The following is a 1,153,433-nucleotide window of genomic DNA, read 5'->3' as shown; positions in this document are numbered from 1 at the left end:
GAAACAGAGAAGGGTGGGCTCAGGTGAAAAAGCAAGGCATAGTGGATAGAGAACGGGTCTGGGAATCAGAAGGTCATGGGTTCTAATCCCAGCTCTGCCACTCATCTGCTCTGTGACCTTGGGCAAGTCACTTCACTTCTCTGAGCCTCAGTTTACTTGTATCCATTATTATAATGATGGTATTCAGTTAAGCCTGAATACCTGAATACCATCTCATCTGTAAAAATGGGGACTAAGACTGTGAGCCCCATGTGGGACAACTTGATCACATTGTATCCCCCTCAGTGCTTAGAACAGTGCTTTGCACGTAGTAAGTGCTTAACAAATACCATTATTATTATTATTATTATTATTATTATTATTATTAAGCCAGGCACTGTTCTAAGCACTGGGATAGATACAAGGTAATCAGGTTGGATATAGTCCCTGTACCACTTGGGGCTCACAGCCTTAATCCCCATTTTACAGATGAGGCAACTGAGGCACAGAGAAGTGAAGTGACTTGCCCAAGGTCACACAGCAGACAAGTGGTAGAGTGGGATTAGAACCCACGGCCTTCTGACTCAGGCCCGTGCTCTATCCATTACACCACGAAAGCAGCTGGAGAAAATAGTATTTTCTATTTTCCCACCCAATTGTTTTTAGTTGATTATCAGACTTCAACAGATATTGAAACTCTACCAGACTTTTAAGGGGAGTGAAACAGTGGATTCTTAATTCCCACTGAATGCATGATCCAAGGTTCAGTCCCAATAAGCAGATTTCCCTACCAATCAGATTCATTCTTGTATATCCTGCATACATGTATATATGTCCTGTATATATGTATATATGTTTGTACATATTTATTACTCTATTTATTTAATTTACTGGTACATATTTATTCTATTTATTTTATTTTGTTAATATGTTTCGTTTTGTTGTCTGTCTCCCCCTTCTAGCCTGTGAGCCCGCTGTTGGGTAGGGACCATCTCTATATGTTGCCAACTTGTACTTCCCAAGCGCTTAGTACAGTGCTCTGCACACAGTAAGTGCTCAATAAATACGAATGAATGAATGAATGAATGAATTCAATCATTTATTCATTCATTCATTCAATCATATTTACTGACCACTTACTGTGTGCAGAGCACTGTACTAAGCGCTTGAGAGAGTACAATACAACAATTAACAGACACGTTTCCTGCCCACAACGAGCTTACAGTCTAGATGGGGGGAGACAGACATCAATGCAAGGGACTGTCTCTATATGTTGCCAATTTGTACTTCCCAAGCGCTTAGTACAGTGCTCTGCATATAGTAAGCACTCAATAAATATGATTGATGATGATGATGATGATAAATTACAGATATGTACATAAGTGTTGTGGGGCTGGAAGGAGGGAAGAACCAAGGGAGCAAGTCAGGGCAAAGCAGAAGGGAGGGGGAGAAGAGGAAAGGAGGGGCTTTGTTTGGGAAGCCCTCTTAGAGGACATGTGCCTTTAGTAAGACTTCAAAGAGGGGGAAAGTAATTGTCTGTCAGATTTGAGGAGGGAGAGCATTCCAGGCCAGAATCAGGATGTGGGAGTGGGGTTGGTAGTGAGATAGGTGAAACTGAGGCACGGTGAGAAGGTTAACATTAGAGGAGCGAAGTATGTGGGGTGGGTTGTAGAAGATAAATGAGGTAAGGTAGGAGGGGGCAAGGTGGTGGAGTGGTTTAAAGTCAATGGTGAGGAGTTTTTGTTTGATGAGGAGATGGATGGGCAACCACTGGAGTTTTTTGAGGAGCGGTGTGACATGTCCTGAGCATTTTTGTAGAAAAGTGATCTGGGCAGTAGAGTGAAGTATGGACTGGAGTGGGGAAAGACAGGAGGCTGGAAGGTCAGCAAGGAGACTGATGCAGTAATCCAGGTGGGTTGGGATGAGTGATTGTATTAATACGGCAGTAGTTTGGATAGAGAGGAAAGGGTGGGTTTTAGTCGTGTTGTGAAGGTGGGAATGACAGGATTTTGTAATGGATGGAATATGTGGGTTGAATGAGAGAGAGGAGTAAAGGATAACACCAAAGTTACAGACTTATGAGACAGGAAGGATGGTTGTGCCATCCACAGTGATGGGAAAGTCAGGGGGAAGGCAAGGTTTGGGTGAGAAGACAAGAACAAACACAGAACAGGTAGATTTTTCCATGAATCAGATCTTGCCTAGGGAAATTAATCAGAGGCGGGAGCAGGAGGGGAAGATCATATACGAACCAATATTTCAATTCTAAGAATCCAATCAACAACGGTTTCCCAGAAGGCATCTATTGTTATGTGTGTTGTAGATTAGCAAACTGCAGACGTAGCATGTAGTCATCATACGCTTTTCTCTTCCTCCTGCTTGTCCTTCTCTTTCTACTCCTTCTTCCTCCCTTCTACATTCTTATTCCTGGAAGGTGGGGTCCACCGTCTTGAGCAGGGGTGGGAGGGTAGCAGTGGCGATTTCCTCAGTGGGACTAGAAATGGTTGAGCTGTAGAAAAAACGAGAGGTGGGCTGTGGCAGAACTGGGGATTCAGAGGGTAGATTTGGAGCTTGGGGAGTGGAGGGAGACAGGAGTAGCAAAAATCACAAAGACCCCAGGAAGGGGTGAGGGTATCAGGCTGGCTTTATGTAGTTCAGAGGCTTCATTAATTGGGAAGGGGTCTCATGGGAGTAGGGTCATTTCTTATTCGCTCTGTTGCCATTTCTTACTGGTTCTCTTTGGACTTCTGATTGGTCCCAGAATTTACTATGAAGATAGGCATAAATTTAAACTCTCTTCTACATGTTTGACGACAACATATTGATGAACAAGCTGGATACTTACCTCTAGGTCTTTCCAGTGTCTAAATAGGTCATCTCATGAGGTCATCTAAGATCAATCAATCAATCAATCAATCATATTTATTGAGTGCTTATTGTGTGCAGAGCACTGTACTAAGCACTTGGGAAGTACAAGTTGGCAACTAAGAGGGAAAAACAACTGAATAAAAAGTGAGAGCTGTGTGACTGCATACTAATAATCAGCTGTAACTAACCTATGTGAATTCTGGATGGTAAACGCAGCTCCATGTTAAGAAAATTATTTCATGCAGTCCATCAGCTTGGCTGGTATGCCTCTTAATGGAGAGTAGTGGAAAGAGCACAAGCCTGGAAGTCAGAGGTCATGGGTTCTAATCCTGCTCCACTACTCATCAGCTGTGTGACCTTGGGCAAGTCACTTAACTTCTCTGTGCCTCCGTTACCTCATCTGTAAAATGGGGTTGAAGACTGTGAGCCAACCTGGAACAACCTGATTACCCTGTATCTACCCCAGCACTTAGAACAGTGCTTGGTACACAGTAAGTGCTTAACAAATACCATTATTATTATTATTTTGTTGATGACAGTATTTACGGGCAAAATAAATTTTTACCCCTTATGAAATAATCACAACTATTATCTTGGCCTGTGCTACATACTTCACATAGCAGTGAAGTGAAATTGAAAAACAGAAGAATATCTGAACAAAGCACCTCTCCCTTAAATTCATTCTATACTCGAACCTTACAGGTCTACTGTTAATCATGTGATTACATTACTTTCCATGCATGGATATACCAGGAATTTTGCACATTAGTTGGAGGTCTTTAATGATTATACACACACAGTATGCACTATGGAAAACTCCAAGTGTAAATCAAATTTAGATATGAAACGTTCTCTCTTATGAGCTCATGTAATTGGAGCATAATATTTACTATTTTGAACTCAGATGGCATTTTGCAAATTAAAATGTAAATAAAGAGGTTCCCCTGAGAACTAGACAACTTTATGGTGTCAGAGGATAGAATCAGACTTGGAATATAGGGCCTATGTGTACTAGCCAAACACATAATTTTTTTATCTTTCCCTCCCCATTACTCTTTTCCTTCTACCCAACCCCCCACCTCCACACACCTGGAAGAGTTCAGTTCATTTCCTTAAGCCACCATGGGAATTCCTTGATAATCCTTATCTTTTAAAAATATGATTTACTGTCTGAAAACCACAGGTGGGTCGCCCTCAGAATGGCTATATAGTTCAGTCCTCTCTTGAGTATCTATGACAGAAGGAGAATGGAGACATCAGAGCAAATCTGTATTTTCCTGAAAAATGCTTAAAAAGAGTAGAAAATCCATTTTATTTAATTTCATACTGTGTCTCTGAGGTGTCACTGGATTTATTTCTAATGCAACTCTGTGGAGGGGGATTTGTAGGGGCACTACGGGGAGCGTGACATCGGGCCCACACATTATTAAAAAAAGGTCAAGTGCCTGGGTTTTTGTCTTCCACTCTGTTCAGTGTGAACAGTTGCTAGATCTGAATAGCATAGTAAATATTCCATGAGAGAAAGCTGACCTATCCAAAGAAGCTTGATTCAGTTGACCTGGAAATATTGTGGTCGTGTTCTTGAAATGGTGAGCTGATTGATGGGGGCAGAGATAATTGTGGCCAAGGCTAAAGGACAAGGGGAACTTGAAAAGCTGAAATCAGGAATACAAATGTCAATGACGATGCCACGGGAGTGCCTGGGAATCCATAGCTACAGAATAGCTTCACTGAATGGCCCTGTATTCAAGTGGAGGTAAGCAGTCACTTTAGAAATGATGGTATAAAGTATCATTTTTCACTTTCTTACATTTTTCAGAGTCAGTGTCTTTCTCCTAGGTTTACTTTGACCCAATAGTCTGTTTCTCTCCACACAATAACTCCTCAAGTGTAAAAGTGAGCAAATCCCTCTGACAAGAACTTCAGATTGCTGTAATTGTGCGACAAGAAACTGATGTGTATGGGATCTGGGGACTAGATGGGTACAAGGTTGTGATTCTGGTCCATTGCCAGGAAATCGGAGAAGCAAAATTCCCTCTTCACATTACATTGTCAAACTAGAGGAGTTTCTGGGCTCTAAAAAGCTAAGAACCTGAACTATGACTGCTAGTGGTGGTACTAGCATATTTACACATGTTTGTTTATTAATATATTATTAATACATTTATTAGTAACAATCATCAAATGAAAAATTCTAGGTTTAGTTTCTAGATAATCCATATCTATATAACATCAATATATAATATAATAATAATATTTGTAAAGCTCTTACTATGTGCAAAGCACTTTTCTAAGCGCTGGGGAGGTTACAAGGTGATCAGGTTGTCCCACGGGAGGTTCACAGTTTTAATCCCCCATTTTACAGATGAGGTAACTGAGGCACAGAGAAGTGAAGTGACTTGCCCAAAGTCACACAGCTGACAGTTGGCGGAGCCTGGATTTGAACGCATGACCTCTGACTCCAAAGCCCTTGCTCTTTCCACAGAGCCACGCTGCTTCTAAATATAATATATATAAAATATATCAATACTGTATATTACAATATATATCAGTAGCCAGTTCTATTCAGAGGCTCTATCTCACTTAGTACATGCCCCCGTCATAGAATTTCCAAGGCATTTGCTAGAAGCTTAGTGGACAATGTGGCTGAAGTACTGGGGTTATTATTAATAATAATAATAATAACAGTATTTGTTAGGCACTTACTATGTGTGAGGCACTGTACTGAGTGCTGAGGTGGATACAAGCAAGCTGGGTTGGACCCAGTCTCTGTCCTTTGTGGGGCTGACGGTCTCAATCCCCATTTTACAGATGAAGTAACTGAGGCCCATAGAAGTGAAATGATTTGCTCAAGGTCACACAGCAGACAAGCGTCAGAGCGGGGATTTTAGAATCCATGATCTTCTGATTCCCAGGCACATGCTCTATCCAGTGCACCATGCTGATTCTCCGGGACTTGGGATAGGGCAGAGGAGAGGCAAGGAGAGAATGGACTGTGTGGGCCATAACACCGTTAGAGCTTCTGTCATTAGCTAGAAGTGGCCCGGCCCTTCCTTATTCCTGGTTGAATGGGGAAAAGGGTCATACTGACTCCCTTCCAAACCCCACAGCAAGAGTGGCAGCAATAACTGTACCTGGGGTCCCTCTCCTCAGAACAGCAATGGGCAGATGGGAGAGGATGCAACAGAGACCCAACATGTGGGGAGAATTTGAGCCCAGAAGTGACCCGAGGAGGATAACCAGCCAATTACCCATTCTCCTCCTCCTTCTCTTACTTACCAGTCCCAGAGAACTTCTCTGAACAAAACTCGAAATATTGCCCGCTCTGCTTCTACCATCTCTGCTGAAACTGCTGCAGTTGGCAGGGATTTGAATAGCAAAGGCCTCACTCTGCCAGGAGAAAGGAAAGGAGGAATTGGGGAAGGGACTGAGATGGCCTTCATTTCTCCACATAAGAAGCATTAGAACCAGCATCACCTAGTGGAAAGACCACTGGCCTGGGAGTCAGAGGGCCTGGGTTCTAATCCTGACTCTGCCACCGTCAGCTGTGCGTGACCTTGGGTAAGTCGCTTAACTTCTCAGTGCCTCAGTTTCCTCATCTGTAAAATGAGGATTAAATCCTTATTCCTCTTACCTAGGCTCTAAGCCCCATAAGAGGCAGGGACTGCATCTAACCTGATTATTTTGTATCTACCCTAGTGCTTAGAAGAACGCTTGGCACATAGTAAGCATTTGAGAAATATTATTTTTATTATTATTATTCTCAGCTGAGTTTGACTGTGGCTGCTTGCTCATGCAGTACGTGTCCAGGGGTATTGGGTGGAGGTTGGGGAGGAGGGAATGAAAACAGCTTCTACTGCCAGCTTCTCTGCTTCCTTCATCCAAGTGCCTGGAAATGGCCAGGCTGCTCAGGTCTTCAACTTCACTCCTTCTCTAGCCCCAATTAAAAACCCCTTGGCCGCCGTGGGATTGTTATGTTGTTATATTGTACTCTCCCAAGTGCTTAATACAGTGCTCTGCACACGGTAAGCGCTCAGTAAACCCAATTGACTGACTGACTGCTTGACTGGTGTCTCAGTGTCTGGGCGGCCAGCTCTGCCCGTCTTCTCTTTCTCACTTCCACCTTTCTCACCTGCCCAGAAAGTTGCCCGTACTAGTACTCCTAACTATAAGTTCATCCTCTAGACAGTGAGCTCATTATGGGCAGGGAATGTGTCTGCTAATTCTGTTGTATTGCACCCTCCCAAGTACAGTGCTCTGGACATAACACTCAATGAATACCATTGATTGATTGCCTGATTGGCTGTTGCCTATCTTCCTTCTTCTTGGTCACTGACTGGAAAGAGGTTGGTGATTCTGGTTCCACACTGCCGAAGGTCTGGGCAAAGAATAACTTTCTCTCTGAATATTTCTGCCTGAGGGTTCAAAAATGACACTCCTGAAGTGTGATTTTCTAAATGTGTACATAAAACATTAATACACTAAACAACACCCTCCCCTTTCCTGCAAATTTAGGATCAGGTCCATCATTATTGGATTTGCTAATTGCCAGGTTCCAGATTTGATCCCGGACCCTAGAATATCTTTTTAAAGTGATATTTTCCAGGGGGATGAAGAGGTGCAGTAGTTAATAATTGTGGTATTTGTTATACACTTACTATTTGAAAGACTGTGTATCAAGGATTGGGGTAGATACAGTAAAAACAGATCAAACACTGTCCTTTCCCCCATGGAGCTCCCAGTCTACGATGGAGTGAGAAGAGAGAACTTATCCCCATTTTTATAGGTGAGGAAACTGAAGCACAGATAATTTCAGTGACTTGCCTAAATTACACAGCAGGCAGGTGGCAGATTGGAATTGGAACCCACGTCTCCTAACATCCACATCTATGCTCTTTCCACTGGGCCATGCAGGTGGATGTGGATATTTTTATATTCTTGGCTTAATGTTTCTGCTGATTTCCTCAAGGAAAGTCTATGCTGGAAAAAACTGAGGAATTAATTTATTTCATCTGTCCAAACCCTTAATTTATCCATCTATTTAGTTTCATAGTTGAAACACTCTTTAAATCTGTCAAGGTTTCCCCAAAGAAAACCATACAATTGATTACTTGTCTTTGAGTTAGATAGTGAGTTCATTAAGAATATGTGAAGGAGAAGCTGTGAGGGTAAATATTTCAATTTGAAATGTTGTGGGTGGACAGTGGGAATTAATAGAAGATCTGGGAAGAACTCTGTATATTTATTCTTGAATGCTTTTACTTAATTCTCTTTGATTCCTTACATGAAAAGTGATTGTATGGCATATTATTTCTATGTGAGGAATAAAGAAGCAACTAATTCTCCTCAGAGAAAATGAGGAGACATTTTCTGTGGGTCTGGGACTGACCCGCCCTCAGAAAGGCAGGCCCAATTCCAGACGGGAAACATAGTGACTTTCGGGAAACATAGTGACTTTGATGTTGCTCTGCAGCTGTTCATTGTGGCGAATGTATTTGCACAGTCCCTGTTGACCAGCTGAGATGACAAATTCCAGGAGAGCCTAACACATTAAGCATGCATGTCAAATTGTGCTATTGTGTCCTCTTTTTTCATCATCTTCTTTACCCCATCAGAAGTAATCCTAAGACCCCAGGAAGTTGAATTGAGTGTGGGCTCCACACTTCTAGTTCCATATTGGACTAGGCAGGCCTGATATTGGGATTGGCTGCAGGGTTGGCTTCAGAAATTTGGCCACCATGAGCTGAAGAAAATAATCAACCAAACTTCCCTGTCTTCCAAATGGCATCATTGTGTTCCTGAAGAAAATAATCAGTTAGCTTCCCTGTCTTCCAAATATCATTACTGTGTTGCTGAAAAAAAATAATCAACCAAACTTTCCTGTCTTCCAAATGACATCATTGTGTTGCGCTGTGTACATATACAGCAAACCATAATGATGTCAGTTGCAACATTTGTGAGATCACTTCTTTTCCTTCTTTCTTTCTTTCTTTCTTTCTTTCTTTCTTTCTTTTTCTTTCTTTCTCTCTTTCTTTCCTTCTTTCTTTTTCTTTTCTTCTTTCCTTCTTTCTTTTCTTCTTTCTTTCTTTCTTTCCTTCTTTCTTTTTCTTTTTTTCTCTCTCTCCCTTTTTTCTCTTTTTCTCTCTCTCTTTCTTTCTCTATCTCTCTTCCTTCCTTCCTTCCTTCCTTCCTTCCTTCCTTCCTTCCTTCCTTCCTATCTTTTTTTTCTCTCTCTCCCTTTCTCTTCTCTTTCTCGATCTATTTCTCTTTCTTTCTCTCTTTCCTTCTTTCTTTCTCTTTTTTTCTCTCCCATTCTCTTTTTCTCTCTCTTTCTCTCTTTCTCTCTCTCTTTCTCTCTTTCTCTCTCTCTTTCTCTTTCTTTCTTTCTTTCTTTTTCTTTCTTTCTTTCTCTCTCTCTTTCTTTCCTTCTTTTTCTTTTCTTCTTTCCTTCTTTCTTTTCTTCTTTCTTTCCTTCTTTCTTTCTTTCTTTCTTTCTTTCTTTCTTTCTTTCTTTCTTTCTTTTGCTTTTTTCTCTCTCTCCCTTTTTTCTCTTTTTCTCTCTCTCTTTCTTTCTCTATCTCTCTTCCTTCCTTCCTTCCTTCCTTCCTTCCTTCCTTCCTTCCTTCCTTCCTATCTTTTTTTCTCTCTCTCCCTTTCTCTTCTCTTTCTCGATCTATTTCTCTTTCTCTCTTTCCTTCTTTCTTTCTCTTTCTTTTTTCTCTCCCATTCTCTTTTTCTCTCTCTTTCTCTCTTTCTCTTTCTCTCTCTCTCTTTCTTTCTTTCTTTCTTTCTTTCTTTCTTTCTTTCTTTCTTTTTTCCTTCCTTTCTTCCTCCCTCCTTTCCTTCCTTCCTTCCTTCCTTCCTTTCTTATTAATGGTATCTGTTAAACACTTACTATGTGCCAGGCACTGTACAAAGCTATTGGACTAGATAAAAGGTAATCTTGTTGTACACAGTTCCTGTTCCATATAGGGCTCACAGTCTTAATCTGTATTTTACAGATGAGGTAACTGAATCCCAGAGAAGTTAGGCAACTTGTCCAAGGTCACACAGCGGACAAGTGGCAGAATCAGGTTAGAACCCAATTCTTCAACTCCCCTGCCTATTCTCCTTCCATTAGATTGTGAGCTCATTGTTGGGTAGGGACCGTCTTTATATGTTGCTGATTTGTACTTCCCAAGCACTTAGTACAGTGCTCTGAACACAGGAAGTGCTCAATAAATATGACTGAATGAATGAATGAATTAGACCACACTGCTTATTGTCTCCCCAGCCCCATCCGCACAGCTGATCTTTGGCTGAGCACCTCAGACACCTCAGCTTTGAGGATCTGACTTGTGCCCTACTAATGGATCACTTCCTTTCAATTGTCATCTCTGCGTAAAGCTGCAGCACCATCAATTTTGAGAGAAGCAACACAGCCAGCTGCAAATTTGTTGTGACCCCATTCGGCCAACACCTTTTCCAGGTCAGAGGTGGCTGCCATCATTGGTAGCGTGGCTGCAGCATAGAGAAGCAGCGTGGCTCAGTGGAAAGAGCATGGGCTTGGGAGTCAGAGGTCATGGGTTCAAATACTGGCTCTGCCAACTGTCAGCTGTGTGACTTTGGGCAAGTCACTTCACTTCTCTGTGCCTCAGTTACCTCATCTGTAAAATGGGGATTAAGACTGTGAGCCCCCTGTGGGACAACCTGATCACCTTGTTACCTCCCCAGTGCTTAGAACAGTGCTATGCACATAGTAAGCACTTAATAAATTATCATTTGACCATATTTAGTATTTATTTTGTTAATGATGTGCATTTAGTTTTAATTCTATTTGTTCTGACGATTTTGACAGCTGTCTACATGTTTTGTTTTGTTGTCTGTCTCCTCCTTCTAGACTTTGAGCCCATTGTTGGGTAGGGACCTTGTCTATATGTTACCAACTTGTACTTCCCAAGCACTTAGTACAGTGCTCTGCACACAGTAAGTGCTCAATAAATATGATTGAATGAATGAATGAATGAATAAATGCCATCATTATTATTATTATTATTATTATTTGGGAGCCATGTGGTGCCCTGAGCCATTTGCTTACCCTGCTTATGACACGAAGAAAGCCCTAGTTGACTGGAGCCCAGATTTCTGGCATGGTAGAGAGCTAGCTGCCTTCTGCTGTGCTGTCATGGTTGGAATGTTTGCCTTTAAGCAATCGATCCCTCGGAAAGTCAGAAACCTTTATGATCTTATCTATTACTATCACTATGAAGCTAGAAGCAGATTTGGACAGAAACTTCAGTAGCCACAAAAATGACTGAATGGCTATGGTGGGGTAGTAGTTTACTTTTAAAATGCCCTCCCTCTGCCCCCTAACAGGACATCTAGTGCCGCAGGTTCCGGAGTGGATTTGGGGCTTCTTCAAGCGACTTTTATGAACAACTTTTAATGGGTGGATCCTCAGAAGATGCAAAGCCCACAATTGTCCAGTGTGCCTTACCCTAGGGATGGCTCCAATTCTGAACAAAGACCCAAAGACCATCCCTATATATAAGGGGCAATACTCCCTTACAGATAACCCCTTTTAGCCCCTCCTGCACTTGAACTTTCTTACAGCAGAATGAATCTGACCTGTGGAGTAAAGGACATGAGTGAACTGATCCCTTAACTCACAAGGTGATCACCTAATTATTTTTACTGAAATGATGCAATGAAAAGCCTAAACATTATCAGTCAATCAATCAATCAATCAACCATATTTATTGAGCGCTTACTGTTTGCAGAGCACTGTACTAAGTGCTTGGAAAGTACAAGTTGGCAACATATAGAGACAGTCCCTACCCAACAGTGGGCTCACAGTCTAAAAGGGGGATCTGAGAACAAAACCAAACATACTAACAAAATAAAATAAATAGAATAGATATGTACAAGTAAAATAAATAAATAAATAAATAGAGTAATAAATATGTACAGACATATATACATATATACAGGTGCTGTGGGGAAGGGAAGGAGGTAAGGTGGGGGGGATGGAGAGGGGGACTTATAATAAAGGACCAATTCAGGAGGGATGATTTAGTGTCAATCCATGTTTTGGATTGGGAGTGGGAGGTGAGGGAGGGACAGAGGAGATGGGGATTTTAGCCCAGAAAATGAACCTGAAAAGTACTTGAGCAGAAAGAGAGGGAAAGAGGAGGTTAGTGAAGCAGTGTGGCTTAGTGGATAGAGCACGGCCTGAGAGTCAGAAGGACCTGGCTTCTATGCCCGGTTCTGCCACATGTTGGCTGTGTGATTGAGCAAGTTGCTTAACTTCTCTGGGCCTCAGTTACCTCATCTACAATATGGGGATTAAAAGTATGGTTCCAATGTGGGATGGGACTGTGTCCAAACTGATTAACTTGCATCTACTCCAGTGCTTGGCACATAGTAAGTATTTAACAAGCACCATTATTATCATTATTATTCTTTCTAGATAAATGGGAGAAACATTTCATGGGCATGTAATACACATGCCCTGGGCTACCCATTAGTTTCATCTTTAATCCCTGACACCTGGCTGCGATGCTCTTTCCATCTTTCCATTGCCTCTTGTGTTCCCACCCTTCTTTCTAGTCCCACTCCCATATCTAAATTCCCTCCTGTGTTTGCAAACTGGGATTTAGGCGATTTACCTTCAACCCCTCTTATCGGCTCATTCCATTGTATTCCAGGGGATGAAGCCAAACAATAGGAAGTGCGGACAAGGTATCATGGGCAAACAACATGGTTTGCTTCTTTACACATGCTTTGTGTAGAATCAGTCAGTCAAAAGTGCTAGAAAATGTACCACAAGCAGAGATGCAATTGTCAGAGAAATAAGAGCTCTTTGTGATCCCTCAATCATATCCTTTGAGTATTGTTGCTAACATCTTAACTCTGACAAATACAGTGTCCGTTTTGAAAATTTGTAGAATTTTTCAAAAATAGAAATAAAGGAAAATTGATTCCATGAAAAAAAAGCTATATATTCAGCTCCAAGGAAATGAACCATAAAGCACACATGTCTAGGCAACACTGACCTCATGATTGCTTTCTGAGCCACTTGCTACACATAAAAACATCACGGTGACACAGGTGAAGAAAATATAAAAATCAGAGTTGGCTAGGAGGGGTTGCAAGAAAACAATTAATATGCACTTAAAAATATATACCCTAAAAAGATACAGCCCTAATTTTAATACACAGATGTGTACCTGCCTGGATATAGGTAAACATGTTCAGTCTTTTTTCTTTTTCTGGAGCTGAAATTTCCCAGGTCAAACCAAGGGATGGTAGTGGTTAAGAGAGAAGAGAAAAAGGGCCTAGGGCACACTGTCGTTGTGGCCGGGATTTGAAGGCTGATAGACTGTAATGTGTTTGTATATACGTGATGCAGAAATGAAACTGTGTGTAAACAGTTTCAATAAATTCCTAAGGAATTAATGTATATATACTGTGCATATACTATGTACATGTAAATAAAGAGAGACCAGGAGGGAGGGAACAATATTCAGACTTACAAACACATATTGGAGCAGCATGGCTTAGTGGACAGAGCAGGGGCCTGGATTCTAACCCCAGCTCTGCCACTGCACCCTACCTCAGTTACCTCATCTGTAAAATGGGGATGAAGATTGTGAGCCCTGTGTGGGACAGGGACAATGTCCAACTCAATTTGCTTGTATCATCATCATCATCATCATCATCATCATCATCAATCGTATTTATTGAGCGCTTACTGTGTGCAGAGCACTGTACTAAGCGCTTGGGAAGTACAAATTGGCAACATATAGGGACAGTCCCTGCCCAACAGTGGGCTCACAGTCTAAAAGGGGGAGACAGAGAACAAAACAAAACATACTAACAAAATAAAATAAATAGAATAGATATGTACAAGTAAAATAAATAAAGAGAGTAATAAATGCGTACAAACATATATACGTATATGCAGGTGCTGTGGGGAAGGGAAGGAGGTAAGATGGGGGGATGGAGAGGGGGACGAGGGGGAGAGGAGGGAAGGGGCTCAGTCTGGGAAGGCCTCCTGGAGGAGGTGAGCTCTCAGTAGGGCCTTGAAGGGAGGAAGAGAGCTAGCTTGGCAGATCAGCAGAGGGAGGGCATTCCCGGCCCGGGGGATGACATGGGCCGGGGGTCGATGGCGGGACAGGCGAGAACGAGGTATGGTGAGGAGATTAGCATCAGAGGAGCAGAGGGTGCGGGCTGGGCTGTAGAAGGCGAGAAGGGTGGTGAGGTAGGAGGGGGCAAGGTGATGGACAGCCTTGAAGCCCAGGGTGAGGAGTTTCTGCCTGATGCGCAGATTGATTAGTAGCCACTGGAGATTTTTGAGGAGGGGAGTAATATGCCCAGAGCGTTTCTGGACAAAGATAATCCGGGCAGCAGCATGAAGTATGGATTGAAGTGGAGAGAGACACGAGGATGGGAGATCAGAGAGAAGGCTGATGCAGTAGTCCAGACGGGATAGGATGAGAGCTTGAATGAGCAGGGTAGCGGTATGGATGGAGAGGAAAGGGCGGATCTTGTATCTACTCCAGCACTTAGTACAGTGCCTGGTGCTCAACAGGTACCATAATTACTATATTGAAAATTCATTAGTACATTCACTCATTCTATCCCGACTGGATTATTGCATCAGCCTCCTTTTTGACTTCCCAAACTCCTGTCTCTCCCCACTTCAGTCCATACTTCACTCTGCTGCATGGATTATCTTTCTACAGAAACGTTCAGGGCATGTCACCTCCCTCCTCAAAAATCTCCAGTGGTTGCCTGTCAACCTCTGTATCAAACAAAAACTCCATCACTATTGACTTCAAAGCTCTTCAAAGCTCACCTTTCCTCTTCTTACCTCACCTCCCTTCTCATCTTCTACAGCTCAGCCCACACACTCCGCTCCTCTGCTGCTAACCTCCGCACTGTGTCTTGTTCTTGCCTGCCCTGCTGTCGACCCCTGGCCCACATCCTACCTCTGGCCTGGAACACCCTCCCATCATACATCCGCCTAACAATCACACTTTCCCCCTTCAAAGTCCTACTGAAGGCTCACCTCCTCCAAGAAGCCTTCCCAGACTAAGTCCCCCTTTCCTCAGCTCCCCCTCCCTTCCACGTTACCTCTACTCTCTCCCTTTGCTCCACCTCCCTCCCCCTGCCCCACAGCACTTGTGTAAATATGTACTTATCTATAATCCAATCTATTTATATTAATGCCTGTTTATTTGTTTTGATGTGTATATAGCTATAATTCCGTTTATTTATATTGATGATTTTTTACTTGTTTCAATGCCTGCCGCCTCCCCTACTAGACTGTAAGCATGGGATTTGGAGTCAGAGGTCATGGGTTCAAATCCTGACTCCACCAATTATCAGCTCTGTGACTTTGGGCAAGTCACTTAACTTCTCTGTGCCTCAGTTCCCTCATCTGTAAAATGGGGATTAAGACTGTGAGCCCCCCTGGGACAACCTGATCACCTTATAACCTCCCCAGTGGTTAGAACAGTGCTTTCCCCTTCTAGACTGTGAGCCCGTTGTTGGGTAGGGACTATATGTGTTACCAACTTCTACTTCCCAAGCACTTAGTACAGTGCTCTGCATGCAGTAAGCACTCAATAAATACAATCGAATGAATGAATGAAAGGTATTTTAGAAGAACTGTGGTAAATAATATTCTTCCTTAAATTTCCAGGAAGATTTTTATTTTTACCAAGTATTTTCACATCAGTTAACTTATTTTACCTTCACTTAAGTCCTGTGAGATAAGGAGAAGGGGCTATTATTGTACATTTCACAGGTGAAGAAACTGAGCATAGAAAGATTATCTGATTTGCCAGAGGTCAACCAATAGGCCAAGGGCAGGTCTAGAACTTGAATCCAGGTTTCCTGACCTGCAGATCTGTTATATCTCTGCAAGACTGCAGTGTCTAACACTTTAGTCTAGGGTAGCAGAACTAACCTGCACAACCCCAGAGCAACGGCAACTGAGCTTGTAAGTACCCCACTTCCTTTTCAAATCTCTCCTCCTCCTATCCGCTCCCTCTCTCTCTCTCTCTCTCCCTCTCCCTCCTTTATTCTTTCCCTTCTCTTCCATTTTTTAAAATGGTATTTGTTAAGCACTTACTATATGCCAGGCACCGTACTAAACCCTGGGGTAGATGCAAGCTAGTCAGGCTTGACACAGTCCATATCCCTCATGTGGCTCACAATCTTAATCCCCATTTTACAGTTGAGGGAGCTGAGGCACAGAAAAGTTAAATGACTCACGCAAGGTCACACAGCAGACAAATGGCAGATCACGATTAGATCCCAGGTCCTCTGACTCCCAAGACCGTGCTCTTTCCACTAGCCCACATTGCTTCTCTATTTCTTCTATTTCTTTCTCTCTCCCTTCTCTCCTTCTGCCTTCTCCCCCTCTCAAGAATATCAGGTTTTTGGTTTTTTTTTTCTGGGAAAAAATACCTCTACTCTGCAACACCAATCCACCTTAAACTAAGCAACTTTTATTCTGCTAGAAAGTAACTTCCACTAAGGCACAGCCAATCGTCATTTTGTCACCATATCCTGGTACTTCATCTATCACGTCGCCCTGGGTACTCAATACATATTTTTATAAACCATTACTCCATCTGATCTATAATTTATTTTACATCATTTATTTTGCATTGCAGTCTCCACCACAAGATTGTAAACTCCTTGAGGACAGGGATCATGCCTACTAGCACAATTATACTCTCCCAACCACTTATTATAGTGTTCTGCACAGAGTAAGAGCTTAATAAATGATCATGATTAATTGATTGATTGATTAATTTCATGAAAGCCATTTGGTCTCCTCTACTGGGCCTCTGGTGAATTTCATTAATATTGATTTGTTAGAGTATACACTCTGTAAACATCAGCACTTATTTCTGTGTATAAATAACTATATCATACATGTGCACATGTGGACAAAGGCACACTACTGACTTACAACAATGGACCAATAAATAAGAGAAAGCTGAAGTGTGTCAAGCCTTTTTTCAGTGAGTATACAAATAGGAATGACTAAGAATGTTTATGCTGTTTACCAATAACTAATACAGATTAATTGAGAAGCTGTTACTGGTCAAAGCATATCAATAAAAAGGTGTTTCATCTCTGGATTATGCTTCAAAAGCAAGATAGCCTAGGTCTCCTCCATTTAATCCCAGTAAGAGGCTGCCATCTCCAAAAATATTTACATGGTGATATACCAGCACATGACATTCCCTCAGACTTTTATTAATAGAAATTCAAACTCAAGTCTGACATGATGGATCTAGAATTTCTTGGTCACAGATCATGTGAAACCATTTGCATCTGGGCCCTAATTAATCTTATTTGTTGTCATTATTGCGGCTGTGGCTTATGGCATTAGGGACTGGGTGAGAAGGGAATTAACTGGAACCAATGTAAACCTGAGAATTTTGTGAACCTGCCAGATATTTCTTGCTCCAACCCAAAATTTCCAAGAGAAGCGTATTGTTAAAATAACTCCAAATCTGAAAATCCTGGCCTCAGTTATCCATGAGATTATTTCTAGACCAGCTGGATAATAATAATGATAATAATAATAATAATAATGATGGCATTTATTAAGCGCTTACTGTGTGCAAAACACTGTTCTAAGCACTGGGGAGGTTACAGATTGTCCCACATGGGGCTCACAGTCTTAATCCCCATTTTACAGATGAGGTAACTGAGGCACAGAGAAGTTAAGTGACTTGCCCGAAGTCACACAGCTGACAAGTGACGGAGCTGGGATTTGAACCCATGACATCTGACTCGCATACCATGAACAATCTCGACTACCTGCAAAAGAAAAAAATATTCTGACACCTTGTCATCCTGTAGCCAGATAAATGAAAGATGTCTGAAGAATGTCTCCTTCATTCATTCATTCATTCAATCATATTTATTGAGCACTTAACTGTGTGCAGAGCACTGTACTAAGTCCTTGGAAAGTACAATTCGGCTTCAGAGATAATTTCTACCCAACAATGGGCTCACAGTCTTGGAGGGGGAAGACAGAAAACAAAGTGAAACAAGTAGACAGGCATCAATAGCATCAATATAAATAAATAGAATTATAGATGTATACACATCATTAATGGAATAGAGTAATAAATATGTACATATATAAACAAGTGCAGTGGGGCATGGAGGGGGGTAGAGCAAAGGGAGGGAGTAGGAGTGATGGGAATGGGAGGAGGAGTATAGGAAAAAGGGGGCTCAGTCTGGGAAAGCCTCCTGGAGGAGGTGAGCTTTCAGGAGGGCTTTGAAGGGGGGAAATGTGCTAGTTTGGTGGATGTGAGGAGGAAGGGTAGGCTAGAAGAAGGACGTGGGCCAGGGGTTGATAGCGGGACAGGCGAGAATGAGACACAGTGAGGAGGTTAGCCGCAGAGGAGCAGAGTGCATGGGTTGGGCTGTAGAAGGATGTTCTAGCCAAACTACATACTGAAAATCTGCTTTACGGAAGAATTGGTTGAATTTTAGCCTTAATTTATGGATAATGTACACAAATGGACTCATTAGGTCAGTAGGTTATTTTTTATTTTATAATAAGCATTTACATTACCTTTTTCTTCCTTCTTCTGAAATGAAAATTAAACATAAAATGCCTTTCAGAGAGGCCAAAAGGGTTATGGGCAGGATATTTATTCTCTTGAAACTTTGTGTGTCTAAACTGATGGTAAAATGTTTCCCCAATTGCGCTAAATTAATTTGCTGACAGAATAATAACAGATCCATATTTATGCTTTTTTCATCAATACCAGTCAATATGACAGAATATTGGCCCATCTATTTCAGATTTGAATGAAAATCTACTTACAGTGAATTTGAGACCAACAGAATTCTAGAAATGAAGACATCTCTATTCTTAATTCCTATGGTGTTGAAATTCAGCCCTAAAATTCACTCCTTCCTAAAACTAGGGTGGGAGCCCTTGAATAACAATAATGATAATTGTAATAATGGTATTTGTTAAGCACTTACTATGTGCCATGCACTGTTCTAAATGCTGGGGTAGATACAAGGTAATCAGGTTGGACACAGTCCCTGTCCCACATGGGGCTCACACTCTGAATCCACATTTTACAGACGAGGTAATTGAGGCCCAGAGTAGTTAACTGACTTGCTCAAGGTCACACGGCAAACACACGGAAGAGCTGGGATTAGAACTCAGGTCCTTTTGACTCTCAGGCCCGTGCTCTATCCACTAAGCCACACTGCTCAGTCAGTCAATTAATGATATTTATTGGGCACATAATCTGTGCCAAGAACTGTACTAAGCACCTGGGAGAGTAAAATAGAGTTAATACTCACAATCCCTGGCCCTAAGAGTTTACAGACTAGCAGAAACTATTAAATGAGAATGGTAAATTGGCCAGTTGAATTGGCTGATTTTGAAATCTAAAGAATGAAGCAAAAAATTACTCTACCCTTAATCTGATCATCAGTCAATCAGTTGATGGTATTTATTGAATGCTTACCATATGCAGAACACTGTACTAAGCGCTTGGAGAGTACAATGCCACTAAGAGCTTTCAGTTTAAAGGGGAATCATATAATCCAGAGGATAATGATTCATTCATTCAATCAATCGTATTTACTGAGAGCGTACTGTGTGCAGAACACTGTACTAAGCTCTTGGGAAGTACAAGTTTGCAACATACAGAGATGGTCCCTACCCAACAGCGGGCTCACAGTCTAGAAGGGGGGAGACAGACAACAAAACAAACATATAAACCAAATAAAATAAATAGAATAAATATGTACAAGTAAAATAAATAGCGTAATAAATATGTACAAACATATATACAGATGCTGTGGGGAGGGGAAGGAGGTAGGGCGGGGGGATGGGGAGGGGGGAGGGGGGAGAGGAAGGAGGGGGCTCAGTCTGGGAAGGCCTCCTAGAGGAGGTGAGCTCTCAGTAGGGCCTTCAAGGGAGGAAGAGAGCTAGCTTGGCGGGTGTGCAGATGGAGGGCATTCCAGGCCAGGGGGAGGACGTGGGCCGGGGGTTGACGGCGGGACAGGCAAGAACGAGGCACGGTGAGGAGATTAGTGGCAGAGGAGCGGAGGGTGCGGGTTGGGCTATAGAAGGAGAGAAGGGAGGTGAGGTAGGAGGGGGCGAGGTGATGGACAGTCTTGAAGCCCAGGGTGAGGAGTTTTTGCCTGATGCGTAGATTGATTGGTAGCCACTGGAGATTTTTGAGGAGGGGAGTAACATGCCCAGAGTGTTTCTGCACAAAGACGATCCGGGCAGCGGCGTGAAGTGTGGATTGAAGTGGGGAGAGACAGGAGGATGGGAGATCAGAGAGGAGGCTGATGCAGTAATCCAGTCGGGATAGGATGAGAGATTGAACAAGTAAGGTAGCAGTTTGGATGGAGAGGAAAGGGCGGATCTTTGCGATGTTGCGGAGGTGAGACCGGCAGGTTTTGGTGACGGCTTGGATGTGAGGGGTGAACGAGAGAGTGGAGTAGAGGATGACACCAAGGTTGCGGACTTGTGAGACAGGAAGGATGGTAGTGCCATCAACAGTGATGGGAAAGTCAGGGAGAGGGCAGGGTTTGGGAGGGAAGATTAGGAGTTCAGTCTTGGACATGTTGAGTTTTAGATGGCAGGCAGACATCCAGATGGAGATGTCCTGATATCAATATTGGCTTTAGAGCCACAGAATGCTGAAGAATGCCTAGTCTGAACAAGCACAGATCCCTTTTAGGAAACTTCTGGAGATACTGAATTAGTTCAGGAACCCCAAGTGACCTAAGTGTACTAAGCGCTTAGTACAGTGCTCTGCACATAGTAAGTGCTCAATAAATACGATTGATTGATAAGTGACCTCCCTCAACTATAAATGGTCAATGTCAGGACCAAACGTTTAGTACTATGACTAGTAATAGTGGTATTTGTTAAGCACTTACTTTGTGTCAGGCACACTACAGAGCGCTGGGGTGGATACAAGCAAATTGGGTTGGACACAGTCTCTGTCCCATGTGGGACTCACAGTCTAAATCCCCATTTTATAGATGAGGTAACTGAGGCACAGAGCAGTGAAGTGACTTGCCAGAGGTCATGCAGCAGGTAAGCAGTGGAGCCAGGATTAGAAGCCCGGTCCTTCTAAATCCCAGACCCATGGTCTATCCTCTACGCTATGCTGCTTCTCTGACTTTCTTTGGGCTTAATTCATACTAGGATCCCTTGATCAGGTGCTCTCTCTAAATAGAAACTTTTCCCAGAAAGAAAGAGCAAGGCCAGACCACTCAAAGATGAATGAAAATAGCGTCATCTTCTGCCTTTTTTTTGGTATTTGTTAGGCGCTTACTATGTGCCAGGCACTGTACTAAGCTCGGGGAGGTAGATACAAGTAAATCAGGTTGGACTCACAGCCTTAATCCTTGTTTTACATATGAGGCAACTGAGGCCCAGAAAAGTGAAGTGACTCACCCAAGGTCACACAGAAGACAAGCGGCAGACTCAGGATTAGAACCCAGTGCTCAATCCTGTGCTCTATCCATTAGGCCACACTGCTTCATACTGCTTGGTTATGATGATTACAGAAAAAAAATCAGTGAAATAATAATAATGGCATTTATTAAGCACTTACTATGTGCAAAACACTGTTCTAAGCACTGGGGAGGTTACAAGGTGATAAGGTTGTCCCATGGGCGGCTCACAGTCTTAATCCCCATTTTACAAATGAGGTAACTGAGGCACAGAGAAGTTAAGTGACTTGCCCAAAGTCCCACAGCTGACAATTGGTGGAGCCAGGATTTGAACCCATGACCTCTGACTCAAAGCCCGAGCTCTTTCCACTGAGCCACGCTGCTTACCTAAGCTGGAATTCTTCTAAGGGTACCTCTTACCAGAAACAAAATCACTTACTTCACTTATCCTATGTGCTTCTCTGTGGAATTGAAAGACTTTTTTGTCCTTAAAAAAGAAAAACAGCAATTATCCAATAAATTTCTTGTATGTTGACAAATACCCTGGATATAGGGGTTAATTGGCCCCTTTAAGACAAAGAGGACCTCCCAATCTCTATCACTTTGGTCTGCCTAAAAGCAACTCTTCTTTGTCTTGTGTATGTTTTCTTGGTTTACTGCTTCAGGAGAAGAGATATGCTAAGTGCACCCTGATTCACTTATGGATTTTCAGAAGGCCTTCTCACCTCTCTTTTCTTCCACCATTTGGAATCTATTGGATAAGGACCCAAAGGTAATTTAGTGAAGGCAGACTTCACTAGTAATTACAGAATTTTAAAAAGGTATAACATATATGGACAGTTAGTCAAAATGGCAGCAGTGTTTAACAAACGTATTTTAATGGGATTTTCTCTGTTGTTGCATGATACTTTCCAAGCGCTTATTACAGTGCTCTGCACACAGTAAGTGCTCAATAAATATGAGTGAATGAATGAATTTGCCTGTTTATGTTTAAAATGGAATTGCATTTACATATTGAACGATAGTTGCACAATTAAGTGTTTTATTTTGCTTTTTTGGTTTTTTGTTAGGCTGCTAACAAAATTCATTCATTCATTCATTCATTCAATCGTATTTATTGAGTGCTTACTGTGTGCAGAGCACTGTACTAAGCGCTTGGGAAGTACAAGTTGGCAACATATAGAGACGGTCCCTACCCAACAGTGGGCTCACAGTCTAGGGGAAGCAGCGTGGCTCACTGGAAAGAGCCCTGGCTTTGGAGTTAGAGGTCGTGGGTTCAAATCCCGGCTCTGCCAACTGTCAGCTGTGTGACCTTGGGCAAGTCACTCAGCCTGTAAAATTGAGTACAGGACATAAATTCAGGAAGCAGTGTTTCACAGTGCTATCTCCCTCATCTTTTCTTCATACAATTTAGCTAATTTAACTCTCTCCCCATGCTTTTTTTAGTAGACAGTGGGGCAAGATACAGCCTGAATTAAAGATTTCTGGAATCTTCATATTTTTCAGGCCACTATGATACCTTGGATTGTCCTAAAATCAGTAATTTCCCAGGGCAAGAAAGAGTTAATGCAATTTCTCATAGTGTCTAACTTTACAAAAGGTAGTAGTTTACAGACTGGAAGAATCTGGTTGAAGAGGAAATTGTGAAATTAAATTAAGCTAATTGCTCCCAACTACAAGCTTCAAAAATATCTGAGGTAATAGGCTGAAGACATTATACAACTTGTATGTCCTCCCCAGAGGTTTTGAATGAACATATTTACCGAAAAATGTTATTTAAATAGCTTATCACTCGATATTTCTTACACCACCCCACATTTCATAGTAAAATAACCGTAGATAATTAGCATTGTCCTGGAAAGTTTCTATTGGCTTTCACATCCTTGCTATATCTCTATTATGGAGAAATAAAAGACACTTAGTTTCCATATATCCCGCAACCAAGCAACAAAAATTGATTAAAGAATCAGTTAGTTTGATTACCACTCGCCCAGACCTCTGCTGACCTGGTGAATGTGCTCTCATTGCTATTGATTGCCGACATTTAATGAGGAGCTGGGATTCCCATCAAACTCTGAAAGGCAAATTTGGGTCTGGTGAATGAAATTTTAATAGGCTAAGCTTGTTTGGTTTGGACATAAATAGACTTTTTTTACCCTTTCATTTTCCTTTCCATACCTTATCTTCTTTTTCGATGTCACTGAAATTATGGCAAAATTACAATATTCACGCAATAGTTGCAGTTACCTTTCTTCTGTCACTTTTCATGATATATTCTCCCTCCCCTAGTCATTTGAGATGTGACCTGTATTGTCACTTCATTCATCACTGTCCCACTATTTAGGGTTGGCAGGAAAATCAACTCAAACATTTGCTTTTTGATGATTTCACAGGCATCATTTTTAAAATGAGGGTCCAAAGTCATAGCACAACAGCAAGATTAAGTTTAGCCTGGGTAGCCTGCACAGGAGTCCTTAACACATTTCTAAAATAAAAAAAAAAAAAAGAAAAAGAAATGTTGTCTGAATTAAACTGCTATGGAAAAATCTTTTCTATTGATTTTTTTTTTTGTAGTCCTGACACCCTTTTGTTTAAAAATCCAAAGTGATTCAAATGACCTAAATTGATTTAGAATCTGTTGTGTCCACATTTCCTGTACAGGCGGTTGGCTTCCATCTAATATTATGACAGAAAGGTTTTTCGAAGGGGACTGAGAAAGCTAATCAGCAAAAACTAAAGCCCCTTATAAAATTTAGATCTGATACATCATATTCTTCTCTGATAAATTTCATTAAAGTTAATATTTTAACCCCTTCAGGGAATGCTTTTAAGATTTAGAATTTGTCTCAATATAACTGTTGATGTAGAATAAAATTCACTGTTATTCAAAAATGAGGGATGTCATGCCCAAGGCCAGAGAAATTTGAAGGTGCCGTTGCTGGTTTGGGTTTCTGGAAAAATGTTATAGACATTTTGGGCCTTTCAACTTCCTGAGTTTTCAGTTTCTGGAATGCTCTATGAATGCGCTATTCTTTTTTATCATCAAAAATGTTCTTTGCTTTTTAACTAGCCCCACAGCCATCTATTTTATCTCAAGTCCAGGAACATTTGTCTAAAATAGTGGTACATATGATCCACTATCATAGCTTAGCACAGTGCTTTGCCCACCGTGAACACTCAGTAAGTACCATTGACTGATTGATTGAGTGTGACTAATGTGTGGTTGCTCTCATAAAGATGCCACAATCCTCAGCTCATCACTTGTGGTACAAGAGAGAGCACAGACCTTTTAGGTTAAAAGTAGCAGCAGCTGTTGAACTGTAAGAAGTACTTAATAGCCTTGCTCTGTTGGCTCGAAGAGGTGGAAAACCCTGGTCATGATGGGTTAGGACTTGCTGAGGTTTTTTTTATTTTGGAGTTTAGCCTGTATATTTTAACTGTAAATGATCCCTTAGGGAAATAGTTCCACAGGGAAAATCTCCAAGAAGCTCTTTAATTTTACAGCAAAATTCTTTCTAAATTCACCCCGTGAGGATGGTGGATTATGTTGGCACCGCTCTTCAGTCAACAAACTTTCAGAAATGTAGAAGGTAAACTTTGTCATATTGCCTCAGCTCTAAGAGAGACTCTGAAAGCCCTAGTCCAGAAATCCATGGGAAGCGGCATGGCCTAGTAGATAAAGCACGGGTTTGAGAGCCAGAGGACCTGCCATTTGAATGCTGTGTAACCTTAGGCAAGTCAGTTAACCTCTCTGTGGCTCAGTTTCTTCAACTGCAAAAAGGAGATTCAATACCTGGTCTCTCTCCTGTTTAGACTGTGAGACCCATGTGGGGTAGGGATTGTATCAATCCTGATTAACTTGTTGCTATCCCAGTGCTTGACACATAGTAAATGCTTAACAAATCCAATGAAAAACAAAACATAAAATCCCTTCTTGCCAGCATTCTCAAATTTAAAACATTTGACCTGCAAGCCACCCTTCTCCTAGAAAAGAAGGTTCTGGTATCAAGTGGTTTGGGGAAAGAAGGTTTTCAGTGATGCCAAGGAGCTAAGAATGCTTGACTCTGAGCTAACAGCAATAACTCAAAGCCACCAATACAAATGATCCACTTATTCTTTTGCTTCATTTTGCTAAATTCCATGAAGATTCATTCATTCATTCAATCATATTTATTGAGCGCTTACTGTGTGCAGAATACTGTACTAAGCGCTTGGGAAGTACAAGTCGGCAACATATAGAGACAATCCCTACACAACAATGGGCTCACAGTCTAGAAGGGGAAGACAGACAACAAAACAAAACATGTAGGCAGGTGTCAAAATCGTCAGAACAAATAGAATAATAGCTATATACACACCATTAACAAAATAAATAGAATAGTAAATATGTACAAGTAAAATAAATAGAGTAATAAATCTGTACAAATATATACAAGTGCTGTGGAGAGGGGAAGGAGGTAGGGCAGGGAGGATGGGGAGGAGGAGAGGAAAAAAAGGGGCTTAGTCTGGGAAGGCCTCCTGGAGGAGGTGAGAAAGATGACAAAACAGAGTAGGAAAAAAGTTCTCAGAGCCAAATAATTCAGTACAGTTGGACATGCTTAGATTGTTTAGACATAGTCTACGTGTCCTAAAGATGAGAGTTAAATATCAAATTCCATACAATAAGGTACGCAGCCACTCCCCAATTTTGAATATGTAAAATGAAGTGTAAGTAAGTTGTAGCTTTAGAGACATCATCTGTATGTGTCCTTCATTTTTCTCATATAAGGGAGATGAGGGTTCAGACGACAGGGTCCCATTTCTCTAAGATCCAGGGAGATTGAATGTGATAAGTTGATAATAATAATAATGATGATGATGTTTGTTAAGCACTTACTATGTGCCAACCACTATGTTAAGAACTGGGGTAGATACAAGGCAATCAGCTTGTCCCCCATGGGGCTCATGGTCTTAATCCCCATTTTACAGATGAGGTAACTGAGGCACAGAGAAGTTAAGTGACTTGCCCAAAGTCTCACAGCAGACATGTGGCAGAGCTGGGATTAGAACCCATGACCTCTGACTCCCAAGCCCATGCTCTTTTCACTAAACCACGCTGCTCCTCATGAGGCACAGTCCTCAGTCACGGCACTTCGGGTACGTTCTTTTCTGCATTACCCACAGAGTTGAAGTTGGCATCCACTTCAGAGGGGAGCTTCTCACATGCACTGCTTGCCAGAGGGAAGGTATCTGAGAGGCAGTCATTTTGGAAAGTAAGGGACCAGTGTAAACAAAAACAACATGCCTCAAGGGAACCTTCTTTCAAAATAATCACTCCCCATGTGTCTTTTAACGTTTTGTTTTTCATCAAAATGAACTGAAGTATGGCGTTACAGAGAGGAATGTCTCTGTGGGTATGCTCTCAAGTTGTTAGTCTTGCTCCAGCCAATGGGACATATACTACAACCCTTCGGTCAAGTCTTTGGCATCCTAGACAAGAGCATTTGTAGGTGTCAGCAGAGGAAAGAATAACTCCCGCTATTACTATTTAAACAATCTATCAATCTATCATGTTGTAATAGAAGAATAAACCTAAACAATCGGCAGAACACCTTCCAGAGCTATGAAGCTGGTTTTTATTTCCTAGGCAGAACTTCTTGGTTTGGAATAAAAGGAGGGAGAGAGTTCTACCAACTTTACTATATTGCTGCCCATATCCTAAAAAAAAAAACCACAACTCTTCCTTGACTCCTCAGCTCCCTCCAGTTATCACCCCATCTCCTTCCTACCTTCCTCTCCAAACTCCTTAAGCAAGTTGTCTACATCTGCTGTCTCAAATTCTTCTCCAATTCTTTCCTTGGCCCCGTCCAATCTGGTTTCCATCCACTTTCCACAGAAGCTGCCCTCTCAAAAGTCACCAATGATCTCCTTCTTGCCAAATCCAATGGTCTCTACTCCATCCCTCCTTGACCTCTCAACTGCCTTTGACACGGTGGACCATCCCCTTCTCCTGGAAACATTTATCTAACCTTGGCTTCACTGATACCTTCTCTCCTGGTTCTCCTCTTATCTCTCTGGCTGTTCATTCTCAATCTCTTTTGCTGGCTCCTTCTTTACCTCCCACCCTCTAACCCTGGGTGTCCCTAAAGGTTCAATTCTATTTATATTAATGTCTGTCTCCCCCACTTTAGACTCATTGTGGGCAGGGGATGTGTCTGGTTATTGTTGAATTGTACTCTCACAATAGCTTAGTACAGTGCTCTGCACACAGTAAGTGCTCAATAAATACGATTGAATGAATGAATGAATATTGTTCTCACCCAAGCATTTAGTACAGTGCTTGGGCACACAGTGAGTGCTCAAACAGTACCAATGAGGAGACCAACAGGTATAGATTTCCAAACAGGGGGTAGGAGACATTTAAATAGAAGATGAAAAAAAAAGACCTAACTATAAAACAAGAATGAATATCTATTTAAGATTGGACAAAGGTACCTGTGGAAATTAAAGGTGAGGCACACTAGTGAAGAGAAATGCCAGCAGAGAAGTGGTAAAGTTTATCAGGAGAGTTAAAATCTGCTTCCAGGGCAATCCTATTTCTACCAACTAAATACACTCTAAATATGACATAGAGAATAATCGTCAAAGGAACGTCTGTGGTTCATTGGCAAGCACTTCTGATTATATAAGTATATAATATATTGTGTTTAGGTGAAAGACTGTTAATTTGAGTCCTCAAATAAACAATGTATATTTTTATGCTTTTTCACTTGTAAGCTAATTATGGGCAAGGAAAGTGTCTGCTAATTCTCTTGTACTGTACTCTCCCAAGCACTTAGAACAGTGCTCTGTACACAGTAAGGTTTCCCAAAAATACCACAGATTGATTGTCAGTCAGCATTTGATACAATCCTCGGGTTATTGGCTTTCCATTGTGCTCACAGCTAAATTACATTCTCCTGGGTCGCAAATTTTCTAATTAGAAAATGAAGCACTTTCAGACTCGAAAAAACCGAACCATTTTGGCACCACTTTCTGAGAAGTTTAATTATATCTTTCTTATTTAGTAGAGTGCTGCATTTTCTTATTGGACAGATTGCAAAAGACAATGTTGGTAATTCAAGAGTGAAAGAGAATGAAATACGAAAGATCTCTCTGGGTATTATCTAGTGTTGCTGAAATAAAAGCAGTCAGTAGAGGGTAGCAGACATCAATTTCAGCAGGGAAGCAGCACTGTATTTTTCTCTAATTTCCAATGCACTGGCAAGCAGTTTTTCCTATAATAGGCTAAAGAAATGCAAACACTAAATTCCTTATAAATACCATTCTAGAAATTAATCCTCCTTTAGAACAAGTCTCCTTGTGGTGTCAATCCCTTAGGCTGAATCCCAAGTGGGAAGCCTGGGCCTGGGAGTTGTAATAATAATAATAATAATAATAATAATAATAATAATAATAATAATAATAATAATAATGGCAAGGGCAAGGACTATTATGTGTCAAGGACTGTTCTATGCGCTGTGGGGGGGGGGATACAAGGTGATCAGGTTGTCCCACGGAGGGGGGGGGTCCTCATTTCATCCCCATTTTACAGATGAGGGAACTGAGGCCCAGAGAAGTGAAGTGACTTGCCCAAAGTCACACAGCTGACAATTGGCAGAGCTGAGATTTGAACCCATGACCTCTGACTCCAAAGCCTGGGCTCTTTCCACTGAACCACGCTGCTTCTCTAAGGACTGGGGTTCTAGTTCTGGCTCCACCACTCGTCTGCTGTGTGATCTTGGGCAAGTCATTTCTTTTCTGTGTGCCTTAGTTACCTCATCTGTAAAATGGGGATTAAGACTGAGAACCCCATGCGGGACATGGGCCGCATCCAAATTGATTAGTTTGTATCTATTGCAGCCCTTAGAACAGTGCCTGCTATATAGTACATGCTTAACAATTACCATTAAGAAGTAGAAGAAGTAGAAGACAGGGACTTTGCCCATCCTGATTATCCTGGATCTAACCCAGCACTCAGTACACTGCTTTGCTCATGGTAAATGCTGACGTTTACTAGACTGTGCTCATCGCGAATAGGAATGTATCTGTTTGTACATTGTACTCTCCCAAGCACTTAGTATAGTGCTTTGCACACAGTATCAATAAATGCGATAGAATGAATGAACAAATACTATTGTTATTATTATCACATTTCTTTATGCAGTTAATTTCACAAAAGCAGTTTCATTGATATTTAATTCCACAGGCCAAGTTATGACCCTTGTTGAAAACAATTTTCCTCCGGCCATTTCTCTCATTTCTCTTCTGTACAGAGATCCTCCCTCTGCTTCCTTCCCAGATTCTAGACTGGGAGCCCACTGTTGGGTAGGGACCGTCTCTATATGTTGCCAACTTGTACTTCCCAAGTGCTTAGCGCAGTGCTCTGCACACAGTAAGCGCTCAATAAATACGATTGAATGAATGAATTCTCTGGGATGGCTCCCTTGACTACTGGCCCCCTAGGAAAATTACCTGACAGCTATCACATTCTCAGCTGCCCAGGGCTGAGGTAAGTCATATCTATCAGGGATAGTCTGTCTGCTGTAATGTGATATTTGCAGGGAACTGGAGGAACTGTGTCTCGGCATGTTTTCCAAATCAGCCTGCAACAGGCCCCTCCAGAAATGTGTGGCCCTGGGAAGGACCCAGAACAGGCAGCTATATACTTAACTGTTCCACCCTAGGATCAAGGGTGAGTCTCCCATGTCCAGGGAAGTGAATAATATAAAGGAATGTCAGTCATGTTTACTGTTTGCATAAATTGGTTCTCCATTGCAAGAATCAGAACCACTCCATAAGTATAATAATAATAATGGCATTTATTAAGTGCTTACTATGTGCAGAGCACTGTCGGAAATAATCTGTCCTAGCAAAGCTCTAAGCTTTATGATGAATTGTGATGAATATAATAGGGACCATCGCGATATGTTGCCAACTTGTACTTCCCAAGTCCTTAGTACAGTGCTCTGCACACAGTAAGCGCTCAATAAATAAGATTGAATGAATGAATGAATATATCTCATATAGTTTAAAGTACAGTTGTGCACATATGAATATACAAAAAATTACATACTTACAGACTTTCTTATGTGTGTTGGCGCAATATACAAAAAATTACATACTTACAGACTTGCCTATGTGTGTTTGTGCTCAATACATCTCTGCCCCTGCTCTCTCTCCCTCCCTCCAGGCTCGTATCTCCTCCTGCCTTCAGGACATCTCCATCTGGATGTCTGCCTGCCACCTAAAACTCAGTATGTCCAAGACTTAACTCCTTATCTTCCCTCTCAAACCCTGCCCTCTCCCTGACTTTCCCATCACTGTAGACGGCACTACCATCCTTCCCGTCTCACAAGCCCGCAACCTTGGTGTCATCCTGGACTCTGCTCTCTCGTTCACCCCACACATCCAATCCATCACCAAAACCTGCTGGTCTCACCTCCACAACATCGCCAAGATCTGCCCTTTTCTCTCCATCCAAACTGCTACCTTGCTGGTTCAGTCTCTCATCCTATCCCGACTGGATTACTGCATCAGCCTCCTCTCTGATCTCCCATCCTCCTGTCTCTCCCCACTTCAGTCTATACTTCCCTCTGCAGCCCGGATCATCTTTGTGCCAAAACGCTTTGGGCACGTTACTCCTCTCCTCAAAAATCTCCAGTGGCTGCCTGTCAACCTACGAATCAAGCAAAAACTCCTCACTCTCGGCTTCAAGGCTCTCCGTCACCTTGCCCCCTCCTACCTCACTTCCCTTCTCTCCTCTACTGCGCAGCCCACACCCTCTGCCCCTCTGCCGCTAACCTCCTCACTGGGCCTCGTTCTTGCCTGTCCCGCCGTCGACCGCCAACCCACATCCTTCCCCTGGCCTGGAATGCCCTCCCTCCACATATCTGCCAAGCTAGCTCTCTTCCTCCCTTCAAAACCCGAGAGCTCACCTCCTCCAGGAGGCCTTCCCAATCTGAGCCCCCTTTTTCCTCTCCTCCTCCCCATCCCTTTAAAGACTCGCTAACTGCAGCTCAGAATTTGAGGACCACTCCCCCCTCCAAGTTAGGTGTGGCTAAGTTGCTCCCTACTAGAGTAACCTGTGTAGGCAACTGGGTCTAGGGAGATCAATTGCTGCGACCTAAGCCTCCCTTCCCTCCACCATTCATTTATCCTTAATCCCCTCCTCTGTTCCCCCTCCCTCAGTCCCCCCGCACAAGGCACTCCTTCTGATCCCCATCACCACAGGCCGGCCTTCCTCAGTTCACTCCCATCCAACCTTTCTCCACCCCTTGCATTCTTCCCTGCCCCAACCCTGACATCCTGACATCCTGTCCTAGAGCCACCCTCACACTTCTCCCCCTACCACCGGCCCCCTCCAGCTCACTCCCATTCAACCCCTTTTTATGCTTCGCACCCTCCCCACCTAACACACCTTCCCCATGGCCTCAGCCAAGTGTAACCAGTGGAACTCCCTGCTCCATCCTGGGAAAGCTTCCCTTCATCACAGAACTGTTCCTGACCCAATCACTGCTTCTCTCTGCCATCACTTGCAACTTGGCTCTCCTCAGATGACAGTCTCCCCAGCCACTCTCTCGAGGGGATCCCCAACTTCCCCCACTCCCCCAGACTCTCTTGGAAAGGGGGAAGAGTCTGGTTCCTTTTCACTCCCCAGTGCCACTCTGTCACCATCCTACTTCCCCCATTCCTCTCTTTCCATTGCTTTGAAGCTCATATCATCCACCTCTACCATACACTCCAATTGCTAGTCACGGTCATCCATTAATAATAATAATGATGGTATTTGTTAAGCGCTTACTATGTGCCAAGCACTGTTCTAAGCACTGGGAGGGATACAAGGTAATCAAGATTGTCCCACCAAGGGCTCACAGTCTTAATCCCCATTTTACAGATGAGGGAACTGAGGCACAGAGAAGTTAATTGACTTGCCCAAAGTCACACAGCTGACAAGTGGTGGAGCCATCATTAGAACCCATTTATGTCTCATTCCCAAGCCTGAGCTCTTTCCACTGAGCCATGCTGCTTCTCTAATTACCCACCAGGCCCCTCCTCCTACTTTCTTAACCATTTTGATCCCTTTCTCACATCCCTACTCTCATTCCCCATCCCTACATTGATCCTTGGAGGCTTCAATACACATTCATTAATTCATTCAATCGTATTTTCATTCAATCATATTTATTGAGCACTTACTGTGTGCAGAGCACTGTACTAAGCGCTTGGGAAGTACACGTTGGCAACATATAGAGACGGTCCCTACCCAACAGTGGGCTCACAGTCTAAAAGGGGGAGACAGACAATAAAACATATTAACAAAATAAAATAAATAGAATAGTACATATGTACAAGTAGAATAGAGTAATAAAGCTGTACAAACATATATATAGGTGCTATGGAAAGGGGAAGGAGGTAGGGCCGGGGGGATGGGGAAGGGGAGGAGGGGGAGAGGAAGGAGGGGGCTCAGTCAGGGAAGGCCTCCTGGAGGAGGTGAGCTCTCAGTAGGGCTTTGAAGGGAGGAAGAGAGCTAGCTTAGCGGATGTGCAGAAGGAGGGCATTCCAGGCCAGGGGGAGGACGTGGGCCGGGGGTTGACGGCGGGACAGGCGAGAACGAGGCACAGTGAGGAGGTTAGCAGCAGAGGAGAGGAGGGTATGAGCTGGGCTGTAGAAGGAAAGAAGGGAGGTGAGGTAGGAGGGGGCGAGGTGATGGACAGCCTTGAAGCCGAGAGTGAGGAGTTTTTGCCTGATGCATAGGTTGATTGTTAGCCACTGGAGATTTTTGAGGAGGGGATTAACATGCCCAGAGCATTTCTGTGCATGTCCCCAGAGATCCTTCCACTGCCCTCCTCCTCCCACTCCTCTAACTCCAATGACCTCCTGCTCCAACCCACCTCAAACATTCAACAACTTGGATGCACACTTGACTTTATCTCTAGTAACTGTAAAATCTAATAATTGTACAACTGCACCATCTACACTCACCAATTTTGAAACACCTCTATCAAACCACAACCTTCTCACCTAGTCTCTTTTCCATACACCCAACCCCCTCAAACCTGTCTTTTTCCCCAGAGTCCTCTGTTCTTTTGACATCCTACAGTAATCTACAACCATTCTATCCCAGTTGGTCTCCTTCCCCAATGTCCTTCTCTTGATTGATTGATTGATTCATTCATTTAGTGGTATTTATTGAGCACTTACTGTGTGCAGAGCACTGTACTATGTGCTTGGGAAAGACAATACAACAAAAAGCAGGCATATTCCCTGCCCACAATGAGCTTACAGTCTGGCAGGGGCGGGTGGGAGACAGACATCAGTACAAATAAATAAAATTATAGATATGTACATAAGTACTATGGGCCTGGGAGGGGGGAAGACCAAAGGGAGAAAGTCAGGGTGATGCAGAAAGGAGTCAGAGATGAGGAAAAGTGACGCTTAGTCTGGAAAGGTCTCTTGGAGGAGACTTGCCTTCAATAAGGCTTTGAAGGTGGGGAGTGTAATTTTCTGGCAGATTTGAGGAGGAAGGGCTTTCCAGGACAGAGGCAGGATGTGGGCCAGGGGTCTGCAGTGAGACAGGTGAAATTGAGGCACAGTGAGAAGGTTAGTACTAGAGAAGTGTGTGGGCTGGGTTGTAGAAAGAGCAAAGCCAGGTGAGGTAGGAGAGGGCAAGGCTGTGGAGTGCTTTAAAGCCAGCTGTGAGGAGGGAAGTGGATGGGGAACCACTGGAGTTTTTTTGAGGAGCAGGGTTACGCGTCCTGAATGTTTTTGTGGAAAAATGATCTTCTATTCTCCATCTACACCTACACCCTTGGAGAATGTATATCAATCAATCAATCAATCGTATTTATTTATATGCTCCCATGGCTTCAAATACCATCCCTTTGCAGATGATTCCCAATTCTATATCTCCAGCCTGGATCTTTCTCCTTCCCTGCAATCTTGCATTTCCTCCTGCCTTCAGAACATCTCTACCTGGTTGTTCCACCAACACCTCAAACTTAACATGTCCAAAATTGAACTCCTTATCTTCCCACCCAAACCCTGTCCTTCCCTTGTCTTTTCCATCACTGTAGACAGTACCACTATCTTCCCTATTTCACAAGCCCATAACCTTGGCATTGTCCTTAACTCAGTTCTCTCATTCCTCAAAAATCTCCAGTGGCTACCAATCAACCTACGCATCAGGCAGAAACTCCTCACCCTGGGCTTCAAGGCTGTCCATCACCTCGCCCCCTCCTACCTCACCTCCCTTCTCTCCTTCTCCAGCCCACCCCGCCCCCTCCGCTCCTCTGCTGCTAATCTCCTCAACGTACCTCGTTCTCGCCTGTCCTGCCATCGATCCCCGGCCCACGTCATCACCCGGGCCTGGAATGCCCTCCCTCTGCACATCCGCCAAGCTAGCTCTCTTCCTCCCTTCAAGGCCCTACTGAGAGCTCACCTCCTACAGGAAGCCTTCCCAGACGGAGCCCCTCCTTCCTCTCCCTCTCCTCCCCGCTCTATCCTCCCGCCTTGCCTCCTTCCCTTCCCCACAGCACCTGTATACGTGTATATATGTTTGTACGCATTTATTACTCCATTTATTTATTTATTTTACTTGTACATATCTATTCTATTTATTTTATTTCGTTAATATGTTTTGTTTTGTTCTCTGTCTCCCCCTTCTAGACTGTGAGCCCACTGTTGGATAAGGACCATCTCTATGTGTTGCCAACTTGTGCTTCCCAAGCACTTAGTACAGTGCTCTGCACACAGTAAGCACTCAATAAATATGATTGATTGATTTATTGATTGATTCCACCTACATATTCAGTCTGCTTCAAAAGCCTGCCCATTCTTCCTTCACAATATTGCTAAAATCCTCCGTTTCTTCTCCATCCAGATTCCTGCAACACGGATCCGAGTGCTTATCCTATCCTAACTACTGAACTTGCCTCCTCCTGTCCTCCTGGCTCCTGTCACTCCTCACTCTAGTCCAAGGATCATTTTTCTACAAAAATATTCAGTCCATGACCCCCAACTTCTCAGGAACTTCCAGTGACTGCCCATCCACCTCTGCATTGAACAGAAGTTCCTTACCATTGCTCGAAAGCACTCAATCAGCTTGTCCCATCCTAGAGAAGCAGCCTGGCTCAGTGGAACGAGCCTGGGCTTGGGAGTCAGAGGTCATGGGTTCTAATCTCAGCTCCGCCACACGTCTGCTGTGTGACCTTGGGCAAGTCACTTAACTTCTCTGAGCCTCAGTTCCCTCATCTGTAAAATGGGGATTAAGACTGTGAGCCCCATATGGGACAACCTGATCACCTTGTATCCCCCCAGAGCTTAGAAAAGTGCTTCACACATAGTAAGTACTTAACAAATACCATTATTATTATTATTATTACCTCACCTTCCTGATCTCCTACTCCAACCCAGTTTACACACTGTTCTTCTAGTGCTAGCTTACCCACCGGGACCCGATCTTCTCTATCTCACCACCGATCCCTTTCCCACTTCTTCCCCCAGCATGAAACTCCCTCCCCCTCCACATATGCCAGACCACCACACTCTCTCCTAGCCCCACAGCACTTATGCACTTACCTTCAAATCACGTATTATAAATTACTTATTTATTCATATTACTGTCTCTAGAGAAGCAGCGTGGCTCAGTGGAAAGAGCATGGGCTTTGGAGTCAGAGGTCATGGGTTCAAATCCTGGCTCCACCATACATCTGCTGTGTGACCTTGGGCAAGTCACTTCACTTCTCTGGGCCTCAGTTCCCTCATCTGTAAAATGAGGATTAAGACTGTGAGCCCCCGTGGGGCTACCTGATCATCCTGTAACCTCCCCAGCACTTAGAACAGTGCTTTGCACATAGTAAGTGTTTAATAAATGCCTTTATTCGTTCATTCATTCAATTGTATTTATTGAGCAGTTACTGTGTGCAGAGCACTGTACTAAGTGCTTGGGAAGTACAAGTTGGCAACATAGAGACGGTCCCTATTCTTATTATTATTATTATTATTAGACTGTAAACTCATTATGGGCAGGGAAGTTAGCTAATTCTTTTGTATTGCACTCTTCCAAGTACTTAGCACAGTGTTCTGCACAAAGTAAGAGCTCAACAAATACTTTTAGTTGATTGATGTCATCCTTATTTATTACCCCACTTTCGTAGAATGAGGCACTCAACAGGAATCGATGTAGTTCCCTTTAAACCTTGACTCTGATGTAAAAGGGATCCATCCTATTTCTCCAATTTCTGGAGAGCACACAAGATATACAGCTACTAGTTTGGAATTAAACATCGCTATACATTAGCTATGCATCAAACCCTTGGAAACTGATGAAAAATTCCATCTCCACAACCTATGAAAAGGCACGGAGCTCTCAAAGAAGAAATTAAGTGCTACGTGATTTGCAGTTTCTGTACGATGCTTAAAATTTACAGAGCTGAGGTTAGCCTGCTCTATCTTAGACAGTGTAAAGCATGTGAACCCAGGAAGAACGATACAAACCTCATACTGCAGTTGAGGTAAAAAAAAATTCCAGAAAGCAAACCCCTGTGCCGATCAACCTATCTTGCATGCTTACCCTCTTATATATTTTTAAAGATGTGAAAATGCATTATTTGTATTAGAATCATCCAAAAGCAGGAGTAGCAAGATACTGGCAGCACTGACCCAAAGGCAAACCGGAGCTGTAGTTATGTCCCCAACACAGCTGTTGGATCAGCACTGGCCCCCCTGCCATCAGTCTAAATTTTCATCTCTCTCCCAATGGGGGGCATTCCCATGTCAATGCCACATCAATTCTCATTTAAATGAACTCATTAGGCTTTGGATGGTCTAGCAGCTTATTAAATTCCAGAGATTCGTGGCACCAAGATGGAATCTGCAACATCCATCACTCAGGAAGAAAACCAGCCCGATGATTAACTTAGCATGATGAAGAGTCAGTTTATTATCAAGTAATAAAAATACACTGAAAGCAGTGATACAAAATGATAAGTACAAGTACATGATCAAATAGCAACGTAAGTATGACCCAATGAAAATTTTTTATTACTTGATAACGGCATCTTGAAAGAGAAAATTAAAAAAAAAAAATAACCCTCAAGGTCTGTGCTTCCAAACATGTTGCCTTTAATGCAATGTATAGAACAAATAGGCATGCCGAATGTGAAGATGTGGGTATTGACAGAGTACCTTAAGGGCCCTGGATCCTGCGGTTTGACTGTGATAAATCTATTTGGAATCAAAGATTGTTGAGGACTTAAAGAATAGAGGCTATAGGTCTGCCAAGGCAATAGTGGGTCATGTCACCTCCATTTTTCTTCCAGCGTGTGAGACAGGAAATTGCAGTTACGGTACTGAAGGAGAAGAAGAGTTCAAGTCTGCCCCAAATAGGAATTCTTTAGCTCCTTTCAATTTTCTTGAGGAAAGGAAAATCAATTAAGTAATAATAAAACACATATTTTAACTAGACTATCTAGTGGGTCGTTCTTCCAGGTGTTTAAAGTTTTTGTTTGGAATACTCTCCTTCACTGATGGGATTTTTTTTGAAAAGCTTTTGAACTGTGAATCAGTCAATATTGCCATCATCAGCTGAAATAAATACCTTGGACAAAGATAACGCTGAGTTTGGAGCACGGGCTTGGGAGGCAGAGGTCATGGGTTCGAATCCCCACTCCTCCAAGTGTCAGCTGTGTGACTTTGGGCAAGTCACTTAACTTCTCTGGGCCTCAGTTCCCTCATCTGTAAAATGGGGACTAAGACTGTGAACCCCATGTGGGACAACCTGATCACCTTATAGCCTCCCCAGTGCTTAGAACGGTGCTTTGTACATAGTAAGCGCTTAACAAATGCCATTATTATTATGAGCTTTCGCTTAAAATTTCAGCTGCTAGTATAGAAGGACAAAAAAATAATCGAGACATAATAATAAGCACTTACTGTGTTACAGAGCACTGTACTAAGCATATGAGAGAGTGCAATAGAATACTACTAATAATAATGATGATGGCATTTGTTAAGCATTTACTATTTGCAAAGCACTATTCTAAGCTCTGGGGGGGATAATAATAATAATGATGGCATTTGTTAAGCACTTACAATGTGCAGAGCACTGTTCTAAGCTCTGGGATACAAGGTGACCAGGTTGTCCCACGTGGGGCTCACAATCTTAATCTGCATTTTACAGATGAGGTAGCTGAGGCTCAGTGAAGTTAAATGACTTGCCCAAGGTCACACAGCAGACATGTGGCGGAGCCGGGATTAGAACCCATGACCTCTGACACCCAAGCCCGTGCTCTTTCCACTGAGCCACGCTACTTCCCATCAATATAACCGAATTGGTAGACACAAAGTACTGTCCACAAAGAGTTTACAGTCTCAACTGATGTTATTATTACAGTCACTCACCCCCATTACAACATTCTTCTTTTAGCACCTTTTCACGATGCACTATTGGATTTTAATGTTGGTATTTCCCACGGCTTTCTCCCTTCAAGAGGCTGTAAACCCATTCTAGACTGTGAGCCCACTGTTGGGAAGGGACCGTCTCTATATGTTGTCAACTTGTACTTCCCAAGCGCTTAGTATAGTGCTCTGCACACAGTAAGCGCTCAATAAATATGATTGATTGAATGAATGAATGAATAAATACGAGTGAATGAATGAATGAATTCTCTACTCTGTAAATTCATTGTGGGCAGGGAGCATATCTACTAACTGTAATATTCCACTCTTCCAAGTGCTTAGAGAAGCAGCATGGCTCAGTGGAAAGAGCCCGGGCTTTGGAGTCAGAGGTTGTGGGTTCTAATCACAGCTCCACCAATTGTCAGTTGTGTGACTTTGGGCAAGTCACTTAATTTCTCTGGGCCTCAGTTACCTCATCTGTAAAATGGGAATTAAGATGGTGAGCCCCCTATGGGATAACCTGATCACCTTGTAACCTCCCCTGTGCATAGAACAGTGCTTTGCACATAGTAAGCACTTAATAAATGCCATCATTATTATTATTAGTACAGTGCTCCACGTGCAGCAAGTACTTAGTAAATACGATTGATGCTTCAATGTTTTCCTCCCTTCCTCAATGTTTCCGCAATGTTCAATGTTTTCCTCAATGTGTTCAGCTCCCTCTACTCCTCAACATTTGAAGTATTTTGACTGAATTGAGTACAGTGATTAGAGTCCATTTAGAGCATTAGATAATGGCAGATCCCTATACGTTAGCACAGGTTAGGTTTTATCAGCATTGGATGTGAAAGAAAACACTTTAAAATCGAGGATATATACATATATATACATATAAAAATATAATTTTCGTTGGTTCATACTTACATTGCTATTTGATCTTGTACTTGTACTTATTTTGTATCACTGCTTTCAGTGTATTTCTATTACTTGATCTATTTCTGTATTTTGGGAATGCATTACTGCATTTCACATTATTTCTTAGAGAAAACTGTACTTCATTTAGCATTCTTTGCCTAGCATTCTATTTTCAAAGACACAAGAGTGCTAAATTATAAACTCTATTGTTTTGTACTCTCCCAAGCACAAAGTACAGTACTTGGTATACAGTATTCAATGAATACCATTGATCGATTAGTTAACTGGAGTATAGCACTATAAGTGCTTAGTACAGTGCTGCGCACACAGTAAGTGCTCAATAAATACCATTGAATGAATGAATAACCCAGCTCTGCCACTTGCCTGTTGTATGACCTTGAGCAAATCACTTAACTTCTCAGTGTCTCAGTTTCCTCATCTTTAAAATGGGAATTAAATATCTGTTCTACAGCCCCCTTAGACTGTGAGCCCCAAAAGGGAGAAGGACTTTATCTGACCTGATTACCATCTATCTATCCCATTCATTCAGTCATATTTACTGAGCACTTACTGTGTGCAGAGCACTGTGCTAAGCGCTTGGAAGGTATAATTCAGAAATAGAATTGCCCACACCGGGTTTACAGTCTAGTACAGTGCTCAACCCCTAGTACCACAGTTATTGTTATAGCAGGTGAAAAACTCAGAGCATTTGGGAGACAAAGGAATTGTCTCAGTTCAACGATGGAGAGAGTAGGGCATAGAGCCTGGCAGTACCATTCACATTCATTCATTCATTCATTCATTCATTCATTCATTCATTCATTCATATTTATTGAATGCTTTCTGTATGCAGAGCACTGTACTAAGTGCTTGGTAGAGTACGGTATTACAATCAACAAACACATTCCCTGCCCACAACAAGCTTACAGTCTGGAGCTTACAGTCTATAATTTATAGCCGAGAAGCTGCATGACCTAGTGAATGGAGCACGAGCTTGGAAATCAGAAGGACCTGAGTTCTAATCCTGGCTCTGCCATCTATCTGCTGTGGGGCAAGTCGCTTGGCTCAGTGGAAAGAGCCCGGGCTTTGCAGTCAGAGGTCATGGGTTCTAATCCCGGCTCCGCCACTTGTAAACTGTGTGACTTTGGGCAAATCACTTAACTTCTCTGTGCCTCAGTTACCTTATCTGTAAAATGGGGATTAAGACTGTGAGCCCCCCGTGGGACAACCTGAACACCTTGCAACCTCCCCAGTGTTTAGAACAGTGCTTTGCACATAGTAAGCGTGTAAGAAGTGCCATTATTATTATTCTCTGTGCCTCAGTTACCTCACCTGTCAAATAGGGATTAAGACTGTGAGTCCCCTTGTGGGACAGAGACTGTGTCCAACCTGATTACCCTAGATATACCCAGTGCTTAGTTCAGTGCCTGGCACATAGTAGGTGATGGAAAAATATCATATAAAAAGAAAAAAAAAAAGAGAGCCCCATTCTCTCCCTGCTTGGAATAAATGGAGAAGCCCCAGTGAGCCCGGTGAAGCAGCATCCCCTATTCCACCTGAGTGATGGCTGACAGTGTGAGAGAAGGGGAGCGCTTAATACAGTGCTCTGCACACAGTAAGCACTCAATAAATACGATTGAATGAGAGAAGCAGCATGGCTCAGTGGAAAGAGCCCGGGCTTGGGAGCCAGAGGTCATGGGTTCTAACCCCAGCTCTGCCACTTGTCAGCTGTGTGACTTTGGGCAAGCCACTTCACTTCTCTGTGCCTCAGTTCCCTCATCTGTAAAATGGGAATTAAGACTGTGAGCCCCACGTGGGACAACCTGATCACCTTGTATCCCCCCCCACGCACTTAGAACAGTGCTTTGCACATACCAAGTGTTTAACAAATGCCATCATTATCCAGCGCTTAGAACAGTGCTCCAGCACTTAGAACAGTGCTTTGCACATAGTAAGTGCTTAATAAATGCCATTAAAATAATGAATGAGAGAAACAGGCAATAAAATAGGTGTCAAACACCATCCCTGAGCCAGCCTTGTATATTTACAGAAGATTCCAGGAGGTACCCAGAGACTGGATTGTTTTGCAATTCCCATCTCCTGAGAGGAGATTTGACTGGCGGCTCACAACAAGGCTGTTCTAAATATGTTGCTCTGGGTTTGAGTTTCATGGATAATTTTAGAAAGCATGTGTCTGGTTCTTTGATTTCCTCCCTGCTGTTGTAACATGATGTGTCCGAGTATCTGAATCTTTCCAGGCAACACCTTCTCATCAGCATTGCCGCCACCCGATACTTTGTCTTGAATGTAGCTACTTTTAGTGATGGTAAAGCTAGAGTTCCAACAGTTAGATCAGTGATTCAGGGATGTACTTTAATAAGGAAAATGATGTGTGGGGAAGAACAAATTGTTGCCAGGTTCACTGTTTCCTTCACTATTATAGATCAATATTAGGAGTTTTTCAGTTTTGCTTCCATTTCATCTTTTTGTCTGGACACTTGGGAAATCAGGTACCACCATTATGGTTTGAATCATAGAGGGAGATGGATGAATACAGAATTAAGCTGATGGAGAAGGTAACCTGTTTGTAGAAACCACTTGTGCTTGCCTAAATATTTTTGTGGAAAAAAAGAATGCCAAGGGGAAGTGCCTTGAAAAGAGAAGTCGAATAAAACAATATATGCCTTTCTTTTCCTCTGGGAAGAGCATAAACTAGGCTCTTTGTGGGACAGGAACAAGCCTACATGCCTACCAACCCTGTTACATTGTTTTCTTTCAAGTGTTTAGTACAGTGCTCTGCATACAGTAAACACTCAATAAGTATCACTGATTGATTGATTGAGTAGGATTCAGGAGAGCACTGTCCTCGTGAAGCAGCGTGGCTTAGTGGAAAGAGCACAGGCTTGGGAGTCAGAGGTCATGGGTTCTAATCCTGCCTCCCCCACTTGTCTGCTGTGTGACCTGTGTGGCAAGTCACTTAACTTTTCTGTGCCTCATCTACCTCATCCATAAAATGGGGATATAGATTGTGAACCCCATGTGGGACAACCTGATTACCTTTCATTCATTCATTCCTTCATTCAATCGTATTTTTTGAGTGCTTACTGTGTGCAGAGCACTGTACTGAGCACTTGGAAAGTTACAATTCAGCAACAAAGAGAGACAATCCCTGCACAAACCGGGATTACAGTATAAAAGACGGGGAGATAGACATCAAAGCAAGTTAACAGGCATCAAATAAATAAATAGAATTATAGATATGTACATATATGCACAAATACTGTGGGGTTGGGGGAAGGGGGTAGAGCAAAGGGAGTGAGTCATGGTGATGCAGAGGGGAAGAGGAGCTGAGGAAAAGGGGGGCTGAATCTAGGAAGGCCTCTTGGAGGAGGTGAACCTTCAGGAGGGCTTTGAAGGTGGGGGTGAAGGGGAACCAGAGGAACAGAGTGTGTGGGCTGGGTTGTAGAAGGAGAGAGGGGAGATGAGGTAAGAAGGGTCAAGGTGATGGAGAGTTTTGAAGCCAATAGTGAGGAGGTTTTGCTTGATACAGAGGTGATAGGCAACACTGGAGATTTTTGTGGAGGGGGATGATATGCCCTGAACGTTTCTGTAGAAAGATAATCCAGGCAGCAGAGTGAAGCATGGACTGAAGTGGGGAGAGACAGGAGGTCAGGAGGTCAGAAAGGAGGCTGAGGCAGTAATCCAGTGGGGATAGGATGAGTGATTGCACTAATGTGTTAGCCATTTGGATGGAGAGGAAAGGGAAAATTTTGGTGATGTTGTGAAGGTGAGAGTGGCAGGCTTTGGTGATGGATTGGATGTGTGGGGTGAATGAGAGAGCAGAGTCAAGGATGACACCAACGTTGTGGACTTGTGAGATGGGAAGGATGGTAGTGCTTCCACAGTGACGGGAAAGTCAAGGAAAGGACAGGGTTTGGGAGGGAAGATAAGGAGCTCAGTCTTAGACATGTTGAGTTTTAGGTGGCGGGAGAACATCCAGGTAGAGATATCCTGAAGGCAGGAGGAGATGCGAGCCTGATGGGAGGGAGAGAGAACAGGGACAGAGATACAGATTTAGGTGTCATCCACATAGAGATGATAGTTGAAGCCATGGGAGCGAATGAGTTCTCCAAGGGAGTGAGTGTAGGTGGAGAATAGAAGGGCAGTGTAGCTTAGTGGAAAGAGCACAGACTTGGGAGTCAGAGGATGTGGGTTCTAATCCCACCTCCGCCAATTGTCTGCTATGTGACCTTGGGCAAGTCACTTAACTTCTCTGTGCCTCAGTTACTTCTTCTGTAAAATGGAGATTAAAAGTGGGAGCCCCACGAGTGACAACCTGATTATCCTGTATCTACCCCAGCACTTAGGACAGTGCTTGGCACATAGTAAGTGCTTAACAAATACCATAATAATTAATTATTATTATTATTATTAAGGGGACCAAGAACTGACCCTTGAGGGGCCCCTACAATTAGGGGATGGGAGGCAGAGGAGGAGCCTGCAAAGGAGACTGAGAATGAACGGCCAGAGAGATAAGAGGAGAACCAGGAGAGGATGGAGTCAGGGAAGCCAAGGATGGATAACATGTTGAGGAGAAGGGGAAGATCCACAGTGTCAAAGGCTGCTGAGAGGTCGAGGAGGATTAGGATGGATTAAGAGCCATTGCATTTGGCAAGAAGAAGGTCATTGGTGACCTTTGAGAGGGTGGTTTCAGTGGAGTGGACGGGGTGGAAGCCAGATTGGAGGGGGTCCGGGAGAGAGTTGGAGGAGAGGAATTTGAGGCAGCGAATGTAGACGACTCGCTCCAGGAGTTTGGAAAGGAAGGGTAGGAGTGAAATGGGGTGATAACTGGAGGGGGCAGTGGGGTCAAGGGAGGGTTATTTTTAGGATGGTCCTGGATAAGACGTGGGCCTGTTTGAAGGCAGAGGGGAAGATAGTTGGAGAGGGAGCAGTTGAAGATAGAAGTTAAGGAGGGAAGGCGGGAGAGTTTTTATAAGGTGCGAGGGAATGGGGTCTGATGCTAATGTGGATGGGGTGGCACTTGACAGGAGGCATACCTTGTATCTACCCCAGCACTTAGAACAGTGCTTGGCACATAGTAAGTGCTTAACAAATATTATTATTATTATTATTATTATTATTATTATTATTATTGCCAGATCCACCACTTGCCTGCTCTGTGACCTTGGAAAGCCAATAACTTTGCGGTGCCTCAATTTCCTCATTGGTAAAATGAAATTAAATTCTTTACTCTTCCTTCGTCTTAAACTGTGAACTTTTTGTGGTGCAAGGTCTATGTCCACTCTGATGATCTTTTTGTCTACTCAGAGTTTAGCATTGTACTTAGCATAGAGTAAGTTTCTTTGTAAATGGTATTTGTTAATACCATCAACTGGTATTAACTGGCATCAATTGGTTGTTACATGCCTGTCACTGTACTAAGTGCTGGGTAGATACAAGATAATCAGGTTGGAAATATTCCCTATTCCACATGGGGCTCAGAGTCTTAATACCCATTTTACAGATGAGTTACCTAAGACAAAAGAAAAGTGAAGACACTTGTCTAAAATCACACAGCAGACAATTGGTGAAGTGGTGGAGCTGGGATTAGAACCCAGGTCCTTCTGACTCCCAGGCTTGCTTCTCATAATATTCTTAATAAATATTATTATTTTTATTATTATTCTTGTTATTATTATTTTTAGTCTCTGCCTGTCATTGGTATTTAATAGTTGCATTTATCTCACAATTAATTTGTGCAAAAATCACAAGTCCTAGTAAAAACAAAAACAAGAACAAAAACAACAAATAGCCGCTAATTAAAAGAGCCTCCCATTTGCTTTTCTTTAATTCATTATGGTATTACGCATTTATTATTCTAAGTGCTGGGTTACAGCCAACATAATCAGATAAAATCCACAGAACTTGGAATAAGGAGACCCTAATTCTTGTCCCAGATTTGTCACGAGCCTGTTACGTGACCCTGGGCAAGTCATTTAACCTCTCTGGTCTCTGAGTTCCTTTATCTGGAACAAGGATACCTAATCCCCCTCTCTCTTTGATTGTGAGCCCCATATGTCCAAACTGAGTCTCTCGCATCTATCCCAGTGCTTAATGCATAGGAAGCACTTATCTCACTTATGAAGCACTTATGGATGACACACAAATTCGTGAAGCTTTCCATTTTTTAAGCCTTACTGAAAGCACATCTCCTCCAAGGGGCCTTCCCTGACTAAGCCCTCATTTCCTTTTCTTCCACTCCATTTCATTCAGTCAAATGACCATAAACTGTTACTGCAACAGAGTGCTCTGTTTTTTGGGGGGGTTTTTTCACCCCCTAAAACAAGACTTCCTTATGACTGTCTACACCGCTATTAGGCCAGTGATAATACACAGGACAATTGGTGGAACCAGAAGTAGTAGCAGTGATATTTAGAAAGCACTTACCGTGTGTAAGAGCATTCCTCTGGGAAAAAAACATACATGGGTGAAAACTAGCCAGGATCCCCAACTCTCAACCTGGGTTTTAATCCCGGTTCCGCAACTTGTCTGCTGTGCTTCAGTTATTTCATCTGTAAAATGGGGATTAAGATTGTGAGCCCCATGTGGGACAGGGATTACAACCTGATTACCTTGTATCTACCCAGCACTTAGTACAGTTCCTGGTACATAGTAAGCTCTTAGCAAATACCATCACTATTATTATTGCCATTATTATTATTATTATTATTAATAACACTTTAAGTATGTGGTAGAAGGGAGGGGGTCAGCAATAGACAAATAAAGATGCATGAAATGATAAAAACAAAAAAAACAATGGAAAAGTAAACAAAGAGTGATATTTATTGAATGCTTACCATATGCAGAGAACTGTACTAAGTGCTTGGATGTATACAATAGAGTTGGTAGACATGCCTCCTGTCCACAAGCAGCATATAATCTAGTTGGGAAGACCAACATTAAAATAAAACATGGATATTCATTCATTCATTCATTCATTCACTCAATAGTATTTATTGAGCACTTACTGTGTGCAGAGCACTGTACTAAGCACATGGAAAGGACAGTTTGGCAACAGAAAGAAACAGTCCCTACCCAACAGTGGACTCACAGTCTAGAAGGGGAAGACAGACAACAAAAGAAAACATATAAAACAAAAGATACGTACATACAGTAGGGAAAATGAGGGCTCAGTGAGGGAAGGCCTAGGACAATGCTATAAGTGACCAAAGGGACAGGGCACTATGGTTAGAGGAGCAAAGTTTTAGGCTCCTCACAGTCCAGAATCCAACAGTCACATCTGCAACAGGTTTAACCTTTCCAACATTCTCAGAGTTGAGGATGTTCCACACTGCTGCTGTTTCCTCACCCTGTTGGCTGGAGAAGTAGCATGTGTGTATGTGCACTTGCCCACATTCATTCATTCATTCAATCGTATTTATTGAGCACTCACTGTGTGCAGAACACTGTACTAAGCACTTGGGAAGTACAAGTTGGCAACATATAGAGACGGTCCCCACCCAACAGCGGGCTCACAGTCAGCACACGCATGCAAGTATGTGTGTAGTGGGGGAGGCAGGGAATGTGTCTGTCATATTGTTATGTTGTGGTCTCCCAAGCGCTTAGTGCAGAGCTCTGCATACAGAAAGCGCTTAATAAATGTTATTGACTGACAGACAGACGGACTGTCAGTTAGTGGGCATCATGTCCTGTGTGGAAGGTGCTCTGGTGTAAAAAGACTGGCTGAGGGGCCCAAACCCCTGAGGTAAATAAATGAATATGAATATTTGTTTGCAGTAGGGGTAGATGGAGATAATCCATTTTGCTTATTTGCTCATAAGAGATAACTGCTGTTTCTCTTTAGTGTTAAAGCATTCATGTCTTCTCAAATGTAATTTTAATTTTAGTTTGCTGTCCCTTCTCCCAGGAGACAGATTATGATGATATAGGCTATAGGAGAAAAGCCAAGCAGGCAGAAGAGAGAAGCTCAATACAAAATTTTGAAAACAATTGGTATCGTCCCTCAGGAGACCCAAGCTCACTAGCATCACATCCATCAATGCAAGACTTGGATAGCTGTGGGTGAAAACTTAGCCGGTTGGTTAGCTATTTATTGGGCTGAGTGATTCCCCTCGAGGGGTCACATCTAAAGAATTTCCAGTACTTTACCAGTCTCGACTACGGGAGGGAGAGTCAAGCAGAGGCATATCCATTCCATTCCTAACTCAGGCCATGGCCAGTGAGTGGAAGGTAATCTGTTACCAGTAAAAACTCACCTGTGCTTGGCAGTAGCTGCCTGGGAAAGAGTTGAGAGTGGAGACTCAAGTTTGCTGCATGGAAGATGGCAATGGTAAGCCATTTCCATATTTTTAGCAAGAAAATTCTATGGATACACTACCAGAATGATTGCAGATGGAGGCAGGGCGTTCTGGGAGAGATGTGTCCATGGCGTTGCTATGGGTTGGAGATGACTCAACAGCATAAGGCAAGACAAGGCAGAAGAGAGTCGCTCAACAGAAAATGTTGGTATTGTCCCTCAGGAGACCCAAGCTCACTAGCATCACATCCATCAGTGCTACGACTTTGGATAGCTGTGGGTGAGGCTGATGAAAACTTAGCCAGTTGGTTAACTATTTGGTAGACTGAGTGATTTCAAATCTCTCTGCCAAGTTATATGAGCAGAGTGTCTCTGCACCTTCATAAGGCGGGGCAGGCCATGGGCCAGAGAAGCCCTCCATTCCTGAACCACCCACAGCAGATCAGTCCCACCCAATACAGGCCAAATTCTCCAATGCAAAAAGAAGGTTGTAACCAATCAATCAATCAATCAATCAATCGTATTTATTGAGAGCTTACTGTGTGCAGAGCACTGTACTAAGCGCTTGGGAAGTACAAGTTGGCAACGTATAGAGACAGTCCCTACCCAACAGTGGGCTCAGTCTAAAAGGGGGAGACAGAGAACAAAACCTAACATACTAACAAAATAAAATAAATAGAATAGATATGTACAAGTAAAATAAATAAATAAATAAGTAAAGAAAGGACCTAAAACCCAGTGGAACCAAGAACTCTGGCCTGGAGCTTTGTGGTCCCTGAGGTCTCCCTGTCTCCAAGAACTGTTTTCCCGTGACGTGCATTTCTTTTTGGATTCATCTGTTTCTTCATATCTTCCACTGCCAACAACCTTTCTTTTTCTATGGGCCAGTACTTTCTGTCTTGTGAGGTGCCAGTGGGACAGAGAAGCTGTATGGTTTAGTGGAAAGAGGATGGGCGTAGGAGTCAAAGGACCTGGGTTCTAATTCCTGCTCTGCCAATTGCTTGCTGTTTGACTTTTATAATTATTTATCAATGTATTTTTTGAGCACTCACTGAGTGCAGAGCCACTTGTCTGTTCTGTGACTTCAGGCAAGTCACTTAACTTCTCTCTCCCTCAGCTCCTTCTTCTGGAAAATAGGGATTAAGACTGTGAGCTCTATGTGGGACAGGGACTATGTCTAACCCAATTATCTTGTATCTACTCCAGCACTTAATATAGTGCCTGGCACACAGTAAGCAATTAACAGATATCATTATTAACTTTACTATAATTATTATTATTAGCACTTTACTGAGCACTTGGGAGAGTACAATACAACAGAGTTGGTAGACATGATACCTGCCCACAGGGACCTTAAAGTTTAGAGGGGGAGACAGGCATTGAAATAAATTACAAATAGGGTTAATGACGGATTATGAAGATATGTACTTAAGTGCTATGGAGCTGAATTGGGAGGTGAATATCTAGTGCTTTAGGGGCACAGATAAAAGCTTTACAGATGATATAGAAAGAAGAAGCAAATAAGGAGAATTAGGGCTTAGTCAGGGAAGGTCTCTTGAATGAGATGTGATTTTAGGGTGGCTTTTAAATAGTAATAATAATAGCATTTATTAAGCGCTTACTATGTGCAAAGCACTGTTCTAAGTGCTGGGGAGGTTACAAGGTGATCAGGTTGTCCCATGGGGGGCTCACAGTCTTAATCCCCATTTTACAGATGAGGTAACTGAGGCACAGAGAAGTGAAGTGACTTGCCCAAAGTCACACAGCTGACAATTGGTGGAGCTGGGATTTGAACCCATGACCTCTGACTCCAAAGCCCATGCTCTTCCCACTGAGCCACACTGCTTTTAAAGAGGACTGAGTGGTAATTTATAATATGTGAAGGGGAGAAAGGTCAGAAAGAGCACTTGGACAAGGAACTGGAGGTGAAATTGATGAACTTGAGGGGCAGTAAGTAGGCTGCACTTAAAGGAGCATTGTCACAGTGAGGTAAGATAGGAGGGGAAGAGCTGATTGATTGCCTTAAAACAGATGGTAAGGATTTCTGTTTGATGGAGAGGTGGATGGACAATCTACTGGGGGTTCTAGAGGAGTGGGAAACAAAGACTGAATTTTTTTAGGAAAATCATCTAAGCAGCAGAGTAAAGTAAGGATTGGAGTGGGGAGAGACAGGTGTCAGGGGGGTCAACAAGGAGGCTGATTCAGCAGTCAAAAAGGGATATGATAAGAGCTTGGATCAGCACGGTAGCAGTCTGGATAAAGGGGAAAGGCAGATTCTAGAGATGTTAAGAGCCCGTTGTTGGGTAGGGGCCATCTCTATAGATTGCCAACTTGTACTTCCCAAGCGCTTAGTACAGTGTTCTGCACACAGTAAGCACTCAATAAATGTGATTGAATGAATGAAAGTAGAACTACCAGGGTTTGGTGACAGATTTAATATGTAGGTTATTTATTGACCAACCTCTGTTTCCCAGGCATCTTAGCATGCCTAGGTAAGTTGAAGACAATACTGCCTCCCTTTCTTTTTCTTGCCTGTCATTCTTGAGTCCTCCACACCATTCTAGTCCAGTACTCCAATCACAATTGCTACTCTATCACATCTTGATTATTCCAATTACATCAGAGCTGGAGCTTAGACCTCTTATTCAACCTCTTAGTTCCTGTGCATTCGGGCCATTTTAAGCATTGCCCCAGTTCTGTCACCTAAAATATCACCTCTTTTAGGAAGCCTTTCCTGAAAAATTCACAATACCACGCTCATCTTTAACCCTTATGAGTTTTATTTTATCTCTTCTGCATGTTTGTATTTGGAATTTCATTTCAATAGATCAGTCAGTCAATCCTTTATATTTATTGAGTGCTTACTGTGGGCAGAGAGGACTGTACTAAGCATTTGGGAGAGCACAATATAACAGAGTTGGTAGGCACTATCTCTACCCATAATGGGCTTACAGTCTAGAGTCCCTCCGCCCTACCTCCTTCCCCTCCCCACAGCACTTGTTTATATATTTGTACAAATTTATTACTTTATTTACTTTACTTGTACATATTTACTATTCTATTTATTTTGTTAATGATGTGCATATAGCTTTAATTCTATTTGTTCTGATGATTTTAACACCTGTCTACATGTTTTGTTTTGTTGTCTGTCTCCCGCTTCTAGACTGTGAGCCTGTTGCTGGGTAGGGACCATCTCTATATGTTGCCGACTTGTACTTTCCAAGTGCTTAGTACAGTGCTCTGCACACAGTAAGCCCTCAATACATACGATTGAATGAATGAATGGAGAGGGAGACAAATATTAATACAAATAAATTATGTATATGCACATAAATACTGTGAGGAGGAGGAAGGGTGAATAGACGGTGAAAAAACACCAGTAAGGGTGACACAGAAGGGAGTGGGAGAAGAGAAAATGAAGAACTAGTTAGGGAAGGCCTCTTGGAGACATGACTTCAATAAGGCTTTGAAGGTGGCGAAGAATTATTGTGTCGGACCCGAAGGGGGAGGGCGTTCCAGGCCAGAGGCAAGATGTGGGCAAGAGGTCAGGGGTGAAATAGACAAGATTGAGGTACAGTGAGTAGGTTGGCATTACAGCAGCAAAGTGTGTGTGGGTTGGGTTTTGATAGGAAATCAGGGAGTTAAGGTAGGGAGGGTCAAGGTCACTGAATGCTTTAAAGCTGATGTTAAGGAGTTTCTGTTCGATGTGAGGAAGTGGATGGGCAACCACTAGAGGTTGATGAGAAGTGGGGAAACACGGACTGACTGTTTTTTGAGAAAAATGATCCAGGCAGCAGAATGAAGTATGGACTGCAGTGGGGAGTGGGGAGAGATGAGAGCCAGGTGGGAGTCAGCAAAGGGGACTGATGTAGTAATCAAGGCAGGATAGCGTAAGTGTTTGGACTAACATGGTAGCAGTTTGGATGGCGAGAACAGATTTTAGTAATGTTGTGAAAGTTTGAACCAGAGGATTTAGTGACAGATTGACTTGACACCTGTCCACATGTTTTGTTTTGTTGCCTGTCTCCCCCTTCTAGACTGTGAGCCCGTTGTTAGGTAGGGACCATCTCTATATGTTGCCGACTTGTACTTCCCAAGCGGTTAGTACAGTGCTTTGCACACAGTAAGCGCTCAATAAATACGATTGAATGAATGAATGAATGAACATGTGGATTGAGTGAGAGAGTTGATTGCGCTCAATAAATACGATTGATTGATTGATAATGCCAATGTTTTGAGGAAGGATGGTGGTACTGTCTACAGTGACAGAAAAGTCAGGGGAAGGACAAGGTTTGGGTGGGAAGATAAGGAGTTATGTTTTGGACATGTTAAGTTTGAGGTGTCGGTGGGATATCCAAGTAGAGATGTACTGGAGGCAGTTAGGAGAAGTGAAACTGCAGAGAAGGAGAGAAATCAGGGCTGGAGATGTAGAGTTGGGAATCATCCACATAGAGATGGTAGTTAAAGACATGGAAGTGAAGGCGTTCTCCAAGTGAGTGGGTGTAGATGGAGAATGAAAGGGGACCCAGAACTGAACTTTGAGGGACTCCCACAACTAGGGGTGGGAGGCAGAAGAGGAGTCCATGAATGAGGCTGAGAATGAGCAGTCAGAGAGATAAGGAGGAGAACAAGCAGAGGACAGTTGTCAGTGAAGTCCCGATTGGATAATGTTTCCAGGAGAAGGGGGCAGTCATCAGTGTTGAAAACAGCTGAGCCATCAAGGAGGATTAGGATGGAATAGAGGCTGTTGGATTTGGCAAGAAGGAAATCATTTGACATCTTTGAGAGGGCAGTTTATGTGTAGTGAAGGGGGAAGGAGCTGTATTGGAGTGGGTCAAGGAGAGAATTGGAAGAGAGGAGCTAGAGACAACGGGTGTAGACAACTCCCTCAAGGAGTTTGGAGAAGAATGGTAAGAGGGAGATGGGGCATTAACTGGAGGGAGCCATGGGGACAAGGGATTTTTTTTTTAGGATAGGGTAGACACGAGCATGTTGGAAAGCAGTGGAGAAAAAGCCACTGGACAGAAATCAGTCGAAGATGGCAGTCAGGGAATGAAGAAGGGAGGGGTCAAGTGCTTTGATAAGCTGCAAAGGGATGGGGTCAGAGGAGCAGGTGGAGAGGGGGGATTTTGAGAGAAAGCAGGAGATCTCTTTTTGAGATACTGCCGGGAAAGATGGGGAGTTGAAGAAGGGGAAGAAGGAGGGAGGTACTGGAGAGAAGCAGGGGAGATTTTTAGGAAGATTATGCCTGATGGTTTCATTTGACTATTCAATCCCTTATTCTGCTTTTACATCACGATTTTCTTAAATCACTTCTTGTTACATCCTCCTATGCACACTATTTGTATATAGTTCTCTCTGTCTCTGCTTTACACTGTGAGCTCCTTGAGGACAGGGAATGGGTGTCTTGCTTTTATCGTATTCCCTCAAGTGCTTAGTACAGTGCCTCAAACTTTACAGGTGCTCAACAATTACTACTAATTGAGTGGTCTTCATATGATCATCAGGGGGAATTCAACTTTGGTTGGTGAGACTCTTGAGCTTCCCACTTTCTTGGACCGATTAGAGTTTTTGTCTGGCCTTGCCATGCTCCTGGTATTTATTTACAAGCATTTCTTCCTTGTTACATTATGAAGTATAGAATGTCACATCTACTTTCCCCCAAGTCAACAAAAAAATTTCACCTGCCCTTGGCTTTATCCATCCATCCCTGCCAAACCTACTTTAAGGATAATCTCCCTTAATCAGATCACCTCCTCCCAAAGAATATTTCCTTTTCCCCTGCCAGATAATCCCATCTTGACTCCACCCTTCCCTGAAGACATACCCAACACTGTTGATTAATCTTATGTGCTCTTTCAACGCAATTCGTACAATCAGATGTTCATCTCCAGGTGGTTTCTGGGACTCTGTGAAGCCTTTACGTCAACTGCGAGAATCGTAAGGGTATGATCTGTTTCTCACCACCACCACGTCGCTCCAGAGCCCTGCCATGTTGACATTTTGTAGGTGATGTTGTGCAGCATCCTGTCCGCATGGGTGAGAACCATTCTTGGGGTTCACAATCTAAGTGGGGGAAGAGAAAAGTTATTTCAACCCCATTTTTACAGAGGTGAAAACTGAGGCAGAGAGAATTTAAGGGACTTGCCCAAGGTCACATAGTGAGAAGCAGTTGGATCTAGTAGAAAGAGCACAAGCCTGGTAGTAAGAGGACTCGGGTTCTAATCCCAGCCCCACCTCTTGTCTGCAAGCCATTAAACTTTTCTGTGTCTCAGTTACCTCATCTATAAAATGGGGGTTAAGACTGTGAGCCTCATTTGATACATGGACTATGTCCAACCTGACTAGCTTGAATCTACCCCAATGCTTAATACAATGCCTGGCACATAGTAAGTGGTTATAAAAAAAAAGTGATAGAGCTGGGATTAGTAGTAACTGGGCCATGAGTCTCTTCAATTATGTAAGTGCAGGATCTCCTCAAGAAACTCTTTTCTCTAGACTCAGGATCCAACTGACAGATCAGTGCCAATGTGCCATGCAGAGGAAAAGTACCGACAACCATAGTCCCCCTCTTCTTCCTGAGATCTTCCATCTTCAGTCCCGGGACGGAGGACTTCTACTTCCTGTGACGCCTGGAATCAATCAGTTGTATTTATTGAGGGCTTACTGTGTGCAGCGTACTGTACTGAGTACTTTGGAGAATATGATATAACAGAGTCGGTAGACATGTTCCCTGCCCACCACGAGCTTACAGTCTAGAGGGGAATTCTTTCCTACTCGTGCTTTTGATGGCACTCATTTTTCAACATACCCAGTTCATGAATTCCTGTACCCACCCTGGATGTTTTGGAGTACGTTTATCCCTGTTTGATGTGCTCAGCTGAGCCAAGAGAGTGCTAACCAGACACCTTCGCATGTGGCTGTCACCATCCTTGGCATCTCTGTACTTGTCCCAGAGCCACGGGTGAATGCAAGTCATGCAGTGCACAATCAACCCAAAATCTAATCATGTGGCAATAATACTATGCAGTAAAATATATCTCTTTTTGCCATTTTGTTTTCTAATGTGAATCAGCAGTCACCCTACATGGCCCTTATGTGCACTGAAGTCATTTATTAGTCATTTCAGTGTCATTGTGCAAAAAATGACCTTTGATAAGAAAAAGTGATAACGAGTCACATGGATGCAATAGAACAGTGAGACGTAGCTCAATAATGATGCCCTGACTACTCTTTTAAGAATAAATCTGCAGCTGCTACCCAAATAGGTGGTAATTACAGTATCATTTTCCTAACCTCAAAAACTGGTATGTTAGAACAGTGCACACATAAAGAAAGAAAATGTGGAACTTCACCGCTTATCTCAACAGAGTTCTTTCAGACATTTATTCCCTATAAACCTAACCCATATGGAAGCATTCCCAGAGAGATGAAAAGGATAAGAATGTGGCTCTGTAGTCTTTATTTATCCCATATGTTCTCTCCCAAGGGCCAGTTCACTGGATATGCTGGGCCTTTCTTAACTCCCATTTGAAGCAGTTCTAAAGAAGAGAAATGCCAAATGTCTGTACAACACAGTACATTTCTCTATTCAGTACAATATGTGGCCTGTTGTCTCTTACCTGGAGACTTGAATGCATATTTGCCAGGTCTGAATGGGGCAAATTTAATAGCCAGCTGAAAACATTGTACAGAATCCTCATGTTTCTAAATGGCCCTAATAATATCTCAAACTGATAAGGGTATTGGATGCTTTGGGCACAATTTATCTAGACAAAAACAAATGTGGTAGAATGAATTGATGGCAACAGGAAATTAAGGACCTAATAATACTGGTGGCATTTAAGGACTTACTATGTACCAAGTTCTTCTAAGCCTTGGGGAAAATGTAATATGAACAGATCTGATGGTTTCTGTTCCAAATGGGGTTCATCATAATAGTGGTATCGTTAAGCACTTTCTTTGTGGCAGGCACTGTACTAAGCACTACCGCGGATCAAAGTAAATGGAGGTGGACACCGTCACTGTCCCATGTGGTGCTCTCCATTTTACAGATGAGGTAACTGAGGCATAGAGCAGTGAAGTGACTTGCCCAAGGTCACAGAGCAGACAAGGGGCAGAGCTGGGATTAGAAGCCATCACCTTCTGATTCACCTTCCCAGTCCCCTTCTCTATCCACTGTGCCATGCTGATAGTCTAAATTGAACAGAGAGCAGGTCATTTAATCCCATTTTTACACCTGAGGAAACTGCATCACAGAGAAATTGAGTGACTCACCCACAAATGGAAGTGGTGGAGCTGGCATTAGTATCATTAACATCAGGTGAGGTAGGATGGGGCAAGCTGACTGAGTGCTTTCAAGCCAATGGTAAAGAGGTGATTGGTAGCTATTGTACTTTCTTGAGAAGGGGGTAAGATATGGGCTGAATGGGTTTGTTGAAAAATGATCTTGGCTGTAGAATGAAATGCTAACTGGAGTGAGAAGAGACAGAAGGCCACCGAGGAGGCAAATGCAGCAGTCAAGGTGGGATAGGATAAATACTTGGATCACCTACTGAACAGGTAGGTGGAAATGTCTGAAATGATAGCATATATCTGACCGGGCTAACATCATTCTTCCTGGGATGTACTTGTGGTCTAGGGTTTGTTTCCTAATTTAAGCTCATCATACTGTAGTTGCTTGAGTAACCTCCTGTGTAGTTCACATTCCCCTCACATATCTCACCTTGTGTAGCCCTGTTGAGATGGGAGTAGTTTTAGTTCTAAGAGAACCCTCTTGAGCACTTACTCATGTATGCATCCCCTTCTTCTTTTTCTGCCTGACTGACTCTAATTTGCATTCTCCCTTGCTAGATTGTAAACTCACCTCTACTCATTCTCCTCTACTCCCCCTGGTACTTAATGTGGTGTTCTGCATAGTGTAGGTACTCAAAATATTATGATTGATTTTAAAAAATCCATGTACATTGCAGTACATTTTTTGATGAGTATCAATTGATCAGTGGTATTTATTGTTTACTGTGTGCAGAGTACTGTACTAAGCACTTGAGGGAGAACAGTACAAGAGAGTTGGTAGGCACATTTTCTGCCCACAACCAACTTCATGTTCTTTAGTTCCCTTAAATAGGTTGCAAGTGTTTCATTTTCAGCCTGATGGCTTACATGGAATTGGACCCATTCACTCATCTCATTTTCCTTTGGTAAATAAGCGCTACTGTAATCCCCAGAATCCCAGGATGCAAGTTTTCTTTTGGAGATTGTTCTCTTGCTATTATTTCCCATTTAAGAATTTTAGATTCAGCCACCTAGTTTTTCCCAGAGTTGAAGAGTCTGCAGTCTCAGTTTCAAACTGTCTGGGGCTTTTGGCACCATTCACTGTGTAAATAGAATCTTACTACACAACCATTTTCAGTCTGTTTTCAATTCATGTTACTGGTACCACGTATGTCTTTGCTGAGAGGCAATCTAGTCATTGTGGGTTTTTAAAACAAATAGCCTGGCTATTTATAAGTTTTAATTATTTACAAGTGAATCTTTTCTTCTCATAATCGTGTTCTTCTGCTGCTTCTCCTTGCTCTGCTAGACTTCCAGTCTCCCTCTGGTATTCTCCCTATCTTAAAGACATACTAACCATACATCTTTAAGCCACATTTTTCCTTTTCATAACTTCCTTGGGCTATTCTAGATCTTCCCATCACTATGACATTCTGACAAAACTGCTGCCCTGATTTATAATGCACTGCAGCACAACCTAACTACGTCCTCCCCGCCCTCCCTTAAAAAAGCTCATTGAAAAATCTATTTCTCTTCACCACTTCTGTTTTCCTTTATTTTGCCCAGTCTTTTGAGAAATGTTTTCTAAATATATGGTGGGGAACACAGTTTCAGGCAGAGGAATTAGCACACTTAAGGTTGTATGGTGTGGGGGTTATTGCATCTGCTGGACAGAATAGGGCTCATTTGTCTGAAAAGAATCTGACATAAGTAAAGGATTTTGGCCAGCTGTAATTAGTAGTCATTTGAATTATGACCACCTGCTGTTCACCCTAACAGGAGGCAATAAAGGGTTTCAGTCTGACCTCAGATCCCTACTTCTCAGGGTGTATATACCATGGGCAGTTTGAAATGCATTCCCAATAAATTTTTACTATTTATGGATAATATCTATTCCCCAACATTTGACACTCACAGTGTCCTGTATACTACACATTCATATACAGATGCAAAGACTTTTCCCACATGGGATTTAAATTGTCTAATTAGTTGGATAGTTCATCCAGATAATGTGAAAAAAATTACTTTACCTCTTTCATTGCGATCATATCTCTCATAACAATAACTATGGTATTTAAGTGCTTACTTTGTGCCTGGAACTGTTCTAAGCACTGGGGCAGGTACAAGCAGATCAGTGGGGATACAAGGGGCTCACAGTCTTAATCCCCATTTTACAGATGAGGAAACAGGCACAGAGAACTTAAGTGACTTGCCCAAGGGCATATAGAGAATCAACATGGCTCAGTGTGAGTCCACTGTTGGGTAGGGACCATCTTTATATGTTGCCAACTTGTACTTCCCAAGCACTTAGTACAGTGCTCTGCACACAGTAAGCGCCCAATAAATACGATTGATTGATTGGAAAGAGCACAGGCTTTGGAGTCAGAGGTCAGGGATTCAAATCCTGGCTCTGCCACTTGTCAGTTGTGTGACTTTGGGCAAGTCACTTAACTTCTCTGTGCCTTAGTTACCTCATCTGTAAAATGGGGATTAAGACTGTGAGCCCCATGTGGGACAACCTGAACACCTTGTATCCCCCCAGAGCTTAGAACAGTGCTTTGCACATAGTAAGTGCTTAACAAATACCATTATTATTATTATAATATAGCTGAACAGTAGACAAGTGATGGAGCCAGGATTAGAACCCAGGCCCATGCTCTATTCATTAGGCCATGCTGCTTCATGATGAACAACACAAGTCTACCTTTGTCAGTCAAATCCGTAATGTTTATTAGAGTTTATGTGCAGGTTCCTGTACTAAGTTCTTGGGAAAGTACAATAGAATTAGTTGATATAACTTCTAAGCTTAGAGTTCTCAATTTAGGTGGTAGACAGACACTAAAATAGATTATGTGGGCAGGAAGCAACAGCACTTATATACATATCTGTAATTTACTTTCATGTCTGTGTCCCCCTCCAAACTGTAAGCCCCATGGGCAGGGAATGTGTCTACCCACTCTTGTCTAGTACTCTCGCAAGAGCTTAGTACAGTGTTCTGCTCACAGTAAGTGCTTAATAAATGCATTGATTTATGTACAAACGTGCTGTGGTGATTGTGAGTACCCAAGGGCTTAAGTGATGTGGAAGGGCTGTATCTAGGAGGGATTCCTTTGGAAATTGGTGGGAAAGGAACTCATATTAATATTTATTGTACTTTCATTGCGCGGGTGGGGGGAGTAGATACAGTCCCTGGCACCCAAGGGACTTGTAAATTAAGAATGAGTGGGAAATGGTTGGGCAAAGATCCATAAGGAAAGATGGAGTAATAAAATTACATAGATAAGGGGTTGTAGGAGATTTTGTGCATCCTTCCACAGTCTCTCCTTGACCTTTCAGAAGATGAAAGAATGTGTGGTGTTCCTCAGGAATTCTGATTGCAAGTGCCACTGCAGCCAGCAATCAACCTGTTTCTACCAAGTGCAGGTTAAGACAACAGTAAGCCCAAGGCAGAAAAAGCCCTCTTCCCCTCTAGATTGTGAGCTGCTTGTGGGCAGGGAATTCTGTTTACTGTCATATTACTCTCTCTCCCAAGGGCTTAGTGCAGGGCTTTGCACACAAGTGCTCAATAAATATGAATGAATGAAAACCCCGAGGTCTGCCTCTCTTGTCCTTTTACTCTCCCCAGTGCATGCCTGAGCCCTCATCTCTCAATGTCTGCTCTCTTTCCTGAAAGAGCCAACAGCGGAGATGATGAGCCATAGGAGCGAGATACCGCCGTGTCAGCCATTTCCCTCATCCCAGCAGTTTCAGTGAGATTCCTGAGAACAGCAAGCTTGGGTCAGTTACCCCATTTGGTCTTTTATGAGCATAGAGGAAGTCCGGTTGTGAGTGATAGCGCTCACAAGGCTCAACTTTAAGAAAAATGGGCCTCTTCATCACTTCTTCTGCCTCACCCCATTCACCCCCCCTGGCCTGGTTGGTTTGGGGGCTATCTGGCCTTCCTCCTTATGAGTCACATAATTGGACTGATGGTGAACCATCAAAACATGGTTTCAGGAGTTCTGGGAGTGAAGGAAAAAATAATAGTCAGTGCCATGTCTGTGTTCCAGATTTTCATTCCTATCACTTCCCAGGGGCAGAGTTTTTTTTTGTCACCCAGCAGAGAAAACTCAATGCTTCAATCTTCTGGCTATATATTTGGAGTACATCCAACATGAATAGAGCTGTTAGATGTTTCATGTAGTGGGATTGTCCCATATTTTATTTCCTTGCCAGTTGCCCCAGAAAGTTCTAGAGAGAGAGAGAATACAAAAGAGTCCTACATTTAAGTGAACCGGGTCCACAGCTCTTCCTATTTTCTAAGACTTCTAAAATTACATCTTCTCCCCTTTCCAGTACCTCTGTAATGCTGCAGTAATGTGCCCATAACAATTCTTTACACACTGACTTATATGCCTACAATGGAGGTACTTGTCCTTGTGTCCATTTATTTTCCTATTCATATGTACATGAGTATTCATACCTGAACAGTTATTTCCACATCCTCCTAAACTGTAAGTACCCGAAGGACAGGGATTGTACCTCCTAACTCTATTGCATTCTCCATTGTGTTAAGTACAGTGCTCTTTACACAGGCACTTGATAAATAATATTGATTCACCATCATAATATTGGTTGAACATCTACTATGGGCAGAGCATTGTGGACAGGGAATGTGCTTGTTATTGTACTCTTCCAAGCATTTAGTACAGTGCCCTGCAGACAGTAAGAGTTCAGTAAACGTGATTGGTTGTACTCGGGCTTTGGAGTCAGAGGTCATGGGTTCAAATCCCGGCTCTGCCACTTGTCAGCTGTGTGACTTTGGGCAAGTCACTTCACTTCTCTGGGCCTCATTTCCCTCATCTGGAAAATGGGGATTAAGTCTGTGAGCCCCACGTGGGACAACTTGATTACCTTGTATCTACCCCAGCGCTTAGAACAGTGCTTTGCACATAGTAAGTGCTTAATAAATGCCATCATTATTATTATTATTATTATTATTAGGTGCTTGGGAACATAGAATACTCATTTCACTCTTCCCTTGCTGCTTACAGTCTAAAGGTGGAGACAGGCAGCCACTGACTGGATACGTTCAATGGGAGTGAGAGGGGAAAATATAAAAACAATAGGTTACCACAGGCTAATCAAAAAATGAATGATTAAGCAAGCAGACTGAATGAACTAGTGAACTCGAAGTGCTTCAGGTGACTGATGGAAAGATTTGGGAGGGATGGAAATCAGGAAGGTAGGGATTCATCCCCAAATGACTCCTGGAGAATGCATGTAAAGGTGGGGAGAAATATGGTTCGATGGATTTGAGGGCAAAGGGCTTCCATGTACTTGAGAGAGGCCAAGCAATGGATGGAAGTATCGAGCGAGCCACAGCGAGGAGCCAATATCCCATATTGTCAGAATTAAATCTGGCATCTTTGAATACGTAAGGAACCAGATACCCATCCTTTGTGATTCATACACACATGGTTTGCACATGGCTTATGGTTTACAATGTGAAATTTGGCAGCAACTGAGGTGATGCTAAAAGCCAACAGTACAGGACCAGGAACATCAGGAAATTGGAGTTTTTAATCCAAGTTCAGTCAAGATTTGCCAGGATATAAACTGTTGACAAATGCTTACCGATGAATAATCAGCTTATGCCCATAAGCAGAATCCTGATTGTACTTCATGTGAAGAGATAATTATAACAAAAAGTTGAAAAAGTTAGTTGGCTTTTTTGTGTTTTTTTATTTTTTTTTTGTTTTTAAAGTTACTTCTTGGGGACAAGTTACTTTCATGATAAATATTACTGGGTAGAATTCTGAAAACTTTTTCAGCAATAGTAGCAATCAGATTTTCAAGTTGCAAACAATAATCCTGACTGCTTTTTCTTACCGTGCCCCATTTTCACTTCACGATTACTCCATTCTTTGAAGCACACCCAGTAAATTATATTAAGACCAAACTGAATGTAATCCCCAGTGCAGGTTTCAAGTCATTATGCTGGAGTAACTCCAGTGGTCCCTAAGGGAGCGTGAGACTCAGGATGGGTAAACTGGTGTAGGGCCCTTGGTTCGGATGGAGTGAGGAAGGAGGGCCAGTGTTTAAAGAACAAAAATTCTGTCCCTGAATCTCTTTCCCTGTTGACTGTGTGGCAGCACTGGGGTTCACAAGAAGCCCTTCCTATTGCCTTCCTAGAGAGTGTGACCAGACATTTACCGAGAGAGGAAGGGTGGTTAACGGAGACCCACAGGAAGAAGGGGTTCTGAGGCCTTGGGTGTATTAATGGGAAGGTCCAGGTGCAGCCAAAGCCCTGGTGTTGTCTCAGTTCACCTTACCCTAGGGAGCAGCCTTGACAACAGCAACCACTTTTTCAAAACACACGAACCATGCAAAGGGGAAAGAAAAAGTGATAATTTTACATCATCACTTCCAAAAAGGTTACTCTTCTTGGACTCAGATGTCTTAGGAGGCAAAGAGGATAAGTTGCTAGGAATAAATGACTCAACCCTATGAGGGGAATTCACTCAATATATTTATTCCTCGCCACCCCAACCCCACCCCTTCCACTGTCCAAGGCCTTAGATGGAACCACAGGTCACGTCCTGCAAATGGGCCAAATGAGCGGCACCCAGCTGTGAGCAGACCCTCATGTATCCCCATGCGGGGAACCTTCCTGTCCCCAAAGCTGATTTCCAGAGGGGTTGGAGATGGACATAGCACTCAGACCAAGGCTACGGATAAATACTCTGTGGAGAAGAGGTGCTTGCTTGTTTCTCTCTCTCTCTCTCTCTCTCTCTCTCTCTCTCTCTCTCCTCTAGACTGTAAGCTCATTGTGGGCAGGTAATGTGTCTGTTATATTGTACTCTTCCAAGCGCTTAGTACAGTACCCTGTACACAACTCAATAAATATGACTGAAGAGGGATTATGTCTGACCTGATTATCTTACATCTATCCAGCACTTAGTTCTTGGTACATACTCAACAAATACATTATTATTATTAGGTGAACTACCGACTTACTTTTGTGGAATTTATTCTGTTATTCTAACCATATGAGTCCTGCCTAACCCCCTTTACCTTGTAGGTCTCTTGAGAGGCAGAGAGTTAGTCTGAATCAGTACCTCTACAGTTCACCTCAGCAATTAGCATAGGGCTTCACATGTTTTGCTATTTTCATAAATGACATTAATCAGTGATATTCATTGAGCACCTGCTCTGTGTGGAGTGCTGTACGAATTGCTTGGAAGAATACAACAGAGTTAATAGACATGTTCCCAGCCCACAAGGAGTTTACAGCCTATGTGGGGGGATAGGCATTAAAATAAATTATGAATATGTGCATACAAGCAGCGGGGCTGTAGCTGGGGTGAATATTAGGTGCTTAAAGGGTACAGATCTAAGTTCAGGGGCAATTCAGAAGGGGGAGGGAGTAGGGGAAAAGAGGGCTTAGTCAAGGAAGACCTCTTGGAGGAGATGTGACTTGAAGAAAGCTTTGGGGAGGAGGTAGGGGGAGAGTGGTTGGATATGAAGGGAGTTTCAGGCCAAAGAGAGGATGTGGACAAAGGGTTATTGATGAGATAGGTGAGATCAAGGTACAGTGAGTAGGTTGGCATTAAAGGAGTGAAGGAGGTTAGCAGGAAATCACTGAGGTAAAGTAGGAGTGGGAGAGGTGATTCATTCATTCAGTCATGTTTATTGAGTGCTTACTGTGTGCAGAGCACTGTACTAAGCGCTTGATTGTGTGCTTTAAAGCCTAAACTAAGGAGTATGTGTGTGATATGGAGGTGAATGAGCAAATATTAAAGGTTCTTGAGGAGTGGAGAAACATGGACTGAATGCTTTTCTAGAAAAAACGATCCAAGCAGTAGAGTGAACTCTGGTTTGGAGTGGAGAGAGACAGGAGGCAGGGAGGTCAGTGAGGAGAATGATGCAGTAGTCAAGATTAGTGTAGTAGCAATTTGGATGGAAGGATAGGCTGATTTTAGTGATGTTGTGAAGGCACAACTGACAGGATTTGGTGACATTGAATTATATGTGGGTTGAAGAAGCTTGCTGTTTAGAGAGAGAGTCAGACATTAAAGTGAAGGTCATGGGGTCTAATTTCAGCTCCACCACTTTGCTGTGTGGCCTTGGGCAAGTCACTTACCTTCCTCTCTGCCTCAATTACCTCACCTGTAAAATGGGGATCAAGACTGTGATTCCCCGGTGGGACAGGGACTGTGTCTAAATTGACTTGCTTGTACCCACTACAGTGCCTGGCACATAGTAAGAGCTTAACAAATAATAGTAATAATGATGATAATGATGGCATTTATTAAGCGCTTACTATGTGCAAAGCACTGTTCTAAGTGCTGGGGAGGTTACAAGGTGATCAGGTTGTCCCACGGGGGGCTCACAGTCTTAATCCCCAATTTACAGATGAGGGAACTGAGTCCCAGAGAAGTAAAGTGATTTCCCCAAAGTCACACAGGTGGCAAGTGGCGGAGCCGGGATTTGAACCCATGACCTCTGACTTCAAAGCCCGGGCTCTTTCCACTGAGCCATGCTGCTTACCAAAATTATCATTATTATTAGAGAGATGAGTCATTACTACAATTACCAATGCTATTGCTACACTGGAAACCTCAAGAGCTCATATAAAAACAACACTAATAATAATGGTATTTGTAAATTTCTTAAACAGGGCCAAGTAGATACAATAAAATCAGAGCAGATACGGTCTCTTCCCCACAAGGGCCTCACCATCTAAGGGGAAGAAACAACACATACTCGATCCCAATTTTACATATGAGGATATTGAGGCACAAAGAGGATTTAGAGAAGCATTGTGACAATGGAAAGAGCATGGGCTTGGGAATCAGAGGCTGCGGGTTCTAATTCTGCCTCTGCTTCACTTGTCTGCTGTGTGACCTTGGACAAACCACTTAACTTCTCTGGGCCTCAGTTACCTTATCTGTAAAATGGGGATTAAGACTGTGAGCCCCACAAGGGACAAAGTCACACAGCAGGCAAGTGACAGATCCAGGATTAATACCCAAGTCATCCGACTCCCACCCACCCTTTGATCTTTCCACCTGTTTGCAACCACCTTAGTGTATGTTTCTTAACTCCAAATGCATACTGTTCTTGTTTTTGTTATTTTTATTTCTAATTCACCGAAACCGAACCACGTGAGGGAACTGTACAGATTTTTGAGAAGGCACCTGCTCAAGAAATCCCAGTATGAATTAAGCCTAAACAAGGTCAAAGGAGCAGGACTAGTGGTTAGAGCACAGGCCTGGGCGTCAGAAGGTCCTGGGTTCTACACCTAGCCCTGCCACTTGTCTCCTGTGTGACTTTGAGGAAGTCACTTCACTTCTCTGGCCTTCAGTTCTCTCATCTAGAAAATGGGGATTGAGAATTTGGGACAGGGAATGGGTCCAACCTGATTATCTTGTAACTACCCCAGTGCTTAGAGCAGTGATTGGCACATAGTAAGCACTTAACAAATACCGTTATTATTATGTGGGCCAGGGATTGTGTCCAATCTGATTTGCTTGTAACCATCCCAACACTTAATACAGTGACTGGTACATAGTAAGCGCTTAACAAGTACCACAATTATTATTATTATTATTATCATCTTTGTATGGTTGCAGTGTGGTCTGGACTCTGGGTTTTTCACTCATACTCATGCGCGAATTTCACCATCAGTGACATATTATTTGTGTACGAATGACAACTCACTCTCTAAGTCTTTGTTTCTCTGCTTCTCTATCTCGCTCTCTTTTCTTATATGGTATATGTAAAACACTTACTACATGTCAAACATTGTTCTAAGCATTGGGGTTACAGGTGAATTAGGTTGGACACAGTCTCGTCCTACATGGGGCTCACACTCTAGGAGAGTAATGGGAGAACCGAGACATAGAGAAGTAAAGTGACTTACAGCAGTTGGCATAGCCAGGATTAGAACCCAGGACCTCTGACTCCCAGGTTTGTGTTCTTTCCATTAAGCCATGTCTCGTGTTCCCTTGGCTGTAGCAGAGTAGGGTAGCTCTGGCTGCTTCATACAGCTGACTGTGCTGTTGTCCACAGAGCCAGACTTTCTACACTCTGTACTGTCCCACATACTTAGTACAGTGCTCTGCACACAGTAAGAATTCAATAAATCATCATCATCAATCATATTTATTGAGTGCTTACTGTGTGCAGAGCACTGTACTAAGCGCTTGGGAAGTACAAGTTGGCAACATATAGAGACAGTCCCTACCCAACAGTGGGCTCACAGTCTAAAAGGGGGAGACAGAGAACAAAACCAAACATACTAACAAAATAAAATAAATAGAATAGATATGTACAAGAAAAATGAATAAATAGATAAATAGAGTAATAAATATGTACAAACATATATACATATATACAGGTGCTGTGGGGAAGGGAAGGAGGTAAGATGAGGTTTGATTGATGAACGAGTCCTGCGTATGACTAGTTTTTAAGTGGGTATAGGGCTGCACCTCTTATGGCAACTGCAGAAGTGCCAGTGGCACCTGAGTAATTCTCAGTACAGGTTGGTACTAAGTTGGCATTTGCAGGGGACAGAAGGAGTGTGCCTATCTAGAGGGTGTTAAGTACAATTCATTTTATCGTTTTCCAGTATTTCTCACATCCACAAATAATTTAGTATCCTTCAGGTTTCATAAGCTCATCGTGGGCAGGGAATATCTCTGTGTAATGTATCATACTCTCCCAAGCACTAAATACAGTGCTCTGCACACAGTAAGTGCTCAATAAATATGATTGACTCCTAGGCTGATTTTTTTTTTCAAAAGTGAATTCTCCTTGAGGAGTATGTAATAATAATAATAATGGCATTTATTAAGCACTTACTATGTGCAAAGCACTGTTCTAAGCGCTGGGGAGGTTATAAAGTGATCAGGTTGTCTCACGGGAGGCTAACAATCTTCAACCCCATTTTACGGATGAGGTCGCTGAGGCCCAGAGAAGTGAAGTGACTTGCCCAAAGTCACACAGCTGACAATTGGTGGAGCCAGGCTTTGAACCTATGACCCTGACTCCAAAGCCCGTGTGCTTTCCACTGAGCCATGCTGCTTCCCAGCATGATTAGTTGATTGGGTATCTAGGGAATAGAGAACTTTACATTTTTTTTCACCCGTAATCACTTTTACAATTTTGCTTTTAAGTTCCATTTACCTTTGGCATAGACTTAATGCCATGCATTTTGCTAGTGTTGTGCCAACACAGTCTGAGCAACTGGCACTTCAACTAAACATCACTTGTTATTCCTGAAGGGTAATCACTGTAGCAGAGGTGGAGAAAACTCAAACAATTTCAGACTTCAGAAATCTCATGTTTGAAAAGAACAAACCTGTTAATCCTGAATTTCAAATCTTTAAGGTACCCTATGCTTAAGTGATATGCCCTCTCCACTTATGTCAAGTAGCTTCAAAAAGATTCATGCTATTACAAGAGAAACTTAAATAATTCACTTTTAGTTCCTAGGGTCTATCTTATTGAGAATAAATGCAATCTTCTTCTATAGTTCTCCTTGTGAACTCTCCAGCATGATCTCCCTAAAATCTGCCCTGCCCCTCCCCAGTCCCTCCCTCCTCCTGCCCCTTCTTCAGCTCTCTCAGTATCTAAAGAGACCTCCTGCCCTCTCAAAATTCACCCCTTCCACCTGTGCTTCTGACCCCATCCCTTCACACCTTATCAAAACAATTGCCCCATTTCTCCTTCCTTCCCTAACTGCCATCTAGAACTGTTTGCTCTCCAATGGCTACTTCCCCACTGCTTTCAAACATACCTACGTCTCCCCAACCTATAAAAAAAATCCTCCCTTGACCTCATGGCTCCCTCCAGTTATTGCTCCATCTCCTTCCTACCATTCCTCTCCAAACTCCTTGAGCAAACTCCGCTGTCTCAAGTTCCTCTCCAATTTTCTCCTTGACCACCTCCATTCTGGCTTCCATCCCCTTTTCTCCACAAAAAACCACCCTCTCAAAGGTCACCAATGATCTCCTCCTTGCCAAATCAAATGGCCTCTACTCCATCCTATTCCTTCTTTACCACTCATCACCCTTTGGCACTGTCAAACACCCCCTCCTGAAAATATTATCCAACTTCAGCTTCATTGACATTGTCCTCTTCTGGTTCTCCTCTTATTTCTCTGACTGCTCATTCTCAGTCTCTATTGGGGGCTCTTCTCCTTTCCCCTTCTATTCTCCATCTGCACCCACTCCCTTGGAGAACTCATTCACACCCAGGGCTTCAACTATCACCTAATGCAGTTGGAACCCAATCTACATCTCCAGCCCTGATACCACTCCTTCTGCAGTCTTGCATTTCCTCCTGCCTTCAAGACATCTCTAGTTGGATGTTGTGCCATTACCTCAAACCTAACATGTCAAAAACATAAATCCTTATCTTCCTACCCAAATATCCTGTCCTTCCCCAGATGGCACCACCATCCTTACTGTCTCACAAGCCCAAAACCTTGACCTTGGCATTATCCTTGACATCTCTCTCTCTCTCTCTCTCTCTCTCTCTCTCTCTCTCTCTCTCTCTCTCTCTCTCTCCTTCTCCCTCTCTCTCTCTCTCTCTCCCTCTTCCCCCTCCCCACCAGCCACCCATATCCAATCTATGGATACTAGATCCTGTTGGTTCAATCGTCACAGCATTGCTAAAATCTGCCCCTTTCCCTCCATCCAAACTGCTAACACACTTATTGAACCAGTCATCCTATTCCACCTTTATTACTGTATCAGTCTCCTTGCTGACCTCCCTGCCTCCTGTCTCTCCCCACTCCAGTCTATTCTTCACTCTGCTGCCTGAATCACCTTTCTACAAAACCATTCTGTACATGTCTTCCCCTCTCCTCAAGAACCTCTGGTGGTTGCCCAACCACAGCCACATAAAACAGAAACTCCTTACCATCGGCTTTAACTCACTCCATCACTTTGCCCCCTCCTACCTCACCTTGCTACCCTTCTACTACAACCCAGTCCACATGCTTCACTCCTCTAATGCTAACTCTCTCACTGTACCTCAGTCTCATCTATCTCACCACCGTCCTCTTGCCCATATCCTGCCTCTGCAATGCCTTCTCTCTTCATACCTGACAGAAAATTACTCTCCCCTGCTTCAAAGTCTCATTGAAGGTTTATCTCCTCTGAGAGGCCTTCCATGACTAGTTCTCTATTCCTTTTCTTCCACTCCCTTCTGTGTTGCCTTAATGCCACATGAGAAGCAGTGTGGCTCAGTGGAAAGAGCCTGGGCTTTGGAGTCAGAGGTCATGGGTTCAAATTTCGGCTCTGCCAATTGTCAGCTGTGTGACTTTGGGCAAGTCACTTAACTTCTCTGGGCCTCAGTTACCTCATCTGAAAAATGGGGATTAAGACTGTGAACCCCATGAGGGGTTGTACATGGTCATGCAGCAGGGACGTGGCACAGCCAGGATTAGAACCCAGGTCCTCCATCTCCCAAGCTGGGTCTCTTATCACTAGATCATGCTGCTTAGTACAGAGCTCTGTACACACTAAGGACTCAATCAATGCTATGATTGTTTCAGATTGGCATCAGAACCAGAATGAGATTATCCTCAGGTGATAAACTACAATGGATATTATCACTTGAATTTGAAAACTGCTGGAGAACATGATCCATATTATTATCTGTGTGGATAATTCAGACCTTTTTTCTTCCCTCTTGGCAACAAGCATGTGTAATTGAAGGTTGCGAGACTGTGCCAATCAATGGTTCCCATGGTAAAATGGACCAAAAAGCTTGGAAATAATGCATAATCTTTAACATTTGTTGTAAGGCAGACACTGAAAATACACAAATCAAAAGGAAAGAAACCCTTCTATGTGATCACAACATAACAGATAACACTGTTTGTCACCTGCCAAGCAGAGACGGGTTCAAGGATCGGCGTAGTGAGAGACCGGAGTCAGAAAGGCTGAGTCTTGAAAGATTTATTCCATGTGGCAAACAGAACTTCCCTTTCGGGAGGAATACACTTATTTAGTTACATATGGCATTGCACCTAGCTCCCAGGACAACTTCCCACTTGGGAGGAATACACATAAGAGGCCAGCACGGTCCCCAACTTCTAGCAGCTGGTGGAACCTGGAAGGAGATATTATTTGTATCCTGGAGCTAGCTTTCAAATCACCCAGGCATCATATCTCTAGGGCTACCTTTCAAATCACTCAGCAATTGAGCTCTCTCCCCAAGGGGGTATTTACTTCTCCTTGTTACAGAGAGGAGGTCCTAACAGTCCCTTGGCAATATGCAGGGTCTGACAGAATGGGCATCCCTGACTCTGGGTAGAGATGACTCTCCATGATGGTGTGACCGAGTTCCAACCTACTTCCAAGAGTTTGTGGAGACCCCTTCCCAGACGTACCCTGCTACTTCCCGATCCTTTTCCCTTCCTTTGACCATGTTTGGCAGGGAAAGGGACAGGACCCATTGGAATTTACTCATTCTGGTCTGTTTGGCTTTTTTGCTCATCCAGCCCTCTGGGGTCGGTAGAGTGGGGAGGTATGGGATATGTCAGTTTAGCCGATTGCTTCCTATCACTCACTACCTGACCCTCTGGTGTTATTGAGCTAAGCTTCTTAGCCTGGCCAAGGTCACACTGCTACGTGACTCTACTAAGCTTCATCTTTGCGCAGTTCTATGTTTTGTGGTATCTGGCCTGAAAAATGACCACGCCAAACTAATTGGGTTTGGAAGATTCTCCAGCAATTGTGATTCATCATTTTGTTTCTTCTTCTTCTTCACTGTAGACATTAAGAAAAGCAAATATGCCACAAAAGCTGTTTGCTTTAGGCTCTTATTGGGGACTTTGAAGGATGAGAGGTATCTAGGCAGAAGAATTTGGCTCCTATTTTTCATGCTTGCAGTTCTTTATATTCATAACAGTCTGTACAAATAATAATAATGACATTTGTTAAGTGCTTACTTTGCACTTAGAACTGTTCTTCTAAGCTTCTAAGCACAGTTCTAAGCACTGGGGTAGATGCAAGGTAAGCAGGTTGTCCCACATGCGGCTCACAGTCTTAATCCCCATTTTACAGATAAGGGAACTGAGGTACAGGTAAGTGACTTGCCCAAGTCACACAGCTGATAAGTTGCAGAGCCAGGAACAGAACTCATGACCTCTGAGTCCCAAGCCTGTGCTCTTTCTAATAAGCCACACCACTTGTCTGACAGAATAGGCCAGCAACAGCTATTCCAGTTTCTGTTTTCTTCTTATAAGCAAAAGAGCATAGACTATTTTTTTTCCTGGTAGCTACAGGTTAAGAAAGATCTACAAATGTTCAGATCTTCAAGCTTTTTCTGGCCTAGAAAGTTTTAATTGACACTCTCCATGATAGTATAAGAAAAGAGCTCTTTCAAATGCGGTGAGCATTAAGGCCCTGAAGAATGACACTAGTAGTAGTGTGGATTAGACAGGGTGGTAGAGTGGCTTAGCTAAAAGAGCAAAGATCTGGGAGTGAGGAGTCCTGGGTTCTAATCATAGCTCTGCCACTCATGTGCGGGGTGACTTTGGACAATTCACTCAGACTCTCTAAGCCTTAGTTTTCTCAACTGTAAAATATGGGCAAGAAACCTGTTTTTTCCTTCCTCTTAGATTGTGAGTTCTGGGGCATGTAAGCTCATAGTGGGCAGGAAAGGTTTCTGCTTATTCTGTTGTACTCTCACAAGCTCTTAGAACAGTGCTTTGCACATAGTAAGTGCTCAATAAGTGCCATCACCTGGACTGTGTCTAATCTATTATGATTGTATCTATCTTAGCACAGTGCTTCAGCCCTTCAGAAGTGCTTAAAATACTGGTTATATTCCGAATGGTTATTCAAAATTTAACAACTCCCCAATATGAATGCTATTAGTTATGCCCTTGTTTCTTATATCACCTGGGTCATTGAATCAGTTGGAATTTGCCTGACTGTTTCAGATCCCAGAGTTTTGAACTTTGGATGAACAGTTGACTTTTGATTATTACTGTTGTCTTATACTCAGTTTGGACAGCACTTTAAAGTTTGACCTTTGGTAACAAACTATATGAATATAAATAGCTATGAAAAATTCCATTTCCTCAAAATGTAACATTCTTATAAAGGCAGGTTATCTAGTGTAAAACCTTCATATTGTCGAGACTCATTCAGATTTAATTCACTGTGTGTTTTAATCTTACTGTAATGTCAGTGTGCACGGGGTAAATGCCTGCTAACATTTACAGTTTTGGTCCATTACAAATAATTTCTGCCAAAGTCAACTTTGCTACTATTTTCATCAAATACATAACCTATGATATTTACACATGCCTGACTTTCAGGTGCTAAGGTAGGGATGGAGAGTTATAAAAAAGACACCTCCATACCTACCTCCAGCACTGGTTTAGAAATTCCATTTTTCTACTACCCTGTTCCTTTGAATAGTGACACAAAAAACCCTACTATAATGACATTGTCTCTTGTTGGATACAATCCTATTATTATTAAAACAATGGGCTAGGAATTTTTTTCTCTTTCTTTAGCTACTATACAATTTCTGTATTTTCATGACCATAAAAAAGAAACATTTTTTCAACCAGTTCAACTTTGCTTGCGGTTACTCTATTTTTTGGCCTCCATGGAGCAGCTGTTGGACTGTCGGGTTGTCCTCATGGTGGTGGGGAATCTTCCCTCTTCCCCTACTCTAGAACAGGGCTGCTACTGATTCTGAGCCAGCGTAGCCAGAGAGTCTCCTGAGAAACAGCTCCATTTTAAGGCCAAGGAAGCAGCATAGTCTAGTGGAAAGAGCACAGGCTTGAGAGTCAAGGACCTGTTCTAACCCCAGCTCTGCCACTTGTCTGCTGTGTAACCTTGGGCAAGTCACTTAACTTCTCTTTGCCTCAGTTCCCTCATCTGTAAAATGCGGATTAAGGCTGTGAGCCCCACGTTGGACAACCTGATTACCTTAAGTCTACCCCAGCGCTTAGAACAGTGCTTGCCACATAGTAAGCACTTAATAAATACCATTATTAATATTATTCTCTGCACCTCAGTTACCTCATCTGTACAGTGGGATTGAGAGTGTGAATCCCATATGGGACAGGGACTGTGTCCAACCTGATTAACTTCTATTTACCCCTGTGCTTAAAACAGTGCTTGGCACATAATAGGTGCTTAACAAGTACCATTATTATTATTACTATTATTATTACAATACCCGGCACATAGTAAGTGCTTAATAACAAGTACTATTATTATTATTATTACTATTATTGTTAGAGTGGCCTGAGGAGTGGGGGTGGCATGAGCCAATCTCTAGCTTTGGCATAGTGCCAGTGATTATTATTATTATCATCATCTTCATCATAATCAATTTTATTTCAATGCTCTCTGTGTGCAGTGCACTGTACGAAGTGCTTGGGAAGAGTAGAATATAATAGTTGGAAGACACATTTCCTGCCCACAGGCTTGCAGTTATTAGCCTCATCAGTACTTTTGGATTGCCTTTTTTGTGCAGAGCAGTGAACTAAAAGTTCAGGACCTGACAATGAAACTAGAAGAATCAAAGAGCTTATTAACTTTTGAGGGAGTTGGTAAGACTCAACCTTTACAATACTTCTAAAATGCACCCTTTCCTCCCCATCCTGTTACCCTGTAAAACTAAGCGCTGACTCTGTCCCACCTTGATTACTGTCTCTCCCCACTCCAGTCCACAGTTCACTCTGCTGCCCGGAACACTTTTCTCTAAAACTGTTCATGTTTCCTCGAGAACCTCCACTGATTGCCCAACCACTTCTGCTTCAAACAGAAGCTCCTTACCATCAGTTTTAAAGCACTCAATCACCTTGCGCCCTCCTACCTTACCTTTCTGCTTTCCTACTATAACCCAGCAAACATGCTTTGCTCCTCTACTGCTAATTTACTCACTGTACCTCGATCACTTTTATCTTGCTGCCAAACTCTTGCCAATGATCTACCTCTGGTCTGGATTGCCTTCCCTCTTCAAATCTGACAGATGATCCACTCTCTCCACCTTCAAAGCTTTATTAAAACCACAGCTCCTTCAAGAGGCCTTCCCCAACTAAGTCCTCATTTACTCTCCCCCCCCCCCCCCCACTCTTCTGCATCTGCCTTGAACTTGGATTTGTACCCTTTATTGAACCTTCCCTCAGCCCCACAATATCTGTGCTTATCCATCATTTATTTATTTGTATTAATGCCCGTCTCCCCCTCAAGACTGTTAGCTCTTTGCAGTTTCCAGGAACGTGTTTACCAATTCTGTTATATTGTACTCTCCCAAGTGCTTAGCACCATAGCCTAGTGGCAAGAGCATGAGCTTGGGAGTCACGTGACATGGGTTCTAATTCTGCTCTGCCATTTTTCTGCTGTGTGACCTTGGGCAAGTCTCATAATTTCTCTGTGCCTGTTACCTCATCTGTAAAATGAGGATTAAGACAGTGAGCCCCACGTGGGACAACCTGATTACCTTGTATCTTCCCCAATGCTTAGAACAGTGCTTGGCACATAGTAAGCGTTTAACATATATCATACTATTATTACAGTGCTCTGCACACAGTAAACACTCAAAGACGATTGACTGACATGGACTGTGTCCCACCTGATTAGCTTGTATCTACCATAGAGTTTAGTGAGTGACAATGATGGTGATGGTATTTAAGGTCTTACAATGCATCAAACACTGTTCTAAACACTGGGGTATATATGAGGTTGAACAAAGTCCCTGTCCCACATGGAGTTAACACTCATGTTCACCATTTGACAGATGAGGGAGCTGAGGCCCAGAGAAAAAAGGAAACTTTTTTCAACCAGTTCAACTTTGCTTGTGGTTACTCTACTTTTTGGCCTCCATGGAGCAGCTGTTGGACTATCGGGTTGTCCTCATGGTGGTGGGGAATCTTCCCTCTTCCCCTCCTCTAGAACAGGGCTGCTACTGATTCTGAGACAGCACAGCCAGGTAGGCAAATGTAGCCAGAGAGTCTTCTGAGAAACAGCTCCATTTTAAGGCCAAGGAAGCAGCATAGTCTAGTGGACAGAGAACAGGCTTGGGAGTCAAGGACTGGAAGAGAAGTGAAGCGATTTGCCGAAGCTCACGCAGCAGACAGGTGGTGTACCCAAGACCAGAAACCAGGTCCTTTTGACTCTCAGGCTCGTGCTTTATCTACAAGGCCAAACTGCCTAGGGTTCTGGGCAGGTGGAAGGGCAAAGAGGAGCTGTGAGCTGCACCCTATCCCCCGGCTCCACATGGGGTGTGGAAAGAGGATCCTCATGGGGATGGATGGATAGTACGGGGGGGCACTCTCTGGTCTGGCCCTGGCACATAAATGCTTAACAGATACTAAAAAGAAAAAGGTTTAGGGGAGGGAGTTTGTAGTTTGCTTTGAGGTGGCAACTGAAGCCTTGAGAGTGGACAAGTTCTTCTACAGAGTGAGTTCTGAATGAGAAGAATAGAAGACTGAGAATTGAGCCTTATGGGCATTCAACAGTTAAAGAGTAAGAGGGGAGAGAAATGTCAGCAAAGGAGACTGGGGGAAAAAAAGCAGTCAGTGAAGTAAGAAGAGAACCAGGAGTTCCCTACCCCTTCAAAGCATTCCTAAGGTCAAATGTCCTTCAAGAGGGCCTTCACTGATTAAGCCCTCTTTTCCATAGCTCACTCTCCCTTCTGTGCTGTCTGTGCCCTATATAATCTGTGACCTTTTCATATCTGATATTCTCCACAGCACTTGTGTATCTATCTTTAAATTATATATTATAAATTGCTTAGTTTTATTAATGTCTATCTCCTCCCCCATAATGTAAGCTTGTTATATTAGTAAATAATAATTATTATTATGGCATTTGTTAAGCACTTAATATATGCCAGGCACTGTACTCAGCGCTGGGGTGAATACAAGCAAATCGAGTTGGACACAGTCCCTGTTCCACTTGGGGCTCTCAGTCTTGATCCTCATTTCGCAGCTGAGGTAACTGAGGCCCAGAAGAGTGAAGTGACTTGCCCAGGGTCCCATAGTTGATAAGTGGCAGAGCCGGGGATAAGAATCCACGATCGTCTGACTCCCAAGCTGTAGCCACTACGCTATGCTGCTTCTCAAATTATGATATCTGTTCTACCAGGCACTGTACTAGGCTCAGTGGAAAGAGCCTGGGCTTTGGAGTCAGAGGTCATGGGTTCGAATCCCATCTCTGACAATTGTCAGCTGTGTGACTTAGGGCAAGTCACTTAACTTCTCTGTGCCTGTTACCTCATCTGTCAAATGGGGATTAAGACTGTGAGCCCCACGTGGGACAACCTGATCACCCTGTAACCTCCCCAGTGCTTAGAACAGTGCTCTGCACATAGTAAGTGCTTAATAAAATGCCATTACGTAAGTGCTGGGGTGGACACAGGCAAATCATTTTGGATACAGTTATGGGCAGGGAACATGTCAGCTAATTCTGTTCTACTCTCCCAAGTGCTTTGTACAATGCTCTGCACATAGTAAGTGCTCAAAAAATACAATTGATTGGTAGACAAATCCAACTCTGCTAAACCAAGAGAGAATGTCTGGGAGGAAATAGTCAACAATGATAAAGGCAGCCAAGAAGTCAAGGATGCCTGAACTGTGTAAAGCCCTTTAGACATGGTCAAAGGTAAGTCACCAAACACCTAAAGAAACATGGTCTCAGGAGAGTAAAGCAGGGGAAGCCCTGGTTAGAGAAAACCTCAGGCTACTGTTTCATACTCTTCCAGCCAGATCAGGGCTTCTGTCCCCTGGCCCGTATCTTGCCTCTGGCCTGGAATGCCCTCCCTCCTCAAATCTGACAATTACTCACCCCACCTTCAAAGCCTTATTGAAGGCACACCTCTTCCAAGAGGCCTTCTCAGACTAAACCCCATTTAATAGAAAGAGCATGGGCTTGAGCCAGAGGTCATGGGTTCTAATCCTGTCTCCACCACTTATCAGCTGTGTGACTTTGGGCAAGTCACTTAACTTCTCTGTGCCTCAGTTACCACATCTTAAAAATGGGGATTTAAACTGTGAGCTCCATGTGGGAAAACCCGATTACCTTGTATCATCATCATCATCATCAATTGTATTTATTGAGCGCTTACTATGTGCAGAGCACTGTACTAAGCGCTTGGGAAGTACAAATTGGCAACATATAGAGACAGTCCCTACCCAACCGTGGGCTCACAGTCTAAAAGGGGGAGACAGAGAACAAAACCAAACATACTAACAAAATAAAATAAATAGAATAGATATGTACAGATTAGAAATCAAGCCTTATGTTTGAAATAAACTTCATTTAAAAACTTTGGGAAAATAACAGGCTAAAACAACTGTCTTGTGCAAATTTATTTTCCATTTCTTCTGATTAAGTAATAAATGCCATTATTATTATTATTATTATTATTATTATTATTATTATTACTAAACACTTGGGAAAGTTCATTAGTAGAGAGTTGGTGGCACATTCTCTGCCGCCAGGAACAGCCAGAGACAGACATTAGGGACGCGTATGTAAGTGCAAGGGGACTGAGAAGCAGTGGCGTGTCCCCTGGAAACAATGGCGTAACAAGTCAATATTTGATTCTTCCTACTTGGAATGAAACCTTTCAATTTTCCAGCATAAAATTTGGACCATCTAAGGCTTATAAAAAAATCTATCTTTGGCACTTGGTTAGCACTTACTATGTGCCAAGCACTGCACTAGCCCTGGGTTAAATTCAATACAATCGGGCCAGTTATAACCCTTTTTCTATATAGGGCTCGTTGCCTAATTAGGAGGAAGAAAAGGCATTGAGTCCACATTTTACAGCTGAGGGAACTGAGGCACAGAGAAGTTAACTCGTTTGAGGTCATACGGCGGGCAAGTGGCAAAGTTAGGGTTAAAACCAAGTCTTTCTGCAACTTCTCCAGCGTTTGCTTTAGACGTTGGAGTCGTCATCCATTTACTTTGCTGCATAAATGAGAGAAGATAACAAATACTATTTTGGGGTCACACCAGTGGTCTATGGAGCCCACTAATGATGACTGTACATTATGCAGCGAGAAGCAATGTGGCCTAATGGTTAGAGTATGGGCTTGGGAGTCAGAAGAACCTAGGTACCAATCCCAGCTCTGCCACTTGTCTGTAGCAAATCACTTAACACCTCTGTGCCTCAGTTGTCTTATTTGTAAAGTGGGGATTAAGACCGTGAACCTCCTGTGGGCCATGGACTGTGTCCAATCTGTTTACTTCGTACCAGTACTAGAGAAGCAGCATGGTGTAGTGGATAGAACAAGGGCCCGGGCGTCGGAAAGTCATGGGTTCTGATCCCGGCTCTTCCATTTGTCTGCTATGTGACCTTGGGCAAGTCACTTCACTTCTCTATGCCTCAGTTACCTCTTTTGTAAAATGGAGTTTGAGACTGCGAGCCTCCTTCCCCTCCCCATCCCCCCGGCCTTACCTCCTTCCCCTCCCCACAGCACCTGTATATATGTTTGTACGTATTTATTACTCTATTTTACTTGTATGTATTTACTATTCTATTTATTTTATTTTGTTAACATGTTTTGTTCTGTTGTCTGTTTCCCCCTTCTAGACTGTGAGCCCGCTGTTGGGTAGGGACCATCTCTATATGCTGCCAACTTGTACTTCCCAAGCACTTAGTAATAATAATAATAATAATAATAATAATAATAGCATTTATTAAGCACTTACTATGTGCAAAGCACTGTTCTAAGTGCTGGAGAGGATACAAGATGATTAGATTGTCCCACGGAGGGCTCACAGTCTTAATCCCCATTTTACAGCTGAGGTAACTGAGGCATAGAGAAGTTAAGTGACTTGCCCAAGGTCACACAACTGACAATTGGTGGAGCTGGGGTTTGAACCCATGACCTCTGACTCTAAAGCCCGTTCTCTTTCCACTGAGCCATGCTGCTGTGCTCAATAAATACAATTGAATGAATGAATGAATGCAGGATGGTGACTATGTCCAACTTGATTTGCTTGTATTCACCCCAGCGCTTATTACAGTGCCTGACACATAGTAAGTGCTTAACAAATGCCATAATTACTATTATTTGTATCTACCCCAGTGCTTAGAACAGTGACTGGCACATAGTAGGCACCTAACAAATATTGTAAAAAATGCATTTAAACTTGGACTGTGAGCCTCAGGCAGTGCAGGGACTGTGTCTGACCTCATTAACTTGTATCTGCTCCAGTACTTAGAACAGTGCTAGACAAGTAGTAAATTCTTAACAGATACCTTAGAGGAATAATAATAATAAAAAGGAACCAAGCACTATGCTAAAGCTCTGGGGTAGATTCCAGGTATTCGGATCTGTCATGGTCCTGCCCAACATGGGTCTCACAGACCCAATACTCTGTCTCCTACATTATTAAAAGAATATATCAGGAAATAATTTGATGGTTGCCTTTCTGATATCCCTAAAGTTTCTTCTTGATACCGGCATCCTATTTGTAAGATTTTTTAAACAACACTTCTGTGTTCATCCTGTTCCACCCTCTTCTTCATTTCTGTCAACTTTCACAAGCTGTCCAGAATGAAGAATCCTAGTCTTTGCAGTCCTTCTGCATGTGGAAACTGCCCCATTTTCTGATTTTCTGAAAAATACTGTGTTTAGTAGTCAAGCGCTTAGTATGGTGCCAAGTGATTAGTACAGTGCTCTGCATACAGTAAGTGCTCAGTAAATCCCTTGATGATCTCTGTTCCTTTTATGATCTCTGTTCCTTTTTCAGCTTGTTCATGGCTTTCCTAAATTGTCAGTGTAGAAACACTTTGAGTATTCCATAATTTTATTGAGTTTTACCAGATATGAAAGAACAAGTAATAATGACTTCAAGATCTCTTTCTTGAGTCATGCTCATGCTTAATTTTTGCCAGTGCTGTACTGGGCTCAGATCCAGCATCTCTGCACATGCCAGTTCCTTTATCAAAGTAAAAATAAAGTCTATCTTCTATTCACAAACATCCGAAATGTTGTAACCATCTAACACTTGTTCAGCTCTATATTAATAGACAGCTCATTGAAATGCTTGTCGTGACTGGATGTGTGCAGTATAATGTTATTACTGGTAATAATAATTAAGATAAAAGCACAGCTGCCCAAAATCATTACAGATTTAAAATATGAAATATGATTGCTTGAGTCCTGGCACCTATTTCATTACAAACGAAGGACTGCACAGGACCAGTAGCTCTGAATCCATCATTATATATTTGTAGTGTTGATGATTTTTCTGTACGTGTTTTATTTTGAATTTGCTCTCACTGGAGTTCATTTGCCATGTTTCTGACCATTCACTCACATCTAGATGAAACTGTGAGCCCACTGTTGGGTAGAGACTGTCTCTATATGTTGCCAACTTGTACTTCCCAAGCGCTTAGTACAGTGCTCTGCACACAGTAAGCGCTCAATAAATACTATTGATCTAGATTCTGAATTCACTGTGGGTAGGGAATGCATCAGTTCATTGTTATAGCATAACCTCCCAAACTCTTAGTACAGTGTTCTGCACGGAGTAAGCGCTCAATAAGTCTATTGAATGAACTCTCCTGAAAATTCTTTCAGAATTTTCTAATCTGAACAGTTTGATTCGAATATATAACAGGGTTCTCTCTGTGGTCACACTGTGCTTCAGACTTACTTAGGCCCGTAATATTTCCTGAGACATTTCCAAAATGGCTTTCCTCCGGGGATACACGTGAAGATCTCCAAATAATTCATTCAAAAGAATGAGAAATATATTAAATATTGTATTGCAAGAATGCAGAACACCCACTCATCTAAGGGTACTCTTATTAATATAATTATTACATTAAGACATTCAATATAATTACAGATATGTACATAAATGCTGTGGGTCTGAGTGGGGTGATGAATAAAGGAAGCAGATCAGGGCAATGCAGAAGGGAGTGGGAGAAGAGGAAAGGAGGGTTTAGTCAGTGTGGCTTAGTGGAAACAGCCTGGGTTTGGGAGTCAGAGGATGTGGATTCTAATCTTGACTCCACCACTTGTCTGCTTTGTAACCTTGGGCAAGCCATTTAACTTCTCTGTGCCTCAGTTACCTCATCTGTAAAATGGGGATTAAGATTGTGGGACAACCTGATTAGCTTGTATCTATCCCAGCGTTTAGAACAGTGATTGGCACACAGTGAGTGCTTAACAAATATCATTATTATTATTATTATTAATGGGAAAAATGAATCTGCTGAAGAGGCAAAAAACAAGCACTTGGAGAAAGTTCAGTACCCTCATTCCTTGAAACTCTTCATTCCTTTTCCTCCTAACCAAGACTGCCTCCCTCTCATTCACCTGTCCCAACTCCCAATTCAGACATTGTTTTCTCTCATAAGCAAGGGGAGATTAGGGGTTTCATTAGCTAAAGAGTAAACCAGCATTTTCCCCACCCTTCACTCCTAAGGTTTATTTCAGATAGTTATTTAAAAGAACCGTTCAGGTTGACCTCTAGAAATAATATTCCATGCTGCTGAAGTTGAATCATTAACCAGACTCCACGGCTGAGTTATGTGGATTGAGGTCCCTCTTCTATTCCTGTAGAGACTATTAAAGCTGAACATTAAAAAAAAGTCAATCTCAGACATACAGAAAACAGCAAAAACACCGAATCATGAATCTTGTACATATTTACTATTCTATTTATTTTGTTAATGATGTGCTTCTAGCTTTACCTCTATTTATTTTGATGACTTGACACCTGTCCACATGTTTTGTTTTTTTGTCTGTCTCCCCCTTCTAGACTGTGAGCCTGTTGTTGGGTAGGGACCGTCTCTACATGTTGCCAACTTGTTCTTCCCGAGAGCTTATACTGCTCTGCACACAGTAAGCGCTCAATAAATATGATTGAATGAATGAATGAATGAAATGGTAGAACACATCACAGTATCAGTAAATAGAGATAGATTTGTAAAGCTGTTTTTTACTAAGTGAAATTAAAACTTTGTTTGTGACATAAAGGAGAGAATGCTCACACCTTACAGAGTATTTTAGAAATAATGCCTGCTTATTTATTTTTTTGCATTCTTAAATGTTATGTATTGCAGGACATCTGTGGCATCTTCACTGAACAAAAAGTAGTGGCTGAGGGAGATTGCTAAAGTGATTTGCCCCAGGCTGTAGTTGAAGTTGGATGTGAGAGTTGAGAATTTGGATTTTTATTCATGTTTTTACCTTTTTTTGCCCTATAATTTTGTAGAACATTGTAGAAAAAGCCTTAACTCTGGTCAAAGGAAAAAAATATAGGTGGACTCCTGTCCAATACCTGTCTTTTATTACAGTGCTTTTTATGTATCTGGGGGCAGTCATTTAAACTTTTCTCCTTTTGCCATTTCAGTGTTGTAATTTGCAGGTTGCGGATCCCATTTGTAAATTTTTTTCTATGTCCACATATGAACTTCTAAAAATTTAGTATATGACTGGAACATAAAGTTCATGTCCAATAGACAATTACTCTCCCCGACTTCAAAGTCTTAGAAGGCAGTACTCTTCCAACAGGCCTTCCTTGACTTTTCCTTTTGTTCCACTCTCTTCTGCATCACGCTGACTTGCTCCCTTTATTCGTCCCCCATCCCAGCCTCATGACACATATAACATATCTGTTATTTATATTAATGTGTGTCTCCCCTTCAAGACTGTGTACTCTCCCAAAGGTTTCCTTGTGTTTTTTTCTAATCTTTTGAGTCAATCCTTTTACTTTTTTGTCATTATATGTTTGATGATTTGTGTCCACTAGTCTTCTCTAAGAGCAAGCAAGTTCCTTAAGGGCAAAAAATGTATCAATTACTTCCAACCTCTGTTCCTCAAGCATCTACTACAGCGTCTGACACTCAAAACAGGTGCTCAGTGATTTCTGGTAATGATGATGGTGATGATGACGGTGGGTAGCCTGGTTGGAATAAATATGATTGACTGAGCATAACGCCGAGGTTATGGGCTTGTGAGACAGGGGGATAGTGCTGCCTTCTGCAGTGATGGGAAGGTAGAGGGTTTAGGTGGACAGATGAGGCGTTCTGTTTTGGACATTATAGCAGAGAGACTCTATAGTCAGTCAAATTTATTGAGCATCTATGGTGTGCATATGAAGCACTTTACTAAATGCTTGGGAGAGTACAATGTGACAGGGTTGGTAGACTTGTTCCTTGTTCATAAGGATCGTATAGGCATTCTTAAGACTTCTCAGTGTTTATAAAATAAGGCCTTTTCAGAATTTCAGAAAAGGTAGAAGGTATATTTTAACAGATTTTGAAAATCCAAATTGATATTAAAGATTAATGAATTAATATCTACATTGTGACTTTTTAAGGTGGTTATATCATAGTGATATCAAGATGTCATGTTTCTTGTTTGATAGGTGTTGAAATTGAAGGCTTGAATGTTGGACAGGTTTTCTTGGTTCAGTTCCCGAGTCCTTGGAGATCGGTGTCATAACTCGGATTACCTGACAATCAGGACACTCATTTTCATGATAAATAGCAGTGTTGCCTACTGGTTAGGCAGAGCTCAGTTCAGGGTTCTAGTCCCAGCTCTGCTACTTGTCTGCTGTGTGACCTTGTGCAAGTCACTTTACATCTCTGTGCCAGTTACCTCATCTGTAAAATGAGGATTAAAACTATTAGCCTTATGTGAGACAGGGACTGTATCCAAACTGATTAGCTTGTATCTACCTCACCACTTAACAACAGTGCCTGGCAAATAGTAAGGGCTTAACAAATACCATTTAAAAAATCATATGATCTAGTTGGACATTTTCTAAGTTTCACAGTGACTTTGCTAGTGCCATTGACTTTGAAAATAATGCTTCCGCAAGATGTTTATTAACAATTTTAAGACAGATCACTTAACCATCACTCAAGAAAAAACAAAGAATGAAAATAGTTCATGACTAATTTGGGGCTGCACAGTAATAATGTATATAAAACAGCTTAGAAAGAAGAAAATGATTTTAAAGTAGGGAGATGTAAACCAACCCGGATACTGAAATAGATATGCCTTTTCTTAGAATTCCTGCATTATCAATTTTAATGACTAACTTCAAACTCAAATCTAGTATTACTTTAGAAAATGACTATTTTATTCTGCTACAAAATCATATAATGGTTCTTTCTGGTGATTTAATGTGTGTTTGTAATCAGGGCCTTATCCTAACTGTAACCTGAGGTTAGTAATTTGGCTTATAACCCAGGATAACTAAGAAATCGCTTTGAAGATTCAAAATTAATATGGGCAGCCTTTTTCACGATCTCTAAATATCCCTCTTTGTTGGTATTTTTGTTCTTTCAGCAGTACTTGTTGAGCACCACCTGAGTATAACACTGTTCTAAGAGCTACAGATTAAAAAAGAAAGCAAGCTATGAAGAGCTGTTTTAATCCTACCTCAAACTCACCACTTTTCTAGTATTTTGTTCTCTCCCTTGGCAAAAAGGGAAAGATAGGAAGTAATAGAGATAGAAGAGGTCTTGTCTTGTCCTATGCTTTCGAGTTGTCTCCGACCATAGCGACGCCATGGACACATCGCTCCCATAATGTCCCACCTCCATCTGCAATCGTTCTGGTAGTGTATCCATAGGGTTTTTTTGGTAAAAATATGGAAGTGGTTTATCATTGCCTCCTTCTGCACAGTCAACTTGAGTCTCCACCCTCGATTCTCTCCCATGCCGCTGCCACCCAGCACAGGTGAGCTTTGACTTGTAGCAGATTGTCTTCCTCTCATACAAGCTAGGAATGGAAGGGATATTCATTCATTCATTAGTATTTATTGAGCGCTTACTGTGTGCAAAGCACTGTACTAAGCACTTGGGAGAGTACAATATAACAATCAACAGACACATCCCCTTCCCACAAGGAGCTCACACTCTAATGAGGGAGACAGACATTAGTATACACATATGTATATATTGAGAAGCAGCGTGGCTCAGTGGAGAGAGCATGGGCTTTGGGGTCAGAGGTCATGGGTTCAAATCCCGGCTCCACGACTGTCAGCTGTGTGACTTTGGGCAAGTCACTTCACTTCTCTGTGCCTTAGTTACTTCATTGGTAAAATGGGGATTAAAACCGCGAGCCCCCCGTGGGACAACCTGATCACCTTCAGTGCTTAGAACAGTGCTTTGCACATAGTAAGCACTTAACAAATGCCAACATTACTCTTATTATTCTTTTAGACTGTGAGCCCACTGTTGGGTAGGGACTGTCTCTATATCATCATCATCATCATCATCAATTGTATTTATTGAGCGCTTACTAAGTGCAGAGCACTGTACTAAGGGCTTGGGAAGTACAAATTGGCAACATATAGAGACAGTCCCTACCCAACAGTGGGCTCACAGTCTAAAATGTTGCCAACTTGTACTTCCCAAGCGCTTAGTACAGTGTTCTGCACACAGTAAGTGCTCAATAAATATGATTGATTGATTTGATTATATATCTGTAATTTATTAACTTATGTATAAGTGCCATAGGGCTCGGAGAGGGGAAGAATGAAGGGAGCAAGTCAGGATGACACAGAATGGAATGGGAGAAGAAGAGAGGAGGGTTTAGTCAGGGAAGCCTTCTTGGAGGAGATGTGCTTTCAATAAAGCTTTGAAAGAGGGAGAGCAATTATCTGTCTGATATGAGGAGAAAGGGTATTACAGGCCAGAGGCAGGATGTGGGAGAGAAGTCGGCGGCAAGGCATATGAGATCGAAGTACAATGAGAAGGTTAGCAGTAGAGGAATGAAGTGGGCAGGCTGGGTTGTAGTAGAAGAGCAGTGAAGTGGCAGTGCTTTAAAACCACTGCACAGAAGTTTTTGTTTGATACGGAGGTGGATGGGCAACCATTGGAGTTTCTAGAGGAATGGGGAAATGTGGGCTGAACACTTGTGTATGAAAATGATCCAGACGGCAGATCCCTCATCATTACAATTTTGATTAATCCCCTATCAATACTAACATGGGGACGAGAATACATGAAGTCCCAACTCTCCTTGACTCTCCTCCCATAATTGAGGCTGGTAGAGTACTGGAAACTCTCCAGGTGTGACCCTGAGAGGGGTATAGAAAATGTAGGGAAGTAATAACTTAAAAGGTAACAAAATGTTTTCTTAGGGCCACTTAGACTGTGAGTCCCATGTAGTACAGGAACTGTGTCCTACTTGATTAACTTCTGTCTACCCCAGTGTTTAGAACAGTATCTGGCATGTATTAAAACACATACCATTTATAAAATAAAACTAGTAAAACTTATTTTTCAGGGTTTATGCTGGTCAAGTGGAAGACCATTAGAAAACTGAAGCTAGAGTCCTCTGGAATATAAATAGCCCCTGCTAGAACCAGTAAGACATCTGAAAGTTAAATGAGAAGTACTGCAGGCATTGAGAGGGGACAAAAACAGAGAGAAGCTAGATCTTGGAGTGGGCCACACGTTTGGTGATGAGTGAACAGGATTGCTTGGAGGAACTGATTTCTGGAAATAGAAAGCACATGAGGTAATGGGATGGAGCCAGCCAAAAGCCTGTCAGAAGGTTTTAGGAAGTGCTACCACTCCCAGGGAGTTGGAGACTTGCGAAGCCAGGGACAACAGCTTGCTCCAAACTAGGAAACTTTATTCCCACTCCTTCCCAGGAGGCCTCAGCATCTGGCCTCCGGTCCCGATACTGAACATGGGCCACTTACATGTGTAGGGATTTAATACAGTAGAAGCAGCATGCCCTAATAGAGCACGGGACTGGAAATCAGAGGACATGTGTTCTAATCCCAGCTCCACCACATGTCTGTTGTGTGACCTTGGGTAAGTCATTTAACTTCTTTGTGCCTCAGTTACCTCATCTGTAAAATGCGGATTAACTATGAGCCCCAAGTGGGACCAACCCTGCACCCTTGGTGTCATCCTCGACTCCGCTCTCTCATTCACCCCTCACATCCAAGCCGTCACCAAAACCTGCCGGTCTCACCGCCACAACATTGTCAAGATCCGCCCTTTCCTCTCCATCCAAACCGCTACCCTGCTCGCTGAAGCTCTCATCCTATTCCGTCTGGATTACTGTATCAGCCTCCTCTCCGATCTCCCATCCTCCTGTCTCTCCCCACTTCAATCCATTCTTCACGCCACTGCTCGGGTTGTCTTTGTCCAGAAACACTCTGGGCATGTTACTCCCCTCCTCAAAAATCTCCAGTGGCCACCAATCGATCTGCGCATCAGGCAGAAACTCCTCACCCTGGGCTTCAAGGCTCTCCATCACCTCGTCCCCTCCCACCTCACCTCTCTTCTCTTCTTCTACAGCCCACCCCGCACCCTCCGCTCCTCTGCTGCTAATCTCCTCACCGTACCTCGTTCTCGCCTGTCCCGCCATCGACCCCTGGCCCATGTCACCTCCCGGGCCTGGAATGCCCTCCCTCTGCCCATCCGCCAAGCTAGCTCTCTTCCTCCCTTCAAGGCTCTACTGAGAGCTCACCTCCTCCAGGAGACCTTCCCAGACTGAGCCCCCTCCTTTCTCTCCCCCTCCTCCCCCTCTCCAACCCCCCCGCCTTACCTCCTTCCCTACCCCACAGCACCTGTATAGATGTATATATGTTTGTTCATATTTATTACTCTATTTTTTATTTTACTTGTATATATTTATTCTATTTATTTTATTTTGCTAATATGTTTTGTTTTGTTCTCTGTCTCCCCCTTCTAGACTGTGAGCCCACTGCTGGTTAGGGACCGTCGCTATATGTTGCCAACTTGTACTTCCCAAGTGCTTAGTACAGTGCCCTGCACACAGTAAGCGCTCAATAAATATGATTGAATGAATGAATGGACCCAGTTACCTTGTATCTATTCCAGTGCTTAGATTAGTGCTTGTCACAAAGAAAATGCTTAACAAATACAATTACTCTTATTTTACATCCATTAATTTACATAAATCATCCCCTAGCTGAGCCAATCAGTGCCCCTTGACCCTCCTGTTGATGATCCCAACCCGATTTGCTTGTATCCATCCCAGCCCTTAGTACAGTACCTGGAACATAGTGAGGGCTTAGCAAATACCACGATTATTATACCACTGGTGCAAATCATCATTAGTTATCAATTAGATTCTGCGGCTTCTTATTAATTGTTGAGTAGGATGTCGGCACCCCTCAGTCTTCAACTCATTCATTCATTCAATTGTATCTATTGAGTGCTTACCTTGTGCAGAGCTCTGTACTAAGCACTTGGAAAGTACAGTTCAGCAACGAAGGGAGACAATCCCTGCCCACAGCGGGCTCTTCAATGGTACTTGTTCAACACTCTCGGTCTCTCCTCCTATGTTCTTGGTCATCTCAATCTTGTGGCCAGATCTACCACCTTGGTACCGTGTGGGCCAGAGGTGAGGGTGGGGGGGTGTACCCCCAAAATACCAAGGTGTTGGGGAAGCATGGAACAGTAGGATCGATCCCAAGCTATGGTGGGGACGGGACAGGAGGTGTTGAGCAGTGGTTCCAGGAAATGCCACAGACTGCTTCCAGAGACAGGGGCTAAGAGTCACTCCATGGCACCTCAGCATCAGGCTGGATGTGGGATGGAGGCAGTGGCCCTGTGCCACTGGAGCCAGTTCTACAGTGGTGTCAGATCCTGGGACTTGTGGAGAGATACGGGGGGCGGCTGCACAGAGGGAATGACTGTGACAGCTTCTAGACTGTGAGCCTGCTGTTCAGTAGAGACCATCTCTATATGTTGCCAACTTGTACTTCCCAAGTCCTTAGTACAGTGGTCTTCACACAGTAAGTGTGCAATAAATATGAAGGAATGAATGAATGACCTACCATGGAGATGCTTGGTAGCAGCAGCAAAGGTTCAGGCCCTAAGGTTTGCCACAGATGAGAGGGAGTGGGGAGTTGGCAGGGTGGAGGGGATTGGCTTCATGGTGGAAGAGGCTTGACACCACTTCTGTATACCACAAAGCAGCTCAAGGCTCCTCTGCACCACAGAATACAACCCATACCATTGGGGTGATGATGTGGCTTCAAGCGCCTCTGCTCGTCTCTACCCTGGGTCGTGGAGATGAAGTGTGTCTGTCTATTGTTATATTTTCCTCTCCTAAGTGCTTAGTACAGTGCTCTGTACACTGTAAGTGCTCAATAAATATGACTAAATGAGCAAATGCAGTGAGGAGAAGAGAGGGAGCAAGGACAATCACCATGGCAGTGCAGGGATGCCCTGAGGCAGAAGAGGCTCTATGGCACATGGTGGGATCGATCGGGCGACAATGAACAGGAAAGCAGGGGGCAGAGACAGGGGTCAGCTCCATGGTGGAAGTCACCTGCAGTCACCGCTCTGTCACAGAAACTCAACCTAACGAAGGCAGGGGAACAGGAAGGATAATAATAATAATGATGGCATTTGTTAAGCACTTCCTATGTGCAAAGCACTGTTCTAAGCACTGGGGAGGTTACAAGGTGATCAGGTTGTCCCACAGGGGGCTCACAGTTTTAATCCCCATTTTACAGATGTGGGAACTGAGGCACAGAGAAGTTAAGTGACTTGCCCAAAGTCACACAGCTGACAGTTGGTGGAGCCAGGACTTGAACCCATGACCTCCAAAGCCCATACTCTTTCTACTGAGCCATGGTGCTTCTCATAGGATGAATATGAGATCTATTGTTGATTGATTGATTCATTCATTCAGTTACATTTACTGAGCACTTACTGTGTGCAGAGCACTGTATTAAGCATTTGGCAAGTACAATTCAGCAACAAAGGGAAACAATCCTTGCCCACAGTGGGTTCATAGTCCAGGAGGGGGGAGACAGACAACAAAACAAGTAAACAGGCATCAACAACATAAATATAAATGAGGAGGGATATGTTAGCCCCTCCTACAGAAATTTTAAAACGTATTTCTCCAGGCAGAAGGGAAGAAGGAGGCTAGATTCATTCATTCATTCATTCAGTCATATTTATTGAGCGCTTACTGTGTGCAGAGCACTGTACTAAGCGCTTGGGAAGTACAAGTCAGCAACATATAGAGACGGTCCCTACCCAACAGCGGGCTCACAGTCTAGAAGGGGGAGATAGACAACAAAACATATTAACAAAATAAAATAAAAAGAATAAATATGTACAAATAAAATAGAGTAATAAATACGTACAAATATATATACATATATACAGACAGACAGATAATTGCTCTCCCCCATTTCAAAACTTTATTGAAGGCACACCTCCTCCTAGAAGCCTTCCCTGACTAAGCCCTCCTCTCCTTTTCTTCCACTCCTTCTGCGCCACTCATACTTGCTCCTTCATTTAATCTCCCTCCCATCCTCACAGCACATACGTATATATATGTATATATCTGTAATTTATTTATTTATGTTTATTTACTTATCTATATTAATGTCTGTCTCCCCCTTTAGACTGTGAGTTCATTGTGGGCAGGAATGTGTCTGGTTGTTGTTATATTGTACTCTTTCAAGTGTTTAGTACCATGTTTTGCACACAGTAAGCGCTCAAGGAATATGACTGACTTAAAATTGAATTGAATTAACTTCTCTATGCCTCTGGTAGCAGGAGCTGATGGAAAGGTGGCCAGGAAGGAGTTGGGAGGGAAAGTAAAGGACAGAAGAAATTTAAGACGGTAGTAGAGAAGTAAGGCCGAAGGGCCCCATTTTGAACTGCTGCTGCCTGCCAAGATGGAGTGGGGAATAAGACACAAAGCCTTTTAGGCTTCTAGGTATCTTTGATGATTTTTTAAAAAAACATCATCAATGATTTTAAAAATCTAACGAGTCTAATCTAACCTGAGTCTTAAATCGGCTCAAACAGAAGTTGTATGGCCAGGGAATCAGAAGGACCGGGGTTCTAATCCCAGCTCTGCCGCTTGTCTGCTGTGTGACCCTGGGCAAGCCATTAATCTCTATCTCCTATCTCTCTGGCCACTCATTTTCAGTTTCTTTTGCGGGTTCCTCCTCTACCTCCCACCCCCACTCAACACCCTTGAAGATTCAAATATATAGTTGCACTCGTATGCTTTCTGAATTTGACCCCCGACTGGCCAACGTATCTGTTCATTGAAGAAGCAGCATGGCTCAGTGGAAAGAGCACGGGCTTTGGAGTCAGAGGTCATGGGTTCAAGTCTCAGCTCTGCTGCTTGTCAGCTGTGTGACTTTGGGCAAGTCACTTAACTTCTCTGTGCCTCAGTTCCCTCATCTGTAAAATGGGGATTAAAACTGTGAGCCCCCCGTGGGACAACCTGATTACCTTGTAACCTCCCCAGCACTTAGAACAGTGCTTTGCCCATAGTAAGTGCTTAATAAATGCCATTATTATTATTATCTCAGGCAGAATTTGGCTAACTTATTTGTTCTATATTGTTATGGCTGAAAGACAGAAAATGATTCCTTCAGATATAAAGCTTTAACAAAGGGTAAGTTTGTTCATTTCCCAAGAGAATAACAGGGCAAGGAAATACAGCCAGCCCTCTCTAAATTAGGGGCATTTATTCCAAGAAGACAAAAGACTCACTACCCTGAGCACAGAAACTGTCAGCTGGGCAAGAAAGGCTTCATTTAACTTCAGCAACAGAGCATAGATGCTTGTAATAAGATTATATTAAGGCTTGGACAGTGGAATTACTAAAATGATGGCAAAGGATAAACTTTTATAACTGGATCACACCTTTAGTCAATCAATTGTTGGTGCTTCATTGAGCACTTACTGAGTGCACAGATCTGTAGTAAATGCTTGGGAGAGTACAAAACAAGAGTTGGTAGACAAATTCCCTGCCCCCAAGCAGACCTTTAGAACATAAATTCTAATAATATATTTAGACATTAATTGAGCACTTACTGAGTGCACAAATCTGTAGTGGGAAGCAGCGTGGCTTAGTGGAAAAAGCCCGGGCTTGGGAGTCAGAGGTCATGGGTTCTAATTCCAGATCTGCCACATGTCTGCTGTGTGACCTGGGGCAAGTCACTTAACTTCTCTGACCCTCAGTTCCCTCATCTGTAAAATGGGGATTAAGACTGTGAGTCCCACATGGGACAACCTGATCACCTTGTCTTCCCCTCAGTGCTTAGAACAGTGCTTTGCACATAGTAAGTGCTTTTAACAAATGCCATTATTATTATTATTATTACTAAATGCTTGGGAGAGTACAATAAAGAATTGGTAGATAGATTCCCTGCCCACAAGTAGAACTTTAGAACATAAATTCTAATAATATATTTAGACAACTCCAAGTTGTGGTGTAATAAGTACTCCTGTAAGTACCACAGTGAAACAATATTTGGCAAATAATGAAGATATATTGTGAGCAATGCAGAACTTAATGACAGCAAAGAGAAACGCTTACACTGATACGGTTACAAAGAGGTGGGAAAGTGTCAGGGGAAAACGTGTCTAGTAAATATAAACTTGGGTTATGTTGAAGATCTGAAGGGGAAATTTCTTGTTTTGGAAAGGATTCTATAGGACAGATTATTTTCCTCCTTCCATTAAGATTTATCATGCTGAGTGCTTACTATGAGTGGAGCACTGTACTAAATGCTGGGGAGAATACAATGCAAAACCATTAGCAGAAATGTTTCCTGCCCATACGAGCTTACAGTCTAGAGGGTTAAGATCAACGAACAATTTATGTAATAACAAAGGAATACAAAATCCAGGGAAAATCAAATCACAAGTTTTCTTTCAACACAGACCCCAGGAAACCTCAATCTATTAAACCGGATCACTTTTACAAGTGAATAGAAAATTCCCTAATAGCTAAAGAACAGAAGTAACGGTTGTAAGACAATAACCATTTTCTTAATGGGGGAAATTCCTCCGGATACATACTCTAGTCACGGAAGGCAGAAAGACTTGGAGAAATATCAATTCAACTAAAAACATCCCTAATGAGAACTGAAGGATCCGAAGAGATGTGAGGTATGAGTGGTAGCAGTAACTTCACCACAAACAACATATTCTGGATATAGGATATAGTATAAGATAAAACTTTGTGAATAGAGAATGCAGAAAAAAATGACTTCAAATTATGTGAGATACAGAGGGTGTGAGAGTGTGGGAGATGCTCTTACTGTCCAAAATATGTTAATTCCCCCAACACTGCAGTATTGTCAAGAAACTCTGATTATGATAAAAAAAAAAAACCTTACTAATGACCCAGAGGTTAATGGTTTACTTTTAGAGTGCAGGTTGGAGGGGCTTTGAATAATCAATACCAGCAACCATTAAAATTATTTATTATTTTTGGGTATTGATGGTTTCCAAGCTCCTTAATCACTCAGTGTTTCCATTTCCATAATGGAAACATAAAATCCATAGGTCTGTCAATCTCCATGCAGTGGGGTGTTCTGAGGATTAAAGAGACATTGGACTGGATTCCTCCTGCCTAAATGAAGTGGATGGAGGGTGGGCCTGCTAGAAATAAAAACATAGCTGATCACATATTTTCAAGACTGGAAGATTAAATCCCCTTCCATAGGATTTATAGTAATAGTAGTAGGAGTAATAGTATTTGTTAAGCATTTGGTGTGTGCAGAACACTGTACTGACTGGGTAGGATTATACAAGTGGGAATTAGAGAAGCAGCGTGGCTCAATAGAAAGAGCACGGGCTTGGAAATCAGAGGTCATGGGTTCAAATCCCAGCTTTGCCAATTGTCAGCTGTGTGACCTTGGGCAAGTCACTTAGCTTTTCTGTGCCTCAGTGACCTCATCTGTAAAATGGGGATTAAGACTGTGAGCCCCAAAGGGACAACCTGATCACTTCGTATCCTCCCCAGCTCTTAGAACAGTGCTTTGCACATAGTAAGTGCTTAAGAAATACCTTTATTATTATTATCATTATTATTATTAATTAAACAAGGACCCTGTCCCTCAAAGGACTCAAAATCCCCTTGATTGTGGGGTGTTGGGGGAGGATTGGAGACAGGAAGATCAGATGCAATGAAACACTAAAATGTTAAAACAGCATAAGGGACAAGGACAAATAAGCAATACACAAAATATAAATAAGTCAACAGGGAACTGTGGCTAGAGGGGCAGAATTATTCCTTGTGATTCAGTCCACGGCCAGTAGGTTTTACTAAATCAACTTTTCCTGAGGCTCTATGAGGCCTCACGCTGCAGATGCTGTTCTTATTCCCTCTGGGGAGGTGGAAAGAGGGACAGAAGGGGATACCGGGGAGGGAAGGCCATTTGCCTGGTCATGGTGAGGGGAGCTGAGAACGTGCAGGGAGGCAAGCCTGCAAATGCCAGATGTTTCATTCCACTCTTGAGGGGAAGAGGGGCTGAGGAGGCACAGCAGTGGCTTTTACACCCGGCCTGAAGGGCACAGAGTAAGCCAGGGGCAGACAGAAAGTGTGCTTCAGCCGCTGTGGGCCTGGAGGAGGCTGAAGGCCCACAATGAAGTCAGATACAATTACCAGATGTTTCACTGGGCTAGAGGTGAGGGGGGTGCTGAGAAGACAGAGTGGTGGCATTTATATCAGTCTGGCATGCATAGACCATGCAGGAACAGGCAGAGACCCTCTCGTCCACTGTGGGGCTGGGGGCAAATGGGGAGGGAGTGAGGTCCTGCAGAGAATGCATTTCACTCAGCTGTGATGGAATAGATGTTTAGTGTGCTCTGCAGATTGTAAGCCCTTATAACAAGCCATATGGTCTAGTGGATGAAGTACTGGCCTCGGAGTCATAAGGATGTGGGTCTATTCCCAGTTCCACCACTTGTCTGCTGTGTGACCTTGGGCAAGTCGTTTTACCTCTCTGGGCCTCAATGACTTCATCTGTAAAATGGGGATTGAGACTGTGAGCCCTACATGGGATTCATTCATTCATTCAATCATATTGAGTGCTTACAGTGTGCAGAACACCGTACTAATCGCTTGGGAAGTGCAAGTTGGCAACATATAGAGACGGTCCCTACCCAACAGTGGGCTCACAGTCTAGAAGGATAGGGAAGCAGCATGGCTCAGTGGAAAGAGCACGGGCTTTGGAGTCAGAGGTCCTGGGTTCAAATCCCTGCTCCTCCAACTGTCAGCTGTGTGACTTTGGGCAAGTCACTTAACTTCTCTGCACCTCAGTTACCTCATCTGTAAAATGGGGATTAAGACTGTGAGCCCCCCGTGGGACAACCTGATCACCTTGTAACCGCCCTAGCACTTAGAACAGTGCTTTGCACATAGTAAGTGCTTAACAAATACCATTATTATTATTACCATCATTATTATAGGGACTGTGTCCAACCCAGTTTTCTGGTATCCAACCCAGTGCTTAGTACAGTGCCTGGCATATAGCGCTTAACAAATACCACAGTTATTATTATTACCCTAGCACTTGGAACAGTGCTTGGCACATAGTAAGTGCTTAGCGAATACCATAATAATAATTACTATTACTACTGCTTGTAGCACTGCTGCTGCTGCTACTACTACTTCTATTAGCAGCCCTACACCATCTCAAAACTGGAGAGCCAGTCTATGCCTTAAACAAGGAACGAAAAGTTCTACCCCTTGTACCAAAGAATTAACCTTTCTTTTCCTCCCAGGAGACCATGAGGAGTATAGACGCCCTATATGCAAGGGTTCCTGATCATCCTTAAGAATGTACTAACCTGAGGAAAAAATGCTACCAGTCAAACCACTGGTCAATGCAGTCCAGTATTCCTTCTGACAGCGACAATGAGAATGCTCAGAGGAATGATGTTCTGGTTCCTACCGACAGCATTACGATTTATCTTCATAGTTGTCGCTATCCTAGACTGTAATCTCCTTGAAGGCAAAGATCATGCTTATCAATTTTACTGTACTATATTCTCCCAAGTGTTTAATACACTGCTCTGCACATAGTAAGTAGTTAATGAATGCTAGTGACTCTATTATCCACAAATTAACTTTACTCAAGCACTTAATCAGTGGTATTTATTGAGCATTAACTTTGTGCAAAGTGCTGTACTAAGTGCTTGGGAGAGTATAATACAACAGAGTGGGTAGACGTGATCCCTGCTCTCAAGGTAGTTATAATCTAATGGGGAAGCGGTAGACATTAAGATAAATTACCACTAGACGAAGCAACTGTATAGTGAGATGAATATAAGTGCTGTGAGGATTAAAACAGGGGGGAAAAAACCTAAAGGCTGAGGGGATGGGAATAAGTGCAGCACGGATTAAAAGCTAGAGCAAGGGCTTGGGAGTCAAAAGGACCCAGGTTCTAATCCCGGTTCCGCCACTTGTCCGCTCTGTGACCTTGGACAAATCACTTAACTCTGTCCCTCAGTTGTGTTTTCTCCTGCCGTTGAGTCATCTTCGATCCATAGCGACACCGTGGACATGTCTCTCCTAGAATGCCCCACCTCCATCTGCAATTGTTCTGGTAGTGTATCCATAGAGTTTGCTTGCTAAAAATATGGAAGTGACTTACCATTGCCTCCTTCCACACAGTAAATTGAGTCTTCACCCTTGATTCTAGACTGTGAGCCCACTGTTGGGTAGGGACCGTCTCTATATGTTGCCAACTTGTACTTCCCAAGCGCTTAGTACAGTGCTCTGCACACAGTAAGCACTCAATAAATACAATTGATTGATTGATTCTCTCCCATGCTGCTTCTGCCCAGCACAGGTGAGTTTTGTCTTGTAGCAGATTGCTTTCCACTTGCTAGCCACTGCCCAAGCTAGGAATGGAATGGTTAGGTCTCTGCCTGACTCTTCCTCCTGTAGTCGAGACTGGGAACTTTCCAGGTGCAACCCTGAGAGGGGGTGGTCCCTCAGTTACCTCATCTGTAAATTGGGGATTAAGACTGTGAGGCCCATGTAGGGCATGGATGGTGCCCAACTTAATGAGCTTGTATATACCCCAGCGTTTAGTATGGTGCCTGGCATATAGTAATTTATTAATAAATATCCTTAAAGAAAATAAAATGTATGGATATGGAGGGAAAATAGTTGGGGGATAATCTAAATCTGGGAAGGAGATCTGATTTCAGTACTGCTTAGAAGATGGGGAGAGTGAGGGAGGGAGTTCCAGACAGACGGGAGGATGCATTAATAATAAATGCTCTTGCTATTATTATTAATTCTATCTACACAGCTTTCTGAGGAAATAATTTAAGGTGCTTCTTGCCTCTTGTTTTGAACCTACACTTTCTAGTTTCAATCAATTGATCATATCTATTGAGCACTTACTGTGTGCAGAACACTGTACTAAGCACTTGGGAGAGTACAATATAACAATATGAGATACAGTCCCTGCCCACAAAGAGTTTACAGTCTAGAGGATGATGAGGGCTCCCTAGTTCTGTCAGTGTGAAATGTAATGAACAACATTTCCATCTTCACTCTTCCCATGCCCTTGATGATTTTGTAGGCTTTTATTATTTCTCAGCCTGGATCTTTCCAGAAGGATGTACTTCCCAAGCGCTTAGTACAGTGCTCTGCACACAGTAAATGCTCAATAAATACAATTGAATGAATGAATGAGAGTCCTAATGTTTTCACTTTTCCTTGTATATAGTCCTTTATGTAAATCACCATGACTTCTCTTCCCTGTACTTTTTTAGCTCTGTTATGTCCCTCCTAAAACTTGACAACCAGAACTTCTTGTAATGATGCTGAATGCACCATTGTTTTATGCAGTGGTCAAATTACTGCTTTTGTTTTGTTTTCAATTCCCTTCCTGATAGTGCCCAGAATTTTTGTTGATCTCTTTGGCTGCCACCACACATTAAGCCAATTATTTGAGATAACAGTTGATAATGGCTCCCAATTTTTTTCCCAGAACCACTCTATCATCATATTGTTATAGTTTGGATTATTTTCCTCTAATGCACTCATGATCTTATATGCACTCACACTGAAGCTCTTCTGCCGCTTTTTCGTTCTGTGCTATTTCTCAGCTTTCTCTTTCAGTGTATTCCCATTACCATGCCATTTTATCCCTTGAAAGAGCTGAGTAAACTGTACGTGGGGCAGTTGTTGTTTTTTTTATCAGAGATAGTTCCTGTCTGAGGACTGGAAACAAAACCGTTGTTGGTTGAAAATCTTCACATAATGAAGGAAACTGGGAATTCCAAGCCAATTCAGGACCTGGAGGATTTCACCCAGGAAGGAGCACAAAGGAGGTTTCATTTTCATCTGAAAAGAAGAATTGAAGTCTGCCGGGAATCCTAGCCAGGTTTTATGCAGTGGGAGGGCGAATGATGGCGGCCAGAATACAAGTTCGTCAGAGGGAGTCGGGTCTTGTCTGCACACTCCTTGGCTGCTGTGCACATGCAAATTTGCTCTCCCAAACACTGATGAACCTCCAAGTGCTGCTGGTTTGCTTCACAAGCTGCCATTTGAGGGCTTCTGTCCTGAGAAACACCAGATAATACTATATTGGCAGCTCTTCAAAGAGATACTTGTGGCAGAGGAAGGGGAAGTATACACGAGTAATACCAGGTGAATTTATCTTCCCAATTAAATCTTTGGAAAAAAAATGAATAAGGAGGAAATCAACCACCTAAAAGAAAGGATTTCAAAAGGAATAGACTTTTATTTTTTATGGCTAAGAACAAAAAGTAGTTTAGAACTATATCGCTACTTTTTAGTTTATAGGGAAACAAATTAAGATTTTGAGGTTCAAAGATTACGGATGCTCAAATTGTAAACAATGGCATTGATCAAACACCTTTTGAATGCAACACACTGTACTAAGTGCTTGAAAAGATATATCAGAAGCGAAAGATACTTTTCCTGCTTTCCATGAACATAGAATCTAATAATAATAATAATGGTATTTATAAAATGCTTACTATGTGCAAAGAACTGTTCTAAGTACTGGGGAGGTTACAAGGTGATCAGGCTGTCCACGGGGGGCTCACAGTCTTAATCCTCATTTTACAGATGAGGTAACTGAGGCACAGAGAAATTGTGACTTGCCCAAAGTCACACAGCTGACAATTGGCAGAGCCAAGATTTAAACCCATGACCTCTGACTCCAAAGCCCATCCTTTTTCCACTGAGCCATGACCCGAACGGATTCAAACTAGGCTGAGCAGAGCTCCAAGAACCCAAGATTCCCAAGTTTAGTAACAGTTTCATTTGATCCATTTAGTGGTGACTTGCATTCTTTTATTTACCGCATCACACAACACCTCTCCTAACCTACCCACACTAGCAGCATGGCTCAGTGGAAAGAGTCTGGGATGGGGAGTCAGAGGTCATGGGTTCTAATCCCGACTCCACCACTTGTCAGCTGTGTGACTTTGGGTAAGTCACTTAACTTCTCTGGGCCTCAGTTACCTCATCTGTAAAATGGGGATTAGGACTGTGAGCCCCACGTGGGACAACCTGATCACCTTGTACATGCCATTATTATTATTATTATTACTATTATTATTATTATTATTACAAAGTCCCTGAATTGAGTTCTGAGCTATTTCCTAATTTGGCCTGACTCATTTCTTGTTCATCAACACCTCAGCATTGAAAGGCTTAAAGAAAAAAAGAACACACTGGCAAAAATTTGGTCCTTCTGGTATTGGAAATGATAATTTATGGACACTATTAACAAGTGTTTTTGAGCTTCCTTAATGCAATAGCACTATTCAAAAACATTGACAAAGATTATCGTATCTCTGATGGAAAACTTGAAAACTGCAAATGTGTTATAATGGAGACATACAAAACTTGACTGCTATAGATTGAACCAGCCATAGGCGAATTTATGTGTCTTGGAGGTATTATTTTGTTCAGCATGTGAGGCACTCTGGATAATAGCCAGACTTAGGGCGTGGCTCAGTGGAAAGAGTACAGTCTTTGGAGTCAGAGGTCATGGGTTCAAATCTCAGCTCCACCAATTGTCAGCTGTGTGACTTTGGGCAAGTCACTTCACTTCTCTGGGCCTCAGTTACCTCATCTGTAAAATGGGGATTAAGATTGTGAGCCCCACGTGGGACACCCTGATCACCTTGTGTCCCTTCAGTGCTTAGAACAGTGCTTTGCACATAGTATGTGCTTAACAAATACCAATATTATTATTATTATTATCATTATCATTATTAGGGCTCCTGTGCCTCACTCCACTTCAGAGAAACAGCATGGCATAATAGAGCATGGGTCTGGCAGTAAGAAGGACCTGGGTTCTCATACTGACTCTGTCACATGTCTGCTTTGTGACTTTGGGCAAGTCACTTCCTTCTCTGGGCTTCAATTACCTCATCTGTAAAATGAAGGTTAAGACTGTGTGTTTGAAACTGTGAACCCCACGTGGGACAAGGACTGTGTCTAACCTGATTTGTTTGTATTTACCCCAGTGCTTAATACAGTGCCTGGCACATAGTAAGTGCTTAACAAATATCATGGTAATAATTATTATTCATTATTCAATTGTATTGAATGTTTACTGTATGCAGAGCAGTGTATTAAGCACTTGAGAGAGTACAATATAGCAGTAAACAGACATATTCCCTGCCCTTAATGAGCTTAGAGTCTGGAAGGGGAGGCAGACATTAATATAAATCAGTAAATTACAGCTATATACATAAGTGCTGTGGGACTGGAAGGGGAGATGAATCAAGGGAGCAAGTCACAGCGATGCAGAAGGGAATGGAAGGTGAGGAAAAGCGGGTCTTAGTCTGGGAAGGCCTCTTGGAGGAGAGGTGCCTTCAGTAAGAGTTTGAAGTGGGGAAAATAATTGTCTGTCGCATATGAGCAATAGGGCATTCCAGGCCAAAGGCAGGACATGGGCTAGAGGTTGGTGGGGAGATAGGTGAGATTGAGGTACCAATGCTTGGGCTAGTCTTTGTGTTTTTGTTTTGTTTTTTAAGGTAATCAATCAATTAGTGTGTGCAGAGCATTGTACTAAGCACTTGGGAGAGTACAGTCTAACATAACAGACACATTCTCTGCCCACAGCAATCTCACAGTTTCGAGGGAGGTATTTGATAAACTCTTATTATGTGCCAGGCACTGTACTAAGGCCTGGGGTAGATAAGAGATAATCAGGTTGGACACAGTGTGTCTTACATGAGGCTCACAGCTTTAATCCCCATTTTACAGATGAGGTAATAGAGGCACAGAGAAGTTAAGTAACTTGCACAAGGTCTCACAGGCGAGTGGAAGAGATTGGATTAGAACCCAGGTCGTCCCACTCTAAGGCCCGTGCTTGTTCCACTAGGCCATCCTTCTTCCTCTAGAGGATCCAAAATGTTATTTTAGTATACAAAACAGAATTTATACTTGGCCCCACCACAGTTAAGCAAGAGAAGAACCATGGCCTGGCGGATAGAGCATGGGCTTGGAAGTCAGAAGGACCTGGGTTCTAATCCCAGCTCCGCCACTCCTCTGCCTTGTGCTCTTCGGCAAGTCAGTTAACTCTTCTTTCCCTCAGTTACCTCATCTGTAAAATGGGGATTAATAATGGTTTTTGTTAAGTGCTTACTATATGTCAAGCACTGTACTAAGCACTAGAGTAGATATAAATTAATCAGTTGGACACAGTCCATGTCCCACATGAGGCTCTCAGTCTTAACCTCCGTTTTACAGATGAGGTAATTGAAGCCCTGAGAAGTGAAGCGACTTGCCCAAGGTCACACAGCAGACAAATGGCAGAGCTGGGATTATAATCCAGGTCATTTGGATTTCCAGGCCAATGTTTTCTCCACTAGGTCACACTACTTTTCTTTAAGAGATTAAGACCGTGAGCTCCATGTGGGACATGTGCTATGTCAATCTTGACTAACTTGCATCTACTTCAGGGCCTGGCACATTTTAAATGCTTGACAAATACCAATTAAAAAAAGTGAATTTATAATCTAAACAGGCACACATGACCAACCTGTCAGGGAAATTAAAGAAACAGACAATGCTGAAGGAAAGTGGGAGAAAGAAGAAGTATCGTAGTTCAAGCAAAGAGGAAAATTATGGTAATTATCTGACTTATTCGTACTAAATAATGGCTTATCACCAGATAATTCAAATGCAAGACTTTTTTTGGCCTGAATGATCCAAATAATTGTCTCCACCTATTTCTTCTGTTTGGCTGAAGAGACCTGACCAGAAAGTGCTTGAATAATCATAGTGTGCTACGGTCATCAGAGAAGGCTTCAGTATAGGCTTAGATGTCCTGGTTTACTGTACCAAGTACTTGGGCAAGAACAATACAGCAGGTAATAATGATAATAATAATGATGATAATAATAATAATTTTGGTATTTGTTAAGTGCTTACTATGTGCCAAGCACTGTTCTAAGCACTGGGGGAGATACAAGGTGATCAGGTTGTCCCACATGGGGCTCACAGTTTTAATCCCCATTTTCCAGATGAGGTAACTGAGGCCCAGAGAAGTTAAGTAACTTGCCCAAAGTCACACAGATAATAAGTGGCAGAGCTGGGATTGGAACCCATGACCTCTGGCTCCCAAGCCCATGGACTTTCCACTAAGCCATGCTGCTTCTCTAAGAGCAGAGTTGGCAGACACTTTTCTTTTTTAATGACATTTGCTAAGCGCTTACTATGTGCCAGGCACTGAACCAAGCTCCGGGGTAGATACAAACTAATCAGGTTGGAGACAGACCCTGTCCCACATGGAGCTCACAGTCTTAATCCCTATTTTACAGATGAGGTAACTGAGGCCCAGAGAAGTGAATTTACTTGCCCAAGGTCACACATCAGACAAGTGTCAGAGCTGGGATTAGAACCCAGATCCTTCTGACTCCCAAGCCTGTGACTTTTCCATTAGGCCACAGTGCTTCTCGACCTGATTATTTTGTATCTACCCCAGTACATGGCACCAACACAGTGCTTGGCCCATAGTGAGCACTTAACCAGTACCATTATCAACATTATCATCATCATCATGTTCATAAGTAGAGAAGCAGCATGGTTCAGTGGAAAGAGCCCGGATTTGGGAGTCGGAAGTCGTAGGTTCTAATCCCGGCTCTGCCACTTGTCAGCTGCGCGACTAAGTCCCTTAACTTCTCTGTGCCTCTATTACCTCTTCTGTAAAATGGGGATTAAGACTGTGAGCCCCATGTGGGACAACCTGAATGCCTTATGAGAAGCAACGTGGCTCAGTGGAAAGAGCCCGGGCTTGGGAGTCAGAGGTCATGAGTTCAAATCCCCGCTCTGCCGCTTGTCAGCTGTGTGACATTGGGCAAGTCACCTCACTTCTATATGCCTCAGTTACCTCATTTGTAAAATGGGGATTAAGACTGTGAGCCCCACATGGGACAACTTGATCACCGTGTATCCCCCCCCAGCGCTTAGAACAGTACTTTGCACATAGTAAGTGCTTAACAAATGCCATCATTATTGTTATTATTTATTATTATAAGTGCTGTGGGTGGTTGTGAGTATAGAAGGGCTTAGGTGGCACAGAATTGCTTAGGGGGCAGTTGGAGGGATATAACCTGGAAAGAAGCAGTGTGGCTTAGTGAAAACAGCTCCAGACTCAAAGTCAGAGGACCTGGGTTTTAACCCCAGCTCTGCCACTCGTCGATTGTGTGACCTTTGGCAAGTAAATTAACTTCTCTGGGTCTCATTTACCTCATCTGTAAATGGGGATAAAGAGTGGGATCCCCACATAGCATAGGGACTGTGTCCATCCTGACTATCTCATATCTACCCCAGCATTTAGTAGAGTGCCTGGCTCACAGTAACTGCTTAATAAAACCTTAGAAAAAGATCACAAAATAATCATAGAAGGCTTTTAGAGGAAATGGAATCTCCAAATTGCTTTGAAAATGATCCGGGCAGCAGGTGAAATATGGACTGGAGAGTGGAGAGACATGAGGCAGGGAAACCATAGAGGGCCTCTTGCAGTAGTCAAGTCAGAATATGATAAGGTCAGCGTGACGGATGCTTGGATGAAAAGGGAGACCGTGATTCCGGGCACTGTCAGCCCTTGCAGATACAAGAGAAGCAGCATGGCCTAGTGGAAAAACCATGGGTCTGGGTGTCAGAGGACCTGGGTTCTAATCCTGGCTCTGCCAAATATCTGCTGTGACCTTGGGCAAGTCACTTCATTTCTCTGGGCCTCAGTTACCCTATATATAAAATGGAGATCAAATCCTACTCTCTCCTACTTAATCTGTGAGCCCCATATGGGAAAGGGACTGTGTCCAACCTGATTAATTTTTATCTACCCCACTGCTTAAAACAGTGATTGATGCATAATAAGTGCTTAATAAGTGCCATACTATATAAATAAGGTATATGTGACATCATCTATCTTACACTGTATAGGTAGCATCACAGTGTTGTCATCTGACCATTTTATGGAAGTTTGCTTGCGGCCACCTGGACCTAGACCATTGCTATGGTGGACCACTGTGATCTTACTGATATCCAGCTCTAAATCCCCTTAGACAGAGCTCCCATATCAGGTCCCATGTTAGGACCATCCAAACCCCTGTCAGCTTCCAGTGGGTACTAACACCCTCAACTTCTCCCCTTCTTATATCATAGCTAATCAGAAAGCTAATCAGGTCGGACACAGTCCATGTCCCACCTGGAGCTCACAGTAATAATCTCCATTTTACAGATGAGGTGATTGAGGTGCAGAGAAGCTAAGTGATATGTCCAAAGCAGCAGCAGACAAACGGAAGAGATGGGTTTAGAACCCAGCTTCTTTGGCTCCCAGGACCATGCTCTTTCCAGTAGCCCCCACTGCTTCTCAAGCAGCGGAACTCAGGAGAAAGAGCTGAGATGTTCAGCTGGACACTTGAAATAAAATTACCAGACATAAAGATGCCCAGGCCCATAGTCATATGAAACAGGAGACAGACAACCTGAAAATTGGATTGTCTGGTATAAAACAGGACAAATGGCCACCATATCTGATCCCTCTTCCCTTCCCTCTATAGAGCCTACTTGTCCAAGTACAACTTTTCTTTCCTGGTTGAGGTGTTAAAATATCGAATAATGGTGCTGACCCTGACTTTCACGTTGGTTCTGGAGCATGTAGCATTTTGGTTCTGGTAGATTGAAAACTCTACAATTCTGAGACTATAAGTTTAGAGAAGGGTGAGGTTTAGAGAAGCAACATAACCAAGTGTGAAGAGCAGGAGCTTTTTGAGAGAGGAGATCCTGAGTTCTAGCCTTGACCATGACTTGCCTCTTGTGACCTATCCTAGGTAAGAGGTCACTTTCACTTCTCTGTGACTCAGTTTCCTGACCCGTAAAATGGGGAAAAATGTCAGTTCACCCTTCCTCTTAGACTGTGAACCTCATGTGCAACAAGACCTTTGTCTAATCTGCTTGAATTGAATCTACCCCAAGCACTTAGTGCAGTGCACTTTAGCACAGAGCAAGCAATTAATGAATATCAAAATGAATTAATTTTAAGTCTTGCACTGCTGTATAGGCTTACAATAGGGGCCACAAAAGAAGAGCCTCCCTCCTGCCCCCAGCTCCCTTTAGGATAAGCATGGGGGGTGAAGAAGATATTGTAACTCCAGGGTGTGTGTGTGTGTGTATATACAAACACACTCACCCTCCATCCCCCTACACCGAAACTGGTGAGAGCCTCTTTCACCAGCTGTCTGGCCTCCATTTCCTGTGCTTTATTTCTGCTAAACCCCTGCTGGTGTACGAATCCTAAAACTAAAATATAGCTGCTTCCTTAAAGGTAAATATTTCTCATTATTATTTTTATGATGTGTTTTCCTTAAAATAATTATGAGGAAAAGAATTACGCTAGCATCTTTGAAGCAGAGCTTTGTCTGGTTGCATAATCCATGCCCTAAATGGTGTCCTGTTAAAATTTGGATATTTTCCAGCTTCTAAATTCTGCATTTAAGGGACCATTTATATAGCGCTTCCATTTTCCACAATTGATTTTATTTCAAAAATGCTGGACCCTCTTCTATTTCCCTCCCTCCAAACTACTTTCCACGTTTTCAACTGATTTATCTGAAGTAAAAAGCATCATTTTTTCTATTATTTCTAATGCAGTAGGAGACAGAGAGGAAAGGCATAGATGGCAAACTGTTAGGTAGACAATAGGTGTACCCCCAATTCCCTTGGAGCTGGAAGCCTGGGTCCTGAGCCAGCATGCGTTGGCTCAAACTCAGCCAATTGCTATGAGGAACAGGATATGGTGGGTACTGAGTACGATAGAGAGCAGGCTGGAAGTAAGATTCTGGTATGTGTGTTTGAGGGGTGAGCTTGGCTGGCAGTTTAGAGGGAACACTCTGTGAGAGAGGACCCAAGAAGAGAGCAGGAAAGGGCACAAAATAAACTGGAAATAAGTGTCCTCATTCATCCCCCTCTGACACATCTCCACTTCTCAATGAGAGCAGTGTGGTCTGGTGGAAAGAGCATGGAGTCAGAAGGCCCTGGGTTCTAATCCCAGCTCCACCACTTGCCTGCTTTGTGACCGAGGGCAAGTCACTTAATTTATCTGGACCTCCGTTACCTCATCTGTAAAATGGGGATCAAGACATTGAGCCCCAGGTAATCAGCTTGTACCTAACCCCAGTGCTTAGTACAGTGCCCGGTACATAAGCACTTAGCAAATACCATTAAGAAACAAACAACAACAAGGACCCAGGGGATTGCTTCACCAGCACCAGAAACTCAGTAGGCAGATTTGCCACCATTCAGATCCTGCCTGGGGGAATCTGAGAAGAGGTAGGAGGGGCAGATCATAAACCATTGTTTTAATTTGAAGAATCTGAACAACAAATCTTTTCTCGGAGCCTTTCATTTGTAATGCACATTGTAGATGAGCAAGCCACAAATCTCTTGTGTACTTCTGGAGAGCATTGCTTGAAAGAACATGAAGGCAAAGAAAGTATGTGGAATATATGGAGGCAGGGCCTGTGATCAAGTGTGATGCTGTAGAATTGGGAACTGAGGGGAATGGTTAAGAGTGGATAATGAGTTTACCTGGAGAGTCCATATCTGTGACCAGAAGCCAGTAGTAGATGACTTTGTGCATAAATTATCCAATAAAAAAAAGTCTCCCTGCAAAGAATGTCTCTTTCGTCTGGGTTAAAGGTACCTTTTTATTTCCAACTTCCTGATCCAAAGGTCAAGCCCTTCAAACCTGAGTAGTGCATATGTCAGAAGATTCATCAGTCCATTCCAGTTTAGATAAGCATGGGGCCCTAGAGTTGAGAGAAAGAAAGAGAACTGACAGCAAATGGGAATAACGTGTTATTGAAGACTGGCTTGGGCCGACAGCATCATCCCCTAAATGACAAGGTCTTCATTTAGAATTTCATTTCTCCTGGTTCTCAAGTTAAGGGTTTAGTTAAGGCGACTTGCTGAGATCCATGCCTCAGGTTGTATCATCCTTCCAGCTACAGAAAGAAATGTGCTGACAGGTTCTGTGCAAGAATAATGATGCTTGTAACAAGTCCTCTCTGCAGTGAGGGAGTGGGAACATTAAAGAAAATTAGGGGCTCCTCCTGGCTACTTAGAAACCAAGGAAAAGGAAACCAGGAGAAAGCTGGCTACTATTATATTTATATAATTCTACCTGAGGCTACCAACCATTCTATCTAATTGATGTGCTATGTACACGGATACTGAAAAAGGAGTTTCATATATGTATATACTTATGTGTGTGGTAGAATCAAAGACTGTGTATATATATATACAGTCTTTGATTCTAGCAGCGTGAGTTTTAGTCCTTCACTACCAGCTTCTCTCTAAGAGTGGAAGCTCAGTGGGGTATAAAATCCTAATTATCCCCCAATCAGTGCTAAAAACAAGTTTGATATTCTACACACTTCCAAGGAAGTAGATAAAATTAATTGTCTCTCCCCAGGTGTTTATCATTTTGCTTCCTCCCTTAGATTGCTGCTTCCTGTCATTCAGTTCCTCACCCTGAGCTTCAAGGCTGTCCATCACCTCGTCCCCTCCTACCTCACCTCCCTTCTCTCCTTCTACAGCCCAGCCCGCACCCTCCGCTCCTCTGCCGCTAATCTCCTCACCGTGCCTCGTTCTCGCCTGTCCCGCCGTCGACCCCCGGCCCACGTCATCCCCCGGGCCTGGAATGCCCTCCTTCTGCCCATCTGCCAAGCTAGCTCTCTTCCTCCCTTCAAGGCCCTACTGAGAGCTCACCTCCTCCAGGAGGCCTTCCCAGACTGAGCCCCTTCCTTCCTCTCCCCCTCGTCCCCCTCTCCATCCCCCCATCTTACCTCCTTCCCTTCCCCACAGCACCTGTATATATGTATATATGCTTGTACATATTTATTACTCTATTTATTTATTTTATTTTACTTGTACATATCTATTCTATTTATTTTATTTTGTTAGTATGTTTGGTTTCGTTCTCTGTCTCCCCCTTTTAGACTGTGAGCCCACTGTTGGGTAGGGACTGTCTCTATATGTTGCCAACTTGTACTTCCCAAGCGCTTAGTACAGTGCTCTGCACACAGTAAGCGCTCAATAAATACGATTGATGATGATGATGATTCAGTTCAAAGTCTTGCTATAATCCCATCTTAAGTACTTTCGTATTCATTAATTGATAGTAACAGGATCACAGATTGTGTGTAGCCAGCAACTGCATTCCACATGCTTGCCCTCCTCTTCCCCTTCCATTTTGACATTTTTGGGACTGCTATACTGAACTAAAGGAGCACCCATAATGTAGCTATAATCCATTAAATCATTAAAACACTTACAAATTTAATTTCCTTTGGTTATTTAGACATAACCAAGTGCTTATTAGAACAGTGCTTGGCACCTAGTAAGCACTTAACAAATACCATTATTATTATTGTTATTATTATTGCTAGTCCATTAGAGTTGTTTCTTCAACTCTCTTCTCATAGAAGCCAATTTTGAACCTACAAATGCAGGATTTTTTCGTGGTTTGTGGACGAGGGAAGAAGGGGATTTAGAATGGGGCCATCGGGGCCTTTTTGTGTTTTAGAAGTTGAGGGGAAGAGGATCTGAAGTGACATAGCAATGACTACAGCACCATCCAAGTCCGAATGTGTCCCCAGTGCTAACTGTGAGATAAACTTGACATAGTTCTTAAAGCACCAAATATAGACACAGCTTACGGGTGCAAACTCTCAGCAGGATCACTGTAGCTGTAGAGACAAGGTGGTAAGATTTCAGATCTGTTCCCTATTTTACTGTTCTGGAGATACATACAGGAGCGATTATTACTCAGGTTTCAAATTTCTCATCTGTTATTGTGGCCACCCCTTGACACTGGAACATAGACATCATTGTGGGCAGAAAATGTGTCTTTTTATTATTGTATTGTATTCTCCCAAGCTCTTAATACAGTGATCTGCACACAGTAAGAGCTAAATAAATATGACTGAATGAATAGATGAATATTCCCTGCTTACAAAGAGCTTATAGTCTAGACAGGGAGACAGACATTAAAACAAATTAATGGATCTGTACATAAGAGCTGAATATCACATGCTTAAAGGGTACAGATCCACGTGCTTTGATGATATAGGAGGGAGAGCAAGTAGGAAAATGAAGACCCCTCTTGAAGGAGATGTGATTTTAGAAGCCTTGAAGGTGGGGAGAGATGTGGACTGACCTATATGAAGGTGGAAGGATTTCCATGCCAGGGGGTGCATGTGGGCAGGAAGTCAGTGGCAAGATAGATGAGCTTGAAGTACAGTGAATAGGTTGGCATTAGGGGAGCAGTGTGTGTATAGAAACCCTTATATCTGAGAAACAGCGTGGCTTAGTGGCAAGAGCACAGGTTTGGGAGTCAGAGGATGTGGGTTCTAATCCTGCTCCACCACTTACCTGCTGTGTAACCTTGGGTCAGTCACTTAACTTCTCTGTGCCTCAGTTCCCTCATCTGTAAAATGGGGATTAAGACTGTGAGCCCCTTGTGGGACAACCTGATTACCTTGTATCTACTCCGCTGCCTAGAACAGTGCCAGGCACATACTAAGCACTTAACAAATACCATAATCATTATTATCTGACATCTGCCAAAGAGATGTCAAACTCAAACCTTTTGAGCTTGTCACATTACATCCAAATCTACTGCAATTGGCAACTGCCATATGTCAAGGAGACGGAAGACTGGACGGGAAATTCTAATTTCTCCGACCCAGTAAAGTCATTGCATATGTTCTTATTGCATTGCCATCTTATATTCTGGCACTTCCCTGCATACACTGCATATTTGCCTGGAAGGATTTACACAGATTGTTTCAAGGCAATTTACTTCCTGAACCTCAACTATCTCCCAAGAATGTACCTTCCCAAGTATTGCACATTAACATACCACATTCTTAATAAAAAGTATGGCATCAACTTAACGCTTACCATTAGCTTCCTATTAAATATCTATTATAAAGACTTCCTTTATAATAAGGATGTAGAACTTTCAAAATTTCTACATCTATTAATGGGTTTTTCATCTGGATTCCATAAAAAACAGAACCTCTAGAAAATATTCAAAGAACCAGAGGATGAAGCAAACTTTTACATCTGTCTCTCATCTGTTGAGCTCCCTTGATTGTGTTTTGCCAGCCCATTTATGCTCTATGTAATGAATAGCTTTTCTTTGATTTCAAAGATGGTGCTCTTGACACTGAATTTAATCCATACGTGGCAGAAAGGTCAGTGTATGGAAGAGAGTGTGTAGGGCTACTGCTTATCTATTGTATCTAGTGTGGTTTTTGATGTCTTTTAGTACTTTGATCTTCCTGAAGCCTCTATTCAAAATGTGCCACTTGATTCTTGACTACTGTAGGCCAAGCTGTTTTGTCATCTGCCACTGCTGTTTGCCATTCTCAGTTATAACATTTCAAGCCGTACTTCACCATCTTTTTAACACATTTCTTCTTGCGTGTAGTTGGTTGCGGAACCCCATCGCATGAGGTTGTGTGCCTTAAAGTCGCTGAGGCAACTGATCAAGAAACTAGATGCGTTGTCTGTGAGAAATTCAGATCTCTCAAAAAGAAGACTGGATCACACAGGTGCTCTGAAATTTACAACTTAATCTGAAATTCAATGTCATGTTATCAAATAATCTCTTTGTTAGTCTCCCAAAATCTCAATAATCTTAATCTTTTGTAACCTTGTTCATCCAAGTATTGTTGCACAGAATGCTGTTAAAGTAGCAGAATTCAGTGACCTAACTGATGGAAAGTCTTTATTGTCAGTGCAAAGTGCTTTGCTACTTCTACAAAACAGTTCATAAACTGTTTCATGCATGTGTACCTTTTCAGAACACAGTCTTCATTCTTCAGTTTTAAATACCATTGACTGATTGATTGATCATAGCACTTTTGGATTGCATCAACAATGAAAGCATTTAACTGATGCTCAAAGTTTAAGTTGCAAGGATTACCCAGGAGACTGGAAATGTATTTTCTAATGAGCTTCCAGGATTCTTGTTGCATCCTTAAGCATGACTTCATGGAATAGGTTGAATAGCCAGCTTATTATATAACTCATCGAGGATAGGGAAAGGATGACAGGCAGATAACATCATGAAGTAGCCTTGTACCTGCTGTGTCTTCTCAACAAACCCAAATTTCCTCCGGAGCTTCCGTGACCTAGGGATATTGATAGGGTCAAAAGGTAAGGCCCTTGAATATAGTAAAAGTTGTATTATTGTTACTTGTATTGCTTCCGAGTAGATATACAGCAAAGATCAAGTCACCATAAGGCCTAGTAGATAGAATATGGACCTGGGATTTAGGATCTGGGTTCTAATCCTGACTCTACCACTTGTCTGCTTCATGACCTTGGGCAAGTCACTTCTACATCCCTCAGTTCCCTCATCTGTAAAATGAGAATGAAGACTGTGAGCCCCATGTGGAACAGGGACTGTGTCCAACCGATTAGCTTGTATCTACCCCAATGCTTAGAATAGTGCTTGACACATAGTAAGTGCTTAACGAATACCATTATTACTGTTCTTATTATTACCAAATCTAGATTGTCACTTTGTGGTCTAAGGCCTTGTTGTAGTACAGAATCCAGGTTGGTTATTTTCTACAGAGGTGGTCCAAAGAATTCTAGCTAAGATCTTGTCAACAGTGAACATTATATATTACCCTGATATTTTCCAACATTAGTTGTCATCTTTCTTTTTTTATGGTATTCGTTAAACGCTTACTATGTTCCAGGCACTGCACTAAGCACTGGGGTAGATACAAAAAAATCAGGTGGGACACAGATTGTGTCCCAAATGGTGCTGACAGATTTAATCCTCACTTTACAGATGAAATAATTGAGGCACAGAGAAGTTAGGTGATTTGCCCAAGGTTACATTAGAAGACAAGTGCCGAAGCCGGGAATTTTTTTAAAAAATCTTCTTGACAATGGTAGTGATTGCATTTCTGGGAAATCCTGTGGCATTTTCTCAGTGGTCCTTTTGCCAAGGAACTTTCTTTTCAAGATTCCATCACTTTTTGAAGATAACAGCAGTGACTGCTATTAGAATTCCTTGAAGGTAGGGATTATGTCTACCTACTCTGTTTCACTCTCCCAAACACACAGTACACAGTACGTGCTTAATAAATACCACTGATCGATCACTGGCAGCGCTTCTATTCTTCATTATTTTCACCGTGATTGGCAACTTTTTCAGTATTTCAAATGAACTGCACACATAATGTGTGCATACTTGCAGAATGGTGACATATTGGGTCAAAAGGAAATTCGTGGATCTTATTTGTGTTGCCTGAGATCAGATGGCCTAATGAGAAAAAATAATCTCACATAAAATGCTGAATCATATAGCGAGAAAGATGGAGAAGACGCTCCATGGGACAAATTCACATCTTGTGTCAGCTTGTGGATAATTTAAAAGTTACCTGTCACCTTATAGACTAAAATAGAACACACATCAAAAAGATCAGAAACAGACATGGGGCACCAGATTCACTGTTAATGCCTTTATAGTTCAAGTCTATCAAAAAATATTGTGAAGAGGTTAGCTTAACAGAAAAAATGTCTATTATATTCAACTCCTATCCAACCGTTATTTTCTCTTGCAATATTAAGCTTCCCAACTGATTTTCCTTTCTGTGTTTCTAGCTATTTTATATGAATTATGAATGCTGTATGTATAGCTCATTGTTCAGGAATCTTTGAAAAAATATTTCACGTTTTTGATTTTTGACCACTCCCTATTATTATTGAATGCTAACAATTCTCTAGCAACAGTTATAACTGAATACACAAATGGTTGGTGATTTCTATTAGTATTTTCAAACAATCATTTGGAGAGCATCTGTATGTGGTGGCTGAGATCCCGTCTAGACTGCAAGCTTGTTATGGGCAGGGAATGTGTCTGCAAATTCTGCTGTATTTCACTCTACCAAGTGCTTAGTACAGTGCTCTGCTCTTAATTAGTGTTCAATAATACCATTGGTTGATTGATTGACTAATGGCTCTATCAAAAGTCAGAGGGATCTAAGATGGTGTCCAGTTCTGGTAAGGATGTCCATAGCCATAGTTGTGATAACACTTGTAAAGAGCCACTCTGGGAAAGTTTGAGAAAGGAGAAGGAGGAGGTCCGGTAAGAGTATGGCTGATTGGGTGTTCACCACCCCCAGACTGTAAGCTCATTGAGAGCAGGGAATGTATCTGTTTATTGTTCTAACTGTACTCTCCCAAGTGCCGAGTACAGTTCTCTGCACCCAGTAAACCCTCATTAAATATGATTGATTGACTGACTCTTCCCATAAACCCTTTCAGAGTCAAGGAGACAACCATTCTCTATGCATGGGAGTTCCTGAAAGTTCACCATTCAGTAATATTGGTTGAACATCCATTGTATGTAGAACACTCTACTAAACACTCATTATTAAACATATTGGTAGAATAAGATCGTTATCTTCAAAAGATTTTATCAGGTAGCAGGGAAGACAGACATTTAAACAATATACAGAAAGGAGGATCCTATAGAGTATAAAGATATGTACATAAAATACTGTGGAGCAGGTGGAGGGCAGGACTAGGGGAGAGAATCCAAGTGGTTAGGTGGCCTGGAAGTGTTGAACGGGCAGTAGGGGGGATATAAAGTGGGGAGATTAGAAATTCAAAGGGGATGGCCTCCTAAAAGACAGGGACAAATCTTTACATTCCTCAAATTCCATTAATTCAAATAATTATTTTCTAGTCGTATCACACACATTGCTTCTATTGGATAATTTTGAAGGGTCAAGGTTGGGTCCCTTTTAAATTGACTGTGAAAGAGAAACCTAAGGTATGTGAACTAAATGCTTAGATGAAATGATTGAAAAGGACAAAGTGGAAAAAAAAAGTTCCAACAATGACTGCATGGGTAAATGTGCCCAAAGAAGACAAAAGGAAGCCTATCTAGGGTGCTCATGTACTGAGACTACAGAAAGGCAGGAGTTCAGGAAGTTTAAAGCCCACTCATCTGGATTTGTTACTTGAGTTCCTTTGGCTTGTCTGAAAATACTTGACCCACATGTGACTATTTTTTTCAATGGCATTTATTAAGTGCTTACTATGTGCAAAGCATTGTTCAAAGCTCTGGGGAGGTTACAAGGTGATCAAGTTGTCCCATGAGGGACAACTTAATTTCCATTTTACAGATGGGGTAACTGAGGCACAGAGAAGGTAAGTGACTTGCCCAAAGTCACACAGCTGACAATCAGCAGAGTGGGGATTTGAACCCATGACCTCTGACTCCAAAGCCCGTGCTCTTTCCACTGAGCCACGCTGCTTCTGAAATGTTTCTTCCAGACATATAGAAGAGTTGCTAACTAGGCCAGAGAACACCAGATTATGCAGCATATTCTAGTCCTAACCCGACAGTGGGAGAGAGAGATAAAAAAGAGAGCATTCATGATCTGAGCCAAATAGAAGAGCACATCTTAAGCAATTTTCTTTCTCTGTTGTATCCTCCTTAGAGAGGGACATCCCTTACTGTTTCATAAATCATTCGTTCATTCATTCATTCAATCACATTTATTGAGAGCTTACTGTGTGCAGAGCACTGTACTAAGCACTTGGGAAGTACAAGTCGGCAACACATAAAGATGGTCCCTACCCAACAACGGGCTCACAGTCTAGAAGGGGGAGACAGACAACAAAACAAAACATGTAAACAGGTGTCAAAATCATTCATCACTGGCTAGAATTTTGCTCAAATATCTTCACATTAGGAAGCAGTGAAACCTCTTGGTTAGAACCCAGTCTTGGGAGTCAGAAAGATATGGATTCTAATCCTTACCACCACTTGTCCGCTGTCTGACCTCAGGCAAGTCACTTAACTTCTCTGTGCCTCAGTTATCTGTAAAATGGGGATTAAGACTCTGAGTCCTTTGTGGAACAGGGACTGTGTCCAACCTGATTAACTTGTTCCTACCCCAGTGCTTAGTAGAGTGTGTGGTATATTGTAAGCACTTAACAAATACCATTAAAAATATTTATTCTGCATCTTACCTGATTGGGATGGAAATATGGGCATCAAGTGCTTCACTTATAATTGAAGTTGCAATCTTTTAGTCAAATGGGTCAGTTATTTGCTTTAACAATTGTCTTATTAAAATTCCCTACCACATGGAAACATTGTAAGGCATAAACTCATTAAATTCAACCACAACAGACTAAATGACACAAGTAGCTTAAGACTTCAATTAAAACATTACCGTCAGCATTGCTTAATTCTTGACTTTATACCTTTTTTATTTACTCTCAAAATGATCATATACTTTAATTACTTTCAACTAGTTTATGCCACAAAACTTTTCCTCAGGAAAAAGCAGGATAAGCAGGAACTTAGAAGTGTGTGTGGGGGCAGGAGGGCAGGTGGGGGGCAGGCATAAGGAAAGGGAGGGGTGTCATCAACAAGAATATCCCTCTGGGCATAAACAAAGAAAAAATCCACATATTTTTATTATGAATTGTCTGAGCTTAATTCATAAATGTCATTTGTAAGTTTACAGCACCCTCTGGAGATTAATTAACATTCAAATTGGACATGTAAAGGAATAGTTGGCTAGACCCAAGTATTTAGTAGTAGATGTCTTTTAATGAGGAATCTAGCAGTGGTTAGAGTCACCCTTGGAAATTTCTATGTATAGAGGGACTAGATTGATTAAGGTTTTAACTCTGAGAGGTCATTAGCAGTTCCCCTAAAGCAGCTAGATTTTGTCTGAAAAGAAGACCAGAGAAACAAAATATATCCAAAGGTTAGATAAAGATTGCCTTCAACATGTATTAACAGTGTTAGGCAGTTGCATCTGTTCAATAGAACATACTGTCTTTACAAAGGGGCATGGGTTGGGTTAGTATGGAGAGGCTGTGTGTGCGATTTCTGTTGTAAAGTCTCACATATGTATTTCAATTTCTTTCAATTTTCTAGAACCTACAGACCTGGGTAACACTGTTTACTTGCTACGATTTGAGAATCATGCTTGCCTCTTTATTGAGTTTATTAATATGTCTAAAAGTCAAAGCTTCCAAGTAAAATGTAGGAATTCAGGCCATTCCTAAAAGAGATCCCTGTACTAATGGCAAAGGCAAACTTAGTCTGCTTGGTCCTGAAGCACAGTATGGGGTCAATATACTGCCTTTGTTGGAATCACAAAATTGACCTTGAGAGGAAAGCATTGTGTGAGCAAAAGAATCAGTGGCACTTTCAGTCAAAAGTCAACAGAATCAGAGTGAGCCTAAACCAAGCAACCATTCTTCATCATCATCATCGTTCTTCTTCTCTCCCTCCTCCTCCTCATTGTCATCTTTGGCACAAGTACTTAATAAAGCCTATCCTGTGCAAAGCACAGTACTAGATCAATCAATCACATTTATTGAGTGCTTACTATATAAACAACACTGTACTAAGCCCTTGGGAGAGTACAACATAAAAGAGTTGGTATGCATGTTCCCTGCCCACAAGGAGCTTACAGTCTAGAGAGGGGAGACAGACAATGTAGTAAATAAATTACCGCCATCTTCAACTGTTCACTCTCCAATGGCTTTCTTCCCCACCGTTTTCAAACATGTTCTTGTCTTCCCTCCCTTGACTCCATGGCTACCTCTAGTTATTGTCCCATCTCCCTCCTACCATTCTTCTCCAAAATCCTTGAGTGAGTTGTCCACACCCACTGTTTCATGTTCCTCTCCTCCAATTCTCTATTTGACTCCCTCCCATGTGGTATCTAGTAGTCAAGAAATACAATGAATATTAATGTTAGCCTTGCTATCAAGAGCCTGGAAAAAGTCATGAAATGTGCGATGTAACAATTGCCAGAAAAATACAAATCATCATTTCTATGGTATTTCCAGTGACAATGTATGTATCTGAAAGCTGGACAGTGATAAAACAGGATAGAAAGAACATTGATTATTTTGAAATGTGTTGGAGAAGGCTTTTGGGAATATCATGGACTGCCCAAAAAACAAATGGATTTTAGAGCAAATTAAGTCAAAGTAGTCTTTGGAAGGCCAAAAAACTCGACTTAGATTAGCATATTTTGGACACACAATCAGGAGGACTAATTCTCTGGAGAAGACATTAATACTAGGAAAAGTCCGGGGAAAATGAAGAAGAGGCAGACGAGCAGCTAGATGGATAGAGACCATAACAATGGTAAGAGAAGAACCATCAGAATAGTTGTGGATTATGGCAGAGGACAGGATGTTCTGGAGAAAGTATATCCGTGGAGTAGCTATGAATCAGAAATGACTCCATGGCCCTAAATAATAATAATAATAATAATGTGGCTTCCATCCCCTTCACTCCACAAAAACCACCCTCTCAAAGGTCACAAATGACCTTATTGAAGGCACATCTCCTCCAATAGGCCTTCTCTGACTAAGCCCTTATTTCTTTTCCCACTCCCTTCTGCATTGCCCTGAGATGCTCCCTTTATTTACCAGCTCCTTCCATCATCATCAATCGTATTTATTGAGCGCTTACTATGTGCAGAGCACTGTACTAAGCGCTTGGGAAGTACAAATTGGCAATAAATAGAGACAGTCCCTACCCAACAGTGGGCTCACAGTCTAAAAGGGGGAGACAGAGAACAAAACCAAACATACTAACAAAAAATGAATAGAATAGATATGTACAAGTAAAATAAATAAATAAATAAATAAATGGAGTAATAAATATGTACAAACATATATACAGCTATACAGGTGCTGTGGGGAAGGGAAGGAGGTAAGATGGGGGGATGGAGAGGGGGACGAGGGGGAGAGGAAGGAAGGGGCTCAGTCTGGGAAGGCCTCCTGGAGGAGGTGAGCTCTCAGTAGGGCCTTGAAGGGAGGAAGCGAGCTAGCTTGGCGGATGGGCAGAGGGAGGGCATTCCAGGCCCGGGGGATGACGTGGGCCGGGGGTCGATGACAGGACAGGTGAGAACGAGGTACGGTGAGGAGATTAGCAGCGGAGGAGCGGAGGGTGTGGGCTGGGCTGGAGAAGGAGAGAAGGGAGGTGAGGTAGGAGGGGGCGAGGTGATGGACTGCCTTGAAGCCCAGGGTGAGGAGTTTCTGCCTGATGCGCAGATTGATTGGTAGCCACTGGAGATTTTTGAGGAGGGGAGTAATATGCCGAGAGCATTTCTGGACAAAGAGAATCCAGTCCCACAACCCCATGTACATAACTCTATATTATTTATATTAATGTCTGTCTCCCCTTCTAAGCTGTAAATTCACTGTTGGCAGGGAATAATAATGATAATAATAATGATGGTTTTTGTTAAATGCTTACCATGTGCCAAGCACTGTTCTAAGCGCTGGGGGGGTTACAAGGTAATCAGGTTGTCCCACATGGGGCTCACAGTCTTAATCCCCATTTTACAGATGAGGTAACTGAGGCACAGAGAAGTTAAGTGACTTGCCCAAAGTCACACAGCCGACAAGCGGTGGAGCCAGGATTAGAACTGACTTCCAAGCCCGGGCTCTTTCCACTGAGCCACGCTGCTTCTCTGTTACATTGCTAGGTTGTACTCTCCCAAGCACTAAGTACAGTGCTCTGCACATAGTAAGTGCTCAGTAAAGTTGATTGATATGGATATGTACATACATGCTGTGGGGCTGAGGATGGGGGGAATAAAGGGTAAAAATCCAAGTGCAAGTTCTTACTGAATCAAATAACTCAGGGTCCACATGCACAATTTACATCTCTGATATCTTTCCTGAGCAATCATTAGCAACTCACTTGGTTGAGCCTGTATTTCAAGATGCCTGTGTTCCAGAATTTTCTTTCAATCAATCAATTAATGGTATTCACTGAGCACTTATTGTGTGCAGATTACTGTGTGGTATATATGGTACTTGGGAAAGTACCATATACCTGAGCTGTAGATGTGATTCCTACCCTTAAGAAGCTTATCAAGTGTAGATAATGTGTTCATTTTTAAGTCGGAGATATCAAATTTTGCTTCTTCTGCACTAATTTTAATGCTTCAACAGCTTTAAATAGCTTTAAACAGTAGCTGGAAAACAAACATTTTTGTAAAATAGCTATCATTTCATTTTTAATTTTAAAATGCCAAAACCCTTTAAAAGAAAATCATCTCCATCATCTTCTTTTTAGCTCTCCCTGTCTAAATGTGTCTACCAACTCTGATATAGTGTACTCTCCCAATTGTTTAGTACAGTGCTCTCCACACAGTAAGCACTCAATGCAATTGATTAATTAATTAACCAAGACTGAAGAAATTTGAAAATCAGATAGGAGAAGTAGGGAGTAAAATTTCTAAAGTGGAGAGAAAAAAAATAATAGATTTTTGCATAAAACACATTTTTCACAGTCTCTTAGGATTTACTGCAAGCTGGTTTCAACATTTAATCCAATCTCTATTCGGTGGAAACTGAGCCATCTAAATTTCCCATTCTAAATGCTTGGCAGGGGTAGTGCAGTAACAGTTATAACATGATTTAGTGCATAGAATATTTTTTTAAACTTTTTTCTTAACTGTGAGTGAATTTAATGCTCATGAAAGGTGTTAAATTGACAGCTGGGGAGCCTGTCACTCTTTATTTATCCATAGGTTTAGCAAAAGAGTCATTAACATCTGGAAAGACCATTATTATTTTTCCATTCAGCTTTTTCACGTGTTTATTCATTTCATTTCTACAACTAGAGCAATTCCAGGAACACCACTGGCTGACCAGTTTGGGTACTTAGTGTCTTTGTCGCTCTAGTCCCTTCAGTCTAGCATTGTTGCTCATTGCTTTTTAGCATAAGAACATGCAGGGTTATCTTTCTATAGCTTCTTTTCACCATCAGTAGCTAATTAGGTTTATCTCTGTGAGGCAGGCAAGTACATGTGCGGATGAAACTTTCCCTTTGGCCCTTTCTGTTGCTTATAACCCTTAAAATGAAATTAAAAAGAAAAAGAAAGCACCAATGATCTATGGAAGAATTTGTTATTTAAAGCTGTTCTGAAGGGAGAGGGAGAACTTTCTCTTAAAAAGGCTTAAGCTCAGTAGTCAAAGGAGACAAAAGCACATGAAAATAAATCCCCTTCTAAATATTCTTTAAACATCAATAACTTAGAATATACTGGTTTTAAAGGGGCCTGGGATTGTTTGAGATTTAAAGCTTTTGCAGTTACCTCATCCGTCACCCAAGGCTGTGAACTGAGCAATCCCCCAAAGATTTGGGCCTTGTTTTATTGTTATTTTGTCAGTGAATCCCTGATTGTGGTTCCATGAGGGCTGTACATAATGGAAGCATACATAAACGTACGGGAGTTGAGGGAAAGGGGCCGGTCTCTACAGTTACATATATAAAGGGACACCATTCATGACCTCATAGCGGTTGCCTAAATAGCAACTAGGTTTCCCTGCACCTGTAGGTAAAATGAAATGTATGGCAGAAGGCTAAAATGTTTTATTTCTCCTTTCCTTGTTTCTTTTTTTCCCAGTAATAAGGGGAAAAAAATGAACCACCCATGAAAATCCCCAAGGACAGCAAAAATCTGAGTGGTATTATCCGAAGGAGCAAGAGCTTTCAACACAACATAGAAGGAAAAATCTTTCTAGCATACTGAGGGTCCCACAGACATCCAGAGTTCAGCAAACCAAAATATGACTCTCACATACTGAAATGATCTGAACCAAAGGGGATTTCACTTTAATTCCCGCTCCGCATGGATGCTTAAAAGGTAGAATGAGCAGCTGAAAGATATTTCATGTACTTGTCACATAAAACCAAATTTCCCAATAGTTAATATTTGCCATGTTTTTACAAGGAAGTCCAAATTAGGAGATTTGGTCTTTCTTTTCTAGAATGTACAGCAATAATGCCCTTAAACCATCTCACAAAAAAACCTAAAATAATTTTGATAATAATTACTAATAATTCATTTCTAATTTCACAGCTGGATGACAAGCTATGGCCTAGTTTTTAAATTCTTGATATCACTGAGTAGGCCATCGACCTTCCCATATCTCCCCGCCACCTTTCTCTTACCCCTTATCTCTCTCTTATCTAATCCCCAAAAGTCAAATTATTTTTAACCCCTTGTTTCAAAATATGATAAATTAGGGTGCTGTCACATGGCTAGGGATTATTTTATACCACTGAAGTTTTAACTAGTCCACTCTATTCTTGAAATGCTGAAAATAACTATCTTCCTATGTATGAAGGGTATTACAAGGAAAATAGTAACACATTGCTTTCCATTCACAAAAAGGAATGATAAGAAGAAAGAGGTTTTACAAGTTTGCTAGTATCAAAGCCTAATATATAGCCTCAATGCAGGATATAATGAAACTCTAATACCATGAAGAGGCAAATTGCAGAAGCATATCCATTCCATTGCCAGCTTGGGCAGTGGCTAGCAAGTGGAAGACAATGTGCTACTAGTCAAAGCTTACCTGTGCTGCCCAGCAGCCTCAAGGGAGAGAGTCAAAGCTGGAGACTCAAGTTGACTGCACGGAAGGAAGCAATGGTAAACCACTTCCATATTTTTACCAAAAAAACTCTATGGATACACTACCAGAATGATTGCAGATGGAGGTGGGACATTCTGGGAGAGATATGTCCATAGCATTAAGCATTAAGCGCTTAGTACAGTGCTCTGCACATAGTAAGCGCTCAATAAATACGATTGATGATAGCATCACTATGGGTCGGAGATTACTCAACAGCATGAGGCAAGTACAATGAAAACAATATTTTCACTCCAGTAACGAATGTTAAGAAACAGGGCCGGCTCACAGTCTTATTCCTTTCCCTGTCTTTCTTCGCCACACATGCAGTACCTTCCTGTTGCAATCTATCAATCATATGTATTATGCACTTACTATGTGAAGAGCACTGTGCTAAGTGCTTGGGAGAGTATAGTACAATAGAGTAGGTAGACCTGTTCTCTGCCCTCATGGAGCCTCTCTGCCCAAGAGAAGCAGCATAGCCTAATGGAAAGAGCCCAGGCCTTGGAGTCTGAGAACCTAGATTCTACTCCTGGCTCTGTCACTTACCTCCTGTGTGCCTCAGTTATTTCATCTGTAATACGGGAATTAAGACTGAGAGCCCCAGTGGGGCCGTGGACAGTGCCCAACCTGATTATGTCATATCTACCCCAGTGCTTCTTACAGTGCCCGGTACAGAGAAACGCGTAACAACCAACTTGGTGGGCTAGAATGGGGGGAGCAGGAAAGGTTGATGGGATCAAAGGCCAACATGGTGACTGTTTTGCCCCACAGCTATAGCTCAAAAAGTGCCAATCTGAAGGTGGTTTTTTTGGTTGTCATTGTTAAACACTATTTACTAGGCACAGTACTAAGCACTGGAGAAGATACATGCTAATCAGGTTGGAGACAGTCCATGTCCCACATGGAGTGCACAACATTTTACAAGATGAGGTAACCGAGGGACAGAGAATGAAGTGACTTGCTCAAGTCCCACAGCAGACAAATGGCAGAGTTGGGCTTGGAGCCCAGATCCTTCTGACTCCCAAGCCTGTGAGCTTTCCTCTGGGCCATACTGCATGGCCTAGTGTGAAGAACTCAAGCTTGGGAGACAGAGGACCTCAGTTCTCATCCCAGCTCTACCAATTCTCTGCTGCGAGACCTTGGGGAAGTCACTTAAGTTCTCTGTACATCAGTTCTGTTCTCCCTCCTACTTAAATAGTGAGCCCCATGCGGAATAGGGATGGTGTCTGACCTAATTAACTTGTATCTATAGCTGTGCTTAGAATAGTAAGTAATTAACAAATACCATAAAAATAAGATTTGCTCATTTCCAGCTCATCCTTGGATTTGTTACAATGAAACACTCTTAGATTGAGATCCTCATGTCGGAAGGAGGCTGTGTCTGCTTTGATTTACTTGCATCTACCTCAGCCCATAGTAAAGTACTTGGTACATAGTAAGCGCTGGACAAATGCCACAGTTATTATTTATCAAGTAGGCAGGACTAAGGAACTTCTGTGCTAAAGGAACGATCCTTCACTATGGTTTCCCAGTAGGCCTCATTGTGTTCTCCATGAAATGCAAAAGTAAAACAAAATTTGTAAGACACATGGGTGATTTCTCACCTCTCATTTCTGAGACCCTCCTTCCAAGCTTTTGACTCTTTATTCTTGTGGCAAAGCCAAGTCTCATAGATGCTAACACTTTGGTTGGCATGGCTCCTCAAATATCCATGGTTCACTTAATCAGTATTAAATAACAAACAGATGTTCATTCATTCCTTCAATCATATTTATTGAGTGCCTACTGTGTGCAGAGCACTGTACTAAGTGCTTGATGTTACGTTTATTGGTTTCTACATGAAAATAGTTTTCTTATACCATGATTCCCCTGGTTGATGAGTATTGTTTTTATTCTGCATTTTCTTCTTTAAATATCTCCTCCAGCCAAAAATGTTGACTGTAGCCACAAAAATTCCAGGGGGTAATCTTCGCTCAAGAGTGCAATCACTGGGAAAAGAGTGAACTTCACATCAATGCCCAGTCCACTGAAAATTAAAATTGCAGCAAATGAGTTCAGGTTTTTCCAAATGCTGACAATTCCAGCATAGGCTAGAAGTTGCAAAGGATCATATTTAGTGATGCCACTATTCTACTTGGGCAATAATCTATTATCTATGAAACTAAACAGCTTTGGTGCAGAGGAATAGTTTGTCAGAGATTTATCGCTTGGACACTCAGTAGTGCTTCACCACTACCTTTCCAATTTTTCTACCCCTGTCTTCACTCAGATGGGAAGCAACATTGCTTAGGGAAGCAGCATGGCATAGGGGATAGAGCATGGGCTTGGAAATCAGCAGGTCACGGGTCCTAATTCTGGCTCTGCCATTTGTCCACTGGGTGACCTTGGGCAAGTAGCTTCACTTCTCTGGGCCTCAATTCCCTCATCTGTAGAATAGGGATTGAAACTGTGAGCCCCACGTGGGACAGGGACTGTGATCAATCTGATTTGCTTGTACAAATCGCTTAGTACAATGCTTGGCACATAGAAGGCATTTAATACATACCACAATTATTATTATTAGTGGACAGAGCCACTCACCTGAGAGTCAGAAGGACCTGGATTCTAATCCCAGCTCTGCCTCTTGTCTGCTGTGTAATCCTGGGGATTAAGACTATGAGTCACATGTGGGAAATGGACTGTTTCCGACCTGATTAGCTTGTATCTACCCCATGACTTAATACAGTGCCCAGAACATGGGAAGTAGAAGTACTTGATAAATACCATTTAAAAAAATAATCACAATCCAAGTTTGTTTAAGATATCCAATTAATAACTTACTGTACAATTAAGAGAAAGGAGGATTACCTTTGGACAAAGTCCTTTATATAAATGATTGCCTCTAAACACCTGCTTCATGAAAAATAGGGCAGAACTGCTTCCTAAATGTAATAACAATAATTATCATTATCATTAAATGCTTAGTATGTACCAGGCCCAATACTAAGTACTCAAAAGTCCTCAAACATCTTCAGTGGCTACCAATCAACCTATGAATCAGGCAAAAACTCCTCACCCTCGGGTTCAAGGCTGTCCATCACCTCGCCCCCTCCCACCCCATCTCCCCTCTCTCCTTCTACAGCCCAGCCTGCACCATCCGCTCCTCTGCCGCTAATCTCCTCACCATGCCTCGTTCTCGCCTGTCCCACCGTCGACCCCACGCCATCCCCCGGGCCTGGAATGCCCTCCCTCTGCCCATCCACCAAGCTAGCTCTCTTCCTCCCTTCAAAGCCCTACTGAGAGCTCACCACCTCCAGGAGGCCTTCCCAGACTAAGCCCCCTCCTTCCTCTCCCCCTCCTCCCCCTCCCCACCCCACTGCCTTACCTCCTTCCCCTCCCCACTGCACCTGTATATATGTTTGTACATATTTATTACTCTATTTTATTTGTACATATTTATTCTATTTTTTTATTTTGTTAATATGTTTTGTTTTGTTGTCTGTCTCCCCCTTCTAGACTGTGAGCCTGCTATTGGGTATGGACTTTCTCTATATGTTGCCAATTTATACTTCCCATGTGCTTAGTACAGTGCTCTGCACACAGTGAGTGCTCAATAAATACGAATGAATGAATGAATGAAGTACTGGGTTAGAGACAAAATAGACTGGACACCCTTCTTGTCCCACTCAGGGCTCCCAGTCAAACCGGGAGGGATAACAGGTATCAAATTCCCACTTAACAGATGAGGAAATTGAAGTATAGAGAAGTTAAGGAGGCCAGGGGAAGATCTGGAAATAGTACCCAGATCTCCTGATTCCCAGTTCCATGCATTTTCCACTAGGTCATGATGCTTTCTTCACCATTATACAAGAGAGTGAAAAATGCAATCCTTAGCTCAGATTCGGTTTCTGTTGTATTTGAAAGGGGAAAAGAGAAGAATGGGCTGAATTTCCTGACTTTTCTGGATGCTGTTCCAACAATCCTCTGTTATGGTATCCCTATCCTGATTTCAGTCTTTACCTATGCACAGGGGCCAGGTTAAAAATGGATCATGTCTTAAGTGAGGAACTCCTGAAGAATGACCCAGAGAAACCCCAGAAATGTCTCTTCTCTCACTCCTACCATGATGACTGAGCAAATTTACACTGTAGTAGTAATTGTATTCATTAGTAGTAGTAATTGTGTTCATTATACACCCATCATATTCAAATTACCGTATTGAACAGCTGGGATAAAAATCCCCAGGTGAGAATTAGAACCGTTTCCAGGGCTCCTGGGGCTGACAATCCAAAAATATTAGGGAGGGGAGACTGGCAACAGCCACAAAATCAATCAATCAATGGTATTTATTGAGCACTTACTTGTGCAGAGCAGTATACTAAGTACTTGGGAGAGTACAATACAAGATAATTAGCATACACATTCTTTGCTTACAAGAAGCTTACAGTCTAGAGGGGGAGACGAAAATTAATATAAATGAATAAGTAATATATAATTTAAAGATATGTACAGAAGAAAAGATGAGAAGCAGTGTGACTCAGTGGAGAAGAGCACGGGCTTTGGAGTCAGAGGTCATGGGTTCAAACCCGGGCTCCACCAATTGTCAGCTGTGTGACTTTGGGCAAGTCACTTAACTTCTCTGGGCCTCAGTTACCTCATCTGTAAAAATGGGGATTGAGACTGTGAGCCCCACGTGGGACAACCTGATCACCTTGTAACCTCCCCAGCTCTTAGAACAGTGCTTTGCACATAGTAAGAGCTTAAGAAATGCCATTATTATTATTATTATTATTAAAAGATGAAACAGTAAAACACAAAAACAACCTAAAAGACATGGACAATGATAAAAATAATAAACGTAGACAGAAAGAATAGTAGGGGACTGTGTCTTGAGGAGCAGGATTTGAAGCCCCTCACAGTTCACAGTCCCGCAATCGCAGCCGCAAGACACAGTGACTGCTACAGGTGCAGCATCCGCCTGGATTTTCCACAATTCTAAGTCTTATGGAGGCTACTTGCTGTGATTGCTGCTGTCCTTTCCACCTGGCTAGCTCCGGTTAGATTGAGAACCAGTCCCCAAGATGGTAAGATGTGGGTCACCGGCAATAGAGCCTCCAGTATCTCCAACTTATGGGCTGTTTAATGATGCTGTTAATGGCATTTGTTATGAGAAGCAGTGTGACTTAGTGGATAGATCACAGGCCTGGGAGTCAGAAGGAACTGGGATCTAATCCCAGCTCTGCTGCATGACCTTGGGTAAGTCACTTAACTTCTCGGTGCCTCAGTTACCTCATCTGAAAAATGGGGATGAGTGTGGGCCCCATGTGGGACAGGGACTGTGTCCAGCCTGATTAACTTGTATCTCCTCACTCCTCCTCACTCTCGGCTTCAAGGCTGTCCATCACCTCGCCCCCTCCTTACCTCACCTCCCTTCTCTCCTCCTATAGCCCAGCCCGCACCCTCGGCTCCTCTACCACTAACCTCCTCACCTTACCTCATTCTCGCCTGTCCCACTGTCAACCCCCGGCCCACGTCATCCCCCTGGCCTTGAATGCCCTCCCTCCACACATCCACCAAACTAGCTCTCTTCCTCCCTTCAAAGCCCCATTGAGAGCTCACCTCCTCCAAGAGGCCTTCCCAGACTGAGCCCCCTTTTTCCTCTTCTCCTCTCCATCCCCCCACCCTACCTTCTTCCCCTCCCCACAGCACTTGTATATATATATTTGTACAAATTTATTACTCTATTTTACTTGTACATATTTACTATTCTTTTTGTTAATGATGTGCATATAGCTTTAATTCTATCTGTTCTGACAACCTCAAGACCTGTCTACATGTTTTGTTTTGTTGTCTGTCACCCCCTTCTAGACTTGAGCCCATTGTTGGGTAGGGACTGTCTCTGTATGTTGCCAACTTGTACTTCCCAAGCGCTTAGTACAGTGCTCTGCACACAGTAAGGGCTCAATAAATATGATTTAAAGAATGAATCTACCCCAGCACTTAGAACAGTGCTTAGCACATAGTAAGCACTTAGCAAGTACCAGAATTATTATCATCATTATTATTATTAGGTGCTTACTATGTGTCAAGCACTGTTCTAAACTCTGGGGTAGATAAAAGTTTATCACACTGGACACAGGTTCCTGTACCACATAGGACTTGCAGTCTAAGTAAGAGGGAGGACAAGACTTGAGAAACCTAAGGTGCAGAGAAGTTAAGCGACTTGCTCAAGTTCACACAGCAGGCAAGAAATGGTTCTGGGATTATAACCCAGATCTTCTGGCACCCAGGCCCCTGCTCTATCCACAAGGTCAAGCTGTCTCTCAGAGACAGCTCCTCTCCTCTAAGCTGTAGGCTTCATGAGTCTACCAACTCTGGCATAGTATGCTCTCCCAAGTGCTTAGTACAGTGCTCTGTAAACAGTAAATAATAAATCGGCTTGATTGCTCACATTGCTGATGTATGGCTGAGTGCCAAGGGTATTCCTACAACGTTTCTGCCTGACAAAGAGCCAGCCCTAAATTCCCCAGCTCCATATTTACTGTGGGAAGGAGATAATGATCTCTGGTGAATGGAGAGCAGTTTCAAATGAAAGTCTCAGTACAGTGAAGTTCTGTGCTGACCTGTTACATTCCTTAAGGGGTTACCTCGCCACTGTTTCTTCTACTAAAGTGAAAACAGAAATGAGGAATAGGGAAGGGAGAGGAAAGAAAAATGATGGTTTTTAAATGAATTGAGTTTCTCATCACAGAAATTGTTCCCTCAATTACATGAACAGTAAACTAAACAAAATGGGGATATTTGATTTTAACTTTTTGAAAGAAAAGGCAGCCCAGCATCTCTGAGGCTTTTTTTTAAACTCTGAACTAAAAGCTAAGATAACACAGCTTTCCATCTAAATTTACACCTTCCAACTCCATCCTCAGTGGGAAGGTTAGAATGTGTCAGTGTCTGTTTATCCTGAAGGGGAAACTTTATCACCCCAACCCACATATTCCATGCCAGTTTGTCTGCTAGGTCCCTAATGTAGCTACTGCGCAAGGCTGCAATTATGAGTTAACCCCAGTACATTACCAAGGGTAGTGCTGCTTGAGGGGATGGCTGAGAGCCATAGCCCTGTGAAACCAACGATTTTGCTGATGTCTCAGCATCTCTTCCAGGAGGCAGTCCCTGACTGATCTCCCATCTTCCCATAATCTTTCTTCCCTTACTGCATCACCTAAGCAATGGGGTCCCATCCCTTAAGCACTTAGAAACACACCCTGCCCTCTGTCCACCACAGCACTTAGATATGCACATATATATATACTTCTTCCTCTGCCTGTGAGTTAGTGCCATCTTCCCTGATTGATTGTAAACTCCTTGAAGGCAGAGATCACGTCCAGTAACTCTATTGTACTCTCCCAAGCACATTGCTTGCACTGCACAATAAGCACTCAGGGACTGCTATTGGTTGATGAGAACATATTCTCATATTCAGTCAACTGTTAAGGAAAACCTGTGGTCACAGAATGAATTTCCAAACCTGCCTAAATGAATGTGGTGTCAGGAATCAGCTTTTAAACAAACCCATATCATTAGGAATTTGACTTTGAATCAAGTTGAGTTCTTTTCTTCTGTCTCCTAAACTAGCCCTAGCTACTCAAACTTCTCATGGTCTCCATGACTCTTCCAAACTGAGCACGTTTCCATTGTTTCTTCAAACAATCTATCAGCAGGGTTTTATTTTGAGTATCCACTCTATTCAGCGCACTGTACTAAGTGCTTGAGAGAGTATGAAAGAGGAAGAAGACTCAATCGCTGTTCACAAGGATCATACAATCTACCTGGGGAGACAGACATAAATAAGTTTTCAAATAAGAGGAAGAAATGCTCAAAGAAGTTGACTCCTTCCCCCATAATGTATTGATTGCTTTTTGGTTGCTAATTTCTTTTCCTCTCTGACATCTTTCTGGAAGACATTTCAAAATCTGCTGGGAAAGAACTCTTGATTCTTCAAGGGTTCTTTGTTTAAATTCTCACTCTAATTATAAAATCATAGCCTTCATAATGCTACAATCAGTCACTCAATCAACAGCATTTATTGAGCACCTGTTCTGTCAGAGAACTGTAGCAAACCTTTGGGAAGGTATAACAGATGTGGGAGACCTACTCTCTTCCCACAAGGAGTTTTCAGTCTAAATGGGAAGACTGAAAGATAAAAAATCACAGAGAGGTGGAAGAAGTGTTTAAAAGGCAGAAAGCAAAACTATACATATAGTCAGTCAGTTGTATTTATTGAGTGCTTACTGTGTGCCGAACACTGCACTATAATAATAATAATGTTGGTATTTGTTAAGCACTTATTATGCAAAACACTGTTCTAAGCACTGGGGGGATACAAGGTGATCAGGTTGTCACACACGGGGCTCGCAGTCAATCCCCATTTTACAGATGAGTTAACTGAGGCACAGAGAAGTTAAGTGATTTGCCCAAAGTCATACAGCTGACAAGTTGCGGAGCCGGGATTAGAACCCATGACCTCTGACTCCCAAGCCTGTGCTTTTTCCACTGAGCCATGCTGCTTCTCTAAGCACTAAGTACTAAGCACTTGGGGGGGTGCAAAACAACAATAAGCAGTCACATTTCCTGCCCACAGTGAGCTTACAGTCTAGAGGTCCTGAGTAAAAAACTGCAGTAGAAGGTTGTGAATGTGACAATGCCGATATGGTGCAGAGGTTTTTGAGTCGAAAATTGGGAGGATGTAACCTGGGAAGAAATTAATCAGGAAACGCTTCCTGGAGTTTCAGAGAGGCTTTGAAGCTGGGGAGAACTGAAGTCTGTTAGATATGAAGGGGGAGGAAGTTTGAGGTAAGGAGATTGCCCTTTATCCCACATAGCTACCTCTCCTCTGCCAATATTACTTGAATGCTAGGGTTCCCATTGAGAAGCAGCATGGCCCAGTGGAAAGCCACGGACCAGAAGTCAGAGAATCTACATTCTAATTGCAGTGCTGTCAATCGCTTGCTATTTGGGACCTTGAGCAACTCACTTAACTTCTCTAACCTCAGTTTCCTCATGTGTAAAATGGGAATTCAGTCCCTCACTCTCAGACTGTGAGCCCCGTATAGGAGAGGGACTGAGTCCAATCCTGTGTCTACCCCGGTGCTTATTTCAGTTCTAGGACCATAGTAAGCACTCATCCAATACCACTATCATTACTATCATCTCTCCATGCATTTGGTTGCAAATTCAATTGTGGATTGGCACACTTCATTAGATGGCATTGGTCCTAATACAAACCCATGGAAATAAATTGAACTCAGAAGGATGTTTACTGGCTCCCTTACATAAGGATAAGGGAATTTAACTCGGTTAGAAGTTGAACTACTCCCTTCCTTTTTACTTTTTTTGTTTCCACATCCAAAAGTGGATTCATTCTGGGCCAGTGAAAATGTGCAGCTCATAGAACCAACTTGTTCCCCAAATCACATAGGATTTGTCTTCCATATAATCTGCTGCCCTTGGCTGTGGCACTTTTTTTGTCTTGATAGAAAATCCACCAACATTTATACCACACCCACTCCCCCTTTTAGAACAACAAGCCAAATGTTTTTCCATCAAAATATAAAAATAGTAGGCAATAATGAAAATGAAGAAACTCTGCTGATCTTTCACTACCAGTAAAAACATTTTGCGAGTTTTCTTCTGAGATTCTTGTATGACCACTTTTCCCAAACGTTTCTGGTGGGATTTGGAATTCACATGGCCAGAAGAATAAAATTTAGCCCATGAAGAACACATTGCAGCTAGCTGAATTCACTCTTTGACATTCAGATGTTACCCTGTCCCCCGGCACCCATTGTGTCCTAAATATAAAGAGTCAGGCTCACTTCTGGTGAAAACTAATGACACTCAAACAGCCAAAATCCAGAACTCATTGCTTTTTTCCTTTTTGTGGAAAAACAATTCTCACAGAGGTGATCCAGGGCCCAAGTAACCGGAAGATAGAATCAAGAAATCAATCAAGTATTTATTGGACACTTTCTGTGTTCAGTCAGGCAATCATATTTACTGAGTGCTTACTCTGTTCAGAGCACTGTACGAAGTGCTTGGGAGAGTACAATACAACACTATAATGGACAACAAGTTTACACACTAGAGGGGGAGACAGACACTACTATCAATAAATAAAATTATAGAAATGTAGATGAGAACTGTGGGTCTGGGAGGGGGATGAATAAAGAGAACAATCAGGGTGACTCAGAAGGGAGTGGAAGAGTGGAAGTGGGAATGGAAGAGAGAGTGGAAGTTCAGTGCAGAGCACTGTACTGAACACGTGGGGGAATACAGTGTAGCCCGTCCCATGTTCCCTACCCAAAGGAAGCTTACAGTACAGAGGGGAAGAGAGACAATAATAAATTACTCACTCCCTTGGTGAACTCCTTCATCCAACGAGTTCAACTATCATCTCTACACTGATGACACCCAAATCTACATCTCTGCCCCTGTTCTCTTTCCCTCCCTCCAGGCTCGTATCTCCTCCTGCCTTCAGGACATCTCCATCTGGATGTCTGCCCACCATCTAAAACTCAGTATATCCAAGACTGAACTCCTTGTCTTCCCTCCGAAACCCTGTCCTCTCCCTGACTTTCCCATCACTGTAGACGGCACTACCATCCCTCCCATCTCACAAGCCCACAACCTTGCTGTCATCCTTGACTCTGATCTCTCGTTCACCCCACACATCCAATCTGTCACCAAAACCGGCCGGTTTAACCTCCAAAACAGCACTAAGATCCGCCCTTCCCTCTTCATCCAAACCACCACCTTGCTGGTTCAATCTCTCATCTTATCCCAACTGGATTACTGCATCAGCCTCCTCTCTGATCTCCCATCCTCTTGTCTCTCCCCGCTTCAGTCTAATCTTCACTCTGCTGCCTGGATAATTATTGTACAGAAATTCTCTGGGCATGTTACTCCCCTCCTCAAAAATCTGCAGTGGCTGCCTGTCAACCTACGCATCAAGCAAAGACTCCTCACTCTCTGCTTCAAGGCTGTCCATCACCTCGTCCCCTCCTACCTCACCTCCCTTCTCTCCTTCTCTAGCCCAGCTGGCACCCTCCACTCCTCTGCCGCTAACCTCCTCACTGTACCTCATTCTCACCTGCCCTGCTGTCAACCCCCATCCCACATCCTTCTTCTGGCCAGGAATGCCCTCCCTTCACACATCCACCAAGCTAGCTCTCTTCCTCCCTTTAAAGACCTTCTGAGAGCTCACCTCCTCCAAGAGACCTTCCCAGATGGAGCCCCCTTTTCCCTCTCCTCCTCCCTATCCCCCCTACCCTACCTCCTTCCCCTCCCCACAGCACTTGTATGTCTTTGTACAGATTTATTACTCTATTTTACTTGTACATATTTACATTCTATTTATTTTGTTAATGATGTGCCTAAAGCTATAATTATATTTGTTCTGACAATTTTGACACCTGTCTATATGTTTTGTTTTGTTGTCTGTCTTCCCCTTCTAGACTGTGAGCCCATTGTTGGGTAGGGACTGCCTCTATATGGTGCCGATTTGTACTTCCCAAGCGCTTAGTACCGTGCTCTGCACACAGTAAGCGGTCACTAAATATGATTGAATGAATGATTGAATGAATGAATGAATGAATGAATGGTCTCAATTGTAGTAGGAAATCAGTGAGGTAATAAGAGGGGCAGAGCTGATAGAGCGCCTTCTTACTGATGGTAAGAAGTTTTTATTCGATGCAGAAGTGGAAGGGCAACCACAGGAGGTTCTTGAAGAGAGGGGAAACATGAATTGAATTTTTTTTAGAAGAATGACCCATTCATTCATTCAATCACATTTATTGAGCACTCACTGCGTGCAGAGCACTGTACTAAGCACTTGGGAAGTACAAGTCAGCAACATATAGAGATGGTCCCTACCCAACAATGGGCTCACAGTCTAGAAGGGGGAGACAGACAACAAAACAAAGCATGTATGAGCTTATGGTGTGTGTATATTCATGATAATGTATTATGAGAAAAAGCTGAAACTGAGTACATTTAAGTGAGCCTTAGAAAGTCTGAAGAAAAACTCACAGATTATTAAATTTGAAGACAAGCGTTTCTCAACTCTGTTGCAGTTAGCACAAACCATGTGGTTTGTTTGGAGAACTGAAGTAACAGTGAATACACATAAGTCAGGTGTGTGTTTGTGTATGGGTGTGTGTATGGGTGTGTGTGTGGAACAGGCAATTAATTTCAAGATGCAGTGAAGCCCAGTCTCACAGAAAGTGATAAAGTGATGGGCTGCTGGGAAAACACTGCTGTAGAGAGACCAGCCTGCCCATAGGCATCAATCTAAGGTTTTACAATCAAAAGGATACTAAGGGACAGACTCAAAAATGGAGACATACCCTCTAAGGGGCAAATGCATTAGCCCAGCAAGGATCTTTTCTTTTGTTCAACCAACGTGAAGGAGCATGTCAATCACACATCAGTCTTTCCAGAGGTACAAGGGGAGGTAATCTGACTTTCTAGGAAGAGACCATCTATTGGCTTAATTGGCAGGCATTTGATTCTTTCATTCATTCAATCATATTTATCGAGTGCTTACAGTGTACAGAGCACTGTACTAAGCAATTGGGAGGCACAAGTCAGCAACATATAGAGACGGTGCCTACCCAACAACAGGCTCACAGTCTAGAAGTGGGAGACAGACAACAAAACAAAGCATGATCATTTTAAAGGTGGCTTTACAAAGGGATTATTCAGCATTGCCCATCCAGCATTTCCTGGAAGATTCACTTACTGCTGGAAATCAAGGAAAAGCCATCCGAGTATATCTAGCTCTGTCATTCATTAATTCACTCAATCATATTTATTGAGTGCTTACTGTGTGCAGAGCACTGCACTAAGCACTTGGGAGAGTACAATATAACAATCAAGAGACACATTCCCTGTCCTCAGCAAGTTTACAGTCTCCCTCTGGAGAATTATCTTTACAGGCCCCTACATAGAAGGAAGCCCCTCTGTGTCCCGCACTGTCTCCTCACCCTGTCTTTACCTTTTTGGAGAGGAGAAAACCTTTTCTGGGGAGGGTATGATGGTGCTTGGCAATAGGGCAGATAAGTGCAGAGGAGCCTTGTGTTGTCCCCAAATTCCCCTACACTGTCCTAAATCTGTCCTGGATTTTTTCTCCACAGCACAGTGAAAATAAGTGACAAAGTGAGACTGTCCCGCTCACTCTGACTCGATAGCCAGCATTCACCACAACACGGATCCCATGCTCTTCTCTCCAAGCGACCTGGGAGGGCCAGGAGACAGCTGCTCCTGAACAAAGTTTCACAACTTTGGGGTTGGGTTGTCGTGGCAACAGGTGTTGTGACTATCGGACTCCAAGCAGCCTGCCTGGGTAACAAGAGCATAAAATTGTGACTCTTGTCATAGCTATTCTTGCCCTCTTTTATAATGTAGTTTTTATTTTTATTTTTTCAATTCATTATGTTTGAGGTTTTTTTGCCTCTCTCTCTGGCCCTCTGACTCTGTCTTTCCCTGCAAATTGTGCAGGGGGCGGGGGGGGGGGGGGGAGGGCAGTTCCATGTGACCACCTCCTCTGGGGTTCAGGGGAAAGAAATCAGGGATATAGAGCTATAGAGCTGGGGATGGGGTGTCTGTCCTATCCCCAGGCTAGCTGGGTACATCCAGTGGGCAGGAAATAAGGAGTCTCTGGACAAAAAACAGACCTGGAATTTATGGCAAAACAGCAGCAGTCTATCCCAGGAGTCTGTTGAGGACAAAGTAGGGAAGAGAGTCGGACTGGAAATGAAAGAAACAGTGAGAAGCCTTGTGGCTTAGTGGAAAGAGCACGGGTTTGGGAGTCAGAGGTCATGAGTTCTAATCCCAACTTTATGACTTCTTAGTTTTGTGACTTTGGGCAAGTAACAACTTCTCTATGCCTCAGTTGCCTCATCTGTAGAAAGGGGATTAAGACTGTGAGCCCCAAGTGGACAACCTGATTACCTTGTATCTATCCCAGTACTTAGAACAGTGCTTGGCACATAGTAAGCACTTAGCAAATGCCATCATCATCATCAAAGAAACCCATCTCACCCTCTTAAACTCTCTTACTTCCCCTTACATATAGTTGATTTTAAGCTCAGTCTTCCCTTCTAGTCTGTAAACTATCTGTGGGATTTTGTCTACCTACTCTATTGTATTGAACTCACCCAGGGCACAATATAGTATTTACTAAATAATAATAATAATACTAATTGTGGTAGTTGTTAAGTGCTTACTATGTGCCAAGCACTCTTCTAAGCACCATGGTAGATACAAGGTAATCAGGTTGGACACAGTCCCTGTCCCACATGGGGTTTACAATATTAATCCCCATTTTACAAATGTTACAAATTTTACAGTGCGCTAGGTCACACTGAGCATAGATACATACACACAATATATACTCTACACATAGTAAGTGCTCAAAAAATACCACTGATTGCTCACTGTACTCTCCCAAGTGTTTAGTACAGCACTATGCACAAAGTATTCTGCACCAAGTGTTCTGCAGATACAATTGATTGTGATCGACCGATTGATTGATTAGCTGTAGGAGAGGACTCACAGGAGCTGGAGGAAGGTGTTTCAGAGACCCTTTGTCTTGATGTATACATCCAGTCAGCCTTGCTGCATGCAAGCACTTCAGGAAAGTGTGATGTTAATGCACACCCAAAAGTTTTTCCTTTTGAATGTGGCTCCCCACAAAGAACAGTATAGGGTGGGGAGGCAGTGAGGGCAGCACCCCTGCTTTTTCGTCTGACACTGGATCTCCAGCCTAGGCTCAGTGGGAGAGTGGGAAGAGCCAACTAAAAGGCTTGGCTTGGAACATGCAGTGCAAGCTGACAGCACTTTTGGGGGCCAGAAACCTTTGGTTCTTTTATGTAAGGGGATCCACATGCTGTGTCTGACATCTGAGAAACTTAAAGGAGAATCTTTGGTCTGTTGATTAAAAAACAAACAACCAAACTATTTGACATTTATCAGCAATTTTCATAATTCTTTTACAGCTCAGACCTTCTGTGACCTTTTGGCATAAAATTGCCATAGAACCTATGTACGTATCTATAAATTATATAGTGTAATTTATTTTCATATTAATGTCCATTTCCCCCTCCCGACTGTAAGAGAACATTTCTACCAACTCCATTGCATTGTACTCTCCCAGAGAAGCAGCATGGTGTCATGGGTACAGCACGACCCTGGGACTCAGAAGGTCATGGGTTCTAAACCCAGGTCCACCACTTGCCTGCTGTGTGACCTTGGGTAAATCACTTCACTTCTCTGGGCCTAAGTCACTTCATTTGTAAAGTAACTGTGAGTCCCATGTGGGACAGGGACTGTGTCCAACCTGATTACCTTGCATCTACCCCAATGCCTAGAATAATCCTTGGCACATAGTAAGTGCTTAACAAATACCATAATAATAATGATTATTATTATTAATCCCAGCTCTGCCACTTGTCTGCTGTGTGACCTTGGGCAAGTCAATTCACTTCTCTGGGCCTCAGTTACCCCATTTGTAAAATGGGGATTGAGATTGTGAGCCCCACGTGGGACAGGGACTGTGTCCAGCCTGATTCACTCGTATTCTCCCCAGAGCTTAGTACAGTGAATGGCACACAGTAAGCACTAAATAGATACGACCATCATCATCACGTGCTTGGTTCAGTGTTCTGCACACAGTAAGTACTTGATAAATACCATTGATTGATTAATCAAGAAGTTGCATCCTCATTTTGAAGAAGCAAAAATGAGCGTATACAAATTTCGAGCTGCACTGAAGCCCAATCTTAAACAAAGTGATAAAGTGGCGGACTGCAGGGAGGCCACTGCTATAGACACACCCACCTGCCTGTAAGCATCAGTTGGAAGATGGGTTGCTCTCTTCTACACTTCTTTGAGGATAAAACTGGTGCAAGTCAGAGTCTTTTCCCTTCTAAACAATGGGACAGAGGCTCATGTATTAATCCATGACATTGCTAAAGGGAAGTTCTCACTGATTTCACTGTGGGGCAAGGAGATAGGTGGAGGGCAATGGTGAAAAGATTGGTGGTGTAGCAGTTCATAAACATGAGGGCTAGAGCATTTGACAATAAAATGCTCAACTTCAATCAGTGACAATTTTTTATTGTTTACTGTGGCAAAGCACTCTAATGGCTTGAGGAAGTATAATAATAATAATAATCATAATCATCATAATAATAATAGTATTATTTAAGTGCTTCCTATGTTCCAGGCACTGTACTAAGCACTAGGGTGGATACCAGCAAATCGGGTTGGGCACAATCCCCATTTTCCAGATGAGGTAATGGAGGCACAGAGAAGTGAAGTGACTTGCCCAAGGTCACACAGTGGACAAGTAGCCGAGATGGGATTAGAACCCATGGCCATGTGTGAACACTGTCCTCAAGAAGTTTATACTCTAGACTGGGAGGCAGACATTAAAGTGAATTTCTGGCAGGGAAAGCAATTAAATATAAAATATGTACACAAATTATGTGGGCGTAAGGAGTGGATTGAATCATAAATTCTTAGGATGTACGGACTCAAATATATTGGTGACACAGGAGGGAGGGAAAGTAGGATGGGAATATAAGAGATTAATGAGGGAAAGCTGAGAAATGGCATTGCCTAGTGGTAAGAGCGTGTGCTTAGGTGTCAGAGACCATAGGTTCTAATCCCGGCTCTGCTACTTGTCTGTTGTGTGACCCTGGGCAAGTCATTTCACTTCCCTGTCCCTCAGTTACCTCATCTGGAAAATGGGGATTAAGACTTTGAGCCCTACGTGGGACGACTTGATTACTGTGTCTCTACCCCAGCACTCAGAACAGTGCCTGGCACATAGTAAGCATATAACAAATACCATTATCATCATTATTATTATTATTCAGGGTGGAGATGCAATTTTACTCGGTCTTTGCAAAATGGGAGAGTAGAGCTCTAACAATGTGAAGGGGAAGAAGGAGGGAGGGCATCAGCAAGAAAGATCAGATCAAGGCACACTAAGTTGGCTATTTGAGAATAGGCAAGGTCTGTGAACTGGGATGTAGTGAGAGATGAGCAAGGATAAGTAGTAGGGAGAAAGTTGATTGAGCGATTTAAAGCCAGTGGTCAGTACATTCTGCATGATGCACAGCTGGATGGACAACCACTGGAGGTTTCTGAGGAGTGGAGAGATGTGCAAAAGCAAATGTTGAAGAAAAATACTCCAGCAGCAGATGAAGCATGGCCAGGAGAGGGGAGAAACTGAGACAGAAAGGTCAGCGAGGAGTGTGACACATTAGTCACAATAGGGGAATATCAAGTCCTTGAACTTTGGGTGTAGAACAAGAGAGAGACGTCAAGGTCGTGTCAAGGTTACAATCTTGACAGGCAGAAAGGTTGGTAGTGGTGTCAATGGTGATGGGAAAGTTAAGAGGAGGGCTGGAACTGAGCCTTGAAGGACACCCACAGTGAAGCAGCATGGCCTTGTGGAAAGAGTACGGGCTTGGGAGTCAGAGGACTTGGGTTCTAATCCCAGCTCCATCACCTGCCTGCTTTGTGACCTTGGGCAAGTCATTTAACTTCTCAGTGCCTCAGTTGCCTCATATGTAAAATAGGGATTAAGACTGTGAGCCCTAGGTAGGACAGGGACTGTGTCCAACCTGATTATCTTGTATCCACCCCAGTGCTTAGTACAGTGCCCAGTAAATGGGGATCAAATGCCTGCTCTTTCTCCCTCCTTCATTACTAAATTTGTGAGCCTCAGGTGAGAGGGTTTTTTGTCAATATGATAATCCACTAGCTACCTCAGCATTTAGCTTATAATAAATGTTTAGTAAATGGCATAAATTATCACCCAGATGAACTGTCCCCTTCATGATCAGATATTTAATTTTCTGTTGTTTTTTTCAAGAAGTATCCATCGCCACTCCACCAACATCCCACTGGAAGTCTAAAACTAGCCCATTTCCCCAGGAGATGACTGAAGCCAGAGAGGTTTCTGAGCCAGAATGGATCAAAAGATACTGTTAAATAAGAAACAGCATTGCCAATGGCTTCTTTCCCCCTGCCTTCAAACATGCCCAAGTCTCCCCATCCTAAAAAAACCAACCCTTGACCCCATAGCCCCCTCCAGTAATCGCCTCATCTCCCTCCTATCCTTTCTTTCCAAACTCCTCGAGTGAGTCGTCTACGCTCGCTCCCGTAAACTCCTCTCCAACTCTCTCCTGGGCCCCCTCCAATTTGGCTTCCACCCCCTCCACTCCACTGAAACCACCCTCTCAAAGGTCACTGATGACCTCCTTCTTGCCAAATCCAATGGCTCCTACTCCATCCTAATCCTCCTCGACCTCTCAGCTGCCTTTGACGCTGTGGACCATCCCCTTCTCCTCAGTACATTATCGAACCTTGGCTTCATTGACTCTGTCCTCTCCTGGTTCTCCTCTTATCTTTCTGGTCGTTCATTTTCAGTCTCGTTTGTGGGCTCCTCCTTCCATCCCCTAACTGTAGGGGTCTCTCAAAGGTAAATTCTTGGTCCCCTTCTATTCTCCATCTACACTGAGTCCCTTGAAGAAGTCATTCGCTCCCATGGCTTCAACTATCATCTGTATACGGATGACATCCAACTCTATATTGCCTCCCCTGTTCTCACTCCCTCCCTCCAGGCTCGCATCTTCTCCTGCCTTCAGGACATCTTTATTTTGTTGTCCTTCCTCCATCTAAAACTCAACCTGTTCAAGACTGAGCTCCTTATCTTTCCTCCCAAATCCTGTCCTCTCCCTGACTTTACTGTCACTGTGGACAGCACTACCACCTTTCCCGTCTGAAAAGCCCGCAACCTTGGAGTCATCCTTGACTCTGCTTTCTCATTCACCCCACATATCCAAATCATCACCAAAGCCTGATGGTCTCACCTTCACAACATCACCAAGATCCACCCTTTCCTCTCCTTCCAAAGTGCTACCACGTTAGTACAATCACATCGTATGAGAAGCAGCATAGCTCAGTGGAAAGAGCCCGGGCTTAGGAGTCAGAGGTCATGGGTTCTAATCCTGGCTCCTCCACTTGTCTGCTGTGTGACTTTGGGCAAGTCACTTCACTTCTCTGTGCCTCAGTTACCTCATCTATAAAATAGGGATAAAGACTTTTGGTCCCATGTGGGACAATCTGATTATCTTGAATCCCCACAGCACTTAGAACAGTGCTTGATGCATAGTAAGTGCTTAACAAATGCTAGTATTATTATTATTTTCATATCCTGACTGGATTACTGTATCAGCCTCCTTTCTGACCTCCCAACCTCCTGCCTTTCCCTGCTTCAGTCCATATTTCACTCTGTTGCCCAGATTACCTTTCTATAGAAACATTCAAGCCATGTCAACCCCCTCCTCAAAAATCTCCGGTAGTTGCCTATCCTCCTCCACATCAAATAAAAATTCCTCACTATTGGCTTCAAAGCTCTCCTTCACCTTGCCCCTTCTTACCTCACCTCCCTTCTCTCCTTCTACATCCCAGCCTGCGCACTCCAGTCCTCTGGTGATAACCTTCTCACTGTGCCTCCTTCTCACCTGTCCCACAGTCGATCCCTGGACCATGTCTTAACTCTGGCCTGGAACGTTCCCCTTCCTCAAATCTGCCAAACAATCTCTCTCTCTCCACTTCAATCCATACTTCATGCTGCTGCCCGGATTATCTTTGTCCAGAAACGCTCTGGACATATTACTCCCCTCCTCAAAAATCTCCAGTGGCTACCAATCAATCTGCGCATCAGGCAGAAACTCCTCACCCTGGGCTTCAAGGCTCTCCATCACCTCGCCCCCTCCTACCTCACCTCCCTTCTCTCCTTCTACTGCCCAGCCCGCAACCTCCGCTCCTCCACCGCTAATCTCCTCACTGTACCTCGTTCTCGCCTCTCCCGCCGTCGACCCCTGGCCCACGTCATCCCCCGGGCCTGGAATGCCCTCCCTCTGCCCATCCGCCAAGCTAGCTCTCTTTCTCCCTTCAAGGCCCTGTTGAGAGCTCACCTCCTCCAGGAGGCCTTCCCAGACTGAGCCCCTTCCTTCCTCTCCCCCTCGTCCCCCTCTCCATCCCCCCATCTTACCTCCTTCCCTTCCCCACAGCACCTGTATATATGTATATATGGTTGTACATATTTATTACTCTATTTATTTATTTATTTATTTATTTATCTTACTTGTACATTTCTATCCTATTTATTTTATTTTGTTGGTATGTTTGGTTCTGTTCTCTGTCTCCCCCTTTTAGACTGTGAGCCCACTGTTGGGTAGGGACTGTCTCTATGTGTTGCAAATTTGTACTTCCCAAGCGCTTAGTACAGTGCTCTGCACATAGTAAGCGCTCAATAAATATGATTGATTGATTGATTGATTGATTGATTCCCCCCTTGAAAACCCACCTGAAGGCTCACCTCCTCTTAGAGGTCTTCCCTTCCTCAGCTCCCCCTCCCTTCCTTGTCACCCTGACTCACTCCCTTTGTTTTATCCCCCATCCCAGAGTATTTGCATATATATGTACATATCTATAATTCTATTTATTTATATCGATGCCTGTTTACTTGTTGTGATGTCTGTCTCCCCCTCCTCCAGACTGTAAGCCCATTGTGGGCAGGGATTGTGTCTCTTTGTTGTTGTATTGTACTTTACAAGCACTTAGTACAGTGCTCTGCACACAGTAAGCACTCAAAAAATATGATTGATTGAATGAATGAATGAAAGAGCACAAATCTGGGAGTCAGGAGACCAAAGTTCGAATTCCAGCTCCACCATTTGCCGCAGTGTGACCTTGGCCAAGTCACTTTATTGTACGGAGTGAACATTTAATACCATTGACTGGCTGATTGATTAAACTTCTCTATGTCTCATCTCATATCTGAATGGGAATTAAATGCCTGTTCTCTGTTGCCCTTAGTCTGTGGGTAGGGACTGTCTCTATATGTTGCCAACTTGTACTTCCCAAGTGCTTAGTACAATGCTCTGCACACAGTAAGTGCTCAATAAATACAATTGATGATGATGATGATGATGATAGGGACCGTGTCCAATGTAATTGCATTGTATCTACCCCAGTGCTTAGCATGCTGCTTGGCATATAGTGAGTGCTTAGATGATGATTTTCTATTTGAGACCTTGGGTGCCCTGGAAAAAGCAATGAAGAGTATGTAAGATTTTATATTAAATCTTGGCGTGCCCATGGCAGCCCATTACTTTAGATTTTCAAGTTTTGTGTTCGCCAAATGTTGCTAATCCCTTACTCGTACAAATGTTCAATTCTGCTCAAAGTGTGTATGGGACATCAGAGAAGTAATAGATTTTCTCTGGAGTCTTCATGGGGGAAAAGAAAGAGAGTGTTATAACAAATAAAATCCTCTGGCCTAGAGATAAAACATTGTAGCTGCATGGAATTCCTTTCCACCAGGTGCAAGATGTTTTCTGTCAGAATGTGAAAAGGTTTTACCAAGACCAGTGCACCCAGCCCAGGGTGCCCGGAGCCATGAGAAGCAGGATCCAGTGGGTGTGAGGACCAGAAGGAAGCTTGAAAGCCTGATGGCTCACCCTGGACGTGTCGGCTAGCAGAGAACCTGCTTAGGAGCTGAGGAGCAGCATGGCTTAGTAGATAGAGCACGGAGCTGGGAGTCAGAAGGACCTGGGTTCTAATCCCAACTCTGGCACATAATAGTAATAATTATGGTATTTGTTAAACGCTTACTATGTGCTAGGAACTGTACTAAGTGCTGGGGTGGATACAAGCAAATAGATTTGGACACAGTCCCTGCCCCACTTGGGGCTCACAGTCTCAATCCTCATTTTACAGATGAGGGAATTGAGGCAAAGAGAAGTCAAGTGACTTGTCCAAGACAATAATAATAATGATAATAATGATGGCATTTGTTAAGCGCTTACTATGTGCAAAGCACTGTTCTAAGCGCTGGGGGGGATACAGTGTGATCAAGTTGTCCCACGTGGGGCTCACAGTCCTAATCCCCGTTTTTACAGATGAGGGAACTGAGGCTCAGAGAAGTTAAGTGACTTGCCCAAGGTCACACAGCAGACTTGTGGTGGAGGTGGAATTCGAACCCATGACTCTGACTCCAAAGCCCGTGCTCTTCCCACTGAGCCACAATGCTTCTCACACAGATCACACAGAAGAAGATCACACACAGAAGATCACACAGTATACAAGTGGCGGAGCCGGGATGAGAACCCATGACCTTCTGACACCCAGGCTCATGCTCTACTATGCCATGACATCTGCTCTGTGACCTCAGGCAAGTCACTTCATTTCTCTGGGCCTCAGTTGCCTCATCTGTCAAATGGGGATTAAGAGTGTGAGTCCCTTGGGGGACAGGGACTGTACCCAACCTGATTAACTAGTATCTACCCAGTGCTTAGAACAGTGTTTGACATATAGTAAGCACTTTTCAAGTCTTGTCTTGTCTTATGCCGTCGAGTCATTTCCGGCCCATAGCGACACCATGGACGCATCTCTCCCAGAACACCCAGCTCTCCATCTGCAATCGTTCTGGTAGGGGATCCTTAGAGTTTTCTTGTTAAAAATATGGAAATGGTTTACCATTGCTGCCTTCTGCTCAGTAAACATGAATCTCCACCCTCGACTCTCTCCCATGCCCCTGTTGCCCAGCACTGGTGAGTTTTGACTTGTAACAGATTGCCTTCCACTTGCTAGCCACTCCCCAACTAGGAATGGAATGGGCATGCCTCTCCTCGGCTCTCCCTCCGATAGCTGAGACTGGTAGAGTACTGGAAACTCTCCTGAGAGGGGGCTTAACAAGTACCACTATTACTATTAGGATGCTGAGTGCAGTCAAGGGCAGATTGGGAATAAGGTCCTGGCGCGTGTGTGTTTAAGGACCACTAGATTGTAAGATCCTCAAAGGCAGGATTGTGCCTACTAATTCTATTGCACTCTCAAGTTATTGGTCCAGTGATCTGCACACAATTAGTGCTCAATAAATACCACTGATTAATTGATAGATTGAAAGGGAGCTAGGATTACAGTTTGGAGAGGCACACCATCCCAGCCCCTCAGCCCCTTAGTTTCATTTTATTCCCTTACCCTTCTGCCTGTCTCTATCAAGATCTGAGCTGAGATTTGAGATTTGTCCCTCATTCCCACAAGAAGCAGCGTAGCTCGGTGGAAAGAGCCCGGGCTTTGGAGTCAGAGGTCATGGGTTCGAAACCCAACTCCACCACATGTCTGCTGTGTGATCTTGGGCAAGTCACTTAACTTCTCTGAGCCTCAGTTACCTCATCTGTAAAATGGGGATTAAGACTGTGAGCCCCACGGGGGACAACTTGATCACCTTGTATCCCCCCCCAGCACTTAGAACAGTGCTCTGCACATAGTAAGCACTTAACAAATGCCATCTTTATTATCCCCTCTGCTCAGTCTCTCTTAACCTTGGTGTCATCCTTGACTCTGCTCTCTCATTCACCCCACACATCCAATCCGTCACCAAAACCTGCCAGTCTCACCTCCACAACATCGCCAAGATACACCCTTTCCTCTCCATCCAAACCGCTACCTTGCTTGTTCAATCTCTCATCCAATCCTGACTGGATTACTGCATCAGCCTCCTCTCTGATCTCCCATCCTCCTGTCTCTCCCCCCTTCAGTCTATACTTCACTCTGCTGCCCAGATCATCTTTGTACAGAAAAGCTCTGGGCATGTCACTCCCCTCCTCAAAAATCTCCAGTGGCTGCTTGTCAACCTATGAATCAAGCAGAAACTCCTCACCCTGGGCTTCAAGGCTGTCCATCACCTCGCCCCCTCCTACCTCACCTCCCTTCTCTCCTTCTACAGCCCAGCCCACACCCTCCACTCCTCTGCCCCTAACCTCCTCACTGTGCCTCATTCTTGCCTGTCCTGCCATCGACCCCTGGCCCACGTCCTCCCCCTGGCCTGGAATGCCCTCCCTCCTCACATGGGCCAAACTAACTCTCTTCCTCCCTTCAAAGCCCTATTGAGAGCTCACCCCTCCAAGAGGCCTTACCAGACTGAGCCCCCCTTTTCCTCTCCTCCTCCTCCCCTCCCCATCGTCCCCCTCTCTGCCCTACCTCCTTCCCCTCCCCACAGCACTTGTGTATATTTGTAATTATCACTCTATTTTATTAATGATGTGTATATAGCTATAATTTTATTTCTTCTGATGGTATTGACACCTGTCTACTTGTTTGTTTTGTTGTCTGTCTCCTCCTTCTAGACTGTGAGCCTGTTATTGGGTGGGGATCAATATGTTGCTGATTTGTACTTCCCAAGTGTTTAGTACAGTGCTGTGCACACAGTAAGCACTCAATAAATATGTTTGAATTGAATGAATGAATAAATGAATATTTAGGAATAGGTAAAGGAGAGACTGGAAATGCAGGTGCTCTAGCAATCAATTAATGGTATTTATTGAGTGCTTACTATTTATTGAGCCCATTATTGAGTGTAGAGGACAGACACTTGGGAAAGTACAATACAACAGATTTGTGAGGCATGTTCCCTGCCTGCAAAGAGTTTACAGTCTATGAAGGGGAGACAGACATTCTATGGGAAACAATCAGAGGAGGGGGTGGGAAGGCAGGTTGAAAAGTAATGTTTTGTTTTGGAGGAATCTCAAAAACAAATCTGACCGGAAGCCATCTATTTTTGAGGTGGGTCCCCACTTCTCAAGGTAACAAGTTTTCATGTACCCCCTTTTTTTCTGAGGTCCTCCCTTCATTATGGCAGTCAAGTGCAAATATTCTGAAAGCACAAGTAATTTCTACATGAATTTATATTAACATCCATATGAACCGGTTAAATTCCTTCCCACAATGTTCATTAGGTGTTCTGTAGACATAGACTAATTGTTTCAACTTATTCCTCTCAAACCTTGTGTCTTGCCTGCATAAAAAAAATTGATTTTTTGCAATCGTTAGATTGTTAGACGTTTCTAATGCTGCAGCTGGTTTTCCATGAGAGCACAAGCTGCATTCCCATCTCCCTCCTCCTCACTCAAGATGCTAGTCTCACTCCTTTATTTTGCTTCATTTTTCTAAACTCAGATGGAGAGTAACTCGCACCAAGCATGCTAATGATTTTCTGGCTAGTTTTTGAAGCCCTTAGAAGGGCTCAGGTTAAAGGATATGTGTGCAATAAGAATTGTTATGATGCTATACAGAAACAAATACCAAATGCAAAGCAATTTAGCCTATGACGATGGCTCATCTGATTTTTAGTTAAAGGAATGTAAAAACTCTTGAAAAAATGTGTGCTTCCCCATAGCCCCTCTTTTAAAAAGTAGCTCAACCCATTTAGAACAACTTTGGTTTAAAAAAAAAGTGTAATTTGGCCTGTATGTCAGCTTTTTGCCTGAGGCCAATTTTTATAACCAGGTAATAAATGATAAAATCTAAGGTTCAGAATAGAAACATGACTATGCCCTTAAGGAGAGCAGCACTTGCAGTGACATTTGGGTTGTCACTTTTGAAAAAACAAAACAAAACTAAACTCAAGTATGAAATAGCTAGTGTCAATGCCTTGGAATCCTTTCCTCTGATAAACCGGGTGAGCCATTTCAATTCTCCACATTCCCTCACAGAGAAAAGGTACTTCATTTACATTTTCTTTACAGATTAAGCAAAGAGAAGATGAGACAGTCTAATGATTTCATGAATCTTAAGCCTTCTCTACTAGAAACCACCTAATTAAGTCCCTGACATCATCAGCTTTGTTGGTAAATAGTAACCATGGAAGTAGCAACTTTTTGCATCTCATTAACATGAATGCAAGGGGTTTCTCTGCAAAGGACATTAGCCCCGGTGTGGGAAGGATAAAATGAAAGGGAAGGTGGGGAAGCAGATTTTCCTCATAGACACAGCACAGTTCTCTAATACTATCTGTCATTAATTAGCAGGATGGAATTGTAAAGCAGAATGCCAAGTGCTCTTTCCTGGTCTCGGTAACTATCCATGTGGTCTGGACACTGGAGAAATGCAAGCAAAAGTTTATAAAAAGGACAGTGTGGCCTGAAGTATAACACGATAAAGACAATATAATATTGTACCCCAAACCACTTGTATGTTGCAGAGGCAGAAGCCCTCTAGTGAACCCAAGGTTATAAAATAATCCTAAAAATGACATAATCCAACTCGGAAAAATCATCCTTCTTATCTGCTTAAAAGTCTTAAAGGAATTCTTGATGCATCCAGATGGGTATCAACAGATGCAAACTTTTTTAGGCAAAGAGGGATTAATAGGCAGACACGGCAATAGCATGTTAGTTTGATCACATGATTGCTAATTTTAATTGAGAAAAATCTTGGTGTACAGTTTAAGTGTCTCCAATCTAAGGGAAATAACATAGGCACAAGGGAGAGAAGGAAACAATAACAATGTTTATTCCATTATGTGTAGCGCTCTATAAAAGGCATAATATAATCCTTAATGAGTGGTGACATTGCCCTGCCTGTTCAGAAACCCCAGTGAACTTTAGACAGAGCCAATAAAAATGCCATAATCCTTCCTTGAGGGGTTAAGAGAAGTTAAGAGAAAGTCTAAGAATGGGCAGCCACCTCAAAATGCTAGAGTTGCTTTAGTTCACCACTGTCTGTTCAGTAGCATGGTTCAGAAGAAATTTCCAGACAGTCTAATTAAATCATTCCCTCATTATTTAGGGAGGACACACCTTGCCTTTAAAAAGAATGGGAAGGCAATTTATCCTCCATTCAAGTACAGAGGAAACAAAGGAACCTCTTAATATATCGATAGTGAAACACCTCAGGGAATAAAGTGGGCTGGATTGGAACCTGCTATCAATCAGAGAGTACTGTGTAGCAGCTAATACCTCTCCAGAGACCTGTTAAATGTACAACCCTGATGGGCAGTAAATCTATTCTATAAATATGCTCTTTCCTTTGTTGCACATATGGTGAAAGAGAAATTCCACATCCCAGACTGTTGATATACAATGGTGCTTAAAAATCATACAGTTAGCATATTTAATAATCATTATATTAAGACACATGCAGAGCAGGTTTACTCATTGTTTGAAATGGATTTATTGTTTATTAGCTATTCACCTCAATATAAAATCAGGATTTATGGAAACCTATGTATAGTAAATGTCTTCCCTTGACTGATTTGTTTATAAATCATGGATTTTGGGGGACAGGTATTTCAGGCTCAGTAATGAAAATATTTTGCTAGTTTTCAGCAGCAGTTGGTCTGGGGATGCTATGAATAAATTGCATTTGCCAGTGGCTGGACCCCAGGATGAAGCTGCATGGAATGACTCTGCATGGAATGAACTGCATGGAATTTAAGCGCTTAGTACAGTGCTCTGCACACAGTAAGCGCTCAATAAATACGATTGATGATGATGATGACTCCATCCTAAAATGGTGAGGGTTGGGCAGAGATAGAGAAGACAGGGTGGGAGCGACACCTTCAGCAGCTGCCTGGAACAGATTCCCCAGGAGCTGGGGGGCTCCCCTTTACTTCAGGCTCTGATGTCTCAAAAAGAGGCCCCTAATTCTCCCCCAAATTATGAATCCAAGCTGTGACAAATTCTTCCTATGGACAATAGCCTTTTTTTCACTGACTGAAAGAGATATCTGTTTTTAAAGAAAGCTGGAATCAGGATGCATTAAGGCATTTAGTATGCACCAAGCACTAAGCTAAATCCAGGGATGGATATAAAATAATCAGATTATATATGACCCCTGTCTCTCTGGAGCTTGCAAGAAGGAAGAATGGGTATCTTATCCCCGATCACTGTGGGCAGGAAACGTGCTACCAACACTAATGATGGTATTTTTGTTAGGTGCTTATTATGTGCCAAGCACTGTTCTAAGTGCTGGGGCATATACAAGATAATCATCCTCATCATCAATCGTATTTATTGAGCGCTTACTGTGTGCAGAGCACTGTACTAAGGGGTTCACAGTTTTTAATCCCCATTTTACAGTTGAGGCAACTGAGGCACAGAGAAGTGAAATGACTTGCCCAATATCATACAGCAGACAAGTGGCCAAACTGGGAGTAGAACCCACATCCTCTGACTCCCAAGCCTGTGCTCTCGCCACTAGGACACACTGCTTCTCTGTCATAACTCTGTTATATTGTACTCTTTCAAGCACATAGTACAGTGCTTTGTGCACAGTAAGCACTCAGTGTGAATGATTGACTGATTAATTCTTTCATTCAATCATATTTATTGAGCACTTACTGTGTGCAGAGCACTGTACTAAGTTCTTGGGAAAGTACAATACAACAATTAACTGATACATTCCCTGCCCACAATGAGCTTACAGTCTGGGTTGGGGGGAGACAGACATTAATATAAATAAATGAATTACAGGCATGTACATCAGTGCTGTGGGGCTGGGAGTGGGGAAGAACAAAGGGAGCAAGCCAGGGCAATGCAGAAGGGAGTGGGAGAAGAGGAAAGTGGGGGCTTAGTCATGGAAGGCCTCTTGGAGGAGATGTGCCTTCAATAAGGCTTTGAAGAAAGGGAGAGTCCTTGTCTATTGGATTTGAGGAGGGAGGGTGTTCCCCGCCAGAGGTGTAGGAAGTGGGCGAGTGGTCAGGGGTGAGATAATCAATCAATCAATCGCATTTATTGAGCGCTTACTGTGTGCAGAGCACTGTACTAAGTGCTTGGGAAGTACAAGTTGGCAACATATAGAGACAGTCCCTACCCAACAGTGGGCTCACAGTCTAAAAGGGGGGAGACAGAGAACAAAACCAAGCATACTAACAAAATAAAATAAATAGAATAGCTATGTACAAGTAAAATAAATAAATAAATAAATAGAGTAATAAATATGTACAAACATATATACATATATACAGGTGCTGTGGGGAAGGGAAGTAGGTAAAATGGGGGGGATGGAGATGGGTGAGATTGAGGCACAGCTTTTAGACTATGAGTCCACTGTCTTTTAGACTGTGAGCCCACTGTTGGGTAGGGACTGTCTCTATATGTTGCCAACTTGTACTTCCCAAGTGCTTAGTACAGTGCTCTGCACACAGTAAGCGCTCAATAAATACAATTGATTGATTGATTGATTAGCGTTAGAGGAGTGAAGTGTGTGGGCTGGGTTGCAGTAGGAGAGTAGGGAGATGAGGTAGGAGGGGGCATGGTGATTGAGTGCTAATTGAGTGACTAATGAGAAGCAGCATGGTCTAGTGAATAGAGAATGGGCTTGGGAGTCAGAGGGACCTGGGTTCTAATTCTAGCTCTGCAACTTGTCTGTTGTGTAGCCTTGGGCAAGTCACTTCTCTTCTGCTTCAATTACCTCATCTGTAAAATGGGCCTAAGATTGTGAGCCCCATGTAGGACAGGGACTGTGTCCAAGCCAATTTTCCTGTATTCACTCCAGCGCTTTCTACAGTCGCTTGCACATAGTAAGTGCATAATGATAATAATAATAATAATGATAATGTTGGTATTTGTTAAGCGCTTACAATGTGCCAAACACTGTTCTAAGCGCTGGGGCAGATATGACGTAATCAGGCTGTCCCACGTGGGGCTCACAGTCTTCATCCACAATTTACAGATGAGGTAACTGAGGCACAGAGAAGTTAAGTGACTTGCCCAAAGTCATACAGCTGACAAGTAGTGGAGGTGGGATTAGAACTCACAGCTTCTGACTCCCAAGCCCTTGCTCTTTCCACTAAGCCAAAGCAGGATTCAAAAAGCAATCCCTTTATGAGCCCTGGTTGGCTCATGCTGATTCTCATCTCAACAGATACCATTATTATTATTATTATTGGTATCATTATTGGTATTGGTGTATTGTACCCTTTCAAGTACTTAATATAGTACTCTGCACCGAGCAGGTATTCAATAAATAACATTACTTGTTTGAATGATATTACAGTTGAGGAAACTGAGGTGCTGAAAGATTAAATGATTTGCCCAAGGTCACCAAGCTTACTAGTGGCAGTACTGGAATTAGAATCCAAGTCTTATGACTCCCAGTTCCATGGTTATTTCCATTAGGCTATAAGTGGAAGCGGTATTGATTCCACCCCCTGCATACATGGCCAAAATGGCCAAACACTGGACTGAAATTTACAGTTTAGTGGATCATATGCCCAGTCCTGTAATGTACTGCCACCACACACCTACCACTCCCATGTCTTCCCATTCGGGGCTGGACCTGAAACTTTAGTGCTCATGGTAGTAAGAGTCATGGGAGGGAGCAAGTCCACTGTTTCTGTTATATTGCACTCTCCCAAGTGCTTAGTATAGTATCTGTACATAGTAAACACTTAATAAATACCACTGATTGCTTGCTTGGGAGATGCAAGATGCCCTGCACAGAGAGGACATTAAGGGATCATGAGGATTAGGAGGACAGATTTGGGCCACACACCCTTGAGCTATGGGCAGATGGGCAAGAAAAACTTTAAGGAATCATAGGGAAGCAGGAGGGAAAGACAGTTTTAAAGGATTTGGGGGAGGGTGGGCCTGACCTGATCACCACCTGAGGATGTCAGGGTGGGGTGGATGACACACCAAATTTACTTCCTCCAGAAATGAGTTATAATAATAACAATAATAATGGCATTTATTAAGTGCTTACTATGTGCAAAGCACTGTTCTAAGTGCTGTGCAGGTTACAAGGTGACCAGGTTGTCCTATGGGGGGCTGACAGTCTTAATCCCAATTTTCCAGATGAGGTAACTGAGGCACAGAGAAGTGAAGTGACTTGCCCAAAGTCACACAGCAGCCAAATGGTGGAGCAGGATTTGAACCCATGACCTCTGACTCCAAAGCCCATGCTCTTTCCACTGAGCCATGCTGCTGGCAGAGTTGCCACACTGTCTTGGAACTAGTAAAATCTCATCAAGCCTTAGACTCAGTTGGTGAAACAATCTATTCCTTCCCAAGACATTCGTTTATTAGCATATAGAAATAGTCCAATTCTAATTCTCAGGGAGTAGTAACTCTCTACAGACCATTTTCTGGATTAAAACATTGATGACTGTAAACCCATTGTGGGCAGGGAATGTGTCTGTTCCATTCTTATACTGTACTCTCCCAAGTGCTTAGAACAGTGCTCTGCACTCAGCTAGTGTTCACTAAATATGATTACTGACTGATTGTTAGATTCTACATGCCTTGAGGGTAAGGATGATGTCTTAAGTGCTTAGCACAGTGCTCTGCACACAGTAAGCATGCAATAAATACGATTGAATGAATGTCTTCCAGTTCTATTGTACTAGCCCAAGAATTTAGTACAGTGCTCTGCACACAGTAGATACTCAATATACACTATTGATTGATTTCTTCACTACTATTACCATCTGAAGACCAATGGCACACTGATATATTTGGTTCTCCAGAAAACAGAAGGTATCCAAGGTATCAGGTATCTCTGAATAAGGGAGTGGCAATGAGCATCAGTAGAGAGAAAGACAGCTAAGCCTGGCAGAAGTCTGGCCGATTGGATGAGATTAAGGAAGCAGCATGGCTCACTGGAAAGAGCGTGGGCTTGGGAGTTGGAAGTTATGGGTTCTAATCCCAGCTCTGCCACTTGTCAGCTGTGTGACTTTGGGCAAGTCACTTAACTTCTCTGTTCATTCAATCGTATTTATTGAGTGCTCACTGTGTGCAGAGCACTGTACTAAGCACTTGGGAAGTACAAGTTGGCAACATATAGAGACGGTCCCTACCCAACAGTGGGCTCACAGTCTAGAAGTCTCTGTGCCTCGGTTACCTCATCTGTAAAATGGGGATTGAGACTGTGAGCCCCATGTGGAACAACCTGATCACCTTGTATCCCCATAGTGCTTAGAACAGTGCTTTGCACATAGCAAGTACCTTTATCATCATTAAGGAAGAACTGAAGAAATCATAACAAATGAAACTACCGATTCAAATATTGCTCTGCTTTCAGTTTATGAGGTGAATTCCGCATTTTATTAGACAATTCGATTAATGGGAGATTTCTTTGCTACAAAATCTAAAGTAGTTTAACCAGACTGTTATGCTTGGAAAGAAAGAAACAGCAGTCTCCTTTACTCCAGAGAACCTGAATTTCGCAGGAGGCACAATGCATGCAGTCTTCAATTAATCATTATTCTTTCCCTTGCCAGGCTGTGTAGTAACCATATTTCTTTCCTCTTTCTGCAGCAAAGATATATTCATAGACCAAACATGAGAAATAACACACTGTCTTGAAAATACTATTGAGTCAGAATCCTCCTGGACCTAAACTCTACCTTGGGTATAAATCAGATACCTTGGCAAGCTGCATGACATCTCTTGGAATTTTTGGAATCTGTTTAGAAATTTGAAAAATCTCTTTACAAACAATGCCTAATTAGTGTGCCTAGAATAGTTTTCAAAACTTCCTTCCTTACTCTTGGAAGAGAGATTAGCAAGGAAAGGAGGTAGCACATATTGATTCCCACTCTCCCGGTTGAGGACAGGTTGAGGGTGGGGGGTGGCATGCAGTAAGCCTTTGGAGTAAAGGATTTGGATTTAAGTAGGAGTAGGGAGAAGGACTGTTATGTCCTCTGAGCTGTATAATTGGATACTGTGAGGCATCTATGTGACATACAGATTGTGTATATATCTAGAATTCTATTTATCTATTTTGATGGTATTGACACCTGTCTAATTCTTTTGTTTTGTTGTCTGTTTCTCCCTTCTAGAATGTGAGCCTATTGTTGGGTAGGGACCGTCCCTAAATGTTGCCGACTTGTACTTCCTAAGTGCTTAGTACGGTGCTCTGCACACAGTAAGTGCTCAATAAAGACGATTGAATGAATGAATGAATCTGTGAAAACACTTTGCTTCCGACTCATTCCAACTCTCTAGGCTTCTGAATCTTGTGGCCTGGGCAGAAGAAGAGTCGCTGTAGTAGTAATGGCATTTCCAGAATGAAATTTGCTGTACTAACCACTAGACTGTAAGCATCCTTAGTTGTGAGATTTCCTTGTCCCTCTACGGGGTCTCCTGTCTGAGCTCTCCCTGGATTCCATTGTGTGGGATGGTGCGGAGCAGGCCTGAGAGCCCCTTGCTGTCTCCGACCTGGCTCAGCAGGGTTTGGGAGAGGAAGCCACTGTGGTGTCCAACTGCGCCCACTCAGAGCCACCCCCCAGCCCCTGCTCTGACCGTGGCTCAATGGAAAGAGCACGGGCTTGGGAATCAGAGGTCATGGGTTCTAATCCTGGCTCTGCCACTTGTCAGCTGTGTGACTTTGGACAAGCCACTTAACTTCTCTTTGTCTCAGTTCCCTAGTCTGTAAAATGGGGATTAAGACTGTGAGCCACGTGGGACAACCTGATTACCTTGTATCCCCCCCACAGCACTTAGAAGAGTGCTTGGCACATAGTAAGCACTTAACAAATACCATCATCATTATTATTATTACCTTAAAGAAAAGGATCATGTCTACCAATAATATTGTGTTGATTGCTTCCAAGCGCTTAGTACAATGTTATGCCCTCATTAAGTGCTCAGTAAATACCACTGATGAATTGATTGTGAGGTACAGTAGGAGCACAATATATATTCCCTGCCCACAAGGATGTTACACTCTGACACTCTCTACGGAATTAACCGCCTTGCCCTTATGCTTCTGATAGTCTTGCACCACCAACTCTCACCCTGAATCATCCTCAGCCCACTTTCTCTTCACTTGAACTACAAGGAAACTCAGCAGGCCAAAAATAGAAATCTGGTTGACTTTTGCAATTGGAAATGTACTCTGTCCTGCTATGATCCAGCTCTCTCTCCCCTCCTCAACGGCTCTCCTATTCTTCCCTCATCATGTCCCACAAACTACAATCTCCACAAAGCCCATCACCTATTCCAAATCTCAAATACCCTTTTGAAATTTCAATTGCACTGCTCTGTCTTTCCCAGTCCCTCTGATGACCTTCCCATCAATTCTGTTGGTCTAAAAGAAACCATCAGGTATGTATTTCCTAGTCTCTTAACCACTCTAAACTGTAAGCTCATTGTGGGCAAGGAATGTGTCTGTTATATTGTTATGCTGTACTCTCCCAAGTGCTTAGTACAGTATTCTGCCCATAGTAAGTGATCAATAAATGTGATTGATTGATTGAACGACTTTCTCATCAATCTACTCCTCCAGTCTCCCTTTTTTCCCATCTTCTCAGCTGATTCTCAAGAGGTTGTCATCTGTCTGTTCTTTAAATGACACCATCCTCCCCACCTATTAAAGCACTTGCTCCCACTTTTTAGCCCTCCCTCACTCTCTGTACCCTCTCTCCAAGATGCTTCCTCCTCCTCTGCCTTCAAACGAGCTTGCCTCCACTCTGTTCAAAAATCTCTTAGGAGGCCACAGCTCCCTCCAGTTTTTGCCCCATCTCTTTTCCTTTCCAAACTCCAGGAACACATTATATGCACCCAATGCCTTCACTGCCTCACCACCAACTCTCTTCTCGATGCACTGTAATAAAGCGTTTGGCTTTTTACTCCACTGAAACAGCCTAATCTAAAATCTCCAATGGCCTAAGCAGCCAAACCCAATGTCTCCTATTTTGTCCTAATTCCCTCCAATCTCTCTGCTACCTTTGATAATGATAATAATAATAATGGCATTTGTTAAGTGCTTGCTATGTGCCAAGCACTGTTCAAAGCGCTAGAAAGGATTCAAGGAAATCAGATTGTCCCACATGGGGCTCACAGTCTCAGCCCCCATTTTACAGATGGGGTAACTGAGGCACAGAGAAGTGAAGTGACTTGCCCCAAGTCACACAGCTGACAAGTGGCGGAGCCAGGATTAGCACCCATGACCTCTGACTCCCAAGCCCGTGCTCTTTCCACTGAGCCACGCTGCTTCTCTGATACCATGGGACCACTTGCTCCTCCCTGAAGGAATTCCAATGCTTGGTTTTGCCAACACGGTACTTTCTTGGATCCTCCAGGCTCTCTAACCACTTCTCCTCAGCTTTGATTACTGGCTCCACTTCCAACTCTCATCCCCTAGCTATGGGTGTGCCTCAGGGTTCTGTGCTTATCCATCACAGCACTTAGTACAGTGTCTGGCACATAGTAAGTGCTTAACAAACACCATAATAATAATAATAATAATAATAATAATTATTATTATTATTATTATTATCCTCTCTTCTTGCTCTACACTCAGGGAACTCGTCTGGCTTTAGCTATCAACTCTACCTGGATAATCTCAAATGTAAATCTCCAGTCCTGACCTTTCACCTGATATGTGATCCCTCATTGCCTGTTGCTTCCAGAACATTGCAAACTTGGATATCCTGCAGGCACCTCCGATTGAATGTCTACAACTGGAATTTTCATCATTCTTTCTTCCAACTTTTCTTCCTGTTAACTTTCAAACATCTGTCAGTAACACCATCATCCTTCTTGACCCAGAAGCCCACAGTCTTGCGGACCCCCTTGATCCCCTCATTGCTTTTCCGCTCTAAATTTCTCACATTCACTCAGCTCCTAAGACGATTCTCCCCTTGGGTTTCTAAACAACACGACTCCAGAGCTGCGGTGGCAGATTGTCAGTTGAGCATTACCTGCAGTTTCTCCATCAGCAGTTCTTTTCTCAAAGCAAGCTCAAGAGAATAGGATATGAGGGAAACTGTGTCCAACCTGATTAGCTTGTATCAGCTAATCAGTGCTTAGAACAGTGCTTGATACATAGTAAGCACTTAACCAACACCATCATCATCATCATCATCATCAATCGTATTTATTGAGCGCTTACTATGTGCAGAGCACTGTACTAAGCGCTTGGGAAGTACCAATTGGCAACATATAGAGACAGTCCCTACCCAACAGTGGGCTCACAGTCTAAAAGGGGGGGAGACAGAGAACAAAACCAAACATACTAACAAAATAAAATAAATAGAATAGATATGTACAAGTAAAATAAATAAATAAATAGAGTAATAAATATGTACAAACATATATACATATATACAGGTGCTGTGGGGAAGGGAAGGAGGTAAGATGGGGATGGAGAGGGGGACGAGGGGGAGAGGAAGGAAGGGGCTCAGTCTGGGAAGGCCTCCTGGAGGAGGTGATCTCTCAGCAGGGCCTTGAAGGGAGGAAGAGAGCTAGCTTGGCGGATGGGCAGAGGGAGGGCATTCCAGGCCCCGGGGGATGACATGGGCTGGGGGTTGATGGTGGGACAGGCGAGAACGAGGTACAGTGAGGAGATTAGCAGTGGAGGAGCGGAGGGTGCGGGCTGGGCAGTAGAAGGAGAGAAGGGAGGTGAGGTAGGAGGGGGCGAGGTGATGGACAGCCTTGAAGCCCAGGGTGAGGAGTTTCTGCCTGATGCGCAGATTGATTGGTAGCCACTGGAGATTTTTGAGGAGGGGAGTAATATGCCCAGAGCGTTTCTGGACAAAGATAATCCAGGCAGCAGCATGAAGTATGGATTGAAGTGAAGAGAGACACGAGGATGGGAGATCAGAGAGAAGGCTGATGCAGTAGTCCAGACGGGATAGGATGAGAGCTTGAATGAGCAGGGTAGCAGTATGGATGAAGAGGAAAGGGCGGATCTTGGCAATGTTGCGGAGCTGAGACCAGCAGGTTTTGGTCACGGCTTGGATGTGAGGGGTGAGTGAGAGAGTGGAGTCGAGGATGACACCAAGGTTGCAGGCTTGTGAGACGGGAAAGATGGTAACGCCGTCAACAGAGATGGGAAAGTCAGGGAGAGGGCAAGGTATGGGAGGGAAGACAAGGAGTTCAGTCTTCGACATGTTGAGCTTTAGGTGGCGGGCAGACATCCAGATGGAGATGTCCTGAAGGCAGGAGGAGATGCGAGCCTGGAGAGAGGGGGAAAGAGCAGGGGCAGAGATGTAGATCTGGGTGTCATCAGCGTAGAGATGATAGTTGAAGCCGTGGGAGCGAATGAGGTCACCAAGGGAGTGCGTGTAGATTGAGAACAGAAGGGGACCAAGCACTGAACCTTGGGGAACCCCCACAGTAAGAGGATGGGAGGGGGAGAAGGAGCCTGCAAAAGAGACTGAGAAAGAACGACCTGAGAGATAAGAGGAGAACCAGGAGAGGACGGAGTCTGTGAAGCCAAGGTCAGACAGCGTGTTGAGGAGAAGGGGGTGGTCCACAGTGTCAAAGGTAGCTGAGAGGTCTAGGAGGATTAGGACGGAGGAAAATCATCATCATTAGATGGGGGAGCTTGTCCTCTCTCAATGGCTCTGCACTCTGTTTTTCTGTGTCCTTCAGAACTGCAAAGTGGAGAGGTAAGTGCGATATTCTCCATCTTTCAGGGACTATGGGGAGGAGGGTGCACTCAGACAAAATGGAGTCTGGGACACCAACTTCCCACTAGACCACAGTGCTTCTCAAAAAAGAATCTCCATCATGTAATCATTTTCCTGTTAGATTTGCTTTCAAACCTGTCAAACTGTTTGATCTGATTATTTTGAATCCACTTCAGCACTTACCACAGAGGAAGTCACTGTGGTGTCTGACCATGGCTCAATAGAAAGAGCACAGGCTTGGGAGTCAGAGGATCTGACTGGGCACAGGGAAAATAATTAATAGATTCCATAATGATTATTATTGTTATCATTATTGAGAAGCATCATGGCCTAGTGGAAAGAACATAGGCGTGATTTGTACGTGGTACAAATACGATTGATAGGCGTGGGAGCAAGAGGATCTGAGTTCTAATCTCCTCCACCACTTACCTGCAATGATGTGGGACTGCGGGCGAGTCACTTAAAACTTCTCTGGGTCTTAATTCCTTCTTCTGCTAAACAGGGATTCGATACCCGTTCTGCCTCCTGCAGTGACTGTGAGGCTCCTGTGGGACTTGCTTATCTTGTATCTACCCCAGTGCTTAGTACACTGCTTGGCATGTAGTAAACACTTAACAAAATGCTACAACAATTACCAAAGTTATTATCATTCAACTACTAGTACGTGGCTGTCTATCTCAAATGAAGGAAGGCAAGGATTCTCTTTTGTGTTTTTCAGGGAACTAAAGCAGGCACCCTGCCTGCTACCATCCAGAACAGAAAAGAGAGAATCTTCCTCTAATCCCCTACTCTCCTTACACACCTCTGGCTTCCCAGTGTAGCTGGACAGTGAGATCATTATATGGAGATATAACAGCTCTTTTAGAACAAGGCTTTGGAATGATAGTGACACAAACACAGGACTAGGACCTGTGGCCAGCAAATGCAAGAGTCCTCAAAGGGACAATCTTCCCATGTACATGATGGGAAAGAATTGTCAGTGTCTTGTCAGTAAGGCTTGTATAGAATTCCAGGGCTCCAAGGTACCCAGGAGACTACCTGAGGACTAAACCCGTCCCTTCCCTCCTTGTCTAGCCTAACAGAGATGTCCTAGCCCCTTGTAGGGGAGGAAGATCCACAAAAGGTGGCTGCATGGACCCTAGAGTTCTCTGAACACCATGGCTTCATTGCCTTTGATGGACTCGTTCTCAGGTGCCTTCCCACCCACCATCGTGGTGGAGAAGCTTTGGCTCTGCAGGCGTAGAAGGAGGCAGAAGCATTTGGGATACCAGGGAGGTTGTGACAGCTTCTGACTCAAGATATTTTGGGCCTGAAGTGGTAAGGTACCCTGAGAAGCTCTTACAACTATAAACTGATCATTAATATATGCTACTAATAATAATTACTGTGGCATTTATTAAGTCCTATGGCCAAGCACTCTGCCAAGTGCCAGGGTAGATACCAGATAATCAGATGAGATGTAGGCTTTGTTCCACACGGGGCTCAGCATCTAAAGGGAAGGGAGAACAAGCATTTAGCCTCCATTTACACATAAGGAAACCGAGAAGTAAAGTGACTCATCGAAAGTCACACAGCAGCAAAGTGGCAGAACCCAGGTCTCCTGTCTCCCAGTCCCATGCTCTTTCCATTAGGCCATAATTTGGTTATGGGATTTATTAATTGCTCACTACATGTCAAGCACTGTGTTAGATATTTCAGTGGATACAAGATGATTAGATAAGACACAGTCCCTGTCCCACACAGGGCTCACGATCTCAAAGATCAGGTGAGCAGGTTCATTAACCCCATTTTACAGGTGAGGTAATTGTTGCACAGAGAACTTTTGACTTACCCAAGGTCACTCAGCAGGGCAATGGCAGAGTTGGGACCAGACCCGGGCTTTCTGACACCCGGACTCATGTTCCTGCCACTAGGCCAAGTTCCTTCCCGTATTTTTGATTCTTGAATTTTAACAAGTACACTTGCTTTTCTAACTACAACCTCACCGTTCTCTGCAGCTGAACTCCCTGCATTCAGATTGCAAGGCTTTTGTTGGTCAGGGATAGGGTGTTAATTGAATGACATGTACTTTCTCCAGTGCTTAGTACAGTGGGGGTTTTTTGTTGTTGTTGTTGTTTACTTTCATTTTTGTTTTGTAATGGTATTTATAATGCAGTAAGTGCCAGGCACTCTACTAAGCACTGGGGTGGATGCAAACTATTCTGGGTGGACATAGTCCATGTCCCACAGGGGGTTTGTAGTCTTAATCCCCATTTTACAGATGAGGTAACTGAGGCCAAGAGAAGTTAAGTGACTCATCCAAGGTCACACGGCAACAGGAGGCAGAGCCAACATTTCGCAGAGCACCATGCAAGCATCTGAGGCATGTTAGGAATAAAAATGATAACAATAAGAACACACACATCTACTTGCACAAATAAGGGATGCATTTATTGTTATATTGTACTCTCCCAAGTGCTTAGTACAGTGCTTGCACAGAGTAAGCCCTCAATAAATATGATTGAATGAAATATGATTGAATAAATATAATGAACTATATAGTAAATAATCCCTTAATGTTCTAAACAGATAATTATCCTTCTGAAGTCCCTAATTTATAGGTAGTAACTTTAGGCCCTGGGAGACCTGTACTGTGAATGTAGCAAAAGGCCTATTAAGGGTGCATGGAACTGCCATCTCTCAACCTGCTCCCTATGAAACCCAGCTCTGGTCTGTTTAGGAGCAACTCAGACAAGGTTAAGCTCATATTGGGGTGTGCCAGAGAAGCAGCCTTGTTCCCAAATGAATTAGGGGAGGCATTCTCTGGAATTCCTTCACAGCTATCTGACAACTCATTGTCCCATGCGGGGAAAGTTGGGGTAAATATTGCTGAGAGTGTAGCCTTAGTGTAATGACATTAACCCAGAGGGGGGAGCCCAATCTGGAATAATGTTTTCATATTTGGCAACTCTTCTTCTGCTATATGGGAAATGATCACCCTGTGGGCTGAAAACCTCAAAATTTAGAGTTTTTTCTGGAAAATTGAACTTGAGGTTTAGTAAATTATTCCTATAGGAGAAGGTTTTGACTGAATAAATCTGAAAAAAATGATGAATTACAAGACACATAATGAGGAAAACATGCCACTATTTTTAAAAGGGTTTTTTTTTTGGTTTTCAATTACTTTATTATGTCCTTGAATATTTGAATACCATCCTGAAAACCGCAGAGGAAATTTTATCATCTTGCTGTAATTTTTTTAACATGTTATTGACAAGGCCTATGCACTTTTACTAGCTTTCAGCCTTGTGAAAAATAGAAGCTTTGAGGAAAAGAGAAGGAAGGTGTTATAAGGTGCCATTTTCATTTAATAGAAATGGGCGGATGCCATCTGTTCATTTACATAATCCCCAGAAATCCTATATCATGAATCCAACCAAACTCCACGTAATTATTTTTGGGAGAATGTGTGGGCACATTCTTATACTGGAATCCTTAACTGAAGGTAATCTGATGCACTGAAATGATATCAACCTTTGTGGCTTTCTACACTTAGTCTCTTTAGGATGCTTGGGTCCAGACTGGCTTGGGCTGGTCCAATCCCCCAGGGCTTGAAGCATGTAATGTCCAAAGGAATCTTTTCACCCTGACCCCAGGTTTCCCATGCTCGAATGATCTCACAGCCCAAACAGAATCACGGGACACAAAACCTCAGGAGGGAAAATGACCATCTGGTAGTTTTCAATCAATCAATCAATCAATCATATTTATTAAGCGCTTACTGTGTGCAGAGCACTGTACTAAGTGCTTGGGAAGTACAAGTTGGCAACATATAGGACAGTCCCTACCCAACAGTGGGCTCACAGTCTAAAAGGGGGAGACAGAGAATAAAACCAAGCATACTAAAAAAATGAAATAGAATAGATATGTACAAGTAAAATAAATAAATAGAGTAATAAATATGTACAACCATATATACATATATACAGGTGCTGTGGGGAAGGGAAGGAGGTAAGATGAGGGGGATGGAGAGGGGATGACGGGGAGAGGAAGGAAGGGGCTCAGTCTGGGAAGGCCTCCTGGAGGAGGTGTGCTCTCAGTAGGGCCTTGAAGGGAGGAAGAGAGCTAGCTTGGCGGATGGGCAGAGGGAGTTTTCCAGTTTATCATTTCTGTCTTGCTTTGCAGAGTGCTTAGAACAGTGCTCTTCACACAGTAGACTCATTGTGGGCAGGGAATGTATCCATTAGATTGTACTCTCCCAAGCACTTGGTTCAGTGCTCTGCACAAAGTAATCACTCAACAAATGTGATTGATTAATAGTAAGTATTCAATAAATACCACTGATGGATTGTAATGCACCACCCTCAACCAGCCCTGTTTAATTTATGTAGATCAAGACTTCTAAAAGAACAGTGACAGGAGGAGGAGGGAGTCATAATTGCTTTAAATGTGACCCTGTTGCAGATTTTCTGGGTAGAGTGGGGCAAATCGCTAAGCTTCTTTGTGTTTCAACTTCAAAATATGGGCTACTTACTGAGAATACAGCATGGAATAGTGGATACAGCAGGGGTCTGGTTGTCAGAAGGACATGCGTTCTAATCCCGGCTCCACCACTGGTCTGCTGTGTGACCTTGGGAAAGTCACTTCACCTTTCTGTGCCTTAGGTACCTCATCTGTAAAATGGGGATTGAGACCGGGAGCCTCATGTGGGACAGGGACCGTGTCCAACCCGCTTTGCTTGTATCCATTCCAATACTTAGTACAGTGCCTGACACATAATAAGCGCTTAACAAATACCGCAATCATTATTATTATTATTATTATTATTATTATTATTATTATTATTGTTACTATATCCCATTTAACTATCCATAAAGGAAGGGGTGAGGTGCAAATAACAGCCAATAGATAATGTGAAGCCAATCACTTATCCCCAGATGGACATTTTTGGAGAAGGGCTCCCAAGGCCTATGTGTGCATTGCCTGGGACCATTGGAACTTGGAGAAAATCACTGTGTATGTAAACTTTGTTTGCTCAAGCATAGGAGAAGCTTGAAAGGAGTAAGGACAACTCTACAATATAGGCAGCTTAGCCAATTGCCTAGGGAGTTATTCCTGACTTCTGCTTCTCATTTCAAGGTCCAAATGTCTTCTTCATCCCCTAATTTTATCTAGCGGGTCAGCCCTAACAGAAAAATGGGTTTACTGCTAGGGAGAGTTTAATGAATAATCCATCTATCCATCAGTCATTCAGTTAATTGTGTTTACTCAATGCTTGTTCTGGCAGAGCAACTTGAGAGGATACAGTAAAGTAGACATGATCCTTGACCTCAGGAACTGGCATTTTAGTGGGGGAGAAAGACACGGTAATTTAATATAATTTCATTTATATAATATAATTTAATATAATATACAGACACTATAATGAGAAGCAACGTGGCTCAGTGGAAAGAGCAAGGGCTTGGGAGTCAGAGGTCATGGGCTCAAATCCCGGCTCTGCCACCTGTCAGCTGTGTGACTTTGGGCAAATCACTTCACTTCTCTGTGCCTCAGTTACCTCACCTGTAAAATGGGGATTAAGACTGTGAGCCCCACGAGGGACAACCTCATCCCCTTATATCCTCCCCAGTGCTTAGAACTGTGCTTTGCACATAGTAAACACTTAACAAATGCCATTATTCTTATTATTATTTAATTTAATTAATTCAATATAATTTATAACTATGCATTTGTAATTTGCAATTAATATAATGCAAGTTAAAATAGGGGGAAGCAGCAGAGTTGAAATAGATGTGTTTAAGTCCTACCGAGTGTGGAGGCTGGGTGAGGACCTAAGTCATTAGGTGAAGTGGAAGTGATGAAGTCTTCGGTAAGAGGCAAAATAGGGTGGGGAGCGGAGAGGTAAATCAGAGAAGGCTTCCTGAGGAGAGCTGATTTTAAAATGGCTTTGGAGACGGGGACAGCAGTGGTCTTTTAGATGTGGAGCAGGAGGGAGTCCAGGCAAGAGGGAGGGTGTGTGTGTATGCAAGGGGTCATCAGCCTTCTAGACTGTGAGACCGTTGTTGGGTAGGGACCGTCTCTATGTGTTGCCGACTTGTACTTCCTAAGCACTAAGTACAGTGCTCTGCATACAGTAAGCGCTCAGTAAATACGACTGAATATGTGCAAAGCACTGTTCCAAGCGCTGGGGAGGTTACAAGCGCTTAGACCAGTGATTTGCACATATTCAGTCACATTTATTGAGCGCTTACTGTGTGCAGAGCACTGTACTAAGCACTTGAATCAGCCACATATAAAGGAACAAGGCACAGTGAGAATGTTGTCTTGAGATGAGGGAAGCAGGTGAACTAAACAGTATGGCCTAGTCGTTATAGCACAGCCCTGGAAGTCAGAAGGATTTGGGTTCTAATCCCAGCTCTGCCACTTGTCTGCTGTGGGACCACAGACTAGATACTTCACTTCTCTGTGCCCCGGTTACCTCATCAGGAAAATGGGGATTAAGACTGTGAGCTCAATGCGGGGCAGGGTCTGTGTCCAACCTGATTTGCTTGTATCTACCCCAGCCCTTCGTACAGTTTCTGGCACATAGTAAGCACTTAACAAATTCTGCAATTATTATCAATCAATCAGTCAATCGTATTTATTGAGCGCTTACTGTGTGCAGAGCACTGTACTAAGTGCTTGGGAAGTACAAGTTGGCAACATATAGAGACAGTCCCTACCCAACAGTGGGCTCACAGTCTAAAAGTGGGCTTACAGTCTAAATTATTAATTTATTAATCACCACCATTAATTATTAATTAATTATTTAATAATATTATCAATAATTAATTATTATGCAAATTAATTATTTATTAATTATCACTAATTATTAGAGGAGTGAGAATACATAGCTTGGGAGACAGCTGATTGAATGTGCTAAAGCCAACTGTCAAGAGATTCTACTGAATGCAGAGAGGATTGGGCAACCTTTGGAGAATTTTGAGTAGTGGGGAGACATGCACAAATGACGTTTTAGAAAAATGACCCTAGCACCAGAATGAAATGTGGCCTGGAGCGGGAAGAGACTGGAGGCAGGAGTCAATGAAGAGGTTGGTACAGTAGTCGAGTGGGGGCATGAAAATGCTTGGACCAGCATAGTGGCAGTTTGGATGAAGAGGAAACTGTGGATTCTGCAGACATTATGATGGAAGAACTGATGTGATTTGGTGATTAACTGAATATGTGGTTAAAAGAAGCAGAGAAGCAGTATGGCTCAGTGAAAAGAGTCCGGGCTTTGGAGTCAGAGGTCATGGGTTCAAATTCTGGCTCCACCAATTGTCAGCTGTGTGACTTTGGGCAAGTCACTTCACTTCTCTGTGCCCCAGTTACCTCATCTGTAAAATGGGGATTAAGATTGTGAGCCCCCCGGGGGACAACCTGATTACCTTGTAACCTCCCCAGTACTTAGGATAGTGCTTTGCACATAGTAAGTGCTTAATAAATGCCATTATTATTAATATTATTAAAAGAGACTAGGGAATCAAAGATAATGGTGAGGTGACAGGCCTAAAAGGCAGAGAGGAGGATAGTAGCATTGTCAACAATGGTGGGAAAGTGGATAGGAGAGGATTTGGGAGGGAAGTTGAGGAGCATAGTTTGTGACAGGTTGAACCTGAGGTAATAATAATAATAATAATAAAGACATTTATTAAATTCTTACTATGTGAAAAGCACTGTTCTAAGCACTGGGGAGGTTACAAGGTGATCAGGTTGTTCCACGTGGGGGAGGGGGGTGTCACAGTCTTAATCTTCATTTTTCAGATGAGGTAACTGAGGCACAGAGAAGTGACTTACCCAATGTCACACAGCTGACAAGTGGCAGAGCCAGGATTTGAACCCATGACCTCTGACTCCACAGCCCATGCACTTTCCACTGAGCCACGTTGCTTCTCTTGCATCTCCATATAGAGATGTCCTGGAGGCAGGAAGGGATAAAAGATGATGGGAGGAGGACATAGTAAGGTAGATTACTTACCTCATTTTTGTAGAAGGGGTAGAGGATGAGCTGCCCATAGAAATGGGTATGAGATCCCCAAGAAGGGGATCTAGAATTGAAACTTGAGACTGATCTCCCACTTCATATTCAACAGATCATCACACTCGCCACTTTTTCCCCTCATGGATAGAGAGCACAGATCTCCCCTTATTTAAAGCACATTTTCTCTAAGAAGTCTTCCCAGACTACTCCCAGACTACTTGCACTTGGATTTGTAATCTTAATTCATCCCACCCTCAGTCCCACAACACTTCTGTACATATCCATGATTTATTTTAATGACTGTCTCCCCATCGAAACTTTAAGCTCCTTTAGGGCAGGAAATGTGCCTATTACCTTTGTTGTACTCTTCCAACTGTTTAGTACAGTGTTCTGCACACATTAACTGCTTAATAAATACAATTAATTGATTGATTGATCGATTGAAAGGAGATCAATTAGAGAAGCAGCGTGGCTCAGTGGAAAGCGCACGGGCTTTGGAGTCAGAGTTCATGGGTTCAAATCCTGGCTCTGCCAATTGTCAGCTGTGTGACTTTGGGCAAATCACTTAACTTCTCTGTGCCTCAGTTACCTCATCTGTAAAATGGGGGTTAAGACTATGAGCCCCACGTGGGACAACTTGATCACCTTGTAACCTCCCCTGTGCTTAGAACAGTGCTTTGCACATAGTAAGTGCTTAATTAATGCCATTATTATTATTCTCTGTGCCTTAGTTACCTCATCTGTAAAATGGGGATTAAGTCTGTGAGCCCCACGTGGGACAACCTGATCACCTTGTAACCTCCCCAGCACTTAGAACAGTGCTTTGCACATAGCGCTTAATAAATGCCATTATTATTATTATTATTATTATTATTATCACTGAGGTAAGATAGGAGGGGGTGAGCTGGTTGAGTGCTTTAAAGCCTGTGGAAAAGAGTTTTGTTTGATGTTGAGGTGGAAGGGCAACCATTGTAGCTCTTTGAGGACTGGGTATGAGTAGAGAAATTAAACATATTTCTAATAAAACTGGGCTGCTTATTAGAAAATTAGAGGGGAGAGACTGGAGACAGGGAGGTTTGTGAGGCTGATGATGCAGTAGTCAAGATGGGATATAAATGCTTGGATTATCATCGTGGCAGTTTGTATGGAGAGGAAAGGATGGATTGTAAAGAAGGTAGAACAAACAGGATTTTGTGACAGACTGAATGTGCGGTTTGAATGAACATTCACTGGGTACCATTGATTGATTGACTGATTAACTGATTAAAGTCAGCAAGTGTATCCAACTCATTCAAGAAATTTGGACCTGAACAGTAGGAGGGGGATGAAGTGAAAGGGGGAAAGTGCAGTGGGATTGAGAGAGAATTTTATTTAGGATAGGACAGGTTGGTTTTGTTTTGGCCTGGAGCTTCCCTGTTCAACTCTGAAACTAGGGGTCTGTAGGGCCTGGGTTGATCCCGAACTAAACTGAGGAATCAGATCCACTTCAGAGCTAACCCAGAGTGTTATTCCTGGTACTGTCTCCCCCTTCTAGACTGTGAGCCCACTGTTGGGTAGGGACCATTTCTATATGTTGCCAACTTGTACTTCCCAAGCACTTAGTACAGTGCTCTGCACACAGTAAATCAGTATGTGCTCAATAAATATGATTGATTGATTGATTGATTACTGTCTGATTCTGATTCCTAGGTGAACAGTAACCCAAGCCCAATTCTCCAGGGAAATCATAAAGTAAAGCCAGGTTGCAGGTCATCTTTCTCAACAGGGATGATACAGGGCCAGGTGGACCTCCTCAAGTCAGTACATCTGATCAGATTCCCCTTGTCCTACCACAAAGCCAGTCCTTTTGATTTAATAATAAAATAATGGTGGTGTTTGATTCATTCAATCGTATTTATTGAGTGCTTACTGGGTGCAGAGCACTGAACTAAGCGCTTGGGAAGTACAAGTTGGCAACATAGAGAGATGGTCCCTACCCAACAACAGTTTGATAAGAGTTTATTATGTGTCAAGCACTGTTCTAAGCTCTGAGGAAAATACAAGCTAAGCAGGTTGGGCACAGTCCCTGTCCCACATGGGACTAACAGTTTTTAACCCCATGTCACAGATGAGGTAACTGAGTCACAGAGAAGTTAAGTGACTTGCCCAAGATCACACAGCAGGCAGGTGGCAGGGCTGGGATTAGAATCCAAATCCTTAGGACTCTCAGGCCTGTGCTCAATCCATTAGGCCACGTATTGCCCTGGGGAACGGCCCCAGATACCAGGGTTGGTGATAAGAGACCAAGAGTGCCTAGTTTTTTTGGTTTTCTTTTTTCCTTTCTTCTCTAATACTCTCAGCACTTTGTTGCACTTGTTTGGCTTCACTGTCATCCCCAAGGAGGCTGTGATTTTTAATTAGAAGTGAAATAATCCCAGATTACTTTGAGCCCTGTGGAGACAGATTCTTTACCATACATGTCTGTATCAAGGAAAAATAACCTTCAAACCACCCCCAGAATTTACGGAAAGCTATTTTGAGGCATTTAGACATGTAGATACAGATACAAAGCACATTTAAGCATGATTAATAAAGGTGTTTGAAGTTCAGTGGTTGGACCATAGTAATCACTTAACATATGCCATAATTATTAAATTATGTTTAGATTTGAATAATTATTTTTCTAAAATATTGGACAACTTTCCACTCCCATTTTCTGCACCTCAGATCCATTAACATATATAAAATGTTTAGTTGGCTGAACTATTAACCCATTTTTTTTAAAAAAGTTAAGGGCTAGGTGCCAGAGATGACATTCCTGAAATCAAAATCTATCTTACTCTAAAAGGTAAAAAAGACATAGACAGAACACACACAAAATCCCCCATATCATTAATGAATTGATGTATTCTATAATCAGTGCCTTTGGCTAGGTTCTTGGACTTGATTATAAGCTCCTTGAAATCAGGGATCATGAATACCAATTCTACTGTCCTCTCAGAATTGCTTAGTACAATACTCTGACCACAATAGGTGCTCGATAAATACTATTAATTGATTGACTGAAGTCTCAGGACTGAGGCTTTTCCGTCATTTTGATGGGGAGCATCATCAACGCCATCACTGTCATTTTTATCATTTTGTTTTCCTTCCTAGACTTTTTTTCATATTCTCTATGACAGGTGACCTAACAGGGAATTTTAACAACTATGCAATCAGAATATACTTATCTTTTCCCATATAAAAAAAGTAGTATGCCATTCACCTTGTGGAAATGCATTTCATTTTCAGACTATTAAAACAAAAGTTAAAATGATCTTTCCCCAATGCATTTAATTGAATCCTTGTACCTACAAAACAATAGCAATTCTACTCTTTCACCTCCTGGTGGAGTGAGATTCAATATTCAATAATTTAATATTGTTAATGCAACCAATAAATGCTATCAATGCTACTGAAGTCATATATCAAAAACTAGCCCTCAACTGTAAATGTCAATGGATTAACACTGCAAGTGGGAACACATGAACGTGATTTTTAAAAAAATGCTTGTTGGTTGTATTTAAGGTAGAGCCATAACAGGCAAATAAATCTTTCCCAATAAACTGCACATTCTACAGTCAATAAATTAAAACATACAAAAATTAAAAAAAAGTTTTACTGCTGTTCCTTTAAGCAGAAATATTTCAATAACAAATGCAAAAGGGCGGTAAGTCTTTGGGCCTCATAGAGAAGCTAATTATTATTTTGACAACACACATATCCTTAGAACCTAGTTAAATTATCGAGGAACTGGGAATATATTACATGTGGCTTCGATGTAGAAACTGGTATATGAGGACCATAAACTCACTGTGGGCAGGGAATATGTCTGTTATATTGTTGCGTTGTACTCTCCCAATTGCTTAGTACAGTATCCTGCACACAGTAAGTGCCCAATAAATGTAACTGATTGACATAATCAGGGTATTTGCATCTCAACTACAGCCGTTTTGTACTTAGTTAATGCCAAAATTGTTGAACAGGTCAAAAACTGGATTAATAAGAAATAAAAGTCAATGTTGATGGGGTCAGCGATACCATTTGAATTACATGGGTTCTATTCCTGGCTCCACCACTTGTCTGCTGTTTGACCTCAGGCAAGTCACTTCACTTCTCTGTGCCTCAATTACCTCATTTGTAAAACAGAGATTAAGAACTATGAGCCCCATGTGGGACAGGCTCTGTGCCCAACCCAATTTGCTTGCATCCACCAGCACTTAGTACAGTGCCTGGCACACAGTAAGCACTTAAAAATACCAGAATTATTATTATTATTATTATTATTATTATTATTATTAGTTAAAGTTTTGGGAGAATCCAACTCAGGTGATCATGAAGAAAGACTTGGAGAAGAAGAGGGAGATAGGTACACATACCTTTTGTGTTTCATATCCAAATGACAAATGGTGGAATATATTTTCCTTTCAGATGTGTAAAGTATATTTAGAGTGTTTCATATTTGGAAAATTCTTTCTTTACTTTTAAACAATTTCTTTCATCAATCTTTTATTCCCATTGTTCACTATTACCTCTTTTCTACTTCCAAATCCTTGGTAAGAAAAAAAAGGATATCAAAGAGCAGTGGCCTACTCTGTTTTAAAGAAACATGAAGTGTATGTTTTACAGTCCCCTTTACAGTCCCCCAAATAAGTTCAGAGTTGAGCCAAAGTTACAGATTTACAATCAATCCATAACACACACATTGTACCTATTGCTTATTCACACCATTACTACTCTTCTGATGTAAAATCCAATACAGAAACATTTTGAAGGTGGGAGGTAACTGCAAAGTCATTTATTTTACTTTAGAACACTGTAACATTCAGGATTGTAAGGAAATTGAAATGTGGTTAAAATTCCACAGTGTCTTTAATCTACTCCTGTCCCCAAATCCTTGTCTCCAACATTTTACAAGGAACAAGAAATCTAGAGAGCTTTCCTTAAAATCCCCTGAAGGCAGCAACTCAAAATACAGTGTGCATTCCCCAAAATGAAGCTACCAGATAAGTTCACAAAAGTCCTCCCTGCTTCTTTGCTGAACAAGCCCTCTCTAGTTTACTGCAATAGCTTTTTTAGAGGGAAATATGTTGCTGCCTGCAAAAGAATAAAGAAAACTCTTTGCCAAGTTTAAAATCCCTTCTATGTCTATGTCACTTCAGAGATTCGAAGCCAGGTATTGGAAAGACAGGCAGATCGGGGTAAAAGCTGACATGTAAATTTGCTTCTAAAAAGAGCTTTTCTCAATTCTCAGACCATAGACACAAAATCCTCATATGACCCTTTCAAGGTGTCTTTCTGATGAGTGAGAGTGCTACTACTCAGCAACCTAAGGGTCATCTCAGCCTTGACTCCCACAAATTTGAAAATATAGAGGAAATACGTTCTTTGGGATACACGTGGTGGTTTGTTAATGCTTCTGAAAAGTAGCCCAACTCTCCTGAACTCCTGGTCACTCTCATCATTTTGGCAGAGACATTCAGAAGGTTATGGATCTTCGCAAAGGAGTAAGATGGGTGACAACTAGTAGCATATTCTGAGCATCATATATTTTGGAATTTTCAGATTTCCTATGAGTGTCTATTCATTTGGCAAGGCAATAAATTATATAAATGACATCCACCAATAAAGCAATCAGTAGTATGTATCGAGTGCTTATCGTTTGTGGAGCACAGTACTAAACTCTGGGAAAAGAACAATAGTCACTGCCCTCAGATGACTTACAGAAGGAAACAGACCCCAAATAATTTACAGATAGCAGATAGGAATGAAGTGTTTCAATAGTAAAGTGTATTAATTGTTCTATCCAAAAGCACTACACAGTAGGTTATGTGCTGTGGGGTTGAAAAAGTGTCAAGATCAAAGTTTGAATAATTTGATCTGGGGAGATGAAAAATTAATCTGAGAATGCCTCTGGGTATTCAGAAGGGCTGCAAATTGAAGTCTAGTAGATTTGAAGGGGAAAGAATTTCCCAGCAGGGGCAAATCATGAGCAAGGGTTCAATGGCAGGAAAATCAAGAATTAAGCACAGTGAGGAGGTGAACTTGTGAGAACAGAGATCAGGGGTGTAGTAGAAAAAGAAAGTGAACAAGTGAATGGGAATTATTAGATGGAGAGTCTTAAATTTAACAGCCCAGAGTTTCAGTGAATGTTGAGAGGAAGAGGTAGCTGCTAACGAAGTCTTTTAAGGAGTGGAGAGGCATGTGCAGAGTGACATTATTGAGATACTAATGAATGAAGCCAGAGAGATGCAAGGATACATTCTCCCCAAGGAGGAAGAAGTCTGCAGCAGCAGGTGACTCCTGACTTTATGTCAACAGTGAACTTGGAAAAGGAGAATTGTAAGGGGAGGAGGATAGGGGTTCTGGTGGAAGAACAAGAGAGGGAAGATGGGAAGACAGGAAGCAAATGGAAGGAGGAGAATAAGAAATGAAATGTCTTTTGTCAGTCATATTTTTTGAGCACTTACTTTGTGCAGAGCACCTTATTAACCACTTGGGAGAGTACAATATAAGAATCGAACAGAGTTGGTAGACACATTCCCTGCCCACAATGAGCTTATAGTCTAAGCAATGTGCCTCAGTGGAAAGAGCAAGGGCTTGGGAGTCAGAGGTCATGGATTTGAATCCCGGCTCCACCAACTGTCAGCTGTGTGACTTTGGGCAAGTCACTTAACTTCTCTGTGCCTCAGTGACCTCATCTGTAAAGTGGGGATTAAGACTGTGAGCCCCATGTGGGACAACCTGATCACCTTGTAACCTCCCTAGCACTTAGAAGAGTGCTTTGCACATAGTAAGCACTTAACAAATGCCATCATTATTATTATTTAACACTACGTGTCTACAGCATTTGAGGGGCATCAACTACGTTTTATTGTACTCTCCCAAGCACTTAGCACAGTGTTCTGAACAGAAGCACTCTAAATATAATTGACTGATTGATCAATTGATTGTAGCACCCTCAGGCTCTAGTGTATCATAATTGAGCAACAGTTTGGGAAAACCCAAATCTAGTTCACCGGGATGAAAGAAAATTGGAAAGATTTTAATTTTTCCAACTGTAGGCTTATAGTGCAGGTTTGGAAAGCAGAAGTTTGAGAAGCAGCATGGCTCAGTGGAAAGAGCATGGGCTTGGGAGTCAAAAGTCAAGGGTTTGAATCCCGGATCCACCACTTGTCCACTGTGTGACCTTGGGCAAGCCACTTAATTTATTTGTGCCTCAGTTACCTCATCTGTAAAATAGGGATGAAGACTTTGAGCCCCACGTGGGACAACCTGATCACCTTGTATCCCCCAAGTGCTTAGAACAGTGCTTCACATATAGTAAGTGCTTAACAAATGCCATTATTATTATTGTTATTATTATATCCCAAACTCACAACAAGGATGATTTATTTAAGAATTGTAAGGTGGTTTTCTTTGAACATTATTTCCAGTGACACACTCTGGACTTCAAAGCAAATGAAGTTTATTTCAGAAAAAAAGTATCCATTTCAGTCTTCTTTCTACCCAAGTTCCAAAAAGTTTGTAGAAGCACTTGTTGCTCTCTTGTGCAAGATAACTATATATCAAATGATGAGAATGATTGATGACCAGCTAGTAAAAGGAATAGACAGAAGATTTTACCCCTTGTGATCTCCCAACAGAGAGCCTCCTCAAAACACTTCACTACCATCATTAGAAACTTTGTTGAACTTGCCCTTGCTGTTGAAATATCACAAAGTATTTGTTAACCATAACTTTAGTTTTTGTTTATTTAATGATACATGTTTGCCTGTTTTTCTCAGGCTTCCCAGACTATAAACTAAGTTAAAATAATCAGCACTCACAAAGTGCAAATTAGCTTTTTTTTTGGGGGGGGGGGGATGTGTGTTTAAGGCTGATTTAACAAATTGATTGTGGGCACCTGATTATCTTTTAAACAGGGGTTTCACTTATTTGGAGTGAATTTCATTGTTCATTTAAATTTTCTAGGACAGATTTAGAGAAGCAATATAAACCCTTAAGTAAAAGTCAAGATTTGTTAGGATTTTTTTTTTTTGATGGTTTTCAAGTGTTTAGATGAGACATATTTTCACTCACTCAACAATGGACAATGTAGCAGCTTAAATCAAAGGTGGCCCTAATAGGCTATCTTTAGAAATGTAGTGAATTATTTGATATCCAGAAAAAAAACATATATAATATTCTAAAATCTGGATTTTTTCAAATTTTCCCTTCATCTACCTGACTGCAGGCAAACATTTTTGCATAACTTGGATTGTTTTGTTTCTTTTTTTAGAAAACAAAAACAAACTTTTCCATCATTTGCAGCTTTCATTCCTCCTATTTTTAGGATATGCATTTTCTAGGTACAATTTTTTTATGGTGTATGTTAAGCACTTACTATGTGCTGGGCACTATACTAACTGCTCGGGTAGGTATATGCTAATCAGGTTGGACACAGTCCATGTCCCACGTTGGGCTCCCAGTCTTAATCCCCATTTTACAGATGAGGGGGGCCCCTGACTTGATCCTGTTGCCCATGAAGGTATCACTGATTGGGAGAATTCTGGTGAGATTCCAGGAATTATTGCTTTTGCAGGAGGATATGGGCCCCCTGGCACTATATCCTATTCTGCCAAATTTCCAACAGCACTCTCAATGGAGTATATTATACCAATTAGGTTAAAATTCTGATATTAAACCATTCCACTAAGTGGATTTCCTTTCCGAATTGTACTTTCTAAGTGCTTAGTACAGTGCTCTGCACACAGTAAGCGCTCAATAAATACAGTTGAATGAATGAATGAGGTAATTGATGCACAGAGAAGTTAAGTGAGCCACCCAAGGTCACACAGCACACAAATGGCATAGCCGGGATTAGAACCCAGGTTCTTCTGACTCCCATCCCATGTGCTAGCCAATAGGCCAGACTGTTTATTTTTAAAACTACTGTTGATGACACAGATTACTTTTGCGTATAATTTTAACATATAATCATACAAGTATTTAGTACATGCTTAATCACAGTAAGCTCTTATTCAGTTGTGTTAATTCATTCAAGTGTGTGTTTATTAAGTACTTACTGTGTACAGAACACTTTACTAAGCACTTGGGTGAGTACAATATAGCAATGAACAGACACATTCCCTGCCCACAACGAGCTTGCAATCTAGAGGGGGAGACAGATACTAATAGAAATAAATAAATTACAGATATGTACATAAGTACGTGGGGCTGGGATGTGGGGAAGAACAAAGGGAGCAAGTCAGGGTTACACAGAAGGGAGTGGAGAAATGGAAGTAGGGGAAGCTTACTCAGGGAAGCCTTCTGGAGGAGATATACCTTCAGTGAAGCTTTGCAGGTGGGGAGCGTAATTGTCTGTCAGATTTGAGGAGAGAGGGTGTTCCCAACCAGAAGTAGGATGTGGGCGAAGCGTTGGCAGTGAGATAGAGGAGACTGAGGTCCAATGAGAAGATTAGCAGTAGAGGAGTAAAGTGTGCAGGCTGGGTTGCAGTAGGAGAGTAGCCAGGTGAGGTAGGAGGGGGCAAGGTGATTGAGTGCTTTGAAGCCAATGGTGAGGAGTTTTTGTTTGATGAGGAGGTGGATGGGCAACCATGGGAGCTTCTTGAGGAGTGGGGAAGCATGTCCTGAATGTTTTTATAGAAAAATGATCCGGGCAGCAGAGTGAAGTATTGACTGGAGTACGGAGAGAAAGAAGACTGGGAGGTCAGCAAGGAGGCTAATACGGTAATCAAGGTGGGATAGGATAAGTAACTGGATTAACTTTCTACAGAAAGAAGTTTTGTTTCTTTCTACAGAAACGCTTTGGACATATCACTCCCCTTCTCAAAAATCTCCACTGGTTGCCTATCAACCTTCGAATGAATCAAAAACTCCTCACTCTCGGCTTCACAGCTCCCCATCACCTTACCCCTTCCTATCTCACCTCCCTTCTCTCCTTCTACAGCCCAGCCTGCACCCTCCGCTCCTCTCCCGCTAACATCCTCACTGTGCCTCGTCCTTGCCTGTCCCACCGGCAACCCTTGGCCCACATCCTACCTCTGGCCTGGAATGCCCTCCCTCCTCGAATCTGCCAAACAATCACACTTCCCCCCTTCAAAGCCCTACTGAAAGCTCACCTCCTTCAGGAGGCCTTCCCAGAATAAGCCCCCCTTGTCCTCTGCTCTCCCTCCCCTCCCCATTGCCCGACTCACTCCCTTTGCTCTATCCCCTCCCCCCCACAGCACTTGTGTATATAAGTACATGTTTATAATTATATTGATTTATATTAATGATGTGTATTCTTTAATTCTCTTTAATTAATTAGAATTAATTAACATCTTTATTTCTATTTATTTCTGTTGATGCTATTGATGCCTGTTTACTTGATTTGATGCCTGTCTCCCCAATTCTAGACTGTGAGCCTGTTCTGGGCAGGGATTACCTCTGTTGCTGAATTGTACTTTCCAAGTGCTTAGTACAGTACTCTGCACACAGTAAGTGCTCAATACATAGGATTAAATGAATGAATGGTGCCATCTACAGTGATGGAAAAGTGATGCCATTGATTGATTGATGACTAAATCTGCAAAAGTTAAAGCAAGGCCATTAAACTGCTTCCATTTGAAATTGTCAAGTCAATATCGTAAACTTTCCATAAAGTTCAGTCCTGTATTAGTGGTTCTGCAATGTCTTTGTTTTCTTACTTAGATTTAGTCTCAGAAGATTTGTTTTATGTTTCATGAATTTGTAACATCAGTTTGAGGTTGAAGACTTCACTTCAAAGTCTAAAGTTACAATTGTTTTAGGGACTTTCATTATTGTTGCAGCAACTATTCTAATGTACAATTTTAAAAGAATGTGAGAGGTATCAATGAATATAATCGCATTAACAATCTCTCTGTTAGTTGGTAAGAGAAGCGGTGTGGCCTAGTGTAGAACACAGAAACACCCGGGTTCTAATACCAGTTTTGCCACTTGTGTGCTGTGTCACCTTGGGCAAATCATGTCACTTCTCTGGGTCTCAGTGATCTGGTCTATAAAATGGGGATTAAGACTGTGAGTCCCATGGAGGACGGGGACTGTGTCCGTATGTGAGCCCATTGTTGGGTAGGGACTGTCTCTGTTGCCAATTTGTACTTTCCAAGAGCTTAGTACACTGCTCTGCACACAGTAAGCGCTCAATAAATACGGTTGAATGAATGAATGAACCCGATTTGCTTGCCTCTACCCAGTGCTTAGAACAGTGCCTGGCACATAGCAAGCTTTTAAAAAGTACCAGAATGATTATGTTATGCTCCTATTAGATAGGGTTCTCATCTTCTGCTTCCATTGTACTGTTTCAATAGCTAAGTACAATATTCTGCACAGAGTAGGTATTTTTTTAAATAGTATTTGTTAAACACTTACTATGTGTCAGGCACTGAACTAAGCGCTGGATTTTCAATGATTACTATTGAATGCATTAATGTGTCATTTCACTAATCTCTGTACAGTTAAAACATTGGCCCTCTTTAAATAGCATCATTTTTTTATGGTATTTTTAATTGTTTCTTATGTTCCAGGCACTGTACTCAGTGCTGGGGGTAAATACAAGCCAATCAGGTGGGACACAGTCCATATCCCAGCATGGCTTAGAGAAGCAGCATGGAGTAATGAATAGTGCATGGACTTTGAAGTCAGAAGGTCATGGGTTCATTCATTCAATAGTATTTATTGAGTGTTTACTGTGTGTACAAGTGCCTGGGAGAGCCCAGTACAGCAATAACAGATGTACTCTGTTATTTAGAGACTTTCATAACTACTGCTGCAACTATTCTAATGTACAATTAAAAAAAAAGTGAGAGGAATCAATGAATATAATCGCATTAACAATCTCTCTGTTAGTTCGTAGGAGAAGCAGTGTGGCCACAGTGAGCTTACAGTCTAGAGGACACAGATGTTAATATAAATAAATTACAGATATGTGCATGAGTGCAGAGGGCTGGGAGGGAGGATGAGCACAGAGGAGCAAGTCAGGGTGCTGGAGTGGGAGAAGAGGAAAGGGGGGTTCAGTCAGGGAAAGCCTCTTGGAGGAGATGTGCCCCCAGTAAGGCTTTGAATAGTTGGGGAAGTAATTGTATGCCAGATTTGAGGAAGGAGTGTATTCCAGTCCCAAGGCTGGACGTGGGTGAGGAGTCAGAGGCAGAGAGACAGGAAGGATGGTGGTGCCATCTACCGTGATGGGAAAGTCAGAGGGAGGACAGGGTTTGTACTTTCCCAAGAGCTCATTACAGTGATTGGTACACAGTAGGTGCTCAATAAATGCAACTGAATGAATGAAGATAAGAAGTTCTGTTTTAGACATGTCTAACTTTGAGGTGATGGGAGGACATCCAAGTAGAGACGTCTCTAAGGCAGGAGGAAATGTGAGACTTCAGAGAAGGAGAATGATCAGGTCTGGAGATGTAGATTTGGGTATCAGCCTCCTAGAGGTGGTTGTTGAAGCCATGGGAGTGAATGAGTTCTCTAAGGCAGTGGGTGTAGATGGAGAATAGAAAGGGACCCAGAACTGAACCTTGAGAGACACTCACAGTTCATTCCCCTTTCTCCTCTTGTCCCATTCACCATGTTTAGGCTACTTGATGCATCACACAAGCGCCTATGCGAGACCAAAGAGAGAGTATACTTTTCAGTAACGCTTTAGACTAAAACCTCATTGTGGGCAGGGAATGTATCTGTTCTATTGTTATGGTATACTCTCCCAAGCACTTAGTACAGTACTCTGCACATGATAAGCACTCCAGAAATATGATTGACTGATTGACCAGCCCCCTTAGAGTCCCCAGCAGCGCCTGTAACAATAATAATAATGATGGTATTTGTTAAGCGCTTACTATGTGCACAGCACTGTTCAAAGCGCTGGGGGGGATGCAAGGTGATCAGGGTGTCCCACATGGGGCTCACAATCTTAATCCCCACTTTACAGATGAGGTAACTGAGGCACAGAGAAGTTAAGTGACTTGCCCAAAGTCACACAGCCGATAAGTGGCAGAGCTGGGATTAGAACCCATGACCACTAACTCCCAAGCCAATGCTCTTTCCACTGCTTCTCTAAGTACCTTTCAGTCCTCTGACCCTCTGCTATTCTTTTGACATGCATGCTCACTTGATAGAAATAAGGAACGTAACGCCCTACTCTGGAATTTTGCTTTGAGATATATAGGACAATCTAAATCAAGAAATTGTCTCCCAGATAAAACCCAACTATTCATTTTGTAGATCAGAAGCTTGCTCAACTTTCCTGACACCTGACTTTCTTACATGCTAGTCACTGCTCATTCTATTCCCCCTGGCAGGAAATCCCTGCTCTTTGCCAATTCACACCCCTTTATAACCCCACAAAGAGACTCTTCTACATATGTCTTCCCAAACTAGCTGCACTTGAACCACTTGTCCCACATAGACTCCATCTATTCCAGCACTTAAGTGTAACTCAAAATTTTCTGTACACTTGACTTTCATACACCTGGCACTTGATTTTTTCTTTTTAATGCAGTGTGTACGCATGAGTCCTTTTTTCCTTTAATTCTGTTCCCATTAGTTTCTACACTCCTCAATGATGGGAATTTATTCTTATTTTGTTATTCTCCACAGAAGCTAAAATCTGGTAGTCAATAAATATGGATGTTATATTGTGTTTGAAGGCAAATTTGGTGAAATGAAAAAAAGGAGTAAAAAAAAAAATCCAAAGAAATGAAGTATACAAAGGTGCGTGTCAGTGACTGTCGGAGATGGAAATATACCGTACTTGATGGGAATTCTTTGAAATAGTGGCACCTAGTAAGTGCTTAGCAAATACCATCATTATTATTTTTAATATTTACTACTACTGATGATGATTTGAAGTTTCATGTTTTCCAATCAAATCTCTCTGCATAGCTGATGATTTTTAAATCAGCAATTATTTTCCCACTCTGTTTTGAATTATTTCAGAATCCACGGCTATCTTGAAAAGAAAGGGGGGAAGGAAACTGCCTTTTCACAATTTTCTCTTAACGATCATGTATTTTAAGGAAATTCCTGTGGGCTCTCTAAGCCCTTGACCCCTCCTGTAAATCTATCCTTTCCCAGCCGACCTGACATCTGGAATGATGCAAAAATCTCTTTGGGGTGCTGGAAAGCACGCGCAGAAGGTTGCTATTTCATTCCATTCATCACTTTGCGAAAGTTCCTTGGAAACTTCCTCTGAATTGTGTGTTCGAAATGCAATCCTAAAAATCGTATCGAACGTGATTCCTGCGGGAATCGCTCAGCTGAAAGGCCTCTTTTTCTTTCAGGTGACATTGGGGTGAAGTGGATGGGGGGAGAGGATGGAGGAAAGGGACCCTGGAGAGCGGGAAAGCCAATGTCGGTGAGGTCCTTCGGTAGCCACCTATGGATTCCTGGATCCTGCCGGATCCCGGGAGAAAGAGCGGCCGCCTGCTGACCGTTGGCCTGGTGGGTGGACAGAGGGAGGGACGGTACTTGTCTGCAGGTTCTTTTCAGTGCCTTGTTAAAAAAATAATTTTGGTATTTAAGCGGTTACTACGTGCCATGCATTGTTCTAAGCACTGGGTAGATGCAAGGTAAATAGGTTGTCCCACCTGGGGCTCACAGTCTTCATCCCCATTTTCCAGATGAGATAACTGAGGCCCAGAAAAATATAGTGACTCGCCCAAAGTCGCACAGCTGACATGTGGTGGAGCCGGGATTAGAACCCACGACCTCTGACTCCCAAGCCCGGGCTCTTGACTCTGAGCCACGCTGCTAATTAAAGGGGGAAGGGAGATCAAATCGGATGAGCGGGGTATGGGAGGGGAGCTCCAGCCTCTCCGGGCACCTCTACCTCTACCTCTCTCCCCTCCCCGCCCCGGGGGTCCCCCTTCCCAGCCCGCAGTCCCTGCCGGGGGGCCGGGGATGGGGAGGACGAGGAGCACGCACTCAGCTGGACCAGTCCTTGGGCGCGGCCGCCTCGAACACGTTGGAAGGGCCCTCCGTTCCTCCTCGCCCTTCTCCCCTCTGCCCTCCGGCTCCCGCACGCTCCCTTCCCCCCGACCCTCCTTCTCTCCCTCCCTCCTTCCCTCCTGGCGGCGAAGGCAACTTTGTCCGGGCGTTGATAGCGCAGCGCAGCGCAACACAGCGCTGCGCTCCTGCCTCTTCCCTTTTTCTCCTTCTCTTCGTAGTCCTCCTTTTCCTCCTCCTCCTGTTCTTTCATCTTCCTTCTCCTCCTGGTCCTCCTTTTCCTCCTCCTAGTCTTCCCTCCTCTTCCTTCTCCTCCTGGTCCTCCTTTCCCTCCTCCTTCTCCTCCTGCTCCTCTCCCTTTTCTCCTCCTCCTTCTCCATCTCCTTTTCCTGATCCTCCTCCTCCTCTTCATCCTCCTGCTCTCCTCGCCTCCTGGTCCTCCTTCTCCTCCTCCCCCTTCAATTCCTGGTTCTCCTCCTCCTGTTCTTCCCTCCTCCTCCTCCTTCTCTTCCCTCTTTTTCATCCCTCTTCCTCCTCCTCCTGGTCCTCCTTTTCCTCCTCCTCCTCCCACTCTTCCTTCCTCCTCCTGGCCGTCCTCCTCCTCCATCCTTCTCCTGCTCCTCCCCCGGGTCCTCCTTTTCCTCCTCCTCCTCCTGCTCTTCCCTCCTCTTCCTTCTCCTCCTGGTCCTCCTTTTCCTCTTCCTGTCCTTCTCTTGCCCTTCTCCTCCTTCTCCTCTCTCTTTTCTCCTTCTCCTCCCCCTGCTTTTTCTTCCTCCTCCTCCTGACCCTCCTCCTCCTCTTCCTCTTTCTGCTCTTCTTTCCTACTGCTTCTCCTCCTCCCTCCTCCTCTTTCTCCTCCTGGTCCTCTTTCTCCTCCTCCTTCTCTTCCAGTTTGTCCCTCTTCCTCCTCCTCCTGATCCTCCTCCTCCTCTTCTTGCTCTTCTCTCCTCCTGGTTCTTCTCCTCCTCCCCCTTCTCCTCCTGGTTGTCCTCCACCTCCTGCTCTTCCTTCCTCCTCCTCCTCCTCCCCCTTCTCCTCCTGGTTCTCCTCCTCCTCCTGCACTTCCTTCCTCCTCCTCCTCCTTCTCTTTCTCCTCCTGGTCCTCCTCTTCCTCCTCCTTCTCTTCCAGTTCACCCCTCTTCCTCTTCTGGTCCTCCTCCTCCTCCACCTCCTGCTTTTCCTTTCTCCTCCTGGTCCTCCTCTTCCTCCACCTACTGCTTTTCCTTCCTCCTCCTGGTCCTTCTTCTCCTCCTCTTTCTCTTCCAGTTCATCCCTCTTCCTCCTCCTGCTGATCCTCCTCCTCCTCCTCCTCTTTCTCCTCCTGGTCCTCCTCTTCCTCCTCCTTCTCTTCCAGTTCACCTCTCTTCCTCTTCTGGTCCTCCTCCTCCTCCACCTCCTGCTTTTCCTTTCTCCTCCTGGTCCTCCTCTTCCTCCACCTACTGCTTTTCCTTCCTCCTCCTGGTCCTTCTTCTCCTCCTCTTTCTCTTCCAGTTCATCCCTCTTCCTCCTCCTGCTGATCCTCCTCCTCCTCTTCCTCCTCCTCCTGCTCTTCTCTCCTCCTGGTCCTCCTCCTCCTCCCCCTTCTCCTCCTGTTTCCTCCTCCTGGTTCTCCTCCTCCTCCCCCTTCTCCTCCTGTTTCCTCCTCCTGGTTCTCCTCCTCCTCCTGCTCTTCCCTCCTCCTCCTCTCTTAATCCTCTTCCTCCTCCTCCTTCTCTTCCAGTTCATCCCTCCTCCTCCTCCTTCTCCTCTCTTAGTCCTCCTTCTCTTCCAGTTCATCCCTTTTCCTCCTCCTCCTCTCTTAGTCCTCCTTCTCCTCCTCCTTCTCTTCTAGTTCATCCCTCTTCCTCCTGATCCTCCTCCTGCTCTTCTCTCCTCCTGGTGCTCCTCCTCTTCCCCCTTCTCCTCCTGGTTTCCTCCTGCTGCTCTTCCCTCCTCCTCCTCTCTTAGTCCTCCTTCTCCTCCTCTTCCAGTTCATCCTTCTTCCTCCGCCTCCTGATCCTCCTCCTGCTCTTCTCTCCTCCTGGGCCTCCTCCTCCTCCTCCTCCTGGTTTCCTCCTCCTGGTTCTCCTCCTCCTCCTCCTCCTGGTTTCCTCCTCCTGGTTCTCCTCCTCCTCCTGGTTTCCTCCTCCTGGTTCTCCTCCTCCTCCTGCTCTTCCCTCCTCCTCCCCCTCTCTTAGTCCTCCTTCTCCTCCTCCTTCTCTTCTAGTTCATCCCTCTTCCTCCTCCTCCTGGTCCTCCTCCTCTTCCCCCTTCTCCTCCTGGTTTCCTCCTCCTGGTTCTCCTCCTCCTCCTCCTCCTCTCTTAGTCCTCCTTCTCCTCCTCCTCGTTCTCTTCCAGTTCATCCCTCCTCCTCCTCCTCCTGATCCTCCTCCACCTCTTCCTCCTCCTCCTTCTCTTCCAGTTCATCCCTCCTCCTCCTCCTTCTCCTCTCTTAATCCTCCTTCTCTTCCAGTTCATCCCTTTTCCTCCTCCTCCTCTCTTAGTCCTCCTTCTCCTCCTTCTCTTCTAGTTCATCCCTCTTCCTCCTGATCCTCCTCCTGCTCTTCTCTCCTCCTGGTGCTCCTCCTCTTCCCCCTTCTCCTCCTGGTTTCCTCCTGCTGCTCTTCCCTCCTCCTCCTCTCTTAGTCCTCCTTCTCCTCCTCTTCCAGTTCATCCTTCTTCCTCCGCCTCCTGATCCTCCTCCTGCTCTTCTCTCCTCCTGGGCCTCCTCCTCCTCCTCCTCCTGGTTTCCTCCTCCTGGTTCTCCTCCTCCTCCTCCTCCTGGTTTCCTCCTCCTGGTTCTCCTCCTCCTCCTCCTCCTGGTTTCCTCCTCCTGGTTCTCCTCCTCCTCCTCCTCCTCTCTTAGTCCTCCTTCTCCTCCTCCTTCTCTTCTAGTTCATCCCTCTTCCTCCTCCTCCTGGTCCTCCTCCTCTTCCCCCTTCTCCTCCTGGTTTCCTCCTCCTGGTTCTCCTCCTCCTCCTCCTCCTCTCTTAGTCCTCCTTCTCCTCCTCCTCCTTCTCTTCCAGTTCATCCCTCCTCCTCCTCCTCCTGATCCTCCTCCACCTCTTCTTGCCCTTCTCTCCTCCTGATTCTCCTCCTCCTCCCCCTTCTCCTCCTGGTCCTCCTTCTCCTCCTCTTTCTCTTCCAGTTCGTCCCTCATCCTCCTCCTCCTGATCCTCCTCCTCCTCCACCCCCTTCTCCTCCTGGTTCTCCTCCTGCTCCTGCTCTTCCCTCCTCCTCCTCCTCCTCTCTCAGTCCTCCTCCTCCTCCTCCTCTTCCAGTTGGTCCCTCCTCCTCCTCCTGCTCCCGGTTTTGGTTCCTCGCCCCCCTCCTCCTGCTCCCGGTCCTCCCCCTGGTCCTTCTGGCGCTGCCCCCGGGTTTTCCCCCGCGGTGTCCCCGGTCGGAGCCCCCGGCTGCCCCGTCCCCGGGCTTTGGGGCTGAGCGTCCGGGGCTGCCCGGGGGGGGAATGCGCTGCCATGGCCGGTGAGCGGCGGAGGAAGGCCGGCGCCCGGGCGCGGGGCTGGGGGCCGGTGGCCCTGGTGGTGGCCCTGGTGGTGGCCCTGGTGGCCCTGGTGGCCCCGGCCCCGGCCCCGGCCCTGGCGGAGGCGGGCTCCGGGCCCGGGGCCGGCGGCCGGGCCCCCAGCTGCCACGAGGTGCGCACCGCCTTTCAGATCCGCCACATCGGAGCCCCGCAGCTCGTCCCCGACCTGCCCACCGCCGGTCAGTACCTCCTTAACCCCGCCACCCGTCACCGCCCCCCCGGCCTCCTGCCGGGGCTGTCGAGGGAGAGTCGTCCGGACCCCGGAGGGCTTCGTGGAGGAGTCGTCCGGCCGGCCCAACCGAGGGGCCGCGAGGCTGGGGCTGACCCTCCTCGGGGCAGTCGTCGGGCCGGGGGAGCTCCTCCCGGACGGACTGGCCACTTTCGGGGGGAAGACCCCCGGGGAGCTTATCTGGAGCAGCCCAGGGGAGACGTCAGCCTGGGGAACCCCCTTCACCGGGGAATCCGTCTGGGGGAGTGGGCAGTTTGGGGGGAAGCCCCCTGGGGAAGTGGTCAGTTTGGGGGGAAGCCCCCCGGGGAGTTAGTCTGGGGCAGCCCCCTCCTTCCTCCCCGGGGGGGAGTGGTCAGCCTGGGGAAGCCCTCCGGGGGAGCCCCCTGGGAGAGTGGGCAGTTTTTGGGGGGAAGCCCCCTGGGGAACCTGGGGGGAGGGGTCAGTTTGGGGGGTAACCCCTTGGGGGAGTGGTCAGTTTTGTGGAGAAGCCCCCCTGGGGGAGTGGTCAGTTTGGGGGGGGAATCACCCCGGGGGAGCCCCCTGGGGAAGTGATCAGTTTGGGGGGGAAGCCCCCCGGGGAGTTAGTCTGGGGCAGCCCCCTCCCTCCTCCCCGGGGGGAGTGGTCAGCCTGGGGAAGCCCCCTCGGGGAGTGGGCAGTTTGAGGGGGGAAGCCCCCTGGGGAGCCTGAGGGGAGGGGTCAGTTTGGGGGGAGCCCCTTGGGGGAGTGGTCAGTTTTGTGGAGAAGCCCCCCTGGGGGAGTGGTCAGTTTTGGGGGCAATCACCCCGGCGGAGCCCCCTGGGGAAGTGGTCAGTTGGGGGGGGAAGTCCCCCGGTGAAGCCTGGGGGATGTGGTCAGTTTTGGGGGGGAAGCCCCCCCGGGGGAGCCTCCTGGGGGAGTGGTCAGTTTGGGGGAGAAGCCCCCCGGAGCAGCCTGGGGGAAGCGGTCAGTTTTGGGGGGAGCTCCCTGGGGGAGTGGTCAGTTTGGGCCCCCCTGGGAGCTCCCTCGGGGAGTGGTCAGCCTGGGGCGGGGGGAAGCCTGATGGGAGAGTCCCCGGGAGGGGAGTGGTCAGTGTGAGGCAGCCCCCCTCCGGGCAGCCCCCTGGCCCGGGGGAGAACCTCCCGGAGGAGTCGTCCTCCGGGACAATCCTACCAGCCGAGCCTTCCGGACAGCTGCCTGGGGGGCGGGGACAGGGAGAGGGAGAGGAGGGGGCGTCTGGACCAGTGCTCCTCCAGGAAGCCCCCTGGGAGGATGCCCGGCTGACCTTGTACATATCTATTCTATTTATTGTATTTTGTTAGTATGTTTGGTTTTGTTCTCCGTCTCCCCCTTTTAGACTGTGAGCGAGCCCACTGTTGGGCAGGGACCGTCTCTATATAATAATCATGGCATTTGTTAAGCGCTTACTATGTGCAAAGCACTGTTCTAAGCGATGGGGAGGTTACAAGCTGATCAGGTTGTCCCACGGGGGGCGCACAGTCTTAACCCCCATTTTACAGATGAGTTAACTGAGGCACAGAGGAGTTAAGTGACTTGCCCAAAGTCACACAGCTGACAATTGGCGGAGCGGGATTTGAACCCATGACCTCTGACTCCAAAGCCCGGGCTCTTTCCACTGAGCCACGCTGCTTCTCGCTTCTATATGTTCCCAACTTGTACTTCCCAAGCGCTTAGTACAGTGCTCTGCACACAGTAAGCGCTCAATAAATACGATTGATTGATTGATTGATTGATCTAGAGGGGCCGGGATGGCCGGAGCAAAGGAGGACCGCCCACCGTGTCCTCCCCACTCCCGCGGCCTCACTCTCTTCCCTGGGCAATGGAGGAGCTGGGGATATTTAGGGGGAGGGTCTCGGGCTGGGGGCTGCTCAGCTGAATCAATTAATTAATTAGTTAATTGAATCGTATTTATTGAGCTCTTACTGCGTGGAGAGCACTGTACTAAGCGCTTGGGAAGTACAAATCGGCAGCGTATAGAGGCGGCCCCTACCCAACAACAGGCTCACAGTCTAGAAGGGGAAGACAGACAACAAAACAAAACAAGTAGGCAGGTGTCAATACCATCAGAATAAATAGATTTATAGCTATATACACATCATTAATAAAATAGAGTAATAAGTATGTACAAATATACACAGGTGGGACGAAAGCACGTGTAGCCGTTTCTTGAACAAGTTGATGGCCATGGCAAGTACTTGGGACCCAACGTGAAAAGGGCAGAGCTCTTTAGGGCAAGAAATTCCCTGACTTGAGGGTTTCGTGCCCTTGTTCGGTCGGGCTCGTTTAGGAGTTAGGGGGTGTGAATAGTTTTAGCTCTCCCCTCTCCTAGTCCTCTTTACTAAATAAATAAAACAAACTGCGGGAGTGAGTTCCCCCCGTGGAAGGATTCAGAAAAAAAGCACTTTGGCAGACTCTATTTGAACGTTTTCCCACGGAACTCTTGGCGGGACTCTCCCAGAGGTGCAGGTATTCTTCAAGTCCTTGGAAGAAATATTTAGGTTAAATTATTTCCTGGCATTTTAGAGTTCCTTTGCAGTGTTGGTTGCCATCGTGACGAATCTTATGAATTAGAGCTTCTTAGACGGTCTCCCGAGACCCTGATTTTGATCCCGTTATCTACCAAGCCCAGTCTGAGCAGAGGATGCATTTTCCAATTGTTGCAGAGAGCAGTTTAGGTTTTTGGATGTTTCTGCTACACCTAGGCAAAGGTGAACACTTTCTTAGGTCCTTTATAAGTTGTCAGAAGGCAGGATATTTTTCAGACGTCAATTTTTTTGAAAACTTTATGTCCATTAGGCACACGCTAATAATGTTTACTGTAACTGTACCTGTCATGTTTTGTTTTTGAGCTTATGAACAAAAAGCACTTCATCATGATCCTTAAATTGGGATATGTAAACAAATTCAAAATGGAACGAGGACCCAAATTTATGAAATATCCCAAGTCTCTTTTGGAATATATTTGAGAATTTGGGAATAGTGAATACTATTAATTTTCAGTCTAATATGTCAAAGGTGGATTCCCAATTGATTCATCAGGAAACTCTTCTAGGATAAAGCACTTCCATTTCTGTGCCTTCTGCAAACAATGTTGGGATCTCTCCCCAAAACTGAAAGACACATTGATACTTTGTGATTCAGTTGCAAGACACTTCACTGTATTTCTTCAGGCAATAACTATGCCTTCTATTCCCAGCCACGACTCATAACTGTGGTGTTTGGAAGGCCGATAGAGTAGGGGAATTTTGTTTTTTTTTTAAAAGGAAGATAGGCTGGGAAATAAGAATTGCAGAAAGCTGAACAAGTTTCTGAGGGACAAATTCAGTTCCAGTTTGAAAGCCAGCAAAAGAACACTAAAACTCAAGAGAAATGCACGGTAATCTTGAATCCTGAAACATTCTTGTCAGATTGGTTGATTTTTTTTTTAATCTTGTGCCATCTAAGACATTCCCTCTCCCTCCCCAATTATTAAAGATATTTGAGCATTTGAGCTCAATGAATTCTTCAAATGTGAGGTTATTGGACAGGTCAGAGGGAGAGTATGAAGATTAAACATTATTGTGTGCAAAAATGACCTGGCAGAAATTTTGGCAGGGTGAATTTCTGGTGCATTTTGCATTGCACACATATTCATGCGCTGGGATAGAAACTCAAAGAATGTGAGAAATCTGACAAATTAAAAGTGTTGTTAGCAAATTTTGGGTCTCACAAGCAGGCATATTTTAAATGCATATCTTCTTTTGCACATGTCTATGCTTGGTTTTATTAGGTGGTGCAAAATAGGGATATTGCCCTCTTCTGGCACAAAACCTTTGTTATGTTGAAAAAGTGGAGTTGTGACCAAACAATATTTGCCTATAATCTGTCCCAGACCCTGCTTATTATTTTGTTATGGCAACATCCCAGTTTAAACTTCCTCCTTAAAGAAAAAAATACTCTTCATTCTTCCCCAGCTCCTTTCCCCCTATGATAAAGGCTGTTAGTGGGCTTGAAGAGACTGGAATTACTTTTGGGAAAAGTAGCAGGGATTATCCTCCCTGTTTGTGGAGACTTGCTGTGGCCCTAGTGTGGAGGAATCTGTGGAGCCCAGAGAGCTAGTTCAGGTGGCAGTGTTGGCTTTCTCACCTGACTGACATTCAGTCCTGGAGACTTGGGACCTTTACACCATTTTGGTGACTGCCCTAACCACCACCCTGTGCCTTTCTATTCCATTCTGTCCTTTTTCCATCTGCCCTTCTGCAGTACCTTCTTGGTGAGCTACATCGGTCTCTGGGGGAAAATTTTAGGGTACGCTTGTCCGGAAAAGTCATACTTGGGCCCAACAGGGCTTTCCTCTATGATACCAGAAAAAAAAAAAGTTAAATTTGAGAAATACACTAACATCAGTAACTGATCCTCCTTTCAATAATTGGCAGTCTCTGACCTGTACGGTGGGGCAGGGCTTTATCCCCTTCTCATCATTTGAATTTCTTTTTATGATAGATGAAACACTGATAAGCTCTGGCATAGAATGGCTAAAATTCAAGGAACATTTTCTTCCGATATTACCTAAGCAGTCACTGTGTATTGTGGCCTCCTCGAACAGGAATTATTTTCCTCTTCTTTAATAACCTCATGGAGGTTATACTAACTGATTAGAACGTTTTTCAAAATGAAAGGGCACCAGGTGGAAAAATGTGGAAGATATGAAAAGCAAACAAATTTAAAAGTTGCTTTAATGCTTCGACAGATGTAAAAGCTTCTCTTTAATTAAGGGGAAGGAAAGAGAAATGCACCAAAGACATTACTGATCTTCCCAATGCATTGTGTTCTGAGCTTCACCAGATGTCTCATCCTTTTTAAAGACCTGTCATCAGGCAATAATGACTTATACCTTTATGTCACCTTAATTATTCAACAGAACTTCACTTCTTTATCAGGTGACCTATGTCTGATGACTTTTCATATTATTCAGTAGGAAAGAGGTCAGAGAAAACTTACGCTTGGTTTTCTTTTCCTATCACTTCATTGAATTCACAACAATATGAGACTCATTCATATGATTTAGCAAACAACTTCAGCTCCTGAATTCTTCCCTTATGCATTTCACCAACTCCTACACACAGAAGCTAATGATATTTTACACCCTTTCTATAATGGGAGAGGTCACAATATTATCACTTACTCTTACTAATAAGCAGCTTGGCAAAGAGAAGCAGTGTGGCTTAGTGAGAAGTGCCCAGGCTTGGGAGTCAGAGGTCATGGGTTCTAATCCTTGCTCCACCACTTATCAGCTGTGTGACTTTGGGAAAGTCACTTAACTTCTCTGTGCCTCAGTTCCGTCATCTGTAAAAGGGGGATTAAGACTGTGAGCTCCATGAGGGACAACCTGATTACATTTTATCTACCACAGGGCTTAGAACAGTGCTTAGCACATAGTAAACACTTAACAAATACCACCATCATATTATCATGGATTATTGTTATTATTATTACTGTCTCTGGATCTTTCGGTTATCTGGCAGAGGGAAGGCTGAGGAAGGGCTTGGGTGGCCCAAGAGATCTGCACTTCCTCTCCATGAGGTTCCTGATCCAGCTGTCAGGCGCCCAAACATGCAATTGCTAGTGTGGCGTAGTGCAAAATATGTTCCCGAGTGTGGCTTCTGTTTCTTTTTTAAATTGTTCTCTGCTACCTTTCTGTTTGTTTCCCAGATTTTCTAACATTCATTCAAGCGTTCAATAAATATGATTAAATAAATGAATATATATTTAAGGATATTTAAGGATCTATATTTAAGGATAGAGATTCAGGCAACTACTTTTTAAGGCTCCAACCAGGACCGATTTTTTTTAACTAATAAATAATAAACAGGTCCTATATTTTACTTAATTATTTGTTTTGACCCTATTAATAATCATAATGATTGCCACATGTGTTAGGCCCTTACTACGTGCCATGCACTGAACCCAAGTGCTGGGGTAGATACAATATCATCAGGTCCCACATGGGGATTATAGTCTGAGTAGCAGGGGAGATGAGTTTTGAATCCCCATTTGACAGATGAGGGAACTGAGGCACAGAGAAGTTAAGTGACTTGGCCAAGGTCACACAGCAGACAATGAACTAGAGAATGAACCAGTGGCCTCTGGAAGCTATAGCCAGGCTGGGCGCAGTGGTGGGCAGAACAGCTCTGGTGCACACTTTCTGTAGAGAAAGTCATAAAACACATATAAACTATTCTGGAGAATACCAAAAGGGCATGCTGTCCAGATCCTCCCCCCATCCAACCACTCTCCATGCCTCCACTTTGTACTCCACTATTGGGCTTGTGCTGGGACACTGAGCTTCTCTATACACCCTCCCCACCTTCCCTACATAAAGCTATGAAAATGATAAAAGGGCAATCACTCCTTTTCTGCCTAGAACTTTTGTTTAGGCTTAAAGAAATGGGCTGTCTTATTCATTCATTCATTCAATCGTATTTATTGAGCATTTGGGAATGGAGCACTGTACTAAGCGCTTGGGAAATACAAGTTGGCAACATATAGAGACGGTTCCTACCCAACAGTGAGCTCACAGTCTAGAAGGGGGATACAGACAATACTGTATCCTATTGTCAATAGGACAAACATTGGAGTTGGGTTTTTTTTCAATAGCTGGCTTCCCCTCCTTTCCATCCAAACTGCCACGACAGTGGCCCAATCATTTGTCACATCCTGCCTCAGTTACCTCATTACCTCATATGTTGCCAACTTGTACTTCCCAAGCGCTTAGTACAGCCTCTGCACACAGTAAGCGCACAATAAATGCGATTGATGATGATGATGATGAACTCCTTTATTGATTTCCCTGCCTCCAGCTTTTCCCAGCTCCAGTTTGTCCTTCACTCTGCTGCCTGTTGCTCCACTCCTGTCTCCCCACTCCTCATAAACCTCCAATAGTTGCCCATCCACCTCCACCTCCAGTAGAATCTTTTCACAATCGGCTTTAGGGCTAATCAGCTCTGCTTTAGGGCTAATCAGCTCTCACGATAATGATAACAACAGTCCTTAAGCTCTTACTATGTGGTAGTCATTCCAGTACATTCATTCCTGTTCACTACTTCTTTTAGGTAATGTATGAATATTTTAAACAAACCAATCAATCAATCAATCAATCAATCGTATTTATTGAGCGCTTACTATGTGCAGAGCACTGTACTAAGCGCTTGGGAAGTACAAATTGGCAACACATAGAGACAGTCCCTACCCAACAGTGGGCTCACAGTCTAAAAGGGGGAGACAGAGAACAGAACCAAACATACCAACAAAATGCAATAAATAAGATAGAAATGTACAAGTAAAATAAATAAATAAATAAATAAATAAATAAATAAATAAATAAATAAATAAATAGAGTAATAAATATGTACAAACATATATACATATATACAGGTGCTGTGGGGAAGGGAAGGAGGTAAGATGGGGGGATGGAGAGGGGGACGAGGGGGCGAGGAAAGAAGGGGCTCAGTCTGGGAAGGCCTCCTGGAGGAGGTGAGCTCTCAGCAGGGCCTTGAAGGGAGGAAGAGAGCTAGCTTGGCGGATGGGCAGAGGGAGGGCATTCCAGGCCCGGGGGATGACGTGGGCCGGGGGTCGATGGCGGGACAGGCGAGAACGAGGTACAGTGAGGAGATTAGCGGCAGAGGAGCGGAGGGTGCGGGCTGGGCTGGAGAAGGAGAGAAGGGAGGTGAGGTAGGAGGGGGCGAGGTGGTGGACAGCCTTGAAGCCCAGGGTGAGGAGTTTCTGCCTGATACGCAGATTGATCGGTAGCCATTGGAGGTTTTTGAGGAGGGGAGTAATATGCCCAGAGCGTTTCTGGACAAAGATAATCCGGGCAGCAGCATGAAGTATGGATTGAAGTGGAGAGAGACACGAGGATGGGAGATCAGAGAGAAGGCTGGTGCAGTAGTCTAGACGGGATAGGATGAGAGCTTGAATGAGCAGGGTAGCGGTTTGGATGGAGAGGAAAGGGCGGATCTTGGCAATGTTGCGGAGCTGAGACCGGCAGGTTTTGGTGACGGCTTGGATGTGAGGGGTGAATGAAAGAGCGGAGTCGAGGATGACACCAAGGTTGCGGGCTTGTGAGACGGGAAGGATGGTAGTGCCGTCAACAGAGATGGGAAAGTCAGGGAGAGGACAAGGTTTGGGAGGGAAGACAAGGAGCTCAGTCTTCGACATGTTGAGCTTTAGGTGCCGGGCAGACATCCAGATGGAGATGTCCTGAAGGCAGGAGGAAATGCGAGCCTGGAGGGAGGGGGAGAGAGCAGGGGCAGAGATGTAGATCTGGGTGTCATCAGCGTAGAGATGATAGTTGAAGCTGTGGGAGCGAATGAGGTCAACAAAGGGAGTGAGTGTAGATTGAGAACAGAAGGGGACCAAGCACTGAACCTTGGGGAACCCCCACAGTAAGAGGATGGGAGGGGGAGGAGGAGCCTGCAAAAGAGACTGAGAAAGAACGACCAGAGAGATAAGAGGAGAACCAGGAGAGGACTGAGTCTGTGAAGCCAAGGTCAGATAGCGTGTTGAGGAGAAGGGGGTGGTCCACAGTGTCAAAGGCAGCTGAGAGGTCGAGGAGGATTAGGACAGAGTATGAGCCGCTAATCATTCATAGGAATGATTCCTCAAGAATCCCAGAATTTCTTATCCATATAGAAAAGTGGTATTTATTCCCACCCCTTTTTGTCCCTTTCTTTTAGGCAATTTAGTATCCATGACAGGAAATTTACTCCATTCCCATTTGATTCAGTCGTATTTATTGAGCGCTTACTGTGGGCAGACCACAGTACTAGGCGCTTGGGAGAGTACAATATAACAATAAACAGACACAATCCCTGTTGCAATGAGCTTACAAGTTTTGAGGGTGGGATACAAATAAATAAATTACAGATATTTACATAAGTGCTGTAGACAGACTTCAATACAAATAAATAAATTACAGATATTAACATAAGTGCGGTGGGGCTGAGAGGGGGGAAAGTGATAAGGGAACAAATCAGGGTGATACAGAAGGGAGCAGGAGAAGATAAAAGGAGGGGCTTAGTCTGGGAAGGCCTTTTGGAGGAAATGTGCCTTCAATAAGGCTTTGAAGTGGGTAGGGGAGAGTAATTTTCTATCAAATTTGAGGAGGAAGGGCCTTTCAGTTCAGAGGCAGGACATGGAATGGGGTCCTGATGAGATAAGCGAGATTGAGGTAAGATGATAAGGTTAGCAGTAGAGGAGCAAGGTGTTCAGGCTGGGTGGTAGAAAAATGTCATAAATGCATTTGCTGTGGAATCTTGTGAAAGGTATCTTAAAAATCTAAATATTCATTCTTTCAATTGTATTTATTGAGCGCTTACTGTGTGCAGAGCACTGTACTAGGTGCTTGGGAAGTACAAGTTGGCAACATATACAGACGGTCCCTACCCAACAGTGGACTCACAGTCTAGAAGGGGGAGACAGACAACAAAACAAAACATATTAACAAAATAAAATAAATAGAATAAATATGTACAAGTAAAATAAATAAATAGAGTAGTAAATACGTATAAATATATATACATATATGCAAGTGCTGTGGGGAGGGGAAGGAGGTAAGGCGGGGGGATGGGGAGGGGGAGGAGGGGGAGAGGAAGGAGGGAGCTCAGTCTGGGAAGGCCTCCTGGAGGAGGTGAGCTCTCAGTAGGGCTATGTACTAATATGTTCCTCACCCTCAGTCCTCGTGCTTATTGATTTATTCAGAAATGCTCCAGGAGATAAATAAGGCATGATTTTCCCTTAGAAAAGTCATGTTGTCTTTCTCCTAATCAATCAATCAATCAATCGTATTTATTGAGTGCTTACTGTTTGCAGAGCACTGTACTAAGTGCTTGGGAAGTACAAGTTGGCAACATATAGAGACAGTCCCTACCCAACAGTGGGCTCACAGTCTAAAAGGGAGAGAGAGAGAACAAAACCAAACATACTAACAAAATAAAATGAATAGAATAGATATGTACAAGTAAAATAAATAAATAAATAAACAGAGTAATAAATATGTACAAACATATATACATATGTACAGGTGCTGTGGGGAAGGGAAGGAGGTAAGATGAGGGGGATGGAGAGGGGGACGAGGGGGAGAGGAAGGAAGGGGCTCAGTCTGGGAAGGCCTTCTGGAGGAGGTGAGCTCTCAGTAGGGCCTTGAAGGGAGGAAGAGAGCAAGCTTGGCGGATGTGCGGAGGGAGGGCATTCCAGGCCAGGGGGATGATGTGCACTGGGGGTCGACGGCGGGACAGGCGAGAACGAGGCACGGTGAGGAGATTAGTGGCAGAGGAGTGGAGGATGCTGGCTGGGCTGTAGAAGGAGAGAAGGGAGGTGAGGTAGGAGGGGGTGAGGTGATGGACAGCCTTGAAGCCAAGAGTGAGGAGTTTTTGCCTGATGCATAGGTTGATTGGTAGCCACTGGAGATTTTTGAGGAGGGGAGTAACATGCCCAGAGCGTTTCTGGACAAAGACAATCCGGGCAGCAGCATGAAGTATGGATTGAAGTGGGGAGAGACACGAGGATGGGAGATAAGAGAGAAAGCTGGTACAGTAGTCCAGACGGGATAGGATGAGAGCTTGAATGAGCAGGGTAGCGGTTTGGATGGATGTGTTTGCTGATACTAACCTTAATAACCAATTCTATTATTGTTAAATATAGAAGTGAAATGGTTCCATCCATAATTCCCAGGCTCACCCCAGATGTTGTTTTGGTTATCTTCCATTTCTTTAGTTCAGTGAGCACTTAGTTCTGCTAGGAAGCTCTCAGATCTTTTGAAGACTTGTCATAAACAAAGCTGGGAGTTGAACCCAAATAGTTGTGAGGCAATGATCCCTGTATCACCCCTGAACTGGGTACCTGTACTTGAGTGGATGCCATCTAATCCCTAAAATTTGTTCACAATTTGATCCAGTTTCCTTGATCTGATGATCTGACAGAAAAGTATTTTCCAACAAATATCTTACTGCCGATATAATGTCCCTTATTTTTCTAAACCATTGCTCTGCACATTTCCACTCTCCTCAAAAACATCTAATAGTTTCGATTACTCTCTGCACCAGGCTGACACACCTGACCATTGGTTTCAAGGCACTTAATTGGCTTTCTCCATCCTATATATATCGATGCCCTTCTTCTACTAAACCCCAGCTCGCAAACTTCATTATCCTTAACATAACATACGGTGTTTTGCCTTAGATAGTAAGTTTCTTGAGGGCAGGGACCATGCATATAAATTATATTATATAATGATAATAATAAAACATATAATTATGGTGGTATTTGTTAAGTTCTTACTGTGTGCCAGGCCCTATACTAAGTGTTGGGATAGATAAAAGCAAATTGGGATGGACACAGTCTCTGTCCCACAAGGGGCTCACAGTCTTAACCCTCATTTTACAGCTGAGATAACTAAGGCACAGAGAAGTTAAGTGACTTTCCCACTTCTCACAGCAGACAAATGGAGGAGCCGAAATTAGAACCCAGGTCCTTCTGAATCCCAGGCCCATGCTCTATCTACTAGGCCATGCTGCTTCTCCTTAGCACAGTGCTCTGCATATGGCACTTACTCTCCTCAGTGCTTAGTACAGTACTCTGAACACAATAATCACTCAATAAATAGTATTGATTGATTGATTATTATTTGATTAATCAATATAACTATCCATGCAAAAGTTGAATTGTTGAATTTTCTGTCTTGGCTTAAGTGACAGTAGGGTTTAAATATTTTTTTTAGTTCTTTTAAGCAGCTTGTCTATGTATTCATTATCTCTGTGGCTTAGTGGAAAGAGCACAGGCTTGGAAGTCAGAGGTTGTGGGTTCTACTCCCAGCTCTGCCACTTATCAGCTGTGTGGTTTTGGGCAAATCACTTAACTTCTCTGTGCCTCAGTTCCCTCATCTGTAAAAGAGGGATTAAGACTGTGGGCTCCATGAGGGACAACGTGATTACCTTTTATCTACCTCAGAGCTTAGAAAAGTGCTTGTCACATAGCGCTTAACAAATACCATTATTATTATTATTGTTATTAGTATACACATATACATACATAGCCGTACTAATGTATTGGGATTTGTGTAGAAACAGCCTAATTAACCATCAAAAAATCTTTGTTTTCTTGGCCTAAAAAACAGACAAATCGTATAATGGGTATAAGTCCATGGATGAACATAGTTTCCCACAGAAGACTGAAAACTGATTTTTCAGTGCTTTCAGTTTCTCTTCATACTACACTAATGTTCTTTCAGCAACAAGTTCCAAATAATTTAATGTCCACTTAAGACAACTTCTACTTTATTTGGCAAATTAGTTCTTTCTTAACCAATCGGATAACATTCCATCTTATTTTATTTAAAAGCCAGTCAAGTCACTTATTGTGCTATTTAGCCTTCTTGATTTGTTGCAGATTGCTACTTTACTTTTTAATTCTTACTAGGCAGGAGGGTGTGATGATTCCCATTGGAAAGGTTCTTGTGTCACAACACATTTATTTGCAGTATTCTGCCAAAGTCACTTACAACTGGCGTGAAGAAGATGAAAAAAACGGAGAAAATCTTTTGTTGACCTTGGGAAGCTGTTACTTGATTAGAATGAGTTGCTAAAAATTATGTGGTGCACTGTAGTTTAAATTCAAAATGACTACTAGCCCTGATATTTGAATTCATGAGCTTTGAAGAAGGGGATGAATAAAGTAATTCCTAAAAATGCAAAAGTGTTTTTTAGAAATCTTTTCTCTTTCATCTATCACTTGAATATTCCTGTAGTTTTCTTCAGGGAAAAAAAAAGATCACATGGAGAAATTACAACATGTATGAGATGCTTTGATCTTGGGTGTGCTTTACTGTTGCAGTTCTGAAGATTGCATTCAATCAATCAATCATATTTATTGAGCACTTACTGTGTGCAGAGCACTGTACTAAGCGCTTGGGAAGTACAAGTTGGCAACATATAGAGACAGTCCTTACCCAACAGTGGGCTCACAGTCTAGAAGGGGGAGAAAGAGAACAAAACCAAACATATTAACAAAATAAAATAAATAGAATAGATATGTACAAGTAAAATAAATAAATACATAAATAGAGTAATAAATGTGTACAAACATATATACATATATACAGGTGCTGTGGGGAAAGGAAGGAGGTAAGACAGGGAGGATGGAGAAGGGGATGAGGGCCCTTTGGAAGTTCAACCCGTAAACCAAGTTCTCCAAACTTTCTGTCCATCTTTATGTTTCATGATCAGAATCACATTCATATTCCACCTTTCTCCAAAAATCTTCATTTATCCACAGAGTCCTCAGAATCCACAGGCATCTTTTCTTTTTTAACGGTATTTGTTAGGCACTTACTATGTGCCAGACCTGACAGGAGAGGTGAGAAGGCCAGTTGAGCCTTCCTGTTTCTGCCCTGGCAGTGGTAACCATCCTCTCCTCACAGTTGTGGCTTCCCCAACTGCCCCAGGCTGGGTTTGGTATACGGAGCATGTACGGGCCATCCCTGTGACTCTACACACCTGAGAAGCAGTGAGGCTCAATGGAAAGAGCACGGGCAGAGGTCATGGGTTCTAATCCCAGCTCCACCGCTTGTCTGCTCTGAGACTTCGGGCAAGTCACTCAACTTCTCTGTGCCTCAATTACCTCATCTGTAAAATGGGGATTAAGACTGTGAGCCCCACATGGGACAATCTGATTGCCTTTTATTCCCCCTAGCTCTTAGAACAGTGCTTTGCACATAGTACGTGCTTAACAAATGCCATCATTATTATTTTATTATTATTATCTGCACCCCCAAGTCTCCCCAGAAGAACATGGGTTCACTGGTCAAGGATTATTTAGCCTAGCTGAAGATAAATCCTGACAAATACCAGATGCCTGAGTTACCACCTCTTTGCCCAGTTCTCTCCTGAGGAGCTGGCCTTTCCTCTCCCAGTCCCTCCCACACACACCTTATGTCTAGGCTCTCTTTGTGCTGGGATCCTGTGTGTGTCAACCCCTCTCCCCCACTTTAGGGAGGCCTACTCCTCCAGAGTGGGGGCCATGACTCTTCTTCGCATTGTCTGGCTCCAGGCACCCAGTGGATGTTAGCCAAGACCTCACTGATGAGGTAGCATAGAGAGTCAGCGTGGCCTAGTGGATAGAGCCTGGGGCTGGAAGTCAAGAGGACCTGAGTTCTAATCCCCATTCCTGCTTAGTGACTTTGGGAAAAGCACTTTACTTCTCTGTGCCTCAGTGACATCATCTGTAAAATGGGGATTAAGACTGTGAGCTCTATGTGGGACAGGGGCTATGTCCAACCTGATTAGCTTGTAACTACCCCTACCTACCTTTTAGACTATGTACCTACCTTTTAGACTGTGAGTCCACTGTTGGGTAGGGACTGTCTCTATATGTTGCCAATTTGTACTTCCCAAGCGCTTAGTACAGTGCTCTGCACACAGTAAGCACTCAATAAATACAATTGATTGATTGATTGATCTACCCCAGCACTTAGAACAGTGCCTGGCACATTGAAAACACTTAAAAAATACCTTAATTATTATTGTTGTAATGACTGTACTAAGCCCTGGGGTAGATGCAACCCAATCCTATTGGACACAGTCCCTGTCCCACATGGGGGTCACATTCTTAATCGCCATTTTACAGATAAGGTCACTGAGGCACAGAGAAGTGAAGTGATTTGTTCAAGGTCACACAGCAGACAGGTGACCTGTGCTCTTTTCCCTTGACCACACTGCTTCCCAGGTGCTGCCCAGCTGCTTCTTAAACACACTCTGGAGAGATGATGCAGTTTACAAGATGTCATGATATTTGAAGGAAAATATAGAATAAAGATGGTTCTCCGACCTTGTCCCACTTTCCTGTCCGATTTCAATGTTTAAACTTAACCTTCAGTGGATTGAGTTCCATGAAAATTGCTAAGGATTCTTTTAAGGATCACAGTTGAAGCGTCATCTGAAATTAAAAGGTAGTCTGAGTACTTTTCATTGTGTATCAAAATCACTTTAAGAACAGTTTAGCTAAGTTCTCCAAATGAAAACCTTATAATAACGTAGTAGATATAGGTCATAATTTACAGTGAAATTAAGGTTTAAGAGGAAGTAATTATTTATTCTAAGACATTTGTCAGAAATATTCATCTTTTTAAGATTCTTTGCAACATTAACAGTTACTTTGGTTTTGTTTCCATTGTAACATTGCTTGGTCACACACTAATATCATTCAGCTCTCTCTGAATTGGGCTATTGTATTGAAGCTGCTCCTAGATCTCCCATCCCAACTTTGGGTAACTTCTCCAGTCTGAATAATCAGAATCTTTATTCTAATGAATTAATCATTGGTATTATTGTAATCACTGGTATTTATTGAGTGCACTGTACTAAGCGTTTGGGAAAGTACAATATAATAGAAATGGTAAATGCTGATCTGTGCCTACCAAGAGCAGGGATGGCCTAGTGGCAAGATTAAAGGCCTGAGAGTCAGAAGACCTGGGTTCTAATCCCTGCTCTGACATTTGCCTGTTGTGTGACCTTGGGCATGTCACATAACTTCTCTGTGCCTCAGTTTTCTCAACTGTAAAATGGGGACTGAATACCTGTTCTCTTTCCTACTTGGACTTTGAGCCCCATTTGGGGTAGGAACTGTGTCTCACCTGATTAACTTGTATCTAGAAAGAGTCCGGGCTTTGGAGTCAGAGGTCACAGGTTCTAATCCTGGCTCTGCCACTTGTCAGCTAAATGACTTTGGGCAAGTCATTTAACTTCTCTGTGCCTCAGTTACCTCATCTGTAAAATGGGGATGAAGACTGTGAGCCCCACGTGAGACAACCTGATTACCTTGTATCTACCCCAGTGCTTAGGACAGTGCTTGGCACATAGTAAGCGCTTAACAAATACCATCATCATCATCATCACTTAGAATGGTGCCTGGTACACTTGGTAAGCACTTAACAAATACCATAAAAAAGGAGTGTAAAGTCTACAGGGGCAAACAGATATTAAATTAAATAGATTGAGGAAGTAGTAGAGCATAAGGATATTTATATAAGTGTTGTGGGGCTGGGATAGGTCTCGATGTATTAAGGGGGACAGAGCTAAATGCATTGTTGACAGTGAGGTGAGGGCTGCTAAGTGGAGATGAGAGCTTAGTCAGGGAATCCTTCTTGAGAAGGCCTCTTGGAGAAGATGTTATTTCAGGAAGGTTTTGAAATGGGAATACCATTGGATATGAAGGAGGAGAGCATTTCAAGGCCCAGGGGAGGATATGAGCAAGGGATTGGTGGAGGGATAGATGAGATTGAGGTTACATCATCATCATCAATCATATTTATTGAGAGCTTACTATGTGCAGAGCACTGTACTAAGCGCTTGGGAAGTACAAATTGGCAACATATAGAGACAGTCCCTACCCAACAGTGGGCTCACAGTCTAAAAGGGGGAGACAGAGAACAAAACCAAACATACTAACAAAATAAAATAAATAGAATAGATATGTACAAGTTAAATAAATAAATAAATAAATAGACTAATAAATATGTACAAACATATATACATATATACAGGTGCTGTGGGGAAGGGAAGGAGGTAAGATGGGAGGATGGAGATGGGGACGAGGGGGAGAGGAAGGAAGGGGCTCAGTCTGGGAAGGCCTCCTGGAGGAGGTGATCTCTCAGCAGGGCCTTGAATGGAGGAAGAAAGCTAGCTTGGCGGATGGGCAGAGGGAGGGCATTCCAGGCCCGGGGGATGACGTGGGCCGGGGGTCGATGGCGGGACAGGTGAGAACGAGGTACGGTGAGGAGATTAGCGGTGGAGGAGCGGAGGGTGCGGGCTGGGCTGGAGAAGGAGAGAAGGGAGGTGAGGTAGGAGGGGGCGAGGTGATGGACAGCCTTGAAGCCCAGGGTGAGGAGAGTTACAGAGAGTTGGTTGGTGTTAGAGTCATGGAGTGTGTTGACTGGGCTTTAGTAGGAGATCAGTGAGGTTAGGTAGGAGGGAAACAGATGATTGAGTGCCTTAAAGCCAAAGATAAAAAATTTATGTTTGAACAAACTGCCAGGGCATCCTTTCTCATTTTAGAGTCTTCATTATTAGATAGTTTTGTCAGTGTTCTACTTCTCTTACTTACACTTAAACATATGACTTTTAAATATTGATTACTAAGAAAATCAATATTTTTTAACTCCTGTTTTCTCCTCCTCTTCTTTCTTTTTTTCTACATCTGTCCTTTGCTTTTACCTGTTTCCCCATTAGAGATAGTTTCTTAATCAATTTAGTTATTTTTTCTATGATATTTCTAACATCATTGTTAGCTAACATCTTGGTGTTGCTCTTGGTTCTAAAATGCAGGAGTTGTGTTCTTAAAGAACCTTGCATTATGGAGAAATTGCATTGAGTTGCTTACCTCTCCTCCAATGCTGCACATATGTGCAGAACCATTTCTTCCAGCATTATAACAGGATCTCTCCGCATGGACATGCACTGTGGGAAGAATATTCCCTATTTTTTCAAAGATACTATCCCAAATATACTCTCAATACACATCATGGGCAAGTCCCTTAACCTCTCTGTGCTTCAATTTCCTCATCTAGAAAATACAGGGATAAAATGCCTTTTAGACTGTGAACCCAGTTTGGGGCAATGACTGTTCCAATCTGATTCTCCTATATCTACTACCCGAGCACTTAACGTGATGCTTGACACATAGTAAGCACTTAATCAGTACCATCATCATTGGGGATTATGTGGGTGATCCATTATTACTATTGTTATTATTATTAATAATAATAATTCCTCCCCCTTCTAGACTGTGAGCCCACTGTTGGGTAGGGACCATCTCTATATGTGCCAACTTGTACTTCCCAAGCGCTTGGTACAGTGCTCTGCATACAGTGAGCGCTCAGTAAATACGATTGAATGAATGAATGAATCATGGCAGAACTGAATGGACCTTCATGCTGTACAATTCCTGTGCATGTTTTACAGCCACTCAGCAGTCTAACGAAATCTCAGTTTCTCTATTTGAAAACTGAATAGTTCCATTTCAGATGAAATATCTGTGAATCTCTGTTCCGACTTTCTCTTATTTCCTATTTGGAGGAGTTTGATTAGGGATATTTATCCTCAGTCAATCATTAGACTTTATTGAGTATTTACTCTGTGCAGAGTGCTGTGCAAAGTCCTCAGGGGGAGTAAAATAGAGTTAGGTGACATGATCCTTTCTCTCATGGAGTTTATAATCTAGTGGGAGAGACACACCCCAAAATAAGCTATACGCAGGGGAAGCAACAGAGTTTAAAGACTTCTAAGAAGTGCTACCGAGAGGTGGAGGGGGGGAAGGATAGCACCCAAGTGCTTAGGTGATTTGGGACAGGGACCGTGTCCAACCTAATTTGCTTGTATCCACCCTAATGCTTAGTACAGTGCCTGGCACACAGTAAGCATTTAACAGATACCACAATTATTATTATTATTATTGGCTTAAGTGGCTATAGTTGGGGGAATAAGGCGGCCAGGGAAGAGAATGACTAAGGCCTTATGGAGAAGATGTGATTTCAGAAGGGATTTGAAGGTGGGAAGAAAAGTGGGCTGTTAGAAGTGAAGGGGTAGAGGCTTGCCTATGGAAGGAAAGGGATGAAAAAGAGGTCTGCGGTGTGAGAGACCAGAAGGAAGCACGTGAGTTGGTCGGCTTGAGAGGAGTGATGCATGTGAGCTGGGATCTAGTGTAGAGGAGTGAGGATAACTAGATGGGAGAGGGCTGATTCAGTGTCTTTAGCTGATGGTCTGATATTTGGGCTTGGTACAGTGAGGGATGAGTAATCACTCGATGTTTTTGAGGAGTAGGAAGTAGTGTACAAAATGACTGTGGGCAGGGAATGTGTGTGTTTATTTTTGTTTTGTATTCTCCCAAGCACTTAGTACAGTGCTCTGCAAACAATAAGTGCTCAATACATACGAATGAATGAATGAATGTGTTAGAAAAATGATCCTGGCAGTAGTGTGAAGCATGACCTGAGGAGAGGAGAGATGGGAGCAGAAGCTGCCGGGAGAAGCAGTGTGGCCTAGTGGATAGAACACGGGCCTGGGAGTCAAAAGGTCCTGGGTTCTAATCTCAGCTCGGTCACCTGTCGGCTGTGTGACCCTGGGCAAGTCACTAAAGTTATCCGTGCTTCAGTTACCACATCGGTAAAATGGGCATTAAGACTGTGGAACCTCATGTGGGACATGGACTATGTCCAATCAATCAATCAAACAATCGTATTTATTGAGCGCTTACTGTGTGCAGAGCACTGTACTAAGCGCTCGGGAAGTACAAGTTGGCAACATATAGGGACAGTCCCTACCCAACAGTGGGCTCACAGTCTAAAAGGGGGAGACAGAGAAGAAAACCAAACATACTAACAAAATAAAATAAATAGAATAGATATGCACAAATAAAATAAATAAATAAACAAATAAAGAAGTGAAGTTACTTGCCCAGGGTCGCACAGCAGGTGGGGGGCAGAGTCAGGCATGGAACCCAGATATCTGCCTCCCAGGCACGGGCCCTTTCCAATAGGCCACACTGCTTCACTTCTCCTTGCTTCTGTCCCATTCGGCTTCCAAGGAAGGACTGTTGGTGTAAGAAGTAGATAGAGGAGGGCAAGTTTCGGGGTGGGGGGGCTCTTAACCCAGGAGCTGAGCGCTTACTGTGTGCCGAGCTCTGCACTAAGCGCTTGGGAAGTACGTGCCAAACCCCATCTCAGGTTCATCACCTGTCCACTCTGATTATGTTGCATCTACCCCTGTGCTTAGTACCATTCCTAGGTCTTAATAAGTGCTTAAAAAATATCATAAAAAAGGAGGCAGGGATTGTAGTGAAATGGCTGATACATGAATTAAGTAGGGATACGATAACTGCTGGTCTGGATTAGGGGACAGCTTGGATGGAGAGAAAAGGGCAAATTCTGAAAGTGTTTTGTAAGAACTAGAAGAATTTGTTTTTTGGCTGATGATGGGGTTGAAAGGGAGATCAGTCAAGGATAATATTAAGATTGTGGGCTTGAGAGGCAGGGAGAAGTCTACTTCTCTTCTAGTCTAATACATTACAAAAATAAAGTCATTGAAATTTCCATTACCTTCTGCTCCATTTCTCCAAAAATAGTTCTCCAGTGCTGATCGAGATGCCAAGAAGTAAATTTCTGCTTTTGGTACAGCTATAATATCTTGCTATAAAATAAAGTAACAATGAAATAAATAGTCATTATACTTTACCTACTCATTGATTTAGAATCTTTGAGGAAGTATGCATTTTAGTGAATCAGAATTAATATGCTGTCAACAGAAAAATTCATACACAATGAACATTTATGTTGAGGCTCATATTATCCATTAGTTTTAACTTGGTGCATTTCATAAATGAATGTACACTACCGACATAAGGAATGTTTTTCTTCTTTTATGAGGATTTGCATATCATCTATGTATGCACCTACCAAATAAATTAAATAAGTGGTCCTCCATTAAATACTGTACAGAATACCTGATATTTGACAGAGTATATATTAAATAGGTTTAAAAATGAATGAAGTTGTATTATCTACTTTTTCTTAGAATGTGGTGCTCTGCATATCATTTAAGAAACAAAACAGAACCTAAGCTAAAAAAACACTGCAAGTTTTTTTTTTAGAGGATAAATGCAGGGTAATGGTTTCTGGATAGTAAATTGAATCTTTTCATTAATACTGGCTTAATTTGAGACTATCTAACAACTGTATTTAAGTATGCATTGAACCTTCAGTTTGCCATTTCGGTCCTTGATTTAATGATGATGGCATTTGTTAAGTGCTTACTATGTGCAAAGCACTGTTCTAAACACTGGGGAAGATACAAGGTGATCAGGTTGTCCTATATGGGGCTAACAGTCTTAATCCCCATTATACAGATGAGGTAACTGAGGCACAGAGAAGTTAACTGACTTGCCCAAAGTCACACAACTGACAAGTGGCATAGCTGGGATTTGAACCCGTGACCTCTGACTCCCAAGCCTGGGCTCTTTCCACTGAGCCATGCTGCTTCTCGGTTTCCAAATACCATTCTTGATTTCCTAATACCATTTCACTGTGCAAACACAGAAAGTGCTGCAGTTTTACACATTAAACAGTAGTAACTATAGCATATTGTGGAATTGTCGTGGAATTATATTTGGATGTGTTAAGGTTCATAAACTGGAATGTCATGATTATGGTAAAATTGCGTTTTCATAGTCTAATCAGAATATTCACGTTTTTATCATTTTCCAATAGCATGCACCATGACCTTCAATTAATAATAGTAATAATAATGATAATCATATTTTTTGTTAAGCACTTACTGTATGTCTAGCATTGTTCTAAGCACTGGAGTAGATACAAATTAATCAGATCAGACACAGTCCTTGTCCTACATGGGTCTCACAGTCTTAAGTAGGAGAGAGGACAGGTATTGAATCCCAGTTGTACAACTGAGGCTATTGAGGCCCAGAGAAGTTAAGTGGCTTGCCCAAGATCACACAGCAGGAGAGTGGTGGAGTCGGGATTAGGACCCTGGTCCTCATTTTACTACCTTCATTCTACCACTCTATTTTAGGATTTCAAAATGCATCATGATTCAGTGATTTCCCCACTTTGTATTCTCATTCACTCACTGTACTGCAGTAAGTTTTTTGATGCTTGAAACCACTTTACACTGTTTTGCTCATCCCAGGAATATTAAAATTTTAAAAGAGTGCCAAATTAAATTTTATATATACATAACGTCACTGAAGTGCGGAGCACTCTTGTCATGAAATTTCAAGGAAGTTATAAAAATGGGTGGGGTATGGGATTTTCCTTTTTAGTAAGTGGAAGAGCACTGGAAGAAGATTTGAAAGAAGATCATAACAATTATTGTAAATGGAAAACATTAATTTTCATGTCTTCAATTTGTTCATGACTTTAATGATTTATAGACACACAGGAAGTGTCACAAATCCACACAGAGATCCCAAGAGTTACATTTTACACCTGAACCTCTGAAGTCAGATGTTAAAAGGCTACATTCAGCCAGAAAATTCCCCAGTGGTTATGCAGCTGTTGAGGAAAACAAGTTCCGTAGCAGCGAGGGTTAGCAATAACCAACTTAGAATTTTCTCATGGGTCACCTTCTTGGACAATATAAAGCATGTGGAAGCAAATTCTGCAGCCACATGCATATGGAGTTATGACCTATGTAATTGAAAGCCATTTAAAGTTTGGAGTTTCCTCTTCTTTTTTCCGGATGTCTTAAGTTTTTAACTGGATCAGATTCAAGACATGAAAACCATGACATCATTCTTGATGTCCAATGGGCTAAGATAACTGCCCAACAAAAAGAGAAGAAATACATTGAGATGAGTTCAAGCAGATGTTCCTTCAATAAGGCTTAGAAGGTGGGGAACGTAATTGTCTGTGGATTTGAGGAGGGAGGGTATTCCAGGCGAGAGGTAGGACATTGGTTGGGGTCGGCCGCGACAAGAAAAATTGAAGCACAGTGAGAAGGTTAGAACTAGAGTAGCGAAGTGTGTGGACTGGGCTGTAGAAGGAGAGAAGCAAGGTGAATTAGGAGGGGACAAGGTGGTGGAGTGCTTTAAAGCCAATGGTGAGAAGTTTTTGTTTGATAGAGAGGTGGATGGGCAACCACTGGAGTGCTTTGAGGAGTGGAATGACATATCCTGAACATTTTGGTAGAAAATTAATCTGGGTAGCAGAGCGAAGTATGGACTAGAGTGGGGAGTGGAGGAGCTGGGAGGTCAACAAAGAGGCTGATGAAGTAATCCAGGCAGGATACGATGAGTGGCTGCATTAACCTGGTAGTGGTTTGGATGGAGAGGAAAGGTGGGATTTTAGTGATGTTGTGAAGGTGGGACCGATAGGATTTAGTGATGGATTGAATATGTGGGTTAAATGAGAGAGAGGGGGGAAAACACCAAGATTACGGGCTTGTGAGACAGGAAGAATGGTGGAGCCATCTACAGTGATGGGAAAGCCAAAGGGAGGACAAGGTTTGGGTGGGAAAATAAGGAGCTCTGTTTTGGACATGTTAAGTTTGAGGGGACAGGAGGTCATACAAGTAGAGATGTCTTGAAGGCAGGAGGAGATGCAAGACTGGAGAGAGGGAGAGAGATCAGGGCTGGAGATGTAGATTTGGGTATCATCTGCATAGAGGTAGTAGTTGAAACCATGGGAGCAAATGAGTTCTCCAAGGGAGTGGGTGTGAATGGAGACTAGAAGGAAACCCAGAACTGAACCCTGAAGGACTCTCATGTTTAGGGGGTAGGAGGCAGAGGAGGAGCCCACAAAGGAGGCTGAGAATGAATGGTCAGAGAGATAAGAGTAAAATCCGGAGAGGACAGAATCAGTAAAACAAAGGTTGGATAATGTTTTCAGAAGGGGGTGGTCCACAGTGCCGAAGGACTGAGGAGGATTAGGATGGAGTAGAGGCAGTTGGATTTGGTAAGGAAGAGATCATTGGTGACCTTTGAGAGTGCAGTTTCTGTGGAGGGAATGGGATGGAAGCCAGATTGAAGGGAGTCAAGGAGAGAATTGGAGGAGGGGAATTTGATACAGAAGTTTTAGACAACTCACTCCAGGTGTTTGGAGAGGAATGGTAGGAGGAAGATGGGGTGATAACTGAAGGGAGCTGTGGTGTCAATGGAGGGGTTTTTTTTAGGATAAGCAAGTCATGTGCATGTTTTAAAGGAATGTTTTAGAGATACTGCTGGGAAGCATGGGAGAGTTGAGGAAGGGGCCAAAATGGGGAGGGACTAAGGAGAGGCAGGCGTGATTTTGGGAAACTCATACTTGATGGTGTCAATTTTCCTAATAAAGTAGGTGGCCAGGGTCACCGGGGGCAAGGGATGAGGGAGGTGGGGAGACAGGGTGGTGGAGCCAACCCCTTACTGTACGGGTTCCTCAAGGGTCAGTTCTTGGTCCCCTTCTGTTCTCTATCTACGCTCACTCCCTTGGTGAACTTATTCACTCCCACAGCTTCAACTATCATCTCTATGCTGATGACACCCATATCTACATCTCTGCCCCTGCTCTCTCTCCCTCCCTTCAGGCTCATGTCTCCTCCTGCTTTCAGAACATCTACATCTGGATGTCTGCCCAACATCTAAAACTCAATATGTCCAAGACTGAACTCCTTATCTTCCCTCCCAAACCCTGTCCTCTCCCTGACTTTCCCATCACTGTAGACGGCACTACCATCCTTCCTGTCTCACAAGCCCACAACCTTGGTGTCATCCTCAAATCCTCTCTCTCGTTCACCCCACACATCCAATCTGTCACCAAAACCTGCCGGTCTCATCTCCACAACATCATCAAGATCCACCCTTTCATCTCCATCCAAACCGCTACCTTGCTGGTTCAGTCTCTCATCCTATCCCGACTGGATTACTGCATCAGCCTCTTCTCTGATTTCCCAACCTCCTGTCTCTCCCTGCTTCAGTCTATACTTCACTCTGCTGCCCAGATAATCTTTGCACAGAAACACTCTGGGCATGTTACTCCCCTCCTCAAAAATCTCCAGTGGCTGCCTGTCAACCAATGAATCAAGCAAAAACTCCTCACTCTCAGCTTCAAGGTTCTCCATCACCTTGCTCCCTCCTAACTCACCTCCCTTCTTTCCTTCTACAGCCCAACCGGCACCCTCCACTTCTCTGCAGCTAACCTCCTCATTGTGCCTCGTTCTCGCCTGTCCCATCGTCGACCCCTGGCCCACTTCCTTCCTCTGGCCTGGAATGCCTTCCCTCCACACATCTGCCAAGCTAGTGTTCTTCCTCCCTTCAAAGCCCTACTGAGAGCTCACCTCCTCCAGGAGGCCTTCCCAGACTGAGCCCCCTTTTTCCTCTACTCCTCCCCATCCCCCCTGCCCTACCTCCTTCCCCTCCCCACAGCACTTGTATATATTTGTACAGATTTATTACTCTATTTATTTTACTTGTATATATTTACTATTCTATTTATTTTGTTAATGATGTGCATATAGCTTTGATTCTATTTGTTCTGACGATTTTGACACCTGTCTACATGTTTTGTTTTGTTGTCTGTCTCCCCCTTCTAGACTGTTGGCCCGTTGTCGGGTAGTGACCATCTCTATATGTTGCCGACTTGTACTTCCCAAGAGCTTAGTACAGTGCTCTGCACACAGTAAGCTCTCAATAAATACGATTGAATGAATGAATGAATGACAGGGGGCCTAAGGCAGAAAGCAAGGCAAGGGCAATCGACATGGGTTCATTCATTAAATCATATTTACTGAGCACTTACTGTGTGCAGAGCACTGTACTAAGCACTTGGAAAGTACAATTCAGCAATAAAGAGACAATCCCTGCCTACAATGGGCGTAGTCTAGAAGGAGGGAGACAGACAGGGTGTCAGTAAGGGTGGAGAAATCGTTTTGCTGGGAAGAGAAGAGGGCAGAGTTAAAGCATGCAAGGATTAACTTTAAGTGAACAAAGTTGGCCTGATATTTAGATTTCCACCAGCAGCTCGAGTACAAAAGCGAAGGAGGAGGACTGTAGGTGATCCAGGGCTGTGGGTTAGTGGTACTAGATTGATGAAGGGATGGGGAGTGAGTGAGTTGAGTGTAGTAGAGATGATGGTCTATTTGGTCATCAAGGGAGGGTAGTTTGGGAATGGAGGCTAAGTGGGGCACGATAAATTGAGAAAATTGGATGGGGTCCAGAGATCAGAGGTCTCTGTAGGGGAACAGTAGCAATTATGGGGAGGAGGTGTGTGGGAGAGGAGGCAAGTGAGGAGCTTGTAGTCAGAGAGAGGGATTTACCATTGCTATTATTATGAGTTGGTAGAGAAGCTGTTGCCTAGAGCCTGAAGTCTTGAAGTCAATCAATCAATCGACACTATATATTGAACACCTATATACTGTTTGGTAAGCCCTGCCCTAAGTACTTTGGAGAGAGTACTAAGCAGCGTGGCTTAGTAGAAAGAGCATGGGCTTGGGAATCAGAAGTTGTGAGTTCTATGTTGCCAACTTGTACTTCCCAAGCACTTAGTACAGTGCTCTGCACACAGTAAGCACTCAATAAATATGATTGATGATGATGATGATGAGTTCTAATCCTGCCTCTGCCACTTGTCAGCTGTGTGACTTTGGGCAACACACTTCACTTCTCTGTGCTTCAGTTACCTCATCTGTAAAATGGGGATTAAAACTGTGAGCCCCATGTGGGACAAGCTGATTACCTTGTATCTCCCCAGTGCCTAGAACAGTGCTTGGCACATAGTAAGTGCTTAACAAATACCATTACTACTGTTATTATTGTTATCATTATTATTATTAATAGTGTTGATTCCTGGCCTTAGAATAGTGAGCAAAAGAGAGATTAAAAGCAGTGTTTCCTAGTGGACAGAGCACAGGCCTGGGAGTCAGAGGACTTGAGTTCTAATCCTGCCTCCTCCACTTGCCTAGAAGAAGAGAAGCAGCGTGGCTCAGCGGCAAGAACATGGCCTTGGGAGTCAGAGGTCATGAATTCTAATCCTGGCTCAGCCACATGTCTGCTGTGTGACCTTGGACAAGTCACTTAACTTCTCTGAGCCTCAGTTACCTCATTTTTAAAATGGGGATTAAGACTGTAAACCCCATGTGGGACAACCTGATCACCTTGTATCCCCCAGTGCTTAAAACAGTGCTTTGCACATAGTAAGCGCTTAACAAATGCCATCGTTATTATTATTATTATTGCCTACTACTAATAATACTAATAACTAATAATAGTAATAACTAATAGTAATTATTATTATTATTATTGCCTACTGTGTAACTCTCAGCAAGTTACTTAATTTTTCTGTGCCTCAGTTCCCTCATTGGCAAAGTGGGGATTAAATACCTCTTCTCTCCCCTACTTAGACTAAGAGCCCCATGTGAAAGTTAATTATCTTGTATTTACCCCAGAACTTAGTGCAGTCCTTGGCACATACTAAGCACTTAACAAATAGTGTTATTATTATTATTCACTATACCCTACCCTCTCATCAGTTCAGAATCTATGGGGAAGTCCAAAGGAGGCATCAGGGGTGTCACCCACCCACGACAGGTGGGTTCTGGGATCTAGACTGAGCTGTGTACCCTGTCATCTTTATGTGAGGAGCCGGTGAATTCACTGTAAGCCCCCCGTGGGACAACCTGATCACCTTGTAACCTCCCCAGTGCTTAGAACGGTGCTTTGCACATAGTAAGTGCTTAATACATGCCATTATTATTATTATTATTATTATTATTATTATTATTATTATCATTATTCTCACAGGTTTGCCTCTCATGTAAAAGGTGGGAAACAGACCAGAGAACAGTTTGACAATTCAAACAGTGCTCCATGCTGCATGCAAGATCCACTGTAGTCTGGTGTCCTGGTGTCAATTTCAATGGACAGGGAGTGGTGAATTTGTTGTCAGCTGGGAGCTAGCCTAAAATTATTACTATTATTATTGCTAAGTGTTTACTGTGTAAAGCACTGTTCTAAGAGCTGGGATAGATACAAGTTAATCAGGTTGTCACAATCTAAGTAGGAAGGGAAATTGGTATTGAATACTCATTTCCAGTTGAGGAACCTGAGGCTCAGAGAAGCCTTGCCCAAGATCACACAGCAAACAACTGGCAGAGCTGAGGTTAAAATCCAGTTCATTTGACTTCCAAGCTTGTGCTCCTTCCACTAAGTCAAGCTGCTTCAATACCTAACATGAAGAAATATGTCCTTCAGATTTCCTGGTAAGTGTTGTACAGACCCATCCATGCTGTAAAGAAACTATTTACATTTGAGTTTAAGAGGCAACATGGCTTAGTGGAAAGAACATGGGATTGGAAGTCATGAGACCCTGGGTTGTCTAGTCTGAGATTTGCCACTGCTCCATTGTGGGATCTTGGGTAAATCATTAAAGCTGTTTACTCATCTATAAAATGGGAATAATATACTTGCTGTCCCTCATAGATTGTAACCCTATATGGGTCAGGGACTGCATCCAACCTTTTATCTTGTATCACCTTGTATCAACTTCAGTGCTCGTGCTTGGGCACTTAGTAATAATAATTAATATTAATGACAGTAATGACAGTTGTGGCATCTGTTAAGTGCTTACTGCCTTTTTACCTTAGGAGCATCCAGTTGACACTACCATATCTCGTAGTTGGAGAATTTATAAGTTTGGTTTCAAGTGGAAGCATTTTTATTCGTGGAAAATATAGTCATGCTTATAGTACTTTGTAATAGGACTGTAGTCTTAGGAATAATTGACCATTTTTTGGAGAATTATGTTTTCTCAGTCCAAGAACAGAGCTGTAGTTGATTCACTTTGACCATAATATGTACTTTTGAAAGAAGGGAATACTCATAGAAGGAAGTGGCTTATGGAATCCAAATGGAAAACAATGTGGGAAGGAATTACACCCCAAGTAAAATACGAGAAGGAGGTCGAGGAGGTGGAATTGAACAGGAAGAAACTTGGCACTACACATTAGAGGAGGGAACTTGCTGCTGATTTTCTGCCCCCTTTGGCAGATTTTATCCAGCCTTTCAGGTCCTTCTGATTTATAACTCAAGCAGGGTCCAACTTGACAAGTCTCCTAAGCGTTAATGTGCCAATTACAACAGCTTCTGTAGGAAATAATGTGATGTTTCAATAGACCTCTTTTTTTGTAAGACACTTGAACCTCATGATTCAGGATCTACCTTTCCAGGACAAACTAAACCCCATACTGAAAAAATGTCAGATTTCACTTTATATATTTATATATAAATTATTTATATATAAATTATAAAATTTATAAAATTTTATAAAATTATAAAATTTATATATTTATTTATATATATATTTATTCACTTAAATATTTTATGATGGTATACCTAAATAACATGAAGGAGATTTGATACTAATGCTGTTTTAATCGAAGTTAAGCAAAGAAGAGCCAAAAGAAGCAAAGATGACAATGACAGGTATTTTTTAGTGTAAGATTGCTGTCATGACTGCCTCCTCCAACAAAAATGTTCATTGAGCAATTGCTGTAGTAATAATAGCATTTATTAAGTGTTTACTGTATTCAGTGCACTGTACCGTGTGCGGAGTGCTGTACTATGTCTTTGGGAGAATATAATAAAATTAGCAGATGTGATCCCTGTCCTCAAGGAGCTTTTGGTCTAAACAGAAGAGATAGACTCACAAATAAATCACAGATAGGAACAGTAATAGAGTATAAAGATAAGCACGTAATGCTCCAGGAGGGATAGGGGGATGAACATTAAGTACCTATGTACTTACAGGCACAGAAATGTTGAAGTGGCAGTTGGAGGAAGCAGGAAACTAATAAGGGAAGGCCTTCTGGAGGAGATGTGAGTGTAGGAGGGCTTTGAAGATAGAGCTGGGAAGCGGGGCTGGGGGGGCGGGAGTTCCAAGCAGAAGGGAGGATGTGAGCAAAGGGGGGATGGCAAGAGGTGAAAATGAAGCATAGTGAGTAGCTTGACCTGAGAGGAACAAAGAGTTTGAGCAGGATGTGATGGTGGATAAGAGTGGATAAGTAGGGAAGAGAGAGAGAGAGAGAGAGAGAGAGAGAGAGAGCGCTCAGCTCCTCCAGGAGGCCTTCCCAGACTGAGCCCCATCCATCCTCTCCCCCTCCTCACCCTCCCCATCCCCCCGGCCTTACCTCCTTCCCCTCCCCACAACACCTGTATATATGCATATATGTTTGTACATATTTATTACTCTATTTATTTTACTGGTGCATATTTATTCTATTTATTTCACATATATGTATATATGTTTGTACATATTTATTACTCTATTTATTTATTTTATTTGTACATATTTATTCTATTTATTTTACTTTGTTAATATGTTTTGTTTTGTTGTCTGTCTCCCCCTTCTAAACTGTGAGCCCGCTGTTGGGTAGGGACCGTCTCTATATGTTGCCAACTTGTACTTCCCAAGCTGCACACAATATGATACATATGATTGGATGAATGAATGAATGAGAGAGACAGAGAGAGAGACAGAGAGAGAGAGAGTGAGAGCTGATTGCCTTTAATTTGAGGGTCTGGAGTTTCTACTTGCTGTAGATTGTAGATTAGAATATAAGCTCCACTTTAGACTTTAAGCTTGTGGTGGGCAGGAAACTTGTCTACCAACACTGTTATGCTGTACTCTCTCAAGGGCTTAGGACAGTGCTCTGCACAGAGTAAGCACTCAATAAATATGATTGAATGAAATGAATGAATTGCTTGCTTGATTGATTAAAGAGGAACAGGCAACCACTGGAGGAGTTTGATGAGTGAGAAGACATTCAATGAATCACCCTTTTACAAAATGATCTGGACAGTAGAGTGAAGTATGGCCTGGAGAGAGGATTGGAAGCAGGGAGACCAAAAAGGAGGATTTTGCAGACCAAATTGGTCTGAAAATTTGCTTACTCGACGGCTGTGGTCCTAGAATGTAAGGGACACCTCACTCCACACTTGGATTGCTCAACCTTGGTTTCCTCAGGCCACCTTCTATGACACCAGGACCTTGTGACCAAGCCAGGTTGTGGGAAAGCCTGAAATGCTCTCCATCTGTCAGGCAGGTGTGCAAGAATCATGGCTTTTGGAGAGATTTGGAGGTGACACCAGTGGAGTACATAAACCCAATGTACATGGAATATAGTCGATGACTCCACAAATGTTGATTTTGCTGTCTACATGAACTGGTAATACTTGGTTCACAATTTCCAGCAGGTGAGAGTTGGTGAGAGTTGGATCCAAAATAGAAATTTAGATAGGATTTTTTTTTCTTGGCCCGGACAACGATTTCATGGTGCTGAAGATTATTTAGAGAAACAGCGTGGCTCAGTGGAAAGAGCACGAACTTTGGAGTCAAGGTCATGGGTTCGAATCCTGGCTCTGCCACTTGTCAGCTGTGTGACTTTGGGCAAGTCACTTTACTTCTCTGGGCCTGTTACGTTATCTGTAAAATGGGGATGAAGACTGTGAGCCCCCTGTGGGACAACCTGATCACCTTGTATATCCCCAGTGCTTAGAACAGTGCCTTGCAAATAGTAAGCACTTAATAAATGCCATTATTATTATTATTATTATGCTATACAGCTAATAATAATAATGGTATTTGTTAAGCACTTACTATGTGCCAAGAACTGTTCTAAGTGCTGGAGTGGATACAAGACAATCATTTTGGATACAGTCCCACAAGGGACTCACAGTCTTAATCACCATTTACCATTTACCAGTTACCAGATGAGGTAACCGAGGCACAGAGAAGTGAAGTGACTTTCCCAAAGTCACACAGCAGACATGTTGCAGAGCTGGAATTAGAACCCACACCTTCTGACATCCAGGCCTGTCCTCTTTCCACTAGACCACACTGCTTCCCGTTGGGTCAACCTTCACTTAGTGACTCTTCCATTCATTCAATCAACCAATCAATCGATCAATGGTATTTATTAAGCAATAACTGTGTGCTTAGCACTATTTGAAGTACTTAGGGGAGTACGATACATCAGAATTAGCAGCTCTTCCTCTCCTCTCCCGCCCCAAAGCACTTATGTTTATATGTATATATCTTTAATTCTGTTTATGTGTTTTCGACTTGTACTTCCCAAGCACTCAGTACAGTGCTCTGCACAGAGTAAGTGCTCAATAAATATGATTGAATGAATGCATGAAAGGATATCAATACCTGTTTCCTTGTTTTGATGTCTGTCTCCCTGCCTCTAGACTGTAAGCTGGCTGTGGGCAGGGATTGTCTCTTTATTGCTGTATTGTACTTTCCAAGTGCTTTGTACAGTGCTCCGCATACAATAAGTGCTCAATAAATTCAATTGAATGATTGGAGTGGGGAGAGAGAGGAGGCTGGGCAGTCAGTGAGGAGGCAGATGCATTAGTCGACGGCTTAGTACAGTGCTCTGCACACAGTAAGTGCTCAATAAATACAATTGATGATGATTAGTCAAGGTGGGATAGGAAAAGTACTTCAATCAGCCGTAGCAGTTTGGATGGAGAGGAAATGACAGATTTTAGCAGTGCTGTTTGTAGAACCAACAGGATTGGTGACAGACTGAATATGTGGATGGAATGAGAGAGATGAGTTGAGGACAACCCCAAGGTTAAGGGCTTGTGAGATAGTTGTGTTGTCTACATTTATGGGAAAGACAGCGTTTGGGTGAAAAGATAAAGAATATAGTTTTAGATGTGTTTAGTTTGAAGTGTCCACAGGACACCCAACTGGATTTGTCTTGAAGACAGGAGGAAATGTGAGATCGCAGGGAAAGATTAAGGTCAAGATTGAAGATGTAGGTTTGGGAATTATCTGTACAGAGATAATAATTGAAGCCGTGAGATTGAATATCTTCTCCAAAGGAACGATCTAGGGGGAGATAGAAAGGGAGCTAGAACTGAGTCTTGAGGGACCCCTACCACCAGAGGATGGGAGGCAGAGGAGCAGCTAGCAAAAGAGACTGAGAAGGAGCTTTCAGAGAGATAGGAGGAAAACCAAGATAATAATAATAATAATAATAATAATAATAATAATAATAATAGTAAGTTGTAATAATTGTGGTATTTGTTAAGCACTTACTATGTGTCAGGCACTGTACTAATTGCTGGGGTGGATACAAGGCAATCATGTTGGCCACTGTCCCTGTTTCACATGGGCCTCAAATTCTCTAGCCCCATTTTAGAGATGAGGTAACTGAGGCCCAGAGGAATGAAGTGACTTACTCAGGGTCACACAGCTGACAAGCGGCAGCACTGGGATTAGAACCCATAACCTTCTGAATCCCAGGCCCGTGATCTATCCACTGCATCATGCTACTTCTCCAACTATACCAATGCTTCCTCATGAGAGGACAGTGTCAGTGAATTCAAGGTTGGCTAAAGTTTCAAAGGAGTAGGTCTACAGTGTCAAAGGCAGCTGAGAGGTCTAGATTTGGCGAGAATCCCTAGTGTTTCATAATCCAAAATTAATAGCCAAATGAGGTTAAACGCTAATTTTTGTGCAGACCGCACCTCTGCAGATTTCCGTTCTTTGCTCTATCGAACCAAAATTTTCAAGATTGCTGAGCATTTATACTCTCAGTTACACACACATACACAAGTAAATGCACAACCAGAGTGAGCCCCGTTCTCTGCACCCGGTTCTCTGGACTGTCTTCTTGGAATGCATAGATGCCATAGGAACCCTATAGGCCCTATTTTTGGAGCAGTTGCAGAAGGAAAATTCTATGCATCTTGGCAAGGCTCCAGGTGGAGATGGGGGGTCAGGAGGTTATACAACTCTGAAAGTGGGCCTGGTGAAGGGGAGAGAAAGGAGAGGCTATTGGGCATACAATAGCATTTTCTAACCCAACTATTGTCCAGCTCTGTATTTCCCTGCTTCACAGGCCTGCCCTCTAGTCGATCTGACAATTATTCTCCCCACTTTCAAAGCCTTATTGAAGACACATCTCCTCCAAGAGGCCTTCCCAGACTAAGCCCCACTTTTCCTCATCTCTCACTCCCTTCAACATCTCTCTTCCCAGCCCCCAGCCCCACAACATTTACTTATATCGGTGTCTGTCTCCCCTACTCTAAGCTGCAAACTCATTGTGGGCAGGGAATGTGACTGTTTATAGCTGTACTGTATTCTCCCAAGTGCTTAGCAGAGTACTCTGCAGGCAGTAAGCACCCAATAAATATGATTTAATAAATGAATGAATCATCTCAGAGGCAGAAGGGAAGTTGTTCCCTCTGCCACTTCTGGGTGTTCTGAAAGATGTAAGTAAAGATGTGCAACAGACCCTTCTTGTAGGAGACAAGGAGAAGTAGGGTAAAAGATTATCACTTTACTAATAATAGCAGCTTTCTTTATGATGAGCTCTTTAAGGACATTCAGGATCAATAATCCCCCTTGAAATCCTTGTGAAGCAGATGGGGGGTATGTATTGCTATTCTACCCTGTGATGGCATAACTGAAGCACAGAATGCCTATGGGACCAGCTAAAGGTTGTGAAGTGAGTCATTGGTTCTGATGACAATAGAGCTGACTTCGGTTCATTAGCTTTTGGTTCACGACAATAAAGACTTGGAAATTAGGCCTATGTTCGAGCAATTTTCATCACGATCCAGTTTGTCCGGGATGGAAGTCATCATCATCTTCATTATTATCATTATGTTATCATCATCACTATACTAAGATCTTGGGAGCGTATAGTATAACACATTTGGTAGAAACATTCCCTGCACACAAGGAAAGAATCTGGACTTGGGAGTCAGAGGAGATGGGTTCTGATCCTGGCTCTACCACCTGTCTTCTGAGTGACCTTGGGCAAGCCAGTAACTTCTCTGGGCCTCAGTTTCCTCATCTGTAAAATGAGGATTAAATCCTACACCCTCCTACTTAGACTGTGAGCTCCCCATAGCAAACTGATTATCTTGTATCTACCCAGTGCATACTACAGTGTTTGACACATAATAAGTGTTAAACAAATTCCATTAAAATAAAGAGTTTAGAGGGAGAATACAGTGAGATGATTTAAGTGTGGGATTGTCAGGATGAAGGCCATCAGGCTAGATAACCTCCAAATCCTTTCCCAATTCCAGAATCTTATTCAGTATACAATGTGACCCTACACTTGTCAGTGACCCTATATTTGATAATAATAATAATAATCATAATAATAATGATAATAATAATAATGATGATGGTATTTGTTAAGAGCTTACCATGTGGCAAGAACTGTACTAAGTGCTGGGGTGGATCCAAGCAAATTGAGTTGGACACAGTCCCTGTCCCATGTGGAGCTACAATCTCAATCCCCATTTTACAGATGAAATAACTGAGGCACAGAGAGGTGAAGTGATTTGCCTAAGGTCACACAGCAGGTAAGTGGCAGAGCTGGGATTAGAACCCATGTCCCATGACCATGACCCAGACCATGGGTCCGACTCTCAGGCATATGCTTTATCCACAAAACCATGCTGTTTCTCAGCATACTATTAATATGACTGCACAACTTTCCTATCTTGATTTCCTACTAAGAGATAAACAAATTCTAGTTCCAAAATTGTTTGGTCCTTAGACATTTCAGTATGAACACAATAAAGTAATAGCTTCCTATTCAGCCAAAGATTATTTATCCTGGGATAAATTTATTACCTCATAAATTGGATGCATTTTAAAGTCATCTGAGTCAGCCAGCACAAAATCTATGCTGCTCCAAAATACTTTGCTCTCAAGTATTTTAATGGAAGGGATTCATAAATATTAAACAAAAAAAGATAGCCAAAATATAAGCATATAACCAATTGCATGACAGTAATAATTATGCCCAAAATTTGAAATAGAAAAAAACAACTGTAGTTAGGGAAAGCATCATTCTCAAAAATATAAACCAGATAGGAATAAATGCCAGTAGGCATTTACTACATATTTATCATCCCTTTAAACTAGATTGTATAACACACACAGTTTTTGGAATTACCTTTTATTTTTTAAATGGACTCTTTACTGAGGGACGATTGAAGAGAAAGAAACTCAAGTTTATATCTTGAATAATTTCTTTTCAAAACTTTACAATTTCCTGAGACACTCCCTAGGAAAAGAGAGAAGATAAATGGGATGCAGAAGTAGTTAAGATTAACCCTTTTTTAATGGCATTTATTAAGCATTTATAATAATGATAATTACGGTATTTTTTAGCACTTATGATAGGTTCTGTCCTAAACGCTGGGATAGATAAAAGATACTCAGGTTGGGCACAGTTCATGTCCCATGAGGGTCTCACCGTCCTAATCCCCACTTTACAGGTGAGGTGACTGAGGCACCGAGAAGTTAAGTGACTTACTCAAGGTCACACAGCAGACAAGTGACAGAGCTGGGCTTAGAATCCAGGTCCTCTAACTTTCTACTAGGCCACACTGCTACCGAGAGGGAGAATGGAGAGTGTTGAGAAGGAGTCACGTGACTCTCACTATTTTTGGTAAAGATGGTGTTTCTGTCCTGGTTCAGGAGCCAGATCCCCATTTATAACATTGTTCCTGTGGGAAAAGTGGTTCTGACTTAGAGCATCTTGTCCTCAGACACAGTTTTCAGGAATTTGAATAACCAAGGTAGCCAGTGAAGGAGGAACAGTAGTGTTGTGCAAGTGAAGAGCAACACTGTAGCATGTGGGAGGCAGCATGGCCTTGTGTTAAGTGCTTAGTACAGTGCTCTGCACACAGTAAGCGCTCAATAAATACGATTGATTGATTGATTGTGTCAAGAGCGTGGGTTTAAGAGTCAGAGGACATGGGTTCTAATCCCAGCTTTGCGACTTGTCCTCTATGTGACCTTGGGCAAGTCACTTAAATTTCTCTGTGCTTCAGTTACCTCATCTTTAAAATGGGGATTAGAACTGTGAGCCCCACATGGGGCAACCTGATTACTTTTAATAATAATAATAATAATGATGGCATTTATTAAGCTCTTACTCTGTGCAAAGCACTGTTCTAAGTGCTGGGGAGGTTACAAGGTGATCAGGTTGTCCCAAGGAGGGCTCACAGTCTTCATCCCCATATTACAGATGAGATAACTGAGGCACAGAGAAGTTAAGTGACTTGCCCAAAGTCACACAGCTGACAATTGGTGGAGCCAGGATTTGAACCCATGACCTCTAACCCCAAAGCCTGTGCTCTATTCCACTGAGCCATGCTGCTTCTCTTGTATCTACCCCAGTGCTTCCAACAGTGCTCAGCACAAAGTAAGGTTATTATTATGAGAGTGGTAGTAATAGTAGTATTTATTAAGTGCTCACTCTGTACATAGCAATGACCTGTGGCCTAGGAGAGAATACACAGATGGCGATAGTATTTATTAAGCATTTACTGTGTTCAGAGCACTGTGCTAAGTAAGGGGTGAGAATACACAGGTGGGAATTGCACTTAGTACAGTTCTCTGCACACAGTAAGTGCTCAATAAATATAAATGAATGAATGAATGAATTAGATTTCATCCCTTGTGGGGCTCACCATCTAGGAGTATTAATGGGGAGAAGGGACTAGAAACAGAGACAGCAGGAATGATGAAAAACACCAAGGCATAGTGGAAGGCCAGGCACCAAGGCACAGGCCTGGGAATCAGAAGGTCATGGGTTCTTATCCCAACTCCACCACTTGCCTGCTGTGTGACCTTGGACAAATCATTTCCCTTCCTCTGTGCCTCATTTATCTCACCTGTAAAACAGGTATTAAGACTAAGACTACGGGACAGGGACTGTGATTAGCTTGTATCTACCCCAGCACTTAGTACAGTGCCTGGAACCTAGGAAGCACTTAAATACCATAATTATAATTATTATTATTGTTATGAAACCATAAAATACAACACAGACAAATACACAAAATGAGAAAAAATAAATAGGGTGTTGCGGCTAAAGTAGGAGAATTTCAGGCTCCTTGCGGTTGAGGGTATGAAACTCTTTTATATTGGACTTTCCCAGGCATTTAGTTCAATGCCCTGCACACAACAAGCACTTAATAAATGAAATTGACTGACTTCTGCATCATCTATACAATTTGATCTATACCCATGAAGCACTTGATATTCTTCCCATTCTCAGCCCTATGGTACTTATGCACATATCTTTAATTCTTTTTAATGTCTGCCTCCCCATTTAGACTACAACTTAATTATGGGCAGGGAACATGCCTACCAACTCTGTTGTATTTATTCTCTCAAGTGTTAGTACAGTACTTTGCACACAGTAAGCACCCAATAAATACCATAGACTGTATTTCTGACAAAATTACTCAACTTCATGACTCTCCTATTGCTGCATATTTTGTCTGGATCAAATCTAGCAAAATGAGAGACCCCCCCCCCCCTCCCCAATTAGTGCAAATTAATTAGACATTGTTAAAGAAAGCTAACTAGATTCCCAGATTAGTTTAATAAATTTTGGAGGTTTTTAATAGTATTTCTTATGCTCTTATTATGTGTCAAGCACTGTTCTAAGCACTAGGGTAGATACAAGTTATTCAGGTCAGACAAAGTTCTGCCCCATACAAGACTTGAAATTTAAGTAGGATGGAGGAGGTGGAATTTGAATACTTAGCATAACTACTAGCGATGAGCCATATAGGGTATATAATAGGAAGTACTGTGCAATTGAGAAATAACTATTTTATCATGGGGATGTAATAAAAAAATCTTTCATCATTATTTGTTCATCTTATGTGGAGTTTTAAAGCGAGGTCTCTGATCACAAAATATAGACAAAGCATTATTGGGTAACACGGCAGGAAATTCCCGAAGGACACTAAGGGTGACCGAGACATAGTAATAGTGTAAAGTGCCAGTGAAAGCATCTTGTATTTAAAGAGACTGAGCAGTAGCTTGAGACATGTTTTGTCCTTCTTGGGACTCAACAGAGTAGGACAGCTGTTGCCGTTGACAGAGAAAAGGTCAGCAGCATCAGACTCAGGGTTAGCAAAGCCTGAACATGAAGACAATGTTTTCCAGAGTCTGCTTCTCAGTTACATACAATTTTTCAGCTATGAATATTTGACCCACGAGCGTATTTACAGTCCTCAAATGTTTGCTGTAAGTTCCATATTTTATTTTCCTTTGAAAGAGTATTTAGCAGCATCAGTAAAAATAAAGTAGAATCATTCTACTGGGTACACTGACTCAAGCTCTTCTGAAAAACAAAACAAAACAAAAAAAGCGTGATAATATCAGTTATCATCGTCATTGGTTAGGAAGTAACATTTCCTCCAAAGAGGCTCCAGGTTTTTGTCTTTACAACTCTCTTGGGAATAATGGAATTAGAAGAAATTATGAAATCTAAACATCCTCTTTCAGTCACCAGTGATCTCCTATTTGCCAAATCCAATGGCCTGCTTTTCATTCTAATCCTTCTGGGCTTCTCAGCTACCTTCAACAGTGTTGACCACCTCCTTCTCCTTGAAATGTTATATGACCTTGGCTTCAACATTACTATCCTCTTCTGGTTCTCCTCCTTTCGCTCTGGCCACTCCCTCTCAATCTCTTTTGCAGGCTCCTCCTTTGCCTCCCATCTCCTAATAGAGGTAGTCTCCTCAAGGGTACGTTCTAGGGCCCCTTCTATTCTCCATCTACACCCACTCCCTTGGAGAACTTATTCACTCCCACAGCTTCAACTACCACTCTTTGAGGATGATTCACAAATCTACAACTCCAGCCCTGATCTTTTCCCTTCTCTGCTTTCAGGACATCTCTATTGGAATGTCTCATTAATATCTCAAACTCAACAGGTCCAAAACAGAAGTCCTCATTTTCCTACCCAAATTCTGTCCTTCCTTTGACTTTTCTATCACTGTAGACAGCACCACCATACCCCCATCTCACAAGTCCATAACCTTGGTGTTAGCATGGCTCAGTGGAAAGAGCATGGGCTTGGTAGTCAGAAGTCATGGGTTTGAATCCCTGCTCCGCCATATGTCTGCTGTGTGACCTTGGGCAAGTCAGTTAACTTCTCTGAGCCTCAGTTACCTCATCTGTAAAATAGGGATTAAGACTGTGAGCCCCACATGGAAGAACCTGATCACCTTGTATTCCCCCCAGTGCTTAGAAGAGTGCTTTGCACATAGTAAGCGCTTAACAAATGTCATTATTATTATCCTCGACTCATCTCTTTCATTTAACCCACATATTCAATATGTTACCAAATCTTGTCAGTTCAAACTTCCCAGTATCGCTAAAATCCACCCTTTCCTCTCCACCCAAACTGTTAATTATGTTGAACTAAGCACTCATATTCTCCCTCCTTGACTACTGCAGCATCCTCTTTGGTGGCCTCCTTGTCTCCTGTTTCTCCTCACTTCAGTCTATACTTCACTCTGCTGCCCAGATCATTTTTCTACAAAACTGTACAGTCCATGTTTCCCCACTACTCCAGAATATCCAGTGGTTTCCCATCCACTGTCAAAAGGAAACTCCTTACCATAGGCTTTAGAGCACTCAATCACCTTGCCCCCTCCTACCTTACTGCTCTGATTTCCTATTACAACCCAGCCTGGACACTTCACTCCTCAATTGCCAACCTACTCACTGTACCTAAATCTCATCTATCTTGTCGCTGACCCCTCACTCACATTCTTCCTCTGGTTTTGAACTCCCTCTCTCTTTGTATCCTATTGACAATCACTCTTGACAACTTCAAATCCTTAATTCTTTCATTCATTCATTCAATCGTATTTACTGAGCACTTACTGTGTGCAGAGATCTGTACTAAACACTTGGGAAGTACAAGTTGGCAACATATAGAGATGGTCCCTACCCAACAAGGGTCTCACAGTCTAGAAGGGGGAATAAAATCATATCTCCTCCAACAGGCCTTTCCCAGCTAAGCCTTCATTTCCTCTTCTTCCACTTCCTTCTGTGTCACCCTTGGGCTTGAATTTGCATCCTTAGGTACCACTTCCCCAGCTACACAGCACTTATACACATATTCATAATTGCTTTATATTAATGTCTGTATCCCCCTCTTGACTGTAAGCTCCTTGTGGGCAGGGATAGTGGCTACTGACTCTGTTTAAACATACTCTCTCAAGTGCTTAGTGCAGTGCTTTGCACACATTAAGTGTCCAGTGAATATAACTGATTGACTGGTTCTTAAAAATCCTATTCAATTCCAAAGAGCATAATGGAAAGATGGTTTTAAATTTCAGCATATAATTAAGTCAGTAAGGTTTAGAAGCCTAGAACACAGATTATTTTAGGACTCTGACCTGCACATATTTTGTGTGACAGTAATTCCCCTTGAAAGAGATATTATTCCTAGAGAGGCAAAAAGAATTCAGGATGAACTTTTTCATACTTTCCGTGTTCAGGCTCATTTTCCCCATCAAGAGATCCAAATAACAAGTTTGGAGTTATTTACAGAAAATTCCAGTCTAGACAAAATCCACTCACCCCACACCATTAAAGTGGTGTAGGCGGAAGAACAATTCAAAAAATATGTATATTATACCTCTTTTGTCCTGCTTGTGTTGCCTAATTTTAGCACAATATACAATAGCCACTTGGGTATCATGCTATCTTCATTTCACCTTATATGTTCCTCCCAGCAGAGGTTTCAATGCTAATGAGCTGACATCATACGATGGTCTCATTGTGGCGATCCTGTGATATTTAGTGGCTATAGTAGTAGTAGTACTACTACTAATGGTATTTTTTGAGCACTGAATGGGTGCAATGTCCTATACTAAGCACATGAGAGGTACAAAGCAAAGAAGTGACACATTTCCTACCCAGAAGGAGCTTACACTCATGTGGTTAATATGGGACACTGTAAGCATTCAGTGCTCAAAAAATACCAGTACAGTTAATCATGCATACACAACTACAGAGAATGAGTGAAAGTAAATATATGTACTAGAAATGACTAATGGGTCTATGGGAAACTAATTAGGGAAGATATATGGAAGAAGGTGGGTTCCTTGAGAAGCGGCATAGCTCAGTGGAAAGAGCACAGGCTTTGGAGTCAGAGGTCATGGGTTCAAATCCCAGCTCCGCCAATTGTCAGCTGTGTGACCTTGGACAAGTCACTTAACTTCTCTGGGCCTCAGTTACCTCATCTGTAAAATGAGGATTAAGACTGTGAGCCCCTCGTGGGACAACCTGATCACCTTGTAACCTCCCCAGCGCTTAGAAGAGTGCTTTGCACATAGTAATTGCTTAATAAATTTCATTATTATCATAATTATTATTATTCCAGGAGAGCTCTGAATATGGGGGAGGGCTGAGGTCAGCCAGGTTTGGGAAGAGAGGAAATTGCAAGCTGGAGGAACAGCAGGGGCAAGGGGATGGCGGTGGGAGGAATGAGAGTGAGGTATAGTTTGGAAATCAGTTAAGAAGTAGTTGGTGAAGAAAGCAGATAATAAAAATCATATCTGATTGACACTCTCCACAACTTCAAATCCTTAATAAAATCATATCTCCTTCAAGAGGCCTTCTCGGACTAAGGCTTCATTTCATCTTTTTCCACTTCCTTCTGTGTTATGCATTTACTATGTGCCAAGCACTGTACTAATCGCTAGGTGAATACAAGCTAATCAAGTTGGACACAGTCCCTATCCCACATGGGGCTCACAGTCTCAATCCCCATTTTACAGATGAGGTAACTGAGACTCAGAGAAGTGAATTGACTTGTCCAAGGTCACTGAGCAGAAAAGTGACAGAAGTGGGATTAGAACACATGACCTTGTGGTTCCCAGGCCCGTGCTCTAACCACTACACCGTGCTACAAGGTCTTGTCTTATGCCGTCGAGTCATTTCCAACCCATAGCAACACCAAGAACACATCCCTCCCAGAACAGCCCGCTCTCCATCTGCAATTGTTCTGGTAGTGTATCCATAGAGTTTTCTTGGTAAAAATCTGGAAATGGTTTACCAATGCTTCCTTCCACACAGTAAACCTGAGTCTCCACCCTTGACTGCCTCCCATGCTGCTGCTGCCCAGCATGGATGAGTTTTCATTTGTAGTTGATTGCCTTCCACTCGCTAGCCATGGCCAAGCTAGGAATAGTTTTGCCCGTTTTGCAGATGAGGTAACTGAGGCACAGAGAAGTGAAGGCCCTACTGAGAGCTCACCTCCTCCAGGAGGCCTTCTGAGACTGAGCCCCCTCCTTCCTCTTCCCCTCGTCCCCCTCTCCATCCCCCCGTCTTATCTCCTTCCCTTCCCCACAACACTTGTATATATGTATATATGTTTGTACAGATTTATTAGTATATCTATTTTACTTGTACATATCTATTCTATTTATTTTATTTTGTTAATATGTTTGATTTTGTTCTCTGTCTCCCCCTTCTAGACTGTGACCCCACTGTTGGGTAGGGACTATCTCTATATGTTGCCAACTTGTACTTCCCAAGCGCTTAGTACAGTGCTCTGCACACAGTAAATGCTCAATAAATATGATTGATTGATTGATTGATTGAATAGAATGGATAGGCCTCCGCTTGACTCTCTCTCCCATAGCCGAGACTGGTAGAGTACTGAAAACTCTCCAAGTGCAGCCCTGAGAGGTAGGGTGAGGTAATGGAGAGTAATTAAGTAGAGGGTGAGAAAAGCAGATGTATAAGGTGGGAGTGAGGTAATAGAGCATAGTAATAGTTGTAACAGTATTTATTAAGTGCTTACAGCATGCAGTAAGAAGAAAGTACGTAGGGAGCAGTTAAACATGGCCCTTGTCCCTCATGGGACTCAGAATCTGAAAGTTTTAGAGAGGTGAAGGAATGGGAGACAGGCCCAAAAGGAGTTATGAAATATCAAAACACAATATAATTGGAAAGAATAGGCTCCAAGACTTGGCAGTGATGGGGAAGTACAAGACCATGAGGGAACAAGCCAGGAGCAGAGATTTTCGGTGGTGGGAGGGAAGATGGCAGTTACACAGTACTTTTCTCAGAGGTGATGGAACAGTCCAAGTGCGTGGCAGAGAAGCTTTTACCCCCAGCCTGGCATGCACGGAGCATGCCAAGAGCTCTCACCTCTATGAGGACGATATCCAAATCTACATCTTCATCCCTGATCTGCAGCCTCGCATTTCCTCCTACTTTCAAAACATCTCTACTTGGAAGTCCTTGGATCACCTCAAGCTTAATATGCCCCAAACAGAACTTCTTATGTTCCCACCCAAACCCTGTCCTCTCGCAGAACAGGCACTGTAGATGGCACTGTAGTGGGCACTACCATCCTTCCTTTCTCAGAAGTCTGTAATCTTTGTGTTTTCCTTGACTCCTCTCTCTAATTCAACCGACATATTCAATCCATCACTAAATTCTGTCCATTCCACCTTTACAGCATCGCTAAAATCTACCCTGTCCTCACCATCCACATTGCTACTACAAGAATCTAATCACTTATCCTATCCCATCTTGAATACTGTATCAGGCTCCTGGCTGACCTCCCTGCCTCCTATCTCTCTCCACTCCAGTTCATTCTTCACTCTGCTGCCAAGATCATTTTCCTACAAAAATGTTCAGACCATGTTTCCCCACTCCTCAAGAAACTCCAGTGGTTGCCCATCCACCTCCTCATTAAACAAAAACTCCTCACCATTAGCTTTAAATCATTCACTAATCTTGCCCCCTCTTACCTCACCTCACTAGTCTCCTACTACAACCCAGCCCATATACTTCGCTCCTTTAATGCTAACCTTCTCACTGTACCTCGATCTCATTTATGTCACCACCTACCTCTCACCTAAGTCCTGCCTCTGGCCTGGAAATGCCCTTCCTCCTCATATCTGAGAGACAGTTACTCTGCCCGCCTTCAAAGCTTTTTTGAAGGTACACCTCCTCCAAGAGGCCTACCCTGGCTAGGCCCTCCTTTCCTCTTCCCCCACTCCCTTCGGTGTCACCCTGACTTGCTCCCTTTATTGATCCCCAATCCCAGCCTCACAGCCCTTAAGAATATATTTGTTATTTATTTATTTATTCATTTATTCACATAATGTCTACTTCCCCCTCTAGACTGTGAACTCATTCTAGGCAAGGATTTTGTCTGTTTATTGTTATTTTGTACTCACCCAAGTGCTTAGTACAGTGCTTTGCACACAGTAAGCACTCAAGAAATATGATTGAATAAATGAATTAATGAGCTAGACTTCAGGAGGATGTTTCATGCAACAGCAGTTAGTAGAGATCGGAGAGGGGAGAGGCTGGAGGTGGGGGAGATGAACGAGGAGGCTGCTACAATAGTTTTTCCGCTATATGACTAGAACTTTTCCCAAAGTGGTATCTGTTTGAGTAGAGAGGAAGGGACAGATCCCTAACCTTTTTATAGGAAGGACCTTCAGGATTTGGCAGTCATTGAATGTGAGTGTTGAAGAAGAGTGAAGCAGCATGGCCTAATGGATAAAGCAGAAGTCTGGGAATTAGAACGTCATGGGTTCTGTGGAAGGAAAACTTCACAGACTCTGCATTGTGTTTAAAAGAATGTGTCAAAGACAAGTTTATTACTACTAGCACTTCTTCCAGCACTAGTAGGGAGAGGTGGTTGAACGGCAGAGATTCCCCTGCCAGTCAAGGCCAGCTCAACTTCAAGCAATACAGAGTTTCTTTACATACTGTTGGTATAGCATTCATAATGATCAGAAGAATACAATAAGATAAATACTTTAGGATAGAAAGCATTAAGTCTTTTGGGCGATTTCTGTTCAGCCCCAGACCTGCTTTGTTCTAGGTGATCTGATACTACTGTTGAGCAGGGCCAGGGGTCTTGATTAGTTGAGAGGCGTAGTTTCATCATGTTTATTATATGTCATAATGTTCTTGGAGCAGATCGACCTTGGTTAATCAATTTAAGCCAACGAAATAACCAAGCTATTTGAGTCAAACACTAGGCTTGACTTGAGTAAACCAAGTCATCAGGAACACCAGAGACCCATCCTAATGCCAACAAATTGCCCTTGAAGGATTCTTTCACTTATGAGGACTACAGATGGGCAGTGTCTTCTGTTATGACGCGACAAAACCAAATTCCAACAGAAGATGGTTCCCGAGTGACTCTGGCTTTGATTCCTTTATGGGATATGTGTGATCACACCAATGGGCTGGTAAAGATTTGATTTACATTGTTTATAAGCATTTCATTAGCATTGACACTTGTTCTAGTCAGGGTTCCTTAATTAATATCCTTTGACAAAAGCTTTTTTTTAAATCAGAATTTCACCTACCCTTAACCCCTTCTCTTTTCAGTTTGCCTATTCAGCCATTCCCCCTGCCCAAGATAGCCCTTGATTTCACTTTATTTTGCTTTCCCATCACTATCGCTCACACCATTAATATTTAGAGAGTTGGCAGATAGAACTGTCAACCCACCTTATCCTAGATTTTAATTATTTTTTATTTTTTAAATACACAATTCCTGGGCTTTGAGGAACAGTGTTTCCTGTTCTGGTTTTGATGGGGTATTTGTAAATAGTAATAATAATAATTAAGCCCTTTCTGGGTGGCCAGCATGCCTCACTATTGGCTTCAAAGCTCTCCATCACCTTGCCCCCTCCTACCTCACCTCCCTTCTCTCCTACATCCCAGCCCACACACTCCACTCCTCTGGTGCCAACCTCCTCTCTGTGCCTCGATCTTGCCTGTCCTGACGTCAACCCCTGGCCCACGTCCTACCTCTGGCCTGGAATGCCCTCCCTCCTCAAATCCTCCAAACAATCACACTTCCCCCCTTCAAAGCCCTACTGAAGGCTCACCTCCTCCAGGAGGCCTTCCCAGACTAAGCCCCCCTTTTCCTCAGCTCCCCCTCCCCATCGTCCTGACTCGCTCCCATTGCTCTACCCTCCCTCCCTGCCCCACAGCACTTGTGTATATATGTACATATCTACAATTTATTTATATTAATGCCTGTTTACTGGTTTTGATGTTTATATACCTATAATTCTATTTATATTGATGCTGTTGATGCCTGTTCACTTGTTTCGATGTCTGTCTTCCCCTTTCTAGACTGTGAGCCCATTGTGGGCAGGGATTGTCTCTCTTTGTTGCTGAATTGTACTTTCCAAGTGCTTAGTACAGTGCTCTGCACACAATAAGCACCCAATAAATATCATTGATTGAATGAATTAATTAATACTAAGTGCTGGAATAGATACCTCCTTCCCTTCCCCACAGCACCTGTATATATGTATATATGCTTGTACATATTTATTACTCTATTTATTTATTTATTTATTTTACTTGTACATATCTATTCTATTTATTTTATTTTGTTAGTATGTTTGGTTTTGTCCTCTGTCTCCCCCTTTTAGACTGTGAGCCCACTGATGGGTAGGGACTGTCTCTATATGTTGCGAACTTGTACTTCCCAAGCGCTTAGTACAGTGCTCTGCACACAGTAAGCGCTCAATAAATACAATTGATGATGATGATGATGATGGTCAAACAGACCTCAGGCTGAAACAACTCAGAGGGGAAAAGTCAGAGAAAAAGGGGGGACAAATGTAAAGCCTTGACCATTGTGCTTCCCCAGTTCTAATCCTGGCTCCACCGATCGGCTCTGTGACCTTGGGCAAATCACTTCACTTCTCTGTAACTCAGTTCCCTCATCTGTAAAATGGGGATTAAGATTGTGAGCCCCATGTGGAACAAAGACTGTGCAAAATCAAATTTGCTTATATTAATCCCCCAATGCTTAATAAAGTGCTTGTCACACATTATGCACTTAACAAATACACAGTTATTATCATTATTATTGTTATGGTTATGTGTAAAGGTTATCAATGAAGTGGGCTTTTGGGATGGGAAGGATGAGTGATGATAATAATAGTGATGGTATTTGTTAATTACTATTACTCTATTTACTCTATTTATTTATTTTACTTGTACATATCTATTCTATTTATTTTATTTTGTTAATATGTTTTGTTTTGTTCTCTGTCTCCCCCTTCTAGACTGTGAGCCCACTGTTGGGTAGGGACCATCTCAATATGTTGCCAGGTTGTACTTCCCAAGCGCTTAGTACAGTGCTCTGCACACGGTAAGCACTCAATAAATATGATTGATTAAGTGCTTACTATGTGCCAAGCACTGTTCTAAGCACTGGGGTAGATACAAGATAATCAGACTGTCCCACGTGGAGCTCACAGTCTTAATCCCCATTTTACAGATGAGGTAACTGAGGCTCAGAGAAGTGAAATGACTTGCCCAAAGTCACACAGCTGATAAATGGTGGATCAGGGATTAGAACCCACCACCTCTGACTTCCCAGAGGAGTAGATTTAGGAGGAAAGATGAGAAGTTGGTTAAAACTACATTGAATTTAAGGACTGGAATTTCCGAATGGAGAAGATTTAGGTGCAAGACAAGAGATGCAGGATTTCAGGTTAGATGAGAGGTCGCGTTCTCTGGCCCTCTCCAACTCAGGCAAGCAAACAGGGAGCTGTGTCGTTTTCCCTCCCCACCACCCAGGGCTCTGTTCTTTAAATGCTCTGTGCTTGCCAGACCATAGGGATTTAAACTGCAACTGAGAGCCCTCAGGGTTCCCACCACTGGGCAGTCATGCCACTTCCCCAAGGTCTGATTCTGGCTCTCCTCTGTACCACTGAGGAGCCTCCATTGCTGTCCTGCCTGTGTAGTGGGAGAAGAAAGTGGATTAAGGGCCTTAAACCCAACCTTCAGGTGTTACTGCTGGTGGGAGAGAGGAATGGGCAACCATTGGTGGATCTTGGGGAGTAGGGATATGGGCACAGAATGAAGGTGTAGAAATTTTTTAATAATAATAATATTAATAATGATGGTATTTGTTAAGCACTTACTATGTGCAAAGTACTGTTCTAAGCGTTGGGGGATTACAAAGTGATCAGGTTGTCCGAGGTGGGGCTCACAGTCTTAATCCCCATTTTACAGATGAGGTAACTGAGGCACAGAGAAGTTAAGTGGCTTGGCCAAGGTCACACAGCTGACAAGTGGCTGAGCTGGGATTCGAACCAACGACCTCCCAAGCCCGCGCTCTTTCCACTGAGCCAAGCTGCTTTTCAACTTGACATGCACTTTGCTTTTTTAATTCATTTATCAGGATAATTAAAATTTATTAAGAAATATGAATCACTCAGTTGTATTTATTGAGCACTTACTGTGTGCAAAGCATTGTACTAAGCACTTAAGCATATAACACTTTCTTCAATTGGAGGTGTTGGCCTTGACAATGCTTCTGTGTTCCAATGTAAACACAGGAGAAGATGAGGAAAGCAAGAATCTAAAAACATATACTGCACAGATATATTGATAGTGGTATCAAATATTGAACTATCCCTATTCATTTCATTTCATAATATTTTTCACAAAAATCGCTCCTTGCCGAATCAAAAAGTAGTTACCTAAAAGCTGTTGCTCTGCTTCTCTTTGTAGTGTTTTTGGCATTGTTACCTTATGTAGCATCTGAAATTGAATTTCAGAAAATCATTTTTGTTTGATTATCCTATGCTTATTTTAGGGATATTACTTTATCAAGCAGATGTTATTGTAATAAGAGCCCCTTTATCTTCTCATTCAAAACACATTTTGACTTTGTAAACAAGAAACCTGACACACATTCCTGAGCCTCATTCTCACCAGAACTAAAGTTGTCAACCACTCCATCACTGTGGCGTCAGTACTTTATTTTACTTTATGATGGCATTTTAATTTGAATTAGGGCTTCGTAAAAATATATCCCCCCAATAACCACCCCAAAGCTTGTCACCATGTACTCACAAAATTCATTCATTCATTCAATCATTTATTGAGCCCTTACTGTGTGCAGAGCACTGTATTAAGTGCTTGGGAAGTACAAGTCAGCGACATGTAGAGATGGTCCCTATTCCACAACGGGCTCACAGTCTAGAAGGGGGAGACAGACAACAAAACAACATATTTAGACAGGTGTCAAAATCGTCACAACAAATAGAATTATAGCTATATGCACATCATTAACAAAATAAATAGAATAGTAAATATGTACAAGTAAAATAAATAGAGTAATGAGTCTGTACAAATATATGCAAGTGCTGTGGGGAGGGGAAGGAGGGTGGGGGTATGGGGAGGAGGAGAGGAAAAAGGGGGCTCAGTCTGGGAAGGCCTCCTGGAGGAGGTGAGCTCTCAATATGGATTTGAAGGGAGGAAGAGAGCTAGCTTGGCGGAAGTGCGGAGGGAGGGCATTCCAGGCCAGGGGGAGGATGTGGGCCGGAGGTTGATGGCAGGACAAGCGAGAACGAGGCACAGTGGGGAGGTTAGTGGCAGAGGAGCGGAGGGTGCGGGCTGGGCTGGAGAAGGAGAGAAGGGAGGTGAGGTAGGAGGGGGCGAGGTGATGGACAGCCTTGAAGCCAAGAGTGAGGAGTCTTTGCTTGATGCATAGGTTGACAGGTAGCCACTGGAGATTTTTGAGGAGGGGAGTAGCATGCCCAGAGCGTTTCTGTACAAAGATAATCTGGGCAGCAGAGTGAAGTATAGGCTGAAGTGGGGAGAGACAGGAGGATGGGAGTTCATAGAGGAGGTTGATGCAGTAATCCAGTCAGGATAGGATGAGAGATTGAACCAGCAAGGTAGCGGTTTGGATGGAGAGGAAAGGGCAGATCTTGGTGATGTTGTGGATGTTGTGAATGTTGTGGAGGTGATACCGACAGGTTTTGGTGATGGATTGGATGTGTGGGGTGAATGAGAAAGCAGAGTCGAGGTTGACACCAAGGTTGTGGGCTTGTGAGACGGGAAGGATGGTAGTGCTGTCCACAGTGACAGGAAAGTCAGGGAGACAACAGGGTTTGGGAGGGAAGATAAGGAGTTCAGTCTTGGACATATTGGTGGGTAGACATACAGATGGAGATGTCCTGAAGGCAGGAGGAGATTGGAACCTGTCTTTTATCTTTTTTTACATAGCCTTTTTATTATGCACCCACTCACCTACATATCCACTTTCTTTCTTCCTCTGTCCCGTAAATGATGTTAGGGTCATTCTCCTCAGATAAATTGTAATATCCTCAGGGGAGAGGATATTGTACTCTCCTCTGCATTCCTTAACTACCAAATAAATACTATCGATTGACACATTTTACGTTATGAAATATTGCGGGTACTGATAATAATTGTGGTATTTGGTAGTAGTAGTATTAAATACTACTCATTAAATACAACTCATCATTAAATACTATGTTCATTCTCAGTCTCTTTTGCAGGGTCCTCCTTCCCCTCCCATCCCCTTATTGTAGGGGTTCCTCAGGGTTCATTTCTTGGTCCCCTTCTGTTCTCGATCTACACTCACTCCCTTGGTGACCTCATTCACTCCCACAGCTTCAACTATCATCTCTACGCTGATGACACCCAGATCTACATCTCTGCCCCTGCTCTCTCTCCCTCCCTCCAGGCTCGCATCTCCTCCTGCCTTCAGGACATCTCCATCTGGGTGTCTGCCCGCCACCTAAAACTGAACATGTCCAAGACTGTACTCCTTGTCTTCCCTCCCAAACCCTGCCCTCTCCCTGATTTTCCCATCTCTGTTGATGGCACTACCATCCTTACCATCTCACAAGCCCACAGCCTTGGTGTCATCCTTGACTCTGCTCTCTCATTCACCCCACACATCCAATCTCATCAAAACCTGCCGGTCTCACCTCCACAACATCACCAAGATCTGCCCTTTCCTCTCCATCCAAACTGCTACCTACTAGGGCCTCAGTAAGGCCCTACTGAGAGCTCACCTCCTCCAGGTGGCCTTCCCAGACTAAGCCCCCTCCTTCATCCCCCCCTCCTCCCGCTCCCCATCCCTCCGCCTTACCTCCTTCCCCTCCCCACAGCACCTGTATATATGTATATATGTTTGTATGTATTTATTACCCTATTTATTTATTTATTTTATTTGTACATATTTATTCTATTTATTTTATTTTGTTAATATGTTTTGTTTTGTTCTCTGTCTCCCCCTTCTAGACTGTGAGCCCACTGTTGGGTAGGGACCATCTCTATATGTTGCCAACTTGTACTTCCCAAGTGCTTAGTACAGTGCTCTGCACACAGTAAGTGCTCAATAAGTACGATTGAATGAATGAATGAATGAAAATAGGAATTAAATAAGTAAAATTTATTCAGCACTCCTTAGGTGGAGCGCACTGTGCGAAGCCATGGGAAAGAATTCACAAGTGGGGATTGGACACATCTTTGTCCCTTGGGTTCACAATCTGAAATGAAAAGCAGACGAGGGGACTGGAAATGAAACAAAACATTAAGACAACATAAAGGCAAAAATAAAGATGAGTAGATTAGAATGAGGGGAGCAGCATTTTGTATCCATTGCGACTCCAGGATCACAGTTACAATCCGAAGCAGTGTGGCTTAGTGAAAAGAGCCTGGGCTTGGGAGTCAGACGATGTGGGTTCCAGTCCCGACACTACCACTTGTCTGCTGTTTGACCTTGAGTAAGTCACCTAACTTCTCTGTGCCTCAATCTGTAAAATGGGGATTAAAAGTGTGAGCCCCACATGGGGCAACCTGATTACCATGTATCTAGGGGTTAGAACAGTGCTGGGCACATAGTAGGCACTTAACAAATACCATTATTATTATTATCATCATTATCATTAATTACAGCCAGTGACTTCTACCTCAGTAGAGACTTCCTGCAGTTTTGAGGATGTGGCTCCAGGCTGTGGCTGTTTTTCGCTGTCCTGCTGGAGTGGTCCAGGGCAGGGCAAGTCAGGGTGGAGGTTCCTCATGATGATTGATTGATTAATTGATTGATTAGATATTTGTTAAGCACTTAATATGTGTTAAACAATTCTGGGGAAGGGACAAGTTAATTAGGTCAAACAGAGTCCCTGTCCTGCATGGGGTTTCCAGTCTAAGTAGGAGGGAGAACAGGTATCCCCATTTTACAGTTGAAGAAGCTGAGGCATGGAGAAGTTAAATGACTTAGCCAAGGTCACACAGCAAGCAGTTGACAGAGGAAGGATTAGAACCCAGGTCCTTCTGACTCCCAAGCTCCCTCCACTCCACCACGCTGCTTGTTGTGACCTGAGCTGGTGCGGTTTCCTGGGGAGATAGCATGGCCATCGGCTGGAGTAGTCCTTTTAGACTGCTAGTCTTTTAGACTTTTAGTCCTTTTAGTCACAGTCCTTTTAGACTGTGAGCCCACTGTTGGGTAGGGACTGTCTCTATATGTTGCCAACTTGTACTTCCCAAGCGCTTAGTACAGTGCTCTGCACACATTAAGCGCTCAATAAATGCGATTGATTGATTGATTGAGTACACTGAGGGCCCTATTTGTCACAGTGGGAAGGCAGGAACAGTGGTGGATTTGTGCGGCTGTCTGATGGTGACACAAGCTGGCCGTCTGTGCTTCAGCAGCTCAAGTTCACATAGCTGACAGTACACAGGTCGTTTGGGAATGGGATCCTGAGAGCCGCAGTAGGGGAGGGACCACTTGTCCGCTGTGTGACCATGACCAGAAGGTCAACGGTTCTAATCCTGGTTCCACCACTTGTTTGCTGTGTGACCCTGAGCAAGTCACTTCACTTCTCTGTGACTCAGTTACCCCATCTGAAAAATGGGGACTGAGACTGTGAGCCCCACGTGGGACAACCTGACTACCTTGTATTCCCCCCAGCACTTAGAACAGTGCTTGGCAAATAGTAAGCACTTAACAAATGCAATAATTGTTATAATTATTATTATCTGGTGGAGCATTTACTATGTGCCGATTACTGCACTAAGCATGAGGTAGATATAAGATAATCAGGTCAGATACAGTTCTTGTCCCACCCCAGGTTCACCTTTTAATATGGAGGGAAGCTAAGTATTGTATCCCCATTTTACAGATGAGGAAACAGAACAGTAGAGAAAGTAAATGACTTGCCTAACACCTTTCAGCAGGGAACTGGTGGAGACAGGATTAGAACCCAGGTCCCCTTACCCCTAGGCCTGTGCTCTTTCCATTAGGGAAGCAGCGTAGCTCAGTGGAAAGAGCCCGGGCTTTGGAGTCAGAGTTCATGGGTTCGAATCCCGGCTCTACCAATTGTCAGCTGTGTGACTTTGGGCAAGTCACTTCACTTCTCTGTGCCTCAGTTCCCTCATCTGTAAAATGGGGAATAGGATTGTGAGCCCCCCGTGGGTCAAGCTGATCATCTTGTAATCTCCCCAGCGCTTAGAACAGTGCTCTGCACATAGTAAGCGCTTAATAAATGCCATTATTATTATTATTAGGCCATATTGCTTCACATGTTGAATAAACTATATAAAGTGTCTCTAAAAAATCTATGCAGAAAGGCTCAAATTTAATTTGGGAGGAAGAAAATAATTAATTTAAACTTCAGGATAATAAAAATCACACCATGTTATATTTAAAGACTATAATTGTACGCTGGAGGTTTGCTTTTGGTTGATCTTTTAATACGCAACGTTTACACCGAGACCTTACACATTCATTGGTTTTAATCTCATTTCATTTAGGAATGCCTTCCGTATCCTTTAAGCTCCGGCACAGCAAACATGATTGTTGACATCTCCATCCAGGGAATTTGCAAGTCAAGGAATTGAATGAGAGCAGATGTAACTGAATTGGCTTTTCCACCAATTTAAATGAAAAACCGGACATTTAATAGTAGGGTTTGGGAAATGTTGTCTAGCTCCTTTAGGTGTGTAATATGTATTGTGGACAATTAATGTCTTTGTGTACCTTGTCTTTGAATGGGAGTTCAATAGAAGAGTCTGTCCTTTCACATTATTCCAATACTTTTCTGTTCACTTGGAATTTGTTTTCTATCATATATCTACTTTAGTATTCATTCATTCATTAATTCATTTAATCATATTTATTGAGCACTTACTGTATGCAGAGCACTGTATTAAGCTCTTGGAAAATATAATTCAGCAACAAAGAGAGAAAATATCTACCCACAATGGGCTCACAGTCTAGAAGGGGGGAGACAGACATCAAAACAAGTAAGCAGGCATCAGTAGCATCAGTATAAATGATCAGTCAATCAATTGTATTTATTGAGTGCTTACTGTGTTCAAAACCCTTGGAAGAGCTGACCTTCCTGCCTCCCGTCTCTCCCCACTCCAGTCCATACTTCACTATGATACTTGGATCATTTTTCTACAAAAATGTTCAGTCCATGTTTTCCCACTCCTCCAGTAACTCCAGTGGTTGACCATCCACTTCCACATCAAACAAAAACTCTTCACAGTTGGTTTTGAAGCATTCAGTCACCTTGCCTCCTCCTACCTCACCTTGCTATTCCCCTGCTACAACCCAGCCTGCACACTTGCTACCCTAATGCTAACCTTCTCACTGTAATAATGAAATAATGATGGTATTTGTTAAGCGCTTACTATGTGACAAGCGCTGTTCTAAGCACTGGGGTAGATACAAGGTAATCAGGTTGTCCCATATGGGGCTCACAGTCTTAATCCCCATTTTAAAGATGAGGTAACCGAGGCACAGAGAAGCTAAGTGACTTGCTCAAGGTCACACAAACAAGTGGTGGAATCAGTATTAGAACTCATGACCTTCTGACCCCCAGGCCTGTGCTAATAACAACAACAACAACAACAATAATAATAATAATAATATTTGTCAAGTGCTTACTAAGCACTGGGGTGGATAGAAATAAGTCAGTTTGGACATAGTTCCTGTCCAAAGGGGGCACCATATTCTCAATTTACAGATGAGCAAACTGAGGCCCGGAGAAGCTAAGTGAATTGCCCAAGGTCACACAGCAAACAAGTGGTGGAACCAGGATTAGAACCCATGACCTTCTGACCCTGAGGCCTGTGCTCTATCCACTATGCCATGCTGTTTCAATGCCAAGCCCTGGGGTAGATACAAGCTAATCAGGTTGGATACAGTCCTTATTCCACATGGAACTCACAATCTCAATCCCCATTCTACGGATGAGGTAACTGAGGCATAGAGATGTGAAGTGATTGGCCTAAGGTCACACAGCAGACAAGTCATGGAGCTAGGATTAGAACCCAGGTCCTTCTGACTGTGAGCCCCACGTGGGACAGGTACTGTGTCCAAGCTGATTAGATTTTATCTACCCCAGTGCAGTAAGCCCTTAGCAAATACTATATATATATATATATATATATATATATATATATATATATATATATATATATATAAATAAAAGTACTGCCTCTGATAAATAGGTTGTAGCATAATAATAATAATAATGTTAATAATAATAGTGGTACTTGTTAAGCACTTACTATGTGCCAAACACTGTTCTAAGCACTGGGGTAGATACAAGTTAATCAGATTGGACACAGTACCTGTCCCACATGGGACTCACAGTCTTAATCCCCATTTTACAGATGAGGTAACTGAGGACCAGAGAAGTGCGGTGACTGGCCCAATGTCACACAGCAGAGAGGTGGCAGAGCCGGGATTAGAACCCATGACTTTCTGACTCCCAGGAATGAATGAATGAACATTCCCTGCCCACAACAAGCTTACAGTCTAGTGGGGAAACAGGCATGAATATAAATAAATAACTTTCGATGCCTTTTTATTTGTTTTGATGTTTGTCTCCCCCCTTCCAGACTGTGAGTCTGTTGTTGGGTAGGGATTGTCTCTATTTGTTGCTGAATGGTACTTTCCAAGAACTTAGTACAGTGTTCTGCATGCACTAAGTGCTCAATAAATACGATTGAATGAACTTTCAGAGATGTATAAAAGTGTTATGGGGCTGGGAAGCAAGATGAATAAAGGAAGCAAGTCAGGGTGACTCAGAAGGGAGTTGAAGAAAAAGAAAAAAAGGGCTTAGTCAGGACAGGCCTCTTGGAGGAGGTGTGCCTTCAATAAGACTTTGGAGGTGGGGAGAGTAATTAATTGTTCGTCAGATATGGGGGGGAGGGTGTTCTAGGCCAGAGGGAGGACAGTGGCAAGAGGTTGGTGGCAAAATAATTAAGATCAAGGTACAGTGAGGAGGTTAGCATTAGAGTGAATTGTGTGGGCTGCTTTTTAGTAGGAGAATAGTGAGATGACATAGGAAGGGTCAGGTGATTGATCTCTGGGAGGAGCCAGAAATAGAGATTAGGAAAGAGAGATCAGAGAGACTGGAGGATAGCCAGGTGGGAATGGTGTCAGCGAAGCCAAGGTGAGATAATGTTTCCAGGAGAAGAGGGCGGTCCACAAGATTGAAGACAGCTGAGAGGGCGAGAGGATTAGGATAGAATAGTGGTTATTGGGTATACATAGTAAATCCAGTAAATCCTTATATCTGACAAACAAGGATGTTACTGGTGGCTCTAGAGAGGGCAATACCAAATGACAAGGGGTCAAGGACACAATTGGATGAGAGGAGGTGGAATCAGAGGGTGTAAACAGCATTCTCAAGATGTTGGGAAAGGAATGGTAGCGGGGAGACTGTCTTAAAAAGCAACAACCCAGGAATGTCATACCCAACATTGCTGCTTAGGTGCAGCATCCCAACTTTCAACTCCCCAACTCCTAATAATGCTAATATACTCATTTGTCTTAATTTATTTTTTATCTCTGTTAGATTCTGACTTGCAGATTTGCCAGCAGAGAGCACCCACTTGCTGCACTAAGAAGATGGAGGAGAGCTATCAAGCAGCTGTACGGAGAGAGAGAATCCAGAGCATCCAGTCATTGAACTTTGAACTGAAATATATGATTGCTGTCCACATCACTGCATTTCAAGGTAGGAACTCTAAGAAATATTTAAAGGAATGGCAATTTTTCACTGCACTCTTCCTTTCTCCAAGAATAACCACTCATCGTTTGATTTCTTAATTTGTCCCAACTATTTTTAAATAGAAAACTCCAGATATAAATTCATAATGAAATGCAGTACTTTATGTCACTTATTTGGAAGAGCAGAATTTGCAGCAGATGTATTATAGAAAACAAGTAATCAACTGATTAGTGATTTTGCAGATTTCATAGAATACAATGTATATGTCTCCATAAGCATGGAAAGGTAAATTATTGGCCAATAATTTCCCAGATTATGATCCCTCCTCGTGGTCGGAATCAGATTTTCATGAAATACTAGAGATTTATCAGGGAAGACTGATAACAAGAAAATTTGTCACTGGAGAATATATCTAGGTAGAAAATATTTAGGCATGTTTTTCATTGCTATTAAGAGACACCAGAATAATTTTCTGAAAAGGATTGTGGAAATTATGTGCATCATCTAGAGTGGTCTTCTATTACAAAACATGTAAAACCAAAAAAATGTTTAGTTTATTAAAAATTCTATTAGGTACTTGTGATCTTTTGCCAAGCTCACTATCTTCCCCCAACCTGCCAATCATGATTTCTCAGCCATCCCCGGCCTGTGTGGAAAGCAGAAGTGGCAGGTTTCTCTTTTAGCAAACTCAAACTACACTCTCTGATGCAGCGGAACCAACGAGATCAGTTTGATGAAAGAGTCATTAAAGAAACAGCCTGAAAGTTGGTTATCTTTGCTTTTGGTACTTACTGCCATTTATCTCTGATAACAGTGAGGCTATTTGTCCATTGTCAGGTGAAAGCTATTGGACACATTAGGGCCTAATCTTTTGAGCCAGGGTAAGTATCCTTCCAGAGGAAAATGACTTTGGCATCAAGAGTACTACTCTGTACATTACCTCTGGAGGTCCATGACTGTTGATAGTCTAAAAACTATTTTGGCAGAAAATAAAGCAAGGTTTACTGCTATGGTTGACCCTTCAGACTGTATGTAAGCTTGTTGTGGGAAGGGAATGTGAGCTAATTGTACTCTCCCAACTGCTTGGTACAGTGCTGTACACATGGTAAGCGCTCAATAAATACTATTGACTGACTGATAGATTGATAGGACCATCCAAATGCTTCCTTCTGGTAAAAGATTTCCGGAAAATATTGTGGAAAACACTAGTGTATTCAGTCAAAATGAAGAGAAATGTGTTGCCTAAATGTTTCTCTGCCAAAGTGACGAAAGACGGTCCATGTCATGAGATGGTCCCGATCAACATTTCAGTTGGGTACTTATGGGCTTAAATGGTTGCTAGGGGAAAATAATTTTATATATTTTTTTCTGAATCGCCCAGGGCAGACTGGAACTAATGTTGCTTTCCTAGGCATGTGGATCAGTGTAAAAATCTGGAGGGGGTGGGTGGTGGGGGAGTGTGTTTCTAGGGTTTGCGAGTCCAAAGGGGAGACTTCTGCTCATTAATCATATTTTCTTTTCAATGCTTGAAACCTTTTTAGTAAAGCATAACCATTGCTATAAAATAGGGTAAAAAAACAACAGTTTACCTAATAGAATGGTTATACAACCTCCAAACAAAGCCTTATTAAGAAGCACATCTCCTCCAAAAGGCCATCCTCTACTAAACCCTCAATTCCTCTTCTCCCACTCTCCTCTGCATTGCCCTTGCATGTGTATTTGCAAGCTCTATTCACCCCACACTCAGCCCTACAGCACTTATGTACATATCCATAATTTATTTATTTATATTAATACATGGTCCCCCTCTAGACTGTAAACTCATTGTGTTCAGGGAATGTGTCTATCAAATCTAATATGTTATACTCTCGTGCTCGGCACCCCGGATGTACTCAATAAATATGATCGATCAATTGATGGATTGATTGCATGGTAAATGACTCTCATTTTTTGTGGTATTTGTTAGGCACTTACTATGTGCCAGGCATTATGCTAAGTGCTGGGGTAAGATACATGTTAATCAGTTTGGAAACGGTTCATGTGCCGGCGTGGCTCAGTGGAAAGAGCACGGGCTTTGGAGTCAGAGGTCATGGGTTCAAATCCTGACTCTACCAATTGTCAGCTGTGTGACTTTGGGAAAGTCACTTCACTTCTCTGGGCCTCAATTACCTCATCTGTAAAGTGGGGATTAAGACTGTGAGCTCCCCATGGGGCAACCTTGTAACCTCTCCAGCGCTTAGACCAGTGCTTTGCACATAGTAAGCACTTAATAAATGTCATCAGTATTAAGGGGCTCACAGTCTTAATCCCCATTTTACAGATGAGGTAACTGAGGCATAGAGAAGTTAAGTGACTTGTCCAAGGTCACCCAGCAGACAAATGGCAGAGCTACAATTAGAACTCATGTCCTATGTCTCCCAGACACATGCACTTTCCAATTGTCCATGCTACTTTTCATCTCTCCATCCTATTTTTTCTATCACATCATCCATGCACTTGAATCCAAAACCCCTAAACACTTAGATACTATTCCCACATCAGCTGTGAGCATATGTTAATATTTGGTTACTTCCCCTTCCAGAAATTTAATATCAATCTCCCCTGCTAGACTATCAACTGTTTAATGGCAGGAAATGTGTCTACTTACTGTACTCTAATCTACCAAGAACTTAGTATATTTCTCTGCACACAATCAGTGCTCAATAAATTCCAATAATAATAACTGGGGTACTTGTTAAGCACTTACTATATGATGATGATAGTGATGATGGTGATGATAATGACGATGATGATGATGGTTTTTGTTAAGCACTTACTATGTGCCAAGCACTCTTCTAAGCACTGGGGTAGATACAAGGTAACCTGGTTGTCCCACGTGGAGCTCACAGTGTTAATCCCCATTTTACTGGTGAGGTGACTAAGGAACAGATAAATTAAGTGACTTGCCCAAGGTCACACAGCAGACAAGTGGCAGAGCCGGGATAAAAAACCACATTTTCCAGATCCCAAGCCTGTGCCCTATCCACTAGGTCATACTGCCAATGACTGTACTAAGCACGGGAGTAGAAATAAAATAACTCTATTACGTTTAAGGGCCACTGAGAATAGATATTTAATCCCTATTTTGCAGATAAGGAAACTGAGGTACAGATAAGTTAAATGACTTGACCAAAGTCACACATCAGGCATGTGGCAGAGTCAGGACTCAAATTTAGAGACCCTGACTCTCAGGTCCAGCATCTTTCCACTAGGCCACACTGTTGCTCCCATTAATTGATTGGTGGATTACTTGTAAAACTAGTATTTTGGTAAATAAGATCTGTGAAATAAAGTGCAGATTTTCCTTAATATAGTCTTTGAGTTTATTAAGGAAAATTCTCAAGTATATTAAGTATGGAGTAAAGCACAGGTCTCAAACTCAGAAGGTCATAGGTTCTAATCCTAGTTCCACCACATGTCTGCTCTGTGACCTTGGGAAAATCAACTTCACTTCTCTGTGCTTCTGTTACCTCATGTGTAAAATGGGGATTGAGACTGTGAGCCCCACATGGGACAGGGATTGTGTCCAACCCGATTTGCTTTTATCCAACCCGGTGTTTAGTACAGTGACTGGCACATAGTAAGTGCCTAACAAATTCTATAACTATTATTATTATTATATTCTAATTGCTTTCAAATGTCATAATGAAAGAGGCAACATTTGGGTTTTTTTTAGCATAGTGGATAGAGCATGGGCCTGGGAGTTAGAAGGTCATGCGTTCTAATCCCACCTCTGCCACTTGTCTGCTGTGTGACCTTAGGCAAGTGATTTCAGTTCTCTGGGCATTAGTTAGCTCATCTGTAAAATGGAGATTGAGAGCGTGAGCCCAGTGTGGAGCAGAAACTTTGTCCAACCTGAAGTGCTAGTATTTCTCACCCCCAGCTCCAGGACTTGGTACAGTGCCTGGTACATAGTAAGCACTTAAGAAATATCATAATTATTATCTTCATTATTATTATTGTGGATAATTGCCATGTGAAAATGCATACAATTCTTATTCTGTTCTAAAATCAGCAATGGCCATTTTACAAATGAACTGATTAATTAAACTTAGGAAAGTAGTGTTGGATAATTGTAATTTGTTGAATTTTTCAGAATCAAATGAAAAGATCAAGTCTGAATGGAAGCATTTTTCCACCCTTTATGTCAAATTGGTAGTTCATTAATGTAAAATGACCAAAGTCTGTAGGGGAAATGGAATCTTTTTTTTTTTGTAATTTATAAAGGTGTGTTTCAAATTAGCATAATGACACAAAAAATATTTTCATAACTAGTTTACCTTTTGATTGCACTCAGTTTTACCATCACCCAGCATAGCCTAGTAGATAGAGCAGAGGCCTGGGTGTCAGAAGGACATGGGTTCTAATCCCAGCTCTACCAGTTGTTGACTCAGTGAACTTCGGCACTTAAATTCTCTGTGTCTCGGTTACCTCATCTGTAAAATGGGGTTTAATGCTGTGAACCCCATGTGAGACATGGATTGTGTCCAGCCTGATTACCTTGCATCTCCCCCAGCACTTAGAAAAGTGCTTGACACGTAGTAAGTGGCTAACACCATCATTATTATTACTCTAATTTTTATAAGTTTAGGCTAGTGTGCTATTAGGAAATTAGGGAACATATGACTGACAACACAAGCCCATTTGGATTTGCTGGACACAGTGTCAATAGAAACAGTTTTGGGGCTTGAAATGTGGGTTATTCTTAATGTGGGTTTTGCGAAATTGTGACCCTTACATTACAGGAGAAGGAGGTACATTTTTATAGGTAGGATTAATTTATGAGGAAGCCGTGCCGTAAATCAAGTTCTCTGCATTTAAGGTAGTATGAGTTACAATCTTGTTACAGATTAATGCTTGTAACATTTCCTTGATTGTGTCTTTTAGTTTCTTCGTGCTTCAGTTTCTCCATTTGTGAAAAATGAGATAATAAAGATTTTCAGGCAATCAAGCAATCAATTACATTTATTTAAGTGACAATTGATATAGTATTTCTTAATATTACAATAAATCAGTTAAATTGTTTAAGTTAATAGATTAAATACATTTATCTATTTATTTAATGAATTATTCAAAAGACTATTTTCCCCCTTACATCCTAGACTGTTTTCTTCTCTCCCTTACTTGTTATCTGACCCAGGGAGTGTTGGCACCATCAAGAACTGCCAAGGAGAGAGGATATTTTCTCCCCCATGTCTCCACTGAAATGAGTTAATTTACATATGGCATGGAGCCCTCACAAATGGGGCATGAGGGTCCTCAAGTGTTTAAGGAAGATGATGGAAAGGGAGTGGGACAATGGTAGCAGTGCCCACCATAGAATTGATCACTCAATCAATGGTATTTATTGAGTGTGTACTGTTCAGAGCACTGTACTGAGCACTTGGGGGACAGCAGTACAACAAGGTTGCTACACATGATCCCGGCCCTTAAGGAGCTTACAGTCTAGAGGGGATAATAATTGTGGCATTTCACACTTACTAGGTGCTAAGCACTATGGTCATGTCTTGTGTTATGCTATTGAGTCATTTCTGACCCATAGTGACTCCATGGACATAGAAACAGTTTTGGGGCTTGAAATGTTGGTTATTCTTAATGTGGGTTTTGCAAAATTGTGACCCTTACATTACATGAGAAGGAGGTACATTTTTATAGGTAGGATTAACTTATGAGGAAGCCATGCCATAAATCAAGTTCCATGCATTCTTCCAGAATGCCCCACTTTCCATCTGCATTTGTTCTGGTAGTGGTTCCACAGAATTTTCATGGTAAAAATACAGAAGTGGTTTAGCATTGCCTTCGTCCAAGCAGTAAACTTGAGTCTCTGCATTCGACTCTCTCCCATGCTGCTGCTGCCCAGAAGAGGTGAGTTTCGACTTGTAGCAGATGGCCTTCCAATCACTAGTGACTGGCCAAGCTAGGAATGGAACGGGTAAGTCTCCACTTGACTCTCCTTCCTGTAACTGAGACTGGTAGAGTACTGGAAACTCCAGATGTGATCCCAAGAGGGGAAGTACTCTGGTAGATATAATACAATTGGGTTGGACAAGGTACCTGTCCCACCTGAGGCTCAAACTCTTCAGTAAAAGAGAGAACAAGTATTGAATCTCCATTTTACGGGTAAGGAACTGAAGTCCAGATAATTTAAGCAACTTGCCCAAGTTCACACATCAGGGAAGTAGTGGTGCTGGGATTAGAACACAGGTTCTCTGACTCCAAAGTTTTTCCATTAGTCCTTGATCACTAATAATATTTAAGGTACTTGTTAGGCACTTGCTATGTGCCAAGCACTGCTCTAAACGTTGGGTTAGATATAAATTAGATTGGACAAAGTCCCTGTCCTTCATGGGGCACACACTCTTAATCCCCATTTTAAATATGAGGTAACTGAGGCCCAGAGAAGTGAAGTGACCTGATCAAGGTCATATAGCAGACATGTGGCAGAGCCAGGTTCTAATCCAGTTCCTTCTGTCTCCCAGGCCTGTTCTTTAGACACTAAGCCATGCTGCTTCTACAAATGTCCTTTTGTCTCTGCTCTCCTCAATCCCTTTCCATCCACCCATCAATAGGAAAGCATCTCTGATCGGCGACATTGTGTACAGGAAACTGATTTTCAGTTGCAGCCACTTAAATTCAGGACGCCCACCATGACACTCTTCTGAAGGTTTATGCCAGCCTGCTGAGCCCTTCAGATTATTTGTAAAGCTCTTGACTATTCTCCAGTGAAAAGGGCTACAAAGAGCAATTTTTACTTTTCCCCCCATTCACATTTAGAAGGAAAATAAGAGTTTCCTGAGAGAATCAAAACTGCTATATCTCTAGCTTGACCTTCAAGAAACTGGCCCACTTATTCCTATAAATGGGATGGCAGTTTGTAAACTCTTTGTAAGTTTCTATTAAAATGTAAATTTTTTGACAAATGCAAACCAAGACATCTGAAATACAAAATTTTTATGTTAACACACTCTTAAGTATATGCAAACATCTTAATTATATGTAAACATAATAAGGTTGTAAATATTTTGTATGGTTGGAGAGCTTTTTCTCATTAAAAATAAATGCATTGAAACCGTTTTGCAATTGGGTCTGAATTGGAGCAAGTTTAATGGCTGTCAGAGCCAAGTTTATGTTTAGTACATTAAATCCAATTAAACTTAGCACTTCTGCGGATAGATTCATTACATTTGGATCTTAGCCCATTTCATACGTATGGACAGCTTTAGCAGTATTTTCACATTATAACATTTGTGCTATTAATGAACTAAAGCTAGTGAAACGCTTTATCATAATTTTATAGTTTAAATATACCCCAGATCAATTTTCCCACCTTTCTTTTTTAGTTTTAATTTTCAGAATTTTTCAGAAATTTTTTTTTGGCTTCTGCACCCACCATTATAAATATTCTTTTCTTTTAGTGTTCGTGAGTGCAGGAGGTCTTCAGAATAGTCAGTCTTTAGATACTCTACCTCTGCCCCCAACAATGAATAGACACTTTTGCCTCTAAATTTTCAAGATCATCTTTCAGTCTTTAATTATCAACAATTTAAGTTCTCTTTTCTTTCACTGACTGTCCCTTTTAGAAAGTGTTGTACCATTAGGATGGCTCTTTAATGGTGAAGAGAAGGTGCTCTCTGGATTTGGTTTCTCTTTAGATTCAAACAGCATTAGTTACCCTGTGTAATTCAGGCACTTCCTTAGGCAGATAGGAGCTTCTGGACCATTCTGCTTAGTAGAGTGATCTGTCCACAGTAAGCTCTCAATAAATACCACGGATAGGTTGAGATTCCGCTCACTTCCCCCACTGACACATTCATTTGGCTAGAACATTCCAGCCAAATGAAACATATCTTTTCATCTTCAAATAATGTAATTCCCCAGCATCCTTCACCATTAGCCACTTATTTTAACAACTTTCAAAACATTTTAATCCTATTTAACACAAACGCTTCATGCTGTAGTTTGAATCCGTAAATACTTGTTCTTTACTCAGAAGAGATGAACAATAGCGGGTGACCATCCTCAGTATAAGAATATTTTATGTGTTGAAGATGTCCTTTTCCACTCCAGCCTGAGTACTCCAAGTTTCTTTAACAAATTTTTAAAGATTCATATATGTCTTATTTTTCACCTCATAGAAACTAGGTTACTCAGGTAGGTTCAGTGGAGATATCTGGAATGATTTTAGCATGTCCAATAATTGAGAAGCAGCATGACCCAGTGGAAATAGTATGGGTTTTGTACTCAGTGGCCCTATTCTAATCCCAGCTCTACCCCTTATCTGCTGTGTGACTTTGTGTAAATCACTTCACTTCTCTGTTTCTTAGTATCCTCATCAGTCAAATAGGGAGTAAATCTTACTCCCTTTTTTAATGGTATTTGTTAGGCTCTTATAATATGTCAAACATTGTTCTCAGTGCTAGGGTAGATACAAGTGAATTAGGTTGGACACAGTCCTTGGCCTGCATGGGGCTCACAGTCTAAGTAGGATGGAGAACAGGAGGACTGAGGTATGGAGAAGTTAAGTGACTTGCCCAAGGTCACTCAGCAAGCATTTGGCAGAGCTGGCATTAGTGCCTAGATCATCTAACTCCCAGGCCCATGATCTTTCCACTAAGCCCTGAAGCAGAGAAGCAGCGTGGCTCAGTGGAAAGAGCCTGGGCTTTGGAGTCAGAGGTCATGGGTTCAAATCCCAGCTCCGCCAACTGTCAGCTGTGTGACTTTGGGCAAGTCACTTAACTTCTCTGGGCCTCAGTTACCTCATCTGGAAAATGGGGATGAAGACTGTGAGCCCCCCCGTGGGATAACCTGATCACCTTGTATCCTCCCCAGCGCTGTGAACAGTGCTTTGCACATAGTAAATGCTTAATAAATGCCATTATAAAAAAAAGCCCTGTCATTTCTCCCTCCCTCCTACTTATACTGTGATCCCCAAATGGGACGTGGACTGTATCCAGCCAGGTTAGATTGTATCTTACCCAGTGGTTAGTTCAGTGCTTGGCATACAGTAAACACTTAACAAATACCATAATTATAATTGTTATCTCCCTCCAGACTGTAGACTGTACATATGGACAGCTTTAGCATTATTTTCACATTCTAACATTTGTGTTGTTAACAAACTGTAGCTAGAGGAACACTTTATCATAATTTCATAGTTTAAAAATACCCAGGATCAAATTTTACTAACTCTGCTAACAGAGTTATATTGCACTCTCCCAGTGCTTAGTACAGTACTCTGCACACAGTAAGTACTCAATAAATATGATTAATTGATTGATTGATAAAAATAGACAAGCTGAAGAGGTCTCAAAGATTTTTGAGATGTTAAAAAAAGGAAATCCATTAGACAGATGTTTTCAGCACAACCCAGAGAATAAGCATTTAATCTGAAACCACCCCTTTTCTCTGAAAAATATCCAGATATTGTTTTGCCTTTACACAGAGAATTCTTACCATCAAGGGCTTATTTATGAGAGAGTGAGCCTGTGTTTGCTAGTCCTTGAAGATAACACCCCCAAGACTGTAAGCTTCTTATGGGCAGCGAACATGACTGCTAACTCTGTTGAACTGTACACTCCCAAGCACTTAATACAGTCCTGGGCCCACAGTGAGCACTCAGTATCAGTGATAGATTGATTGAATTTTGTAAGCGGGTACTGTGTTGAGCAGATGTGAAAATAAGCATTGACAAACATGCCAGTGGGCTAAAAGAATCCAGGAAGTCAATGAGAAGCAGTATGGCCTGGTAGATAGAGCACCATACTGGAAGTCAGAAGGACCTGAGTTCTAATCCCGGCATCGCCATTTGTCTGTTGTGTGACCTTGGACAAGTCACTTCACTTCTCTGTGCCTCAGTTACCACATCTGTAAAATGAGGATTAGGACTGTGAGACTCCTGTGGCACAGGTACTCTGTCCAACCTGATTAACTTGCATCTACCCCAGCACTTGGTAAGGGCACATAGTAAGCCCTTAGCAAATACCATTAAAAAAAAAATGAGCCAATGTGAGTCAGGCAAAAGGCCTAATGAGAAATTGAATATACACATTCTTTCCTTTGTGCCTTTTTTTTTGTTTTTATGGAAATTAGTGGAGGAGCTCATAAAACAATGCAGGAAGATGATTATGTTCTCTTGATACAATGCCTTATGGAGCATTGGAGAGTTGAGAGGCAAAAGGGTAGCGTTGATGATGGCCAATTCACAAAGTATGGACCAAATGGAATTTCTGGAGCTTAAGGAATTGTTGAAAACTCTTCAGAATGTCATGAAATGTACACTACATATAAGAGGTGACATTGGGAAACTGAAAGCAAAAAATGCAAACAAAGTGCTAGTTCTAAAGATAAGGCTATGTCCAGGTGAATATGGGAGTCAATTTCTTTTGACAGACCAGCATGGAGCCATCAAAAAAGTGACTGACACTGTTTCACTTAAAACTTTGCATGGAAATCTCCCCTGCTCCTCTCCAGTCCCTCCCGCTTCCTTCCCCATTATCAACTCTCCCATCTTTCCCAGCAGAATCTCAAGAGGATATCTCCTGCCTCCTCTCAATAACAACTCCTTTCACCTGAGCCTCTGACCGTATCCTTTTGAACATTATAAAAGCACTTGCCCCTCTTTTTTTCTGCCATTTTCAACTGTACATTCTCCAATGGCTTTCCCCCCACTGCTTTCACACATAGTCATATCTTTCCTATCCTAAAAAGACCCTTCCATGACCTGAACACTACCTCCAGTTATCACTCCATCTCCCTCCTATAACCCTAACCCTCTCCACACTCCTTGAATGAGTTGTTTACACTTGCTATCTCCACTTCCTCTTCTCCAATTCTCCCCCTGACTCCTTCCAATCTATCTTCAATCCCCTTCACTCCACAGAAACTGCCGTCTCAAAGGTCACCAATGATCTCCTTCTTGACAAATCCGGTGGCCTCTATTCCATTCTAGTCCTCCTGAACCTCTCAGCGGCCTTGACACTGACAATCACCCCATTTTCCTGGAAACATTAATTAAATTTGGCTTCACTGACACTGCTTTTTCCTGGTTCTCTTGCCATTCATTCTCAGTCTCTTTTGCCTGCCTCTCCTCTGCCTCCCACCCCCCTAACTGGAGGAGTTCCTGAAGGCTTAGTTCTGGGATCCCTTCTACTCTCCACCTAAACCCAGTCCCTTGGAGAAGTCAATCGCTTCTATGGCTTCAGTACCAATTCTATGAGTTTGATTCCCAAATCTACATCTTCAGCCCTGATCTCTCTCATTCTCTGCAGTCTTGCATTTCCTCTAGCCTTCAGAACATCCCTACTTGAATGTCCTGCTGACGCCTCAAACTTCAGTTGGTCAAAACAAGACTTCTTACCTTCCCACCTAGACCATGTCTTTCCCCTGACATTCCCATCACTCTAGAAAGCACCACCATCCTCTCCATAACACAGCCCCTAACTATGGCGTTATCCTCAACTCCTCTCTCTCATTTAAACCAAATTTTCAATCTGTCACTAAATTCTGTTGGTTCAGTCTTCATGACATTGCTAAAATCCACGTTTTCCTCTGCATGTAAGCAGCTACCATGTTAGTCCAAGCACTTATCCTATTCCACCTTGATTACTGCCTCAGCCTCACTGCTGACTTCCCTGTTTCCTGTCTCTCCTTGCTCCAGTCTATACTTTCACTCACTCATGTATTTATTGAGCACTTACTGTGTGCAGAGCACTGTACTAAGCGCTTGGGAAGTACAAGTTGGCAACATATAGGGACGGTCCCTACTCAGCAACAGGCTCGCAGTCTAGAAGAGGGAGACAGACAACAAAACAAAACATGTGGTCAGGTGTCAAGTCATCAGAATAAATAGAAGTAAAGCTAGATGGACATCATTGACAAAATAAATAGAGTAGTAAATATGGACAAGTAAAATAAATAGAGTAATACATCTCTACAAACATATATACAGGTGCTGTGCGGGGAAGGAGGTAGGGCGGAGGGGATGGAGAGGGGGAGAGAAAAAAGAGGGCTCAGTCTGGGAAGGCCTCCTGGAGGAATTGAGCTCTCAGTAGAGCTTTGAAGGGAGGAAGAGAGCTAGCTTGGCGGATGTGCGGAGGGAGGGCATTCCACGCCAGGGGGAGGATGTGGGCTGGGGGTCAACGGTGGGACAGGTGAGAATTAGGCACAGTGAGGAGGTTAGCAGCAGAGGAGCGGAGGGTGCAGGCTGGGCTGGAGAAGGAGAGAAGGGAGGTGAGGTAGGAGGGGGCAAGGTGATGGACAGCCTTGAAGCCAAGAGTGAGGAGTTTTTGCTTGATGCGTAGGTTGACTGGTAGCCACTGGAGATTTTTGAGGAGGGGAGTAACATGTCCAGAGCTTTTCTGCACAAAGATGATCCAGGCAGCAGCATGAAGTATAGACTGAAGTGGGGAGAGACAGGAGGATGGGAGATCAGAGAGGAGGCTGATGCAATAATCCAGTCGGGATAGGATGAAAGATTGAACCAGTAAGGTAGTGGTTTGGATGGAGAGGCTAGGGAGGATCTTGGTGATGTTGTGGAGCTGAGATCAGCAGGTTTTGGTGACAGATTGGATGTGAGGGGTGAATGAGAGAGCAGAGTCGAGGATGACACCAAGATTGCGGGCTTGTGAGATGGGGAGGATGGTAGTGCCATCTGCAGTGACGGGAAAGTCAGAGAGAGGGCAGGGTTTGGGAGAGAAGATAGTCTTGGACATATTGAGTTTTAGATGGCAGGCAGACATCCAGATGGAGATGTTCTGAAGGCAGGAGGAGACCCGAGCCTGAAGGGAGGGATAGAGAGCAGGGGCAGAGATGTATATTTGGGTGTCATCAGCATACGGATGATAGTTGAAGCCATGGGAGTGAATGAGTTCACCAAAGGAGTGAGTGTAGATAGAGAACAGAAGGGGACCAAGAACAGACCCTTGAGGAACCCATACAGTAAGGGGATGGGAGGAGGAGGAGGAGCCCACAAAGGAGATGAGAATGAATGGCCGGAGAGATAAGAGGAGAACCAGGAGAGGACAGAGTCTGTGAAGCCAAGGTTGGATAGCATGTTGAGGAGAAGGGGGTGGTCCACAGTGTCGAAGGCAGCAGAGAGGTCGAGGAGGATTAGCATAGAGAAGGAGCCTTTGGATTTGGCAAGCAGGAGGTCATTGGTGACCTTTGAGAGAGCAGTTTCTTCTTCACTCTGTATGTTTCAGCATACTTCACTTTGCTGCCTGGATCATTTTTCTACAAAACCATTCAGTCCATGTTTTTCCACTCCTCAGAACCTCCAGTGGTTGCCTATCCACCTCCACATCAAACAGAAACTCCTTACCATTGGCTATAAAGCACTCAATCATCTTCCTCCCTCCTATCTTACCTCCCTGATTTCCTGCTACACCCCAGCTCACACACTTCACTTCTCTATTCCCAAACTAATCACTGAACCTCAATCTTTTCTGTCTTGCCACCAACCTCTCACCTATATCCTGCTTCAAGTCTGGAGCACCTTCTCTTTTCATATCTGACAGAATCACTCTCCCCACCCCAAATCCTTATTAAAAGCACATAACCTTCAAGAGGTCTTCCCCAAGTCCTCATTTCCTTTTCTCCCACCCCCTTCTGTGTCATCCTTGTACTTTGATTTGCACCCTTTATTCACATCATCCTCAGCCTCATAGTAATTATGTACATATCCACACTTTATCATTTATATTAATCTCTGAATCCCCCTCTAAGTGTAAGTGTAAGCTCACTGTGGGCAGGAAATATGTCTAACTGACTCTGTAATATTGTTTTCCCCAAATGCTTATAGTACAGTTCTCTGCAAACAAAGTACTCAGTAAATATATCTGATTGATGGAAAGAGAGACAAGGAGAGAAAGGAATAAACATCATCATGGGCTGCAGACAGTTACAGCAACAACACAACAAGGGATAATAATAATTATGATGGGATTTGTTAAAGCACTTACTATGTGCCAAGCACAGTTCTAATCACTGGGGTAGATACAGAGTAATCAGTTTGTCCCACGTGGGGCTCACACTTTTAATCCCCATTGTACAGACGAGGTAACTGAGGCATAGAGAAGTTAAGGGACATACTTTCTGGATACCCAGTGTGGCCAGGACTTTAGATTCTACATTGACCTTTGCATTTATAGATGAACTTCACCATCAGTCGTGTTTTCTTTTAGTATAAAAAGACTACCGTTTATATGAGGTGTAAAACAAATAAAAATGTGATGTGGCTGCCTCCACATCACCCTTTTCCCCAAAGTTCACATTTAAAAAAATGCAGATTTTGGCTCACAGGAAATTTCTTTCCTCAACCCTTAGATGCACATGTAGGTATTTATTTGTATTTCCATGTGTATATTTATCCAAAGTCCTCTATTGGCAATAGGAAACTGAAAGCTGGAATTATCTTTAATGATGCATATAAACAAAGTAACAAATCTTAATTAAAAAAGCCAGCTGGACTTTTAGAAAAGCACCAGAGATTGGTGACAATGTGACATCAACCTTCAAACCAAACTGAAGAGCTGTCTGCCTAGTACTTGTTAATAATAATAATAATAATGATAGTATTTTTAAGCACTTATTGTGTGCAAGGCACTGTTCTAAACACTGGGGTAGATACAAGATAATCAGGATGGACACAGTCCCTGTCCCATGTGGAGCTCGCAGTCTTAATCCCCATTTTACAGATGAGGGAACTGAGGCACAGAGAAATGAAGTGACTTGCCCAAGGCCAAGAGCAGACAGGTTGTGAGCAGGGATTGTCTCTATTCCTGAATTGTACTTTCCAAGTGCCTAGTACAGTCTCTGTACAAAGTTATCGCTCAATAAATACTATTGAATGAATGAATGAATGTGGCGGAGACAGGACTGTGTCCCAGTGGATTTGCTTGAATCCACCCCAGCGCTTAGTACAGTGCCTAGCACATAGTAAGCACTTAACAGATACCATCATAAATATTATTATTAGGGTGGGGAGATGAGAGGTTAGTCAGGGAAGGTATACTGGAGAAGGTCATTCAAACAGTGACATTGATTGAGGACTTACTGTGTATAAAATACTGGTGTGCATTTGGGAGAGTACAACACAATAAATTTGGTAGACATATTCCCTGTTCACAGGGAGGTTGCAGTCTATAAGGAGAGGCAGAAATTGAAATGAGTTATCGGCATGTTCATAAGTGCTGTAGGGTTGAAGGTGGGGTGAATATCAAGGGATTAAAGTGTACAGTTCCAAGGAAGACCCAGAAGGGAGAGGAAGTAGGGGAAATGAGGGCTTAATCAGGGAATATTTGTCAAGTGCTTACTGTGTGCCAGGCACTGTAGTAAGCACTGGGGTGATGCAAGGAAATCGGGTTGGACTCAGTCTCTGTCCCACCTGAGGCTCAAAGTCACAAACCCCATTTTCCAGATGAGGTAACTGAGGCAAAGGGAAGTAAAATGGCTTGCCCAAGGCCACACAGCAGACGAGTGGCAGATCCAGGATTAGAACCCCTGACCTTGTGACTCCCATGCCCATCCATTACATCAGTTGTTTGTTTGTTTTATGGTACTTGGATAATAATAATAATAATAATAATAATGGCATTTATTAAGCACTTACTATGTGCAAAGGACTGTTCTAAGTGCTGGGGAGGTTACAAGGTGATCAGGTTGTCCCACAGGGGGCTCACAGTCTTCATCCCCATTTTACAGATGAGGGAACTGAGGTACAGATGGTGGAGCTGGGATTTGAACCCATGACCTCTGATACCAAAGCCCGTGTTCTTTCCTACTGAGCCACACTGCTTCTTGGATTATATTGACACCTGTCCACTTGCTTTGTTTTGATGTCTGTCTCTCCCTTCTAGACTGTGAGCCCGTTGTTGGGCAGGGACCGTCTCTATATGTTGCCGACTTGTACTTCCCAAGCAATTAGAACAGTGCTCTGCACACAGTGAGCACTCAATAAATATAATTGAATGAATGAGTGAATGAATGTTCTAAGCACTAGGGTAGGTATAAGTGAATTAGGTTGGACAGAGTCTCTGTCCCTCATGGGGCCTCACAGTGTTAAGAGGAAGAAGAGGTATTGAATACACATTTTACAGTTGAGAAACTTGCATAGAGAAGTTAAGTGACCTGTACAAAGTCACACAGTAAGCAATTGGAAGAGCAATTGGCAGAGCCGGGATTAGAACCCAGGTCTTCTGAGGCCCAGGCCTGTGCTCTTTCCACTAGGCCATGCTGCTTCTCAAACATTCTAGGTCCCTAGGAGGGAGATTGGGTTAAATATGAGCATATGTTCTATAATTGAAAAACTAAAAAAGATACATGAAGAATGTGTGCAAATTAATACCTTATCTCAGACATTACTTTTACAAACAGATGGTTTAAATCACTAGAAAACTAATTTAACATCTTTGCCAAAGTTAAAAATGATCAAAATCTCAATTCATTGTTCCTCTGATAATCATATTTCTCCACATAAAGAATTGCAAGGATTCTATATACTCCTCACTCTCGACTTCAAGACTCTCCATCACCTCGCCCCCTCCTACCTCACCTCCCTTCTCTCCTTCTACAGCCCAGTCTGCACCCTCCACTTCTCCACCGCTGATCTCCTCACCGTACCTCGCTCTCGCCTGTCCTGCCATCGACCCCCGGCCCACGTCATCCCCCGGGCCTGGAATGCCCTCCCTCTGCCCATCCGCCAAGCTAGCTCTCTTCCTCCCTTCGAAGCCCTGCTGAGAGCTCACCTCCTCCAGGAGACCTTCCCAGATTGAGCCCCCTTTTTCCTCTCCTCCTCCTCACTATACCCTCTGCCCTACCTCCTTCCCCTCCCCACAGCACTTGTATATATTTGTACAGATTTATTACTCTATTTATTTTACTTGTACATATTTACTATTCTATTTATTTCATTAATGATGTGCATATAGCTTTAATTCTATTGGTTCTGATGATTTTGACACCTGTCTACATGTTTTGTTTTGTTGTCTGTCTCCCCCTTCTAGACTGTGAGCCCGTTGTTGGGTAGGGACCGTCTCTATATGTTGCTGACTTGTACTTCCCAAATGCTTAGTACAGTGCTCTGCACACAGTAAGTGCTCAATAAATATGATTGAATGAATGAATGAATTTATATTTTCCTCTTCACTTAGTTTGAACAATGAAACCATGTTCATCAGTTACACATTCCATTTAATGAGCTTCAGGTTCTGATTTTTAGGCCTGAGGAACACTGACTTTCCTGAACAGCAATTGAACGTTAAAATGAAATCAAAATTTTTCTCTGATATACAATTTCCATGGGAACAGTTCTGTTCATGTGATTAATCTGTGGAAAAATGTTTCTTTTCCAGTCTTAAAATATTCATAAATGCAATTCCATCACAGTCTGCCATTTTGGGATCTGCTCCATTTTACCATTGTCAGAAATGCTGGTGATTCACCTTTTTACAGTTTGCCAAATTGTTCCTTTATTAGACTAGGGAGAATGTTTTTCCTCTCCAGGTACCTTAAGCTTTTTCATGTCCTTAGCATCCTATTGATCTAAGCATTTTTGTAGTGATGGTCATTTGGATTAATACTTGCTCATGACTAACAACATGTACTTTTCTTAGAGTAAGACAGATAAGTATTGGTACTGTGACAGAATTCAAAATAATAGGCCTGATTCAATTGTGCATATCTGGCAGGTGGTAGACATGTCCCTTGATAGGCACTGGGGGATGAAAATCTCCCCCTTTTTCCCTTTCTTTCCTGCATCCTCATTTTTGACTAGCAGATAGCCCACGTGAAGGGGCATTAGGGAGTGCATCAAAGCCATTCATCAACTCCACTGCCCTTCTGTGTGGAAGGTAAGGGAATGAGTCTTTATTCCCATCTTAAAACAGTCTAAGGGAGATGCTTTTGGCATGTCTCCTTCCATTTTTTTGGTAGTCTTCCTCGCCCCTTGACAGTCAGGGGGATGGGAGAGAACTGGGTTGAATAAGAACAGGTTTGATTAATCCCTACAAGCATCCTTTTTCATGTTATCTGTAGAGAAGCAACACGGCCAAGTGGATAGAGTTTGGGCCTGGGAATCAGAAGGATCTGTGTTCTAATCCCTGTTCCACCACATGTCTGCTGCCTAATCTTGGGCAAGTCATTTCACTTTTCTGGACCTCAGTTAACTCCTCTATAAAATGGTAAGTAAGAGTGTGAGTCCCATGTGGGACAGGGACTGTGTCCAACCTGATTGATTTGTATTTACTCCAGTTATTAGAACAGGGCTTGGCACATACTAAACACTTAAAAAGTACCATAATTATTATTATTATTACCAGGTACTGTGCTAATGACAATAATAATTCTAGTATTTGTTAAGCACTTACTTTGTGCCAGACACTGTGCTAAGCACTGGGGTCGATACGGTTGGATATGGTCCCCGTTCCACATGGAGTTCACATTCTCAATCCCCATTTTACAGATGAGGAAACTGAGGCCCAGAGAAGTGAAGTGACTTGCCAAAGGTCACACAGCAGACAGGCGGTGGAGCAGTGATTAGAACCCAGGTTCTTCTGATTCCCAGACCTGTGATCTATCTACTAGCCCACATTAGCTCACCAGTTGCTCCTTCAACACCAGAAGGAGGAGGGACCTTGAAATTTTCACTGGGGAATCTGGGATGATAACCCCATGGTGTGCAGTTTAGAAGACTCTTTCCAGTTTGTCTGCCAACCCTTAAACCCTAGCAGATTTGGCCATGGTTGCCTGGGATCTTTGGAGCTACTTTGGATGTGGAAAAGCTTCTGGATCTTCCGGGATTTGATTTGGATTTGACTTTCCCGTCACTGTTGACAGCACTACCATCCTTCCCGTCTCACAAGCCCGCAAGCTTGGTGTCATCCTCGACTCCGCTCTCTCGTTCACCCCTCACATCCAATCTGCCACTAAAACCTGCCGGTCTCACCTCTGCAACATCGCCAAGATCCGCCCTTTCCTTTCCATCCAAACCGCTACCCTGCTGGTTCAATCTCTCATCCTATCCCGACTGGATTACTGTATCAGCCTCCTCTCTCATCTCCCATCCTCCTGTCTCTCCCCACTTCAGTCTGCCCTTCACACTGCTCCACGGCTCATCTTTGTGCAGAAATGCTCTGGGCATGTTACTCCCCTCCTCAAAAATCTCCGGTGGCTACCAGTCAACTTACGCATCAAGCAAAAACTCCTCAGTCTCGGCTTCAAAGCTCTCCATCCCCTTGCCCCCTCCTGCCTCACTTCCCTTCTCTCCTTCTCCAGCCCAGCCTGCACCCTCCGCTCCTCTGCTGCTAACCTCCTCACTGGGCCTCATTCTTGCCTGTCCTGGCCCATGTCCTCCACCTGGCCTGGAATGCCCTCCCTCCACACATCCGCCAAGCTAGCTCTCTTCCTCCCTTCAAAGCCCTAGTGTGAGCTCACCTCCTCCAGGAGGCCTTCCCAGACTGAGCCCCCTTTTTCCTTTCCTCCCCATTCCCTCCGCCCTACCTCCTTCCCCTCCCCACAGCACCTGTATATGTTTGTACAGATTTATTGCTCTAATTTACTTGCACATATTTACTATTCTATTCATTTTAATGATGTGTATCTAGCTTTACTTCTATTTATTCTGATGACTTGACACCTGACCACATATTTTGTTTTGGTCTGTCTCCCCCTTCTAGACTGTGAGCCCATTGTTGGGTAGGGACCATCTCTATATGTTGCCAACTTGTACTTCCCAAGTGCTTAGTACAGTGCTCTGTGCACAGTAAGTGCTCAATAAATATGATTGAATGAATGAATGAATTAATTTGGGACTTGGAGTAAGATCGTTGGGAGCCAGGGTAGTAATATTTGAATAATAATAATAATAATAATAATAATAATGGCATTTATTAAGCACTTACTATGTGCAAAGCACTGTTCTAAGCACTGGGGAGGTTACAAGGTGATCAGGTTGTCTCACGGGGGGCTCACAGTCTTAATCCCCATTTTACAGATGAGGTAACTGAGGCCCAGATAAATTAAGTGACTTGCCCACAGTCACACAGCTGACAATTGGAGGAGCCGGGATTTGAACCCATGACCTCTGACTCCAAAGCCCAGGCTCTTTCCACTGAGCCATGCTGCTTCTCTATGAACAAAATCATATTTAAGCACTTATAACCTGCAAAGTACTGTAATACGATTCAGAGTGAATAATGATAATTAATTCAATTAATTATAATCTATAATCTATAGATTGCTCAGTAATAGCTCAGTACTGTGGGGAATGATCTGCTTCTGAATCTGAAACAAACCACAAATGAGTGACCTTTGAGCTTTCAAGGAAAACAAATTATGATTTGTGGATGGATATGTTGACAACAATGAAGAAAAAATAAAACCACAGTTTAACCTGCTAGAATCTGTGGAACAATGTAAACATACAAGTTACAATTGGTCATCGCTTTTATGTGGAGATTTATTGCATTCATGTAGACAGTGCTGGGAGGGCCATTAGCATTGCCACAAATGCACTGAAGAGTTCCTAAACTTGAGTGAATATAAAGACCAACAGACAATTGGCACTCAATGTGTGAGAATTCTGAGAGCAGGCAATTGAAAACAAATGAGGTGGAAAACTCTTTTATTAATCTGAACCTATGCTGATTAACGGACAAGAATAACCCACTTAACAAAAAAATAGTGGAACAAACGGTGTAGTTTTTTGGTAAGGGCCGTATGTTTTAAGCAACACATTTTAATTACTTTTATTCACTAGCTACTAGTTTCCCAATACTGTATCTTTAGGAGTTTGCAAACTCTGTCAACTGTGGGAAGTTTCAGAAAAAACAAATCATGGATAGGAACATGAACACCTGCAGTGGTCTGATAAGCACAAGGAGAGGCAAGTAGCCTTCCCATGAAGTTAAATTAAAGCAAGTAAAATACACTATGAGTGGATCATTCTTGGCTGCTAAGTGGATGTCACTTGAAAGGTTTCAATTCACTCTTTTCTGATAGAAGTTAAAAACAATCTCTTTGTGCCTTGTACAATTGGTGTTCTGCAGCCTAAGTGAATTAGCCTGCTAATTATATGACTTGATCTCTGTCTTGTCCTCCCTCTTCACCTCAGCACATACACCCCTCACCACCTCCCCCATCTCTTGCACCTAATGACCTGCCCAAAGTTCTTTTGTGAGAAAATTGAAATCATCAGGTGTGTTCTCCCCTGCTCCTCTCCAGTCTCTTCCTCCTCCTCACCGTTTCAACTCTCCCATCTTTCCCAGCAGTACCTCAAGAGATTTTCTGCCTCCTCTCAAAATCCACCCCCTCCATCGACACATTTGACCCCATTCTTGTGCACTTAGAGCAAATTACTTGCCCCTTCCCTTCTTCCCTCTCTGATGGCCATCTTCAAATGTACACTCTCCATTAATTCTCACTGCTTTCAGACATGTTCTTGTCTCCCCTCTCCTAAAATGCCCCCCACCTTGATCCCATGGTTCCCTACAGTTACTACCCCATCTCCCTTTTATTGTTCCCCTCCAAAATCCTTAAGCCAGTTGTCTATTCATGCTGCCTCCACTTCCTCTCCTCCAATTCATTCCTTGACCCCCTCCAATCTGGCTTTTGCCCCTTTCACTCCACTTAAACTACCCTCTCATCAGTTACCTATGATCTCCTCCTTGCCAAATCCAAAGGCCTCTACTCCATCCTAATCCTCCTCGACCTCTCAGGTTCCTTCGACACTACTGATCAGCCCCCAAGGAATCCAACCTTCGCTTCACTGACAGTGTCCTCTCCTAGTTCTCCTCTTATTTTTCTGGCCACTCTCTCTGTCTCCTTTACGGATTCCTCCTCTTTCTCCGACCCCCTAACTCTGGGAGTCCCTCAACTCTCAATTTGAGGTCCCCATCTAGTCTCCATCTACACTGATTACCTTGGAGAACGCCTTTGCTGTCATGGCTTATCAGCTGTGTGACTTTGGGCAAGTCACTTAACTTCTCCATGCCTCAGTAACCTCATCTGTAAAATGGGGATTAAGACTGTGAGCCCCATGTGGGACAACCTGATTACCTTGTATCTACCCTAGTGCTTAGAACAGTGCTTGGCACATAGTAAGGGCTCAACAATTATTATTATTATTATTATTATTATTATTATTATTATTACCACCTATCAGAGGATGATTCCCAAATTTACATCTCTAGCCCTGATCCCTCTCCTTCTCTGTAGTCTTGCATTTCCTCCTGCCTTTAGGATATTTCTACTTGGTTGTCCTGACTCAAACAGAACACATCCAAAACAGAGATTAATCAATCAATCAATCAATCAATCATATTTATTGAGCACTTACTGTGTGCAGAGCACTGTACTAAGCACTTGGGAAGTACAAGTTGGCAACATATACGGACAGTCCCTACCCAACAGTGGGCTCACAGTCTAGAAGGGGGAGACAGAGAACAAAACAAAACATATTAACAAAATAAATAGAATAGATATGTACAAGTAAAATAAATAGAGTAATAAATATGTACAAACATATATACATATATACAGGTGCTGTGGGGAAGGGAAGGAGGTAAGATGTGGGGGATGGAGAGGGGGATGAGGAGGAGATCCTCATTTTCCCACCCAATCCCTGTCTTTCCCCTGCCTTTTCCATCACTGTAGACTATACCACCATCCTCCTTGTCTCGCAAGTCCGTAACCTTGGTGTTAAACCTGATTCATCTCTCTCATTCAACCCACATGTTCAATTTGTCACCAAATCCTTTCCGTTCAACCTTCAAACCATTGCTAAAATCTGCCCTGTCCCCTCCATTCAAATGGTTACTACACTGATTAAGACAGTTATTCTCTATCTTTGATTACTGCATCAACCTCCTTGCTGACCTCCCTTTCTCTTCTCGCTCCACTCCAGTCCACACTTTACTCTGTTTCCCAAGTCATTTTTCTCTAAAACCATTCAGTCCATGTTCCCCCACTCCTGAAGAACCTCTAGTGATTGGCCATCCCTGTCCGTATCAAACAGAAACTCCTTGCCAGCAGCTTTAAAACATTCAATCAGCTTGCCCAATCTTACCTCAGCTCACTGATCTCTTACTACAGCCCAGCCTGAACACTCTGCTTTTCTAGTGCCAGCTTATTCACTGTGCCCTAATCTCATCTATCTTGCTGCCAACCCCTTTCCCACATCCTCCCCCTAGCTTGAAACTCTCTCCCCCCTCCATCCATGCTAGACCGTCACTCTTCTCTCCTTTTAAGCATTATTAAGGTCATATCTCATCTAAGAGGCCTTCCCCAATTACGCTTGCCTTAGTCTCCTTTCTGCATTGTCTATGCACTTGGATCTGTGACCTTAGGGCATTTGATATTCATTCCATCCTCAACCCCAAAGCACTTGTGGTACATATCTTTAAATTATGTATTATAAATTACTTATTTATTTACATTAGTGTCTGTCTCCCCCTCTAGGCTGCAATCTCATTATGGGCAGGGAATGTGCCTGCTAATTTTGTTATATTGTAGCCTTCCAAGCACTTTGTACAGGACTCAGCACTCAGTAAATCCTCAAAAAGTATGATCTATTGATTGATTGATTTTCATTATTCAATCAATTATTTGGTGATATTTTTGAGCATTTACCTTGTGCAGAACACTGTACTAAGCACTTGGGAGAGTATTCCTCTTTGTTTATATCTCTGAAGAAGTTGTCAGTCTGTTGCAATATAATTTGCACGTATATATGAGTGTATGCAATGTATCTAATGTATCTAATCCCCTCTACTCTCAAAGCTCATTGTGGGCAGGGAACATGTCTACCAACTCTTTTTCATCGTACTCTCCCAAGCACTTAGTACATTGCTCTGCACACAATAAGCACTTGATAATTGCAATTGATTGATCGATTGATTGACATAAAAATTGATGTTTCAATGGAGAAGGAAGATGGAGAGCAATAATCTGTAAATCCAGTTTCCATGTTGCTCAGTTGTTTCTTAAAATCCAGAAAGATAGTTGACCCATTTCACTTGCAGGTGACTCCTAAGGATACAAAAGGTAACTGGGGTTTTGGGGATAGGGAGGGAGGTACTCTTGAGGTTCATTCATTCATTCATTTAATCGTATTTATTGAGCGCTTACTGTGTGCAGAGCACTGTACTAAGTGCTTGGGAAGTACAAGTTGGCAACATTTAGAGACAGTCCCTACCCAACAACAGCCTCACAGTCTAGAAGGGGGAGTAGACAACGAAACAAAACATGTGGACAGGTGTCAACTCATCAGAACAAATAGAATTAAAGCTAAATGCACATCATTAACAAAATAAATAGAATAGTAAATATGTACAAATAAAATAAATGGAGTAATAAATCTGTAAAAACATATATACACGTGCTGTGGGGAGGGCAAGGAGGCAGGGCGGGGGGGATGGGGAGGAGGAGAGGAAAAAGGGGGCTCAGTCTGGAAAGGCCTCTTGGAGGAGGTGAGCTCTCAGTAGGTCTTTGAAGGGAGGAAGAGAGCTAGCTTGGCGGATGTGTGGAGGGAGGGCATTCCAGGCCAGTTGGAGGATGTGGGCCGGGGATCGACGGCGGGACAGGAGAGAACGAGGTACAGTGAGGAGGTTAGTGGCAGAGGAGTGGAGGGTGTGGGTTGGGCTGTAGAAGGAGAGAAGAGAGGTGAGGTAGGAGCAGGCGAGGTGATGTAGAGCCTCGAAGCCAAGAGTGAGGAGTTTTTGCTTGATGCATAGGTTGACAGGCAGCAACTGGAGAGTTTTGAGGAGGGGAGTAACATGCCCAGAGTGTTGCTGCACAAAGATGATCTGGTCAGCAGCATGAAGTATAGACTGAAGTGAGGAGAGACAGGAGGATGGGAGATCAGAGAGGAGGCTGATCATCATCATCATCAATCATCAATCGTATTTACTGAGTGCTTACTATGTGCAGAGCACTGTACTAAGCGCTTGGGAAGTACAAATTGGCAACACATAGAGACAGTCCCTACCCAACAGTGGGCTCACAGTCTAAAAGGGGGAGACAGAGAACAAAACCAAACATACTAACAAAATAAAATAAATAGAATAGATATGTACAAATAAAATAAATAAATAAATAAATAGAGTAATAAATATGTACAAACATATATACATATATACAGGTGCTGTGGGGAAGGGAAGGAGGTAAGATGGAGGGGATGGAGAGGGGTCGAGGGGGAGTGGAAGTAAGGGGCTCAATCTGGGAAGGCCTCCTGGAGGAGGTGAGCTCTCAGCAGGACCTTGAAGGGAGGAAGAGAGCTAGCTTGGCAGATGGGCAGAGGGAGGGCATTCCAGGTCTGGGGGATGACGTGGGCCGGGGGTCGATGGCGGGACAGGCGAGAGTGAGGTACGGTGAGGAGATTAGCGGCGGAGGACCGGAGGGTGTGGGCTGGGCTGTAGAAGTGAGGTAGGAGGGGGCGAGGTGATGGAGAGCCTTGAAGCCCAGGGTGAGGAGTTTCTGCCTGATGTGCAGATTGATTGGTAGCCACTGGAGATTTTTGAGGAGGAGAGTAATATGCCCAGAACGTTTCTGGACAAAGATAATCCGAGCAGCAGCATGGAGTATGGATTGAAGTGGAGAGAGACACGAGGATGGGAGATCAGAGAGAAGGCTGATGCAGTAGTCCAGACGGGATAGGATGAGAGCTTGAATGAGCAGGCTAGCGGTATGGATGGAGAGGAAAGGGCGGATCTTGGAAATGTTGTGGAGCTGAGACCGGCAGGTTTTGGTGACGGCTTGGATGTGAGGGGTGAATGAGAGAGCGGAGTCGAGGATGACACCAAGGTTGCGGGCTTGTGAGACGGGAAGGATGGTAGTGCCGTCAACAGAGATGGGAAAGTCAGGGAGAGGGCAAGGTTTGGGAGGGAAGACAAGGAGTTCAGTCTTCGACATGCTGAGCTTTAGGTGGCGGGCAGACATCCAAATGGAGATGTCCTGAAGGCAGCAGGAGATGCGAGCCTGGAGAGAGGGGGAGAGAGCAGGGGCAGAGATGTAGATCTGGGTGTCATCAGCGTAGAGATGATAGTTGAAGCCGTGGGAACGAATGAGGTCACCAAGGGAGTGCGTGTAGATCGAATTTCAGGATCTTTCAGCTGTTTCTCAGCCTCACTGAGGGTCTCTGGTGCTCTAAAATGTGAGCCCAGAACCATTTGAAGGATTCTCTCGGCGGGGACAGTGGCCACGTCGGCTCCGGGCTGGGGGCTCCTCCGGGCTGGAGGCTCCTCTGGCCGGTGGCGGTGGCAGCGGCGGCGGCGGCGGCGGTAGTGGCGGCTGATGCAGTAATCCAGTCAGGATAAGATGAGAGATTGAACCAGCAAGGTACTGGTTTGGATGGAGAGAAAAGGGTGGATCTTGGTGATGTTGCGGAGGTGAGACCGGCAGGTTTTGGTGACAGATTGGATGTGTGGGGTGAACGAGAGAGCAGAGTCGAGGGTGACACCAGGGTTGCGGGCTTGTGAAACAGGAAGGATGGTAGTGTCAACTACAGTGACAGGAAAGTCAGGGAGAGGGGAGGGTTTGGGAGGGAAGATGAGGAGTTCAGTCTTGGACATACTGAGTTTTAGATGGTGGGCAGACATCTAGATGGAGATGTCCTGAAGGCAGGAGGAGACCCGAGCCTGAAAGGAGGGATAGAGAGCAGGGGCAGAGATTAGATTTGGGTGTCATCAGCATAAAGATGATAGTTGAAGCCATGGGTGCATATAAGTTCACCAAGGGAGTGAGTGTAGATAGAGAACAGAAGGGGATCAAGAACTGACCCTTGAGGAACCCCTACTGTAAGGGGATGGGAGGGGGAGGAGGAGCCCGGTTCTTAACATCTTTGCACTCCCTCTCAAATTCTGTAAGGAAAACAAGAAACAAGGGAAGCATTGTGGCCTGGTGGGAAAATTATGGGCCTGTAAGTCAAAGACTTCAGTTCTATTCCTGGTTCCACCACTTGCCTGCTGTGTGACCTTGGGCAAGTCACTTAACTTCTCTGTGCCTCAGTTAGCTCATCTGTAAAATGGGGATCGAGACTGTGATCCCCATGTGGGACAGGTACCATGTCCAAACCTATTTGCTTGTATCTACCACAGTGTTTAGTACAGTGCCTGGCACATAGTAACTATTTAACAAATACCATAATTATTATTAAAATGGGGATTAAGGTTGTGAGCCCCATGTTGGACCAATGCTTAGAACGGTGCTTTGCACATAGTAAGTGCTTAACAAATGCCATTGTTATTATTATTATTATTAGGAATTTGTCCAACCTGATTTTCTTGTATCAATCAATCAATCAATCAATCAATCAATCGTATTTATTGAGCGCTTACTATGTGCAGAGCACTGTACTAAGCGCTTGGGAAGTACAAATTGGTATCACATAGAGACAGTCCCTACCCAACAGTGGGCTCACAGTCTAAAAGGGGGAGACAGAGAACAGAACCAAACATACCAACAAAATAAAATAAGTAGGATAGAAATGTACAAGTAAAATAAATAAATAAATAGATAAATAGAGTAATAAATATGTACAACCATATATACATATATACAGGTGCTGTGGGGAAGGGAAGGAGGTAAGACGGGAGGATGGAGAGGGGGACGAGGGGGAGAGGAAAGAAGGGGCTCAGTCTGGGAAGGCCTCCTGGAGGAGGTGAGCTCTCAGCAGGGCCTTGAAGGGAGGAAGAGAGCTAGCTTGGCGGATGGGCAGAGGGAGGGCATTCCAGGCCCGGGGGATGACGTGGGCCGGGGGTCGATGGCGGGACAGGCGAGAGCGAGGTACAGTGAGGAGATTAGTGTTGGAGGAGCGGAGGGTGCGGGCTGGGCAGTAGAAGGAGAGAAGGGAGGTGAGGTAGGAGGGGTCGAGGTGATGGAGAGCCTTGAAGCCCAGGGTGAGGAGTTTCTGCTTGATGCGCAGATTGATCGGTAGCCATTGGAGGTTTTTGAGGAGGGGAGTGATATGTCCAGAGCGTTTCTGGACAAAGATAATCCGGGCAGCAGCATGAAGTACGGATTGAAGTGGAGAGAGACACGAGGATGGGAGATCAGAGAGAAGGCTAGTGCAGTAGTCCAGACGGGATAGGATGAGAGCTTGAATTAGCAGGGTAGCGGTTTGGATGGAGAGGAAAGGGCGGATCTTGGCAATGTTGCGGAGCTGAGACCGGCAGGTTTTGGTGACGGCTTGGATGTGAGGGGTGAATGAGAGAGCGGAGTCGAGGATGACACCAAGGTTGCGGGCTTGTGAGACGGGAAGGATGGTAGTGCCGTCAACAGAGATGGGAAAGTCAGGGAGAGGACAAGGTTTGGGAGGGAAGACAAGGAGCTCAGTCTTCGACATGTTGAGCTTTAGGTGGCGGGCGGACATCCAGATGGAGATGTCCTGAAGGCAGGAGGAGATGCGAGCCTGGAGGGAGGGGGAGAGAGCAGGGGCAGAGATGTAGATCTGGGTGTCATCAGCGTAGAGATGATAGTTGAAGCCGTGGGGGCGAATGAGGTCACCAAGGGAGTGAGTGTATATTGAGAACAGAAGGGGACCAAGCACTGAACCTTGGGGAACCCCCACAGTAAGAGGATGGGAGGGGGAGGAGGAGCCTGCAAAAGAGACTGAGAAAGAACGACCGGAGAGATAAGAGGAGAACCAGGAGAGGACGGAGTCTGTGAAGCCAAGGTCAGATAACGTGTTGAGGAGAAGGGGGTGGTCCACAGTGTCAAAGGCAGCTGAGAGGTTGAGGAGGATTAGGACAGAGTATGAGCCGTTGGATTTGGCAAGCAGGAGGTCATTGGTGACCTTTGAGAGCGCAGTTTCCGTGGAATGAAGGGGACGGAAGCCAGACTGGAGGGGGTCGAGGAGAGAGTTGTTGTTGAGGAATTCTAGGCAGCGCGTGTAGACAACTGAGGTATCTACCTCAGTGCTCAGTACAGTGCCTAGTACATAGTCAGTGCTTAACAATTACCATTAATAAAAGACTACCTGGGAACAGAGCGCTCTGGGGTGGAACACAGAGGTTGGGGTTCCCCAGTTCACTGTCAGTTTAGGGATATTCTGTGGAATCAGAAAGGATCTTGGACAGCTGTACTTCCTTCTCACTCCCAGGTCTCAGCTATGGGGTGTAGGGGAGGCTGTCAAATAGAGACATCTCCCTTCACCCTTCAAATCTCATCCAAGGAGTGAGGAGCCCTGAGATGGAGGCAAGGTCCGTAAGACTTTCTGGGGAGTTCTAAGACGATCAATCGATCAGTGGTATTTGATTATGTTATCAATCAATCAAGCTATCTGGAGCTCGATGACTACGGCTTGTGTGGGAACCCTCTGGGAGGGGCGAGGCCTCAGTGGCTGTTGGGTTGAGGCAGGATCACTGCCAACATGTGTCAAATGTGCAGACCCATTCCCAAATGGTATTAAGCCCCATTTAACTAATAATAATAATGATAATTGTGGTATTTGTTAAGCACTTCCTATGTGTCAGGCCCTATACTAAGCTCTGAGGTAGACATAAGGTAATCAGGTTGGACACAATCCCTCTCCCACATGGGACTCGGAATCTTAATTCCCATTTTAAATTCCCCCTCCTCCCCCTACCCACCCCCCCACCTTACCTCCTTCTCCTCCCCATAGCATCTGCATATATGTATATATGTTTGTACATATTTATTACTCTATTTATTTTACTTGTACATATTTATTCTATTTATTTTATTTTGTTAATTTGTTTTGTTTTGTTGTCTGTCTCCCCCTTCTAGACTACGAGCCCTCTGTTGGGTAGGGACTGTCTCTATATGTTGCCAACTTGTACTTCCCAAGCACTTAGTACAGTGCTCTGCACACAGTAAGCGCTCAATAAATATGATTGAATGAATGAATGAATGAATTTTAAAAGAGGAGGTAACAGAGGCACAGAGAAGTGAAGTGACTTGCCCAAGGTCACACAGCAGCAGAGAAGTGGCAGAACTGGCATTAGAACCCAGGGCCTGATTAGATGCTCTAGAGAAATATTCATTCCAGAATCACAACTCCTTTATTAATGGTGGCACTGTGTTTCTGACTCATATTCACCTTGTGGTCCATAATAATAACAATGATTAGCATATTAGTTAAGACTTACTATGTACCAAACATTCGGTAGATGTAAGATAATTGGGTCGAACACAAAGGCCCTGTCCCACATTGGACTAACAATCTAAATATAAGGGAAAACAGATTAGAAAACTGAGGCACAGGGAAGTTAAATGAAGTTAAGTGACTTGCCCAAGGTCATGAATGGCAGAGGTGGGATTAGAACCCAGGTGCACTGATTCCTAAGATCATTGCCATGCTGCTCCTCTGGTCCATACACACCTGAAAAAATATTTTAGGATGAACAAACTACTAATAGATCAGATAAATGAATATTTCTGCTTTAAGAAACTCAATGGATTCCTTATTAAATTTTGAATTTAATGGGATGTATTTGTTTTAATGGTTTTTCATAATTTTAAGAATACCAAATATCTTTGCTAGTAAAATGGACCCTCTTTCATGTCTCACTGGAAATAGATGACTGCTGGAATGTGGAAAACATACACAAAGCTTAGGGATATATAGAGTCCCTTTAAAAATATAAAATGTCTTCAGAAAACTCCAAAAATATTGATATGGGTAACTGCTATCTTAAATCATGAAACATCATTTCTATAAAAACTAGAGGTACTTAGTGTAACACACTCATACTAGACATTTATATTTTATCCACGTCTGCAAGTGAAATAATGATGAATACTAATCAAAATCAATTGGTATCTAGAGCAATTTTTTGTGCATATGTGTGTGTATAAAGAGTTCATACCCTCTACTTTCTGATAATTCTTGTTGATTAATTGTTCCTACTAAGATCATTCATTTGTTTGAAATAGGAAAGGGGTTTAAGTAAAAAATAAAACTGATTTTTTTTTTATAATTTATGAGCCTCTTATATTTTGTGTTAGGTCACTAGAAAGCCACATTAATGAAATATATCTCCTTCAGGAATAAGATTGTACATGAACAATTGAATTAGAAGGGAATACAGCCTGTAAATCAATGAAGGAGGAACATTTGTGGATTTAGATTCTTTCGGTTGTTCTCTCTAGTACCATAAAATCCTATAATTGTAAAATTCAATTGGCGAGGGTAGAAGAGCACAAGGTACTATGTGGTAATCAAAATGGTTTATATATAGAGAGAGAAGTATATATATATACTTCTCTCTATATATAAACCATTTTGATATATATATATATATATCTACTGTTAAAGTCCCCTTTCAAGATCACAACTGGAGAGTTTCCAGTACTCTACCAGCCTTGGCTATGGGAGGGAGAGTCAAGCAGATGCATACCCATTCCACTCCTAGTTTGGGCAGAGGGTAGGCAGTGGAAGGCAATCTGCTACAAGTCAAAACTCACCTGTGCTGGGCAGCAGCGGCATGGGAGAGAGTCGAGTATGGAGACTTAAGTTGACTGTGCGGAAGGAGGCAATGGTAAATCATTTCCCTATTTTTACCAAGATAACCCTATTGGCTATACTACCAGAATAATTGCAAATGGAGGTGGGGTGTTCTGGGAGAGATGGCGTCACTATGGGTCGGAGATGACTCGACAGCATAAAGCAAGACAAAATCATTAAAGCCACACTTCTACAAAGATCAAGCCGACTTGGTGCTGCTGTTTGGTTGCTGGCTCTTAGCTACTTCCTGGATGGCACTTCTTCGGAGGTTGACTGGCTGGTGGGCAAGTTTGGGGGACCTAGTGTGTATCTGCTCTGCCTTGCAGGAGTTGATCCTGGCCCTGTGAACATGGCTAGTTTCTTCTAACTACCACCACCCCACCAGTCAGTCAATCCTCATATTTATTGAGCGCTTACTGTGTGTAAAGCACTGTAATAAACACTTGGTAGAGTACAGTACAACAATATAACAAACATATTCCCTGCCTACAGTGATGTTACAGTCTAAAGGGGGAGACACACATTAATATAAATCAATAAATTACAGATGTATACCTAAGTGCTTTCGGGCTGGGAGGGGGATGAGTAATGAGGGAAAGCAAGAGCGATGCAGAAGGGAGTGGGAAAAAAGGAAAGGAGGGATTTATCTTGGAGGAGGATAAGCCTTCAATAAGGCTTTAAACTCAGGAGAGAGTAATTGCCTGTCGGATATGAGGAGGGAGAGTGTTCTAGGCCAGAGGCAGGACATGGGTAAGAGATTAGTGGTGAGATAAATGAGATCAAGGTACAGTGAGTTGTTTAACATTAGAGGAGCAAAGTGTGTGGGCTGGGTTGTAGTAGGAGGGTAGTGAGCTGAAGTAGGACTGGGCATGGTGATTGAGTGTTTTAAAGCTACCACACTGTCCACATATCTCTCCCCTTTCGATTCTGCCAGACTACCGTTCTCCCTATAGTCCTTATGAAATCCCACTTCTTCTAGGAGGCTTTCTTTAATTTTTATTGAGAGAAGCAGCGTGGCTCAGTGGAAAGACCACGGGCTTTGGAGTCAGAGGTCATGGGTTTAAATCCGGGCTCCAGCAACTGTCAGCTGTGTGACTTTGGGCAAGTCACTTAACTTCTCTGTGCCTCAGTTACCTCATCTGTAAAATGGGGATGAAGACTGTGAGCCCCTCGTGGGACAACATGATCACCTTGTCACCTCCCCAGCGCTTAGAACAGTGCTTTGCACACAGTAAGCGCTTAACAAATACCATTATTATTATTATTAATGGTATTTGTTAAGTGCTTACTAACTGTTGAGCACTGTTCTAAGTGTTGGCATAGATACACATTAATCAGGTGGGACACAGTCCTTGTCCACTTGGGGTTCAGAGTTAAGTAGGAGGGAGAACAGGTACTGAATACCCATTTTACTGTTGAGGAAACTGAGGCACAGAGAAGTTAAGGGACTTGTCCAAGGTCACACAGCAGGCAAGTGAAGAAACTGGGATAAGAACCCAGGTCTGACTGCTGGGCCTGCACTTTATCCGTCCTCTGACTCTGAGGCCCATGTTTTATCCACTGTGCCACAAGGAGAAGCACCATGACATAGTGGATAGAGTGCGAGCATGGGAGCCAGGAGGTCATGTGTTCTAATCCTGGCTCAGCCATTTGCCTGCTGTGTGACCTTGGGCAAGTCACTTCACTTCTCTGTGCCTCAGGTACCTCATCTGGAAAATGGGGATTGAGACTGTGAGCCCCATGTGGAACAGGGATTGTGTCCAGCCCAATTTCCAGGTATCCACCCCAGCACTTACTACAGTGCCCAGCACATAGCTAGAGCTTAACAAATACCACAATTATCATTATGATTACTGCTTCCCATTTTTCTCCTCCTCAGGTCATATGCCTCTACTTATCACCTTAGTACTTTTACACCAAATCACTCCTTCCTGAAGCCCTTCTATACACATTGACTTGCCCACTCTGATTTTTAAGCACTTACTCATCTTCATATCTACCTTTTCATTCTCCTCTTTCTCCTATCTGAAATGCATTTGTATCTGTCTCCCCTGCTAGACTGTAAGCTGCCAGAGGGGAAGGATCATGCATTCTAACTATACCATATGTTAATAAGTGTTCAGTTCAATATTCTCCACACAATTTGGGGTCCATAAATATTATTGATTAATTAATTAAGTGAGGAAAAGGGAGGGAATATTAAAAGTAGGGGCTGTGAGTTGCAAGGGACGTAAGGTGATCTCTTCTAGGCTAATACCCCCAAGAACAAGCCTACTTTCCTCTGTTCGATACAATACTATTGGAACTCATCAAAGTTTTCAAAGTGTAACAGTGGGAACCAGATTCCTGCGAGTGAGGTCCTGATCTGTCGGGTTGATAAAAATAATAATGATGGTAATAATAATTATGGTATTTGTTAAGTGCTTACCATGTGCCAGGCAATGTACTAAGCACTGGGGTGGATACAAGCAACTCAGGTTGGACACAATTCCTGTCCCCCATGGAGCTCACAGTCTCAATCCCCATTTTACAGATGAGGTGACTGAGGCACAGAGAAGTGAAGTGACTTGCCCAAGGTCACACAGCAGACACGTGGTGGAGACAGGATTGTCAGTTGCATAAGGGGAATGCCACAAAAGGACACTGTAGGGTGGAGTTTATTATAATTATTAATAAGAATAATAATTACATTGTCAATGGTATTTGTTAAAGCACTTACTATTAGTCAAGCAGTGTTTTAAGCATTGGGCTAGATACAAAGTAATCATGTTAGACACTGTCCTTGTTCTGAATTTTCACAAGTCTAAATAGGAGGGAGAACAGGGATTGAATCCTCTTTTTCCAGATGATGCACAGAGAAGTTTAGTGACTTGCCCAAGGTCACACAGCAGACAAATGGCAGTGTGAAATTAGAACCCAGGTCCTCTAACTCCAAGGACCCTGCTCTTGCTAGACCAAGCTGTTCCTGTTAAAGAAACAGAAAAGGCTGCTGGGTCAGCAATGGGGTAGGCATTGAGCAGGACACTGAAGTCTTTGTCTGGGGATGGGAGCAGTATCTAGACAGCCGTTAACAGACTGACCAATCTGAATGTCCATTAAAGAAGAAGCAGGGTAACTGTTTGTGTCATAGCAGCAGTTTGAGGTGAGATGAAAATCCCAAAGGCTATCCAATAGGAGAGGGAGAAAACCTTGGTGGCACCAGGCAATAAGAGCAGGACTGTTTTCCTTTGATAGCTTGCCCGAGTACTCATGTAAATGAGCAAGTTGTTCATGCAATGACTTCTTCTTTGGTGCCATCAAAGTCTTTCTCTGAAGTTTGAAAAACAGCTCCAGAAATGCAGGATGAAAACTTAATACTCCGGAAAATGCTTCCTCAGTAATAATATTAAAATATCACATATGAGACAGGCTATTTGTAGAAAATGCTATCAATTCTAAAATGCAAATCTCATGGACTTGTTTTTAGACCCACTATCTTGACTATAGATTAGTTATTTAAAATGCAATGCTGTCTTAAGTGTATCCCATGAATTCTTTTACTTTATATGGTTATCTGTCAAAGGGCCACTTCTTTATGGCCTGTCAGAACTGTTCTCATATTTCCAGTGAATTTTTCTTTGCAAGAATCAAAACCCCAATCCTCCCCACTCCACTGCTTGACATCTTCAATTAACTGTTAGCTACATTTTGAGGTATCAGCTGTGGTAGAGCAGGAAATCTTGGCAGCATCGGATTGGGGGAGTATTCCTTTCTGAGCTCAACCACAGCTCATATGATATTTACAAATGCTTTAGCAGCCAAGGGAAATCATCCAGTTGCAGTGGTCATGGAGCAGAATTTTGGCTTTGCTTTTCTTGAGTTTTAGAGTATTGCTGGCTTCTGTTTGAAATTCATTTTTAGTACAAGGAAGCTAAACTTTGGATGCATTTGAAATTTTGAAGTTGAGTGGTTCATAGATTGAACAGACTGCTTTCCGGTAGTATATTTTAAAATAAATGATCTCTTTATTCAACAAAAAGTGATGTTTTGGGAACCACTGAACCATTTGTTAACATGACAGGTTAAGAAGCCATTGTTGTCTGAACATGTGTCTTTGAAAAACAAAGTTGAAAAGGTAGCTTGACATTACTAGTGCTTTTTCATAAAACAAAATCTCCACTATTCACTTTAAAAATTAGAAGATAATATCTGAAATGGAGACCAGTAAAATATGTAAGGTAAGGTATGTCACTGTATCCTATCACATAACAGTAACTGTCTGTGCCATTTTTAACGATGTTTTCTGTTTGTTGAATATGTGAGTCAACCCCATATTTGTGGCTAAAGCTGCTGCCTAAGTCTAAATAGGCTCCTGTTGCCTGCTTTCTTTAACTTATGCTAGCTCTTCTTTTGATGGCTACCCAAGAGTTTCTTGTACTTGTAATTCAGCAGCTAATGTGGTCTGTGGTTTCAAATTTCTCCAATCTTTAGATTCCACATAGGTTAGGCTCTTTTTCTCCTCAATCTTCTTTCCCCTGGGAAGATAAGTTGTTATTAAAATTATTGTGGGGATGGTAGGGGCAACAGCCACATAAACATCACTGAGGGAATCAGCAATGTCAGCCACTATTAGCAAGAGGAAGAAGGAGATGGTCTCTCTCTTGCATGAGTTTGGCTCTAAGATTCTTCCCCACTCCACATTTCCAAAGCTTCAGGGAAGGATCTGGGGATATTGGGACTGGGTGAGTCTAGAAAAAAAAAGGAGTAGGGCCTTTTACTTTCCCAAGTGCTTAGTACAGTGCTCTGCACATAGTACATGGTAAATATGATTAATTGATTGATTGATTGGTAACATTGGGAAAGGAGAGAATTGGGGAAAATGAAGAGAGAGGAACTTTGGAATGAGAAGAATGGGAGCTGGAGAGATTAGACTAGGGTGAAGAGGAACTGAGAGTTCTTGACTTGGCATTCTTTGGCTCTTTAGACCATCATCATCATCATCAATCGTATTTATTGAGCGCTTACTGTGTGCAGAGCACTATACTAAGCGCTTGGGAAGTACAAGTTGGCAACATATAGAGACAGTCCCTACCCAACAGTGGGCTCACAGTCTAAAAGAGGGAGACAGAGAACAAAACCAAACATACTAAAAAAATAAAATAAATAGAATAGATATGTACAAGTAAGATAAATAGAGTAATAAATATGTACAAACATATATACATATATACATGTGCTGTGGGGAAGGGAAGGAGGTAAGATGGGGGGGATGGAGAGGGGGACGAGGGGGAGAGGAAGGAAGGGGCTCAGTCTGGGAAGGCCTCCTGGAGGAGGTGAGCTTTCAGTAGGGCCTGGAAGGGAGAGACCACACCTCTCTCCTAGGAGCATGTTTTAACCTTTGGTTTCTCCAGCACATTCCTCACCTGGAACTATTACCACTCTAGTTGCTCCTTCCCATTTTGTTTCCCTGACGCCTCTTCTGATGCCTCCCATCCCCTAACTGTTGGGGTCCCTCAAGCCTAGTGTTCACCAGTTTAAGACTCTGTTCTGGGTCCCCTTCTATTCTATTCTTTCCTCATTCCCTCGGAGAACTCATCTGCTGTCATAGCTTCAAGTACCACCTTCTTTAATGGAATTTATCAAGTGTTACTGTGTGCCAGGCACTGCACTAAGGACTGGAATTGATTCAAGCTAATTAGACTAGACACAGTCCACCTCCCACATAGGGCTCACAGTCTTAATCTTCTCTGCAGTCTCATATTTCCACCTACCTTCAAGACATCTCTATTTGGATGTCCTGCTTTCACTTCAGACTTAACAGGTCAAAAACAAACACCTTATTTTCTCACCCAAACCTTGTCCTTCCCCCAAATTTCCTATCACTGTAGACAGCATTACCATCCTTCCTGTCTCACAAGCACATTACCTTAGCATTATCTTATCTCACCTTAATTACTGGATCAGCCTCCTTGCTGACCTCCTTACCTCTTCTCTCTCCCCACTCCAGTCCATAATTCATTCTTCTGCCCGAATCATTTTTCTACAGAAACATTCAGTCCATGTTTCCCCACTCCTCAGGAACCTCCAGTTGTTGCACATCCACCTCCACATCAATCAGAAACTCCTAACCATAGGCTTTAAAACACACAATCATCTTGCTTCCTCCTACCTCACCTGCTACTCTCCTACTACAATCCAGCCTACACACTTTGCTCATCTAATGCCAACCTACTCACTGTATCTTGATCCCATCTGTCTCGATGCCTACCTCTCACCTACATTCTGCCTCTGTCCTGGATCACCCTCCCTCTTCATATCCGATAGAAAATTTATCTCCCCCTCCTCAAAGACTTACTGAAGGCACATCTCCTCCAAGAGGCTTTCCCCGATTAAGCCCTCTTTTTCTTTTCTTTCACTCCTTTTTGCATCCTCCTGACTTGCTCCCTTTATTCCTCCCCCCTCCCAGCCCCACAGAACTTATGTACATATCTGTAGTTTATTTATATTAATGACCGTCTTCCCCTTTAAACTGTAAGCTGGTTGTGGGCAAGGAATGTGCCTGTTCGCTTGTTATATTGTGCTCTCCCAAGTGCTTACTACATTGCTAGGCACCCAGTAAGCACTCAATAAATATGACTGATTGATTGATAATTACCAAGTCAAGAGTATTTCCTCTAGAGACTGTACAGTTGATTTGGTAGACATGAACCGTGGCCACAATTTAGTGGGATAATTTTGCAAATTGTGGGAAGACTAGTAAAAGTTTTATTTGGTTGGCTTTCTAAAATTCTTATTATTTAAAATGGATCTTGAGACACAGCAATGGTTTTCAAAGCGGGAAATGCAAAAGAATTCAATTCTCCATTGGCTCCCTACTCCCAGAGTGGTTACAGGACTATTACAATAGCCATTAGACAAGCAGCATGGCTCAGTGGAAAGAGCACGGGATTGGGAGTCGGAGGTCATGGGTTCTAATCCCAGTTGCACCACTTGTCAGCTGTGTGACTTTGGGCAGGTCACTTAACTTCTCTGTGCCTCAGTTACCTCATCTGTAAAATGGGGACTAGGACTGTGAGCCCCACGTGGAACAACCTGATCACCTTGTATCCCTCCCAGCTCTTAGAACAGTGCTTTGCACATAGTCAACACTTAACAAATACAATCATCATCAAGCAGTGTGGCTTAGTAGAAAGAGCACGGAGTCAGAGGACTTGGTTCTAATACCAGCTCCACCACTAATCAGCTGTGTGACTTTGGGCAAGTCACTTCACTTCCCTGTGCCTCAGTTACCTCATCTGTAAAATGGGGATTGAGATTGTGAGCCCCACGTGGGACAAGCTGATTACCTTGTATCTACCCCAGTGCTTAGAAAAGTGTTTGGCACATATTAAGTGCTTAACAAATACCATCATCCCCATTAGTCTCCTTAGTATTCCTCTAATTTCTCCTCTCCTCACTCCAACACTCTGCTTCTGGGATTCATATTCCTAAAGGCCAATTCAGAATGTATCACTGCCCTCTTTATAAAGCTCCAGTGACTTCCCCTTTCAGCATGTTCAGAAATTCCTGACCACTGGATTCAAGATTTTTCACCATCTGTTTCCTTCTAACCTTTCCACCTTTTTTCTCCCATAACATCCCAGTTCACTTTCTTTGTTCTTCCCAAGCTGGCTTCTTAACCATCTCCTACTATCTCCTCAAAGAGGCCTTTTTCAAATGATCTTCTTCTTTCTGGTCATTTCACCTCATCAACCACTGTGAGTACTTATGTGTCAGTTGTCTTTCCATAATTCATAGATTTATATGAATTTCTCTTTCCCCCTCTAGACTGTAGCTCACTATGGGCAAGGAACATGTCTACCAGGTATTTTGTACTTTCCCGAAAGTTTGGTAATAATAATAATAATAATAATAATAATAATAATAATAATAATGATAACATTAATTAAGTGCTTACTATGTGCAAAGCACTGTTCTAAGTGCTGGTACAGTGCTTTGCACAAAGTAAACTCTCAGTAAACATAATTGATTGATCTTTTCATTTATTCCATGTATTTATTCATGTAGTCATTGTGTTTTGCTTGCTTCATTATCCCTTTTACATCATTTTTGCTTTCCTTTTTTTTCCATGGCTGCTTAAATTGCTTATTATATTATAAATTCCTCAAACAAATGGATCTTCTCTTCTACTTTTATTGTACATTTCCAAGTGCTTAGTACAGAGCCTTACAGACAATAGGCTCTCAATTGATATGGATGATACAAAGTCTTATGAACCTTTCTAAAGTTTATGGGATTCTGTGATCATTACAGGTTTGCAGGACAGAAAGCTCAATAAAAATTTGTGTCTGCAAATATATTCATTTACTTTAGTAGTACCTGTCTAAGATTTATAAAATATGTGCCCTATGGAAAAAAGTCATTCACACTAGGTAGCTTTGAAATAAATGGGTCATTTTGGTACTGTAATAGCATGAGACAGATTCATAATGTTGTTGTCTCTCTCTTTATCTCCCAAATCTCTCTGAAAGGAAAATATAAAAAGCATAACCTCTGAAAAAGCAGCACATATATTTTAATGCCTAAAATCAAAACTAGAGGGCATTTAAACTTGGGATTAGTTTTTTTAATCTTTCAAAATAGATATTAGAAAGAATAAGAATTGATGTTCTCATACATTTATTATTTTCAGCTCATTCCTTTACTTATGTTCTGGAACAGGGCTGAGTCACACTTTGGGGAGAAATTCACTTCACACATTGGTCTCCTTGCTGAACTCCCTGTTTTCAACCTCTGCCCTCTCAATACATACTTCACTTTGTTGTTTGTGTTATTTTTCTGGAACATGGTTTGGTGCATGCCTCCACACTTCTCAAAACCTTCAATGGCTGCCCACCTGTCCTGATTACCCGTGCTTAGGACCTAGTAAGCGATTAACAATTATTATTATTATTATTATTATTATCATTATTTTACACCAAGCAAAGACTCCTCACCATTGGCCTTAAGCACTCAAACAACTCTCTTGCTCATACCTATCCTCGCTCCTCTGCCACTATAACCTACCCTGCACACTTTACTCTGAAAATAATCTACCTTGATTAAATTTCATCTTTCACACTTCCCACTCCTTGCTCCCACCTGCCTAGAATTTGCTCCCTCTTCCTATCCAACAGACCTCCACTCTCCCAATCTTCCAATCCCTGCTAAAATCATATATCCTTCAGGAAGCCTTCCCTGACTAATCTCTTTTCCCTCCACCCTATTCATCCTTCCTTGTGTGTCACCTATATACACTAAGTTCCCGGATTAAACCCTCTTTTCCCTGGCTCTGCATCACCTATGCATTTAGATCCATGACCTTGGATATTTGATAGTCACCCTACCCCTAACACCACAGAACTTATGTACATATCTTTAAATTATATATTATAAATTACAAATTCATATTAACATATATCTCCCTCTCTGGACTGTAAGCTCATTTTTGTCATAGAGTATGTCTGCTAATTCTCTTGTATTGTACTCTCCCAAGTGCTTAGTACAGTGCTCTGCATATAGTAATAGTAAATGCTGAATAAATACCAATGAATGATTGATTAAGGTCTTACCTCCCAAACACTTTCATTCCACCCCAAGCCCCAGAGCAGTATGTACTTATGCTTATATTCCCTTGTTTCCCCTATTTGTAATTCATTCATTCATTCATTCAATCGTATTTATTAAGCGCTTGCTGTGTGCAGAGCACTGTACTAAGCGCTTGGGAAATGCAAGTTGGCAACATATAGAGATGGTCCCTACCCAACAGTGGGCTCACAGTCTAGAAGGGGGAGACAGAGAACAAAACAAAACATATTAATAAAATAAGTAGAATAAAAATGTACAAGTAAAATAAATAAATAGAGTAATAAATACATACAAACATATATACATATATACAGGTGCTGTGGGGAAGGGAAGGAGGTAAAGTGGGGGGGGATGGAGAGAGGGAGAAGGGGGAGAGGAAGGAGGGGGCTAAGTCTGGGAAGGCCTCCTGGAGGGGGTGAGCTCTCAGTAGGGCCTTGAAGGGAGGAGGAGAGCTAGCTTGGCGGATGTGTGGAGGGAGGGCATTCCAGGCCAGGGGGATGACGTGGGCTAGGAGTCGATGGCGGGACAGGTGAGAATGAGGCACGGTGAAGAGGTTAGCGGCTGAGGAGTGGAGGGTGTGGAGGCTGTAGAAGGAGAGAAGGGAGGTGAGGTGGGGGGGGGGGGGGCGAGGTGATGGACAGCCTTGAAGGGTGATATATTTTACTGTCTCTTTCCCCCCCTAGATCATTAACTCCTGGAGTGCAGGTGTTGTGTCAATCTACACTATTATCCCAAGTACTCAATAAAGTGCTCATCACACAGTAAGCACTCAATATATGCCACTGACTGAATGGTTTATGGTAGACTTCCTACCAATAAGGAATTCTTCATGTGTTTGCTCTTTTGTCACAAGAGAGCTCTTTCCCCTTAGCATTATTTTGCCATCATCAGGATCCACTGAGCCATCCTGCTAGAGGACCCCTGCAAAGGATATTTGACATAAGGAATGCCCTGTGGAATCATGGGATGGGAAGAACCATGATCTGTCTCATTTTGGGTAGGTGGAAGTTCCAGTCTGGGAGAAAGCAGTGAGGTCTAGTCAATAGAAAATGGACCTGGAGGTCAGAAGTACCTGGCTTCTAATCCCAGGTCTCCCACCTGTCCGCTGTATGACCTTGGGCAAGTCACTTCTCTGTGCCTCAGTTACCTCATCTGCAAAATGGGGATTAAGACTGAGAGCCTCATGTGGAATGGGGACTATGTCCAATCTGTTTAGTTTGTATCTACCCCAGTGCTTAGTACAGTGCCGGGCTCAAAGTAACCACTTTACAAATACTATTAAAATGTAAAGAAAAAACATCAAGAGAGGCACAGTGAGAAAATGAGTTTGGGAGGAGCAAACAGTACAGCTGAGGAAGCCTGGTGAAGAGAGATGATTTATAAGGGAGAGTGCTTTGAAAAGATAAGGAGTTTATGCTTGATGCAGAGGGAGATGGATAGCCATTGGGGGTTTTAGATGAATGGAGAGAGATGTGTTGAACAATGTTTCAGGAAGATGATCTCTAGTTTATTTATTTGTATTAATGTATGTCTGCCTTTATAGACTAAAAGCACCTCATGGACAGGATTTGTTCTACCAACTCTGTTGCACTGTACTTTCCCAAGCACTTAATACAAAGCTCTGCACACAGTAAGCACTCAATAAATACAGTTGATTGACTGACTGATGATCTGGGCAGCAGTGTTTAGTATAGTACAATGGTTGGAGAGACCGGAGACAGAGGTATTAGCGAGGAGGCTGATCCCATATTACTATGTTTAACCATGACATGTTAATCTCTGTCCACATGTTTTGTTTTGTTGTCTGTCTCCCCCTTCTAGACTGTGAGCCCATTGCTGGGTAGGGACTGTCTCTATATGTTGCCAACTTGTACTTCCCAAGCACTTAGTACAGTGCTCTGCACACAAAAAACGTTCAATAAGTATGATTGAATGAATGAATGAAAACCTTTAACTAAGGGAAGGATTTTTGGGTGGTGAGGATGAGGCATATTTGGGAAGTATTTTGGAGGAAGAAATGGCCGGAAGTAGCAATCAATTGAACGTGAGAGCTGAAAGACAAGATCTGAAGAAATCACCTGTTACTACTAATAATAATAACTATGGTATTTGTTAAGCACTTAATAATAATGGCATTTATTAAGCACTTACTATGTGCAAAGCACTTAGTTTGTGCCAGGCACTGAACTAAGGGCTGGGGTGGATACAACAAATCAGGTTGGACACAGTCTCCTGTCACATATAGGGCTCACATTCTTCATGCCCATTTCACACATGAGGTAACCAAGGCACAGAGAAGTAAAGTGACTTGCCCAAGGCCACACAGCAGACAAGTGGTGGAAACTGGTTTAAATCCCATGACTTTAAGACTTACAGGCCCGTTCTCTATCCACTAAGCCTTGCTGATCCTCTATTATAATGGTATTTGTTAAGCACTTACTATTTGCCAAGCAATATGCTAAGCGCTGGGGTGGATAAAAGCAAATTGGGTTGGACACAGTCTCTGTTCTACATGGGGCTCGCAATCTCAATCCCATTTTCCAGATGAGGTAACTGAGGCCCAGAGATGTGTAGTGACCCACCCAAGGTCATACAGCAGACAAATGGCTGAGCTGGGATTAGAACCCGTGACCTTCTGACCCCCAGGCCTGTGATCTATCCAGTACTCTCTTGCCTCCATTTAGGATTGCAGCAAATCAATCCAGAGAGTGGTGCCCAATTCCATATAAAGCAAAACAAAAGAAAACAATATTTTAAGATGTTTTTGTTCAAAATAAAGCAGACATTTCCTCGCTATAAAGCTTCTAAATGAATCTAAATGTCCCTTAATGACTTTTTCTGAGGATTTCTTCTTAACAGTAATAATACTAATAGACTAAACTCATTATGGGCAGGGGACTGTGTCTGTTTGTTACATTGTACTCTCCCAAGAGCTTGAGTGCTTTGCTCAAAGTCGATGCTCAATAAATATGATTGATTGAATGAATGAATGAGTAATAACTGTGGTATTTGTTAAGCTCTCACTTTGTGTCAAGCTCTGTATTAAGCACAAGATAATTGGGTTGGACACAGTCCCTGTCTCACATGGGGCTCTGGGGTGGAAATTCCATTTAGTTTATGAATTTTATTCAAATTGTTTAATTTGCTAGTATGAGAACCCTCCCAGCTAAGTCCCTTTCCATACTTGTGGGGTCTTTCAATGACTATGTTTTGATAAGTTTGGTTTGCCATGTGGACTGGATATAAGCTTTCAGGTTTCAGTCTCACTACATTCCATGTGGAAGTCATAATCAGCCAGGAGGTGGAAGAATTACTGTGGCTAAACTCCATGCCTTACATATGACTGCACGTTTCTGCCTTTCAACCACAATAGAGCTGCTCTTCTAAACTGTTTGAAAAGCACAAGGGAGGAATCTTTTACATAAAAACTCCAGTCCTTTCTTTGTACTGAAATTAAAATGATGTTTCACCAAAGTAACAGTTGAAGATAAAGGGTCCTTGATAAGAAGAAGTTTATCTCATTTTTCACTCCCTCCTTATAGGAATCAAATTAATTTTGAAAAATTCAGATTCAATACTTTATCTGAAGTTTTGACCTGATCCAAAAAATAAAAGGGTTACTCAGTTCTTTCTTGAGAGGCAACTTTTGCTTGCAATCCCATTACCTTACTCAGTGTGTGGGAAATTCATTAATGCCCTTGCACAAAGGAACTGACCTATCTTTTTATCTCTAGCAATAGAGTTGAGAATGAGTAGGAGGGAATGAACAATGAGGGCTTTGTTTTGCCATTCTTGATCAATCTGAATCCATAGAGATCCTGGTATTCCTCATTTACACACTAATCTCACCATTGTCCCATTTTTTAATGGTATGTGTTAAGTGCTCACTATGTGCCAAACACTTTACTAAACGCTGGGGTAGGCACGAGATTATCAGGCTGGACTCAGCCCCTTTCCTCCATGGAGCTCACAGTATTAATCCCCATTTTACAAATGAGATAACTGAGGCAGAGAGAAGTTAAGTGACTTGCCCAAGGTCACACAGCTATTGAGCGGTGGAGCCAGGATTAGGACACAGTTTCTCATTCCCCAGCCTGTGCTCTTTCCACTATGCCACACGGTTTCTCATGGCAATAGGAGGGATCTCCAAGGCTTTGTCATCATCACCAACCTCAACATTAACATCTGATATATTTTTACTGTTTATTTTGTGTGAAATATTAACCACATGGGAGAATGTGTGGAAATTAATTATGCAAGGAGTTCATAGACACAGGAGAAGAGATAATGGGTAAGGTAATTCAAAATTCCTAATCTAAGATTTCAAGATAAAATTCACCAACCTATAAGCCTCAACAGAAGAACGCTTAATGGCTTATTGTTGCTGGTGTGCTTATTGTGTTGACATGAAAGAGGATACCTCAATCCTCCCACTTTCTTATCATTCGTTGTTGATATTTCTTTTGTTTCAACTGCCAGTTTCTTTTCAGCCAACAGCATATAGAGTTGGCAGGACTTCTTGCCTGCCTTCCTGCCCTATAGGCCAGGCCAGGAATACAGGAATTACATAGGTACAATGCTCTGCACTCAGTAAGTGCTCAATAAATACCACTGACTGTTTGATAGCTGGGATTTTGACTAATGTCAAAATCCAGAAGACACACCAAGCTTCTAGAATAGTTTCACTAGTTCTTCCTGGGAACCATACTCAATATTAAGTAGCAGGACAAGATCACCAACAATGACGTCCTGGAATACATTCAGTTTATCAGCACTGAAGGGATGTTTACAAAAGTGTACAGCTAAATTAGGATAACCATGCAAGGAGAATAGACAACAGTTGGATTCCTAAGCAGCTGCTGTTTGATGTACTGAAAATGGTCACATGCAAGCCAGTTGGGCAAAATAAATGGTTTAAAGACATAGTGAATCATCATCTTAAACGATGCTTAGTAACAGTGAATTGTTAGGAGATCACTCATACAGACAGATCTGCTTAGTAGACCCTATTGGGAGACGGATTTCTTTCTTCAAGCAGTATCTTTGACTACAGGCTGTTTCAACACTAGTCCATACTTCACTCTGCTGCCTGGATCATTTTTCTACAGAAACGTTCTGGGCACATCACCCAACTCCTCAAAAGACTCCAGTGGTTGTAATCCATCTCCATATCAAACAAAAACTCTTCTCCATTGACTTTAAAGCACTCCATCACCTTTCTCCTCCTATCTCACCTCACTTTTCCCCTTCTAAAACCCAGCCCACACACTTCATTCCTCTGCCTCGATCTCACCTGTCTCGCTGCTGATCCCTAGCCTGCCTCTGTCCTGGAATACCCTCCTTCTTCAAATATGACAGAAAGACACTCTCCCTGCTTCAAAGCCTTATTGAAGGCACAGCTCCATCAAGGAGCCTTCCAGACTAAGCCCCACTTTAACTCATCTCCCACTCCCTTCTGTGTCACCCTTACTTGCTCCCTCTGCTCTTCTTCCCTCCCAGCCCCGAAGCACTTATGCACATATTTGTGATTTATTTACTTGTATTGATGTCTGTCTCCCCCACTCCAGACTGTGATCTCATTGTGGACAGGGAATGTCACTGTTCATTGTTGTATTGTACTTTCCCAAACACTTAGTACAGTGCTCTGTACATAGTAAGCACTCAATAAATAGGATTGAATTAATTATACTGGGATGATGATAATTAGATAAGGATTCAGAATAAATATTGTATATATAAAATGTATTTATAGTATTCTCCATCTACACCCACTCCCTTGGAGAACTCATTCTCTCCCACAGCTTCAACTACCATCTCTATGCAGATGGTTCCTAAATCATCCAGCAATGATCTTTCTCATTCTTTGTAGTCTTACATTTCCTCCTGCCTTCAGGACATATCTAATTGTTTGTCGCACCAACACCTCAAGCTTAACAAGATCAAAACCTGTCCTCCCCTTGACTTCCTTATCACTGTAGATAGTACCCCGATTCTCCTTGTCTCACAAACCCATAACTTTGGCTTTATCCTCCACTCATCTCTTTCATTCAACTCACATATTCAGTCTCACCAAATCCCATCTGTTGAGCATTCACAACAGAGCTAAAATTTGCCATTTCCTTTCTATACAAGCTGCCACCATGTTAATCCAAGCACTTATCCTCTCGATTATTGGATCAGCCTTCTGGCTGACCTCCCTGCCTCCTGTCTCTCTTGAATCCGGTCTGTACTTCACTCTGCTGTCCAGGTTATTTTACTACGAAAACTTCAGTCCATGTTTCCCCACTCCTCAGGAACCTTCAGTGGTTGCTCAGCCATGTCCAGATCAAACAGAAACTCCTTATCTTAGGTTTTTAAACACTAAATCATCTTACCCCCTCCTATCTTACCTCCCCACTACAATCCAGCCTGAAAACTTCACTCCAACAATGCCCAAATACTCCCTGTACCTCAGTCTCATCTATCCTGTTGCCAATTTCTCATTCTCATCCTGTCTCTGTCCTGGAACACCTTCCCTCTTCATATTTAACAGACCATCACTCTCCCCACCTTCAAAGTCTTATTAAAAGCATATCTTTTCCAAGAGTCCTTTCCCGATTATGCCCTCATTTCCTCTTTTCCCACTCCCTTCTGCATTACCCTTGCATTTGGACTTGCACCCTTTTCTCACCCCTCACTCAGTCCCACATCATTTACAAAGAGTGTAAACAGCTTAGACTGTAAGCTCTTTATGGGCAGGAAATGTGTCTCCCAACTGTGTTAGGTTGTACTCGCCCAAGTGTATAGTTTAGTACTCTGCACCAGTAAGAGCTCAATAAATATGACTGATTGTATAGATAAATACACATATATATTTATATAGATTCAGAATAAGGACTATATATTTACATTCAAACAATAAGTCCTTATTCTGAATTCTTATCATTCTGTATGATCCTAATCCTTCCTTCCCAAGCCAATCAAGTAATTAAAATAACTCAACCTGCTTATTTGACTACATAGTGAAATCCATTCAAGAATGGGTACAGTCAGTGGTTGAAATAGGGGAAGATGTTCGTAAGGAATAAGGGAACATATGGAAGTCAAGTTCTGTATCCTCCAGCCTCATTCTATATGAATCATTCACAGAAAAAAGTGATTTGAGAGTAACTGATTCACTGAAAATAATCAGTACCGCATGGGTATAGAACTTATAGCCAGCAAATCCTAGACTTAGCCCAAATCTGTTCTGACTCACGGTATGACTCAGGGGAAAGTCAGAGAATTTCTCTGTGCCTCAGTTTCATAAACTCTAGAAGGTAGCTCAAAATATTTTCCTTCTTCCTGCCATGGAGAAATGTAATGCTTATACATGAGGAGCAGAATTGCCTAGTGGAAAGAGCACTGGCCTAGGAGTCAGAGGACCTGGGTTCTAATCCTGGCTCTGTGACTATCTCTGTGTGACCTTGGGCAAGTCACAACATCTCTGTGCCCCATGCCCTCATTTGCCAAATAGGGATCCCTCCTACTAATACGGTGAACCTCGTGTGGGTTCTGATTATCTTGTATCTACTCCAGTGCTTAGTACAGTGTTTGGTATAAGATGAGTGCTTAACAAGTACCATAATTGTTATTATTGTATTGAAGGGCTTTACACTATTTAAAGGCAGGGATCATAGCTTTATATTTTTTAAAGCATGTTTACCAACCTAAGTCTTAGTGATTTTTCTTATTTTCTAACAAAGCTGTATTTTGCTCAGTGACTATTTCCATTCATCTTTAAACAAATTCATATTTTTACTTTAGCATTTCCTCAGTATTAAATGCTTTTTCTACTATTAAGATAGTCCTAGTTAAGATTTAACAAGGTACATTGTATGGATTATGTGAAAAAATGTATTGCATGCAACTCTTTCATTTTAATATCCATTTTATTTTAATATTGATACATTCAATCCATATTAATTTAATACTTTATTTTAATATTGAAGAACATGACAAAAATGAACACATACATTTTTTTCATAAAAAAGGAAAGATGGTCATCTATACAATTTCTTGTCCCTTTGCAAGCACACCAGTTAGCTGACATTAATATTTACAAAAGAATAAGTAGTACTAAGGCAGTAATTCATAGTGTGAATATTGACTCCTGCTTTGATGATGGTTTGTTTAATAACTCAGGGCAAGTTATTAAACCTCTTTTGGCCTCATCCCCTTGGTGAGAAGTAATTCTTTTGTGTATAGTTGCCCTACTGAATTAGCAAAGTGCTCCACTTTTAGAAAATAGAGGAACATTTTACTTTGGGAAAATGGTTTCCTCTTCCTGGATTCATCCTGCATACGGAAATATACATGATTTTTAAAAACGATTGGAAAAAATGCCAATGTTTGAACTATAGCCACAGTAACAGCTGTTGAAACATCTGCGGGAGAGATGTGGGGGAAAATATAGAGTGCTGCAATACCTTTTCCAAGCTTAAAATGGATGTAATGACAAACGTTGCATTAGTGTCACCTGTCTGACAGGGTTGTTCTCTGGCTTGATCAGTGTTATAGAAGAGAAAATTACTATAATTTTCCTAATACAATCAAATGGGAAGCCCATAAATCTGGTTAAAGGGATAGAGCTGACGGGGAGATTTATCATTTTACTTTAATTCCATTATGACACTGGGCTGTTTTATCAAACACATGCCATTTTCTGTGATGATAGCTCACTAGGTACAGAAGTGGAAGAATAATGATGCATTTGGAGGATTCATTTAATGGCTCTCATACATAGTAATTTCCTGTTTTAGTTCATTCATTACTTTACAGTTTAATCACACTAGAAAAACCATCATGAAATAATGACTAATGAAAAGTTATAAATATACAAGCAAATTACTGAGGTTTTTCTAAGGATTGTCCCCTATTTCATACATAAACACGTAACCTCATCTCTTAGTTTTAAAGGGTAGAAAGCCAGTTAGAGAAAGATTTGCAAAGCTTGCTTGAAGTCTCACATTGCCTGTGATGAGAGTAGGCTTGTCTCCCCAGTTCGATGTTGTCTTCACTCCATCACATTGTTTTTTAAGATAAGACCATGTTTGATATGGTGAAATATTGATGTAGAGAATGTGGGGGATACAGATAGGCAAGAAGTTTTATAAATAGTGGGAGTAAGAACAGAGACCCCTCTCAGGGTGGCATCTGGAGAGTTTCCGATAGTCTACCAGTTTCGACAACAGGAGAGAGAGTCAAGCAGAGGAATATCCATTCCATTCCTAGTTTGGGCAGTGGCTAGAGAGGGGAAGCAATCTGCTACAAGGCAACCTCACCTGGGCAGCAGTGGCATGGGAAAGAGACAAGCTTGGAGAATCGAGTTTACTGCGCAGAAGGAGGCAATGGTAAATACTTCTGTATTTTTCCCAAGAAAACTATGGCTGCGCTACCAGAATGATTGCAGGTGGAGGTGGGGTGTACTGGGAAAGATGTGTCCATGGAGTCACTATGGATCAGAGATGACTCGACCGCATGACAAGAAGAATAGAGAAAATTGAACTAATATATCAGAACAACAGAGCTGAGTTCATTCATAAATTGATATAAGCTGATGATTGTGCTCTTGAAGAACATACACAAGATGATCATGAATTGCTTTCCATAACTGACAGAACTATAGACTGATGAGGTGGTGGAAGAAAGCCAGATATAGGAAACCACCTGCTTTTGAGAAACCACTCAAGCAACATAGTTTTTATCTCCGGTCCAGGGCTCAAATATTTTGCCAACCTGTGCTACCTAGGCAATACTCTACCTAGCATTGTGTAAATTGTCGAGGAGATAGAATCAAAACAAAATGGCCGGGATGGCTTCCGGCAGACTCCAAGGCAGGTTGGGGTGACAATCGGGCATCAAGCTTCCCAATTAGGCTGTTGTGGTGTCCAAACAGCTGTGTGGTTGAGACCTGGACCTACTTCAGAAATCACATTCAGTTTCTTGACTTGTTTTGCCAGCCCCATGTAATAATAATAATAATAATATTGATGGAATTTGTTAAGTGCTTACTATGTGCAAAACGCTGTTCTAAGCACTGGAGAGGATACAAGGTGATCAGATTGTTCCATGTGGGAATCACAGTCTTCATCCCCATTTTACAGATGAGGTAACTGAGGCACAGAGAAGTTAAGTGACTTGCCCAAAGTCACACAGCTGACAAGTGGAAGAGCAGGGATTAGAACCCATGACCTCTGACTCCCAAGTCTGTGCTCTTTCCACTTAGCCACGCTGCTTCTCTTACACACTTGTGCTCTGAATCAAATGTTCAGCTGAGTTTTCCAGCAGAAGTCAGTTCATCAGCATTAAAACAATACTCACTGCAGCACCATTCTGATGGGTTCGTTGTGACAGTGGGCCATCTAAACAGTTTGTACATCGGTACTTCACAGGGCACATACACAAGTCAGGAAGACAGAATAAACCATGTAAAGACATAGTGAAATATGATCTCAAACCCTGTGACATTGACCTGAGAGTGGTGGACAACAACTGGGGAAGAGATTGGACGCCAAGAAGCAGACTCGAAAGCATACAGTCCCCATACTGGAAAGACACTAGCACAGCAACGATCTATCTGTATACACAAAATGTGGAAGGAAGAGTCAGGCAGGCATTGGTCTATTTAGCCACACTAGCAGGCACGAATCAGATTCATCTTCAAAAATGAGGGATAACTATCTAAAGCCAACTGGTTATCCCTCATATATATTGAAGGTACCATTAATATCTCTTTCACACATGCATACACATTAACTCCCACGTGTCTGCATGTGTGTGCACTCACACACACACACACACACACACACACACACACATTCACATGAAAGAAAGGCATAGTAAGCCAACAAGGTACGCTTCAGGTGGATGTACTTTATTTTCCTTGTGAGTTGGTTCATTCATTCATTCACTCAGTCATATTTATTGAGTGCTTGCTGTGTGCAGAGCACCGTACTAAGCATTTGGTAAGTACAATTTGGCAGCAGATAGAGACAATCCATATGCAACAACGGGCTCACAGTCTAGAAGGGGGAGACAGACAATAAAACAAAACAAGTAGATAGGCATCAGTAGCATCAAAATAGATAAATAGAATTATAGATAAATACACATAATTGATAAAATAAATAGAATAATAAATACGTACATATGTACACAAGTGCTGTGGGGAATGGAAGGGGGTAGAGCAGAGGGAGGGAGTAGGTGCGATGGGGAAGGGAGGAGGAGCAGAGGAAAATGGGGGCTCAGTCTGGGAAGGCCTCCTAGAGGAGGTGAGCACTCAGAAGGGCTTTGAAGAGGGAAAGAGAGCTAGTTTGGCGGATATGAGGAGGGAGGGCATTCCAGGCCAGAGATAGGATGTGAGCCAGGGGTCGATGTTGGGACAGGAGAGAATGAGGCACAGTGAGGAGGTTAGCGATAGAGGAGTGGAGTGTGCGGGCTGGGCTATAGGAGAGAAGGGGGGTGAGGTAGGAGGGGGCAAGGTAATGGAGAGGTTTGAAGCCCATAGTGAGGAGTTTTTGCTTCATGTGAAGGTTGATAGGCAACCACTGGAGCTTCTTGAGGAGGGGGGTGACATGCCCAGAGCATTTCCGTAGAAAGATACTCTGTGCAGCAGAGTGAAGTATAGACTGAAGTGGGGAGAGACAGGAGGTTGGGAGATCAGAAAGGATGCTGATGCAGTAATCCAGTCAGGATATGATGAGAGATTGTACCAACAAGGTAGTGGTTTGGATGGAGAGGAAAGGGCGGATCTTGACGATTCATTCATTCATTGTCAGTCAGTCATATTTATTAAGCGCTTACTGTGTGCAGAGCACTGTACTAAGCACTTGGGAAGTACAAGTTGGCAACATATAGAGACGGTCCCTACCCAACAGCGGGCTCACAGTCTAGAAGGGGGAGACAGACAACAAAACAGAACATATTAACCAAATAAAATAAATAGAATAAATATGTACAAGTAACATAAATAAATAGAGTAATAAATATGTGCAAACATATATACATATATACAGGTAAATACGATGTTATGAAGGTGAGACCTGCAGGTTTTGGTGACTGATTGGTTGTGTGGGATGAATGAGAGAGCAGAGTCAAGGATGACACCTGTCCTCCAAATATATGAGTAGAAATTTGGGAACCCTGTAGGGCCTTGGCTCATGGCACTCTGAGAAAGACAGTGTCATGACAGAGAAAGACAAGAGGAAGAGACAGAAAGAGAGAAATAATAATTATGGTAACATATGAAAGAAAACCTGGAAAAAAATGAGAAATTGTATCCTGAATTAGTCCTTTTATGGTTATTCAATAATATATTCAGATAAAGAAAATATACGAAACTTTATGTTTCATATATCCTCAAATATATAGTTTGATTTTGAATTGTCCCAAACCCATTCATATTAACCATTTTATTTTATCACCACAAGAGAGAATGAGGTATAATGAGGCAGGTGTCATTATTTCTATTTGACATCTGAGGAAACTGAAGTGTAGTGAAGTGAAGTGAAGTAATTCTATATGCCAAGCATTGTAGTAAGTGCTAGGGAAGGTACAAGATAATTAGATTGGACAACAATCCCTGTCCTACATCAAGGTCATGGTCTAAGTAGGAAGGAGGTATTGAATCCCCATTTTATAGTAAGGAAATTGAGGCCCAAATAAGTTAAGTGATGCAGCTCAAGGCCACATAGCAGACAAGTGCAGAGCTAAGATTAGTACATGCCAAAATCCTTTGAATCCCAGGCCTGTAATCTTTTACTAGGGCACAAGAGAACACTCAAATATTGACAAATCTGTGTTTGTTTACATACTGATTCAAAGGGCAACATAAAGTTTCATATATTTTCTTTATCTGAATACATTATTGAATAACCATTAAAGGACTAATTCATGATACAATTTCTCATTATTTTCCAGGTTTTCTTTCATATGTTACCATCGCTACTAGAGAAGGACACATTAGATGATTCTTCAGCGTTATTAACCAAAGTCACTACCAGAAAATGATTCATCAGTATAGATCTTAATCTTTCTATAGTCATCAAATGATATCAGATTAATAGTTCAAGCAGTTCAAAGTGCTTTGTGCTATTGAGTCAGTACCTAAGGCACCTAATCTAGTGCTAAGCCCCTATAGGAATCCAGTCAATACTTTAGGATTGACTTGCCATGGAATTGATGCATATTTTTTCCATCCATCCTTCTCTCCATTTGAGATGTGGAGGCACTATTTTCTTCATTTCTTGAGGTTCAGATAAATTAATGGACTCTTTAATGGACTGTAATTCAGACCTGGAGTTTCAACTCAAAGTGCATTTTCTACTGGACAAAAGTGTCTTGCAATTTCCTAAACAGAGCATACACAGAAAGATCTCAGATTCCATCAGAAAAAAAAGAGGAATTATAAACATTAAGGTCCTGGTCTCAATTTCCCAATATATTAGAAAATTGCCACCCCAAAAATCCATCTGGAAGAGTATGTCTAGTCACTCTTTTGCAGTCTCCCAAATGCTTAGGACTGTCCTGTGCACAGAGTAAGCCCTCAAGGAATACCATTGATTAATTGAGTGAATATTGTTGATTGTTTAATTGAAAAGCAAACAGGATATGTTTATTGAGACTGTTATGGATCAATGTTTCTAAAAATTAGGCTCCTCCACTTCAGGAAACCCTTCTGCCGTGTTCTGGCGCATCTCGCAATCTGGGCCCGTGTGCCCTTTCTACCCACTTCAGTCTCTCTAAGACCTTACTTGGCTTCTCAACATGGTAGCACCCGAAGGTGCACAGCTTGGGAAAGATAGAAAATAATAATAATAATAATAATAATAATGGCATTTATTAAGCACTTACTATATGCAAAGCACTGTTTTAAGCAACGGAGCACTGTTCTAAGCACTCATTTCTCCTCCTGTCATCTCGCTCTCTCCTTCTACTACTACCTACTTACCAACTCTCCCCACCTTCCAGCCCCTCACTTGCCCCCATTACACTCATTACCAAGCCCCACTCTGTTCTTATTCTTCTCCCTTGGATGCTTCTCTTCTCCACTAACCGTCTCATCCCTGATCAGCAGCCTCTCAGTTTGCCAAGGAAACTGCAGCTGATGTACTAAATTAAGGGGCCTTTGGTGCTTTCCAGTCTGAAGTTCTGATTTCAGTCATTTGCTGTAAAAGGAAATCAGCCTTCTCATTAAGGAGCTATGGGCAGAGTAGCTGTAACTGGAGTCACCATTGAGGTCACGTGGAGATCCTGTACCTCCCAAGCGCTTAGTACAGTGCTCTGCACACAGTAAGCGCTCAATAAATATGATTGAATGAATGAATCTGGAAGCTGAAGAGTTTGCAATTCTACTGTTACATCTAGTTGACTGCTGGAAGAGGTCCTTCCTGAGGTTATCAGTTAGGTTCATGCCCAAGGGAATCATCATTTCAATTAATATATCCTCAAATATATAGATCGATTTTGAATTGTCCAAAACTCATGCATATTAACCGTTTTATTTTATCACCACAAGAGAGTGAGGTAGAATGAGGCAGGTATCCTTATTTCCATTTGATATCTTAGGAAACTGAAGCATAGAGAAGTGAAGTGACTTGCTGACTCACCCAGCAGCCAGTTGGCAAAAGTGGGGCTAGAATTCGGGTTTCAGGATGCAGAAAACACTTTTTCCATGAGTCCACTCTTGCCCTATTTTGAGTAGAAGTACCACTAGTCAACTGATGGACAATAAAAAATACTGTGGTTCTGATGAAAGACCACTCATTTGGTATCGCTGGATAAGGCACTTCCTCTGTAGCTCCTTCCTATTATGGTTCAAATGAAGTAACTCTTCTTTTAGAGTCAACCTGCTCTGAGAAAAAGAAAACTATTCCTAACCAGATATTTCTTTTTTGTGATTTACACCTTAGTCATATAGGGGAAAACCACAAAGTGCATTACTGAAAATAACTTGCTTCCATGTGACAATGACGAGAATGGCATCTTCATACTACATAGGTGAAATTTTGTCTATTTCTAGTGTGGAAGCTGAACATACCAGATGTATTAAGTTTGTCAAACTCATTCACATTTAGCCAGATTTTTCTTTCATCAAGACACATTATCATTTGGATCTCAAATATTATTAGGGTACTGTGAATGGGTTCATCATTCTGTACATCCAGAAAATATAATAATAATAATAATAATGTCATTTGTTAAGTGCTTACTATGTGCAAAGCACTGTTCTAAGTACTGGGGGGGATACAAGGTGATCAGGTTGTCCCACGTGGGGCTCACCGGATTGTGCTGGCAGCCCGCAGTGACTATTTCTGCGCCATGTTTACCAGCGAGCCCAGCCTACACCCTCCGCTCCTCTGCTGCTAATCTCCTCACTGTGCCTCGTTCTCGCCTGTCCCGCCGTCGACCCCCAGTGCACATCATCCCCCTGGCCTGGAATGCCCTCCCTCCGCACATCCGCCAAGCTTGCTCTCTTCCTCCCTTCAAAGCCCTACTGAGAGCTCACCTCCTCCAGGAGGCCTTCCCAGACTGAGCCCCCTCCTTCTTCTCTCCCTCCCCCTCCTTCCCCTTCCCTCCATCCCCCCCCACCTTACTTCCTTCCCCTCCCCACAGCACCTATATATAGGTATATGTTTGTACGTATTTATTACTCTATTTTACTTGTACATATTTATTCTATTTATTTTATTTTGTTAATATGTTTTGTTTTGTTGTCTGTCTCCCCCTTCTAGACTGTGAGCCCACTGTTGGGTAGGGACTGTCTCTATATGTTGCCAACTTGTACATCCCAACCGCTTAGTACAGTGCTCTGCACACAGTAAGTGCTCAATAAGTATGATTGATTGATTGATTGATTAATCCCCATTTTGCAGATGAGGTAACTGAAGGTCAGAGAAGTTAAGTGACTTGCCCAAGGTCACACAGCTGACATGTGGTGAAGCTGGGATTGGGACTTCAAAGCCTGTGCTCTTTCCACTGAGCCACGCTAAAGATTTGGCCTGAGACAATTCCATTATCCTCCCCATCTCACAAGCCCATAACCTTGGCATTGTCCTCAACTCATTTCTCTCATTCAACCCATTTATTCATTCATTCAATCATATTTATGTAATGTTTCTTGTGTGGGGCATTGTACTAAACACACAGAGAAGAAGCATGGGATTCAAAAGGTCATGGGCTCTAATCCCGTCTCCACCACATGTCTCCTGTGTGACCTTGGGCCAGTCATTTCACTCCTCTAAGCCTCAGTTCCCTCAACTGTAAAATGGGGATTGAGACTTTGAGCCCCATGTGAGACAAGGACTGTGTCCAGCCTGATTTGCTGGTATCCACCCCAGCACTCAGTACAGTGCCTGGGCATATAGTAAGCACTTAACAAATACGACAGTTATAGTCTTATCTATCACCAAATCCTGTCATTGGTATCGTCACAACATTGCTAAAACCTCCCTTTCCCCTCTATCAAAACTGCTACCATGCTGATCCAAGCATTTATCGTACCCCACCTTGACTACTGCATCAGCCTCCTTGCTACCTCCCTTGCCTCCTATCTCTCCCCATTCCAGTTCACACTTCACTCTGCTGCATGGATGATGATTCTAAAAGAAATCATTACTCCATGTCTCCCCACTCCTCAAGAACCTCCAAAGGCTGTCCGTCCACCTTTGCATCAAACAGAAACTCTTTACCATTGGCTTTAAAACACTTAATCTCCTATCTTACCTTGGCCCATCCTACCTCACCTTACTGATCTCCGATTACGGCCCAGCTCACATACTTCTCTTTTTTAGCCCCAGCTTACGTGCTGTGCCCCTGCCTCATCTATCTCGTTGCTGACCCCTTTCCCACATCCCTTCCCCCTTTCCCCAACACCAGTCTGGAACTCTCTCCCTCTAGACTGTAAACTCCTGTAGACTTTGAACTCTTCTAGACCTAAACTCATCCTCTTGACTGTAAGCTCACTGTGAGCAGGGAATATGTCTATTTACTACTGCATCATACTCTCCCAAGTACTTACTACAGTGCTCTGCACACAGTAAACACTCAATAAATAGGATTGAATTGAACCAGACCACCACTCTCCCCACCTTCAAAACACTACTAAGTTCACATCTCCTCCAAGAGGTCTTCCCTGATTAAACCTCTTTTCCCTGGCTCCCTCTCCCTTTGTCATCTATATGCTTGAATCTGTGACTTTGGGAGCATTTAATATTCTCTCCACCCCCCAACCCAACAGCACTTACGTACACACTTTTAAAATATGTGTTTTGTTTATATATCTATATATCTATATCTATAACTATATCTATATCTATATCTATATCTATCTATCTATAGTCTATCTTCCCCTTTATACTGTAGGCATGTTGTGGGCAAAGAACACATCTGCTAACTCTGTTATATCATACTCTCCCAAGTGCTAGTACAGTGTTCTGCATGCAGTAAACATTCAATAAATATTGTTGATTGTTTAATCTGTTTGCAGTCTCAAAATGACAGTCAAAATAGTTTTTAAAAGTGAAATAGCATTTGTGGATAGACCTAGACATCTCTGTCCCCTCAAACAATTTGATTTTGCTTTGCTGATTACCATGGTATATTTTTTAATGGAAATTTAACAAATTAAAAATCAGTAATTCATGTAATTATTCCTTTACATAAACAGAATTGCAACGTTTGAGCATTCAGGGAACAGAGCCAGGGATGTGATTTTCTACTTCCCCAAGACTTGTGCGGAGTGGATAATTTCTGGCAGCCAAGGGAAAATAGCAGTTCTCCCTCATTTTCTTCTCTTATAATATGGAGAATGATATCTCCTTTCCCAACCTCTTAGACTGTGATCGCTATTTTGGAGAGGGATCATATTTGATCTGATTATCTTGTTTTAGCTCACAGCTAAGCACAATGCTATGGTGATGGCGATGGCATTTGAATGGCATTTTTATTAAGTGCTTACTATGTGCAAAGCACTGTTCTAAGCTCTGGGGATGTTACAATAATAATAATAATAATAATGGTGTTTATTAAGCACTTACAATGTGCAGAGCACTGTTCTGAGCACTGGGGAGGTTATAAGGTGATGAGGTTTTTCCACAGGGGGCTCACAGTCTTCATCCCCATTTTACATATGAGGGAACAGAGGCACAGATAAGTTAAGTGACTTGCCCAAAGTCACACAGCTGACAATTGGCAGGGTCAGAATTTGAACCCATGACCTTTGACTCACAAGCCCGTGCTCTTTCCACTGAGCCACACTGCTTCTGTGGAACAGGGAACTGAAGTGGAAAGAACATGGAATTGGTATTAAGTGATTGAGTCTCAGGTCTATCACGGGCCTGCAGGGTAATTTTGGGAAAGTCTCTCATCTGTTTCCTTATCTGGAAAATAGGGTGCCTGCTTTCTCTACCTATTAGGTTGTGAGTCCCATGGGGACAAAGACAGTGTTACAACTGTGTCTACTGTAACACTGATCCTGTGTTTGGAACCAAGTAAGAACTTGATGAAACTTGATGAACTTGGCCCTACTGAGAGCTCACCTCCTCCAGGAGGCCTTCCCAGACTGAGCCCCTTCCTTCCTCTCCCCCTCATCCCCCTCTCCATCCCCCCATCTTACCTCCTTCCCCTGTATATATGTATATATGTTTGTACATATTTATTACTCTATTTATTTATTTATTTATTTTACTTGTACATATCTATTCTATTTTATTTTGTTAGTATGTCTGGTTTTGTTCTCTGTCTCCCCCTTTTAGACTGTGAGCCCACTGTTGGGTAGGGACTGTCTCTATATGTTGCCAATTTGTACTTCTCAAGCGCTTAGTACAGTGCTCTGCACATAGTAAGCGCTCAATAAATACGATTGATGATGATGATGATGATGATGATGATGATGATGATGATGATGATGATGAAATAGACCCAAATTAGTACGGGCAGTGGGGCTGGTAGGATAGAGAAAGATGTCTTTTGGGGGTGCCGCAGCAGAACTGGAAATATCATGACTCCCACTGTGTATGGTGGTTCAGCCATACCATTTTGGGTGTGTGACTCCCCATGGCCCCAAGTCTGTGGCAGGAGGTTTAGTGGCTCTACATGCTGATAGTTTTGGTTGAAGGAGAGAGGAAGGCAGCAACCCTCCCCTCTTATACATCCCTGAAATAACACGTCCCTCAACATGTCTTGTCTAATGCTGTCGAGTCGACTAGTGACTCCATGGACATATCTCCCCCAGAATGCCCCACCTCCCTCTGCAAACGTTCCGGTAGTGTATCCATGGCGTTTTCTTGGTAAAAACATAGAAGTGGTTTACCATTGCCTTCTTCCATGCAGTCAACTTGAGTCTCCTCCCTACACCTCTCCCATGCAGCTGCTGCCCAGCGCAGGTGAGTTTTGACTTGTAGCAGATTGCCTTCCATTTGCTAACCACTGCCAAGCTAGGAATGGAATGGACAGGCTTCCATTTGACTCACCCTCCCATAGTTGAGACAGGTAGAGTACTGGAAACTCTCCAGCTGAGATCTTGAGTGGGGCTTCCTCAACATAAGGAGGGAAAAATTAGGCTCATCTTGCTTCAGAGTACAAGTTTATCCAGACCTCTTGTAAGAAAGGTCTGTATAATAAAAGCCATCAAGAAGCAGCATGGCTCAGTGGAAAGAGCACGGGCTTTGGAGTCAGAGGTCATGGGTTCAAATCCCGGCTCTGCCAATTGCCAGTTGTGTGACTTTCGGCAAGTCACGTAACTTCTCTGGACCTCAGTTACCTCATCTGGAAAATGAGGATTAAGACTGTGAGGCCCCTGTGGGATACCCTGATCACCTTGTAACTTCCCCAGCGCTTAGAACAGTGCTTTGCACATAGTAAGCACTTAATACATTCTATCATTATTATTATTATCAAAATAGTTCTTAATCAGCATAATCAATAAATAATAAATATTGAGGGGTCATTTTTCTTGTGTCTAATTGATATGTCTACTAAAGTTAACACTCTTATTTGAGTATATGTAATTTCTAAACATTTGAATAGAGAACTAGGTGATTATTTTTAAAATATGTGACACCTCATTTTGCCCTCAGTCTAATAATCTTCAGATCTTTTATTAGCAGCATAGGTTTAGAAGGCCGTGCCAGGGTTTAAAGATAATCTTACAGACACTGTATTAAAGATGCTATTCCAAAATTGAAAATCCCTTTATCAAGTAGAGTCTGGCACATGGTTTAATATAGACTGGCATCAGCTGGAAGTGACAGAGAAAAAAAATCACAACATATAAAGTGCTAATGACTTGCATCATTTCTCATGCAATTTGAAATAATTTAGATTCAAGATATTGAAAAAGAAAAGGATGGGTCCCATTCTCTAATAGCTTACTCTTTCAAAATTACACATACATGTCCAACAATAGCCTATTTGCATTTCAGTTTTCATCTCCCTTGTCATGTTATTAGAATAATCTATTTTTCATGCTTAATGAACCTTGACTCTTTGATTCATAGTTTGGGATTTGGGTTGTGGTAAATAAAGAGAAACCCTTCTTGGATTCCTGAAAATGACAGGATGTTTCTGTTTCTCCTCTTCCCCAACTTCAAAGCTGATTACAGAGGTAGGCAGAGCCAGGATCATTGGTAACATTGATATAACTTTTGTCTAATTATTATTATTATTATTATTATTATTATTATGGTATTTGTTAAGCGCTTACTATGTGCCAAACATTCATTGATTCATGAATTCATTCGTATTTATTGAGCACTTACTGTGTGCAGAGCACTGTTCAAAGCGCTGGGATAGATACTAAATAAGCAAGTTGTCCCAAGTAGGGCTCACAATCTTAATCGTCATTTTACAGCTGAGGTAACTGAGGCCCAGAGAATAATAATAATAATAATGCTGGCATTTGTTAAGCGCTTACTATGTGCGAAGCACTGTTCTAAACGCTGGTGGGCATGCAAGGTGATCAGGTTGTCCCACGAGGGGCTCACAGTCTTAATCCCCATTTTACAGATGAGGTAACTGAGACTCAGAGAAGTTAAGTGGCTTGCCCAAAGTCACACAGCAGACATATGGCAGAGCAGGGATTAGAACCCATCACCTGAACTCTCAAGTTCAATCATATTATTTGCATATTTTATCTTTTTTGTTAACTGCAGTCATTTATTTTGTGGCCAATAGTGTTAATAGCTCTGCTGGTTAACATCAGTATTTTTATTAGAAGCAACCACACAATCTCTGACTTTTTTTATGCCTTAGTGAAGACAAGTAAAACATTTCCTTCTCTTAAGAAGTATTTCTTCCAAGTACCCTGTATTTAATCAGGTCTATTTTAAAATGAAGAGCTATTCTTTCCGGAGATCAACTTCCCGACAAGGGTCATGATTTGGACATGACAAAATTCTATCCAGTAGATGAGGTAGAACTTCTTCCAAGTAGCATTGTCCCAAATACTGTTTTGGGTGAAATGTATCAAGATGTTTATATATTTTCCAAGAGACATGCCGATTTGTGGTGGTTTTCCATAGGGAAACCGACATACTTTGATTCTGGTATATAAACAAAGCCCACTTTAGAAAATAAAAATTCCACTAATGTTTCCAAGTGAAACCTGGATTAAAAAAAAAGAACAGGCTCAAATAAGGGCTTTTTGTCCGTTAAAAAATTTGAGAAAGAAATATAGATTTTCCTACAGAGATGAACATATTCATCTGCAAAAAATATAGAATTCAGAGTTTCTGGCTAATGCAGGGTGTTTGGTTATTTAACTTGTCCTTCTCTTCATCTGTCTTGATTCTGTATAGGTGCTTGGTTGACAATGTATGAGGATGTCTCAACATTGTTCAGTTGAGTGTCAAATTTAAACTATCCTCATCATCATCAATCGTATTTATTGAGCGCTTACTGTGTGCAGAGCACTGTACTAAGCGCTTGGGAAGTACAAGTTGGTAACATATAGAGACAGTCCCTACCCAGCAGTGGGCTCACAGTCTAAAAGGGGGAGACAGAGAACAAAACAAAACATACTAACGAAATAAAATAAATAGAATAGATATGTACAAGTAAAATAAATAAATAAATAAATAGAGTAATATATATGTACAAACATATATACAGGTGCTGTGGGGAATTGAAGGAGGTAAGATGGGTGATGGAGAGGGAGACAAGGGGGAGAGGAAGGAGGGGGCTGAGTCTGGGAAGGCCTCCTGGAGGAGGTGAGCTCACAGCAACATATAGAGACAGTCCCTACCCGACAGTGGGCTCACAGTCTAGAAGGGGGAGACAGAACAAAACAAAACATATTAACAAAATAAAATAAATAGAATAAATATGTACAAATAAAATAGAGTAATAGTAATAATGATGGTATTTGTTAAGCGCTTGCTATGTGCCAAGCACTGTCCTGAGCTCTGGGGTAGATAGAAGGTTATCAGGTTGTACCACATGGGGCTCACTGGGTATCCATCCCATCTCTGAGGTCTAAAACTGAGATATCATTCTTGAGACTGTGAACTTGTCTCTAGACTGCGAGCTAATCTCTAGACTATGAGCTCATTGTGGGCAGGGAATGTTTCTGTTTGTTGTTTTATTGCACTCTCCCAAGTGCTTAGTACAGTGCTTTGAACACAGTAAGTGCTCAATAAATATGATTGAATGAATGAATGAATGAATGACTCCCCCCTCTTTCAACACCCATATTCAATCTATCACTGTATCTTCTTGCTCTTTTGCCACAGTTTTTCCAGAATCCATCAATTCTTAGCCATTCAAATGAGCACTGTGTTGTTGTATCCCAGCTTCATTAGTCTCCACCCTTTTCTTCTGCTTCCACTCTTTCCAGCCCATATTTCACACTGTTGCCTGGATATTTTTTTGAAAAATTTCATTCTGTTCGTGTTGCCACACTCCTCAAAAACCATTCCCTTTAGCATCAGAATGAGACTCCAGGCCATTGACTTTCAGGGTCCCAATCAGATCTCTCCCCCTAACTTATCCTGACTCTTCTCCTACTATACTCCAGCTTGCAAACTCTAGACTGTAAGCTCACTGTGGGTAGGGAATGTGTCTCCCATCCCTGTTATATTTAGAAGCACAGGCTTGGGAGTCAAAAGGCATGGGCTCTAATCCCGACTCATTCATTCATTTCCTTCATTCAATCATATTTATTGAGCGCTTACTGTGTGCAGAGCACTGTACGAAGTGCTTGGGAAGTACAAATCAGCAAAATATGGAGATGGCCCCTACCCAACGATGGGCTCACAGTCTAGAAGGGACTTCACCGCTTGTTGGCAGTGTGACCGTGGGCAAGCCACTTAACTTCTCTGGGCCTCAGTTCCCTCATCTGTAAAATGGGGATTAAGACTGTGAGTCTCCCATGGGACAACCTGATTACCTTGTATCTACCCCAGTGCTTAGAACAGTGACTGGCACATAGTAAGCCCTTAACGAATACCATAATTACCATATTGTACCCTCACAAGCACTTATTATGGTTTTGTACTTGCTGTACACTCTTATATACTCATTATACACTCTTGTTCTTGTTTTCTTGCCTTCCTTGAAACTCTCCCCCACTTCAAATTCATTAGACCACAACTCTCCCTAATTTCAAAACCCTTCTAAAATTATATCTCCTTTAAGAGAGTTTCTTCATGAATCACTCCATCAATCAGCGATATTTATCGTGGGCTTACTTATACAGACCACTATACTATATGCTTGGGAGAGTAACAATAATGATTAATAATAATAATAATGGCATTTATTAAGCACTTACTATATGCAAAGCACTGTTCTAAGCACTGGGGAGGTTACAAGGTGATCAGGTTGTCCTACCTGGGGCTCACAGTGTTAATCCCCATTTTCCAGATGAGGAAACTGAGGCACAGAGAAGTTAAGTGACTTGCCCAAAGTCACACAGCTGACAAGTGGTGGAGTCGGGATTTGAACCGATGACCTCTGACTCTAAAGCTTAAGCTCTTTCCACTGAGCCACACTAATAATGGTATTTGTTAAGCATTTCCTATGTGCCGGGCACTGTACTCTAAGCGCTGGAGTGGATATAAGCATATCAAGTTGGACACGGTCCCTGGCCCACATGGGGCTCAAAATCTCTAGCCCCATTTTACAGATGAGGTAACTGAGGCCAAGAGAAGTGAAGTGAAGTGACTTGCCCAAGGTCTCACAGCAGACAGTGGTTTGCCTGATCTAGTGGTGGACACAGTTGTTAAAATAAATTACAGATTAGGAAAGTAACTGGGGAGGTGGGGGGTGTTGTCTGTCTCCCCCTTCTCGACTGTGAGCCCATTGTTGGGTAGGGACCATCTCTATCTGTTGCTGACTTGTACTTCCCAAGTACTTGGTACAGTGTTCTGCACACAGTAAGCGCTCAATAAATACAATTGAATGAATGAATGAACAAATACAATTGAATGAATGAGGTGAGTACCAAAGCGCTTAGAGGGAACATAGATGACACTGAAGGGAAAGAGAATAAAGGGAGATGGGAGAAGAGTCAGGGAAGCCCTCTAGATGGTAAGCTCACTGTGGGCAGGGAATGTGTCTGTTTATTGTGTATTGTACTCTCCCAAGTGCATAGTGCAGTGCAGGGAATGTGCCTGTTTATTGTGTATTGTACTCTCCCAAGTGCATAGTGCAGTGTTCTGCACACAATAAGTGGTCAAGAAATACGATTGCATGAATGAATGAATGGAGGAGATACGATTTTAATAGGGCTTTGAAGAAAGGGAGAGTGATGTTAATAATAATAATAATAATAATAGTGATATTTGTTAAGTGCTTACTATGTGCCAGGCACTGTAATAATAATAATAATAATACTACTAATGATAATGACGTTTGTTAAGTGCTTACTAGGTGCGAAGGACTGTTCTAAGTGCTGGGGGGGCGGGGATACAAGGTGATCATGTTGTCCCATGTGGGGCTCACAGTCTTAATCCCCATTTTACAGATGAGGTAACTGAGGCACAGAGAAATTAAGTGACTTGCCCACAGTCACATAGCTGACAAGTGGTGGAACCAGGATTAGAACCCATGACCCATGTTTTTGTTTTTGTGTTAAGTGCTGTTTTGTCTTCCCTCCCAAACCCTGCCCTCTCCCTGACTTTCCCATCACTGTTGATGGCACTACCATCCTTCCCATCTCACAAGCCCGCAACCTTGGTGTCATCCTCGACTCTGCTCCCTCGTTCACCCCTCACATCCAAGCCATCACCAAAACCAGCCGGTCTCAGCTCCGCAACATTGCCAAGATGCGCCCTTTCCTCTCCATCCATACCGCTACCCTGCTCATTCAAGCTCTCATCCTATCCCGTCTGGACTACTGCATCAGCCTTCTCTCTGATCTCCCATCCTCGTGTCTCTCCCCACTTCAATCCATACTTCACGCCACTGCCCGGATTATCTTTGTCCAGAAACACTCTGGGCATATTACTCCCCTCCTCAAAAATCTCCAGTGGCTACTAATCAATCTGCGCATCAGGCAGAAACTCCTCACTCTGGGCTTCAAGGCTGTCCATCACCTTGCCCCCTCCTACCTCACTTCCCTTCTCTCCTTCTACAGCCCAGCCCGCACCCTCCGCTCCTCTGCCGCTAATCTCCTCAACATGCCTCGTTCTCGCCTGTCCCGCCGTCGACCCCCGGCCCACATCATTCCCCTGGCCTGGAATGCCCTCCTTCCACACATCCGCCAAGCTAGCTCTCTTCCTCCCTTCAAGGCCCTACTGAGAGCTCACCTCCTCCAGGAGGCCTTCCTAGACTGAGCCCCCTCCTTCCTCTCCCCCTCGTCCCCCTCTCCATACCCCCTATCTTACCTCCTTCCCTTCCTCACAGCACCTGTATATATGTATATATGTTAGTACATATTTATTACTCTATTTATTTATTTAATTATTTTACTTGTACATATCTATTCTATTCATTTTATTTTGTTAATATGTTTGGTTTTGTTCTCTGTCTCCCCCTTCTAGACTATGAGCCCACTGTTGGGTAGGGACTGTCTCTATATGTTGCCAACTTGTACTTCCCAAGTGCTTAGTACAGTGCTCTGCACACAGTAACTGCTCAATAAATATGATTGATTGATTGATTGACCTCTGACTCTCAAGCCCATGTTCTTTCCACTGAGCCACGCCAAGTGCTGGGGTGGATACAAGCAAAATGGTTTGTCCCATGTGGGGCTCACAGTCTCAATCCCCATTTTACAGATGAGGAAACTGAGGCACAGAGAAGTTAAGTGATTTTCCCAAAGGCACACAGCAGACAAGAGGTGGAGCTGGGATTAGAACTCATGACCTTCCAACTCCCAGGCCTTTGCTCTGTCCAGTATTCCATGCTGCTTCTACTATGCTGTGCTGCTTCGGTACTGTCCAATGTGAAGTGGGAGGGAGTTCCAGCCAGCAGAAAGGTCATGAGCAAGGGCCCGATGGCAAGAGAGATGAAATTAAAGCATGGTAAGTAGGTCAATATTAGAGGAGTAAAGCTTGCTATCTGGATTGTAGTGGGAGAGCAGTAAGATTAGGAAGGAGGGAGAGAGCTGACTGAGTGATTTAAAGCCAATTAATTTCCATCTCTCTTGTGCCACCTAAGCACTAAAATACAACCTCCCATAGCCCTTTCGCACATATTTTACATACCTTATTATCTGAGCACTAACTTATGCACATAACTCTTCTTCCCTTTTTATCTTACAATTTTTTTAGTGTCTGTCTCCCCTACTCGATTGCAAGATCCTTGAGGGCAGACATCATGTCTACCTATTCTAGTGTATTTTCCCAAGTGTTCAGAACAGAGCTCTGCACATAGTAGGCCTTCCATAAATGTTTTTGATTCATTGGCAAGATGAGGGCAGTGCTACACTCAATTGTTTAAACCCCTGCAGATAACTTACTTTGAACATCACCTACAAGAAAAACTATGAAAACATCCGATATTTAACATTTTCATGATCATTTTATAGACTGTGAGCCCACTGTTGGGTAGGGACTGTCTCTATATGTTGCCAATTTGTACTTCCCAAGCGCTTAGTACAGTGCTCTGCACATAGTAAGCGCTCAATAAATACGATTGATGATGATGATGATGATTTTAGCATTGCTTATTATGACAATCTCTTTCATTTACATCTGGCTTATTGCTGAATTAGTGCCAAGAGTTTTAAAGACAATAGGTTTCTCCAACGGTGAATAATCAATCTCCTTTTTTGAAGTGAGTATTAACTCTTCAGATCATTAGGGAATTGGTAACTAATGATTTCCTTCAGGGCACTGAGAATATTGATGCTGAAGTGCTAAAGGAGTGATAGTACTCATTCTAGTCACTACTGTGCCATTTAGGATAGCCTTGGAAAAAAATGATTATCTGTCAAATGAGTAACCAAAAATGCTGATTTCATTCATTTTTACCACATTGGTGCCTTCTCTGTGGAGGGGAGACCAGCAAAAAAAAAAAAAAAAAAGGTAAAGAAGTTATGGCTTATCAATAATTTAGAACTCTGGAAAGTCATTCTTAATTATATTCTTTTATATTCTTCAAGCTCAAGTTGTTTTAAAGGATGAGCTATTTACTCCTTACAGCATACTACAGTGAGCTGCACATAGGGGTGCTCAGTAAACACTGGGACTGGATAACTTGTTGTAATGTACTTTCCCAAGCGTGTAGTACAGTGCTCTGCACACAGTAAGTACTTAATAAATAACATTGAATGAATGAAGGAAGGAAGGAAAGTTAATTACCCACTGACAGGATCACATCTTGAAAATTGTCAAAAAATATCTGGAGGAAGTTGTGAAGGGGATTGACTTCATTTTACGATGTTTGTAAATGTAGAATCAATCAATCAATCAATCGTATTTATTGAGCGCTTACTATGTGCAGAGCACTGTATTAAGCGCTTGGGAAGTACAAATTGGCAACACATAGAGACAGTCCCTACCCAACAGTGGGCTCACAGTCTAAAAGAAAACAAATAGAAGCTGTGACAAAACAACTTCTCACAGCAAGGTCACGGCAGAGCTTGAAATGAAATCCAGAATGCTTAATGCTCAGTTGATTTGGGGTTTAAAAAAAATGCATGCATGGAACAAAAACTCCCGAAATAAAGTTCTCAGGGATACTCTTCTTCTCATCACATAATTCATTTGTCCAGGTGTTAATTCTGCCTTGGTCCTTACTTGGATCTATTTTTTTTAGCCCTTGATTTGATACTGGAGAGTGACTTCTCATTTAAAACCACACATAAAAAGGCAGGCGCTAGCCTGATTTCCAACATTGAAGCAGTACAGAGAACTGCAGCAATTACTTGGTTAATTCCAGACTGTGAGCCCGTTGTTGGGTAGGGACCGTCTCTATATGTGGCCGACTTGTACTTCCCAAGCGCTTAGTACAGTGCTCTGCACACAGTAAGCGCTCAATAAATACGATTGAATGAATGAATAATTCAGATCAAATCACTCTTTGATCAGGAGTACAAGGGATAAAAGCGGTTTGTTGTTTATTGAGGTATGAGATAATTGACCTGAATGTTTTTGGCTTTTCTTTGCTACAGAAACCTGGTGACCTCATGTTCTCATGTTAAATGTTCCATGACCTCATGTTAAATACGACTGATTGATGTTCTAATACAAACTCTGACCTGAGCCTCAAACATGGTCTTAACAGACTCTTGCTGAAAGGTGAGAACAGGGAACAGGATGAGCTCCTTACGAGCAGGGAACTCATCTGCTAATTCCCTAATAATGTAAGAGAAGCACCGTGGATCAGTGGAAAGAGCACGGGTTTGGGAGCTAGAGGTCGTGGGTTCTAATCCCAGTTCCACCACTTGTCAGCTGTGTGACCTTGGGCAAGTCACTTAACTTCTCTGGGCCTCAGTTACCTCATCTGTAAAATGGGGATTAAGACTGTGAGCCCCATGTGGGAAAACCTGATCACCTTGTATCCCCCCCCCCAGCACTTAGAACAGTGGTTTGCACATAGTAAGCACTTAAATGCCTCGTTATTATTATTATTATTCACCCAAACACTTTGTACAGTGCTCTGCACATAGTAAGCACTCAATAAATACCATTTATCAATTGATCAGCAAAGCAGGGAATCTGGAAAGAGCATGGCCTAGTAGAAAGAGCACGGGCATGGGGAGTGTTTTGTTGTCTTTCTTCCCCTTCTAGACTCTGAGCCCGTTGTTGGGTAGGGACTGTCTCTATATGTTGCCAACCTGTACTTCCCAAGCGCTTAGTTCAGTGCTCTGCACACAGTAAGCACTCAATAAATACGATTGAATGAATGAATGAATTGATGAGAGGACCTGGTTCTGATTCTGGATCTGCCACTTACCTGTTGTGGGGCCTCGGGCAAGTCATTTAACTTCTCCATGCCTCAGTTTCCTCATCTGTAAAGTGGGGATTGAATCCTCAGATTTATATTGTAAGTTCTGTGTGGGATAGGGATAGTATCTAACCTGATTATCTTGTTTCTAACTCAGGGCTTAGAATGGTGCTTGGCACATGATGAGTGCTTTACAAATATGACCATTATTATTATTATTATTACTATATTATTACTATAATAGTAATAATTATTATTATTACTAGTAGTAGTAGTAGTCATAGTAGTAGCAGCAGCAGCAGCATTAGTAGTAAAACTAATGAAAATGAGTTCACAGAAATCAGACACAATCTAAAATGTATTATATGATGTGCTCCCAAATTCATGTTGGGTGTCAGTATTTGAATCCAGAATTCTATTTTTTGCCTGGAAAAAACTGAAGAAAAGCCTAATGCCAAAGAACTCTAAAGGATGTGGCAGTCTGAATTGCTTGGGGAATTATCCATGGTGTCAGCTCTTGCTAGAAAGACAAAAACAATCCCTTAGGGAAACTGAATACAAGTTCCAAAAGAAAGAACCTTTCAGTTTACCTGGTTATCTCGGTCCCAAGCTTCAAAGGAAAGGTTGATTCGGGTCTTATTGAAATAATTTCTCTTACTGAGATTATTATAATTCCCTTATTCGATTTGGTTCATCTTTAAAAACGGATTGCATTCACTAGGTATGAAAAAATTGAGAGATTCTCAGTAAAGTCAGGTCAGAGAATCATGGGATTCAAAATCAATCAGTGGCATTTACTGAGCCTGTATGGAATGCAAGGCACTGTACTAAGCACTTGGGAGAGTTGAACAAAACCGAGACACAGATTTCCGACCCTCGAGGATTTTACAATCTAGTGGGTAAATTTTAAGAGTTTTTTCAGTCTCCAACGTTTAGATGGGTCCTAAATTCACAGTTTGTCTGTTTGCTTTTATTGCATGGATAGAACTGAAAAACAGTCACCCTTTGTTGAATAAGGGCCCTTTGTATACCTGGGAAGCATGATTAGAATCAACCCAAGCTTTTTGTTATTTGCAATAAATAATCCCAGATCCTTTAAATTTTAGATCCAAACTTTTGATTTTCCAACCCTATACATTTGCCCTTCTTAAACTTCATAGTTCCTGAAATTTATACTTTTTCTCATTTATCAAAGTATTGTTTCTGACTAGCTCCTCCTCTAGATTGTAAGCTCCTTTAAGGCACGGAAAGTATTGTTTTTGTTAAGTGCTTACTATGGGCCAAATGCTATGCTAAGAGCTAGATTAGATATAAAATGAGGGACTTGAGGCACAGAGGGGTGAAATGACTTGTCCAAGGTCACACAATACACAACTGGCAGAGCTGGGATTAGAACCCAGGTCTTCTGACGCCCAGGCCTGTGCTCTTTTCACTAAGCCATGCTGCTTCTATTGTCTATCAAGCCTGTTATATTGTACTTTCTCAAGTGCTTAGTACAGTGCTCCCTCTAATTCAAATACTGACTCTGCCATTTGTCTGCTTTGTGACCTTAGGCAAGTCACTTCTCTGTGCCTCAGTTCCCTCATCTGTAGAATGCAGATCAGTACTGCGAGCCCCTTGTGGGATAGGGACTGTGTCCAACCTGATTAACTTGTGTCTACCCCAGGGTTTAGTACAGTGTCGGACACACATTGAATGCTTACTAGTTTTCCCAAAGTAGGAGAAGCAGGGTGGAAAGAGCATGGACATGGGAGTCAGATGATCTTGTTCTAATCCCAGCTCCATCGTTTGCCTCCTGTGTGACCTTGAGCAAGTCACTTAACTTCTCTGTGTCTTAGTTTCCTCCTCTGTAAAATGGGGATTCAATTCTTATTCTCTCCCCTATTTAGACTGTGATCCCCATAAAGGAGGGAGACTGTCTGACTTGATAATCTTGTCCCTTCAAAAATAACATTATTATTATTATCATTATCATTAATTCCTTTGTTCTGATCACAATCCTGCAGTGAGTTCTTCACTCATTTAATAGTTGAGGAGTCTATATTAGTTCCCATTATACTGCTAGTACATTTTAGACAATAAAATGAAATGAAAAAGTCTGTTACTGCTTTCATAACATATTTTCACTACAACGCCAATGAGTTTTCAAATTCATTCATTCATATTAATTGAGCGTTTACTGTGTGCAGAGCACTGTACTAAGTGCTTATGAAATATGAGTGCTCAAATATGAGCGCTTTTACACTAGAATGATATCACCCACATAGTATGCAAGTTGGCAAGTCCTGTAGATTTTAATTAATCCAAACTATTTAAATAGATTTTCACCTTTAGCCAGCTTGTCTTCCCAACTTCCTAATCTATGAATCTTCTATTTCGGTTTCAAATTATCTATATGTAGAAGGTTGTAAAAGCAAAATCCTCTTCATTTTAGCATCTCCCATTTTCAACTTTCCCTTTCCATTTAATAAAGTAACCATTTCCTTTATCATTCTCTTTTACAAATAAAAGTAAGATATGTAATAATGTATAGATATTTGGCTAGTTGCATTTGATTGCCTTAATCCAGCAAATCCACTTTTTTAGCATTCCTTCTGACTAAGGAATCATCATCATCAACTTTATTGAAGAGCTTCTATGTGCAGATTACTGTAAAAGACACATGAAGCAAAAATAAAATGGAGAACCTGCAATTGAAGAGCTAGCAACTCAATAATCACAATAAGGATGGTATTAACCATTTACTATGTTTCAAACACTGTTTAAGTTGCTTACTATGTTTAAGGACTGGACTGGATATAAAATATTAAGATTAGATTAGGGAAGCAGCATGGCATAATGGTCAGAACACGGGCCTGTGAATCAATAAATCATGGATGCTAATCCCAGCTCTACCACTTGTCTGGTGTGTGACCTTGGGCAGACACTAAACTTCTCTGTGCCTCAATTCCCTCATCTATAAAATGGGGTTTAAGACTGTGAGCCCTATTTGGGACAGGGACTGTGTTCAACTCAATGATCTTGCATCTACCCCAGCATTTAGAACATTGCCTGGCATACGGTAAGCACTTATCAGATACCATAATCATTATTACTAACAGGTTGGATTCCATTCATGCCCACTCCCAGCCCCACAGCACTTATGTATATATCTGTAATTCATTTATTTATATTAAGGTCTGTCTCCCCCTCTTTACTGTAGATGTATTGTGGGCAGAGAATATGTCTGTTTACTGTTGTATCCTATTCTCCCAAGCACTTAGTACAGTGCTCTGCACACAAAATGCAGACTCTGTTCCGCAGGGAGATCACAGTCAAGGTAGGAGAGAGAAGAGGCATTTAATTTCCATTTTACAGATAAGGAAACTGAGACAGAGAAGGTGTGACTTGCTCGAGGTCACATAACAATCAAGTGACAGAGCCAGAATTAGAACCAAAGTTGTCTGATTTCTCAGCCCATGCTTTTTCCACTAGGCCATGGAATTGCAAACACATACATTGTAAAAAGGTTAGCTGAAGAAGCAGGAGCATGATCTAGTGCAAAGAGAACACAACTGGGAATTGGGAGACCTGAGTTCTAATTCTGACTCTGTAACTTGTCTGCTGTGTCACAGTTTATCTGTGCGTCAGTTTTCTCATAATAATAATGATGGTATTTGTTAAACACTATCATCATCATCATCGATAGTATTTATTGAGCGCTTACTATGTGCAGAGCACTGTACTAAGCGCTTGGGAAGTACAAATTGGCAACATATAGAGACAGTCCCTACCCAACAGTGGGCTCACAGTCTAAAAAGGGGGAGACAGAGAACAAAACCAAACATACTAACAAAATAAAATAAATAGAATAGATATGTGCAAGTAAAATAAATAAATAAATAAATAGAGTAATAAATATGTACAAACATATATACATATATACAGGTGCTGTGGGGAAGGGAAGGAGGTAAGATGGGGGGGATGGAGAGGGGGACGAGGGGGAGAGGAAGGAAGGGGCTCAGTCTGGGAAGGCCTCCTGGAGGAGGTGAGCTCTCAGTAGGGCCTTGAAGGGAGGAAGAGAGCTAGCTTGGCGGATGGGCAGAGGGAGGGCATTCCAGGCCCTGGGGAGGACGTGGGCCGGGGGTCGATGGCGGGACAGGCGAGAACGAGGTACGGTGAGGAGTTTAGCAGCGTAGGAGCGGAGGATGCGGGCTGGGCTGGAGAAGGAGAGAAGGGAGGTGAGGTAGGACGGGGCGAGGTGATGGACAGCCTTGAAGCCCAGGGTGAGGAGTTTCTGCCTGATGCGCAGATTGATTGGTAGCCACTGGAGATTTTTGAGAAGGGGAGTAATATGCCCAGAGCGTTTCTGGACAAAGATAATCCGGGCAGCAGCATGAAGTATGGATTGAAGTGGAGAGAGACACGAGGATGGGAGATCAGAGAGAAGGCTGATGCAGTAGTCCAGACGGGATAGGATGAGAGCTTGAATGAGCAGGGTAGCGGTTGGGATAGAGAGGAAAGGGTGGATCTTGGCAATGTTGCGGAACCGAGACCGGCAGGTTTTGGTGACGGCTTGGATGTGAGGGGTGAATGAGAGAGCGGAGTCGAGGATGACACCAAGATTGCAGGCTTGTGAGACGGGAAGGATGGTAGTGCCATCAACAGAGATGGGAAAGTCAGGGAGAGGGCAAGGTTTGGGAGGGAAGACAAGGAGTTCAGTCTTCAGTTCTGTTTTGTACTATGTACAAAACACTGTTCTAAGTGCTGGAGGGAATACAGGGTGATCAGGTTGTCCCACGTGGGGCTCACAGTCTTCATCCCCATTTCACAGATGGGCTAACTGAGGCAGAAAGACATTAAGCGACTTGCCCAAAGTCAATCAATCAATCAATCAGTCGTATTTATTGAGCACTTACTGTGTGCAGAGCACTGTACTAAGCTCTTGGGAAATACAAGTTGGCAACATAAAGAGACAGTCCATACCCAACAGTGGGCTCACAGTCTAGAAGGGGGAGACAGAGAACAAAACCACACATATTAACAAAATAAAATAAATAGAATAGATATTTACAAGCAAAATATATGCTGACAAGTGGCAGAGCCGGAATTAGCACCTCTGACTCCCAAGCCTGGGCTCTTTTCACTGAGCCACACTACTTCTCATCTGTAAAGTACAGATTAAATACTTTGAGCTCCCTCTGACCGAAACTGTGGGCCTCATGTGGGACATAGACTGTGTTCGTTATGCTTATCTTGCCTCAACCCTAGCGTTTAGAGCAGTGCTTGGCAGAATATAACTGCATAATCAATATCACTGTTATGGTTAAGATTGAGCCCAAATACAAATGATGAAAAAAGTGAGCAGTGTAGCCATGATAGTTTTAACAATAATGATAATAATAATAACGACATTTAATGATATTTGTGAGATGCTGGGTTATGTACAAGTTAGATCCCACACGAGTCTTCCATGTAAGTGCCAAAACCCCTCATCTCTTGCCCCTAGTGACTTTGCCATGTGCTTTATTGATAGACTTGAAACCATTAGGCATGATCACCCTACAACTTTCCTTGCACCTTTCCAGTCCCATCCTTCTTCTGTCCGTCTTGGACTCTTAAAAACTTCCCAGCAGTTTCTCAAGAGATCACCCATCTTCTCTCAACCCCATCACTTCATACCTTATCAGAATACCTGTCCCCTCCCTTCTTCCTTCTCTGATTGCAGTCTTCAACTGCTCACTTTCCAAAGGCTCCTTCTCCACTGTTTTTAAAGAGGCTTGGGAATCCCTTATCCCCTTGACCCCATTGAAAATAATAATAATTATTATTATGATAATAATTGTAATAACATTATTATTAATCATATTTTAAGTAGTTATTATGTGTTAATTACTGTACTAAGTGCTGGGGTAAGTTCATGATAATCAGATCAGACTCAGTCCCTTTCTCTCATATGGGGCTCGCAGTCTAGAAGAGAGGGAGAACAGTTATTTAATCTCCATTTTGCAGATGAGGAACTTGAGGCACAGAGAAGTGAAGTGACTTTCCCAAGGTCATTCAGCAGACAAGTGGCAGAACTGGGATTAGAACACAGGTCCTCTGACTCCCAGGCAATGCACTTTCTACTATGCTGCCAGTTAATGTCCCATCTCCCAATTCCTCTCCCAACTCCTTGAGTGAACTGTCCACATCTGTGGAAAGTCTCCTCAACTTTATCTCCAATTATTTCATCAATCCCCTCCAAATCTGGTTTTCACTCACTTGACGCACTCAGTCTATCAATTATATTTATTGAGCATTGCAGTAAGTGCTTGTGAGAATACAACATAATAGAGTAGGTAGCGTTCTCTGCCCACAACAAGCCTAAGGCCTAAAGGGGGAGACAGAGATTATTATTATTATTAATAACAATAATAATAATAATTGTATTTGTTAAGCACTTACTATGTGCCATGCACTGTTCCAAGTGCCAGGATCGGCACAAGGTTATCAGGTTGTCCCACATGGGGCTCAGAGTCTTAATCCCCATTATACAGATGAGGTAAGTGAGGCATAGTGAAGTTAAGTGACTTACCCAAAGTCACATGGCTGACAAGTGATGGAGCTGGGATTAGAACGCACAACTTCTGATTTACAAGCCCTTGTTCTTTCCACTAAGTCCCACTTTTTCTCTATCAGTATAAGTAAATTAATTGTGGATATGTACATAGGTACTGTGGGGCTGAGTAAGGGGTGAAGAAAGGGTGAAAATCCAGGTGCAAGAGTGACTGAAAAGGGACTGGGAGAAGAGGAAATGAGGGTTTAGTCAGGGAAGGCCTCTTGGAGGAGATGTGCTTTTAATGAGGTTTTTGAAGGTGGGGAGTGTTGTTGTCTGTCAGACATGAAGAGGGAGTGTGTTCCAGGCTAGAGGCAGGAGATGGGCAAGAAGTCGTGGTGAGCTAAGCGAGATAGAAGTACAGTGAGTAGGTTGGCATTAGAGGAGCCAAGTATATGAGCTGGGTTGTAGTAGGAAATCAGGGAGGAAAGGTAGCGGGGACAACGTGATTGAGTACTTTAAAGCCAATGGTAAGGAGTTTGATGCCGAGTGGATGGTCAACCACTGGAAGATTTTGAGGAGTGGGGAAACATGGACTGAATGTTTTTGTAGAAAAATGATCAGGGCAGTAGAGTGAAATATGGATTGGAATGGGGCAAGACAGGTGGCAAGAAGGTCAGCAAGGAGGCTGATGCAGTAATCAAGGTGGGTTAGGAGAAGTTCTGGGATTCATATCAGCAGTTTGAGTGGAGAGGAAAGAGCAAATTTTAGTGATGTTGAGAAGGTTCAACTGACAGGATTTGGTGACAGATTAAATGTGTAGATGGAACGAGAGAGATGAGTCAAGGATAACGCCAAGGTTACTGACTTGTGAGACTGGAATAATTGTGGTGCTTTCTATAGTGATGGGAAAGTCAGGGAGAGGGCAGGTTTGGTTAGGAAGATAAGGAGCTCAGTTATGGACATGTTAAGTTTGAGTGTAGTACAGTGCTTTGCACACAGTAAGTGCTCAATAAATAAGATTGGATGAATGAATCCAGGAAGAACTGTCATGAAGGCAGAAGGAATTGTGAGAATGCAGAGAAGGAGAGAGATCAGGGCTGGAAATGTAGATTTGAGAATCACTCGCATAGAGATGGTAGTTGAAGCCATGGAAATGAATGAACTCTTCAAGGGCGTGGATAAGATGGAGAATAGAAGGGAACCCAGAACTGAGCCTTGAAGGGACTCCCACAGGTAGAGGATGGGATGCAGAGGAGGAGCCAGTGAAAGAGACTGAAAATGAGAAGCCAGAGAGATAGGAGGACAGTGTCAGTGAAGCTGAGGTGGGGTAAAGTTTCCAGGTGAAGGGGATGATCGACAGTGACAAAGGCAGCTGAAATTCTGAAGAGGGCTAGGATGGAGTAGAGGCCATTGAATTTGCTAAGATGGGACCTTCAAGAGGACAGTTTTGGTGGAATGTAGGGGGCAGAGGCCAGAATGGATGGGGGTCAAAGAGAGACCTGGAGAAAAGGAAATGGAGATAGTAGGTGTAAAGCACTCATTCAAGGAGTTTGGAGAGGAATGGTAGGAGGGAGTTGGGCTGATAACTGGAGAAAGCTGTGGGGTCAAGGGAGGGTTTTTTAAAAATAGGGGAGACATGAGCATGTTTGAAAGCAGTGGGGGAAAAGCCATTAGAGAGTGAAGATAGAACAGTTGAAGATGAAACTGGGTGGCCATTTTTAAAGTCACCATGACTTCCGTCTTGCCCCATCCAATGGCTTTTACTCCACTCTAATCTTTCTTGATCTCTCAGCTGCCTTCCACACTGTCAACCACCTATTTCTTCTGGAAAAATTATTTAATCTTGACTTTATGGTCAGTGTCATTTAATGACTCTCCTTCTGTTCCTTCTCAGTCTCTTTTGCTGGTTCCTCTGCTGTCTCCCACTGCCCTTACTGTGAGAGTCCCTCAAGGCTCCGTTCTGAGTCACCTTTCATTTTTCATCTACGCCTACACCACTGGAGAACTCATTCACTCTCACAGCTTCAACTACCATCTCTATGGGGATGATTCCCAAATCTACCTCTCTAGTCCTGGTCTCTTTTCTTCTCTGCAGTCTCACATTTCCTCCTGTTTTCAGAGCATCTCTACTTGGATGTCCTGCTGTTGCCTCAAATTTAATATGTCCTGTAAACGGCCTCTGATCGTCTCACCCAAATCTTGTCTTCCCATTCACAAATCTACCTCTCCAGTTTTGATCTCTTTTCTTCTCTGCAGTCTCACATGTCCTTCTGCCTTGAGAAGATCTCTGCTTGGATGTCCTGCTGATGCCTCAAATTTAATATGTTCTAAAATGGACCGTTCATCCTCTCACTAACTTTCTTATCATTATAGACAACACCACCACCCTCCTGACTTACTATCCTATGATCTTTGCATTACCTCAACTCCTTTCGCTCATTCAACCTGCATATTTGGTTTGTTACCAAATCCTGATGGTTCCACCTTTGCATTATATCCGGGATCTGCCCTTTTCTCTCCATTCAAAGTACTACCATGTTGTTCCATGTTGACTAATGCATCAGCCTCCTCACTGACCTCCCTGCTTCCTGTCTCTTGCCTTTTAAAGCCACACTTCACTCTGTTGACCAGATCATTTTTCTTAAAATTGTTCAGTCTATATCTTTCTACTCCTCAAAAACCTTCTACTCACCACATCAGATACAAACTCCAAAACAGTGATTGTAAAGAACTCAATCGTCTCTCCCTCCTTCCTTTCCTTCCTTTCCTTGCACTTTGCTCCACCAACAGCCTACTCTCTATACCTTGATATCCTCTACACCACTACTGACCCTTTGCCCATATCTTGTCTCTTTTCTTGAATTCCCTCCAACTCCAAATCCAACATACTTTGCTACCCACCTTTAAAGCCTTATTAAATTCACATCTCCTCCAGAAAGCCTTTCCCAACTATAAACCATCATTTTCTCGTACTCCTCTCTCTTGTGATTCTTCCTGGCAGTTGGATTTTTATCCTTTAAGCACTTGATACTCATTCCACCATCAGGTCCTCAGCACTTCCATATATATCAGTAATGTTTGTCTCCCCCTCTGGACTGTAAGCTCGTTTGTGGGCAGGGATCGTGTCTACCAAATCTGTTTTGTTGTATTCTCTGAACTGCTTAGTACAGTGTTTTACATACAGTAAGTGCCTAATAAATACCATTAATTAATTGATTATCTCCAAGAAAAGGTGTTGTTCGAGGAGAATTTTGAAGTTAGGATGGTACATGTTTTGTTGGATTTGCAACTTCTGTGGTCTCAACTTCCGTGGTCTTCTCATTTATGCTTTAGCTCCTTGTGCAGTATTTTATTTGGCAAAATAGATCTCCTCCTGACTTTCTCCCCTTTTAACCGATTCATTCTACCATACTTACTGAGTGCCAGTGTGGGCAGACCACTTCTCTGGACTCTTGGAAAAATGCAGTGAAAGCCAAAATCACAGTCCTTGCATTGAAGTAGCTTCAATATAATGGGGAAAAGTAGAAATCATCATTCCTCATTTCCTTTCTTCATCCAACTCTTCATCCATAGTAAGTTAAAATCACAGATATTTAACAAAAATCAATCCAATGAAAACAAGCTAAGCAGCATCTGTAAAACATTTTTCCAGGTCTGTAAATAATTCAATTTTTACACTTCATGACTGTGTTGAGTTTTCAGCCAAAGATATGCAAGAGATAACATATCTGCCCCATCCCTTTCCAATCAAGTGGATTGCCTGAGGCTCAGATAATGAATGTAGCATGCTAGTCCAGCTAGTAATTCAAAGCAGAAATCAGGAGTCACACCTGTACACTTTCAGATTTAGTTATGAAAACGAAACCCCTCCACCAGTGTGGATTATAAAAAGATGATCACCTTTAGCCAAAATCTCTTTAGAAAGAAACCATTTGATACTAGAAGTGTGTGGGGCCGCCTTTGTTTCTCTGCTCTTCTACCAACTATCAGGTAGCCTTTAGCATCCTCCCCATGAGGCTCATTACTGTTCTCTTAAGATACTGAAACTGAAACTCCTTACAGTCAACATTAAAGCACTCCAATAATTTGCCCCTTCCTTCTTTATTTCAATCATCTCCTACTACAGCTCACCCCCTGTACTTTACTCCTCTAGCGCCAACTTTCTCACTGTGCCCCAGTCTCATGCATCTCAAACCTACCCATTTCCTGTGCCCTGCTTCTGGCCTGGAAGTCTCTCCTGCTTTATAATAATAATAATAATAATAATAATGACGATGGCATTTATTAATTATCTTTATTTATTATCTTTTAGACTGTGAGCCCACTGTTGGGTAGGGACTGTCTCTATGTGATGCCAATTTGTACTTCCCAAGCGCTTAGTACAGTGCTCTGCACATAGTAAGCGCTCAATAAATACGATTGATTGATTGATTTATTAAGTGCTTATTATGTGCAAAGTACTGTTCTAAGCGCTGGGGAGGTTACAAGGTGATCAGGTTGTCCCACCAGGGACTCACAGTCTTAATCTCCCATCTCTGTTGACAGCACTACCATCCTTCCCGTCTCACAAGCCCGCAAACTTGGTGTCATCCTCGACTCCACTCTCTCATTCACCCCTCACATCCAAGCCGTCACCAAAACCTGCCGGTCTCAGCTCCGCAACATTGCCAAGATCCGCCCTTTCCTCTCCATCCCAACCGCTACCCTGCTCATTCAAGCTCTCATCCTATCCCGTCTGGACTACTGCACCAGCCTTCTCTCTGATCTCCCATCCTCGTGTCTCTCTCCACTTCAATCCATACTTCATGCTGCTGCCCGGATTATCTTTGTCCAGAAACGCTCTGGGCATATTACTCCCCTCCTGAAAAATCTCCAGTGGCTACCAATCAATCTGCGCATCAGGCAGAAACTCCTCACCCTGGGCTTCAAGGCTGTCCATCACCTCGCCCCCTCCTACCTCACCTCCCTTCTCTCCTTCTACTGCCCAGCCCGCACCCTCCGCTCCTCTGCCGCTAATCTCCTCACTGTACCTCGCTCTCGCCTGTCCCGCCATCGACCCCCGGCCCACGTCATCCCCCGGGCCTGGAATGCCCTCCCTCTGCCCCTCCGCCAAGCTAGCTCTCTTCCTCCCTTCAAGGCCATGCTGAGAGCCCACCTCCTCCAGGAGGCCTTCTCAGACTGAGCCCCTTCCCTCCTCTCCCCTTCGTCCCCCTCTCCATCCTCCCGTCTTACCTCCTTCCCTTCCCCACAGCACCTGTATATATGTCTATATGGTTGTACATATTTATTACTCTATTTATTTATTTATTTATTTTACTTGTACATTTCTATCCTATTTATTTTATATTGTTGGTATGTTTGGTTCTGTTCTCTGTCTCCCCCTTTTAGACTGTGAGCCCACTGTTGGGTAGGGACTGTCTCTATGTGTTGCCAATTTGTACTTCCCAAGCGCTTAGTACAGTGCTCTGCACATAGTAAGCGCTCAATAAATACGATTGATTGATTGATTGATTGATTAATCTCCATTTTACAGATGAGGTAACTGAGGCACAGAGAAGTTAAGTAACTTGCCCAAATTCACACAGCTGACAATTGGCGGAGCCAGAATTTGAACCCATGACCTCTTTATATACGACAGACTACCACTCTCCTGATCTTCTAAACCTTATTAAGATCACATCTTCTCCAAGAGGCCTTCCCCAATTAAGCTGTGTTTTCTCCAGCTCCCTTTCCCTTCTGCAGCATCTTCCCTTATGTCCTCCCTATGTGTCCTCAACTGTCTCTTTAGCACTTCTTCATCACTTAAACATTTACTTATTACAGCTTCCACAGCACAGTGGTGGATATTTAACATTCTCTTTGACTTCGACCTATCCAACCATGAAGCAGCATGTCCTAGTGAATAGAGCATGGACCTAGGTCATGGGTTCAAATTCTAGCTCCGCCACTTGTCTGCTGTGTGATCTTGGGTAAACCACTTCACTTCTCTGGGCCTCAGTTCCCTCATCTGTAAAACTCACTAATTCATTCAATCGTATTTATTGAGCATTTACTGTGTGCAGAACACTGGACTAAGCACTTGGAAAGTACAAATCGGCAACATATAGAGATGGTCCCTACCCAACAACCGGCTCACAGTCTAGAATAGAAGAGAAGAGTCTAGAAGAGAAAATCTCAAAAATCTCCAGTGGCTACCAATCAATCTGCGCATCAGGCAGAAACTCCTCACCCTGGGCTTCAAGGCTGTCCATCACCTCGCCCCCTCCTACCTCACCTCCCTTCTCTCCTTCTCCAGCCCAGCCCGCACCCTCCGCTCCTCCTCCGGTAATCTCCTCACCATACCTCGCTCTCGCCTGTCCCGCCATCGACCCCCGGCCCACCTCATCCCCCGGGCCTGGAATGCCCTCCCTCTGCCCATCCGCCAAGCTCTCTTCCTCCCTTCAAGGCCCTACTGAGAGCTCACCTCCTCCAGGAGGCCTTCCCAGACTGAGCCCCTTCCTTCCTCTCCCCCTCGTCCCCCTCTCCATCCCCCCATCTTACCTCCTTCCCTTCCCCACAGCACCTGTATATATGTATATATGTTTGTACATATTTTTTACTCTATTTATTTATTTATTTTATTTGTACATATCTATTCTATTTATTTTATTTTGTTAGTATGTTTGGTTTTGTTCTCTGTCTCCCCCTTTTAGACTGTGAGCCCACTGTTGGGTAGGGACTGTCTCTATATGTTGCCAATTTGTACTTCCCAAGCACTTAGTACAGTGCTCTGCCCATAGTAAGCTCTCAATAAATACGATTGATGATGAAAGAGAAGCGGCGTTGCTCAGTGGAAAGAGCCTGGGCTTTGGAGTCACAGGTCATGGGTTCAAATCCCAGCTCTACCACTTGTCAGCTGTGTGACTTTGGGCAAGTCACTTCACTTCTCTGGGCCTCAGTTCCTTCATCTGTAAAATGGGGATGAAGACTGTGAGCCCCCCGTGGGACAACCTCATGACCTTGTAACCTCCAGCTCTTAGAGCAGTGGTTTGCACAGAGTAAGCGCTTAATAAATGCCATCATTATTATTACTATTATTATTATAAGGGGGAGATGGACAACAAAACAAAACAACCATCAGAATTGTAAAATGGGGATTAAGACTGTGAGCTCCACGTGGGAAAGGGACGGTGTCCAAACTGATTTGCTTGTACCCAAGCCAGCACTTAGAACAGTGCCTAGCACATGGTAAGTATTAAACAAATGCAATAACAATAATAATTATTATTATTATTTAGGGTACACCATTTGCATACAACAATTTTTGTATGTCTGTCTCAAGGACATTAGGTAATAGTCAAAAACTGTTGAGTAGGAAGAATTTTTCTAGGAGTGCAGTATCTTATTCTAACCCCTTCATCCAGGTCTTTTGTTGCATATACCAGCATGAATGCCTAAAATATGTTGAACATGATTGAGCCTACACAGCTACACAACTACACAGCTTTCCTTTTTACCCCACTGCCAAAGGAGAATGGATCTGACACGCCACCTCTGGCTCTTCCCCACCATGCCATAGCATCGCAAAGTCATACCTGAATCCTGTAGTACCCCCATCACTTGTCTGTTGTGTGACCTTGGGCAAGTCACCTAACTTTTCTGTGCCTCAGTTATCTCACCTGCAAAATAAGGACTAAGACTGTGAGCCCCAAGTGGGACATGGACTGTGTCCAATCTGTTTAGCTCCTGTCTACCCCAAAGCTTAGTACAGTGCCTAGCATATTTTAAGCACTTACCAGATACCATTTCAGGGAAGTCATATATGCTAAGTAATATTCAGAGTCAATATCTACTTATGATAGCAAAATCTGTCAATTAGGGGCCCCAATTTGGAAGAGAGTGATTGGGGTGGGTATTTCAAGAGCTGATGGAGGGTGAGGGGGCTGAAAGTGGTAGGGACAGTCTTTTAGGGACATAATAATAATAATAATAATAATAATAATAGTACATTCATTCATTCATTCATATTTATTGAGCACTTACTGTGTGCAGAGCACTGTGCTAAGCGCTTGGGAAGTACAAGTTGGCAACATATAGAGATGGTCCCTACCCAATAATGGGCTCACATCACCCTAGCACCCTCCTATAAAGAGGGAAGGACAAGGAAATCAATCAATTGTATTTATTGAGCGCTTACTGTGTGCAGAGCACTGTACTAAGTGCTTGGGAAGTACAAGTTGGCAACATATAGAGACGGTCCCTACCCAAAAGTGGGCTCACAGTCCAGAAGGAAAGGGCCATCACAGTCATCCAGTTTGTCCACCTGTAAATCTGGCTCTGCTTGGAAGCTGGAGAGCAATCAAATATTCGGAGTGCACTAAAATGCCAAATCACCAAGCCATGCAGTCAGTCATTCAATCATATTTATCGAGCACTTACTATGAGCAGAGCACTATACTAAGCGCTTGGAAGAATACATCACGGCAACATAACAGACACATTCCCTGCCCACAATAAGCTTACAGTCTAGAGGGGGGAGACAATACGAACAAATAAAATTACAGGTATGTACAGAAGTGCTGTGAGGCTGTAAGTGGGGATAAATAAAGGGAGCAAGGCAAGTTTTCATGCAGTTCTCTTGTGATCCAGGATAGGCCAGGCTAATGCCACACCATAGCGTATTGGTCCATTCCACTTATGCTAGCAGGGAAGGGTTACAGAATGTGCCATCACCCAGTACATATTGTGAGCCCATTGTTGGGTAGGGACTATCTCTATATGTTGCCGATTTATACTTCCCAAGCGCTTAGTACCATGGTCTGCAAACATTAAGCGCTCAATAAACACGATTGAATGAATGAATGAATATTGTATTACAAAAGAGAAGACATACAGTTGAGAGCTACAGGTATGGAAGAATAGAATCATTGTCAGATTATGTCTGTAAATTCATTTTATGGAGCTGAATTATGTGGCTATATAAAGGGAGAGAAAACCTGTATTGAGAAGCCCACTTGCCTCGGAAGCTGCATTTTATAGAAGTGAATAGGTTGAAAGAGAGCACTACTGAATTATGATCCCAAATTACAATCTTCTCTAGTATTTATATTGTTGGTATTGGAGTTTTTGTTTATATTAGCTCTGTGTGCTTATATTTTCAGTAATATGCAAATGAAAATGTGAGGTTTCCTTTATCAGTATTCCCATCAAAACCATCTTTCCAGTGAATCTTTCCAGTGAATTAAGTCAAAATTAATTGTAATTCTATTTTTGAATTGCTTTTGTAATTCATTTAACAGGTAATGTCCCCTTTCCAATCTCTAGATTGGGTCTACTTGGCAGAATCTAGCTGAAGAATTTCTAAATGATCTAGTTCATCACCCTCAATTGCAGTGACACTTTTGGATTTACCCTTCATCACTACAGCAGAACACTGTGTCGGTGGCAGACAAGATGGCACATGGAGTTACTTTGTGATCTGCTTAGAAAATCTCTTTAGGAAATGGTAAATGCCACAGGCAAGGGATCATGATACTTCTCACTATCCCTCCTTGAATTTCATTTTTAAAAACTTTCCCTTAAGGAATAACCCAGCGAGGGACTAGCCACTGAATGGAGAGACTGATAGTAGAAAGAATTCCACCATAGTGGACAGTGATAACCTAAATGCCTTCCTCAGTTGCTGTCTCCATCTGTTATGCAAACGCAGCCTTGGAAATTTCCTTCTAGAATGATTTATCTCAAACCTAGGTTCCTTGCATTCATTTTTTTTTTTGCACCAACCTCAACAGAAAGAGAGATTAAATGTAAAATATGAAAAATGTATTGGCAATCTGTGACCTGTTGCTGCATGTGGAAAATAAGAGACATCATGTCATTTTGCAGAAGGAATTTCTTTCAATTTCCCATAGAGTATGACATAAATTCCTTAATGGTTTTCTGATTTCAAGTCAATTCAAATAGGATAATACTTTCTAAATTTTTAGAATTATAATAATTCAATCAATCAAATTTATTGAGTGCTTATTGTGTGTGAAAAGCACTGTACTAAGAACTAGGGAAAGTACAGTATAACAATATAACAGAGTTTGTTTATTCAGTCCCTTCCCATAAGGAGCAAAGAGTGCAGAGGGGGAGAGAGACATTAATATATATAAAGTACAGATAAGTAAACATAAGCACTGTGGGGCTGAGGGAGAGGTGAATAAAGGGAGCAAATCAGGGAGACACAGAAGGGAATGGGAGAAGAGGAAATGAGGGCTTAGTCACAGAAGACTTCTTGGGGGAGATGTTCCTTCAATCAGCCTTAAAGTTGGGGACAGTAATTGTCTGCTGTATATAAATCAATCAATCTATCATATTTATTGAGCACTTACTGTGTGCAGAGCACTGTACTAAGCGCTTGGGAAGTACAAGTTTTCAACATATAGAGACAGTCCCTACCTAACAGTGGGCTCACAGTCTAAAAGGGGGAGACAGAGAACAAAACCAAACATACTAACAAAATAAAATAAATAGAATAGATATGTACAAGTAAAATAAATAAATAGAGTAATAATAAATAAATAGAGTAATATAAAGAGAGTGAGCATTCCAGGACAGAGGTTATATTGGTGCCTGTTTACTTGTTTTGATGTCTGTCTCCCCGTCCTAGACTGTAAATACTGTGTGGGCAAGGATCATCTCTCTTTATTGCTGAATTGCACTTGGTACAATGCTTTCCACTCAGTAAATGCTCAATAAATATTTTTGAGTGAGTGAATGAATTAACATGAGTGAGAATTTGGCAGCAAGATTGACGGGATTGAAGTATAATGAGTAGGTTGGCATTAGAGGAGTGAAGTGTGAGGGTAAGGTTGTAGTTGAAGAGCAGTGAGGTGTGAGGTAGGAGGGGGCAAGGTGAATGAGCTCTTTAAAGCCGATGGTAAGGGGATTCTGTTTGACACAGAGATTGATGGACAACCACTGGAGATTCTTCAGAAGTGGGGAAACCTGGACTGAACATTTTATAAAAAACTATAAAAAGTGATATCTGCACCAAGAAGGACAAAACATATACCTTCCTTCCAATGGGTACTTATTTTTATCAAAAGTTGAATGGAATATTCATCTATTTTTCTTACACAAATTCTTACCTGTTTTCCATATTGTGTAGTGAGGCTGCTTCTACAAACAAAATATAAACTAGTTTTTCAAAGGGAATATCACTGAACCAGTCTTAGAAAGTATTATGATTTTGGTAGGAGAAATAACGTTATTTATATTTGGATAAATGAGTGAGAAGGGGGGATGAACACAGGTGTTTGAAGAGGTCATATCTCTTAAATTTGGGAGATAACTGAGTTCAGTGTTCACATTTCACTGAATTATTCTTTCTCACCATTTCTTTTCATATAAAAATAGCATTTGGTCATTTTCCTTTCTGTCTTTGATATTAGAACATTGCTTTAACCTTGTCGCTTGTCTCAATGATGTCCTTTTGTCAGCTTATTGGTAGCTAGTGCAATGTGCTGGAAACTTACTTACTACATCTTCCTAAGGGATCCCAAACGTGTAGATGGAAATATGAACTCTGCCTTTTCCACTCACTGAATATTAAAAAATTGAAATATCTGCCCATGGTGGTGAGAACTGATCTATAACTGAGTCCTTGGCTCATAGATATCTTGTGTAAAGCTGGTTTCATTTAAGTTTTCTTTCAGGTCTAGCTGCTATCTGGAAATTTTGTATGTAGCTGGAAGGAATTATGTTTTTTTAATATATGTTTTGGGACTGTTCCTTTTGTGGGGGAAGCAGTGTGGTTTTGGAAAGAGTGTGGGCACCTCCCCCACATGTCTGCTGTGTGACCTTCCTCAAGTCACTTCACTTCGCTGAGCCTCAGTTACCTCATCTGTAAAATGGGGATTAAGACTGTGAGCCCCACATGGGACAACCTCATCTCCTTGTATTCCCCCCAGTGCTTAGAACAGTGCTTTGCACATAGTGCGTGCTTAACAAATACCAACATTATTATTATTATTATTATATAGTGTACTACCTTGAGAAGATCATTTAATTTCTTTGTGCCTCAGTTTCTTCAACTGTAAAATAAGGATGTAATACTTACTCTCCCTCCTTCTTAGCCTGTAAACTCCATGTAGGAAAGGGAAAATTCCCAACCTGATTACCTTGTATCTACTCCAGTGTTTAGAACAGTGTTTAACAGATAGTAAGCACTTAACAAATACCATTAAGAAATTAAAATATTCTTGAAAAACGACTACAAAACAACAAAATATAGCTTTTCCTTTTTAATTTATTCATAGTAGCCTTCCCGAGGGCAATCATTTTGTTATTTAAATTAAGAAAAAATCATTTTTGTTGAGAAAAAGATGAACTTTATTTTTTATTTGGATTTTGAATTTTTCAAAAAACACTTATAGGGATTGAATTTGGCCTTTGGAAAATATGATTTGAAATGAATGCTCCATTTATTTGCTCTTCATTAATGTAATTTGGGTAGGTGGAGAGATATAGGGACATGGGGTGTATGAGAGAGAGAGAGAGACAGAGAGAGAGAGAGAGAGGTTGTGGAGAAGGCAAATGCCACAACACTAGAATGAGGAGGCATTCATTGAGCTTGAAAGTGCTATGTTTAAAACTAAAGGCAGAAATTCCTCAAAACACTGGTGTAAGCATATGAACTTTATTACCATAAGAAGTTGTACAGGAAGAAAATATCAATAGGTTTGTATAAATCCAAGCTTGGGCAGTCCAAAGAAGGTAGCCATTAAAGGTACCCAAAAGAGACTTATCCCCTATGGCTGAGCAGAATTTATAACCAAAAGCAATTAATTAATGAACCAGTGGTAGTTATTGAACACTTACTGTGTGCAGAGCACTGTCCTAAGCATTTCAAGGAATACAATAGTTAGTGGATACATCCTTGCTCTCAGGTGTTTACAATCTAACAGGAGGGGCAGTCATTAAAAATAAATTGCAGGCAAAACAGAGTGAGTTCTCATAAATCCTTATGTACTCTCCCACTAATAATAATAATAATAATGATGGCATTTGTTAAGCGCTTACTATGTGCAAAGCACTGTTCTAAGCGCTGGGGGGATACAAGGTGATCAGGTTGTCCCACATGGGGCTCACAAGCTTAATCCCCATTTTACAGATGAGGGAACTGAGGCTCAGAGAAGTGAAGTGACTCACCCAAGGTCACACAGCAGACATGTGGCAGAGCCGGAATTCGAACCCCTGACCTCTGACTCCAAAGCCCGTGCTCTTTCCACTGAGCTACGCTGCTTCCCTAATATTAACTAATAATTAATAATAATTATAATTATAATATATTATATATTATAATATAATAATAATAACTAATATTACCAGCATTACAGTTAATACCTCTTGTAGGTATGTCATCAGAATAAGCTCAACATGTCTAAAAGTGAACTCCTCATCTTCCCTGCCAAATTCATTCATTCAATCATATTTACTGAGCACTTACTATGTGGAGAGCACTGTACTAAGCACTTGAGAAGTATAAGTCGGCAACATATAGAGATGGTCCTTACCCAACAATGGAAATTCTCTCCTTTCCATTCACAGTTGACAACACTTTCCATATTTTCTGTCTCCATAGTCTGCAGTCTTGATATTATCTTCGACATATCTCTCACTTTAAACTTTTTCAGTCTGTTGCTAAATCCTGATGGCTTCTCCTCCACAACAGTCTTTCTCAGTCTCTTTTGCAGGTCCTCCATGCCTCTCATCCCCTAACTGTGGGTGTCTCTCAAGGTTCAGTTCTGGGTCCCCTTCTTTTCTCATCTACAACTACTCCCTTGAAAACTCATTTGCTCACACGGCTTCAACTATCACTCTATGTTGATGACAGCCACATTTACATCTCCAGCCCTGATGTCTCTCCCTCCCTACAGTCGAGCATTTCTTCCTGCCTTCAAGACATCTCTACTTAAATGTCCTCCCATCACCTCAAACATAACTTGTGCAAAACAGAGCTCCTTATCTTCCCACTCATACCCTTTTCTCTCCTGCACTTTTCCATTATTGTAGACAGCACCACCATCCTTCCTGGCCCACAAGCCCATAACCTTGGCATTATCCTTGACTCCACTCTCTCATTCAACCCACATACCCAATCCATCACCAGATCCTGTCGGTCTCAACTTCACAACATTGCTAAAATCTGCCCTTTCCTCTCCATCCAAACTCTACCTTGTTAATACAATCACTCATCCTATCCCACCTAGATTAATGCATCAGCCTCCTTTATGACCTCCCAACCTCCTGCCTCTCCGCACTATGGTCCATACTTCACTCTGCTGTCCGGATCATCGTTCTACAGAAACGTTCAGGACATGTCACCCACCTCCTCAAAAATCTCCAGTGGTTGCCTATCCACCTTGGTATCAAATAAAAATTCCTCACCATTGGCTTTAAAGCACTCCATCCCCTTGCCCCCTTCTACCTCATCTCACTTCTCTCACTCATTCATTCATTCATTAATCATATTTATTGAGCGTTTACTGTGTGCAGAGCACTGTACTAAGCACTTAGGAAGTACAATTCAGCAACAAATAGAGACAATCCATCCCTGCCCAACAATGGACTCACAGTCTAGAATGGGAGAGATGGACATCAAAACAAGTAAACAGGCATCAATAGCATCAATATAAATAAATAGAATTATAGATATGCACATCTAAACAAGTGAATTAACATTAATATAAATAAATAGAATTATATACATGTACATGTATACAAAAGTGTTGAGGGGCAGGGGGGCAGGTAGAGCAAAGAGAGCAAGTCAGGGTGATAAGGAAGAGGGGGGAGTTGAGAAAAAGGGGGGCTTAGTCTGGGAAGGCCTCCTGGAGGAGGTGAGTCTTCAGTAGGGTTCCGAAGGAGGGAGGTGTGATTGTTTGGTGGGTTTGAGGAGGGAGGGCATTCCAGACCAGAGGTAGGATGTGGGCTAGGGGTTGATGCTGGGACAGGTGAAAATGAGGCACAGTGAGAATGTTAACACCAGAGGAGTGGAGAGTGCGGTCTGGGATATAGAAGGAGAATAATAATGGGATTTATTAAGTGCTTACTATGTGCAAAGCACTGTTCTAAGAAGGTGCAGTAGGAGGGGACAAGATGATGGAGAGTTTTGAAGCCAATAGTGAGGAGTTTTTACTTGATACGGACATTGATAGGCAACCACTGGAGATCTTTGAGGAGGGGGGTGACATGGCCTTTAACAACTCAGCCCACACACTTCGCTCCTCTGGTGATAACCTTATTATTGGGCCTCAATCTTACCTGTCTAGCAGCCAATCCCTGTCCCACATCCTACCTGTGGCCTGGAACACCCTTCATCTTCAAATCTGGCTGACAATTAACTCTCCCCAACTTCAAGGCCATAGTGAAGACACATCTCCTCCTAGAGGCCTTCCCAAACTAAGCCCACTCTTTCTCATCTCCCACTCCCTTCTGCATCACCCTTACTAGCTCCCTTTTGCTCTTCCTCCCTCTCCCCACCCCACAACAGTTATGTGTATATCTATAATTTTATTTATTTGTATTGATGACCGACTCCCCCTCTGTAGACTGTGAACTCACTGTGGGCAGGGATTGTCTCTATTGCTGTATTGTACTTTCAGATTGGACAGATTGAATGAATGAAAGTCCTCATTTCCTCTATTCACCCTCCCTTTCTGTGTTGCTTATACCTTTAGATTTATACCCTTTAAGTACTTGATACTCACCCCAAACTCAGCCCCATATGTGTAATTCAGTTTTATATCTGTCTCCCCCTTTATACTCTAAGCTCCTTGTGGGCAGGGAACACGTTTACCTACTCTGTTGTATTGAACTCATCCAAGCACTTAGTAGAAGCTTTTCTTGCAGTAAGCACTCAGTAAATACTACTGACTGATTGATTGATTGATCCCCCTAAATCTCCACCACATTAAATGCCCCATAAGATTAAACAGTCAGGTGAGTCAGGTTTCTCGTATTAGCTCTCTTTGTAGTTATACTTTCTGCATAGGTGTCATTTACTTTGAAAAAAAGTTGCTGTAGGTGGAAAATGAAAAAAGATCAGAAGAATTCAGGTAAAAATATATACTGGCAAATGGACTTGTATTTCTGGAGAAGAGCAAAAATAATGGAAAGGGTTTCACTGTGGTGAAAATCCATTGTAAAATGAGCTATAAATTATTTGGACAATGAATGTAAAACCCAAATACTGATTAACATATGGTTAAAGACAGGCACAGCAATAGTTTTAGTTAGAAAAATGCAAATACAAATTAATCCTGTCTGATCCAGGAGTGATTAGGGAAAATTAATCCTTCTGAGAGTCCAATCCAGCTCATCAGTGTACCAGGCTGTCAAGGAAAGCCTAATTTTGGTAACTAGTCAATAGAACTGTCTTAATGATGAATACAACTGTAATTTTTAGAATTTTAAAGGAGGTTGGATTCTGTTACGAGCATCACTTAGATAAATGTGAATTTAATATAATGAAATTGAGTTGTTCCACCACTATTTTGTTGAGAATCATTAATCCATTGCTCTCAAACGTTTTATTCAGGCAATTTATTGTATTTTTTATGAGTTCCTGGATGTTATGTGATGTTAATTTTTCTTATCAAAAGTCCCAATTCACAAAGTGCACTATACAGTAGAATTTCAATGGTAACTTAAATGTATAACGATCATAGGACTATAGAAATAGGCAAGAATAGTAGTGAAATTCTTTCATTGCCCCATAGAGCTGTTTACAACATACTTCTCTTCCTTAATCAATCAATCATATTTATTGAGTGCTTATTGTGTGGAGAGCACAGGACTAAGACTTTGGGAGAATAAAATACAGCAGAAGGAAGAGGAAGTAGGGGAAATGATGGCTTAGTTGGAGAGAACTTCTTGGAGGAGATGTGATTTTAATAAGGTTTTGGATTTGTTGGATATGAAGGGAGAGGATGTTGGCAAGGGGTAGTTTTGTTCACTTAAATGAATCTGTGCATTCATGCATTTAGCTGTACATTTATGTATGTGTGTGTTCCTGCCTTCATCTCATACTGTAAGCCCATGTGAGGCTAGATCTAGATCTGCTATATTCCCTGTTAAGCTCCAATTGCCTTAGTTCAGCACCTTGTGCAAAACAGGTGTTGAGTAAATATTTCTCCATAGCAACTAGAACTAATTGGCAGCAGACTAGCTGCCCCTAACCCAAAAGGACCCAGAACTGATTGACTCACATTTAAAGATCTACTCTTTTCTTCTTCATATATGCTTCTTAGTGTCAATGAGAAGTATATACATTGTGACTATTATGATTCCCCTGGTAGGTGATAGGACAACAAGCAATATTTCCCCTCCATTAACTGCTCACAAAAGCTCATTAGATTTAACAGATGATGGATGTAGAGTGTAAATACAGTGAAATGAGTGGGGCAGTCATCTACAGTGCAACCTACCAAACTACGGTATAAAAGGGAGTATCAGACTCCTCACTGACTTCCCAGCCTCCTGTCTCTCCCCACTCCAGTCCATGCTTCACTTTGCTGCCTGAATCATTTTTCTACAAAAACGTTCAGGCCAAGATTCCCCACTCCTCAAGAAACTCCAATGGTTGCTCATCCACCTCCACATCAAAAAAACCCTCCTCACCACTGGCTTTAAAGCGCTCAATTATCTTGCACCCTCCCACCTCACCTCACTGCTCTGATTCTATGAGCCAGCCTGCACACTTTGCTCCTCTATTGCTAATCTTCTCATTGTACCTCTATCTCACCACCGACCTCTCATCAACGTTCTGATTCTGGCCTGAAACCTCATACCCTACAGAGAATTACTCTCCCTCCTTTCAAAGCCTTATTGAAGGCACATCTCCTCCAAGAGGCTTTCCCTGACTAAGCCCTCCTTACTTCTTCTCCAACTCCCTTCTGTGTGGCCCTGACTTACTCCCTTTATTCATCCCCCCTCCCAGTCCCACAGCACTTATTAGAACTGTGCCTGGTCCCTAGTAAATGCTTAACAAATGCTACAATTATTATATTTGTAATTTATTTATTTATACTAATCTCTGTCTCCCTCTATAGACTGTAAGCGCACTGTGAGCAGGGAATGCATCTGTTTATTGTTATATCTTATTCTTTCTAGTACTTAGTACAGTGCTTTGCACACAGTAAGCACTTTATAAATATTAATGACTGACTGGCATGATTGCTGCCCATGAGGAACTTATGCTGTAAAGTGGGAGACAAACATACAAATATTTAAATCTAAAGTGGTGAAAATAAGTTATTTAATCAAAATAATTGTCAATTGAGTACATATATACTTGATTGTTGAAGATGGATATAAATAAGTATATAAGTGCTTGAGTTGACTGTTGAAAATTTATGACAAGGTACTGGGAGTTTCATTAGGGAAGGCTTATCTGAAGATGAGGGAGAAGTATCTGGTGATCTGAGTGGTCTGTTGGGAGAGAGGGAAGGAGAAAGGGATTTCAAGCAGACTACATTCATTTACATTATACATTCATTATTCATTCAGTCAGTCGTATTTATTGAGTGCTTACTATGTGCAGCACACTGTACTAAGTGCTTGGGAGAGCACAGTAAACAGACACATTCCCTGCCCAAAAGAGCTTACAGTCTAGAAGGGGAGACCAACATTAAAATAAATAAAGCAGATTTTAAGCAAGGAGAATAGCATGCATAAGGGGATTGGAGATGGGAGAGTCAAGAGTTGCCTTGAAAGGGACAATATAGATAGTTGGGGACTAGCAGGTGAAGAGAACAGATAGGGACATTGAAGCCAGGTGGTCCAGAGCTTTGAATCTGATGTGAGGAATTTTTATTTGATACAGAGAGACACATGAAGTCAGTTGAGGGTTTTGAAGAGAGGAGAAATGTGGGGCAAATGATGCTGCAGTAAGATGATCTATGCAGCCACATATAGCAACCCACTATAGACTGGAATGGGGAGAGGCTGGAGGCAGGTAGACCAGTATCAAAGCCGATGCACTGATCCAGCTACAGTAAATTCAGAGCTTGTACCAGGATGTTAGCGGTTTGGCTGAAGAAAAAAAAGGGGAATTGGAAGATTCTGGACAGGAGGAACTGACATAATTTGGTAGTGGCCTGCATAAGAGAGTAGTCCATTGAGAAGAGTTGAGAATGAGACCAAAGTTGTGAGCTTCTGGGGCACTGACAATGGTTTCTATATCTACCCTACTCTTTTTCAGTTAGATGACCTGAATTGGGAGGAAAGTCCAGTTTCATTTTAGGGATTAGAAGTTGCATTTGGTCAGTAATCATAGCACCATATATATTCTTCTGATCCAAATTAGTTTTTCTAACAAATAACCAAAATGGCAATTAGGAGTCACATAAAAAGGCTTTACAACCCATCACTGAGGTCTAGCTGATTGCCAATAAATCAAAAACAGAAGATAAAATCTTTAACATGACAATTTTTATGATTGGCCTTGGAGGCACACCACAGCGGAATGCATTGGGGCAGAATGGGGACAGTAATTGGATGAATGTGATTTGTGACCAAGAGAATGTGAGCATGTTCTGAATTTTCTTAGGTGCAATTTACTGATCCATTTAGATGACAAACAGATTTCTCTGTGCATTTAGGCATTTGAAAAATTGCATTACTTAATTCTCTTTCACTACACAAAGTAATAGTAACTTTTCCTGTACATCACATAAATTATTTACGAAGACATATAGCCAGTCTTGGTACTTGAAGATGATACTATTGGCAGAGAAACCTTACCCTTGTGGGTGGATGTAAAAAAACAGAATAGTGCAAAACCAAGATTCCCTTTCACCATGTACATACTTATGACTGTACCTACACAGTTTTGGACTCAATGTGCTATAGTATTTCTCTTGAATTTGGAATTACCACTACTGCTTTTCTTTCACAAATTTGGAGTTTTAGGGTATTCTTTTACATTGTGTTTAAGGAAGTTTGTTCCTTAAGCTAATTTTCTTCTGTTTATTTTTTTGTTTTTCCAGTAATATTATAGAACATCAGCAGGTCCAAACTCTCACCTCCTAAGAAAAGGGTGAATCATTTGGAGCCCCACCATTGAGGTGTAGAAATGACAAGAAGAAAGGTCTCATGTAACCCAGAAGGGAAGAGAGGATGCATGATCCTACAGGGACATATATGTAAAAGGAGGCAGCTATAGTTCAGCTCTGGAAAAAAAAGTGGTGGTACACATACCCTCTTTATCACTTCATTAAAATTTCCTGTTCCTGGGGGTGGGTCCATTGTGGTGTGAGTGTGTGTGTATGAGGATGAGAGAGTGGTGTTTGTGAATGACTGCCCTCAATCTCATACCACCAAACCTTCATCACCTCCACAGTACACTTCCTCCACTCTTGTGCTCAAGCTGTGGAGCCCTGCTGGTGGAAATCCAGATATCAAGCTGAACTTGTCTATCGCAAACTCATCCTCACTGGCTTTAAGTCTCCTTTCCCCTCCTCAGCAACAATATTTCTCCATATTTATGGATTCCCATACCCATTGCCTGCTGCAGTTGTTTCAGACTTTTAACTCCCTCTTTAAACCCCCTGCCCCCCGAGACAACTCCACCTTTTACCCCAGTGACCTGGCCAGTTCTTCATCAGTTAAACTGAAACCATCAGGCATGATCCCCTTAAAATCTCCCCTGCTCCTCTCCAGGCCCACTCTCCTGCTACCCCTCTTTGACACTACCATCCTTCATATCCAACAGAATTTCAAGAGTAGATCTCTGCCTCCTCTCAAAATCTAGTCCATCCACTTGCCCCCCGGTATTATTCCCTTACTCCTTATCAGAGCACTTACCTTCTTCTTTTTGTGACTAAAATTTTCATCACTAACTTTCCAATGGCTCCTACCTCACTGGTTTCAAACATTCTCATATATCCCCAATCCTAAAAACAAAAAAAAAAACAAAAGGAAACGAATCTCTCTTGGCCCACGGCACCCTCCAATTCTTGCCCCATCTTATCCTCTTACCATTACTTTCTAAACTCCTCAAGCACGTTGTCTACATCTGCTACTTCTACTTTCTCTCTTCCAAGTCTCTCCTCGACCCCTACAATCTGGCTTCTGGCCCTTTCGCTCAATCAATCAGTCCTATTTATGGACACATACTGTGTGCAGAACATTGTACTAACTGCTTGGGAGAGTACAATATTACAGAGTTGCTAGACACTTTCCCTGCCCACAATGAGTTTACAGCCTAGAGGGGAAGACAGGCATTAATATCAATAAATAAATTATGGATATGTACATTAGTGCTGTGGGGGTGAGGGATGGGTTAACAAAGTGTACAAATCCAAGCAAGTGCAAAGTGATGCAGAAAGAAGTGGATAAAGCGGCATGGTCTATTGGATAGGACTCAGGAGTCCTAAGGACCTGGGGTCTAATGCCAGCTCCACCACTTCTCTGCTGTGTGACCTTGAAAAAGTCACTTATCTGTGCCTGTTACTTTATCTGTAAAATGGGGATTAAAACAATGAGCCCCATGTGGGACATGGAATGTGTCCAATATACTTGTCTTATTGCTTAGTACAATGCCTGGCAAAGAGTACGCACTCGTCTTGTCTTATGCTGTCGAGTCATTTCTGGCCGATAGCGATTCCATGTACACTTCTCCCAGAACGCCCCACCTCTAGCTGCAATTGTTCTGGTAGTATATCCATAGAATTTTCTTGGTAAAAATATGGAAGTGGTTTACCATTGCCTTCTTCTGTAAAGTCAACTCAAGTCTCCATCCTCGACGTTCTCCCATGACGCTGCTGTTCAGCACAGATGAGGTTTGTCTTGTAGCAGATTGCCTTCCACTTGTTAACTACTGCCAAAGCTAGGAATTAAATTTATATGCCTCTGCTTGACTCTCCCTCCCATAGCCAAAACTGGTAGAGTACTGGAAACTCTCCAGGTACAACTCTGAGAGGGAGTAAGAACTTAACAAATATTAAAAAAAAATGAGGAAATAAGAGCTTAGTCAGGGAAGGCCTCTTGGAGGAGAAGATGTACTTTTAATAAGGTTTGAAGGTGGGAAGAATGATCTTCTGTCAGATATGAAGGTAGGGCATTCCAGGTCTTAGGTGGGACATGGGAGAGAGGTCGGTAGTGAGATTGACAAGATCTATGTACAGTGAGCAGATTGGCATTGGAGGAGCAAAGTGTGTGGCCTACATTGTAGTGAGCTAACGGACAAGGTTCTTTGAAACTTATGCTAAGGAATTTCTTTTTGATATAGAGGTTGATGGACAACTACTGGAGGTTCTTGAGTAAAGGGGAATCATGGACTGATCGGCTTTGTAGAAAAATGATCTAGGCAGTGGAGTGAAATATGTGTTGTAGTGGGGAGAGAAAGGACAAAGAAAGATCAGCAAGAGGACTGATGCAGTAATCAAGGTGGGGTATGATGAGAGCTTGGGATAACATGGTAGCAGTTTGGATGGACAGGAAAGGGTGAATTTTACTGATGTTGTGACGGTTGAACCTAGAGGATTTGGGTGACATTAAATATTTGGGTTGAATGAGAGAGATGAGTAGACGATAATGCCAAGGTTACAGGCTTTTGAGATGGGGAGTATGGTGGTGTTGTCTATGGTGATGTTCCCGTCACTATAGGTTTTCTGTTAAAGACAAGTTAAATTTGAGGTGTCGGTGGGATAATCCCATAGAGATGTCATCCTCTTTAAGGTCACCTTGACAAATCCAATGGCTTCTTCTTTATCCTATCTCTACCATGTCCTCTCATTTGCTTCTGACACTGTGGCCCTTCCCCTTCTCCTGGAAATATTATCTAACCTTGGCTTCAGTGATGCTGTCCTTTCCTGGTTTTCATCCTATCTCTCTGATCACAATTTCTCAGTCTCTTTCATGGTCTCCTTCTCTGACTTCTACTTTCTAATGGTGTGTTTGTGTGTGTGTGTGTGTGTGTGTGTGTGTGTGTGTGTGTGTGTGTGTGTGTGCGTGTGTGTCGGGGTGGGGTGGGGGATCCCTCAAGTGTCAGTTCTATATCCCTTTCTATTCTCCATCTACATCCACTCCATCTACCATCTCTATGCAAGTGATTCCCAAATCTACTCCTCCAGCCCTGTCCTCTGTCTTTCTCAACCATCTTGCATTTTCTCCTGCCTTCAGGACATATGTACTTGGATGGCCCACTAAAACCTCATGCTTTACATATCCAAAACCCTTCCAGACCCTACTTAATTAGGCTGGTCAGATCATTTTTCTAAAAGCAAAAATTCAGTCCATGTCTCAAACTCCTTAAAAACCTCCAATGATCACCCATTCCCCTTGGCATCAAGGAGTAACTTCTTAACATGAACTTTAAGGCATTTAATAAGATCTCCAACTCCTCTCAAAATCTAAGCCTTCCACCTGCGCCTCTAATCCTGTCACTTCACCATTAAAACACTTAGTACCAATTTACTCACTTTACCTCAACCTTATCTATTTCACTGTGTACCCTATGCCCATGTCCTCCCTCTGGCCCAGAACTCCCTCCCCCTTCATATTTGATAGAACACCAGATACCAGATTCCCCCCCCAACCCAGATTCAAAGCCCTCCTAAAATCAAATATCCTCCCTGATTAAGCCCTTGTTTCTTCTACTCAGTCTCTCTTCTGCATTGTCTATTCATTTAGCATTCTATGCCTCAAACAATTGATATTCACCCCATCCCCAGCCCCACTGCAATTATGCACTCATCCTTTTACTATCCCATTTCCCCTGCCTGCAATTTATTTTAAATTATGAACACAGAAAACACTCATTAATGGCTCCTCCTCTAGGGATTGTGCCTACTAACTCTATTGTATTGTACTCTCCTGAACACTTTGTACATTGCTCCACACAAAGGAACTGTTCAATAAATCCCACTGATTGATCAATTGTTTGATTGGGACCGGTAGGTGAAAAGAAAGTGTGTTGGAATTGCTTGCTTCACTAAAAGTTGGGATTTAGTTTAAAAATGAAATTGTATGATTAGACATGCTTTAGTTCAAATACATTTTGACTAGATTGTGAGGTCCTCAAGGGCAGGAACTATGCTTTTTACTTCAGTTTTATGCTCATAATTATAATAACAATGATAATAATTGGGGTATTTATTAAGCACTCTCTATATGCCAAACACTTCTGTAAGCTCCGGAGTAGACACAAGGTAATCAGGTTGGAGACAGTCCCTATTCCACCTAGGTCCCACAGTCTTAATACTTATTTTGCAGATGAGGGAACTGAGGTACAGAAAAGTGAACTGACTTGCCCAAGGTCATAGAGCAGACATTTGGCAGAGCCAGAATTAGAACCCAGGTCCTCTGACTCCCAGGCTTGTGTACTATCCACTAGACCATGCTGCTTCCCTGTTCATGAATGCCTAGTTTAGTGCTGTATATCCAGTTGACACTCAATAAATTTTGCTAAAGGTATTGATGAGTTTAGAAACTGATGTCAATATTTCAATTAGTTATAGTTACTTATGGTATGTTTCCAGGGTACCATGATATAACAATGCTAGGGTTTGTCAGGATCTTTTAAGGTTCTTAATTCTCTTTTAATAAATTAAGTTCTAGTTATGTTTGATTCATTTGAAGTTTCTTCACGCTCAGATCACTCTTGCTGTTACCTTCCTGGGTCTAATGACTGAAGGAACAGTTATGAAAGCATCATTTCATTTATCTCCACCTGCCTTCATGTACTTCTTGAAGCAGTGTGGCTCAGTGGAAAGAGCACGGGCTTTGGCGTCAGAGGTCATGGGTTCAAATCCCGGCTCTGCCAATTGTCAGCCATGTGACTTTGGGCAAGTCACTTAACTTCTCTGTGCCTCAGTTACCTCACCTGTAAAATGGGGATTAAGACTGTGAGCCCTACGTGGGACAACCTGATCACCTTGTAACCTCCCCAGCACTTAGAACAGTGCTTTGCACATAGTAAGCACTTAATAAAAGCCATCATTATTATTATTATTATTCTTGATCTCACAGGTAGCATGATGCTGTCCTACTCTTGTAGGAATTAACACCCTCTAGACTGTAAGCTTGTTGTGGGCAGGGAATGTATTTCTTCTATTGCTAAATTGTACTCTCCCAAGCTCTTAGTACAGTGCTCTGCATCATCATCATCATCAATCGTATTTATTGAATGCTTACCGTGTGCAGAGCACTGTACTAAGCGCTTGGGAATTACAACATATAGAGACAGTCCCTATCCAACAGTGGGCTCACAGTCTAAAAGGGGGAGACAAACCAAACATACTACAAAATAAAATAGAATAGATATGTACAAGTAAAATAAATAAATAAATAAATAAATAGAGTAATAAATATGTACAAACATATATACATATATACAGGTGCTGTGGGGAAGGGAAGGAGGTAAGATGGGGGGATGGAGAGGGGGACGAGGGGGAGAGGAAGGAAGGGGCTCAGTCTGGGAAGGCCTTCTGGAGGAGGTGTGCTCTCAGCAGGGCCTTGAAGGGAGGAAGAGAGCTAGCTTGGCGGATGGGCAGAGGGAGGGCATTCCAGGCCCGGGGGATGACGTGGGCCGGGGGTCGATGGCGGGACAGGCGAGAACGAGGTATGGTGAGGAGATCAGCGGTGGAGGAGCGGAGGGTGCGGGCTGGGCTGGAGAAGGAGAGAAGGGAGGTGAGGTAGGAGGGGGTGAGGTGATGGAGAGCCTTGAAGCCCAGGGTGAGGAGTTTCTGCCTGATGCGCAGATTGATTGGTAGCCACTGGAGATTTTTGAGGAGGGGAGTAATATGCCCAGAGCGTTTCTGGACAAAGATAATCCGGGCAGCAGCATGAAGTATGGATTGAAGTGGGTAGAGACATGAGGATGGGAGATCAGAGAGAAGGCTGATGCAGTAGTCCAGACGGGATAGGATGAGAGCTTGAATGAGCAGGGTAGCGGTTGGGATGGAGAGGAAAGGGCGGTTCTTGGCAATGTTGCGGAGCTGACACCGGCAGGTTTTGGTGACGGCTTGGATGTGAGGGGTGAATGAGAGAGTGGAGTCGAGGATGACACCAAGGTTGCGGGCTTGTGAGACAGCCCTGCACGCAGCTCTGCACACAGTAAGCGCTCAATAAATGCGATTGGCTGATTGACTGCCTAAGGATATTTTTCAATAGCTTAGAAACTGCCGCTGTATGTTTCTCCAATCACTAGAAGCAGTAAATATAGAAATATAATAGTCAAAAAGAATGTTCATTTAACATATAGAAATATATGGTTTCAAAATCATCGTATTATAAAATGCACATTCAAATAAAGTACAGAAGGAAAAGGAAAGGGCAGTATGATAAGGAGGTGTGTGTGACTCTGATTATTCCTTACACAATTTACTGGGTCTCTTTTCAATCTACTGTGCAAGTAGTTAAAGTCTTTATTGTTCTTTTTCTATTAAGTTGTGATTTATTGTGTTATTTTATTAAGTAAACATAACTGAATCAGTTGATGATTGGATTTTCAGAGTTGATGGAAATGGTTGTTTATGTTGATAAATGAAGTTACAGAAAGTTAAATAGGTTGTTAAATTTAACATGTTCTCATTAAGCTAGTTTTGGTTAAAAGATTAAAGAGCTGCGGACAGTCGATTTACTGTTAGGCCGAATTGCTTTTTTTAATAGTTCTTTTATCAAGTAATATTGAATCTATTCATTGTGTGTGTAATATTGGTGATTCTGATTTAAGAATCTGATCGCTTCAATCTGATGACCTCCAAATAATGATTATGATTCAAACTGTGAAGCGTAATTCACCTCTGATAAGGGTGAAATGACACATAAGGGCACACTGTGAAAGCCAATAAGCAGCCTGTCATGATAGCTGGGAGGTTTTGTTGAAAGTCAGGAACAGGTGTATTAGCAAGAATGTTTTTCCTTCTCTGTAATAGATGAAGGAAGCTTAGGAGACTGAATTGTTGAAAACTGATGAGTGGCTTATAAAATAGGGATAATGATACCTGCCCTTCCCTATCTTACAGGAATTCTGTGAAGACCAATCAATCAGTCAATCAATCGTATTTATTGAGCGCTTACTGTGTGCAGAGCACTGTACTAAGCGCTTGGGAAGTACAAGCTGGCACCATATAGAGACGGTCCCTTCCCAATAGTGGGCTCACAGTCTAGAAGGGGGAGACAGAGAACAAAACAAAACATATTAACAAAATAAAATAAATAGAATAGATATGTACAAGTAAAATAAATAAATAAATAGAATAATAAATACGTACAAACATATATACATATATACAGGTGCTGTGGTGAAGGGAAGGAGGTAAGGCGGGGGAGTGGAGAGGGGGAGGAAGGGGAGAGGAAGGAGAGGGCTTAGTCTGGGAAGGCCTCCTGGAGGAGGTGAGCTCTCAGTAGGGCCTTGAAGGGAGGAAGCGAGCTAGCTTGGCGGAGTACTATACTATACTATAGACCAGTACTATACTGCATGTGAGAAAGCTCTTGACGCAGGGGAAAAGATGCTAAATAAGTCTAAGATATTTTCTTTACCATTACTTCCTTGACAGTGAGATCATTCAACAAGTAATCATTCTGACAGTGTAATCATCATCAAGTGCCATTGAGTCATTTCCGATTCATAATGACTCTATAGATATACATTCTCCAGAATGTCCTGTCTTCTGCCATAATCCTTAACCTTTTTAACGTTATCCATTATCCGTTAAAGTTATTCTGTTATCGTTGTTATTGTCTCTATCCATTTAGCTGCTGGTCTGCCTCTTCCATGTTTTCCCTGGACTTTTCCTAGCATTAATGTCTTCTCCAGAGAATTAGTTTTCCTGACTGTGTGTCCAAAATATACTAATCCAAGTTGAGTCGTTTGGTCTTCCAATGACCACTTTGGCTTAATTTGCTCCAAAATCCATTTGTTTGTTTTTCTGGCAGTCCATGGTATTTACAAAAGTCTTCTCCAACACCACATTTCAAATGAATCGATGCGGTTCTATTCTGTTTTTTCACAGTCCAGCTTTTGGATCCATACATTGTCACTGGAAACACCATAGAATTCACAATTTATATTTTTGTGGAAATCCTTACATCAGCATATTTCATGACTTTTTCTAGGCTCCTCATAGCAAGTCTTCCTAACTTTAATCTTCGGCAAAGTTCTTGACTACTAGTTCCTTTATTATTGATTATCAACCTCAGGAGAAAAAAATTGTCAACTATTTCAATCTTTACTCCATCCACTACAAATGTGTTAAAACTTCCAGTTGTCATGATCTTTGTTTTCTTAACATTCAACTGAAGACCTATCTTCTTGCTCTGTTCCTTAACTTTTAATAATAAGCCCTTTAAATCTTCTTCAATTTCTGATAGTAGGCTTGTATCATCATCATAATGAAGGTTGTTTATGTTCCTTCCTTACTCACCATTTGTCTTCATCCAATCCAGCTTCTCTCATTAGGTAGTCTATGTAAAGGGTGACCAGATAAGTCTATAAGATACATCCTTGTCTTACACACTTACTGAAGGGAAACCAATCTGTTTCTGTTCTTATTGTAGCCTCCTGAATACATGTAACCTCATTCATTCATTCATTCATTCAATCGTATTTATTGAGCGCTTACTGTGTGCAGAGCACTGTACTAAGAGCTTGGGAGAGTACAATTTAGCAACATATAGAGATAGTCCCTACCCACAGTGTAGAAGGGGGAGACAGACAACAAAACAAAACATATTAACAAAATAAAATAAATAGAATAAATATGTACAAGTAGAATAAATAAAGAGTAATAAATACGTACAAACATATATACATATATACAAGTGCTGGGGGGAGGAGAAGGAGGTAAGGCGAGGGAATGGGGAGGCATACATGCTCCGAATTGATGCAATTAAATGGTCCGGCATGCCCATTTTCCTTAATGTGCTCCAGAGTTTCTCATGATCCACACAAAGACCTTACTATAATATAATAATGGCATTTATTAAGCGCTTACTATGTGCAAAGTTCTGTTCTAAGCGCTGGGGGGGATACAAGGTGATCAGGTTGTCCCACGTGGGGCTCACAGTCATCATTCCCATTTTACAGATGAGGGAACTGAGGCTCAGAGAAGTTAAGTGACTTGCCCAAGGTCACACAGCAGACATGTGGCGGAGCCGGGATTCGAACCCATGACCTCTGACTCCCAAGCCCGGGCTCTTTCCACTGAGCCACGCTGCTTCTCAAGCACATGCTGACTTCCTTTCGATATTCTCTTGTCCTTTCAAGCCATACGATATTTAGGTACTTAGGGGCTAAGCTTGTCTTATATCAAGTATTTTAACAATTCAGCTGAAAAAACCCAAAGCCTAAGTTGGCTACCAAGAACCACTTATTCTATCAATGGAAGAGCTGTTACTAGCCCTTAAATTTCTTCTTGGTTGCTTAGTTCCCCACCCAGGGCTGGCTTCAGACATTTGATCACCCTGAGGTGGGGAAAAAAATTTCATCCTCTCCCATTTCTCTTGATATCATTGTGCTGCACTGCACGAACACAGTGCAGTGCTCCAAATCACGTCCTGCAGAAATCCGTTTGAATCTTTGGACATAGAATGTGTCTCTGTGGGAAGCCGTCCTCCACCTCTTTGCTCCAGAGCAACTGACACCCCTTCTTCCCTCCCTTTCCCCACCATGGTCCTTGTGAACACAGATGCCACTTTTGACTCAGGATGGGCACTCACAAATTTTTCACTGCTGCCTTTTGGTGGCCACTCATCTGTCAGTAAATCCTGAGGTAATTTCCTCACTCGTTCGTTGTCCAAAGATGACCCAAGGACCCAGCCATACTGTAGAACTAGCCCCCTAAAGAACTATTAACCAGCCCTAATTTCCAGGACCATAACCCGTGTGGGCTGATAAAGAACTCACTGAGGACCTGTTAACCCAATTGTAGATGAAGATTTCTACCTTGTCAATCAATTAATTGTATTTATTGAGCACTTACTGTGTGTAGAACACTGAACTAAGGGCTTGGGATAGTACAGTATAACAATAAACAGACACATTCCCTGCCCACAGTGATCTTACAGTCTAGAGACAAGCTTACAGAAATTTTCAGATGTAACTCGAATTAATTAATAAATCAAGACTTCCTATCAGGAGGATATATTCATGCCCTCTGCCCTTTCTCCTGTCTGTAATTTATTTTAATTGCTATCTTCCCCACTAGGTTCTAAGCTAGTTGTGAGTTGGGACTGTGTCTACCAACACTTTTGGATTGTAATAATAATAATGAGAAGAATGATGGTATTTGTTAAGGCCTTACTATGTTTCAAGCAGTGCTCTAAGAGCTGGGGTAGATGCAGGTAATCATGCTGGACACAGACAGTGTCCAACATGGGGCTCACAATTTTAATCTCGATTTTACAGATGACATAAATGAGGCACAGAAAAGTTAAGTGACTTTCCCGAGGCCACACAGCAGACAATGCTATTTATGCCTGTCTACTTGTTTTGTTTTGGTGTCTGTCTCCCCCTTCAAGACCATGAGCCCGTTTTGGGTAGGTATTGTCTATCTGTTGCCGAATTGTACTTTCCAAGCACTTAATACAATGCTCTGCACACAGTAAGTGCTCAATAAGTACGATTGAATGGATGAAGTGACAGAGTCGGGACTAGAATCCATGACCTTCTGAGCCCCAGACCTGTGTTTTATCCACTATGCCAAGATTCTTCTCTCTCCCAAGTACTTAGTACAGTACTCTGCACACAGAAATCATTCAATAAATACCATTTATTGACTGAATCTCTAAACTGTAAGCCCTTCTAGATTGTGAGCCCCCTGTTGGATAGGGACCATCTCTATATGTAGTCAACTTTTACTTCCCAAGCGCTTATTACAGTGCTCTGAACACAGTAAGCGCTCAATAAATACGATTGAATGAATGAATGAATCGCTAGACTGAGCTTGTTGTGGGTAAGGAATGTGTCTGCTAATTCTATTGTATTGCACTCTCCTAAGTGCTTAGTACAGTGCTCTACACATAATAAGCACTAAATAAATACTATGGAGTGGTTGAATCTGGACAAAATCCAGCTACCTTGGAGACCACATGTTTTTGAGTGGATTTTTTAAAATAGGCTCTTCGTGATGAGTTCCTGAGCTCACTTCCACTATTCTTGCTCTGTTAGATATCTCACACACACACACACACACACACACACACACACACACACACACATTATCAATGATATTTTCTAGTTCCATAAAAATGAGGGGGAGGAGAAGCAGCGTGGTTTAGTGGAACGAGCATGGGTTTGGGAGTCAGAGGTCATGGGTTCTAATCCCGGCTCTGCCACTTATCAGCTGTGTGACTTTGGGCAAGTCACTTTACTTCTCTGTGCCTCAGTTACCTTATCCGTAAAACGGTGATTAAGACTGTAAGCCCCACGTGGGATAACCTGATTATCTTGTATCTACCCCAGTTCTTAGAACAGTGCTTCTCACAAGGTAAGTGCTTAACAAATACTGTAATTATTATTATTAGTAGTAGACAGAAATGGATTCTGAGGCCAGGAAATGTAGGCCAAGGTAGGTAAGATTCTGGGAATCTTACATGGTAAGGAATATGTTTCTCTATGCTTTTACCCACAACCCTCACTGAAGAAGTGAACCTCATTACACATGTGGTCAGCTGTCAAGTTATATCCTGTTTTTGTGACTCGTTCCTCATAACCCTTGACGTTCTACAATTGCCAAATCTCCCATTTTGACCCTTGAATAAAATCAATTTGGCATGTGGATTCCAGGGCTCACTCCCTCTTTCAATTCAGAAACCATTTCACTTGGTATCTCACTCCAGCTTTTATGCTTCTGCATTCAAGCTTATCCTGTTAATTTTTGCTAAATTACTGTTTGGAGGCTTCAGACTTGCCCTGCCTTTCTCAATTAGACAAGTAGAGTTTCTGCATCAGTGAATTCCCATCAAGGACACCAACTTGGCCATCAAGGGAAACTTCACGTTTAACATTCCATCTGCCCCTCCTTGATTTTCTCCTATTAATAGACTTTGAATATTTAAGACAAAGCCAAAGCTCTGTCAAACAAAAAGTCCCAAAGCCGCAAGTTTCTTAATGGCCTAAAGTTCTCAGCCTCCTTTTCAGGTAAGTAAAACAGGGATTGCAACTAATTGCTTTTGTCATCATTTCTACTGCTGGCTCCCCCTTTTAGACTGTAAGCCCAATGTTGGGTAGGGACTGTCTCTGTATGTTGCCAATTTGTACTTCCCAAGCGCTTAGTACAGTGCTCTGCACATAGTAAGCGCTCAATAAATATGATTGATTGATTGATTGCTGGCAAAAATGTAATCCTTTTCCACCTCCCACTCCCTTTTCTCACCAGCTTTCTCCCTCTCCTCCACCTCTCAACTGAAGTTCTAGCATTCTTAGTCCAACCCGGGCCATTTTTTCATTCTTGTGAAAAGGAAAAGAAAAGAAATATTAAAATGAGTAAGTCAGAAAGGTTCTTACTTTTCCTTCCTGCTCAGTAAAGAAAATGCCATGTCCCTTCATTTGTGCTTTTCTCCATGTTTTTCTGTATGCCCATGTTTTCATTTTTGTGAAAAAAAAAGCTCTAGAGAGCTTGGCTTGGGTTTTGATGGATTGTGCTGGTGCATGAGAAGTAATGAATAGTGTGGGGGAGTGGAGAGAGAGGGAGAAAGAGAAAAAGAGAAGGAGAGAAGGAGAAATCAACTGCTGACAGAAATGAGACAGCCATACTCTTGGACACGCAGGTATCCACAGAGAATCACACACTTTATACAGATGTCCTTAGTGCTAAAGGAAATAACAGTAATTGGGTATAAAGATACATACTTAAGTGTTAAGTAAGAACATGAGCTCCAAAGGCTTATGTGATATTGAAATGCTGAAGTAAAAGTACAGGGAGAATAGAGTGGGGGAATGAGAGCTAAATCGGGGAAATCCTCTTGGATAAGATGTTGATTTCAGATGGACTTTCAATAGGGAAAGGGTCTGTTGAAGGAGAGGGAGATGGGAGGATGTGAAGGGGGACAGAGTTCCAGAGAAGAGGGTGTGCATAGTAATAATAATGATAATAATAATTTTGGTATTTTTTAAGCGCTTACTATGTGCCAATCACTGTTCTAAGCGCTGGGGGAGATACAAGGTAATCAGGTTGTCCCACATGGGGCTCACAGTCTTAATCCCCACTTTTCAGATGAGGTAACTGAGGCACAGAGAAGTGAAGTGATTGCCCAAAGTCACATAGCTGATAAGTGGTGGAATCGGGATTAGAACCCATGACCTCTGACTCCCATTGCCGCACTCTTTCCACTAAGCCACGCTGCTTCTCTTCCTGGGAGATGCAAGACCAAAGCATATTGACTAGTTTGGCATTAGAGCAATGTAGGGACAGAAGAAAGGGAAAAGTAGTTGGGAGAGAGCTAATTGAGAACCTGAAAGGAAATGATCAGAAGTTGCTGCTTAATATGGAAAGGAATGGGCAATGAATGGAACTTTTTTAGGAACAGGGAGACGTGCACAAGATGATATTTTAGAAAAAATGATTTGGGTAGCAGAATGAAGTATGGACTGAAGAAGGGAGAGGCTGGAGGCTGAATGACCAGCCTCCAGAGAAGTTGCTCCAGAGAAGCAGCGTGGCTCAGTGGACAGAGCACGGGCTTTGGAGTCAGAGGCCATGGGTTCAAATCCTGGCTCCGCCACTTGTCAGCTGTGTGACTTTGGGTAAGTCACTTCACTTCTCTGGGCCTCAGTTATCTCATCTGTAAAAAGGGGATTAAGACTGTGAAGAACCCATGGGACAACCTGATCACCTTGTAAAGTCCCCAGCACTTAGAACAGTGCTTTACACATAGTAAGTGCCTAATAAATGCTATTATTATTATTATTATTATTATTATTGTTATTATTAATGACCGGCAAAAAGTGTGATGTAGCTGTCAGGTTATGACAAAGGCCTGGACAAGCATGGTGAATTCATCCAATCCTCCTTGACCTTTAAGCATCCTTAGACACTGTTGAACACCTCCTTCTCATGCAAACATTATCTAACCTCGGCTTCACTGAAGTTGAACTCTCCTAGTTCCCCTACTATCCCTTTGGCCCTCATTTTTAGTCACTTTTTCAAGCTCCTCCTCTGCCTCCTAACCTGCCTCCTTTACCACTATCAGTAAAATCCACCCTTTCCTCTCTATTCAAACTGCTACCATGTTAATCTAGAGAAGCAGCATGCCTAGTGGTTAGAGTAAGGTTCTGGGAGTCAGAAGGTCATGGGTTCTAATCCCAGTTCTTCCACTTGTGTGCTGTGCGACCTTGGGCACGTCACTTAACTTCTCTGGGGCTCGGTTCCCTCATTTGTAAAATGAGGATTAAGACTGTAAGCCCTATGTGGAGCAGGGACTGTGTACAACCCAATTAACTTGTATCTACCCCAGTGCTTAGAATGGTGTCTGGCACATAGTAAACACTTAACAAATACCGTCATTATAATTAATACAAGCATTTATCCTATCCCACGTGGATTATTTCTTCAGCCTCCCTGCTGACCTTCCTTGCCTCCTGTCTCTCCTGCCTCCAATCTGTACTTCACTCTGCTACCAGGATCATTTTTCTGAAAGCCATTCAATTCATGTTTTGCCACTCCTTAAAAAACCTCCAGTGGTTGCCCATCTGCCTCCTCATCGTACAGGAACTCATTTGGTTTTAAAGCACTCGATCATGTCCTCCTCATTGATTTTCTACAACAACTCAACGCTCTCACTGTGCTCCCTTAATGCCAACCTACTCACTATACCTTGATCTCATCTATCTCACCACCAACCTCTCACCCACATCCTGCCTCTGGCCTGGAGCTCTTGTCCATTGTACCTGTCAGACCATCACCCTACCAAGCTTCAAAGCCTTATTAAAGTCGCATCTCCTCCAAGAGGCATTCCCCAACAAATACTTCATTTCCCCTACTTCCTCGCCCTTCTGCCTCACCCTTGTGCTTCTATTTGAACCCTTTAAACACTTGATATTCACTCTACCCTCTACCCCACAGCACTTATGTTCAAATCTGTAACTTATTTTAATGTCTGTATCTCGCTCTAGATTGTAAGCTCCTCTCAGGCAGGGACCATGTCTATGAGCTCTGTCATACCATACAATCCCAGTAGTTTAGTGTTCTGCACACAGTAAGTGCTCAGTAACACAGTTGATTCATTCAATTATACTTATTGAGCACTTACTGTGTGCAGAGCACTGTACTAAGTGCTTGGGAAGTACAAATCAGCAACATATAGAGACGGTCCCTACCCAACAATGGGCTCACAGTCTAGAAGTTGATGGATTGATTATTTTGGGATTTTTAATTATAAGAGTTCTAAGAATTGCTTGACTATTTCAGAATGTAAGATTTGCTCTGAATTATAAGTGTCGATAGTGACATGGTGTTATTCTAAATGAAACAGCTGTAGACAGTGATTGTTTGACTTTTCATTTTAATACCACTGAAGAGAAAAGCATAATAATGCTGTAGCACATGATAAATTAAAAGGTTTTTAAGGTGGGAGAAAAGTCCCCCTTCTCTGTGGCAGTAAATACATATTTTTCTGATAATTGAAAGTGAGTGATTTTTTTAAATGAATCTACTGTGCAGCTATCCAAAATAAGATATGAAGTTCAGAGTTCACAATTTATTTTTTAGTACTCTCTCTGGTATTTTAGAAATATTTATCATTTGTCTTTATTTTTCCCTCTCAAAGCTTGAGGGAGTTATAGTTTTAAACCAATAAATGTGTTTTCCTGAATCTTGCTAAACTGTTTCAACTCACCTACTTGCTTATGGCAGTTTATTGCCTTTATTTATTTTTCAACTACTAGAGTAATCTAATTCCAATATGAGTGAATGATTCAAAATGAAGAGTCGGGAGACCAGAGCAGCTGTTGCCGAATTTGTGGAGAGAGGAATTCAACCTGAGAAGGGCTTGTTGAAGTGTATGAAATGCAGACAAATAAAAAAAAATGTGAAGTGGGTTGAAAAAGAGGTTCCAAGATGTGTCTGAGATTGTTGTCAGAAAAATCCGCAAAGGGTATTTGGATTAATTTTTTTGGTGATCAAATGATCAGAGGGATTTGACCACCTACCATATGCAGGACATTGCCAAGAATGTAGGAGAGTGAAAGAAAATTAGTAAACATGATACTTGCCTTCAAGGAGTGTGCAATCTTGTGATGGATAGCAAGACTATAATGATTTGCAGATAGTAGTAAATACCATAGTTTTAAGTATGTAAGTATTTTAGGAAGGAGAAGGAGAGGAGGTAGGAATATTCAAGTGTTTAAGTGGCATGGAAGTGTTGAAGTGGCAATAGTAGGGGTATAATGGGGGGAGATTGGAAATAAATTGGGAAGTTCTCTTGGAGATATGATTAGGGAATTGGAGATGGAGAAGAGAGTGTACAGCTAGAGGCACAAGAGTAGACTGAGTGCCTTAAAACTAATGAAGAATAGTTTCTGCTTGGTTCAGGTATGGATAAGGAGGTATCAAGGGTATTTGAGTAGTGGAGATATGTGACGAGAACAATGTCTTAAAAGACAATCCGGGAAGCAGAGTAAAATATGGACTATGCTTTCTAGACTCTAAGCCCCTTGTTGGCAGGGAACGTGTCTACTGAATGTTATACTGCACTCTCCCAAGTGCTTAGTATAGTGCTATGTACAGAGTATGTACTCAGTAAATATGACTGATTGACTGGAGAGGGAAGATCAGAAGGAGGACAATGCAGTTGTCAAGGCAGGTTGTCATTTATGTCTGGAACTGTGAAGTGGCTGTTTGGATGGAAAGGAAAGAGGAGTTTGAAGGATGAATCAACAGGATTTGTTGATAACCTGAATATAGGGGGGAAGGGGGGAGAGAAAGAGAGAGAGACAAAGACAGAGAGAGGGAGAGGGAGAGAGAGAGAGAGAGAGAGAGAGAGAGAGAGAGAGAGGAAAGGAAGGGAAAGGAAAGGAAAGGAAAGGAAAGGAAAGGAAAGGAAAGGAGGAAGAGAGGGAGGAAGGAAGGAAGGACGGAAAGAAGGAGGGACAGAAGGATGGAAGAATCAAGGATGATGCTAAGGTTATGGGCTTGAAGATGGGGAGGATATTGATGATGTAATAAATAATGGAAGAGTTAGGTGGAGAAGATTTGGAAGGGAATATAAAGAGTTTGATCTTGGATGTATTGACCTCGAGGTGCTGGCGGAACCACCTTGTAGAGTTGTCCTGAAAGCAGGAGAAATTGTGAGATGGCAGAGAAGGACGAAGGTCAAGTCTAGCAATCTGCTTTGGGAATCATCTGCCTAGAGTGTGTGGTAGAAACTCTGGCAACAGATTAGTTCCCCAAGTGATCCAGTGTAGATTGAGAAGAGGAAACACAAAACAGAGTCATGAGAGAACCCCACTGACCTATTTGAGTGCTTTTCTAGCCTCATGATTAAGTAGCTGTTTGACAGGGCATGTAAAAACCCTGGAAGAGTAAATAATTTTAAACACGTTTAATTGCAGGTCTCAAGGTGACAAGCCAATTTACTGATGTATTTTAATGTAAAATGAAGGAAAACATAGCATATATTGAATCATTTGGTCAGCATATTTGACTTGTTGAGAATATAGTTAGAGGTGCCTGATAATGAAAATCACTATTGAATTTGTTTTGATAGGCTAACATTTTGTTTTTTGGATCACTTAATACATAAAATAAAGATAATAATGGTACTTGTTACACAGTTGCTCTATCTCTCATTTCTCCCACCGTGGACACTAACGTACAGATCCTTAAATTTTTTTGCTTTTTCCTACCTGTAATTTATTATAGTATCTGCATCTTAAGCTAGATTAGATTGTCCTTGGATACAAGGATCGTGACTACTATTCATTTAGTCACATTTATTGAGCACTTACTGTTTGTAGAGCACTGTACTAAGTGTTTCAAAAGTACAATTCAGCAACAGAGACAATCCCTGCCCACAGTGGGCTCACAGTCTAGAAGGGGGGGACAGACATGAAAACAAGTATACAGGCATCAATATAAATGAATAGAATTATAGATATGTACCCATCATTAATATAAATAAATAGAATCATAAATATGTATTTATATACACATGTGCTGTTTTGGGGGGAGGGAGGGAGAGCAAAGGGAGCGAGTCCACGTCATCCCCCTGGCCTGGAATGCCCTCCCTCCCCACATCCGTCAAGCTACCTCTCTTCCTCCCTTTAAGGCCCTACTGAGAGCTCACCTCCTCCAGGAGGCCTTCCCAGACTCAGCCCCCGCCTTCCTCTCCCCCTCCTCCCCGTCTCTATCCCCCCCGCCTTACATCCTTACATCCCCTTCCCCTCTCCCACCCAGCTGTTTCCCTCCCTCTCACCCACCAAGACCGCTCCCCCTCAACCCCTACCAAGGATTCCTCTGTACCAGCGCAGGTCCTCTGCTTCTCCCTCCCGACCCCCCTCCTCCCCTTCTCCCCGCCCCCACCCCATCCCAGTTCTCCTTTCCCATCGCCACCCCCCTTCCCACTCTCCCCGCCCAGGCCCCCGCCAACTCATCCCAATCCAAACCCTCCCCACCCCTCGCACCCTTCCCCCTCCCTCCCCACCCTCGACAGCTGATGCCAAGTGTGGCCTCTGGAACCCCCGCTCCGTTTTAAGTAAGATTCCTTTCATCCTGGACCTTTTCCTTTCCAGTTCTCTACTCCTCCTCGCCCTAACTGAAACATGGCTGTCGTCGGACGACACGGTCTCTTCTGCTGCTCTCTGCAGTGCAGGCCTCTTCTTCTCCCACTCCCCCAGACTCACTGGAAAAGGAGGAGGTGTCGGTTTCCTTCTCGCCCCCCAATGTCGCTTTCGCACTATCCCTCCTCCCCCTTCCCTTTCCCTCCCCTCCTTTGAAGCCCACATTATTCGCCTCTACCACCCCCTCCAGATTCTTGTAGCCGTCATCTACCGCCCTCCGGGCCCCACTTCCAACTTCTTTAACGACTTTGACCCCTTCCTCACATTCCTTCTCTCCTTCTCCATGCCCACTCTGATCCTTGGAGACTTCAATATCCACATGGATATCCCTAACGACTCCTCTGCCGCCCGCCTTCTATCTCTCCTTGACGCTGCCAACCTCTTCCTCCACCCCACCTCACCCACTCACCAACTTGGTCATACCCTCGACCTCATCATCTCCTACCGCTGCACTGTGTCCACCCTCACCAACTCTGTGATCCCTCTCTCTGATCATAATCTTCTCACCTGCCTCCTCACTCACACGCCTTTCCCCTGTAAATCCGTATTACTCCCTCACAGAGATCTCCGCTCTCTGGACCCCACCCATCTTTCGGAACGCCTCACACCCCACCTCGCCGCCCTCTCCTCTCTACCCAGTCTTGATGATCAGATTACTGCTCTCAACTCTACCCTTTCTACTCAGCTAGACTCGCTCGCTCCCCTTTCCCTTCGCCGCTCTCGCACCACTAACCCACAGCCCTGGATCACTGCCACTGTCCGCCTCCTTCGCTCTTATGCTCGAGCTGCCGAACGCTGCTGGCGAAAGTCTAAACACCATGCCAACCTCGTTCACTTCAAGTTTATCCTTTCCTGCCTTAACTCAGCCCTCTCTTCTGCCAGACAAAACTATTTCTCCTCCCTTATTGACACCCATGCCCATCACCCCCACCAGCTCTTCCGTACATTCAACTCCCTTCTCAGGCCCCCGGTTCCTCCCCCTCCTCCTTCCCTCACCCCCAGCGATCTGGCCTCCTACTTCATTAACAAAATTAAATCCATCAGGTCCGACCTCCCCAAAGTCTCTTCCCCCCTTTCTCCAACCCCCCGGCTCTCAACATTCTCTGCTACTCTCCCATCCTTCCCAGTGGTATCCTCAGAGGAACTCTCCTCCCTCCTCTCAAGTGCTACTCCGGCCACCTGTGCTTCTGACCCCATTCCCTCTCATCTTATGAAATCTCTCGCTCCATCCCTTCTCCCCTCCTTAACTTCCATCTTCAACCGCTCACTCTCCACTGGTTCCTTCCCCTCTGCCTTCAAACATGCCCATGTCTCTCCCATCCCAAAAAAACCCTCTCTTGACCCCACCTCACCTTCTAGTTATCGTCCCATATCCCTCCTACCATTCCTTTCCAAACTCCTTGAACGAGTTGTCTACACGCGCTGCCTAGAATTCCTCAACAACAACTCTCTCCTCGACCCCCTCCAGTCTGGCTTCCGTCCCCTTCATTCCACGGAAACTGCGCTCTCAAAGGTCACCAATGACCTCCTGCTTGCCAAATCCAACGGCTCATACTCTGTCCTAATCCTCCTCGACCTCTCAGCTGCCTTTGACACTGTGGACCACCCCCTTCTCCTCAACACGTTATCTGACCTTGGCTTCACAGACTCCGTCCTCTCCTGGTTCTCCTCTTATCTCTCCGGTTGTTCTTTCTCAGTCTCTTTTGCAGGCTCCTCCTCCCCCTCCCATCCTCTTACTGTGGGAGTTCCCCAAGGTTCAGTGCTTGGTCCCCTTCTGTTCTCAATCTACACTCACTCCCTTGGTGACCTCATTCGCTCCCACGGCTTCAACTATCACCTCTACGCTGATGACACCCAGATCTACATCTCTGCCCCTGCTCTCTCCCCCTCCCTCCAGGCTCGCATCTCCTCCTGCCTTCAGGACATCTCCATCTGGATGTCCGCCCGCCACCTAAAGCTCAACATGTCGAAGACTGAGCTCCTTGTCTTCCCTCCCAAACCTTGTCCTCTCCCTGACTTTCCCATCTCTGTTGACGGCACTACCATCCTTCCCGTCTCACAAGCCCGCAACCTTGGTGTCATCCTCGACTCCGCTCTCTCATTCACCCCTCACATCCAAGCCGTCACCAAAACCTGCCGGTCTCAGCTCCGCAACATTGCCAAGATCCGCCCTTTCCTCTCCATCCAAACCGCTACCCTGCTCATTCAAGCTCTCATCCTATCCCGTCTGGACTACTGCACTAGCCTTCTCTCTGATCTCCCATCCTCGTGTCTCTCTCCACTTCAATCCATACTTCATGCTGCTGCCCGGATTATCTTTGTCCAGAAACGCTCTGGACATATCACTCCCCTCCTCAAAAACCTCCAATGGCTACCGATCAATCTGCGCATCAGGCAGAAACTCCTCACCCTGGGCTTCAAGGCTCTCCATCACCTCGCCCCCTCCTACCTCACCTCCCTTCTCTCCTTCTACTGCCCAGCCCGCACCCTCCGCTCCTCCACCACTAATCTCCTCACTGTACCTCGCTCTCGCCTGTCCCGCCATCGACCCCCGGCCCACGTCCTCCCCCGGGCCTGGAATGCCCTCCCTCTGCCCATCCGCCAAGCTAGCTCTCTTCCTCCCTTCAAGGCCCTCCTGAGAGCTCACCTCCTCCAGGAGGCCTTCCCAGATTGAGCCCCTTCTTTCCTCTCCCCCTCGTCCCCCTCTCCATCCCCCCGCCTTACCGCCTTCCCCTCCCCACAGCACCTGTATATATGTATATATGGTTGTACATATTTATTACTCTGTTTATTTATTTATTTATTTATTTTACTTGTACATTTCTATCCTACTTATTTTATTTTGTTGGTATGTTTGGTTCTGTTCTCTGTCTCCCCTTTTAGACTGTGAGCCCACTATCGGGTAGGGACTGTCTCTATGTGATGCCAATTTGTACTTCCCAAGCGCTTAGTACAGTGCTCTGCACATAGTAAGCGCTCAATAAATACGATTGATTGATTGATTGATTGATTGATCCTTCCCTTCCCCACAGCACCTGTGTATGTGTATATATGTTTGTACATATTTATTACTCTATTTTACTTGTACATATCTATTCTAATTATTTTATTTTGTTAATATGTGTTGTTTTGTTCTCTGTCTCCCCCTTCTAGACTGTGAGCCCACTGTTGGGTAGGGACTGTGTCTATATGTTGCCAACTTGTACTTCCCAAGCACTTAGTACAGTGCTCTGCACACAGTAAGCGCTCAATAAATATGATTGATTGATTGATTGATTGATTGAGTCAGAGCAATGGGAAGGTGGGGAGCAGAGGAAAAGAGGGACTTAATCTGGGAAGTCCTCCTGGAGGAGGTGAGCCTTCAGTAGGGCTTTGAAGGGGGGAAATGTGATTGGCGGATTTGAGAAGGAAGGGAGGGCATTCCAGGCCAGAGGTAGGACCTGGGCCAGGGGTTGACAGAGGGATAGGCGAGAGTGAGGCACAGTGAAAAACGTTAGCATCAGAGGAGTGGAGTGTGCAGCTGGGATGTAGAAGGAGTCAAGAGAGGTGAGGTAAGAAGGATCAAGGTGATGGAGAGCTTTGAATCAATCAATCAATCAATCAATCAATCGTATTTATTGAGCGTTTACTGTGTGCAGAGCACTGTACTAAGCGCTTGGGAAGTAGAAGTTGGCAACATATAGAGACAGTCCCTACCCAACAGTGGGCTCACAGTCTAGAAGGGGGAGACAGAGAACAAAACCAAACATACTAACAAAATAAAATAAATAGAATAGATATGTACAAGTAAAATAAATAAATAAATAAATAGAGTAATAAATATGTACAACCATATATACATATATACAGGTGCTGTGGGGAAGGGAAGGAGGTAAGATGAGGGGGATGGAGAGGGGGACGAGGGGGAGAGGAAGGAAGGGGCTCAGTCTGGGAAGGCCTCCTGGAGGAGGTGAGCTCTCAGCAGGGCCTTGAAGGGAGGAAGAGAGCTAGCTTGGCGGAGGGGCAGAGGGAGGGCATTCCAGGCCAGGGGGATGACGTGGGCCAGGGGTCGACGGCGAAACAGGCGAGAACGAGGCACGGTGAGGAGGTTAGCGGCAGAGGAGCGGAGGGTGCAGACTGGGCTGGAGAAGGAGAGAAGGGAGGTGACGTAGGAGGGGGCGAGGTGATGGACAGCCTTGAAGCCGAGGGTGAGGAGTTTCTGCCTTGGCATCTTTGAAGCCAATAGTGAGGAGTTTTTGACTGTCCCAAGTATTAGTTCACTACTCTGGACAGAATAGGCACTCAATAAATATTATTGATTGACTGCTGCTGTGACCAATCTGATTTTCAAGATAAATGGTGAGACCAACTAGGTACAAAAATGTCATCTTTCTGTAAGAATGCATTAAATTAGTATTAGTTAGTTACAAGGTATTCAGGTATTTGAACATTCTTGAGTTCTTCTAAATGTTTCCAGATCAGTGAGAAGGGAGTGCCTATAACACTTCCATGGTGTAGTGGAAAGAGCCCGGGTTTGGGAGTCTGAAGTCATAGGTTCTAATCCTGCCTCCGTCGCTTGTCAGTTGTGTGACTTTGGGTAAGTCACTTCAATTCTCTGGGCCTCAGTTACCTCACCTGTAAAACGGGGATGAAGACTGTGAGCCCCATGTGGGACAACCTGATCACCTTGTATCCCCCTAGCACTTAGAACAGTGCTTGGTACGTAGTAAGCGCTTAGCAAATACCGTCATTAATATTATTATTCTAAAATCTGTATCACATGGTATTCATTCATTCAGTCGTATTTATTGAGTGCTTACTGCGTGCAGAGCACTGTACTAAGCACTTGGACCCAAGACCCTAGTCCCTTGGATGCCATTATTTCCACCTGCCTCTCTGGCATGGACATTGGTTATAGTTCTTTGCTAAATAACCAGATTATTTTAAATTGAGATTTTTGGCACAGGAGCGTGGCTCAGTGGGAAAGAGCACGGGCTTTGGAGTCAGAGGTCATGGGTTCAAATCCCAGCTCCGCCACTTTTCAGCTGTGTGACTTTGGGCAAGTCACTTAACTTCTCTGTGCCTCAGTTCCCTCATCTGTAAAATGGGGATGAAGACTGTGAGCCCCACGTGGGACAACCTCATCACCTTGTACCCCCCCAGCGCTTAGAACAGTTCTTTGCACATAGTAAGCGCTTAATAAATGCCATTATTATTATTATTATTATTTAGCTATTGTTATATATTTATTTATTTATTATAGCTCTAGTTCTATTTATTATAGCTCTAATTCTATTTTTTCTGACTGTTTTTACACCCGTCTACATGTTTTGTTTTGTTGTCTGTCTCCCTCTTGTAGACTGTGATCCCATTGTTGGGTAGGGACGATCTCTGTATGTTGCCAACTTGTACTTCCCAAGTGCTTAGTACAGTGCCCTGCACACGGTAAGCACTTAATAAATACGATTGAGTAAATAAATGAATAATAATGGTGTTTGTCAAGTGCTTACTGTGTGCCTGTCACCATACTAAGCACTGGGGTAGATCAAGATGATCAGTTTGGACACAGTCCTTCCCCATATGGGGCTCACAGTCTTCGTCCCCAATTTGCAGATGAGGTATCTGAGGCACAGAGAAGTTAAGTGAGTTGCCCAAGGTCACACAGCAGACAAGTAGCAGAGTAGGGATTAGAACCCAGGTCCTTCTGACTCCCATGCCCGTTTTCTATCCATTAGGCCATTTGGTTTGGGTGTTTGACACCCGACTAAGATATCAGTGGGAAAAAAAAGAGTAACAAATATACAAATGATATAAATGATTGAGACACATAGTTAAAACTACTTAGTTGAGAAAAGTATTTCCATCAGTATCACAAGTGGTATCCAGTACAGTGTGAGTGTGGATGGCTGAAGTTGAAAGGCAATGGGGAATCCACATTTTAGCCAATAGTCTCAGGCTGGTTCAGTTATCACTCAGTGAATGGAGCACTTTCTGTGTGTAAAGCACTGTATTAAGTTCTTGGGAGTGAGTTCAAATAAAATAAGAATTCCCATCCTTGGGGTAGCAGGACCTTGGCAGTCCCTTGGGCATCTGTAGAATGCTCCATGTTAGGACAGAAAGCCGCTGGCAATAAAGCTTTGGCCACCAAGGATGGAGAGCATTCTCAACACCTATTCTCCCAGTGCATGGCTTGCTCTCAAATGTAAATTATCATTTTGAAAGCTGCTTTTGCATTATCAGCAAACAGGGCATAATCGGGGCATTGAAGTAATAATAATAATAATTATGGTATTTGTTAAGCACTTACTATGAGCTGGGCACTGTACTAAGTGCTGGGTGGATACAAGCGTAACGGGTTGGACACAGACGAGTTCACAGTTTCAATCTCCATTTTACAGATGAGGTAACTGAGGCACAGAGAAGTGAGGTGACTGGCCCAAGGTCTCACAGCAGACAAGTTGCAGAACCAGGATTAGAATCCATGACCTTCTGTATCCCAGGCCTGTGCTCTATCCACTACAACCTGCTGCTTCTCTTTTTCTCTACTTCTAGTTTAAGTAGTAGGAGCATGAAGTTTAATAGAAGGAAAATTCAATCTTCAATCCCAAATTTCCTATTTAGTCAATCAATCATATTTATTGAGTGTTTACTGCACACAGAGCAGTATACTAAGCGCTTGGAAGAGTACAATATAACAGACGTAGTTGACATGATACCAGCTCACAAGCTTACAGTCTAGAAGGGGAGATAGACATTAATATGAATAAATTAATTAAATTATGGATATGTCCCACAACTTAGGGAATAAAGGGTACAAATCCAAGTGCTAGGGTGACACAGAAGGGAGTGGGAGAAGAGGAATTTAGGGCTTAGTCAGGAGAGGCCTCTTGGAGGAGATGTGTCTTCAATAAGACTTTGAAGTTGGGGAGAGTGATCGTCTGTTAGGTATGAAGAGGGAGGTCGTTCCAGAACAGAGGCAGGGCATGGTTGAGAGGTTGGCGACAAGATAGATGAGGTCATGGTACAGTGAGTAGGTTGGCATTAGAGAAGCTAAAGTGTGTGGGTTGGGTTGTAGTAGAAAATTAGGGAGGGAAGATAGGAGGTGACAAGGCAAGTGAGTGACTGTGAGCCCACTGTTGGGTAGGGACTGTCTCTATATGTTGCCAATTTGTACTTCCCAAGTGCTTAGTACAGTGCTCTGCACACAGTAAGTGCTCAATAAATGCGATTGATGATGATGATGAAAACACTCAATTTTATTTTTTAGACATTGACACCAAGTGAGTTAAAGAAAATGTCAGTCATTTTACCTTTACTGTGCAGAAGGACTGATACTACAAACATGAATCTTCTAGCAGCAGCAGCAGCAGCAGCAGCAGCAGCAGCAGTCAACTCACAATTTCATTTATTAGACAATGCAACAGACCTTTGAAACATAGGGCCATTTATTTTGTGTTTATTGGGATATAGTATCTCAAGAAAAAGGGATTTGGTCCTATATATATAGGACCAAATATATATGTATTATATATATTATATATATTATATAATAATAATAATAATAATAATGACATTTGTTAAGCACTTACTATGTGCCAAGCACTGTTCTAAGTGCTGGGGTAGATACATGGTAATCAGGTTGTCCCACATAGGGTTCACAGTCTTAATCCCCATTTGACAGATGAGGTAACTGAGTCACAGAGTTAAGTGACTGCCCCAAAGTCACACAGCGGGCAAGTGGCGGAGCTGGGATTAGAACCCATGACCTCTGACTCCCAAGCTCGGGGCTCTTTCCACTAAGCCACTCTGCTTCTCACCATATAATTCCTGATATGTCAGTTATTTTACTCTAAGTAGGTGGACAGAATTATAAATTAAGAAGCCTTTCACATTTTTTGGTCGTTCTTGCTGCCCTGATTTTTATTTCACTTTTCGTCATCATCGTCAAAGGTATTTATTAAAAATGATGGTATTTATTTGTTTATTGTGTACTTACTATGTGCAGAAAACTGTCCTAAAAATACATCTTTTTAGAGCCTAAAGCCCGGTGATAATTTATACATTTTTATTACAATTCAGGAAAGAGTTCACTGGGTTTGTTTGATTTTGTTATTTCATGTGGAGCTTTTCTTACTTCGTGTTTCTCATACTTTTGATCCCAATTGTTTTAAATTAACACACATACAAATTGAAAGATTTCACATAGATGTACACAAAATAAAAGGGAAATTTCAAAGGTTAAGAGATGTATAATTTGGCCTGGAACAAGGGGTATGGTATACTCACATCCCTAGGCAAAAACTGTAAATCCTTTTCCAAATTCTCAAATCATCAACATATGTACTTTTGTGACTAATTCCACCATTCCTGATATGTCAGTTATTTTACTCTAAGTAGGTGGACAGAATTATAAATCAAGAAGTCTTACATATTTTGGTTGTTCTTGCTGCCCTGATTTTTATTTCACTTTCCGTCATCATCATCAGTGGTGTTTATTAATAATGATGGTATTTATTTATTTAGTGTATTTACTAACAAATACCATCATTACGATTATTATTATTGCTGCTCTCAACATAAATCACTGTTGTTTTTTATAATTTTCAACTTTATAATTGTGCCCTTACTCCTTTCATACAGTTGTTTTTCTTAACTTTCTTTCACTTACAGCTCTCATCCTCCCAAAGGATTAAAAATAGTTGGCATATTTGTATTGGGAAAATAAACAGAAAAACAAATGACATTTTGGGGAAGACCTTCGCATATTGAAACTAATCATTACTCTCCATGATTACTTTTTTTTTTTTTTTGATGCTTTTAGGCTTGGTTTATTGTTGAACCACTTAAGAGGATTCAGCTGGAAATCATGAACCACACGGTCACGACCTTGTGAAGCTAATGTATCCGTTTTTTTTTTTTTTCACTGACAAATGAATTCTGTGAACAGAGGGTTAAGGAAAATTTCCATGCTACACAACACTGGCCTCTGTTCAGCTAATGAAAATGTTTCCCAAAAGTATTTTCATAGACTCACATTGGAATTGGTTGTTTTCACCGTAAGCCTTGACGGCTTTAAAGGATAAATAGGCACAACCAACCTTTCTGTTGTTGCAGAAGTTATCTTTCTCTCTACCACAGTGTTCAAAAGACAGCATGGCTAAATGGAAAGAGCACGGGCTTTGGAGTCATAGGTCATGGGTTCAAATCCCGACTCCGCCAATTGTCAGCTGTGTGACTTCGGGCAAGTCACTTAACCTCTCTGTGCCTCAGTTACCTCATCTGTAAAATGGGGATAAAGAGTGTGAGCACCCCGTGGGACAACCTGATCAACTTGTAACCTCCCCAGCCCTTAGAACAGTGCTTTGCACATAGTAAGTGCTTAATAAATGCCATAAAAAATACAGCGAGGACTGACTCCTAAAATATTTAGCTAATCAATCAATCAATCATATTTATTGAATGCTTACTGTGTGCAGAGCACTGTACTAAGCGCTTGGGAAGTACAAGTTGGCAACATATAGAGACAGTCCCTACCCAACAGTGGGCTCACAGTCTAGAAGGGGGAGACAGAGAACAAAATCAAACATATTAACAAAATAAAATAAATACAATAGATATGTACAAGTAAAATAAATAAATAGAGTAATAAATATGTACCAACATATATACATATATACAGGTATCGTCATCGTCAGTCGTATTTATTGAGTGCTTACTGTGTGCAGAGCACTGTACTAAGCACTTGGGAAGTACAAGTTGGCAACATATAGAGACAGTCCCTACCCAACAGTGGGCTCACAGTCTAAAAGGTATGTACATGTTATATACACAATATATAATAAATATATATTTACACATATATGAATATATATATTTTATGTACATATAAACCGAACTCAGGCCTAGCTCCACCACTTGTCTGCTGTGTGACCCTGGGCAAGTCACTTCAGTTACCTCAACTGTAAAATGGGGTTCAAGACTGTGAGCCCCATGTGGGGCATGGACTGTGTCCAACCTGATTATCCTGTATCTACCTCCAAGCTTAGTACAGTGCCTGGCACAGAGTAAGTACTTAACAAATCCCATAAAAAACAAAAACCTCCCTCAAGTACTCTTGGTACAGTGCTCACTAAAGGCTCTACTCTCCCATCCCTGCCACCCAAGCATCAATGTACTTCACTCTAAGGCATTTACTCAAAAAAGGGCTGGAATCATGAACTTTAAAAGTAAATCTCATGCCCCCGGACTATGCCCCAGGAGCTAAAGTTTATTCAAATAACAGCTTGCCTATCAAGCTTACCTACTCATGAAACGGTCCTTTTTATGCAGACATTTCAACATAGAGGAAAGGCCTCTTTCGGACAGAGTTTCCGCCATCCTAAATCGAGGTTGAAATTTACCCCCAGTTTACTTAGGAAGCAGCATGGCATAGTGGATAGAGTATGGCCCTGGGGGTCAGAAGTTCCTGAGTTCTAATCCCGGCTCTGCCATGTGTCTGCTATGTCTCCTTGGGCAAATCACTCCACTTCTGTGGGCCTCAGTTCCCTCATCTGTAAAATGGGGATTAAGATTGTGAGCCCCACGTGGGACAAGGAATGTGTCCAACCCCATTTTCTTGTGTCCACTCCAGTGGTTAGTATAGTGCCTGGCACATAGGAAGTGCTTAAGTAATGCCATTGTTATTATTATTATTATTATTACTGTTAGGCATAGGAAACCAGAACCAAATGCATTTCTTTTACTCCTCAACATTATTCTTTAAAGTTAGAAAGAGAGGCCAGTTTAGCTTGTTGCGTGCCTAAAATACTCAGTCATGACTTTATCAGATTGGGCTCTTAACTGAAGTCCCTCATGAGACCACCTAGAATGTGAATGAAGAGCTTCACTTCTCTAATGCAATTTCAGCCTTTCAGTATTTCGCCTTGCTGACCTTCAGTGCAGATGTAGCTTACTATTTGAGAAAGTTGTTTTCATGTCTTCCACTCTTCCTTGTATGGTCTTTTAACTCGTAAATCACCATTTATAGTTTTAGGTGTGCCTGCTGAGAAGCAGCATGGCCTAGTGGGAAAAAAAAAAAGCATGGGACTGAGAATTGGAGGACTTGGATTCTAATCCTGATTCTATCGCTTGCCTGCTGAGTGATCTTGGGCAACAGTTACCTCTGTTTCATCGTCTGTAAAATCAATCAATCAATTGTATTTATTGAGTGCTTACTGTGTGCAAAGCACTGTACTAAGCGCTTGGGAAGTACAATGGGGATTATATATTTGATCCCCTCCTACTTAGACTGTGAGTTCCAGCCACTGATAATAATAATAATCATTATGGTATTTGTGAAGTGCTTAATATGTTCCAGGCACTGTACTAGTGCTGGGGTGGATACAAGCAAATCGGGTTGGACATAGTCCCTGCCTCATGTAGGGCTCACAGTCTCAATCTCCATTTTACGGATGAGTTAACTGAGACACAGAGAAGTGAAGTGACTTGCCCATGGTCACACAGCAGACAAATGGCGGAGTTAGAATTAGAACCCATGACCTTTTGACTCCCAGGTCTGTTTCTAGCCACTATTCCAGGCTGCTTCTCGAGGGATTGGGTCCGATCTGTATATAATGTATCTGCTTAGCTCAGTACAGTGCTTGACATATAGTAAGCACTCAAATACCATTGAGTGATAGTAAGCACTTAACAGACATCACAATTATTAAGTGTTGCCGATTTGCAATTCCCAAGTGCTTAGTACAGAGCTCTGTACACAGTAAGCACTCAATAAATATGATTGAATGAATGAATATTATAGTCCTCATTATGATAAAGTTTGATAAAGTGCCACATCTTTTTTTGATGAACCAAGCATTACATGTTTTTAGAAATGAGAGGAAATATATTTGTATTAATCACATATTTTAAAATAATCCTTTCTCAAATAGCACTTTCCTTAAAGTAACTACTTCGGTGACAATGTATGTATACAAGAAGAATGTTCTCGGGGACACTAGGCATACTGCAACAAGGCGCATGGGCGAAGGTGGAGGCAGAATAAGCTGCTTTACTTGTAAATGTTGATTCCTTTAAATAAGTTACTGGTTTTCTAAAATTAATTCATTCATTCAATCATATTTATTGAGCACTTACTGTGTGCAGAGCACTGTACAAGCACTTGGGAAGTACAGGTCGGCAGTGTAGTGACTGGTTTGTTTCTTGATTGCCTTAGCCCCAGGTGTTTGGCTGTGTATTGGCTAGCTGAGGGGTGGGAATGGGGGGATTCCTCCCTCAGCCTCCCTGGAGGAGGAGCCCCAGCCTGCCTTCCAGTGGGCAGTGAGATCCAACTAGCTGCTGAGGGCCAAGAGGCCTTCCTTGGCTAGATCCTCATTTTTCCCTTTCTCCTTTCCTCCTTTATCGCCTATGCCCTTATATCTGTAGAACCAGCATGGTGTAGTGGTTAGAGCCGGGGCCTGGGAATCAAAAGGTCATGAGTTCTAATCCTGGCAATGCCACTTGTCTATTGTGTGACCTTGGGCTAGTCATCTCACTTCCTGGGCCTCAGTTACTTCATCTGTAAAATGGGCATTGAGACTGTGAGCCCCACGCGGGACAGGGATTTTGTCCAACCTGATTTGTTGTATCCTCCCCAGCACTTAGTACAGTGCCTGGAACAAAGTAAGCACTTAAATACTGTAATTGTTATTGTCATTATTATTACTGCATGGATCTCACAGTCTAAGTAGGAGGGGATCAAATATTTGATGGTTTTCCTTTATTATTATTATCCCTTAAAAACTTAATATGCATTCCACCCCCGGCCCCACAGCATTTACATACATATCCCTAAGCACTCTTATTCATTCATTCATACAGTCATATTTATTGAGTATTTATTAGGTGTGGAGCACTGTACTAAGCACTTAAGAAAGTACAGTACAACAAAAGTACAGTGCTCTGCACATGGAAGTGCTCAATAAATACGATAGATTGAATAAAGACATATTCCCTGCCCACAATGAAATTACAGTCTAGAGGAGGAGTCAGACATTAATATAAATAAACTATAGCTATGTGCATAAGTGGTGTGGGTTTGGGAGGGGGTGGTGAATAAAGGGAGCAGATCAGGGTGACAGAAGGAGTGGAAGAAGAGGAAACGAGGGCTTAGTCAGGGAAGGCCTCTTCGAAGAGATGTGCCTTCAATAAGGCTTTGAAAGTGGGGAGAGTAATTGTTAGATATGAGGAGGGAGGGAGTTCCAGGCCAGAAGGAGGATGTGAGCTGGAGGTCGGTGGGGAGAAAGAAGAGATAGAGATACAATGACAGGAAGAGTAGCAAAGTGAGGTAGGAGGGGTCAAGATGACTGAGTGCTTTAAAGTCAGAGGGGAGGAGTTTCTGCTTGATGTGGCGGTGGATGAGCAACAATTGGAGGTTCTTGATGTGTGGAGAAACATGTTCTGAACGTTTTTGTAGAAAAATAATCTGGGCAGCAGAGTGAAGTATGGTCAGGAGTGGGGAGAGACCGGAGCCTGGGAGCTCAGCAAGGAGGCTGATATAGTCAAGTCAAGATAGGATTAATGTGGTAGCAGTTTGGATGGAGAGAAAAGGCAGATTTTAGCGATGTTGTGAAGGTGGAACTGACAGGATTTAGTGATGGATTGAAAATGTGAGTTGAATGAGAGAGGGGAGTCAAGGATAACACCAAGAATATGGACTTCTGAGACAGAAAGGATGATGGTGCCATATACAGTGATGGGAAAGCCAGGTGGAAGACAGGGTTTGGGTGGGAAGATCAACAGTTTTTTTTTTCCAAGGTTTATTAAGTTCGAGATGACTGGAGAACATCAATGTAGAGATGTTTTGAAGTCAGGAGGAACTGTAAGACCACAGAGAAGGAGAGAGATCAAGGCTGGAGATGTAAATAATAATATTAATAATGATGGCACTTGTTAAGTGCTTACTATGTGCAAAGCACTGTTCTAAGCACTGGGAAGGATACAAGGTGATCAGGTTGTCCCACGGGGGGCTCACAGTCTTCATCCCCATTTTACAGATGAGGTAACTGAGGCCCAGAGAAGTGAAGTGACTTGCCCAAAGTCACACGGCTGGCAAGTGGCGGAGCGGGGATTCGAACCCATGAACTCTAACTCCCAAGCCCAGGCTCTTTTCACTGAGCCATGCAGAGGATGCCATGTGAGTGACTGAGTTCACCAAGAGATTGGGTGTAGATGGAGAATAGTAGGAACCCAGAATTGAACCTTGAGCAACCCCCCACAGTTAGGTGACAGGAGGCAGAGGAAGAGCCCTTTAAAGAGTCTGAGAATGAGTGACCTGAGAGATAAGAAGAGAAGGAGGTGAGGACAGTATCAGGAAAGCCAAGGTTGGATGATGTTTCCAGAAGAAGGGAGTGGTCAACAATGTCGAAGGCAGCTCAGACGTTGAGGGTGATTGGACGATTCAGAAGGACTAGAGGCATTTGGATTTGGCAAGAAGGAAATCATTGGTGATCTTTGAGAGGGTGCCTTCTGTGGAGTGAAGGGTATGGAAGCTAGGTAGGAGGGGGTCAAGAGACAATTGGAGGAGAAGAACATGAGACAGCGGGTGTAGACAACTTGTTTAAGGAGTTTGGGGAAGAATGGTAGGAGGGAGATAGGGTGATGAATGGAGGGAGCCACAGTGTCAATGGAGGGTTCTTTTAGGATATGGGAGACGTAAGTGTGTATGAAAACAGTGGAAAGAAGCCATTGAAGAGTGAACAGTTGAAGACGGCATTTAGGGAGAGAAGAAGGGAGGAGGCAAGTGTTTTGATAAGGAGAGAAGAAATGAAGTCAGAGGCAGAGGTGGAGGGGATGGATTTTGAGAGAAGACAGAAGGACCCACCTTGAGACTGCTGGGAAAGATGGAAGAGTTGAAGAAGGGGCAGGAGAGGGGAGGGAGTGGGGAGGAGCAGGGAAGATTTTAGAAAGACCACGGGAGGGAGAGGAATAATCTTTGTAGGTTCTTTTCCCTTGCCTCAAAGGACAGTTCTCTAATCCTACAGTGATTTATGGACAGTAATGAGCCCCCAGTTCATACCAACCAGGACCTTCGAGGCCCGGGGGAGATACCATGACACATAATAAAGTCAAACCACACCTCAGATCACCAAAGGTATTGTGGAAAGTTTTTTTTACTTAGTTTCACCAACGTACAAGGGAGTGACATAAACACACACACACACATACTCACTCCACCCCACCAAGGGTCCAATACCAGTCTGCTGGTCAAGGGAGCCTGTTATGCCAATGCTTCTTCTTTCTGCTTCCAAGTGCTGTTGCCTTCTACTGCTTTTGAGTACTACTCTCCTGCTGCTCGATCCTTAAATGCTTGTTTCGCTGCTCTACTTCTGCTCCAGGTGCTTCCCTCTGTTTTCCTCTATGTGTTTCCTCACTATTTAAAAAGACAGCCTTTTAATTGCCTTAGGCGTCAAAGCTGTGGCTCTACTTAGAGAAGCAGCATGGCTCAGTGTAAAGAGCACAGGCTTTGGAGTCAGAGGTCATGGGTTCAAATCCCAGCTCTGCCAGCTGTCAGCTGTGTGACTTCGGGCAAGTCACTTAACTTCTCTGCACCTCAGTTACCTCATCTGTCAAATGCGGATTAAGACTGTGAGTCCCCTGTGGGACAACCTGATCACCTTGTAACCTCCCCAGCACTAGTAAGTGCTTAATAAATATTATTATTATTATTATTATTATTATTATTATTATTATTATTATTATTTAGCAGTCATTGATTGGTCCAGGCCCGTTACTGGGTAGAACTGGAAGAGAAAGCCACACCTCCCACCATATTCCATCCCTCCATAGGCCAGCAATCACCTACCTCAGGTAGAGTCCATTAGTGCTTTCACAATGTCTCTCCCTTCTTGTTCGTGGGATCACAAACAGTCACTAGTGTGGCAGCTTGCAGTGGGCTCACCACATGGACCATATTCCATTCATTCATTCACTCAATCATATTTATTAAGCGCTTTACTGTGTATAAAGCATTAAACTAAGCGCTTGGGAGAGTACAATACAACTTTAAACAGACACATTCCCTGCTCCCAATGAGCTTACCATGTTTGCCTTCATTGGGATATGATGAGTATCATCTTCAAACACACAATTCCCTTTAAGCTGGTAGGACTCCCAGATGTTGACGGGTCAAGGAACGCTGTGTCTTCTGCCAAGAAACAAGAATGCAACCTTCTTGATCTTTTGTTTCCCCCATAACATTAATGACCTCTAGATGTTTGTGGTTGTGCATTTTACAATAGTAGTGCTTTACATACTACTTAATCTAAAATATATTTATAACAAGCTGTAAACCTTTGAATAAACAGCAGGGGCATATAATTCCAGAAAAGTTGGTTATGGAATGTAGTAATTTTATTTGCAAATACATTGGAAGATAAACTGATTTTTATAGACAAACATTTTGTGAAACCAATCTACAACCCATCTGGTCTTAATATGATTCAACCGCAAAGTAGGGTTCCTTTGCATCCAGTGTTTTATTTACAAATAATCATCAAGTCCTAGCAACCCAGGACAAAGTACTTACAGATGCAACTTGGCAGTAAAGTCAAACGAGCTTTCTGGTGATTGTGTTTTTATGGGCGATAGGGTCTGTTAACAGTGATTTTAATAGATGCTTTTGCTCATTAATCATCTTTCAAAGAACTATTAAAATGGAAATTATATGAGAAAAGCCTCCTTTTCTCCATCCGCAGTTTGAAGGTAAAACAATCAAAAATATACTCATACCAAAACAATAAGCCAACTCGCCTTGGTGTTTGTAATTGAAATGGCAGCCTGTTTAATGTCCATCTAACTGGAATTATGTATTCTAAAACAGATCCATCACACAATAGCTTTCTAAAGTTACTTTAAGCTTTGGACTGAAGGAAGGTTACTGAAGGCAGGAGACTGCCATGTTAGCATTTCGCATTGCCTACTTTGTTGTGTCTACCCCTCTACAACTGGAGGAGCCTAGAGGTCAGAGATTATGTCTGCTAAATCTATTTTACTCTCCCAAGCACTTAGTACTGTTCTCTGGAAGCGACATGGTGTAGTAAATAGAGCATGGGCCTGAGAATCAGAAGGTCATGGCTTCTAATCCAAGCTCTACCACTTATCTTCCGTTTGACCATCGGAAGACCGTGTGACCATGTGCAAGAAGCAGCGTGTGACTCTACTGTGTGACCGTGTGACTGTGGGCAAGAAGCAGCATGGCTTCATGGAAAGAGCACGGGCTTGGGAATCAGCAGTAGTGGGTTCTAATTCCGGCTCCAACACTTGTCAGCTGTGTGACTTTGGGCAAGATACTTAACTTCTCTGTGCCTCAGTTACCTCATCTGGAAAATGGGAATTAAGACTGTGAGCCCCACGTAGGGGCTTGTATCTATTCCAGTGCTTAGAACAGTACTCGGCACATAGTAGGCGCTTAGCAAATATCATCATTATTATTATTACTTAGCTTCTCTGGGTCTCAGTTACCACATCTGTAAAATGGACATTGAGACTGTGAGCCCCACCTAAGACAGGGATTGTGTCCAACCTGATTTACTTTTATCCACCCCAGTGGTTCAAACAGTGCTTGGTACATAGTAAGTGCTTAATAAATACTGTGATTATTAGTAGTAGTATCTTTTAGACTGTGAGCCCACTCTTTTAGACTGTGAGCCCACTGTTGGGTAGGGACTGTCTCTATATGTTGCCAACTTGTACTTCCCAAGCGCTTAGTACAGTGCTCTGCACACAGTAAGCGCTCAATAAATACGATTGATTGATTGATTGATTAGTAGTACAGTAAGTACTTAATGACACTGATTGACAGACTGAACCACTGAACGAGACAAGCATATATGATAAAAAATTCAAAACTTTAATATTTTATGATCTCTACTTCATCTTCATTATCTCACCTAGCAGTGCTTTGTGATTAGTGGAATGGTTGTAGTCAGTAATCAGAGTTCTCCATTTTGATTCACATATTAAAGAGCTAGAGGATAATTAGCAATGGTTTTTAAAAAGATCTTTATTGTACATAAAGTACACCTTTTCAATCTGATTTCAAGGTTTTCAAGATCTTTCAGGAAAATAACATCACTAGTTGTTAGTGCTAGATTGATGTCTATTTCTTTCCTCCCTACCCCACAGTCAGATGCTCTTTGTGACCTAGTAGCTTCTTGTCCTGTTATGCCTGTATTTGACTCTGGTCTGTCTCTTTTCTTCTGCTGGTTATCTGCAGTGACTTTTCCTTTGTGATCCTTTTTATGGTATTTGGTAAGCACTTACTACAAGCTAGGCATTAGCCGGAGTAGATGAAAGATAATTAGGTTGAACACAGTCCCTGTCATTCATTCATTCAATCGTATTTATTGAGCACTTACTGTGTGCAGAGCACTGTACTAAGCGCTTGGGAAGTACAAGTCGGCAACATATAGAGAAGCAGCGTGGCGTGGCTCAGTGGATAAAGCACAGGCTTTGGAGTCAGAGGTCATGGGTTCATATCCCGGCTCTGCATTTGTTAGCTGTGTGACTTCGGCCAAGTCACTTAACTTCTCTGTGCCTCAGTTACCTCATCTGTAAAATGGGGATTAAGACTGTGAGCCCCATGTGGGACAACCTGATCACCTTGTAACCTCCCCAGTGCTTAGAACAGTGCTTTGCACATAGTAAGCACTTAATAAATGCCATTATCATTATATAGAGATGGTCCCTACCCAGCAACGGGCTCACAGACTAGAAGTCTGTCACAATCTGTCCCATATAAGGCTCACATTTTTAAACCCCATTTTGCAGATGAGGGAACTGACTTAGAAAAAAGTGATGTGACTTGCCCAAGATTACGCAGCTGACAACTGGCAGAGCTGGGATTAGAACCCAGATCCTCTGAATTCTAGGCCCGGGCTACTTTCACTAGGCCATGCTGTTTCTCTGGGCTTGGGGCAGGTTCTCGTCTGGCTCATGACACTTTGGAACTCTAGACAGCAGCTCCCCAAACCATCCTTCAGTGAAACACTTCTACAGTGTCCAAGAGATGAAACTACATGATCTAACCATAATTCATGATTAAATTAAATTAAATTAAATCACCTATCTCATTGCCAACCTATAGCCCACATCCTGCCTCTGGCCTGGAATGGCCACCCACCTCAAATCCAACAGACAATTACTCTCCTCCACTTCAAACCGTATTGAAGACACATCTCCTCCAATAGACCTTCCCAAATTCACACCTTTCCTCCTCTCCCACTCCCTTCTGCATTACCCTGACTCTCTCCCTTTGCTCTTCCCCCGTCCCAGCCCCACCGCACGTACACAAATTTCTTTCATTCATTTATTTGTATTGATGTCTTTTTCCCCCCATCTAGATTGTAAGCTATTGAGGGCAGATGATGTAACTTTATTGTTAAGTGCTCAGTACAGTGGTCTGCACACAGTAAGCACTCAATAAATACAGTTGAATGAATGAAATTTAATAATGATGAGTGATGAATTATCCAAATCAAAAATAAAATCATGCATATAAAAATGAAATTGGGGAAAATGCACAATAGGGGATTGTAGTTTCCAAAATACATTTTAAGGAAAACATTGATATTTTTAGAAAATACTTCAAAAACCTTCGTAATCTACAAAAATGTTTTTAAAAAGTGGAATGGAATTCCCTCTGAATGCTAGAATCCCAGCAAATTTAGCAATTAGATGTTCTATATCTTAAGTATTTGCTAATTCTTGTTTTTTAGATAGCATGAAAAGCCATCCAATCTTTGCCACTTTATCCTTGATCTTAAATGCATTTTTATTGGCTTTAACTTGGAAAAACTTTTTTTTCCCCTGGCAATTGCTATTGGCAGAGTCAACAACATTCTTACAAGCTATTTATATATTTAGAAGAAAAGCAATTTTTATTGCTTATTATAAATTCTAATGTGTTCCTGGGACTAGAATGTGCACTATTTATGAGGTTACTTAGCAATGCCAATTTTGCAAATGACTCTAACCCCACTTTTTGCCATCAATGTAGAGAGAGGAAAGGAAAGGACATGGAATCTTCTAAGCAGGATGGCTGATTGACAAGAATGAATTTTACCAGAAGTATTTAAAAAAATCCTGACTTTCAACCATTTTTATTGACACAATTTTACATAGTATAAGATAGTAAATGGGTATCCTTTGAAGTATCTATTTGATTCAGTGTGGCTCAGTGGCAAGAGCCCGGACTTTGGAGTCAGAGGTCATGGGTTCAAATCCTGACTCTTCTAATTGTCAGCTGTGTGACTTTGGGCAAGTCACTTCACTTCTCTGCACCTCAGTTACCTCATCTGTAAAATGGGGATTAAGACTGTGAGCCCCCCGTGGGACAACCTGATCACCTTGTAACCTCCCCAGCACTTAGAATGGTGCTTTGCACATGGTCAGCGCTTAATAAATGCCATTATTATTATTATTCATAGATAAGTCAATCAATCATATTAACTGAGCACTTGCTATGTGCAGAGCACTGAACTAAGCACTTGGGAGAGTACAGTATAATAATATTAATAATAATTATTATTATGATGATATTTGTTAAACACTTACTATGTGCCAAACACTGTTCTACGCTCTGGGGTAGATACAGGGTAATTAGGTTGCCCGACGTGGGGCTCACAGTCTTAATCCCCATTTTACAGATGAGGTAACTGTGGCACAGAGAAGTTAAGTGAGAGCATGGACTTAGGAGTCGAAAGGATTTGGGTTCTTAACCCACTCCACCACTGTCTGCTGTGTGACTTTGGACAAGTAACTTCACTCCTCTGGGACTCAGTACCCTTAAAGGTTAAATGAGGATTAAGTCTGTAAACCCCATGTAGGACAGGGACCGTGTCCAACTGGATTAATTTGTATCTACCCCACTGCATAGAACAGTTCCTGGCACATAGTAAGTACTTAACAAAATACCATAGATTATTGTTATTATAGTTGTTATTATTGAGAAGTAGCATGATGTAGTGGATACAGCATAAACCTGGGAGTCAGGAGGTCATGGGTTCTAATCCCAGCTCCTCCACTTATCTACTGAGTGACCTTGGGCATGTCACTTTACTTCTCTGTGACGCAGTTACCTCAACTGTAAAATGGGAATTGAGACTGTGAGCCCCACATGGGACAGGGACTGTGACCAACCTGATTTGCTTGTATCTACCCCAGCACTTAGTACAGTGCCTGACACATAGTAAGTGTTTGAGAAATACCATAATTATTATTATTATTTATTATTATCAAGGAGGAATGGGGAGGTGGGAAGAGAGAAAAAGGAGGAGGGAGTGGAAAGGGGAGAGATAAGTGAGGAGAAAATATGAAGAGGAAAAGGAGGAGAAGAGAAAAGGATAATAAGGGAGAAGGAAAGAATAGGGGAACAGGGATGGTGGGGACTGGCAACAGAGAAGTGAGAATGAGAGGATGGGAGGGGATGGAAGTAAAGGAAGGGGAAAATGAAAATTATTTCCTTTTCCCTTCTTCCCACATGGCAATCAGGTGCAGGGTCCCGCATGCTCCATTTGAAAAATTGAGTGGGGAGTGGAAAGCAAGTGTTCTAGAAGGTATGGAGAGTAGGGCTGGCCTGACAGACCACGGGGTCTCACAGCGGGGACATGGTGCCACTACTGCTGGGACAAAAACAAAGTCGTTCTCCTGTCCCACATATGATCACTGCAATTCAGGGAAGGTGGGAGGGAAGGAGCGCTGTATCTTAACTTCCCGGCTGAAGGTGAATGGCCAGAGATGTCCATTCTCAAGACAAGTATGTTTGACAATTTCCTAGTGTTTATATATTTGAGGAGTATTCGCCTGGGTGGAGGATGCTCAGGAAGGTGTGTCCAGGTATGTCTGTAATCCGATCAAATGCACTTTAGGCAATTAGCACCCGTTGAATGCCCCTGCAAACCACCAACTGGGAAGTAGTGTTACTCTAGACAGATGAATCCCTTTTCTGCTCATCAAGGTCCAGGACCACAGAGGTTGGCGTTCTCTGAGAAGCAGCATGACCTGGTGGAAAAGCATAGGCCTGAGAGTCAGAGGACCTGAGTTCTAATCCCAGGTCTATAATGTGTATGCTGCATGTCTTTGGGCAAGTCACTTCACTTCTCTGTGCCTCAGTTACTGCATCTGTAAAATGGGCATCAAATTCTACTCTCTCTCTTACTTAGACAGTGAGCCTCATCTAGGACAGGGACTACATCCAACCTGATTAACTTGTATCTACCCCAGTGCTTAGAACAGTACTCGGCACATAGCAAGCACTTAACAAATACCATAATTATTATTAGTATTGTTATTATTCTCTGATGACCAGTTAACTGTCCAGAGGTAGATATATAATAATTATTATTATAGTATTGGTTAAGTGCTTACTATGTGCCAATCTCTGAGGAGGATTCTAGCAAATCAGGTTGGACACAGTCCCTGTCCCATGCGGGACTCACAGTCTCAATTCCCATGTTACAGATGAGGTAACGGAGGCCCAGAGAAGTGGTGTGACTTGCCCAGAGTCACAGAGCAGACAAGTGGCAGAGCCAAGATTAGAACCCATGACCTTCTGACTCTCAGGCCTGTGCCCTATCCACAGTGCCACACTGCTTCTTGGGAATAATGACAAGGGATCCGTGTGTCTTGGGTTAGGGTAAAGGGGGGATGTTTATCACCCCTAAGCAGCCATTCAGTGGATTTAAAGCTTGGTCCTGTAATCTGATAGTTATTTCTACTAAATGCTGGAGTAGATACAGTCCCAGAAGAAGCATGACGTAGTGATAGAGCACAAGCCTGGGAGTCAGAGGGTCATGGGTTCTAATCTCGGCTCTGCCCCTTGACTGCTGTGTGACCTTGGGCAAGTCACTTGGCTTCTCTGGGCCTCAGTTACCTCGTCTGTAAAATGGAGAATGGGGTTGTGAACTCCATGTAGGACCAGGGACTGTGTCCAATATGATTAGGTTGTACCTATCCCAGCACTTAGAAAAGTGCCTGACCCATTTTAAGCGCTTAACAAATATTACCATATATTTAATCCCTCTAGACCCATCGTAAGCGCTTAACAAGTATCATATATTTAATCCCTCTAGGCTGTAAGCTTATTGTGGGCAGGGAATGTGTCTGTTCATTGTTGTATTGGATTCTCTCAAACGCCTAGTACAGTGCTCTGCACATAGTAAGCGCTTAATCAACATGATTGAATGAGTGAATGAATGAATTTAGATATAGGGGGAACCAGGAGTGGTATAGTGGCTTGAAGATTAATGAATCATGGCAAGCTTTAGAGATAGTTAAACAATCAATCAACCAATCGTATTTATTGAGCGCTTACTGTGTGCAGAGCACTGTAGTAAGCGCTTGGGAAGTACAAGTTGGCAACATATAGAGACAGTCCCTACCCAACAGTGGGCTCACAGTCTAAAAGAAGGTTGGTCAGACACAGAAATCCTGGGTCAGGCCTATGCACAACAAAGGAACTAAAGAAATTTAGGACTCACCCAGAATTTCAGGGGGACTAGTATTAGCTTCTGTTCCTTGGTGATACCTAAAACTGGCAAAGGACAAATATTGGAAGACTTGGAGAGATGACTACTCAGGACAGTTCTGGGATAAGTGTTGTGTGGGATACTTTCTTTTCTAGCCTCTATTACTTTTACTGTTAGTAGTGCTGTTGGGAACTTCCTATAGCATTGACTTTCATGCAGTCATTACTAACACCCAACCAGAAGAGGCCAGAGAACTGAGAAGTGCCTAAAGTCTGGAATAGGGTGCAGGCCTGGATGTTAGGCCTTCAAGGGTCACAAAGTTAAGGCAGAGCATGGGGTGGGGAGATGAAGTCATTTAGCTGGAATAACACTGAGCTAAGATGTGGAGGGGTCAGAGCAGGATGGATAAAAGAAGGCTGGGCTATTTTGATCCACTATAGCCTGCTGCAGTACAAGCTGCTTTTCTTGTTTGTTTTCTTTGTTTTGGTTTTTAGTGGGATTAACACAAGCACTAGCTGCACGCCAGGCACTTTACCAAGCACTGAGATAGATACAAAGTGATTGAGTCGGACACAATCCATGTCCCACGTGGGGCTCACCATCTTAATTCCCATTTTAGAGGTGAGGAAACTGTGGCACAAAGAACTTAAGTGACTTCCCCAAGGTCACACAGCAGGCAAGTGGCAGAGCAGGGATTAGAACTCAGAGCCTCTGACTCCCAGTCCCCAGCCTTTCCACTAGACCACTCTGTTTTTCACAGAGATCTATTTAGTGCTTTTATTACTGAAGCACCTTATATAAGTTATCTCAATTTACCCCACATGACACCCCTGGGAGGTAGGGTTCAGGTATTATTATCCCCATTTACAGATGGGGAAACTAAGGCATGGGAGGTTAAGTGACTTGCCCAGGGCCACACATAGACAGATGGCAGAGCCAGGATGAGGACTCAGGACCTCCTACTTCCAGAGCCACTGCTCTTCCACTCCATCACACTGCCTCGCTGTGGGCAGGGAACATGTCTGTTATATTGTTATAATGTATATGAGAAGCAGCATGGTGTAGTGAATAGATCACAGGCCCAGAAGTCAGGTCATAGGTTCTAATTCTCACTCTGCCACATGTCTGCTGTGTGACCTTGGGCAAATCACTTAGCTTCTCTGGGACTCAGATATCTCATCTGTAAATGGGGATTGAGACTGTGAGCCCCATATGGGACAGGGACTGTGTCCAACCTGACTAACTTATATCTACCCCAGCACTTAGAACAATGCTTGGCACATAGTACGTGCTTAATAAGTACTGTAATTATTATTATTATTAATAATATTATTGCTCTCATAAGTGCTTAATTCAGTATTCTGCACTCAGTAAGCATTCAATAAATACCACTGATTGATTGATGCCTGGAGTTAATAGATCACATTACCGAGGTCCTGGGGGACGGTGGAACAAGAGATTAGGGTGTGTGGAGCAGTGAAATGAGAGGCTGTGAAGCATTTTGCATTTTTACTAAGAAAACTCTATGGATACACTACTGGAACAAGTGCAGATGAAGGTAGGACTTTCTGGGAGAGAGGTGTCCATGGCATCTCTATGGGTGATGATGATGACGGTATTTATTAAAGGCTTACTATGTGCCAAGCACATAGCACTTAGATATAAGGTAATCAGGGTGTCCCACGTGAGGCTCACAGTCTTAATCCCCATTTTTCAGATGAAGGAACTGAGGCACAGAGATGTTAAGTGACTTGCCCAAGGTCACACAGCAGACAAGTGGCGGAGCTGGGATTAGAACCTACAACCTCTGACTCCCAAGCCTGTGGTCTTTCCACTAAGACACACTGACTCAACAGCACAAGACAAGACACGTTTGGCAGGGCAGAGGACTGGGTCAATAGCACAAGAGAGCATCCAGTAGCCAAGGTAGCATCCAAGACTGAACTCCTTATCTTCCCTCCCAAACCCGGCCCTCTCCCTGACTTTCCCATCACTGTGAACTACACTACCATCCTTCTCGTCTCACAAGCCTGCTACCTATGTGTCATCCTCGACTCTGCTCTCTCGTTCACCCCTCACATCCAATCCATCACCAAAACCTGCCAGTCTCACCTCCAGAACATCGCCAAGATCTGCCCTTTCCTCTCCATCCAAACCACTACCTTGCTGGTTCAATCTCTCATCCTATCCCGACTGGATTACTGCATCAGTCTCCACTCTGATCTCCCATCCTCCTGTCTCTCCCCACTTCAGTCTATACTTCACTCAGCTGCACGGATTATCTTTGTCCAGAAACGCTCTGGTCATGTTACTTCCCTCCTCAAAAATCTCCAGTGGTTGCCTGTCAGCCTATGAATCAAGCAAAAATCCTCACTCAGCTTCAAGGCTGTCCATCACCTCCCCCTCTCCTACGTCACCTCCCTTCTCTCCTTCTCCAGCCCAGCCCACACCCTCTGCTCCTCTACTGCTAACCTCCTCAATGTGCCTCGTTCTCACCTGTCCCATCATCGACCCCCTGCTCATGTCCTGCCGTGTCTTGCCATGTCTGCTCTCTGTGGCATCATTATCTGCCAATTCCATTATTGCCATAGCATATTGATTGCTTAACTACACCCTGTGATGCCATCGCCTACTTTTATCATTGCTACTGTTTTATTGCTTCTGCATCTCAATTGTTAACCCCCCGCTGTACTGTCACTCGCCCTACTGACCTCACCATGAACTTTCAGTTCCCTTGCTCCCAACTGCCATTCCCATTCCTCACCTTCCCCTTCCCCTCTCCCACCCAGCTGTTTCCCTCCCTCTCACCCACCAAGACCGCTCCCCCTCACCCCCTACCAAGGATTCCTCTGTACCAGCGCAGGTCCTCCGCTTCTCCCTCCGGGCCCCCTCCCTCCCCTTCTCCCCGCCCCCACCCCATCCCAGTTCTCCTTTCCCATCACCACCCCCCTTCCCACTCTCCCCGCCCAGGCCCCCGTCAACTCATCCCAATCCAAACCCTCCCCACACCTCGCACCCTTCCCCCTCCCTCCCCACCCTCGACAGCTGCTGCCAAGTGTGGCCTCTGGAACCCCCGCTCCGTTTTGAGTAAGACCCCTTTCATCCTGGACATTTTCCTTTCCAGTTCTCTACTCCTCCTCGCCCTAACTGAAACATGGCTGTCGCCGGACGACACAGTCTCTTCTGCTGCTCTCTGCAGTGCAGGCCTCTTCTTCTCCCACTCCCCCAGACTCACCGGAAAAGGAGGAGGTGTCGGTTTCCTTCTCGCCCCCCAATGTCGCTTTCGCACTATCCCTCCTCCCCCTTCCCTTTCCTTCCCTTCCTTCGAAGCCCACATTATTCGCCTCTACCACCCCCTCCAGATTCTTGTAGCCGTCATCTACCGCCCTCCCGCCCCCTCTTCCAACTTCTTTAACGACTTTGACCCCTTCCTCACCTTCCTTCTCTCCTTCTCCATGCCCTCTCTGATCCTCGGAGACTTCAATATCCACATGGATATCCCTAACGACTCCTCTGCCGCCCGCCTTCTATCTCTCCTTGACACTGCCAACCTCTTCCTCCACCCCACCTCGCCCACTCACCAACTTGGTCATACCCTCGACCTCATCATCTCCTACCGCTGCACTGTGTCCACCCTCACCACCTCTGTAATCCCTCTCTCTGATCATAATCTTCTCACCTGCCTCCTCACTCACACTCCTTTCCCCTGTAAATCCGTATTACTCCCTCACAGAGATCTCCGCTCTCTGGACCCCACCCATCTTTCGTAGAGCCTCACACCCCACCTCGCCGCCCTCTCCTCTCTACCCAGTCTTGATGATCAGATTACTGCTCTCAACTCTACCCTTTCTACTCAGCTAGACTCACTCGCTCCCCTTTCCCTTCGCCGCTCTCGCACCACTAACCCACAGCCCTGGATCACTGCCACTGTCCGCCTCCTTCGCTCTTATGCTCGAGCTGCCGAACGCTGCTGGCGAAAGTCTAAACACCATGCCAACCTCGTTCACTTCAAGTTTATCCTTTTCTGCCTTAACTCAGCCCTCTCTTCTGCCAGACAAAACTATTTCTCCTCCCTTATTGACACCCATGCCCATCACCCCCGCCAGCTCTTCCGTACATTCAACTCCCTTCTCAGGGCCCCGGTTCCTCCCCCTCCTCCTTCCCTCACCCCCAACGATCTGGCCTCCTACTTCATTAACAAAATTAAATCCATCAGGTCCGACCTCCCCAACGTCTCTTCCCCCCTTTCTCCATCCCCCCGGCTCTCAACACTCTCTGCTACTCTCCCATCCTTCCCAGCGGTATCCTCAGAGGAACTCTCCTCCCTCCTCTCAAGTGCTACTCCGGCCACCTGTGCTTCTGACCCCATTCCCTCTCATCTTATGAAATCTCTCGCTCCATCCCTTCTCCCCTCCTTAACTTCCATCTTCAACCGCTCACTCTCCACTAGTTCCTTCCCCTCTGCCTTCAAACATGCCCATGTCTCTCCCATCCTAAAAAAACCCTCTCTTGACCCCACCTCACCTTCTAGTTATCGTCCCATATCCCTTCTACCATTCCTTTCCAAACTCCTTGAACGAGTTGTCTACACGCGCTGCCTAGAATTCCTCAACAACAACTCTCTCCTCGACCCCCTCCACTCTGGCTTCCGTCCCCTTCATTCCACAGAAACTGCCCTCTCAAAGGTCACCAATGACCTCCTGCTTGCCAAATCCAACGGCTCATACTCTGTCCTAATCCTCCTCGACCTCTCAGCTGCCTTTGACACTGTGGACCACCCCCTTCTCCTCAACACGCTATCTGACCTTGGCTTCACACACTCCGTCCTCTCCTGGTTCTCTTCTTATCTCTCCGGTCGTTCTTTCTCAGTCTCTTTTGCAGGCTCCTCCTCCCCCTCCCATCCTCTTACTGTGGGGGTTCCCCAAGGTTCAGTGCTTGGTCCTCTTCTGTTCTCAATCTACATGCACTCCCTTGGTGACCTCATTCGCTCCCACGGCTTCAACTATCATCTCTACGCTGATGACACCCAGATCTACATATCTGCCCCTGTTCTCTCCCCCTTCCTCCAGGCTCGCATCTCCTCCTGCCTTCAGGACATCTCCATCTGGATGTCCGCCCGCCACCTAAAGCTCAACATGTCGAAGACTGAGCTCCTTGTCTTCCCTCCCAAACCTTGTCCTCTCCCTGACTTTCCCATCTCTGTTGACGGCACTACCATCCTTCCCGTCTCACAAGCCCGCAACCTTGGTGTCATCCTCGACTCCGCTCTCTCATTCACCCCTCACATCCAAGCCGTCACCAAAACCTGCTGGTCTCAGCTCCGCAACATTGCCAAGATCCGCCCTTTCCTCTCCATCCCAACCGCTACCCTGCTCATTCAAGCTCTCATCCTATCCCGTCTGGACTACTGCAACAGCCTTCTCTCTGATCTCCCATCCTCGTGTCTCTCTCCACTTCAATCCATACTTCATGCTGCTGCCCGGATTATCTTTGTCCAGAAACGCTCTGGGCATATTACTCCCCTCCTCAAAAATCTTCAGTGGCTACCAATCAATCTGCGCATCAGGCAGAAACTCCTCACCCTGGGCTTCAAGGCTCTCCATCACCTCGCCCCCTCCTACCTCACCTCCCTTCTCTCCTTCTACTGCCCAGCCCGCAACCTCCGCTCCTCCACCGCTAATCTCCTCACTGTACCTCGTTCTCGCCTGTCCCGCCGTCGACCCCCGGTCCACGTCATCCCCCGGGCCTGGAATGCCCTCCCTCTGCCCATCCGCCAAGCTAGCTCTCTTCCTCCCTTCAAGGCCCTGCTGAGAGCTCACCTCCTCCAGGAGGCCTTCCCAGACTGAGCCCCTTCCTTCCTCTCCCCCTTGTCCCCCTCTCCATCCCCCCATCTTACCTCCTTCCCTTCCCCACAGCACCTGTATATATGTATATATGGTTGTACATATTTATCACTCTATTTATTTATTCATTTTACTTGTACATTTCTATCCTATTTATTTAATTTTGTTGGTATGTTTGGTTCTGTTCTCTGTCTCCCCCTTTTAGACTGTGAGCCCACTGTTTCATAGGGACTGTCTCTATGTGTTGCCAATTTGTACTTCCCAAGCGCTTAGTACAGTGCTCTGCACATAGTAAGTGCTCAATAAATACGATTGATTGATTGACTGATTGATTGATTGATGTCCTTCCCCTGGCCTGGAATACCCTCCATCCACACATCCGCCAAGCTAGCTCTCTTCCTCCCTTCAAAGACCTACTGAGAGCTCACCTCCTCCACAGGTAACTGAGGCCCAGAGAAGTGAAGTGACTTTCCCAAGGTCCCACAACAGAAAGTGGCAGATCCAGGATTAGAACACAGGTCCCTTTGACTCCCAGGCTGGGCTCTATCCGTTGGGCCATGCTGCATTTGCAAGTCATTTGAAGAATTTGGACAGGAATTGGAGCAGAAAGATAGAGTGAAACCTGAGAGGTGGGGACAGGTATGATTCAGAAATGGTTTTTAGGGTAATGGAGACCAAAACATATCTGAAGGTAGAGTGGTAGAAGACATCAGAGAGTGAGTAATTGGAGTCGGCGGCCATGGAAGGAAAAAGAGTGTTCTTATAAGGTGGGGAGAAAAGGTCAGAGTCAAAGATAGGTGTTGGATTTTGAAAACACACAGGAGAGGCCTTCTTCTGGAGATGGCTGAGAATGATGAATTGCTTGATTGATTGATGAGAGAGATGATGTGTGAGTGGGAGAGAGCTGGGGAGAGTTTGAGGGGAACTCCCGCCTGAAGGCCTCAATATTTTTCAATAAAATAGTTGGCAAGGTTGTCGGGGCAAGAGAGTGGAAATATGAGGACATTGAGGATTTGAGGGAGTTTTAGTCTAGAATAAGTGATGGGAGCAGTGAGCATGGGAGTATATGAGGGAGGAAAATTAAAGTTGCTGAGCAGAAGAGAGGGCAGAGTTATAGCAAATGAGCGTGAATTTGAAGTGGCCGAAGTCAGCCTGGGGCCTGGATTTCTCAGTGCAGCACTCAGACCAAGTGTAGGAGTGGAGAACGCTTTCCGCATAGGTGATCCAGGGCTCAGGGTTGATGGTGTAAGATAAAGGATGAGGGGACAAAGTCCTCTAGACTGCAAGAACATTGTCTGCCAACTCTGTTACATTGTACATTAGAGAAGCAGCGTGGCTCAGTGGAAAGAGCACGGGCTTTGGAGTCAGAGGTCAGGGGTTCAAATCCCGGCTCCGGCAATTGTCAGCTGTGTGACTGTGGGCAAGTCACTTCACTTCTCTTTGCCTCAGTTACCTCATCTGTAAAATGGGGATTAAGGCTGTGAGCCCCAGTGGGACTTTATCACCTTGTAACTTCCCCAGTGCTTAGAACAGTGCTTTGTACATAGTCAGCGCTTAATAAATGCCATCATCATCATCATCATCACCATCATTACTCTCCAAAGTGTTTTTAGTACAGTGCTCTGCACCCAGTAAGTGCTCATAAAATACCACTGATTGATTAACAGTGGAATTCAGTTTGGTGGAGAAGATAAAGCTGAGATCATGAACTGTGCCTCAAGAAAAGGGAATTTGGATAGGGAGTCCAAAAGGGGCATATGTTGCCAACTTGTACTTCCCAAGCACTTAGTACAGTGCTCTGCACACAGTAAGTGCTCAATAAATACGATTGATTGATGGGTGGCATATCAAGGTTGGAGGTCTCTTTGCAGGGAAAGAACAGCTTTGTGGAGAATCTGGAATGGATGAGAGGGCAGATTAGGAGATCCTTGGACTTGAAGTGTGATCTTCATCTGCCATTCGCGATTCCAACATCATCATCACATTTTACAGCATAAGATATGCCCTATAGATAATACACTATCTACTTTGAAAAGTCTTTCTTCCTTCCAAGTCTTTTTGTGAGCAAAATCTTCTTATAGGCAGATGAGAGGCTCAGATTAAATAAAATGTTTATGACTGAAGATGTCATTCAGAATAAGACACAAATATTCTTTTTTTCTCTCACCATTTTGGGATTGGTAACTGTCTGGATAAGGGAGCCTCTTTCCTCAGGAAATTATAATAAGAAATGGACACAGAAAGATGATAAAGAGAAAATTGGAGTCTGTTCCAGAAATTAGAGCCAACTGGTAGATTTAGACTTGCTTAAACAAAATTAAATATAACCTGAACCATTTGGAGATTAGAAATTTAATGGCTTTTTAATGTATCGTTTCCATCCATACACCCCTGTTATATTCTGCTTATATTGTCATTCTAATGACACTGAAAAGTAACATAATCAGGATTCATTGTCTTATTAGTTATCATTGTTCTCCTTTAACCTGCTACTGGCAAATAAATCAAATTGGGCACTAGTTCCTAAATGTGGCTTAAAAGTGTGATTGAAACTACTCTTTGAGCCCATGTACAGTAACAAATGAAGAGAGTACAATGCACTAGAACTTGTTACAGTTACTGTAGAGTTGAAATGTAAGTCAATATACTTAGCTTTCATAGAAACTATCACACAGCTGTAAATTGTATTCTTGGTAAAATAATAGTCTGTTATTTATTTTGAAGCTCAGATTGTGGATAGCATTCATAAAGTTTTATGCCTTTCATAAAAATAACTGCCTACCCAAGGGTGGTTTTCTGTTGTGCCGTGTCTTTCCTGAATAGTTCGTGTATCTGATGTTTGATCAGAAAAAAGATAGCCATATGCCCTGGATATTTAAGGTTGGCCCTTATTTCATCACCCTGTCCTGTTTACCTGGACAGTTGTGATGGGAGAGAAGTATGCTAAATTGTCCCATCTTTGAGTAAAACAAACCACTTCCAAAGTGCAGGGAAATGGTAAGGTAGACTGCTATCAATTTTCCATAAATTCTTAACTAAAATTTGACTGCCAATCCAATATCAACATGTGAAGTAGAAAAATTTGAGTTTCATTTCATTGCCCTCTTCTTCTCACCTCTGGAGGAGGGAAATGTAGAGAAGAAGACGAAGAAGGAGTCAGTTAATCAAGTAATCACATTTACTGTTCTCTCCTCGCTTGCCAACACTGTTGTAAATGTTTTGGAGAATAGAACAGAATTAGTAGACATTAACAGTGACTTCCAGGAGCTTACAAGGAGTGTGGGAAGAAGACACTGAAGTAAAATATTGATAGGATGAAGTAACAGAGGCTATTAGATAAATCTATAAGTGCTGTGTGGGGGTTGTAAGTACTTAAGAGTTTAGATGGTGTGAAAGGTTTTATGTGGAAGTTGGGGAATGACAAATGAGATTAGGATTTCATTAGGGAAGCAGTGTGGCTCAGTGGAAAGAGCACGGGTTTGGGAGTCAGAGGTCATGGGCTCTAATCCCAGCTCCACCACTTGTCAGTTGTGTGACTTTGGCCACGTCACTTAATGTCTCTGAGCCTCAGTTCCCTTATCTGTAAAATGGGGATTAAGACTGTGAGCCCCACATGGGACAACATGATCACCTTGTTTGTACCTCCCCAGTGCTTAGAAAAGTGCTTCGCACATATTAAGTGCTTAACAAATGCCATTATTATTATTATTATCAGGGAAGGTATCCTGGAGGAGAGATTATTTCAGAAGTGTTTTGAGGATATGGAAAGCACTTGTCTTTTGGGTATTATAATGCTATTACTACTACTACTATGAATAATAATTCACTCATTCAATAATATTTATTGAGCGCTTACTGTGTGCAGAGCACTGTACTAAGCACTTGGGAAGTACAAGTTGGCAGCATATAGAGACAGTTCCTACCCAACAACGGGCTCACAGTCTAGAATGGGGAGTCAGACAACAAAATAAAACATGTGGACAGGTGTCAAGTCACCAGAAGAAATAAAAATAAAGCTAGATACACATCATTAACTAAATAAATAGAATAGTAAATATGTACAAGTAAGAGTATAAATCTGTACAAACATATATACAGGTGCTGTGGGGAGGAGAAGGAGGTAGGGTGGGGGGATGAGGAGGAGCAGAGGAAAAAGGGGGCTCAGTCGGCATTTGTTAAGTAATTACTATATCCTAGGCACTGTACTGGGGGGGATGCGAGCAAATTGAGTTGGACACCATCCCTGTTCCTTGTGGGGCTCACAGTCTCAATCCCTATGTTACAGATGAGGTACCTGAGGCCCAGAGAAGTGAAGTGACTTGTCCAAGGTCATGCAGCAGACAGGTGGCAGAGCCAGGATTAGAACCCATGACCTTCTGACTCCCAGTCCCGTGCTCTTTCCACTTGTGCGTGCTGCTTCTCTAAGTGAAGGGAGGTTCAGGCAGCTGAGAAGGCATGGGCAAGAAGAGGGCAGGAGATTCAAGATCAAGGCACAGTGGGTAGGTTAATTTAAGAAGAATGAAGAGTGAGAGCTTGGTTGTAGTGGGAGAAGACAGTGGATAACTACCAAGGATAGAACTGACTGAGTTACTCCTTGCTCTTCCTCTCCTCCTTCCTTCCCTTACCCCTCTCCCTTTTCCTGTCTTTCCCTCTTTTCCCTTCCTCTATCTCTCCTGCCTCCTTTTCCTCCCTTCCTTCCCCCTCCCTCTCTCTCCTTCCTCCCCTCTCCTCCTGGCTCAGTGGAAAGAACCCAGGCTTGGGAGTCAGCGGTCATGGGTTCTAATCCCGACTCAGCCACTTGTCAGCTGTGTGGCTTTGGGCAAGTCACTGCTCTTCTCAGTGCCTGTTACCTCATCTGTAAAATGGAGATTGAGACTGTGAGCCCCTCGTGGGACAATCTGATAACCCTGTATCTACCACAAGGTAGATCTTCTACCTTCTTGTATCTTCTTGTATCTTGTATCTTCTAGACTGTGAGCCCGCTGTTGGGTAGGGACCGTCTTTATATGTTGCAAACTTGTACTTCCCAAGTGCTTAGTACAGTGCTCTGCACAAAGTAAGCGCTCAATAAATATGATTGAATGAATGAATGAAAGGGGTTTCTGCTTCCTGTGGAGAGGAGTGGACCTCCACTGTTGAGATATGAAGAACAAAGCATTAGAAAAATAATCCAGAAAGCAAAGTGATATAAGGACTTCAAACAAGGGAGACTTGGGGCAGGGAAACCATCTGGGTGGCTGATACAAAAGTCAAGTCAGGATGTAGGGGGGCACCAGATCTTCATCATGATGAATTGGATGTGGAGAAACAGGAGAGATCCTAGAAATGATTTAGAGGAAGAAACAGGATTTGACAATAGTCTGGATATAGAGGTTGAAAAAGAGGGAGGAGCCAAGGATAATGCCAAGTGTATGAAATGGAAATATAGTGATGATAGTGTTATTATCAATTGTGACGGAAAAGTTAGGAACAGGAGAATTTGGGGGCATGTTGATGAGCTCAGCTTTGGTGCTTGGGGAGCCAGAGAGGCATCTGGGTAGATTTGTCCTGGAGTCAGGAAGAATGTGTCAAAAAGGAGAGAGGCTGGGGCTAGTGAAGTAGATTTAGGAATGATCCACATAGAGATGATAGTTACAACTGTGGGAGGTTAGCTCTGTGAGGGCAAATTGAGAGGAGAAGATGGTTTATGCATAGAACCTTGAGGAACAACCACACTTAGGCCTTGGGAGGCAGAGAAAGACTTGGCCCAAGAGACTAAGAATCAATAAATTCATCTCAATCAGTGGTATTTACTGAATGCTTACTGTGGGCAGAGCTCTCACTAAGTGCTTCTTTTTCTTCTTCAAATGCTGTTGAATACCTTCTGACCCACAACGACTCTATTGACAAACCCTCTTCAGAACGTCCTATCTTCTGTCATAAAGTCATTCTGGTTTATGTATCCGTAGAGTTTTCTTGGTAAAGATACAGAAGTGGTTTACCATGGTCTTCTTTCTCATTAAGTGCTTAGGAAAGTACAATATAATAGCATTGGTAGATGAAGATCCCTCAAGTAGTATACACTCTACAGGGTGAGACAAACATCAAAACAAACTACCAATAGGAGAAAATAATAAGGTAAAGGATATATACCAAAGTGCCGTGCTGGGTTGAATATCAAAGTGCTTGAAGGGGTATAAAGATCCAAGTGTATAGTCAAGGCAGAGGGGAAGGCTAATAAGGGAAATTAGGACTTAGAGGATACCTCTTGGAGGGACTGTCAATCTATCAGTTAGTCATATTCCTTAAGCTCCTATTGGGTGCAGAGCACTGCAGTAAGTTCTTGGGCGAATATAATAGAGTTAATAGATATATTCCTTGATCACAAGGAGCTTAGTCTAGAGGGGGAGACAGAAATTAAAACAAATTATAGATATGTATGTAAGTACTTTGAGGCTGGGGTTGGGGTTAATGAAATCTACAAATCCAAGTGCAAGGGCAACATAGAAGGGAGAGGGAGTTTGGGCAATGAGGGCTTGGTTTGAGGTTTCTTGGAGGAGATGTGATTTTAATAGGGCTTTGAAGGTGGAGAGAGTCATCATTGTCAGATATTGAAGATGTGGTGGGAGGGCTCCAGGCCTGTAACAGGAGATGGGAAAGGGGTTGGCAACAAGATAGACAAGATTGATAGGCAGTGCTTAAGTTGGTGTTAGAGGAGTGAAGTGAACAAGCTGGGTTGTAGTAGGAAATCAGCAAGGTGAGATAGGAAGGGGCGAGTGATTGAGTGTTTTAAATTCAATAGAAAGGAGTTTCTGTTTGATGCAGAGTTGAATGGGAAACCACTGGGGGTTCTTGAGGTATGTGGGAAGATGAAGAAAATGCTTTTATAGAAAAATGATTCATGCAGCATAGTGAAGTATGGATTGGACTAGGGAGAGACAGTAGGCAGGGAGGTAAGCAAGGAGACTGATGCAGTGGTCAAGACCTGATAGGATAAGTGCTTGGATCAATGAGGTATCTGTTTGGATGGAGAGAAAATGGTGGATTTTAACAATGTTCTGAAGGTAGAAGTGACAGGATTTGGTAACTGAATGAACACGTGGGTGGCATAAGACAGATGAATCAAAGATAAAGTTGATTATAGGCTTATGAGACAGGAAGGATGGTGGTGTTGCCCATAATGATGGGAAAGTCAAGGGAGGACAGGTTTGCGTGGTGAGATGGGACGCTTTGTTTTGGACATGTTACGTTTGAGGTGTCAGTGGGAAAACCAAGTTGAGATGTTTGAAGGCAGGAGGAAGTACAAGACTGCAGAGGAGGGAGGTTGGGACTGGAAATGTAGATTTTGAAATCATCCACAGAGAAATGATAGTTAAAGTCAAGGGAGCGAATGTGTTCTCTTGGGGAGTAGTAGTATATAGAGAATAGAAGAGGATCCAGAACTGAATCTTCAAAGACTCTTACATTTAGGGGGTGGGAGGCACAGGAAGAGCCTTCAAAAGAGACTGAAAATGAATAGTCAGAGTGATAGGAAGAGCACCGGGAGAAGGCAGTGTCAGCGATTCCACCATCAGGTAATGTTTCCAGGTGAGGAAGGTCACAGTCACAGTGTCAAAAGCAGCTGAGAGGTGGAGAAGGAGTAGGATGGATTAAAGACTGTTAGATATGACAAGAAGGACATCATTGGTGACCTTTGAGAGGGGAGTTTCTGTGGAGCGATGGGTGCAGAAACTAAATTGGAAGGAGCCAAGGAGAGAATTGGAGAAGAGGAAGTGGAGGTAGCAGGTTTAGACAACTCTCTCAAGGACTTTGGAGAGGAATGGATGGAGGGAGATGGGGTGTTGTGGTGTTAAGGGAGAGATTTTTAGGATAGGAACTACATGAGTATATTTGAAAGCATTATGGAAGAAGCAAATTAGAGGTGGTGTCCAGGAAGGGAAGAAGGTGGGTTTCTTGTTGATGCAGTGTTGATGTGTTGATATATTCCTAATGTGTTTATGAGGTGTGAAAGGATGAGGTTGGAGGTGCAGGTGGAGGGGTTGGATTTTGAGAGGAGATGGGAGTTGTCTTGAAATACTGCTTGGAAAAATTGGGATTCAAAGAAGGGACAGGAGCAGGGGAGATTTTAGGGAGATCACACCTGATGGTTTCACTTTTCTCAAGAAGTGCATGGCAGAGTGAAGTTTGGACTGCATAGGGGAGAGATAGGAAGCAAGAAGGTCAGAATGATGAGAGGAGATGAGAATCAGAATGCATCTGTGTCAGTAAAACTAATGCTAAGTAGCCCTTTCAGAAGAGAGTGGTTTCGGCTGCTAAGAGGTTGAGGAGGATTAGCACTGAATAGATCCTGTTATATTTGTCAAGGCAGTCATTGATGACCTTGGAGAGAAGTGTCACAATACGGTGAAGAGAGTAAAAGTGGAATTTACTGAATGCTTGCATCGTAAATCATTCAGCCTAGTGGAGGTGGAGTGAATAGATTTTAAAAACAGATGGGCAATCTCCTCTTGAGAGATGGTATCCTCTTGTGAGAAGAGATTATTGCCTGAATAATTGAAAATCAATTATCTGTATCCCTAGGAATCAAAACATTCCCCCAGTTAACATGTATAAAATTGTTGTAGTGGTATGATAAAAGTTTGTCTTTAGGCAGTGTTTTCCCATGTGTTAAGGGAAAATTGTATTATAGTCATCCCATCTCTGCCATTTCCTTGCTTTGGGACCTGGGGCAAGGCATATAAATTATCTGTGCCTCAATTCCTCATCTGTAAATGAGATTTCAATACACGTCATCCTTCCCCTTAGTCTCCGAGCCCCAAGTGAAAGAGGGACTTTCTCTGGGCTGATTTTCTTATATTTACTCCAGTTCTTGGGGACAGGTAATTCGAAGATACTTCCATGCAGATTTTACAGTACAAATATATGATATAATTGTTCAGGGCACCATTAGAAGAATGCTTTATATCCTTGTCTCTCATTGTTATTTTTTTCCTTATTAAATGATGTAAAATTTCAAATATACAAAAAAAAAAAAAAAGATCAAATCCATATAGTATGGTAAGGCTGAAGTGGAGCATGGGATGTTTAGCAGCATCAAGCTATGACCAATGTGTGCCATCGACATAGTTGTTTTTTCCTATATTAAAACTCCTTATAAAAACTTCTTCATCGTGTTATTACCTAAACAGATGCACCTTGTGGGAAGAATGTTCCATAATTCTCCCAATTCATTATATAATAATGTTGATGGCATTTGTTAAGTGCTTATTATGGGCCAAGCACTGTTCTAAGCGCTGGACGAGGAGTGGCCTGTACGGGGGCCGAACCTGCGACCTTGGCGTTATTAGCACCACACTCATATATCCAGATTGTATTATGTAAGCACTAGTACAGTGCTCTGTACACAGTAAGTGCTCAATAAATACAATTGAATGAATGAACGAATGTTTTAACCAGAATGGGGTGAATCTGCAAACAGCTGTTTCACCATCCTTGGTAAGGAACTTTGAGCATCACTGTTACAATCACTTGATGTTCCATGACTAGTTTTGAAAATTTTAGGAGCAGAAGAAATGTTTGAATATATAAGAACGTTAAGGTGATCTAATTCGTTTTGGAAATTGAATTTCAAGAAATTGAAGTCGACTTTAATCATTAATTTTTCGATTTGTTTTTCTCTGTTTCAGAAAGGAAAAATGTGCCACTAACCTTTAATTTCTGTCTCCTTTTCCAGAGGCCTTTGAGTCATTGATTCAGTATGCTGCAAATCACACCAGCTTTCTGTTCGAAACTGTCTATGGAGCTATGGCAAAGGAAGCCATAGAACCAGTCCGAGAACTGTTTATGGACATCTCCCTGTATATTTTGGGTGCTGACACTACAGTCGACAGTGCAGTTTTGCGGTTCTTCGACAGTCTCTTTCCTTTGGTTTACAATCGGCTAATCAATCCAGGAATTATAGATTTATCAAAGGAATATAAAGAGTGTCTTCAGTTAACAAGGCAAGACGTAAATCCCTTTGGGCATTATTCTAGAGATGTGGTTACAGAGCTGTCAAAATCACTTTGGGCAAGCAGAATGCTAAACCAGGCTCTCAACATGGGCGTCGAAGTGCTGAATACAACAGAACATGTGACAATCACAAAGGATTGTAGCAAAGCATTAGTCAAAATGCAGTACTGTCCCCACTGCCAAGGGCTGACGCTAATCCGGCCCTGTGCAGGCTATTGCCTAAACGTAATGAGGGGCTGCTTGGCAAGTGTGTCAGAACTGGATGCCCAATGGAGGGAGTATATCTCGACGCTGGAGCATCTGACTAATGAAATGGCTGGGTCTCACGATTTAGAAGTTGCACTCCTGGGAATTCGGAATTCAATCAACGAAGCCATCTTGCACGCACAGTTAAATGGGCCACACCTCTCTGCCACAGTAAGTTTCCCATGCATTATAGTGTTCATTGTGATATAGAAGGATAACTTCTGTTGGTGATCAGCAGGACCTTTGTCAGGAGCAAATGTAAGTAGCGCTGATAAGTGATTAATCTGGGGGTTTGTGATGTCACTAGGGATTCTCAGCTCTGTATTCCTAATCAACCACCAAATTGTTTTAATTGAGCACTCACTGTGTGCAGGGCACATGTCTTAACGATTGGGAGAGTACCATGAATCAGTTTTGGTAAACGTGTGTCCTACCCGAAAGGAGCTTAGAGTCTACAGAGGGAGATATATTTTGAAAGGAATTATAGATATGTGCATAATGGGTGTGATACTGAAGGTGAAGTGAATATCAAGTACTTAAAGCGTACAGGTCCAAGTACATAGGCAGCACAGAAGGGAGAAGGAGTAGGGGAAATGAAGGTTTAGTTGCCGGTGGCCTCTTGGAGGTGGGGAGAGTGGTGGTCTGTCATATTTTCATTCATTCTTTCAATCTTATTTATTAAGCGCTTTCTGTGTGCGGAGCACTTTACTAAGCACTTGGGAAAGAATAATATAACAATAAGCAGGGGCAATCCCTGCCCACAACAAGCTCACATTCTAGAGCGGGGGAGACAGACATCAATACAAATAAATACAATTACAGGTATGCATATAAATGCTGTGGGGCTGGGATCTGGGGGGAGAGCAAAGGGAGCAAGTCAGGGTGACACAGGAGGGAGTGGGGAATGAGGAAAAGTGGGACTTAGTCTGGGAAGGCCTCTTGGAGGAGATGTGCCTCCAATAAGGCTTTGAACGGGGGGAGAATAATTACCGGTTGGATTTGAAGAGGGAGGGCGTACCAGGCGAGAGGCAGGATGTGGACCAGGGGCTGGTGGAGAGACAGGGGAGGGAGTTATAGGTCAGAGCAGGTGGACAAGAGGTCAGTGATGAAATAGCTGAGATTGAAGCACAATGAATAGGTTGACATTGGAGGAGTGAAGTGAGCAGGCTGGGCTGTAGTGGGCAGCCTGTGAGGAACGATAGGAAGAAACAAGCTGAATGAGTGCTTTAAAGCTGATGGTAAAGAATTTCTGTTTGATGTTGAGTTGGTTCATTCATTCATTCATTCATTCAATCATATTTACTGAGTGCTTACTGTGTGCAGAGCAATGTACTAATTGCTTGGGAAAGTACAGTCCAACAATAAATAGACACATTACCAGCCCACAGTGAGAGCAGTCACTGGAAATCCTTGAGGAGTTGGGGACTGAGTGTTTTTTAAGAAAAATAATTCAGGCAGTAGAATAAAGTAAGGAATGTCATGGGGAGAGACAAAAAGCAAGGAAATCAGTGAGGAGATTGATGCAATAGTTAACATGGGATATGATAAATTATTAGACCAGCATAGTAGCCATTTTACTGGAGAGGAAAATCTGTGTTGGGAAGGTAGAACTGGCTGGACCTGGTGGCAAACTGAATATGTGGGTTGAGTGAGAGAGCTAAATAAAGGATAATACTAAGTGTACAATCTTGTGAGAATGGGATGATAGTAGTGTTGTCTAAAGTGATGTGAAAGATGGGGATGGATAAGTCTTGAGTGGGAAGGTTAGAGTTCTCTTTTGGACATCTTATGTTGGAGATGTAGCTGGCTCATCCAAGTAAAGATGTCCTGAAGGTAGGAGGAAATAAGAGGTGGCAGAGAAGGATAGTGGTCAGGGTTGGAGAAGTAGATTTGGGAATCATCCTCAAAGAGATGGCAGTTGAAACCATGGAAGCAAATGAGTTCTCCGAGGAAGTGGGTGTAGATGGAGAATAGAAGGGAACACAGAACTGGGCCTTGGGGGACTAACTCAATTAGGATGTAGGAGTCAGAGATGGAGCCTGAAAAATACACTAAAAATGTGCAACCAGAGAGATTGGAGGAGAACCAGGAGAGCCCAGACTCAGTGGACCCAAGGTTAAATAATTTTTCCAGGAGAAGGGGGTGAGCCACAGTGTTAAATGCAGCTGAGAGGTCAGCTGAGAGGATTAGGATGGAATAATGACCATTGGATTTGGCAAGAAGGAGTTCATTAGTGACTAGATAGGGCAACCTCCATTGAGGGACAGGGATGGAAGCCAGTTTGGAGGGAGCCAAGGGGAGAATTGGAAGAACAGGAAGTGGAGGCAGCAGGTGTAGACAACTCATTCAAGGAATCTGAAGAGGAATATTAGGAAGGAGATGGGGTGATAACTAAAGGGAGTCATGGGATCAAGGGAGGGTTTTTTTTTAAGTTCAGGAGTTACCTGAGCATGTTTGAAAGCAGTAGGGAAGAAACCACTGGAAAGTTAACTTCGTACCTTATTTCCTTGAAGTGTTTAATCTTAGGCGGGATTGACGCCTGAGAAGATTAATCCACTTGGAGAATTCAAAAGGTGATCTTTTGAGCCCACAAAGCTAGGAACTTCAAAGATTTGCCTTCATCTAGATATATCTTCTGTTCTCCAGTACAACTGGCAGTGGTGTCTCTTTGATTGCTGATCTGGAGGAGTAACAGACTACCTTCTTTCAAATTGCTCTCTGCATTTTTTGAAACATTAGCACAGCATGGTGTTTTGAAATCTTGCAACGTTTGGCATACAATGGTAGCAGTAATCTTCTTGATGTGATTTTTCCCTGTCTGGATCCTCAGGGTGCTCTCTCACAGACTACTTTATATCTCTACTTGTTTTTCCAAGTTGAATATCATGCACTTCTACCATTTATGTTTACTGTACTGTTGAACTCTTTTAAAATAACTTTTAGTTGCAGTGTCACATTAGTCAGTGATGTTAGAGAAGCAGCATGGCTCAGTGGAAAGAGTACAGGCTTGGGAATCAGAGGTCATGGGTTCAAATCCCAGCTCTTCCAATTGTCAGCTGTGTGACTTTGGGCAAGTCACTTTATTTCTCTGGGCCTCAGTTACCTCATCTGTAAAATGGAGATTAAGACTGCGAGCCCCACATGGGACAACCTGATCATCTTGTACCCTCCCCAGCACTTAGAACAGTGCTTTGCACATAGTAAGCACTTAACAAATGCCATTATTATTATTATTATTATTATTATTATTAACAAATGCCATTATTATTATTATTATTTGAAGATGGTGGTCAAGGAATGAAAACGGGTGGGAGAAACTGTTTCGATAAGAGGCAAAGGGATAGGGTAGAAGGTGCAAGTGGAAGAGGTAGATTTTGAATGGAAGAATTAGATCTCCTGAGATACTACTGGGAAGGATGGGAGAGTTGAAGAGGAGTAAGAGGAGGGTGGGACTGGAAAGGATCAGGGTAGACTTTAGGCAAATCATGACTGATGGTTTGAAATTTATTGATGAAGTATATGACCAGGTCATTAGGGACACAAGATGGGGGGAGGGCAGAAGGTGTGAGGAGGGAGATAAAAGTTTGAAATAGCTGGTGTGGGCAACGGGCATAAAGGTCAATAAGGACAAAGAATTATTGTTGCTGGATGTAGAACAGGTCAGAGCTATAGGAGGTGAAGATGAGTTATTGACTGACAAGTTGGGCCTGAGGTCTGGATTGATTGATTAATGAAATTGAATAAGAATCTACTTGTCACTGCAACCAATTCAGATCTAATTTGAAGTACCATAAATCTAGTGGGTAAAGACAATTAAAAGAGCATACAGTAACTCCAGAATAATGTCCACAAATGGTGACATTAGAATGTTTGGGGGACGAAGTAAGTAATAATGCTTCCATTCATTCATTCATTCATTCGATCATATTTATTGAGCGCTTACTGTGTGCAGAGCACGCGCTTGGGAAGTACAAGTTGGCAACATAGAGAGACGGTCCCTACCCAACAGTGGGCTCACAGTCTAGAAGAGGGAGACAGACAACAAAACAAAACATATTACCAAAATAAAATAAATAGAATAAATATGTACAAATAAAATGAATAAATAAATACAGTAATAAATACGTACAAACACACATACATATATACAGGTGCTGTGAGGAGGGGAAGGGGGTAAGGCAGCGGGGATGGAGAGGGGGAGGAGGGGGAGAAGAAGGAGGGGGCTCAGTCTGGGAGACTGGGAGTCAGTTTGGGAGTCAGTTCCCAAATGTTAGTATCACCAGTAATGAGATTTCTTAAGAACTGTCCATAAGCACTGAAGAAGGAAGACTAAACACAATCCTTTCACTGAAATCATCCTAAACTTTACAAAAAAATGATGTGAAATTGCCTTCAAGAACCCCCCAGAGTAACTTGAGGAGTGCCTGGTCCACAGTCAGTTACCGTGATTTCCTAAAGCCCTCCAGTTCTTTTGTTTTCAAAATACAGGTTTGAGAACCTACTGCTCAATGCATCCCCAGTCCCTGCTGCCACGACTCTCATATGTGACTCTCATGACTCTCACGTGACTCTCAACCGAAGCTCATGTGTCTCCCTGAAGATGAAGGGGCCAGTGGGGATGAGCCCACTCTCCCACCCCTCTGTTGCAACCTGCAGGAAATTTGCAGAGAAGGTTCTCCTTCCCATGCCAGCAGCTCCCCACATCTGTATGTCTTCGCACCTCCAGAGAAGCAACATGGCCTAGTGGATAGAGCATGGGCCTTGGTGTCAGAAGGCCCTGGCTTCTAATTCTGCTCTGCAAGTTGTATGGTGCATGACCTTGGGCAAGTCACCTCACTTCTCTATCCCGTCTGGACTACTGCACCAGCCTTCTCTCTGATCTCCCATCCTCGTGTCTCTCTCCACTTCAATCCATACTTCATGCTGCTGCCCGGATTATCTTTGTCCAGAAACGCTCTGAGCATATTACTCCCCTCCTCAAAAATCTCCAGTGGCTACCAATCAATCTGCGCATCAGGCAGAAACTCCTCACCCTGGGCTTCAAGGCTCTCCATCACCTCGCCCCCTCCTACTTCACCTCCCTTCTCTCCTTCTACTGCCCAGCCCGCACCCTCCGCTCCTCTGCCGCTAATCTCCTCACCGTACCTCGTTCTCGCCTGTCCCGCCATCGACCCCCGGCCCACGTCATCCCCCGGGCCTGGAATGTCCTCCCTCTGCCCCTCCGCCAAGCTAGCTCTCTTCCTCCGTTCAAGGCCCTGCTGAGAGCTCACCTCCTCCAGGAGGCCTTCCCAGACTGAGCCCCTTCCTTCCTCTCCCCCTCGTCCCCCTCTCCATTCCCCCACCTTACCTCCTTCCCTTCCCCACAGCACCTGTATATATGTATATATGGTTGTACATATTTATTACTCTATTCATTTATTTATTTATTTATTTTACTTGTACATTTCTATCCTATTTATTTAATTTTGTTGGTATGTTTGGTTCTGTTCTCTGTCTCCCCCTTTTAGACTGTGAGCCCACTGTTGGGTAGGGACTGTCTCTATGTGTTGCCAATTTGTACTTCCCAAGCACTTAGTACAGTGCTCTGCACATAGTAAGCGCTCAATAAATACGATTGATTGATTGACTGATTGATTGATTCTCTGTGCCTCAGTTACCTTATCTGTAAAATGGGGACCAAGACTGTGAGCCCCATGCAGGATGGGGACTTTGTCCAGCCTGATCAATTTGTATCTACCCCGGCACGTATTACAGTGCCTGGAATATAGTAAGCACTTAACAAATATCCAAAAAACAAAACACAACCAAAAGAACCTTCCCAGATATTCTTCTCTGGGTACTCCATCATGCAGTCACCAAGATCTGAGGTCTCAACCATATTTAACCATTTCTCTACAAGGTAATGGTGACAGCAAATAATAATAATAATGGAATTTGTTAAGCACCTACTATGTGCAAAGCACTGTTCTGAGTGCTGGCGGGGGGGAGGATACAAGGTGATCAGGTTGTCCCATGTGGGGCTCACAGTCTTAATCCCCATTTTACGGATGATATAACTGAGGCTCTGAGAATTTAAGTGACTTGCCTAAGGTCTCACAGCAGACACGTGGCAGAGCCGGGATTAGAACCCATGACCTCTGACTCTCAAGCCCAGGCTCTTTCCACTGAGCCATGCAAATGTGGTTCAAATTGCCTTTCTCTGGATCTAAAGCTCCTCCAAGCCAGGACCCTCTGGATTTCTCTGTAGGCATCCCCCAGGTCAGCACTTTCACTCCACCATTGCCGCAAAATGCAAATTATCAATTCTATAGTGCTTCCAGTGACAACGTATAGATCCTAAAGCTGGACAGTGAAAAAACAAGAAAGAGCATTAGTTGTTTTCAAATGTGGTGTTGGAGAAGGCTTTTGTGAAGACCACGGACTGCCTGAAAAACAAACAAATGGGTTTTAGAGCAATTTAAGCCACAGTGATCTTTGGGAGGCCAAATGACTCGATTTAAATTAGCATAATTTGGACACATAATCAGGAGGACTAATTCTCTGGAGAAGACACTAATTCTAGGAAAAGTCCAGGAAAAAAGTGGGAGAGGCAGACCAGCAGCTAGATGGATAGAAATGATAACAATGGTAACAGAAGAACCATTAAGAAGGTTATGGATTATGGCAGAAGACATGATGTTCTGGAGAAAATATATCCATAGAGTTGCTATGAATCAGAAAAACTCGGCAGCACTTGCTAATAGTAATAATAACGATAAGCACTTAAGAACTCAAAACTCACACAGCACTTATGTACACGTTTTTTTACTCTATTACTTCCTCCTACCTGTAATAGCTTTTTGAGCCTGTCTCCTCCTCAAGATTATAGACTTCTTGAGGGTGGGAATCAGGTCAACTGAAGCCTATGATGCTCTCCCAAGTGTTTACTACAATGTTCTGCAACCAGGACATGATCAGTAAATATTATTGATTGATTCATTGAGTGCAGGCGGTGGCAGATGGTGAAGATGTTTGAGGGCAATGGGGAATTAATGAAACCATTTTGAATGGCTGCCACATAAGGCCAGTGAGAGGAGAAGCTTTAAGAGAGGGGATTTGGGTAATGAGAGGCTGTGATACCTGAATATCAGGGTGAAGCACAGAAGGAATACTGAGAGGGGAGGTACATCCCTTTTACTTATGATGAACCTCTGATGAACCTACTGAGGAACCGCCCTGCAAATATAAATACTTGGATATAGCTATAGTGTTCATCCATTATTTATTTAGAACACGATTCTGGGAAATATTTGAAAAAAAAAAAGAATAGAGTGTTCAGTCTTGGTTCAGGCACCAAATCCCTGTTTATATCATTGCCCCTATGAGAAAACTGGTTCTGAATTTCAACATTTTCACTTGACACAGTTTTTAGGAGCCAATTTTGTCACATGTCTGGAAGTTATATCTCCTCATTTTGCATAATAGAGAAGAGCCTACTTTGGATAATCTTTAGACACATAAGGGTTGCATTTCAACAAAACAGTCCTAACCAGATCTCTTGCAGTTTAGTGTTAAATAGAAATGATATTTATTGAATGTCTTCCAATAGTAACGCTTTTCATTAAGTGATGATGATGATGATGATGATGATGATGGCATTTGTTAAGAGCTTACTGTGTGTTAAGCACTGTCCTAAGCGCTGGGGAAGATGCAAGTTTATCAGGTTGGATGATGTCCCTGTCCCACATGCAGTTGTCTTATTCCCCATTTTACAGATGAGGAAACTGAGGCACAGATAATTTAGGTGGCTTGCCCAAGGTCACACAACCTGCAAGTGGCAGAACCAAGTTTAGAACCCAGGTCCTCTAATTCCCAGGACCCTGCTCTTTCCACTAGGCCATATTGCTTGGGAAAGTAGAACAAAATATACACGTTCCTGCCCTCAAGGAGTTTAGTATGGTATTTACAAACACTGAGAGTAGTAGCAAGAACCCAGGTAAACTACGCAAATAGGTGGAATTAGAGCAAAGTCCCATTGCTCAGAAAACACCCCACACGCACCATTCCCCCAAGTCACTGGGCCCCATTTTTTCCTCTCCTCCGCATCAATGAGTCAGTGATATTTATTGAAAGTTTATCTTGGGCAGAGGGCTGTACTTAGCGCTTAGAAGAGTAAAAGATAATAGATTTGGTAGACATAATCCATGTCCTCCACGAATTTACAAGGTAGAGGGAAATAGCAGCGGAAACAGTAGTAACATATTCATTAAGTGATTACTCCATGCAGACCACTGTACTGAGTGGGAGAAAACTCACAGAGGAAATTAAACATAGTATGTGGTAATCAAACATAGTCCCTGACCCTCATGTGGCACACATACTAAAATCCCCTCGAGATGCTGGAGAATGAACGCTAGACAAAATAGAAATATGAAGCTTTCTGCATTTTTAGAATATTTGTGTTGGAGAGGATGTGATTGGGATCATTGTGCCAGTAAGAGAACTCCGATTACCACTGCCTGGGTGGCAGGAGAAGGATACTGTAGTTCCTCCAATTTATTAACCAATCAATCCATCCTATTAATTGAGAGTTTACTGTGTGTTACTGTATGATGTGCTTGGGGAGAGTACAATATAACAGAGCTGGTAGACATGTTCTCTAACCTCAACTATGGTACATATTCTTGTCTCTGGCTTCATAATAATGCTTTTCAGGTCTTTGTTGTTTCATCTTTACTACTACTAATAATAATAATGATAATAACAATAAAAATAATAATGATGGTATTTGTTAAGGACTTACTATGTACCATGCACGGGGATAGACACAGGGTGATCAGGTTGTCCCACGTGGGGCTCATGGTCTTAATCCCCATTTTACAGATGAGGTAACTGAGGCACAGAGAAGTTAAGTGACTTGCCCAAAGCCACACAGCTAAGTGCCTGATCCAGATTTAGAACCCGCAACCTGTCATTCACAAGCCTGTGCTGTTTCCACTAAGCTACGCTGCTTCTCTATGTCTGTTACCAACCTATTCCACTATTTCCCCACCTGGAAACTATGCCAAAATCTTACCTGTGGGATTTTTCCCAGTGCTTTAATACAATAATTTGCATGGATTAGGCACTTAATGAATAACATCAAGACTAGTAGCTTGCTGTGGGCAGGGAACATGTGTACTGACTCGGTTATATTGTTATATTGTGCTCTCCCGAGCACTCAGTACACTCTTTTGCACACAGTAAGTGCTCAATAAATATGATCAATTGATGGATTGATCCATTCCACTGATAGAGTGAATATGCCAGGATGAAATATTAGAATAAGTAATTGAATTTACAATTCAATACCATTTACATATAGTTACAGAGGAGGTTAGGACTACAAAAATACTAGGGGTGCCTGTTAGTAAGCAGCATGGCCTAGTGGGTAGAGTGTGGGCCTGAGAATCGGAAAGACCCAGGGTTCTAAACCCGGCTCTACCAACTCTCTGCTGTGTGACCTTGGACAAGTCACTTAATTTATCTGTTTCTCAGTTACCTCACCTTAACTCTAAGCCTCATAGACAAGCAGCGTGGCTCAGTGGAAAGAGCATGGGCTTTGGAGTCAGAGGTCATGAGTTCAAATCTCACCTCCACCAATTGTCAGCTGCGTGACTTTGGGCAAGTCACTTCACTTCTCTGGGCCTCAGTTAACCTCAACTGTAAAATGGGGATGAAGACGTGGGACAACCTGGTTCATTCATTCATTCATTCAATCGTATTTATTGAGCACTTACTGTGTGCAGAGCACTGTACTAAGCGCTTGGGAAGTACAAGTTGGCAACATATAGAGATGGTCCCTACCCAACAATGGGCTCACAGTTTAGAAGGGGCAGACAGACAACAGAACAAAACATGTGGACAGGTGTCAAGTCATCAAAATAAATAGAAATAAAGCTAGATGCACATCATTAACAAAATCAATAGAATAGTAAATAGGTACAAGTAAAATAAATAGAGTAATAAATCTGTACAAATATATATACAGGTGCTGTGGGGAGGGGAAGGAGGTGGGGCAGGGGGGATGGGGAGGAGGAGAGGAAGAAGGGGACTCAGTCTGGGAAGGCCTTCTGGAGGAGGTGAGCTCTCAGTAGGGCTTAAAAAATATGAATTTTCATATTTTCACGAATTTGCATGTCATCCTGATCACCTTGTAACCTCCCCAGCGCTTAGAACAGTACTTTGCACATAGTAAGCACTTAATTAATGCCGTCATTATTATGTGGGACATGGATTTATTCCAACAGGGTTAACTTGTATCTACCCCAGTGCTTAATACAGTGTCTGGCACTTAGTAAGTGTTTAACAAATACCAAATACCAAAAAACAAAAAAGAAAAATGAAGAAGGCAGAATATTGGAAGAGTTTGAGGACAGGAAGGGCTGAGGTCTGGCAGATCTGGGGAGGGAGGAATTTCCAGGAGGAGAGACCAGCATGAACAAGGGGATGGAAATACAGTGGGCTTCAGTTAGAAGAGGAATTTGTTCTTAGGAATGTAGTAGACAGTGCATTTATCAAAAAGTAAGTTTCATTGCACCTGGGAATTGGACCCATGCATTACTCTGTCCAATTCTCATTCTATCCACATTAATGCCTTGGGTTTGAGTATTTGGCCAGAGTTCCTTGCTTTTTTCCTAGGAATTTAAAACCAAAAGATAGTTTGAGTAGTTTATATTCCAGTTTTATAGATCCATTATTTGGATCATAATGCCATGATAACTTGCATATTGCAGGAAGAGATCATACAATGTATATATAAACATTATAACAATTATAATGATGGCATTTAAGCGCTTACTATGTGCTAAGCACTGTTCTATCTGCTGGGGTGGATACAAGGTAATCTGGTTGTCCCACATGGGGCTCACAGTCTTAATCCCCATTTTACAGATGAGGTAACTGAGGCACAGGGAAGTTAAGTGACTAGCTCAAGGTCACACAGCTGACAAGTGGCAGAGCTGGGATTAGAGCCCATGACCTTGACTTCCAAGCCCGGGCTCTTTCCACTGAGCGATGCTGCTTCTCTCTCTCTCTCTCTCTGTCTGTCTGTCTCTCTCTCTCTCTCTCTTTCTCTCTCTCGATATACATATACATATCTATATATATATAATAAAATATAGGCTAAATTTCATAAACCCTGAGTCTCAAGGGATTTTTTTCCACAAAATGTAAATTACTAACGTACAGGTTGAAATCATTTTGTAGCCAGGATTTTATCCTAACACCATTTCTATTATAATCGTAACTTTTTTTTAGCCTTTTTAGAGATACTTTGTGCTTTCTCAATCATAAGACAAGTCTGGCCTAACCTCTAGGGTTACACGCTATAGTCTGAAAGTTAAAGAGAAAAATAGAGCAGTGCCAGACTTCTCTGAGGCCAGGGTTTAACCACATATCTGAGAAGAGCATACTGATGTTTTCGAGTCAGTATTTAGTTAATTGATTAACAGCTTTGCTGATTGGTTTGAGGACATGATTATTATTCAGGACAATGACAACGAATGTCCTAAAGATTATTTATTCAGATTGACTGAGTACCTAAGCAAATGAAAAACCACTCTGTCAGTGGTCAATGGTTCGATGATTTTCAACTGGATAGTGGTTTTGACATTAATTTAAAGTTGAATAAAGATATAAGGAGCTCTGATAGATAGACAAGCCAAATGTTCAAACTTTAGGACACATCTCTCAATTTTCCATCTCTTCTTTATCACAATTGATAATGCATTAGGAAGAAAAATGTTAATATTAACTTCTGAGTATTTGAAAATTCACTGTTACCTGAGCATAGAGAACAACAATAATAGTAAAGATAATTATAACAATTGTGATATTTGTTAAGCACTTACTCTGTGCCAGGCACTGTACTAAGAACCGGGGTGGATACAGCAAATTGGGTTGGACACAGTCCCAGTCCCACATGGGGCTCACAGCCTAAACCCCCATTTTACAGATGAGATAACTGAGGCACATAAAAGATATGACTTACCCAAGGTCACACAGCAGAAATATGGTGGATTCACGATTAGAACCCATGTTCTTCTGACTTTGTGTGTGACCACTTTCACTTTCCTGATGTGACCTAGTAGAAAGATCCCGGGCCTGAGAATCGGAGGCCCTGGCTTCCATTCCTGGTCCTTCCACTTGTCCGTCGTGTGACCTTAGACAAATCACTTAATTTCACTCTACCTCATTTTCCTCATCAGTAAAATGGGAATTCGATTCCTGTCTCCTTTCCCCTTAAAATGGCCTCCATGTGGCACAGGGACTGTGTCCAACCTGCTTATCTTGTATCTACTCCAGCATTTAGTATGGTGTTGGACACAGAGGAAGTGTTAAACAAATACCACAGTTAGTATTATTATGATTGTAATTATCATCATTATTGTTATTATTATGGGGTCTGATGGTAGGTATCCGGGTGCAGGGAGGCTTGTGGTGGTGTTTATCATTGTATTGTACTCTCCCAAGTGCTATCTATAGTGCTCTGCACACAGTAAGGACTTAATAAATACGATTAAGTGAATGAACGAATGAATGATGCTGCCTCCCATTCAGATCTGCTCTAGGCATACATTTTAGACTTGTTTAAAGACCCCTACCTCTGCATCCCCCTCTCGGGGTCACACCTAGAGTGTTCCCAGTTTTCTACCAGTCTTGACAACAGGAGGAAGAGTCAGGCAGAGGCCTATCCATTCTATTCCTAGTTTGGGCAGTGACTAGTTAGTGAAAGGCAATCTGCTACAAGTCAAAACTCACCCATGCTGGGCAGCAGCTGCATGGGAGAGAATCAAGGGGTGAGGCTTACTGCGTGGAAGAAGAAAATGGTAAACCACTTCCTTATTTTTACCAAGAAAACTATGGATCCACTACCAGAATGATTGCAGATGGAGATGGGGCATTCTGGGGGGGATGTGTCCATGGCATCCCTATGGGTGGAAGATGACTTGACGGCATATGACAAGACAAGACTTCTGCATCTCTTAATGGTAGATATTCAATTCAATTAAATCATATTTATTGAGTGTCTACTGTGAGTTCATTGTGGGCAGAGATTGTCTCTGTTGTTGAATTGTACTTCCCAAGTGCTTAGTACAGTGCTCTGCACATAGTAAGTGCTCAATAAATACGATTGAATGAATGAATGTGTGCAGAGCACCATACTAAGGGCTTGGGAGAGTACAATGTAACAATAAACAGACACATTTTTCTTGCCCACAGTGAGCTTACAGTAAGTCAAAGAGGATATCATTGCCCCTGCATTCTCAGGACCCTGTTACAATGATACATCACTTGGATTGGTCCTGTCAGGTTGGTCTCTATGGATAGGCAAATCATAATAGACATAATGATAATAATAATGATGGTATTTGTTAAGCGCTTACTATGTGCCAAGCACTGTTCTAAGCACTGGGGTAGATACAAGGTAATCAGGTTGTCCAACATGGGGCTCAGAGACTTAATCCTCATATTACAGATGAGGTAACTGAGGCCCAGAGAAGAAAAATGACATGCCTAAGATCACCCAGGTGATAAGCGGTGGAGCCAGGATTAGAACCCATGATCTCTGACTCCCAAACACATGCTTTTTCTATTTAGCCATGCTGGTTTTCAATAATAATGGTATTTCTTAAGCACTTACTGTGTGTCGAGTACTGTTCCAAGCACGGGGGTAGATACAAGGTAATCAGGTTGGACACAGTCCCTGTCCCACACAGGCCTCATACTCTTCCCCATTTCACAGATGAAGGAACTGAGGCCCAGAGAAGTGAAGTGACTTGCCCAAGGTCACATAGCAGACATGTGACTATGCTTCTCAATAGTCCTTTAGGGGTTAGCCCCCTCCTGAGAGTTACAGCTGCCACTAGAGGTACAACAACTCTCCTGACTCTGCCACTTGCCAGCTGTGTGACTTTGGGCAAGTCACTTCACTTCTCTGGGCCTCAGTTACCTCATCTGTAAAATGGGGATGAAGACTGCAAGCCCCCTGTGGGACAATCTGATCACCTTGTATACCCCCAGCGCTGAGAACAGTGCCTTGCACATAGTAAGCGCTTAATAAATGCCATTAACAACAAAAAACAACAACAAAAAAAACAACAACTCAGAACCTATGGGAAGCAGCAGGCCTAGTTGAAGAAACCTGGCCCTGGGAGTCAGAGGACTGGGTTTTAATCCTGGTTTTGTCAATTGCTTCCCCTGAGCTCCTAGGCAAGTTATTTTACTTCCCTGCGCTTCCGTTTGCTCAACTGTAAAATGAGGACTCAGTATCTCTTTTCCTTCCTACTTAGACTGCCTTGAGGGACAGGGACTGTGTCTGACCTGATTAACTCTAGTCTACCTGAGCACTTAGAATGGTGCTTGGCATATAATAAGTGCTTAACAAATGCCATAAAAAAGATACAGGGTCAGGACACCACATCTCCCTCCTCCTTCAGGTAAGTAATTCCATAATTCTGATCTTTAAACCTTCCCTCATTCATTCACTCTCTCCGTCTCCACTCAGAGTCCAGAAATCCAATTTACCCCAGATCCAACAATGTCCAGGATCAGCTCCAATACAGTCAATCAATCAATCAATCAATCGTATTTATTGAGCGCTTACTGTGTGCAGAGCACTGTACTAAGCGCTTGGGAAGTACAAGTTGGCAACATATAGAGATGGTCCCTACCCAACAGTGGGCTCACAGTCTAGAAGGGGGAGACAGAGAACAAAACAAAACATATTACCAAAATGAAATAAATAGAATAGATATGTACAAGTAAAATAAATGAATAAATAGAGTAATAAATACGTACAAACATATATACATATATACAGGTGCTGTGGGGAAGGGAAGGAGCTAAGGCTGGAGGAGAAATAGTTTTCTCCTCAATAGGGAAAGGAGGGAGGAGAGGGGGAGGAGGGGAAATGCTAATGTTTCCGCCCAGTTCAACTCAAGCTTCGATTTCCATTTCCCTAGCTCCTCCCCCATTTTGAAAAATCAGGCTAAATGGAATTATATGACAAAATATTTTCAATTTTTTGGGTTGTTGGTAAATATGCCTTCACAAAATTAGAGTTTCTTAAATTGATCTGGTATTCGGTTTTATTCAGTAATTATGCACCAATTACCCAAAGTCCATGCCAGCAGTTAGAAAGCACTTGCCCATAGGCATTTTTAATCATGCACCTGCCCTTTTAGGAAGTATATTAAATATTTTTAAATGGTTTCATAAAGTTTATTTGCTGAGTACAAGCCAGCCTATTAACAGAGGCTGGCTTGTCCTCTGTTAACAGTTCTAGCATTTGGCAATGAATAATGGAAAATGAACCATTCATTCAATGAAGAAGACATTAACTGAACCAATAAATTACCTTCTGGATTTTATGATGAAAAATCCCATTTCATGATTTCATACACTTTATTTTTAAAAATAAATAAGGAGATGAGACAAATGGCACCTATTTTGTAAATTAATCCAGTCCTAAGGATTTGTCTGCTCCTTTATAAATGCCATGTGAAATGCGCATTTGGTAAATGATCCTGGTGTGCATCCGTTTATTTAAACTGACCCTGGTCTGTTGTGTTTGGCAACAACTGAAATGATAATTAGTATTTTCCATTTTGACCATTTAGATCTAACTGTGGAATGCAATGGAAGATAGAATTTGAGTACCTTATGGAGTCAGAGTTAATGAGCTGACTCTTGTGCTCTTTACATCACTTTAAAAGTTTTCTCTTTTTGTTTGCATTTTCATCATTTCAAAGGCTAAGATCAAATCACATGGGATGTAGGACATACAGACCCTTCACTGTAACTCACGCTTAGTTTTGTCTGTTGTTGTTTATAAGGTGAAATCAATCAATCAATCATATTGAATGATTACTGTGCACAGAGCACTGTACTAAATGCTTGGGAGAGAACAATACAAATATAACCAGTTGTTCCAGGTAGAAAACCTGATTTAAAAATTCATTCAATCGTATTTATTGAGCACTTACTGTGAACAGAGCACTGTACTAAGCGCTTGGAAAGTACAATTCAGTAACAGATAGAGACAGTCCCTACCCAACAACAGACTCAAGGTCTAGGAGGGAGACAGACAATAAAACAAAACAAGTAGATAGGCATCAATAGAAATAAATATAATTATAGATATATATACATCATTAATAAAATAAATAGAATAATAAATATGTACATATACACAAGTGCTTGCAGTGGTAGGGGGTAGAGCAGGGGGAGGGGGGAGGGAAGGAGGAGCAGAGAAAAAGGGGGGCTCAGTCTGGGAAGGCCTCCTGGAGGAGGTGAGCTTTCAGTAGGGCTTTGGAGAGGGGAAGAGAGCTAGTTTGGTGGATGTGAGGAGGGAGGGCATTCCAGGCCAGAGGTAGGATGTGGTCCAGGGGTCGAGCAGAGGGACAGGCGAGAACAAGGCACCGTAAGGAGGTAGTGGCAGAAGAGTGGATTGTGCGGGCTGGGCTGTAGAAGGAGAGAAGGAAAGTGAGGTAAGAGAGGGCAAGATGATGGAGAATTTTGAAGCCAATAGTGAAGAGATTTTGCTTGATACAAAGGTTGATAGGCAACCACTAGAGTTTTTTGAGGAGGGGGGTGACATGCTCAGAGTGTTTCTGTAGAAAGACAATCTGGGCAGCAGAGTGAAGTGTAGACTGACGTAGGGAGAGACAGGAGGTTGGGAGATCAGAAAGGATGATGATGCAATAATCCAGTTGGGATATGATGAGTGATTGTACTAACAAGGTAGCAGTTTGGATGGAGAGGAAAGGGCAGATCTTGGTGATAAGTAATGCAGGAACTATTTGAATATTAATATAGTGGATCATTGCAAAAGTCTAAATCAGAAAAAAGGAAAGTTATGTTTTCTTCATCACAAAGTAAAACATTGGGATCAAAAGGACTTGAATTAATTTTCAAGAAAGTGAATCTATATATAGATAGATAGATAGATACATATATATGATTGAAAACTTATTGGAGAGATGAGCTCAAAAGTGTGCCAACGCATTCATAGAGCTAACCTCCTACCAGATGCTGACAGGGGAAAAGAAGTCTGGATAAAGCATGGCCCTGGGAGTCAGAAGGTCATGGGGTCTAATCCTGGTTATGCTACTTGTCTGCTGTGTGACCTCGGGCAAGTCATTAAACTTCTCTGTGCTTTGGTTACCTTATCTGTGGAATGAGGATTGAGACTGTGAGCCCCATGTGTAACAGGGACTGTGTCCAACCTGATTGGCCTGTATCCACCCCAGCGCTTAGTACAGTGCCTAGCACATAGAAGGGCTTAACAAATACCATGATTATCATTATTATTCAACCTAAATTAGACAGAGTCTTCAATAAATGGGGAAAAAACCCATTCCTATTTTCAGCTGAACAAGCTTCCACTTCTGCAACCTCCAAGATGCAGAAGTATTATTAAAATTATTTGCTTTGAATCAATTTAATAAAGATTCGATAATAGTTATTTGTAGCTCTCAAGATCACAGGTAAAGCTCATTGTGGGCAGGGAACCTTTCTACCAACTCTCCAAAGCTCTAAGCACAGTGCTTTGCAGACATTGAGCACTCAATAAATACCACTGATTAATTTATGTAAATTCTTCTTATTTTCCCATGATACAACCATATTTTCAAAGAATACTTCTTAGATATGCTGTGGGTAATGCATATATTATGACATCTTGTTTGACAGCCACAACCAATTGCAAATTGCCTTTTTTGTTGTTCTGTTTTCAAGGCAATCAGCAGTTCTGTGAGGTCAGGGAAACAGGAAAGGTGGGTCTAGTTCTATAGGAACTAGTTGAAGAAGAACAGCTAATCAGAAATCCTTATCAACAACAACAACAACAAAAAAATGAGTTTTCTTTTGGACTCCAGGAATTTGTATGGCCAAGCCCACTGGGGAAATTTTGAAAATCCAGGAGGAGAAAGGCAGAGAGGAGCTAGCAGATTCCTTGGCTAATTGCCAAACCTCTAGCATACTCAGTGTTATAGAGAGCTTCATTTCATTTGAGTAGTAATTCCATAAGGATATTTGCCTGAGCATATGGAAGGAGACTTATCTTGGGCACCTCATTTTAGGACATTTCAAAACATCTGTGAAAACTAATTACAGAAGAGTATTTTCATGATTATGACATTGCCCTGTATTTTTCTAAAACAAAAAGATAAGTTTACTTAAGTTTCAAATACTTTTATCTGCAATTGTTACCCAGTTGAAAGGCTTTGTGGTATCATCAGACTTGTCTAAAATGAAAACATTTGTTCGGGTCTTGGAGTCATTTTTTCTTAGGGCAGGAAGGAAACTCAACACTTTTCAAATGTTTCTACTATGGTTTCATATTGGAAAGGACACACACCTGCAATCACAGCACCAAATTTTTATGTTATGAGGAGAGTGCACTTGCTTCCTTTGCCAGACTACATTTTCGTTTCCCCTCACCTCTCCCAGTGTTTCTCCTTGAATCATTCCCTTAACCATGCCAGGTGTCTTACACCAGTTCAGTTATCTTTGTGTTACAGATAACAAATCTCAAGAGGATATTGGGTGGTTTCATGAAATTGGTTCCAGAAAAGTGAATTTGGAAACATGAAGCAAAATACAGTGCTGAGGATTTTTCATTAATATTTGTGCTTTTCTCTTCATGGAGGAATGATTTTGGGTCCTCATATCATTTAGTTCTACCGCAGTTGTTTACAGCTAATTTATTGTTCTTGGAAAGTTTTAGTTGGGCAGCTACAATCCTCTATATTGAATAAGTGAGTCGGTATTTATAAGGTGTTCTTGACTTACTAGAATCTAGTCATCTGATGCCTCTTCTCAGAAATTATTGTTCCTCTCATTTGCCTATAACTGAATGATTTTAAGTTGACATAATTAGTTCATAGACCTTTGAGACTTCCATTTTTGTTAACAACAGATCTGGAAAAATGGCCCAGATTCACCCCAACAGAGAAACAGAGATTCACATACCATTATAAAATGAAAGAAAGTACACAGATTGGATTCTAAATTAATATTCAATCTTGATTTTTTGAGGTTAATGGCTTAGGTTACCTAGATAATGGAAAGTCTACTTACTGTGGAGGCATGTTATCCTTGACTGTATTATCCAAAATGTTAAGGTAGATAAGAGGCACCATACTAAACTACCTAGAATGAGAAGCCTTAACAACATTGCTCCAGTCCAGGAATTTAAAAGGAATAAAAGAGATCTGAAATCTGGTCTGAATCCAAAAGAACTCTGCCTTAGTATTTTGAAAAACTATAAAACTCTGATTACACATCTGCTTAAAAATAATAGGAAAGCAGTATGACCTAATGGAAAGAGAATGGGCCTGGGAGTTAGAGGACCTGGAGACTAATTCTGTCTCCACCATATACCTGCTGTGTGACCCTGGAAAGGCACTTAATTTCTCTTGCTTCTGTTCCCTTCTCTGCAAATCGGTAATTAAATAGGTATTTAAGAACCCAAGCATCTGAGTTCTAATTCTAGCTCTGCCACTTGTCTGCTGTGACCTTGTGCAAGCCACTTAACTTTTCTGTGCCTCAGTTATTCATCTGTAAAATGGGGATTAAGACTGTGAGCCTAATATGGGACAGGGACACAGTAAGCGCCCAATAAATATGATTGAAGGAATGAATAGCTTGATTAGCTGGTATTAGCTGGGTGCTTCTCCCTTCTACTTATACAGTAAGCTCCAAGTAGGGCCTGACTCCCAGACTCCCTGACTCCAAGACTGAACCCCCTCCTTTCTCTCCCCTTCCTCCCCCTCCCCATCCCCCTGCCTTACCTCCTTCCCGTCCCCGCAGCACCTGTGAATATGTATGTATGTTTGTACATATTAATTACTGTATTTATTTATTTTACTTGTACATATTTATTCTATTTATTTTATATTGTTAATATGTTTTGTTTGGTTGTCTGTCTCCTCTTCTAGACCGTGAGCCCGCTGTTGGGTAGGGACCATCTCTATATGTTGCCAACTTGTACTTCCCAAGCGCTTAGTACAATGCTCTGAACACAGTAAGCACTCAATAAATACGATTGAATGAATGAATGATTATTTTATATCTACTGCAGTGCTCAGGAGGATAGGACTTAAATAAGTATTAACAAAAATAATAATTATATTATTATTATAATCAGAAATACAAATGAAAATAACAGAAGAAAGTAAATACAAACCAAGCCTTAAAATCAACAAACTAAGATTTACAGGTGGAAAATTCCTAAATAGATCATCAACCCCCACTTCCTTGACCTACTTTTCCATCCACTTAACTAGAGGAAATAGGCTTACCTATGTAGAGCAGGCTCTGTGGAGGTAGGTTTTATTTATGGTGTTCGTTAAGCACTTATTACATTGCAGGCACTGTGCTAATCCCTGGGGCAGATACAAGCTAATCAAGTTGAACACAGTCCTTGTCTCACATGGTGCTCACAGTCGTAATTCCCATTCTCCCATGTTTAATTTAGTTGTATACACACATTGATTGATTGGAAATATAGATCGTCCTTTCCTTCTCTACAATACACTTGCCCAATAACTTTCAGCAGAATCACTTGAATGTTCTGAACAGGGTCCCAGAATCATCAGTCATCATAAATAGTAATAATTACGGTATTTGTTGAGCACTTACTATGTGCCAAGCACTGTTCTAAGCACTGGGGTAGATTCAAGGTGATCAGGTTGTCCCACATGGGGCTCACAGTCTTAATCCCCATTTCACAGATGAGGTAACTGAGGCACAGAAAAGTTAAGTGACTTGCCCAAAGTCACACAGCTGACAAGTGGCAGAGCTAGGATTAGAACCCATGACCTCTGACTCCCAATGATTCACTGTTGGCATCCCTTAATCTCTTTATTAACCTGAATTTGGTAGCAGATGAATCCATTCATTTCCAGATTGAACTGGTGGTTGAATGTTTTGGATCATCAAGATGTAGTGCTATTGTTGATAGGTACATATATATATATATATATATATATATATATAAATATATATATATATATATATATATCTGCAATATATGTGCATATATATCGATAGACAGGTATAATGTATATGCAGTTCTATAAAAGTTTAATACATGTTTACGTATGAATTTTAATATATATATACCCATGTATGTTCATACATACATACTTAAAAATAGATTTATTTGTACAATACACACACACACACACACGCACACACACCCGTGATGGAGGCTTCATATTTTGGTCCAGGTTTCAGTGGATTATGACAAGATGTTCACAGTGAGAAACAATATTGCCTAGTGGATAGAGTACAGTCCTGGGAGTCAAAAGGACATGGGTTCTAACCCTGGCTCTGACACTTGTCTACTGTGTCACCTTGGACAAGTAATTTAACTGCTCTGTACCTCAGTTACCTCACCTGTAAAATGAGTATTAAGACTGTGAGACCCATGTTGGGTATGGATTATGTCCAACCTTGATTATCTTGTATCTACCCCAGCGCTTAGTACAGTGCCTGGAACATAGTAAATGTGTAGCATATTCCATAAAAAGGACCTAGTTCTGCTTAAATATCCTGGTGATTCTGCTTTATTCAATCATTCAGTCAATCAAACAGTGACATTTATTGAAACACTGCTGTGTGCAGGGCACTTTACCAGGCACTTGGGAGAGGGATCCAACCTAATCCAAATGCTTATCAATTGTGAACTATATTACAGTTTTTCATTTCTCATTCATGACTTTTGAGCTACATTTCTGTGAAGAAAGACCTTTTTCTCCTAAAATTACTATTTGTTCATTCTATCATATTTATTGAGTGCTTACAGTCTAGAGGGGTGGGAGACAGACATTAATATCAATAAATTACAGATATGCATATAAGTGCTGTGGGACTCAGAGAGGGGATGAATAAAGGGAGTAAGTCAGGGAGACACAGAAGGGAGTGGGTGAAGAGGAAGGGTTAGTCGAGGAAGGCCTCTTGGAGGAGATGGGTCTTCAATAGACTTTGAAGGGAAGGAGAGTAATTTTCTGGTGGATTTGAGGAGGGAGGGCATTCCAGGCCAGAGGCAGGACATGGGCGAGGGGTCGGCAGTGAGACAGGTGAGACCGGTGCACAGTGAGAAGGTTAGCATTAGAAGAGAAAGGTATGTGGGCTGGGTTGTAGTAGGAGAGTAGTGAGGTGAGGTAGGATGGGGCAAGGTGATTGAGTGCTTTAAAGCCAATAGTGAGGAGTTTTTGTTTGATGCGGAGGTGGATGGGAAACCACTGGAGTTTTTTGAGGAGTGAAGAAACATGTCCTGAACGTTTTTGTAGAAAAACGATCTGGGCAGCAGATTTAAATAAGGGCTGGAGTGGGAAGAGGTAGGGGGTTGGGAGGTCAGCAAGGAGGCTGATGTGGTAATCCAGGTGGGATAGGATGAGTGATTGTATTAATGTGGTAGCAGTTTGGAGGGAGAGGAAACGGTGGATTTTAGCACTGTTATGAAGATGGGACTGGCAGGATTTAGTGACAGAATTAATATGTGGGTTGAATGAAAGAGAGGAGTGAAGGATAACACCAAAGTTATGGGCTTGTGAAACACGAAGGATGGTGGTGCTTTCTACCATGATGGGAAAGTAAGAGGGAGGACAGAGTTTGGGTAGGAAAGTAAGGAGTTCTGTTTGTACATGTTAAACTTGAAGTGAAGGGAAGACATCCAAATATGATGAGAAGCATATGAGAAGCAGCATGGCGTAGTATATAAAGTAGGGGACTGGAAGTCAGAAAGTCAAGGGTTCTAATCCTGGCTCCACTCCTTACCTGCTGTTTGACCTTGGACAAGTCACTTCACTTCTCAGGGCCTCAGTTACCTCATCTGTAAAATGGGGATTAAGATTGTGAATCCCATTTGGGACAGGGACTTTGTCCAATCTGATGAACTTCTATCTACTCCAGTGCTTAAAATGGTGCATGGCACATAGGAAGTGCTTAACAAGCATCATAATAATAATCATTATTGTTATTATTATTATTATTATTATTATTATTATTATTAAGTAGAGATGTCTTGAAGGGAAGAGGAAATGCAAGACTGCAGAGAGGGAGAGGGATCAGAGCTGGAGATACAGATTTCAGTACCAATGGCATAGAGGCGGTAGTTGAAGCCATGGGAGTGAATGAGTTTTACAAGGGAGTGGGTGTAGATGGAGAATAGATGGGGACCCAGAACTGAATCCTGACGGACCTTTACAGTTAGCAGGTGGGAGGCAGAGGAGGAGCCCGTGAAGGAAGGAGACTGAGAAGGAACAGCCAGAGAGATGAGAGGAAAACAAGGAGAGGACAGAGTCAGTGAAGCTGAGATTGAATAATGTTTCCAGGAGAAGGGGGTGCTTGGCAGTGTCGAAGGCAGCTGAGAGGCTGAGGGGGATTAGAATGGAGTAGAGGCATTTGATTTAGCAAGAAGGAGATCATTGGTGACCTTTGAGAGTTCGGTTTCCTTGGAGTGAAGGGGACAGCAGCCAGATTGGAGGGGGTCAAGGAGAGAATTAGAGGAGAGGAATTTGAGACAGTGGATGTAGTCAACTTGCTAAAGGAGTTTGGAGAGGAATGTTTGGAGGGAGATGGAGTGATAACTGGAGGGAGCCATAGGTTCAAATGAGGGTTTTTTTAGGATAAGGGAGACACAGGCATGTTAGAAAGCAGAGGGGAAGAAGCCATTGGAGAGCAAACAGTTGAAAATGGGTGTTAAGGAGGGAAAAAGGCTGGTGGGGGCAAGTGTTTTGATAAGTAGCAAAGGAACGGGGGTCATAATAATAATAATGGCATTTATTAAGCGCTTACTTTGTGCAAAGCACCGTTCTAAGCGCTGGGGAGGTTACAAGGTGACCAGGTTGTCCCACATGGGGCTCACAGTCTTAATCCCCATTTTACAGATGAGGGAACTTAGGCCCAGAGAAGTGAAGTGACTTGCCCAAAGTCACACAGCTGACAAGTGGCGGAGCTGGGATTTGAACCCACGACCTCTGACTCCAAAGCCCATGCTCTTTTCCACTGAGCCACGCTGCTTCTCTATGCACAGGCATTTTTCATATGCACATATGTCATATGCACAGGTATTTTTCATTTAGGTTCCCAGGTTTACCAACGCAATAGACTATATTGAAAAATTGGACTCATTTTCTCTTCCTTGGTTTTGCTTATATGCTGTTAGAATGGGTATTACAGATAAAGTGCTACTAGAACCTACAAAAAGCTAACCTACCAGGAAACTTTGATTTAGAAAGCTCTCATATGATAGAAATAAATGCTTGAGAACAGTGGTGGAAAGAAGGTTGAATTGTTGAGTAAGACCAATTTGGATTGCCCTGTTCATAACGATATGGTCCCAATCATGTGCTGTCTCAGTTAAAAGGCTTAGCCCAAAAGATCGGGGTCAGGTGATCAGTGCCTATGCACGACCCCTTTTCCAGATGTGTGAAACTGAGTTTGGCGTATTCTCCTCAGCAATATACCCCATCCTATTTGTGCGTAATATGAGAACTTAATCTCATACTGAACATGGCATAGTAGATAGAGAATGAGCCTGGAAGTCAAAAGGTCAAGGGGCCTAATCCCACCTTTGCTACTTGTCTGCTGAGTGACACTGGGTGAGTCACTTTACTGCTCTGTGCCTCAGTTTCCTCATCTGTAAACTGGGTATTGAGACTGTGAGCCCGATGTGGGACAGGGACTGTTCCCAACCCAATTTGCTTGTGTCCACCCCAGTGCTTAGAACAGTGTCTGGATGAGAAGCAGCGTGGCTCAGTGAAAAGAGCACGGGCTTGGGAGTCAGAGGTCACGGGTTCTAATCCTGACTGCACCATTTGTCAGCTGTGTGACTTTGGGTAAATCACTTAACTTCTCTGTGCCTCAGTTACCTCATCTGTAAAATGGGTATTGAAAGGGTGAGCCCCAAATCGGGCACCTGATATCCTTGTATCTACCCCAACACTTAGAACCATGCTTGGCACATTGTAAGAGCTTAACAAATACCATTATCATTATTATTATTATAGTAAGCACTATACAAATGAAGCAACGTAGCTTAGTGGAAAGAGCATAGGCTTGGGAGTCGGAGGTCGTGGGTTATAATGCCGGCTCCACCACTTGTCAGCTGTGTGACTTTGGGCAAGTTACTTAACTTCTCTGTGCCTCAGTTACCTCATCTATAAAGTGGGGATTAAGACTGTGAGCCCCATGAGGGACAACTTGATCACCTTGTATCTACCCCAGCACTTAAAACAGTGCTTGGCACATAGTAAGCACTTAACAAATACCATCACTATTAACCTTCTCACTGGGCCTCATTCTCATCTGTTGCACCATGGACCCCTGGCCCACATCCTACCTCTGACCCGGAATGCCCTCCCTCCTCATATCTGCCAAACTAGTACACATCCCCCCTTCAAAACCCTTCTGAGAGCTCACCTCCTCCAAGAAGCCTTCCCAGACTAAGCCCCCCTTGTCCTCTGCTCCTCCCCCCTCCCCATTATCCCAACTCCCTCCCTCTGCTCTAACCCCCCCGCCCACAGCACTTGTGTATACATGTACATATTTATTTTATTTATTTATATTAATGATGTGTATATATATATATATATATGTATATATATATATATTTCAATTTATTTACACTGATGCTATTGATGCCTGTTTACTTGTTTTGATGTCTGTCTCCCCCTTCTAGACTGTGAGCCCATTGTTGGGCAGGGATTGTCTCTGTTGCTGAATGGTACTTTCCAAGCATTTAGTACAGTGCTTTGCACACAGTAAGCACTCAATAAATACAATTGAATGAATGAATAAAAATACCACAATTATTATTATTATTAATAATCTTAATTCTAAGCACTGTACTCAGAGTTCAGCATCAAAGGACCGGTCCAAGAAACCAAGTTTGATTGTAAACACCTTCAGGTTATAGAAACTTTTTCATCTTAATATACCTCTACTACTTGCAGATGTGTTCTTGTTCTTCCTCCTGCACTGCCTATTGAAAATTATCAATCAACAAATCAATAGTATTTATGAAGCATTTATTCAATGTGGAGCCCATACTAAGCACTTGGGAAACTACAATCAATTAGTGATAGTGATAATTTTGGTATTCCTTAAGTGCTTATTGTATGCCAAGTACTGTATTCAGTTCTGGGGAAGATACAAGATAATTACATCAGACATAATCCCCGTCCTATGAAGGGGCTACATTCTAAGGGGAGACTGAATTGCATTGACATTTTACAGATGAGGAAACTGAGGCACAGAAAATTTAAGTGACTTTTCCAAGGTCACATAGCAGGCAACTGGCCGAGCTGGAATTAGAACCCCGGTCTGCTAACTCCCTGGCCAGTGCTTTGTCACGTGAAAATGCAGAAGTTGCAGGAGAGGGGGAAACTGAGTCGGGGTATGAGCGATTAGTCAGGAAAAGCTTCCTGTAATATATATGATTTCAGATGGGTCTTGAAGATGGGGAGAGAAAACCCTTCACTCACTCTATAGCATCATCATCGTCACTGGTGTTTATTGAGGGTTTACCCTGTGCAAAGCACTGTACCAAGCACTCAGGAGAATTCAATGCAACATAGTTGGCAGACACATTTCCTGCCCAAATAGAGCTTACAGTCTAGAGGAAGCTAAAACTCCCCATCATTCATTCATTCATTCAATCGTATTTATTGAGCGCTTACTGTGTGCAGAGCACTGTACTAAGCGCTTGGGAAGTACAAGTAGAGAAGCAGCGTGGCTCAGTGGAAAGAGCCAGGGCTTTGAAGTCAGAGGTCATGGGTTCAAATTCTGGCTCTGCCAATTGTCAGCTGTGTGACTTTGGGCAAGTCACTTCACTTCTCTGAGCCTCAGTTGCCTCATCTGTAAAATGGGGATGAATATTGTGAGCCCTCTGTGCAACAATCTGATCACCTTGTAACTTCCCCAGCGCTTAGAACAGTGCTTTGCACATAGTAAATGCTTAATAAATGCCATCATTATTATTATTACAAGTTGGCAACATACAGAGACGGTCCCTACCCAATCAATCGTATTTACTGAGCGCTTACTGTGTGCAGAGCAGTGTACTAAATGCTTGGGAAGGACAAGTTGGCAACATATAGAGATGGTCCCTACCCAACAGCGGGCTCACAGTCTAGAAGGGGGAGGCAGAGAACAAAAGATGAAAATGAAATGAAATAAATGAAATAAATGAAACAAAATGAAATAAATACGTACAAATAATAGAGTAATAGATACATAGAAACATATGTACATATATACAGGTGCTGTGGGGAGGGGAAGGAGGTAAGGAGGGGGGGTGGAGAGGGAGGAAGGAGGGGGAGATACAATAAATACGTACAAATAATAGAGTAATAAATACATAGAAACACATGTACATGTATACAGGTGCTGTGGGGAGGGGAAGGAGGTAAGGCGGAGGGGATGGAGAGGGGGGACAGAGGGGGAGAGTTCCCCCGGGGGGCGAGGGCGGCGGATTTGGCTCCCCCGGGGGTGGGCACGGACGGGCTGCCCTCGGCCCTCAATCCCCGGCCCGGATGGCACCACCTAGATTATAAACTCCTTGTGGGGAGGGATTGTGACTACCAACTCTGTTTTATTGTACTTTCTCAACTGCTTGGTATAGTGCTCTAAGACAGTAAAACACTCAATAAATACCACTGATTGATTGATTGAAACATTTTACCCTGCTGATATTATATCTCGCATGCAGTGAGATTCTTCTAGGTCAGCAGAGTGACAGTGAATTATTTGGTAGGATAAAGACTGAAAAGGAAAACCCCTTAATGCTAAAGAGCAGTATAAGTAAGAGAAAAAAATGATTTGATAACTAAAGTGATAATGTATAAGGAATGCCAAGTGCCAAATATGTGAAGAATAGGCTCTGCCCTTCATTTTAACCAAAAAAAAAAAGAAACAAAAAAAATGGCTGTGGAAATATTGCATAACAGACAGGGAAGGGAACTATCTCTAGACTGTAAAGTCCTTGTGGGTAGAGATTCTATCTACCAACTCTGTTATGTTAGACAGCTTGTTATGTTCTCTCAAGCACAAGTCAATCATTTTATTGGGCTTTTTTGGTATTTGTTAAGTGCTTTCTATGTGTCAAGCACTATTCTGAGTGCTGGGTAGATAAAATTTAATCAGATGGGACACAGTCCCTGTCTAACATAGTCCTCACAGTCTAAATTGGGGGGAGGAGAATGTAATCTCCATTTTACAGATGACGTTATTGAGTCACAGAGAATGGAAGTACCTTGTCCAGCACCACACAGCTCATAAGTATCAGAGGTGGGATAAGAACCCAAATCCTCTGACTCCTCTATTGTTTACTTTCCTGCAGAGAAATACACAGAAAAACTATCTTTCTCCCTAGGTGTTAGTTAGCCTAATCATTTTGAAAGGTATCAGATCATTTTGTCAGGGTTAATGTGACCCTCTATCATGAAAACAAATTTTTTAACTTTTTTAATTTGGAGGCCTCCTCTTTAGGGATTTTATTTTAGGGGCTGATCCCTGAACATACATGTTGTATATTATAAATGCCTGGAGAATATAGAATTGACATTCAGTACTGCAGTTCAAATTTAGAATTTATGAATCTACAATACGTATTTTTCCCCACCTGTCTGGGGTTGTCCATAAAAATAGCTCTTTGTTACCTGCATAGTACTTGGGATTTGGGTCATTCGTTTTTTTGTGGTTAATTGTCAGTCTTATAAATGAACAAGGCTGCAAAATGCAGAGCTGAAGGGTTGCTGGGCTGGGGTTTAGTTCCTGCTGAAAAATGCAGTTTCAGCTTATTGGCAGCTAGACTGCTTGTTATTCATTGTAAGGGGTCTAGCTATGGGAGTGTTTGATGGTTGACAGTATTGAATAGATTCCAGTCAGCCATACAAACCACCTCCAGTGAAGTGGAAAGGACCATAAAATTGTTTTAGCAACAACTAATTCTCTCAGGTCTTATAGGGCTTTTTTAACTGTTTGGGTGCCAGTGGTATATTTGCCAATTCAAAAACAGCAGGGAACATTTTTCAGGTTAGCAGCATCCTTCAAGGTTGCTTCTATGAGTCGGTCATATTAGAGACAAAAACCAATTTCACGTTCAATCCAACTGAGACTAGATTTCTCCCTGCTCAAAACATTTAACATACTAGGCCCACCTTTTTGCAATGAATGCTAATTTGCCAAATTCAAGTTAGGTACACCAAAGTTGACCTTTTCCACAGAATACTCAGCTCCTAAATCAAACAGGATTGGCACTAGCCTGAAATCATCTATTAGTTTTTTCTGGGGAGCCTAAAAGGCCATACAAAAAGTGTTTCAATTTTCAAATTAACAGTGAAATTGGAAGGGGGCAGGAATTAACTCCTCTTTACAGACAGAACCGGAGGCATCAAGAGGCTTGCTAATTTGATCACTGTTGTACAGCAAGTGAATGGGCAAAAACTGATCTCATATTATTCAATAAAAGTGGCATGGCCTATTCGAAAGAGAATGGGCCTAGGGGTCAGAGGTACTGGGTTCTAATCCCAGCTCTGGCACTTGCTTGCTGTGTGACCTTGGAAAAATCATTTCCTTCTCGTGCCTCAGTTTCCTCGTCTGTGAAGTGGTGTTTTGGCACCCTTTCTTCCTCCTACTTAGGCTGTGCTCCATATGATACAGGAACTGTTTCTGACCTGATGATCCTGTATCAACCTATCAACCCCAGAGCTTAGTACTGCACTTGGCACATACAAATGCTATTATTACATTAATAACTCTGAAGTATTCCGAAGCGCTTGTCGGAATAAAGTAAGGCTTTCTTGAGGCTTTCTCAGAAATGGGAGTCCCAATTAGCATAAAAAACCATCCCTCTGACAGTTTTATAATTATATATAAATATGTAATAATAATGTAAAATAATATACTATTATTATTGTTGTCATTGTTAATGTTACTATAATATGCCAAGCACTATACTAAACACTGGGGTAGATAAAAGATCCCCCTCTCAGGGTCACACCTGGAGAGTCTCCAGTAGTCTATCAGTCTCGACTATGAGAGGGAGAGTCAAGCAGAGGCCTGTTCATATCATTCCTAGCTTGGGCAGTGGCTAGCAAGTGGAAGACCATGTGCTACAAGTCAAAACTCACCTGTACTGAGCAGCAGAGGTATGGAGAGAGTCAAGGGCAGACACTCAAGTTTACTGTGCTGAAGGAGGCAATGGTAAACCACTTCCATATTTTTACCAAGAAAACTGCATAGATTCACTACCAGAATGATTGCAGGTGGAGGTGGGACATTCTGGAATAGATGTGTCCCTGGCATCGCTATGGGTCGGAAACAACTTGACGGTATAAGACAAGTCAAAATACAAGATCATCAGGTCAAAAATATTTCCTGTAACATATGGAGCTCACAGTCAATGTAGGAGGGAGAAAAGGTACTGGATCACCAAATTACAGATGAGAAAACTGAAGCACAGAGGAATTACGTGATTTTTTTCCCAAGGTCACACAGCAAGTAAGTGGCAGAGCTGGGATTTATTCATTTATTCATTTTTATTTATTGAGCACTTACTGCGGGCAAAGCATTGTACTAAGTGCTTGGGAGAGCACGCTATAATATCAGACAAAATTCCCTGCCCTCAGTGAACTCACAGTCTAGAGGGGGAGACAGATGCTAATATCAATAAACAAATAAACAAGTAGATGAATGAATAAATAAATAACAGATACATATATATATCTATATACATATATACCTATATATATAGATATATATAGAAAAAGATCTGTAATATATATATACATATGTGCGGTGGGGAAGGGAGGGAGGATGAATAAGGGAGCAAGTACGAGCAGCACAGAAAGGTGTGGGAGAAGAGGAGAGGAGGGCTCAGTCAAGGAAGGTTTCCTGGAAGAGATGTGCATTCAATAAGGCTTTGAAGTGGGGGAGAGTTATTTGTTTGATATGACAAGGGAGAGCATTCTAGGCCAGTCGTAGGATGTGGGTGAGAGGTCGGTGGCAAGATAGATGAGATCGAGGTACAGTGAGAGGGTTAGCACCAGGGGAATGAAGTGTGCGGGCTGGGTTGCAGTAAGAGAGCAGTGAGGTAGGAGGGGACAAGGTGATTAAGTGCTTTAAAGCCAGTGGTGAGGAGTTTCTGTTTGATGCAGGGTGGATGGGCAACCACTGGAGTTCCTTGAGGAGTGGGAAAACATGGTCTGAACGCTTTTGAAGGAAAATGATTCAGGCAGCAGAAAGAGCCCATTGTTGGGTTGGGACCATCTCTATATGTTGCTGATTTCTGTCTCCCCCTTTTAGACTGTGAGCCCACTGTTGGGTAGGGACTGTCTCTATATGTTGCCAATTTGTACTTCCCAAGCGCTTAGTACAGTGCTCTGCACATAGTAAGCGCTCAATAAATACGATTGATTGATTGATTTGTACTTCCCAAGTGCTTAATACAGTGCTCTGCACACAGTAAGCACTCAATAAATATGATTGAATGAACGAATGACTGTAGATTGGAGTGGAAATAGAAGGCAGAGAGGTCAACAAGGAGGCTGATACAATAGTCAAGGTGGGACAGGATTAGAGCCCAGGGCCTCTGATTCCTAAGCCCATGCTCTTTCCACTAAGACATGTTGTTTAAATAACCAACTAATATGGCCAGTTATTACCTGTACAATGTCAGTCTAAAGATATGTAAAGATAGAGAAGCAGCATGGATTAGTGGAAAGAGCATGGGCTTGGGAGTCAGAGGTCATAATAATAATAATAATAATAATGGCATTTATTAAGCACTTATTCTGTGGAAAGCACTGTTCTAAGCGCTGGGGAGGTTACAAGGTGATCAGGTTGTCCCCGGGGGGGCTTACAGTCTTCATCCCCATTTGACAGATGAGGGAACTGAGGCCCAGAGAAGTGAAGTGACTTGCCCAAAGTCACACAGCTGACAAGTGGCAGAGGCAGGATTTGAACCCACGACCTCCAACTCCAAAGCCCGGGCTCTTTCCACTAAGCCACACTGCTTCCTAATGTCAGCTCTTCCACTTGTCAGCTGTGTGACACTGAGTAAATCACTTAACTTCTCCGTGCATCAGTTACCTCATCTGTAAAATGGAGATTAAGACTGTGAGCCCCAAGTGGGACAACCAGATAACCTTGTATCTATCCCAGTGTTTTAAGCAGTGCTTGGCACATAGTAAGTGCTTAACAAATACAATTATTATTATTATTATTATTAGATGTAGGTTTTAAAATGGTGGAAAATACCTATAATAATAATGATGGTATTTGTTATGCACTTGCTGTGTGCAAAGCACTATATCTTGGAGGGTAAGATCTTCCTCTAATGTAATGAAGAATTAATGTAATTTTTAAAAGAAAACCATGAGGAGAAAAGCATTAATTAATTCATTCATTTGCATTTACTGAGCTCTTACTCTGTGCAGTACTCTGTACTAAGCTCCTGGAAATTACAATTCAGCAATAAAGAGAGGCAATCCCTGCCCACAATGGGCTTACAGTCTAGAAGGGGGGAGACAGACAACAAAACGAGTAAACAGGAATCAATAGCATCAATATGAATGAATAGAATTATAGATATATGCAAAACAAGTAAACAGGAATTAATACAAATAAATATAATTTTACATGTGTACATAAAAACATAAGTGCTGTTGAGTGGGGAGGAGCATAGAACAAGGGAGCAATTTGGGGCAATGGAGAGGGGAGCGGAAGCTGAGGAAAAGGGAGGCTTTGTCTGGGAAGGCCTCTTGGTGAGGTTTCAGTAGGGCTTTGAAGGGGGGAAGTGTGATCGGCAGATTTGAGGAGGGAGGGCATTCCAGGCTAGAGATAGGAAGTGGGCCAGGGGTCGACAGCGGAAAAGGCTAGAACAGTGAGAAGATAGAACCAGAGGAGCAGAGTGTGCTGGTTGGGATATAGAAGGAGAGAAGGGAGGTGAGGTAGGAGGGGGCAAGGTGTTGGAGAGCTTTGAAGCCGAGAGTGAGGAGTATTTGCTTGATACAGAGGTTGATCGGCAACCACTGGAGATTTTTGAAGAGTGTGGTGACATGCCCAGCACATTCCTGTAGAAAGATAATCCAGGCAGCCGAGTGAAGTGTAGACTGCAGTGGGGAGAGACAGGAGGTTGGGCGGTCAGAAAGGAGTCTGATGCAGTAATCCAGTAGGGATGGGAAGAGTGATGGTACTAACGTGGTAGCAGTTAGGATGGAGATGAAAGGGTGGAACTTGATGATGTTGTGAAGGTGAGGCCAGCAGGTTTTGGTGATGGATTGGATGTGTGGGGTGAATGGGAGAGCAGAGTCAAGGATGAAACTAAAGTTGTGGGCTTGTGAGATGGGAAGGGTGGTAGTGTCGTCCACAGTGATGGGGTTGTCAGGGAGAGGACAGGGTTTTAGAGGGAAGATAAGGAGCTCAGTCTTAGACGTGTTAAGTTTTAGGTGATGAGAGGACATTCAAGTAGAGATATCTTGAAGGCAGGAGGAGATGTGAGCCTGGAGGGAGGGAGAGAGAACAAGGGAGGAGATACAGATTTGAGTATCATTCATTCATTCATTCATTCTATCGTATTTATTGAGCGCTTACTGTGTGCAGAGCACTGTACTAAGTGCTTGGGAAGTACAAATCGGAAACATATAGAGACGGTCCCTACCCACCAACGGGCTCACAGTATCAAATATTTTAGAGAATGAATGGATGTCTCTGGATGGAAATTTGGAGATTGTGTGATTAAGATTACTTCAGACAGCATGGCCTAGTAGAGAGAGCATGGGCTGGGAGTCAGAGGACCAGGTTTTTGATTCACGGTCTATTACCTGACTGCTGTGTGACCTTGGTCAACTCACTTAACTTCTCTGTGCCTCAGTACATCATCTGCAAAGCAAAGATTCTCTACTTGTTCTCCCTTCACCTTAGACTGTGTGCCCCATGTGGGACAGGGACTCTGTCCAACCTGGTTATCTTGAGTCTATCCCAGTGCTTAGTTCAGTGTCTCACACATAGTAAATACTTAACTAATCCCATTACCTAACCAATGTGAGCCAACGAGTGTAATATATGCTGAAATATGACAAATTCTCATGTTAAAAGGGAATGAACATGAGAAGAAGAAGTTCATGTGCACATGATGGAGGGAAGAACTGAGAGAGAAAGGAGGAAGGGTAACTGATGTATGGCTTGAAAACTCGCTTCAAATTTCATCGTTTGTAGCAGAATCACAGGTAGCAGTGCAATGCATGAAAAATTCATTTCACAATATAGATTTATTTCAACATTATAAAGTGAAAAACTAATAATTTCAAAGTGTAGCTACCATAATGGAGTGTTGCATCTGGAATGCTGGACAAGCCACAGAACCTTCCCTTAGGAATTGATCACAGTCTTATGGCTTATGCTGAGGCACTCACAGTCTCTCATCATGCCAGCTGGGTTCCCTCGGGGGCACAGAGTGTAATGGCCAGTCGGTGGGCGGAGTCTACAGCACCTTGTGATATGCAGGGAGAAGTTTATTTTATTTTTTATTTTTGTACATGCAGGATCCATTTAAGGCCCAAGATATTCAATCAATCAATCAGTCATATTTATTAAGCACTTACTGGGAGTGCTTGGGAGAGTACCATAAATATAGTAATATAACAGACACATTCCATGCTCACACTGAGCTTACAGTCTATGGGCATAATGCCGATGCTATGCCCATAACTCCAGGATAATAATAATAATAATAATAATAATAATAATAATAATAGTAATAATAATAGTAGTATTTGTTAAGTGCTTGTGCTATATGCACTGGAGTAGATGCAAAGTAATCATGTTTTCCCACATGGGGCTCACAGTCTTCATCCCCATTTTGTTGTTGTCTTATGCTGTTGAGTCATGTCCAACCCATAGTGACATCACGGACACATCTCTCCCAGAACGCCCCACCTCCATTTGCAATCGTTCTGGTAGTGTATCCAGTAGAGTTTTTTTGGTAAAAATGAGGAAGTAGTTTACCATTGCCTCCTTCCACGCAGTAAACATAACTATCCTATTGATTTTATTTTGTTAGTATGTTTGGTTTTGATCTCTGTCTCCCCCTTTTAGACTGTGAGCCCACTGTTGGGTAGGGACTGTCTCTATATGTTGCCAATTTGTACTTCCCAAGTGCTTAGTACAGTGCTCTGCACATAGTAAGCGCTCAATAAATGCGATTGATGATGATGATGATGATAAACTTGAGTCTCCACCCTTGACTGTCTCCCACACTGCTGATGCCCAGCACAGGAGAGCTTTGATTTGTAGCAGATTGCTTTCCACTCACTAGCCACTGCCCAAGCTAGAAATGGAATGGGTATGCCTCTGCTTGACTCTCCCTCCCATAGTTGGGACTGGTAGAGTACTGGAAACTCCCCAGCTGTGACCCTGAGAGGGGTTCAACTCCATTTTACAGATGAGGTAACTGAGTCACAGAGAAGTTAAGCAGGTATTTTATTAAATTCCTGCCCAGCCTGTCCTTCCCAGATGCCCTAGGTGATTCCTCAGTCATAAACCTTTCCCCTTCTAGACTGTGAGCCCGCTGTTGTGTAGGGACCGTCTCTATATGTTGCCGACTTGTACTTCCCAAGTGCTTAGTACAGTGCTCTGTGCACAGTAAGCACTTAATAAATATGATTGAATCAATCAATCGTATTTATTGAGCGCTTACTGTGTGCAGAGCACTGTACTAAGCGCTTTGAGTGAACTAAATGTGTAGCTTCAACAGACAGAACCGGGACTAGACTCCAGGTGTTGTAGGAGTAGTAGTAGTAGTAGTAGTAGTAGTAGTAGTAGTAGTAGTAATAATAATAATAATGATGGCATTTGTTAAGCGCTTACTATGTGCAAAGCACTGTTCTAAGCACTGGAGAGGTTACAGGGTGATCAGGTTGTCCCCCATGGGGCTCACAGTCTTAATCCCATTTTATAGATGAGGTAACTGAGGCACAGAGAAGTTAAGTGATTTGCCCAAGGTCACACAGCTGACAAATGGTGGAGCTGGGATTTGAACCCATGACCTCTGACTCCAAAGCCCGTGCTCTTCTCACTGAGTAGTAGTAATTGTAGTAGTAATAATAATAATAATGATGATGGCATTTATGAAGCGCTTACTATGTGCAAAGCACTGTTCTAAAAGCTGGGGAGGTAACAGGGTGAACAGGTTGTCCCACGGGGGGCTCACAGTCTTCATCCCCATTTTACAGATGAGGTCACTGAGGCACAGAGAAGTTAAGTGAACTAGTAGTAGTGAAGCAGCACAGCCTAATGTGAACAGCATAGACCAGGGAGTCAGAGGACATGGGTTTTAATCCAGCCCCTCCACCTGTCTGCTGTGTGACCTTGGGCAAGTCACTTAACTTTTCTGTGCCTCAGTTACCTCATCTGTAAAATGGAGTTGAACCCCTCTCAGGGTCACAGCTGGGGAGTTTCCAGTTCTCTACCAGTCCCAACTACGGGAGGGAGAGTCAAGAAGAGGCAATTTAACTTTTCTGTGCCTCAGTTACCTCATCTGTAAAATGGGGGTGAAGACTTCAAGCCCTCTGCGGGACAGGGATTGTGTCTGCCCCTATTAACTTGTATATATCCCATTGCTTAAGGTAATGCCTGGCACATAGTAAGAGCTTAATAGATACTGTGAGCCCACTGTTGGGTAGGGACCGTCTCTATACGTTGCCAACTTGTACTTCCCAAGTGCTTAGTACAGTGCTCTGCACAGAGTAAGCGCTCAATAAATATGATTAAATGAATTGATACCACAATTATCATTATTATTATTGTTATTATTCCTATGAAGTGTCCACCTGGTGCAGGGCATTATGCTAGGCACTTGGGATGTACAGAATAAAGAAGTGACCCACGTTTCTCATCCAAAGAGAGCTTGTGGGGGAGACAGGCACAAAATAATTCACAGGAGTAGTCAAAATGAATCATTGAATGTACAATTGAACAAACATACGTACAGGAGTGCTGAGGATGAGTTTGAATAAGTAAGCACATAAGTACTAGAGCTAGCTTATGGGTTGCATGTATCTGCCCCAGTGCTTAGTACAGTGCCTGGCACATAATAAGTGCTTAATAAATACTATTATTAGTATTATTGGTTAGCTTGCTGGAATCCCAATTCCCAGAAAAGTTCTCTCTCCACTGGCTGAACAGCAGGACTTGTAGCTAATTAAATACAAAGTTTTTATAGACAGAAGCCACATTGCCAATCTAGATACCCCTGTCGAGGATAAGAATGATAAAGCAAAACACTTCTGCAATGGTCATGTGTCTAATAGATGTGAAATATTGCCTTTCTGGTAATGTAATGAATCAGTGTTCCTGAATGGTATATGCTATCTTCCTTATCTTCTTTTTTGTGCTGCCCAAAGTGAGATAATGTAGTAAGACTATGCAGCTACTTATGCTTTAAACTACAGTTTATCTTCTCCAATTAATACATAAATTTTCTCTTTATAGAGTTTTAGAAGAAATCATGTTTCAAAAGTCAAAAATAAAATTATATTTCTGCCTTTCTGCATGCCCTCAAATATATCCTGGTTTTCTGTATGAAAAGATTAAAGCTTTCAGCTTGAAAAGAGCAATACTGAGAGCTTAGCCTGCTACATAACTGTTTTAACACTGACTTCAATAATGTTATTTTTAATAGAATTTGGGACTGAAGAACCAATTTCAGTTCACAATGATGAAAAACGCTCTCTGAAAATTTCATTCCATGATGGTGGGGGAAGAACTTTACCAGGCTTTTATTATGGATTACATGCCTACAAAGAGAAGAATCTTGAGCTAATAAAAATGCACTTTAAAAAATGATTTCCAGTTTAAGCCATTCAGAATTTAGCTAACAACATTACTTATTTTAAATCTCACATCATGAAGACCTATCGGTTTCGGTTAGAATTAGTGAGCATCGAGTTTATGTTAGCAATAACAAGGCATCAGATGGAGATGTTAGACTGTTATAAAAACAAAACATTGGGGGTGCTAAATGGGAGAGAGAGCCCAGCTCTATCACAAACACTATTGGAAACCTCTTTCACGCCTTACAAAATCCAATTACCTGTCCTTCTATCACATAGAAGCATGATGAGGATCCATGAGTTAATGTGTGAAAACACTTTGACTTCTAAAGAAAAGTTTAATAAATTCCAGCTTGTGGTACTATTGTTCGATTTCCTTTAGTGATTACATCTTTATACTTTCCCTAGAAGTGTGCTCTGGATGCAGAAGACACTTAATAATGCTGTTGGTGATGAAAACATTTAAAAAGCAAATTAACTACACAATGTGCCTTAGGAAGTGCTTAATTTATCCAGCACAGACAGGGCACAAGAGGCAAGATGGCTTAGTGCAAACGTCAGTGAACAATTTTCTTTCCAAGCTAACCAACTCTGAATAGGATCACAGGTAGCATGCATCAATCAATCAATCAATCGATGACATTTATTGAAATGCTCAGTGGAAAGAGTCCGGGCTTTGGAGTCAGAGGTCATGGGTTCAAATCCCAGCTCCGCCAATTGTCAGCTGTGTGACTTTGGGCAAGTCACTTAACTTCTCTGTGCCTCAGTTACCTCATCTGTAAAATGGGGATAAAGAGTGCGAGCACCCCGTGGGACAACCTGATCAACTTGTAACCTCCGCAGTGCTTAGAACAGTGCTTTGCACATAGTAAGTGCTTAATAAATGCCATTTAAAAAATTATTGAGTGCTTTCTGTTTGCAAAATAATGTGCTAAGCACTTGGAAGAGTACCGTATAACAGAATTAGTGGTCCCTGTCCATAATGAGCTTACAGTCTTGAGAGTGCATATCAGGTTTCATGATGGAACAGGGTTCGTGGTGGAATCCTCACCACCCCTGTGACTGGATTTTGGCCTGGTGTGTGGAGTGCAATGAAAACTACCTAGGCCTGAAGCTTGCCACTATGGCAGAGGTGAGACAAATGAAGAAGAATGTTATGAGGCCTAGGATTTGGGGGTAACACTTGAAGTGGCAATTGGAAATGGATCTAGAAATGACAGCAGAAATGGTGTGAGAGCTAAAGTAAGGAACGTTAATGCTTCTGTGTCAAGACATAGGCATGACAGATAGGGGACTTTACATAATAGTAAATAAATATGTATATATATTATACATATACATAAAATCAATGAATCTTCCAGACTGTGAGCCCACTGTTGGGTAGGGACTGTCTCTATATGTTGCCAACTTGTACTTCCCAAGCACTTAGTACAGTGCTCTGCACACAGTAAGTGTTCAATAAATATGATTGATTGATTTATTGAGCACTTACTATGTGTAGAGCACTGTACTAAGTCCTTGGGAGAGTATAAAACAACATAATTAGCAGACACTTTCCCTGCCCATAATGAACTTACATTCTAGAGGGGGAGACAAACATTAATATAAATAAATAGTTTATATAAATTAAAGATGTGTACATAAGTGCTGTGGGGTTGGGGGTGGGGCAAATCCCAAAGCATCCCTTAGGCAAAATTAATATTTACACCTTTCAAAGCTGAATCACCACTAAATTTTGACGGAGCATTCAAAATTTGTAACACTGATACTCATTTTCTATCCTAGCAATAGTGTACTATTTTCTTTTTTGGCTGCTGGTGATTAAATCATCCCAGTCCCAGTCCTCCACTGCAATGCAGCATGATGTAGTGGATAGAGCATAGGCCTGGGAGACAGAAGGTCATGGGTTCTAATCCTGGCTCCACCACTGATCTGCTGTGTGATCTTGGGAAAGTCACTTCACTTCTCTGTTTTTCAGTTGTCTAATCTGTAAAACAAGGATTGAAACTGTGAGCCCCATGCTGGGCAGGGACTTTGTCAAACCTGATCTGATTGTATCCACCCCAGTACTTAGTACAGTGCCTGGCAATTAGCAAGCACTTAACAAATAACATAATGTTGTTGTTTTTCACCTATCCCTGCTTTTAGGTATGTCTTTTGGGATGTTGAATAAAAAAAGTCGTGTTTGTTATATTTGGGTCCCCAATACTGGATTTTTTTTTGCTTCCAATTCATATAGTGTTTTGTAAAAACTGCTCAATTAGGTTGAAAGGTGGAAGAACCATGGAAAATGTCAAGCTTACTTTAGACATTCTCAAATCACCCACAGAGGGTCATAGACCTAAGAATTTAAAGTTGATTATCAACATCAACAACGTTTGTGGAGCACATGTTAGAAAATGCAAAAGTTGTCTCCTGTGGGACCTTGGGCAAGTCACTTAACTTCTCTGTGCCTCAATTACCTCATCTGTAAAATGGGTATTAAGATGGGGAGCCCCAAGTGGTACAGGGACTGTGTCCAATCTGATTAGCTTGTATCTACCCAGAGCTTGGAACAGTGCTTGGCACACAGTAAGTGCTTAACAAATGCCATCATTATTATTAGTAGTTAACAGTACTAGTAGTAAAACTCCAATAGGTTCTGTTTGTAATTTTTGGCAGCTGTGCAGACATAAGAATAAGACTTTGGGCTAAAATCTTGGGCTAATATAGTAAATTCTTGGTTACCATGGTAATAAGCAAACTAGTGATGGTCCAGGACCTGAAGTGTGTCCCCACTTCCTATCCCCCAAGGCTTCCATGAATCTTGGAGCTCTATGATTGAGCGGCACCCCTTGGAGGGGCCTGTGATTCACAGGACAGCAATGATAATAAAAATGATTGTAATATTTGTTAAATGCTTACTATGCGCCAGACACTGTACTAAGCACTGAGGTAGGTACAAGGTAACTGGTGTGGACACAGTCCCCAACCCACTTAGGGCTCACAGTCTTAACCCCCGTTTTCTAGATGAGGTAGCTGAGGTCCAGAGAAGTGAAGTGACTTGCCCAAGGTCATCCAGCAGACATGTTCCAGAGCCAGGATTAAAACCCAGATTCTTCTGATTCCCAGGCATTCATTCATTCAATCGTATTTATTGAGCGCTTACTGTGTGCAGAGCACTGTACAATCCTCTATCCAGTGACCCATGCCACTTCTCAGTAGGGTTTGTCTATTCTGTACACATGCATTGAGTATTCTTGAATCCCATGGTATTGGGCAAGAAGAAGTGTAGTAATCCAAAATTTAGTTCTCCTGCAGGAGCTCCTTTTATTTCAGTGGAAATTAATTAATCATAATCTTATTTCAAGCATTCCATTGCAATTGCTGCATTGCTATTGGATTGGAAAAGGCACTGAGCTTCTCAAAACATAAAAGTGCAGTGATTGATATCTATGATAGAAAAAAAACCCATAATCCATTAAATAGATTGGACAACATCAAAGTTTAATACAGATCCATATTAGTAGGTTGACACTATAAATGACAATTACATAAAAAACTGACAGTGAAGAGATAATAAGTAGGTTATCTCTATTTTCAGATAATTATAAATGGTAAAGAAAAAATTGAAATTACAAATGTATTTATGTGCTGCTTTTGGAGTTGAAAATACTCATAAGGGAATGTATTTTGGGGGTCTTTTTTGTAATTTTTTAAAAAAATGTTGCAAAGTGTCTTGAAATTTAGAAACATCTTCCTAGAAAATTTTATACTTTCCTTTTATTTATATGGTGCAATCAATAGTCAAGTTGCAGCACGTATGTTGACATCCTTTTTTTGAGAAGGCAGAAATTGAGCAGAGTTCAGTCTGTTGCCTTTAACACTGAGGTATGTAGTCAGTGATCTTCATTTACACCCTTGTGTCTACCACTGTCAGTAACCACTATTGGAATTTAATTTCTCCTAGATTTATTATTACCCTCCTCCAGTATTGGCAATAGAAGTTGGACATTTACCGGGTAAGGAAAGTAGTATGAAATATCTGGAGAGGAAATAAAAGACTGAAAAGGATTAATTGTAATAAGTACTTAGACACCCTTGGGATAGTAAAATCATATTCTACTTTAGAAATATTTATTCATTCAGTCAGTCATATTTATTGAGAGCTTTCTATGTACCGAGCACTGTACTAAGCACTTGGAAAGTACAATTCGGCAACAAATAGAGGTAATCCCTACACAATAACGACAGTATTCTGGATTAATTACAAAATAGAGGTTAATTAGTTACTTAGTTCATCATCACCACCACCATAACCAACACCACAGTTCATTCATTCAATTGTATTTATTGAACTCTTACTGTATGCAGATCTCTGTGCTAAGCGCTTGGGAGAGTACAATATAACAAGAAACGATTACATTCCCTGCCCACAACAAGCTTACCATCTAAAGGGATGACAGACCTAATGCGAATATGTAAATTACAGATATGTACATAAGAGCTGGAGGCTGGGATGGGGAATGAATAAATACGATTGATGATGATGATGATGACTAAAGACAGCAGGTCAAGTGACACATAATGGAGTGGGAGAAGAGGGAAAGGGAGCTTAGGGAAGGGGTCTTGGAGTAGATGTGCCTTCAATAAGTCTTTAAAAGGCAGGGAAGTAATTGTCTATACAGGATGAGGAGGGAGGGTGTCCAGGCCAGAGTCAGGATGTTGATAAGAGGCTGGAGGTGAAATAGACAAGATAGAGGTACAGTGAGAAGGTTAGCATTAGAGGAGCAAAGTGTGTGGGCTGGACTCTAGTAAGAGAGTAGCGAGGTGAAGTAGGAGTGGGCAAGGTGATTGAATGCCTTAAGGCCAGTGGTTTGCCAAGGTTGCCTAGTTATTATCACCTATATGCTAGAAAACATACTTGCTTAAATCTGTGCAATGTTCTGCTATAAAGCACCTGTTAAATAAGCATAACAAGACCTCACTTAAGTGTAACAGCTTTTGTCGTTTACATCATGCCAGCACAGCATAAGTATTCCCTGAGAATTTCTCACTTTTTGTGTTTGCATGACCCAGTGATGTGACTTAGACGTAAAAACAAGCCTGGCAAATGATAGTACTCTGCCTAGCAGTAGCAGAAACAGTAATAAAACAAGGAACACCATTCATTCATTCAATCGTATTTATTGAGCGCTTACTGTGTGCAGAGCACTGTACTAAGTGCTTGGGAAGTACAAGTTGGCAACACATAGAGACAGTCCCTACCCAACAGTGGGCTCACAGTTTAGATGGGGGAGACAGAGAACAAAACAATACATATTAACAGAATAAAATAAATAGAATAAATATGTACAAGTAAAATAAATACATAGAGTAATAAATACATACAAACATATATACATATATACAGGTGCTGTGGGGAGGGGAAGGAGGGAAGGCAGGGGGCGGTGGAGAGGGGGAGGAGGGGGAGAGGAAACAGCCATTATTTCTAATGTTAGTAGTAGCAATAACAATAATGATAATAATGATAATTATGTTTTTGTTTAGGGCTTATTATCTGCCAGGCACTGTTCTAAGGGCTGAGGTAGATACAAGGTCATCAGGTTGTCCCACATGGGGCTCACAGTCTTAATCCTCATTTTACAGATAAGATAACTGAGGCACAGAGAGGTTAAGTGACTTGCCCAAAGTCATACAGCTGAAAAGTGGTGGAGCCAGGATTAGAACCCATGACCTCTGACTCCCAAGCCCGGGCTCTTTCCACTAAGCCAAGCTGCTTCGAGAAGCAGTGTGGCCAAGTGGAAAGAGCGTGGGCCTGAGTGTCAGAGGACCTGGGTTCTAGCCCCATGTCTGCCACTTTCCTGCTCTGAGACCTTGTGTAAGTAATTTAGCTTCTCTGTGCCTCAGTTTCCTCACCTGTAAAATGGGGACTCAATACCCCTTTTCCCTCCAGCTTGGACTGTGAGTCCCAGATGAGACAGGGACTGTCTAACCCAATCAATTTGTATCTACCTCAGCGCTAAGTACAATGGTTGGCATAAAGTAAACACTTAACAAATACCAGAATTATTATTAGTAATAGTATTACTCAGTTGTTGAGAAGCAGCATGGCCTGGTGAATAGAGCATGGGGCTGGGAGTGAGAAGGATCTGAGTTCTAATCCTAGCTCTGTGGCTTGTCTGCTATGTGATCTTGGACAAGTCACTTCAATTCTCTGGGCCTCAGTTACCTAATCTGTAAAATGGGGATTAAGACTGTGAACCCTATGTGGGAAAGGTACTGTGTCTAACCTGATTAACTTCTATCTATCCCAGCACTTAGTACAGTGCCTGGCACATGTTAAGAGCTCAACAGATGTCATTTAAAACAACATTATAATTAGCAGAGCACTGTACTAAACTCTGGGAATGAAATTCATAGATGAAATATGAGAGTGGACCCTTGCCTTCAATAATAATAATAATCATAACAATAATTGTGGCATTTAAGTTCTTACTCTATGACAGGCACTGTACTAAGTGCTGGGGTAGATACAAGGTAATTGGGTTGGACACAGTTCTTGTCCCACAGTCTTAATCCCAGTTTTACAGATGAAGGAACTGAGGCACAGGGAAGTGAAACGACTTGCCCAAGGTCACACAGCAGACAAGGGGTGGAGGCAGAATTGGAACCCGTGTCCTTGAGACTCCCAGGCCTGGGCTCAAGCCACTAAGCCACACAACTTTCCCGACTCATAGTCTGAAAGCATGTTTGCAAGGGGTTGGGTGAGATTGAAGGGGCAGTAGCCACATAAGGAAAGCTGACATGAAAATATAAAAGGAAAGAACAACTATAAATACAGTAGAAGTGACTGGGTTTCAGGCTCCTCAAAGCCCAGACCAAAAGTCACAGAAGTCAGGGCCATGGAAGTGACAGCGGCATTCCCAGTCTTCTAAAAGTTGAGAACGCCACTGTTTGAGTCCTTCACCGGCTGGATCAGGGGTCAGTTGGTATCCCAGTGGTGTGGGCAGTCAGGGGGACGGGCTTGATGTCAGCTTCCCTTCTGACCGATGAACCCCTTAGGTCAGATGTAAAGGGAACTTATCCTGAATATGTATAGGTCTTGTCAGAAAATAAAATGACCTGAAACTTAACCCCGCCAGTTTAAATGAATTTTTAAGGAGAAATTGCACTTGTCTAACATTGTTTTTCTTGAAGCTACATTTTTCAGGAACGTAACTACAGTATTAAGCAAGAAATTGCTGTAACAGATACAACTAGAAATTAGGAATTGAGGGATTTTCCTATGGACTATCTGCTAAATTAAAGAATGGCAAAATTAATAGCATTTGGTATTTGCAGTATTGTCCTAAACTGACCCTGACAGTCCTGAAAAGAAAGTGTGCACATGCTGCATACACCAGCTGGAGTCATTCATTTATTCATTCATTCAGTCATATTTATTGAGCACTTACTGTGTGCAGAGCACTGTACTAAGTGCTTGGAAAGTACAAGTCGACAACATATAGATTCGGTCCCTACCCAACAGTGGGCTCACAGTCTAGAAGGGGGAGACGGACAATGAAACAAAACAAGTAGACAGGTGTCAGAATCGTCAGGACAAATAGAATTAAAGCTATATGCACATCATTAATAAAATAAATAGAATTTCCCTTTCACTGGTTCTCAGTTCTGAAGTCTCCAAGAAGGGACTGTTTATAAAGGGATGGCTGTATTACATGTGGGATGCTTTTAACTATTCTTTATTTCCTCTGGACTGTTAACTCATTATGAGCAAAGAAAGTGTCTGCTATTACTGTTGTACTCTACTTTCCTAAGTGCTTACTGCACCGCTCTGCACACAGTAAGTGCTCAATAAATATGATGGATTGATTATTAGCCTAGTGTCTGGATGAAGGATGCTGTGGCATTTCAGCCACTGCAACCACCTCCTCCTCACCACCACCCCAGGAGCACGTTTGAATTCAAACAGTGTTAGGGAAGCCCACATTCCCTGCTCAAGTCAAGTTGGACTGCACACTCTATACTTTTCCAAATAAAAACCTCATGGGACAGATTGTATCTCCAAAGATACAGTATTGGTGCTACTGCTCTCAGTTTCTGTCCACACCCTTCAATCAGATCCTATCTGAGGGAACAAATCAAAAGAAGTCTCAACAGGCAGATTAACCAATGTCTTGGCCAGTCATATCCTTCCTGGGTGAACATGATAATTCCCCATAATCAAAGGAAGCTAGAGGAAAACACCCCATAAAGCAATCCTTTTAATGAGTTGAGTTTGATAGAAGAAAGTCATCTGGAATATAAAATGTATTGATCTGTAGTCAGGGAAGTCCTCCTGGCAAAAATTAATCGATCAATGGTATTTATTGAGCATGTTCTGTGTGCGGAACACTTGGGAGAGCATATTACAACAGAAAAGGTAGACATGATTCCTGTCTTGAAGATGGAGTTTATTATCGGGTGCTCAAGACAGACAATAAAAATAAATTACAGATAGGGAAAGGAGTTTGACATCTTCTCTCAAGACCATCTGCACCCCCTGTTTCTTTCTATTAATTACCAATCAAATTAAAGGACCTTCCTTTCGTCAATACTGATTTTTCCATCCTTCACTGATGAATGTATTTTCTGAGTCTTAGATATGTTATAGGCTGAGATCAAGGATAATAGGCACTATCTACCTAGCTTTTGAATTCATCAAATATGTTAACACAAAATGCCTCAAGCAAGGAAATGTAATTACCACAAAAGACATCACTATCTAAGCCACTGAAAAACATTTTATCTATCAATTTTGAATAAATGAAGGAAAAAAAAATATCTCTAGGATACAAGCATAATGGACTGAAGACTTCCCACAGTGTTGTAAAGGATCTTAATCCTACTCTACATAACTCTTTGGTGAGTTTTGCTCTGAGACATCTTTCATCAGGTCAAGTTTATTATTTGGTGTTAAAGAGTTCCTTTTCTCAACTTTTTTTTTTTTTTGGAATATATCATCATTGTTTTATGTGGTATGTTGTTGTTTTTCATTGTTTAGAATGTCAATTCAAGAGAATTAATAATTGAATCTACTCAAAATTTCTGGACCTTGATTTCTATCAGTGAGTAGTCTGGCTAACTATTCTATAAATCCTGGAAAAGACAAGCACAAAAGCTACTGTTTCTGGAGATCTCATTCATTTCCTTATCTGTCTTCAGGGATAAGTTTTCATAATAATTAAAACTTGAGTCATGTGGACAGAAGCTAAGTAATGAGTAGTCAAGTGGAGAAATCATTCTAGTAGGATACAGTTTAATTTGTTGGAAATAAATTTTGGTGCAGAATGGAAGCATGGGTCTTAAAACTGTTATGGAAACCTGCTTATTTTGAAAATGCAATACATGCATCATGGAAAACAGCTTTCCCTTGATTCCATTTGCATCTCTGGGGAATCACTTAGATGGCAGGATTTGAGATGCAGTCCTTCTTGGAAGTGGGCGCTAGTTTAGAGAGTCCTTGAACTCCCTTTCAGTTCTAGGCTTCGACAACTATAAGGTCTAGTCTTAAAGATGAGCTGTGAACTGGGACACCGAGGAAAGTGAAGCAGCATGGCGTAGTGGATAGAGCACAGTCCTGGGAGTAAGAAGGACTTGTGTTTTAATCCTGTTCTTCCACTTGTCTGCTGTCTGATCTTGGACAAGTCACTTCATATCTCCGTGTCTCAGTTACCTCATCTGTAAAATGGGGATTAAGATTGTGAGACCCATGTAGGACTTTGTGTCCAACCTGATTACCTTGTATCTACCCCAGTGTGTAGAATAGTGCTTAGCACCTAGCAAATGCTTAACTAATACCACAATTATTATTACTGAGTGGCTATCTAGATCCAGGTGCATTTCACCAATACTATGCAGCCTAACTTTGGAATAAAACAAACAAAAAACACCCTGAAAATTGGGTTTGGGATATATGTGTTGTTTATTCCGGGTAACTATTGCTTCTTACAAAATAAAGAGAAGTTTGAAAAAGGTGATTTGGGAATTACAATATATAAAGAGATCTGCCTGTGAAGTGTACACACAAACACACATACCCACATACAAATAAACAATTTAACCATTTAAAGCACAGTCAAGAAAATGTTGTGGATTAAGCACCAATCAAAGGAGAGTGAAGTTAGTATTTGTTTCTGGATAGGGCAAAACCAATGTGGGGTGAAATAAATCCAATCCACATACTTCATAACAGTCAAATGGATGCAGTCATTTCCAACTCATTGCCCTTCTCGTTACAAGCTAAATGGACAGCTGAAAACTGTCAAGTTCAGGTCATGCGGGCACAGTTTATTGATTGTGAATTGGATCCTCCAGTGTGCTTCCTGATTGACCCATATTTATTCAAAACTACCATCTTTCATCAGCTTCCTGGCCTTTAATGTACTTGACTGAACCTGTAGTTATGGGTAATTCCCAAAAGATGGGTACATGTAAAATGTACTCTTTGTGAAGGTCACTGAGGATCACATGAGAAGATAAAGGAGATTTTGCTCCCAAAAGTATCCAGATAACTTGCTCACAGAGAGGTGGGTTTCCCAAGAGAGGAGAGGGTTTTGCATCTAGAGCCTTTGTTAACCCCTGTGATCAGGTGGAGTGATCCCCAGATGCTAAAATGCTTGGGCTTATTATACAAGAATCCATGGATAAGCACCTCCTTTGGCTAGTTTTTCTATGCTTACCTGCAGATGCAGACTGGGGCTCCATTGACTCACAAACCCAGAAGTAGCTGCTCTTTTCACTTTAAAAATAAAGTGAATTTCTTAAAATGAGGGCCTTCTTATCAGAGCACTCTGAGGGGTAGAAAGAGGAGTCTTGAAAGGATAATGGGAAGAGACAACTAATGTGAAACGTGGAGGTGAGTCTATATTCATTCCTTCAATCATATTTATTGAGTGCTTATTGTGTGCAATGCACTGTGCTAAGTGCTTGGAAATTCAGTAACAATACAGCAACATTCAGTACAATTCAGTAACAGAGACCATCCCTACCTAACAATGGGCTCACAGTCTAGAAGAGGGGAGGCAGACATCAAAAGAAGTAAACTGGAATCAATAGCATTAATACAAATAAATAGAATTATAGATTATATACACATCATTAGACATAGCTATTGTGCCAGAGTACTGCAATGGAGCTGACCCAAACTAGGTTAGTTGTTCTAGTCTATTCAAGGGAGTTCTATGTCTCTCAGAACTTGAGTATCTTAATTTTATTAAACCACGGAGTTAAGGATGGCAGAATGGATCACATCCATAGGCCTCTGAACAGAGATATAAAGGTCAGTGTCACTGGCTTTGTTCACAATAAAGACCTACATGGACTCAAAAGAATCTGCAGGATTTCAGGGGCAGTGGTAGTAATAGCATTTATTTAGCACCTCCTAACTGCAAACCACTGTACTGAGTGCAGGGATGGTATGGTAGAGGGTGGAATACATGGGTGAAAATTAGACCCAAACTCCAAGTGGTTCACAGCTTAAGAATCAAGGATGTTAGGGAGAGGCAAAAGACACATAAGCAAAGGTGAAACAATGCAAGAAGAACGATATGAGACAAGGTCAATGAGAAATACATTAAGATCAGTAGTTTATCATGGCTAGAGGAGCAGAGTTTCCAATTTTTCACAGCCATTGCAAGCCAGTTGGGCCCCTATGGCTCCTCAGTTCCCAACACTCCTGTATTTCACACAGAGACAATGACAGTTAGGCAGGCAGGTGGAGGAAGAAAAGCATAATTGGGAGGTGGTTGGGGGGGTCTGTGGCAGATGGTTTGTGTTATTTAAGCTGTCAGGTGATTAGTTCTAAGGTGAGGAGGGTAAGAGATGTAGAGCTGAGGGTTCAGTGTCTTCATTTTAGTATGTCTTTCTCCTGCTTTTTCACAGCATTGTTTAACGGATCATGGAGGGAGGCAGCTGTGCCACTTCATCTGCCGCTATGGAACTTGGGCGTGGGAGTCAGAAAGACCTGGATTCTAATCCTGGCTCTGCCATATGTACGTTGTGTGACCTTGGGAAACTCACTTCACTTCTCTGGGCCTCAGTCACCTCATCTGTAAAATGGGGATTAAGACTGTGAGACCTGTGTGGGTCAGGGGTCAGGGACTGTGTCCAACTTGATCGACGTGTATCTGCTCCAGTGCGTAGACCAGTGCTTGGCACATAGTAAACACTTAACAAGTATCATGATTTATTTATTTTTAACTTTAGTCTCCTTTTAAGCAGGCAATGTGTCTCACTTCTGTTGTAGTTTCCCAAAGTCCACAGTACCATTATTAGCAATAACATTGTTTCTACAGAAACACTTAACGTTATTAGCAGTAACATCATTTCTACACCGTTTATCTGGGAATGTCACCCCCCTCCTCAAAAATCTCCAGTGGTTGCCTATCAACGTTCATATCAAGCAAAGCCTCCTCACTATTGGCTTCAAAGCTCTCCGTCACCTCATCCCCTCCTACCTCACCTCTCTTTCTTTTCTCCTTCTACAGCCCAGCCCACACACTCCGCTCCTCTGCCCCTGCTTAGCTTCTCGCTGTTCCTCATTCTTGCCTGTCACACCATCGACCCCTGGCCCACATCTTACCTCTGACTTGGAACGCCCTCCCTCCACACATCTGCCAAACTAACTCTCTTCCCCCTTTCAAAGCCCTAATGAAAGCTCACCTCCTCCAGGAAGACTTCCAGGATTGAGCCCCCCTTTTCCTCTGCTCCTCCTCCCCCTCATCACCCCAACTCCCTCTCTCTGCTCTACCCCCTCCTTGCCTCACAGCACTTGTGTATATACATACGCATTTATTTTTCTATTTATTTTATTAATGATGTGTACATATCTTTATTTATATTGATGCTATCGATGCCTGTTGTTTTCTGTCTCCCCCCTTCTAGATTGTGAGCCCATTGTTGGGTAGAGATTGTCTCTGTTGCTGAATTGTACTTTCTAAGTGCTTAGTACAGTGTTCTGCACACAGTAACTGCTCAATAAATGCAACTGAATGAATCATCAATTGTATTTATTGAGCACTTACTATGTACTAAGTGAATGAATTAGCAATACCAACAATATTAATACAAATGAATAATGTCAATAAATACTAACATCAATTAGATAATTGGCATACACCAAAACATAATTCCTGACCAAGGTGAGTGTCACAGTCATCTTGCCAACAGGGAGATAGTCCCATAACCTGTGATTCTACCCTTCCCCCCTAAATTGCCTAATCAGAAGCTCAATACATGCAGTGATGAAGGGATAAAGACTCTTTTGGTTTAGTTTTGATTTGTTTTTCCTGGATCCCTTTCATGTATTTTAAATACTTCTCTCTTCTGAACTGAAATAACACTGTGGAGGTATGCTTTCTGGGTGGATGTTGAGACTTTTCTTTAAAGTAATCAGTTTCTTTAAAGTCAAGTTTCTTTAACGTACTTGTCTGTGCCCTCCTGTTGAACTTGCACATGGAGTTCCAACAACAGCTAAAAGTTTAGTCCACTGGGCCCCTAATCAGATGAGTTCAGTAATTGGTTTATGGAAATACTTTCACTGTTTTACTTTGATTCAGTCCAACCTTCCATTATCCCATTAGTCTCTGTTTGACTTAGTTTTCTACATTTTATATTTTAAAATTAAGAATTGAGCCTTGCAAAGCTAAGAAAATAGCATAATTTCACTAAGTTGTCAATGCACTTTTTTTTCCTATTTTCAATCAGATCATGTTTAGTTGTATTTGCAATAAGCTATAATGGTATTTGAATCATTCTGATATCTACTGTATGACACAAATACTTAGCACTTACGTATGCTGATGCAATGTCACAGACCTCTATTTTTTCGGTTAAAAAGCAAGCTATTCACATTGTCACTTGGAAATTGTCTTGGACACAGCTTCTATCAGCTGTGTGTATTGAGAGCTTACTGTGTGCAGGGCCTTGTACTAAGCATCTGGAGAGTATAATGTATCAGAATTGGTAGACATGTTCCTGCCCACAAAGAGATTACAGTCTGCAGTCTTCTACTGTTGAAAGAATGACTGTAAATGTGAATGTAGAATATTCAGAATTAACCAGAAACCTGGATCAGTTTAGAAGAATACCATTAACCATATATTCCTTGCTAGGTTTTGATGCCCAAATAAGTGGATAAGTGGGCAGGACTTTTGCAGCTCAAGAATATCACCGGTAGTTAAGACCTGGGTTCCAGGAGCCCACTTATGTCCACTAAATTGAGCCAGGGACTAGACAGAATGAGCCAAGATCCATTTTTTTTTAGAAGACATATGACTTGATTTCTACATTTTGTCCCACACACATACAAGCCAAAGCAGAATCACAGAGAGGAAGACACAGACAGCATCCAAAAGGCAGGCTCCATAAGATTATCTAACATACTTGTATAAGGAGAAGCAGTGCGGTGTAGTGGATAGGTCATGAGTTCTAATCCCAGCTCCCCCACTTGTCTGCTGTGTGACTTTAGGCACATTACTTCACTTCTCTGTGCCTCAGTTCCTTCATCTGGAACATGGGGATTAAGACTATGCGCGTTTTTCGGGACAAGGACTGTGTCCAACCTGATTTGCTTGAATCCACTCTAGTGCTTAATACAGTGCCTGGCACACAGTAAGAGCTTAACAAATACCACAATAATACTTATTATTAGGAGAATTAATTACAACATAGATTAATGACTGCATTCATCTAGTACTCTGATATGCTAGAATTCAGAGTAAGAGTCATGACAAGACACGGCCCAATTGCTGGGTTTACCAAGTGTTGTGCCAAGGGAAGCAGAGAAGAGTTTGGGAAGCGGGGACAGCTGGAGCCTTTTATTAAGATTAAAGGCTTTATTATAATCAATAAGCAAAGCACTAAATAATCAATAATAAATTATAATCAATAAGCAAAGCACTAAATACTAATCCAGAGTAAATTATAAAGAACAAGAACAAAAAAGGGGTTCATGCATCATCGATTCTAATTCATCTGCTACATCCAGGTCAATGCTTCAGCTGGGAAGCCCTGGGACAGCTCACCCGGAGTCTCTAGAATCGGGAAAATCCCTGGGCAGTGCATCCACTCCCAGGTGAGGCTTCAAGTGAGTTCCGGGACTTTGCCAGTTTTATAGTCTGAAACAAACAACTTATCTATCTTAGTTTATACAAGCTTTGTTCATTTTTGTATCTATGTTGACATAAGGGCCGTTGTTCCCAAGGGTCTGCCCTGCCCCAAGGAGCTGGCCAGGCACCCTGTGCAGGGTGAGCCTCAAGACCAAAGACATCCTTTTTATACACTACTTTCACCTGCGTGAGTAATCAACAGTCCTTTAACCCCTAACAAGAAATAGGTGTAGAAGTTATAATCATCCTTCACAGGAGTTGTAAACAACCCTACACCAAGGTCCAAAAACACTAATCTGGGTAGCAAGGGTAGTCTGAACATGGCCTGGACCACCAGGCTCACCTAGGTCCAACTGTGCTAATTGCAGAAATATGGTCAAAGCAGGGTCTACACCTCTCATCTGCTGTGTGACCTTGAGCAAACCGATTCACTTCTTTGTGCCTCATTGACCTTGTAAAATGGTGATTGAGACTGTGAGCCCCAAGTGGGACAGAGACTGTGTCCAACCCAATTGGCTCATATACACCGCAATGCTTAATACATTGTCTGGCATATTGTATGTGCTTAACAAATACCATCATGATTATTACCTACTAACAACCAACTGGTCATCCCTCCTCCCTGGGATTGCCATCATAGAGCGGGCATTCCACACTCTGGGTAGAGGAGAATGTTAGATATGCTTAAAATAATCTCGTCATGCTACAAAAGGCTGCTCCTCAGTGCCAATATTTAGGGAGCTAGGGGTGGCTGTGTTGCTCCACCTTATTCTGTTCTCTCACTGTGGGGAATAGGGGACCACCACTTTCCCCATCTTGCCCCACTAGGGTCAACAGCTGTAGTCTACGAGGTCAACCACTCCTCCTCACCGAGAGATAGTATTCTGCCCCTCTGTCAGCAACTGCACTTGGGGTAGGGGAGGCGGTGCATCACTTGGCATCTGGTGATCTGGGTTTTGTGCCCTAACTTTTCCCCCTGGTAGCAGCTATGGTTGGTTGGTGTCCTAAAGCCATCTACTAATTCCAGGGAAGGCTTGTGATGCCTGTGATGTGCCCACTCAAGAACATGGCAACTTTTCTAAACAAAATGGATCTCAGGTCTGTATCTCGTCAAACTTAGCAAATTTCCACTGGGGGTAGTTGCTTGGCCTCACCCATTTTTTTTTAAATCATTTTTATTGAATGCTCACTATGTGCAGAACACTATACTAAGCACTTGGGAGAGTACAATAAAACATCAGACACATTCCCTGCCCAAAGCAAGCGTACAGCCTACAGTCCGTGCCTCCTATCTCTCCCCACTCCACTCCATACTTCGCTCTGCTGCTCAGATTATTTTTCTAAAAACATTCAATCCATGACTCACCACTCAATAATCTCCAGTGGTTGCCCAACTATCCTTACATCAAAATAGAAACTCCTTACCCTCGTATTCAAAGCACTCTGACATCTTGCCCTCTCCTACTTTACCCCACTAAATTCATATTACAACTTTAGTGCCAGCTTACTCACTGTGCCTGATCTAAAACATGTTGCCACCATCCCTTTTCCCACATCCTCCATCTGGCCAGGAATATAAAAGGACTAGACAACAGTAATATAAATGAATGAGCTACAGTTATAATAAATTACAGGTATTTCCCTCTTTAGCTCAGGAGCCTGGGTGAATATATTACCTTATCTGGACCTTACAGGGTCTGCAGCAGCTGCAATCCAAGATGTCAGCTACATCTGCTGACCAGGAGATAGTGGCATACGGAAACTTCAGACTAATGGTGTCTTGGCCAAACAAAACCTGTAATCCAGGCCTTGAGCCTGTTAAAGTGAGTTATAGGGGAAGATCATGCAGCACCATAATGCGCTGTGTATTTTATTCAGCTATCTCACCAAAACATTTGACTTCAGCAATAGACCTGGGGTCTGGGCTCAAGATAACTGCTATCACATAAATCCGAGCACTTATCCTATCCCCTTTGATTACTGTATCAGCCTTCTTGCTGATCTCCCTGCCTCGTCCTCTCCCCTCTCCAGTCCATACATCACATCATTTTTCTATAAATCTGTCCAGTCCATGTTTCCCTACTTCTCATGAATCTCCAGTGGTTGTCCAGTCACCTCTGTGTCAAATAGAAACTCCTTTTCATTGGCTTTAAAGAACTCAATCACCTTGCCCCTCATTCATCCATTCATTAATCTATTTATTGAGCCGAGCACTGTATTAAGTACTTATGAGGGTACAATACAACAATAAAGCCATATTCCTTGCCTACAATGAGCTTCCTATCTCACCTTGCTACTCTCCTACTACAACCCTGCGTGCACACTTTGCTCCTTTAATAACAACCTTGACCTAGTCTATCTCACCATTGACTTCTCACACACATAGTGTCTCTAACCTGGAATGCCCTCTCTTTTCATGTTTGTTAGACAGTTTCTCTCCCCACCTTCAGAGCCTTATTGAAGGCACATCACCTCTAAGAGGTCTTCATTTCCCAATCCCTTTGAGTTGCCCTGATTTGCTCCCTTTATTCACCACTCCCACAGTTCTTAAGTACATATCCATAATTTGTTTATATTAATGTCTGTCTCTCCCTCTAAACTGTAAACTCCCTGTGGGCAGGAATTGTGTCTCTGTTATTGTTGTGTAATACTCTCCCTAGTGCTCAGTACAGTGTTCTGCACACAGTATGTGATACTAAATGATTGATTGATTGATCACAACAAATGAAATTCAAAAATAGCCAATCCAGAGCCAGAATGCAACACTTACTCATTATCAATCAATCAATCAATCAATTAATCGTATTTATTGAGCGCTTACTATGTGCAGAGCACTGTACTAAGCGCTTGGGAAGTACAAACTGGCAACACATAGAGACAGTCCCTACCCAACAGTGGGCTCACAGTCTAAAAGGGGGAGACAGAGAACAAAACCAAACATACCAACAAAATAAAATAAATAGGATAGAAATGTACAAGTAAAATAAATAAATAAATGAATGAATAGAGTAATAAATATGTACAACCATATATACATATATACAGGTGCTGTGGGGAAGGGAAGGAGGTAAGATGGGGGGATGGAGAGAGGGACGAGGGGGAGAGGAAGGAAGGGGCTCAGTCTGGGAAGGCCTCCTGGAGGAGGTGAGCTCTCAGCAGGGCCTTGAAGGGAGGAAGAGAGCTAGCTTGGCGGATGGGCAGAGGGAGGGCATTCCAGGCCCGGGGGAGGACGTGGGCCAGGGGTCGACAGTGGGACAGGCGAGAACGAGGTACGGTGAGGAGATTAGCGGTGGAGGAGCGGAGGGTGCGGGCTGGGCAGTAGGAGAGAAGAGAGGTGAGGTAGGAGGGGGCGAGGTGATGGACAGCCTTGAAGCCCAGGGTGAGGAGTTTCTGCCTGATGCGCAGATTGATCGGTAGCCATTGGAGGTTTTCGAGGAGGGGAGTAATATGCCCAGAGCGTTTCTGGACAAAGATAATCCGGGCAGCAGCATGAAGTATGGATTGAAGTGGAGAGAGACACGAGGATGGGAGATCAGAGAGAAGGCTGGTGCAGTAGTCCAGACGGGATAGGATGAGAGCTTGAATGAGTAGGGTAGCGGTTTGGATGGAGAGGAAAGGGCGGATCTTGGCAATGTTGCAGAGCTGAGACCGGCAGGTTTTGGTGACGGCTTGGATGTGAGGGGTGAATGAGAGAGCGGAGTCGAGGATGACACCAAGTTTGCGGGCTTGTGAGACGGGAAGGATGGTAGTGCCATCAACAGAGATGGGAAAGTCAGGGAGAGGACAAGGTTTGGGAGGGAAGACAAGGAGCTCAGTCTTCGACATGTTGAGCTTTAGGTGGCGGGCGGACATCCAGATGGAGATGTCCTGAAGGCAGGAGGAGATGCGAGCCTGGAGGGAGGGGGAGAGAGCAGGGGCAGAGATGTAGATCTGGGTGTCATCAGCGTAGAGATGATAGTTGAAGCCGTGGGAGTGAATGAGGTCACCAAGGGAGTGAGTGTAGATTGAGAACAGAAGGAGACCAAACACTGAACCTTGGGGAAACCCCACAGTAAAGGGATGGGAGGGGGAGGAGGAACCTGCAAAAGAGACTGAGAAAGAACGACCGGAGAGATAAGAGGAGAACCAGGAGAGGACGGAGTCTGTGAAGCCAAGGTCAGATAGCGTGTTGAGGAGAAGGGGGTGGTCCACAGTGTCAAAGGCAGCTGAGAGGTCGAAGAGGATTAGGACAGAGTAGGAGCCGTTGGATTTGGGAAGCAGGAGGTCATTGGTGACCTTTGAGAGGGCAGTTTCCGTGGAATGAAGGGGACGGAAGCCAGACTGGAGGGGTTCGAGGAGAGAGTTGTTGTTGAGGAATTCTAGGCAGCGCGTGCAGACAACTCGTTCAAGGAGTTTGGAAAGGAATGGTAGGAGGGATATGGGGCGATAAGTAGAAGGTGAGGTGGGGTCAAGAGAGGGTTTTTTTAGGATGGGAGAGACATGGGCATGTTTGAAGGCAGAGGGGAAGGAACCAGTGGAGAGTGAGTGGTTGAAGATGGAAGTTAAGGAGGGGAGAAGGGATGGAGCGAGAGATTTCATAAGATCAATCAATCAATCAATCGTATTTATTGAGCGCTTACTATGTGCAGAGCACTGTACTAAGCGCTTGGCACTCTACTAAGCGCTTAGCACTGTACTAAGATGAGAGGGGAGAAGGGACGGAGCGAGAGATTTCATGTGATGAGGAAATGGGTTCAGAAGCACAGGTGGCCGGAGTAGCACTTGAGAGAAGGGAGGAGAGTTCCTCGGAGGATACCGCTGGGAAGGATGGGAGAGTAGCAGAGAGTGTTGAGAGCCGGGGGGTTGGAGAAAGGGGGGAAGAGACTTTGGGGAGGTCGGACCTGATGGATTTAATTTTGTTAATGAAGTAGGAGGCCAGATCGTTGTGGGTGAGGGAAGGAGGAGGGGGAGGAACCGGGGGCCTGAGAAGGGAGTTGAATGTACGGAAGAGCTGGCGGGGGTGATGGGCATGGGTGTCAATAAGGGAGGAGAAATAGTTTTGTCTGGCAGAAGAGAGGGCTGAGTTAAGGCAGGAAAGGATAAACTTGAAGTGAACGAGGTTGGCATGGTGTTTAGACTTTCGCCAGCAGCGTTCGGCAGCTCGAGCATAAGAGCGAAGGAGGCGGACAGTGGCAGTGATCCAGGGCTGTGGGTTAGTGGTGCGAGAGCGGCGAAGGGAAAGGGGAGCGAGTGAGTCTAGCTGAGTAGAAAGGGTAGACTTGAGAGCAGTAATCTGATCATCAAGACTGGGTAGAGAGGAGAGGGCGGGGAGGTGGGGTGTGAGGCGCTCCGAAAGATGGGTGGGGTCCAGAGAGCGGAGATCTCTGTGAGGGAGTAATACGGATTTACAGGGGGAAGGGGTGTGAGAGAGGAGGCAGGTGAGAAGATTATGATCAGAGAGAGGGATTTCAGAGTTGGTGAGGGTGGACACAGTGCAGCGGTAGGAGATGATGAGGTCGAGGGTATGACCAAGTTGGTGAGTGGGTGAGGTGGGGTGGAGGAAGAGGTTGGCAGCGTCAAGGAGAGATAGAAGGTGGGCGGCAGAGGAGTCGTTAGGGATATCCATGTGGATATTGAAGTCTCTGAGGATCAGAGTGGGCATGGAGAAGGAGAGAAGGAAGGTGAGGAAGGGGTCAAAGTCGTTAAAGAAGTTGGAAGTGGGGCCGGGAGGGCGGTAGATGACGGCTACAAGAATCTGGAGGGGGTGGTAGAGGCAAATAATGTGGGCTTCAAAGGAAAGGAAGGAAAGGGAAGGGGGAGGAGGGATAGTGTGAAAGCGACATTGAGGGGCGAGAAGGAAATCGACACCTCCTCCTTTTCCGGTGAGTCTGGGGGAGTGGGAGAAGAAGAGGCCTGCACTGCAGAGAGCAGCAGAAGAGACCGTGTTGTCCAGAGACAGACATGTTTCAGTTAGGGCGAGGAGAAGTAGAGAACTGGCAAGGAAAAGGTCCAGGATGAAAGGGATCTTACTTAAAACGGAGCGGGGGTTCCAAGATTATGACATCTTGTCTTGTCCTGTGCTGTCGAGTCATCTCTGACCCCTAGCAACACCATGGACACATCTTTCCCAAAACACCCCACCTCCATCTGCCATCATTCTGGTAGTGGATCCATAGAGTTTTCCTGGTAAAAATATGGAATTGGTTTACCATTGCCTCCTTCCATGCAGTAAACCTGAGTTTTCTGCCTTGACTCTCTCCATGCCGCTGCTGCCCAGCACAGTTTTGACTTGTAGAAGATTGCCTTCCACTCGCTAGCCATTGGCCAAGCTAGGAATGGAATGAGTATTCCTCTGCATGACTCTCCCTCCCATAGTCAAGCCTGATGGAAACTCTCCAGGTGCTATTCTGAGTTGGTCATTACAACATAGTTGTGTCAAAATAATGTGAGGAGAATGGATGATGGAAAACCCAAGTCCTATTATATTGTGGGCTGAAAGAGGGAGTCTGGGGGAGAGACTGCAGAAGAAATATGTATGAATCATATTAAAGTGTCATTTCAAGTAATGAGGCTTGGAAGACTGTGGAACCATGAGAGAAACAAACAGATCCAGCTGGGGTCAGGAAATTTGGAATGAATTCCTCTTTTAAAAGAAAGGCTTTGGGGAAAAAAAATGTGGTCTCCAGGTGTATCATTGCAAATTACCCTGCTTAGATAAACTACATGTGTATAGCGAAAAAGGAATTGTTCATCACACATTGACCTTATCACTATAGATGAAATATATAACTAGAAGTGTCAGCCAGTAGTATTTGAGCATTTACAGTGGGAAGAGCGTCATACTAAGTGCTTTGGAAAGTACTACAGAACCAATCCAAATTTCTACTACTCCATTTTAACTACTATAACATTAATCCAAGCATTTATTCATTTATTCTTTGTCCTATCTGATCTTGAGTACTGTTAGCTGCCTTGCTAACCACCCTGCCTCTTGTTTCTCCCCAATCCAGTCCATACATCACTCTGCTGCTCTGATCATTTTTCTAAAAAGTTCAATCCATGTCTCAACACTCAAGAATCTCCAGTCATTGCCCAACCATCTTTATATCAAATAGAAACTCCTTACCACCAACTTCAAAGCACTCAATCATCTTTCTCTCTCCTACCTTACCCCACTGAATTCACATTAAAGCTTTAGTGCCAGCTTACTCACTGTGCTCTGATCTTATACATGTTGGCACCATCATCCCACATCCTCCCTCTGGCCTGGAACTCCTTCCCCCTCCAATTATGCCAGACCACCTTTCTCACCAACTTTAAATCCCTATTAAAGTCACATATCCTCCAAGAGGCCTCCCCCAATTAAGCCTTCTTTTCCCTGGCTTTCTCTTCCTTCTGTATTGTGTATGCACTTGTATCTGTGACCTTTGGGCACTTGATATTCACCAGGTCATCAGCCCCACAGCACTTACATACATAACTCTAAATGATGTAAATTTTTTATGTTAATGTCTGTATTCCTCTTTAGACTTTCCACTAATTGTGGGAAGGGAATATGTCTACCAACTCTGTTGTGTGATATACTCCAAATGCTTAGTACAGTGCTCTGCACATGGTAAGCATTTAATAATTACCAATGATGATGACGAAGACTTGGTAGTCACATTCCCTGCATACTAGGAGCTTGCAATCTACAGGAGGAGACAGACTTTAAAATAGATTAAGGATAGGAGAAATAGTAGTGCATAAGTCTATTTACGTAAGTATTGTAGGGCTGGGGCAAGTATCAAAGTGCTAGAGGGGTACATACCCAAGTTCATAATCGATAAAAAGGGGAAATATAGGCCTTAACCTGGGACGACCTCTGGCAAGAGATGATTATAGGAGAGTTTTGAAGGTGGGGAGAATGATGGAATATCAGGTATGAAGAGGGATAAAATTCTAATCTGAAGGGAGAACATGGGCAAAGGGTTGATGGTGGGATAGCTGAGATTGTTGTACAAAGTGTAGGTTGGTGTTAGAAGAGGGGAGTGTGTGTTTTAGGTTTTAATGGGAAATCAGTGAGGTTAGGTAGAAGGGGAAGAGCTGATTGTCTTAGAACTGATGGTGAGGAGTTTCTGTTGGATGACGTTGTAGTTGGGCAACTGTTGGAGATTCTTGAGGAATGGGGAGATATCAACAGAATATTCTTTCAGAAAAAAGACCCAGGCAGCAAAATGAAGTATGGATTGGAGAGAAGAGAGATGGGTTGTAGGGATGTCAGTGAAGAAGCTGATGCAATAGTTAAGGTGGGAAATGTTGAGTGCTTGGATGAACGTTGTTGCAGCTTGGATAGAGAGGAAAGGGCAGATTCTATAGATTTTGTGAAGGTAGAACCCACAGGATTTTGCGAGAGTTTGAATGTGAGGGCTGAGTAAGAAAGATGAGTTGAGGATAATGCCAAGGACATGGGCTTGTGAGGCAGGGGTGGTAGTGGTGCTGTCTACAGTGATTGCAGAGTTGGGGGAAGATAGGTCTTTAGTTGGAAGATGAAGAGTTCTGTTTTGGATGTGTTATGTTTCAAATATTGGTGTGCCATCCACGTGGAGACGTCTTGAAGGGAGGAGGAAGTGTGAGATGGCAGAGAAGGAGAGAGTGGTCAGGGCTGAACAGGTAGATTTGGGAATTCATTCATTCATTCATTCAATCGTATTTATGGAGAGCTTACTGTGTGCAGAGCACTGTACTAAGCACTTGGGAAGTACAAGTTGGCAACATATAGAGACAGTCCCTACCCAACAGTGGGCTCATAGTCTAGAAGGGGGAGACAGAGAACAAAACAAAACATATTAACAAAGTAAAATGATTAGAATAAATATGTACAAACAGAATAAATAAATAAGTGGAATTATCCACATAGGGATAGTAGTTGAAGCCATGGAAATGAATAGGTTTTCCAAGGAGGTGAGTGTAGATGGAAAAGCTACATGTAGCTCTCTTCCTCCCTTCAAGGCCCTACTGAGAGCTCACCTCCTCCAATAGGCCTTCCCACACTGAGCCCCCTCCTTCCTTTCCCCTTCATCCCCCTCTCCATCCTCCCCATCTTACCTCCTTCCCTTCCCCACAGCACCTGTATATATGTATATATGTTTGTACATATTTATTACTCTATTTATTTATTTATTTTACTTGTACATATCTATTCTATTTATTTTATTTTGTTAATATGTTTGGTTTGGTTTTCTGTCTCCCCCTTCTAGACTGTGAGCCCACTGTTGGGTAGGGACTGTCTCTATATGTTGCCAACTTGTACTTCCCAAGTGCTTAGTACAGTGCTCTGCACACAGTAAGCATTCAATAAATATGATTGATTGATTAATTAAAATAGAAGGGAACCTACAACTGAGCCTTGAGGTTCTGTCACAAATAGAGTGTGGGAAACAGAGAAGGAACCTGCAAAAGAGACTGAGAAGTAGTGGTCAGAGGGCTACGAGAGTGGTCAGAAGCATAGGAGAGCCAGGAATTGACAGTTTCAGTGAAGCTAAGGTAAGATGATAGTTCCAGGAGAAGGAGTGGTCTACAGCATCAAAGGCAGCAGAAAAGTAGATAGGTATTAGGCTACTAGGGATTTTGTGTTTTTCATTTTTGGTTCTGAGATTCAACTCCCATCACTGAGTTCCCCTGGTACCACACTAGACACAGAGCTGAGTATGAAACCTAAAGGATCAGAACAAATTGGAGAGCCAAGCTATCCCAGAGAAATTATTTTTAAGTTTGAACCAGTCTGGACCATCTGGTCTTCTTTATAATGAAGATCATCACATTTGAGTGTCTACTGAGTGCAGTGCTTGGCACTTAGTAAGTGCTCAACAAATACCATTATTATTATTATTATTATTATTATTATTACTAAGGGCTAGGGAATGTATAATAAAAATAGAAGACATTATCCTGTTTTCAAGTAGCTTACAACCTAATAACTATTGAAGGGGATTGCAGCGAATAGAAATCAAACAAATCAATTTTAATGCAGACAAAATAGTGATCTTTAGCTGTTAATGTATCAAAATGATAAAATATCTTAAATGCAGTAAAGCAAATTAATATTCCTGAGCCTCAGGAGTCATCATCTAGAAAATTCCCATTGGTGCAACATTTCCACTGTTAACTGCTTTCTAATGCTTGCATAGTTTTTCTTTTGGAAGAAACAATTAAGGATTTTTATAGCCTTCAGCTTTGTTTCCCCCCAGCTTATTCTTTCCATCTCTTTGCCCATTCCAAGAATCTCAAGGAAATACCCAGCATCTGGAGAGGCATTTGATAAGGACCTGTGTAGTTACTGTCAATTAGGTGGGGTGGTCAACCTGAGTCAGTCAGGAAGCACGTCCAAAGACACAATTTCATTGATATCAATATTCCTTGTATAAATGCAGAGTGAGACTATTCAATCCTCCCATGCTGAATTCCAATAAACAGAACTAGCATCTGGGCCACTAAGGATTTTTCAACTGCTCATTAGTTTTTCCCTGTGAAGAAATGGCCAGTATATATCCACATAGCAGGTTGCTCTGCATTTGTCTACCCTATCAAGTGTTTGTGGACTAACCCCTTTTATTCCTTGTTCACTCTCAGTGTCCTTTGTACAAAACCACATATCAAACTTGAGCTTCTGATGAAGTTTTTTTTCATTAAAGAATGCAGAGATAAACTTTCATGGAGAGAGGTTTTGTGGGGTAGGGGGAAGGGAGAGATTCCTTTTTCCCCCAGGGTGAATCAAAAGTGAGCAATTTTCCTATGGATGGAGTATGGAGCATCAGAGCAGTGTTTGTATTCATAATAATTCTGCAAAAATAAATAATTGTGGCATTTGTTAAGCACTTACTATGTGTGAGGCACTATACTAAGTGCTGCGGTGGATACAACCAAATCGAGTTGGATGCATTCCCTGTCCTAAACAGGACTCTCACTCTCAATCCCCATTTTACAGATGAGATAACTGAGGCACAGAGAGGTTAAGTGACTTGCCCAAGGTCACACAGCAGAAGCAGCGTGGCTCAATGGGAAGAGCCCGGGCTTGGGAGTTAGAGGTCATGGGTCCTAATCCTGACTCCGCCACTTGTTAGCTGTGTGACTTTGGGCAAGTCACTTCACTTCTCTGTGCCTCAGTTACCTCATCTGTAAAATGGGGATTAAGACTGTGAGCCCCACATGGGACAACCTGATCACATTGTATCTCCCCCAGCGCTTAGAACAGTGCTTTGCACATAGTAGGCACTTAACAAATACCATCATCACTATTATCCTTATTATTAAGTGACTGGAAAAAAAAAGTCAACAGGAAGTAGAATTCAGTATTTTTAATACCTTTAGAAGATATTTTAGAATCAGATGTACACAGCCATTTTGTGCAATTTTCCAGAATATGTAGAAATGCCAGTAGCCTAGTAGCCTGACTTCCCTGCCTCAGGCTCAGGGTAGCCCAACTCAAAGTACAAGAAGCCAATAGTTAGAAGTCCACGGGCCCTTGCCTAGTGGTGATAGATAATTCACAGAGGCCCAGTTTGGACACTATTTCCAAGATCCCTCAGATGATTTTTTTAACCAAGAGGTTTTTGAAGTTGAATCATCCCGTGCGGAGCCATTTTGTACCTGCCTCACTAATGACAGGGCCAAGGCCAATTGTTGGCAGCCCTCCTATGAACCAAGTCTGAAATGCCTCCCAGGGGATTATTCTCAAGGTGTTTGCAAAGGTTTGATGGGATAAACTGCACCGGTTTGCAAGCTTGGGATCTGATGGGTCCTTTTGTGCAGTGTAATTCTTTTAAGAGGTGATTTGTGCACCACAAATGAAAGGACAAAGACTTTCATTTCTTTTAGAGTCACAGAACAGTCTTTCTTCTCTGTAATATTCTTGTTCAATCTGCGGCATTTATTGAGAGCTTACTCTGTGCCGAGCACTGTACTAAATGGTTGGCAGAGTATAATAAAACAGAGTTGGTAGACACATTCCCTCGTCTGCAAGGAGCTTTCAGCCTGGAAGGGGAGGCAGAGAGACAGATGTTAATATAAATGAATAAGTTGCAGATATGTGCATTTGAAAATTACTCTGTACCTCATATTTTCTTTATATGCTATACATAATGCATGAGTGAATGTGGATTCATGTACAGTGTTGTTAAATAACTTAGTGAAAAGAAGATGGCATGACACGTCTACCAGCAGAGACTGTAAGACCCTTGCTAAACTCTAAGATCCTTAGTAATAATTACGGTGTTTGTTAAGCACTTACTATGTGCCAAGCACTGTTCGAAGCACTGGAGTAGATACAAGGTAACCAAGTTGGACACAGTCCCTGTCCCACATGGGGCTCACAGTCTCAATCCTCATTTTGCAGATGAGGTAACTGAGGCACTGAAAAGTGAAGAAGCACTGTATTAAGCCTTGGAAAGTTCAGTTCAGCAATAAAGAGAGATAATCCCTGCCCACAGTGGGCTTACAGTCTAGAAGGGGGAAGACAGACATCAAAACAAGTAAACAGGCCTCAATATAAATAAATAGAATAATAGATATATACACATCAAAATAAGTAAACAGTCATTAATATTAACAAACAAAATTAAAGACATGTAGATATATACACAAATGCTGTGGGGTGGAGCGAGAAGGAGAGAGCAAAGGGAATGAGTGAGGGTGATGCAGAAGCGGGGGAGCTGGGGAAAAGGGGGCTTGATCTGGGAAGGCCTCTTGGAGGAGGTGAGCCTTCAGTAGGGCTTTGAAGGGGGGAAGTGTGATTGGCGGGTTTGAGGAGGGAAAGCTTTCCAGGCCAGAGGTAGGAACGTGGGCCAGGGGTCGACGGTGGGACAGGAGAGAATGAGGTCCAGTGAGGACCTTAGTGGCAGAGGAGCAGAGTGTGCAGGCTGGGCTGTAGACGGAGAGAAGGGAGGTGAGGTAGGAGGGGGCAAGGTGATGGAGAGCCTTGAAGCCGAGAGTGAGGTGCTTTTGTTTGATAAGGATGTTGATAGACAACCACTGGTGATTTTTAAGGAGGGCGGTGACATGCCCAGAACCTTTCTTTAGAAAGATAATCTGGGCAGGACAGTGAAGTATGGATTTAAATGGGGAGAGACAGGAGGTTGGAAAGTCAGAAAGGAGGCTGATGCAGTAATCCAGTCGGGATAGGATGAGTGATTGTTCTAATGTGATAGCAGTTTGGATCGAGAGGAAAGGGCAGATCTTGGTGATGTTATGAAGGTGAGACCAGCAGGTTGCAGAACAAAGTGTTTTTAATCTTGAAACATATTTATCTCCTAATGTTAATGAGTTAGAGAAGGCAGCATGGCTCAGTGGAAAGAGCACGGGCTTTGGAGTCAGGCCATAGGTTCAAATTCCAGCTCTGCCAATTTTTGCTGTGTGACTTTGGACAAGTCACTTAACTTCTCTGTGCTTCAGTTACCTCATCTGTAAAACGGGGATTAATACTGTGAGCCCTCCGTGGGACCACCTGATCACCTTGTAACCTCCCCAGCGCTTAGAACAATGCTTCGCACATAGTAAGCGCTTAATAAATGCCATCATTATTATTATTTTACATTATCAGAAGAGGTAAGAGATTGTATTGTCAGACTTTCATTCTATATATTCATTCTCATGGGACTATTTTCTTCCTGGTATAATGCCCAATATCTATCCCAATTGTTAACAATCCCAAGAAGGTATTCATTCCTATTTTAGGTAGGTTGAGTTAACTTGATATTGCTATGTGTTTGGAGAATGTGAAAAAGAGATCAGAAATATCTTAGAATTTTTCAAAGTGTATATTGGTTTTTAATATACACTAGAGATTTAGGTAATTGAAAATGATTAGATTTTGTAGTGATTAGTAATGAAAACAAGGTTGGAAAAACTTTCTCAAATGATTATTCTCAAAGGGTGACAAATTGGGAGTCAAATTCTCTTCAATAATTCTTGCTTCCCAATCATATTTTTCTTTCTTTATGATTATATTGATGTTTGGTGTGCATGGATGCTTTTCTCTCACATTGATGTCACTTAAAAGTTAACTGTTATGAATTATTAGGGTACTGCACTCTAAATGTCTATTCAAATCCAGTACATATTTTTCAGTGTAGACATCAGTAATACTAATTCATTTTATATATGTGGTTTTGTTGGCAAATATATTTTTAAAAGTTGATTTTTTTCTACCTGATCCAATATTTTAAATAGCTGTTCATAAAATGATAGATATATTGATCAACCTTGGTGAGGATGTGAATTATTTGTGTCAGATTTTAAATGTACAAAAAGTATTTTTCTTCAAGTGTTTTCTAATGACAAATCTTGCAAAGAAAATATCAAGAACAAAAGGTTAGTTCTGATTCTATAGACATGGTTAGCATTGCAAGTAGATTGACCTCCTGCATTGCATAGTGATGAGAAGGGAACTTGTTGGGAACTCAAGCTGCTGAAGATAATCCTTTTCACAAATAACTATTTCAATAGGTCACATATTCAAATAGTATTACTACCCCAGAATCAGTTTTTTCCTAAAGATATTTATGGAAATGTCATTAATCCATGCTATAACAGATTACATAGCAGTAGCAATATTTTAATTGTACCTCAGAAATCAAAAACTATATAAATCTTTCATCAAGATCATGCAAAACAAATGCTTCCCTCAAAAATATGTGTTGACTGAAAAGAGAAGCAATATGGGATGACTTAAGTAGTGAAGTCTAGCTATGCTATAGCTATAATTCTATTTATTCTGACAGTTTTGACACCTATCTACATGTTTTGTTTTGTTGTCTGTCTCCCCCTTCTAGACTGTGAGCCTGTAGTTGGGTAGGGACCATCTCTATATGTTGCCGACTTGTACTTCCCAAGCGCTTAGTACAGTGCTCTGCACACAGTAAGCACTCAATAAATATGATTGAATGAATGAAAAGTCTAGCACCCAGTATATTCAAGACAATTTTTGTCCTAAATCTTGAGTATGCTAATTTTTTTGCAAAACTACTAGGATGGTTTATTCCACATAACTTTCCTATAAATTGCAATTCTAGTCATGCACAATAGATGACTAGATTTTCCATTGAAAGTATAATCAACTCTATTTACAATTTCAGAAAGAATTTACAAGTATAATGATCCTAATTATTCATGATAAAATAACAAACTCCATTCAGGAAGCCAGGGCTTCACAATCCAAGCAAAAACCATAGCAAAGTGTTGAGATTAATATCCAGAAAATAAAGGCAAAATTCTGCCTTTTCCATTAAACTAGACTGTGAGCCCATTGTTGGGGAAGGGCCGTCTCTGTATGTTGCCGATTTGTGCTTCCCAAGTGCTTAGTACAGTGTTCTGCACACAGTAAGTGCTCAATACATATGATTGAATTAATTAATTAATTAAACAAATGATATTCAGGCAAATTAAAGACTCACATAGATTAAGCATGCTATGAAAATGGCGGGTCCAGAGGAGAAAATGTGGCTCTTTCTTGCTTGAGCTAAGGATGAATCACAGACCTGAAATTGAACACTGCAAAATGAATTTGGTTAGAATCAAGATCAGTGTCTGATAATACAGAATGAGTAGCAATGACAAAAAGCCAAGACAAAGATGACCAAGCTAAACTGGGCAGGCCAGAGGACAGCTGTGGTCACAAAGTCATTTCTTCTGGGAAACCTTTTCAGATTAATCCTTTCCTGACTTTCCTTCCACTCATTCCTGGAAACCTTTGGCATTTAAGTATATCTACAAATTACATTTTTTCTCTTGGAAATTCTTATCAAATAAAATAAGATTGATTTGATTCTTTTTTATGTTCAATTCTGTAAATCCATTGGATTTAAGTGCCTACAATGTGTAGACAATTAAGTTATTGAATACTATTAAAAAAGTATTTGGCCTAACTACCATGTACACACTATCTAGGCAGCACACAGACAAATGATGCAATAATAAATAAAGGTCAAGAATACTGAATCAAGAAGGCCAGTACCTCATCTGGAAGACTGTTTAACAGATTGTGGCATCAGCATATCTGGCTCCAGAGCAAACTAAAGGTCATCAGAGCCACCATTGTATTTTAGACTTTCCACAATACCTATGCTTGCTTTTAACAACAGTGGTATTAGTTAAGCACACACTCTGTGCCAAATAGGGAACTAAGTCTTGGAGTAGAAAAAAGTAATCAGTCTAAGCGTGAAGGAGGCCGGGTACTGAATCTCTATTTTACAGATGAGGAAAATGAGGTACAGAGGCATTAAGTGACTTGCTCAAGATCAGACAGACCCTAGAGCTCACACTGGTTTTCTTTTCTCTTGCGTCAACTCAATCAATCAATCAATCAATCAATCGTATTTATTGAGTGCTTACTATGTGCAGAGCACTGTACTAAGCATACTCAACCAGTACTCTTCCCAAGTAAACATGTTAACAAGTAAATTCTGTTTGCTTGCCTCTCCCATTGTCCATGCCTTTCCTCTTGCATGAAACTCCCTCTAATCTCAAATCAAGGGACTGTGATCCATCTCACTTTCAAAGTCCTCCTATAAAGGCACTTATATTGTATCAAGTGCTGGGGAAATTCAGAATAAAAAGTGCTGCTACTCCTACTACCTGATTCATATCCTATTTACTATCTTAGAACTCACATGGTTCATTAGTCATTTAATTTCCTGCTCTTTAATGGTATTTATTAAGCACTTACTTTGCACCAACGTCTGCGCTGGTGCTAGGGAACATATGATAGATTGGGCAAAGTCCCTGTCCCACTTAAAGCTTTTTTAAATTGGAGGAAATGAAATGTAATCCCTAGTTTACAGGTGAGGAAACAGAGGCACAGGGAAATTAAATGACTTGCCAAAAGTCACACAACAAGCAAGCAGTAGAGCCGGGATTATAACCCTGGTCCTCTGTTTCCCAAACCTGTGCTCTTCCACTGGGCCGTGCTTTTGTCATTTGTAGCTAAGCTTTTATTCTTTTAAATAATATATGTTTACAGTTTGTGTCTGTATTTCTTGCTTTGATTGCATAATACATGCAAACAGGAACCATGTGCTTATTTTTACTGAATTTTCCCAAACATCGAGTACAGTGCTCTGCTCATAAAAATAATATATGAGTAATGAATGTTGATTATTTTATGACTTTCACATCTGGGAGGATGTCAGAGCATATCTAGTAATTGCTTTTAAAAAAAGATGCCAACATTGAGATTTTAAAGGATTTGGGTTTGTCTTAGAAACCACTACACTAAAAGATTGAACCGTTGGGTTAGAATCAGGAATTGAATGATCTGACTGATATTTTTTCATTACCAGCCTGGTTCTTGGTACCATAGTAGAAAAATCATGTTTATCAATATCTGTCTTTGATAGTATAGCTTTTTTTCCTTATCCAAAGGAATCCTAATTCCCATGAAAATCAGTAGTTTGTATTAAAATCTGAATTAAATTTTATCCAATTTCTACTCTTTAAAAAATATTAGAAATGTTTAATTTGTAATTAAGATCTTCTACTTTAAAAACTAAATTTATATAAATTGATAAATCAGTCCTCTTCCTCAATATTTTCACAGTTGGTAAGTAATTTTAGGACATTTTTGAAATAAACTGTTGAATAGACTATTGATAACCTGATAATAGAATACAAATGTATCTAAGTGTGTGTTCAGAATCAATCCAAAAGGCTTGGCCATTTAAAAAAAAATGCAGTGATTTTTCTGCCTGGGTGTTTGCCTCCCGACTCAGGGAACATTCTAGAGTTTCTTTGAGTACTGACATTCCAGGACAAAATTTTCCCATCGTATATACATATCATCATCTCATCAATATACAATGCTCATCTCAAAACTAAGACTTGGTATTGCTACCTTTTTTGGGTTGATGTTAGAGCTTACTTTTCTAAATTAAGCAAAGTTATTTGTAATATTACTTTTCCAAGCAAAATTGTGTTCATATAACTAAATTACTCTTTCAGCAGCTGCAAATGAGACAAATGACTCTTTGGTAAATAGTATTTCTGAAGAAACGCATCATTCCAATGTGCCTATATCATGTGAATTTCCATAGTCAAATCAAAATTTGAAGTATTTGAAATCCATTCTTGATGTAAAACCCCTATTTACCTATCATAGATTTTCTTAATCCTTCAAAATCCATATTCTTTGTATTAAGTATTCTTCTGGTGGAGTTTGATTTTCATTCATTTGTATCTATTGAGAGCCTGTGGTGTGAAAAGCACTGAAACTGAGGGCATTTCGAGGGTAACTTTCTAATAAGATAAATTTACCTGAAAAGGACAGAAGATAAAATGTATCAAAAATGTACCTTCCCTATACACTCCATATATCAGAGTACAGAAAAATGCAAAAATTAAGAAATTATGATTTTCTAAATATATTTTGCTCTTACTGAATGGAACTGAAAGCTGTGTCACCTTATGAGCAGCCAAGTGCCTCTCTAATGAATTCCTTATTAAGGAACCACACTATGAATTAAAATTGAGGTTAGCAGCATTACCTGTGGATTTATTGGCTCCCTCAGCTCTTGGGTCAGACATTTAATGTGATTTTGATGCAAGGGTCTATGTTTAATTTATTTTGGTGATAAGATATATTGAGGTTTCTCCCACCAGAGCCTAAACTATTGTAAAAATTTAGAAGCTTGATTCTGTGGGGGCCCAAGAATTGAATTGAAATAATAAATTAATGATTAAATTCTGAAATAACACTGAAGCAAAGAGAAGTATAATAATCTTCACAAAGCTGTTTTAATGAAAAAATATTGAAAAGTGAAGCTTTGGGGAGTAGAGGGAGGACGAAAAATAAGTAAAGAGTAAAATGCATAATGACATACTGTACTCAAAGAAGGAGGAGATCAGTCAGGCAATGGTACTGAGTGTTTACTGTGTGCGGAGCACTGTACAAGCGCTTGGGAGTGTACAATATAACGATATAACAGACACATTCTCTGCCTACACTGAGCTTACAGTCTAGGGAGGAGACAGACATCAATATAAATGAATAAATAACAGAAATTTATAAGTGCTGTGGGCTGCAAGGGGAGAAAAACAAAGGGAGCAAGTCAGGGAGATGTAAAAGGGAGTTGAAGAAAAGGAAAATATGGCCTAGGGAAGGCCTCTTGGAGGAGATGTGTCTACAGTAAGGTTTTGAAGGTGGGGAGTGTAGAGATCTATGACCCTTGACTCAGAAGTCACATGGTCTGGTGGAAAGAATGGAAATGGAAATAGGGATATCCAAATTCTAGTCCCAGCCGGCCCACAGTGTGACCTTGGGCAAATCAAGCCGCTCTGTGCCTCAGTTTCTTCATATGTAAAACGGGGATCAAATTCCTAGTTTTTTACTTTCCCTGTCCTCCTGCACTTCTCATCTAAACCTAAACTAATCCTGGCTTCCTTGTAGATCCATTAAATCTCCACCCCTGTGGCTCCCCTATAGTCCCACTTCAGGCTATAGCCCCCATGGCTTACTTATATGCCCATCTTCTGCATTAGGATGGGCTCATGTCCTGTACTCTGAATTCCTTTCACACAGGTTTGTTTTGTTTTGTTCTGTTTTTAAACAAATCTTGTTGAACCACAACAGCCCTATTCTCCTCTCTTCTGCCTCGTTTCCTTGGAGCCTGTACTACTTTTTTTTGGACTGTATTCATTGAACTCTTACTGTGTGCAAAGCACTGTACTAAGAGCTTACTACTCGGAAGGAGCATAGCTTAGTGGATAGAGCATGGCCCTGAGACTCAGAAGGACCTGAGTTCTAATCCTGGCTCAACCACTTGTCTGCTGTGTGACCTTGGGCAAGTCATTTCACTTTTCTGGCCTCAGTTCCCTCATCTGTAAATGAGAATTAAGACTGTGAACCTCATGTGGGATGAGGACTGTGCCCAACCTAATTAGCTCGTATCTACCCCAGTGCTGGACACATAGTAAGCACTTAACAAATGCATCATGATTCTTGCTGACTTGTACTTCCCAAGCGCTTAGTACAGTGCTCTGCACACAGTAAGTGCTCAATAAATATGATTGAATGAATGAATGAATGGAACCCCAAAGTCGCGGGATGTCATGAAAGGAGGGCATGAAGAAGAAGCTAGAGAGAGGATTCCTGCCACCCTATTTGCTCCACTCTATTTCCTTCATGTCCCCACCACCAGGTAGCTTTGGAGTTCCTGGCTGATATTAATAGTAATAACATATCATTATTATTATTATTATCATTATTATATTTTCAGGGAAGGGACAGGGAAGCTGTGGTAGGAAAGGGCTTGAGAATAAAACCAAAACATGGCATATGGGTTTGAGATTGTAGGGAAAAATTGAGGGCTGAGGTTAAAGAGAGAGAGGTGAGTGTATTCACAAAAATGGGAAGAGGTAGAAATGAGGAAAAAATTAGCAAAATAGTTGAGGTGGATACACAAAACAGGGGCAAATGGATTCTGGGAAGGGTGGATCCTCAGTCTCTTTCTGGTGATGAGGAAGAGGTAGAAGGTCTGAACAGTTGCCATAAATAATAATTAATATGTGGACCTATATACAGATATAGATAGATGGTAGATAGATAGATGGATGATAGATAGATAGATAGATAGATAGATAGATAAATAGATAGATAGATAGATGAATATATGAACAATTTAAAGGATGTGTTTGTTTTCCACCCTGGAAGGTTCCTCCATCATGGTGTTGTGGGTTGGCAATCTTTCAGCCTACAGAGAGACAAGCCAGGTCCTTATATTCCAGGCATAATAATAGTAATAATCATGGTATTTGTTAAGTGTTTACTATGCATCAGGCACTATACTAAGCTTTGTGGTAGATATGAGATAATAGGATTAGACACAATCCCTGTCCCACATAGGGCTCCCAGTCTCAATCCCTGTTTTACAGATGAGATAACTGAGGCACAGAGAAGCTAAGTAACTTGCCCAGGATCACACAGCAGACAAATGGTGAAGCCAGTATTAGAACCCAGGTCCTCCTGACTCCAGGCCCTTACTCTATCCACGAAGCCACGCTGCTTCTCTAGCTTGCCTCCAGGCTTATTTGGGAGGACTGTGCCAAGGGTGTTTCAAAGCTTTTCTGTGATTCTGTGTTATCCGTCAACTTGTTCATAAACCCTAAAAATGAGCTTAGAGTTTTGAGAGATGGGGAGAGCATAGAAGACTCTAGGGTGGCCGTGCTTCAAGGTGAGTAGGCCACAGACCTGCACCCCAGATCAAATGATGCCAATTCCTTGGCCCCACTACTCCTGAATACCCCTTGAGGGAATGGGATACGCTGGGAGTCCAAAGTTCCCAGTATGAGGTACTGGAGGGAGGCTACCCCCAACCCCTGGGTGGCCCAGTCCAGCTGGAGAAAGTTGTCACCCTTCTGTTAGTCATTCATTCTAGATCACTACCAGAGTCAGGATTGACCAGGTCTTCCCTAACCCCTCTTTTTCAGTCCTGAGCACCAGAGACTAGTCCCCAGGGCTCCAGCTTAGGCAAACCAAAACCACAGGGCCGCCACCAACTCTCGGGTCCCTGCCGGAGTCAGGGTAGAGACCACGTTCTTCCCTCCATCATTGACTGTAAGTCCAACTTCAAGACTGTAGGCCCATTGTGAGCAGGAATTGTCTCTATTGCTGAATTGTACTTTCCTAGCGCTTAGTACAGTGCTCTTCACACAGTAATTGCTCAATAAACATGACTGAATGAATGAATGAATCCCCCTTGAGTGCTCCTGGGAGGCTCACGACCCCAAGACCCAGCTGCTTGAATGGGGGAGGAAAAATTGAGTTGGTTCTGTGTCAGCTCCTTGAGAGGGTCATACTCACCCAGGACATTCCCCTGCAAAACCCCTGGTCTCTGATGCCACCAGCCTTCTGGGGAACAGGAGGTGGTGGGGGACTATATGAAGAATGGTTTTGGTAGAAGGGAACAGAGATGGCTGTAGGAAGGATAAAAAATGGGCTTACTGGAATGTCCCATCTTCTTCCATGGGTCTTTCCCCTTGTCACTAGACCAGCTGTTCACATAGAAGCAACATGGCTCAGTGGAACGAGCCCAGGCTTTGGAGTCAGATGTCTTGGGTTCAAATCCCGGCTCTGCCAATTGTCAGCTTTGTGACTTTGGGCTAGTCACTTAACTTCTCTGTGCCTCAGTTCCCTCATCTGTAAAATGGGGATTAAGACTGTGAACCCCCTGTGGGACAACCTGATCACCTTGTAACCTCCCCCGTGCTTAAAACAGTGCTTTGCACATAATAAGCACTTAATAAATGCCATTTTTATTATTATTATTATTATTATTAGTAGTAGTAGTAGTAGTAGTAGTAGTAGTAGTAGTAGTAGTAGTAGTAGTAGTAGTAGTTTAAATGACTTAGTGGAAGAAACAATGAGAAACCATGGCAGATTCTCTGCATATCTTCGATGACTTTGTCTGATAGACAGGTCATAGTTCAAAATGATGATAATACTTCAAGGAACTGTTTAGTTGAGGCCACTATGGAAAATTGCACCCAGCTGACACCCGGATTGCCAGGCTGTCATGGAACCATTGGCAGTTAAGGAATGCAGAATCTGTAAAATATGTTCAGTGTGGTCTTTTATTTCATGCAGGGAAATATTTTGATTAGTTTTGAAAACATTCATCCATTCTTTGCTCGTGTCCGTCCCTGCCCAAGTTCATGTTTGCTAAAAATCTGAAGACAAGCCAACTTTACTGTTTACAGAATTGTCATTGCTTGGCTTGCTAGTTATTCTTTTTAATAAAACATGGATTCATGAAAAATGGCTGTATTCACCTCAAACCCATGAGATGGTGGATATGAGCAATCATTTTTCATGAATCCATATACTGTACTATATTCCCTTTATGGAGTGTGTGTAAAGTATAATTTCAATAACTGTTTTTTTAAAAATATTTGCCAAATTACGTCCATCAGTATTAGACATGGGTGTCCAAGTGAGATTTATGTGGTCTTTCAATTGCACCCTGAGCTGCAATCTTCCCCCAGTATTCCAGAGTTTGGGTGTAGACTACTTGTTGGTGGCCAGATCTACACAAACATTTTGGGTCAGTGACTGCCTCTGAATGGTACAAAGATTTATTTAAATAACAATTACTGTGAGTAGGCTACAGTAATGGTTGTCTTGTTCAAATTCTCTGGGGACCACATGTGGTTTAATCTGATTAATCTAAATGGCTACCTTATGTCACTGTTACATCACAAAATCATGGATATAACAACCACTCCAGATTTACTGGGTAACATAAAAGTTGACTTTTATAGAACCGGCAGTTTCTTTTGGGGTTGTTAGGCACAGGGGTATAAAGCAAGCTGCCTCACTTGTATACTGGTTACAACTACTGTAAATTACTTCATATCAAACTGAAATTTACTGGGTCCATATAATTTTAGAATAAGCATAATACAACAACCCAAATTCATATGTTTACAACTGAAAAGTTTTGCCATGCATACTTTCTACCAGCTGTTTTCATTTTATGTTTTTTTGTTTAAAATTCAATCCTGTTCCATGTTCAGCTTCATCTTACTTGTTTGGACATTCCAGGCTTTTATGGCACAGTGATAATTATCATGAACCATGCCGTATATTTAATACCATCATATTTTACATATGTGGGGTTATTGCATTCTGTCCAGGGGCATATTCTAGCCCCATCAATTATGTGTAAAGTGGTTTTACAGCATTGCCTGCTTATCATTTATCTTGTTGTAGTTTTATACACTGTTTTCGAAATTGGTTAAAAATTTATCCTTAAAAACTAATTTTATATACCATAGGAAACCTGTCTTTGGTAGAAGAAATCTGCTCTGAAAGTGTCCTCCATTTATTACAATTTTCTTTGTGTTTTCATTTGTTTTTCAATTTTATATGCTTGAAAAAATATTTCATTCTTCATGCGAACCTCAGTATCACTGACACTGTCCTCTCCTGGTTCTCCTGCTATCTCTTTGGTTGCTCATTCTCAGTCTCTTTCACAGGCTCCTTCTCTGCCTCCCACCCTCTGAATGTGAGAGTCGCTCAAGTTTCAGTTCTGTATCCTCTTCTAATCTCCCTTGGAGAATTTATTCATTCCCATATTTTCAGCTATTATTATTATTGTTATTATTAATAATTGTAATAATAATGATGGTCTTTGTTAAGTGCTTACTATGTGCCAAGCACTGTTCTAAGTGCTGGGTTAGATACAAGGCAATCAGACTGTCCCGTGTGGAGCTCACAGTCTTAATCCCCATTTTACAGATGAGGTAACTGAGGCACAGAGAAGTTAAATAACTTGACCACGTTATACAGCTAAGTGGCAGAGCTAGAATTAGAACCCATGACCTCTGAGTCCCAAGCCCATACTCTTTCCACTAAGCCACACTGCTTCTCCTATAAGTAGATCTCCATTTCTCATATATATTGATGATTCCCTAATCTACATGTCAAGCCCTGATCTTTCTTGCTGCATTCATACATTTCCTCCTGCCTTCAAGACATAGCTACGTGAATGTCCCATGAACACCTCAAGCGTAACATGCCCAAACAGAACACCTTATCTCCCCACCCAAATCCTATCCTCCCCATGATTTTCCCATCACTGTAGACAGTACCACCATCCTTCCTGTTTCACAAGTCTGTAACCTTGGCATTATCCTTGACTCATCTCTCTCATTCAACTCACTTATTCAATCTATCACCAAGTCCTGTTAGTTCAACTGTCACAGCATCAATAAAATCTACCCTTTCCTCTCCATCTGAACTTCTACCACATTGATCCAAGCTCTTATCCTATCCTCCTTGAATACTTTATCAGCTTTCTTGCTGACCTCCCTGCCTTCTGTCTCTCCCTAGTCCAGTCCATACTTCACTCTGCTTCATGGATAATTTCTCTGAAAAAATGTTCAGCCTATGTCTCCTCACTCCTCAAGAACCTCCAGTGGTTGCCTATCCACTCCTGCATCAAACATAAACTCCTTATCATTTGCTTTAGAGCACTCAATCTCCTTGTCCCCTCCTACGTCATGTCACTGCTCTCCCACTACAACCCGGTCCACTAATGCCAACATAATCACTATACCTCAAACTCTTCTTATTTAGCTGCTGACCTCTCTTCCACATCCTGTTTCTGGCCTGGAATGCCCTCCCTCTGTATATCTGACAATTATTCTCTGCACATTCAAAGTTTTATTGAAAGCATATTTCCAAGACGTCTTCTCTAAGCCCTCATTTCTTCTCCCAATCCCTTTTTCATTGCCTTGATTTTCTCCCTTTATTCGCCTCTTCCTCAGACCCATACCACTTATGTGCATATCCATAATGTCTTTATATTATTTTCTGTCTTCCTGTTTAGACTGTAAGCTTGTTGTGGGCAGGAAATGTATCTACCAACTGCTACATTATACTCTCCCAAGCGCTTAGTACAGTTAGCTGTATGCAGTGAGTGCTCAATAAATGCTATTGATTGTTTCACTGATTGAAAGCTAGAATAATAAGGGTACTTTTTAAGTGTGCATTATGTTACAAGCACTGTACTAAGCATGGGGGAAGGTTCAAAATAATCAATTCAGACACAGTCCTTAATCCACATGGATGGGTCTCACAGTCGAGTAGGAGGGAGTAGTGGTAGAAAATAGAAAATTACAATAATGCAAAGCATGCAAAAAACAAATTAAATAAATGCTAAATAATAATTATTAGAAGTGTTAACATATATTATCACTACCATTATTGTTGAATATACAGCCCAGTAACTGTCATAATAAAACAAGAGTTGGAATACAATTCTAGGAATTCAGGGTTCTTATTTCTTAATAAAATGCATAAACAAAATAATCTAGCAAAGCTCTTCCTTGGAATTGCAGGGTCTTATAATTGCTTCAGCATTTGTACCTGAGTTCTCTATTTTTCAAGCCATTGATTTCTACAAGGGCTGAAGGGAATATATTTTCTAACCAGTGCACGGGCAACACCCAGTGAAATAATTTTCATACTAAAATGGTTGTTATGGGGCTTTTAATTTGACAGAAGCTGTGTTCCAACCCACTCCAGTTTACTTCCAGCACTGCTAATTCCCTCTTAGCATCTTCATATTCTTGAAGTTGTTCGCCCATCCAGCCAATTAGAATTGACTACCCTTCCATCTTTTCTCTCAAGCTTGTCACCTCCATTCCTCTTTTCCTTTCTTTCATCATAAATTTCCCCTTCTCCTTCCTGATCCCAAGCCTGCTAGTAATAATAATGATGGTGTTTGTTAAGTGCTTACTATGTGCAGAGCATTTTTCTAAGCGCTGGGGAGGGGATACAAGGTGATCAAGTTGTCCCACGTGGGGCTCACAGTCTTAATCCCCATTTTACAGATGAGGTAACTGAGGCTCAGAGAAGTTAACTGACTTTCCCAAGTTCACACAGCAGACATGGTGGAGTTGGGATTCGAACCCATGACCTCTGACTTCAAATCCCGTGCTCTTTCCACTGAGCCACGTTGCTAATTCCCTGGTAGCAACGTGAACCACAAGTGATAGGACATACTGAGCTAAAGCCCTTAAAAAATCCCTGTCTCTGCTATTGACATTTTGTGTTGTTCAGTCTGTAATAATAATAATAATGTTGGCATTTGTTAAGCACTTACTATGTGTCAAGCACTGTTCTAAGCGCTGGGAGGGGGGGAATACAAGGTAATCAGGTTGTCCCACATGGGGCTCACAGTCTTAATCCCCATTTTGCAGATGAGGTAACTGAGGCACAGAAAAGTTAAGTGACTTGCTCAGAGTCACACAGCTGACAAGTGGCGGAGCTCGGGTTAGAACCCATGACCTCTGACTCCCAAGCCCATGTCTCTCCCCTGGTGAAATAATGTTTTTAATTCATAAAATACTTTGAAATGGTTGTGATAAAGGTATGCCTCTGCCTTGAAAAGCATTTTTGAAATCCACGGGGTCTTCTAAATTTGCTGTGTCCCCACACATCCAATCAATCATTGGGTGCATGAAATAACAGAAGTATTTGTTAAGTGCTTACTAGGTGCCAGGCACAGAGAAGTTAAGTGACTTGCCCAAGATCACCCAGCAGACAAGTGGTAGAGCAGGGATTAGAACCCAGATCCTTCTGACTCGCAGTCCCTTGCTGGGTCCACTTGTCCATGATGCTTCTCCCTGCTAATTTCATTGGGTAACCCCCAGCCCCAAAATACAGTTCAGTTCCATCAATCAATCAATCTATATGCTCTGTTCTAAGTGCTTGGGGGAGTACAAAACAAATGAGTTGGTAGACACATTCCCTGACCACAATGAGCTCATAGTCATCCGCACATTCGCCAAGCTAGCTCTCTTCCTCCCTTCAAAGCCCTACTGAGTACTCACCTCCTCCAGGAGGCCTTCCCAGACTGAGCCCCCTTTTCCTCTCCTCCTCCCCATCCCCCCCACCCTACCTCCTTCCCCTCCCCACTGCACCTGCATATATGTTTGTACAGATTTATTACTCTATTAATTTTACTTGTACATATTTACTGTTCTATGTATTTTGTCAATGATGTGCATCTAGCTTTACTTCTATTTATTCTGATGACTTGACACCTGACCACATGTTTTGTTATGTTGTCTGTCTCCCCCTTCTAGACTGTGAGCCCGTTTTTGGGTAGGGACCGTCTCTATATGTTGCCAACTTGTACTTCCCAAGCACTTAGTACAGTGCTCTGCACAAAGTAAGTGCTCAATAAATATGACTGATTGACTGAATGAATGAATTAATTAATAGTCTAAAGGCACTTCAATATAGGCACTTAGAGTTTCCTTACCAATTCTGACAGAAACCTTTCAGAAAGTCTGCAAAAAGGGGAGGTAAAGCAAACCGTTCCTTTTAGGCCCAATGCTTAATATTCACTAGCTCCACTGTTTACTCTCCATTGTTTGTTTGAGGAGGATAAAGGTCCCCCTCACTTTTTTTAGGCCCTGGACCTGTTAGGAACACAACAGCTATAAATAGATTTAACTTGTTTTTCTGGTTTCGTATTACTTAGATATTTTAAAATATAAAATATTTTAGCAAAAAGAAGTTTCATTCAAACTTAGGGCTGCAGCAGCATCTGGATTCCTTTGGCTTAGCTATATTGACATAATACAGCAAGAGAGAGAGAGATTGACAGTATGCACTTTACCGTTTAAGACCAGAAATCACTGAGGGCTCAGGATTAAATTCTGGCCCCGCTTCTAGACTGTGAGCCCGCGGTTGAGTAGGGACCGTCTCTATATTTTACCAACTTGTACTTCCCAAGCGCTTAGTACAGTGCTCAGAACACAGTAAGCGCTCAATAAATATGATTGAATGAATGAATGATTGAATGAAGAGATTAAAAGATTAAAATTAGTTTCCCAAGTAGAGTGAATGATTGCATCTTCATTTACAGTCAGCTCCAAACTGAATCAGACTTTCCAATTGGAGTTGCATCACACACATGCACACACACACACACAGACAGAGAAATACTTGACCATTTTCAGCACTTACAACAGTGAGGTGATACAGAAAAGTGGGTAGCCAAATTGTACAACAGATTTACAGAGTTGGCAGCCAAATGAAGGGCATAATAAAAACATTTCTCATAAAAGGGAAATTTCAGTGACTTCCAATTTGCTAATTAAAGAGAGAACCTGATGGAACTAGATATATAGTGTTTAGCCAGTTGTCAACAAACTTTACGTAGTATATTTAAATTGCAGCATTCTGCATTAGCATGTGCCCGTCCTTTAAGGGCAGTAATAAATTCTACTGATACTAGGCAAAGGTGTGTTTGTATTTCAGTTGACTCGAGTCCTGAAATATTGGTGGAGTGTTTCCACATCCCTCTAGGGTTCAGTTGTTGCCAGAGGAAACGTGGGGCTATCTGCTATTCACTTGAGGAAAACAACTGTTCAATGACAAAAGGGCACCGGTACAAAAAAAACACAGGGCTATTTGCAGCAACGACAATGCAGGCTTACCAACCTTTCAATCCTTTTATCAAAATGTTTGCAATTCCCATTTCCAGGGAAGTGAAACAAACAATGATAAATATTGAGTGAAGGAAGTTCATCAGTATTCAGTGCATTTTAATGAAAAAGCAATTTCAACAAAGAATGCAGATTTGCTGATTCTTGCCAAGTCCTGCGGGAGTTTGCTTTTGGGTGGTCCCCTGGTAGACTGACATTGTGAAGGGATTTGGCTACAGGCTGAAATGACACAACTCCGACTTCAAATTCTGTTTTCCCCGAGAACTCTTCTGGTGGCCTCCCATCTTCCCACAAACGTTTCAGGATAAGCTGATAACTGTCATGTGGCATTGTTTCTGTATTGACTTTGAATTAGATGACCAAACTATAAATTCTACATCATTCTCTTTATGCCTTTGCCTCATCAAGATGTTGAATAATGATCTTAAATAGTTGCTGAGACAGACTGGATATGGCACTCTTTGGATCCTATCCAGGCTGCTTCTTTATTTTCCCAAAGAGATAATTGTTGTACGGGATGACTTAGAGAGCTCATTACCATCCACAGGGAGAGGGGCATACTGTCTGCATGATACAGTAGTTCCAAGCACTGTGTTGCTCATGAAATTTACTCTGAACGTACCATTTCAGGACATCCCTCATCCATCTGTTTGTAAGTCTTAAAAACATTCCACTGTATGACTGGTGAGTGGAGCTGAATCAGGAGAAGAACCTGCTCAGATGTCATCCGAATTAAGATCAGTTGATCCTATTTGTCACTAGATCGGGATATCCTTAAACACCTTTTATAAAAGATACGTTAGTCTGTTAAAACTTAGAAATAAATTCCAAACTTCTTTTTTCAAACTCTAAAATAGTTTTGGGCCATAAACCTGAATTTTCATGCAAAACCTTTTCCTAGGAAGGGGTTGATCTTCTATTCGATACATCTAGTAGTAGTAATAGCAGTAGCAGCATTTATTGAGAGCCAATTGAGAGCCAACATCACTAAAATCTGCCCTTTCCTCCCAATCTAAACTGCTACTACATTAATACAATCAAATCCTTTCCCGCTACAATCACATCCTTTCCTGCTTGTATTACTGCATAAACCTCCTTGCTAACCTCCCAGCCTCCTGCCTCTCCCCACTCCAGTCCATATTTCATTATGCTGCCCAGATCATTTTTCTACAGAAATGTTCAGGACATGTCACTCCACTCCTTAAAACACTCCAATGGTTACCCATCCATTTTCACATCAAACAAAAACTCCTCAGCATTGGCTTTAAAGAACTCAATCACCTTGCCCCTTCCTACCTCACCTTGCTTCTCTCCTACTAAATCCAGCCTGCACACTTCAGTCCTCTATTGTTAACCTTCTCACTGTGCCTTGATCTCACCTATCTTGATGTCAAGCTCTGCTCACATCCTGCCTCTGTCCTGGAGCACTCTCCCTCTTCAAATCCAAAAGACAATTACACTCTCCCAAATCAAAGCCTTACTGAAGGCACATCTCCTCCAAGAGGCCTTCCCTGCCTAAGCCTCCCCATTTCCTCTTCTCCCACTCTCTTTTATATCACCCCAATTTGCTCCCCTTGTTCTTCCCCACCTCCCAGCCACACAGAATGATTGTTCCTATCTATAATTTATTTATTTATACTAATGTCTCTCTCCCCTCCACCCCACCACCCCCAGACTGTAAGCTTTTGGGCGGCAGGGATTGTGTTCTTTTATTGTTGTACTGTACTCACCAAAGTGCTAAGTAGGGTGTTCTGCACAGCGTATGCACTCAATAAATATGATCAAATGAATGAACCTAGAGCATTCATTCATTCAATTGTATTTATTGAGCCCTTATTGTGTGCAGAGCACTGTACTAAGTGCTTGGGAAGTACAAGTTGGCAACATATAGAGACAGTCCCTATCCAACAACAGGCTCACAGTCTAGAAGGGGGAGACAGACAACAAAACAAAATATATTAACAAAATAAAATGAATAGAATAGTAAATATGTACAAGTAAAATAGAGTACTAAATCTGTACAAATACATATACAGGTGCTGCGGGGAGGGGAAGGAGGTAGGGAAGGGGGGATGGGGAGGGGGAGAAGAAGGAGGGAGCTCAGTCTGGGAAGGCCTCCTGGAGGAGGTGAGCTCTCAGTAGGGCTTAGAATGGAGGAAGAGAGGTAGCTTGGCAGATGTGCGGAGGGAGGGCATTCCAGGCCAGGGGAGGACATGGGCCAGGGGTCGATGGCGGGACAGGCGAGAATGAGGCACAGTGAGGAGGTTAGCGGCAGAGGAGTGGAGGGTGCGGACTGGGCTGTAGAAGGAAAGAAGGGAGGTGAGGTAGGATGGGGCGAGGTGATGGACAGCCTTGAAGCCGAGAGTGAGGAGTTTTTGCCTGATGCATAGGTTGACTGGTAGCCACTGGAGATTTTTGAGGAGGGGAGTAACATGCCGAGAGCATTTCTGCACAAAGACAATCTGGGCAGCAGTGTGAAGTATTGATTGAATTGGGGAGAGACAGGAGAATGGGAGATCAGAGAGGAGGCTGATGCAGTAATCCAGTCGGGATAGGATGAGAGATTGAACCAGCAGGGTAGCGGTTTGGATGGAGAGGAAAGGGCAGATCTTGGCTATGTTGCAGAGGTGAGACTGGAAGTTTTTGATGACAGATTGGATGTGAGGGGTGAAGGAGAGAGCAGAGTCGAGGATGACACCAAGGTTACAGACTTGTGAGAGGAGAAGAATGATAGTGCTGTCAGTAGTGATGGCAAAGTCAGGGAGAGGGTAGGGGTTGGGAGGGAAGATAAGGAGTGCTTATCCTTATCCTTAAGATAAGTGCTGTCTCTATAAGATAGAGCACTGTACTAGGTGTCTGGAAAGCACCCAATAATAATAATGATGGTATTTGTTAAGCACTTACTATGTGCAAAGCACTGTTCTAAGCACTGGGAGAATACAAGGTGATCAGGGTGTCCCACATGGGGCTTACAGTCTTCATCCGCATTTTACAAATGATGTAACTGAGGCACAGAGAAGCTGAGTGACTTGCCCAAAGTCACACAGCTGACAAGTGGTGAAGCTGGAATTCTAACCCATGATCTCTGACTCCCAAGCCCAGGCCCTTGCCACTGAGCGACGCTGTTTCTCATACAGCTGTTTTCAATAGCAAAGTGACATGGTCAATGCCTACAAAGAGTTGACATTCTAATAGGCTAGACAAATAAATCTATTTACTATTAGAGTGGTCATAGATATGTGTTATATTATATATATATATATATATATTACACATAACATATATGTATATATAATAATATATATACATATATGTATATATTATATGTATGCATATATAATACGCACACAAACGAAGGTACAAGTTCCTAAATTCTAGAGTTCACTGAAGGGATGATATGGCTCAGGATGCTGGGAAATAAATCAGGGATTCAGTACTAAAATGATTAGGTCGTGTGGGAGATCTGGAGGAGGAGTTAATAAACTGTATTTATTAATCATAATCATCAATGGTATTTACTGAGTACATTCATTAATTCATTCAATCATATCTATTGAGTTGCTAACTGTGTGCAGAGCACTGTACAAAGCACTTGGGAGAGTACAATATAAGAGATGACAGGCACATTACCTGTCCAAAATGAGCTTATAGTCTAGAGGTGGAAACGGACATGATAATGAATTATGGAAATGCACATAAGTGCTGTAAGGCTGATAGTGACTTCTTACAGCTTTGTCCAGAGAAGAGCTAGGTGGGCACTTTTTGCTCCCCTAGGGAGGCCCAGGACCATGTTTCTATATTACTAAAGCTCCCTTTGTTCACTATAGTCAATCAGGGGTAGGTGGCTACTGAGGTAAGTGCTTGTTGTACCCTGTAATTAAGGATTAAACAAGCAATTTGTGCCTCACGACTCTGTTCTCTAATTTAAAATGGAGCAAAACCATGTTCAGCTCAGTTGTGATTTGAGATATTGTATGACACAAGATTCTTTGCTAGACTACACCTAATCTCTCTGAAATATTCAATAATGTTCGTGTTGTAAAGTAATAAGGGGGAACCTTTTGGTAACTCCATTAATGCAAAGATAGGATCATTTATGAATAAACCCTGCCTGTTCCACTAACCCACAGTTGTTTTAAATACAAGAACATTAATCTGACCTTCTAAAATGTGACATTTATGATGAACATTTTAGTCTGCAAGAAAGATAAATTGAAAGCTAGAAGCATTGTTCAAATTTTGAAAGCTCCAGTGTGATTCTAATGCCAAATTTGCCTACAAAGAAAATGAGAACAAGGGAAAAAGTATGATAAATGTTATATCATGTTAGCAAACAATCATTTTCAGGACTAATAATTCTGACAATATCAACAAATGCTGCTGAACTTCAAGTCTTTTGCTGAAGACTGTTCGTGTTCTCTTATGAAGATTAAATATCTTGATGGCTTAGCTTGTTGGATTGGAGAAATTCTGTCATTTTCGACATAACAGCTTTGTGATGCAAAACATTCTGGGATTTTTGCAATGTTTTCTGGGAACAACATTGTTAACGGAAGAAGGAACTCATTACTAGCATTTATGAAGTCAATCAGTAGCATTTATCCAGCATTGCCTGTGTGCAGGGCATTGTACTTAACACTTGAAAGAATGCAAAATTGAAGAAATGATCCCTGCTCTCTATTCATTCATTCATTCATTCATTCATTCATTCATTCGAATTTATCGAGCACTTACTGTGTGCAGAGCACTGTACTAAGTACTTGGGAAGTACAAGTTGGCAACATATAGACTGTGAGCCCATTGTTGGGTAGGGACTGTCTCTATATGTTCCCAACTTGTACTTCCCAAGCACTTAGTACAGTGCTTTGCACACAGTAAGCACTCAATAAATACGATTGATTGATATAGAGATGGTCCCTACCCAACAACAGGCTCACAGTCTAGAATGGGGAGACAGACAACAAAAGAAAACATGTAGACAAGTGTCAAAATCATAAGAACAAATAGAATTAAAGCTATATGCACATCATTAACAAAATAAATAGAACAGTAAATATGTACAAGTAAAGTAAAATAAATAGAGTAATAAATCTGTACAAATATATACAAGTGCTGTGGGGAAGGGAAGGAGGTAGGGTGGGAGGATGGGGAGAAGGAGAGGAAAAAGGGGGTTCAGCCTGGGAAGGCCCCCTGGAGGAGGTGAGCTCTCAGTAGGGCTTTGAAGGGAGGAAGAGAGCTAGCTTGGTGGATGTGTGGAGGGAGGGCATTCCAGGCCAGGGGGAGGACGTGGGCCAGGGGTTGACGGCGGGACAGGCGAGAACAAGGTACAGTGAGGAGGTTAGCGGCAGAGGAGCGGAGGGTGCGGGCTGGGCTGTAGAAGGAAAGAAGGGAGGTGAGGTAGGCAGGGGCGAGGTGATGGACAACCTTGAAGCCGAGAGTGAGGAGTTTTTGCTTGATGCCTAGGTTCGATGGTAGCCACTGGAGATTTTTGAGGAGGGGAGTAACATGCCCAGAGTGTTTCTGCACAGAGATAATCCAGGCAGCAGAGTGAAGTATAGACTGAAATGGGGAGAGACAGGAGGATGGGAGATCAGAGAGGAGGGTGATGCAGTAATCCAGTCAGGATAGGATGAGAGATTGAACCAGCAAGGTAGCGGTTTGGATGGAGAGGAAAGGGCGGATGTTGGTGATGTTGTGGAGGTGAGACCAGCAGGTTTTGGTGATGGATTGGATATGTGGGGTGAGCGAGAGAGCAGAGTCTAGGATGACACCAAGGTTGCGGGCTTGTGAGACAGAAAGGATGGTAGTGCCATCTACAGTGACAGGAAAGTCAGGGAGAGGGCAGGGTTTGGGAGGGAAGATAAGGAGTTCAGTCTTGGACATGTTGAGTTTTAGGTGGCGGGCAGACATCCAGATGGAGATGTCCTGAAGGCAGGAGGAGCCCCGAGCCTGAAGGGAGGGAGAGAGAGCAGGGACAGAGATGTAGATTTGGGTGTCATCAGCGTAGAGATGACAGTTGAAGCTGTGGGAGTGAATGAGTTAACCAAAGGAGTGAGTGAAGATAGAGAGCAGAAGGGGAGCGAGAACTGACCCTTGAGGAACCCCTACAGTAAGGGGTTCCAGGAGAGCATATTCTACTAGAGGAAACAGACACCTAAATAGATGCCAAATAAGAAGAGTAATACAGTTTACAGGATATTCCCAGAAGTTCTAGGGGGAATGTGATAGCTTAAATATTTGTGCTTGAGGATGTTGAAGTGGCAGGTGATACAAGTGGGGAGATTTGTTATTACTCCAGGAAGGCGTCCTGTAGGAGATGAGATCTCAGAAGGACTTTAAAGATGAGGATATTTGTGGTCTGTAGAATTTCAAATGGGAGGGAGTTCTGGCAGGAGGGAGTGAGTAAATGGTTGATAGAAGATGAGACAATAATGAGGGACAGTGAGTAAGAGAGCTTGAATGCAGCTAAGCTTATCAGCTGGGGTGAAGAGGGAAAACTGCATGAATAAAAGGTGAGAGACCTGGTTGGGAATCCTAAGCCAGGAGTCAGAAAATTCTCCTTGATGCATAGTCGAATGACTAACCATAGGAGGTTTTAGGTTGGGAAATGGGGATTGAGACTGTGAGGCCCCGTGTGGAACATGGACTGCGTCCAACATGATTTGCTTGTATTCATAGAAAGCACTTAACAAATGCCACTATCATTATTATTATTATTAAGTGATTGATTTGATAATCTTGAATCATCATCATCATCATCATCATCATCATCATCAATCGTATTTATTGAGTGCTTACAGTGCAGAGCACTGTACTAAGTGCTTGGGAAGTACAAATTGGCAACATATAGAGACAGTCCCTACCCAACAGCGGGCTCACAGTCTAAAAGGGGAAGACAGAGAACAAAACCAAACATACTAACAAAATAAAATAAATAGAATAGATATGTACAAGTAAAATAAATAAATAAATAGAGTAAAAAATATGTACAAACATATTTACGTATATACAGGTGCATATACATATATACAGCTGCATATACATATATACAGCTTCAGGCTTCAGTCTATCCAATCTCTGCCCTCCCCCCTCTCCATACCTAATTTGATTGGCACGGGGGCGAGGGACACCTTCTGTATTCCCAGCTTGGGCTGTCAATCTAGCAGGTTTGGTCGCGGGGGCGGTCTCCCACCCTCACTTCCGAGTTCCGCCTGCTGGCTCAGGTGGTCACTAGATAGCTTTTGACCTTGAGAATCCTTGGACTTCCCACAATTCGATCATATTTATTGAGCAATTACTGTGTGCAAAGCCCTGTACTAAGCGCTTAGCTTGATGTGGGGTGATTCAGACCATTGAAACTCTGCTTTCTTTAACACTGAGTTGTTGCTACCCTAAGCCAGAGGACATAGCCCCTCAAGTAGGAAATGAAGCTCTGAGGCCTTGGAGGCAGGCAGTAGAGGTGGAGGTCTCAGTGGGATTCATTCATTCCATCATATTTATTGAGCACTTACAGTGTGCAGCATACTGTACTAAGCGCTTATAATCTGAGACAATAGAATGGAGGTGCAAGAGTCTCTCTGATGAAGATCCCACTTTCCCCGTGCGCTGTGAGCACCGTATCCCGCTGCCCTGAGTTCCAGAGCAGACCTAGCCTGGGATGGCCCATGGCAGCAGTGTATCTTGAAGCCGATGTTTGTACCACTTTGGGGAAAGGAGATGATCTTCTGCAGGGACCAAATCCCTTGGGCTGCGGGGGGGGGGGCACAAGTTACTTGAGGTGGGGCTTTATCTCCTTGGCCCATGCAGGCCTTGGGTCCTGGGTCTTGATAACTGCCCTTCTTCATCCATCTTTCCTATGGTTTGAAACCAAAATCTCCTAAAAGAAGCTGCCACCTTCCTAAAATTGTTTTTGGAAAGTTGTGGAGATTAATTCAATCATATTTATTTAGCGCTTACTGTGTGCAGAGCACTGTACTAAGCACTTGGAAAGTACAATTCTGCAACAGAGACAATCCCTAACCAACAACGGGTTCACAGTCTAGATGAATAATAATGATATTTGTTAAGTGCTTACTATGTGCCAGGTACTGTTCTAAGCGCTGGAGTAGATACACGGTCATCAGGTTGTCCCATGTGGGGCTCACAGTCTTAATCTCCAGTTTACAGATGAGGTAATTGAGACACAGAGAAGTTAAATGACATACCCAAAGTCAAAGAACTCATAAGTGGCGGTGCCGGGATTAGAACCCACAACCTCTGACTCCCAAGTCCGTGCTCTTTCCACTAAGCCATGCTGTGGCCTCAACTGTGAAAAAAAATCCTACTTGTTTATCATTGTTTATCGCTGGAGAAGCAGTGTTTCTCAGAGGAAAGAGCACGGGCTTTGGAGTCAGAGGTCAGGGGTTCAAATCCCAGCTCCACCAACTGTCAGCTGTGTGACTTTGGGTAAGTCACTTAACTTCTCTGGGACTCAGTTTCCTCATCTGTAAAAAAGGGGATTAAGACTGTGAGCCCCCCGTGGGACAACCTGATCACCTTGTAATCTCCCCAGCACTTAGAACAGTGCTTTGCACATAGTAAGCGCTTAATAAATGCCATTATTATTATTATTATTATTGTGAAGAAGGCTGGTTTTCTGTCGATAGTAAAAGTATCTATAAATGCTAAGAAAACGGTCCTATTAAGTGGACTTCCTTCCCATCCTTTGCCCACTATAAAAGGGTGTACACACCATAGGTCACATCTTGGACGTCTATTTAGACCATTTGGCTCTTAGACCATTATAAGCCAGAGTGACTGATCTTTTTAACAAGAGCAAGTTAGAATAAGAGCATAGTGTCATTACCTCCTTTGGGACCCCACTGAGTCTAAAATGATCATGATGAATTCTCTTAGGTCTTAAATTGCAGATTCAAGCCCCAGGCTCAGTTCAAAAGGTCTAATCCATTACCCGCTATTAATGTTTTCATTCCTCTTGAACAAAGGATAGCAGTTGAATTCTTTAGATTTTTCAAGATATTAAGTTGGCATGGTAATATCTCCAGTAAAACTTGGTGATTTTAAAAGTTTTAATTTTTCTGTAATTTTGGAAATTAACCTATATACACCCTAGAGTGTTTTATGATACTTTTATTTTCTTTAACTTACCAGTTTTTCAATTTCCTCCCACTCCTTAATGGTTTTCCTTTCTTCAGTGTTCCCTGATTCTACAAGTCTTTCTTCTGCTTTTTATGATTCCCATCAAACTCAGATATTATGTCCTTTTTTCTGCTCCACACCCACTTCCCTTCATTTTTCTAGGTTTATTTCAGTAGTTCTCTGGAGAGAGTGTAACAAGAGAAATAGGAGAATGCCCAGTGAACTACATTGGATGACGAAATGTTAGATCAAAGGCCTCATTTCAGATTGAAAACTAAGACAGTAGTGTCAATTTCATTTTTAAACTAAAAGATCTTAAAGATCTTCCTTCCTCCAGGGAATAGCAACACCTTTGTAGCAGGTAAAATGAATTAACTTTACAAAAACACACATATACTATTTGAATGACGTGCAGTTGTTTTTTTTCTCCATATCCTATGGAACTGACTGACTGAAGGATGCATGTAAATGTAACACAAAAGACAATACTTTTTAGCCAAATAAAATACACGTCTTAAGGAAGGAGAGGGAGAGTAGACATCAAAACAAACATCCCTAAAGCTTACTGTGATTCTTGGAAGGCAGTGTCTTGGGTGTGACATTAACCTTTAAGTATTCAGAAGGTTTTGCATCACAAACTATGATGGGAATTGTTTTCCAAAAGTGATTTATGATTTATTAGGCTCTCATCACCTTTTTAAGAGTGTTTTAAGGAATTTTAGGTATTTAAATCACTTTATTTTGGGAAAGAAAAAATTTTCAGCATAGCAAAAAGTGGTTCCACCTCTTTCTTGTCTGTTGTGTGATCTCAGGCAAGTCACTGAACTTCTTCATGCTTCAGTCATCTCATCTGTAAAATGTGGATTAAGACTATAGTAAGGAGTTTCTGTTTGAGGCAGAGGTGGATGGGCAGCCATTAGAGGTTCTTGAAGGGGGGGAGACATGGACAACTCACTTAAATAATATGATAGTAATAATAATAATAATAATAATAATAATAATGGTATTTGTTAAGCACTTACTATATGCAAAGCTCTGTTCTAAGCACTGGGGGATACAAGGTGATCAGGTTGTCCCACGTGGGGTTTACAATCTTAGTCCCCATTTTACAGATGAGGTAACTGAGGCACAGAGAAGTTAAGTGACTTTCCCAAAGTCACACAGCCGTTAAGTGGCGGAGCCGGGATTGGAACCCATGACTTCTGACTCCCAAGCCCGTGCTTTTTCCACTGAGCCATGCTGCCTCTCAAAGCACCTTAAACTCATGACAGAATAGCAACTGTGGTATTTATTAAGCATGGACTGTTTACCAAGCACTACACTAAGCATAGACAGAGTCTCTGTAAGCATCATGTGGGACATGGACGGTGTACAATGTGGTTATCTTAGATCTACCCAGGTGCTTAATACGCTGCACAAAGTAAGTGCTTAAATATCATTTGGAAAAAAAAATGAATGGAAAGAAAACAAATATTTTACTTGAATCCATTTTCTACCTATTTCTTGATCACATAAAAGCAATAATTTATAGAACATTTTCTTCCTACAAAAATACTATTTTCTGATTGGAGTCCATTGTGTATTAATGCGTTATATTTTGTGAAGCAATTATAGCCCTTTTGATGAATTCATGAGCTTATTGTGGAGCCCCAATGACCAATATTTAATAAATCCAGTAAATCCAATGATGGTAAAAAGTTGAGGTTTTTTCTTGGAGGTACTGCTAAGCACCAAGGGTGATGACCTGGCCAAGAGGAAGAGGAGCCAGAATAGCAGTAGCCGTACCAGCAACCGACAAGGAAAAGACAGGAGCCAACCCTTGGAAATCACGGGCCCACTATAACATTATCCCTGTGCCCTTCTGCCCTCTCCTTCTACAAATTTGCCTTGGCTGTTTATCCCTTTTCCTGAATGGTGATTGTTCCCAAAACTCCTGAACATGTATGGGAATTCTAAAAACACGAAATGGATGTTGGTTTGTTACTATGATAGGTTGGTTAAAAAGTCTCATCCCAGGTACTACCCACAGACTAACCTTGTAACAATGGGAAAATCTTTATGCCTCAACTTCTCCATTTATAAACTGGGCATTGTAAATCATGGCTTTACTAGAGTCAAGATGCTGCATACTTAAATGTTGTTATATTGAAAATATGTTTGAAATATTTAAAGAAAATGTAATATTGTTGATATATGGGTTTTAGATTGAGATTAAATTAAATCCAAGGTCTGTTCTTCAAAGTCACCTGATTTTTCATATCATTTAAATCAAGACCTGCAGTTCTATTTACAGGAGAGAAATATCTGTCCACGTCAAATCATTAGAGGAACTATAGAAAGATTTTCTGAAATACTGGCTTCCACCGTTACTTTTCCCACATATGTGACCCACTGCATTTTTATTATTTCCGGAAACTCTGCTCCTTCCAATTTGACAAGAGCTTTCTTACATATGGCTCACCAGAATTGACAATAAGAATTCAAAAATGAGTTTGCCACCAGAAGACCTTTTCTCCATACTGATTTTCATACTCAATTTTTTATTCATTTATTTTTAATGATATTTAACTGCATTCTACGTGCCAGGCACTGTACTAAGTGCTGGGGTAGACACGTTGGACACAGTCCCTATATCACATGGGACTCAGAGTCTTAATCCTCATTTTACACATGGGCTGAGGCAAAGATAAGTTAAATGTCTTCCCCAAAGTCACACAGCAGACAAGTGTCAGAGCTGGGACTAGAACCCATGTCCTCCGACTCCCATGCCCATGCTCTTATCACTAGGCCACACTGCCTCCCAAATGTATTTAATGCCTACTGTGCACAGAGCACTATACTAAGTGCTTGGAAGAGTACAGTGTAACGGAATTGGTAGACACATTCTCTGCCCATAACAATCTTGAAAGTCTAAAAGGGAAGACAAGTATTAAAATAAATTACAGATATGTACCAAAGTGTTGGGGGACTATCAAGTGCTGGAAGGATACAGATCCAAGTATAACGATGATGCATAAGTGTCAGAGAGTAGGGGAAATGAGAGCTTGGTCGGGGAAGCCCTCTTGAAGAAGATGAGATTTTAATAAGCTTTGAAGATGAGGAGAATGGTGGTCCATTGGCTATCAAGTGAGAGGGAGTTTCAGAACAGAGGGAGGATGTGGGCAAGGAGGCCAGTGTTGAAAAAAGTGAGATAGAGGTACAGGAAGTAGATTAGCAGATTAGTAGATTAGATTAAGGAAAGCAGCCTAACTCCTGGTCTTGGGAGTCAGAAGTCATGGGTTCTAATCCTGGCTCCACCACCGATCAGCTGTGTGACTTTGGGCAAGTCATTGACTTCTCTGTGCCTCAGTTACCTCATCTGTAAAATGGGGATTAACACTGTGAGCCCCACATGGGACAACCTGATTACCTTGTATCTCCCCCAGTGCTTAGAACAGTGCTTGGCACATAGTAAATGCTTAACAAATGCCATCATCATCATCATTACCATTGGAGGTGGGCAGAGAGTGTGTTGAGTTATAGTAGGACATCAGTGAGGTAAGATGGACTGAACTTTTTTTTTTAAGGCAAATGATCCAGGCAGCAGAGTGAAGTATGTTTCAGAGTGGGGAGAGACAGGAGGCTGGGAGGTCAGCAAGAATGATGATGCAGTAGACACCTAGAATAGTATAAGTGCTTGGATCAGTGTAACAGCAGCATCATCAATGGTATGTTTAGAGCTTTTACTATGTGTAGTGCATTGTACTAGGCTCTTGGAAGAGCACAATACACCAGCAGTGGTTTGGATGGAGTGGAAAGGGTGGTTAATAGTATTGTCGTGAAAGTAGAATTGATAGGATTTGGTGCCTGATTGAATATGTGGGTTGAATGAGAGAGATGAGTTGAGAATTATACCAAGGTAATGGACTCGTGAGACAGGGGGGATGGGAGTGTTGTGTATACTGGTGAGAAAGCTATGGGGAGGGCACAGTTTGGGTAGAAAGATGAGCAGTTCTGCTTTGGACATGTTAAATTCGAGGCTTTGGTGGGGCATTCAGGTAGAGAAGGAACCTGATAGATGAGACTAGACTGTAGAGAAGGAGAGAAATCAGGGCTGGAGTTTGTAGATTTGGGAATCATCCTTCCAGAGATGAGAGTTAAAGCCATGAGAGAGGGTGAGTTCTCCAAGGAAGTGGGTGTAGATGGAGAATAGAAAGGGACCCAGAACTCAGCCTTGAAGGCCTCCCAGAGTTAAGGGATGGGAGGCAGTCGAGGAATCCATAAAAATGACTGATTATGAGTAGCAAGAGTGATAGGAGGAGAACCAGGAGAGGATCATGTCACTGAAGCCGAAGTTTGATCATTTTTCCAGAGGAAAGGGGTGGCCCTTATTGTTGAAGGGAGCTGAGAGATTGATGAGGATTAGGATGGAGTAGAGGGTGTTCATTAGTGAGATCATTAATGACCACTGAGAAGGCAGTTAATGTAAAGAGGGCAGAAGCCAGATTGGAAGGGGTCAAAGAGAGAATTGGAAGAAAGTAAATGGAGTCAGTAGGTGTAGACAACTTGTTCATAGAAGCTGTACAGGAGTGGTTACGAGGGAAATGGGCTGATAGTTGAAGGGAATCATGACGTGAAGGGAGGAATTTTTTTTTCCTTTTTAGAATACAGGATACATGGGCATATTTGAAACCAGTGGGAAAGAAACCATTAGAATGTGAATAGTTGAAGATGGAGGTCAGAAAGGAGGAAGGGAGAGGGCAAGCATTTTGATAAGGTGAAAAGATTGGGGCTGCAAGTGTAGATGGAAGAGGTAGGTTTTGAGAGGAGACAGGTGTTTTCCTCTCGAGAGATTGTTAGGAAAGATGGGAGAGTCAAAGAAGGGGCAGGAGGAGGCAGGGACTGGAGAGGAGCAGGGGACATTTTAGGGAGATCTTGGCTAATAGTTTCAGGTTTCTCAATGAATTAAATGGCCAGGTCATTAGGGACAAGAGCTGGGGTGGAGGGAAGGGGAACAAGGATTTTAGGAGAAAGTTAAACATCTGAAACATATAATGTTTCTGGGCAGAGCTAAAGCAAGTGAGGGTGAATATAAGATAAACAAGTTCAGCCTGATACCTAGATTTCTGCCATCAGCACTCCACAGCTCAAGAACAGGAGTCAAGGAAGCAGACTGTGTAGGTGATCCAGGGTTGTGTGTTAATAGTACAAGATAAGTTAAGGATAAAGGAGTGAGTGAGTTAAGTTCAGTAGAGACGGTGGTATTGAGGGTATCAATTTTTCCATCAAGGGAAGGTTGTTTGGGCATGGAGATTAAATGGGGCATGATGACTTGAGAAACTTGGTGCTGGTCAATAGATCAGATGTCTCTGTGGGGGCTTAGGACAGATCTGTGGGGAGGAGTGTGTGTGGAAGAGACGGCAAGTTCTGGTGGAATAGAGGGATTTCAGAGTTGGCAACTAGGAATGATGAAATTGAGTGTGTGTCAAGCTTGGTGAATGGAAGAGGTGGGATGCAATGGGAGCACTGGAGTTGAGGAGTGGAAGAAAGGGTTGTTGAAACATCCACATGAATTTTGAAGTCCTCAAGTAACAGTGAAAGGATGGAGAAAGAAAGGAGTAATATGAGGAAATGATTACAATGGTTGAGAAAGTTGGATTTGGGGCCGGGGGGTGGTAGATGACTGTGACTAATTACTGGAGTGGGTGGTAGAGGAGGATGACATGGGTTTCAGAGGAAGGGGAAGAGTGGGATGGTGGAGATGGAATGGTGCAAAAGCAGCACTGGAGAGTGAAAATGAAGCCGACTCCTCCCCCTTCGCCAGGGAGTCTTGGAGACTGAAGATGAGGGCAGTAGGGCAAGCAGTGACATCTCTGGCAAGTCAGTTTTCAGTGGTGGAGAGAAAGACGTGACTGTGTCAGGAACAGGTCCAGGATTAAGAAAAGGTTTCACATGGTGGAACAGGGGGCCCATAGGCCACACTTGGCTGAGACCAAGTGCTCTACTCTTTAAAGACTTGTTAATTGACCAAACCATTTGTCTATTCTCTTTTCCTCCTATGTTACTTTTGTGCCTGCTCCCTATTAAACTATAAGTTCCCTGATGGTAGGAATTGTGTTTCTTCTTTGTGTTGCACTCTCCCAAATGATATGGACAGTGCTCTGAAGGTCTCCTATCTTAAGAAACCTGATTGATTGATGCATATCAGCAAGCCAGGTGATACTGACGGTGGGACCATTGCAATTGGTAGAGTGGAGAACTCAAGGCAATGGCCAGAGGAATGGAAGTAGTCACATCCCAAACATACTCCTACCAGAATGGCTGATCCTGACAAGGGCTCATTTATGACACCCTTATTCTTTATTCCTATAGACTCTGAGTTCTTTGTTGGCAAGGATTGTCTCTTTTTATTGCTGTATGGTACTTTCCCAAGTGCTTAGTACAATGCTCTGCACACAGTGAGTGCTCAATAAATATGACTGACTGAATGAATGAATAATCCAGTTTGAAAAACCATGAGGTTTGTTGTCATAGTAATCAAGCATGTTCTTAAAAATGGATTCTTCTCAGCCCATATCCTAACTTTTAAATTATGCAATAATTACATCCCTAATAATTGTATATGACTAAATCTATATGTACAGAAACATATTTCCTGGAGTATTCTCCATGGAAACTGTGGCTATCCTAATTGTCCCCAGTGACGTTCTACTCCACCTGCCTGATGGATTCAGCTGGGAGTGAAGCTGGCAGGCTAATTTTCCATGGGATATCAACCTCCGTAATTTTTCTTCTGAGAGAATTGATTGTTGCACAGCAGTGTCCTTATAGGTCCCCACCCTCATGCCCAAGATGACAAGCTACATTTATTGTATATATTCTATATTGCACATATGTTTTTGAGCTAAATTCCAAGTTTCCACTGAAAAATATATGCCCTGCAGTCAATATAAACATGGGTTCCAGTTACAAAACAGACTAAAAAATAATTCAATGATTGAGAAGTTATTATTTTCGAGGAGAAAAAAAATCCAGTCAAGTTCTCTCTCAAAAGCATAGTTTAACACTGGAAATGTCTTAAAGGAATTCTTGTAGCATCCCTTCAGTATGTGAAATGGAATGTGTTGATAGAAATCTAGTTAGTTTAGCTCCCTTCAGTGAATCAAGTTGAAAACTGATATTTGAAGCCAAAGGCAAATTCACATAGATTAGTTTTGAAGTTCTTGCTCCCTCCTCCAAAAGAGAAATTGGAAATTAGGAATGTATCTTTCCCCTAGCATGAGCATTAATGAAACATCACAGAGCATAACTGTTAAGGCCTTCTGTTGTTAATTTTACATTTCTACTTAGGATAATAAACGAAGGTGTAATAATGTTTGGCTTGTAATTTTCTACCCATAATGAGAATGAATGTTTTACCTATGCTATTACTTTTGGGAATAAAGCAATTGACTTTAGAAGTAGTGAAATAAAAATGAAACTAAATGGAAATACTTTAATTGATTCATGCTCATGTTACATTTTAAGTTACCTAATCTATCTGAGAGCTTCTACCTGAATCATTTGGATTGATTCCCAGTAAAATTCACCTTCATTGGGTTACTGTAATTAATTACAATATTGGGTTGAACTTTTTCAGTTTGTCAATACTTGAGGACAAATGCCACCAGTAATAAGGGTCAACTGTCAATGATGATTCATCCTTTAAATGCAGTCTTTTTCTAATGGAGAAGGAATCATTAAGCTCTCCAACTGCTAAAATGCCTTTTCCTTGAGGAGTTAAGAAATTCAGTATGGGTCGTTAGTGTTTTTCATAAAGAGTTAAAATTGTAAACTTGGGGAGTGTTAAAGTATGCATCATAAGAAACTGTGTATGGGAAGTAGCTTGTTTTAGTTTAAAGAAATGACTCTGGGAGTCTGGAGTTTTGCCTTTTAGTTCAAGTTCTATTACTGGTGTGCAGTATTGCCTCAGGCAAGTCATCTCACTTCTCTAGGCTTTATTTTCCTCATTTGTAAAATGAATGGAGGGAAAATAATGGCCCAGAAATATTGGGAGATTAAAATGAGATAAGTAATGTGAAAATACTCTGGAAAAATCAAAAAGGCTAGATAAACTCAAAGTGTGGAGGAAATGAATCTGTCATCTAGTGCAAAGGGAATTTTGCAAATTACTCATCATTGCTGTTATCGAATGGCATTGCTACTTACACACTGCTAGCTTAGACCCCATAGGGAGCTGAGAAGACATTACTTCTACCCTTAGGGAGCAGCAGAAAGCAAAATATCGACTGGATCATGCATATGGATATAATTAAGCTATTAGAGAACTGGCAGCACAAATGTCATAAATCCTGGGATTGACCAAGACTTTCCCTGAACTAGGCTAATACTTGGGGGTCAAGTAGGAGATTCTTCAGGCAGGAAGTTGTCTCAACTCTTTCAGGTCTCAAGACACTGTCAGCAAGGTCTCAGGACACTGCCAGCACTGTCACTGCTTGAAAATGTTAACAGTGTTACAACCAGGAAGTCGCATATGGGGCAGGTAGTATGTCTGACCTGCTTATCTTGTCTCATCCTCAGCCTTAGTACAAAGTTTGGCTCATAATAAGCATTTAGCAAATACCATAGTTATTACTGCTGTTATTTTACTATCACTGATAACTCTCAGCTCTTGAACGGGTGGACCACCTTCCATTATTCCTGACTGGCCTGTGAGGACTTTCCCAAGTTCTAATAATAATAATAATAGTAATAATAACAATGATGGTACTTGTTGCTTATTGTGTGCCAGGCACCATTCTAAGCACTGGAGTGGATACAAGCTAATCAGGTTGGACACAGTCCCTATTCCACATAGGGCTCACAGTCTTTATCCCCATTTTGCAAAAGAGGAAATTGAGGCACGGAGAAGTGAAGTGACTTGCCCAAGGTCACACAGAAGACAAGTGGCGGGGCCGAGATTAGAACCCATGACCCGCTGAATCCCAGGCCCATTTCTATTCACTACACTATGCTGCTTCTCTAGGAGGGCCTGCTCGGCATATTTGTGTCCAGTTCTGTGGTCTATTATGGTGTCCGTCCCTTTCCTGGTGGGGCCATGGGCAGTCCAAATACACACAGTCACTCTCACACTCTTCTTCCATTGAAGCAGTTTACAAGAGAAGCAGAATTGCCTAGTGGATAGAGTACATGCCTGGGAGTCAGAACGACCTGGGTTCTAATCCTGATTCCTCATTCATTCATTCATTCATTCAATTGTATTTATTGAGCACTTCCTGTGTGCAGAGCACTGTACTAAGCACTTGGGAAGTACAAGTTGGCAACATATAGAGACGGTCGCTACCCAACAATGGGCTCACAGTCTAGAAGGAGGAGACAGACAACAAAACAAAACATGTGGACAGGTGTCAAGTCATCAGAATAAATAGAAATAAAGCTAGATGCACATCATTAACAAAATAAATAGAATAGTAAATATGTACAAGTAAAATAAATAGAGTAATAAATATGTACGAACATATATACAGGTGCTGGGGGGGGGGAGGACATAGGGTGGGGGTGATGGGGAGGAGGAGAGGAAAAAAGGGGCTCAGTCTGGGAAGGCCTCCTGAAGGAGGTGAGCTCTCAGTAGGGCTTTGAAGGGACGAAGAGAGCTAGCTTGGCCAATGTGTGGAGGGAGGGCATTCCAGGCCAGGGGGAGGACATGGGCCAGGGGTCGAGGGCGGGACAGGAAAAAAGGAGGTATAGTGAGGAGGTTAATGGCAAAGGAGCAGAGGGTGCGGGCTGGGCTGTAGAAGGAGAGAAGGGAGGTGAGGTGGGAGGGGGCGAGGAGATAGAGAGCCTTGAAGCCGAGAGTGAGGAGTTTTTGTTTGTTGCGTAGGTTGACTGGCAGCTGTTGGAGATTTTTGAGGAGGGGAGTAACACGCCCAGAGCGTTTCTACGCAAAGATGAGCCGGGCATCAGCATGAAGTATAGACCGAAGCGGGGAGAGACAGGAGGATGGGAGATCAGAAAGGAGGCTGATTCAGTAATCCAGTCGGGATAGGATGAAAGATTGAACCAGCAAGGAGGCAGTTTGGATAGAGAGGAAAGGGCGGATCTTGGTGATGTTGCGGAGGTAAGCCTGGCAGGTTTTGGTGATGGATTGGATGTGAGAGGTGAACGAGAAAGCGGAGTCAAAGATGACACCAAGGTTACGGTCCTCCACCTGTCTGCTGTGTGACCTTGGGCAAGTTACTTCATTTCTCTGTGCCTCCATCTGCAAAATGGGGATTAAGACTGTGAGTCCTATGTGGGACAGGGATTGTATCCTACCCAATTACCTTGTATCTACTCTAGTTCTTTGTATAGTGCCTGGCATATAGTGCTTAACAAATACCACAGTTACTATTATTATTATTATTACTATTAATACTACAAACAGGCACAGAAGAGCATATGGTAGAAAAGGGAGAGACTTAAGGTAGGCAAAGAAACTTCAGGTAAGATTTAAAAAATTATGATACGGTTAGGTTTCAAATCTCCTTTTGTGCAGGGAAAGGCAGGCAAGTTTGAGAGATATTTTGAGTGAAGGTGTGAGACTGTCAAAGATGATATGAAGTAAAAGATTATTACGAGTTGCTTGTTTGGATGGAATAGTTGGGTTTAAAAGAAAATAACTCTATCGGGAAAGCAGAGAGTCCTTTCTGTCCGGATAATGACAAAATCATCTTTGTATCACATTAGCATACGTCAATTTTGATGTGATGCTTAACATGATGAATACCATTACAGATGTATATACACAATTGAAAGAAGAAAGATAGAACCAAGCTTTTACTTTTAAATAAATTTCCCCAACTTTTGTTCATTCCTATAAATTGACTACCTTGGTACTTGGGTTTTTTTCATTCGAAACTACTTGCAAGTATAAGGAAAATGTAAACAATTGTAACAGAAAGGAAAACTTTGGAGCACTGTGGTCTTTGCCCTTGAAAGAAACCTAAATACTTCTGCAGGGGCAGCATGGATTCAGCTTTTAAGTTACCTAAGAAAGTTACCGAGTATTCAATCAATGGTAATTTTTGAGTATTTATTGTGCAGAGAGCTGTACTAATACTATTGATTTTGAGAAGGAGACAGGTGACTAGGAGAAATGATTCTTCAGTTATCTGATTTCCAGAGAACAGAACTAAGAGTTCATACACAGCTGTTTATTTGTGACTTAGGTAGGCTCTTTGAAACAAATCCTCCCTCAGTATCTTTCCTATTTCACGTGTCTTATCCTGCTGTTGTGCTTTACTGAAGTCCCATTGTGTTTTTTTCCCTTCCTACTTGTAGAAGTAGGGGAATTATTCATCTCCTTTCCACAGTAAAATAAACCCAAGTTTACTCTCCACCCAAATCTATGGAATATCCTCTGATATAAGGAATAGAACATCCACTATACCCACTATGTCCAAAAATAGGCCCATTCAAAAGTCTAGAATATAACGTTTTCATTATTCATTCATTCACTCAATCGTATTTATTGAGTACTTACTGTGTGCAGAGCACTGGACTAAGCGCATCCAGGTGTCCATTTCACCGTCATGTGCTGTGTGATGTCCAAATGAAATGGGTAGTTTAAGTGGACTAATATAAATTCAATCCAAGGCATTTAATTTGAAATGGTAACTTCAAGGCCTGTACTAATAGTAAGGTTCATTTCTCATCACTGATTCCTCTAGACTGTAAGCTAATCTTGGGCAGGGATTGTGTCTGCTAATTCTGTCATATTGTGCTCTCTTAAGCACGTAGCACAGTGCCACGATTGATTGATTATAGCTGATTTTCATTTGAAAGTCCCAGTTCAGAGCTGATGTGATTCTGGCATGAGTGAGAAGCTTATCTGCACCTCAGTTACCCCATCTGTAAAACAGGATTAAGTCTGTGCACCCTATGTGGGACAGGGACTGTGTTCAACCTGATTAGCTTGTATGTATTCCAGCATTTAGTATATTGCCTGATACATAGTAAGTGCTTAACAAATATCCTAAAAAAGTGAATAAAACTAGATGTGAGAAATCTGCTCCTCACCTTTGCTAAAAACGTTGCTCATTAAATTGAACAGTGTGCATAGGTGGAAGGCGATGTCCAGATTTTAAGTCTCTTACATCAGTGTATACCAGGCACGAGGCAACTAGGAATAATTCATTGAATCATATTTATTGAGCATTTACCTTGTGCAGAGCACTGTACTAAGTGCTTATTGAGTGAGGGTTTTATAGATACTGTAATGCTCCACCACTTCGTGGGTGTCTCACTGCTGTATGGAAGAGGAAAAAGGGCCTTATATATATATATATATATATATATATATATATATATATATATATTTGAAGTTCAGCATCATAAGGAATGAAAGGTTATTACGTTGTTGCTTATCTATCGTGATTAGGATTCCTTTATGTGTATTAAATTTGGAATTTTTAAAATGACATGAACACTGTACCATAGGAAATACAAATGAAGATAAAGGGAAAACATTTTGTTTGTCTAGCCTAATATCATGATCAAATGTCAGTTTATAACAACATCTTTAGGGAATAATTTACACATTAGTAACAGTGTAGGAAAAGCTCACTTAATAAACAAAGATGAGATTTGAGGATATATTAAGAAGAGTCTTCTGATCGTGAGCTCTAGGAATAGAGTTATTTCAAGGTACAAGAGAGGTTAGTTTCAATTCTGTTAGTGATCAGAGATATGTTTAGGAAATAGATGTGCTTCCTGCCAGTAACAGAAATCTTCAGTAAGTGTCATTTCATTGATTGTGAATTACATTGATCTGCATGGGGATTCTGTCAGTGTTTTCTATAATCCTTTGTCAAAATTTGGGATTTCACTATATAAGGAATCACTCGAAAGGGGTCTCTTATTACTCTGCTAAATTGCATTTGAAAGAGAACATTCTTTGTCTAGACTATTAGGTGCATTCCATTTGAATGATTGCCCTTTCCTGAACAGCAAGGAGAAGGCTTAATAGGGATCAGCTGAAGATCAGCAGCTGGGCCTGGTGCACCAAAACATTCCTGCAAAATGCTCTTCCTCTGGGGATTAAGCATATAGGGCCTGAGCATGGGAAAACCTCTGCTCTCTTGATCAGCCCCTTCCTATTTTTCGCTGTCTGGGGAGGACTGCTAGTTGGAAGTGATTAATCTTTGTTCATGTATCTTAAGCCACAGAATTCAAGGAGAGTTTATTACTTGCTTCCCCAATTTCATAGAATAGAACATTAGCTTCCACCTCACCATTTCTCAAGATTGATCATTTTCTACTACATCCCCCATTGCTCTAGGGTGAAGATTAATGGGACTTTAATAGCACTCTGAAAAAAATTTCATGTAATAAGAAAGCTAGTTTAGGCTAACTTTAGGATGAAGAAGCTTAAAGATCTTTTAGGTTACTCTTTTCTGTAATTTTTTTAGGTTAATTAAGTCTCAAAAGGAAATGAAATAGCTTTACAGGGATAGAAAGTTTTAATGGGTTGTCAGTTAATCCTCTAAGAGGCAAATTGGCAATTTGCATCAAGATACTTTCAAGATACATTCCTAGAAGTGTGACATAGTGGTAGAGCCCAAACCTGGAAGTCAAAGGGACCTGGGTTCCAATCCCACCTCCTCCATTCATTGGCTGTGTGACCTTGGGTAAGTCTTTGAGCTTCAGTTACCTCATCTGTAAAATGGAGATGAAGACTGTGAGCCTCATGGGGGACAGGGACTGTGTCCAACTCGATTCGCTTGTATCTGTCCCAGCGTTTAGTCCAGTGCCTGGCACACGATAAGTAGTCGCTGAACAAATACTACAAATAGTATTAATCTCTTGAATATTCTATGTCATTTTCTACTATTTTATTTTTTCTATTTTCTTTTCTATTTTTTTTTGCAACAGGTAAATAAAGTGTGTGGGCCACCCAAAGTAAGAGAATTGAAGCAGATACCTGACACTGTGGTAGAAGCTGCAGCAATGATGGAAACTCAGTCATTTATGAGTACTGTTTCTACAAATTTGAACAGTAAAAGAAGGTAACAAAATGAATTTCTCAATTACTTAAATGACATTGTTTGGGGAGTTATTCCTAAGTGTTCTCGGCTGGTTTCAGAGCTTTCCAATCATATTTAAAATGATTTCATAGTACAACATTAAGGCTCATGTTGGAATTATTGTTCCAGGAATCATTTCCAAGAAAGTGAAGTCCATGTAAGTTAAATTTGCACATATATGGGAAGATTTGAAACATTTAAATGAACATCATTGACAGATTATGTTGAAATTATCCAGATAATTCTACAGAATAACCGGAGAACTCATTACTTCTCAGAACTCCTCACATCTGCCAAAGCAGCACACTTCAAAGCCCTACTGAAAGCTCACCTCCCCCAGGAGGCCTTCTCAGACTAAGCCCCCCTTTTCCTCTGCTCCTCCTCCTGTCCCCATTATTCCAACTCCCTCCCTCTGTCCTACCCCCTCCCCACTCCACAGCACTTGTGTATATATGTACATATTTATTATTCTCTTAATTTCATTAAAGATGTTTATATATCTATAATTCTATTTATTTATATTGATGCTATTAATACCTGTCTACTTGTTTTGTTGTCTGTCTTCCCCCTTCTAGACCGTGAGCCCGTTGTTGGGTAGGGATTGTCTTTATTTGTTGCCGAATTGTGCTTTCCAAGCTCTTAGTACAGTGCTCTGCACACAGTAAGCACTCAGTAAATACCATTGAATGAATGAATGAATGCATTATGTTGAATAGGGCATACAATAGTAACAAGGTGATACACTGTTCTAAAGTATTATTAGTTGAACAGAATGCATTCTAAATTTCTGTCAATTCCTAAGAAATTTCAATATAATGCAACATGGGAGGACTTCAATGGGATGCAAAAAAGTCCTGAATTTTCATAAATTCATCATTGTTCCTCCCCCTTCCACCCCCCAGTACACATATTCATTCATTCATTCAATCGTATTTATTGAGCGCTTACTGTGTGCAGAGCACTGTACTAAGTGCTTGGGAAGTACAAGTTGGCAACATATAGAGACGGTCCCTATACAACAACAGGCTCACAGTTTAGAAGAGGGAGACAGACAACAAAACAAGTAGCCAGATGTCAAAATCAGCAGAACAAATAGAATTATAGCTATATGCACATCATTAACCAAATAAATAGAATAGTAAATATGTACAAGTAAAATAGACAGAGTAATAAATCTGTACAGATGTATACAAGTGCTGTGGGGAGGGGAAGTAGGTAGGGTGGGGGGGGTGGGGAGGAGGAGAGAACAAAGGGGGCTCAGTCTGGGAAGGCCTCCTGGAGGAGGTGAGCGCTCAGTAGGGCTTTTGTGCATGCGCGCACACACACACACACACACTCACTTTGTTTCATAGCTGAGGCAGGCAAGTTTCAGGTTGGGATTTTTAATTGAATTTTCATCTCTAAACTCCTTCTTTCTTTGATTTCTTTCCTCCTTACTTGGCCTCCCTTACTCTATTTTCCTTTCTTCCCACAGCCTCACTATATTAGCTAGTTCTGCATGGGCCAGAAGACTATTTTGAAGTTTTTTTTCCTCAGTAGAAAATAATGGGTTTTGCCCAAATTTTCAGTGGTAAAACTAGCATTAAGCGTCAAGTAAACATTAGCTGGGATTGTGCTGTGGCGGACAGAGTGGGCATTTTGGAGGGTAATGTTGATAGACCCAGGAAGCTAGGCATGTGCATGACCATCTGATTCTCAGACTGTCTTAGGAGATTTTTCTGAACTTTAAACCCTAATCTTCCACTCAGGATTTTCTAAAAGTCAAGACTAGTTAGTAGCAGAGCTGGGACGGAGAGAAAGAAAGGAATGCAAGGCCAACCGCAACCTCAAACAGTAACTATCTATCATGCAGACTTACTTTGAGGCTAATCAGAATTGCCCTCAAAGGCAATCTCAGAGGAAAAATAAACCTTCCGTAGGAGCATAGATGAAATAAATTGGATTAGGATTAAAATATACTAGTATCAAATTTCTTTAATCAGTGGTATTCTTTGAGCACTTCCTCTGTGAAGAGAACTGTACTAGGCATTTGGGAGATGATCCATACAACAGAGTTGATTGAGACATTCCCTGCCCACAGGAACTTACACTCTATTGGGGGAACAGACATAAAAATAAATTACAGATAAGTCCCTAAATACTGTGGGGCCCAGGGTGGAGTGCCTATCCAGTATTTCAAAGGCACGGATGCATATATGATACAGAAGAAAGAGCGTGTAGGGAACGCAAGGGTTTAGGGGAAGACCACTCAGAGAATGTGATTTTTATAATAATAATAATAATGATGGCATTTGTTAAGTGCTTACTATGTGCCAAGCACTGCTCTAAGTGCTGGGGGGATACAAGGTGGAGGCTTTATAAGGCTTTAAAGGTGGACAAAGTGGTGGTCTGTAGTATATGAAGGTGAGGGTAGAGGGAGGGTGAGGGCAAGAGGTTAGCAGTGAGATAGATAAGATTGAGGTATAATATGTAAGGTGGCATTAGAGGAGCAAACTGTGCAGATGGGGTGGAAATCAGGGAGGTAAGGTAGGAGGGAGAGGGTTGATTGAGAACTTTAAAGATGACGGTAAAGAGTTTCCCTTGGATGTTGGAGGTGGATGGGCAACCAGTGGAGGTTCTTGAGGGGTGGAGAAACCTGGATTGAATTTTTTTTTAGAAAAACTCTTCAGGCAACAAAACGAGTACAGGCTAGAATGGGGAGAGATAAGAGGCTGATGCAATAGTCAAGGTGGGATATAATGAGTCTCATCTCTAACCTCCTTCATTCTTCTTCTTCTCCTTTACTAAAATTTTACTGTATCAGGAAAGTAGCAGTTTGAATGGAGAGGAAATGATGGATTTTAGTGGCATGAAGATAGAACTGAAAAACTTCTTATATGTCTTATTCTCTGACGTCGCCAGATAAAACGAACATAACACAAATTCTGTGAATTATTTTCTAATGGGCCATTTAACATGCCCAGAGTCATTGGATTCACTGGACTAAAGAAGCAGTTGCCTCAGGCCCACGGTTACATTTGGTGGGTCTATTTTGCTTCAGAGTGTGAGGATCAGTTGCCCTAGCTGTTATTTTATAAACATTCATTCATTCACTCATTCAATTGTATTTATTGAGCACTTACTGTGTGCAGAGCACTGTACTAAGTGCTTGGAAAGTACAAATCGGCAACATATAGAGATGGTCCCTATCCAACAATGGGCTCACAGTCTAGAAGGGGGAGACAGACCAAAAACAAAACATGTGGACAGGTGTGGACAAGAGCAGGTACCCTACTCTTCCTTTTACCACCCTGAAGAGGGCTTCCTCTATGAATAAAAAGGTGCAAATGCTCGGATGGACAACCTGAGTGAAATTATTTTAGCTTCAGGAATTTAACACCCCCCACTCTCTCCTGCAGATGCCTCTCATAAGCGAAATAGAGGTCAGGGTATTCCTATTTGTTTATATTCTGTTCTGAGACAACCCAAATCCTAAATTCACCTCTCCCTCTAGGTGACCTGCATGCAGGCATGAAGATATTTTGAAAATAATAATAATAATGAATAATTATGTTATTGTTAAGCACTGACTATGTGCCAGGCACTGTATTAAGTGCTAGGGTGGATACAAGCATATTGGATCGAGCACAGTCGAGGTCCCACATGGAGCTCACAGTCTCAATCTCCATTTTATAGATGAGGTAACTGAGGCAAAAAGAAGTTAAATGACTTTCCCAAGGTCACACATCAGGCAAGTGGAGGAGCCAGGATTAAACCCGTGATCTTCTGACTCCCAGGCCTGTGCTTTATCCACTAGCCCATTCTGCTTCCCTGCTGTTTCTGCAGAGCTTAAGTTTCTGAATAAATCCAGAGAGCTTTCAACTCATTTCATAATCAAATGTGATGAATTACTTCTTGATTTACTAAAATTTTAGGGCAGTAAACATACAATGCCATCTGTGCTATGGATAACATGCAATTTCATTATTCATACTCTGAAAACAAGATACCCTTGGAGATGATCAAACACCAAGCTGTAATCTTTGGAAAAGCATGTTCCCAGTTTTTGGAGACTGATGGGAACGCAGTAAATATAGAGAATCTGCTCAACAGTAATGGGCATAGTGGATAGAGCCTGGGCCTGAGAGTCAGAAGGTAATGGGTTCTAATTCTGGCTCTGTCACTTGTCTGTTGTGTGATTTTGGGCAAGTCACTTCACTTGAGCCCCACATGGGACAACCTGATTATCTTGTATCTCCCCCAGTGCTTAGAACAGTGCTTGGCACATAGGAAGTGCTTAACAAAAAACATCACTATTATTATCATTATTATTATTATTATTATTATTCTCTGGGCCTCAGTTTCCTCATCTGTAAAATGGGGATTAAGACTGTGAGCACTTTGTGGGAAAGGGACTGTGTCCAACCTGGTTTTCTTATATAAACCCCAGTGCTTAGAACAGTGCCTGGAATATAGTAAGTGCTTAACAAATACCATGATTATTATTATTAAGTGATTGATTTGCAGTTTCATTACAGTTGGCATACTAAAAAGGAGCTACCATCGTCATTATCACTATCAAAAAGAATTTACTGAATGCCTACTGCAAGCAAATCTCAAGTGCAAGGGACAGATATTTTGGGAGATGAATTTACAAACACAAAATGCTTTTACTGACTCAAATCAACATAGGGTAGAATAAATCTCTGGGACCATCTAACATTATTGGACCTATTTTGCCATGGATTTCTGATTGTTTCGAATATACAACACTAGTTCCATTGTGTGCTAATACTCTAGACGTCTAAGACAAATCTGTCAGTATGAATTACAATATCCAGCAGCTTCTGGTATTGAAATCTGCAAGTGAGGCCCAGATTGATTTCTGGTTTGATATGGTCTCATTTCAGGTCAGAAACAGATAGAAATTGGGTTGTGGGCAGCTGCTTGGGTTGGACTAAGGCCAGTCCTGGCCCTTTCAGGACTGTCTTCCTCACCTAACCTTGCCCCTACCCCAAATTGTTGCTACTTCATGAGTGTCCAAGATACTCTCAAAGATGAAGCTTCCTGATGGCAGTAATACTATAATAATAAGAAGAAGAACAATGTTAAAAAAGTACTTAACACCTTAAAATGTTCCAAGTACTGCATTAAAAGTGATAGGTACAAGATCATCAGGTTGAGCACAGTCAGTCGTATTTATTGAGCGCTTACCATGTGCAGATTGCTGTACTAGTTTCTTGGAAGAGTACAATGCACCAATAAAGAGACACATTACCTGCCTGCAACGAGCTTCTTGCCCAACATGGGGATCAAGTTTTAACTAGGATGGAGAACCCCAATTTTAAAGATGAGGAAATTGAGACACAGTGAGGCTGAAGGACTTGTCCAAGTTTATACAGCTGGAAAGTGGCAGGGATGGGATTAAAATCCTGGTTTCCTAACTCCCAGGGCTGTGCTCTTTCCACTAGCCTGCTCTGCTTTTACCTATGAATGAGAGTCCCTGAAACATTTTCTTCTTAGAGGTTTGGGGAAGTGGGGGTGAGGGGGAAGCACTGAATATGCTGAGGAAATGAAAAATGTTTTATGTTTACACCTGACAAGTCCTGTGCAAGTATTCTTGAGGGTCTTCTTTACATAGTGTATTTCTGGGTACCTTATGTCATACCTAGAAAAGCTATGATGATAAGTTTTAGTCTCTTTTTCGATTGGGCAAAGGAAAAATAAAATTTGATATGATGCAGACTGAGCCACTGAGAAGACTTTATTGGTAGATAAAAATCTAATAACACAGAGGTGTTCTAGGTAAAGTTAAAGGTAAGAACAAATGAAGAACAGGAAGAAGAGTTTAAAAACTATGACTGGAAAAGAAACATAAGAATTCAGTGGCCTCAAACTTGAAAAATTAGGATCATGGTTAAAATGAGAGAAAATAATTTTTGGCTATGTACATATTCTTATATTTGGTTGCTTCCCTTACCTATAATTTATATTAAAGTCTGTCTCCTCTGTTTGACTCTTTAGTTCTTTGAGGGCAGGAAATATGTTAACAACTCTATTGTACCATAGTACTTAGTATAGTGCTCTGCACACGTGCTCAATAAATACTATTATATGATTAATTATTTTTAACAAATGAAAAATAAGGCCTAAGAAACTGAGAACAAATAAGATTAGAGCAATAGAGGAGGAGAAACAACCTTCAGGTAGATTCTGAGCTGTACTTACATTTCTAAAGCTTTACTGCTGACAGTGCTAGCAGAACTGTTTCTTCATCCCTTCCATTGTATCTCTGCAAATGAGAAGGATTACTGCTGGGAAGGTGATAAAATCTCATTTTAAGTACTCAGTACAACAAATGTCAGCTATCACTTTCAGTGACTGTGCAGAAACGAATAACTGAGGATGGGCTGGGGGAGATGGAGAAGAACAAAGGGAGCAAATCAGGGTGACACAGAAGGGAGTGGGAGATGAGGAAGGATGTGGCTTAGTCTGGGAAGGCCACTTGGAAGAGATGTGCCTCAGTAAGGCTTTGAAGCAAGGGAGAGTAATTGTCTTGCAGATTTAAGGAGGAACAGTGTTCCAGGCCAGAGGCAGGATGTGGGCCAAGGGTCATCATCATCATCATCATCAATCGTATTTATTGAGTGCTTACTATGTGCAGAGCACTGTACTAAGCACTTGGGAAGTACAAATTGGCAACATATAGAGACAGTCCCTACCCAACAGTGGGCTCACAGTCTAAAAGGGGGAGACAGTGAACAAAACCAAACATACTAACAAAATAAAATAAATAGAATAGATATGTACAAATAAAATAAATAAATAAATAGAGTAATAAATATGTACAAACATATATACATATATATAGGTGCTGTGGGGAAGGGAAGGAGGTAAGATGGGGGGATGGAGGGGGGACGAGGGGGAGAGGAAGGAAGGGGCTCAGTCTGGGAAGGCCTCCTGGATGAGGTGAGTTCTCAGCAGGGCCTTGAAGGGAGGAAGAGAGCTAGCTTGGCGGATGGGCAGAGGGAGGGCATTCCAGGCCCGGGGGATGACGTGGGCCGGGGGTCGATGGCGGGACAGGCGAGAACGAGGTACGGTGTGGAGATTAGCGGTGGAGGAGCGGAGGGTGCGGGCTGGGCAGTAGAAGGAGAGAAGGGAGGTGAGGTAGGAGGGGGCGAGGTGATGGACAGCCTTGAAGTCCAGGGTGAGGACTTTCTGCCTGATGCTCAGATTGATTGGTAGCCACTGGAGATTTTTGAGGAGGGGAGTGATATGCCCAGAGCGTTTCCGGGCAGCAGCATGAAGTATGGATTGAAGTGGAGAGAGACACGAGGATGGGAGATCAGAGAGAAGGCTGATGCAGTAGTCCAGACGGGATAGGATGAGAGCTTGAATGAGCAGGGTAGCAGTTGGGATGGAGAGGAAAGGGTGGATCTTGGCAATGTTGCAACAGAGAGAAAGGAGAGATGTAAGTACAGTGAGAAGAATAGCACCAGAGGAGTGGCTTGGGTTGTAGAAGGAGGGAAGTGATGTGATTTAGGAGAGGGCAAGGTGATGGAGTGCTTTAAAGCCAATGGTGAGGAGTTTTTAATAATGGCATCTAATAATGGCATATATTAAGCACTTACTATGTACAAAGCACTGTTCTAAGTGCTGTGGAGGGTACAAGGTTGTCCCATGGGGGGGCTCACAGTCTTAACCCCCATTTTACAGATGAGGTAACTGAGACCCAGAGAAGTTAAGTGACTTGCCCAAAGTCAGTCACACAGCTGACAATTGGCGGAGCCGGGATTTAAACCCATGACCGTGCTCTTTCCATTGAGCCATGCTGCTTTTTGTTTGGTATGGCGATGGATAGGCAACCACTGGAGATTTTTGAGGAGGTGGGTAATATAATAATTATAATGATAGTATTTGTTAAGTGCTTATATGTGCCAAGCACTGTTCTAAGTACTGGGGTAGACACAAGGTAATCAGGTTGTCCCACATGGGGCTCACAGTCTGAATCCCCATTTGATAGAGAAGCAGCATGGATCAGTGGAAAGAGTCCAGGCTTGGGAGTCAGAAGTCATGGGTTCGATTCCCAGCTCCACTACTTGTCAGCTATGTGATTTTGGGCAAGTCATTTAACTTCTCTGTACCTCAGTTCCCTCATCTGTAAAATGGGGATTAAGACTGTGAGCCCCACGTGGGACAACCTTGATTACCTTGAATTCCCCCCAGTGCTTAGAACAGTGCTTGGCACATAGTAAGCGCTGAACAAATACCAACATTATTATTACGATGAGGTAACTGAGACACAGAGAAGTTAAGTGCCTTGCCCAAAGTCACACAGCTGACAAGTGGCAGAGATTGGATTGGAACCCATGACCTCTGACTCCCAAGCCTGTGCACTTTCCATTAAGCTGCTCTGATATGTCCTGAATGTTTCTATAGAAAGATGATCTGGGTAGCAGCGTGAAGTATGGACTGGATTGGGGAGATACAGGAGGTTGGGAGGTCAGCAAGGAGGATGAATTCTAGGTGGGATAGTATGGATTGGATTAAAATGGTAGCAGTTTGGATGAAAAGGAAAGAGTGGATTTTAACGATGTTGTGAAGGTGGGACTGACAGGATTTGGTGACAGACTGTATATGTGGGTTGAATGAGAGAGAGGAGTCAAGGATAATGTCACGTGTATGAGCTTGTGTCACGGGAAGTATGATCATCATCATCATCAATCGTATTTATTGAGCGCTTACTATGTGCAGAGCACTGTACTAAGTGCTTGGGAAGTACAAATTGGCAACATATAGAGACAGTCCCTACCCAACAGTGGGCTCACAGTCTAAAAGGGGGAGACAGAGAACAAAACCTAACATACTAACAAAATAAAATAAATAGAATAGATATGTACAAGTAAAATGAATAAATAAATAAATAGAGGAATAAATATGTACAAACATATATACATATATACAGGTGCTGTGGGGAAGGGAAGGAGGTAAGATGGAGGGGATGGAGAGGGGGACGAGGGGGAGAGGAAGGAAGGGGCTCAGTCTGGGAAGGCCTCCTGGAGGAGGTGAGCTCTCAGCAGGGCCTTGAAGGGAGGAAGAGAGCTAGCCTGGCGGATGTGGGAATGGAGGGCATTCCAGGCCTGGGGGATGACGTGGACCTGGGGTCGATGGCGGGACAGGCCAGAACGAGGTACGGTGAGGAGATTAGCAGCGGAGGAGCGGAGGGTGCGGGCTGGGCTGTAGAAGGAGAGAAGGGAGGTGAGGTAGGAGGGGGTATGATGGTAGTATGATGCTGCCATCTACAGTGATATGAAGGTCAAGGAGTAGACAGAGAAGCAGAGAAGCAGTGTGGCACAGTGGAAAGAGCACGGGCTTGGGAGTCAAAGGTCAAGGGTTCGAATCCCGGCTCTGCCACTTGTCTGGTATGTGACCTTGGGAAAGCCACTTAACTTCTCTGTGCCTCAGTTACCTCATCTGTAAAAATGGGGATGAAGACTGTGAGCCCCACGTGGGACAACGTGATTACCTTGTATCCCTCCAGTTCTTAGAACAGTGCTTTGCACATAGTAAGCGCTTAACAAATACCATCATTATTATTATTATTAGACAGGGTTTGGGTGGGAAGATAAGCTATGTTTCATATGTGTTAAGTTTGAGATGAAGGGAGGACATACAAGTAGAGATGTCTTGAAGGCAGGAGGAGATGTGAGCCTGGAGAGAGAGAGAGAGAGAGACATGGGAAGAGATGTACATTTGAGTATCATCTGCACATAGAGGGTAGTTGAAGCCATGGGAGTGAATGAGTTCTCCAAGGGAGTGAGTGTAGATGGAGAATAGAAGGGGACCCAGAACTGAACCTTGAGGGACCCTCACAGTTAGGAGGTGGGAGGCAGAGGAGGAGCCCATGAAGGAGACAGAGAATGAACAGCCAGAGAATCAGGGGAGGACAGAGTTAGTGAAGCCAAGGTTGGATAACATTTCCAGAAGAAGAGGGTGTTCCACTCAAGCACAAACAATAAACTGAGACAATTTGTAAAATAGTGATCTTGAATTTTCCAATGAGGGCCATTCTACTGGTCCCCAGAGTTACAGCTGATATGTCAAAGTTGTCTTTTTTTTGTCATTACTGAGGATGATCATATAACTGCACCCTCAGAATGAAGATCATCAGACTCAGTGTTTCCATATTATTGATTGGGTGCTATTCCCATCTTATTCATGTTACCAGAGTTTTTTTTTCCTAAAATAGTGTAAGCTCCTTGTGGACAGGGAGTATGTAACCTCTCAATGCAGTTAATTCTATCCAGTGGGTGTTCAATGAATATTGTTATTACCACTACAGGCAGGAACTCATTCATTTTGACTGCTAAAAACAAGAACTAGTGATGTGAACTCAAGGCTTTAAGATTATTTTACTAACATTGACCCAACTTCAAATAGCATTATCATGATCAGATTTAAGACATGGTATTTGTTTTCTTTTAAATAAATTATCTCCAGACTGGAAACATTAGTACATTTTGGATTAGCTCAGAAAAAAATATATTCATGTGATTACGGTGAAATCAAACAATTATGCAAATTTCTGTGAAAAATACCTATAATTAAGTATGATTGATGCAATTCAAAGTTTCATCATATTTTCAGTAGCTGCCAAAACCTCAAAGAATTGTTCGATAGTATCAGTTTGTTGATCCTCTGGCCCATGTCTACAGGTGAATCTTAGTGTTGCTGGAGTTTAAAAATCTTTGAAACTCTAGGAATAATCTAGGTTGCAGTGATATACAGCAATTAGGTGAATCACTATTTCATTATGATTCAGTGCCTCAGACCCTCATCAGACCTTAACAATAATGTACTCTACATGCTCATTTAGTAAATCTTACTCTTGAATGTTTTAATAAATAAATACATTATAATGGCATTTATTAAGAGCTTACTATGTGCAAAGCACTGTTCTAAGCACTGTAGAGGTTACAAGGTGATCAGGTTGTCCCATGGGGGGCTCACAGCCTTAATCCTCATTTTACAGATGAGGTAACTGAGGCACAGAGAAGTGAAGTGACTTTCCCAAAGTCACACAGATGATAATTAGTGGAGCCAGGATTTGAACCCATGACCTCTGACTCCAAAGCCTGTGCTCTTTCCAATGAGCCATGCTGCTTTGCTTATGCAATGTCCTTTGTTAGATAACAATGGAAAATAATGAATAAAAACACCCATACCAAATATTTTATGATATTTCTTCCATTAAATTAAATATTCCACCCTGGAATGTGTAATATTTATGCCATTGTGTCAACAGAGTCAAACAGATTTTATTACTTTTTTGGCTTTGTACAAACCTTTCCAAAAACCAATTGAAGTTGGCAGCACAGTTGCTACTTTCACTTGATTAGGGGGTGTTATTTTAGCATCCTGAAGAGATGACAGGAAAAGTGAAACCATATGATGGGACATACGGGAATTCAGCATATATCACAATCAGGACTTTGGTATTTATTTGTTGAACGAAGCACATTTTTAAATTCTCCAGTAGCTATCTTTGTAAAGCCAGATATTTTAAGAGCAGATGAGATTGTTCTGAAAACTAAGCTGTTAAATGCACATGCTTGAAATATTTTCTGCTTGGCATAGAATTAGAGACACTTTATAAGTAAGATAATTTTCTGTTCTAAGTTTTAGTACCTGAAGCTAGCCTTAATATTCATACATCATACAGTGAATTTATTTTACATGAATAATACTTTTCTAAGGTAAAGTCTAAACAATTTTATTTAAAATTCACTTTATTTTCAAACTAGGCTAATCTTAAATTCATACTTATTGAAGGTCAAATTGAATGTAATGTGGAGAAGGATGTCATTTTGTTTTTGTTCATGTAATTATAATAGTTTAAAGCAAAGAATTGCCTCTAGCATCCATTCCAATATTAATTCAGATTTCAAAACATTCTCACCCATACTAGACATTTTCATTTTCAAGAATAATAATGATTCAGTGACTATTCATTTTTGTAGACGTAGCTTTTCACAAACTAAAATCTTTTTTTTTTTAATTGAGGGCTTAAGGTCATTTCTTATACAAGTTACATTTGCCAAGAAAGTTAAAGCCTACAATTAGTTTGGATGAAATAGATTTTCTTTAAGTTTACTGAGAGTTAAATTGCTAAGGAATACTTAAAGTTTTGCCCTTACCAAATTCCAGTTTCATTCCATTGCTGGTGGATATTTTTTATAAGTACTTTTGAAAGATAGTTATAAGGTATTTAAGTGTCCAGTGATTTTTTAAAATAATGTCTCTCTCTTTTCTATCAAAATATCACTCTAGTTAAAGAGAGCTTTGGAACAAAATGTTATTTTAATCATGTTTTTCTTTTCTATCAAAATATCACTCTAGTTAAAGAGAGCTTGAGGACTAAATCCTTTGAAGAAGTAAACATCTTCTGGTGGGAAGTCAGGACGGTGGGGAAGTTTGCAACTCTTCAGAGGCCTGAAATTAAAGTAGAAATTAGGTTAGTCCCTTGAGGGATCTGGCCCAAGTTTATACTACATTGATAGGGTTAGAGCCTGAATTCTTAGAAAAGGATGGGCCTTTTATGGGAAAACAGAGAGGGTTTTTTAAGAAAAATCACACCACCAGATCATGTTAAAATGAAGCCATATATGCCATTTGATTTGTTTCTCCAAAAGTGAATCTGTGCATTGAATTTTAGGAGGCTCTGCTGACTGATATTATCCACTTGCCCAACATGAGTCATTCTCAGACCAAACAGCAGAGTGCATCTGTAGTTCTGTACGCTTTTTTTAAAGAAAACATTGTATTTACAATAAAGCCCTAAATACTATCCTCCCTTCCTATGATATAAGAAAAAATTCTTCAATCTGGATTTTCATTTCTATATCTGGATTTTGTTTATATATTATTGCTGATCTTTGCTGCAATTCACCCTCAAGTGTAAATGTTTTACAAATGGTGGCAAAGGACTGAAAGTTCTCATTAATTCTCCTTTTTAGTTAATGTTTTGTTTTTTTTCTTTTCATTATTATTATTGTATTTGTTAAGCACTTACTAAGTGTGTACTAAGCACTAGGGTGGATACAAGCAAATCGGTTGGATGCAGTCCCTGTCCCACATACGGCTCACAGTCTTAATCCCTATTTTACAGATGAGGTAACTTAGGCCCAGAGAAATGAAGTGATTTGTCCAAGGTCAAACAGCACACAAGTGGTGGAGTCAAGATCAGAACCCATGACCTCTCATGTACTTTTATTTTGCAGATTTTGAAAAAAAAAGTTTCAATCATAAATTTCTGGCATCTCTTTTCTTTCATGCACAGACACTGGTAATGGGACTTTGTCCTTTTTTAAGCTACTCCTCCCCCATCCCCCTCAAGCCCGACCACCACCATTTAATTTCTGGTTTTATCCTATGCATGTGCTTGAATGCCTTTTCCTGTCAAATAATTTTTACCTTTTTCTTTTGTTTCTCATTTCTTTCCAATTTGCCTGAATTCCTGCTTTTACTCCCTCTTTGTTCTGATTGGTGCTTACTGTTCCTGGCCTATTCCAGTTCTCTGCCTCTGAAAGCATCAAAGAATGACAAATCCAGAAGTTTGAAAAAAATATCTCGGTAAGAATGGGAATGAGATGAGTGTTTTGGAATTTTACCTTACTTTAAAAGCCCTTCCATTTAATAGATATATTAGTTCAATTCAATTAGTTCAGATCCTTCCCTTCCCCACAGCACCTGTATATATGTATATATGTTTGTACATATTTATTACTCTATTTATTTATTTTACTTGTACATATCTATTCTATTTATTTTATTTTGTTGGTATGTTTGGTTTTGTTCTCTGTCTCCCCCTTTTAGACTGTGAGCCCACTGTTGGGTAGGGACTGTCTCTATATGTTGCCAATTTGTACTTCCCAAGCGCTTAGTACAGTGCTCTGCACATAGTAAGCGCTCAATAAATATGATTGATGATGATGATGATGATGATGATCACATGTAGAACCAAAGTACTTTTGCTTATAGGTCCTTTAAAATAATAGTACTTATAGCAATAGCTTATTAAATCAAGCTGTGTTCAGGATGTCTTTTTTCACTAAAGTTTTGATTCATTCATATTTTTAAGATTTTAATTTAATATTGCAAATTTAAAAACAATCTCGTAAAACGATTAGAAGGAAAAAAAAGTATACCAAATCCTTTGGTTTGGAATTCACATGTGTGTATAAACAGGTATAAACATATTAAAGATAAAAATAAAAGTGTACATATTATGTAATTCAGGGATGCATACTTTGCCACAGCTCTGTCCTAGAACTCTTACTGATATTATTTGGGGATGTCACAATACTTGTGTGAGAAAGAGTTCAACAATCTAGGGGAGATGGCATGGCTGAGAGGATGGGACCAGCAGTGAGGCGATTCTGATGAGAGTCCCGGATTTGAGAACTATTTTTGCCATATCCACACTGGCATAATTTGTGCCCTTGGCCATGTCACTTAACCTCACCAGGACTAGGCATCTTTGTGAAAATGGAAAGAAAACAGATTACAGATGAGGGACTGTGTTTTGGTCTTATAACCTTGTTTCTACCCCAGCAGTTAGAATTTAGTAAGTGGTTGATAAATGAAAAGACTTTGTATTTTCAAACAATGCTATTTATTGAGAGCTGGCTGTTTGCAGACCACTTGTACTGATAGCTTGGCAAAGTACCATACAACAGAGTTTGTAGATATGATCCCTGTTCACAGGAGGTTAGAGTCTACAGGGGGAGAAAATAGATTAAATAGATTAAAATAGATTAGATAAAACAGATGAAATAGATTAAATAGATTAAAGAAGCAGTGTGTTTTAGTGGAAAGATCATGGGCTTGGGAGCCAAACGACATGGGTTCTAATCCAGACTCTGCCACTTTTCTTCTCTTTAATCTTGGGCAAGCCACTCAACTTCTCTGTGCCTCTGTAAAATGGAGATTAAGGCTGTGAGCTCCACTTGGGATAACCTGATTACCTTGTATCAATTCCAGTGCTGCTTAGACCAGTGCTTGGGACATAGTAAGTGCTTAACAAATACCATAATTATCATTATTATTATTATTACAGATAGGGAAATAATAGAGTACAATACTAAGTACTGTGAGGATGGGATGAGTATCAAAGTGATATTAGTTATTATTAGCATAGGTGTTAATCAATCAATCAATCAATCAATCGTATTTATTGAGCACTTACTATGTGCAGAGCACTGTACTAAGCGCTTGGGAAGTACAAATTGGCAACACATAGAGACAGTCCCTACCCAACAGTGGGCTCACAGTCTAAAAGGGGGAGACAGAGAACAGAACCAAACATACCAACAAAATAAAATAAATAGGAAAGAAATGTACAAGTAAAATAAATAAATAAATAAATAAATAGAGTAATAAATATGTACAACCATATATACATATATACAGGTGCTGTGGGGAAGGGAAGGAGGTAAGATGGGGGGATGGAGAGGGGGACGAGGGGGAGAGGAAGGAAGGGGCTCAGTCTGGGAAGGCCTCCTGGAGGAGGTGAGCTCTCAGCAGGGTCTTGAAGGGAGGAAGAGAGCTAGCTTGGCGGAGGGGCAGAGGGAGGGCATTCCAGTTAAGGGCTTTACTGAAAGTCAAGTAAGCTAAGTAGTATTGCCAAAAATTCAGCCCAGAATCCAGATAAGGAATGATTTATTTCCTATTCTTTTTAGATCAGAAAAACATTTTTGTATTGAAGAAGTGGTCTTCTTCCCCACCATCTCTAGACTATGAGCCCATCTTCTAGACTGTGAGCCTGTTATTGGGTAGGGATTGTCTCTATTTGTTGCCAAATTGTACTTTCCAAGTGCTTAATACAGTGCTCTGCACACACTGAGTGCTCAATAAATACGATTGAATGAATGGATTTTGAATGATTGTCCTACTACAAATAGGTCACCATGGCTTCTCTCACATTCTTTTGTGTCGCTCTTGCGACATTTACATTTGCACCCTTTATTCACCCCTCCCTCAGCTCCATAGCACTTGTATGCATGTCTGTACTTTATATTAATGCCCATCTCTGCCTCTCGACTGTAACTTTATTGTAGGCAGGGAACTATTTTATTCTTATATTGTACTCTTCCAAGCAATTAATCTCGTATTTTGCACACAGCACTCAATATATGTATGATGGATTAATGATTCTAGTTTTCGATCACCTGCATCCAGTATCCTTTTAGTGCTCATAGCCACATTCTACCCAAGAAAATAAATGAACCAATAGTATTTATTGAATGTTAACTTTATTCAGAGTATAGGAATTAGCATCTGGGAGAATACAGGGCTAGTAGACATAATCCCTGCCCTCATGGAGTATGTAATATAGCCAGGATGGGAAATGTTAAAGTAAGGTACCGTAAAGAAAGCAGCAGAATGTAAAATTACATACATAGTACAGTGTGGTTAGAAGGTGAGAACACAGGTTCTCAATTCACGTGGAAGTACTGAAATGGCTATTAGGAGAAAACAGTTCTTTAGATAGTTCTTCAGGATTCTCTCCTGCTTTGGCTGTTTTCCCAAGCTTTACAAGACAGTTCTTCTACTCTGATCTGTCATTGTATTCTCAAGCAAGGCTCCTTGTTGCAGTTGTGTTTCTGTAAAGACACATCATTTGTTTCTCCTTTTAACCTTCTCTTAGTTGTCACACTTCTTGCAGTCAGATTTGAAAATGCAATTTAGTTCTTTTTTCATAGAGCTGGGTGGAACATTTCACCTGCATACAACAACCCAAATGAAAAAAAATTCATAAGATAATATTATGAAGTTCTCCTTACACATAGAACTGTGACAACGGTAAATTTGAATGGTTTTGCATACTGAGAGGAGTAAAAATGTATTTACATAATTTAGGAAATTCTGTTATACTTCCCTGAGGAAGTGAATAGGGGTAGTTCATTTAACTGATTATATTTTTGAGGAGTGAAAATGTCTTGTTTCCCTAACAGAAAATGATTATTAGAGTAGATAATAATAATAATAATAGTAATAATAATAATAATAATGGTATTTATTAAGTCCTTACTATGTGCCAGGCACTGCACTAAGTGCTGGGTGGATATAAGCAAATTTGTTCATTTAATCGTATTTATTGAGAGCTTACTGTGTGCACTGCACTGTACTAAGTGCTTGGGAAGTACAAATCAGCAACATATAGAGATGGTCTGTACCTAACAATGGGCTCACAGTCTAGAAGGGAGAGACAGACAACAAAACAAAACAAGTAGACCGGTGTCAGTATCATCAGAATAAATAGAATTATAGCTATATGTACATCATTAATATAATAGAGTAATAAATTTGTACAAATATATACAAGTGCTGTGAGGAGGGGAAGAGGGTAGGGCAGAAATTGGACACAGTTCCTGTCACATGTGGGGCGCACAGTCTCAATCCCCATTTTACAGATGAGGTAACTGAGGCACAGAGCAGACAAGTGGCAGAGTCAGGATTAGAACCCATGACCTTCTGACTCCTAGGCCCGTGCTTCATCTTCTATGCAACACTGCCTCTCCCATATATCTCCACAATATTCTTGCACTTAGGCAGAGAGGATATTTCTGAAACTGGAAGAATGATTGTGTTTTCATCAAATTGTGCTTTCATTTTCCTACTGTCTATAATTCCATGTCTTTCTCTTTGGGTCTTCAGTTCTCAGCTAAGGGTAGAAGCAGATTCTTCAGGTGCTGATTGCTGTCTTCCTCTTGTCCATCTTCTCCCACACTGCTTTAGCTGAAACCTTGGATATTTGTATAAGCACTCAGTGATATTTGAGTGCTGTACTAAGTGTTTGGGGTAGTACAATTTAACAGAGTTGGTAAACAAGTCCCCAGCCCACAAGGAGCTTACAGCCTAGAGGTGGGAGACAGACATGAAAATTCATTCATGCATTCAATCGTATTTATTAAGCACTTACTGTGTGCAGAGCACTGTATTAAGCACTTGGGAAGTACAAGTCGGCAACATATAGAGACGGTCCCTACCCAGCAACGGGCTCACAGTCTAGAAGGCGGAGACAGACAACAAAACAAAACATGTATACAGGTGACGAAATCATCAGAACAAATAGAATTAAGGCTATATGCACATCATTAGTAAAATAAATAGAAAATATGTACAAGTAAAATAAAGTAATAAATCTGTACAAATATACACAAGGGCGGTGGGGAAGGGAAGGAGGTAGGGCAGAGGGGATGGGGAGGAAGAGAGGAAAAAGGAGGCTCAGTCTGGGAAGGCCTCCTGGAGGAGGTAAGCTCTCGGTAGGGCTTTGAAGGGAGGAAGAGAGCTAGCTGGGCGGATGTGTGGAGGAAGGGCATTCTAGGCCAGGGGAAGGATGTGGGCCGGGGGTCAACGGCGGGACAGGCAAGAATGAGGTACAGTGAGGAGGTTAGCAGCAGGGGAGCGGAGGGTGCTGGCTAGGCTGTAGAAGGAGAGAAGGGACATATATGTGCTTATGTTCTGTGGGGCTGAGGGTTAGGTGAATATCAAGTTAGACTCAGAAATTCATTCCTCCAGGAATAATGTTATCCTCCTTTCCCAGCACTCCTGAAAATTGACAAGGGTTGGTGGTGAGGGGTCTTCAGGGGAAAGGACAGACTGCCTATTTTGCCTGTCAACCCTCCCTGGGTCACTCTTTTACTTTGTTTTTTCACATCACATTTAGTCACCATTTTGGCTTCCTCTCCTAGTCACCTCTGGGAAGTTGCCAGTGTTACCTCGAGGTCTCTTCTTACCTTCTAGCTGCTACCCTGAACAAAAAACAATCCTTTGGCACAGTCTGCATAATGCAGGCACATTTTTAGAAGATAATCTTTAAATAGAAAATTTGATTTTTTGGACTGAACTTGCTGGATCTCCGCCTAAAATGTTCATATTCAGCTTTGGGTACCACATGCCACTAGTTTCACCTCTGAATCTGTCCTAGGAAGTCTTATCAACACATACACCTAGAGAAGCAGCATGGCCTCATCAGTAGAGAACAGGCCTAGGAGTCAGAAGGACCTGGGTTCCAATTGCAGCTCCATCTTGTATGTGCTCAGTGACCTTGGGCAGGTCACAAAGCTTTACTCTGCCTCAGGTATTTCATCTGTGAAAGGGGGATTAAGATTAGGAGCCCCATGGGGGACAGGGACTGTGTCCAAACTGATTTGTTTGTATCCAACAAACAGTGCCTGGCTCATAGTCTTGTCTTATGCCGTCAAGTAGCCTCTGACCCATAGCGATGCCATGGACACATCTCTTCCAGAACACCTCACCTGCAACTGCAATCGTTCTGGAAGTGTATCCATAGAGTTTTCTTGACAAAAATATGGAAGTGATTCACCATTGCCTTCTTCTGCACGGTAAACGTGAGTCTTGGCGCATAGTAAGCATTTAAAAATACCATTACTATTACTATACATTTAATAGAAACAGGTAGAAATTCGGGTTTTGCCACATATCCCTCCCTTGTTTCCCTTTTCCCTGATACCCAAGGGAGCCTACATTAACCCCCCAGACTCCAGAAAGACTGGTCACAACTTAAACAATGGACAAAAGGTGCCAACAAGGCCCCTGGACCACACCTGTCCCCTAGTTAGCCACCCAGGCCAATCAGGATGACATAGTTTCTATAGAAATTCCTTGTTCTCGATAGCTCAACCTAGAACGTTTCAGTTACTGCACTGCAACAAAACTGCTTGTCTCAAATCCCCTATATATTTGGCTTTCCAGCTGGACATTTTTAAGACCCTTGAGGCACAACCAGATATTATAAATTTGTTTACGACTTGAAAAATTTCTTGCCCCTTGTAGTTATGGTGTAAACCTTCAGAAAAACAGAGAAGCCAAAAATTAGGGAGAACCGATATTGACTCTCTGTTTAATAGAAGAGGGAACTAAGGCACAGTCAAGTCATGACTTGCCCAAGTCCACATAGTAGGAAAGTGGCCAAGTCAGAATTAGAAACCAGGGCCTCCAAATCACAGGCCAGTGCTCTTTCCACTAGTCCATGCTGCTTCTGCAAAACAGTAAAGAAAATCCTCTTTGAAATTGGAATTTCAATTTTTCCCTCTGATATCTGGTCCAGAGCCTTCCTCTATGTCTGGAACATATTTTTTTTCAAATCAACAACATTTCTGTATAGAGAGAAAGGGATGATCTTGGAAGTGAGCTTCTCATTCCATGGGGAGCTTGGAAATTAAACCCTTGTTTAATTTTTACTCTAAAAAAACAAAGCCCTCTAATGAATACTAATTTGGTTATTGAAAGAATATCCCCAAATGACTAATTTGAACTAAATTTCATTAGTCCCCACAATGATGTGAATTAGCTCTTGGATGATGTAACAATTTAGCACCTAGTACAGTGGTCTGGAAACAATAAATGCTCAATCAGGGACCGTTTCTATATGTTGCCAATTTGTGCTTCCCAGGCACTTAGTACAGTGCTCTGCACACAGTAAGCACTCAATAAATATGCTTGAATGAATGAATTAACATGATTGAATGAGGGCACCTGCATTCCAGACATCTCAGATCCAGATCCAAATAGATAATTCTGCCTCTACCTCCCATTCTCTAACTGTGGGAGCTGTTTAAGGCACAGTCCTGGATACAGCCCTGACTTCTTTCCTTCTTTGCAGTCTCTCATTCTCTTCTGCCAGTGGGACATCTCTTCCTAGATGTCCCATTGACAACTGGAATTTAACATGTCTAAGATATAACTCATTTTCTCACCCAAACCTTTTCCTCCCACTGTATTTCCCATCCCAGTGGACAATACCATCTCCCTATCTCGCAAACCCATAACCTTGATATCATCCCCATCTTTCTATTCAAATCACTTATTCAGTATCACTAAATCCTGTCAATTCTATCTTCACAATCCCACCAAAATGCACCCTTTCTCTCTATCCAAACTGCTACCACACTGACCAAAGCACTTATCACATAATTATAATTAGGGTATTTGTTAGGCATTTACTACGTTCCTGGCATTGTACTGAACACTGGGGTGGATACAAGCAAACCGGGTTGGACACAGTCCCTGTTCCCCATGGGACAGTCTGTCTCAATCCCCATTTTACAGATGAAGTAACTGAGGCACAGAGAAGTGAAATGATTTGCTCAATGTCCCATAGCAGACATGTGGTGGAGCTAGGATTAAAACCCTTGACCTTCTAACTCCTAGGCCCCTGCTCTATCCACTGTACCATGCTGCTTCTCTGACGCCTTGACTGCTTTATCAGCCTTAGTCAATCGTATTGATTAAGTGCTTACTGTGTGCAGACTAATGTAATAAGCTTTTAGGAGAGTACAGTATAAAAATGAACAGACATGTCCCCTGCCCTCAATGAGGTTACAGTCTAGAGCCTCCTCTCTGACCTCCCTCCAACCAGGCCAGTCCATACTTCACTGTGATGACTGGATCATTTTTCTAAAAACCGTTAAAAAAAAAAAAAAGTACCTCGAGTGGTTGCTAACCCACCTCTCTATCAAACAGAAACTCCTTAAAACATTGGTTTATAAAGCATTCAACCAGCTCTCCCCATCCCACCTTTCTTACTAACTCCCACCCCACATACTGCGGTCCTCTAATCCTCTAACACCAACCTACTCACTGTACATGATAATAATAATAATAATGATAATAATACTAATGGCATTTGTTAAGCACTGACTATGTGTCATGCACTGTTCTAAGTGCTGGGAGGGCTACAGGGTAATCAGGTTGTCCCACATGGGCTCACAGTCTTAATCCCCATTTTACAGATGAGGTAACTGAGGCCCAGAGAAGTTAAGTGACTTGCCCAAAGTCACACAGCTGACAAGTGGCAGAGCCTGGATTAGAACCCATGACCTCTGACTCCCAAGCCCGTGCTCTTTCCACTTAGCCATGCTGCTTCTCTAGAAGCATCTATCTCACCACTAACAACTTGCCCGTGTCTTTGCTCTGGCCTCAAATTCCCTTCCCCTTCTTATATAACCGACTACTTTTCTCCTTATCTTGACAGTCTTATCAACATCTCATCCCTCCAAGAAGCCTTCACTGATGAAACCCTTATTTTTCTACTCCCTCTCCCTTCTGTGTTGTCTATGCATTTAAATCCGCAGCTTTTAAGACCTCTAAACGTTTGTATATATTCATAACTTATTTTCATGTCTGTCTCCCCCTCTATATGGTGAGCTTTTTGTGGGCAAAGAACTCATCTACCAACTCTGTTGCATTGGACTCTGCTACATGCTTAGTACAGTGCTGTGCACAGAGTGAGCACTCAAAAAATATCATTGGTTGAATAATAATTACTTTGTTTTTCCTTCATGACTAATTTTTCCTCTAAAATGCCAGACTTGCTTGGAAAGGAGTATTACATTTGATTTTTTTTCTTTTTATAGATAAGTATTCCTTATGGCATTTTCAGCATGTCTGTGGGATGTCTCTGTTAGTATAGTTACAAAATAATGCATATCATAACAAGTCAAAGAATCATATAATGTAATATGTATGTACAGTGTATTTGAAGGACCAAGATATTAAGGAACATGGAAAAATAATAAGATTTTGGAAGGGACTGAAAAAAAAGAGAAATAAATGAGACAGGTTGCTCTAAATTCCTGGAAACACAGCCTGAGATGTGGTGAGAAAATGCAGTAGTTAGGAAAGCGTGGTTCTACAAGACCACAGTGACCTTTTGGCAAAAAGCAATTCTCAACCTTTACCCAGGAATCAGCCCTCCAATTCCTTTAGTCGAAGAGGAAACAGATTTAAGTTAATGGGGAGAACCAGCACTTGATAAAGGGAAGGTCATTGAAGGTTAGCTTTCAAACACTTGCCCAACCTGGGCAAGTTGTGCTAAACATAACAGAGAGGAGAAGCCTCAGCTGAAATGAATTTGATTTTTCCAGAGCAGTTGCTAGAATAAACAAGACTGGCATTCTTCCCAAAGGATTATAGTAAGCATTATCATAAAGCGTATATAGTTACCTTTTATCCAGTAGAAGTATTTGAAAATTATCATTGTTGTCTGATTCTCTTATAGCCTGGTACAATTATGAAATTATTAAAATATAGTCTGACCATTCAGGGTAAATATGAACTTTCCATCTCTAGTTTCCTTTCAACCAATAAATGCTTCTGATAATAATAATGATGGCATTTATTAAGTGCTTACCATGTGCAAAGCACGGTTCTAAGTGCTGGGGAGGTTACAACGTGATCAGGCTGTCCCTCGTGGGGCTCACAGTCTTAATCCCCATTTTACAGATGAGGTAACTGAGGCACAGAGAAGTTAAATAATGATGGCATTTGTTAAGCACTTACTATGTGCAAGGCATTGTTCTAAGCACTGGGGGGGATACAATGTGATCAAGTTGTCCCACGTGGGGCTCACAGTCTTAATCCCCATTTTTACGGATGAGGTAACTGAGGCTCAGAGAAGTTAAGTGACTTGCCCAAGGTCACACAGCAGACTTGGGGTGGAGCCGGGATTTGAACCCATGACCTCTGACTCCAAAGCCCGTGCTCTTTCCACTGAGCCACGCTGCTTCTCTATGACTTGCCCAAAGTCACACAGCTGACAATGGGCAGAGCCAGAATTTGAACCCATGACCTCTGACTCCAAAGCCCGTGCACTTTCCATTGAGCCACACTGCTTCTTTGCTTCTAATGCATTATTTAAGTACTTACAACGTGCAGATTAAAATACACACAATTCCATATCTTATAAGGAGCAGCTGGCTTTGTGTTAAGAGCAGAAGAGTAGGAGCGTGAGGTCTTTGTATGATGATCTAATGTCTGCAGTGGAAAAATAATAGGAACTTGGATGGCTTGTGGAGGATGAAATTATTTAACATGGCAAATCAATGAAAGCTGTAAATACCGAAATAAGTGTGCTGCCATTGATCACTTTCATTAATTTATAGGGAATTCATCAGCTACATGAAAAGATCCAGAACGTTTTATGCCTCAATAGCTGAAAGATTATGTGATGGGGACCTGGTGATGCGAGACAGCTCTACTTGCTGGAATGGAGAGGATGTTGTGGAAAGGTAAGTGTAAAACTGGCACTCGCTCTATTAAATCTGTATTTTGAACAATGTGCTTCACACATTCTGAAATCTCCAGGGTTTACATTATTGACAAACCGTTCATTCATTCAATCATATTTATTGAACGCTTACTGTGTGCAGAGCACTGTACTAAGCAAACTATGAATGGCTTAGTCAACAGTGTGTCAACTGGGGGCTCATGGACTATTAGGGTTACTTCAAAATTGTATATGGGGTATGGCTATCATGGCAGATACTGCTGTACCCCATGATGCAGTGGGGTTGTGTTCTTATGTTTTCTGAAATTGTGGCTGAATTGCAAATGTCCCTATTAGAAGGTGTGTTTTGCCAAAGATTCATATATTATAAATTGGAATCTGTTCCATAAGCTTTTGACAAACAATATGAAATTCCATTAAGTGCTATACATATGGTTAAACAGTGAACCATTGTTTAATCTTTGCTAGAACAATCCAAAGTGGAAGATCTCAACAATAAATTAAGAGTTGTAGTGTGATTGTGAGTCTCTACAGGAGAATGTAGAAAGTTGGTCTTGCTGACTGAGACATTTTTTTTTACTTTAGTAATGATTTGTCCATTTCACTTAAACAGCACTTTGCTTACTGTAAAGAACTTGTAACAGACTAAGTTCTTCTAAACACCTCTGAACAACATTGATCTATTCTTCACTGGGGTGTTCTTATTTCTTTAAAATTAATTTGCTTTCTTGAAAATTGAGGCAAGACTCATTAATATCCAAATCTCAGCTAAGGAAGAGGACCTCTTCTATGTCTTGAAAATCTGAAAAAAAAACCTGTGGGTAGAGGGTCTTCCAAGATCTATTTATTTTTAATGTATAGCCTCAGCCCTGGTTGGGGGAGTCATCAGTCAATCAATAGTATTTATTGAATGCTTATTGTGTGCAGAGCACTGAGCACTAGTGAAGAGGGGAGGAACTAACCCATAATGTTGGCCAACCCATCATGAGAGTTGGACTTATAGGGTAAGGCATGAAATGCTATACTGGACTGTAAGCTCACTATAGGCAGGGGTGTGTCTTTTATAATATTTTGTTGTACTCTCCCAAGCATTTGGTACAGCGCTCTGCACACAATAAGCATAATATTGAATAGGCATTCAGTAAGTATGATTGAATGATCCTTAGGGTGATTGTAAAATAGGGTAATGCTGGATGAATTCTTGGGCTTTACATAACATTGAGTGTTAACACATAGGATATACCTGCCCTGGGGCAGATGATTGGAATTCCAAGAGGAAATATCAGAAAAGATGAAAAGCACTTAGGAGCTGTGTTCTTTTGTCAACTATTTTACTTCCTCTTCTCCCTTCCGCCCGATAAGGACTGCCCAATTCTGAATTTTCCATATGTTTGAATGGCAATGTATGTTAGGAGTATGTGCATGATGTGGACCTGGGTCAGAGAGGGGCTAGAATGGAGGGGTGGTGAAGGATATTTGGAATCATGGTTGTGAAGTATACAGTTCGAGTTGGTAGATATGATCCCTGCACACAAGGAGCTTATGGTATTATTCATTGAATAAGTATAGTTCCTAATGAATCTTGAGCACTCCCGGCCTAGTGGGAGAAGACTTTTAGAGACTAGCATCACTTATTGAGGTTAATGAGTGCATCAGATAATGAAATTTACTAGGTAGACTTTAGAGGCCTGAATGAATCAATTCACCACCAAAGTGAGGACTCTTATTCCCTCTGGTTGAATTAAGCTGTACTTTATTTCTAAATTTAATGGTACAAAGCAGCGTGGCTCAATGGAAAGAGCCCGGGCTTGGGAGTCAGAGGCCATGGGTTCAAATCCCAGCTCTGCCAATTGTCAGCTGTGTGACCTTGGGCAGGTCACTTAACTTCTCTGGGCCTCAGTTACCTCATCTGTAAAATAAGGGTTAAGACTGTGAGCCCCACGTGGGACAACCTGGTCACCTTATATCCTCCACAGCACTTAGAACAGTGCTTTGAACGTAGTAAGCGCTTAACAAATGCCATCATTATTTATTAGTTATTATTATTATTTATTGATACATTAGGCCAAAGTAGTAAGCTCTACCTTTATAAGTGGGTGACTGGGCAACCAGTTAGTATGTGACATGATGAAGTTCTTACAGTAGGCAGGTCTGGCTTTGGGTGATACTCAAATAAGGCCACTATTTTGGGTGTAGACTCAAAGAGGATGGCAGGACAAAGCAATGTTGCAGAGGGTAGAGACAGTAGGGGTTTAGAGTACCAATCCTGATAAATTGTAGCAAGTAGGTTAAATAGGATTTGGGGAGGGAAAAATGGTGGCTCTGAGAAAGGGAGGATAGGGGTCACCCCTCTTAGTTCTGCATCTTTGGTTCTGAGGTCCAACAGCCTTTCATTTCACATCACTGACCAGTGCCTGGCACCTAGTAAGCACTTATACAGCATTATTATTATTACATTATATTAAATTATAATTCATGCACAAGTATCCTATAATGATGTCAGGCAGAATGGAGGGGATGGCAAACTTTTCCCTGTTTCAGGGAGGCCAAATGCCTGCAGGAATTCCATGAAGAACTGCACCTCTCTTCTGGCCAACCTTTTCTTAACCTGAAAAACCCTGAGGTTTAGAATGAACTAAAGCTAGTTGCCTTGGGTTTTGGTGTATTGAGAAAGAATGAGATCTTTTCATCCATGGTATATAGGAAATTTAGTGGACACTAATAATAATAATAATGACTCACTGCACAGAGGGGAATCCCTCTCCTGGAAGCCCAGACTGTGCTCAGTGGGGCCTGGGGCTTGATGATGATGATGATGGCATTTATTAAGTGCTTACTGTGTTCAAATCACTGTACTAAGCACTGGTGGTCAGCTTGTCCCCCTGGGGGCTCACAGTCTTAATCCCCATTTTGCAGATGAGGGAACTGAGGCCCAGAGAAGTGAAGTGACTTGCCCAAAGGCACACAGCTGGCAGAGCCGGGATTTGAACCCATGACCTCTGACTCCAAAGCCCGTGCTCTTTCCACTGAGCAATGCTGCTTGGTGGGAGCCTTACTTGGAGATCTCACATCCCGGGGCTTGGGGCAGGACACCGACGAGGAGTAGCAGTCCCCAAGGGCCTCCTTCCCTCCTTGAGCCTTCCTCCCCGGCCCCCAAAGCAGCGTGGTTCAGTGGAAAAGAGCCTGGGCTTTGGAGTCAGAGGTCATGGGTTCAAATCCCGACTCCACCAATTGTCAGCTGTGTGACTTTGGGCAAGTAACTTCACTTCTCTGTGCCTCAGTTCCCTCATCTGTAAAACGGGGATTAAGACTGTGAGCCCCCCGTGGGACAACCTGATCATCTTGTCACCTCCCCAGCACTTAGAACAGTGCTTTGCACATAGTAAGCGCTTAATAAATGTCATCATTATTATTATTATTATGATTATTTGTTAAGCGCTTATTACGTGCAAAGCACTGTTCTAAGTGCTGGGGGGATACAAGGTGATCAGGTTGCCCCACATGGGGCTCACAGTCCTAATCCCCATTTGACAGATGAGGTAACTGAGGCTCAGAGAAGTGAAGTGACTTGCCCAAGGCCACACAGCAGACATGTGGCAGAACCGGGATTAGAACCCATGACCTCTGACTCCCAAGCCTGGGCTCCTTCCACTGAGCCATGCTGCTTCTCACTACTTTCTGTTTATAATGCAGAAGGAATCCAAGGGCATGAAAACCAATGGCTGATTGTCTCCATGGGTTTCTAAAGCAATGAAAAAGAAGCAGTTCCCAAAATATACTGCTTGTTTACTTGGAAGCACTTTCTCATTAAATGCCTTAGAATTACTTTAGTTTGCAGTTCATGAAATACTTGGTTCACAAAGTATGTTAACAATGGAAAAGGAAGTAATTGTTATTAATACAGCTAGTCACAAGAAGCCAATATCGAAACATTTTCATTGTATTTCTGAAAGATGATAGATTCAGACAAGTATTTAGCGGATGCACAACTTGCAAAATTACATGGCTATGATGACTTAAAATACGTGGATTTTGGAATGGAATATAGAAAATGTTGGAATTAGTGAATTTCTTTTGCAAACTGCATTTCAGCTGTGAAAATTCATAATGAATATAGTCATAAAATAGTTGATGTTCCGGAGGGCTTGAGTTTATTTGAAGGTGAAGAAATTTACATGTGAAATGCATACAAGAAAAAGAGCAAAGAATAGGCATAGCCGATCATCTTTTAATATGCTGATTGATTCACAGTATGGTTTGATTTTAATCCATGTAGTTGTGGTTTTAAAATAGAGCATCACTATTAGTCCTCGGAGTTAATTTTATTGGCTGATTAAGAACATGCTACTTGGAACAAAATGATTAAAGCCTTGGTAGAAAACCCCACTTCAAATATTGAGTTTTCTTTTTTCTAGCTGTTTTCTTTTGCAATGGATAATGAAGCATTTACCAGAATACTTAAATTTCACAGGATAACTAAATACTGCCTTATGGTCTCCCCCCCAGCACTTTTGATTTTGTTCTATTTTTATATCCTTATGGAATATCCCAAGAAACCTCTAGTGAAATTCACATGTCATCCTTTTATTAGATTATGGCTCACTCTTTAGTTGACTCCAAGTATTTTCAGCCTGTGAAGGAAATTAGGAGGTTGGCCAATAAAATTCTGACTCTCCTTTCAATTGGCTATTTTCCAGCTTTCATGGGCATTTAGGTTTGTGGGGGCTCTGTGTTAGGCTGCAAGGAGACCATTTTTTAAGAGTATGTGACTGGAAAAACAATAAAAAGAAGTTTGTGGCAAAGTTCTTTTGCAGGTGGACTAAATTTTGAATTCACTATTTTCTGAAAATGCTTACATCGAGGATATTTAAAATATATTTACAAGCATAAATTAAAGTAACATAATCTTTGCTGACTAACAAATTAATGTTAAAATCTAAGAATGTAAATGTGAGAAGATTCACTTGAAATAATATTTGGAAGGCATACACATTAGGAAAATAGTTTACACTGAGTGTAAATAGCAATCAATTAAAAAGTTCTGCACCTTTGCTGTAAGGTCTCTCATTTAAAGTTAAGTGCTTAGAACAGTGCTTTGCACATAGTAAGCGCTTAACAAATGCCATCATTATTATTATTAGATGCCAACTGTCATTATATTTTGATAGTTTGTGCAATTAACTGTCACAAGGGCAAAAAATAAATGATAATGAGTATCAGATAATGTCACAGAAATCGCTACGTCTAACTTTTACCTGGGGAACTCTTTCCCAGCACTTGAAAAAATGCTTTGCCCACAACAAGTGCTTCATAAATATTATTACTACTTACTAGTACATAATGAATACATTTATGCCATTTGTGTATTCCTCTAAAATTATTTTATTTAGCAGTGCAGCAAATTGAGACCCTTTAGGGCATTGTAACAGTACATGCAGTATATACGTGCTCATTCAATAACTGGTTCCATAGTGATCTGCAAGACCTATTTCTCCCAAAGTACTTGGTTTACAGCTAAGAAGAATTGTGTTAGGTCAGTCTAAAAATATGAATAATGTAGCTTTCTCTTTAAATATTAAAGGAGGGTCAGCTTTGAATTATTTAAACCATTTGACACAGATATTAGAATTCATCATACTTTGATCCCTGAAAGAAAGTGTAACTGTCAGCAAGAGTGGGAAACAATTTTGACTTATTGAGTGGATGTACAGTTCTCCTGTTTAGGAGTGGTTTGCATTTTCCAAGGTGTATTGTGTTCTGAGGCTTATTCATTCACTCAATCGTATTTGTTATGTGCTAACTGTCTGCAAAGCACTGTTCCTAAGCACTTGGGAGAGTATAATATAAAAATAAGCCAACACATTCCCTGCCCACAGTGAGATTACAGTCTAGATTTTGTGAGTCTCCTGGTAAATGGAAGACTAATTAACATGACAAAAAATGGGCCTCAAATATTTTCTTAATTAAATATTTAAGGGAATAATTCTTAATCAAACTCTTTTCTTAATAGAGCTGGAAAATGCCCAGAGAAGGGCAAACCAAGTGATCTGGGGAATGGAGAAGGTTCTGGAACAGGATTGATGGCAAGAATTATGACTCTTCACTCTAGACCAGTAGTGATTCAGGGAAGATATGATATTATTTTTTATAAACATGAAGAGCATGGATACATTACATTACTGGCATGTAAAATCACCAAATCCCACAAAATTGGGATGTGGGAGCCCACTGAACCTTGGAGGTGATTCATTAAAAAAAAACAAAATGGAAAGAGGATGGTCAGCATATTTTGTTTGCACTCAAAGGAAGTTGTTAAAACTGAAAAGTATCAGTAGAAGTAAGTCAGTTGGATTCATTTTTACATAAATGTGGATGAATCAATGGATGAACAATCTATAATGAATTTGTAGAGGGGGAAGTTTTATATGTAGAAGGAAAGGTCAAGGACGATAAAGACGACAACTATCACACCCTAATACATTATGAGTATAGTGCTTAAAATGGCAGAGCATTTTGCAATGACAGGGAATATATCTAGAGAAGATAAGAGATTAATTATGAAAGGCCACTAGATTGTAAACACGTCCATTAAATTTTAAATTTCTAGAAGGCAGGTTTCATATCTACCAACTGTAGTGTACTCCCCAAGTGCTTAATATAGTTCTCTGTACACAATAAGTGCTCAATAAATACTATCCACTGACTAGAGTAGATATGATTTCACGAGAGCAATGACGTTAAGGACACTCTGGTGTATCAAATTTTAAGTGGAAGGGACTTGAATGCAGGAAGAAAGTTGTGAGGAGATACATGATAAGGGTGCAAATTGCCTAAGATACTTTTTCTTGCTTTATGGGTGTGTCTCGGTGTCCATATTTGATCCACTCCACGCAGTAGAAGGGATTGATTTATGACGTGATTGGTTCCTGCAGACAGAATCTGATTGATTGGGACAACTGTTACTAAAATAAAATTGTTCTTCCCTTTAACAATAATAATAATGATGCTTGTTAAGCACTTACTATTTGCCAAGCACTGTTGAAAGCGCTACGGTAAATACAACTTAATCAGGTCAACACAGTCTCTGACCCACTTGGAGAGCTCACTCTTAATTCCATTTTACAGATGAGGGAAGTGAGGTCCATAGAGGTTAAGTGATTTACCCAAGGTCACACTGCAGGCATGTGGCAGACCCGGGATTAGAACCCACGTCCTCCGGCTTCCAGGATTGTACTCTTTCCACTAGACCATGCTGCTTCTCTAGTGGGAAGAAGTTACAGGTCTGCCATTTTTATTGGCTACAGAACATCTGCATTCTGGCTCCTTTGGGGTGTGAAAGGGGACTTATCCCTAATCTCATTCAACCCACATATCCAGTCTGTTACCAATGCCTGCCAGTCTCACCTTCACAAAATCGCCAAGATCTGCCCTTTCCTCTCCATCCAAACTGCCACCATTACAGTACAGTCACACATCCTCTCCTGCCTAGATTACTGCATCAGCCTCCTTTCTGACCTCCCAACCTCCTGCCTCTCCCCACTTCAGTCCATACTTCACTCTGCTGCCCAGATTATCTTTCTACAGAATCATTCAGGGCACGTCACCGCCCTCCTCAAAAATCTCCAGGAGTTGCCTATCAACCTCCTTTTCAAACAAACACTCCTCACTATTGGCTTTAAAGTTCTCCATCACCTTTCCCCATCCTACCTCAACTTCCTTCTCTCCTTCATCCCATCCGGCACACTCCGCTCCTCTGGTGCTAACCTTCTCACTGTACCTCTGTCTCACCTGTCTCACCACCGACCCCTGGCCCATGTCCTACCCCTGTCCTGGAATACCCTTTCTCCTCAAATCCACCAGACAATAACTCTTCCCTCCTTCAAAGACCTACTGAAGAGGCACCTCCTTCAAGAGGCCTTTCCAGACTAAGCCCCACTCTTCTTCAGTTCCCACTCCCTTCTGCATCACCACACCTCAATCCCTTTGCTCTTCCTCCCCCTCCCCGCCCCATAGCTCTTTATGCATATATGTATATATTGATAATTTCATTTATTTATATTGATGCCTGTTTACTTGTATGGATGTCTGTCTCCCCTCTCTATCTAGACTGTGAGCCCATTATGGGCAGGGATTGTCTCTCTTTATTGCTGTATTGTACTTTTCAAGCACTTAGTACCATGCTGTGCACACAGTAAGCGTTCAATAAATTTGATTGAATGAATGAATGAATCCCTGTGATCTACAAAATGCTGCATCCCAGCTCCTCAGTGGGATGTATTTTGTCTTCTGCCATGGTCCACACCCCTCCAGAGGACAGAGAGGAGGCTCCAGGGGGACCTAGGGGTCCTGTATTGCACCTGTATATATGTATATATGGTTGTACATATTTATTACTCTATTTATTTATTTATTTATTTATTTATTTTACTTGTACATTTCTATCCTATTTATTTTATTTTGTTGGTATGTTTGGTTCTGTTCTCTATCTCCCCCTTTTAGACTGTGAGCCCACTGTTGGGTAGGGACTGTCTCTATGTGTTGCCAATTTGTACTTCCCAAGCGCTTAGTACAGTGCCCTGCACATAGTAAGTGCTCAATAAATACGATTGATTGATTGATTGTGTTGCCACTGCCACCCAAGGGGAGGCAGGGGGTGGGAGGTAAACACTGAGACACTTCAGGAGATATAGGGGTGGTGATAACAGAATGTCCACCTCCCTCTTCTCTGGCTCCTCCCCTTGTTTCTAGGCCAGTGACTCTGTAATTTAAGCCATTTAGAAAATGGGTAATGTGGCAAAATAATATAGTCACTTATCCAGTAGTATTGGAGGACTTTGCCAGATAAACAGTTCATAGTTCAAAATGACTATAATTCATGGAAATGTGGGAGGAAGTGATTAGCAGCAGGAGAGGTGAGAACCAGATAAATAAACCAAGTAAGCTTGAGAGCAATGCTCACCTCCTTCAGGAGGCCTTCCTGGACTGAGCCCCCCTTTTCCTCTGCTCCTCCTCCCCTCCCCATCGCCCCTACTCCCTCCCTCTGCTCTACCCATCTCCCCACCCCATAACACTTGTGTATATATGTACATATTTATCATTCTATTTATTTAATTAATGATGTGTATAGATCTATAATTCTACTTATTTATATTGATGCTATTGATACTTTCTTTGTTATTTTTTTGTTGTCTGTCTCCCCCCTTCTAGACTGTGAGCCCGTTGCTGGGTAGGGATTTTCTCTATTTATTGCCAAATTGTTCTTTCCAGGTGCTTAGTGCAGTGCTCTGCACACAGTAAGCGCTCAATAAATACAATTGACATGCGATTGAATGATTACAAGATGGCATGTAGTGGGAGAAAAGAATGAATAATTAGGAAGGAAAGCACTGATGGAGTATGTTTAAGACCACTGTTTAAAAATTTAGGCTTGTTACAGGGAGAAATGGGCAACCATAATAGATCATTCATCTGACTCAGCAAAAACATCCCTTGAGTCCTTATGACTAGGTCTTGAAGAATTGGATAAATCTATTGGATAAAACCATTATTCAAATAATTGGCCAAATGGTGTGAATTGCTTTGTAATTGAGTTAGTCTTCAAATGAAGAACAAATCCTCAGGACCCCTCCAAGTGAAAGCTAAAATATTTATTGTCATTGCCCATTTTCACGGTTATGTAATAGATCAGCATGAACTAGACACAATTGTTTTGCTTCAATTTATCTGCTTTAGTACAAAAATTACAAATTGGCAGAATGAGACAGTCAATGCACTGATGATTAGTTTCAAGGAAAATGTCAGGTATGTTAAGTAGTAATGTTGATGATGATGACGATGGTATTTGTTAAGCACTTACTATGTGTCAAGAACTATTCTAGGCCCTGGGGTAGATACCAGCTAATCAGGTTGTCCCACGTGGGGCTCACAGTCTTAGTCCCCATTTTCCAGATGAGGTAACTGAGGCCCAGAGAAGTTAAGTGACTTGCCCAAAGTCACACAGCAAACAAGTGGCAGAGACGGGGTTAGAGCCCATGACCTCTGACTCGTAAGCCTGTGCTCTATCCACTAAGCACACTGCTCTTCATATGGAATACAGTGATCTAGAAAGAGATGGAAACACTTCAGAGGCATGCATTCACTGGTGCTCACCTCCTCCAGGAGGCCTTCCCACACTGAGCCCCCTTTTCCTCTCCTCCTCCCCATCCCCCCTCTGCCCTAACTCCTTCCCCTCCCCACAGCACTTGTATATATTTGTACAGATTTATTGCTCTATTTATTTTACTCGCACTTATTTACTACTCTATTTTATTAGTGATGTGTATATAGCTATAATTCTATTTATTCTGATGGTATTAACACCTGTCTACATGTTTTGTGTTGTTGTCTGTCTCCCTCCTCTAGACTGTGAGCCCGTTGTAGGGTAGGGACCGTCTCTATATGTTGCCGACTTGTACTTCTCAAGCGCTTAGTACAGTGCTTTGCACACAGTAAGCGCTCAATTAATACTACTGGTTGAATGAATTAATTGGTGGATGGGTATAGAACCAGACTAAGCCCCGCCTTTCCCTCTGCTTCCCCCTCCCTTCCCCATCTCCCAAACTCGCTCCCTTTGCTCGACCCTCCTCCCTGCCCCACAGCACTTGTGTATATATGTACATATTTATAATTATGCTTCATTTTTATTAATGTGTATATATCTATAATTCCATTTATTTATAATGATGCTATTGATGTCTTCTGACTTGTTTTGAAGTCTGTCTCCCCCCTTCAAGGCTGTGAGCCCGTTGTGTACAGTGATAGGCCTCTATCTGTTGCTGAATTGTACTTCCCAAGCGCTTAGTACAGTGCTCTGCACTCAGTAAGTGCTCAATAAATAAGATTGAATGAATGAATGAACCAATCAGAATTTCTATAGTTTCTAAATAAATCCTGCCACCTAGCGGGTTAATGGAAACTCACTCTGTAAAAGTTCTTAAATAAAACCGAATCAGATTCAATTCAATTGAGGCTATCAGTTCAGATTAATGTTTCTGATCTTCAGAACCAGTCGATTAGGGTCCTGCAGAATACTCACCCGCAATTATGGAAAGCTTATCTTAAAACATTTGAACAAAAATGGTTGCTCTATTAGGCCTACATAGACCAATCACACATTCCCTGCCCACAAGGAGCTGACAGTCTAGAAGGGGAGGTGAGCATTAAATCAATCAATCAATCAATAAATCGTATTTATTGAGCACCTACTGTGTGCAGAGCACTGTACTAAGCGCTAGGGAAGTACAAGTTGGCAACATAGAGAGACAGTCCCTACCCAACTGTGGGCTCAAGGATAGGTGCATAAGTGCTGTAAGAACTGAGGGTGGAGCGAATAAATCGTCATCATCATCATCAATCGTATTTATTGAGCGCTTACTGTGTGCAGAGCACTGTACTAAGCGCTTGGGAAGTACAAATTGGCAACATATAGAGACAGTCCCTACCCAACAGTGGGCTCACAGTCTAAAAGGGGGAGACAGAGAACAAAACCAAACATACTAACAAAGTAAAATAAATAGGATAGATATGTACAAGTAAAATAAATAAATAGAGTAATAAATATGTACAAACATATATACATATATACAGGTGCTGTGGGGAAGGGAAGGAGGTAAGATGGGGGGATGGAGAGGGGGATGAGGGGGAAAGGAAGGAAGGGGCTCAGTCTGGGAAGGCCTTCTGGAGGAGGTGAGCTCTCAGCAGGGCCTTGAAGGGAATACGTGCTTATAGGGCACAAATACAAGTGTTTGGGTGATGTAAAAGGGAGAAGAAATAGGGGAAATGAGGGCTTAGGGAAGTCCTCTTGGAAGAGATGTAATTTTAGTAAGGCTATGAAGGTGGGGAGAGTAATTGTCAGATATGAAGAGGGACGGAGTTCCGGCCCAGAGGCAGCACATGGGCAAAGGGTCAGCAGCAAGATAGATGAGATAGAGGTACAGTGAGTAGGTTGCTATTAGGGGAGTGAAGAGAAGGTACTAGGTTGTGATAGGAAATCAGTGAGGCAAAATAGGAGGGGGTGATTGAGTGCTTTAAAGCCAATAGTAAGTAGTTTTTGCTTGATGCAGAAGTGGGTGGGCTATCACTGGAGGTTTCTGAAGAGTGAGGAAACATGGACTGAGCGTTTTTGCAGAAAAATGATCCTGGCAGTAGAGTGAAGTATGGACTGGATTGAGTAAAGACAGGAGGCAGGGAGATCAGCAAGGAGGCTGAAGCAGTGGTCAGGTGGTATAGGATAAGTGCTTGGATTCAGCGTAGTGACAGTTTGTATGGAAAGGAAAGGTGGATTTTAATGATGTCATAAAGGTAAAACTGAAAAGAGATGAATTTCTACGCAGTACACTAGAAGTGAATCAGAATTAATGAACACTCTCATTTAGCTGCTAAATTGTAACGATGTTCATAGACTGAAACTTCTAGAGAAGATGCTTGAGATGTGAAAAAGAATGATTGGCTAAGAAACAACATGGCTAAGTGAAAAAAAATACAGACCTCAGAGTCTGAATGAAGCCTGGGTTCTGCTCCAGGATCCACCATTTGCATGCTGTCTGATCTTGGGCAAGCCATTCAGAATCTTGGTGCCTCAGTTTCCTCACTTGCAAAATGGAAATTAAATATATATCTGCTCTCCTCCCATTTTGACTGTGAACCCCATGTGGGATCAGGACTGTGTTTGACGTGATTATATTCTTTTTGACCCAACACATAGTATGGTGCTTAGCACATAGTAAATGGTTAAACAAATACCACGGTTATTATCATGTCATCCCCAGTGCTTAGAACAGTGCTTTGCACACAGTAAGTGCTTAATAACTGCCATCATTATTATCCACAGCTTTTTAATCAAACACTCTTCCCTCCATTCTAAATGGCACGTCACCATCTGACTAGATGGACAATCGAAGTCAGTCTTTCCTTCTATTTGTAATTATCAGAAAAAGTCAGAGGAGGCATTCCTGCATTCTGCCTTGGACTAAGTGTGGCAATCCCACTGGTAATTGCATGGAATGAGTTGGAACCAATATTTTGTAATCAATAGGAAAGATTTATATTTTCTCCCTTAACAGCATTTGTATTTCCATGAGAAACAACGAAAGAGACAGAGATGTCCCTAGTCTTCTGCCAACTCTGGCTTTAGCCATTATTTTCTCTAGATTGTCAAGTGTTTTGACCCTTATTTGGGGTGAGTAAGAGCCTTTGAGAATGGGTGCAATAACTTTTATAGGTAATGATTGATTAATTTTCGGAAAGAAGGACTTTATTGTAGTCATTGCTCATGAAATTCTGAGGAACACTGTCTGGAATGTCACTTGTGAGCCATTTTTATTTAGTGAAGTTTCATGAATATGTAAGAGGAGAGAGTTATGTGAATGTCACATGGGTGTCTTAATTTTGGTGACATTAACAGTAATGATATAGTTTGCCTTCTTTTATTTTTTCTCTAACCAAATTGAGGTTCTAACCTTTCTTTAGAATTTCCAAATGAATCAGTAATGTTTATTGAATGCCCACTGTTTGCAGAGCACTGTACATAAGCTCTTTGGAGAAAATTATAGAATTAGATTCCCACTATTTGTGACATTTTAGTGTCTGTCTCTTGTGTTAGATTTTCAGCTTTTTGAGAGCAGAGATTATCTGTTTACTGTACTCTCCCAAGTACTTATTACAGTGCTCTGAGACTAAGTATTCAATGAAAACTGTAAATGCTTTTTACTGATTATCCCTTTATATCTATGTTTCTTTATGTACATTTATATACCTCATAAGTATATAAATTTACATACTTCCTGAGAAACAGAATGGCAAAGTGGATAGAGCATGGGCCTTGGTGTCAATAGGTAATGGGTTCTAATTCTGGCTCTACCATTTGTCTGCTCTGTGACCTTGGGCAGTCCCTTCACTCTTTGTGCCTCAGTTACTTCATCTGTAAGATGGGGATTGATACTGTGAGCCCCATGTGGGACAGGGACTGTATCAAACACTAGTTGCTTGTATCCACCTCAGTGCTTAGTACAGTGCCTGGCACATAGTAAGTGCTTAATAAATACCACAGTCACCAATCATCATCATAAATAAATTTATCTACTTATTCAGTAATTTTTAGCTGCCCCATCCTGTTGTATCAGTCAGTAATATTTATTAAGCACTTACTGTGCACAGAGCACTGTAATAAGTATTTGGGAGAGTACAACACAACAGTACAACAGTCACATTCCCTGCCCACAGTGGGTTTATGGACTAGAGGAGGAAACAATTCATATTGTTTCCTTTTAATCCGTCTTCCTTTGGTTTTCACTACAGGTAAATCATTATTGTCTATCTCCCTAGAAATTGTAAGCTCTTTGAGGACAGAGAATGTATATTTTGCTACAGCTGTATTTTCTTTATAATTACTACACAGTTTATCACCTACACAGTAGTAGTAGATGCTCAATAAATATCACTGACCGATTTACTGGGCAGGTCAGAATTAACCAGCAGTTTTATGTGAGTCAGGAATGTAATACTGGTACTAAAGCTAACATAATGCTTGATATATTAATAGATTAGATAGACAAGAACCGGAAAGTAGTATTTTATTAAACATGTATGGATCAGTTTTGGCATAGAAGCAGCATGGCCTAGTGGAAAAAGCACAGTTTTAAGGGTCAAAGGCCCTGGGCTCTAAATCCCAGCTCTGCCACTTGGCTGCAAGGCAACCTTGGGCAAGTCACTTTACTTCTCTGTGACTGGATTATTTTATCTGTAAAATGGAGATTAAGACTGTGAGTCCCATGTGGGAGAGGACCTTTGTCCAACCTGATCTTGTATCTAGCCCAGCACTTAGCACAGTGTCTGGCACATAGTAAAGGTTTAACAAATAGCGATAAGAAGAAAAAATATACTTTTTTTGTCTAGTAGTTTACTCCACATACAAAGGATGGAGAGAAACTGAGAAAAGTAACAGTATCCTTAAAAGGTCAGAAACAGATCTGATGAAGTAAGATAAAACAAATTGGAGTTGCTTAACATAATCAGAAGACTAAGCACTTTCAGCTGTCATCATGCATATGAAGAAGATTTACTGGCAGAGGGAAACACCGCTAATTAGTCTTGCTGAGTTCTGAATAAGCAGAAGTGGCATAAATTAGAGGAGAGATTTTAGTTGGGCAGAAGTAAAAGCTTCTTAGCAGAGTGATGCAACTCTGGGATGAACTGCCTCTTGTTATTTGTAGGTCTTTAAGGAAATCAATCAATCAATCAATCATATTTATTGAGCGCTTACTGTGTGCAGAGCACTGTACTAAGCGCTTGGGAAGTACAAGTTGGCAACATATAGAGACAGTCCCTACCCAACAGTGGGCTCACAGTCTAGAAGGGAAAGAAGAGTTAACCATGAGAAGTAGTGTGGTTTAGTGGAAAGAGCCCAGGCTTGGGAGTCAGAGGTTGTGGGTTCTAATCCTGGCTCCGCCACTTATCAACTGTGTGACTTCGGTCAAGCCACTTAACTTCTCAGTGCCTCAGTTACCTCATCTGTAAAATGGGGATTAAGACTGTGAGCCCGGCGTGGGTCAACCTGATTACCTTGTATGTACCCCAGCACTTAGAACAGTTCCTGGCACTTAGTAAGCACTTAACAAATAATAATAATAATAATAATAATGACATTTGTTAAGCACTTACTATATGCAAAGCACTGTTCTAAGTGCTGGGGAGGATACAAGGTGATCAGGTTGTCCCACGGGGGGCTCACAGTCTTAATCTCCATTTTACAGATGAGGTAACTGAGGCCCAGAGAAGTTAAGTGACTTGCCCAAAGTCACACAGCTGACAATTGTCAGAGCCAGGCTTTGAACCCATGTCCTTTGACTCCCAAGCCCATGGTCCTTCAGTTGAGCCACGCTGCACCATCATCATCATCATCATCATCAACCAAATATCTTTGATAGTTCAGTTATTTTCCTACCTAGATGCAGAGGGTTGGGCCTGATGACCTGATGAGATCACTGTGAACTGTATGCTTTTATAATACAACTAATGTGTGTGTATAAATATATATACTCATGTATAACATTACGGAATATATCACAAACAGTTCTCACTTGGACTGTTAGTCCTATTGGAGACAGGGACTGTATCCAAACTCATCATCTTGTATCTACCCCAGTGCTTAGTACAGTGCCCAGCACATAGTAAGCACTTAACAAATACTGTCATTAAGCAGCATGGCTTAGTAGCATGGTCTTGGGAATCAAAGGGCATCAGTTTTAATCCAGCCTCTGTCACCTGTCTGCTATGTGATCTTGGGCAAGCAGATCTTTTAGACTGTGAGCCCACTGTTGGGTAGGGACTGTCTCTATATGTTGCCAATTTGTACTTCCCAAGAGCTTAGTACAGTGCTCTGCACATAGTAAGCGCTCAATAAATACAATTGATGATGATGATGATGATCACACTTACCACTTACCTTCTCTGTGCCTCATTTATCTCAACTGTAAAATGGGGATAAGACTGTGAGCCCCACGTGGGACAACCTGATTATCTCCTCTCTACCCCAGTGCTTAGAACAGTGCTTTGCACATAGTAAGCATTGTTATTATTATTATTATTATTTAGAGCTCTCTCTGTCTCTCTCGCTCTTCCCCCCTCCCCCGTGTATATGTTTAGATGACCACTTTATATACCTTACTTGCAAGAATTCTTTTTAATTTTAAATTTTGTGAATCATCATCATCAATCGTATTTATTGAGCGCTTACTATGTGCAGAGCACTGTACTAAGCGCTTGGGAAGTACAAATTGGCAACATATAGAGACAGTCCCTACCCAACAGTGGGAATCCTGATTTTATTTCACTTTGATCTTGTTTGGTAGATTCATTTTGTCCACTAGTTAATGCAGTATATAGCATCTTCCAAATGTGGCTGAGTTACAGTGCTTCAAGAAATCTCTTGATTTCTTTCTTAAATTTCTTCATATTGTATCAGTAATATCTACTTTTTCTGTTGTAATTTTCTGTTCATTGCTATTCCTTTCTCACTTATATTTGTTGGTCCTTTCATGTTTTATTCTTCCGGTGAGACTGAATAGCAAGCACTTGGGCAAACATCAATTTTATCATAGAAAATATTCTATACCTTCTTTGTGTTCTTGCTTTGTCCCATTTGCTTTCATTTGGGCTTTTGTATTCTTCTGAAAAATCTCCCTGGAGAAATGCTTTCTTCCATTTCCACCTACTTTATTTCCCTAGTTTCAAACCACATGGGCTATTCTTGGTAATAGTTAGATATCAAACTTTCCATATATCTACTATATTTACATTAAAAAAATGTAATATTTTCATTTATGGAACACTCTATTGGCCAAGACTGTGTACTGGTTTCAGCATGAAAAGTTAAAATAATGTGACTCTACTGTAGGGAAATAATACTTTGTAATCTTCATGTCTCATTTACTCTGAATGTCACAAGCTCAAGTTATGCAATCAAACATGTAATCCAATTGAAAGAAAATAATGAGTTTTCATTTCACTAGTGTGGGAAAAGATAAACTTCAGGGCGACTGAGAGGCTGATAATTCCTTCTAACTCAAGCTTTAAAAAAATGTTTATGTGAACTCTGTGAAACTAATCTTATCAAAATTGTCATGTCTCAATTTGAAACCAGTACAATGGCTGAGAGCAAGAAACAGTTATAAATTTTTAAACAATTTTCAATCAAAAATTTTAAATTCAGTGTTATTTAATAATGGGAATTTGCAATTATAGATTTCCAGTTATTACTTAATTCACATCTGCTCCTTATTGTATGTTGAGGTCACAATTGATCACAATGCATGGTTGCCCAGTGGCATAATGAGGGTTACATTTTTGTCCTCATAGGATATTTTTCTCCACAATGGTAAACCTGAAAGACTATACCAATAGTGATCCCTCCATGTTAATACGCAGGCTTCCTGGCACAATTCAAAACTACAGAAGCTGCTTTGAGTGTTTGTTTGAGTGGCATTTACTTTGCCACTATCAGGAACAGGGCTTTTTAGATGACAGAGCCAAATTCAGGGTTAAATAAGTAATAATAATAATAATCGTGATGGTATTTGTTAAGTGCTTACTATGTTCAAAGCACTGTTCTAAGTACTGGGAGAATACAACGTGATGAGGTCGTCCCACATGGGGCTCACAATCTTAATCCCCATTTTACAGATGAGGTAACTGAGGCCAAGATAATAATAATAATAATAATAATAATAATAATAATAATAATAATAATAATAATAAGGGCATTTATTAAGCGCTTACTATGTGCAAAGCACTGGTCTAAGTGCTGGGGAGGTTACAAGGTGATCAGGTTGTCCCACGGGGGGCTCACAGTCTTAATCCCCATTTTACAGATGAGGGAACTGAGGCCCAGAGAAGTGAAATGACTTTCCCAAAGTCACACAGCTGACAATTGGTGGAGCCAGAATTTGAACCCACCACCTCTGAATCCCAAGCCCAAGCTCTTGCCACTGAGCCATGCTCCTTCTCAAGTGGCAAGGCAGAGGTTGGATTAGAACCCAGGTCCTATTGATTCCCAGGTCCATGCTCAATCCACCAGGATGTGCTGGTTCAGGTTGGCATTAGAGGAGTGAAGTGAAGCAGCGAAGAAGCAGCGTGGCTCAGTGGAAAGAGCACAGGCTTTGGAGTCAGAGGTCATGGGTTCAAATCCTGGTTCTGCCAATTGTCAGCTGTGTGACTTTGGGCAAGTCACTTAACTTCTCTGTGCTTCAGTTACCTAATCTGTAAAATGGGGATTAAAGACTGTGAGCCCTCCGTAGGACAACCTGATCACTGTGTAACCTCCCCAGTGCTTAGAACAGTGCTTTGCACATAGTAAGCGCTTAATAAATGCCATCATCATCATCATCATCATCATCATAAGTGTGCTGGATGGGCTATAATAGGAGGTCAGCAAGGGAAGGCAGTAGGGGGCAAGCTGACTGAGTATTTTAAAGCTAAAAACCTGGGACCCAATGCTGACAAAAGAAGGTTTCTAGTAAAGCTCATTGTGGACCAGGATTGTGTCAACCAATGGGCTCTTCAGAAGCAATGTGGCTTAGTGGAAAGAGCATGGGCTTTGGAGTCAGAGGTCATGGGTTCAAATCCTGTTCCCACCAATTGTCAGCTGTGTGACTTTGGGCAAGTCAACCTCTCTATGCCTCAGTTACCTCATCTGAAAAATGGGGATTAAGACTGTGAGCCCCCCGTGGGACAACCTGATCACCTTGTAACCTCCCCAGCACTTAGAACAGTGCTCTCTCTTCCTCCCTTCAAGGCCCTACTGAGAGCTCACCTCCTCCAGGAGGCCTTCCCAGACTGAGCCCCTTCCTTCCTCTCCCCCTTGTCCCCCTCTCCATCCTCCCCATCTTACCTCCTTCCCTTCCCCACAGCACCTGTATATATGTATATATGTTTGTACATATTTGTTACTCTATTTATTTATTTATTTATTTATTTCACTTGTACATATCTATTCTATTTATTTTATTTTGTTAGTATGTTTGGTTTTGTTCTCTGTCTCCCCCTTTTAGACTGTGAGCCCACTGTTGGGTAGGGACTGTCTCTATATGTTGCCAATTTGTACTTCCCAAGCGCTTAGTACAGTGTTCTGCACACAGTAAGCGCTCAATAAATATGATTGATGATGATGATGATGATGATGCTCTGCATATAGTAAGTGCTTAATAAATGCTATTATTATTATTATTATTATTATTGTTATTATTATTATTATTTTAGACTGTAAGCCCGTTGTTCGGTAGGGACCATCTCTATATGTTGCCGACTTGTACTTCCCAAGTGCTTAGTACAGTGCTCTGAACACAGTAAGTGCTCAATAAATACAATTGAATAAATGAATGAACCAACACTGTGATATTGTTATATTGCATTTTCCCAATTGCTTAGTACAGTTCTCTGCATACAGTAAGCACTCAATAAATAGGATTGATAGTAAAACTGAGATTGAGAGTTTCTGTATGTAATAATAATAATTGTGGTATTTGTTAAGCCTTACTATGTGTAAGGCACTGTACTAAGTGCTGGGGTGGATACAAACAAATTGGGTTGGACACAATCCCTTTCCCACATGGGGCTCACAGTTTCAATCCCCATTTTACAGACGAGGGAAATGAGGCCCAGAGAAATTAAGTGACTTGCCCAAGGTCACACAGCAGACAAGTGGTAGAGCCAGAATTAGAACTCATGTGAGCCCATCTTCTAGACCGTGAGCCCGTTGTTGGGTAGAGACTGTATCTATATGTTGCCGATTTGTACTTTCCAAGTGCTTAGTACAGTGCTCTGCACACAGTAAGCACTCAATAAATACGATTAAATGAATGAATGAATGAATGAATTCCTGCTCCCAGGCCCATGCTCTATCCACTAAGGGAAGAGAGTACAATTCCCAAGTTACTCCCCATATCGTCTACATGGCTCCCATTTTGGTTGCTGACCTCCTGAGTAGCTGCAGCTCTTCTGAAGTTCATTTAATCATACTTACTGAGCACTCACTGTGTGCAGAGCTCTGTACTAAGTGCTTGGGAAAGTACAATATAACCATAAGCAGTGAGAATACCTCTCTACAATGAGCTTACAGTCTAGAAGCACTGTAGTGAAGTGGCACTGACCCTGTACTGGTGATCAGTCTCTGCAGTGAACAATCTCTCTCCTCAACATAGGATCCTATTTGGCTGTATTCATTCATTCAATAGTATTTATTGAGTGCTAAGTGTGTGCAGAGCACTGTACTAAGCGCTTGGTAAGTATAACTCGGCAACGTATAGAGATGGTCCCTACCCAACAAAGGGCTCACAGTCTAGAAGGGGGAGAGACAGACAACAAAACAAAACATGTAGATAGGTGTCAAAACCTTCAGAATAAATAGAATTATAGTTATATACACATCATTAATAAAAGAGTTGTAAATATGTACAAGGAAAATAAATAGAGTAATAAATCTGTACAAATATATACAAGTGCTTTGGGGAAGGGAAGGATCTAGGGCGGAGGGGGCGATGGGGAAGGGAGGAGGAGAGGTAAAAGGGGCCTCAGTCTGGGAAGGCCTCCTGGAGGAAGTGAGCTCTCAGTAGGGCTTTGAAGAGAAGAAGAGAGCTAGTTTGGCAGATGTGTGGAGGGAAGGCATTCCAGGCCAGGGGAAGGATGTGGGCCAGGGGGTCGATGGCCGGACAAGCGAGAGCGAGGCACAGTGAGGAGGTTAGCGGCGGAGTGGAGGGTGCGGGCTGGGCTGGAGAAGGAGAGAAGGGAGGTGAGGTAAGAGGGGGTGAGGTGATGGAGAGCGTTGAAGCCAAGAGTGAGGAGTCTTTGCTTGATTCATAGGTTGACAGGCAACCACTGGAGATTTTTGAGGAGGGGAGTGACATGCCAAGAGCATTTCTGTACAAAGATAATCTGGGCAGCCGAGTGAAGTATAGATTGAAGTGGGGAGAGACAGGAGGATGGGAGATCAGAGAGGAGCTGATGTATTAATCCTGTCGGGATAGGATGAGAGATTGAACCAGCAAGGTAGCGGTTTGGATGGAGAGGAAAGGGTGGATCTTGGCGAAGTCGCGGAGGTGAGACTGGCAGGTTTTGGTGATGGACTGGATGTGTGGGGTGAATGAGAGAGCAGAGTCGAGAATGACACCAAGGTTGTGGGCTTGTGAGACTGGAAAGATGGTAGTGCCACCTACAGTGATGGGAAAGTCAGCAAGAGGACAGGGTTTGGGAGGGAATATAAGGAGCTCAGGCTGCACTTACATTAACAACTTTGTGGTGATTGCCTTAGGACTGCACTGAAGTGCAGTGTCCTATTGTAAAACCTTCTATGCTTATTATAAAACTTTTGGAACAAACGTCTCACAGAGAATTGGGAATTCCAAAATATTTCGTAAAACAATTGACATTAAGAGCATGAATAATACAATTGCATTTTTGTGAGGATTGTAATGTTTGCTATATATCATTACCATCTTTTGTTTAGATAAAAATCTTGCTCTATGTAAAGTCCACTTTCTAGATTTTTGCCAAGATATAATGAATCCCTGTTTCTTAGGAATGTTTAATTAATGTTTTCAGGACCATCCTGGGTTCCAACATGATGACTGATTCTGCTTCTTGTTCTCTCAGATCCATGGAGTCCAAGACCATGTCAGGGATGGGGTTGGTCACCATGGCAGAATCACTGTCTTGTTTTATGCTGTGCAGCCATCTCTGTTCCATAAAGACTCCATGGACCCATCTCTTCTAGAATGTCCCACCTCCTTCTGCAGTCATGTATCCATAGAGTTTTCTTGATAAAGATATGGAAGGATTTTACCATTGCCTTTGTTGGTACAGTAAACTTGAGTCTCCACCCTAGACTCTCTCCCATCCTGCTGCTCCTGCCCAGCACAAGTGAGTTTTGACTTGTAGCAGATTGCCTTCCACTCTCTAGCCACTACCCGAGCTAGGAATGGAATGGGTATCATCATCATCAATCGTATTTATTGAGCGCTTACTGTGTGCAGAGCACTGAACTAAGCACTTGGGAAGTACAAGTTGGCAACATATAGAGACAGTCCCTACCCAATAGTGGGCTCACAGTCTAAAAGGGGGAGACAGAGAACAAAACCAAACATACTAACAAAATAAAATAAATAGAATAGATATGTACAAGTAAAATAAATAAATAAATAAATAAATAAAAAGAGTAATAAATATGTACAAACATATACACATATATACAGGTGCTGTGGGGAAGGGACTCTCCCTCCCTTAGCTGAGACTGGTAGAGTACTGGAAATTCTCCAAGTTCAATCCTAAGAGGACAGAATCACTCTATTCTTACTGAAATGTATTCTCCAGTTTCAGATCTTCCCTTTGCTTTTGGATTGGTGCATACTGTTATTCCCCTCTGCTGCCCGGCCAAAGCTGGCCTTGGCTACAGCAACCAAATGCAGTTCACTTTCTTCATAAACAGACAGGAGGAAGACTATTCCTTCTACTCTTCAACAGAGAAAGTCAGGGATGCTCACAGGGCCAAAAACAAGCCTTGATGCAATGTAATTCTGAGCCTTCTTTTCTTTTTAAGAGTCAATCAATCAATCAATCAGATTTATTGAACATTTACTATGTGCACAGCTCTGTACTGAACACTTGGGAACATATAACAGAATTAGCAAATATGTTCCCTTCCCATAACATGTTTACAGTCTAGAATTCACTGTCAATCAATTAATAGGTGTTTTCTATGTGTAAAGCAATGTATTAGGCACTTGGGAAAGTACCATGCAAGAGAGGTGGTAGACACAATCCCTATCCGTGAGGAGCTTACAGTCTGTAGGAAAAGTCTGTAGTCTTGTCTGTAATTCCCTCAGCCTCCGTACCCAAACTACCCTCCCTTGATGATGAAATAGATGCTCTCAACACCACCCTCTCAAATGAACTGAACTCACTTACTCTCCTATCCCTTTGTTGATCTTATACCACTAACCTACAGCTCTGCATCACCTGCATAATCCTCCCCCTATGCTCTTGTGTTCCAGCCTCAGAGCTCTGCTGGCAGAAATCTAAATATCAGGCCTACTCTTTCCCCTTCCCTTCTTCCCTCTCTGAAATCCATCTTCAACTGTACACTCTCCAGTGGCTTCTTCCCCGCTGCTTTCAAACATGCCCATGTTTCCCCTATCCTAAAAAAAATCCCTCCCTGGACCCCACGACTACCTCCAGTTATTGCCCTACCTTCCTCCTACCATTCCTCTCCAAACTCCTTGAGTGAGTCATCTACACCCTGTGTCTCAAATTCCTCTCCTCCAATTCTCTACTGGACCCCCTCCAGTCTGGCTTCCATCCCCTTCACTCCACAGAAACCACCCTCTCAAAGATCACCAATGATCTCCTTTTTGCCAAAACCAGTGGCCTCTAGTTCATCCTAATTCTCCTCAACTTCTTAGCTGCCTTTGACACTGTGGACAACCCCCTTCTCCTAGAAACATTTTCCAACCTTGGCTTCACTTCACTGACACTGTCCTCTCCTGGTTCTCCTCTTATCTCTCTGCCCATTTATTCTCAGTCCATTTCAGGAGCTCCTCCTCTGCCTCCCACCCCCTAACTGTGGGAGTTCCTCAAGGTTCAGTTCTAGGTCCCCTTCTATTCTCCAGCTACACCCACTCCCTTGGAGAACTCATTCACTCCTAAGGCTTCAACTATCACCCCTATGCAGATGATACCCAAATCTACATCCCCAGCCTTGATTTTTCTCCCTCTCTGACATCTTACATTTCCTTTTGCCTTCAAGACAACTCTGTTTGGATGTCCTCCCATCACCTCAAGCTTAACATGTCCAAAACAGAAATTGATATCTTCCCACCCAAATTCCATCATCCCCCTGATTTTCCCATCAATGTAAATGGCACCACAATCCTTCCTGTCTCACAAGCCCATAACCTTGGCGTTATCCTTGACTCCTCTCTCTCTCATTCAACCCATATATTCAATCCAACACAAACTCCTGTCAGTCCCACTTTCACAACATCTCTAAAATCCATGCTTTCCTCTCCATCTAAACTACTAGCACTTCAAAACAATCACTCATCCTATCCTGCCTGGATGACTTCATCAGCCTCCTTGTTGACCACCCGGCGTCCTGCCTCTCCCCATTCCAGTTCATATTTCACTCTGCTGCCCAGATTATTTTTCTGTAAGAACATTCAGAGCATGTCACCTCAATCCTCACAAATTCCAGTGGTTGCCAATTCACCTCTGCACCAAACATAAACTCCTCACCTTTGGCTTTAAAGCACTGCATCACCTTGCCCCATCATACCTCACCTCACTTCTCTCCTAACCCAGCCCATATACTTTGATACTCTAATGCTTAGTTTCTCACACTGCCTCAGTCTCTCCAATCTCAATGCCAAGCCCTTGTTCACATCCTGCATCTGGCCTGGAACACCCTCCTTCCTCAAATCCGAGAGATAATTCCTCTCCCCCTCTTCAAAGCCTTATTGAAGGCATGTCTCCTCCAGGAGGCCTTCCCTGACTAAGCCCCCCACCTTTTCCTCTTCTCCCATTCCCTTCTTCATCACACTGACTTGTTCCCTTTTTTCTCCACCCCCTCGCCCAACCCCACAGCACTTATGAACATATCTGTATTTATATTGATGTCTGTCTCCCCCACTCTAGACTGTAAGCTCAGTATGGGCAGGGAATGAGTTTATTGTATTATACTCTCCCAAGCACTTAGTACAGTGCTCCACACACAGTAAATGATCAATAAATAAGATTGAATGAATAAATGGGTGAAGATGTCGCTAATATTCATACAAGGGAGAACAAAATGAATTAACTAGAGTAGTGTAAATATTTAATTTAAGGGGCTCCATGGGAAAATTCTGCAATAAGGAATAGTTCAGTTATTTGCTAGTAGGGGTAAACAATTCACCCTGTATTAGTGGGCTTAACAGAGCAACCTTTAACTTCTGTACCTTTTTCTGCTTGGAAGATATCTGGAAACCTCCTTGATTGCTTTTGTGGGGTTCCAGCATTGGTTGAGTATATTGTAAGTTCATTTTTTTCCTTTAATTTTGGTAAAGAATATATGATATATATCAAGATTGATGTTAATGTTTTGGATTATTTGAACTGGGCGTTTTTGTTGTGAATTTTTTAAAATTATTTCCCAGTTCCTCCATGACCATTTGAAAAAACTCTGAAAGAAAAATGGTGTGATGGACACACCATGAAAGAAAAGTGGTGTAATGGACACACCATGAAAAAAAAATGGTGTGATGGACATCAAGTTGCATATGCAAGTTGATTCATTTTCCTTGGTTTTATGTTTTGTGATCCTGTTCTTTAATACCCTGAAACAGATTTCGTTCTAGAACAACTCTCTGCACAAATGTCCAATTGCATGTTTCTCACAGCTCTAGACTGTGAGCCCGTTGTTGGGTAGGGACTGTCTCTGTATGTTGCCAGCTTGTACTTCCCAAGTGTTTAGTACAGTGCTCTGCACACAATAAGCGCTCAATAAATATGATTGAATGACTGAATGATATGAGGAAAATCAATTAGTGGGGAAGTACTCTCTTAGACCAGAAGCCATGTCATTTACAACATGTGATGATCAAAAGTTTAGGAGTCACTAAGATAGTGATTTTTAGAATTGCCAGTCATCTTTTTTGATCCTATTTCTTTTCATCATCAATCGTATTTATTGAGCGCTTACTGTGTGCAGAGCACACAGGTTTCATTATGGAAACCTTTCTAATGTAGCAGATACAGCTGGAAAGGATTGATTGGAAAAACACAAAATAAAAGTCAGCTGAATGAAGACTAATTTTTTGTCTGCTTTGTAATGATGATTGGTGTTCCTACTTACTGAAAAATCAGGGCATGAGAGGAGCAGGTCTACTACCACCAGAGGGACTGTGTTGGACTGGGGTTGTTTGACTTTGTTTCTAGTATCCATTCTCTTCGTTTGCAAAGAAGAGCATCATCTATAGTGAGACAAGTGAGTCACTTTGAAACAAAAATCCTACAATCCATACAATCTTAAACTTCCATCCAACCTACCTCCTCATCCCTCCTGAGATTGTAATAATAATAATAATAATAAAAGTGTGTTTAACCATTTGTCAAAAATAAGGAATACAGGTTAATAACTTTTAGATGCATTTACTTCACATACAAATTATTCAATTACCAAAGCATAGAATTTGGGAAATAAGAAATTTCTAAAAAGCCAGTCAAATTTTTCTCTATATATGGGCATCAAGTTGTGTATGCAAGTTGATTCATTTTCCGTTTTATGTTTTGTGATCATGTTCTTTAATACTCTGAAACAGATTTCGTCCTAGAACAGCTCTCTGCACAAATGGTCAATTACGTTTGTCACAGTTCATTGATCAATTCTCCAGCCTATCTTCACCATGTCTATCTTCAAAATGTGTCGTGAATACATATATGTAGTCTTAGGCTTTAAAGACTAGCAAAGCCTTCTTCTCCTGTGCTTAGCTTGTCCGTGGGTATGTTAGATTCAGGGTTTATTATCTCATTTTAAGAGTGAACCAAAGTTCTCCACAGAAATAATAACATTAGACTCGCACAAGTACTCAGAATACCCAAGACTTTCATTTGCTCACCAACAAGCCAGAAATTCCCTAAAGGCCCTCCACAAATCTATTAGCTTTTCAATTAGTCAATAGTTTTGATCATCTATTGTGTGGGGAGCACTGTTCTAAACACTTGGGAGAGGAAAATGAAATTATCAGACATGATCCTGGTACTCAAGGAAGGATCAATCTAGTGGGACAGACAAATGCTACCACAAATTACAGGTAGGAGGATAAGAGGGTGTAATAGAGAATGAAGATATGTAAATACTAAGTGTGGGCAGAGGTATGGGTATCCAATGCTTGGGGGCCTTGAAAGTAATGAAGAGGAGGTTGAGAGGGATGTAGGGAGGGAAGATCAAAGTCTATGTAAGCACTCCCCTTTACTCTATGTCTTTGTGAGATTCTTATTTGCATTTTAGTATACCAAATTGAGCCAAAGGCAACAGGTTTCTGAAAGCTCGTGGTAACAACGAGGCTTGGAATTCTGATGGAAAAAATATCTAAAAAATGAATGTTATAGTTCTATGGAAGTAACCCAGAGACTTTCAGTAATTGGGAAGAAATACATCTCACACAGAAATGATTATCAGGGTATGTTTTTAGTGCCTATAGAGCGGTTTTTTCAAGGGCAGAAAATTTGGAAGTAGTTCATACTGTAATTCATAGTTCATACACTAATTCCCCCATGTTCATACAGGTCTGAACACTAATGGGTAAGGGGGCCTAGTGCCAATTTCTTGCTTGTAACTGCACATAGTGGAACTTTCCCCATGCAAGTACTAGAAATTCTAGATCTTTTTTTCTCCCATTCAAATCTATTTTCCTCTCTTCTTGGCATTCAGGGTTCAAGTGCAAGAATTTCCATGAATGGAGGAGACTGGCCCTTTGCAGCTTCACTAAATTGTTAAAGGCCAATTATTTGTTGATCATATTCTAATGCCAGGGACTTAAAAGCATTTAAACACTACCTGACAAGCAATTTTCATTATCACCAGCATTAATTCAGCACTTACTGTGCAAAAAACCAGTCTTTGGCTGAAAGATTCTGTATGACCCACGAGCAGCCCTCTCTGAGGTGCAGCATGGGATAGTGGTTAGAGCACAGATCTGGGAATCAGCAGATCATGGGTTCTAATTCCAGCTCCACCCCTTGTCTGCTGTGTGGATTTGGGCTTATCACTTCACTTCTCTAAGCCTTGGTTACCTCATTTGTAAAATGGGGATTGAGACAATGAGCCCCATGTGGGACAGAGGCTGTATCCAAGCTAATTTGCTTGTATCCACCCCAGTGCTTTGTATGGTGCTTGGCACATAATAAGCACTTAAAAATGCCATTATTATTGTTTTCCCTTACTCCCCTCCTTTCTGTGTAGCCTATGCATTGAGATTGTACACTTTAAGCGCTTTAAGCCTCCTCTCCGATCTCCCATCCTCCTGTCTCTTCCCACTTCAAGCCATACTTCACGCCGCTACCCAGATCTTCTTTGAGCAGAAACACTCTGGGCATGTTACTCCCCTCCTCAAAAATCTCCAGTGGCTACCAATCAACCTAAGCATCAGGCAAAAACTCCTCACCCTTGGCTTCAAGGCTGTCCATCACCTCGCCCCCTCCTACCTCACCTCCCTTCTCTCCTTCTCCAGCCCAGCCCGCACCCTCCGCTCCTCTGCCGCTAATCTCCTCACCGTGCCTCTTTCTCGCCTGTCCTGCCGTCGACCCCCGGCCCACGTCATCCCCCTGGCCTGGAATGCCCTCCCTCCCCACATCCGCCAAGCTAGCTCTCTTCCTCCCTTCAAAGCCCTACTGAGAGCTCACCTCCTCCAGGAGGCCTTCCCAGACTGAGCCCCCTCCTTCCTCTCCCCCTCCTCCCCCTCCCCATCCCCCCGCCTTACCTCCTTCCCCTCCCCACAGCACCTGTATATATGTATATATGTTAGAACATATTTATTACTCTATTTTACCCATACATATTTATTCTATTTATTTTATTTTGTTAATATGTTTTGTTTTGTTGTCTGTCTCCCCCTTCTAGGCTATGAGCCCGCTGTTGGGTAGGGACCGTCTCTATATGTTGCCAACCTGTACTTCCCAAGCGCTTAGTACAGTGCTCTGCACACAGTAAGCACTCAATAAATATGATCAATCAATCAATCAATTTATTGAGCGCTTACTGTGTGCAGAGCACTGTACTAAGCGCTTGGGAAGTACAAGTTGGAAACATATAGAGACAGTCCCTACCCAACAGTGGGCTCACAGTCTAAAAGATTGAATAAATGAATGAATGAATTGATATTCATCTCAGCCCCGCAGGATTTATGTACATATACATTATATATTTAATGTCTGCCTCCCCCTCTGGACTGAAACTGTGCATCAGTCTACGCATCAAGCAAAAAATCCTCACTCTAGGCTTCAAGGCTGTCTATCACCTCGCCCCTTCTTACCTCACCTCCCTTCTCTCCTTCTACAGCCCAGCCCGCACCCTCCACTCCTCTGCTGCTAACCTCCTCACTGTGCCTCGTTCTCGCCTGTCCTGCTGTCGACCCCCCAGCCCATGTCCTCCCCCTGGCCTGGAATGCCCTCCCTCTGCCCATCCGCCAAGCTAGCTCTCTTCCTCCCTTCAAGGCCCTACTGAGAGCTCACCTCCTCCAGGAGGCCTTCCCAGACTGAGCCCCCTCCTTTCTCTTCCCCTCCTCCACCTCCCCATACCCTGCCCTACCTCCTTCCCCTCCCCACAGCACTTGTGTATATGTTTGTACAGATTTTTTACTGTATTTTACTTGTACTTATTTACTATTTTATTTATTTTGTTAATGATGTGCATCTAGCTTTACTTCTATTTATTGTCATGACTTGACACCTGTCCACATGATTTGTTTTGTTGTCTGTCTCCCCCTTCTAGACTGTGAGCCTGTTGTTGGGTAGGGACCATCTCTATTTGTTGCCAACTTGTACTTCTCACCTCCTCCAGGAGGCCTTCCCAGACTGAGCCCCTTCCTTCCTCTCCCCCTCGTCCCCCTCTCCATCCCCTCATCTTACCTCCTTCCCTTCCCCACAGCACCTGTATATATGTATATATGTTTGTACATATTTATTACTCTATTTATTTATTTATTTATCTTACACATATCTATTCTATTTTTTTTTATTTTGTTAGTATGTTTGGTTTTGTTCTCTTTCTCCCCCTTCTAGACTGTGAGCCCGCTGTTGGGTAGGGACTGTCTCTATGTGTTGCCGACTTGTACTTCCCAAGCACTTAGTACAGTGCTCTGCACACAGTAAGCGCTCAATAAATACAATTGATTGATTCCCAAGAGCTTAGTACAGTGCTCTGCACGCTGTAAGCACTCAAGTGTGATTGAATGAATGAATGAATAAAAGCTCCTTAAGAGCAGGAAATATGTTTACCCATTGTGTTGAATTGTTCTCTCACAATACAAACTGTGTGGCTGATGACAGATTCAAGTTGCCAAATCTGCTAAAGTTTTACAAAAACACTAAAAAAAATTAAATGGTAAAGCACAAGTAAATAATTGTACTGAATAATAAATACTGAAGAATCACCATCTATTAAATTCTTCAGAAAGTTCAGTGTAACAGATTTCATTGACATGTTCTCTGCCCACAGTGAGCATACTCTTCTAGAGCGGGGAGGAAGGTATTAAAATCAATTACAGATATGTTCTTAAGAGCTGTGGGGTCGATGGTGGAATGTATAACAGGTGCAAACTCAAGTGCAAGGGTGACAGAGTGGGATAAGGACTAGGGGAAATGAGGGTTTAGTTGAGGAAGCCCTCTTGGAAGAGATGTGATTTAATGAGGCTTTGAAGTTGAGGAGAATGGTGGTCTGTCGAATATGAAAGGGGAGAGAGTTTCCAGCTAGAGGTAAGATGTGGGCACTAGATTGTCAGTGAGGTAAAGTATATTGAAGTACAGTAAGTAGGTTTAGAGGGGTGAAGTGATCATGTTGGGATGTAGTAGGAAATCAGCATAGTAAGATAGGAGGGGGCATTGTAATTTAGTACTTTAAAGCCAGTGGTAAGGATGGACAACCAATGGAGATTCATGAGGAGTGGGAAAACATGGACTGGACATTTTATTTATATAAAGGATCTGGGAAGCAGGGTGAAATGGGGAGAGACAGGAGACAGGGAAGTCAGCAAGAGGCTGATGCGGTATTCAAGGTGGGATAGGATAAGTGTTTGGATCAGTGTAGTATCAATTTGAATGGAGAGGAAAGGGCGCATTTTAGCAATGTTGTGAAGGTGAAACCAACAGGATTGGGTGAAACACTGAATATGTGGGCTAAATGAGAGAGATAAATCTAGAATAATGCCAAGGTTACAGGCTTGTGAGACAGAGAGGATAATGATGCTGTCTACAGCGATGGGAGAGATATGGGAAGGACGAAGTTTGGGTGGGTAGATAAGGAGTTCAGTTTTGGACATGTAAAGTTGGAGAACATCAAAGTAGAGATGTCCTCAAGGTGTGAGGAAATACAAGACTGTGAAGAAGGAGAAAGATCAGGGCTGGAGATTTAGATTTGGGAATCAACCGCATAGAGATGGTCGGGAACCCATATGAGCAAATGAGCTCTCCAGGGGAGTGGGTGTAGATGGAAAATAGAAGGGGTCCCAGAACTGAGCCTTGAAGAACTCCTTAGTTAAGGAGAAAACAAGTGAATATATTTTTCGATAGATATCAAAAGGTGCTTAAGGGGGCATATAGTCATAAAATATTTCACATTTATCAAGCATTTACTATATGCTTTGCCACTTAGCTAAGCACTGGGTTAAAAAATACAAAATAATCAGATCAGACATGGTTTCTGGCCCACATTGGATGATGAAGATCAGAAGGTGAATAATGGGAAATTCCCTTTGAGCAAGGTAATGTTTTATAATGACTGCATTGTAGTTCCACAAAGATGACTTTACCTTTGTTTGAATACTATAGAGATACCCAGGTAGACTAATATATCCATGATAAAAATGTTTATTGATTGGCTTCAATGTGCAAGGGCAGCTACTCTTAGGCTCTTGGGTAACATTCAGAAAGCATAAGACATAGTTACTACTTTTGAAGTAACATTTCCTAGTGGAAAGAGCGCAAATCTGAGAATCAGTTTGAAAATTGGGAGACCTGGGTTATAATTGTGGATGAGAGATTTGTCTGCTATGTGACCCTGGGAAAGTCACTTACTTTCTCTATGCCTCAGTTTCATGATTTGTCAAATGGAGATTAAATAGGAGTTCTCCCTTCCCCTTATACTGTGAGCCCCATGGGGGAAAAGGACTGTGTTTGATGGATTGTACTGTAGCTGCCCTAGAACTCAGTACTTTTAACCCTACCCTTAACTAACTTCTCCAAAGTCTCAGACTTCTGTAATTGACTTTCCAATCTCTGATGATCCCATCTACTAGGAATTAATATCCTTCACTGTACAGTATTTGGGATTATTCAATATTTTAAGGAAATTTAGAGATGGATTTTGTGGAGTTTTTCAATGGCTGGAGTACACTCTGGCCAGGAGGGAAGCAACTACAGTGCTAAGTGCTTAGTACAGTTCTCTGCACATGGTAGCACTCAATAAATACTACTGTTTTTTTGAGTGTTTTTTTCAAACTAATTGTAGTATTCATTTTATGGTAAAGTAGGATTTTTCATCATTGATGTTTCAAGTGCTGTAATTTAAAACATAAGTTGTGTTGAAAAAGGATCTGCAAAAATGTGTTGTTTTTTTGCTGTAACTGTTTCATTCATTCTTTCATTCAGTCATATTTATTGAGCACTTACTGCATGCAGAGCACTGTACTAAGCACTTGGGAAGTACAAGTCAGCAACATATAACGATGGTCCCTACCCAGCAATGGGAAATGTACACCTAATAATTTTGTCATGTTTTTTCAATTTTGCATATTGGATTTACTTAAACGCTGCTGATCTTTTTTTACTGACTTTGTGAGATATGTTTTATCTAACCAATTATGTGGTGACTTGCACCTATCATTAATTAAGGTTTTTATAGGCTTTCTCATTACACGAGAAGCAGCATGGCTCAGTGGAAAGAGCCCGGGCTTAGGAGTCAGAGGTCATGAGTTCAAATCCCCGCTCCACCACTTGTCAGCTGTGTGACTTTGGGGAAGTCACTTCACTTCTCTGTGCCTCAGTTACCTCATCTGTAAAATGGGGATTGACTGTGAGCAACCTGATCACCTTGTATCTTCCCCAGTGCTTAGAACAGTGCTTTGCACATAGTATATGCTTAACAAATGCCATCATCATCATTATTATTATTACTTATGATTATTGATCAAAACGAGGCACAGAAAGTGAAGGTGTTAAATGCAGCCAGGTAAGACTGACAGCTGAGAGATATTGCTGGGGCAGAAGTGGAAGAAATTCAAGTGGCCAAATGTCAGTGTCAATGATGACCACAATTCTTATAAGGCTCTTTCTCATCCCTTAGCCTCTTAGTCCAGTTGTCTGCATTCATTTTTTCAGGAATAAGGGAATTAAGAGGAAAGCAATGTTGATGGTCATCCCCCTTTATGCACATATCTGTAATTTTATTTGTCTCTCTCCCCCTCCCTCTAGACTGTAAGTTCGTTGTGGACAGGGAATGTCACTGTTTTTTGTCGTGTTTAGTATACCAAGTGCTTAGTATAGTGCTCTGCACACAACAAGAACTCAATAAATGCAATTGAATGAGTGAATGAAAGAATGAACCCCACTCAGCTGGTGAGATGCTAGATACTGGGTTAGAGATCTCATTATAGCTTTCTGAGTTAATATTGCAGCAACGCAGGGAGTGAATGTCATGGCATCTCACAGTCTCTCTTTGACCAAGATTAATAGCTGAATGAGTGGAATGTGAATTCTCGGACTTTCTGAGCTATTTTCAATATATAACTCCTAAGGAGATGAGAAATATTTGAATCTACCTAAAATAAATGACCTTGGTTCCCATGTAGACCAAAATACAACCACTGTTACTCCTGCTCAGTTTGAGTTCTAGCAATGGATAGTATCAGTATCATCACATGACCTTTTGGCCCATAAAACTAAAAGCACAGTTTTCATTCTGGGTGGTTTAAGTAAATCAAACGCCATCCTAATCTAAAATTTGGGAAAGGAATCAGAATGTAATTAGTCGTGAGATATGGTTTCTTTTTAAATGGATTCCTCCCCTTAATGTCTTTCTTAAGAATCTGTTTTATTTTATGTAAATGATTGTGTGTTTTTAATATTCACCTGCTAGATAAATGTTGATCAAATGCCAATAAACATTTGGAGAAATGAATCAGAGAAGATGGCAATGAAAACTTTTCCTAAGTAAGGATAGGGTTTAATGAAAGGACATTTGAATCCTAAAGTGATCATCATTTAAATGTTATTTATTCTGGGCTAAACTAGTGATTGAATTTAACTTCATCATGGCTGTGGGATGAGGCATGGAGGGACAGAAAGAGAATAGAGTATGTGAACGGTATAATTTCTGGGAAAACACACCCTGAGCTGGTCCATGGGTGGGTTATGTGACTAATCAAAGTGTTGGCTGATTTTCTAAGCCATATACTTCAATATTTAATTGTCAGCCACAATTACTCTTCTATCACCTCCAAGAAACAAACCAAGTGGAAAAAATGTAAGCATATTGCACTCCAAGCTAAAACACATATTGAGTGAATTGATTTGTCATATTTATTACAGCAGAATAGGAATCCTTTCACCCATGGCAATGCCAGTTTGTTTACTTACTTCTGTTTAAATTCAGTCTCAAGAAGAGAAGTTGACATGTTAATTCATATCCCTAATGCCTGGAGATGTTTCGTAAGAGCATGGATCTCATTTGCTAATTGATGTGAGTCCCTTATAAAGAAACATGACCAGCAACCATATTCTTGCTCTCACATTTTAGTGTTTTGGGGTCCAATGGAGTTGATCAATTATGATGATGATGGTACTTTAAAAAGACTTCCAAAGAAAAGGTTTTGTCTTTCTTGGAATTGTTAATATCCACCTTCTCTAGTAATGCACAATAAAAATAGATCAGCTAAGGAATGGAGTACATCACAAGTGATGTTCAGTATATTGGCTTCATTTTATCTTCCCCTCAGGAATATAATTACATTAACTCAAATGTTATGGAGAGACATCCATCACTTGAGTGGACTATAAAAGATCACATTTTATAGACCATATTTTCAATTATCCAATTCCTCATATTACTCTGTAATTCTCACAAACAGGCAGGCATCTCATTTCTTAGAATTGATTTGATGGAGTCTACATAACCTTGTTAGATCTGCTAATAGACTTTCAAAGACCATCAGGAGTAACTTAAAATAATTTGATTTGGCCCATACCTCCCCCCTCTGGACTGTAAGCTTGTTGTGGGCAGGGAATTTGTTTGTTATATTATTGTGTTGTTTTCTCCCTAAATGCTTAGTACAGTGCCCTGCTCACAGTAAGTGCTCAGTAAATATGATCGATTGATATCAAGAGCCCGAGTTTTTCTCTTCTAGACGGTAAGCCCGTTGTGGGCAGGGATTGTCTCTCTATTGCTGAATTGTACTTTCCAAGTGCTTAGTACAGTGCTCTGCTGCAGAAAGTAATTGATTGATAAATACGATTGAATGAATAAGTGAATTAAATTTTTATAAGCCTGATAATTTAGAAATTTTAGATAAATGTGTTAGGCCTGTCCATCATAAAAGGCAGAGAAACAGTTGTTTCAACTGTTTGATGTATATTAACATTATTGAAAATCTTTACAGTAAATGAGATATTCATAATTTTTCTTGTCAGACCCGTTGGCTGCTAAGTTCCTCAAATGCCGGGACTGAATTCCTTTCTACTTCAGAATGGTCGTTAGGAACCGAGTATATGAAATTCTGTACACAGTAGCTGGTCTGTAAGTAGTTGTTACTGACTTTATAAATGAGATCACTACAATGACAATTCTCATAACTTCTATGGCAAAGCCACTTGAGTATTAACGAAGCAGCATGGCATAGTGGAAAGAGCAGAGACTTGGGAGTCAGAGGACATGGGTTCTAATTCCAGCTCCACCACTTGTCTGCTGTGTAACTGTGGGCAAGCCCTTCATTTCTCTTTGCCTCAGTTCCCTCATCTGTAAAATGGGGATTAAGACTGTGACCCCACGTGGGACAACCTGATTACCTTGAATCTACCCCAATGCTTAGAACAGTGCTTGGCACATAGTAAGGGCTTAACAAATATTATCATTATTATTATTATTCCATCTCTCCAGTGGGCTAGAGAAATAGCTTGGCTCAATGGAAAGAGCACAGGCTTTGGAGTCAGAAGTCATGGGTTCAAATCACAGCTCCACCAATTGTCAGTTGTGTGACTTTGGGCAAGTCACTTAACTTCTCTGGGCCTCAGTTGCCTCATCTGTAAAATGGGGATTAAGACTGTAAGCCCCTCGTGGGAGAACCTGATCACCTTGTAACCTCCCCGATGCTTAGAATAAAGCATTGCACATAGTAAGTGCTTAATAAATGCCATCATTATTATCTCTCCCATTATAGCTCCCAAATGTTCATTCATTCATTCAGTTGTATTTGAGTTCTTACCATGTGCAAAGCTCTGTACTAAATGCTTGGGATAGTACAATATAATAAAGAAATTTCCTGCCCACGACGAGCTTACCGTCTTCAGGGAGAGATGGACACTAATAGAAATGAATAAATAAATAACATACGTGTATAAGTGTTGTGGGGATAGGAGGGGGGAATGAATAAAAAACAAGCTTTGGTGACAGAATGAAATGGGGGAAGAGGAAAGGAGGGCTTAGTCAGGGAAGGCTTGTTGGAGGAGATGTGCCTTCAGTAAGGCTTTGAAGTGGGAGAAGAGAAATTATCTGTTGGAGATGAGGAGAGAGGGAGTTCCAGGCCAGTGGCAAGATGGGGGCAAGAGATCAGTGGTGAGATAGACAAGATCGAGGTACAGTGAGAAGGTTAGCATTAGAGAAGTGAAATGAGCGGGCTAGGTTGTAGTAAAATAGTAGCAAGGTGAGGTAGTAGGAGGCAAGGTGATGATTGAGTGCCAATGGTGAGGAGTTTTTGTTTTCATTCATTCAGTTGTATTTATTGAGTGCTTACTGTGTGCAGAGCACTGTACTAAGCGCTTGGGAAGTACAAGTCAGCAGCATATAGAGACGGTCCCTACCCAAAAACGGGCTCACAGTCTAGAAAGGGGAGACAGACAACAAAACATGTAGGATGGGCGACCACTGGAGTTTCTAGAGGAGTGGGGAAACATAGTGTGAACATTTTTGTAGGAATGTTATCCAGACAGCAGAATGCAGTATGTACTGGAGTGGGGAGATACAAGAAGCAGGGAGGCCAGCAAGGAGGGTGATGCAGTAATCAAGGTGGGATAGGATAAGTGCTTGGATTAATATGGTAGTAGTTTGGATGGAGAGGAAGTGGCAGGTTTTAGCAATATTAGCCAAGGTGTCACTGAGCCCTGAAGTGGAAAGGAGAAAACAAGGAGCACTGTGGCCGAGTGGATAGAGCACAGGCCTGGAAGTTAGAAGGACCTGGGTTCTAGTCCCTGTTTTTCCACTTGTCTGCTGTGTGACCTTGGACAAGTCAATTACCTTCTCTTTGCCTCAATTACCTCATCATTAAAATGGGGATTAAGACTGTGAGTCCCATCTGGGACAGGGACTGTAACCAACCTACTTACGTTGTAACTACCCCAGCACTTAGAACAGTGCTTGGCACATATTGAGCACTTAACAAATACCATAAAAAAGCCTCCCTCCCTCCATCCGACGAAGTAATCTTTGCAGGGGAAGGCAATCCGGGCCTGGGAGTACGAGGATCTGGGTTCTAAACTCTTTTCTACCATTGTGTGACCTTGGGCAAGTCATTTAAATTCTAAGTGCCTTAGTTTCCCAATATGGAAAGTGGGAACCGAATATCTATTCTCACTTTTACTCAAACTGTCACCCCCAGTTGAGTCTGGGACCTGATTATCTTCTATCTATCCCAGTACTTAATGAAGTGCACGAGATTTAGTAAGAGCTTAACAAATTCCACAATTTTTATTACTGTGCTGCTGCTGTATGTTCCACTGTTCCTTTTTATTCCTCTTTTCTCAGTTGGCCCTGAAAAGATGCCGGAAGGGGAGTAGAACAGTGTCGTGCTACAAAGTCACTTACCGCACTCTACATGTAATCAATGCTCAATCAATACTACCGATTGTACAGTCACACTCTGCCCTCACTGTTTTCTCCATAAGACAATCCCAGGAGTTTTCAGCCCTAAATCCCAAATGAAAGGTCCCTGGAGTCCCTTTAGGAGAGTTCAGACTCTGGTTAGCTTCCACTGGGTCCTAAGGTCCTCCAGTCCTTCTGTTGTTCTAACATAGGTTTGGGGTTATTCTGCTCAGTGCTCTGCATCCTCTCACTCCTATCACTACCACCACTTTTTGCCCAAAGCCCAGATGTCTCCCCAAAAGCAAAGGGGTCACTGGGGAAGCTCAATGGAGGCCCACAAGTGTCCCCAGCCCTCTGTGCTTCCCTTACAGCACTACCTCATGTAAACACCAAGATTATGAGTTTTCAAGAAAGGTTAATTAATGGTGTCTAGTGGAAAGAGCACAGGCCTGGGAGCCAGAAGGACTTGGATCTGTCATTTACCTACTGTAAGCTCACGGTGGGCAGGGATGTGTATGTTACGCTCTTACATTGTAGTCTCCCAAGCACTTAGTACAGTTCTTTGCATAGAGTAAGCATTCAATAAATATGATTGACTACTGTGTGACTTTGCATAAGTCATTTCTCTGTGTCTCAGTTTCCTCATCTGTAAAATGGGGATTAAATCCTACTCCCTCCTAGTTAGTGAGCCATATGTCGACAGGGACTATGTACAACCTGGTTTTCTTGTATCTGCCCCAGTGCTTAGTATAGTGCTTGGCACTCAGTAATCACTTAACAAGTATGACTATTATCATTAGCAATTCCAATTAAAAACACCTTTCCCTGGATCAAATATTCGTTTCCTCCTCTACCTCTTTACCCCACAGAGGGTCCTCTGTTCTTTGCTGTGGGCATTCTGGGACTCATATTCTTCTGGACTTTTTCCTCCTTTGTTTTCTTTTCTCAGAGTGTCCCAGGGTCTCTAATATCAATCAATCAATCGTATTTATTGAGCGCTTACTGTGTGCAGAGCACTGTAATAAGCGCTTGGGAAGTACAAGTCGGCAACGTATAGAGACGGTCCCTACCCAACAGTGGGCTCCCAGTCTAATATCCTCTCACCTCCTTAGGGTCAGCAACCCTGCTCCTCTAGGGTCCTTCCTCTGAACTCCAAACCTCTTGGGTTTTATAAACCTCACCCAGATTCCTCTTCAATCCCTTCCAGGGCTCTGTGTCCATTCTAAGTCACAGTGGATAGAGCATGGGCTTGGAAGTGGGTTCTAATTCCACTCTGACATTTGTCTACTCTGTGACCTTGGGCAACTCATTTCACTTCTCTGTGCCTCAGCTACCTCATCTGTAAAATGGGGATTGAGACTATTAGCCCCACCTGGGACCGGGACTGTGCTCAACCCGATTTGCTTGTACATCCCAGTGCTTAGTACAGTGCCTGGCACATAGTAAGTGCTTAAATACCATAATTATAAGTATTATTATTATGATTATTTCCCTATGTCCTGATCTTGTAGGAACACAGCTAGCAACACCCTGGCTCAAGATGTGCGAGGATCTTCTCTGCCAACTGCCTGCTCCCTGCTACTTCCTCCCCACTTCTCTCTGATTGGCATGGCTCCATATTTCCACTCTTCTCAAATAGGGGCATCATGGAGTGACTCTTCTGACTTTCCCTTCCCTCGCTTATGTGTGAGGGTCAGTAGCACTCGTCATTATAATCCAAATATTTCCTGATGGTGTTCCTAGCTCGCACATATTAGGATGTCAAATATCATCTTTTTCATTCATTCATGAGGGCATTAAGTTTTAAAAGTCCAGAAGAGGTGGCGTATGCAGCTAGGGTTCGCCAGAAAGGCAGGAGACCAACGAGGTGGGCTACCAGGATGGCAACCACAGCATGGCCTAGTGGCAAGAGCACAGGCTTGGGAATCAGAGGACGTGGGTTCTAATCTCCATTCCACCACTTGTCTCTTTTGTGTGACCTTAGGCAAGTCACTTAACTTCTCTGTGCTGCAGTTACCTCATCAGTAAAATGGGGATTAAGAATGTAAGCCCCATGTCAGACAGGGACTGTGTCCAACCTGATTACCTTGGATCTACCCTAGTGCTTGGCACATAGTAAGGAGAGAAGGGAGAACAGGTATGTCATCTCCATTTTTTTCCCCTTTTAGACTGTGAGCCTGTTGTGGGCAGGGATTGTCTTCATTTGTTGCTGTATTGCACTTCTCAAGCCCTTAGTACAGTGCTCTGCACACAGTAAGCACTCAATAAATACGATTGAATGAATGAATCTTTTTGCTGTGCAGGGCACAGGCCTGGGATTTAGAATGAATTGGGTTCCAATCCCAGCCTCTCCACTTGTCTGCTGTATGGCCTTATGTAAGTCACTTTCTCTGCGCCTTAGTTATCTCATCTGTAAAATGGGAATTTAGACTGTGGGCCCCAGGTGGGGCAGGGATGGTGTCCAACCTGATTATCTTGTATCTACCACAGTGCTTAACACATAGTAAGAGCTTAAAAATATTATTATTGTTCTCCCCTTCTCCCACATAGATGAAGTGGGGACCCTTATGCCTATGTGCATCCATTATCCCTCCTTCACAGGGGAAAGAATTGAACTCACCAACAGTACTTCCCAAGGGCCTCTTGTTTATTAACTCTCAATAGAGAAGGTCATGGAAGATAAAACTCTTGTTCTCCAGCCCATAGAAGGAAAATATAGTATGATTTATTTCCAAACAAATTTAATTGCAATATACTTCTTGGTGGGGGGAGGGGGAGGACGACAAAAAACCCCACAGACTAAAGCTGCAGGTCATTTTGTTGATCTCCTTTCAATTTCACCCAATCTTTAAAATCTTAAGTGCTCTTTATAGTGGAGGTCAAATGTTTTAATGCCTGTTTTCACTTGTTTTTTTTTTTTAACCTTGAATAATGGGAATTGCAGCCTAAAGTATAATTTTGCCAGCCCATAATTTATTTGCTTTAAAAGTGATATTTTCAAATAGCTGCATATTTGTTTGCTAATAAATAAGACCTATCCATATATATGCCCCACTTAAACAGAATAAATTAAAGATTACAGCATGACTCTGATGCACATTTATTTGGAAAGAGTGTATATTTTGTTACAATCAGTCAATGGTCCATGAGTGATTACTGTGTGCAGGGTACTGTATGTATTAAGCTCCTTAGTCTTATACATATCTTCTAGAGGCAAATGTGTATCTGGCTGACAAACTTCTTTAAATTCACATTTTACTATTTTTTATTTCTTTTATCAGCTCAAAATTAGGATTTTTACAGAGTGAGCATTAAGCTTTCAAAGTTTTTCAGGAAGCCTTCCTTGATTAATTTCACTAAAATTCAGAGTTTACAGCCCCCCCACCTTCAATTGCCACTTCAGCATCACCTAAACACTGAAATAGAACCTCATAGCATTAATAACAATTGTGGTACTTGTTAACTGGTTACTAATATTCATTCCTTCATTCAATCATATTTATTGAGCACTTACTGTGTGCAGAACACTGTACTAAGCGCTTGGAAGTATTATTAGCTAGGCACTGTTCTGAGCAAGGAAGCAGCATGGCCTAGTGGCAAGAATACAGGCTTGGAAGTCAGAAGACGTGAGTTCTAATCCAGACTCCAACACTTGTCTGCTGTGTGACCTCAGGCAAGTCACAACTTCTCTGTCCCTCAGTTATCTCATTAAGACTGTGAGCCCCAGGTAGGACAGGGACTGTGTACAGATCTTCTATCTACCCTAATGTTTAGAGCAGTGTTTGGCACATAGTAAGTGCTTAACAAATACCATAATTATCAGTATTTATCATAATTAATAATAATAAATAGCTAATAATATTTATCAAGGCCCTGCTGAGAGCTTCTAAAGGCCCTGCTGAGAGCTCACCTCCTCCAGGAGGCCTTCCCAGACTGAGCCCCTTCCTTCCTCTCCCCCTCGTCCCCCTCTCCATCCCCCCCATCTTACCTCCTTCCCTTCCCCACAGCACCTGTATATATGTATATATGTTTGTACAGATTTATTAGTCTATTTATCTATTTATTTTACTTGTACATATCTATTCTATTTATTTTATTTTGTTAGTATGTTTGGTTTTGTTCTCTGTCTCCCCCTTTTAGACTGTGAGCCCAGTGTTGGGTAGGGACTGTCTCTCTATGTTGCCAATTTGTACTTCCCAAGCGCTTAGTACAGTGCTCTGCACATAGTAAGCGCTCAATAAATATGATTGATGATGATAATTAGAGAAGCAGCGTGGCTCAGTGGAAAGAGCCCGGGCTTTGGAGTCAGAGGTCATGGGTTCGAATCCTGGGTCTGTCAACCGTCAGCTGTGTGACTTTGGGCAAGTCACTTCACTTCTCTGAGCCTCAGTTCCCTCATCTGTAAAATGGGGATTAAAACTGTGAGCCCCCCGTGGGACAATTTGATCACCTTGTAACCTCTCCAGTGCTTAGAACAGTGCTTTGTGCATAGTAAGCACTTAACAAATATCATTATTATTATTATTAGTAGTAGTAGCATTATTATTAAGCACTGGGGAAAATACAACATAATCACGTTGGATTCATTCCCTGCCATGCACAGGCCTCACTGTCTAAATAGGAGGGTGAGCAGGAGAACTGAGAACTTATTGAACGCACATCTCCAAGAGACCTTCCCATACTAGCCCCCAACTTTTCTTCTTCTCCCACTTCCTCCTGCATCACCCTGACTTGCTCCCTTTGTTCTTCCCCCCCTCTCAGAGCCACAACACTTATGTATATACCTTTAATTTATTTATTTGTATTGATGTCTATCTCTGTACTCTAGACTGCAGGCTCATTGTGGTCAGGGAATGTGTCTTTTATTTTACTCTTCTAAGCACTTAAACAGTACTCTGTACACAGTAAGTTCCTAATAAATTTGATTGAATGAATGAATGAACTGAGGCACAGAGAAGTTAAGTAACTTGCCCAAGATTCATTCATTCAATCATATTTATTGAGTGCTCACTGTGTGCCGAGCACTGTACTAAGCACTTGGGAACTGGCAGACCCAGGATTAAAACCCAGATCCTTCTAACTCCCAGGTTTGTGCTCTAGGCCATGTTGCTTCTGTATTCACTATTTAAAATATCTTATACCTTATTACTCCCTTGTACCTATATTTTAATCTGGTGTCATTTCTATTTCTGTTTCACTGCTCCACATTTAAAATGGTGCCCAACACACAGAAGGTGCTCAGTAACTATGGTTGAATGTTCCCAGACTGAGTCCCCCCATTTTCCTCTACTCTACCACTTCATGCCCCACAGCACTTGTGTATATTTGTACATATTCATTATTCTATTAATTTTATTAATTATGTGTATATATCTAGAATTTTATTTATATATTTTGATGTTATTGTTGTTATTGTTTTGTTGTCTGTCTCCCCCTTCTAGACTGTGAGCCCATTGTTGGGTAGGGATTGTCGCTATCTGTTGCCAAATTGTACTTTCCAAGCACTTAGTACAGTGCTGTGCACACAATAAGCGTTCAATAAATACAATTGATTTGAATGAATGAATGAAGATTCTCCCCGTCTAGACTGTAAGCTCATAGTGGACACAGAATGTGTCTGACAACTCTGATGTAGTGTGCTCTCCCAAGTGCTTAGTTCAGTGCTCTGTCCATCATAAGAGCACAATAAATATCACTGATGATGATTATGATGATGATTCCCAAATGACATTTTTTCATAAGGTATACCTTTTTACCAATGTTTCCAGCAGAGGTAAGCCTGAGGATATAAAAACAAACAAACAAAAAATGGAAACTGTTTTGGCGATATGATCTAGTTAGGATAGAAACTTAGATTGTAGTTCCAATCCAGGTCCCAAAATTGAGCATTTCGTGGATGATCAGAGTTTGAGTGCTAGAAACTGATCATCATGCTGCTGTAGATACAGCCTCACATTCAACCCAATAAAAGGATTGGCAAGTCATATGTTTAGTCCCAATTCATCATTATTAGCAATAACATTTACTGCGTGCCTACTATGCTCGTGGCTCAGTGGAAAGAGCACGAGCTTTGGAGTCAGAGGTCATGGGTTCAAATCCCGCTCTTCCACTTGTCAGCTGTGTGACTCTGGGCAAGTCACTTACCTTCTCTGTGCCTCAGTTACCTCATCTGTGAAATGGGGATTAAGACTGTGAGCCCCCCATGGGACAACCTGATCACCTTGTAACCTCCCCAGCACTTAGAATAATGCTTTGCACATAGTAAGCACTTAATAAATGCCATTATTATTATTATGCTCAAATCATTGAGGTGGCACATGATAAACACAATAATTCTGGTATTTTGTTAAGCACCTACTATATGGCAAACACTGTACTCAGTGGTGGAGTAGATACAAAATAATCAGGTAGGATCCAGCCCCTGACCAAAATGGAACTCATGGCCTAAGTAGGAGGGAGAACAGGTATTGAATTACCATTTTGCAGATGAGGGAACTGAGGCACAAAGAAGCTAAATGATTGTCCAAGGACATACATCGTGTGAGTGGCGGGGCTAGGATTAGAACTACATCCTCTGACACCCCTCCTCTCTTTCTTCTAGTGCCCACTGTTTCATGGAAATAGGAGACATAGTCTCTGTCCCCTAGGAGGGCTTCGTTATGGTATTTAAGTGCCTACTACATGTTGTGAGCCCCCAGTTCATACCAACCAGGACTTTCCTGGACCAGGGGAGCACTTAGTGAGATATAATAGAGTTCAAACCACACCTCTGAACACCAAGGTGATGGTGGAAAGTTTTTACTGAGTTTTACCAGCATGTAAGTGAGTAACACATACATATACTCACTCACTCTGCCACCCAAGGGTCCAATACAAGACGGTGTTCAAAGGATCCCATTCCACCACTGCTTCTTCTTTCTGCTGTCAAGTGCTGTTTGCAGGGTGCTTCCTTCTCCTCTCCATGATTCCACTCCAGGTGCTTTCTCTCTATGTCTCCTGTGAACCTCCATGCTGCTTTGAGGTGCCCCCTGTGTCTCAGCATGAGCCTCATGATTTAAAAAAAGCACCTTTTATCTGACTTAGGCATCGCAGCTGTGGCTCTACGTGGCAGGCCTGTTATTGGGTAGAACAAGGAGAAGCAGCGTGGCTCAGTGGAAAAGGGCCCAGGCTTCGGAGTCAGAGGTCATGGGTTCAAATCCCGGCTCCCCCGATTGTCAGCTGTGTGACTCTGGGCAAGTCACTTAACTTCTCTGTGCCTCAGTTATCTTGTCTTTAAAATGGGGATTAAGACTGTGAGCCCCCTGTGGGACAACCCGATCACCGTGTAACCTCCTCAGTGCTTAGAACAGTACTTTGCACATAGTAAGTGCTTAATAAATGCCATTATTATTATTATTAAGGAGAGAAAGCCACTCCTCCCTCCACGCTCCACCCCCAAAGGACGGCAATCACCCGTCTCAGATAGAGCCCATCAGTGGCTTCGTAAAGTCTCTTCCTTGTTGTTGTTCATGGGCTCACAGTCAGTCACTAGCAAGGCAGCTTGCTGTGGGCTCACCATATTAAGCACTATAGAAAATATAAGATAAACATGCTGGACATAGTCTCTGTCCTAAATGGAGCTCACAGTCTAGGAATTTATGTGGATATGACTTGCAAAATAAGAAATAGTTAATAAAAGTGAAAGCTACAATTAATAAACAAAAATAGGCTATTAGATAAAGAATAAAATACACAGTCAAATATATTTCAAAGAAACAGACAAACTACTAGGGAGGCTAGTTGGAGTGACATGATCCAGAAAGTAGAGCACTAGTAAAGGAGTATTCTCCAAGAGAGAATGCTTATTTGGAGGTGACAGTGTAGGACATTTTTGAAGAAAACCAGGGATGTGTTTGGGGATTGTTTAAAAGAGGGAGAATGTTCCATATCGGGTGAAGGAGTCAGAGTCAGAGATGAATGGGTCACGAGTGAAATACAGTGATAAAGCAACTTTGGTAGGAGCAAAGAATGCAAGTTGGGGTGTAGTTGGAGAAGAGGTTGGATGGGTGGGAAGGAGATAATGAAAGGACATCGTAGATACCATTGGTTGGGAGACTTTATAGGCCCCAAAACATATAACCACTGGCAGCATTAGAGGGGATGCGGGTTGGGGTGAATAGCCATTTGGGAGGTTTTGTTCAGAATGTGTCAATTAAGGATTGCATGTCTAGGGGCTGAAACTTGTGTTGTTTCACATTTACCTTAGTATTGCCAGGTTGTGCCTTAAGGAGTGCTTTTTTTGTGCTGGCAAATGAACTGACCCCCCCCCCATATTGTAAACGACCCTTATACTATAAGCTCGTGGTGGGCAGGGAGTGTGTCTGTTATTTTGTTAATAATAATAATTATGGTATTTATTAAGTGCTTACTATGTGCGAGGCACTGTACCGAGTGCTGGGGTGGATACAAGCAAATAGGGCTGGACATAGTCTGTCCCATATGGGGCTCACAGCCTCAATCCCCATTTTACAGAGGTGGTAACTGAGGCACAGAGAAATTAAGTGACTCACCCAAGGTCACACAAGCAGACAACTGACAGAGCTGAGATTAGAACCCATGACCTTCTGATTCCCAGGGCCGTGCTCTATCCACTATGCCTTGTTATGTTGTACTCTCCCAAGCACATAGTTCAGTGCTCTGCACACACTGAATGCTCAATAAATGAGACTGACTGATTGGGGATACTGGAACCCCTCTTCTGCTCCCATGTACACACGCTGCCTCAAATTCCTCAGCACCAACTCTCTCCTCGACCCCCTCCAGTCTGGCTCCCGTCCCCTACATTCTACGGAAACTGCCCTCTCAAAGGTCACCAATGACCTCCTGCTCGCCAAAGCCAACGGCTCATACACCATCCTAATCCTCCTTGACCTCTCAGCTGCCTTCGACACTGTGGGCCACCCCCTTCTCCTCAACATGCTATCTGACCTTGGCTTCACAGACTGCATCCTCTCCTGGTTCTCCTCTTACCTCTCCGGTCGTTCATTCTCAGTCTCTTTTGCAGGCTCCTCCTCCCCCTCCCATCCCCTTACTGTGGTTCAGTGTTTGGTCCCATTCTGTTCTCGATCTACACGCACTCCCTTGGTGACCTTATTCGCTCCCATGGCTTCAACTATCATCTCTATGCTGATGACACCCAGATCTACATCTCTGCCCCTGCTCTCTCTCCCTCCCTCCAGGCTCGCATCTCCTCCTGCCTTCAGGACATCTCCATCTGGATGTCTGCCCGCCACCTAAAACTCAACATGTCCAAGACTGAACTCCTTGTCTTCCCTCCCAAACCTTGTCCTCTCCCTGACTTTCCCATCTCTGTTGACGGCACTACCATCCTTCCCGTCTCACAAGCCCGCAACCTTGGTGTCATCCTCGACTCCTCTGTCTCCTTCACCCCTCACATCCAAGCTGTCACCAAAACTTGCCAGTCTCAGCTCTGCAACATTGCCAAGATCCGCCCTTTCCTTTCCATCCATACCGCTACCCTGCTCGTTCAAGCTCTCATCCTATCCCGTCTGGACTACTGCATCAGCCTTCTCTCTGATCTCCCATCCTCATGTCTCTCCCCACTTCAATCCATACTTCATGCTGCTGCCCGGATTGTCTTTGTCCAGAAACGCTCTGGGCATGTTACTCCCCTCCTCAAAAATCTCCAATGGCTACCTAATAATCTACGCATCAGGCAGAAACTCCTCACCCTGGGCTTCAAGGCTTTCCATCCCCTCGCCCCCTCCTACCTCACCTCCCTTCTCTCCTTCTACAGTTCACCCTGCACCCTCCGCTCCTCTGCCGCTAATCTCACCGTACCTCGTTCTCGCCTGTCCCGCCAGCGACCCCCAGCCCACATCATCCCCCGGGCCTGGAATGCTCTCCCTCTGCTCATCTGCCAAGCTAGCTCTCTTCCTCCCTTCAAGGCCCTACTGAGAGCTCACCTCCTCCAGGAGGCCTTCCCAGACTGAGCCCCATCCTTCCTCTCCCCCTCGTCCCCCTCTCCATCCCCCCTCATCTTACCTCCTTCCCTTCCCCACAGCACCTGTATATATGTATATATGTTTGTACATATTTATTACTCTATTTATTTATTTATTTTACTTGTACATATCTATTCTATTTATTTTATTTTGTTAGTATGTTTGGTTTTGTTCTCTGTCTCCCCATTTTAGACTGTGAGCCCACTGTTGGGTAGGGACTGTCTCTATATGTTGCCAACTTGTACTTCCCAAGCGCTTAGTACAGTGCTCTGCACACAGTAAGTGCTCAATAAATACAATTGATTGATTGATTGATGTACCCTATTACTAGTCTAACCCATATCTGGATGGTGTCCACCCACAGCAGTGGTCAGGTAGCTATGAGGATGGGCAAGACATTGGGAGGGAAATTACAGGCTGGTGCATTGACATCAGGGTTCTAGAGAGTTGCTTGGAGGCAAGACAAGTATTGGGTTGATAATTCAGCCTAAAAGTATATTTTGGTTGTGGGTTATCCAGGCAGCCAATTGTGTGTAAACAGAGTGTCCCTGAGCAAACAATTTCAGATATCTTTGCTTGTTTCTCTCAGAAATGAAAAATGAAGCTGCTCTACCAACATCAGAAGCATGTTGGTGGGGAGGGGGTTAATGAGATAACAGATCAGGCTTTCCCACTGTAGTCAGCTTCTCTCAGTTTTATCTCTTTCCTATAATTGGTCTTTCAGGCAGCTGCCAAACTCATTTTTCTCACCTTATCAAAACCTTCAATAGCTCTATTTTTTGCCTTTCTTGTGGCTTTAAATCAGCCTGCCAGGAACATCTAAAAGACTCTTCCACTCTCTCTTCTTCCCCATTCCCTCTGATAATGTGTATCGGAGCAGAGCAGAATGAGGTCCATCCAACTTGGGGGGTGGACAGAATCTCTGAGACTTTGAACCCTGTCCCCATTCTCAACCTTGTTACCCACTATTTCAGCACTGAGTTCTGCACTCTGTGGGAATTGAGGACCAGTTTAGGACAGTAGCCTGACCAAAACATAACAACAATAGTTATGGCATTTGTTAAATGCTTACTATGTGCCAAGCACTGCACTCAATGCTGTGATAGATTCAAGATTATCAGATCAGACATTGTCCCAGAAAGCATTCACAGTCTAAGGGGCAGAGAGAACAGGTATTCAGTCCCATTTCTCTAGAGGAAGAAACTGAAGCACAGATAAATTAAATGATTTGCCCAAGGTCACAGAATAGAAAAGTGGCAATATCGGAATTGGAACCCAGGTTTCCTGACTCCCAGTCCTGTGTTCTTTCCACTAGGCTATGCTGATTCTCAAGAATTTACAATGTCAGGAAGGTTGCTTTTAGAAACAACTCAATTATTCAACTTTGAATTTTTGTTTGATTCATTCTTTCCCTGTGGGTCTGCCTTCCTTCCTGTGGGCCATAGCTTGCATTTCTTCCTAGCATTCAGTGCAATTCTCTGAGAACTAGAAATACTTAATAATCTTCATTGTTACCTCTGTCATAGGTTTAACTCCTTCTTGGCTTTATTCTTCCACCCTGACTCCACCTTCTGATAGATTAGTACCTCCACCTGAACTGCAGTTCCTTAACAAGCTTTGCTTCTCGTCTTCAAATGAGAAAGTGAACACTCCTGTAACAAAGAGATTTCAATGGCTATAAGAAACAGTATTCTGCTTTAATCTCTGTGCACAGTGTCTTGAATGTATGACATTTTTAAAGCCTAGATATACTGGGGAGATTCCAGTTACCAGTGAAATTCCTGGCCCATCATCCGCTGAATGTTCCTTTTGGTTTCAAGTCAGTCTTACCTGTTTCAGAAAAATTGAATTTTTGGGCTTTAATTCTATTCATTCTGATGACTTGACACCTATCCACATGTTTTGTTGTCTGTTTCCCCCTTCTAGACTGTGAGACCATTGTTGGGTAGGGACCGTCTCTATATGTTGCCAACTTGTACTTCGCAAGTGCTTAGGACAGTGCTCTGCACACAGTAAGTGCTCAATAAATATGATTGAATGAATGAATGGGCTGGGATTGATTTGAAGATTTGAAACTGTATTCATGATTTCAGATACATCTGCACTTCAGTATTTCCATTCATCAAAGTATTTTCTCATTTTAAAATTCTCTAGAGCAGATTCAGTAACTAGCTGTGGTAACCCAATCCAGTGGGTTTAATTCAGAAACCGCTTTCATAAAGTTCACATAAATCCCTCATATCTTAGTTGATTCCTACCATTTTAGCCTCAGTATAATTAGCCAACAGCTGACCCACATTGTTCAAGGCATTGTTTATAGATCCTGTAGAGAGTATCTAGCTAGTGACACGTGAGGAAGAGATACTAATGTTACAAAGTATTGATTAAATGGGTTGTTGTCTACCATGACTTCTCAGTCTCCTAGTCATGTTCAGCATAAATAGAATGTGTCTATTATTTAGATGTGGCTTCTCTTAAGTAGCGATGGGTTTCTCCAGCATTTTTTCCAGGTTGCATTAAGGTCTTGTTCTGATAATCAACAGCTGTTGCCTTTTAAGCCCTGACCAAGATTCATGCTTTTCCACCCACCTCCCTCCACCGCCGTCAGTTCAGGGGTAGTCTCCTAAACATGCTGCTGCTGTGTTTGCCTTGTTCTGCTGGTAATTGAATGGACTTGGGGAGTTTGAGGAGAGAGAAATGGGGAGTCAGTTTTGTCTAGCCGTTTCTAGCTGCTTTTGGTGTTGACTGCTTAAAGTGGAACCCTGCACTTTCCAGGCTTGACCTTTTCCACCCATTTCAGATAAGCTGGGTGGACTTGAGGAAAGTAGAGGAAACTTTGATTGGGTGGTGCATAGTAGTGGTAACAGCTGCTTTTCTTCTTCCTTGGAAAGTGGTGTTTTCGGTAGTGGTTTGAGAGTGATTTTGGACATAATAGAAGGGACTGCTTTCAGAGAAGACTCTGTGACCAGTTTCAAACACACTGCTGCTTATGAAGAATACATCAGGACTAAAGGGTGAGTAATGTCATTATCCAATTGACCACCTAAATAAGTAGTATGTAAAATCTGGATTGTGGTGGACTTCATTACCACTAGAGCCTCTCTCTTCAATCTTCTCTTTTCCAGGCAAATGACCCTAGTTCATTCAATATTTCTTCATAAACCCTATGTCCAACCATTTCTCGGTCTCCACACCTTGGCTGTTTTATTTTCAACTGTGGAACTGCACTGATGTACCCACTAAGCACTGTGGTACTAACCCCACCCCCACAGCATTTATGTGCTTAGCCTTATACTCTATTCTTTCCCACTAGTTGTAATTTATTTGAGTCTGTCTGCCCTGCTAGACTATAAAGTCCTTGAAGGTAGCAATCAGGGCCACTTGTTATTGTTACTATTATTATTATCATCAGAATTATTGCATTTGTTGAGTACTTACTGTGTTGAACAATGTTCCAATTCCTGGGGTTAATTAGGGTGAATCCAGCCCCTGTCCCACTTAGGGCTCATAGTCTACGTAGGAGGGAGAACAAGTATTGAATCCCCATTTTACAGTTGAGGAAACTGAAGCACAGAGAAGTGACTTGTTCAAGGTTACACAGCAGGCAACTGGTGGAGCCAGGATTAGAATTTAAATTCTATTTAAATTGTGCTTTTTTTCCACTAGGCCATGATACTTCCCATTCTATTACACCTAGTTTACTGTTATACTTCCTCCAGTATTTAGTACAGTAGTTTGTGCACAGTAGGTTTCAGTGAATACCACAGACTGTGTAGCCCCTTGGAGAATATAATGAGAAGATTATCCTTCTATCAATCAATCAATCAATCGTATTTATTGAGCACTTACTGTGTGCAGAGCACTGTACTAAGCGCTTGGGAAGTACAAGTTGGCAGCATATAGAGACAGTCCCTACCCAACAGTGGGCTCACAGTCTAAAAGGGGGAAACAGAGAACAAAACCAAACATACTAACAAAATAAATAGAATAGATATGTACAAGTAAAATAAATAAATAGCGTAATAAATATGTACAAACATATATACATATATATAACTCACTGAACTTCTCTGTGCCTCAGTTTCCTCAAAGGTAAAATTGGGATTCAATACCTGTTCTCCCTCCTACTCAGACCGTGAGCCACAAGTGGGACAGATACTGTGCCCGACCTAATGTTTGACACATAGTAAGCGCTTAAGGATTATCCCCAAACAAAAAGAGATTCAACACTGGAGACACTAGGAGAAAGGCTCCCAAAAGACACCAATGAAGCAGGGCCTGAACTGGGTACTGTCTTTATTAAAAGATCATTTGGGACAAATGTTTTTGAAGAACTTCAGAAAAGACCCTCAACCAACAAGAAGTGACAGATATGAGACATAAACCACCCCGGCCTCCCAGAATTTTCTGTCAAGATTAGATTCTTTAGAATCTAATTAGATTAGATTAGATTTTTCTAGACTCTCAGGTTCTTGTGGGTGGAGTCCATGTCTGCCAAACCTGTTGTACTGTACTTTCCCAAGCGCTCTGCACTCCTTAAGTGCTCCAATACCTCTGACTGTCCATGAGGCCTGAGGCATATTTGGGCATGTGGTATATTCTTATTTATGTACCCTATTGTGATGCTTATGTCTATCCTAATCCTGGTTCTGCCACTTGTCTGCTGTGACCTTGGGCCAATCACTTAACTTTTCTGTGCCTGAGTTATCTTATCTGTAAAATAGGGATTAAAACTGTTAGTCCCATTTGGGTCAGGGACTGTGTTCAACATGATTAGCTTGTATTTACCCCAGTGCTTAGAACAGTGCTTCCCACATTGTAAACACTTAACAAATGCCATCATTATTGTATTTCATTTTTAAGAATGTCACTACTTTAAAGATTTGTGTGTGCAAATGTAATTTTTTTAAAAAAATCTGCCCTACACAAAGGAAGAATTGAGACTCTTTGCTATTCCCTGTTCCAATAAAAATGAATGGAGCATCTTCCCAGACTGAGCCCCTTCCTTCCTCTCCCTCTCGTACCCCTCTCCATCCCCCCATCTTACCTCTTTCTCTTCCCCACAGCACCTGTATATATGTATATATGTTTGTACATATTTATTACTCTATTTATTTTACTTGTACATATCTATTCTATTTATTTAATTTTGTTAGTATGGTTTTGTTCTCTGTCTCCCCCTTTTAGACTGTGAGCCCACTGTTGGGTAGGGACTGTCTCTATATGTTGCCAACTTGTACTTCCCAAGTGCTTAGTACAGTGCTCTGCACACAGTAAGCGCTCAATAAATATGATTGATCCTAAACAAGGTGATGCTGAAAGGCAGTGCTGTTTATTCTTTCTTTCATTCGTATTTATTGAGCACTTACAACGTTCAGAGCTCTAGGTTCAGAGACTGTATTAAGCGATTGGGAGAGCACAGTGCAACAGTAAACAAACACATTCCCTGCCCACAATGAGCTTACAGTCTAGAGGAGGGGAGACAGACATTAATATAAATAAATGAATTACAGATATGTGCATAAGTGCTGTGGAGCTGGGATGGGGGGATGAACAAGGGAGCAAGTCAGGGTGATGCGTAACGACGTGGGAGAAGGAGAAAGTGGGGCTTAGTCAGGAAAGGCCTCTTGAAGGGAATGTGCCCTTATTAAGGCTTTGAAGGGGAGGAGTGTAACTGTCAGATTTGAGAAGGCCAGAGTCAGGATGTCGGTGGCAAAATAAATGAGATCATGGCACAGTGAGAAAGGTCTACCACCCAAACTAGAGTTGTACTGTTCTTGTACATAGTCCTTTACTTTAGGATTGGGATTGAGGGCAGAGTGAGACCTTCTGCCATAAGCAGGCAGAAGATATTTAAGTAACTCTTGGTTCACCAGGTAGACTGGAGCCTGGTTGGAGATCCATTGTTCAGTAATGTCCTTACAGCGGATTCCAATACATAAAGGTTTTGAGCTCCCCATGGGACAGAGCCCCTGTCTAATTTCCATCTCTTCCAGGGCTTAAGTGCTCTGCATGCAATAACTGCTGCTTAAATATTATTACATTTAAGGACTCATCACTAGTCCCCATCCCAGACTAGCCTTTGTTTGAACTAGTAGACTTTTTATGTCAGCTCAAATTTTGGAGGAGTTTTTCCTGCATGTCCTCCCTTACCCTTTCTTCAAAAGTCTAATTTACAGTTTTTCTGGGTTTCTCAAACCCTCGCTGTATCATTTTCAATTGGGGAGCCACACTGGTTTAAACCTTTAGGCTTAGGGAAAGTTTAGTTTCCAAATTCTCTGGGATGCCCTACTGAGTCAAATGAGAAGAACATATACTTTCTGTGTACACCTAGCAGTGTTGAAAATGTGAGCATTATTTTTAGACTGGCACTCAAAAATATACCTTGTTTCTCAGTGCTACTCAGCACTAACAATTGAGTCCCACAGTGTCAGGGAGAATGATTGGCAGAATGAATTCAGCTCCTTTCTTAGAGTAGTGCCTTGTCCTCTGGTTCTCAGGCCTGGGCCTTTTACAGCATTTGAGATTTTTATTCTTCCATTTTGGTGGTTGACATGATGGATTTTCCTGAATCCAACTTTTCACAGTTGTCAGATGCTCTTTTGTTTGGATAAGAAATTCATGTGCAATCAGAAAATGAAATGGTAGCTCCAGTGAGTGATGTTGACTTCTGGGCTAGGGCAGGTAATTCTATGAGAAAAAGTATCCTCTCTTGTAGTTATGCTGTCAGAAAAGGAGACAAGTGACCAATGTGAGACTATTTACTTTCATATATCTCTATCAGAAAATTGTCATCTACCAAATTTTTTGTTGTCTAAGATGTTGTCTAAGCTCTAATGAGGTTCTGACAAGGTAAGGTATCAACACACTGAACTATTGCCTTTCAAGAAGTGATTCATCTTTGAAAGGAGTAAGTCTAAAAGAGTTTTCATATCTTTCAGCTCTGCAACATAAGACCACAGCTATTAGTGGAATAGCTATGAAATCTTTAAGAGTTTAGTACAGTACTAGGCACATATTAAGTACTCAATAAATATGACTGAATGAATGAAAAACATGTTGGCTTTTTGTAGCACTTATTCAAGTTAATCTCCTCAGGAGATTAAAGTGATTAAATGAACATATTTGAATGCAAAAATGGGACAGAGGGAGACAAATGCCTTTGCCTATATGTGGTTTCCAGTAGGATGTGGCCATTCTTGTCTGGAACAGTCATCTTAGACAACTTATTCATATTAATTATATTAAATCCCCACAACACCTGTATATGTGTATATATGTTTGTACATATTTCTTACTCTATTTTACTTGTACATATCTAGTCTATTTTATTTTGTTAATATGTTTGGTTTTGTTCTCTGTCTCCCCCTTCTAGGCTGTGAGCCCACTGTTGGGTAGGGACCATCTCTATATGTTGCCAACTTGTACTTCCCAAGCGCTTAGTACAGTGCTCTGCGCACAGTAAGCACTCAATAAATACGATTGATTGATAACATGTTAATGTCTGTCCCACCCTCTAGACTGTAAGCTCAAGCTCACTTTGGTCAGGGAATGTGTCTGTTTATCATTATATTGTTCTCTCCCAAGTGTTTAGTATGATTGATTGACTTCTCCACACCATAGCATTATTAGTACAGTGCTCTGCACACAGTAAGTGCTCAATAAATATGATTGATTGATAGCAGGGACATCAATTATTGACATGCTGGTCTCCATCGAGTCCTAGAGAAGGAAAGCAGGAGGGCAACTGTTCAACCAATATAAAGAGTCAGGACTATGACAGAGACCTCTGATGCTTAGTTCAAGACCCAAGCTACAGTTCCCTTCATCATCATCAATCGTATTTATTGAGCGCTTACTATGTGCAGAGCACTGTACTAAGCGCTTGGGAAGTACAAATTGGCAACATTGTTTCCCAAGTTTCCCTTGTTTCCCAAGTAGAACTGGGGAAAGCAGAAAGAGGACCTCTCCCAAGTGCTTAGAACAGTGCTCTGCACACAGTAAGCGCTCAATAAATTTGATTGAATGAATGACCAGGAGTGAATGCAGTTTGTCTGATTCGGGAATGGCAATCCAAAGCTGGGGAGCAAGGTTGCATGTGGCTAATACACAAGGGAAGGATTTATGATCTTCTTATCCTACTTTTCAACTAGTCAATCAGTGGTGCTTGTTGAGTGTTTACTCTGTACAGAGAACTGTACTATGTACTTGAGAGAGTAATAGTAATAACTGTGGCATTTAAGTGCTTACTATGGGTCAGGCACTGAACTAAGGGCTGGGGTGGATACAGGGAATTTGGACATAGTCCCTGTTCCATGTGGGGATCACAGTTTTAATCCCCATTTTACAGATGAGCTAACTGAGGCCCAGAGAAGTTAAGTGACTTGCCCAAAGTCACACAGCAAACGAGTGGCAGAGAAAACACAATCCCTACCCACAAGAAGACTAATGACACACAGCCGACGTGTGGCAGAGCTGTACATACCTGTAATTTATATTAATGTCTGTCTCCCCATCTCTAGACTGTAAGCTGTGGGTGGGCAGGGAATGTGTCTGTTTATTGTTGCATAGTACTTTCCCAAGTGCTTAGTACAGAGCTCTGCACACAAGTGCTCAATAAATACAAATGAATGAATGAATGAGTTACAACACAGGTCCTTCAGATTCCCAGGCCCATACACTCTCCGTTATGCCACACTGCTTCTCTTCTATACATATCTGTAATTTATTTATATTTATGCCTGTCTCCCCCTCTAGATTGTAAGCTTGTTGTGGGCCGGGAATGAGTCTGTTATAGGGTACTCTCCCAAGTGCTTAATACGGGGTTCTGCACCCAATAAGTGCTCAATTAATATGATTGATTTATTATGAACTTTTTTTATACAGTGTCTAAGCTTAGTGAATACATGAAGTATCTTTAGATTTGACCTAGAAAGTGCTTACTGCGTGCCAGGCTCTGTGCTGAGCACTAGGGTAGAGCCTAGATTGGACACAGTCCAAACTGAGGTCCAGAGAGATTGAATGACTTGTCCAAGGTCACCCAGGAGGTCAGAGTTGGGACTTGAACCAAGAGTTCTTGATCAGACCCTGCCCATCTGCAAAATGAGACTTCAGACCCCTTAGGCTGTGGGACAGGGACTGTGATGACCTCAGCTCCACCTCAGAGCTTAGTACCAAGTTAAGCACTGAATCAGTACTACTGCGATTAATTCATATTGTTACCTGCAATTCCCCTGCCTCTGAGGAACATCCAGACTGTTCTGGCCACACCCTCCTCAAAAATCTCCAGTGGCTACCAATCAACCTATGCATCAGGCAAAAACTCCTCACCCTCGGCTTCAAGGCTGTCCATCACCTCGCCCCCTCCTACCTCACCTCCCTTCTCTCCTTCTACAGCCCAGTCCGCACACTCCGCTCCTCCACCGCTGATCTCCTCCCCGTGCCTCCTTCTCACCTATCCCACCTTCGCCCCCCCGGCCCACGTCATCCCCCTGGCCTGGAATGCCCTCCCTCTGCACATCCACCAAGCTAGCTCTCTTCCTCCCTTCAAAGCCCTACTGAGAGCTCACCTCTTCCAGGAGGCCTTCCCAGACTGAGCCCCCTCCTTCCTCTCGCCCTCTTCCCCTTCCCCATCCCCCCGCCTTACCTCCTTCCCCTCCCCACAGCACCTGTATATATGGATATATGTTTGTATGTATTTATTACTCTATTTATTTTACTTTTACATATCTATTCTATTTTATTTTGCTAATATGTTTTGTTTTGTTCTCTGTCTTCCCCTTCTAGACTGTGAGCCCACTGTTGGGTAGGGACTGTCCCTATATGTTGCCAAGTTGTACTTCCCAAGTGCTTAGTACAGTGCTCTGCACACAGTAAGAGCTCAATAAATACGATTGAATGAATGAATGAATTTGTAATTTTTCCAGTGTTCCTCCTTGACTTCTCATTTTTTTTCTATCAATAGTAAATATGAATATGCAGTGATTGCATAAATTAGCAAGACATATATGACTAATTTTAACTAGGTTCAGACCCATGTCTCTGAATATTAAAGATTAGAATTCAGCTGAAACAGAATGGAAATAAATTCTCCCATATTCTGCAGTTAGATGATGCACATCTATTTCAGGTCTCTTGCAGTGGAGGAGTACAGAGAATAAGCTTTGTATAATAGTGTTTTTTAGCGTTTACTATATGCTGCATGTCAAGGTCAATAGAAGATAATCAGATCAGACATAGTCCCTGTCCTAAATGAGATTCAGGATCTGAGGGAGAGTGCGAGTATTGAATCTTTATTTTTCAGATGCTTCCCTAAAGAAGAAACATTGATATTATTGGAGCACAGTGGGTAATGAAACCTCTTAATGGAATTTCGATGGTTCAGCATTCCTGAGAGTTCGGGAAAAAAATATAACAATTATGATTTGTGACATATCAGTAATCATAGCTCCAGGAGGCTTTACCCTGTTCATTTCTCTCCACCTTTGATCTCCCAAACTGCCACTTCAGCACTTTTGTACTATCTAAGACTTTGGATGCTCTCCCTCCCCCATTCCCACCCACATTTATGTAGCACTTACAGTTTTATACCCTGTTATTTCCTCCAATCCGTAGTTTAGTTTTAGCGCCTGTCTCTCCAGTTAGACTATAATTTCCTTGGTGACTGGAATGATGTCAACTAATTCAATTGCATTTTAACATATTCTTAGTACAGTGATCTTCACACAGGTGCTCAATAAGTACTACCGATTTGTTAATGATTTATTCAGTCATATTAAGTGCTCACTGTGTGCAGAGCACTGTACTAAGCACTTGGGAATGTACAATATAACAAACAGTGACAAATCCTACCCGCAATGAACTCACAGTCTGGCGGGGTGGGGATGGAGACAGACATCAATAGAAATAAACATCAGTACAAATAAAATTACAGATATATACATAAGTGCTGTGGGGCTGAGTAGGAAACAAAGGGAGCAAGTCAAAGTGATGCAGAACGGAGTAGGAGATGAGGAAAAGTGGGGCTTAGTCTGGGAAGGTCTCTTGGCGGAGATGTGTCTTTAGTAAGGCTTTGAAGTGGGGTAGAGTAATTTTCTGGCAGATCTGAGGAGGAAGGACATTCCAGGCCAGAGGCAGGACATGGGCCAGGAGTTGGCAGTGAGAAGGTCAGCATTAGTGGAGTATGCAGGCTGGGTTTTAGTAGGAGAGTAGCGAGGTGAGGTAGGAGGGGGAGAGGTGATGGAGTGCTTTAAACCCAATGGTGAGGAATTCTTTGTTTAATATGGAGGTGGATAGGCAACCACTGGAGATTGTTGTGGGTGGGTGGGTGACAAGTCCTGAACGTTTCTATAGAAGGATGATCCAGGCAGCAGAGTAAAGTATGGACTGGAGTCGGGGGAGGCAGGAGGCTGGGAGGTCAGCAAGGAGGTTGATGCAGCAATCTAGGTGGGATAGGATGAGTGACCATATTAATGTGGTAATTGTGGTTAAGTGCTTACTACATCCCCAGTACAGTACTAAGTGCTGGGGTAGATACAAGATAATGTGAAAGAGTGTTTAATCTCCATTCCACAAATGAGGCACAGAGATTTGAAATGTCACCCAAGGTTCCAAGTTCACAGCAGACCCCAGTGGAGCTGGGGTAGATCCTAGTTTCTTTAACTCCCAGGCCTTGCGCTCTTTACACCAGACCATTCTGCTTCTCTACTTTATTAGTGCACTGCTAACCATAGAAAATGCTCATTGCACTTATGTACATACCTGGAACTTATTTTAATGTATGCCTTCCTCCTCTAGACTCTAAGCCCCTTGTGAACTTGAAACATGTCTACCAACTCTGTTACTCTGTTCTTGCCCAAGCACTTATTACAGTGTTCTGCAGATGTTCAATACATTGTTCACATCCTTGCTGATCTCTCTATCTCCTGTTTCTCCCCATTCCAGTCCATACCTCATTTTGCTGCCCATATCATTTTTCTACAAAAATATTCAGGCCATGATTCTCCACCCCTCAAGAACCCCTAGTGGTTTTCCACCCACCTCCGCATCAAATAGAAACTCACTATACCTCTATCTCGTCTATCTTTCCACCAATCCCTTTCCCACATTCTCCCTCAGGTCTGGAACTCCCTCTCATTTTCTGTTTTTCAATTCTTTTTTCAATACTTTTGAACTTAATTTGCTTGGGCCTTTGGGAATAAAGAATGTCTGTAACCCACTATTCTTCATGATAATTGACAAAAGAGACAAGTGTGGAAACACAAAAGATGGTTCATAAATCATGATGTATGGGACGATTTGCTGTTCAATTTGCTTTTTGGTGCAAATTATGTTGTCAATTCACCCTTATATTTCACAAGAGAATGTATTTTATGCAAAGAGAACAGAAACATGTGTGGCCATCAGATATTATTATTAATAATAATAACAATAATGGTAATTGTTCAATGCTATGTGCAAAGCACTGCTAAGTGCTCGGGGGGGTACAAGGTGATCAGGTTGTCCCACGTGGGGCTCACAGTCTTAATCCCCATTTTACAGATGAGGTAACTGAGGCACAGAGAAGTGAAGTGACTTACCCAAAGCCACACATCTGACAAGCGGCAGAGCCAGGATTAGAGCCCATGACTTCAGACTCCCAAACCTGTGCTCTTTCCACTGAGCCACGCTGCTTCTCATATGGTCATGAAACATTGTTAATATCAAAAGTGACGTGATTTCTGTTCTAGGATTGTGATAATCTCTAAACCACAATATTTGAACTGTGCATTTTCACAATAAATACTGTCTGCAGACACTTAACTAGAACAAAACTGTACACTGACTATATTTGGAAAAGAGCAAATTCAGATGAGGTCATTTTTCATCCAATCCACATCACAATTTAGTTGATGTTTGTATTCAGTCGGATGATCTTTTCTGGTTTCATGCTCCTTAAAGCTTTTTCCGCAACCTTAACTCTCACACTTAGAGGAAAGCTAGTTGTCAAAAGTTAATGAGAAAGAAGAGCAGAATGTAAAGAGGTAAATGACTATTCTGTGTGAGATTTGGTCTTGACTGGTTAGCGTTAATCCTACTAGACAACATCTCCTGATGTATGGATATCACGGACATGGCTTCAAATGTTTTATCAAGAGGCTCAGAATGGACTTTGCCCTCTACACCCTACAAATACACTGGATTTCAAAATCACATTATACTGATAAACTATCCAAATAATTCAATTGGATTTACTGTGAAACACCACTGAGAACCTTCTATTGATAATGAATGCATCTCACAGGCTCATATAGAGCCTGTCAAAAGTGAAGCAGTGTGGTCTATTGGATAGAGCACGGGCCTGGGTGTCAAAAGGATCTGGGTTTAGTTTTGTCTCCACTACTTGTCTCCTATGTGACCTTGGGCCAGTCACTTCACTTCTCTGTGCCTGTTACCTCATCTGTAAAATGGGGATTAAGACTGTGAACCCCATGTGGGACAGTGATTGTGTCCAACCTGATTACCAGGTACCTACCTCGGTGGTTAGAACAGTGTATGTCGCATAAATACCATTATAAAATGGTATTTAAATACCATTTAATGGCACTTAAATACCATTATAAAATGAATACGTACAAATATTTTCCTTTTTACAGTTCATGATTTATTCGTGCTTTATTGTTATCTAAATAGTGTGTTGATTCTTGCTGCCTCCATAAGCCTGTATCAGTTTTTGTAGAGTTTCTAGAAACACAGTTCAGGGTATGCAGATTGTTAGCCCACCTTTGCATCAAACAGAAAGTCCTTACCATAAGCTTTAAAGCACTCATCAGCTCTCCCCCTCCTACTTTATCTCACTGATCTCCTACTACAACCCAGTGCTCACACTTCACTCTAATACGAACCTACATTACTCTCTGTACCTCGATCTGTACCTCCCCTTTCAAGTCTGCCAGACCTTCACTGTCCCCACCTTCAAAATTCTCCTAAAATCACATTTCTTCCATGAGGTGCTCCGTAAACCCTCATTTCTCCCATCCACCCTCTCCTCTGCATTACATACGTACTTAGCTGTGTAACTCTTCAATCAATCAATCATATTTATTGAGCACTTACTGTGTGTAGAGTATTGTACTAAGCGCTTGGGAAGTACAAGTTGGCAACATATAGAGACAGTCCCTACCCAACAGTGGGCTCACAGTCTAAAAGGGGGAGACAGAGAACAAAACCAAACATACTAACAAAATAAAATAAATAGACTAGATATGTACAAGTAAAATAAATGAATAGAGTAATAAATATGTACAAACGTATATACAGGTGCTTTGGGGAAGGTAAGGAGGTAAGATGGGAGGATGGAGAGGGGGACGAGGGGGAGAGGAAGGAAGGGGCTCAGTCTGGGAAGGCCTCCTGGAGGAGGTGAGCTCTCAGTAGGGCCTTGAAGGGAGGAAGAGAGCTAACACTGTCAACACTGTCTATCCCCAGTCCAGTCTGCAGCTTCACTCTGCTGCCTAGATCATTTTTCTACAAAACCATTCAGTCCGTGTATTCCCCAATCTTCACCTCCAGTGGTAGCCCATCCACCTCGGCATCAAACAGAAATTCCTCCCCGTCAGCTTTAAAACACTCAATCAACTTGTCCCCTCCTACTTCACAACCCAGCCCACACATTTAGCTTCTCTAATGACAACCTACTTACTGTACCTTGATCATATATCTCTCACCACAGCCCTCTGGCCCACATCTTGCCTCTGGCCTGGAAAACCCTTCCTCTTCATATCTGACAGACAGTTACTCTTCCTCCCCTTCCTGAAGGCACATCTCCTTCAAGAGGCCTTCCCAAACTAAGCTCTCTTTTCCTTTTCTTCCACTCCCTTCTGTGTCCCTCCCTTTACTCACCACCTGCCCCTTCAGCCCCACAGCACTAGTGCATATCCACAATTAATTTATTTATATTAATGGTTGTCTCCCCCTTTACACTAAGCTCTTGGGCAGGGAATGTGCCTGTTATACTCTTGTCGTACTCTCACAAGTACTTAGTATAGTTCTCTGCACACAGTATTCAATGATTAAATAGAAGCAGTAAGGCAGAGTGAAAAGAGCACAGAACTGGGAGTCAGAAGGTCATGGGTTCTAATTCTGACTCTGTTACTTGTCTGCTGTGTGACCTCGGGCAAGTCACTTAAGTTCTCTGTGCTTGTTACCTCATCTGTAAAACAGGGATTGAGACTGTGAGCCCCACGTGGGACTGGAACTGTGTCCAACCCAATCTACCTGTATCCATCCCAGTGCTTAGTACAGTGCCTGGTACATAGTACATGCTTCACAAGTACCAAAATTATTATTATTATTAATAAATGCAATTGATTGACTTGATACTCACCCTAGCCCCACAGGACTTATGTAAATATCCTTATACTCTACTATTTCTCCTCTCCCTATTCTATTTTAATAGCTGTCTCTCCCTGTAGACTCTAAGTTCCATGTGGACGGGGACCTTGTCTCCCTTATGTATTGTACTCTCCCAAGCATTCAGTAAAGTGCTCTGCCCATAATAAAACTCAATAAATACCATTTACTGATTGGTCTAACCACTGAACAGATCCTGAATCTGTCCACCTTTAAAGTGACAACAAAGTATTAGTGATAAACTTATTTTGCAGTTATCCATAACTCTAAGCATCAGTCCCAACTATGAGAGATTTTGATTACAAAGTGATGAAAAAAGTAGGATATATATGAATGGCCTGATTTTATATACAATGAAAACTTCAGACCAAAGCCAGGAAATTATGTTTTACATTAACATGGGTTTGTGCCATTGGTTGGATTCTATTGAGCTTCATATTTGCTATAATTTACTATAGGATAATGTTGGTATCCATTACCAGAATTCTTCAAAATAAAATGAAATCGTAAATTTGTAAGGCACCCCGATGAACCCTATGGCTCTAAGCAAATAAGGCTTCTAGTACAGATTGTATAAGCATTTCTGCATTTATAAGTTATAATGCTATTTAATAATAATAATGATGGCATTTATTAAGTGCTTACTATGTGCAAAGCACTGTTCTAAGCACTGGGGAGGTTACAGGGTGATCAGGTTGACCCATGGGGGGCTCACAGTCTTAATCCTCATTTTACAGATGAGGTAACTGAGGCACAGAGAAATTAAGTTACTTGCCCAAAGTCACACAGCTGACAATTGGCAGAGCTGGGATTTGAACTCATGACCTCTGACTCCAAAGCCTGTGCTCTTTCCACTGAGCCATGCTGCTTTGCTAAGCAGAGCACTTACTAAGCACTTGGAAGAGTACAGTACAACAGAGTTGGTAGCAAATTGGATAACAAGAGAGCTCTCCGTGGAAAAAGTCCCATTAAATTATCTTGTTAACTTAATTCAATAATAGGGTAGATCAATCAATCAATCAATCGTATTTATTGAGCGCTTACTATGTGCAGAGCACTGTACTAAGCGCTTGGGAAGTACAAATTGGCAACACATAGATGTTTTAAGCCATATCTTTACTAGAACAGTAAAATGGATGTTTTCACTAATACTATTTATCCTTATTCCAGCAATCAAGAGCATATTTCAAAAAGAAGTCAACATTCACCTTAAACATTCTCAAGTGGAATTCTGTTAAAATTCACTGAGGCAAAACACTACTAAGAAATTACTTTAAAACATTTTCTCAAGTACTTGAACACACATAGACCAGACCTGCACTTTCAAAGTGAAATGTCAAATTGTGTCAATACTGAGTTTGATTTTAATGTGCTCCACCCCACCAGGGAACAGCAAAGCATCTGTGAGAGAGAAAGTTCCCTTCATGACCTCTGTTTCCATCAATGGAAGCAAGCTGGGGTCTGCTTCACTCATTCAGAGTTACTTGGAAAGAGAGAGGCAGGAAATTGCAACCACAGCATCTAAAATCACTGATCTTGAGTTCCAGTTACCCACCCAACGACACGCTTCCAATTGATCCGGAAACCCTCACACACAGATGTTAATAGCAGGACAGATAGATCCTTTTTATCGCTTTCCATTTGGAGTTGTTCCTTGGCTAACATCTTACTTGGGGGAAGCCAGAGCGACCATACTTTGGGCACAACTAGTTAGTTTATGCTGACTTCGGTATTTTTGTTCCTGAATATTTTCAGTTCTTTCCTTTGCAATTCTACACTTGGCCATAGATGGAGACCTGGAAATACTGTAAAGATATTTTTGCACTAAAAAAATTATTTGCAAAAGTTTTGGCAAGAAGGATGTGTTTCATCTTTGTTTTTAATTGGCTTCTCTTTTCAACTATTTTGTTTGGCAGGGTTGTCCTGCCCTAAATGTAACTGGGTGATATGGATGGATTCTTAAGGACACACTTTTCATACACAACTCAGAGTATGGGCCATATGTACTTGGTTAAAATCTGCAGAATCAAGCTTGGGACTCTAAAGGCTACCCAATAAACTAAGACCTTTTGTGTTGGGTCTCATCCAAAGGGCTCTTACTTAAAGTAATAATAATAACAATAATGATATTTGTTAAGCACTTTGTCACTATGTATATAATAATAATAATAATGGCATTTATTAAGTGCTTATAAGTGCAAAGCACTGTTCTAAGCTCTGGGGAGGTTACAAGGTGATCAGGTTGTCCCAGGTGGGGCTCACAGTCTTAATCCCCATTTTACAGATGAGATAACTGAGGCACAGAGAAGTTGTGACTTGCCCAAAGTCACACAGCTGACAAGTGGCAGAGCCGTGACGAGAACCCACAACCTCTGACTCCCAAGCCCTTGCTCTTTCCACAAAGCCACACTGATTCTCTAATAGTAAAGTTGCTTATATACGTCGTGCACTGAGATTTCGATTTCGATTTGTGCTATATTGTCTCATTTCAGGCTCATATTGAAAATCCACATCACATATCATTAATATCAAGCATACAGTGTAGCAGAGTGTCATGGGGTTGTCCAAGGATTTTACATTAAGGTTTAGGGCTAATAGTATAATTATAATAATTTACAATAACTGCACAGCATGTGTTGTATGTAAAAAAAACTTTAGCAGATCTGTTTTGTTAATGGATCCTAATAGTTTCTGATTCTTTTCATTTGATCTAAGCACTAATATCAAGCAGACATTGTAGGAGAGTGTGATTGGGCTTTCCAAGGTTTTTACATCCAAGGTTCAGGGTTAGTAGTCTTACTATAAAAAAATTACAATGATTGTACTGATCATGTTTATTCTTTGTAAAAGGTTTAGCTAATATGTTTTATTAATGGGCCCCAATAACCTGCTTTTTTTTTTAAATTGATCAAAAAACAGTGATACTGTATAGTGTTCTAAATTATTGGCTCTATAGAAATCTATACCAGCTCCTAGCTTGTGTTTCCTATCCCAGGGAGGGCCCCTAAATCTCACCCTTTAGTGAAAATCCTTTCCCTGTCCTATTAGAAAAGAAACAATGGGAAAGGATACATTTCCCTTTTCCTTCAAGCACAGATTTACTTCCTATGGGAACTATTCACTGTAGATCATGAATAGCTGGTTACGTTAATCCAAGGTTTGCTTCATTGAAATGAAAATCTAGTTGTAGGATGAAGTACATTATTGTTAAATTTTTTCTATGGTGATTCCCCACAAAAATGTTTGAGATCGTTCTATTAATTGATTTTCTTTCAAAGCGTAACTTTGTGCAACTTGACAGTTGCCATGGAATCATGGTGCTCGTTGCCCTGGAAAAATACAAACAAAAAAAACCCTACTTGTTTTTTTCACAATGAAAAAAAGGATTGTTCTGAAAATTACTGTCTAAACAGACAAAAACATTTTATTTAATTCAGGAATTTCAATAGAATTTTAACTAGGAAGGGAGTAAACATGTTAATTTGTCTAAACAAAGTAACTCACATAGTGGGAAATCTGAACCTTAATAATTTCCTCAAATGGAACAGCTGTGTTTATAATAAAATTTTTCTCTATTTATCAAGTGATCTCAGATGTTTTAGAGACCTTTTGATGTATTGTCAAGAGACAATTTACAGGAAGATAAAATGGTGATTTCTCTTTCTTTTTCCCCCTTTTTTTTGGTCTTGAAACCATGACTGATTTTTATTTTAACATATACAGGAACAGTACAGTTTATACAAAAATAAACAAATGAGTAAGAAACTGGAAAAAATATGTCTCTGACAATATAATTTATTTGAAGGCTGGAGAAAAAGCTCTCTTTGATCAAATAGCCAATATGAAGCAGCATTTGGGGGAAGCATTTGAATTCTTAGGGACAAAAAACTTCAATTAATTTTATCAAACACTATGTATTCCTAAAGATGGAAAAGATATTGGATGCTAAAGTGTGATTCTGGAATTTGAGCAATGCTAACACATTCTTTCCTTTCATTTAGACTGTCATAAATATTCAGTGGCATACAGCAGGATCTTCTTTGATACATGAATGAAAACCCACTTTGAACCCATTTTTACGTGTCTTAGATTTAAATTAACTTCTGAAAAGTTCTGATTAAAACCTCATTAGAATTTTTCTGGTAACTCAAATATTTTATAGAACTTCCTAAATCCATTTAAAATTATGAGAAGACCCCATTAATCTAATGATATTTTATTCATCATATTAATTAATTTGAAACTATTTTCCAGCTGACTAAATGTCCTATTAATAAAAATATGAGATAGTCCACCCAGTTTCACTCAAACTCTATTATCTGAAGTACGTGCAACTATCCATTTCCCTCTACAGCAAGCAGATGTTTTCTGGCTTTTGACTTCCAGGCTCTCTAGTTCATTCCCCCTCAGCTGTCTTCACCCAAATTGCCCAACTTCAGACACTTTGCCCCCTTCCAAGTTCAACTTCAAATGAATGTACCTCTTAACTTCCCCACCTCTGACATATTTTTCACACTATTGTCCTTGTTTGGAATGTCCTCTCTTTTCAAATCTCCCAGATTCCAGCCCTTTCTATCATTAAAACTCTTCTGAAGTCTCCCTTTTTTATGGTATTTGTTAAGCACATTTGTTAATGTGTCAGGCATTTTACTAAGCATTCCTCCAGAATGCCTTCAATTAGTTACCAGCAGACACCAGGGCAATTATATTTTTGCATCCACTGTCAGGCTCTCTCTGACTCTGCTCCATTTCCTCATTCTCCCTATCTCTCTTGGTCTGATTGATCGCTTTCCTCTTCCTCTGCCACCTTCCCCCCTTTTATTAAATGGTATCTGTTGAAAATTTATGTGCCAAGCCCTGGAGAAGATACAAGATAATCAGGTTGGATGTGGTCTCTACTTCTCATGGGATTCACAGTCTTAGTAGAAGGGCAGACAACCTTTAAATCCCCTTTAGTAATAATAATGATAATTATGGCATTTGTTAAGCACTTAACTATGTGCCAGGCACTGTACTAAGTGCTGGGGTGGATATAAGCAAATCCGGTTGGACATAGTCCCTGTTCCACGTGGGGCTCAAAGTCTCAATCCCCATTTTACAGATGAGGGAACTGAGGACCAGAGAAGTGAAGTGACTTGCCCAGGGTCACACAGCAAAGTGGTGGAGATGGGATTAGAATTCATGACCTTTTGACTCCCAGGCTTGTGCTCTATTCGCTATGCCATCCTGCCTCTTTACAGATAAAGAAACTGACTTTTCTGGGTGTGCACTAGGCAAGTGAAAGAGGCAGGATTAGAACGCAGGTCCTACAACTTCCAAGCCTGTGCTCTTTCCCCCTGAGCAATCCACACTCTGCTTCCCAATACCATTGTGTCCTACTGGCTGCCTTGCAAAACAGTATTAGGAGAGTATTTTATGGCCTTGGAACAGAGTACCTCTTTGCATTCTCCCCAGCAGCTAACAATGTTACCTCCTTCTCCACTTATTTCTTGTGTCCAGCTCTTCTATTATACATGCTTTCTTGATCCATGAGTATGAACTTGTCATCAGGATGGACCCCAGTGCTCAGAACTGCTCCTTGACAAGGGGTGATTTTAGAGATGACTAATCTTGGCGGATCAAAAACTTTTTCAAATCTCTGTAGATAAGGGAGAGTTGTGAAACTATTTGTGTAGTAAAACAAAAGACTCAAACTGTGAAAAATTCCATGGTAATGGATAATTTATACAATTTCAATTAACAGGCAGTCCAATGTTTTCACATGTGCCCTGCGGTTATTAATCTTTTTGAATGATAAAACAAAAGTGACATTTTACATTAATCATGTATTTTCACACCCTCGGTATACACAGTATCAGGATACCTTTCATGGATATACCAAATGCATTAGGTCACTTAAATTGACCATGATGCTATAAATTATGGCAATCTGTTCTGGAAAGGATTATATTTTCTACCAGAGGTGGATTTCCTTTCCTACTCTCTCTAAATGTAAAACCTCTTCACACATTCCTACGGACAGGTGCACATGTAAAACAGGCTTGTGCAATATTTTACTAAAAGGGAATGAAGTAGACTGATTTTTCTATATCTTTTCCATTTAATAAATTTTAAATGATTTTTTCTTTGTAATGAGAGAGATAAAATACATAAATAATGAAACAGTGCCAGTGTAAGACATCTGAAATTGAGATTAAGATGACAATGTCCCTATGTTTTTGCAAAGCATTGAATCCAGTAGTGTGCTGCGTAACTTGGTTCCAGACAATTGTTCGTGTACAGTCTCTCAGTTCTCTCCAACATCTTCTCATTGGGATATGACTTCTACCAACTTTGATTTCATTGTATTTGCCAAAAGTGTCCCTGCACAAGTTAACCATTGCATGGCAACCAGATGGGGATACACCAAATTAGGCTGTGTATCCAGGAAGTTCCTAAGAAATGCTTTGTGCTTGTTAAAGTATAGTTGAAGCTGCACCCAGGAGTCTTGAATTACAGATTTAGGAATATTCTTTAAAGGAAGCCCTGCCTGTCATTTAATATAGGAAATATTGGCTGTACTGGCTTAGAGCCCTGCACTATATTCTTGGGATAGTACAATACAACAGTAAACAGACACATTCCTTATCCACAGTAAGCTTACCGTCTGGGGGGGGAGACACACATTAATATAAATAAATTACAGATTACATTACAAATTACAAATTCACTTGTATTCATTGAGTGATACTGTGTGCCGAGCACTGTATGCTAAGTGCATGGGGAAGTACAATACAGTAACAGAGAGAGAATCCTGCCCACAACACGCTTACAGTCTAGATATACGTACAACTTCTGTGGGGCTGGTTTGAGGGGGAGAAAGTCAGGGTGTCACAGAGATAGTGGGAGAAGAGGAAAGGAGGGTTTACTTAAGGCATCAGGAGAAGATGTACCTTCAGTAAGGTTTTGAATAGGGGGGGATTAATTGTTGGATGAAAGCTAATTCCACCAACCTGAAGTGGGTTTTCTTTTGACGCTGCAACTGGCCGGTGGCTCTTCAGGAACATAATTGCAGGAAAGATTCTTTATTCTCACATGCTCCTATAGCGTCAAGTTCCATGTCTATGTGGATGATACCCAAATCTACATCTTCAGCCCTGATCTAACCTCTGCAGTATCATATTTTCTCCTGCCTTCAGGACACCTCTACCGGAATATCCAGATGATACTTCAAGCATAATATATCCAAAACAGAATTCTTCATCTTCCTGCCCAACCCTATCGTCCCCCTAACTTTCCCATTGCTCTGGAGAACAGCACCAACCTCCCTATCTCACAAGCCTATCTCACCTTGGCAATATCCTCAACTCACAGAGAAGCAGCGTGGCTCAGTGGAAAGAGCCCAGGCTTGGAAGTCAGAGGTCATAGGTTCGAATTCCGGCTCCACACTTAGCTGTGTGACCTTGGGCAGGCCACTTAACTTCTCTGTGCCTCAGTTACTTCATCTGGAAAATGGGGATTAAGACCGTGAGCCCCTTGCGGGACAAACTGATCACCTTGTATCCCCCCTAGCACTTAGAATAGTGCTTCGCATATAGTAAGCACTTAACAAATGCCATCATTATTATTTTTATCCCTTTTATTTAAGCAATATATTCATTCTGTCCCCAAATCCTGTCAGTTCTACCTTCACATTACTAAAATCTGCCCTTTCCTCTCCATTCAAACTGCTACTTTATTGATCCAAGCACGTATTCTATCCCACCTTGATTACTGAATCAACGTCCATGCCTCCTCCTTCTCCCCGTCTTCAGTCCATACTTCACTCTGCTGCCTGGATCATTTTTTCTACAAAACCATTCAGTCCATGTTTCCCTACTCCTCAGGAACCTCCAGTGGTTGCACATCCACCTTTGCATCAAAAAGCAACTCCTTACCATTGGCTTTAAAGCACTTAATCACCTTGCCCCTCATATCTTACCTCACTAATTTCATACTACAACTCAGCATACTTACTTTACTCCTCTAACACCTACTTACTCCTTGCGCCTCAATCTTTCCCATCTCACCACTGACCATTCACCCGCCTCTGGCTTGAAACTCCCTCCCACTTCAAATCTGACAAACTGTCCCCACTTTCAAAGCAGGGAAGCCACAAAGCTCTTTGAAAAGAGCATTGGCCTGGGACTCAGAAGATCTAGGTTACAAACCTGACTCACCACATGTCTGTTTTGTGTGGTCTTGGGCAAATCACTTAACTTCTCTGGGACTCAGTTTCCTCATCTGTAAAGTGAGGATTAAATCCTATTTCCTCCTATTTAAAATGTGAGTCCCATGTCGGTCAGGGACTGTGTCCAACCTGATTATCTCATATCTACCCCAGCCCTTAGAACAGTGTATGACACACTGTAAATGCTCACCAAATACTATCATTATTGTTATTATTCAAAGCCTTACTGAAATCACATCTCCTCCATGATGCTTTCTCTAAGTTCCCATTCCCTACTCCCTCTCCTTTCTGTGTTGCCCTTTCACGTATACTTGTGGCATTTATCAGCCACTTATTATGTTCCAGGAACTGTACCAAGAACTAGGGTGGAAGCAAGCAAATTGGTTTGGACACAGTCCCTGTCAATCAGTCAATCAATCACTCATTTATTGAGCACTTACTGTGTGCAGAGCACTGTACTAAGCGCTTGGGAAGTACAAGTTGGCAACATATAGAGACAGTCCCTACCCAACAGTGGGCTCACAGTCTAGAAGGGGGAGACAGAGAACAAAACCAAACGTATTAACAAAATAAAATAAATAGAATACATATGTACAAGTAAAATAGAGTAATAAATATGTACAAACATATATACATATATACAGGTGCTGTGGGGAAGGGAAGGAGGTAAGACGCGGGGGATGGAGAGGGGGCGAGGGGGAGAGGAAGGAGGGGGTTCAGACTGGGAAGGCCTCCTGGAGGAGGTGAGCTCTCAGTAGGGCCTTGAAGGGAGGAAGAGAGCTAGCTTGGCGGATGGGCAGAGGGAGGGCATTCCAGGCCAGGGGGATAACGTGGGCTGGGGGTCGACATAGGACTCACATTCTTAATCCCCATTTTACAGTTGAGATAACTGAGGCACAGAGAAGTGAAGTGAAGTGACTTGCCTAAGGTCACACAGCAGACAATTGGCTTGTGTCCTTTATTCACCCCACTTTCAGACCCTCAGCACTTATGTACAAAGCTGTAATTTATTTTAACATCTGCCTCCCCATCTAGATGGTAAGCTCTCTGTGGGAAAGGACCTTGTCTACCAACTCTGTAATATTGTGCACTCCCTAGTGCTTAGTACAGTGCTCTACACACATTGAATGCTTAATGAATATAATGATTGATTGAAAGTCTTGAGCCATGTACCCATAAGCCAGCAGAAGAAAAGGGGGGCTCAGTCTGGGAAGGCCTCCTGGAGGAGGTAAGCTCTCAGTATGGCTTTGAAAAGGGGAAGAGATCTAGTTTGAATGTGTGGAGGGAGGGCATTCCAGGCCAGAGGTAAGATGTGGGCCAGGGGTCGACGGTGAAACAGGCAAGAATGAGGCACAGTGAGGAGGTTAGCGGCAGAGGAGTGGAATGTGAGGGCTGGACTGTAGAAGGACAGAAGGGAGGTGAGGTAGGAGGGGGCGAGGTGATGGAGAGCTCTGAAGCCAATAGTGAGGAGTTTTTGCTTCATGTGAAGGTTGATAGACAACCACTGGAGATTTTTGAGGAGGGAAGTGACATGCCCAGAGTGTTTCTGAAGAAAGATAATCCAGGCAGCAGACTGAAGTATAGAAATAATCAAAATTAACTGCGTACAAGTGAGCAGTGATTAAAATTGAAATACATGTTGATGAATGGCCAAGGAGAGGATGCTGAGCTCTCTGAATAAATGAAAGCAATTTGTGAGGTATCTTAAAATGATCATTAAAAGTAATTGCCCATTTTATGGAGAGTGCAATTTTGTATCTGAATATGTTTACTACTTTGTCCATTATAATGTCATGGTTTGGATTCTCATTAAAAGCATTTAATAGTTCTACTTGCTTAATATGGAGGAAGATAGACCAACTGACCTCCAGAGTGTTCTTCCAATCATATGATACATAAAGTCTGCTTTGAGTTCAAGTAATTTTGACAGCGTAAAGGACCAGAGAAACAAGTATCCGTTGGCTGTGCAGCTTCAGTGTTAGTGTTCCCTGCACTGATTTCACTAAAAGAAGGACCTAAATCGACCCTCCTTTGAGGTTTGAATGCTGCCTTTAGGAAGTACATGGTTTATGAGGATACCACTGGGATTCCCAATTTTTACAAGTAATCTCAAAGCTGATAGAACATGAAAATTTTCAAGACACCTGGTCCCCATTTGATTTCACTCCTATCCTTCAGAGTTTGCTCATTGCTATGAATGATAAATTCTACCTCTAGACATGCTTCTGAAAATCCCGTTGACTTTACTGCAGGTAGCACTTGAATATAGCTAATGGCACAATTTAGCATTAAATGAGGCAGTCAGGGTGTCAATAACCTGATAAAAAGCATCTGTTTTGCAGGGGAAGTGGAAGTCTGTGCTTTTTGGTTTTCCTGGGTCATTTGGGTTGAGAGATTATTTTTGAAAGCAAGTCAGCTCTGTTGGGAATATGTTATGAGGTACTGCTTACTTTAATTCTGAGAGACTTATTTTTTCTAGGAAATAATCAGAAGAATCTCTTAACCATTTCAGGCATCAAAAACTGACACATTTGAATAATTACACAATTGAATTTTGCCAAATTCAAGTGACGCTTTTGAATTAGGGGGAATGGAACCAATGGCACAAAAAGGAAGTGATTACTGATGGATCATCTAATTGAGAATCGTGCAGGCACGTTCTTGCTATTAAAATGATATCCTGGAAGAGTATTCTGGGCTGCACAGTATTATAAGATTTTGAGCCATGTAACAGAGGTGATATGAAGGACCTAGTAGTGAAAATCTTCCTGATCATGTTTAGCTGCAAAATCAAAGGTATAACTGTGTTGAAGTGATGACTACATAATGAAAGGCTTTGGAAATTAGGCCAACTGGTAAATTGTAAAGGAAAACTACTGAAGCATGAATTCTAGGCGGATAATTTTTCCAACAAGATACTGAAGGTGCTTGAGATGAGGTAACTGAGGCACAGAGAAGGTAAGTGACGGACTTTGCCTAAGGGTGCATAGCAGAAAAGTGACAGACCTAAGTTTAGAATGCAGGTCCTTCTACCTCCCGGGCCTGTACTCTGTTCTGATCCAAATCTGTTCTCCTTCTGACTTTAACTGTGAAACCCATGTAAGACCTAATTGTCTTGTACCTAACCCAGCTCTTTGTTCAGTGCTTGACATACAGTTTGTGCTTAACAAACATAATAATGATAATAGTGTTCATGATAATAGTAATAGCCCACTGTTGGGTAGGGACTGTCTCTATCTGTTGCCAATTTGTACTTCCCAAGCGCTTAGTACAGTGCTCTGCACATAGTAAGCACTCAATAAATGCGATTGATGATGATGATGATAATAATAATGGTACTTGTTAAGGGCTTACTATTTGCCGAACACTGTTCTAAGCACTGGGGTGGATACAAATTAATCAAGTAGAACACAGTCCCTGTCCCACATGGGGCTCACAGTCTTAATCCCCATTGTACAGATGAGGGAACCAAGGCACAGAGAAGTAAAGTGACTTGCCCAAGGTCACACAGCAGGCTTGTGGCAGGGCCGGGATTAGAACCCAGGTTCTTTTGACTCCCAGGCTCGTGAGGCTTATTATTAAAGCCTTAAACGTGGCTTTCAATTTTAATCTGCTTCCACTGACTGAACTAAAAGGGCACTGTAATTTGACAGTGGCATTTGTAAAATTTTCCTCTTATCAGTGTGTTTCATTAAAGTGTGGCTGCCCTGCAGAAATAAAATATGTGCTTCTCCTGATGTCTGAATTCACCTTTCATGTCAACACATAAGAAAAACATAATTATATTGGCAAGAAGTGTTGAAGAGCAGAATGGTTCTCAGAGCCCAAGATGTGCAGCTGGGATTTTTGCTGTGTGAATTTGAGACCTCCTGGTCTTTTGCTAACATTAATGCTGACAGTAAGAAGGAGGACTACAGGATGGGTAATTTAGACTTCTCAGATAATTTTAGGGATAACAGAGAATAGAAGGCCTTCTGGAATGTTAGAATACCACTATTGGGCACTGTATTCTACCTCAGATGGATTGATTTCCGAGAAATTAACTTCATTTCACAGAAAGGGTTCCCATCCCAGATGTTCAGCCATTCTTTAATCTGTCAAGAACATCTGCACAGGAGGTATCATTCAAAAACTGGTCAAGCCAATGGCTAGATTATGGGAGCATTGTTGGCGAACATTATCAACTACCGGTATATTAGTTCTATCCATTAGATTGTAAATTCCTTGAGGGGAGGGATGGTGTCTATTTAATCTACACTATCTCACTTGCTTAGTACAGTGCTCTGCACATAGTAAGTGCCTAGTAAGTACCACTGATTGGCTTTCCTTTAAAAATCTAAAATATAAGCTAGTCAGGTTGGACACAGCCATGTCCCAGTTTACAGATGAGGTTCTTGAGGCACAGAGAAGTTAAGTGACTTTACCCAAGGTTACATCGCTGAGAAGTGGGAGAGCTGGGATTAGAATGCAGGCCCTTCCACCACCCAGGCCTGTGCTGTACTCTAGGTCAAATCTATAATATCTCAATTGCTTAGTAATAATAATAATGAAGATGGCATTTATTAAGTGCTTACTATGTGCAAAGCACTGTTCTAAGCACTGGGGAGGTTACAAGGTGATCAGGTTGTCCCATGGGGGACTCACAGTCAATCTCCATTTTACAGATGAGGTAACTGAGGTGCATAGAAGTTAAGTGACTTGCCCGAAGTCACACAGCTGACAATTGGCGGAGCCGGGATTTGAGCCCATGACACCTGACTCCAAAACCTGTGCTCTTTCCACTGAGCCATGCTGCTTCTCTACAGTGCTCTGCACATAGTAAGTGCAGAGTAAATACCCTTGAATGGCTTTTCTTTAAAAATCTACACTGATTACCAGTTAACCTCCACATCAAGTAAGAACTCATAACTTGTGGCTTTAAGGCCTCAGCAGTCAGCTTTTGCCGTTGTAATCATCCACTCTGTTCTCTCACTACCCCCAGCTCACACACTTTCTTCCTCTCATTCTCACTTTCTTACTGCCCCTTGATTTCAACTCCCTTGACTCTGATCCCTTCTTCCTGCCTGGAAGTCACTCACTACCACCAGTAACACTTCTGCCCATATTGACTCTATTTATGCACTCGCCACATATTTATCTCCCCTCCTATTTGAAGTCTCTCTTCCTTGCTAAATTGGAAGATCTTAGAGAGTAGAAATGGCAGTGTGAAGCAGGGAGGCCTAGTAGATAGAGAATTCATTCATTCATTCATTCAATCGTATTTATTGAGCACTTACTGTGTGCAGAGCACTGTACTAAATGCTTGGGAAGTACAAATCGGCAACATATAGAGACGGCCCCTACCCAACAAAGGGCTCACAGCCTAGAAGGGTGGAGACAGACAACAAAACAAAACAGACAGGTGTCAATACCATCAGAATAAATAGAATTATAGCTATATACACAGGCCTGGGGGTCAGAAGGACCTGGATTCCAGTCCCAGCTCTGTCCCTTGTCTGCTGTGTGACCTTGAGCAAGTTACTTAACTTCTCTATACCTATTACCTCATCTGTAAAATGGGAATTAAGACTGTGAGCCCCACATGTGACAGAGAATGTGTCCAAACTGATTACTTTGTAACTACCCCAACGCTTAGAATAGTGCCTGGAATTTAGTAAGCACTTAAGAAATACCACAGAAAAGTGTTTTTCAACTCATTCTACTCACCCAAGTATTTAATACTTGCAAATGTATCTCAGTGATCTGTGGTCTGGAATCCAAACTTCGATCACATTGGTACAATCACTTATTGTATCCCGCCTAGATTACTGCATCGGCCTCCTTTCTGACCTCCCAACCAGCTGCCTCTCTCCACTCCAGTCCATATTTCACTAGGCTGCCCAGATTATCTTTCTACAGGAACATTCAGGACATGTCACCCCACTCCTCAAAAATCTCCAGTGGTTGCCTATCGACCTCCATATCAAATAAAAACGCCTCACCATTGGTTTTAAAGCACTACGTTACCTTGCCCCTTCTGACCTCACCTCACTTCTTGCCTTCTACAACTCAGCCCACACACTTCACTCTTCTGGTTCTAACCTTCTCACTGTGCCTCAATCTCCCCTGTCTTGCTACTGACCCCTGGCCCATGTTCTACCACTGGTCTGGAATGTCCTTCCTCCTCAAACCTGCCAGACAATTACTCTCCCCTCATTCAAAGTCTTACTGAAGGCACAGCTCCGCCAAGAGGCCTGCCCAGAGTAAGCCACACTTTTCCTCATCTCCCACTCCCTTCTGCATCACCCTGACTTGCTCCCTTTGCTCATCTCCCCTCTCCCCATCCCACAGCACTTATGTATATATCTGCAAGTTTACTTATATTGACGTCTATTTACTTGTATTGATGTCTGTCTCCCCCCATCTCGACCGTTAGCTCATTGTGGGCAAAGATTCTCTCTTTATTGCCATATGGTGCTTTCCCAAGTGTTTAGTACAGTGCTCTGCACACAGTAAGTGCTCAATAAAAAATATTGAATGAATGTATAATAAAGCTGAAATGGTTCCTCTTCAAAATTCCTGATGCTGTAGCCTCCCCAATTTCACCTACTCTGAATTACGCCTTTCTGACAATATCCTCCTAACTGCCAGTTCACCCAGATCCCTTCACTCCCGAAATTATCCTCCACACTCACAGAAACCACAGTCTTCAATTGTCCCAAGATAATGCACCCCTTCTGGACTCCCTGACAGTCTTCCTTTCTTTAGACTATCTGCACTTTCAACACTACCTGTCTACGGAGCTCAGCTTTTGTGTTACCCTGATACTCCACTGGCTTTGCACTACCAGCCTCCAGCCCTAGACTGCTTCCTCCCCTGTAGTCAACCAATTCATTATTATTGGCAGAAATCCAGAAACCTGATTGACCTCTCTCGCCTCAAATATTTCCTTACTGTATAAGTCTGACAAGGAAGTAAACATACAGAAATCTGTTCCCCATGGGAGAGATGCAGGCAGATGATATCTGCAGGTTAAAGAGGGTTGTAGACCAATTAATTGGTTGATATAGTTAAAATTAGGAGGAAGCATGAGGGTAAACACTGCAGATGTTAGATGAGTGTCCTCTAACCATTAGGATGGCTGCAAAGGAAGGAAGTCATCAGTCATCAGAGGAGCAGCATGGCCTAGTGGCAGGAGCCCGGGCTTGGGAGTAAGAGGTTTGGGTTCTAATCCCAGCTCCGCCACTTGTCAGCTGTGTGACCTTGGGCAAATCACTTAACTTCTCTGTGCTTCAGTTACCTCATCTGTAAAAGGGGGATGAAGACTGTGAGCCCCACGTAGGACAACCTGATATGTTGTATCTACCCCAGTGCTTAGAAGAGTGCTTGGCACAAAGTAAGCGCTTAACAAATGCCAATATTATTATTATTATTATCAGTCATTCTTCTCTCCATCCATTAACAGTATCAGACACAATCCTGGGCTAGATGGGTAATTACTGTAACCCAGTAATAACATTCCGTGTGCTCTTGTGAAGATTTTTTTTTTAAGTAAATTTTTAGAACAGGAAATATAGCTTTGAAGCAATGAGGGCTAGTGGATTAGAGAATGGCCTTGGGAGTCTGAGGACCTGGCTTCTAATCCTTGCTCCTCCCCTTACAGGTTGAGTAATGTTGGAGGAGTTACCTAACGTTTCTCAATTCCTTCACGTGAGACAGAGACTGTGTCTGACTTGATTAACTTGTAACTGTCCTTGTGCTTAGAGCAGTGGTTGGCAGTAAGCGCTTAGCATAGTGGTCTGCACACAGTAAGCGCTCAAATATGATTGAATGATTGAATGAAGTGCTTAACAAATGACATTATTAGGAAAAGAAGGATTTTAACTGAATGAACTGAACAAACACAATGCAGGGGTGTAAATAGAATGGCAGGAAGCCCGTTATATTTGGTTTCAGTGCAGTGATTAAACCATCACAAAGCAGTGTGACTTAGTGGAAAAAGCACAGGCTTGGGAGTAAGAGGACATGGGTTCTAATTCTGTTTCTGTCATTTGTCTGCTGTGAGACCTTGGGCAAGCCACTTCACTTCTTTGTGCCTCAGCTACCTCACCTGGAAAATGGGGATTAAGACTGTGAGCCCCACATGGGACAACCTGATTACCTTATATCTATCCCAGTGCTTAAAACAGTGCTTGGCACACAGGAAGCACTTTACAAATACCATGATTATTATTATTTGGTTGGACTATCAAAGGCAGATCAACTGGTGCCAGCCCCTATGTGAGCAGCTGAGATAAGAGAAACAGTGTGTCTTGGTGATAAGAGCTCAGGCTTGAGATTCAGAGGACATGGGTTCTAATTATGACTCCACCACTTCTCTCCTGTGTGACCTTGGGGAAGCCACTTAACATCTCTATGCCTCAGTTTCCACTTCTTTAAAATGGTGATAAAAACTATCAGTCCCAGGCAGGACCTCCTGATTACCTTGTATCTATCCCAGTGCTTAGAACAGTGCTTGGCACATAGAACTTAATAAATACCATTATTATTATTATTATTTAAACACAATGTGTGACTAGTTCAAAGAGCAGCCCACAGCACTATGTATTGGCAGTAATGCAGACTTTTGGTCTATTATTCTATGTAAATTACTCAGAATAGAAAGCCTAAGTGAAGCAATTTATAACTGTTGGTACAGGTTGGCTGAGGAGGAAAGATTGATGGTGTGTTACTACCAAACTCAGGGAACTGGACACTCACAAGAGCATGGTGGGGAGTGGAAGGGAGGAGGAGGTCTGAGAAGTAGTCAGAGACAAGATTCCCACTAGCAAAAACAAAGTCTAAAAGGTTTTAATACTAAAGTTTTATATTGGTGATGATTAGGGATATTAAATATTTTATACTGTGATGATTGTAATTTAAATTGATAAAACATAAAAATAATGATAATCAGTTTTTCTTCCCCCCATGTATACTGAACCTTTCTTCCCTCTTTTATCCAAAACTAATTTTATTCATGGAGTTTCTAATAGGAAAGGACAACTGGAAAATTGTGAGAAACTTGTGCTCTACAGAGCAGTAAGGAGAAAATGTGGAAAATTTACTGATTTGAATATTTCAAGATGAAACAAAATAAGGACTGGAACCCTTCTACAGGGAATAGTATCAGCATGACATAGTGGATAGAGCACAGGCATGGGAGTCAGAAGGTCATGGGTTCTAATCCCTGCTCTGCCACTTTGGCTCCTGTGTGACCTTGAGCAAGTCCATTTATTTCTCTGTGCTTCAGTTACCTCATCTGTAAAATGGGGATTGAGACTGTGAGCCCCTTGTGGGACAGGGACTGTCCAAGTGGATTTTTCTTGTATCCACCCCAGTGCTTAATATACTACCTGGCACATAGTAATAATAATAATAATAATGATGGTATTTGTTAAGCGCTTACTATGTGCAAAGCACTGTTCTAAGCGCTGGACAGATACAAGGTGATCTGGTTGTCCCACGTAGGGCTCACGGTCTTAATCAACATTTTACAGATGAGGTAACTGAGGCACAGAGAAGTTAAGTGATTTGCCGAAAGTCACACAGCTAATAAGAGGTGGAGACGGGATTAGATCCCACGACCTCTGACTCCCAAGCCCATGGTCTTTCCACTGAGCCATGCTGCTTCACTATTCTATGTGTTGGGGTAGTTACAAAGTAATCAGTTTGGACACATTCCCTGACTCATGTGGGGCTCACAGTCTAATTCCCATTTAACAGATGAGGTAATAGGCATAGAGAAGCTAAGTAACTTGCCCAAGGTCACACAGCAGACAAGGGACAGAGCTGGGACTGGAACCCAGGTCCTTCTGACCCCCAGGCCTGTGTATCTAGCTATAATTCTATTTATTCTGATGGTACTGACACCTGTCTAAATGTTTTGTTTTGTTGTCTGTCTCCCTGTTTCTAAGCTGTGAAGCTTTGTTGGGTAGGGACCGTCTCTATATGTTGCCGATTTGTTCTTCCCAAGTGCTTGGTACAATGCTCTGCACACAGTATGTGCTCAAAAAATATGAATGAATGAATTCTCTATCTACTAGGCCTTGCTGCTTCACACTGCCATTTGTACTCTCTAAGATCTTCCAATTTAGCAAGGAAGAGAGACTTGAAATAGGAGGAGAGATGAATATGTGGAGAGTGCATAAACAGAGTTAGTATGGACAGAAGTGCTATTGGTGGTAGTGAGTGCTTAACAAATCCCACAATTATTATGATTGTTATTATTCATTTGTCTGGTGTTTCCTTGACATCCACATGGTTTGTATGGTTGTTTGGTTTTGTTCTGTCTCCCCCTTTTAGACTGTGAGCCCACTGTTGGGTAGGGACCGTCTCTTTATGTTGCCAACTTGTACTTCCCAAGCACTTAGTACAGTGCTCTGCACACAGTAAGCGCTCAATAAATGTGATTGATTGATTGATTGAAGTGTCAGGACTTAACCTAGCTATGATCTTCTGGGCAATGGAGCATAACTGGATGCTTTCATAATGACCATAATCTGATCAGAGAAGCAGCATGGCTGAGTGGAAAAAGCACGGGCTAGGGAGTCAGAGGATGTGGGCTTAATCCCGGCTCTGCCATTTGTTGCTGTGTGACCTGGGACAAGCTGCTTAACTTCTCTGTGCCTCAGTTACCTCATTTGCAAAATGGGGATTAAGACTGTGAGCCCTACATGGGACAACCTGATTACCTTATATCTACCCCAGCACTTAGAACAGTGCTTGGCATGTAGTAAGCGCTTAACAAATACTGTAATTATTATTATTATTATATTTGGATTTCTTGGTAGTGGTACTAAAGACACCGCATCAATCAATTAATGGCATTTATCGAGATTGGGTGCTGAGCTCTGTAACACCGTCTTGTGTCTTTTATGCCTATAAACCTGGGCATACTTTGTACTCTTTCCTCAGTTTCAAACCCCTATATTCAGTCTGGTGCCACATTGCATATGTTTATCCTCTCCTTTATCTGTTCAGTTTGCTGTCACACTTGTCCAGGGCACTTGTCGTATACGGCCTTCAGTAGCCTTTTCAGTAACCAACCTGCTGGCAGTCTCTCCCTTCTCCAATCCATTCCTTACTCCCCTACTGTGATCAGTTTTTAACAAACCTCTTTCCGTGCACCTTGTGTCACTAATGAATAGCATCCGATATTTACCCATTCCTTTTTGCAACAAGCAACAACTTCTGACCATCAGCTATAAGGCATTCAATCAGCTGGCATCCTCCTCTACTCTTGTACTACAACCCATCTTGCATGCTTCATTTCTTTCGAAATCACCAACTCACTATGCCTAATTCTTCTCTCTCCCCTGAAACCTCTTGTTCACACCTTTCTCCCGCTCAGAAATCCTTTATTATTCAAATTAATAGACCAAAGCACTTCTGAAATTAAATCTCTCCCGGGAGATCCTCCCGAGGTAATATCATATCTCCCCAGATTACATAATCCATAGCTGCCACTTCAGCTCTTCTGTGCAACCTAAGCACTTTACTGCCAATGTGATTGAATGAATGAATGAATGAATCTCCTTGGGGTTTGGAATCATCTCTACCAATTGTATTATTTTGTTCTTTCCCAAATAGTACAATATTCGACAAACAGTAAGCACTCAAATACTACTGATTTATGTACTCATAACTGCCCATAACATGGGTATATACATACCCGTTGTTGGGTAGGGACCATCTCTATATGTTGCCGATTTGTACTTCCCAAGCACTTAGTACAGTGCTCTGCACTCAATAACTATGATTGAATGAATGAGTATAAATCATGCCTCATTTCATAAGTATGTACGTATATATATATACCTCTTGTACCTATTCCTTCTCCTTCTCCCTATTTTAGAACCTGTCTACTCTAGATTGTAAGCTCCTTAAGGGAAGGGATCAAGTCTCTTAAATCTATTGTGCTCTCCTAAGCACTTAGTACAATGCTCTGCCGTAGTAAATCAATCAGTGGTATTTATTGAGCACTACTGTCTGCAGAGCACTGTACTAAGCAATAATTTGGGAATGTACAATAGAGTTGCAAGTCATAATTCCTGACCAAAAGGAACTTAAAGCCTCCATGAAGATTTTTGAAATGCTATTGATTAATATGCTTATTATAGAAGATCAAATGTCTTTGACAGTTTGGGATGCCTGGAATAGAAGTAGACTTGTATAGGTAACCTCAGGGCTTAGAACAGTGCTTGACAAATAGTAAGCACTTAACAAGTACCATCATTATTACTATTATAGTCTAGTAGCTAACAGATACATTTATGTAATTTTATAATTGTAAATGTGTCTGTTTAAAAGATACCTGATTAATAAAATATTGGCAATGAATTTACACCCAATGAGGAATGAAGACTAGCTCTGTATTGCAATTCATTTACTAGTTCATTTTATTAATGAAGAAAGAAAATGAATAGAAAGATTATTTTCAGGAATGAATTATGAAGGACTCAGCAAGATTCAAAAATCCAATTAAAATGTCAGAAGGTATTTCTGAGTTTATTAAACAGGGGAAAGTGGCTCTTTTTTGGTAACCTGTAGAACACCTGGATCTGCCTAATTAAAGGCATTATTTACAACAGCAGGAAGTTTTCAAGAATAGTTACACAATCAGATTTATGGTCCTGTTATTTCTTCTGCATCATAAATGGATGTCATTTCATGTATAGGGGGGCAATAGGATTTAGTTTCTAAAGCAGAATTAGGCTATCTGTGTGTGTATATATATATATATACATATTTAGGTTATATATGCATATATATATGTATATGTATATATACACATATATGTGTGTGTATATATGTGTGTGTATATATGTATATATACACACACATACATTTATATACATACACATAGACACACACACATATATACACACACACATACATAATGGTATTTAAGCACGTATTTTGTGCCTAGCACTGTTCTAAGCACTGGGGTAGATGCAAGGTAATCAGGTTGTACCACGTGGGGCTCACGTTCTTAATCCCCATTTTACAGATGAGGTAACTGAGGCCCAGAGAAGTTAAGTGACTTACCCAAAGTCACACAGCTAATAAGTGGCAGAACCACTTATTAGAACCCATGATCTCTGACTCCCAAGCCCGGGCTCTTTCCATTAAGCCACGCTTATATATATATATATATATATATATATATATATATATATATATATATATATATATATATATATATATATATATATATATACACAAACACACACACACACCCTCCCCTGCCACCTTCCTCACCTGTTTTCTCTCACATACCCTACATATCCTACGCATCTTCCTACATATCTGTCCTTGCCTCAAAAAAGACCTTTAATCTCTCAAACCACTGGAATTTCCTAAAGTCATCAAGCCCAATTTGGTCTCTATATCTACGTTTCATTCTTCTGATGCACACATCCATGCCCTCAACCCCTCCTCTCCAATGAATTCAACTCCCACTCCCCTGTCCCTTCACGAATCTCATACCACTAATCCACAGCCCTAGATGACTTCTCCACAGTCTGATACCTCTAGTCCTGTGTATGACCTGTGGGATGCTACTAGAAGAAATCCAGACACCAGGTCCACCTTGGCCATCTCATACATCCTCTTCTGTTTAACTCTGCCTCTCCTCCACCCAGCAACAATACTTCTCAATCATTGTTGATTGATTCATTCATTCAGTCATATTTTTTGAGCCCTTACTGTGTGCAGAGCACTGTTCTAAGCACTTGGAAAATACAATTCAAGAACAAGGAGAGACAATCCCTGCCCACAATGGGCTCACAGTCTAGAAGCGGGGAGACAGACATCAAAACAAGTAAACAAGCATCAATATAAATATAAATACTCATGCCTACTGCTCATGCCAACTTTTAAAAAAAAAATAGCTCCCTCTTCAAGCACTCCTGTCCTCTCACCTCCTCATCTCCTGCTCATAGTGACCTGGTCACTTAATTAATAAAATGGAAACCATCAGGCATGTTTTCCATAAAATCTCCCTGGCACCTCTCCACTCCCAACCTCCTCTTGATCTATCTTCTCCTACAACCTTCCAAGCAGTGTCTCAAAAGACGATCTCCTGCTTTCTCTCAAGATGCATCCCATCCCCTCACATGCCCTGTCTCTTCTTGCCTTCTCGACTGCCATCTACAACCCTGTGGGGCAGGGACTGTGTCTGACCCAATTAACTTTAATTAACCGAGCACTTGGAAGAGTTCTTGATGCATAGTAAGCGCGTAACAAATACTGCTCACTTTCCAATTACTCCTTCCCCATGCCCTGAAACACCCATGCGTCCATAGCCTATAAAAACCCTCCCTCGACCCCACATCCCCCTCTAGTTATTGCCCTAACTCCCATCTACCATTCCTTTCCCAAACTCTTCAAGTGAATTGTCCACATCTGCTGCCTCACCATCCTCTGCTTTAACTCTTTTAAATCTCCAGCAGTCTTACTTCTACTTCACAGAAACTGCTGTGTCTAAGGTCTCCAATGACCTCTTTGCTTACAAATCCAATGACCTCTACTCTGTTCTAATCCTCCTCGATCTCTCAGCTCTCTTGGAAGCTGGGGATGACCTGGAAACAATTTCTGGTTCTCCTCCCATCAGTTGTACTGCTTCTTCCTAGTCTCTTTTGCTGGCTCCTTCTCTGCCTCTCACCCATTTTCCTCTTGCCTCTGATGTTGTAGGTGCACATCTATTATCTATCTACATTCACTCCTTTGAAGAAGTCATTCACCCCCACCTTGGCTTCAATTACCATCTCTATACAGATGATTACCAAATATATCTCACTTTTTCTCTGCAGTCTCACGTTTCCTCTTGCCTTTAGAACGTCTCTACGTGGATGTCCAACCGACACCTCCAATGTAACATGTCCAGAACAGAACTCCTCATCTTCCCACTCATACCTTGTCCTGTCCTTCACTTCCCATCACTGTAGAAACACCACAATCCTCAGTGTCTCACAAGTCTGTTACCTTGGCGTTATACCATCTCTGCGCCGATGACACCCAAATCTACATCTCTGCCCCTGCTCTCTCCCCCTCCCCCCAGGCTTGCATCTCCTCCTGCCTTCAGGACATCTCCATCTGGATGTCTGCCTGCCACCTAAAACTCAACATGTCCAAGACTGAACTCCTTGTCTTCCCTCCCAAACCCTGCCCTCTCCCTGACTTTCCCATCACTGTGGACAGCACTACCATCCTTCCCTTCTCACAAGCCCGCAACCTTGGTGTCATCCTCGACTCTGCTCTCTCATTCACCCCTCACATCCAAGCTGTCACCAAAACCTGCCGGTCTCAGCTCTGCAACATTGCCAAGATCTGCCCTTTCCTCTCCATCCAAACCGCTACCCTGCTCGTTCAAGGTCTCATCCTATCCCATCTGGACTACTGCATCAGCCTTCTCTCTGATCTCCCATCCTCATGTCTCTCCCCACTTCAATCCATACTTCATGGTGCTGCCCGGATTGTCTTAGCCCAGAAATGCTCTGGGCATATTACTCCCCTCCTCAAAAATCTCCAGTGGCTACCAATCAATCTGCACATCAGGCAGAAACTCCTCACCCTGGGCTTCAAGGCTGTCCATCACCTCGCCCCCTCATACCTCACCTCCCTTCTCTACTTCTCCAGCCCAGCCCGCACCCTCCGCTCCTCTGCCACTAATCTCCTCACCGTGCCTCGTTCTTGCCTGTCCCACTGTCGACCCCCGGCCCACGTCATCCCCCGGGCTTGGAATGCCCTCCCTCTGCCCATCCGCCAAGCTAGCTCTCTTCCTCCCTTCAAGGCCCTACTGAGAGCTCACTTCCTCCAGGAGGCCTTCCCAGACTGAGCCCCCTCCTTCCTCTCTCCCTCGTCCCCCTCTCCATCCCCCCCGCCTTACCTCCTTCCCTTCCCCACAGCACCTGTATATATGTATATATGTTTGTACATATTTTTACTCTATTTTACTTGTATATATCTATCTTATTTATTTTATTTTGTTAATATGTTTGGTTTTGTTCTCTGTCTCCCCCTTCTAGACTGTGAGCCCACTGTTGGGTAGGGACTGTCTGTGTATGTTACCAACTTGTACTTCCCAAGCGCTTAGTACAGTGCTCTGCACACAGTAAGCACTCAATAAATACAATTGATTGATTGATAATAATAATGATGGTATTTGTTAAGTGCTTCAAGCAGTGCTCTAAGTGCTGGGGTAGATACAAGGTAATCAGTTAGTCCCACTTGGGGCTCACAGTCTTAATCCCCATTTTACAGATGAGGTAACTGAGGCACAGAGAGGTTGTGACTTGTTCTAAGCCACACAGCTGATGTGGTGAAGCCAGGATTAAAACCCATGACTTGTGACTCCCAAGCCCTTGCTCTTTCTACTAAGCCTCATTGCTTCTCCTGTTTTTCCACTACTCTTCTCTCTTTTGACCTGGATATTCAGTCTGACACCAAATTTTCCCAATTCTCCTTCACAACATCTCTAGAATCTGTCCTATCCTCTCCACCCAAAGTGCTACCATGCTGATCCAAGCCCTTACCATAGCCCATCTTGACTCCTACATCAACCTCCTTGATGACTTCCCTGCCTCCGTTTCCCCACTCCAATCCATACTTTTGCTGTCTGAATACTGTTCTTAAAAAAAACCCAAACGTATGTATTCATCTCCCCAGTCTTCAAAAAAAGCTCAAATCTACCCCCATGACCTGCACTTCTGATTCCATCCCTTCATACCTTATTAAAACACTTGCCTCCTCCGTTCTTCCCTCCTTGACTACCATCTTCAACTTCATTTTCCACTGACTTCTTCTCCACTGTCTTTTTTTAAATCCCCCTTAACTCCACAGGTCCCTCAGGTTATCATTCCATCTCCATCCTACCATTCCTCTCCAAACTCCTTGAGAGAGTTGTTTACAACCACTGTCTTAAATTCCTCTCATCCAATTCTCTCCTTAAACTCCCTCCACTCTGATTTCTGCTCCCTTTACTCCATTCACAGACAAAAAAATCTGCCCTCTCTGAGGTAACCAGTGACCACCTTCTTGCCAAATTTGGTGGCCTCTACTCCAACCTAATCCCCCTCAACCTCTCAGCTGCCTTTGGCACTGTGGACCACTCCTTTCTCCATGAACCTTCATCCAAACTTGGCTTCACTGCTACTGTCCTCTCTTAGTTTTCCCCCTATCAATGATCACTCCTTCTTAGTTTTGTTTGCAGGTTCTTCTCTCTGCCTCCCACCCCCTGACAGTGAGAGTTGCTCATGGCTCAGTTTTGGGTTGTCTTTTATTCTCCATCTACACAGACTCCCTTGGAGACTCATTCACTCCCAATGCTTCACCTACATCTCTCTCTATATGGATGATTTCCAAATCTACGTTTCCAGCACCTACCTCTTTTCTTCTCTGCACTCTTACAGTTTCTCCTGTCTTCAAGACATACTTATCTGTATGTCCTGCTGACACTTCCAACTAAGCATGTTCTAAACAGAACACCTTATCTTTCCACTCAAATCCTGTTCTCCCTGGTCTTTCCCATTAATACTACTACTACTACTACTAATAATAATGGCATTTATTAAGTGCTTAGTGCTTACTATGTGCAAAGCACTGTTCTAAGTGCTGGGAAGGTTACAAGGTGATCAGGTTGTCCCACGGGGCACTGACAGTCTTAATCCCTATTTTACAGATGAGGTAACTGAGGTACAGAGAAGTTAAGTGACTTGCCCAGAGTCACACAGCTGACAGTTGGCGAAGCCCGGATTTGAACCCATGACCTCCGACTCCAAAGCCCGAGATCTTTCCACTGAGCCACGCTGCTTCTCTACTACTAGTGTCATTCTTTAGGGCCTTAATGAGCCACACTGCTTCCTGAAAACAATACCACTATCCACCCTATTTCACAAGCTTGAAGCTTTGGCATTTTCCTTGACTCATCTCTCTCCTTCAACCCACATATCTGTCATTAAACTCTGTCAGTTCTACCTTCACAACATTGCTAAGATCTGCCCTTTCTTCTCCATTCAAATTGGTATTTTGATGCTCCAAGCACTTATCCTATCCTGCCTTGAATAGTGCATCAGCCTCCTCACCAGCCTCCCTTCCTTCTATTCCTCCCCTCATTTGTCCATACTTCATTCTGCTTTCCAAATGATTCTTCTAAAAAAATTTGTCTCCCAACTCAAGAACCCCCCAGTGCTTGCCCATACATCTCGACATCAAACAGAAACCATCAGCATTAAAACACTCAATATTTGTCCCCTCTTGACTTATCTCAGTGTTTTCCTATTATAGCCCAGCCAACACATTTCACTCTTCTAGTGCCGTCTGTGCCCCAATCTTGTCTATCTCACTGCCGACCAATTTTCCAAGTCTTCCATCTGTCCTGGAACTCACTTGCCCTCCACAAATGCCAGGCCAGCACTGGCCCCTCTTTCAAAGCTTTAATAAGGTAATATCTCCTCCAAGACACCTTTTATGTTTAAGCCCTCTTTTCTCTGCATCCCTTTCCCTTCTGAATCATCTTTGCACTTGGATCTGTGATCTTTGGCTATTTAATATTCACTCCACCTTCCCCTTCATTGTGGTCAGGGAGCGTGTTTACCAATTCAGTTGTAAAGAACAGAGTGATGTAATGATGTCATGTGGTGGGGAGTATAAATCATATGCCTTTCTGAACACAAAGTGTTTTAAGGTTTTATTTTGTTGGTTGTTCTTGGGGGGACAAAAAGCTTTCTGAACACTGTGCAAAAACTTGTTTAGTGCTCTTTCCACTCAGGTCCTAGAAGGAAAACTGTTATTTTCTACAACTTCCCATGGAAACATTTATGATTACTGGTTTTTTAACTTCTATTTATATATAGTAGATATTTTAATTACATGAATAATGTGCCTGGGAGTTAGTGTGATTGAGTTAGATATTTTCTGCCATCTTATAGATAAATTACAAGTGTAACATTAACAAAAAAAAAGGTTTTTGAGTATGTGTGTTTAATTCTAGCAAATCAATTTTCCTAGTGTTAACCTAGGAATGCCTTGGTCTCTCTCCTAGGAATTTTATTTAATTTACTTGAAATGATACAATCATAGTGTTACATAAAGATGCATCTTAATTTATCATTTTACTTTGAGCAAAATATATTGCATAAGCTAAATTTACTGGCACTACATTTTTAACCCAAGATAACCATGCCTCCTCATTTTAATAGCATAAATATTAATTTGCTGTAGTGATTTCCTAGTGCAATTAAATTTTATCAAGAAATTTACAGTAACCATTAGGTGATTATGAGAGGTTTAATCCTGTTTTTGTCTGGCCCTAAAATGGAGCCAAAGATCAATAATGATGATAGCAACCTAATTTTAAGCAACTGTATAATATTTAGTTAGCTTTTCTTTTTGTCTAGTTGTAATAGGTATATTAAAATTGGTTTTAGTGTAATATGGGACTAAATGTTTAAATGAAGTAGTTAACTGCCAGTTCAGCATTTCCACATCATCTAAAGATATGGTTATTTCCCCCTCTCCCATCCCTTACCTAGGTAATACCTCCTCAACTACCACTTCAGCATTTTTGCACCAACTATATACACATAATAATAATAATAGTAATAATAATAATAGCATTTATTAAACACTTACTATGTGCAAAGCAGTGTTCTAAGAGCTGGGGAGGTTACAAAGTAATCAGGTTGTCCCATGGGGGCTTCACATTCTTAATCCCCATTTTACAGATAAGGTAATAGGCACAAAGAAGAGAAGTGATTTACCCAAAGTCAATCAGTCAATCAATCAATCGTATTTATTGAGTGCTTACTGTGTGCAGAGCACTGTACTAAGTGCTTGGGAAGTACAAGTTGGCAACATATAGAGACAGTCCCTACCCAACAGTGGGTTCACAGTCTAGAAGGGGGAGACAGAGAACAAAACCAAACATATTAACAAAATAAAATAAATAGAATAGATATGTACAAGTAAAATAAATGAATAAATCAATAGAATAATAAATATGTACAAACATATACATATATACAGGTGCTGTGGGGAAGGGAGGGAAGGGAAGGAGGTAAGGTGAAGGGGATGGAGAGGGAGGCAAGGGGGAGAGGAAGGAGGGGGCTCAGTCTGGGAAGGCCTCCTGGAGGAGGTGAGCTCTCAGTAGGGCGTTGAAGGGAGGAAGAGAGCTAGCTTGGCGGATGTGCGGAGGGAGGGCATTCCAGGCCAGGGGGAGGACGTGGGCCGGGGGTTGACGGCAGGACAGGCGAGAACTAGGCACAGTGAGGAGATTAGCGGCAGAGGAGTGGAGGGTGTGGGCTGGGCTGTAGAAGGAGAGAAGGGAGGAGAGGTAGGAGGGGGCGAGGTGATGGACAGCCTTGAAGTTGAGGGTGAGGAGTTTCTGCCTGATGCGCAGATTGATTGGTAGCCACTGGAGATTTTTGAGGAGGTGAGTAACATGCCCAGAGCGTTTCTGGACAAAGACAATCCGGGCAGCAGCATGAAGTATGGATTGAAGTGGGGAGAGACACGAGGATGGGAGATCAGAGTGGAGGCTGATGCAGTCACAGCTGACAATTGGCAGAGCAGGGATTTGAACCCATGACTTCTGACTCCAAGGCCTGTGCTCTTTCCACTGAGCCACACTGCTTCTGTAGCTGTAGCACCCACCAATAGCATTTCTGTATTTGTTGATTTATGCACCTGAATTCATTGCTGATCCTCCTCCTTCATATCAACTTCCCCATCTTCAAATTTAATGTCAGATGTTGCTCTACACCTAAACACTTAAATTCTCACAACACTCTAGACTGTAAGCTCATTGTGGGAAGGGAACATGTCTTCCAACTCTGTTGTACTCTCCCAGTCACTTCATACAGTGCTCTGTACACAGTAATAATAATAATAGTGATGGCATTTATTAAAAGTTTACTATGTGTAGAACACTGTTCTAAGCGTTGGGGGATACAAGGTAATCAAGTTGTCCCACATGGGGCTCACAGTCTTCATCCCCATTTTACAGATGAGGTAAAGTAGGCACAGAGAAGTGAAATGACTTGCCCAAAGTCTCACAGCTGACATTTGGCGGAGTATGGATTTGAACCCATGACCTCCGACTCCAAAGCCTGGGCTCTTTCCACTGAGCCATGCTGCTTCTCTAGTAATAGCCTCCTCTCTGATCTCCCATCCTCCTGTCTCTCCCCACTTCAATCTATACTTCATGCTGCTGCCCGGATTGTCTTTGTCCAGAAATGCTCTGGGCATGTTACTCCCCTCCTCAAAAATCTCCAGTGGCTACCGATCAACCTACACATCAGGCAAAAACTCCTCACCCTCGGCTTCAAGTCTCTCCATCACCTCACCCCCTCCTACCTCACCTCCCTTCTCTCCTTCTACAGCCCAGCCCGCATCCTCTGCTCTGCTGCTGCTAACCTCCTCACTGTGCCTTCTTCTTGCCTGCCCTGCCATCGACCCCCGGCCCACGTCCTCCCCCTGGCCTGGAATGCCCTCCCTCCACACATCTGCCAAGCTAGCTCTCTTCCTCCCTTCAGAGCCCTACTGAGAGCTCACCTCCTCCAGGAGGCCTTCCCTGACTGAACCCCCTCCTTCCTCTCCCCCCCCACCATCACCCCTGCCCTACCTCCTTCCCCTCCCCACCGCACCTGTATGTATGTTTCTAGACTGTGACCCCGCTGTTGGATAGGGACCATCTCTATTTGTTGCCAACTTGTACTTCCCAAGTGCTTAGTACAGTGCTCTGCACACAGTAAGCACTCAATAAGTTACAGTTGAATGAATGAATGAATGTTTGTACAGATTTACTACTCTATTTTACTTGTACATATTTACTCTTCTATTTATTTTATTTTGTTAATATGTTTTATTTTGTTGTCTGTCTCCCCCTTCTAGACTGTGAGCCCGCTGTTGGGTAGGGACTGTCTCTATATGTTGCCAACTTGTACTTCCCAAGGGCTTAGTACAGTGCTCTGCACACAGTAAACAATTAATATGATTGAATGAATACCTCTCTCAGTTGCTTCATACAGTGCTCTGCACACAGTAATACTCTCCCAGTCGCTACATACAGTGCTTTGCACATTAAGCACTCAATAAATGCCATTGATTGATAACCCCATTCCACTTATCTTTGTACTTGATTGCTTCCTACTACCTGTAATTTATTTTAGTTTTTGTCTTCCTGACTAGGTTGTAAATTCTTTGAGGGCAGGGATCGACTCTATTTACTCTAATGGACTCTCCCATGTGCCTAGTGTATCACTCTGTACCAGTAAGAGCTCCAGAAAACTGCAGATGAACCATGGGTTATGACTATCACCCTCTGATGTCTTGAATCTCCTCAGAGATAATCAAATTGACATGATTTTAATGGTAGCTTCTATTTTTCTTTATAACATCTTCTGCATCATCCTTAATCCAAACTCACAATGCACACCACAATTGTAGGTGAGGTTGTGTTGTTGTTTTTGTTGTTTTTTTTTTAATTATATTTGTTTAGCACTTACTCTGTGCCAGGCATTGTTCTATGTGCTGGCATAGGTATAAATCAAGCTGCTTGGACACAGTCCCTGCCCCACATGGAACTCACCCACTTAATCCCCATTTTACAGATGAGGTAACTGAGGCCCAGAGAAATGAAGTGACTTGTCCAAGGTCACACAGCAAATGAGTGGTAGAGCCAGGATTAGAACACATGTCCTTCTGACTCCCAGGGCCGTCCTCTATCCACTAGACCATGCTGCTTCTTATGAGTTCTGAACTCTAAATACTTTCATAAATGAAAACAAAAGAGTTGATTGTGAATGTACAAACACTTCTCGGTATATCCTAACAAATGATTAGTTTTTATCCTCAACAAGTTATATGAGATTTATATATCTATATCTATCTATGTATATAAATACATATAATAAAGAATTCCAGCTAAGAGTATGAAGGGGGGAAAATAACTAAAGAAAGGATTGGACTGAGTCTTCCCATATACTGCAACCTCCCTTCCATCCCCACAGCACATATGTATATATCTGTAATTCATTTACCTGTTTATTTATTTTACAGTCTGTGTCACCCTCTAGCTTGTGAGCTTGCTGTGGGCAGGAATGTGTCTGTTGTGATATTGTACTCTCTCATGCACGTGGTCCTGTGCTTTGCACACTTAAGTGATCAATAAATAAGACAATGAATGAATGGAGGGTGAAACAGACATTAATATAAATACTTTATTTCTAGATATGTACACAAGCTCTGTGGAGTTGAGGACTGGGGGAATACCAATGTTCAGATGACCCACATCCAACTGCATGCATGATGCAGAAGGGAAGAAAAATAATGGTATTTGTTAAGTGCTTACTATGTGCCAGGCACTGTTCTAAGTGCTGGGGTAGATACGAAGTAATCAGGTTGTACCCCTACCAATAAGTGGTAGGACAAGGATTAGAACCCAGGTCCTTTCATTAGGCTACACTGTTGTACTGCACTCTCCCAAGAATTTAGTGTAGTGCTCAGTAAACAGTAAGTGCTCACAAACTAATCCTCATTTTACAGATGAGGTAACTGAGGCACAGAGAAGTTGTGGCTTGCCCAAGGTCACATAGCAGACAAGTGGCAGAGCTGGGATTAGAACCCACATCCTCTGACTCTCAAGCCAATGCCCTTTCCACTAAGCCATGCTCCTTCTACAAGGGAGTTTAAAGGTCACTGAATTTAATTCCCAACTTGAGTTTGTACTTTTTCGAGAGATGGATGAGCAACTCGCGATTCCCTCTTCAGGTTTCTGATAAGAATAATAAACAGATTCTCACCCAATATCTATCCCTCAAGGCAGCATTTGTCCTGTCTCTCCAGGTTAACCTGGGCAGTTAATAATCCCCTTTGGGTGCTTCCCCTGAGTCAGCTGAGTAATGGTTCTAAGGTCAAGGCCATGTTTTCCTATCTCACCAATGGAGGTGTCATATAGGATGGAAAACAAAGGCTTATTAAAGTCTAAAAAACACATTGCTTCTTCCTTTCTCTACGGCCCTGCTCTATCACAAAGCAATTTGGTTTTCTTGCTCTTCACAAGGCCACATTACTCATATCCTCTGCTTGTGCTTTTATAAACAGTTGTAGATTCATTTTTTTATGATTGGTTTTAAGGTCTTTCGAGGTATTGGATTTGACTGAACATTTTGTCATCACTGAAGTCATAATACTTTCTTTTCCTTTTTCAAAGGATGATCCACTTTTTGCCCTTTCAGAGTTCAGCAGCTTTTTTCCCCTGTCTACCCTGGATTCTCAATAGCCATGGCTAGTAATTCCGCAATGCTTCTGTCAATTCATAAAGTTCCCTAGCCCCCTTGGCACCAGGACATATTGTTTTAAATTCATACACTTTGTGAAAATATTTTAAGCTTTTTCTTTTCCTACTCTAGTTAGGGCCTACAAACGTCTTAGCTAAAACTGCATAGTTGTTTTATAATCAATTCATCAATCAATGATATTGTTTTCCATATGTGCAGGCCTTTGTACTAAGTAGCAGGTCATGGTCAATTTTTTTTCTGGATAATGCCCCCCTCTTTAATAAGGATGGATTCCTTCTTTTGCATATTATAATTGTTTCATTTGTGCAGTCCTTTATATTTCAGGACCACCACTTTATCAGATCCTTGCACAAGCACAGCATTTCTTTATACTTTAATGATTCAATTTCATTTCCACTTTTTTCATTTTCTTGATTTGTCTTTCAGGCTTCAGAGTGTTTTGTTAGCCTCCTGTAATCATTATTTCCTTGTGGGTTGGTCACAGGTTTGTGGAACTCTTTTTATTTTGTCCAAAAGATACTGGAAATATGCCCACCCCCCTATATTTCAGAGGTACAAGATAAATTCCTACCATGTTGTCACGACTTTTCTTTTCCCCTTTTCTCAGGTTCATTGTATGTCCACCCCATTGTAGCCTATTTACTGCTATTTCAATCTTGTGTCACTCATTGTCAACTCCTTGCGTAGTGGATAAAGACAGGCCTAGGAGTCAGAAAATATTGGGTTCCAATTATGGTTCTACCTCTTGTATGCTGTGTGACTTTGGCCAAGTCACTTCACTTCTCTGTGCCTCAGTTTCCTCATCTGTAAAATGGAGATTGAGACCGTGAGCCCCACATGGGACAGGGACCATGTCCAACCTGATTTGTTTGTGTCCATCTGGCACACAGTAAGCACTTAAAAAATACCAGAATTATTATCATTATTATATTCTCCTTCCTGCCTGGATCTCCTCACCCTTCACTTCTGACAGACCATCACTCTCCCCATCTTCTAAACTCTGCTGAAATTATAACTCATCCAGCATTCCCTGACTAATTGTGCCTCCTGACCCTACGTTCCCTTCCATCACCTTTATCCATATGCCTTTTAAGCACTTTGATACTCCTCACGACACCCCCACACTTATGTACATATCTACATATTTGCCTCCACTACCTGTAATTTATTTTAATGTATATTTCTCCAGCTATCTTGTGAACTCCTAGAGGGGAGGGATCATGTCTCCCATTTGTACTGTAATAGCCCAAGCATTTAGGACAGGGCACTGCATACAGGAAATGCTCAGTAAATACCACTGATTAATTGATTCTGCTTTGTTAGATAATGCTTCTAACACAAATTTTAAAATTATTTCAAAGCAGAGCTATTTTGTGAACTTCTATGGCTTGATTTCAAAAGGGAATGTTATGATTATCTCTTTCACAGTATTCCTTTTAATTTTATTCTTTTGCCAGTCATGTAACCTACTGATGATCATTTTAAAGCTCTAGGACTAGCAGAAGGCCTAATTAGCTGTTTAAATATTTATCTACTATTGTGAATAATGTATTTTCTTCAGAGTTAATTGATGAACCATTCAGGATTCTCAATAAAATAACATGCCCATTATACTCTCCAAAAGCTAAAAATTGGTTTCAAGCAAATGATTATCCCCTTTTAAATATTGATGTGCTTTCCTTTGAAACAGTTGCATTTTTTTGTAGGAATGTTGGATTTCCACAGAAATAAACTTAAGCTCATGACTATAAAAAGTTTATTTAGGCTTATTCACAGAACAGTCCATGTGACTGATTGAGAACATTATTTTGTGACAAAACCAACAATGAGGTTCGAAGAGGGCCAGAGTAAGATTTATATATAGGCAAAAATAATACAAAATAAAAGTAGGGATTATAAAATAGATACAAGTTCAACAAAACATGGATTATTGCTGTACAATAAACTGCTATGAATCTGATACATTACTGGTGTTATTGAGAAAGGTGATAGGGTTCTGGAATATATTAAAACAGCTGTGGGAAACTGCTTTCAACTGCAAGTTTTACTGGGGAGGTTTGGTTCAGGATGGATGCTTTCCTAGTTTGGGAGTCTTCATAATAAGAATATTTATTGAGCACCCCATGGAAGGAAGTGACACATTACCTGTCCACAAGGAGTTTACCCTCTACTGGGTAAGATAAACCTGAAAATGTTAACATGTAACCAGAAGGAATAATTGATTAAATGTCTATCACCCCCCCCAGAGTCTAGAGACTGAAAGCTCATTTGAGCAGGAAACATGTCTAGCAAATTTGTTTTACCCTCCCAAATGCTTAGTATGGTGTTCAGCACATGGTAAGTGCTCAATCAATGTCATCGATTGATAGTTGAAGTAAATATAACTATACTAGTGCTAATGATGAGTACAAATAAATAATTGTTAGAGATGGATGATGCTTTCATATGACTTGGGGAGTTAAGAATTAACAGGGGAAGATTAATTGGATTAGGTCAGATTTTAGAAGGGCTTGGAATATGTTAAAACAATCATTCAAAGGTGAGGAAAAGTCCATGAGTCTTTGTAATCCTTGGCACTGTTTTTCTGGTCATGATAGTGATCTGAATAGTCGGAAACTACAGGAAACTTATAATGTAGCCCCATATTCCCAGAAGGGGAAATAATTGCTGCACCTCAGTTCAGATCAGCCCAACAGCTGGCCCCATCTGAAACCTCCCCAAAGGTTTAAATCAATCAATCGTATTTATTGAGTGCTTACTGTGTGCAGAGCACTGTACTAACCATTTGCCTCCCCAACCTCTATGATAAATAAGCAAATGGTGTGATTTGTGCAGAGGAGGTGGGAAGAAGGGGAAGAGAGGAAAATTTGAAGCTGCAGTCCCAGTCATCTGGGGCTGAATCCCCTCATCCTGCTATTCAGATACTTTCTGCTCAAAAACTCCAGGGAATTGGAAAAGTCACTCAGTTTGATAGGACAGAGTCTGAAACATTTAATTCATCGTGTTCTTATATCCTAACGGGAAGGGAGTGAGTGTTGATGATGATGGTATTTGTTAAGCACTTACTATGTGCCAAGCACTGTTCTAAGCACTGGAGTAAATACAAGGTGATCAAATTGTCCCACGTTAGGCTCACAATCTCAATCCCCATTTTACAGATGAGGTAACTAGGGGAGGACTGTCCCCTAATACCACAATCATGGTTTCTGAACTCCTTATGACTCATCTGTAAACCAAAGTACGTAGAATTTAAGATTTCATTTTATTAGTATAAGAGGATTAGTTACATTAGAAGAAAATAAAACTTCATGCTTTTTACCACAAATGGATTGCTTGATGTTCTGCAGAGGTTTCTTCAGGCAATGATCCTGGGGTATGGAGTATAGTACTGGAAAAATTTTGGTATATTGAAACTCCAAAGATGAAGGAGGCACAGGATAAGAAGGTATCAGAGGAGTAGGAAATGAGAGGCTAGAGGTGCACAGGGAAAGGATATTATTTTTTTTAATTTGTTTTTTGGTCCTATGTTAGGATCTGTTTCACTTCTAAGTAGTAGCACCTTGTAGGTGTGATGTTACAATGTCCGCCTTCATATATATAGGATCTCATTGGACTCACCTCAGCTTTATTTTGTTTTATGAAATGTCATTTATATAATGACAATTTGGAGGGTGGAAATTATACTCGAGGTGTCTGGGGAAATTCTCAGCAAGAAAAAAATGCATTCATTCATTCAGTCTTATCTTTTGAGCACTTACTGTGTGCAGATCATGTGCTAAGCACTTGGTAGAGTACAATACAACAGTAAACAGTCACATTCCCTTCCCACAGTGAGTTTAGGAGTGTTTGCTATCCAGTGAATTGGGAAGGTGTAGATATTCATTCTGAACAAGTACTGGCTAAATGATGCATGTTTTCATTGAGTAAGATCTAATAGTTTGAGATTTAGGAATGTTAGTGGATCTAGCTTGGCTTTCTCTAAACACTAAGTTCACCAGAAATGGTCAACTCTGCACTTCATGTAATGTAGTATAGAGTTGTCTTTAATTGACACAGGGAAAGAAGGGTTCTTTGTTTTTTCATCTATCATTAAAATCCTCATTATTGTGTCCCTTACATGCCCTTAATTTTGACAGAATCTTAATGCTTAGCAGGAAAGTTGTAGACTTCTGTTTCCTGTGAATTAGATATCAGAGCTGTCAAAAAAAGCAGTTGGTTACGCTGTTTATGTTATGGTTAGAATCCTGAGGATTTTGAAATACAAATTATTTTTATAGATAATTACAAATCGATTTGGATAATGCTTTCATCCATTTTGGTAAACTAGCACAGCATTACTTCAATATGAACTTTCTGGCTTAAGATACAAGTCAGTTTCAATTAGGTTGGCATGACATGTCACTTTCAAGTATGATAAACTGTTTTGGCATTATTTCATATTAAATTTGTTCTTTCAAATTTACACAAAGTAATATTTCACCCACTATCAAGAAATAACAGAAAATGATCCCATGGAGACAGTACCAACATAACTATTTGCAGAGAAAATTTTCCCAACTTAGCTATGAGAATAATATCTAACATGCAGCCTACTGAATATACTGCAGTTTCTCATTCTATTTCAGAAACGGGAATGTCTTTAGTATATCATATTGATGCTGAGTACTGTAGAGTGATAAATGCTCCATGTTAACAAATTGAACACTTTAGTGCCATTCTGCAACTATTTTGGGTTTCATAGCCAAGTTACCAAAAGCATCCAATAAAATGTTATGGAATTGTATTAGTTATGATGTTGAAATAAAATTTACTATTGATCATAAAAATGTACTACTTTTGCCATTCCTTGAGCTAATTTTATTATGTTGTATCAAATAGTATCAAATTATTTCAAACCTTGTATATTGGTGAATTATCAATCAATTGTATTTTTTTTGTGCTTTCTCTGTGCAGAGCATTGTTCTAGGTGTTTGGGAGCATATAACAGAGTTGGTAGACACATTCCCTGTGCACAGTGAGTTTGCAGTCTAGAGGGAGAGACAGTCAATATGAATAAATGTTACATATATGTGCATTAGTGACATGGGGTTGAGGGAGAAGGGAATAAAGGGAGCAAATCATGCTGATGCAGAAGGGAGTTGGAAAAGAGGAAATGAGGGTTTAATCAGGGAAAGCCTCTTGTAGATGTGCCTTCAATAGGGCTCTGAAGGTGGGAAGAGTAGCTTCTAGACTGTAAACCCATTGTAGGCAGGGATTGTATCTCTTTATTGCTGAATTTTACTTTTCAAGGGCTTGTTATCGTGCTCTGCACAAAGTAAGTGCTCAATTAAATATGGTTGAATGAATGAATGAAATGATTTTCTGTTGGATATGAGGAGAGATGATGTTCCAGGCCAGAGGCTGGACATGAGTGAGAGATCAGTGATGTGATAGATAATAGGTACAGTGAGTAAGTTGGCATTAGAGAATCCAAGTGAACAGACTGGGTTGTAGAAGGAGAGCAGCAAAGTGCAGTAGGATTGGCAAGGATTGAGTGCTTTAAAGTCAATTGTAAGGAGTTTCTTTTTGCTGCAAAGGTGGTTGGACAACCACTGGAGGTTCTTGTGGTGTGGGGAAACCCGGGTAGGGTGCTTGTGTAGAAAAATGATTTGGGTAGCAGAGTGAATTGTGGATTGGGGTAGGGAGACACAGGAGGCAGGATAGTCAGGAAGGAAGCTGATACAGTAGTCAAGGCATGATAGGATAAGCGCTTGGATTACTGTAGTAGAAGTTTGGATGGAGAGTAAAGGGCAGATTTTAGGGATCTTGTGAAGGTTGAACAAACAGGATTTAGTGATAGATTGGATTTAATAATAATAATTCTGGTATTTGTTAAGCGCTTACTATGTACCAAGCACTGTCCTAAGAGCTGGAGGGGGGGGGGGGGTACAAAGTAATCAAGGTTGTCCCATGTGGGCTCACAGTCTTCATCTCTGTTTTACAGATGAGGGAACTGAGGCACAGAGAAATGAAGTAACTTGCCCAAAGTCACACAGCTGACAAGTGACGGGGCCAAGATTAGAACCCATGACCTCTTAATCCCAAACCCAGGCACTTTCCACTGAGCCACACTGCTTCTCTAGTAATTATGGTGGCATTTGTTAAGCACTTACTATGTGCAAAGCACTGTTCTGAGCACTGGGGAATATACAAGGTGATCATGTTGTCCCACTTGGGGCTCACAGTCTTAATCTCCATTTTACAGATGAGGTAACTGAGGCACAGAAAAGTTCAGTGACTTGCCCAAAGTCACACAGCTGACAATTGTCAGAGCTGGGATTTGAACCCCAGACTTCTGATTCCCAAGCCGGTGCTCTTTTCACTGAGCCACTCTGTTTCAAAATAATGAATCAATTTCTGGTTCCACTGGGACTCAAACCCAGGACCTTCTGTGTGTAAAGCAGACATGATAACCACTACACTATGGAACCATAGTGTAGTGGCTGTGATATATGATATGCAGTGTAGTGATATGTGGGTTAAATGAGAGATGAGTGAGGTTAATGTCAAGGATGCATTTTTGTGAGACAGGAAAGATGGTGGTGCTGTCTACAATGATGTAAAAATAATGGGGAGGACTCTGTGTTGGGAGATAAGGAGTTCTGTTTTGGGCATATTAAGTTTGATGTGTCGGCTGGAAATCCAATAGAGATATCTTGAAGACAGGAGGAAAAGTGAGACTGTAGACAGGGAGGGAGATCAGGGATGGAGATGTAAATTTGGGAATCATCTGTATAGAGGTGGTAGTTAAAGCCAATGGAACAAATGACTTCTCCAAGGGACTGGGTGTAGATAGAGAATAGAAGTGGACCCAGAACTGAGCTTTGAGGGCTGCCCAGAGTTAGAGGTTGGGAGGCAGAGGAGGAGCCCGTGAAAGAGACTGAGACTGACAGGACAGAGGGATAAGAAGATAACCAGGAGAGGACAGTGTCAGTGAAGCAGAGTCTCCCCCTTCTAGACTGTGAGCCTGTTGAGATCAGGGTAGGAATGGAGAAAGAGAGAAAGAATGTGAGAAAAAGATCAAAATTGTTCAAAAAATGGAAGGTGGGGTTTGGGACACGGTAGATGACTTTTAGAATCTGGAATGAGTGGTAAAGGAATATGATATGGGCTTCAAAGGAAGGGAAAGAGAGTGATGGGGGAGGTGGAATGGTATGAAAGTGGCATTGGGGAGCTAAAAGGAAGCGAAAACCTCCCCTTTACCCAGTGAGTCTGGGGGAATAGGCAAAGATGAGGCCCCCTCTAGAGAAAGCGGCAGTGGAGACTGTCATCTGGGGAGAGCCAGATTTCAGTGATGGTGAGGAGGAGCAGTAACTGGGTCAGGAACAGGTCAGGGATGAAGGGAAGTTATTGTAGTCTTTATTAAAAGCTTAGTATTGTGGTAAGCACTGGATGAAAACAAAATAAACAATTCAAACAGTCTCTGTTTCTTGAGGAGCTCATAATCTACACGAGGGAAAACTGACACAGAACATTGCCCAAATCTGCCCTTTCCTCTCTATTTAAACTGTTACAAGATTATTCCAAGCACTTATCCTATCCCACCTTGATTTCTGCATCAGCCTCCTTGCAGACCTCTCTGCCTCCTGTCTCTCCCCACTCAAATTCATATTTACTCTGCTACCCGGAACATTAGTCAGAAAAATTCAGTCAATATTTCCCCACTCCTTAAGAACTTCCAATGCTTGCCCATCCACCTCCATATCAAAAGTAAACTACTTACCATTGGTTTTAAGCCACTCAATCATCATGTCCTCTCCTATCTTACCTCCCTGATTTTCTACTATAACCCAGCAGGCTCACTTTGATACTCTAATGCCAACTGAATCTTCATCTCATCTATTTTGCTGCCAACCTCTTGCCCATATCCTACCTCTGGCCTGGAACTCCCTACCCTTCATATTTTACATACTATCACTCTCCCCACCTTCAAAGCATTATTAAAATCATATCTTGTCCAAGAGGCCTTCCCCGATTAAACCCTCTATTCCTCTAATTCGCCTTATTTTTGCATTGCCTTGGATTTGTAATTTATTTATCTTAATGTCTGTCTTCCCCTTGATACTGCAAGCTCCTTTGGGGCAGGAAACACGTCTATCAACTCTTGTTATACTATACTCTCTCACGTTTAGTTCAGTGCTCTGCACATAGTACATCCTCAAAAAAATGATTGAGCATTGGAATACATGACAGACAAGTTAGATGTCAGAATTGTTTTTTTCAAATGTAAGAATTAATAACTGCCCTAGATAAGCAGATCATCATCATCATCAATCATTTATTGAGCGCTTACTATGTTCAGAGCACTGTACTAAGTGCTTGGGAAGTACAAATTGGCAACATATAGAGACAGTCCCTACCCAACAGTGGGCTCACAGTCTAAAAGGGGATATAGGTATTAAATGAGGTATTAAAGGTATAAGGTATTAAAAGTATTAAAGATAAGGTATTAAATGAAAAATGTGCATAATATAACTAATATAATAATATCCTGTAAAAGAATAAGACATTAGGACCAACTTCAGGTAGGGATTGGAGTAGAGAATGAACTAAGAGAATCTGTTTTCATTTTACGGAGTTTGAAAAAGCAAAGGATATACATTCAATGGTGTTTCGGGATCTAAAGAAATCCTTGCCCATTAAGGCCATTTGTAAATTGCATGTTAAACTCCAGATTGTCAATCCTTCATTTCTGTCTGTGTTTCTTGGGATGTAACCTGTCCTCTTGGAGGTAAGAATTATTACCTAAAAGATAGTTGAGATTCCTATAGGCACTTGTCAAATGTCAAGATAACTATCCAGTGCCAAGAGCACAATATCTTGTTAAATGGCTCCAAAACTGACTAACTTTTTGTTCCATATGGAAGATTACAAGTTAGCACTGATCAACAGTGCCTTTTTGAGGCATTTTCTCTTACCAGTTCTGTAATAATGTACCATATATACCAATAAAAATAGAGCTCTTTTTCTCCTATGGATATTGGGTAGGGATTGGAGTAGAGAAAATTCTTTGAGAGTTAAATGGTTTTTTTAAGAAATACCATCATTATTATTAAAATATAAGAAATAATTGTAATGCTGTTTGTTATGGATACAGATGCACTCTAACTTTATAAGTTTTGGACCTGGAATACTACACAGATGAGCTTGGTAGATTCCACTAGTTAAAGGCAAATCCCAAAATTCATGTAACCATGAAAATAAAATATTTACATAGAAAATCAGCAAAACTAACAAGTTAAATACTGTTTCAGGCAGAGTTTCTGTGCCATGGGTGTCTCCTATTGGAAATGAATGAACTCCCTGTGGTTCTACCTGAGCCCTATATGTGTGAAAGGGAAAGAGCACGGTGGTTGGAGTTTAATAAAACATTAGATTAGGAATTTAAAATTAGAAGATTAACCTATTGTATCAGATGATAGTTGTAGTGTAAATGTGTACATATTATAATTCTAGTCATTTTTACTATAATTCTATTTATAATGATGCTACTGATGCTGTCTCCTCCCTTCTAGACTGTGAGCCTATTGTAGGCAGGGATTGTTTGTTATAACGATTTTGACACCTGTCTACATGTTTTGTTTTGTTGTCTGCCTCCCCCTTCTAGACAGTAAGCCCGTTGTTCGGTAGGGACCGTCTCTATATGTTGCCGACTTGTACTTTCCAAGCACTTAGTACAGTGCTCTGCACACAGTAAGCACTCAATAAATACGAATGAATGAATGAATGGATTGTCTCTGTTGCTGAATTGTATGTCCGAAGCGTTTAGTACAGTGCTCTGTATACAGTAAGTGCTCAATAAATAAGATTGAATGGAATGAATGATAGAGTTGCTTTCTTAGATTCTGGGCTGAGTGGCTAGAAAAAAATGCTTTTGTTATTTTTCCTCAAATATCTCTCTAGAGGAGCACCATCATTCTGCAGCCACTGAAATAAGTGAACTCCCTGTGGTTCTATCTGAACCCTAAATGGCTGAAAGGAAAGAGCAGGGTGGTTGGAGTTTAATAAAACATTAGATTAGGAATTTAAGGTTAGAAGATTAACCTAGTGGATCAGATGGTAGGGTTGCTCACTTAGATCCTGGCCTGAGTGGCTAGAAAAAATTGTTTTTTCGGTTTTTTAATTTTTCCTCGAATATCTCTTTAGAGGAGCACCATCACAGTGCAGCCACTGTCAAGGCATAGATGGTAGCAGAAAGAAAGCTGAATCCAAAATTTAATCATTAAGGCTGCCATAATGAGGTAGCCTCTTACAGAAGGAGCCGAGAAGCAGTGTGGCTCAGTGGAAAGAGCCCGGGCTTTGGAGTCAGGGGTCATGGGTTCTAATCCCAGCTCTGCCGCTTGTCAGCTGTGTGACCTTGGGAAAGTCACTTAACTTCTCTGTGCCTCAGTTACCTCATCTGTAAAATGGGGATTAGGACTGTGAGCCTCACGTAGGACAAACTGATCACCTTGTAACCTCCCCAGTGCTTAGAACAGTGTTTTGCACATAGTAAGCACTTAATAAATGTCATTATTGTTTATAATTATTATTACATATCTCAATGACAAAATCCAGCCAAGAGTTAAATAAACGTACAGTCAGTTCATAATACAAAACAAGGTAAACTACTCAAATTGGTTAAAAATATCCTAAATTTGAGACTGTTTATAATTACCTCAGTTGTTTAATGAAGCCCAGACTCATTCTCTAATCCTGTTGGCCTATGTATTACTAACCATTAAAGGTGAGGGTGCACAACTCAGCTCATTATTATTTCCGTTTCAGTAATTTGTTGTTGATGCAACAACTTGCACTCTTGAAATGTATAATCCTGATGAACCTAAAAGTGATCAGGCTTCACCCAAACGTGTAAAGGTTCTTTGGCTGTTGTCAGTCGAGCAAGGCACTGAGAAAGAGCAGCTCTGCTGTTGCTTCCGAAGACTCTCTAGATAGTAATACTCTCTAGATAGATAGCAGATTGTATAACTGATATCTTTCCCGACTCTTGGAACAGTGCTTGTATATATGTATATATGTTTGTACATATTTATTACTCTATTTATGTTACTTGTACATATTTATTCTATTTATTTTATTTTGTTAATATGTTTTGTTTTGTTGTCTGTCTCCCCCTTGTAGACTGTGAGCCTGCTGTTGGGTAGGGACTGTCTCTATATGTTGCCAACTTGTACTTCCCAAGCGCTTAGTACAGTGCTCTGCACACAGTAAGTGCTCAATAAATACGAATGAATGAATGAATGAATAAGGATAATAATGACTGTGAGAAGGAAGCTTTAGGGGTATTCAGTTGCCTCACCTTTTTCCCTAATTTTTTCACAGAATGAATTTTCTGTTCTGTCTTTGTGACCTTCAGTATCTTCTGAAATGTCATATCACTGACTCAAAACGTTCTTATCTCCTATGATTATTTGTTCATATCTTCCTCATAAAATCCCTTGAAGCAATCAAAAAGATTTTTTAAACTCCTACTGTGTGAATAACACTGTCCTAAACACTTAGAAGAGTATAATGGATAAAAAACATATAATTCTTGTCAACAAGGAGTATTTAATCAATCATCAATCAATTTGTGTAAACTTAGGTAAGTAACTTCAATTCTCTGTGCCTCAGTTATCTCATCTGTAAAATGGGGATTAAGACTGTGAGCTCCACATGGGACAGGGACTGAGTATAATCCAGTTAGTTTGAATCTACCCTCGTGCTTAGTATAGTGCCTGGCACATAGTAAGTACTTAACAGATCTCACAATTATTATTATTATTACATCATTCATTGAACACTTGCTGTGTGCAGAGCACCGTACTAAGCACTTTTGAGAGTATAATATGAAAGAGTTGGTAGATAAATTCCCTGCTCACAACAAACTTACATACAACTGATAACATGATGACAAACTTATGTACAGATACGAGAAAAAAAGAATGGAAAGATGGGAGGTTAAATAAATGTTTAAATAGGAGAACATGTAAATTGATAAGAAAATACTATGAGTTTATTGTGACCATTGGGGTGGTAGTTGAGAGATTGGGGAAAGGAAGAGTAATTAGGACTTTTCAAGGGGTAGCTTGTTGTGGGCAGCAAATTTGTCTGTTTTTATATTGTATTCTCCCAAGAGCTTAGTACAGTGCTTTGCACACAGTAAGGGCTCAAATACAATTGAATGAACAAGCAGGATTGTAGGTGGGCATGCAAAATGGGAAAAGTTGTGTCTGATGGAACTTCAAGAGGAGTAGTAGGTGGGTGGTAAGTAAGGAGCCTGTGGCCGATACGTAAAAAGGACAGAACTTGAGAACTAGTGGAGTGCCATTATTCCAGTGGTCAGGAACTTTTGCTTGATGCAGAAGGGGAGTGTGTAACTTTTGGAGGTTTTTGAGAAGAGGAGATGTAAGCATGATGACTTTTTAGGAAGACAGTCCAAGTTGTGAAGTGTAGTATAGACTGAAGAGAGAGGACGGTAAGGTGATCAATTAAGAGATAGCTAAACTTAAAACCCAGGGTGACCATTTGATTCCAAAGGAAGTGGGGCACAGAAATATCAAGAGGGGGGAAATTGGAATTTAACAACAGTCTCCCTGTGAAAGGTAAGAATTAGTGAGCAGTCAAAGATGACTCCAATAATTCTGAGGAAGGAAGAATAATGGTATTGTAGACACAGGTGGGGAAGGTTGGAAAGAGTGGGTTTAGGAAAGAAGATAAGCTTAATTTTAAACATGTTTATTCAGTCTAAAATGCTAGCAGGATAAGGATGTGGGAATGCCTTGAAAGTGAAAGGAAATGTTGTATGTAAGTTTGCTGTGAGCAGGGAATTTATCTACCAACTCTGTCATATTATACTCTCCAAAGTGCTTAGTACAGTGCTCTGCACACAGCAAGAAGGGATGGGGTTGGCAAGATAGATCAGGGAATCATCCATATTGAGATGGTTGCTAGACAGTCAAGGGAATCAGACTGGACACAGTCTCTATCCCACACTGGACTCACAGTCTCAATACCATTTTCCAGGTGATGTAACTGAGGAACAGAGGAGTGAAGTGAGTCACCCAAGGTCATGCAGCAGACAAGTGGCAGAGGCAGAATTAGAACCCACAACCGACTCCCAGGCCAATATTATGTCCACTATGTCATGCTGCTTCCCTAACTTATGTTTTGCTAAAGTGATACTTTGGGGCTATGATATGGGGAAATTAGAAATTAACTGGGGAAGGCCTCCAGAAGGAGAGGAATGATCTCTTGAATATGAAATGATAGGGAATTTCAGGCAGGGAGAATGACAATAAGTTTGGTATTTGTTCTGCACTTACTATGCATCAAGCACTATAATAATAGTAATAATAATTGTGACATTAGTTAAGCACTTTGTGCCCGGAACTGTTCTAATTGCTGGGGTATATACAAAGAAATTAGGTTGGGCAGTCCCAGGCCCATAGTCTTAATCCCCGTGCTACAGCTGAGGTAACTGAGGCAAAGAGACGTTGTGACTTGCCCAAGGTCATACAGCAGACATGTGGCAGTCAGATTTGGAATCGAAGTCCTTCTGACTCTCAGGCCGGTGCCGTTATCCACTAGGATATGCTGCGTCTCACTAAGCACTGGGTTAGATATGAAATTATCAGATTCCACATGGAGCTCACAGAGTAAGCACGGGGAGAAAATACATTAAATCCCCTTTTTGCAGATGAGGGAACTGAGTCATGGAGAATTTAAGTGACTTGTCCAAGGTGGAGCTGGGATTAGAACCCAGGTCTTCCGACTAGGCATTGTGAGAAGACTAGTAGAAGGACAGATAAGAACAATGCACAGTGAGAGTGTGAGCTGGGATGTAGTAAGAGATTAGTGGATACATAGAAGGAAAGGGGACTTATGGTGTGCCTTGAAGTCAATAGTCAGGAATTTCTGCATGTGCTTTAGAAGGAATGAGATAGAATGAATCAGTTCCGTGCATTCCAAGAAGCTGCAAATTTGTGGTATTGCTGGAAAATTCCACAGAAACATTAAAAGTTTTCTGTTGCAATAGATCTTTCAACGGCATCAGCGGTGACCTTGCTTTCAACATTACACTTGACTGCCAACAAGGCCTTGGAGAGCCTGATGTGGTTTTGAAAGCTCAAACGAGGAGATAATACGGTGTACGAAAGAAGATCAAAAGTGATCTGAAGAATTTTCCAGGGCTACCTTGTCCAAGGATGGATGAGACATAAATAAGATTGAAGTTGTTTCCCTAATTTGACCTAGTGATAAAGTAAACAGGGACAGATTCATTCACTCAATCATATTTATTGAGCACTTACTGTGTGCAGAGCACTGTACTAAGCGCTTGGGAAGTACAAGTTGGTAACATATAGAGACAGTCCCTACCCAACAACGGGCTCACATTTTAGAAGGGGGAGACAGACAACAAAACAAAACATGTGGACGGGTATCAAGTCATCAGAATAAATAGAAATAAAGCTAGATGCACATCATTAACAAAACAAATAGAATAGTAAATATGTACAAGTAAAATGAATAGAGTAATAAATCTGTACAAACATATATACAGGTGCTGTGGGGAGGGGAGGGAGGTAGGGTGGGGGCGATGGGGAGGAGGAGAGGAAAAAGGGGGCTCAGTCTGGGAAGGCCTCCCGGAGGAGGTGAGCTCTCAGTAGGGCCTTGAAGGGAGGAAGAAAGCTAGCCTGGCAGATGTGTGGAAGGAGGGCATTCCAGTGCTCTTCACACAAAAAGTGCTCAGTAATTACCACCTATGAATAATTCTGCACTGCCTTCTAAGTGCATCCCAAATTGTACTTGCGTAGTTCTCATTTGCCAATCTTTTTTAGGCTGCTGCTAGAGTTTGTGTAAGAAATCCAAGTAACCAAATTAAAATTAACTGTAACAAAAAGTAACTTTGATGTTATGTCATGTGAAAAATGTTTCCCCCTAAGGCACTACAAATTTGTTCTAACTACAGTAGTTGTGCTAGAAACATTGTCGTTTTTTATATAAAATTTAAATTTAATCATAAAGCTTCAGTGGGATCCTTCGATGGCTTGACTCACCTATTGAATTTTTTCTCCCCTTTATCCAAGTGACAGTGTATCTTGTGACAATGAAATTCTAGTTTCTTTACCTGAAATGCTCCTTGGCACTTGCATTTAATGGCAGGCATCTTACTGGATAGAAAGATTTCAACAGATTCCCTATGAACTGATAGGGAGCATAGATAATAGAAGGGTAGCAATATATATGCAGCCTTGGGTGAGAAAACAAACTACCTTTTAAATATGACCTGCATTATGTAAATGGAAATGGTTAAATTCCCAACACTTGTATATTTACTTCCATCAGATCAACCTGATATTGCATTCAGGAGTATTTCAGACATTTAGCTCTCAAGAATGAAGATATGTCCAGTTTGTTTCTTTTTTCATTTTCTAGATATAGATTTTTCTCCTGCTTATGATCCAAGTGACAGAAGAGTGCCCAGAATGTAATAAGTTCATAGTCCATTGAATCACAGCTCTCTTCCTTTTAATAAGATTCCGTAGGTATTTTTTTAACAAGTACAGTTATTCTGAAGTCCAAAAGGACTACTTGTAGTTAATGCACGCTCAACATTATTTCTGTTTGAAAATTCATATATGCAGTACACTAAATGTTTATTCTGTAAATATTGGACTTTATCCCTGCAGATATTCACATCCAAATGGTCTGCGTGCTCTAAAGAGTAAATAGATGTCTATGAATTCTGTTTCTATTTTATATTTCACCCCACTAAGGTTAGATAAGATATATCTTTCATTACAAATAGAATTTAAAACCAGTAGCTCTCACAAAACCCCGCTAGGATAGGCAAAGATAGGTTAATGCAATCAAAACAGCCTGTGAATATATCCCTGGTTAAGAAGCAAATCCTTGAATAAAAACTGATACTAGCTTCTCCCTGCATCCTTGAATATTTGTCCCCTATATGCAGAGAAGAGTGAGAGCATATGTCACAATTTTCATTACATCAATATTTAACAATGCACATGACCTGAACTAATAGATCGCTGTCTCGAAACATTAGTGTTTCCAATCTGGAAATCAGACGGTCTCTTTTTTTGGCTTTGCCATTGACTGATTATAGCATCTTAGGCAAATTCTTTCATTTATCTTTCTCATTCACACATACAGTAGAAAAGTAATGACACATGCTATACCTCTCAAAGTTTGTCATAGATACATGATATGATTGCAAAGTCCTTTCAGACCAATTGATGAAAGGTATCAGGTGAATACCACCATATTTTTAGAGGAAAGAAAGGCTTTTTAAAATTTCCAATGTAGCTTTTCATCAGTTTAAAGACTGGAATGTTATCTTTGTCCCATGAAATACACTTTGACCTCAGAATTCCCAGTCAAAGCCAAGATTCTGGGTGGTTATTGCCTCTTGTGAATAAGAGGTATCCAGATCCAGACCTTTTTATTTTTTTTTCCTCTATCCATTTCAACTTGTTTCTTTTGACTTCAGTTAAAAGCATATGAAAGAGACCGTCTACTCTGGGTCGTTAAGAACTGTATATTTTTAAGCTTTTGGAAAGAATGTTCTTTTAGGTGCATCATACCCTAAGATAACTTTTTTTTTCCTTCCAGGAAGGGATCTCTATTTCTTAAAAGGCTTAAGGGCCTTTAAAAGTCATTTGACATCTGCAATGCATATATGACCGCCTAGCTCGGAAATGCATTTTTAGGGGGCAAATTGGACATTTACTCTGGCTACTATAGTACCTCAAAGAGGTTCACAGTCTATAGAAATGGCCTGATCATATAGAAAAATAGAAACCAAAGTTGGAATGGGTCCCTGGAGGAATAAGCATCCAGTTGGGTACGATAGAGTGTGTATGTGGGAAATTGAAGAGGACAACTGGAAGGAACCGTCCTTCAATCGTATTTATTGAGTGCTTACTGTGTGCAGAGCACTGTACTAAGCACTTGGAGATACTGCTATAGCTTATGATTGGGAGTGTTCTTTCACTTGAGATTTGATTTCGGATTGTGGAACTTCAGCAGGATTTTGAAGGAAGGAGTGTCTACTGCAGGAAGGGGATGGAATAAGATATTTCTTGATGTAATGGGTAGGAGAAATTGGAGGGAATGAGAATTCTGAATAGTTCAAGAACTAAGGGATTAAGGTGTGGATAGGGTTGTGCCTTTGAAATGGGGAAAATGGACCAGAATTATTATGGAGACTGTAGCAGAGGAAATGATAGTAGACTTAGAAGAGAGGTCAAAGGAGTGAGAGGATTCAAAGATTGGTTAATTGGTGGAATATATTGAGCTTTTACTGTGTGTCCTAAGTATTTGGGAGAATACAGTACAGTAGACATGATCTCTGCCCTCAAGTAGTTTACAATCTAAAGGTGAAGACAGGCATTAAAATTAAGATTACTGATAGGGGAACTATCAGGAGGGTATGTGCATAAATGCTGCTAGGCTGAGGGCAGGATGAGTATGAAGTGGTTGTTGAACCCATGGGAGAGGATGAGAGAACTCCCTCTCTTCCCATTGTCAAAGTTTCCAGAAAGCTCGGTTCTTTCAAAATGACTTCTCAAGTTAATTACCAGCATTTTAATCAATCAATCAATCGTATTTATTGAGCACTTACTGTGTGCAGAGCACTGTACTAAGCGCTTGGGAAGTACAAGTTGGCAACATGTAGAGACAGTCCCTACCCAATAGTGGGCTCACAGTCTAGAAGGGGGAGACAGAGAACAAACCCAAACATATTAATAAAATGAAATAAATAGAATAGAGATATACAAGTAAAATAAATAGAGTAATAAATATGTACAAACATATATACATATATACAGGTGCTGTGGGGGGGGAAATGGAGAGGGGGATGACGGGGAGAGGAAGGAGGGGGCTCAGTCTGGGAAGGCCTCCTGGAGGAGGTGAACTCTCAATAGGGCCTTGAAGGGAGGAAGAGAGCTAGCTTGGCGGATGTGCGGAGGGAGGGCATTCCAGGCCAGGGGGATGACGTGCATATAATAATAATAATAATGATGGCATCTGTTAAGTGCTTACTATGTGCAAGGCATTGTTCTAAGCACTGGGGAGGATCAAGGTGATCAGGTTGTCCCACTTGGGGCTCACAGTCTTAGTTCCCATTTTACAGATGAGAGTACTTATGAAGTTACTTATACCTAAACCTTCAGTATTTTTGTTTAATGCTTTTATTCAATTGCACACTCAATTGCATATCCTGGTTGTGTATAAACATTTTTTTTGTCATCTCCTCCCACTGGACTATGTGCTTATCACTTTGATTTGTACTTCCCAAGTGGTTAGTAAAGAGCAGTGCACCAAGTGTGTGCTCAATAAATACCAATATTATAATTTTCCATTTCACATATTGGGTCTCTGTTCCCATTCCATACTTCTATACTTCACGCTGCTGCCCGGATCATCTTTGTGCAGAACGCTTGGGGCATGTTACTCCCCTCCTCACAAATCTCCAGTGGCTACCAGTCAACCTATGCATCAGGCAAAAACTCCTCACTCTCGGCTTCAAGGCTGTCCATCACCTCGCCCCCTCCTACCTCACTTCCCTTCTCTCCTTCTCCAGCCCAGCCCGCACCCTCCGCTCCTCTGCCACCGCTCACCTCTTCACCGTGCCTCATTCTCGCCTGTCCTGCCGTCGACCCCGGGCCCACGTCTTCCCACTGGCCTGGAATGCCCTCCCTCTGCCCATCCGCCAAGCTAGCTCTCTTCCTCCCTTCAAGGCCCTACTGAGAGCTCACCTCCTCCAGGAGGCCTTCCCACACTGAGCCCCCTCTTTCCTCTCCCCCTCCCCATCCCCCCCGCCCTACTTCCTTCCCCTCCCCACAGCACCTGTATATATTTTTGTACAGATTTATTACTCTATTTTACTTGTACATATTTACTATTCTATTTTGTTAATGATGTGCATCTAGCTTTACTTCTATTTATTCTGATGACTTGACACCTGTCCACATGTTTTGTTGTCTGTCTCCCCTTCTAGACCATGAGCCCGTTGTTGGGTAAGGACCGTCTTTATATGTTGCCAACTTGTACTTCCCAAGCGCTTAGTACAGTGCTCTGCACACAGTAAGCGCTAAATAAATCTGATTGAATGAAAGAATCCCATGACACAGCTTTTAATAATAATAGTAATGGCATTTATTAAGCGCTTACTATGTGCAAAGCACTGTTCTACTTCTTTTCTCTCCTCTATCTTCTTTGTCCATTTTTCTATTGTCTGTTACTTTAGCCCTTTATGCCTCCTCCTTTCCTATTCTCCCTCTCAAAATGTCGATAATAAAAAGAAAGAATAAATCCTTAATTAGAATAAATTAGAGAATCATCTTTTTTCTGCAATTAATTATTCCACATATCCTTTTTCTAACAATATGACTAAGGCCAGTCAACTGGGCAACACAGACCCAAGTCCATTAAAACTGTCATTGCTGTCTCCAGTCCCTATGAAAAAATGCTTTAATTTAATGTGGTTGGGGACATCTGGATATTGTCATATTTAACCAACTCTCTGTACTAACTGTATCTGGTGTAAATAAAGTAACCAAGTTACGAGCCTATTATCATTTGTTCTGGACTTCGGAGTTGCAGAAGCATGCCTGTTTGTGAACATAAAAAGGTCAAAATATTTTGGTTGGCATATATGTGGGAATGACTAAATATTTGATAGATTAATCAAGAATTAATTTGGGACTTGGCTTTTAATGTGGGCCAGGTACTGCCTATGGGTGCATCCTTTATTTGCATATGAAGCTCTGAAACCAATTTGTCTACATCCTATAGTGAATTTAAAATTTCAACAGGAACAGAAGTGGTGTTGGCACTATGATGTTGGCCATGGAGTGTCCAGAAGTCAATACCATTCTGAAGAAACAGCTTTACATAGTTTGCAGTCTAGAATAAAGGAGAAATCAAGTTCAACTCAATGTGAGGCAGTGCCAAGTGGCAGGCATGGAGAAATATTTTGTCATTACTGGAACAAATTATCTTGAGTAATCCTCCTAGATTGTGCTTCTAGCTTCTAGCTCATCCCTTATGCAGTAGATTTCAACATAATAAGGCCACTGACACACCACCTTTAAGATAATCATACAATATTTGCAGATTCACAGATTCAGTAGCATTGAGTAACTATCTCCTGAAGTATGTAGCCTCCTTGGGGGTAGGGAAAAGGTCAATTTGTTTTACATTTCTCAAGTACTTAATACAGTGAACTGCACCCAGCGGATATAGAACATTGAAATGGATGGAAAATAGTGGAAATTTTTTGGTGTGATCACATCTAATGCACTGTGTATGTTTTTTTCTTTGAGCATACTAGATGTGAAAATAACTTGTAACAAACAGCTATAATTTAACTTGAATGCAACTTTCATACTTTGCACTGCAATATATTTGATACTTTATAATAGGAGAGATTGAATAATGACATCTGGAGGTTGTATATATGCTGACTACAGGAAAAGCTCATATTCCTGCAATGATAATTACCAAGAGACGAAAAAGGCATACAGTAGAAAAACTAATTATCTTTATTCTTCTTTGACATTGATTAATTAATAGTAAAACAGATGCTACACAACATTAAACTGCAACAAGATTTATCTCTAGCTAAAAGACCAACAGTAGGGACAGACACAGAGTTAAAAGAGTAGTTGTCAGAATGGAAATCCAGGACATAGGTATTGGTGAAGTATTGAATTAGTTTTTCCTTACTTTATGGTAGGAGCTGTGAGAGCGGCAATTTGTCCATATTTGAATACAGCTGAAGCAATTTGTATAGCCATGTTCCATTTCTCACTATGATCTAAACCTAAAAGATGTTGGAACTCTTAATAAAATCATTGCAAGAGTTTCACTGGCTCAATTGATTTTAGGCTTTCACAGTTTTCTCAAAAATGGTCACTCATCACCAATACTCAGACCGGATGGGATTTCCTAATTTAAGACGGTATTTGTATTCTCTTATAGCAGCCCATAGTCCTCCTTCTAGCCTTTAAACTCCTTTTGGTCAGACAACATGTCTACCAATTCTGTTGCACTGTACTCTCTCAACCACTTAGTAGTAGTAGTAGTAATAATAATAATAATAATAATAATAATAATAATAATACTTGGCATTTTTGCTAAGCCCTGTATTAAGTGCTGGTATAGATATGAGATCACCAGGTCCTACACTTGGCTAAATATCAGGGAGAACAGGTATCAAAACCCCATTTAGCTGATGAGGGAACTGAGGCACAGAAAGGTTAAGTGACACATGTGCCTGGGAGTCAGAAGATCATGGGTTCTAATCCTGGCTCTGCCACTTGTCTTCTGTGTGACCTTGGGCAAGTTATTTCATTTCTCTAGGCCTCAGGTACCTCATCTGTAAAATGGGGATGGACACTGGGAGCCCCACATGGGACAGGGACTGTGTCCAGCTCAAAATGCAGCCCAGCGGTTAGTATAGTGTCGAGCACATAGTAAGCGCTTAAAAAATAACATTATTTCTAGGCCGTGAGCCTATTGTTGGGTAGGGATTGTCTCTGTTGCTGAATTGTACTTTCCAAGCGCTTAGTACAGTGCTCTGCACACAGTAAATGCTCAATACATACAATTGACTGAAAGAATTAATGAACATGCTCGAGGTCACACAGCAGATAAGTGACAAAACTGAGATTAGAATACAGGTCCTCTGACTCCGAGACCTGTGATCTTTCCACACTGTTTTCCTAGTACAGTTCTTTTGCCTGTAAATGATCAGTAAATACCACTAATTAATTGATTTAATAGCCCTATATCACTTCCATACCACCTAACCCCTTCAATTCTCATGACTCCCTCTGCACTGTGGTAGCAGCTTTAGCCAGTTCTATTTCAACTCTCCTTATATAAATCGTAAGGAGCTAAAACGGGGGCAGAAATCATTATTCCATTTTATGAATTGAAGAACCAACTCACAGTTTTTCAGTGACTAACCGAGAGCGACTGATTTAGTGGAATAGGATTTCCCAAATGAGATGTAAATGTTAATTAATTAATTAATAATGGCATTTGTTAAGCACTTACTATGTGCAAAGCACTGTTCTAAGCGCTTGGGGGGATACAAGGTGATCAAGTTGTCCCACGTGGGGCTCAGAGTCTTAATCCCCATTTTACAGATGAGGTAACTGAGGCTCAGAGAAGTTAAGTGACTTGCCCAAGGTCACACAGCAGACATGTGGCGGAGTCAGAATTAGAACCCATGAACTCTGACTCCAAAGCCCATGCTCTTTCCACTGAGCCACGCTGCTTCAGTGTTAATGTTAAGAAACTTCAATGTTAAGAAGCTTTGATAGCATCTAGACTGTTGGCTTCAATAACAAACTAAAAGGAATGAACAACTTCCTCTGACACTCGAAAGTAACAGCAAATGAGCTTCCCTCCCCATCTCAAATATAGGGAAGTAGCTGAAGTTAACAGGTACAGATGATCAGAATTGTTAAAGGGAACATTCAGTGGGTTTTCTAATAGTAGTGACTGCATTAACCCATTTTCTCCTATAATGAACAAAAATGGAAATAATAATCAGAAGTATTGTAAAAATCAGTTTCTCTTGGTAAGGCTGTTAATCTCTAAAAATGATTACTCATTGGGTAGTGTGGAAATCTAGAATGAATATGTAGCACATGGTGCACAATATTGCTCATTGGATCCTATGAACCGATTTAATCAATGATATTCACTGGATGCTTATTCCATTCGGAACACTACACTAAAAGCTTGGAAAAGTATAGTAAAGTAAGTAGACTGGATTTCTATTTACAAATTATTTATCTGTTAATCATTAAATATATTCTGCTTCAAGGAAGCAGCATGAGCCAGTTGACAGAGCATAGGGCTAGGAGACAGAGGATTTGGGTTATAATCTTGACTCTGCCAATTGGTTGCTGGGTGACCTTGGACAAGTCCCTTAACTCTTCTGTGCCCCAGTTTCCTTAAAATGAAGATTCAGTACCGATTCTCCCACCTAGTTAGACTGAGTCCCATATGGAATAAGGACTGTGTCCCAACTGATTAAATGTATCCACCCCAGCACTTACTGCTTGACACATAGTAAGCACTTAACAAATACCATTAAAAAAAAAAATGAAAGCTATGCATCACTGAGAATAAAGTATTTTCTCCAGTACAGAAGACAACAACTCTGACTAATAAACAAACCTAGATCTATTCTGGGTAGAGAGATAGCCACATTAACCTCAATCTTACACCCTTCCACTAATTACTCAGCTACACAGATGATGGTAATAATAATTGCAGTATTTCCAGTGGTTAGAGAACAAGCCTGGGAGCCAGAAGGACCTGGGTTCTAATTCCAGCTCTGCCACTTGTCTGGTCTGTGGCCTTGAGTAAGTCACTTCACTTCTCTGGGCCTTAATTAATTTGTATGCTATCAAGTCATCTCCGACCCATAGCGACATCATGGACACATCTCTCGCAGAATGCCCCACCTCCACCTGCCATCGTTTTGGTAGTGTATCCTTAGAGTTATGTTGGTAAAAATATGGAAGTGATTTACCATTGCCTCCTTCCAGGGAGTAAAATTGAATCTCCGCCCTTGACTCTCTCCCATGTCATTGCTGCCCAACTCAGGGGAGTCTTGACTTGTAGCAGGTTGCCTTCCACTCGCTAACCACTGGCCAAGGTAAGAATGGAGTGGGTACGCCTCTGCTTGACTCTCCCTCCCGTAGTTGAGACGGGAAGAATACTGGAAACTCTCCAGGTGTGACCCTGAGAGGGAGGGCCTCAATTACCTCCTTTATAAAATGGGGATTATGACTGTGAGCCCCAAGTAGGACATGGACTGTGTCCACCCTGATTACTTTGTATGTACACCAGCACTTATTTCAGTGCTTGGCACATAGTAAACACTTAACAAATACCATAAAAAAGAAATGCTTATTATGAATTAAGCACTATATGAAGTATTGCTATAAGCACAACATAATTAGGTTGGACACAGTCCCTGTCCCGTATGGAGTTCACAATTAATCAATCCATTAATCAATCATTTATTGAGAATTTACTGTGTGCCGAGCACTGTACTAAGCTCTTGGGAGAGTGCAGTATAACAGTGTTGGTAGAATTTTCTCTGACCATATCGGGCTTACAGTCTAGAGGGCTTAAATAGAAGGGACCACAAGTATTTATGTGTCAAAAGTATTTATGTGCCAAGCCATGCAGCTACTCATGCACTCACTTATGTAAGGTTGTGCATGTATGCATTCTCTCTCTCTCTCTCTCTCTCTTTCTCTCTCTTCCTCTCTTCCTCTCTCTCTCCCTCTCTCTCCCCCTCCCACTCCCACATTGCTGCTTTGGTCACTGGAGTCCCCGCCTCAGACTCACTTCCCGTTTTTGCCCATCAAAGCAACAGACAGTGCTGGATTGTTTCCTTTCTTCCTCCTGCTATTGTTGGTTTCTCACTGAGCTCACTGTACTTTCAGGTTTGTTGGCAAATGTGAATGAACAATTCCAGTTGCTCTCTTGTTGTTCTCTTATGCTGTCGAGTTGTGGCTGTCCCAGAGCGATGTCATGGATGTATCTCTCCCAAAACGCCCCACTTCCATCTACAGTCGTTCTGGTAGTGAATACATAGAGTTTTCTTCGTTAAAAATATGGAAATGGTTTACCATTGTCTCCTTCCACGCAGTTAATAATAATTATAATGATGGCATTTATTAAGTGCTTACTATGTGCAAAGCACTGTTCTCAGCACTGGGGAAGTTACAAGATGATGAGGTTGTCCCACAGGGGTGACACAGTCTTAATCCCCATTTTACAGATGAGGTAACTGGGGCCCAGAGAAGTTAAGTGACTTGCCCAAAGTCACACAGCTGACAATTGGCGGAGCCAGGATTTGAACGCATGACCTCTGACTCCAAAGCCCTTGCTCTTTCCACTGAGCCACGCTGCTTCTCTGGTTAATGAGTCTCTGCCTTTGACTCTCTCCCATGCTGCTACTGCCTAGCCCAGGTAAATGGCTACTGGGGTCACCTCCCCATTGTATGTTATATGTACATAGGAAAGGGGATCCAGGGAGAGAGATCAACCAGATATTTTTTTCTATAAATTAGGAGATTCAGAAATTGATCCACTGGTGAACACTCCTTTTTTAATAAAGCCTTGAATCTGCCCTTGGGGCAAAGGGAAAGCTTTTTCTTCTTTTGATTAATTGTGCTTTAGGGACTGTTCATAGGTGGGATGGCATTTTTGAGGCAACATAGCAGTTGCTGGCTAATACTGCAGGACTTTGCTTTATTACTGTCTTCAAATATCAACAGCAATCACTTCAAGCAGAGGTGCAGAAGGATTCATGAAAGAGTTAGGAAAAAAAAAACTGAGACAGCTCAACAGGCAGGGTAGTGATGGCTGAAATATAAATTCGGTACTAGTCTGATTTCAACATTAATTCAGTGTCAGTTCAAAAGAGGCGGAGGTTCTCAAAAATAGTTTTCACTTTTATCCTCTCCATCATTTTGGAGGCATACAGCCTCACTGAGGTATAGAACTAACTGAAATTGAATAGGGTTATTAGCAAATGGATGTTAGCAAGGTAGCAGATAAAGGTCCCTTAATTGGATAAAGGCCCATACAACTGGATTCCTCCCCCACCTACCTCCCTTTCAGTTTTGGAAGTAATCAGAAATTTATGTTAAATATAAACTATTCAAAGCATTTTAATTCTAGTCTTTCTGCTTATTCTTATTCAGCACTCCAACTGCTTTTAATGGGTCACGGGCAATAGGATGACTGGCTTGTTCTTTTGCTAGTATTTAATCTTTATTCATTCATTCAATCATATTTACTGAGTGCTTACTGTGTGCAGAGCACTGTATTAAGTGCTTGGGAAGTACAAACCGGCAGCATCTAGAGACAGTCCCTACCCAACAATGGGCTCACAGTCTAGGAGGGGGAGACAGACAGCAAAACAAGTAGACAGGTGTCAATACTATCAGAATAAATACAATTATAGCTATATACCCACCATTAATAAAATGAATATAGTAAGTATGTACAAATAAAAGAGTAATGAATATATAGGAATATATACAAGTGCTGTGGGGAGAGGAAGGGCGATGGGGAGGGGAGAAGGAGGATGGGAGGAAAAGGGGGGCTCAATCTGGGAAGGCATCCTGGAGGAGGTGAGCTCTCACTAGGGCTTTGAAGGGAGGAAGAGAGCTAGTTTAAGCAGATGTGTGGAGAGAGGGCATTCCTGGCCAGAGGAAGGATGTGGGCTAGCGGTTGACATCGGGACAGGCGAGAATGAGAACCAGTGAGGAGGTTCACTGTGAGACTGCACAGTAATACCTCTCAGCATATATGTATGATGAAAATTTAGCGTATTCTATTTTGTTTATAACAATAAAGACAGGATTAGTGTTCTAGTAGTCTGATCCAATAAGTGATTTAAGAAAATTGAAGCTTTATATATTCCTGGTTTCACAAAATTGTCCTGATGCAGAACTTCCCCAGTTAAATTTCCCTTCAAATGTTTATTATTATTATTATTGTTATTATTATGATATTTGTTAAGAGCTTACTAGGTGCTAAGCACTGTTCAAAGTCCTGGAGCGCTGGGGTAGATACAAAGTAATCAGGTTGGTTGTCCCATGCTCTTAAATTTAATACATTTAAAAAGAAATATTTATTGTTGGGAGCAAAGTTGTTCCTTTAATATAATCATGCCTGTTCCTTTGGGCATTTTTGTATCCATTTCACCTGAAGTAATCCATATTTTCCAAATGTTTAGGGGAAAAATGTATGAAATCCAATCAAATTCTAGCTGTAGCTATTCTGAACTCCACTCTAAAATGTTCTAACTGTATTTTAGCAGTGCCTAGCTTTCTTGAGTCAGAATCATGAAATAATTCTTGAGGTGAGGACCATTCATACTAATAATAATAATGACATTTATTAAGCACTTACTAAGTGCGAAGCACTATTCTAAGCACTGAGGAGATTACAAGGTGATCAGGTTGTCCCACCGGGGGCTCACAGTCTTAAGCCCCATTTTACAGATGAGGTAGCTGAGGCACAGAGAGGTTAAATGACTTGCCCAAAGTCACACAGCTGACAATTGGTGGAGCCAGGATTTGAACCCATGATCTCTGACTCCAAAGCCCAGGCTCTTTCCACTGAGCCACGCTGCTTCATGGAAAATCATCCGGCCCTAACCTGTCAGATTCATATTTGGGGACCATTAGCAAAAACTCTTCCGCTCCTTGAATTACCAAGGGATGACACAGACAGGAAATAATAATAATTATAATAATTATTGTGGTATTTAAGTGTTTAAAATTTGCTAAGCACTAGGATGGATACAAGATAATAGGTCAAACACAGTCTCTGTCCTACATGGGGATCACAATCTAGGAGGGAGAACCACTATTGAATACCCATTTTACAGATGAGGAAAATGAGGCAGAGAATTCAGTGATTTGTCCAAGGTAATGCAGCAGGTAAGTGATGGGGTAGTGATTAGAACCCAAAACCGCTGACTCCCAGTCCTGAGCTCTTTCTATTAAAGCACGCTGCTTCTCAGGAAGTGCAACTGTGTGTCATTTTGAAGTCGCAAACTTGTAGTGTCCTTTAGCCACAGTAATGGAGATGCTGACGTGTACATTAAAGAAAAAAACATAACCATTGGCTTCCAGTCAGCCAAGCATTTGCTTTAAATTCCCCTTTTCATTTCCACAGATATGGATAAAATTTGAAACAGGTTCGTGTTTTCTCCACATCCAGAACTGTGGCAAAATGTAAGCGTAGATTACTGATTCTCTTTGAAATGAAATCAAGTCTGCCATTGATCCAGTTAGTCATAGAATTGCTTACATTGCATCTAGATATGTGTGGCGTTCAGAGGGATTCAATAATGTTAATTAAAAATCCATTTCTTCAGAGAATGATCTGTTATCACACCCTGTAAAAAATGAGAAACTCAAATATTTAAGCATATTTTTGAAACAAATCAATCAAGTGTTACTCTGTTTTCCTCTTTTTAAGTGATAAGCAATGCAATGAGAACAGTACAACTCGGTGTTTTCATCGAAATCATCACCCTGTATCTTTTAGCAGACTTCTAACACTTGAGAAGAAAATTCAAATCTTGAGTGTTTATAAATTTTCAGTTTACAGAAACCTTCACATAAATTGATTAAAGTTTGTAAAATTGTGAGCCCATTGTTGGGTGGGGATTGTCTCTATCTGTTGCTGAATTGTACTTTCCAAGCACTTAGTAGATTGCTCTGCACACAGTAAGCGCTCAATAAATACAAGTGAATGAATGAATGGTAACCCACTCCCTTATTTCTTTCAGTAGCTTTGACAACTTCATAGTTGTCATGCATGGTTTCTGAGTCTAGGTTTCAGCAGCTCAAAGTGAAGGGTTAACCCAGAACCCCAGATAATGGCACTCCCACCACAAACCACACTTTTATTACCTGAGCTATCAGGAATGAGGGTGCCTAATTGCAGAGACCTGCCCTTGTTTCCTTTGTAAACTTGGCACTTAGGTAAGAATAATATGCAAGCATTCCACTTAAAGAAACCAACACAAATGATAAAATATGATAAGACATCAAATTTCAAGATATTCAAGATAATGCTTTCAACAGCAAGTAATAAACTGGGTTAGGTTCCTTTCCCCAAACATATTTTTGTTATGCTTAATTTTTAATTTAGCGAAGCTTAAAAAGACATCCACACCCTTCTTTGCTTGATCCAAAATTGTTCCCTTACATTCTTTTTCTCTGATATTCAAAGATTGCACCACTGGCGATTATTTATGTAGTAGTAATAATAAAGCCTAAATCACCATCTTTTTATAAGGGATTCAGAAAATGTTCGGCCTTTGGAGTGACTCTACAGGACCTGTTTGCACAGTGAGACCTGATCCATGACTCTGCCTCTTGAATTAAATCCTCTTTATTTGCCTTTACAAAACAGTGTGATTCTCCTTTTGATCACTGCATCACAGACTAGTCTTCTGTAGTTGTCCTTTAGCAAACCATCGCCCAACATGCACGCATGATCTGACTTTCTCACTGTACGAGTGGCACAGAACTCCCTTTAAGCCAGGGTTGGTGGTACAGTCTTGTTTATGACTGTACAGGGAGCACATCCACTTATTCTTTTGTAGTGAACTCACCCAGCTCTTATTACAGTGCTCTGCACAGAGTAAGCACTTAATAAATACCACTGATTGATTTGTGCAGGAGGCAAGGAGATTATCAAGGAGGTTGATGCAGTAGTCAAGGCAGTATTCATCCATTCATTCAGTTGTATTTATTGAGTACTTATTGTGCGCAAAGCACTGCACTAAGCATTTGAGAGAGTACAATACAACAATAAACAGACCAGTGGGCTTACAGTCTAGAGGGGGCGAATGAATAGGAAGAATGCAGATTGTTTCCATCCCAAGGTCAGTTACAGGGTCCAGGCATCGATCCTCTGCAAGTTCATTCTCCTAGTTGATGAGAATGGTCTCCAGCACTGAGAACTGTAGAGGATAAACGGAGGTGAGGCCAAAGGTGAGAAGTGGGATGCATGTAGCTCTTTGCTCTCTATCATTATAATTAGACCAGACTCTATGCAGAAAGTAGTCCATGACCTCTAGATTTGCTTCTTCCCTGGGCCCTGTGAAACATGGCAGGGATTGGTGAGCCAAACTCTGAGAACCTGGAAGTGGTCAGTCAATCATATTTATTGAGCACTTGCTGTGTGCAGAGCAAGGTACTGAGCCCTGGAGAGAGTACAGTTTAACAATAGACAGATTCCCCACCCACAATGAGCTTACAGTCTATAGGGGGAGACAGATAATAATATAAATAAATAAATTACAGATATGTGCATAAGTGTTGTGGGGCTGTGGGGGAAGTGAATAAAGGGAGCAAGTCAGGGTGACAAAGAAGGAAGTGGGAAAAGAGGAAAGAGGGAATTAGGGAAGGCCTCTTGGAGGAGATTTGCCTTTGGTATGGTTTTGTTTGAGGGGGAGTAACTAAGTGGCGTCAGGCAGGGAGGATAACTGCTAAAAAAATTATTATTATGATATATAAGTATTACTGGGTGTGAAGCACTGCTCTCAGAGCTGGGCTAGATACAAGTTAGAGAGGCTAGGGAACAGCAATGTGGTTGTTGAAAGGCCAACTGACAGTGAGTCTGTGCTATGAGTGTCTTTGAGAAAAAAAAGTTTGTGTTGAAAGACAAGAGCAAATATTAAGCAAAGCTGCTCAACAGCACTCCCTTTTGCTGCCAGAAGAGGACAAGAGATTGCAGTGAACTGATTCTTACAGGATAATTCATCATGGAACAAATTTTACTGAATTTGTGTATCCTACTCTAATCAATCATGCCTTGACACATGTCTAGTCCAGAGCAGTTGTGCTGTGTTAAGAACTGCTTCAGAGCTAGTAGTCTGCCTTTGTGCAGGTGCAGAATGACTTAGTGGAAAGAGCACTGGCTTGGGAGTCAGAATGCATGGGTTCTAATCCTGGCTCCGCCACTTGTCAGTTGTGTGACTTTGGGTCATTCATGTAACTTTCTCTGTGCTTGTTACCTCATCTGTAAAATGGGGATTATGACTGTGAGCCCCACATGGGACAACCTGATTACCTCGTATCTATTCCAGTGCATAGAACAGTACTCGGCACATAATATGCACTTAACAAAAAGCATTATTATTATTTATTATTATTTTATTCACAACAGACCTTGCCAATAAGCACAATGGCATGAAAGAGGTTTAACGGCTATCACGCTGATCCAAGGACTCATCATAGCCCACCTTGACTACTGCATCAATCTCCTTGCTAATTTGCCTGCCTCTGCCTCAATCAGTGGTATTCATTAAGTGCTTACTATGTGCAGAGCACTATATTAAGAGCTGAGTGAATTCACTACAACAGAGTAGGTGGACATGATCCCATAAGAGCTTCCAGACTAATGGGATAATATAGGGTTAAGTATTAGGTAAGTCCTGTTCAACCTATTCTCTGCAGCTAGGTTTAAGGATGCAACAAGGCATTTGGAAGTTGAGCATCATAACATGACTCTCTGATGCTCTAGGTAACTTTCAACTTAGATGACCTCATACAAGAGGTGCTAAATGTTCATGGGAAGCAACATGGCTTAGTGTAGAGGAAGTCAGGAGAACCTGGTTCTTATCCCAGCTTTAATAACAACAATAATAATAATAATAATGGCATTATTAAGCGCTTACTACGTGCAAAGCACTGTTCTAAGTGCTGGGGAGGTTACAAGTTGATCAGGTTGTCCCATAGGGGGGCTCACAGTCTTAATCCCCATTTTACAGATGAGGTAACTGAGGCTCAGAGAAGTGAAGTGACTTGCCCAAGGTCACACAGCAGACATGTGGTGGAGCCGGGATTTGAACCCATGACCTCTGACTCCAAAGCCCGTGCTCTTTCCACTGAGCCACGCTGCTTCCCCATAACAATAACAATTCCCCATAATAACATAACCTATGTTATTATGGGGAATTGTTATAACATAATAACAATAATAACAATAACAATTCCCCATAATAATAACAATAATAATAATAATAATAATAATAATAATGGCATTATTAAGTGCTTACTACGTGCAAAGCACTGTTCTAAGTGCTGGGGAGGTTACAAGTTGATCAGGTTGTCCCATGGGGGGCTCACAGTCTCAATCCCGATTTTCCAGATTAGGTAACTGAGGCACAGACAAGTGAAGTGACTTGCCCAAAGTCACACAGCTGACAATTGGCAGAGCTGGGATTTGAAACCATGACCTCTGGCTCCAAAGCCTGTGCTCTTTCCCCTGTGCCATGCAGCTTTACCACTTGTTTGCTGACCTTAGGCAAGTCAGTAAATTCTCTGTACCTCAGTTACCTCATCTATAAAATAGGGATTAAGTGTGACCCAGAGGGGCTGTGTCCAACCTGATTAACCTGTAACTAACCCAGAGTTTAGAACAGTGCTTGGCACATATTAAGTTCTTAAGTACTATCATTATTATTATTAACAATGGCTAAGCAGCATGTTTTAGTAGGAAGAGCATGGGTCTCAGAGTCACAGGACATTGATCCTAATCCCGGCTCCATCACTTATCTGCTGTGTAACCTTGGGCAAGTCACTTAACTTCTCTGTGCCTTAGTTACCTCATCTGTAAAATGAGAATTAAACCAGTGAGCTCCATGTGGGACAGGGACTGTGTCCAAACTGATTATCTTGTATCTACCCCAGTGCTTAGTTCAGTGCCTTGTATGTAGCACTTAACAAATACTACACTTATTCATTTATTTTTTGTTATTATTATCATTATTAATGTTATTAGGAAGTAACACAAACAAGAAGACATTCAGATGATTATAAAAGACTTCCCGGAATCAACAAAGCAGTATGGATTGGCAATTACTTTGAAGTCAAAATCTATATACCAGGCTGCACCTGGCAAGACCAAACAGGAAGTCAACAGAACTGTAGGGCTGACAAATCTTTATATCTATGAAATGTGGAAAGCCCCATTTGACACCACATTCAATTCACTGAGCAGTTCTATCAGCATGACTTACAGACTGCACTATCATGCCAGCATCAAATGGCAAGATAGAAGAAAAAACAACCAAGTGCTTGAAAAAAATCATTCTGCTAGCATTGATTGTCTGATTATCTCAACACAGGTTCATTGGACTCCTCATAAGGACTCATGAGGAGAATATCTAACAGTAGGTTACCCAAACAGCTGCTGTATTGTTAGCTGAAATTGGAAATGGATAGCAAGGAGAGCAGAGGATACAATGAAATAAAGCTAAGCCTCAGACAGTGCTGTATTTCAGCTAAAAATTGGCAATCAATTGCCATCTGTAGACTGGTCAGACTTATTTTCATCAAGAAAGAAGCAGCCCTTTTTGAGCAAAACCTTTTAAGAAAGAAAATACAGGGTGGCAAAAGCTAAATTATCAGGAGCTGTGAAAAACAAAATGACAGCATAGCAGGAAAAGTCTCTGTATGGATGCAGTGTGGTTGATACTGTGAGTCCAACTTAGAGTACCATTAAAGAAAATAATCACATCTGCTACCTTTATTGATTTTTTGGCCACACAAATGCCCATAGGTGAAGTCCATACTTATCTCTCCTGGCCAGATTATTTCCATATACAAATGCTTAGTCCCTGCCTCCCACTACTCAGAAACGTCCATGGTTGACCTTCCACCTCCACATCAAACAGAAACTCCTGACCAGTGCCTTAAACTCAATCAGCTCTCCCCTTCCTGCCTTACCTCACTGATTTCCTCCTACAAACCAGCTCACACTTTGCTGCTCTAAAGCCAACCTACTCATTATATCTCGAGCTTGCCACTAAACTCTTGCCTGTATCTTCCCTCTTCATATTTGCCAGATCTTCACTCTCCCCACATCCAAACCTCTTCTAAACTAATATGTCCTCCAAGAAGCCTCCCCCGAAGAACCCATCATTTCCTCTACCCTCTCTCCCTTTCATGTCATCTTTGAACATGGCTCTAAGCCTCATAAGCACTTGTTATTCAACCTTCTCTCAGCACTTCTGTACACATTCACATACTCTGCCATTTCCCCCATCCATATTTAATGTCTGGCTTCCCCTCTAGACTGTAAGCGCCTACTTAGAATGTAAGCCCTGCGTGGCACAGGGACTGTGTCCAACCTGAATAACTTGTAATAATACTAATAATGAAATTTGTTAAGCCCTATGTGCCAAGCACTGTTCTAAGCACTGGGCACTGTTCTAAACTTTATCTACTCCAGTGCTCAGAATGGCACTTGCCATGTCATAAGCACTTAACAAGTAACTTAATTTTTAATCAAAACTTCAACCTTTATTACATTGTACTCTCCCAAGCACTTAGTTTAGTGGTCTATACACAGTAAGCAGTCGATAAATGCCGACAATTGATTAAGCAATACTAACAATTCCTTTTATGACAGACCTAAAAAAAAGTAGGTGAGTCATTCAATGTTATATTTATTTAGTGCAGAGCACTGTATTAAGCATTTAGAAGAGTTCAATATATCAGAGGAGGTAGATAAGTTCCCTGCTTAGAAGAGAAGAGTCGTATTATCTGTTATAATAATAATGATGGCATTTGTTAAGCGCTTACTATATGCGAAGCACTGTTCTAAGAGCTCGGGGGATAAAAGGTGATCAGGTTGTTCCATGAAGGGCTCACAGTCTTCATCCCCATTTTACAGATGAGGTAACTGAGGCCGAGAAAAGTTAAATGACTTGCCCAAAGTCACACAGCTGACAATTAATTGGCGAAGCGGGATTTGAACCCATGACCTCTGACTCCAAAGCCCGTGCTCTTTCCACTGAGCCATGCTGCTTCTCTGATATACGCATGTTCACAATCACATAGCACCCTGAAAAGTGGATACGGATAAGTATAAGTGCATGCCCACCACAATTACTGGTGTGTATTGAGCACTTACTGTGTGCACGGTATTATTCTAGATGCTTGGGAGAGTACAATATAATGGGTAGACATGAACCCTACTACCATCTCCCACTACTGGGAGAGGCATTCTAAAATAAATTGGCTTGGCTTATGCCGTTGTTTCTGACCCATAGCAACTTCATGGACACATCTCTCCTAGAATGCCCCGCTCTCCTCTGCAATCATTCTGGTAATGTATCCATAGAGATTTCTTGGTAAAAATATAGAAGTGGTTTACCGTTGCCTTCTGCCATGCAGTAAACTTTAGTCGACATTCTCGACTGTCTCCCATGCCGCTGCTGCCAAGCACAGGTAAGTTTTGACTTGTAGCAGCTTGCCTTCCACTCGCTAGCCACTGCCCAAGCTAGGAATGGAATGGATATGCACCTGGCTGACTCTCCCTCCTGTAGCCAAGACTGCTAGAGTACTGGAAATTCTCCAGGTGTGATCCTGAGAGAGGCTACAATAAATTACAGGTAGAGAAAAAGGCAAAGTATTGCTGTCCTTTCTGTTTGAAGATGAGGCTTCTGATGGTGAGATCTTATCCATAAGGGCAAGTGTGACTGAAAAGACTGCTATAAATCAGTATACACTTCTGTGTTGTTGCCCATAGAGTTAGATCCTTGCTACACTAATGAGTTTTGTTCCACATGGAGTCTGTACCTGCTTCTATGTGTTACTTAGTTCAGTGGTCCGTACACACTAAGCAGTCAATAAATTCCAACGATTGATTAAGCAATACTAACAATTCCTTTTATGACAGACCTAAAAAAAAAAGTAGGTGAGTCATTCAATCAATTACATTTATTTAGTGCAGAGCACTGTATTAAGCATTTGGAAGAGTTCAATATATCAGAGGAGGTAGATGAGTTCCTTATTGCACCTCAAGATCAGAGTTCTCAGGGGAAGATTTTCAGTGGAACAGTTTGTGTTTGGTGATGCAGAGAATTATTAGGGCAGCCTTTCTAACTCCTTCATTCAGAGCATGCAGTGCACTAATAAGGCTGCTCAGACACCCTGGATGCCGCTGGACTGTACCGCTAGAAGTTACGCTGATGGTGGTATTTAACTGCTTACCATTTGCCAAGCATTGTATTAAACACTGGGATAGATACTAGTTAATCAGTTCAAACACAGTCCCTGTCCCACATGAAGCACTCAATCTAATTAGGAAGGCGAAGCAGCATGGGCCTGGGTTCTATCTCCAGCTCTTCCTCATGTCTGTTCTGTGACCTTGGGCAAGTCACTTAAATTCTTTGCTCCTCAGTTACCTCATCTGTAAAATGGGGAATAAAACTGTGAGCTCTATGAGGTCAGGGACTGTGTCTAAACTGCTCACTTATCCCCAGCTCTTAGTACAGCACCTGGCAAATAGTAAGTGCTTAACGAATACCATAAAAAATAAAACAGAAACTTTACAGGATATTTTTTCATGTAGAATTCAGAGAGTCAAGTATTGCGGGCCATACGATAACTATACAGAATTCTTTGAATAGTAAGAAAACAATCACAAGTATCCCACCATTTTTCTTAAAAAATATAGATTTCCTGCTAAGTATCTTTTCTCAAGATTAGTTGCAGGGTGCATACCTATCTGCATAATGAAGACAGTGATTTAGTAGTAGTGGGAAAAATGCAGCTGTTTTATTGAGAATAAGCTCCTAATGTGATTTACACTGTCTCTGACACCTGACACTGCTTCTGGTATCAGAGCAATGGGGGAGGAGAGAGTGATTGAGAGAGACTATAGTTGAACACATTGAACTGAACCCACACCGGGCAATTAGCAACAGTAAAGAATGATTTTGTTGCATTTCTTTAGGGACACTGATCTTGTGTTCTCTGTTATGAGGAGCTAAATGGATACTGCTGTGTGACTTTGGGCAAGTCACTTAACTTCTCTGTGCCTCAGTTACCTCATCTGTAAAATGGGGATTAGGATCGTGAGCCCCACATGGGACAACCTGATCACCTTGTATCCTCCCCAGCACTTAGAACAGTGCTTTGCACATAGTAAGCATTTAACAAATATCAAAATTATTATTATTATTATTATTATTATTATTACTGCTTGTTAAAGACCGAAGCTTTTTATCATTTCTTTGTTTAAAATGTGACACCTGATCTTTCAAGTTGACCTTTTAGAAATTCTATGAAAGAGGACTTTTTGCTATAAATGTTGATTTCTGTAAATAGTTGCAAATTTCATCCTACTCCCTATTCTTCTCCACCCTCCAGCCATAATTGAAAATTTGACATATGCAGATAGTTGTGTGTTGAAACATTCAAGTCTCATTTAAAAGTGTATTTTAAACCATTGGGATTAGACCATATGTCTCAAATTATTCTACACGAATAACCACATCCTAAATATAAAACAGAGACAGAATTAGCCAGAAAGATATTTTGCATCACTACTTTGGAAAGGAAAGAGCATGGTATTAATATTTCTATTTTGCATATGAGGAAACATCCTCTGACATGATGAGATATTTTTTAAAGTCTGGTAATGACTAAGCTACTCTGGGAGCAGCACATTTTACTGTTGAAATACATATTTTGTAGAAAAATAATTTTTCAACGCAGAGTGACAAAGAACAAAGCCAACTTTAGCAGGTAATACCCTAGGTAATCAAGACTGATGTTCTATAGTTATGTACCATCATGCCTAAGATGTCTGCAAATGACACAGAAGTGAATTTCCTGTGCTTTTGACAGAAAACTGAAGTGGCACTTTGCCCACTATACCTTACACTGACTCTGCTGTGGAAAGAATCTTGGTCATATACTACTGAAAGGACAGGGCTTTTTAACTAAAAAGAATGATATATATTGCTGTCAATAATTTGCTTCAAACTTTTTACTTTTGCTGTGAAGATTTTCTATACTTATGTTAGATTCAGGACATTTTATTGATAATTTATGTCTGCTGTCCCTTGGCACTTTTTTGTGACAAAATTTAAAGCTGCACACAGCACCCAAATCCTCTGTGATGTCTTATATTGAGGCATTCCTCCTTTGAATTTGTCAAAAAAATTGAATGTAGAAAGTACCTGTTAATTTATTACCCTTGGGTTGGGACTAAATGCACAATATTAAATAAGATATTATTTTACCATTTAAAAGCATAAAAAACAAGATTCCCCACCTCAACTCCCTTAAATTTTATGCTTTGGGAAATGCAGAATTTTTTACTGCTCTTTCCAATCAAATTTCCAAAAAGGTGTTCTTTAGTTGAGCAAATTTTTCAGATAAGCTTTTCATCTTTCCTTACCTTGTTGAAAGATCAAGGGTTGGTTCAAAGTTTGGGACATTAGGCCATGCAATTTTAAACAATTGTCTTCTCATGCGAATGAATAGTAAAAGTGGAATGTGAACACATTTCTATAGCTGTAATCACTTTTGTACTTTTTTATATACATCACCTCACTGAAATATGCTTAACAAATTCTGTTCACTTGAAATGGGTTCATCCATAAAAATACTGAAAATGTTGTGAATATTTTAATGAAGAAAGCCAGAAATAATTATTGCTATTGGTGAGTGAGTTCTTTGACACAAGAGGGAGCTCAAGGTTCAAAATCTTATTAAATTGGCAAATCAAACTTAAAAATGAATGTCTTATTTAGCAAACCCCATTTGCAGCAAACCTTTGGAAGAGCATTAGGTTCAGCTAAATTTGGCATGAGCTTCTGAAGCCAGTATATCTAGCACTAGAAACATGAATGCGATTGAATTGGAATTAATGAAAATTCTACACTTGGCTCTTCCTACCGAATAAGTACAAGGTCAGTCTTTCAGTTCATATCTGGTGTGCCAAGTGCAGTAATTTGCAATATTCCTTGCAGTGGAATTGTTAGTACAGGAATCGTCGCCTTTGTAAATAGCTGTTATTTTCAGTAACACCCCAAAAGGTGAAACTAACAAAAGCCCTGTGAAAAGAAAGAATGCAGGATGAATAAACTGATATAATTCTTCCGTGAGGGCAGTTCTAAATTGTCACGCTAAAAATGTAATGGGTACATCACTGTGAATGAAAAAGCATTACAATTGATAAAAAAGATCATGTTAGGTCCAGTGAGGATCCTGAAAAGTTCATCTGAATTGAAAATTTGGGTTAATTCTTATTATTTCCTAGGCAAACCTAAAATTGAATAATAAACACCATTCATTGCATAAGTGCTTAGAACCATGGTTTGGATTCCTTATTTTTATGTCTTTTGCCTTTGAGCATATAACTGGCAAACTATTATGGTTTACCTCTTTCCAAGTCATTTCTGGAGTCAATCAATAAATGGTATTGATCACTTATTGTGTGCAAAGCACTATGCTAAGCACTTGAAAGAGTGCAATGCAATAGTGTTGGACAGAATGTACCCTACCTGCTAGGAGTTTCTAGTCTTGAAGGAAGAAAGGCATTTGGGATGGTAATTGATCTTATGCCCTATAATGCTTTTCCTTTCATCTTGAAATTTGAATTCTGATCAAACCTTGTTTCTTGAAAGCAATAAACAGAACCTGCAGATTGAACAGCAACTGAGAGCATTGTTAATGATTTTCACTGAAAATAGCTGTTAGCCAGCATTCACTAGCCATGGGTCAGATGACATTTGTGAAAATGAGCAAAAATTTGTGAAGATGGTGTAAATAGCACTTATAGAAGAGACATTTATTTTTTCAATTTTAGCTTACCTCAATGAGAGAATCATGCAGAGGGGAGGAAAGACCAAAGGCAGATAAATCAGGGAGGAGAGAGAAATAAGTAAGGAGACCAGATAATCCATTCTAGACGAGGTATCACCAAGGAATCGAGTGTGGATTGTATTTATACTTTAAGAAGAAATAAAACATAAAAGCCACACAATAAGAAAGAAATAAGGAGAAATGATAAATTATTATTAGAAGGAGAAACAAGAAGTCTGGAAAAAAGAGAACAGGCATTGTTCTCCCAAGTGAAAATTGGATCGAAACCAACCTCTTTTAGAAGTTAAGTCATTTATCATTGTCCTTTGAGTTCAGGCATAATGTTGCCTGACAGTGTTATTTATGGAATGTGCCGGAGAAGACTGATGTGCGCGAAGTAGCCCCTTCCACACCAATGCTATGTATGGTTTGCTCAACAAGATGAGTTACTATTTGCAGTGGAATGTTGTTCATTCCTGGTTGCTTATCTATCTGACACTGCTTTTTCCTACCTGCCCGAATTGGTGCTAGATTTTTAGAACCAGCATGGCTTATTTGTGAGTCAGAGCACCTGGCTTCCAATCCCAAATCAACCATTTTTTTGCTATGTGACTTCGTGATTCGTAGTGATTCAGTGCTTGTTAAAATGGTGATTCCATGCCTGTTCTCTCTCCTACTTATAATGTAAGCCCCTTGGAACAGGCACTGTGACCAACCTAATCATTCTGTATCTACCCAAATGTTTAGTACAGTGCTTGGCACATACTACACGTTTAACAAGTACCGCAGTTATTATCATCAGAATTAGTAGAAGTAATGTCATTGAATATTTACATAGTGCAAAACACTGTGCTAGAGATGTGAGAAAGCCTGCTCCCTCTAAGGCTGTAAGCTCATGATGCACAGAGAACGCGTCTGCTAATTCTGTTGCACTGTACTCTCCAGAGCACTTAGTACAGTGCTCTGCACCTAGTAAGCGCTCAGTAAATGTGATTGATGAGACGTGTTCCCTGCTCACAAGGAGCATATATTCATAATGTTATGCTGCACTGGGCTCTCAGAATGTGTCTCTCATCTGTTTTTATATATTTGCCCTCCTTTACTCTTCATCATAAAATAAACTCTATTGATAATAATAATAATAATGATGGTATTTGGTAAGCGCTTATTACGTGTCAAGCACTGTTCCAAGCACTGGGTAGATGCAATGTAATCAGGTTGTCCCACGTGGGCTCACAGCTTTAATCCCCATTTTACAGATGAGGTAACTGAGGCACAAAGAAGTTGTGACTTGCCCAAAGTCACACAGCTGACAAGTGGCGGAGGCGGGATTAGAACCCACAACCTCTGACTCCCAAGCCCATGCTCTTTCCACTAAGCCACGCTGCTTCTCAGGGCTTCAGTTTCATACTCTGAAGCAACTTTGTTGGTGGTTATATACCAGGCATTTAGGTTTTTGTATCTGATCTTAATTTGCAAGCTGAACTTGATATTGACATCGAATCTAGGTCTTGAAGGTGGCTATAACACATAATCATTTTGTACGTTCTCACTTAGGCCTGATGGAGCTTCTGGCAAGAAGTTGGGATTTATTTTAAACATATAATTTTCATCTAAATGATCATCTAAATAATCTAAATGAATCATCTAAATGAACAGTGTTGGGTGATGTAATTCAAGACTATTTTCAACTGCATGCTGCCAATGGGAACAATTTGCTCTATTTTTTCAAGGTGAAAAAACTACAAATTTGTTCCAATTGCTAATGGATTTTAACCACCCGTGGAATGAAAGGTCTAAAAGCAAATCCTTTAATGTCAATCATGAAGCAATGTTTCATAATGTTCACATAGCAATCCAGTCATTGGAAAAAAAATGCAAATAATCCCTAGTGTTAAACCCTACACCTCACTCTTCCCCTATTTTTTATCTCTGAATGTGATGGACAACATCATCACATGCAAATAGAGGCCTCTGTCTTGAGATTTTGGGACCAAGAACCTGTGTAAAGGAATGATTTAGAAAAGCTGCATGACGTAGTGGACAGAGTGTGGGCCTGCCAGTCAGAAGGTCATGAGTTCTAATTCCGACTCCACCACTTGTCTCTTGTGTGACAGTGGGCAAGTCACTTCATTTCTCTGTGCCACAGCTACTTCATCTGTAAAACGGGGATGGAGAGTGTGAGCTCTATGTGGGACAGGGACGGTGTCCCACCTGCTTTGTTTGTATCTACCTCAGGGTTTAGTATAATGACTGGCACATAGTAGGTGCTTAACAAATATCCAAAAAATATATATATAGTGTTAGTGATCGAGCAGTATGTCCTTCAACCCTCTTTTCCCTTCCAGTCACATTCCCTTGGTGGCTCACTGTGTATTGAATGGGCAGGCAGGCAGTGAAGTGCGCCTAAAGAATTTTTGTGTTTCATTTTCTGAGCCCATTTATGGCTAACCTGACTTCACATATCACCAATATTAACCCTAACCGTTATGTGACTTTTTTTTTAATACTTGAGGTTGTTGATTGATTGATTTTTGATTTTGGGGGAAGCAGAGTGGCCTAGTGGAAAAAGCATGAACCTGGGAATCAGAGGACCTGGGTTTTAATCCTAATCTACTTCCTCTGTGACCTTGGAGAAGTCACTTAACTTCTTTATGCCTCTGTTCCCCTGTTCTCCCTCCTACTCAGACTGTGAACCCCATGAGGGTCAGGGGCTGTGTCCGACCTAATTGTACCTTCCCCAGCACTTAGAACACGGTTTGACACATAGTTAAGTTTTTAACAATTAGCATTAAAATTTAAAAATAAATTATGAAAGAAGTGTCACTAACAAAGCTTGTCAGTGTTTAGACTTTAAGCAATGACTCTTAGGTAATTTTTGATTCCCCCATAATGTCATTTTTCAGATATGTTTCAAATGGATATTGTTCAGTTGCATCAGCGTGGCTCAGTAAAAAGAGCACGGGCTTGGGAGTCAGAGGTTATGGGTTCTAATCCTGGGTCTGCCACTTGTCAGCTGTGTGACTTTGGGCAAGTCACTTAAATTCTCTGTGCCTGTTACCTCATCTGTAAAATGGGGATTAAGACTGTGAGCCCCACGTGGGACAACCTGATCACCTTTTATCTTGTAGACTATGAGCCCACTGTTGGGTAGGAACTGTCTCTATATGTTTCCAACTTGTACTTCCCAAGTGCTTAGTACAGTGCTCTAAACGCAGTAAGTGCTCAATAAATACGATTGAATGAATAAATGAATGAATCTGCCCCAGGACTTAAAACAGTGCTTGGCACATAATAAGCACTTAACAAATGCCAACATTATTTATTATTATTGTATCCTCCCCAGCACTTAGAACAGTGCTTTGCTCATAGTAAGCGCTTAACAAATGCCATCATTATTATTATTATCATTATTAGACTTCTTGCTGACCACACTACCTCTCCCCTGCTTCTATGCTTTGTTTTGCTGCCAAGATCACTTTTATTAAAAGAACCATGATATGCATATATACCAATTCAAGTGCCTTCAATGATTTCCCATCTATCTCCACATCAAACAGAAACTCTTCACCATCAAATTGCAAGCATTCAATTAGTTCTCTCCTCCTTATTCAGTCCTCTCACACTAAAACCCTGTTTGCACACTTCACTCCTGTAACACAAAGCTACTCATTATCCCTTGCTCCCATCTAACCCACCACTGACCCTTCTTCCTTACTGGAACTCCTTTTTCCTACATTACTGACCGAGTAGTGTTCTCCTCATTTTCAAAGCCCTACTGAAATCATATCTCCTCCATCAAGCCTTCCCTGGCTAAGCTGTCATTCTCATCATCCCTATTTCCCCTCCCTACTAATTCACCCTTGCAAATAGTCCCACTCTCTAAGTACTTACTTACCGCATCTTTACCCCTACACCATTTTTGTACATATTTTTACACTAGGTTGCTTCTTTTAGCTGTACTTTATTGTAATAGCTGTCTCCCCCACTATGCTGTACTCTCCTTAAGGGCAGGGATTCTGTCTAGTAACTGCAGTGTACTCTCCCAAGTGTTTAATGAAGAGTTCTGCACAAAGTGTTCAGTAAATACCATTGATTGAACAAAATGCACATATCAAGGACTTTCAGACTGGGATCTGCTGCTCTTTGGCCTTTTTTCCCCATTTTTGTAAGGGACTCCCACCATCAATCAATCAATCAATGACATTTATCGAGCACTTAATACAGCCACTGTACTATTACTGTACTGTAATACACTGTACCTTAGTATTACACTTGGGAGAGTGTACCACTGTACCAAGTATATACACTTGGGAGAGTATAATTTAACAGAGTTATCAGAGACATTACATTATGGGCAGGCAATTCATTCAATCTTATTTATTGAGCACTTACTGTGTACAGAGCACTGTATTAAGCACTTGGGAAAGCACAATATAGCAATAAAGAGTGTCAGTCCTTGCCCACTGTGAACTCGCAGTCTAGAGGCAGGGAGACAGATGTCAGTACAAGTAAACAGGCACCAAAATAAATGACATTACAGATATATACATAAGTTGTGGCAGGGGGGCGGGGGAGAGAGCAAAGGGAGTGAGCCAGGGTGACACAGAAGGGAATGGGAGATGAAGAAAAGTGGGGCTTAGTCTGGGAAGTCTTCTTGGAGGAAATGCACCTTCAGTAGGGCTTTGAAGGAAGGGAGAGTAATTGTCCGGAAGATTTGATGAGGGAGGGCATTCCAAGCCAGAGTTAGGATGTGGGCCAGGGGTTGGCAGTAAGACAGATGAGATCAAGGCACGATGAGAAGTTTAGCACCAGAGGAGTGAAGTGTGCAGGCTGGGGTGTAGAAGGAGTGACGGACTGGTGACGGAATGGGTATGTGGGTTGAATGAGAAAGTGGAGTCAAGGACAACACCAAGGTTGCCAACTTGTGAGATGGGAAGGATGGTTGTGCCATCTGCAGTGATGGGAAAGTTTGGGAGAGGACAGGGTTTGGGAGGGAAGATATGGAAGCTCTATTTTGGACGTGTTAAGTTTGAGGTCACACTTTTAGACTGTGAGCCCACTGTTGGGTAGGGACTGTCTCTGTATGTTGCCAACTTGTACTTCCCAAGCGCTTAGTACAGTGCTCTGCACACAGTAAGCGCTCAATAAATATGATTGATTGAGGTGGTGGGAGGACATCAAAATAGAGCTGTCCTGCAGGCAGGAGGACATGTGAGCCTGGAGAGATCAGGGGAGGAGATGTAGGGAAACATCGTGGTTCAGTGGAAAGAGCCCGGGCTTTGGAGTCAGAGGTCATGGGTTCAAATCTCGGCTCCGCCACTTGTCAGCTGTGTGACTTTGGGCAAGTCATTTAACTTCTCTGGGCCTCAGTTCCCTCATCTGTAAAATGGAGATGAAGACTGTGAGCCCCACGTGGGACAACCTTATTACCTTGTATGTACCCCAGCACTTAAAACAGTCCTTCGCACATAGTAAGCGCTTAACAAATACCAACATTATTATTATTATTATTGTTATTATTATTATTATTATTATTATTATTAGATTTGGGTATCATCCACATAGAGATGGTAGTAGAAGCTGTGGGAGCGATTGAGTTCTCCAAGGGAATGAGTGTAGATGGAGAATAGAAGGGGACCGAGAACTTAACCTTGAGGCAATGTGTCTATTGTCAAATTGTACTCTCCCAAGCACTTAGTATCATGCTCTGCATAGAGTAAGTGCTCAATAAATATGATTGGATGAATGAGTGAATGTTACCTGCCCACAATGAATTTATAGCATAGAGCATAATTCATTCATTGTCATATTCATTGAGTGCTTACTGTGTGCAGAGAACTGCTCTAAGCTCTTAGGAAGTACAAGTCAGCAACATATAGAGCATAATGAAGTTGAATGTTTCAGTACTTAATGAATCAATCAATCGACTGCACTTGTTGAATGGGTACTAGCGTGGCTCACTGGAAAGAGCCCGGGCTTTGGAGTCAGAGGTCGTGGGTTCAAATCCCGGCTCTGCCAAATGTCAGCTGTGTGACCTTGGGCAAGTCACTTAACTTCTCTGGGCCTCAGTTACCTCATCTGTAAAATGGGGATTAAGACTGTGAGCCCTCCGTGGGACAACCTGATCACCTTGTAACCTCCCCAGCGCTTAGAACAGTGCTTTGCACATAGTAAGCGCTTAATAAATGCCATTATTATTATTATTACTATGCACGGAGAACCATACTAGAGGAGCAGCGTGGTATAGAGTTTAGAGTACAGGCCTGGGAGTCTGAAGGTCATGGGTTTTAATCCCAGTTTGGGAAAGATATTCCACTTCTCTGTGCCTTAGTTACCTCATCTGTAAAATGGAAATGATTTGCTTGTATCCACCCCAGCACTTAATACAGTGCCTGGCACATTGTAATCACTTAAGTACTATCATTATTGTTATTGTTTGAAATAATTCAGTATAACATTATAACAGAGATAATAGACATGTTCCCTACCCACAGTGAGTTGACAGTCTAGAGGATGACATAATAAAGGATGTAGTTCCTTCCTGGAAATAAGGGCATCAGATGTAGCACTGCAAAATGATCTTATGATGGGGAGTATCTTACGGAGCTATTGTTTCTGGTGGGGCCAAACTGGAACTGTTCTAGACATAGAATCAATCCTATGATTAAGGATTGTCAGATAAAAAGTATGCATAGCTTTTCTCACTGTTTAACAGGCCTCAATAACTAAACTAGTTCCCATATAGTTATAAAAACCAATTTCCTTTTGTTCTAGTCTCAGTGGAGATGTGGAATACCTTGTAGTCCTCTTCATTAGTATAATAATACTTCAAGTACTTGAACATCATTACTAAGGAATTTTCTTTGCTTCAGGCTAAATAATCCTAGTTATTTTAGCCTCTCCCAAGGATTCTATTTTACAGCCCTTAGTAAAAACCTTTACTGTTGTTCTTTGAAATTCCTGCAATTTTTTTTTCCAATTTTTTTGAAAAGTTATTGGGGTAGAACAGGAAACAGAACTCTAGTAAAAATCTCCCCAGGGCTAAATGTATGAGGAGTGTAGCCTCGGATGTCTATGTAACATTCCTATTCATGCATCATATTACTTATGATGGTTCAGTTCACCTTTGGGTTCACTCTAACCATCTACCAGACTCTTTCAAAGCATGGGATCAAATGAGTTCTCCAAGGAGTGGGCAAGGAATGTGTCTACCAACTCTTTTAGATTTTTATATCATACTCTCCCAAGTGCTTAGTACAGCTCTCCACCAAGTAAGAGCTCAAAAAAGATGATTGATTGATTGATCAAGAAGCAGCATGCCTTAGCAGAAAAAGTACAGGCTTGGGAGTCTGAAGTCATGGGTTCTAATCCCAACTCCGCCGCTTGTTAGCTGTGTGACTTTGGGCAAGCCACTTAACTTTTCTGTGCCTCAGTTACCTCATCTTTAAATTGGGAATTAGAGTGTGAGCCCCATATGGGTCAACCTGATTACCTTATATCTACCCCAGCGCTTAGAACAGTGCTTGACACATAGTAAGTGCTTAACAAATGTCATAATTATCATTAATCATTATTATTACATACCCAAGGTGATACAGTATGCAAGTGACAGAGGCAGGATTATTTATGAAGGCTGCCGGGAGCCTCCCTGGACCGCTCCATCTTTAATCCTGCTCTTCCAGTCAGTAATTTAGCATTTGTATTCTTAACTCCATTCAGTCATGCACTGTCTCACCTAGCTTCAATGTTACTATCAACTGCTTCACTGTTGACTGCTTCCCTATTCCATACCCAGCTATCTTTTCAAATAGAGTATTTTATTCATTTCCCAGGCAGCACAATGGAGTCTGTGTTCTTTTAAAAGAAAAACATAAAATAAAGGATGTTACATGTATTCTGGGGGGAAAAAAAGTTAGTTTGCCTTCTAGGGAAAACTGCATTTCTATTCAGGTATGTGACAAGATTACACTATCCTCTGCATATTGGTCAGAATTGACACATGAATTAAAAGACCCAAAAAGAGAGATGATAATGCTACATTCACCTGCATCAATAATTAAAGACAAATATAAACCCGTGCCAGCTTAAATGGATAAAAAGTATTGCCATTAAAGCCTATGTTTTTTCCCAAGAGCAAGGACTGTGTGTATTGGACTCTGCTAAATGATTATTACAGCAGTCTGCACAGCCTAGGTGCTCAGTACATTTAACTGAATGATATATCATGTGTTGACCAAACTGATCACTGAATTGTAACCTTACATTGAGTCCTTCTGTACAATACTAAGGGTTAACCCTCGTGCTTGCCTTAAATCTAACCCTAATTCTTATCTAAAATTTTGCTTCCTTAATACCAAACTGATTCCCCCCCCAAGATTGATTTTTTTGAAAATATAATTTTCATTAGATAAGAATATGCTTTTTTGCCCCTGCAAAGAAGGGATAGACTTTAAGCAACTTTCTTTTCTTAATTTGGTTTATTCAAAGGTAGTGAATTCAAGTATAGTGTTATGCTGTTCTTTTGGAATTTGTCATGATTTGCATAATTGTAAATTAAAACACAGTGGTCCCTTCTGCTGCTTCTATGAGTTCTTTAGTTGTTTATTTTCAATGAAAACTAATTAAAAAGAACTATCAAATGTTTGTCCCAGGAGCAGAATGCTATGTTTTATCATAAGCACAGAAAAAAAAAGTAATGTTGGACATTTTCATCTGTGTCTTAAGAAATGGATTAAAAACTATTATTAAATTAAATGGATTATGTACAAGGAGGCTGAGATTTCTTGTTTTCTGCCCCCTTTTGACTACTTCAGAAGCACTTGAAACTTACTCTTGGTAATGTCTTTTTCTCCTTTTTCTTTTCTTCATGGTTGTGGAGATGCAAAGGAAAGCATTTATTTGGCATAGATTTCTGGGCTTCAAACAGGGAGATATCTTTTATTAATGGAATTGAACCTAATGGTATCTTTACCTTCAATTATCCAAGGGGGTAAAATGATCAGATTTATTGTTGTCAAACTTCTCTACTGGTGCTCTAGATAGACAACTTTGGAGCAAGAACCGCAGCCGCTAAGAGTATTCTTCTGTCTACTGGTATTTAAGCATGTGGTTAGGCTTGGGGTAAATCACAGTGTGGCAGTTCATCATCTAGCAAAGATTTGTATTGTTTAGTTAGGGAAATATTGCTTTATTTTAGATTTAGAGAACCGTCTACCAGTTCTATCCATTCAATCATATTTATTTAATGTTTACTGTGTGCAGAGCACTATACTAAGCTTGTGGAAGAGTACCATATATTAATAAACAGACACATTCACTGCCAACAGCAAGCCTACAGTTTCGAGAGGGAGACAGACATTAACATAAATTAATTACAGTTAGGTACATAAGGATTATGGAGCTGGGAGGGGACATGAATAAAGGCTATAAGTCAGGGTGACGCAGAAAGGAGTGGGGGAAGAGGAAAGGAGGGCTTAGTCAGGGAAGGGCTCTTGGAGGAGATGTGCCTTTAATAGCTCTTTGAAGTGGGGGAGAGTAATTGTCTGTCGGATTTGAGGAGGGAGTACATTCCAGGCAAGAGGCAGGACGTGGGCAAGAGGTTGGAGGTGAGACAGATAAAATTGAGGTAGTGTGAGAGGGCTGGTATTAGAGGAGCGAAGTGTGCGGACTGGGTTGTAGTTGGAGAGTAGTGAGGTGAGGTAGGTGGGGGCAAGGTGATTCCAAATACTTAGTACAGTGCTCTGCACATAAGTGCGCAGTTATTATTGTGATATTTAAGTGCTGTGCGCCAAGGTAGATATTAATGGATCAGTGGAAAGAGTCTGGGCTTTAGACTCAGAGGTCATGGGTTCAAATCCCGGTTCCACCAATTGCCAGCTGTGTGACTTAGAGCAAGTCACTTAACTTCTCTATGCCCCAGTTACCTCATCTGTAAAATGGGGATTAAGACTGTGAGCCCCCCATGGGACAACCTGATCACCTTGTAACCTCCCCAGTGGTTAGAACAGTGCTTTGCACATAGTATGCACTTAATAAATGCTATTATTATTATTATTAATTTATCATTTTGGATGTGATCCCTGTCCTACCTGGGGCTCACATTCTAAGTAGGAGGGAGAACAGGTATTGAATACTAATTTTACAGATGAGGAAACCGAGAAGCAGATAAGTTGTGACTGCCCAAGATCACATGCTGAACAATTGGCTGAGTCAAGATGAAGAACCCAGGTCCCCTGAATCCCAGCCCTGTGCTCTCTCCACCAGACTATGCTGCATCTAAATACCATTGATTGATTGAAAGATTGATGTTGGAATCAATTGGAACATTTGTGGTGTTGATGGGGAAGTGATAGTGTTGATTATCACTCCTACCCCAGATCTTTCTTTGACTCAGTTTCATTCGGGTTTCCTGTATAAAGATGATTTATAAAGCAACAGCATCTCCCTGATGAATGTTTGATATTTTGGACCAATTTCAACCAAATTTCACAAAGGGAAAGAGGCCCCCCAGAGTCATTAGCTTAATTGAATTTGGTGAATTGGCACTGAAATATCCCATTAACTTGAAAATGAGCACCATTCATCGGGTATTCAAATTGGGAGAGGTCACCAGTAATAAATGTAGCACCCACAAGGTGACACTGGGGATTGAATGAACAAGGTAGTCCATCAGATAAACTCCAAGCAGATAATGAATAAATATTACGTGACAGCAGTACATTACTAGAAAATGAGATAGTTCAGTTCTGGGATATAACTCATGGATTTGCTGTTGCATAAAGCATCTGAAGAGATACAGTAGTAAACCTTGATCTCCTCATGCCTTAGCTGGGAGTCACTTTTATAATAATAATAATGATGGCATTTGTTAAGCACTTACTATGTGCAAAGCACTGTTCTAAGCACTGGGGAAGATACAAGGTGATCAGATTGTCCCACGTGGGGCTCACAGTCTTCATCCCCATTTTCCATATGAGGTAACTGAGGCACAGAGAAGTTAAGTGGCTTGCCCAAAGTCACACAGCTGACAATTGGCGGAGCTGGGATTTGAACCCATGACCTCTGACTCCCAAGCCCTGCTCTTTCCATTGAGACACACTACTTCTATGAACATATCTTATGTTTTAATGAACATAGTGATAGGTGGATTTTGCTTTCAATTGCACTGACAATGCTTTAGGTTTTTTTTTATGGCATTATTTTAGTGCTTACTATGTGCCAGGCACTGTACTAAGCACTGGGGTAGATACAAGCTAATCAGATTGAACACAGTCCATGTCACCAATGGGGCTTAATTCACAGTGTTAATGCCCCTTTAATGGATGAGGTAACTAAGTCACGGATAAATTCTGAATTTATCTGTGACTTGCCCAAGGCCACAGAGCACAAAAGTGTCAGAGCTGGGATTAGAATCCAGGTCCTTCAGGCACCCAGGCCCATGCTCTATCCATCAGGCCAAGCTGCCTCTTAATTGATATGTTATTATTTACAGAATTCAGCACAGGTGGTTATGGTAAGGGTAGGAGTAGAGAAACAAAGCATGGAACATAGGCCTGACCATGCCCTCAAATACCTTATGATTTATTAAAGTGGAGGCTCCTTGAGGGCAGGGGCTATGTTTTATTTATAATGCTTATTCCTAATGTTCAGTTATAGTATTCAGAACACGATAGTTGCTCAAGAAATACTAACAATCTTGATGATGACGTGTGCATCGTGGAAAGAGCAAATGATTAGAAGTCATGACTAGTCTGCCACTTGACTGCTCTGGGATCCTGGATTAATCAATTAACTTGTGCCTCACTTTCCTCAAGAATAAAATGATAACATGTTGGTACTTCCTCCTAATTCAATTGTGAGCTCTGTGTGGGGCACGAATTCTGTCTGATCTGATTATCTTGCATTTTCACAGTGCTTGGAACAGAGTAAGTGCTTAATAAATATCAGCATTATTAACAGTGCCAAACATAAACTAAATTGAAATTACTTGCCACCCCCACATATTACTGAATAGGTTCTGGGTGATCAAAACCACTTTGGGTATCATATATTTTGAGAGATTCAAAATAGGAACAGAAAGGTGAAGGTTTTGTAGGCTATTATCAATTTCCTAAACTATTCATCTGTCCCTAACAATGTGAATGGCCCAAGAAACAGACGATTACTATGCTGAGTGCAGTTTATTGAAACATATGGAGCTGTTGATGAACTATTGTTAGGCAAGTTTTCTTTATTGGCCGTGGGCTTGTTGGAAGCCACCCTACATTCCATTGCTTAGTTTAATGCATGATTTATGAAGTTCTACCCAATATCTTAGTCATTTCCTGGCAGGGTCTTTTAATGCACCCAAGGCTCAGGGTGAACAATGCTATTGTAAATTAATTTCAATTTGGAATTTCAGACTCTTCCTTGTTGGGAAGACTTCTTTGCTTCATTTAGTCCCATTTCTGTCATTTCATTTCTTCCCTATTTTCCAGTAATCATTATTTGTAATGCGATAAACAGTTCCTATATTGTGACTTTTTAACGTGAAAATATCCACTTTTTTCTCTCTCCCTTTGCTTGAAAAAAAAAGGTATGTGGAATTCTACATTATTGAACATTTTAAAAACAGCCTTTGTTGACTGAGGTGTTGCATTTTTTTAAGAGCAGGAAATTAAATGTTTTTAAAGTTGCCTTATTTTCTTCCTGCAGTTCAATAAATTCCCTTCCAATAAAGACAAGTACTACATTTCCAACTATTCAGCATTGTAGTTGGATATATTAATTAAATTATTATCTTTGTTTCTAAATTCTAGTCTTGAATTTCAACATTTAATTTTGAAGCAGCATGGTTCAGTGGAAAGAGCACGGGCTTTGGAGTCAGAGGTCATGGGTTCAAATCCCAGCTCCACCAACTGCCAGCTGTGCGACTTTGGGCAAGTCACTTCACTTCTCTGGGCCTCAGTTCCCTCATCTGTAAAATGGGGATGAAGACTGTGAGCCCCATGTGGGACAAGCTGATCACCTTGTAACCTCCCCAGCACATAGGACAGTGCTTTGCACATAGTAAGTGCTTAATAAATCCCATCATTAAACATTTCAGATAATTGAATTTATTAGGTGCTTACTCTTTTCAAAGCACTGAACTAGGTGCTTGGGAGAGTAACATATAACAGTCACATTCCCATATGTTCCTTTCTCTCTCTCTCTCTCTCTCTCTCTCTCTCTCTCTATATATATATATATATATAATATAATTTATCTGATATGGATTCCATATCCTAGTCATGAATTGATGGGCATGTCTAATGAATCCCCAGTTCCTTAAAGTCCACAGTCTGAGGAACCACTTTAATCTAGAGATGGTATGTCATTTAGAACTTCAAGTTCTTCATTTGTATCATCTTTCATCCCATCCAATATTTATGACTTTTTCTACCATCTCTTCCTTTATTCTTTGAAGGAAACATCTGTGGTTATTTGAATAATAATAATAATAATAATGGTATTTTGGTGATAATGAATAGTTCCTGCCAGGGGTTTGAATCACTCATCAGCTGCCTTCCCACTCTGATTTGCTGCTCCTGCTGTTGCCTGCCCAGATCATAAAACTTTTCCATCGGCCTGTCCCCTTCCCAACCAGAACCTTTCCTCACCCGATGCCCAAGTGTGAAAATAGGGATGGGGCAGAGAAAAGGGTAAGCAAATGAATGGAAAATAGGATGTTTGTAATTACAATATTTACTTTTCTCTGTGAATGGACAGCATTCAATTAGCCCACTTATTTGTTCCCCAAATCCTGTTTTCAAGAATTAAGGAATTAGCTTTCCAGGCTTGGGCTTTTATATGTGAGAGCTTTTCCAAGCTCTAGCAGTCCCATCATCCTGTTCAATCTTAACATCAAAATGTTGCAGGATTAGACTCTTAGCATTCATTTTAGCTATAGGAAATTCACTATTCTTTTGAAGCTATGAAATGTTTTTTCCTGTAGTGGGAAAACAAGTACAGGTGTATAACAACTAAACCCATTTTGCTGAGTTTGAAAAAATTCTGGTCCTGACTATCTTTTCTGCAAAATATTACATTTTCAAAGAGAATATATAGCTGGCTTTTGAAGTTTTCTCTGTTACTCTTTTAGAAATGATTATGGGGAAAAATAAATTACCAAGTTTCTTCATACAGTTTTCTTCTTGTAAAAGCATTACTCTATCTTCTAGGGCCTCTGCCTATTTTATCCTCATTTTCATTTCTGTTGTTCCACCATTTAACATAAACAATATGCAGCTGTTTTGACTACATTTGCTTTTCTTAGAATTCAAAGATTTTGTGTGTGCAAGGATCGTGGATCTGAACTCATTGTTACGGTGATGCACAGATGCAGAGCATTGTCTCTATTTTAAAAGCTGTCAGTTCTGCAAGATTTCAAGCATTTTGGATTATGTAAATTAATTTTATAGAGTTTGTGCTGCTCACCATTAGAGTCTCTATAGAACTCGTCTTAAGAAAATGAAATAGAGGGTGTTGGGAACTTAGCTCTCCTATATTTTTGCATATTCCAAAAAATTGCTAGTAAATGAAGCAACATGCACAGAAGGTGCATGAGTTAAAGGATAACAACCATACAAGTGATACTATTAATTAAATACTGTTCTGGTATTTCTTACACACTTATAATGTGCTAGACTCCATACTAAGTGCTGGGGTGGATACAAGCAAATCGGGTTGGACAAAGTCCATATCCCACATAGAGCTCACAGTCTCCATTCTCATTTTACAGATAAGGTCACTGAGACCCAGTGACATGACTTGCCCAAGAACAAAGAGTAGACAAATGGTGAAGCTGGAATTAGAACCTAGGATCCTCTGAGTCCAAGCCCTAGATCTATCCACTATGCCATGTTTTCCAACACTGTGCTAAGCACTGGGGTGGATACAAGATAATTGGTTGGACACAGTTCCTGTGCCACACAAGGCTCATGGTTTAAATAAGAGGGAGAACAGGTATTTTATTCCCATTCTACATGTGAGGAAATTGAGGCACTGAGAAGCTGCAACTTCTGAGAAGATAACCAAGTTCACGCGGCCAGGCAAGTTCCAGAGCCAGAACTCTAACCAGGATCCATGGCTCATACTCTCTTTCCACTAGGACATGCTGCCACAGGCTTTAGAAAATTCATCAATGCAATGACCAAGAACATTTAGAACCTCACTAATAAATTAGTGTTAAGGAGAAAGTATATCCACGGAGTCGCTATGAATCAGAAACGACTCGACTGCAATTAACAATAAGGAATTATGGGAAAAAAAGAGGTTTAAGATAAAAGGATTAAGGAAGCAGAAAAGCAGATATTAATTTTATTTGTTCACACTTTCCCTCTGCCACCAAATTAGGGTAAGAGAGAAATGAAGTTCAAACTTATAGTCTACTCTGACCCCTCAAAGAGTGACTTAAATCTCCTAAGTGTAGGCAAGCGTTGTGGAAGCAGCTAGACATGGCTAATTTCACTGAGACCTCAGGGTCTAGAATAAAGTGAAGACTTCCTGGAACTCAGAGGTCCACTAGGCTAATGACAAGAGAAATCCCAGGGGAATCTTTAGCCAAACCAGTCCTAACTCTTGCCAAAAGAGCTCAAGACATACTTGTACAGACCTAAGTCCTAATACCTGAGGGAGAGAAAATGGTGATTCAACAGATTTTCGATGTCCTGCTTCCAGTTCCTCAATTCCAGCAATTCCAGGAACCTGGTAAGACCCTTCAAACCAGGAGGAAGATATCAAGTGAGTGAGAAATCCACTCCAATTGCCATTAGTAGAGGAAAACTACTGCCAAAATTGATTAGTCCACCTAGGAACCATTCTGTTGTCTTTAAAGATGCTTGAGTCTTCCACAAACCACTCCTCCCATCAAGTAACAAAAGGAAAATTCATTCAATAGTATTTATTGACCTCTTACTGTATGCAGAGCACTGTACTAAGCACTTGAGAGAGCACAATATAACAAAAATAGATGCATCCTCTGCCCACAATGAGTTCACAGTATGGAGGGGTGAATACAGACATCAAGACAAATAAATAAAATTACAGATATGTATATAAGTGCTGGAAATCTGGCATCAGTGGGAAATGACACCAATAGGTGCATCTGCTTTCTGGTTTCTGTTGATGATGCTTATAATGGTATTTAAGTGCTATGCCAATCACCATAGATACAAGATAATCAGGTTGTACACACAGTCCCTGTCCCATACAGAGCTGAGAGTCTAAGGGGGAGGGAGAACAGGTATTGAAACCCCATTTTACAGATGAGGAAACTAAGGCACTGAAGTGAAGCTACTAACCCAAGGTCACATAGCAGCCCAGGATCAGAGCTGAAATCATAACCCCAGATTCTCTGACTCTCAGTCCCATTCTCTTTCCTTTACGTGATGCTAGCTTCTCTTTTGTTTATTCTCCCTCCTTTCCATCTTCCTAATTGCTGCATTTATTCCCAAAGTGCATCTGTTCTTAAATCACCCAGTGGAAAATAAGTCATTTGGCAAAGTGACACTCCTAGGGGTAGGTTTTGACTTTTTTTTTGAATGAAAGTTCCTTGGGGACAGGGACTATGCCTTTAAGGTATTCTGAAGAGTTTTGCCACTTCATATTCTTCTAAGCTATTTGCATTTCTAACATTGAAGTTTGCCCCCTAAACACATAAATAGCTGTAACTATATTAGAACAGCAGAGTCTACCAAGTGATTTGTCAACTTGCCATCCTAGGAGCTGCCAGTGAAAAGTAAAATCAGTCGAAAGATGATGTGATTCTGAAAAATTTCTAATGGCCTTCCCTGAAGAATTCCAAGTTAACATCTTCTTTAGCTTCTAAAGGTGAAAACATTTATAATGCTGTCTTCTCTTAAATATCACCCGCCAGTGATCAAACCATAATTTTATGATATTGCAGAAATGTCTGATTTATATCTGCAACAGCTGTGTTGATCTTGTATGAGATTAGAGAATTCTAAGATCCATGGTGCTGTATTGTAATCGAGCAGGCTCTGTGATAAAGGGAAAAGAGGAAAGTGTCACAGTCAAGAGGGTGCATTGTTCTTGTGTCTTTCTCTTTATAAAACAGACTGCATGCATTGATTCAGCTTACCCTGTCCTCCTTTCCCTCTCAGGTCCCTGGTATCTCTTTCTCTTGAAATGTCTCCAACTGCTTTTCCCAGAATTGAAAAGCTTATTCTGGTTAAGCTATTTGAAGTTCAGTTGGATATTATGTTAGGTTATTGTTTAGGTATCATTTCAAAATTTTCCACCCCAATAAAGACATTGAAAATGGGGTATTCTTCTTGATAGAAAAATGAAACTGTGGCTGATTTTCAAGTGGGTCCTTAGTTCTCAATCACCCTTTAGAATAAACATTTTGAACATTTTTTCAGGTTCACCCCGTTGAACTCCAAAAGCTGGACTCTTCCTTCTCACAGCATTAGTCCTGATTTTCGGTGATGCAAACTTAGCGTTTTATTGGTCAGGGTGGAAATTCATCACAGATTCTAATTTTTTTAAGACTCTCCTCACCTATTTTCCCCAGCTGTTGTGGAGATTGCAGATTATCAATGTTCATGGTTGAACTACCTAGGGTGTTCCTAATGGTACTGTCTTTCTGTGAGGTTTCCTCCAGGCTGTTCTCCCTGGAGTTTACCAGCTAGACAAATTCCATCATATGGTCTATGAGGTCAAACAATGACCAGTGTCCTTTAATCAACCCTCTTCTGCCATGCCAGGGAAGCTGATTTCTTTGACATTTACTCCGGGCATTTATCACACTTTCTGCTGTTTTACCATTCATCAATCGTATCATCAATTGTATTTATTGAGCATTTACTGTGAGCAGAGCACTGTACTAAGCACTTGGGAAGTACAAATTGGCAACATATAGAGACCGTCCCTACCCAACAGTGGGCTCACAGTCTAAAAGGGGGAGACAAAACCAAACATACTAACAAAATAAAATAGAATAGATATGTACAAGTAAAATAAATGAATAGAGTAACAAATATGTACAAACATATATACATATATACAGGTGCTGTGGGGAAGGGAAGGAGGTAAGATGGGGGGATGGAGAGGGGGAGAGGAAGGAAGGGGCTCAGTCTGGGAAGGCCTCCAGGAGGAGGTGAGCTCTCAGTAGGGCCTTGAAGGGAGGAAGAGAGCTAGCTTGGTGGATGGGCAGAGGGAGGGCATTCCAGGCCCGGGGGATGACGTGGGCCAGGGGTCGATGGCGGGACAGGCGAGAACGAGGTACGGTGAGGAGATTAGCGGTGGAGGAGCGGAGGGTGCGGGCTGGGCAGTAGAAGGAGAGAAGGGAGGTGAGGTAGGAGGGGCGAGGTGATGGACAGCCTTGAAGCCCAGGGTGAGGAGTTTCCGCCTGATGCTCAGATTGATTGGTAGCCACTGGAGATTTTTGAGGAGGGGAGTAACATGCCCAGAGCATTTCTGGACAAAGACAATCCGGGCAGCAGCATGAAGTATGGATTGAAGTGGGGAGAGACACGAGGATGGGAGATCAGAGAGAAGGCTGATGCAGTAGTCCAGACGGGATAGGATGAGAGTTTGAACGAGCAGGGTAGCGGTTTGGATGGAGAGGAAAGGGCGGATCTTGGCAATGTTGCGGAGCTGAGACCAGCAGGTTTTGGTGATGGCTTGGATGTGAGGGGTGAATGAGAGAGCGGAGTCGAGGATGACACCAAGTTTGCGGGCTTGTGAGACGGGAAGGATGGTAGTGCTGTCAACAGAGATGGGAAAGTCAGGGAGAGGGCAGGGTTTGGGAGGGAAGACAAGGAGTTCAGTCTCAGATCTCTCTCTCCCACACCATTGCCCTCTGAGGTGGGGGGGCGGTGGCTTCTGGCAGCCCTCCAAGCCCAGGTAGACCTCCCCAAAACTTCCCAGACTGAGCCCCTTCCTTCCTCTCCCCCTCGTCCCCCTCTCCATCCCCCCCATCTTACCTCCTTCCCTTCCCCACAGCACCTGTATATATGTATATATGTTTGTACATATTTATTACTCTATTTATTTATTTATTTTACTTGTACATATCTATTCTATTTATTTTATTTTGTTAGTATGTTTGGTTTTGTTCTATGTCTCCCCCTTTTAGACTGTGAGCCCACTATTGGGTAGGAACTGTCTCTATATGTTGTCAATTTGTACTTCCCAAGCAGTTAGTACAGTGTTTTGCACACAGTAAGTGCTCAATAAATATGATTGATTGATTGATTGATCACCTTGTATCCTCCCCAGCGCTGAGAACAGTGCTTTGCACATAGTAAGTGCTTTACAAATACCAAAATTATTATTATTATCATTATCTTTCACATCATTCCCACTCCCTGCCCCTCCTCTCTCTAGGTAATGGAATGAGTTTCCTTTTATTTATAACTCAAAGCCCACGTAACTATTCCTCTTCTAAGCATGGGCAACGGGATGTAGGTAGAAGGAGTTTTCGGTCATTATTTGAAGCAAACGTTCATGTTTGCTTGTTTCAGTCCAGCTTCACTGTGTTTTTGGAATCCATTGATGTTTTATGAATTTTGTTCCAAAAATCAGATTATTATGTTGGTTGTAATATGAACTTTTTTAATTAATTGCCTTTATGAATTTATTTCCATATACATACCTGTAGTTCTTCATATTTGAAGGTGATACCACTTATGGGAAATTCATTAATTCATTCAGTCATATTAATTGAGCGCTTACTGTGTGCTGAGAACTGTATTAAGTGCTTGGGAAGTACATGTCGGCAACATATAGAGATGGTCCCTACCCAATAACGGGCTCACAGTCTAGAAAGGGGAGACAGACAACAAAACAAAACATGTGTATAGGTGTCAAAATCATTTATTCATTCATTCCATTCATTCAATTGTATTTATTGAGCGATTACTGTGTGCAGAGCACTGTACTAAGTGCTTGGGAAGTACAAGTCCGCAACATATAGCGACAATCCCTACCCAACAACGGGCTCACAGTCTAGAAGGGAGAGATAGGCAACAAAATAAAACATGTAGACAGGTGTCAAAATCATCAGAACAAATAGAATTAAAGCTATATGGACATTGTTAACTAAATAAATAGAATTGTAAATATGTACAAGTAAAATAGAGTAATAAATCTGTACATATACATACAAGTGCTTTGGGGAGGGGAAGGAGGTAGGGTGGGGAGGGATGGAGAGGAGGAGAGGAAAAATGGGGCTCAGTCTGGGAAGGCCTCCTGGAGGAGGTGAGCACTCAGTAGGGTAGGACTTTGAAGGGAGGAAGAGAGCTAGCTTGGCGGATGTGTGGAGTGAGGGCATTCCAGGCCGGGGAAGGACGTGGGCTGGGGGTTGATGGCGGGACAGGCGAGAACGAGGTACAGTGAGGAGGTTAGTGACAGAGGAGCGGAGGGTGCGGGCGGGGCTATAGAAGGAGAGAAGAGAGGTGAGGTAGGAGGGGATGAGGTGATGGACAGCCTTGAAATTGAGAGTGAGGAGTTTTTGCTTGATTCATAGGCTGACGGCAGCCATTGGAGATTTTTGAGGAGGGGAGTAACATGCCCAAAGTGTTTCTGCACAAAGATGATCTGGGCAGCAGAGTGAAGTATAGACTGAAGTGGTGAGAGGCAGGAGGATGGGAGATCAGAGAGGAGGCTGATGCAGTAATCCAGTCAGGATAGGATGAGAGATTGAACCAGCAGGTAGCAGTTTGGATGGAGAGGAAAGGGCAGATCTTGGCGATGTTGTGGAGGTAAGACTGTCAGGTTTTGATAAGAGATTGGATGATGTGGGGTGAATGAGAGAGCAGAGTCGAGGATGATACCAAGGTTGTGGGCTTGTGAGAAGGGAAAGATGGTAGTGCCATCTACAGTGACGGGAAAGTCAGGGAGAGGGCAGGGTTTGGGAGGGATTATACGGAGTTCAGTCTTGGACATATTGAGTTTTAGATGGTGGGCAGACATCCAGGTGGAGATGTCCTGAAGGCAGGAGGAGATACGAGCCTGGAGGGAGGAAGAGAGAGCAGGGGCAGAGATGTAGATCTGGGTGTCATCAGCTTAGAGATGATAGCTGAAGCCGTGGGAGTGAATGAGGTCACCAAGGGAGTGAGTGTAGATAGAGAACAGAAGGGGAAATGGAAATGGGAAATCTCACCCATTCACCCATCGGTGCTAGTGTGGGTGAATAGACCTTTGTGGGAATAAAACAAGCAACAGCATTTATTGAATGCTTTCTGTGTGCCAAGTAATCAACTAATCCTATTGATTGAGCACTTACTGTGTGCAGAACACTGTAAAAGCATCTGCGAGAGAACAGGACAACAGAGCTAGTAGCCATGTACCAGGGCCACAGTGATCTTATAGAGGAGGAGGTGGACATTAATATAAATAGATGATGGATATATTAAGTTCTGAGGGGCTGACAGAGGGGTGAAAAAACGGGGCAAATCCACTTACAAGGGCAACACAGAAGAGAGTAGAAGAGAAAATGAGTGCCTAGTTGGGAAATAATATTAACAATAATAGTGATGGTATTTCTTAAGTGCTTACCTTAAGAAGGAGATGTCCCTTAAATAAGGTGTTGAAGGTTGGGAGAGTGATACTTTGTAGGATCTGAGGAGGGAGGGTATTCCAGGCCTGAGGCTGGATGTAGACATGACTTCAACAGTGAGATAGTCAAGATAGAATTACAGTGAGCAGATTAGCGTTTAAGGATTGAAACAAGGGGGCTGGGTTCTAATAAGAAAGCAGTGAAGTAAAGTAGGAGGGGGCAAGCTGATTAAGTATTTTGAAGTCTAAAGTTGTGGGCGATGAGAATGAGAGTCAATAAAGAATGATATTTCCAATCCCCTGGGGCATATAAAAATGACACTTTGTTCTTTGGTAGTGTTTGCAGTAGTTGGTTGTTTGTTTTGTTTTTTGGGGTTGGTGCAGAGAAGGGTTGATTTTGACTCTTTGCCTCATTTTCCTCTCAAAATCAATTTGAAAAATGTCACTTTTCTTGATTTCAAGCACCTCAAACTATTCTGAGAGCCTCAGTTGACTCCTAACCAACTATGATGCCACTGACTATGTGACAGGAGTTACTTTAATATTCCCTCCCATTACAAATTTTAATTAACAAAATGAACAGCTTAAGATCGCCAGCATTTAATCAATTATTTGAATCCAGACCTGCCTAATTGCAAAATTAGAGAGGCATTTAGTGAATATAGACTGATAATCCAGGGCAAAAGTCACAATTTTTCCTCAGCATTTCAAATACTTCATATAAAAGCAATTTCTGCTGGATTATCTGAACAACTTGGGTTCTATGGACTGAATATCAGATGAGTTTTTTTTTATAAAAGGATTTTGAGACAATTACTCTTGCAAATGGCTTTACAGAATCAAAGATTGCATTATTAACAGCAATATATCATAAATGAAATCAATTTGTGTTGTGCTTCATTCACATATACAGATTCCAAGATGATCCTAAATTTACATATTTTAAAAGTACAAACTTCTACCAGATTGGGCCTACATAGATTTATTTGGTACCAGTGCTGGATGATTGTGCTAGTTTCCATTACTGTATTGATGAAAAAAGCGATAGACTAGGCAGTACCATGATAGATGATTTTCATAATCTTTTCTTTAGTCTTTTAAATCTTTCAATGTTTATCGTAAGATAAACATTCTTCAAAAGGGTTATCAGTTCTACTGTTTTAAATATAAATCTTACAAAGCTGCCAAATCTTGATGAAATAGAGGATAATACCTTGAAAGTTATTTCTTGGATAATGAGTATGAACTGGAGGAAAATGAAGTACTATTTTAAACAAGTTAACCTGTGATGCTAAGATTAACATTTTCAGAATGTTTTCTTTTGTCAAAAAGTGACAGTAGAGGATCTTGAGCAAATTCATCTGTCAATTTCAACAAGCACCTTTGTCCGGGAGTCTAGAAATTAAGACTTAGTTTCAGAGCACAGTATTTTATTGTTTTCAATCTCTGTGAGCCTCACTATACTGCACTGCTAATAATTTTCACTGTCATTTACTGAACTTGGATCTTTTAACTAACTGGAAGCCCAAAGTAACTCAGGATTTGAGTTTGGTATGCACTTAGAATGCTGTTTCTCAGCTTCTGTAGGCTTTATTCTTAATTTATTAGCCATCCCCCTCCCAGTCCACTTTGCATTACCAATTGTGGTTACTCATTTGATGCTGGCATCATCACCAACTTTGAAAAATAATCACACTATCTTCATAGAGCATAATTTTGACCCTGAAGAAGGACATTTGAGAGAAAAAAAATGTTTTTGCCAACATCCATAACCTTATCCTTATTGAAGTCCAATATATGCCTTGAGTCTCTATGATTCCCTTCTCACTGCCTTCTAAGATTTTTAATACATAGCTAAGATGTGCCATCATAAAACATATCACTAACTTACTACTTGCTTGCTCTTCTCCAAATCATCAATGAATATGTTTCATAGTGCAAGTCCACTACCAGCACTTGTAGTATTCCTCCACTCATTAGCTTCTTTCTGAGAAGTAGAGGTATTGAGGACCGTATCTAGTTTTCTCCCCCTATTCTAAAAAAAATCTTCCTTGACTCCACAGCTCCCTCCCATTATCACCCCATCTCCCTCCTATGATTCCTCTCCAAACTCTTTGAGTGAGTCTCGTATTCCTTTTCTCCTGTTCTCTCCTAACCCCCTCCATTCTGGCTTCCATCCCCTTCACTCAACAGAAGCTGCCCACTCACAGGTCTCCAATGGTCTCATTTTAACAAATTCAATGGCCTTTAATCCATCATAATCTTTCCTAGCCTCTCAGCTGCCTCCCACACTGTGGACCACCACTCCTCCTGGAAACGTTATCCAACCTTGGCTTCAGTGACTCCTCTCCTGGTTCTCCTCTTATCCCTCTGGCTGTTCATTCTCAGTCTCCTTCATGAGCTCTTCCTCTGCCTCCCATCTCTTACCTGTGGGGTTCCCTCAAGGTTCAGTTCTGGGGCCTCTTCTCTCCAACTACACCCACTCCCTTGAAGAACTCATTCACTCCTATGGCTTCAACTACCACCTCTATGCAGTTGATATATGAATCACCATCTCCAGCCCTGATTTCTCTCCTTCCCTGCAATCAATCAATCAATCAATCGTATTTATTGAGTGCTTACTGCGTGCAGAGCACTGTACTAAGTGCTTGGGAAATACAAGTTGGCAACATATAGAGACAGTCCCTACCCAACAGTGGGCTCACAGCCTAGAAGGGGGAGACAGGAACAAAACCAAACATATTAACAAAATAAAATAAATAGAATAGATCCCACTGTTGGGTAGGGACTGTCTCTATATGTTGCCAACTTGTACTTCCCAAGCGCTTAGTACAGTGCTCTGCACACAATAAGCACTCTATAAATACGATTGATGATATGTACAAGTAAAATAAATAAATAAATACAGTTATAAATATGTACAAACATATATATATATATATATATATATATGTACATGTGCTGTGGGAAAGGGAAGGAGGTAAGACAGGGGGATGGAGAAGGGGAGGAGGGGGAGAGGAAGGAGGGGGCTCAGTCTGGGAAGGCCTCCTGGAGGAGATGACCTCTCAGTAGGGCCTTGAAGGGAAGAAGAGAGCTAGCTTGGCAGATGGGCAGAGGGAGGGCATTCCAGGCCAGGGGGATGACGTGGGCCGGGGGTCGACGGCGGGACAGGCAAGAATGAGGCACGGTGAGGAGATTAGTGGCAGAGGATCTCAGGGTGCGGGCTGGGCTGCAGAAGGAGAGAAGGGAGGTGAGGTAGGAGGGGGCGAGGTGATGGACAGCCTTGAAGCCCAGGGTGAGGAGCTTCTGCCTGATGTGCAGATTGATTGGTAGCCACTGGAGATTTTTGAGGAGGGGAGTAACATGCCCAGAGCGTTTCTGGACAAAGACAATCTGGGCAGCAGCATGAAATATGGATTGAAATGGAGAGAGAAATGAGAATGGGAGATCAGAGAGAAGGCTGATGCAGTAGTCCAGATGGCATAGGATGAGAGCTTGAATGAGCAGGGTGGCGGTTTGGATGGAGAGGAAAGGGCGAATCTTGGCAATGTTGCAGAGCTGAGACCGGCAGGTTTTGGTGACAGCTTGGATGTGAGGGGTGAATGAGAGAGCGGAGTCGAGGATGACACCAAGGTTGCGGGCTTATGAGTCAGGAAGGATGGTAGTGCTGTCAACAGTGATGGGAAAGTCAGGTAGAGGGCAGGGTTTGGGAGGGAAGACAAGGAGTTCACTCTTGGACATGTTGAGTTTTAGGTGGTGGGCAGACATCCAGATGGAGATGTACTGAAGGCAGGAGGAGATGTGAACCTGGAGGGAGGGGGAGAGAGCAGGGGCAGAGATGTAGATCTGGGTGTCATCAGCATAGAGGTGATAGTTGAAGCTGTGGGAGCGAATGAGGTCACCAAGGGAGTGAGTGTAGATCCAGAACAGAAGGGGACCAAGAACTGAACCTTGGGGAACCCCCACAGTAAGGGGACAAGAAGGATGGTAATACCCTCTACAGTGATGGTAAAGTCAGGGGAAGGACAACCGCTCACTCTCCACTGGTTCCTTCCCCTCTGCCTTCAAACATGCCCATGTCTCTCCCATCCTAAAAAAACCCTCTCTTGACCCCACCTCACCTTATAGTTATCTCCCCATCTCCCTCCTACCATTCCTTTCCAAACTCCTTGAACGAGTCGTCTACACGCGCTGCCTCGAATTCCTCAACACCAACTCTCTCCTCGACCCCCTCCAGTCTGGCTTCCGTCCCCTACATTCCACGGAAACTGCCCTCTCAAAGGTCACCAATGACCTCCTGCTTGCCAAATCCAACGGCTCATACTCTATCCTAATCCTCCTCGACCTCTCAGCTGCCTTCAACACTGTGGCCCACCCCCTTCTCCTCAACACGCTATCCGACCTTGGCTTCACAGACTCCGTCCTCTCCTGGTTCTCCTCTTATCTCTCCGGTCGTTCATTCTCAGTCTCTTTTGCAGGCTCCTCCTCCCCCTCCCATCCCCTTACTGTGGGGTTCCTCAAGGTTCAGTTCTTGCTCCCCTTCTGTTCTCGATCTACACTCACTCCCTTGGCGACAACCCTTTGTGCACATTCTGTTCCTCTAACACCAACCTACTCGTTGTATGCGGGTCTTGTCTATCCTCCCACCAACCCCTTGCCCATGTTTTTCCCTGGGCCTGAAACTCCTCCTCTTCCCACTTCATATACTACAGATGATCACTTTCTCTATCATCAATGCCTTGTTAAGTCACATTTCTTCTGAGACCTTGCCTGACTTAAACCCTCTATTTCCCCTATCTGCCCTCCTCCCTGCATCAACTATGAAGTTGCTTGTGTACCACTGATGTACTTTGATATCCACTACAGCTCCAGAATACTAATATAAATATTCTTATTGTCTATTATTTACCCTATCCCCATCCCAGCTTTATGCCTATCTCTACCTGTAGACTATAAGCTTCTTGTGGGCAGAGATTTCATCTTCCAACTGTGTTGTACTTTCCCAAGTATTTAGTACAATTGATTAAGATGCTTTAAAATCTTCCTAAAGATAGCCTAAGTAGCAAATATCACCCATCTCCAGCAACTCTCTGATGCAAAATTCTGCTCCCAGGTGGCATTTATTCAATACTGATGAAGATAATGCCCAATTGGACTACCAGAAGAGTTCCCTCTTGGCTTGTCTCAATTTTTCCGAGATGCTCAATTTAATCTTAACACTTAATAATATCATTTTTCCCCTCTAATTCTCTTCATTCTGGATTTGAAAAATTGGGGTATTTTTGTTTTGGCCTTCTAATCAAAAATGTTATTAGATCACACAGCTAGCTACTGCTACGTTGTCAGAAGCCTGGCAACAGTTATTAAGTAAGGCATTTGAAGGGAATGAAATCATATGACTCATGAGGAAAACAACTGTGTCTTAAAGGTCTGCTTTTGACACCGTAAAGACATTTGGTTTAGTTTAACATTTGAAAGGATATGATTAGCCTATCCCTGTGGTTCCAGCAGGATTTATATGTCCTATAACATGCTCTTTATTCAAGCTAGCCATTAACGTTTGAGTATAAAACTATATGACAATCAAATATGTTTTCTACTGGGGCCAATGATTCATCCTTACTAGCTACCCACAGAGTCAGGCTCCAATGCTAAATTATTGTTCTTGAATTCTAAACTCTACACCCTGATGTATTCATTCATCACGATTTATCTGTCATAATGTCTTTCTTTCTCTTCACTTGTCACTTACACTAATTCTGGTACTATGGCCTTGGCCTGTTTGTCAGTGGAGAGTGATTTTCTGCTGGTCTTCCCCCGTCTGGCTTAAATTATCTGTGTCCCCATTCATCCCCTTTGATCCATGCATCCACTTAATTTCTTTCACATCTGTCATCAGAATTTTGGGGGGTTTGAATTTTGATTGATGCTCCCTCCCCCAGGAATCTTTGGAACAATGCCTGCAAGTGACTTCATAAAAACAGACTGGCATTTTGCAGGATTGCCCATTTTGGTTTTCATTATACTTGTCTTTTACATGGTGATTGTTATCTAAGCATCTCAGTGCTTTCAAGCCCTGCTCGTGCTGTTTTCTCTGCCTCTTGCACTCCGAAACCATACTGTCTCCCCCGTGGCCAGCTCTGCCACTGAATCCTCCTTCCCTATGGGCTTCTAACTATCCAGCTCCAGTTTTCCTCCTGCATCCCCAGTTTGCTACTCCTCTTCTCTGCTTAGGCAAGGAAAGGCACTAATTGTTGTTCAGATGGAGACAACTTCTACTGTGGGCTTGTGGTTGGCAGTCTGACCCACATTTCATCGCAGCACATGGGGATGGCTAGTGGAGAGACGTAGGAAAATGCCTGCTTGTGGCGACGCCATTAGTAGTGAAAACCTCTGACCGAAGAACCACAAAGGGTTTTATTTGGTGGCTAGCCTCAGCAGGAATGCGGAAAATAGCTGACTACAGTTGGAAGTGAATCAGCATGGCCTAGTGGAAAGAGCACCAGCCTGGGAGTCGGTAGGACCTGGGTTCTAATAATGCTCTGCCACTTGTCTGCTGTGTGACCTTGGATAAATCACTTCACTTCTCTGTGTCGGTTTCTTCATCTGTAAAATGGGGATTAAGACTGTGAAGCCCATGTGGGACAGGGATTGTGTCCTACCTGATTTGCTTGTGAACCCTGCAGTTAGTCCAGTGCCTGGCACATAGTAAGCACTCAACACATAAGACAATTATAATTGTTATTACCACCAAAGTGGCATTCCCAACAACCACCTGCTGCTCTGGGCATCAAACCTAGTTGTCATGATTTGACTTTAAGTGAATTTTGTATGTAAAATTTTTGCAGGCATTTCACAAAGCACTGAATCCCTACCTGCCTACTTACTCGTTTCACCCAGCACCCCAGCAAGAGGATGTTTGGGAGGGAGGGGAACTAAGCAAACCACCATTACAATCAATTCCTTTATGCAAATTTTCAGTCAAAAGTTTCTGAAACTGGCTCGGGATTCATACGTCATTTGCAATGGGAGACTCTATCCAACCACAGGTGGCAGAGGATCAGAGAATGTAGCTGTGCTGGGCAAAAGGCTCTATGAAATAACTTAATCACTAGCATATAATGATGATGGAGCTAGGGTGGAAGGTGTTGTTAGCTAGGCTTCTCTGTCTACCTGCTATGTACAACACTTCTAAGTATGTTTGCAAATACCATTAAGCAACACCTTCTAAATATTGATTTTGATTGCTCTATTTCAATTTGCTTTTTTCATGGTTGGGCTTCTCTTCCAAGCCTCCCATGACTGTTTAGCTGTTTAATCTTTTATTCTAGTCATTTTATATATTAATTCAACACATCATCAACTTCCCTAAATGTCCCACCCAAAATGAAACAATTCAATGGTTTAAAAACAAACAAAAATACAGACATTAAAATATATTGTTTGTAGGCATAATAATTATGGTATTTGTTAAGTGCTTACTCTGTGTTAAGGACTGTTCTAACCATTGGGGTAGATACAAGGTATTCAGATGGTCCCACGTGAGGCTCACAGTCTTAATCCTCATTTTTACAGATGAGGTAACTGAGTCACAGAGAAGTTAAGTGGCTTGCCCAAGGTCACACAACAGACAAATAGCGGGTCCTATTATCTGTTTTTTTTTTGTTGTTGTTCTTCCTTCCCTGTCTGACCTTCGCAAAATGGCAAGCAGTGAGAGAGACAAACAGAAACCCTTCTCCATGTTAGAGGGTTGGATAGGAAACAGGAAAAAGTCAAAGGTGAGAGGAGGACTGGTATTCCTTTCTGACCAGTTGACTTCAGCCATATTGTGCCTTCAAAAGAGTTTTCAATTTGGCTCAATAAAACACCCTTTCTCTTCTCTACTCCTCCATTTCAGAGGTGATTTTGATATTGCCTAAAGCTCTGTTCTCTGTTCTAATTAGGAACCCCTCTGACCATCCCCACTGTCAGAGCACATGCTAAGTTGCAGCTGGGTGATGCTGAATTCTAAGTGGATGTAAATCCTGGAGGCAGTGAAAGAAATAATGATAACTTTAAAATATTGAAAGGGAATCAGCATAATCTAGAGTTGTGTGTATGGCATTCATTTCGATATTTCATTAAATAACACTCTGTCTTTCAACGTTCATCAGTGGAGTCAATGCTGCTCCTAGAACTAGAAGTCCAGAAATTAGGGAGGGTCTGAAGTAGAAATTAAGTCTCTGTGACAAAGAAAATATGTGGCCAAACCCCAGAAAGAATGAAAAGAATACCTTCTGAGGAATAGGGTAATGCTAGTTTTGACTTTTAACTCACCAGGAGATTGTCACCAATTTTGTGTTAATATTGTGAAGGAGGAAGAGTAGCATGGGCAAAACACAGGTTCCTACTACTCCACAGTACACACACCCTGGGAGTACAATCTGCACTGTTGGCTGACTTACCATAGCATATGCATTTCCCACTTCAACCTTATGTTGAATTATTGCAAACAAGGCAATTCTTTCTTCACCTACTCCTCTCTTTGTCCTGCCCCTGTCCCTACTCTTCTCTGCTCTTGGCATATAGTAAGCGCTTAACAGATGCCATTATTATTATTATATAACAAAAAATCATATTCACAACCTAGAACTTTATATTTTAGTTTCATTTTGCTTTGTATGGATTTCTGTGGATATGGAGAACTGGTCAACATTCTTCTCATAAAAACCATCGTAACCTTAAGACAGTTATACCTCTCCTCTCAGTCTCCTATCCTGAAGGCAGAATTCCTTTAACTCTTTCCCAGGACCAGTTTTCCGACCCTTCAGTCATTTTTGTTGCTCACCCCCAAACACCCAGTTCTCCTTTACAATAACACAGGGGGCTAGAACCCTGCTTTCAGGAAAACTTAAATTTTGTATTCCCTCCATGACTGATGCTATTCCAGAGACAACTTTTTTTTGTTCCCAGTGTGGCTGGGGCTGTGGATTCCACACTTGCCTTTTCAACCACACATACACTCATATGTGAATTTCACCAGCCTTGCTGCCTTCAAACATAGATGGTGCTATTCAAAACTGTTTTTTCCGAGACCTTGTAACAACATTCCCAGGGAAGTTTGTTTTGTTGGAAGAAATGCAAAGGCAAACACAGAATGAAAGTCCTTGCATAGGGAAATGGCAGCCGGAGGCCATTCCATTGGTGCTTGAAGGTGTCTGAATTTGTGAAGCGTTCCATATTTTTGGACGGCACTACCATCTTTCCCATCTCACAAGCCCACAATCTTGAAGTCATCCTCAACTCCGCTATTTCGTTCAACCCTCACATCCAATCCATCACCAAAACCTGCCGACCTCACCGCCGCAACATCACCAAGATCCTCCCTTTCCTCTCCATCCAAACCGCTACCCTGCTGGTTCAATCTCTCATCCTATCCCAACTGGATTACTGCATCAGCCTCCTCTCTGATTGCCCATCCTTCTGTCTCTCCCCACTTCAGTCTATACTTCACGCTGCTGACCGGATCATCTTTGTGAAGAAACACTCTGGGCATATTACTCCCCTCCTCAAAAATCTCCAGTGGCTGCCAGTCAACCTACGCATCAAGCAAAAACTCCTCACTCTCGACTTCAAGGCTCTCGATCACCTTGTCTCCTCCTACCTCACCTCTCTTCTCTCTTTCTACAGCCCAGCCCGCACCCTCCGCTCCTCTGCCACTAACCTCCTCACTGTACCTCGTACTCGCCTGTCCCACCATTGACCCCCGGCTCACATCCTCCCCCTGGCCTGGAATGCCCTCCCTCTGCACATCCGCCCAGCTAGCTCTCTTCCTCCCTTCAAAGCCCTATGGAGAGCTCACCTCCTCCAGGAGGCCTTCCCAGACTGAGCCCCTTTTTTTCCTCTCCTCCTCCCCATCCCCCCTACCCTACCTCCTTCCCCTCCCCAAAGCACCTGTATATATGTTTGTACAGATTTATTACTCTATTTATTTTACTTGTACATATTTACTGTTTTATTTATTTTGTTAATGATGTGCATCTAGCTTTCTATTTATTTTGATGACTTGACACCTGTCCACATGTTTCTTTTTGTTGTCTATCTCACCCTTCTAGACTGTGAGCCCGTTGTTGGGTAGGGACCATCTCCATATGTTGCCAACGTGTACTTCCCAAGTGCTTAGTACAGTGCTTTGCACACAGTAAGCGCTCAATAAATATGATTGAAAGAATGAATGTTTCCTGGAAGAGTAGGCTTTTCTGACTATCTCTCCACTTCCTCGTCACCTCACAGTGTTTGTTTTCCTTGTTTTTGCTGAATGATAGAACCGCTGATGTAGATTACCCAGGATATATGCAATACATGCAAAGCCTGAATGTATTGTGTTATTGGAATATAACCACAAATGTCAAGAGGGTTTGTTGTAATTGGGTTGGGATGGTGGCTACTTCTGGGTTAATCTGAGAAGGCTCTCTAGGGGAGATTAATTTGATTTTAGATTAAAATAATAGGTTACAGCTCTCTCTCTCCCCATCAACAGCCCGGCACTTTATCTCTTCTACAGTGTACTCCATGAAGGGTCAGGTTGAATGAAGCTTTTGAGGCCAGAAAAGGGTGAACCGTATAACAGGAATGTACAGCAGGTTTGCCTTCCCTGATTAAGCCCTAATTTTCTCTACTCCCATTTCCTTCTGTCACCCTTTCACTTGGATTTGTTCCCTTTTTTCACCCTTCCCTTAGCCCTATAGCTCTTATGTGCATATCCATAATTTATTTATGGTAATGTCTCTCTCACCCTCTAGAGTGTAAGGTCTTTGTGGGTAGGGAGCATGTCTACCAACTCTGTTATATTGTACTCTCCCAAGTGCTTAGTACAGTGCTCTGTACACAGTAGGCACTCAATAGAAATGACTGATTGAATGACTGGGTGGAGCAATCGCTGAAGTGAAGGGGAATAAAATTAGAAAATTCTTGCCCTCATTCTGTGAGAAGACATACACTTGCCCTCAGAAAGTGTAGGAGGGTTGGTTTAAAGTGTTAGAGGGAAGAGATAAGAAAAAACATAGATTGTGTGTAATGAATCCCAGAACAATCATTTCATTCATTCAGTTGGGTTGAATGATTATAGCATTCTAGGAACCCTACTAAGCACCTGGGAAAGTAAAATATAAAACTAAACAGACACATTCCCTGCCCCCATTGAGCATACAGTCTTGAGATGAGTTTACACTCTAGAAACAACCTTACAATCAATTAATTAATCCCATCAGTCACATTTATTGAGTGCTTACTGTATGCAGAGTAATAATAATAGTGGCATTTATTAAGTGCTTACTATGTGCAAAGCACTGTTCTAAGCACTGGGGAGGTCACAAGGTGATCAGGTTGTCTCACTTGGGGCTCACAGTCATAATCCCCATTTTATAGATGAGGTAACTGAGGCACAGAGAAGTTAAGTGATTTGCCCAAAGTTACACAGCTGACAAGCGGCGGAGCCGGGATTTGAACCTATGACCTCTGACTCCAAAGCTTGGGAGGGTACTTACAGAAAGAGTTGGTAGATGTAGTCCATGCCTTCAAGAAGCCAACAAAGGTAATGCAAGGAGATATACAGTAAACTAAGTTACAGTTAGGGGAAACAGCAGAATGTAAAGATAAGTACGCAATTGTTGTGGGACTTGGGGTGAGGTGAGCATCAAGGCCCTCCCTTCAAGGCCCTTTCCTCCCTTCAAGGCCCTACTGAGAGCTCACCTCCTCCAGGAGGCCATCCCAGACTGAGCCCCCTCCTTCATCTCCCCCTCCTCCCCCTCTCCACCCCCCCATCTTACCTCCTTCCCTTCCCCACAGCACCTGTATATATGTATATATGTTTGTACATATTTATTACTCTATTTATTTTACTTGCATATGTCTATTCTATTTATTTTATTTTGTTAGTATGTTTGGTTTTGTTCTCTGTCTCCCCCTTTTAGACTGTGAGCCCACTGTTGGGTAGGGACCGTCTCTATATGTTACCAACTTGTACTTCCCAAGCGCTTAGTACAGTGCTCTGCACACAGTAAGTGCTCAATAAATACGATTGATTGATTGATTGATTGATCAAGCTTGGACTAAGCAGTAAGGATTTGGGAGAACAGTCAAGAATTAGTAGCCATGATCCCTGCCCCTGAATGATCTCAAGAGCTACAGGGTCTTCTTCACTAGACTGTTAGTTGGTTCCTTGAGGGATCATGTCTTCTATCTACAATGAACTCTTTCAAACGCTTAATACAGTTCACTGTCCAGGGTCTCAGTAACTTGATTAATCAAATCAGGAGTGTTTGTCTGCTGTGTGACCTTGGGCAAGTCACTGAACTTCTCTTTACTTCAGTTACCTCATCTGTAAAACATGGAGATTAAGAGTGTGAGCCCAATGTGGGGCAGGGACTATGTCCATTCTGATTAACTTGTACCTACCCCAGTGCTTAGAAAAGTACCTGTCACGTAGTAAGTGTTTATCAAAATAATATCCACAGTATATAAGAGGTCCTAGTTCCAACTGCGAAAGATTTATTTTTCAGTTCTGCAGCAGGATCTGCAAAAAATTTCTCTTCTCTGGTGACACTTTTCTTTTAAATAAGGACATTCCTTTGGTTTTAATTTTGGGGGAATTATTTACCAATTATTTTGCTTTATGCCTTTTTGTTTTTCTTCTGTGTGATAACCCATGTCGAGTATCATGTTTGTAGGAAGAAAACAAACTTTTAAAGTACAAGCCCAAGTTATTTCAGAAAATGTCATTCTCCCTCCATGATAGTGGCAGGCTCTTTAGACAAGTTAAATCCAGCGATGCATTCTGTCTAGGTTTCAGTAATAATTTTGAAATCAAACTGCACGTATACTCACTGATAAACCTGGAAAATAGGAGATTTTTACCATATCACTATGTAAGATGGTACATAATTAGCTTGACAGTAAATACCCAAAGGTTGCTCAGATTCAAATTGAAGAGGTACGCTGACTAGATCCTAGATAAAGGGAACAAAAGCAGATCAATCAGATTTTCAATTGACACTAAATTGGGTGAGGTGACTAATGCTTTGAAACACAGCCCCTCAGCTCACATGCATTAATTGGGATTTGGTTCTCTCCCTCTTACCTTCGCATAATCATCAGTTTATGTCATAAATTGTGAGCTCCCCAAGGGATGGGGACCATGTCTAATTCCCACAGGTGTACTCTCTCCCAGCATGTCCTTGCAGGCAAGGAATGTGTCTACCAATTTGGTTGCATTGCACTCTCCCAAATGCTTAGTACAGTGTTCTGCATACAGTAAGCACTCAATAAATGTCATTGATTGATTAATACAGTGCTCTGCACACAACGATAAATAAATTTCATGGTTAATATTACTACTACTACTCAAAAGACCTTAAGCAAAGATCTTACCAAAATAGGATGAAATAAGGGCGATGAGCAAGATAATCCATTTAGAGATAGAAAAAAAAATACATAGAAGATAGGGAAAGACTATGGAATTGGTAAATTTATGTATTGAGTTACCACTGGTGCAGTGCAGTATTCTAAGAATAAGCACAACACATTTAAAAAACATGCCAAACTACTCACTGTTGCCAACCTACTCACTGTACCTTGATCTCATCTATCTCACCACCAACCTCTCACCCATCCAACTTGTACCTCCCAAGTGCTTAGTACAGTGCTCTGCACATAGTAAGCACCCAATAAATATGATTGATTGAATGAATGCGCTGCCTCTGTCCTGGAACATCCTCCCTTTTCATATCTGACAGATAATTACTCTCCCACCTCCAAAGCCTTATTGAAGGCACATCTCCTCCAAGGGGTCTTCCCTAACTAAGCCCTCGCCTCCTCTTTTCCCACTCCCTTCTGGTTTGCCCTGACTTTCTCCCTTTATTCACCACCCCTGCCCCACAGTACTTATGTACATATACATAATAAATGTATTTATATTACTCTCTCCCCCTCTAGACTCTAAGCTCAGTGTGGGCTGGGAATGTGTCTGTTATATTGTTGTGTTATACTCTCCCAAGTGTGTAGTACAGTGACCTACACATAGTAAGCACTCAATACATATGATTGATTGGTAATAGTGATAATAATGATGGTATTTGTTAAGCACTTACTGTGTGCCAAGCACTTTTCTAAGCAATGGGGTAGATACAAAGTAATCAGGTTGCCCCACCTGCGGCTCACAGTCTTAATCCCCATTTTACAGATTATGTAACTGAAGCACAGAAAAGTTAAGTGACTTGCCCAAAGTCACACAGCTGACATTTGGCAGAGCTGGGATTAGAACTCACAACCTCTGACTCACAAGCCCATGCTCTTTCCTGCACTGCTGCACAGCTTTTCTGAATATGAATGAGCCACATAATCCTGCAATTGAAAATATATCAACAATAGCATAACATACAAGGACTGGGAACATTCCCTGCCTCTTATTTTCTTCCCAAGTTGGGGGATGTCTATTCCAAGGGCCCTTTTTAGGGCACTATGTTCAATTTTGGTCATCACACTATAAAAGGGGGTGGAATCAAGGGAACAACAATATAAAGGGGAAGAGGTTGGTTATTTTTCTCCATACCTTCTGCGACCGGAATAACAGGAAATAGGCTTAAGTAAAAACAGAAAGGATTTCATTTGACACAAAAGCGTCTCCAAAATACAGTGAAATGGAAATGTACTGTAAAGGGCGGTTTTTATCATGATCTCTGGAGACTTTTAAGGAAACAATAGGCAACCATCTGACCTAGATAATTTAGTTAAGCTCCTGGAAACTTGGGCTGCTGGATCAAGTCACCTATTAAGGTCCCTTCCATCTCTAGAATTCCGTGACTCTAAGATGATGAATAAACGTTTATGTGTAAGCATGTTACTATGATGTCTTGGATATGAAGTGGGTGGAAAAAATGGTGGGGAATTAGGGAAGAGGGCCTCTTGTTCCAATAATAGCCTGGTTTCTTCAATTTGTTGAGTCAACCTAATATTGTGGGCAGAAAAACCTCAGGAGATATGCTTCCCATACTGCTTTGGGAATGCTTCAAATAAAGGAAATGAAATATATATCTGTAATTTATACTAACATCTGTCTTTCCTCCTAGACTGTAATCTCATTGTGGGAGGGGGCTATGTCTGTTTTTTGTTGTATTCATGCTAGTAATAATAATAATAATAATGTTATTCATTAATTGCTTACTGTGTGCCAGGCCCTGTATTAAGCACTGGGGTGGATACAAGCAACTCAGTTTGGACACAGTCCCTGTCCCATATGGGGTTCACAGTTTCAATCCCCATTTTACAGATGAGGTAACTGAGGGCCAGAGAAGTGAAGTGACTTGCCCAACGTCACAAAGCAGACAGGTGATGGAGCAGGGATTAGAACCCATGACCCTCTGACTCCCAGACTTATGCTCTATCTCTCCCAAGCACTTAGCACAGTGCTCTGCACACAGTAAGTGCTCAATAAATATGATTGAATGAATGAAAGAAATGTTTGAAAAGCCAAATGAACTTTCCAGGTGCAATACCTCCCTCATAAATTGAAATTTCACTCAGGACCTCCACAGTGGAAGATGACCTATCTCCAGAACTTTTGAGTTCATATTTAAAGATTAGCTTCAAATCTCAGACTGATTTGACACCCAGGTCCTGTCTTTCCTTCGACTCCATAATTCCCATCCATCATCATAATCATCAGTGACACTTATTGAGCACTTATTAGTGTAAGTCTGAGCACCTGGGAGAGTATGTGGCTTGAAGCCAAATACACGTTCCTTGCTTTCTTGGCTTCTTTTCCATCATTTTGTTTAATTTAGAAAAGATCCCTAGTTGAAGCCCTGTAACATAATATGGTTTATAAAAAGCCATGCCTCCCAGGGGAGTGTGGCCCATCACAATTTGTAGGAGGGGCAATATCTTTCACTTCATTCCTGACTATTCTAATAAAGGAAGGAAAATGGTCTAATAGAGCATGGCCTTGGGAGTCAGAAGGACCTGGGTTCTAATCCCGGTTCCATCACTTGTCTTTCATGTGACTTTGGACAAGTCACTTCACTTCTTTGTACCTCAGTCACCTCATATGTAAAATGGGGATTAAGACTGTGACCCCCATGTGGGGCAGGGACGGTGTCCAACTTAATTAGTTTGTATCTACCCCAGCATTTAGAACCATCCTTGACACAGAGTAAGTGTTTAACAAATACCATCATCATTATTATTATTATTATCATTCATTATAATAATTGTGGAACTTGTTAAGCACTTGCTATAAGCTAAACACTCTGCTGAGATCTGGTAAACATATAATACAATGAGTTCAAGCCCATATGGGGCTTAAAGTCTTAATAGGAGGTAGAACAGGAATTTAAACCCCACTTTGCAAGTGAGAAAATGGAGGGGCAGAGACGTGAAGTGACTTCCCTAAAGGCCATAGGGAGCTTAGAAGTTCAGCGTTTAGAACAGTGCTTTGCACATAGTAGCACTTAACAAATGCCATTATTATTATTATTATTATTATCATTATTATATAGGAGGCCAGTGATGGCGCTGGGATTAATACCTTATGGACAGGGAACGTGTCTGCTAATTCTGTTGCATCATACTCTCCCAAGTGCTCAGTGCAGTGTTCTGCACATAGTAAGTGCTCCATAAATATAATTGATTATTATTATTGTTATCATCATTACTATTATCGCTATTATCATTCCTCCTGACTCCCAGTTCTTCTGGTCTTTCCACTAGGCACATGCTACTTCTCTACTTTCTCCTCACTCTAGAAAGGAAATATGACCAACCTAGGAGTGAAGGCTAAAATTGGAGGGGATTGAGGCATTTGGGAGGTGGGTAACAAGAGAAAGTGAAGGAGGAAAGCACTGGAGAAAGATCTAGTGTTTTGTCAACCTATACTATTGCAAAATGCCCAATCCATTTACTGGTGGTTACTTCATCCCATCAGTTATTTATATTTCACATTAATGGCAATTGCTATCAAAGAAGTGCTATGAAAACTGAATTAAAATGACTAATTCTATGTTAGCCAGGACAGAAGAGGGTGAAACAGCATGGCATAGTTAATAGAGCACAGGCCTAGTATTCAGAAGGACATGGGTTCTTATCTTGGCTCCGCCATGTCTGCTGTGTGACCTTGGGCAAGTCGCTTCACTTCTCTGTGCCTCAGTGACCTCATCTGGAAAACGGGGATTGAGACTGTGAGCCCACGTGGGACAGGGACTGTGTCCAACCCGATTTGCTTGTATCCACCCCAGCACTTAGTACAGCATCTGGCATATAGTAACTGCTTAACAAATACCACATTTATTAAGAGGATGAGATGATTCACAGTCTATTCATTTGCTGAACAGATTTAACTGGCGTGGCTCAGTGGAAAGAGCACGGGCTTTGGAGTCCGAGGTGAGGGGTTCAAATCCCGGCTCTGCCAATTGCCAGCTGTGTGACTTTGGGTGAGTCACTTCACTTCTCTGGGCCTCAGTTCCCTCATCTGTAAAATGGGGATGAAGACTGTGAGCCCCCCGTGGGACAAGCTGATCACCTTGTAGGGACTGTCTCTATATGTTGTCAACTTGTACTTCCCAAGCGCTTAGTACAGTGCTCTGCACACAGTAAGCACTCAATAAATACGATTGATTGATTGTAACCTCCCCAGTGCTTAGAACAGTGCTTTGCACACAGTAGGCACTTAATAAATGCCACCATTATTATTATTATTACTATTTAACCATGGAATTAAATATGCAATATACAAATCAGGATCATTTGGTTAGAAATAAATCCATCTAATGCCATTTGCTTGTGTTTAAAGTTGAGACAATTTTTCTCTGGGTGTTAGAATTTTGTTTTTACCAGGAGTATTGTGTTGAAGACATTAAAGTCACACTTTTGATTTTTTTTAAGCCAAAAACATATTTTTACATATCAACTAAAGAAACAGAAAGGGAAATTTTATAGCTGTGAAACAGATGGAGTTGCTTACTCTGCAGTACATCAATTGTGTAGACTTTAGCAATTTATAAATGTCCTGAAAATCACTCACCGTAATTTAAGGCTTGAGTTAGTGAGCAAATGATTGAGTATGAGGAATTTTAATTTTTGATCCTAGATCTGTCAGTATGTTGCCCAAGAGCTGATTGTCTTTATGCCTGAATTATCTACTGTAAAAAACTAAAGAGAATTAATCACAGATGGTGGTGTATGGATAAATTGATGACTGTACTCATGCTAAGTGAATATTATTATCCTTTTCTATGTAAATACTTGTGTGAATAAGCATTAATATTACATTAAGGATTTTTTTCTTCTGCCAAATTTGTTTATTTTGAATTCCCTTGAAAGTAGACCTTCAGCTTCTTATTGGTTCTGTGCTAATGAGGTGATATATGTCCAGTGAGAAACTGAATTTTAGTATCAAAAAATGCTATAAAAATTGCTATCAAAAATAGTCATAGTATTTATTAAGTGCTTACTGGGCACAAAGCACTATACTAAGCATTGGGCAAATAATGCTCTAATGAGAATTTGAATGGACCCTTAGCCCTCAAAGGGGTCATAATCTAAGAATAAGAAGAGAAATTTAAGTGTTTACTCTGTGCCAGATACTGTACTAAGTACTGGGATGGATACCCGCACATTGGGTTGGACACAGTTGCTATCCCACATGGGGTTCACAGTCTCAATCCCCATTTCACAGATGTGGTGCTTGAGGCCCAGAGTAATGAACTGACTTGCCCAAGGTCACACAACAGACATGTGGCAGAATCAGTATTAGAACCCAGGACCTCCTGAATACCAAGCCCATGTTCTATCCACTAGGCCATGCGACTTCTCAAATTTTGGCTGCCTTAGATATTGCATTTGAATTTTTGAAACATTAGACTTATTAGCCTGTGGGAGGATGGATTGTTATTATTTTCAGTACTCAGATTCTAAAACTGACATAGTAATAGCAATATATAACTTGGGCCTTTGTGGACAACCAGCACACTTTTAACAGCTATGAACAAAATCAAACCAATTTATAAGCTTTCTCTTGGCATGAGTGAAATAATTATTTATCTGAAAGAATTCATGCATTTTCCTACGCTTATCATCATCATCAGTGGTATTCATTGAGTACTTACGGGGCACAGATCTCTGTACTAAGCACTTGGGATAGAACAATACAACAGAGTTGACCGACATGTTCTCTGCCCTATATAAGCTTACAGTCTAGTGGGGGGAGATATGATTACGCTTCACATTAAGAATATGTGCCCTACAAAATTCAACCAAAGTCATTCGATTTAGCAGAAAAATCACATTTCCTAACTAATGGGCATACCTTTGTATTGTGATTCTCAACTTTTAGATGATGCACATGTTACATATTTCCTAGAATGATATCAATCAATCAATCGTATTTATTGAGCGCTTACTGTTTGCAGAGCACTGTACTAAGCGCTTGGGAAGTACAAGTTGGCAACACATAGAGACGGTTCCTACCCAACAGTGGGCTCACAGTCTAAAAGGGGGAGACAGAGAACAAAACCAAACATACTAACAAAATAAAATAAATAGAATAGATATGTACAAGAAAAATAAATAAATAAATAGAGTAATAAATATGTACAAACATATATACATATATACAGGTGCTGTGGGGAAGGGAAGGAGGGAAGACAGGGAGATGTAGGGGGAGAGCAAGGAGGGGGCTCAGCCTGGGAAGACCTCTTAGAGGAGGTGAGCTCTCAATAGGGCCTTGAAAGGAGGAAGAGAGCTAGCTTGGTGGATGGGCAGAGGGAGGGCATTCCAGGCCGGAGGATGACGTGGGCCGGGGGTCAATGGCGGGACAGGCGAGAACGAGGTACAGTGAGGAGATTAGCGGCAGAGCGGAGGATGTGGGGTGGGCTGTAGAAGGAGAGAAGGGAGGTGAGGTAGGAGGGGGCGAGGTGATGGACAGCCTTGAAGCCCAGGGTGAGGAGTTTCTGCCTGATGCGCAGATTGATTGGTAGCCACTGGAGATTTTTGAGGAGGGGAGTAATATGCTCAGAGCATTTCTGGACAAAAATAATCCGGGCAGCAGCATGAAGTATGGATTGAAGTGGGGAGAGACACGAGGATGGGAGATCAGAGAGAAGGCTGATGCAGTAGTCCAGACAGGATAGGATGAGAGCTTGAATGAGCAGGGTAGTGGTATGGATGAAGAGGAAAGAGCGGATCTTGGCAATGTTGTGGAGCTGAAACTGGCAGGTTTTGGTGATGGCTTGGATGTGAGGGGTGAATGAGAAAGCAGAGTCGAGGATGACACCAAGGTTGCGGGCTTGTGAGACGGGAAGGATGGTAGTGCCGTCAACAGAGATGGGAAAGTCAGGGAGAGGGCAGAGTTTGGGAGGGAAGACAAGGAGATCTTCATATTGTAGCTGGTTACCATCTTCCTGCAGCATGGCTCAGTGGAAAGAGCACGGGCTTTGGAGTCAGAAATCATGGGTTCAAATCCCGGCTCTACCAATTATCAGCGGTGTGATTTTGGGCAAGTCACTTCACTTCTCTGTGCCTCAGTTACCTCATCTGTAAAATGGGGATTAAGACTGTGAGCCCCCTGTGGGACAACCTGCTCAGCTTGTAACTTCCCCAGTGTTTAGAACAGTGCTTTGCACATAGTAAGTGCTTAATAAATGCTATTATTATTATTATTATTATTATTATCATCATCATAAGGGTTACCAGGAAGGTTTAAGTGCTGAGGTACATAATGGCCTAAGGCCACACAGCTAAGGGGAGCCACATCCTGAAAGAGGTGAAGAACAGAAATTACTTTCAGAGCTGGAGACCCATCAGTTATTCATGGAAGCACTGACTCTCATTCATTCAATCATATTTATTGAGCACTTACTGTGTGCATAGCACCATATTAAGCACTCAGGAGAGTACAATACAACAACAAACAGACACACCCCTGGCCCAAAACAAGCACACAGTCTAGATGGGGGAGACAGACATTAGTACAAATAAATAAATTGCAGATATGTACATTAGGCTGGGAGGCTGGAAGGGGGAAGAACTAAAGGGGCAAGTCAGAGTGATGAGGAAGGGAGTGGGAGAAGAAGGAAGAGGGGCTTAGGGAAGGCCTCTTGAAGGAGATGTGTCTTCAATAAGGCTGCAAAGAGGGGGAGGGGGAGAGTAATTGTCTGATTGGAGAATAATGAGGTGAAGTAGGAGGGGGCAAGATGCTGGAGTGCTTTAAAGTCAATAGTAAGGAGTTTTTATTTAATGCAGAGGTGGATGGGAAATCATTGGAGTTTTTCAAGGAGCAGGGTGACAAGTTGTGAATGCTTATGTAGAAAAATGATCTGGACAGCAGAATGAAGTATGGACTGAAGTTGGGAAGAGGCAGGAGCCTTGGAGGTCAGCAAAGAGGCTGATGCAGCCAGATGGGATAGGATGAGTGATTGTATTAAAGTGGTAGTAGTTTGCATGGAGAGGAAAGGGCAGAATTTAGCAATGTCATGAAGGTGGGACCAACAGGATTGAGTGATGGATTGAATATGTGGGTTGAATGAGAGAGAGTAGTCAAGGATAACTCCAAGGTTATAGGCTTGTTCATTCATTCAATCGTATTTATTGAGTGCTTACTGTGTGCAGAGCACTATACTAAATGCTTGGAAAATACAATTCAGCAACAGATACAGTCCCTAACCAACAACAGGCTCACAGTCTAGAACAGGGAGACAGACAACAAAACAAGTAGACAGGTGACAAGTAGACAGACTTGTGAGACAGGAAGGATGGTGGTGCCATCTGAAATGATAGGAAAGTCACAGGAAGGACAGAGTTTGGATGAGAAGATAAGGAATTCTGTTTTGGACATGTTAAACTTGAGATGACCGGAGGACATCCAAGTAGAGATCTCTTGAACGCAAGAGGAAATGTGAGACTGCAAAGAGGTTGAGAGATCAGGGCTGGAGATGTAGATTTGAGTACCGTAGAAGGAGCATAGTGTAGTGGATAGAGCATGAACCTGGGAATCAGAAGGTTGTGGGTTCTAATCCCAGCTCTGCCATTTGTCTGATGTGTGACCTTGGGCAAATCACTTCACTCCTATGGGCCTCAATTCCCTCATCTGTAAAATAGGGATTGAGACTATGAGCCCCACGTGGGACAACCTGATTATCTTGTATCTCCCCCAGCATTTAGAATAGTGCTTGGCACATAGTAAGGGATTAGCAAAAATCATCATTATTATTATGAGGAGCAAAGTGTTTGAGGTGGGTTGTAGTAGGAGAGCAGTGAGGTGAGGTAATGGGGGCAAGGTAAATGAGTGTTTTAAAGCCTATGGTGAGGAGTTTCTGCTTGATGAGGAGGTGGATGGGCAACCATTGGAGGTCCTTGAGGAGTGGGGAAATGAAACCTGAACATTTTTGTAGAAAAATGTTCTGAACAGCAGAGTGAAATATGGACTGGAGTGGAGAAAGACGGAGGCTCTTAGGTCAGCAAGTAGGGTGATGCAGTAATCAAGGCAGGATACTAATAATAATGACAACAAAGGACCAGAGAGCTGGTTTTAAAGTAGCTAATCAATCTATCACTGGTATTTATTGAGTGCTTTTTTGTGTGGTAAGCAGTGTACTAATAGCATTGAAAGTGCAATACAACAGAGGTGTTCTTTCAACAGCATTAATTAAACACTATGTGCCAAGCATGGTACTAGAGAAGCATCATGGCTCAATGGAAAGAACATGGGCTTTGAAGTCAGAGGTCATGGGTTCAAATCCTGGCTCCACCACTTGTCAGCTGTGTGACTTTGGGCATGTCACTTAACTTCTCTGTGCCTCAGTTACATCACCTGTAAAATGGGGATTAATAATAATAATAATGATGGTATTTGTTAAGCGCTTACTATGTGCAAAGCACTGTTCTAAGTGCTGGGGAAGATACAAGGTTATCAGGTTGTCCCACATGGGGCTCACAGTCTTAGTCCCCATTTTACAGGTGAGGGAACTGAGGCCCAGAGAAGTTAAGTGACTTGCCCAAAGTCACACAGCTGACAAGTGGCAGAGCTGGGGTTCGAACCCATGACCTCTGACTCCAAAGCCTATGATCTTTCCACTAAGCCATTAAGTCATATTAAGACTGTGAACCCTCCGTGGTACAACCTGATCACCCTGTAACCTCCCTAGCATTTAGAACAGTGCTTTGCACATAGTAAGCGCTTAATAAAATGCCATTATTATTACTAAGTTCTGGGTAGATGTAAAATAAGCAGGTTTGACACAGTCTCTATCCCACACAATCTGAGTGACATACACAAGTTCCCTGCCCACAAGGTGTTTAGACTCTAGAGGTGAGACAGACATTAAAATAAATTACAGATACATACATAAGTGCTGTGGGGCTGCAAATGGCAATAAATTCACCAAGATGTATTTACAATTCAGCACGTTACAAACGTTATTTTAACTATAAGCCAATAAGGGATAAAGTACAATTCTTTCATTCAGTCATATTTATTGAGCACTTACTGTGTGCAATATTTACCATAGTATTTGTTCAACCCTTGCCATGTGTCAAGCAATGTACTAGGCATTGAGGTAGATACAGGATAATCAGATTGAATATATTTCCAATCCCCTTGTGGTCTAAGGGAAAAGAGAATACAGGTATCTTATTTCCATATTCACAGATGAAGCACAGAGAATTTAGGTGACTTGCCCAAGATCACACAGCATGACAATTTGAGAAGTCACATGGCCTGAGAGTTATGGCATCTGGGTTCTAATCCAGACTTCTCCACTTTTTTTGTGGTATTTAAGTGTTTATTATTTGAGAGGTATGGTTCTAAGCACTGGGGTAGATACAGATGTGGTAACTGAAGCACAGAGAAGTTCGGTGACTTTCTCAAGATCTCACAGCAGATACGTGGAGGAGCTGAGATCGGAACCCAGGTCCTCTAACTCCCAGGCCCAAGTTTTTTTACAGTAGACCATGCTACATCACAGTTATTATATTGGAAAGCACAGTCCTGCCTTCTGTGTGAACTTGGGCAAGTCACTTAACTTCTCTGTGCTTCAGTTTCTTCCCCAAATTTTCCTCAAGTATTCAGTGTGTTTGATGGGCAAATAAATACAAAACCAAATGAAGAAAGGTAGTGTGTTCTTCAGAAAAATGGTAGAGGGTGAAAATGATTCCAGGCCCTGCTGAGAGCTCACCTCCTCCAGGAGGCCTTCCCAGACTGAGCCCCTTCCTTCCTCTCCCCCTTGTCCCCCTCTCCATCCCCCCCATTTTACCTCCTTCCCTTCCCCACAGCACCTGTATATATGTATATATGTTTGTACATATTTATTACTCTACTTATTTATCTTACTTGTACATATCTATTCTATTTATTTTATTTTGTTAGTATGTTTGGTTTTGTTCTCTGTCTCCCCCTCTTAGACTGTGAGCCCACTGTTGGGTAGGGACTATCTCTATATGTTGCCAATTTGTACTTCCCAAGCGCTTAGTACAGTGCTCTGCACATAGAAAGCGCTCAATAAATACGATTGATGATGATGATGATGATGATTGCATATTGGACTCAAGCTCTCCTGAACTGGATTAGTGTCTATAGAGCTGGAGTCTTGGTCAGCCTTCTATTGTATTTACAGGACAATAGGTAGGAAACTAGTAGGTACCCACTTTGTCTCAAATGGCTGTGATGTTCGAAATGCTAACAATTATACAGAGCTTTAAAAATTACTCATACAATTAAAGAGATATTGCCCAATACAAAACAAACCTTCAGGGCTTCATTCAGTTGGTTGCTACCCAGCTAGCGGCTAAAACTGTCACACAGTGATTGATCTCTCAGGCATTAAACATGCTCAAAGAAGCCAAGCCCTTTATAAAGTACTTTAAATTCAAAAGCTTTTCATTTGACTGTTGACAAGGGTCTCAGACGTGATACTTTTCAACAAAAATGTGCATACAATCCTGTAAACCCCTTAATAAACACATGGCTTACTTTGCTCATTCTCCTGACATTATCACAATGGATTTTAAAACAACAAATGCCTCCAGTCAGTATGGGCAGAAACCTATCATTTTTAGCCACTCCCGATTATTCTCTTTAGAAAACTCAAGTTGTTTCTTGTGTGCCTTAAACCTCTATTAGGCTTCTGCAAAATACAATCCAGATGTATCATTCTCATATATCCTCTTCACTAAGAATGGCATCTTACGTTTTTGTGTTTTTCCCTCCCCCCAAAATTAACTCCAAAACAGATTCCCATTGCTACAGGTAATAAGTGTCTTGGGGTAAATTTGAAATGTAGCTACTGTTCAAATAAATACAAGGTCCATTTTGATTTCAACCAAACTCTTAATCAAATTTCCATGACAAGCCCAGAAATAACCAGCACCTCAGAAATATTACCCATCAAAATTAAAAAGGGTATTTATTTTTAAAATGCCTTAGAGGAAGTTCATTATTGGTTGAATATACCTTTGGGAATGGACACTGTCTCTAGTTGAGCAAGGTAGAGCAAGGGTAGCTTAAGAAATTATGTTTTCTTTGGTTGGCCGCCCTAAAACCATATCTATATGCTAAAATTTGTCCTTGAACCAGAATTTCTTGCCATAGCATGTTCTGTGAGGCTGTCAGATTTGCTTGCTGTATGGTTTATTAATCATAATTGTCTTAATTAAGGAGATAAGAAAAACATCCCATTAAAGGTCCAATTATAATTTGCCGCTGAACACAATTATGTGAGTCATTGATCTAAAGTAACGCAGATTCATTGTTATGTATTCAGAGCTACTATTAAATTAAAATATGTAAAAAAGGGCAAAAGGATACCTGGCAGGGGGGAAAAGGAACTGGAGATAGTATGAGTCTGTCAAATGGAATATGAGAAAAAGAAATCACATATGCAGTTATTATTCTTATACTGAAATGTTCTCTCTTTCAAAAAGGCAATATTTTCAGAGCTCAGGTATTAAATAGAAAAGCTGGTCAAACTAAAAAATCTAGTAATAGCAAAACAGTTGTTTGATGTATGCCCTTTACTTTACCTCTGCCTTGTTGATGTGTGTTCTGATAGACAGAGAGGAAATGAGTTTCCCTTATTTAAGCAAGAGGTCCTAGATCAGATTTTCAAGTACTGACATCTACTCTGAGTCAGGTGTCATAGTGCTTTATCTTTATATTAAAGCACCTGGACGAAATTGCCTAGAGCCGGTCCCACCGGGCCTTAGGAAAGCTTCTGACAAACTCAGGATGATTAGGAATGATTGAGAGAACGGCCACTCATGTATAAGATGAATATTATGCTAGAAGAAGGAAATTTATGGCACTTTTATTACTGAATAACAAAAGGATATCAGTGATTTTCCGAATTGTCAACAAACCCTACCTGAACAAAGGAAATTTTCCCAAAGTTAAATTTGATTCTGGACTCAGAAACTTGACCAAAGTTGAAACTTACACTCTCTTCAGTGAGTAGCATTAAGAACTAATGTAGTCTCCATTTACAAAATTGTTTCCCCACCCCTGAATTAGACAGAATATGCTTGAATAACATTGCGCGTGCATGCAAGTTTTTGTCCCCCCATCTCACTGTTCAACTATTTCCTCCTTTTGTAGTTACACAAGCAGAGTGGTTTCAAATGGACTCAAGGCACAAATTAATAACCCAGAGATGAAAGTCAAAGGTCTGGACCCCCTCATCAATAATCTAATAGACAGACTTCAGAGATTTAATCAGGTATGTCTTCATATTAAGAGACTTTTGTTTGGTGTAACTGAGAATTAGAAATTCACATAAAATTGTATAGGATGAATTATATAGTCATTAGAGTATAACTTATGAATAACTGAAATCATTGAACCTGCCAATTTTAAACATCTTTTTAAGTTTTTGTGATTTTTGTTTTCTAACCTAAAATTGACTACGAAGGATTACCATTGATGCTTCTCTTGAGAGAAACTCAGGGATGTTGAAGGAGACTGCTGGTTAATAGGTTTCACTGAGTTTAGGGAAGCAGGTTGATTAGTCGGTGACCGACTGTCTACATTACCAGCTCATGCTTAATTGTTGTACTTTCTGTCCAAGGTAAACAAACTTCAGTTCTTCCTTGAATTTTGATTCCGTTCTTTCCTTGCTTCAGTACACCCTTTCACCTCTTGGTTGTTTGCCAATCCAAGCTAGTGAAAGCCTGAAGATAAGAAAGGAATTGATTTTCTTTGGGGTACTTCAAATGGTGTATCATTCAAGATGAAAGGTTGATTATAACAATGCACTTTTTGATGATCTGCCTTATTGTATGATAACTCACATTGTTCTGGGTTAGTGCTGTCTGCAGGGGCAGCTGAGGCAACTGCGGACTGAAAGTTCCCTGCCGGCAGGGAATGTGTCTACCAACTTTTTTTATTGTATTCTCCCAAATGCTTAGTACAGTGGTCTGCACACAGTAAACGTTCAATTAGTGCCATTGACTGATTGATAGCTAAGTTTCCATCACTGGATCATTTTACTATAAGGTAGGAGGAAGGAGGGGTCAAGCAGGGCAGTTATCCGGGTATTCATTCATTCATTCAATCGTATTCATTGAGCGCTTACTGTGTGCAGAGCACTGTAATAAGCGCTTGGGAAGTACAAGTTGGCAACATATAGAGACGGTCCCTACCCAACAGTGGGCTCACAGTCCACCCCAGCACTTAGTATAGTGTCTGGCACAAAGTAAGCACTTAAATACCATCATTATTATCTTCCCCAACCAGCATTGCTCCTGGCACTACGTGGCTGCCCACCCTGCAGACCATAATGGCAGGGAAAATGCTGCTGCGGAACCAGGGAAGGTGGTCAGGAGTGAGTGATATCCCCTGCCCTATCACCGTAGCACTGCCCTTAGTTCCACGCCACTGTCACCACTGTCAGAAATCACTTCATCACTTCACCCTGGTTCTGTAGTGCCTTCCAGAGGTCATCTTGCCCTCCATTTCATTGCTGACTTTTTTTGGGAGGGGGGGGAGAGTATTTTTGGAGCATTTATTTTATGCAGAGGACTGTACTAACACTTGGGAAAGTACAATACAACAGGGTAGGTAGATGTGATCCTTGGCATCAGAGAGCTTGCAGTCTACAGTTACCTCCGCTGGCCCACAGACCACACTAACCCGAAACAGCTTCCGACATCTTAGTGCCTGTTTTCCATTGTTTCCCTCATATATAATAACACTGATCAATTTTCAGGACTCTGATCTTTGGTTTACTTGATTCACTTGGAAAAAGTACCTCTGTCATCTACAGTAAGATCTTAGAAAACAGTGTGTGCCTCCCTTAACTAATGGATAATTTTCTCTGACCTGTTCACCTAATGGTATGTCTCATCCACTAATTCAGATATTTTGACTGTCAAGAAAAAGAGAGGGAGCTTGCTTCCTATGTCTTTTTCTCAATGACTTTTATTAAGTTAATTGCCTAAGGAGATGAATGCTCAGGACCCAAGTCATCCTCATAGGTTTATGTTTATGTAACACTGTGAAAAATTAAATAATCCAAATGGGAAGGGGATAGAAGAATTAGGAAAAGAACAGAAGATAAAAGAAACGAACAGAAAGCACCCTTCAAGATGATATGCAGGACTTTGAGAATCAGCAGAAAATGTAGAGAAAATGACATATATGGGGGACAGGAAGGCCAATAAAACTGGATAGAGTCATTATTCTTTTTGACTGTTGTTGCTGACGTTTTGCCTTATCTCTACTAGGTCTGGAAAACAAAGTATAGAAGAGCTTTGTATCCTAGACTTACTTTGATTTGTGGCAGGGAATTACAGGATTTAGTGATTTAGCCTAAAGTGCCAATCTGGGGGAAGGAGTGAGCAGAAATGATTGTATTAGGGTACATTTGTAAAAAGGGCTTTTCTGTCGGTATCAATCAATCATATGTATTGAGAACTGAGTGCAGAGCACTCTACTCTTTGGGAGAGTACAATATAATAGAGTTGGTAGATGTCTTCTGTTCCCTCAGTGAGCTTACAGTCTAGAGGGGAAGAAAGATGTTATATAAATAACTACTGATGTGTATATAAATTCTGTAGGGCTGAGGGGGAGGGGTGAATAAAAGAATGCAAATCCAAGTGCAAGGCCAATGCAGAAGGAAGTGGAAGAAGAGGAAATGAGGGCTTAGTTGGGGAAGACCTCTTGGAAGAGAACTGCTTTTGAAGGCGGAGAGAGTGATTTATGTCAAATATAAAGAGGGAGGGCTTTCCAGGCCAGGGGCAGGCTGTGGGCAAGAAGTTGGCAGTGAGATAGGTGAGACTGAGGTACAGGGAGTAGGTTGGCATTAGAGGAGTGAAATATGGAGGTTGGGTTTTAGTAGGAAATCAGGGAGGTAAGATAGGAGGGGGAAAGGTGATTGAGTACTTTAAAACCTATGAAAAGGAGTTTCTGTTTGATGCGGAGGTGGTTGGGCAACCACTTGAGGTTCTTGAGGAATAGGGAGACATGGACTAAATGTTTTTGTAGAAAAATGACCTGGGCAGCACAGTGATGTATGAATTGAAGTAGGGGGAGACAGCGAGGTCAGCAAGGAGCCTGATGCAATAAATGTTTGGATTAACATGGCAGCAGTGTGGATGGAGAGGAAAGGGCAGATCTTAGCACTGTTATGAAATTGGAACCAAGTGGATTTGGTGACTGATTAAGGTTATGGGTTTGTGAGAAAGGAAAGATTCATTCACTCCTTCATTCAGTCATATTTATTGAGTACTTACTGTGCGCAGAGCATTATACTAAGAGCTTTGGAGAGTACAGTATGACAATTAACAGACATATTTCCTGTCCCCAATGAGCTTGCAGTCTAGAGGTGGGGAGACACACATTAATGTAAAGAAATAAATACCAGATATATACATAAGTGCTGTGTGGCTGGGAGCAAGTCAGGGCAACACAGAGGGGAATGGGAGAAGAAGAAAGGGGGCCTTAGTCAGGGAAGCCCTCTTGGAGGACATTTGCCCTTAATAAAGCTTTGAAGGGGGAGAGAGTAATTTTCAGTTGGATTTTAGGAGGGAGGGCATTCCAAGCCAGAGGCAGGGTGAGGGATTACTAGAGAGATGGATGAAATCGAAGTACAGTGAGAAGGTTAGCACCAGTCAAGGAAAGTGTGTGGGCTGGGTTGTATTAAGAGAGTAGCAAGGTGAGGTAGGAGGGGGCATGGTGAGTGACTACTTTAAAGTCGATGTTGAGGAGTTTTGGTTTGATGCGGAGGTGGATGTGCAACCACTGGAGTTTCTTGAGGATCAGGGAAACATGTCCTGAGCTTTTTTGTAGAAAAATGATCCGGGCAGTGGAGTGAAGTATGGACTGGAGTAGGGAGAGACAGGAGGCTGGTAGGTTAGCAAGGAGGCTGATGCAGTAATCCGGGCAGGATAGGATGAATGATTAAATTAACATGGTAGCAGTTTGGGTGAAGAAGAAAGGGTGTTGTTGTTGTCATTGATGTGATTGCATGGGCATGTTGTGAAGGTGAGACAGGATTTAGTAATAGATTGAATATGTGAGTTAAATGAGAGAGGAATCAAGGATAATGCCAAGGTTATGGGCTGGTGAGACAGGAAGGATGGTGGTGCTGTCTACAGTCATGGGAATGCCAGGGGGACGTTTAGGGTGGGAAGGTGAGGAGTTTGGTTTTGGGCATGTTAACTGTCTGGTGTAGGTGGGACATTCAATTAGAGATGTCCTGAAGGGAGGAGAAAATATGAGATTGCAGAGGAGAGTGATCAGGGCTGGGATTGTAGACTAGAGAAAGAGGGTGATCAGGGCTGGGATTGTAGATTAGAGAAGGAGAGTGAATCAGGGCTGGGATTGTAGATGAGAGAATCAATCATGCAGCAACCTTTGGAGTGAAGGGGGTGAAAGTCATATTGGAGGAGGTCAAGGAGGGAATTGGAGGAGAGGAACTGGAGACAGCAGGTGTAGACAACTCACTCAAGGAGTTTGGAGAGGAATGGTTGGAGGTAGATGGGGTGATAAATGGATGGAACCATGGGATTAAGAGAAGTTATTTTTAGCATAGGGGAGACATGAGCGTGCTTGAAAGCGAAGAGAAAGAAGCCACAGGAGAGTGTACAGTTGAAGATGGCCATCAGGGAGGAAAGAAAGGTGTGGGCAAGCACTTTGATAACGTGTGGAGGGATGAGGTCAGAGGGTCAGGTGGAGGGGACAGATTTTGAGAAACAGTTGGAGATCTCCTGAGATACTGCTGAAAAAGATGGAAGAGTTGAAGAAGGGGCAAGACGGGGGAGGGACAGGAGAGGAGCAGGGGGAATTTTAGGAAGATCAAGTCTAATGGTTTCAATTTTCTCAATACAGTCTGTGGCCAGGCCATTAGGCCCAAGAAATTGGGAAGGCAGAAAGAGTTAAACACCTGCAACAACTGGCAAGGGCAGTGAGTCAATTAGGATGGAGAAATGAAGTTTCAAAATTTATTTTCATTTTCAGGTTTTGAATTTTAGATAAAATCATACTAACAAAAACTGGTTTCTTATTAATGTAATGTAATATGAATTTCTTATGAATGAAGGTTATCATAATAAGGAGATTAATTCAAACGCAAGCTTCTTGTCTACCAAGTCTATTGTACTGAACTCTCCCAAGTGCTTAGTACAGTGCTCTGTACACAGTAATCACTCAATAAATACCATTGGTTGATTGACTGATTAGAGACTTTTCATATTTTATTTCATCAAAAGGTTTTGACTGAACAACTAGGCTACTCACCCCGACCAAAAAAAATTACTCTAAAAAAAAATAAACGATGGCATTTATTAAGCGCTTACTATGTGCAAAGCACTGTACTAAGTGCTGGGGAGGTTACAAGGTAATCAGGTTGTCCCATGGCGGGGGGGTGCTCACAGTCTTAATCCCCATTTTACAGATGCGGTACCTATTTTACCCTATTAATCCTACTTTCAACCCTCATCTTGGAAGTATTAACTAATCTTCCCTGGTTTTCTGTGTAAGTTAGAAAGAGTATTTCTCTCTGTTGCTTTTCAGTACACGTTTTGAGAAAATTGCCCTTAAATGAATTTAAATTCCTTCAGATTAAAAAGTACTTAGAAAGTGAGAGATTCTTAGAGTTTAAAATTAAAGAGAATAATGATTTCTGCACTAAGGTGGTTGCTTCTTAAGAATTTGGAATGAAACAAAATCCTTTGAACATAATTCTTACAGAGATTTCTTCTTAGATCAAAGTATCAAAGGCACTGTGACATTTCTTTTTGAAGTTCCGCACATCAAACAGGTGTAAATGTTCTTTCCTGAGATTTTCAGGACTGATATTAATATACAAATAAAGTTTATCCCCTGAAATGGGATTGACTTCAGCTTATAAAATGTTGTTAGTACCCCTGGGAATTCTTTCTCTGGAAGAATGTTATCAAGATAAAAATAGAATTTCCATTGTCATCTGATTCTCCCCTCTAGATCATGTGGAAGTTTAATCAAGGTGAGAAACTGAAGTGGTTGTTAAAGGCATTCACTTAGGGACACTTTGCCTCGGATTTGGAGACTGCATTTCTGAAAATAATTGTTTTGTTCTTCAGGATAAACCTGAAATTATGGCAATACAGATTAGCAATACTAATGTCTTATGTCTTACAAATTCACTAATGTTTCTCATATAAATGCTAAACTCTCAACCCTTGGAGGTTTTTTTGTTTTGTTTTGTTTTTTAACCCCACGATAAAATATATAGTGCAATATTTCACAAAATGCAAAATACTCAAAGACCTGAGTGAAATTTGATTCAGCAGTGGTCAAAATTTTCTTTTCTTTTCTGTTTAGTATTTATCTTATGGCTTAAACTACCATCTTTACACAGATGATTTCTGAATTTACCTCTCCAGCCCTGACTCCCTCCTTGTCTGCAATCCTGCATGTCTCCTGCCTTCAGGATATCTCTACTTGAATGTCCCACTGACACCTCCAACTAAACATGTCCAGGACAGAAGTTCTTATCTTACCATCCAAATCCTGTTCTCCCTCTGTTTTTCTCATTTTTGTAAACAATACAACTACATTTGCATCTCACAGGCCCATAACCTCAGCATTACCCTCTTCACAACACGGCTAAGATCCACCCTTTCATCTCCACTCAAATAGCTACTACACTGATCCAAGCAATGATCCTCTCCCACCTAGACTGCTCCTATATTCTTGCTGAAATCCCTGCCTCCTGTTTCTTCTCACTGCAGTTCACACTTCACTCTGTTGCCCATATCATTTTTCCACTTCTCGGGAACCTCCAGTGGTTGCCCATCTACCTCCGCATTATAGCACTCAATCACCCTGTCTGTCCCCCCTACCTTACCTCACTGATCTCCTACTAAAGCTCAGCCTGCCCATTTCACTCCTCTAGTACCAGATTGCTCACTGTGCCTCGATCTCATCTATTTCACTGCCAGCCTCTTGTCCACATCCTCCCATCCACATCCTCCCTCTGGCCTGGGACTCCCTTCTACTCCATATACAACAGACCACCACTCTCCCCAAATTCAAAGCCTTATTAAGATCACATCTACTCCGAGGCCTTCCTTAATTAAGCCCTCTTTTCTCCAATTCCTTCTCCCTTCTGTGTCGATCATGAACTTGGATCCGTGTCCATTGGGTACTTGGTGTACATCCCAGCAATAGCTCCACAGCACTTATTTACATATCCGCAATTCACTAATTTATATTAATGTTTCTCCTATAAGACTCTAAGCTTGTTGTGGGCAGGGATTGTGTCTACCAACTCTGTTGTATTGCACTCTCGCAAAAAGCACAATGGTAGGTGCTAAATAAATAGCTTTAATTGATTGATTGAGTAAATTCATTGAAACAAAGCAATTATAAAATGGTTTTCATATTTACTCTCCAAATACAATGCAATGAAATTTCAAAAGAACAAAATTGCAATTGAATCACTACTTCAATTTAGATCATTGTGAATTAAACTCTATTAATATGAATATATATATAATATACATGAATGGGCTGAATGTTTGCATATATTAATTAAAAAAATAAACAGAAAAGAGATTCATATCAGGCAACAATACTCTCATAGAGTGGCATGTAGTGGAAACCGAGTCTTTAGCATTTTGCAAATTAGAGGAGAGAAAAGTGAACCTTCACTCCTCCAGGAGGTATTCTCTAATTAATTTCTTTCTTCCAGGTCAGTAATCCTAGCCTCAGCATGTGTCTGTGCATTTACCTCTAAATAGGAACCAGGCATTAGACCTGCACCCAATGTTGACATCTTTTACACAGCAGCTCGCTTAACTCCACTTATCACTTAGTTCCTTCTTTGGCCCGGAGGACTCTCACTCCTCCTGAGCCCTGAGAAATGATGACACTGAGAGAGAGGTGGGGGGAGAGAGGGAGAGGGGCAGGTACAGGCAGACAAAAGCTTAGCTCACCTGCTGCTCTTCTTCTACCTGGGTCTGTGTCTGGCTCCAAAATAGGTTACTTATTTCAGAAATGAAATCCTTGATTATCATCCTTCAACAAGCAGTAAGCAGTGGAGTGTTGCCTGGAAAAAAAGAGTGTAGATAAATAACTTCAGTTGTTGCCCTCACTAGCCTCAGTCAGTCAGTATTATTTATTCAGAATCTACTGACTGCAGATCGCTGTACCAAAAATTTGGTAGACTCTAAGCTGCCTCTAGATTTTAAGTGTGTTGTGGGTAGGGAACATGTCTACCAATTCTATTATGCTGTATTCTCCCAAGTGCTTAGAACAGTGCTTTGCACACAGTAAGCGCTCAATAAATACAACTGTTAAATTGGTACAACACGGTTAGACACTCTGCTGTGCTCAGCAGCGCTACCATACCTCCTTTTTTGACTCCTAGAGTCTTCTCCAACCATTCCGAACCTTTACCTTCTTCCCAAATCCCCCAATAGCCACTCTGCCTAACCCCCACCCCTGCCAAATCCTTTTTGACCTCTCCAACTACTTATTTTGGTAAAACAAATAATCAGGGAGAAGGCAAATTCAGACTAGCACCTCACTATTGCCCTTCACTCCTCTTGATCTTTCTTCCCTGTTTTCGGTCAAGAGGAGGGCTACTATGTGTTCTCTCTAATAATAAAAATTGTAATATTTTTAAAGCACTTTACTACGTGCCAAGGCACCATACTAAGTACTGGGGTAGATATAAAGTCATCAGGTCCCACGTGGGGCTCACAGAATAAGTAGGAGGGAGAACATGCATTGAATCTCTATTTTGCAGATGAGGGAACTGAGGGGCAGAGAAGTAAGGTGATTTGCTCAAGGACATAGAGCAGGTAAGTGGCAGAGCCGGAATTAGAATTCAGGTCCTCAGTTTCACAGGGCCATGCCTTTTCTACTAGGGCACACTGCTTCCCTAGACCCAATCCATTTTTTCCTTTTAACGACTCCTGATTCATTCAATCGTATATATTTAGTGCTTACTGTGTGCTGAGCACTGTACTAAGTGCTTGGGAAGTACAAGTCGGCAACATATAGAGATGCTTGTTCCCAGCTGCCTTCATTCCCTTTCTACTCTCTTCAACTTCTTTACTTTCCACCAGCTTCTTTCCCTCTACCTCATCTCTCTACAATTCTATTTATTTATATTAATGATGATGATGGCATTTATTAAGTGCTTACTATGTGCAAAGCACTATTCTAAGAGCTGGGGAGGTTACAATGTGATCAGATTGTCCCACGGGGGGCTCACAGTCTTAATCCCCATTTTACAGATGAGGTAACTGAGGAACAGAAAAGTTAAGTGACTGGCCCAAAGTCACATAGCTGACAAATTGTGGTACCCGGATTTGAACCCATGACCTCTGACTCCAAATCCCATGCTCTTTCCACTGAGCCACATTGCTTCTCTATTCTCTGTATTGATGCTATTGGTGCCTGTTTACTTGTTTTGATGTCTGTCTCCCCCTTTCTAGACTGTAAGCCCATTGTAGGTTGGGATTGTCTCTCTTTAATGCTGAATTGTACTTTCCAATGTATTTTCTGTGCACCCAGAAAGCTCAATCAATACAATTGAATGACTGAATGAATCTCTCCAAAACTAAAAATCTGACTCAGAATCCCATATCTCCCTGTTGCTGTCACCCCATCACCCTGCTCCCATTACTGTCCAAATTTCTTGACAATTTTGTATAATCCCACTTGAGACTTCTTTTCCACCATCTGTTTTTTTAAGTCACAGAAATCAGTTGTCACCCCTTCCACTTCACCGAGCCCTTTTAGGAGCAACCTTTGAGAAGTCATTGCCTAGAATTTCTCCCATTTGTGTCTAGGGCATCTAGGTTGAGGTAAAATACTATTTTGCAGTAAATCACATTTTGAGCTAATAATAATAATAATAATAATAATGTTCTTTGTTATGTGCTTAGCATATAGATACAGGGTAGATACAAGATAATCAGGTCCCATGTGGGGCTCACAAAATAAGTAGGAGTGAGCACAGGTATTAAATCCCCACTTTGCAGATGAGGGAACTGAAGCCCAGAGAAGCTCAGTGACTTTCCTAAGGTTACACAGCAAATATGTGGCAGAGCTGGGATTAGAACCCCGATCCTCTGACTCCCGGCTCTGCCAGTTGTCAGCTGTGTGACTTTGGGCAAGTCACTTCACTTCTCTGTGCCTGTTACCTCATCTGAAAAATGGGGATTACGACTGTGAGCCTCCCGTGGGACAACCTGATCACCTTGTAACCTCCCCAGCGCTTAAAACAGTGCTTTGCACATGGTAAGCACTTAATAAATGCCATTGCTATTATTATTACCAGGCCTGTGCTACTTCCACCAGGCCACACTGAGATGTTTAGTAGGTAGTGATGGATGACTACAACAATATGCTGGAAAATAGCACAGGCCTGGTAGTCTGAGGACCTGGGTTCTAATCCCAGCTCCACAACTTGCTTCCTGTGTGACCTTAGGTGTGACTTAACTTCTCTGGGCCTCAGTTACCTCATCAATAAAATGGGGATCAAGGCTGTGAGCCCCATAAGGGATGTGGACCATGTCCCACCTGACTATCTTGTATCTACTCCAGCATTTAGTACAGTGCCTGTCACAGAGTAAGCACCTTAAAATAACATAAGAAAAATTGAACCCCCATTTTACAGATAAGGAAACCGAGGCATAGAGATAAGTGACTTGTCCAGGTCACCCAGATGGCAGGTAGTGGAACTGGGATTAGAACCCAAGGCCTCTGACTCCTGAGCCCATCCTTTTTTGGGTAGGCCATGCTGCTTTTATTCGCTCTAGTATAGAATTTGTGTAGATCAGACACCTGCAATGCCCAGCACACAGGCCAGATGCTGACTTAATAATAATAATAATGATAGCATTTATTAAGCCTTTACTATGTGCCAAGCACTGTTCAAAGCACTGGGGAGGTTACAAGGTGATAAGGCTGGCCCACGGGGGGCTCACAGTCTTCATCCCCATTTTACAGATGAGGGAACTGAGGCCCAGAAAAGTGAAGTGACTTGCCCGAAGTCACACAGCTAATTGGCAGAGCCAGGATTTGAACCCATGACCTCTGACTCCAAAGCCTGGGCTCTTTCCACTGAGCCACGCCGCTTCTCTGACTTGCCAAAACATCTTAGACAACATCTACCTGTTTTGGCCTTCGCTTCTGAGAATTGGGCTCTCGCTGTAATGGCTGCAGCTGGTCCCAATCCTATCATGCCATGCTGGAGCCACAAAACGTTTTTCTTTATCCACCACCTCTCAAGCAACAGATCACCAGGGGCAGCCCGTTTGGTGAGTCACCCACTGAAGCAGAATCAGTGAGGGCTCAAACTACGTGCTACTACCACAGCTCCCCTCAGACAGAGAAGCACAGACAATTCAAATACAAACAAGGGGCCTGGTAAGTCTGTTTGGAAAGGAGAAAAGTAGCTTATGGTGTGGCCAGGGCATATTCCCATTTTAACCTTTGCAGGAAATGGGGAGATGTGGATTATTATCATGTTATCAGGAAATAAAGGAAAAGTTTGTTCCTTGTTGGGGATTTTTTAATAGTTACAAGGTAGAATGTGACCTCTTTTTCGTCTGTTTCTCCTCCTCAAGGAAATCAGGTTGGCACAGTCCCTATCCCACATTAGGCTACAGCTGCAGTAGGAAGGAGAACAGGTATTTAATCCCCATTTTACAGTTGAGGAAACTGAGGCACAGATAAATTAAGTGACTTGCCAGAGGCCACCCAACAAGCAATGGGAAGAGATGAAATTAGAACTCTGGACCTCTAAATTTCAGGTCCATGCTCTTTCTACTAGGCCCTGTGGACAGAGAATATTTCTGCCAACCCTACTTTAAGCACTCAATAAATACCACTGACTGATCCATCAATTTTTTACTTTTAGCCATTTTATGAACATTTCATCATTTGTTTGGTTTCTTTATTTTTACAGTTATTCACATTTCATAGACAAGATTAAGGACATTAGACATACACTCTCAAGAGACTCCTTATTCCTATTCATTGTTGTTCTTCTCTCCAATCCTCATCAATCCCAGCTGTCTTCGAGAAGGTGGTCTGTCTAAACTAGAAAGCTAACCTCTATCTGTACCTTAGATCCTAACTCTTTCTCACTAAAAAAAAAAAAAAAAATTTTCCATCTTTTACTGTTACTTTCAACCTCTTCCATTGCTTCCTGGGTCCTTCCCTTTATTCTCCACTACTCTGGGGAAAAATTTTCCCTAATCCTTCAACATTTGCCCCACTTACCACACTATCTCCCTTCTCTTTCTTGTCTGAAATAAAGAATTGGCCTGACACATCTACTGCCTCCAATTTCTCTTCACTTTACTGGGATGATACTCACGAAAGAGTCCAATGATTTATTCCTGGAAAATTTTTCCCTTCTAACCTTCTACTCATTTAGTGTTTGTGACACAGTGACCATCCTTCCCTTCTAGATATTATCTCCAGACTGGTTCTCAGACATATCTTGTGAATGCTTCTTCTCAGTTGCCTTGCTGGGTTCTTTTCTTCTTGTCATCTTTTAATTGTGGGCATCCGTTACGGCTCAGTTTTGAAGTCCCTTTTCTTTAACTCTCTTGGAGAGCTCTTCAGCTCTTTAGAGTTCCAATTAATGCCTTTATGGGGATGACTCCCAAGTCTACATTGTCAACCCTGATTTCACACCTGTTCTACAGTCCTTTATTCCCTCTAACCTTTGATACGTGACCTCCTTTTATCTCCTACAACGTCTCCTTGTCCTCATTTTTCCATCATTGTTGATCATACTACTATCCTTTCCGTCAGAAAACATGCAATGATTTGGATGTCATGTTGGTCTCATATCATTGTCCTGTTTCTTTCATTGTCAGTTTAAAAAAAAACGCACAAAAAGCTCTTGGTCATTGGATCCATCAACTGTCTTCTTCCTTCTTCCCCTTCACTGTAGCCATGTTCTCCTTCCTCCAAGCATATCCTCTATTCATCACCTGTTATCAACTTAATTTCCATTCCAACCCTTTAGCAAGGCATTAGCAGTGCCTTTTTATTTGCCTGTAATGTCTTCTCTCCTCAGCTTCTCAAAACTCAGCCTTTCCCATTATTCAAACTTTCTCTTTATCCACTCCCTATTTTATTTTCCATAATTATTCCCCGAAACTTTCTTCCTCTCACTCACTCCTAATCTGGTCTTTTCATTCCTTAAGTACTCCTAAATTACTTAAATTATTATTTTATTCCTTATTCACTTATCTATTTTCATTCATTCATTCAATTGTATTTATTCAGTGCTTACTGTGTGCAGAGCACTGTACTAAGCGCTTGGGAAGTACAAGTCAGGGACATATAGAGACGGTCCCTACCAATAACGGGCTTACAGTCTAGAAGGGGGAGACAGACAACAAAACATGTAGACAAGTGTCAAAATCGTCAGAACAAATAGAATTAAAGCTGTATGCACATCATTAACAAAATAAATAGAATAGTAAATATGTACAAAGAGAGAGGCAGGACATGGGAGAGAGGCCAGTGACAATAGACGTGATGGAGGGACAGAGAGGAGGTTGGTGTTAGCGGAGCAAAGTGTGGGTTGGGTTGGAGAAGGAGAGTAGCAAGGTGAGGTAGGAGGGGGCGAGGGGATGGACTTGAGGGGATGGATTTACTTCTGCTTGCTAGTTTCATCTTCATTTACTGACTTTTGTATGTTTGCTGTCTTATATGTGAATGTCTTCTCCATTACCACACAGAATCCCTGAGGACAATGATCCGGTCATATGTTTTCTATATTTTACTCAATTGCTCTGCTTATACTAGGTACCTAAGAAATATAGGCATATTGGTGGCTAGGTGGTACTTATTAAACTCCCCATCATATATGATCATTTTGAGTGAGGAATTCTCTGCAGGCTGGCAATGAGCTGAATCCTTATCTTTGTGACTGTGGGGCAAAAAAACCTCAAAGCTTTATGATAGGCTAGTTCACAGAGTGATCAAACCAGAGAGTCACAGTGATTAGCTCTGGAAAGCAAATAGTGTCTCAGAGAGAGCAACTAGAATGTTTTTCACGGGAGTCAAGTTTCTTGTTGAATGGGGACATCTGTGTTTTATACCTTCAGGTAGTTCCCAAGATACTCCTACCTCATCTGGAAAAAGTCCCTTAGTGTTTAATTAGAACCTGGAACAAGGCTCTTCTATTAGAAGTAGTTTTGAGACCTGGGAAAGACCATTATCATGGCTTAAGTTGTTTGAATTTACATTTAAGATATTGCTCTGAAGGTTGGGGAAACCACTGATTTAATGTTTGATCCCTTGGTTCCCTGTATTAGTATTGCTTTGAACAGATTAAAGCCTCCACAAAGCTACCATCTTCTCCATTGGAAAGGATAAAGTCTGTCTTTATTTGTCAATGTAGGCAGAGCAATGTTTCCCTGAAGTAACAGATAGGGTGAATGGTAGCTTTCCAATAGGAATGCTCTCTGAATGACATTAGTAATGTCTGTAGATGTCAAACAAGATAAACAGACTGTACAACAGATAAATCACTAGTTGATTGCCTTGGTCACTCATTGAGAACTACAAAATACTGGAAAGACTTAAAAATGATTTTGATATGCTAGAAGCATTTTTGAAACATGGAAGGGGGATTTAGAGTAATCTATGGTGAAAGGGACAATGAGATTTAGTCCTGGTGGATGTCCACAAAATTTTGGGAAGTTTTAATCACTCAGTCAAGTTTATTTTTTATGGCCCTTACTTACATGTTGCTCCTTTATCCTTTTGTAGGGTTGACAATTTCATCCAAAAATTCAGAATATCCAATTTTTAGGCAGAATCATCTCTTGAGTATATATCATAACAAATACAAATGATCCAAGCCTCCACTTTTTTTCATTTCTGGATTTATTGTTGCACTATGAGATCCTGCAGAGCGATGCTATGAGATGTGGCTGGGAATTGAAAATGTACCTCTCAAAATCGTTTACCAACTTAATGGAGACATAGAAATTACATATTTAAATAAATCAGAATTGCAATAAGATCAATCTAATCTAACTATGTAAATTGCATGCACTGCCTTATGTGCAGACAAATATATAATCCTAAAATTCCAGTTTAATATTCATATGCTGAATTTCAGGATATGGCATTCCATTTATTATGGTTGTATTTTCTAGAATTTATTTACCCAGATGGGCCATTGCATTTTTTGATTTATTTGTTATGAAAAATCATATCCGACTTAAAATTGGTGGACAGTTATGGTAGGATCTAGCCAAAATGGAAGAAAAGCACTGCCATTGCTAATCTAATATATGCCACTTTCCTAATCAGGTTTATATAAGACCAGTTCATTTGGGAATGAGTTGTAGTTTGGCTTCATGCAAGGCTGTTTACACCTTTCTTCTTTAGCTCAGCAATGTCAACATTTATAAAATTTCCATTGGAATATGATTTTTAGGAGGGATAAACTCTTGAGGGGTACTTGGGAAATGGCAAAGGTAAAACAAATTATTCTTAATTACATAAAACCAAAATCTCTGCCCTTGGAAATGGAAAGCTGATTATTTGAAAGCTCTGGTAAACATAGGGTCAAGTATTACCTTTCTAATTTGCTGGATTTCTTGAGCTGCGTGCCGTGAATTTGCCTCTCAGGGTAAATCATGCCAGTCTGCTAACCATCACCTGGGAACGTGGGTGACAGTGGAATGGTGATTTGGCACCTAAGCTTCCTAAGTGTGACTCCACTAAAGTTAGAAAGTGCCACAGAATTCCTCCCAAGAGGAAGACTGAATTCCTGAGACAGACTGACACCGAGACTGAATTAGATCTAGTAAGGTAAGACACAGTCATATCCCTCTTCTCATCAAGTTGGCAAAAAAATTCCTGTTTTGTTACAACACACTGTATTCTGATGCTCAACATTCTAGTCAATTCCCTGGCTGTATAATGGAGTCAGTTTGCCCTCTGAAGGCGCTTACCAGACACATTTATTTGAAGAAATGTAATTGTAAATGGGAGCACCCCAGCTGTAGATTTCAGAACACTGAAAGTGTGCTTGAACTATGGAAATGGAACTAATCACAATCAACAGTATTTATAGAGTACCTACTTAGTTTATTCATCTGTAAAATAGGGATTAAATTCTCCTCACTTTGATTTAGTTGGTGAGCCCCATGTGGGACATGAACAATAACAACAACAAAACTCTCTGGTGACAGAGCACTGTGCTAGGTGCATGGGAGAATTAGAACAGCTACTCTTGGGTAGCTTTATAATCTAACCAAGAGACAATGAAACAAGTTACAGCTAAAAGGAAGCAATAGAGTATAAAAATATATATGCCATGCCTTTACCCTATGTAGTCATTATATTATATTATTGGTGGTATGGCTGGGAGATAAAATGATATTGCTGGTTCCAGAGCCTAAAAGTGGGGAAATCTGAAGAGTAGTTCATGGTAGAGGGCCCAGGGAAGCACTTCCAAAAAATAGATTTTTTTTATTATTTTATTCTTTTTAATTAATGAGTTAACTAGAATTCTGATCAAGCTGCCTTTCCCTATCCTTAAGAATTTCCTCCTTTTCCTCAGGACCCTCTCTACTTTCCCATAGGCAGTCTGATGCACATGGTATTCAGGCCTTTCCCTCTGTTCTCCAGGCTCCAGTTTTATCCACCTCTCAATCCTTCTTATAGGATTTTCAGAGGCCAAGGAAGATCTGCTATCAATCTTCACGATCATTTTTCCCCATTTAGGGAAGGAGCCTTCCTCCTAGGGAATCCTAACTTCTAGAGCCCAAACTCCTTGGCTATCCTAACTATCTGGCATCGCATGTTAAAATCCTTCTCTAAGACCCATGCATTTCCGGGTTCATGGCCAAATTATTTTTTCCCCAAAATGACAAAGGGGCCCCTTCCACAACTACCCAGACTCTTCTTCTCAATCAACTAATCAATCACATATACTGAGTGATTATTGTGTGCAGAACTCTGCACTAAGTACTTTGAAGAATACACTGTAATGCAGTTGATAGACCTGTTTCTTGTCCACCATGAGTTTTTCTTTTCCCAACCCCCAGCCATAATTTACTGTGTTCTGGATAATTACCTTAAAAGTTCCTAGTACCTGACCCAATTAACCTTCCTTTAGAGACAGGAGCCTTAGGAGTGAATCCACTCTTTTCTTCCTCTGAGTTTGGAGTAGATGGCGTGATTGTCACACTGTCAGAGCTATAGCAGAGGTTGACTTTCTGTTAACCTTTGACACATTTTGATTCTGGGAAAACACTTCTGGCTTATCAAAAAGGAACATTTTGTTAACTTCTCCGCCATAAGATTCAGGTCAGGTTGTTCTGCCAAACCTTGCCATTCATAAGGGTTAAAGCATCTCTTTTTCAGTGCTTAACTCAATTCAAATCTAAAATGAATAAATAAAAAACTGTGCTTATCAACTGGCACAATTTAAGGGGAATAAAAATATTCTGGTATAAATCAATCAGTCAAGCAATTATAAATTGATAGCCTTAATGAGTGATTCTGATCAAGGAAACAATAAAAACCTTTTTTTTTCCCACGGATGCTGCCGAAGAAGGCTGTAGAAATAAAAAAAAAAGCCCCTCCAAATCTGAATATGAAAAAAAAAACCTCACCAAAAATTTCATTCCTGCTTTCTCTTTATTTGTTGCAAATTTCTTTGCCATTTATGTCGCTTTTATTTCTCAGTCCCTCAGGATCTGTGTAAGGTACAGCAATACTGTGGGTTCCATTTTATACTTGAGAAAATCCAAGCCCATGATGCTATGGGAAGGGATTCATTTGGCAGGATTGCCAGATAGTAGAAAGTAGGGATTAAACCTTCTAAAGTCAAACTTCTTTTGTTCAACTGGTCAAGCTTTTGGAGCCAAAGTTTGACTGGGGTCTTGAACTGAGAGTCTGGTGCAGTTGGGTAGTCATTCACCCTCGTGAAGAAAGGCCTAGTCAATGCAGATATTGACAAAGACACTGGTAAAACCACAATTAAAACACTCCTTCTGGCGTGGCCCAGGGCTGCTGTAGGGAAGTTGTCAAGACTGGGCTGTTTCTGAGGCAGTAGGACCTCAGCAATAACTGTGGGCTGTAGACAGGAACTCTCCTGCTGAATTCATCTTGCACTTAGCACTCCAGTATCGCCTGTAAAAAATAGGAGCAATTGATCTCATCTTCAACACAAAGATGCTCTGTGTCTTGAACAATGACTGTCAAATACCTTCCAATGGCTAGGGGATGGCAGTGCTAGTCTTATTGTTCTCTCTCTGCTCAAATAATAGAAGCAAGTGTAGGCTTGATAAGGATGATATATAGTGTTATAAATGAAGCAATTTATATTTCAATAAGTATGCGTGTATATATGTGTACGTATAGCTACCTATTTGAGTCTTGGTTACACAGGTTTAATGTAACAAATAATTATAATAATAATAATAATGATGGCATTTATTTACATTTTATATTGTATTCACAGGCTGTATTCTAAAATTCCACAGCATTTGGTGGCCAAAAACCATGCACACCCATTTGAATGTGACCCAGCAGGGACCTATTAAATGTTGACGAATGTCCTGTAAGAACAGACTCACAGTACAAATCAAAATGGGTTGAATGTCATTTCAACATTTAATTTTGTGACTCCTGTATTCCTCCAGGAAGCTTTTATAGGATTTTTTTCCTCCATAGGATTTTTCAAACTGGCATGTTTATGGGAGTAAATTGGCAAGTTGACAATGTGATTATCAGAAAACCTAATGAAATATAATTTGTGTTGGCTGCAGCAAAATGATGCAAAATCACATTTGATGTGGCATTTGAAATGAAAGAATCGAATCATAGAAAATGAATTTAAAAATGTCAAATGTGAAGTCTCAGATTGGACTTTCTTAAGAACTCGCTAAGGCTTGGATAAAATCTGAGAGCAGGTTTTAGATGCCATTGAAAAATTAAATTTTTTAAAATATTTTAATGTGACCATTATTGGAAAAGACTTCAAATAGATGCAATATTGAGGAATGCTATTGTATGAAGTTTTGGTTTTAATGGTAACTACAAATCATCAATGTAAGAATATTTTAAGTAAAAGAAATACAGTGAAACATTGCCCACAAAACTGCAATTTTGGAGTCCACTTTAGTGTTTAAGAGCCATGTAAAACATTATTATTGTTTTTCATTTCAAAGATAATGTCAATTATTGTTTTCTCCACACTTGGTTTAGTCTTACCAATAACTTCCAACTGAGTCCTATAGAATTAAATGCCACAAGCCAAAATGTATTTTACTTCTATCTTAGTAAATCTAAGGGCTATGCAAGGATCAACACAAAGCCTATAAAATTTACAACCTAATTCTAAAGCTCCCACGGACAAAAGTGCTGTATTGATATATTTTTATAATGAGTAAATTTTCAGTGTTTGAAAGCAAAGACTTATTATGGCACTAAAAGATTGAAATTGAGTTAAAGGGGAATGATCAAAGTTATGAGGCCCACTGAAGAAAAGAGTTGATTTAATAGGGTAACGGCCTTTATTTTTAAGTGTCTCTAAAATCTAACAGCATAGTCTACAAATGTAACTCCTCATCTTCTCATCTGAAACCTCTCCTCCCCCATGACTTTCCAAATACTGTAGATAACATTAACACCTTTTCTCTCTCACAAGTCTGAAACCTTGGAATTATCCTTGAGTTATCCTTTAGTCCACGTATTCAAGTCTCCAAATCCCGTCTGTTCTATCTTCACAGTACCTCTAGAATCCCCTCCTCCTCCATCCAAACTGCTACCACAGTCGTTTTGGTTTTTGATTCTAACCCCAGCTCCACCACTTGTCAGCTGTGTGACTTTGGGCAAGCCGCTTAAGTTCTCTGTGCCTCAGTTTCCTCAGCTGTAAAATGGGGATTAAGACTGTGAGGCCCACGTGGGACAACTGATTACCTTGTATTTACCCTAGTGCTTAGAACAGTGCTTGGCACATAGTAAGCACTTAACAAATACCACCATTATTATTATTACTAGTAATAGTATTTGTCATATTTTGCCCTGACTACTGCATTAGCCGCCTTGCTGACCTTCTTGCCTTCAGCCTCCCCTCTCTACAGTCTATACTTTCATTCAATCATATTTATTGAGCGCTTACTGTGTGCAGAGCACTGTACTAAGTGCTTGGGAAGTACAAGTTGGCAATTCTGTTGCCTGAATCATTTTTATAAAAAGGTATTGTGTGACATCTTCCCCTCCTCCAAAAACCTCCAGTTCATTCATTCATTCGTTCGTTCAATCATATTTATTGAGCTCTTACTGTGTGCAGAGCACTGTACTAAGTGCTTGGGAAATACAAGTCGGGGAAGTACAAGTCGTTGCCTATCCATACCCATATCTAACAGAAATTCCTCATCAGTGGCTTTAAAACATTCATTTTAGAGGTCACAATCAGGGGGCCTAGGTTCTAAACCAGGCTCAGTCAATTGCCTGCTGTGTGATCCTGGGCAAGTCACAATCATCAGCAGTGCTATTTATTGAGCACTTACTGTGTGCAGAGCACTGTACCAAGCTCTTGGGAGAGTACACTACAACAGAGTTGGTAGACATGTTCCCTGTCTGCAAGGAGCTTACAGTCTAAATAGGGATACGGATATTAATATAAATGGATATTTGAACCTCAATTTCCTAATCTGTAAAATGGGAATTTATCACCTGTTCCCCTTCCTACTTACAGCGTCAGCACCATGTTGGGCACAGACTATGTCCGACCTGATTAACTTGTATCTGCCTCAGTGCTTAAGGCAGTTCTTGACGTATACAGAGTGCTTAATAAAATTATTTTTATTATAATTCACTCATATATCCTTGCTCATTTTCCAGTACATCCTATGCCTTGATCAGAGCTCTTCTGCCTTCAACCCTTTGCTCACAACCTCCCACCTGTCTGGATCTCTTTCCACTTTATCAGTGTTATTTTTTGAGTACTGTGTTCAGTGTACTGTGTCCAGAGAACTGTAATAAAAGCTTAGGAGACTTGAATCTGTGGAGTAGGTAGACATGATCTCTGCCAAGAATGAGTTTGCAGATTAGATATTCAACAGACTACTATTCTTCCATCTTCAAAGTTCTAACAAAATCATATCTCCTCCAGGAAGTTATCCCTGTTTAATCTCTCATCTCCCTACTCTACTCTCTCTCTCCCTTCCTATACATTTAGTGTCCATAGCCCTTAGGTATTGTGATAAACACCCCAAGCCTACACCCATGCATATCCTTACACTCTGTTGATTCCCCTATCTGTAATTTATTTTCATATCTGTCTCCCCCACTAAATTGTAAACACTCTAGGGGAGGGATCATGTACAGAACTCTATTATCCTCTCAAACACTGAGAATACTGTTCTGCCCAGAATAAGCCTCAATAATTATTTGATTATATCACCTGAAAATATTTAACCTATCTACTGTTGCCATTATAGGGTTGTGTCAATGGCTCTAATGCAGAAAAAAAAAAGGATTTTTTTTTCCCAGAAAAAGCACTGATGTAAATTAAAGTTGTTTACCCAAGTCACAAAATATTCATTTCAAATACAAAAATCTTACTAACAAATTGTTTGTTCAATAATTAGTAAACTACTATAGTATTAATAAATGGGACATAAGGAAATGCACTTATCCAATATATCATTTTTATTTTATGTACATATAGTATCAGTATGTCATTGCGGGCAGGGAATTTGTTTATTGTCGTATTGTACTTTCCCAAGTGCTTAGTACAGTGCTCTGCACACAGCAAGTTCTCTAATCCCTGCTCTGCCAGTTGTCTGCTATGTGACTTTGGGCAGCTCACTTCACTTCTCTGTGCCTGTTACCTCATCTGTAAAATGGGGATTGAGACTGTGACCCCGATGTGGGGCAGGGACTGTGTCCAACCCAATTTGTTGGTCACGCCTCAGTGCTTAGTACAGTGCTTGGCACATAGTAAGCATTTAACAAACATCAGAATTGTTGTCGTTATTTATTATTATTAATAATAATATATTTGATTGAATTAATGAATGGGATTTCTATGGGGCAGCCCATTAAGCGGTAAAAAAGGCAGGGAGGGAGGAAGAAACAAGCACACTCTCTCACACACCCAATGCTTCTATTGCAGTTTTCGAATGCCCCGTGGAGGCCATTACTACCAATATCCGCATACCCATTTTCATATGCTGTCCTCCCACACTCTATGTCCTCTCATGTCTATGTTCACTCTGTCTCACTCTCATTTGCTCTCACTTGCCAACTTATTGTCTTTCTCCTTCACTCTTTTTTTACACACACACACAGACTCTCTCTCTCTTCCTCACACAAGCACTACTTTTCCCTCAGTTTGTCAATCACAGCAGCAAGGGAGAGGTAAAGCAAAGACCAAGCCTTCCAGCTCCTTTTTACCGGCTGGAAAAGCCACCAGAACTGCTGCTGGGGCTAGGTTATTTCCCATGTTTCTGGCCTGGGGGACTGCGTATTAAACACGCTTGTGGAACTGGAGATCTCAAGCCGTAGGGTTGAGTGTAAACTGGGCCAGTCCAAAATGAGGCACTGATGAGACATTAGCGTCAGATGGCCTATTCCAGTTTGAATCATTTCAAAAGTAGACAGTGTTCTTTTGTTTTATTTCCCTAGCATTAAGCTGCCTGGTGGGGCACTTCGCAGTAGGATGGGGAACACCACAAGGTCACGGAGTTTTGTCCAAGTCTCTCTACCTGGGCTGTGTGCTTAGAAGCAGGCTTGGACCCAATGCAGTGCCAGACTCTCCCTTAAGTAGCAGTCGGAGCCTGAACCACATTTTGCCCATCATCTACCAGCAGGACTAACTGGTCTCCCAGAGAGGCAGCATGGCTTGTCAGCCAGTCAGTCAATCCTATTTATTGAGCACTTACTGTGTGCAGAGCACTGTATTAAATGCTTGGGAAATAATTATAATAATAATAATGTTGGCATTTGTTAAGCGCTTACTATGTGCAGAGCACTGTTCTAAGCGCTGGGGGGGATACAAGCTGATCAAGTTGTCCCATGTGGGGCTCACAGTCTTAATTCCCATTTTACAGATGAGGGAACTGAGGCGCAGAGAAGTGAAGTGACTTGCCCAAGGTCACACAGCAGACAGGTGGCGGAGCCGGGATTCGAACCCACGACCTCTGACTCCATAGCCCGGGCTCTTTCCACTGAGCCGATGGAACAATAAACAGACATATTCCCTGCCCACAATGAGCTTACAGTCTAGACAGGGGCTTCAGGTGGGTGTGGTGGCCACTCCACGATAGGAATGGAGGAAAGTGGGCCTATGCTCTTGCTTCTCCTGCTCTCTCTCCCAGATGGACACAGTGTCCGGCCTGGTTTGTGGATGTGTGGCATCCCCTTTTTCCTCACCAGGCTGGAGGGTGAGCATGACACTGCCACTCTGATTTGAATACTATGCTTCACCACCTCTGCCTCAAATCTGCTGCACTCCCTCTCCCAGAATGGCCCACCTCCATCTGCAATAGTTCTGGTAGTGGATCTATAGAGTTTTCTCATTAAAGTATGGAAGTGGTTTACCACTGCCACCTTCTGCACAGTAATCTTGAGTCTCAGCCCTTGACTCCCTCCCATGTCACTATTGCCCAGCACAGGAGAATTTTGACTTGTAGCAGCACTTGATAGAGTACAACAATAAACAGACCCATTTGCAGCAGCAAATGGCTGAGAAGCAGCGTGGCTCAGTGGAAAGAGCACGGGCTTTGGAGTCAGAGGTCATGGGTTCATATCCCAGCGCTGCCAATTGTCAGCTGTGTGACTTTGGGCAAGTCACTTAACTTCTCTGTGCCTCAGTTACCTCATCTGTAAAATGGGGATTAAGACTGTGAGCCCCACGTGGGACAACCTGATCAACTTGTAACCTCCTCGGCGCTTAGAACAGTGCTTTGCACATAGTAAGCACTTAATAAATGCTATTATTATTATTATTATTATTATTATCATTATTATTATTATTATTTGATGCCCACAATGAGCTTACGGTTTAAAGGTGGGGATATGGACACAAATGTAAATAAATTGCAGATATGTACATAAGTGTTTTGGAGCTGGGAGGGGAGAAGAACAAAGGAAGAAAGTCAGAACAATGCAGAAAGGAATGGGAAAACAGGAGAGACTGTGAGCCCGTTGTTGGGTAGGGATTGTCTCTATTTGTTGCCAAACTGTACTTTCTAAGCACTTAGTACAGTGTTCTGCACACAGTAAGCACTTAATAAATATGATTGAATGCATGAATGAAAGAGGTGGGGGGAAAGCTTAGGAAAGGCTTCCTGGAGATGAGCCTTCAATAAGGCCTCGAGAGTGGGAGAGAGTCATTTTCTGTCAGATTTGAGGAGGAAGGGTGTTCCAGGCCAGAGCAAGGACATAGGCAAAGGGCCAGTGGCACAGTAGGCAAGATTGAGGCACAGTCTGGTCTGTATGACATGCCCCCACTCCAGCTCCATCACTTAATAAATGATATTTATTGAAGGCTTATTATGGGCAGAGAACACTGTACTAAGTGCTTGGGATATTACCATACAACAGAGTTGGAAGTCATGGTAGACATGTCCCCTGTCCTTGCACTAAGTGTTCAATCCGTACCACTGATTGATTGAAAGAGTTCAGGTTTGGTAAATGTCCTGCACTTTAAAATGGATTAAAAAAACTACATGGAATATACAGAACAGCAATGAGGATTATTGAAGGATTTGAAAACAATCTTTAGAAGGAATGCTTAGAGGAATTGGCATAGGAGGTAGATACATACATATTATTATTATCATCATTAATAGTGATAATAAACACCCTCCTTAACATTTGACAATATAACCCCATAAAAAAATCCCTGCCTTGATTCCTGGGCTCCCTTCAGTTATAACTCAACTCCCTCCTATTATTCCTTTCCAAACTCCTCGAGCAGGGTGTCTATACTGTCTTCCTCATCTCCAATTCTGTCCTTGACCACCTCCAATTTGGTCTCTAACCTCTTTGCTCCTTGGAAACTGTACTCTTGAAGGTCACCAGTGACCAGTTTCTTGGCAAATCCAATGGCCTGTATTCCATCTTAATCCACCTTGACCTCTCAGCTGACACTGAGAAGGTCCATCCCCTTCTCCATGAAATACAATCGATTAGCCTTGGCTTCACTGACACTGTCCTCTGCTGATTCTCCTAACTCTCCGGCCACTCATTCTCTGTCTCTTTTGCAGCCTCTTCCTCTGCCTCCAATCCTCTAACTTTGGGAGTCACTAAGGCTCACTTCTGGGTCTCTTTTTATTCTCCAACTACACCCACTCCCTTGGAGAACTCATTCCTGTTCACAGTTTCAATTACCACTTCTATGATTCCTAAAACTATCTCTCTGGTCCTTTCCCCTTCTTTGCAGTCTCACAGTTCCTCCTGCCTTCAGAACATCTCTACTTGGTTGTCCATCCAACTTCACAAACTTTACATGTCCAAAACAGAAAACCTTATCTTCTTCCATACCTGAAAACCCTGTCCTCCCTATGACTGTCATATCACTGTGGATGCTATCATCACTGTCCTCCCTGCTTCCCAAACCCAAAACCTTGGTGTTATCCTAAACTCATCTCTTTCTTTCAACCCATAAATTCAATCTATTAGCAAATTCTGTCAGTTCCACCTTTGCAACATGGCTAAACTTCACCCATTCCTCTCCATCCAAATGGGTGCTATCCTGCCTGTGCACCAATATCCCATCTATCCCAGTGTCAGCCTCCTTGATGACCTCCCTGCCTCCTGTCTCCTTTCAGTCCAAAGACCGCCACTCTGATGCCCACATCATTTTTCTAAAATAATTCACTCCATATCTCTCCTATCCTCAAGAATCTCCAGTGGTTGCCCATCCACTGCTGCATCAAACAGAAACTATTCAATTCATTCATTCATTGTCAGCCATTCATTCAATTGTATTTATCGAGCATTTACTTTGTGCAGAGCACTGTACTAAGCTACTGGGAGAGGACAATACATCAATAAGCAGACACATTCCCTGCCTACAACAAGCTTACAGTCTAGAGGGGAGACCAACATCAATACTAATAAATTATGGATATGTATGTAAGTGTTATGGGGCTGGAAGGTGGGGGAGCAACCCATCAGTGGTATTCATTGAATGCTTCCTGTGTGCCTAACACTGTCCTAAGCACTTGGGAAAGTTCAATACAACATTGCTTCAGTGAAAAACACTGTAGTAAGCACTTGGGAGAGTACAATATAACAAACAGAAACAGTCCCTACCCACAAAGAGCTCACAGTCTAGACAGGAGACAGATGTTAATATATATATATAGAGAGAGAGAGAGAGAGAGAGAGAGAGAAAGAGAGAGAGAGAGAGAAATAAATTAAAGATATATAGGTAAGTGCTGTTGGTAGGCACATTCCCTGCCCACAGTGAGTTTATAGTCTAGAGGGATCTTATAGCTTAGAGGGATCTTATATCTTAGAGGGATCTAGACTCATTACTTATTCATTCATTCAATCATATTTACTGAGTGCTTACTGTGCAGAGCACCGTACTAAGCGCTTAGCACTGTACTCATTACTAGACTCAAACTCATTGCCATAGACTTGAACACACTCAATCAGCTGCTTTCTCCAATCTTACTTCATTGATTTCCTACTACAACCCAGCTCATACACTTCATTCAGCTAATGCTAAGCTACTCACCATCCCTCAATTTCATGATGATGAAGGCATTTATTAAGCACTTACTTTGTGATGATGATGATGATGGTATTTGTTAAGCGCTTACTATGTGCAAAGCACTGTTCTAAGTGCTGGGCAAAGCACTGTTCTAAGCGCTGGGGGGATACAAGTTGATCAGATTGTCCCACACGGGGCTCACAGTCTTAACCTCCATTTTACAGATGAGGGAACTGAGGCACAGAGATGTTAAGTGACTTGCCCAAAGTCACACAGCTGACAATTGGCAGATCTAGAATTTGAACCCATGACCTCTGACTCCAAAGCCTGGGCTCTTTCCACTGAGCCACACTGCTTCTCATCTATCTTCTCATCTAATTTAATCTAACTTGCCTCTGACACTTCCTCATGTCCTCTCCCTGGCCTGGAATTCCTTGCCCCTTCGTATGCAGCAGGCCAGACCACCATTCTCCCCACCTTTAAAGCCTTATTAAAATCACATGATTTTTTTGGTTTAATTGTCTTTAAGTGCTTACTATTTGCCACACAGTGTACTAAACACCCAGGTAGATACAAGCTTATCAGGTGAGACACAATCCTCACAGTCTTAATCCTTGTTTTGCAGATGAGGTAACTGAGGCTCAGAGAAATTGTGATTTGCCCAAGGTCACACAGTAGGCATGTGGCACAGCTGGGATTGGAATCCAGGTTCTCTGACTCCTATGCCTGTGCTGTTTCCAACTAGGCCACGGTTCTTCTCAAGAGTCTCCTCCAAGAGGCCTTCCCTGATTAAGCCCTCTCTTCCCCTATTTCCTCTCCCTTACGCATTACTGATGTCCTTGGTTCTGTATCCTTAAAGCCCTTTATATTGACTCCATGCTAAACCCCACGACACATATACATATCTTTGATTTGTTATTTATAATAATCATAATAATAAGAATAATGATGGCATTTATTAAGTGCTTACTATGTGCAAAGTACCATTCTAAGCGCTGGGGAGGTTACAAGGTGATCAGGGTGTCCCACGTGGGGCTCACAGTCTTCATCCCCATTTTACAGCTGAGGTCACTGAGGCCCAGAGAAGTGAAGTGACTTGCCCAAAGTCACACAGCTGACAAGTGGTGGATCCAGGATTTGAACCCATGACCTCTGACTCCAAAGCCCTGGCTTTTTTCACTGTGTCCCCCCTCTAGACTGTAAGCTCCTTGTTGGGATGGAATACATCTTCCAACACTGTTCTTCTGCATTCTTCCAAGTGCTTAGTGCAGTTTTCAATAAATATATCTTTCTGTCTGTTTTATGCTATCAAGTCGTTTCCGACCCATAGCGACTCCATTGACACATCTCCCCGAGAACGCACAACCTCCATCTGCAATTGTTCCAGTAGTGTATCCATAGAGTTTTATTGGTAAAAATACAGAAGTGGTTTACCATTGCCTTCTTCCAAGCCGTAAACTTAAGTCTACACCCTGACTCTCTCCCATGTCCCTGTTACCCAGCACAGGTGAGTTTTGATTTATAGCATATTACCTTTCACTCGCTAGCCACTGCCCAAGCTAGGAATGGAATGGGTAAGCCTCTGCTTGGCTCACTCTCCCATAGCCGTGACTGGTAGAGTACTGGAAACTCTCCTGGTAATAAATATATCACTGATTGAGTAATTGATAGATAAGGGAGGGAGAAGTGATTGAGTGTCTTAAAGACAATGGTCAGGACTTTCCACCCTGGTCCAGAGAGGAATGGACCTGCAATGGAGATTTTAGAGGTATGGGCAGCTCTGTTCAAAATGATGTTTTGGAAAAAATATTCATACAAGTAAGTGAAGAATAGCCCAAAGAGGGGAAAGACTGGAAACTAATAGGCCAGCCAGGAGGTTGAGTTAGGGATCTATACTTTCCAGTTGCTTAGCACAGTGCTCTGCACACAATAAGAGCTCAATAAATATGATTAGGGAATGAATGAATCTGACAAAAGCTTAGTCCAACATGGTGGGTGTTGGAAGGGGAGGAATGGGCAGATGCTGGAAATGTTGTGAAGATAGAACTAACTTAATATGGGGGTTGAACAAGAGAGGGGAGTCATGGATGGGAAGCAGCATGGCGTAGTGGAAAGAGCACGGGCTTAAGAGTCAGAGAACATGCATTGTACTCCCGACTCCACTACTTATCTGCTGTGTGACCTCTGTGCCTCAGTTTCCTCATCTGTAAAATGGGGATTAAGACTGTGAGCCCCACGTGGGACAACCTAATTACCTTGTATCTACCTCAGTGCTTAAAACAGTGCTTGGCACATAGTAAGCACTTAACAAATACCATTATTATTATTATTATTATTATTGTTACACCACGTTTGTAGGCTTGCGAGTCTGAGAGGAAGGCGGTGTTGTTACTGGTAATGGAAAAGTTAAGTGGAGGACAGGACAGGGAGGAAAGATGAGATTTCAGTTTCGGACATGCAAAAATAAAATGCAACAATGCCAGAATATATGCACTGAAATATACTTCTGCCCCTCTTAGTAACTATACAGCATTTGAATATCACCCAGGGTTACAAGAACAGTCATATAAGAATTGCTCTATGCAAATGACTATACCCTAGAGGTACACATACATCTTAGAAGCTATTCAAAATGATTATAAAACACTTTACCAAATCAGGCAGATGTTACAGAATGACAATAAGTCAAAAGAAAACCAAAGTAATGAATCAAGGAAGATATATCCACAACCCAACATCTATAATGGGTAACACAGAGTTAAGTGCTGTAATATATTCTTACAGTGCACTGCCCAAAGATGCAGGAGACCCAGCAGTGGAAAAACAAGTCAAGAAGCTCCCCAAAACATCTGGGGGAAATTGTGCAGCATGAAATTAGGCTCCAACGGTCTGTAGAATGTAGTACTATTCAGCCTTCTTTATGACTGTAAGATCTTTTTTTATGGCATTTATTAATCAATCAATCAATCGATCATATTTATTGAGCACTTACTGTGTGCAGAGCACTGTACTAAGCACTTGGGAAGTACAAGTTGGCAACATATAGAGATGGTCCCTACCCAACAGTGGGCTCACAGTCTATTAAGCACTTATTATGTGCAAAGCACTGTTCTAAGTGCTGGGGAGGTTATAAGGTGATCAGGTTGTCCCATGGGGGGGCTCACAGTCTTAATCCCCATTTTACAGATGAGGTAACTGAGGCACAGAGAAGATAAGTGACTTGCCCAAAGTCACACAGCTGACAATTGGCGGAACTGGGATTAGAACCCATGACTTCTGACTCCAAAGCCCGTGCTCTTTCCCCTGAGCCACGCTGCTTCTCTACTTGACTCCTCAGAGAAGCCACCTCTAATTCCCTGAGCAGTTCTGTCATTGTCACTGACGAGCTTTACTCAACACCCAGAAGCAAGACTAACCCGCCAGTGACAGAGTCCTAGCACAAACCTTAATGTTGAAGTTATGCTCACCTTAACACAGCTGCATTGCTGGGAAATGAAGATAATAGATGGCAATAGGATATCCAACCAGCTGCTGAATGGTGACGTGACTTTGGGAAACCCAAACTCAAGGAGGACAAAGAAACCATTTTGAGGATACAGTAAAGTCGGTGGTAAACCCCAAAAGTCAGTTTCAGTACATAAGCTATGTTGAGGCACTGCAAACTAAAAAGAGTGCCCCTTTTTAAGAACAAACTTCAAAAGGATTGTGAGACAGTGAGGCAAAAGGGCAAAGTGCTGCAAAAAAAACACATGGCAGAATGAGACAGGATTTTGTGCATAGTGTGGTTGGGATTGTAGGTGTCACATTGGCTTTTTCAGGCACACAGACACTTTCATCATCAGTGACATCTTAATAATAATAATAGTAATTGCGGTATTCATTAAGCACTTACTACATGCTAGGCACAATACTAAGCGCTGGGCTGGATACAAGCAAATCAAGTTAGACACAGTCCCTGTCCACGTGGGGCTCACAACCTCAATCCTCATTTTACAGATGAGGTTAACTGAGGCACAGAGAAGTGAAGTGACTTGCCCAAGGTCACACAGCAGACAAGTAAATGGCAGAGCCTGGATTAGAACCCATGACCTTCTGACACCCAGGCTTGTGTTCTATCCACTTCGCCGTGACGCATCTTAATAATCATAGTATTTGTTAAGCGCTCAGTATGTGCCAGGCACTGTAATAATAATATTACTAATAATAATGACATTTATTAAGTGCTTACTATGTGTAAAGCACTGTTCAAAGTGCTAGGGAGGTTACAAGGTGATCAGGTTGTCCCACGGGGGGCTCACAGTCTTAATCCCCATTTTGCAGATGAGGTAACTGAGGAACAGAGAAGTTAAGTGACTTACCCAAAGTCACACAGCTGACAATTGGAGCAGGGATTTGAACCCATGACCTCTGACTCCAAAGCCCTTGCTCTTTTCCACTGAGCCATGCTGCTGTACTAAGGGCCAGGGTGCATACAAGCAAATCAGGTTGTGAGCGCACATGGCAGGACATAATTTGAGTAATCAGGTGATAAACCACTGGAGTGGTTAGATAGGGGGTAGTGATTTTTTATTTAAAAAAAGGCTCTGGTGGTGTTTAAAGGGAGACTGTCCTGGAAGCTTAGTTACTACCTGGAGTAGAAGACTGATCCGTAGAATTCCTTGACAATCCTTCCTTCTCTATTTCTTGGACTCTATTTGCAATGGTGGAAACTATTACACTGCAGAAGCTCTTTGAGGGCAGGGGTCACTCACCCAAGCATTTAGTACAGTGCTGTGCTCACCGTAGGCCCTTAACAAATACTTTTGATTGATAATATAATTCAAATTGCTTTAAATTGTAGAATCCAATTGTTGCCCAAAAGCCAAGTTTTTATCTTAAAATCAGTGTACCCAGTGATATCCCACAGGAAAATATTGTTTTGTGATTTTTCATTGGAATTATTCAGTTGAGACAATATTATCAATCACATACATTATGTGATTGAATCATTTTGTGTCTTCTCAGTATATTGGTATTTTAATCTATTAAATTTATGATCATGAAAGATCAAGTCTTTAGAAATATTTTTATGCCATTAAAAATTATTATTCCAAGCAAGGGAAGAAACAATATAAAAATATTGTATCTAGCATTTGTGATTACTATGGCTTTCAAATTAATGATGCTCCCTTGAAGTTAGTATTCATTCATTCATTCATTCAATCGTATTTATTGAGCGCTTACTGTGTGCAGAGCACTGTACTAAGTGCTTGGGAAGTACAAGTTTGCAACATATAGAGACAGTCCCTACCCAACAGTGGGCTCACAGTCTAGAATTTCATTTGGAAACGGAGATCAGAGCTGGTTCTTCATGGGGCAAGACAATTGACCTTTTGTGGAAAAAAGAACTGATGGCACATGTTTGTTAAAGGGAAAAACATTTTATATTCATTTTTCCTGCTAACCAATAGAGGACTTGCTGTGGGGATTTCTGCAGCTGAAGCTTCCCATGTGAATTACTTAAATTGAAGATTGTTAGAAAGTGTAGCATTCTGAACAAGAGAGGAAGTAGATTAAGGTAATTGACCTATGGCAAGCTTCTCTGGCTATGTTACTGTACTATAGTAATAATAATAATGATTATGGTATTTGTTAAGCACTTACTATGTGCCAGGCACTGTACTAAATGTTGAGGTAGATATAGCAAATTAGGTTGCCATAGTCCCTGTCCCACATGGGGCTCACAGTCTCAATCCCCATTTTACAGATGAGTTAACTGATGCACAGAGAAGTGAAGTGATTTGGCCAAGGTCACAAAGCAGACAAGTGGCAGAGGCAGAATTAGAACCCATGACCTTCGGACTCCAGGCCCTTTACCCTATTGACTACGCCATGCTGCTTCTCACAATACTGTACATTCAGTACTGTACTGAATGTCTTTCCTCATTCATTCATTCAATCATATTTATTGAGCCCTTACTGTGTGCAAAGCACTGTACAAAGAGCTTGGGATAGTACACTATAATATCAAACAGACACATTCCTGCCCACAGTGAACTCACAGTCTCAGTTTTAAGACAGAACAATTCCCTAGTATACTCTGAATCAATCATTTATTGAGCACTTCCTGTGTCCAAAGCGCTATGCTAAGCACTTGGGAGAGTACAATATAACAGAGTTGGTAGACATGGTTCCTGTGTTTAATGAACTTACAGTCCAGTGGAGGGGAAAGGCATTAATATAAGTGAATTATAGATATAGGAATAAATGCTCTGAGACTAAAGGAGGGATGAATAAAGGGAGCAAATCCAAGACAAGGGTGACATAGAAGGGTGTACAATGCTCTGCAGCTAGTAAGCACTCAATAAATACCATTGGTTGAATGAATGAATGACTGGTCAGCTCTCTGGAAGATACTTTGATAAGTATTATTCTATTTATTTATTTATTTATTTTACTTGTACATATCTATTCTATTTATTTTATTTTGTTAGTATGTTTGGTTTTGTTCTCTGTCTCCCCCTTTTAGACTGTGAGCCCACTGTTGGGTAGGGACTGTCTCTATATGTTGCAAACTTGTACTTCCCAAGTGCTTAGTACAGTGCTCTGCACACAGTAAGCGGTCAATAAATACAACTGATGATGATGGTGTGGGAGAAGAGGAAATGAGGGCTTTGTCAAGGATGACCTTTTGGAGGAGACGTGCCTTCAGTCAGGTTTTTAAGGTGGGGAGAGTGATGGTCTCTCAGATATGAAGAGGGAGGGTGCTCTAGGTCAGAGGCCGGATGTGGACAAGAGGTGGCAATGAGATATTGTGGAGACACATGCATTTCCAGCTGTCTAGCTCCAGGATTCCATTCTCAGAACTTTCACCTCCTAAATTGTCCTTTTGGAAACACAAGTTGATCTGACAGAAGAATCATGAAATATTTGCCCAGATCACTCAGTTCGCCAAGGGGAAGGCTGGCTGCAAAGGCCAGGCAAATCAGGGAGTACCTGGGTTATATAAGAAATGAATGGGTAAAAAGCATTAACTTTTTAAATATCTGAAATAGGTGAGATTTCACTGAATATTAAAATATGTTTTTGAGAGAAAAATTCCTGACTGGGCAATAGTATCCATAATTATGTTACTAATAAGTGAGGTATCTGTAAAGCACTTACTGTGTGCCAAGCGCTGTACTAAGCACAGAGATAGATACAAAATAATCAGGTCAGACATACTCCCTGTCCCACATGGGGCTAGGAAGGGGGAGAGAACAGCTATTGAGTCCCCCTTTTACAGATGGAGAAACTAAGGCCCAGAGAAGTCAAATGACTTAGCTGGGGTCACACAGCAGGTAAGTGGTAGAGCCGGGATTAGAACCCAGGCCTTTTGAATCCCAGGTCTGTGCTCTTTCCATTGAGCCATGCTGCTTCCCCAAATGTCACCTTCTGATTTAAAGCTAGTGACAAATGGATTCTCAGTTATTTAAGATATTTAATGAGAATCACCCCAGCTACCAAAGTGCATTATGTACTGAGGGAAGCTGCGTGGCTCAGTGGCAATAGCCCGGGCTTGGGAGTCAGAGGTCATGGGTTCCAATCCCTGCTCCACCACTTGTCGGCTGTGTGACTGGGTAAGTCACTTCACTTCTCTGGGCCTCAGTTACCTCATCTGTAAAAAGAGGAATAAGATTGTGAGTCCCTTGTAGGACATCCTCATCACCTTCTATCCCCCCCAGCACTTAGAACAGTGCTTCGCACATGGTAAGCGCTTAACAAATACCATTATTATTATTATTATTATGTATTTCATTCCTATACTCAGCAAAATATGTAGATTTTTTTATAGCATTTATTAAGCGCTTACTATGTGCAAAGCACTGTTCTAAGCGCTGGGGAGGTTACAAGGTGATCAGGTTGTCCCATGTGGGGCTCACAGTCTTAGTCCCCATTTTACAGATGAGGTAACTGAGGCACAGAGAAGTTAAGTGACTTGCCCAAAGTCACACAGCTGACAATTGGCGGAGCCAGGGTTTGAACCCATGACCTCTGACTCCAAAGCCCATGCTCTTTTCCTCTGAGCCACGCTGCTTCTCTAATTTGTATATTTGTAGATTGTAGATTTGTATAGTTGCTTATTGCCCTCCATGCCCCATAAGGACATGGCTGGCAGGGGAGAGAGGGTGGTAAGTGTTGTACCAACGATTAGCACTAGAAGCAGTTCTTTTGTTGCAAGTTCTTGCTCCTGAGGCTTCAGGGCTCGGGCTAATCCATCATCACCAACATTTAGTTAGTTATTCAGCTACTTCATCCTACTTACTTTCTGAAATTTACTGAAGGCAGGTCGTGTGTGACTTGCTTCTGAGAAGCAGCATGCTCTAGTGGAAAACACAGGCCTGCGAGTCAGAGGACCTGGTTCTAATCCTGACTCTGCCACAAGTCTGGTGTCTGACCTTGGACAAGTAACTTAACCTCTTGCTTCCCTCCCAAACTCTGTCCTCTTCAGAACTTTCCCATCACTGTAGATGGCACAACCATCCTTCCTGTCTCACAAGCCCATAAGCTTGCTATGATCCTTGACTCCACTCTCTCATTCAACCCGCATATCCAATCCGTCACCAAATCCTGTCACTCTCACCTTTGCAACATTGCCCAGATCTGCCATTTTGTCTTAATCCAAACTACTACCACGTTAGTACAATCACTCACCCTGTCCTGACTGGATTACTGCATCAGCCTCCTTTCTGACCTCCCAACCTCTCCCCACTTCAGGCCCTACTTCACTCTGCTGTCTGGATTATCTTTCTACAGAAACATTCTGGGCATGTCACCCCCACCCCCCTCAGAAATCTCCATTGATTGTCTATCCACCTCTGTAGCAAACAAAAACTCCTCGCTATTGGCTTCAAAGCTGTCCATCACCTCACCCCCTCCTACCTCACCTCTCTTCTCTCCTTCTACAGCCCAGCCCTCACACTCCACTCCTCTGGTGCTAAACTTCTCACTGTGCCTCTATCTTGCCTGCCTCACCACCAAACCTTGGCCCAAATCCTAATTCTGGCCTGAAATGCCCTCCCTAAAATTTGCCAACTACATCGCCCCTTCAAAGCCCTACTGAAAGCACACCTCCTCCAAGAGGCCTTCCTCGACTAAGCCCCGCTTTTCCTCAGCTCCCGAGCACTTCCGTGTCACAACTCACTCTTTTTACTCTTCCCCACCCTCCCCGCCCCATAGCAATCCTGCCTTCAGGTAAGCACTTAATAAATATGAGTGAATGAATGAATTACTTTCCCACCTGGTTATCTTCCCGCTAACTAAAACTCAACATGTTCAAGACAGAGCTCCTTATCTTCCCTCCCTAACCCTGTCCTTCCTGTGACTTTCCCATCACTGTGGATGGCACTACCATCCTTCCCATCTCACAAGCCTGCAACCTTGGTGTCATCCTTCAATCTGCTCTCTCATTCACCCCACACATCCAATCTGTCACCCTATTCCTAACATTTTTCCTTGGTGTATTTCTTGACTACTAATTTCCTTTATTATTGATTATTGATCCCGGGAGAGAAAAATTGTCAACTATTTGAATCTCCTCTCCATCCACTACAAATGTATTAAAACTTCCAGTTGTCATGATCTTTGTTTTCTTGACATTGAATTACGCCCATCTTTTTACTCTGTTCTTTAACTTTTAATAATAAGCCCTCCAAATCTTCTTCACTTTCCGCTAGAAGGGTAGTATCATCAGCATACCAAAGGTTGTTTATATTCCTTCCTTCAACCTGTACTCCTTGCCAATCCGACTTCTTTCATTATGTATTCGGCATAAAGGGTGAACAGGTAAAGTGATAAGATACAGCATTCTATAATACCCTTATTAGTGGGAAACCAATCAGTTTCTCCGTATTCTGTTCTAATTGTAGCCTCCTGCATGACATACAGGTTCCATACTAAGGCAACTAAGTGGTCCGATATGCCTATTTTCCTTAATGTGCTCAAGAGCTTCTCATGATCCAAGCAGTCAGATGCCTTACTATAATCAATAAAGCACATGCTGACTTCCTTTTGATATTCTCTTGTCTTTTCAATTATCCAGCAGACATCAGCAATAATATCTCACATCCCTCATCCTTTCTGGAATCCTGTTTGAACACTGAACAATCTATGTTCCATGTAGGCCTCCATTGGATGCTTTTTAACTTTTAGCATTACCTTGCTGGCATGTGAGATCAAGAAAACTGTATTATAATCATCACAATTAGTTGTATCTCCTTTCTTTAGTATTGGAACATAAACTGCTGTCTTCTAATCAGATGGCCATTGAGTAGTTAGCCGTACTGTGACATAATTTGGTAAGGACTTTAACCTGTTCCTCTCCAGCTATCTGAAACACCTCAGTAGGAATTCTATCACAGCTGGGTGCTTTATTTTGGCAAGACGGTGCAAAGCTAATCTAACTTCGCTTTCCATAATGAGTGGCTCTAATTCCTAAGGAATTCTTCAAATACTTGAATATTGCTATCGTTCTGGTATAGTTCCTGTGTGTATTCCTTCCATCTCTGTTTGACTCCACTGGCATCATTTATTATCAGTCCATCTTTGTTATAATAATAATAATACTCAAGTGCTTATACATATCTATAATGTATTTGTTCATATTATTGTCTGTCTACCCCCCTCTAGACTGCATTGTTGTGGATGGGAATGTTTATTGTTGCATTGTACTCTCCTAAGTGCTTAGTACAGTGCTCTGCAGACAGTAAGCGCTTAATAAATGCAGTTGAATGACTGAATGAATGAACTACAATATGTTGAACTCGACAGGCAAATAATGATTACCATTGAGAGATAGATTGAATTAGGTTCACTATGCCACACTTCCATCTCTAAATTCATTACATTTCCCTCCCAGACCCATACATCTATTTTATCATCTCTCCATGTGCTCTTACAATACTTATGTGCAAACAGTACTTCTATGATTTTTTTTTTTACTTTCTCAAATAGCAGAATTTCTAGCAAGTTTGCTAACACTTCTTATGCTGTTATAGATCCAGTAAGTTTTCTATCACTTGAAGCTTCTTGTGGACATGCATCATGCCAACTCACTATATTGTATTTTCCTAAGTGTTTAGTGTAGTATTCTGCACACAGTAAGTGATCTGTGAGACCATTGTTGGGTAGGGACCATCTCTGTATGTTGCCAACTTGTACTTCCCAAGTGCTTAGTGCAGTGCTCTGCACACATTAAGTGCTCAATAAATACGATTGAATGAATGAATAAATAAATACCACTGATTGATTGATTGGGTTCATTGTCTCATCTTATTCCGTCAAATCTTCTCTGACCTATAGTGACTCCATGGATACATCTCTCCCAGAATTCCCCACCTCTGTCTGCACTAGTTCTGGTAGCATATCTATAGACTTTTCTCATAAAAATCTGGAAGTGGTTTACCACTGCCTTCTTCTGCACAGTGAACTTGAGTCTCAGCCCTTGATTCTCTCCCATGCCACTACTGTCCAGCACAGGAGAATTTTGACTTGTAGCAGCACTTGGTAGAGTACATTGCAACTATAAACAGAAGGATTTGCTGCCCACAGTGAGCATACAGTCGAAAGGTGGGGAGACAGGCAAAACTGTAAATAAATTACAGATACGTGCATAAGTGCTGTGGAGCTGGGAGGGGAGAAGAACAAATGGAGAAAGTCAGAACAATGCAGAAGGGAGTGGGGAAAAAAGGAAAGACTGTGAGCCCGTTGTTGGGTAGGGATTGCCTTTATTTGTTGCCAAATTGTACTTTCCAAGTGCTTAGTACAGTGTTCTGCACACAGTAAGCTCTCAATAAATATGATTGAATGAATGATGAAAGAGGTGGAGGGAAAGCTTAGGGAAGGCATCCGGGAGATGTGCCTTCAATAAGGCCTTGAAGCAGGAGAGAGTCATTTTCTGTCAGATTTGAGGAGGAAGGGTGTTCCAGGCCAGAGCAAAGACATAGGCGAAGGGTCAGTAGCACAGTAGGCAAGATCGAGGCACAGTGAGAAGGTTAGCATTAGAGGAGTGAAGTGTGTGGGCTGGGTTGTAGTAGAAGAGTAACTAGGTAAGTAGGAGGGGGCAAGATTATTGAGTGCTTTAAAGTCAATGGTGAGGAGTTTTTGTTTGATGTGGCGGTGGATGGGCAACCACTAGAGTTTTTTGAGGAGCGGGGTGACAAGTCCTGAACTTTTTCGTAGAAAAATGAACCAGAAAGCAGAGTGAAGTATGGACTGGAGTAGGGAGAGGCAGGGAGGTCAGCAAAGAGGCTGATTCAGTAATCTAGATGGGATAAGATGAATGATTGTATTAACAAGGTGGCAATCTGGATGGAGAAGAAAGTGAGTATTCTAGCGATGTTATGAGAGAGGGACCAACAGGATTTAATGATGGATTGAATATGGATTGATATTTGCCCCACCCCCAACCCGAAAACATTATGTACATATCTTTGTTATATATTATAAATTATTTATTTGTTCATATTAATGCCCTCTCCCCCTCTAGACTGTAAGGTCATTATTGGCAGGGAACGTGCCTGCTAATTCTGTTGTATTCTCCCAAGTGCTTAGTACAGTGCTCCGTACATAGTAACTGCTCATTAAATGTGATTGATCAAGGTCATGTAAATGGGTATCATTGAAAACACAACTCAGTGTGTTTTCAAGTATGAATTTGCTGATGAGGTACTTGTAGATTTACTGTCAGTTCAGATTCTTCATATCCCATGGTTTGGTGATGTGGAAGTGGGATTTGATTTATTTTTACAGTCTGAAGCTGTAAAAATAGTCACAGATTATTCAGACTGTGAGAAATAATTAATCTCCTTCCATGTTCCACATACAGTATTGTAATTCTTCTGATTGCAGCTTTCTGGTGATTTATATTATGCTTTGTCATTAGCACTCTAAAATGTCAGGTGATATTGTATGTATTAGACCTTTTTATAATTCCAAATGAGAACGTTGCAGCTAGTACTTAAAATGCATTTATTGCTGTGGTTTTACTGCTTGTATTAACATTAGTTTCATGGTTTCTTTTCTGTAGTTTTTCTTTAAATGAGGAGTGATTAATCATTTTCAGTTATTTTCAGTACCGTGCTTTTTACTGATAGTAAATCCACAATAAGCTTTCCATTTTCAAATGAATTGACCTGTACTCACCTACAGCGATATGCCATCACTGACCTCCTTTGTCATTTTATTCAATCGCATTTATTGAGCGCTTACTGTGTAGTGGATTATATATCTTTACTTTTTGGCTGACAGGAGCAACAGACCATTTCTAGAGAGCAAATGACAGGTGATTTGATGTTCCAGCTCGTGTTTCATCTTAATGCTAAAAGAGGTTTAATAATTTGGGTTTTAGGGGATTCGTTCCCAAACCAAATGAAAAAGAGTTACCTTAAATATGCTCCTTAAGGCTCTTTGTCATTTGAAAGATTTAGCATTGGTATTCCATTTGCTCAGTACATGCTGCAAAAAGTTAAAAGTCACAGGATCAGTGTGTGGGCTTCCAAAATCACAGAGGGAAACATGGAACTGAGTTACAGGCTTATTATAATTTAGGCCAGATTGGAATTGCTAATTTTTTCTTCAAAACCTATACACAGCTGGTCTTTATTTTACTGAATCTTTTCTGCCCTCCATGACTCTTATTGTCTAATAATAATGGCATTTGTTAAGCGCTTACTATGTGCAAAGCACTGTTCTAAGCACTGGGGAGGATACAAGGTGATCAGGTTGTCCCACGTGGAGCTCACAGTCTTAATCCCCATTTTACAGATGAGGGAACCAAGGCACAGAGAAGTTAGGTGACTTGCCCAAAGTCGAACAGCTGACAAGTGGTGGAGCCGGGATTTGAACCTATGTTCTTCAACTCCAAAGCCCGGGTTTTTTCCACAGAGCCACTATATCTCAAGTTGTGACCAGTCTTTGAGTGAATGTGTTTATTTTCAGGTAGTTACTTTGAAAGGGACAGCCATTTTCTTAGACACTAGTGGAAATGGGTGTTTAGCACGAATGCTAAAGGTATCCCAGTGGTCTGAAAGACTGAATACTTTCCTTTCAAAGTGACTGTCTCACCCACAGAGGGAGAATAGATCTGGGGAGAATGGAGTTCATTGAGTAAATCTTTGTCACAATTAGATAGTAGCTGATAAAGTTGGACCTTCTAAGGATTCAAGGAGATGCTGGTTGAAGCAGCTCGTGGAAAGAGCGTAGACCTAAGCATCAGAGGACCCAGGTTCTAATCCTGGCTCTTCCATTTGACTGCTGTGTGACCTGGGACCATTCACTTAACTGCTCCCTGCCTCAGTTTCCTCATCGTTAAAATACCTCCTCTCCTTCCTACTTAGTCTGTGAAACCCAGGTAGGACAAGTACCAATCTGATTATCACTGTGCTGCCCCAAGATGTAGTTCAGTAATTGGTGCATGGTAAGCACTGAACAAATGCTGAAATCATTATTATTACTAGTATTACCATTGTTAAGCATATTGCCATAACTCTTTTAGTTGAGAGGTTCTTGATCTAAAAATCATGCAATGAGAAGAACTGGTGCTCTCCAGATACTTTGATTAGGTACTTTGATTCCTTAATAACCCCTTTTTAGATATTCCATAATTACCACACTGCTTCTAAGTCAAATATTTTATGTCTATTTTCGTTTGCTTGTGGGCCCTCACTAGGCTAGATTTATTTTTATTGCAATTTACAAAATATATATTTTTGTTCCTTCTGAAAGCCATGATTTGGATTTGCCTTTCTATCTTCCAAATATTCTTTGAGCAGCTAATTTTGTCCATGCCTAGCCATGATTTCCAGCAGTTTATTTTTGGTTTCATCATTCAGTGCAGTAAGAGTATCCATTCAACTTATTGCTCTAATCAAAAATTGTTTTTATACTGAAAAAAATTTTACTAAGCCTAATGGTCATTTAGCCTTTTGTCTTCCTCATTTGGACTCACAATTTATCTATATAATTGGTTTTAAGTCATGGATCTTATTGCTGGAAATGGCATGCAGCCAATTATTAAATAGAGGTATTCTAGGTCTAAAGTTTCCTTATGATACAGACATTAAACCTGGGTATCAGAATGGCACATAGCCTGACCTATAATGATAATAATAATAATAATAATTATTATTATTATTATGGTATTTGTTAAGCACTTACTGTGTGCCAGGTACTGTACTAACTGCTGGGGTGAATATAAGCAAATTGGGTTGGACACAGTCCTTGTCCTATGAGGGGCTCACAGTCTCAATCCCCATTTTACAGATGAGGTAACTGAGGCCCAGAGAAGTGAAGTGACTTGCCCCAGGTCAGATAGCAGACATGTGACAGAGCTGGGATTAGAACCCATGACCTTTTGACTCCGAGGCCCAGGCCCATTATGCTGCTTCGTGTATTTTTTTGTGTTCTCCCAAATTCAGGAATCATGTTTTTGCAAACTACCCTGTGAAAGAAAGCTCATAGTAGCATTTAGTGCTGTCCATAACCAATAACAATTTATTTTGATATGACCACACCCTGTAACCCGAAAGGCCCACGTTGGACAATAGTTCTCTAATTCCCTACCCTTTCTTCTAAGTGAAAAACATGGCAGAAACACGTGATTTGGCCTATGTGGGTATACTAAGGGCGTCCAGTTAGGTCAGTAGCTCTTACCAATCAGTAATTTTATCTGGGAGCGGAAGGCAGTTGTGAATTTACTTCAGGGGCAGGATTGGGAATTGAGAATAGACATTCCACTCTGTCTTTCCAAGGGGTAGTGCATCTGTACCACTCATGAAGAATCAAGTGAATTCTTAGCTTTATCATTAAAAGAATAGATCAACAATACATCAATATTCTCCTATGTTGAGAGGTGAAACAGATCAGCTCTTAGAGATTGAATGGTGAAACATTTCATAAATATGCAACCAACAATCAATCAGTCACATCTCCTACAAGAGGCCTTCCCTAACTAAGCCTTCTTTTTTCCGGACTCCCTCACCCTCTCTGTCTTCTGTGCACATATGTAGTCTGATAAATATGTTGCCAACTTGTACTTCCCAAGCGCTTAGTACAGTGCTCTGCACACAGTAAGCGCTCAAAAAATATGATTGAATGACTGAATGAATGGACTTGGATCTGTACCATTAATGCATTGATATTCTCCCCACACATATTGCCCCCGTATTTATGTAAATATCCACAATTTAATGTCTGCCTCTCCCTCCAGACTTTTAGCTCACTGATGGCAGGGAATTTGTCTACCAACTCTGTTACATTCTACTCTCTCAAATGCTTAGTACAGTGCTCTACACAGTAAACATTAAATAAATACCATCGATTGATAGTAGGTACTCAGTAAATTTCACTGATTCACTGCCAGGGAGAGTACAATATAATAGGGTTGGCAGGAGCTTCCAGTCTAGAAGGGGAGACGGACAAAATAAATTACTGGGAGAGTAAATGGCAGCGTATAAGAATGTTGTAGGGTTTGGGGATGGGCTAAGTATTAAAGTGCTTGAGGGATATGCACCAAAAAACATAGACAATGCAGAGAGAAGGATGTATAGGGTGGGGAAATGAGAGTTTAATCAGGCAAGGCCTTTTGGGGGAGATGTGATTTTAAAAGGGCTTTGAATGTAGGGAGAGAGGTAGTCTGATAAGAAGGAAAAGGGAGTCGTGGGCCCAAGAAAAGGCATGGTCAAGAGTTTGGTGGTTAAACAGACATGATGGTGAGGTAGTGAGTAGATTGGTGTTAAAAGGAGCAAAGTGTATGGGCTGAGTTGTAGCAGGAGATTAGGGAAGTAAGGTAAATGGGGGAAAGCTGATTGAATGCCTTAAAGCCAATGGTAAGGAGTTTTTGTTTGATGTGGAAGCCGATGGAGTTTTTTGAGGAATAAGGAAATATGGACTGAATTGTTCTTTTTAGAAAAGGGATCTGGGCAGCAGAGTGAAGTTTGACCTGGAGAGAGTAGAGACAAGAGGCAGGAAGGTCAGTGAAGAGGCTGATGCAGCATTCAAGGCAGAATATGTGCAGCAACTCTGCCACTTGTCTGCTGTGTGACCTTGGGCAAGTCACTTAACTTCTCTGTGCCTCATTTACCTCATGTGTAAAATGGGGATGACGACTTTCAGCCCCACGTGGGACAACCCAATTACCTTATATCTACGCCAGCGCTTAGAACAGTGCTTGGCACATAGTAAGCGCTTAACAAATACCAACATTTTTATTATTATTATCAGCGTGGGAGTATTTAGGAAGGAGAAGAAGGGGCAGATGTGATGGTAGAACTGAGAGGATTTGGTGACAGATTGAGTGTCAGGATAAGAATACATAATGGAAACATAGTGGGGTGGTGATTTGCAGAAAAGGTGTTGGATGACAAACCTGACTGGACATCATCTGAAGTCTACCAGTCCCGAGTGGAAGGGATTGAACTATAATCCAATATGATGCTGCATCCCCAGTGATCAAAATCCCCCAGTCATTCGGCAGAATCCGAGGCAGACCCGGTTCTTACTTCTCCATATGTGTCCCCCACAGATGGTTCAGTCCCCAGCCTCCCCAAAGACTCAGTCCCTTCTGCTCCTCCCTGAGCTCACCTTTACCTCCTTTCTGTCCCTTGGAAGGGCATCAGCCTCAGGGGCCACGGGATATGGAGGGAAATGACCTGAGTGGGCATAATCCCTTCCAGACCCGCTTCAGTTTGCACACTTGTATCTACCCTAGCACTTAGAGTGCTTGACACATAATAAAGCTTTACATATATTGATATTAATGATAATACCCTACTGCTTTTTTGTTTTCATTTATTGGTCCTTGTCTTTTGTTTTGTTTTAGTATATATTGGTTCTGCTTTCTCTATATGTCTGTTGCCAGTCATTCATTCAAGTGCTTAGTACAGTGCTCTGCACATAGTAAACGCTCAATAAATATGATTGATGATTCATTCATTCAAACGTATTTATTGAGCGCTTATTCATTCATTCATTCATCATATTTATTGAGCGCTTACTGTGTGCAGAGCACTGTACTAAGCACTTGGGAAGTACAATTTGGCAACATATAGAGACGGTCCCTACCCAACAGCGGGCTCACAGTCTAGAAGGGGGAGATAGACAACAAAACAAAACATATTAACAAAATAAAATAAATAGAATAAATATGTACAAGTAAAATAGATTAATAAATATGTACAAACATATATCATCAATCGCATTTATTGAGCGCTTACTATGTGCAGAGCACGGTACTTAGCGCTTGGGAAGTACAAGGTGGCAACATATAGAGACGGTCCCTACCCAACAGCGGGCTCACAGTCTAGAAGGAGGAGACAGACAACAGGACAAAGCATATTAACAAAATAAAATAAATAGAATAAATATGTACAAATAAAATAAATAAATAAATAGTAATAAATACGTACAACCATATATACATTTATACAGGTGCTGTGGGGAGGGGAAGGAGGTAAGGCGAGGGAGAGGAGAGGAAGGAGGGGGCTCAGTGTGGGAAGGCCTCCTGGAGGAGGTGAGCTCTCAGTAGGGCTTTGAAGGGAGGAAGAGAGCTAGCTTGGCGGATGTGCGGAGGGAGGGCATTCCAGGCCAGGGGGATGACGTGGGCCGGGGGTCGATGGGGGGACAGGCGAGAACGAGGCACAGTGAGGAGATCAGCGGCAGAGGAGCGGAGGGTGCGGGCTGGGCTGGAGAAGGAGAGAAGGGAGGTGAGGTAGGAGTGGGTGAGGTGATGGACAGCCTTGAAGCCAAGGGTGAGGAGTTTTTGCCTGATGCTTAGGTTTATTGGTAGCCACTGGAGATTTTTGAGGAATCTCCCCACCCAGTAAACACACAGTAAGCGCTCAATAAATATGAATGAATGAATGAGTCCCCACCCCCTTTTTATTCTTAGAATGTGAACCCCTTGAGGACCAGGACCTATGTCTAATTCTCACATGTATATTCTTTCTCAATGTTTACTACAGTGCTTTCTGTGGAGTAGCTGCTCAAAAAATGCTATTGCTACAAGTACTGATTCCTGAGGTTGACCTAATTTAATCAGTGTTTACCAGAGCTCTGGTCTATTAATAGTATTATGTACTGCATTTTGTTTTGACATGTTTTGTTTTGGTTGTCTGTCTCCCCCTTCTAGACTGTGAGCCCGTTGTAGGGTAGGGATCATCTCTATATGTTGCCGACTTGTGCTTCCCAAGCACTTAGTACAGTGCTCTGTACACAGTAAGCGCTCAATAAATATGATTGAATGAATGGTTCATTCATTCAGTCAGTCATATTTATTGAGCGCTTACTGTGTGCGGAGCACTGTACTAAGCACTTGGGGAGTACAAGTTGGCAACATATAGAGACGGTCCCTACCCAACAGCGGGCTCACAGTCTAGAAGGGGGAGACAGACAACCAAAACAAAACATATAAACCAAATAAAATAAATAGAATAAATATGTATAAGTAAAATAAATAAATAGAGTACTGTTTGCATATCCCTAAGCAGAATGGTGGTGCTGTTGTCTATAGTCACGGGAATATCTCAAGAAGGACCAGTTTGAGGAAGGAAGATGAGGAGTTCTGGTTTTGACATGTTAAGTTTGAAGTGTTGGTGGGACATCAAGGTAGAGATGTCAAAGCTGATGACTACTTTGTTTCATACTAACCTTTATTTCTGACGATACTACTACTAGATGACTACTCCCCCATCATCCTTGTCCTTGGCCCCAAGGGACTCACAATACAAAAACAGGGGGCAGAGGGCTGTTGCTGACACTCAAGGAAAGGGGAACAAAAATACAAATGATGACAAGGATGATGACAAACATGAAAGGAGCCACAGGATTTCAGGCTCTTTACAACTCAGACCCTCTTAATGGTCTAAAAATTTAGAAAATGTACCAGGAATGATAGAGTCGTTACCCAGGATGAAGTAGGGGACCATGGGAAGACTCTTGATTGGGCAGGGATCATCCTTTCATTCATTCATTCATTCATTCATTCAATCGTATTTATTGAGCACTTACTGTGTGCAGAGCACTGTACTAAGTGCTTGGGAAGTACAAGTTGGCAACATATAGAGACGGTCTCTACCCAACAGTGGGCTCACAGTCTAGAAGAGGGAGACGGAGGGCAAAGCAAAACATATTAACAAAATAAAATAATTAGAATAAATATGTACAAATAAAATAGAGCAATAAATATGTACAAACATATATATATATATATATATATATATATATATATACAGGTGCTGTGGGGAGGGGAAGGAGTCAAGTCGGGGGGGATGGGGAGGAGGGGGAGAGGAAGGAAGGGGCCCAGTCTGGGAAGGCCTCCTGGAGGAGGTGAGCTCTCAGTAGGGCCTTGAAGGGACCCATGCGACCCTTCCCATGATTCTGGGCCCTGGGACTGTGGGAATAGGGAGAGAGGTGGTCAGACAGCTCATGTGGTTGCAGATGGTCTAGAGGATCATTTCACCTACTGATTTGTTTTTCTTTATTGCCCTCCAAATTATGATGGAATATTTAAAGGTCTTGGATATGTATACTACCCCAAGCACAAATTTGAGTAATGTTAGACATCTAATGGAGTTTAAACATCTGTTAGAAACTCAGCCATCAGGAAGTGCCTAGACAGCACTACAAAGATTGGTATGCAGTGGCCTATTTTATCTTCCCTTAATGTCTCCATTCTTCCAGTCAAAGATTGCTAATAGATAGATGAACACGCAAGTATGACAATCATGTAGAGAAGCAGCATGGTCTAGTGGATAGAGCATGGATTTGGGAGTCAGAAGGACCTAGGTTCTAATCCTGACTTCATCTCTTGCCTGCCATGTGATCATGGGCAAGTCACTTAACTTCTCTGTGCCTCAATTAACTCATCCATAAAATTTGAGTAAAGACTGTGACCTCTACATGGGGCAGGGACTGTGTGTAACCTGATTAAATTATATCTACTCCAGTGCTTAGTGTAATACCTGGCACATAGTAAACCTTAACAAATACCACACAAAAATATGTTTGAGCCTGAAAGAATAATAATAATGATAATAATGATGGTATTTCCATGTTCACTATGTGCCAGGCACTGTTCTAAGTGCTTGGTAGATACAAGATAATAGTGTTGGACATAGAGCCTGTCCCGCACGGGGCTCACAATCTAAAAAGGAAGGTGAACAGAAGAACTGAGGCCCAGAGAAGTGAAGTGACTTCCTCAAGGTCACACAATAAAAAAGTGGCCAAGCTGGGCTTAGAACCCAGGTCTTACTGACTCCCAAGCCTGTGCTCTATCCATTAGGCTATGCTGCTTCTCTCGAACCAAAGTACAGGTGAGACCACTGGTTCGGATCATTCTCAGTCGATTGAACTCAGTGGCCATTGTTGTCCACCCATGTGCTCATCACACTGCGAGCCCCAGGTGGAGCCCCAGAGAAGCAGCATGGCTCAGTGGAAAGAGCATGGGATGTGGAGTCAGAGGTTATGGGTTCAAATCCTGGCTCTGCCAACTGTCAGCCATGTGACTTTGAGCAAGTCACTTCACTTCAAGTAACTGTGCCTCAGTTACCTTTTCTCTAAAATGGGGATTAAGACTGTGAGCCACCCGTGGGACATGCTGATCACCTTGTAACCTCCCCAGTGCTTAGAACAGTGCTTTGCACATAAAAAACACTTACTAAATGCTATTATTATTATTATTATTATTATTAATTATTATTATTATTATTATTATTATCACAATTGGCCGGAACAAGGGATTGTTAGTTGGTGCTGTCAACGGTCAATAATAATGATAATGATAATAATAATAATAATGATAATAATGGTATTTGTTAACCATTTACTGTGTGCCAAGCACTGTTCTAACTGCTGGGGTAGATACAAGGTAATCAGGTTGTCCCACATGGAGCTCACAGTCTTACTCCCCACATTATAGATGAGGTAACTGAGGCCTAGAGAAGCAAAGTGACTTTCCCAAGGCCACACAGCAGAGAAGAGGCATAGCCAGGATTAGACCCCATGAGGCTCTGATCCCCAGGCCCATGCTCATTCATTCAATCATATTTATTGAGCGCTTACTATGTGCAGAGCACTGCCACTATGCCATGCTGCTTCCAACAGTTGAATCCTTGGCCTAGGTTTCTAGGTCCAAGAAGTCTAAGGAGCAGAGGTCCATCCATTATTCTCTGCATGTCTTTGATATTCATCAACAGCTTCCTAAATGTTCACTGCTATATTGCACTTCTGGAAGTTATTCTTCACTAGGTCTTTGTCATGTATTCTCTCCCACTGGCTTGCCCATGCCCCACTTTGGTCTACCTAACAGAGTATGCTTGGATACCATCTAGTCTCTGAAAAATTTCCACCCAACATTGATGTGAGCTGATGTGAGGATCGATGCAGTCCTGGTAAGCTGACTGCCTTCCAGTTGTCACTGGGGGAGGATCTTGTTCAGCTGTTTGAGGTTGACTGTGGTTTGTAGGTGATACCGGTGAAACTGTTCAAGCTGGGTATGTCTTCTGGTGGACCTGGATTCTAATCCCAGGTGTGCCACTTGTCTGGTGTTTGACCTCAGCCAAGTCACTTAACTTCACTTGTCTGCTGTGTGACCTTGGGCAAGTCACTTAACTTCTCTGTGCTTCAGTTCCCTCATCTGTAAAATGGGGATTAAGACCGTGAACCCATGTGGGACAACCTGATTACCTTGTATCTACCCCGGCGCTTAGAACAGTGCTTGGCACATAGTAAGCACTTAATAAATTCCATCATTATTATTACTTTTATTCTTATTCTTTGTGCCTCAGTTACCTCATCTATAAAATGAGGATTAAGACTGTGAGACTCATGTGGGACAGGGACTCTGTCCAACCTGAATAGCGTATATCTACCCCTAGCACTTAGAATAGTGCCTAACACACAGCGCTTAACAAATACCATAATCATCATCATCTTCTGAGTTAGGTCCAAAGTCTTGAAAATTGGATCCTGCAAATATGCTTTAGACCTATCTTCTGTTAAACTGTCAGCTTCTCTGTTAGACTGTAAATTTCTTGTGAATAGGGGTCAAGTCTACTAACTCTCCCAAGTTTTCTGGACAATGGTGCACTAAGGAAGAGCTGAATAGTACAGTGCTCTGCACACAGTAAGTGCTCAATAAATATGATTGAATATCATTGACTGACTGATGGAATATCAGGCCCTATTGTCACTGTACTCTATATTGCAGTCCACCTTTTTGCCAAGCTCTTTGCCTATCCTTTCTTTCACCATTGAATCAATCAGTCAAAAAATGGTATTTATTGAGGACTATGTGGAGAAAGACTTCACCAAATACTTGGGAAAATCAATAAAGTAGATATAATCTCCTAACATAATGGGTGTCAGAGGACCTGGGTTCATTCATTCATTCAATCATATTTATTGAGCGCTTACTGTGTGCAGAGCACTGTACTAAGCACTTGGGAAGTACAAATCGGCAACATATAGAGATGGTCCCTACCCAACAATGGGCTCACAGTCTTAATCCCCATTTTACAAATGAGGTAACTGAGGCACAGAGAAGTTACTAATCCTGACTCTGCCCCTTGCCCGCTGTGTGACCTTGGACAAGTCACTAGACTGTGAGCCACCTGTGGGGGCTACTGACAACCTGATCATCTTGTAACCTCCCCAGCGCTTAGAACAGTGCTTTGCACATAGTAAGAGCTTAATAAATGTCATTATTATTATTATTATTATTATTATTATTATTATTATTATTATTTTCTTTGGGTCTCAGTTACCTCATCCGTAAAATGAGGATTGAGATTGTGAGCCTCATGTGGGACAGGGACTGTGTCAAACCTGATTTGCTTCTATCCACCCCAGCACTTAGTACAGTGGCAGGCACATAGTAAGATCTTAACAAATACCACAGTTATTATTATCATTATTCCAGAGAGGAAGAAGGACTTGAGTGAGCTGTTGGTGAGAAAGACTAGAGTGAGCCTAGTGAGTAGGTTAGTTTTAGTGAAGCAAAGTATGTGGACAGGACTGTAGTAGTAGAGGATCAAACTGTAGGGGCCAGAGAGCTGATTGAGTGTATTGTATATGTAGCATAATTCAGTAGCAGCATTGTCATTAAGTTTTTTTTTTCTGATAAATCCTAGTTATATCTAGGGTTTTCTGCATGTAGGTTGTGCGTTGCTGTTATAGACTAACAAGAAATCTAGAAAACATGGCTTACATTTCATTTCTACTTTTACTCCAAAAATTTTCCTTCTGTCACAAGCCCCTGGTTCATTCCTGCCAGGACCATCCTGGACTGAAGGAGCCTAGGTGACATGTCGTAGAAGTCAAACCACACCTCTGATCACCGAGGTTAATGTTTAAAGTTAATGGTTAGTTTTAATAATAATAATAATGATGCCATTTGTTAAGCACTTACTATGTGCAAAGCACTGTTCTAAGCGCTGGGGAGGATACAAGGTGATCAGGTTGTCCCACATGGGGCTCACAGTCTTAATCCCCGTTTTACAGATGAGGTAACTGAGGCACAGAGAAGTAAAGTGACCTGCCCAAGGTCACACAGCTGACAATTGGCGGAGTCTGGATTTGAACCCACGACATCTGACTCCCAATCCCATGTTCTTTCTGAGCCATGCTGCTTCTGCTGCTAGTTTTACCAACATGCAAGAGAGTGACATACACACACTCACTCAGTCCATTCCACCAAGGGTCCAATACCAGTCTGTGGTCAAAGGAGCCCGTTCTGCCGATGTTTCTTCTTTCTGCTTCCATGTGCTGTTCTGCTTCTGTTACTTCAGGTGCTCCCCTCTGTGACTCCTCTGGGAGAATACATGCTTCAATGCAACTGCCTTTAATCTGCTTTAGGCGTGACAGTTGTGGCCTTACGTGGCAGTCATTGACTGGTCCAGGCCCGTTACTGGGTAGAACAGGGAAAGAAAGCCATTTCTCCCTCCGTGCTCCACCCTCACAGGCCTGGCACCTGCCTCAGGTAGAGCCCATCAGTGCCTTTGCAACATCTTTCCCTTGTTGTTCGAGGGATCACAATCAGTCGCTAACAAGGCAGCTTGTTGTGGGCTCACCACAAGGGTAGATTGAGTAAAACTGTTGCCGAGAGTGAAACCCGTAGGTCGATTATTCGGTCTATTAAAATTTATGATTATCATATTTATAATATTAATCTGTAGATACTATAGTACAAATATACTTGCATCTTAATCTTATTCGAAGAGACATCAGCATGCAAGTGGGCGATTCTGTTTAATGACTTCGGGTCTAAAAAGATGGTGAAGATCTAATAAAAAAGGATTGCCTTTCAATTGTTGAATGTATATGGTTGCCTGTCTTATTAGAAGACGCCATGGTGGGTGAAATTCACTGAAAGGTACGTGTGTATCTGAATAGATCAATGCAACCATTCAGTTTCAGCCATACTGTACAGGCAAAAAGACTGTCTCTTGTTATGTAGTCATGCTTAAAGGCACTCTTTGGCCTTAACTCCTTGTCTCTCATTCCTTATGAATTTTTTTCTTGAAGAGAGCAACTCCTTTCTTAATATCTGTACACTCTTCAAGTCTGTCCTTAGCAATGGTCTCCCAGTTATCAGGTGGGATGCAGTATTATCTAAGGCTTTGTTTTACCATGTCCTTAAAACCTTTCTTCTCTCCTCCTTTATTTTGATTTTTCAATTTCAGCTGTCCATTTCTAAGTTGCTTGTGTGTCTTACTATCATTCTTTCTTTTCACGTGTCCCTCCCACCATAACTGTATTAAGGGAAGCATAGCTTTGATGCTAGAAGACTGTTTTCTAGAACTTCGTCCTTAATGATCGTCTTCTCATTTGATATTGAGTATGGTCCATAAATGTTGCTGGTGGAACTGCTGAAAGATACATGTTTGGTGCCTATATGGGATTTAAGCTCTCCCAGACTTAAGAAGGTTAGACTAAACTGCACCTCTAAAGAACTTACTGTAAATCTAGAGCCTAATATCACGTTGTTACCACTTGCTGACAATTTCTCAAAAGATATGCTGGCCTTCTTGATTTGGGTTTCTGCTTCCTCTCCTATCTTTGTGTCATTGCCTAGCTAATGGACTTCAGCGACAGCTTTTAGCCATTAATTTTGGTTTGGGATATGGTTTCTCTTGTCTAGGCTGATATGGCACTTCCCTTTTCTTTATACTCATCAGTTGATAATAATTATATGGTGGGTGGGATATACTAGAACAAGTTTTATTTTTTGTTCTGTCATTTAAGAAAAACAAGCTTATTTGCTTCTCATAAAGGAAACATCATCACATTGTTTTCAAAACCCAGGGGTCATTATTTGTTCTGTCATTAGACCCTTGTTTCTGAATGTTAGTTTTGATTTCAGAAAATAACTCCAACTGTAAATATCCAAGGTTCCAAACTGGCATTTTTTACTGGCTATCACTAATTCCATCTGTGATCATTTCCTCTTCTAGTGCTCACTTGATTGAAGAATACATCATTAAATCAGTAATAATTAAACTATAATTAGAATCTCACAGCAGAGAGCTGTCAGTCACATATATGACGAAAATAAATGACATGGAAGTAACAGAGCCACACAATTAGCACCATGCTTTCCCCCCTAATAAACTGTTGAATACAGACTATCATTTTTCAGCTCTTTTCTAAGGTACAGACTGATGACAAGATTGACTACAAGTTTATGCTGTCAAGCAATTCATATTGTATATGAGACTGAGAACCGTTAAGAACAGATTGACTGTCATGAAGACCTACAATACTCATAAATTATTGAGTTGAAATACTTTCCTTGGCATTTTGACACATATGCTACCACTAGGGTCCAGACACATGGAATAAGTGGAATGCACTGAAATTCCTACACTTCACTCCTCTAATATCAACCTACAAACTGTAACAATCACATCTCTCTTGCCATTGTCCCCCTTACTCATATCCTTCTTCTTCCCTGGAACTCCTTCCATCTTATATTTGGTAGACCACCACTCTCCCCATCTTCAAAGCTCTACTAAACTAATCTCTCCAAGAAGTCTGCCCTGACTAACCTATTATTTTCCTACCCTATTTGCCCTCCTTAAAATCACACAAGCACGAACCCCTTAAATGTTCGAGCATGCAGTAAGGACTCAATGAATACATCTGACTGATTGATTCATCAGGTCATACGCAGTCTCTGCAACAAATTCGACATCTTTATACTCTGCCGCTTCCTCTAACTACAATTTATATTTGTCTCCCCCACTAGATGGCAAGTTCTTTGAAAGCAGGGATCATTTCTACAAACTCTATTTTATTATACTTTCCCCAGCATTTGTGGAAAGAGCCCCCGCTTTGGAATCAGAAGTCATGGGTTCAAATCCCGGCTCCTCCACTTGTCAGCTGTGTGACTTTGGGCAAATCACTTAACTTCTCTGTGCCTCTGTTACCTCATCTGTAAAATGGGCATTGAGTCTGTGAGCCCCACGTGGGACAACTTGATTACCTCGTATCTAGCCCAGCACTTAGAACAGGGCTTTGCACATATTAAGCACTTAATAAATGCCATCATTATTATTATCATTATTTACAATCCTTGAGAAGTAGAGTAACTTTCAACTTTGACTAAGCTAGCAAAACTGTCCTTTGTTCCCATAAAAACAGAGGCTCTTATCCACACATATATATTGTAGGTGATAAAGCATATTCCCATTCATTGTATGTAAATATTTAAGGCAGTTTGTAGCCTTAGAACATAGTGGGAACATGCCCACTCATTCTTTTGTATGATACTCTCCCAAGCAATTAGTAAGGTGCTCTACAAATAGTAAGCACTCTATCAGTATCAGTGATCGATTGATTGATGACAATATATAGGCCAACGGTGATATGGCAAACTAAGAATGACCAAATACAATAAAGTCAAAACAAGCTTTGGGAGGCTTTTAGATTGCCATATCAACTTAGCGTCAAGCTTCAAGCTAAACTGGACATCTGTACAGCTTGGAGTTCTCCAGTTGTCTGTGTGGATAGAAGACTTGAACCATATAATACAATATTAATTGATATATTAATAAGTGTTCATTCATTCAATCGTATTTATTGAGCTCTTACCATGTGCAGAGCACTGTAATAATAATAATAATAATAATGATGGCATTTATTAAGCACTTACTATGTGCAAAGCACTGTTCTAAGCACTGGGAGGTTACGAGGTGATCAGGCTGTCCCCCGGGGGGCTCACAGTCTTAATCCCCATTTTACAGATGAGGTAACTGAGGCACAGAGAAGTTAAGTTACTTGCCCGAAGTCACACAGCTGACATCTGGTGGAGCCAGGATTTGAACGTTTGGGATTTGAGTGCTGTACTGAGCGCTTGGGAAGTTCAAGGTATTTTTAATGTCTGTTTCCCTTCTAGAATGCAAGCTGGTTTTGGGCAGGGAGCATGTCTACCAACTCTGTTGTAGTGTACTCTCTCAATTGCTTAGTACAATGCTCTGCACACAGTAAGCACTTAATAAATACCATTGATTGATTGATACCGTAAGTGCCACATCCATCCGCCTGAGCAATTCCGTATGAGGAAAATGGAAAGCAGTAGAGTAACAGGGAGCTCCTGAAGGGTGAGCAATGCTGTATAGAAATGTGATAACTAAAAGCACGAGTGACAGAGGTAATACTGTGTCTGTCACTCTTGCTTACAGAGAATTAAGCTCTTCTCTGTGACCACTGTTGCATGCAGAAAAGCGAGCTCTCCTCTGTGGCGACTGATGCTTGCCGGGAAGCAATGTTGCCTAGGGGTTAGAGCATGGACCTAAAATTCAAAAGGAGCTGGGTTCTAATCCCAGCTTTGCAGGTTGTCTGCTTTGTGACTTTGGGAAAGTCGTTTAACTTCTCTACGCCTCTATCCCTGTGAAATAGGGATTAAGACTGGAAGCCCCATGTGACACAAAGATTGTTTCCAAATCAATCTGCTTATAACTACCTCAGTGCTTAGTACAGTGCCTGGCCCATAGTGAGAGCTTCACAAATGCCTCAATTATTATTATTATTATTTATACTGTATGTTTGGAGCTAGAAGATAACTAGAGCAGGCAGTCAGATAGTCCAACAAGGATGACAGCATCAGAACAGATGTGATCTGAACACATCTCCGTGCATATGATGTTGTCAAAATTGTTGCTCCCACATTGATGCTTTTAGCCACTCAGATGTAGGTATCTTTCACTATCACTTATATTAAGTTCAGAAAGAAAGATGTAATGTTTATTGCTGTCCTTCCTGATGTTGTTTTCAAATCTGTCATGCTTCTCAAAGATGATTGTAGAAGTTTGTGAAGTCTTAGCTATTTCCTTCTGTTCTGTGAATTAAGGAATTATATCAGATCAGATGGTTGACTGTATGCAAAGTCTTATGAAATGATAGTGACTTTGAAAAATCTGATTGAGCACTAAACACATTTTAACAGCTTCTCTATGATTCAGGGAGCTTCACTCTTGAGAAGCAGCATGGCTCAGTGGAATGAGCACAGGTTTTGGAGTCAGAGGTCATGGGTTCAAACCCCAGCTCTGCCAATTGTCAGCTCTGAGACTTTGGGCAAGTCACTTCACTTCTCTTGTGCCTCAGTTACCTCATCTGGAAAATGAGGATTAAGACTGTGAGCACCCCCATGGGACAACTGACCACCTTGTAACCACCCCAGTGCTTAGAACAATGCCTTGCACATAGTAAGCGCTTCATAAATGCCATTATTATTATTAATATTATTATTATTGTTGAGAGAAGATGTGTTCAAATCATCACTTATCCTTCTCTGTAGGATTACTTCCTAATTTTTATTGTAATGCTATTGTCTACCTCTACCCACCCCCAACCTTGCCCTATAATGTGAGCTCCTTTTGGTCAGGGAACTTGTCGACTAATTCTGGTGTATTGTATTCACCCAAACATTTAGTACAGTGCTCTGCAAGCAGTAAGCACTTAATAAGTCCCATTGATTGATTTTGTGATGAAGTTATGGCCATCTATTCATTTCAGAAGAACTGTGGTTGTGTGTATGGATCTATAAAATAGTATTTTTGTGATGAGTAAAAGTCCATGTTTTACTACATGGACTAATGACTCCACATAACCCTTGCCCACCCTTCCACTGATTGTGCATTGCCCCACAGCAATTGTGTGTATACATGTGCATGTTTATAATTCTATTTATTTTATTAATGATATGTATATATGTACAATTCAATTTATTTATATTGATGCTATTGATGCCTATTGACTTGTTTTGAAGTCTACTCTCCCCCCTTCTAGACTATGAGCCAATTGCGAGCAGGGATTGTCGCAATTTGTTGCTGAATTGTACTTCCTAAGCGCTTAGTACAGTGCTCTGCACAAAGTAAGTGTTCAATAAATACAATTGAATGAATGACTGAATCTAATCTAGATCAGCGAATGTGCCATGTTTTAGGCTTCCTTTTTATATTATGGTCCTGAAGGTTGCAAATTATTGTTGATTCTTTCCTTGCTTGCCCTCAAGTAGTTTTCTAAATAGAAGTCATTTTTATCAAGGCACTCAGTGCTTTCACCTTCAGTCATTCATTCATTCATTCAATCATATTTATTGATGCTTACTGTATGCAGAGCACTGTACTAAATGCTTGGGAGGGTACAATATAATGATAAACAGACACATTCCCTGCCCACAATGAGCTTACAGTCTAGAGTGGGGGAGAGAGACATCAATACAAATGAATTACAGATATGTTCATTAATGCTGTGGGGTTGGGAGGGGAAAAGAACCAAGGGAGCAAGTCAGGGTGGTGCAGAAAGGAGTGCAAGAAAAGGAAAGGAGGGGCTCTATCTGGGAACACCTCTTGGAGGAAGTGCAACCTCAATAAGGCTTTGAAGGATGGTGGTGGGGGAGAGTAACTGACTGTCGGGTTTGAGGAGAGAGGGCATTCCAGGCCAGAGGCAGGATGTGGGAGAGGAGTCAGTGACAAGTTAGGTGGGATGGAGGCACAGTGAGAAGGTATTAGAAGAGCGAGGGGGGGAAGGCTGGGTTGTAGAAGGAGGGTAGTGAGGTGAGGTAGGAGGGGGTAAGATGTGGAGATGGATAGGCAACCACTGGAGTTTTGTTTTTTTTTAAGGAGTGGGGTGACATATCCTGAGCATTCATGTTGCTATACCATTCCTAATGGTGGTAGGTGTAAGTTCAGAAACATGGCATATATGTATATATGTTTGTACATATTTATTACTCTATTTATTTATTTTACTTGTACATATCTATTCTATTTTATTTTGTTAGTATGTTTGGTTTTGTTCTCTGTCTCCCCCTTTTAGACTGTGAGCCCACTTTTGGGTAGGGACTGTCTCTATATGTTGCCAATTTGTACTTCCCAAGCGCTTAGTACAGTGCTCTGCACATAGTAAGTGCTCAATAAATACGATTGATGATGATGATGGCAACTCGTTTACACATCGGTACATGTAGCTTAGATACCTCACTCCAATAGGTCATCTCAGATCTATGTTGATCCAAGCACTTATAACCCACCTTGACTACTGCATCAGCCTCCTGTCTCTCTCCCCACTCCTGTCCAGGCTTCACTCTGCTGTCCGGATCAATTTTCTGTAACAATGTTCGGTTTAAGTCTCCCCACTCCTCAAAAACCATCAGTGGTTGCCCATCCGGTTCCACAACAAACAGAAATTCCTTGCCATCAGCTTGCCCCCTCCTATCTTAGAGAAGCAGCGTAGCTCAATGGGAAGAGTACGGGCTTGGGAGTCAGAGGTCATGGGTTCTAATCCTGGCTCTGCCGCTTGTCTGTTGTGTGACTTTGGGCGAGTCACTTCACTTCTCTGTGCCTTAGTTACCTCAACTGTAAAATGGGGATTAAAACTGTGAGCCTCACGTGGGACAACCTGATTACCTTGTATCCCCTTCAGTGCTTAGTACAGTGCCTGCCACATAGTAAGTACTTTTTTTTAATGGTATTTGTTAAGCGCTTACAAATACCAAAATTATTATTATTATCTTTACTGATTTCCTACTACAACCCAGTCCTCAAACTTCAGTCTTCCAACACCTACCTACTCACTGTACTTGGATCTCATCTATCTTACTGATGAGCCCTTGACCACAGTCCTCCCTCTGGCCTGGAACACTCTCCCCCTTCAAATCCAACAGACCACCATTTTCCTAATCTACAAAGCCAAATTAAAATTACATCTCATTAAAAAGGCCTTGGCCAACTAAATCCTCATTTCCCCTACTCTCTTTCCATTCATCCTTGACTCTGCTCTTCCTCCTTGACTCCACTCTCTCATTCACCCTACATTTCCAAATCCATCACCAAATCCAGCCAGTCTCACCTTCACATCGCCAAGAGCCACCCTTTCCTCTCCATCAAAACCGCTACATTGTTAGTACATTCTCTCATCATATCCCAACTGGATTACTGAATCAGTATCCTTTTGGACCTCCCAACCTCTTGTCTCTCCCCACTTCAGTCTGTACTTCACTCTGCTGCCTGGATTATCTTTTTACGGAAACACTCTTGGCATTTCACCCTGCTCCTATAAAATCTCTGGAGGTTGCATCTCAACCTTCATATCAAGTAAAAACTCCTCACTATTGGCTTCAAAGCTCTCCATCACCTTGACCTCTCCTACCTCACCTCCCTTCTCTCCTTTTGAGCCCAGCTCACACACTCCGCTACTCTGCTACTAACCTCCTCACTGTGCCTCGTTCTCACCTCTCCAGCCGACAACCCCTTGCCCACATCCTACCTCTGGCCTGGAATTCCCTCCCTCCACATACCCACCAAACTAGCACACTTTCCCCGTTCAAAGCCCTATTGAAAGCTCACCTTCTCCAGGAGGCCTTCCCAAACTGAACCCCCCTTTTCTTCTTCTCCTTCTCCTTGCCCCATCGCCCAACTCCATTGCTCTGCCTTACCCCCTTCCCCATCCCACATCACTTGTGTATATAAGCACATATTTATTATTCTATTTATTTTATTAATGATGTGTATATATCTATAATTATATATCTATAATTCTATCTACTTGATCTATTGATGCTATTGATGCCTGTCTACTTGTTTTGTTTTGTTGTCTGTCTCCCCCCTTCTAGACTATGACTATGAGCCCATTGTTGGGTAGGGATTATCTCTATTTGTTGCCAAATTGTACTTCCCAAGCATTTAGTACAGTAATTGAATGATTGAACAAATGAATGAATTATACATTGCCTTTGAACTTAGATCTGTACTCTTTGAGCACCTGGCTCTGCCACTTGCCCACTCTGTCACATGCTCACTGTGAGACCTCGGACAAGTCACTTCAAGTCACTTATCTGCACTGCGCCTCAGTTTTCTCATCTGTAAAATGGGGATTAAATACCCATTCTTCCTCTTCCATAGACTGCGACTTCCATGTGGGACAGGGACTGTCCCACTGTAATTATTGTATATCTTCCCCAGTGCTTACTACAGTGGTTGGCACATAGTAAGCACTAAACAAATACCACAGTTATTACTACTTGGTAGTCACCCCACCTCTGTCCCACAGCATTTATGTGCATATCTATTATTTATTTTACTGTATGCCCCTCTAGACTGTAAACTTCTAGTGGGAAAGGAAAGGGTCTACAGGTATTGTACTCTCCCAAGGACTTAATACATTACTCTGCTCAGTAAACCTTCAGTAAATACCATTGATTGATTAATTAATCCCCTGATGTTATTATGACCTCTTAATAGATCTATTCCTCTCCAGTAGCTTACTATTGAGCCATCTTGATGATTTGGATGCTTCCTTCATTCATTCATTCAATCACATTTATTGAGTGCTTACTGTGTGCAGAGCACTGTACTAAGCGCTAGGGAAATATGTCAGCAACACATAGAGACAGTCCCTACCCAACAACGGGCTCACAGTCTAGAAGGGGGAGACAGACAATAAAACAAAACATGTAGACAGGTGTCAAAACCATCAGAATAAATAGAATTATAGCTATATGCAGATCATAAACAAAAAAGATAGAATAGTAAATATGTACAAGTAAAATAGAGTAATAAATTAGTACAAATATGTACAAGTGCTGTGGGGAGGGATGGGGAGGAGGAGAGGAAAAAGGGGGCTCAGTCTGGGAAGAACTCCTGGAGGAGGTGAGCTCTCAGTAGGGTTTTGAAGGGAAGAAGAGAGCTAGTTTGGCAGATGTGTGGAGGGAAGGTATTCCAGGCCAGGGGGAGAACGTGGGCCAGAGGTCGATGGCAGGACAAGCAAGCACGAGGCACAATGAGGAGGTTAGTGGCAGAGGAGCGGAGGGTGCGGGCTGGGTTGTAGAAAGAATGAAGGGAAATAAGGTAGGAGGGGGTGAGGAGATGGAGAGCCTTTGAAGCTGAGAGTGAGGAATCTTTGCTTAATTCATAGATTGACAGGTAACCACTGGAGATTTTTGAGGAGGGGAGTAATGCCCAGAGCATTTCTGTTCAAAATAATCCGGGCAGCAGAGTGAAGTATAGACTGAAGAGTAGGGGATAGGAGGATGGGAGATCAGAGAGGAGGCTGATGCAGTAATCCAGTCAGGATAGGATGAGAGACTGAACCAGCAAGGTAGTGATTTGGATGGAGAGGAAAGGGCAGATCTTGGTGATGTTATGGAGGTGAGACCAGCAGGTTTTTGTGATGGATTGGATGAGTTGGGTGAATGAGAGAGCAGAGTCGAGGATGACACCAAGGTTGCAGGCTTGTGAGATGGGAAGTGTAGTGCCATCTACAGTGACGGGAAAGTCAGGGAGAGGGGAGGGTTTGGGAGGGAAGATAAGGAGCTCAGTCTTGGACATATGGAGTCCATATGGAGGCACAGAGAAGTTAAGTGACTTGCCCAAGGTCACACAGCAGACATTTGGCAGAGCTGAGATGAGAACCCACGTCTTCGGACTTCCAGGCCCATGCTCTCTTCACTAGGCTATGCTGTTTCTCCCAGCTTCCAGCCCTCCCCCTTCGGCCCCTCCTCAAAAATCTCCATTGGTTTTTCACCTCCATATCAGACAAAAACTCCTTTACTCTGTTGGTTGTATGTTTAGTGCAAACCTTTGTCATTCAAGCAGTCAGTTCTTCATAAACCTACAGTACTCCATTCATTCATTCATTTAATCATATTTATTGAGCCCTTACTGTTTGCAGAGCATGGTACTAAATGCCGTGCCCTAGCCTGCTGCCCACCCCGACCTCCTTGGGGGCGGTCACAGGAGAAGTCACCTACATTCATTCATTCAACCATATTTATTGAGTGCTTAATGTGTGCAGAGTGCTGTGCTAAGCGCTTGGGAGATGACAGTAATGGGGCATCCCCACCTTGGTTAAAGCGCCTGTCTAGTAATCAGGAGATCCTGGGTTTAAATCCCAGCAAGGCCTGGTTTTCAGCACTTAGAACAGTGCTTGGCACATAGTAAGCAATTAACAAATGCCATCATTATTATTATTACAATACAACAATCAATGAATTCTAAAAAATAAAATTCTACAATAATCTGAAGATTATTCAGATTTTTTAAATGTTTAGTTATTTGGGGCATCTATGATATCATTTTATTTAATTTAATCATTCATTCAATCATGCATTTAATTGTATTTATTAAGCGCTTACTGTGTGCAGAGTAATGTACTAAGCGGTTGGGAAAGAACAATACAGCAATAAGCATTGTCAATCCTTGCCCACAACGAGCTCACAGTCTAGAGATGGGGAGACAGTCATCAATACAAATAAATGAAATTACAGATATATGTATATATATAACATGCATATAACATGTATACATATACATATATATGTGTGTACATATATGCACACATATATGCATATATATATATGTGTGTCTATATATCTATATGACATATATATATAATATGTATGTATGTGTATATATATACACATAAGTGCTGTGGGGCTTTGGGTGGGTAGAGCAATGGGAGGAAGGTAGGGCGATACAGAAAGGAATGGGAGATGAGGAATAGTGGAGCTTAGTCTAGGAAGGCCTCTTGGAGGAGATGTGCCTTCATTTAGACTTTGAAGTTGGGTGGGGGGGTAGAGTTAATTGTCTGTCAGATTTGAATAGGGAGAGCCTTCCAAACCGGAGGCAGGACATGGATCGGGGTCAGTGGTGAGACAGGTGAGATCGAGGCACAGTGAGATAATTATTACCAGAGGAATGAAGTGTGTTGGCTGGGTTGTACAAGGAGAAAAGTGAGGTGAGATAGAAGGGGGCAAGGTGACGGGCTGCTTTAAAGCCAATGGTGAGGAGTTTTGGTTTGACACAGAGGTGGATAGGCAACCAATGGAGATTTTTGAGGAGGGAGCAGAGGGGGAGAGCTGTAAGCTGGGAGAAACAGCATAGCCTAGTGGAAAGAACATGGGCCTGAAAGTCCGAGGATGTGAGTTCTAATCTCAGCTCTGCTACATTTCTGCTATGTGACCTTGGGCAAGTCACTTAACTTCTCTGTGCCTCTATTCCCCCCATCTGTAAAATGGGGATTAAGACTGTGGGCCCCACACGAGCTTCAATCAATCAGTCAATCCCCATGTGGGACAGAGGCTGTGTCCAAGCTGTTTACTTCGTATCTCCCCCGATACTTAGAACAGGACCTGACACATAGTAAGCACTTAACAATTACCACAATTATTACTAATGTCATTATCATTATTATTCCTTTATCAGATGATATTTGGAAGATCGTGGGGGAAGAGTAAACTTTTGATACATAGTTTATTAATTTGGTATATGATCCAATGACTTTTTTCTACATTGCCATGATGATCAGCTCATCAGATTTTGGGTACTGCTGCGGTGAATCTGTACCCGTGGGAGGCCTCAGACTAAGGACTGTCTAATTACAAATGCAGTGCCTGAAAAATGTCACTCTGAGGGAGGTAACTTCTCCAGAGGAAGGTGTCTTTAGCACCTGCCCAGTGCATATGTTTTAAAATTTTCATTCTCCTGCCATATGGTATTTGAAGCAGAAATGTGACTTTTCAATCTCCTGTTCCCAGGACATGTGAGAATTGCTTTAATAATGTTTCTATTTACTACCGTTATGTGACTTTCATGAAAATAAATGGGTTTTATAAAAATACCCAGATGGTCAGTACACAGGGAGTCATGAGGTCCTGACAGAGAGCATCCTTTTCAGATGTGTCCTTTAGGAAACTCCTTCTATGTTAATCCTTTGAATCCAAAGTGAAGCATCCAACATGATGCAGGGAACAAAATGTGCTTATATGCATGTGTGTGTTAAAACAGAGAAAGACTTACCTGAGCATCATGAACTACCTAGCAATCTAAAATATTAAAGGCAGAACAAGAAATGTCCTCCACACTTCTTAGTACAGTGCCTGGCATGTAGTAAGTGCTTAATGAATGCACAATTATTGTTATTATTATCATTATTATTAAATCTGTGAACAAATTATTGTGAGGTAGTATGGCACTTATTAACACACTTTGTGTTGTATTTATAAAGTCACTGATGAACTAATTAACTTGGGTTTCTTGGAACACTTGCAAAGTGATTGTCTGTTGGGAGGGTGTTTCAGGCCAGAGACAGGATATTAGTGGTGAGTTAGATGAGATCGAGGTTAAGCGCTTAGTACAGTGCTCTGCACACAGTAAGTGCTCAATAAATATGATTGAGTGAAAGAGGTACAATGTGTATGTTGGCACAATAGAGATATCTCTATTGTAGTAGGAAATCAGTAAGGCAAGATAGGAGTCGGTAAGGTGATTGAATGCTTTTAAACCTAATGGTAAGGAATTCCTGTTCTGTGAGGAGATGGATGGGCAACCACTGGAGGTTCTTGAAGAGTGGGGGAACATGGATTAAATGGTTTTGTAAACAAATGATTAAGGTAGCAGAGTGAAGCAGCATTGCCTAATGGATAGAGCATGTGCCTGGAAGTCAGAAGAACCTGGGGATATCACTTAACTTCTCTGTGCCTCAGTGACCATATCTGTAAAAAGGAGATTATGTTTGTTAACTCCATGTGGGACATGGACTGTGTCCAACCTGATTACTTAGTATCTATCCCGGTGCTTAGTACACTGCCTGGCACCTAGTAAGTGCTTAAGAAATAGCATTGAAATAAAAGAGTGGACAGAAGGTGGGAGAGACAGGATGCAGGTCAATCAGCAAGGAGACTGATGCAACAGTCAAGGAAGAATGGGATAAATGCTTGGATTAACATAGTAGTTTGGCTGGAGGGAAAGGGAGGACTTTAGTGATGTTGTGAAGGTTCAAACTACAGGATTCGGTGACAGATTGAATCCGTGGGTTTAATTAGAGAAATGAGTTGAGAATAATGTCGAGGGTACAGGCTTGTGAGGCAAGGAGGAAGGTGGTACTGTCCACAGTGATGCAAAAGTCACAGGAAGACCTAGTTTAAGTGGGAAGATGAGGGGTTCTGTTTTATATAGATTAAATTTAAGGTGTTAGCAGGAGATCCAAGTAGAGAGGTCCTGAAGGCAGGAGGCAATACAAGACTGCTGAGAAGGGGAGAGAACAGGAGTGGAAATGTTGATTTGGGAGTCATCCACATAGAGATTGGTAGTTGAAGCCATGGGGACAAATGAGTTCTCCAAGGGAGCAGGTGTAGATGGAGAATACAAAGAGACCCAGAAATGAGCCTTACAATGCTTTCACAGTTAGAAGTTGTGAAGTTGATCTATTCATTCAAGCCATATCACTCCTATGCAGCCAGAAATATCCATGTATATCTGTAATTTATTTACTACATTAATGTCTGCCTCCTCCTCTAGACTGTAAACTCAATGTGGGCAGAGAATGTGCCTGTTAAATTGTTTTGTTGTACTCTCCCTAGTGCTTAGTACAGTGTCCTGCACACAATAAGCACTCAATGAATGCAAGTAATTGATTAAGTACTCAATGAATACTATTAATTGATTGATTGGGAATTAGTGGTAAAATTGAGGCAGTATGGGGAAGGAATGTGGTCTAGTTGAATGAACCCAGGCCTGTGTGTCCTAGGACCAGAGTTATAATTATGGTTCCATTATTTGTCTGGTGTGTGACCTTAGGCAAATGACTTAACTTCTCTGTGCTTCAGTTCCCTCACCTGCAAAATAGAGAATCAATATCTCTCCTCCCTCCTACTTAGACTATGAGCCCCTTGTGAGACCTGATTAATTTCTATCTACCCCACCTCTTAGAACAGTGTTTGGCATATAGTAAGTGTCTAGGAAATACCTTAGTTATTATTCAAAGGGAGGTTATTTTATGGTATTTATGTACTTATTATGGGTCACACACTGTTCTAAGCACTGAGGTCGATAGAAAGTAATCTGGTCAGACACAGTCCCTTGTCCCACATGAGACTCGCAGTCTATGAAGGAGGTAGAACAGGCATTGAATCTCCATTTTGCAATTGAGGAAACTGAGGCACATATAAATTAGTGACTTGCCCAAGGCCACAACGCTGACATATGGTGGAGCTGGGATTAGAACTCAGGTTCTCAGGTGCCTATTTCCTTGTTTTATCCACTAGGCCACACTGTTTCCTTTGAACATAGACTGAACAGAGCTGATTAAATGGCTTAAAATTAATGGTTAGGAATTTCTGCTTTATGAAAAGAGAAATGATCACTGGAGATTTTTAATGAGTGAGAGATTTGGAGCAAATAACAGTTTATAAAAATTATTTAGGCAGAAGAGTGAAATATGGTCTGTGGAGAGGGAATGTATCTGTTTATTGTTATACTATATTCTCCAAAGCACTTAGTATAGTACTCTTCACACAGTAAGTGCTCAATAAATACAACTGACTGATCTGAAGAGGGGAGAGAATCTGTGGGCTGGGAGATTAGTGAGGAGCCTGATAGGTTGACAAGTGCAAACGGGGTAAATATCTGGACCAGTGGGGTGGCAGCTGGAATGTAGAGGAAGGGTTGGATTCTGGAAATGTTCTGGAGGAGGAATGGACAAGACCTGGAAATCAACTGGTTATAGGGTTTAAAAGAGAAGTAGGAGACAAGGATAATGCCAAGGTGACTTTGAGAGGCAGAGGTGCTGATGTTGCTAACTGTCATGGGAAAGTTCAGAAAAAGGAGAAGGTTTGGAAAGAAAGATGAAGAGCTCAGTTTTGAACATATTGATCTTGGGTTACTGGCAGGATTTCTATATAGGAATATATGTCAAACCTGATTATCCTATATCCACTCTTACCCTTAGTTCTGTGCCTGCCACATAGTAAGTGCTTAAAAAATACCACCGAAAGAAAATAAAAAAGTAGGGAAAGCCTGACAGAAAGGAAAACAATATACTAGTTAACCTTGTGATAAGATGTGGATTGTGGCTGTTAAGATTAAGGTGAAGGCACAGAGCTGGGAAATAGAGAGGGACAACTGGTAGGATTTGGCAATTGAATGACAATCTTTGTGGCCCCACAGTGTGATCAGGATTGTGGGACTTCCATTTTCAGCACACACTTATCCATAGATGAATTTCATTATCAGTGCTATGTTCTCCCAAATGATAACAAAGCACTTATATCCTTTCTTGACTTCTGCATCAGTCTCTTCATTGACCTCCCTACCTCCTAGGTCTCCCCTCCCTAGTCTTTACTCCACTCTTCTATCTGATCGTTTTTTTAAACAACTTCTCAGTTCACACCTACCCTCTCCTCAGAAACTTCCAGTGCTTGCCCATCCATCTCTGCATCAAACATAAATCCCTCAACATTAGTTTTGTCATAATCAGCTCTCCCCTTCCTACCTTAGTCATTCATTCATTCACTTAATCATATTTATTCTGTGCTTACTGTGGGCAGAGCACTGTATTAGCACTTGGGAGAGTACAATACAACAATAAACAGACACATTCTCTGCCCACAATGATATTACAGTCTAGAGGAGGAGAGGCAGTCATTAATACAAATAAATAAAATTTAGAGATATGTATATAAGTGTTGTGGGGCTGGGAGGGGGGAAGAGCAATGGGAACAAGTCATGGTGATGCAGAAGGGAGTGAAAAATAAGGAAAGATGGAGCTTAATCTGGGAAGGTTAATCTGGAGGAGTTGTGCCTTCAATAAGGCTTTGAAAGCGGGGAGAATAATTGTTTGTTGGATTTGAAGAAGGAGGATGTTTGAGCCCAGAGTCAGGAGTTGGGCTAGGGGTCAGCAGTGAGATGGAGGCACAGTGAAAAGGTTAGCACTAGAGGAGCAAAGTGTGTGGGCTGGGCTACTGGGCTATAGGAGAGAAGCTAGGAGAGGTCAGAGGGGACAAGGTGGTGGAGTGCTTTAAAGAAGATCTCCTACTGGAAAGCAACCCACACACTTCGCTTATATATCGCCAACCTATTCATACCTCTGTCTCATCTTTCTCACCACTGATACCTTGCCCCCATTCTTCCTCTGACCTGGAACTCCCACTCCTTTCATTTGACAGATGACCACTTCCCATCTTCAAAGCCCTACTAAAATGAAATCTCTTCCAAGAGGCCCTCCCTCCCATCATTCCCTTACTTTCCCTCCCTTCTATGTCACCCATGCACTTGGGTCTGCTGCCGCTTAGCCCTTTGATTTTCACTCCACCACCACAGCATTCATGTATATACACACCTGTAATTTATTTTAATATTTGTCTCCCCCTATAATTGCTAAATTCCTTGTGGCAAGGGATCTTGTCTATTTACTCTATTGTACTGGACTCTCCCAAGTGATAGGTACAGTGCTCAGCACATAGTAAACACTCAATACATGACATTGATTTATAAATCCCACACTACTATTAAGGGAATGGGATTTGTCCTCAGCTAACTTCAGGAAGCTATTACAAGTTTAAATCTTAATAAAATCTAACCAGTGCAGTTGACCGTGTAGAAAGGCATACCTTACATGTATAATCAAGGAAAGCAAAAAAGTAAAACGGGCTGAAAAGTCACATAGCAGAGGACTATTGGAAGACTATCTAGTAAATAGAAGAGCTTGGCTGTAGCTGTCAGGACTAAGGGCTGTTCTTGTATTAGAGGATTTTGGAATATTGAAATGCTAAGAAGAATTCAGAAAACGACTTTGTAGAAAGAAACAGCATGGCCTGGAAGTCAGAGGACCTGGGTTCTACTCCCAGCTCTGCCAATTGCCTGCTCTGTGTCGTTGGACAGGTTGCTTTACTTCTCTGTGTTTCTGTTTCCTCATCTGTTTCCTCTCCCTACGTGGAGTGTAAGCCCATGTGGGACAGGGACTGGGTCCAATCTTATTCATTTGCATGTGCCCTAGCTCTTAGAACAGTGGTCAACACAAAGTAAGTGCTTAACAAACACTGTTGTTATCATTGGCATTATTCAAACAACTCATTTTTTTCTAATTTCTCTTGATTTGAGGATTTTTTAAATTTAAAAGCAGTTATCCATGCACAGTATGTCCTTGGCAAGTTAACTTGTCACATACTCTGATATTAATTCCCCTGAAAAAGCAAATAATGGGATTCCTTGTTCACTGCCATTATCCTAAAATAGCAAATGTATATTTAATTTAAGTGAAAATTTCTTCTCATGGTAAGCATATGATACAGCTCTGACATTCTGATTCATAGAATATCATTTTACTGTGTTCCACTACATACATCTTCCCAAAGCATTTGGTTTAATGAGATTCACCTTTAAAAAAAAAAAATCCCAACAAAACATTCTCTAGCTGTTGAAGCATCAGGTAAATATTTGGTTTATTTTCTTTATCCATGCATAAATAGGGGTGTATACCAAGGTCAGAATTTTGTTTTTATAATGTATTTAAATGACCCGGGTCTCAAAAAGTGACATCAATTTAAAGTGGGACTAATGACGTAAACTGAAGTAACATGAATTAGTACAAGGTATTTGAAGTCTGTGGAGAAATACATATGTTCCTCCACATGTAATAAAAAATGGCAAATAGGATACTCCTTCTTTGTTCTGTTAATCAGAAGCAGTTGCACAGCATTGTCCTTTTAGGAAAAGAGTCTTTTTCTATGACCGTCTAGAGAGCATGTCTGTTTTAATCAACCATATTACAATCATGCCAGCTAAGGAAGGTCCTGGCTGGCAGATTTGATTGAAATACTTTGCACAATCGATCCTGCTTGCCCTTCAGTCTATTGTCAGAGCTCCCTTTAGTCATTAAGGATTCAAGATGTTAGGTTTAACGGTAAAACAATTGAAAAGGTAGGGACATCGCCTAAAATTTATGGAGTCCATTGGAAATTGGGAGTCTGTTTTGTAATTAGAAGTTTTTTTGGTTTTGTTTTTAACATGCTACCATGTCGATTTCACTAGGCACTTTGGAGTCTATCCTTTATAGAGTTTATGATGATAATTTGTCATCCCACACTCCCATCAAAAATACTTACCCTGAAGTAGATGGTATCAGTGTGTAGCATTTTTGAGGCTTATGGATTTTAATGGAACTAAGTTTAGGGGCAGTTGTTGCTGCCAGGTGGCAGTTCATACTGAAAAGCTAAGTCATAACATTTCTGAAAAGCAAAGAATCATAAACCTACAAGGAACCTCAAGAAGTCATTTACCCAAGATTTGCCACTAGGCAGGTGACTGTCTACATCATTTAGTGCATATGGGTGATTATTCTTTTTTTCTTTTTTTATTTCTACAGATAAATTCCCCAACTTCCCCAGAAGTGTATAGACTCATGAGGTTCTTTTCTGTAGCTAACCAAATTTTCTTTTTCCACAATATAATCTCATGGTTCATTTTAATTAAATGGGTGGCAACTGGTTAAGGTTCTCTAAGCACCTTTCATATTCTTGACATTGTTAATTTACCCCCGAGTGTTTCTTATGCAGGCTAAATAACCATAATCCTTATTATCTTTCCTTGCAGGATCTATTTTTATTTTTTTTATACTCTTACTGCTTATGGGGAAATCTCTGGATTCTTCCCAGTTTTTCTCCACCCTTTCCAAATGCTGGACTAACCTGGATTTAGTTCTCTATGAAGATCTGATTGATCAATTATAATTTTTGACCACTTTATGCAGAGCACTGTACTAGCCACTTGGGAGAGTATAATATAACAACATATAACAGACACATTCACTGCCCACAGTGAGCTTACACTCTAGAGACTGTCTAGAGGTGATTGGATGATGATGATGATGATGGCATTTGTTAAGCGCTTACTATGTGCGAAGCACTGTTCTAAATGTTGGTGGGGATACAACTTGATCAGGTTGTCCCACGTGGGGCTCACAGTCTTAATCCCCATTTTACAGATGAGTTAACTGAGGCACAGAGAAGTTAAGTGACTTGCCCAAAGTCACACAGCTGACAAGTGGCAGAGTCGGAATTAGAACCCATGACCTCTGGCTCCCAAGCCCGTGCTCTTGAAGCAAAGTATAGCAGAATGTTTACAGTACTTCCCAATTCCAACATGGCATATTTCTTCCTAAAACTCCAGGATCATGTTGCTTTCTTAAATAGTAATAATTGTGGTAGTTGTTGAGCACTTACTAGGTGCCGGGCACTGTACTAAGAGGTAGGATAGGGTTGGACTCAGTTCCTGTCTCATGTGGGGCTCACATTCTTAATCCCCATTTTACAGATGAGGTAACTGATACACAGAGAAGTGAAGTAACCTGCCTTAGGTCACAGAGCAGATAAATCGTGGAGCCGGGATTAGAACCCAGGTCCTTCTGAATCCCAGGCCCATGCATTATCCACTAAGCCATGCTGCTTGATATTATGGTGTTGGCTCATATTTGGCTCGGAGTCTACTGTTTTTTTCTCAATCCTTCTCTCCCAGTAATCACTGCTGTCTAAGTAGTGCTCGTGTCCTTAATGCCCTAACCCTTGTATATTTTAAATCTCATCCTGTTTTGCTGGATCATTGTTTGGATTTATCAGTATCACTTTAAATCTCATTCCCATCTTCCAGGTTGTTCACAGCCCTACCCAATCAGTGTCTTGAAAAATCATAATGGGGACATATTCTCAATTCCAGTATCCATGTCTGATAAAATATTGACTGATATCAGCTAAAGAGCAGAGTGGATGGGGACCTGGGGTGCTGATGCTCTTTTGGCTTCTTCTCAGACCCCTATTCTCAGATTGTTGCTCAACACCATATTCAAAATGATGCGCCGGCTGTTGATCTCCTCACCGCGCCTCGTTCTCACCTGTCCCACCGTCAACCCCCGGCCCACGTCATCCCCCGGGCCTGGAATGCCCTCCCTCTGCCCATCCACCAAGCTAGCTCTCTTCCTCCCTTCAAGGCCCTACTGAGAACTCACCTCCTCCAGTAGGCCTTCCCAGACTGAGCCCCCTCCTTCCTCTCCCCCTCGTCCCCCTCTCCATCCCCCGTCTTACCTCCTTCCCTTCCCCACAGCACCTGTATATATGTTTGTACATATTTATTAATCTATTTATTTTACTTGTACATATCTATTCTATTTATTTTATTTTGTTAATATGTTTGGTTTTGTTCTCTGTCTCCCCCTTCTAGACTGTGAGCCCACTGTTGGGTAGGGACCGTCTCCATATGTTGCCAACTTGTACTTCCCAAGTGCTTAGTACAGTGCTCTGCACACAGTAAGCGCTCAATAAATATTGATTGATTGATTGATTGATTGATCCAGGGAGAGATCTGGAGATGTAAGTTCTAGTCCCAGCTCTGTCCGGAGGGGCTCTATCATCACTGATGGCATAGAGAAGCAGGGTGGCCTATTGTTAAGAACACTGGACTGAGAGTCTGGGTTCTAACCCCAAATCCACCACTTGACTGCTGTATGATCTTGGGTGAGTCACTTCACCTCTCTGGGCCTCAGTTCCCTTATCTGCAATACGGGGATTCAATACCTGTTCTACTTAGACTGTGAGCCCCATGTGGGATTTGATTATCTTGTACCTACCCAGTGCTTAGTACAGTGCTTGACACATAGGAAGCTCTTAATAAATACCTCAATAGTATTATTATTATCATTATTATTAGTGGTAAATGTTTCTGACCAAAGAACCACCTGTGGGGTTCTTCAAGGCAATTTGACCCAGCAGGATTCGGGGAAAGTAGCTGGATGATGTGGGCCACAGAATTTACAGCGGGTACCAGCATGGCTCAATGGAAAGAGCCTGGGCTTTGGAGTCACAGGTCTTGGGTTCAAATCCCGGTTCCGCCACCTGTCAGTTGTGTGACTTTGGGCAAGTCACTTCACTTCTCTGGGCCTCAGTTCCCTCATATGGAAAATGGGGAAGCAGATTGTAAACCCCACGTGGGACAACCTGATCATCTTGTATCCTCCCCAGTGCTTAGAGCAGTGCTTGGCACATAGTAAACACTTAACAAATGCCATCATTATTACCAAAGCATCTGCCTTCTGGAGCGTGATGCCATCGCCAGTAGCAGCACTATGTTGTGAACAGTTCAGCTATTAATTGGCTCTGCATATTAAAAAATTAATCTGTGCTTCACAATATACTGCAACCTGCCTGCCTCATTACCTTTTCCACACCGTGTGCAAGCAGAAACAGGGCTGGCAGGGTCAAAGGAAAGTGCTAGTCACACTGCACAAACCACTGGGTCTATAATCAGCTCCATTGCATGGATTTTCTTTCCTGAAGTCTCAGGCCTGAGGCTCAGCCATCATTCTCATTGGGAGATCTGGGGGCTAATGGATCCATGGGAGTTGGGGGTGGGGGGCTTTTTCCTTATAATGAATGGGGAATGGGATCAGTGTGAGCATCTGATGAGAGGCATACCCAGAAGCTTCACTAGTTTACGCCCATATGCTGCTTACTATTTTTGAAAAATAAATTAGAGTGTTGGCCTGAAGAGATCCAATGCGAAAGTTAAAGTCCTCTTACAAATTCATCCTTAGCCCTTATAAGCATATCAGTTTATTGCACTTGGGAATTCATTTATTCATTTCTTACTTTTGTTGTTACCAGTTATATCCACGCTTATCTGCACTTCCCATTACAATATTTACTATCTCTGTCTCTACTCCATCCTAGTCTTCCTCCCCTTCTCCTGAAAACATTATCCAAAAATGGCTTCACTGAAACTCTCCTCCACTGTTTATCCTCCTATCTCTCTGGCTGCTTACATTCTCATTCTCTTTCAAAGGCTCCTCCTTTGCTTCCTACAGTTTATCAGTGGGAATCTCTCAAGGCTCAATTCTGAGTCCCCTTCTAGTCTCCATTTACACCCACACCCTTGGAAAATAAATGCACTCCCATGGCTTCAACTTCCCTCTCTATATGCATGACTCCCAAATCTAAATATCCTGCCCCTATCCTTCTACTCCTCTGTGGTCTCATATTTCCTCATTCTTTCATTCAATTGTATTCATTGAGCGCTTACCATGTGCAGAATACTGGACTAAGTGCTTCGAAAGTAAAATTTGGCAACAGGTAGAGATAATCCCTACCCAACAATGGGCTCACAGTCTAGAAAACTGTGACAGGCATCAATAGCACCAAAATAGATAAATAGAATTATAGATATATACACATCATTAATAAAATAAATACAATAATAAATATATATAAATATATACAAGTTCTGTGAAGCAGTGACAGGGGTAGAGCAGAGAAGGGAGTAGGGATGATGGGGAGGGGAGGAGGAGTAGAGGAAAATGGAGGCTCAGTCTGGGAAGGCCTCCTGGAGGAAGTGAGCTTTCAGTAGGGCTTTGAAGGGGAGAAGAGAGTTAGTTTGACAGATGTGAGGAGGAAGGGCTTTTCAGGCCAGAGGTAGAACGTGGGCCAGGAGTTGACAGCAGGACAGGTGAAAACAAGGCACAGTGTGGAGGTTAACAGCAGAAGAGTAGAGTGTGCGGGCGGGGCTGTAGAAAGAGAAATGGGAGGTGAGGTAGGAGGGGGCAAGGTGATGGAGAGCTACCAAGCTAATAGGAGTTTTAGCTTCACGTGAAGGTTGTTAGACAACCACTGGAGCTTTTTGAGGAGGGGGTGACATGCCCAGAGCATTTCTATAGCAACATAATCCTGGCAGCAGAGTGAAGTATAGACTGAAGTGGGGAGAGACAGGAGGTTGGGACATTTCTAATTGGATAATAATGATAGCATTTATTAAGTGCTTACTATGTGCAAAGCACTGTTCTAAGCACTGGGGAGGTTACAAGGCGATCAGGTTGCCCCGGTGGGGGCTCACAGTCTTCAGGTCACCTCCAACATGATTGCCTTGTAACCTCCACAGTGCTTAGAACAGTGCTTTGCACATAGTAAGTGTTTAATAAATGCCATTAAAACAAAACAAAACAAAAACTTCTATTGTATCCTCCCAAGCACGTGGGATGGCACTCTGTAAATAGTAGAAACTGGAGAAAATACTGGTAGTGATGATAATGAAGTCAAATAGTAATTTGTCAGTAACATGTCTAAACTTGTGATTAAATCAGTGGGTGACAAATGTATCACTCTACTTCATTTAGAGTCACAGTTTACTATATGCAGAAAGCAGCGTGTCCTAGCGTGAAGCCCTTGGTACTGGGAGTCAGAGGACCTGGGTTCTAATCCCACTTGCCTGTTTTGGGACCTTGGGCAAATCAGTCAAATTATCTGTGCCTCAGTTTCCTTATCTGTAAAATGGGGATTAAATCCTACACCCTACTACTTAGATTATGAGCTCTCTGTGGGACAGGTACTGTGTCTGATCTGATGTGAGCCCACTGTTGGGTAGGGACTGTCTCTATATGTTGCCAACTTGTATTTCCCAAGCGCTTAGTACAGTGCTCTGCACACAGTAAGCACTCAATAAATACGATTGTTGATGATGATGATCATCTTGTATCCACCCCAGATAGGTTGCCATTGAAGGTTTTTGAGGAGTAGGAAGAAGCCATTGGTAAGGAGCTTCTATTCTACTTGAAGTGGAGATAGATGGTACAACATTGGAGGTTTGGAAGAGTGGGAAGGTGTGGGCAGACTTACATTTTTGAATAATCATCTGGGTAGCAGATTGAAGTTTAGACTTGAGAGAGAAGAGACTGAAAGCAGGGAGGTCAGTATGGAGGCTGATGCAATAATCGAGATGGGATATGATTTTATAGCAGTTCCAAAGATACTGTGAAGGTAGACCCAAAAGGATTGAGAAACAGTGTGCTCTTGTGGCAAGAATATGGGCCTAGACGTCAGAGAACCTAGGTTCTAATCCCAGCTTTCCTACATATCTTCTGTGTGACCTTGAGCAAGTCACTTAACTTCTCGGTGCCTCAGTTACCTCATCTGTAAAATGAGGTTTAACTCCTATTTCCTTCTACTTAGACTGTGAACCCCATGTGCGACAGGGACTGTGTCCAATAATAATAATGATAATGATAATAATGTCATTTATTAAGCACTTACTAAATGCAAAGCACTGTTCTAAACGCTGGGGGGATACAAGGTTGTCTCACGGGGAGCTCACAGTCTTAATCCCCATTTTACAGATGAGGTCACTGAGGCCCAGAGAAGTTAAGTGACTTGCCCAAAGTCACACAGCTGACAATTGGTGGAGCCGGGATTTGAACCCATGACCTCTGACTCCAAAGCCCGGGCTCTTTCCACTGAACCACGCTGCTTCAACCCGATTAACTTGTATCTACCCCAGTGCTTAGAACAGTACTTGGCACATAGTTAACACACAAAAGCAGTGGGGATAGGATTTAGTCATCATTTTGTAGATGAGGAAACTGAGGCACAGAGAAGTTAAGTGATTTCCTGAAGGTCACACAGCAGGCAAGTGGCAGACCTGGGATTAGAACCCAGGCCCCCTGATTCCCAGGACCATGCTCTTTCTTCTAGGTCATGCTGCTTTTCTAAGAGAAATCAATGATGTGCTTTGTGAACCTAATATTTGAATTTGGCATTCTAGACGAATGACTTTCTAATCCAATTTAATGAAAGAGTTAATCACAACCAGTCTAACAACAATAATAAATTTTAAAAAAGAATATTGCTGATATGACTATGGGTTTTCTATTAATTTTCAGAAACAAGAGATTGAAGTTAAATTCAAAATCAACTCTAAAAGTTCCCAGTCTTTGACCATTGAAATTTTGAACTTCTCATTGAAGACTGTGTAGGGTGGTCTCACTATTTAGTATTTATGAGTCCATCTTTAAAAACAAACTGATGGTAACAATAATTCATACATAATGTGTTTGTTCTTTGATAGCCAGAACAATAGTTCTAGTGGAGAGAGCAAAAGCCCGGGAGTCAGAAAGAGCTGGGTTCTAATCACAGCTCTGCCACTTGTCTGCTGTGTGACCATGGGCAAAACTTCTCTGGGCCTCAGTTCCCTCATCTGTAAAATGGGGATTAAGACTCTGAGCCCTATGTGGAACGGGGACTGTGCCCAAATTGATTAACTTGAACCTACTCCGGTGGTTAGAATAGTGCCTGGCACATAGGTGATTAACAAGTACCATAATTATTAACAAACACCTTTATTTTTATTATCATCATCATTATTACTATTATTGTTATTGTTATTCAGATCCTGCCCTTTGGACAGAACCTGAAAAATGACCTTTATGGATCCTGTTGTAGTTTGACGCTCCCCTGAAGCAGCATGGCTGAGTAGAAAGAGCATGGGATTGGGAGTCAGAGGTTGTGGCTTCTAATCCCTGCTGTGCCACTTGTCAACTGTGTGACTTTAGGCAAGCCACTTGACGTCTCTGTGCCTCAGTTACCTCATCTGTAAAATGGGGATTAAGACTGTAAACCCCATGTGGGACAAGCTGATTACCCTGTATTTCCCCCAGTGCTTAGAACAGTCCTTGGAAAATAGTAAGTGCTCAGCAAATACCATCAGTATTATTATTATTATTCTTGGAAAAAAATTTGATTTAAACCCAAAATTTTGAAAGTGCCTTACTTAGAGAGCAGTCACTAATGGCTCTCAGGAATACTGAACATTTATATACACTTAAGCTCATTGTGGGCAGGGAATGTATCTGTTTATTGTTGTATTGTACTCTCCCAAGGACTTGGTACAGCGCTCTGCACACAGTGAGAGCTCAATAAATATGATTGAATGAATGAATCACACGTACTGTGCCAAGCATGCAGTGTAATATGATGTCATCATCATCATCAATCGTATTTATTGAGCGCTTACTGTGTGCAGAGCACTGTACTAAGCGCTTGGGAAGTACAAGTTGTCATCACCTGTGCCGATTTTCAGAAGTAACAACCCACCCAACCCAAGAACATCTCTTTGGAGGGCCCTGAACTCCCTTCCCACTTGCTCCAGAGCCCTTATATTCCCATTATCACTACTACCATCATGTCCAAACCATGGAATTTGGAATGACAAATCAAAATGGAGGGGGGATTTTCTGCCCACCAAACAAGATTGTTCTGGTCTAAAGGAATTAACAATTTAACATAAACAATTATGGTATAGAAATAAACAGTGCAAATAGCATTGACAAAGGCATGCTATTGCTACCCTTCCCTCCTTATTTCCTTCCTTTCTAGTTCTGCCTCAACCTTATTGTATCGTAAAGTACTTGGTTTTTAGTGTCTTTACAGCCTCATAGTAACATAATACAGCATGTGGCATAGGAATTTGAATTAAAAAATGTCATTCATAGTTGTGTCTTCAAAACAAACTACCTTCTAATCAGTGGATTTCCAATTGATCAGTAATTATGAGAACACATTTCTTCAATATCAAATTCCTCCTTTTATAGAGCTCCCTGTTTATGGAAAAAAAATTACTCAAAACATCTTCTTGGGACATTATCCAGTTTTTGAAGGTTGATAAAGATTTATGATGAGTATAAGACTGATAAGATAAAATATAGATTAAACGAGCTATGTGCTTAATGTGTCTCTTCTGGTTTTTGTAAATGTCTTCAGACATACCCATGCTGACTTGTGTTCCTGCAATTTTGTAATAATAATGTTAGGGCAGCAACTCTCCTGGTTTTGAGAAGGAATACATTTTTCCCTTGTGTTTACTAATAGGTGAACATTATAAATCAAAACATTTTAGTAACCTATAATTTTCAGAAGAAAGAACACTAGCTATGTTATTTTGTTATTTTCACTCCCTGGAATAAAATTAAAACAATTAAAGATAATTACAGTCTAGACACACAAATTTCCCTAATTTGGTCAGCCAATCACCTGCTTAACCTACAACATTACCATTGATATGAGGTTTGTAACGTATTATGGTTGCTGTTATCTTGTCCAGTGATTATATTTTGTGATAAATGTAGACAGAGGGGGTTTTTTTGTTGTTGTTGTTTTCTCTGCTTGGTAGTCCTTAATTAGGAATATGCTTGCTTGCTTTGTTTTATGGATTACGTTTATGGACCTTGAAGGGGATTAGGTTAATGGATGGAGGGCACCCCTGCTTCCTCCAAGCAGACACTGTTCCCACTGTAAGACACCAAATTGAAGGTGGGCCAGATGATTGGTTTGAGCCAAATGATGACATTTGATGTTTCTACCAAGAAAGCAAAATGGAAACTATTTTTTCAGAGCATTCTGTGGTATTCTGGGTTTCATAATCCCCAGAAAGCAGTCCAAGACCCATAAACTAAGTTAAGATCAATTATCGGTTCTCTTGGGAAGCAGTGTGGCCCAGTGAAAAACACCATAAACTGGGAGTCAGAGGACCTGGGTCCTAATCCCCACTCTGCTTCTTGCCTGCTCTGTGACCCTGGGTGAATTCCTTACCTTTTCTTGGCCTCAGATTCCTCATCTGTTAAATGGCCTTCCGCCAAGCTCCCTCTGCCCATCCGCCAAGCTAGCTCTCTTCCTCCCTTCAAGGCCCTACTGAGAGCTCACCTCCTCCAGGAGGCCTTCCCAGACTGAGCCACCTCCTTCCTCTCCCCCTCATCCCCCTCTCCATTCCCCCATCTTACCTCCTTCCCTTCCCCACAGCACCTGTGTATATATGTACAATATGTTTGTACATATTTATTACTCTATTGATTTATTTTACTTGTACATATCTATTCTATTTATTTTATTTTGTTAATATGTTTGGTTCTGTTCTCTGTCTCCCCCTTCTAGACTGTGAGCCCACTGTTGGGTAGGGACCATCTCTATATGTTGCCAACTTGTACTTCCCAAGTGCTTAGTACAGTGCTCTGCACACAGTAAGTGCTCAATAAATACGACTGATTGATTGATTGGGTATAAGTACCAAAATCATCAGGTCTTCCTCTTATTTAAACTGAGGGACATAGGAAGGGCAAGGTTTATGTTCAAATTGATTTATCTTGCATCTACTCCAGTGATATGTACAGTGCTTTTATATTTTATTAATTAAGCATTTACTATGTGCCAGGCACTGTCCCTTGTCAACCATGTGACTTTGGGTAAGTCATTTCACTTCTCTGCGCCTCAGTTACCTCATCTGTAAAATGGGGATAAAGACTGTGAGCCCCACATGGGACAACCTGATCACCTTGTATACTCCCCAGCAATTAGAACAGTGCTTGGCACATAGTAAGCACTTAACAAATACCACTATTATTATTATTATTATTACTAAGCGCTGGAATAGATACAAGCTTAGCAGGTTGGTCACTGTCCCTATCCCCCATGGGGCTCACAGTCTCAATTCCCATTATATAAATGAGGTAACTGAAGCACAAGGAAGTTAAATGACTTGTCCAAGGTCACTGAGAAGACAAGTGGTGGAGTGGGATTATAACTCAGGTCTTTCTGATCTCCAATCCTGTGCTCTATCCATTAGGCCATGCTGCTTGGCAGAGCATAAACCCTTAACAAATACCATCATTATTGTTATTGACAGGTGTATTGATTGTTTATCAAAGAGCTTATTTTCCCAGAACATTTATTTGTTGGAATAGAAATAAGAGATTTGAGTGGGGAACCTAATTTGGCTTTCTTTAACCCAATATGATGATGATGATAATAATAATAATAATAGTGGTCTTTGTTAAGCGTTTATGGTGCATCAGTCCCTGTACTAAGCTCTGAGGCGGATACAAGATAATCAGGTTGGGAACAGTCCCTGTAGCACATAGGCTCACAGTCTTAATCCCCATTATACAGATGAGGTAACTGAGGCTTAGAGAAGTTTAGTGATTTTCCCAAAGTCCCACAGCAGACCAGTCATACATCCAGGATAAGAACCCAGGTCCTTCTGACCTCACAACTGTGCCTTGCTCTATCTGCTATACCATAATGCCTCTGAATGGTGACATCTCCTGTTTGCTGTCTCAAGAACTAGGTTCATTATGTGTCATATGTTCTGGTTCCGAATCCACTGGGTGGGAATTATGTGAAAGTGCTTGCCTTGTCAGTTATCCGCTAAACCGTGGCCGATTTTCATAGTACGATATCTCCAGTGGGGTCAAGGAGAAAGAAAGAGATATTCCAGTAGATTGATTAATTCATTGTTGAATCAGTTAATAAAGAAACTGTCCCAGGGCCTTTTGTTGTCCCAAACCTGCCAGGTCAGGCCCTTAAGTATTTTGTGCCTTTAACTGTGCATATATCCGTTTGTTGAAAAGCTTCTCAATGAAAAATTTTCCTCTCAATATTAGTAATAAGGTGCTTTCAGAACACTAAGAAGATACTATCTGACATTTTCCTAATTGCGTTATAAAAAGGAATAGCATTAATATTTTAGGGCCATTTGTGGAGGCAAATCCCAAGAGCACGGTTTCCCTTTTTTATGGCAACTTCACATTAATATTCGAGGATGTCCATTTTGCTGGAGGAGATTTACTTTCTTTAAAAAAAAAAAGCTTTCTAGAATGGAAATAATTCAGGGATCACATCAGGTCAGGAAACCATAGGTATCTTCTGCAAGGTATCAATCTTGAGCACTTACTGTTTGCAGAACATTGTACCGCAGCAGCGTGGCTCAGTGGAAAGAGCAGGGGCTTTGGAGTCAGAGGTCATGGGTTCAAATCCCGGCTCCGCCAATTGTCAGCTGTGTGACTTTGGGCAAGTCACTTAACTTCTCTGTGCCTCAGTAACCTCATCCGTAAAATGGGGATGAAGACTGTGAGCCCCCCGTGGGACAGCCTGATCACCTTGTAACCTCCCCAGTGCTTAGAACAGTGCTTTGCACATAGTAAGTGCTTAGTAAATGTCATTATTATTATTGTTATTATTACTAAGTGATTTGTATAATTAATGTAGTAGAGTTAGTAGGTAGATTCCCTGCCCATAAAGAGCTTATAGTCTTGATAGCTCTATCAAATCACAAACATCGGTAGTTACATATTTTGTTGTATAATTTTTACTTTGTCAGAAGGTTAGCAATACCAATAGAATGTCCAAACTGATCTGTATAGAGGGGGAGATACAAGCATATTTACACTTTCCTTGCAACCATGCAATGCAACAAGCTTTTCAACCAAATCAAGCAGCAATCCACACAAAAGCACACTGTTTGTGTAAGATCTGCTAAGATCAGTTAAATACGATGTCCTTAGTTCACCAAAATAAAAACACAATTTATAATCTGTAGGGGGAGGTAGTCCTTTTTTCTTTTTTTTTTCTTCTTGTAAGATAAAATTACATTAATCCAATCACACTTAAGCACTTCAGAATATATTCATGGAGTTTTTTCAATAAAACTAATAACATTTCAGGTAATTACTTCTTGCCAATTTTAGAAAGCAAAAGGAATTAAATACAGACAGATGAGTGGCTGAAATAATCTTTGTTCTTGTTCCTGATAATTTATTAATAAAAGTAAGACTTGTCATCATATACATCCTTCCCCACAGTGGCGAATAGTGAAATTCCATTACCAAAGAATGTTGATGATTTTGAAATCTCACTGAGGATAAGAGGTCATAATAATAATAATAACAATAGTGGTATTTATTAAATGCTTACTATGTGCTAGGCACTGTACTAAGTGCTGGCGTGGATACAAGCGATCAGGTTGGACACAGCCTCTGTCCTGCTTGGGGCTTACAGTCTCAATTCCCATTTTACAGATTAGGTAACTGAGGCCCAGAGAAGTGAAGTGACTTTCCCAAGGTCACACAGCAGACAAGTGGCAGAGCTGGTACTAGAACTGGACCTTCTGCCTCCCAAGCTCATGCTCTATCCAGTAAACCATGCTGCTTCTCACCACCATGCCGCTTAACAAAATGATCGGATTTACAGAGAGCCACTTGGGAATGACAACAGGAGGGCATTTTGTCATTATGTCCATGATATTTTGCATATTAAAAAGACATCTCAGAAACCTACTATTAAGCTCCTTGAGGGCAGGGTTCGTATCTTCCAATTCGTTCATTTATTCATTCAATTGTATTTATTGAGCACTTACTGTGTGCAGAGCACTGTACTAAGCACTTGGAAAATACAATTCATCAACAGATAGAGACAGTCCCTACCCAACAATGGGTTCACAGTCTAGTTAATGCTCAATAAATACTTTGGCTTGGTCTAAATGAAAATTTAGCTTTTATTTACTACAGGTAAGGCAGGTGCATTCTGTTCATATTTTAAATTGAGTCATTCATTTACCTGATTTTCAGTTTTAACCTTGGTCTTGTCGATAAATCTCTCTTTTCCTACATATCTGGAAGCATTTTTTAGAATCATCATGTAGTTACTATCGAGTAGCTCTTTCATTGCTTGTTCATATCTCATACACTTCATAAAGCAATCTAGATTTTTTTGAGTATAAAACATTATTTTTAGCAAGCGGGTTAAGCATCTTTTTTTCCAGATGCAATGCCTTTTACATTGTTTCCCTCCTGCCATCTCCCCTCTCAGAATGTGTGTGTGTTATGCATAGAAAATGCAAACACATAGACACAATATTGAACATAGGGGATTGGATATCAATATCTTTGGTCAATGTCATCAAGATCCCAAATGGATTGCAGATTTTGGCTTCACTGCCAATCTTTGGGAAGCATAAAATGCCCAAAGCTGGTAATGGAACCAAGCAATTCACATCCTATCAGCATTGATAAATCACATATTTTTTTAATAGAACTTCAAGTGCATGTGTTTCTTGAAAGAATCATCACCAATATTGTGTTTATATGGACCACACTTCCAACCCTTGTTCAAACACAAATAGGAAAGCTCAACCAAGAAGCAAACCAAACCTGTGAAAAATGGAGCCTCACAACCTGTCTGACAAATTGTAAAAATCTCTTAGGAATTAAATCTGGGAATTATTTCTTAGATTCTTTATTCACCTATTATTGACTTTTCCCTTCTTCTCCACCCTTTTCCTCTCTCATACTGTCTTGGATTGAATTCCATTGAGCCATTCCTTGTACCAAATTCTAAAACATTTCCAAACCTTCTTATTCTGTTTGTAGCTTGAGATGTTTTACTTTTGCTGCTTTTACTGCTCCTTTCCTCCACTCCCCTCCAGGCTCCATTCTGGGTCCATACGAAAGAGTTCGCTGTCCGGTAATCCAAATAATTAGCTTGCAAGCACAAACGCCCTTAACTTTCTCACGGTTCACGTTACAAATAATGACTTGGGTATAATGGTGTAATTGAATAGATCAAAAATTACTTTTCTCTTTTTCTCATTTTGCTATAGCTTTCTGCCCAGCTCCTACTTCTGAATTGACAGGAATTCTCCCCCTCTTCCCTCACAGGGCTGTATACGTTAAAAAAAGAAAAAAAAAACCTGAACACCAATTAATTTGTCTAATTTACATGAAAAAAAGTGTGGAAGATGTCTTTTTACATAATTAACTCTTATTTTCCAAGTCATTAAAATTCTGAAGCCTTTCATATAATAGGGCCTTATTCATTTCATGGAGATGTGTCTCATTCCAAAAGGGACAGGCAGGCAAGGCAGAGGAAAAGTGGGGTAGGACAAGATTAGCATTTTATGTTAGTCATACATATTCATAAGAATAAGTGTAGGGCTGCCAATTCATGTCAGACTTCAGTTTGTGGTAGTATCTATAGTGGTTTATTCAGCATATGTTATTTCATAGAGGATTGTGACCATTATAATTGAACATGGACAGAGTGAAAGAGCCATTAGTTAGCTGAAGACAAGTCTGCAGAACTAAAGGATTTGAATCACACAGCAAGACTTGGACTCACCCGTTTTGAACAATGAAGGCCACTATTAGAGAGTTTTTGTCAGAGATGGCAACCTTTGGGTGAGGGAGAGGGTTACAAAGCCATTTCATTAGCCAATCGATCATATTTATTAAGCACTTACTGTGTGCAGAGCTCTGTTCTAAATTCTTGGAGAGTACAATATGACAGTTAGTAGACATGTGTCCTCTCCAAGCGCATCAGGATATAGGAAGATCATAATCAGATGCCCAATACTTTGGAAGTATGTTGAAGTCATTCACTGGTGTCATTTCAAAAGGACGTAGATTTTGTTTTAATGAAAAATTAGACCTACAGATTTATTTCTAGGGCTGTTTGTTTCTTTATAATAGTAATGATGGTAGTTGTTAAGCATTTATTATGTGCCAGCACTGTACTAAGCGCTGGGGTGTATACAAGCAAATCAAGTTAGACACAGTCCCTGTCCCACTTGGGACTCACACTCCTTATATGTTAGCCTAGATCTCACAAAGAGAATTACGAATGACAGGACCACTCAACCCCAGAGCATATATGTGCATATCTATAAATCATACATTATAAAGTATTTATTTCCATTAATGTTTGTCTCCCCCTCTAGACTGCAAGCTCACTGTGGGCAGGGAACATGTCTACCAATCTGTTAAAATGCATTCTACCAAGTGCTTTCTGCATACAGTAAACACCCCCTGCCCCCCAGACTGTAAGCTCATTGTGGGCAGGGAATGTGTCTATTATAGTATTGTACTCTCCCAAGTACTTACTACAATGCTCTACACATAGTAAGCACTCAATATATGTAATTGAATGAATGAAAAGTAACCACCGATGAGGAATCAGTCTGGTTGTTGCACATTAACAATGTACATGGTGGTTTACACAAGTTCTAGTTCCCCAAAATCTGTTCCCTCTTTCAGACAATTCTGCTTGTTTGGAATTTCCTCAAGCAATCAGTGGTATTTACTGAGCACTTACTGCTTCTCCAAATCTGCCAGATCACAGCTCTTCACATGTTCAAACCCCAAGAGAAGCAGCATGGCTCAGTGAAAAGAGTGTGGGCTTTGGAGTCAGAGGTCATGGGTTCAAATTCCGGCTCCACCACTTGTCAGCTGTGGGACTTTGGGCAAGTCACTTCACTTCTCTGTGCCTCAGTTCCCTCATGTGTCAAATGGGCATGAAGACTGTGAGTCCCCCATGGGACAACCTGCTCAACTTGTAACCTCCCCAGTGCTTAGAACAGTGCTTTGCACATAGTAAGCGCTTAATAAATGCCATTATTATTAGTATCTAAAATTCTACTGTCTTTCCCATATCATCTGCATTTCATTCTAAGCTTCCTAACCTGTATTAACTTAACAATTATCTTTAACACTTATGACCTTGTGTATATATGTTCTCAGCATTTTTATTCATATATTTCTTTAATTGTACATTCAGTTATATATTTTGATTACTCTATTGTAAATATTTATGTATTCCCATTTAGAGTCTAAGCTACTTGTGAGCAGGAAGCATGTCATTTCTTAGTTCTGTTTTTTTTTAACCACCTAAGCACTTAGTAGAATGCATTACACCTAGTGTGTGCTCAATAGATCCTATTTCTACTAACCATTCCATTATTTCTAAACACCAGGAAAATCAAAGAAATAGAATTTGATATTTATGGTTACAATAGCCGCCAAAGGAAAGAAAATAAATTCTAGTTAAAGGTTTAGCCCAGATTTGTGTGTCATCAGCATTATACTTCTTAGCCAACAGTCTTAGAAAATGTATTTATTTAGTACCTACTGATTAGTTACATCATGAAATATTAAACAGATATTGACTTCTGCATCAGACAGCATCAGGAGTTATTGTCCCAAGGGGTAAATATTGACTAAGGCCCTCCGCCTTTGTCAGTATTTAGTGGTCGATCAATAAATTCTGATGTTTAGTGAAACAGAAAGTTAATATAATCTTCATTCCACTAGGAGTTGGAGGAACACATGCTTTCCAGGCAGGGTGATATGAAACCAGTTCAGGAAACATTTGTTCACTCGCATCTGGACCTGACATTTTTGACTTGGTGCCATTTCCTCCCTAAGGAATCAATATTTCCTAGTCATTCATTCTGGTATAGAGGTTATCTGCCCCTCAGATTTCCCCTAATCTTCTCGAACAATACTACATTAGAAGGAAGCACATTGAGAAATAAAACTCCTTGGGCCAAGCACTACAAGATTTTATGATAACAATGATAGAGGAAACCAAAATTATAATAATAATAATAATTTGTTCAATCATATTCATTGAGTGCTTACTGTGTGCAGAGCACTGTACTAAGAATTTAGGAGCATATAATACAATAATAAGAAAATTCCCTGCCCACAATGAGCTTACAGTCTGATAGTAATAGTGTCTATGCACTTTGAGTTAAGCACTATACCAAGATAACAAGATTAGGCACAGTCCCTGTGCCATACTAGGAACCCAGGGAGAGGGAGAACAGGAATTTAATTCTTGTTTTAAAAACATAGAAATGAAGGCATGGAGAAGTTAAATGATTTGCCCAAGGTGACAAAGGAGGATATAGGTATAATTTTGGAATCTCTGTATCATACATTTTAGGTCCACAAATTCCCAGAAATTTCAGAATTCATTTGGTTCATTCATTCATTCATTCAATCATATTTATTGAGCACTTACTAGATGCAGAGGACTGTACTAAGCACTTGGGAAGTACAAGTTGACAACATATAGAGATGGTCCCTACCCAACAACGGGCGCACAGTCTAGAAGGGGGAGACAGACAACAAAACAAAACATGTGGACAGGTGTCAGTCTTCAGAACAAATAGAATTAAAGCTAAATGCACATCATTAACAAAATGAATAGAATAGTAAATATGTACAAGTAAAATAAATAGAGTAATAAATCTGTACAAACATATATACAGGTGCTGTGGGGAGGGGAAGGAGGTAGGGCGGGAGAGATGGGAAGGAGGAGAGGATAAAGGGGGCTCAGTCTGGGAAGGCCTCCTGGAGGGGGTGAGCTCTCAGTAGGGCTTTGAAGGGAGGAAGAGAGTTAGCTTGGCGGATGTGTGGAGGGAGGACATTCCTGGCCAGGGGGAGGACGTGGGCCGGGGGTCGACAGCGGGACAGGCAAGAATTATGTACAGTGAGGAGGTTAGCAGCAGAGGAGTGGAGGGTGTGGGCTGGGCTGTAGAAGGAGAGAAGGGAGGTGAGGTAGTAGAGGGCAAGGTGATGGAGAGCCTTGAAGCTGAGAGTGACGAGTTTTTGCTTGATGCGTAGGTTGATTGGTAGCCACTGGAGATTTTTGAGGAGGGGAGTAATGTGACCAGAGTGTGTGTACACAAAGATGATCCGGGCAGCAGCATGAAGTATTGATTGAAGTGGGGAGAGACAGGAGGATGGGAGATCATAGAGGAGGCTGATGCAGTAATCTAGTCGGGATAGGATGAGAGATTGAACCAGCAAGGTAGCGGTTTGGAAGGAAAGGAAAGGGCAGATCTTGGCGATGTTGCAGTGAGACCGGCAGGTTTTAGTGATGGATTGGATGGGAGGGGTGAATGAGAGAGCAAAGTTGAGGATGATACCAAGGTTGCGGACTTGTGAGACAGGAAGGATGGCAGTGTCATCTACAGTGACAGGAAAGTCAGGGAGAGGGGAGGGTTTGGGAGGGAAGATGAGGAGTTCAGTCTTGGACATATTGAGTTTTAGATGGAGGGCAGACAGCCAGATGGAGATGTCCTGAAGGCAGGAGGGAGACACGAGCCTGAAGTTTCCAATTATGAAGAGCGGATTATCACTTTAGGATAGGAAAGAGAACACAATTCCACCATGGAATGCCAGTTTATTAAAAATGTTCTTCAAAATGTAATGTGTTGGTTTAATTTCAATTTGGGCAGGGTAGGTAGTTTCTGTGAGTGTGCAACTTCCTTTTAAGGGGAAATTTTATTTCTCCTTTTCCTCCATCAGTCAGTCACATTTATTGAGCACTAACTGCGTGCGGAGCACTGTACTAAGTTGATGGGAGAATACGGTATAACAACATAGCACATACGATCCCTGCCCACAGCAACCTTACAGTCTAGGTAGGAGAGAGACATTAATATAATTAACAGATATGTATATAAGTGCTGTGGGACTTCATCTGTAAAATGGGGTTTGAGATTGTGAGCCCCATGTGAGACAGGGACTGTATCCAACCCAATTTGCTTGTATCCACCCCAGTGCTTAGTACAGCGTCTGGCACACAGTAAGCACTAAAGAAATTCCAAAATTACTAGTACTATTATTATTCTAATTCTGTCACTGCCACTTGTCTGCTGTGTGACCTTGTACTTGTCACTTAACTTCTCTGTGCCTCAGCTTCCTCATCTGTTAAATGGGGACTAAATACGTATTTGTGCTCCCTGTTAGACTGTAGGCCCCATTTAAGATAAGGACTGTGTCCAATCAGAATATTCTCTATCTACCTCAGCACTTAGTAAGGTGCTTGACACTTAGTAAACACTTAACAAATATCACAGTGAAAAATGTAATAGTGGTATTATTATTCATCTGGGCCACATTCTGCATGATTCAGGTATGGTACTGGTTTTCAGCATTTTTAAACTCCCAACTCCATCCTCCTTGTGTTCCTCCACTTCGTTGTGTGGCTTGGAAGCAAACCCTATAGATACAGGGAAGAGGAAGGTAATGAAAAGACAGTGGGAAAAGAAGAAACAGGGGTGTCCTCCAGAAAAGCACTCTTTGGTTTCGGCAAGCTTGTAATGGCTATTGTATGTAAAAGCTTACTATCTAGGAGACACTGCTCTAAGAGCTGGGGTAGATATAAATTAATTAGGCCTGATACTGTCCCTCTCCCATAGGGCTTAATCTCCATTTTAATCTTAATCTCCATTTTACAGATGAGGTAATTTAGGCACAGAGAAGTGAAGTGACTTGCTCAAGGTCACACAGCAGACAAGGGGAAGAATGGGGTTTAGAACTCAGCTCCTTCTGAATCCAGGCCCATACTCTATCCACTAGGACATGCTGGAGAAACATTTGCAAAGAATTGCAGAGAACATCATTATATTTTGTTCCCACAAACCCAGGATCTTCATTTGCCTCGTTTTATTGCAGTCAGGTTTTCAGCTGGCCTCCTCCTGTTCGATATGGATACAGAATGAGATGCCTTTTTATTTGGTATTTTAACTTTAAGCACCCATACTACTTTCCCCTTGATGCCTGTCACAGGACTTGAAAGATGTGCCTCCATCCAAACTGCTACCATGTTAATCCAAACATTTATTTTATCCCACCCGGATTATTGCCATCAGCCTCCTTACTGACCTCCCTGCCTCCTGTCTTTCCCCACTCCAGTCCATACTTTACTCTGCTGTTCAGATTATTTTTCTACAAAAATGTTCAGGACATGTCACCCCAGTCCTCAAAACACTCCAGTGGTTGCCCATCCACCTCCACATCATCATCATCATCATCAATCGTATTTATTGAGCGCTTACTATGTGCAGAGCACTGTACTAAGCGCTTGGGAAGTACAAATTGGCAACATATAGAGACAGTCCCTACCCAACAGTGGGCTCACAGTCTAAAAGGGGGAGACAGAGAACAAAACCAAACATACTAACAAAATAAAATAAATAGAATAGATATGTACAAATAAAATAAATAAATAAATAGAGTAAAAAAAATATGTACAAACATATATACATATATACATCATACAGAAACCTCTTACCATAAGGCTTAAAACATTCATTCATTCATTCAATCATATTTATTGAGTGCTTACTGTGTTCAGAGCACTGTACTAAGTACTTGGGAAGTACAAATCGGCAACATATAGAGACGGTCCCTACCCAATAATGGGCTCACAGTCCAGAAGAGGGAGACAGACCAAAAGAAACAACAAAAAACAAGTAGACAGGTGTCAATACCATCAGAATAAATTGAATTATAGCTATATACACATCATTAATAAAATAGAGTAATAAATATGTACAAAAATACACGTGTTGGGATAGGAAGGGGGAAGGGCTGAGGGAGGGAAGGGGGCAATGGGGAGGGGAGGAGGAGGAGAGGAAAAAGTCACTTTACCCCCTCTTACCTCACCATGCTAGTTTCCAACTACAACCCATTCTGCATACTTCACTACTTTAAGGCCAACCTCAATCTCATCTATTTTACTGCCCACCTCTTGCCCAAGTCCCTGCCTCTGGCTTGGAACGCCCTCCCTCTTCATGTCCAACAAACAATTACTCTCCCACCCTTCAAAGCCTTTTTGAAGGCTCATTTCCAAGAGGTCTTCCCTGACTAAACCCTCTTTTCCTTTCCTTCCACTCCCTTCTATGTCACCCTGGCATCCTCCCTTTATTCATTCCCCCCTCCCAGCCCCACAGCACTTATGTACATATCCATAATTTATTCATTTATATTAGTCTGTCTCCCCCTTTAGATTGTAAGATCATAGTGGGCAGGGAATGTGTCTATTGTTATATTGTACTCTCCCAAGCACTTAGTACAGTGCTCTGCACATAGATAGTAAACACTCAATAAATACAGTTGATTGATTGAGTTGGGAGGAGAACATAAAGACCTTGGGGCAAGTGCAGTTTTGGGCAGGGAGGGAGGGAATGAGGGAAGGCCCTGAGGAAATACTCTAAGTTCAGATGGACTTCTGTAAAATATTGTGCATTATGACATTGCTATGTTGTATGGCTGGCATAAAATATCTGATGTTACATGCATCTCATTGACTTGTGTCTGCTAAGGTTATCAGTGTCTATCCTATGTACAGCAATTTCACTTGCTCAGCTTTCACAGATGCATCACCAGTTACATTTCCCTAGATAATGGAGTTCATCAACCATCAGTCAGTGGTATTTATTGAGTGCTTACAACGTGCAGAGTGTTATATTAAGTGTTCAGTGGAATAAATTCAACAGAATTCCCTGCCCACAAGGAGCTCACAGATTAGAGGTGGAGACAGGTGTTAATATAAATTAATAAATTCTAGGCATCTATATAAGTGTTGTGGATCAGAGTGTGGGGTGAATATCAAGTGCTTAAGGGGTACAGATCCAAGTGTGGTAAGAGTCACACAGACTGAGCCCCCCTTTTCCTCTCCCCCTTCCCATCCCCTCCACTTTACCTCCTTCCCCTCCCCACAGCACTTGTATATATATATCTGTACAGATGTATGACTCTATTTATTTTACTTTTACATATTTACTATTCTATTTATTTTGTTAATGATGTGCATATAGCTTTAATTCTATTTGTTCTGATAATTTTGACATCTGTCTACCTGTTTTGTTTTGTTGCCTGTCTCCCCCTTCTAGACTGTGAGCCCATTGTTGGGTAGGGATCATCTCTGTATGTTGCTGACTTGTACTTCCCAAGTGCTTAGTACAGTGCTCTGCACACAGTAAGCACTCAATAAATACGATTGAATGAATGAATGAATGAATGAATTATACCTCCATAATGCTGCAATTATTTATCCACCATTTCTGATGATCCTGCAGAATTTCACATCCTTACACTTTCCAATTAGAAATTGTCCCCTTTTGCCAATTTGTCTGTTATTTTCCAGTGCTCTGATTTATATCCCAAAATGCACCTTTAGAATCATCCCACTTTATAGACCTGCAAATGGCACCTTAGCACAATCTAAGCAGTTCTGTATATCTTATATACCTTTCAGCTTCCTCCTGTTGGTAATTTATTTTAGTGGCTCTCACCCCTGCTAGATTGTAAGCTTCTTGAGGGGAGGAAGCATGTCTAATCAATCAATCAATCATATTTATTGAGCACTTACTGTGTGCAGAGCACTGTACTAAGCGCTTGGGAAGTACAAGTTGGCAACATATAGAGACAGTCCCTACCCATCTTGTTTTCTCTCCAGTGTGTAATACAGTGATCTGCACATTGTAGCTCCTCAGTAAATATTATTAACTATATATTTATGCCGTCATTAGCGAGTGATAGCAATGTAGCTTTGGAAGCATTCTTTGCTATTTAATAGCTGCTGTACATGACAAGTAGTTCTTTTTCTATAGGAAAAATACACAATAAATTTCACAAATTCATTAAAAAAGAAAACAGGGATTTCCCAAAAGGAGGATAATCCTTACCAAGTAGCACCCGAGGCTCTAAAATGCCAACACTATACATTTTAAATCATGTGAAATTTAAGACTCAGGGGTCTTGACTGAAAGCTTTTACAGTTCTCCCAGCTCTAAAAAGCCCTAATTTAGCAAGCTATTGAGTGATTTAAGAAGAGTGTAAGGTAACTACTCTGCTTGTTTCATGTTGTCACTCTTTATCAACTATTTTCTCAAGAAGCCTTAGGAGCTAAGTTTTAGCTTAATATCATAGCCATTTTCCCACTGAAAGATCATTGCAATATAGTTTCATTTTTTTTTTATTTTGCTTTCATTTTGTGTATTTGCCTGTGTTGTGTTTTATTGTTTTTTCATTCCCTTCTCCCCACTTAACACTCTTAAATTGTGAGTCCCATGAGAGATGGGGCCCTTGTCTAATTCTCACTTGTGTATTCTATTTCAGAACCTAGTACAGTGCTCAGAATACAGTAGACAATAAATACCATTACTACTCTACTACTCCTAATAGTTTGGGAGCTAGGGCAGAGACTACTTTGATCTACTGCACAGATCATTTTCCTAAAATATGGTTTCGTGCACATTTCCCCACCATCACAACTAAGCAGAATTTCAAAGAATTTGTCTTCTTCAAAATAAGATAGGCTAGGAAAAGCATTGCCCTCGCATAGCCTAATAAAGAGACCACATGCCTTGAAGTCCAAGGACCTGATTTCTAATTCCAGCTCTGCCAGTTGCTTGCTATGTGACTGTGGGCAAGTCACTTAATTTCTTTATGCCTCAGTTTCCTCAACTGGAAAATAGGGATTAAATACCTATTCTCCCTCCAATTTAGATTATGAGCTCCATATCAGACAGGGCCTGAATCCAACCTGATTAGCAAAGCAGCATGTCCTAATGAGAAGAGCACTTGCCTGAGAGTCAGAGGACCTAGTTTCTATTCCCATTTCTGTCTCTTGCCTGCTGTGTGACCTTGGGCAAGCCATTTAACCTCTCTGTGCCTCAGTTATCTCATCTGTAAAATAGGGATTAACCATGTGAATCCATGTGGGGCATGGATTGTGTCCAACCTGATTAGCTTGTTCCTATCCCCATTTTTTAGTAAAGTACCTGACACATAGTAAACTCTCAACAAATGTCATTTTAAAAAAGGTTAAATTGTATCTACCCAAGTGTGCAGACCAGTGTAGTAAGTGCCTAGAAATATAATAATGGTAATATAATAATAATAATAATAATAATAACAACAGAAGTATGCTTTACAAAGAAGTGGTTGGAATTGTTGTGGCCTTTGTTTTCCATTGTACAGAAGGTTAGCACCCCTTTAAGAGTCCCTCCTCCATCTCACACAATTAATGAAAAGCCTGGGGTTGATTGATAGATTTGGGTTGGAGTTGGATGTGTGAGGTGAAGGCGGGAACTCTGTAGCTGGCAGTTCTTCGTGAATGAAATAATTCAAACCTACCCACCACCTATAGCTGTCTAGGACTATTGCCAGAGGAGAAATGGTTTTGGAGTTGCCTGACTGCTCCTGTCCAGGATCTGTTTACGCTGTGGAAGTGCTGGTCTCCAGGAGGTAAAGGGAACTTCAACAATGACCCCCCCTCTCTGAGCAAGTCCCTTAATTTCTCTGTGCCTCAGTTACCTCATCTGTAAAGTGGGGATTAAGACTGCGAGCCCCTGTGGGATAGGGATGGTGTCCAACTCGATTTGCTTGTATCCATTATGAACCTGGAACATGGTAAGAGCTTAAATACTGTAATAATAATAACAATAATTCAAACCCCTGATTAACTACATGGATCAACTAACAGTATGAACTGTCTTGAGGGTTGGGAGTATGAGACTATTGCAAAGGAATCCTTTGATATTGTTTAATGCAATACAGTGAACCTGGGCCATTTCCCCATTACCAAACTTATCTATCTGTCGGCATCTGATCTGTTGCCTGACTTTACATTTTCACTCATATTAAGGGCTGTCTCCCCCTTTAGACTGTAAGCTTGTTGTGGGCAGGGCATGTGTCCGTTGTTATGTTGCACTTTTCCACACACTTAATACAGTGCTCTGCACTCAGTAAGTGCTCAGTAAATATGATTGAATGAATGAATAAATCTGAAAAGCAGAATGGCATACAAGTTGGGATTTTTGGCTGCTTAAAGGAGTTGAAGTTGCTCATGAGAAATATTAACTTTCTCCCGAGAATAGAGACAAAAAACAGATGCCTTGTGCGTGATAAGGAACCATGTAGTACTCAAATGCAGGGTGGGGACAGAAAAGGCTACATGAACTTCAACATTTTGGAATTTAAAGCTCTTACTACTTTGGAGGAAGCTGTTGGTGTGCATGCTTTATAGAGGAGAAACTGAAATCCAGTAATAAGAACAATGGCATTTATTGAGTACCTGTGCATTGTACTAAGCACTCAGGAAAGTCCATCAGACACAGGAAACACAGTCCTTCCCAAGAGGCAAGAAGACTGAAACGACATCCTCAAAATCAATAATAATTATTGTTATCGGCAAGTAGGGTGCAAAATAAGTTAACCGACATAAATCGGCCGCAGGGTTCGAGAACCCAAGGTGGTGACACAGGTAGGAAAAATGACCCGGAGACATGAGTTCAGATAGAGCAGTAAAGGAGGGAGGTGACTACTTGCCCGTTCACCTCCCGAGAGAGGTACCAGTGACAAGCAGCCCCGATCCCAGCCACTTCCTCCCCTTTTATTTGGTTCCCCATCTGATCTACACAAAACATTCCCGCGCGCACGTGAAAATTCGGCACATATCCCTGTTATCAGGAGATGCTATTAGGAGACAATGCCCACACAGGATGGGGATGTCCCAGACAGGGGAGAACCGCTTTGATCAGTGTAAGTCCTCCTCGATTACAGCATCTTCCACGTGGCAAGGGCCTATTCCTCACACATCCTGTTGTTGAGCCTTGCACACCATGGAGTCGTTTATGCTAAGCCTATAGAGAAAATGGATGTGGCTAGGGTGGACAACATTATAATCATAGTAATAATACTATTAATTTTGGTTTTAAGCACTTACTGTTTGTCAAACCCTGTTCTCAGTGCTGGGATAAAGACAAGTTAATCAGATCAAACACAGCCCTGTTCCACATGGGGTCCACAGTCTAAGAGGGAGAACAAGCATTTTATCCCTATTTTGCAGATGAGGAAACTGAGGCACAGAGAAGTTAAGTAACTTGCCAAAGGTCACACAGCAGGCAATTGTCACGGTCAGGATTAGAACCCTGGTCCCGAACTCCCAGGGCTGTGATTAAGAGGCGGAGATGAAATCAAAACTCTAGGTGTGTTCTTGCTGCCAGGAACTGTTGTTAATGATGCCAAGTATTTCTGGGATATGTCATCCTAGTAATAATAATGGCATTTATTAAGCACTTACTATGTGCAAAGCACTGTTCTATGTACTGGGGAGGTTACAAGGTGATCAGGTTGCCCCATGGGGGACTCACAGTCAATCCCCATTTTACAGATGAGGTAACTGAGGCGCAGAGAAGTTAAGTGACTTGCCCAAAGTCACACAGCTGGCAAGTGGTGGATTCAGGATTTGAACCCATGACCACTGACTCCAAAACTCATGCTCTTTCCACTGAGCCACTGTGTTTAGCAGCCATTATGACCAGGTTATATGTCCCAGAACAGCCATTATGGGAACAAGTCACAGAAGCTGGTCCTGCATCTTGGACACCTTAAAAGCAGTCATGGGTGGGTCAGAGTGGGGAAACCTGATAAGTCCAAGGCCTCGTTGGCCTGATTAAATGAACCACACTGTCTTGGATATGGCCTTGCCTTGTTTTCGTGGATCACCCAAGCCTGAGATGATAAGACCCTTTTCAGTCATAATTCCTGGAAAATAGAATCCTTGAATTTGTACTGAAAATATAAGCCGAGATTCATATAAGGAGCCTAGGGCATGTTTAGACTGAGCCCCAAATAAAACTTAGACTGCTTAAACAAACCAAGCTTCCAGATTGTCCATCTTCAAATAGCAACCATTCATTCATTCAATCGTATTTATTGAGCACTTACTGTGTGCAGAGTACTGTACTAAGTGCTTGGGAAGTTCAAGTTGGCAACATATAGAGACGGTCCCTACCCAACAATGGGCTCACAGTCTAGAAGGGGGAGACAGACAACAAAACAATACATGGAGACAGGTGTCAAAATCATCAGAACCAATAGAATTATAGCTGTAAGCACATCATTAACCAAATAAATAGAATAGTAAATACATACAGGTAAAATAAATAGAGTAATAAATCTGTACTCAATAAATAAACGAGTGAATTGACTCTAACTCATTTTTATAGTGGTTCAGTTTACTGTGGGATATTGATAAAATTGTTTCTTTTCCTTAATGATCAAATGATAGGATTTTTAAAATGTCACATTTTGCATTGAAGCAGCAATCTAAGTTTACTGAATAGAAATATCATCTATTACTGGGAATATCTCCAAGCTCCAGTGATTCGTTTAACTTTATTCTTGTCTTTTCTGCAAATAGCCCCTTCATGGCACAAATCTGACTTAAACCTATAAATATTGGATATAATCCTCCATTGGAGAAATGAGAGTAAAATAAGTTGCTTTCAGAGATCAAGAACTCACCTGTGATGAAAATGACCTCTTCATTTCTGATTTCCCATTTAGGATTGGCTAATTGCCGGAAAAGAAAAATTGTGAAAAGGGCTTCAGTCCTCTTTCTTGGTTAGAAATCTAGTGCACTGACTCCATTGTGTTTCAGTTTCCTCATCTGTCAAATGAGAATTAAGACTGTGAGTCTCACGTGGAACAGGGACTCTATCCTACCCGATTTGTAGATATCAGTCCCAGAGTGTAGAACAGTGTCTGGCATATAGTAAGCACTAAACAAATACCACTATTATTATTATTATTATTTTGAGAAAGTGATGATTGACATTTCCTGGTTCTTTCCTCTGGGTCTGGCTTGCCAAAGGTCACAATGCAATCTTGCTTCTGGAGGCAATGCCCTCTCAATCTCATCACTAAAAGTCCAGGGGTACTGTGAGAGTGTATAGTTGCTGTTGGAAAAAATAAACGGTTTCTGTTGAGGAACACACCACACCTCACTTTTGTCACTGACCTAAATAATAATAGTAATTTTGGTATTTGTTAAGCACTTATTATGTATCAAGCACTGTTCTAAGTGCTGGGGGAGAAACAAGGTAATCAGATTGTCCCACATTTGGCTCACAGTCTTAAATCCCATTTTTCAGATGAGGTAACTGAGGCACAGAGAAGTTAAGTGACTTGCCCAAAGTCACACAGCAGATAAGTGGCGAAGCCAGGATTAGCACCCATGACCTCTGACTCCCAAGCCTGCACTCTTTCTACTGAACCATGCTGCTTCTCAAATAAAACACGTGTCCTTCCAATCCCAGGAAAGAGTACTTTCAGTCATTAATTAACCTCCATCTAATTTTTCAACTTGTGCCATCCAAAATGACTTATTCCATTTGAAGTGTATAAAATGCATCCCCAATCCGGTTGAAACTTTTGAGTGGTTTTTCATTTTATAAATGTCTACGTATCGAGGAAAACAAGCCCTTGCTCTATTCTAGCTAGACTTCAACCAATGTGCTGACACATTCACTGCAACACTCTGGCCATAAAAAAAATGCAAGTGAACCTTTTCTGGACCTTATTTTTCTCCACCCCTTTTGTGAGAGGATATGGAGGTGATTTTTAAAATCACACGGCAGGATTGCCGGTTGGGTTTTAGAACCTCCGATGCTTAGTTCACATATTTAGTTCTGATGGGTACACATCCATCTTGAATAACAGCAGACGAGCTAGGCAGCAAGCCAGCCGAAGAAAGTTGAAGACTAGCAGGGAATGTGGAAGGAAGATCTCAGAAGAATCTGTCTACTGCAGCTCCTCCAAGCCAAGTTTCTTCTTGGCTCAGGAGAAGCAGACAGAGACCACCCTTCTCAAGACACTGATGCTTTCCTACTAAGACAGTCAGCCCCCTCCCTTTTTCCCCAACAACATTTGAAGGGGCCCTTAGATCAGAAACTATTTATATACCGAAGTGCCTTGCATTCACTATTTAGTTGCTATTGCCAACGTGTCTAAGAGCTTAAAATCCTGGCTCCGACGCTTGTCAGCTGTGTGACTTTGGGTAAGTCACTTAACTTCTTTGTGCCTCAGTTACCTCATTTGTAAAATGGGGATGAAGACTGTGAGCCCCACGTGGACAACCTGATCACCTTGTATCTCTCCCAGCACTTAGAATAGTAGTAAGTGTCTAACAAATGTCATTATTATTATTAAGGAACACAATTGATCGTCCCCATTTTAGAGACGAGGAAGGTAAGATAAAGAGAACATGAGTGCACTTCCTTACGTATTGAGTCAGGGGCTCACCTGGTACTTTCTTGGTGTTGAATGATAGGAAAAAAAGGTCCCTAAGGTTTACACTATAATATTCTTAGCAGCTTGAAATATGTTTGTTGATATTTAATGTTCTAAGACTCACGGTCTAGCAAAAACACTGCTAATATACACATTGGGTAAAATAAAATATTTTTGAAATTAGAATATTACTCACATTATCTAATAGTTCCTGCAATGGCACCTCTGTACAGTTCTGTACACCCAGTTACTCACATTATCTAATAGTTCCTGGAATGGCACCTCTGTACAGTTCTGTACACCCAGTGGGCAGTTAATAAGTGTTAATTGATGGTGAAATCTGAAACAAAGCAGAGTCCTTACAGTTTCATGCAGCAACTCTCCTGGAAACTGAAATCAGCCCAGTATGATTAGTCATTGTTTTCAGGAATAACCCACTTCAAGTAGAGAAGCAGCATGGCTCAGTGGAAAGATTGGGAGTCAGAGGTCATGGGTTCGAATCCCAGCTCTGCCTCTAGTCAGCTGTTTGACTTTGGGCAAGTCACTTAACTTCTCTATGCCTCAGTTACCTCATCTGTAAAATGGGGATTAAGATTGTGAGCCCCACGTGGGACAACCTGATCACCTTGTATCCCCCCCAGTGCTTACAACAGTGCTTTGCACAAAGTAAGCACTTAACTAATACTATTATTATTATTATTATTATTATTATTATTATTATGTAGTACAAAAAGCAGCAATGTAGCTTGACCAAATGCTTGCACACTCCCAGAAATGGGGACATAAGAGATCCATCTTTGGTTTTGTCTTGTGCTTCTTCTCAGTCCAATCCTCAGATATATGTGAGTCTCAGTCATTCTTACATAGCCTCCTTTTCTTAATGACTACCAGGCTGGACATACTATCCATTTATGCATGAGACAGAACTTCAATGGGAAGTAGCATGGCCTAGTGGAAAGAGCAAGGTCATGGGAGTCAGATGTCCTCGATTCTAATTCCAGTTATGCTGCTTCTTGCTGTGTGACCTGAGGGAAGTCAGGGTAAAGGGTAAAGTCAATGAAAAAGGGTGAGGAAGCAGGGGTTCGGCTTCACAGTACTCATTCAGCAACCACTCACTTGCCATTCACCCTTCTAATACACCTCTGTTTGCAAGCTTCATTTTTCTAAAGGCCGCTAACTCTGTGAGTTGCCAACTCACAGAGTTTCAGTGGTATCTTTCCAACATTGACCTCTTGCTCACACTCTTCCTCCTCCCTACAACTCCCTTCCCCTTCACCCTGATGAACAACTGCTCTCCCCCATCCTAAAAGCTTTCCGGAATCACATCTCCAGGAAGTCTTTGTTGAATAGTTTCCCATCTCCTCAACTTTCAATTCAGTGTTTCCCCATCACCCCAGGACTGGAGTACTCCCACCATCCCCAACTCCTGCTTTTTTCTTCATTTTTTTAAATGGTATTTGTCATTTATTTGAGATTGCCTCTTAAATTTTGCCTTCTCCCACATCCTGGAAATAATAGGCACTCAGTGAATTATGGTCACTCCTCCCTTCTTCTCCTTTTCCTACCCTGAAGCTTACATGAAAATTAAAAAAAAACCCCAAAAACCTTAACTGCCCTAGCTTTCCTGATCTGACCTATCTTCCTATGCTAGCTTATAAGGACACATTTCTAGAAAAAGTCATATATGTGTTGATATATATATATATGGTCTAGCCATTGATGGACACAAAAATAAATTACCAATAGGAGGAAGCAATAGAGTATACAAAATGCACATAAGCAATATTGGTGTGACTATTTACATGTTCAGGACGTGGGGAAGTGCTAAAGGGACAATTAGAAGATATTACTAAGGAGATAAGAATCAAATTGAGGTTTAGGTACTCTTTTAGCCCTTCCCCCGTCTTTCAAAATCAATCAATCAATTGTACATACTGATTCTGCTTGCTGTCTTCTGAGCACTCTATTATTGGGAAATTACAATGAAATAGGGTTAGTAGTCCCATGACTACTATTACATGAAAAAGTACATGAAAATGGACTTTTAAGCAAAACGACTATTAGTCAAACAACCTATCCTCTAGTGCCCCCACCCCAACAGACCCTTTACCAGTCTGTGCAGCTCCATGATGCCAAGACCGGAAAGTCTTCCAGAAGGATTTTTGGTCTCTTCTCCCATTTCCTGTGTGTCACACTGATTTGCTCCCCTCCCAGCCCCACAACACTTATGTACATATCTGTAATTTATTTATTCATATTTATATTCATTCATATTAATATCTTCCACCCCCACCCTACTCTAGACTGTAAGCTCTTTGCAGGCAGGGAACGGGTCTGTTTATAATTGTGTTGTACTGTCCCAAGGCCTTAGTCCACTGCTCTGCACACAGAAAGCGCTCAATAAATATGACATTGAGTGAATGAATGGTCCTGAGACTAGCTGATACTACGAGGTAAATAGCTCACTCTGGGGCTTTTCATCTGTCTGCTTGTCTCTCCTGTTGCCATGAATTTCAAAACCCACCCAAACACCACTGCCCAATAGAATGCTGGTCTACATATTAACAGGAAGTAGAACATAAGGTGTCATGTGGGAGACTATGTGTTGCAGTGTATGGGGTGTGTGTGTGTGTGTGTGTGTGTGTGTGTGTGATGTATGTGTGCATGCCTGCAAAATATGTCATTTACTACATGATGCCTGTTTATGTGTATTGATGTCTGTATCCCCCCACCAAGACTGTGAACCCATTGTGGACAGGGATTGTCTCTCTTTATTGCTGTATTGTAGTTTCCAAGCACTTAGTTCAGTGTTCCGCACACAGAACTGCTCAAAAAATACAATTAAATGGATGAATGAGTAAAATCACTTCACCATCGTGAAGTTCTTTGAGAGGAATTGGTTTCTGAACAGTAAAGTATGGGTAAGAAATTTGGGGGTAAGAACAGCATTTTGAATAGTAAAATTATCCCTGTTTTAGGTAGAGTATTCATTCATTCATTCGATCATATTTATTGAGTGCTTACTGTGTTCAGAGCGCTGTACTAAGCACTTGGAAAGTACAATTTGGCAACAGATGGAGACAATCCCTACCTAACAATGGGCTCACAGTCTTCATTTACTTTTCAGTCAGTCATTTATTTGAGTGCTTACTGTGTGAAGAGCACTATACTAAGCACTTGGAAGAGGACAATATAACAATTTAACAGACACATTCCCTGCCCACAACAAGCTTCCAGTCCAGAGGGGAAGACACACCTTAATATAGATAAATTATAGATATGTACATAAGTGCTCTGGGGTTGGAGTGGGAATTAATTAAGGGTAGAAGTCAGAGAGATACAGAAGCGAGTAGAAGGAAAGGAAATGGGGGCTTAGGGAAGGCATCTGGGAGGAGTTGTGTCTTCAGTAAGGCTTTGAAGGTCGGAAGAGTAATTGTCTAATATGGAGACGGAAGACGTTCCAGGCCAGAGGCAGAATGTGGGTGAGAGATTGATGGCCAGATAGATGAGATTGAGTTAGGTTGGCATTAAGAGGAGTGATGTGTGCAGGCTGGGTTGTAGTAGGAAAGTAGTGAGTTTGGATGGAAAGGAAAGGGCCTATGTTAGAGATGTGGTTCAGGTTGAACTGCAAAGGTTTAGTGAGAGATTGAATATTTGGATTGAATGAGAGAGAGGAGTCATCATCATCATCAATCGTATTTATTGAGCGCTTACTATGTGCAGAGCACTGTACTAAGTGCTTGGGAAGTACAAATTGGCAACACATACAGTCCCTACCCAACAGTGGGCTCAGGAATAACACCAAGGTTATGGGCTTGAGGAAGGATGGTGGTGCTGTCTACAGTGATGGGAAAGTCAGGGAAGGACAGGGTTTGGGCAGGAAGATGAAGTTCTGTTTTTGACATGTTAAGTTTGAGGTGATGACAGGACAATCAGGTAGAGATGCCTTGAAGACAGGAGAAAATGTGAGACTGCAGACAGGAAGAGAGATCAGGGCTGGAGTTGTAGATTTGGGAATCATCCACAAAGAGGTGGTAGTTGAAGCCATAAGAGTGAATGAGTTCTCCAAGCGAGTGAGTGTAGAAGGAGAATAGACAGGAACCCAGAACTGAGCCTTGAGAGACACCCACATTTAGGGGTTAGGATGCAGAGGAAGAGCCCATGAAAAAGACTGAGAATGAGCGACCAGAGATGTATGAGAAGAACTGGAAAAGGACTGTATCAGTGAAGCCAATGTTGGATAATATTTCAAATAAGAAGGAGATGGTCGACACTGTCAAAGACATTTGAGAGGTCTAGTGGGATTAGGATGGAGTAGAGGCCATTGGATTTGGCAAGAAGGATATCATTTGTGACCTTGAAGAGAGTGATTTCTGTGGAGTGAAGGGGATGGAAGCTAAATTGGAGGGGGTCAAGGAGAGAATTGGAGGAGAGGAATTTGAAACAGAAAATGTGGATAACTGGCTCAAGGAGTTTGGTGATGAATGGTAGGAGGGAGATGGGGTGACAACTGGAGGGAGCCATGGGGTCAAGGGAGTGGGTTTTTTGTTGTCATTGTTGTTGTTGTTTTAGGCTATGGGAGACAGGAGTATGTTTGAAAGCAATGAAGAAGAAGCCATTGGAGAGTGAGCAGTTGAAGATGGCTGGTGGGATTGCAAGAGGGAGTGTGAAAGTGTTTTGATAAGGTGCCAAGATATAAGGTCGGATACACATGTGGAGGAGGTGGATTTTGAGAGAAGGCAGGAGATTTCCTCTTGAGCTACTGCTGGGAAAGATGAGAGAGTGAAAGAGGGGGGAGGAGGAGGGAGATATTGGAGAGAGGCAAGGGAGATTTTAGGGCGAGCACACCTCATGCTTTCATTATTTTCAATAGGTCAGTAGGCTAAATGGGGCATGAGAAGTCGAGGAAAATTAGGTGGGGTCAAAAGACTGGAGGTCTGTGTGGAGGAACAGCACAGATTTCTGGTGAGAAGGTGTGAGAGAGAGAAGGCCAGTGAGGAGGTTAGGTTCAAATAGAAGGATTTCAGACTTGGTGAAGGTAGAGACTGTAAAGCAGCTAGAGATAATAAAATTGAATATATGTCCAAGTTGATGAGTGGGCAAGCTGGGGTGGAAAGGAAATCAGTGGAGTTGAAGAGTGATAGGAAGTCGGTATCAGATAGGTTGGCAGAAACATCTATGTGGATACAGAAGACCCCCAGGGATCAATGTAGGGATGAACAAAGGGAACAAGTCAGGGTGATGTAGAAGGGAGTGGAAACAGAGAAAAGGAGGGCTTAGGGAAGGCCTTGTGGAGGTGATGTGCCTTCAATAAGGCTTTGAAGTCAAGGACAGTAATTGTCTGCCAGATATGAGGAGGGAGGGTATTCCAGACCAGAGGCAGGACAAGGGCTAGAGTTTGGAGGTGAGATTAATAAGATTGAGGTACAGTGAGAAGGAGCACTGTACTAATCGCTTTGGAGAGTACAGTACAACAATAGATATGCTCTCTGCCCACAATGAGCTCACAATCTAGAGGGGGAAACAGATATTTACATAACTAAATAAAGGATACCTACAAAAGTACTGCGGGGTTAAGTAAGGGGTGAATGAAAGGTGCAAATCCAAGTGCAAGGGAAATGCAGAGGGAAGTGGGAAAAGAGGAAATGAGGGCTTAGTCAGAGAAAGTCTTTTGGAGGAGATGTGCTTTTATTAAGGTTTTGAAGGTGGAGAGAGTGATTGTCAGATATGAAGAGCAAGGGTGTTCTAGACCCAGAGGAAGGATGTAGGCGAGCAGTTGGTGGAGAGCTAGTAGACATCGTGGTACAGTAAGTAGGTTGGCATTAGAGGAGCAAAGTGTGCAGGACGAATTATGGTAGGAAAACAGCAGCATAATGTAGGAGGGATCAAGGTGATGGAGTGCTTTAAAGTTGTTAGGAGCTCTGTTGGATGCAGAGTTGGGATGAGCAACCACTGGAGGTCCTTGAGGAGTGAATGAAATGGTTCCGTAGAAAAATGATCTGGTCAGCAGAGTGAAATATGGACTGGAGTTGGGGGAGACAGGGAGGTCAGCAAGGAGGCTGAAGCACTATTCAAGGCAGGATAGGATAAGTGCTTGGATTAAAGTGGTAGCAGTTTGGATGGAGAGGAAAGGGTGGATTTTAGCCATTTTATGAAGGTTGAACTGACAGGATTTGGTGGAAGACTGAATATGTGTGGTGAATGAAAGAGATGAGTTGATAGCACCAAAATTATGAGATTGTGAGATGGAGAGGTTGGTGGTGCTGTTTACAGTGATGGGAAAGTCAGGTTGAGGAAAAGGTCGGGGTGGGAAGATAAGGATTTCTGTTTCGGGCATTTTAAGTGTGCGGGGATGGGAGGGCATCAAATTAGAGATGCCCTGAAGACAGGAGGAACTGTGAAACTGCAGAGGAGGAGGGAGATCAGTGTTAGAGATGTAGACTCGAGAATCATCTGCAGAGAGATGGTAGTTGAAGCCATATCTATATAATGCTTCTGTATGAGAAGCAGCGTGGCCTAGTGGCAAGAGCACGGGCTTGGGAATCCAAGGGCGTGAGTCCTAATCCCAGCTCCACCGTTTGTCTGCCGTGTGACCTTGGGCAAGTCACTTCACATCTCTATGCCTCAGTTACCTCATCTGTAAAACGGGGATTAGGACTGTGAACGTCACATGGGACAACCTGATTACCTCAAATCCACCCCAGCATTTAGAACAGTACTTGGCACATAGTAAGCGCTTAACAAATACCATAATTGCTATTATTATTATTATTGTTATTGCTGTATTTCAGATTTTTTTAAAGAATGTACAACATATTCTATCCCTTAGATAAAATGTTACATTTCAAATCAGCGCTGGAAAATTTCCCAGATTTTTTTTTATAACCTGGGTTAGCAATAACCTCTGCTAAATCTCATTTCATCAATTAATTAATGAATTTTTTAAATTGAGCACTTACAATAAGCAGAGTTAATACACTTGGGAGAGTATACTACAACATAGTTGGTGGACACGATCCCTGCCTACAAGGAGCTTTCAATCAGAAGCTTACCAGAAATGAGCTCATTGTGGGCAGGAAACTTGTCTACCAGCTCTGTTCATTGGAACTTTCCTAAGAGCTTAGCACATGTGCGCACACACACACACACACACACACACACACACACTCTGCACACAGTAAGAGCTCAATAAATGCTTGATTGATTGATTGATTGATTGATTGAGTCAGGGTCTTTCTCATGTCCTCCACCATTCCCTTGCTCCCTGCTCCTTACCTAATGTGACCAAATATTGACGATGATGATGGCATCTCCTGTTGTTAAGAACAATGGATGAGCGACCACAGGACTGAGAACTGCAGAGAGGAAATGATTATTGTGGGAGTGGCCGGAGTTGCTCCATTCACCCTCTTTCTCAGGGGTGCTAGTCATTTTCCTGCTGGAACATGGAGTGAAGCCAGAGGGTAGGAAAGCAGGAGCGCAGCATATTACGCATTGCATATGCATAGTATTAGACTGCTGGTCAGCCACTGCATCAGCCAGACCAAGCTTGCGGCAGAAATTGAGAGGTTGGATCACCTAGAATCAGAACAGAACAATGAGGGACTAGCCTATTATTGAAATAAAGAGCTCTTCTTACTTGTTCATAAAATAGAAAGATGTGTTCATTCAGTCACTGGTTATAACCCAGCTAGACTACTACATTGGCCTCCTCACCAGCCTCCAGTCTATTGATTCTACTGTATTTTTCCAAGCCCCTGTATGGTTCTCTGAAGCCTGTATTTGCCCAGTGAACATAATAAATCAATCAGTGGTATTTATTGAGTGCTTACTGTGTGCACACAACTTTACTGAGCTTTTGGGAGAGTACAATACAACAGAGTTGATAGACACATTCCCTGCTCACAAGGATGTTACAGTAAGAGCAGAAGAAGGACTTAAAACAACATATGGATTTGTACATAAGGGCTGGGGTGCTGAGGGTAGGGTGAATATCAAGTGTTGAAAGGGCACAGATTTAAGTGCATAGACAATGTGGAAGACAGAGGGAGTAGGGGAAAAGAGGCTTTAATAAGGAAGGGGATTTGGAGAAGTGCCCAATCAATTAATAGTATTTATTGATTACTTATTATGTGCAGAGCACTGTAATAATAATAATTATAATGATGTTTATTAAGTGCTTACTATGTGCAATGCACTGTTCTAAGCACTGGGGAGGTTATAAGGTGATCATGTTGTCCCACAGGGGGCTCACAGTCTTAATCCCCATTTTACAGATGAGGTAACTGAGGCACAGAGAAGTTAAATGACTTGCCCAAAGTCACACAGCTGACAGTGGTGGAGCCAGGATTTGAACCCATTACCTCTGATTCCAAAACCCATGATCTTTCCACTGAGCCACACGGGAGAGTACAACAGAGTTGGTAGACCCATTTCCTCCCCACAAGGAGCATACAGTCTAAAAGGGGAGGCAGATATTGAGCACTTACAATAAGCAGAGTTAACACACTTGGGAGAGTATAATACAACACAGTTGGTGGACACGATCCCTGCCTACAAGGAGCTTTCAATCAGAAGCTGACCAGGACTAAGCTCACTGTGGGCAGGAAACTTGTCTACCAGCTCTGTTACATGGAACTTTCCTAAGAGCTTAGCGCACGCGCGCGCGCACACACACACACAATTTAGATGAATACATTATTGATATGTGCACTTTGAAGTTGGAGAGACTGTTGTTCTGTTTTATATGAAAGGGGAATGAGTTCTAATCCAGAGGAAGTACATGGGCAAGGGGTTGGAGGTGAGACACATGAGAATGAGATACAGTGAATAGGTTGGCATTGGAAGAGTGAAGAGTGTGGTCTGGGTTATATAGTAGGAAATCAGTGAGGTAGGTAGAAGGAAGCATGATGACTGAGTGCTTTAAAGCTGATAGTAAGACATTTCTGTTTGATGTGGAGGTAGATGGACAGCTATTTGAGGTTCTTGAGTGGACTGAACACTTTTTTTAAAATGATGCAGGCAACAGAGTGAAGTAAGAGCTGGAGTGGGCAGACACAGAAGACAGGATGGAGGCTGATACTGTAAACAAAAAAGGCTGTGATAAGCAATTTGGATGGAGAAGAAAGGGCAGACTTTAATAACGTTAAGAAGGTTGAACCAACAGGATTTGGCAAAAGATTTAATATGTGGGGTAAATGAGAGAGGTGAGTCGAGGACAACGAAAAGGTTATGGGCTTGTGAGGCAGGAAAGATGGTGACGATAACTACAATGATGGGAAAGCCAGACGGAGGACAGGGTTTGGGTGGGAAGATGAGAAGTTCTGTTTGGCATGATAAATTTGTAATTTTGGCGGGACATCTAGATGGAGATGTTCTGAAGGCAAGAGGAAATGTGAAACTGCAGATTAAGAGAGGGGTCAGGGATGGAGAGGAAGATTTGGGAGTCCTCTGCTTAAAAATGGTAGTTGAAGTTGTGGGATTGCATCAGTTTTCCGGAAGAGTGGGTGTAGAGCAGCATGAGCAGCAAGAGAAGCAGTGTAGCTCAGTGGGAACAGCACGGGCTTGGGAGTCAGAGGTCAGGGGTTCGAATCCCAGCTCTGCCACTTGTCAGCTGTGTGACCATGGGCAAGCCACTTAACTTCTCTGTGCCTCAGTTACCTCATCTGTAAAATGGGGATTAAGACTGTGAGTCCCACGTGGGGCAACCTGATAGCCTTGTAGTCCCTCCAGGGCTTAGAACAGTGCTTTGCACATAGTAAGCACTTCAAAAATATCATCATTATTACCATTCTTATGTTTTGACAACTCCAGCTGAGGATCTAGCTGGAGAAGACTTTTGGGGGCCAGCCCTTTACTCACCTCCAAAATTCTTAAGTGACCAAAATAATAATAATAATAATACTTCTGGTATTTGTTAAGTGCTTACTGTGTGCCAAGCACTGTTCATCCTCATCCCCATTTTAACAAATAAGGTAACTGAGGCCCAGAGAAGTGAAGTGACATGCCCAAGGTCACACAGCAGACAAGTGGCGGGGGTGGGATTAGAACACATAATCTTCTTACTCCCAGGCCCCTGCTTTATCCACTATACCACAAGAAGAAATTATAGAGTATATTTTGCTTCAGATAGCATCTGGAATATTTAAAATTAATCTCTAGAATGTAATGTATTACCAAATGACTATGGTCTAATTCAGTTATGCCTAAAATGCAATCTGGTGGTAAAGTACTCATTTGAGAAGGATAATTTACTCTGGCGATTTTGAATATATAAAAAAATTATTAAAACTCTTGCTTATTAGTTCATTTTAAATGGGTGAAAAGTTTACTCTCAGGAAAATCTTCTATATGGGCTGAAAGGCATATCATCCTTTCACAGACTGTCTTTTCATTGTCATATAATTCTATTAGAAACTTATCTTTGTGGGGCAGGGGGCTATCACTCCTTTTTAGCTTCATCAGCAACACTTCGAAGAAAAGTTTACGTTATTAAATGATGAAATACATTACCATTATACGAATTTGTATTTTGTTCATCTCTTAAAAATGCAACTTGAACGATAAGTCAATCCCTGTGCAATTTTCATTAGGACATTATCGCTGTACTACTCTACAGAGCCAGCTCATAATGCAGTTATCAACAAATACAACAGCTCAGAATAGTGACTTTGTTTGACTCTTGAAAACGAGCAATTAAATTATTTCACTTTCAGGCAAAACTCTCTTCTTTCCTTGGACACCTGCTTTCAGATTGTATCTGTCATGAGTAACTTAATGAAAAATACTTTGTTGATACAAAGTCGGTCAATAAGAAAAATGGACAACATCTTTTCACTTGCATATACAGCATGGCTCTGTGGAAAGAGCACGGGCTTTGTAGTCAGAGGTCATGGGTTCAAATACCGGCTCCACCACTTGTCAGCTGTATGACTTTGGGCAAGTCACTTAACTTCTCTGGGCCTCAGTTATCTCATCTGTAAAATGGGGATTAAGACTGTGAGCCCCACGTGGGACAACCTGATCACCTTGCAACCTCCCCAGTGCTTAGAACAGTGCTTTGCACATAGTAAGTGCTTAATAAATGCCATCATTATTATCCCTTCTAGACTGTGAGCCCGTTGTTGGGTAGGTACTGCCTCTATTTGTTGCCAACTTGTACTTCCCAAGTGCTTAGTACAGTGCTCTGCACATAGTAAGCACTCAATAAATACGATTGAATGAATGAATGTACAAAATAACTTATTTATAAGTCACAGTTGTTGACACAGAGCTGGACACAATCACCAGAATCCATTAACTGGCTTCAGATTGTCCAGTTATATCCTGGGAGTTGTAGGAGGAACACCAGACTTTCCTTTGGAAGACAAAGAGACCAAATGTGGTATCAGTGCAAAATCAAGCTGTACATCAAAAAACTGGTGAAGGGCACTTTATGCAGTAGATGCCAGATGTGAGTCTGAAACATGAACATCTACAAATGTCCTTTGGGCAAGGCTCATGTTCCAGCACCCCCTAAAGACAAGCATGCCTGGAGATCCTGCCGTCATGTCAAACTAAAGGCATATCCCCAGTCCAAATGACCATACTACACAAAAGGTGAAGTTGTAACTACAATGGTAATGATGACAATCTCAACAAACCCTTTGAACCAAGCAGTGGGGTAGATACAAGATAATCAGGCCGACACTCTCCCTGTCCCAAAGTGGGGTTTAATGTCTCCGTAGGATGAAGAATGAGCATTTAATCCCCATTTTACAGATAAGGCAATTGAAGCACAGATGTTGTGACATGCCTAAAATCACACAGAAGACAAATGGCAGAGTTGGGATTAGAAAATCCTGACCCTCTGAGTCCCAGGCCTCTTTCCACTGATCTACACTGCTTTCCATGAGCTATGTCAGGCACTGATTGCTAACATAGCTCAAGATCCTCAAGATAAAATTCTTCTACACGTGAGCCCGTTGATGGGTAGGGACCGTCTCTATATGTTGCAGATTTGTACTTTCTAAGCACTTAGTACAGTGTACTGCACACAGTAAGTGCTGAATAAATATGATTGAATGAATGAATCCTTAAGCCCCACCCAAGATAATAATAAAAATAATAATAATGGCATTTGTTAAGTGCTTACTATGTGCAAAGCACTGTTCTAAGCGCTGGGGGGGATACAAGGTGATCAAGTTGTCCCACGTGGGGCTCACAGTCTTAACCCCCATTTTACATATGAGGTAACTGAGGCTCAGAGAAGTGAAGCAACTCGCCCAAGGTCACACAGCAGACATGTGGCGGAGCCGGGATTCGAACTCATGACCTCTGACTCCAAAACCCGGACTCTTTCCACTGAGCCACGCTGCTTCACATGCAATGCCTGTCAGATTCCCTGCTTCCTCCTCCTTGGCTTGCATCCTTCTAGTAACGCTCTCCCTTGTTCTGAGCAGTTTTTCTCCCTCTTGAAGACTCCAGACTCTGTCACCAATCTCTTCCCAGTCCCCTCATTCATTTCTTCTTTAAACCAGCAATAATAACAATAATAATGGCATTTGTTAAGCACTTACTATATGTCAAGACCTGTTCTAAGCCCTGGGGTAGGTACAAGGTAATCATGTGGCGCTTACAGTCTTAATTCCCATTTTACAGATGAGATAGCTTAGGTACAGAGAAGTTAAGTGATTTGCCCAAGGCCACACAGCAGACAGGTGGCAGAGCCAGGATTAGAACCCATGACCTCTGACTCCCAAATCTGGGCACTTTCCACTAAGCCGCGCTCAAGTAGCATTGGCAGCAGGAGAGGGACAGAATTAATGCAATGGCTTACCTCTTCACTGCTCTACCCAGCTTCCTGCTCCCTTCCAGCTCTTGACTGCCTTTAGCTGAGCAGCTAGCAATGCCACCTCAGAGTCAGGATTTTTCTTTGTTGTTGTTTTTTTAGTGTTATTTGTTAAGCGTTTACTATGTGCCGGGCATTCTACTAAGTACTGCGATCGATACAATAATAATAATAATAATAATGGCATTTGCTAAGCACTTACTATGTGCAAAGCACTGTACTAAGCACTGGGGGGATACAAGGTGATCAGGTTGTCCCACGTGGGGCTCACAGTCTTAATTTCCACTTTACAGCTGAGGAAACTGAGGCTCAGAGAAGTTAAGTGACTTGCCCAAAGTCACACAGCAGACATGTGGCAGAGCTGGGATTAGAACCCATGACCTCTGACTCCCAAGACCGTGCTCTTGCCGCTGAGCCACTTCACTTATAATCAGGTTGGACGCGGTCAACGTCCCACATGGGGCTCACAGTCTTAGTCCCCATTTCACAGATGAGGTATCTGAGTCACAGTGAAGTCAATTGCCAATGGTCGTGCATCTGACAAGTAGCAGATCCAGGTTTAGAACCCAGGTCCTTCTGACTCCCGGGCCACTAGGACACACGGCTTCATCATCATCAGCATCATCAATCGTATTTATTGAGTGCTTACTATGTGCAGAGCACTGTACTAAGCGCTTGGGAAGTACAAATTGGCAACATATAGAGACAGTCCCTACCCAACAGTGGGCTAATAGTCTAAAAGGGGGAGACAGAGAACAAAACCAAACATACTAACAAAATAAAATAAATAGAATAGATATGTACAAGTAAAATAAATAGAGTAATAAATATGTACAAACATATATACATATATACAGGTGCTGTGGGGAAGCGAAGGAGGTAAGATGGGGGGGATGGAGAGGAGGACGAGGGGGAGAGGAAGGAAGGGGCTCAGTCTGGGAAGGCCTCCTGGAGGAGGTGAGCTCTCAGCAGGGCCTTGAAGGGAGGAAGAGAGCTAGCTTGGCAGATGGGCAGAGGGAGGGCATTCCAGGCCCCGGGGGATGATGTGGGCCGGGGGTCGATGGCGGGACAGGCGAGAGCGAGGTACGGTGAGGAGATCAGCGGAGGAGGAGCGGAGCTCCTTCTGCAGCTTCAGGGTTTGTGATTAGTCCCAGGATCTGACACGAAGTTAGCTATGGGTAGCGGCAAACAGCCCCCTTGGGGAACGGGAGAAGAGAAGGCAGGGCTGCTCTGAGAATGGTGGCCAGGCTAGAAGTTAGAGGAGTACCTGGAGAAACTGAGAAGCCCGGGTGCTGGGGGATAGAACTCAATGTCAGAGAACAGTGAAGGGTCAGGGTCAAATGGACCACTTGAGGCAAGGAAGCAACAGTGAGCCCCAGTAGCCCATAATGGGACTCCAAGAACATTCTCCTGCCCCACTCCTGCTGACAGTGAGGATGGTGCATGGTTCAGGCAGAGCCTTTCACTCATTGTCAATACGCAAAAATGTTAAAAAGAAAATACTGGAAGGGTGACAGATGGGGAGGAGACAAGGTTGGAGGGGGCCAAGATAGGGGAAAATGGGGAGGAAGGGAAAAGGTATGGGTGTGATGAGAAGGGATCTACAGTGCAATTTTTACCCTATGAGGCCCGGTCACCCTAGGAGGACTGGCTTTAAAACATAACCGTGTGGCTCCGTGAGGAGCGGTGTGGCTCCGTGGAAAGAGCCCTGGCTTTGGAGTCAGAGGTCATGGGTTCAAATCCCAGCTCTACCAATTGTCAGCTGTGTGACTCTGGGCAAGTCAATTCACTTCTCTGGGCCTCAGTTCTCTCATCTGTAAAATGGGGATTAAGACTGTGAGCCCCTCATAGGACAACCTGATCACCTTGTAACCTCCCCAGCGCTTTGAACAGTGCTTTGCACATAGTAAGCGCTTAATAAATGTCACCATTATTATTATTATTATTATTAAGTAAGCCTAGGGGAAAATGCACCCCATGATACTGCCATTTTAGGCTACATCAACACTTTCAAGGAGTACACCAGGGGCCTATTCCCAGGCAGGCTTATATATTCCTGAAACCTGATTCAGTCTAAGGGAAAGAAGAACTGTCAAAATTAAGGAGGCAATAGTTAAGGTCATGGGGCCAGGGATGAACAATAAACACTATTACATAAACGAAATCAAGTACAAATAAATAAACAGATAAATGCAAAGGAATGTGGTGCTGTGCCAAAGCAAAGCACAAAGAGATTGTTTATTTTAAAGCTGACTAAATTATCTCTTATTTTGTTAGTAAAAGCAAATTTTAGACCTCATCACCCATTAATTGGTATCTTCACATTTTAAGGCATGAAAGCTTTTCATGAAAGAATTAGTCTTCTAAGAGAATCCAGTTTTGAGGTGCCTATCTGCATTTGATTTTTCCTTTCAAAACCAGTTTAAGTAGATTTAAAATCATTGTTCCGAGTTCATGAAAGGAAACAGTGAACTGACTGAAAATTAGAAAATGTGTTTTTGAAGCCAAAGAAGCTGTTGATTAAAAATATAATTAGCTCAACATTTTGCTAAAGCAAAAATCTAATTAGCCTTCTTATATTTCAAACTTCCTTGTCCTGTTGCCAGAGTAATTTTTATCATAAACTCCATTGCAAAAATAGAAAGAGAACCATTCTGAATCCCCCTTTTCACATTTTTGTAACTTCCTCCAAAAAAATCCAACATTTGAGCTAAAATTGCTTATGTTAAAATCATATTCTGGAATATGGTGGTTTATTTTCCCTACATTGGCCACTGGGCAAATTGTGACTGGAATTTTTAGAATCCTATCATTCGATTGAAATGAGAATGCAGTCTGTATGTAGCTAGAACGAAGGTTGACCCTTGTCATTTTGATTTCTACATGTTATCATGTAAATTGAAGCTATCTCAATTCATGGGGCTCCATTAATTTATCAAGATAGAACATTTTTTCTTGTTTTCCATAGTAAAAATACTATGTGAGAAGTGATTTCTAGATTAGTTGATTGTCTTTGAATATATCATATTGACAAGTTTTTTGTTGTTGTTCCTAGTTTTTCTACTAGATATGGTTATTTTAGGTAAATATTGGGACCTCTGAATTGGAACTGCATTCTGGAGTATTCCAGATGGCCAATGCTCAGTGCATCTCATGGGAACAGCTTCAAAATGGAAAGACTTCAAATGAATGAATTCAATCCAACCTGCTAGCCAAATCTCATTTTTTATGTTATTTGTTACATACTTAGTCTGTGTCAAGCACTGTCCTAAGCTATGGGGTAGGTACAAGTTAATTAAGTTGGACACAGTCCCCGTCCCGCATGGTGCTCACAGTTTAAGTAGGAGGGGGAATATGTATTTAATAAGTATTTTACAGTTGAGGAACTGAGGCAGAGAGAATATAGGTGACTTGCCCAAGATCATACAGCAAGTAATTGGCAGACTCAGGATTAAAATTCAGGTCTTCTAACTCCCAGGCCTGTGCTCTTTCTGCTAGGCCATACTGCTTCTCCCCTCCCTGAATAAGGAGGGAGTTTACAGAGCTGGCTATGCAATGAGGGAAACTATTTTTCCTCCCTTATTGACCCCCATGCCCATCATCCCCCTTAGCTGTTCCGTACATTTAATTCCTTCCTGAGGCCCCCTGTTCCTCCCCCTCCTCCATCCCTCACGCACAAGGATCTGGCCTCCTACTTCTTTAGTAAAATTAACACCATCAGGTCTGAGCTCCCCAAAGTCACCCCACCCCTTCTCCATCCCTCCGCTCTCAACCCTCTCCACTACTCTCCCATCCTTCCCAACAGTATCTTCAGATGAGATCTCCCCCCTCCTCTCAAGTGCTGTTCCATCCACCTGTGCTTCGGACCCCATTCCCACTCATCTTATGAAAACTCTTGCCCCTTCCTTCCTCCCCTCCTTAATTTCCATCTTCAACCAATCACTCTCCACTTGTTCCTTCCCCTCTGACTTCAAACATGCCCACGTCTCCCCCATCCTAAAAAACCCTCTCTTGACCCCACCTCCCCCTCCAGTTATCACCCTATCTCCCTCCTAGTCTACCTTTCCAAACTCCTAGAAGAGTCATCTACACTCAGTGCCTCAAATTTCTCAACTCCAACTTCTCCTAGACCCGCTCCAATCTGGCTTCCGTCCCCTACACTCCACCAAAACTGTCCTCTCAAAGGTCACCAATAACCTCTTTCTTGCAAAATCCAATGGCTCCTACTCTATCCTAAGCCTCCTCGACCTCTCAGCTGCCTTCGACACTGTGGACCACCCCCTTCTCCTCAACACACTATCCAACCTTGGCTTCACCGACTCTGTCCTCTCCTGGTTCTCCTCTTATCGCTCCAGCTGTTCATTCTCAGTGTCCTTTGCAGGATCCTCCTCCCCCTCCCATCCCCTTTAAGAAGGGGTTCCTCAAGGGTCAGTTCTTGGTCCCCTTCTGTTCTCTATCTATACTTACTCCCTTGGTAAACTCATTCGCTCCCACGGCTTCAACTATCATCTCTACACTGCTGACACACGAATCTACATCACTGCTCCTGCTCTCTCTCCCTCCCTCCAGGCTCGTATCTCCGCCTGCCTTCAGGACATCTCCATCTGGATGCATGCCCGCCATCTAAAACTCAATATGTTCAAGACGGAACTCCTTATCTTCCCTCCCAAACCCTGTCCTCTCCCTGACTTTCCCATCACTGTAGACAGCACTACCATCCTTCCTGTCTCACAAGCCCTCAACCTTGGTGTCATCCTCGACGCCGCTCTCTTATTCACTCCACACATCCAATCTGTCACCAAAACCTGCTGGTCTCACCTCCACAAAATCACCAAGATCCGCCCTTTCCTCTCCATCCAAACTGCTACCTTGCTGGTTCAATCTCTCATCCTATCCCGACTGGATTACTGCATCACCCTCCTCTCTGATCTCCCATCCTCCTGTCACTCTGCTGCCCGGATTATCTTTGTACAGAAATGCTCTGGGCTTGGCACTCCCCTCTTCAAAAATCTCCAGTGGTTGCCTGTCAACCTACGAATCAAGCAAAAACTCCTAACTCTCGGCTTCAAGGCTCTCCTCATCTCACCCCCTCCTACCTCATCTCCCTTCTCTCCTTCTACAGCCCAGCCCGACCCTCCATGCCTCTGCCGCTAATCTCCTCACAGTGCCTCATTCTTTCCTGTCCCATTGTCGACCACCAGCCCACGCCCTCCTCCTGGCCTGGAATGACCTCCATCCACACATCTGCCACATCTCTTCCTCCCTTCAAAGCCCTACTGAGAGCTCACCTCCTCCAGGAGGCCTTTCCAGACTGAGCCTCCCTTTTTCCTCTCCTCTTCCCCATCATCCCTCCCACCCTACCTCCTTCCCTCCTCACAGCACTTGTATATATTTGTACATATTTATTACTCTATTTTACTTGTACATATTTACTACTCTGTTTTATTATGTGCATATAGCTATAATTCTATTTATTCTGATGGTTTGGCACCTGTCTACATGTTTTGTTTTGTTGTCTGTCTCCCCCTTTTAGGCTGTGAGCCCGTTGTTGGGTAGGGACCATCTCTATATGTTGACGACATATACATCTCAAGTGCCTAGTTCAGTGCTCTGACACAGTAAGCGCTCAATAGATATGATTAAATGAATGAATGAATAAGGGCTTATTCTGTCTTTATTTCCCACTCTCTTTGTTTCTATTTTTTCCTTTCTTCCTCTTTTCCTCCTATTCCTCTTTCCCCTTCTTTTCAATTTTCCCCTTCTCCCACTACTCTTCTTTTTCCACTCTAGACTGTACTCTCCCTTTCTGGAACATAAACTCCTCATGGGCAGGGATTGTATATCCCTACTCTGTATAGGTATAGTGCCCGGCACACATTAAGCATTCAATAATCCCATTAATAGATTGACTTTACAATTGTGTAATAATTTGCGAGCATTGGAATGCACACATGCGTAGAAAGAATCAGGATATTTTTGTAGAAAAACTCTTTCATTTTCATACAGCTGTATTCTATTAGTTATCTTTTAAATTCATGGAATTAGTCAAGGAAGGTTAAAGTAGATGAGAGCAGATGCAGAGATGATAATGAATATATATACTGATTTTTATTCCAAGTGAATTGGTAGGAAATATTTTTGTTATGCAGACATTTCATGAGATCAATCAAATTTTATCTGGTTTGAAGTCAGTGTGACCTTGTGGATAGAGCATGGGCGAGGGAGTCTGAAGGGCATGGGTTCCAATCCCAGCTCTGCCACTTGTGCTGTGTGACCTGGGCAAGTTACTTGACTTCTCTGTGCCTGTCACCTTATCTGTAAAATGGAGATTAAGACTGTAACCCCCAGGTAGGACATGGACTGAGTCCAACCTAGTTAGATCATATCTACGCTAATGCTGTACTCCAAGGTGCAGTGCCTGGCCATTAAAAAAAAAAAAAAGTCCTTTAGCAATGATTTTTCATTGTTGCAATCTTTTAGTTGGGTATCTTCACTTTGTTTTTGAAGAGATGCTACACATTATGTGTTTTAATTCTGCAGTTTTCCAGATCTTGAAAATTATGCCAGAAGTGTTCTCTCTGGTAGTTAACAAAGTTACAAGAGTAAAATGAATCTATAAAGCCTAAAGGCTAAAATAGGAGAAAAATACAGGGCACGTTGACAGACGTTATATTATGTGATGTCTTATTTTGTTAAGCATTGTAAGGGTAATAATTAAGAGCCACAGTGGTACCTTAAAGAGATTCTGACTATTCAGCTGGGACACCAGAGTTTATGAAATAGGTGCTATTACTATGTGAAATGAGTCTTAGGATATTGCTTTGTAGAGAAGGAGAAGTGTTCATCTTTTTAAACTACAGTTACACAGACACCCAGCTGGGAATTCAAAATTACCTTTCTTTTCCGGGTCTTGTTTTCCTGTATATCCAACTGATGTGCTTCTCAGACAGTGTCAATAAAATACTTTTGACATTTTCTTCTGAACACAACATCCCACTGAGCAAGTCTCTGAACATGAAAAGAAGTCACTATTCTCATGCCTTGTTTGATTGTTTCTAGATAAAAGGCCACCAATCTCCCCCTCTAGGCTGTAAATTCCTTTCATTTATTCATTCAATTGTATTTATTGAGCACTTACTGTGTGCAGAGCCCTGCACTAAGTGCTTGGGAAGTACAAGCGGCAACATATAGAGATGGTCCCTACCCAACAACGGGCTCACAGTCTAGAAGGGGGAGACAGACAACAAAACAAAACATGTAGACAGGTGTCAAAATCGTCAGAACAAATAGAATTAAAACTATATGCCCATCATTAACAAAATAAATGGAATAGTAAATATGTACAAGTAAAGTAAATAGAGTAATAAATCTGTACAAATATATATACAGGTGCTGTGGGGAGGGGAAGGAGGTAGGGTGGGAGGATGGGGAGGGGGAGAGAAATGAGGTGGCTCAGTCTGGGAAGGCCTTCTGGAGGAGGTGAGATCTCAGTAGGGCTTTGAAGGGAGAAAGAGAGCTAGCTTGGAGGATGTGCGGGGGGAGGGCATTCCAGGTTGGGGGGGGACGTGGGCCAAGGGTCGGCGGCAGGACAGGCAAGAACGAGGTACGGTGAGGAGGTAGAGGAGTGGAGGGTGTCGGCTGGGCTGGTCTGTAGAAGGAGAGAAGGAAGGTGAGGTAGCAGGGAAAGAGAAGCCCCTTAGAGAAGCAGCGTGGTTCAATGGAAAGAGCACGGGCTTTGGAGTCAGAGGTCATGGGTTCAAATCCCGGCTCTGCCAATTGTCAGTTGTGTGAGTTTGGGCAAGTCATTTAACTTCTCTGGGCCTCAGTTCCCTCATCTGTAAAATGAGGATTAAGACTGTGAGCCCACTGTAGGACAACCTGATCACCTTGTAACTTCCCCAGCACTTAGAACAGTGCTTTGCACATAGTAAGCGCTTAATAAATATGCCATCATTATTATTATTATTAGGGGGCAAGGTGATGGAGAGCCTTGAAGCCTAATTGTTTAGTACAGTGCTAGGCATACAATAGGTGCTCAGTAAATACCATTGATTGATTGACTAAGCCAAGGTGTGGGGCAGTGGGGGTGAGACTACAGGTGTGACTGGTGGGAGAAATTAAGACAAGGTGCAGTGACATGGAAATTTGGGGATTAGAGCATGGAGGATTGGTTCATTCTCAGGGCTCTCCCTCACTATTTCCCCTATGCCTGAGTGTGTGCAGGAGGTTCTGATCAGCAACCAACATTCATTCATTCATTCAGTCGTATTTATTGAGCACTTTGTGCAGAGCACTGTATTAAGTGGTTGGGAAAGTACAATACGGCAGTAGAGACAAACCTTACTCACAACAAGCTCACAGTCTAGAGGCTTGGAGACAGACATCAGTACAAGTAAACGGGCATCAAGATATCAATACAAATAAACAGGTATCAATATAAATAAATCAGATTACAGATATATATATGTAAGTGCTGTAGGGTGGGGAGAGGGGAGAAGAGCAAAGGGAGCGAGTCAGGGTGACATGGAAGGGAGTGGGAGATGAGGACAAGTGGGGCTTAGTCTGGAAAGGCCAATCTATAGTAATTGGAGCTTTTCAAAGACTACATTTTGGAGTCTAAATGCTTATATAAGAAAGGACATGGTCAATATATTTTATTATGGTACTGATTTAACAGAGATGTTTGGCTTACTATTTGTGGCAGTAACCTTTTAGCTATTTCTCTGCTCCGTATTACTCCCTCTTTGGGTGGCCAGGGAAAAGAAAAGGAGCAGAAACTACAAGGAGCTACTGAAGCTACTTGAAAGCAGCTCTGGTAAAGCTTCTAAAAGGAGAGGAGTCTTAAAGTATTAACTAATGCTAGTGTGAGGAATTTTCAACTTATTTCATTTCTCTATACCCTCTCTCTCTTTCCCCTTTTGACTTCACAGCACTTAAATACATATCTGTAATTCATTTATATTAATGTCTGTCTCCCCCTCTAGATTGCAAGTTCATTGTAGAGAAGCAGCGTGGCTCAGCGGAAAGAGCCCGGGCTTTGTAGTCAGAGGTCCTGGGTTTGAATCCCGACTCTACCACATGTGTGCTGTGTGATCTTGGGCAAGTCACTTCACTTCTCTGGGCCTCAGTTACCTCATCTGGAAAATGGGGATGAAGACTGTGAGCCCCCCGTGGGACAACCCGATCACCCTGTATCCTCCCCAGCGCTTAGAACAGTGCTTTGCACATAGTAAGCGCTTAACAAATGCCAATTATTATTATTATTGTAGGCAGATAATATTTCTGTTATTATATTGAACTCTTCCAAGCACTTAGTACAGTACTCTGCACACAGTAAGGGCTCAATAAATATGATTGACTGACTGATATCATTAATTAAGGTTTGCATGGATTGAATTCAGGTTAGGAGTGTTGAGAGAAACAGGAATCCAGAGACTGACCAGGTATGCATGTACCCAGGGAATGTTAGACCTGCCCTTATCCTGTGCTGTTAAGTCAACAAAATCCTAAAATTTCAAATTAAGCCAGATGGTAGTCCAAGCTCCCTGGAAGGGTTACGGTCAGAAAACAAGTGTTATTATGGTAATAATAACAATAATAATTGTAGTATTAGTGCGCATTATGCACCAAGCACTGTACAAAACACTGGGGTCTTGTCTTATGCTGTCGAGTCGTCTCTGACCCACAAGAACTCCACTGACATATCTGTCTCAGAACACCCCACTCTCCATCTGCAGTCCTTCTGGTAGCGTATCTACGGAGTTTCCTTCGTAAAAATGTGAAAGTGGTTTACCATTGTCTTCTTCTGGACAGTTAATTGAGTCTTCACCCTCGACTCTCTCCCATGCTACTGCTGCCCAGCACAGGGAAGTTTTGACTTGTAGTGGATTGCCTTCCACTCAGTAGACACTGCCCAAGCTAGGAATGAAATGGGTATGCTGCTGCTTGACACTCCCTCCCATAACCAAGACTGATAGAGTACTGGAAACCCTCTAGCTGCCATCCTGAGAGGGCAAGCACTGGGGTTGTTACCAGATAATCAGGACAACTTGGCACTCACAGTCTAAATAGGAGGGAGAACAGGAAGAGAAGCAGCATGGCTCAGTGGAAAGAGCACGGACTTGGGAGTCAAAGGTCATGGGTTCTAATCCTGGCTCCTCCACTTATCGGCTGTGTGACTTTGAGCAAGTCACTTAACTTCTCTGTGCTTCAGTTACCTCATCTGTAAAATGGGAATTAAGACTGTGAGCTCCACGTGGGACAACCTGATCACCCTGTATCCCCCAGTGCTTAAAACAGTGCTTTGCACATAGTAAGTGCTTAACAAATGTCATCATCATTATTATTATTATTAAGTGACTTGCCCAAAGTCACACAGCAGGTATGTGGGGACACTGGGATTAGAATCCAGGTCCTCTGACTCCCAGGCTCTTCCTGTTGTTATGCTGCTTCTCTGAAAATGAAAATAGTGAAAAGAAGGCTGATCACAATTTGTTGATGGGGTTTGGGGCTGAATTCAGTATCAGTAGACTAAATGATCCCAAAAGTACATTCACAAGCCAGCATCAATGGGCGGCCAAATTGAGCTGCACTTGGTTCCAGTCCTAAAATTGGTGATTCAGTTATTGCATTCAAGATGATCATAACAAATGCTTTCTCTATTTGTCAAGGATGGGGGTGAAGAATCTAATCCTGGCTCAGCTCCCACCCCATGCTGCCGTGGGGCTGGGAGCTAGATCAAGCGCTTAGTACAGTGCTCTGCACACAGTAAGCACTCAATAAATATGATTGAATGAATCACCTAAAAGGAGACCCTCAAAGATGGAGCTCCCCGAGTTGCTGCTTGGCACGGGGAGTTTTTGCCCAGATCAGCTGAGACCACACTACATTCCAAACATTTGGAATGGGATTCTTCACTTCCACTTAGCTTTATAAGATGCAAGTTGGAGATTTCCCTAATCAGCCGGGAGCCTGGACTCCACTTGAATTCCAGAGACTCCAGCCCGAATTCAGAAATGGGCCTACACTGTCCCCAAAGCTTTGATTTGAGCTGAGCGGACAGAGGGCAATCTGTTGGATTGTGTGGATCTAGAGGTAGTTAGAATAATTCTGGAATACATGGAGAAGTAGCATGGCCTAGTGGAAAAAGCACAGGCCTGGGGGTCAGAGGACTTGGGTTCTAATCCTGGATCTGCCCCTTGTCTGCTGTGTTTGACCTTGGGCAAGTCATTTAACTTCTTTGTGCCTCAGCTACCTCATCTTTAAAGTGGGGATTAAGACTGTGAACCTCGTGTGGGAATTGGAATCTGTCCAACCTGATTATCTTGTATCTACCCCAGTGCATAGTACAGTGATTGGCACTTAATGAATCAGTGGCATTTATTGAGCATTTACTATGTGTAAAGCACTGTACTAAGCTCTTGTGAGAATGCAATACAATAGAATTAATAGATACATCCCCTGCCCACAATGAGTTTACAGTCTAGAGGTGGAGAGACACACCATGGCATAATAGAGCACAAGCCTGGAAATCAGAAGGTCATGGTTCTAATCCTGCCTCTGCAACCTGTCTGCTGTGTAACCTTGGGCAAGTCACTTCACTTCTCTGTGCCTCAGTTCCCTCATCTGTAAAATGAGGATTAAGACTCTGAGCCCCATATGACAGGAAATGTGTCCAACCCGATTTGCTTATATTCACCCCTGAGCTTAGTACATTGTCTAGCAATATAAGTTCAGAGAGCTGTCTCAATTTCCTCCAATAGCATCTTCAGCTCAGGCACAGGAATGGAGGAATTATACTGTAGAGGTGATCCCATTCATCCATTTAGTCGACTTTATTGGGCACTTTACTGTGTGCAGATCACTGTACAAAGCACTTGGGAGAGTACAGTACAACAATAAACACAAATTCCCTGCTCACAGTGAGACTATAGTCTGGATTTTTGGGGGGAGGTGACGGCGGTAGACAGATATTAATATAAATAAGTAAATTACAGTTGTGTAAATAAGTTCTGTGGGGCTGGGAAGGGGGGAGAACAAAGTGAGCAAGTCAAGGCTACACAGAAGGGAATGGGAAAGAGGCAAGTGGGGCTTAGTCAGAGAAAGCGTCATGGATAAGATGTGCCTTCAATAAAGCTTTGAAGTCAGGGAAAGTAATTGTCTGTCAGATTTAAGGAGGGAGTATGTTCCAGACCAGAGGCAGGATGTCGGGGAGGGGGCAGTCAGTTATACAAGATGGAGGCACAGGGAGAAGATTAGCATTAGAGGAGTGAAGTGTGCTGGCTGAGTTGTAGTAGGTGAGTAGTGAGGTGAAGTAAGAGGGGGCAAGGTGATTGAGTGCTTTGAAGGCAATGGTGAGGAGTTTTTGTTTGATGTGGAGGTGGATGAGCAACCACTGGAGTTTTTAGAGGAGTGGTGGCACATGTCCTGAACATTTAGGTAAAAAAAAATGATCCAGTCAGCAGAGTGGAGTATGTACTGGAGTGAGGAGAGACAGAAGGCTGGAAGGTCAGCAAGGAGGCTGATGAGGTAATCCAGGTGGGATAGGATGAATGATCATATTAATGTGGTAGCAGTTTGGATGAAGAGGAAAGGACAGATTTTAGTGATGTTGTGAAAGTGGGACTGATGGGATTTAGTGATGGATTGAATATGTTGGTGAATGAGAGGAGTCAAGAATCACACCAAAGGTATGGGCTTGTTTAGACAAGAAGGATGGTAGTGTGGTCTATACTGAAAGGAAAGTAAGGAGGAGGGCAAGATTTGGGTGGGAAGATAAGGTGTCCTGGTTTGTACATGCTAAGCTTGAGATGAAAGGAGGATATCCAAATAGAGATTTCTTGAAGGCAGGAGGAAATGTGAGACTGCAGAGAGGGAGAGAGATCAGGGCTGGAGATGTAGATCTGGGTATTATCCACATAGAGGTGGTAGCTGAAGCCATGGAAGCGAACGAGTTTCTTCAAGGGAGTGGGTGTAGGTGGAGAATAGAAGGGGATCTATAATGGAAACTTGAACCCAGAATTGAATCCAGGGTTGTGGGTTAGAGATATGAGACTGGTGGAGGGACAGTGGATCAAGGGAGTTTAGAACAGTGCAGAGGGTGATGTTGAGTGGGTCAGTAAGTATGTCAGGAGAAGTTAGTTTGGGTATGGAGACCAAATGGGGTAGGATGACTGTAGAATACTGGAGGGGTTCAAAAGAATGGATGTCTCTGCGGGAGAGAAAGGCAGGCTTTCAGAGGGTGGTTGTATGGGAAAGAGAGCAATGGGCTCAGTCTCCTGAAGAATGTGCTGGAGAGTGATAAGGATTTACCACCCCGGATCCTTTCAACTCTGGCAGGTGATATTTCACTCCTTACCTTTGGTCCCTCTCACTCTGCTTGTCCCTCAACTGCTGCTGGGATTTAGTTTCCAACTGACTCCATAGTTTGCAAAAACTTGATTGGCATAGTGGGATGCTTATGGAGGCAAATGAGTAGTTAGTATGTAGTTTCAGTCACACTGGATAAAGTTTATGCCTGTCAGAAATGAACATATAGAAAAGAGAAGCATACTGTATGTAAAAATATTTTTAGCTCACCTTTTTTACTCCCAGTTACAGTTTGTGCTAATTCTTCTGGAGAAATTGCAGTAACCTTCATTATTAGGTGTGCATGAGTGAGGTAGGTGAGGCATGGAGAGCCATGTGTCCACCTATTTCCCACAGTGGGAACTCCATGGCTAGCATGCAAGACTACGGACAATTTGAAGTGGCAGGTTGTGGACAGATACCCAGCCCTGGAATTTACCCTTGGCATTTACCACTGGTATCTAGACCAGGGTAGTCAGAATGGCATTCAAAATATTAAGCTTGGATGTGCAAGAATGCAGTTGGGAATCCTAGTTAATAAAGAGAATGCTGTGATACAATTGTAAGAACAGTGGACAGGGCTTTCTTAATAAAAAAAAATGCTACCACTGCCTGGAGAAGTGTAGTGTAGTAAACACCCAAACAGCTGCTCATTACAGCCCAAATGCCTTTATTCCCACTCCTTTTCAGGAAGTCCATATGTCCAGGACTGAGCATGTATTGCCTGCTTCATTGTCAATCCACTCCCATAGTCTGTCAGTGGTTGCCACCATCAGAGTCAATTCTTCCTAATGGGGCATATTGGGATTCTCCATTTTGGGCTCACTTCCACCTTGTGGTACAGGGTTGGAAAGCTGGGGTGGAGGTGAGGTTCCTGGGTCAGACCTCCACTTTTTTTTTAATGAGGTTTATTAAGTCCTTACTATGTTGCAGGCACTGGGGTAATAATAATAATAATTATTATTATTATTGTGGTATTTGTTAAGCACTTATATGTGCCAGACACTGTGCTAAGCACAGGGGGGATACAAGCAAATTGGGTTGGATTTAGTCCCTGTGCCACATTGGGTTCATAGTGTGCATCCCCATTTTACAGATGAGGGAACTGAGGCACAGTAAAGTGCCTACTCAAAGCCACACAGAAAACAAATGGCAGATCTGGGATTAGAACCCATGACCTTCTGACTCCCAGCTCTGTGCTCTATCCACTATGCCATACAAGCTAATCAGGTTGGACATAGTCCATGTCCCAAATGGGGCTCACAATCAATCCTCATTTTACAGATGGGGTCACTGAGGCACAGAGAAGTGAAATGATTTCCCAAGGTCACACAGCAGACAAGTGGCAGAACCGGGATTAGAACCCAGGTCCTTTTGACTTCCAGGCCTGCTTTCTATCCATTAGGCCAAGCTGCTTCTCACAGCTGGATTCCAGAGAGCAGGATGTCAGGGTCTCGGTCCCTGCTGCTGTGGAGTCAAATACTGGGAAATGGGAAGGAAAAGAGGCACCCATGGAGGGGGAGGTGGAACTTCACCACTACCCAACTCCAGAACCCATGTGATGGGGGAGAAGGAGATTAAGGGGATTCAGAACCAGGGCTCTGATTCCCAAGAAGAGCGGGCAAGGGGACATCAGGCCTTAGGACAGGGGATGTGTCCTAAATTCTCCGTGGAGTGGTGCACCTTCTCCTGCCCCCAACCCCCACCCATGACTCAGAATCAGCATTATCGTCCTCTTCCCTCTCCCCATGAGAGATGTCACTCATCCTCCACCCAAACCTTACAAAATACCAAGCCCCTTCCCTTCCCACTGTCACTCATCATACCACGTCCTCGCCCTGGCCTGGAATGCCCTCCCTCCACACATCCGCCAAGCTAGCTCCCTTCCTCCCTTCAAAGCCCTACTGAGAGCTCACCTCCTCCAGGAGGCCTTCCCTGATGGAGCCCCCTTTTTCTTCTCCTCCTCCCCATCCCCCCACCCTACCTCCTTCCCTTCCCCAAAGCACTTGTATATATTTGTACAGATTTATCACTCTATTTTACTTGTACATATTTAGTATTCTATTTATTTTGTTAATGATGTGCATATAGATTTAATTCTATTTGTTCTGACGATTTTGACACCTGTCTACATGTTTTGGTTTGTTGTCTGTCTCCCCTTTCCAGACTGTGAGCCTGATGTTGGGTAGGGACTGTCTCTATTTGTTGCCGACCTGTACCTCCCAAGTGCTTAGTACAGTGCTCTGCACACAGTAAGTGCTCAATAAATACAATTGAATGAATGAATCAGGGGAGAGCTGGAACTTCACCCCTCACTTCCTGACATCTGGCACCCAGACATATGTTCATGGCTAAGATGCAGGTCTCTGCCTGGGAGTGTGACCAGCACAGCTCAGGCAGATGGCCTCATCACTGGGCAGAGTGCCACCTGTAAAAATGATAATAATAATGATCATAATTGTAGTGTGTGTTAAGTGCTCACTACATCTTAAACATGGGTGTAGGAACAGGGTGATCAGCTTAAATACAAGGTAGGAATCATATCTACCTTCTTATAATAATAATAATAATAATGGCATTTATTAAGCACTTACTATGTGCAAAGCACTGTTCTAAGCACTGGGGAGGTTGCAAGGTGATCAACCCCCCCCCCAACCCCGCCATGGGGGGCTCACAGTCTTAATCCCCATTTTACAACTGGGGTAACTGAGGCCTAGACTTGCCCAAAGTCACACAGCTGACAATTGGCAAAGCCAAGATTTGAACCCATGACCTCTGACTCCAAAGCTCATGCTGTTTCCAATGAGCCACGCTGCTTCTTTCTCAAGTGCTCAGTCGAGTGCTCTGCACAGATTAAGCAGTCAATAAATACCACTGATCAATTGATTTATTGATGATGGCAGGGGAATTGTCAAATTATCAGCCACTGGCCGTCACCAACCAGGATCCTACCCTCTTACCAGCAATTCAACTTGCATTCCTCGGCAAACTTTAGGCCTCCTGAGGCCAAGGATTACAAACAGTAGCCCAGTGTTTCTAAATGGGCCTTACAGTTGTGCAAGCAATTGCAGTTCGACAGTTCTGCTGGCTGGAAACCATCCCTCCTTGGACAAACCCTGCCAGGAGAAAAGCGGGTGAGTAGTGGGGAGGAGGAGAAATGAGAAAAAATGAATTAGTGCGCTTGATCCCTCCTTCATTGTTATACTGCTGTAGCAGATGTGATCCTGATATTTTTATTCCTCCTGATAGCTGTAAAGACAGTGTGTCACTTCCAGTACCCCAAATCGCATTGACCACATGAGAGCCAGAAGAGCAAACAGTGGAGTGTGTTTTTTTTCCTGCAAATTACTAAAGACAGGTTTTTTTGAAGAGTTTAAAAACTAATTAGCATCAGATGACTATCGGCAGTAAATTTTATTGTTTTTAATCACTTTATGATGTTTAGCACAGCTGTATTGCTTCAAGAGCACTCCAAAACCAGAAGTTTCAGCCAGAAGAAGTGAATTTTAAACTAGTTGGAGGGTGGAAGTGATGGTGGAAAAAGAAATACACAACTGTCTGGATTAAATGAAAGCACATTTGCACCAAAATCTACCTACAGCATCCAGGTCATTTTATGGTGAAAAAGTGAACTCCAGGGAGAGTTTTAGAGAGGATCCTTTTTTATGAACTGCAGTTTTAGATTACAGAAATAATAATGTATGTGGTATTCATTAATAATAATAATAATAATATTTATTAAGTGCTTACTATGTGCCCAGCACCGTACTAAGTGCTGGAGTGGATAAAATCAAATCGAGTTGGACACAGTCCCTGCCCCATGTGGGACTTACTATCTCAATTTCCGTTTTACATATGCGGCAACTGAGGTACAGAGAAGTGACACACAGAGGACAAGTGGCAGAGCAGGGATTAAAACCCATGACTTTCCAACTCCCAGGTCCATTCTCTATCTACTATGCTGCTTCTAAGCGCCAAACGCTGTTATAAACACTGGGGAGGATAAAAGTTAGATTGGTTGCAGCCCTACTTTTAAAGACATCATGATGAAAGTTTGCGTATATTTTATTTTTATTCTCTTTATGGACAGGCATGAACCTACAAATTTTTCAGGGTTGTTTTTTTTACAATTTTAGTAAAAAAGCATTGTTGCTTGTGTATCATGTGTGCGTTTTTGTGTGCGTGTGTGTGCGTGTGTTTGTGTATGCGTTTCTAAGATTCCTTTTTCCTAAGAAGGGCTTTTTACAAGTATCCCCACAGAAATACTGAGGCTGGAGGCTCAAAGCCTTGGCTTCAGAGACCCAGTCATCAATCAGTGGCATTTCTTAAGGGCTTACTGTGTGCAGGACACTGCAAAAATGGATGACACACAAATTCGTGAAGCGTTCCATATTTTTACGTATCTATTCTATTTATTTTATTTTGTTAATATATTTTGTTTTGTTCTGTGTCTCCCTCTTCTAGACTGTGAGCCCACTGTTGGGTAGGGACCGTCTCTATATGTTGCCAACTTGTACTTCCCAAGTGCTTAGTACAGTGCTCTGCACACAGTAAGCGCTCAGTAAATACGATTGATTGATTTCCCTGACTTGCTCCCTTTGCCCTTCCTTGCCCCACAGCACTTATGTTTATATATGTAATTTTATTTATTTATACTGATGTCTTTCTATTTGTCTTGATATTTGTCCCCTCCCCCCATACTGTGAGTTCGTTGCAAGCAGGGATTGTCACTCTTTGTTGCTGTATTGTACTTGCACTGCACACAGTAAGCACTCAATAAATCTGATTGAATGAATGATTGAATACTATAAAATAGAGTTTTTAGTCACAGTCCCTTCCCTAAAGGATGTTATGGTATGTTGGCCATTCCAAAGCCTTATTGACTCTGCCTTCTGCAGTGGCTGGGCATTTGGGGACTGTGAACAGGAGAACATGTCAATAACTGTTCCAAACTGGTTGTGGGACCATGGCTATGGAGGGATTAGAAATCCTGTTATTGCCAGAAACTGACCTATAAAACTATACTTTCCCTGCTGGAGGATGACAACATCTATCTTCTCTATTATCATTCCTTATCTATGTTTAGATTTACTACTACTAATAATAATAATGATGGTATTTGTTAAGTGCTTACTATGTGTCAATTACTGTTTTAAGCACTCGGTGAGTTACATTTTATCAAATTGTTCCACATGGGGCTCACAGTCTTAATCTCCATTTTATAGATGAGGAAACTGAGGCACAGAGAAGTTAAGTGACTTGCCCAAAATCACACAGCTTATAATTGGCAGAGACGGGATTAAAACCCCAAGCCCATACTCTTTCCACTAGGTCACACGCTTCTCAATTATGGTATTTGTTAAATGTTATGTGCCAGACACAATTCTAAGCGCTGGGGTGGATACAAGCAAATCAGGTTGGACGCAGTCCCTGTCCCACATGGGGCTCCCAGTTTCGATTTTTACAGATGAGGTAACTGAGGCACAGAGAGGTTAAGTGACTTGCCCAAGATCACACAGAAGATAAGCAGCAGTAGCAAGGATGAGGAACCATGACCTTCTGAATCCCAGGCCTGTGCTCCATCCATGACACCATAAGTGTTTAGTATGCATCAGACACTGCCCTAAGCTCTGGGGTAGATGTAATTAAGTCAGGTTGGACACAGACCCTGCCCTCCTAGGGCTGATAATCTAAACAGGTGGTAGATTGGTTTTGAATCCCCATTTTCTAAATGAGGAAACTGGCCAGTCAATCAATTGTATTTACTGAGTGCTTACTATGGGCAGAGCACTCTACTAAGCACTTGAGAGAGTTCAGTGCAAGAGAATTAGAGAAAACACGTTCCCTGCCCATAACGAGCTAACAGAATAGAGGGGGAGACAAGCATTAATAATAAATAATTTATGATATATAATTTAAATGTATGTACATAAGAGCTGTGGGGTTGGGGGTGGGGTGAATAGCAAAAGCCCAGAGGTCACAACATGAAAGGGAGAGTGAGCACGAGAAAATGACTTAACCTGGGAAGGCCTCTTGTAGGATATTTGATCTTAATAATTCTTTGAAAGTGGAGAGAGTGGTGGTCTGTCATATGTGGAGCGGGATGGAGTTCCGGTCTAGGGGTGGGAAGGGGATTGGAGGCAAGGTGGACAATATCAAGGCCCAGTGAGACATGGAACAGTTAAGTGACTTACCCAAGGTCACACAGAAGAAATTTGCAGATCAGAGATTAGAATCCAGGTCCTCTGATTCCTGGGCCAATGGTCTTTCTCTCGGCCACACTGCTTCTACTCCCCTATAACATTCTGCCCTCTTCCTCCCACCCAAGGGGAAAAACAAAACATTTTTTCCCGCACGGCTTTGCACCTTATAAAGTCATCTTGGTTTTTTTTTTTTTCTCTCTGACACTAAAATTGTTTTTACCTCTCATTGATCAATAGTACTCCTATTTGCCCTGGATAATAACTGATTTTAATATATTAAATATGCCAACATTAATGTAGCTCACAGAGAAAGCCCCTAACATAGTCTGAAAACTTATAAAACTGTTTGTTTTCTTTTTATTGTTAGGGTTGCAATGGTTTATCCTGAAGGTGCACAATCTGTCCCTTTGAAGTTACAGATGGGCAAACTTTGGGTAACTATGTAGGAAACAAGATAATTGTTATTTACTTTGAATGAATTTTTCATGACTGAACTCTCCCAAATCACATCTCCTTTTGCCCTTACCAACAAAGCCACTGCTGGGGGCATGATGAAGATGGTTTTCTTCATAATAATAATAATAACAACAGTGGCATTTGTTAAGTGCTTACTATGTGCCAGGCACTATACTAAGTTCTGGGGTGGATATAAGATAATCGGGTTGGACACAGTCCATGTCCCATATGGAGGTCTCAGTTTTAATCCCCATTATACAGATGAGGAAACAGGCATAGAGAAATTGAGTGAGTTGCCCAAGGTCATACAGAAAACAAGTGAAAGAGGCAGGATTAGAACCCAGGTCCTTTGACTCCAAGTCCCATGCTCTTTCCACTAGACCATGCAGTTTATGCTGGCATGTCTAGCTCTTAAAGGGGCAATGCCCTATAAAGAATGGGGAATGGGCTCCAGGAGAGAGGAGCATGCATGTCCCCTAGAACACTTAGGGCCAGTCTCGGGACATTACTTTAAAATCCCCTCTGCCTCCACCTCCTTCTCCTCCTTCTTCTCAGTCCAACCTCTGGGATTACGATTAACACAAATTGGTGCCAATCACCATCCCTCACCCTAGCACTTCAGTTCTGTGCCTCCAGGAAGAATCTTGTTCATTTCTTGGTGGAGGGGGAGTCTATAACAGTTAGTGAATAGAAGAGAAGGTGGATTTGCAGTTTGGGGATTAGGTGAAATGGAGAGTCAGTTTTCGCAGAGTAGAGTTGTTCCTCATTTAGGGGTTGCCCAATTGTGGGGTGTCACTATGACTGGGAAGGGGGAGGAGAGAACTCTTTGCCAATCCACTTCCCCTCCCCATGCCCCCAGCTCTGCAGCTATCTTCTCTCCAGAACAGCAAGCATGGAGAGTGAGTAGGGAGAGGCACATCAGAAAATGCTACTCATTCTGGATAGGAGTTCTCCTCGCCCACATCCTGCTTCTGGCCTGAAACATCCGCCCTCTTAATATCTGACAGACAATTACTCTCCCTGAATTCAAAGCCTTACTGAAGGCACAGCTCCTCTGAGAGGGTTTCCCTCACTAAGCTCTCCTTTCCTCTTCTCCCACACCCTTCTGCATCGCCCTGACTTGTCCCTTCATTCATCCCCCCTCCCACCCCAACAACATTTATGTATGTCTGTAATTTATTTATTTCTATTAATGTCTATCCCTTTATGTTGTAAGCTTGTTGTGGGCAGGAAATGTGTCTGTTTATTGTTATATTGTACTCTCCCAAGAGCTTGGTACAGTGCTCTGCACACAGTAGGTGCTAAGCTTGTTGTAGGCAGGGAATGTCATCTTTTATTGCTGTATTGTGCCTTCCCAAGTGCTTAGTTCAGTGCTCCGCACACAGTAAGTGCTCAGTAAATATGAATGACTGAATGAATGAATTTGATTAACTGACCGACTGACTCGACTCCTGTTTTACCCACTTCTCAACCCTTCCACCCCCTCCCTACCGCGCCCCCCCCCCCCACCCCCCCAACAACAAACGACCCATGGCAACATCTGCTAAGACTACCCACAGATTCCCTACAGCAGCATGGCTCAGGGGAAAGAGCACGGGCTTTGGAGTCAGAGGCCATGGGTTCAAATCCTGACTCCACCAATTGTCAGCTGTGTGACTTTGGGCAAGTCACTTCACTTCTCTGTGCCTCAGTTACCTCATCTGTAAAATGGGGATTAAGACTGTGAGCCCCCTTTGGGACAACCTGACCACCTTGTAACCTCCCCAGCGCTTAGAATAGTGCTTTGCACATAGGAAGTGCTTAATAAATGTCATTATTATCATTAATTATTATTATTATTTATTATTATTATTATTATTATTATTATTATTTCAGCTGCCAGTATGGCTGGTGGTGACACTGTAATGCTGTCACTGATTATCACTTGAGATCCTGGGGGCAGGGGGGTGGGGGGCTTCCTGCTAGAAGAACCAGCCTTGGGCCCAGACTTCAGTTACTGTGACTTTTCACTCATGTGGGCTCTTCCTTTAGCATGCTGGTCTTTTCACTCATTTTAATATTATGATTTGTTATGAGCCACTTCTCTTCCTTGCCTTGAATTCTCCTTCCATTCCAATTAATACCTTTCCCCTAATTACTTTATGACCCTTTTTGCCTATAATATTCTCAAACTCTCCCTTCTTTACATATTTATCTTCTCATCATGATCAGTAATTGATGCCTCAATCTTATTGTTTCAATCAGTCAAGTCTCTTGATAGGGAAACAGCAAGGCCTATTGGGAAGAACATGGACCTAAGAGTCAGAGGACCTTGGTTCTAATCGTGGCTCTGTCACCTGCCTGCTGGGTGACCTTTGGCAGTCTACTTAACTTCTCTGTGCCTTGGTATCCTCATCTGCAAAATAGGATTTCAATTCCTGCTCTCCCTTCCACTTAGACAGAGAATCCCATGTGGGGCAGGGACTATGTCCAACCCATTCATCTCTATCTATATCTGTGCTTAGTACAGTGCTTGTCACATAGGAAACCCTCAACAAATACCATTACTATTTTCATCATCATAATCATCATTGTTATTTATTGAACACCTACTGTGCCAAACACTTTACTAAATGCTTGAAAAAGTACAGTAGTTAGATGACATGATCTTTGCACTCGAGGAGCTTATAGTCCTTTTGGGAAAAATAGATACAGAGTAATTCACAGATGGAAGAGAAGGAAAATTAGCCTGGATATATAGATATGAAATTGTTTAAATAATAGTGGCTATTTACAGAAGTGGTCCTGGCAGATGTGAGTACATATATGTGTAGCTGGCAGAGATTTGCTGAAGAAGAACTTTGGGGAATGTGACTTCAGGAAAAGAGTAATTCTTGGGGAAGCCTCCTAGAGGAGATGTGAGGTTTTTTTTTTTCTTCTCTATTTGAATGACTGTCCTTATATCTTGTTATTTAGTCTGGTAATCCTGATTGTTGCTATTACTAGAACTGGTTTTAGATCATCCCAATCATGTTTGGAACATGTACATTACCTTTTAGTGAAATTAGGGAAAAGACTCACTACTGGGTTTATAGAGCACTGTTCACTGTCTTTCTTGGTAACTCTTAGGTACATCCTAAACATTTTTCCTGGCTTCTCACCTCCTTGACAATCTGTCATTAACTTCTGCCTCCAGGACATCTCTAGGTGGATATTTCTCTGGAAACTCAAACTCAATATGTCCAAAACTGTATTCCTCATCTTACCTCCCAATCCCTTCCCTCTCCCGAACTGCCCCATCAAAGTTGACAGCATCATCCTTTTCCCCGTTGTTGAAGCCTCCATTTATTTCTTTCGACCTTATATTTGGGCTGTCACTACATCCTGTCAGTTTTTCCTTCTCAACATTTCCAGGATCTGCCCCTTTCTTCTCCATCCAAATGGTCATCCCACTGATCCAGTTACTTACATCCCAGCTTGACTAATACACCAGTCTCATCACAGCTCTCCTGGCTTCCAGTCTTCCCATACTTCTCCATGCTGCATGGATCATTTTTTCTAAGATGCCATTATGCACTCACCTCCACATGCTTCGGAAATGTTCATAGGTTGTCTATTCCCCTCCACATCAAGCAGAGACTTCTGACCATTGGCTTGAAAGCACTTCATCAGCTTCTTCCCTTCAGTGTATCCACTCTCTTCAACCACTACACCTGAGCTCACACTCTTCACTTCTCTCAAGATCAACTGCTCACTTTGCCTCACTCTCTTCCCTGCTGTCTTCAACCCTTTATTCATTCGCCCCTCCTGCATTTTAAGCACCTTCCTGCTTCAAATCTCCCAGTCCTCAGCTCTCCTCTGCTTCACAGCCCTTCTGAAATCATATCTCATCCAGAAGACCTTACCTGATTGACCTTTCTTTCCTCCAGGTCACTTTTTTTCCCCACCTCTAACATTCTTCCTACATAAACTCTGCCCTTTTGTAGCTATAGTTCTTCTGTCCATATCAATTTATCCTATCTCTATGCATTCTCTCACCCATATATCATTTTTCTTCTTCATCTTTCTGTAAATAATTCTGTGTCTCTCTTCAAGTGGACTGTCAGGTTCTTAAGGGAAGGGATATTGTTATTGAATGATATTAAATTTTGCCATCAGCTGAGTTCAGTGCTCAGCACAAAGTAGATACCAAATACATCCTATTGATTCATTTCTCTTATTTAAGTTTCTATATGTTTCCATATATATTCTTCATACAATGAGGTGAACACTAAAGCCGTTAGTGCCTGGTTATGTCAGATCAAAAATTTTAGTTGATGTCTTCTTTATGTATGCTGAAGGTTGGACCGTGCATATTTCTAATTTGAAATATTATCTCTAAAGCCTCAGCACCAAAATGGTATCTTTTAATAAGAGATTTGATTTTACTTGACTCTTCACAGTGAAAAGTAAAACATTTCACTCTGAAATGAAAATGATCCCCTCCACACAGGGCTTGGAAACAGATAATTATTCAAGAACATGAAACAGAATTAACATGCACTGGAGCATGTCATGAACATTTCCTTCAGCAAATATACAAAGATAATTGCCGTCTGAGTACAAAGTAGAGTGGAAAGGTTTGGCTCAGCTCAGACAGACAATTCAGAGAAGCCACTATTTACAGCAGGTAGGCTAAGCTACATAGAAGATGGGGCTGGCTGGGGACTGGTGGAGGGAGGTCAACCTGCTCTAAGCAGGCGCTTCTCATTTCACATTCTCCATCTGCTTGTTTCATTACAAGGACCTTAGGCAATGGCATGCTTGAGCTGACTGCCATGCTGTAAGTGCTGTACTAGGAGAAATCAGTAATCTCAAAAATGTTCCGCAGTGTGACCTAGTGAAAAAAGCACAGGCATGGGAGTCAAAGAACCTAGATTCCAATCCAGCCTCAGTCACTTACCTGTTTTGTGACCTTAGGCAAGTCATTTTGTTTGTCTGTGCCTCAGTTTCATCATCTGTAAAATAGGAATGAAATACCTATTCTCCCTCTTGCTTAGTAATAATAATAATATTGATGATGATAATAAGATGATGATAATAATAATAATTATGTTAAGTGCTTACTATGTGTCGAGCACTGTTATAAGCTTTGGGATAGATACAGGATAATCAGGTTGTCCTAACACTTTTAATCCCCATCTTACAGATGAGGTAACTGAGGCATAGAGAGGTTAAGTGACTGGCCCAAGGTCACACAGCAAACAAGTGGCAAAGCCAGGATTAAAATTCATGTCCTCTGACTCCCAAGCCCGTGATCTTTCTACTAAGCCATGCTGCTTCTAAGTCTGTGTGTTCCACGTGGGACAGGGACTGTGTCCGACTGGGTTCACTTGTATCTACCCCAACTCCTACAACAGTGCCTGACACATAGTAAATGAATAGCACGTACCATAATCATCATCATTTATGATCAGTCCTCCGACATACAATAGATCCCACCCTCCCTGCTCAGGTCGATGACTTTTGTGACTTTGAACTGGTGACATCGTCCAAGTACTGCTCAGCTCATTTGCATGGTGATGGATGTATCCTCGGTCTTTCCTTCCTTTCCTGTCCCTCCTAAACCCCCAGAATAAGGAAACTGTCCCTTCTCAGCTTGTCGTTGTCGTCCTCATAGTAGTTATAACAATATTTATTAGGTGCTTATTCATTCGTTCATATTTATTGAGTGCTTACTTAGGAAAGTACAATACAGCAGTAAAGAAAGACAATCCCTACTCATAACAAGCTTGCAGACCTCTCTGCTAAGTTCTGGGGAAGAATACAGCACAGGAATTAGACATGGTCCCTGGCCCTCAAGAAGTTCACAATCTAAAAATTAAAAGGGGAGAAGGAACTAGCGACAGACACATAAGGAGAGATGACCCAGTGGATTACCCAGTGGATAAAGCATGCTTCTGGGAGTCAGAAGGACCTGGGTTCTAATCCCAACTCTGCCACTTGTCTGCTGTGAGACCTTGGGCAAGTCACTTCTGGGTCCCTCAGTTACCTCATCTGCAAAATGGGGACTAAGACAGTGAGCCCCTTGTGGGACAAGGATTGTGTCTACCCGATTTGCTTGTATCCACCTTAGTGCTTAGTATCGTGCCTGGCACATGGTAAGAACTTAATAAAGACCAATATTAAGGCAACATCAAGACAGCAGTTAAGCTCAGTAGGTGACTGTGGTTAGAAAAGCAGAATTTCAGGCTCCTAGCACTCAGAGTCCACAGTCGCAATGGCAGCCACAGTGATCAGCAGCTGCTGCCACCGTCTTTCCCAGGTTTTGTGGAGGGAGCATCAGATTGAGGCTACTTTTCTTTTTTAGCAGACCCGTAGGAGACAAAAGACTGCTAGATGCTACAAGCATTAAGTAGGACAACCCAAGAAAGGATAAGCTTTTTATATGTGCACAATGTGACCTGGACTGTGAATACTGTGACTTTGGGCAAGTCACTTCACTTCTCTGTGCCTCAGTCCCCTCATCTGTAAAATGGGGATTGAGATTGTGCGGACCCCGTGGGACAACCTGATCACCTTGTAACCTCCCCAGTGCTTAGAACAGTGCTTTGCACATAGTAAGTGCTTAATAAATGCCATTATTATTATTATTATTATTACTGCATTGACCCTAACAGCAACAAGTGCCCTCAACGGACAACTTTATATCAGTGATGTCATCTTGGAGTTAATAATAATGGTGGTATTCTTTAAGTGCTTACTATGTGTCAGGCACTGAACTAAGTTCTGTGTTGGATACAAGCAAATCGGGTTGGACACAGTCCCTGTCCCATGATGGGCTCACAGTCTCAATGCCCATTTTACAGATGAGGGAACTGAGGCAAGGAAAAGTGAAGTGACTTGCTCAAGGCCACACCACACAGCAGACAAGTGGCAGATCAGGATTAGAACCCATGACCCTCTGACTCCCAGGCTCAGACTCTCTCCACTATATCATGCTGCTTTGTGTGTGTGTGTGTGCGTGTGTGTGTGTGTGTGTGTGTGTATTGGCATGTATGTATTAATGGTATTTAATAATAATAATGACAGCATTTGTTAAGCACTTACTATGTGCAAAGCACTGTTCTAAGTGCTGGAGGGGAATACAAGGTGATCAGATTGTCCCACGTGGAGCTCAAAGTCTTAATCCCCATTTTACAGATGAGGTAACTGAGGCACAGAGAAGTTAAGTGACTTGCCCTAGGTCACACAGCTGACAAGTGGTGGAGCCAGGATTTGAACCCATGACCTCTGACTCCCAAGCCCGTGCTTTTTCCATTGAGCCACACTGCTTCTATTTATTGAGTGTTGAGTACCATAGTAAGTTCTTGGGAGAGTAGAGTGGGGAGGAAGAATCCTTGCCTTTGAGGAGCTTATGGTCTAGTGGGGGAGACAGACATTAAATTAAATCACCACTGGGAAAAGAGTATAAGGTTATGAACATAAGAGCTGTGGGGCTGGAGGACTGGAGTAGGGTAAATATCAAAGTGCTTGAGGGATACAATGTATCAGTGATGTAGAAGGGAGGGAAAAGAGGGTTAGTCAGGGAAAGCTTCTTGGAGGTGATGTGATTGTAATATGACTGCAGGTGGGGGGAATTTTGGTCTGCTGGATAATAAGGGAGAGGGATTTCCAAGCAGGAGGGTGGATGTGAGCAAGGGATCTTACCCATGAGAGAGACAAGATCATTTTATAGTAAGGTTGGTGTTAAAGGAGTGAAGTGTGTGGGGGCTGGGTTGAGAAGCAGTGTGGGCTATTGGAAAGAGCACAGGCTTGGGAGTCAGAAGTTGTGGGTTCTAATCCTGGCCCTGACACTTATCAGCTATGTGACTTTGCGCAAGTCACTTAACTTCTCTGTGCTTCAGTTACCTCATCTGTAAAATGGGGATTAAGACTGTGAGCCCCTCATAGGACAGCCTGATTACCTTGCATCTTCCCCAGCGCTTAGAACAGTGCTCGGCACATAGTAAGCACTTAACAAATGCCATCATTATTATTATTATTATTATTAATAGTAGTACTAGTAAGAAATCAGAGAAGTGAAGTAGCAGGTGGTGAGCTGATTGAGTGTTTTAATGCTTTAAATGAGTTTCTGCTTAATGCGGAAGTGGATGGGCCACGATTAGAGATTTTGAGGAGTGGGGAGAGGTGTGTTAAAAAAAAAAAAACAATGATCCAAGCAGTAGAGAGAGGTATTGGTGAGGATTTAGTTAATGACATTGATGAACAGTTGCTAGAAGGAAAGTAAGCGGCATAAAGGAAAAAGTTAGGGATGTTAGATGTTTCAGTACTAAATGTTACAAGTGTGGTGTCAAGGAGAGTGACCATTATGTTGCTCCTCCGAGCATCCTTGGGGGCTGGATAATAATAATAATAATGATGGCATTTATTAAGCGCTTACTATGTGCAAAGCACTGTTCTAAGCGCTGGGGAGGTTACAAGGTGATCAGGTTGTCCCAAAGGGGGCTCACAGTCTTAATCCCCATTTTCCAGATGAGGGAACTGAGGCCCAGAGAAGTTAAGTGACTTGCCCAAAGTCACACAGCTGACAATTGGAGGAGCCGGTATTTGAACCCATGACCTCTGATGCCAAAGCCCGTGCTCTTTCCATTGAGCCACACTGCTTCTCTACAGATGGGTCAGTGATCTGATCCAGTAATATCATTTTCATGTTCATATGTACCTGGAATGAAAAACACAGTGTAAGATGGAGAAAGGTAATGCAGGGGCCAGGCCATCAATAGTACAGCCAAAGTGTGATGAGAATGAGACAAAGAATAAATACTGGTGCTTGTTAAATTCTTACTATGTGCCCAGCACTGTAATGAGTGCTGGAGTAGATGCAAGATGATCAGTGTGGGCACAGTCACTGTCCCAGATGGGGCTCAGAGTCTTAATGGCAGGAAGTAGGATTTAATCTTCATTTTGCAGAATAGCAAAATAAGGCAGAGAGAAGTTAAGTGAGTTGCCCAAGTCACACAGCAGACAAGCGGCACAGCGGGGATTAAAACCCCTGTCCTCTAACTTCCAGATCCGTATTCTTTACACTAGGCCACACTGCTTCTACTAGGCCACGTTGCTTCTCAAAAAAGAAAAATGGGAGATAAATAAAATGAAGACCATCAGTGTGGCCTAGTGGAAATAACATGGGCCTGGGTGTCTGAGGATCTGGGTTGTTTGTTTTGCTGTTGTAGTTAACAACTACCAAGTTGTTAAGTGCTTACTATGTGTCAGGCACTGTCTTAATCTCTGGGGTAGGTACAAGTTTATCAGGTTGATCACAGTCCCTGTCCCTCAAGGGGCTCACAGTCTAAGTAGGAAGGTATAGGATTTATGTCCCATTTTACAGCTGAGGAAACTGAGGCAAAGGGAAGATAAGCTATTTGACCAAGATCACACAGTAAGCAATTAGCAGAGCCACGATGAGTATCCAAGTCCTCTGACTGGCAGACCCATGTTCTTTCCACTAGGCCATATTGCTTCTCATCCTTCCCCTGACACTCGTCTGCTCTGTGGCCTTGGACAAGTCACTTAAATTTTCTGTCTCAGTTACCTCATCTGTAAAATGGGGATTGGATCCTATTCTCTCCAATTTAGGCTATTCATTCAATCATATTTATTGAGTGCTTACTGTGTGCAGAGCACTGGACTAAGCACTTGGAAAATACAATTCGGCAACAGATAGAGGCAGTCGCTACCCAACAATGGGCTCATTGTCTAGAAGGGGAAGGCAGACAATAAAACAAAACAAGTAGAAAGGTGTCAAAACCATCAAAATAGATAAATAGAATTATAGATATATACACATCATTAATAAAATAAATGAGCCCTATGTAGGACAGGGACTGTGTAAAAACTGATTATCTCATATCAACCCCAGCAATTAGAACAGTGCTTGACATGTAGTATGTACTTAACAAATACCATAAATAAAAAAGAAAGTAAATGAGGTAGTGGAAGACTCACGGAGGGAATAGGAATGAAGAACTTTTGCCTACGATATTATACTTTGTTTAGGCTCTTAATTGGTTCCTTGTAAATTGAATGTAAGTGAAAGAGCCCAGAATGAATTATAGAGACTCATATGATGTGATACAAAGCATAGTAATGCCTTCTTAAGATACAAAAAATGCCAAACTATGTAAACATATTAAAAAATGATAGTGATAAAAAACCACATTGTAGTACAAGAACAAATAGCAATCATAAATATGCACCAACAATAAAATACTCTGTTACTTTATCCCTGTTTGAAAATAATTTTCAAAATGTTATCATTTACATCTTCCTCAACAAAGATACCTTTTGCTAAGTAGGGAGCTCTCATTAATAATACCAAAAAGAGAATAAAGAACTATTGAAATGTGCTTTAATCTCAGTATTCAAGTTAATGAGAGTACTTTAAATGCTGAGTGGAAAAGGAAGAGAAAGAACTTGAGATATCTGAGCCAAGTTGAACTTTGCAGGGATCTTGAAATCAAACTAAAATTTCCTAACGCTATGGCAAAAAAAGTACAGAAAAAGAAATCAGTTTAACAGGCGATCCCTGTAGTAACTATCTGCTAAGGCTGTGAAGGAATAATAATAATAATAATAATAATGGCATTTATTAAGCACTTACTATATGCAAAGCACTGTTCTAAGCGCTGTGGGAGGTTACAAGATGATCAGGTTGTCCCACGGCGGGCTCACAGTCTTAATCCCCATTTTACAGATTAGGGAACTGAAGCCCAGAGAAGTTAAGTGACTTGCCCAAAGTCACCAGCTGGCAATTGGCAGAGCCAGGATTTGAACCCATGACCTCTGACTCCAAAGCCTGTGCTCTTTTCCACTGAGCCACGCGCTGAGCCATGATGTTGGGTGATCCATGCAATGTTCTCTTTCACTCCTCCCTGTCCTGTGACACTTAAAATGGCATCAAAATCAAAATCAAGGAGGGGGATTAGTGGTGGTGTGTCCCACCCTTAAACAGGTGGGTCCTGGAATTCTGCCTCTTCTTCCATAACGAGTGCAGAGGCCTGGGAGACAGATGACCTGAGATCTAATCCCAGAGTTCTGATATGGCATTTTCCTGCTGGGTGACCTTGGGCAAGTTGTTTAACTTCTCTGTGCCTCGATTCCTTCATTTGCAAAACGGAGAGTCAATACCTGTTCGCCCTCCTTAGACTGTGAGCTCCAGAGGTGGGACCTGATTATCAGTCAATCAATCAATCAATCAATCGTATTTATTGAGTGCTTACTGTGTGCAGAGCACTGTACTAAGCGCTTGGGAAGTACAAGTTGGCAACATATAGGGACGGTCCCTACCCAACAGTGGGCTCACAGAAGCAGCATGGAGTAGTTAACAGTATGGGCCTGTGAGTAAGACGGTCATAGGTCCTAATCCAGGCTCTACCACTTGTTTGCTGTGTGACCTCGGGCAAGTCATTTGACTTCCCTGTGCCTCACTTACCTTATCTGTAAAATAGGGATTAAATTCTCCTCCTGCTGACTTTGACTGTGATACAGGGACTGTGTCCAACTTGATGGTCTTGTATCTACCGCAACCCTCCTTAAAGTCACTTCACTTCACTGTGCCTCAGTTCCCTCATCCGTAAAATGGGGATTGAGACTTTGCGCCCCACAGGGAACAGGGACTATGTCCAAGCCGACCTGCTTGTATCCATCCCAGCGCTTAGTACAGTGCCTGGCACATAGTAAGAACTTAACAATACCATTATTATCATTAATATTATTACCCCAGTTCTTACTACAGCACATAAATCAGTGCTTAAATATTTTTAAAAATTATAATTATTTATCATTAACTTCGATGATCACATACCAATATTGCATATAACATCAATATTACACATAATTAGAGCTTGAGTAGGTATATCTCTCTATTAGAGGTAATGGATCACTCGGCATTCTGCTGCCCACCAGCCCACTTACTCGTGCCTTGTGGAAGCCATTGGCCAGGGAAAACTTGGCTGGCAGAGATGAGAGAGGGCAACCAGGTTGCGGAAGCCATCATCACTCTATTTTTTTTTATAGTACTTGTTAGGTGCTTACTATGTGCCAGGCACTGTTCTAAGCACTAGGTTAGATACAAGGCCAGGTTGGACACAGTCCATGTACCACAGGGGGCTCACAATCTGAATCCCAGTTTCACACATGAGATAACTGAGGCAAAGAGAAGTTAAGTGACTTGCCCAAGGTCACGCAGCAGACAAGTAGTTGAGCTGGGACTAGAACCCAGGTCCTTCTGTCTCCCAGGCCCGTGCTCTATCCACTAGGCCATGTTCCTTCTCCATCATTTCTTCATGCTGTAGCTGAGTCTGGAAGGCCTAATATGACTGGCAGAAAAACCACAGACCTGGGTGTCAGAAGATCAGCCTGTCAGTCATTGATCACCATTAGCAATCAGGGCACAAATGATTTTAATGGTATTAAGTGTTTACTATGTGTCAGGCACTGTACTAAAAACTGGGAAGATACAAGCTAATCAGCTTGGACACAGTCCATTTCCCACACAGGCTCACAGTTTTAATCCCCATTTTACAGATAATAATAATAATAATAATAATAATAATAATAATAATAATAATAATAATAGCGTTTGTTAAGTGCCTACTATGTGCAAAGCACTGTTCTAATTGCTGGGGGAGATACAAGGTGATCAAGTTGTCCCATGTGGGGTTCACAGTCTTAATCCCCATTTTACAGATGAGGCAACTGAGGCACAGAGAAGTTAAGTGACTTGCCCAAGGTCACAGAACTGACAAGTGGCAGAGCCGGGATTCGAACCCATGACCTCTGACTCCCAAGCCCGGGCTCTTTCCACTGAGCCACGCTGCTTGGGTAAGTGAGGTGAACTGACTTGCCCATGGTCATACAGCAAACAAGTGGCAGGACCCAGGTCCTTCTGACTTCCAGACCTGTTTTCTTTCTGCTAGGCCATGTGGTTTCTCATGCTCCCCTGAGGGCAAGCATTGTCTATACTCACACTGTTGTTGTGTCCTCTCTTGAGTGCTTAGTCCAGTTCTCTCCACCCATGAAGTGTTCAATAGATCCCATTGGCTGCATTGATTCCATTAATAGCATACTATTAGTACTCAAACCCTGCCAAATCCAGGTCGACAATTGAGAATCAAACTGGATGCCAGTTTTTTACTTCGGAACTCACTCTAACAAATATTTTATTGACACCATTTATCCATGATCACATTAACAGAAATATTTTTTGTCCATCCTATTAGGTTGAGCCCCATTTACCTAGGACTGCCCTGTGCAAGTATGATTTCCCGTTACAGATTTGTTGATTGCGTATTTCCCTCTTCTGTCACCAAACTGCAGGCTCCTTAAGGGCATGTAGAAAGATAAGCCTTTTTATCAGGATAATGCCTCAGTGCTAGGCCTGCAATGAACATATAACTTGGAGTGAATGAGTTTCAGACTACTTTTAAGCAATGGTTCAACAGTGACCCTCCTCAGTGAATCAGGTAATCAGTCAATTGTATTTATTCAGTCAGTTAATCTATGAATGGTACATATTGAGTCCTTACTGTATGTAGAGGGCTGTACTAACTGCTTGGGGAGAGTATAATATAATAGAGATAGTAGACATGTTCCCTGACCCTAAGGAGGGTTTGGGTTCTAGTTCCTGCTCCACCACTCATCTGTTGTGTGACCTCGGGCAAGTCATTTAACTTCCCTGTGCCTCACTTACCTTATCTGTAAAATAGGGATTAAATTCTCCTCCTGCTGACTTTGACTGTGAGACAGGGACTGTGTCCAACTTGATGGTCTTGTATCTACCCCAACCCTTCATAAAGTGTTGCTTAGTAGTAAATACTAAAGTACCATTAAAAGAAAAAAGACCAAGGCTCACTCATTTCTCCTCTTCTTCTTCTCTTTTCTTCTCCTCCTCCTTCCCCTCGTCCTCCTCCTCCTTTCTTTTGAACAACAAAATAACTTACATTTTCAGTTTCTGCAAAAATGCTAGAATTTTTGTGTTGACCAAGTGAAAATTCTCATGTTGTATGTTCTCCCACTTGCAAAATTGGCTTTTCAACTTTGACCTTGCTTACAGGAACAGACCTTCTATAAATTCTCAGATCCTACCCCATACAATCTCCCTAGGAGGTTTTTTCTCTTTTAGAGGGCCAGGTATGTACCTATCAAATCTGTTATAGTGTACTCTCGCAAGTGCTAAGTACAGTGTTCTGCACACAGTAAGCACTCAGTAAATGCAATTGATTGTTTGACTGCACAAGCACACCAGGAAGGAACCCTTTTTTTTTTGAGGGAGGAATGTCTGAAAGTTCTTTGCAAAGAGATATGAACTAGTGTGAAATATGAGCATTAATATATACAGGGAAACATCCTATCCTGTTATCTTAACTACCATATGAGCGTAAGTAATAGTTGTAGCAATGGTGTTTATTGTGCAGTGTTCTAAGTACATGGGAAGTACAAATAAAGCACAAGACATGTTCTCTGCAAACAAGATAACATAAATTCATGTTGAATTTCACATCATATTCAAATATAAGGAACTTAAAATAATCAATCATATTTATTGAGCTCTTACTGTGTGCAGAACACTTTATTAAGTGCTTGGGAGAGCACAATACAACAGAGTTGGTAAGACATAATCACTGACAATGGTGAGTTTACAGCCTAGAAGAGGAGAGAGACAGTAGTATTTAATTGTGGATAAATTGTGGATCTGTACATAAGTTCTGTGAGAATGGAGGTGAACTTAATAAAGGGTGAGCTGAATAAATGAAGACCCAAGAGGAAATCAGGGATTAATCTAGGAAGGCCTCTTGGAGAAGATAGCTTTTAATAAGCTTTTGAAGGAGGGAAGAGTGATCACCTGTTAGATATGAAGAGGGAGAGTTTTCCAGACTAGAGACAGGATGTGGGCAAGTGACCAGCAGTGAGATAGATGAGATCAAGGTATATTAGGTTGGCATTAGAGAAACAAAGTGTCTGAGCTGGGTTGTAGGAAATCAGAGAACTGAGGTAGGAGAGGGCAAAGTGATAGAGTGCTTTAAAGTCAATGATAAGGAATTTCTGTTTGATGCAGAGGTTTATAAGCCACCAGTGGAGGTTCTTGAGAACTGGGGAAACATGGACTGAATGTTTTTATAGAAAAATGCTCTGGGCAGCAGAGTGAATTTTGGACTGAAGTGAGGAGAGGCAGGAGGCAGGGAGGCCGACAAGGAGGCTGATGCAGTAATCAAGGAGGGATGGGATAAATGGTAAGATTAATGTGATAGCAGCTTGGATGGAGAGGAAAGGGCAGATATTAGCGATGTCGTGAAAATTGAATGGACAGAATTTGGTAACAGACTGAATATGTGGATGGAATAAGAGTGATGAGTCAAGGATAATGTCATGGTTATGGGCATGTGAAACAATGAGGATGGTGATGCTGTCTACAGTTATGGAAGTCAGGGAGCAAACAGAGTTTAGGTGGGAAGGTGAAGAGTTTATTATTGAATGAAGGATGAAGGTTTATTATTGATGTCCATGGGCCAAAGTGAAGTTTTCTTTCAAATATTTGACTCCTAATCTTTATCACACTCTAACACCAATTTTTGAGGGTTATATTTTAAAGTGTTGAGAAATCAATTTACTTCAGGCATAATTTGTTAGAGGAATATCTGTATATGAGCTCAAAATAATTCAAAATAGATAAAGTACTCTTGATGGTATCTTGTAATTGGACATGTATTTTGTGAAAGAGGTGAATGCATATTTTAAACCATGGGGAGCACTATGAAGTTTGGTAAACATGATTATGAATTCCAGGGCCTTCTGACACAATTGTACAAGAGGATTAGCTCAGTGATATTTGAAAAAGCACAGCTGTAGTCACCTGAAGAGCCACTTTTCATAATGTCCCAGAGAGAAAAATGATCCAGAGTTAATTTCAGCAAAATAAAAATGTGGTTATGCTGAGGTATATGACAGTGCAAGTTTGACCCTCAGATGAAATAATCCCATTATATCTGTAATCAATTGCTAGAAAAAAAGTGGGGCTTTCAATTAACCTTTTGGCTCTAGGATGTGTGGCTCTCTATTTGCAAAGTTTAAATTTTGGTACCATGCAGGAAGCAGAATGAAATGGGGAAATACAAAATTATAGCAAAGGACATATATGTGAAATTGAAAATATTAAAGATAAATGGGAATGTGCCTCAAAGCTATATGAGTCATGTTTCCATATTACTCTCCCTGCCTCTTGAGAGGGGGAGTTTGGGGTTCATGGAGACTTTTCTCATGTGAGAAAAGCATGGGGTAAAGTGAGATAGAGTATATAATACCTGAGATGGCTGGGAATATTGGGAAATAAAGGCATAAAATAGAGTGAAACCAAGGATTTTTCTTTCATCTCCAAAGCATGTACTCACAATGTCTGGACTGTCTGCCCTCCCAAAAGCTCTTGAATTTTTGATGGGGGCATAATAATAATAATAATAGTAACAATGATGGCATTTGTTAAGTGCTTACTATGTGCAAAGCACTGTTCTAAGCGCTGGGGAGGATACAAGGTGATCAGGTTGTCCCATGTGGGGCTCACAATCTTCATCCCCATTTTCCAGATGAGGGAACTGAGGCCCAGAGAAGTTAAGTGACTTGCCCAAAGTCACACAGCTAAGTGGCAGAGCCGGGATTTGAACCCATGACCCCTGACTCCAAAGCCCGTGCTCTTTCCCCTGAGCCACACTGCTTCTCTGCATAAAAGAAGACGGGGTGGGTAGAAGGGTAAAAATAATAATTGTGGTATTAGGTAGGAGCAAACTATGTGCCAGGCCCCGGGGTAGGTACAATGCAAGGAGATTGGTTGTAGTCTCTGTCCTACATAAGGCTCACAAGTCGAAGGGAGAGGAAAAATGGATCCCATTCTACAGATGAAGAAAGTGAAGCACAGGTAAATGAAGGGATTTTCTCAGGTACACACAGCAAGTAGGTGACGAAGCCAGAATCTATGTCTCTGGAATTTGAGACCCTGTGCTCTTTCTGCTAGGCCATGCTGCTATCCTCTTAGCCTTGAAGCAGGTTTCTTCCTCCCTCCTTTGCACTTCTTTCTGCTTCTCTGAAGTCCCTAGGGCAATGCCATTTCATGTGTGTCTGAGAGAGGACTTGGCAAGGGTACTGTCTGGCCAGGGGCTACAAGGATAGCAGCATGGCCTTGTGGAAAGAGGACAGACCTGGGAATCAGAGGACCTGGTTTCTAATCCTGGCTCTGACACGCACCTGCTGCTAGACCTTGGGCAAATCACTTTACTTGCCAGCAAATCACTTTACTTGCCAATACCTGTTCTCCCTCCTACTTAGAGTGTTATCCCAGGGAGGGATAGGGAATGTGTCCGATGATTATCTTCCGCTCTTAGAACAGCACACATAGTAAGCAAATGCCATTATTATTATTATTATTGTATCTATCCCGGTGCTTATTACAGTGTGTGGTACCAAGTAAGCATTTTAGAAATACCACCAGTACTACAAGTTAACTTCTTAATTTGGTTACATACGTTTCCTCCCCAAGAACTAACTGCAGTCTTTCACACAGTATGAAGGTAGAACTGCTTATAGAGGAGATATTCCTATCCGGTTCAGCAAAGTTTCCAAACACTTGTCAGTCCCATAGTTAACATCTTTCACTCACTTTGAGTGAGTTGTGTTGCCAACTTGTACTTCCCAAGCGCTTAGTACAGTGCTCTGCATACAGTAAGCGCTCAATAAATACGATTGATTGATTGATTGATTTGAGGGAGCAAATAAAGCAACTTAACAGTACAAATACATATGCATGCATTTTCCTGGAATTCCTACTTTTGGAATAAAAATGCATTAAGTGATTAAAAAATAGGTGGGAATGAGAGTTGAAGGTGCTGGTCAATGTTGAATGGAAATGATTTGGAGAGAATAAAGACAATTCTTTAATGAAATCCACAAGGACCTGGAACAATTTAGCCTACTCTAGAAGAAGAAAAGCTCAGCCAGGCGATAAAATTTGCTGATGAAACAAAAGGAAAAGGAAATGTAATTCAAATAATTGGACTCACAACGCCAACACATAATTAACTTATTCCATTCAGTTCCAGAGAATTAAAGGAATTAAATAAAAGGCTAATAGTATTTTTACAAGGACATCATGGTTATATACTACACAAACTGATCAAGGAAAGACATGGCTTAAACTTATTGGATAGTTTTTAATTGGTTCATAAAGATTATTAAGGATTATTGAATGTCAAAATTAATTTAATGTACTGTAACTAATCATCAGATTTACAACATAGTGAGACCTAGAAGACAACTAACTACACTAGTGATTTTACAAAAGAGACGGACAACAACCGTCAGAAAGACTCCTGAATAAAGACTGTAAGCTCCCTCTAGACTGTAAGCTCTTTGTGGTCAGGGAATGTGTCTGTTATATTGTGTTGTACTCTGCCACTTAGTACAGTGCCCTGCACACAGTAAGCACGCAATAATACAAATGATTGTTGACTGTCAAAGAGCCATCATTGTTATACAAGTCCCAGACAGCATGTCTGCATGTCTGGGGAATAAATGAGGTAAGAGAATGTTCCTGTGGAGTAATACATGCTGCCAATGAGAATATACTAGAGAACTATATACAAGCTTTTAGGTTAGTGGGAAACCCAATAGTATTTTGTATTTATATATAATTTTGAGGGGTTACAAAATATCTTTCTTCCAAGAATCTGAAAGGCAAGGCACAAGAGATCACAAAGGAACAGACACCAGAGGGATTCAGTGGAATTTTCTTTCCATTGAGAAAAAAAAATCAGTTATGGAATAAATTCAAAGAACTGAAAAAAAAAGACAAAATAACAGAATTATATGCATCTGTAGGGGGGAATGTAAGATAAAATTACCTCAAAGATAAGATTGGCCTGGAATGTTTTATCCCAAAATGGCTTGTCTTCCTGTTTGGAGTGTGAATTGACATGATGTTGGTCCCAGGACAAAGCACCAATAAACCCTCTGGATAAAACAATGATTTTGTTTCAGTTCACATGGAAAAAATGTGCCACCATGGCTCAAGAACAAAATAGGATATTGTTTCTTTCCACTTTAGTCACTTTTGACCTGATGATTGCTTTTAAAGAACATTTTTATGGAGCAGATTAAGCATGCAGAGCTTCACTTGATTTGAGAGGGAAGAACTGAGGCATTTATGACTTTATCTTAAGCAGGGTCTTTACATTATCCCTGCACAAGCCAGCAGCAGAGATTCTCAGAAGGGAATGCATCTTTTAGCATAGCGGTTTCAATAGAAAACTGATTGTCAGGGTCTTGAGAAAAGATCATGCTTTGCTTTCAGATACTAAACGTTGCATGTCAAATGTCTTTTTTGGTCTTTGAAAACATCAGGGTAAAAGACAGCTCAAACACTTTGTGAATGATTAACAGGTGGACTTGCTGTCAAACATATTCAAATCATAGCAGTGACTACAATTTCAGATTCTGTAAGCACTCAGGGTCACACCTTTAGAATGAAATATCATAAACCTATTTTCATGGCTCTTGTAGCGGATTTCAATCTGTCAACCAGAAGTGTATGTCTTTAACTTTAATCGATTGGTGTTTCTTCAGGATAGTGCAAACTGAAGCTGAGCAAAAATATTTTGAAGGTTTGTGCATTTTACTATAAACACAGCTCCATATAGAGATCTTAACTGTGACATAGTATTTTCATTTTTATAAGAGATATGCATTCACATTACAACAATAATCTATGGATAATTGAAAAATGATCTGATTAAATGTAGTAAAATATGCATGATATAAAATTTGTATTTATAATGTATACGTAATGTTATTGAAAAAATATTTAATAAGTATAGTCTTCATTGTTCAACCAGGTGATTAAAATTCAGACCCATAAACAATGACATATATGAACTAACCATTGGATCTAGGAAAAAGAACAAGTATAAAACAGTTTATATTGCAAGCCAAAATATATACATGTAAGCCCATCTGACCTGGCATTGAAATGGTGTCTTTACAATGGAACTATTGAAGATGCTGTTACTTCACTAGTTACTAATCCTTCCTTCTGTTCCCAACATTGCTAAATGTCTTCATTAAACGTGTCATCGCTCCATTCACCATTTAAAAATAGAGAGGATTTTATCATCCAAAGGGTTTGCAGCTAAAGAATGAATGACTCTTTGTTCTTTTATTGTTGTGACATAATAACAATCTGTGAGGTAATGTAAAAGCCCTTTCTCTTTCATACACAGATTTCTTTCCAAATAACAAAGGAAAATTTAGCTTCAGTCCTCCATAATGTCAGGGTTTCCGCTTGTGAATATGGCTTACCAACGGGCAGCTTGTGAAACAATGAACATCCACAATTGGATAGTGTTTTATACCTCTCCAGTGCTATATATAGATAAAAGTCTCCCCCACCCATATCCTTCCAACAACACTGCAACACTGTATGAATTTTCAGAGAAGATATAGAGGAAAATTCACTTTCCCAAACTAGAAAGGTTAAGTGATCACCAGAGGAAAGAATGGCAACAACTTTTGCATAATAGAAGCATTTCATAATCATCATGTAAACTACCAAAACTCTGGAGTTTTATTCAAACTGCTTTCTGTTTGCCATTTAAGACACAATAAGTTGTTTTCAGCTATAATTTCCATTTAACTTCTCTGAGCTTCAGTTTTTTCATCTGTAAAATAGGGATTAAATAATTGTCCTTTCTCCCCTAAAATGTGAACTCCCTGTGGGACAGGAGCTGTCTGGCGTGATTATCTTGTATATACCTCAGCACTTAGCACAATGCCTAGGGGCTTAATTAATACCATTGTCATTATTACTATCATTATTTTTAATAAGAATTATTATTTTTATGTAGTGCATCAGATGGGTGCTGCCACCCGAATTTAAACTGATTTTTACATCTGATTATTAGGTATTTACCAAGCTGATTCAAATCCATGTGGTTGCTGACTTCTGACAGTAGAGAAGTAGCGTGGCTGGGTGGAAAGAGCACGGGCTTTGGAGTTAGAGGTCATGGGTTCAAATCCCAGCTCCGCCAATTGTCAGCTGTGTGACTTTGGGCAAGTCACTTAACTTCTCTATGCCTCAGTTCCCTCATCTGTAAAATGGGGATTAAGACTGTGAGCCCACCGTGGGACAACCTGATCACCTGTAACCTCCCCAGTGCTTAGAACAGTGCTTTGCACATAGTAAGTACTTAATAAATGCCATTATTATTACTGTTATTATATTATTAATCCAGATAACTGGAAGTTAAGTGTCAAATTGAAATGGAAAGAAAACTTCCCTCCCAGGAAATGTTCAAGTGAAAGGAATTGAGAGTTTGGGGATTAACAACAAAACATGCCAGTTCATTATTCTGTTTTTTTTCCTTTCATTCTAGTTGGATCCAGAGAAGAAAAAGATGAAATCAGAGATGTGGGCTTCCAGGGATCTTGGCAGCGGGGCTGGGAAGAGTGAAGAGGCTGAATCAAGTGGTGATTGTGATGACGAGGACGGATGTCAGGGATCTGGAGAGGAGACTCTCGTGACAGGTAAATGCAGTCTTTGGAAGTAAGCTTAGAAAGAAACAAGCTAAGAAAATTAGCTTCTGTTTAAACAGCAGCTGATTTACACTGGAGGTTGCAGCTCTGTAGAGAAACAGAGAAACGAAACAAAGCATCCACAAAGTACAAGTTTTACTGTACACTGAAACATAATGATATTACCATCCTCCTAACTTCATCTCTGAGATGTAAATCCATGCTGACTCATTAGTGTAGAAAGTGATCAGCTGCAATTTAGTAGAAAAATTAATTTTAAACTACATTTTTTTTTCAACCATATGAAGACATTGATGGCATTCTGTATGGTCTGCAAAGTGAGCATATTTTTTCCTAATTCTCATCCAAGCATATTGGGATGAATAACACTTATAATTTTGCTTCTGAAAATATATATCTTTTTAAAATATATACAGAGTGAACATCTACATGCATATGTTGTTATTCTGGAATTAGCTTTCCTACTTTGGCTATATTATGAACATCCATTGACCCTCTAAACCAAGACTTTAATATTAGAAGCTAACGTCAAATGCAAGTCCCCAGGAAGTTTCTTCAGTTTACTAGGGTGAACAGTATTTAGAGCTGTATTTTATTGCAGGATCCTGACATGCAGATGACTGGCTTATTTGTTAAGCTCTGATTTTAGATCAATTCATATAATATATACTTTTGGGAGATTTCTAGCATCATAATCTCAAAATATGCTTTCTGAGATTCACCCCAGGGCAGATACAGATTTACTCATGGTGTCATCTTTAAGAATATATTGCATTTCTTATAAATGTACTAGATAAAGAAGGAAGAAGACTCCGTATTTATGATGAAGATCAAGTAATAATGGAGTTATTCAAGTCATCTCGATATCATCATTTGTTAAGGGAATGTTTTCTTAAAGGACCATCAGTATCTCGAGAACCCTTGATCAGTTTCATTTTGGTGTAAATAGAACGTGTAGCTTTTTCAATAGTCTTGTTTTCTAAACTCCTTAAGGTTTCAATGTTGAAGCTTGGAAAGAGCCCATTAATATGAATTTATTGGTGGCAGATCATCCCAAAGTTTAGATACAGTGCCTTTTTACCTTCAGAAATGGGGACTTCCAGTTTAAGAAGGAAAATCTGCCTTTCAGGGAAATATGGGAAAATGTAGAAGGCTATAAGCAGGCTACCCTATCAATGCTGAAGTTAGTTTCCTACATAAAAGAGTAAAACTTCTGGATTTGACCTTTTGGCATTGTTTCATGTCACTATGGCTATTCTTGAATCATTCTTTCAGCTCTGCACCTATAATTTGCATTTCATGGTCCTGTGTAATCCAATTTTGACCAGGCATTCTGATTCAAAGGCTTTCTTTCCCCTAATGGATACCATCATTCCAATCATGTTACAGTTCGTATTGTTTTTCGTCAATTTAGGGTACTTTGAAATTCCATGTAAGCTGATGTTAAGCTGTGAAGTGTCCACTTTCGTCATGCAATCAAGTTGTACAGGATTTTATTATATGAAAAAAAGACATGCTGTTAAATCTGGATAACATAATGACTTGTCAGGCATCTCAGACCTAGGCCTTAATTTTGTTTCAGCTGAATTTCGTTTTGGAAAAACGGTAATTTCTCTTGTTCCTCCAAGCTTGAAATACAAGGTGGCTTTCTGGGCAACACTCATAACCACCTTACATTAAATCTTAAATATGAATGATCTTTCACACAAGCATTTTAGTTTCAATGTGTAATGTTGTTAATTGTAGTTCTCAATGTCACTTCCCCTCACTCTGGACTAATTAATAGCCAGTTAAGTAATTTAATATGACATAATTAAACCGGTTTTAGTGCTTTGAAATAGCAGATATGCTACATCTCCAGTATTCTGAATTGTTACACAAAACACCTTTGGTATATAATGTATATTTCCAATTGAGGTCAGGAAACAAAGTCCTAATGTATCTCTGTGATGGGCACTCAAAGTAGCCCAAACACTCAGAAGAGGGAAATCTAGGAGAACCATTCCATGGTACCCTTTCATGGGGAGAGTTTAATTAATGCTTTATATGGTGATATTAGTAACCGGGCAAGTCAGAGGGAAGGATTGGGAAGGACGTAGGGAGGCCCCGCAGTTGGGGAAGAAGACAGCACTTGACTATTTTGAGATATGATGTTTGGAGTCAGGACATAGGGAAGACTCTGAGCTGTGACCATAGGTGGACCCAGGGAACAGAGATGGATCAGTGATAGTCCTGTGTGAAGGTTGGGATGCACTGGAGATTCAGTGACCAGAGTTAGGAGTCTGGAGGAAGGAGCCTCCTGCTCCTTCTGAGAGGTAGAAATGGCACAGAGATGCCCTGGCATCTGAGGGGCTCAAACAGAGTGAGACTGAAAGCTGTGCTGCCCTGAGAGGAGAGAGGGAAGGACCAGAAGAACATGAGCCCTATGATGCCTACAGGGAAATACAGACAGTCATGAGGGGGAAAGTATGAGAGCTAGGGAAAGGTGGTTTGAACTGGATTGCCCTATTACCTGATTAAGGAGACTAGCAAGAAAACAGTTAAACATTATTGAGATCAGAAATCTCATTAGGGTTGGAGGTAGGTCTGGAACGGAAGCAATGGGTACTCGAGAGACTCATGGACCACAGGAGACAGCACTTTCTGCATGAGCTTCTGGTAGCCAGTCCCAGGAAAGGGGTGGTTACCTAGTCCCCAGAAACCCCTGCTCCTTCAGGGAGACACCTGTCTGTTGGCAGGATAAAAGTTCAGGGATTTGGGAAATGCTGGGCAGAGGTCCCGAATCTAGCTTTTCAAGAAGGGAAGAACTGAAGGGCTTTACGACACAGCAGGGATTAACAGGGATCTGGTCACTCCTAAGTGACTCTGGGGGATATTTTGGCAGGGATTTGGGGTGGTAAGATCCTGGTAACATTGCAGCCTTCTATTGGTGATTAAAGAAAAAGACATTATTTTAGGCTAGGTTCAAAATATAGTTTTAAACTAGGATATCTACTGGCTGAACTGAGATTGATGAGACCTTTTGCCGCATTTACATTTGGAAGAAAACAACCCAGACATTGAACAGAACTGGGACATCTCCCCTTCCTCCTTAAATTCTCCTCTCAAGTCAAAGGTGATCCTAACTGAAGGGGAGCATTTCTGCAATCGGGTGGTATCCAGGATTCTGGCTCGATGGTTTCCAGGTAAAGGTTTGGCGTGGAATTCAGTGCCCATAGGTGAGACCCCATTCCTCCACTCTAGTGAACCCTATCATCATTTCCCTTACTGGAACTTTTTGACATATCACCAATCACATCTCCTCCAAGAGGCTTTCCCTGACTAAGCCATCATCTCCCTACTCCTTCTCCTTTCTGTATCACCTCTGCACTAGAATCTGTACCACTAGAATATCACTAGAATTGGATATTCACCTATCCAACTCCTCCCACTTTTCCAGTGAGTATAGGGGATTGGGAGAAGATGAGCGCTCCCCCCCAAACCCCAACCCCAAGAGAATAGAAGGGCAGGCACTGTTACCTGGGCAGAGCTAGATTTCACTTCATTTGAGAATAAAGGATATTTAAGATTGTTAGTAATGATATGGTACCTGTTAAATTGGGAAAATTTTCATTAAATGTCATAATTACCTAAAAAATTTTAAATATTAACAATACATCTATTTTGCCTTTAGAATAATAAATTAAGGGATGCTATCAGAAAACCCTTATTATATTTTTATGAACTCATTTTGATATAGTTATTTTATTCACATCTGCATATTATAGTATCTTTCCATGCATATGACAACTGATCTTCAGATTTTTTGATTTTTCAGAAGATGACTGCAATAAATTAAATGATCTAGGGAACAAAGAAATTCAAAAAGCCCTGGATAATCAATCTGTCATGGAAATGACAAATTTTGCAGGGTCTGTTATACACATCAGTGCACGGTGCTGATTGTGTGAATTGGTAAAAAGAAAATTGGGCTGATGATTATTCTGGCACCATCTCTTTGCAAAAGCCTATCTAAAGCAGACCTGCTTAGGTTTCTGACTTTAAAACCATGAGAGTGGAATTCAGGCTTTATAAAGAGGAATATTGCATAAAGCCAACTGAGATTACATTTCTCATAACCTGATTATATTGAAATATATGTGGTAATGTGGATCTGGACATTCACTTCCAATGGTGAAATCCAGCTTTTTGAATGCATTATGAATCTGTAAATAATAGCTTTTCTCATATAGTACACAAACTGCAAAATCTTTCCCCGCAATTGCATGTTGCTTCTTTACCAATCCTTTTTGCAATTAGAATAGTCCATGCTGACTAACGTCTATGTCTCCTCCTTAGAATGTAAACTCACTGTGGGCGTGGAATGCGTCACTGTTATTTTCTACATCCAAAGTGCCTGATGCATTGTACCACACCAAGTGGGAGATTAATGAATGCTACTACTTCTACTTTCTCCACTTTATATCATCTGGCTCCTGCATTGGACAACTTCAGACCCTTTTAGCATTTAATACTCACAACCCAATGCAGCACTTATTTACTTACCTTACGCACTCTTTTGCTTCTCCCTATAATTTACTTTGGCATCTATCTCCTCTGCTAGATAGTAAAATTCTGAAGGGCAGGAATCTGGCCTTCTATGTCTACCTCCAAGCACTTTCTACAGTTCTCTGGACTTAGTAGAGCCTCAAGAAATGCTACTGATAAATTGAGTGAATGGTCTCCTCCCAGCCTGGAACTCATTACTCTGTTTCTGCATCACTGAGAATCTGTTTCTGCATCACTGAGAATGTACACCACCTCTTCCCAACCACATATGTCACAAAATCACTTCCTTCTATTCCACCCTCTCTGTGTTTAGTTAACTTTAGAATTTTATCAAGGAGTTATTTTCTAATGTCTCTGATTAATGCTATCTGATGAACATATTTTCTGCCTGATATCTTACCTGATTTTCAGCTGAACAAAAGAACTACTCAAGTTTAATTTGCTTTTCTAATTGCACCTATATACTCACATTGCCTGATATTTGCTATCAAAACACTGCGGCTATTATTACACCCATCCTATTCTGTGATCTGCTTATTTGAATATTAAAGTTTATATATTTAGCTTTAACATACCTATGCTCAATTAATCACTCTATCATAGAGGGCTTAGTGTGTGCAGAGCACTGTGCTAAGCACTTGGGAGAGTACAATACAAAAGAGTGGGTAGACACATTCCCTGCCAACAGGAATCTTATAGTTTAGAGAGGGATACAGACATTATTATAAATGAAACAAATGCGGCAATTTACATAAGTGCTGTGGGACTGAGGGTGCAGAAATAAGGGTGCAAATCCTAGGAAAAGGGGGATGCAGAAGGGAGTGGAAGAAGATAAAATAAGGGCTTAATTGGGGATGCCCTCTTGGAGGAGATGTTCTTTTAATAGGGGTTTGAAGGTGGGGAGAAAGTAATTTTCTGTTTTTTATGAAAAGGGAGAGCGTTCCTGGATGGAAACAGGATGCGAGTGAGGTATGAGATAGATGAGAAGCAGCGGAGAACAGAGAAGCAGCATGGCTCAATGGAAAGAGCATAGGCTTTTGAGTCAGAGGTCATGGGTTCAAGTCCCGGCTCCATCACTTGTCAGCTGTGTGACTTTGGGTAAGTCACTTAACTTCTCTGTGCCTCACTTACTACATCTGTAAAATGGGGATGAAGACTGTGAGCCCCCATGGGACAACCTGATCACCTTGTAACCTCCCCAGTGCTTAGAACAGTGCTTTGCACATAGTAAGCACTTAATAAATGTGATTATTATTATTATTATTATATCGAAGTCCAGTGAGTAGGCTGGCATTAGAGGAGCAAAGTGTGCAGGCTGGGTTGTAGTAGGAGAGAGTAGTGAGGTGAGGTAGGAGGGGGCAAGCTGATTGAATTCTGTGAAGCAAATGGTAAGGGTTTCTGTTTGCGGCAGAGGTGAATGGGCAACCACTGGAGGTATTTGAGGAGTGGGGATATATGCCCTGAACCGTTTTTTAGAAAAAAAAATCCGGACAGCAGAGTGAAGTATAGACTGGAGTAGGGAGAGAAAGGAGAGAGGGAGGTCAGCAAGGAATTTGATGCAGTAATCAAGGAAGGATAGGACAAGTGCTTTGATTAATGTGGTAACAGTTTGGTTGGAGAGGAAAGGGTGGATTTCAGCAATGTTCTGAAGGTTGAACTGACAGGAGTTGGTGACAGACTGAATATGTGGGTTGAATGACAGAGACTAATTGAGGGTAATGCCAAGGATTCGGGGTTGTGACACAGGAAAGATGGTGGTCCTGTCCACAGTGATGGGAAAGTCACTGGGAGGACAGGGTTTGGGTGAGAAGATGAGGAGGTTTGCTTTAGACATATTAAGTATGAGGTGTCAGAGGGCCGTCCAAATAGAGTTGTACTGAATGGAGGAGGAACAAGGGACTGCAGAGAAGGAGAGTGATAAGGGCTGAGATGTAGATCAGGGAATCCTCTGAATAGAGCTAGTAATTGAATCCACTGGAGCATATGAGTTCTCCAAAGAAGTGGATGTAGATAGAGAGTAGAAGGGGACCCAGAACTGAGCCTTGGGGGACTTGCACAGTTATGGGGTGGAGGCAGAGGAGAAAGGGCCAGAGAGCGGCCAGAGAGATAGGAGAACCAGGAGAGAAGGTGCCATGAAGCACTTAGTACAGTGCTCTGCATACAGTAAGTGCTCAATAAATACGATTGAATGAATAAATGAAGCTAATGCTGTATGATATTTCCAGGAGAAGGGGACGGTTGACAGTTTTGAAGGCTGCTTAGAGGTCAAGGAGGATTAGGATGGAATAGAGGTCATTGGATTTGGCATGAAGGAGAACAGTGGTGGCCTTTGAGAGGACAGATTCCATGGAGTGAAAGGGGTGGAAGCCAAAAATATTACTAATTACAACTGGGGTATTTGTTATACTCTGATTATATGCCAAGCACTGTACTAAGCATTGGGGTAGATGGAAGATAACCAAGACCCACATGGAGCTCACACTATAAGTGACAGAACAGTTTAGAAGTTAGAAGCAGCAGGCCCAATGGAAAGGGCATGGTCCTGGGAACCAGGAGGACCAGGGTTCTAATCCCCTCTTTACCACTTGCCTGCTCTGTGACTTTGGTCAAATCACTTAAATTCTCTTTTCCTGTTATCTGATCTGTAAAATGGAGATTAAGACTGTGAGCCCCATGTGGGTTAGGGACTGTGTCACACCTAATTAGCTTGTAACTACCCCAGCCCTTAACAAATACTTAAAAAAATGTGTTGAATCTCCATATTTGCTGATGAGGGAATTGAGGCCCAGAGAAGTGAATTTGTGCCCAGTGTCACACAGCAAGCAAGTGGCAGAGCTGGGATTATTTCCCCGGTCCCCTAAACACAGGCTTCTGCTCTTTCCACATGGATAGAGAATGGGCTTGAGAGTCAGAAGACATGGGTTCGAATGTTGGCTCCACCACTTGTCTGCTGTGTGACCTTGAGCAAGCCACTTAATTTATCTGTACCTCAGTTACCTTATCTGTAAAATGCAGATTAAGACTGTGAGCTCCATGTGGAACAACCTGATTACCTTATATCTACCCCAGTGCTTAGAACAGTACTTGGCGCATAGTAAATGCTTAACAATTACTATCATTATTATTATTATAAATGGTCCTTAAAGCCTCCAAATTTTGGTCATGGTAATATGATTGCTGAAAAGAAAAGAAGTCTCTTTTCAAAATGCTATGAACTCAAAGTGAATTAGGAGTGGTTAAGAATGAAAAGTGTTGAAATTACATTAAAATAAACAAATCAGACAACTTAGTAAAAATTTCAATGAGGGTATCCAGAAATACTTTCACAATTGTAAGGAAGAGTACAATTTGAAAGCAAAAACATTAAAATCCATATTTTGAGTTTGTTACCCAACAATTTGGTGCTTGGGGACTTTAAATAGTCAGTGAGGACAAGGAATGATAACCCTCACATGGTCTGAATGGCACATCTCAATTTGGGCAACATTTGTGGGAGACTTTCAGTTACTCTGAGGTGGGAGGTCTTGTGAGCAGGAAACGTGTCTACGAATTCTATTCTGTTCTATTCTCCCAGGCACTTAGTGCTCGGCATGCCGTTTGCATACACACAAAAAGTGTTATTGAAAATGGGCAGGGGCAAAACTCACTGCCATCTTCTGCAAAAATAAGTGAACTGTCCCTGTCAGGAATAGCTGCACCAGATAGATCACCATTACCATTAAGTAATAATAATAATTATTATCATTATTATTATTGTATTTGTTAAGCTCTTACTATGTGCTTGGCACATAGTAATCAGGTTAGACAAAGTCCCTGTCCTGCATGGGGCTCACAGTCTTAATCCCCATTTTACAGCTGAGGTAACTGGGGCACAGAGAAGTAAAATGACTTGCCCAAGATCATTCATTCGTTCATTCAATCGTATTTATTGAGCGCTTACTGTGTGCAGAGCACTGTACGAAGTGCTTGGGAAGTCCAAGTTGGCAGCATATAGAGACGGTCCCTACCCAACAGTGGGCTCACAGTCTAGAAGGGGGAGACAGACAACAAAACAAGACATATTAACAAAATAAAATAAATAGAATAGTAAATATGTACAAGTAAAATAGAGTAATAAATATGTACAAACATATATAGAGGTGCTGTGGGGAGGGGAAGAAGGTAAGGCGAGGAGGATGGGGAGGGGGAGGAAGGGTAGAGGAAGGAGGGGGCTCAGTCTGGGAAGGCCTCCTGGAGGAGGTGAGCACACAGCACACAAGTGGCAGAGCCGGGCAAAGAACCCATGACCTTCTGACTCCCAGTCCCTTGCTCTAACCACTACACTTACTAGCATTCAAACCCCGTCAAATCCTGGTTTGCAATTGACCATTATTCAGGAGTCCATTTTTTCCTTCTAAACTCATTCTTAGAGATATTTCAATGACTCCATTTGCCCCTAATCACATTAACGAACACTTCCTTGTCCCATCTTCTTAGATTGAACCCCATTTACCTAGGAATGACCTGTGCAAGTGTGATTTCCCATTAGGTATTTTTTGATTATTCCTGTCTTTCATGACCAAAACTGTTGGTTCCTTAAGGGCTTGGAGAAAGAAAAGAAAAGTTTTTCTAACAGCACAGTCCTTCCGTTCAAGGCCTGCAGTGGATATATAACTTGAAATAACTGTTTCAGACTACATTAAGGACTATCCCTGGACAGTGGCCCATAATTATCCCTCTGAAATGAATCAATCAAACAATTACATTTACTCAGTCCAGCAATTTTTGTATGGTATTTATTGAGTGCTTGCTGTGTGCAGATCACTGTACTAAGCGCTTGGGAGAGTACAATACAGGAGTAAACAAGACATTCACTGCTGTCAACAAGCTTACAGTCTAGAGTGGGGAGAGATAGACATCAATGCGAATAAAAAAATTACAGATTTGAACATAAGTGCTATGGGGCTTAGAGAGAGGGAGAGCAAAGGGAGCAAGTCAGGGCAACACAGAAGGAAATGGGAGGTGAGGAAAGTTGGCGCTTAGTCTGGGAAGGTCCCTTGGAGGAGATGTGCCTTCAGTGAGGCTTTGAAGATGGGGAGAGTAATTTTTCAATGGGGCTTTGAAGTGGGGAAGACTGTCTGTCAGATTTGAGACAGACAATTATTCTACCACAACAAAATTGGTACACGTTTATCATGGCTACAAGGAACTCAGTCTAGCAAGGAAGATGGACATTAAAATAAAAGCAGAGAAGTGTTATACTAGCTTTAGAGTTAAGAAGCATTTAACGCAGGTGCTCAATAAATACCATTGATTTGAACACAACTTCAAACCATCTCAGAGATCACTAAGGCCAGGCTTTTTAAATGGAATTTTAGTTCAGATTGAGTAGTTGAGCTGAAATTTCTTCTAGCTAAAATAATTAGGTCTCAAGAGATCAGGTTCCCCAGAATATTTTCAAATTCTTCTCCCTTAGCATTGAGGAGACCTAACTAAGGCCTCTGCTCCCACTACATGCTCTACACTGGTGCAGGCAAGAGGCTGGAAGTGTCAGAAATGTATTCACCCATTCAGTTGTATTTATTGAGCACCTACTGTGAGCAAAGCACTGTACTAAGATGCTGAAGGGTGGGGTACTTTTGCTTCCCATTAACTTCAGGAAAAGTCTGTGTGGTTATGATGATTGTAGTATTTGTTAAGTGTTTACTCTGTGTCAAACACTCTTCTAATTGTGGGGCTAGATACCAATCTGGTCAGACACAGTCCCTGTCCCACAGGGGCCTCCCAGAAAGGAGAAGAGGTAGAAAATCCCCATTTTACAGATGAGGAAACTGAGATAAAGAAAAGTTATGTGACTTGCCCGAGGTCACATGGCAGGGAACTAACTGGTTTTGTCAGGATTAGAACCTAGGTCCTCTGACCCCAGTCCCATGCTTTTTCCATAAGAGAACACTACTCCTCATATGAATATAAATTGGAGTCTTATTCATTCATTCAATTGTATTTATTGGGCACTTACTGTGTGCAGAGCACTATACTAAGCGCTTAGGGAGTACAAGTCGGCAACATATAGAGAAGGTCCCTACCCAACAACGGGCTCACAATCAGTCAATCAATGGTATATATTGAGAGCTTACTATGTGCAGAGCATTATTGTAAATGCTTGGGAGAGTACAATACAACAGAATTAGCAGACAAGATCCCCGCCCTTAGTGAGCTTAGAGTCTAGAGGGAGAGACATACGTTAATGTGAATAAGTAAGATAATCAAAGTAAACACTTTAAAGATATGTACATAAGAGTTCTGGGTTTGGGTTGGGTTGGGGTGAATATCAAGCATTCAGCGGTCACAGATCCAAATGCATAGATGATGCAGAAGAGAGAGTGAACCAGTGAAAAGAGGGCGTAATCAGGGAAAGCCTCATGGAGAAGATGTGACCTTAACTGTGCTTGGAAGGTGGAGAGCGTAGTGATATGGCATAAATGGAAGGGGAGGGAGTTCCCAGGCCATGGGGATGATGTGGGAAAGGGGTAAGTGGTGAGATAGATGAAACTGGGGTACAGTGAGTAAGCTGGCACCAGAGGAGGGAAGTGTGCAGGTTAGGCTGTAGTAGGGATTTAGTGAGGTGAGGTAGGATGGGGCAAACTGATTGAGTGCTTTTAAAGTCTTAAAGGTTCCTATCACCAATCTGGGTGAACAGGGCACTTTGACTCTTTGAGGAACTGGAAATATCAAGAATAACAGTGAAGCAGATTTGACCTAGCAGAAAGTACCTAGGCCTAAGACTCAGGAGACCAGGATTTTAATACCTTCGGTGTCACAGGCCAGCTGTGTGACCTGGGGCGAGTCCCTTAACCTTTCTGTGCCTCAGTTTCTTCTTCTGTAAAATGAGGGGGATAACCACTATCCCTTCCTCTTAGACTGTGAGCCCCCTGTAGGAAAGGGACCACATAATCTTGTACCTTTCCTGGTGTATGACTCTGCGCTGGGCACACTGTAGGCATTTAATAAATATCACTGTTGTCATTATTGTTCCTATTAATAAGAACTGTGAGCTGCTACCTCTAGGAGTAGCTGTTGCACTGAAAGATTCTGGTGCAGTGTACAACATGGGATGCTTTTGGTCTCTTCCAAGAGCACCAAAAACTCGTTGGTGGGATAGTAGGGAAAGGAGGGGGAGAGCTGTGGAGGACTTGGGTTGAATTAGATCATGAAATAAAGATGAATCCCTATTTTCCTCAAGTGTGTTACCTTATTTGTTCACCTATGCAAGTTGAATCTATCCAAGGAATTCGTTTTAACGCAGCGATTTAGCAGTTCCTGATTTCAGAAAAGATAAACGGCAAACCTCTATTTATGAATGGTGAGAGCGGAACACGTTTTTGAGACGAGATTTAAACAGGAAAGAACATATTTATTAAATCCTAGAGATGTGATTCTGACCAAAAATTGAGCCAAGCCTCAGTTTTTGAATTAAAAAGCACAGGATTTCCTGAAGTTCAGAGATTACACTCCCTTAATTACCAAATAAATCTGGTGATAACAATGACAGAATGTTTATTTAATCTTAATTGTTTTGCACGTTATCTAAGAGTCTTAAGAGAGTAATAATTCATCTTCAAATTCCTTCTATCTAGTTTTGAAAAATCACTAAATGGAAGAGCTTCTAACTCTTTTCCTTTGACATTGTTGTGTTCATAGTTAATAGTCTACTCAGGATTAGACAAGAAAAATTTTGCGACACTAGAAATTAGTTACATTGACGTGAACGGATTAATGGGTGAATTGCTATATTGCCCTTTGGCCCATGAATTATTGTTCCTTTGTATAGCTAAATTCAGTTTTCAATCATCTTTCAAAATGATTTTTGCACACACCTAAAATGAAAGGGACACTAGTCCATGTCTGTCTAGCAAAAATTACCCAGTAATAAATCTTCATCTGATATTTATTGCAAAGAATTACATTTGTGATTCAGACCTATGAATGACCATTCAGGAGGACAGATTTAATAAACACTCTAATAAGGAGAGGAGTATCTTGCTGATGCGAAGTCAGACAAGCCATCTCCTATATAATTTGATGAGATGAAATTTCTTGGGATAGTTTTGGACAAGGGAGAAATTGCATAGAATTAAACTATATAGAATTACAAGATAAATCCCTTTCTAAAAATGAATTTTACATAAGCAGGAGCGTGTATATAGATGTATGTAATAGATCTTCATGTATACATATTGTCAAATATTAATCAATCAGTAGTATTTATTGAATGCTTACTATGTGCAGAGCACTTTACCAAGTTGGAAGACATGTTCCCTGTCCACAAGGAGCAGCATGAGCTAGTGGATAGATTAAATCCTACTATCTCCTACTTAAACTCCGTCCTTTGTAGGACAGGGTCGATGTCATGACCTAGTGACAAGAGAATGGGCTTTGGAGTCAGAGGTTGTGGGTTCTAATCCCGCCTCCGCCACTTGTCTGCTGTGTGACCATGGGCAAGTCACTTAGCTTCTCCTTGCCTCAGTTACCTCATCTGTAAAATGGAGATTGAGACTGTAAGCCCCACGTGGGACAACCTGATCACCTGGTATTCATTCATTCAATCACATTTATTAAGCACTTATTGTGTATAGAGCACTGTACTAAGCACTTGGAAAGTACAATTCAGCAACAGATAGTGACAATCCTACCCAACAGCCAGCTCACAGTCTGGAAGTGGGGAGACAGACAACAAAAAACAAAATGAAACAGGTACAAATAATAATAATAATAATAATAATAATAATAATAATGGTATTTATTAAGTGCTTACTATGTGCAAAGCACTGTTCTAAGTGCTGGGGAGATTATAAGGTGATCGGGTTGTCCCACAGGGGGCTCACAGTCTTAGTCCCCATTTTACAGATGAGGAAACTGAGGCCCAGAGAAGTGAAGTGACTTGCCCAAAGTCACACAGCTGACAATTGGCACAGCTGGTATTTGAAGCCATGAACTCTGACTCCAAAGCCTGGGCTCTTTCCACTGAGCCACACTGCTTCTCTACTCAAATAAACAGGGTTTACTTATCTACAGGGGAAGCAGCGTGGCTCAGTGGAAAGAGCACGGGCTTTGGAATCAGAGGTCGGGTTCAAATGCTGGCTCTGCCTCTTGTCAGCTGTGTGACTTTGAGCAAGTCACTTAACTTCTCTGTGCCTCAGTTCCCTCGTCTGTAAAATGGGTATTAAGACTGTGAGCCCCCTCGTGGGACAACATGATCATCTTGTAACCTCCCCAGCACTTAGAACAGTGCTTTGCACATAGTAAGCACTTAATAAATGCCATCATTATTATTATCATTATTATCTACTCCAGCAGTTAGAACAGTGCTTGGCACATAGTAAGCACTTAACAAATGCCATCATTATTATATCCAACCATTTTTGTTAATGGTATTTGTAAAGTGCTTACTATATGCCAGAAACTGTTCCAAGTGCTGGGATAGATACAAGGTAATCAGGTTGGACACAGTCCATGTCTCACATGTGACATACAGCCTTAATTCCCATTTTACAGATTTGGTAACAGAGGCACAAAGAAGTCCAATGACTTGTCCAAAGTCACGAAGCAGGTAAGTGGTGGAGCCGGGATTAGAACCCATGTCCATCTGACTCTCAGTTTCGTGGCCTATCCACTAGGCCACACGGCTTCTCAACCTGATCATCTTGTAAATAGCCCAATGTCTCATACAGTGTTTGACACATAGCACTTAAAAAGTACCATTAGAAAAAAAAGGAGTAAAATAAAACAGTTCTGAGATTATGATTACCTTTCCTCACTGAGTAAGAGTGTAATTTATTACAGGGTCATGACATTATAGAAACATAATTCTTCCACAGTAAGAAATAGTGAATATATGTAGTTGTTTTTTGTAACTCCTTTGCGTATGCATCACTAATTTCGAAAGCAATCGAACTCGGCTCTCTTTTTCAAATACTACTCAAAGGGGAATAGGGGGTAATATTTCAGAATTATCCTGCTCTTTAAAGACATCTTGTTGGACCATCACATTTGGTTTCTTTTAAGGAGAACTTGTAAGGGGCACAAATACACACAGACAATTCTGTACGTGAATTCTGTATCAGCCTGAGCTAACCTAAATGTGCCCTCCCTCTCCACTCTCCTGCCTCTGTCCCCTCACTCATGCTCTTTCCCAACGTGGAATTGATCCTCCCCTCTCAAAGCCAATGGACTGCAGCCCTCCCCATATTCATAGCAGTCCTATAGTTCTCCATCCTCTACCAAGTCTGTTTAATTCCCACCCTGAACCATAACCCCCATGGGACAACCTGATTACCCTGTGTCCTCCCCAGCACTTAGAACAGTGCTTTGCATGTAGTAAGCACTTAATAAATGCCATTATTATTATTATATCAACCCAATTGCCACCTCCAATCAATCATATTTATTGAGTGCTTACTGTGCGCAGAGCACTGTACTAAATACTTGGGTGAATACAATATAACAGAGTTGGTAGACACATTCCCTGCCCACAATAAACTTGCACTCTAAAGGGAAGATAATCAGTTTGGACATAACCCCTATCCCTCTTAGGGCTCACAGTCTAAGTAGGAGAGAGAAGAAGTATTTCATCCCTATTTTATAGATGAAGAAACTGAGGCACTGAGAAGTTTTAATTGCTTGCCCATGGTCACACAGCAGGTATGTGATAGAGCTGGGATTAGAACCCAGGTCCTCTGACCCCTAGGCACAGGATCTTCCCACTTCTCCATGTTGCTTCCACTAGGCCACACTCCTTCCACTGCTTCCTTACTCATTTAAACCCTACTTCAGCATTTGTGTATCTATGTATAGTCAATTGACAACTCAATAATTTACTTCAATTAAACTATTTTGTGAATATTTTACACCCATCCCCCTGATTAGTGTTTATGTTCTTTGTTGGCAGGGACTATGTATTTGTTGTACATTCCAAATGCATAGGTGACTGTAAACTTCCTATTTATGAGCAGGAATCTTGTTGACTGATTCTGTTATATTGTACTTTCCCAGGTATTTAGTCTTTGCTCACAGTAAGTGCACAGTAAACACCACTGGTTGGTTGGCAGTAGAGTGCATTGCACCTAGTGGGTGCTTAGTAAATATTGTTACTACTATTATAACTACCGCTCTATTGGGTGTCCAGTCCAGTACACCTCTATTGAGGTAAGTGATACTTTCTACTTAAGGAGACTGACTTCCTTCCAGGAAGCAGCAAGATTTAGTGGAAAAAGCACAGAACTGGGAGCCAGAGAACCTAAATTCTAATCCTGGCTCAGTCAATTGTCTGCTGTGTGATTTGGGGCAAATCACTTAACTTCTCTGTCTTAATTCCTTCATTTGTAGAATGGGGATTTAATACCTATTCTCTCTCCTCACTAGGTTGTCAGAGGTCGTGGCTTCTAATCCCCGCTCTGCCACTTGTCTACTGTGTGGTCTTGGGCAGTCACTTTGCTTCCCTGTGCCTCAGTTACCTCATCTGTAAAATGGGGATTAAGACCATGATCCCCATACGGGACAGGGACTTTATCCAACTCAATTTGCTTGTATCCACCCCACCTCTTAGAACAGTGCCTGCCACATAGTAAGCACTTAACAAATACCATGATTATTACTATTATTATTTTTACAGTGTTTGGCTCATAACACTGTAAATCCCCCAATTACTACTATTGCTATTCTTATCATTAGCATGACTATTATGATTATTATCATCATTATGATTTTTGTTGTTGCGGTTGCTTTGTTTTTTGTGATTCTCCCTTACCATTTGATGTGGAATTTAACTCATAAATAATACTTCCTTAGGTAAACCCAGCTGGTGAAAATACAAAGGAGAATCTTGTAAACTACCAACTCATTCACCCAGTTAGCAGCTTGCATGGGGATAGCAGGGGGCCTAGGGGAAGAACCGTTGCCTTAAAGATAGCTATTGCCCCTTTGTGTCTCAGAAGCAGGGATTTCTCAGTTAAATCAGAAGTCTTGAGGGCAGAGGCCACGTCTAATCTTCAACATGAACCTTAATTGTTCAGTTCAGGGCTATGCATTTCATGGGTGCCCCATAAATAACTCTTGGATGAAGTCAGTACTTCCTGGCTCCTCTCCTGGCTTCCTTGGTCGACAATTTGACCCTTGTTATTCACAGATCCCAAGTGTTTCCAACTGAGATACAATGGTCCTTTATTGTAATTATATTCAGGGCCCTCGCTGGATGTTAATAAAATACAAAACTTTTATTTTCGTGCGGTAGTTTGGATGCTTAAGTTGACGAGTTCCTTTCTCATGTTTTAATCAAGTTGTATATGCCTATTTTTAATAGCTTCAAATATGAGTAGCTAATTGCAGAGAGTAAAGAGAAGATTTCTATATATAACCCCTATTGTCTGGGTATCCCATAATTGCCACAGATTCTGATGCTAATAGATTATTCAGTTTCTTGTCAGAGTGCTTTTTTTTTAACAAATTCTTGCTGTGTAGATATATCCATTTATATATAACGTATCTGTGCCTCAGTTACCTCATCTGTAAAATGGAGATTAAGACTGTAAAACCCGTGTGGGACACAAACTGTGTCCAACCTGATTAGCTTGTATATACCCCAGGGATTAGAACAGTGGCTGGCACATAGTAAGCACTTAACGAATGCCAATAAAAAAAGAAAAAGTGGATCCTATGTGTCCACTGCTTTAACAGAAAGTTCATCAATCGCCAGTTAATTACTGAGCCCTTACTATGTGCAGAGCATTGAAATAAACACTTGGAAAATCACTATAGACCTGCCTTCATTACACTTTGGTGGAATGTAAACATTCAAGGTCTCATTTAAAAATTACATACATCTCCACTGTATGTGTGTAAGCTGTCTGCTTTGAAATCTTGGTAGCGGCAATTTACAAACTGAAGCATAAACTAAAAACCCAAACTTTGAGATACTTTGTATCCTAGTATATTTAAATTTAATTTTGCAAATATATTTTACATATTAGAAAGCTTTACAAACGAGAAACAGCTTGGGGCAGAAAAAATGTAATAGGTAGCCTAAACATTTACAGATACTCATAGATTTTGATTACGAGGGTATTATTTCCTTGTAAATAGCCATCTTTTGAGTTAGAAAATGATTCAGTCGATGGTCACATCTATCGGGGGTGGGTGTAGCTGTTAGGATCAGCGCTAGACAGACAATTCCTTCTGTTTTTGTGCATGAAACATTGCCTCTTGCTTCACTGCTGTTCATTCACTGAAGCTGCCTGGAGCTGTTTCCATTTCTTCCTTTTGGTTTTGCAATCTTCTGGAAATCTCTGCTCTAAAAAAATATTTCCTTTGGTCTGTAAGCCCCTTGTGGGCAGGAATTATATCTACCTACTCTATTGACTTTCACTCTCCCAAATGCTTAGTAAAGTTCTCTGCGTGCAGTAAGTGCTCAAATACCATTAATTTCATTCATTTTTATTGCATATCGCATCACCTGTCTTCTGCAGGCTAATTCCCAACAACTTACTACTCTGCTAAAGTGTTTGAGGCTTTGCTTAAATGTGTCTTAGACACAATACAATTGTATCTCTAGGCAGTAATCTTCTCATGGGCAGGTAATATCTCTACCAACTCAGGTATATTTTATTCTCCCAAATGCTTAGTATAGCGCTCAGCACATACTAAAGGCTCAGTGAATAAGATTGTTTGATTGTTTGAGTTGACGTTAAAATGTGTCTTCTGCCCACTTTTTCTACAATGACCCCATATCTGCTCCCCATGGAGTCATTTTTAGCTCATCTGTTATCATCTATTTCCCTCACATGTCTCACCTAGTACAGGTATGCTTCAACTATTGCTTTCATGCTAATGGTCCTGAATGACAGTGTTCACATTGTTTGTGATCCTGAATTATCCATAAATTCCATTGTATTTATTGAGTGCTTACTGTGTGCAGAGCACTGTACTAAGTGCTTGAGTTAGGCATGTAGAGTCCATTGATGGAACTACTCTTGAATTAAAAAATGCAAACAAGGTCTTCATTGTACGTTCAGGTCTTACGGTCATAAATAATGTTGGATGCTACAATTGTCCCATACATTTTCAGTTAAAGTTTTTTTTTTAATTTTCAAATCTAGTGTCATGCAGATGCTAGCCTCCCTGTGAGCCTCTCAGTGGACACTCTCACCAGATTGATTTGATGCTTTATCTTATTGTCTCTCTTAGCATCATCAATAGTGACTTATCCAGGGAACAAACTTAAATGATAGCATTCATTTCTTTGTTGTGATTCGGGTTTGCCAGTGCAGAGTGGCATTTTATCTGTCTTCGTCAGACTTAGTTTTCAAGCCTCAGCACTTTGCTGACTCTGAGGAGTTGTTCATAACGTTTTGTATCTCTTCTAATTGTATATGTTCAAAGCAATCATCAGCATATAGGGAGTCATCATCATTCAATAATGTTTATTCAATCAATCAACGGTATTTGTCAACTAATCATATTTATTGAGCAATTATTGTGTGCAGCGCACAGTACTAAGCACTTGAGAGAATACAATACAAAAATAAACAGACACAATCCATGCCCACAGGGAGTTTACTGTCTAGAGGACAGTATCTCTGAGTGCTTACTATGTGCAGAGTACTGTACTAAGAGCCTGGGAAAGAATAATAATGATAATAATGATGGCATTTGTTGAGCACATACTATGTACTAGGCACTGTACTATGCACTGTGGCGGAAGCAAGCAAATCAAGTTGGACACAGTCCCTGTCCCATATGGGGCTCACAGTCTTAATCCCCATTTTACAGATGAGGTAACTGAGGCATAGAGAAGTGAATTGAACTGCCCAGGTCACAAAGCATACAAGTGGCGGAGCCAGGATTAGGACCCATGACCTTCTGACCTAAAGACCTGAAATAAATTTATTTATTTATTTATTTTGCTTGTACATTTCTAACCTATTTATTTTTTTTTGTTGGTATGTTTGGTTTTGTTCTCTGTCTCCCCCTTTTAGACTGTGAGCCCACTGTTGGGTAGGGACTGTCTCTATGTATTGCCAATTTGTACTTCCCAAGTGCTTAGTACAGTGCTCTGCACATAGTAAGCGCTCAGTAAATACGATTGATTGATTGATTGACCTCCAGGCCAGTGCTCTATCCACTATGACAACACAACGTATTTAGCAGACACATTCTCTCCCCATAACTAACTTACATTCTAGAGGGGAAGACAGGCATTTGTAAGAATAAATAAGTAATTTATATGTACATAGGTCCTATGAGGTTGTGTGGGGCGAATATCAAATATCCAAAGGTCACAAATGCAAATGCATTGATGATGCAGAAAGGAGAGGAAGCCGGAGAAAAGAGGGCTTAATCTTGGAAGGCCTCTTGAAGGAGATATGACCTTACACTAATGCTTTGAAGGCAGAAAGAGTGATGTTCTGGTGTGTATGGAGGGAGAGGTAGTTCCAAGCTGGGAAATAACATGAGAAAGGGGTTGGCGGTGAAATAGACCAGATAATGGCCCATTAAGCTGGTACTACAGGAATGAAGTGTGAAGGCTGGGCAGTAGTAAATCGGTGAGGTGAGTTGGATGGAGTGAGATGATTGAGTACTTTAAAGGCAATGGCAAGGAGTTTCTGTTTGATGTCAGAGTAGATGACAGCCATTGGAGGTTCTTGAGTGGGGAGACTTTGACTGAACATTTTTGTTGATAAATGATCTATGCGGAAAAGTGAAGTATGGACTGGAGTGGGGAGAGACAGGAGGCAGGGAGGTCAATGAGGGGCAGATGAAATAGTCAGGTGGGGTAGGATAAGTGCTTAGATCAGCATGGTAGCAATTTAGCTGGAGGGGAAAGCATAGACTTTAGCTATGTTGTGAAGGTGGAACAGATGGGATATGCAGACAGATTGACTATGTGGGTGGAATTGGAGACAATGCCAAGGATACAGGCTTGTGAGGCAGGGAGGTTGGTGGTGCTGGCCACAGAGATGCAAAAGATGGTAGAGGATGAAATTTAGGCAGGAAGATAAGGAGTTCAGATTTGGACATGTTTAATTTGAGGTGTCGGTAGGATATCCAGATAAATAAGTCTTGAAGACAGGAGGAAATGTGAGATTGCAGGGAAGGAGAGAGGTCAGGGCTGAAGATGTAGATTTGGGAATCATCTGCATAGAAAAGGTAATTGGCTCCATGGGAGTGAATGAGTATGTAATAAATATCTGCAATTTATTTATTTATTTATTTACATTAATGCCTGTCTCTCCCTCTAGATTGTGAGCTTGTTATGTGCGGGAATGTGTCTGTTATTATACTGTACTCTCCCAAGTGCTAAGTACAGTGCTTTGCAAATAGTAAGTGCTCAGTAAATATGATTGAAGGAACGAATGAATGAATGATAGCACAGTATTAAATACTTAGAATACTACAGTCAAAGAGAACTGACATCATCTGCATAGAAATGGTAATTGGCTCCATGGGAGTGAATGAGTATGTAATAAATATCTGCAATTTATTTATTTATTTATTTACATTAATGTCTGTCTCTCCCTCTAGATTGTGAGCTTGTTATGTGCGGGAATGTCCCATATCCCTCCTACCATTCCTTTCCAAACTCCTTGAACGAGTTGTCTACACGCGCTGCCTAGAATTCCTCAACAACAACTCTCTCCTCGACCCCCTCCAGTCTGGCTTCCGTCCCCTTCATTCCACGGAAACTGCGCTCTCAAAGGTCACCAATGACCTCCTGCTTGCCAAATCCAATGGCTCATACTCTGTCTTAATCCTCCTCGACCTCTCAGCTGCCTTTGACACTGTGGACCACCCCCTTCTCCTCAACACGTTATCTGACCTTGGCTTCACAGACTCCGTCTTCTCCTGGTTCTCCTCTTACCTCTCCGGTCGTTCTTTCTCCGTCTCTTTTGCAGGCTCCTCCTCCCCCTCCCATCCTCTTACTGTGGGGGTTCCCCAAGGTTCAGTGCTTGGTCCCCTTCTGTTCTCAATATACACTCACTCCCTTGGTGACCTCATTCGCTCCCACGGCTTCAACTATCATCTCTACGCTGATGACACCCAGATCTACATCTCTGCCCCTGCTCTCTCCCCCTCCCTCCAGGCTCGCATCTCCTCCTGCCTTCAGGACATCTCCATCTGGATGTCCGCCCGCCACCTAAAGCTCAACATGTCGAAGACTGAGCTCCTTGTCTTCCCTCCCAAACCTTGTCCTCTCCCTGACTTTCCCATCTCTGTTGACGGCACTACCATCCTTCCCATCTCACAAGCCCGCAACCTTGGTGTCATCCTCGACTCTGCTCTCTCATTCACCCCTCACATCCAAGCCGTCACCAAAACCTGCCGGTCTCAGCTCCGCAACATTGCCAAGATCTGCCCTTTCCTCTCCATCCAAACCGCTACCCTGCTAATTCAAGCTCTCATCCTATCCCGTCTGGACTACTGCACTAGCCTTCTCTCTGATCTCCCATCCTCGTGTCTCTCTCCACTTCAATCCATACTTCATGCTGCTGCCCGGATTATCTTTGTCCAGAAACGCTCTGGACATATTACTCCCCTCCTCAAAAACCTCCAATGGCTACCGATCAATCTGCGCATCAGGCAGAAACTCCTCACCCTGGGCTTCAAGGCTGTCCATCACCTCGCCCCCTCCTACCTCACCTCCCTTCTCTCCTTCTACTGCCCAGCCCGCACCCTCCACTCCTCCACCACTAATCTCCTCACTGTACCTCGCTCTCGCCTGTCCCGCCATCGACCCCCGGCCCACGTCATCCCCCGGGCCTGGAATGCCCTCCCTCTGCCCCTCCGCCAAGCTAGCTCTCTTCCTCCCTTCAAGGCCCTGCTGAGAGCTCACCTCCTCCAGGAGGCCTTCCCAGACTGAGCCCCTTCTTTCCTCTCCCCCTCGTCCCCCCTCTCCATCCCCCCGTCTCACCTCCTTCCCTTCCCCACAGCACCTGTATATATGTATATATGGTTGTACATATTTATTACTCTATTTATTTATTTATTTATTTATTTATTTATTTTACTTGTACATTTCTATCCTACTTATTTTATTTTGTTGGTATGTTTGGTTCTGTTCTCTGTCTCCCCCTTTTAGACTGTGAGCCCACTGTTGGGTAGGGACTGTCTCTATGTGATGCCAATTTGTACTTCCCAAGCGCTTAGTACAGTGCTCTGCACATAGTAAGCGCTCAATAAATACGATTGATTGATTGATTGAATGTGTCTGTTATTATATTGTACTCTCCCAAGTGCTAAGTACAGTGCTTTGCACATAGTAAGTGCTCAGTAAATATGATTGAAGGAACGAATGAATGAATGATAGCACAGTACTAAATACTTAGAATACTACAGTCAAAGAGAACTGACATGATCTCTGTCCATGAGGAGTTTACAGTTTATGGGGGAGGGTGATCTCAAAGTAAATTATAGATAGGGGAAATAGCAGAGTATAAGGATATTTAAGTAAGTGCTGTGGAGTTCTGTGGCGTGGGTATCAATATTCTTAAAGGCCACAAGACTAAGTGTACAGGTGATGGAAAAGGGAGAGTGGGTAGGGGAAATGAAGGCATAGTCAAGGAAGACCTCTTTTAGGAGAATTGATTTTTAGGAGGGTTTTGTAGGTGAGGAGGGTGGAGGATTGTTGTAAATGAACAGAGGGCATTCCAGACCAGAAGGAGACAAGGAGTCAGTGGAGAGATAGATGATATTGAGATACAGAGAGTGGGTTGGCATTAAAACATTAAAGTGTACAGGTTAGTTGAGGTAGGAATCAAGTAGGTAAGGTGTGAAGGAGCAAACAGATTATGTGCCTTAATTTAATTTTATTCCCTAGATGATATGTTATCAGTGATGCATGGAGAGACAAGAAGGTAAAACAGTTTGTGCATTTTTCTGGGATGCATTCTCCTAAGGGTCCATAGTTTGATTTGAAGCTGCATAGTTCCAGTTTCAGCTCTGCCACTTAACCTCTCTCCATCTCTGGTTCCTCATTTCTTTAATTGGAATACTAATACCTGCCTTTCCCTATCTTTCAGGGTTATTGTGAGCTTAGAAGTGATCTATGTAATATGAAAGTGCTTTAGGAGTAAAAGTCCTCTGTAAAATCAGGGGATTATTGCAACCTTACCTATGCCTTCTGTAATTGGTTAGAAAACCAGACTCAGAGCAGAAAAAGCTGAAGATATGTAATTGCTCTGGTAACTTTTGACAGGAAAATAGTAAAACACATTGGAATATCCTTAGAGTGCATACAGATTTTGTTTAAAATTGAACTTGTAAAAATAAGTTGGGATGTAACATGCTCATGTGAAATTGTGATCCTTAACTCATGAAGCCATATCAAAATAGTGAATTAATCTAGCAGTTGAATAGCATATAGAAATATTCAATATGCATTTAATTTGTACTTAGCCTGTAACATACAGAACAGATAGATAATAAGTGTTTGCAGAAATTGTAATTACTGTGTCACCATTTGTAAAGCATTTATGCAAAGTATGTAGAATTGACTAACCATGTGCAAGCTGTTGGCATCTTGTTAAAAATCAAATCATCATTTTAAATTCTTTACACAATGGCCATAATGAAGACAAGCCACATCTGTTTTGTGTCTGTTGGCGTGCTCCTTCAGTTAAATCTTTACATTGTGTTCTGTAGCTTTCTAATTTCATCTAAACAAATATTTAATTACTATTTCATTCAAGAATATACAAATACATATATGTAGAGCTTCCCAAGTAAATATATGTATTTGTATATTCTTGAATGAAATAGTAATTAAATATTTGTTTAGAAGAAACAAATTGGTATTGGTATTTTGGTATTTGGTAAATTGGTATTTGTTAAGTTCTGGCTATGTGCAAGTCACTGTATTAAGTACTGGGATAGATAGAAGCTAATCAGGTTGGACATAGTCCATGTCCCACATGGGGCCTACAGTCTTCATCCCCATTTAACAGATGAGGTAACTGAGGCAAAGAGAAGTTAAGTGATTTGCCCAAAGTCATATAGGTGACAAGTGGTGGAGTGGGAATTAGAACTGCGGTCCTTCTGACCCCCATGCCTGTGCCCTATCCACTAGGCAATGCTGCTTCTTATTGACAAATAAGTAAAAGAGTGGGAACAATGGGAAATATTCTCTTACCTGTGAAAGCCTGTCTCTAGAATTTGAAAAAAAGTTTTGCAGAAATATATAAAAGCACAACCAAGTGATATTAACTTTCCCTGATAAAAGTTTCTGACTAGAATATTGTTATTCTTTGAATTTTTAGGACATATTCTGTGAAGTAGATTTATGTCAAACAGTAATTTGGGGAAATTTCACTCTTTATGCTTTTAAAAGCTTATCACTCATTGTATGACTACTAAATTTTGCCATAGTATGTGCCAAATCTGTTCTAATTGAGGAATCAGTGGAGCACCCACACTTACTTCCACAGTATGGTTTGAAATTCATATTTTTTTTTCTAAAATAGAAGATTCCCTTCATACCTCTTAGTAACAGTGCACAGAGATTTTGGTAAAACTAATCTGCATAAATGCTCTATGATTTTTAAATATTATGTTAATTGTCTATGTTGGGAGATAAAAAACAAATTACCATATCTTAAAATGAATGGTTGCTAATATGCTGTGCTGAAGACATTTTTACTTATTTGACTTTTATTTCTGTGCCATTATCATTTTTAATAGCACGAATAAGTAGATTAAATATGAATTCAAGTCAGAGCACTTTCATTCTGTCAAAATATTTCCTGGTCAAAATTCTTAATTGCTTCCGCATTAACATTCTGGCATCAGGAACCAAGCGTAACTTTTAAAACTTAATGTTCACCTCTATTTGGCTTCTGCAGTTTTAGCATTTGTAATGGTGTCCAGTTATTCATTCCAACTGGGGGGTGGTCTGAGACTGTACTTCCACATGAAATTGTGCATCTGTAAAAATACAGATCAGAAAGGGAGAAGACAGAATTAGGGTAATTAGGTTTATGTTTCAAAATACTGGCTCTTGGCATTATACTGTTCTCTACCAGAATGAACCATGAGGAATGATAATGAAGAATGAACCAGGAGTCCTGGGTCCCAGATCCAGCTCTGCTCAGCCTGCTTAGTACAGTGCTTTGCACACAGTAAGCACTCAATAAATATGATTGAATGAATGAACACTGGGCAAATTGCTTAACCACTCTGGGCCTCATCTGTAAAATGGGGATAAGATCATGATGTGTACCATTGACTGTGGCCAACATGACTGGCTGGATTCTACCCCCAGATCACTATGCTTATGGCACATTAAGCGCTTAATAAATTCCATATTTATTATTGTTATTTTAATCATTACTAAATTTTGATAGTAAGTGAGTTTAGATGTACAAGGCATTATGTAGGGCCAACATTTCAAAAACTAAGGCATGGTTGGGGATTTGTGAGTGTGTTTTCAACATCATACCCCCGTGTAATACCCCCAGAGTAAATTCAAACTCACTATTTAATGTTTTAAATAGCATGTAACATAGGTTGACGTTTAATGTTTATGTAGAAACCCATTACTACTGAGATTCAGCAGAACTCATGTTATTTTATAAATCCTCAAATATGGAACTGTACAAGCAGTGTGGCTTAGTGGATAAAGAACGGTTCTGAGAGTCAGAAGATCATGGGTTCTAAAACCAGTTCTGCCACCTGTCTGCTGCATGGCCTTGGGCAAGTCACTTGACTTCCCTGTGCCTCAGTTACCTCATGAGTAAAATGGGGATTGGGATTGTTAGTCCCACGTGGGACAGGGACTGTGTTCAACCCGATTTGCTTGTATCCACCCCAGTGCTTATTACAGTGCCTGGCACATAGAAAGTTCTTAAATACCATGATTCTTATTGCTATTACAGTAATGTGATGCACTACCTCTACTACTAAATAATGATGTTACTATGCAGACATTTTTGGAAGACAACTGAGGCAGATCCACAAGTTTCTCGTTTGGTAAATAAGACTGGAGAGGCTCTTTACCAGAAGTATCGTTGGGACAATCAAAATAGAATCAGAAACAGCTATAGCTGTGGCAAGTAGCATTGTGTGTTCACTTTTGAGGGAAAAATCAGACATTTTATATAGTAGAAATGTGGAAACAACTAATTTTAAATGTTTCCACATTGGCATCTGGAAACAATATCCCTTAGATCAAATATCCAGGGATGGTGTAGGGACATTGGCTCCAGTGGGATAGAGGAAACAGTCACTCTCAAACCATGAGGAAGAAGAAGTCATTAGATTCATTCTCAAAGCATTTTGGTCAAGGCAGACTGTGTTGTTAGCTTACCAAATCCCTTGGAGCCAGAGCGATCTGCAAGTGGAGACAAAATGGTGAGCTTAGCATGGCCCTGTGGTAAGAGCACCCGCTTGGGAGTCAGAGGATATAGGTTCTAATCCCAGCTCCTCCACTTGTCTGCTGTGTGGCCTTGGCCAAGTCACTTCTCTGGGCCTCTGTTACCTCATCTATAAAATGGAGATTAAGAGTGTGAGCCCCAAGTGGGAAAGGGACTGTGTCCAACCTGATTATCTTGTATCTACCCAAGTGCTTAGTACAGTGCTTGGCACTCTGTAAGCCCTTAACAAATACCATCATTATTATTATTACCCCATAATCACCCCTGTAGGCAGGGCAGGGCTCTGGACCAGCATTGGAAATTTCTGGGTTTCTTGCTCATTCTTGCCAAGCTCTGCGGCCAGACCAGAGGGCCCTGCCAGCTCTGGATAGCAGTTTGTGTTTTGGACAGTCTTAAGAACCCCTCGTTCCCCAAGGCAGACAGCCCAACAGGCAGCCTCAGGGGTAGAATGGGGGGGGGGGGGGGGGGGGGGAGTAGGTCCTTGGAAAAGACCATAGACGCAGAAAGAAATAGAAAGAAGCAGCATGGTCTAGTGCATAGAGCATGGGCCCGGGTGTCAGAAGGTGATGGGTTCTGATTCTGGCTCTGCCACTTGTCTGCTGGGGGACCTTGGGCAAGTTGCCTCATTGGTAAAATGGGGAATAAGACCGTGAGCCCCATATAGGGCAAGGACCATGTCCAACCTGATTAGCTTGGATCCACCCCACCACTTAGTACAATGCCTGTCACATAGGAAGTGCTTAAAAAATACCATATGAAAAAAATTAGAAAGAAAGGGATGATTCTGGTCTAAGACAGGAGAGGGCATTCCAGGGCATGAACAGACACTCAGAGGATAGTCTGATCCAGGCTTTGGTTAGGATGAGCCGTCCATCTAGAGAAGCAGCGTGGCTCAGTGGAAAGAGCCCGGGATTTGGAGTCAGAGGTCACGGGTTCAAATCCCAGCTCTGCCAGTTGTCAGCTGTGTGACTTTGGGCAAGTCACTTCACTTCTCTGTGCCTCAGTTACCTCATCTGTAAAATGGGGATGAAAACTGTGAGCCCCCCATGGGACAACCTGATCACCTTATAACCACCCCAGCACTTAGAACAGTGCTTTGCACATAGTAAGTGCTTAATAAATGCCATTATTAAATTAATTAAATTATTGATCTAGCCTTGTCCTCTGACCTCATTTGTGTCTCCCTCTGCCTGGACCAAGGCATGCCTTCATTTTTTTCCCCAAACCTACCCTGCTCCAAGTTTCCCCTTGCTCCGTAGTGGATAGAGTATGGGCCTGACTCAGAAGGAGGTTTTAATCCCCTATCTCCCACTTTCCTGCTGTGTGAGCTGGGGTAAATCACTTAACTTCTCTGTGCCTCATTTACCTTATCTGTAAATTGGGGATTAAGACCGTGAGCCTCATGTGTGATATGGACTGTGACCAGCCTGATTATTTGGTACCTATCCCATTACTCAGTACAGTGCCTGGCACATTGCAAGTCCTTAACAGATACCATGAAAAAAGCTCTCTGGCATCATTGCAATTGTTTTTGTTCGGCACCTATCACTCTGCTGTGGGTAGATATATAGTTAATAAATAGTAGTCCTAGGTATTCGAAGATGATGGTGTTGTTTACTGATGAACGGGTATAGAACAGAGCTTTGCACATAGTAAGCGCTTTATAAATGTCATTATCATTATTATGAGGCCATAAAGACCAACGTGGGACTCATAATTCCAATGACATTGTGCACATACAAGGGTTGTCTCTAGTAGTGTCATGTAATTGAGTGTGTGACCAAGTTGGTGAGTGAGTGAGGCAAAGTGGAGCAGGAGATCAGTGAAATTGAGGAGTGAGAGGAAACGGGCAGCAAAATAGTTGTCAGTAGCATTCACATGGATATTGAAGTCTCCAGGGATCAGTGTAGGGATGGAGAAAAAGAAGAAATGTGAGAAAGGGAAACAAATGGTACAAAAAGTTGGCGGTGGGGCAAGTAGATAACTGTGACTAGAAATTGGAGAGGGTGGTAGAGGCATGTGATATGGGCTTCAAAGGAAAGGAAAGAGAGGAATGGGGGAGGTGGGATGATGCAAAAATGGCATTAGGGAGGGAGAAGGAAACCAACTCCTCACCATTTCCCACTGAGGCTGGGGAGGTGGGGAAAGATGAGTGATTGGCCTCTAGAGTGAGTGGCAGGAGAGACAGTGTCATCTGGGGAGATACAGATTTCATTGATGGTGAGGAAAGCAGTGACTGGATCAGAAACAGTTGGTTAAGGATGTAGGAAGATTTCCCATGGTGGGGTGGGGGTTCCGCAGGCAGATCGTGGCTGAATCTGTGGACAAGTGTCTGGGGAGGGGGTGGCAGAAGGGGTAGTGAGTTGTTGGATGGGAGAGAGCTGATGGGTGAGCTGAATATTACTTAAATTTAAACAATCTTTATTTCACATACCCTGTTTTTCAAATCCTGGTTTACACCAACTTTGTTTTGCCTAGTATACCTGTGACATAAGATGACTTTGTCTTGCAAAGTTCATAATTCTGGAGAGGTTTTTACAAGATCCCAAAGTGTGTGTGTACTTGAGAAGTAGCATGGCTCAGTGGAAAGAGCAAAGGCTTTGGAGTCAGAGGTCATGGGTTCAAATTCCAACTCCGCCACTTCATCATCATCAATCGTATTTATTGAGTGCTTACTATGTGCAGAGCACTGTACTAAGCACTTGGGAAGTACAAATTGGCAACATATAGAGACAGTCCCTACCCAACAGTGGGCTCACAGTCTAAAAGTGTGCCACTTGTCTGCAGTGGGCCACTTGTCTGCTGTGTGACTTTGGGCAAGTCACTTAACTTCTCTGGGCCTCAGCGACCTCATCTGTAAAATGGGGATGAAGACTGTGAGCCCCCCGTGGGACACCCTGATCACCCTGTTACCTCCCCAGTGCTTAGAACAGTGCTTTGCACATAGTAAGCACTTAATAAATGCCATCATTATTATTATTAATGACCTCTTGACAACCAACATCATTACTGCCATTGAGAAACCTATATTATTTTTTAAAAGTTCTTTTGTTTGTCTCATAAAGCATCCAACTATGTCCAAAATGGAATTATCCTATGACAGAAATCAGAGTAAAAAAGAATAGGTGCAGAAAACAATGATTGTTGACTAATATTTTGTCTTCCATAGTATGAGACAGCATACAATACATTTTCATCACTTCAGGCATGTCCTTTTTACCTTGTTTACCATCAGAGTTGTAAGTGCAGTGTGTCGTATCTATTGTTTTGTCACATCAGAGAGATTATTTTTAATGCTGGAAAAAAATCATAAAAAAAATTTTCCGTAAAAGAGATCTAAGATACAATGCCCAGAAATGGTGGAAATCAAAAATTGATTTTCCATAAAAGTTGATTGTCCAGGGTATTGCAGTCCTTGAGAAGATGGAATACATTTAGCAATGTGAATCACAAATTATGAGAATCATCATCATCATCGTCATCAATTGTATTTATTGAGCAATTACTGTGTGCAGAGCACTGTACTAAGCGCTTGGGAAGTACAAGTTGGCAACATATAGAGACAGTCCCTACCCAACAGTGCGCTCACAGTCTAAAAGGGGGAGACAGGGAACAAAACCAAACATACTAACAAAATAAAATAAATAGAATAGATATGTACATGTAAAATAAATAAATAAATAAATAGAGTAATAAATATGTATAAACATATATACATATATACAGGTGCTGTGGGGAAGGAAGGAGGTAACATGGGGGGATGGAGAGGGGCACGAGGGGGAGAGGAAGGAAGGGGCTCAGTCTGGGAAGGCCTCCTGGAGGAGGTGAGCTCTCAGTAGGGCCTTGAAGGGAAGAGAGCGAGTTTGGCGGATGGGCAGAGGGAGGGCATTCCAGGCCCGGGGGATGACGTGGGCCGGGGGTCGATGGCGGGACAGGCGAGAACGAGGTACGGTGAGGAGATTAGCGGCAGAGGAGCGGAGGGTGTGGGGTGGGCTGGAGAAGGAGAGAAGGGAGGTGAGGTAGGAGGGGGCGAGGTGATGGGCATCCTTGAAGCCCAGGGTGAGAAGTTTCTGCCTGATGCGCAGATCGATTGGTAGCCACTGGAGATTTTTGAGGAGGGGAGTAACATGCCCAGAGTGTTTCTGGACAAAGACAATCCGGGCTGCAGCATGAAGTATGGATTGAAGTGGGGAGAGACACGAGGATGGGAGATCAGAGAGAAGGCTGATGCAGTAGTCCAGACGGGATAGAATGAGAGCTTGAATGAGAAGGGTAGCTGTGTGGATGGAGAGGAAAGGGCGGATCTTGGCAATGTGCCGGCATGATCCTGGAAGGGAATTTAGTTCTAACAACAAGGAGATCCTCACTGTGGGCAGGGAACGTGTCTACCAACTCTGTTATTTTGTACTTTTTGAAGTGTTTAGTACAATGATCTGCATACAGCAGGTGCTCAATAAATATGATTGATTGATCGACTGGTGGCTACACAAAATATTTTAAAATTGTCCCAGGCTACCCTTTTAGGTACTGTGTCAGCATGAGAGAACTTTTTCAGTGTTCTGCTGACTCAAGGGAAGTAGGCCAAATTTTTTTTCTTTTTCCTTGTATTTTTCCCCTTGGAAAAATGTAACTTCCCTCATTGCAGACATTTAGGGTTTTTTGTTCTTCAAAGTGATGTAATGTGCCTGTCTTGATCTAGTAAATCGCATCTCTATAACACCTAAATTCACTTAGACTGAGTAGAGAACAGGTGCCAAATGAAGAAGCCAAGTCCACCAAGGAAGGTTGGAATCCTAAATTAAAGGATGCAGCTGTACTGAACTTCAAACAGAGAAGCATCTGTAAGATTGTCTCGCATTCCCTGTTTTGGTCTCAAAACTGACCAGAGGCCAATGGGACAGGAAGTTTCCATTTTCCATTTTCCCCAATAAAGTCCTGAGGAACTACAGCAGTATGGAACAGTATTAGAGGTTGTTAATCTCAGGAGCCCTGGTACTGATTCAGTCAATCAGTAGTATTTCTTGAGCACCTACTGTGTGTTGTACTAATTCAAGGGGTGGGACTACAAGAGAGTTAGTAGTTATGATCCTTGCTCTTTAGTAGTTTACAATCCTCAGTGTCACAAGCCCATAATCTTAGAGTTGTCCTTGACTCCTCTCTCTCATTCAACTCACATATTCAATCCGTCATCAAATCCTGTCAGTCCCACCTTCACAACATGGCTAAAATCCGCCCTTTCCTCTCCATCCAAACTGCTACCACGTTAACACAATCAATCATCCAATCCCATCTGGATTACTGCATCAGCTTTCTTGCTGACCGCCCAGCCTCCTGTTTCTCCCTTCTCCTGTCCATGTTTCACTCTGTCCATATTGTACTCTGCTGCCCATATCATTTTTCCACAAAAACATTCAGGACATGTCATCCCTTTCCTCAAAAAACTCCAGTGGTTGCCCATCCACCTCCCTATCAAACAAAATCTCCTCAATGTTATCTTTAAAGCACTTCATCACCGTGCCCATTCCTTCCTCACCTCGCTTCTCTCTTTCTACAACCCAAGTTGCACACTTCACTCCTCTAGTGAAGCAGTTCAGAGAAGCAGCATGGCTTAGTGGAAAGAGCATGGGCTTGGGAGTCAGAGGACCTGGGTTCTAATCCTGGCTCCACCATTTGTCTGCTGTGTGACCTTAGCCAAGCCACTTAACTTCTATGGGCCTCTGTTACCTCATCTGTAAAATGGAGATTATGACAATGAGCCCCATGTGGGACAACCTAATTACCTTCTATCTACCCCAGCACTTAGAACAGTGCTTAGCTCATGGTAAGCACTTAACAAATACCATAATTATTATTATTATTAGGGCTAACCTTCTCAGTGTGCCTTGATCTCATCTATCTCACCACCAACCCTTAACCCACATCCTGCCTCTGGCCTGGAATACCCTCCCCCCCTCAAATCCAACAGACAATTACTCTCCTCCCCTTCAAAGCCTTATGGAAAGCACATCTCCTCCAAGAGGCCTTCCCAGACTAAGCTCCACATTTCCTCATCTCCCACTTCCTTCTGCATCATTCTGACTTGCTCGTTTTTGTCTCCCTCCCGCACCAACTCCAAAACACTTATGACACTTATCTGTAACTGAATTTATTTGTATTGACGTCTGTCTCCCCCCATCTAGACTGTAAGCTCATTGTGGGGAGGAAAGTCACTGTTTATTGTTGCATTGTACATTCCCAAGTGCTTAGTACAGTGTTCTGTACACAATAAGCACTCAAAAATTATGATTAAATGAATGATCAGGGAGATAGACACTAAAAATATTATAGGTAGGAGGAAATACCAAACTTGAAAGATAAGTACATACGTGATATGAGGTGAGGGAGGAAGGAGTTTCCAAGTGCTTCAGGGATATATAAGTGCTGAAATATCTGGGAGAATATAGAGTGGGATACTGGCTATTGGACACAGAGACATGTGATTATGTAGGCATGTAGCATAGCAATTTTATGTCATATTAAATATTTTGAGGGTACCCACAAAAATCTAGAGCATTTCTCTGGGGAATCTAGGATCCCTTCATACTCCCTTGCTCCAGTCATTATATTCTCCTTTCAAGTCCTCGTAAATGAGGGCATTATTTCTGAGCCCAGAATTTTGAGGCAGGAGCTGTGGTGGAGGGAGGTCATAAGCTTAAAATAAAAATACCGGTCATAAAGGAGTCCAGAGCCATATTTGAACTACACAGGGAAGATCAGCTGAAGAGCCTAAACTATATGCTATAAAACCACGGCATAGCATCCATCCTGAAACTATGTGTCTATAAATGAGGGTTCATTTTTGTCTCACTCTCTCCATTGCCCACATTTTTATCTCTCATTACAGCCACACATGTTTGAGTTCGTGCCCCCATTGATCAGTCAAACCATGATATTTATTGAGAGCTTATTGTGTGCAGAGCACTGTACCAAAGGTTGGGGAGAGTACAACGGATTTGGTAGATATGTTCCTTATCTCCTGAGAGCTTTGAGTCTCAAAGGGGAGATAGACATAGAAATATATCACTGCTATTCATTCATTCACTCAATAGTATTTATTGAGCGCTTACTGTATGCAGAGCACTGTACTAAGAGCTTGGAAAGTACAAATTAGCAACATATAGAGATGGTCCCTACCCAACAACGGGCTCACAGTCTAGAAAGGGGAGACAGACAACAAAGCAAAACAAGTAGACAAGTGTCAATACCATCAGAATAGATGAATACAATTGTGGCTATATACACAGCATTAATAAAATAAATAGAGTAACTAATATGTACAAATATACACAAGTGCTGTGGGGAGGGGAAGGAGGTAGGACAGAGGGAGAGGATGGGGTGATGGGGAGGGGAGGAGGAGCAGAGGAAAGGGGGGCTCAGTCTGGGAAGGCCTGCTGGAGGAGGTGAGCTCTCAGTAGGGCTTTGAAAGGAAAAAGAGAGCTAGTTTAGTGGATGTGTGGAGGGAGGGCATTCCAGGCCAGGGGTAGGACGTGAGCTGGGGTTCTACAGTGGGACAGGCGAGAATGAGGCACCGTGAGGAGTTTAGTGGCAGAGGAGTGGATTGTGCATGTTGGGCTGTAGAAGGAGAGAAAGGAGGTGAGGTAGGACGGGGTGAGATGATGGAGAGCTTTGAAGCCAGTATTGAGGAGTTTTTGCTTGATACGCAGGTTGATAGGCAACAACTGGAGATTTTGCTATCTACATAAGTACTGTGGAGCTGAGGATGGGATAAATATCAAGTGCTTAAAAGGTACAGATCCAAGTGCATGGGTGATGCAGAAGTGGGAAGAAGCAGGGGAAATAAGGGGAGGGCCTCTTGTAGGGGATATTATTTTAATAAGGTTTTGGAAATGGGGAGAGTAGTGGTTGGCTGTATATCAATGGGGAGGGGTATCCAGGCCAGGGACGGATGTGAGTAAGGAGTCAGAGTTAACCTAGACAAGATCAAGGTACAGTGAGAAGGTTGGCGTTAGAGGAAAGATATGTGAGGGCTGGGTATTAGGAAATAGCTAAGGTATATGGCAGCAAGATGATTGAGTGCTTTAAAGCCTGTGGTAAGGTGGTTCTGTGGATGCGGAGGTGGATGAGCATGCCCTGGAAGTTCTTGAGGAGTGGAGAAATATGTACTGGGTTTTTTTAGAAAAATCATTTGGGCAGCAGAGCTAAACAAGAACTAGAGTAGAGAGAGGCAGCAGGCAGGGAGGTCAGCATGGAAACTGATGCATTAGTCAAGGCACATAGGATAAGTTCTAGATTAAGCCTAGCAGTTTGGGTGGAGATGAACGGGAAGATTTTAGAGATGTTGTGAAAGTAGAACCAAAACAAATTCATGACAGATTGAATATATGGGTGGAATGAAAAAGATGAGTCGATGATAATGTCGAGGTTATAGGCTTGTGAGACAGGGAAAATGGGGGTCCTCTGCAGTGATAGGGAATAAATGGAGAGGACAGGGTTTGGTTGAGAAAATTAGCAGTTCTGTTTTGGGCATGTTACATTTGAAGTTTTGGCAGATAATCCAAGAAGAGATTCATTCATTCAATTGTATTTATTGAGCGCTTACTGTGTGCAGAGCACTGTACTAAGCGCTTGGGAAGTAAAGTTGGCAACATATAGAGATGGCCCCTACCCAACAGTGGGCTCATCCTGAAGACAGGAGAAATGTGAGGCTGTGAAAAGAGAGAGGTAGGTTCTGAATATGGAGATTTGGGAATTATCTTCAGAGAGGTGGTAGTTGAATAATAGGAGTGAATTCATGGATGTAGAAGGAGAATAAAAGAGTCCTGGAACTGAGACTTGAGAGACTCCCACAGTTAAATGGGTTGAAGGCTGAGGACCAACCTGTATAAGAGACTGAGAATGAGCAGCCAGAGAGATAGGAGGAAAACCAGGAGAGGAGAAAATCAGTGAAGCTAAGATTAGATAGTGTTTCCAGGGGAGAGGGTGGTCCACAGTGTTGAAGGCAACTGAAAGGCAGAGGAGGATTACAGCAGAGTAGGGGCTGTTAGGTTTGCCAAGAAGCAGATCACTGCTGACCTTTGAGAGGATAGTTTCCATGGAGTGAAGAGGGAGGAAACTAGATTGAAAGGGGTCAAAGGGAGTGTTGGAGAAGAGAAAGCAGCAGCAGAGAGTGTAGATAATTTGTGCAAGAGGCTTGGAGAGGAGTGATAGAAGGGAGATGGGCAATAACTAAAGAGAGCCATGGGGTCAAGGGAAGTATTTTTTTGGGAGGGAGGGAGGAGAGGAGGTAGGGAATATATGAGCATGTTTTAAAGCAGTGGTGAAGGAGAAAGTGTTTTGATAAGGTGTGAAGGTATGTTGTCAGAGGCTCAGATGGAAGGGGTAGATTGTAAGAGGAATGGGGAGATTTCCTCTTGAGATACTGCTGGGAAAGATGTAAGAGCCAAAGAAGGAACAGGAGGAGGGGCTGGATAGGAGCGGGGGAGATCACGCCCTTTTGTGGACTCAATAAATCTCACCACATTGCATAAATTCCACTTAAAAAAATATATCTTAAGGTTCAACTAACCCAAATTTATTTCTTTAGGACCTTTATTTTTTATTTTTACTTTCTCTATTTTGACTTGGGTAGGCCATCGTTCACTCGTGTGCCAATAAGCCACTTTACAGATTTCCTCACTTAATGTTTTTGCCTCCGAAATTTCAAATGATGGATGAGAAGTTGTATTTCTGCCAGGGGGGATCTGTGCACAGTTTACCTTTGAGTTTCTCTTTACCTTCTTTCTTTGTTCCTTCCTTTGTTCCATTTTTCCCTTCCTCATCCTTACAAGTCAGGGCTATGCAGAAGGGAGAGGGAGAGAGGCGGGCTTGGTCAGAGAAGGCCTCTTGGAGGAGATGTGCCTTCAATAAGGCTTTGAAGTGGGGGAGAGTAATTGTTTGTCGAATTTGAGGAGGGAGGGCATTCCAGGCCAGTGGCAGGATATAGGCGAAAAATCGGTAGTGAGATAGGTGAGTCTGAAGTACAGTGAGAAGGTTAGAATTAGAGGAACGAAGTGTACTGGGTGGGTTGTAGTAGGGGAATAGAGAGATGAGGTAGAAGAGGGCAAGTTGATTGAGTCTAGGCTGTAAGCTCATTGTGAGCAGGGAATATGTCTGGTAATTCTTATTTTGTACTCTGTCAAGCACTTAGTACAATGCCCCTTCTAGACTGTGAGCCCATTGTTGGGTAAGGAACTTCTCTATACATTGCTGATTTGTACTTCCCAAGCACTTAGTACAGTGCTCTGCACCCAGGAAGCGCTCAATGCACACAGTAAGCACTCAGTAAATGCAGTTGAATGAATGAATGAATGAGTGTATGAGAGCTAATGATGAGGAGTTTCTGTTTGATGCAGAGGTAGATGGACAACTACTAGTGTTTCTTAAGGAATGGGGATACATCACCTGGAAGTTTTTTTGGTAAATGATCTGGGCAGAAGAATCAAGTATTGTCTGGAGTGGGGAGAGACAGGAGGCATGGAGGTCAGCAAGGAGGTTGAAAATGTAGGTGAGGAGTCAGGTAAGCTAGACCAAACAGGGTGGCATAGTGGACAGAGCAAAGGCCTGGGATTCAGAAGGTCATGGGTTCCAAACCTGACTCCACCATTGGTCTGCTGTGTGCCCTTGGCAAGTCATTTTACTTCTCTGTGCCTCAGTTCCCTCATCTGTAAAATGAGGATCTAGACTTTGAGCCCCATGTGGGACAGGGACTGTTTCCATGTGAGCCTGCTGCTGGGTAGGGACTGTCTCTATGTGTTGCCGACTTGTACTTCCCAAGCGCTTAGTACAGTGCTCTGCACACAGTAAGCGCTCAATAAATACGATTGATTTGATTGATTGATCCCCATTTGTTTGTATCCAACCGTAGCGCTGAGTACAGTCCCTACACATAGTAAGCGCTTAAACAAATACCATACGTATTAGGAGCAGCATGGCCTAATTTAGAAAGCATGAGCCTGGGAATCAGAAGGTCATGGGTTCTAATCCCGACTCCACCACTTGTCTACTGTGTGACCTTGGGCAAGTCACTTAATTTTTCTGTGCCTCAGTTCCCTCATCTGTAAAATGGGGATTAAGACTGTGAGCCCTGTGTAAGTCAGGGACTTTGTCCAACCCAAACATCTCGTATCTACCCCAGCCCTTAGAACAGTGCCTGGGACATAGTAAGTTCTTAACAAATACCATAATAATAATTATTATTATAGAAGAGATCGAGGTTCAGTGAGTAGGTTCATTCATTCATTGTCGTATTTATTGAGTGCTTATTGTGTGCAAAGCACTGTACTAAGCGCTTGGGAAGTACAAGTTGGCAACATATAGAGATGGTCCCTACCCAACAACGGGCTCGGCGTTAGAGTAGCAAAATGTTCAGCCTGGGTTTTAATAGGAAAATTATAAGTTATAATTTATACATTGTATAGAGTAAAAACCATAAATTATATAGATTATCATTTATAAAGATCACAGATTATAATTTGTAATTTGTATGGTGTAATTCATATGTCATAGACTATGATTTATAAATCATATTGATTATAATTTATAAATTACATAGATTATCTTTGTAAATTATATAGAAAGCTTTGATTTTCAAATCACTTATAGGTTACTCATGTCAGTGTGTCCTCATAAAATTCCTGTGACGTAGAGAGAGAGAGAGAGGTAGATATTATTTTCCCCATTTGGCAACTGAGGAAATTGACAGAAAGAGGTTCTGTAGTTTTTCTGGAGTCAAACAGTAGGCACATGAGAAGCAGCATGGCATAATAATAATAATAATGGGATTTATTAAGCGCATACTATGTGCAAAGCACTGTTCTAAGCACTGGGGAGGTTACAAGGTGATCAGGTTGTCCCACGGGGGGCTCACAATCTTAATCCCCATTTTACAGATGAGGGAACTGAGGCACAGAGAAGTTAAGTGACTTGCCCAATGTCACACAGCAGATATGTGGCAGAGCTGGCATAGTGAGAAGCAGCATGGCATAGTGGATACATCATGGGCCTGGGTGTCAGAAGGTCATAGTTTCTAATGCCAGCTACACCACTTGTCTGCTGCGTGACCTTGGGTAAGTCACTTTACATCCTGGGACTCAGTTACCTCATCTGTAAAATGGGGAATTGGGACTGTGAGCCCTGAATCGGACAGGGACTGTGTCCAACCGTCCAAGCCTGTTTGCTTGTGTTCACCCCAGCACTCAGTACAGTGCCTGGCACATAATAAGTGCTTAACAAATACCATTAATCATTTTTATTATTACATGGAAGAGCTGAAACGAGAATCCAGTTTCTCAGACAGCTAGACTGGAATGCTTTCCAAGACAATATGATTCTTCTCCAGATAGAGAGCGATTCTCATTGGGCAAGTATTATCTTCTAGACTGTGAGCCCATTGTTGGGTAGGGACTGTCTCTATATGTTGCCGACTTGTACTTCCCAAGCGCTTAGTACAGTGCTCTGCACACAGTAAGCGCTCAATAAATACGATTGATGATGATGATGATGATGACAGCAAGTACTCAATAAATACGATTGAATGAACGAATTAATATATTCATGCAGAGTTTTTGGTGGGGTTTTTTTTGTTTGGTTATTTTTTATCTTTCCTTTAAGGGAAAGTCAGAATATAATCCATGACCAATAATGGTTAGCAGCATCTGTAGAAGACAAAATGCCTGTTGTTTGGTGTGCCACTGAGAGACTCCAGTCACATAGCAATCTCCCTCCCCGAACAAACAGCATCTTAATGTTAAAACCACTGATGCATCCAAATACCTCAACCAGAAGAATCTTAACGACCCATCTTTAATTTCACTAAATGCATCAGAGCTGATTGTTTCTATTGATTTTTGTGCAAATTTCAAAAAAGAGCAAAGCTGATCAATAATTTCTACCCCCAATGAATTTTATTAAATTTTGAATTGATCATCAGAGACCCGCATTTGAGATTTCATGAAAATGCATCTGAAGCCAATCCTGAAAAGGTATGATTTCTTCTGAATTTGGCTGACACTTTGAAGTGACAATAAAAGTAAATCAGTCACTCAGTCATATTTATTGTGTACTGTGTGCTGAGCCCTGTACTAAACACTTGGGAGAGTACAAGCAGAGAGGCAGTGTGGCTAAGTGGGAAGAGCCCAGGCTTTGGAATCAGAGGTAATGGGTTCAAATCCCAACTCCGCCAACTGTCAGCTGTGTGACTTTGGGCATGTCACTTAACTTCTCTGTGCCTCAGTTCCTCATCTGTAAAATGGGGATTAAGACTGTGATCCCCACGTGGGACAACCTGATCACCTCGTATCCCCCCCAGCACTTAGAACAGTGCTTAGTACATAGTAAGCACTTAACAAATACCATCAATATTATTATTATTACAATATAACAATAAACAGATACATGCCCTGAAAAAAATAATAATTGTGGAATTGGTTAAGCACTTACAATGTGCAAAGTACTACACCAAGCACTGAAGTAGATATAAGATAATCAGGTCAGACACAGTCCTTACTCACATGGGGCTCCCAGTCTAAATAAGAAGAAAAGCAGGTATTGAATCCCCAGTCTACAGATGATGAAACTAAGGCATAGAGAAGTTAAATGACTAGCTCAATGTCACGCAGCAGGCAACTGGCAGGACCAGGATTATGACCCTGGTCCTCTGACTTTCAAATCTGTTCATTTCACTAGGCCACACTGCTTCTCAAGAAAATAAAAAATAAAAAAGAGAGAGTGGGGGGAGACAAATGACTGTGTCATCAGGAAACAGTTCTTAAATCAACTTGGGTTGTTCCAGTATTATAATATATGATGAAAATGTATGCAAGAGGAGGACATAGGGGAATACAATTCTGGGACCATTTAAGAGACTACAAATGATGAGTTATTCAGGATTTCCAGTGTAAATAACAGCTATTTGGATCATTGCAGTCAAGTATGCTGAGGGTTTCTTTCAACAAAAGTTCTTCAAATTTCTGCACAATTGCTACAAGAGGCAGCATGGGAAGAGAACATGACTGGAACTCAGAGGTCCTGGGTTCTGATTCCACAACCGCCCCTTGCCTGCTGTGTGACATGTCACTGAATTTCTCTAAGTCTCAGTTTACTCATCTGTAAAATGGGAATTCAGTACCTGTTCTCCCTCTGACTTGGTCTTGAGTACCTATGAAGGACAGGGGGCTGCATCCAACCTAATTGTCTTGTATGCACCCCAATGCTTTGTACAGTACTTGGGAACTAATAAGCTCTTAATACCCCAGTCGGTCAATGGTATTTACGAAGTGCATATTGTGAGCAGAGCACTGTCCTAAGCACTTAAATGATTATCATTCAGAGATCTCTAACAGAAAAATACTTATCCCTTCCTCCCTCTTTTCCTGAGTCGTTATTGTTTAGTCTTGTTTGGCAGAGTCCTGACAAATCTGAATCTGATCTGAATCAGATAAGTTGAGAGTGTTTATTAAGGGAGACTACAGGGGCAAGAAAAAGGAATAGGAAGTGGATATATGGATATACGTTTTTATATAGATACCTCAATATGTGTTGTGAAACAAATTCTGAAAATAAGGATGGAAGTAAAATGAACCTCAGGCAAGCAGCTAACATAAATGATTGAGCAATAATTTAAAAAGGGGCTAGAACCCTTCTAATTTGAGCAAGGAAATGACCAAAGTATAACTTGATCCTCAAATAATGTGTAGCTGTCATTTGTGTCCTAATATGTGGTAGCAGGATGAAGGTTTGGAGAAAGAGTTGACCCTGGAGTGTGACCATTAAGGAAAAGTCCTATCTTTGTGGGAAACCCTCCTCCAAGGGGCCTCAAGCCCCCTCCTCACCAACTGAGTCTCCCTCTCTCCCACTTGCCACCCCTGAAAACATACTTATCTGGCTCTTTTGGACAAAACTAGCAGCTGTGTGGATTTACCACTTTAAACAAAAAATATGGCATTTGTTAAACGCTTAGTATGTGCCGAGCACTGTTCTAAGTAGTCAGGTTGTCCCATGGGGGGGACTCCAGTGGCTACCAATCAACCTATGCATCAGGCAAAAACTCCTCACTCTCGGCATCAAGGCTCTCGATCACATCACCCCCTCCTACCTCACCTCCCTTCTTTCCTTCTACAGCCGAGCCTGCACCCTCTGCTCCTCTGCCGCTAAGCTCCTCACTGGGCCTCGTTCTTTCCTGTCCCACCATCGACCCCTGGCCCACGTCCTCCCCCTGGCCTGGAATGCCCTCCCTCCGCACATCCGCCAAGCTAGCTCTCTTCCTCCCTTCAAAGCCCTACTGAGAGCTCACCTCCTCCAGGAGGCCTTCCCAGGCTGAGCCCCCACCTTCCTCTTCCCCTCCTCCCCCTCCCCATCCCCCCACCTTACCTCCTTCCCCTCCTCACAGCACCTGTATATATGTATATATGTTTGTACATATTTATTACTCTATTTCTTTTACTTGTACATATTTATTTTATTTATTTTATTTTGTTAATATGTTTTGTTGTCTGTCTCCCCCTTCTAGACAGTGAGTCCGCTGTTGGGTAGGGACTGTCTCTATATGTTGCCAACTTGCACTTCCCAAGTGCTTAGTACAGTGCTCTGCACACAGTAAGCGCTCAATAAATATGACCGAAAGAATGAATGAATGCCTCACAGTTTTAATCCCCATTTTACAGATGAGTTAACTGAGGCACAGAGAAGTTAAGTGGCTTGCCCAAGGTCACACAACAGACAAGTGGCGGAGCCGGGATTAGAACCCTTGTACTCTGACTCCCAAATCTGTCTTGACCAGCCAGGAAAGGGCTCTAAGTTGTAGCTCCTGGAAGAGGGAGCAGCATGGATTAGTGGATAGGGCACAGACCTTGGAGTCAGAAGGACCTGGGTTCTAATCATGCCTCCAGCACTTGTCTGCTGGGTGACTATGGGCAAGTCACTTCTCTGTGCCTCAGTTACCTCATCTTTAAAATGGGGATTAAGAATGTAAACTCCATGTAGGTTAGGGACTGTGTCCAACCTGATTAACGTATATCTATGCTAGTGCTTAGAAGAGTGCTTGGCACATAGTGATAAAGATAACAATAACAATGATGGTATTTATGAAGTGCTTACTATGTGCCAGGCACTGTACTAAGCACGGGGGTAGGGGGTATTGAATCAAATAGCACTGGACACAGTCCCTGTCCCATGTGGGGTTCCCAGTCTTAATCCCCGTTTTACAGATGGGGTAACTAAGAGAAATGAAGTGACTTTTCCAAGGTCACATGGCAGACAAGTGGCAGAGCCACAGTTAGAACCCGTGATGTTCTGACGCCCAGGCCTGTGTTCTATTTGCTATGCCATGCTGCTTCCACTTAAGTATAAATAATAATAATAATTTTAACTGCTAGCCTAGAGGTCAGCACACCTTCCCCTGTCAAGGCTCTCAGCTCTTGGGTTACTGAGGCAGGAGACTTGCACCAATCCCACCTCCTTCCCCACTGGTGGCAAATAGGTCGCACCCAAAGAATGGGGCTCACCTGGCACAGTACCTGAGACAACTGACTACTGCCCCTCTCTCTTTGTTCCAGTCCTCATTCAGGAAAGTGTAATTTGGGACTGTTTGTGCTGTTTTGTAAACACTTATGATAGGCCAATCATTCCCTTAGGAGCTGAAGTAGATAAGGCACAATCAGATAAGATACAGTCTCTGTCCCTCACAGGGTTCAAAGTCTGAAGGGGAGGGAGAGCAGTTATTTGATCTTTATTTGACAAGTGAAGAAACTGAGGCACAGAGGAGCAAAGTGACTTGCCTAAGATCACACAGAAGAGAAGGGAGGGTGCCAGGATTTGAGTCCATTGCTCCCATCTTCCAGTCCTGTACTCTGTCCACTAGGCTATGCTGCTTCTGTTTGCAGAGGGCTTAGTCAGCTGTTGGCTCTCTGTAAATTTGCCTGTCCAAAAGGCTTGAAAGGAAAATACTGATTGTTAGCATGGGATAGAGGGAACTGTGAGACATCAGGCCACAGACGATCCAGGGGAAGAAGTGAGGGGCACAAAGACACAAAGGATGGGTGAAGTAAAGAGAACAAGAGTGGCAGAACAAAGGATAAAATAAAGAATGGCTAAATCAAAGCTGGATAAACCTCGTTAATATTTTTTCACAACACTTACTAAGCGCTCCCAAGAAGCTCATTAAGGTCTCTTTCAAAGCCCCATTTTATTTTGCCAGCCCAAGACTGAGCGTGAGTCTCATTAATATCACTGGAGAACTCAGAAGTAGTGGGAGAAAAAAGAGAAGCGTCTTCATCCAATTTCCAAAGAACAGCAAGGCTGTGAAGCTTTTGACCAAATTAAAACAATGGCTGAGAACTGCCACTCCATTGTTGCTTTTTAAAAAGCAAATCCACCCTTAGATGCCAAATGAACAAATTGCTGTTTCCAAGAAGAATGCTTTCTTTCCCAGGGCTCACTCAGATCTTGACATTTCTGATCTGGTTCAATTACAGGCAATATAAATTGAATACTAATAGTGCTAGAGGATTGGAGGCTTGTCTATATAATAGTTGATGAAATATTTGTATTCATACAATTTCTGCTTGCCAAGTACATTTTTTTAAGAGAGTGGTGCAATATTCAGATGCCAAAAAACATAAAATAGAAAGACTGTGTACTAATTTAAAAAGCACAGGACTGAGGGTCAGAAGAGCTGGGTTCTAATCCCAGTTCCACAATTTACTTGCTGTGTGACTTTGGGTAATTCATCTAACTTCCCTGTGCCTCTGTTTCCTCTTTTGTAAAATGGGAATTTACAGATCTTTCTCTGTCCCTTACTCTGTAAATCCAATGTGTCTGATATCAATCAATCAATCAATCGTATTTATTGAGCGCTTACTGTGTGCAGAGCACTGTACTAAGCGCTTGGGAAGTACAAGTTGGCAACATATAGAGACAGTCCCTACCCAACAGTGGGCTCACAGTCTAATGACTATATTGTATCTTGTACAGCACTTAGAACAGTGTTTGGGATATAGTAAGCACTTAACACAATTATTACTATTAGAATTATTTAAAAAAGGAAAAACAAAGACAAATTTGTAGGCACAGGGCCAGTTAGTGAAAGGACAAATTGATCATTTCTCTAAATACTGAATAGTTAAAAACATTTGGCAGTAAACTCACTATCACAGATAAATTGTTTATGGAAATGCAACCAAACATATGTGATTAAAGAAACCTAAGGTTAAATAAAGAAAACCCTCCCTCAGCCTCTACCGTGTGTCTCTAGCAGTGGAAATTACCATTGTAATATAGTATTTCAAATTCCAATTAGTTCCACTAACCTAGAAATGAATCCTTACTTCTGAGATGCTGGCATGCCCAATCCAATTTAAACTACCGTTGAAGAAGGCAGGCACAAGATCAATCAGGCATTTTAGTCCCTTCTCAAATTGCACTGATGACAGAATCACACAAACCAGAACCGTCTCGCAAGACATTGGCTGACGTTCACTTCCGCAGACATTTGTCAGCCACACGTCCTTTCATCAGAATGAATTTAAGCAGAGAGATAGTCCTTGATTCCTGCAAGGTTTCCCATCGATCTCACCGCTCTCCTGGTATATACGGAGGATGAGCCGGCTGAGGAAAAGGACTTTATTTATGTGGTGTAGCTGACAGTAAACAATGATGCTCTCTCTCCCCAGTGCTGAGAGTCAGCAGTCACCTGCCAAGTTCCAGTCCATTATATCTTCAAGCGTCTTTGATTCATACGGATTTCAGAGCCATTCTTAAATATAAAAAAAAAAACCTCTAGCCAATGCGCTCAATAAAACTGTGCAAAAGGTTTGTTAGGCCCAGTGCTTTCTCTGGGAGTTTTATATTCTACATCATTTGAAGAGAACCAGTTTTAAAAGTTGCCTTTCAAAGCACTGTTAAGACCCAGAGATTTTCGTTGAAAGTGAACAGTTACAATTTCAGATTAAACCGGTGATCCTGAAATGTCCAGTGTGTAAGCTTCTCCTTGAGTATAAAGTTAACCACCTTTGGGAAGCTGCTTTCAGTCATTCAGGCATGTCCAACTCTTTCAGGCTTCGTTGCACTCGATAAGACTCTAGTGGTCTGACGGAATTAATATAGCTGCCTAATACGCCTCGTTGACAAATTAGGCCCAGAAAGTCTCTGCCAGAATGGTCATTTGCATACCCTGCTTCTCAGGGTCATCTGTGGCTATGAAAGGCAAGATGAGATCACCAAGAGGAACCTAAAACACAACCCATTTATCGGCATCGAAGCGGTGTTTACTGTGACGTCCCAGGATTGTTCATTTGAGGAAAATGGATGACTCCTCAGACACAAGCAGTTTTCTGATGTAAGACTGGCATGGATCCAGACTTCAGCTGCGCTGTAGCAAAGGGGGATTTTCTTACCTCTTCAAAGTTAACACCTATGTAAATAAACTTAGCAGTAGCACTTTCAGCCAGCTATGCCTGAGTTTCTCTTGCATCAGGAGTAATGGCTACCAATTACAAAGAAAAGCAATTCTTATTAGGAATATCGTGTTCTGGCATTCACGGCTTTATTAGCAGCGTGGCTCCGTGGAAAAAGCGCGGGCTTTGGAGTCAGAGGTCAAGGGTTCAAATCCCGACTCCGCCACTTGTCAGTTGTGTGACTTTGGGCAGGTCGCTTCACTTCTCTGGGCCTCAGTTCCCTCATCTGTAAAATGGGTATTAAGACTGTGAACCCCCCGTGGGACAACCTTATTACCTTGTAACCTCCCCAGCACTTAGAATAGTGTTTTGCACATAGTAAGTGCTTAATAAATGCCATCATCATTATTATTATTATTAAGCAAAATCGTCTGTACTGAAATTTTCCAAAACAAGGTGTTTTGTTAATAATACTAATAATAAAAATAACAATGAAATAATAGCTTTGTTAGGCATTTACTATGTTCAAGCATTGTTCTAAGTGCTGGGATAGATACAAGATGATCAGGTTGGACACAGTCCCTGTCCCATATGGGGCTCACAGTCTAATTAGGAAATCCATTCTTCTAGATTGTGAGCCCACTCTTCTAGATTGTGAGCCCACTGTTGGGTAGGGACCGTCTCTATATGTTCCCAACTTGTACTTCCCAAGCGCTTAGTATAGTGCTCTGCACACAGTAAGTGCTCAATAAATACGATTGAATGAATGAATGAATGAATTAGGAGGGAATATGGGTATTGAGTCCCCATATTACAGATGAGGAAACTGAGGCACAGAGAAGTTAAGTGACTTACCTAAGGTCACACAGCAGACAAGTGGCAGAGATCAGACCCCAGGTCCTCTCTCTCCCAGGCTCTTTTCACTAGGCCATGATGTGTTAATGAGAAAATTGGATTTCTAACCTGATACGGAAAAGCCTTCATAAGGTAAGGTTGGCTCAGTCACAGCTGCCCATGTTAAGGGGGTCTTTAAGACCCTTTATGCTGTTGAATCATTTCCCGACCCATGGTGACACCCCGGACACATCTCTCCCGGAACACCCCGCTCTCCATCAGCAGTCATTCTGGTAGTGGATCCAGAGAGTTTTCTTGGTAAAAATATGGAAGTGGTTTACCGTTGCCTCCATCTGTGCATTAAACTTGAGTTTCCGCCCTCGACCCTCCCATGCTGCTGCTGCCCAGTACAGGTGTTTTGACTTGTAGCAATCAATCAATCAATCAATCAATCGTATTTATTGAGCGCTTACTATGTGCAGAGCACTGTACTAAGCGCTTGGGAAGTACAAATTGGCAACACATAGAGACAGTCCCTACCCAACAGTGGGCTCACAGTCTAAAAGGGGGAGATTGCCTTCTAATTGCTAGCTACTGCCCAACCTAGGAATGGAATGGGTAGGCCTCTGCTTGACTCTCCCTCCCGTAGCTGAGACAGGTGGGGTAATGGAAACTCTCCAGGTGGGACTCTGAGAGGTTAAGACCCCCTACCTCAGTAATATCTATGCAGTGAGTCTCAATCCACTAGTGCTAATTTTAAACATTTGAGAACAATTTATACTTTATTTTTTCCTCAAAATATTACTGGTTCAATGGAAAAAACATTCACATAGTATCTGAACCTTGCGCAATAAAAATTGATAAATCACATAATTAATATTTTAGATCACTTTCAGTAGTATATAGTGCTTGTGGCTTTCCATTTATATTTTTTAGCATTTAGTTTTATCTTTTCAACTACTTTAGAACAATGCCCCAGCTGCTGTTTTGTTTCCTTTGTAGTTGTGCTAGTTAGCATACTGATATTGACAAACCTGAATTTGAAAGGTTTTAGTTTAATATTAGATCAATATGTCATTTATCAGTATATTATAAAATGCTAGATAATTTTCCAGTAAGCCAAGGTTAAAGAGGCTGGGAAGAAGATAGAAATTAAAACAAAACATATAGTTTGGTGGTATATAAGATAGTGTATCTGCACATAGAACTCTGCATTTAGTTCTGGTTCCAGCATTTTAGGAAGGATTTTTTAGTACTGAGCAAGATCAATTAAGATTACCAAGACAATCAGTGAGATGGAATAGGTTGCATGTGAACATTCACAGCATAGATTTTATTATTATTTTTAAGTGCCATTGAGTCATTTCCGATTCATAGCGACTCCATCGATATACTTTCTCCAGAACGTCCTGTGCTCTGCTATGATCTTCAAACTTTCTAATGATTCTTCTATTATTGTTGTTATGGTCTCTGTCCATCTAGCTGCTGGTCTGCCTCTTCTGTGTTTTCCCTGGACTTTTCCTAGCATTAGTGTCTTCTCCAGAAAATTAGTCCTCCTGATTATGTGTCCAAAATATGCTATTCTGAATCGAGTCATTTGGCCTTCCAAAGACCACTTTGATTTAATTTGTTCTAAAATCCATTTGTTTGTCTTTTGGGCAGCCCATGGTATTCGCAAAAGCCTTCTCCAACGCCACATTTCAGAAGAATCAATGTTCTTTCTATCCTGAGCAAAGATTAGGTCTTTACAACTTAGAAACAGGAAAATAGAGATGGTATGTCATTGAAGTTTACAGAATCTTGAAGAGGGTAGATAGGCAAGCATTCAATCAGTAGTGTTTACAAAGTCATCATTTTCAAAGAAAATATTGTACTAAGCAATTGGGAGAGTACAAGAGAAGAGGTAGGCAAAATCCCTGAACTCAAGGATTTTATAATCTAGCAAAATGTTGTTTGACAAATCCCACAGCAAGAGTGTATGGGAGCATTGTGGCCTAGTGGAAAGAACCTTGGTTCCAGTCCTGACTCTACCACTTCTCTCTTGTGTAGCCTTGGCCAAGTCACTTCGCTTCTCTGTTCCTCTGTTACCTCATCTGTAAAATGAGGATTAAGACTGTGAGCTCCAAGTGGGACAGGGGACTGTGTCCAAACCGATAAGCTTGTATCCACCCTAGCACTTAGTACAGTGCCTAGCACATAGTAAGCACTTAACAAATACCACAATTATGAACTATTATTATGCACATATCCATCATTTATTCATTTTAATGCCTGTCCCCCTCTGTAGACCGTATGCCCATTGTGGGCAGGAAAAGTGTCTACCAATCCTGTACTCTCTCAAATACTTGGTACAGTACTCTACACTCAGTAAGTACTCAATAAATGATTGACTCATTGATTTAGAGATATTAAAATAAATGCTGTCTTGCAATCTCATAATCAATTGATCAGTGGTATTGATTGAGTGCTTATTGGGTGCTGAGCACTGCACTAAGGGCTTCGGGAAGGTACAGTACAATGCAGTTGGTAGTCCTGATCCTAGTCCACAGTGTAAGCTCCTTTACAGGTCTAGAGGAACTCCCATGTGAAACATCAATTTATACAACAAACCTTAAAATCAAAATGATCATTCTTTTAGCCTTTGTTCTGCTTCATTCATCAACACTACTTCTTGTTCTGCCCTTCAGAATAGCACTTTACAAAGTATACAGATTTGCCTGTCAATATTATGAGAAAAAAAGTAAGACATGGTGTAACTTCAGGTTTCTGTGTCTGTTGGAAAAATGCAGTGGCCTATTACAGTGCAGAGGCAAAATGAGTGGTTGACATATTGGAGCTCCAATATATCAGTGAAAGTGTTGATCTCAATATGTCAGTATCTTTTCAAAAAAGCAATCATGCCTCACAACTCAACTGTTCAAGTGTTCCATATTAATGCAAATAATAAAATACTGTGTAAAACAAAGGAGTCTTTTTGAAGTGGTTCTTTGGACAGAGAACCATACCTTCAGAACTGAGACTAGATTCTATTGAACTAATAGCAGAGCTTTTAGTGAATAGTCTAAAAATCAATCAATCATATTCATTGAGTGCTTACTGTGTTCAGAGTACTGCACTGTTTGGCATAGGACAATATAGCAGAGTTGGTAGACATGTTTCCTGCACACAAGGAGCTTACATCTACAGGATAGTTTTGCCTCTCAGTTTCAAAAAATGGGAACCTTCCATGGGCTTGAAATAAAGGAAAATATAAAGGGGCTTTCATTCCAAAAATAAAAAAAAACCCATGAAAATCCATCCATTTCTCCCGTAACATCGGGGTTGTGTTCTTGCAAAATTCAGTGTTAAGGCACGATGGCACTTTAGTAATCACTATGCTCCAGGGGCACACGCACACAGATAATTCTTCCTGAAAGTGATTTACTGCAGCCGAGCAGGCTTGTGGTATCAATTAAACATTCACTCACTTCCTCAAAAGTTCATCACAAAACATTTAGTGAAAGTTTGTATTAAAGCAGAACTGGATTTACATATGAACAGTATATCTTCCAATTTTCAAAAGGTTTGGATTATCCAAGTCTTCCTGCTACCATCCAGTTTTTTTTTTCTGTTTCACAGCTTAGTAATTATTCCACCAGAAAATGGCCTAGAAAGGGAAAGTTCAATGCAAAATTTTGGGAACTTATTAGCAGCCTTGTTACAGGTTTGGTGGCATGAAAGGTTCAAATTGTTGGCTAAATGATATGGCTCATCTGGGAATTTATTTAAGGATCAGTAGGATCCAGACTGATGGGCTTCACAGGTTCTCTACCTTAGAGAAACAGTGCAGCTCAGTGGAAAGAGCACGGGCTTTGGAGTCAGAGGTCATGGGTTCAAATCCTGGCTCCGCCACACGTCTGCTGTATAACCTTGGGCAAGTCACTTAACTTCTTTGAGCCTCAGTAACCTCATCTGTAAAATGGGTATTAAGACTGTGAGCCCCACGTGGGACAACCTGATCACCTTGTATCCCCCCAGCACTTAGAACAGTGCTTTACACATAGGAAGCACTTAACAAATGTCATTATTATTATTATTAATTTCTGAAGGTACACTCAAACTAAGAGTAACCAGCATATTTGTTGGTCTATTTAGGAACTGGATATGCAATCACTTTGCCTGTTCTCGTAATTCTACTTCCTAAATCAATTGCATTGCATTTTTAATGACCCACCAAATTTTTTTTTCTATTTCTCACTTTTCACAAATAAATTAACTAGCTTGTTCAGATCCCAAAATGTACTGGCATTGATTGCCGTATATTTTAGAATGACAAAAAAAATCTTAATCATTATAGCTATAATGAGAAATAATCAGCTGTCATAGATCCAATAAAAATAATGTTTTCTTCATTTCACCATTGACTTAAGGGCACTCTGCTAGCTCTCTCCTTCCCAACTATCCATTCTCTTATCCCACTATTCTTCAGCTTGTATTCTTCATTCCTCTCAAACTAATTTACTCAATGGCCTCATTTTTCTCTCCTCTGCCAGCAATGTCTTCCTCGCACCTTTCTCTCTTCAGGAAACGTCCCCTAATTTCAAATCTGGGACAGAGGTCCAGGTCTCCTGGCTCTCAGTCTTGTACTATTTCCATAGGCCACTCTGCTTCCCAATGCAGTCATTACATTGCTCATTTTATGATAGGTGTCCAGTTCAGAGTACTGTACAAAGTAGATCCTGAGTAGAGTGTTGTTTCCATAGTAGGTGCCCAATACAGTTCCGTGCCTAGTAGAGAAGCAGTTTGGTCTCATGGAAAGAACTCTGGCTTGGGAGTTAGAGGACCTGGGTTCTAATACCGGCACTGTCAATTGCTTTCCCGGTGACCCTGGGTAAGTCACATCACTTCTCAGTGCCTCAGTTCTCCTTTTTTTTTTTTTTGATGGCATTCATTAAGCATTTGCTATGTGCAAAGCACTGCTCTAAGCGCTGGGGAGGCTACAAAGTGATCAGGTTGTCACACAGAGAGGCTCACAATCTTAATCCCCATTTTACACATGAGGTAACTGAGGCACAGAGAAGTTAAGTGACTTGCCCCAAGTCACACATCTGACAATTGTCGGAGCAGGGATTTGAACCCATTACCTCTGACTCCAAAGCCTGTGCTCTTTCCATTGAGCCACGCTGCTTCTCTGTTCCCCTCCTACTTAGACTGTGAGTCCCAGGCAGGAAAGGGACTGTGTCCAACATAACCAGCTTGAATCTATCCCAGAAAAGTGTTTGACATTCATTCTTTCAATTATATTTATTGAGCGCTTACTATGTGCAGAGCAGTGTACTAAGCACTTGGAAAGTTCAATATAGTAATAAAGAGAGACAATCCCTGCCCACAAGGGGCCTACAGTCTAGGGGGGGGGGGGGGGGGTGTCTTGACACATAGTAAGTGCTTAACAATTACCATTTTTTAAAAAAAGGATTGGAAAACATCACCCTCTGATGAGGTTTATAAAAAAAGAGATCTTCTATTGAATTTTACATTTGACACAAAAATAGCATAAAGTAGGGTGCTTTGCACATTATAGAGAAGGAGTGTGGCTCAGTGGAAAGAGCATAGGCTTGGGAGTCAGAGGTCATGGGTTCAAATCCCAGCTCTGACAATTGTCAGCTGTGTGACTTTGGGCAAGTCACTTAACTTCTCTGTGCCTCAGTTACCTCATCTATAAAATGGGGATTAAGATTGTGAGCCCCTTGTGGGACAACCTGACCACGTTTTAACCTCCCCAGCACTTAGAACAATGCTTTGCACATAGTAAGTGCTTAACAAATACCAAAATTATTATTATTATTATTATTATTATCATTACACTGCTCTGTACTCAGTACAGTACCCAATATACAATGGTTGCCAAGCATAGTGGTCTTTTCACTTTGGGTGGGCATGATATTGCCCCTCACATTGCGTATTTCCTATATTATTCCAAAGACCCACAGCTGGGACAGAGCTATGGTTGAAGCTGCTCTTGCTGGTGGGGCAGCTCCTTGGAAGCCCATTTCCATCCACTTTCAGTTCCATGTTGAGCATCTACAGTTCCCTGTGACTCAAATGACCACATTTCTGAAAACATAAGCATGGCAGAGTGTCAGTGGAGACAGCCCAGCAGATAGAGTTGGGAGAAGGAAATAGAGATACATAGAGTTCTTTTTTATGATATCCGTTAAGCGCTTACTGTGTATCAAGGACTTTCTAAGCACTGGGATAGATATAAGTTAATCATCACATTGGGCACAGTCCATATGCCACATTTGGCTCACAGTCTTCAATCCCCATTTTACAGATGAGTATCTGAGGCACAGAGAAGTTAAGTGACTTGTCCAAGATCAAACAGCAGACAAGTGGCAGAGTGGGGATTAGAACCCAGGTCCTTCTGACTCCTGGGCCTATGCTTTAACCACTAGGCTAAACTGTTTCTCTGAAAAATGGGGTTCAGAGAGTGTAATAGAGAAGAAAAGTAGAGAGGGTCAGACCAAGTTCATGCACATCTATATTTCTCATGTCATGCTTGCAGTCCCTATCAGAAATGACCGTTAGCTCAGGATTATCCCTTTATTCCATACCCTTGTATGCAGAATCAGTGTGCCTTTGAGAAGGAGCAATGCCTAGTGGATAAAGCATGGCCCCAGAGTCAGAGGACCTAGGTTCTAATCTAGGCCCCACCACGTGTCTGCCGTGTGACCTTGGGCAGGTCACTTAACTGCTGTGTGCCTCAGTTAGCTCATCTGTTAAATGGGGATTATAGCTGTGACCCTCATGTGGAGCACGGACTGTGTCCAACCCCATTAGCATGGGTATAGCCCAACAAGATGTCATTAAAGTTTGCAGCATCTTTTATTTTAGAAAGTGCTTAGTTCAGTGCCTGATGCACAGTTAGCACTTAAGAAACAAGCATGAGAAGAAGGGTTGAAGATTGTAAATTCTTTAGGAGACAGAAAGCATAAGATGTTTCCGCTCACAACTGTATTTACAGTACACACTGCTACCCTCCCAATAGGAAGTGAACTCTTTTTTACAGTTTGTAAAATCCAATCGATCAAATGTCTCACTTCTGTCATTCATTACAGTTGCATCATGATTTGAAGACATCACAACTCTGATGAAGAATGAAGAAAATGAGACATTTCTCCTATTGGATTTTGCATGTCAAAAGAGCTCATATTAAGTTTGATAACTTGATCAGTGCCCAGCAAACAGTATTTTTCAAAAGCCTTAAAAAAATTTTGTTTTCAACTCAATTATGGTGTTCTCTAGCTATCACCCAAATTATGTTCATTAGACTCAAAGTAGGTAAATTATAGATGAGTTTCTACAGTTTTTCTTTAATTCAATTTCTTATAACCCACTGGAGAGCTTCACCTGCATTTTTCTTAAAGAATGTAACCACCTGGAAGCAGAGAAGGACTGTATATACAATTAATTTCTAACTTTGTTCTCAACCTTGGAAGCAAATGAAGCAAAATGGTCTGTAGGCACATACATTTATCAAAAGTTAAAACCCCCTTGAGTCATATTGTGAGCATTTATTTAATAAATGAGCTCAATAGACCGATTTCTTCATTTTATCACTTCCTGAGAACCTAGGGCAAGTCATTTAGCCTCTCTGCCTCAGTTCTACCACCTGAAAAGTGGGATTAATAATACTGTAGAGCAGAAAACTCCAGCACAGAATTTTGCTGGAATGATAAAATGTTGGCCAGTTTTGCTGCAGAGAGAAGGTGTCCTAAACAGGAAAAAAGTGATTGAGAGTGATTTGAAATTTGCCTCTGGGAATGTGACTTCTCCTAATGAGAAGCTCTGAGTGGGAGAGTAGAGAATGATTTTCTTAGTATGGAAGGTTTTTCCCTAAGGAACAGACAAAATAGAGTTTCCTAACTATAGTGATTTTATTTAATAAGGAAATGTCACAAAACAATCTATAATGGGGAAAATACTTCTTCAAGTCAATTGTGTTTGCCTCTGAAGTGGGGCTAACCTGTGTTTTTCCAATCAGTCAGTCAGTCAGTCATATTTATTAAGCACCTACTGTGTGCAGAGCATTGTCCTAAGTGCTGGGTAAGTACAATGCAGCAATAAAGAGTGATAATAATAATAATAATAATGGTATTTTTAAGCACTTACTATGTGCAAAGCACTGTTCTAAGCGCTGGTGGGATACAAGGTTATCAGGTTGTCCCACTTGGGGCTCACAGTCTTAATCCCCATTTTACAGATGAGGGAACTGAGGCACAGAGAAGTTAAGTGACTTGCCCAAAGTCACACAACTGACAATTGGCAGAGCCGGGATTTGAACCCTTGACCTCTGACTCCAAAGCCTGTGTTCTTTCCACTGAGCCACGCTGCTGCTCTAATCAATCCCATAGTCTGTGACTCACAGCCTATAGGGAAGGACAAAGACATCAATATCAATAAACAGGCATTGATATAAATAAATAAAATTACAAATCTGTAAATAAGTATTGTGGGGCGGGGTGGGGGAAGAGCCTAGGGAGCAATTCAGGGTGGTGCAGAAGAGAGTGGGAAATGAGAAGAAATGGAGCTTTGTCTGGGAAGGCCTCTTGGAGGAGGTGTTCCTTCACCAAGGCTTTGAAGGTGGGGGAGAGCAGTTGTTTGGTGGATTTGTGAAGGGAGGGAGTTTCAGGGCTAAGGTAGGATGTGGGCCAGGGGATCAGCCGTAAGACAGACGAGATCAAGACACAGTGACAACCATCAAATGTGCCGTATGACCAGCGAAGCCCCTGTTGCAGGCTCAGGTTGTGGTTAATATTCTGGAGCCCCATAACATGGGTCTGCATTGGCTGCCCAAGGAGTGAGGGCAACCAAAAATTTATAATTATGGTATGTGTTAAGGACTTACTATGTGCCAAGCACTGGGCTAGATACAAGTTAATTAGGCTAGACACACTCCCTGCCCCCCGTGTGGCTCACAGTCTAAAGTCACTCTACATGGCTTAGTGGAAAGAGGCCAGGCTTGAGAATCAGAGGATGTGTGTTCTAATCCCAGCTCCGCCATTTGTCTGCTGTGTGACCTTGGGCAAGCCACTTAACTTCTCTGTGCCTCAGTTCCCTCATCTGTAAAATGGGGATTAAGTCTGTGAGCCCCACGTGGGACAACCTGAATAACTACCCCAGCGCTTAGAACTGTGCTTGGAAAGTAGTAGGCGCTTAACTAATACCACAATTCTCATTATTATTGGTATTCAATGAGAGAAACAACTTGGTTAACCTGCTCCAGTAATGTTTCCTGCAGCATTCAATGGCAGCTGCAGGCGGGGTGGAAAACCTATACTGTAAGGTCGTTGTGGGAGGGGAACATGTCTACTAACCCAGCTGTTCTGTATTCTCTCAAGCACTAAGCAACTAGCACCCTCGAGAAGCACTGCTGCTTAGCCAGAGAGTCAGAAAGACCTGGTTTCTAATCCCAGATCTGCCACTTGTCTGCTGTGTGACCTTGAACCACTCACTTTACTTCTCTGTGCCTAGTTACCTCATCTGTATAATGGGGATTCATAATAATAATAATAATAATGGTATTTATTATGTGCTTACTATGTGCAAAGCACTGTTCTAAGCGCTGGGGGGGATACAAGGTGATCAGGTTGTCCCATGTGGGGCTCACAGTCTTAATTCCCATTTTACAGGTGGGGTAATGGAGGCATAAAGAAGTTAAGTGACTTGCCCAAGGTCACACAGCTAAGTGGTGGAGGTAGGATTCGAACCCATGACCTCTGACTCCCAAGCCTGTGCTCTTTCCACTGAGCCACGCTGCTTCTCTGACTGTGAGCCCCATGTGGAACATGGACTGTGTCCAACCTGATTAGCTTGAATCTACTCTAGGGTGTAAAACAGTGCCTGGAACATAGTAAGTGCTTAGAAAATAAAAAATAAAAAAAGTACAGGGTTCTGCACCCAGTAAATGTTCAATACATACTATTGATTTTTAAAGGATTCAAACCAAATCTTCTATGTCAACTGCAATTGCAGAATTACCAACTCTGAGGAAAATTACTCGAATATGAACTGAGCTATGGCTAGAGATAGTTATATTAATAGAAATGATTCTGTTTAATGAACACGCCTTATGAGCATGATATAATACCTCTGTTGAATCGTTTTCAGGGAATAAATTCAATTGTCATACAATGAAACAAAAATGATTATTTCCTTAATGTTAGTACTTGAAAATTATGCAGTACAGTGCAGTCCAATTCTGTTTGTGTTATCCAGTTATTAATATGTACAACAGTTCATTGTTAGGATTATGCTACATTTAGTTCTGGAAAAGACCACCATTGCCATATATTTGGGTAGTATATTCTCAACTAGTCATAGCAGAATATGATAAAGACAGAGTCTATATTTGTAGCATGATCAGATTTCTCTGCCAGGTACCTGCTGTGTGACCTTGGGCAAGCCCTATAGTTTCTCTGTGCCTCCGTTTCCTCCTCTGTAAAATGGGGATTAAATTCTGCTTCTCCCTCCTTCTTAGACTATGAGCCCTTTGTGGGAGTGGGACTGTATCCCACCTGAATACCTTATACCTTCCCCAGTGTTTGGCATATAGTTAAGTACTTAACCAGTACTACAATTGTTATTTAAAAATTATACACTCTGTAGCCATCCTTCATATTCAAAGAAAATACCACCTGCAGTAGTGTATTTACGGACTAAAGTGTGGCCACAGAGGCCAATGTGAGACTCACTGCCATCACCACCCAAAAATTGTTCCTTGTGTTAGAAAATGTGCGACTTGAAGCACTTGGCTCAACCAGTGAAGTTGGAATGAAATTAACGTAACATGAATACCAGTACATTGATTTAGGCCCCCATGGGACAACCTGATCACTTTGTAACCTCCGCAGCGCTTAGAACAGTGCTTTGCACATAGCGCTTAATAAATACCATTATTATTATTATTATTATTATTATTATTATTATTATTATTATTATTATTACAAGGTAATGAGGTTTGACACAGCTTCAGGCTTTTGTGGCTTGTGAACCTATCTTGCCACTAGATTTAAATATGACGAAGTGGTGCTGATGGAAATGTTCAAGAAATCTGATGTGAGTTTTATATGCATTTCTCCCCCCCATCTCCCCACCGTCCAACTCTACTGTGTCCATCTAAGTTCTTTGTACAATGCTCCTACACATAGTACACTCTCAGTAAATACTATTGATTAATTGAAAGCTCCTCACAGGCAAGAACCGTGTCTTCTTTTATAGACTTCTCCCAAGTACTCTTCCTCTCTATCATCTTCTCTTCTAAAGGAAATTAAAGTTAAATTTAAATGCAAATTCAGATGTAAGACATTTATTTTTGAGAGAACTGGACGTAAGACTCTCAATAGTGGTACTCATAGCATTTCTTGAGTACTCACTTGGTGAGGAAGGATGTAGGCTCCTCCAAGAGGCTTTCCCTGACTCAGCCCTCATTTCTTTTTCTCCCATTCCCGTGTCATCCTGCTTTGCTCCCTTTATTTACCCCCTGCCTCTTCTAGAGTAAGAGTGGGCAGGGAAGGTGTCTACCAACTTTATTATATTGTACTTTCTCAAGAACTAAGTACAGTGCTCTGCCCACAGTTAGCCCTCAATCAGTATGATTATTTGAGCATAATGTCAAATGTGAGGGCTTGGGAAACAGGGATGATGGTTGTGCTGTCTACAGTAATGGGAAAGAAAAGGGGAGGACAGGATTTGGATGAGAAAGTGTGGAATTCTGTTTTAGACATAGTAAGTTTGAGGAGTCAGCTGGGCATCCAAGAAGAGATGTCCTGATGGCAGGAAGAAATGTGAGACTGCCTAGTAGAGAGGTCAAGTCAGAGGAGGTAGATATGGGAATCATCTGTGTAGAGATGCTACTTTTAGCTACGCGAGCAAAGGAGTTTTCCAAGGGAATGGGTGTTAGATGGATGATAGAAGGGCATCCAGAATTGAGCCTTGAGGGACACGCACAGTTAAGCCCCCTTTTTTCTCTCCTCCTCCCATCCCCACCCCACCCTATCTCCTTCCCCTCCCCACAGCACCTGTATATATGTTTGTACAGATATATTGCTCTATTTGTTTAACTTTTACATATTTACTATTCTATTTATTTTTTTAATAATGTGAATCTAGCTTTATTTTTATTTATTCTAATGACCTGACATCTGTCCACATGTTTTGTTGTGTTGTCTCCTCCTTTTAGACTGTGAGCCCGTTGTTGGGTAGGGACCGTCTCTATATGTTGCCAACTTGTACTTCCCAAGCACTTACTACAGTGTTCTGCACACAGTAAGTGCTCAATAAATATGACTGAATGAATGAAAGGCAGAGGAGCCAATGAAAGAGACTGAGAAGGAGCAGGAGGATCCATAGTCTTTAAAACTTTTGTCATCCACCTACCCACCCTTTATCCAGACATTTTCAGGAAGGTGAGAACCTGCTACCCTGCCCTCTTCCCTCCCTCCCCTCCCCACAGCACTTGTATATATTTGTACAGATTTATTACTCTTATTTATTTTACTTGTTTATATTTACTATTCTATTTATTTTGTTAATGATGTGCATATAGCTATAATTCCATTTGTTCTGACAATTTTAACACCTGTCTGCGTGTTTTGTCTTGTTGTCTGTCTCCCCCTTCTAGACTGTGAGCCCGTTGTTGGGTAGGGACCGTCTCTATATGTTGCCAGCTTGTACTTCCCAAGTACTTAGTACGGTGCTCTGCACACAGTAAGCGCTCAATAAATATGATTGAATGAATAAATACGATTGATTGATTGATTGAATGAGTGAATCAAGTAACCTAATGAAAATCTTTGGACATTCTGCTCACATCTACATGATAATCTCAGTATTTTTTATGTTTTTGTTTCCTTACATGAAACAACTAATAATAATAATGATACTGGTATTTATTAAGCACTTACTGTGTCCCAACCACTGTTCTAAGCACTGGGGTGGATATAACAGGTGAAAAGCAGCATGGCTCAGTGGAAAAGAGCATGGGCTTTGGAGTCAGAGGTCATGGGTTCAAATCCCTGCTCTGTCAATTTTCACCTGTGTGACTTTGGGCAAATCACTTAACTTCTCTGTGCTTCAGTTCCCTCATCTGTACAATGAGGATTAAGACTGTGAGCCCCCTGTGGGACAATCTGATCACCTTGTAATCTCCCCAGCGCTTAGAGCAGTGCTTTGCATGTAATAAGCGCTTAATAAATGCCATTATTATTATTACTATTATTATTGTATTTTATTTTTGAAAGGAAAAAAAGAAATGTGTAGAAGAGTAAAACTGGGAGGACTTTCTGGATTTTTGCATATCATTTACTGCTATTAGCCACACCTGCCCTCCTTCCCCTTCCATTAGTGATCTTTAGTATATCATTTCTCACTAGGCACTGTGGCTGGTTGTCTTTCTTCCCCTTCCTAGCTCAGGCTCTCACCAGGGCACAAAGGGTAATGTGCAGGCAAGTGAAGCTAGTAGATGAAGCCCAAATATTGGAAAACACCAGATTAGCAAATTGCCAGGATGTTGTCATTACTATAATTTTTTGTCTCCTCCCTGTGTTTTACACAAGGAGGGAATGACAAAACCTTATGAATTATGCACATGGTTCAAGTTATATATTGTTATTATCAGAGAGATTTCAGTAAAGTCTGCAGCTAAATTTCAAGCCGTGATGTGCACATCATGAATTCTATATGCTCCTTAGTAATAGGCTTTTGGGGGAAATGAAGGTTTTTAAGATGACATTTTCATTAGGTGCAGAACAAAAATTACCTCCTGTTCTTCAAAATGGTTTACATCTAGTCTTTCCAGGGCACAGGTTTTGGTTCAAATACGTGGGGAGGCAGAAACAGCAAGGGGCCTTCTCTATTCCCCCTGCCACTCCTTATTTCCACACAAAAATCAGGTCTCTGTGACTATATCCTTATTGTTTGTAAAAGCAAAATGTTACCTTTCTCAGATGACAAAATACTGAGCAGGAGTCCTCCTTTGCATTTTGTGGACATCAGGAGGGTAGGTAATGGGCTAAATTAAGACAATATATTCATACCTTAAGTGAAGAAAGAGAAAATGATTCTCAAGGGACAAAGCTAACCATCTATGTATTTATTTATGCACAACCTACGGGGCTGAGTGGAACAGATTGCATTTCCATTTTTTTGTTTTACACATTTAAATCTTGTTGTCACAATTTCTGTGCAGTGAGGTAATGTGAAGATAAGAGGTTATGCATAAGGACATTTCTTCCCTATTCCCTGTTTGCTCAGGTCTTGACCTTTTTTCCCCATACCGCTTTCTCAAATTGTTTTCCATATCCCCTAAGAGTCAATATTTCCTTTCCATATTCCTTCCCTTCCCTTTTCCAGCTGACAGCTGTCTTCTCGGGCCCTCTTACATTTCCCAGTAGGCAGCCTATTTCTCAGGTTCCCTACCCCCTCCCTGCCAGATGATTTCTAAAGTGTTCCTTCCATGAGAATTGATCATTCTCTTTGCCCAAGATCTCCATTTTTACCTTTTCTCTACCCATGGTTTACTTTGCTAGAGAGGTTAGAAAATGCAACATTCCTGGAAGCCATTTGGAATTTATATATCTTTTGTGGCCATTAACCCTTGACATATAAGCAGAAACTACCCAGGACAAGTGTATTATTTGAAATGATTTTTCTTGTGGAATTATTCATGTTTGACCCATATCTGTATGGGGCAAATCTAACATTCAGTGCTAAACTATCATTTGCAGTGAAAGTGTCATGCCCGTAAGAAAATATGTTTAAACCATGTACCAACTCCAGAGCTAACCCCATTTGCTTGAAAGAAATGCTTTGGAGGCCTTTCTGACCCCCAAATTCTATCCTCCCCACCTCATTGTCTCCATGGGAAGTCACATGACTTCCCCAAGGGTTCAGGCAAGAAAATGTGTGTTTGCCCAAGGGAAGCCTTCACTATGGGATGCAAATGAACAAATTACATTATCCATTGATTTCAAAAACCGTTTTTCATTTTTCTAAGAGTGAATTTTTTATAGAATTCTAGCTAACGTGATAAAGTTAGTAGTAGTACTTGCATGGTTAGTATTTGTGTACTGTGTACACTAACTTTTTAAGGAATGACCAGTGTCAAATGCCAGTGGTACCGAATTCATTTCAACTCTCAGAAAAAGTCAAATATGGTACAAACACTCAAATGAGGGAAAAGTAAAATCCTGTCTGGCTGCATGGTCAATCTTTTAGAAAATGAAAAGTGTTCATTTTTGAGTTTTTAGAAAGCCATGTTCTACAAAGGCATTTTCAGAGACAAAAGACACTGCAAATGATTCTATATTTTGGGAAGTGTAAATCATAAGTCAATTTTAAACAAAAATGCAATGGTTTTCTTCAGCTACTGTCCAACAGCATCAGCAGTCAGGAAGCAAGCCAATGAAAGTAAAAATGGGCCTACTCTTAACTGGTATGAAAACCTGGCTGGTCTGGTCAGTTTTTGCAAACAACTCTCACAGAAAAGATTAAAAGTTTTTCAACTCAGCTACGTTGCTTACCCACCTTCCCACCCGCACCCCCAACACGCACCACCCATGGACCAAGTCCTAGAGTCAAACTGAAGGTTCGTGTACCTTTGCGAAAGCATCCCGTGTGATGACCTGAAGGCAGAGACTAGAGTTGACTGCACAGAAGGAGGCAATGGTAAACCTCTTCCAGATTTTTACTGAGAAAACTCTATGGATACACTACCAGAACAATTGCAGGTGGAGGTGGGGTGTTCTGGGAAAGGTATGTCCATGGTGTCGCTATGGGTCGGAGACAACTCGACGGTGTAAGACAAGACAGATTTTATTGATGTTGTGAAGGAAGAACAAACCCAATTTGGTGATGGATTCAATATGTGGGGCGTATGTGAGAGACGAGCCAAGGATAATGAAAGCAAAATAAATGGTAAGCCCTTATCATGGCTAAGGTTTGTAAATTACAACGAATACTTTTCCATGTCTTGATGTTTGAAGAATGTTCAGTATATTGTGTGAATGACTCACCAGATGGACACAATGACGTCAGAAAACTGAATGCCATTGGCAAGAAACTAATTCCTAATTGTTTCAACGTGACTGAATTACACTGCACAGATTTTTTTTCTTATTCCTCTGGACTAAATCAGTAAATTTGGGCATGATTGTAATAAAGCACCTATAATTTGAAGGTGTGAAACTTGGTTAGTGCTCTGCACACAGTTAGCACTCAATAAATATGATTGAATGAATGAATGGTTGAGCTGTTTCTGGTAAAGAGTACATCAGTGGGAATTGGACACAATCCCTATTCCTAGTGAGGGGTGAGGGAGGTCATGATTAAATAATGAAAAAGAAGAGAGGGTATTGGTGTAAGGCACATAAGAAGAGACTAAGAAAAAAACAAGAAAACAAGAAGACAACAGCAAAGGTCATTAGGGGACTGTGGCTAGAGGAGCAGAATTTCAGGCTGAGTCAAGAGTCATTCCTGCAGCCACAGAACCACTGTAGCCTTCCTGAGGCTTTAAGGAGGTGGCACTGGGCTGGTGCTGTTTTTCTCTGTCCCACTGGTGTGGTCCAGGGAAGTTCGGGATGGAGGTTCCTCAGTGACATGGAGGACAGACGGTGCAACATTCTGGAGACACAGAATGGTTTCCTGCTAATAAGGAGCTTACAATCATACTCTAATCCCACCCTGAGAGTGGAAAAACATACCTGCCCCTTCACAGTTAAAAATTCCTGAGTTAAAAGTTCACAAGTTTTCAGTGGTGTTGCCCCATTGACAGTGTGTTCTGAGGTAGCTTCCTCTGTGGCTTTTGGTCCTAGTAAGACCTTGCACCTATCTCCTCCTGAGTCAATCAATCAATCAATGGAATTTATTATTTAGTGCATGAAACCCACAGTACTAAGCGCTTGGGAAATTACAGTGCAATACAGTTGGCGGACACCATCCCTGCCCTCAGGGAGCTTAGTCTAGTGGAGAAGAGAAGACAGAAATTGAAATAAATTAACAGTTCCTTTCTCTGCACCATAAATGGCAGCATTAGCATTTGGGAGAGAGGGAAATTGGAGGCTGATGGCAGGAAATGGGATGGCTGAATTAAAAATATAGTGTTCTCTTTTTTTTTAAAGAGTACCAAAAGCCCCCTGTAAATGATAGACATATTCTTGGACTTCCTAGCATTATCTACTTTTCATTTCTTCAGTAATATTAGTACTTCTCTTGCTTGAGCGCATTTGATCTTAAGATTGATAATACCTTTCTGACTATTTTAAATTTCTTTCTTCTGTTCAGTTTTTTCCATTTTCGTCCACATAGGTCTTCGGGTGAATTGTTCCATTCATTTAAATTTGTGGAGAAGTCTTTCAAGGATTTTTACACAGTGCCTTGGAACTTTATAGTATTCATTCATTCATTCAATCATATTTATTGAGCGCTTACTGTGTGCAGAGCACTGTACTAAGCATTTGGGAAGTACAAGTTAGCAACATATAGAGACAGTCCATACCCAACAGCAGGCTCACAGTCTAGAAGGGGGAGATAGACAGCAAAGCATATTAACAAAATAAAATAAATAGAATAAATATGTACAAGTAAAATAAATAAGTAAATAGAGTAATAAATATGTACAAACATATATACATATATACAGGTGCTGTGGGGAGGGGAAGGAGGTAAGGCGGGGGATGGGGAGGGGGAGGAGGGGGAGGGAAAGGAAGGGGCTCAGTCTGGGAAGGCCTCCTGGAGGGGGTGAGCTCTCAGGCGAGAATGAGGCACGGTGAGGAAGTTAGCGGCAGAGGGTGCGGGCTGGGCTGTAGAAGGAAAGAAGGGAATAGTATGCATGGTTGAAAAGTGTGCTCCTGGATCTTAAGTCCAAGTCTTATCACTTATTAGATGTTGCCTACTGTGGGGTTTAAAACGTGTTGAATCGGGGAATTCAACTTTAGGTTCCTTTCTTTAGGTTGCTGTTTCAACTGACTATTCAAAGTTGCTCTGCTGGAGCTTTAGTGTTAAGATTTCCAAGGAAAATATTTAGTTTTCTGATAGCCCATCCCATATAATCTAATCGACCAGTTTATGGATGTTGAGCTCTAGCATGTCAGGGCCCTTGTAGAGTATTTCGAATTCAAAGATCGATAGCCCTGGAGTAGTAGTAATAGAAATAATACTTATTAAGCTCTCACTATATGCAAAGCACTGTACTGAACTCTGGGAGAAGATAACACAGGTGGAAATTAAATCTGGTCAGGAAGGAAAGTGGGGATTACTGTGGTACTTTTCTTGGCAGCAACGGAAGAGTCCAGAAGTGCACTGGAGTAGTTTTTATCCCCAGCCTGGTATGCATGAAACATGTATGGAACATACATGAAAAGCAGCATAGCCTACTGGGAAGAACTTGGTCTTGGGAGGTAGAGGACATGGGTTCTAATCCCTGCTCTGCCACATGTCTGCGTGTGACCTTGGGCAAGTCGCTTAACTTCTCCATGCCTCAGTTTTCTCACCTGTAAAATAGGGATTAAGATAGTGAGCTCCAAGTAAGAGAGGGACTGTGTTCAACCTGATTACCTTGTATCTATCCCAGCTCTTAGAACTGTGCTCAGCATACATTAAGCACTTAACAAATACCATTATTATTATAATGCCAGGAACAGGGGCCCTCAGAGGGGAGAGGAAAGGCAGCAGGTACTTTAGAGCTTTTCTTGGTGGTGATGGAAGAATCTGAGGGTATGCGGGAGCAGCTTTTATAACAAGCACAGCGCTTGTGGAACATTCCTGGAGCAGGGACCCTCAGAGGCAGGAGGAAGGTGGCAGATGTCTCTCAGAGCTATCTTCCCAGTATTCAGTGTCTTTCCTATTAATGCATAGGTCATAGTTGCACAATAGCTTTTTCCTATGTGTGAAAATGTTTGGGGGAAAATGTCTTAGTAAATCAGTCCGTCATATTTATTGAGTATTTACTTTGTGCAGATCACTATATTAGCTCTTGGGAAAGTACAGTATAATAGAGTTGGTAGACATTATTCTTGCCCTCAAGGATCTTAAAATATAATGGTGGAGGCAGACATTAAAATAGATTAGATAGGGGATGCAGAAGAGTATAAGGATTATATATGTAAGTGTAGAGGGGCTAGGGGTATGGTGAGAATCAAAGTGTTTAAGGGGCACAGATACAAGTGTAAAGGGGAGGCAAAAGGGAGGGCCTAAAAGTGAGTAAATAAGGGATTCGTCATAGAAGGCCTCTTGGAAGAGGTGGGACATTAGTAGGGCTTCGAAATTGGGGAGAGTAGTGGTCAGTTGGAAAGGAGCTGGGTTCTACTCCCGGTTCCACCACTTCTCTGCTGTATGAAGTTAGGCACGTCACAACTTCTCCATGCGTGTTACCTCCTCTGTAAAGTGGGGACTAAGACTGTGAGCCTCATGTGGGATAATGGATTGTGTCCAATCTTATTAGCTTATATCTACCTCAGCCCTTAGGACAGTGCTTGACACGTACTAAGAGCTTAACCAATATGATCATCATTGTTACCATTATTATTATTATGTGAATAAGGAGGGAATTCCAGGCCAGAGAGAGAATTTGAGCAAGGAGTCAGCAGTGAGAAAGATGTTTTTTAGACTGTGAGCCCACTGTTGGGTAGGGACTGTCTCTATATGTTGCCAATTTGTACTTCCCAAGCGCTTAGTACAGTGCTCTGCACATAGTAAACGCTCAATAAATACGAATGATGATGATGATGATGATGATGATGAGAATAAGGCACAGTGAATAGATTGGAATTAGAATTGTGAACTGTGTGGGTGAGTTTATATTAGGAGATTAGTGATGTTAGGTGGAAAGGGAAGAGATGATTGAGTGCCTTAAAGCCAATGGTAAGGAGTTTCTTTTGAATGCAGAGATAGTTGAGTAACTATTGGAGGTTTTTGAGGAAGGAAAAGATGTGCACAGGTTTTTTTTTAGAAAAATGATCCAGGAAACAGCATGCTATATGGACTGGAGTCAAGGAGACTGGGAAGTTAGGAAGTAGACTGATGCAATCAAGGCAGGATATGATATAATAATGATTGATAATAATTATGATATTTGTTAAGTGCTTACTAATTGCAGGCACTGTAGTAAACACTGGGTTGGATACAAGCAAATCAGGCTGGGCACAGTCCCTGTCCCACATGGGGTTCAGAGTCTCGATCCACATTTTACAGATGAAGTAACTGAGGCCCAGAGAAGGACTTGCTCAAAGTCCCACAGTGGACAAGTGGCAGAGCCAGGATTAGAACCCATGACGGTGGGATCAGCATGGTAGCAATTTGGAGTGGAAGGTGCAGATGCTAGAGATATTGGGAAGGTACTATCAATACGATTTGGAGGCAGACAGAAGATGTGGGTTGAGTAATAATAATAATGGCATTTATTAAGTGCTTACTATGTGCAAAGCACTGTTCCTAGCACTGGGGAGGTTACAAGGTGATCAGGCTGTCCCATGGGGGGCTCACAGTCTTAATCCCCATTTTACAGATGAGGTAGCCGAGGCACAAAGAAGTTAAGTGACTTGCCCGAAGTCACACAGCTGACAATTGGCAGAGCCAGGATTTGAACCCATAACCTCTGACTCCAGAGCCCGTGCTCTTTCCACTGAGCCAAGATAAGTCAAGAATAATGTTAAGGTTATGGGCTTGTGAGAGGGAGGATGGTGATGCTGTTTACAGCAATGGAAAAGTGATTGGGGAGGAGAAGGTTTTGGTGTGAAGATGAGGTGTTCTGTTTTGGACATAGGTTTATCCAATTACAAAATGTGAAGGCAGGAGGAAATGCGAGATTGTATAGACAGAGAAAGGTCAGGGCTGAAGTGATAGATTTTGGGTATCATCCATGTAGAGATACTAGTTAAACCTTTGGGAGTGAATTAGTTCTCCAAAGAGTGGTTGTAGATGGAGAGTAGAGACACAGAATTCCCACAGTTAGGGGATGGGAGGCAGAAGAGAAGCCCATGAAAGAGAGTGAGAAGGAGCAGAAGGATAGGAGAAGAACCAGGAGAAGACAGTGTTAATGCCGCTAAGGTTAAAACATGGTTCAAAGAGAATGGGTTGGTCCACAGTGTCAAAGACATCTGAAAACATCTGTGCTCTGCACACAGTAAGCGCTCAATAAATACGATTGATTGAATGAGAAGTCAAGGAGTATTAGGATGCAGTAGACGTCATATGCAAGAAGGAGGTCATTGGTGACATCGAGAGGGCAGTTTCTGAGGAGTGAAGGGAGCCAAAACCAGATTGGAAGGAGTCGAGGAGATAATTGTAGGAAAGGAAGTGGAGGCAGTGGGTGTAGACAACTCACCCAAGAAAATTGAAGAGGAATTTCTAAGCAGGAGATGGATAATGACTGGAGGATTCCAGGGTATCTAGGGAGGGTTTTAAAATAAGAAATACTAGGGTATGTGCACAGGGAGGCACCATAACATATTTTTAAAAATCAAAATGGACAACTTTCATGTTTAGGTTGCTACTCTTGTATTTTAGTCAATTATAATTGGAACACTTGAGTTAATGAACTCAAGGAATCAATCAGCTATCTCTAAGGGCACAGTTCAAAGTTGAGTTGTACAAATATAATGGCCCAAACAATTTCCAGAACAAAACCTCAGCGTTAATCATTTGGTTTATTTCCATATTATTTTAAGAATAAACAAAAGTATTTTAAGTCTAGACCTACTTAGTTGCTATAATATAACCTTTTAGGTAAGGGTTTATTTTATAAAATGGAGGCAATTTATCAACCTTTAAATATAATAGCACAAACAAGATTGTGCTAAGATTAGTAGCCAAAATAATTTAAAACAGTGAAAGGTCTGGCAACAAATTTCTTTACAGTAAAATTTTACAAGGGAATATAGTTGTTCATTCTGATGAGTTCTGTCAAAGGTCAGACTTTTTTTAAGCAGAAACTGAGCCCAGACTTAAAGAATATATATTTTTTTGTCTTCTGTTCCAACAGAGCAGTTTTCCCTTCTTCTCCCTACAGTATGAAGAAGTCATTATTGAGGTTGGTATCTTAGGAAAAACGGATGGAGTCATAGGTTTGCTTGCTTAACAGATTTAAGGACTCAAAGAGTTTCCCTTCTACTTGTCCTCCTCCTTCTCATACTACATCCTTAATCTCATGCTTCTCTCCTCTCAAGTCAAAGGACACACTGTACCACTTTCTTGCCTGTCCCACTGCCGACCTCTTTCTCCTGCCAAAAGCTGTCACCCTCTTCACATCTATCAGACCACAACTATTCCCATTTTCAAAGTCCTTCTGAAATCACATCTCCTCCAGGTGTCCTTCCCTAGTTAAATTAACCTCTTTCCTCTCTTAATTGCCATTTCTGTGGCACTAAAGCACATGGGGTATCACATCTCCCATACCACTTATATGCAAAGTTTTATTCCTCTATAATTCCTCCTTTCTGTAATTTATTTTAGTGACTGTCTTGCCCATCTTGATTATGAGAACACTTAGGGCAGGAATTAGGTTTGTTGATTCTATTGTCCTCTCCCAAGCACTTAGTACAGTACTTTGCAAATAGCAGGTAGTCAGCACATATTACTGATTGATTGACGATTGCTTATAGCCAGAAGAAAAAAAAATGACAAAATTTATTTAGGCACTCTTGAGATGTCTTTGTGGATGCCACAGACCATATTGAAAATTCCCTTACCTGAGTGCTAGGACCCTGTAGGCCACAACCTTTGCATTTTGAGCATGGATGGGGATGAGGGGATGGATTGCAGAAGTAAAAGCACCCCCCCAGTATCCAGTGGTGGAGAGAAAAGTCATCGCGGCCTGGTTGGGGACAGGGAAGAGGAGTCCGCTGGTCACCACTGTAAGAGAGGAAGTAGTTGGTGACAAGGGAAAGGAAAGGCACACCAATTCTCCACACCCACACAACTTTTGCCACAAGAACAAGTAAGCTGAGCCTGGCAGCAAGAGAATGGGACAGCAGCCTGAGCCTGGGAGGACAAATTGCAGCTCCGTAGGCCAACCCCATTTTCTGTGCTCTCTTCAACATGGCTGCCCTGTCTCGACATAGTTTGCTTTCCAACAAGTCATTGTTACAAAGTAATCTTTTTCCATAGGTCTAACACACAAAAAAAGATCAATTAAAACCATATTCAGATCATTATTAAGCACATTGCCACAACCTAAGATGGATTCCCAACTTAATGCATTTGTATACATTGTATAGAAAATATTAAGGGTCCCTATATTTGCTTAAATGATACCATTCAGTATTGTGATGAAGGTATTTTTTCCCATTAAAATGATAATAGCCCAGATCATCTTCCTCTAATGTTACTCAGCACACATAAGCCCTCTTCCCAAATCCTTCCAGGAGTTGTGCATCTCCCTCCTTGTCAAGCAGAGACTCCTTGCCATTGGCTGCAAGACTTTCCACCAGTTCCCTCCACCTTACCTATATGTTCTCCTTACCCTCTACTTCTCTGTACACACACACTCTTCCCAAGCCCAACTTCGGACTCATCCCTCACCTCTGGTCCACCTATGACCCTTTGCTTCCCAGGGCCTGGAATTTCCCCAACAAGTTCAGAAGAACTCAATTGTCCCCACCTAAAAGCCCTCCTACAATCCCATTGCCTCCAGCAAGCTTTCCGCAACTACTTATTTTTGCCCTGATTCCTAGTGAGTCTTCAGACATTTATTGTACTTATGCAATGGAGTCTCCCCTCTAGAGTTTGAGCTCACTGTAGATAGGGACAATGCCTTGTAATAATAATAATAATGATGTTGGCATTTGTTAAGTGTTTACTATGTCCAAAGTGCTGGGAGGGTTACAAGGTGATCAGGTTGTCCCATGTGGGCCTCGTAGTCTTAATCTCCATTTTACAGATGAGGTAACTGAGGCTCAGAGAAGTTAAGTGACTTGTCCAAAGTCACACAGCTGACAAGTGGTGGAGCTAGGATTAGAACCCATGACCTCTGACTCCCAAGCCCGTGCTCTTTCCACTGAGCCATGCTGCTTCTCTGTACTTCTAATGTACTCCCCAAATGCTTAGTTTAGTGAAATACAATGAGTAGAGGGGCACTAAATGCCAATCCTACTACTACAGAATAATGTTACTAACATGTTTCCTTTTACAAGTCTCCAATTTGCAGTGATTTGCCTAGAAGTCTCCTATGAATCAGCAACTCTTCTTTTAAGAATTCTAGTTGGTCTGCAATTCACTTTATTGTAGACAGTCATAAAAAGTGCACCTGTGATTATATTGTAATAAATGGGTCTTATAGAGTAAGATTGCTTCATCTTTGAAGTAGTTCTCCAGTGAAATTGCCCTCAGGGAGCAATTTCATGGTTTTTAAAACTACATAAGAACAAAGCAACATAAAATGGTTCATTATTCTTTTTAGAACACTCTGATTGGCTAGTAATTAAAGATTAATAGTTTTTTACCTTTCAGGGGACAACAAAGAAAAATATAACATGCATTATCCAGTTTGCACACATTGCCTGGGAAAAGGACCATCAACACCCACACTACTACTTTGAAAATTCAACCCCTCTGACTCCACTGTCCAAATTACACTAATAACAACTTACAGCAAAAGTGAAAGCAGCCACTCTTTTGGAGGAAGAACACTATAGTAAATGGAGTTTTAAGGTTCATGTGAGTCAAGTTTGCCTATCCCAAGCTGCCTTTAAACTGTTCAGCAGAAAGAGCAGGCGATTTTTAGAGGGAATTGGAAACCTTTCATTTTCCTGGTGTATTTTATTCCCAGCTAGAATCTATTCCAGTTCTATAAAATTATATGTGCCATACTATAAAACACCATGAAGAAAATAAGTCTCTTCCCCATAAAATATCAAAAGGAAGCAATACATGAATAGTTCCACAGTGAGTGTCAACACAGTGGATTCCTGATGATATGCTATTTCTAAGGTTTTCTGCATCTTAGACTGTGCAGCACTGTCAGCAAGATTTATGGTATCCCATTTTCCCAGTTCCTTAATAGTCTCTGATAGGCAGGCACACTTACAGCCATTAAGGTACTATTTAGAGTAATGCTGCAACACACTGATGTAGTTAAAGGGCTTTCTGGAGTGTCTAATGGCTCTCAGGGAAGTATCAGAGGCACAGAGAGAATCACATTCACAAACCATTAAGGAGAGTAGATTGTCAGCCCCCTGAGAACCAGAGACTAAGTCTTATTAGTCCTTTAGGTCATTCTTTGCTAAGGTTTAGTACCTTGTTTTACACAGAGAAGGTGTTCAATAAATATTGCTGTACTGGTATTGGTAGAACCTTGGGGAGTGGCCAGTATTTAGCCTAAACTCCTTTTACTCTGGTAATATTTAATTTTCTCTTTGGTGCCCCTCAGTTTTTTACAGATGAGTTGAATTTCCTTAATCTTTGTTCATGGTTCATATGAACATAAATTAGAGGATTTACACAGGGTCTTATTATAGATGCTTTTGAGGTATCCTGATGTCAAAGTATCTAAGTGTGTTGGAGATAAAACAGAGATGCAACAGAGACTGAAATCAATTAATATACTCAGAATATCCCAGAAGAAGATTGTAAATATTCTACCTGCTCTCGATCATTTCAAGTGAGGCTGAATGGGAAGGGTGTTTTGGGCGAAGAGCAGAACACTTGGACTTGAATTTGCCCAGGAGAATTATTGGTATAATACTGAGGTAACTAGGAAGTTTAGGCTCCTTGACCAAGAAAGATCACTCAAGGTTGAAATTCATCCAAGATTTTAGAGCAAGTGCTGGAGAAGCAGCATGGTGTAGTGAGTAGAGCAGGGGCCTGGAATTCAGAAGGTCATGGGTTCTAATCCTGGCTCCACTGCCTGCCATGTGGCCTTGGGTGAGTCACTTTGCTCCTCTGTGCCTCAGTTACCTCATCAACAAAATGGGCATTAAGACCATGAGCCAAAATGAGGGACAGGGACTGCGTCTTACCTGATTACTTGTATCTATTCAGCACTTAGAATAGTGCTTGGCACATAGTACGTTCTTAAAGAATACCATAATTATTATTAGAAGTAGTAATACTACTAATGAAAATGATGGCAATTGTTAAGCGCTTACTATGTGCAAAGCACCGTTCTAAGCATTGGGGAGGATACAAGGTAATCAGGTTGTCCCACGTGGGGCTCACAGTATTAATCCCCATTTTACAGATGAGGTCACTGAGGCACAGAGAAGTGAAGTGACTTGCCCAAAGTCACACAGCTGACAAGTGGCAGAGCCGGGATTAGAACCCATGACCTCTGACTCCCAAGCCCCTGCTCTTTCCATTGAGCCACGCTGCTTCTGTCCATGCTAAGCACTCAATAAATACCATTGATTGAACGACTGATGCTAATTCAAAGGTCAGAGGATTCAGTGTCGGCTGTGATATGTTGGAACTGATGGATCAGTCAAAAAGTTTACCGAGTTCGATTTCAAGATAACTAGGCCTTCAAGGTTTGCAAAGTAAAGTCTTGGATTTGAAACGGGCACTCATAATCTCTTAAACTGTGAAACCCACGGAGAGAAACATTGACTTAATGGAAAGAGCACGGGCCTGTGAGTTAGAGGATCTGGGTTCTAATCCCAGCTCTGACACTTGTCTGCTGTGAGACCTCGGGCAAATCACTTAATATGTCTGTGTCTCAGTTGCCTCTTCTGTATAATGGGGATTAAATCTTCCTCCCTCCAATTTATTCCGATAGCCCTGTGTGGGACAGGGGCTGTGATCATCCTGATTATCCTGTATCTACCATAGCACTAAGAACAGTGCCTCAAGGGACTGTTAGGGACTGTTCCAACACCACATCTATTTGTGCAGACTTGTGGATCATGTTGCATCCAGACAGTGACACACAGTGTGCGTGTGTGGTGGGGGGGAACATTTCCCATTTCCTCAATAGTGTTTAATTCAAATCAAGTAATGCAAACACATTCATTCTAGCAGATCTAACTATAATCTATGTTTGCCTCTCTCCTCCATTAGTTAGTAAACTTCAATAGGTGGGGATCCATTTCTCAACCCACAAATCTGGACATCTGCGAGGAATACATTCAGCAACAATCTCTAAAGGCTCCTACGCAGAGGGGAAATAACAAGAAATATGATCAGCTTCCTGGAACATTAGGAGACATTACACTTACCAGAAACCTGTAACTCCTCAGCTTGAACTAGAAAAGTTACTGAATGTTAACCTCAAGGGACCAAGTCCCACCTGTGTATTCTCTCCCAGCACTTAGTACAGTGCTCGGCACACAGTAAGTACTTAATAAATACTAGTACTCCTACCACTATTCCCTTAGTGGTTAATGAAATTATGGATTTGTAGTTACCCTACTCATTTCCCATTCTGCTTAGCAGAAATTCTGCTTTTCAGTAGATTGCAATTACTTCCTTGATCGTGTCTATGACAAGCTTGACTCCAATATAGCTGAGCATTTTTAAAAGAACCCCTGAAATTGTTAAAGTGATCAGAGATTGGAAGACTCCTAAATCTCATCTATTTCTGCCCACTGTAGCTAAAGAAGAATAGCAGAAAACAAACCTATCAATTAAGCTTGGTGGGGAGTGTAAATTGCTTTATAAACATGGAGGTTCTGTTGGAAGACAAAAAGCTTTCTTCAGTGAGTGATGGAACATGTTTTTGTCCATCTTGATCACTTGATTTCCTTTAGGAGAATATCAAAACTGTAACCCATTGGCAATTTTCCTTTCACAGGCGACTGCCGCTCTAATTGCTGTTGCAAATATAGTCTTGTCTGGAGCCCTTATTGGATCACCGGATAACCTCCATCTGTCTAGATTGAAGTCAGTTGGACATTCTAACAGGGTGTCAATGTTTCCATAGCCAGTGCTATTAAAATGTGGTAAAGTGGTATGATAGAGGAAGTGAGGGTTTTAATCCTGGTATTTCCTTATCTTTAAAATCAAGATCATGATGTGTTACGCTTGTAGCTATGACACGAAATTTTGGTGGCAATAGATGATACATAGATGTAGAGAGGGAGAGAAATAGGTTGTTGAAGGTTGGAGAGTTTATAGGTATTATTAACTGAGTATAAGTTGTGTATATTCGTTAGCACAGTGACGTCCAATCAGTAAAACCTTCCTTGCTTAAAGAACTGGGTGGTTTGAGGAATCTGCCTGTCAAACCTCTGGTCCTCACTTTTGGGCTGGAAAGTAGGTGCTTTTTAGTGCCTCTTGGGTCCGTCTGAAACTGACTTCTTAATCACTGCTGGAATGGAGGACGATTCAGAAATGGTTTTATTTTTAACAGAAAGAGGCAAACTGCAAAAGTCAAATGTATCACAAAGCCATACAAATGAGCAGTTCAATTCAGAGAGGAAGGAAAGGTTGAACATATGTGTGCAAATTAACTCTTTCCAGATCAGACTAATATTGCCTTACTCTCCTGCTCTTTGTTTATTCAGATTCGTAAGCTATCGCAAACAATATGCTCTGTCCCTGCTTGCGGGTGATTGGTGTTATCCATTCTCCAAGAATAGAACGAATTAGATGAGAAAGTGTTTTCATTAGGTTTTATTCTATGCTCCAAGATGGGCAATTTTGTGTTAGTATTTCATTCATTCAGTCATTCAACTGTATTTTTTGAGCACTTACTGTGTGCAGAGCACTGCACTAAGCAGTTGGAAAGTACAATTTGGCAACAACTATTCTACACGCTGGGGTAGATACAAGGTTAACAGGTTGTCCCACGTGGGGCTCACAGTCTTCATCCCCTTTTTATAGATGCAATAGCTGAGGCCCAGAGAAGTTAAGTGACTTGCCCAAAGTCACACAGCTGATGTGGCAGAACCAGAATTCGAACTCATGACCTCTGACTTCCAAGCCCATGTTCTTCCCACTGAGCCACGCTCCTTCTTGAGACAAATAGAGGCAATCCCTACCCAACAACAGGTTCACGGTCTAGAAGGGGCAAGGCAGACAACAAAAAAAAAAACAAGTAGACAGGCATCTATAACATCAATAAAAATAAATAGAATTACAGATATATACACATCATTAATAAAATAGAATAATAAATATGTGCATATATACACGAGTGGTATGAGGCGGGGAGGGGGATAAAGCAGAGGAAGGGAGTCGGGGCAATGGGGAGGAGGAGCAGAGGAAAAGGGGGGCTCAGTCTGGGAAGGCCTCTTGGAGGGAGTGAGCTTCTCCGTTTGTGTGTTACTGATTAAGAAACACTAACCATTAAAGACTGTCAGTGTTCAATTGATTTTTCTGGCTACTAAAGGATTCAGTTGAGCCTTTTCCTTTTCGCAGACTAGAAAATCCTACCCAAAATAATTACTTGTGTATGTTCAAAGGAAATAAATATTCCTTCATCTCTTTTCTTCTCTTCACTTCTTTGCAACACTTTACAAGGAACGAAAACAGTCATTAACTACTAGTTTTCAAAACAATCTGGGTCACTGTTTTGCCCCCAAAGACATGTATATGCATATGTATTGTGATAAGCTTATATTTCCCCAGAGTTCCTAAACATCTAAGGAGCTTAATTTTGATTTCATTGTTCATATGTTTCATGCACGGTTTTCAGTTAAGTTTCTAGGTTTACATTTTTTATCTGTCACATTATGACCACAGAAATAATTTACCAGCAGGACTGAAGGTCAAAATGGACTCAAACTGAGAAGAAGCATGGCCTAGTGGTAAGAGGATGGATCTGTGAGTCAGAGGACCTGGGTTCTAATCCCATCTCCACCACATCTTCTGCATGCCCTAGAGAAGATCACGCTGCTAAGAGAAGCAGTGTGGCTTAGTGGGAAGAGCATGGGCTTGGGAGTCAGAGGTGGTGGGTTCTAATCCCGGCTCTGCCTCTTGTCAGCTGTGTGACCTTGGGTAAGTCACATAACTCCTCTGTGCCTCAGTTATCTCATCTGTAAAATGGAGATTAAGACGGTGAGCCCCACGTGGGACAACCTGATTACCCTGTAACTACCCCAGCTCTTAGAACAGTGCTTGGCACAAAGTAAGTGCTTAACAAATACAAACATTATTATTATTATTATGACCTTGGGGAAGTCACTTCACTTCTCTGTGCTTCAGTTACCTTATCTTTAAAATGGGGATTAAGACTGTGAGCCCTGTGTGGGACAGGGACTGTGTCCAACCTGGGAAACCTCTATTTACCCCAGCACTTAGAACAGTGCCTGGAACATAGGAATGTTTAACAAGTACCAGGCTCTGTTCTAAGCTCTGGCTTGGCTAGAAGCAAATGGGTGGGTCTTGATATGAGTCAAATTTGACAGAGCAGCAGTGTGGCTCAGTGGAAAGAGCCCAGGCTTGGGAATCAGAGGATGCAGATTCTACCCTCGGCTCCGCCACTTGTCTACCATGTGACCTTAGGCGAGTCACTTAACTTCTCTGTGTCTTAGTTACCTCATCTGTAAAATGGGGATTAAGGCTGTGAGCCCCACGTGGGACAACCTGATTACCTTGTATCTACTACAGAGCTTAGAACAGTGTTTGGCACATAAGCAAGCACTTAACAAATACCATAATCATTATTATTATTACAGATGAGGTAACTGAGGAACAAAGAAGTGAAGTGACTTGCCCTAGGCCGCACAGCAGACAAGTGGCAGAGCCGGGATTAGAACCCATGACCTGACTCCTTGGCCAATGCTCTATCCACTATGCTATACTGATTACTCTCCCAAGTGCTCAGTACAGTGCTCTGCACACAATAGATGTTCAGTAAATATCATGGATTGATCTATTCTTTTACCGGAGACCCCACACTGTTGGTCCCCACAGCACCTGTATATATGTTTGTACAGATTTATTACTCTATTTATTTTAGATATTTACTGTTCTATTTATTTTGTTAATAATGTGCACCTAGCTTTATTTTTATTTATTCTGATGACCTGACATCTGTCCACACGTTTTGTTTTGTTGTCTGTCTCCCCCTTCTAGACTGTGAGCCCGTTGTTGGGTAGGGACCATCTCTATATGTTGCCAACTTGTACTTCCCTAGTGCCTAGTACAGTGCTCTGCACACAGTAAGCGCTGATTAAATATGATTGAATGAAGGATTGAATGGAAGCAGCAGGAGTGTGGGCCAGCTTGCTTTGGGAATTGGTCTGAAAACCTACCTGCAACACTGCAGCCTTCTACTAGGTCCACACATTTCTGAGACACAGCCCAGCATTGCGCTTTCATGGAGCTGTCAAAGGGACAGGGACAAAGAGTCTGCCGGGGAATAATGCAAGCCAGAAGAGGCTCACGGGCACTTATTATTTTTCTGGTGGCCCCTGCCTGATCACTCAGTTTAGTGCCCTGATTAACAGACTGAGCAAGTGTGGGAGGAAGATAATGACTTGAAAAGAACTGGGAATTTTCCAAATAGGTCCTGGTCTCCTCCCTTTTTGTTCGGTGGCATTGTCTTCCCCAAAGTTCCTTAATTATTCATTCATTCATTCAATCAATCAATCATATTTATTGAGCACTTGCTGTGTGCAGAGCAGTGTACTAAAACACTTGGGAAGTACAAGTTAGCAACAATTATGTTTATTGAGTATTTTCCATGAGCAGAGCATCATAATAAGTTCTTAGGAGAGTACAGTAGAGGTAAATAGATATGATCCTCACTCACAAGAAGCTCAAAATTAGCAAGTAAATCTCATACCCACTTTACTTGAGAATGTAACTGACTTGTTCAGCCATTTGCTTTATTTTTCTTCCCATGCCTATTTTAAGTTTCTCATTAATGTTGGCTTTTCTTAATACCCAGTGTATGTTCTTATTTTCAGAGGGGGCCAAGAGAAAGCAATTTTATTCTCTACCATGTTTTTCCAATATTTCTTGAGGTGTTTTAAAAGGCAAATGCATGGAAGATGGCAGCCACTTCAAATATTCCCATATGTTAAATCAGAATCCCTAATGTTATTTCAAGTATAAAAGAATGAGTTCTGCAGTCTACTACTTTTACTGTCATGCTGAAAATGAACAATTTAACTGATGGCTATAATTTAAATAGAAATATTGCAGACTTCAATTTCAGAATTTAGATGAAATTTAAATTAGAAATAAATCTCGATTAAAAGTCTGAACTTTAATTTCTGATGTTAATGTTCGAAATGATGAACATATTTTATCTTGTTATGCATGTTACACAACATTAATCCCTCCCAGCACAGTAGATTGTGTCAGCACTGCTCTACTAATTTTGACAAGTCTACTTCTTCCTTTGTTTATTATAGATAATGGGCCCTTTGCCAATGCAGATTCAGTCGTGAATGTAATCTACCTAGTATGGATTCATAATTAAACAGACCCTTCCTTATATAGCTAAATACCCACACAGTTAAGTAAAAGAACTAGGGACTTGAGAATTGATCCACAGAATAACAAGGAGAGGTGAATAATGAATAGATTGTATTTTGTACATTTTTAGAATGGGGACAGGAGAGTGGAATGATATATGTAATACCTAAAGTCAGACTTTAAAAGAAATACCACTTTAGGCTCATTGATACTCTTACTGATTCAAATATTAACTTTTGTATCCAGAAAATTCGTCAGTGCATTCCTTAGGTTCATGAACGTAGCTGTAAACAAAAATAGTGATAGAGCTCAAATACCACTTCCTTTCCCTAGGACTAATCTTTAAAATAGTTGAGTTACTAAGGCCCTTAAACACTCCAGAAAAATCTGATTCATTTTGGGCTCCACTGAGCTCAGGAATTGTTCTGAGCCCAGGATTCCCTGAGTTTGGGGTTAGGAGAGAACATGGGGGTGTCTACTCCTGTCAGGAGAGACCCTGATTGAATAGCGGGATGGAGAAGGAAAAGGAGTTCAGATTGATTCAAGATCCTCTCCACCTCGAGGATTTCCAGGAAACTGATTCCCAACCCTGGATTTTGAGACACTGTCCACAGGTCCAGAATGTCCCAAGAGCTACTGGACTGGACTAGATTTCCTAAAATCCTGGGACAATCGTCCATACTTCTGGAAGAGCACACATTCAGAAAAAAAAGAATCCTCAACCCCCTGGGGATATGTTGCAGATGAATTAGCCAACTACAGGGAATATGGGACTGATAGATGCACAGTTATAGGTTTCCGTTGACAGTTTAGGAAAGCTATTTTATGAGGTAATGATGTGATAATGACCTAAGGTGTCACCTACTAAACGTTTAGGTGGAATGGAAAAATCATCATCACAATAATAGCATTTGTTAAGTGCTTACTTAGCACCAAGCACTATTCAAAGTGCTGGGGTATGTACAAGGTCATCAGGTTGTCCCATGTGGGGTGCATAGTGTTAATCCCCATTTTACAGATGAAATAATTGACAGAGAAGTTAAGTGGTTTGTCCAAGGTCACACAGCAGGCAAGTGGTGGAACCGGGATTAGAACCCACATCCTCTGACTCCTAAGCTCATGCTCTTTCCACTAAGCCATAGCAGGACTCAAAAAGCAATCCCTTTATGAGCCCTAGTTGGCTGAGTCTTTCCATTTTGCACCTTGACAGCTCTCCAAAGCTCAAGGGGTTCATTTTAGCATTGGCAGTTGTGGCAGTAATTCAATCAATCATATTTGCTGAGCACTTACTGTGTTCGGAGCACTGTGCTAAGTCTTTGGGAGAGCACAGTGTAACAGTTGGTAGGCACATTCCCTGCCCACAATGAACTTACTCTGTGGAGGGGGAGACTGACATTAATATATATATAAATACGCTAACTAATGCTACACACCCCAGTCAGCACTGCCTGACACATGGTAAGTGCTTTAGAAATGCCATTGTAATAATAACTGTATAATTTAAATAATGCAAACTATTAAAAAGATCAAAAATGAAAAACAGTGTGTCCTTACCTAGTAGGAACAATAGTGTGCTTCTGTCTCTTCCTGGCCAAATTCATAAGGTTTTATGTTTCATAACTGATAAATAGATAGCTTCTCACATCAATTATGGTGCAAGCAACAGATGTAAGATTTTTGCATAAGTTTGCAGAACCTATATAGAGGGAGTATAAAAATACTGCATATAAAGATGTCTGTTGCTATAACAGAAGCAGGAGACAAACCACCTGAAAACCAGAATGTCTGGTATAAAACCAGATGAGTGGCCATGCTGAGACAGGTAGTGTATTATCTAGAGAGAAGTCTCTTCTCACTATGGATAGGGCAAAACTCTCAGCATAAGCCTCCTGATATTTGAAATTTCACAACATCACAACAACAGAGATGATAATTCTATTGTCCTGATGAATGCCTGCACTGAGTTTCATCCTCACACTGTCTGGAAGCCCAGTAAATTGGCCAGATTACCTCTCTTGAAGCATCAATTGGATGTTCCTATGCATAATATTCCCATGAAGTACATAATGGGTGGGAATCAGTATTCCTATTTAACAGATGTCAACACCAAGGTCCAATTTATGCAGTATCAGAATAAATGAGTCAATCAATGTTATTTTTTGAGCAATTACTATGCGCATTGCACTATACTAAGCACCTGCAGCATGGCTCAGTGGGAATAGCATAGCTTTGGAGTCATAGGTCATGGGTTCAAATCCCGTTCTTCCATTTGCCAGCTGTATGACTTTGGGCAAGTCACTTAACTTCTCTGTGACTCAGTTACCTCAACTATAAAATGGGGATTAAGACTGTGAGCCCCACATGGGACAACCTGATCACCTTGTAACTTCCCCAGCACTTAGAACAGTGCTTTGCACATAGTAAGTGCTTAATAAATGTCATTATTATTAATACGATACAAATGATTTGGTTAATGTGGTTCAATCATACATCAGTTTTATGTACTGAGTGCTTACTCTATGCCGTGTACTGTATTAAGTGTTTGGAAGAGTAGACTATACCATTCTAACCGACTACTACTTGCCCAGAAAGAGCTTATGGTATAGAAGGGGAAATAGACAATATAAATAAATAAATTACAGATATGTCCATCAGTGCTGTGGGGCTGAGGGCAGGGTGAAAGGGAGCGAAAAGGGTGTTGCAGAAGGGAGTGGGAGAAAAGGAAGTGAGGGTGTAGTCGGGGAAGATTACTTGAAAGAGATGTGCCTTTAATAATAATAATGATGGTGTTTGTTAAGTGCTTACTATGTGCCAAGCACTATTATAAGTGCTGGGGTAGATATAAGGTAATCAGGTTGTCCCATGTAAGGCTTGCAGACTTAATCTCCATATTACAGTTGAGGTAACTGAGGCACAGAGAAGTGAAGTGATTTACCCAAGGTCACATAGCAGACAAGTGGCAGAGCTGGGATTAGAATCCTTATCCTCTGACTCCCAAGACCGTGCTCTTTCCACTAAGCCATGCTGCTTTAATTCAATTTCTTTATTTTGGCTTTGAAGGTGGGGAGAGTAATTACCTGTTGGATATGAAAAGGGGGGGCCTTCCATGCCAGAGGCAAGTTGTGGTGGAGCAGTCGGTGGCGATAGATAGATGAGATCGAGGTACGGTGAGTAGATTGGCATTATTGACAATATTAGGGAAAGTGGGTGTGTGGAGAAAAGTCAAGTGAGGAGGTTGTCATCAGAGAGTGGAATTTCAGAGTTTGTGAGGTCAGAGATTGTACGGTGACTAGAGATGATGAGCTCGAGCGTGTGCCCCAGTTGGTGAATGCGTGAGCTGGTATGTAGCAGGAGATTGAAGGAATTGGGGAATGAGAGGAAGCAGGCAATGGGAAGGTTGTTTGGAATGTCCAAGTAGATACTGAAGTCTGAGGATCAATGTAAGGACAGAGGGGAAAGGAATGTGAGAAAAGGATCCAGTTGATTCAGAAATTTGGGGGTGTGGTCCTATGAGTCTTAGAAGATGGTGACAAGTAATTGGAATGGGTGGTAGAAGTGGATGATATGGCCTTCAGAGAAAAGGAAAGAGAAATATGGGGAGGTGGGATGCTGCGATAGTGGCACTGAGGAGTTAGAAGAAAGCCTACTCCTCTCCTTTTCAGTGAGTCTGGCGGAGTGGAAGATGAATCCCCCTCTAGAGAAAGCAGCAGGAAGACAGTGTCATCTGGGGAGGGCCAAGTTTCAGTGGGGAAATTGATCAATATAGAAAGCTGACTACATAATTTCTAGAGAAGCAGTATTGCCTAGTGGATAGAGCATGGGCTTGGGAATCAGAGGAATTGTGTCCTAACTCATCATGGCGGGGAATGTGTCTGTTCATTGTTTCACTGTACTCTCCCAAGTGCTTAGTACAGTGCTTTGTACATATTAAATGCTCAGTAAATGCAATTGAATGACTGAATGAATAATCTTGGCTCAACCACTTGTCTGCCTTGTGACCTTGGCGGGTCATTTCAGTCATCTGTGCCTAAGTTACCTCATCTGTAAAATGGGGATTCAGTTAGTCATATTTATTGAGCATGTACTGTGTTCAGAGCACTGTGCTAAGCACTTGAGAGAGTACAATATAAGAATAAACAGACACATTCCATGCCCACAACAAGCTTAAAGTCTAGAGGGTCTAGAGGGAGAGAAAAGATTTATGCCCGAACTGTGAGCCTGGTGTTGGGCAGGGACTGTGCCCAACCTGGTTGATGATTATCTATTTCTGAGCTTAGTACAGTGCCTGGCATGTAGTAAACACTTAACAAGTACCATAATTATTATATCTTTGTGAGACTTTTCACAGAAAGCAGATTGGAACAAGTTCATAAAATCTACCTGTGTCTTATTGGCATTAGCAGTACTCGGTTTGTCAAGCACCTTGATACCCACGTCAGCCCCATAGTACTTTGGTAAATATTTGTATACTCTACCATTTCCCTGATTCATAATAACAATAATAATAATAATGATGATGATGATGGTATTTGGTAAGCACTTCCTGTGTGCCAAGCACTGTTCTAAGCACTCGGGGGGATATAAGGTAATCAGGTTGTCCCACATGGGGCTCACAGTCTTAATCCCCATTTGACAGATGAGGTAACTGAGGCACAGAGAAGTTAAGTGACTTGCCCAAAGTCATGCAGCTGACAGGTGACAGAGCTGGAATGAGAACCCATGACCTCTGACTCCCAAGCCCATGCTCCTTCTATTGGGCCACGCTGCCACTGCCCTTCGAAGGACCCCCGAATTGGGCATGGGGAAGGGGCAGCTGCCCACCAGAAGGAGGTAGGGGCTGAGGAAATATCACACCTCCAGTAAGACCTCCCTGACTTGCCCCATTTCTTCCCTTAACATTGCATCACTTGAACACTTGAGTCTTCCTCCAACCTAAGCACCTAGGTAAACCCCTACCACCCTGGTGGCATTCATGTGCACCTCTCTACACTCGGCTCCATTCCTTCAGTTGTATTTATTGAGCGCTAACTGTGTGCAGAGTACTGTACTAGCACTTGGGAGAGTATAATAAAACAATAAACAGACACATTCCCTACCCACATCGAGCTCTGTCTCTTCCTCTAGACTAAGGTCCTCGTGGGCAGGGATCACGTCTTCAACTCTATTGTATTGAACTTTCCCAAACACTTAGTAGAGTGCTCTGCATACTTCTGTATTTGTACAGATTTGTTACTCTATTTTACTTGTACATATTCACTATTGTATTTATTTTGTTAATGATGTGAATATAGCTATAATTCTATTTGTTCTGATGATTTTGACACGTCTACATATTTTGTTCTTTCTCCCCCTTCTAGACCGTGAGCCCGTTGTTGGGTAAGGACTGTCTCTATTTGTTGCCGACTTGTGCTTCCCAAGCACTTGGTGCAGTGCTCTGCACACAGTGAGCACTCAATAAATATGATTGAATGAATGAAGGGGAAGATAGTTCCAGAAAATATTTGATGCAGCAGGAGTCAGCCAGTTGTATTTATTGAGTGCTCACTGTGTGCAGGGAACTTTACTGTTTGGGAGAGTACAGTATAACAGTGCAACATGCACATTCCCTGCCCACAATAAGCTTCTAGTCTGGAGGGACAGACAGATGTTAATAATAATAATATTTTTAGCAAACGGTTGTGGGGTAGGATGGTTAAGAGTGAGGACTGTGAGCCCATTGTTGGGTAGGGACCGTCTCTATATGTTGCCAACTTGTACTTCCCAAGCGCTTAGTACAGTGCTCTGCACACAGTAAGCGCTCAATAAATGCGATTGATTGATTGATTGATTCTGTCCTTAATAAACATCAGAAGTAGTAGTAGGGGAATTTACTAATTACCCTTTTTTTAGATAATCATGATCCCAATAATCCTAATAATTATAGTGGCATTTATTAAGTGCTTACTATGTGTGAAGCACTGTACTAAGTGGCCGAGTGGAAAAATGAGACTAATTTTTGGAAAGGCCTCGCTTCCTGATTGGCCTGAAACTCCACCCCAGTGGCAGCCCTTTTGCCTCTTTCACCCTGACCCCATCCTGCCTGAACTCTGGAAATCTCCTGGTAGGCAATCAGGTCGCAAAATGGGCAGGACAGGACAGGGCCTGGTGTGGAAATGTCTGAAAGGCAGATATGCTGATGTCAGAGTCTTGGGGCGTGTTGAAGGTGAGACTAGTCTTTTTGTTAGTTTGTTTCTGCATGGCATGCTGTTCTTTTGGTGATTAATATAAAGATTGCCCTTGGCACATTCAAGTCCAACAGGATTATTTTTCCCCCTCAAAAAATATGCTTGTCCCTAGCAGACACAGCCTCTATGAATGGAGACTTTCTCTGGGATCAGATCCAGGGTTCTCCAATCTCCTGTAAAACCTGAAAAAAAAAAACCAAAAAGAGAGAGAGATCCCTTTAAAAGAAAGACTTCTGCAGTTAAACTCTAAATTTAAGGGAAACAATCTCTTTCTCCCTTCAGACAAATAGCAGACTGATTCATTCCATTGTATGAACTGGGTCTTAGAAACTGACTTTGGGCTGTTACTGGATCCAAAAACAACATTTTGTGAGAGAAGCAGAGGCCTGGCCTTGCAAGGATAGGAGGTTGAAAACATTAAAAGGGTAATAAATTACCCTGGAAAAGAACTACTGGAAGGCACTGAAGGCCCTTTGCTGAGAGAATGCTGGCTGCTCAGAGCCCTGGGAATATTGCAAGAACAACAGGATTAAGCAAGAGTAAGCACAAAGAGCTCAGTCTCCATTCTGGGAGCCATACGATTTAGCCATGTGCCATTCCTACGTAATCCTGCTGACAAAATGAGAAAGATGATTTTGGCCTGCCAAAATGGCTGCATAGCTGATCTTATTTTTAATGATTTTCCTGTTCCACAGCAACAGGAAATACAGGATTTTAACGATGGCAAAAAGGACCAGGAACTTAAAGAGATTAAGGATATTTCTTGTTGTATCCCAGTCAAATAACACAATAGATTTCATTTTCTTCTGGAGAATGATGTTTACTTACAGCAGTGGCTGAGTTGTAAAAGCCAACACACCACCACAGTGTCCTGGCAATATTTATCACATTGGTTGTGGTGTGTTTGGTAAACTGCGGTGACAAATTTTAACTGATTGTAAAATCTTTGAGGACAGGAAGCATGTCGACTAATTCTTCTATCTACCAACTTCCTCTAGACTGTAAGCTCCTTGTGGGCAGAAAAAGTGCCTATCAAGTCTTTTACACTGTACTCTCCCAAGTGCTTAGTACACTGTTCTGTGCACGATAACTACTCAATAAATAACGTTAATTGATTATCTCGTTAAAGAAATACTCTTTGTTTTTGGAAGGATCGTCTTTGGCTGATCCAATGGCATACAAACTATAGGATTTTCAGACTAGCAACTTCTCCCAAACCCCTCAGATTCTTTACAGATTTTGGACAGTGGGTGGTGAAGGTAAAATTGAAAGTTAGCCTGGTCTTGGTTGCAGTGTATTCAGAGGGATTTTCTCCTGTCAGAAGACCTCCATGGGTGCAGCTGCCTTTCTGTTTTCCAAGACTTCCCCAACTTGAGAAATGATTAGCCAGAGGTATTAGAGAAATCTACCGAAAGATCATGAATGGTCTTATACCCAGTCATTGAAAGTAAAATCAGTCAACGTATCAATTGGCATAAGCTCATCAACAATACACTGATGGGTATAACCTAGACTTAACTAAACCTAGGCTCCTGGTTCTAGCTCTCTACTCATCACCCTAATAAGATTTATTTACAGTTCCCATTATTGAGTGATTGACTTTAAGTTGTGAATAGATTGATTTGTAGAATTTGTCAGTGTCTGAAATGTGACTGGATTGTAGGTAATCCATTTGCTTTGAAAATCACTTGCATTCAAAGAAGATTAAATATCTGTTTTATCAAATTTGCTCTGTTCTTCCTAGCCTGGCTATCCTCAATCCCCATTCCTTTAGAGAAACAGTATTGCCTAGTGGATAGTGCATGAGCCTGGGTCCAAATACTAACTCTACCTCCTGTCTGTTGTGTGACCTTGGGCAAGTCACTTAACTTCTCTCCGCCTCAGTTCCCTCATCTATAAAATGGGGATTAAGACTGTGAGCTCTATGTCGGACAGGGACTGTGTCCATCCCAATTGGTTTGTGTTCACCCAGTGCTTAGTACGGTGCCTGGCACATAGTAATCACTCAACAAATTCCACAGGTTTTTCTTTGGAGGGGGGGTTGTTATTTGTTAAGTGCTTACTATGTGCCAAGCACTGTTCTAAATGCTGGGGTAGATACAAGACAATCAGGTTGCCCCACGTGGGGCTCATAGTCTTAATTCCCGTTTTACAGATAAGGTAACTGAAGCACAGAGAACTGAAGTGACTTGCCCAAAGTCACACAGTTGACAAGTGGCAGAGCCGGAATTAGAACCTGGAACCTCTGACTTCCAAGCCCATGTTCTTTTCACTAAGCCATGTTATTATTATTAGATTTTCCTGGCCCTCCCCAAGCAGGGGCTTGGGGAAGGAGTGGCCTTTCCCACCCTCTGCTGCTGCTGAGTAATCTCCCCTCTTCCCCTGCCAGTCCCCAGTTTTGCCATTGACTGAGAGCACATGTGGCAGCTTGCGGACTTCAGGTGGTGACTGCAGTCGCATCTGCCACCTACTAGAAAAGGAATGATTTTCTGCCCCTCCTTTCTCCTGGTCCACAGTAAATGGCAGCCAGATCTGTGGCTAGTGGGAAGCAGGGAGGGTGAGATGAGGTGGGGCATGATTGTGGAGGTGAAGCAGGGAAAGTGAGGGACCTCTGGGTTGGTAGAGAGGGAATGTGACAAAATTATGGATATTCCTAGGGCAACCAAAGTTGGTCCTCTGATGAGCTCGTCATTTTTGGTGATTTTTCATTCTCCTATTCATTTATTCATTCTTTCGATTGTATTTATTGGGCATTTACTGTGTGCAGAGCACTGTACTAAGCGTTTGGAACCGCTGAGTCTGATCAGTGACTACTGTTGAAGATTACTCTGTTCTCTGAGTTGCAGTGAAGTTCAAGTTGCAATTGGCTTCCCTACTATGTTTCCTGGGATTGATTCACCGGATTTTCCCCAGATGGAGCATAGACTTTTACAGTGTTTGCTCAGACTTGTAAATTCACGTTTCCTTCAGCTTCCAAAGCTTGCACTGTTGAGGTAACTGGTACCACCCAGACATATCAAAAAGGAACACGTCTCTGAGATAATGAAGGGGAACAGCTCAAATTGTTTGGCCTCATTGCCTATTTAATTATTATTATAATGATTAATTATTATTATAATGATTATGGTATTAAGCGCTTACTATGTGCCAGGCATTGTACTAAGCACTGGGGTTGGTAGAAGCAAATCCTTGTCCCACATGGGGCTCACAGTCTCAATCCCCATTTCACAGAGGAGGGAACTGAGGGCCCAAAGAACTAAAGTACCAAGGTCACATAGCAGACAAGTGGCAGAGCTGGGATTATTCATTCATTTAATCATATTTATTGAGCGCTTACTGTGTGCAGAGCACTGTTGTAAGCGCTTGGGAAGTACAAGTTGGCAACATATAGAGACAGTCCCTACCCAACAGCAGGCTCACAGTCTAGAAGGGGGAGACAGACAACAAAACAAAACATATTAACAAAATAAATTAAATAGAATAAATATGTACAAATATAATTAATGAATTAGAATCCATGACCTTCTCACTCCCAGGCCTGTGCTCTAGCCTCTATGCTGAGCTGCTTCTATGCAAACAGCCATCTGCAAGCTAGCCTTTTCACAGTCTGTGACCTTTCCCAACATTAAAAAGAATCTACTCAGTGTCACTAAAAATCCCAGGAAGGAATGGGCAAGAATAGAGCTGGCTCATTCATTGAGCCAGATTCTACTTTGTCTAAATCACTCTATTATCACTAGTTATTACTACATTGTGTTTGAAACCCTCAGGAAAGAATGAAATTTTAAATGATTTCTGTTGTTTTATGCTGTCGAGTTGTGTCCAACCCACAGCGACATCATGGACAGATCTCTCCCAGAGTGCCCCACCTCCATTTGCAATCGTTCTGGCACTGTATCCATACAGTTCTCTTGGTAAAAATACAGAAGTAGTTTACCATTGCCTCCTTCTGCACAGTAAACCTGAGGTTCCACCCTCAACTCACTCCCATGCTGCTGCTTCCCAGCACAGGTAAGTTTTGACTTGTAGCAGATTGCCTTCCACTCGCTAGCCGCTGCCCAGGCTAGGAATGGAATGGGTATGCTTCTGTTTTACTCTCCTTCTCTTAGCCAAGACTGGTAAAGTACTGGAAACTCTCCAGGTGAGACCCTGAGAGGTGTTTAAGTGATTACATATGCATATATTATAAAATTATGGCCTTACTAGTCAAAGAAGATAGAAATGACTGTGAAATTCCCCTTTGGAAGTACACACGAAGCTGAAAAGACCAGTGCATATCTTGGGTGTGCATGTTTAGCTATGTTGAGATGAGTACAGTTTCAGTACTAGGAGATAAACTCATTCCAGCACTTACTGCTTGTGTTACTGTGTTATCACAGTTATTGTGTTGTCTCCCCCTTCTAGACTGTGAGCCCACTGTTGGGTAGGGACTGTCTCCATATGTTGCCAACTTGTATTTCCCAAGCACTTAGTACAGTGCTCTGCACACAGTAAGCACTCAATAAATATGATTGATTGATTGACTGATCACTTGATGTCGAGTGTGCTCCATATGTGACAGTGATGAAACTGCTATGGTAGTCAAATATGACCTCAATCAATCCGTGGCATTTATTGCACCCATATTGTATGCTGAACAATAATAATAATAATGATGGTATTTGTTAAGCGCATACTGAGCACTGTTCTGAGCGCTGGGGTAGATACAGGGTAATCAGGTTGTCCCACATGGGGCTTACACTTTTTTAATCCCCATTTTACAGATGAGGTAACTGAGGTGCAGAGAAGTTAAGTGACATACCCAAGGTCACACAGCAGACAAGTGGCGGAGGCAGGATTAGAACACATGTCGTCTGACTCCCAAGCCCACACTCTTTCCACTAAGCCACACTCCTTCTATATTACTGTACTGTATTAAGGGCTTGGTAGAGTACAGTACAACACAGTTGGTAGACATGTTCCCTTGGCTACAACAAGCTTGCAGTCTAGAGGTGGAGAGAGACATTAACTTAACTAATAAACTGCAGGTATATATAAAGTACCAGGGACTGACAGTGGGGTGAATACTAAAAGCCCAAAGGGTATGGATCCAAGTGCATTGATGAAACAGAAAGGAGAGGGAGTCAGAGAAAAGAGGGTTTAATCAGAAACGGTCTCTTAGAAAATCTGTGATTTTAGCAAGGCTTTGAAGGTGGGGGAGTGTTTGTCTGTCATAGAGGGAGAGAATTTCACACCAGAAGGAAGATGAGGGAAAGGGGTCAGCCATGAGATAGATGAGATCGAGGCCCAGTGAGCAAGCTGGCATTAGAGGAGGCAAATATGCAGGCTGGGCTGTAATAGGAGATCAGAGAAGTCAGCTAGGAGGGAACAAGCTGATTGAGTGCTTTAATACCAATGGTAAGGAATTTGATGCAGAGGTGGATGGACAACCACTGGAGGGTCTTGAAGAGTGGGGAGATATGGACTAAATGTTTTTTGGAAAAATGATCTGGGCAGCCAGGTGGCATCTTTAGACTTTTAGACTGTGAGCCCACTGTTGGGTAAGGACTGTCTCTATATGTTGCCAATTTGTACTTCCCAAGCGCTTAGTACAGTGCTCTGCACACAGTAAGTGCTCAATAAATACGATTGATTGATCTTTAGGAAGTCCAGGTCTGATAATCAGAGAAGGGTGAGCAGCACTCAGCTCTATAGACCTTCAATTTGGTCTAGAATCAAATACCATGCTGCTACCATATTCTGAGAGTTTCCCAAAGAAACTTTTATGCTTTTTCTTGATTCAGCTTTCTTCTTCCTTGTCCATCATTACATTTTTGGACAGTGCACTTCCTGGATGCCAGAATCCTGTGATACCATTTTAGTGCTTGTTGCCAGGGCCACTCTTAAGGGTTTCCATGGTGCAGGCTGATTCATTATTTGGGTATTCGTCAATTAAATCATCATTGTGAGGCATCTGACTGATCTAGTTTACATTTGTAATTGGTTTACATGCATTTCTTTGTTACTTTTGAAATACTGGATAACAGCATGATATAGAGGAAAAAGCATGGGCCTGAAAATAAGAGTACCTGAGTTCTTGTCCCAGCTCTGCCATCTGCTTGCTGTGTGACCTTTGGCTAGTCACTTACTTTCTCTGTGCTTCAGTTTTCTCAATTATAAAAATGGGATTCAATACCCATTCTCCCTCTTATTTAGATTGTGGCCCCCTTTTGTGGGACAGGGGCTGTGTTCCACCTGATTGACTTATATCTACCCCAGCACTTAGAACAATGCTTGGCACATGGGAAGTGCTAACAAGTACGATTTTACTTTTATTATTGTTTTTATTATAATTATATCTGCTACAAGGCAGGGCTGGATCCACACTGCAAGTGAAGAAAGTGTTCCTTCAGAGAGGCACCCAGAAGAATGGCATCCTGCTTCTCATTTCCTGAGATGGCCAGTGACTTGGGATAATCAAGATGTTCAAAAGTCACTCTCCCACCTGCAGGGAAACCATCTTAATTTTTTATTTTTAAATGAATTATCTGCTTCTCCACCCTCAGTTATAAAGGAGTCCATTTGAAAGGTTTACCTTTTTTATTTATTGAAATACCCATTTCCTTTCTTCCTGCTTTCTTGGACAGCAGGAGCAGTAAGGGGTGTTCAATCCAGGGGTAGTGGGGAGGCTTGGAGTTCCTCTTTGCCTGGGGCTGGAATCTGGGATTTTGTCCTTCTTGCCTGGGAAAGGCAGCCAAGGTCCCTGGGCTTCTCTGTCTCTGACTGGAGATTTCTGCTGAGCACAGGATGGGATCTTGGGGCCCGACAAGCCCAGTCTCCCTACTTCTTAGAGTAGGGTGAGATCAAGGCGAGGGAGAAGCAGATAGGTTTAGAGCCAGGTTTCGGGGGCTGGGATAAAGTGGGACTGGGTGGTGTGAAAAGTTGGCTGTGAGGGTGCCTTACCCGGATCAGACCGGGGATACTAGAGACCCACAACATTCCCTATTTCAGCTCTGCCACACGTCTGCTGTATGACTTTGGGCAAGTCCCTTCACTTCTCTGTGCCTCAGGTACCTCATCCGTAAAATGAGGATCAAAGTTGTGAGCCCCATGAGGGATAAGGATTTTGTTCAATCCAATTACCTTGTATCTACCCCAGTGTTTAGAACAGTGCTTTTTACATAGTAAGCACTTAACAAATGCCATAGTTATTATTATGATTACTCACAGTGAGCCTACAGTCTAGAAGGGAACACAGACATTAATGTACAAATTTAATTATAGATATGTAAGCATTGAAGATCTAAGGGAGTGGTGAATAAACCGAGCAAATCCAAGTGCAAGAGTGATGCAGAAGGGAGTGGGAGAAGAAGAAAGGGGGATGACAGTCAGAGAAGGCCTCTTAGGGGAGCTGTGCCTTCAGTAAGGCTTTGAAGGTGGGAGGAGTGATTGCTGTTGATCTAGTGGAAAAAGTAGTGGTCTGGTAATCAAGAAATCTAAATCCCCCTTCTGCCTGTATCCAACATGGGTAAAGGCCGCAACTGCCCTCCTCCCTACTTGCATCATCATCATCATCATCAATCGTATTTATTGAGCGCTTACTGTGTGCAGAGCACTGTACTAAGCGCTTGGGAAGTACAAGTTGGTAACATATAGAGACAGGCCCTACCCAGCAGTGGGCTCACTGTCTAAAAGGGGGAGACAGAGAACAAAACCAAACATACTAACAAAATGAAATAAATAGAATAGATATGTACAAGTAAAATAAATAAGTAAATAAATAGAGTAATAAATATGTACAAACATATATACATATATACAGGTGCTGTGGGGAAGGGAAGGAGGTAAGATGGGGGGGATGGAGAGGGGGACGAGGGGGAGAGGAAGGAAGGGGCTCAGTCTGGGAACTTCATACCCCAGTATAGCAAGGACAAGAGAGTGTTAATGGCTCTGCACAAGACACTAGCACTGAAATCAATGCCACTGTGCAGGTTGATTCATCATTCCTGTAGGGTGACTCCACAGATAACTTTCCATTTTCACCCAACCAGCTGTGCCTTTATGAAGCAATCTTAGAACCTTAAAGGCACTTCTCAGGGTCACCAAATTTGCTGAGTAGCTACAGATAGTGCCAATGCATTTTCCGTGTCGTCACAAATATTTTATGCAAAGCCCTGAACTGCACCTATGTCTAGCAAGCTGAAAAGTTCATTCATTCATTCATTCATTCATTCAATCGTATTTATTGAGTACTTACTGTGTGCAGAGCACTGTACTAAGTGCTTGGAAAGTACAATTTGGCAACATATAGAGACAGTCCGTACCCAACAGTGGGCTCACAGTCTAGAAGGGGGAGACAGAGAACAAAACAAAATATATTAACAGAATAAAATAGATAGAATAAGTATGTACAAGTAAAATAAATAAATAAATAGAGTAATAAATATGTACAAACATATATACATAGATACAGGTGCTGTGGGGAAGGAAAGGAGGTAGGTGGGGGGGGGGTTGAGAGGGGGAGGAGGGGGAGAGGAAGGATGGAGCTCAGTCTGGCAAGGCCTTCTGGAGGAGGTGAGCTCTCAGTAGGGCCTTGAAGGAAGGAAGAGAGCTAGCTTGGCGGATGGGCAGAGGGAGGGCATTCCAGGCCAGGGGGATGACGTGGGCCGGTGGTCGACTGCAGGATAGGCGAGAACGAGGTACAGTGAGAAGATTAGAAGCAGAGGAGCAGAGGGTGCGGGCTGGGCTGTAGAAGGAGAGAAGGGGGGTGAGGTAGGAGGGAGCGAGGTGATGGACAGCCTTGAAGCCCAGGGTGAGGAGTTTCTGCGTGATGCGTAGGTTGATTGGTAGCCACTGGAGATTTTTGAGGAGGGGAGTAACATACCCAGAGCATTTCTGGACAAAGACAATCCGGGCAGTGGCATGAAGTATGGATTGAAGTGGGGAGAGACATGAAAATGGGAGATCAGAGAGGAGGCTGATACAGTAATCCAGACAGGACAGGATGAGAGCTTGAACGAGCAGGGCAGCGGTTTGGATGGAGAGGAAAGGGTGGATCTTGGCAATGTTGCGGAGCTGAGACTGGCAGGGTTTGGTGACGGCTTGGATGTGAGGGGTGAACTAGAGAGCGGAGTCGAGGATGACACCAAGGTTGCGGGCTTGTGAGACAGGAAGGATGGTAGTGCCATCAACAGTGATGGGAAAGTCAGGGAGGGGGAGGGTTTGGGAGGGAAGACAAGGAGTTCAGTCTTCGACATGTTGAGTTTTAGGTGGTGGGCAGGCATCCAGATAAAGATGTCCTGAAGAAAGAAGGAGATGCGAGCGTGGAGGGAGGGAGAGAGAGCAGTAGCAGAGAGGTAGATTTGGGTATCATCAGCGTAGATATGATAGTTGAAGCCGTGGGAGCGAATGAGGTCACCAAGGGAATGAGTGTAGAATGAGAACAGAAAGGGACAAAGAACTGAACCTTGAGGAACCCCTATAGTAAGGGGTTGGGAGGGGGTGGAGGAGCCTGCAGAACAGACTGAGAATGAACGACCCGAGAGATAAGAGGAGAACCAGGAGAGGACAGAGTCTGTGAAGCCATGGTTGGGTAGCGTGTTGAGGAGAAGGGGGTGGTCTACAGTGTCAAAGGCAGCTGAGATGTCGAGGAGGATTAGGATAGAGTAGGAGCTGTTGGATTTGTCAAGCAGGAGGTCATTGGTGACCTTTGAGAGGGCAGTTTCCGTGGAATGTAGGGGATGGAAGCCAGATTGGAGGGGGTCGAGGAGAGAGTTGGTGTTGAGGAATTCGAGGCAGCACTTGTAGATGACATGTTCAAGGAGTGTGGAAAGGAATGGTAGGAGGGAGATGGGGAGATAACTAGAAGGTGAGGTGGAGTCAAGAGAGGGTTTTTTTAGGATGGGAGAGACATGGGCATGTTTGAAGGCAGAGGGGAAGGAACCAGTGGAGAGTGAACAGTTGAAGATGGAAGTTAAGGAGGGGAGAAGCGACAGAGCGAGAGATTTCATGAGATGAGAGGGAATGAGGTCAGAAGCACAGGTGGCTGGAGTAGCACTTGAGAGGAGGAAGGAGAGCTCCTCTGAGGATACTGCTGGGAAGGATGGGAGTGCCTCAGTGCTTAAAACAGTGTCTGGAACATAGTAAGTTCTTAACAAATACCATAGAAAGGACTTAGTCATCAGTAGTAGATGGTGCATTTAAAAGAATACTGAAATGCCATCAGTCAACTCAGGATTTCCTCCCTTTCCGTGATGAACCTGGAACTGCCTTTGCTCATCCCAGGGGCTCTAATAGTGTGTACATATCCATGTAGTGATATAATGTTCCACATATTAAATCATTTATACAAGTTCTTGGTTTGGTGGTGTTTGGAACAGTCCTGGAACTCTTCCAATTTGGCATCCGTGACTTGTCATGTGCAGCCCTAACTCGATTTTATATCCAAATTCTGAGGTGCTGCAAAGTGCTGCTAATATATCCCTTGTTATACTGCAGTTACTCTTTTTATCTTGGACTCATTTCCTAATCTTGGTGACTTTACTGGCCATGTTCAGTGTCTTAATGACTGCTGCGTAGACAGAATTGTCTCCTCTGGAGATTTGGTTTGCTCCCACAGGGCTACTGTTATGTTGTTACAATCTAGGAAGTTGTAAACTCCAGCTGGGCAGGGAACACTTCTTGTACATTCACTGAATGGTCCCAAATGCCTAGTACAATTCTCTACACACAGTAGGCACTCAATAAACACACTAAACGAATGAATTAATTAATTAACATAAAACTCCCACGCAGATGTGTTCATTCTCCAGGAGTCTAGCATTTAGCCATCTTTGACAGTTTATAGGGGCCATATTTTGATGCAGTGAATGAATAGCCAGTGTGAGCTTGAAGGCGGGGGGGGGGGGGGGGGGGGGTCTGACATTCTACACCATACATGGCTGTTTTGATCTATACCATCTTAAATTCTCTGTATCACATCGTAAAGTGGTCAAGGAGACTCCATTGCTAAGATCATGGCGGCAGCAAGAATGTTTTCCTTTTGAGTGACAGGTTCAAGAAAGTGTTGTTTTTTCACAAGATGGTGTTTTGCCCATTCACTGACTTAGAGTAGATCATTGCTGTTGCATCTGTCAGTTTCATGCAGCCTTTAAGCTTGTTTCCATACTTGTGTTTCTACAAATTTGAGCATGGAAATCACCCATTACAATCAATATGAGCTCCTTGTGTGACAGGGACTCTGTCTGGACTGTTCATACTCACATTCTCTCTCCCTCTCTGCAATATTACATCCCCTCCAGACTCCAGTACATCTCTCTGCATATGCCCTGCAGCTATATCAAGTTCAACAAGTCCTAAACTGAGCTCCTCTTCTTCTCTCCCAATCCCCTGCTCCACCCAAATTCCCCATGACAGTTGATGACAGTTGTCATCCATCACCTTGGGATTATCTTTGACTCCTTTCTCTTTCAACCCTCATGTTCTGAATCTTTTTATTCCTTCACATCCAAATCACCACCACGCTGGTCTGAACGTTTTCATGTCCTGACTCAACTACTGCACCAGTCTCTTAGCAGATCACCTGGTCTCCAGCCTTTCCTGTCTTCAATCATTCACTCTTCTGTCCAAATATTTTGCTCTGTACTCCTTTCTCCACTCCTCTAAAACCTCAAATGGTTGCCTATTCATATCAAACAGAAGCACCTTGCCCCATCGGCTTTAAGACATTCAGTCGGCTTTCTTCCCTATGTAACTTCACTCTTCCCAATTACATCTGAATCAGTCAGTCAATCAGTGGTATTTATTCAGTGCTTACTATGTGATGAGCACTGTAGTAAGCACTGGGGAGAATACAATAGAGTTAGTAGACTCAATCCCTGCTCTCAAGGAGCTTAGAATCTCACTTTAATTGTTCTTTTCAGACCAGCCTATTCAATGTGCCTGTTGTTGGCTGGGATCGTCGCTTGTACTTTGTACTTTGTACTTCCCAAGTGCTTAGTAGAGTGCTCTGCACACAGTAAGCGCTCAATAAATACGACTGACTGACTGAATGAATGAATCCAGGAGGAAGAGAGACCATGAGAACAATTTCATTAGCCGGAGAAACAAAGTCGGGGCACATTGATTCATTCATTCGATCATATTAATTGAGCACTTACTGTGTGCAGAGCACTATACTAAGCACTTGGGAAGTATAAGTCAGCAACATATAGAGACACTCCCTATCCAACAAGGGGTATTTTAGTAGGTTACTGTGGAAATTATTTATTTCTCCACACAGAATATGCTTAATGTGTATGGAATAATTATTTGAAAGAGAGCAAGGTAAGGAATCACCTCCTGCTTCACATCCATCATTGTGCTCACATCTTAAACATCCTTCTGAGATCAAATCTACTACAGGAAACCATTTTTGATTAATATAGAAAACGAACCAATCAGAATCAGCTAGGTGGTCAGCAGCCTCCTCTGCACTCTTGTATCTAGGTGTACTTAAAGTATTTATTTTGACAACTCGAGTTATAAATACTTTTATGGTTTTCTCCCCTGATAAGTTGTAAGTTCCTTGTGAGTGATTAAATTGTTATTTCTTTATTTTATGCCCTCCAAGCACTTAGGACAGTGCACCTCATCAAGTGGGTGCTATTGCAAGGGTCAGGAGGGTTTTTGTGTAATTGTTTTTTATTTTATTTTACTTATTAGGGGACTTTGCAAAGGTATGTGCAAGGAGAAAGATCAGAAGAGCAGGTCTATGCATAGCCAAATCTATAACCTCCCTGATTTTTTTTTTCCTATGGCATTTGTTAAGCATTTGTATAAGTGCTTGTTTAAGCATTTTATGACATTTGTATAAGTGCTGGGGTAGATACAAGGTAATCAGGTTGTACACAGCCCATTTCCCACATGGGGTACACAGTATTAATTTCCATTATACAGATGAGGTAACTGAGGCCCAGAGAAGTTAAGCAACTGGCCCAAGGTCATACAGCAGACAACTGGTAGAACCGAATTAGACTGTAGACCCCCGTTCTATCCATTCATTCATTCATTCAATCATATTTATTGAGCACTTACTGTGTGCAGAGCACTGTACTAAGCGCTTGAGAAGTACAAGTCGGCAACATATAGAGACGGTCCCTACCCAACAACGGGCTCACAGTCTAGAAAGGGGAGATGGACAACAAAACAAAACATGTAGACTGGTGTCAAAACCATTAGAATAAATAGAATTAGAGCTATGCTGCATCCCCTGATTCCTGTCTTTCCTCAAGTTCCCCTGGGCAGTTCTTTCTGATCAGTCTTTCCATTTATCCCATAATCCCCTGAAGAAATGCTCTATATTTACACAGACTTTGACAAAATATTGCATATGATATAATTGCTAAGCTACGTGCCTGGCATCGTACATGTAGCTGTGATCACAGTATTTGTAAGTGCTTTCTGTATACAGAACACTGTACTAAGATCTGGGGGAAAATGCACACAATTGAGAGTTAAAACTTATGATGTCACATACCTCTCAGGGTCCACCATGTGGGAAGGCCCTAGTTAAATAGTAAGCCTAAGAACAATTATAAATGTGATGCAAAGCAAAATGTAAGGAATGATGTTTTCTGAGTAAAAAGCAGGAAGGTCAAAAGTGTCATATGTGACTTCAGGACTCAGCAAAATCATTTAAAACATTTAGATTTACGGACAAGTCCTCTACCATTTTCAATCATAATCTACTACCCTTAACTGACTTTTAATGCACCTCATCTGTTAAATGGACATTAAGACTGTGAGCCCAGTGTGGGACAGGGACTGGACCTAGTCAAATTACCTTGTATGATGATGATGTTGGTATTTGTTAAGTGCTTACTATATGCCAAACACTGTTCTAAGCACTGGGGTAGATACAACATCATCAGGTTGTCCCAGGTGGGGCTCACAATCTTAATCCCTATAAAAACAGATGAAGTAACTGAGGCACAGAGAGGTGAAGTGACTTGCCCAGAGTCACACAGCTGACAAGTAGTGGAGCCGGGATTAGAACCCATGTCCTCTGACCTTCAAGCCCATGCAATTTCCACTAAGCCACGCTGCTTCTCAGGGCCCGGCCCTGCTACTCCCGACTGTGAGCCCGCTGTTGGGTAGGGACTGTCTCTATATGTTTTCAACTTGTACCTCCCAAGCTCTTAGTACAGTGCTCTGCACACAGTAAGCGCTCAATAAATATGATTGAATGAATGAATGAATGTAAGAATCATTGCACATTGTGAGAAAGCCATGTTTCTCTGTTGTCCATGAAGGCCTTCGAGTCCTTTATTTGGGAGTAGTGGATGTGGCTAAGGAAACAAGAAGAGAAACTAGAGATGAGAACTGGATAGGAGAAGCAGCATCTTCTAGTGGATAGAGCATGGTCCTGAGAGTCAGAAAGTCCTGGGTTCTAATTCTGCTCTGCCTCTTTTCTTCTGTACAACTTCGGGCAAGTCACTTAACTTCTCTGGGCCTCAGTTACCTCATATGTAAAATGAGGAATAAGACTGTGGACCCCGTGTGGTACATGGACTGTGTCCACCTGATTCATCTTGTATCTACCCTAGAGTTTAGTACAGTGCCTGGCACAGAGTAAGCACTTAAATAATAGCATTAAATAAAAAGAAAGAACTCTTCTTCCTCCCAACTATGCCCCAGTCCAATCAATCAATCAATCAATCGTATTTATTGAGCGCTTACTATGTGCAGAGCACTGTACTAAGCGCTTGGGAAGTACAAATTGGCATCACATAGAGACAGTCCCTACCCAACAGTGGGCTCACAGTCTAAAAGGGGGAGACAGAGAACAGAACCAAACATACCAACAAAATAAAATAAGTAGGATAGAAATGTACAAGTAAAATAAATAAATAAATAAATAAATAGAGTAATAAATATGTACAACCATAATAAATATGTACAACCATAATAAATATGTACAACCATAAAACCTGTCCATCCAGAAAACCTGAAGAAAATGTAGCTAAGGACACAAAGATGATCCACACTGGAGTTGTAACTATATTCTGGCCCGTTACGTAGCCCCGGGAAAGATGAGAAATTTCTTATAAAATATGAAACGGGCACATTTAGGAGATTGAGTTATTCGGTCAATCCCTTACCAATCTCAGAAGAGGAAATTGAGGTGATTCTAGAAGACAAGGGGGAGGGCGAAAGCCTCAGAGAGAAATGGATCAATTCTATTACAATTTAAAAAGCTGCCAGTCCACATGATCTGGAAAGTTTTCATTAAAGGCATCTCTTCACCATGAATGCATAATGTTAGAATAATATTAATGTGCAGTCCCAGGAGGAATGCCAAATGAAAGAACAGTGCCTTTCATCACCATTAATTCAAGTTTTGTGTGAAAGTTCCATCAAATTGTTTCCCAATATTAGATAGCCTTAACCAGGTAGGTTTTGTCAGGGCACTTGCTAATAGAAAAGTCAAGTAATATTATAAATTAATTGTAAAGCAAATGGATGGATTGACTATTTTTCTTTGAATCAACCAAAAGCAGTTGACCTATCAATCAGTGGTATTTTTTGGATGCTACTATGTGCAAAGCACTGTGCTAAGTATTTGGAGTAGCATGGCATAGTAGATGGAGCATAGGCCTCAAAGACAGAAGGTCATGGGTTCTAATCCCAGTTTGACCACTTGTCTGCTGAGTGACTTTGGGCAAGTCACTTCACTTCTCTGTGACTCAGTTACCTCATCTGCAAAATGAGAATTGAGATTGTGATCCCCACATGGGACAGGGACTGTGTATAACTTGATTTGCTTGTATCAACCCCAGTGCTTAGTACAATGCCTGGTATATAGTAAGGACTTAACAAATACCATTATCATTATTATTATTACAAGAGAGTAAGCAGAAACAATTGTAGACCTCATTGTATTCATCCTGCAGAGGTCATGGGGCGAGGAACTATGTGGCTTACTGGATAGAAAGAACAGATCTGGGATTCAGGAGACCTGGCCTGGCTTGTTGGAAGTTGTTTAATTTTCCTATATCTCTATTTCCTCATCTGCAAAATGGACTCGCAATCCCATACTCTTTCCACTAATCCACACTGCTTCTTTCCTGTTAACATCACCACCACCCTCTGTATCCTAGTCTTTAATCTTCATGCTGTCTTTAACTGCTCATTATTTTTGAATCCTCACAACAGGCAGTGACAAAATGCTTTTGTTCCATCTCCACAATATTTCTTGGATTAATAATAATAATCATAATGGCATTTGTTAAGCGCTTACTATATGCCAAGCACTGTTCTAAGCACTGGGGGAGATACAAGATAATCAGATTGTACCACGTAGGGCTCACATTCTTAATCCACATTTTACAGTCGAGGTAACTGAGGCACAGAGAAGTTAAATGACTTGTCCAAAGTCAAACAACTGACAAGTGATGGAGCAAGGTTTAGAACCTACAACCTCTGACTCCCAAGCCTGTGCTCTTTCCACTGAGCCACACTTCCTCTCTAAGCTAGTCTCTTGTCACCTCAAAAACCTCCTCAAGCTACCTATTTTCCTCCACACCAAGCAAAACTCATTAACATTGGTTCCAAAGCCCTTGCCAGCTCTCTTTGTGTTACACATTAGATCTCTTTACCTGCAACACCCCAAAGTATACTCTTCAGTCCTTCCAAGCACAGTCTTTTAACCATGGCTTGCTCTTCATCCTCCCATCTCCATCCCCTTTCCATTTCCTGGGACTCTCCTTCCCTTCTATTTGCCCATACCCTAACTCTCCCCAGCTTCAAACCTTTTATGAAATCTCACCTCCTCCATGTGATAGTCTCTGATTTATTTTCTTCTCTCCATGATTTTTCATTTCAGCTCCTCCTTCAACATGTATATTTGCAGGCACTAAGAACAGTCATAGGCATACCAATTTAAGTTCTCCATTATTTAAGCACTTATTCATTCACTAAAGCATCTTTCCTCTCTCTTGTAGCAAATGATCAGCTATGTTCTCACTTTCCCTTAATAACTGAAAATATTTTTGGTAAGCCTATATTCAATTTAATCAATCCATTATATTTATTGAGCACTTAGGATGGGCAGAACACTATATTTAGAGCATGGAAGAATATTAATTCATTCAATCATATTTATTGAGCACTTACTGCGTGCAGAGCACTGTACTAAGTGCCTGGGAAGTACAAGTTGGCAACATATAGAGATGGTCCCTACCCAACAGTGGGCTCACAGTCTAGAAGACAATATAATAGAAATGGTAGAGAAGATCCCTGCCCTCAAATAGCTTATATTATACATAAATACTACTACTACCACTACTAGGGAGGGAGAAGCAGCAAGGCCTAGTGGCAAGAGTACAGGCTTGAGAGTCAGAGGACGTGGGTTCTAATCCCAGCTTTGCCACATTTCTTCTGTGTGATCTTGAGCAAGTCACTTAATTTATCTGTGCCTCAGTTACCTCATCTGTTAAATGGACATTAAGACTGTGAGCCCAATGTGGGACAGGGACTGGGCCTAGTCAAATTACCTTGTATAATGATGATGTTGGTATTAAGTGCTTACTGTGTGCCAAACACTGTTCTAAGCGCTGGGATAGATACAAGGTCATCAGATTGTCCCATGTGGGGCTCACAATCTTAATTCCCATAAAAACAGATGAAGTAACTGAGGCACTGAGAGGTGAGGTGACTTGCCCAAAGTCACACAGCTGACAACTGGTGGAGCCGGGATTAGAACCCATGTCCTCTGACCTCCAAGCCCATGCTCTTTCCACTAAGCCATGCTGCTTCTCTGTAAATACCATTGATAACCGTAGCTGGGAAATAGATAATGGAAAGCTGGATCCGTGAATGAGTAAGTGTTTTAAATAGCAGTGTTATGGGTGGTTGGGAGTGATTAAGTGTGGAAGCAGTACTGAAGTGCCAAGGAGGTAGTTGGAAGGATATGATGTAAGGAGAAGAAAAATTAATTGGGGAGCCTACAGGATTTCAGAAGAGCTCTGGTTATGGAAAGAGTTGTGGTTTATCAGATTGCAAAATTGGCTTTGTTGATCACTAAAAGCAGAAAAGAACCAGCATTTCTATGCTTTTCTGGAGGGTTTTCTTTCTCTCATTCTTTCACAATTCTGACCCACCTCTGTCAGTAAGTACAGAACTGAGAGTCAGAGGCCTGAGAGGCAGAGGACTTGAGTTCTAATTGCCCATCTGCCACTTGCCTGCTGTGTGACCTTGGACAAGCCACTTAATGTCTCTGTGGCTCAGCTTTCTCTCTCTGTAAAAAAGGGATTCAATACCTGTTCTCCCACTTACTGGGTCTTTGAGACCTATGAGGGTCAGGAACCATGAGGACCCTGAATATTTTGTATCTAGCCCAGGGCTTAGTATGGTGCTGTTACACAGTAAAAATTTAACAATTATCATTATTATTATTATCGAGTCCCTTCTATACAAATCACTGCCCTATGCACCTGGGGAATACTACAGATGCAGAAAATTTACTTTCTGCCACAAAAGAACTTTCTAGCTAAGCCCCAAAGAGTTTACTCTCCTTCCCATATTCGAGTGTAGACGAAGGTCAGTGAGTACAGGAAAGTTTCAAAGTAGAGGAAGGGTCTTTCGCACGATGGGTTTAATGCATGAATCTAATCTAGTAATGGCATTTCTTATAAGGGGAGTGATACTCGAGCAAGAGAAAAGGGAAGAATCAAGCAGTAACCAGATATATGACTTTTTGATGGCATTTTTTAAGCATTTACTGTGTGCAAGACACTGCACTTAGCAGTGAGATAGACACAAGTTTAACAGGCTGAACACATTCCACTGAATGCAGTTCCTGTCCCAAAGAGGGATCACATTCTAAATCAGAAAGAGGAGGATTTAATTCCCTTTTTACAGATGGGGTAAGTGAGGCACAAAGAAATTATGCGACTTGCCCAATATCAAACAAAAAAGACAAATGGTATAGCAGAGATTCACACCCAGTTCCTCTGACATCCAGGTTCATGCTCTTTCCATTATACTATGCTGCTGGGGAAAGATACACACAACATAATTGTTATTTCATTGTAATGCTGTTATCTTACTCTTATTGATAATGTCACTGCACCCATCTTTCTTTCCACACAGAAAGGTCTATTCGGCAATTATGCAAACATCTATTCTCTTGGTCAACAAGGTGAAGGAAGGCTGGCTTTAGCCATTCCCCCCAGCATACTGCTTCCAGTCACCCTCAGTCTTTACTCCAATCTTAATGGGATTTGCAGGATGTCATTATGTGAAATATCCATGTTTGGTCTTCAAAGGTGAATGGTGACAAATTCAAATGTTTTCTATGAAGGAGATCATTGCTCTGGGGAGAGGATCCAGATCATGGAACTCACAATTGAAATATTTGAAGGTTAATAGCATCCATTGCTGAAGAAGGAAACAGGGACAAGGGAAATAAATGATTTTTCTTAAAAGGCTGACATTTAAAATATACAATTTCTTGGAACTTTTGTATGTACTAATGGATTCCCTTCCAGATTAGCAGAGAAATAGATTGTTTGTGAGGTCTAAGCTTTCATGAATTTACCAGGTAAACACTGAAGATTACAAGAATGTTGATGAAATTATAACTGAACTACAAGAAAAAGGAACTAAGACCATCAAACCAGAAGTAGCAGGTAGCATAGCCATTCCCTATGACTGTTCTTGGAAATACATGTATATATACATGTATTTCCAAGAACATATATTTATATATATTTGAAGTTAGCAAGAGATTTTGACACCCAGAAAAAATTATCTTATCTCCTAATTTCAAAATCTTCTAAATCTCACATTTGTAGTTAATGTAAAATCATTCACCATTCCCTCCTTAATCATTCTGCATCATGAAGCGTGCACATATTTCAGAATTGATACACTTTTCGAATCAGTGTGCAATAAAGTACTTATTTTACAACATATTAAAATTAAATAACATGATAGGAACAATTCTGTTTTGACATTTGGAAGAGCCAATTTGATCAAATATAATACAGAGGGATATGAAATCATTTTGAAAAGTACTAAGGAAGCCATGGGGAAATTTTCATTTTGGGCAAAAATTTGGCAAATTTATGGGCATATTAAAGTACATTTTAAAATATTTGCACTATAGATAGTTAAGTGAAGCTAGAACTTTAGAAAAGCAAGGATTTTGAGAAGATTTTCAGAATTATTTATAGGGAGAGACTTCTGACAATTAAACAGATCCTGTTGCATTGTTTAGATTGATAGTTTTCCAAGAAAAATTATAGTGTTGCTGTAAGATCATTTTGTCTTTCATTAGAGCATAGACCTAGACTATATAGCCATCCTAATGGTTGAAGAAAAAGGGATAATTCATATGTAAATGAAAAATTCACAATTTTCTGAGAATTTATGTCATCCTTTTCACTTATTTAATAATTTACTTTCTTTTTAACGTGCTTTTGGTAACACAATGATTCCAGTGTAACTAGTCTTATTTTGTAATGGAGGTGGAAATTTTATAAGATACACAAAGATCTTTCGAGTCCACATAAACTAAGACATCAATTTCAAACTATTCAGAATGAAAATTAAGAAAGCATTCATTTTTCAGACTACTGACAAAGAAAACCCTTGTTTTCTAATCAGATTTTTCAATATTCAGCTGAATTCATGGTTTCTAGTCTATGCTTGCAGGTTATATTAGAGAGAGAAATGTAATAAAATGACATTTTAGTAAATAATCCACTACCACAGGTGTTAAAAATAATTCAAAAGAAAAATAGTTTTAGCATGAAAAAATTAAATTACAATGACAGATGAGAATTTAGCATGATAATTCATATGAAGATGTCTTTTAGGCTTTCAAAGAAGTATGTTTTAGCAGTGTCCATTGGCAAAACTTGGAAGTAGGAAGAAAGAAAAAGGATATCCCTTTTAATAGGAGCTGTAAATATTTCATGTCAAATTGGGTTGCCATTTATTTTACAACAGAAAGAATGATATTTTTGGTTCAGTTGTCTTGTTTATTAGATCATTTTTAAGAATAGTTAAGAGGGTAGGTTAATATTGTGAGAGAGGAGTATACATTATTAAAATTTTGAATTTCTTTATGTGTTTGCCTCTGCACAAGTAATTTGTCAGCAGGGAACTGATTTATCAAAAGACTCTCCGACATCATTGGAGAAATGATGTATTACTGCTCTTGTGTCATTCCCAGAATACTCATATCCTAGCTTTAATGTCAATATCTTGGAATTCCTAATGGTAGTCATAATATGAGGAGAGCCATAGTACTGATATTTGCCAAGATAGTCATGGGAAGCATATTACTTGCTGCACATCTTTTTAAAAATTTTTCTATTTCAGTAGTTTTTTTACACCAGCTTAAGCACAGGATTTGTCAAGAATATCGAGCAGTTCTTATCTAATCATGAGCTTCTGTTGAGTTTTCTCACTGAACAATTTGTTGTATACCATCAAGCCTGAACAAGAAGTTAAAAGCAATGGAGGTGGATGTGATATACTCAATACTCGAAATCTTCCTAATGTCCCCCACATTAAGAGTTCCTTTATTATTCTAAGCTTGGAAGCTGACCCCAACTGGACATGGCGGTCTTTACCTGAACAAGTAGTTTATTCACAAGACAATGAATCAATCAATCATGGTTTTTATTTATTTATTCTGACAGTTTTGTCACCTGTCTACATGTTTTGTTTTGTTGTCTGTCTCCCTCTTCTAGACTGTGAGCCCTTTGTTGGGTAGGGAACGTCTCTATATGTTACCGACTTGTACTTCCCAAGTGCTTAGTACAGTGCTCTGCACACAGTAAGCGCTCAATAAATACGATTGAATGAATGAATCAATGAATTTATTGAGCACTTATGCCATGTGCAGAGTAATATACTAAGGGCTTCAGAGAGCACAGTTCAATAGGGATGGCAGACACGATCCCTGTCTTCTGAGACCTTACAGTCTAGAAGCGGCGTGGCTCAGTGAAAACACCCCAGGCTTTGGAGGCAGAGGTCATGGGTTCAAGTCACTTCACTTCCCTGGGCCTCAGTGACCTCATCTGTAAAATGGGGATTAAGACTGTGAGCCTCCCGTGGGACAACCTGATCACCTTGTAATGGCCTCAGTGCTTAGAACAGTGCTTTGCACATAGTAAGCGCTTAATAAATGTCATCATAATTATTATTATTATTATTAGGAGAGACAGACACTGCCTCTCTCAGTCTTGACTACTACTTCTGACTACTACTTCTGCCTCTTCACTAACTTCCCTGCCTCCTTTCAATCCCCGCTGTAGTCCATATGTCACTCTGCTGTCAACATTATTTTTCTAAGGATCTCCAGTGATGGCCCATCCACCTCCACATCCAAAAGCAACTCCTTACCATTGGCTTTAAAACAAGCAATCCTATTGCCCCCTCATGTCTTATTTCACTGATTTCTCCTTATCAATCAATCAATCGTATTTATTGAGCACTTACTGTGTGCAGAGCACTGTACTAAGCGCTTGGGAAGTACAAGTTGGCAACATATAGAGACAGTCCCTACCCAACAGTGGGCTCACAGTCTAAAAACCTGTCTTTACAGTCCTTACAGTCCTAACAACCTAGCATGCTTACTTTGCTCTGAAACAGCAAAGTATTCACTGTACCTCAACCTCATCTGTCTTGTCTCTGGCCTGGAACTCACTCTCCCTTCATATCAATAGGCCAAAACTTTTCCCACCTTCAAAGCATTGTTAAAATTACATCCCCTCCAAGAGACCTTCCCCAACAAAGCTCTTATTTCCTCTACTCCCTCTCTGTTGTATTTCACTCTCTCAAGCACTTAATACAGTGCTCTGCACACAGTAAGTGCTCAATAAATATGATTGAATGAAAGAATATCATAAATTGGTTAATTTCTGCATCTACTTTGCCCTTGGATTTGTACGTTTTATTCATCCACCCTCATCCCTACAGCATTTATGTACACATCTGTAATTTATTTTAATGTCTGTCTCCCCCTCTAGACTGTAAACTCCTTGTGGGCGGGGAACATGTCTACCCAATCTGTTATACTGTATTCTTCCAAGGCTTTAATACAGTGCTGTAATAATAATAATAATAATAATAATAATAATAATAATAATGGCATTTCTTAAGTGCTTATTATGTGTAAAGCACTGTTCTAAGCACTGACCAACAGTAAGTGCTCAATAAATGCATTTGACTGATTATAAAATGAATTACAGATAAGGGAAATGACAGACTTTAAGGATAAATACTTGACCAGCATGATAGCAATTTGGAAGAAAAGGAAGTTATGAATTTTAGAGATGTGAAAGTAGAACCAACAGGATTTAGTGACAGACTTTGTTGACTAATCTCCTGTTGGCATCCTTGCTAGTTGTCCATACTCTAATTCCCTGCAAAGTGCTTTTGTTGATATGTGGACAGTTTCTACCAAGACCTCTGGAGAAGGCCCTGGGAGCCAGAATTTTGGGGTAACCTAGTTTATCTTATTGGAAAAAATAGTTGACTGGTCACTGTGATAAAAAATGGGAAAATCAACACTTCCAGAAAATGTGTCTAATATTCCCATTTAATCATGACCTGAGCCAAATTCAAGGAAGTGATTTATGTGTGACAGACGTTTGGCTTTGAGACATAAATCCTCTCAAGAGACTCCCCTGGGATTATACAATAGAACCTGAAAAATAGCCCATAGCCCTTTAGATTTGACAAGAGAATCTAAATTTCACTCATCCTCTTAGCACTTTCAAACCTGGAGAATCCTCCTGTGGATAAATAGAAGAAGTTTTCTGAAGCAAAACTTAAGTCAAATAAGATGTATAGGGAGCTTTAGAGAATGATAGGGAAATACTCTTTGATCTATATAGACATTACAGCTCAAATGGTATCTTTTATGTAGAATGTTATATCCACAACATACAATATATTGTAATGTCAATGTGAAGTAATTTAAGCAATGGTTGAAAGGACACAAAGAAAGGTAATTGAAATATCTGAGCTGTTTAGAACACATGGTGGGATCAGCATATGATTAGAGATTTATTTTTTCATTAGCCTCGTTTAGCACTGAAAGGGAGGTAGTCTAATAACATTATGGAACAACAATAAATCAGATATTATGAACTTTAAAGCAATCTAGTTCCAAATTAGAAAATTCTGGTGATGTTTGATTAAAGGATCACTGGAAGAGGGGACAAATACCATAAAAAGAGAGAGCAGCAGATGAAGTCAATCAGAGGGATTCACTTTCTTCGATCTCCATGGAGTTAATATTCAATAGCTATATATAGAAGGAACCTATTCATGTCCTATAATAACATTTCCAGCAGGAGCAGCAAGACAGGATAACTGAATTTTGTCCTTCTTGGTGTCTTTGGACCCGCACTGAGGTTAGAAGGGATACTTTCCCTCATACATCCTACTGCACACATGTCTAGGTTCTGTCTAAATTTTCTTGCTCATCTCTGAAATATCAGGCATAAATCACTGTGGAGAGCAAATGACCTAACTAAATGAAGCAACCTTGAAGGGCATTTCCTATTTCTGACTGAATGTTTTTGGTCACATAATTTTTTTTAATTAATCAGTAATGCTAAACTGAGCGGGAATAACATTTATTTCTGCAGATCCCACTTAGCACACAACACAAACCCAATTTTCTGGAGCTCCCAGAGGATGCCAGATGGCTGAAAGCTCGCACCAAGGCACCTGCAAATGGGCAAATAGAAGCTCATGGATTCGAGTATGTGGCTGGGAAATCTCTAACAATGTTTTAATTGTGGTGTCTGAGGGTGAATCCCTGACAGATTTCACTATGTTCTGTGGCCAATTGTAATCAAAATAGTAATGTTGCTACTTGTTAAGGACTGACTACAAGCCAAGCACTGTGCAAAGTGCTGGGGTAGATACAAAATAATCAAGACAGATGCAATTCGTATTCCATATGGGGTTCCCAGTCCCTTTCCTTAGCCTTTTCTTTTAATGTTATTTGTTTTAATGATATGGTATGGTTTGGTTTAATGGTACGGTTTTAATGGTATTTGTTAAGTGCTTATTGTGATATATGTGCATATGTGCTAGGCACTGTATTAAGTGCTGGGGTTAGACACAGTCTACTGTGATTAGACTGTGGTTAGACACAGTCCATCTCCCACATGAGGCTTACAGGCTCAATCCCCATTTTTCAGATGAGGTAACTGAGATACAGAGAAAGAAATGAAGTGACTTTCCCAAGGTTAAACATCAGAAAAGGGCGGAGCTGGGATTAGGACCCAGGTCCTTCTGACTCCCAGTCCCCTGTTCTATCCACAAGACAACACTGGTTTTCCTAAGCAGTGTGTACAGTCTTTAAATTACATATTATTATAAATTATTTAATCATATTAATGTCTGTCCCCCTTTCTAGACTGCTAATGAGAAGCAGCATGGCTTAGAGAAAAGAGCACGGACTTGGAAGTCAGAGGTCATGGGTTCTAATCCCGGCTCAGCCATTTGTCAGTTGTGTGACCTTGGGCAAGTTATTTAACTTCTGTGTGCCTCAGTTGCCTCATCTGTGAAATGGGAAATAAGACTGTGAGCCTCATGTGGGACATGGACTGTGGGACAATCTGATAATTTTGTATCTATGCCATCATCATCATTATTATTATTATTAATAATAATTTATACCATAATTATTACACCATTATTAATATTATTAGGTTGAAATAATAATAATAATAATAATAATAATAATAATATTAATGTTATTAGACTGCAAGTCCATTATGGGCAGGGAACCCATCCGCCAATTCTGTTGTACTGTACTTTCCCAAGTGCTTAGTACGGAGCTCTGTACATAGTAAGCACTTAATAAATGCCATTGATTGATTGATGTTTAGGAGGAAGAACATGTATGTAATTCTCATTTTAGAGATGAGAAAATTGGCACAGAGAAGTTAAGTGATTTCCCCAGGGCCACAAGGCAGGCAAGGGGCAGAGCTGTGATTACAACCCAGGTCCTCTGACACTCAGGCTCTTTCCCCTAGGCCACATCACACTTCCCCCTGCATATCACACTGCACCCGCTGAAGTCAGAATGAGGATCTCCTCACTATAGTTTGGGGAGTAAGCTAATAGCAGGAAAAATAGTGGTAGGGAAGGCAACTGGGGTGTGGATTTAGGGGAGGAAAAAGCAGCAAATTGTCACTAAGGAATGTAAAATGCTATGAAAGTTGGAATATTTAATCTATAGGCATGTGGATCATCATAATCAGTAATGGCCCTGGGGCACTGAGAGATATCTGGGATTTGGCTTTCATCTCTGTCTGACAGTTCTCTCATAGTTAAGAAAGACATTTCTTTCTTGATTGTAATGCATCAAGAAGGTATATTGACTTTTCCCATTACCTCCTGTGTTGCTCTTGCCCTTGGATTGCAACCTTTATTCAACCCACCCTCACCCACTCTTTATTCATTTATATTAATTTCTATCTCCCCTTCTAGACTATAAGCTCCTTGTGATCAGAGAACAAGTCTACCAACTTTCTTGTATTATGGGTATCTTCATAGGCTTTTGCAAATTGTTGGGGTTTTTTTTTGCTCCATTCATTCATTCATTCATTCATTCAATCGTATTTATTGAGTGCTTACTGTGTGCAGAGCACTGTACTAAGCACTTGGAAAGTACAAGTCGGCAACATATAGAGATGGTCCCTACCCAACAACAGGCTCACAGTCTAGAAGGGGGAGACAGACAACAAAACAAAACGTGTAGACAGGTGTCAAAATCATCAGAACAAATAGACTTAAAGCTATATGCACATCATTAACAAAATAAATAGAATAGTAAAGATGTACAAGTAAAATAGAGTGATAAATCTGTACAAATATGTATACAGGTGCTGTGAGGAGGGGAAGGAGGTAGGGCGGAGGAATGGGGAGGAAGAGAGGAAGAGAGGAAATGCAGAGGGAGGGCATTCCAGGCCCGGGGGATGACGTGGGTCGGGGGTCGATGGCGGGACAGGCGAGAACGAGGCACGGTGAGGAGATTAGCGGCAGAGGAGCGGAGGGTGCGGACTGGGCTGGAGAAGGAGAGAAGGAAGGTGAGGTAGGAGGGGGCGAGGTGATGGAGAGCCTTGAAGCCAACAGTGAGGAGTTTTTGCTTGATGCTTAGGTTGACTGGTATCCACTGGAGATTTGTGAGGAGGGGAGTAACATGCCCAGAATGTTTCTGTACAAAGATGATCCAGGAAGCAGAGTGAAGTATAGACTGAAGTCGGGAAAGGCAGGAGGATGGGAGTTCAGAGAGGAGCCAGAGAGTGCTCTGCACACAGGAAGCACTCAATTAACTATTGACTTCAACTGACTTCAATTGTCTCCCAGCTTTCAACTGAGCTACCATATTTCTATGGTTGTGCTTTAATTAATCTTCAGAGCATCCTTTTACTCTTTTTGATGGCTCTGTTTCAGCTCACTACAGAGCGGTTTGTTCAGCCTTCCATTAACCGCACAAGTCTCACCCAGAAAAGTCATGTTGAGATGAATACAACTTCACTAGTAGGAGACCCATTTTGTTCTAGGACTTCCATATTTAAGGTGCTGTCTTCCACCTGATGGTGAGAATTGTCTTGAGAAATTTTAATGGATCTGTTCAAAAGCAAAACATTTGGGGTATATCTAAATTAGAGAGAAAATAAGCAGCATTATAGCTGTGTAGATCTTTATTTCTGTGAAGCCTAATGCCTCATTGCCATCACATTCTGATAGTCATCCAAAGAATAGCCTGGCCTTCTTGATTCCTTTTTCTACTCCTTCTCTTTTATGGCATCATTGGACAAGAAGCTGTAAACAACAGAATTCCCACACAGCACTAGGTTCCATGTTACCAGTGAAGATCTTTGATCATGTCATGAAGGATTTCACTTGTGCAAACTGGTACACTACCTTGGTTTTCTTCAGTTTATGATCAGTCCATACACAAGGCTGACTTTGCAAAGTGATTTGCAATCATCTGTATGCCTTTTTAGGTGTCTCTCGAGGATACCGTTATCTGCACATAACGACGTTCAGATGACTGCTCTTAGGACTTTCAATGATACTTTTGGCTGCTAAGTCGCATGACCGTCCCAGAGATTTGAAAGCATATTCTAACTTCAATAACATGTTGCATCTGTCAACATAGCTGCATAAAATAAATTAGACACAACTGGACCAAGTAAAAATCCCTTTATTTACCTTTTAGGCATTAGTGAATGGATTAGATAGGACATCCCAAACCATGCTACAGAATTTTGGTGGACTTCTCAAGAAAGCCAAATTTACCAGGTAGTCAGAATCCTGATCACTTGATGATGTCAAATGCAGCTAAGTAAATGAAAGCAGTGTAGAGAAGTTTGGTTGTGACTTCCTGCATTTCCCTTGTACCTGATAGGATGGGAAGGTTGTGCCCTTTGTCCTACCCTGAGGCCTGAAGCCACTTGTAATTCTAGAAGTGTGTATTCAGTAATATTCTTCAGGAGCTGGTTCAGAGAAATTTTGGCAAGAATTTCACCAGCAATGGGAACAGTGAAAAAGCATGATAATAATAATAATAATAATGGTGGTATTTGTTAAGTGCCTACTATGTGCAAAGCACTGTTCTAAGTGCTGGGGAAATACAAGATGATCAGGTTGTCCCACATGGGGCTCACAGTCTTAATCCCCATTTTACAAATGAGGGAACTGAGGCATAGAGAAGTTAAGTGACTTGCCCAAAGTCACACAGCTGACAATTGGCAGAGCCGGGATTTGAACCCATGACCTCTGACTCCAAAGCCCATGCTCTTTCCACTGAGCTATGCTGCTTCTCTAGTTGCCACATTCTGATGATCCACTTTTGTTTTTGAAGATGGTGATGATGGTGGTATCGTTGAGCTGCTGTGACATCTCCTCAGTTCTATATAATAATAATAATCCCACTGTTGGGTAGGGACTGTCTCTATATGTTGCCAATTTGTACTTCCCAAGCGCTTAGTACAGTGCTCTGCACATAGTAAGCGCTCAATAAATACGATTGATGATGATAATAATAGTGGTATTTGTGAAGCCCCTATTATGTGCCAGGCCCTGTACTAAGTGCTGGGGTGGTTACAAGCAACTTGGGACGAACACAGTCCCTGTCCCACATGGGGCTCAGAGTCTTAATCCTCATTTCACAGATGAAGTGAGGCACAGAGAGGTGAAATAACTTGCCCAAGGCCACACAGCAGAGGCTTGGCAGAGCCAGAATTAGAACCCAAGTCCTTCTGACTGTCAGGCATGTACTCTATCCACTGGGCCATGCTGTTTCCACTTGTTAAGGCCAGCTTAAACTTCCCACAAATGCTGGAGATACAAAACTATCTAACTTGAATTTCGGTGGTTTCTGTGAAGGCAGGCCCTCTACCCCTATGCCACCTCTGTCACCCTATATCTTGGTAGGCTTTCTGGGGTTGGCTATAGCCAGTCTATGAACACAAAGCCCAGGGAGAACCTCAGTGGGAGAGGTGGAACTGGGTCTATTGGTGACCAAAGAGATGGCAGAGAGCAGGGCCAAGGGTGTGGATGAGTTGCAGGACCTCTCCCCAGTCAGGACCCAGGTGAGCAGAGACCCCCTCACCTTCCCACCAGCCCCCTCTGTCCCAGAACATAACTTCTGGATCCATTTCTTCATACTGGAGCCGCAGTTGGTTCCAGCTTACTTCCAGCACTGAGTCCCCCAAAGAATACCCCACCTCAGGAATCTCCTCACAAGGTTCTGGGGACCACAGTCTACAGGAAGTTGTTGCTGATTTCAGAAAGACTGTTTGAATCCCCTCCCACCCTACCAGGAGTGCTCCTCCTGAGTGGATAGAGAACAGTCCTGGGAGTCAGACTGTCACAGGTTCTAATCCTGGCTCTGCCACTCGTCTGCTGTGTGACCTAGGGCAAGTCACCTCACTTCTCTTTAGACACCTCACGAGTTGTCTACACGTGCTGCCTAGAATTCCTCAACAACAACTCTCTCCTCATCCCCCTCCAGTCTGGCTTCTGTCCCCTTCATTCCACGGAAACTGCCCTCTCAAAGGTCACCAATGACCTCCTGCTTGCCAAATCCAACAGCTCATACTCTGTCCTAATCCTCCTCGACCTCTCAGCTGCCTTTGACACTGTGGACCACCCCCTTCTCCTCAACACGTTATCTGACCTTGGCTTCACAGACTCCGTCCTCTCCTGGTTCTCCTCTTATCTCTCTGGTCGTTCTTTCTCAGTCTCTTTTGCAGGCTTCTCCTCCCCCTCCCATCCTCTTACTGTGGGGGTTCCCCAAGGTTCAGTGCTTGGTCCCCTTCTGTTCTCAATCTACACTCACTCCCTTGGTGACCTCATTCGCTCCCACGGCTTCAACTATCATCTCTACGCTGATGACACCCAGATCTCCATCTCTGCCCCTGCTCTCTCCCCCTCCCTCCAGGCTCGCATCTCCTCCTGCCTTCAGGACATCTCCATCTGGATGTCCGCCCGCCACCTAATGCTCAACATGTCGAAGACTGAGCTCCTTGTCTTCCCTCCCAAACCTTGTCCTCTCCCTGACTTTCCCATCTCTGTTGACGGCACTATCATCCTTCCCGTCTCACAAGCCCGCAACCTTGGTGTCATCCTCGACTCCGCTCTCTCATTCACCCCTCACATCCAAGCCGTCACCAAAACCTGCCGGTCTCAGCTCCGCAACATTGCCAAGATCCGCCCTTTCCTCTCCATCCAAACTGCTACCCTGCTCATTCAAGCTCTCATCCTATCCCATCTGGACTGCTGCACTAGCCTTCTCTCTGATCTCCCATCCTCGTGTCTCTCTCCACTTCAATCCATACTTCATGCTGCTGCCCGGATTATCTTTGTCCAGAAACGCTCTGGACATATTACTCCCCTCCTCAAAAACCTCCAATGACTACCGATCAATCTGCGCATCAGGCAGAAACTCCTCACCCTGGGCTTCAAGGCTGTCCATCACCTCGCCCCCTCCTACCTCACCTCCCTTCTCTCCTTCTACTGCCCAGCCCGCACCCTCCGCTCCTCCACCACTAATCTCCTCACTGTACCTCGCTCTCGCCTGTCCCGCCATCGACCCCCGGCCCACGTCATCCCCCAGGCCTGGAATGCCCTCCCTCTGCCCATCCACCAAGCTAGCTCTCTTCCTCCCTTCAAGGCCCTGCTGAGAGCTCACCTCCTCCAGGAGGCCTTCCCAGACTGAGCCCCTTCTTTCCTCTCCCCCTCGTCCCCCTCTCCATCCCCCCGTCTTACCTCCTTCCCTTCCCCACAGCACCTGTATATATGTATATATGGTTGTACATATTTATTACTCTATTTATTTATTTATTTATTTATTTATTTTACTTGTACATTTCTATCCTACTTATTTTATTTTGTTGGTATGTTTGGTTCTGTTCTCTATCTCCCCCTTTTAGACTGTGAGCCCACTGTTGGGTAGGGACTGTCTCTATGTGATGCCAATTTGTACTTCCCAAGCGCTTAGTACAGTGCTCTGCACATAGTAAGCGCTCAATAAATACGATTGATTGATTGATTCTCTGTGTCTGTTACTTCATCTGTGAAATGAGGACTGAGACTGTGAGCCCCATGTGGGACAAAGACCACGTCCAACAGATTTGATTATATCCTCCCCAGTGCTTAATACGGTGCCTGGCTCATAGTAAGCACTCACCAAATGCCATAATTATCAATCTAGTTTCTCTCAGCATGCTCTTTAGAACCAAAAATTATTGTTTCAAATACATTCCTAAGAGGACTTCATAAAATTATTCAAGATTATGTTACTCAATACTCATGGAAATTCACTTCAAAATATTCCTTGTTCCCATCTACTCTTTCAATGGGTAGACTCATGTGCTATTATAGAAAATGGACATTTGGAAAATAAAATCATTTTTTTTATTTTCTCCTCAATCAATCAATCAATCGTATTTATTGAGCGCTTACTAGGAAATAAAGTTTAATGATGTGCCTTAAAGGCAAAAATTAATTTTATATTGCTTGGAAGTGCTGGTATCACTTTATCGCAGGATAAAAGTCTTTTCATAATTTTAATACGTGCACAGGAATGCTTTCCTTGCAGACATGACAGGTAAAGTTGTTTTTCTCCTTCTTTCTTAATTCTGCCATGTTCAACAGAACTGACGGAAGAAAATCCTGATTGCTTTGTCTCCTCGCAACAGCCCTCTGATGATAAAACTTCTTGAAATGGAAGAAATGTTTAATTCTCTTAAAAGAGAGAATGTCACACATTGTGACTAAGTGACATTTAGCACTTCAAATATAGCCAGTTCCATCTCTTTGGAGATGGCATTACTGATGATATATGTCTGTTTAGTAGAAAGCACTTTTCCTGTAAAAATCTGCATATTGAACTCTCTGATTAATTGATTTTAAGTGTCGTGTTTTAAAACTGCATTTTGGGGAAATAATATTTTCCATGTGGTTGGCTTTCGTGAAGCCTTGTATTTTTCTGCTTCATGATGGCTAGATGGTCATACTGTAAAAATTACAGCAGAGGCAGCACAAATCTGTACCTCAAAGGAAATAGCAAAAAATGCAGTCTCCTGACTCCTTCAACAATACTTCTCCAACCTATCAGACATTTATCTATCTATCTATATATTTTCATAATTATGGTATTTGTTAAGTGCTTGCTATGCACCAGGCGCTGCACTGAACACTGGGGTGAATATAAGCAAATCGTGTTGGACACAATCCCTTGTCCCACATGGGGTTCACAGTCTCAATCCCCATTTAGCAGAAGAGGTAACTAAGGCACAGAAAAGTGAAGTGACTTGCCCAAGTTCACACGGCAGATGAGTGGTGGAGCCGGGAATAGAACCTATGACCTTCTGACTCCCAGCCTCTGTTCTATCCACTCTGCCACATTTCTATATTCATACCACGGTACCTTGCTGCAAAGGATTTTAGCAACATCTATTACTGGGAATGATAACAAGGAGAAAAATGCGATGATAAATAATATCTCTTGTTAGCATTTCCTATGACAGCAAATAAGACTACAAAAGTAGATGAAAATGTTTCAGTGGTGACAGGTAAATTGATTCAAAGGAATAAGGGTGAAAGCTAAAATCTGAGTGGTTTTTTGTTTATGTTTTTGTTTTTTGCCCGTCAACCAAGACTTTGTGTGGATTGTGCTATGTAGCAATAATGCAGACTGTGCAAACAGTAGACTGATTATCTTGTCTGTAACATTCTCCTATTTCAATGAATCAATCAATCGTATTTATTGAGCGCTTACTGTGTGCAGAGCACTGTACTAAGCGCTTGGGAAGTACAAGTCGGCAACATATAGAGACAGTCCCTACCCAACAGTGGGCTCACAGTCTAAAAGGGGGAGACAGAGAACAAAACCAAACATACTAACAAAATAAAATAAATAGAATAGATATATACAAGTAAAATAAATAGAGTAATAAATATGTACACACATATATACATGTATACAGGTGCTGTGGGGAAGGGAAGAAGGTAAGATGGGGGAATGGAGAGGGGGACGAGGGGGAGAGGAAAGAAGGGGCTCAGTCTGGGAAGGCCTCGTGGAGGAGGTGAGCTCTCAGTAGGGCCTTGAAGGGAGGAAGAGAGCTAGCTTGGCGGATGTGGGGAGGGAGGGCATTCCAGGCCAGGGGGATGACGTGGGCCGGGGGTCGATGGCGGGACAGGCGAGAACGAGGTATGATGAGGAGATTGGCGGCGGAGGAGCGGAGGGCGCGGGCTGGGCTGGAGAAGGAGAGAAGGGGGGTGAGGTAGGAGGGGGCGAGGTGATGGAGAGCCTTGAAGCCCAGGGTGAGGAGTTTCTGCCTGATATTTCCTCCTATCTTCGGGGCATCTGTTTCTTGGATATCTGATTGACCCCTCAGACTTAACATGTCCAAAACAGAACTCCTCATCTTCCCACCCAAACCCTGTCCTCTCTCTGATTTTCCCATCCTTGTAAACCATACCACAACCTTCCCTGTCTCACAGATCCCTAACCTGGGCTTTATCTTCGACTAATCTCTCTCATTCAATCCTCAAATTCAGTCTGTCAACAAATCCTGTGAGTTTTACCTTCACAGCATTTTTAAAATCCATCCTCTCCTCTCCAAACTGCTATCACATTAGCCCAAGTATTTATAATAATAATAATGTTGATATTTGTTAACCGCTTACTATGTGCAAAGCACTGTTCTAAGCTCTGGGGTAGATACAAGGTAATCAGGTTGTCCCATGAGGGGCTCACAGTCTTCATCCCCATTTTACAGATGAGGGAACTGAGGCCCAGAGAAGTGAAGTGACTTGCCCAAAGTCACACAGCTGACAAGTGGCGGAGCCAGGATTTGAACCCATGGCCTCTGACTCCAAAGCCCCTGCTCTTTCTACTGAGCCATGCTGCTTTATCCACTCTTACTTTGACTACTGCATCAGACTCCTCGCTGACCACTCTACCTCCTGTCTCTCCTCCCTCCAGTCCACACTTCACTCTGCTGCTTGGGTCAATTTAATGAATATACATTGTCCACATTTCCCCAGTCCTCCAGAACCTCCAGTGGTGGGCCCAATCCACTTCCACATCAAACAAAAGCTTCTTATTGTTGGCTTTAAAGCACTCAGTCAAGTTTCCCCATCCTACCTCACTTCCTGCTTCCTATTATAAGCCAGCCCTCAAACTTTGCTCCTCTAATGTCAACCTAATCACTGTACCTTGATCCTGTTCATATCACCACTGAACCCTCACCCACATCTTCTCTCTTGTCCCCCGACTCCCATTCATATCAGACTCTCCACATTTTCAAAGCCTTATTAAAATCACATCTCCTCTACAGGCTTGCCCCAACTAAGCCCTCATTTGCCATACTCCCTCTCCTTTCTGTGTCACCTGTGCACTTGGATGTGTACTTTCTATTCACCCCACCCTCAGCCCCACAGTATTTATGTATGTAGCCATGACTTATGTTGATGTCTTTCCTCACCCTCTAGACTATAAATTCCTTCTGGACATGAAACATGTCCACCAACTCTGGTACATTGTATTCTCCCCAGTACTTAGCACAGTGCTCTGCACACATTAAGAATTCAATAAATACGAATGATTGATTGAAGGAAATGGTATGACACCAGAGTTAAATGGATGGACAAACTGTTCAGTGGTTGTCAGTAACAGAATAATTTGTTTATGGGGCCCTTGGGTTAGTGGATAGAGCACCTGCCTGGGGGTCAGAAGGCATTGGTTCACATCCCAGCTCTGCCACTTGTCTGCTGTGTGACCTTGGGCAAACCACTTCACTTCTCTGTGCCTGTTACCTCATCTGTAAAATGAGGATTGAGACTGTGAGACCCACATGGGACAGAGACTGTGTCCAACACGACTTGGTTGTATCCACCCCAATGTTTCATAAAGTGCCTGGCATATAGTAAGCACTTAACATATGCCATAATTTTTACCTGAAGCGTGAGTCCTGTGACCATAGACCTAACATCCTCAGGGATCAAGTTTTTGAGGAGGTTTAATTCAAGTCTTTGAGCCATGGTAAACTGGGTACTGAGCATGTGTAGATATCAATTTAAAGCTTTCTTTTCCTTTCTAATCTCCCCAGGTTGCATTCTCCCTATCATTCAATCAGTGATAATCAGTGATAATTATTGAACGCTTTCTCTTTGCAGAACACGATACAAAACTCTTGAGAGAGTACAATATGACAGAGTTGGTAGACATTTACTCTGCCCACAAGGAGTTTAGAGTTTACAGGGGGAATCACCAATTTAAGTAAATAACAGCCATATAAATGAATTATGGATATGCATTAAGTGACTTGCCCAAAATCACAAAGCAGGAGGTTTGGCGATGCTGGTATTAGAACCCAGCTCTTCTGACTCTCAGGCCTGTGCTATAACATGACTGCTACTTTCCAAAGAACCAAGTAGTGGCAGGATGGAATGTGTGTCGACAAAGTATATCTCTCCCTTTTCCCTCCCTTCCTGACTGACCGTGTGGCTTTCCCGTTTCCCAGGCAGCCACCCTCACTCACCCTCCCCTAGCCTGGAGCTCGCTTTCTGGCCTCCCACCCTCCTGTCTCTCCCCACTCCAGTCCACATTTCACTCCACTGCCGATATCATCTTTCTACAATAACGTTCAGGATATGTCACCTACCTCCTCAAAAATCTTCAGTGGTTGCTCATCCACATAAGTATCAAATAAAAACTTCCCACCATTGGCTTTAAAGGACTCCATCACCTTGCCCCCATCTACCTCACCATGCTTCTCTTCTTCTACAACACAGTCTGCATACTTCGCTCTTCTAGCGTTAACCTTCACATTGTGCCACGATCTCGCCTGTCTCGCCGCCGGACCCCTGGCCCACATCTTGCCTCTGGCCTGGAATGCCCTCCCTCCTCAAGTCCAACAGACAATTACTCTCCCCTACATTCAAAGCCTTATTGAAGGCACATCTCCTCCAAGAGGCCTTCCCAGACTAAGCCCCTGTCTTTCTCATCTCTCACTGCCTTCTGTGTCACTGTGATTTGCTCCCTTTGCTCTCCGTCTATTTTCTTTATTTAAATTGATGTCCGTCTTCCTTCTCTAGACTGTGAACTCATTTTGGGCAGGGACTGTCACTGTTTATTGTTGTATTGTACTTTCCCAAGTGCTTAGTACAGTGCTCTGCACACAGTGAGCGCTTAATAAATATGAATGAATGAATGAATACTCTGGCAGAGACCCAGGGATGGGCACCAGGAGGACACCATTTCACCACAGCTTTAAACCGGGTTTGGATCCATAGTGGCCAACTTGTCGCTGCCCGGTGTGCACAATAGGGCATCCATCAAAGCAAGAAGGAATTTTTTTCAGAGGAGATCTCACTTGCTGCCTTCATGCTTTCTAATCCTTGGTCTTTCTCTCAGGGCCTCCAGTGTATGGAGCACTCTACTAAACACTGGGGAAAGTGCAGCACAATCGGGTTGGTAGACATGATGCCTGCCCTGTTACTTCAGCTCTTGTGCACCTACCAAGCACTTGGGTACTTAGAAATTTCCAGATTGCTTATGTAAATACCTGATGCATCCAATTACCTGAGCACTAATTCATGTACTGAGTCACTTTTCCTTCATCTGCCCATCAGTAATCTATTTTATTGTCTGACTTTCCCATTAGACTGTGAATTTCTTGAGGACGGGAATCATGTCTACTGACTCTACTGTACTCTCCCCAGGACTTAGCACAGGGTTCTGACCAAGAGGTTGGTCAGTATATAATAATAATAATAATGATGGCATATGTTAAGTGCTTACTCTGTGCCAAGCACTGTTCTAAGCACTGGCAGGGATACAAGGTAATCAGGTTGTCCCACATGGGGCTAACAGTCTTAATCCCCATTTTACAGATGAGGTAACTGAGGCACAGAGAAGTTAAGTGACTTGCCTAAAATCACACAGCAGATAAGTGGCGGAGTCAGGATTAGAACCCATGACCTCTGACTCCCAAGTCCGGGCTCTTTCCACTGAGTCACGCAATATTATTGATTGGTTGATTGATGCTCTGCTCCATCTTCTCTAGCATTCCTAAAACATTTCAATTTACTGATGAAATAGGATATCATAGGATAACAGGTTCTCTTACGCCAGTTATTTTCAGGAATGCCCTATTTTCCTTTTTCCTACATACTTGTGAAACTCAATATTCAACTTGCTAGATTCAAAACTTGTTCCTACCTGCTGAAAGCATAATTTTTCCTTTTTCTCATAACTTCTTGGAGAGTTTGTGATAGGATCCAACCCTTCCCTTAATTGGATCCATACTTTTTTAGAGATAGATGAGGTGCAGATTTATTTACCAAATACATATCAAGGAATATTTTTAGCCTGGATAAAGAAAAAAAGTGTTTCGTATCAGGGTGAATGATTCAACTTGCGAACAGATTTGTAGCATGGGTCTGAAGTTCACTGAATATTCTGAATTTTTCTAAAATGTGAGGTTATAGAATTACATAGGCTTAATTGTTCTCCAGGGATTCTGCAAAAATCTGATTTCTCTGTGTTGGCTTGGGTTGGACCAGGCTTTCACCATCTCGAAGATGAGATTCACTAATATGTGAACTACAACACTGATTCATCAAAAGGGTCCCTACCTGCTTAATAGCTTTCATCCAGAAATGCCCTGTATTGCCTCTTTGTGGTTAAAGTGGTAAATGTTTGCTTATCATATTGCTGCTGCTGTAGTTGTTTTCATACATTTATTGAATAACAAGAGAGTACAGACCAGCTATAATTGCAGTGTGGAAGTCATTCATCTAGCATAGCAATACCCTCTGTTTTAGCCCCTTAACATTAAAGTCTTCTATAAAGACACTTGGTTTTTATTCAACTTTATATTGAATTTATTAGTTGTTGTACATATCTATAAGTTTATGCATATCTATGAATTACATATTCTAAATTACCTACTTAGATTAATGTTTGTCTCCTCCTCTGGACTGTGAACTCATTATAGGCAGGGATACCTATAGGCAGAGTCTATCAACTCTGTTTTATTGTACTCTCCTAAGCGCTTAATACAGTGCTCTGCACACAGTAAGCACTCGATAAATGCCATTGGTAGTGATTATTAGTTGATATTGGGCACCAATAATAAGGTAGCCTCCATTCAGACTACATAAGACACTTACATCTCACACTGTAAATTTGGCAAATGAAGTCAGATCCAGGATAACAAACAGATACGTACAAGGGATGTAAGGTACAGGGGATTTATGGCTATTGTTATTGTTCAAAAAAATAAAATGTCCAGCTCTTTGGAGTCTCTGTCACTTTTCTAGAAGTAGCCGAGGTGGCTTGAGATAATCTTCTCTGAATCAGTGTCATGAAGTTGAGGATTATGAAAAGGATCAGGAGGTGGTTTATGATGTGGTCAGTTGAAGGTGACTTCAAATGTGAGCTGGTGAGAAAATATGAACAGAAGCAATTTCTCCTTGGTTTGGTATTTTTTGTGGAAATGTTATCAGGGTGAGAGAAGGGACTTCTTTAAAAAAAAAAAAACAAAAACTTGAAGCCTGAAAACTTGAGCAGTCAAGTGCATGGCAACCCATGGAATAGTGACTTTATTTGCACATAGTAAGAACTTACCAAATGTCACAATAATAATAGCAATAATAATTTCATTAAATATATTAATTATCAGCTAGTTCTATGAACTGTAGCTTCTTTACTCCCTCTCTGAACCTGAACCAAGTCTCCCTGGAAATCTCAATCCTTTCTCTTTTAGCTCTCATATCTAGTCTATTGCTAAATTTCATCTTTTTTTCTCCACGTTATTTCCCAGTCCCAACTAAACCATCACACTAGATAAATCATATCCATAATTGATATTAATGTCCATGTTCCCCTGTAGACTATATACTCCTTGTAGATAGGGATCACATCTACCAAATCTATTGTATTTTCACAAGCACTTAGTACAGTTCTCTACATACAGTAAGGTCTCAATAAATGCCATTGATTGATTGATAGAGGTAAGTTCCATCTGGAGTACCATATTTGAGTCTGTCCTCTTCCCTCTCCAGTCCATAATTCACTCTCCTGCCAAGATCATTTACTTTTTTAAAATATCATTTAGCACACATCTTCCCACTCATCATAAACCTCAAAAGCTATTCTTCTATAAAACATCCAGCAGAAACTCCTGACCATTGCTTAGGCACTACAACAACCATTTTCTGCCTGCCTCACCACCCTCTTTCCCCACTATACCCCAGCACACATTCACCTTCACTTTCAAGCTGACATACTCATTTTGCCACTCTCTTAATAATAACGATAATACTAGTGGTATTTGTTAAGCACTTACTTTGTGCCAGGCACTGACCTAAGCACTGGAGTGGATACAGGTAAATCGGGTTGGACACAGTCCCTGTCCCACACGGGGCTCAAAGTCTTAATCCCCATTTTACAGATGAGGAGGCTAAGGCACAGAGAAGTCAAATGACTTACCCAAGGCCACACAGAAGACAGGTGGCAGGCTGGGATTAAAATGCTTGACCTTCAGACTCCCAGCCTGTCCACTATGACATGCTACTTCCCTGTCCTCAGACTCCTTGCTCATAGCATTAAGTTCTGGTGGACTGTGGTCGCAATTATGGATGGAAATAATGGGGCATATTTTGGAGATATAGTGAAGTTAGAATCTAGAGGAATGGTGACAGACTGAATATGGGAATTGAAAGAGGGAGAAAGAGAGTCAAGGATAATTCCAAGATTACGGGCTTGAGAGCCAGTGGAGTTGATATGGTTCTGATCGAAACCGGTAGAGCTTAGAGGAGAGGGTTTGGGAGAGAAGTTGAGAAGATGTGTTTTGGACATCTTGAGTTTGAGATGCTGGCTGCCCACCCATGTAGAGATATCCTGAGGCAGGAAGAGACATGAGATACAAAAGAAAAGTCAATGTTAGTGAGGTAAATTTACCACTCACCTGAATATAGTTCTCTAGACTGTAAGCTCCTTGTAGACGGGGAACTTGTCTACCAAATCTGGTTTATTGTATTCTCCCAAGTGTTTAGTTCAGGGCTTTGAATACAGTTAGTACTCACTTGGATGTGTACTCTTGCACTTGGGTTTGTACTCTTTATTTATCTCACCTTCAGCCCCACATCACTTAAGTGAATACCCATAATTTGAAAGTGGGGAAGGCTATTGGTTGGTGGATTTGGTGGTCAGTGGCTCTGTGGCTTGTGTTCTATGTATAGATATTATACATATCTATAAATTGTGTATTATAAATTATTTATGTATCTTGATGTCTGTCTATCCATCTAGATTATAAACTCATTGTGGGCAGGGAACTTGTCTACCAATTCTGTTGCATTGTACTGTCCTGAGCACTTAGTACAGCTCTCGATACAAAGTAAGTGCTCAGTAAATATCATTGATGATGATGCTATGGAGGGAGAAGGATGTGAGCAATGGGTAAGAAATGGAAATGTTGAGTACTCAGTATACTTTACTCTTTATCACCAACTTATCCTGTTTTTTCTCTTTGAAATCTATCATTTCCCTTATTGTGTGTCTGCTCTGTACTCTGCCAAATCACTTGTTTCAGTAATATTTTTTATTGTTCATTGAGGTTAACTTCACTAGAGAAATGTCACCAGCACCAAATATGAATGTGCCTTGCATTAATGATTAATTTGTTTAGTTAGAATATAAATGTAATAACTCATTCGGAGTTGACAGTATTTATGGGCTCCTATAACATACCGATTGCTTGTAAATGAGTTTATAAATTTCAAAGTATGGTCATTTATTGGATTTTTCTTAAGGTTAGGCCTTACATACTCATGTAATTTAGAAAGGGTCTGTAAAGAAAGTGAAAAAGAGTAGGGATAAGGTGCTATTCACCACTGTTTACCTTCATTTTAGGCCCTCTCTCCTGCCTGGAATTCCCTCACCCTTCATAATAATAATAATAATGATAATGATAATAATGGTATTTGTTAAGCGCTTACGATGTGCAAAGCACTGTTCTAAGCGCTGGGGAGGTTACAAGGTGATCAGGTTGTCCCGGGGAGGTGGGGGGCTCACAGCTTTAATCCCCATTTTACAGATGAGGTAACTGAGGCACAGAGAAGTTAAGTGACTTGCCCAAAGTCACACAGCTGACAGTTGGCGGAGCTGAGATTTGAACCCATGACCTCTGACTCCAAAGCCCGTGCTCTTTCCACGAGCCACGCTGCTTCACATTCTACAGATCACTGCTTTACCCATCTTCAAAGCCCTAATAAAATCACATCTATTCCAGGAAACCTTCCCTGCCTTATCTCTCAAATCTCCATGCTATTTCCCTCCCTACTGCCTCCCCTATGCAATAAAATATTTTCCCATTAAACACTTAGTTTCTCACTGTCCCCAAATCACACTCACACACACACACACACACACACACACACACACACACACACACATACAGAACTTATGAATGCATATTTAAACACTCTATTGCTTCCCCTTACCTGTAATTTTTTTTTTTTTTTGGTCTGTTTCCTCTGTTAGACTACAAGCTCCCTGAGGGTGGAGATTGTGTGAACTAAAAGTATTGAACTCTCCTAAATGCCTCCTACAGTGCTCAATTCAGAGTGAACAATCAATTTATCTTGATTGATTCAGGGCCAAGTGTTCTGAGGGATTCGATTGTGCATTCTCTCAAACAATAAAATGTGTTCTTTGAAGTGATGATAGAGTTTTCCTTCATAAATGATGGATGTGCTTTGGTTCAGGAAAAAAATAATTTGAGGACCAAAAACCATGTGAAGGAGGGAGGGAAAAGTGGGAAAGATAACAAAATGAACAGAAAAGAAATTCATAGGACAAATGGAACCTCAATTTTTCACAAGATGCAGTTAATCAACTTGGTTCCCTGGAATGGTAGTGATAATGCTATTGCTAGGAAGAGGAGGAGCAGGTCATGGGTTGCAGGCTAGATTGACATTTAATGGAGGAGACAGCAGACACAAATTATTTACAAATTACTGACTCAGATGGAAAGACGAGGTGCAAATGATAGTAATTCCAAGAAGGGAGATGAACAAATAGATGAATAAATGAGTTTATATGTGAACATAGGTCAATCACATTAGTGATATTGAACCCTTACAGTGTTCAGAACTGTACTAAATCCTTGGGAAAATACAATATAATAGAGTAGGTCGACACATTATCTGCCCTCAGGAGCTTAAAGTGTTGATGGGGAAGCAGACATTAATATAAATAAAAAAATTATGGATATGCACATAAATGCTGTGGGGCTCAGGGAGGAAGGGTGCAAATCTAAGTGCAAGGGTAACAGAGAAGGGAGTGGGTGAAGAGGAAATGAGGGTTTAGTCAGGGAAGGCCTACTGGAGGAGATATGCGTGCCATAGTGGATAGAGCATGGGCCTGGGATTCTGAAGGTCATGGGTTCTAATCCTGGTTCTGCCACTTGACTGCTACCTTGGGCAAGTCACTTCACTTCTCTGTGCCTCAGTTCCCTCATCTGTAAAATGGGGATTAAGACCATGAGCCCCACATGGACAGGGATCATGTCCAACCCGATTTGCTTGTATCCACCCCAGCACTTAGTACAGTGCCTGGCACATAGTAAGTGCTTAACAAATACCACGATTATTATTGTTATTATTATTATTGTTGTTATTATTATTATTATCAATAAAAATACTTTGAAAGTGGGCAGAGGGATCTTCTTTGGACTATAGAGGGGAAAGGAGTAGTAGGCCAGAGACAGGATGTTGGTGATAGGGATTGTCTTCAAGAAAGATGAGGTGGAGGTACAATGATTAGGTTGGAATTAGAGTTCCTAAGTGTGAGGGGGTGGGTTTTTAGGAAATCCGAGAGGTGAGGAAAGATGGGGCAAGACAATTGAGCCTTTTAAAGCCAATGATTAGGAGTTTCTGTTTGATGCGGAGGTGGACAGGCACCCAGTGGAGGTTCTTGAGGGATGCAGAAACATGCACTGAATGGCTTTGGTGAAAACTGATCCAGACAGCAGAATGAAGTATTATTAGTAGTATTATGGCATTTGTTAAGCACTTACTATGTGCCAGGCACTGTTCTAAGTGCTGGGGTAGATACAAGATAGGTTGGACACAGTCCTTGTCCCACAAAGGGCTCACAGTCTTAATCCCCATTTTACATATAAGGGAACTGAGGCCCAGAGAATTTAAATGACTTGCCCAAGATCACAAAGCAGACAATTGGCAGAGCCTGGATTAGAACCTATGACCTTCTGACTCCAAAGCCCATGCTCTATGCACTAGGCCATGCTGCTTCAGAATGGACTGAAGTGGGGAGAGAGAGGAGGCAGGGAGGTCAGCAAGGAGAATGAGGCAGTGATGAAGGCAGGATAGGATAAGTGCCTGTATTAACATGGTAGCAGTTGGGCTGGAGAGGAGAGGGTAGACTTTACCGATGTTGTGAAGGTAGAAACAACAGGATTTGATAACAGAATGAATATTTCAGGTGAATGAGCGTGATGAGTCAAGGAATAATGCCAAAGTTATGGGCTTTTGAGACAGGGAGGATGGTGATGCAGTCTACAGTGATGGGAAAGACAGGAGTAGCACAGGTTTAAAGTTCTAAGAATGGGTGAAATACATAACTGCTAAGGAGGCTCTTGGATTTTCATCTCTGCCTGAGGTTGTTTCCATGTTTGGCTAACTCAAGCGGTTATTTCTCCCCTGTTTTAGTTGTAGTAATCATACTGATTAGGCAACAATATGGTAAAAAGCTTGTATTGCACTGAGGGTCTCACAGTCCAAGAATAAGCTGAGGGAGGGTTGGCAATGTACACAGAAGGAAAGGTGAAATAGCAGGAAAAGAAAAGGATGAGAAAAAAAATGCCACTGGAGCTCCCAAACAATGTGGCTACAGGAGCTGCTTCTTGCTCCTCACCTCTCAGGTGGGTTGTTCATTCATTCATTCACTCACTCATTCAATCGTATTTATTGAGCACTTACTGGGTGCAGAGCACTGTACTAAGCGCTTGGGAAGTACAAGTCGGCAACAGAGACAGTCCATACCCAACAATGGGCTCATGGTCTAGAAGGGGGAGACAGACAATAAAACAAAGAGACAGGTGTCAATACCATCAAAATAGACAAATAGAATTATAGATATATACACTTCATTAATAAAATAGAGTAATAACTATGTGCAAATATACACAATCTAACAGCCAAAACAAGCAAAGCCACCTCAATTCCAACTTTTATGAAAGGTTCATATGGCAGGTTGCTTCTTTACGGGTCCCAGGTTGAGGGTGAACAGAGGCTGCAGAGCATCTTCCCAGCGTTGGGATTCGCAATCTGGTATTAGAAGAACAGCAGGACTATACACTTCTTCCCACTACTTGATGGAGATAATAGGATGGAACTGGATACGGGGGGGAGCAGTGGTGGCCCAGTGCCTTCTGAGTTGCTGGATTTCTCCAGTATTGGAAAAGCAGCTGGAACCTGTGCTGCTGCTTCATCCTCTTCTATTGAAACTGACACTGTTGCCTGGGGTTCAATTTTTTCTCCTCCTATACATCCTTCTAATCCCACTTTGTGTTTTGCATTTTACGTCTTTCTTCAAATATCAAGCCACTAGGTCTCGGTTGCTTAGAGATGAAATAATGAGAATGTATCCTTTTTCCTTCGATTGTCCAATTTTTTCCTGTGATAGTGTTCATTAGCATCCTCCACTGCTGGACGGATGAGGAATGGAGTAGGAACAAAGGCAAAATCAAAGTTGGACTACTTGGGTTTTCTTACATTGTCCTGAGTCTTGTGCTGCCACATCCTCCTGATCTGTTTGGCTTCTTTTTGGATTGCTCATTATTTATCATTTATTTATTTATTTGTTTATTTATTTATCATTAAGAAAAAAATGGTGCTTTCCATTTGTCTACTCTTCCAAAACTCTAAGGAGCTTTCAACTCAGGTGTAATTTTGAAAAAAAAAATGTGTATATATATGTGTGTGTGTGTGTGTGTGTGTGTGTGTGTGTGTGTGTGTGTAACTAAATCAATATCGTGTATATATATATATGTGTGTGTATATATATATATATATCATCATCATCATCATCAATCGTATTTATTGAGCACTTACTGTGTGCAGAGCACTGTACTAAGTGCTTGGGAAGTACAAATTGACAACATATAGAGACAGTCCCTACCCAACAGTGGGCTCACAGTCTAAAAGGGGGAGACAAAACCAAACATACCAACAAAATAAAATAAATAGAATAGATATGTACAAGTAAAATAAATAAATAGAGTAATAAATATGTACAAACATATATACATATATACAGGTGTTGTGGGGAAGGGAAGGAGGTAAGATGGGGGGTTGGAGAGGGGGACGAGGGGAAGAGTATATATATGTATATATGTATACATATATATATATGTATGTATATATATGTGTGTGTGTATATATATATATATATGCAATATTGATTTAGGCATTTAAAGTGCATACTTAACTGGTAGTTTAAATTGAAATGTTAATAAATGCTATGCATGGTTGCTTCATTTGCGCAATCTGTTGACTGTGTGTGGTTTAAGGTTGTTCATGCCAAGTCTCTCAAATTATTGTGAATAAACAAGAGTTGGCTGTACTCATTGCATGGGTTTGCCTTTCATCTTTTCTCAAATGGGCTTCCCCTTTGGAATGCTGAGTTAATATTTTTAATCCGATTTTTAGTCAACATCACAAAAAAACACACCATGGACTCTTAAAGAAAGACATTTGATTTAGTTACGTTATTATGCGAGAGGAGCAGAGACGAAGCAGGCTAGTTCTCTTTCATAAAAATGAGCCTGCTGTAGAAATCAAAAGCCTTGCCATAACTCAAGCAAACTGAGCTATACCCAGTGAGCAAAATGTAATGCAGCACAATTGCAAGAATGACTGATTTATTTCACCTCCAGAATGCTGAAGGGGTAATTCCCTCAAGATAAGGTTTTCTACAGTAATGCAAGAAGAGGGACAGCTAGATTGATATGAATGGGTCTATTGGAGCTATCAAGAATGTAAACAAAAAGAAAATTACTACATATCAGTTTAGTAAATAGGTAGGAATGAAAATATATCTACATCTACATTTATAAAGTATGCCTATTTGTTTGCATTTAGATGCTTTTCAGAGTTCAAATTATCAGTAATAATATTTATTGAGCATCTTCTGAGTGTAATACACTGCTCTAAGTGCTTCAGCAAGTAAAATAGAATAGAGGACATATTCCCTGCTCAAGAGGAACTTAGTTTTACAAAGATGACTACAAAGAATAAATTTTTATTAGTATGGGAGAGTGTGCCTGAGGAAAATGAAGTGACAAGTCCATCCGCTTCCCAAATAAATAAAGAATATGAGAATAATAATTACCTCTTTTTTTAAATGGTACTTGTTAAGTGCTTACTATATATGTCAAAGACTGCTCTAAGTGCTGAGGTAGGTACAAGTTAATTAGATGGGACATAGTCCCTGTCCCACTTGGAGCTAAAAGTCCAAGATGGAGGGAGAACAGGTATTCCCATTTACCCTGCTGAAAATCCTTCCTGCAGTTCCTGAGGGCACTACAACTAATTTAAAATTCCTTTCTTGTATTGCATGGGTACCTCTTACTTTTTGCTCAGCTACTGTATTTGCTATTTTCAGTACCGGAAAAGCAGTGTAGCCTATGTGGAAAAAGCATGGGTATAAGAGCCAGGGAGCTGGGTTCTAATCCCGCTCCGCCACTTGTCTGCTGGGAGATCTTCAGCAAGTCACTTAACTTCTGTGCCTTGGTTACCTCATCTGTAACATGGGGATTAAGATTGTGAGCCCCAAGAAGGATATGGACTGTATTCAACCTGCTTATCTTGCACCTACCCCTACACTTAGTATAGTGCCTGGCACATGGTAAGTGCTTAACAAATACCATTTAAAATGAAATCCAACTTGATGTTATGATCTTCCAGAAGACTGATCTCACTGAACTGCCTTATTCTTCATTAACGCACACAAATTAAATCTGCCTACTGCTCACTGTGGTCTATAGTTATGCTGCCTCATTTGAAAATGTGGGTCTTAGAATAGTTTGTTATGTCCTTCTTGCTTCCAGTTCCATTACTATATGGTAAATACTTGGGCATTTTACTGTCATCCATTCTCTAACCATGTCCACCTAGTAAATGTGCTGCAGTGAGCACAGATTCATTAATAATTATAAGCGTGGCTCAGTGGAAAGAGCACGGTCTTCGGAGTCAGAGGTCATGGGTTCAAATTCCAGCTCCACTGCTTGTCAGCTGTGTGACTTTAGGCAAGTCATTTAACTTCTCTTTGCCTGTTACCTCATCTGTAAAATGGAGATTAAGACTGTGAGCCCACGTGGGACAACCTGATCACCATGTATCCTCCCCAGCACTTAGAACAGTGCTTTGCACATAGTAAGTGCTTAACAAATGCCATTATTATTATTATTATTATTATTATTATTATTATTATTAATTATATTAAGCACTTACTATGTGCCAGGCACTGAACTAAGCACTGGGGTGGTTACAGGCAAATTGGGCTTACAAGGAGCTTACAGTTTAGTTTCTGGTTCAATTGCTCCAAATGTTAGATGTGTCACCTGGGTAGGCTCATAACTCTTCAATTTGGTCTGCTCTTCCACTTGAGCCACACCTGTCAGTCCTCCAAAGGACATGTTGGCATTTTGGTTATATCTTCTTTATCTTCATCTATTAATCCATCTTTGGATGGTAAATTGCCTAAGTATCAGAATTCATACCTCCTACCTCAGCTCCCTTTTCTCCTTCTATAGCCCCTCCTGCACACTCCACTCCTCTGTTACTAACCTCCTCACTGTGCCTCGTTCTCACCTGTCCCCACCGTCGACCCCTGGCTCACATCCTACCCCTGGCCTGGAATGCCCTCCCTCGATACATCCACCAAACTAGCTCTTTTTCTCCCTTCAAAGCCCTACTGAGAGCTCACCTCCTCCAGGAGGTGTTCCCAGACTGAGCCCCCCCTTTTCCTCTGCTCCTTCTCCCCTCCCCATTGCCCCTACTCCCTCCCTCCACCCTCCCCCTGCCCCTCCCCACAGCACTTGTGTATATTTGTACATATTTATCACTCCGTTTATTTTATTAATGATGTGTATATAGCTATAATTGTATTTATTCTGATGGTATTGACACCTGTCTACTTGTTTTGTTTTGTTGTCTATCTCACCCTCCTAGACAGTGAGCCCATTGTTGGGTAGGGACTATCTCTATATGCTGCTTATTTGTACTTCCCAAGTGCTTAGTACAGTACTCTGAACACAGTGAGTGCTCAATAAATATGAATGAATGACTGAATGGATTCAGGGACAACAGTAAACCCTGAAACTGCTTTGAAAAAATCTTATATTCAGTTATCATCTTCCATTAGTGAAATGCCTCACCTCCAAACCTGCAGAATATGCACTTTTAAATCTTGACATTCTGTTTTCCAGAAGTAATTGTTTTTAAAGATCTAATTCTCATGACAATAAGTAGCACGGCCTAGTGAAATGAGCATAAGCCTGGAAGTCAGAGGATGTGGGTTCTAATCCCAGCTCTGCCACATGTCTGCTGAGTGATCTTGGGCAAGTCACTTCACTTCTCTGTGCCTCAGTTACCTCATCTGTTAAATGAAGATTAAGAGTGTGAGCCCCATGTGGGACAAGGAGAGAAGAACTGCGTCCAACCTGATTACTTTGTATTTCCCCCAGTGCTTTGATGTAATAAGCTCTTAGATACCACAATTAAGAAATTTCCATGAAAAATCACATGAAACTATCTTCAATAGGAAATGAAGTCTACTGGTGTTGAAGTGATTGTCCTTACAACACTGATGTGCATATCCATAATTTATTCATATTAATGTCTCTCTCCCCCGTAGACTGTAAGGTTGTTGTGGGCCGGGAATGTGTCTTATATTGTTGTGTTGTATCTCCCAGTCACCTAGTACAGTGCCATTCACATAGTAAATGCTCAATTAATACACTCGATTGATTGATTGTATCGTAGTTTTGGAGAAATCCAAGACACCTCTAGAATCCCCACCTCTAGAAAGTGGCATAATCACAGATGAATGAATGAATGGATGGATGAACTAAAGACCTCTCCACATAATTTTTTTTCAAACCAATCTGCACACCTTTGATCATCAATCTATTCTACTTTAAGAACAAACATCTTCCAGGAGCAAAATTGCTTGCATCCATTCTTTCCCTTATAAGCTCATAATTTCAAAGATCCAGTGAGTGTAGAAATCCAGTAACCCAACTCATTGTTCAGCCAATAAAGTGAAAAATGTCATTCCAGTTTTAGCAGATGGCAGCAGAAATGCAATATAAGGATCAGAAACACTAATCTAGAAATCAATAGCTATTATAGTTTAAATCACATTTTGGTCCTGAAATGATAATAGCAATCCTTTAATAGCTAATGTTGATCCTATTTGTATTAGATATCTATTCAAAGTATGTCAAGGTTTTAATTCTGTTACAGAAAAGTATTACCACAACCCAAAACCTCAGGAAATAAAATGAACAGGCCTAAACGTTTCTTTACAATACAATATTGGAAGTTTTTTGGGTTTTTTTAGTTTCTCCTGACAGATCTAGAACCACTATAGCAAGTGTAACTCTGAAAAATTACTAATATACACATCTTAAATGGGGGTGTCTAACAAATTAGAGGCTGTAACTAAGAGACTCATTCATTCATTCATTCAATTGTATTTATGGAGAGCTTACTGTGTGTAGAACACTGTACTAAATGCTTGGGAAGTACAAGTTGGCAACATATATAGATGGTCCCTACCCAACAACGGGCTCACAGTCTAGAAGACTCAGAAATGTACAGGTGCCTCAGTAAAAAGTTTTACTGAAAAATATAAAATTGCACCTCTGACTCCAAGGAAATTAGCCTATGTTAAAATATCCTGCAGTTATTCCTTCAGAAAGGGAATGGAAGTGATTAATTTTGTGTGTTTGAACTCTTCAACATATTTTCTGCACCCACACATGAGATACAATGAGGCATTTGGTACATGGTGTTACCATAAACCTCTGATTCATGGGAAACTCCTCTGTTTATCAGGCTACAAGCAACATCAAAAGTCTGTGAGACAGTGATCTAGAAACTGCTGTATGCTAATAACTATTCCTTTGAGAGACACATTAAAAAAAATGTGATTATGAATCACTGTGTAGAATCAGCTCACAATACCACCAACGAAACACCTAAACAAAACAATGCTATTTATTGGCCTGAAACCGGGAAAGCTCATAACCAAAAATATTAATGGACAACAGAGACTCCTTTGCTACCATTTAGATAGCAAGTGATCCAATGAAGCATGAATAGACAAAGCAGGGAACTCAAACAACTATGGTCAGTATGAATTTTGGGAAACAGCCAAAGTTCAGCAACAAGGCGTTATCAGGATTCCACCAAACTGGAGGTCTTTAAAGCAGAAGTGTGTCCCTCTTTCTAAAAGGTTGTGAGACCTAAACTTACTACAGAAGGCATATCTCCCCCTTCTAGACTGTGAGCCCACTGTTGGGTAGGGACCGTCTCTATATGTTGCTAACTTGTACTTCCCAAACGCTTAGTACAGTGCTCTGCACACAGTAAGTGCTCAATAAATATGATTGAAAGAATGAATATATACCCTCTTGGGTCATTTCACCTGTGTCACCTAAGAGCCACAGTCCACTTCACTGGCAAAACAAAGATTATTTTAAGCTTCAGTACCAAGTTTAAATGGTATTTAAGTGCTTATTTTTGTGCCAGGCACTGAACTAAGCAGGAGGGTAAGTACAAGGTAACTGGGTTGGACACAGTTCCTGCTTTACAAAGGGCTCACAGTCAATACTCATTTTAGAGATGAGGTAATTGAAGTAAAGAGAAGAATACTTGCCCAAGGCCACACAGCAGACAAGTGGTGGATCTGGGATTGGAACCTAAGTCTTGCTGATTCCCAGAACCGTGCTCTTTTCATGAGGTTTTTCTGCTTCTCGCAAAGGAATTGATTACTGCGACAGTGATTTGTGCAACACCACTCAAAACCCTCTCATCCCTTGGCTGTCATGTTGCACTGGAGTGCAGAGTGCAATGAGGGAGTAGGAAGTTAGAAGGATGCCACATTGCAAAAGTTTGTTAGGCACAAGACACACTCATGACCCGTCACCACCACAAAGCATCAATGCTCTGCTGCAGACTGTTTTTTTGTTTATTTGTTGTTTTTGTTTTTTAATGGTATTTGTGGGGGAAGCAGTGTCGCTTAGTGGAAAGAGCCCAGACTTGGGAGTCAGAGGTCTTGGGTCCTAATCCCGGCTCTTCCACTGTGTGACCTTGGGCAAGTCACTTAACTTCTCTGTGCTTCAGTTCCCTCATCTGTAAAGTAGGGATTAAGACTGTGGGCCCCACATGGGACAACCTGATTGCCTTGTATCTCCCCACAGCGTTTAGAACGGTGCTTGGCACATAGTAAGTGCTTAACAAATACCAACATTATCATTAATGGTATTTGTTAAGTGCTGATTATGTGCCAGGCACAGTTCTAAGCACAGGGGTAGATACAAGACAATCAGGTTGGACCCAGTCCCTGTCCCACATGGGGCTTAGAATCTAAGTAAAAAGTAATAGTGTTTAATCCCCATTTTACAGATGAGGTGACTGAGGCTTGGAGAATTTAAGGAACTTGTCCAGGGTCACATGGTGGACAAGTGGCAGAGCCAGGAGGAGAACCCAGGCACACTGGCTCCCCAGGCCTGTGAACCTTTCACTAAGTGATTGGGAATGTACAATAGAATAGAGTTGGTGGACCAACTCTATTTTTGTACCCAAAAGCTGCAGATTTTACCAGACTGTGAGCCCCATGTGGGACAAGGACTATGTCCAACTGAATTATTTTGTATCTACCCCAGCACTTAGTACAGTGCCTGGTATCATAGTATGTGCTTAACAAGCACCATTACTTATGGCATATTGTGGACAGAGGGGAACTAGCAGTAGTGAATAAAAAAGGCTGATGTTGCTGATTAACAGTGAGTGAGTATCGAAGTGTAGATTCCTCCAGAAGATTGTAAGCACTGTGTGACACAGACTGTTTCACTTCATTTTAATAATAATAATAATGGCATTTATTAAGCGCTTACTATGTGCAAAGCACTGACCTAAGCACTGGGGAGGTTACAACGTGATCAGGTTGCCCCACAGGGGGCTCACTGTCTTAATCCCCATTTTACAGATGAGGTAACTGAGGCCCAGAGAAGTTAAGTGACTTGCCCAGAGTCACAAAGCTGACAATTGGTGGAGCTGGGATTTGAACCCATGACCCCTGACTCCAAAGCCCAGGCTCTTTCCACTGAGCCACGCTGCTTCTCTGCATTCATCTTGCATTCATTCATTCAATCATATTTATCGAGCACTTACTGTATGCAGAGCACTGTACTAAGCGCTTCGGAAGTACAAGTTGGCAACATATAGAGATGGTCCCTACCCAACAACAGACTCACAGTCTAGAAGGGGGAGACAGACAATAAAACAAAACATATAGATAGGTGTCAAGTCACCAGAACAAATAGAAACAAAGCTAGATGCACCACATTAACAAAATAAATAGAATAGTAAATATGTACAAGTAAACTAAATAGAGTGATAAATCTGTACAAACATATATACAGGTGCTGTGGGGAGGGGAAGGAGATTGGGTGGGGGGGATGGGGCAGAGGAGAGGAAAAAGGGAGCTTAGTCTGGGAAGGCCTCTTGGAGGAGGTGAGCACCTACCCCAACACTTAAATACCATTATCATTCTTCTTCTTCTTCTTATTATTATTATTATGAGTAGTATGATGGCTGGATGGGGTGCTTTACCAGGGCAATCGATCAATGGCATTTGTTGAATGCCTATTCAGAACACTGTACTAAATGCTTGGGAGAGTTTACTAGAGCAAGGAGATACAAGGGCATTAGGAAATTGGATGGATAATACCTCTTGAAAGAGAAGGATTTGGGGGAAGATCTTGTGAGGTATAATAAGCCTTCTCTCAATCCCAGATAGTATCTTAAAATGAAACTGCACAGTGCTTTGCAAACAGTAAGCACTCAATAAATACAAATGAATGAATGAAAACTTCTGAAAATTGGAATGGGGAGGATTTGCCAGGAAGGATGAGAGATCCTTAAATATTGAGGACACATGAACACCCTAGATGATAATATAGGTTCATTTAAAAATAATAATGATGATGGTATTTGTTAATTGCTTACTATGTGCCAAGCACTCTTCTAAGTGCTGGGGGAGATACAAGGTTAGCGGGTTGTCCCAGGTGGGGCTCACAGTCTTCATCCCCATTTTACAGATGAGGTAACTGAGGCACAGAGAAGGTAAGTGACTTGCCCAAAATCACACAGCTGACAAGTGGTGGAGCCAGGATTAGAACCCATGACCTCTGACTCCCAAGCCCATCCTATTTCCAATAAGCCACGCTGCTTCTCATTTGGAATCCACCCAAGAACACAAAGCACATGAGTCATGGATGACCCCTCACATAAAGGGAATTTGTGCTTAGTGTGTGCTCCCTTTCAAGCCCTGGGAAAAGCTCCTCCCTCTATTTACTTGCTACTCATGCTTTTCTTCCAAGCTGAAAACTTTTGTGTATGTGTGTAGGTTTGTGTGAAATGCACTTCTTCCTTATTCCTGTAGCTATTTCTTCTTATTCCCTGTGGAAGTATGATCAATCCTGCCAGTTAAAATATAGAAAATGAGCTTGCAATATCCCAGTCGATGCCTTTAATGAACCCAGCATGGGTACTTAGATTCAAAACTTAATCATGGTATATCACAGCCCTGTTGTCTTTGGATATCTTCAGTGGCACTTACCTGGCTGAGTCTGGCTTTCAAATTCAGGTATGAAATATTTTAAACAGCAGAGAAGATAGATATTTACTGAAAAGGCTCAGGGGGATTGAGACCGTTTGTTTTATTCAATCTAATAAACTGGATTTGGAAAAATATTTTGCCATGGCTAATGGTGCACCTATGACATCATCAAAGCTTTTCATTAATTCATTCATTCAATCATATTTATTGAGTGTTTACTGTGTGCAGAGCCCTGTACTAAGCACTTGGGAAGTACAGGTTGGCAACATATAGAGACGGTCCCTACCCAACAAAGGTCTCACAGTCTAGAAGGGGGAGATAGACAACAAAACAAAACATGTAGACAGGTGTCAAGTCATCAGAACAAATAGAATCAAAGCTAAATGCACATCATTAACAAAATAGAAAAGTAAATATGTACAAGTAAAATAAATAGAGTGATAAGTCTGTACAAACATAAATACAGGTGCTGTGGGGAGGGGAAGGAGGTAGGGCAGGGGGGATGGGGAGGAGGAGAGGAAAATGGGGGCTCAGTCAGGGAAACCTCTTGGAGGAGGTGAGCTCTCAGCAAAACTTGGTGTCTAATTGCATAACTTGGTAAAAGTGGGAGCAAAAAAGAGGGAATTTGTGGAAAACAAAGAACTCTATGCATGGAGTTGAATTCTCAAGCCCTCTCCATAGAGCTTTGAAGTCAATGGACACTACAGACACAGAGGACATACACAGTTCTCGAGACAGATGGACATCAGACGGTAAATGGATTTCACTGCATTTGATTGTCACCAGAGCATGGCTTACTTGTGCTGCAAGCCATCTTAAACATGTGTGCACTAAATATAGCAATAGGGAAGAGAGGGAATAGGGAGTGTTTCAATAAAAAAATTACAATTATTATGTAAATACATCTGAAAGAGACTAAATGGTTAAATATGTCCATCATCCTCACATAATAAAACCATTTTACTGTGATCACAAGTCAATGTGATAATTAATATGGATTTCATTTGGTTTTCTCCAAGTCCCATCTGACCATGTCCAGCTGTAAAAGAGATCCTTGTGATGCTTATGTATGATTCATTGGAAATATGAAAAAGGGGAATAATGAGCAGCATTTCTTTCACTGGGGAGAAATCTGAATTGGTCTAGCAGCTGAGCTCCTATGGGATGATGTTCAAGAGTTTACAAGAAATGGGATTTGCCATTTCTTGACAATGGTAAGTGGGAAATGTATACATATATAGGCAATTTTTTAAAAAAGAATTCCACATCATATTTAATTATTCTAATGCTTTCACTATTATTTTAAGGAATTATTTAAATGCATCCTTCCATAGAAGACTAAATGTAGAATACCATTAATGCTCTGAAATTCTAGGGTTCTTTGGACAAATTGTTAGAGATGTTAACATGATTTATTTCAGCTACAGGATGTCATACTCTTTACTTTTCTTAAGTTAATCACAACCCATCAAGTGGAGGCAAGAGCATACAGCATAGCATAAATGTTGTGCTTTGGTAATCCTTCTGAGCCTAGCAAATATTTTTCATAGAACAGAGAAAAAATGTTTCAAGGCTATAAAAGTTTATTTCTTTTGGCTGGAAAAAGTGTTTAGAATGAGTAACTTGCCGAAATGAGGCTTGATGACACACTAACCTGTAAGAAACTATTATAGGGACACAGAGTACAAGGCTACAGTAATTATTCTGTAGAGAATTGATCTGTAAAGCCTCTGTATTTCCTACAATGTCTAGCATTTTTATTATGCAATGTTTACTCTACAAGCTCATCTTCCTGCTAGATTTACTGTTCCATTTCCATTTTTTTGTTGGGGGGTAGTTTAGTCCACCCAGAAAGTGGTTAGTGGGTTTGAAAATAATAAAGAGAGCCTGTGTTGATGTTATAAAGACATAAACAGCTTTAATGATCTGTCTCCTTGAGTTCCTACCTTTCTTGTACTTAATCCTCATCATTATAACAATTATCAATAAACAATTATTTAATAATGATAATAATGTTGACATTTGTTAAGCATTTACTATGTGCAAGGCATTGTTCTAAGCACTGAGGGGGATACAATGTGATCAGGTTGTCCTACATGGGACTCACAGTCTTAATCCCCGTTTTACAGATGAGGTAACTGAGGCTCAGAGAAGTTAAGTGACTTGCCCAAGGTCACACAGCAGACATGTGGCGGGGTTGGGATTAGAAACCATGACCTCTGACTTCCCAAGCCTTTATTGAACCTTACTTTGTGCTACACACTATGCTAGTTTGAACGCCCCCAAAATATTCTAAAATAATAATTATAATTATAATAATGGCATTTATTAAGTCCATACTCTAAGATGCCTTTCTCACCTTCCTTCTCTCCTTCCTTATACTAATCCTCATGGATTTCAATAGCCTCATTGATGTTTCTGATGATTCCCCCAATCCTCCCATTTCCCCTCACTCCTCAACTCCATACAATTCCCACTCCGCCCCTCCTCACCCTCTCAACAATTTGGACTTGCACTGTATGTCACCATCACTTTTCTTTGAATAATTTCTATCCTCATGGATTCTGAAACCCCATTCTCTGCATGCAACCTCTAGACCCTCCTTCTACCAGTCTCTCCCCACTCAGAGACCTCTGATCTATAGTCCCATTCTGCTCATCCCAAGCCATCATGCCCCATTTAGACTTTAATCAACCTTCTTTTCAGTGCATAAATTCAATACATTCAACACTGTCCTTTCTGCCAACCTCAACTTCATTGCCCTCTTGGCCTGGTGGTTAGAGAACAGACCCAGGAGTCAGAGGACGTGGGTTCTAATCCCAGCTCCGCCACCTGTCTGCTGGATGATCTTGGGCAAGTCACTTCACTCCTCCATGCCCCGGTTCCCTCATCTGTAAAATGGGGATTCAGACTGAGAGCCCCACATGGGACAACTTGATGATCTTGTATCTACCCCAGCACTTAGAACAGTGCTTGGCACATAGTAAGTCCTTAACAAATACCTAATTATTATCTCATTCCATCCACTGTGAGTCATCAATCCCTTTCACTATGGAACACTATCAGTAGATATCCAGTCACCAGGCCAACCTTGGCCATTTCAAGTTCATCTGCACCTGATATTGATCCTGCCTTCTCTTTCTCAGAGCAACTTTACTTCTCCTCCTTCAGCTACTCAGATGCATCACTCCCATCAATTATCAATTATTCCAAACCTTTAACTCCTACCTGAAATTGGGAGTCCTCCCATATACCCCCTCTCTTAACCCTGATGGCCTTGTCAACTACTACATGGACAAATCAAAGCAATAAAGCATGAGCTCTTTCCCAGCTCAACATCCACACTCATTCTTCTTGGCAGTTTCTCAAGAGGAAATCTCTCACTTGCTCTCAAAATCTATCCCTTCTTCCTTTCTGAATCTTCTCACCATCTAAAACCCTCCGTGCTAATTCTTCCCTTCCTGACCACCTTCTGAAACTACCTCCCTAACAGCATCTTTTCTTTTCTGTCAAACCAGTCCACGTCTTCTGTACCATACAAAAATTGATCCTCTTCATTTGTATTTCTCTAGTATTTGAAGTCACCCTCAGCACTTTTGTATTTGAATTTGTACATTTTCTCAATTGAACATTCAATTATTTATCATCATTACACTTAAAAAAGTAGTTTTATGCCTATCTCATACTAATACTAATGTTAATACTTATAATAGTTTAGCTCTTACTATGTGCTAAGAGCTGTGGTAGATACAATATAGTCTGATTGGACGCAATCACTACCCACATGAGCTCACAGTCTTAGGGGGAAGGAAACCAGATATTTATTCCCCATTTCATAAATGAGGAAACAGAGTCACAGAAAAGTGATGACTTTCCCATGGTTACATAATAGGAAATTGACAAGAGTTGGCTTAGAACAAAGGCCTACTGAATCCCTGTCCTGTGTTCTTTCCAGTAGGCAGAGTGAAAGCTCTATGTGGGCGTGGAAGGTGTCACTTCTTAGGTTTGTACTTTCCAAGCATTTAGTAGAATGAAGTGCACCAAATGGGTGCTGAGTAACTACTACTACTATTATTATTTTAGATTCTATGGCACCTTCCAGCTATCAGTCAGTCTCCCTCCTCCCACTCCTATTTACACTTCTTAAATTGGATGTAAAGACTAGCTCTCTCCCATTTCTCTAACATCCTTCTTTACCTTCTTTAATCTGGTTTCCAACTTCTTCAGTCCCCTGAAACTGCTCTCTCCAAAGTCACCGATGACCTCCTTCTTGCCAAACCCAACATACTGTACCTATTTTCCCTCAGTCTGTCAGTTGACTTGGGCACCATGGACCAATCCCTTCTCCTGGAAAAATGATCTGACCTTTGTTTTACTGGCAAAGCATTCTCTGTATTCTAATCTTATCTCTTTGGATAATTCTCACTCTCCTTTACAGGCTTCTTCTCTGTCCCCCACACTTTAACTGGGGGCATTGGGTATCCCTCTGGACTCTGTTCTGGGTCCTGTTTATTTTGCTGAAAGATGGACATAAAAACATCTGTTGAATTATGGGCAGAGCATATCACATATGTATTTATGTTTGTACATATTTATTACTCTACTTGTGCATATCTATTCTATTTATTTTATTTTGTTAATATATTTGGTTTTGTTCTCTGTCTCCCCCTTCTAGACTGTGAGCCCACTGTTGGGTAGGGACTGTCTCTATATGTTGCCAACTTGTACTTCCCAAGCACTTAGTACAGTGCTCTGCACACAGTAAGCGCTCAGTAAATATGATTGATTGATTGATTGATTGATTCTCCTGACCCATGAGTTCATAACATACATAAATTTCTGTAATTGACGGTGGATCTCCAATACAACTAGGTTGTGTGCTCTTGGAAGGTGAAGATTTGCGGTAAGGAAATGAAGGCCTTTGGTTTTTCCAGGTATAGTTCTTCTTTCCTCAGCTGGATATTGGCAGGGAAGGTGACTTCCAACCTCAGCCAGAGACATCTCTATGTTTTTCAAAGTGCCCACAGATGGAAAATGCTGTCCCATATTTGTCTAGAGGGAATTTTCAGTGTCCTCAGGAGAGAGTAGACATTAGTGCAGAAGATGCAGACTTTGGAAGTATGCAGTCCAGAGTAAGAGATTTAATTGATTAATCTCCAATTGGTATTTACTGAACACTTACTGTGTGCAGATCATTGTACTAAGCACTTGGGTGAGTACGATACAAAAGAGTTAGTAGGCATGTCCCCTGCCAAAAAGGAGCTTACAACTAGATGAGGAGATATAGGGAGAAAAATTAACTGGGCATAATGTACTGGATTGGAGAGAGACTGGAAACAGGGAGTTGGCAAGGAAGGTGATGATGTTATCAAGGCAGGATAAGGTAGTGCTAGGATCAGCAGAGTAGCAGTTTCAATTGAGAGGTCGTTATGAAAGTAGAACAGACAGAATTTGGTTCCAGATTGAATATGTGGGTTAAACGAAAGCGATGAGTATGTAGCCAACTTATACTTTCCAAGCGCTTATTACAGTGTTCTGCACACTGTAAGTGCTCAATAAATACAATTGAATCAATGAATATAATGCCAAAGTCATGGCCTTGTGAGGATCGTGCCATTGTTAATAGTGACAGGACGGTCAGGAGGAGGACGGAGTTTGGGTAGGAAGATGAGAAGTACTGTTTTGAACATGTTAAGTTTGAGGTCTCAGCAGGACATCCAAGTAGAGATCAAGTATATTTATTATAATAATAATAATAATAATAATAATAATAATAATGAAATTTATTAAGCACTTATTCTAAACACTAGGGAGGTTACAAGTTGATCAGGTTGTCCCACATGGGGCTCACAGTCTTCATCCCCATTTTCCAGATGAGGGAACTGAGGCACAGAGAAGTGAAGTGGTGTGCAAAGTCACACAGCTGACAGGTAGTGGAGCCAGAATTTGAACCCATGACCTCCTACTCCAAAACCTGGGCTCTTTCCACCGAGCCACACCGCTTCTCCATATTTATCAAGTGCTTACTATGCACAGAGCACTGTACTAAATGTTTGGGAGTGTACAGTGCAACAGAATTAGCAGTCACATTCCTACCCATGCCAGTCTTACAGTCTAGAGGAGGAGAATAATAATAATAATAATAATAATAATAATAATAATAATAATAATAATAATAATGTTATGTATTAAGCACTAACTGTGTGCAAAGCACTGTTTTAAGTGCTGGGGAGGTTACAAGATGATCAGGTTGTCCCACGGGGGGTTCACAGTCTTAATCCTCATTTTACAGATGAGGTAACTGAGGCACAGAGAAGTTAAGTGACTTGCCCAAAGTCACACAACTGACAATTGGCGGAGATAGGATATGAACCCATGACCACTGACTCCAAAGCCCATGCTCTTACCACTGAGCTATGCTGCTTCTCTTAAAGAAAGACATTAATATGAATAAATAGATAATTTACAATACATAATTTAAAGATTTGTCCATAAGTGTTGTGGGGTTGGGGATAGAGTTAACATTAAAAGTCCAAAGGTCATAGATTGAATATAACCTGAAGGCAGGAGGAAATACAAGGTGGCAGAGGAGAGAAATCTGGGTTGGAGATGTAGATGTGGAAATCATCTCCATAGTAGATGATAGTAGAAACTGTGGGAATAAATGGGTCCTCCAAAGAGTTCGATGTAAATGGAGAATAGAAGGGTTTCAGAACTGATCCTTAAAAGATACACACAGAGGGTGGGAGGTGTGTATATATACATATGTACCATAAAAATATGGTATATTTTTATATATAAATTAAATTAAATTTATTTTGAGCAATTGTAAGGGTCATTTTTTTTTATGCTTTCTGCCTCAGTAGAGTGTAAGCTCCCTGTAGGCAGGGAACATGTCACTTTGTTTTTCAATAATAATTATAACAATAACAATAATTATGTTAAGTGCTTACTATGTGCCAGGTACTGAACAAAGCATTGGGGTGGTCACAAGCAAATTGGGCTAGACACAGTTACTGTCCCACATGGGGCTCACAGTCTAAATCCCCAGATGCAGATGAGGTAAATGAGGTAAAGAGAAGTTAACAGAGTCACCCAACATCTCACAGTGGACAAGTGGTGGAGCCGGAATTAGAATCCGGGTTCTTCCGACCCCCATACTATATCTACTAGACCAGTAAATTAACTAGGTGCCAAGTGCCTGCTTTGTCATTTGACATTGAGGTTGTGTTTTAGACTGTGAGCCCACTATTGGGTAGGGACTGTCTCTATATGTTGCCAAATTGTACTTCCCAAGCGCTTAGTACAGTGCTCTGCACACAGTAAGCGCTCAATAAATACGATTGATGATGATGATGATGATGGAGAATGAACCTAACAGCTACTTCGTGGTAAGTTGGAGGATACTGTAAATAAGGAAATTAGAAGTGTTCCAAAGACATAGTGAAGCAAGAGCCTCAAATGATGTGCCATAGTTGTGGTCAGTGGGGAAACATGTCACTTCGTTTTTCAGTAATTCCGCAATGCCTAGTGCAGTGTACCAAGTAGATAATTAATAAATGCAACCACTATCAATCAGTGGTAATTATTAGGTGCTTATAATGTGCTGAGTGCTATACTAAACACTTGGGAAAATACAATATAACTGAGTTGATAGAATTGATCTCTGCCCTTACAGAGCTTTCAGTCTACAGGGGGAAATGGACAAAAAAATAGATGTCAGATAGGGGAAATAGTACAGTAGAAGAATATTTAAATCCAATCGATTGGTTGTGTGGTAATACTAATGGTACTACTACTAGAGAAGCAGCATGACATAGAAGATATAGAGCAGGCGGGGAGTCAGAAGGTGATGAGTTCTCATCCTGCCTTTGCCACTTGTCTGCCATGTGATGTTGAGCAAGTCATATCACTGCTCTGTGCCTCAGTTTCCTCATCTGAAATTGAGGAGATTGAGACTGTGAGTCCTATGTGGGTCAGGGACTCTGTCCAACTTGATTTGCTTGTGTCCACCCCAGTGCTTCGTACAATACCTGGCACATAGTAAGTGATTAGCAAATGCCATCATTGTTGTTATTATTACTACTACTATGCCCCTGGAAGTCCTGACTCTGCTTATTCCCATGAAATATGGGCTTGACTCACTTTATCTTGTAGTGTAGTGATGCTGGCTCTGTGTTTCTGGAATCAGTGCAAACTCTCAGCAATTTATGACATAAATTTAAGAAGAATATGATTCACATGCCCTTACTCAATGCTAGCAATTTTCCTGGACCCTCACCTTCACAGATTATGGTTGTAATTATTCTTTGTGGTAATAACTGTTGGTTTTCTAGAGAGGTACAAAGCATATTATTAGATTTTTCTTCTGTAATCAATGACACCATTGTGAGACAAACAGGTGGCAAGTATTACTATCACTATCAGGAAAATTGGACCCTAAAGCAACTATGATATAACTAAGGTTATAGTTAGTGGAAATGCGGTTTAGGAATTGAACCCATGCCTCCTGGCTCCATTAAACCCTCCAGACTGTACTGAAGAGACTCTGCCGAGATGACAGAAACCTGATTCCAATTACCCTCTCTCACCTCAGTCTCCCCCCCATTAGAGTGCTGCCCTACAGCCTGAGAGCTCAATTTTATCACTGCATTCCTTTCTGGGAAATGAGATGATTAGGTTTGCTGGGTTTTGGGGGGTTTTTGCTTTTTTACCTTTCCCACGTTGGATCACATAATCTACATTTCAGTTCCCTAAATTCTGGGGCAAAACCTGACAAGATGTTAGTCCTGGTGTTTTTGTGCATGGTGGAGGGAGTATGGGGATGAAGGAAAGTGTGGCATCGGAAAACAAATCTCTGCCACCAGTGGGCAAGGAAAATGGCTATCAACTGTGTTATAGTGTATTCTCCCAAGGTCCTAGTAGAGTGCTCTGCACAGAGTAAGTGCTCGATAAATATGATTGATTGATTGACCTCCCACTGAATGCAGGTCACACTACTAGACAATGAGTTAGTTCTGTAGGTGTCTACTTGTGTACTTATCATCAGTGGTATTTATTGAGAACTTACTGTGTGCAGAGCACTCTATTAAACACTTGGGAAGGTACAATACAGTAGAGTTAGTAGACAGGTTCCCTGCATACAAGGAGATTTCAGTCTAGAAGGGGAGAGATAAATTAATATGGGCCAAGTGGAGCACACTGACTTTTCTTCCAAACCGCACCTCAGGAGAAGTGTGTCGTAGTTTGGAATGATGAAGGCAGATGATATGGAGATGGTGTCTTTTCTTTGTGCTGGCCTAGTTTGAGCTAGAACAGTGCTTTATGGAGAGGAACCTCTGAACTGAAAAGAAAATAGGATCCAGATGATTCCTGGAGAAAGGAGAGTTCAGCTCCCTGAAGTTGATCCCCTGTCCTGTCCATCAGTCTGAAACATTTTACTAACCAGCTTAGAAGTCAATAAGAAGGACCTACATTACAACCTTTCTTGTTTAAATTCCTGAAGCATCGTACTGTCTGCCAGTTTATCAAGAGGACTGTCATTTTGGTAAGACAAAGTGATGAAAAAAACACACTCAGTGAAGAATCCCATACCAAGAGGAATGCTATTAATTTTTGCAAAACATTCACCCCATTGAGTAAATTTCACTTATCAAGCAAGCCCTGGATGTTCTATGGAGTCAAGAGAATTTTGATGTATAATTTTTTTTAATAATTGAAAGCTTCTTGTGCTTCATAGTGCTGCATTCAAGAAGACCAGCTTAAACGAAAAGTAGTGGATACAGAAATTGCAGTGGGTATATTTTCAGCACATTCTTTTAAAAAATGATCATATTTCTATTTTGATTATATGAACAATGCTTTTGTTACCTATCAGATTGCATTTTTTTCTCATTAGTTAAAGGACCGGCTAAAACTTGCAAACCCTATATTTTTATCTGTAATTGCTTATCCTTCCAGATTTAGTTGGGGAGGAAGATGAGAAGTAGCAGCCGCATTTATTGAATGCACACTTGCTATGTGGTACTGAGTTAGTGCTTGGGAAATAAAGAAGGTTGAAGTGACATTTTCCTGTCCACAGGGAGTTTATACTCTAAAGGGATAGATGAATATGAAAAGGTTTACATCCAGGATGGTCAAAATAAGCAAAGAAAATAATGATAATGATGGCATTTGTTAAGAGCTTACTATGGGCAAAGCACTGTTCTAAACACAGATTGTCCCATGGGGGGCTCACAGTCTTCATCCCCATTTTACAGATGAGGAACCTGAGGCACAGAGAAGTGAAGTGATTTGCCCAAAGTCACACAGTTGACAATTGGCGGAGCGGGAATTTGAACCCATGACCTCTGACACTCAAGCCCATGCTCTTTCCATTGAGCCACGCTGCTTCTCTATATATGGGGGCTAAGGAGAGTGTAAATCAGTTCACAAATGCTAGAGTATAACATTTGTTTATATGTATATATGTTTGTACATATTACTCTATTTTACTTGTACATATTAATTCTATTTATTTTATTTGGTTTATATGTTTTGTTTTGTTGTCTGTCTCCCCCTTCTAGACTGTGAGCCTGCTGTTGGGTATATGTTGCCAACTTGTACTTCCCAAGTGCTTAGTACAGTGCTCTGCACACAGTAAGCGCTCAATAAATACGATTGAATGCATGATTGAATGAGTTGTCTGAAGAGATAATGTGACTCAAGGTGCTGGGAAATTAATTAGAGGAAGACTGTGGGAGGAGGAAGGATTTTGATCTTGAGGATAGGGATCACGTCTAATAAACTCTATTGTACTCTCCCAAGTGCTTAGTATATTTTTCTGCAGACACACTGATTGTTAGGAGGGATTTGATGGTCTGTTTATTGGAGTAGTTCCAAGTTGTGGAAACCACGAGAGCAAGGAGAAAGAGGCAGGACAATTGACCTGATTTGCTTGTATCCACCCCAGAACCTTCTAACAGTGCCTGGCACACAGTAAGCGCTTAAAAGACATCAGAATAATACAAGAATGATTATTATTATTATTGATGGAGAGCAGGGCACAGCTAGGAGGTTGACTTCGAATGAGTAAGCTGGGGAATGGTGTGAAAATAGCGAGAAGCAGCAAGGCCAAGTGGCAATTGAAAAAGCCTGGGAATCCGAGAACATGAGTTCTAATCCCAGCTCCTCCACTTGTCTGCCGTGTGACCTTGGGCAAGTCATTTATCTCTGCTTAAATTACCTCATCTGTAAAATGGGGATTATGACTATGAACCCCAAGCATACAGTAAATGCTCAATAAATACAATTGACTGAATGAACGAATGTAGGAGATAGACTGTGTCCATCTAATTAACTTGCATCTACCCCAGCACTTAATGCAGTGTCTGACAAATAAGTGCTTAACAAATACCATTAAAAAGAGAAGATTGATATGGTGGGTCCAGATGGTGGAGAGCCTTGAAGCCAATTGTGAGACGTTTTTGATGTGAAGATACACAGGAACCAGTGGAGGGTTTTAATGATAGGAGAGATGTGATCAAGCAATCAATCAAAGACAAATATCAAGTGCTTACTATACACGGAGCATGGTAAGTGTGATTCAGTAGACTTGGATAACATGAAACCTGCCCATAAGGAGCTTGCTGGGGGAGATCAACAATAAAATAAATTACAAATAGGGGAAATTGTAGAGTATAAGGATATGTTCATAAGGGCCATGGTTTTGAGATGAGTACCAAAGTACCTAAGGGTTATACAGTCAAGTGCAGAGGCCATGCTTCAGGAAGATGATCTGTGCAATGGTGCATAGTATGAATCAGAGTGGGAAAAGGTTTGTTGTTGGGTGGCCAGCAAAGAGTTGTAAACCCAATAAGCCAGCCATTGCTAGACCAGAACATGTCCCAGGTGATAGCAGTTTGGGTGACGGGGCGAGGAGAGGCATTGAAGAAAAGATCAATACAACAGAATTAGCAGACATGCTCCCTGCCAACTATGCACTTACAGTCTAGAGTAGATTTATAAGGGTTGGTAGGCACGTTCCCTGCCCATAACAAGTCTATAATCTAGAGTTCTACATGAAGAAAGCTGAATAGGTACAAAGTTCTCTAGCCCCTTACATTCTAGAGCCTAGTCAGCATGGGCATACACCAGAACAGACAGACTATCCCAAAGGAGGACTGCATGACTCTATCGGTTATATTGTTACATTGTACTCTCTCAAGTGCTTAGTACAGTGTCCTGCATACAATAAGCACTCAATAAATATGATTAACTGACTGGAGGAGATAGAACTCCTCTCATCTACTTTCTCCCCCATTCCCCATATCTCTATTCTTCTTTGTTCCCTCCTACAATAAGTCCTCATCACCTTTAGGATCACCCTACCTTCTCTCAAAGATGTCCAGAATTAGGGCCTCTTCTGGGTAGGGTTAAAGCACAGAAATAGAATGAAAAAGTTAGTTGGAATAGTTTAAGATGAAGTTCCTCTGGAAGGAGCAAAGTGGAACAGTCAGACAGCCTTGTCTTGTCTTATGCCGTCGAGTCATTTCCGACCCATAGCGACACCATGGACACATCTCTTCCAGAACCCCCCGCTCTCCACCTACAATCATTCTGTTAGTGTAGCCATAGAGTTTTCTTCGTAAAAATACAGAAGTGGTTTACCATTGCCTCCTTTCATGTAGTAAACTTGAGTCTCTGCCCTCAACTCTCTCCTACGCTGCTGCTGCTCAGCATGGGTGAGTTTTGACTTGTAGCAGATTTCCTGCCACTCGCTAGCCACTGGCCAACCTAGGAGTGGAATGGGTAGGCCTCTGCTTGACTCTCCCTCTCATAACCGAGACTGGTAGAGTACTGGAAACTCACCACATGCCACTCTGAAAGGGGAGTCAGACAGTAGGGTGAGGTAAAGGAGGCCAAGTAGTCTGATAGCAGCTTGGCGTCGTGGATGGAGAATGGGCTGGGAGTCAGAGGTTCATGAGTTTTAATTCTTTCTCTGCCACTTTTCTACTGTGTAAACCTTGGGCATGTCATTCATTCATTCATTAATTCAATCAATCATATTTATTGAGTGCTTATTGTGTGCAGAGCACTGTAGTAAGCACTTGGAAAGTACAAGTTGGCAACATATAGAGACAGTCCCTACCCAACAATGAGCTCACAGTCTAGAAGGGGGAGAAGTCACTTCACTTCTCTGGGCCTCTGTTCCCTCATCTGTTAAATGGGGGTTGAAAATGTGAGCCCCGCATGGAACAGACACCGTGTCCAACCCAGTTTGCTTATATCTACCCCAGGGATTAGTACAATGTCTGGCACCTAGTAAGCACTCAACAAATGCCATTATTATTATTATTATTATTATTATTATTATTATTATTATTAGGTGAATGACTCTCAAGCTAAGATTGAAGTTCTCTATGCTGAAACCTAGGGTAGTAGACAGTTGCTGGAGAGCTTTCAGAAGGGAGATAATGAAGAGATGTGATGCAACACAAAGAAGATGACTTTGGCTCCCTTGGTTGTAATTTGCAGGTAGGGAACATGGTTGTTGCAGAGCTAAATACTTGGCCATTGAGTTGATGAGGAAGGTTTGAATTTGGGATAGATACTGATAGCAAATTGGATGCTAGACTCATGTGGAACATACAGTGCTTCAACTGAGAACAGAGGCGATCTGTTACTTTTGAATTATGTCAGAGGACTATAGCAATTGAATTTCTCATTGTAAGAACTCACAGGTGATTTTAATATAAAGACCACCAGATGGAAAACCAATAATGAAAAAAAAGGACAGAGATTTATATATATATATATAAATCCTTAAATACTGCTTTCTGGTCAAAAGTGAGTATATTTACTATGTGAAATATCAGACATAAAGTGTCATAGCAGTACTTGCAGCTGTATGCAGATGAATGCTAATTATCGTATGCAAGTACAGTAAGGTCTCTTCAAATCCTGGGGTTAGATTTCTGACAAAATCTGTGTTCCAGGAGTTGGAGAATTGCTGTTTGTAATTTGAAAAATATGTACTGGGGTAGGCATTTTTTTAAGTAAACCCTTTCCTCTCCATCCATACTGCTATGACGTTAATACAATGATTCATCCTATCCTGCTTGAATTACTGCATCAGCCTTCTTGCTGACCTCCCAGCCTCCTGTCTCTCCCCACTCCAGTCCATATTTAATTGGCATTTAGTAAGCACTTAACAAATACCACTATCATTATTGCTTCACTTTGCTTCCCAGATCATTCTTCTACAAAAACGTTCTGGACATGTCACCTACTCCTCAAAAAACTCCATCTCTGTATCAAACAAAAACTCCCTCTCCGTTGGCTTTAAACCACTCCATCATCTTGCCCCGTCCTACATCATCTTGTTTTTCTCCTTCTACAACCTGTCCAAGCCACAAAGCACTTATTCTCCCTGTCCAAGCCACAAAGCACTTATGTACATTTCTGTAATTTTATTTATATTGATGTCTGTCTCCCCTACCTTGGACTATGAGTTTGTGGACGGGGAATGTCATGGTTTATTGTTGTATTTTACTTTCCCAAGCACCTAGTACAGTGCTCTGCACACAGTAAGCGCTCAATAAAAACGACTGAATAAATGAATGAATGTAAACTTGAAATGATGCTGTCCCGTACACATATTAACAAACTCTTCAGTGACTCTGGGTGGGCTATTTAAAGAAGGAAAACCCAGACTTGTTCTTCAGAATCGAAAAAGACATAACCAATTGTACAGTTCACCTTAGGAGTGACTGAATGGCTGAAAGGCCAATGCAGTATCCACAGTCCCATGTACATTGGGCACACAAAATTGTCATCCTTTGTTGTGGTAATGAACTTAATGTTTCCAGATCTTAGTGCTCTTTTCTCTTTGGCTCTTTGTTTTTTTGTTTTTTGTTTATTGTTTTTTTCTCAGTTGAAGCTTTTGCTCAAACGGCCACTCCCTTCTTGATTACAGTGAACTATGCTGTTCTATCAACAGCACTTGACTACCAGTTTTCATCTGGTGCACAAAATGTCCTGAGGTTTTGTTATACCGTGTCCTTAAAATGTTTCTTCTGCCCCCATTTTGCTGTTGGAGGTTCTACAAAAGATTGGCACATTTTGTGCTAAGAAATATAACCAGGTGAAATCCTTCAAGAGAAGCAGCATGGCACAGTGGAAAGAGTAGGAGTCTAGGAATTAGAAGGCTCTAGGTTCTAATCCCAGCTCTGCCACCTGTCTGCAGTGCGATTCAATGATAATAATAAGAATGGCATTTATTAAGCACTTACTATGTACAAAGCACTGTTCTAAGTGCTGGAGGGGATACAAGGTAATTAGGTTGTCACACACTGGACTCACAGTCTTACTCCCCATTTTACAGATGTGGTAACTGAGGCACAGAGAAGTTAAGTGACTTGCCCAAAGTCACACAGCTGCCAGTTTGTGGAGCCGGGATTTGAACCCATGACCTCTAACTCCAAAGCCCGGGCTCTTTCCACTAAGCCACTCTGCTTCTTATAACAATGATAGTAATGATATAATGATAATAATAATAGTTGTGGTATTTGTAAAGTGCTTACTGTGTTCCAGGCACTGTACCAAATGCTGGGGTAGATTAAAGGTAATTGGGTTGGACACAGTTCCTATCCCACATGGGGCTCACTGTCTAAATCAAGCAAACTTCCACCCAAACAAGAACTTAAACCCTGGGCCCTTAAATTAAAATTCTGATCTTTTACCAACGGAGCTATCTGGGCAAGTCGCTTAAATTACCTGTGCCTCAGTCCCCTCATCTGTAAAATGGGGATGGAAATTGTGAACCCCATTTGGGGACATGGGCAGTGTCCAACCTGATTAGGTTATATCTGCCTCAGCACTTAGTACAGTGCCTGGCTCATAGTAAGCACTTAACAAATATCACGATAAAAAAAATGATGATCTCATAATAGAGCATTTTATGGATCCTCCTGCTCTGTTCTATATAGTTTTTATTAAGGCATCACTGGACCAGGATCAGGGGAAGTGGGAGGCGTGACTTTTCTCCAGAGCTGAAACCCAGCAGAGTCAGGGGGGCATGGAGTTTGTCCAGGGTCACGTGTAAAACTGCAGAGGTGGCTCATGGAACATGGGCCCTGTTTTAAGACTTCTTCCCCCGAGTGGTTTCCCGTGAGCCAAGGCAGCGGTCCATGAGCTGGGACAGAGCCGCTTTGGTTTAGCCACTGCCAACGGGACTCACACAGAACCACTGCTGTTCTCATGGCTAAGGGAGGGGAAAGGTTCCACAAGCAGCGACCATGAATTCATGCAGGGAATTGCCACTCTTGGGATCGCGGGAAGATTGGGGTTCCACTAGCCTCCATCACAGACTCACAGGGGAGGCTCTGTTTGGGAAGGGAGTTGGAGAGTTGCCTGTAGTGCTGCCATGCACTTTTGTCAGAAGCAGCGTGGCTCAGTGGAAAGAGCATGGGCTTGGGAGTCAGAGGTCTTGGGTTCAAATCCCCGCTCCGCCACTTGTCAGGTGTGTGACTTTGGGCAAGTCACTTAACTTCTCTGGGCCTCAGTTACCTCATCTGTAAAGTGGGGATTAACACTGTGAGCCCCCTGTGGGACAAACTGATCACCTTATAACCTTCCCAGCGCTTAGAACAGTGTGTTGCACATAGTAAGCGCTTAATAAATGCCATCATTATTATTATGATTATCAGATCACGTCATATGATTGGGTGGGGGGAGTGGAGAGCGGCACCGTGTTTGAATTGTAGTTCAACACTTTTACCTCAGGATTAGTGGAATTCATAGACTACCTAGATAACTTCATAAGCCAACCAAACATCTCCTCTGCAAAGCACACCAGGTTTTAGCTTTGCTTAAATTATCTGTTTCTCAGTCCCCTCATCTGTAAAATGGGGATGAAAATTGTGAACCCCATTTGGGACATGGACAGCGTCTAACCTGACTCCTTCCGATTTCTCAATTTTAGCACTCCACAACAGGAATTTTTTGGGTATCCCACTGTCACTCATTCTCCCCTCATGCTTTACCCAACACACACTACTGTGGCCCAGGGTTTCTCCAATGGAGAAATTATAAGGGTTATGAGGAATTTTGGACACTAGAATTGCTGAACAACTGATTAATTCATTCATTCAATTGTATTTGATGAGTGCTTACTGTGTGCAGAGCACTGTCGTAAGCACTTGGAAAGTACAGGTCGGCAACATATAGAGATGGTCCCTACCCAACAACGGGCTCACAGTCTAGAAAGGGGAGACAGACAACAAAACAAAACATGTAGACAGGTGTCAAAATCACCAGAACAAATAGAATTAAAGCTATATGCACATCATTAACAAAATAAATAGTAAATATGTACAGGTAAAATGAATAGGGTAATAAATCTGTGCAAGTATATATACAGGTGCTGTGGGGAGGGGAAGGAGGTAGGGTGGGGAGAATGGGGGAGGAGGAGAGGAAAAAGGGGGCTCAGTCTGGGAAGACCTCCTAGAGGAGGTGAACTCTCAGTAGGGCTTCGAAGGGAGGAAGAGAGCTAGTTTGGCAGATGTGTGGAGGGAAGGCGTTCCAGGCCAGGGGTAGGACGTGGGCTGGAGGTCGACGGTGGGACAGGAGAGAACGAGGTACAGTGAGGAGGTTAGCAGCAGAGGAGTGGAGAGTGCGGGCTGGGCAGTAGAGGGAGAGAAGGGAGGTGAAGGAGGAGGGGGTGAGGTGATGGAGAGCCTTGAAGCTGAGAGTCAGGAGTTTTTGCTTGATTTGTAGGTTGACAGGCAACCACTGGAGATTTTTGAGGAGGGGAGTAACATGCCCAGAGCATTTCTGCACAAAGATAATCCAGGCAGCAGGGTGAAGTATAGACTGAAGTGGGGAGAGGCAGGAGGATGGGAGATCATAGAGGAGGCTGACGCAGTAATCCAGTCAGGATAGGATGAGAGATTGAACCAGCAAAGTATCTGTTTGGATGGAGAAGAAAGGGCAGATCTTGGCAATGTTGTGGAGGTGAGAACGACAGGTTTTGGTGATGGATTGGATGTGCGGGGTGAACGAGAGAGCAGAGTCGAGGATGACACCAAGGTTGCGGGCTTGTGAGATGGGAAGGATGGTAATAATAATGATGGCATTTGTTAAGCACTTACTACGTCCAAAGCACTGTTCTAAGCAATAGGGGGGATACAAGGTGATCAGGTTGTCCCATGGGGGGCTCACAGTCTTAATCCCCATTTTACCGATGAGGTAACTGAGGCTCAGAGAAGTTAAGTGACTTGCCCATGATCACACAGCAGACATGTGGCGGAGCCGGGATTCAAACCCATGACCTCTGAACCCCAAGCCCAGGCTCTTTCCACTGAGCCATGCTGCGTCTTGTGGATGGTAGTGCCATCTACAGTGATGGGAAAGTCAGGGAGAGGGCAGGATTTGGGAGGGAAGATGAGTTCAGTCTTGGACGTATTGAGTTTTAGATGGCGGGCAGACATCCAGATAGAGATGTCCTGAAGGCAGGAGGAGACACGAGCCTGGAGGGAGGGAGAGAGACCAGGGGCAGAGATGTATATTTGGGTGGCAGTGTGGCTGATTATCATAATGTCCACTCTCTGTAGCATCACCCTGCTTGAGGACCCTGTTTTTGCTTACCCTACCAGTTTCTGCCCCTCTTTCTTTATTAGGCCCTTCTGTATTGGGCCAGAGAAAGAAGAGAAGGAATAGTTGCTCTTCTTTACAACTTGGAATTCTTTCCACATTGTTTTTATTAATCAGTGAGTGATGGGAAGCATGGAAACTTATGGGATGGAAATACTTGTAGTCCAATGGCTTGGTTTCGTCTCAGTTCCCCTCTACCCTCATTTGAGAAAAAAGAATTTTGTCAGCACACCACAGAATAGTTGAACCAGAGGGCATAGAATACTGCTGACCAGGTGACTTTTGTCCCTCTCTTTTCCTTATATCAGGTCAGGCATTTATTTTTCAATTTGATAGGAGGAGGACAAGGTGACTCCATGATAAATATTCTGACAAAATGTTCTATCTGAGGAATGGTGTCTTCGTATAAAATGAAAATATTCTCTGTCATGGAAATAGAAAAAGTAAAGTGAACCCTCCAATAGAGAAAAGATTCAAAACTAGCCTCATTTTAAGAGGGCACCACAAAGTTTGGGATAGAAGGTTATCATTTATTTACTGGCATTATTTTCAGGTAGCTCTGGTGGCTTTTATTTTTTCTTTCCAATTCAGCAGCAAATCAATCAGTGGTTTTTACTGAGTACTTACTGTGCTCAGGACACTCTACTAAGCGTGTTGAAGGGTATACCGCAATAGGCAAAGTAGACCCAATCCTAGTCCATAAAGATCTTACAGTCTAGTGAGAGAGACAGATATTAAAGTCACAGATAGAAGAAATGACAAAATGTAAGGATAGGTACATAAGTACCATGGGGCTGGGATGAGTATCAAATGTGATAGTTAATGTTAAAACATTTATTTATGAACTTAGTTGCTTACCTGTGTCTCAGTTTTGAAGTCTCGAACAACAAGTGGGTAAATCCCTGAGATTCTTCAGGTTATTGAGGAATGGGCTGCTTAAATGCTACAGCAATGATTCGTTTGTTAAGTCTTCATAAATCTGGTGGGACTTGGTTAAGCTAAACAAGCTTCTCCAACAATTCCCCACAAGGAGTCAGGTGAGGGAACGTGTCTACCAGCTCTCTTGTACTGTACACTCCCAAGTGCTTAATGCAGTGCTCTGCCCACAGTAAGCACTCGATAAATACAATTGACTGATGGATGGATGGATGGGCCCTGAATAACAATTCCAATGGTCCAGCGACATGTTCTTCTTTTGTTGTACTTGAGAAGCAGCGTGGCCCAGTGGAAAGAGCACGGGCTTTGGAGTCAGAGGTCATGGGTTCAAATCCCTGCTCTGCCAACTGTCAGCTGTGTGACTTTGTGCAAGTCACTTAACTTCTCTGTGCCTCAGTTACCTCATCTGTAAAATGGGGATTAATACTGTGAGCCCCCCGGGGGACAACCTGATCACCTTGTAACCTCCCCAGCGCTTGAGAACAGTGCTTTCCACATAGTAAGCGCTTAACAAATACCATCATTATTATTATTATTATTATTGAGAAAACATGTATGCCTCCATAGCGGTGTGTGGGAAGACAGCTTTTTCTTGAAAGTCACCCACAGTGTATTAACTCTAAATTTCAGGTTTAAAGCTTAGTGTGTTACCATATAGTTCTATTGCCACAGCACGCTCTAATTCCACAAGCTTTAAAGGTAGCCAATGATTCAGTTATTAACATAAACTGTGGAGTAAATATGTTACTTGAGTAAATCTTTCATATCACCAGAATGAAAGGATCACTTTCATTAAAGAGTAAGAGGAATACAAGTGATGAGGCAGCGGGGGGAGGGGAGGGAAAGTATTATTATTCCTCAGTCCACTTTTTAGTTGATTTAATTCTTTCAACCTTGAGGAGGAAGCAAGGGAAATGGAAGGGTGTGTCTTTGGTGATATTTGCCATTATCTGTTATTAGCTATATACAAACTCTCCAGCTAGAAAGTCCAGGACCCAAAGTGGATTGTTTTCATCAGAACTGGCTTAAAGGGCCATCTTCAGGGAGCCAATATATCAGTGATTGTCTAAACCTCTCACTTCATCAGTTTTTGACTTGGGCTGAATAGGTGAATCTTCCTGGTGCAAACATCTGTTTAAAACCTATTGTAAACTAAGCCTTTAGGGTTTTTTTTAACAGTATTTGTTAAGCACGTACTATATACCAGGCATCATACTAAGTGCTGGGCTAGATACAAGCTAACCAGCTTGGACACTGTCCATGTCTTAACTTCCATTGTAAAAATAATAATAATAATAATGGTCTTTTAAAAATGCCTTTTATGTGTAGAATTGTTCTAGGTGCTGGGGAAGATACAAGCTAATCAGATTGGGCTAGTCACATGGGGCTCACAACATTAATCCTTAGTTCACAGTTGAGATAACTGAGGCGCAGAGAAGTTAAGTGACTGGCCCAAGGTCACACAGCTGACAAGTGGCAGAGCTGGGATTAGAACCCGTGTCCTTCTGTTGCTCAGGCCCCTGCTCTAGTGAGTAGGCCAAGCTGCTTCTCTAAAATTACATTTAATGTGGGGCTTGAACTCACGATGTTGAGATTAAAGAGTCTCGTGCAACTGACTGAATTAGGCATTTTACAGAGGTTGTGGGGGGGGGGGGATATCTGAGGCACAGAGAACTGAAATGACTTGCCCAAGGTCACACAGCAGATGAGTGGCAGATCTGGGACGAGAACCCAGGTCCTTTTGACTGCCAGGCCTGTGCTGTAACCACTAGGCTTGCTGCTTCTCTTTTCACAGGAATAGTGGCATAGGTACAATGGAAATGGTTTGGCAGTTCCAGTCCCCTTGTTCCTTCTAGGAGCCCACACAGGAAAACCTGACACAAACCTTATACAAAACTCTTTCCATGCTTAATGGAAAGCATCCGGGCTTGGGAGTCAGAAGTCATGGGTTCTAATCCCTGCTCTGCCACTTGTCAGCTGTGTGACTTTGGACAAATTGCTCAACTTCTCTGTGCCTCAGTTACCTCATCTGTAAAATGGGGATGAAGACTGTGAGCCCCATGTGGGACAACCTGATTACCTTTTATCTATTCCAGAACTTAGAATAGTGCTCAGCACGTAGTGTTTAACAAATACCATTATCATTATTATTAATTGCAGCCTTAATCAATCAATCAATCAATCATATTTATTGAGCGCTTACTGTGTGCAGAGCACTGTACTAATCGCTTGGAAAGTACAAGTTGGCAACATATAGAGACAGTCCCTACCCTTACACATCTCTACATGGGCTCATCCTGCTGCCCAACTCTGTTTTCTCCAAATAATAATGATAATTAATTATGGCACTTGTTAAGTGCTATGTGCCAAGTGGTGTTCTCATGTCTGGGGTAGATACAAGTTAATCAGGTTGGACATAGTCCCTGTCCCACATGAGACTCTCAATCATTAATCCCTATTTTCCAGATGAGGAACTGAGGCCCAGAAAAGTGAAGTGAGTTGCCCAAGGTCACGGAGCAGATGTATGGCTGAGCAGGAATCAGAACCCAGAGCCTTCTGACACCAAGTCCTGTGGTCTACCCATTAAGCCACACTGCTTATAAATCCTTAGGTGACAAAGGTGCAAAAAGTGCATTGTTTACTTTCCTGACAACTGAGCTTTGTTCTTTGGAATCTCAATCCTCTTTATTTTTTAACTGACAACATTCTAGATGGTCTAAGATCGTCATCAACATTCTAAGCGCTTAGTACAGTGCTCTGCACACAGTAAGCACTCAATAAATATGATTGAATGAATGGTCTTTGGCCAGCAGTATGTCCCAGGGCTTCAGCTGTCAATCAGGCAGACCAGTTGACCAATCAGAGATCGAACTGGCTTTAAAGGGAAGAAAAACTGTAGGTATAGGGCGAGCATGAAATAAATTTTTAGTGATAATTATAAAATATGGCCAAAATATATGTCAGTGTATATCATTAAGGAGAACATGGAGTCTTAAGTGCTTTATTTTGATTTCTTTCTGACAGACATTTGTTTTGTTCCATGCATAGGTAACCAGTGTTTTCTGTAGAAAGGAATATTGCACTGAGGGAATGGAATTCAGTTCAGTTTGTGTTGGTCCTCACAATGCCTGCCTTGGCCTGTTGCCATATCTTGGAAATGGGGAGTCCCTAACTTAAAGTTGATGTTGTGAGGATGAAAAGATAATAGAAAACTATCTTAACTCCTTGGAAAAAAGACCTGAAAGGTATCATTATGTGATAATGAACCATTTCATTCTGCCTTTAACCCTTTAGCTTATTTTCATTTCTTATTGTACAGCATCTTCTAGATATTCATTCTTCCATAACCTCCCTCCCTTCCCAACCCTTTACCAAACACTGAGCTTCTATTTACTTCAAAGGAGCTCAAAGTACTTTACAAACTCTAAAGTGCCAATGGGCAAGGCTTCTCAAAGCATCTCCATGATAGGTAAAGCCAAAATAATTATAATTAGTAGTAACAATAATAATGCTGTTCATCACTAAAGCAATCTTTTACTATAAAGGCTTCAGCACCTAATTAAAAAAATAACTGAAAATTACAGCCACCCCACTGTGGCTGTAATCAAAACAAGCACCAGTCTTACAGTTTCTTTTTAATGCACTTTCCTAAAACAAAAGCCTTCCAAATAAAAAAATAAAAAATTCCATATCTTCAAAGCTAAGCTTTGAATTGCAGCTGTCTCCCCCGTCTAAACAGTGGGGTCTTGGCTAAGGGTTGTCCAGTAAATTTTCAAGCTAAGCATTGTTTAACATTGGAACAAATGTAAAGCAAGATGCAGCATGGTCTAGAGGGAAGACTGGGAGTAAGGGAACCTGGGTTATAATCTAGATCTGCCACTTCCTGTTATGTAATACTGAGCAAATCACTTAACTTCTCTGTGCTTCACTTTCCTCATACATAAAATGGGGATTAAATTCCTATTCTTCCTCTGCTTTAGACCGTGAGCCCAATGAGGGACAGAGACTGCGTCTGCTTCTATTATCCTTTAACTATCCTAGTCCTTGGGACATAGTAAGTGCTTAACAAATGCCACTATTATTACCATTAGCAAGGTAAAAGAGGACCTAAAAATTCTTAGCTTTAATGGAAAATACCTTACCCATCTTACACTCAACTCTGCTGAAACACATGTTCATTACCCCATTTGGATACCACACGATGGAAAAATTAGGGAGCCATCATTCGGCAACACTAATAATAATGTTGGTATTTGTTAAGTGCTTACTATGTGCCAAGCACTTGTCTAAGCATTGGGGGAGATACAAGGTAATCAGGTTGTCCCACATGGGGCTCACAAATAGTCTGTACTGGAAATAAATCAATCCATGGATTGGCTCAAATAGATTCAGTCAGTCAGCAATAGCTGGTCACATGTGGGGGGTGTCTTGAGCCTCTGCCTCAGCCTTACTGTAATAATAATAATAATAATAATGGCATTTAGTAAGTGCTTACTATGTGCAAAACACTGTTCTAAGCACTGGGGAGCTTACAAGGTGATCAGGTTGTCCCACGGGGGGCTCACAGTCTTAATCCCCATTTTACGGATGAGGAAACTGAGGCCCAGAGAAGTTAAGTGACTTTCCCAAAGTTACACAGCTGACAATTGATGGAGCTGGGATTCAAACCCATGACCTCTGACTCCACAGCCAGGGCTTCTTCCACTGAGCCACACTGCTGTATCCTCTACCCTACACTCTTTCGTGTTTCTTTCTGTTTTTCTACCATATTTGATACGGTAATGCACTTAACAATAATATAGGAATTTCTAACAGCAATGGTGATACTTTTGAATCATCAATCCCCAATTCATAATTCACTGAATAGGTAGATATTAAAATGGAACTTTTCAAGAACACAACCCCATGGGTATTTGCAGGAATTTCACACAAGGTAACCAGGATTGATCTGCTGGAATAAGAAATTACTGTGACTACCCAACTTTGGATTTTTAGGTTCTCATCTGAAATTTAGACTAATGGCAAGTATTTCTAAGTTAAAAGTATCTTGGGAAAGATGAGTTTCATAAAATACAAGAAGGATGGAATTTTCAGTTAGAAGAGTATTATTTTGCGGCTGCCATGGCCTTCCTTGTAAACGGCCTTATGTTAGCCTTACTCATTTCCCCGTAAGAGCTGAAACAGTGTTAAGCCCATAGGTTTCTGATGGGCAGCAAATGTCACCTCTGTTGAAACTTGTTTTAAGGAAACCATAATTTATTTATATTAATTTGTATCTTCCTAGACAGACTTTAGACTTTAGCTCTCTAGACTTTATGCACTTGGCACAGAAAGTGTCTACCAACTTTGTTGTGTTATATTTTCCCAAGTGCTTAGTATATGGCTTTGGTCACAGAAAGCGCTCAGTAAATACTTACTGAGTGGTTGCTCACAGTAAACACTAAATAAGTACCACTGATTGAGTGATCCAATATATTTCCTCTTCATATGCATTTGAACTGCAGTTTCACTATGCCCATTTTGTTTAACATCCTGTTAGCTCATAGGCACTTACGATAGGTATCTATAGCAGTTAAAAAGAATAAACATTTTTTTCAAATATAAGGAGAGGAATTTGAGAAAAACAATAAGTAAAAAAAAACAGGATGCATCCACAAATTATTCTTAATGTCAAGGGAGTATTTGTATTAAAATCTCCTTGTATATACAATAGCTTGAGCTTGCTGACTAAATTATAAAAATGTGGATAAGCACCATGTCCATGGAAACAGATGGGCTGCATATTGACTGCAAATGGCTAATTGTTCAAAACCAAGCAGTTATTAAAGTGGTTCTGAAAAGCAGTTGGGCAGGGGAAAGAAATACACCACCATAGAAAATTATGAATGCTTTCAGATTTCTGAGGAAACAAACGCACCATTTCTTAATTTAAACATCTACTAACAGAGGATATATAGCCAGTTTGAAGGGCAAACATGAGCTTTTGAAGTTGACTTTGATCTGTAAGGAGAAAAAAGACTATTTCAAAATTAAGCTTTCTACAGAAGATGCTATGTGTTATAGTTGGATCATAGAAAAATATTTGTTATGGGATCTCAGAATTTTACTTGAAAATGTACTCAAATTATTTTGAATTTAAGCCAAGAATCAAGCATAAATAACAAATTAGTTTAAAAAGTCAGAAAAGGATAAGGATAAAAAGCAAGTTTATTAATTGAAGAGGAGCCGCATGTTCTATTTCACAGGAATCAGTGTTGGATCCATCCTAATTAATCATTATTAATGCTTTTGATGAAGAACCAAATGCACTAATGAAAGTCACAGACTATGCTTAGTTTGGGGGCTTTGAGACCCATTAGTGAACTCTTGCTTAGAATGATACAAATGAGCACTTTAAGAAGAAGATTGATCCCAAAATGATATCTTCATTCTAATACTAATTAGAGAGAGGAAGAATGTGTGTTCTGTTCTTTGGGGTTTGAAGATGATGCCATAGTGAGGTGTTGTTTAATACAGTGCTCTGCACACAGTAATCGTCCAGGAAATTCATTGATTGATTGAGGTTTTAACAGACTGTAGCCTTGTCTCTAAGGAACAACGTATAACTGGCAATTCTTTCCTTTTAAACTCTTTTCAGTTCCCCTTAGTGTCCTGGTGTTCTTGATGTCTCTGCTTTGGGAACAACCCCATTCTAATTATTGTCTTTTGCTATTGTCTTTCAGCTGTCTTCAACTATGTCACATTGTCTAAGGTTTCATTCAGACAATTCATTGTGTCTTTAAAGCATTTCTTTTCTCCCTGTTTATACCCCCCCTCATTTTTTTCAGTTCACCATACAGCAGTTATTAATCATCGTAATAAGAAAAATGTACAAGCTCTTGTAATTCTTTGGAACACGGACACTAGGATATTATTGAGTCCAATTTTCCAAGACCCAATTTTGTTCCTAGCTGGGAAATTAGGTACTTTGGAAAGAGCAGTAACTTTTTGAGATTAATCAGGAACCAATCCAACCTCAGTTTGTTGAACACTTGATATTGGCTAGTTTCCTGGAAGATGATACCCCCATTTAGTGACCAAGGACATAGTTCGTGTGATGATGATAATTTCTGCTATTTATAGAGAAGCAGCGTGGCTCAGTGGAAAGAGCATGGGCTTGGGAGTCAGAGCTCATGGGTTCTAATCCTGGCTCAGCCACTTGTCAGCTATGTGACCTTGGGTAAGCCACTTAACTTCTCTGTGCCTCAGTTATCTCATCAGTAAAATGGGGATGAAGACTGTGAGCCCCACGTGGGACAACCTGATCACCTTGTATCTCCCCCCAGCACTTAGAACAGTGCTTCGCACATAGTAAGCAATGCCATCATTATTATTATTATATAAATTACTGTTGTTGTGGTTGTTGTTGCTGTTCTTGCTAAAAAGGGCTTAATTCTCCCCAAAGTCCTAAAGTGTGGAATTTATTGAGTTCTTACTATGTGCAAGGCACTGTACTAAGCGCTAGGATGGAAACAAGCTAATCAGGGTGGACACAGTTCCTGTCCCACATGGGACTCACATTCTCAATCCCCATTTAACAGATGAGGTAATCGAGGCCCAGAGAAGTGAAGTGATTCTCCCAAGGTCACAACAGACATGTGGCAGAGCCAGGATTAGAACCCATGACCTACCGACTCCCAGGCCGTGCTCTATTCACTACACCATGCTGCTTCCTGTAACTAAATTACTAAATGACTTCTTCCTAGTAAATTAAGGATTTGAGATGCATGTTGAACTCTTTTTGCTCACTCAAGAGATCTTTTTGCATACATGAAACATATATTTCAGAAATGCACTGAGAAGTCCCTCAGTGGCATAAAAGAGTTACTCCTCATCCCAAAGTGCCCAATTCCCTGCTTGGTGGCAAGCCTTAACCGTAGTGCTAGGTTAGGCTATGGTTAAGTTCCAGGAGAATCAGGTTCAGTCTTATCTATGTGAATAAAACCTAGATCATGTTTGGAAGGCTTTTGTCTTCCCACATGTGGAGGCCGGGGGACCAGAGAATGGATGTGGGAATACACCTGGAGAGAGAGAGTCTGGAGTAATGGGAACTGGAATTGAGAGCACTAGAGTGGAGAATGGAACTCATTAGAGCAAGAGTGAGGAGTAACCAGGAGAGAGGCCAGAGCCAGCCAGGGAGGCTGTCACGGGGCAGGGAATGAGTGAATGAATGAGTAGCAATGATGGGAATGGGGAGAAGACAGGGAGAATCCAGGTGATGGAAGTAAAGGAAGACAACAAAAAACAAATGACAGGGGAGAGAACATAAAGATGGGTTAAGTAAGCCTCTTGAGGGAAAGAGTCCATTTCTAATTCTCACCTGTGTACTCTTTCCCAGCACTTAGTATAGTGCTCTGCCCACAACAAATACTTGGGTAATATTACTACTATTATTACTATTACCGCCAAATTAGCTCTCTTCCTCCTTTCAAAGCCCTACTGAGAGCTCACCTCCTCCAGGAGGCCTTCCCAGACTGAGCCCCCTCCTTCCTCTCCCCCTCCGCATCCCCCCCACCCTACCTCCTTCCCCTCCCTCAGCACCTGTATACATATTTGTACAGATTAATTACTCTATTTTACTTGTACATATTTACTATTTTATTTTATTTTGTTAATATGTTTTGTTCTGTTGTCTGTCTCCCCCTTCTAGACTGTGAGCCCGTTGTTGGGTAGGGACCATCTCTATATGACTGTAAGCCCGTTGTTGGGTAAGGACCGTCTCTATATGTTGCCAACATATACTTCCTAAGCGCTTAGTACAGTACTCTGCACACAGTAAGCGCTCCATAAATACGATTGAATGAATGAATGAATGAATGAATACTACTACTAAACGTTACTACTACTTAGTGGATCACAGGTATCAGCTAGTCATTGTTACTATTACTCAGAAAAACATTCCCAATCTGTGAAATTATCTTATTTTCTTCAACATTAGGTCTTCATCTGCCCTTCAATAATACCTGTGATATTTGGGTATTTGTAAAGTGCTTATTATATGCCAAGCACTTTACTAAGCAGTGGGATAGATACAATTCACACAGAATGGGAACAGTTTCTGTCCCACGGTGGCTTACAGTCTAGGAGAGAGGGTTAACAGGAATCTAACCTCCATTTGGCAGCAGATGAAAATAAGGCACAGAGAAGTTAAGTGACTTGTCCAAGGTCACATGGCAAGTATGTGGCAGAACCAGTATGAGAACCCAGACACTCTAACTTATAGGCCAGTGCTCTTTCTTCTAGCCCACATTGTTTCCTCAGATAAAGATAGATGTAGAGAACATGGAGAGTGTTCAGTGGAGAACCACCATAAGATTAATCAATTGCGTAATAAGGCCTTTGGGGAAAGTGATCAGAAATGGTATCATTCCATCTGGAGAGGAGAAGGATGTAGGGTGATTTAATAAATCTATTAGTATACTAAGTATATATGATAATAATTATAATGAATCATTCTCTTAGTATAAAAAAGTAATTCACAGAAAGGACATTCTGTCTCCAGTGAAGTCAGAACAATGGGAGATAAATTTATTTTGCAACACAAGGGAATCAAGTTAGATGACAAAGAACTGAAAAACTGGTGAAGAATTCCTGGGAGAGGCTGTGGGGTCTCCTTCCCTTGGGGCCTTTCAAAAATGAGAAACCCATCACTTTGGGGGCTGAATTCAAAACCACCCAGGCCTCTTTCAGCCTTGATCATAGGAATCACTCATGTGGCATATGCATTTCAAATACACTGTCTTGGCTCTCATAAAAAAGACCAGTCTCATAGAACTAGAGAATCATTTTTCTTTTTCATTTAGTTTTGGAACATTGAGTGTTGGCCTATTTAGTTTGACAATACTGCGAAAAGATCAAAGTATTTGACCCCTTTCATTTCCTTGGATGTTAAATGCTGCCTGGGACTCTCATTTATATACCTGGAAGTTTTAAGTGCTGGAACATTTCTGCTTTAGAGTAGAGCTTTATGATGCTGGGGAAAACTGAGAAAGAATCCCCTCTGAGTTTCATTTCTATTTCTGTTCTTTGGGTACTTGGAGAGAAAGATTGATGCAGTGTCATTTTCTGGTACCCTTAAATGACCTGTTTTTTTTTTTAATAATAGAATTGCAATAGTGTTCTTTTTTAAATATTGAATACCCAGCTTGTGATGGTCACTGAACAGAACCTTTACAAACCCAGTCCTTGCTTGGCAGGGTATGGTATATTGTTAAATGGAAGTCATTCTTAATAAATAAAAATAATAATAAATAATGGCATTTATTAAGCACTTACTATGTGCAAAGCACTGTTCTAAGCGCTGGGGAGGTTACAAGGTGATCAGGTTGTCCCAAGGGGCTCACAGTCTTAATCCCCATTTTACAGATGAGGTAACTGAGGCCCAGAAAAATTAAGTGACTTGCCCAAGGTCACACAGCTGACAAGTGGCGGACCTGGGATTTGAACCCCTAACCTCTGACTCCAAAGCCCATGCTCTTTCCATTGAGCCATGCTGCTTAACGCGGTCGATGTCTGACTCAAAAATTGTATTTCTCTGCTAGGCCTGCCTATTATAGGCTGTGATCCCAAACTTCTTTATAACTGTATTTCAGACATTTTTGATTGCCAATTATTTGTGGGGAATTTTCTCAGAGAGTGTTAATGCAATGTCCAAGTGTTTAGTTTGGCCATTTCAAAGAGATATTACCTGAAGTTAAGACACTAATGAAGGAATCAGGCATCATTAGTGAAAGTAGCTACATTTACTGAGCACCTAGAGCTCTGTCTTAAGTCATTGGGAACATCAATTAGAACTTAACGTCCTCGAGGATCTTCTGTGTAACAGAGAGGCAAGAGGGCAGAAATTGCAAACTACAATAAAAACAAAGTTTAAAATAACAAAAACAAAATTAGATATTAAAAAAAATTTACAGAACAGTAACAATCAGGAAAGGGGGGCTAATCCGAGAGTACCTCTTGAAGGAGGTGGGTTTTACAAAAGTTTTAAAAAAGAGGAGAGATGCTATGGTGTGATTTTGAGGGGGAAAGAGTTCCTTAGAGAGGTAAAGACATAAGCAATGAAATAAATGTAGGCGTGATCTGAGTAAGGAACAATTACATGGTTTGTTTCTGAAGAGCAAAATGTTTGAGCTGAGTTTTAAGCAGAAGGAAAAAAAAAAGGATGAGTGGGGAAGTAATGTGGTTTAGGGGCTAGAGCATGGGCCTGGGAATCTGAAGGACATGGATTCTAGTCTGGGTCCTGCCACTTGTCTGCTGTGTGACCTTGAGCAAGTCAATTATCTTCTCTATACCTCATTTATCTTGTCTGTGAGATGGAGATTAAGCCCCATGTGGGATACCTCACTGTGGGACACCTCATTCAACCCCCTCACTGTACCTCATTCTCAACTGTCCCACCCTCGACCCCTGGCCCACATCTTACCTCTGGCCTGGAATGCCCTCCCTCCACACATCCGCCAAATTAGCTCTCTTCCTCGCTTCAAAGCCCTACTGAAAGTTCACTTCCTCCAGGAGGCCTTTCCAGACTGAGCCCACCTTTTCCTCTGCTCCTCCTCCCCACCCCATCTCCCCTACTCCTTCCCTCTGCTCTACCCCTTTCCCTGCCCCACAGCACTTGTGTATATTTGTGCATATTTATTATTCTATTTATTTTATTCATTACGTGTATGTATCTATAATTCTATTTATCTATTTTGATGCTATTGATGCCTGTCTACTTCTTTAGTTTTTTGTCTGTCTCCTCTTTCTAGACTGTGAGCCCGTTGCTGGGTAGGGATTGTCTCTGTTGCTGAATTGTGCTTTCCAATATAAAAATAATGATGGCATTTGTTAAGCGCTTATTATGTGCAAAGCACTGTTCTAAGTGCTGGGTAGGCTACAAGATGATCAGGTTGTCCCATGGGGGGCTCACAGTCAATCCCCATTTTACAGATGAGGGAACTGAGGCACAGAGGAGTGAAGTGACTTGCCCAAAGTCACACAGCTGACAATTGGTGAAATCAGGATTTGAACCCATGACCACTGACTCCAAAGCTCCAGCTCTTTCCACGGAGCACGCTGCTTCTCTAGTGCTTAGTACAGTGCTCTACACCCAGTAAGTACTCAATAAATACCATTGAATGAATGAATGATACAGTCTGTGTCCAACCTGTTTACTTTTTATCTACCACAGCACTTAGAACAGTGCCTGACACTGACAAAAGGAGAGAGATTTGAGCATTCAGTAGGTAGTGAGGAATTTTTCTTTACTTATTTTATGGTATTTGTTAAGTGGTTACTATGTACAGACACTCTACTAAGCACTGGGGCTGATGCAAGATAATCAGTTTGGACACAATCTCTGCCTCATATAGGGCTCACAGACTTAATCAACATTTTATAGATGAGATTACTGAGGCCCAGAGAAGTGAAGTGACTTGCCTAATGTCACATGGCAGATAAGTGGTGGAGATATATGCTTTTACCAATAGGCTACATTGCTTAATGTCGAGAAAAACAGATAGCCATTGTAGGATTTTGAAGAATCAAGTGAATTTAGTACGGTGCTGTGGACACAGTAAATGCTTAGTGAATACAACTGGTGGATCTCTTCTGAACAAAGTTTTAAGAAGATGATCCAAGCAGCTGTATCTAGAATAGATTGGTAAGGGGAAAGCCTTGAGGCAGGGAGATCAGTAAGGAAACCCGGAGAAAGACTTGCAATAATTTACATCTGAATTGTAACCTAAACTGGAAGCTCATCCCCTTGTATTGCACTTCCTCAAGGTTTTGTTTGTTTGTTTAATGGTACTTGTTAAGTGCTTACTATGTCTCAAATACTGTTTTAAGGGCTGGGGTAACTGCAAGTCAATTAGGTTGGACCCAGTTCCTGTCCCCCATGGGACTCACAGTCTTGAGCAGGAAGGGGAACAGGTACTGAATCCTCATTTTACAGTTGAGGAAACTGAAGCACAGAGAAGTTGTGATTTGCCCAAGGTCACACAGCAACTGGCAGAGCCAGAATTAGAACTCATGACCTCTGACTCCCAGGGCCATGCTCTTCCCACTAGGCCATGCTGTTTCCTCAGTGCTTTGCACACAGTGAGTAGCCAATAAGTGCTATTAATTGATTGGTTGAGCTAAGAGGAAGGTGAACTTTGATAAATACAAAAGTGTGACTGGAGGTTAAGGGTATAAAATTGCTGAACTAACTGTTAGGAGAATGTAATCTGAGAGAAAAGGAAAAAAAATTCTGAGAAATCTTTCTAGATGAGGTGAGATTTCAGAAGGGCTCTGATGTTGCAGAGAGCTGCAGCCTGGCAGATTTGAAAGGGAAGGAAGTGTTAGGCCGGAGGAGCATGGGAGATTGGGGTCAGAGATAGGAGAGTTAAGAAAGAGGCACCGAGAGAAGGTAAATTTAAAGCTAAACTAAAATGAAAAGACACCACAGTTGTTTCCTATTTCTCAGGCGCTGGCGGTTGTATTTCAGTAGAACCTCTAAAATCTAATCGGATGTCTAAAGCATTTTAAAATCACTTATCTTTAAATCACCTTTAGAATACAGCATTGGGTTAAAAAGATGAATGCATAGAAGGCCCATAATAGTTTATTTGATGGAGAAAAATTAGGGGTATCAACAGCTTCAAAAAAGCTTTAAAGAAATTTACATAGATCTATGATACCCAGTTAAGGCCAAATATTATTTTCACATGTGTTCCAGCTGCTTTGTCTTCTCGCTTAACTTTGCCTCTAGACCTGTATTCTGGATGCTAGCTTTCCCTTACATCTATTTCCATTTAGAACATAGATCAACATTACCAACCTGATTCTATCTGATCCTTAGAGAAAGGACAGAAATAAAGATGAGAGAGGTTGGAATGAAGAAAGACGACTTGTAGTGATAGGGGCATGATTTAGAGAGTACTTCTGAGCAAGCCAAACTTTGCAGGTGGCTGACAGGTGGTTAGGGGCACATGAAAGGCAGCATTTCCATTGTGAGAAACAGAACAGGGAGAGACTGTGCAAAATGGGAAATTTTTTGTTCTCCCTCTCAAGTAGAAAAAGTTATCAGGTCCTTTTTTTCCCCTCACAGATTTTTTTTCCTCACTTTTATTTTCCCTGTGGATGTTTTATTGGTGATTCTGCAGAATTGCTATGGATCCTTAAACTCTGGCCTCTGCTATTTATCGGAGGACAAACTACCCTTGTACTCACACATCTTTATAGATACATTCATGCATATAAGTAGCAACACTTCAGCAGTGACATCTTAGACTACAAAGAACAATGGTCTATATATCCCACTGGTATGAACACCATTTCCTGTGTGACACATAGGTGGACTATTTTTGCTAATCCGCAAATGGTAGTGTGTGTCCTTTGTTCTTTCACCCTCAAACATATTTGACGTTAACCCTCCCTGTCATCTGCAGTAGAATAGTTGGAATGTCAGTGAGGTTCACTGGAGCAACCCACGTTTTAAAAAATGAAATTTTTGATGTGCTCAAAACTGAGATGTACCGCCACAATGCTGAAATCTTCATTTTAAATGAAGGATCTTCAGGCAGCACAGAACTCTATTACAATTATCCCTGCTATCAAATGGTGATTACAGAAATAAAATCGCTGCACCATTTGGGGCTACCCAATGAAGTGATGAATAAATCGTCTGTAATATCATAAAACTAGTACTTACTAGTCTACAGAAACATATAACCTAAAATCCCTGAGGAAAGAAAGTAGATACATGCTCTGACATCAGTTTTCCTCTGTTTGAACAATGCAACATTTGGAAATGTTATTACTTTTCTATACTATTTTTGAGTTTGTCTCCTTGATCATCCACTGAATTAAAGTAATTGTCCCAGGAGACTGAAATCAAATCTTCGCATTTATTGGGTGGGAGCAAATCCTTTTACTGTCTATCTTTCAACACCAATTAAAGTCAGGTCAACTAGCTGGCAATGCTATCTAATAGATGGGTGTATTCCAAATTTTTTGACCTCATGGGTCACTGAGGGTGCCAGAGACTATATTTCCAGATCCTTCATGATCAAATGAAATATAAGGATTAGACATCTCCATGATGTTTAATGATAATAATGGTATTTGTTAAGCGCTCACTATGTGCCAAGCACTGTTCTAAATCCTGGGGTAGATACAGGGTAATCAGGTTGTCCCTTGTAGGGCTCACACTGTTAATCTCCATTTTACAGATGAAGTAACGGTGGCACAGAGAAGTTAAGTGACTTGCCCAAGGTCACACAGCAGACAAGTGGCAGAGCAGGATTAAAACCAGTTTTCTCTGACTCCCTAGCCTGTGCTCTTTCCACTAAGCCACAGCTGGGGAGAAGCAGTGTGCCCTAGTGGATAAAGCACAGGCCTGAAGTTAGGAGGACCCGCCCGGGTTCTAATCAAGTCATGTAACTTCTCTGGGCCTCAGTTACTGCATCTGTAAAATGGGGATTAAGACTGTGAGCCTCATGGGGGACATGGGCTCTGTCCAACCCAGTTAACTTGTATCTACTGCAGCGCTTACTACAGTCCGTCACCAAAACGTGCCGATCTCACCTCCTCAACATCGCCAAGATCTGCCCTTTCCTCTCCATCCAAACCACTACCTTGCTGGTTCAATCTCTCATCCTATCATGACTGGATTACTGCATCAGCATCCTTTCTGGTCTCCAATCCTCCTGTCTCTCCCCGCTTCAGTCTATACTTCACTCTGCAGCCTGGATTATCTTTTTACAGAAATGCTCTGGGCATGTCACTCCCCTCCTCAAGAATCTCCAGTGGTTGCCTGTCAACCTATGAATCAAGCAAAAACTCCTCACTCTCGGTTCAAGGCGCTCCATCACCTTGCCTCCTGCTACCTCACCTCCCTTCGCTCCTTCTACAACCCAGCACTCACAATCTGCTCCTCTGCCACTAACCTCACTGGGCCTCGTTCTCACCTTTCCCACTGTCAACCCCTGGCCCACGTCCTTCCCCTAGCCAGGAATAATAATAATGATGATGGCATTCCACACATCTGCCAAACTAACTCTCTTCCTCCCTTCAAAGCCCTGCTGAGAGCTCACCTCCTCCAGGTAGCCTTCCCAGACTGAGCCCCTTTTTTCCTCTCCTCCTCCCCTCCCCATCACTCCCCCACTCTACCCCCTTCCCCTTCCCACTGCACTTGTATATATTTGTACATATTTATTACTCTTTTTACTAGTACATATTTACTACTCTTTATTTTATTAATGATGTGCATATAGCTATAATTCTATTTATTCTGATGGTTTTGACACCTGTCTACTTGTTTTGTTGCCTGTCTCCCCCTTCTAGACTATGAGCCTGTTGTTGGGTAGGGACTGTATATGTTGCTGACTTGTAATAATAATAATAATGATAATGATGGTATTTGTTAAGCTCTTACTATATGCAAAGCACTGTTCTAAGCACTGGGGAGGTTACAAGATCTAAGCGCTGGGGAGGTTACAAGGTGATCAGGTTGTCCCACAGGGGGCTCACAGTTTTAATCCCCATTTTACAGATGAGGTAACTGAGGCCCAGAGAAGTTAAGTGACTTGCCCAAAGTCACACAGCTGACAGTTGGCAGAGCCAGGATTTGAACCATGACCTCTGACTCCAAAGCCCATGCTCTTTCCACTGAGCCACGCTGTTTGTACTTCCCAAGCGCTTAGTACAGTGCTCTGCACACAGTAAGTGCTCAATAAATACGATTGAATGAACATAGGAATTGCTTAACAAATGCTATGAAAAACTTAGAAGCCGCTTGTCATAATTTGGTTCATTTTTGAAGTCATCAGTGATCTCACTCTGCTCATCAGTGTTTATTGAGAGTCTAATAGATGTAAGGTGTTGTATCATATTTTTCAAAATGGTGGTCGCTAAGTCCATTCCAAATTTACATTCTAATTAAAGAGCACAGAGACATGGTGATCATCATCATCATCATATGATGATGAGTGCCTTTTGTCTGCAGAGCACTCTTCTAAATGTGTTTCAAACATATAATAAAATATAGTGTCATGGCTCCGGCTCTCAGGGAGCTTAGTGATGTCATGGAAAAATAAAAGCCTAACCTTCACTTTCAAATTTGGTGAGAATCCTTATTTTTTGGTTTTGGGTTTCAGGTCTACTTTTAGAAATTAAAGTTTGGAGATAAGCAAAGAGGAAGGAGAGAGGCTTACAGAGAGTTGAGACTGTGAAGGGCATGGTAGCAGGATGGGAAGCAAGATGGGCTAGGGGGAGAAGAAGTCAGCACTAATTAAGAAAGGAGACTATAATCCTTCTTACAGAGGAGAGCTGGGTGTAAATGAATTTTGTAGCTGTCACTTGCTTCCAGAATCCAGTTAAGAAGGAAAGCTAGTTAAAGAAGGGATCCATGTGGGGCTAAATAAATCACGCTGTTCCTGTCCTGGAGTCTTGGCCCCTTGTCACTGATCCAGTTAGCCCCACTGATTAATCAGCAATGGAGACAGTGGCTAATTAATTAGATAACAGCTGATTTTGAAAGGCTGGGAGAAAGAAAATGCAGGTGGATTCCCCAGGAGGAGAAGGAACAGGAGGAGGAGGAGAAAAAAAAATCCTTCAGATGCAGCCAACTGACCATATGAGAAAAAATTTTAAGTCTGTGGTTCAGATCTCTATAATCCCCTCTAAACTTCTTCAGGACGCCTAAGGTTGCAACCTCCCCTTTCTGAAACAGTAGCACAATGGATTTCAAAACTAAACATCCAAAGCACCTTTCTAATTTCAGGTAAACTTTTCATGCACAGACATATTTCTGTACTTTACCCAGAATCAGTTGAACATTTTTAACTGTTGGACATCTGTCTTACTCTGTACCGTGCCCTGAGGGTAGAGATCTTGGCAGAGTGACTGGCTCCTTGAGCTCAATAAACATTAGTTGTGTTGTGTTGAATAAATTCACATGTATCTGGTGTTTCTCAGCTAGTACTAGCTCAGTCCTAGGATGGTGTTTACTAAAGGATGCTGCTATTTAAGCAGATGTGTTTAGACTATGAAGGTAATGCTCCAGTGGAATGAAAGCAGAAAATACAGGTCTCTTCTAGAGGTGTTGCTTCTTGCTGCTTTTCATCGATCAAATGAGATATAAGAGCCTCTGTTTATACTGAGGCACTGCCTAGAGAAACAGGAAGGCTGGAAACTTACTTAAGTCTTTATTCTGCCGTAGAACTCAGAAACCTTTGGGAACTGTGCCACTGGGTTTGGTCCTGAAGCAAAGCGCAAGGTTGAAATGGTCACTCTTCTTCCAAAAATCTCTTCAGGGTTGATTCTTTTCATGCTTGAACTTTCTTATGCAGTTCATCCATCTGGGTGAGCTCTGCAAGCATGAAATGAAAAATCCATTGAATTTCTAAAAAGGCACCGAAAACAAATGGTTCAGGCTTTTTTTGTGGCCGGACCCTGGCTTGCCCATGAAATCCATAGGAAGCCTCTGTTTCTTTAGCTGCTAGAGTATTCCACTGGTCTTACCACTGGCATTTTAACTTCAGTGGGAGGATCTCTAACTTCAAACTTAGAAAATGTGCTATGGTTACAATGGCAGCAGGAGAAATGACACAACTCAGCAGTGTGTCCTGAACGCCCCCCAAATCTGGAAGCTGAGTGCATAAATCTACTCCCTTGCTGTTTTCTTGGAAGGAACAAGGGCCATTAGCTAGACTACTTCTTTTCTGGGTTGCAATAGATGGAGAGTCACAGCTCAGTGCAACTTGGCACTGGGAAACATTTCCCAGAAAGTTTGTTGGGTGGTAAATTGTGGCATTAAGTGAGCTGGGAATAATACTTCCTGGAAACATGGATACAGATTTAACTGCATTTTCCCTTCTTTATTCAGCAAAGCATTTAGTTACAGTAAATTCTGGCTTCAGGCTTCATTCCCTATTGTGTTTTAATTTTATGTTCTCATGCATACATACTGCTTCAGGGAAAGTCGTTCTGCCTCTTTCTATTAGGCCTCCTGTTTTGCCAGTTTCACTACAAAGAGTTAGCAGTGGAGGAGGAGTTTAAGCCATGCCCTCCAAAATCAGTTAGGCATTTGACTTCTTTCATGAAGTTTGCTGAAACTATTTCCTTAATCACACCTGGGCCTAAAAATTAAATCTGTGAGATTTTATAAATAAACACTGATTTTCTGGGGGACTCAGTGAACTCTTCTTATGGTGTTTCCCAGCAACTATGTTGAAATTTGAAAACTGGCCAAATGTCCTCAGGGGCAATATCCATTTCTGCTCTTTTTTTATTCTTGGCTCTTTGGGAAATTATGTTTTGGGGTTTCGTTAGGTGAGAAAAACTAGATCATAACTTCCCTGCCACCAAACAGTGATTATAGACAAGATTACCTGCACCCATTGAATTATATATAAGAATAATCATCACAATAATCATAATCATTATGGTATTTGTTATGCCCTTTACTATGTGCCACACACTATTCTGGTGGTGGGGTAGATATAAGTTAATCAGTTTGGACACAGTCCGTGTCCCACGTAAGGCTCATACTCTTAATCTCCATTATACAGATAAGGTAACTGAGGCACAGAGAAGTTAGGTGACTTGCCTAAGGTCACAGAGCAGACAAGTGTCAGAGCTGGAGTTAGAGCCCAAGTCCAGGGGTTCAAATCCCAGCTCTGCCAATTGTCAGCTGTGTGACTTTGGGCAAGTCACTTAACTTCTCTGGGCCTCAGTTACCTCATCAGGAAAATGGGGATTAAGACTGTGAGCCCCCTGTGGGATCACCTGATCACCTTGTAACCTCCCCAGCGCTTAGAACAGTGATTTGCACATAGTAAGCACTTAATAAATGCTATCATTATTATTATTATTCTGACTCCCAAGCCGGTGCTCTATCCTCTAAGCCACACTGCTTCCCCTATATATGATTATTTATCAATCCAAACATCAGCTAAAACATCAATCAATAGTGTTTTCTGCATAAAGTGCTCAGTACACTATTCGAAGAGCTTAGGAAAGTACAAAGCGTTTCGTAGACAGGATCTCTTCCCATAAGGATCTTAAAGTCTAATAGGGCCAATAATGCTTAGTACAGTGCTCTGTACATTGCAAAAAAGGTGAAGGAGTTCTATTAAAAAGGGAGGGTGTGATCAAGGGGTCGACAGTGAGAGAGAAATGAGAGAGGCACAATGTATAGGTTGGCATATGAAAAGCAAATGGTGTGAGTTGGATTGAAATAGGAAATCAGCCAGGTGAGGTGGAGGGTGGAGAGAACTGATTGAGTGCTTTAAAGCCACTGGTGAGCAGGAGAAGCAGCATGGTGTTGTAGATAAAGCACAGGTGTGGGATTCAGAAGGTCATGGGTTGTAATCCTGCCTCTGCCACTTGTCTGCTGTGTGACGTCGGGCAAGTCACTTCACTTCTCTATGTCTCAGTTACCTCATCTGTAAAATGGGGAGTGAGACTGTGAGCCCCACGTGGGACAGGGGCTGTGTCCAACCCAATTTGCTTGTACCCACCCCTGCGCTTAAGTGCTTAATGAATATCATAATTACTATTATTATTATGTAGAGAAATGAGCAACAGTTGGAGGTATTTGAGAAGCAGAGAGACATGCAAATTTTTTTTTTTTAGAAAAAATGATCTGGGGCTGCAGATGATGTAGGGACTGGAGAGGGGAGAGGCTGGTGGCAGGGAGGTCAACAAAGAGACAGATGCCATCAAGGTAAGATATGAGAAGTGTCCAGATCAGCATGATGGATCATCATTATTATTATGATAGCACTTTAGTTGGAGAAGATGGGGCAGATTCTAGAGATGTTGTGAAGGCAGAATGGACAGGATGAAATATGTGTGCTGAAAGAGAGAGAGAAGAGAGAGCCCCTTGCCCCCTCCTACTTTACCTCCCTTCTCTCCTTCTACAGTCCACCCCGCACCCTCCGCTCCTCTGCCGCTAACCTACTCACTGTACCTCATTCTCGCCTGTTCCGCCGCGGGTATATAGCTAAAATTCTATTTATTCTGTTGGTATTGACACCTGTTTTGGTTTTTGTCTGTTTTCCCCCCTTCTAGACTGTGAGCCCGTTGTTGGGTAGGAACGGTCTCTATAGAGAAGCAGCGTGGCTCAGTGGAAAGAGTCCGGGCTTTGGAGTCAGAGGTCATGGGTTCAAATCCCAGCTCCGCCAACTGTCAGCTGTGTGACTTTGGGAAAGTCACTTAACTTCTCTGTGCCTCAGTTACCCCATCTGTAAAATGGGGATGAAGGCTGTGAGCCCCCCCATGGGACAATCTGATCACCTTGTATCCTCCCCAGCGCTTAGAACTGTGATTTGCACATAGTAAGCACTTAATAAATGCCATTATTATTATTATTATTATATGTTGCCAATTTGTACTTCCCAAGCGTTTAGTACGGTGTTCTGAACAACGAGTCTGGACAGAAATCAATTAATTAATTATGGTATTTGTTAAGTCCTTACTATGTGCCAAGCACTATTCAATGCTCTAGCATAGATAAAAGCTAATCAAGTTGTCCCTTGTGGGGCTCAGAGTTTTAACTCTCATTTTACAGATGAAGTAACTGAGGCACAGAGAAGTTAAGTGGCTTGCCCAAGGTCACACAGCAGACAAGCGTCTGAGCAGAATTAGAACTCATGTCCTCTGACCCCTCCAAGCCTATGGGAGATGGGGATGCTAGAGTCCTCTAGACTGTAGACTCACCGAGGGCTGGGAATGTGTCTATTAACTCTCTTATATACAGTGCTCTGCACACAATAAACAATAAATGAATACAAGTGCTTGATTGATGATAGCTGGATGGGGCATTGGGGTTAAAGGAGGTTTTTCTTTTCGCTTTTTTGTATAGGAGACACCCCATGGGACCAGTACTGCCCTCAGACTGCCCCAAAACTCCTTTAGGGAATCGCAAATCTAGATATTGGGAAAACCTGAAATACTTTAGTAAGTGTACGTATATTTAGCCTTTTGTGTAAAAGTGGTGTCCAGGGTGCTGTAAAACCTCAACGGGGCCAGGAGAATTCCAGGTCAATAGCTTCTAAATCTCTGAAGTGACTTTGATTCTACTTCTTGGACAGACAAAAGGAATAAGTTCTTTATTAGTAAATAGGGTTTGCATTTGTCTCTAGTGCTATTCACTCTTGTAAGTAAACACTAAGTAACCCTACAAAATGCATTTAAAATTAATCCAGACTATGCTTCCAATAATTCATTTCCACAATTGCTCATTATTGAGCCACCACCCTTCCTCTCACCCTAAGGGATGCCTACCATTATACTAGTTGGTAGACCGATATCATTTTTCAGAGATATCATTCACACTCAAAGCAGCCTACACACTTCACACCTCTAATACCAATCTATTCACTGCACCTCAATTTCATCTCTCTCCCTACTGACCACCACCTTGCTTACATCCTCCCACCTGTCTGGAACTTCTTCCCCTTTCATATCCAACAGTCCACTCTTCTACCCATCTTCCAAGCCCTATTAAAATCGCATCCCCTCCAGGAAACTTTCCCTAACTAATTTTTCCTCTCCCCACTCTATTTCACTCCCTGCAGTGTCATCCATACACTTGAGTCTGTATCCTCTGTAGAATCAAGTCCTCTCCCTACCCCCTCCCCAACAGCACTTTCATACATGGTTATGTAAGAAATTTGACTTTTGCTACAGTATGACCCACAACAAGAAAAATAACTTCTGGTTGATATCCATTGACCATATTCCACCTGGTAAAGCATTCCTTTATAATAATAATAATAATAATAATGGCATTTATTAAGCACTTACTATGTGCACAGCACTGTTCTAAGTGCTGGGGAGGTTACAAGGTGATCAGGTTGTCCCACGGGGGGCTCACAGTCTTAATCCCCATTTTACAGATGAGGTAACAGGCACAGAGAAGTTAAGTGACTTGCGCAAAGTCACACAGCTGACAGTTGGCATAGCTGGGATTTGAACCCATGACCTCTGACTCCAAAGCCCGGGCTCTTTCCACTGAGCCACCCTTTTACGTATCACATCTTCTAATTGTTTCCCCCAGACAGGATCTGGTGGGTGGACACGTATGCCAATCAGTTAAGATATTTTCTCTGATTCCCCCAGACAGAATCTTACTGGTGAAGGTGAATTTATTTATTCATATTAATATCTGCCCCCCCATCTAGACTGTAAGCTATTTGTGGGCACAGGGATTGTGTCCGTTTATTGTTATATTGTACTCTACCAAGCACTTAGTACAGTGCTCTGCACACAGTAAGTACTCAATAAATATGACTGACAGCCTGACTGAAAGGAAGTGATGGTGGCTGCAGTATTTCCCAGGATTTTCATGTGTCATAATTATAAATGGGCAGGAATCACGGAATGAAACAAAATCAGTTTTTTGGTTTTTTTTTTAATTGTGCATAGTGAAAATTTTTCAGGCCAGCTGGGTCCATGCAGGGATCAGGAGGAGATGGAGAGGTGCTGTGAGACCTGGGAGGAGATGCATAGATGTGGTGGGATCCAGGGGAGATTGGGTGATGGGTCAAGACAGGGGAAGAGACAGATTGTGATGACACACAGGAGGACTTGGACTTGGTGGGGCATGGGGAAGACCAAAGGATACAGGTATATACAGGGGAGGAGATGGGGGAGCAGGGGCCGATGACAGGACACCGGGGGAGGAAAGAGGACTGTCTGATCCTTCTTGCTTCCCCAACTCTGCCCCACTTTGAGAGTATGGGCAAAAGTGAAGCTTAATGTACTCGGCTGCTGATCTTTAAGAGATTCTCCAAAGAGTGGAATCCTTATTGGTAAAGCCAAATTTCCCAGGAAGCCATATACATATCCTTATACTCTGCTGTTTCCCTACCTGTAACTTATTTTAAGACCCCCCCTAGACTATAAGCCCATTGTGGGTAGGGACCATGTCTACCTACTCTGTTATATAAACAAGCATTTAGTACATTGCTGTCCATACAGTAAGCACTCAGAAGTATGACTGATTGATCGATTGATGTGCAGAGAATTTGTCTGCCAATTCTACTGTATTATGCCCTTCATGTACTCTGATCAGTGTTCTGCATGTAGTAAGAATTCACATTTACATATTCTATTTTACTCTCCCATGAACTTAGATCTGTGTTCTGCACATAATAAACCCTTAACTGAGAAGCAATGACATAGCTTGCTCTGCTTCTACTATAACCCTGATATTGGAGAAAACAATTTATCCTTATTTCATTTCGAACCAGTGTCTAGTCAAGCTCTAGAAAGACATCAGCTCTTTCAAACCTCCTGGCCTCTATTTTAATTGAGGTGGGAGGATAGGATTAAGGGATTAAATGGATTGAAATCTCTGCCATCTTTCTGCTACTTTCCTTTCATGTGACCTTGGGCAAATCAATCAGTGGTATTTCCGTCACCAAAAACTGCTGGTCTCACCTCCACAACATCGCCAAGATCCGCCCTTTCCTCTCCATCCAAACCGCTACTCTGCTGGTTCAATCTCTCATCCTATCCCGACTGGATTACTGCATCAGCCTCCTCTCTGATCTCCCATCCTTCTGTCTCTCCCCACTTCAGTCTATACTTCACGCTGCTGCCCAGATCATCTCTGTGCAGAAACGCTCTGGGCATGTTACTCCCTTCCTCAAAAATCTCCAGTGGCTACCAGTCAACCTACACATCAGGCAAAAACTCCTCACTTTCGGCTCCAAGGCTGTCCATCACCTCTCCCCCTCCTACCTCACCTCCCCTCTTTCCTTCTCCAGCCCAGCCCGCACCCTCCGCTCCGCTGCTGCTAACCTCCTCACTGTGCCTCGTTCTCGCCTGTCCTGAAGTCGACCCCTGGGTCACGTCCTCCCCCTGGCCTGGAATGCCCTCCCTCTGCACATTCATTCATTTAATCGTATTTATTGAGCGCTTACTGTGTGCAGACCACTGTATTAAGCACTTGGGAAGTACAAGTTGGCAACACATCATCATCATCAATCATATTTATTGAGCGCTTACTGTGTGCAGAGCACTGTATTAAGCACTTGGGAAGTACAAATTGGCAACATATAGAGACAGTCCCTACCTAACAGTGGGCTCACAGTCTAAAAGGGGGAGACAGAGAACAAAACCAAACATACTAACAAAATAAAATAAATAGGATAGATATGTACAAGTAAAATAAATAAATAAATAGAGTAATAAATATGTACAAACATATATACATATATACAGGTGCTGTGGGGAAGGGAAGGAGGTAAGATGGGGGGATGGAGAGGGGGACGAGGGGGAGAGGAAGGAAGGGGCTCAGTCTGGGAAGGCCTCCTGGAGGAGGTGAGCTCTCAGTAGGGCCTTGAAGGGAGGAGGAGAGCTAGCTTGGCGGATGGGCAGAGAGAGGGCATTCCAGGCCCAGGGGATGACGTGGGCCAGGGGTCGATGGCGGGACAGGCGAGAACGAGGTACGGTGAGGAGATTAGCGGCAGAGGAGCGGAGGGTGCGGGCTGGGCTGTAGAAGGAGAGAAGGGAGGTGAGGTAGGAGGGGGTGAGGTGATGGACAGCCTTAAAGCCCAGGGTGAGGAGTTTCTGCCTGATGCGCAGATTGATTGGTAGCCACTGGAGATTTTTGAGGAGGGGAGTAATATGCCCAAGCTAACTCTCTTCCTCCCTTCAAAGCCCTTCTGAGAGCTCACCTCCATCAGGAGGCCTTCCCAGACTGAGCCCCCTCTTTCCTCTCCCCCTCCCTATCCCCCGCCCTACCTCCTTCCCCTCCCCACAGCACCTGTATATATGTTTGTACATATTTCTCTATTTTACTTGTACATATTTATATATTCTATTTATTTTATTTTGTTAATATGTTCTGTTTTGTTGTCTGTCTCCCGCTTCTAGACGGTGAGCCTGCTGTTGGGTGGGGGTCGTCTATATATGTTGCCAACTTGTACTTCCCAAGCGCTTAGTACAGTGCTCTGCACACAGTAAGAGCTCAATAAATATGATTGAATGAATTTATTGAGTGATTATTATGTGTGGAGCACTGTACTAAGCACTTGGGAGAGTACAATACCACAGAAATAGCTGAAACATTTCCTGCTCACAGTGAGTTTACAGTTTGGAGAGGGGAACAGACATTAATATAAATGAACAATTTATAATATATAATTTAAAGATATGTACATAAATTCCTTGGGATTGAGAGTGGGGCAAATATCAAATGCCTAATGGACACAGATTTAAGTGTATAGAAAGGAAAGGAAGCCAGGGAAAAGTGGTCTTAATCGGGGAAGGATTAATCAAGGAGATGAGAGAAGAATCACTTAACTTCACTGTGCCTAGGTTTCCTCATCTGTTCATGGGGATGAAATACCTGTTTTACCTCCCTCTTAGATTTTTGAGTCCCATTTATGACAAAGACTAAATCCGATTGCATCGTTTCTATCCCAGTGCTTAGTTCAGGGCTCTGCACATAGTAAACACTTAACAAATTACACTTTGTTTATTACTTTTTATGAATTACCTGGAACAGAAATCCCAAAGATTTAGGCACCATTTTGCATCTATCATCGTGCACAGGGAAAGTTTCTGCCAACTCTGTTGTACTCTTGCAAGAACTCAGTTCAGTCAGTCAGCCAACTGTATTTATTGAGTGCTTATTGTGTGCAGAGCACTGTACTAAGCACCTGGGAGAGTACAATATAACAACAAACTGACACAACCCCTGCCCACCATGAGTTCACAGTCTAGAGGGGAGAATGGTAATAATAATAATAATAGTGACAATAATAATAATGGCAATTGTTAAGCACCTACTATGTGCCAGTCACTGTTCTAAGCATTGGGGTAGCTACAAGGTAATCGGGTTGGACACAGTCCCTGTCCCACATAGGGCTCACAGTCTTAATCCACATTTTACAGATGAAGGAACTGAGGCACAGAGAAGTGAAGTGACTTGCCTAACATCACACAGCAAACAAGTGGCAGTCAGGATTAGAACCCATGACCCAGGACTGTGCTGTATCCACTAGGCATTGCTGCTTCTTCTAGACTGTGAGCCCATTGTTGGGTAGGGACCATCTCTATATGTTGCCAACTTGTACTTCCCAAACGCATAGTACAGTGCTCTGCACACAGTAAGTGCGCGATAAATACGATTTAATGAATGAATGATGGTGCTCTGAACATATTAAGTGCTCAACAGATACCATTTTGATCATCTATTTAAGACATTTCATTTTTTTGTGGTAATTCATTAGGTCACACATTTTCTTCAAACATTAAGGCAGTTTTTTTTTTATCTCGAGTTTTCATTGAACTCTGTTAATACCCCGAGGGATGATGTTGAGTCTTGGCAGCTGCCCTGAGTAGTTGGGACTTTCCTAATGAACTGAGAGTTCTCTTGTGGATGTCGGTTAAGAAACGCTCCAGGCAGAAGTGCTATTTTGTTTGAAAAGAAAACTATAATTTTCTTCATTGGCAGTTTTAGTTTAACAAGCATGCAGATTAAAAGTACTGATGCCCATGTGATATGCATTTCCTCAGTGTATCTGGAGACTCATGTATACATGGGATAAATTGTCTATTAATGTTAATCCTTTCAAGTTCTGCAGACAGAAAATATAACACCAGATTGATTGCCAAACAAGCCTGGAGTCCCGGCCAGAAATCATATCAAAAGATATTATCTCTTCCCCATTCAGCAGCCGCTGCTGAGTGTCTCTGTCACAGCTGCTGCTCTCACTTGATGAAAATACGTGTCACTGCTTGTGTTTGCTTGGTAACACTGTACTTTTGATCATCAACTCCTCAGGTTTGAACACAGTGACCTGCTTCCTGAAGAAAGGGAGCCAGCCTAAACTTTTTCCCCAGATTCTCACCCAAATTACCCACTTGGAGTTTAGCTCCTGAAGAAAGTCGCAAGTCTCCCTGTACTGTCCTGGAGTGATTTAAATTTGAGGTGCAGAAATTGGACCCCCCAGTGAATAATTATTTTTACTGTAGTCATCTTATTCTTTATTGGACGGTCCCAGTGTACTTATGGAGGCACAAAACAGAAAAAAGAAACATGGAAAAACACATGACCTAGTGGAAAGAATATGGACCTGACAGTCAGAAGACCTGGGTTCTAATTCCTGCTGTCAATTCCTTGTTGTGTTACCTTGGGCAAGTTACTTAATTTCTCTGTGCCTCAGTTCTTCTGATTTCCCTCCTACTTAGGCTGAGTGCCCCATGCAGGATAGGGACTGTGGATATCTACCCACCATTTAGAACAGTGTTTGACACATAGTAAGTGCTTCACAAATACCATAAAAAAGAGTTTCTACCCTGAAGATTTACAGACACTGCAGGTTTTTGTCCTCCATCATCAAAGATGACTTTGTTAATAGCTGTCAGCCAAATAAGTAGGGATTGTCTCTGTTGCCAAATTGTACTTTCCAAGTGCGTAATAGAGCTCTGCACATAGTAAGCGCTCAGTAAATATGATTGAATAAGCAGATAATAGTAATAATAATAATGGCATTTATTAAGTGCTTACTATGTGCAAAGCATTGTTCTAAGCACTGGGGAAGTTACAAGGTGATCAGGTTGTCCAACAGTGGGCGCACAGTCTTAATCCCCATTTTACAGATGAGGTAACAGGCCCAGAGAAGTTAAGTGACTTGCTCAAAGTCACACAGCTGACAATTGGCAGAGCCGGAATTTGAACTCATGACCTCTGACTCCAAAGCCCGTGCTCTTTCCACTGAGCCACGCTGCTTCTCTAGCAGATGTGACTATGCAGATATAGGGGGAACAGTAGTACTTTATTATGCTGTGCAGTGCTGAATACTTCAATCTTTTGACTTGCAGACATGGTCACTGATAGAGAGCCTCTTGCTTTTTATTGCTTTGTCCCTGCTACGTCAAGCTGTCTTAAGAAACAAAACTATGATCCATTAGTTCTCTCTGCTCTCTCAACTCTACCCCCTTACCATCCATTCCTTGATTTAAGAATAAGCTTTAAATTGTCCCCTGACCAACTCCCTCTTGATTTCTTCATCCCCAAAACTTCTTCAGCCATTGTTCTACAAGACTTGAGAGCTGCCTCAGTGGAGAAGCAGCATGACCTAATGGAAAAATCATGGGGCTGGGAGTCAAAGCATCTGGGTTCCAGTGCCAACTCTGTAGCTTGCCGTGTGACCTCAGGCAAATCACTTAACTTCACTGTGTCTCAATTTCCTCACCTGTGAAATGGGGATCAATTACTGTTCTTTTTTGAACTGTGAAGCCTATGTAGGACAGGAGCTGCCTCTGACCTGATTAACTTGAATTTATCCCAGCAACTTTCTTTCATTCATTCAATCATTCAATCATTTATTGAGTTCTTACTGTGTGCAAAGCACTGTACTAATTGCTTAGGAGAGTACAATATAACAATAAGTGCTTACAACAGTGCTTTGCACACAGTAAATGCTCAATAGATATGTTTGAATGAACATAGTAAGCATTTAACAAATATTATAATAATAATAGTAATGATGGAGGCAGTTCTTGTTGAGAGGAAATGTGGCCTATTGGAAAAAGCATGGAACTGAGAGTCAGGAGGCCTCTGAGTTCCAACCTGCTTCCAACATTTGTCTTCTGTGTGACACTGGCAAGTCTATTCACATCTCATGTCTGTTCTCTTATCTGTAAAATGAGAATTCAATAGCTGCTGTCGCTTCCTTCTAAGTATAGGACAGGAACTGTATCTGCCCCAGGGGTTAGCCTAGTTTAGCACAGTGCTTGGCACAGTGAAAGTTCTTACCAAATCCCTCAATTATTATCAAAATGTTTAATGAAATCTTCTTTTGGGTGATTTGGCCAAGGCCTTCAGACAAAAACAACCTGCTGGCCAAAGTTTAATGTGACCAAGTTTGAGGACAGGAAATTTTCACACCCTCTTTGACTATAATCCCTGCCCGCTAGATTTTCCATCACTGCCTGCACCTTGAAGCAGAGCAATGGCAGGAGCCACGCACTGGGGGAGGAAAGGAGAGGCTGGTATAAGATAATGGGCTGGGCCTGGCATGTGTCCTGAAACAGGATTCCCTGGTTCTGTTCCCAGAGCAGCAGAAACCTCCAATACAGAAGAGTAGCTTCAGCTGAAATTGGGGGTGTTCTCAGGGAAGCACCTGGCTGAGCAGAGAATTACTACTGTGTCCCTGTAGACCGGGAAAGAGAGGGCCAGCTGGGTCCCAGGGCCATTCAGGCCTATCAGGAAGGAGTGAGGAAGAGAAGAGGACTGAGATGTTAAGACTGATAGGGTCCAAAGACTAATCCAATGATGCGGGTAAATGAATCTTCCTGGATACAGGGGTGGTACGGTGGGAGACAGCGAGAGAGGCAGGGCCAAAGCCGGAGGCTACAAATCCCCGTATTCAACACTGCAAAGGAATGATGGTGCAGAAGCCAAACATTATTCATTTCACCCTACTCCTACCCATTTCATTCCTAACTTGGGCAGTGGCTAGTGAGCGGAAGGCAGTCTGCTACAAGTCAAAACTCACCTGTGCTGGGCAGCAGTGGCATTGGAGAGAGTCGAGGGTGGAGACTCAAATTAACTGTTCAGAAAGAGGCAATGGTAAACTACTTCAGTATATTTTCCAATAAAATTGTATGGAGACACTACCAGAATGAATGCAGATGGAGAGTGGGGCATTCCGGGAGAGATATGACCAAGGCATTACTATGGGTCAGAGACGACTTGACAGTATAAAACAAGACAAGACCTACTCGTGGTATTCTCACTACCTCTTGCATCACTTTGTTACTAAAGAACAATATGCCAATTGCCGTCCACATCCAAATCCAAGGGAAGATGATGCTCAGCAGCAGAAAATAGCAATTATGGGGTTGAAGTCAAGGTAGAAAAGAGATTTGGAAAATGGGCACAAAAGGGGATAATAATAATGACACCGATGGTAGTAACAATAATAATTGTATTTGTTAAGCTCCTACTACGTGCCAGGCACTGTACTAAGCACTGGGGTTTATACAAGTAAATTGGGCTGGACACAGTCCCTTGTCTCATGTGGGGCTCACAGCCTCAATCCCCATTTTACAGATGAGAGAACGGAGGCACAGAGAAGTGAAGTGACTTGCTCAAAGTCACGCGGCAGACAAGTGTGGGGAGCCAGGATACTGTACCCATGTCCTTCTCACTCCCAGGCCTGGGCTCTCTCCTTTAGCAGACCATGCCTATTGTTTTATTAAATAGTCAGAATTCTTCTAGAAGAGTCATGTTTGAAATCCCCAAATCTTTGAGGCAGATGTTTCACATATGAACATTTAAACTTCTTGCCCAAGTCTCACAATCCTCAGGACAATTTGTGGGTGGATGTGCTATGTATCTTAGCCACATTAAGTGTGTGGCATTTGGAGACTATGCAGTTGTAGGTTTTACTTTCTGAACATTGGGTGCATAGCAACATATTTGTAATGTCAGACAGCAGTATTAGTCATCGGCACTCACTTGTCCATGGATAACTGTCTCTATTCTTCTCCAAAAGCCTAACTTTATTTTCCTCTTATAAGTTTTCACAAGACATAATGTTCCTTCCTCCTTCTTTCTAGTTAATTGCATAAGTCTTGGCTCTCAATCCTCTATCTGAAAAAAAAACAACAACAAAGGATTGAAAATCAGGAACTGATGGAAACTTATCAGAACCCACTGAAGCTGACCAAAGAATGGCTATTAAAATTGGACAACTTTTGAAAAGAGTTGAAAAACATGGAATTATCTGAATAATGTCCTGATGAGACCTGCCATAAAACAATTGTTATATGGAACACTATGCAAGTTTTGTAAAGACCAAAAAAATCCAACTCATATATTTTGATTAGCCTGCTTTCTTCCATGGAGGTTGGGGTTCCTCAAGGGTCAGTTCTTGGTCCTCTTCTGTTCTCCATTTATATTCACTCCCTTGGTGAACTCCATCGCTCCTATGGCTTCAACTATCATCTCTACGCTGATGACACACAAATCTACATCTTCACCTCATTCTCTCCCCCTCCCTCCAGGCTCACATTTCCTCCTGCCTTCAGGACATCTCCATCTGGATGTCTGCCGGCCACCTAAAACTCAACATGTCCAAGACTGAGCTCCTTATCTTCCCTCCCAAACCCTGTCCTCTCCCTGACTTCCCCATCACTGTGGATGGTACTACCATGCTGTGTGTTCTGCACACCGTAAGCGCTCAGTAAATACGATTGAATGATTCCTTCCCATCTCACAAGCTCACAACCTTGGTGTCATCCTTGACTCCTCTCTCTCATTCACCCCACACATCCAATACATCACCAAAACCTGCCGGTCTTACCTTCACATCATCGGCCTTTCCTCTCCATCCAAACTACTATCTTGCTGGTTCAATCTCTTATCCTATCCCAACTGGATCACTGCATCAGCCTCCTTTCTGATCTCCCATCCTCCTTTCTCTCCCCACTTCAGTCTATACTTCACTCTGCTGCCTAGATTGTCTTTGTACAGAAGTGCTCTGGGCATGTCACTCCCTCCTCAAAAATCTCCAGTGGTTGCCTATCAACCTTTGAATCAAGCAAAAACTCCTCATTCTCGGTTTCAAGGCTCTCCGTTACCCCGCCCCCTCCTACCTCACCTCCCTTGCCTCCTTCTACAGCCCAGCCCACACCCTTCACTCCTCTGCTGCTAACCTCCTCACTGTGCCTCCTTCTCACCTGTCTCGCCGTCAACCCCTGGCCCGCGATCTTCCACTAGCCTGGAATGCCCTCCCTCTACACATCTGCCAAACTAGCTCTCTTCCTCCCTTCAAAGACCAACTGAGAGCCCACCTCCTCCAGGAGGCCTTCCCAGACTGAGCCCCCCATTTCTCCTCCCCTCCCCATTGCCCCCCTCCTTCTGCCCTACCTCCTTCCCCTCCCAACAGCACTTGTGTTTATTTGTACATATTTATTACTCTATTTTATTTGTACATATTTACTATATTTATTTTATTAATGATGTGTATATAGCAATAATTGTATTTATTCTGATGGTATTGACACCTGTCTACTTGTTTTTTTTTGTTGTCTGTCTCCCCCTTCTAGATTGTGAACCCACTTTTGGGTAGGGACCGTCTCTATGTGTTGATGATTTGTACTTCCCAAGTGCTTAGTATAGTGTTCTGCACACAGTAAGTGCTCAATAAATACAAGTGAATGAATGAATTGATAAGTAAAATGAAAGTAATAAGATTTCTTTTCTACTTACCAGATATGTTCCTAAAACAAATGTCAATTTCTAGTATTTCTTGGTCATCTTTTGGAACTTCCTTCAGGCTCACCTGATAATGATAATAACAATAACAATAATAATGACATTCTTTAAGCACTTACTATGTGTCAAGCACTGTTCTAAGCTCTTGAGCAGATACAAGGTAATCAGGTTTGACACAGTCCCTGTCCCATAAGGGGCTCGCAGTCTTAATCCCCATTTTACCAATAAGGTAATTGAGATGCAGAGAAGATAAGTGACTTGCCCAAGGCCACACCACAGACAAGTGGGATTAGAACCAAGGTCCTTCTGGCTTCCAGGCCCGTGCTCTATCCACTAGGCCATGCTGCTTCCTGCCCCCTCCCGACTCCCGGCCCGACTCGTACTTTACAAAGCAACTCTTATTCTTGGAGTTTCACTAATACACATTTCCACTGCCAGTCAAGGATCCCATTCTCTATCTTGGGCCCCAAAAGAGTGTGGCTTAGTGCCAAGAGCCTGGGCTTGGGAGTCAGAGGACATGGATTCTAATCCTGGCTCCGCCACTTATCAGCTGTGTGACTTTGGGCAAGTCGCTTAACTTTTCTGTGTCTCAGTTACTTCATCTGTTAAATGGGGATTAAGACTGTGCGCCCCACGTGGGACAACCTGATTACCTTGTATCTACCCCAGCACTTAGAACACTGTTTGGCATTCAGTAAGCACTTAACAATTACTATCATCGTTAGTATTATTCTTACAGCCTCAATGTGCTTTTCCCATACTTAGCATTGACTGACTGAGATCTAAATGCCATTAACTAGTAATTGGTGAGTCTGAATATGAAACCACATCCGTGTAGTATTTCAAACAATGTCTTTTATTACAGGGCACTATGGAGATACAAAGTCAGAAATCATTCTCCAGAGTAGATAACTGGACCCTTTTCTCAACTCTCCTTCATGCACGTTTGGAGGACAGATATTCAATATTGTGACAATTCCAGGTGCCACTCCCAGTTTCATTGCCTGATGGTATTTACTAAGTGTGTACTGAGTACAAAGGCCTGAACTGAGCACTTGTAAAGCTACCTATTCAAAAGCTGCATGAAGCCCCCAGTTCTGATCCAAAGAAGGCCAGTCCAGAATTTGGCCTGAAAACCTTACCTAATATATTCACAATATGACCTCTCTAACCTCCAATAGCTTTTCTGACACTCTAGCCCATCTTAACAAAGGCTGATCTGCTCATCTATAAAATCTTCCCCACATTTTCAGCTGACAGATTTTTTTTCAGTTCTATTTCTCCTCCCATATCGATATTTGCTTTTCTCTTCCCAATATCTTCAAATCTCCCTTTATTATAGCTTCCATCTGCTCGATTCTTTGTTATGCAGTGGCTATTTCAACTTCCTGTCTTTCTATCTTTGTTTCCTCTAATCCAGTTCGACTGCTATTAATGAGATTAAGCAGTGACCCCATCTTGCCCTTGAATCATTTTCCTTCTTCCTCTTGATAGGTGTTCATTACTTTTTCTTTTTATTCTTCTCCACTGGGTTCTATAGTGACATTTGAACATATCTATTCTATTTATTTTATTTTGTTAGTATGTTTGGTTTTGTTCTCTGTCTCCCCGTTTTAGACTGTGAGCCCACTGTTGGGTAGGGACTGTCTCTATATGTTGCCAATTTGTACTTACCAAGCGCTTAGTACAGTGCTCTGCACATAGTAAGCGCTCAATAAATATGATTGATGATGATGATGATGATTTGAAGCAGCTATATGCAGAAGGAAATTCATTAGAAAGGTAGTATTTGTCTTGCAGTCTTTGGCTGTGTGTAGGCATCTGGATCAGATTGAAATCATCCACAGTTCACCTCTAGATTTCCATGGAAGAGCAGCTCTACTCTGTTTGTCTACTTATTCTACTATCCTATGACCTGAGTGTCATCTAGATACGAATAGCTTTGAATAATCTTTGCTTATCTGTCCTGTATTAAAATGAAAACTCTTGTTAGATTGTGAGCCCTCTGTGGGACAGGAACAGTGTTCAACCTCATTAATTGTATTTTCCCCAGTGCTTAGAACAGTGCTTGGCACGTAGTAAGCACTTAACAAGTACCATTAAAAAAAATACCTGATCTAGTGATTCTGATAGTAAAGGCAAAAACCATCATTGTCAAACAGATTATTTACAAATAATAGTGTACATGTTCCCCAAGGAGCCCCTTTCCATTCTGCCATTCTATGCATTATATTATTTATTGATTCACTTGGCTTATTTCAAAAAAGAATGTTGTCTGGATTAAAGCCTTCAATTATAAGGCGAGCAAGGAAACAGTAACTATTTAACATATTTTATACACTAAAAGATTTGTTGTACAGTATTTTAGCACCCGGAAAACTCTACAGACCAGCATGTGGAACTCTAAAGGGATCCACATGTAGGAGAATTAGTTGACTGATCCCTTGTGGAGGAAGTTTACACTATTTAAGTACACCATCCCAGATGTGATCTGGGACATCTTTAATCTAAATAGCAAACAGCTTTAAGATCAAGCTGTAGAAGAAACTTAATCATTCTCTTCTCTGACGTATTTGGGTGGCAATGTGTATCTAGTGAAAAGATCACTGGAGTAATTTATTTATACTAATGTCTGTCTTGCCCTCTAGACTGTAAGCTTATTTGGGCAGGGAACATGTCTTCCAACTCTGTTGTAGTGTACTCTCCCAAATGCTTAGTACAATGCTCAGCACATAATCTGGAGACCTTGATTCTATTTCCATCTTAGTGAGAGCACTTCGGAAAAATAAGACATTAAGATAATGGAAAGTATTTTTACTATTATTGTTGTTTGACTAATCAGACTGCTCATGCCCTGATCGTATTGGATAATAGAGTTATTACTGCATTATTTGCTCTTATTACATACAAACTAGTAATGGTAGTGTTAAGTGTTTACTGTGTGCCAGGAATTGTACTAAGCACTGGGGGAGAATACAAGCAAATCAGGTTGGACACAGTTCCTGTCCCACATTGAGCTCCCAGTCTTAATCCCCATTTTACAAATGAGGAAACTGCAGCACGGAGAAGTGAAGTCATTCATTCATTCAATTGCATTTATTGAGTAGTTACTGTGTGCAGAGTACTGTACTAGGTGCTTAGGAAGTATAGGTTGGCAACATATAGAGACGGCCCCTACCCAACAACGGGCTCACACTCTAGAAGGGGGAGACAGACAACAAAACAAAACATGTGGACAGGTGTCAAGTCACCAGAATAAATAGAAGTAAAGCTAGATGCACATCATTAACAAAATAAATAGAATAGTAAATATGTACAAGTAAAATAAATAGAGTAATAAATCTGTACAAACATATATACAGGTGCTGTGGGGAGGGGAAGGAGGTAGGGCAGGGTGGAAGGGGAGGTGGAGAGGAAAAAGGGGGCTCAGTCTGGGAAGGCCTGCTGGAGGAGGTGAGCTCTCAATAGGGCTTTGAAGGGAGGAAGAGAGCTAGCTTGACAGATGTGCAGAGGGAGGGCATTCCAGGCCAGGGGGAGGACATGGGCCGGTGGTCGACGGCAGGACAGGTGAGAATGAGGTACAGTGAGGTGACTTGCCCAAGGTCACTCAGCAGATAAGTGGAGGAGCCGAATTTAGAACCCATGGCCTTCTGACTCGCAGGCCTGTGCTCTACCCACTAGGCCATGTTGCTTCTCCCCCTATGTGACGTGGACCCTGTCTAATCTGAATAGTTTGTATCTACCCCAACATTTAATACAGTGCCTGTCAGGCACTGTGTCAGCGCTTAACAAATACCATTTTTAAAAATTGACTAAAAGAGTCTATCCACCTACACTGCGGTGTTTCTATGGAATTTCCCTTTAAAACTGTGATAAAAACATAAGCAAATGTCATTAACTAATCAGTTCTTTGGTTCATCACACTCAGTGTCCTGCCTCAGACTTGAGCAACAGAAGCCTTGGAGGAAAGTGTGATAGCCACCCACCTTTTTGGACAGACATTCTAATAGTTCAGGATCTTTTGTCTAGCATCCAAACTTTTCTTTCTCCCTCCGCAACTGTCTCTCTGGTAAATTCAAGCTTCATTAGCTAACCCTTCATCCTGTTGTAAGATTTGGAGAACAGTAACTTCATGCTTGTAATATCTACACCATAATTTGTAGACTTCAAACTTAGACTTCAGTCATGCCCCAGTCTTCATTTTCCTCACAAAGAAGCCTCCCTCTCCTCCAAACAACTTTGTTTCCCTTCTCTCAATTTCTCTGGTTCTAGTCTATCCTTCTAACATCTGATAACTATGAAAACTGATTAAAGAGCATTCTGAAAAAAAAAAAAACTACTTCCCTATTAGTTACAAATAAATTCACTAACATTATTCACATCCAATGAGCTAATGAGATACAATGACAAATTTTTACATCCTAATTTGCTCCGTGCAGACATATGATTTCTTTTTAACATAAAAAATTCACATTTAGAACAGCTTAATTTGAGGTTAGAGATGTAATGAAAACTTAGGCATCTTCGGAGAAATTCTTCTTATGACTTCATGGTTTGGTGTACATAAAGATTTATTGCCTCAGGATTTACAGCTCCTCACTGGCCAATAAATTTTGATGTACATCTTGAGAAAAATCAATATTGGCTTCGCAGTAGTACTGAACGATATGCCTGTACTACTACTCAGACATACAGTTATAAACCAGGAAGCCTTGCTGAAAGCCTGTTTAGCCACTGAGATGTATAAATTTTACTGGAATTGCTACTATTATCCTTAAAAGATGTGTGAAATAACCATTGGACACAGGCATACAAAAATTGTACACAAAAATACTTTAAACACAGTAATTCTTTGGTTGCTCAAACACTGTACTTGAGAAGAACTATTACAAAATTGTTAGGGGGCAATTTATGCTATCACTGACAAGTAATCCAGCCTCTCACTTGAATGGATCTTCAGTATGCTCTTCATTAAATGATATATTACTAATTACTTATTTATACTAATTTCTGTGTCCCCCTCTAGAATGTAAGCTTATTTGGGCAAGGAACATGTCTTCGAATTCTGTAGTATTCTACTCTCCTAAGTGCTTAGCACAGTGTTATGCACATAAGTGCTCAGTAAATATCATCGATTGACTGATTTCAGGGACTGTATATATCACCTCTGTTATATTTTACTCTTCCAAGCACTAAGTGCAATTCTCTATATATATTGTGTTCAATAAATACCACTGATTGACTGATGGATTACAGCTGTAAACATTTACATTAGCACCCGACACTGCCCATTCAAACTTCTGTTCAACTATTAAAACAGTTGTATGAACTAAAAGTTTCATTGCCCATTTTTCAGAGGATGGCTTTTCCAGACACCCTATTTTCTCCTCCCTTTGGTTTCCTGGAATGAATTAGGAAACTTGGAATGAATTATATTGGTATACCATGTAACTTCGACAGGTAGAAAATGATCAAAGTAGATGCAATAGAATTGTTAGTAAACTATTAAGCTGACAAAACAGATATTCTGATTCCTACAGCTAAGATTAAGAATGCAGCTGTAACCAATATTTGTGGTCATTGTTTCAAGTCTGTTTGCCCTTTGTTCAACATAAAAATTAATTTGTATACTGTGTTTCATACACTTTGCTCTTCTAATGCCAACTTATTCACTGTGCCTCACTCTCACTTCTCCTGCAAAATACTTCTTGCTCTTTCGCTCCTTTCTTTCTGGAATTCTCTCCCTTTTCACATCCAATAGACCAATGTTCTCCCCATCTTCAAAGCCTTCCTAAAATCATACTTCCTTCAAGGGGCTTTCCTTGAATAAACCCTACTTTCCCTATTTGCCCTCCTTTCTGCACTTGGATCTGTAGTTATTCACCCCACTCCAAGCCCCGAAGCACTTAGGTAAATATCCTTATACTCTGCAACTTCCCCAATCTGTAATTTATTTTACTCTCTTCCCCTGTAGAGAAAAAAACTCCCTGTGGGCAGTGATCATATCTACCAACTCTACGGTACTGAATTCTCCCAACAGCTAAGTATAGTGCTCTACACACAGTAAGTCATCAGTAATTATTATTGACTAATTGACTGATTTTCCAGAGTTGGGAGAAACTAAAAGTCATCTAATACCCTATCCATCTTGAAAAGGAAATTGTTATCTCGTCAACTCTGTTGTATTGTACTCTTCCAAGCCTAATACAGTGCCCTGCACACAGTCAGGGCTCAATAAATACAACTGATTTATTGTTTTAAAAATTGGAAAAAAAAATCTAGAAATCAAAGGGCAGGAGATTTTATGCTAATTTTGTTACTAATCTTCCTGGATTAGGACTGGATTCTAATCCCAGCTCTGCCGGTTACGCGTTGTGTAACCTTGGGCAAATCACATCTTCTCTTTGCCTCAGTTTCCTCACATATAAAATGCATATTCAGTAACTGTTCTCCCTTCAATTTACACTGTGAGCTTTATGTAGATCAGGAACTGTACCTGGCCTGATTAACTTGCATCTATCTCAGCACTTACAATAGTGCTCCACACATAGTAAAGTGCTTAACAAATAACATAATAACCATAATGATTGTAGCATGATGAACTTGCCCCAAGGTCAGGGTACTTCAGGGAGTAGTGCCTCACAGAACAAATAAATACAAAAGTATTTTGGCAATTGGAAGCTTAAGGGAAATGGATGATACTCTTCAGTCTTGGAAAGAGCCTGGGCTTTGGAGTCAGAGGTCATGGGTTCAAATCCCAGCTCTGCCAATTGTCAGCTGTGTGACATTGGGCAAGTCACTTAACTTCTCTGTGCCTCAGTTACTTTATCTGATTAAGACTGTGAGCACCACGTGGGACAACCTGATCAACTTTTAACCTTCCCAGCACTTAGAACAGACATACTAAGCGCTTAATAAATATTATTATTATTATTATTATTATTATTATTATTATTATCTTGACACTCTTCCATCAACTTGTATGATGTGGAGCCCGTTATAGGCAGGGACTGTCTCTATTGGTTGCTGAATTGTACTTCCCAAGTGCTTAGTACAGTGCTCTGCACACAGTAAGTGCTCAATAAATACAATTGAATGGATGCAGATTTACAGAGGTTGAGGAAATGAGTATTGTGGTTAAGGGATGGATAACTGCAATCAGAAATGTGGGTGAAAATTGCTTCTCTTAATTCAAAATGAAGCAAGAGGCTTTGGTGGGAACCAGTGTATTTAGGCTCCATGTTATCTGTTCACTACCTGTTTCACCATGGAAAGTTTGAAACAGACACAAAAAGTTGGTAGGAAGGTTATCACTGTTTCACTGGTGGTTTAATTATCTCTTTGACCACCCCCTCAGTCTGCCACGGTGGGTTAAGGACAATAATTTTTTATGAGGATTTTCCCACTGATCCCCAGACTCTTCAAATGGAAGTCTTATTGGAAAATGCAACACATATATTTCCCTCAGGGGCTGGTTCCAATTAGGTAATGTCTATACGCTAACTCCTGTAGCTATGGTTTTTGGACACACAAAGTAGCGTAGTGATTTTTCTCCTCATTTGTTTTGTAATGAAGAGGGCTGGTAGGGGGAAATTCTTCTAATCATTAAGAAAAATAATTATTCAATGGAGCAACAAATCCTGTTTTAAACAAAATGTTTAAGCCTGAGTTCCCGGTAATAATACAGATACTGATCTCACCTTACAAGATAAGTTATGGATGAAAATAAGGATTTCTGCTTATAAAATAATAACTCTCAGGCCTGGGATGCACCAAGGTAAGCTAAAGGCTGGGAGTCTCACTAGTTGAGCCATCAAAATTCAGTCCATTTTTTCCCTTCTTTCCCTTCTTTACTCCCTTCCCGCCCCCTTCTCTCCTGACCTCCAGCTCTTGCCCATTTGTTGAGTTTCTTCCTCTCTCCCTTTTCTCTTTCTTTACTCCTTCCCCTCAGTTCAGAAGCAGGAGAGAGTTAATCTGACTTGGTGGATAGAGCATGGGCCTAAAAGTCAGAGGACCTGAATTCTTATCCTGGCTCTACCGTTGTTTACTGTGTGACCTTGGGCAAATCATTTAACTTCTCTGTATCTCTCGTAAAACAGGGATAAAATATCCATACTCCCTCCCTCTTAGACTGTGAACCCCGTGTGGGACAGGGTATGTATGTGATCTTTTAATAGTCTATCTACCCTAGTGCTTAGTACAGTGCTTTGTACATAGTAAGTGCTTAATCAATTCCACAATTATCTTTATTATGATTATTATTACTATTATTACTACTACTGTATGGCAATTTGTAATTATTGCTGGGTATGGTGTTACCTCTGTATCTGAGAATGTAAGCATTTATTCATACTAATGTTGGTCTCCCACTCTATTCTGTAAGTTCATTACAGTTATGTTGCCAACTTGTACCTCCCAAGTGCTTAGTACAGTGCTCTGCACACAGTAAGCGCTCAATAAATACGATTGATTGATTGATTATGGGCAGGGAATGTGTCCGCTAATTCTGCATTGTATTCTCCCAAGCACTCAGAAAAGTGTTCTTCATATAGTACTCAAAAAGTACCATTGATTGACGGATTAAGCAATGCCATTTCTAGATCAAATCAATAAGCTATCCATCCCATTCAACATTTGTGACAAGACATTTAGGAGAAATCTATGATGGTTACATTCATTAACCTTGATATTAACTTTTCCTTTCTACATCATTAAGGTTCCTTCTAGTAACCATTATGGATCGTGTTTCTTGAATTTATTCCAAACCCCTCTTCAATTAATCAATGCTATTCATTGAGCACCTACTGAAAACACTTTGTGGTCTCAAAAAATGTCAAATGTAATTGAGGAAACAGAGAAAAACTATTTATAGCTACAAGAAGTCGAAGGAAAACAACAAGGCTCTGAAGAAAGTAGCATATCTAAAGCTACAGACTTTATGCTTCTCTTGGGCAGGGATCATGTCTACCAACTCTGTTGTACCATACCTTCCTAAGCATTTAATACAGTGCTCTGCACAGAGTGGATAAATGCAATTGATTGACTGATATCATGATGAAATAGTTGACTGAAGAAAAAGTATACAAATAGCAATGCACATGTGCGCACATGAGCTCAAAGCCCTACTGAGAGCTCACCTCCTCCAAGAGGCCTTCCCAGACTGAGCCCCTTTTTTCTTCTCCTCCTCCCCATCCCCCCTGCCCTACCTCCTTCCCCTCCCCACAGCACCTGTATATATATTTGTACAGATTTATTACTCTATTTATTTTACTTATACATATTTACTATTCTATTTGTTTTGTTAATGATGTGCATTTAGCTTTAATTTTATTTGTTCTGACAACTTGACACCTGTCCACATGTTTTGTTTTGTTGTCTGTCTCCTGCTTCTAGACTGTGAGCCCGTTGTTGGGTAGGAACCATTTCTATATGTTGCCAACTTGTTCTCCCCAAGCGGTTAGTACAATGCTCTGCACACAGTAAGCACTCAATAAATACGATTGAATGAATGAATGAATGAAAAGAATAAGATACATAAGTGCTAATGAGTGTTTCTGCTAGGTTGAGGTGAGTGAGGTTTAGGGAATTAACCCTGAAAGGCTTCTTACTGGAGGTGGGATTTTAGGAGAGTTTTGAAGAAAGGGAGAGCTGTGGTCTGGTGAATTTGGAAAGGGATGGAGATTGAGGTGCTAGTGGGAGACTAGTGGAGATGTTGTAGAAGTAAGAGAAAATGGAGAATTTAAGTTAGTTGTTTGGGATAGATAGATAGATAGATAGCTTGGGGTATCAGTCATTTAAGTGGATGTGCCACTTGAGAAAATGAGAGAAGAGGAAGAAGAGTAGCGCTGTTCAAAGTGCTGGGGAGGTTACAAGGTGATCAGATTGTCCCACAGGGGGCTCAAAGTTTTCATCCCCATTTTACCAGAAAGGCGGGTTGACAGGCAAATGAGGCATTTCATCTCCACTGATCTCTACGCTCTCACACTGACTTCCTATATAAGAGCTGGAATAGAGGTTTAATGCAACGACTGTGAAGAAAGATGAGAATTGAGCTCAAAATAATAAAAATGGTATTTGTTAAGTGCTTACTATGTGCCAAGCTCTGTTCTAAATTCTGGGATAGATATAAGGTAATCAGGTTGTCCCAGTTGGGGCTCACAGTCTTAATCCCCATTTTACAGATGAGGTAACTGAGGCACAGAGAAGGTAAGTGATTTGCCCAAGGTCACCCAGCAGACAGGTGGAGGAGCCAGGATTAGAACCCACGTCCTCTGACTCCTAAGCACGTGTTCTTGCCACTGAGCCATGTTGCTCCTCTAAATGTCAGTCACTGACTTTCAGGTAAAAACTGCTCCCTCCAACCAGAGTAACAGATGGGCAGGGGATTGCTTTCCATTTCTAAGGTTAATTGGACAACGTCACTAATTCTTTCACTTACTATTATTATTATTATAGTACTTGTTAAGCTCTTATTTTGTGCCAAGCACTGTTCTAAGTGCTGGGGTAGATACAAGGCTTCCCAGACTGAGCCCCCCCGCTTTTTTCCTCTCCTCTTCCCCTCCTCATCTCCCCCCCCCCCCACCCTTTTCCCCTCCCTACAGCACTTGCGTATATTTGTACATATTTATTACTCTATTTATTTTATTAATGATGTTTATATTGCTATAATTCTATTTATTCTGATGGTATTGACGCCTGTCTACTTGTATTGTGTTGTTGTCTGTCTCCCCCTTCTAGACTTTGAGCCCATTGTTGGGTAGGGATCATCTCTATATGTTGCTGATTTGTACTTCCTGAGTGCTTAGTACAGTGCTCTGCACATGGTAAGCGCTCAATAAATACTATTGAATGAATGAATACAAGCTAATCAGGTTGGACACAGTCCATGTCCCACATGGGGCTCACAGTCTTATTCCTCATTTGGCAGACGAGATAAATGAGGCCCAGAGAAGTGAAGTAACTTGTCCAAGGTCACACAGTAGACAAGTGGCAGAGCTAGGATAAGAACCCAGGTCCTCATGACTCCCAGCCTGTGCTTTAACCACTGGGCCATACCGTTTCTAGTCCTTATCCAGATTCATAGTCCAGCTTTGGAAGTGATGGACTCTAGTATGTATTCAGTCATTCATTCAATCATATTTATTGAGCACTTACTGTGTGCAGAGCACTGTACTAAGTGATTGGAAAGTACAATACAGCAATAGAGACAGTCCCTGCCCATAGTGTGCTTACAGTCTAGAGCCAGAGAGACAGACATCTAAACAAGTCAACAGGCATCAATTTAAATAGAGTTATAGATATATACATAAATTCTGTGGGGAGGGGGGAAGAGCAAAGGGAGCGAGTCAAGGTGAAGCGGAAGGGAGAGAGAGCTGAGGAAAAGGGTGCTTAGTCTGGGAAGGCCTCTTGGAGGAGGTGTGCCTTCAGTAGGGCTTTGAAGGGGGGGAAGTGTATCTCAGAAACCTTCTGAGCCCTAGCACTGTTTTTAATTGATTTTTCAATTAATTAATGGTGTTTATTGAGTGCTTACTGTATACAGATTATTGTACTAAATGCTTGGAAGAGTGTAATATACAATAGTGTTGGTACACTTAATTCCTGCTTTAAGGTGCTTACAATCTTAAAGAGGAGACAGGCATTTTAAGTAAAGGGTTTCATTCAGATTCAGGCTAGAATCACTTTTACTTGCTCATTGTATCTTCCTCCACCCACAATTAACCCACCTTATTAGGCTTACTATGTGCCAGGTACTGTACTAAGCGGTGAGGTAGAGACAAATTATTTATAGGGGAGGATATAGTCATGCAGCTCACAGTCTTGATGCCCATTTTACAGATGAGGCAAATGAGACACAGAAAGGTTAAGCGATTTGCCAAGGTCACACACCAGACAAGTGGCACAGCTGGGATTAAAATCCAGGTCCTTCTGTCCTACGGGGCCATGCTGCTACTCTAATCAGAGAATTGGAATCTAATTAGGAAACAGAGAATCTGGGTTCTAATTCCAGCTCCACCACTTGTTTGCTGTGTGACCTTGGGCAAGTCATTTAACTTCTCTGGGCCTCAATTCCCCTCTCTGCAAAATGTGGATTCTAACCTGTTGTTCCTCCTGCTTAGAATGTGAGCCCCATGTAGGACACAATTATCTTGTATTTATCCTAGCACTTAGTAGAGTACTTGGCACATGGAAAATATTTAACACTTACCACAACTGCCTATCATTATTACTATTACTATTACACAGGTCTGTCCTCAGCATTTGACTCCCAGTTTCACCTAGGATGCAGTGCTATCCAAAGCTTTGTTTTTGCACATCCTTGAAATGCTTTTTCTATCTCCTTACTTCCTCTTTCCCATTTTCAGTTATCTAGGGAGCATATGCTTGGGTATCCAACTACTAGTCATTCCCATGTGTTCTACCTCATGTAACTGCATTAAGGTGAGCGTAGCTTTGATGTTAGGAAATTAACTATGCTCGAGAACCTCATCTCATTGTTCACGATGTTTTCTTGCCTTTTATCTTAGGGGTGTGGGCCCATAAGTAACTTTGCTGGAACTTCTCAAGGAGTCAGGTGTGAGGTGCATGGGTGATCAGTCAGTTAATCATATTTATTGAGAACTTACTATGTGCAGAGCACTGTACCAAGCTCCTGGAATCTTATAATGATGCTACTGATGCCTATTTACTCATTTTGATGTCTTTCTCCTCCTTTCTAGACTGTTAGCCCATTGTGGGCACAATTGTCTCTATTTTTTGCTGAATTGTACTATCCAAGCATTTAGTACAGTGCTCTGCACACAGTAAGCATTCAGTAAATATGATTGAATGAATGATTCATCCTCCTTCCTTTCTGCTCCTGCCATGTGACAGTCGGCTCAGGCCACATATTTAGCAGCAAAAATTGTATTCATTATGTGCTTTCTACATACTAAACACTGGGGAAGAATATGCAGATAGGAATTAGATATGATCACTAGAACTCAAAAGCCTCACAATTTAACTGTTTGCTTGACCTCATATATGTATTAGTTTTATCTTTGTTGATATGTGTCAGATTAATTCTCTCATTCTTAGCTATAGTATAGTTGTCACTTTATGTTTGTAATAGTATTGCCAGTAATAATAATAATAATTGTGTGTCGCTATTCTTAGTATTACCCACTCCAGTCAATCAATGGTATTCATTGAGTGCTTATTTTATGAAGTAGTAATAGTAGTCATAGTATTTATTAAATGCTTACTATGGGCTGAGCATTGCATTAAGTGCTTGGGAGAGTATAATATGAGACACTTGGTAGACATGTTCCCTCCCACAAGGATCTTACAGTATAGAAGGAAAGACAGCCATTATAATGGGAAGCAGCCTGTCATAGTGGATAGCCCATGGGCCTGCGAGTCAGAAGGTCATGGGCGCTAATCCCAGCTCTGCCATTTGTCTGCTGTGTGACTTTGGGCAAGCCACTTCACTTCTCTGTGCTTCAGTTACCTCATCTGTAAAATGGGGATTGAGACTGTGACCCATATGTGGTGCAGGGTCTCTGTCCAACCTGATTAACTTGGATCTACCCCAGCACTTAGAAGAACAGTGCTTGGCTAAATATGGTAAGTGCTTAAGCACTTAGTACAGTACTCTGCACACAGTAAGTGCTTAATAAATATGATTGAATGAAGTACCAAAACTATCATTGTTATTAGTATTATTAAAGTTATATAATAATGGCATTTATTAAGTGCTTACTATGTGCAAAGCACTGTTCTAAGTTAATTATGGATAGTTACATAAGTACTGTGGGACTGAGGGTGGGGTGAATAAAGAGTATAAATCCAAATGCAAAGGTGATGCAGAAGGGAGAGGGAGGAGGAGAAATGAGGGATCAGCCAAGGGAGGCTTCTTGGAAGAGATGTGATTTTAATAAGGTTTTGAAGGTGGAAAGAGTGATCCTCTTTTGGATAAGAAGTGGGAAGGAGGACCAGGATAGGGGTAGGATGTAGACAAGGGGTTGATGGAAAAATAGACGAGATCAAGGTGTAGTGAGTAGGTTGGGATTAGGTTGGTATGCTGGGTTGGAGTAGGAAATTAGTGAGATAACAGTAGTGGTCAATAGTAAGAAGTTTCTGTACGATGCAGAGGTGGGTGGGCTGCCAAAGAGGGTCTTGAGGTCTGGGGAGACATGGGCTGAATCTTTTTGTAGATAATTTATCTGGGCAGTATAGTGAAGTGTAAACTGGAGTGGGATGAGACAGGATGTGGGGAGATCACATATGTGATGTGTGGAGCTGATGCACTAGTCAAGGCGGGAAAGGACAAGTGCTTAGATCAGTGTGGTAGGAGTTTGGATGGAGAGGAAAGGGGAAATAATGGCTTAACTGGAGAAGGCCTCTTGAAGGAGATGTGATTTTTAACAAGTGCTTTGGAGCTGGGGTGAGTATGATAGGGCTCTGCATCTAGTAGCCACTCAGAAACTGCGATATGTGATCATTATTTCAGAATCCATCTGTGAGTAGATTGTACAAAGATTTGGACAACTACCACAGTAAATGAAGGGTTTCCAAGCTGAAGTTGAAGAAAAGGATACGTTTTTGCCTATAAGTACTTTCAGGGTTTCCCCTTTCCCCCGAAACTCATTCCTTTTGTGTGTCCTACCACAGAAATGGCTCACTCCCAAGGGAACACTCCCACGTCTTCTGCACATAATACCTTTGAAGATGATGATAGTCACATTCCCTATCCATAGAGTACTTCTCATCTCTGATAGAGTATAAGTTGTGTTTGGCTGATGCACTTATCAATGAGGATGCTGATACAAACTTTTATCAAAATTGTATCAATATTTACCAAACTAGAATCTGGAGGGCAATTTTAAATCATACACTGACTGGGAGGACAACTTAGTTTTCAGAAGCCCGTTAATACTTTCAAAGTACTAATAATAGTTATGATGATATTTAGTAATGATGGGATTTGTTGAGCACTTATTATGTGCCAAGCACTGTTCTAAGTGCTGGATAATTATGGTATTTGTTAAGTGTTTACTATGTTTCAAGCACTGTTCTAAGCACTGGGGTAGATACAATGTAGTCAGGCTGTCCCATGTGGGGCTCACCGTCTCAACCCCCATTTTAAAGGTGAGATAAATGAGGCACTGAGAAGTGAAGTGGCTTGCCCAAGGTCACACAGCAGACAGGTTACGGAGCCAGGATTAAAACCCATGTCCTCTGACTCCCAAGTCTCTGTTCTTGCCACTAAGCCACTAAACAAGCTAAGCTAAGCTCTTGCCACTAAGCCACACTGCTTCATTCTACTACCATTCTATTGCTGAATTTCCCTCATTATGAAAGACATCATCAAAATTATCTTAAAAGCTGCACCTAACTTATTTGCCTTTGGATGATTTTTAATTTCTTTGTTTAAGAAACAACATAAACTCTTGATGAAGCTATAGTTATTCTTATGAGTTACAGATATAAATGGTTGCATTAGTCGTAAATCCTGGATTAAATAGGATTTAAAAATGAAAAAAAAAAATTGGTTTAACCAAACCGTTTTGCATTAAAATTCCTAGGCTAATAACTTCAGAGGTCATCACTGCAAATCTTCATTACTATAGACATTAAAAGGAGAAAGCTGGAGAAAGAGGTTTTGACTTCATATATATTTTCCATAACAATTTATAGGCTTTTCAACAAATATTGCCATTTAAATGAATGGCTTTTCTTATTAAATGAATAGGTCAATGAAAGGATATAACCTGCAAATTACCATTAAGATTTAAGTGATTCCTTACCTGAGTAAGCAAGTTCAACTCTTGCACTCTGGTATTTAGACCTCACTTGTAGAGTCATAAGGGCCTTCATCAAAATCTGAATGCATTTTGTACTTGCCATTTTCTAGCATCTCATTCTGGCTGAAATCATTACTTCTTCCTTTCTTAATCCCTTCACTCCTTAAAGTTCCTGTAGACTTAAAGCCTCTCCTGCTGGTAAATGGTCCATTTGAGCTCACCATGTGACAAATTACTGGGGATGTCACTTTCTCACAAATTCCCCATCCAAGCTATTTTGTGATCACTCTCTTAATGCTGATTGAGTTACTGAATTTCAAAACCTCAGTTTAGCTCATACTACTACATCCTCTAGACTGTAAATGTGTTGTGGGCAGGGAATATTTCTATTATGTTGTTATACTGTACTCTACCAAGCACTTAGTACAGTGTTTTGCACACAGTAAGCACTCGATAAATATGATTGACTGACGGACATGAAATCTCAAGTTTGGCATCACAATATATGATGTATATATGAGCTAAATGTCCCTGATTAAGTTGGAGGAAATGTCTTCATGAGCAATTACTCAATAAATCAGTGTGGAATTTCTTCAGTACTTACTTTGTGCTTGAGAGAGTACTGTACAATAGAGTTAGTAGAAATGATCCCTACCCACAAGGAGCTTACAGTTTAAAGGGATGAAGAGACATTAAAATAAATTAGAGATGTGGGGAAAAGCAGGACGGTAGTGTTGGTGGCTGAGATTGTTGGGAGACATAGAGTCCTTAAAGGATACAGATTCAGAATCATAGGCAATGTTGAAATGAGAGGGACTAAGAGAAATGAAGGATTAGCAGGGAAGGCATCTTGGAGGAGATGTGATTTCAGTAAGGCTTTGAAATTCCACTCAAAGTGGTGGTCTGTCACATATGATGCTGAGGGAATTCCAGGCCAGAGGGTGGATATGGGTAAGGGGTCAATGACAGGATAGAGGAGATTGAGGTACAATGAGTGGGTTGGCTTTAGAGGTGCTAATTGTGTGGACTGGGTTGCACAAAAGCATGAGAAACAGCATGCCATAGAGCTTGGGCCTGGAAGTCTGAAGGTCATGAGTTCTAATCCCAGCCCTGCCACGTGTTTGCTGTGTGATCTTGGGCAAGTCACTTCACCTCTCGAGGGACTGTGTCCAACCTAATTAACCTGTATCTACCCCAGTGCTTAGAACAGTGCTTGGCACACAGTCAGCACTTAACAAGTACTATTATTATTACTATTATTATTATTATTATTAAATCAATAATAATAATGATGATAGCATTTATTAAGCACTTATGACATGCAAAGCACTGTTCTAAGCCCTGGGCAGGTTACAAGGTGATCAGGTTGTCCCACGGGGTGCTCACAGTCTTAATCCCCATTTTGCAGATGAGGTAATTGAGGCACAGAGAAGTTAAGTGACTTGCCCAAAGTCACACAGCTGGCAATTGGCGGAGTCAGGATTTAAACCCATGACCTCTGACTCTAAAGCCCATGCTCTTTCCACTGAGCCAAGCTGCTTCTCTAGTCACACTGCTTCTCAATAAGGTAAAGTAGGAGCGGGACATCAGATTGACTGCTTTAAAGTCAGTGATAAGGCATTTTTGTTTGCTGCAAAGGTGGATGGGCAACCACGGGAAGTTCTTGATGAGTGGGAAGATGTAAACTGGACTTTCTTTAGAAAAATGATCGGAGCAGCGGAGGATAAGGATTGAAGTGGGGGAAAGCAGGAGGTAGAGTGGTCAGTGAGGAGGCTGACGCAGTAATCAAGGTAGGATATGCTAAATTATTGGATCATCATGATAGTTTGATTAGAAAGGATGGCAGATTTTAGAGATGTTTTGGAGGCAGAAATCTGACGGGATTTGGTGATAGATGGAATGTGTCAGTTAAATGAGTGAAATGAGTCAAGCACAAAACCACTGTTACGTGCTTGTGAGCAGGGGAATGTGGTAGTGTATAATAATGATGATAATGATGATTAAGCTCTCATTATGTGTCATGCACTGTTCTATGTGCTGGGGTAGATACAAGATAATCAGGTTGGACAGAGTCCATGTCCCACATAGGGCTCACAGTATTAAACCCCAATTCACAGATGAGATAAATAAGACACAGAGAACTTAAGTAACTTGCCCAAGATCACACAGCAAACAAGTGGCAGGGTTGGGATTAGAACCCAGGTCCTCCTGGCTCCCAGGCCCGAGTTCTATCCACTAGGCCATGCTGCTTTCTTTGACGGAGAGCAGAGTTTGGGTAGGTAGATAAGAAGTTCTGTTTTGGACATATTATGTTTGAGGTGACATCCCGCTAGAGACGTGCTGAAGGTAGGGAGAATTGTGAGACTGCAGGAAGGAGAGAGAACAGAGCTCAGAGAGGCAGATTTGGTAATCATCCAAATAGAGGTGGTAGTTGAAGCCATGGAAGCAAATGAGTTATCCCAAGGGAGTGGGGTTAGATGGAGAATAGAAGGTGACCCAAAACGGAGCTTTGAGACAGTATTACTGTGGGAGGGAGAGGAGAAAGGATCCAATGAAAGAGTTGAGAAAGAGTAGTCAGAGAGATAATCAAAAGTCCTCATTGAGCATTTACTATCTGCCAAGCAATGTACTAAGAACCTGGGAGACTACAATATAACAAAATTGGTAGATGTGTTCCATGCTCACAAGCAGCTTACGGTATAGAGAAGAAGACAGACATAAAAGTAAATTATGGATATCTGAAAGTGCTGTGGTACTGAGGGTGGAGGGAATATGAAGTGTGGACGGTGTCAGTGAAGCCAAAGTTAGATTGTATTTCCAGGAGAAGGGGGTAGACCACTTTGTCAAAGGCATCTCAGAGGTTGAGGGGGATTAACAGGCAGTAGAGACGATTGAAGTGGTCATTTGTCATCTTAGTAAGAGTGGTTTCTGCAGAGAGAAGGGGGCAGAAGCCAGATTGCAGAGAGTCAAGTAGGTAATTGGAAGAGAGGAAGTGGAAAGAGTGGACATAGAGAACTCATTCAACACACTTTCAGCTACTAACTCTTTGCGGATGACTTTTAGCTCTTTCTCTGTAGCTCTGACTTCTCACATAACAAGCAATCCCACATCACCCCTTGCTTCCAGCGCATCTCTTCTTGGATATCGGACTGGCATTTCAAATCTAAATCAACTGCTCCCTCTAACTTTCCTAAAACACTCAAAAGCAGCACCATCTTCCTTTTCACAGAAGCCCTCGACCTTGGTGTCATTCTGACTCCTCACTTCCTGAAACTCTCCCATTCAGTCTACTGCCAGTTCCTGCAGGTTCTTCCTACCACATATCCTGGCTCAGACCCTTCTTCTCCACTCAAACAGTTACTACCTTTGTACAAGCTCTGGTCATATTGTGGCTAGACTATTTTATCAGTCTCCTCAGTGGTCTCCTGGCTTTCAGCTTCTCCCCTCTCTAGTGTATCATCTTCATCACGTGGCTCAGTGGAAGGAGCCCGGGCTTTGGAGTCAGAGGTCATGGATTTAAATCCCAGCTCTGCCAATTGTCAGTTGTGTGACTTTGGGCAAGTCACTTCACTTCTCTGTGCCTCAGCTACCTCATCTGTAAAATGGGGATGAAGACTGTGAACCCCCCGTGGGACAACCTGATTACCTCATAACCTCCCCAGAGCTTAGAACAGTGCTTTGCACAGAGTAAGTGCTTAATAAATGTCATCATCATTATTATTATCACTGTCATCTTCTTGAAGCATCACTCAGCACGCATCTCTCCACTCCTCAGAACTCCTCCACTGACTCCCTGTGTTCTTCATCATCATGCAAAAAACTTCTCACAGTCAATTTTGAGGCTCTTTGCAGACTCAGCGCACCTCAGTCTGTCAGTGAATCATAGTTATTCATCTCGTACTGTGCGCAGTGCACTGAACTAAGTGCTTGGGGGAGTTACAAAATAACAATCAACGGACACATTCTCTGCCCAAAAAGAGCTTATCTGCTTTCTTCACTGGCTACCCAGCAACCTGATTTCTCTGTTTCTTCTCAACTAACCTACTAAGAGTATCTCACTCATTACTGCCCCACTTCTGTCCGCTCACTAACACTGTTCTCCTGTCTTGGAACTCCTTCCCAAACCAAAGCCAAAAATTACAGCCTGAACATCTCAACACCTCCCTCCCCCAAACCCATATTCAAAGCCATCCAGAAACCCCACCTCCTCCAACAAAACTTCCTTTATTAATTCTCCAGCAATCTCAAAGTTGAATAAACCCATGAGCCACCTTTAGCACTTAGGTACTTATACCCATCATCAGTACTTTTGTGTAAATACTTAAGCAATGTCTCCAAACAGGGTGTAATTGTTCTGTGGGCAGAGACCATAACACTTCCTTGTTTTGTATATTATCCAAGGGCTTAACACAGTTCACTGTGCCCATGGCACTCAATAAATATTATTACGATTACACTTCTAGGCCCTCATCATATTCTTTCCCATTTCACTGCTGTATCAATCTACTTGCTGAATCTTGCAGCCGACAGTATCTCCCCTCCCCACTGCTTACTGTATTCCATTGCCTGGATTATTTTTCTAAAACACCATTCATTCATTCAATCATATTTACTGAGCACAGAGCACTCTGCACTCTATGTGCAGAGCACTGTAGTAAGATTGGAAAGTACAATTCAGCAATAGAGACAATCCCCGCTCAAACCGGACTTACAGTCTAGAAGTGGGGAGACAGACATCAAAGCAAGTAAAATATCATTTGCCACAGGTCTCCCATTCCTCAAATCCTCCATTGGCTACCCATTTCTCTGCATAACAAACACAAACTTCTGGGCATTGGTTTTAAGGCACTCAAACAGGTCTATCCCTCCTACTTACCTCCCTCTTCTCCCAACAGGTACCAGCTCTTACTCTTCATTCCTGTCAAGCAATCTATTCATTGTGCCAGGCTCTTGTCTCTCCCACAGTTGATTCCTTATTTAAACCCTCCATCTTTCCTGGTACTCCATCTATCTTAACCTATGAATGGATCATTGCTCTCCCCATCTGAAAACTCTTCTGAAATCACATCTCCTCCAAAAAGCATTCTCTGACTGATTTCTAATCTCACCACTCCACATGTCCAACTGCCACTCAAGTACTCTCATGCCACCTCAGCATTTAAGTACTCCTACAAAATTAATGTAACTATCTTTGCACTAATTACTTCCTCCTATCTGTAATACATTCCATGTCTGTCTCCCCCTATGAATTTTAAGTTCCTCAAGGGCAGGGATCATGTCTACTATCATGTACTTTCACAAGAACTTTTGGACATTGATTGGCACACAACAGCTGCTCAGTATACACCCAGGTTAATCAACTGACTCCAACTTCCCTGTCCTTTCTGTTGTCAGGTTCTCTTAAATGATCCCTAATACTCCTGCATCTCCAAGTGGATAAACCAACTCAAATTAGTTTCTGAGAGTGACAAGAGACACCATTTCTTGTAGACAGAGCTCGTCCAATAGCTCGCCAAACCTTAGCAGCCAGTATACACTCTGGACTCTCCTACACCTAGCTTCATATTTCCCAATTCCTTCACATTTGTGTGAGCAAAACAGGAAGGTGATGGGAAAGGTCTCCTGGGATTCTAAATGCTAAAAAACCTGAAGGTCCACCCATATAGCTGTCCAGTGGCTCTCCAAACCACTGTTGGGTGTGATCACTCAACTTCCAACCTTGCACAGAAATAGAAATGTCTGCTTTTTTTGTCCCCACTCTTTTTTGGAATAGCACTGCAGCTGGGCTAGTGTCTCTAGTGTTCATTTTCCATTTCCTCCTAGTCTTGTCCAAACTCTCTACCCCATCCTATTTGAAATTCTTCCCATGGGCTGGTAGGTCCACATTCTGCTGAGTCCCACCACTCTATTTCCTCCTTCCCCTTCAAATCTCACATACATATACCAGTTTTCAATATTCATTTGGTTCAACCTCTCCCTTTAACTTTGTAGGGCCTCAAATACACCATCATTCTTCCTGCCTTTCCCAGGTGAGGGACTTAGGGGCAGGAATCCACTAGCCTGCCTCAATTTTGTTGCCCATCTCTTGCTACCAAGAGATTATCCAAGCTTAACAGCACTCACTGCTCTAGACCCAAGGTAAAATTGATTAATCTTATTTATTGAGAGCTTACTGTGTACAGATACTGTACTAAGCACTTGGGAGAGTACAGTGTTACTGAGTTAGTAGACACGTTCCCTACCCACAAAGAGCTTACAGTCCAGTGGGACTCCTACAGTGGAATCATTGATTACCAAAACTGTAAAAATCTGCTTTATAGAGATGTTTCTCGAGATGATGAGCCTTAAAAATTTGTTCATTCTGTTTAGTAAAGCATCCCTGAATGTCATAACGTGGCAATATAGGAGCCCCTTGCCAGGAAAAGGATTCAGTTTTCATACTGCTTTCACATACTGAGCAATGAGAGTCTTCCAATATGATTTCCAGACTGGATTGCAGTGTGCCAACCTGCCACACAGCCTGTGAACACTTGACAATATTCTGTCTTAAGAAAATAGTGCCTCGGAAGCAGGAAGCATAACTAAAGATTTGCATACAAACATAATTTGGCACTCATATATCTTTTGCAAAAAATTCCTGCACATGCACTATTCTAAATGATACTGACAAGGGGGTGTAAAGTGTCCCCTTTAAGAGAAGGATGCTCCCCTCTCCTGCTTGTTTTTTTTTAAGTAAGCAGAGCTTGGGGGTGAAAGAAGGGAGGTGTCTTGGAGTGTTTTCTTGATCCCATCCAAAATCGCTTATATAGTGTTCCATATGCTATTTAATTAAGCCTTTGATTTGACCTTTCTAACAAGTAATAAAACTTCACAGGGGAAGAAAAGGGGGTAGAAGAAAAAGGAAAACAAAGCACTTCCCACCTTCTCAAGGGTGACTTGCTCTTACCAGAACTAATGAGGTCATCAGGACTTAATTGGACTGAAAGAGTATTTTCAATTATTCCCAATATTTTTCCTTCTTTAGGTTGTCTGTTTTTCTTGATTACAGCTTTCATCTGGGGTATGATACTTAGCAGCTGTTAATGGTATTTCGCTTAGTGACTTCATCCAAGCCTCTCCATTGGCAGGAGTTGGTGGCAGCAAGTCTTTGCCCTACTGGCTTGGCAAAGAATGTGTCTAGTAACACTGGAGTATTTACAGAATCTGAAAATCTAATTAATGAGGTGTATCAAAATGCTGGCTGGGAGAAGAAAGTCTAGACAAAAAAGGTCAGAAAATTTAAAAGTATGCTTTATGCATTTTAAATAAAGATCTAGTAACAGCTGTGGAAGATCTTGTTTTTCAAATGCCTGTCCTGAACATTAGGGTGATGGGTCTTTTAAATTATCCTAATAGCCGAACAGTGTGTGAAGAGGTTTAAAGAGCAGTTCTGCCCCTAAATCTACTCCTTGCTTCCTCCTTTCCCCCTAATATGAAATAGAATCCAGGGCTTGCCAAGGAAATGGATTTAGGCCATGTTAGAAATAATAATGATGGTATTTGTTAAGTGCTCACTATGTGCCAGGAACTGTACTAAGTGCTGGATATGTTTTTTTTCAGGAGAGAGGCTTGTTGCGTTGACTTTCTTACAAGCACCGGTGACCATATGCTCCCTCACCTGACAAGCTAGTTCACTTCCAAGTGAGCCCTGGTTTGTGTTAGAGTTCTGGTAGACCCTGGCATGTCTGATCCAGCTCCAATTTATAGGACTTTGAGGAAGTATTCCTCTCTGGGCTGACCCAGGAGATTAGGCCTGTCTGGGGATGAACCAAGGGACAGGCCTAAGCGCTCAATCGATAAATCGTACGTATAGAACATTTACTGTGTGCAGAGCACTTTACTAAGCTCCTGCATTAAGTTCACTGTGGCGCAGAGCTGAAGGCTGGCATGGCAATTTTGGAATCAATCAATCAATCATATTTATTGAGCGCTTACTGTGTGCAGAGCACTGTACTAAGCACTTGGGAAGTACCAGTTGGCAACACAAGTTGGGAGGGAGACAACATGGGATGAGAGAAAGCCTCCCAAGAAGAGGTCTCCATCAGTGGTATTATTGAGCACTACTTTTGTGCTGAGTATTGTGCTATGAGCTTGGGACAGTACAATGCTTGGAGAAGCAGTGTGGCATAATTGTTAGAGCATGGGCCTTGGAGCCAGAAGGCCATGGGTTCTAATCCTGGCTCCATCATTTGTCTGCTGTGTGACCTTGGGCAAGCCACTTAACTTCTCTGTGCCTCAGTTACTTCATCTGTAAAATGAGGATGAAGACTGTGAGCCCCATGTGGGACAACCTGATTACCTTGTCTCTACCCCAGTGCTTAGAACAGTGCTTGGCACATAGTAAGTGCTTAACAAGTACCGTCATCATCATAGTCATTAGAGCATGGGACTGGGAGTCAGAATAATAATAATAATAATAATAATAATGGTATTTGTTATGTGCTTACTATGTGCAATGCACTGTTCTAAGCACTGGGGAGGTTACAAGGTGATCAGGTTTTCCTATGGGGGGTTCACAGTTTTAATCCCCATTTTACAGATGAGGTAACTGAGGCACAGAGAAGTTAAGTGACTTGCCCAAAGTCACACAGCTTACAGTGGCGGAGCTGGGATTTGAACCCATGACCTCTGACTCCAAAACCCATGCTCTTTCCACTGAGCCACACTGCTTCTCAGAAGACCATGGGTTCTAATCCCAGCTCCACCACTTATCTGCTGCGTAACCTTGGGAAAGTCCTTCCATTCTCTGTGCCTCAGGTAGCTCATCTGCAAAATGGGGATTGAGACTGTGAGCCCTGCATGGGACAGGGACTGTGTCCAATCCAATTTGTTGTATCCACCCCAGCACTTAGTATAATACCTGGCACATAGTAAGCACTTAACAATTACCAAAAATAGAATTACAATACAGTAGAGTTGGTGGATCCCCTCCCTGCTCTCCAGAAGCTTACAACCTAGTGGGAGCAACAGACATTAAAATAAATTGCAGATAGGGAATGGAGAATTACAGCTGTTACTCCTTACTTTTCAACTTTTCCCATGACTCCCCACCTCCCATAACTAGCCTCCCACCATATGATTGATTTGATTTCATGGAAGAGGGGAAAACAATCTCCATTCATATTTCAGCATTTGCTTTGAGGACTTATCTAAAGGTCACAAGCATACTGCTTCATCCAGAGAATTTGGTCTTTAACTGTGATCCTACTGGCAGAGGACTCTATCCAAATCCCAGACTAATCAGTTGGGAATTGAATGCAGTTAGCTATAATTCATTTTCCACTGCAAACCAATGGATTTTATCTCAGCTATAGAAAAACACCCCTGGCTTACAGCTGAATAGCTAAAGCACAACAACTCTAGTGCCAGTTCTTTTACAAAGCACATCCAAATTGGAGTGCTGTTCAGTATATCCTGTCTTTCAGACTATAGGCCATATGTCATTTCACATTAAGTAACCTACAGTGAGGAAGCTTAGTTAGATGGACTAACCTACAGACCAACAATTTAAGGCCTGCTTCGTAACCAGCTGTCTGTAACTGCAGCTCCACTGCCAGCAGAAGCATCACAGAGATTCTGAAATGTTTTCTAACCCCTTTTTATGCCAGGGAATTTTTTCCAAGTAAACAGTTTTTGGGCCATCCTAACTGCACAAATATTTTTGCAAACATTTCCACCATGCAGCCACTCGAGTCAGATGAGTGTTTTTGTCCAGTTGAAGTTTACCCTGCAGAGGTTGGTGGGTGGGGAAGAACAAGAAGCCCATCTGGGGAAATGTTTGCAAAATATTTGGCCTGAAGAGCACACAGTTGTTTCTCCATAACAAACAAATCAGGTTTTTTCCAAATGGGGAACAGGCCCGAGTGAAACAAACATTTGCTTCTGAAACCAGTATTTATTTCATTTCCCGAAACAAATACATGATTGTGAAATGACTCGCAAGTGAAATCATCACCTCCGTTGGGGTGGGGTGGGGGTGGGGGGTCACTTAACTGGAATCCCAGTTTCTCCTCCAGAAGAGGGGTGACCCAGAAAGTACCATGAAGAACTACATACACAAAGAAGATGAATTCTCAGAGTGAATGCGGAATCACTTCAGGTCTTTCCACACGTAGATGGGAGTTTTGTTTCCTCTCCATACAAAGGCTTCTCCCCTGACCCAAGGGTCTATCATATCCCACCTCCTCATGGCCTGCCGGCCTGCCTCCAGTCTCTCCCCACTTCACTCTGCTCCCTGGATCACTTTTCTAAAAAAAAAAAAAAGCTAAATCCACATCTCCCTTCTCCTCAAAAACTCTCAGTGGTTTCCTAGTCGTCTTAGCATTCATTCATTTAGTTGTATTTATTGAGCACTTACTGCATCGAAAGCACTGTACTAAGTGCTTGGGGGAATACAATATAACAACAAATACAAATTCCTGCCCACAATGAGCTCACAGTCTAGCGGAGGAGAAAGACTTTAAAAATAAATAAATCAATCACAGCTGTATGCAGATAAATTCATATGTGCTGTGTGGATGGGAGGGAAATTGAAGGAGCAAGAGCAGCACAGAAGGGATTGGGAGAAGACAAGAGGAGGAGGCTTAGTCAAGGAAGGCTTCTTGGAGGAGATGTGCCATCAGGAGGAAATGCGAGGCTGCAGAGAGTGCCAGTCTACTCACTGTACCTCAATGTTATCCATCTTGAAACTGACTCCTGCCTATGTCCTGTCTCTGGCTTGGAACTTCCTCCTATATCATATCCAACAGATCACCACTCTCCCCACCTTGAAAGCCTTATTAAAATCACATTTCCTCAAAAAGACCCTCACCTACCAAACTCTCATTTTACCTACTCCCTCTCCCTTCTGGGTTGCTTATCTATATCCTTTAGGCAATCGATAGTCACCCCACCCTCAGCCCCAAAACACCTATGTACACATCTGTAATTTACTATCTCCTCCTCTAGACCTTATGGTCCTTGTGGACAGGGAATTTGTCCACCAACTCTATTGTATTGTACTTTCCCAAGTCTTTGGAACAGTGCTCAGAATAAAGTAAGCATTCAAAATATACCATAGACTGATTGATTGAGTGCACTTTTAAGCATTTTCAAGCATTGCTCGGGCCTCCTTCCAGGGTGTACCTCTGCGATCTGTCAAGAAGAAATCCCAAAAAAGTATTTTCTTAGAATCTTTGAAAAGTATATTCCCAGGATTTTCTCTCAGTCCCAAAATGGAGATATATAGCTGAGTTTCTTCTTGTTTCACATATTTGGGGTTGGGATGGGGAACAGAATTTAAGCTGTCTGGCTAACCAATTTGTTTTCCACTGGTTCAATGGGCCATTTAGTGGAGGAGGTGTCCTCAGTGCTGATGATTATCACGTCACTGTTGACCATGTCTCCTCAAATGCCGCCTTTCAAAGCAGCTTTGGCAAACACCTGGCCATTCATTTTCGTTCAAAACAAACTTTTGTAGCTCACCCCACAAGACCACAGCTCTTGATGTACTGTACTGTTCCATGGCTGCCCTCAGACATATACGAGCTTCAGAAAGCAGGGAACTGTGGCTTTGAGCTTCCAACCGCAGTCCCCTAGAGCTTGCAGAGAAGGACAGTATTTATTGATTATCATTTGTCAGAGGAGAATTTTCCTCGTCCCTACAGGCCAAGCCTACAATCTGGAAATAGTTCTGGGCTAGGTCAGATTTGATCTGGGCAAAATTCCCAAGTTGCATTCTCCTGAAGTCACAGAATCAAATTGGAAGACAGTGTGGTCTAGTGCATAGAGCATGGGCCTGGGAATCAGAGGGATCTGGGTTCTAATCCCTGCTCTGCCACTTGTCTGCTGTGTGACCTTGGGCAAGCCACAGTTTCTCTGGGCCTCAATTACCTCAGCTGTAAAATGGAGATTTATTCCCTGTAGGACAGGGACAGTTTCTAACCTGATTAGCTTGTATTTGCCCCAGTGCTTAGCATGGTGCCTGGCATGCAGAAACTGCTTAACAAATACTATTAAAACAAAGCAAATCATACCACTGTCAAGAGGTCTCCTTCCCACCCCATTCTTGTAATAGCTCTAATATCCAAAGTCAGGAAGCAGTTTCTTCTTTCTGGCCACAGCAACTTTTGTGTGCAAAGAAGTCAATATCCCTCTCTCTGTAATCAAAGGGTATAGACAGATTGGTTGACACAAAGGTTTGGAGCAGCTGGGAAACTGATGAGACAGGGAATGGCCTTGAGAAAACCGTGGAGTTTTAATTTGCTAGGGGTTGTTCACTAGAAATATAAGAATTGCCAACGAATATACAGGTTGTGAGTGGGAGAAGAAAGACACTCTAGAATGCTGGGGAGTGAAGAGATCAATCAATCAATGGTATTTACTAAGCACTTACTGTGTGCTGAGAATTGTACTAAGCGCTTGGGAAAGTATTGTACAACAGAGTTGGTGGTCCATGCCCACAATGAGCTTACAGTCTAGAGGGGGAGACAGACTTTAATATAAATAAATAATTTATAAATGCATACATCAGTGCCATGGGGCCAAGGGTAGGGTTAATACCAAACACTCAATAGGTTAAGATAAAAATAATAATAATAATTGTCATATTTGTTAAGTACTTATAATGTGCCAGGCACTGTACTAAGCGCTGGGGTGGAGCCAAGCAAAGCATGTTGGACACAGTTCCTGTCCCACGTGGGGCTCTCAGTCTTGATCCCCATTTGACAGATGAGGTAATTGAGGCCCAGAGAAGTGAAGTGACTTGTCCAAGGTCACACAGCAGACAAGCGGCAGAGTAGGATTAGAACCCACAACTTTCTGACTCCTGGGCCTGTTCTCAAGTGTGTAGACAATGCAGAAGGGAGAGAATGTCAGGGAAAAGAGGACTCATTTGGAGAAGGAGTCCTGAAAGGCCAGCCCAGGGGAGCTCAGGGGAGCAGAAAAACAAGGGCTGGGAAAAGACTTTGCCAACAGAGTCATTCATTCATTCATTCATCATCAATCATATTTATTGAGCGCTTACTGTGTGCAGAGCACTGTACTAAGCGCTTGGGAAGTACAAGTTGGCAACATATAGAGACAGTCCCTACCCAATAGTGGGCTTACAGCTTAAAAGGGGGAGACAGAGAGCAAAACCAAACATACCAAGAAAATAATATAAATAGAATAGATATGTACAAGTAAAATAAATAAATAAATAGAGAAATAAATATGTACAAACATATATACATATATACAGCTGCTGTGGGGAAGAGAAGGAGGTAAGATGGGGGGGATGGAGAGGGGGACGAGGAGGAGAGGAAGGAAGGGGCTCAGTCTGGGAAGGCCTCCTGGAGGAGGTGAGCTCTCAGTAGGGCCTTGAAGGGAGGAAGAGAGCTAGCTTGGCGGATGGGCAGAGGGAGGACATTCCAGGCCAGGGGGATGACGTGGGCCGGGTTCATTCAATCATATTTATTGAACACTTACTGTGTGCAGAGCACTGTACTAAGCGCTTGGGAAGTACAAGTCGGCAACATATTTCCCACCCTCTGGAGCGTGGGGAGGCCCCAGCCACCCCAGGTAAGTGGGCTCAGGTGCTAGCTAGAGGGAGGGGCAGAAGGCGGGGAGACCACCGGGGCTGAGGGACATTCTTTCTTGGGTTCATCTTCTGGCATCTAGCTTTATTTCTATAAATTCTGATGACTTGACACCTGCCCACGTTTTGTTTTGTTGTCTGTCTCCCCCTTCCAGACTGTGAGCCCATTGTTGGGTAGGGACCGTCTCTATCTGGTGCCAACTTGTACTTCCCAAGCACTTAGTACAGTGCTCTGCACACAGTAAGCGCTCAATAAATGTGATTGAATGAATGAATGAACATATAGAGACGGTCCCTACCCTACAACGGGCTCAGTCTAGAAGAGGGAGACAGACAACACCACAAAACATGTAGACAGGTGTCAATACCATCAGAATAAATAGAATTATAGCTATATGCACATTACTAATAAAATAGAGTAGTAAATATGTACAAGTAAAATAAATAGAGTAATAAATCTGGACAAATATATACAAGTGCTGTGGGAAGGGGAAGGAGTTAGGGCAGAGGGGGGATGGGGAGGAGGAGAGAAAAAGGGCTCAGTATTGGAAGGCCTCCTGGAGGAGGTGAGCACCTGTGAATGCATGCCTCTGAAGTTTTTCCATCTCTTTCTAGATCACTGTATTCCATATGAGGGGCAGTGTGGCTTAGTGGAAAGAGCATGGGCTTATGAGTCAGAGGTCATGGGCTCTAACCCTGTCTCTGCCACTTGTTTGCTGTGTGACTCTGGGCAAGTCACTTAACTTCTCTGGGCCTCAGTTACCTCATCTGGAAAATGGGGACTAAGACTGTGAGCCCCATGTGGGACAACCTGATTAGCAGGCCTCAGAGTTTCTGATCAACCAACCTACATTATTTTGTAGATGTAGGAAATGAATATCTACGGATGTGAAATCTGAAATCCGATGCCAGATTTCACCAGTGGAGAACACACTGTGCAAATGAAGTTAAAACCACTATCAAGTGCAACAAAACTATCCCCAAAGAATAATGTTGGCTTATAAATCAAGAAGGACAATGACAAAATTTTCCCAGTTGACTGCTAGGCCCTTTGAGTGAAGAGAAATAAGGGCTAAAGTCACTGATTAGGAATAGCTTTGTGAAGAAACAAATTGATCAATCTAAGGCTTTATAAGGGCCCCAGACCCAGTGAAGATTCTCTTTCATTACTGTGGAGGAATCTGCAGTTAGATTTTAGAGGTGAAGATAACACTAAATGCTCTGCAGCTTGAGGTCAAGGCATTTTCTGGCGATTGGTATGTGTGTTTTTAATGAATAACTTTAAAGGCAAACAAGAGGTCTCTAGTCACAGGGAAGCATTCTTGCTTTACAACAGCAATAAACCATTATTTTAAGGCTGATGTGGCACTGGCATTCAACCAGTTATCCCTTCAGAGAGATAAAAGTGCAAAGATAAGCGCTCATTTCCCCTACTCCCTCTCTCGAGTCACCTAAGCACTTGGTTCCTACCCTTCAAGCACTTGATATTCACCCCACCTTCAATACTTATGTACTCTCCAAAATTTATTTTCATGCCTGTCTTTCCCTCTAGATTGTAAGCCCCTTGTGGGCAGAGAACATGAATATACTAGCTCTGTTGTACTCTCCCAAGTGCTTAGTGCAATTCTCTGTAAACAGTAAGCACCCAGTAAATACCTTTAATTGATTGACACGATCTTTTGATGAAAAACGTAGTGGCACCAACCATCAGCAAACTTCCCCATTCCCTTGATGAAGGGATTTGACTTATAGGGAATGTCTCAGGGAATTAATGGAGTGGCCAAAAGTGATGTCTCCGTAAACTGCTGAAACAATAATGATTGTGATATTTGCTAAATGCTTACTAGCTTCCAAATGCTCTACTAGGTGCTGGGGTAGATAAAGTTTAATCAGATCAGAGAAGCAGCATGGCTCAGAGAAGCAGTGTGGCTCAGTAGAAAGAAGGTTTGGGAGTCAGAGATCGTGGGCTCTAATCCCTGCTGTGCCACTTGACAGCTGTGTGACTTTGGGCAAGTCACTTAACTTCTCTGGGCCTCAGTTCCCTCATCTGTAAAATGGGGATGAAGACTGTGAGCCACATGTGGGACAACCTTGTATCTACCCCAGTGCTTAGAACAGTGCTTGGTACGTAGTAAGCGCTTACCAAATACCAACATTATTATCATTATTATTATCAGACACAGTCCCTCTCACACAGCAGGCTCACCATCTAAGGGAATCATTTTCCAGATTAATTACATTCATTACATTAATTACATTTTTCAATGTTCCATGGTGTATAGAGTAAGAACATTTTGTTAATGATGTGCATATAGCTATAATTCTATTTGTTCTAATGATTTTGACACCTGTCTACATGTTTTGTTGTCTCTCCCCACTCTAGACTGCGAGCCCGTTGTAGGGTAGGGACCGTCTCTATATGTTGCCAACTTGTACTTCCCAAGCACTTAGTACAGTGCTCTGCACACAGTAAGCGCTCAATAAATACAAGTGAAAGAATGAACATTGTCCTTTCCCAAGTGCTTAGTACAGTGCTCTGCACGAAGTAAGCACTCAAGAAATATGATTGAATAAATGAACATGTTGGAGGAAACATTTCAACTAACCTGTAATGTATTATGTATAGCCTCTAATTCTGTATTTTGGAAAACCGTAAATAAATGTGTAAGTGCAATAACAAAGCAATGATACATCATCATAGATTGATCTTAATTCATATTGATGGTGGTGGTTTAGTGTACATCAATCACACTGACACTTTACAGAATATATGGGCCCGAGTGAGTGTACTTCATTTTTATAAATATAATCAATTAATCAGTGGTATTTATTGAGCACATATTGTGTGCAGCACACTTTAATCAACTCTTGGTAGAAGCTACCTTCCCTAAAGCTTCTTGCCATTAAATCTTTACTGTGGCAGGAGGTTAAGTCTCTGTGGGCCAGTGTTTTGTGGACTAGCAGTGAGAATTAATAGAATTCTTCTACATTTAAGAGTAATGTTGACTAAAAGGTTTGAAGGCAAGTCAGCTTTTTTCCCTTTTGTCATGGTGAACTGCTTCTAATGCAGTTAGAATATGGATCCTCACCCTTGGCTTCAAGGCTGTCCATCACCTCACCCCCTCCTACCTCACCTCCCTTCTCTCCTTTTCCAGCCCAGCCCTCACCCTCTGCTCCCCTGTCGTTAATCTCCTCACCGGGCCTCGTTCTCACCTGTCCCGCCATCGACCCCCGGCCCACGTCCTCCCCCGGGCCTGGAATGCCCTCCCTCCGCACATCCACCAAGCTAGCTCTCTTCCTCCCTTCAAAGCCCTACCGAGAGCTCACCTCCTCTAGGAGGCCTTTCCAGACTGAGCCGCCTCCTTCCTCTCCCTCTCCTCCTCCCCATCCCCCCGCCTTACCTCCTTCCCCTCCCTACAGCATCTGTATATATGTATATATGTTAGTATTATTTATTACTCTATTTTATTTGTACATATTTATTCTACTTATTTTATTTTGTTAATATGTTTTGTTTTGTTGTCTGTCTCCCCCTTCTAGACTGTGAGCCCGCTGTTGGGTAGGGACCGTCTCTATCTGTTGCCAACTTGTACTGCCCAAGCGCTTAGTACAGTGTTCTACACACAGTAAGTGCTCAGTAAATATGATTGAATGAATGAATGAATTCATCGTTTATCCATGGGTATTGTAGAATGAAAGATAGCATACCTTGTTTACCAGTTTACACCTTGCTCCGTTATCTTGCTTTATCCCCTGAAGTTCAGCTTGATGAACCAGGCATTTAACTGAAGTTAAAATGATTTGGAAAAGTTATTACATGCCCCTTCATTTATTTCTAGGTACTTACTTGAAATTGTTGTGCTTTGGGGGACTTGCGAGGTTTTGTAATTAAACTACTCAGTGTGACATACACTTCCTTGGATGCGTTCTATGTTCTGGTCTTCATGAGAATCCTTATTTCATTTTTCATTTGTGTCGAGGCCATGAGCATTAACGTCTTGAGAAGCAGCGTGGCTCAGTGGAAAGAGCATGGGCTTTTGAGTCAGAGGTCATGGGTTCAAATCCCCGCTCCGCTACTTATCAGCTGTGTGACTTTGGGCAAGTCACTTAACTTCTCTGGGCCTCAGTTACCTCATCTGTAAAATGGGGATTAAGACTATGAGCCCCATGTGGGACAACCTGATCACCTTGTACCTTCCCCAGCTTTTAGAACAGTGCTCTGCACATAGTAAGTGCTTAATAAATGCCATTATTATTATTATTATTGTTATCTTTGGCCACCATCCTTCTCTGAAAAGGATGAAGGTGCCCCCTGCCAACAAAGCAAATACAATGAATAGCAGGACCTCAGTTTTAAACCAGGTCTACTTAATGCCATGGGATACCTGTTGGAAATGGTCTGTGGGGAGTGGTTTAGAAGCATTATTGTACCCAAGATTTAGCCAAATAATTAGATGTCACTTATTTTTCTACCTAAGATGAGTCAGGATCGTATTCCACAGACAGAAGCCTCTGTTTCAGAGACACAAAGCCACCAGTCCCATCTCCTACCTAATGGATATCAGATTCACTGTTTGATTGGTGGGATTCCTCCATGGCCTCATCTCTGCCTGGCTGCCTCATGACATTCAGCACCATAACAACACCAAAAACCTCACTGATAAGTTCCTAGTCTGCACATTCAATTTCACATTGTGACCAACCCAGAGGGTAATGTCAGTTTGTTGATACCAGTTTGTTAGTACTACTCAATCAACAGTATTTATCAAGTGCCGATACTAAGCTTGGGAGAGAATAGTAGGGCTAAACTCCACAGTTTCAATCCGTCCAACTTTAATAATAGTTTAACTTGTTATACTTTTACAACTATCCTGTCTCCACTCCCCTGTGCTTTTTATTTTGAGATTGGGAGCCCCTCAGGTGTTACATCACCATTGGGATGGGAAAAAAAAATCCATAAAACTATTACAACCTGCCATTAGTTCTGATTTGTGCCTGACTCTGAGATCTTTTGGGGCAGGGAATGTGTCTGTTTATTGTTGTTATTATATTCTTCCAAGCACTTAGTACAGTGCTCTGCACACAGTAAGGGCTCAATAAATGATTGACTGATTGTGGGTACCAACTCAGAAATGATACAAGGCATGAACGAATTTAAGATCTGATCTACAGGCTCAAAGAGCTACCTAAATAGACAAATTAAGTATACTTCCCAAGGAAACATAGAGAATGAGAGTATTTAGGTCATTCCTAGATTAGCAGAATGCAGGAGACAATGAGGGGAACCAAAGCTGCATCTGATGGCATTAAGAGTGTGATAATGGCACTCTTTAGCTCAGGGTTAGGATTCTCAGCCTATCTAAGGCATCTGAAGATTTTCCAGGGTCCTAAGCTTTGTTGGGCAGCCTGGAGTTTGCAAAGCAGAATCCTAGGCACAGAACTCTCCCCTTCTACACTTTAAGCTCACTGTGGTCTGGGACTCTGTTATATTGTACTCTCTAAAGTGCTTAGTACAGTGCTCTGCACACAGTAAGCACTCAATAAATTCATTTTCATTCATTCATTCAATCATACTTATTGAGCACTTACTGTGTGCAGAGTACTGTACTAAACACTTTGGGAAGTACAAGTTGGCAACATATAGAGACAGTCCCTACCCAACAGTGGGCTCACAGTCTAGAAGGGGGAGACAGAGGACAAAACAAAACATATTAACAAAATAAAATAAATAGAATAAATATGTACAAATTAGAGTAATACGTACAAACATATATACATATATACAGGTGCTGTGGGGAGGGGAAGGAGGTAAGGCGAGGGGATGGGGAGGGGGAGGAGGGGGAGAGGAAGGAGGGGGCTCAGTCTGGGAAGGCCTCCTGGAGGAGGTGAGCTCTCAGTAAGGCCTTGAAGGGAGGAAGAGAGCTAGCTTGGCGGATGTGCGGAGGGAGGGCATTCCAGGCCCGGGGGATGACGTGGGCCGGGGGTCGACGGCAAAACAGGCGAGAACGAGGCACAGTGAGGAGATTAGCGGCAGAGGAGTGGAGGGTGTGGGCTGGGCTGTAGAAGGAGAAAAGGGAGGTGAGGTAGAAGGGGGCGAGGGGATGGAGATCCTTGAAGCCGAGGGTGAGGAGTTTTTGCCTGATAAATATGACTGACCCATGAACTGTATGCCTGACAGGAATTACACAGGAAAAGGTCCCTCAGTAGCAACTCCAGGTGAATATGAAAGTCCAGAGACCTGGAAAAATCTTATTTTATATGTCATACCACAGTGTGTGAATCCACAACAGAATTAAAGGATGTTAGGTGGGGCCATCCTAACAAAACTGTTGAACAACATCGAAAAATCATGTGAAATACCTCTTGAAACCCATGATAATTCTCATGTTCAGACTTACAGTGTAACAGAGGACATATTTGTAAAAGGTTATCTTCCTAACATATACCCATGAGTGTTAAAATTATTCTGACAGGAACTCAAGGAAAACATTAGAATAACAGTTAATTGAACTTTTACTTGAATCGTGTCTAACTGGTATTTAAGGAATGCATTTAAAACTCATGATATGTTATCAATAACCAACCTTTACCATATGGATTACAGTTTTCATTCATGACTGGAGAATTCTACAATGAAATGGAATTATGATTGGCTACAGATAATGAAAAATTGATTCCAAATATCTACCAAAATTTTTACCTTATATGCAGAAGCTGCTAGAGGTGGAATTTATAAGAAGCAATACTCATGTAGAAATGAAATTTGAAAATGCTGCTGAAAGAGCAGTGTTTTCAAATTTCATTTCTACAGTTAAAATTAAAACATTAGGATTGGAGGAGGAGCAAACCTGATGTACGTCATAGGTTTCAGACACACCTAGTCAACTGCTTCAGCAGCAGATGCTCAAACAACTGAGCATATCGTTCTAAGTAAATTTGACATATGTCCTTACAGAGTACATCAGATAAGAAAAACCTCCCTACACATTCCTCTGCTCAAACATACCTGGACAGTGTAGGGAGCTCAGGAGGCCAGTAAATCCCAAATAGAGACCAGGAAACAAACACTCTGAGAGGCCCACTAGAGCCTGGGAAGTTGTGTGTTGTTCAATCAAGACAATCAGCCATATTACTAATCACCAACATGAATTGGGAACACTCTAAAAGGTTCATGGCCACACTGGATTAGCCTTGCTGTTATCCTAACTCTCCCACCTCCAGTTTAAGTGTTTTTTCCAGTTCTCAAAAATGCAGAAATTTTCCTACTCATGACCTAGTGGAAAGAGTCAGTCAGTCCATCGTATTTATTGAGCACTTTATAGTGTGCAGAGAACTATACTACGTACTTGGGGGAGTACAATACAGCAACAGACTCATTTTCTGCCCACAGTGGGATTACAGTCTAGAGGAAGAGTTTACACGGGCCTGGGAGTCCAAAGGACCTGAGTTCTAATTGCGACTCAGCCACTTGTCTGCTGTGAGATCTTGGGCAAGACTCTTCGTTTCTTTGGGCCTCAGTTCCCTCATCTATAAAATGGGGATTAAGACTGTGAGCCTCATGTAGGACAGGGACCGTGTCCAACCCAATCAGCTTGTATCCACCTTAGTGTTCAGTACAGTACCTGGAACATAGCAAGTGCTTAACAGATACTATAATAACAACAACAATAATAATTATTATTTTCATTATGTCAATGCAAATACTAGTTTTAACTTAGCTCTGAAGCTCAGTACCTTCTGTGTAATTTGTTAGGGCCCTTTGTCTGAGAAATTATCAAATTTGATAAAGAATCAGTTTGGCAGCATCCCTTTGCAGGATATAGCTGTAATGTCTGACCTAGCCCCTCAAATGGCATACTTCACTGTATTAGTGGTATTTATTGAGTGTTTAGTGTGTGCAGAGCATTGCATTAAGCACTTGGTAAAGTACAATACAAAAGAGTTAGTAGAGGAGATCCCTGCCCACAAGGAATATATAGTCTGAAGGGGGAGATAGATTAGGGATAGGGCAAAGAGTAGGTATAAGGATATTTATGTCAGTAATGTGGGACGGGGTGATTATCAGAGTGATAAAGGGGTACATAGACAAGTGGATCTTGGTCACAAACGTTGAACTGTCAAAAGCTTTATAAAATGTACTTCCTCTGGTTAACATAATTAGACATTAGATTCATAATCTTCCCTTCGAAAGTCTAGTTTGGCTCCTTCTTTAAAGCAGCTTTTTAAATTAATACTTCTGCTGATTGAAAACTTATACTTGAAAACAGCCAACAGAGAAAACTAAACAAATATTAAAATTTCAGACCATTCCCTATAAAGCTTAAAGGCAGTTTTCTAATGTATTATTTAATGGCTGCTGTGAATTGAATTAAGCAGCTGTGTTGGATGATAATTTCTTTTTTAACCAGCAACCTCCCCAACGGCGTTACATTTTACCTCAGGTTTTAGGGGAACTGATATTCAAAAACAAAACGAATGAATATATTTCAGTCTATCTGATTGATATGGGCCAATCTGGTTATGACGCTGGGCATGGCTAAGTAAAAGTGTAAAAGCGAATAGATTGACCTGAGTGAGGCCTAAATTCAGTCATCTGGCCATGGAGAGATGAAGTCAGCCGGCCGAGCTGAAATAAGAGCCTGGTGAGAAAGAGAACCATTCCCACAGTCAAGGAGAGGGACACGGACATAAAATGAAGGTGAACACATTCTCAGAGTGCATCTTTTCATTGATTTATCCTTAATTTGCTCCAATGACAGTCCAAAAGTTATCCATTTTTCTTTAGGAGACATTGGAATGCTAGTATTTTCTAAACATGTGCATGTGTGTGTGTGTGTGTGTGTTGCCACCTCATACTCCAGCCACCAGATATTCATCACCACATATGGTGTGGAACTGGAAGCACAGCCAAGGGTTCTGTAGTTTCTAGACTAAATTTGCCAGTTATTTTCTTCTTCTTTTAGCATGTTTCCCTTGAATAGCTCAAGTCAATAATCTTTTCTGGCTGTAATTCCTGCTAGTATTGCTAGGTACTTCTACTGCTCCACAGATTAATGTTAGGATGAGGAAGAACACCACAACTGCATGTGATTTTATTTAAAAAAACAGAGCATTCTTTTCTTTCCTCTGCACAACAGTTTGGATTCATCATCAAATGAGAGGATTTTCATGCCTAGTCCAGTTACCCATCCTATTGGTGATGCCCTCGGGGTGAAATTGCACATTTTCATCAGCACTGTCCTTCTTAGTCCTGCCAAGAATTTGCTTTGAAGGCTCTTGGCTTCTTTTAGGGCCCCTTATGGGCAGGGAATGTGTTTAATAATTCTGTTGTACTGTACCCCCCCCCCCCCCCCCCAGGGAGTGCTCTGCACATAGTAAGTGCTCAATAGATACTACTGATTGATTAGGGTGGAATTAAGGGTATTCCAAATTACATATCTATAGCCTGCTTGAAAGTCACAGAGCTGACAATTGGCGGAGCCGGGATTTGAACCCATTACCTCTGACTCCAAAGCTCATACTCTTTCCACTGAGCAACACTGCTTCTGCCACTGAAGTTATTCTTTGTAAGACTTTGCAAACAAAACTTTGTTTTGTTACAAAATCACCCCTCCCTCACCATGTTAAATGGCAGGCAGACTAAGATGTGCCCCACTTTCCTTTTACAAGTTGACCCTACAGTAAAATTCTGTGGAAGGGCAAGCTAGAACAAAAAGGAAGTTTTGGGTTTATCACAGCAAGCCCTCTAGTCTTCGTTGGTTGATTGCACCTAAGATAGTGAAGAAATTATCTATGAATCCTCTTTCCCCCAACATTGTGATAGGGAGTCAGTTCTATCTCTGAATTCATTCATTCAGTTGTATTTATTGAGCACTTACTGTGTGCAGAGCACTGTACTAAGCGCTTGGGAAGTACAAGTTGGCAACAAACAGAGATGGTTCCTACCCAACAACGGGCTCACAGTCAAGAAACGGGCTCTGAATGTTTAGGTGCTGCATGAACTCAACCATGAATCTTTCATTTTTTTTAAATTACCTCATTACTGTGGCAGAATCTGAACATAGATCCAGTCTCCCCGACTTTATGCATGCTTCCTTCAAGAATAAGGCACTTTGGGAAGCAGCACCAACTCTTTGATACCAGAAAACCACATAGCACACAAGTAGTAAGTAGCACACTGGGGTTCTGAAAGAGATCATGCATTCAAGAGTTCTGCCCCCAGCTGTGAACACTTCACTTAGGAAAATTCTGGCTCATTTCCCTGACTGAAATGTAGGTAAATATCTCAGCGTCCCCACTGCTAGCTCCTACCCTTAGCAGAAATGTCTGGGCAGAGTAGAAATGTTGCATCTCTTGTCTAAATGGTGGGTGTATTTGCCAAACACGCATTGATGTTGGACTAAACCTTTCTGATTTTGTTTTTGTTTATGTTGTATCTTTTAGATTATAACAGAAGTCAGGGACTTTGTCTTTTTAATTAGCTTCACACAGTAGTTATGCCGGGTTCATTCATGAAATAGCTACTGTGGTCAAAGCACTGTATGAGGCTCTAGGTAAATTTATGTACAAAGAAAAGGGCAAGAGGGAGACAAACAGCATGGTCTAATAGAGCACAGGCTTAGGAGTCAGAAGGACCTGGGTTCTAATTCCAGTTGTGCCCTTCATCTGCTGTGTGACATTGTCAAGTCGCTTAACTTCTCTGTGTCTCAGTTACTGCACCTCTGAAATGGGGATTTGTAAGCCTGATGTGGAGCAGGAACTGTGTCCATCCAAAGTGATTATCTTCCATTATCTTGCATAGGGAGAAGCAGCCTGGCTCAGTGGAAAGAGCCTGGGCTTTGGAGTCAGAGGTCATGGGTTCAAATTCTGGCTCTGCCACTTAGCTGTGTGACTTTGGGCAGGTCACTTAACTTCTCTGGGCCCCAGTTACCTCATCTGTAAAATGGGGATGAAGACTGTGAGCCCCCTGTGGGACAACGTCATCACCTTGTAACCTCTCCAGTGCTTAGAACAGTGCTTTGCACATCGTAAGTGCTTAATAAATGCCATTAATATCATTATTATTATCTACCCCAGTAGCTGGCACACAGTAAGCACTTAACAAAGACCATTAAAAAAAAGAGAAAAAAAAGAAAGTAAAGATGCCATCTTTATCTGTGTGAATGTATATAAGTAAAAAGCAGAGAAATATATGAAGTAGGTGGCTGTAAAGATGGTGGAATTGGGGAAATATCACATCTCCCCAGCCTGTCTGCACACCCAACTGCCATTTCAGTACTTCTGGGTTACACAAACACCTGAGTTTTTCTCCGCATTGCCCAGAGCACTTCTATTCATACTCTGTATCTTCAAGCACTTAGTATAGTGCTCTGCACATAGTGCATGCCCAAAAAATATGATTGATTGATTTATATCTATAGTCTCTGACTCCCCTGATAGATTGTAAAGTCCTTAAGGGAAGGAATCATGTCCACTAATTATTTCATACTTTTTCAAGTGTTCAGTACATGCGACTGTACACAGAAGGCTTTCAATAGGTAACATTGCTTGATTGATAGGTACTTAGAAGGTTAGGGATATGTTTTGGCCATGTGACGGCAAGGACATTCTTGGCAGAGGGAATGAAATGATCAATAGGATCAGAGGCAGGGAAAAGAAATGAACAGGACATCTGTGATGCTCCGAGGAAAGATCATGGACCTGGGAATCAGAGGACCTGAGTTCTAATTCTGACTCTGACACTTGTCAGCTGTGAGCAAATCACTTAACTTCTCTGTGCCCCAGTTCCCTCATCTGTAAAATGGGGATAAAGACTGTGAGCCCTATATGGGAAGTGACTGGGTCTAAACAGATTATCTTCTATCTACCCCAGTGCTTAGAGCAGTTCTTGACACATAGTAAAACCCTTGATAAATATCATAACTGTTGTTTAGGTCAATCTTGAGCATAATGGGTAAAAGAGGGGACAACTGAAGGAAGGCCTGTATGTTTGTGGTCAAAAACCTTTGTTCTATGTGAGTGGCAATAGAAACTTGTTGTAGGCTTTTGTGGAGGAGAGTGATGTGATCAAACTGGCAGTTTCAGAAATATGACTCACATTACTGTATGTATAATAGCCATGAGACTGGAATGACTGGATGCAAGGAGACTGGTAAAGAGGCTGTTAGAGTGATCCATTTAGGGTAGAACAATCAGGCAATGTATTGTTTTCACTGAGCACTTTTTGTGTGCAGAAGACTGCACTAAATGCTTAGGGTGATGGTTTTCAGAGTGGAAAAGGGACAGAACCAAGATATTTTATGAAAAAAAGTATAATTTGTAAACTGATGTAAATTGGGAGTATAAATGATTGAAGAGGGTTCAAGATGACTAAATTCATTCATTCATTCAGTCAATCATATGTATTGAGCATTTACTGTGTGCAGAGCACTGTACTAAACGCTTGGGAAGTACAAGTCGGCAACATATAGAGACGGTCCCTACCCAACCACGGGCTCACAGTTGTGCATGGTTCTAAGACAGGAACATGCTGACATCAATAATTAATTTAGGAAGAGAGACATTGAAGAAAAGGAAGAATTCCATTTAGATATATTAGGTTTGAGATGTCAGTGGAGATACCCCAAAGGCAGAAGGAAATACAAAATCACAAAGTAAATGAGATGTAGATTTGGGCTGCCTTTGCATCGACAGAGCAATTGAAATCATGTGGTATTTGTCAAACACTTGTTATGTGACAAGAATTATACCAAACACTCGAGTACATAAAAGACACTCAGATCGGGCACAGTCACACTCCCACAAGGGTCTCCCAGTGTAAGCAGGGGAGAGAAAATGGGTATTTTATCTCTATTTTACAAATTAGGAAACTGAGGCACAGTGAAGTAAAGTGACATGGCCAAGGTCACACATCAGTCAAGTGATGGAGCCAGGATTACCACCCAGCTCGCCCTTGCTCTTTCCAATAGATCACTCTGCTTCTCGATCAAAATCCCGGGAGCAGATGAACTCCCTAAGAGAGTGAGTATAGAGTGAGGAGAGTGAAGATAAAGGAACTAAATTTTGAGGAATGTCCTTAGCTGAAGTAGAAAAAGGGAATTGAAAACAAACCAAGGAGGTTAAGAAGAAGCAGTCAGAGAGGTTGGATAGGAACTAGGAAAGAGTATTTTCAGTAACAGTATTGATAGGAAGAAGGAGAATGTCAACAGATGCAAAGTACGTAGGAAGTGTGGATAAGCAAGTTTTGGGAAAGCCATAATTTAATATAATATTGATGGCATTTTTAAGCCCTTACTATGTGCCAAGCACTGTTAGATATGCATCTTTCATATCCATAGAATACCACCACCTAGCAATTAATGTATGTTTTTTTTAATATCAGTAATATCTTATCTAATAATGAAGTAGCTTGTTCTTTTCCCCTTTTCCTGAACTACATTACTTTCCCAAGTACTAATCATATATAGTCCTTTGCTCCTGGACTCATTATGTAAATTTAGGATGACAGGCCAGGTGAAGCTAGATGAAGAGCCCTAGCAAAGTTTGGAATTTATCCTCCGGCTAGTAAGGTGTTTCACAGATATTTTCTCAAAACTTGAGGAGGTAGTTGAATGAAACGAAAGATAGTTTTTAGTGGATGGATGGTGAAGTGGTGTTGGTGAATTGTGTCTTTGAGGAACAGTGTCTTGCCCCTTTAAAACATGTTACAAAAGAATTGGTGAAAACAGAACTCCAGAAACTAAGAGTCCTCACTTGGTGACTAAAATGCAAAGATATTCAGAAAGAATAGCCTTATGTTTCATTCATAATGTTGCTGTCGAAGACACGCATTGTTAGACATTTCATTGCTTTTGTTAGCCAAGCTACCATCTTTTATATTGTTTGGATTCCTAATGTTTGCAGGATATAACTTTCTGGTTCATATAGGAAGGACAATGTATTCTGTTATAAATCAAAGAATAGGGTAATAAATATTTTATAGATTCACTTGGAAAAAAACATTTCAGTTTAGAACTTATTCCTGTCATAAATCCCAGCCTATTCCTAGTAGGCACTGAGGCATCTACTACAAATCTTTCACCTGGTTCCATGACAAAAGGAGAGAAAATGAGATATTTTTGGAAACAATGCAGTCATTTTTCCCTGGGTCATCATGGCCCATTATGGCTCTTGTTAAAAATGTAATCCTCTTTATTGTTACAGAAACAAATAGACCTTCCAGGTTAGCTTAAAATACATTCTCTGGACTTTTCCCAGATATGTTTGGGGAAGTATTTTGTGTGTGGGTATGTTTCTTTGTTGATTTGGAGGATAAATCTTCTTCCCCCTTTCTCATTTTATTTCACCATCTCATACTCAAATCCCAATTCTTGTTATTGTTATCATCGCTCATGAGGAGGACATTATGTATCTGAAATCCTGCCTGATAAACAGTGTAAGCATTTAACAAATAAATGCATTATTATTACTATCAATACTATTCCCTAGTTTTTCTTAGTCTGTTAAATCAACCATAAGCATTTTGAACTGTACGTCTTCTACCTTGCAAGTACAAGATTCCTGTGCATGCTATGCATGCTAAATGCTAGTCTCAGATCAGGAAACTGAGGCACAGTGAAGTAAAGTGACATGCCCAAGGTCACACAGCAGCCAGGATTAGAACCCAGGTCACCCGAATCCCTGGCCCATGCTCTTTCTTTCCAATAGCTTACTCTATTCAGAAGTGTCAGAGTCAGGTCATGAGTTCTAACATGGGTTCTATTCTCTGCCACTTGTTTGCTCTGTGACTTTGGGCAAGTCACTTAACTTCTCTGCATCTCAGGTACCTCATCTATAAAATGGAGATTGAAACTGTGAGCCCTAAGTGGGACAGGGACTGTGTTCAACCTGATTTGCTAATATCCACCCCAGCGTTTAGAACAGTGCCTGGCACATAGTAAGTGCTTAACAAATACCATAATTATTATCATTATTATTACTCTCCCCCCATTCAAAAATCTTATTGAGAGTGCATCTCCTCTTAGAGGCCTTCCCAGACTAAGCCCCTTCTTTCCTCTTCTCCCACTCCCTTCTGCATCACCCTGAATTGTTCCTTTTGTTCTTTCCCCCTCCCGGCCCCACAGCATTTACATACGTATCTGTAACTTATTTATTTGTAGTGTTGTCTATCTCTCCCCCTCAGGACTGTGAGAGGGTGTAGAAAGAATGGGTGATGACAGGCAGGAAGGACCAATAAATGCAACTGATGATGATGATGATGATGATGATCATAACAATAGTATGTTAGCCTATACTATGTGCCAAGCACAGTATTAAATATTGAGGTAGATATAAGACAATCTGATAAAATACAGTCCCTGTTAACAGTCGAAGAGGGAGGGAGAACAGGCAGGTTTCATCCTCATTTTACACATGAAGAAACTGAGTTAGAGAGAAGTTAGGTACCTGGACCAAAGTCACACAATAGGCAAGTGTTCTAATCCTGGCTCCACCACTTGTCTGCTGTGTGACTTGGGGCACACAGTTAGTTAGTGTATACTAACTCTGTTCATTCATTCAATCATATTTATTGAGCACTTACTGTGTGCAAAGCACTGAACTAAGTGCTTGGAAAGTACAATTCAGCAACAAAGAGAGACAATCCCTGCCCACAGTGGGCTCAGAGTCTAGAAGGGGGGAGACAGACATCAAAACAAGTAAACAGGCATTCAGTAGCATCATTATAAACTCATAGATATATACACATCATTAATAAAAATACATAGAATTATAATTATAAACATGTACATATATACACAAGTCCTGTAGGGCAGGGAGGAGGTAGAGCAAAGGGAGCGAGAAGGGACAACATGGAGGGGAGAGGGAGCTGAGGAAAATGGGGGGCTTAGTCTTGGAAGTGGAGAGCTGAAGGGTGGGAAGTGGAGAGCTGAAGGATGGGGAGCAGAGAGCTGAGGGGTGGGGGAGCAGAGAGTATGAAGCTGAGTGAGTTAAGGGTCAGGGAGCTGGAGGGCAGAGATGAAGGGCAGGGAACTGAGGGGAGGAGAGCAAAGAGCTGAGGGGAAAAGACTAGAGATCAGGCCAAGACTGAAGACCTGAAGGGCAGAGACTAAAGGCCTGGGGGGACAGAGATGGAGAGCAGGGGGGCAAACACTAGAAACTGTGGGGCGGGAACCAGAGACCTGGCAGGGGCAGAGAGCAGGAAGACTGTGAGGAGAGACCTGGAGGACAGTAAGGAGAGACTTAGAGGGCAGAGATAGACACCTGGATGGCAGACAACATAGAGCTGAGGGGTAGGTATCAGAAAGCAGTGGGTAGAGAGCAGCGGGTGGAGAGAATGGGATAGAATCCTGAAGGAACTGAGGGTCAGGGAAAAGAGAGCTGAGGGGCAGGGAGCAGAGATCTGGGAGATAGAGAATGGAGACTTGCAAGCAGACAGTATAGAGCTAAGGGTTAGAGAACTGGGGTAAAATGAACTAGAGGGCAGGGTGTCACCCATCACCTGGGGATGGGTTCATTCAGGAATAGGCATGGTGAGAGAGACAGACAGACAGACACACACACGAGGGGCAGAAAGCCTGCGTTCTATACAAAATTTATTCCATGAGGCTAATCTGCACCCAGTTAAGCATTCAGTTAATACTATTGATTCCCCAATTAAGCCTTCTTTTCACAAACTCTCCCTTTTGTGTCAACTCTGCTCTTGATTCTGTATGCTCTGACCACATGAATATTCACCCCTCTTCCAGCCCTACAGCATTTATATGCACACATCTATAGTTTATTCATTTATATCAATGTCTGTCTCTCCATCTAGAGACCATCTCGACCACCTCTCTTATATTGTACTCTCCTAAGGACTCAATACGGTGCACTGCACACAGTAAGTGCTCAATAAATACCAATGACTGATCAATTGATTCATCTGGCCCCAAGAGCTATTCCAAACTCTCACCTCCTCACTCAGGTGCTGTGTTTTTCCCTATCATATCAACTCTTCTGTCTACCTTTCTTCGATCATTGACAGTTTCTGTGGGGAAATAGGCTTTCTGGGAACACATTTTGAGGATGGATACTAGGAGATTACTATTCATGGATTTCAGACTATCTTGGGTCAAAACCCCAACTGTTAGTTTCCATTGACGTGACTCCGAGACCTGTGAGGCTGCTGTGAGTTCACAGCCCGGTCATGAAAATATACCTAGAGTGAACCCCCAGCAAGCTGAGATTTGTGTTGCTAACACACAAAACTCAACATTCCCTGTTTAATATAGAACAGCTTCCCTCTTGCTAGCAGTATGGTCCTGTACTTCTCTTAGAAGTAAACTAGGATTCCCCCTTCTATAAAATTAGCTTGTTTCCTTCAGGTAAGTTTTCTCCACACTATTCAACTATTGAGCTTCTAGTACGGTGATCTGCACACAGTAAGTGCTCAATAAATACTACTAATTGAACATCTACTTTGTGCAAAACAGCATGGCAGAGTTGATAGAGCATGAGCTTGGGAGTCAGAAGGACCTGGGATCTAATCCCAGGTCCACCACTTGCTGCTGCATGATCCTGGTCAAGTCACTTAACTTTTCTGTACCTCAATTACCTCATCTGTAAAACTGGGATTAAAACTGTGAACCTGATGAGGAACATGAAGTGTGTCCAATCTGATTAACTTGGACATGATAATAGTAATAATAGTGGCGTTCAAGTACTTACCATCTGCTAAGCACTAGGCTTAATGCAATACAATCTAGTACACACAGTCTCTATCCTACACGTGGATCACAGTCAGAGTTGTAGGGAGAACAAATCTTTTATAGTCAATGGACAGATATTGAAACTGAAGCACAAAGAAGTCAGGTGACTTGCTCAAGGTCACCCAAAAGACAAATGGTAGGGCTGGGATTACTACTCAGGGCAAAATTCCAGTTCTGTGCTCTTTCCACTAAGTCATGCTGCCTCTCTGCTTCTCTTTCTATTGAGTACTATATTTTGAGTTTGGTGCTTTGTCTTTCGGTGCTATGGTTATGTCTAGGGTCACATCCACTACTTACCTGCTAGGTGACCTTGGGCAAATCACGTAACTTCCCTGTATGTTAGTTCCCCCATCTGAAAAATAAGAATTCAATACCTGTTCTCCCTCATAATTGGACTTAGCCCCATGTAGGATGTGATTATTTTGTATCTACCCCAGCACTTAGTACAGTGCTTGGCACAAATTAAATACTTAACAAGTACCATTCAAAACCCCAAATATTACAATTATTATTGTTGTAGTAATTAGCCTATTATCCTCACCATGGGTGACGGTGTACATCACTGCAGATCGGCACCTACAGAGTGGTCCAACAGAGCAAAAGCAACCAAATTGTGATTTTTGAAACATTTGGGAGTTCTTTTTATGTAAAATGTGTCCCTGGAGCTCCCACCACACAATAAATCTTTTGTGGTCTTGCTTGTCAGCTCAAGGCTACCAGCCCACTTTCTTCCCCAACTCCCACCACAAATAGCCCTCCAGAACTGCTTACACCCCTTTCATTGTCAAATTAGTCTTTCCCCTTTCACTATTGGAAACTGTGAGCCACTACAAGGAAGGGCAGCACAGGTCATTCATTCATTCAGTTTTATTTATTGAGCACTTACTGTGTGTAGAGCACTGTCCTAAGCTCTTGGGAGAGTATAATGCAACAATAAACAATCACATTCTCTGCCCACAATGAGCTTACAGTCTAGAGGTCTTGGGGAAGAGACAATAAAAGTCACGGTATCCATGATCAGGCCCCTCCTCTAGCACTCCCGGGTCTAATAAATTGGGAGCAAGGGAACTGAAAGTTCATGGTGAGGTCAGCAGGGCGAGTGACAGTACCGCGGGGGGTTAACAATTGAGATGCAGAAGCAATAAAACAGTAGCAATGATAAAAGTAGGCGATGGCATCACAGGGTGTAGTTGAGCAATCAATATGCTATGGCAATAATAGAATTGGCAGACAATGATGCCACAGAGAGCAGATACAAACTATTAAGAGCTGGAGTAGGGTGGGCCAGTTAAGGGGGGTCAGGGAGCAGAGAATAAATTGGATGATGATAGTCATCATCAGTGGTATTTATTAAGTGCTTTCTATGTGGAGAATACTGTATTAAGTACTTGGGAAAATACAACAGAATTGGAAGACACATTCCCTGCCTACAACTAGTTTTCAGTCTAGAGGGGAAGACAGATATTAATATAAATCAATAATTTATATGTTATAGATATGATATCAATCAGGTCTAGAGGATGGATCAATCAATCAAGCAGTGGTGTTTAGTGTGTAAATAATAGGAGGAGAAGCAGTGTAGCCCAGTGAAAAGAGCATGGGCCTGGCATTCATTAGGTCCTGAGTTCTAATCCCATCTCTACTTCTTGACTGTTCTGTGACCTTGGGGAAGTCACTTAAATTCTCTGTGCCCCAGTTACCTCATCTGTAAAATGGGGATAAGTACTGTGCTCCCCATGTGAGACATGGACTGTGTCCAATCTTGTTAACTAATATCAACCCCAGCGCTTAGTACAGTGCCTGACACATAGTGTATATATATATATATATAGCCAACTTGTACTTCCCAAGGGCTTAGTACAGTGCTCTGCACACAGTAAGTGCTCAATAAATACAATTGAATGAATGAATGAATAGTAAGTGCTTAACAAACACCTTAAAACTGAATTTAGCTATGTGTTAAATACAAGATAATCAGGTCCCACATGGTGCTCACAGTCTACGTTGGAGGGAGAAGAGGTATTGAATCCCCATTTTGAAGAAGAGTGAATTAACAGAGAAGTGAAGTGACTTGCCCAAGGTCACACAACAGCTAAGTGAAGCAGCTGGATTTAGAACCCAGGCCCTCTGACTCCCCTTTCTGGGCTCCTTCCAGAAGGCCATGCTGCTTCTCATTCATTCAATGGTATTTATTGAGCACTTACTTTGTGCAGAGCACTGTACTAAGCATTGGGAAGTACAAATCGGCAACATATAGAGACGGTCTCTACCCAACAATGAGCTCACAGTCTAGAAGGGAGAGACAGACAAGAAAACACTGTATGCAGACAGCATCTCTGTGTGCACACTTCCTTTGTGCCGACCATCTTACTAAGTGCTTGGGAAAGTTCAATATAAAAGAGTTGGTAGACACATTTCCTGCCCACAAGGAACTAACAGCTGCTGGAGTTCTCCTTTCACACCAAATCCATGGCCGGGGTTTGCAAGGGGCCGGGGCTATTTTTCAGAAAGGGATTTCTCCTAATGTTGGCAGGGATTATGCTGCACGGTCATGACTAATGGTTCTGGAGCCATGTGCCACCCCAGGAATCCTGATATCGGTACAACTGCCTGACTGACAATAACGTTTCAGTCTTTCCCAGACCCCGGAGCTGACCCCTTCTCCGTCACTGCCGGGGAAAGACCAGGCCAGCTGGCAGGTGGGGCTGAGAGAAAGTGACACAGTGCTAGCAAGAACCAGACTGCTGCCTGGTTGCGTGGCCTGCTAGGTCCAACAGAGAGCCAGCCTACGAACAAATTCTTACTCTCTGGGCAGAATTTCACACTAATGCTTCTTAGTCCTTCACTGCTGAATTGTGAGAGAGGGTACTATTGTTCTTCGGCTAACAGGTCAACAGCATGAGGAACATCCAGATTCTTCCAGCCATATTCAACTTGATTATTTTCCACTTTGAAAGGTCTTTCATTGAGCAGGTCTTTTCACCTCACCTGGGTACTTCAGAAAATGTAATAAAATGGGTTGTAAAATGAACTTGTATCTAGTCCACTGCTTTCCAGGATTCCTGGACGTGGATTCTAATCCCATCTCTGCCACTTAATCTTCTGTGTAACCTTGGACAAGCCACTTAATTTCCCTGTGCCTCAGTTACCTCATCTGTAAAATGAGGATTAAGCCTGTGAGCCCCACGTGGGACAACCTGATTAGCTTATATCTTCCCAGCGTGGCTCAGTGGAAAGAGCACGGGCTTTGGAGTCAGAGGTCATAGGTTCAAATCCCGGCTCCGCCACTTATCAGCTGGGTGACTTTGGGCAAGTCACTTAACTTCTCTGGGCCTCAGTTACCTCATCTGTAAAATGGGGATTAAGACTGTGAGCCCTACATGGGACAACCTGATCACCTTGTAAACTCCCCAGCGTTTAGAACAGTGCTTTGCACATAATAAGGGTTAATAAATGCCATTATCATTAGTATTATTATTATTATTTATTACCTCAGCACTTAGAACAGTGCTTGGCACATAGTAAGCACTTTACAAATACCATTGTCATCATCATCATTTCCCTAGGAGGAAAGTAGCTTAATATGTGTAAATCCTGTTGTACAGTCCTATTAACGTTTTTGGGAGGATCTTCTAAGAGTCAAAACATTTTAATTTTTAATTGCTATTGACTGTTAGTCATAGTGATCCTCTATCTGCCTTGCTATGCTCATATAAGCATGATCCTCCAAACAGCTGAAGCAAAGTTGAAAGTAAGCCGGTCATGTGCAGTTCTGATAAAACAATGTGACAGAACCTCAGTTTTGATATAAATCTTTTGGAAGCACCAAGCTTGCTCCTACCCCTGAGTTCTGCAGCTGGGAAGCCTTCACTGACCTTAAAGAAGAAAAATAAAATCAGTATATCAGTGGTGTTTACTGAGCACTCACTGTGAGTAGTGCATTATACTAGGTGTTTAAGGGAGTTCAGTGCAACATAATTGGTACAGTTTTAGTCCTCATTTTACCTATGAGGTAACTGAGGCATGGAGAAGTGCCTTGCCCAAGATCACCCAACAGACACGTGGCAAAATCAGGATTATAACCCAGGTCCTTCTGAATCCTCAGCCTATGCTGTATCCACTGGACCACGCTGTTTCCTAGATATGATCCCTACTTTCAAGGAGCTTACAGCTTAGGAGGGTGGAGCATAGGTGCAGAAATCCTTGTGACACAGCTTGTTTCCTCAGCTGTTCAGGCTTCCAGGTGCTAGCCATGACAACTCCTCCCTTGGCAAGCCCAGCATGGCTCTGAGAAGGGGGGTAGAGGAAAGCCAGTCAGCCAATCAATTGTATTCATTGAATGCTTACAGCAAGCACAGCACTGTACTAAGCACTTGGGAGAATACAATATAACAGACACATTCCCTGCCCTCAACAAGCTTATGGTCTAGAGGACTTTAAGGAAGGCCAGCCTGTCACCTCCAGTGCTCCAGCCTTTGAGCTGGACAGTGGGGGCATGGACTAGAGTAATAGCTGTCCCTCTTTTGTGCACCACATGCGTTGCTGGAGGCATTGGGCACACTGGGCAGTAAGACATGTCCACTCTGTGGCCCCACTATGTGTGGGTGTTAGTGGGCCAGCATAAGACCATCAGTAACAATGCAGAGGGCAGGACACATCTTTGGGCACTGGGCCTCTTCCTCTACTCCATACAGAGGATTAAACTAGACACCCAGGAGCGTGATAACCACCCACTCCTGAGGGTCCTTGTCTCAGACACCCCAGTCCCACTTCTAATGTTTGAAATTCCTAGACATTTCAGTAAGAAAAGAAAAATTTATTTTCACCCTGGGCTCAAGCTAAATCATTTAAAGCAGGCACTAGATTGTGGATCCATTACAATGGAAAAAAAGACGGTATTTGTTAAGTGCTTACTGTGTGGCAGGCACTGAACTAAGCGTTGGGGTGGATACAGGCTGATGACTAATGATTCATTCATTTCATCCTCTACACTCCACCGAAACTGCCCTCTCAAAGGTCACCAATGACTTCCTTCTTGCCAAATCCAATGGCTCTTACTCTATCCTAATCCTCCTTGACCTCTCAGTTGCCTTCGACATTGTGGACCACCCCCTTCGCCTCAACACGCTATCCAGCCTTGGGTTCACAGACTGCATCCTCTCCTGGTTCTCCTCCTATCTCTCTAGCCATTCATTCTCAGTCTCCTTTGCAGGATCCTCCTACCCCTCCCAACCACTTACTGTAGGGTTTCCTCAAGGGTCAGTTCTTGGTCTCCTCCTGTTCTCCACCGATACTCACTCAGTGAACTCATTTGCTCCCACGGCTTCAACTATCATCTCCACCCCTGTTCTCTCTCCTTCCCTCCAGGCTTGATCTCCTCCTGCCTTGAGAATATCTCCATCTGGATGTCTGCTCACCATCTAAAACTCAACATGTCCAAGACTGAGCTCCTTATCTTCCCTCCTAAACCCTGTCCTCTCACTGACTTTCCTGTCACTGTAGATGGCACTACCATCCTTCCCGTCTCACAAGTCCGCAACCTTGGTGTCATCCTCGACTCTGCTCTCTCATCCATCCATTGCCAAAACCTGCTGGTCTCACGCCCACAACATCACCAAGATCCTCCCTTTCCTCTCCATCCAAATGGCTACCTTACTGGTTCAATCTCTCATGATATCCTGACTGGATTACTGCATCAGCCTCCTTTTCTGATCTCCCACCCTCCTGTCTCTCCCTGCTTCAGTCTATACTTCACTCTGCTGCCCAGATTATCTCTGTACAGAAACACTCTGGGCATGTCACTCCCCTCCTCAAAAATCTCCAGTGGTTGCCTTTCAACCTTCAAATCAAGCAAAAACTCCTCACTCTCAGCTTCAAAGCTCAACATCACCTCGTCCCCTCCTACTTCATCTCCCTTCTATCCTTCTACAGCCCAGCCTACATACTCCACTCTGCAGCTAACCTCCTCACTGTGCCTCGTTCTCACCTGTCCCGCCGTCAACCCCTGACCCACATCCTACCTCCGGCCTGTAATACCCTCCCTCCACACTTCTGCCAAACTAGCTCTCTTCCTCCATTCAAAGCCCTACTGAGAGCTCAACTCCTTCAGGAGGCTTTCCCAGCCTGAGCCCCCACTTTTTCCTCTCCTCCCCATCCCACCCTTCCTCCGCCCTTCCCCCTTCCACTCCCCAGAGCACTTGTGAATATTTGTACATATTTATTACTGTATTTTATTAATGATGTTTATATAGCTATAATTCTATTTATTCTGTTGGTATTGGCACCTATTTGTTTTGGGTTTTTTTGTCTCTCTCCCCCTTCTAGACTGTGAACCCGTTGTTGGGTAGGGACTGTCTCTATATGTTGCTGACTTGTACTTCCCAAGCACTTAGTACAGTGCTCTGCACACAGCAAGTGTTCAATAAATATGACTGAATGAAAGAATGAATAAATGCATGCCTATCGAGATGGACACAGTCCCTGTCCCACATGGAGCTCACAGTCTCAAGCCCCATTTTGCAGATGAGGTAACTGAGGCACAGAGAAGTGAAGTGACTTGACCATGATCACACAGCAGACAAGTACTGCCAGCATGGCTCAGTGGTAAGACCACGGGCTTTGGAGTCAGAGGTCATGGGTTCAAATCCCGGCTCCGCCAGCTGTCAGCTGTGTGACTTTGGGCAAGTCACTTAACTTCTCTGGGCCTCAGTTACCTCATTTGTAAAATGGGGATTAAGACTGTGAGCCCCATGTGGGGCAACCTGATCACCTTGTAACCTCCCCAGCGCTTAGAACAGTGCTTTGCACATAGTAAGCACTTAATGCCATCATTATTATTATTATTAAGTGAAGGAGCTAGGATTATTACCTATGATCATCTGACTCCTGGGTCTGTGCTCTATCCACTGCACCATGCTGCTTCTCTTGAAGCCCAACCATCTGCCAGAGTCTAAAGGATCAGGGGCTGGTTACATGCTGTGAGCAGGAAGGGGGCATCCTAAACACCCTCTGATATCCTTTACTTCTTCCCACCATTTATACTTACATTTACATTGTCCCTGACTGTTTCTAAAATGAACTCAAACAGAAAATCCTACAGTGTATCAGCCATGAGTTTAAACAGGCTACATTAATGATGGAAGCAGTGGAAGAGGGAGAGAAAAGCAAACCCAGAGCAGAAGAGAAAAAACAATGAAATGTCAGGGCCTGTGAAAATTTCCTCAGTTATTTGAAGTTGTCCTCGTTGCTCAAAATAGACGTCAATGGGGTGAAATTCTGAGGCGGTAACATGGTGGGCTGGTAGAGGTGGACTTGTAGTGCCTGGAAGTTATGGTAATATGGTGGAGAAATGGCAAGGCCAATTGGTGGAGAGTGGGGCAAAGTGAGTGCTCAGCAGAAGCTGTAGTTTACAAGCTGGCATGGATGAGGACCATATCCTGTAAGTGTCATGTCACTGATGCCACTGCTCAAGGAGTCAAATGGGATGCTTGTGGAAAGTCCAGCTTTCCCCCTCCCCATCCTCCCCGCCTTACCTCCTTCCCCTCCCCACAGCACCTGTATATATGTATATATGTTTTTACGTATTTATTACTCTATTTTGTTTGTACATATTTGTTGTATTTATTTCATCTTGTTAATATGTTTTGTTTTGTTGTCTGTCTCCCCCTTCTATCATCAATCATCAATCATATTTATTGAGCACTTACTATGTGCAGAGCACTGTACTAAGCGCTTGGGAAGTACAAATTGGCAACATATAGAGACAGTCCTTACCCAACAGTGTGCTCACAGTCTAAAAGGGGGAGACAGAGAACAAAACCAAACATACTAACAAAATAAAATAGAATAGATATGTACAAATAAAATAAATAAATAAATAAATGGAGTAAAAAATATGTACAAACATATATACAGGTGCTGTGGGGAAGGGAAGGAGGTAAGATGGGAGGATGGAGAGGGGGACGAGGGGGAGAGGAAGGAAGGGGCTCAGTCTGGGAAGGCCTCCTGGAGGAGGTGAGCTCTCAATAGGGCCTTGAAGGGAGGAAGAGAGCTAGCTTGGCGGATGGGCAGAGGGAGGGCATTCCAGGCCCGGGGGATGACGTGGGCCGGGGGTCGATGGCAGGACAGGCGAGAGCGAGGTACGGTGAGGAGATCAGCGGTGGAGAAGTGGAGGGTGCAGACTGGGCTGTAGAAGGAGAGAAGGGAGGTGAGGTAGGAGGGGGCGAGGTGATGGAGAGCCTTGAAGCCCAGGGTGAGGAGTTTCTGCCTGATGCGCGGATTGATTGGTAGCCACTGGAGATTTTTGAGGAGGGGAGTGATATGCCCAGAGCGTTTCTGGACCAAGATAATCTGGTCAGCAGCATGAAGTATGGATTGAAGTGGAGAGAGACATGAGGATGGGAGATCAGAGAGAACTGTGAGCCCGCTGTTGGGTAGGGATCGTCTCTATGTGTAGCCAACTTGTACTTCCCAAGCACTTAGTACAGTGCTCTGCACACAGTAAGTGCTCAATAAATACGATTGAAGGAATGAATGAGTCAGAGGGAAGCTTGGACAATACTACAGCTTCAAAGATCTTTAGTTTGGTCTGGAACCTACAACCACACTGCTGCTGCCACACTCAGTTTAACAGTCTTCCAAAAGATATTCTGGATATTCCAAAAAATATTCCAAAAGTTAGAGAATCAATCAATCATATTTATTGAGCACTTACTGTGTGCAGAGCACTGTACTAAGCGCTTGGGAAGTACAAGTTGGCAACATATAGAGACAGTCCCTACCCAACAGTGGGCTCAGAGTCTAAAAGAAGCAGCGTGGCTCAGTGGAAAGAGCACGGGCTTGGGAGTCAGAGGGCATGGGTTCAAATCCCAGCTCCACCACTTGTCAGCTGCCTGACTTTGGGCAAGGCACTTAACTTCTCTGTGCCTCAGTTACCTCATCTGGGAAATGGGGATTAAGACTGTGAGCCCCATGTGGGACAACCTGATCACCTTGTATTCTCCCCAGTGCTTAGAACAGTGCTTTGCACATAGTAAGTGCTTAACAAATGCCATCATTATTATCATTTATATTCTCACCTGGTCATTTAATTTCTCTACTTTCTTGTCTACTGTTCTATCATTGGTCTGGGTCCTGTGAGGTTAACAGAATTGCGTGACTGTTTTTAGTTCCCAGTTGCTGACAGACTTTAAGATTTTAGGTGGCTTCCCTAAATCAAGTATTCAAGTTTATTGAGTGCGTACTCTGTGCAGACCACTGTACTAAGCACTTGGGACAATGTGATAGAACATATAAACTAAGATGACATTTCCTCAGTTTCATTTCATCAACCTAAAATGCCAGGCTGATTTGGTGAATGGACATCTATTGACATACTTTCTTGAGTGTGGGCTTCTAGGGACAGTCATTTGCAAATAGCAATTATTAAATGATGCACCCCAGGACATTAGATGAGGGATAAAATCTGTTGAGCTTCCCAGAGGAGTCAAAGCATAATCTAGTACCTGCAAGGATGTCTTTTATTACATTCTCTTTAGAATCTCATCAGTTAAATGTAATATATTGCACAAATGCCCTGAGCCCCTTTCCCACCTTATGAGTTCATACTTCTCCTTTCTCCTCCTTTCCCCTCCAAAAATGGTGGGAATGTAGGACTCAGCCCTGCTGCTTTCACAGAATAAGATAAAAATCATTCAGTGTGGTACCTCTGTTTCCCCAAGCAATGAAAATGGTGGCACATTAGAGGAGTTCCCAAATAATTTCACAAAAAGAGATTTTAGAAAGATTATAGAACTGAATTCATATTTGGTGTTTCTTGTATTATTCACCATAGATAGGTGGAACAAGTTACAGTGAATACATACAAGTTACAGTGAAGTCATCTTAGGACAAATAGCAGGTTGTTTCCCTGCTCCGCCACTTGTCTGCTGTGTGACCTTGGGCAAGTCACTTAGCTTTTCTGTGCTTCTGTAAATTTTATCTGTAAAATGGGGATTAAGATTGTGAGCCCTATGTGAGACGGGGATTGTGTCCCTCCTGATTAACTTGTATCTATCCTAGCACTTAGAACAGTGCTTGACACATAGTAAGTGCTTAATAAATGTCATCATTATCATTATTAAAATGCAAAGGCTAAATAAGTATTTTTTTTCTTGTTTCAGATGTGTACACCAGAAAGAAAACAAAAGCAGATGCGACTGAACCAAAACCAGCTACTAAAAAGATGGATCACAATGGAACTACAACCACAGTAAAGTCATCTTCTAAACACAATTCATCTGGAAACATGGGCCTCCAAAGTTCTTATTCCTCTATTTACATTATTACTCTCCTGGCAAGTTTGTATCACTATCTGTCATAGCTGCAATTATCACAGTTATGGTGTAAGAATTTTGTTTCTCTGAAGTTTACCATCAGCCTTATCTGACAAGAAAAAACGTTGTTAAATGGTTCTCTAGTTTTCTACAGAATGGTAGTTTGGTGGTTTCAAAGTTGGCCAGGGCTGGCCAACAATCAGTATCAACATCTACATTTCTTTTAAAGATTATTCTTTTAAGTTTCTTAACCAGCAATATTATAAGGGAATGATAATAGAAAACCTAAAGAGAAATTATTTCAAGCGTTCACATTTCCAAATGATAGAGTTGCATTTTTCATTTTACTCATTGATGGGTTAGTTCAGCTTATTGGGTTTCTCAGAAAAGCACCCGTTATCAGTCAGCACTATGAATTTTTCTAGCAGATTGCAATTAATCTAGAACGACACTAGAAGAGTGTAAGGTTACTGACACTACCATTGATGAATTCCTCTTAATTAACAGCCAGTTTGAGGTCACTGCTTTTCTTTCAGTCCTTAGTGATCACCATACAGAGCTGATTAAATGCTCACTATATCAACAATATTCACTTAAATTGTACTTTGCAAATATTGGCATGCTTTGAAAATTGTCAAACTCTCCAGACAATTAGCTTCCTCGCCTCATGAACCACCATTATGGAAAGTTCTAGGCTTCAGAGATGAATGTCTAAAACCAGGGAAATTGAGGAAATCCACATTAAGCCTTCCATTCCCCCTGAAGGCCAATACACAGGATGAAAATCCAAATTTGTTCAAGCCATTTTATTACCTTTGTGGTGTAAAACTGGAACAAATGAAAATGTCTTGTAGCTTGCAAGGGGAGAAATAAGTAGCTCAGTAATCCTCTATTGTAGTTTTTGTGCACTGTAGGTCCAAGCTACAGTACATTCAAAAGCTGGGTATTATTTAAGTTTTAAATGGTACTATCACAGTATAAGTGAAATGCAAGACAAACACTCATCTGGAATAAAGTTGGTAATTTGTATTTTGATATGTTAGGCATTGTAGCTTTTTGGACATAAGCAGAAATGCATGACTATTTAAAAAAGTATGATGGAAAAGGTATTCTGAGAGTCCTATGGGTGGTTGAAAGCAAAAATATGTATTTTCCGACAACTGTGTTTACAGTGCCATTGATGATATATGTAGTACTGCATACATATTCTAATGTACCAATAAATAACGCTTCATGTATTTATCATATTTACTAACAATGTCATAAACATCTCAACAGTTAAAGGACATTTCCATGCTCCAGGCTATAGTGCTGTACAGTTTTTTTATGAAAAAACAGAAACAGTCACCTTTAATAATCTTCTTTTTGTAAAATTGTCCCTGGGGTCATGTCACTTTTCAGAAGATATTGTTCCATTCAAAGCAAAGAGTCTGTTGCCTTGTCATCATAGTAGTTTTGTGAAATTTGTACTTATAAGGTGACAAGGCTGTAAGGGAGCCCTTTTTGAGCAAGAGCAGTGAGTGACGCTGATGGACAATTTCATCCCTGTGAGTGTCTGATAACAGACAGGCTCCCACTGCTCAAAATCCCTGTTAACGAGGGCCGTGAACACTCCGTATCTTCCAGAGGGAAAATGCGTTGATATTTACTCATTTTTAATGTTTGTCTGTAATTCATGTGGGTGCACAATTCTAAAAGGAAAATTGTATAAAATAGATCCCCAATGCAGCTAAAACTGAGTGCTCTTCCGAGTCTCAATCCAGAATGTCAATCTGCTTCCTCTTCCACAGAATATTCAAAAAATCTCAATTGTATTAACATTGTGATGGATGTCTAGTGAACAGTGTGTCACAATGATCGTTGTAAACTGTTAGTGGTAAAATATCCTTATTGGTGACAGTGCAGTAGAGAGAGTTTTCAGAGAAAAGTGGCTTTCATTGAATCATTTGGAAATTTCGGTGGAGTTGTAGACCTGCCGATTGAAATATGCAATGAAAGTGCCTTTCTGCTCAGGTATTTGTACTTCCCCCTGCCTCCCTTCAGAAATATTTTATTAAATCCTTCCAGTGAGGATCAAGAAAGTGCTTCTAACTTGAAAATTGAAGGGGGGAAACATCAGAAAATAATTGGCTGCATGCTCCTAAGTGGTCCCAAATTCCAACTGTATAATCTTCTGAGCTGGAGGTTAGCAATGTTTTGTATTTGTTAGGTTGATTAGACATCCAGAACTTGTACAAATTTACCATTGAAAATTACCTTGTCATTCTAATAAGGACAACAAATAAACATTAATAAAGAGTTTTGTTTTGTTTTTCCCAAGTTTCTGATTTATCCAGTTTGGGTCCTGCATTGACAACTCTTTGACATTCCCAAATCAATGGCAACTGTTCTTCTTAGATTATCAACAGGGGGCTGGGGTAGAGTTTGTATCCATGAATCTAACCCTGAAGAGCGATGTGTAAAGAAGTAGAATGAGACACTTCTCCCTCTCTGTAATTAGTTCTCTCCTGGGCTGACCACTCAGGACACTAGCTCAGTTCCAGGGAACTGCAGTGTCCCCTTAGCCCCACCTAGTCACCTGGCCTCGCTGAGCCAGAGGTGATGAAACTCTTGCTCCAATAATAATGACGATATTTGTTAAGCACTTACTATGTGCCAGGAACTCTATGAAGCGCTGGGGTGGACACAAGCAGATTGGGTTGGACACAGTTCCTGGCTCTCAAAGCATTCACAGTCTTAATTCCCATTTTGCAGATAATAATAGTAATAATGATGGCATTTGTTAAGCACCTACTATGTACAAAGCACTGTTCTAAGTGCTGGGAGGATACAAGGTGATCAGATTCTCCCCCTCGTCCCCCTCGCCATCCCCCCCATCTTACCTCCTTCCCTTCCCCACAGCACCTGTATATATGTATATATGTTTGTACATATTTATTACTCTATTTCTTCATTTATTTATTTTACTTGTACATAGCTATTCTATTTATTTTATTTTGTTAGTATGTTTGGTTTTGTTCTCTGTCTCCCCCTTTTAGACTGTGAGCCCACTGTTGGGTAGGGACTGTCTCTATATGTTGCCAATTTGTACTTCCCAACTGCTTAGTACAGTGCTCTGCACATAGTAAGCGCTCAATAAATACGATTGATGATGATGATCAGATTGCCCCATGTGGGGCTCACAGTCTTCATCCCCATTTTACAGATGAGGTAGCAGCGTGGCTCAGTGGAAAGACCACGGGCTTTGGAGTCAGAGGTCATGGGTTCGAATCCTGGCTCTGCCGCATGTCTGCTGTGTGACCTTGGGCAAGTCACTTCACTTCTCTGAGCCTCAGTTACCTCATCTGTAAAATGGGGATTAAGACTGTGAGCCCCACGTGAGACAACCTGATCATTTTGTACCCCCCCAGCGCTTAGAACAGTGCTTTGCACATAGTAAGTGCTTAACAAATGCCAACATTATTATTATTATGAGGTAACAGGCACAGAGAAGTTAAGTGACTTGCTCCATGTCACACGGCTGACAATTGGCAGATCTGGGATTTGAACTCATGATCTCTGACATGCAAACCCATGCTCTTTCCATTGAGCCACGCTGCTTCTCTAAAGTAACTGAGGCACAGAGAAGTGAAGTGACTTGCCCAAGGCCTCACAGCAGACAAGTGGTAGAACCGGGATTAGTACCCATGACCTTCGGACTCCCAGATCCACTCTCCATCCCGTATGCTGTGCTGCTTCCTAATAATCAACATTTGAGGAGAGAACTGATTAGTAGTGGATGTGAAGCAGTGGGCTCCATGTCCAGAAGAAATATCCAAAGCCAGAGGTGACGTTTTGGACAGAAACATGTTCCTCATGTATAGGGACGGATGATAACTGAGAAGCAGAGCGGGAACATCGTCCACGCCAAAGCCAAGTAGGCCACAAGAAAAGATCACGTCCTGGCATGTTGCAGAAGAATAGTACTCTCCCAGGTAGCTACCAGTGTGGTCACAGCAGTGTTGCCTAACAGATACAGCCCCGACTTGGGAGTCTGAAGGACCTGGTTTCTAATTCCGGCTCTGACACTTGTGTGCTGCGTGACCTTGGGCAAATCACTCAACTTCTCTGTGCCTCAGTTACCTCATCTTTAAAATGGGGTTTAAGACTATGAGCCCCTTGCTGGACTGGGACTGTGTCCAACTCAATTACCTCATATCCACCCCAGCGCTTGGTACAATGCCTGGCACATAGTAAGCATTTAAGTGCCACAATTATTATCATTATCATTATTACTACACATCCCACGCAATCAACAAGATTAATCAATCAATTTTGTTTATTGAATGCATACAGGATGCGGAACACTATACTAAGCCCTTGGGAGACTAATACTGAGAATGGTGATTTCAGGCATTTACTACGTGACAAAAGGCATACTAAGCACTGGGGTAGATACAAGATAATCATGTCAGACAGTTCCTTTTCACAGTCTAGGAAGGAGGGAGAACAGGTATTTAATCCCCATTTCATGGATTAAGAAACTGAGGGACAAGGAAGATTTGTCCAAGGGTCATACAACAGGAAAGTGGTGGATCCACAGTCTTTTAGACTGTGAGCCCACTGTTGGGTAGGGACTGTCTCTATATGTTGCCAACTTGTACTTCCCAAGTACTTAGTATAGTGCTCTGCACACAGTAAGCGCTCAATAAATACTATTGATTGATTGATCCAGGATTAGAACTCAAGTTCTCTGACTCCCAATCCCATGCTCTTTCCAGTCGACCAGACTACTAAACTGCAATTAGGTTGGTAGATGCAATTCCTGCCCTCAAGGACCTTACAAGTTTTAATTGTCTAGTGTATCCTTTCCCTCACTGTAGGTTTGCTCCACAAGTCTCAGACAGAACACACACACACATGCAATTGGTTGTGGACAAAAGTGGTGGTCCTGAGGTAGCTTTTTTGTCTTAATTCTACCCTGGAATTGAATAAACAATCAATCAGTCAATTCTATCGAGTGAGCATCTGCTGTGGGCAGAACACCATGCTTAATGCATGGGAGAGTACAATACAGCATTATTGGTAGACATGTTCCCTGCCCACAGTGAGCCTATAGTTTAGAGGGGGTGACAGACATTAATATAAATACGTAAATTACAGATATGTAAGTTAATGCTGTGAGGCTGAGGGAGGGGTGAATAAAAGGCAATGAAGAAGGGAGAGGGAGAAGAGAAAACGAGGGCTTAATCCTACCACAGGCTCAATCCTTCAAGTTGGTTTACAGAACATAGATAATTCAATGGTTTATGTGTTTTCATCATATCTAGAAACTTCAATTTAGAGTAAAAACTTCCGAACACTGGTAAAAACCTGCATAATGCCATTTTAAAAAGCATAGAACAGATTTCCTATAGTGTATTCAGAATATTTTATTAATGAAGCAGTGGGGTTTAGTGGAGAGAGCATGGGCCTGGGAGTTATAAGAAATGGGTTCTAATCTCAGCTGTACTACTTTCCTGCTGTATGATCTTGGACATTGCACTTAACTTCTGTGCACCTCGGTTTCTTCATCTGTAAAATGGGGATTTAGAACCTTCTTAGATTGTGAGTCCTCCTTCTCAGATTGTGAGTACCATTTGGGACACTGACTGGTTCCAATCTGATTACCTTGTAGCTAACTTAGCACATAGTTGCTGCTTAACAAATACCCCAGTTATGATTATTATTATTATCATTATTAATGGATGAGTTGAGTTTGGGTAGTGTTTCCTTTGCTTTAATACAGCTCATTGCACAAAGTTAGCAGTAGCATTACCATTACTTAAAGAATGTCAGAATAAATATCTATTATCCATCAGATTCATACCATGCCCAAAATAAATTTTAAAATCAAAGAAAGAAGTCTCGAGATTTCTAATAACAGCTTAATATATAACTCCTTGCAGAACTGCAACATACGCTTAAGGGTGCTTAATATTACTTGATGACCATGAGTGGTGGTTGCAGGAGGAGGGGAGAAGATATCTATAATCTCACTGACAAATAAATTTGGTCTGTTTTGCCTATTTTATTTTAGCTATACAAAGACCCAAATTAGATTACTTTCAATCTAAAAGAGGTGTATTCATTATTCTCACAGATACATTTAGGAATTTACAGTTTTATCACTGGGAGGCTTTCTGCTTTGAGATTCTATTTTTTAATACTTTACAGTTTCCCAAATCAATGAATCCAGAAATTAACATAAACCACATCTACACAGCTTCCTGGTGGAATTATATTTCAAATATATCTTTGTAGACAGCTATGTACCTTATAGATATAGAACACCATTTCTAATCTCAGTATAATTGCATCTCATCTATTGCCTCTGTGTTACGAAGCGGAGGTTTATTAATAATAATAATGTTCTCCATGAGGGAGTGTGCCACTCCCCCCACCCCACTTCCTGCCAACCAGCCTGAAGAACCAGTTCTGCTCCCCAGAGAAGCAGCTTGGCTCAGCGGAAAGAGCACGGGCTTTGGAGTCAAAGGTCATGGGTTCAAATCCTGGCTCCATCAATTGTCAGCTGTGTGACTTCGGGCAAGTCACTTCACTTCTCTGTGCCTCAGTTCCCTCATCTGGAAAATGGGAATTAGGACTGTGAGCCCCACGTGGGACAACCTGATCACCTTGTATGCCCCAGTGCTTAGAACAGTGCTTTGCACATAGTAAGTGCTTAACAAATACAATTATTATTATTATCATTATTATCATCATCTCTGGGTAGACATTGATCTTTTATGATCATTTAGGAATCCAGTAGGAGTAAGGAATAGAAGCCAGGAAGGTTACTTATCTAGGTCAATCAGTAGCTTTGATTGAGTACTTCCCAAGTGCTTAGTACAGTACTCTGCACACAGTAAGCGCTCAATAAATATGATTGATTGATTGAGTACCTCTGCAATAATAATAATGATAATAATAATAATTGTATATCTTGGAGGCTTGTTTCGTGCCAAGCACTATGCTAAGTGCTGGTGTAGATACTAGAAATCAGGGTGGACACAGTCCCTGTCCAACATAGGGCTCACAGTCTGAATAGAAGGGAGAACAGGCATTGAATTTCCATCTTACAGATGGGGAAACTGAGGCACAGAGAATCTTAGTGACTTGCTCAAGATCATACAGCAAAGAGCAGGATTGAGATAAGAACCCCAGACCTGTGCTCCTTCCACTAGGATACACTGCTTCCTGTGTGTAGTGCACTGTACTAAACTCTTGGCAGAGTGCAAATGATTTAATGGTGTGCCAAGGTGTCTAAAATCCAACGTAGGGGGTAGACACTAACATGTCATAGAGAGGAGGAAGAAGGGGTAAGAAGATACATATAGGAGTTAGTTGAGTTAGTGCTTAAGCAATCAGATATAAATTCCCGGTAGATAGGGATTGTGTCTACCAACTCTATTGCATTAATAATAATAGTTATTATTATTGTGGTATTTGTTAAGTGCTTACTAGGTGCCAAACACTGAACTAAGGTCTGGGGAAAATACAAGCAAATCAGATTGGACACAGACCAACTTAAGGCTCACAGTCTTAATCTCCACTGTACTGATGAAGTAACTGAGTCACAGAGAAGTTAAGTGATGTGCTCGAGGTCATATAGAAGACAAGTGCTGGAGACAGAATTAGAATGCAGGTTCTCCTAACTCATTCATTCATTCATTCAATCGTATTTATTGAGTGCTTCCTGTGTGCAGAGCACTGTACTAAGCGCTTGGGAAGTACAATTTGGCACAATATAGAGGCAGTCCCTACCCAAGAGTGGGCTCACAGTCTAGAAGGGGGAGACAGACAACAAAACAAAACATATAAACAAAATAAAATAAATAGAATAAATATGTCAAAAAAATAAGTAGAGTAATAAATATGTACAAACACATATACATATATACAGTATTATCATTATTATTATTCTTAACTCCCAGGCCCAAGCGTTTAGTAGAGCCCTCTGCACATAGTAAGTGCTCAATTAATATCATTGACTGATTGACAGCATAAATGAAAGACACTGAATACAAATAGCATATAGGCAGCAGTAGCTTCTTGAGTCAAGTGCTCTTGTTTTGAGTTGAAACAGAAACTCCTTAGCATCTGCTTTAAGGCACTCAATTAGCTTGCCCCTTCCTGTACTACCTCACTGATCTCCTACTAGAGTCCAGCCTGCACAATTCATTCTTCTAGCTCCATCTTGCTCGCAGTGCCCTAATCTCGTATGGGCAGGGAATGTGTCTGTTCTATTGTTGTGTTGTACTCTCCCAAGCGCTTAGTGCAGTGCTCTGCACGCAGTAAGTGCTCAATAAATATGATTAATTGATTGACTGACCCTTCTAGCCTGGAACTCCTCCCCCCCTCCATATACGCTAGACCACCACTCTCCCCACCTCAAAAAATTATTGCGGTCACATTTTCTCCAACAGTCCTTCACCGATTCAGCCCTCTTTTCTGTTGGTTCCTGCTCTCTCTCCCTCTCCCTTCCATGTCATCTATGCAATTGGATCTGTGCCCTTCGGACATTTGGCATTCACCCCATCCTCAGCCCTGCAACACCTATGCACATACCTATAAATTCATTATCCCTGAGTTCGGGAGCTACGTCTCAGCAGCCTCTGCGGAATATGAGCCCACTGTTGGGTAGGGACCGTCTCTAGATGTTGCCAACTTGGACTTCCCAAGCGCTTAGTACAGTGCTCTGCACACAGTAAGCGCTCAATAAATGCGATTGAATGAATGAATGAATTTGGCCCAGAGGGGCCGGGGAGGGGGGAGCAAGCTGTCATCGCTACTTCTGCCTCTGTGAAGGAGACTGTCTTCACCGCTTACAAGAAAGACCTGAAACGCTCCCAATAAATACGATTGAATGAATGAATTTATTACTCTATTTATTTATTTTACTTGTACATGTTTATTCTATTTATTTTATTTTGTTAATCTGTTTTGTTGTCTGTCTCCCCCTTTTAGAATGTGAGCCCGCCGTTGGGTAGGGACCGTCTCTATGTGTTGCCAACTTGGACTTCCCAAGCGCTTAGTACAGTGCTCTGCACACAGTAAGCGCTCAATAAATACTATTGAATGAATGAATGAATGAATTATTTGTGTTTATGTCTGTCTCTCCCTCTAGACTATAAGCTCATCGTGAGCAGGGAATGTGCCTACCATCTCTGTTGAACTATACTCTCCGAAGCACTTAGTACAGTGCTCTGCACACAGTAAGCATTCTATAAATTCCATTGATTGAAATGGAGTGATAGAAAGGATGGACAGAAGAGATGCTTTAAGGACACTGGGAAGAAAAACTCTAAATGCTGGGGCAGACCAGTAGTCAGTTTTGAGTCAGCCTCACATGATGGGTCAATGTAGCACATGCAGCTGGAGAGAAGCAGGGTGACTGCCTTGGTGGATTTTGGGACACTGAGTCAAAAGAAAGAAAGCAGAGATAAATCTGCAGCAAAAGACCATCGTTACCCACACACAAGACAAGGTTGAAATTGACAGTGTCACCCACTAATGAAATCTCACTGTCGGAGCAAGAATGAATGCTAAACCACTTCAGGTCATGTTGAGAAGGAGAGAATAGGAGAGAGACAGAGAGACAGAGAACACAAACACACCTTTGCCATGGGGAAGGGACACTGACTTTCCAGCCTCATTCCACCCACCAGAAGCCTGAAATCAGGCCAAGGAGAAGCAGCATGGCCTGGTGCAAAGAGCACAGGCTTGAGAGTCAGAGGACCTGGGTTCTAATTCCAGCTCTGCCGCTTGCCTGCTGTGTGAACTTGGGCAAATTATTTAACTTCTCTGGGCTTCAGTTACTTCATTTGTAAAATGGGGATTAAGACACTGAACTCAGTGCAGGACAGGGGTTCTATCCAACCTGACTAGCTTGTATTTTTCCCCAGCACTTAAGACAATTCCTGGCTCACAGTAAGTGCTTAAAATACCATTTAAAAAAGGAAAATTGTAATCAGTGCTGACACCCATCCTTGTACCACTTACCAGGAACCTCCACTGGCTGATTCCCATCCAATCCTTCCCCATCCCTTTCACCATCTCCTTCCATTCCCTCTACCTTCTCTCCACAACCAAGTGAGGCCTGTTCACTCCAACTGCTCTTCCTCGCCATCACTACAACCTCGCTCTCCCCAAATGACACTTCCCCCAACCCCTCAGCTGTCTCCTGCAAGGGCCTAATCTTCTCCCATTCCTTTTTTCTAATGGTATTTGATACATTTTCTCTATGTCCCATGCACTGTTCTAAGCACTGAGGATGATGCAAGATAATCAGGTTGGATATAGTCTCAATCCTCATTTTATAGATGGGATAACTGACACAGAGAAGTTGACCTGCCCAAAGTTACACAGCAGACAAGTGGCAGAACTGTGATTAGTGGCCAGGTTTTTTTAATTGCTGGCCCATGCTCTTTCCACTAGGCCATGCTGCTTCTCTCCCCAAGACTCACTGAGGAAGGGTGAGAAATTGGTTTTCTTCTCCCTCTCTTTCCTTTCCTTTGAAGGTCCTATCATCTGTCTCTACAGCACTCTCCAGTGTCTCCTACTGTCCCTCATGATAATAATAATAATAATGTTGGTATTTTTAAGTGCTTACTATGGGCCAAGCACTGTTCTAAGCGCTGGGGAGGTTACAAGTTTACCAGGTTGTCCCACGGGGGGCTCACAGTCTTAATCCTTATTGTACAGATGAGGTAACTGAGGCCCAGAGAAGTTAAGTGACTTGCCCAATACACCTCCAACTCTCCAAAACATTGTGATCCCTTTCTTATATTCCTTCTTTTTCCAACTTTAGATTCATCCTCATCCATGTGGGTGTTCCCAATAACTCTCCTATTGCCTAGTTTCTCTTACTCAATACCAACAATTTCCTGCTCCACCAAACCTACCCACTTAGCAACTTGGACACATGCCCAAACTCTTCATCTCTAATCACTGCAATCTCTGATCTGGTTTCTCTAGTTGCTGTACAATCTCCAACCTCTCCAACTCTGAAATTCCACTCTCCAACCACAGCCTCCTCTCCTGCTTTCTCTCCCACAAACACCCCCAACATAAATCTGTTCTGTTCCTCCATAGCAATTTCCAATTTCTTGACTTCCTCCAATTTTCCAAACTCACTTTCTCCATTTGGTCTTATAATGATGATAGCATTTACTAAGCACTTACTATGTGCAAAGCACTGTTCTAAGCATTGGGGAGGTTACAAGGTGATGAGATTGTCCCATGTGGGGCTCACAATCTTAATCCCCATTTTACAGATGAGGGAACTGAGGCCCAGAGAAGTGACTTGCCCAAAGTCACACAACTGACAAGTGGCAGAGCCAGGATTTGAACCAATCCAAAGCCCGTGCTCTTTCCACTGAGCCACCCTGCTTCTCTTCATTGATACCCTTCTTTCTCAAGATGCACAAATTCATGCCCTCTACTCTGCCCTCTCCATTGAATTCAATTCCCTTGCTTCCTTATATTTCCATCGATCTCATATCACCAACCCACAGTCCTGAATAGCATCCAGGGGTGTGCTTGAGCCACAGAGTGCTGCTAGAGGAAATCCAGACAACAGGCTGAACTCCTCCTTCTCCAATACATCCTCTCCTCTACCAATCATATTTATTGAGAACTTATTAAGTGTAGAGCACTGTACTAAGCACTTGGGAGAGTAAAATACAACAGAACTAGCAGAAACATTTCCTGCCCCTAACAAGCATTCAGTCTAGAGGGGGAGACCGACATTAGTAATTTGCCCTCTCTTCTGCCAATCAATCAATAGTATTTATTGAGTGCCTACTGCATGAGAAGCACTGTACTGCGAGTTTAGGAAAGTATAATGTGCATTTAGCTTTAATTCTATTTGTTCTGATGACTTCACACCTGTCCACATGTTTTGTTTTGTTGTCTGTCTCCCCCTTCTAGACTGTGAGCCCGTTGTTGGGTAGGGACCATCTGTATATGTTGCCAACTTGTACTTCCCAAGCACTTAGTACAGTGCTCTGCACACAGTAAACACTCAATAAATACGATTGAATGAATGAATGAATATAATACAATAGAGTTGGTGGACATGATCTCTGCCCACTAGGAGATCACAGTTTACGGGGAGAGACTGACATTAAAATAAGTTAAAGACAATGGAAAAAGTAGAGTGTAAAGACATGTATGTACTTATGTATATATCTTTAAATTATAGATTATAAATTATTTATTTATTTATATTAATGTCTGTCTTCTCCTCTAGACTATAACCTTGTTATGGTCAGGGAAAGTGTCTCCTAATTTGGTTGTATTATGCACTCTCCCAAGTGCATAGTGTGTGCTCTGCACATAATGAGTGCTACATAAATACGATTGATTGATAGGTAAATACTTTGGGGCTGAGATGAATAACAAATTTCTTAAAGTATATAAAACCAGCACCATTTAAAAAAAAAAGCCAAGGTAATAGGCATAAGAAAGGGGTGAGATAGGCAACCACTGGAGGTTCTTGAAGAGTTGGGAAACCTGGACAGAATGGTTTTGCAGAAAAATGAACTGAGAAACAGGGTAAAGTATGGACTGGAGTGGGGGGATAGAGGAGGCAGGAAAGTCTGCAAGGAGACGGATGTAGTAATCAAGGCAGGGCAGGATAAATTCTAGGATTAAAGTGGAAGCAGTTTAGACAGAGGGGAATTGGTGGATTTTAGCAATGTTGTAAAAGTTGAAACTGACAGGATTTGGTGACCCTGTCGACCATCCTCTGGAAATATTATCCTACCTTGGCCTCACTGACACTGTCCTGTTCTGATTCTCCTCCAATCTCTCTGGCTTCTCATTCTCAGTCTCTTTCATGGGATCCTCCTTGGCTTCCCATTCCCTAACTGTGAATGTCCCTGATGACTCAGTGCCAGGTCCCTTTCTATTCTCCATCTACGTGCACTCCCTTGGAAAACATATTCACTCACAAGGCTTCAACTGCCACTTCGAGGCAGATGACTCCCAAATCTACATCTCCAGTGCTGATTTCTCTCCCTCTCTGCAGTTTCACACCTTCTCCTGTCTCTTCTCTCTACTTGGAAATCCTGCTTTCACCTCAAATGTAACATGTCTAAAAGAGAACTCCTTATATTCCCACCCAAACTCTATCATCCCCCTAACTTTCCCATCACTGTAGACAGTACCACCACCCTTGCTGTCTCACAAGCCCATAAACTTGGCATTATCCTTGACTTCTCTCTCTTGTTCAACCCACATATTCAATCTATCACTAAATCTTGTCAGTTCAAACTTCACAACACTGATAAATTCTGCCCGTTTCTCTCCCGACAAATGTCTACCATGTCAATTCAAGCACTTATCCTATCTCTCCTTGATTGCCATATCAGCGTCCTTGCTGACCTCCCTGCCTCCCTTCCTGTGTGTAGGTTTTTCCTACGGCCTGAGCCTGCGGAGGAGGTGAGCAGGTCTGTGTTACCTGGATCCCTTGAATCAGAACAGGGATTTATCCAGAAGCCCAGTAATTCTCCAGCTGTGGCTGAGCATAACTCTGATGGCAGGGGAGAATCCAGGTAAGCAGTAGTCTCAATCAATCAATCAGTGGTATTCATTGAGGACTGATTGTTGTTAATGATATTTGTTAAGTGCTTACTCTGTGCCAGAGACTGTTCTAAGTGCTGGGGTAGATAAAAGGTAATCGGTTGGACACAGTCCCTGTCCCACATGGGCCTCGTAGTCTTAATTCCCATTTTACAGATGAGGTTATCGAGACACAGAGAAGTGGAATGATTTGCCCAAGGTAACACAGCAGACAAGTGGTGGAGCCGAGATTAAAATTCAGTTCCTTCTGACTCCCAAACCCGTGCTCTATCCACTAGGCCATGCTTGTGCACAGAGCACTGTACTAAGCGTTATTCTGCATCCCACACAAGGCCAGCACCATTTTCCACTGGAGGCACTACTCAGATACAGAAATTCTTGCCTTATACCGCAGCATCAGGGACCTCGCAACTGCACATGAGGGTTTGCATTAGATGCATTCCAAGCATGGTTATAAAATCAGGATTAAGCTTTCTGAAATGGCATTACCAACGCTCATCATTAACAGGTTTTAGAGGAATTACTACTGTTGAGCCATCTCAGATTTGCTTCAATAAGGGCATAAAGGCTAACTCCAATTCACAGGTGCTTTCATTTCCTTTGTAAAATGCTTCATTAGAAACACAATGTCATCAGGTCAATCTGTCATTCCCCTGAAAACTGAATTAAAACTCCTGTGTCACAGTTGTACGCTTCGCACTTTACGTTTCAGTTAATCTGTTGACTAAATTATCCAATACTTTTTAATTATAATATTTGCACCTAATTTAACAGCATCCTAAGAAATCATTTGTTGCACAGTATAAGCAATTAACATTTGTTCAATTTGTTAGTCTACTACATGGGAATATGTAATTTAACAATGATTGCCTTTCTGTACACCTAATTAGTAGCACTTGGAAATGTGCTGAAAATGAAGGATTCTTTTTTAAAAAACAAACAAACAAAAAAATAAGAATGGACTGTAGCTATTTGAAAAAGTGAAATTTTGGCAAGGAATTCCCCAAGGGATCTCTGGATTAACCTACAGGGTTTTTTTTTTTTCTCTTTTATTGCTGTGCAATATTTTCTAGAGGAACAATACAAGGAAGAATTGGAGCTAACTACTCCAAGTATTAAGTGACATTCACATAAACCTTAAAAAAGATTAAATACAGCCTAGCAGATGTCCCCCTTATTTTAGTAAGTATTTAGCATGTAGTATTCAGTAGTAGACTACCTATTCTCCCTCCTACTTAGATTATGATCCTCTTGTGGAATACAGACTGTGCCCAACCTGATTGACTTGTATCTACCCTAATAGCACTTAGAGAAGCAGCATGGCTCAGTGGAAAGATCCTGGCTTTAGAGTCAGAGGTCATGGGTTTAAATCCCGGCTCCTCCAATTGTCAGCTGTGTGACTTTGGGCAAGTCACTTAACTTCTCTGTGCCTCAGTTGGCTCATCTGTAAAATGGGGATTAAGACTGTGAGCCCCACGTGGGACAACCTGATCACCTTGTATCCCTCCAGCGCTTAGAACAGTGCTTTGCACATAGTAAGTGCTAAACAAATACCATCATTATTATTATTATTATTACTTAGAACAGTGCTGATGCACAGTAAACGTTTAACAAAAATCATTATTATAGTTGTTATATTAAAGAATAAAGAGTGAAAAACTGAGTGGATTCATGGTTGGTTTTATCTTCCCACAGTCCTACAATATGACTATTTAAATTTTCTCTGCAATTCTGAGGCAAAATTCAAAATGAAATCAGATGAAGGTAACTACAATAATATTTTAAGCAAAAAAGAAAGCCTAAAATTTATGTTTTCTTTTCAAGTGCACATTTTAACTTTTCAGATAATATCAAAGATCTCTGTTGGAGGACAGAACTTGTGTTTTATACAAAACATTCCATTTTATCACACCAGCATCAAACATATACTGCTTCATTGTTCAAAACCAAAGTAAATAAATTTGAAGTTCTTCACCAGATTTATGAATTAATAGGATATGAGAACTATTGGGCTGTGATTCTTATTGCTTTAAGGCACTCAATCAGCCCTCCCCCACGTACCTCACCTCATTTATCTCCTGCTATATCCCAGCAGAGGCATATCCATTCCATTCCTAGCTTGGGCAGCGGCTAGTGAGTGAAAGGCAATCTGCTAAAAGTCAAAACTCACCTGTGCTGGGCAGCAGCGGCATGGGAGTCAATAAAGGATAGAGACTCAAGTTTACTGCATGGAAGGATGCAGTAGTAAACCACTTCTATATTTTTACCAAGAAAACTCTGTGAATACACTCCCAAAACGATTGCAGATGGAGGTGGGGCATTCTGGGAGAGATGTGCCCATGATGTCGCTCTGGGTCGGAGACAACTCGACAGCATAAGACAACAACATCCCAGCCCTCACACACCACTCCTCTAATGTCTATCTATTCACTGGATCTCATCTCAGTCACCGGCAACTCCTTGCCCAAACCCCCTCTCTGTCCTGGAATCCCTTCGCCCTCTATATCAGACAGACCTCCACTCTCCTCATTTTTAAAGCCCTAATAAAACTGCACCTCCCTCAAAAGGCCTTCCCTGGCTAACCCCTCACACTTCCCCCACTTTATTTGTCTTGCCCACTATGTTGCCTATGCACTTGGATCTGTACCCCATAAGTGTTCTGGTACATACCCCACAGCATTTACTTACATATCCTTATATTCTGCAGCTTCTTCCATATGTAATTAATTTTAATGCCTGTTTCACCCACTAGACATTAAACTCCTTTTGAGCAGAGATCAACCAACTCTATTGCACTCTCCCAAGTGTTTAGTACACTGCTCAATACACAGCTAATGCTCAGTAAATACCATCAATTGATTGATATCTCTGATACCTGGCTTATTCACCTCCTTGCGAATGTCATTCCTTTGCTCAACAATTTTCATTCATAATTTTCCTCATGGAGTCCTAATACCCTTCAGGGTCAATCCAGGTTATCCCCTCTGTCTTCTTCCTGCTGACTTCATCTAAATCATTCTTTTTTTATGGTATTTAAGTGCTATGTGCCAGGCACTGTTCTTAACACTGGGGTAGACATAAGACATAAGGTAGACATAAGGTTGGACAAAGTCCCTGCCTCATGTAGGGGTCCCAGCCATAATCCCCATTTTACAGAGGCAGAGAGAAGTTAAGTAACTTGTCAAAGGTCACAAGCAGATAAGTGGAGGAGCTGGAATTAGAACCCAGAAGCACCTTGGCGTAGTGGATAGAGCACGGGCCTGGAAGAAAATCATGGGTTCTAACACTGGCTCTGTCACTTGTCTGTTGTGTGACCATGGGCAAGTCACTTTACTTCTCTTTGCCTCGGTTATCTCATCTGTAAAATTGGGATTGGGACTGTGAGTCCCATATGGGACAGGGACTGTGTCCAGCTCAATTTCGTTGTATCCACTCCAGCCCTTAATACGTCATCATCATCATCATCAATCGTATTTATTGAGTGCTTACTATGTGCAGAACACTGTACTAAGCGCTTGGGAAGTACAAATTGGCAACATATAGAGACAATCCCTACCCGACAGTGGGCTCACAGTCTAAAAGGGGGAGACAGAGAACAAAACCAAACATACTAACAAAATAAAATAAACAGAATAGATATGTACAAGTAAAATAAATAAATAAATAAATAGGGTAATAAATATGTACAAACATATATACATATATACAGGTGCAGTGGGGAAGGGAAGGAGGTAAGAAGGGGGGGATGGAGAGGGGGACGAGGGGGAGAGGAAGGAAGGGGCTCAGTCTGGGAAGGCCTCCTGGAGGAGGTGAGCTCTCAGCAGGGCCTTGAAGGGAGGAAGAGAGCTAGCTTGGCGGATGGGCAGAGGGAGGGCATTCCCGCCCCGGGGGTCGATGGCGGGACAGGTGAGAGCAAGGTACGGTGAGGAGATTAGCGGCGGAGGAGCATCATCAATTGTATTTATTGAGCGCTTACTATGTGCAGAGCACTGTACTAAGCGCTTGGGAAGTGCAAATTGGCAACAGATAGAGACAGTCCCTACCCAACAGTGGGCTCACAGTCTAACAGGGGGAGAAAGAGAACAAAACCAAACATACTAACAAAATAAAATAAATAGAATAGATATGTACAAGTAAAATAAATAAATAGAGTAATAAATATGTACAAACATATACATATATACAGGTGCTGTGGGGAAGGGAAGGAGGTAAGGAGGGGGGATTGGAGAGGGGGACGAGGGGGAGAGGAAGGAAGGGGCTCAGTCTGGGAAGGCCTCCTGGAGGAGGTGAGCTCTCAATAGGGCGGGGGCTTGGCCTGAGGAATTCAATCAATCAATCAATCGTATTTATTGAGCGCTTACGGAGCCCTCCCCTCTTTGAGCCCAGCCCACCGCCCCAGGAGGCCCTTCCCTCTATGCAGTCCCCACCAGTGCCTGGCACAAAGCACATAAGAAATGCCATCATTATTATTATTATTCTGCTTCCCAGGCCCATGCTCTTTACACCACACCTCTTTATAACAGTCTCCAAGGATGAAGATTCCTTAATTTAACCCTCAAAAACTATTCCAGTGCTTAATTGTTATGGTATTTATTAACCTGTTGTGATGTGCCAAGATGACACAACTTATCAAGCACAGTCCCTGTCCCACGTGGGGCAAGCAATAATATTAAATTCAGTGTCAACACTAGTACAATGCTCTGCACATAGTAAGCACTCAGACACAATTGATTGATTTCTTGCTCCATTATAAGGCCCTCTTTCTGCAGTTTCCATTGATTTATCCTATCCTTCAGTAGAGATGTAAAAAGTGGGTCACCATTATAAGGTAAAGAAACAATCAATGGATTTATTAGGAGAGTACTCTTGTGACCTTGGGCCAGTCCCTTAACTTCTCTGGGCTTCCTTATCTGTCAAATGGGGATAAAATAGTTTGTGAGCTCTATATCTCTGGGTCTCCTCATCTATAAAATGTGGATGAAGTCCCTTCCTCTAAACTGTAGGCAGGGAAGATATCTACCAACTCTGTTGCATTGTACTCTCCCTAGTGTGTGGTGTGATGCTTTGCACAAGTAAGTGCTCAGTAAGTACCATTGATTGATAAATGGATGATAAAATCTGAGTGGGATCAAGTGTCCAGTCTTATCAATTTATATATTCCTCAGCATTAAGCACATATTAAGTGCTTAATAAATGACATAATTACAACATCAGTAGCAAGATGCAAGTTCAGTGACCTCAAGTTATTTTACATTTGCTGGGGGACACAGGTAAATATTATTTACAGATAATAAGATTAGGAGAAAGAATGAGGATCAAGCAGCAAGCAGTATATTTTTGTGCAGAGTAACCCAAAAAGAGGATTGTACTTTTAATAATCCACACTTCAAATGCCCCAACACCACTAATCTTTACCGAATTCATGCTCTTCCGCAAAAATATCATTTTTTTTCTGCCCTGAGAATTAATGGAAGATAATGAGAAAACCAAAATGGTCTCATTTGGGCCCAAACATGGCCCAACATTAAGGAGAAGACATTATGGATATTGAGAAGGTACAGAAATTTCTGGTTGAAAAAAAATAGAAATCACAGATTTCATCTCTTACTCTCCATATGTCTCTTGGATCCCGGCTCTGCCACTTGTCTGCTGTGTGACCTTAGGCAAGTCATAACTTCTCTGTGCCTCAGTTACCTCATCTGCAAAATTGGTAGTAAGACTCTGAACCCCATATGGGGCCGGAACTGTGTTCCACCTGAACACAGTTGTATCTTTGTATCTACCCCAGTTTTTAGAACAGTGCTTGGCACATAGGAAGCACTTAATGAATACCATAATTAATGTAATCAAAAAAAATAAAGGAAAATTCAGAATGAACTTCTAGACATTGTCTTTTCTTAATTTACTTCAAAATCATTTTCTGTAATGGGGGCCCAGAGTCACCAAATGTTGATTATATCTATGTTTATAATAGCACCAAAGCTCCTTCCACCACACCTACTGGGGAAAAATTCTAAAACAAAATCCATATCGGTTTATGTACATATCACTAAGCTTTAAGAGCTGTACTATTTTGCACTTACCCCAGAAGTCCCTGAAACATGCAGCTGGTTGTGGCTACTCAGTCTCTCTATTCTGTCTTTCCTTGGTCTCTGTCTCATCTGCTTGTTTCTGACTGGGTCTGTCTGTAACCACATCACCGTCCAAAGATGGTATTTGAGAAATACCAGGCTGAAGCCAAGGTTGATTCTTCATTCAAGAAATTCAAAGTGTCTGTGTTATCACAGCAATATGCACACCACCTGAGTTAGACATTGCGATTCCTATTTTATGAATCAGAGATTGTGCATAATTGACTTATTCATGGTTTTCCAGGAATCCCAGGGTTGACCGTAGCCTGGCGAAAGAGTATGGGACTCAAAGTCAGAGGGCTTGGGTTCTAATTCCCAGCTCCACCACTTGCCTGCTGCGTGACCTTGGATGAATCACTTAACTTCTCTGTATCTCAGTTTCCTCAACTGCATAATGGGATTCAATACTACTTAGTGAGCCACATTTGGGACAGGAACTATGTCCATGCTAGTTAACTTGTATCTACCCTAGAGGTTGAAATGATGCTTGACATATATTAAGCAGTTAACAAATATGATAAAGATAATAATGATAATAGTAATAACAGCCATTTTCCTGTTTCATTGTATCATCCAGCCTGAAATGAAGAAATGACGCTGGAGTATATCAACTACAAAATGTCTCTACATATGCATTTATCTTTAATATAGCACAATTAATACTGTTTAAATGTTTGCAGTACAACAGGGGTGAAGATCATCACAAAATGATTGCTTGCCATTTAGATCTTAAAACAATTATGGTTTATGGTCTCTTGGTCTTTGTTCATCTGACTCTATGGAAATCAAGGAAGCCATTTACATTTTTATTGTGAGTTAATTGTATCTTGGGTATTTTAAGCTCTTTTGCAATTTGCCCTAAGTTAAATTCACAGTTTAAAACTCATCCATGTCAACAGATCACTTGTTATATTTACAATGTGGCTGGCTCATCAACTTCAGTTTCCAGTACCAAAATGTGGATAAAAAAGCCTACCACTCTATCCATTGCCATATTTTGAAAGGATGTTTTGAAACTGAGAAACTGTAAAACACCTGAAGGTTGGCAATAATTTGCAAGCAACCAATCAATGGTATTTATTGAGAACTTACCTGGTGCAGACATTGTGCTTAGCACTTGGGTGAGCTCACTACCATATTGTTGATAGATATTCCTGCCCTCATGGAGGTCACATGATTGTCATTAAAATAAATTGATAAGGAAAGCTGCAGAATAACTCAGTACGTATGTAAGCACACTTCCTGGAGTGGGTGGTGAGTATCAAAGTGCTTAGGAGTGTAGACTCAAGTTCATAGGTGATTCCTCGAGGACAGTGAATAAGGCAGGGAAATGAGAGGTTAGTCAGGGAAGACTTCTTGGAGGAAATATCATTTAATTAGGGCTTAGGACATGGGAAGATTGGTGGTCTGTCAGACGTGGAGCAGGAGGGAGTTTGGAGGCAGAGGGACAAGCGAGCACGGGGTCAGCAGCAAGAGAAAGGAAACTGAGGAATGGTAAGTAGGTTAGTGTTAGAGGATCAAAGTGTACAGGCTGGATTGTAAAGGAAGATGAGTATGGTTAGGTAGGTTGGGGAAAGCTGACTGAATCCCAGAAAACCTATGGTAGGATTTTCTGTTCGACGCAGAATTGTATGAACAAACCCTGGAGTTTTCGGAGGAGTGGGGAGACATGGGCAAAACTATTTTATAGAAAAGTGATCTGGGAAGTATGGACTGACGTTGGGGCAGGAAGGTCAGCTTGGAGGCTGATGCAGTAGTTCAATCAGTGAATCAATTAATGGCAATTATTGAGCACTTGCTGTGTGTGGGTTACTGTACTAAACAAGAGTTTAGACAAAGCCCCCTTTTTCCACAATTCCCCCCCACTTCATCCTGACTCACTCCCTTAGCTCTCCACCCAATAGCACTTGTGTACATATGTACATATCTATAATTCTATTTATTTTATATTAATGCCTGTTACTTGTTTTGTCATATGTCTATAATTCTATTTATTCATATTGACACTTGATGGCTTGTTTTGATGTCATCATCATCATCATCATCAATCGTATTTATTGAGTGCTTACTATGTGCAGAGCACTGTACTAAGCGCTTGGGAAGTACAAGTTGGCAACATATAGAGACAGTCCCTACCCAACAGTGGGCTCACAGTCTAAAAGGGGGAGACAGAACAAAACCAAACATACCAACAGAATAAAATAAATAGAATAGATATGTACAAGTAAAATAAATAGAGTAATAAATATGTATAAACATATATACATATATACAGGTGCTGTGGGGAAGGGAAGGAGGCAAGATGGGGGGATGGAGAGGGGGATGAAGGGGAGAGGAAGGAAGGGGCTCAGTCTGGGAAGGCCTCCTGGAGTAGGTGAGCTCTCAGTAGGGCCTTGAAGGGAGGAAGAGAGCGAGCTTGGCAGATGGGCAGAGGGAGGGCATTCCAGGCCCGGGGGATGACATGGGCCGGGGGTCGACAGTGGGACAGGCGAGAACGAGGTACAGTGAGGAGATTAGCAGCAGAGGAGCGGAGGGTGCATAGTGGGCTGTAGAAGGAGAGAAGGGAGGTGAGGTAGGAGGGGGCAAGGTGATGGACAGCCTTGAAGCCCAGGGTGAGGAGTTTCTGCCTGATGCGCAGATTGATTGGTAGCCACTGGAGATTTTTGAGGAGGGAGTAATATGCCCAGAGCGCTTCTGGACAAAGATAATCCGGGCAGCAGCATGAAGTATGGATGGGAGATCAGAGAGAAGGCTGATGCAGTATTCCAGATGGGATAGGATGAGAGCTTCAATGAGCAGGGTAGCGGTATGGATGGAGAGGAAAGGGCGGATCTTGGCAATGTTGCGAAGCTGAGACTGGCAGGTTTTGGTGACGGCTTGGATGTGAGGGGTGAATGAGAAAGCAGAGTCGAGGATGACACCACGATTGCGGGCTTGTGAGACGGGAAGGATGGTAGTGCCATCAACAGAGATGGGAAAGTCAGGGAGAGGGCAGGGTTTGGGAGGGAAGACAAGGAGTTCAGTCTTGGACATGTTGAGCTTTAGGTGGCGGGCAGACATCCAGATGGAGATGTCCTGAAGGCAGGAGGAGATGCGAGCCTGGAGAGAGGGGGAGAGAGCAGGGGCAGAGATGTAGATCTGGGTGTCATCAGCATAGAGATGATAGTTGAAGCCGTGAGAGTGAATGAGGTCACCAAGGGAGTGCGTGTAGATCGAGAACAGAAGGGGACCAAGCACTGAACCTTGGGGAACCCACACAGTAAGAGGATGGGAGGGAGAGGAGGAGCCTGCAAAAGAGACTGAGAATGAACGACCAGAGAGATAAGAGGAAAACCAGAAGAGGACGGAGTCTGTGAAGCCAAGGTCAGATAGCATGTTGAGGAGAAGGGCGTGGTCCACAGTGTCGAAGGCAGCTGAGAGGTCGAGGAGGATTAGGATGGAGTATGAGCCGTTGGATTTGGCAAGCAGGAGGTCATTGGTGACCTTTGAGAGGGCAGTTTCCGTGGAATGTAGGGGACGGAAGCCACACTGGAGGGGATCGAGGAGAGAGTTGTTGTTGAGGAATTCTAGGCAGCGTGTGTAGACAACCCGTTCAAGGAGTTTGGAAAGGAATGGTAGGAGGGAGATGGGGTGATAACTAGAAGGTGAGATGGAGTCAAGAGAGGGTTTTTTTAGGATGGGAGAGACATGGGCATGTTTGAAGGTGGAGGGGAAGGAACCAGTGGAGAGTGAGCGGTTGAAGATGGAAGTTAAGGAGGGGAGAAGGGATGAAGCGAGAGATTTCATGAGATGAGAGGGAATGGGGTCAGAAGCACAGGTGGCTGGAGTAGCACTTGAGAGGAGGGAGGAGAGCTCCTCTGAGGATACTGCTGGGAAGGATGGGAGAGTAGCAGAGAGTGTGGAGAGCCGGGGGGTTGGAGAAGGGGGGGAAGTGACTTTGGGGAGGTTGGACCTGATGGATTTAATTTTGTTAATGAAGTAGGAGGCCAGATCGTTGTGGGTGAGGGAAGGAGGAGGGGGAGGAACCGGGGACTGTAAGCCGAATGTGGGCAGGGATTGACTCTATTGCTGAATTGTACTTTCCAAGAATTTAGAACAGTGTTCTGCACACAGTAAGTGCTTAATAAATACAATTGAATGAATGAGTATAATACAACAGAGTTGGTAGATTCATACTCTGCACATGAAGAGCTTACGGAGGGGGAGACAAACAAAAAAAATGCAGGTAAGTACATAAGTGCTAGGGGGGAGAGAGTGGGGTAAATATCAAATGCTTTAAGTTCACATATCCAACTGCATATGTGATATAGACTGGCAAGGGTTCAGAGGAGAGAGGACTCCATTGCCCTCCTATCATTCCTCTCCAAACTCCTTGAGCAGGTTTTCTATGGTCTCTGTCTCCAGTTCCTCTCCTACAATTCTCTCCTTGACCCACTCCACTCTCTTTTTCATCCCCTTTACTCCACAGAAACTGACCTCTCACAGGTCACAAATTAAGTCCTTCTTGCCGAATCCAATGGCTTCTACTTCATCCTAGTCCTGCTTGACATCTCAGCTGCCATCAACAATGCTGACCACCCCCTTCTCCTGGAAACATTACCCAACCTTGGCTTTACTGACACTGTCCTCTCCTGGTAGCTCTCTAGCCGCTATTCCCAGTTGTTTTAGTGGGCAACTTCTCTGTCTCCCAACCCCTAGCTGTGGGTGTCCCTCAGGGTTCAGTTCTGGGACCCTTTCTATTTTCCATCTACACCCACTTCCTTGGAGAATTCATTCACTCCTTGGTTTCAACTACAATCCTCTAAGTGGATGATTCCCAAATCTAAGACTCCAGCCCTGATCTCTTTCCCTCTGCAGTCTCTCAATTCTTCCTGCCTTGAAGACTGTTCAAGGGAATGTTGTCAGCGTGGCTCAGTGGAAAGAGCATGGGCTTTGGAGCCAGAGGTCATGGGTTCAAATCCCGGCTCTGCCAATTGTTAGCTGTGTGACTTTGGGCAAGTCACTTAACTTCCTTGTGCCTCAGTTACCTCATCTGTGAAATGGGGATTAAGACTGTGAGCCCCTCGTGGGAAAACCTGATCACCTTGTAACCTCCTCAATGCTTAGAACAGTGCTTTGCACATAGTAAGCACTTAATAAATGCTATATAAAAAAAGACATGCCCTGATGTAAATTCAAACTTAACATGTCCAAAACAGAACTCCTTTCCTTACCACCCAATCCTCGTCCTCCCTATGAATTTCCCGTCACTGTAGACAGCATCACAATTCTTCCTTTCTCACAAGCTCTTAACCTTGGCATTATCCTTGACTCCTCTTTTTTCAACCCATGCTTTCAATCCATCTTCTGCCAGTTCAACTTTCACAACTTAACTAGAATCCACCCTTTCCTCTCCTTCCAAACTGCTACCACATTAATTCAAGTACTTCTTATATCCTGCCTTTATTAATGTATCAGCCTCCTTGCTAACCTTCCTATATCCTGTCTCTCCTCACTCCAGTCCATACTTCACAATGCTGCCCAGATTATTTTTTTATAAAACATTCAGTCCATGTTTCCCCACTCCTCAAGAACCTCCAGGGGTTGTCCAGCCACCTCAACATCAAACATAAACTCCTTGCCACAGGCTTTAAAGCACTTAATCACCTTTCCCTCTCCTACCTCACCATGTTATTCTGCTACTACAATCCAATCCACCCACTTTGCTCCTCTAATGCCAAACTATTCACTGTAACTCAATCTTATCTATCTTGCCACCAATCTCTTGCATAGTCCTTGACTCCTCTCTCTCATTCAACCCACATATTCAATTCATTACTAAATCCAATACAACTTCAAGTGCTTACTATAGTGCTCTCTACACAGTCAGTGCTTAATAAATATGATTGAATGAAAGAATGAATGGAGAGTACAATATAACTGAGTTGGTAGACATGTTCCCTGTCTACAGTGAGTTTAACTTCTTGACTTGTCATGGAACATATCTCATCAACCACAAAGGGTTAGACTAAGCCTTCTTAAAATGTGTTTTAGCTAGAATCCCTTAGGATAGTTCCATCGAACATCAAGAGGCCCACAGATGAAGTGAACATGCTTGTTACAAGTCTTTTGTTTCCTTAATTTTGTTTCCTTAATTTAGATATTTTTGTTTCCTTAATTTCTATATTAGTTCTACAATAAGCTCTGTTATCCTTACTAATAATAACAATAGTATTTTTAAGCTCTTGTGTGTCAAGCACTGTTCTAAGCACTAGCATAGATACAAACTACCCCAGCAAGATACAAGGTAGGACACAGTTCCTTGTCCCACATGGGGCTCACAGTTTTAATCCCTATTTTACAGATGAGGTAACTGAGACACAAAGAAGTGAAGTGACTTGCCCAAGGTCACACAGTGGACAGGTGGCATTGTCAGTAGTAAGACCCAGGTCCTTCTGAATCCCAGGCCCTTGATCTATCCACTAGGCCATGCTTCTTCCTTATAATTCATTCATTCAATCGTATTTATTGAGCACTTACTGTGTGCAGAGCACTGTACTAAGCACTTGGGAAGCACAAGTTGGCAACATATAGACATGGTCCCTACCCAACAGCGGGCTCACAGTCTAGAAGATTCTTGAGGGCAGGGATCATGTCCTTTTAGACTGTGAGCCCACTGTTGGGTAGGGACTGTCTCTATATGTTGCCAATTTGTACTTCCCAAGCGCTTAGTACAGTGCTCTGCACATAGTAAGCGCTCAATAAATACGATTGATGATGATGTCTACAAGATGTATTTCACTCTCCCAGATTCTATGTACGGTGCTCTGCACAAAATAAGACCTCAGTAAATACCATTGATTATTGCATCAATAATATCAGTATCTGTTACATCTTATTATGTACCAAGGACTTTACAAAGTAATGGGATAGATACAAGAAAATCAAGTCACACACAGTCCCTGTCCCAGTTGGGGCTCACAGTTTAAATTCAACTACCTGCACATTAAATCTTATCAATACTATTTCCACAAGGTCTTCAGAATTTTCTCCTTCCTCTCCATCCAAATGTCTATCACACTGGTCAAGTACTTGTCATATCCCATCTCAATTATTGCATCTTCGTCAACCTCTCTGCCTCCAGCCTCTCCACTAAATCATCCATATTTCATCAGGTGTTCAGATTATTTTTCTAAAATATCATCCTGCACCCACCTTGCCATTCCTAGAAACCTCCAATGGTTGCCCACCCATTCCTTCAAGAAGTGGGCACTCTTCATCATCAAAATTGAATCACTCAATCAGATCTCTCCTCCATATTTATCCTTGCCCTCCTCCCACATACAACCTAGCCAACATACTTCCTTCCTCTTAGTGGTCTCCTCACTGGTCTTTCTTCAAGCCTCTCCCCACCACATACCTCTGTCTGGACCATATTTATGAAACAACAATCAGACATAACTACACTTTTCTCAAAGCCCTTCAATGGTGGGTACCTACCTCCCTCAGCATCAATGAATCAGTGATATTTATTTAGTGTTTATTATTTGTGGAGTGCTGTACTGTGCACTTAGGAGAGTGCTGTGCAACAGAGTTGGTGGACATGATGCCTGCCCACAAAGAGTTTACAGTCTACAGGAGGAGACAGATAAAAAAATGCATTTATGGATAGGAGAAATTAGAGTAGAGCATGCTCTCTCTTTCTCAGAAGCAGCATAGCATAGTGGCTAGAACACAAGCCTGGGTGTCAAAAGGTCATGGGTTCTAATCCCAGCTATGCCACTTGTCTCTGTGTGACTTTGGGCAAGGCACTTCACTTCCCTGGGCCTCAATTAGCTCATCTGTAAAATGGGGATTGAGAATGTGAGCCCCATGTGGTACAGGGACTCTGTCCAACCAGATTTGCTTGTATCCAATCCCAACACTTAGTACAGTGCCTGGAACTTAACAAATACCATAATTATTATCATTATTATTATTTTTCCCACTCTCTCTCAATATTCATGCCTTATATCTCCATGGATCTGGGAACTTCTCAAACAAAAACTCCTAACTGTATCCCCAGCTCCTGACTTGCCCCATCCATCTCTCTTGCTCACCCTGTATCCCTAGGTTGGAATTCCCATTCTATCTAAATCTGCCAGTTCTCAATCTTTCCCACCTTCAAAGTCCTCCTAAAATTGTACCTTCTTTAACAAGTCTTCCTCAAATTAAAATCATATTAACCCACCAGCCATTTCCAGAGCCACGTCAAGTGGGCGTTCAAATACCACTACTATTACTATTGTGATCTGTACACACAAAATGATATGATATGGATTGATCCATTTGCCCACACACTCCATCTGGTGATTCAATTGTGACAAATATTTCCAGATGAAGATACTTAAACTTCGAAGGCCAAATAACCCACCGGAAGTTTTGGATCATCAAGTGTGTGGCCTGCCCCTATTCATGGAAACTTTTGCTGACAAATTGCAATGATTCTTCAATCTCTACCCCACTCTAAAATTAATGCATATTGTTGCCTTTGAATCCAAATAGCAGAATAAACATCCTCACTACCTATCACTAGGGACAAGTGAAAAATCAAGGTTATCAAGAGAGCTGCCCTTGCATCATTTTTGTAATGAGCAAATTCAGCAGCAGGAGGCAGAATGATATTGAGAAAAGGGCATCAAACTAAAGTTGAGACATGAACTAAATTAAGGGTGAGAACATTAGACAAGAAGTAACTTTAGTTAGTGAACTAAAATAGCATTCTTTTATTATTTTACATGTTCTATTAGTGAAGTATATTAGCCATATTTGGGTTTCTCCTTGTTTAGATTTTCGTTTGATTCTGGATCTATTAAAATATATTGAATTAAGTTCTATACTGGAGTATAAACTGCATTTCAATTTGTGAAAGTTGGTCTAACAGCATTGACAGAGGAGACATCAGGGAGAAGTTCAGGGATTCTCTCATCAGGATTAATCACCAAAGCAATCTTAGAAATTGAGTAGTGGTAGTAGTGTTACTACTAGTAGGAGGAGTGTTTATTGAGGGCCTACTTGGTGTGGTGTGTTTATTTACTAGGTCATGCAGCAGACAAGTGGCAGGGCTGGGATTAGAACCCATGTCCTCTGACTCTCAAGCCCATGCTCCTGTCACTAGGCCATGCTGCTTCTCTTATCCTAAGGTAGCAGCAGTTTGGGTGGAGAGAAAGGAAGGGATCTGGGAGAAGTGCACACCTAGACAGTAGCCTGAATGTGAGAATTAAACAATAGTAATAGTTGATGATGCCAAGTTTAATGGGCTTCTGGGTTGGGAAAGACAAGAACAATGTCAACTGAGATGGGAAAGTTAGGGCTAGGAGTGGGTTCCACTGGAAAGATAAGGTGTTGTGTTTTATACGTGTTGGGTCTGATGGCAGGATATCCAAAACTAGATGTCTAGGAGGCAAGAGTAGATTGAGAGTCAGATAAGAGGGTTCACTGTCTGCAGGGAATATGCCTGTTATATGGTTGTGTTGTACTTCCTCAATCACTTAGCACAGTGCTCTGTACACAGTAAGTGCTCAATAAATACTATTGGTTGATTGATTGAAGGCTAGAGAGATAGATTTGGGAGTCATCTTCATAGAGGTGATAAATGAAGAGAGTGAGTGTAAAATGAGAAGAGCAAAGGAGCCAGAAAGGAGCTTTCAATCAGTTATATCAACTGTGTAGAGCACTGTAAAATACAATACTACAACACAATGCTGATTACTGCAGCAGCCTCCTTGCTGACCTCCCAACCTCCTGTCTCTACCCACTCCAGACCATACTTCCCTCTGCTGCCTGGATCATTTTTCTACAAAAACGTTCAAGACATGTCTTTTCCCACTCCTCAAAAACCTCTAGTGGTTGTCCATCCACCTCTGCAAACAAAAACTCCCCACCGTTGACTTTAAAGCACTCAATCACCTTGCCCCCACCACCTCACCTCGCTACTCTCCTACTTCAATCCAGCCCATACACATCACTCCTCTCATGCTAACTTTCTCACTGTGCCTCAATCTCGCCATTCTCATAGCTGACCCCTTGCCTGTGTCCTCCCTCTGGTCTGGAATGTCCTCCCTCCTCAAATCTGACAGACAATTACTCTACCCACCTTCCAAGCCTTATTGAAGGAATATCTCCTCCAAGAGGTCTTCCCTGACTAAACCCCTCACTTTCCTCTTCTCCCAGTTCCCTTTTGTATTACCCTGACTTGCTCTGTTTGTTCTTTCTCCTTCCAAGCTTCACAACACTTATGTACATATCTGTAATTTATTTATCGTAATGTCTATCTCCCCCATCTAGTCTGTAATCTCACTGTGGGCAGGGAATGTGTCTTTCATTGTTGTACTGTACTCACCCAAGTGCTTAGTAAATGTTCTGCACAAAGTAAGCATTAATAAATACTATTGAATGAAAGCATGGAGTTCGTAGACAAGATCCCTACCCACAAGGAAGAGGATGAGGGGCAGAGGAGAAGTCAGGGAATGAAACTGAGAAGAAATTGTCAGAGAGGTAGGATAAGAACCAGGATAGCACTGTGACGGAAAAGGCAACCTGAATATTATTTTTAAAGATGATGGGTTGACATGTGGTTCTAAAAACAGTGGCAAGACTGAGGAGATTCGGGATAGGGTAGAGTACTTGGGACATGGCTATAAGGAAGTCACTGATGACTTCAAAGAAAGCAATTTCAATGAAGTAAAGAGGTCAAATGCCAGACTTCAGAGGTTCGAGAAGAAAGTCGATAGAGAAGAAATTGAGGCAGATGGTATATAAGACTCATTCTATGAGTTTGGGTGGGGTGGTAGCTAGACAGGACCATGTTTTTGCTCTGCACACAATAAGTGCTCAAAAAATACTATTGAATGAATGAATAAAAGAATGAATGAGTGAGTCGGGAATAGGTTGAGGATAAAGGAGATGGAGAAGGGGTTCCACAAACCACAGTGATATTGACTAGTGGGAACAAGGCATGAGATGAGGAAGTTAGTGATGGGGGGAGGCAGGTGATCCAAGTGAGGGAATGGAAGGTGTTGAAAGGGAAGATGGGTTTGGGAGGATGGTGGAAGAGGGTAACAGGGATGGGAAGTGGGAAGAAAGAGAGGACAAGTTGGAAGAGACCAATCGGTGCTGAGGATGCCAATTCTAAAACTTGGAGAGGTTATACTCTGAATGAACGAAGGAGTTTGTGTGTTTATCTAGAGAGATAGAAAGAGGAGGATACAGATCAAAATACATTTCCACCAACTACATATGTCTACATATGTATATAATAAATATACATTTCCAACTTCCAGCATACAAGCAATCTTCCATAAATGCCCAATCAAAAATTCTACAAATACTCAAGCTTTCTTGGGCCTGACAATTACTCATGGTTCAGCAACCAATCAATGGTATTTATTGTTTACTGGATGTGGTTACTATACTAAGTGCTTGGGAGAGTACAATATAACAGGGAAGGTAGACATGTTCTTTCCTCACAACAAGCTCATGAGCACAGAGGAAATTAAACATCTAAAAATTTTTCCTTCAGAGTAATCCTATGAGTCAGCCAGAAACCAGAGAGAGAGAATTTTGGCTCCTCCTCTCCTGAGTTTCAGAACTCTGCCCTCTCTTCCCAAAGGTTCCTTATCTTCTTCACCTTTGTGGGAAGTGCTGTACTTCCATATTTGGAAAATGTGGTCCCAGTAAATGAAGTGCTGTTGGAATAATTTTCATAATATCTTGTCAGTATTCTTAAATACTGACTTAATTCCTCCTATACTGTGAGCCTGTTGTTGGGTAGGGACCGTCTCTATCCGTTGCCAAATTGTACTTCCCAAGGCTTAGTCCTGTGTGCTCTGCACACAGTAAATGCCCAATAAATACTACTGAATGAATGAATGAAATATGAGTTCTGTCTCTAATAGGGGTCTGAATAGTTTTGCAAATAGGCTTTGCCCAAACCTGTCAGTTGATATCATCCCAGTTGTAATAAAGGTTTGGAGAATGGCTTTCATTTCAGGGTAGGTCCTGACTACCCATTCAGAAAGCATCAAGTGAAATCTGGATAAAATGCAATGTGAAGTAAATCAGCAAGAAAATTTCCAGTTCCATTTGTTTCTCAATGTATTTAGCCCTTAAGAAGCTTACAGTTTAATGTGGGAATAGGTACACTGTATAATACCATAAAACATAGATATGACTGAAAAGAAGATTAATGATAAATGAAACACTGGAACATCAGATAAAAGTGGAGGTCAATATTAGTTGGAAAGAACTTCCTTGATAGGAAAATACATTTACATGTATGTTTTCCTTCCCCTTCAAGTGATAATTGCCTCCATGACAAGGTCTATGCCCATGAATTTGAATTGTAACTTCCTACAGTGCTAAAACTCACTACTCCACGGTCAGTGGGTGGCTACTCACTAAATTCTGCTGGCTGACTGGCTGACAGAGTTGGAAAAGGGAAGGTGAAAAGGCAAGGGAAAAAGTAAAAATTGAATCATAAGGAAATGGTGGTAGGCCCAAGGCATTAAAAACCACCATGCCACCTCTCTGCTTCTCACTCCCCACACTCCCTCCCCATCGGAGATTTTGGGGACCCTGCACAGCTCCATGTAGTTCTTGTGCAAATCCTAAGCTCCTAACTCAGGAAAGACTGTCTGGGGGCTCAGTGAATTAAACCTTCAACTTTATAGAATAGCTGCTAGAAAATTATTCAAGAAAGGATGGTAGCAAGGTGGAAGCCCAAACAGATGATGAAAAAAAATGACAGATAAAAGATTGCAATTTTAAAGGCAAATGAAAAGAAGAAAAGGTAGTGGAAAACATGAGTGGAAAGAGTCATCGTCTCCTGGGAAGCTTTGAGTCACAGAACATGGAACAAAGGGTATAAGAGGGAGTGCTATGGGGAAGAAGAGAATCATTTCATACAAGACAAAGAGTTGTATCTCAATTCAGTGCTCCAAAACTATCCTGACATTATGGATTTCCAGGGTCTCTTAAGAGGATCAGCAGTCAAACAGTCATGACAGATTCAAGGCAGACTTGGTTAGCAGAAGGAGGTAGGTAAATCTAACTTCTTAGTTCCCCAGTGGGCTGCCAAAATCCCCATTCGATAAGACAGTGACCCTCGGTGCAATGTCCTAATAAACAAACTCCTGGGAAATTTCCTTCCTGACAAAAACAGGTCGATGTCTAGATCATCTAGAGATGGAGCCCCTGGCTAGATCTCAGTTGTCAGCTTGCAGGTGTAGGCTGGCAGGACAATTACAGACTGTGGCTGACAGAGAGACAGAGAAAACCACCCAAGAAGGGGGCTCCATCAATGAATAGCTAGTAGTTGTTGAGGGCTTACTGTGGAGACAGCACAAAACAGCGCTCGGGAGAGTATAGTACATTAGAATTAGTAGACTTGATCTCTGTCCACAAAGAACTTCTTGGCCCCTTTTATCTGGCCCTCCATTGGTGGGTTGTAATGCTGTCAGCCCAACTCCAGTGCAATTGACATCATCATCATCATCATCATCAATCGTATTTATTGAGCGCTTACTATGTGCAGAGCACTGTACTAAGTGCTTGGGAAGTACAAATTGGCAACATATAGAGACAGTCCCTACCCAACAGTGGGCTCACAGTCTAAAAGGGGGAGACAGAGATCAAAGGGTCCTCTGAAGCCTTGGCTGGCTTTGTTGGGAAATGAGAAAAGTGTATTTTTTGCACCTCCCTTTCGATGCCACTACCATAGAGCCAGGAAAGTACCTCTCTAAAGGCTCCAGGTTAATAACATATTTGGGGACTCCTTATCCTGTTAAAATAAAGAGAATTGAATTGAACAGAGTTTGGAACATCTGTTTCAAGCAGCTCTCTATGTCCATTGTAAAGCACAACATAATATTATTGAAGGAGAACAGAAGGCAGAATTTCAAAATGATATTCTCAAAGTACTTCCTATGAACGTCTCAAAGGTCTGCAGGGGTATTATGAAGCATAAAAGACATCTGGTCACATTTTCATAATCTCATTAGAGGATACCGGCAATTTTCTCCCAATTTACTTCAACTTGTCAATGGTAGAGATGCTTCAATTATTAATTTATTTTCTGACCAACACTTGGAATGCTTCTCACTGAACCGAGATTTCGGAAACTGACTCCAACACATCATCAGAATCAGAAGTCAGTGTTCAAACATAATCCCATCACCAGCCATGCTAATTGGACCATGACCTCCCGTCCTTCTTTTTGTTTGTCTTTTTCCCCACCTCCTGCTTTTGGCAGTGTCTCAACACCTAAAACCAAGTGGACAGTTGATGCAATTTTCCAGACAACGCTTCTTTGAAACTTTTTCCCCAGGATTTTCCATATTATTTTGCCAGTTAACATCTTTTGGTGCCAATGCAGTCCCACACCTGGTTTGATCAGTTTAAGACTAGTGTTGTCAGCTAACCTGTCTCCAATTATATGGCATTAGCAAGTCTTTGTGACAAAAATAAGTATGCTCTGATCATCTGCAATTGGTTCTGTGTTCCTTTTCCTTCAAGATTTTCTGTAGTCAGATGGTTTAAAGGAAAGCTGACCTTCACATTTGCCCTGCTGACCAGCTTCTGAGTTCTTTGTGCTTTCATGGGGTACTCAATTATTTTCATAATAATAATAATAATAATACTGGCATTTATTAAGCACTTACTATGTGTAAAGCCCTGTTCTAAGCACTGGGGCAGTTACAAGGTGATCAGGTTGTCCCATGTGGGGCTCACAGTCTTAATCCCCATTTTACAGATGAGGTAACTGAGGCCCAGAGAAGTTAAGTGACTTGCTCAAAGTCACACAGCTGACAAGTGGCAGAGCCAGGATTTGAACCCATTGACCTCTGGCCCCAAAGCTTGTGCTCTTTCCATTGAGCTATGCTGCTTCTCTTTTCATCCCTTGTGACAGAGTGCTCTACACTTCAGAGTATGCCAAAGGCTGCTTCTGACTCAGATTGAATAAAGATTTCACAAATCCCACATATTTGTGTTGCTCTGGAGATATTGGACTGGCTAGGTAATGATACAGGGATTTGATAGTAACATTCACACCAGGTATTTAAGTAGGTTAGGAGACATTTAAGTAGGGTGTGGGCACACATGACATTTTTTTCTGTGATAGTATGTCCTTTGGTGCACATCCTCATTGGCCTGGGAGCTTACTTGAGTAAAAGATGCTTTTAATGGGAGCTGACAAACTCAGCAGTGAAGATTTCATGGAAATTCATAGCTCAGGAAGGTGAAAACGTGGCATATAGGACATTCACCCTCCTGCTACTCCATAATAGTAATAATAACAGTAATAACAGTGGTATTTGTTGTGCCCTTACTAACTGCCAGGCACTGTTCTAAGCTCTGAGGTGGATACAAGCAAGTCCCTGTCCCACATGGGGTTCACAATCTAAATCTCCATTTTACAGATGAGTTAACAGAGGCACAGAGAAGTGAAGCAACTTTCCCAAGGTCACAGAGCAGATATGTGTCAGAAGATTGATTAGAACCCACATCCTTCTGACTCCCAGTCCTGTGCTTTATCCTCTAGGCCATGCTACACATGAGACAAAAAGGCACCAGGATATGTCGATAAAGTGACATGTTCCAGTCAATGACTTTTCAAGGCACAGGTTATGCTACCACATTCTTTACCTATTGCTATTCAATTCTTCAAAAAGGCCAATTAGGGTTACAGCAGGGTCTGTGGCTGAAAGGACACACAGAGGAGATGTTCCACAGCCACAGACCAAATCAATCAATCAAGTGACATCACATCTGGTCCCCCAAGACAGAACCCAAATGTTGCCATGGCGGATGATGAGTGTCTTACTCAACCACCTTTTAAAAACCAAATAAAGGTAGAGCAAGGATACCCTTTCCTAAGGGTGTGGGCTTCTAGTGTCTGTTTGTTGTTGTATTGTACTCTCCCAGGTGCTTATTTCAGTAATCTGAGCACAGTAAGCACTCAAGAAATACGATTCAATGAATAACCTAATCAACCGTCTCACAAGGGGTTGCCTTCTGGGGGACTGAGCAAGAGAGTAAAAGTTCCATGCCAAGAAGTTGTCCAAAGTGTTAGTTGCAAAGCAACATTGCATAGTGGATAGAGCACAGGCCTGGCAGTCAGAAGGTCATGGGTGTAGAGCACTGTACTAAGCACTTGGGAGAGTACAATATAACAATAATAATAATAATAATAATAATAGTATTTGTTAAGCATTTACTATAATAATAATAATAATAGCAGCATTTATTAAGCACTTACTACGTGCAAAGCAGTGTTCTAAGTGCTGGGCAGGTTACAAGGTGAGCAGGTTGTCCCACGGGAGGCTCACAGTCTTAATCCCCATTTTACAGATGAGGTAACTGAGGCACAGATAATTGAAGTGACTTCCCCAAAGTCACACAGCTGACAATTGGTGGAGCCGGGATTTGAACCCATGACCTCTGACTCCAACGCCCATGCTCTTTCCACTGAGCCACATTGCTTCTCTATGTGCACTATGTGCCAAGCATGTTGTACGTGCTGGGGTGATACAAGGTTGATCAGGTTGTCCCACGTGGGGTTCAGTCTCAATCCCAATTTTACTGATGAGGTAACTGAAGCACAGAGAAGTTAAGTGACTTGCCCAAGGTCACACAGCAGACACGTGATGGAGCTGGGATTAGAACCCACGACCCCTGACTCCCAAGCCCAGGCTCTTGCCACTTGGCCATGCTGCTTCCCCAATATGACAATACCCAGTTTTGGGGGGCATGATCTGCACCAATAACCTAACCAACTAGATCACAAGGTGTTGGTTTCCAGGGAATATGGATGGCTCAGGCACTAACCGTCAACACAGTGAAAAACAATTCAAGTGTAATTTCTACTAGAGATGGGCTTTGATGCCTGTCTACTTGTTTTGTTTTGTTGTCTGTCTTCCCCCTTCTAGACTATGAGTCTGTTGTTGGGTAGGGACTGTCTCTGTTGCCGAATTGTACTTTCCAAGCACTTAGTACAGTGCTTTGCACACTGTAAGTGCTCAATAAATACAAATTAATGAATGAATGGCCAAGATTCCTGCACAATGTTGCTGGAACTATGGATTCCCCCATTGACAATTTCAGCCACACACACACAAGCGCACACACACACATCAGTGAACATTACCATCAGTGGTGTCATCTTAGAAAACAGAAGAGGGCAACTTAATCTCTCTCCACATAGAAAAGTGTAATAATGACAACAATGGAATCTGTTCAGCGCTTACTATGTGTAAAGCATTCATTCATTCATTAAATCGTATTTATTGAGCACTTACTGTGTGCAAAGCACTGTACTAAGCACTTGAGAAGTACAAGTTGGCAACATAAAACACTGTTCTAAGCACTGGGGAGGATACAAGGTGATCAGGTTGTCCCACATGGGGCTCACTGTCTCAATCCCCATTTTACAGCTGAGGTAACTGAGGCACAGAGAAGTTAAGTGACTTGCCCAAAGTCACACAACAGACAAGTGGTGGAGCTGGGATTAGAATCCATGACCTCTGACTCCCTAGCCCGGGATCCTTCCACAGAGCCACGCTGCTTCTTGTATGCTTTTAGTATGTAACATCTAGAAAGATATACAATCTCTACAAACACATAATAATAATGATGGTATTTGTTAAGTGCTTACTATGTCCTAAGCACTATTCTGAGGGCTGGAATAACAGTGATGATATTTGTTAAGCGCTTGCTTTGTGCCAAGCACTATTTCATATACAAGGCTATCAGGTCCCATGTGGCACTCACAATCTTAATCCCCATTTTACAGATGAGGTAACAGAGGCCCAGAGATGTGAAGTGATTTGCCCAAAGTCACACAGCTGACAAGTGGCGGAACCCACAACCTCTGACTCCCAAGCCTATGCTCTTTCTACTAAGTCACACTGCTTCTCATATAAGGATCTACCCATTTTGGAAGATGATACAATGGAGAGTGAGATCCCAATCCCGCAAGCAAGTGTGGCTATTAGAACTTGAAGTTATATGAGCGCTAAAATCATCTTGTCTAAGAGCCGGGATCTTTTCCATCTTTTGAGGATGTGTTTATATCTCTGTAGAAAGGACTGTTGATGATATTCCTTCATTCTGATCAAGTCAACTGGCGTGTCCTTTTAAAATCTAAACCTATCTTCAGTGATGCATAAAACAACTTTTTTCAACATTGCATCAACTTTCTAACTTTGAACAGACAACAGGTAATTATACCCCTCTGTCTCAAAGGACAGGCACTAAAGGAGCTTTGATGAGCTTTGTAACTTTTATTGAGCTGCTTGAATCTC

The 1,153,433-nt window shown here is 41.9% G+C and overlaps 1 protein-coding gene and 5 non-coding genes across 6 annotated transcripts; 2 read left to right on the top strand and 4 right to left on the bottom strand.

The window, feature by feature from the left end:
* The first annotated feature begins 185,691 nt into the window (after positions 1-185,691).
* LOC119926909 (glypican-5-like) lies at positions 185,692-1,117,668 on the top strand. The gene is made up of 9 exons (XM_038745374.1): positions 185,692-185,935; positions 243,011-243,172; positions 397,924-398,618; positions 503,443-503,576; positions 517,146-517,205; positions 527,543-527,668; positions 711,316-711,436; positions 864,730-864,880; positions 1,115,225-1,117,668. The coding sequence occupies exons 1-9, from the start codon at positions 185,692-185,694 to the stop codon at positions 1,115,422-1,115,424; spliced, it is 1,893 nt and encodes a 630-aa protein (XP_038601302.1). The 3' UTR covers positions 1,115,425-1,117,668.
* LOC119938044 lies at positions 274,474-274,611 on the top strand. Its single transcript, XR_005454332.1, has one exon. It is a non-coding gene; the product is annotated as a small nucleolar RNA SNORA7 (small nucleolar RNA).
* Positions 433,771-433,908, bottom strand: LOC119938232. The gene has a single exon (XR_005454379.1). It is a non-coding gene; the product is annotated as a small nucleolar RNA SNORA7 (small nucleolar RNA).
* Positions 630,323-630,395, bottom strand: TRNAV-UAC. Its single transcript has one exon. It is a non-coding gene; the product is annotated as a tRNA-Val (tRNA).
* On the bottom strand, positions 658,795-658,932 carry LOC119934984. The gene has a single exon (XR_005453055.1). It is a non-coding gene; the product is annotated as a small nucleolar RNA SNORA7 (small nucleolar RNA).
* LOC119938276 lies at positions 954,675-954,812 on the bottom strand. The gene has a single exon (XR_005454390.1). It is a non-coding gene; the product is annotated as a small nucleolar RNA SNORA7 (small nucleolar RNA).
* Positions 1,117,669-1,153,433: the final 35,765 nt, after the last annotated feature.

The sequence above is a fragment of the Tachyglossus aculeatus genome, chromosome 1, assembly GCF_015852505.1.
Source record: "Tachyglossus aculeatus isolate mTacAcu1 chromosome 1, mTacAcu1.pri, whole genome shotgun sequence".
NCBI classification, from domain to species: domain Eukaryota; kingdom Metazoa; phylum Chordata; class Mammalia; order Monotremata; family Tachyglossidae; genus Tachyglossus; species Tachyglossus aculeatus.
Note: the sequence above shows the minus strand (reverse complement) of the source record. Positions and strands in the feature narration are given on the sequence as shown.

Coding starts and splice junctions, on each gene's coding strand:
- LOC119926909 (XM_038745374.1), top strand. CDS start 185,692: ATGGCCGGTGAGCGGCGGAGGAAGGCCGGCGCCCGGGCGCGGGGCTGG. Junction 185,936..243,010: donor CCCCGACCTGCCCACCGCCG/GTCAGTACCTCC, acceptor TATCTCTGTTAG/ATTCTGACTTGCAGATTTGC. Junction 517,206..527,542: donor AGTTTGAAAAAAATATCTCG/GTAAGAATGGGA, acceptor ATTAATTTATAG/GGAATTCATCAGCTACATGA.